At 34.7% G+C, this 975,807-nt stretch overlaps 72 protein-coding genes and 25 long non-coding RNA genes across 300 annotated transcripts; 46 read left to right on the top strand and 51 right to left on the bottom strand.

Annotated features, from left to right (window-relative positions):
• Positions 1 to 46,600: 46,600 nt before the first annotated feature.
• Positions 46,601 to 59,283, bottom strand: LOC126874014 (ATP-dependent helicase brm-like). 26 transcript variants are annotated; one of them, XR_007692615.1, is made up of 16 exons: positions 59,024 to 59,283; positions 58,082 to 58,397; positions 54,730 to 56,936; positions 54,563 to 54,636; positions 53,247 to 53,496; positions 53,106 to 53,189; positions 52,881 to 53,019; positions 52,553 to 52,714; positions 52,132 to 52,473; positions 51,630 to 52,058; positions 51,400 to 51,557; positions 49,325 to 51,299; positions 48,626 to 48,800; positions 48,110 to 48,545; positions 47,940 to 48,050; positions 46,601 to 47,466 (listed from the first exon to the last, which is right to left on the bottom strand). XR_007692615.1 is itself a non-coding variant. In XM_050635533.1 (15 exons), exons 3-15 carry the CDS (start codon positions 58,355 to 58,357, stop codon positions 48,397 to 48,399), a joined length of 6,420 nt encoding a protein of 2,139 aa, XP_050491490.1. In that variant the 5' UTR covers positions 58,358 to 58,397; positions 58,628 to 58,838; positions 59,024 to 59,283; the 3' UTR covers positions 46,601 to 48,396. The 26 variants fall into 26 exon arrangements, 20 of the variants coding, with proteins under 20 accessions (XP_050491490.1, XP_050491494.1, XP_050491498.1 ...); XR_007692613.1 differs by having other exon boundaries at positions 46,601 to 48,050; positions 48,110 to 48,191; positions 48,345 to 48,545; XR_007692614.1 differs by having other exon boundaries at positions 46,601 to 48,050; positions 48,110 to 48,191; positions 48,357 to 48,545.
• A 1,785-nt stretch (positions 59,284 to 61,068) lies between these two features.
• On the bottom strand, positions 61,069 to 66,271 carry LOC126874041 (cysteine and histidine-rich protein 1 homolog). Its single transcript, XM_050635628.1, has 6 exons — positions 65,723 to 66,271; positions 62,820 to 63,058; positions 62,546 to 62,757; positions 62,093 to 62,253; positions 61,801 to 62,003; positions 61,069 to 61,709 (listed from the first exon to the last, which is right to left on the bottom strand). The coding sequence occupies exons 1-6, from the start codon at positions 66,254 to 66,256 to the stop codon at positions 61,682 to 61,684; spliced, it is 1,377 nt and encodes a 458-aa protein (XP_050491585.1). The 5' UTR covers positions 66,257 to 66,271; the 3' UTR covers positions 61,069 to 61,681.
• LOC126874076 (uncharacterized) lies at positions 66,075 to 72,679 on the top strand. The gene is made up of 3 exons (XR_007692656.1): positions 66,075 to 66,219; positions 66,706 to 66,762; positions 72,542 to 72,679. It is a non-coding gene; the product is annotated as an uncharacterized LOC126874076 (long non-coding RNA).
• Positions 67,135 to 83,545, bottom strand: LOC126874043 (uncharacterized). 9 transcript variants are annotated; one of them, XM_050635635.1, is made up of 10 exons: positions 81,636 to 81,788; positions 75,382 to 75,554; positions 74,618 to 75,052; positions 72,581 to 72,803; positions 70,684 to 70,820; positions 70,257 to 70,478; positions 69,950 to 70,132; positions 69,758 to 69,874; positions 69,417 to 69,618; positions 67,135 to 68,989 (listed from the first exon to the last, which is right to left on the bottom strand). In XM_050635635.1, exons 3-10 carry the CDS (start codon positions 74,744 to 74,746, stop codon positions 68,946 to 68,948), a joined length of 1,257 nt encoding a protein of 418 aa, XP_050491592.1. In that variant the 5' UTR covers positions 74,747 to 75,052; positions 75,382 to 75,554; positions 81,636 to 81,788; the 3' UTR covers positions 67,135 to 68,945. The 9 variants fall into 9 exon arrangements, with proteins under 9 accessions (XP_050491592.1, XP_050491596.1, XP_050491589.1 ...); XM_050635639.1 differs by lacking the exons at positions 72,581 to 72,803; positions 74,618 to 75,052; positions 75,382 to 75,554; positions 81,636 to 81,788 and adding exons at positions 82,834 to 83,021; positions 83,124 to 83,319; positions 83,438 to 83,545; XM_050635632.1 differs by lacking the exons at positions 75,382 to 75,554; positions 81,636 to 81,788 and adding an exon at positions 81,797 to 81,871.
• LOC126874063 (uncharacterized) lies at positions 76,923 to 79,030 on the top strand. Of its 12 annotated transcripts, none has more exons than XR_007692630.1 (4): positions 76,923 to 77,071; positions 77,135 to 77,255; positions 77,567 to 77,687; positions 78,058 to 79,030. XR_007692630.1 is itself a non-coding variant. In XM_050635684.1 (4 exons), the coding sequence occupies exons 1-4, from the start codon at positions 77,103 to 77,105 to the stop codon at positions 78,672 to 78,674; spliced, it is 345 nt and encodes a 114-aa protein (XP_050491641.1). In that variant the 3' UTR covers positions 78,675 to 79,030. The 12 variants fall into 12 exon arrangements, 1 of the variants encoding a protein (XP_050491641.1); XR_007692628.1 differs by having other exon boundaries at positions 77,764 to 79,030; XM_050635684.1 differs by lacking the exon at positions 76,923 to 77,071 and having other exon boundaries at positions 77,103 to 77,255; positions 78,332 to 78,399; positions 78,672 to 79,030.
• A 49-nt stretch (positions 83,546 to 83,594) lies between the features above and the next one.
• On the top strand, positions 83,595 to 93,156 carry LOC126874071 (uncharacterized). 5 transcript variants are annotated; one of them, XR_007692649.1, is made up of 7 exons: positions 83,595 to 83,845; positions 84,028 to 84,123; positions 84,192 to 84,255; positions 84,899 to 85,129; positions 85,869 to 86,148; positions 86,205 to 86,352; positions 88,398 to 88,750. It is a non-coding gene; the product is annotated as an uncharacterized LOC126874071 (long non-coding RNA). The 5 variants fall into 5 exon arrangements; XR_007692646.1 differs by having other exon boundaries at positions 84,028 to 84,255; XR_007692647.1 differs by lacking the exon at positions 83,595 to 83,845 and adding an exon at positions 89,225 to 93,156 and having other exon boundaries at positions 83,852 to 84,255; positions 88,398 to 88,739.
• On the bottom strand, positions 91,210 to 97,463 carry LOC126874036 (endoplasmic reticulum metallopeptidase 1-like). Of its 3 annotated transcripts, none has more exons than XM_050635611.1 (15): positions 97,218 to 97,463; positions 96,876 to 97,032; positions 96,255 to 96,801; positions 96,046 to 96,173; positions 95,833 to 95,964; positions 95,640 to 95,760; positions 95,259 to 95,564; positions 94,950 to 95,183; positions 94,698 to 94,874; positions 94,441 to 94,625; positions 94,200 to 94,355; positions 93,919 to 94,124; positions 93,721 to 93,833; positions 93,477 to 93,652; positions 91,210 to 93,376 (listed from the first exon to the last, which is right to left on the bottom strand). In XM_050635611.1, exons 2-15 carry the CDS (start codon positions 96,876 to 96,878, stop codon positions 93,212 to 93,214), a joined length of 2,649 nt encoding a protein of 882 aa, XP_050491568.1. In that variant the 5' UTR covers positions 96,879 to 97,032; positions 97,218 to 97,463; the 3' UTR covers positions 91,210 to 93,211. The 3 variants fall into 3 exon arrangements, with proteins under 3 accessions (XP_050491568.1, XP_050491566.1, XP_050491567.1); XM_050635609.1 differs by having other exon boundaries at positions 96,876 to 97,007; XM_050635610.1 differs by having other exon boundaries at positions 96,876 to 97,004.
• A 1,165-nt stretch (positions 97,464 to 98,628) lies between these two features.
• On the top strand, positions 98,629 to 102,557 carry LOC126874060 (trimeric intracellular cation channel type 1B.1). The gene is made up of 8 exons (XM_050635679.1): positions 98,629 to 98,940; positions 100,187 to 100,343; positions 100,594 to 100,689; positions 100,768 to 100,856; positions 100,931 to 101,018; positions 101,094 to 101,214; positions 101,308 to 101,465; positions 101,587 to 102,557. The coding sequence occupies exons 1-7, from the start codon at positions 98,820 to 98,822 to the stop codon at positions 101,461 to 101,463; spliced, it is 828 nt and encodes a 275-aa protein (XP_050491636.1). The 5' UTR covers positions 98,629 to 98,819; the 3' UTR covers positions 101,464 to 101,465; positions 101,587 to 102,557.
• On the bottom strand, positions 99,079 to 100,258 carry LOC126874074 (uncharacterized). The gene is made up of 2 exons (XR_007692653.1): positions 100,109 to 100,258; positions 99,079 to 100,035 (listed from the first exon to the last, which is right to left on the bottom strand). It is a non-coding gene; the product is annotated as an uncharacterized LOC126874074 (long non-coding RNA).
• Positions 102,558 to 102,749: 192 nt separating the features above from the next.
• On the bottom strand, positions 102,750 to 108,282 carry LOC126874035 (uncharacterized). 6 transcript variants are annotated; one of them, XM_050635604.1, is made up of 7 exons: positions 107,248 to 107,840; positions 106,912 to 107,166; positions 105,836 to 106,795; positions 105,600 to 105,737; positions 103,748 to 105,530; positions 103,138 to 103,388; positions 102,750 to 103,059 (listed from the first exon to the last, which is right to left on the bottom strand). In XM_050635604.1, the coding sequence occupies exons 1-5, from the start codon at positions 107,645 to 107,647 to the stop codon at positions 104,626 to 104,628; spliced, it is 2,658 nt and encodes an 885-aa protein (XP_050491561.1). In that variant the 5' UTR covers positions 107,648 to 107,840; the 3' UTR covers positions 102,750 to 103,059; positions 103,138 to 103,388; positions 103,748 to 104,625. The 6 variants fall into 6 exon arrangements, with proteins under 6 accessions (XP_050491561.1, XP_050491560.1, XP_050491559.1 ...); XM_050635603.1 differs by adding an exon at positions 108,141 to 108,282 and having other exon boundaries at positions 103,050 to 103,388; positions 107,248 to 107,738; XM_050635602.1 differs by having other exon boundaries at positions 103,050 to 103,388; positions 103,734 to 105,530.
• Positions 108,283 to 108,591: 309 nt separating this feature from the next.
• Positions 108,592 to 110,313, bottom strand: LOC126874052 (uncharacterized). Of its 5 annotated transcripts, none has more exons than XM_050635661.1 (5): positions 109,746 to 110,313; positions 109,504 to 109,676; positions 109,167 to 109,416; positions 108,945 to 109,071; positions 108,592 to 108,881 (listed from the first exon to the last, which is right to left on the bottom strand). In XM_050635661.1, the coding sequence occupies exons 1-5, from the start codon at positions 110,088 to 110,090 to the stop codon at positions 108,670 to 108,672; spliced, it is 1,107 nt and encodes a 368-aa protein (XP_050491618.1). In that variant the 5' UTR covers positions 110,091 to 110,313; the 3' UTR covers positions 108,592 to 108,669. The 5 variants fall into 5 exon arrangements, with proteins under 5 accessions (XP_050491618.1, XP_050491619.1, XP_050491622.1 ...); XM_050635662.1 differs by having other exon boundaries at positions 108,945 to 109,068; XM_050635665.1 differs by having other exon boundaries at positions 108,945 to 109,107; positions 109,197 to 109,416.
• A 129-nt stretch (positions 110,314 to 110,442) lies between these two features.
• Positions 110,443 to 115,965, bottom strand: LOC126874053 (mitogen-activated protein kinase p38a-like). 3 transcript variants are annotated; one of them, XM_050635666.1, is made up of 10 exons: positions 114,861 to 115,965; positions 113,877 to 114,006; positions 113,613 to 113,671; positions 113,371 to 113,512; positions 113,134 to 113,296; positions 112,995 to 113,066; positions 112,429 to 112,508; positions 111,553 to 111,631; positions 111,299 to 111,472; positions 110,443 to 111,207 (listed from the first exon to the last, which is right to left on the bottom strand). In XM_050635666.1, the coding sequence occupies exons 1-10, from the start codon at positions 114,962 to 114,964 to the stop codon at positions 111,128 to 111,130; spliced, it is 1,083 nt and encodes a 360-aa protein (XP_050491623.1). In that variant the 5' UTR covers positions 114,965 to 115,965; the 3' UTR covers positions 110,443 to 111,127. The 3 variants fall into 3 exon arrangements, with proteins under 3 accessions (XP_050491623.1, XP_050491624.1, XP_050491625.1); XM_050635667.1 differs by lacking the exon at positions 112,429 to 112,508 and adding an exon at positions 111,986 to 112,065; XM_050635668.1 differs by lacking the exon at positions 114,861 to 115,965 and adding an exon at positions 114,375 to 114,829.
• A 145-nt stretch (positions 115,966 to 116,110) lies between these two features.
• On the top strand, positions 116,111 to 118,759 carry LOC126874054 (ATPase ASNA1 homolog). 2 transcript variants are annotated; one of them, XM_050635672.1, is made up of 6 exons: positions 116,111 to 116,344; positions 116,413 to 116,621; positions 116,733 to 116,829; positions 117,813 to 117,963; positions 118,043 to 118,351; positions 118,426 to 118,759. In XM_050635672.1, exons 1-6 carry the CDS (start codon positions 116,217 to 116,219, stop codon positions 118,543 to 118,545), a joined length of 1,014 nt encoding a protein of 337 aa, XP_050491629.1. In that variant the 5' UTR covers positions 116,111 to 116,216; the 3' UTR covers positions 118,546 to 118,759. The 2 variants fall into 2 exon arrangements, with proteins under 2 accessions (XP_050491629.1, XP_050491628.1); XM_050635671.1 differs by having other exon boundaries at positions 116,115 to 116,344; positions 116,727 to 116,829.
• Positions 118,589 to 120,884, bottom strand: LOC126874044 (2-amino-3-ketobutyrate coenzyme A ligase, mitochondrial). The gene is made up of 7 exons (XM_050635640.1): positions 120,702 to 120,884; positions 120,414 to 120,622; positions 120,046 to 120,332; positions 119,776 to 119,982; positions 119,337 to 119,529; positions 119,075 to 119,252; positions 118,589 to 119,001 (listed from the first exon to the last, which is right to left on the bottom strand). Exons 1-7 carry the CDS (start codon positions 120,721 to 120,723, stop codon positions 118,844 to 118,846), a joined length of 1,254 nt encoding a protein of 417 aa, XP_050491597.1. The 5' UTR covers positions 120,724 to 120,884; the 3' UTR covers positions 118,589 to 118,843.
• A 96-nt stretch (positions 120,885 to 120,980) lies between these two features.
• On the bottom strand, positions 120,981 to 124,201 carry LOC126874038 (nicalin). Of its 2 annotated transcripts, XM_050635614.1 has the most exons (7): positions 123,861 to 124,199; positions 123,581 to 123,768; positions 123,133 to 123,462; positions 122,827 to 123,036; positions 122,335 to 122,739; positions 122,034 to 122,254; positions 120,981 to 121,953 (listed from the first exon to the last, which is right to left on the bottom strand). In XM_050635614.1, the coding sequence occupies exons 1-7, from the start codon at positions 124,033 to 124,035 to the stop codon at positions 121,815 to 121,817; spliced, it is 1,668 nt and encodes a 555-aa protein (XP_050491571.1). In that variant the 5' UTR covers positions 124,036 to 124,199; the 3' UTR covers positions 120,981 to 121,814. The 2 variants fall into 2 exon arrangements, with proteins under 2 accessions (XP_050491571.1, XP_050491572.1); XM_050635615.1 differs by lacking the exon at positions 120,981 to 121,953 and having other exon boundaries at positions 122,112 to 122,254; positions 122,313 to 122,739; positions 123,861 to 124,201.
• A 494-nt stretch (positions 124,202 to 124,695) lies between these two features.
• Positions 124,696 to 146,086, top strand: LOC126874048 (uncharacterized). Of its 2 annotated transcripts, XM_050635651.1 has the most exons (5): positions 124,696 to 125,093; positions 125,184 to 125,385; positions 125,725 to 125,876; positions 144,447 to 145,019; positions 145,784 to 146,086. In XM_050635651.1, the coding sequence occupies exons 2-5, from the start codon at positions 125,239 to 125,241 to the stop codon at positions 145,971 to 145,973; spliced, it is 1,062 nt and encodes a 353-aa protein (XP_050491608.1). In that variant the 5' UTR covers positions 124,696 to 125,093; positions 125,184 to 125,238; the 3' UTR covers positions 145,974 to 146,086. The 2 variants fall into 2 exon arrangements, with proteins under 2 accessions (XP_050491608.1, XP_050491607.1); XM_050635650.1 differs by having other exon boundaries at positions 124,696 to 125,385.
• On the bottom strand, positions 125,673 to 143,561 carry LOC126874051 (carbohydrate sulfotransferase 11). Of its 2 annotated transcripts, XM_050635658.1 has the most exons (7): positions 143,265 to 143,561; positions 140,888 to 141,060; positions 128,904 to 129,160; positions 128,138 to 128,378; positions 127,847 to 128,026; positions 127,605 to 127,762; positions 125,673 to 127,390 (listed from the first exon to the last, which is right to left on the bottom strand). In XM_050635658.1, the coding sequence occupies exons 1-7, from the start codon at positions 143,275 to 143,277 to the stop codon at positions 127,303 to 127,305; spliced, it is 1,110 nt and encodes a 369-aa protein (XP_050491615.1). In that variant the 5' UTR covers positions 143,278 to 143,561; the 3' UTR covers positions 125,673 to 127,302. The 2 variants fall into 2 exon arrangements, with proteins under 2 accessions (XP_050491615.1, XP_050491617.1); XM_050635660.1 differs by lacking the exons at positions 140,888 to 141,060; positions 143,265 to 143,561 and adding an exon at positions 133,280 to 133,471.
• A 1,481-nt stretch (positions 146,087 to 147,567) lies between the features above and the next one.
• LOC126874062 (Golgi SNAP receptor complex member 1) lies at positions 147,568 to 149,691 on the top strand. 2 transcript variants are annotated; one of them, XM_050635683.1, is made up of 5 exons: positions 147,568 to 147,733; positions 148,391 to 148,566; positions 148,631 to 148,812; positions 148,910 to 148,966; positions 149,086 to 149,691. In XM_050635683.1, the coding sequence occupies exons 1-5, from the start codon at positions 147,700 to 147,702 to the stop codon at positions 149,321 to 149,323; spliced, it is 687 nt and encodes a 228-aa protein (XP_050491640.1). In that variant the 5' UTR covers positions 147,568 to 147,699; the 3' UTR covers positions 149,324 to 149,691. The 2 variants fall into 2 exon arrangements, with proteins under 2 accessions (XP_050491640.1, XP_050491638.1); XM_050635681.1 differs by having other exon boundaries at positions 148,898 to 148,966.
• On the bottom strand, positions 149,663 to 160,998 carry LOC126874031 (protein strawberry notch). Its single transcript, XM_050635594.1, has 18 exons — positions 160,143 to 160,998; positions 159,271 to 159,352; positions 159,105 to 159,212; positions 158,780 to 159,007; positions 158,361 to 158,483; positions 158,075 to 158,215; positions 157,621 to 157,988; positions 157,265 to 157,517; positions 156,816 to 157,141; positions 156,466 to 156,746; positions 156,024 to 156,388; positions 155,689 to 155,757; positions 155,323 to 155,611; positions 154,831 to 155,214; positions 153,580 to 154,146; positions 153,181 to 153,494; positions 152,958 to 153,089; positions 149,663 to 152,875 (listed from the first exon to the last, which is right to left on the bottom strand). The coding sequence occupies exons 1-17, from the start codon at positions 160,143 to 160,145 to the stop codon at positions 152,983 to 152,985; spliced, it is 4,008 nt and encodes a 1,335-aa protein (XP_050491551.1). The 5' UTR covers positions 160,146 to 160,998; the 3' UTR covers positions 149,663 to 152,875; positions 152,958 to 152,982.
• Positions 160,999 to 163,867: 2,869 nt separating this feature from the next.
• LOC126874046 (histone-lysine N-methyltransferase PR-Set7) lies at positions 163,868 to 166,835 on the top strand. 2 transcript variants are annotated; one of them, XM_050635643.1, is made up of 6 exons: positions 163,868 to 164,026; positions 165,036 to 165,238; positions 165,587 to 165,710; positions 165,796 to 166,169; positions 166,237 to 166,427; positions 166,503 to 166,835. In XM_050635643.1, exons 2-6 carry the CDS (start codon positions 165,119 to 165,121, stop codon positions 166,711 to 166,713), a joined length of 1,020 nt encoding a protein of 339 aa, XP_050491600.1. In that variant the 5' UTR covers positions 163,868 to 164,026; positions 165,036 to 165,118; the 3' UTR covers positions 166,714 to 166,835. The 2 variants fall into 2 exon arrangements, with proteins under 2 accessions (XP_050491600.1, XP_050491599.1); XM_050635642.1 differs by lacking the exon at positions 163,868 to 164,026 and adding an exon at positions 164,033 to 164,362.
• Positions 166,836 to 168,013: 1,178 nt separating this feature from the next.
• LOC126874037 (uncharacterized) lies at positions 168,014 to 170,851 on the bottom strand. Of its 2 annotated transcripts, XM_050635612.1 has the most exons (8): positions 170,706 to 170,851; positions 170,512 to 170,619; positions 170,374 to 170,439; positions 170,187 to 170,302; positions 169,787 to 170,065; positions 169,504 to 169,711; positions 169,197 to 169,423; positions 168,014 to 169,122 (listed from the first exon to the last, which is right to left on the bottom strand). In XM_050635612.1, exons 1-8 carry the CDS (start codon positions 170,751 to 170,753, stop codon positions 168,201 to 168,203), a joined length of 1,974 nt encoding a protein of 657 aa, XP_050491569.1. In that variant the 5' UTR covers positions 170,754 to 170,851; the 3' UTR covers positions 168,014 to 168,200. The 2 variants fall into 2 exon arrangements, with proteins under 2 accessions (XP_050491569.1, XP_050491570.1); XM_050635613.1 differs by lacking the exon at positions 170,187 to 170,302 and having other exon boundaries at positions 169,787 to 169,881.
• Positions 170,852 to 171,180: 329 nt separating this feature from the next.
• On the top strand, positions 171,181 to 175,983 carry LOC126874032 (putative elongator complex protein 1). The gene is made up of 11 exons (XM_050635595.1): positions 171,181 to 172,044; positions 172,129 to 172,626; positions 172,705 to 172,919; positions 173,008 to 173,414; positions 173,490 to 174,570; positions 174,662 to 174,855; positions 174,935 to 175,199; positions 175,286 to 175,422; positions 175,487 to 175,641; positions 175,713 to 175,776; positions 175,834 to 175,983. Exons 1-11 carry the CDS (start codon positions 171,181 to 171,183, stop codon positions 175,896 to 175,898), a joined length of 3,945 nt encoding a protein of 1,314 aa, XP_050491552.1. The 3' UTR covers positions 175,899 to 175,983.
• Positions 175,984 to 177,057: 1,074 nt separating this feature from the next.
• Positions 177,058 to 181,030, bottom strand: LOC126874045 (G2/mitotic-specific cyclin-B). The gene is made up of 5 exons (XM_050635641.1): positions 180,317 to 181,030; positions 178,706 to 179,281; positions 178,389 to 178,628; positions 178,189 to 178,307; positions 177,058 to 178,021 (listed from the first exon to the last, which is right to left on the bottom strand). The coding sequence occupies exons 1-5, from the start codon at positions 180,344 to 180,346 to the stop codon at positions 177,763 to 177,765; spliced, it is 1,224 nt and encodes a 407-aa protein (XP_050491598.1). The 5' UTR covers positions 180,347 to 181,030; the 3' UTR covers positions 177,058 to 177,762.
• Positions 181,031 to 181,266: 236 nt separating this feature from the next.
• On the top strand, positions 181,267 to 182,884 carry LOC126874056 (vacuolar protein sorting-associated protein 26C). The gene is made up of 6 exons (XM_050635676.1): positions 181,267 to 181,570; positions 181,633 to 181,776; positions 181,880 to 182,272; positions 182,338 to 182,434; positions 182,494 to 182,619; positions 182,697 to 182,884. Exons 1-6 carry the CDS (start codon positions 181,463 to 181,465, stop codon positions 182,777 to 182,779), a joined length of 951 nt encoding a protein of 316 aa, XP_050491633.1. The 5' UTR covers positions 181,267 to 181,462; the 3' UTR covers positions 182,780 to 182,884.
• LOC126874047 (protein mono-ADP-ribosyltransferase PARP16) lies at positions 182,783 to 187,097 on the bottom strand. Of its 5 annotated transcripts, none has more exons than XM_050635647.1 (7): positions 186,955 to 187,097; positions 184,228 to 184,572; positions 183,975 to 184,130; positions 183,646 to 183,855; positions 183,405 to 183,570; positions 183,199 to 183,343; positions 182,783 to 183,119 (listed from the first exon to the last, which is right to left on the bottom strand). In XM_050635647.1, exons 2-7 carry the CDS (start codon positions 184,552 to 184,554, stop codon positions 182,960 to 182,962), a joined length of 1,164 nt encoding a protein of 387 aa, XP_050491604.1. In that variant the 5' UTR covers positions 184,555 to 184,572; positions 186,955 to 187,097; the 3' UTR covers positions 182,783 to 182,959. The 5 variants fall into 5 exon arrangements, with proteins under 5 accessions (XP_050491604.1, XP_050491603.1, XP_050491601.1 ...); XM_050635646.1 differs by lacking the exon at positions 186,955 to 187,097 and adding an exon at positions 185,855 to 186,138; XM_050635644.1 differs by lacking the exon at positions 186,955 to 187,097 and adding an exon at positions 184,648 to 185,842.
• On the top strand, positions 186,915 to 266,895 carry LOC126874040 (myocyte-specific enhancer factor 2). 8 transcript variants are annotated; one of them, XM_050635621.1, is made up of 9 exons: positions 186,915 to 187,062; positions 213,686 to 213,744; positions 249,271 to 249,387; positions 250,173 to 250,376; positions 253,858 to 254,016; positions 256,049 to 256,184; positions 256,425 to 256,681; positions 257,175 to 257,359; positions 258,290 to 266,895. In XM_050635621.1, exons 3-9 carry the CDS (start codon positions 249,334 to 249,336, stop codon positions 258,738 to 258,740), a joined length of 1,446 nt encoding a protein of 481 aa, XP_050491578.1. In that variant the 5' UTR covers positions 186,915 to 187,062; positions 213,686 to 213,744; positions 249,271 to 249,333; the 3' UTR covers positions 258,741 to 266,895. The 8 variants fall into 8 exon arrangements, with proteins under 8 accessions (XP_050491578.1, XP_050491576.1, XP_050491582.1 ...); XM_050635619.1 differs by lacking the exons at positions 186,915 to 187,062; positions 213,686 to 213,744 and adding an exon at positions 214,977 to 215,086; XM_050635625.1 differs by lacking the exons at positions 186,915 to 187,062; positions 213,686 to 213,744 and adding an exon at positions 217,353 to 217,463 and having other exon boundaries at positions 253,870 to 254,016.
• LOC126874068 (uncharacterized) lies at positions 209,987 to 212,089 on the bottom strand. Its single transcript, XR_007692641.1, has 2 exons — positions 212,042 to 212,089; positions 209,987 to 211,837 (listed from the first exon to the last, which is right to left on the bottom strand). It is a non-coding gene; the product is annotated as an uncharacterized LOC126874068 (long non-coding RNA).
• Positions 254,669 to 256,042, bottom strand: LOC126874078 (uncharacterized). Its single transcript, XR_007692658.1, has 2 exons — positions 255,307 to 256,042; positions 254,669 to 255,181 (listed from the first exon to the last, which is right to left on the bottom strand). It is a non-coding gene; the product is annotated as an uncharacterized LOC126874078 (long non-coding RNA).
• Positions 266,896 to 271,004: 4,109 nt separating the features above from the next.
• Positions 271,005 to 272,863, top strand: LOC126874058 (polyglutamine-binding protein 1). The gene is made up of 6 exons (XM_050635678.1): positions 271,005 to 271,259; positions 271,503 to 271,612; positions 271,721 to 271,896; positions 271,981 to 272,161; positions 272,247 to 272,410; positions 272,514 to 272,863. The coding sequence occupies exons 1-6, from the start codon at positions 271,190 to 271,192 to the stop codon at positions 272,704 to 272,706; spliced, it is 894 nt and encodes a 297-aa protein (XP_050491635.1). The 5' UTR covers positions 271,005 to 271,189; the 3' UTR covers positions 272,707 to 272,863.
• Positions 272,864 to 273,005: 142 nt separating this feature from the next.
• Positions 273,006 to 296,204, top strand: LOC126874028 (transient receptor potential cation channel trpm). 8 transcript variants are annotated; one of them, XM_050635579.1, is made up of 22 exons: positions 273,006 to 274,314; positions 275,240 to 275,402; positions 276,131 to 276,238; positions 276,408 to 276,490; positions 277,129 to 277,185; positions 278,125 to 278,311; positions 278,387 to 278,600; positions 278,989 to 279,148; positions 279,223 to 279,359; positions 279,430 to 279,586; positions 279,668 to 279,830; positions 279,929 to 280,237; positions 280,522 to 281,068; positions 281,158 to 281,369; positions 281,441 to 281,608; positions 282,508 to 282,567; positions 282,661 to 282,708; positions 283,788 to 283,997; positions 284,069 to 284,417; positions 284,506 to 284,651; positions 284,784 to 285,374; positions 285,460 to 296,204. In XM_050635579.1, the coding sequence occupies exons 3-22, from the start codon at positions 276,158 to 276,160 to the stop codon at positions 286,744 to 286,746; spliced, it is 5,166 nt and encodes a 1,721-aa protein (XP_050491536.1). In that variant the 5' UTR covers positions 273,006 to 274,314; positions 275,240 to 275,402; positions 276,131 to 276,157; the 3' UTR covers positions 286,747 to 296,204. The 8 variants fall into 8 exon arrangements, with proteins under 8 accessions (XP_050491536.1, XP_050491537.1, XP_050491539.1 ...); XM_050635580.1 differs by lacking the exon at positions 276,131 to 276,238; XM_050635582.1 differs by lacking the exon at positions 277,129 to 277,185.
• On the bottom strand, positions 288,758 to 299,969 carry LOC126874069 (uncharacterized). 2 transcript variants are annotated; one of them, XR_007692643.1, is made up of 4 exons: positions 299,830 to 299,969; positions 299,520 to 299,636; positions 299,219 to 299,312; positions 288,758 to 299,003 (listed from the first exon to the last, which is right to left on the bottom strand). It is a non-coding gene; the product is annotated as an uncharacterized LOC126874069 (long non-coding RNA). The 2 variants fall into 2 exon arrangements; XR_007692642.1 differs by having other exon boundaries at positions 299,520 to 299,883.
• LOC126874066 (chymotrypsin-like elastase family member 2A) lies at positions 299,011 to 301,865 on the top strand. The gene is made up of 5 exons (XM_050635689.1): positions 299,011 to 299,314; positions 299,875 to 300,139; positions 300,360 to 300,505; positions 300,619 to 300,890; positions 301,647 to 301,865. Exons 1-5 carry the CDS (start codon positions 299,224 to 299,226, stop codon positions 301,827 to 301,829), a joined length of 957 nt encoding a protein of 318 aa, XP_050491646.1. The 5' UTR covers positions 299,011 to 299,223; the 3' UTR covers positions 301,830 to 301,865.
• Positions 300,069 to 304,240, bottom strand: LOC126874072 (uncharacterized). 2 transcript variants are annotated; one of them, XR_007692650.1, is made up of 5 exons: positions 301,859 to 302,008; positions 301,089 to 301,758; positions 300,742 to 300,883; positions 300,358 to 300,451; positions 300,069 to 300,210 (listed from the first exon to the last, which is right to left on the bottom strand). It is a non-coding gene; the product is annotated as an uncharacterized LOC126874072 (long non-coding RNA). The 2 variants fall into 2 exon arrangements; XR_007692651.1 differs by lacking the exon at positions 300,069 to 300,210 and adding an exon at positions 303,693 to 304,240 and having other exon boundaries at positions 301,859 to 303,449.
• A 2,052-nt stretch (positions 304,241 to 306,292) lies between these two features.
• LOC126874049 (zinc finger protein 431-like) lies at positions 306,293 to 310,678 on the top strand. Of its 6 annotated transcripts, none has more exons than XM_050635654.1 (4): positions 306,293 to 306,447; positions 307,066 to 307,251; positions 308,237 to 308,805; positions 309,327 to 310,678. In XM_050635654.1, the coding sequence occupies exons 3-4, from the start codon at positions 308,269 to 308,271 to the stop codon at positions 309,927 to 309,929; spliced, it is 1,140 nt and encodes a 379-aa protein (XP_050491611.1). In that variant the 5' UTR covers positions 306,293 to 306,447; positions 307,066 to 307,251; positions 308,237 to 308,268; the 3' UTR covers positions 309,930 to 310,678. The 6 variants fall into 6 exon arrangements, with proteins under 6 accessions (XP_050491611.1, XP_050491613.1, XP_050491614.1 ...); XM_050635656.1 differs by having other exon boundaries at positions 306,299 to 306,463; XM_050635655.1 differs by having other exon boundaries at positions 306,309 to 306,684.
• Positions 306,723 to 308,229, bottom strand: LOC126874070 (uncharacterized). Its single transcript, XR_007692644.1, has 2 exons — positions 307,396 to 308,229; positions 306,723 to 307,286 (listed from the first exon to the last, which is right to left on the bottom strand). It is a non-coding gene; the product is annotated as an uncharacterized LOC126874070 (long non-coding RNA).
• Positions 310,679 to 310,712: 34 nt separating the features above from the next.
• Positions 310,713 to 314,351, top strand: LOC126874042 (uncharacterized). Its single transcript, XM_050635629.1, has 4 exons — positions 310,713 to 311,246; positions 311,593 to 312,012; positions 312,510 to 312,810; positions 313,251 to 314,351. The coding sequence occupies exons 1-4, from the start codon at positions 311,044 to 311,046 to the stop codon at positions 313,671 to 313,673; spliced, it is 1,347 nt and encodes a 448-aa protein (XP_050491586.1). The 5' UTR covers positions 310,713 to 311,043; the 3' UTR covers positions 313,674 to 314,351.
• LOC126874073 (uncharacterized) lies at positions 311,895 to 313,257 on the bottom strand. Its single transcript, XR_007692652.1, has 3 exons — positions 313,069 to 313,257; positions 312,474 to 312,578; positions 311,895 to 312,036 (listed from the first exon to the last, which is right to left on the bottom strand). It is a non-coding gene; the product is annotated as an uncharacterized LOC126874073 (long non-coding RNA).
• Positions 314,352 to 314,491: 140 nt separating the features above from the next.
• LOC126874055 (39S ribosomal protein L39, mitochondrial) lies at positions 314,492 to 316,261 on the bottom strand. 4 transcript variants are annotated; one of them, XM_050635674.1, is made up of 3 exons: positions 316,128 to 316,261; positions 315,697 to 315,847; positions 314,492 to 315,574 (listed from the first exon to the last, which is right to left on the bottom strand). In XM_050635674.1, the coding sequence occupies exons 2-3, from the start codon at positions 315,705 to 315,707 to the stop codon at positions 314,599 to 314,601; spliced, it is 987 nt and encodes a 328-aa protein (XP_050491631.1). In that variant the 5' UTR covers positions 315,708 to 315,847; positions 316,128 to 316,261; the 3' UTR covers positions 314,492 to 314,598. The 4 variants fall into 4 exon arrangements, 3 of the variants coding, with proteins under 3 accessions (XP_050491631.1, XP_050491630.1, XP_050491632.1); XM_050635673.1 differs by having other exon boundaries at positions 316,055 to 316,202; XM_050635675.1 differs by lacking the exon at positions 316,128 to 316,261 and adding an exon at positions 315,917 to 315,996.
• A 274-nt stretch (positions 316,262 to 316,535) lies between these two features.
• Positions 316,536 to 317,426, top strand: LOC126874064 (DNA-directed RNA polymerase III subunit RPC10). Of its 2 annotated transcripts, none has more exons than XM_050635685.1 (3): positions 316,536 to 316,676; positions 316,770 to 317,162; positions 317,315 to 317,426. In XM_050635685.1, exon 2 carries the CDS (start codon positions 316,834 to 316,836, stop codon positions 317,158 to 317,160), a length of 327 nt encoding a protein of 108 aa, XP_050491642.1. In that variant the 5' UTR covers positions 316,536 to 316,676; positions 316,770 to 316,833; the 3' UTR covers positions 317,161 to 317,162; positions 317,315 to 317,426. The 2 variants fall into 2 exon arrangements, with proteins under 2 accessions (XP_050491642.1, XP_050491644.1); XM_050635687.1 differs by having other exon boundaries at positions 316,604 to 316,636.
• On the top strand, positions 317,363 to 318,073 carry LOC126873890 (threonylcarbamoyl-AMP synthase). Its single transcript, XM_050635225.1, has one exon. It carries the CDS (start codon positions 317,363 to 317,365, stop codon positions 318,071 to 318,073), a length of 711 nt encoding a protein of 236 aa, XP_050491182.1.
• Positions 318,074 to 318,429: 356 nt separating this feature from the next.
• Positions 318,430 to 332,540, bottom strand: LOC126874039 (protein Lilipod). Of its 2 annotated transcripts, none has more exons than XM_050635618.1 (9): positions 332,182 to 332,540; positions 322,310 to 322,574; positions 321,814 to 321,836; positions 321,620 to 321,746; positions 321,490 to 321,558; positions 321,265 to 321,394; positions 320,831 to 321,179; positions 320,506 to 320,737; positions 318,430 to 320,226 (listed from the first exon to the last, which is right to left on the bottom strand). In XM_050635618.1, exons 1-9 carry the CDS (start codon positions 332,239 to 332,241, stop codon positions 319,988 to 319,990), a joined length of 1,494 nt encoding a protein of 497 aa, XP_050491575.1. In that variant the 5' UTR covers positions 332,242 to 332,540; the 3' UTR covers positions 318,430 to 319,987. The 2 variants fall into 2 exon arrangements, with proteins under 2 accessions (XP_050491575.1, XP_050491574.1); XM_050635617.1 differs by having other exon boundaries at positions 321,814 to 321,917; positions 332,182 to 332,539.
• A 1,155-nt stretch (positions 332,541 to 333,695) lies between these two features.
• On the bottom strand, positions 333,696 to 336,599 carry LOC126874057 (ubiquitin thioesterase OTU1). The gene is made up of 3 exons (XM_050635677.1): positions 335,914 to 336,599; positions 335,525 to 335,841; positions 333,696 to 335,436 (listed from the first exon to the last, which is right to left on the bottom strand). Exons 1-3 carry the CDS (start codon positions 336,311 to 336,313, stop codon positions 335,218 to 335,220), a joined length of 936 nt encoding a protein of 311 aa, XP_050491634.1. The 5' UTR covers positions 336,314 to 336,599; the 3' UTR covers positions 333,696 to 335,217.
• A 1,872-nt stretch (positions 336,600 to 338,471) lies between these two features.
• On the top strand, positions 338,472 to 396,052 carry LOC126874027 (spectrin beta chain, non-erythrocytic 5). Of its 8 annotated transcripts, none has more exons than XM_050635573.1 (21): positions 338,472 to 338,761; positions 359,679 to 359,929; positions 360,360 to 360,527; positions 380,033 to 380,258; positions 380,345 to 380,622; positions 380,713 to 382,333; positions 382,415 to 383,714; positions 383,787 to 384,830; positions 384,911 to 385,196; positions 385,797 to 386,015; positions 386,120 to 386,562; positions 386,808 to 386,861; positions 386,989 to 389,780; positions 389,873 to 390,651; positions 390,725 to 391,093; positions 391,204 to 391,623; positions 391,700 to 393,656; positions 393,746 to 393,874; positions 393,954 to 394,028; positions 394,228 to 394,268; positions 394,594 to 396,052. In XM_050635573.1, exons 2-21 carry the CDS (start codon positions 359,810 to 359,812, stop codon positions 394,831 to 394,833), a joined length of 12,561 nt encoding a protein of 4,186 aa, XP_050491530.1. In that variant the 5' UTR covers positions 338,472 to 338,761; positions 359,679 to 359,809; the 3' UTR covers positions 394,834 to 396,052. The 8 variants fall into 8 exon arrangements, with proteins under 8 accessions (XP_050491530.1, XP_050491534.1, XP_050491531.1 ...); XM_050635577.1 differs by lacking the exon at positions 338,472 to 338,761 and adding an exon at positions 348,265 to 348,413; XM_050635574.1 differs by lacking the exon at positions 338,472 to 338,761 and adding an exon at positions 348,333 to 348,473.
• LOC126874061 (jerky protein homolog-like) lies at positions 346,197 to 347,740 on the bottom strand. Its single transcript, XM_050635680.1, has 3 exons — positions 347,578 to 347,740; positions 347,106 to 347,193; positions 346,197 to 347,027 (listed from the first exon to the last, which is right to left on the bottom strand). The coding sequence occupies exon 3, from the start codon at positions 347,023 to 347,025 to the stop codon at positions 346,294 to 346,296; it is 732 nt and encodes a 243-aa protein (XP_050491637.1). The 5' UTR covers positions 347,026 to 347,027; positions 347,106 to 347,193; positions 347,578 to 347,740; the 3' UTR covers positions 346,197 to 346,293.
• LOC126874080 (uncharacterized) lies at positions 355,227 to 358,759 on the bottom strand. The gene is made up of 2 exons (XR_007692660.1): positions 355,549 to 358,759; positions 355,227 to 355,465 (listed from the first exon to the last, which is right to left on the bottom strand). It is a non-coding gene; the product is annotated as an uncharacterized LOC126874080 (long non-coding RNA).
• LOC126874067 (uncharacterized) lies at positions 373,542 to 379,530 on the bottom strand. 10 transcript variants are annotated; one of them, XR_007692638.1, is made up of 9 exons: positions 379,286 to 379,526; positions 379,128 to 379,198; positions 378,546 to 379,077; positions 378,061 to 378,482; positions 376,569 to 377,681; positions 376,366 to 376,492; positions 375,556 to 376,310; positions 373,980 to 374,904; positions 373,542 to 373,904 (listed from the first exon to the last, which is right to left on the bottom strand). It is a non-coding gene; the product is annotated as an uncharacterized LOC126874067 (long non-coding RNA). The 10 variants fall into 10 exon arrangements; XR_007692635.1 differs by having other exon boundaries at positions 378,546 to 379,061; XR_007692637.1 differs by having other exon boundaries at positions 374,980 to 376,310; positions 378,546 to 379,198; positions 379,286 to 379,530.
• On the bottom strand, positions 395,355 to 408,226 carry LOC126874065 (hemicentin-2-like). Its single transcript, XM_050635688.1, has 6 exons — positions 406,016 to 408,226; positions 403,904 to 404,033; positions 399,407 to 399,606; positions 398,649 to 398,969; positions 397,580 to 398,071; positions 395,355 to 397,473 (listed from the first exon to the last, which is right to left on the bottom strand). Exons 1-6 carry the CDS (start codon positions 406,380 to 406,382, stop codon positions 396,929 to 396,931), a joined length of 2,055 nt encoding a protein of 684 aa, XP_050491645.1. The 5' UTR covers positions 406,383 to 408,226; the 3' UTR covers positions 395,355 to 396,928.
• A 1,782-nt stretch (positions 408,227 to 410,008) lies between these two features.
• Positions 410,009 to 425,174, top strand: LOC126874033 (mitogen-activated protein kinase kinase kinase kinase 5). 7 transcript variants are annotated; one of them, XR_007692618.1, is made up of 22 exons: positions 410,009 to 410,274; positions 410,351 to 410,408; positions 411,080 to 411,235; positions 411,363 to 411,595; positions 411,662 to 411,925; positions 412,016 to 412,211; positions 412,281 to 412,381; positions 412,476 to 412,543; positions 413,078 to 413,170; positions 414,050 to 414,088; positions 414,899 to 414,952; positions 415,686 to 415,753; positions 416,017 to 416,163; positions 416,366 to 416,541; positions 416,637 to 416,841; positions 416,911 to 417,094; positions 417,161 to 417,438; positions 417,512 to 417,595; positions 417,666 to 417,758; positions 417,844 to 417,970; positions 418,114 to 418,323; positions 418,430 to 425,174. XR_007692618.1 is itself a non-coding variant. In XM_050635596.1 (21 exons), exons 1-21 carry the CDS (start codon positions 410,164 to 410,166, stop codon positions 418,211 to 418,213), a joined length of 2,835 nt encoding a protein of 944 aa, XP_050491553.1. In that variant the 5' UTR covers positions 410,009 to 410,163; the 3' UTR covers positions 418,214 to 425,174. The 7 variants fall into 7 exon arrangements, 6 of the variants coding, with proteins under 6 accessions (XP_050491553.1, XP_050491554.1, XP_050491555.1 ...); XM_050635596.1 differs by having other exon boundaries at positions 418,114 to 425,174; XM_050635597.1 differs by lacking the exon at positions 414,050 to 414,088 and having other exon boundaries at positions 418,114 to 425,174.
• Positions 422,426 to 521,540, bottom strand: LOC126874029 (pleckstrin homology domain-containing family G member 3). Of its 6 annotated transcripts, XM_050635592.1 has the most exons (14): positions 521,398 to 521,540; positions 520,346 to 521,019; positions 432,609 to 433,166; positions 431,202 to 431,422; positions 431,013 to 431,113; positions 430,831 to 430,947; positions 430,575 to 430,725; positions 430,167 to 430,505; positions 429,998 to 430,093; positions 429,763 to 429,892; positions 429,521 to 429,678; positions 429,337 to 429,426; positions 428,249 to 429,204; positions 428,020 to 428,172 (listed from the first exon to the last, which is right to left on the bottom strand). In XM_050635592.1, the coding sequence occupies exons 2-14, from the start codon at positions 520,425 to 520,427 to the stop codon at positions 428,154 to 428,156; spliced, it is 3,018 nt and encodes a 1,005-aa protein (XP_050491549.1). In that variant the 5' UTR covers positions 520,428 to 521,019; positions 521,398 to 521,540; the 3' UTR covers positions 428,020 to 428,153. The 6 variants fall into 6 exon arrangements, with proteins under 6 accessions (XP_050491544.1, XP_050491546.1, XP_050491548.1 ...); XM_050635587.1 differs by having other exon boundaries at positions 422,426 to 429,204; XM_050635589.1 differs by lacking the exons at positions 520,346 to 521,019; positions 521,398 to 521,540 and adding an exon at positions 482,977 to 483,256 and having other exon boundaries at positions 422,426 to 429,204.
• On the top strand, positions 433,036 to 442,381 carry LOC126874075 (uncharacterized). 2 transcript variants are annotated; one of them, XR_007692654.1, is made up of 4 exons: positions 433,036 to 433,183; positions 433,262 to 433,393; positions 437,462 to 437,673; positions 439,672 to 439,846. It is a non-coding gene; the product is annotated as an uncharacterized LOC126874075 (long non-coding RNA). The 2 variants fall into 2 exon arrangements; XR_007692655.1 differs by lacking the exons at positions 433,036 to 433,183; positions 433,262 to 433,393 and adding an exon at positions 442,159 to 442,381 and having other exon boundaries at positions 435,457 to 437,673; positions 439,672 to 441,769.
• Positions 452,457 to 457,061, top strand: LOC126874077 (uncharacterized). The gene is made up of 2 exons (XR_007692657.1): positions 452,457 to 455,349; positions 455,588 to 457,061. It is a non-coding gene; the product is annotated as an uncharacterized LOC126874077 (long non-coding RNA).
• LOC126874079 (uncharacterized) lies at positions 515,656 to 517,037 on the top strand. Its single transcript, XR_007692659.1, has 2 exons — positions 515,656 to 516,200; positions 516,308 to 517,037. It is a non-coding gene; the product is annotated as an uncharacterized LOC126874079 (long non-coding RNA).
• A 41-nt stretch (positions 521,541 to 521,581) lies between the features above and the next one.
• LOC126874081 (uncharacterized) lies at positions 521,582 to 524,770 on the top strand. The gene is made up of 3 exons (XR_007692661.1): positions 521,582 to 521,620; positions 524,134 to 524,313; positions 524,388 to 524,770. It is a non-coding gene; the product is annotated as an uncharacterized LOC126874081 (long non-coding RNA).
• Positions 524,771 to 527,197: 2,427 nt separating this feature from the next.
• LOC126873794 (carboxylesterase 1C-like) lies at positions 527,198 to 541,704 on the top strand. Its single transcript, XM_050635037.1, has 4 exons — positions 527,198 to 527,380; positions 531,274 to 531,544; positions 538,210 to 538,319; positions 539,502 to 541,704. Exons 1-4 carry the CDS (start codon positions 527,213 to 527,215, stop codon positions 540,816 to 540,818), a joined length of 1,866 nt encoding a protein of 621 aa, XP_050490994.1. The 5' UTR covers positions 527,198 to 527,212; the 3' UTR covers positions 540,819 to 541,704.
• Positions 528,477 to 538,214, bottom strand: LOC126873792 (uncharacterized). Of its 3 annotated transcripts, none has more exons than XR_007692539.1 (4): positions 536,578 to 538,214; positions 532,648 to 532,788; positions 530,945 to 531,163; positions 528,477 to 529,923 (listed from the first exon to the last, which is right to left on the bottom strand). XR_007692539.1 is itself a non-coding variant. In XM_050635036.1 (3 exons), the coding sequence occupies exons 1-3, from the start codon at positions 536,724 to 536,726 to the stop codon at positions 531,136 to 531,138; spliced, it is 318 nt and encodes a 105-aa protein (XP_050490993.1). In that variant the 5' UTR covers positions 536,727 to 538,214; the 3' UTR covers positions 530,573 to 531,135. The 3 variants fall into 3 exon arrangements, 1 of the variants encoding a protein (XP_050490993.1); XR_007692538.1 differs by lacking the exon at positions 528,477 to 529,923 and adding an exon at positions 530,573 to 530,868; XM_050635036.1 differs by lacking the exon at positions 528,477 to 529,923 and having other exon boundaries at positions 530,573 to 531,163.
• On the bottom strand, positions 541,461 to 612,925 carry LOC126873791 (ras-related protein Rap1). 4 transcript variants are annotated; one of them, XM_050635033.1, is made up of 5 exons: positions 612,199 to 612,924; positions 580,253 to 580,364; positions 546,662 to 546,942; positions 545,439 to 545,720; positions 541,461 to 542,512 (listed from the first exon to the last, which is right to left on the bottom strand). In XM_050635033.1, exons 3-5 carry the CDS (start codon positions 546,842 to 546,844, stop codon positions 542,423 to 542,425), a joined length of 555 nt encoding a protein of 184 aa, XP_050490990.1. In that variant the 5' UTR covers positions 546,845 to 546,942; positions 580,253 to 580,364; positions 612,199 to 612,924; the 3' UTR covers positions 541,461 to 542,422. The 4 variants fall into 4 exon arrangements, with proteins under 4 accessions (XP_050490990.1, XP_050490989.1, XP_050490991.1 ...); XM_050635032.1 differs by having other exon boundaries at positions 546,662 to 546,939; XM_050635034.1 differs by lacking the exon at positions 580,253 to 580,364 and having other exon boundaries at positions 612,199 to 612,925.
• LOC126873800 (uncharacterized) lies at positions 546,949 to 553,430 on the top strand. Its single transcript, XR_007692551.1, has 2 exons — positions 546,949 to 548,892; positions 549,344 to 553,430. It is a non-coding gene; the product is annotated as an uncharacterized LOC126873800 (long non-coding RNA).
• Positions 565,050 to 580,316, top strand: LOC126873796 (uncharacterized). 5 transcript variants are annotated; one of them, XR_007692543.1, is made up of 5 exons: positions 565,050 to 569,972; positions 574,889 to 575,127; positions 576,513 to 576,739; positions 576,910 to 579,818; positions 580,180 to 580,316. It is a non-coding gene; the product is annotated as an uncharacterized LOC126873796 (long non-coding RNA). The 5 variants fall into 5 exon arrangements; XR_007692542.1 differs by having other exon boundaries at positions 574,889 to 575,760; XR_007692546.1 differs by having other exon boundaries at positions 574,889 to 576,739; positions 576,910 to 577,265; positions 579,542 to 579,818.
• Positions 612,926 to 614,465: 1,540 nt separating the features above from the next.
• LOC126873788 (peroxisome biogenesis factor 10-like) lies at positions 614,466 to 616,050 on the top strand. The gene is made up of 3 exons (XM_050635017.1): positions 614,466 to 615,287; positions 615,368 to 615,619; positions 615,692 to 616,050. The coding sequence occupies exons 1-3, from the start codon at positions 615,000 to 615,002 to the stop codon at positions 616,007 to 616,009; spliced, it is 858 nt and encodes a 285-aa protein (XP_050490974.1). The 5' UTR covers positions 614,466 to 614,999; the 3' UTR covers positions 616,010 to 616,050.
• A 282-nt stretch (positions 616,051 to 616,332) lies between these two features.
• LOC126873779 (myotubularin-related protein 14) lies at positions 616,333 to 621,002 on the bottom strand. The gene is made up of 6 exons (XM_050634999.1): positions 619,201 to 621,002; positions 618,556 to 619,112; positions 617,772 to 618,091; positions 617,219 to 617,681; positions 616,811 to 617,146; positions 616,333 to 616,720 (listed from the first exon to the last, which is right to left on the bottom strand). The coding sequence occupies exons 1-6, from the start codon at positions 619,285 to 619,287 to the stop codon at positions 616,552 to 616,554; spliced, it is 1,932 nt and encodes a 643-aa protein (XP_050490956.1). The 5' UTR covers positions 619,288 to 621,002; the 3' UTR covers positions 616,333 to 616,551.
• Positions 621,003 to 622,846: 1,844 nt separating this feature from the next.
• Positions 622,847 to 767,194, top strand: LOC126873776 (IQ motif and SEC7 domain-containing protein 2-like). Of its 10 annotated transcripts, none has more exons than XR_007692535.1 (9): positions 622,847 to 623,397; positions 757,211 to 757,558; positions 758,429 to 758,972; positions 759,810 to 760,169; positions 760,612 to 760,985; positions 761,980 to 762,635; positions 762,842 to 763,183; positions 763,383 to 763,726; positions 764,021 to 767,194. XR_007692535.1 is itself a non-coding variant. In XM_050634991.1 (9 exons), the coding sequence occupies exons 1-9, from the start codon at positions 623,168 to 623,170 to the stop codon at positions 763,652 to 763,654; spliced, it is 2,985 nt and encodes a 994-aa protein (XP_050490948.1). In that variant the 5' UTR covers positions 622,847 to 623,167; the 3' UTR covers positions 763,655 to 767,194. The 10 variants fall into 10 exon arrangements, 8 of the variants coding, with proteins under 8 accessions (XP_050490948.1, XP_050490946.1, XP_050490943.1 ...); XR_007692534.1 differs by having other exon boundaries at positions 764,009 to 767,194; XM_050634991.1 differs by having other exon boundaries at positions 763,383 to 763,433; positions 763,575 to 767,194.
• On the bottom strand, positions 672,288 to 683,477 carry LOC126873799 (uncharacterized). Of its 2 annotated transcripts, XR_007692550.1 has the most exons (4): positions 683,072 to 683,477; positions 676,431 to 681,972; positions 674,299 to 674,502; positions 672,288 to 673,999 (listed from the first exon to the last, which is right to left on the bottom strand). It is a non-coding gene; the product is annotated as an uncharacterized LOC126873799 (long non-coding RNA). The 2 variants fall into 2 exon arrangements; XR_007692549.1 differs by having other exon boundaries at positions 676,431 to 683,477.
• On the bottom strand, positions 697,538 to 700,536 carry LOC126873798 (uncharacterized). Its single transcript, XR_007692548.1, has 2 exons — positions 699,082 to 700,536; positions 697,538 to 697,904 (listed from the first exon to the last, which is right to left on the bottom strand). It is a non-coding gene; the product is annotated as an uncharacterized LOC126873798 (long non-coding RNA).
• Positions 767,195 to 768,330: 1,136 nt separating the features above from the next.
• On the bottom strand, positions 768,331 to 771,382 carry LOC126873780 (puff-specific protein Bx42). The gene is made up of 8 exons (XM_050635000.1): positions 771,100 to 771,382; positions 770,636 to 770,789; positions 770,282 to 770,449; positions 769,888 to 770,195; positions 769,642 to 769,777; positions 769,327 to 769,582; positions 768,801 to 769,182; positions 768,331 to 768,643 (listed from the first exon to the last, which is right to left on the bottom strand). Exons 1-8 carry the CDS (start codon positions 771,111 to 771,113, stop codon positions 768,433 to 768,435), a joined length of 1,629 nt encoding a protein of 542 aa, XP_050490957.1. The 5' UTR covers positions 771,114 to 771,382; the 3' UTR covers positions 768,331 to 768,432.
• Positions 771,383 to 771,743: 361 nt separating this feature from the next.
• Positions 771,744 to 773,641, bottom strand: LOC126873787 (NAD-dependent protein deacylase Sirt4). Of its 2 annotated transcripts, none has more exons than XM_050635015.1 (4): positions 773,208 to 773,641; positions 772,802 to 773,078; positions 772,437 to 772,719; positions 771,744 to 772,360 (listed from the first exon to the last, which is right to left on the bottom strand). In XM_050635015.1, the coding sequence occupies exons 1-4, from the start codon at positions 773,272 to 773,274 to the stop codon at positions 772,013 to 772,015; spliced, it is 975 nt and encodes a 324-aa protein (XP_050490972.1). In that variant the 5' UTR covers positions 773,275 to 773,641; the 3' UTR covers positions 771,744 to 772,012. The 2 variants fall into 2 exon arrangements, with proteins under 2 accessions (XP_050490972.1, XP_050490973.1); XM_050635016.1 differs by having other exon boundaries at positions 772,802 to 773,074.
• A 149-nt stretch (positions 773,642 to 773,790) lies between these two features.
• LOC126873782 (T-complex protein 1 subunit zeta) lies at positions 773,791 to 776,802 on the top strand. Its single transcript, XM_050635003.1, has 7 exons — positions 773,791 to 774,035; positions 774,605 to 775,196; positions 775,289 to 775,624; positions 775,708 to 775,773; positions 775,855 to 776,077; positions 776,164 to 776,332; positions 776,418 to 776,802. The coding sequence occupies exons 1-7, from the start codon at positions 773,899 to 773,901 to the stop codon at positions 776,488 to 776,490; spliced, it is 1,596 nt and encodes a 531-aa protein (XP_050490960.1). The 5' UTR covers positions 773,791 to 773,898; the 3' UTR covers positions 776,491 to 776,802.
• A 91-nt stretch (positions 776,803 to 776,893) lies between these two features.
• LOC126873772 (uncharacterized) lies at positions 776,894 to 798,488 on the bottom strand. Of its 8 annotated transcripts, none has more exons than XM_050634967.1 (17): positions 798,232 to 798,482; positions 794,697 to 794,877; positions 794,204 to 794,270; positions 793,204 to 793,274; positions 785,964 to 792,901; positions 785,754 to 785,887; positions 784,932 to 785,666; positions 784,735 to 784,849; positions 784,506 to 784,636; positions 784,289 to 784,432; positions 782,997 to 784,208; positions 782,502 to 782,920; positions 782,091 to 782,324; positions 780,980 to 781,855; positions 780,462 to 780,591; positions 780,025 to 780,364; positions 776,894 to 779,912 (listed from the first exon to the last, which is right to left on the bottom strand). In XM_050634967.1, exons 2-17 carry the CDS (start codon positions 794,852 to 794,854, stop codon positions 778,192 to 778,194), a joined length of 13,425 nt encoding a protein of 4,474 aa, XP_050490924.1. In that variant the 5' UTR covers positions 794,855 to 794,877; positions 798,232 to 798,482; the 3' UTR covers positions 776,894 to 778,191. The 8 variants fall into 8 exon arrangements, with proteins under 8 accessions (XP_050490924.1, XP_050490929.1, XP_050490925.1 ...); XM_050634972.1 differs by having other exon boundaries at positions 793,204 to 793,268; XM_050634968.1 differs by having other exon boundaries at positions 798,265 to 798,481.
• Positions 798,489 to 798,592: 104 nt separating this feature from the next.
• Positions 798,593 to 799,667, top strand: LOC126873795 (uncharacterized). The gene is made up of 2 exons (XR_007692540.1): positions 798,593 to 798,728; positions 798,898 to 799,667. It is a non-coding gene; the product is annotated as an uncharacterized LOC126873795 (long non-coding RNA).
• Positions 799,668 to 801,680: 2,013 nt separating this feature from the next.
• Positions 801,681 to 815,274, bottom strand: LOC126873774 (eukaryotic translation initiation factor 4E transporter-like). 6 transcript variants are annotated; one of them, XM_050634979.1, is made up of 16 exons: positions 814,590 to 815,273; positions 811,236 to 811,333; positions 810,171 to 810,244; positions 809,760 to 810,024; positions 808,777 to 809,667; positions 808,324 to 808,678; positions 808,110 to 808,246; positions 807,944 to 808,024; positions 807,699 to 807,866; positions 807,388 to 807,615; positions 807,119 to 807,296; positions 806,758 to 806,829; positions 806,251 to 806,514; positions 804,674 to 804,844; positions 804,197 to 804,574; positions 801,681 to 803,701 (listed from the first exon to the last, which is right to left on the bottom strand). In XM_050634979.1, exons 1-16 carry the CDS (start codon positions 814,642 to 814,644, stop codon positions 803,454 to 803,456), a joined length of 3,663 nt encoding a protein of 1,220 aa, XP_050490936.1. In that variant the 5' UTR covers positions 814,645 to 815,273; the 3' UTR covers positions 801,681 to 803,453. The 6 variants fall into 6 exon arrangements, with proteins under 6 accessions (XP_050490936.1, XP_050490937.1, XP_050490938.1 ...); XM_050634980.1 differs by having other exon boundaries at positions 807,388 to 807,612; XM_050634981.1 differs by having other exon boundaries at positions 808,110 to 808,243.
• Positions 815,271 to 816,212, top strand: LOC126873797 (uncharacterized). The gene is made up of 2 exons (XR_007692547.1): positions 815,271 to 815,419; positions 815,495 to 816,212. It is a non-coding gene; the product is annotated as an uncharacterized LOC126873797 (long non-coding RNA).
• Positions 816,213 to 817,374: 1,162 nt separating this feature from the next.
• On the bottom strand, positions 817,375 to 820,571 carry LOC126873785 (serine-aspartate repeat-containing protein I-like). Of its 2 annotated transcripts, none has more exons than XM_050635013.1 (3): positions 820,427 to 820,571; positions 819,829 to 820,277; positions 817,375 to 818,419 (listed from the first exon to the last, which is right to left on the bottom strand). In XM_050635013.1, the coding sequence occupies exons 2-3, from the start codon at positions 820,259 to 820,261 to the stop codon at positions 817,551 to 817,553; spliced, it is 1,302 nt and encodes a 433-aa protein (XP_050490970.1). In that variant the 5' UTR covers positions 820,262 to 820,277; positions 820,427 to 820,571; the 3' UTR covers positions 817,375 to 817,550. The 2 variants fall into 2 exon arrangements, with proteins under 2 accessions (XP_050490970.1, XP_050490969.1); XM_050635012.1 differs by having other exon boundaries at positions 820,420 to 820,566.
• Positions 820,532 to 823,862, top strand: LOC126873783 (coiled-coil domain-containing protein 174). Of its 2 annotated transcripts, none has more exons than XM_050635005.1 (2): positions 820,532 to 820,665; positions 822,122 to 823,862. In XM_050635005.1, the coding sequence occupies exon 2, from the start codon at positions 822,215 to 822,217 to the stop codon at positions 823,724 to 823,726; it is 1,512 nt and encodes a 503-aa protein (XP_050490962.1). In that variant the 5' UTR covers positions 820,532 to 820,665; positions 822,122 to 822,214; the 3' UTR covers positions 823,727 to 823,862. The 2 variants fall into 2 exon arrangements, with proteins under 2 accessions (XP_050490962.1, XP_050490961.1); XM_050635004.1 differs by lacking the exon at positions 820,532 to 820,665 and adding an exon at positions 821,804 to 822,029.
• On the bottom strand, positions 823,723 to 826,690 carry LOC126873789 (non-structural maintenance of chromosomes element 1 homolog). Of its 13 annotated transcripts, none has more exons than XM_050635026.1 (7): positions 826,669 to 826,690; positions 825,078 to 825,186; positions 824,846 to 824,987; positions 824,406 to 824,601; positions 824,223 to 824,336; positions 824,024 to 824,147; positions 823,723 to 823,948 (listed from the first exon to the last, which is right to left on the bottom strand). In XM_050635026.1, the coding sequence occupies exons 2-7, from the start codon at positions 825,175 to 825,177 to the stop codon at positions 823,905 to 823,907; spliced, it is 720 nt and encodes a 239-aa protein (XP_050490983.1). In that variant the 5' UTR covers positions 825,178 to 825,186; positions 826,669 to 826,690; the 3' UTR covers positions 823,723 to 823,904. The 13 variants fall into 13 exon arrangements, with proteins under 13 accessions (XP_050490983.1, XP_050490978.1, XP_050490986.1 ...); XM_050635021.1 differs by lacking the exon at positions 826,669 to 826,690 and adding an exon at positions 826,342 to 826,553; XM_050635029.1 differs by lacking the exon at positions 826,669 to 826,690 and adding an exon at positions 825,962 to 825,983.
• Positions 826,691 to 826,738: 48 nt separating this feature from the next.
• Positions 826,739 to 835,331, top strand: LOC126873784 (calcium/calmodulin-dependent protein kinase type 1-like). 8 transcript variants are annotated; one of them, XM_050635006.1, is made up of 9 exons: positions 826,739 to 827,665; positions 829,157 to 829,291; positions 829,395 to 829,469; positions 829,549 to 829,811; positions 829,895 to 830,035; positions 830,170 to 830,213; positions 830,484 to 830,620; positions 831,181 to 831,218; positions 831,323 to 835,331. In XM_050635006.1, exons 1-9 carry the CDS (start codon positions 827,556 to 827,558, stop codon positions 831,745 to 831,747), a joined length of 1,368 nt encoding a protein of 455 aa, XP_050490963.1. In that variant the 5' UTR covers positions 826,739 to 827,555; the 3' UTR covers positions 831,748 to 835,331. The 8 variants fall into 8 exon arrangements, 6 of the variants coding, with proteins under 6 accessions (XP_050490963.1, XP_050490967.1, XP_050490964.1 ...); XR_007692537.1 differs by having other exon boundaries at positions 826,741 to 827,665; positions 830,494 to 830,620; positions 831,323 to 831,432; XM_050635010.1 differs by having other exon boundaries at positions 826,742 to 827,665; positions 831,181 to 831,268; positions 831,362 to 831,747.
• On the bottom strand, positions 832,000 to 839,240 carry LOC126873781 (sorting nexin lst-4). Its single transcript, XM_050635001.1, has 5 exons — positions 839,092 to 839,240; positions 838,736 to 838,925; positions 838,190 to 838,638; positions 837,426 to 838,118; positions 832,000 to 837,328 (listed from the first exon to the last, which is right to left on the bottom strand). The coding sequence occupies exons 1-5, from the start codon at positions 839,104 to 839,106 to the stop codon at positions 837,077 to 837,079; spliced, it is 1,599 nt and encodes a 532-aa protein (XP_050490958.1). The 5' UTR covers positions 839,107 to 839,240; the 3' UTR covers positions 832,000 to 837,076.
• Positions 839,241 to 839,253: 13 nt separating this feature from the next.
• LOC126873786 (eukaryotic translation initiation factor 3 subunit H) lies at positions 839,254 to 841,243 on the bottom strand. Its single transcript, XM_050635014.1, has 2 exons — positions 840,834 to 841,243; positions 839,254 to 840,759 (listed from the first exon to the last, which is right to left on the bottom strand). The coding sequence occupies exons 1-2, from the start codon at positions 841,094 to 841,096 to the stop codon at positions 840,012 to 840,014; spliced, it is 1,011 nt and encodes a 336-aa protein (XP_050490971.1). The 5' UTR covers positions 841,097 to 841,243; the 3' UTR covers positions 839,254 to 840,011.
• A 193-nt stretch (positions 841,244 to 841,436) lies between these two features.
• Positions 841,437 to 846,816, top strand: LOC126873773 (uncharacterized). Of its 3 annotated transcripts, XM_050634977.1 has the most exons (8): positions 841,437 to 841,603; positions 841,734 to 841,768; positions 841,919 to 843,911; positions 843,995 to 844,157; positions 844,235 to 844,395; positions 844,458 to 844,671; positions 844,744 to 845,598; positions 845,666 to 846,816. In XM_050634977.1, the coding sequence occupies exons 1-8, from the start codon at positions 841,529 to 841,531 to the stop codon at positions 846,583 to 846,585; spliced, it is 4,416 nt and encodes a 1,471-aa protein (XP_050490934.1). In that variant the 5' UTR covers positions 841,437 to 841,528; the 3' UTR covers positions 846,586 to 846,816. The 3 variants fall into 3 exon arrangements, with proteins under 3 accessions (XP_050490934.1, XP_050490933.1, XP_050490935.1); XM_050634976.1 differs by having other exon boundaries at positions 841,734 to 843,911; XM_050634978.1 differs by lacking the exons at positions 841,437 to 841,603; positions 841,734 to 841,768 and having other exon boundaries at positions 841,883 to 842,030; positions 842,107 to 843,911.
• LOC126873777 (RE1-silencing transcription factor-like) lies at positions 846,795 to 851,121 on the bottom strand. Of its 4 annotated transcripts, none has more exons than XM_050634995.1 (4): positions 850,777 to 851,121; positions 850,306 to 850,704; positions 848,200 to 849,609; positions 846,795 to 847,113 (listed from the first exon to the last, which is right to left on the bottom strand). In XM_050634995.1, the coding sequence occupies exons 2-4, from the start codon at positions 850,670 to 850,672 to the stop codon at positions 846,944 to 846,946; spliced, it is 1,947 nt and encodes a 648-aa protein (XP_050490952.1). In that variant the 5' UTR covers positions 850,673 to 850,704; positions 850,777 to 851,121; the 3' UTR covers positions 846,795 to 846,943. The 4 variants fall into 4 exon arrangements, with proteins under 4 accessions (XP_050490952.1, XP_050490953.1, XP_050490954.1 ...); XM_050634996.1 differs by having other exon boundaries at positions 850,815 to 851,121; XM_050634997.1 differs by having other exon boundaries at positions 850,992 to 851,012.
• Positions 851,122 to 852,619: 1,498 nt separating this feature from the next.
• On the top strand, positions 852,620 to 856,599 carry LOC126873624 (plasminogen activator inhibitor 1 RNA-binding protein-like). Its single transcript, XM_050634689.1, has 6 exons — positions 852,620 to 853,005; positions 854,030 to 854,186; positions 854,271 to 854,453; positions 854,542 to 854,613; positions 854,691 to 855,183; positions 855,263 to 856,599. The coding sequence occupies exons 1-6, from the start codon at positions 852,750 to 852,752 to the stop codon at positions 855,347 to 855,349; spliced, it is 1,248 nt and encodes a 415-aa protein (XP_050490646.1). The 5' UTR covers positions 852,620 to 852,749; the 3' UTR covers positions 855,350 to 856,599.
• LOC126873641 (uncharacterized) lies at positions 856,101 to 858,272 on the bottom strand. Its single transcript, XR_007692474.1, has 2 exons — positions 858,153 to 858,272; positions 856,101 to 856,942 (listed from the first exon to the last, which is right to left on the bottom strand). It is a non-coding gene; the product is annotated as an uncharacterized LOC126873641 (long non-coding RNA).
• Positions 858,273 to 858,399: 127 nt separating this feature from the next.
• On the top strand, positions 858,400 to 869,216 carry LOC126873607 (plexin-B). The gene is made up of 8 exons (XM_050634642.1): positions 858,400 to 858,860; positions 858,996 to 859,180; positions 859,566 to 860,148; positions 860,290 to 861,215; positions 861,303 to 861,706; positions 861,770 to 862,262; positions 862,328 to 866,089; positions 866,178 to 869,216. The coding sequence occupies exons 3-8, from the start codon at positions 859,731 to 859,733 to the stop codon at positions 866,283 to 866,285; spliced, it is 6,111 nt and encodes a 2,036-aa protein (XP_050490599.1). The 5' UTR covers positions 858,400 to 858,860; positions 858,996 to 859,180; positions 859,566 to 859,730; the 3' UTR covers positions 866,286 to 869,216.
• Positions 869,217 to 871,805: 2,589 nt separating this feature from the next.
• LOC126873627 (integrator complex subunit 12-like) lies at positions 871,806 to 874,589 on the bottom strand. Of its 5 annotated transcripts, none has more exons than XM_050634694.1 (5): positions 874,441 to 874,589; positions 873,406 to 873,585; positions 872,794 to 873,165; positions 872,593 to 872,665; positions 871,806 to 872,515 (listed from the first exon to the last, which is right to left on the bottom strand). In XM_050634694.1, the coding sequence occupies exons 1-5, from the start codon at positions 874,558 to 874,560 to the stop codon at positions 872,310 to 872,312; spliced, it is 951 nt and encodes a 316-aa protein (XP_050490651.1). In that variant the 5' UTR covers positions 874,561 to 874,589; the 3' UTR covers positions 871,806 to 872,309. The 5 variants fall into 5 exon arrangements, with proteins under 5 accessions (XP_050490651.1, XP_050490655.1, XP_050490654.1 ...); XM_050634698.1 differs by having other exon boundaries at positions 874,437 to 874,567; XM_050634697.1 differs by lacking the exon at positions 874,441 to 874,589 and adding an exon at positions 873,840 to 873,975.
• A 676-nt stretch (positions 874,590 to 875,265) lies between these two features.
• LOC126873608 (protein BCL9 homolog) lies at positions 875,266 to 880,809 on the top strand. Of its 2 annotated transcripts, none has more exons than XM_050634644.1 (7): positions 875,266 to 875,561; positions 875,662 to 875,900; positions 875,976 to 876,261; positions 876,368 to 876,726; positions 876,877 to 877,339; positions 877,604 to 877,775; positions 877,864 to 880,809. In XM_050634644.1, the coding sequence occupies exons 1-7, from the start codon at positions 875,276 to 875,278 to the stop codon at positions 879,719 to 879,721; spliced, it is 3,663 nt and encodes a 1,220-aa protein (XP_050490601.1). In that variant the 5' UTR covers positions 875,266 to 875,275; the 3' UTR covers positions 879,722 to 880,809. The 2 variants fall into 2 exon arrangements, with proteins under 2 accessions (XP_050490601.1, XP_050490600.1); XM_050634643.1 differs by having other exon boundaries at positions 877,568 to 877,775.
• On the bottom strand, positions 880,748 to 885,161 carry LOC126873631 (zinc finger Ran-binding domain-containing protein 2). 4 transcript variants are annotated; one of them, XR_007692467.1, is made up of 8 exons: positions 884,567 to 885,160; positions 883,854 to 883,906; positions 883,620 to 883,701; positions 882,979 to 883,303; positions 882,817 to 882,911; positions 882,715 to 882,756; positions 882,035 to 882,524; positions 880,748 to 881,959 (listed from the first exon to the last, which is right to left on the bottom strand). XR_007692467.1 is itself a non-coding variant. In XM_050634705.1 (8 exons), the coding sequence occupies exons 1-7, from the start codon at positions 884,638 to 884,640 to the stop codon at positions 882,482 to 882,484; spliced, it is 714 nt and encodes a 237-aa protein (XP_050490662.1). In that variant the 5' UTR covers positions 884,641 to 885,161; the 3' UTR covers positions 880,748 to 882,234; positions 882,462 to 882,481. The 4 variants fall into 4 exon arrangements, 3 of the variants coding, with proteins under 3 accessions (XP_050490662.1, XP_050490661.1, XP_050490660.1); XM_050634705.1 differs by having other exon boundaries at positions 880,748 to 882,234; positions 882,462 to 882,524; positions 884,567 to 885,161; XM_050634704.1 differs by having other exon boundaries at positions 880,748 to 882,239; positions 882,462 to 882,524.
• A 1,908-nt stretch (positions 885,162 to 887,069) lies between these two features.
• Positions 887,070 to 889,132, top strand: LOC126873634 (ubiquitin-fold modifier 1). 2 transcript variants are annotated; one of them, XM_050634710.1, is made up of 4 exons: positions 887,070 to 887,244; positions 887,418 to 887,474; positions 888,718 to 888,848; positions 888,925 to 889,132. In XM_050634710.1, exons 1-4 carry the CDS (start codon positions 887,240 to 887,242, stop codon positions 888,984 to 888,986), a joined length of 255 nt encoding a protein of 84 aa, XP_050490667.1. In that variant the 5' UTR covers positions 887,070 to 887,239; the 3' UTR covers positions 888,987 to 889,132. The 2 variants fall into 2 exon arrangements, with proteins under 2 accessions (XP_050490667.1, XP_050490666.1); XM_050634709.1 differs by lacking the exon at positions 887,070 to 887,244 and having other exon boundaries at positions 887,386 to 887,474.
• Positions 889,133 to 890,979: 1,847 nt separating this feature from the next.
• Positions 890,980 to 899,278, bottom strand: LOC126873609 (coronin-7). Of its 2 annotated transcripts, XM_050634645.1 has the most exons (18): positions 899,130 to 899,278; positions 898,560 to 898,774; positions 898,330 to 898,478; positions 898,041 to 898,227; positions 897,659 to 897,956; positions 897,336 to 897,591; positions 897,106 to 897,258; positions 895,699 to 896,070; positions 894,864 to 895,488; positions 894,673 to 894,786; positions 894,426 to 894,596; positions 893,900 to 894,338; positions 893,505 to 893,643; positions 893,194 to 893,400; positions 892,999 to 893,134; positions 892,777 to 892,913; positions 892,395 to 892,484; positions 890,980 to 892,253 (listed from the first exon to the last, which is right to left on the bottom strand). In XM_050634645.1, exons 2-18 carry the CDS (start codon positions 898,717 to 898,719, stop codon positions 892,245 to 892,247), a joined length of 3,642 nt encoding a protein of 1,213 aa, XP_050490602.1. In that variant the 5' UTR covers positions 898,720 to 898,774; positions 899,130 to 899,278; the 3' UTR covers positions 890,980 to 892,244. The 2 variants fall into 2 exon arrangements, with proteins under 2 accessions (XP_050490602.1, XP_050490603.1); XM_050634646.1 differs by lacking the exon at positions 895,699 to 896,070.
• Positions 899,279 to 899,773: 495 nt separating this feature from the next.
• LOC126873622 (TBC1 domain family member 19) lies at positions 899,774 to 902,813 on the bottom strand. 2 transcript variants are annotated; one of them, XM_050634688.1, is made up of 11 exons: positions 902,665 to 902,813; positions 902,307 to 902,429; positions 902,017 to 902,224; positions 901,834 to 901,921; positions 901,699 to 901,759; positions 901,372 to 901,602; positions 901,232 to 901,306; positions 900,914 to 901,148; positions 900,558 to 900,759; positions 900,315 to 900,501; positions 899,778 to 900,219 (listed from the first exon to the last, which is right to left on the bottom strand). In XM_050634688.1, the coding sequence occupies exons 1-11, from the start codon at positions 902,776 to 902,778 to the stop codon at positions 900,151 to 900,153; spliced, it is 1,593 nt and encodes a 530-aa protein (XP_050490645.1). In that variant the 5' UTR covers positions 902,779 to 902,813; the 3' UTR covers positions 899,778 to 900,150. The 2 variants fall into 2 exon arrangements, with proteins under 2 accessions (XP_050490644.1, XP_050490645.1); XM_050634687.1 differs by having other exon boundaries at positions 899,774 to 900,501.
• A 696-nt stretch (positions 902,814 to 903,509) lies between these two features.
• Positions 903,510 to 907,651, top strand: LOC126873615 (uncharacterized). Its single transcript, XM_050634665.1, has 5 exons — positions 903,510 to 903,657; positions 903,733 to 903,825; positions 904,223 to 904,384; positions 904,458 to 904,695; positions 904,775 to 907,651. The coding sequence occupies exons 1-5, from the start codon at positions 903,573 to 903,575 to the stop codon at positions 906,786 to 906,788; spliced, it is 2,592 nt and encodes an 863-aa protein (XP_050490622.1). The 5' UTR covers positions 903,510 to 903,572; the 3' UTR covers positions 906,789 to 907,651.
• A 151-nt stretch (positions 907,652 to 907,802) lies between these two features.
• LOC126873618 (uncharacterized) lies at positions 907,803 to 931,445 on the bottom strand. 4 transcript variants are annotated; one of them, XM_050634678.1, is made up of 11 exons: positions 931,230 to 931,445; positions 912,732 to 912,807; positions 912,158 to 912,400; positions 911,203 to 911,786; positions 910,714 to 911,014; positions 910,071 to 910,572; positions 909,681 to 909,839; positions 909,436 to 909,611; positions 909,102 to 909,308; positions 908,979 to 909,002; positions 907,803 to 908,839 (listed from the first exon to the last, which is right to left on the bottom strand). In XM_050634678.1, exons 3-11 carry the CDS (start codon positions 912,270 to 912,272, stop codon positions 908,760 to 908,762), a joined length of 2,148 nt encoding a protein of 715 aa, XP_050490635.1. In that variant the 5' UTR covers positions 912,273 to 912,400; positions 912,732 to 912,807; positions 931,230 to 931,445; the 3' UTR covers positions 907,803 to 908,759. The 4 variants fall into 4 exon arrangements, with proteins under 4 accessions (XP_050490635.1, XP_050490636.1, XP_050490638.1 ...); XM_050634679.1 differs by lacking the exon at positions 931,230 to 931,445 and adding an exon at positions 918,123 to 918,191; XM_050634681.1 differs by lacking the exon at positions 912,732 to 912,807.
• Positions 923,720 to 931,223, top strand: LOC126873640 (uncharacterized). The gene is made up of 3 exons (XR_007692473.1): positions 923,720 to 926,055; positions 926,123 to 929,475; positions 929,581 to 931,223. It is a non-coding gene; the product is annotated as an uncharacterized LOC126873640 (long non-coding RNA).
• Positions 931,446 to 932,719: 1,274 nt separating the features above from the next.
• Positions 932,720 to 937,632, top strand: LOC126873625 (arginine/serine-rich coiled-coil protein 2-like). Of its 2 annotated transcripts, none has more exons than XM_050634690.1 (5): positions 932,720 to 933,041; positions 933,934 to 934,014; positions 935,377 to 935,489; positions 935,676 to 936,366; positions 936,858 to 937,632. In XM_050634690.1, exons 1-5 carry the CDS (start codon positions 932,979 to 932,981, stop codon positions 937,152 to 937,154), a joined length of 1,245 nt encoding a protein of 414 aa, XP_050490647.1. In that variant the 5' UTR covers positions 932,720 to 932,978; the 3' UTR covers positions 937,155 to 937,632. The 2 variants fall into 2 exon arrangements, with proteins under 2 accessions (XP_050490647.1, XP_050490648.1); XM_050634691.1 differs by lacking the exon at positions 932,720 to 933,041 and adding an exon at positions 933,081 to 933,346.
• Positions 937,633 to 938,271: 639 nt separating this feature from the next.
• Positions 938,272 to 941,009, top strand: LOC126873628 (cyclin-dependent kinase 1). Its single transcript, XM_050634699.1, has 4 exons — positions 938,272 to 938,659; positions 939,037 to 939,332; positions 939,546 to 939,865; positions 939,943 to 941,009. The coding sequence occupies exons 1-4, from the start codon at positions 938,623 to 938,625 to the stop codon at positions 940,184 to 940,186; spliced, it is 897 nt and encodes a 298-aa protein (XP_050490656.1). The 5' UTR covers positions 938,272 to 938,622; the 3' UTR covers positions 940,187 to 941,009.
• Positions 939,308 to 940,109, bottom strand: LOC126873636 (uncharacterized). The gene is made up of 2 exons (XR_007692470.1): positions 939,961 to 940,109; positions 939,308 to 939,795 (listed from the first exon to the last, which is right to left on the bottom strand). It is a non-coding gene; the product is annotated as an uncharacterized LOC126873636 (long non-coding RNA).
• Positions 941,010 to 941,458: 449 nt separating the features above from the next.
• On the top strand, positions 941,459 to 945,270 carry LOC126873629 (apolipoprotein D-like). Of its 2 annotated transcripts, none has more exons than XM_050634700.1 (5): positions 941,459 to 941,620; positions 942,699 to 942,818; positions 942,900 to 943,026; positions 943,616 to 943,789; positions 944,522 to 945,270. In XM_050634700.1, the coding sequence occupies exons 2-5, from the start codon at positions 942,699 to 942,701 to the stop codon at positions 944,989 to 944,991; spliced, it is 891 nt and encodes a 296-aa protein (XP_050490657.1). In that variant the 5' UTR covers positions 941,459 to 941,620; the 3' UTR covers positions 944,992 to 945,270. The 2 variants fall into 2 exon arrangements, with proteins under 2 accessions (XP_050490657.1, XP_050490658.1); XM_050634701.1 differs by having other exon boundaries at positions 941,461 to 941,620; positions 943,616 to 943,711.
• Positions 945,271 to 946,041: 771 nt separating this feature from the next.
• Positions 946,042 to 958,326, top strand: LOC126873632 (acidic phospholipase A2 PA4-like). Of its 2 annotated transcripts, none has more exons than XM_050634707.1 (4): positions 946,042 to 946,264; positions 952,450 to 952,704; positions 953,335 to 953,672; positions 954,762 to 958,326. In XM_050634707.1, exons 2-4 carry the CDS (start codon positions 952,450 to 952,452, stop codon positions 954,859 to 954,861), a joined length of 693 nt encoding a protein of 230 aa, XP_050490664.1. In that variant the 5' UTR covers positions 946,042 to 946,264; the 3' UTR covers positions 954,862 to 958,326. The 2 variants fall into 2 exon arrangements, with proteins under 2 accessions (XP_050490664.1, XP_050490663.1); XM_050634706.1 differs by lacking the exon at positions 946,042 to 946,264 and adding an exon at positions 947,777 to 947,937.
• On the bottom strand, positions 947,944 to 952,134 carry LOC126873637 (uncharacterized). Its single transcript, XR_007692471.1, has 3 exons — positions 948,901 to 952,134; positions 948,251 to 948,358; positions 947,944 to 948,172 (listed from the first exon to the last, which is right to left on the bottom strand). It is a non-coding gene; the product is annotated as an uncharacterized LOC126873637 (long non-coding RNA).
• A 140-nt stretch (positions 958,327 to 958,466) lies between the features above and the next one.
• LOC126873610 (LIM domain kinase 1) lies at positions 958,467 to 968,135 on the top strand. Of its 3 annotated transcripts, none has more exons than XM_050634647.1 (8): positions 958,467 to 958,830; positions 959,689 to 959,803; positions 960,066 to 960,506; positions 960,799 to 960,891; positions 961,463 to 961,595; positions 961,686 to 961,918; positions 962,024 to 962,252; positions 962,340 to 968,135. In XM_050634647.1, exons 1-8 carry the CDS (start codon positions 958,809 to 958,811, stop codon positions 964,638 to 964,640), a joined length of 3,567 nt encoding a protein of 1,188 aa, XP_050490604.1. In that variant the 5' UTR covers positions 958,467 to 958,808; the 3' UTR covers positions 964,641 to 968,135. The 3 variants fall into 3 exon arrangements, with proteins under 3 accessions (XP_050490604.1, XP_050490606.1, XP_050490605.1); XM_050634648.1 differs by lacking the exon at positions 958,467 to 958,830 and adding an exon at positions 958,845 to 959,380; XM_050634649.1 differs by lacking the exon at positions 960,799 to 960,891.
• The last annotated feature ends 7,672 nt before the right edge of the window (positions 968,136 to 975,807 follow it).

The following is a 975,807-nucleotide window of genomic DNA, read 5'->3' as shown; positions in this document are numbered from 1 at the left end:
ATTGTCCGCTTCGTGGTGGCTGATTCTTCTTATAAGCTGCGTACTATTTTTTTCCATTTTTCCATTTTTCCAACCGGAACATGGTAACGGATTTTCGTTTCGACAGATTTACGCTCGCGTGCGTATTTTCAAACGCGTTATATAAATATACAGGGTGTTCGGCCACAGGTATCAGGAAATTTAAGGGGTGATTTTCGAGGCCAAAATAAGACGAAAATCAAGAATTAAAAAATTGCATTCTCGGCTTTGTTTTTTAGTTATCGATAATTAAAGATCACTCAAGATACCTCTGCACGCGAGCAAACTTCCTCACATTCTCTATATTTATAGATGAAGCTTGCGTGTTAATTTTTCACGTGATAAAGATTATTCGTGTGACCCGGTTATAATCTAATAAAGTACACCGAATCCAACATTTCTCCCGATAGAATTTTGACACAAAGGCGTGTACATCTTTCGCCATCTTTAATTACGCGTCTGTGAATCGTCCAAAGTAAAGATATTTATCGACTCATTAGCGAAAGATGTAAGCGTAGCTGTCAAGCGTCTCCTCAAACTTTGTGTTAGTTTGCAGAAAACATTATCGTCGCGTGTTGCATCAAAGATGCCCGATTATCATAGATTCCTGATAAAATATTTTCCATTAAATTCTCACCTAGTTTCTAAATTCGATTCGCGTTAAATTTTTAATTCGTCGAAGCTATCGAAAATGTTTGAAAATATTTCTTTGCCTCTCTTCTTTCTCTTGCTTATTGCTATTCTCTGGTTTCACGTGATCGCGAGATTCAACGAAGACGAGTCTTTCGACAGAAATTCACGGGAAAAATTCACCGACTGTGAAGCGTAGCCATGTTTATATACGTCGCGATCGTGGCGGCAGACAGTTCCACGGTGCTACGTACTTAAGTTGTCGGCGAAACGTTTACAAACAGAAAAAGAAAGAAAAAAATGCAAAGCTAGAGAATATCGAACCTGTACGCAGTTCCCGGAGCATCCTCCACCGCGCCAGTCCTCCTTCTGCTTTACGAGTTACGAGACGCGACAGACGCGACGGCGAGTAAGGAGCCGTGGCAAAGAGAGGTTTCCGGGTACTCCTGTGGGAACAGTAGGGACTCGCGACGTCACGGTTCGACAAGCGAGTACGTAGTCGCTGTTTCCACATCCTTGAGTCGCGCGACTTACTCTTTCGTCGATTTCGTTCGCAAAGTAGGCGCTTCAGACTTCAGACTGAAACGTACTCATTCGCGTGTGCACTACGCACGTGTCAAAGTATCGCGAGACTGGTTTACGTTTCCGACGCTTTTCCACATCGCCGCAACTGCAAATACTTAGGCTGGTGGTAAAACGCTAGTTAAAAAATGATCACGAGGTGTTCGGTGTTTTTGCCACATCGGGTACAGAGGATGAAAACGCGATGTAAATGTCTAGCGTATGAAGCGAGTCTGAGTGAGAGTTAAAACGAGTCTCTGTCGGAATCAGAAGAATCCGAAGTCTCGGTAAACGATGAAATCGCGGTACCATTTCGATTTACGAGCGGCGATTCCTCATGAGTTTGAGTCTCGTTCGGTCAATTTGTCTTCGTAAATTGATTCGCCGCGTCTCGTACCGGCCGACTTGCGTGCACGGCATATCGATAAAATACGTCGTTCGATCCACGATAACACCTATTCATCTCAGCTACATCGCTCTGCAAGGATGCACTATTGACAACGTTTGAACCGACGCTTCTTTTCAATTTTAATCAGGTTATTCAAAATTTCTTAAAATAGTAAGCTTAATCTGTACGAATTTTTTGACGAAAGTATGCCTCGTTGTTTTCGCTATACAAATATTACGCTAAACATTACGCTATACAAATCATAGCAAGGTAATTTCTTAGGTAAAAAAAACCAACAGAAACCACAGGTACTAACGAAGTACGGAGATAAAGAATGATCGAGAAAGGAACGTTAAAAGATTATTACTTGTACGCGAAACTCGTTCAAAAGGCAGAGTTCCATTGAAATTTAGCGGTCTTCTTAGACTCGTTAACGTCTCCTGTGTATAACTCGAAACTTGGAACTCGCAGCTTGGCATATCCTTCTCTTTTGTTTTCGAAATATAGGACGAGCGCACACGGTAGAGAGAAAGAGAGAGAGAGACAGAGAGAGAGAGAGAGAGAGAGAGAGAGAAACGTCAGAGAGTTAACGTAATTTAGTAAGTATCTTCCGTCTAATAGAATAAAAGCTCAAGAAGCGGCCTACTTGGAGGGCGAAGGATCGCGACACCGGCAGGAATAAAATCCTCCGAAGGCTTTCGTTTTACCTTTTTCCAGTTCAACAGGAAGAATGGAGACTGACAAAAGAGGGAATGGGAGTATCCGTTAGACCATGAAATACGAGTGAGAGGAGTTCGTTCGTCTTAAAAGCTACGCTGTAAGCTATGGTCCATATGAAAATCTCAATAATACCGTCTCACGGTGTAATTGGGCAACCGAGCATTCGAAGCTCGGAAATTGCCTACAAATTACCGGAAATATGGACCGATCTTACGCTTCGACGATGCTGCACCATTTTCCGTACCTTATTATGAAAGTCCCGTCCAACTCCGGTTCCACGTTCATCGCGTTGTATCTCCGAGGTAAAAGATTTTCTCCACTTGTTTCTTACGCGCGTTGAATATTACTGTCCAACGAAAGACATTACGCGATTCGTCGTTTACTCGTGCATGTTGAATTAGAGAGATTCAGCGACAAGTAAGTGCGTGTGTGACAGAAAAAATTGAATCAACGTATCGTAAACGATGCTTTATAAGATGGCTCGTAATATGAATGGCGGAGGGCCGTGGCAATCGTTTCTTTTTTTCCGATTTTTTTTTTCGATTTTCTGTTGCTTTGTTACGTTGATAACGGCCAGTTTTTGAAGAATAAAATTGGAAATAAAGACGTGCCTTCTTCGGATAGAAATTAATCGAACGAAATAATTATCAGATCAAAGACAGGAATTATTATATCTTATAATCTGGCCTTTTATTTTTATAATTTAGGACATGGATGAAATTATTTAGGATTCTTTAATTAATTTAATTCAGCGGAACGAACGAGAGAAGAAAGTAATATCGATTCGGTTGTCGTTTTGGATGATCTTTGACGCAGACATCACGAAATAGACTAATAATCTAACTCGTGTAATAGTTATTCCCTTGAGAAATTAATTCTATAAATATCGTTGAATGAGTTTAAAAAAGAATCGTATAATTGACACGTTAGGATGAAACAATTGATTAACGAGTATGGGTACGGTGAGTGGACAAAAATCAGACTTTGCATATGATGAAATATATGTACGTAGGTATACGTATTTCTTGAATGGCTTCGACGATGCATTCTAAATGCTAACAGACCGAATATGCCAGCTAACTAATTGTTTCGCGCGCTTTTTGATCGACTTCAGACAGACACACATTCACACGCACACAAACGTACAGACGTTTCGCCTTTTCGGTAACAATCATAAGCGCGCGGCTCGCGCCTTATTATCGCGGAACGTAAATTGCAGAGTAGACTTCACTAAATGAACATTATATAAAAGAACGGTTGCAGTGGCAGCATCAAAGTACCCTACGTTCGCCTCTATCGTCTACGCTCTAGAATAAATCGCGACACAAAAGACAATTGAAAGAACAAACCTATTCTGTTCTCGAGAGTCTGGTCGATAAACGAAAAGGCAAACTATAAACTAGAATGTAGGACTTCTTTCGTTTATAAGTTTAGGTAAATGTGACGAAGAAGAAGGTGTGGAAGCTTCTTAGAACCTGCGAAAAAGTGCGTCTGTGCTTCTAGACGAAATGCTTTCTGACATCAGACGAAATCGAGTCTGCGGAGTAAACGGAGTAAATTGATAATTGCAACGGACGTATATGCAACTTGTGTTTTGTTTCTTATCAGTCGGATACTCTGAACACGACTGATTTTTATGTGGAAACGGATCTCTTCGAATGGAAACGAATAGCGAGACTCGATTGATCAAGGGCTTGATGCTTTCTCTCTCTTTCTTTTTTTTACCGGTAACAGTGTTGGCATTTGCGTGTGCATGCGTGACGTGCATGCGTGACGTGCATGCACACGCACGTCACGACGCCGAGAAATTGTGGCTGCGGTATCAGACATTCGACTGTGCCTCCAGAGCGCAGGTTTGCAAAAGTTTCGACACGACCTGCTGATTTTGCTTCCGCTGACCAACACGCCCTGTAGTTCCACTTTCGGAAACCAGCGTGGGGTTAGGAGTATACGTTGGTAACAATCCAGAGCGATTTATCGGTGACGTTCGTTGGGCCAAAAATCATTCGGCGCTAGAACACTCCTCATGTTCATGCGAACTTTTCGCAATTCGCAATTGTTTCCCGTTGATTGTCCGACGTACGCGAACCTACGCACGAACATCGCGCTTCACCACGTTTCACCTTTCATTTCCATTCACGTATCTTATGAACCTGTCAGCGATACGTAGAATTCCATCGCGATCAATAATCCATTTATATGTACAGAAAACGAAGCAAAGTATCGGGCGTTCTTTTATTTCCGATTTGAGTTTCTCAGGATTCGGTTATATTTAATCCCTTAACGATCTAATAAAATTACGAATTCCAGACAACAGATCGTTGTCTTTTATATTATATTGTATTTTTCTATTCTTTCTTTTTTTTTTTCTTTTTTTCTTATTATACCAAAAGCTTCGGCTTCGATGGTGGTGCACCGGTGTTCGCCACTCGCGTTTTACCCGTTCTCTATTTTCAGGTATCCTTCGGCCGTACACACCTTTGCACCCTTGCCGTTCGTCATCTCTCATTCTCGACACACTGTACAAACAGCCCTGAGAAAGAAACCGAATCTCAGCTGTCGCGGTTGTGTAAATAGCACGAGATGGTTGACCGTCTATCCACAGAGAAACCACTGGCCGGGATCTCATTTATCTATACGCTGGTAGAGACGGCCACTACCCTTACATTAGTACCGTAACAGAAAGGTAGAAGGGAACTATAAATGAGGGCTTGTGGTTGTCTACCGACACTCGGCTAGAGTCGTGTGTACATGAAAAGAGGTGAAGCTGTAAGATAAGGACCAGACGATATACGAAGAAACCTCGCAGGGATAAGGGAAGTAGAAAATGGGGCAGAGACAGAGGTCAATCGTAATCAGTATCGATTGGTAGATTATAGATAGCGATTTAATGAATTCTATTTAACCAGTTTAATCGTTGCAACATTTTTGAAAAATTTCGAACGAACCCTTTCTCAACAGATGATTGTATTAAACGTATCATACGATTCTTCATATTATAATATACTTCATAAATCTTTGGAACGTGAAAGTGCAATATGAAAGATATTGTATGTCGAAATGAGTACAGGGTTACGGTAATCCCGTAGCACCAAATTGGAAAGGACGATACGACCGTTCAATCAAAATTGCTACGGGACACTGTTGCCCCGTACCGCGAAATAGGAAAGTCCATCACGGGGTCTATTTGTCCCGTACCGCCAAATAGGAAAATCCTTGAAAAAAGCCGCCGTAGCGAACGCGTTAAGGTTTTCTTCTATGAAACACTTTGTTAACGCTTTATTACACATCGAAGCATCGAAACGCTTCTGTCCATTATTTTTGCAATAATAAGACATTCCATTTTTATATACGCTGACTTACGATATAAATATCGATAGGATATAAAAATCGTCTCACGAATATACGAATACTCAACGTGTACACTGAATCGTAGAAACAAATGACACGTTTCGAACAATCGCAGCAAATTCAAATGGACTCCATTTGATTGTTTCAAACAAAGTAGTCCTTTACAAAATTTTATTTCTTTTATTTGTCTTTTATCTTGCAAGTTTCAATCTGATATATGTTAAAAGTATATAATAATAATAATAATAATAGAAGGCTAGGTAGTTGGTAATAATCGACGAATAAATTCTGACTTGAATTTCATGTATAATTATTATGATCAAAATTAAAATATCATAACGCGCGCGACAAACATTGGTTCTACCGAGCGCATTGCACGCGGTCACAAACATCTATGGAAAATAAAGCTACTTTGTTTCCCGATTTATAAAACAATCATAATCAGCATTACAGTATGGAATATGTATTTAAAACAAATATGAATATTGATATTGATATAATACTTTTTAACAAATATCGATATAATTTTGAAAAATATTTGTAAACGTAATGTGATTGATTTAAAAATTGTACCATGACTGTTTGTTATTGTCAGAGTTTAATATTTGACATACACATTTCAGTGATAAACTCTGTCCCATTTTACAAATAATCCGAAATATTTCTAACAGACGCAAATTTTTTGATAAAACAAGAAATATGCGATGATATTACCGATAATTAATGACATTACGAGTTAAAAACGGAACACTTTGTGATGGCGACTTCATCGTGGAAATAATGAAAGTTATTGGTAAAGGTCCGGAGATGACGCTACAATAGAAAATTCATACGGCAAATGGAACAAAATGTAAATTACGTATTTCAACCTTTTGTTCCAACATTAACAGTCTAGCCAATCTATATTCTTACATTTAACACGAGAAAAAAGAACTCTACTAAGAAAACCTACTTCGTTTAATTATCCAGATTTCTATTTCAGTATACAGGTTGAAATGTGAAATAATTCCTTTCATTTATTTCAAATAAGGAAATAATTTAGTTAACATAACCGAATTAGAAGATAATCTCTAGGAGATTTTCTAATATCTCGATACTATTCTCAATAAATTACAATATTATTTATTATTAACTATTAATCTATTACTAGCTATCTGCGACAGGTAAGATCAATAGAGAAGGTGAAGGAATCTTGATAAATTATTTCGTTTCGTTATGTAATAATAATATTAGAAGAATGAGTTACACGTCGTTATACGAAGCGAATTAAATACGTTTCAATCGTACAATTATTGGTATTTTCACTTTCGACGCTCGAGTGACGCTTCGCGTCACAGTCTCACTATGCAAAGTATTGGTGGGAATGTTCTAACCGATGTCAAGTCAAGCGTATTCGAAGATCCGTTCTCACCAGTGAATATGTTGACGTACACGGTTCACGAACATGATACAGGTGTTGGTCGATGTTTCGTGAACGTGCTTGTGACAAGTTGACGAACAGTTCTCGAACATCAAGAGTCATAGCGATGTCTCTCCGGACCTCTGCAGGTATGTCTAACACGGAGATGGAAAGAAGTCTCTCGAGACGGCACAGAGGAAGGTACTGCTGTCTATCGCTCACCGTCACGGGATCTGTTGCATTGTTTTATTTGAACATGCGACTCCTTCGGCCAGTACTCGTGACTAACGTTACGATTGTGTCGAGCCTGTTAAAAAAAACCGATCAGACCCGAATTCCTTCCAGAGGACTTCTTTCCATCTGTGCACGGTGCGTTCGTATTTGGGTTTCGTGTTCCTTGTGAGAAACAAGCAGAGCGAGCGAAACGGAATAGGAAAAGCGAAATAAAACGGTACAGGTCAGGTGATTTCTCACTGCTACGGTTAATGCGAAGGTTGATACGAAATATGGTCACGTTTGGTATCATTTTGATCGCAGGAATCTCAATAATACAACTATACTGTACTTCGTAATGGTATAACTAACTCGTGTCACTGGTTCATCTTGGTATATCGATAAAAACACGATTAATTGTTTTACGCTGTTATAAACATAGGACCATGGTACCCGAATGTACTTTTCTCTTGCGTTCGTCAAGTGTCCGCTGAAAGTTCGCTCTGCAAGCGAACCGGTTACGAACAGCTTGCAAATAACCGAGGGACATATTGGAACATATGGAAATAATTAAACGCTCGAGTCTAATTTGCATACTGCTCGCGATTAGTTTCACGAACAGAGGATTTGTCGTCTGTAGTGTTCGCGAATCCGTTCACCACTGTGCTCCGATATGCACGCGGTATAATACGAACCAGCAAATTTGACAAAAGCAGCGTAAAACAACGTCTCGAACAGAGAACATAAAAAGCAGCAGATACATGCGTTTGAACGCCAACTAGGCATAGGATAGACCCGATATTAGATCCTTTTTCGTGTGCCACGTTTTAAGCGTCATTTCATCTTCTTACCATTTTCACGTCACATTCAGCTTTATCGATGCCAATATAAAGTATATGTATTTAAGTTATTTAATTACGATTTAGTTACATATGCATGTACGTACTTAGTGCTCGCTTTAGAGACCACAGACAACGGGACAAGTCTGAACGCTTATCTCTAGGTTGATACGAAAATTCGACCAAGGGAAGAGGGAAAAGCTAGAGTAAGTGAGATACCGATATCCGACACGAGAACACGCGGAATGCAGTGAGACAATGTAATTATAACACGCGCGATTCGAAGCTCACGCCGAGATTCCATTTACAAAAATTGGTGGGAACAGCGGCGGAAGCTAAAGTGGGTAAAAATCCGGACGCTAAAGCGGACACTTTCGTAATAGAGGTTTGAATAGTTATGTTAATTACAATTACAGACGAGGTACATATAATTTACTCTGCTTTTCTCTCGTAACCTTTTCTCTTTTTTCTTTCGTCTTTTCTTCTTCTTTTTTCCTCTTCCCTTTTCTCTTTACTCCTCTCGACATTTCTCCTTTCTCCTTCTGCTCTGTTATCATAATACACGTAACTACAATTTTCTGGCCAAAAATATTATTTCAATTCGAATTGAAAAGCTAATACGAAATGAAAAATTAATCAATTTTGTTTCATGAAATTAAATTAATGATACGTATATTAAATTTCTATAAGAGCGGGTGTAGCCACGTTCCAAATTCATAAATATTGCTCGGCCAAATTATATTAGCTCGCGTTAATATGTATAATTAGCGTTAGCAATTATTATCAATAAACATATCGAACAACGTTACGGAGAAGATTGTTTCGTATTTCAACGATTCGAACGAATCATACTTACGAGGCAATGCAGAAATAAATGTATTTCATCAAAATAGGATCCATCGGATATAATACACTTTTCCTAGCGAGATAGAAGCTGTTTTATTCCATTATTATAAAAATCTGAAGCTTTTCAATTCACACGACGCTCTTCCTCTTCGGGGCTTTTATCGCCATTCCGAAATCTTTCGAACCGAAATTGCGCTATTTGCTTCAGTTATTTTAACTTCGCCAAATGCAAGATCGACGTCTCATGCAGTTTCAGCTGCACTCCGAGCTATTTTTTAAATTCCTATAAACAAATCTTTTTTTGGAAGAGGAATTTGCCTCCACTACGTGGTTGCACGATATCGGTAACAAACGAATAACAAACAAACAGCATAATTAATAAGTGCTGTACGAAGCTGGATCTCTGAAAATCGCTATTAATTTCCAGACAACCTAATTATAGGAAAAGAACGAACAAATTATCGTGTCTTCCGTTTTGTGAAAGACTTATTCTTAATAATTGTTAAGGTTCGTTCACAAAAGTAGCGTTCGGTAGCTTTTTCGCGATGAACGCTTAAAGATACACATTTAGATATAACGAATGAATATTGGCACGAACGATACATAGGATGTATTTAGTCTGTTTCTGTAATGGCGAGTCGAATCTAGTCGAGCGTAAAGTTAATCAAATCGCTACAAAGTTATAAAGAACTCTAGCGGAAGATCTTGACAGTCGATGTTCACGCTGAAAGACTATGGGAGACGATTTCAAGGATTTAAGGTTCGAGGCTATTAAGAACGTTGGGGGAAGAGAATCGGAATGGAAATCACGGGCGTTCGTTATTAATAACACCGAACGAACATTGTGAAAGGCGGTAGTTTTCGTTGACTTAAAGGACAAAAAATGCGATGGATGTAAATCTAAAAGCGCTAGTAGAGATTCAGATTATGCGAGTGTACCTAGTTCGAGAGAGAAATGATCCAGTTGGATTTATGGAAAATCTCATCTCTGATCTAGACGTTATTTCCGCTGGTTGATTGGATATCCTGCGACCCGATTTACAAAAGCGGCAGATGTTCTTGGACATTTCGAGGCTAAGATTATTTTCTCCAGAAAGAGACTCGAGGAAAGCGAAGAGGAAGGAACGTGGCCAAGAAAGGAGATTACCGACACCCCCACTTGCTTCATCATGGTTTCAACATACCTATTACGCCAAGTCACAGACACTCAACCACGTAGTTTCCTCGCGTTTAAAGACGTTTTATTAAAACAGCTATGCCCGAGATTTTACATCGTTGCCAACCCAGTACAAAAAGTTGTATTTTTATTAGATGTTCGATAATCTTGAAACAGCTTGCAATGTATTAATAATCGAAAAAGGAATAGTTGTCATTTTCCTTTTATCAGGGAAATGCAAGAAGCTTTGTCCATGTCTATCATTCACCCAGCTGAAGATGATCCACCTTAGTAAAACCCTCTGTGTAAGCCGCGTACACACCCTCGAGGGTGTTGGGAACTCTCCATTATACCGACCGGCGTCATTTTCTTTCGTGCAAGTCCCGACTCCTTTATCGCGTCTTGCGCCGTCGTCTCGACAATCGGAAAAGGAAAATAGACTAGGGGACAGCAGCAGTAGCAGCAGCAGCAGCAGCAGCAGCAGCAGCAGCAGCAGCAGCAGCAGCAGCAGCAGCTGGTAAGATGAAAAGAGAGTTGGACGTATAAACGTATAGACGGTGGAGGAGACAGGATGACACAGATCGAGGAAAAAGGAATGAAAAGTAGCGAAGAAACGAGAAGGAAAGAGAAGGATAGCGTGACATAAGAATACGACATGGAAGGAGAAAGGAAGATTCCACACTTCTTCTCTCTTTTTCCTTCTCTCGAGTCGAGATTTTTTTTCGCACAGACGCGGCGCGACGCGACGCCAACCATCCCGTGGGGCAGGAACAAAATCTCGGACGATGCTGTAGAACGTAGGCGATTGCGCAAGTGTATCTCGATGGGAATCTCGAAGAGCTGGGTAACGGAGATCCGGTAATAACGCGATGGGATTGCGCAGATCAACAATCTGTGGGATTCCGCGAGAAATTTCTTGAAAAGAGACACGCTCCGGTGAATCGTATTCGCATTCGAGGCTGACGAGTAACGCGGCCCGCTTGAATCCTAACTCTCTCGAATCTACCTCGGAATAAGGATACGCGCTCGTTTTCTTCCAGTTAACGATTTCATACTTACCATCTGCAATAATTATTTCGTACTTTGTAATTTACATCGTACACTTTTCGTCTTATTTACACGAGCAACACGAAATTTAGCAATCCATTTTACGTAAGTACAGCCAATGGCTGTGTGTTAGCCGACCCACCGTCTGCACCGGATGTGCCACTAGCATTGTCCGTTACCACCATCGACATCGGTGCAGTTTCAGTTAGCATGGTTAGTAATCATTAGATTGGTAACGCCTCGGCTGAAATCACGCCGCTACACGAAACGTTTCATGGTTATCATCATTGATATCCACCATACGCTTGTATTTTCGTTCCTCATTCTGTTGGTCGGTGCGTGTCGTGTTAGCATTCATCGGTTTCAACGTAATACACGGAACGTGCGCCTAATGACTTATTATTATCAGCGATGGGAAGGAAAGGAAAGGAAAGGAAAGGAACGAATGAAGTTGTAACGGATCGGTATCGGTCTTCTAATGTATATGATTGATATAATGATAGGACCGAAGAGACGGGGGTGTAGAGAAAGATGGAATAAGAGGGAAAAGCGGGAGCGGATCGCAAGAAAGTTAAAAATTGACGCCATTTACATCGTAATTGTTTTTCTTTTCTTATTACGCGATTCAATTATCGAGTTAATAATAATTCGATATTAAACGATGTTTGTTAGTTTCATACTTATGAAACTGTTCCTCGTCGGAAGTGAGCTGTTTGCTTGAAGATGTTGTTAATGATACGACGGGAACATATTTACAAGTATCGAACAAATCCTATTTTTATTACTAGATTTTCAACGAAAAGAAAAAGAAGGTTTGCGATAAATTAACGAGCAACTTGGTAAAAATGAGAAGGATTAAACGGAAACATCTGCAACTGTTACGAAAGAATCGATATCATTTCCATGCAATCTCTATTCAATGAGAGATTGTGACGCTGGAAGAAAGAAGACGATGCGACCTTTACACGATTATGTGCGACGAACATAAAACTTTCCGATAGGGTTTTTCGTAGGAATTCTCATTTCAGAAGAGTAACGTAGTATTACAGCTCTCGATATTGATCCTCGTATCTTATTCGACCAAAGGAACGAATAAATTCTTCAGGACTGTAGATAATCTGGTAGCACCTGTGGAAGCTCTTGTGGTCGAAGCAATCAATGCGCTTTTCTTTCGGAAAGACACATTACGCGATTCTTCCTTACAAAGAGATGGCAATAGTGCTTTATTAAATTCCTTAAACATACCTTCCACGTCCTTTAAAGTGCCTCTTCTGCATCATGGAACATTGATTCTGCCTATGGTTTTCAGACAAGAACACATTCTTGAATTTTTAATATTCACTGATCGACAGCCTGAGGTCACAAGCTCGTATCGAAGATTGATATTTAATATAAAATTAAAAATAACTTTACAGACTTTAATAATCCGTCATATTTTGTACTTGTAGTATGTACATAGGGACAGAGATGCTCGTACAAATACTTCTCGTATTTGTATCGTCCTAACTTTTTGCTTCCATAAAAACCTTTACATCGAACGTAGAGGAATTATACGAGAAGCTATTTAGTCGGAAGCTTTAAATATAAATATAATAACTTTTCTATAATAACAACATCTTGATATAACGATACTAAAATTAAACTCAGGATTCACATTATAAATACGCATACATTCGACGTACGTACCTGTGCATACCTATACATACGAAAGTATCCTGATTAATTCTCGAATCACAACACGAAAATTGAACAAGGAAAGTACTGTTCGCGTTTATCAGATGATTCGTTTGCGTTTCTCTTAGCGCGAATGGTTTTGATGTTCGTAAAATTCGAAAGAGTGAGACGATGAGCAGAAAGTAGAGGGAAGTTCTGGACAAGGAACACAGCCAAGTTTCACAGAGGTTACGCAAAGGTAGAATAGGTTTGGATTCGAGGTTCGAAGTTCAGCCGGCGATTAATATTTGCAGACAATGGATAGCATATATTTCCACGGCGCCCCTTCGTCGTCTCTTACCTTCTCGTTCTTCCTTCCTACGATCTGAGAACGTTTTGGTATGCGAACACAAATATGCAAACCGATCTCTGTGTGCGATCCACGCTTGGTCCTTACACCTGCGGAGAGCTCGCGAGTGTGTCCGCCACTATGTCCATGTACGTGTCATGGCACGTCTGCTGCTTAACGTACGATGCAAGTTTCCTTTGTTCGGTTGAACTGCGCGAGTACTTCTCTTTCCTTCGTCCCCAACCTCTTCGTTCTATAAGAGAAAGGTGTCTTCATAGACAACCACTGACGACCTGAACCTTAAATATCTGGAACGACATCGAATCGCGCCGCGCCGGCCACTTTTCGAACGGCTTTAAATCAGAAAGTTTCCAACCATGGCCACCGTACCCTTAGCGAGCAAGTTGCTGGATTTCCTGCACATTTACCGCGACACTCTTAAGACATCCTTAAGCAGGGAAAGTTGAAGCTTTTTCGTTTAATAACTATCCAGTAACGCGTTTTGCTGGAATCTTCAGCTGGGCCTAGCCATTTCCAGCAGAGCGCGAACGACCAGTTTCCTTTAGAACGTTCGTTGATAGAAAGTTTCTATCGATCTTCTATTAGAAAGCAAGCAAAAGCAACGCGATTTTTCGAGCAATTTCTATACACACGTACAATAATGCCACTATACCGTATATTGTACAGGGAAAAAATTGCTGTTCTCCTCATAGCTGGATAAGATTATTTGTTATTTTATCATTTCTCGTTATTGGTAAGGGAGACTATTTGTTATTTCATCGTTTCTCGTTATAGCGAAATAAGTAGCGATAAAGAAGCAGGCAGGGGAGAAGGCAGACCACAGTTACAAACAGTAGATGCGATTCGTTGCTGGATTTGTTCGCTTTCGTGCGAATGTTCCGCGAAAGTGGGCGATTGTACGCGACGCCAGACCGGAACGTACAATACAAACAACAATGCGCAATCAAGTAGTTGACGGCTGACGTTCGCATTACCATACTATTGTGGAACGCTTGTGGCGGTATTTTGGAATTACCGCACCGCTTCGTGAGTGATTGTCCATCGTTCAGCCGCGAGTTACAGTCTCGAAAACGTCGCCTTCTTTCTTTCTTTCTCTCCTTTTTTCATCCTTCTCGGCAAATTTTAGTTGAAACCGCTTGCCTTTATTAAACGCGTACGTATTAGCACGCATTTCCGTGAAATGTATCATCTTAGGAAGGTCTTCAAATAATTCTCATCCATTTGGATGTGCTTGCATAGTGTCACGGTAAGCGACGTAATTCAACGAATGAATATCTAATTTCGTTAAAACACACGGCTTCTATCGTCGGATTGAACGAAGTAACGATATATATGTGTATTATTATTCCGCAAAACGACGTAGATGGATAAAAAAAAGTCTCGAGGAACGCTCCGTGGAAAGAAATAAATATGCATGTGTGCCACTACGATACTCGTGAAGTGTTTCACGCGAAAGAAACGATCTTCATTTTGAATATGTATTTCTTTTGAAGAGGAGGTTTCAAACGGTGGAAGTCGACTATCTCGTAAATAAGTTTATGCTGCGATTATTTAATATTTAAAGTAATACACATGCATACGTGTATTAGCTTACTCATTAATTAGCAATATTACAGTAAACTCGTATTCAGGGCTACTCTATTGTATCGAGGTAACTTAAAATAGAATTATAATAGGTATATACATATATCTTATGTATATATATATTTATAAACGCGTGTCTCGGTGATATACATATTATGAATTGTTTAAGCATAAATGACATAAAGACTATGGCAGCTATATATATATATATGTATAAAAATTCTAAAATATGGAACAAGGTATTATACTATGTATAATGCACAGAGCAGGTTCGTGCATGCACGTGTCTGTAGCGGTTACGTATGTACAAGCGAAGGTGGCCACATCATGCTGACCTGCATGCACAGTTCCGTATAACTCAAGGAGAGGCCATATTTTTCGAGATCATCCAACTTCCGAGGAAATTGAACCATTCTACGGTGTATATTTTACTAGACGCCTTCGCAAACAGCCAAGCTCGTCGATATACATACATATATGTATGTACGTTGTTATACACAGCTTCTTTTACCGTTTCTTCCTAAAGTTACTTTCTGAGCCTTTTTCTGTTTCACAATTTGGAAAACAGACGAAGAAACGACGTCGTACATATGTAATTCCGAAAGAGAGGGTGGAGAGTATGGAATAAATTTGGAAACGGAATAAAATTTAAAATGCCATTTAAACCAGATTTATTTAGTAGTTTAGAGTCAACGGGGAAAATTAAAGAAAAACAGAATCCAGAAAAAGCGAAACGGAGAGGCAAGACTTTCGTTTCACGCGTGCCTTAAATTCTCTTTCCCGCGTTTGCAGCTGTATCTCTTATCGCTTTCGCAACTGAATTTATACTTTTGCTGAAAAGAACACGTAATTTCATTGAGAAAATCTTGATGCAACAGATCGAAGACTCTTACGAGGATGTTAAAGGAGTCTAATATTTTTAGTAATACGCGTTATCCGTAATAAAGAGATACGGGTTCGCGTTTTAACATGTTTTTCATTTTCTACGTACCATAAATTTGATTTTTAATCCATTCAATGTTAGGCTTTGATGTCACGACGTGTAACATTACTAAAAATATTGGACGCTTTTAATATCCTGGTAAGAATCTTTCGTTTTGATCATCTTGTATCAGGCTTTTGTGAAACGCTGATAGATCGACCTTTGGTAACAAGAAAAATATTCTTCGGAAAAATATCTAACAATAAACACCAAACATAGTTCACTATGCTTTTACGCGTGAAAACGTTTGCAGGTATTCAGCAACTGTTAGCGCGGTAATCATCCGTCAGCAGTTTTCTCAAGCTCTTCGAAAGTCCGTCTTATATTCGTCTGTGTTTTCAGCCGTTAACGAATGCAGAAGTATCGCAATAATACTTAAGGCAAACAAGACTGAATTTAAATGTTTGCGCAGCTAGCAGAGCCGAAGTTTTCATTTCGTTTACACTAGCAAGTTGTTCCAACATGAGAAACACGAGGGTGACAAACTTTGCTTCCGAGCGCTGCAAACCTAGATGAATGAAATCCATGCGATTGCTCGTTAAATATTAGTAATCATAACCGAGCAATTACGTTAACTTCTTACTTTTAGCTCTGTAACATGTGTATATCCATATACATGTGCGTGTGTATTAATCGAATTAAAATTACGGACAAGGTGCAAAGAGCTGATTCAAGTCATATTTTGTCTATATTCCGTTGATTAAGTTCACTGACGTCTAAATTCTTACTACCCTTTGTTTACCTTTCCTTTACTATCCCTATACTATCCTTTGTTTACCAATTGCAAATTAATTCAATGACCGAGCTGCTTGTACATGTACGTCTATTTATGTAAATACTTGGGAACGTTCGAGGAGAAAATATCAGAAAATACGTAATACGCGTCCATATGAATATTAATATCGTGTAATCATACGGTAGGCTATGTATACGTTTCGGTACATCTTATAAATATGTACTTACGTAGAAGAGAGTTACGAGTCACTTAACGCGTATCTTTCTTGTAAGACGTTGCTAGTGTCTCACAAGAGTACTTACTAGTACTTCTCAGTGTATCTTAATAGTGGCTTACTGTTACGAATTTCTACTATGTAAAACCATTGCCTGACAGGTTCATCCGCGCATAATCTATGTATACGAAAATGACACAGGTGTCAGGATAATAAAGTCACTGACATTAACAACGAAATGAACGGAGAGAGATAAGTGGAGAATAGTTTGAATCCCCATCAGCGTCGTGCTTGATATCGGTCAACTATATCGCTGGTACATTTATAATAGCCTCAGTGACCGACTGTTCGCTGCTCGAATTACTAATTCATCTTCAGCAATTCATCTTCCTTACACGCGTTGCGTAAAATAATTACTATTTATATCGGAGTAGTTGCGATAAATTTCAAGAACGCGAGAGCAACGAGACACAGGCTATAAAACGTCACAGTTAAATATTGAAATAACAAGAACGATTTATCGACACGATCGTTGCTTATCGTCGCTGAGATCGAAGCTAGTACCGTGGCAAAATATTTGTCTTGGTTCTGCTACGCCATAAACGACGTACTCGCGTCAGCGTCGGTTTCTTTCGTTACAAACATCGTACCACGAGAGTAATATCGTCGCGCGAATTCGAAACTCGTAATTTCGCAAGAGAAATTTCTGATCGTGCCTGAACAACATGGCAATAATTAAATCTCGGAAGCAGCACGGTACTGAGCATCCATCGGCGAATGCAGGCTTTATCGTCGCCGGCTGCCTAGGATATTGAACAACAACGGCAATCTATCCGATCGAATATCCAAGCCTGCTTCAATGAACGACGCGACGCGACGCGACCAAGAGTCGGGGGCAAAGGTTGGCGAGCGACGAATAGAGGGAGGGGGATGGCCCGCGATCAAAAGCCGCGCATGCAGGATCTCTCTGGATAACGGCATTAATTGAATCGGTATCGGACATGCCGTGGTCTCGCGTTATTCTATTACCGAAGCAGCTATTGTCTTCCGTGGTTTATAGTCATCCCTACCATCCCCTCATTGCCACATCCACCCTTCGTACCCGACGTTTCACACCTCAGTTGATGTCTCCATTACGTTGCAACTCATCTTTCTCCTCTCTTCCTCTTCTTTCTGCGGTTTCCTCGCTGCTCGCACGAACCTTCAAGCAGAACATTACAAGATTACATTTATTTTATATATTTAAAAAACTGTTGCGTAGCGAATCGCGTTTTCGACTTGTAAATTTGCTCCTTGAAAAGCGTGTGCCTAAAATCCGTGGCAAAATGTAAACGAGCATGCTCGTCAGACACGGATCATGTGTTTATTATTATCTATTGTACGTAAATTATCCACGTGTAAATGACCATTATCTCTGTTCTTTATGTTATATTTTTTATTTCGCAGAAATTGTATTAAAAGCTTGTGAACGGAAATTTGCACGCGTACGTATTTACCATACGTTACGTTGCTCTGGAAGTTAACTACTTTGCACGTAGGTACAGTATGCGTAACATCCTTCCACGGAATCGTTTCTGGTTAAACCTTTAATTACATCCTGTGAAACACTCTGTAGATCGTTGTGGTGTGCGTAGCACTCGGTACTAACGTAAGCGCACTCATCTCCGTTAAAGCTTTCGTAATTTCCGATGGTAAGGTGGTGTGGCGGTATCGAATAGTGACATTTCGTGGGAAAAGCGGTTGTGAGCCGCTAAGAGGATTGTGAAACACTATCAACCCTTGCGAACAATAACCGCAAATCGCCATCTATTATACGAACGCATTGTCTTTTCCTAATATTCTCTTCTCACCTTTCTGCCTCTAAATCCATTACTAATAAACATCTTTCTCTGTCGAAACACGACTCTACCATCTTAGTTCGTGGCCAAAGTCAACGAAAATACTGCGAAACGAATTCTTAACAAAATTGCCTGTAACATCTTATCGAGTGAAACTGACGTTGTAACTCAAACACAACTCCAGTAACTCGATTATCCTCTGAAAGGTAACCGTAGATATTATCAATAAAGGCAATATCATAGTACCTTATCGTTAATTATACAGGTGTAAAATCGATTATTGGCTCGGCAACTAAGCGATTGCGGATTTTGTCAATAGGCGGTCTTGGCACATTCTTTTGCTTTGTCAACGTATTCAAAGCACCTCGTCCATTATTTAGTAAAAAACAAAGTATAATTTAGTAACAAAAATTGTATCGACTTGTTATTTAGTTTCGTTTCCATCCCAATTTAAAAATGAAAGAACAAGACGAGTATTTCGGACATATTTTATTGTATTATTTGCGAAGAGGCAAAAATCGCAAGTACGCAAAAAGTTATGTGTCGTATATGAAAATGAAACTTTGAAAGAAGGGCAGTGTCAAAATTGGTTTGCCAAATTTCATCGAGTACTAAGTCAGACTAAAAAAAAATTTATGCTACGGTTTATATGCGTCTTTGCATAAGGAATCACCGCTTGTCCATTGTATTTTTATTATACTTGGGCCTGCATACTGTATACTGTATGTATAGGCATAGTATGTATGTACAAAGTCGCAGGAGGATGGATGTTATTGGTTTGCGTGCATAGTGTTGCTCGGTTCAGTCGAGAGTATGATATCAGATGGAATACAAGCATTGGCTAGACCTTCGGATTAAAAAACAGAGATGCTTAATCGGCGAAAGAGTCAGCGAAATGTAACGCGATTAATTATCGTGCAACACGTACGGTTAACCGTTAAAACCGATTATTCGATATTCGTTACACTTAATTGCTTTACAAAGTGATTTACAGTTGACAATTAACGAGTGATAACTCGTTACCGAAACAAAAAGCAAATGGGATATTAAATTTTATTTATCGCGGAGAAACACGTTTTAAAAGCGTGTAATTATGCGACTTCCAATGTAACGGGAAGTATTAGGTCGTCCGAAAAGATTTTTTCATTTCATAAGGAAATAATGGATGCACAATATCTTTCGTTTTATATTATTTTATCGAATTTTATCGATCCATTTTGTTCTATCAAAATAAAGATCACAACGTTCGACAGATTAAGTTTCATGTTTGTGTAAAGACGCGTTGTTGTAAAAGACGTGTCTGTAAAAGAAACACACTTTTCGAACAACCTAATAGTCGAGGAAAAATCGATAGAGATAAAAGTTGAAGAGAGGAAAACTACACTGGACGACTTGGCATTTTTACGTTCGGGAAAACAAGTACGAAGTATAGAAGCGAAGTTGTAACAACAGGGATGAACGCAATGGGCAAATAAAGGCCGTTCGTTACGCGACGACGCGATGCTTGGCGTCGCTTGGCGTCGCGTGACGAAAGAAGCGACGGGCAAACAGCGCGACGCTTAAACGTTTTAAAAGTTAAATCGTGCCGTCGTAGTCCGGCCAGTCGAACGCGTAGAATTCAATATCTGGCCGAGCCAAACATGCCGCTCGAATTGAATGCCATCGTTTTTCGATGCATTGCAAATGCGGCCATGAATCTGTTAAACTATTGCAGTAGCTAGGACGACTGCACGTACCACGTAGCCTACACCACAGCGCAGCGCATCAACGCCCGTGTCTACTGCCGCGTTGTCGAAACAAATAGAGAAACTGTTATCTGTTATCTCCATTTTGTTCGTTATCGTCTAATACGTCGGTGGATAAAAGCAACGATGTAAGTGCGAAACTGTATATAATTCTAGAAAGCAATAGAAATTGTTCCAAGGAAACGTAGAGTAGAATCTTTTAATCTTTTTCAAAATAATTTTCAAAATAATTGGACTTGAAACGAAGAAATCTGGACGTCAACCAGATCGAACGCGTTAGCTAACAATAAATAGATACGCGCGTGGTCGACGATACTCACTGCACTAGAATATCGTTGAAAGTCGTTGAAAATTAGGAAAAGTACAGATACTACGACGCGTGTAGGAATCGCGTGATTATATTATCATTTTAGTTATACGTAAGAGCCACTTGAAAATTAAGCAAAGAAATGGTTGACGAACGCGTTAAAATAGCCGAATGATACGGAAACATGTGAGTTAGTGATCACGCTCGAATTGCGGCGTTAATTCTCTGCGGAGTAGTTTTGCGTTGTCAGCGGCGTCATTCTTGATCTACGTTATATCATCCGACCAAAGTGGTTCGGTTAAATTATGGCGAGCGCATTCGATCTCGGATTACAGTTCATTTGGCAGATTTCCAATTACAATTAAACTGATTACCGGGGTGGGCAAGCAACGGACTAACAAAAAGCTCGCAATATCCCAACGTCATCGACGTTGTTCCGCAATGTAACCGTGCACAAACATGTGAAAGACTTTATTATCGGACGTGCGTCAATGACGTACGACGCACGTGAACTTGCACGATTTTCACCATGTCTGGGTGGTCGTGATTCGTTTCAACCATCGGAAAATTCCAAGCGATGGCCAATTCTTTGGAATTCGTCGAGATATAATATTGGGTTGGCAACTAAGTGGTTGCGGATTTTGTCAATACCACCTAATGACAAAATCCGCAACCGCTTAATTGCCAACCCAACAGAACACGTCGCACGTGTGCGTATATGTATAAGAGTATAATACATAGATAAGAAGGAGATGGAAAACATAACGCACGACGAGGAAGTTGTAGAGGTAGGAAAAGTTTAGGCAACTTACAGGATAGTCTCGGTAAGACTTTTGTCGAACTTTGATTGTAATTTGTTGAAACGTGAAAAGGCAATAATAGGATATTCGAACGATGTCGAAACACGAAAGCGAATGATCCCACACGACAAGCATAGCAACGAGAGAGTAAACCGAGGATGGGTGCGCACGTAGACGCAATTTTTCTTCGCCAGCGATAACTCGATAAATTTATAATCTGCGGTTGCCTTCCGACAAGCCTGGAACAGCCATTCATAATGAGAGCATCGCACGCGAATCATGTATCATTCTAATTGATTCTAAGTATAGAGTTAGACAGAACGGGCAGATACAGGTGTGCTTAGGGGGAATGAATATTCATCGTACAAAATCGTGGAGGAATGTTTCCTGGGCGTTCCGCATCTGTCCTTGATAAACGAACATCAGCAGAATTCATTTGTTTCTCTAATAACAGGAAGCGCAAGTTGAAAGCGACATCCGGAATATGACTGGTGTTTCGAAAATGCACGGATTAACTTTGGCCACGTTTGATAGCAAGTCCTTACGCTGCAATCACATTTCCCATCCTTTTCTTTTCTTCGTCTCTTGCTTTATCAATCGTTTGCTCGAATACGTGGAATACAGGTAATTATGTAAAACCATATTCTTCGTATCGTTGTTCATGGTTTTCGCCGTATTTAATTATTTGCCGTTCACGTTAATCATATATAATTTGCATTCAGTTATTGAAATGTTATTATAAATATGTGTATTTGGTAGAAACTGGATATTCCCAGAAGCTTCGAAGAGAAGCGTCCCGCGTGTTTCGAAGAAAAGTTCTGGTCACGATACGACCGAAGAAAGTAGGATGTTTATCAGGTAGATAGAACACATTCCCTTCGTCATCCTTCGCGTCTGATCGATCGGCCTACGATTCGAAAAATCACGGAATTACGTCAACACTCTGACTGCCACACCGAAATCACACGTTTCGCTCAGGACGCCACGGGAGTATCTTTATTATTCGAAGCATATAATGGCGAAATAATAATAAATCGATGATGTAAGGCAACATTCTTCTCCAATGGAACGTTTATCTCATTGGTAGTCACTAATGATCACCCTGGCGTCACAGGAAAAACCCTGGCCTGTCATATATGACCAACGTGACAGTCAAAGTGTTAATGATAAATAACGAAGAAATAACGAAATGAAATAACGAATGGAAATATGAATACGTAATGAAACGCGCTTATTAATCTAGTATCAGTAGCTAGCTAATAGCGCTAATCGTGTTATAGCGGTGGAAAGTAATAAAGATGGGGAAGAGAATCGATATACTTGGAACTATCCAATTCTGTAGTGGCAGGAAATCAATTTACATTTTTCTGAGGGAGTATCGTTGAAAATGAATTTGCATTTCTGATTCGAGCGACCGTCGATCCTCTATTCTCATCTGAAAGTATAATTTCTCCTGAAATATTAAATTCCTGGGAAACATATTTTTGCTTGTTGAATAGCGACACGACCGGTTTCGTTGTATCCTGATTATGCTAATATTTTCGGCAAATTTCAATTATCAAAGTCGAATAATTATCGAGTCGTGTTCGAATGGATAGACGATATCGATTCGATCAAATTGAAACGATTAGCGAAAGAAAATCTCGGAATTATGTTAGTCCCTGTTTAGTGTTTCACGATTGTTCGACATCTTCGTATAGACCGCATAGCAGCATACGTCATGGCATCAGAATTTGCAAAGCGAAACTCATAAATTAATTATCGATATGTTTCTACGTCCTTTGGTTTCGATGAATGTTATCGAACACCGAGTTCCCGCAACACTAGCAAATTTCCCAATTGAATTTGCCGGTATACTACAAAACAACATTCAGACAATATACTAATTGTAATTCGGATCAATTATCGTGGTTTCCTGGAGAAGCTTTTGCCCGTAGTTTCTCTGATTATAGAATTTACCGTCTGCCCAAAATTCACGTTCCACTAATTTCTCTATCTTACTTGCCGCGGTAAATGGTAACTATGCTCTCAACCACTCGTCCAACTTCGAAATGGCGTTTTAAGGTAAAAGAAGATATTGACCAGAACGTAATTTATTTTCGTCCCTTCGATATATACAAGGAAACGAAGAATTTTCTCGATACCGGAGATACCGGTGTAATATAGAACTCCAGGCAACTTGCCTTGTATATCCTGTGTGTCCTATGTATTGGTTTCCATAAAATCGCAGTACAACGCTGACGAACATTTGCAAGTTCCTCTATGGGATAGTTGCCAACATAAACCACATGCATTTACATTGTATACGGAGATGTTGACGAACGTCGAGGCGTAAAGTTTACCAAAACCTAGAAACGTCGCGTCGAACGTATAATAAGTTGACGTACATGCGACAGAAACGTCGTGAGTGACTTAACAGTTGAACATAAATTCGATTCGTTTCATCGTGCGTAGCTCTTTGACGGAAACTTTTCAGCAATTCAACGCCGTACAAGCGGTAAGTTGGTTGTAAGGGAAATAACAAATTCGCAAAGAACCTGCAAGTATTTATAATCAAAGACGTTTTTTAATATAATCAACCGATCGGTTCGATGGGCAAAATTCACTTATACAACTCGATAAAGCAATGCCGCTGTGATTTGTTTCTTTGGCAATCGTCGGTCCAGGACATAGGAAATATTTTTCTTAGTCGCCCAGGCCGCGCGGAAAACCGTCACTTCCTTTCATTCATATTTCAAAGTTAGCCGCGCAAAAAGGATCACGATTCAGAATAGCGGGGATAAACGTTTGCCGCTCCACTGACCCGTTTGTTACTGCCGATCGCTAGCAAAGCGACCAACTACGACTACCGCGACTGTTGGGTCAGAACCCCTCGCAATCCTCGTTTCTCGCCCCTGTAAACCCGCAGCCCGCCACCCTTCGTACTCTGTCTGCAAGCCGATGCTGCTGGTCGCTTTTGCATCCCGTGGAAAATGTGTCTTGTCTGTGTTGAAATCGGAAATGTTGCCGAGTTGTATGCAACTCGGCTTTCCCCGTTGTTTCCTGAAATTCTCATGGTTTTCGTTTACCGCGCCGGAACATTCGAGAAAATTACGTTTTTGGAAAGTGTGCTTTTTTCCGGAGCGAAAAATCGATCCGAGAAAAAGTGGAAAGATATATATTAAAATTGTCTCGACGTGATCAAAAGTGATTCGTTCGAGAGCGCTTAAACGACGGAGAATGGTCAAATGACGTTTCGGTGTTCGGATATAAATCGAATAAAATTATCGCCAGATCGACGAGAGAGAATCAACGAACGCGCCTAGCAGTATGAGGATTCCTGAAAATATGTAGACTCTCGTTCGAGCCGAGAGAGAAAAACCATGTAAGAACGAACAAACCATAACGTAAAGCGAATATTCCATAATATAGAATTTACTATTTTGCATCGATGATTTTTACCTGATACGAGTCTTTAAACAAACGACAAATTATAAACTAATTTCGTCAAATCATCGTGTATCAAAGCATCATATTTCTTCAGAGAAGATACATAAAACAGAAGCACAGGATCGAATCAGTCGATCACTAGTTTCGTTATTCGCCCGACACGTAATCGTGGAGTTATAACATTAAAATTTGTCTACTACGTCTTCGATTGTTACCTTAATTGGTTGAACGATGATATGCAAATAAACGTATCTTGGTTTTGAAGTTGAACGTGATTAGAAAAATTTCATTTCCAGCGATGAATGCCGTTGTTACACACACTCTCCTCTCTCTCTCTCTCTCTCTCTCTCTCTCTCTCTCGCTCTCGCTCTCGCTCTGGTGCTGAAAAGCGAGTCACTGCATCGGGAGTTCCTCGATCGTAGGAAACACAATGAGCTTGCAACGAAAGACGACAGAAGGAAAGCAACGAGAGAGACGGAGAAAGAGGACGAGCGAGTCTCATTCGAAGCTGTTAGAGAATAATTAATTTGGGCCCTCCGTCCGAACAGCCAGTCTTATATACGTTCCAGGTTCGTAGCGTATGGTAATGCGCTTCACCCCGCGTGACATTTTATCCCTCTCCATGCTCTTTTCAGAGGGGTGGCGGCGCAGCCGAGCGTTTTCGTATCCCAGCAGCTTGGTCCGCGATCCGTGCAAATTACGGTCGAGCACGAATTTCCGCCCTACGTTACGTTCTGGCGCGGTCGTGATTTAAGACCTCTTCCGAAAATGAAAAGTACTTTGCTTCTTTTGCCTGGTTCGAACAAAAGATGCTAAACATTCGCGCTAGACGATAATTAGAGCAAAGTGCTATACCTATAGACTTCCGGGCACGTCGAAGGTGTATCTGTTTCCAAAGATAAAAATCGTAAATTTTCCGGCAGGATATCGAGATGTATGGGTGTTTGTTGTTTCTACGTGTACAGTGTGCCCGCTTTATCTCGAACTGCACAAATATCTGAACAGACACGAACGATACAAGAATATCTTTTGTACAAACGTTGCACGACATCGAAGAGGATGTAAGGTGGTGCTGTGTATCTGACCATGCGGTGGCCTAGCAAGCTTCTGTATAGCACACGTTAAAATTTCCTAACAGATACCTTCGTTCCTTATTCGTTTATTATTTTATTCCTTGTTCTGGGAATATTAGAAAACCGCGACCTTGCGATTCGACGATGAAATAGGACTAATAGCATTATGAAAAATACCGTTACGCGTCCCTGTGGTGTACGTGGAACAACGCTGACGTCGGCAGTACGTCGAATTTTGAAATTCAAAGATATGTAACAAGGTATATAAATATCAGCTGCAAGGACATGTAATAAAAAGTTGAGGTATCCGTTAAAGAATTTTAACATGTGGTTGACAGGAGGTTTCAAAGTAACAGCAAGGTCAGACGCACAAGAGTATCGTATATCAACCCTGGATGTCGTGCAATTTTTGTCTGACACACTGACCAAGTATCAGAAAAATGCTGGAAACTTACTCAAGGATACTCTCCTGTTGCGTCGATATATCTATGTACGTACAGTGTATATACCGTGACGGTGGACTGTCGGAACCGGCAGGACATCATCTTCGAGGAAAGCTTGCCGATAAAGACGCTGAGCTTATTTGCAGCTTTCACCCATAGATAATAAATAAAGGATGTTTGCCCACTCGATATTGGAATAAGTCATGCTGACGCTATCTTATGAAGTGTACGATTTATCGTGATGTACGTATATCCTGTTGAGGTTGACTGATAGAAGAACGAGTGGATGAATTTGTAATAGAAAAATATATTTAAATAAATAAAGGTATAATAGGGAACACGTTCTTGTATTTATAGCAAAAGGACATTACCAAAAAGTTAATCTCATAGCTCTAACTAAAGGCTACAAGGAACATAAATAAAAATCTATTTATTAGTTCCTTTGTTTCTAGACCTTGCAACCCAAAACGTAATTTATATTCAAGGGCACAATAATACGGAGCTCCCCTTATTTACAATATTTTTGTTTCGCTAAATTCTATTCTGCGTAGTAGCAGTCTCCGGGTCACGGATATACATAAATAAACATGTAGAGCTTTTCTTCGAGTAATTGCTTCGACATATCCCAACCAAACTGTTCTCGAAACTTCTGTCAGAAAAATACGAGTAACGATGGTTCTTTGGATATTTCGCAGCGAATGTAAAAGTGTTCAAAATCTCGAAAATAGTTTGACAACGAATATGCGTGTACGACTTGCTTTTAAGTTTAAGAAACCTGAGAAACCTACATTTTTAAGAAAAACTGAAATACGATATCGAAATTTGATTATCCGGTTTAATTACCTTCTATACCATTTATCGCGTAATATCGCCGAGTTGTTCGTCGTATCGTTGCCACAGTTGAAAATTTCTACTCGCCGAACAAAGTAGTATCCCAACGACTCTACCTTTATTTTCATGTGTTCTCAACTGGAAAAATATTAAGTGATGGTGAAAAGGTGGTAGGAAGGGTAAGAGTAATGACGGTAATACCGCTGAAACCCGTTCCTTAACCTGGTCGAGGGTTGCACGGACGGCAAATTTCACGAGGCTTTCTCGATAGAGGCTGTTCTCGAGGGTGGCTCCGGGTTTGATGACGTCATCATCTGCTCTAATGTTCAGACATTACCGTGTTTAATTATTCGCTACCTCCGCCTCCTTAGCTTTTCGCTCCGCCGACAGTAATCGCTCGTGCCTTAACGTTTCTCCTTTCGGCGAGCAAGCGAACCAACCTCTTTCCTTACACCAAATGAACAGTAGCAAATGGCAATAGCATAGAACGGAAGGATCTCACACGATTGTAAAATAAATTTGCCAACGCGTAAAGTTAATCGAGACGAGAACGCAACAGGACGCGAGATCCGAACGATCTATCGAGCGATCGTGAGGCTACGAATCGATTTGCGGTTCCGTTTCGTCGTCTCTGTCCTTGATGGACGTTCGAAAAGAAAACTTTGTTCGTATGATTGGGAACTGGGAAAGCTGTTTCATAAAAATGAAGACGTATCGGCCAAGTATGCGAAAGTTTGAAGAGCGGAGCTAAACATTCGCAATCGAACGACCCGCGTAAAAACAGTTTGGCGGAACACGCGATGGCAAACGTCTATTACCGCATTTTCACGGCAAGACTAAAAACGTTTTTGGCATTCTGCAGCCACATAAATGGAACGGAGACTCGATTCATTATCCAATTGCGAAATTACAGGGAGGCATCTGGAAAATGTTGAATGATGGAATGCATCCAATTAAGGCAATAACGATTATCACGGAACGTTCAACGGAACGTTTCACTTGTTCCAGGTGATGAGAAAATATTAAATATGAATCCCTTATAATTAACGTTAACTAGATGAAATTACCTTAATTATCGGCGGAGCGACAGCCGGTGTAATAAATTGCGGAATCGATCGTATTGTTCGTATAATTTACTTCGTTAACGTATAATTCCGTCGAAATGAACGACTTTTGTAATATACATCGCGTTAGGTACCGTTAAATACAATTTTCTCGCGCCTACGTGACGGATATGACGCTGTATTAATGGAAATTCACGCATCGCATCGTTTGCATTGCAGTTGTACTTTCGCCTACTCGTACACGCTGCCTATTGTACGAGATACTATTCTATATCTTCTTCTTTTTTTCTTTATTTCTAAACTATCAACTTGTACGTATTATACGATATTTGTAGGATCGTGGTCATAAAATAATCCGGTGAATACATGGAGCAGATAATGTTCCATTCTTTTCACTTTTCCGAGTATTAAAACTTATTTTCTACAGCCGATACTCTGTTCCACGGATAAGCAAATGATCTTTCTCTATTATGTATACTGTATCTAGTTTACTAAGCGTGATTAACAGCCGCAATTTTTCAATATTCTTTATGCGTTACGTAAATTATGATCTGAAACGTTTCGGTACGGACGTTTCAGTGACGATCGGCACAGATGAAATTTCTTTTATCTATAAGTTCGACCTGTTGGAAACTGAAATTAAATTAGAAGACGTTCGTTTAATCTTCCTTGCACGTTTTGCCGCGGAAAAATGTCTGAAATTCCAAAGCGGAAGGAAAATGGGCAGGGAAGAACGTGAATGCGGCTTTGAAGCTACTCCTCGAAAATAAAATGACCCAGAAACAGGCCGCTAAGGCTTTCAATGCTCTAAACAGGACGAATGTGAAGGCTGCGTGCACGTCGAATGCACCTACCAAGAAAATATTAATTACTTTACTCGTGGTAAATGTAAAAATCAAATTCGAACAAAACTGTGTATTCTAATATCTAAATGTCTTTTCTTTAACGTTACAAATCTATTAATTAAATAATCGCTCGGTACTGGACGACGATCTTTTGTTTCCTACAAATTACGACATTTTCACTCCTGCAAATTATCAATTTTTATCGCTGAATTTCACAAAATGAATTTCTCTTCTTTCATTAAGTTCCATTTGTGCTACAAACTCGTTTCTCAAATTGCGGTCTTTACCTATCTGGTCTAGCCCAAGATTTAACAAAATGATTCAGAGCGGTCGATACTGCACGACTATGTGTTTCTAATAAGCTAAAGTTCGAAATGACGCATTATTTAAATCGATTTAGAAAATATCCCGCGCGAGTTACTCGAGAATCGCAACTCCAAACCGGTCGGTATTATTTCAACTTTGCCTTGTACATTAATTCACAAGAAAGCGTGTACCTAGCTACAAGCACAGTCAAAGGGATTATGTTGCACACTTGCAATAAATATTCTATCGTCGTTGTTTCTACGCCATACGAGGTGAGATTAGAAATTTTTGCTTAAAAAACTATGGTAGATATAACAAAGGCTCCTTTGACATCCTTCGTATTCTTTTACATCGGAGACTCGAAAGAGGCAGCAGATAAGCGAAGTTGGTATAATGTACCGTAAAATGTAAAATGTGTCGACTAGTTGCAAAGTAGACTCAGTCGGGTAATTGCAGTGACTTTAACGAGGAAAATCGGATGATGGTAGAAATAGAAAAGAGAAACAACTTAAATTCAAGGAAAATATTCCTTGCGTCGGAAATGAAAGAACGTTCGGTCGGATGAAATCTTCGAGCTTTCTTCATCCCCTAAGCCCTAAAACATTTCTCATGTCAGTTCGCAATTCTGTTCTATAATTCTCCTTGTAAAATCCATGTCATTCGAAACTATAAATCCATCAACGCCAATATTCAGGATATTGATTCCAGAACACCTTGGACGGATCTTGAATACGTTCTAGCGAGTTTAGATAGGCATTGGGACAGGGAAAAACGTTGTACGTGTTCGATCACAGTGCTATCTGGTTCCCGCGATTGAATAATGGCTGGAATAGCAGACGTTCTCGGCGAACCATACATCTACATTTGTACGTCTACAGTTGTATTACGTCTTCGTTACCATTGTTGATTAATATCCATCGATGCCAAAAGATAGTACAGTGCACGTATAGCAACTGCGATATTTAATTCAAAGGAACATTGCGGAACTTAATTTCATCGGACGTTTAGAGCTATGACTTTCTGTATATTCTGGCTTGGCAACTAAGTGGTTGCGGATTTTGCCAATACCACCTAATGACAAAATCCGCAACCACTTAGTTGCCAACTCAATGTATTCCTTTTCTGTTCACTTGCCGTGCGGTTACCTAAGGACGTAAGACTTAAATCTCTAAGTAAAATAATTGAAATTTTTGTTACGCAATCTAACGATATATTTGCAGATTCGTTGGAAATTCTTTGCTTCTAGGTAACATAGTATCTCGTAATCCTAAGACGAAGTACGCTCACGAGACTAACAGTTCTTCGTAGTTAACGTGAGAATAAACAGTATGTGCATAAGGTGCCGAAGTAGTTGGTCCACCCGGCATACAAAGTAACGGGAATAATTCACCATGTGGCTGACATTTTCCAGGTATCTCATATCCGTCTGAGACGGCCAAAAACGTCGGACGAACGCCGAGCGTCGCGTCGAGTCGGCGCGGTGTAGAAGACGCGCGACGTCGCGAAATATTATAGGAGCGTGTCATTTCCGTGCGCTGATTGGAAATTGTCAGGCCGCGGAACCATCTTTGCTTCATTGGTTGTACGGATATTAGCCGGAAGCAGGACCGTGCACCGCGACGAAAACTTTTTGATTGCGTTTCGGGCGATGCCGAAAACCGGCCGTTACGCATATTCCGAGCATTGTTAATTATTAAACGATGCTACGCTGTTGGCCGTGTGTGCGTGTGTAGGTTGTGGCTTCGAACAACAACGTCCTGGCCTCGTTGACGGCCTGTTCGTTGTGTTTTGCCGATAATAATATGCACTGCTGACAGGGATATTTAGTAGATTATCGCGAACGAGACAGCTCGACAGCGGAATAGGCGGCGAAATAACTTTAGGCGAGATCTTCTGCATGAATATTGTATAGGGTTAACGATGAAGCGAGTTTAACAGATACAATGGGATGCATGCTACTTGCAGGGGAATGAATATCCGGTCATAACCGACGAGAATAAGTGGCGTTTCGAGAACAAAAATTTAACGAATCCGACAGAAACGAGTGTATCTCATTTCGATAATCTCGTTCGAAGATACAGGATGGCCCGTAAATCGCGAACGAATTTATTTTATTCTTTCTCTTTTTTTTTTTTTTTTTTTTTTGGAATTATTATCAAATGTCTGGAAATTTATTACGAGGAAATTCAGTGCAAATCGTGCAATTTTATTTTCGATATCGTCAGGCTCGGGAGATATGTTTGAAAAAAGAATAATTTCGTGTAACGACCCGTTAAACTGAACGTTTGCGAACTTTATTTTCTTGAAAATGAAAGGCCGAGCGAAAAAATTGTACTCTACATTTTCCACTTATCTTTACACGTAAAACAACCTCCTCTCGATTATTTGGTACTGCCCAGTCCGAAATTGCTCACGTTCAAGTGTATTTGACAAATTTGAAATGAGAATCTCAAATGAGAAAATTGTACTCCGTATTTTGTTCTTATCGTTCCACGAGGAATCACCTCGTGCTCGCTTTTACATGTTACTCGGCCGCCCTCAAAATATATATACAGGGTGGTTGGTAACTGGTGGTACAAGCGGAAATGGGGTGATTCTACGCGAAAGAAGAAGTCGAAAATATAAAATAAAAATTTTTTTTCTTTTTTTTTTTAATTTTCCATCGAGACAACGATCTACAGTGAGATCTACAGTGAGCGTTATAACGAGACGCGATAAAGTGCACGCGTACCGAACGAAAATTCAAAGTCGATTTTCTCGAAAACAAAGCCTCGAACGAAAAATGTTTATTCTATATTTTCGACTTCTTTTTTCGCGTAGAATCACCCCCTTCCCGCTTGTACCACCAGTTACCAACCACCCTGTATATATCGTATAATTCTGTTCGTTTCTGTCGTTAAAATTTACAAGAACGGAAATGCGAATTAATCGACTTGCTTCGATAACGAGAATGACATCGCGTCGTAACAAGTCGGACGGGTGATTAATTATTCGTCTCTCGGTTCCTCCAAAGCAATCCTAGTTGAATAGATAAATTCACATCGCAGGATAGAATTTAGAACGCGACTGCATAGAAATTCAACGCTAGAACGAGAAAGCTATAGACCTAAATAAACGGCATTCGAATTTATCCGATCGCTTCGAACGTGTCGATCAAACGGCATATACCGAATGAAACAAACCTGCTTTAGACGGAAGCAAATTTAGAATGGTGAATTTTCGATCCAGCCTACCGCTACACCATTCGAGGATAGGGCTTGCGGGTATCCGCTTCATGGACGTCCGACTCATATATTTTACGGCGAGCCGCAGTAACTAACAATTCCTAGTTTGCGGGCCGCCGCTATATTTTCGTCAGCTCATTCCCCCGGGGTACTTGGGAACCGCCGATTTATTACCGCGCCCCTATACGCTTTCCCTTCGCGCCGCCGCGCCGCGCCGCGCCGTCAGGATACTCCAGATTCTTAGTCAATAGTCAAACATAAAAGCGAATAGCGATTAGAATACGATCCCATTCTGTCGAAGGTAGCAAATTTCATATTATCGACTCTCGCGAAATTTTTTGGTTATTTTACATGACGAGAACGAATTTCGATGGTTAAGATTGACGAGAGTATAACAAGGCAAAATGACGACTTGAAACGTTCCTATTCTCGTATACAACAAATGTACAACATATTTGAATTTCAATGAAATTGCAAATGTCGAGAAGAGAAGCGATCGGTTCGGAATGGAGCGATCTGCGTGCTCTTTGGGTACGTTTTACGATGCTTCAACGATACTCTTCTTCGAGGAGAACTTTTTTAACCAGTTAACTGTTTCCGACGAGTAAACTCGTCGCGAAGAAACAACGATGTTCTGCGTTCTGACGACCATACTCGTCGTGCGTAGAAAGCAGTTAGAATTTGCTGTTTAAATTGCAATTTTGGCGAAGACTGAAGTACGGTCGTAAATTCGAAGACGTTTCGAATATTTGAAGGCCAAGACGAAATAAAACGAACGAATAGAAAAATATAAATGATAGTTATTTTTAAAGAAACTGTATATAGCGCGAACAAAGTAGTTGTTCTCTCCTTTGTAACACATTTTAGGTACACGTTTCTCAAAGAGATCGCGACAGCCAACTCGTTAAACTTCAATTAGATCAGAACACGTGCATTTTGGATTGCAGGAATTGCAAACTGTTATAATATCAATATCGGATCGTATTGTTATAATATCAATTTCCCAAAACAATCACGAGGAACAGCGGTTATTTTCTCTAACAACTATGAAGAATCGGAGTGAGCGAAAATATCGATTTCGGTTCCGGTTCCGGTCCCACTGTCTCTCTGAAATATTCGTATCGCTTTGTATTCCCATCGGTTATAGTAGTTTCTTTTTCATGTAGAAAACTTGTACCTGTGAGTCCGTAACAACGGTCCAATCAAACTTTTTAATTCTTTCGAGGCAATAGACGGACGAAATAAAGTACAGTATAAAACGTTAAACGTAGTTGATAATTATCGCGCAGATATATCGAACATTCGACACGCGCATGAGGTGAATAGCAGGGCCACCTCGCGGGATGATAATGGCTATCAGAATTCCGAGGACGTGCCATTAGGTAAATTGTGAAATGCCGTGGATCGCGATTCATGGACGACTCGTGCAGTCGTGCCACGTTCGAATTCTCATGAGCGTGGCCAAGTTCCCAACCGAGAAACTTGCCAGTCGACTCGATTAAACTGCAAGTACACGATCGGTGCCAAAGCTAATTCTCATCGTCCGCCTGTTTCTACTTTCTAATCAGTGACTTTCAATCAAATATAATTAACCCCGCTAAATTTAATAATTCGATCTTGTTCCCAAATGAAAATGTCATAAATGTCGCGAGATACATAACGTTGACGGTAATATGTATTGACGTAGGTTCTGGAAAATGGAAAATCCGATGAGCTATAACGATATCAAAACTCAAACTTCGTAATACCGTGGAGAACTAGCAGACTATTGAATAATCCAATGTAAAATCAGATTCTTGTCACTGAAACTTTGCTAGAGTTACATGTTGCTAACTTTAAACGATGCTGTTTTTTTTTTTTTTTTTTTTTTTTTTTTAGCAAAATCGGTGTCATATGGAAATGTTGAATTTATAAGATTCGTTTGAATCGTAGATTTGTTGGATTTCCAAATTTTATTATCGTTAGGTAGATGATACATTTACGCTGTACATGTGAATGTGTGTGTAAGCGTCAGTGGGCGTGCAGGTCTCAGTCGAGACGAAAGACTGTTGGTAGCTGTTAGAAGAATCCAGAATAGTCTGTTGACAACGAGCGTGCGTGTAAGAAGGTCATCGTGGTCTTCAGAGTGTAATATATATGTATAGCTGTTGTGTGCGAAATAAAGTAAATTATTTATTTCTCCGATTCTTCTCTATACCTCAACAATTATATTTAAAGGAATTTTACCGTAAGACTGCGATCATACGAGAAGATATTATGGCAGAGTGAATGTTAACTTTTGTCCGAGGTTTAGTCCTTTTAAGCTGCGAACGAAGCGTAAAATTGCGTAAAAACTTAGGCTCGCATAGTCGGTTAAACAACCGAACATTGGTATGATCTGTCATTTCAATGTTTTCTTAAAATATACAATTTGACCGAATTATCGAAAGCGGAGAAAGCGTCTGTAAAATAGCCGCCGTCGTTCTTCGTCATATTTTCCCTTTTTCTGTATAAAACATTAAAATAATAAACATCTAGGACACTCGCAATTCAGCCGCGTAATAAAACGCACGTAGCCACTATGTTGACGCGGCGAGCTGACGTGTTCGCAAAAACAACGTGGCTTTTGTGCTTTCCGGGCTGACCAAAATTGAATTTACACTGGCTCGAGTCACGGTGACATACGACAGCGTGTACGCTTCTCCTCGCTGAACATGACAGAGTTCTTCTGCACCAGCTATAATCTGGCATCGACGCAAAGCTAGAGACAATACGAGCTTGGACATGGTTCGTTCGTCATCAGAGTGGAGAACGATTTCGCTGCACGTTTCCGCTCAGTTTTATTATTGTTCGCGAGCTGTTCGCGAGGGAATACAAAATAATTATACGGATCCTTTGATGTGCGCTTTCTGCGTGGCTTTCATTTCAGTATTCCGTGTTTCGTCGGATTTGATTCCACGGTTTGTTGATCCTTCTGTCAATGTCACTGAAATATTATGAAATTTTTCAACAATGTAGACACGTATGTGCACGTATATGTATATTCCACGATAAGATTTCGTTGTTTAAAAATGACGCGCGATCCGACGCCTACTTTATCTCATTTTGCTGAGTCGATCGATGATTTCGAAATAGGCAAGGCAGACGAAAGCTTTCCGAAACGAGGTTTCATTCGATGAACGAAACAACGAACAAACGGTAAATTAAAGAAAGAATCGACCTCGAAATAAATATAGAAAGATAAAAGTTGGCTGCATCGGATAAACGAATGTACACGATACAGCGCGAACAACAGACAGTGGACTTGCATAAGAAACGGACAATACGCATCGATATTTAAATCTTAAGCTATACATACGAAGTAGTGGTCATGATGAAGTTTATTTATAAAGCGGAAGCTTTGGACGATAGTGGCCACGTTAAGCTCTTTGGCCGGATAAACTTTCCAGACTCCTGCATCGCCATCGATTGTGGCCCAGAGCCAAGACCTCCTTATCCTACATAATATTTTACGAGCATGGACTTTGTTTTGTACCCAGAAGGCCCGGAGGATCCGACAGTTGCGAATGAATAGGGAAAGGAGAGTGAAACGTACATTTTTTTATTTATAACCGTCTACAATCGGAGCTTAACCGAAGGTAATACGATTCTACATGGATGATCAAACGTTGCTCGCTTTTTATTTCAAAGATGGTGATTCGTATTGTACGGTAAGACAAAGATGCACATATATATTTTGATATATTCAATTTTTGCGAACCGCGATCCACGCGTGAAAGTAAGAGCGATTAAAATGACACGTAGGATTTTGCGAAATTGAAAAATGCTCAAACGCTGGTTTTTCCTATCGAAACGCGATGGACGTACGAGGTACATCGATCAGTACGAAGATTTTTAATCAACTTGCGAGAAAAATGTTGCACGCGTGAAGCGTTAGTTTATCGTTTTTGCGTATCGTGCGACTGCGCTTGCAATTCGCAAGAGCTTTTTGGTCTTACATATTCCGAATAAACATCGTGTTGTTTCGATTAATGGAATTGCACGTTTACACGTTACAGAGCGAAACGAACGATCGTTCTGATGATCATTTCCGTCGTTCGATCGCAGATGTGTGCGATTAAACGCGATACACGTGCCTCTATTTGAGAAAGACGTGCCGCAAGATTAAATGTCGCAATGCGCGGTTGACAGTTCGTTAATTAACTCGCGACGAACAAGATCGCCTTGCCGGCACGGCGGCAAGATAATGGAGTTAAATCGAGAAATCTGTCGCCAGTCGATCTACGTATGTATGCCTTGGGTCATTAAATGCGACTGTCTGCCGGTTTAATTCGCGTAATTTCGCTAATAACATTCCACGGCAAACATCTGGTTACATGTATCACGGTGTAACAATTCCCTCTACGAAAGTTTCTCGTCGAATACGGCGTGACGAGAAATAATTAAATATAAATTATTATATCGCAAAATTCAAAAATTTCAAAAGATAGACACGCGAATGGTAATGATATCTATTCGAAGAATGAGAAAATTAACAATAACATGTACATACATATATATGGTAACATATATACAATATTACTACGACATGTAAAATTTATTACAACACACGTGATACGTATAAACGTTATCTACTTGTAAGAACAGACACATGCAGAATTGACTGAAAATACCGATAACACGGCGTATGCTATTCCATGGGTCTCGAATGTGTTTGATACGTAACATTGTAGCAAGAATTCTGTCGTTTGAATCTGTTAAATGGCACATGAGTATGTATACGGTATAAATAATTGCAGGAATAAACTTTTCTCTTTCTTTATCGACCACCGACAAGTTGCTCGGACTTTTTCGTAATCTTCTCACACATCGCTGTTACCATCTTGTTGCTAATCGGCGAGATAGAAGAATATTATTTTCATAAAATCCATTCGCTTTTACTTGATTTATTCAGCTCTACTCGACGCTCAGAAAACTTATAAACATATTGCTTACGTAAGATAAACTTCTGAATGTGAAACTGGAAACTAAATAAATTCACAGTTTACAAATACTTACATATATATGTAATATCAAAAGAAAAGGGGGTATACGCTTGGTCTATCATATATAATATTTAAGTTCGAGTTTTCTCGGGATAGTATAAGTTGTAAATTTAAGGTATAAACTAAGAATCGTAAGAGTACTGTGGAAGAGAGAAAAAGAGAGAGAGAGTGTGTAAGGAAGAGTGTATGCCTTGGTGACGTCAAAGCTAAATGAGTAAAAGAGTGGGAGAAAGGTGCGAGGGTCGAGGGTGAGGATTTTTTGACCCGGGAAGACAGACGTTGTAAGCTGAATGTTAGAATAAGACGTACGATGATATCGTAGTCAGTTTTTGATTTGGGTATTGCTCGTTAAAATAAAACTAAACTTCTCTTCAAATAGAACATCCTTTCTTGTCCTTACTCTAGACCATTTAAGATACTACATATAGGTGGTAGCCTGCACGAAGGTTCCGCTTGGAAAATCAATGTAAAAACAGCATAAAATACTGATCGAGAGTATTGTGAGAGAAATCGGAAGCAACGCAACAAATATAGAAGCTAATCGTGATGCAATTGCGAAACTAGGCGACTTGATTTAATCGCAAAGGTACAGGTTGAAGGTGTTGGCAGGCAACATTTCTGGTTTAATCTCATTATAATTTCGACGCCGCGCCGGCGCTTTGTGCGGTACGGCACGGTTTGGTACAGTACAACGTGTCGTGGTACGACGTGCCGTGGTGCCGGCGTTCCAAAGTGTCCTCCTTAGTGTATGACCAAAGTTTTCGCGCCCGAAGAATCGATATAAGACGGACAAGGCGAAGCCAATAGCGCCTGGTACAAGACGAAGAGCTCGGTTATTCGGTACGTCACGATTAATCGCTTCGGTTGCCCCCGGTATAATTAAATTAAACTTCTCAAGAATTTCACTTAGCCCCCGAAGACGAAGGTCCAATGTGTTACCGGTTCCTATAACGAGAGTCCGCTTGTCCAGAGGAACTTGGAACGTGCATCAAGCGGACCCCACTTGTCTTCCCATGAAATCATCTAGCTGTTCTTTACCCTCCGTCCTTCTATTTCTTCTTCCTGCTTAGCGCCACGGTTCCTTAAAGAGGGGAATATTAATGGACCGGAGATGAAATATATCAAACACGTACATCATCCAAGTAATATAGAAACGCAAAGGTAAATGACTAAGGTTGCTTTAATCGTTGAACCGTTAATTTCACGATGCGTATCGCTCGTGTTGTACGCACGTACTCGTGTGCATATCGAAACGGCAACCGAGTGTCAGAAACTCCGTTATTAATTCCGATAATAAGGACTCTGCGTTTAAATTCGTTTCTAGTCGATTATAGTCGTTGCATAGCGATCAAGCGCGAATACGAACGAACATTAAGTTACGATCAGCCGTGTATAGCATTTATTCGTCATGTTTGAGAAGCGACTTCGTTTTGAGGTATCGAGTTATCGAGGATCGTAGTTGTTACTGTCATCTCGGTCGTAGAGTTGAAAGAGGAAGGAGAGACGCGGTGCACTCGATCGCCAATAAGAAAGCGTAGAAACGCGCGAGTATATCTTCGTGTGAAATACGTTCGCAGGTTTTACGCGCTGTTAGCATTCGTGTCAGGAAGATGCTCCAACGTGAAACGAGCCACCGGTGCGCGCTGTTTCCGTGGAATTATACGATTGAAGAAAACACTTACTCGCCTGTGAAACGACCCCCGCCCCTCGGTTCAGCCTGCACTCGCGCGTGTCCGCGTTTCTCTGTCCGCTTTTACGAGCAGCCTTTGACGGACTTTCTGTGCGCGTGAAGACGAACAAACGTTTTCCTCTTACGGACAAATCGAACTGTTTATCTTCAATAATGTCGTCGTACTTAACACGGTTGCAACATTTTAAAACGATCGTAAAGTGTCGCGAACGACCGCGTAACCGCTAAGCGTGATCTTTCAGAATCTCGTAGATTTTAAATTTCACAAAGCGAAGATCAAAAGCCAACATTTTCTCGCTTCTATCTTGCCTGTATCCAAATTCTATGGCACGCGTGATGGTTTCTTTACGACACAGCACGAATACCACGCCTATCTTCGAACAGTAACATCCGTGGGAAAAACGTACAAGAGACAAAGAACGAGTCGTCGTACAGGTAACTGCGTGAAACGAATCGTTCGTTCGCATTAGAATAGTTAAACCAAAGAATGAAAATAGCGATACACATTGCGCGTACCTGAATTAATGGAACGCAATTGAATGTACTTAAGGATAGAAGAGCTTTTGCTTATTAAGGCACTTTTATACCGTAGGATTACGCGGAAATTCTTAAACGAACTGATCAAAGTAAAGTCAACAAAAGTTACGAAAGTTGATAAGATCCGTCAACTTAAATGGGAGAACCTGTTTGCAACGCTAAAAGCGATAAAAACAGTCATTTAAAACATTTAACTAAGGAAAGTTCGTGTAACACGACGGTGTTGTTACTCCTCGTCATTCCTCTATCTTGTTAGTTGAAATAACCGACAACAAATAAAATTACACCGAGGTAATTTTTACCTAGAAATTTTCGCGGATAATACTTGCTAAGCTACTTAAGTCGGAGCTCCGCGTCGTTGAAATTTTTTAATTTACATTCCCTACATTTCCGGGATTACTGTGTTCCACTCGGCCAGAGTTGGAAACTTTTTCACGTATCGTCAGAAATGAAATATGTACGTTCGCAAATACCGATATCCCAGTTTTACAACGTTCGTTTCTAAGTGTTCGTCTAAGGGCAATGTATTCCGTTCGCTAGCCAATCTGATTTAACTTTTACTATTACACGATGAAACCGCGGCAAATTATCGCTCGAATAATCGTTCGACATTACGAAACTCTTCGCCGATTGCGACCGAACATTACGTGCGTAGAATTCGATTAAAAAGTAATTAGATAAAAATACCATTTCGTAGGTAGCAAGAAATATATGTATCTATATTTACATATATTTTCAAGCAAACATAGCTAGTTTACGAATGAATGATATCATCGTTATCCTTGACTACCTATATAGTATGCTGGATGTATATTATACCGCGGCAATTATGCACATCAGTTCACATCTATTGCCCTGCAGCGCTCTCGCCTACAGACAAGTCAGACGTCTTGACTTTTCGGGATAACCGTTTCCGTTTATCATACATCAAGAAACTGCTCCTTGCAATTCTCGTCTATTTCTTAACCACTTCGTCGTTATAGTAATTCTACTCCACTACATTATCCTTAAACGGTAATAATTAGTCTTTTGGAATTCGATTCTCTTCCGCAGTTTATTTTCCATATGCGTGATATAACAGTTAACAAAATTTCTCACCGTTCGGACAATAGTTTTGTGTACTCTACGCCTACGTTTTATTTTTTCTTCTTTTTTTTTTCATGCACATTGTTGAACACGTTTTGTAATGTAACGTGTTCGGAAGCGCCAAATAAAAATCTCTGTTACATAACACGTTTGCAAACATCGTTTTTCTTTAGTATCCTATTCTATTTTTTTTTTTTTTTTTTTTTTAGTGATAGAATTTTGCGATAAATTAACTTGTTAAATTTAGAGATAAATATCTTTACTTACAACTTATTCAACTTGAATCGAAATAATAATTATATGAAATTTGATTCGATAAATTCAATCAGGACATCACGGTATCCCGTTTTTTGTTAGTATAAATCAACCGTTGTTACTATCTTCCGGCACAGTTTCCAAACAAGTAACGCTATTTTCTATAATGGGACGAGCTGCTTCAAATTCTTATCGTCCGACCAATTTCAATTCATTTCCAAGTCCGTATCATATACATGCACCACGCTGGACATTTAAATCTATTACTACACATTTCTTAGGAAAAGAAAATCTTACTTTAAAATTTACTCGGTATATGTATATTTATCGTGGTTTTTCCAGCAGAACGCTGGAAATGTACGCTCCATATACAACACTATGGTTACACCGTAGAGAATCGACCGAGTTCTCGCCGCTCTGTGACAACTTTCAGGCAACTCTTCAGACACACCTGTGTATGTACCTATTATACTTTACCCAGTTCATGAAATATTTCGTGTCTACAATGTTGTTCATTTCCCCAGGTCTTGTATATGCAATCAATTTCTATTGTTTTCTATGCTTTTTTTTTTTTTTTTTTTTTTTACAAGTTTTAACCCAACGATGAAAAATTGCCAACCGTTGTTAGTTTAGAATAACAAACAAGCGCTTTAGTAATTTATAGTCCGTAACAAGGGACAAAATTCCGGTTGGATACGAAAGACTATACGAATTTATAGATTTCTCAAAAGATTTAAAATAGTCTGATCCGTTACTCGCTACTGCGACGAAAATGACCGCGAGGATCTCGCGAATCGTGGACTACGACGCAACGTAGTAAAGAAGTTGCAGAATATATGTATCGTAACGTAAGGCGATAGAATAAAATAGAAGGCAAATATAACGATCGTCAAAAGCTGACAGGGACGAACAAAGACGTATGTACATATGCGTCTTCGCATTTCATCGTACGTTATTACAACGCGTTGGCGTGATTTATGACGATACAAATTATTAGATTCAGGCATGACGTCCTTTCACGCGAGATCGTTGTTTCTCTTAACGTTTGTTTCAGTTTTTATTGTCACCAAGCCGCATACCTGGCATAGAATAAACCCGATAGTCAATGGTTCTCTCGTGTGCTGCGTTTTGGAGGGTCAGGCGACTCCGAATGTGTGAAATTCTACAATTACGCGAGAACAACGCGATATTCTATCATTATCGATGTAGCTTTTCGTAGACGATCTATCATATTCGCGGCAACGGTTTTGAAAAAGAGATAAATATATAGCAAGTATCGTCGAGAGGACAATGGGTAACGAGTAAATGATAAAAATTAAATTTTCCTAAATTATGTATATTCTTTGATACGCGAGGCTTAAGATAATAGACAGAACGTTACGTAAAACTTTTGTATTTTAGCTTCTAAATGAGCAACTACCTCGAGTACGGTAAATAGTAAAGGCGGGCAAATAAACTCGACTAAGCAACTGCTATCTTGTACAGAAGTGTAACTGAAATGAAAACAAGAGCATCTTCTTAAAGCATGCTCTTTAAGAGTTACAGAACTATACAGCCGTTTGAGAATGTCCGTGTTTTCTTCTGTTATTTTAAACCCAAACATCTACAGTAGAATCGAGGATTTTAGGAAATGAAGCCAAATTTGCTAAGTGAAACTTTACATGGTAAAACCTTGACGTCGAAAGCGAAGCATAGAATGGATTCGTCGAACATAATTATAAATACTGTTTGACTGTCATGAAAAATTCGAATCATTGTATAACAGAAAATACACTACAACGTAGCTAGTCGTTAACGTTCTTATGTCTGCCTGTTAATGGCCTTACATGAAACAAGAAGAACGATACTCTACCAGACAATATTAAATCACGATATAGTAATATCTTTATAGGTGATATTTCTGTATCTATTTGATTCGCTTTCGCTCGTTATTATCTTTTCTTACTGATATTACTACTACGGTAGGAAATCGAATTATGTGTATAAAACTTTATGTTCCGCATCATATCTACACAGAGGGTGTTTAGCTACAAGTGTCAGGAAATTTAAGGGATGATTCTTGACACCGAAATAAGGCAAAAATCAAGAATAAAAAGATTGCGTTTTCGGTTCTATTGTTTAGTTACTGACAATTAAAAATACCCCTGCACGCGAGCAAACCCTCCTTACACGAACGAAAGGAGGTCAGCCTAAGCAGTAGGGCGTATATTATATATATGTATACAGTATGCACGGAGATACTAGCATAGCAATTAATAAATTCTCGACACAAGCAGCTTATCAATTCTTAAAGCATATGCAATAGTTTTACTCCAATTGATATTTAAGCTTTCGCATAAGCCAACAAGAAATCAAACTTACAAGAGATAAAATAAAAATTAAAGATACATAAAGTTATATTTAATATGTGATTAATCGATCGAGGCGAATCGATTTCGGGTATCACGCAAGCAGTAAGAAATGGTTTTCATTTGAACGGTACACGACATTCAATGTAAAAATGCAAATGCACGTTAAAGATAGGCCACGTTAAAGACGCTCGGTGAAAGAGGAAACTAAACGGGTGGCGAAATTTTGAAGCGGCCGGTAACACTTGAAAAACTCGAAGGCCGATAGCCAGGTCGTATATCATGCCGATAGCGCGGCAAAGGATGCAGGGAAACGAGCCTGGCTCGAACTTGTTGAGCAAATAAAACGCTAAAATGTAGTAAGCCGAGGAGAAATCAGCAGTAGAGGTATCAGAAACGTATAGATGTGTTAGTAACTAGCTTTACAGTGTTATAATATTGGTTCGCTGAATATTACTCGTGCGATCGGCCACATTATTTACGCAACGATAAATCGAAGAAAACACTCGCTTCACGCGCGACATTCGAGTGTCTTTCCGATTCCATTCGATAGCCACGTTCTATCGCATCTACGTTTCTCACCTTCCTGTGTCTGGTGACAAAAATCTAACCTTACTTTTATTTTGTTTCTCTTTTCTCTTTAAAATCTCTCACACACATTCCCTACTTTGTGTACGTTCGTATTGATTCCTTACCGTATTTGCTCGCTAACACCAAGAACGGAAGTATCGACACATTACACGCAAAATTTCATTGTCGCGTTAACGTAATTCCGCGTGTTTGTAAGTCATGTTCGAAATTTCTCAAACAGTCTACGAGAATTATCTCTGTTAACTCTTGTATAATTTTCTTTCAATTTAAACACTATCGCTGATGTAATAAATGATATATTAAACAATTCGTAATGTAACAGTAACAGATCTAATTCTAAGCAACCGACAAGTAACAATTACAAACATCGTTACCTGTCGGAAACATACATAACTTGCGTTCATATATCAAGCAAAGTACCGGCTAAGTGGGTATAATTTTTTAACGCTTAATAAAAAGTCGACGTGTAAAATAAATGAACGATCAGCGCGAATATTCCTCTATCTCCGTGGACGACAAGTGTCGAATAATCCTTTCGTCTAACTAACGGTTAATAACCTATAGCATTTTCTACAGATTTTTCCTAGAAGTAATTTATCATCAGAAAGGATTCTCAACTCAACGAAGGATATCTTGCTCGGTTTAGGTTACCCCCTCCTTGAAACTCCTGCCTTGTCGGAATTACAATTATCAAAGTTAGCCGATGAACTTTTAATTAGAATCCGAATAAAGTCTGAAAGGTCGTGACAAATTGAACGACCGAGCGAGTCGGAATGATCGACGAAAAAGCAGCGACCGAAAAGACTTTGGAAGAAAGGAAAAAAGTGTCGCAGACTGATAAAGCTTGAAAAGTAGAAACTCTTGTTTCCTGAAGGGGGCAAAAGGATCGCGACTACGCTGCGCGATACGACGCGACGGGAAGCGCTCTTAGAAAATCAACAAGCGTCTGGAATACGAGGAAACGAATGGAATACGAAGGTTCGTTGTATCGTCCTTTGCGAAGCCTTTTGTTCTGGCGCAATACCGCCGTGAAAACTATGTTACCAAACCAATTACGCGCCTCCGTTAGCTGCAAAGTTACACAGACCTTGTGTAATTTTTCAGTCAAAAAGTGATTAAAGAGGTTAGCAGCGTGTTTTCTCGCACGACACACGTTTACTTTTCGATGAGAGGATTCGTCTTGGCGGAATTGTATGTGACTACAGAGGTGTCAAGTCCGAGTAATTGATCCTCTTTCGTTTCTTATTTCATTCATCTTTTTTTGTTTCTTCCTTTCCTACTAAACAACGTCTTCAGACGGAACGTTTACGCGTACGAGTAGTTTCGAACAAATCCCCGTAATATTCCGTGTTGCGTACAGTTTGTCATCCTTCGTAACGGAGTTTAATGCCACAGTATCTAGCTAGTACTGCTACCGTGAGATCAATATCCCGTAAAGGTAGTTTCCCGGGAGACAGTGTATTTTCATTCTATTGGATCAGCAGTATTTTGGGCTCTGCTACAGCTTCCGCTATACGTATGTTAATCTAGGAAAACTGCTGTTACCAAACGAGCAGGCTGTTTTTTTAACCAACTCGTATTTCCGGCTATGGCAAAAAATTGTATATCTGCCTTCAATTGGAGCAACGTTTCGCTAAACGATAATCCCGTATTTATGATTTTCCAAGTTTAATATCTTTCTATCGCGTCAAGCGTTTTGTCGCTGCTTTCCAGAAATTTTATCTTCCAAGTAGTTTCTGACCCCACTTTCTTGTCGGTTCGTATTCGTCCGATCGAATATATCCAAAGAACAACTCGACTGGTTGTTCGTCTATGGTATGAAGTAGAAGAACACAGATGAAAGACGAATGATAGGAAACGAGCGAAGACGAGACGCCCGGAGGTAGTTGTCCCAGAATCAATCTTCTGCAAGCGAGGGCGCTCTTTCTTAACTACTAAGGGAATTCTACTGACACGGAAGCAGAAACTATCGGCTTGGCGACATCGCCGCGGTAATTGCACGCTTCTCGAACAACGAAGTCTTTCGTAACTGGATTTCTTGGCTCTATTCGATGTCGAGTTTTACTACAGTTCGGTTTTTCCTCCGATGTCTCTGTCCCACCGACGCTTTGTCTGACTTTTCGGTTTTAATCGACGATTATTAATATTATCATGTTACTTTATTATATTAGTATCATTAAGATTGGTAAAATACGTGTACGCTTTGAACTATCTGTATATTGAAGGTTTTTTGGAAATTCTAATTTTTGAATAAGAATATATTGAACCGTAAAATCTAACTGAAGTACATACGTATGTGTTACTTTTTGGTATTCATCACAGACAATAATTTACTGTCATATGACACGCTTTCGATACGGCACAGTATGGACTTTCGTGTTGTAGCTATATAGATTACCTGAATTAAGATTTTAACTAAAAGCTAGATTTTTAGATCATGCGAATCAGTATGAACCATTTTTTTGAGTTTTTCAATATTTATTTAGTCACATTCATACATATGATATAAGATGAAGTCGTAGCATAATGAAAAATGAAATAAATTGCTTTATCATAAAACGTAATACCACAGCATTCGGTTATTCATGGGACAATTACCAACGAAATATTACAGTCTAATAAGCAAACTTGATTTTTGTATATGTATATATTAAAGATAGTAATTTATACCATCTACAGTGGTTTAAATACGGAGAAATAAAATAATTAACAAGTGTTCCTACCCTACTTCGACGTGTATTGAAAGATTAATGTTCAATGGCAACATTTTTTCAAATTATTATGTGTCTACATATATTAATCAAAATATTAGTCAATAATAAGATCAACGAGTACCAAATAATACTAAATGATTCTTTCCTAGGTCAACATCGTGTTTTAATTATTATCGTTTTTCGATGTATTTCCAAATATTATATAACATTTACATTGGTTTATCTATGAATATAAAATTTATCGAAGGTGGCAATGTGTTCGAATCTAATATATAGTTTGTTTTAAAAATCAAATAAAATTATGTATCAATACTTAACGTTAAATTACTTACTGTACATTATACAGGGTTACATATTTATTTCAAATAAAATATAACTTAATAATTAGAGTAAATGGAAACGATATAGTGAAATTTTAAAATCGATCAGTCAAAGGTTAGAGTAGACAGCTTTTGATAAAAGCGTTAGGTAGTCGTCAACTGATCCGGATAGGATGGACCATGGCAGGGCACGCTGCTCGGATAGAAGCATCGGTCCCACAATCCAAAACGCCAACAATACAATTGCAGGAGTCGTACGTAAAGCTAAAGCACTGGGCCTTATCATCGCCTAAGGCAAAACAAAACCAGTCTTTCCCACAAAATAAGAAAGATTACGGACCCGTTTGCCACCGTCAAAGCCTTCCTCGTGCAGGAGAAAAGGTATATGAAATACTTGAGTACAATCATGAGCAAGAATCCCACTTTCGTCGCGCAAATTGATAAGAGCAATAGAGCTTATGAACAAATTAAGCCGACTCATACCGAATATAGAGAGACTAAGATAGCCGTGCAGGCGATTCCTGGCCGCCGTAGTACGATTCATCCTACGCATATGGCGTGTCGGTGTAAGCCTGGACGGTCAAGAGGCAAACACACGCGACACACGTGTACAAAGTCCACGCATTGTACGCGTTCCGAATCTCCGGAGCATATATCATTGTCCCGAATAAAGTGTGATAGCCGAGCTTTCCCCTTTGACTTTCTAATTACCCAGAGACAAGAGGAGAGAGTTGCAGCAAAGGACTACAAGCAAACACTCACCTTCCCACAAAGAGAGGGGCAAAAATCAAGAAAAGATGTAAAGCGAATGCCATTCGGAAATAACAAGAAAGATGGTCCGGGAATGCGGGAACGTGTCACTGAACCAAGTTCCTGAAAGTTGTAAGCATTAACCACTGACTGATTTTACGATCTCGCTATATCGCTCGCACCTTTTATATATATCCTAATTCATCCACTTCGTATCAGAGTTTAGTTTAATACGGACAACATGCAATTTTCAATAGAGAATTTCTGAAAAATGTATAACTTATTTAATAATGATGGTATTTTTAGCTCATAATCAAATTATAATACTTGGTTACATTTGTATGAAATGTCATATTATTGAATTACTAATAACAGTTCCATAGGATAGTAATTTGAAATGATTAAATGAAACTGTACCTTATTTATTACCTAAGATAATCTAATAATTCATACAGTCTTCATATGATCTTCAGTTATCATCACCATCGTCATCGTCATCCGATATATACTTTTTAGTGACCCTTTTCCTCCGGCCACCTCTACCTTCGCCCTTCCTTCCTTTCAACTTGATTCTCATTCTAACAGTGGAATCTGCGTCCGATCCTTCTTCGCCTTCACCTTAAAAATTTCATGCATATAGAATCGTTTTACTATGATTTTTAACATGTTTTATTAAATCACAATAATAAGGGAAGCACCTTTGTCATCCATGTCGGAATTATTGCCTTCCTCTTCGATACGTTGACGCGCATTCGTAAATACAGATTGTAAAACAATGGAATCTTCGTGTATGAGAGAAGCTTCTTCATTATAAATTTGTGCATTTTTACACAGCTGCATAAAGTCTTTCTCAAGATCGTCAAAATCGGCATACTGTAACAATAAGTATACAAAAAATTAATTCGCCATTTAAAAAATAAATAACTGCAATGATCGTAAAATAAAGGAACAAGTAAAAGCTCTATAATTGCTCGCAAAGATCGTAACTTTAATTTTAACTGCTCATGTTTTATCCCCACCAGTAATATAATATGCCAGCGGCTTTCCTTTCAAGATCCGTATCGTCTTCATATTGGTGAAGCGACACTAATGCAACGACGAAATTTCTTTATTTTCAATTTTTTGTTAGTACACATTTCATTAACGCGTTACAAAGATTTTTTTGACTAAATGAGATAAAACACGATAATATTACTATAAAATTTGGTTATGACAATTTGGCTTACTGGTCTTTCTTCTCCTTTTGCTGTCCTTCTCTACGTGCATCATTGTCGGCAACATATGTATAAAGAATTTGAAGAGTTGTGTCCACGTTTCGTTAACTACTCCCCAGCGGTTCCCACTCTCGAGCTCTTATAGAGTCTTTACTATATACAACAAAAATATTTTATATTTACCTTTCCTTCTTCAATCTTTTGAAGTAATTTATTGATAGTTAATGGTTTTTTAATAATTTCATAATAATCCGGCAATTCTCTTCTGGATGGTAATTTCATAAATGGTTCGCTAAGGAGCCTGCCATCTGTACTATCAGTGTAATTAACAACTACCATAAGCAACTTTTTCATAGCTCGTTTCATTTTCGGGTCAATTGAAGATCCTGTTCCTCTTCGCTTCTTTGGCATAGGCTCGTCGTCCTCCTCGCCTTTCTTCTTCCGTTTTCGTGTCTTCTTCTTCTTCTTATCGTCTTCCTCTTCCTCTTCGTACTCAGCTCCATCGTCATCGATTGCTTTCAGCCATTCTTTTTCAGTCAAACTGTCAGTATAATCGACTTCCTTCCGTTGCCTTGAACCTCGTCCAAGGAATCTATCCTCATCTTCTTCATACGTCCACCTTTCAACCTCATCATCATCTTTTACTAACCAATCGGGCAACTCAGCTTCCTCCAATAGTCGGGACTTTCTGTTTGGACCCAGCTTCGCTTCTTCCCTTCTTCGTTCTAAATCTAACTTTTGAAATATTTCAAATTCACCTTCCGTTCGTGCAATCATTTGATTAACCGTTTCATCGTCCGGTACTTCATTTTCTTCTTCATCTTCAGCATCATCTTGATGCAAAATGCTTTGTAAGAATTGTTGCCGTTCAGAACCAGTCGACTTTTGATCGAACATTCCTGCTTGTATAACCTTTTCATCCATGTTCAATTTGTATCTAGCTGCAGCCAATATTCTTTCTTCAACCGAATTAACCGTCATTAATCTGAGTACGCGTACTTCATTCTTTTGTCCAATTCTATGTGCTCTATCTTGTGCTTGCAAGTCCTGATGCGGATTCCAATCAGAATCGAAAATAATAACGGTATCCGCAGCTTGCAAATTTAATCCAAGACCACCAGCACGTGTCGATAGCAAAAATAAGAAATATTCGGAACCAGGATCGTTGAATTTCTTGAGTAAGTCTCCTCTATCTTCAGCTTTCGTAGTGCCATCTAATCGCAAATACATAAATCCTCTCCAACTTAAGTAATCTTCCATAATTGTCATTAACTGTGTCATTTGACAAAATAATAGTACTCTGTGATTTGTCGCTTTCAATTTCGGAAGAATACGATCCAGCAATTCAAATTTTCCAGAGGCACGGTACAGGTCGGGACCAGTAATCACACCAGATCCTTGCGTACCTACATGTTCGCAGTATTTTTCTTCAATAGCTTGGAACATGAATGGATGATTGCATAATTTTCTCAATTGCACAATGGTGTTCATTAGAGCTTTGGCGCCTCCTTTGCCCTGTTTTCCCTTTTCCGAGCCATCAGTTAGCAATACACCCTTACTCTGCATGTGTTTATAAAGAACCTTTTGCAGTCCAGACATATCGCATTTGATTATGTATTCAACTTTATCAGGTAACTGTGATTCAACTTCTTTCTTTAAACGCCTCAGTAAGAAAGGACGTAATACTTTATGTAATCGACGAATAATAAGAATAGTTTCTTCTTCATTTAATTCTACCTTTTCACCAGTGGTTGCGAATGGAGCATTGAACCATTGTTCGAAAGTACTACAAGATTTAAAGATTGAAGGAAGTAAAAAATTTAATAACGCCCACAATTCAGGCAATTTATTTTGCAATGGTGTTCCTGTCAGTAGAAGCCGATGAGGAGCCAGATAATGTGTATTTAATACTTGAGTTAGTTTACAGTGATGATTTTTCATTCTATGTCCTTCGTCGATAATCATATATTTCCACTGCAATTTTGCTAAAACGCCCTTATCTTTAATAACATATTCATAAGTAGTAAGCAAAACATTAAATTTAGTGGCTCTCATTTGAGATTGAATGGCTCTTCTGCCAGCTGGTGAACCTTTATACGACACAACTACAACACTAGGAGCCCATTTCTCAAATTCCAATACCCAATTCGACAAAGTTCTAAAAAGAAGTGTTAAAAGTTACATTTAAGTATTGCAGACGTAATTTTAATTTTTTACATTTTTATTATTTTAGAAAATTTCATAGAAGTAATACTTACGATAAAGGGACAATTATAAGAAATGGCCCGTTTACTTTTTTTTTCTCCATAAGATAAGTCACCAAAGCTATTGTTTGAATAGTTTTGCCAAGACCCATTTCATCCGCAAGTATACCATTGAGGTTATTGTTAAATAATGACACCAGCCATTCCAAACCCTAAAATTAACAGAAGTTTTACAATGCATATTGTAAGAACAATTTTTAATGCAAGACATGTTAATGTCAAACCTTGATTTGATATTCTTTCAATTTTCCATTGACCATGATAGATGCCTGTTCTGTTACTACCTCGTGCACAGTGTGTGCAATACTGTAATACGTTTGTTCTTCCGTTTTGTATTCGTCATCCTCTACTTTGGCTTTATGTATAGTCTTTTTAACCTTCTCTTCTTCTGAATCGCCAGTAGATTTTTCTTTATTTTCCCCTTTTTCTTCACCTTCATTTTCTTCTTCCTCTTCATCTTCATCATCTTCACTTTCGGATTCAATTGGTTCCCATCCTGGATGAGATTCTAAGAATTGTGAAAGTTGACTCATTAGCGGTGCTTCTTCGCCAGTTAATGTGCGACCAGTAGCTGTTTCAATCACACCAACACGAGTATCTTCATTAGCATTTCCATCTTCGCCTCCTTCGCCATCTTGCAACTTCTTCTTTTTCTATTTCAGTGATAGTACAAAATACATTGAATTAAGTACTCATGGGTGTAGAAAGTGATAAAGATATTTATACCTTTTTACGCTTTTGTTCTTCCACTTGCTTCCTTTTTTGTTCTATCTTGTGTTGTTTTACCATTTCAGTAAGATTACTGATATATTCATCTGTCTGTGACAACAGAAACGCTAACCGTTTATCCTTCTTTTGGTCAATCAGTTTTCTGTAACCTTCTTCGTCTTCCGCCATAAGACGTCTCATACGTTCTTTCTCAATACGCTCCTGTTCTTTCTTCTGTTCTCTTTCAGCATTTGCATGATAATTTAAAACAGCTTTGTTGAGTCTTGCCAATTTGGCCACATTATTTCGATGAAATTCTTTGAAATCTTTACCATGTTGAAGTACAGAACTAAGAAACTCCTTTTAAAATAGAAATGAAAATTACATACTATTTCTCCATTTAATAATAATTTTAGCAAAAAGTTAGAAATCTAATTACTTGATGTTTTTGCCTTCGTTTACGTTCAGCTTCCAATTTTTGTTGCTTTTCGAGTTTCTCTGTAGCTCTGGCTTCCCTAAGTCCTTGTCTTTTCGTACGCTTGTAGGCTTTTACATTTACTGCAGTTTCTAAGGTAGTATCTTTTCGAGTACATGCTAAAATCTGTAAATGATAATAGCTATAACTAAAAAGAAGTTATAGTAACAGAATAATACTATCTATTTATTTATTTCTTTTTTTTACATTCTAATATTCTATTCTGTTATATTATTTTATTTATTAATTACTCCTTTAACAGAGTGATATTATTAATATTTGTTACGATTACCTCTGATCGCAGTTGTCTTTGGAAATTCAGTACCCTAAGCATCCGTAACTCAATCTGTGCCTGGATACGGAGATCTTCTGGCATGTTAGTTGGTAAATTGCTCAATTGTTCCATTCGTAATGCTATGCGTGCTGCAACTCTATTATTAAAGAAATCATGAACTAAAGTCACTAAAGCTTCAGCAAATCCATACAGTATGTCTTTTTTAAATATTATTTAACATACGTAACCATAAAACGTTTTAATTGAAGAAATGCATGTGTCGCTTTCCTCGATGTATGAGAGTGAAGTTTGTTTTCACATTGGACCCTACCATGCCAGTATTAGTATATTTTAGATAAATATTTTAATTAATTCAATAACTACCTGTTTTCACGTTCCTGCAAAATCAGTAGCGGATCTAAACCAGCTGGTTTTGCCACACTTGTCACTCTGTTAGTTTTAGCACCTGGTTGAGGAGGTTGTTGTTGTTGTGGTGTTTGGCAACCTGGTCTTGGAGGAACCGCAGGACCAATTACATTTGGTCCAGAGATTTGTGGACCTGTAGTAGTAGGAGGTCCTTGAGATGGATCTATAGGAGTACGTTGTCCCATACCTGGAGGAGGAGGTGCTCCACCTATTTACATCAATCTTAAATCAAACCCCCAGTTTGGATCATCCTACTCTACTTTTGTATTTTTATAATATTAGTAAAATTAGAAATACATCTAATTACAAGCGAAAATTATATATATCAGTCATTAATAAATCAAATTGTTAAATAATGATTATTATTCAACTATAAATAGAAATTGTTAAATAATGATTATTATTCAACTATGAATAAAAATTTATTATTGAGTTCATGAAAACAATATATTGCTAGATATAATTTTTAATACATAAAATAGAAAGGATTAAATGTTTTACTAAATGAGTAGAAAGAACAATGTTAAATACATTCTTTCTCTCTATAAATAATAATTTAAATAGAAGTAATACGTATTTAATTAAGGTGGAAGCTATAACAAATAAAAATTCGCATATACAGAACATTCTGAAAATAAGCTTGCAAATTCTTGTAGAATCTTGATAAATCATTCTAAACTAAAATATCATGTATTATCTTTATTTATTTCTATTTGTAAAAAATATATAACAAAAGTAAGATACACAATATTTTAAATTCCGTTGTAGGTTTCCGATTGTAGGAAAATTCTCTCAAATATAATTTATTTGAGGAACTCTATTTATGAGACTTTCAACTTTGCTTGAGGAATTTGAGCAAATAGCTCATATTATTTGAGTTTAACAATGTCACTAAGCAATTACCTAAAGGGCAAATAAACAGTTTTGGAATTGTGGAAAACTATGCTATGAAATTCTACTAATTAAAATTAGTTTCATTTACAAAAAGTGATACTGACATGTATTTTACTTATGCGCTTATTTTAAAAAATCTTACATGTAAAAATAATATAATTTTTCTCTGTTTGCAATTACTAAACGAATAGTACTTGGTATCTACTCAATATGTGACATTTCTGACAAAAAATAGTCTACTAAATACTATACATGTAAAAATTTATTGGTTGTTTCTTAGTATACTCTCTATATATAACACAGTGTATATTTTTAAAACAATACAAAAGATAGAGTAGTCACCTAAAACACAAAACTAATAGCACCTATGTTTAATTTACCTTGAACTGCAAGTGCAAGTTGTTGCGATAACGGTTGATTTCTTGCTAATAATCGATATGCCATTATCTGTACACTGCAAACAATTATATATAAAACATTAATATCTTCAGATAATTGATGCATTTAATTACATATATAATTAACAAATATATTCTATATAGTATACCGCAATTGTTGTAATTGTTGTGAACTAAAAGCTTGTTTCTCTCCAATGTTGCCTTGACGAGCCCTTAAAGCTAGTAGCTGAGAATAACGTGGATCCTCTTGAAGTCCCTTTTCTTCCATTGAATCAATAGCTTTCTGTAAAGCATTCAAATTTTCTTGTCCAGCACCAGGTGGACCACCAGGTCCAGTTTGACTCATTTGATTCACAGGTGCACCAGGCCCGATTGGCGCTGAACCTCCAGGAACAATTTGTTGGCCCTGTGAACCAGGGCCAATTTGGCCAGAAGATGACTGCCCACTTGGTCCCATTTGATTGCTAGCACCACTGTGGCTTAGCTGATTGTTTGGTCCATTTGGTCCTATTTGATTACCAGGGCCACCAGGTCCCATTTGATTTGCAGGACCACCTGGTGGTATTTGTACTCCTGAACCACCTGGAACCATTTGCCCTCCAGGACCATTGGGTCCCATTTGACCACCTGGGCCTATCTGTCCACTTGGACCATTTCCAGGACCCATTTGACTATTTGAGTTATTTCCTGGGCCCATTTGACCTCCAGACAAATTTCCTGGTCCCATTTGACTATTGGGTCCACTTCCTGGACCCATTTGTCCGCTAGGTCCGCTTCCTGGTGTCATCGGGTTTCCAGGAGCATTTCCAGGTCCTATTTGATTTCCACTACCACTTCCTGGCCCTATTTGCCCTCCAGGATTGCTTCCTGGCCCTATTTGACCTCCAGGTCCACTACTTGATACCATTTGTCCACCAGGACCACTTCCAGGGCCCATAGAACCTCCAGGTCCATTGCTTGGTGGCATCTGTCCTCCAGGTCCACTTCCTGGCCCCATTTGTCCAAGACTACTTCCTAATTGTCCCCCAGGTCCACTACCCGGACCCATTTGATTACCTGGCCCTCCTGGACCCAACTGACTTCCAGGCCCTCCCATTCCCAGTTGTGATGAGGCAGATCCGATACCCATCTGTCCAGGAGCATTTGGACCCATTGGTGAGGGTCCGTTATGTCCCATTTGGCCAGGTGCATTTGGCCCAATTTGTCCACCTTGTCCAACAGGCCCCATGGGACTAGGTCCCATAGGGGTTTGACTACTAGGTACCATTTGATTTGGACCTCCAGGACCCATTTGATTTGGTCCTCCTGGCCCCAAGTTATGTGTAGTAGAACCACCTGGAGGCATTTGACCTGGCCCTCCAGGGCCTAAATGATTTCCTGGTCCGCTAGCACTCATATGTCCAGATCCTGGTGGACCACTTGCATTTATATGACTTGGTATGGATGGTCCGCTATTTAAATGACTTCCAGGCGGACCACTAGCATTCATATGAGTTGAACCTGGTGGACCGTTTGTATTAATATGTCCTGGTCCAGGAGGTCCATTAGTACTCATATGTCCTGGTCCAGGCGGACCACCTGAACTCATATGACCTGGTCCTGGTGGCCCAGTCGCATTCATATGGCCTGTTCCAGGGGGTCCAGTTGCATTCATATGGCCTGGTCCTGGTGGCCCACTTGAGTTGATATGTCCTGGTCCTGGTGGTCCAGCTGCATTCATGTGGCTTGATCCTGGTGGGCCACTCATATGTCCTGGTCCTCCAGGTACCATTTGCGAATTTGAAGGTCCTCCAGAACCCATTTGTGGCACAGGTCCATTTCCAGGACCCATTTGAGGAGGAGCCTGACTCATATGTGGACCTCCTGGTGGCCCTCCAGCAGCTTGGCCCAAATGGCTTGCTCCAATCGGTCCTGAACCTCCTGGGCCCATTTGACCAGGGCCTCCTGGGCCCATTTGACCAGGGCCTCCTGGGCCCATTTGACCAGGGCCTCCTGGGCCCATTTGACCAGGGCCTCCTGGACCCATTGGACCAGGACCTCCTGGGCCCATTTGACCAGGGCCTCCTGGTCCCATTTGACCAGGACCTCCTGGGCCCATTTGACCAGGACCTCCTGGGCCTATTTGACCAGGGCCTCCTGGGCCCATTGGACCAGGGCCTCCTGGTCCCATCTGACCAGGGCCACCAGCACTCATTTGTCCTGGTCCATTTGCATTCATTTGGTTTGGACCAGATTGCATAATGTGAGATGTTCCTTGAGATCCACTTGGTCCCATTTGGCCTGGTACCATAGGTCCACTGGGAGCCTGCTGAGAATTAGAATTTTGACTAACTGGCATGCCAGGTCCACTCTGATTCTGTAACATCAGAAGTGGTACACTTGTTTCGTTTATCATGCAATTAATATTATTGTTAAAAAATATGATTTCTCATGCAGAAAAAATGTGATACATGATAATGAAATATGGGAAATCAAATTAATTAATTTCACTTTTTATAAATTTCTCAAAGAATAAATAGCTTATTTCTGTAAGTTTATTCTCACGGAGATGAAATAAATAATTATAAATTCTAACAAGGGATGCTTCAAGCATTGTTATAGTAATACTTCCATATGTGAAATAAATAATGTATGTAAATTTGTAATACATAATTGTTTTAGCGAATATAGTATTTCTCCCATTTTTTTCTAAAAATTGCTGATCAAATATTTAATCTTTTTAAAAGTGCTGGCTTATAAACTGTTGATAAAAATTTGAAATTAACCTTTCTAAGCCACAAGAAAATAAATTAAATATGAAACCTACAGACTTAGAGCAGGAAAAAGATATATTTTGATTAGATGAGTAAAATTAATGTCTTTTTTAATATGAAAAGCTGTTTGTGTGACTAATTTTCATGAGTTTACATAATATATATATATTCACAAAAAGCTTTGTAAATATAAACTATCAATAAAAAAATAAAATCAATAAAAAAATAAGAAGTCTAAATAGACAGTAAATTTAATTGCAATTAATAATTGTAAGCTAGTAAATTTTATAGAGTTGCAAAGGACACTATTTCTTGTAGTGAATATTACTTTAGCAGTAGGCAATCTGAGATGTGTTTTTTAAGCAGATCATATGATAAATTAGACATGATTTGTAATATAATTTGTACTATGATACTTTTACTTAAAAAAAAAGAAAGGGAGAGAAAATATTTATAGTACATATGATTTTTTTGTTAAATGTTGATAGTATGCATTCATTTTCCTATGAATATTTGCAATGCCAGAAATCTTTAAATTTGATCCTTAATCTATAATATTTCTAGTAAAATTTTAAAAACAATTTGTTTCACAAATATATGAATTTTTCCCCATTGTTTTGAAAAAATATGTCCTTTTATTGCTTATTCTAGTATAAAAGAATCCTTTATAATTTTGTCTAGCAATAATAAAACATGTTGTAATCATCTATAAAAAGTAAAGATAATATTTCTTAAATTTTGTTTTTACCTGTGAACCCATAGCGGATTGCATTTGTTGTGGGTGTGATGGATAATTTTGCTGTTGCGATGGAGGTTGTTGATTCGGTTGAGACATAGGTGGACCTCCAGGTGGCATTGGCGGACCAGTTTGATATGCTTGTGTTGGACTATGAGGATGATGCTGTGGTGGTCCCATGGGACTACCTTGTGGGTTAGAAGGTGATGGTGCCTGCTGAGGAGGACCCATAGGACTTGGAGTTTGCGGTGGAGGCATAGGAGACGATTGTGGTGAAGGACTTGCCATACTGATGTCCTTAAACTTTTAAATATGTGAAGTTCACCACCTAAAATATATGAAAAGATACACAATATTATTAATAATATATATTTACACTAGCTTTGTAGAACATTAATAATATGTATATTCTCATACTGATACTATAATTAATACAAATATTCAAACTGTTTTTTATAGAAAAATCTGGTAATTCATTTCCTTCTGTAATCAAGCTTAAAGACTCTATGCTATTATAAACTGACTATTATATATAAAAAGAGTCATATCAGTACATACCATTATAACATTCGTTTTACTATAATAGAAACAACTTTCATTTTAGTCAGAAGTTAACATCATTACAATGAAAAAGTTGATCAAATTTTATATCGATTTCAGTATAAACGATCATCAACATTCGTTACCGGCCATTTTCTTAGTGTTTCTACTCGCAATACATTAAGCACGTCAGAAATCATGGCTGTCTGTTCAAAGCTATTTCCTACACCTATGTATGTTTCTTTAAATTAAAAACTAATATAAATTCATATTTGTTATGATTACTGAATATATTTGTATATTTGATAAAAGTTGAATCATTTCTCTTCTTTTAATAAATTTAATATAACTTGTGAAACCTAAGAATTTTTATTAAAATTACAACACTATCTTGCTAACTGGTTGGAATTCTACCTTACTAACTGGTCGTGGTTATCCCCACTATTTCTTGGAAGTGCCTCCATGGAGCAGAGCTTCTGCATTATACGTACTCTATATATTTTTTCATTTAGCGTATTTGGAGTCCTAACATTTAATTGTTTTTGTATTAGTTTTGCATATAGGCTCTCAATTTTAAAATCTCACTATTTCAGGTTGGAGATCACAGCCATATAAACAAAGAGGAAATGGGAACATTCACGCCCGTAATTCTAGTTATTTCACAGTACAGGTGCTGCACCATGCGGCCAAGTGCTGAAGTTAACTAAAGTTAGCATATACAAGAACCTATAAAATTAGGGATCTGCCCTGTTAGATTACAATTTAGCATTTACAAGAACCTATAAAATTAGGGATCTGTCCTGTTAGATTGCAATTTAGCATATACAAGAACCTATAAAATTAGGAATCTGCCTTGTTAGTTTGCAATTTAGCATATACAAGAACTTATTTATTTAAGCTTAAAGTTAGAGATTAACTCTGTTTGATTGTACACTAGCATAGACAAGAACCCATTGAGTTCAACGCTATAAGACCTATTTAATTGTACAGTTCTACGAAAAAATTCATATCTACTTTTCTATTTGAGATAAACAATTATTAGAATGACAAAATCGTGCAATAATGAAACTAATTGTAAGTTATCTAACAAAGAGAAATTAATTGTTTACTATACTTTTTTTTGAAGAAAAAGAGAACATTTTTATTAATGTCCTACGCCAATATTCTTCGCGGCTTATTGTGTACGAAATTTTATACACCGATTCTGAATTTTTTCTTACGTTCATCTTACATTCTAGATTCATATTTTTATCTCTTTATCCGTTTATATCTTTACGTCTTATGTCTTTATATATTTATGTTTTTATATACTCATATTTTTATACTTTTATATGTTTATGTTTATAAGCCCAAGAAATTCTGTCTTTCCCAGCAACGGTAACTGTATGAAACCATTGAACACTCATTCTATCGCTTAAGAAATTATCAGTTGCTTGTAATGATCATGGATTTAGGATTTTTTCCCTTTTTAGCTTTCTATTCCAGTATGTATTGGTCGAGTCAGAGTGTTTCATAAGGGTTTATTGCTTATTATGATCGCTGAGTAAAACCTGCGAAATCCCTGTGCAGGCCATTCACAGGACGCATCGTACCTCCGAGTGCCGATAATATGGTGATGGTCACTTGCAGAAGGAGAATTACCAATCACACTAAATCGACCATCGCCTTTGCAAATTCGAAAATATTTAGATAATCAATCCGTATCTCTTACCTCCGTCAACATATTTCGTCCGAGGTGTCATCAGACCTTTTCCTCGTATTATCTTAAACGTATTATACGTATGGGGCAGTGTGAAAGTAATAATAAAATTATTAATTTAATTCTATTTAATCCATATTTAATTTGTTTATTTATTCAATCTATTTTCATAAATATCCGTAACTTAGCTACTACAATTTTGAATAAAATGTTTGCATTGTTACTAATATTTAATACGATTAAACTAAAATGCAAACAATAGGAGATGCATACATGGTACTGCATGACTTGCCAGAAAGAAATGGTAATGAACACGTGAGATATATTACCTCAATAGCTCTAGCGATAATAATGCACAAACAGAATGCACAACTTACTGTTAGAATTAATGTACACAATGGACCCGATTGTACGGGTGTAGTTAGATTTAATAATAGTCTTTTTGATGATACAGTAAATACTGCATCAAGGATGAAGTGTTCGGAACTACATCCTTTTTAAATCAATTCCAGAAAGACTCGTAATATTAATATTCCTACATAATAATAATACCATTAAATTTTAATTTTAATTCCAAGTTTTTAAAAAATTTTGAGTCACTTCTTTTTCTCTATTCACTAAAAGTATATTTTTTTATATTTTCATTAATTTATCCGAATTACAACAAATTGGATTAATCTTCGTAAATTTAAAAGTAAAATGTAAATAGAATCATTGTTAGATGGTAGATGTTGTTAGGATTTAAAATAAAAACTAGAACTTGTAATTATAATAAATTTATTTAATTCTTTTCTATTACAATATGTCGATTTGGGATGTTTACATCAATAACATTTAATTTATACGTAAATAGAAGAATCTGTAATAGGCTTTTGTCGACAGGCATGTGCATTAAATTGTTCGCTTCGATCGACATTGCTACGCGAAAAATCATACTACCTTTTCTATTCTGTTTGCGAAACAGTTCTACTTACCAGTATCGGCGCAATTTAATACACTTGTCTAACAACAATGATCTACATAAAGCTCCAGTAAACTGGAAGAGTCAATAAAAAAAAAATAAAAATTTTCTGAAAGAAATTGAAAGAAACCAAAATTAGACATTGCCCTTTTTTAAGTATCTGCAAATTATTTTTTCTATTTCCTCTGTGTCAATCTATTCGCGGTTTCAACGTAGTGAAACTTTTTTCTGAATGTAATATGTGTATAGACTACAGCAGAATTAGCATCTTTATCTTTATCATTATGGTTAAACACTACTAGTAATTGGTTATAAACCTCTGTGTCATCTATGTTCTTATCACTGTTAAATCTAAAAAGTTGTGTCAATTATAATTCATTTTCCATAAAATCTTGACAGCAATTGTGTTGAGCTACTTAGATGCCAGGAACATTATTAGTCTGAAACAAAAAAAATGTGAGCAAATAACCTTTCTTCTTTTGAATTTCTTAATAAAAGATTGTTATGTAGATATATGTGTTAATTTCTTACCTGAAACTAATAGCTCTTGCAGCGAGGAGTCTATTGCACTCTGCCGTATCAGGTAAGGGTAAAGGTAAGTAAGGACTTTCGATTTCCTGATCAGTGAACTCAAATTTGTGTATTCTTGGTTGTACTTTCATGTCCCCAAAAGGTCCTTTTAATATCAAATAATGAAGTGGTAGTGGATACGTTGTCTTTGATTTTAAAATCAACTATAATGCATTAAAGAGCATATTTAAAAAATTCATTAAAAAGACAATCTCATTGGTTTCTTGCAAAATATTTTTGAATTTCTACATACTTGATAAGTCATGTCTCTTTCTGAACTCTGAGTAGGATCACGTTGACTGTTATTGATCCTCGCTTTAACAACCCATTGATTGTTAAATGCCGTAAAACGAGAAGTTTCGTAAAACAGTTTATGGACAAATTCATCTGTACGATATGGCTTCATTTGTAAATCTACAAAGGACGAAATTCCACAGATAACTCCTATCCTACGTTCTCTACGCGTCTATTAATACAGCAGGAAATGCAAGAACAAAATGAATTTATTCAATATTTCAAATAACTCCAATGAGATATCTAGAAGTCTAAATAAATATTTTAATTTGGATAAATCTGATGACAGAGATTGTTCCTGCTGCTGCTAAACAAAGCACAGAACAAAGTGAAATATTTTTTATAATGTTTTCATCTAAACAAGACTATGTAAGAGATTGATAACCTTAATACACGAGAAACAGATACGGACCGTTGAATGTGATTTTCTCGTACGACAAAAGATCAAAGACATTGTCATACAGCCTACGTTCTTCAAGGGTACGGGCATCGATATCGCGCAGGGCATCCATTACATCCAGCCCTGAACGATGTGGATGTACACAATGTGCCTCGTGTTCTGGACGTTCGTGATTTGGTCCACGCCATGGGCAGCCAATTCTACTGTATTTGCAACTGGATATTCTACATACACACAACATACATTAATATTATTTTATCCAGTTCTATTTATTGACATTGATTACCTTTCTTCACACATAGTCTCTTCATGACGTTCCAAGGAATTCCTTGGGAACTCCTTTGCACAATATTGACATTCTGCTGGTAACTCAGATACTGCTTTCTCAACTGCCAAATTTCGAGATGGAGATGTTCTGCTGATCTCGATTCTGCAGTTGGGACATGTTGCCATTTCATCTCTTAGCCTGGCATCTGCGAGGACATGAGTGAAGCAACCGGCACACATCAAGTGTCCATTTGTACACTGTGAACATTGTTGCAGCATGTATTACTAGCATTCTTAGTTTCATATTGTAAAAGATAATCCTAACTTTGTTGATAACTTTAATTAGCCTGTTGTATTTTGTTACATTATATATGTACAGCTATGTGCAAAATTTAATTTGCCAGCTCTAATAAACATATATGTTCTAATATTGATTGAAAGAAGAGAAGAGATACTTTTACTTGAAATAAATAATTTAACTGTTCATTTTGCACAAGCTGTCACATCTTATACTTTTCTTTTTTTTTAAATATATATATGTACAACCCTTATAACACATTAACCAAACTAGAATAACAAAACTAATATCATGTATATTACCATAATTTGATGTTTTTAAACCTGAAACACAAAATTGTAATAACACTATTAATAATTCAAGTAATCATATTGTGAAACCAGTAGGTTTAAAACAATGTGAACATCACCGAAAGCAATTGTCATTAATGTTGCCAATATTGATAATAGAAAGGAAGAGAAAAGGATAATGATGTGTAGGATAAGTGAAAAAGGGTGTCATATGCGAAATAACTAACTAATAACCTTTAAGAATGTTTATTTTGTTCAATGCTTTTCAACTATACATGTTATACAGATTTTCTGGAAATGCGCTTTCTCTCTCTCACTCTCACTCTCTCACTATTAATTATAATTGATAAACATCAGTTCCGCATGAATCTACAATAAAATTTTTCCTAGTAACTAATATCTGGGTGGTTCCTTCATCTTGATTACTTCTTACAATAAACATAATACTTTGTAATTGAAAAAATGTATTGCTATATTATATGCTAGACTATAAAGATCTGGTGACTTAAATAATTTCTGTTTCTCTTTTTTTCTCCTTCATTTTCCTAATTGATTTTATTAGAATATCAACAAGGATGAAGTTAATGTTTAAACTGCTTAAAATCAAATATTCTGTGTAATATCTACGAGTTCACAAATGCATGAATACAACGTTCAAACTTGCATACCTTAGTAAAAATAAAAAGTACATTATGCGCTGGGCAGCGCACTAAGTAACTTACATGTATGCATCTCTATCATGATGGGATAAACGCAACATTCTTCCCACTGTTTTACAGTTAATGAAGATAGTGAATATAGAATATGTTACATATATATATATTTCCATGAATAAAATTGAAAAAAGAACTAAGGACAAAATATAAATAGAGTACAGGTAGAATGAAATGCTACAAATTTAATTAACAGAGGAGCTTCTGTAAATAAATGTTACTAAAAAAGGGGTCATTGCTTGGGCATGCATACATACAATAATTCTCTTTGATATATCTGCATATTGCTCGCATGAGTTAAAAATTCGCCATTAAAGTACATCATAGTGAGAATTACTTTACATGCATGCATAGATATGTTTATCATAGATTTGATGTCACCTTTACAATACAAATTATACAAGAAAAAACACTTAGGCAGTATATTTACTATAAATGCTAAATATTTAGAAATTCCATTGCAAAAAATTATTTTGTAAGAGTATATTGTATATAAGGATGTTTTTTATCATCAGTCAGATTTTGTTGAACTTTATAAATATGTATAACAATGAAAAATAGTATAATTGGAAATCATAATATTTGTATTTAGCAAATTAAAGGCTGTTCTTCATACATCTGTTTTTTTTCAAATGTTCAATACCACTCTTATTAAGAAAGAGCATATAGTTACCTACCTGTAATTATATTATTACTATCTTAAAGAAGACAATTGATAAACATATTTTTATTTCTAATAATAATAAAAATAGCTTAAATACTTATAATATCAAAACTTAAAAATGAAATTATCATTTGCATGATTATAACAATTCCTGCAATATTAGAAAAATAAAATCTTACTATAAAGACAAACTATTGAACAATACATATGTTATAATCGTCAAGAGAAAAGGAGGGTAAGAAAAATGGGCAGAGTGAGAGAGAAAGAATTTAACATAGAAACAAAGTAGTATTAAAAACTGTCATTAATCGATTAAAAATATAACTCAACTGTAATCAGTAATAAAATATATATATAGGTATATTACAAAACACAAGTCTTGAATAAGAAGCGATAATAACTCCAGAAATATTTCTGCTTTTTTCAAACACATATTTAACTGTTAAAAATATATTTTCATTTTTGTATCCCCTTTATTTTAATTTTACTTTCATTATTTAAATGATCATTTATTAAGTTTTTACTGTATTCCATCGCGATCGACATATATTTGCACTTTAATGAAAAGTTACTACTGCCAAGTTAGAGCCATAAAATCGAAAACAACAAAAGACGATTTCGTGTAGAGAAATGTCAACAAATTGTCACGGTGCATAGTGTGCATAGTGAACGTGAATTAATAAGAATAATTCTTGCTCGGTAACATCTATACGTACGTATTATGTATGACATACATATCGACGAAGAGAAGTGCACCCATCGTCCTCGGGTGAAAATGTCGGATAGAAAGAAACGACGTTGTTAGAGGAACGACGTCATGTCATGTTAAATCCACAGTATATACCGGATCAATAGAACGTATCATTCGTAAAAAATATCGTAGATAGCGCCAAAGTGTGGCACGTATCGAAAGAATGGCAGAAAATATTAAGAAGCAATAATAATTCGAAAACTTACCTGATAAACGGCCGCCTTGGGTAAATCGAGACAAACTGCGCAGCAGAGGATGCCGCCCAAGCGGTGTTCCAACTTTTGTTCGGTTTTCCCATCGTTCCGTGACAGTTTGCGACGCTTTTTATCAGGCTCAAGGAAGTCCTCGATTTTTTCGAGATCGTCGCGAATCGGGGTGGCCGACGGGGCCTGCTCCGAAACGCTACTCGACGATGCAGCCTCGTTGTTCGGATCCGCCATATTGATTGTTTTGATTTTTCCTCCGAATGAGCGTGAGAAATGCGCAGATGTCAAACGCAGACCACACAATAATCTCCTAGATAGAGGCAACACCGATCCGATACTCGTAAGAAACGTAATGAAATCGGTCGATGTATTATTCAAGGTTAAAAGCCAATACATGTGAAAATTTTCGTGACATTCGACTATTCTACGAATTATTTTTAGCAAGATAGAAAATAATAGTCTTGTTGTTAGTAGAAGGGAGCCCGCTAAGAAGAATGGTATTGATAGACTGTTTCTTTGAGACTTTGTTACCATTTGTCATTGTTTCGACTGTTGTCAAATATGATTTTTCGAAACTTATCGTCTGACCTTTTTATCATAAAATGAGAATTCAATTCGATTTTAGGATTACTACGTATCCTTCGGATGTGAATTTAGTTGACGTTTCGAATATTTGAAAATTAGAAAATCGCTCGTATCGAAAGGGTCTCGAGTCAACCTTCAGTTAATTTTCTTTCAGCGATTTTGAATGATTAAAAGTCTTTATTAAAATGTCATAGCTCGATAATTAAAAAACATGGATCAACTACGTGATACAAATTCAATTTGAATAGTCAAATACGCATGTCAGTTATACGCGAAGTCATGAAGATACAAATTCGAAATTTTCTAAGCTAATTAAATATTTTCATTATACGTATTTATCTACATAGAATTATCAATGAGGTACATAATAATGAAAAGTTTATTTCTTTTTTTTTTAGTTGAAAAATTACATAAATGAAATCCAAAGATCCAGAAGAGTAGTTAGCCATCTTTTTGTAAGTCATGAATTTCATTATTTAATTTTAAATCACATACGACGAGGTAAATACTATTCATAAAATAAGTAAAAGATAAAAAAATATTAAGTTTTATAAAAACTATTATAAACAATAATGAATATACTAGTAGATTTGATGAATGAGTTAGGTAGAGGTAAACATTCCAGCTAAGATTCACTGAAGGGAAAGAAGCTTGTTTTATTAACGAATTTTGGATGCATCTCCTTAGTTCTTTTTTAATATCTAATAAAGAGCAGTATTTATTCAAACATTTCATTATTTGATGGAATTTCATAATAGAAATGCTATAAACTTCTCGAACAATCCGATATAAACTAGCAACAGGAAATAGAGAAAAGAACAGCATAATTGAATCTGAATAATCAATTCTTTATTCACATATCGACGTATTGTCGTTTATACGCGTTGTTTTTCTCTTTATACATTCATACCAATTTCATACAACTTTCTCACGCGATTCGTCATTATTATTCCTTTTTTACCTTCCATTTCCACCTGTGGATAGGTTGTTTCGTTCTTCGCTAAACTGAACGAACACTCGTTTAGATACGCTATATTCACAATTGCTACAGTCCACCAAAAATGGCTACGCGCGTAAAATCATTATACAACATTCAAACGCAGAGAAAAGTCGAAACTTAGCGTGTATCACCTCTTACATAACACAAATGGGTTTAGAGTGCGTTTAAAATATAATAACGCTAATTACAAACTGTTTACGGATTACAGTACATTTACATTGTCTCATACAAGGTGATCCATTAAATTGCACGTAGTTGAACGTACCTTGCAAAATACGTTTGAAAGAAATCAAGATGGACGGTAAAACATTAGATATAGTGGCTCACGAGAGGTACTTGTACATTTATAGAAATATTTAATGTATTATGATGTATTTATGTTATGTGTATTATACAAAACATTTTGAATATAATCATGATAGTTGGATCTCATTGCAGTGATGATGAGATATCAAAATGTTTTATAATACACATAATATGTACATAAAAATATTTTGTGATGAATGTTCAAATATCTTCATAAGCCACTGTATGTAGATTAAAATATAAAAATGTTAACTCTTTCAAGATACTGTTTAAAAAATCTAAATGGCCTTAAAATATTCTTCGCATATATCTACTTATTTACTTTAAGAATAGTTTAACATCATCTGTAAGTTCCTTTTCTTAAAAATAAAATTAAAAATGATAAAAATGATCACCTTGTACAGGAAAATAAACAAACATGAAAGTACAACATTACCATTTTGTTATACTTTTTTGTTTAGGTTGAATAAAAACCCTACACAATGCGTTTTGTTCACTATATACTGGCTAAACAAACTTTCTGGTGACAGTACACTTCCACCATACTTTTAGTTTTGAACACTCTACAATATGTCATTACTAAAAAGATGAATAATCTATGAATAACCGAAAACAAAATCAATCGTTAACGTGTAGAATGTTCGCAGATTGTTGAATCTCTCTAACATTTGGCAAATCGATAGACTATGCTGCGCTATAAATAGTAGAAGAGTAGAAAACTTTATTGCGAATTAGTGGACATCGTAGTATGGATATACGCCTTCTAAATTTTTTATTTTTTTTTGGCTTATTTTCGTTTTATTCCTCCTTTTTGTTTCCTCGTCTATGTTTTGTAACGCAAGAACAAGTGTAAACGCTCTTTGTACTTTTTCGATGGTGTATCTGAATAAATTCAGGTAGCCGCATTACAGGCCGTGGCGTGCTTTAAAAATTGGCATTTGTCACACGGTATTCGACCTGGACAGTACGTACTAGACGATTCAACGTATATCTTATTGCTCGTTTATAAATAGCTCTCAGTTTTCAGACATTATCTTTTTTTTTCTTCTCCTTCTTTTATTCAACAGGATAATCCACTTAAATATTCTCGTAGATCATTCTGTGCACACTTAGGGACAGAGACAAAGAGAGATCACATGATTCAGGTCATAAGTATTTACCTCTCTATATACATGGAATTTCTCAACGTACTTAATTTATTTAATATTTACACATACACACGCGCAATGTCTCCTTATGTTCTTCCTAGGAAACAGCTGATTCGCTTTTGCTATCGTACAAGATGAAAGTTCGCTCGAACATCACCATATTATAAATTCCTCTAGAAACATTTTACGGATCTGACCTCAAGCGTTTCGACGGCGCCTCATTTGATACTGAAAAATAAAAAGAATTTGTTTAATGTTTGTTAGTTTATTATTATATTCCACTAAGATCCATGTATGGAGACTTTATCTATTCTATTATTACCTAGGAATTCGAAAATTTATTCATTATTTTTCGAGATTCGAAAATTTTGCCATTATACTTTTATTTCAATAATCGTTTATGTCAATATCCTACAAAATTTTGCAAATTTTTTACAATATTGTGAAAATGTAACATTCTACAATAAGTAAAACTAAAATTAGAATGAAAGAAATGTGTTTATTACATGTGAATTTCCCATAAATAGAAGGATACATAGGAACACGGGTACATATATACGTCTAACAGGGAAATCAAATATTTGTTGTTTCGTCTGCACGAGCAGACGTTTGCTTTTCAAGTCAAGGTCTAAGACGGTTGAACGAAAGAACTCACCTAACACACTGCGATCTTGTTCCGTGGTCGCGACGTCACCGATCGACTCTTCCAAAATCTTCGTCTTGATCAACCTTTGGGTCTGGATATCCGGTATCGCCGCCAATATCAAGCTCGTTGAATTTTTTAAACTATCGTACGATTGTTCTAATTGCTTCATTTTCTTGCTAATTTCGTCGTTAGCTGTGTGAATTTCTTTCACCTACGAAATTTATAAATTTATAAAAAGATACAAATATTTTCTCCAAAAAATAATCTTTAATAAAGAATCTCTCTGCAAAGGTTATCTGACAAGTTATACTAGGTAATTATTTTTTAGATCATATGGAACGTAAACGTACTTGAGTATCCAGTTCCTTAACAGATTGTAGTATGGTAGTCTTCACACACTCTCTTTCTAAGGATATCACCTTCATGCTAACATTTTGAGTGGTTTCCTGAAGCAATACCAGTTTGTCCTGCGAAATATATCACATTTTTCAATCAGTGAGCACATCACAACTTTCATCTTTTATAAATTCTCAAACATTTACATGATCTTTCTTCTGATCTTCTGCCACCCATTGCACAGCTCTTGACAATGTTTCATTGATGTCCATCAATTTATCAGATAAATGTACGATTGTCGCATTCAATTGTTCAGTCTTTATCTTTGTCTCATTTGTAATCAATATCTGAGGCTTTTGTGTAATATTTGACAATTCTGTCACTGTGTTCTACAATAAAAAGAAATGAAAAATAATTTTTTAAATTCTACTCTTGATATAGAAGTAGATTGCAAGTAGACCAGATTTTTATGCATTTATGGAAAATTTTAATGAGAAAAGTTTGATTATGAACCTTGATACTGGTAACATTCTGTTGTATTGTTGTTTGGACATCTTGTATCCTAGCATTTGATTCTTTCAATGTTGTTACTGTGCTACTCAGATCTTGTATTTGGCTCCCAAATGACACCACACTACTGGAAAGGTCCTTCAAATCTCCTTGCACTTTAAATAATGCTGGGCCCTCGTTGAACCAACCTTTTGCGTGATGCATAATACGTTGAATAAGTGCTAGCTGTAAATAAATTTTCGTGTAAAAATAAATCACTTATTATACCATATAGCATATTAATAATTTTTCTATGTAAATTAAGAGTATTTAATATATTTATTAATGAAAAATTAGTAATCATTATTGAATATCATTTTTTTTTATTTCCAAGAAAAAAATTTTTATGTTAAGAAATTACGCTTAAAAAATTCGAGCATCATGAAATTACCTGCGTTGTAAAATTACTGATTTGAAGCTTGAGATCTGATAAATGAGTGAAGATAATGCTCTGGTTGTTCTGAAGATCTCTCGACAGAGAGTGACATTTTTGCAGGGCATCGGGAACACCTTCGCTACCGGCTATAACTGCAATGTAAACGATATCTTGTTTTCTCTTTTTTCTCGTTTCGATACGAGTATTTATACGTGATACAATAATTCCAGAATCGATAAAATCTTATCGAATATTTTAACCAGAAACAAACAGGTACGATGAGTAAACATTATCGAATCGTAATCTATTTGTTTCCTATTGAAATCAGTCTTAAAGACATAATCCGGCCTGTGAGGATTAAAATAAATAAACTTCATCAAATACTTGAAATATCATCATTGATTACGAATTTATATTCATTGCGAAAACAAATAAAGCAATGTTTAAAGTCGAGTTGTAATAAGAATACTTGAATAATAAGAAGCTTCCGAAAATTCTTAGTTGGACGTAGGTGATATCGAAATAATTTAATATGTATTTATTTAAAGTAGATAAATATTGATACCAACTTAAAATTTCTTGGTACTCTAACAACTCTGATATCAACTTTAAAATATCTCAGTATTCGAATATCGGATTTATGTTAACTTAAGAATTACTTTTCTTCATGTGCATCGCAATTATCCTCAAAGACCTGACAGAGAATAGTTGGAATAATTTCTACCAATCAACACCAAGTACATAATCCAATATTTGTCAGCATATCGGACTGACGATCTCGCTTGGTTAAGCATATTACTATGCGACCATGATCCTCGCACTATAAGCGAATTACGTACTTAGCTTCATATTAACAGCCTTATTTTATAAATACCTTTAAGCCACAAATTAACATAATCTGCTAAAAAGGAAACTAAAGTAAAAGAAATATAAAAATGAAAGAAGAGAAAAAAAGTTACAAGACGCATTTCTATTCTGGAACTCGATTATATGGGGATCGATTCACGTAGCAACGTGATTGGATTTATGAAAAAAATAAAAATAAAACGAAAGATAAAAGAAGTGTTCTTGACTTTCAAGCGAAAAGAATTTAATTAAACTCTTCACCTTGAATTCTTTCCCTTTTCAATTAAAGTTTTTCTTAATTTCTCGAATTTCTATTATTATTGAATCAATTACTGTATTACTCAATCTGTATTATTGGATCGTAAATGACTCGTATAACAGTTTGGGTAGAGTTATATAATTTAAGAATAATCTATTTTAACCCCTTAGTTTGTGTCATTGGATTATAGATGATTATAGTAGTTTAAATTAGATTTAAGCGAGGGTAATTAATTTGAATTAATTTTACGACATTTAATTCTAATTTAAATTCTATATCTTACTTGATGGATTTCATTAACAATTTTCATGATGTAAAATACAAAATATAAATTACAATTACATTACTCTAACCGTCCTAATTGGTAAGCGTATGAAATTAATTTGAATGATGGATCTATGAAAGAACTTTTCTTTCGTATTTATTACATAAAATAGATAAATGTGTGAATTATATTATAAATCAAGTTTTTTTTTGGCTGTGAAGCCGAAGTAAAGAAATATATATATATATAATATAAATTAAGATTAAGTACCTACTCCAACTTTATGTAAGCTGTTAACTTAATTTTAGATTTGAATTGAAATAAAATATCTTTTTTCAGGTATTTAATTTTTAATTTGTAGTCTGTGTTTTATGTAATAAGGATTATGAATCGTGTTTATTATGAAAAATATAGAATCTAAATTAAAACGAAATACCCTATACATACGTAAATCCTTAATTCAATTCTAACTTGGATCTAAAATAAAGTATTTCTTTTTTTAGAAGTCTCTCTGATGAGCGTTCTTCAAAGATGCAATATACCTTGGTCCAGTTCGGTCCGTAGAGCAGTAAGTTGCTGACGAACGTCGATGAACAGCCAAATTAAACTAGCGGTTGCTAATACAGAGGCACAAGCCAGAAAGGCACTACAAGCTTTAAAAAATCCAGGACAAGCTCGACTTCGTCTGCCTCTGCATTTGCGGCCATTTCTAGTCGATATATTCCAGTATTCCGACCGTTCGTCGCTGCTATCTGATAGTAACTCCTAGAAATTGTTAGGATGATCAGTCCCAGTCTGTCTTTTCCAAGCCTTTTTCCTTGACGTTTATTTCTTACAAAATCTCATATTTATACTATTCCAAAATGTCTCTATAATTTTTTAAATAATTTATTCATTTATTTTGTAATCTGTTTTTAATTTAATTTTGTTTTTCTTTTAAGCCTGTTTATTTAAAATGTTGGGAAGTTACAATACATATCTGTTCTTTGAGATGGAAATATTTCTTCCAATGTTTCATGATCAAAGCAAGATGTTACTAAATTTGTTACTAAAATAAAATGTTAGGTTCTTAATCCAGATATTGTTAAATTTTGTTCTTTTTTATGATAGTTTTCAAGATAATGTCATTTCTCTTCCATTCAGGATTTAAAGTAAATATAATAATTAAATACTTGTTTTAGGTACCATTTGTTATTCCAACTGCCCAAATAAGAAAATAACCTTCTGAAAGAATGATAGACGTATCGTGGTCAATCAAAAGGTCAATTGAGTTGAATAAGATAATATGAATAAGAAAATATATAGCTATAACATATACGCATTGCATACAGTTGTATAAGATGCAATTTATAGTCGTTTTAGATTGATTGTTGAAAAGAAAATTAAAAAACAAAATTTACGACTATTTAATTTTATACAGAAAAAGAAGCAACAAAAAAGATGAATGAATCAAGATGAATATTTAGAGTATTGAGTACTTAGAACAATTATTCGCATAATTTTAACAAGATTAAACATTTGATATTTAGTATTATACATAAAGTAGCAAAGAAAAGCCAATTAGAAGCAAACAGAATAAAGGTGAAACAGCCAGGAAATGTGCCAATTAGATAAAATCCTGTACTACTTGTCTATAAACTTTAATCCTCTTGTCTAATCCTCTTACATATAAGTCTCTTATCCATTCTCTGCTTACTGTTAGTACAAACTTTTCCACGAAACAACATTTCATACATTATTAATACCACCTATGGTCCATATAATATTATACCCAATGTAAATATTATTGATGTTATATTATATATTATTATTGATGTATATTATCATACATATTATTATTACACATACATTTCATAATTGTTTCATACATTTCACATTTTACAAATTAATGAAATCGTGAATATTCTGTATTTCCATTGAGAACATTTCCAATTCCAGTTTGGTAAAATTTCAGATTTATCCAGAAATTCTCACTATCACTTGCTATACCTTAAGTAGCCATCTTATTCGCAGTTTATCCAAAACATAAAATATTATATAAGTATTTATATTTGTTTTTATTAATTGTTATAAACTACTTAAAATAAGAAATTATATAAGCAATACATATTTCCATTTCAAGTTTCAAAATTTTATATTTGTTCCAAAACTTTCGTCCGTCTAATTAGCTATTTTCTGATGATTCAATCAAAGCGCGAAATAATTTATGAATATGTTTTAACTTTAAAGAAATGTCAAGTGTTATAGATTTAAGAAATTTAAAAAACGAAATTTTAGAAGGTATTTTATTCTTATCAGAAAACGCCTCTAGCATTTAAACACAAATACAATTCTCAATTTAAAAAACATTTTCCTAAAAAGGCTTCAATATTTACAAGAAGGTTTACAAACGGTAATCACTTTATAAAGAATATTTCATTCTTATTAAAAATCATCTTATTACCTAAACGCATATACAAGTCTTCGATTTCAAAATACATTTCCTTTGAAAATCTACATTTTTACAAATTCGAAAAATTTTACAAAGGATTCCATCTCGTTTCAGAGAACATTTTTGGTCACGGTCAATCGATACGTACTTGAGAGCTACGTTTTCCGGAACTCCGGCGGGAAACAATGTGCGGAGGCGCCAAGGCATCGAGCTCCTTCCGTTTCTTCATCTTCTTCGTCGGCTGACGAAGGGGCACTGTCACCGCCACTGAGTCCATCTCAAGCAACACCGAACCGCCTATCTTCGTTTCGTTTCACGCGAGCTTGTCGCGCACGAGGAGACCTTTCTTTCTTTTCTTTCTTTATTTCTCTATACTTCTTTATCAACCTTTGCACGATACACACACGTTGATAATCGTTCGCAGCAGGTTCATTTCCGTGCTTAAAATCCGGTCGCGTTTTCACCGTTTCAAACTGCGAGAACGCGACGATCTATAATTCACAGCTCTGTGATCACATTTTTCCGATCCTATCGTTGTCGCGAATAGAATATTCATTGGTATCGTATCGCGTGATCATTTCCTCTAAAAACAGTTGAGTTTGCACATCAAGATGTATGTTTCGACCCGTTTCATTTTTTTTGTTTCAAATATTGTATAGTATTTTTATAATGGAACAGTTTTATGAGAAACGACTAGAGTGAATTTTAAAAATTTGGAAAAACTAGACAATAGCGTAATAGCTTCTTTTAACTCTGAGTATTTAGCATTCTCATTATATGTCCTATGACTGTGAATTCATTAATTATTTAATAATTTACAATTATCTAAATGTATGTTTGTTAAAACTAAGAGAATTGTACAGTGTATTTGCAAATATTCTCAATTTTTCAATTATTGAGAAATTCGTTTACCGTACAGACCACCTCTGCCTTTCCAAAATTTGTATTCCTAGATTTTTCTCAATATCTGGATATCCAAACACTCTTGGAAAGATTCTATATTCCCATTTCTTTTTTCAGCTCCTCTATTGTTCAAAAATTCTTTCATCGGGAGAACAATCGATCATAGTCAAGCTTCTAAAAATCTAGCAACGATTTCTTCAGCATACCCCCGTATCGCAATATCGATCGATCGATCGGGATGCTACAACAGCAAGGGATCGGCCCTCGAGTGGTACGAAAAGAGGTCAGGAGGAACAAAAGCACATCAGAAAGGCGACGGCAAACAGAAGCTCGACTAGCTAAGAAAAAACGAGGAACAGCAAGAAAGAAGGAAGGAGAAATGAAAAAAAAAAGAAAGGAAGAACATAAAAAAATGGGCACAAGGTACGATAACGTGACCACGATGATTGTAAACAATTTAAGTGTATCAGTCGAAATCGTTCAAGGTAGTCGACTCGTTAGATAAGGAAACTCGAATAAAGCACTTGAACGTATGTACATTTTACATATGCGTTGTTAGCAACGCAACACTATCAAGTGAAGGACTATCGAATTTTAGCAAGTTGAATTTTACACATCCTCCAATATGAATTTTAAAATTCAATGCGAGGTAAAATAATCTAAAATAATTTACATTTTTATGTAGATTATGTATAGTTCAAGTAGTTTGCAATTTTTTGTTGTTGTTAAAATGTTTGTAATTACTAGTGGCTGCTTATAAATGTGCCTTAATACTGATTTATTAAAAAAAATTGAAACTGTAATTAAAGTAAAGCATGAATTTTAATCGTACAAGATGTGATGCAGAATTAATATATGTGCATTATAAATTGATGTTTATATTTACATAGATTATGAGTATTACGTAGATTATTAATGATTCCTTAAGTATAATGCAACTGATATCTATAGCATGTAACATAACATTGACATAACATTGCCTAAAGCAAAGTATAAAATCACAATTTTATGAATACGTTATTTTATCTTACGGGAACTTTCTTCCCCAGTTGTAAAGATAAAAAATCTTCGTTTAAACGAATTCAATAATTCTGGAGATAATTGAAGTTAAACTATGGCTACAACGACGCCATAACACCAAGCACTCCAACTCCTCAACCCACGAGCATCGACCGGAAGCCGCCAGTGGAACTAAACCAGATGGAAGGAAACTTATGATAAAACTCGAAGAATTCCTGCGTCATATTCTACCGAATCGTATCTTCCTATTGTTAAAAAATTTTTTTAATTTGTAAAAAATATGAAAGAATCATTATTACGATACACGCATCAATTGTGTGCCAAAGACTTTCTTAAAACATGAGTCTTTCTCTAGGTTGAAACTAAAATAAGATTATGACATAACAAATTCGAAACGAAACTCAATAGAATACTAAAAAAACCTCTGTCAATTGAAAAGGACATTGTAAATCTTACACTATGAATCGTCACTATTTGTTTACTTGTAGATATATCGTCGTCGTCGTATTACGAAACTCGGTATTCGCAATTGATCACTGTCATAGACAAGGAGAAAAACACGAAGAAAGGCGTGATGGAACAAGAGGAATCGCGTCACGAACCGAACATCGCCACGAAACGTTTCATACTGCGGGTTCTCTTATCATCGTCTGCCCGTCGTACCTGACAACGTATACAGGTAACATCCGTACGAATACACTACCACATGAATGAACATCGTTCTGAGTACATATTTGTGCAGGTATATACATTCATACAAAAGCAAATTGAACGCGCGTGATCGTGTATCTAGCGAGAAAGAATGGAGAACAATGGACCAGATGTGGTTGTCGTCGAGTTATGATGGTTATTTTACTGTTATAGTAAGGAAACTTTTTAATTGTAAAAAGCTGCTTGTAATTGGATGTGTTGATTGGTATCGACTGCGTTATAATTAATGTTCTGAAAATGGAATTTTTGTTTTAAATGATAATCCAGTCGATCGCTCGTTTGTTTTTAAAAGTATGTTTGACGAATGTGAGGAAGTTGAAGTATATTTAGTTTTTAATCTATACCTTTGTTTAGAAACAATAATTGAAAACATGTATTTATACTTTTTATCTTTATTTTAGCCTTTAGTTCCGCAAATGAATAACTTGCTCCTAGAGAACTTTTAAATTGTATGACATTACAGGGGGTCAAGTCAAGACCTTGCTATAATATGGAAATCGTTACAGATGTCACAGTTGTTATACATATGCAGAGAGTTATAAACGTATTAACCTTCAATCGATCACAACTTCGCTTAGAGAAGCGTAAGTTATTAAATTATTAATAAAAGTTATTACAAATTACTAAATTGTAGAATATTTAATTTCACACATATTGTAGCTTTTATTTCATTAATTGTATATTTTCGTTGCATTAAATATATAATATAAAATAAAAATACATGTAAGAGAAAATATGTCGAATTAGAAAGCTATTAGTGTCATCAATGATCCAAAGATGATAGAAAGTTAGTAAAATACAACACTACAATAATAAGCAAGCGAGAAATAAGCTTTATAAAATATATGAATACGTATTTGTAAGTAAAAAAAAACTTCAAGAAAATAAATAAAAATAATACGTATTACATTATACTCCCAGTAATCTACTTCATAAATATTTCATACAAAATAGGTTGGACTTGGTGGAAAAAATATCCTAACGATTCTATTTACATAAAAAACTGGAAATAAATTAAACTTAATCACCTACACAACCTATTAACTGGTAGACCTGGATGGAAAAATGGAAAATTAATTTTCTATGAAGACATGAAGTTGAAAAAATATTCTTATCTTATATTGGTTGGAAGTTTAGATAATAGCGATTGGTATCCGACTCTAATTAACTGTAAGTACTTCTCACATATCAGAATATGGGTTTAATAAACGTTTTATGACGCCATTAGATTTCTCCACTGTGCACCTTATCTACGAATTGGACAATAAAACAAGGGAGCGAAAGACAAATGATTCGGTACATGTTTGGAATGTTTCTGAGCAGAAATTGACGCTTCTGAGATGAAGATAAGGGAAAACTAAGTATTCAATAAAAATTTGTTCGGATCTCTATAATTCCATGTGATTTAAAAGTTTCATACTTTTGTATCTATATTCTACTATTTTCTACATTTTTATCATTATATCATTGAATTTCAAGCGGGCAATTTATTTGTAGCACTTGTAAATTGCTATGTATTTTCTTTGTGGAAATAAAAGATATAATCAACAGTATCTTTTTTCTTGCAGTAAGCAAGGAGACGTCCGGATACAGAGGAATGCAAAAACATGGAAGATAGAGAAACAACAAACGGGATGAAAAAAGAGAACATATAAAAAATATAGAACTTTGATATTGCAAGAGTGAAAGATCTCGAGTAAAGAATGGAATTTCAAAAGAAATCATGAAAAAAAAACAAAAAGCGAGATATTATAATTTTTAATCAAGTAAGAAGTAAAAAAATCAAAAAAGATATATTTCACAAGAATATGTAATCTTGAACAAATGAAAGCTCCATAAAAGGAACAAAACTTCGATAGAACTATAATTAATGTGGTATAGAATGTTCAATGATTTCGCCTAAAAAAATAAAATCCTCACGAATGAATGTCTTTGACTATTCAAACATCACATTTTTCTCAAGAACAACTTATTCCATTCGGAAATAGAATTCTCTTTAAAAAAAGAGAGAGAAAGAAGGGGATACTATAAAAATAGAAATTCTGTCATAGAGAAATTATAGAAAAAATATTGGATCAAAAATAAAACTATAAAAAAATAATAGAATACTTATATTTAGAGCGTCTCGGTAATGGTAACATTGAAAAGAACTACAGAAATAAAAATTTTCAAAAAAAGAAATTATAATCTTTAAAAGTAGATTGTAATAATAAAACTCTTATATTTAAAGTATCTTACTAATCGTGGTACAATTGTAAAAGACTTTGTAAGATTAGTCCTTTCTCCAACGAGAAATTATAGAATTCTTAAAAGCAATAATGCTGAGCAAAAAATGGATATCTCTACTAATATCCAAAATGACCCATGCACTTCTGATTTCATACACCTCGTTAGAAGTCTCCAATTTCGCGACAGCCGAGCACGCATGACTTCACGGTAACATGCAACGAGCGACACAAATATCATCGCGGTACTCGCGATTAGCAGTGATCGACAATGCCACTTAATCGCGTTGCGCCGCTTCCATCTCAGATTACGTTTGCACAACAGTGCAAAACATCCAAATGAAAAATCGAACGTTTCATTGGTTTCTATCCAACTTTTTTGTTCTTTATTCTTTATTTTTTCTCCCTCCATCGATCGAAGAGGAATTTTCTTTATGATATTATTCAATTTCGAGTAAATCTTACAATATATTATTCTAGGCTAGACTAAGAATATATTATCAATTAAAAATCCATTAGGATAATTGATCCGGGACGATAAACTCGATTTTTTGGATAATTATGCATCTATATCGAAGTCTTTTTAAATTAGTAGTACAGTAATTGTTTCATTAATTAATAGTTTTTCTTAACTTTTAATTCTATTATCTTATCTTGCTGTAATTGAAAACTTTTAACGAATTTATTTGAAAGTTTTTAGAAATAGCCACTCAAAAATAATTCGTAAAAATAGTAACTAAACTGCGAATGTTTATACATTTATAGGAAATTTGAAATTAAAAAAATTCATAAAAAGCATATGATACGCTAAAATAAATAAAATATTCAAAGTTTGATATGTTATAATATATAGTTAATGAAACTAATTTCTTTAGTCATATATATAAAAAAATTAATTTGTAATTGATAATGTAATAAAATTATCAATTACTATTTTAATTTCCTATGTTGCTTTAAATACTTCTTCGTTATATTTTATTCAAGATATAGAGTCATAACTTACGAATTTCTGCTGTTTTTAACGCCCATATCTTATCAATTCCAGGGCTGTATCAAATAATATGTACAACCTCGTTCGAGGGAATTCTCATAAAAATTTAGAAAGTACATTTTTAAAACAGAAATTTCATCTATTCATATGCTATATACTACTCTGAGTAATTTTAGATGGTTGTAGTTCTATTATTAATTCAATGATAATTACATTGACAGGCGATTAACCGTCTGTCAATACAATTCAATAGTCTATTTGCATCTCCTACATCTCACGACCAATTAATACAAAGTGTAGGTGATACCTTAATTATTTCATGTGATGTAATAATTCACTAAGTATCAGATTCCAAGACAGAGGAAATCGGGAAATCCGTTGGCTCAAAGTCATTTTCTTTCGTTTACAAACAGTTTTACGAAGATTCATCTTGATTTTACATCAAAACATAACCATAACCTAACCTTTGAAAGTAAATCAAAATTTTTTATAAAATTTTAATCATTTTTATTTTTTGAAATTATAGTGATCTATTTCTTTATTGTTCAATTATTTAGAAATATTTTTGCATAATATTTTCAAATAATAACGAGAAGTATTCAATTTATATACCATTTCCAATTTTCGGTATACACGAAAGTAATTAAATCAACTTGTGGAGTAACAATTATTTTGGCACGCTGTCCAAGCAAATTAAACGATTATGTTTTTGATAAAACCAATGAGGAAAATAATATAATTATTATAAATACCATTTTCATGTCTCTTATGATGGGTATAGACTTAAATAGCTTCAATTATGATTTCTGTATGAGTAAACAAAAAGAATGACAGACAAAATGACCAAAGTGCAATAGAATAAACGATCAAAGTATATTAAACAGTTCTAACATATGAAATACGGTTAATTATCGCATGTATTTATTGTGTATACACTACTCAAAGATACCAATTGAGGATTAACGCGATTTCCTTTAAGGATATGCTTTAAGTTACATCTTGTGAAAAATTAGGAAGGAGCGGATATTCTCAAGCGATAGTGTACGTGATCGCAAGTGTTACGTATCCGTCATAGTCGCGGGGGTTACTTAAGCAAATCGACTCCCTCGTATATCCACCCCTATGAGATAGACACAAGACTTTTCGTACGTCACTCTATTAAAGACACTTCTATGTGTTCGCTGAACGATTGGGAATCAATAAAAGAGGAATAGAACCGTGTACACCTGTCGACCATCGAACGTTTCAAACACCAAAAACCACGAGCACTTGGTGCATGCGGAACTTGACCTACGTCCGGTATAAATTATACATACGATTCTCTGATCGATTCACGAGTCACAAACTCCACAATACAGGAACGACAAATCGTACTAACACACGATTTATAACTTAATATACCGCTTTAATAAATTGAAGACTGTTAAATGAATCAACGAGCATTATTTGTTAAATGGAATTATTAAAGGCTACGAACGATAGAATACGAGACGAAGAACGTAGACAACGCCTCTGCTATCTCACCGCGTACCACTCGCGCTGTGCGCAAGATATCGACTGACTGGGGGTTGGTACGCGACCGTGCTCGGTCTATCCTGCTAGGTCCCTATGATAACAATTCGCGGTAATAGGGAATTTTGAATTAATACGAAGTAGAAGGGACAGAGTAAAATAGGAACGAAAGAGAAGGAAAAACAGCAACGCGCGAGATTCGTAAAAATAGAAAAATAGAGCCATTGTCAGCGATAACGCGACCGATAAGATTCGATAGATATTGATGTGTCGCAACTGTAAATGTATATTGAAAAAATGAAATCGCATATCGAATATTATCTGGATTTTGTGGCAAAATTGTAAATGAGAAAAAGAGAAATATGGCATTTTTAAATGGGACAAATGGGAAATATAAATTAAACTGAACTTGAAAACATTAAACATCACAACGTTTAAATTTTACATTAAACGATCGATATTTCGATTGAAGAATAATTTTAGCGGAAGTGAATGAACCGAAACAAAAGTGTTCCTACTTATGACTATTTATGTCTTAAACTTTCTTGTCAGATCTTTACTGTCGAATACACTGCTTTATAATGAACGCCGACTTAAATTTACGATGCTGTTGAAAATAGCAAAAATAGACATTTGTATATTGGAAATTCAAAAATATTCCACCTATATTTCACCAAAGGAATTTTTACTCGAAAATTTCGTAGTATGAATTACATTCACATGAGATAAGTATGAAGATTTTATAAATATATGCATTAGTTCGCAAGTTTTTGTTATTTTGAATCAAGCAGTAGAAATGAATATAATAAAGTTCATAAATTATAAATTAAGTCAAGTTTACTAATATTACTTTACAATAACACTATGATTCTTTGTTTTTTTCCCAGTATCAGTTCCAGAATAAAAGCGGCATAAAGTAATTTTAATAATTATCAGTCACAATCAATCATCAGTATCAATATGAACTTGACAACACGCATAAATGAAGAATTTTGTGTTTACCTGATTTTATAGAGATATCCATCCTTTTAATTTCTCCATATAAAATAACAGCCAGCCAGGACAGTGCTATCAACCAAAATGTAATTAGGACTGCTGCCAACCACAATGATATGATCCTCATATCAGACTTGCTACATCCACAAGAATCAGATTGCTTCATTTTTGCTGTGGCACTTGACCGATGTTTCCTGTAACATGGTATTATATTTTACACATAATTTACATACTTAGAACTTCAAATTTAATTGAAAGCTTACATATAGGTTTGAAAAACGCGCGTTTTTTCTTACCGTTTAACTTTCTTCTTTCTAGGTGTAAGATCCAAGTCCGATATATCGGAATCACTTTCCGATAACAGATCAAGGAGATTTATGGTTTCTTTGTTGTTCGAATTCTTCATTGTGATCGGAGAATCATAGCACGGGTCATGAAGTTAACAGACGGACGTGAAATCGTATTGACGGCCAGTTCAATAACATAACCTCCCTAATCAAGATGTTAGTCATCAAGGAACCTACTTTAGCTAGTAGCTATCTAATATTCACTCTGATTACTTCGACTATATATTACGCAACATGACTTTAGAGCTATTTCTGATTCTCACATATTATTGCTTTGGTACGGTTGCGATCAAACGATCCATCCTCATGCATCTTTCACGATATAACCTACATATATACTACATAACTCGCGCATTCTACTACGCAAGCACGTTTTCTTTTTGTACCATTCTGACATCTGGCGGGTAAAGAAGTAGATACAGAAAAAGTGCATTTGATGCACAATTTATTGCAATTAAATTTATTGTGTCAGATCAGCTCTATTTTGCATACATTTATTATTTACGCAAATCGCAAATAATTTTTTATTTACTTTATAGTTTAAATTACGCAATATTATCAATTTGTAAAATGCGTATTAACTATGTTTATTAACTGTGATTTTAAAATAATGCCTAATTTAATCAATTATCGATTAATTTTAATAGATTATAATTTATAAAATTAACAAGGTTCATTTTCAAATAATTTAATTTGCAGCTTAATTAGAAAATATTGCATTTCTTATATTCTTGCTATAATTATGAAGAATTATATCCTTATTTAATTTATTTTTTATATATTTTATACAATTTACATGAAACTGATAAAGTTGTCAGAAATTTTTATTACAATTATAATTATTTTTTTTCAGTTGGGAAAGTAATGGTTTCAATTGCTGTTTAATTAGCCTCAAATCTTCGCTTGGTGATAAGCCCTAATAATCTACAAATTTGTTATTAGAATTACTGTAAATAATAACTACAAAAAATAACCAAAAATACTGAAGTAATAATACAATAATTATCTTTGTTTCAGTTAAAAACAAGAGAACGTAAAACAATTTATAGCCTCGTGGCGATGGAAAAACAAACCTTGAGAGGTATTTCCTTTCTCTTGATTCTTTTTTAAGTATCCTTTCGTTTAGGGTTTTACTGAACACTTCAGGTTCGACACGTCGAAAGAATAGTCCTTCTAACGCATTAATTAGCGTGCACAGCACGTTACAACGCTTTCCATTGGAGACGGCATCGCATCCGGTAGAAGTTCGGTCAAAAACAATCTACGTGGATCGCATATGACTTCGCTGCAAATTTATCAAAATTTATATCGTTAATTTGATTCACTCTCGACATCCATTGACCTCGATAAATGAATCTCAACTCTTTCTATGCTTATTACCAGAAATATACTTTATTACCAGGCCAATAGAACGCATGCTATTTTTATTTAATTGGTGTAAGAAAGATTAAAGTATAATTTAAAGCTTAAAATAACTAACATATACTTTTTAGAGCATATTTAAAATTAAGAATAATTAATTAGATAAAAATATAGTACAACGTTTTTAAAGATGAATTTTATAAAATTCTCAGTGATGTCATATCTTTTAAATACTTTCAACTATTTTTTCAAATCTTCAATAGTATTAGAAATTTTCTAGATATTTTTAAAGATTTTTCCCATGTATTTTTATGTGTTTAGTTGTCATTTGAGATTTATTAAATGGTTGTTGTTAAAATTAGGAGTGAAGACACGATGATTTCTTAATCCTCCCGATGGTTGAAATTTGCGTTGGTGTCTGGACGTTCGGCTGGCTGGATGTGACACAGCCGAATTTTGAAAAACATCAGCTATGCCGACATCTTGCCTTCGAGGCGCCCAGTTAATATTGTGGATACATTCTTCTCGTTGAATACAAAGATTTAAACAGAACACTCAGTCACAGAACACTATAATATCTAAGGAATTTGATTGTGAGTGACCTCTTTCTTTTTTCCATAATTACTTTAAAATTTCAATATTCTAATAAAAAATTAATAAAGATTAAATTATATATTATCAAATATATAATAAAAGATTAGAAAATATGAAAATCTTAATCCTGTGTGTATGTGTGTGCGTGTGTATAGATTACTAAACGCTGCATGCTTTTATGAACAAGATTTAAGAAAGAAAACCTACTGATTATTACGAATGCTGTACTTTGATATTTTGTACGCCTCTACATATTATGTTTCAACTTTAAATTAACGATCTACTAAATATTTGCTAAAAATAATCTTAAATGTAAAGTATATTTTCTCCAATTACTAATTATTTACTTATCATTTTATTAACTATAAACTATTAATTAATATAACTAAGAACAATCTACAAAATTAATAATTACAAACATAAAGTATATCTTCTTTCATCTTCTACAATAATATCCAGCAAACTCCAATTTTGCCCTAAAAAAATCTAAGATACTATTTAATTAATTAATTTAACTAGAAACAATCTCAAGCAAAAAGTATATCTTCTCCAATCTTCTAACACAATATCCACCAACTCACACTCTTCCTTATAGCATAGAATCGAAACCAAACAAAATCAGGCTAGAAATCATCAAAACTTACCAAAAATAGTCTTACCTTAACAAAATAACCAAGAAGACCAATTCCCAAACAAGGAAAATACAATATTCTCCATAATTGTGTTTTTTTTCTTCAGGTGTGATCTTGATTTTATCCCTCCTGGATAGTCCATGAAGAGGATGAGCAGTAGAAAGTACAGTCGACGCGTTATTCGAAAGAGACACCTGCACGAGGCTGGAGACTCGCCAAATAACTGATAGCGTGGGCGTCGCGACTTCGAAGACGACGTCGAACGACCAAAGTCGAGAGGGGGTGAAGCTTCCCCGTTCTTCTTGTTCCATTGGTCAGGAACCGATTGTGCGATTCGTGTCTTCCTCCTCTCCGTCTTCTGTTCTTACCGATCGTCCCTATCGCTGGTATTGACGAGTCACCACCTTCCGGTCGACAAGGCGTTAATGAAAATCTTTTCTAGGAGGCAAGCTGCGAATTGTTGCGCCGGTAGAGTCGTCATCAGTTGCTCTGATTTGGAGAGGAAGATTCATGATACCATGATGATGAAAACCTACGATGAGATTTAAGATTCACTTGTGACAGATAAACTATTAATGCACTCAAAGAAAGTAAGAAATTACAATTTCTACAAATTAGAATTAATACGAATTTTAGCGGGTGGTTTTATGATGACGAGACGCAATGTATATTCAATATTAATAAGATTTTTATTAATGGATTGCGGATATTTATGCATATTTATATTTTTATGAATACAATTAAACTGGAATTTATGTAGAGAATTTTTTCTTTCGTAAATATCGTAACGAGTGTTATACTCTTGGTATTTTGCATATTTCATATACATTCTACACATTTCTACACCTTTCGATTTCTCCTCCTTCTTTCTAATATAAATATATCAAAATTCGCACTCAGTTTTTAATAAGCAATCTAATATCACGATTTTTCAATTATTAAAATCTAAATTCCTCCACATCGAATTAAAATAACAATTCTATACTCTTCGCTTCACTTCGTCTTTGAAAAACCGCATTCCAAACAATAATGTCTCTTTAAACAAACATCCGACAAAAAATAACACAACTTACGAAATTACAAAGATTCGTTCGAACGGAAGAATAGCTACTGAAATTGAAGTTCCGCGTAACCAACCGGAAGTGTGCCCGAAAAGCGAGCGTAAGGTGCCCTTAAGAAGGATGAAAATGTCCTCAGAAGAACTATAAAAAGCGTTCCACGGGTTAGCAGGCTTGATCACGAGCGGAGTATCCCTCGGGCCTCTCCGTGACTTCCGGTTCTTGGTAGCGGGCGACGACGCGCGTGTGCCAGCGCGGTGACCGGATATGGCGAAGAACCGACTGACCAAATCGTTCGACGGAGAGCCGCCGCTTCGCGTATCGAGCTTTTCATGCGAATCACGCGTTCTCCTGTACCAAATACCAAGCTCGTATCGGTGACATCATACTCCGCGTTGTATACTTGTGCCAACGTGCACAGGTGAACGCGTGCTAGAGTATACAATTGGATGGAACGATGTCGTCGTTTTCAATCGCGAATCTCAGTCCTTTCCTTACCGTTGCTTGACTTTAATCGTTTAACTTGTTAACTAGACGATGACTGAAAAATCATAATTAGAGTTGACTAATTTTGATAATCATGGAATTAATAGTTAACAAAAAGTGTCAATTTTAATTTAATGTAGATATGATATAACGTCGAGTGCAATTTCAAAAGAGTATTGATAATCAATATTTGAGATTTTTATGCTGTTCTTTTATTTCTTCATACTATATATTATTACATAGTATGTAGATTAGTTACATGTTCTATTTTTTGTCTTATTTTGTTATTCTCTTCTGATTGTTCAAATTCCATCAGAAACCACCCTAGTTGAATTAATCCCTTATGGATTCAATTTCAATTGGAAAAAACATTAATCCAAAATTGCGAAAACATAAGCAAACTCTTATTATAAAGAAACCAATAACACCTAACATTAATGAATCGCTAAAAGCTTTCATTAACGACATTCATGAATTCTAAAATGGAAATTCCGACAGAGGAAAACGGAAAGTCAAAAATTACGAAAACAAAAGAAGGAAGGAAAAATGCGAAAGATGAGTAGACAGAAGGAGGAAAGTTTACGAAGAAAGTCATCGTAGGGTTCGGTGATTCGTGGCCCATCGAGGTTTCTCTTCTGTTCTTCCTTCGTCACGGTATTTACGTGACGAAGGTGGCAGTAGAGAAGGGAGAAAAAACCAAGAGAAGAATAATTAATCAGTAAGCGAATCACGTACGCGGGGATGCATATATAAGACCATAGAACGTCGTGTACTTACACGAAGGAGCAAAAGGAACGCACGTATGCACGAGCCTGCGTATATACCTTCCATCCGGTTCTGGATAATTCGGATGCCTAATTTTGTCCTCTTAGAAAAGTCGACTGGCGGAAATATAAACTACCGTGAACGAACAAGGAAACGATTTATGATTATGTTCCATTATCCTATATTTTAAGTGTTGGACCATCTTTTGTGCTACTTTATCTCAATGTAAAAAAATAAAAAAAGGAACGCATTGGTTTGGGTTGTTTAACTTTTTACATTTTTATGTACGTATATTTTTACAGTTAAACATTTTATGATTGTTATAGAATAAGTGAACGACGACGCTTGTTTATGAATATTGGAGATTTGAGACGCTGGAGATTGATGGTAAAAAATATGAGAAATTTCTAGAGATACGCTACTAACCGATCATGTGATCGACAAAATCTCGAGAAACACCCTCGTGACTAGATAAAGAAAGAAGCGAAAGGCATAACGAAGAAGGAATCTCGAAGGAAGTAGGCCGTGCAAATGAGGAAGTCTGTCGACCTGCTCTGAAACTAAAAAATCCAACAGTCGCTTGCTAATTGAAGAACAAACAGGCACAGTTCAATCGGAGGTTCTGCAGGAAAAATCGTGACGAAATTTATTTTGACGACTCCATTATGGTACGAAATTTTTACATTTTTAACTTTGTAAACCACGGAAACATCAAAGAGTTATGGTTCAACATTTGAACTTTCTTAATCTTCCTTTTCCTTTCGATAAAGGAACGGGTGAATATTCCGGTCCAACTTGTATTTGTTTGTTACACATAATCAAATGCTTCTTTTCCAACAATTTTACAAATATTCGTATAAATGTACAACGAATGCACGTAGAATATTTAGTATGATTTATATCACGCATACCGATCATTAACGATAACAATTAACCCCAGTTAAGAGGGAGACGATAACGAGTTTCACCTGACAACTTCTCTACCTAACTGTTTTACAAGCAACTCATAATCAACGATACTTTAATTTGCAAGCTCTCGATACAATTATCAGCGGCATCCTTAAGTTCATCAAAACTGTCTTACTATCACACAGCTACTAATATTGCGCTCAAAATAACCAAACCACAATTTACCATATAAATACTATTCCAGTCGTTGAATGTCTCCATCTGTTACATAATTTGAGCGTTCAATTGCAACATTTTTGTCTCTAAATGCGCAAGAAGTGACTAATGGACTAAAGACCTTACATTCTTATGAAGATTATGGAGGAAGTGGTACCTAAATAGAGATCTGTTTTACGCTGTGAATATTATAACGAGCATCTTTATGCAACATTTTTGCACATTCAATTTCACATAAACGAATAGAAATCCGCAGTCTAATGTCCAGAGAGGTACGATAAAAAAAGTAAAGAACTAATCTCAAACTTTACCTACCCTTTTATGAATAATTACACGAGTTCTACTTTCTTTACACTTTCAAAATAAATAAACCAAAAGCCAGGATTTACTAATCGAGCAACTAAAATCGATGAAAAGGAAATAAGCAACTCGGACCTTACCTCCATTTCTACAAATAATTCCAAAAGTTCCATTCTTCCAATAAAGGTTGCTCCCAGCTATGCTCTTCGCGGAAAAAGGTCCCTTTAAAATACCGATTTCACCTTGCTCCTTGGTCAATTGGAAGATCCGTTAAACGTCTCACACTTTGGATAGATCTCGTTCGTAATTCGCGATACCCGCGAGATCGGTTGGCACATTCCGTGGAATCAATGGGAAAACGAGCAGAACCGACAATTACCATTAAAATAACCACGAGCGCAACGCAACGAACGAAGGAAAAAAGCATTGTTTCGACCAGCTACGAGCACCGACGAGACTTTTTATCTGAACAATATATCGCGCTCTTTTGCTTATCGCAAAACCGTGACTGATAACTCTTCTCTTTTTCCTTCGTTCTTTTCCTTTACCTTTTTTCTTTTTTTCTTTCTTTTGAACCGCATTTTATCGCCGAGTGTAACAGGTAGCTCGTAACACGTTGCGACGAATCAACGAACCTCGTCGCGATTATCGAGCCGTTTTCACGGTTCGTGGCTCGCGAGTCGAACACCACGACCCGTTTGCAGATCAGTGTCGCCTCGACCAGGAAATCGGTCTCGTCTTACAGGATGCCGGTGCGTCAATATTGACACGTTTCTTACGAAACCACCAGAGAAAGAGGAAAGAAGGAAGATAAAACGAGAGAAGGGAAGAATTGAGAATTTGGAGAAGTTTTTGGGAGGTGGCAGGATTTCAAGGTCGCTGGGTCTTTGCTAGAGTTCAGGGTCGTTTATGTCGTTGATTTTGATTTAATGTAGGGTAAGGTGATGTCGTATATAGGGTGTTAAAATTGCTTAGCCTTGGATTAGTTAGTTTTTTATGTTTGATTTTTTGGAAAGTTAGGAATTTGTAAAAGGGAAATTTGGGATGTTGGTTTGAACTTTATCGTAGATGGGAGTACAAGAGAATTGTTGAAATAGTTCTTTAATTGAACGTAAAAGATGATTTATACGTTAAGGATAAATATTTTTGGGTACAGATTAGAATTTGCACGTAGGTGCGGTTTTCCTTAGTGGAGAAGCGCGCTAAATTTCTTAGAATAAAGAAGGAAATTCAATCGCAAGTTTGAAGATTAAAAAATACTAAAAATTGAAATGTTAAAAATTTGTAAATTTAAAAATTGATCCATCTAAACATGCAGATATTTGAAAATTTAAAAGTTCAATAATTTTGAGTGGAATTTGAAACATTGAGGAACTTTGAAATTAAATGTGTGTCAAACGCGTGATTCCATTCAGATAATGGAATTCACCTGGGTGGCATACGTAATCGTTGATCACGGAAACAGGAAATTGATACGATCGATCAATGGACAGTGGTAACGATAGGTACTTAACTCCATAATATTATGACCTAACAGTTACGAGAAATTTCCCGTTATCGTTGTAAATTTCCTTACTAATTATACAATTAGACAATTCGTGTTTTATCTGATAAATTCAATAAATATCACGAGTTTATTTCGATATTATTATAATTTAATAAATGTATCAGTAACATCTAGTTGTAACGGGGAGAAGGTAAAAAACATGAGAATCTAATTGTCAACACTTTTATTGTTTTCTTGTGTTAAACTTTAGTCGTTTATCGAGAAACGCTAAATAACAATAGTAACGCGTATATAAGATTATAAGGTGAACATTAAAAAGAAGTAGGAATATGTGAATATTTAAACGCATAAATCAGTGAAAAGGTATAAACAAAAAAGCTGGGAACAACAGAGACTAGTAAGAAATAATAGATAACAAACCAGTTGCGTTATTTCAACGACAACCAGATAAAACTAATTATCTAAATATTGCAAATACTTCGAATAATAAAAATCTCAGTAAACTGAATAAATTCTCGTAACAAAATTATATATACATATGTGCTTAATATTGTGCGATACTGTTAAGTAGAATCATTGACAATAATTTGTGCAATAAAAGTTACATAATTATATAAGATTACTTAAAGTAACGAAAATTATACGCTATATATACCTTTTTTAAATATTCAGTCAATCATAAGAAATATCACAAAGAATATAAAAAGAAATATGGGAATAAAATTTGGAACATTCCAATTGTCTGAGAAAATTTTTAATCAATGTATGTGTATTAAAATCGAATTTAAGATTGTCAAACGTTAGTTTGTAAAAAATTAAATCTTCTAATGTTTTTATAACAAGCTAAACGTACATGCACTTTAATGTTTCTCTTTTAAATTGGTGTAAAAGTACTATCATTATATTGAAGTTTCTCGTATTAACTTCTATTAATACTTTGACCTTACTTCCGTCTATGCGCGGTTGGCTACTAATATTGGCATAATTTTCTTAGAATTAAACTTGAACATGTGTAATTCAATAAATATTTCTTAATTAAATATACGTTTTAATCTTTTGAACTGTTTACTGCTTGATATCCTACGTGAATTGAATTAATTTATATGTCTTGTAGCAACTATTGCATACATTTGTTAATGATACAAAAACAAATTATTATACATTAATAATAAAACATAATAACAATTAAAATAAATTCAACTTCTTTTCAACACCAAATGTAAAGGAACACGAACGAAATGATAAAAAGAATTGTCTCTCCTCCAAAACTGCAACTTAACTACAACCCATTAATAAATCACATAGTTAAATCCTAACAAATATACCTAATTTTCCATCGAGTAAGTTCGATATACTTCTCATTACAAACATTTATAATAACACAAATGTCTCAACAAGACGTCAAAAAAATTAATATATAAAGACATATGTAATAACTATAAAATTCGATGGTGGGAAAGTCAAAATGTTATAGATTAAATGTACATTAAATAAAATCTAAAAGTATCTTAGTACGGTGTATATATAATAAAGCAGATTATTGCATTTGTGCTTCTAAACTGTTCACACAGGATCGTAAAATGCATGTGGTCATGTGGTTTTGATCAACAATATTTTTAACCCGAAGATCGCAATAAAAAGATAATCTTCATATGGCGATAGCTTCGCGATATTTCTATCTCTTTCGGTCCACTATCTGTTTTTACAGATTAAGGTTGTTATTTTTCTAGCATTTAAAAATTAAATATAGCTGTGATTCTAAGGCAAATGGTTGATATGCTATTATAATATCCTACGAATACTACAATTAAGGAAATCGAAATGTTTCAAATCCTCGTATCATTCTACCTTATCTTAGATCTACTTCGAAAATTCCTTTTGACGATCTGATAATGTACTAGTAAAAAATTTATATAAATAGAATGAAAAAAGTTCTATTCTTCAACATTCTTTTTCGTTTGCTTTTTCTCCCTAAATATTGATCGATGTATTTTCTTATATTGCAACTGCAAGAAATTAGCATGTATAATGTAGGATTACTCTATTCCTTAAGCTTATAATTTGCATTGTTAGGTATTATATATCTTTTAAACGTATCTAAAACTATACAACGTAGTACACTGCCGTTTCCGCTAGGCTGTTTTTAGCTGTTTTCACAAAATTGCATTCGATAGAGATGTGCAGTAGAACAATCAGTCCTACGTGATATTAAAATTGCCAAGAAGTATACGTAGCTGTCCATGGAGTGACGACCGTCCAAGATGGAAATTGTGCCAAGAATCGTTTAAATCTTAAAGATGTTTGGTGTTCACCATGTAAAAAGTGGCCACCTAATGCTATTGATAAACATGGAGTTTTTGGCATACTGTTTACCTATATAAAAAATACATGTAAATTGTAAACGTCGTTAGTAAAGTAGATATCATAAGTATGTTCTACATACTATGTTCTCTACATTTTATGTTCTACATACATTCAATTCAAGAGAAAATGTGAAAGGAACACAATCGGACGCACAAGAATAATAGATAAAGTATGTTTCTCTATCATTCCATTTAGGTCCTTCTAACGGCTTCCCTTCCAAAATAGACCATTTTCCTAAATGAACACCTTTATATGGAGATAAAATTATACTTATATGATCAGGACCTGAAAATAGATTTCGAATTAAATGTTTAATTATTATTTAATAATTTATATAATTACAAAGAAATTACCTGTGACATTGAATGTAAAACTGACAATATTCTGTTTTATCGACTTTGAAATGAGTTCAAGTTTTGTTGGTACATTAATCAATGGTGCAGGACCTGGAATCCAGCTTGTTTTCCTGTAAAAATTTTTATATTAAATATGTATTTAATTAAATTTTTCAATGTGTTAAAAACCTTACAAATTTAATATTAAACAAGTACCATAAAAATGTCGTAACAGGCATAAAATACGGTAGGCCACAATATAATTCTTTTTCACAATCTTTTATTGTTGATGTAACAGCGCCTATTTCAGGTACCATAGTTTCCACACTATGTGGACTATTCATGTCTAAATCTGCTATCCAATATCCTGTTCCAGTGTACCGCAAATTACCATTTACGTCGTAATATTGTCTTTGTGTGTGCTATAAATTGAATATTTATTTAATATTATACAATTACTTTCCAAGTAACAGAATTGCAAAAATTTCATTCAATACCGCAATCATAAATCGTTCTGGTGCCAATGATGACAAATCACCACTATAAGGAAAACCAAGTGGAGTCAAAATTAATACACCTATAGTTATTAAAAATATTCCCACTAACACACTCAGGATTCTCTCTGCATTTTTTATTAAAAGTACAAATGGCAACTAAACACAAAATATTAGTGATTAAATTATATCCTTACAGACCTTTCCTAACACTTTTGTTTTAATGATAATTTCAATAATTTACCGTGAAACTGAGTAATAAGGAAAAGAGAATGCATAACATATTAGCCATAACAACTTCTGAATTTATACTGCTACCAGATCGTCCCATTATGGGTATAAAAAGATAAAGAGCTCCAATTACTAAGTAGAACGATTGTATATAAGGTAGACACATTGTCATTAAATAATAAAACAGCCATTTCCAACCTACATGTAAAACCAATTAAATTAATATATTTAATTTCATCATATTATTGCTCCACAATATTAAGATTATACCTCTCCACTTGTTAAAGAAATTACATCGAAGTATATTTCCAAGAGTAGGGAATACAACCCAATGTAATGGTATAAAACCAGATCGTATCTCCAATATAACACAATAGAAGAGAACAGACATCCATATTATAGAATACGAATCACAGTATATTTGATATAAGATCCACGCAGATTTAACTTCCTATAAAATATCAAGTCAAAATATCAATTAACGATTTATACAGTAAAGCATTGTTGTATGTTACTATAAACTTGCCTTCTTTTGACGAGACCCAATAAATAAGAAAAACGTCATTGACACAAAGATAGTTGGGACCACATATAAGAAAAACAACCATGCTGGCCTTGCATACCAACTCATAACTTTCCCAAGTTTAGTAAGAATGAGGGCGATTAATGTACATGAAAGTATAGATACTAACCATGAAACGATTATTGCTCCGGTACATAATAATAAATGCTTTAAATATACTGATTTTTTTACATCTAAATAAAAATAAAAACATTTAATTATATTTTTTATTCTATAGTAATAAATTTAATTTAATATGATATAGATACCTCGCCGAGCATTTTGCATGTTTAGATATATTGAATATATACCGGCAACTATACTGATAATATTAATTGTACTTGACGCATACTGTGGCCATCTGACTACAAATGTACCTAAAAAGTCAAAGAACACAGGATTTCCTGTGTGATCTTGAGGTGGTACCTCGGATAAATAATTATCTAATACTATCCCTTGTAATAAAGCAAGTATATTATCTCCAGTCCTTTGTAAAGACCCCAATGGTATTTGATGAATATTATCAAACTTAGTATGGTACACATAGCCATTGGTTGCCCAAGCAAAATCAAGACCTAGGAATTTTTAAAAATGGTATTCTTTCTAAAAGCAAACGTATAATATTAAAATAGATAGTGTAGAATAAATACCAGAAACGTTCCCAAAGTCTCTGAATATTCGAAAATCAGTATCTCCAGGTACAATACCACTTTCAAATATTTCTTGAGCTAAGGATGATGCATAGGGATAAGGAACAGATTTAGCATATATCTACAAAAGAAATAAACATACATTATAATATCTATAATAATAAAAATGGGTTAACTCATTATTCAACAGTACCTGAAGCATCCAGGAGCTATCAGGTCCAGCCTGAAATAATAATTCACGACCACCTGCACCACAAGCTTCTAAATTTATAAAAGCTCTGACCTCCTTAGCCCAAGGGTGTTGCGTTATAAAGCCATGAGAAGCCTGTATAATTTAAGCAATTAGTACCTTTCAAAAAATAAAATAAATTTAATGTGTTATCAATATTAGACACAATTAATGTACCTGTAATAAGTTCTCTTCAGCACCATTAAACAAAAATATAACATTATGCTTAAACAACTTTGGACTATGAGAAATCACACGTAAAATTTCTAACATCACAGCACAACCAGCTCCATCGTCAGAACCACCTAAAATAGAAAGCTATATTAACATTTAATCATTAATAATCATTAAGTTAAATGTGCATGGGTGTTTCCATTAATTATTACCAGGACTTTCTGGGAAGGTATCAAAATGGCAATTTATTAATAAACTGCTCTTGGTAGGTCTATGAGGACCAATCTTAACAATGACATTTTGTACATTTCTATATACATTAGTCATTCCATCCAGAAATTTTAAAGGAAAAGCTCCACTATGCTTGGTTACATTGACTAGAATCTTATGGTTCTCATTGGCATCTTTGACTATATTATTGATAATGTTTGTTAAATATTTAATTGCTAATACTTCGTTCTCGTAACTTCCAACAATTCGTGGCCCAATATATGTGATATTTAAAAGATGATTATGTGCTCTTTCTGCTATAAATCTTCCTGGATATAGACCTTCTTTATCTGTCATTAATGGCTCAGGTAATTTCTTCTCAAACGTGATAATGATAATGGATACGAAAAGATAGAAGGTAAACAGAAAGAGTAAATGTTGAGTTTCATTTGGCAGTACTTCTTTCTTTTTTGAAGAAACCTTATCCTGGTATACCACATCACTAGTAGTTCTTTTAGAGACATGTTGACGCAATCTCACTCCGTCTCTCTGAAAGGTAGCATTATCAGTGCAAAGAAGAAAATGAAAAACATACTGATCAAAAGGAACAAAGATAATCTTACCATTGTCTGTGTTTAAGGCACTTTGAAAAATAATTAAACCTTTGAATTAAAATTTGATCAGAGACAAAAGGCTACGGTGTTCGACGACTTCGTTAGCTCCGTTCGACGCATTGACCAAATAACGAAGTGCTTCTAGCACAAATAAAATTTCTGATGTCTTTTAATATTTCGTATGAAACAAACAGAAAATATGCAGAATTTTATTAATGTTTCTTTTTATTACTTCAATCAAACGTGATAATCGTATTCTCGGTAACAATTTTAGATAACAATATTACTGTTATGATTTTACATGCAAAATTATTATAATAAATGCAGTACTAAAATGAGAATCATCCCTACCTATCGTTGTGCCTGTATTTCTGATTAAAACGTCGCAACTCGTCAGTTACTTCAGATCCGTTTTTTCATAATTCCACGTTGGTCTATCGTGGACCATTATTATCAGCCAATTTAATCTCCGTTAAAACATATTTTTTATATACGTTACAGCCACACGTATTCATGTGCCACTGCGATTAGATAGCCATATCATATTTTTTGTATAAAGATTTGTGTAAGTGCTCGTTAGGTAGGTTACTCGATACTTGCTAACACGAGTATCGGGCCTATATATATCTGAATATAGCATTGCGGAAAAGTTAGCGAAAACAGAGTATCTATCTATCATGATAAAATTCTAAATCTAGAAAGGACGTCCCAAAGAGCAATAAAACACTCAAATAAAGTAGCGGAGTATTACATTTTTATGAATGAAAGATGCTGTATCTCCATCGCGTGCACAACTTTTACTCTCCCTATTACTCAGTTATGTAAAAAGAAAATTGCAATGTTACATAATTATACAAAAACTTTCGAAACAAAAAACGTATGTATATATGTGTGCGTGCGTGTGTGTGTGTGTGTGTGAGAGAAATGCAAAAATCGTCTTACTAAGGCTAATATGCTCGGCTAATTTCCGATTGCAAATTAATACAGTACGTTTGTTGTTTTGGAAAGAATTGACTCTGCTGCTGCTACAACATTGTATATTTACAAGAGTCTCTTTGATTCCTAGATGATGCAGACTCTTCCATGAACTGCTGTCATGCTTTGTTCATTATTCTACGCTTTTGTACATACATATATGGAATACTTTCACGTAGCGTATATTTTTAAAATGCTTCGTAAAACATAAATACTCGGGCAGATATGTATATATATAAAAAAGAAGAAGGAATTAATGAAATTGGTTAACATAACCAGATTTTAAAAGCATTCATTGTTTTTCACTGAATATAAATATAGCTAAATCAGAAAAAGGCGAAAGATACGAATTTTGTCTACACAAGGAAGATAAAAACATAACATAGATTGCAATAATTTATTTAAATTTGATAATTTATAAAAATTGTTGGAGCTGTTATACATTTAAACTGAAAATTGTCACTATACATAAAATTCGTTTAAAAATTTAGTAGCTCTCGTTAAATACCGATTTTTGTTACTGCATTTTGCAACTTTAAATTGAATATCTGAAAATATTTTAATGAAATTTTTCAAAATGTTTCACTGAAACGTGTGAGAGTCTAAATCTGAAGTTGTATTTAATGTGTCACGTATTTAACCCAACCATTATAAAGGATTAAAATTCATTCAAAAGCCAGACATGATAAAAAAAAGTAGATACAAATGCAATCGTTTACTGCCATCTGTAGGAAGGAGTTTTAAAGAGGCCATGAAATTTGTTCGTTCGACGATAAGGTTCTAATGGTAGGGACCGATTCCATAACTAGCAGACGATCAAGTCTAGCAGACGACCAAGTCTAGCAGACGGCGCATAGCTAGCGTCATTCGCGGGCGCTTGTGACTTTGTTTCAAACTCGAGGATTGTTGAACGCCGACAGACACAGTTTTACGTGAACGAAAAGTTTATCCCTGAAGCGGCTGCAAAATCAATTGAAAATGGATCCCGAAGCATTCCTGGACATGGCCAATCAGGTCATTAAATTGAAAATGTTCCCGTACTTTGATATCGCACACAGCGTACTCTGTGCTTTACACGTCAGAGAAGATTTGGGATCCGGTAAGCCCAAGCCTACCCGACCAATTCTAAATTTAATCTGCTCAGAACCAGCTTATACCATTTCTAAGATTGTGTTTCGCTCCCAACCATTTTTCTTCATTATTCTTGTTTAACTCACTTCCCGCTTTATTTATTATATTATTTTTTACTTATTTTATTATTAATAAATTAGCTCTCCCTTAATCTCATTTAATAATACTTAAGCTAAGAGATTTTTTTTTTATTCATAACAATTGGATTATTTTATTCTAAGTGTTAAAGTCTTATTATCTTTCTATAAGATTAAAAATACAATTTTGTTACTAAACATATTTGATATTATTAATATTATAAAAATAGATAAGAACATTAATACAACTTCCTCTTTTAATAATATTGTCCAAAACAAATGTATGAAAAATGTTCAAAGAGAGAAAAAATTATTCTCACATGGTATGTGGCATAATTAGAATAATCCTATTTTGTGACATTCACTGAATTTACCTAGCTAATCTATTTCAGTATATACCCTTGTGGGCACGCCAAGTTTTTTCAAACCTTTGGCCTCAATTTTGATTTCCTATAATTTTTTGTGTTTCTTAAAGTTATGCAAATAACTTATTATAAATAAATATAGAAAATAAATAATTGTATTGTAAATATTTCCTAAGTATATGAAAGCTTATTGTGTAAGAATGTTCCCAGATATAGCAGTAAAACTTTTTGTATCAATGACTTTCTTATGCAATGAACCATGAAGCAGCAATCTTTGAACAATGACTCAAAGAATTTCTGTACCTTTTATATTCCTTGGTAGTAGTTATGGTATCTAAAATCATATGAAAAATAAATTTTATTGTGAAATGTATTTCTTAACTATTTTCGTATTGTTTTAAATAAACTTTTATGTAATTTAATTTTATACTCAGAGTGTTAAAAATATACCAAAAAACATTATTTTCATGTTTATGGTAGACTAGCATTATATCTGTGTGAATACATGTAATATAATATACTTGTAAGGATTCCAAGTGACCTACTTGAAAGAATGTGCCCCTTTGATATTTCATGGTGTATTAGAAAACAGGAAATTTATCACATCTTGGATGTGTCTTTCTAAATTAAATTAGATGTTTCTTTACATGTTAGTAATTAATAAATATTTAAAAATCTTTGAAAAATGTTGTACCTCTAATTTATCAGACTGTTTCAACTGTAACTTTCATTATTTTTCATAACTTCATATTATCATAATTCTATTGAATAGGTGCTCAAGCGTTTTCTCGGAAACACCCTCTTTCATGTTGGCTTTCAACAATGTTGGTAGTGTTTGCAAGTGGTATGCTATGCAATGGTCTTTTAGGAGAGCCGATTATTGCACCTTTGAAAAATACACCACAAGTGGTAGTAGCGACTATTGTTTGGTCAGTATCATTAAATTAAAAACTATAAATCTCTGTTAATAACTTAATGAATTTTTTAATGAATATTTTCCCATAGCTTCAAGCTAGATTCCAAGCTTCAGATCAATTGTGTCTTTGTTGCACTTGCACTTTGTACCAAAGTGTAAGTGCAAAGTACAAATACAAGAAAAACACAATTGTTTACAAAACCAATAATATGACATCTCCCATAACATTTAGTAAGGTATATTATTATTTAATTATTGCACAGGTATATGATATTTTATACACCATTTGATATTGGATATAAAATTGCCAAGTTTTTACCAGTAAAGATAGTATGTGCTACTATGAAGGAAATATATAGGTGAGTACATAATAATAAGCAGATATTTGTTTTTTACCTTATTCTGTTATGTTTATATTATTTTGCCATAACTTACAGGTGTAAAAAGGTATATGATGGAGTATCTCATGCAGGAAAACTTTACCCAAATGCATATCTTATCATGGTGTTAATTGGAACACTCAAAGGTAACTTTTAATATCTGAAAAATAAAAGTAAAAGTGTATTGAAATACAAAATTAATTTATTTAATTTATTTTAGGAAATGGTGCAGGTTTTACAAAACTTTTTGAACGCCTCATACGAGGAGTATGGACTCCAACTGCTATGGAATTTATGCAACCTAGCTTGTACATTTCTTCTTCTATTCTATTTTTTTATAGATTAAAACTGAAATGAGTAACACGTAGTATTTTACTTTTTAGCCCTACGAAAGCATCAATGGTTGCATCCATTATTTTCGTCCTTGATAAAAAGACTGATCTCATCTCGGCTCCTCATGCGTTAGTTTACTTTGGTATCGTTATTTTCTTCGTGTATTTCAAGGTAACAGGAATTTTGTACTTCTTCTTAAATGAAAGCTAATCTTTGCTAATCTTGTTTGTTACTAAGTGCTAATTGTTATTAATATTATTTCAGCTATCGTCCATTTTGCTTGGAATTCATGATCCATTCGTACCTTTCGAAAATCTATTCTCTGCGTTGTTCCTCGGAGGAATTTGCGATTGGTTAGCCAAATTGTTGGGACGAGGCCAAGCTAAAGATGAGAAAGCGGATGCCAAGAGAAAGGACTAAATGTTTGTAAACTTCATTTACATAATATTAGATAATATTACGTACATGTAATTTTACTGCTATGCAATTCAATTTTCGAGTTCGCGATGTATAATATTCATTTCCTCTTTTTTTTTTCGATAGGTACGCATAAAATTCTCCCAATACGAACGTTAATATATTAGCATTGATATGCTAAAAATCAATGCATGAAATCAATTTAAACTAGTCAGGCCATACTCGCATGTTAACGATGCGATGCATGATCATGGACAAATCATTAAATATTGGAAGTACAATAATTTATTAGTATACATATTTTAATAATGACAAGTGATATATTGGAGAGTATGGCTTCCACCATTATGAATACCAACAGTATTATCTCTGTTGACAACAACTTGCCAACATAATTGCCTCTCCATAATTAATTAGACAATTTTATATGAATAACATTACGTAACAAGTAAATTCGTTATGTTTTATAAAATATAAGAGAATTGTATCTAAAATCGATAAAATCTTTACGCGAAGGCTAAAGACGTATTTGTTGTTGATTTTTTAATAATCTATATATACAGGATTTCATACAATGTTTTAACGATTGAATTAGAAAAAAATTGTTGGTACGTCATTTTATAGAGTGAACTGCAATTTTTAAGTGCATATTGAGACATATTGTTAGTAATGTTCAATTCAAAATATCCTAATTTTGGTATATGTATTTTGTGTGAATGAATAATTATCAATCTGTCGTACAATATTTATCACGAAGAAATATACTCAGGTTATCGAATTTAAGCGTTAAGATAATGTTAATGCATATTAGAACAATAAGACTTCTGATAATAAAACGGATAACAAATGAAATCATCTATACATGACGTAAATATATCAACGAGGAAAATTATAACTCTTTTATACTATTTTATTATAATTAGATACTGACAATTGATACTTACCTACCATACACACATGTATCAAGCGTTTGCCTTGGATTCAACGATGTGAATATAATTTGCTACGGAAATTAAATAACATAATTTTCATATAATATTCCAATTGACAGAACGTTATACATTTTCATGTAATAAAATGAAGTTTGTTCTTCTATACCCTTCTGTCGACTTATCGTCTTTTCAACCTTTTTAATACGCAAGGATTTAGAGGCAACAATATTGCTTCCCAACCCAAGCCTTCTGAGCCCTTATTATGTATCTCCTATTGTAGAAAAACTTGAAAAATATACCATTGCTTGTCATAATTTATAACAAATAAGGGTTGACAAATTCTAGTCGATACCCCAATACGATTAACAAACGGCAATTGTTTAATAACGATTTTCCAAGGTGCAATACAGTGCGACATTTGAAGGAGAAATTGGGACAAAAATCAAAATTCGCTGGCTACGTTTGCAAACCATATTCGCCACGTTCGCAGATCAGGTACGCGCGTTCGCAGACTACGTTCGCAGCCCACGTTCGCAATCCACGTTCGCAGTCCACGTTCGCAGTCCACGTTCGCACATTTGTAGGCCACGTTTTCACGTTCCATAGTACAGTATTCGAATAAGCATTCAGGACAAAGATAAAAAAATACATATAATGTACAGTGTTCCTAAAACTTAATCGTTTATTAGGTGATCCGAGGTAAGTAAAAGTCTATTTATCAAATCTTTGTTAGTATTTTCCTTACTCCCTCCCTTAGTTAAAATATCTTGAATATTTATTTCTTCGTCTAGCCACACACGATAACGTTTAAATAAATAGTGCAGATGCCGGGAATGATCTTTCCATTTTTTCGTCTAGAAATAATTTATTTTCCCTTCCATTTCGTCAGATATTGTGCCAGCATTTAGAGATTTTGGGTAACATTAAAAATTTTCTTGAAATAAATGTAATCAGAAATCCATTTTTCAACCAAGTCAATATTATGAATGGATTTCACTTAAAAAATAAAAAACGTTCAATGTAGTAGTTTGTAACAGAAAAAGATCATATACAGCAATTTAGTGCAATTTTTTTTTAACAAATAACAATCAAAATTACAGAATAATTTGAATCATTGTTTTACATTGCTCTTTAAAGAAAGAAAAAAATTTTTAATTTGGAAATTAAAGTTATACATATCTTTGCTCAAATTCTCCATATTTAAGGTGTAACAAACATTATTTAAGAAGAATTATCAAAAAAGAATATATAATGAATGAGTGAGCTAATTTTCAAATGATTAGATTTTAATTTTTACAAACAATTTTTAATAATTACTTATTAATAATAATTATTACTTACATTTATATACTTACAGACTGATTATGTTATCGAATTATAAGATCAAAATCGAATAATAGTTATTTCAATTTTTGTATATCGCACTGTGCGCAGTTTAGGCATTTTTCCGAATTGACGCACATGATGGATTATGCATATGCAGTTAAAGCGATTAATCTATAGCGTTACTCAATCTGTTTTTAACAAGATATTTCTGTGTTGTCGCGTTAGCGCATACACACAACGTAAATACGTAAAAGCGTCCCGATTCGTCCTTGTATGTTCATGTCAACGCTAAATGAAACATCAGGCCTGCCATAAGTCCTTGGACTGTCAGGTGAACAACCACGAACTTGCCTGTCCTGAATATAACAAGATATTGACTTCGAGATTGGACCAAGGATTCTCGTTCTACTGAACGAATCGATTTCACATGATCCGATCTAACAACTATACGAGATTCTCTTAACAGTTAGTTTTTCTAATTCCATCTAATTTCATCGAAAAATTACCGAGTTCTTCTAAAAATCACACCTTTTTGTGTCTATATATGTATATAAAGAGTTGTCTAGAATTTAAGGGATTTCTCTTAATCTTTGATCTGCATCAAAATTATTGCTCATTTCTGAAGATAGCCAGATATACCAATGACTGCGTTTAAAACGATCTTCAATTGTGGTAACAACTGTTTCTATATGCTGATATAAAGAAGATATTTTTAAAGATACAATTTTAAAGAATGAAAAAATGATACAATAATAGATTTAAGAAATATAACAATATCTAAAAGAAAAAGTTAATATGAGATCAAAGTTATTTTAAGGTCATACTTATTTCCCAAATAAACTTCCATATCTTTTTATCACAGGATTTATTTATGTATTTTATATGTTATATTAATCCTAATGTTTAATTATTTGCTCCTAGCGTATGTATATTTTTGTAGTGGTCTCATGCATATCGGAATTTTCGAATTAGTAACATTTGAAAGTATATCATTTGTTACATCAGTCCAGTCATAAGATATTTTTCCTTTACAATTTATATCGCATATATCATAACTATCGATCATTTCATTTTCGCACTCTTTACGAAGAGTAGATTTTAAATTGGCTTCGTTTGTTATTTTACAAACAGTGGACGGAATGCAAGTCGGTCGACCGCATGTTTCTACACGTTTGCTTATACATTTCTTTTCAAAATGTACGTCCTTTTTCATAGTTAACGTTTCTTTATCCGACCTTACTACCGCCTGACTTTCATTGCACTTGATCACTCGAACCAGTATCGGATCTCGTTTCTGGGTACCCACGCTTATTCTTTCTGTTATATCTTCATACTTTGCGACACATACAGAGTCCTTGAACAATCGAGCATCACCTTGAACTTCTATGTCGCGATTGCACAGCTGCATCAACGATCCACTGATACCAACATCTTTACAATTCAAATGAGTACAAACTTCTTTGTCTATCATTGGATATTTTCTTTTCATTTTCTCTAATAGCAATATATTGTCTTCCATGGTTCCTTGTCTTTTATCCATTTTCGTGAATGTGGATTGCAATATTAATTCGAAAATATCTTCTTCAGTCATGGTTAATTTATCATTACACATGGTAAACGTGCCAATTTCCTTCAAACTTGGTCGTCTTCGAACTTCTGTCAAAGATGACTTTTTATCAACCTTTTCATGAAATTCTTTCACATCATCTCTGATAACACTTGGCTCTAGCATCATTATATATTCTTTGATTGCTGTCACCATTTTGTCCATGTCGATAAAACAATTTTCTTTTAGGCGATATTTATATTTGTCTGAAATTAAACCTCATTAAATTATGAAAATTGATACATAAATTTATAAGGATCTGTTTAATTGTATACCTTGCATTTTTTGTTCGTGTATAAATAATATTTTCTGCAAAAGTTGTTGTAAAACTGAGAGCATGGTGGGATCTCTACTGAGATGTAGTATATTCAATGGACACGTATCTGTTGTACACGAATCCTCAAATTCTTGTGCTATCAATTAAAACAATTTTGTAAAATTAGTGTTTTATATCCATAGTATTGCATTATATTTTGCTAAGCTGCAAAGCAGTACCAATTAAAATGCTTACGTCCTTTTCCCACAAAATGTTTCAATTCCGTATCTTGATGAGCACAACGTTTCATAGAATCATCAGACTTGGATCGAGCCAAAGGAAATTTTTCTTTAGAAACGCATTGTACGAAATTCGATTTGAATTCTTTGATCTTTTCCGCCGTCACGCAGCCGACGCTACGCACTTGATGCAAGGACATGGTAGTACCAAATTCTACCATCTTTTCAAAAGACATACGGTAGGCTAAATTTCCTCGTGATACACAGATGCTACTCTGTATTCCTTTCGAAGCTTGATCTACCACATTTATTGCTACTTCCTTCATCTCTATCGTATCAGTCTTATAATATTTATCTTGCTCTTTTCCTTTTTGGTCAATATCATCTGTAGTTTGAATTGATATACAAACTGTATTTTGCACTGCTTTGTCAAAAGAATCCATTGCGTTGATACCTATTTCACGTTTTTTCCTACCAATAGAAAATCGCGTTTCAATTGCAAGTGGTTCTGATTCTGTACCTTGTTCCTTCTTCGTATCTCGAGAAACATCTTTTGGTACGAATTCAATTGGTTTTGAATGTTTATCCAGATCTGGCAGAACTAGTTGGGTAGAAGCTTCTATGGTACCCAACTGTAATTTACCTGTTACTACAGGGTCGACCTGTAGCACTTGCGTTTGAACCGATATGGATGCTGGAATATTATTTTTTAAAATCCTTTTTGGATCTTCGCTTTGTTCTACTTCTGTATGAGCAGATTTTTTCGTAATTTGAATAGGTTTCACGGCGGAAGTAATTGATGCCCTTGCAGAGAGTCCTGTTATTAAAGTTACAACAGATGGATGTCTTGTTATCAAAGATGCAAAAGATGCATGTCTTGATAATGTCTGTAGAAATTCCAAATCCTCGGAGTTGTTCACATACTTTTTTAAATATTCTGATAGATCAGTAATTCCCATAGATCGGAAAGGTAAATCTGAATAAAATAGACAATAAATTTAAGTTGGTATCTGCACATATATCCAAATTTTAGGATTTCATCCAAATTTCAAACAGATATTTCTCTATAATAAAAATTGATTTTTTACATACTATCACGCGTGACGCTGTCACATCCGGCACACGGACTATATCCATCAGAAAGATTTTTATTGTATTCCGAACAAGAAATATAATTTCTTCTCTCGTTTTTGTTACAATTAAATTGCTCATGTTTCGCATCTTCCCAACCACACAGTGGACATTTTAAAAATGGTAATTCATAACTATTATCGTTTTCTTTTGTTAAAGGAAAATCACGGTTAAATCTGGTATCCATGGTAGTATTTGGAATAGCTGGAAGATATTCTTCTTAAAGTTAGAAAAAATTAAACTATTCGTACTCTGTCATATTTCTTTTCAAAGTTATTTTTCGAACAAATTTTTTACCTATCTCTTGAGATTCTACATCTCTGGAGGGTTTGTAGTACAAAAGTTCATCTATTTCTTGATCCCTCGAATCATTTTTCTTTGGTCTAAAGGATGGACAAGGAACATATTTTACTCTTTTCTCCCTTTTTTCTTTTGTTATCGTCTCCCCCGTTGAATTACGTTTCCCATCCAGACAAGATGGTTTTTCCTGCGATTTGCTCCTCTTTGAAATCATCCGACCGCCGGTGGCGTTATTACATGGGTGAATTTCCACATATTTTGCTTCTGGGCTCACTCTTTTTCTCTCCTGTGAAGTTTTTATGCTATCACTGCTCAAGGATCTAACAGCAGAAGTCATTTCTTGTTCATGAAGTTGACAGCTCTGCCTTTCTTCATCATCAATCACCTTCGCCAACATGCCTGCTATTACATTGTACCAGGAGAATGGTGATTTATATTGTTTCTGAGATTGTAGACTTTGGATCGTTCGTGTTTGTTCCAATTTATATCTGTGTCAATAAAAATCATTGTTTTCATAAATAGTTTTGTAATCATTGATGTTAAAAAGTAATCATCTCTAAAATCAATCAATAACATAGTTTGTTAAATATTTGTAAGATAAAAATTTGTTTAATGCTTTGTATAGAGAACATTTCGTATTAATTTTCAATGTTTGCTTCGATGTTTAAAAAATTAGACTAAACTTAATTTTTTTGCATTTAAGATGACATGAAGGTCATAATACTACAGTAAATGAAGAAGGCTGTATATTCTTCTCCATTCAATACTGTGAATTCCGATCATCAAACGCAAAATAATCATTTTAAAAAGAAATTACATTCGTTCATGATGTTTTTTATTTTCTCTCTTATCTCTTTCACAATATTCATTACCAAAAATTCCGATCGTACATTACTTTTCTCTTATGCTCTTGATCTGGTGCAAATAATCGGTTACGGTAAAGCCGGGTATGCAGAGATCGTTGATAATTCTTTGCAATGCCTTGTTCTTCTCATAGCAGTTATAGTAATGTCTGTGATAAGGGTTCCAAAGGCACGGATATTGCTTGTACGCTTTTAAAAAACTGATCACTAATCTCTCGTTCCATTTGGACGACATTTTATAATACGAAGAATTTACCAACAGTATTTTAATACAGTGTCTCTATGAAAATAGTGTTTGCGATTTCTTATACGTTTATAATTTTACGACTATTCACAAGATAAAATCAGTTTCAGTTAAAGAACACGACTGAATTTGATCGCGCGATACATCGAACGGAAGCATTTGTTAAATCACTCTACGTTATTTTATTAATTTTGTTTCGCTACGATACTATACATTAATACCAGAACCAACATATAGAATCATATTTCATATATTATATCTTTGATAAGATTTTTTTCTAAGTACTAAACAAATACAGACAATTCGTAAACATTATATTCGTTGCTTGCAATCAAGATCGCAGGAAGAATCTGTTTTGATCATGATTATCGGAAGGCCGCAGCTGCAAACCATTTCCTTGCGCAAAACTGCACATTCGCTGCAACTAGAAGCTGTACAGCAATCCAAATATTTCAGTTTCATATGATCCAGACGTTCTTGTGCAATTAGATCTTGTATTCGTTTCTCCAATTTAACAGCAATTTCTGAAGACAAATAATTTTACCTTAATAATTATTTTTGTAATATATTACGCTATCAATATTCACCGAAACTTATATTTCGCAACTGAAACGCAATACTCTTGCCGAACATGTCAAACTCGTCAGTTTTCCTTCTTTCTTTAATGTCTTTCACTGGTGGAGCACAATCTGTGTAACTAATGTCTGTCTCCTTCTGAAAATTATTTCGTATATTTAATGTTATTTGTAACTTTCGACAAACTTTACATTTATTCTCGTTGATTGAACTAAAGATAAGAATCTATTTACTAGATCTTTTTTCATCAAGTTAAAAGGTACTTCATTTTCCATACACACTTGACAAGCTGTACATGCAGTTTTGAAATAAGAAATTTCAGATTGAGTCGCGTGCTCAGTACTGATACTTCTGATATTACTCCCCACATCGATTTGAGATACCTTTTGCTGGTGCAAGTAATATTTGCAATCTCTTGCTGTGGTTTGCGAAGTAGTTACACCCTTCTCTTCCATCAGGAAGAAAGGTGGTTTTTCTGCTTTGCTAAGTGGACCATGTTTTAATATATTTTATTATGTACACTAATGTTAATCAGTGATGTATTAACACTATGCAAATGAAATAAATTACTTAAGACGAGTACGAGGTTTAGCTATATTCGATTTGTCACAATAACAAGTTTCATATGGACAACCACAGTCTGTGCTTAATGCTCTCGGTTCCGCGGGGACTGGGCGTGTCGACTGCTCCTGTGTTTCTTCATAGTCATAACTTTCATGTGTGTCTGTTTTGTCACTGCATATCTATAACAAAATTGTTATAATAAATAAATAAGATTTGTACAATGTGTTTTGTTATAAGTTGATATGTACCTTGCAGCAATCACTTGTACAATTGTAAGTTGGTATAAATGGGAAAAACAGTTCATGGATTATTGGAAACCAGTTCGCTATTGGTCTATAAAACTTCTCACAGGAAATTGCAGCACTGATTTTAGACAGCTCATAACAGTATTGGGCCTTTACACAGGTAATCCTTTTGATACAATCATAAACTGTTAAACAACAAACATCCATAGAATCCACAATTTTTTTGTAAGCTTTGTAACGACATCGTTTGTTCTTATAATCCGGATGAAAAGGATTTCTTAGACATTCGTGTTTACTGTAAAAAATTACTAATCTCAACGTTAGACTATCGGTCCATGCAATTGGCATGATAAATTGCTTCGATCATTTGTAGCATAATCAGGTTATTTAATCCCCCACTTGGATAGATGCCATTATTTACATATCATAAAAGCTATATGTACATATCTTGAGCTTATACTAAAATTCGTAGCAAAAATTTGTATGCTGAAAGAATGCAATGAATGAATTACGTTCGGATTATACATCATACATACGTAAGATTCAAAAAGTTACTAGAATTTAGAAAAATATACATGAAAAAAAAAATGAAAGAATACATGAAATATATAGTCTGTTTAGCTATTGATTTTCTTACGTAAATGTATGTGCATAGTGAAAGAATAAGATGAATAATTCTTAATATAAATAACAAACGATATACAAAGATCAAAAAATTTATTCAGCCATGTTTGTTGTTAAAAGCATCATTATAACAGTATCTTAGAGATTAAATTATTTTAAATTACATCTGCGTGTGAAATAAGAATTATTTTTAACCATAAATTCGATGTAATATGTTCTATGTTATAGACTAGAACCAGCGGTGTATACAACAAAATCTAACCCTTGAAGCTAGCATTTTTTTAATAATTTATTTTTATTGATAAAGAGTTGTCTTTTATATTAAGTAATTCGGCTTTTTACAAAAAAAAGTTGCTTTAAATCCTTAATAGATCTTCGGTTATTAAATTGCGCTTGCACTCGTAGCTTCAAAGTATTCAAACACGTGAATATGTAACAAAAATGTCCATATAAAACCATGAATATGAATAATTTGTCACATGTTTGATAGCTTTATATTCTAAAACAACCAATGCTCAGTGTGAAAAATATTAGCATTTCCTTGTATCATGCGTCATTAACAAAAATATACATTTTGCCTCTAATACAAATAAGTTTGTATGATTAACTCTGTTACTTATGTAACACCATATTATATACAATGTGATATCCTTTGTATATAACAATTATACATGTATCTTTTCATAATTATTCATTGTTATGATTATCTTACTGTATTATCTTACTTATCTTACTATATTATTTGTGCTATCGACGTAACCTTACGAAGAAGACTCAATCGTCGAAGCCATTGCAGGTAATTGTTGAGGTACAAAATTTATAACTTCATGATAAACAAGTTCTACAAATAATAAAAATGAATTACCACGTTAGTAATATATGAATGACTATTTATGAAGTATATATATATATATTATAGTGGAAACATATACCTTTCCATTTTTCAACAGGTAAATCCATATCTTCAAAACTTTGATCATATGGTAAAGATACTGGTTCATCAGTTGGATCAGCATACTGTGCAAGATATGGGTGAGCTAAAGCTTGTTCTGCTGTAATTCGTTTCTCTGCATCTAGTTCTAACATTAATTCAAGTAAATCTATAGCTGAAAAGTAGTAAAAAATATATTAATTTAATTTATAAAAATAATTTTAATTTAGAAGACTTTTTAAATTCGGTAATTACCTAAAGGATTGGCCCCGCGAAATACTTCTTTGAAGTTCTTTTTTTTTAGCGGAGGTAAACTTTGTATATAGTTTCTCGCCTAAAACAATATTTTTACTTATTAATTTTCAGTTTTTACGTATAATTTGCATTATTTCAATATTTGAAATTTATACAATATTTCATGAAAATATTCTTCAAAAATTGTGCATGTAATACCTCATAAATGCGTTACATATTTTTGTTATAACTCATATTATACTCTTTTTGTAGCTCTTTTAATATTAATATTACCTTATATTTTAAACTTCAAAGCAAAATCATATTATAGACAAAATTATTTTTAATATTATGGAAAGAATTATAAAATGCGAATAAATAATGTAAAAAATTTTAATTCATAAAAAAATAATTAAGAAAGATTGCAAAAAATATTTATCTAAAAAAAAATTACCTCTTGGCTGGTAATTTTGCTTAAAGTTTCCTCTGTGGGTGTACCACAGAGTACTAAAACTCGTGTTAGATGATCAATGTCTGCTTAAAGTTAAGGTATGTTTGAAGCATAATTTATTATACAGGAGTAGGAAAAACTTAAAGCAATGTAATATGAATTATGGTTGTAATTATTTTAAGCATTTGTTAGCATTCCAAAGTACGAGTTATAATATATATATGGAAATAACATATATTCACCAACCAAATTTGTAAATATTATGAAGATAATTCTTTCATTTTAGTCATATATATATAGTGAAATTTATTAATCAGGGAAATATTGATAAAAAAACATGTAACATGCGAGGCAATTAAATCGTAACACGTTATCAATGAGCAGCATGCACTATTTAGGCTTTTTCTATGGATAAATTCTTATTTAACAATTTAAAAATTACTTACCGACTCTGACGATATTTTTTGCATAAACTCGTCACGTGGAGTACCCAGTATCTCCATTATTAAGTTCAGTTGGTGTATATCTGCTCTTGCTAAGGTTCCACCACACCTTTTTCTACTTTCACTATATGGATACTTTAATTATTACATAAATACAACAGACAATTTCGTGCATTGAAGCATATTAAAAATTATATACATATTTGAATGAATTTTTACTTGTAAAATAAAAGCTAATTTCCCTTGCTATCAAACAGAAGCTAAATTAAAGCATTTTTTGCCAACTGACAAATAAAATACTATGTAATTAACATATTAGTAAAACAACTGAACATTTTAAAGCAGGAAAGAAGCCATGTAGAGCCTTAGCGAAAAGCATATCCTTTAATTCTGAGATGGTTAAAGATGGTTAAAGATTTATAATATTCATTGAAGATAAATTATGAAAGAAGTTTTATGTGCATACAAGTACAACATTATTAGATGAAAACCACAAACAATAAACTTGAATATTAGACATCGATATTAAGAGGAATTATAAAAAGCATGATTGGTTGTAAAAAGGATACGATCTGTTCCCGGAAATAACGTTCTCCCCGTTAATAGTTCGGCCATTATACATCCAACAGACCATATATCAACTAAAAAGCATAAATATTATACTATTGTGTATTATAAGATATTTGCAAAAAGAAAAATAATAACCACCTGTTTGATTATAATGCATCCAATTAAGCATAATTTCTGGAGCTCTATACCACCTTGTAGCAACATAACCAGTCATTTCATTTTCTGTAGGTCTGGCTAATCCAAAATCTAAAATTTTCAGCTCACAATCTTCATTTACAGCTATATTAGAAGGTTTTAAATCCTAAATTTGACAAGAATGTATTTAAAGTATTCTATATTACATTTAAATTGTTGTTATCAGTTATGCTACTTTACCCTGTGTATTATACTCGCAGAGTGAATATATTTGAGACCACGAAGGATTTGATATACAAGAAACTGTACATGATCATCCGAAAGTTTCTGAGTTCTTACAATATTATTGAGATCTGCACCCATCAGATGCGTGACTAAATATCTATTAAAAGTACATGTGATTACTAAAACATGATAAGGAGTCATAATCAAGGGGTTGAAAAGAGATAATCAACATTATAGAAGTACATAAAAGCACTTACACTTGCTGAAAATCTTCTAAAGAAGAAGAGGGATGGAATACATCTAGTAAACCAATTACCTGTAATGAATTATATGATTATTTCACTGTAAAACTCATTGATTTTGATTTGTACAGGTCAATAATAGCATGATGGAACTCACTATACAGAACATAGTCGTCCCTAAATTTAGTAACAAGATAAAGTTTCTAAATCCATTAATTTCTACAATGCCAACTTCAAAGATATATTAAACTTATATATAATCCACATTTATGTACTCACATTTTCATGATTCATATGCTTCAACATACGAAGTTCTCTATATGTGCGTTTTGCATGCACAGCTGATTGGAATGGTCTGGCTAACTTTTTTATTGCTACTTTCTGTCCAGTTTTTGTGTCAACTGCCGAGCTAAAAATATATATATGATTCCTTAATCCAGTTTCTACTATGATTTACATAGAACAAAACAAGAATATATAATATATAAATACTCTGTTGTAAGATTATGTGAATGTAGATTTATAATAAGGAAGTAGAAATTCTTGTAATTCAGAAGGGTATCAATAAATACATACATATTACAGTTTACATTTACAATAATAAAATTAAATCTTAATAACTAATTTAAACATAATTATTTAAAATTATATAATATATGTATATGTATATATCAATCTTCTTTTATGATCATAAGAGGATTTATTTTTCTAGAAAACACAATGTATTTCATGTACTTAAAGAATTAAATAATAAAGTAAGAGTTAATATAAATTTACTAATCAATTATCAAATCCAAGTGGAAGTTCTGTGAAATGTTTCACCGAGAAAATTCGGGTATAATACATCTCATTAAATTCATCTTCACGGAAAAGCATTGTCAAATAATTCTAATTTTAGTTTGGCCCATGATGTAGGATGCGACGGTGCACGAGATACTTGCACGAGCTGCCGCAATCGTAACATTTACGTATTAATAATCTCGTTAAAATCTAAATTACAAAATAAGAAAAAAGAAGAATGACATATGTGTATATACGATTTTAAGTGGCATAATGAACGATCGTAGAAATGTCAAGGTTATGATTGGTTCATGGTCGCAACCAAATCTTAAATTATTAACGAGATATGGAGCGGGATCGTTTAAACATTATAGACAGGTTCCCGAATAAGGAACAATCTAAAAAATATATGAGATTAGGATGGTATTATACAATTATTGAAACATATAAATTTATATTGGAATTGTTTTTCTGAATTCTTACCAGACCTGACCATAAGCTCCTGATCCCACTGGTGTGAGCATTTGGTATCGTTCCGGAACCTCCCATTCGGTCCTATTTATTTCGATTTTATGAAATTGCGGCATGCTACATTCAATTTCTCAGTCACGCCGCTTGATAAAAGGAAGAATAACAACAATTACAGCACAAACACCACGCACTAACGTTTGGAACCGGAGTTTACAGACACTTCATGCATTTCCAAATTAGCCCAGTATTAAAAACTATATACCACATCTATCGTATAATCGTATGTCTACGATCCCTCGAAGTCGATTCTGTATTCAGATCGATAGCGTATTGAAATTTTTTGTAATGGCGAGAGGTCGATTTGTCTTTCTCGATATTTGTTTTTCGACGATTAAACAAATAATGTGTTCGATTTTTTGGGAGGGGATTTTTACGCAAATTCATATTTTTGAGAATATAATTGATAGACTAAGTAATAAACGGATATCTATCCATTTTTAGGAAATATAAAGGTGCAAACATCTATAGAACGAATATAATACATAAATATATACAAGATATCCAAAGCAGATAAATAAAGGCAAATAAATTTCTATTTAAATCCAAAAAAAAAAAAAATTTAAATTCCCAAAAAAGAAAATGTAAAAATCTGGAACAAAAATTTAAAAATATACAATAAGAAAAGGTTATGCAACTTTTAAATGGGAAGTTGACTTATGGACATGGCCCATCTTATATGTATTTTAGTCTTATTCCATTGTCTCTTTTCCCTTAACTCGAGATAGCTTTTATTTCTGCCAGTTAGTCCAGCGGTTCTTAATCTTTTATTTATCACAGACCTCTTTTAAATAATTTTTTATTGTCGCGAATCCTCAATACTTAACTCAAGATTTAAATAAATAATGTGCCAAATATATATAATTAAAACACATTAACTGTTCAACAACCTTCTCGGAGAGAAGAGATTCATTATGAATTAACTAAATGATTTTTATTCGAATAATATAATAATAACTTGCACACAAAGATTTTGTGTTCCCCAGGAACTGTGGATCACAGGTTAAGAACCGCTGATCTAGTCATGTCAAGTCTCATATGTGTCTTATCCTCTCAGCTACCATCTCACTCTCACCAACTTGAACGATGACCCAATAACCTAATCCATGACGGTAACGCCATCTATATCTTCGCTGGTGCGCGGGCTAGAATCGACTTAATGTAGGATGTAATGTGTGGAGCTATGATTGAGCGATTGTAGCGCCACTCTTTGTCAATTATTGCGTATATAACACAAAAAAAGCTCTTGTCCCATACTAGCGACATTGGTAAATGACGTGGTAAAATTTGTTAGGAACACAGTCTTTCTTGATGAATATGAGCATAAATGATGAAGAAACGATTGAATACGAGCCTTCGATTAGAAACGTAATCGAACAACGGTCTTTGCGATGGATATTTGTCGGTGGTAAAGGTGGAGTCGGTAAAACAACGTGCAGGTTAATATTCTAACCTCAAAAGTTCGTTTGTTTATCGCAGTTTGATCATTGCTTGTTTTAATTTCCAGTTGTTCTTTGGCTGTGCAGTTATCGAAAGTCAGAGAAAATGTACTCATCATATCTACTGACCCGGCGCACAATATCTCCGACGCGTTTGATCAAAAGTTCAGTAAAGTTCCGACGAAAGTAAAAGGTTTTGAAAATCTTTTTGCTATGGAAATAGATCCAAACGTGGGCATTACTGAATTGCCAGAAGAGTATTTCGAAAGTGAAGCAGGTATTTTGTTTTATCGATGTTATACCTTTGTATTACACTTTATATGCTTACAATGTTGTTGGTAGTTTGATGCATAAATGTACACATAAATTATTTACAAAACAGTTCCAGGAGGAGAAGCCATGAGATTAAGTAGAAGCATAATGCAAGAAATTGTTGGAGCATTCCCTGGTATAGACGAAGCAATGAGTTATGCAGAAGTCATGAAGTTAATAATACTTTGTAATTTAACAATATTGGTAAAACCATAGAAAAACTTTCTTATCTTTGATTTGGATGATTATGAAATATGCTATAGACATTAATATCTTGAACAACTTTTTTCTATACATATAAAAAGCATAGTATCTCTCTTAGTTTTTGAAATATTTGCAGAAACCTGTTGATACTTCTACAATTCTATTTATATTTTACTTATTCCACTTATAGTTGTACATCTGTGACAACATATGTGTCAATATTGGTTGCCATCTTCTCATCTGCTTATCTTCTGTTTATAAACAAAGGTTGGGCAAGCTTGAAGGTCCAACACAAAGCTGCATATGCGAGGCTACAAGAAATATCTGTTATTTATAATTTATAACTTACTTAAAAGTGAATATCATCAATGTATTGAGTTTCGGTTTGGCTTAGGTTATTCTATTCAGCCGCCGCATGAAATAATAACAAATTAATTATAAAAATAGTAGGCGAATGAATAATTGATATTATTTTTCGAAAAAAATAATTGTTATTATTTTAGACAAGCGTTCTCGGCCGCCGCGTGGCAGCCATATTAAAAAGATTAACCCAAATTCAATACATTGATGATATCCTTTCTTAAATAAATTATAACAAACATTTTTTGTAGCCTTGTATATGCAGTTGTGCACGGAACCTTTAAGCTTGTCTGATCCTCGTTTATAAACAGAAGAAAAGCGGCCGGCAGTCGGCAATCAATACTGAAGCATATGCTGTCAGACACACACAACTATAGGCAGAATTCACTGTAGTGGTATCGACAGATTTTTGCGAATCCCTCTAAGCGAAACTGCCAGTTATATGTATAGGAAACAGTTGTTTAGAATGTTAAGTTTTACGACATAACTAAAAATCATCGAAATCGGAGGTGAGATGGCTTTTCTGTAGTTTTATCAACGATATTTATATATGGTATAACTTAACTGTTCTATATGTTATCCATATTTTCAGATTGGTTAAAGGAATGAACTTTTCTGTTGTTGTTTTTGATACTGCACCCACTGGTCATACTTTAAGATTATTATCATTCCCACAAGTAGTAGAAAAAGGATTGGGAAAATTAATGCGTCTGAAGATGAAGATTAGTCCTTTTATTACACAGGTCAGAAATACTTAGTTTAATGAATGATATGTAGTATCAGCTTAAACAGTATTCCAATTTCAAAACTACTTTGTTATAGATCAGTTCATTATTGGGAATGACAGATTTCAATGTAGATACATTCTGTAACAAAATAGAGGAGATGCTTGTTGTCATTCGACAAGTTAATGAACAATTTAAAAACCCTGACCAGACTACATTTGTTTGTGTGTGCATAGCAGAATTCTTGTCACTGTACGAGACAGAAAGACTCGTACAAGAATTAACAAAATGTGGTATAGATACTCACAATATCATAGTGAATCAGTTATTATTCTTAAAAGAAAACTGTACATCTTGTAAACTGTGTCTTGCTAGGCATAAAATACAAGATAAATATTTAGAGCAGGTAAATCAAAATATTATGATTTCATATTACTTCATATAGGAACTGAAGAAATTAATACAATAACTCTTTGCTAGATAATGGATCTTTATGAAGATTTTCATATTATCCGAGTTCCTTTATTAGAAAAAGAAATTCGAGGAGTCCAACAAGTCAGAGAATTTTCGGAAAATCTTGTAAAACCATATAAGCCTTAACGTCTGTACAATTAACATTTCGTAAAAATATATAACTTTGACATGTAATCAAAAGATTTTTAATCTAAAAGGATTACTTATACATGATGAAGTTTGTATAAGAGGTAATACTTTTATAATATTTAATACAATAGGAATACATATATTAAAAATTTCAGTTTGATGTACTTGTATATTAAACATTACTTGATCAATTATATATGTGTAACTTTTATTTTTGTTTTTTATATTACCGATTTGATTAAAGAATTATAAAAAATATTTCAATTACTAGAATTTTTTATGACTAGGAAGAATATCACTTAATAATATTAAGTTCTTTTCCAATATGTACAAATGCGTTTACAGCATATTCTATGTCCTTTTCTGAATGTGCAGCACTAATTTGAACACGTATTCGCGCTTTATCTTTTGGTACTACTGGATAACTAAAACCAATAACATAGATTCCTTGTTCTATAAATAGAAAACGATTATTATACGTATTGCTAAAAACTGATACATTACATGATATACTGTAAATATTTACCAATCATTTTATCAGCAAATTCAGTAGCTAATCTTGCATCACCTATCATAACAGGACAGATAGGATGATTGTCACCAGCAATTGTAAAACCAGCTGCTTTCATATTACTTCTAAACAGATTGGTATTATTTTTTAAACGATCCAAAAATTCCATAGAGTTTGTTATTAAATCCATAACCTATATACAATATTAAAAAATAAAAATATCAGTGATCACATTGTTTTTTTTATTTTAACAAAAACAATTGACATTTTAGTATACCTTACTAGCTGATGCAACTACAGGTGGTGGCAATGAATTTGAAAATAAATATGGTCTGCTACGTTGTCTCAACAAATTAATAAGTTCTTTTTTACTAGTTGTATAACCACCTGCTGCTCCACCAAGAGCTTTGCCTAACGTGGAGTTAATGATATCAACATTTCCTAATTGATTAAAATAATCCTCTGTGCCTCTAGAATTAAATTACTCAATATGAAAATAAACTTTATAGTTAAATTAATTATTTTTCAATAATACAATATATTTAAAAAAATTAGAGTAAGTTACGATAAATAAAACCCAGTAAATTTAGGTCCGAATTTTAAAAGAAAGTTAAGAAATGTGAAAAGAACTAAACGATTGTTATAGAATAAAAAATTGTATCGGCTGCTAATTAATAGAAATTTAATACAAAGTGTATCAAAATAAATGCAATTACCTTCCAGCTTTTCCAAAAAATCCAGTAGCATGACAATCATCTACAAACGTAAGAGCGTTATATTTCTTTGAAAGCTCTAATATTTTTGGTAATGGCGCAACAGTGCCATCCATAGAAAAGACACCGTCAGTTGCAATCAATCGTAAACGCGAAGACATACTATCCTGTAGCTTATTCTCCAAATCTATCATGTCCCTATGCTTGTACCTTTGCAAAATATAATATATTTTTACATAATAAAGAAAAATAAAATAAATTTAACTCATTCACCTCTGTTTCCTTGCTTTACATAACCTGATACCGTCAATGATGGAAGCATGATTAAGCTCATCACTTATAACAGTATCTTCGGGTGTTAATAATGTCTCAAATAATCCAGCATTTGCATCGAAACAAGATGCGTAAAGAATAGCATCTTCTCTGCCATGAAAGCTAGCAATTTTCTTTTCTAATTCTATGTGAATGTCTTGTGTACCACATATAAATCTAACAGAACTTAAACCCGCTCCATACTTATCCAGAGCAAGTTTTGCAGCAGAAATGACTTCTTTATTATCCTAAATTTAAGAAATAATGAAAATTGATTAATATGATAAACACAATTTTATCATATTAATTTTAGAAATTCTAATACTTACTGCTAACCCTAGATAATTGTTAGCACAAAAATTTAGGGCCTGTATTCCATTTGCTAATACAATATGTGTTCGTTGAGGCGAAGCAATTACTCTCTCCTTTTTCCAAGTACCAGCTGCTTCTATAGCTTTTAATTCTGGTGTTATACATTCTGCCAGTAAGCTCATGGATCTTCCCAATAGTATCCATCTTCTATTTTGAAATTTTATAGCTGTTAAGAAAATAAACATTTAAAACAATGTTTTTGTTCACAATTATAGTTGAATCAAAATATAATAAGAATAAGATACTTTTATTAAGAATAGAATTCATATTTTAGTGCACTTTACAATTTATAGTATATCTCAATGAATACTGGAATAATGCTTGATTCTGAAGAAGTGAAAGTATAATGAACTAGACAAACCTGTTTAGGTGTATAATAATCTTCAATCTCTGCATAACTTCGTTTTATAGGAGATGATCTGTATGTAATCTTTTACAAGTAATATAATGTATATCATTGAAAAATATATCAAATATAAAATTTGATAAAATTATAATATTTAGGTAAAAATAAGAAGCAATGATTATTTTCCATCACGTTTATTTTACAAGCTTTTTACATTTCGTCCATATAATTGCACTTAAATAATCATTAATAAATATTTATTATTCTTTATCATTCAAATAGTTTATTCTCTAAGTTTTCTTGCTTCTAATGGATGTTTTTATAGTACTAATATTTGGCAAATAGTTTTCTGTATATTTTAACAAGAAAATTTTTAAAAACATTTGCTTTGTTATATAACACTACCTGTGCTATGGAATTATCTTAATTCATTAATTGATATATGTATACTCAAGATTATTACGTTATAATAGGAATATTATGTTCTATGTATCGCGGACACGATAATAACTATTAAACAAAATATTAGATTTGCATTTAAATAAAACTAATATTCTCTAGTGTTCTATATACGATTTGGAATTACTTTTATTACTAAATTCTGTATTTGCTAAAATTTGCCAGTCTTTTTATTTATAGATTGCATTCTGAAGTCTCACTATTTGGTCTGTTATTACTTGGTCTTAATTATCACGTACTCTTACATAACAATTTATCATAGAACGAGAAGTAATGTTCTCTCTCCTAAATAAATCTGCTATTTGCATTATCTTTATTTGATAGAGAAGATGCGTGGACGAAAATTCGAGTTGAAGTTAAACTATGTAACATTTACAGATTATCTAAGATACAATATGTAGACGATTTTTAATTCAAGATTAATACCAGCAAAAATTAATGTACATACAGTTTTGCTTCACCTTTAACACCTATAACATTATATATTAAATTCATTAAAAAACATGTAGCGAATTTTTACAATGCAACAAAGAAACGATAGTTGAATACAATTTCACGATGATTTGTTCTTTACAGAAAAACGAGTTGCTAAAGTATATGCGCGAGGGAAATTGTGCACGATTACATAAATAAGTCCCAAATATATAATGATGGCAATTGTAAGAAAGAGATCGAATACGGCTGGTTTTACGCTGAAATATAATAAACTACGTTATCTACAAGAAATAATGTTGATAATAAATGAAATAATAAGTGAAATTTAAAAATTTACCTGTACACATTCAATATTGCTTTTGTAATATCATAAAATACAAATTCTGGGTCTTGCTTGTCAGGACTATGCAAGGTAACTTTAACATCTCCCAAATATCTAGCCATTGCTTCTTTTAATGTACCAACTAACATATTATTTTTGTCTGCCAGTAATGTAGCAGCCCTTGGTTGCGACGCTAAGTAACTAAACCATAAGGATAATGATTCCTTAGAAACTCCCTAAAAAAGATAAATTCAGTTAATAAAACAAAGAGAGGTATTTTCTCATTTCTCTTACTTATATGATAAAAGATGTATACCAGAGGATCCATGAAAACTTGACTAGAGCTTAAATTGTATATATGTCTAGCTAATGCTTCTGCAACTGTTTGTGTATGTTTATATAATCTATCTATTTGTCTTGTCTCTATTACATCTAAGATCGTTGTTCTAATTGGATCTTCATGACTTTTCAAAGTTGACAAAGTCGTAGCTGGAAATCTACGAATACTATATCTTTCGTGTTCCCAAGCCAATGTTTCATCAGCTAAATTGATTTTTTTGTGCACGCCTTCAACAGTAGTCATATTCAATGACTCAGACACAGCTCTAAGTTTTTTGTAAAAAAGACCACCTGTAGAATTTTCTTTAGGTGGTTTGGAGACATGCACATAAAGATTATCGCTAGTAGATACTGTGTCTAGACAAATAACATATGCAGCATCCTAATAATTCAAATAATATATTATATTATTACTTCAAAATTTTGAAACAAATGTATGATGATAGAGGTCTTTTAGTGTATATAGTACTTGTATTATCGAGCCTTCAATTCCATCTAATTGATCCTCCAGCCACTTTTTACTGCCCTGGTAATTAAGTTTGCCAGCACCAGTTACAATAAAGACAAGATTATATTGTGGTCTTGATCTACTAGTGGAATACAAAGTAGAAAATAATCTTGCTATTTCCAATAATATTGCCACTCCTGATGCATTACTGTCCGCTCCAAAAGACAATTCCTATTTATTAGCAATAACATACATGTATATACATATTTTATTTCTAAGATTCTTAGCAGCTGTATGAATAAATATTTATATCTATAGTTCTCTTACAGGTGCAACACCAGCACTATCGTAATGCGTTACCAAGGCTATAGTTGGTAACTTCTCTTCAGCTCCAGTACCAGTTAGCTTCCCATGTAAAGTAGCTATTTTTACATCTGTCTTAGCTAATGCCTGTCCAGTTGCTACAACTACTTGATAACCACTAGCAGATATAGAATTAAACATTGCTTCAGCTGCAGATCCAGCTTTCTCATCAGTAATAAAACCGTTGGAGAGGTCATCTAATATAGTTTGCAAATCAGGATGCCATGAAGTAAAATACACTGGAATTGTTGTTTCTGGCCCAAACAGCATAGATTCTTCCAGACTCATAACATGCTGCAATAAACAATAAGAATTATAGAGAATAACAATAAGAATATAGTGAAATTATAAGAATTTAAAATATAACTGTTATGTTTATGAAAAAGGTCTATCAAGAATAAATTGAATCAACCTGTTTTTCCTCTAATGTCAAGTCATTAAGTTTTTCTGGTAAAACTACTATCAAAGCTCCAGCCTTATGTTTAATAGAGTGAAATAAACTTGGAGTAAGACTCAAAGCTTTTGTAACTACACAGTGTCTAGAAGTACTCCACCCTGTAAGGGATCTTGCTTCCAACGAAATCGGCGCACTACGGCAACCTGATCATAGATTATGTAAATGAAAAGTTAAGCAAGTTAGTAAAATGGCAATATTAATAAGATGAATATCCAAGGCGAAAACATTTCATTACCATGTGGCACACCGTGCAAGTCATACTGGTGCATTCGATACACGGGAAATTCGTGAGATGCGGCAACTGGGTTAACCGGAGAAATAATAATAAAAATCGGCAAAATTATCAGTAAATAATAAGGCAAATATCCTCGACATAGTTCAGCAAAACTATCACATTCTTCTAGCCACATATTTCTTTCTGATTTCTTTCAAGTCTACTAAAGAGTAAAAGAATACAGCTCCTAATTATTTTCATTGACCTAACATCACGAAACGATCTGTACCTAACTCATTCTTCCTCTACCTACAGTAGGAATTACATATTATATATACAACACAGACAAGGTGATAGACCATAAATAAAATATAAGATAGATCTAACATCCAGATGTAGTTTTGTGTTACAAGATCTAGGAATTTTTTTTAAAGTAAATGTTATTATGCATTTTAATCTGATTTATGAATTACAAATTTAATTACCATAAATTTATTATAATGTAATTGTTACAGAAAACTTAGAAATTCAAATTAAATATCAAAGACTAATGACATTTCTTTCATGATAGGAATCCTTTATTTTAGAAGTACATATCATTCAATTTGTAATTTCATACATTTACATTTTATTACATTTTATTATAACGATCAAACATTAGATTTAAGCAGGGACCAAAAATAATAGTTGTTTCTAAAATTTTTATCAAACAAGTCATTGACAAAACAGGTAACATGATCCAGTAATACATATGTAATTGTTTAAATGAAAGACTGATAAGTACATTTCAAAGAAATTTTTTCAAAAGATTAATAATTAAAAAATATTTATTTTTAAGTGTTTTGGTTACGAATAATCATTATAAATAAAATAAAAAATTTTTTGGTTACCGATAGCTATTCTCGATAATAAAAATTCCTCAATCGATAATGAAAACTAATTTCCCTAGATTTTAATCACGTGGTTTTATTAGGTTTTATTCATTGTTTTTATTTACAAGTCGTGACTCTTTAAATAAAGTTTTAATTTAATTATTATAAGAAATTGCAATTATAATACCATATGATTGTTATATAATTTTCATAAAAGTTGCAAATAAAACACTAAATTTTAATTTCATTTTCTTGATATAAGAATTTTTTATATTCGTATAGTTAATGATTAAAAATGACACATAAGAAATGTTTATCATTTACTTTACCTGTTTAGACGAGGTTGTGCGAATGTGCATGGAATAATTGATCTATTATCAAAGTAACTATAAGTATTATTATATTATAGTTAAATATCATCTTCATTTATGAAAATATAAATGGATTTGGACGATGACATGTTCGAGCTTAGCGATGAGGAGTTGCCGATTCCAACTCCAAAGTGCAATCCTATAGAGGCACATTTAATGAAAACATTGTCGAATGTGCAAACTCGAATCGAAAAAACAACGAATGACATTAAAGAAGTTCAGGATATGACGAAACGTATTTCAGAATCTTTGTACAATCAAGCTCTGTATGGAAAAGACATATCTTCGGACTCCGATAGTGATGTGAGTTATTTGAAAAAAAAATAATAACAATAACATAATAAAAGATAAAATAAAAAACCTACATTATTCATATATGACACATGACATATGATAAATAGTTTCATTTGTTAATTAAACAAAATTTCTTCAAAGATACTTTATAAGAGTGGAGAAGAATATTTTAGTCTAATTTTTTTAATACCAACTAGTTAGTATGAAAGGAGTTTATAAACAAAAATTAATTAAATAGAGTTTTATGTGTTATAATAAGGAATTATGAGAAAGGAAATGTGATATATTTATAATAATTACATTCAACAAGTGTTAAAGTATATTAAATTCAATATATACAATTTGTAGTTGTATGCAATAAATGGACAACCAGTAGTAAAGAAGAAAAAATGCAAAGTCAAGAAGTTCCATTATGAGATTTTGGTAATAAAAAGCAGTTGGAAATATATTTTTAATGACAAATGGGTTATTGGAATAGAACTAATGAACAATTCGAATAAGTAAGTACATTATTTTAACAACTACAAATAAAATATAATATAAAAAAGCTTTGATTTTCCAAGGATTATCTATAAATTTTAATTGAATTAAGAAAATAATAATAGTAATGTTTTGATGCGAGTGTTGATATTTTTATCTCCACCTTGGATAATCAAATAAGATATTTATTTTGTCATTGCTATTTCCTTAACTAATTTAATTAAATACAATTTCATTCATTGTAAGATAAGATTAATTTTCTATGTAATCAATTGTTTTTTAAATTTCTTTATTTTGTAAAATAATTATTGTCGTTTCGTGTTTGCAATTTATAAAATTATAAGAAATTAAAATTTATCGTATTATTTTTATCTCGATCTGATTTTACAAATAATACGATTTTATTTGCAGTAAATTTTTCATTATTGAAAAATTTATATTTGCATTAGATTTAAGTACTACATAATGTGCTGTACTATTTAATTAAGTCTTTATAAAAAAGACCATTTCATTACAGAGATGTAACCCTATTAACTCAAATATCACTTCTAAAATATAAGTAAATATTGGAAAACTTTGAACTTACAGATCTCTAGATATTCTTGCATTTGGAAGTTGTATAATTTAACATACATCTTACTAATGCAATTATAAATTACATTTTCTCAAGGCAGTATTATTATCATTGGTACAATGACAATAATTACTATTGCAACAACGTTTATATCAATATACGTGTATGTATATTTATATACACAGATATATACATATAAGATGAGGGAAAATGTATACATGTTTTTCAAAATATGCTAACACGAAACAATTAGCCCAATTTCCTTTAATTAAGTTATATCTGGAATAAAACTTCACTGTACTCATATCGATTGTATTCTGTAAAAATTAATTCAGTTGAAACAAAGAAAGGGACGTTACTTCTACGTAGTCTATTGGGAATGCAAAGTATCCTATTTCGAACTAATAGGCTATTCTCATTCGATGTTAAAGCAGAAAAAATTCGACAAAGTGAGCATCACTCTTACCATAAACCCTCGTATATTAAAAAGTTCATTGTTGCATATGGTACTTAAGCAACGAGGTACTCTCACAGGTATAATACATTTAAAATCTTTTTTGCGTTGATTTATAACAGTTTACAAACGTCTTGTTGCCTTAGGCCCTAACAATTGAATATACTGTAACGCTTCGTTTATCAAAAGTTTAAATGCAGCAGCAGTGCTTTGCAAGTGTATCGCTAATTGGAGCAATTCTCGGTATGTTTCTGTTTTCTCATCTTAATCTTCAACAGATATTTGCTATCAAATATTTTCGTTGTAATCGACGCCATTTTAATAGGTGTCGTTTAATATTTAAAGACAAAAAGATAAAAATAAGAGAAAAACAATTCCAGCGTTGATACGCTTGTTAATAATGTACGAAATACTAGCATTACTTTTTACAGATTAACTTTGTATCCTCATCTCTTCCAAGTGCTATGTACTCATCGGGAGAATAATCGAAAAGCACAAAATCGTACCTGAAATGAAATACCAAGAATATATTATTATTGCTATTAATATTTCATTATAACTATATACAGTTGGACTATATTTTATATATAATTACACCTTATCAATTCTTAACGTTAGAATTCCTCTTGGAATTAACTAGTTATCATAGCGTTAATGGGTGTTTCTTATTAAAATTTTAATTTACGGTCGTGCTATATCGTTTCCACTTAGTATACTTACCTAAACATCTCGTAGAGATCTTTGATCTGCGATTTCGATAATTGAGCGAAATAATTCTTAATAACGTCCTTCGTTTGGACACCCCTGGTAGGATTCTTCCATTCAGGTTTAATGATGTGACCCACGTGAGCTTGTTTTATGAGATAATCTTGATCTTCCTTTAATCAATATATTTTTCCAATTAAAATATAGAATTGATTAATTGTATCGTTTACATAGAATTTTTTGAAAGATATATTTACATGGAGCGTTTCAAACTTTGCAATTACGTCGAATCGTACTTGACACGGCGTACAAAAGATCACAATTGGAGTCCAGTGCATATCAAGTTCGTTCCCAGCTCTCCATTGACATAACAACCATCGTACAAATTCTTCAAAAAGTGGATACCTTGGACCGTGTCGTCCATTTGTCTTTCGGTCCTAATCATAGTCGATAATGATTCATTAAATTCCACAAGACCAATCAAATTGATGAAACATAGAAAGAAAATTAAAATAACATACATAACTTTAAAGATGATTTGTCCTTACCCTAGATCTATAGTTCCAAACAATATGGGATCCAAGATTACTGTGAAACGTATGCGGTAAGCTATGCTCCAATTTATCTCTGTAGGCGCTGAGCAACCTCTCGAACGGATGTCTTACTATCAAGAAACTAATGCTGTCGTTTAGGAACTTGTTCAACTCATCGGCCGTGTGTCTGGGATATTTCTGCCTCGCCAGAGAAACAGGTACAGCTTTTGAGGCCTTTAAGAACTGTGGGCTGTATCTGAAAACAATTTATAAAGTTTGATGTTGATCAAGCTGTTTATTTAAACTTAGCCTGGCAGATGTTGGATCAGTTTTGCCATGAGCATCGAATGTTTTATTTTATAAGACAGATCTTTATCTCTCTGAGATATTTAAACTGCTGCTAAGACTCTTATGAAAATTTAAAGATGCAAAAATACAGAGAATGCATGAAATATACAGAAATATATAAAATATTCAAAGCATTATACTCGTAATAAGTATTACATAATAAATATGAATATATAATATTTAACAATGAATTACATTTAATAAACAATAACGGGTAAAAAAAACTCTATTTAGATTCCATTCTTCTAATTATGCTGAAAAAAATATAAATTTGCATAAGAACTCGCAGTCTAGCAATATTAAAATTCACTAAAAAAATTTGAAAGAACGATGATATATGAAAATGTATCTTAAAAAGCGATACGTGTTAAAATTATCTCAACTTTTGTTACATGAAGGTAAAAGAACATTTGGCAAATTGGATGCTTCTTACCCCGCAAGTAGATTGAAATTATACATCCAAGAGGTAGAGGCCGCTTTGAAGACGTTGCACCATATTAAATGATATTCTCTATTTACAAGAAATTCCCAGGCGTTAGGCCTGTGAAGAGAATCGTTTCCAGGCCTGTCTAATCCCTCTTCGGCGCATTTCTCCGCCAGAAACTTCCTCCTTGTATACAATCGCTTCTCAGTTTCGGCGATCGCTGCTTCCTCCATTAGCCTTTCCTCCGGTGTCAGGTTCGCATCCTCCTGTTGACATTAATATTCATGTTGTATTCCATTAATTATATAGAATATTTTTAAGATGCTTTAAAGATGTGTTTAATTAGGACTACATAAACATTCTCACATCTCATTAGGAGTGGTAAAATAAGTAGACGTTATACGTCGCTTTTACTCCTAATGAATCAGACGCACAAATTATATTCGTAGATTTTACGATGAGTTAAGATACTAAGAGGCGAAACGGATGTAGTAATACTTAGGGTCGTATGCATCACTCTACTTATACAAGAAAGGGTTGAATTAAGGCTAAGATATGTTTTATACGACATTGATTGAAGTTGAGGAATTCTTATTCTTTTAAATTTCTATCGTTTGTCATCAGTTAGTTGATGATGCCCGCTATTATCATGGCTATTATCATATACCTATAGAAATCGAGAATCCAGGTACTCTAAAAATTCAGATACACCAAAAATTCAGGTATTCGAGAATTCGAGTACTCGGGAAATGTTGACACTTGAGACCTTGAGATATTTAATAATTTGGATAATTGACATTAAAAAGATTCAGGTACCAGAATACTATTGTGTTCTAGTGTTCAAGAATCCGGATATTTTATTTTTCATGTACTCGAAAGGTGAAATGATCGAATGATTTTAATATTCAGAAATTCAAGTATATACAAATTTCAATGATTAAAATCTGAACTATGTTTCAGGAGATCTACAATTTGAAATCAGATATCTGTGATATTTAATTTATAATAATATTTCTTTGTATTAGTATTGGCCAAACTATAAAATTTCTGTGTCATACGAATTATTTATATTAACAGCGTTGCGAAATTGAATACGCATTATGAAACTGAAATTAAAAGACTTTGCGAACGTGATTCGCGCTGCAAATTGTGCAAGTTTTAGACATTGAACACTGGCCAAGATTGCTACAGAAGGGTAATCGGTATCCGTTTTATCGATATAATTACCAACACTTAATACGAACACGTATAAAATCAATCGGTATCGGGTTTCACGTTCTACGCGTAAACAACTGCAGTAATAATATTATATATTATATGTTATAATATATATAACACATTTGCGTTACTTTGCTGCTCATTTCGAGCAGTATATCATTCATCTAAACATAAAACCGCTGTTTGTCATGCGAGGGATTATTTACATAGTTTCTCACTGAAATTAATATATGAACCTCTATGGCTGTAAAAAAATTAATCGTAGCAAACTGGATTAATTTCATTCACACTTGTTCTATGAAAATTAATGATAGTTTCATCCAGAATCTATGAGAAAAATATAATATTTTTATGTTTTATATTACTACCATTTAGTACAGTATTTAGTATTTACTACAAATTACTACTTATGTAAATTGTTACTAGTTGTTAAATTACTATTTAATATACAATAAATTAAAAAGATTGCCCATCTGTTTCAAATACTTTAAGTGACTGCAATACAGATTTGTTACTGATTGTCAGCAATCCCACGACTTATGAGAGAATAATTATGAATAAATAAACCAGTGTAAGAAGAACTAGAATAGATGAAATCTCAATATTCTAAGATTTGTTTGCATTTTTTATAGACAATTTCTCTAGCAACTTGACAGTGTCTTTTTAAAATTAATACGGACATACCAAATGTTTACAAAGAGGTCTCCATTATCAGTAGACTATGGATTCTTATACATTTGTGAGATATTTGAAGATATAAAAATGCAGAGAATGCACATAAATATGCAGAAATATATAAAACATTCAAAACAATACCTTCTATGATATTTAATAGATAAAGCATTTTTCTAATTAAATTTCTATTTAAATATTGCATATTATAATATGATATATCCGCAATCAAGTTATATATCAATATTATGAAACAGAAAATTTTCTCTAAGTATTTCTTTACGTAATTGCTGCCAAAGAATTCAATCGAAAACTTTCATCATCCTCTTGACCTTTCGACTAAATTTCTGCTACGCAGAATCTCCCAATAATCTTCGGCAAGGAATTTTCAGGAAGTAAATATCCTAAGACAATTATGCGAGCAATTTTGCTTCAGCGTTCGACTGCAATGCGTCAAATAGGCGTACAATGCGTAATCATATCGAGCCGCCAACGCAGCGACGAGCGTTCCGATTAATTGCAGAAATTAGGAAATTGGATTAACCTTGCACACAGAAGGCCGGCGCACGCGGCGTGTGCACGTCTGACCGTAAAAGAAAACGACTTGGAGAAGCGGGGAGCTTTGAATTCTAAACCCGAATGGCTCAATCGACTGAAAGCCTACGAACGTTGTTCGTGATTCGAATCGTTTAGTCCTTGTAGAATTTGCATGATAATTGCCTCGTTTCACAATCCATTGACTTTCTAGTTCCTAGACTAATTTCTGTATTAGGTATTTGTTTGTGATCTCTGTCCGATCGTTCCATTGAATCTGACATAGATTTGTTAGGTTAGGTTAGGTTATAGGTTTGAGATTTAAAATTACATAATCATTACGGCTTATAATTATTTGAATAACCAGAATATTAATTTCTGTATTAATCTTTTACGATCTGTGTTCGATCGGTTCGTTGAACCTAGATTTGTTAGGTTAGGTTAGGTTAGGTTAGGTTATGTTATGTTAGGTTAGGTTAGGTTAGGTTAGGTTATGTTAGGTCAGATTTCATGAGGGTTGAAAATTACATATGTAGTTACTATTGCTCATAATTATTCCAGCGAATTCTAAAGTCGTTGGACAATTGCTCGAATAATTTCAATTTAAGACACTTAATGCATTAAAGGTGCATTCTTCGAATAATTATGAGTAGTACATGCCCTCGTTTATAAGTAACAGGCTATTAAGAGCTTAATTTAGAGATGTCTCCGAAAAGTATGTATTTAGAAGAAAATCTTCCAGAAATATTGATTATTATTTAGAATACTTGAATTTTATTTTTGTTCATGATCTTATACTGTTGTATATTCTCGGGAAACTTAACAGTGTCGTTCTAGAGTTGAGAAAAAGATTGCTGAAAGAAACGCTGTTTACATCGAGATTGACCTCTTACACTTTTTGAAGCTTTTTAGTAAAGTGATCCTTATAACACGACTAAGTTACAAACTGCGGTGAAACTTCTTGCAATTTTGTGCAAACGATGTTTCGTGAGATTTTATAAGGGATTACGTTCGCTATTTCACGCGATTTACCGTAACGCTACTTAATTGGAGGACCTTGAAATTGGTCATCAATTAATCGATACTTCATCGTGTTTCTGTAACTTAACGCGCACTCAACGTGAACTTTAGAATGCCGCAACGAATGCATAGAAATGAGCTTATAATAGAAAACAGTTTTCCCTCACGCGAAGTCAGATGTTAATCAGTTCTTGCGACGATTAAATAAAACTAGATGGAAAAAGGGAATAAGAAGAATATTGAGTTTACGGGTGTAGTGCGAGAGTTTAATTCTAAGATTTCTTGGAATTTGCGAGAACGTCTTAGAAACCCTAGAAACGCTTATAGTCGCTTGTAGAACGCTTATGATGAGTCAGAAGATGAGCTAAAAGATAATTCAGGCCTTTAGATAAAGAATTTCGTGAATTCGCACTGTTAGTCATTTGCGTATGACTGGGTTAAATCTTTAAAATTAAACATTACCATTTAGTAGATATTAGATAGCAGTTATTAACGATATTCGATTTACTTATTTATGGTCAATAAATAATTATTAACAACAATCATCGATAAAATCGATATCAAATTAGATATTTGGTAGATAAGAAATTAAATTACTGGAAAGTACTGATTCTAACCATATTTTAATTTTTTCTTTTTAATTTTTATAATAAAAGTTCTAATCTTTTGCTTTTGGGTCGCTAGACTTTTATTCCATGTACACTTAACTGAATATAGCTACTAAAACTTTTAAAATTCAATTGTGTCTAATACAAAATGATTATATTTTGTCCTTAGACTATTCAATTTTCCATTGAATCAATACTTAAGTTAATGCAATTCTATCACGTAGTAAAAAACTAGAAAAATGGATCTCTAAAAGAAAAATCTATTTTACAAAAACTAAATAAAAATAATAAAAATTGAGCTATTATTTAACTGTAAAAACTAAATACTCTTACCTTTAATGATCTAAGCTCAATTACAATTCATCTGTTAAAATAAAATCCATAGAATTCGCTAAGATCTTTCCAATTTTTAATCTTACTCCTCCATCTTTCTTAGATGTTAAAATCTTAAGAAATTCCTCCATGAATCAAACATGTCAGCTTTTTAACATTTCCTATGATCAATCTGAGCTACTGTACTCGAATAACTGGTAAGATTCTCTTCCTCTCTGAACAAACGATAATGTCGTCGATAAAATGATAGATTTCTGATGGTCCCGGGGGTGGAACTCGATGGTCGTGGTCAGGCGGAAGCGCCGAATATAGAAATAGTGGCTTCCGTTTATTGATTTCGGAGTGGAAGTCGAACGGCTGCCCCTGACGCCGACGCCGACGCCGACGCCGACGCCGACGCCGATGCCGACGTGGCGAATATGGGCCACACGGGTGGTGCAGCGTGCGCTGCACTTCCTCAACTTTGTATCTGTCCACGTGTACGTGCACCCGTGTGTGTCTCTGTAGATCCGAGGACCAGATAAGTTTCGAAAATCATCACTAGACTATGGATTTTTACGCATTTACGGGAAATTTGAAATTGCACGCAATACACGTAATATGCAGAAACATATAAAATATCAAAATTGCTATACGCCTTACAGTATTTAGTAAATTAAGTAATTTTTTAAAATTATTCTCATAAAACTGTGAACTCGCATTAGTATCCGCAGTCTAATCAACATAGTATGTAGAGTTGCGAAAAAGTAAAAAAAAAAAGTGGAAGAAATGCAGATCTGATTAATTATAGAGTAATATTTCTTTTTAAATGGTACAGTTATTTATTAAAATTAGATATTTGATAGATAACAAATTAAATCATTGGAAACTACTTCTTGTCCTTTTAATTTGTTCTCTTGTTAATCTTTATTTGTTATAAATTTATTATAAACGTCCAAAATTATAATCTCTTGTTTTTGTATAATGATTTTGAATTCTAGCTAATCATCAAAAATCTAAAAAAAAATCTACCATACAAAGGACCTGCATAATATTTTCCATTAAGGTCCTTTTCTTTGCTTAACCTCATAGACCAAATTGAATATGACTGCAGAAGTATCGTCACTTCGTTTGCATCTTTGCTTTATGATAGACTTCTAATGGACCCGTACACCAGTTTATTACAAGCAAAGACATTAAGTGTGTAAAAATTAAATCAGCGCATCTTTAGGTAAATTTATCGTTTAATTATCGGTTTTGCTTTTGTACCAGTCATAAATGCATAATTATACGATACCGATCAATCACGGTACGTTTACTTGTTTGATAAAAGAAAATCGTTCATAGTGGCTATCCTCTAATTATTTTGAACAGTGTACCGTGCGTTGCCAAAAGTCTAATAATGCAGACTTCTGGAACATTCAAAGACAGTTTCAGCAAAAGTGAAGTTTCTGAAAGGATTTAGAGTTGAGTTAGGAATAAGTAGGAGATATAAAGAGATTTGTAAAATATCTTCAACTCTTGAAATTGTAATTTTAACTCCTTTTGCATTTATAGACAATTAGGTCTATAAGTATAGGCAAAGCAAAAGACCTTAATGGAAAAGGTTTTTATAGGTAAGATTTAACCATTTAAATATAAGCAAGAAAGTCTTTTACTTTGAAAATGATTATTCACATTCTAAGATGTTTTCGTTTGACGATAGTGTTATTTTTATAATTTAATATAGGGATCCTCAGTTTCAGATGGTTTGCATCAACAAAGTTAGATCAGGAAATTATAATCTGAATATAACTCGTGATTCATCGTATAACCGTGAATATGTACCATGATTTGGAACATGTTTTATGGTCTAACCTGCTTAATCTCTAGGAAAAGTATGCTAAATCAGTTAAGGAAATATAAATAGGAATCACGATATTCAATATGTTTTTAAAGGATCCAACGATTAAAGATTAAAAATCACGATTACTGATAAATTTCCCAAAATTAATAATCTTAGAATAAGTATACCTTTTAAGTTAGAAGCCAGTTGTGTCTGTGCATTGTTAGATGTATCTACTGTATATTTAAGTCAAGTACCTAACATGTACTTAAGCTAGTCTTTAAGCTACAAGTCTATAGTACAACCTTATTACATTGATCAGAAAATTATACTGTTGTAATACAGCATGTTATATCACGTGAAAATATTGTTTTTACAATTTCGAAACTTTGCATTTTATGTCAATATTAAAAACTTAAAAAAAATACATTTTTAATCTAATGATTATATCGATAAAGAATCCCAAGATAGCAATATTATCGATTAATTAATTTTAAGTGATTAATTGCTTAAACAAAGCAAGTGATTTTTAAATGAGTCCAATTTGTCTATGTATCGATTGATTTGAGTAACGACGCTTTCTTAAACATTACATAAATCATTAATGCTATTTTTGTTAGTAACAAAAGACAAGGGATTAATTTTTAATTAACTCGCCTGCACCTAAAATTATTCTTATCCTAATTTTGAAACCAAACCTAAGATGTTCCACTTGAATTTGTTTATGAAATTAGAAAAAAAGCTGTTTCAAAGAAATCATAAGACACTTCTGGAATAGAAAAGGAAATCACTTTTACTTTTTTAAATAAGATAAATATATTTTCTTTATGGATCGTAAATAATTCTTTCGGCTGTAAATATTTGAATATCAATAGTAGTCGGTTTTACTATTAAAGAAATTACTCCTTTATTTAACCTGTAGACTATCCAACGAGATATACACATTCTACAATTGCCGATTTTTCCAATAACTTTTTTTTTTAACTTTTCCAATAACTTCTTTTTTAACTTTTCCAATAACAAGTGGTTTTATGTATCTATTAATTTTTACCAATTGCAATTCCTATTTATTTATATTACTTTCTTTATATTATGGAGGCGACTGATGTTGAAAACAATTATCAGTAATTTTTCTTATATTATGGCAACCATTATTATTAAAAAAAATTCTCTTCAACGTCTTTTTTTAATCGTAGAAATAATTATTATTTACAAAAATTCTAATTAGTATCTTTTTAATTATAAAAATCAATGATTTTACAACAATGTCCTTTTTATCATCTTTTCCTTGAATTATGCAAGTAACATTTTATTTAAAAAAATCCTGTTCTGCTCAATTATGGGAATCTTACAGCTAAATATCACAGTGACTTCATTCAATAATGGTTTCCGTGTACAACGTAATTTAAAGATCGATGCAAGATGATTTACGGAAGCGGTAAATAATTTTTTGTTCCCTCGACGTGAGTTTCATAATAAATTGCCTGAAACGATGCTTATCTAGTTTGCCGCACTTGTAACGAGGGACACACCGCGCTGGGAGAATAATTCGCTATTCCAATGACATTAAGAGTGATTGCAACACGCCACTTGCTAGCTCACGAGTGTCTCACGGTGAATATCTTCTAACTTCTCCTTCAAAAAGAAATCTACATAGTGACATCAACTCTTCAGTGTGGAATTACCTATGACGTGCAACCGATCAAAGAAAGCAAATAAATTTGCAAAAGAAAAAATTTCTGAAACTTCTGTCTTAATTAAAAAATGAAAAAGAAAAGAATATGGAAGTACTTAATAGTATACAATTTCAATCGAAGAACACAAAAGAATTTTTAAACAGTTTCTACAGCTACGCTCACAGTTGAAAAATCAAAGAGAAAGAAAATATCAAGGTGTTCGTCATTAGTGGAAAATTACATAGGGTACATACTGTTATTAAGAAATATAAAGAAGCTATAATTGTAATTGAAAGGAAAGATCAAAGTATAGATTTCAGTGTTTCCTATAGCGTACAATCTCAATGAAGGAAACTATATATAAACAGAGTGCCTTGAAAATACCTAGAACTACGTTTACAATTAAGATACTACAGAGAATATATTAAACTTCATCACAACATCGCAATCTCAACCAAAAACATAAAAGCGAGAAGATTTAAAAATTATTACTGAAGAAAAAATAGAAAGTGTCTAGATTTCACTTAGAAACAACTAACGAAATTTTTGGATGGAAATAGTCCAAGTATTCATATGTAAATTAGAAATCTAGATACTTTGGGATATTTAATATCTTACACATATTCAAAATGAATTTACGTATTTTGTGATTTAGAGTAATCTAAATATTTTTAGATCTCTAAATATCTCCATTAAAGATAATATATAAATGTTAAAAAAGTATCTACAATTTACAGAAAATCTCAAGAAACGAAAACTTTATTGTAATTTGCGGTTGAGATCATTGTAAGGTATTGGATTTTAAAAGATCAATCCTGGACCAAGGTTCCTTGGAACCTCTTCTCAGTTTGCTTGGTCTATTTTCAGCTAATATATTTTTCTTGTTCATCACTGGTCAAACACGGAAAGTATTAAGGTGGACCGGTTCTAGTGGACCACCATATGTGCACGGGTAACGCACACATTATGTAAGACCCTTCCGTAGCTCTTCTATCCAGTTGTATAACTTCCTTCGGTTACGTTTTCTCACTAGAACTCAATTCCCGTGCTTGTATGCGGATCGTCGCACTTTTGCGCAGAAGATCAATGGAACCGGACAAATACTTTACGTCGTGTCGTCCGGTAAAAACTATCTTTATCTACGTTTCTCATGAACGCATGTAAAGACAGTTCCTTTCGCCGTTAAAGTTAAAAGCCATGTTTGCCTTTGTTATCGTACGATGCACAGGATGTACCGGAAATTTTTCAGATATTCCTCGAGAGATAAATTTAAGCCCTGTATAGGATGTCACGTGACTTGGAAATCACATTTGTATATACCAGTGCTCCTGCATTTTTAAGCTTCTGTTTTATTTCATTACGTTGTTATCGTATCTTATTAATATTTTGTTATGTCGCTAGAAATTGGTTTATCCATGAAGATTATTAGCTTATCAAATTTAAATTAAATTAGGAAACTGTAATTACGCACAATATGAACAAATTAAAGAACAGAAACAATGAGTATCGAAGATCAAGTATTAGATATATAGCACAGTGATTCGAATTTTAATGGTGGCTTAAGATTAAAATTGTAAACGGCATTTAATTATTAAATTGATCAAGTGTACAGTGGAATAAATACTCAATTATTAAAATTAAAATTTTAATACACATTAAAATTAGAATGGTAGAAAATCTATATTCAAATCGTAAAAAATATTTGATCAATCAAATTGAGCAGAATAATTAAAATCACTCTAATTAAAATTTTTACGCAAATTAAGATTCGAATGGTAAAAGGTTTCTGTTCAAATCATAAAAAATATCACACTAAAAGGCTATTAAATTATTAAGTTGACTAGATATAATTAAATAAAACGTAATATGTAATTAATTTTAATACAAATTATTAAAATTAAAATGATAAAACGTCTCTATCTTCGACTTATAAAAACTGAAAAAATTCTATATCAAAGTAAAGACTACAGAAGGTATCATCTAAAATCAACTGCTACGTAGCACTAGTAAGAAGTGGTGACAAATGAAACTATCGATTTTTATTTCCCGTCGGCGGATATTCTCGAACGGTTAGAAAAACGTCAAATAAAACGACAATCATCTGTATCGGCGATAGATCGATTTATGTCGGTAGAGTAATTGTCGAGATTGAGGGGTAACTGTAACCACCCTTTGCATGCTTAAAGGGGTGGTATCGGACGACTGTAGGCAGAACTGCATTTGTGTGCCGCATTGCGCTCCTGGAAGTCTGCCAATCTACTACGTTGACTTTGCTTTACGTAAGGAGACCGCTTTTCGATGTAACCTCTCCACCGTGGGGTAAAAAACAAAGGCAACGATCTTTTCTTGGAACATGTTGCACTTAGGTCACCCTACATTTGCGCAGTACCGCAAGAAAAGGATTCTTCCTTCTAACCGTGAGAAGAAGTCACGATGCATGACATCGTCACAATGGATACGATAAGACAATACTTTTTTTCTTACACGCCGTGAACCTAAATTCCTGGTACAGGTGAAGTCTGGAAGATTCTGTGGCTCGAAATAAGACACCAAATATAACTTATACACCCGTGAGCCTAAATTCGTGGTACAAATGAAGTCAGGACGATTCTGTGAATCAAAATAAGATATCAAGTAAAGTTTATACATCGTGAGCCTAACTTTGTGGTACAAATAAGAAGGATTTACTTGAGATTGAAATCAAGAGAAAAATTAAGAGTAATAAAATTACATTGGAGGTTTCATTTTTTAGAAAGTCAAGCTTGAAAAGTTCTCAATTATATACGTGATATTTCTGTTCACAAGTATCAGGATACCTACCGATTGTTGGTTTTGCACAGATCATGGTGGACCCAGGCTTGTGGTTATACAAAATAAGACTGCAGACTACGTACTTGTACAGAATAGAAATCTTATGTATATGACAATAAGCTGATGAAATTATTTGCAAGAATTTCTAGAATCTTAAAATAGTGAATTAACGATTATAATAATATGAGGACCCCTATGTAATGTTTCGATCAAAATTTATTGAAAAAATTGAAGATAAATTGAACAGCCCCAAGTTTAAACATTAAAATTGTCCGATTTTATGATGACAAAGAAAATGTATATATGTATGTACTTCATTATATACAATTGGTGAAATTTTTTATTACAATATTGAACATATAATATTGAATGAATTAGAAGGGCGAAAAAAGATGTGGTAAAGCGAGAGAGTAAACAACGCATTGGCCTTTCTCTTCCCACCGCATCATGCGAATAGAATAACGGATTATATAACTATAAAACGCTTAAGGATATATCTTAGTAACATGAGAAAAGTGGATAAATACACCTAGTCTCCTTACGAAATCATTTGTTTTTTCGATATAGATAAAAAAGTGCGCATTAGCAAAAATTAAAACGGCCTAATGTACATGACTGAAGGGATATGAGTATTATGGACACACTACATTGGCTTGTGTATAGTCATTAGTCAGGCGTAATCGCACGTTGAATAGATTATAAAGACTTCACTGTTTGAGGAAGCCAAAGCGTCACCTACACTAGAGAGGAATTTTATACACCTTTTTATGTGTATAAACATTATGTGTATAAACATTATTGAAGTAAATATGTCTTATTGAAATGTACAACGAATTATTATAATAGCTACTAGTAAAGTAAAAGATGAATATGGAAACGTCCAAATTTTTTAACCAATCAATGACGAAGTACTGGACGATATTTCGTCAAAGACAAACAAATCCGAATTACTTTAAATAATAATGCACATCTAATCTCATAAAGTATTGTAAATGTAATTTTTCAATAACACCATCTGTCTCATCTAACTTTTAAGGTTATTTCAAACAACTCAAATGAAAGAACTGTTCTTTTAAAAAAAGGGAAGGAACTAGAACAATCTTTCAGTGTTTCGAACAAAGGGATAGTTTTCGGCCGCGTTTCTAACGAGAACGAGTCTTCTATAGCTCTTCTAAAGTAATTGTTCCTTAGAAAGTGATCCGCCTAATTTTCCGGTGTGGTCCAAATGCCGAACGAGCGCGCGCGCGTGCACAGAAAGCCTTCCGCTAAGAACAAAAGAAATCCTTGGCCAGTGTCAGATAAAAGATCGTCACTCACCTCCAACAAAAGCCCTTGCTGCACACTGTTGCCGGCATCCTGGTTCGATAGAGCAAACACCAACAACATCAAGATACCAGCAGCCAGCAACGTTCGCCTAATCGTCGCGAACACATATCGTCGTGGTGTCATCTTCTCACGATGTACGATCTTTCTTCGATACTCATAACGAACTGAAAAACAAAACCGAATAGATTTCTATTGTATTCTCATTAATCGATACGATCAATAAAAAAGATAAACAATACCTTGACGGGGAATAAATAATAATTAGACTGTGGATTTTTATGCGTTTATAGGACATTTGAAACTACAAAATTGCACACAATGCACATAATACGAAAACATATATAAAATATCCAAAGTATAGTGTTTTCTATAATGCTTGGTAGATAAAATAATTTTCTATCAAAATTCTATTCTTTCAGTAATATTCTCAAAAGGTATGAATTTACACAAAAATGTACTATTATGGGGTTAATAGATTTTTCTAGAAAAAATTGAATTAATCAAATATACGATGTTTTATAGAAATTTAACATGTTGTGTGTATTAGAATTATCAATATTTACAGCGTTATTATAGTTAGGCTTACTTTTGGCTAGGTATGACAGGTGAATATTGAGGTTAGATAACAATGGCAGATGGTTTGTCATTCATGCAGCATCACTCGTGGTTTATGAGAGATTATAACAAAAATTGAAGATTCTTTTTGTGTTTATTTTGTAAAAGATCTATGTTTCAGAAACCTATGTCACGTACCCTGAATTATTGATAACAAATTTAATTGCATCCTTTTTTCTCTAAAATGTTTTAAATAAACTTCCTAAAATAATGGAATTGGTCCTATATTTGTTAATGACGCTATAAATACTTAGCCATTAGAAATTTGAATTATTCCATTAGAAACATGAATTATGCGCAATATAATGGAAAAAATACAAATAAGTAATGTTTCGTAAAGAGTTTATTGGGATACAATGTATGTATGTACATCATGTAATCACCGGTCATCAATAGTCACGTGTTTGTTTCGTAAGGATGCATGTTACGAACCTGTTAGAAACCTTAAAGTGTAACAATAGTATAAAATTACATTTTATTTGAAGTTAGAACTAAGATGAAAATATCTTTACCATGTACAGAATGCTATATGGTTTATGTTGTTTACTAATTGAAAACTAGTTAACAGTACCTATATTAATCATAGTACAAGAAGCAATTTACATATGTCTTATCGATTTGCACTTTTTAACTCGATAACAATACTCTAATCATACATAAGTAACATTATCGTAATATCGATACTATAATTCCTTGTATATTAACGATATACATACAATATTGATTCTTTCATGGAATCATCAAACGAGTATCTATTGCATTTGGTATACACTGTTCGATATGAAACGATATTTCGTAGATTAATATCGATCGGTCTTTACTTTAAAAAATTGGTCATTACTATATAATATTATTAAAAAAAAAATATATATATATATATATGTTTGCTCATTCAACCAAGTTCCAAGGCCATTGCAGAATAATACGTGCAATACTTATAAAGTGGAACGTCAGATTCAAGGATCGATGGCGCTCTATCGAAAAGTTTGCATGGAAACGCGAAATGCACACGCGCGCATAATCCAACGTTTCTTTTTATCAATTTAATTTTACATCTTTTTTTATAAATTTATCTGTCAAATGAGTGTCAGACACACCTTCGGTAAAATCATTACAGTAATTATCGTTACATCTTGTCATTAAGGATTTATTATTTGCTAATTATCGTTCATATGTTATTAATTATATATCTAATCGCTAAACAAGTACCACATCCGAGAGAAAAGCGACAAGCAATTACAAATTACAAAAAAAAACAAAATAATGTCCTTTGTATATTTTTTTATTTATTCAAAATTTGGATAAATAGTTTTAGTCCAATTTTGAACTTTGGTATTCTATTATAGTAAAGTATTACATGATAACTTGCAAATATTTTCCAAATTATAATACCCAGAAATCAGAATTACGTATATAGATGTATGACTACTTTACTAAAATCATTTTTCATTTATCCAAACTTTTCCACTTTTTACTTAAACTAATTTTTAAAATAAATAGTAAATATGGCAATTCTAGAATTATTTTTCAAATTCTGTTCCACAGAGTGATCAGATAATATCAAATGTCAAAATGGATGAAAGACGCGAGCAACGAACTTTTTAAGTAGCAATGCAGTCGATGCATACGTTTCCTAGGTCAATGGGTCACAGGACATCCCTTCTTTTTCGTGACCTAACTCATTCCTTTACACAAATAATCATATTTTGCCTCCTTTCGATACATTTTTATATTTATTTGCTCTAATACGTACTTGGCGTGGACATATATGCCCCGATATCAAGATTCAACGATGCATCTATCGTACCCCCTGCAAGAAATCCAACCTTCACCTCTTCGATTCTTCCACTGGATTCGATCCTTTGTGTATACCTGGTCGAAACTGACCGCGAGTCGAAATACAATTAATATACTTTTCGAGATGTCAAACACGTGACAAAACTGACTGATTGAACGAAAACTATAGACACCACATGATCACGGCGGCATCCTGCAGATTACTGAAGACTGAAGAGACATACACTGTTCCGTATACTTCCATACATGCGTCGTCTGCTACTAACTGAGCCGTACTCGCTTCCTGATTGGCCGACGTTTTCGCGGGTCGATTTACTTCATGATCACCTCTGCGTATGCGCACCACATTGAAACTGTCTTCGTTACCCTTTGCGACACTATACAGACTCCCTTTAATTATCTATCTATCCTCCTTCGAATATTGCTTTCATTATCGAGCAATATTAAATAGCAAATACCTATGCAAACGTTTCCGTTTGACCCTCTATATATCGAAGCTACTTTAAAGTAACACTTTCGCTAGAATACTGCTATCAACCAAATATGCTTAGAACCCTGATAGAATTTATAAGTAACACTTCTATAAAGTTCTTTCAAGTGTCATAAAATAATGTCAACACCTAGACAGGCGTGTTATTTGAATAGGTTTGATGTATCTGTAATGAAGATAGTAGTAGAAAATAAATATAAGAGTTAGGATGGGGACTTAACAATAATGAAATGAAAAATTGTAATCCTTTTTTCATTATTCTATTTGTTACATTATAAAAGCATATACACAGTTCATATTACAGAATGATATGAGTTAAGAAATAATAAATACTAAAAGAAGGAAATTTTACTATCTCGATTACATATTCCATGTCAGTTTGTATACTCCATATTTCTAATTTCGTATAAATATCGATAAAACAGTATTATAATGTTATCTACATTACTTGGTAACTAGCCATTGTCCACTACTTAGTGGAAGTGAGCATTACAGTAGAACTCCACTTATCTAAATTCGTTGGGGACAAGTGTGAAATAATTAATATAAGAAGTGATATGAATAGAATATGAAAATTTCCAACAAATGGAATTTTACTGTATATTACCTCTCTAATTTGACTTCTTGAGATATTCAACTTCTTTTCAGGAAAATAAGAAATCCCCAGGTTTACATGTCTCTCGCAGAGGACGACGATCTTTGTGGTATGTCGATGATTTGGAACTTGGAGAACGAAACATTTGGATACCCAATCAATGAGATTCGGCCATCTAGCAAAGTCGTTGCTACCGTCGTTCTCGATTTACCAAAATTTGATAAAAAGCACTTCTGTGAGGTGTATGGTACAATCGCCTACGAAGTCGAAGAAACAGAATATCAAGTTCCAGTACCTATTATCCGTCTTACAATCGAAGACACTATCGACGATAGTTACCAAGTCAAATTTCTAACCGCTGGAAACCATGTTAGCCCAATAGGAACGAATGATATCGTGCCAATGATTTTAGCATTAAGAAGTACATCGGTGGAAAAAAATATAAATGCACAAATAAAAGGAGTTCCTGAAAGAAATAAAGAATTTCTGAAGTTCTTGAAAGAAAAGTCTTTCCAAGAAATCTATACAAATACTTATATTGTACAGACAACTGGATGCCTGATGCACTGTTTGATTGAAATATTGCCTAACACCAAAACACAGGAAAAATTAAGAATTTCTGCAAGGTGAAGATAATGTTATTTTGAGAATTTTATATTTCAAAAATAATTAAAATAAGATTTAATAAATGATTAAATAATTTTGTAATGTTCCTAGCAAAGCTACGTTTCATGAGGTTCAACATATTACATATATCGATTAGTTTTAACGTATATGAAAATACTAAAATTATTTTGCGGTAAGTTATTATTCTTGAAATATTTCATTGTGAAAATCAGACATTGAAAACGAACAATGAGCATTTTTGGAGAATGATTTTGGAGATTTTTTATATAATCTTCCTTCGGTTAAAATACAATAAAGAACATAAAAATAATTTCAATAAAAATGTATAAATAAAATAAAAATCGATTGAATTTAATAAATTTCGTTTCAGATTGTTGACAAAAGTTAATTTTCAACAAATCAATTTTTTCAGAATTTTTACTAGAAATTAATTATTAAGGGTATTTTTCCTAATAATAATATATAAATTCTTTGATAATATGTCATCATTCATAATTAAATATAAACATATAAATTAATTCCAAAATCTTTTCGTCGCTTAGTTTTCAATACAAACTGGTCTCCGCAGAAAAATTTTCGTGTGTATTTCTGTATCGTAAGCATTAACGTAATAATTAAATTAAGTATTGATATAACATATACTGTATTTCATGAAATATGGCTTTGTTACAAATAGAAATATATCCAACTTTTTAAAATTTTTATTATTAATTTCTTAGCTATTTTCATTTACCTCAAAGGTTATATATACATGTATTTATAGATCTAGCCACCAAATGAATATAATATTACGGCTTGTAAAAGAATATTTTCCGGATATCGTGATTGAAGAAGATGTTAATCCCATTCGTGCTGCGATGGCCCTCATGGAGGAATTAAAATTATATCTCCAGGACACGAGCACCGCCACGCGACAAATGGCGAGAATAAAAACTGACCTACTTATCCCGTGAACATGGTAAAACAGATTTTGTTCATTAACGGGGGAATAGATTTGACGTACATGTACATACCAGTTATACTAAAAAATGAGATCCTTAACCTCAAATAAATGAGTAAACAAATATATACTGTGTTAAAAAAATCTAATTGATCCATTAACATATGTAATTAATTCAAAAATTTTTATTATTGCACGTTGCATTTTTATACGAAAGAATCTTGTAAAATACATGAGACCGTGATATATATACTTAAAGGACACGTATGACAATTTAAAATATCACATATAATATTCATCGAATGTTTTTATATGAAATTGAACAGTACAAATCGTAGGAAATGCCACAACAATCATCTATTGATATAACTGTAGTGGATTGTTATGCCCGCACCAGCATGTGCATATGACCCTAAGCTGTAGGAATTAAAGTTATATTTTCAGGACGCGAGCACCACCACGTAACAAATGGCGAGAATAGGAACTGACTTCCTATCCTTATCTCATGAGCACGGTAAAACAGATATTGTTCATTAACAGGAGAATAGATTGAATGTATATAGTATATGTACATACATGTACATAGTACATACTTACTGTCAACGTTAAAATTCATTTGGAATTTCTCTAATAGAAAAGGGGGTTATAGCGAATGAAATTTTCTATCGTTCTCTTCTATTAAATTTTATATTTTATATTTTTTATATTTATGTATAATTTGTATATAAATCTTGTACGCGATTGTTCACTGTATAAGATTCCCATATGAAATCATTATTTATTTGAGAGTTCAAATCGAATTGTATAATATCGAAGGATTTCGAATTATTATCATCTCACTCCTAGCTCTTGCTCCTAGACAATAATATCAGGATAGTATGGCATAGGTAGTAGCATCGTAACTATCGAGATCCCGCCGAAAACCGGTTTACTCACTACTACTTTTACCTAACTGCAATTGCACAAGTGTAATGTTGATATAAAACTATGTTATATCGTGTACGAACAATTTTCATGAAAATCTCAACTGTGTGATTTATTATAGATATATTAAGGTTTATATACTTGTTGTCATTCATCTAACATATTTCGTTTTTTATGTAAATGTGACTAAACATATCTATATATAAATACATATGGAGATGAGTCTCAAATTCGAAGCTTTTCGGTGCTATGAAAATCTGAGTTGCCTCAAACATGATCTAATACTTAAAATTCTTGAAAGTTTTTAAAAATTTCAAGTTTCTAAAGTTTCGGTAAGTTTTGAAAAGCCTCGAAAGAGCTTGAAAAGTTTTGGAAGCCTTAGAATCTTTCGAAAGCTTGATGCATATGCAATATTTTATATAAAATTTATTATATAAATATATAAATTAGAATATAATATAAAAGATTGTATACATAAAATATTGAAGATACTGGTACTGAGTACAATAATAAATATACATGATATTGAAGATACAATATTTTCAAGACTTATCGAAAATTAAAAAATCTGAAAGATTCATCAAAACTAAAAATTTAATATTTATCAAGACTTATAAAAGTTTTAAGTATCGAATCATATTAGAAGTGATTCGAATTTTCCGCCACGTATATATACATAGTTAGAATTTAGAGCGCTATGTATAAGTATCTACTGCCATCATCTGTTCCGTGGGATTATGTTATGTCGTGTGTAGCAGCAGCGATTCATATATCATAGTAAAGAAAGTACCGTGTTCGTAATTTGCGAACAACAAATGGCTAACGCATTAGATGCTGTCGATTGGGAAGGTAGAGTTCATCTGATGAAAATATTGCTCTCGTTCTTTATTTTTTTACGGTCTTGTCATGGCTTCTTGTATTCCAAAAAGCCTTGCAACAAGTAATATAACGGCTTGTTTTGACATATGTCATTCTGCTATTAATTTCATTTTCTTCGTTGCATCTAACAAAGAAAAATGATATTATTTTATACAATCTTACTCAAATCTAATAGAAGTGAAACATTTTTGCTTCCAGAAATTATATTACAAATATTTCACTTTTATTACATCAAAGCTCACTTGAAACATAAAAAGTTCAATTTAAAAGATCTCATTATTTATACGTATGATTATAAGATAATAATTGATTTTACATGGTGGGTTCATGAAATAAAATTACTTTATAATAAATAATTCTATGATAATTCGCGTACAAATTTTGTTGTTACTATTCTTAACCTTACCGTGAAAACTAGTTACTCATCTTTTTTAACGGATGATATATAAATTAATTTCTACTAATACTTTTACCAAAAAAGTTTGTTTTTTAAATTAACTACGACATATATATATAATTTATATTTAAATATAATGCTTTACCTATTAATTATTTATATATTTTTATTAATATTAATGTATAATTTACTAAAATCTGTATTTTTATTAACTTCATATTTAATTTTAGATCTTAGAAGGCAAGCAAGACACCTGGAAAATGAGATTGATGCAAAACTGGTAGCATTCAGTAAGCTTGGTGTCAATAGTGGATCCAAGCTTGTTAATGGAGATGAAGAACCTCTTTTAGATGAAGAACATGTCTTTGATAATATGGCCTCTGAAATAGAAGCATTATTGGCTAAGGTACGTTTAAAATATCAATATTACATTTCAAAAATTTAAATTAAATAGTTTTTGTTTGTTACAGTTGTTTTCTATAAATGAGAGAATGAGCAAATTACAACCAAACGGTGCTGCAATGTTGCATACAATGCAACGCCACAAAGACATATTGAAAGATTATAAATTGGAATTCAACAAAATTAGAAATAATTTTGATGCAAGAAGAGATAGAGAAGATTTATTAGGTAGTGTCCGTAAAGAAATCGAGTACGTATACCTATTACTTTATTACTTTAAATTATATTTCCTTTTAAATATTTGATTAAGAGTTTATAAATCTTCTATGGAACAGTAACTACAAAAGTGTAACTGGACTAAATCGTCGGGAAATGTATATGAAAGAAAATCAACACATTCACAAGTAAGTATTGTTTGCTATACTGTTCGTTTTATTTTGATTTATGCTGAGTTATACATAGTATAAAGTGCCCTGTTTGTTACATTTTTTTGCCAATATAAAATCAGATAATTTTTTTTCAGTTCTGATCATTTGCTTAATGATCAAATAAGCATAGCAATGGAAACGCGAGATCATCTCATGACTCAAAGGCAAACGTTCAAACGTATACAGACCAGGCTAAATGACATTTCAAATCGATTTCCAGCAGTAAATAGTCTAGTACAAAGGATAAATTTACGTAAAAGACGCGATTCACTTATAGTCGGCCTTATTATCGGATTTTGCACGTTTCTCATGCTGCTCTATGCTTTTCACTAAATAATATCCAATACCAAAGTACTTCCACCCGTTAGTGATACATCAATGGGAATGCATATATGTAGATGAGGTATTTGGTGATGTATTTACGATATATAAACGGATAGAGAACTGAAATTGAAGAATGCGTGATTGTGCGTGATGTGAACATGCGTAAGTGAACTCTGAATGGTCGAATGAATGTTTTTTCGTTCTTGCGAGTTAAGAAAGTAAAAGAAAAGAAAGAAGAAAATGTTGAACTGTTGTACAGTTTTTTTATACGTAACATAAGTCGTGGGTAATACTATGTAAAAAGATTAAGTCCACGATCAATGTGTTAATTTAATAAACATTAAAACAAATGGTGAAGATTTCATGTATTTACAGAATCGTTTGTATTTTTTGTTTCAATTTCCTATATACACGACTATACAAGTGTTATTTTGGACACATCTTTGCTTTATGCCTTTGAGTAACGACTGTAAAATACCATGCATGTATAAAAAACCAAACCTTCAAAATTTTGCTACTGTTCTGTTGTTAAAAAAAACAAAACCATGATTTACTATTCGCAGTGCAGTAGACTGATATTTATATAAGACTTTTTATTTACTATTGGTATAATTCGATGCAAGTACTGAGTCTGTGCTTGCAAGAGGAAACAATTTACATATTTCTTTCTTATGGAAATCCATTGTATTTCATACGCCTATGAATCAATGTATTCTCGGATGCTTTCTCGCGGTACAACATATATGTTTCAAAGCAATGGAGACAAAGATGCACGATGATTACTACTTAAGAAATTATATAACAATGGAGGAAAATAACATTAATGCAAATATTGTAATTAATAAGTGTGTAGTTTCGGGATTATCATTCGAAAGATCGATTTTCGTTAACATCACACTTTTTCTTCTTCATTTTTTACTAAGAAGTATTAATTTTACTTACACAGAAAACATTTATACATGTATATATACACACGCACGTACATATATATATGTATATATGTATAGCATCATTAGAATCTCTCATTCGAGTTCACAAAACACAGCACGTTACGAAAGGAATCACGTTACTTTCGGCGAGTGCAGTGCCTGGTTTCCACGTATACTAGATACCACATTTATAAATTACACCTTGTTTGTAATAGGAACTCAAGCAAGAATTGTAAAAATATCGAATATAAGGTACACGTATTACCTAAAACTGCTTTATATCCTTTAATATATATATTTACACTTTGAAAATGTTTTATTATAATCACAAATCACTTTCAATTTTTCCTTTTTTGTTTGTTAGCTGATAGTTTCGTCTCCGATAGTTTTAATTAAGAATCTCCACGTTTATAAAAGAACGAATATATATAATATATCAATATAAATGTTGCAGCTTTGTATGAAATGAATATTCCTCACGTAAAAGTAATTACACAAATGTTGAGAAAAATAAACACAACGAACGAATTATCTCTTTAATGTACATTAATAAATAATTTATTAGGTATCTTGTATCCTACTAATATCATGGAAAATAATACAACGTAATAAGAGTACTTTCTTATCTACGTTATATAAATGTGTATTTTTTTATATTCTTTCTTTTCTTCTTTCCATTTTTTTATTCTTGTTTATAAATGCAATATGTAGTGAATCCGTAGAAACGTAGTAGTGTTATTTTTTTCTCATGGATTACATCAGAACGATTCTTTGTAGTAAGAATAGTTACGAAGACAAGAAAATATTCACAAGACAACTTCTCGCTTCATAGCGTCTAAACACGTAAACGCTAATTCGCATATCCTTGTAGTTCTTCTTTTTTTTTTTGCTTTTTTTATTTTTCTAATGGAGATTCTACTTAAAATTAATTCTATCGATTTTTCCAAGATACCCTATTTACCATTCTTTTTTAAATTGGATCTTCTATTTTTCTTGTTTTATTACTGTTTTCTGTCATAGATGATAGATTGTGAGATCCATCTTACTTAGCTATCAAAACTCGTCCAGGCGTACAAATAAACAACAGACATCTACTCAATATACATGCGAATCGCATGACTACTTTATGATTTTTGAATATAAATATACTGCCGTACGTATCGTTTGAATCTAACTTTTGTTTTAATGTTGACTACTTATAAATGGAGAATTATTGGGAGACGAGGTTATACATTGTTTCCCAAGCGCAACTTTTTAAATTATGCATCTATTATTGTAACTGATATTACTATATCACTGTGTCTAATATAATAAAAAATAAAAAAATTTATTTTGTTAAATATAGTACGAAAGGCGAATTTTTATAAAAACGAACAATTACACTACCTTGGCACTTACTTCATAAGTAATAAATGTTAGTTTTAACATAAAATTTACGAGATAGAAGAATTCTCATTTATTACCTCGTCCCTCTATTCCCTATAGTAATAGTAGCAGTGGGATACTAGTACTAATAATAGTAGCAGTAGTGTAATAATATTAATGGTAGCAGTAGCAATGGTCATTAATTAACTATCCGATCAATTTAACAATTAAAGAAAAGAACTGGAACAGTTGCGTATACATCTGTGTATATTCCAACGAGAATCGATTGCTTGTTGCACTTCTTTTCTGATATAGTACTAATATTTTTTATATCTTTTCTTCCGGGTTTTACTTACTTCCGTTCCATTAATCAGTCACAATATATATGCAAGTAAGTAAACCTTTACCTATCACTAAGATTTTACATAATCGATTCTCACTGAATGTTTAAATTTGTTCTTCAAGATATGATTAGCGTAAAATACGGTTCCTTAAGTCGTATGCATCGCTATGGTTTAATTTTACGTTTCCACATAAGATTCTAGCTTCTCTCCACATTCGATATAATTCTTTGTGGTAGATGCAACATAAAACTATTGTATTGATTAAAATTCTTCTACAGCGTAATGCGATCGAAAGAGAAAGAGAGAGAAAAAAGAACAAAACTAAAGTTGTTCTATATGCAGCGATGCCTTTTACAAAACAATTATATTTTTCTTTGACATATAAAATAAATGGCGAATGTACTTCGTATGCAACTATAATTGCATTACAAAATTATGGATTTAATATTTTTTTTTACTCAGCGATGTGAAAAGAAGATAAATGAAAAATAAAAAAAAATTCATTCCCACTAACGCCCAATTAAACGCGAGCGCAATTTATGACTAAAATTACAAAAAAAGAAAGAAAATATTCTAGCTATATAGTAATGTTTTATGTATAATCGAGGAGATACAACGGGCGAGCAAAACATACTTCATTAAAACGTTTAACATAGCGACGTCAAAGCCTAACAAAAAGATAAGTTTGGATCTCATACAATTCGCAGGTTGTAAATGTTCGTTCCACATGTTCGTTTCACTTGTCATTACCAAGTCAGGCTTTCGTATCTACCTGATATATCCTTATTAAATGACTTAATTAATTCATATCTTTGTCGTGCATTCGCAGGTGCACCCTCTTCTTTACTGAATTTTATCGCAAGACTTAGGAAGAGGGATTTGTCCATGTTATATTCACATTAATCGCTTCTTTTGGTCCTGTTCTTGATAACACATCAAAATTACGAACTCGCTATTCCTTTCCAACAAATAAAGCTCGCTTTGTTTGTTATGTCAGTTACTTACCTATAAAAGCGAATTAACGAATTGTTCAAAATGTAAGTTCTTCGGTATTCTCAGCATCTGATGATAATTCTTGACGCAATATTTCCATACAGGACTTTGGAATAAGAGTACCGACTATTTTTAAGCCTTCATCTACAAGAAAAAATAAACAAAACTTTTAACAGTTTCTATAACATGTGCAATAGTTTTATAGAATTATATTTAAACTTTTCATAAAACTTACCAGTTCGTAAGCGTACTACTTGCATTTTAGAGTTATGAGCAGAACGTGTTGCAAGAATGCTTTCAACTCGACTCCAAACGCTCAACACCGAACCTGATAATACGTTATAGGAACGTCTTCGGAGTCCAACCTCGCAATCCATACCAAGAGTCGCGTTTTTACAATTGCCGCGCCAGTAAGCATGTGAACATGTATCTACAGACGCTTCATATTGTTGTGACCAATGTGGTTCTGCTTCGTCTGATGATACCTTCTTATATTTTTTCTCTAATTCACCTAGAGTTTCTTGTCGTAATTGCAATCCTGTATTGGGTCTTTAAACAAAAACATGAATCACAATATGATCAATTTTAAATTATTAATCATTATCTTATGTTTATTACGAAAGAGACACTCTACCTATAAACCATATACAGCTGATCTTTTTTACTCTCAGATTTTTTCTTTCCGGTATCTACTATAACAGCAAGAATAGCTGTTTGCTTTCCATTACGGATCTGGTGACTTAAATAGAAGCCCTCTTTGGATCCCGTCAATTCGGAACATTTGTCCATTGCCTCTCCCCAATTCATTCCACGTTCAACATGAACAACGTGAAGCTCGGTTGGTGCCTTTCCAGTAGCGTGTTTCCGTAAGAAACGGTATAGCTTAACCCTTTTTACATTTTCTCCAGATGTACCAAGATCGAGAATACCCATGTCGAAACGACCGGTCTTTTTTGCTTGCGTGACAATTGCGTTTAGAGTGTCGGTGAAATATTTAAATAGCCGATTTTGCAGGTCAACCGGCATACCGAGAATACGATTTAAGAATTTTGACATGTTGTTATAATCTTTGTCCAACGTGAGTACACCAGGTGTGCTCTCACTATTGCAAATTAAACCAACACCCACTAATGCATCAGCCACATCTTTGAAGAAATCTCCGTGATAATCTTGTGGTGGTGGTACAAGCGGAGGCTCGTATCTAGTAATTTCATTTATAAGAGAATTAATTTAATTTAGTAAACCATATTAGACATTTCAAAAAGTGTATAGGAATATATAAGATATATTATTAAGCCTCTACTACCGAAGTACCATATTTAGTATATAAAGTTCGAGGTGGAGTCTATAATACTCCTGAACTTTATATTTAATTTATATATAAATAAAGAACATTACTGGCAGTCTTTCTTATTGATTTATCTCTAGTACACATTTTCCTAATATACATAACACAATAGATCCGCCATCATCCAGACCAGAGATGGTCTGCCAGCCGATTTCATCAGAAATTATTACAGACAATATCTCGCAATCCTATTTACTGGCTGATTGATTTTGTAACGATGCAAAGGTGCAATATCAGTCCTTATAGATTTTTCACTTTATATTTGTAGATATCCTATATCGTAAAAGAATCTTAAGGTAATTACGCAGTTTACGGATTTCTCTCAATTTTTCCCCCTTTAATGGACTCCATTGCACATATATCAGTTACCATTTAATAAGATAAACAAACTATGTAAATTTATTTACGTAATGCATATATCGTTGTACTATCGAAAGGTAGACGAAATATAAACATTTAGTTATAAACAAAATGGAAGACTTCAATCTGAGACTCCACCTCGACAGTAGAAGGTTAAATTATAAGAAGTATACAAACTTCATAATAGTTCTCATTGTCGCTTCAAGTGCTGCACGTCCGTATTTATTATCAATATTGAATTGCGAGAGATCTCTGGTTTCTGTAGCTCTTCGATCACCGTGCGTAAGAGCTCCAAGACTTTCCAGACGCTTCGCAACGATGGATGCAAATCGTCGTTCACCGGCTAAATCCGAGATAAGGAATATGTATTCCGGAGCATTCACTTGATTAGAACGATGCGTTCGTCCGAATTGCTGTATCGCTCTGTCTGCGCTCCATGGTAATTCGAGAGTAATATGCACTCGTCGCATCTGATTCCTTGCTCGCCTATCACTTTGTAATGATATACCACTGCTGGCTGCTTCTGAGATAATGGCCACTGTTTTCTCGCCATCCATAAACCTATTACGACATTGAACCATTCAGATTTAAAGTAGACTTTTAGATAGAAAATAGAGATAGAAAGTAGACTTTTTTTACATGTATATTAAAGATAAACTTATTATGTACCTCTGTTTTTCAGTTAGATTAAGCGTTTCTAATGGAACATCCACTTCAGATCTGGATTCGTACTGAATGGTACCATCTTCTGTCTGAACAACTCGTCCTTTCCTACCAGTCATTTCGGCGACATTTTCCGGCCCACCAAACTCGTCAATTAGTTGATCCAAAGTATTTGGTGGTAGTCGTTCGCCTAAGTCTTCAACCTGTGATAGTAATTCCTTCTTCATGGTGTAAGCACGTTCCACGGCGTCTCTCGATGGCGCACGATTGCGCGTCGCTCCAGCAGCTATGGGTCCTGTATAATTTATCAATGTATTACCACTACATTTGTTCTTAATCACGGTAATATTTCTGAGAATACGAAATATATACCAGCTCGTTTCTTCACTGGTTTTTTTTGTTTCTTGGCGCCTTTCTTCCTTCGCCTTCCATCGCCTGAATCTGTAATATAAGTAAGAAATTAGCAGAACATTTTGATTAAACGATTTTAACCCTTAATTAGTACCTTTAGGTCATAAGTAACACACAATAGTTTGAATAAAATAAAATTAAGCTTTCAATTTTAATTTATATTGTATAAATTACTATTCATTTTTAAAATTAAAATGTATGCTTTATTTATATTTCACAATTAAATAATATTAAATTTAATTTAAATCAGTTGCTTATGATCTAACGATACTAGTCAAATAATATGTGAAACCTACCAGAGTCTGATTCGCTATAATTGAAAGAAGAATCAGAAGTGATATTACTTTCTTCGTCAGTCCTATGATCGTCTTCGCTCTCGCTGCCACTCTGTTTATATTCCGAACCAGAGCTATGTCCACCATTCCTCTCGTCATCGGTAAAATCGTCATCCGATGGGAATGTACGAACTCTCTTCGAGGCTCGTTGAGCTGCCTGTCGTATTGGTTTTCTTTTACTTCCACCCGCAGAACCGCTAGCTCCATCAATATCATCGAGATCGTCTAATCTCTGCATTTTCGATGGTTCAATACCAAGAACTCGGTGTATGTGATTACGGTCTGATGCTGGAAAATGTTTCTCGACTAACGTTTGAAGTACTCCTCTAAAATAAACACATTCATGTAGAAATAAACAGTCTTTTTGTATTTACATATTAATAAAACTGAATGATGTATTTACTTTGCAGTGGAAACGAAATCGCTTAATTCACCATCGTCGCGTTCCAATTGTTCTAACGTGCGTGCCTCACCGGTAGATTGTAGACCTATAACTACACATTTTCCACACTTTACGGCTTCACGTGCAACTGCCACAGCATGTTTCACTTTAGCAGCGATACATAGATATTTGAAGAAGCGTTGATGTGACGACCAGAACTGTCCCCACATAGTTTTCTTCATACGATTCTCGGCGTCCAACAATTCTGCTGCTTCTTGAAACCTCTGCATTGCTTCAACCCACTATACAAAATTTATTAATTAATAAATTATTAACCGTCAATTAATTAGATCTTCTGTTTTAATACTCACAAGTTGAACTGAATGATCATAGACCTCGGTAAACTCTTTGGATAACGGTACTTCCTCTATTTTAAAGGCTACTCCATGAAAACTGAGTTGTCGGGCGATGTACATGCCTCGCAACTTCATGTCCATCGCTACGATCTCCATTGCACCGACTCCGCGCTTCTCCACGGCGGTGATAAAATCATTGAATTCGGGGAATGGTGTTCCTTCGCCCCACATACCTAATCGAACCATGTAGGCCATATTACGGGGCTCGGAAGCGCCTGTGGCACTGGCATACACTACTCTAGCTTTAGGAAGCTTGTTTTGCAACTCTAGGACTGTCAAACCTGGAATACATTGGAAATTGCAATAAATTATATCACAAAACACAGTTGCATTATATGAAACATAATAGCAAGCATGTTATATGTATAAGTTTATAATACAAATAATGTGTCTAATATACGTACCAGTTTTAGTAGGTTTTGAACTTCCCGTAGGACATAAATTCTTCGCCCGATGACACTCATCAAATATAATCAACCCATCGAAATCTTCACCACACCACTGTAAAAGCTGTTTCAATCGACTTTTGTATTTTCCACCGCTTTGCGAAGATTCTCCAATTAAAGCTGAATATGTACTGAATATTACTCCTTTCTTTACGTTACCATTTACCGCTGACGAGATCTTTGCATACTTGAATTTGTTTAATGCATGAACCTAAGAATACAATTTATATTTCCATTCAAATTTTACGTCGACTTTTATATCAACAAAATTAAAATAATAAATGATTGATATCTCCAATTTAAAGAATAAGTACCTCAATTTTTGACGCGCCAATATCATTTAAATCGCGCTCTGCATCATATTTGAGATCGTTCGAGACAGATACCCAAATAGCACGTTTCCTTCCTTTCAAGTAATTTTCGAATATAATTCCGGCTATAGTTCGTCCTTTACCAACTCCTGCACCATCGCCGATAAGAAAACCAGCGCGTGTACCATCTGGTAAGAGATGTTCATGTTGCTGAGACGCATACGTTATTGATTCAAGTTGCAGCGCAGATAAAGCTCCAGTTCGCATTGTTTCTTCTGGTATCGAAAGCTTGTACCAGACGTCCGTTGGCTCGACGCTAGATAACGATGCAGTTTCCACAACAGGATCTGGATGCTTCCGTCCGAGTTTAACTATGGATTGTATTAATTAAGAGGTATGTTATCTAATAAATAAATATCAATGTAATGTATTTTCAAAATGAAGTTAAATAACATACGTTTAGTAGGCATATAGTCGGCATATGTTTCTGCAACACCCATATCTTCATCATCCACCTCCTCTTCTTCCGGTATGGTAGGTTGCATATTCATTTTTGCAGGATCTCCAGCATTCATCCATAGCTGAGACACAGCTTTGCCTACAATGTTTTAAATTACTGTATTGTGAGATTAGAATTATTATGTTAAATGATTTCAATTAATAATATTATGGACATAATTATGTGTTTCAACAATATTTTAATTATTAAAATGATTTTAGGATATTACAAATATGAAGAATACCTGACAGCCCACCTGGCCAATTTGGATGTAAACCATTTTGGTTTAACAATTGAACAAGAGGATTAACACCCATGTTCATTCCAGGCATACCCATAAAACCACTCATTAAGCTCATATCCATGCCTAGGGAACGATAACATATGTAAAACTACTCAATTACTCATCCAGTATTATAATTTATAACACTGTTTAAAATAATTACAGATAATACAATAGTTAATTACGCTTAAGTTACAATGTTACAATAAAATGCAACAATATGGGTATAAATTTATTATACAAATATACTCTTGATACAAAAGCAATAATGTATGTGCATAAATGACTTGTACATACATTTAATTTTTATAATACAGACAGGAATGAATTATTTTATGTTATAGAATATTAGGAATAAATAAAAAATATGCTGTACTCACTTGGTGGAAAGAAAGCTGCAGGGTTGAAACCTGCAAGAGTTGCTAGTCCTGGTGGAAAATATGGACCACCAGCAGCAGCTAACTGACCTAATTGACCTAACTGATTTGTATTAACAAAACCAGGTGGTGTACCCTGTGATCCTCCTACACGTACCATTTCATAACCTGGTGCTGCTGTCTTAGTCACCAATCCACCAGGAATTTTATTACCGAATTTCTGATTTAACACTGTTAAAGAAATATAATTTCAAAAAATATAAATAAAATTCTTTTTGAATTCATTGCATATTTTTCTATCATATTTTTCTATTAAAACTCTACTTACTATTTAAACCTCCTTGTCCTTTAGCCATTGCATTAGATGGGACATCTACAGGTTTTTCATCCTTAATATTCGCAATCCCAGTAGCAGTGGCAAGATCTTTTCCACCACCTAATGAGAATTATTATGCATTAAATGCTTTTTTTATATTTAAAAATGAAATATTTACCAGGCACACCCATGTTATCGGGATCTTCATCCTCGTCACTGCTGCTATCTTCATTCATTGCGTCCTTATCCCTTTTAGTTGACTGACAAAAGATTTGTTCAATGTTTTAACAGCACATATTATTACATATTAATTTATCATTAATCTAATAATAAAGTCAATGTTTAAATTATTACAGTCATTATTGATATTTTTAAATTTATAAGAAAACAATGGATCAAGCATAAATTTCAGTGCATTTTTAATCTGCAACTCACATTTTATAGTTTCATAACATTATGTAATAACTAACTTTTTATCCATAAATATAAGGATAAATTAAGTCTAACTAGAAACATAAAAACTGCTATCATGTATGGGCTTTATCAACTTCCCTTTTTGTAAATTTTTCAATTTCTTTATCAATATTATTATCTACATCCGTAAATTCATTCATCACAAAAGAATGACATAAATAACAATAAATTCCAAAGTATGTATATTTAAAAAACCAATACTCATTATATTATCGCTTTCCCTTAGCTTTTAATTTTCGAGTTAATCGATGTATTTTTTGAATGGCTCGTACAATACTACAATTCGTATTTAATTGAAAAAAATAAGAAAAGGAAAAGAACAAGGAAAGCGATCGTGAACTTGTTTAACTCGAGGAAAAAGCGGGAGGGATACGGAATAGGGAGAGGGAGGCTAGTGTCGGTGAGTCATTTAAAATTACAATAAGAGGGACTGTGTATATACGCGATACACGGTAACCGCGTCTAATAGGTTAGTCGTGCCAATAGATGGGATGCACAAAGAAATACGTATTAGTATTGGACGAAAGAAGCGCGCCTTCTCAGTACCAGTGAAACGAATCATAAACAAAAACTCACCATGTCAAAAAATCCTTTTATAATCTTGGCGGTTACTGAAGAGTCAAGATAACTGGGATATCTTGACCGAACACCTTGTGAATAATTATCTTCGCCGTGTGCAATCGAAGATGCTGACTTGTGACAGGGTGCACGAGACACTTTTTTCCTCGTAAAGAATATTTCGTGTTTCGTGTCTCGTTAAATGGACATCACTCAGCGACGTTCAGTTGGCCGGTGAATTGTGCGAACTAGGAAATCACAGTGTTAGAACTTACTGTGCGCTTAGATCGTGCCATTTATGCGGTCTACACCGATCATACAGTTGAAACGCGTTTGCCAAACACGGCTGCCGCCATCTTGGCTTTCGCCCGGCCCACGGTGCACCGCGATGCAAATACAAAAACACACGCGCTGGCTATGGCTGCTTGCGGAATATAACCACGCGGCGTTGCCAAATTGTAACGATTTAAGAGAATATTCTTAGGAGCGCGTTAATCAAAAAATCACCGCTCTTTCAAAACACCATATCTGTAGCTTACTATACACATATTTTTTTTATACATTTCAATATTCCTTGACTGTTTCCGTACGCTACATAAAAATCACATTTATATCTACTTTATAGAAAAATAACATTTTTGTTTATTGTATTTAGTGTATATATTGATATTTTCAAAAACCATAATTTGGCTTTGTCATTTTATGTTCTTAAAAAGAATCAATGTACAATTTGGAACTAATTCTATAATAGTATCGGTAAAAATAAATACAATGCAAAAAGTATTTATTTAGTTATAAAACATCACTGAATTTTTAAGACTGTATTTCTCAAAAATGTTAAAAGTGGACATACAATATCACATAACATAAATACATAACATAATAAACACTTTATGTTGATTCTTAAGAAAGAAAATAAAATTAAAAATAAAAATATTTGATATTTTATAAACTATCAAATATTTAATATGTTTTTAATTATTTATTATTTATTTAATATTATACACTGATTACATTGGCAAAATTTGGATCCAATCTGAAAATATATTTAGAAATTGCAATATACTTATTTTAAACTTATATTTAGTAAAAAAATTAGTATGGAGTATGAATAATCACTTTAAGCAGATAATAAAAGTTAAAGGTAAATACTGAATACTGAGATTTATTAATATTATGAATAATATTATGGATGATTGTCCGTTTGAATATTTTTAAGATCTCTACAAAATATACACTTGTACTAGATATCTTACAATTTCTATATACATATTCAGAATTGTTTCAAATGTTACTAATATAATCCAGATAGTTGGGTGTTATTACAGTACTAATGTAGTTATAACATAATATATTCATAAAAGATGTCGACAAGTGCATGAATATTTGGCCAATATATATCGTTTATGAAGTAGAGTAAGATATAATGTTAAGTCTGTATTTTTGTACTTTTATATTAATACAATTAGTAACACTAAGCGATTACAGAAAAAAAAGAAAAGTATGACCGATACGGTATGTAATGAAAACGTGCAATTTAACAAGTTAAAATTTGAAATTAGCGCGGAAACCGAAGCAAGATGGCTTCTGAATAACGCCTTCCTTCGACGAAATCAATGTAAAGATTGTAACCAGAGAGAGAACAATAAACTTAACTTAACGTAACATCGATTCTTATTCCTCTTGATAAATGATATTATCTAATAATTCTAATTGAAACATTAGCTCATAATTAGATCGAAAAAGCAAAAGATAAATCCATATAAGGTGTTTAAAACACGAATAAAAAGAGCGGAAAATTCTGACATCTATCGACTATTCCGTAACTACATTTTTCATGACAATGCATGCAAATTTAAAGCGAACAGTGAGGCAAGCAAGGATCGGTGTAAATAATATTAACAAAATATTTAGGCGTTAACATGCAATTCTGATAGTTCTAAATGATTAAAAATAAATGGTTCTTTTATATTGGGATAATTTGTAGGTATCTTGTTTCTTCAATCTGGCAAAAAAAACTTTGGATCAGTATATTTATTTATAATACCATTTAAATAGATAGTTCGTTGATTTACTGGCTCCTCTCTGATTTGTAGTACGAATCACAGGTCACTTTGACTAAAAACACGAAAGACACGAGAAGACAAGTCGTTGATACGTGTTAAAACGAACACGATAATTTTTTAACAATTGCTTATTTGAGCACGTGTACTTCGAAATTACAATGAACAGTAAACAAACCATGCATATCGCGTATCATGTGTTCGTAAGCGCGTGGTTACACTTAAATGAGCTGGGCGGACGCTTGGCAACGTTGCAGAGGCGCCGCGCTGATCGTTAGTTGATTTAAAGTATCCGCGGTAAAAAGAAAAGAATATGACAGCTATCTCTTTACAGAAATATCAAATAACTCAGATTTCGATAGATTTAGATTTTCTTCGGAAAATCAAAGGATTTCGAGCCGACGTTTCACTAAAATAATATGTGTTCATCTAGAATTCTACGATTGCTTACCTAAATCTATCTAAAAAATAACATCGTTCTAATACGATCGATCCGAGCTTCGCGCCGCTGACACCGCTATCTGGTGGCCAACTCCTGGAACTAAACGATATAGGAAAATGATTTGATTTCGTCAATTTTATATCGCGAATGTAGAAAATAAATAATTAAATTTATACGTTTAAGTTATCAATGTACATACATATATATGAGACACTTTTAATTGTTGTATCTTGCTGCTTTATCTTATCTTTTTTAGTTAGAGTTAAACATATATATTTTTTCAATGAGTCTTCGTATTAATCATGTAATGATATATTCTTTATTCTTAGAAGATGTATATGTCTTTGAACATTTCTGTATTATATAAATCAAACAATGACTGTCTTATTGCATTTTTCAATTATTTTTACACATGTATATGCATACCTTTTATTTAGTAAGAAGATCCGAATTTTATGGCATTATACACGGTTTAGACGTATTTATTATAAAGAAGTTCTAGTATGACTAACAACTGAATTTTACAACTTAAAACAGGTTTAGTATAAGAAAATATAACATAGTGAATTTATAATTTATGAAGTATAAATAGTAGCTCACGAAAATATTTAAATAGTCGTAGAAATTTTTTATATGTATATTATACAAAACATTTTAAAATTTCATTAGCATTGTAATGAAAAATTAAACTTCGCAAAAATCATCAAAGTATTTAAACAGTCAATTGTTCGCTATATTAATAAGCAGAATATGTAATGAGACCACTTTTAGCAGTAATTGTATGCTTAAAATTACTATTCATGCTGTATACTAATTTTTCGCTATATATATATATATATATATATATATATATATATATGTCTGCAATAAATGTTTTGTGAGTTCTATACACGTTTTTGGAGTGGTTTCAAATTTTACTATTATAATTGAGATAATCGTGTCTCATTATAGTGTTAACGAAATTTTAAAAAGTTACATGTAATATATCCATAAAAATAATAATAATGTAATATATCCATAAAAATCTGTTATAGTAGGTGTTCAACTAATTTTGTGAGCCATTGTAGGTTTAATTGTAAAGAAATATACAGATTAACATTGTAAAATCACGTATATATAGTTTATGAAATATATAACTATAGAAAGCGAACGTTGTAAAAATTTAGCTTTGATTATGAAGTATCAATTCCTAACTGATTGTATCAAAATTAAATTGTATGGACAAGGGATAAAGGGATAAAGATACGAGAAAAAATGAGAAACCTAATCTATAAAATGTATTTAGAGAGCAATAAAGGAAATATATGTGTGTATCTATAGTACTCAAAAATACAGATAGTATCTAATTTAATAATAGTATATCGTGTAGCATAGTAAGCAACATGGCGGCATATCCGGTATGTTATTTCGATGTTTGTAATTACAATTACTGCCTTGCCTCCTCACAAAATGCTTCGAATAGATTAATGAAATTGTGAACAATGGCGACTATATAAATTACTTATTATTCGGTCTTAAATGTTGCCTCGTGTTTGTAAAAATAAAACGAACACGTTTCGTAAAAAAATACACGAGTGTGAAAATTCGAATTAATCAAGGAATCATTTATGTTAAGTACATTAGTGTCGAAGTGAATCGAAACGGCCGTCTCGCGTAGCTAGAATTTTGTATGGGAAAAGTAGAGTCAGTATTCATTCATTACATAGGAAAATCAAGGGGTAACATGGTGAAAGGTAGGAATATAATTCGAAAAAATTCATCTACATTTTCACTAAACATTTTATTCCTATAATTAGGTTATGTTTTGATGGTTTTTACTTCCTCTCTTCCTCTCCATTTTGAATGTTACCTCAAAGACGCTAGTTTTCCAGAACATCACTTAATTTCTGCACAATTTTTACCACATAAATTGTCCCCAATTTTTATTTATACACTTACGCTCCTAAAATATATTTCTAGTCACCAGAAAATGATATATTCGAAAATATTAAATTTTATATCTCCGTACATATTTTTTATATTTTATTACTCATTCGTCACGCTCATTGTAACAAACAATTATTATTGCAATAATATTTTTCACAAAGTGTCGTAGATATTAATATGCATCTATGACAATACGATATTCACAGATATACATACATATATACTGTTACATGTAACATGTATACAATGTTGTGTAGGTTCTGTAATTACAATGATAAGACATGAAACTTGATCAGTGACATAATATATGTACGTATAATGTACATAGTTTAAAAACTCATAATTAATAAAGATAAAATGTTAGATAAAATTAATATTACAATTAGCTGTGGTATATAATTTTGTATATTATCGTATTTAATATTTTATATCTCAGAAGATTTATAAAATGTAGAGTATAAATGGTTAATTTAATTGTAGGAAGACGAAAACGTGTGCAAACAAGAAATACAATTCGTACAAGAGCTGCTGTTTTATCCCCTCAATATGATATAACTTCACCAATGAAGAAGGAGGCTAAACTGCATGATAGTAATGTTAAAAATGTTAATTCTGATGAGATCCATTCAGTATCTGAAGCACATAAAGTGCCTATGTGCATAAGTTCCTTTTTCTATACACAAGTACGTAATTTGTTTCAAATACAAATTAAACATGTGAATTTTTCCTCGGGATGCCCAATTTTTTGGTTGAAATTTATATTTACTAAAAGTACTTGTTAGAGTTCAATGATACCAATTTTAAGTTTAGAAATCTACTAATTCAAATGTTATAACTGTGTAAGACTGAGCATTTTTAGAGTATTTTACATGTTATTTTGATGCCATATTGGGTTCTATTTATGATTTGACCAATTGGTTCATTGTATTCATATTCTTTAATCTAAGTATATTTTATAACTTATATACAAATATATATTTTTTATTCAAAATGATAAAATATACAATAGTATCATTCATTTTAAAACATAGATTACAGATGTCCCAAAAAATAAAGCTTCTATCCTGCCTATTGAAGAAAGGTTTTATGGAAGTAAAGAAACCAATGATGTACAAAATGACATTCTCACCGATGTTGGTCAATTCAGAACTGATGGTAATATTTCATTAATTGCTAATTGATAGGTCATAATGTACATATATTTAAATGATAATGATTCAATAAATAAACAAATTTTCAGAAACACCTGTAGCAGTACCTATTCATGGTCCGTCAACACCACATAGGATTAACATGCCAAACCATCAATTGGAAGATTTAGACGAAAGAAATACAAATGAAAATATGCATAAGAAACCTGTAGTAACTCCCACACTTAATTTGGAGCAACAACCTTTAAAAAAGTCTGCTAATCATAGCCGTAGAAAATTAACCAGCAATCAGTCTGCCACAAATCGGTCAATAGATTCTTCAAATACTAAAAGTACAAATCATAAGCTTACTGACTACTTTCCAGTACGCCGCAGTGTAAGAAAATCAAAGAAAGCTGTATTAGAAGAAAAGCAACGTGATATGGAAAATAAAGTGCTTTATCAAGTAGAAGAAGGCTTAGAAGTAAGACAAGTTGATGAAAGAAAGTTGTTATTTTATCGTAAATTCCACATAAAATATTTTTCTTTAGGTAAGACACTTTGCTGGTAAAGGTCGTGGTGTAGTAACAACACGAGAGTTTATGAAAGGAGAATTTGTAGTAGAATATATTGGTGAATTAATCGATCAAGTAACAGCAAAGAAACGTGAAAAAATATACGCACAAGACCAAAACACTGGGTGTTATATGTATTATTTTCAACATCGTAATCATCAGTATTGGTAGGTATTTTCTTCATTATTGTTCATAAAATTATTGTAAATCATTGACCACTTACAATATCACCATATTTTTAGCGTCGATGCAACAGCAGAGACTGATAAGTTAGGTAGATTAGTAAATCATTCAAGAAATGGTAATTTAATCGCTCGGGTCGTAGAAGTAGAGTCGACGCCACACCTGGTACTTACGGCGAAAGAAAATATACCTATAGGGGTGGAAATAACATATGATTACGGAGATCGAAGTCGCGAAGCTATTCGTCATCACCCATGGTTGGCATTATAGCGCTTTCAAATAATTAATTAATTAGTTATAATAGCATGATGTATTGTACAGCAGAATTCGTTCAATTGATTTTGTTCCTCCTATGAAGGAACAATAAATACATATAGAGAATTTTAGTTGAATTTTATGAGTAAAAATGTTTCTAAGATGAATGTATCTCTACTTTGATATAACAAATATGTAATTATATACTTCCTTATCTATGTAACAAAGCAAGAGGAATTAGAAGTATTTGATATTTTATAAAATTGATAGTTTAGCTTGCATACGTGTTTTCTTTGTTACATAAATTTCATTCATAAACATTCATAAACTGTTAAAAACATCAAACTGACAAAATAGATATTAAAAATTTTTAATCAAATACTTTTTTAATGTTGTTACTATTATGTTTAATTATTATTTTACGACTGTAAGACATTTTCGTGTCACAGTTTATGAACAAATATGTACAGTTTCTTTACGATCTTTAATAACAAATGCTTCATCTAGTCTTAGATTCAGTCTAGTATTATTGACTACAGATAAGACAACTCATTAGACATCACAATATACTAGGCGACAACCTTTTCTGGTTGAAGGATTTGTAATACACTGATATGATTACAAATGTGTTTTCTTTTCTTTTAAGTATTTTATTACGGAGTACTTCGATCTCTGTGTCGCGATACCTGTACTGTAAAACAGTTACTTTTGTTTTCTGTCAATTTGTCACTGCCAAATTCCAAATGACGTGAGAGGTAATTCGTAATTAACTTTATAAACGAAAGATGTTATGTAATAACATTATAAATAAAAGTAGTTTAATTGATAGAAGTAAATAATATTCGCAATCTCAATCTTTTTTGGAAATTTAGGAAACTGAGATATCGTAATTCATCTTTTATTATATGCAAATAAAAAACTAAAAGAAATGCCTTCACATGAAGAAATAAAATATCTATGATCTTTCATATCCTAAATAAATCTCTATAAAATTTTGTGTATATTTTGCCTAAGTACTTTCACCAATATTTCATCAGTATTTCTTTTATTGAATAATATTTACTATTAGTTTTAAGTATAACTTATAATAACTTATAAAACGAGTTAATAATTTACTGTAGAATTTTATCATTGCCAAGTCTATTTATGCGATAATTTATTCGTGTTTTTTATCGATTTGTTGAAGCATTTTATACAATTGTATGACAGAAATAAATTAAAAAAATTAAAATTCTATGTTGATAGTAGTATTGTAATAGTGTATGTTAATATTAATCATTATTGTCATTATCATTAGTATTATAAAGGACACAACTTATACAGATATAGTTTTATTTTAATGAGAATCATACATAAAATATGTAATTTATTTCGAATTTGTAAATAAACACATTATAGTATGTATTCTCACAAAATATATTATTATTTTATCATATGAATGAAACTACTTGATTCCCAATACAAAGTATTTTCGTAACAATAAATACATATTGCATGATTTTTTATTTATTCTCCACCATAATTTCTTCATCATCCTCAGAATTTTCACCACTTCCTATAAAAGTTTCTTCTTTTGCTTTTAAAAATGGTGGTGGTAAAAGAGATGAGAACTCCGATTTTTTTGGTAAATGTATAATATTACTTAGTGACATTTCTTCTATTAATGTGTCATCCATATTCTTGTCCTTTAAATCTTCTTCACTTTTAATAATCGATTGAGCAACATTAGATTTTTCAAGCAATACATGTAATTGCGGTTTTGTTCTATAATTAGAAATTTTATTATTACTGTTTATTAAGGAAGAAGTATTAAAGGAAGGCATAGGTGGAGATGTGGAAATTTGCTGAAGCTGATCATCTGAAGTACTTGTTTTTGTTATAGCTTTATACATTCGCTCAAGTGCCTTTGATTCTCTTTCAGACATAGATTTTTTCTTATCGGCTAAAGCATCCTTTAATTCAACCATAAAATTTTTAAACAACGTTTTATCTCGTTTAGAACTGTACAGTGATATTTCGTCGGCTTCTTCATTCAAAGGTTTCAAATATTCTTCCCTAATATATTCTTCGAATACCTCATCCATAATTTCCGGTTCTGAATCAGGTAAAATATGGATATTCGAATTTGCATTTAACATTGAAATATTCGTTTCCAAACAGTTAATTGTAGAACCACTATTTTGCGATTTTACAAGAAATAGACTACTAAACTCAATAAAATCTTTTGCAGTGTCAATACTTTTTTGAGCTGCAGTTAACTTCTGCATTGTGTTCTCCATACAACCTTCGTTTGTTACACTTTCAATTACATTGTTATCAATATCTTGGAGTATTGATAATATGTGGCTGTAAGCCAACTGTAATTTATTAGAAGCTAAATAAAGGTGCATATATAAATCTTGCCATTTAGATGAATCTGGACCTCTAAAATAATAGAAACACATAAACAATCCTTAATTTTTAACATTTATAAAGACATTTTAAAAAAGCATTCTTACCTATATTTATATGATATGGGTTCTAGTTTAAAACTATAATAAGCATCAATGTGTTCTGATAACTTGTTTTTATATATGCTTAAATACATAATTAAAAAGCGTATGATATAGGCCAATTGTAATTCAGGAATTTTCTTGTATGATTGCTGCCAAGTATAATTATCGTATGCTATAGTTAATAAATACAACATCTCAGACTGAGTGAGGATATAAGTATGATATAGAGTCTATTAAAAAAATAACATAATGTATAAAAATATACAAATATTAATTACAAAATAAGTACTAGAAGATATTTCATTTCAACCTTCAATTTTTGATAATTTATTTCACCATGTATTTCAAATGATTTACTATCAAATCTCGTTAATAAATCTTCATTACAAATATCTACTGGTAGCAGTTTTATAAGAGTTAAAGAAGCATGATAATAGATGCAAGCAATAACTCCCAAATATTTTACTAAATTTTCCATTATGGGTTGCAAATATTTCAGTCTACCTGCTGTGAGATCACTGTTGAATTAGATATATTAGAAATAATATAATATTACATAATAGTCTAATAAATTGTAAAATTTAAAAGCTTACGAAAATTGTTGGGAACTTTTCCCTTGGTGCAATTTTATTTTATACCCATATTTCAAAATTTTCAGTCCCTTCTTACAAAGATCAAAGAAATCATTCTGTAAAGACACAATAGATTTTAGATCCCTGTGTGCCCTTATTCTCAAAAATTCTATATAACTAATACAATATAATACAGCTAATGCAAATAAACTAGCTGAACTTTTATATTGGGTATTATAAGATATATAGGCTGAGGATGATAAAATAGTGCCAAATAAAATAAATTTTGATGTTATAGTCCTGCAAAAAAGATAATATGGGTATCGTTTTATTTGATTTAACTCTTGCACCAATTTTTGCTTTTTATAGTCGAGATAATTATAGTTAATTTCAGTACCATTTGATAAATTTAAAAGTTTACCTCCATGGTTTATATTCATATTTATCAAGAAAACTATGTATTGCACAACCATGATCATTTAAAAGAATTTTCGCATTTAAAATAGTTTCCACCTGTTTGTAGGATATACTATCATCCTAACATAAATAAAATTCTTCATTACAAATATTTTATAGTATTACTTGAGCATGTTGAGTATAATATTTACCTGAATTATTCCCAAGTATATAGAATATAATTTTTTAAAAATATTTTTTACGTTAAATATACAATCCTAAAAATACAAAACTCATTTATAAAATGCATATCGTATGATTTTCATTGGTTCATTTGAAAAAGTACTCACAAATAGTTTAAGATACTTCTTTTCATTTTTAGGTATTTGTTTTTCTATTGCTACACTTTCAAAGTCGGTATAACCTAATTTGCATAAATGTTCGTATAATGACGAACCCTAAAAAATAAAAAGTAAAATATAATAAAATATTAAACAATAATATATTATTGATTATTTATCAAATGTAGAAAAATTTAAAATACTTTTATGACAACATCTTCGTCTTCATCAGTGATATCAGTAGAATTCATGGTGTATTTATGTTTGAAACAAACAATGAATTATATAATATTATTTCAAGAATTTAAGTTTCTTTTACATTCATAAAATATACTTGTCAGAATATTTTATTGATATATTTTAGGTTAGGTAAAGATATTTCACATGTCACTTTATTTTTTTGTTGTTGTATAATATATAATTTGAACAGCTTCATCTTTCCTTATTCTATACAATTCCTGTTTTAAACTTATTTAATTTATTCCATTTACATAAAATAGAAAAAATTACAGAACTGTTTTCATTATCGTCCTATATATGTATCTCTCACATTAACCTATATACTTTGAATTGTGTAGAGGTTAGTTTTTAAAGTTCTCGCTTCTGTACCTCCAGTGAACCGCAAACAAAAATTCCTCGATTATTTTTTATATGCTTTTATCACGTTATTATTAAATAATGAAGAATTTGGTAGTAAAACAACGCGCTAGTCGTCTTTTAAATATCCTAGAAAACCAAATGTTAAATGTAAAAGATTTAAAAATATTGTATACTGTTGACTCAACTAATGATGATTTTTATATGCTTTTAAAAAATAAGTTATGTAAAATTCCATCGAGTTATGTGGAAGACATAAGCTTCTTCGAAATCGATGAAAATTTAGAATTCATCGGTTTGGAATATTGTAGTGTAACACAAGAACTATATGGTGTCTGTAAATCTGGCAGTATTATAAGAATAAATCTAGAACCTGAATTTAGATACGAATTGATAACTGATTTAAACATAGATTTACAATGCATGAAACTAAGCCCAGATCATGAAATAATCATATTAGTTACAATTAGTGGTATTGTGATTACAATGGTATCTACTTTTGAAATAATCTCAGAGGTAGATCTGCATGCACAATATTTTGGTCAAAAGCAATTTGTAACTGTTGGTTGGGGTAAGAAGGAAACTCAGTTTCATGGTTCAGAAGGAAAAAAAGCAGCAATATCTAAACCGACAGAAATATGTGAAAACGATCTAGATGATGGATTATATAAAATAACTTGGCGTGATGATGGTTTGTTATTTGCTGTTGGTTTATTGCATCCCGAAAATAAAGTTAGACAGTTTAAGGTATTTAATAGAGAAGGTATTTTACAATACACCAGTGAGATCGCTAATGGTTTGGAAGAATCATTGTCATGGAGACCATCTGGTAGTTTAATTGCAGCAACACAGATTTCACAAAACAAGCACCTTGTTGTATTCTTTGAGAAAAATGGTTTAAAACACAGAGAATTTTCACTTCCTTTTAAACCAAAAGAAATTAGGGTATGTGTGAATATTTGCATTTATTATTATTCTGAATAAATTAGAATAAAGAGTATAAGTTTAATATTTTAAAACTTATTTTAGGTGAAAGATTTATTTTGGTCTCCAGATTCAGAAATTTTGACTATTTGGTGTCAAATTCAGGCAGATTCTTCTTCAGTTCTACAACTATGGACAGAAAATAATTATCATTGGTATTTGAAACAAACTATTAAATTTCCCACAGATAACTTACTGATATGTGCCACATGGAGTACAACATCTTGTTTCAAAAAACTGATTGTTTTAACATACAAAGAACTTATCACGTTTGACTATAATTGGTCTGTTGATCATAGTAGAGGCATAACTGTACATGATAAATCTGTTATTGGCATCATTGATGGAAATAAGTCATTAATGACTGGTCTTAGAGTAGGAATTGTACCACCACCAATGGCACATAAAACTTTAGAAACTTCTGAGTCCATAAATGCTATTGTTTTTGCACCTGATATAAAAGGCAAAGCTACCTGGATAGACAGCAATGCATTCTTCTGTGTTTCTGCCAGTAAAAAATTAATATTTTACAAGTATTTAGTGGTAAATATAAATGAATTATAAATTATTTAAAATTTCACAAAGATTAAAGGATAATTACTAATGCATTAAAAAAATTAGGACTCATTCCTCTTAGACTATGAACATGTTGGAACATATGATATTAAATGGGATATTCTACTAGAACATAAAAATTTCTTTTACAATATGCATCACTTCTTATGGCTTAATGAAAACAACGTTTTATGTTCATTGTCAATAAATGATCAGAGCTTCCTTTGTGTTTTGATGTTAAGTGCAATAGAAGATCAAACACAGGGACAAGTTATATTGAGGTATATTTATTTGAAAAATTTGTTTGATTTAAATGTAGTATAAATTATACTTTAGTTTCGAAAATTAATAATTCTTTAATGTTTAAAGGCGAATACACATTATGGATGGTTTAATTCAACACATAGTTCGTTCTCCAGATTCAGATGAAGCATACATAATTGTAGACAATTCCATTACAAAATATACAAAAGAAACAGAACTAGTTCCAGTTGATACACAATTGCAAGGATATACGTATAAAGTAGAAGTTGTGAAAATTGGTACAAAGCACATGGTACTGTCATTATATCATAGGAACTGTTTTGCAATTAATGGAAAGCAAATTGCTAACAATATCACAAGTTTTTTCGTTCACTCGGAATTTTTACTTCTTACAACTGCACAAAATACTTTAATAAGCGTTAACTTGAACGAGAATGATTTTGAAGAATTAATAAAGCAAGATTTGACTGTAAAGCCATGGGAAAATCGACTCAATGATAAATCATTTTCAGGTATACCAATCATTAATTTCTAATTGTTAAGTTATTTTTAATATTATAATTAAGATGATTAATCAATATTTTTAGATATGAATATTAGAAGAGTGGAAAGGGGATCTCAATTGATTGCAGCTATTCCTAAAGATTCCAAAGTTGTTTTGCAAATGCCTCGTGGAAACCTAGAATGCATTCAACCAAGGGCATTGTCTTTATATATTATCGGATTTTACTTAGACAATTGCAATTATTTATCTGCCTTCGATTTAATGCGGAGACAACGAATAAACTTGAACTTGATCTATGACTATAATCCAAAAAAATTTATCGAGAATGCAAATAAATTCGTGGAACAAGTTTCCAAAGCGAGTTGGTTGAGTTTATTCTTGTCTGAGTTAGCAGATGAAGACGTTACCATGACAATATATGCAAATTACTATCGAAGACATCAGTCAGAATCAAGAAACCTTGAAATAAATAAAATTGAATCGATTTGCAGTTTACTGCGAAACATTATGGAAGAAAGGAATAATTCTGATCATTTAATTCAACCAATATTAATCAGTTTGGTAAAAGATAAAAAAAAGCGAGGAATAGAAGCTGCGTTAACGAAAATAAAGGAAATTCAGAAGTTAGAGGAAAAAAGTACGGGATATGAGAAACACATAATGTCTGATGAAGCACTAAAATATCTATTATACATAATGGATGTAAATGTACTATTTGATATAGCTTTAGGAATGTACGATTTTGATTTGACTATGTTCATTGCTTCTAAGTCACAAAAAGATCCCAAAGAATATATTCCATTCCTTAATGGCTTGAAAAAGCTTGATGAGAATTATATGAAATATTCTATTGATTTACATTTGAAACGTTATGAGTCTGCTCTTGAACATATTGCAAAAGAATCAAACAGATTTAACGAATGTATAAATTTGATACGCAATTATAATCTGTACACAAAAGCTTTAAAATTATTTGAGAAGAAAAGCAAAATGTATAAGGAGGTAGCCAGAAGTTATGGTGAATATTTATTGAATAAACGACACTATCATGAAGCTGGAATTATGTTTCATAGATCTGGTGATATCAAAGAAGCTTTAAATGCTTATAAATTAGCTAGTTGTTGGCAAGATGTTATTATATTATCTACTCAAATGGAACTAAGGTTGATATAAACAATAGATATAAAACAGATTGAAGTCATTATTATAGATTTATAAATTTATAAAATTAAATTATATCAAATTATATTTCAGTGAAACAGAAAAACACGTGATTTACCAGGATCTTGTAGAACGTCTAAAAACTAATAAAAAGTATGAGGAAGCTGCACATATTTTAATGAATTATTTCAGAGATGCGAAGGAAGCTATAATTTCTTTATGTAATGGTAAACAATGGAAAGATGCTGTAAGAATTGCGCATGATACCAAAAATCTAGATTTGATCGGTAGGTTTACACTTTCAAAAATAGCACATAAGTTAAATATCAATTTACTAAATTATTAATTAAAATTGTTATATTTTAGAATGTCATATAAAACCTAATGTATACGAATATGCGGATCACGCTCTATCACAAATAAAAAAAAATAGACAAGATTTTGAGCGATATAAATTGCGTCTTGCAACAGTCAGGCACAATATTTCTCAGAGAAACATAAAATCATACAATGAAATACTTTGTGACAATGAGTCGATATGTAACAAAGGCATTTCAGATATTCTTAGCGATACAAGTAGCGTTGTTAGTTCAACTTTGAGTCAAAGATCGAGATTGTCCACTATGTCTGGGTAAGGACGTTTGAGAATAATGAATAAAGTTTTTTTAATGAATTTGTGTTAAAAATTAAATATGTTTACGTGTGTATTACTTTTAGAAAAAGTTATAGATCCAGCAAAAATCGAAGAAAGCAGGAAAGGAAATTTTTAAGTTTAAAAGAAGGCAGTGTCTTCGAGGATCTGGCATTAATACAAACTTTGTATCAAATTATCAGCAATACGTACAAAGAACGAGGTTTGTGTACTTATTTATAGAAATTAATTATCATATAAATATTATATAATATTTCTAATTTCAGATGATTTGCACATATTGATACAAATGCTTTTGTATTTCGATGACGATGAATATGCGGAAAAAATACAAAATTCCATGGAAGAGTTACTTTTAATAATAGAAAAAAATAAATCTGAAATCTGGGATAAATCTGCACCTTCAAGCTTAGCAGACATGGTATACATTACACCATAATTATAATTGAGTTAATTAATTGCGCTAATTTTTATGTTTGTAAAAAATTTTAGGAAAATACAGAACTTACGACGATGACAGATTCACAAGGATTCTCTACCTGTTACAAATTAGTTGGTAAGTTATTGTTAAACTATTGAGGAAACTTATCTTAATTCTTACTCGAATTTTCAGAATCTTATATTACACATCCACCGGTAGCTAATTCTTCACCTTGGAAATTGAACATATTTTACTAATTAATAACAGTAAATATTTTTAGAAATCTAATTTTGAATTATATTTTACAATTACAATCTTCCCATTAAAAAAAGGATACATTTATTTCTGCTTATTTTTCCATTTATTTAATAAATCTCTAAGTTATTTATCATTAAAGATAATTTCTCTCTAGGTATATATGAAATAAAATATGTTACAATAATTATCATAGTTTATAACAAAGTTTTGCGAGGCAAACTCGCAGCTTTATAGTAAATCTATTGATTTCTATTATAAAACAAACATTTCGATATAAATTCAAATATATATATATTATAATATAATATTTAAATTTGTATGAATTATATGATACCCGGAAGAAACATTATTACAATTTATTTTCTATTGAAATTTTCTTTACATAAATTTTATACAATATTTACGTTCCAAACGCACACTGACAAAATGTCAGATATGAACAGTCATGTTCATTGATATAATATTTGTGGAAATATTGATATCAAAGTATAGATTATTAATATCGTCTGGAATACTCGGGTATTTTCATACATTAACATTTAAAACTATTTATAGAACTAATATCAAAATAAAAATGTTTTTATAATCATGAATAAAAGTTAAAATTTCTTCAATATTTCAGTATAAAAGATATGATTCACAATTTAAATACCTAAAAATCTTGTTTTCAATTAGATAAAAATTCGGCAAAATGTTCAATGACTACAAAGTTTAAAAATTATTGTATTTCTAATTTATAGGCTTTGCTAATCTATAGTTTATGATATATATTAGGAATATTTTATATTAAATAATTGAACTATATTATAATCTATATTAAATATAATCTAAAATAACTATCTTATTATCGTGTCTTTAGTACTTAATTAAATTTTATAGTCAATTGCAGTATTAATTTCTAAAATGACTTCAGACTGAAATCAAATCTATTCCAAATTTCTCAGCTTTCATTACTTTTACATCTTAATCATTTTGCCGAAATTTTACTGAATTTAAACAGAGATCCTTTGACAAACGTTGTTCGATAGTTTTCTATAGTGATCCAAAAATATACACATTTCCATATCAATTGACTATACTCATGCTTCTTTCTTTTTCTCTCCTCTACTATAAAACTTTCTCTATAATTACCCTAAATTGTGTAATTACGTGCATAGATAGAAAAAATCTTTAATAAGTAATTTCCATACTAAGTATCTGGTTTTTAATAAATCAGACATTATTCAACAAAATGCAAACTACCCTTACTCAAGAATAAAGAATATTCGAGTTACATTATATCATACGGAAATACTTACTAAAGTTTTTCTTTCTTTCTTACGAACTTCGTACAGCAACCCCGTAATATTTAGAATTAAAATGTCCCATTTTTAATAGAACTTGTATACTTGAGGCTAATATCTGTAATTAAAACGAGACTACCATTCACAAACTTTTAATTTAATAGATAAACAACTGTATTTTCTGTCTGAAGTATTTTTTCCCTGCATCTTTTTATAGGTAAGGAATCATTAGTTACCTTACTGAATTTTGTTTGTAGAAATATTTTTCATACCAAATTATTTACTCCAATAAATTTTGGAGCGAAAGTCATTATTTAGAAATAATTTTAATATTCATCATGGCAACCATCAAAATAAATTATGACATTTTAATTATGACATTTTTTATATGAAAACAATATGATAGGAAAAAAAGATAAATGAAGATAGTCTCGTCTTTCTCTCTTTTTTTATTTAGTCTGCTCATCTCATATGTTTCTACCTCCAAAAATGTATCATCCTATGTACGATGCAATTTATTTTGTCCAATGAAATATTGAACAAACAAATGTCTCACTACAATTATCTTTTAAAATGAATATTATACTGCCCTTTTATCTGCAGTAGCTAATAAATCTATTGTTGCTGATCTAAGTTCGGGTCGAGTACTAATCTTCATGCACTTTGCTTGGGCATATTTCTTTCTCACAGCTTGATACTTAATTTTATCCGCATTAACTATAATACTTGCTGTTTCCCGTACTACAGGGAATACGTCGTCCTTGGAATAGGTACTGTAATGTGCCAAGGTATTTGTCCAGACAACCTTTTGCTGGTCTTCGTCATCATTATCAATAATTCTGCATAATCAAAAAAAACAATAATGATGAATTATTAGTAAATAATAGTATCAACTATTATTTCATATTGATCCAATTTGCTTGTTTTGATTAATTTTTCTATATTAGGAAAGGAGAAAGCACAATGACTTTAATCCTTTAAGATAATATTTTAATAGATAACTTACAGGAAAGCTAAATATATTGCTGCAGCTGCAATAAGGCTTGGGGGATAGTGGCACACTTCATAGTGAACTAAGCTTTGTTCTAGAAAATATTTAGCCATTGTATGATGTATTGGGAGTGCCTAAAAACAATTTATTGAGTTAAAGATATAAAATTATGTGATATGAAAATTAATCAAATGTGATACAAATTTATAAATCACCTTTCCAGCTTTGCTGTACCTCCTTAGGAAATGTAAGGGTAATGGTCTACCAAAAGAATAATCTAATGTTTTTACAATAAGCATTTCCATTTGTAATATTTCTACCTTCGAGTATGCATTATCTGTGATATATACAAAATCATTTATATCTGGAGAATACATTTCTTCATACTTGCTAGCAATAAACATAGCAGTCACACCAACCAATTGTAACCTTTTCCTATCTATTGAGCGAAAAGCCTGTTGAAAGAAAACTTTTAATATTTATGTAGTTTTCTTCGAAGATAAATTTTAAGTTTTTATATGTAACAACAAACCTGTAAAAATCTATCAATGATAGCAACAGTTAGGTATAATGTTTCTTGCATTAAATGAAATTGTTGGTGTACATCCACTAACCAATCTATAAGTACACTCCTCATTTTTGGCGTAACTTCTTGTCCACATAGATATCCTTTTGAAATAGGGTACATACTTTCTAGAGTTCTTAAGTATTCATAAATGTCATTACTATAAATAGAAACTAGACTAGGATTTCCTTTATCTTCTTCATCAATATCTTCAACTGCTAATAGATCTGAGGAGAATGATTGAACCTCCTTTTTAGCAGGCAGTGATATCACACTCTCTTGAGAAACTGCAACCTTTATTACAGGTTTAACTATTTGTACAGGTAGTTTCTCAGTTGCTTTTTCTGGTGGTTTGATAGCTTGTTTTGGGGCTATAATTGGTTTCTTGTCTTTTATTAGCAAGCTAGTTCTATCAATGGGTTCTATGCCTCTTAATGTGTTCACTTTGTTTCCTATTTCACCCAAAGCAGCTCTTTTTGTCTTCCCAGGTATTGTGGTCACAGAAGACTTAAAATTCTTTGTATTTTCTTGATTTACAATATTCTGAAAATTTATTTCATGATACATATTTTGACTTTCTTGTACAGATCTTACTTGTTAAAAAAAGAAATACTCTTACTCTTTCCATATATATAAAAATAGATAATATTGTTACATATATAGTTATATATTGTTTACATATATTGTTACAATAGTTATTGTAACAATAACTTTTTTGACTACTATCAAAACTATTTTTTACAAATATTCTATATATATATATATATAACAATATTTTTCGATAAATCCAACTAATTTAATCTACTAATTATTGTATTACTTATTTTATGTTACAATACATGGAAAGTATGAAGAGTTAAAAGTAAAATATTAATAAAATAAAAGGATATATAACAAATATGAATTAGATATTTAAGTACTGATCTTCCTAGCAAAATAATAATTAAATATTAAAAAGAGACCTTATCATTTAAACAATTTTTAATTTTTAATATATCCGAGTATAGAAATATAACATTATAATATGATGTAAATAAAATAAATATAATATAATTCATGCAATAAATAGAAAATAAAATATGTGCTTTTCGTGATGTAATTACCTAGGTAGCACAAAATTCCGCCTAAATCGGCCCTAAATGTTTACAAACGCATTTCCGTTTAAGATACATGATGCAACTTACAACTAATTACATCTTTAATATTTTTATAACAATTTCTACCTTAGGATAATATTACATAACGAAGGAAAAGCTGAAATTTATGCAATTTATATAAAATATTAAAAGATGCACGGGGCTTTAAAGATCAAAATGTACGTTAATATTAAATTTCAAAAATCAAAATTTTTCGTTACTAAACAATCAAACGAGTGATATTAAAATTCGTATTATGAATATTAAAATACATACAGCAATCTGGATAAATCATAATGATTGTTATTTCGATGACTTTTGAAATAAATGAAGGGCATTTAAAGATGTCAGGAACAGACGGTTACCCTGTTCTATTGACCTCCCCTTGTTATCAATGGTTAATTTGATACACATCGATGTTTTTAAAATATTTAAAACTTACCGTGAGCGCGGTCCTATTTCTTAAAGCCATCGTTAACAAAGTCAGGAAATAATTACACGCAACACCAAAAGCTAGTCTTCCGATTAGTCTACTTCCACCGTCTCCCAAACAACGTTTAACTCGCAGTAACGACTCTGTCGGTTTGAATTTGTTTAGTCGATCGAACGGAAGTTCACCTTCTGCGGATGTTAGTATACAGAAGAAGAAATGCCGCGAAAGTAACGAGACCTGATTGGTCGATCGAATGGTAACGTATTTCAAACGTGTCACAATTATGTTTCACTTTTTTTATAAATTGATAAATTTCAGGCGGCTTTCTTATTTATTATATGAATGAATTAATAGTATGAAAGTAAATTTAATTAACTATTTCAAATCGTTTTTCAGAAAATGACTATACCTTTTTTACTGATGTTAGTTTTACTTGCTAAATTAGTTAGAAGAGTAATGTATTTTAAAAAATCGTCATTTTTTTAAATATTTGCACAACATTAGCTCTAAAATGTGCTATTTGAGAATTAGAAATTTTACAGTTATCTAATACAATCATATTATTTCACAAAAATGTTAAAATTCAGAATAGGTTCCCAATATTTTTTCTGGCAATGAGGCAATAAGCAATACATATTACAAGTAGTATTATATCGAAGACTCCCCAAACTTACCGACTATTAATTGTATTGTAAACAAAAATAAATTCTTTCATTGTTAAATAGTTGAATAATTAATAATTTTCTAGTTTAAACTTTCTATTTCAAACTGACTTCCCAAAAACGTACTTTTTTTAATTGTATGAGTGTTCTAACAAGCCGACAATGTATGCCTTATGTAAATAATGCCTTGATACATATTTTCTATTTCATAATTGTTTTTATTTCATGCTAAAGAAATGTTAAATCAAAGATCAGAATTCCTTGTGTCAATATATACATTATATTAAAACAGCTGATTCAGTTTCTATTGACGTGTTGTCCTAAAATTTATACTTAAATATATTTATTTGCATTCTGTTGCAATTAATTTTATATTGTGTTTATTTGCTTTTTGCATGCAAATGTTCAGCGTAGAGCTTATAATTAATTAAACTTGACATAAATACTATAGATCATACATATAATAACAATCGACAAATATCATTATTAGTGAATGCATAAACTCATAAATGATTATTATCTAATTAACAATCATAAATTGAAAATGACAATAAACATCGATATCAAATTAAAGCGAGCTAGTAAAATATATCATGAAGGGGTCTGTACTATAATTTACGATAGAAACATTATGAAACAGAAAATGTTGAGGTTATGTTTTAGGAAATAGTTGCCGGTTTTATATTGCTACAAACTAATTCTGACGTTAAACACGATGGAATATTCTTAAGTATGGAAGGTTCGGTCAATTTACAGCTTAGTTCGAAGAATTTTGGCATTTTTGAAGCATTTTACAATTCTGTAAAGGTTAGTTTTATCTAGAAATTTTCAGAAATATTTCTACAAATTATGGTTCTGTCATAAAATAAGAACCAAGTGGATCAACTAATTTTATCGTTTGTATTTTCAGCCAATACAATTAGTTCAATATACTTTAGATGTTGCTCCGAGTGGCAAAATACCGAGTGGTAGAACAGAAATACCATTCGAATTACCACTAAAACCTAGAGGGACTAAGTCTTTGTATGAAACTTATCATGGAGTCTTTGTAAATATCCAATATTTTATACGCTGTGATATAAAAAGAAGTTTCTTAGCAAAAGATGTAAGCAAATCGTTGGAGTTCATAGTTGAAGATAAGGTGCCTCCTAAGATACAAAAAGAGGCCAGTAAACCAGTGTGTTTTAATATTATGCCAGAATCATTGCAAAACACAAGAGATAGAATCAATGTACCCAGATTTTGCATTTCTGGGAAACTAGATTCATTGTATTGCAAGATTTCTGAACCCTTAACAGGAGAGGTAATAATACTATAATATGCATCGTTTGTTTGGTAAAGTAGTATGAAAAAACAATATTTTTGAAGGTGGTAATCGAACATTGTGAAGCTGTAATAAAGTCAATCGAACTGCAGTTGGTAAGAGTAGAGACATGTGGTTGTGCTGAAGGATATTCCAGAGATGGTAGGATGAGAATATATTAACATTTCATTTGTGATCTTATAATGCTATATTTATTTCAGCTACTGAAATACAAAATATACAAATTGGCGAAGGAAATGTTTGTACAAATTTACCTATACCAATATATATGATATTCCCACGGTTATTTACATGTCCTACATTAAGTACGAGTAATTTTAAAGTCGGTAAGGTCATTATATGACTTTCATTCTGGATTTTTTTATAATAAATTTGGTGATAAAAAGGTCATACTTCATTACAGAATTTGAAGTGAATTTGATCGTAATATTTGAAGATGATTATTTAGTTACGGAAAATTTCCCCATAATATTATCAAGATACTAAATCTTGTATAGAAATATAGTATTTTATATAAATTATATGTATTATTTACATATTGTATATATTTCTTATAATAAATGCAAATTTATGTAATTTCATTGAAAAAAATGTAAAAAGAAATAATTTTTTATCCTAATGTACATATTAATGGATGGATAACTTATTGTATTAAAAAGTTTCTTTTTACTCCAGTCCAACTTTTTGAGCAAATAATTTATAATATTTTTCAACTTGTTTATTATGAGTAAGTCCAACTGAAGCCAGCAGCACCACATAACCAAGCACAAATGTTAATAATTTATGTTGTTTAAACCATGCTAATAATCCTTTATTGTTAATACATCTAAAATATTAGAAGTTTATACATTCCTATATTCATGTATTTAAAAAATACATAAAAGTAATGAATATTATACACATACCTTGCTGCTTGAACTTGTTGACTGTAAATAAGGAGGTATCGTACCCTTACCAATTCACTATTTGTTACCAAATAATATTTATTTGGAACTCTTCCACCCATGGAATCTGATACTAAACTTCTAGCATCATCTTCTGTACAACATACTTTACATAAGAAATGATGAAACTTTCTTAATATGTATGATTTCTTTTAATATCTATTTACCTGAATCTCCAGTTTTTACATCTATATGATTAATAAGTTCACATAAAGCTATGCAGCTCATTTCACTTCCTAATACACTACCTCCCCACCCATAGCCAACCGGACTATATGGTAAACTTACACCTAATTCACTCGAAAGATATATTCCTTTACCAAATAATGAGTTCTAAAAGATATATTGCATTTAATCATGTTAGAAAATAGTAAAAAATTATATCATATGTCAAGTAGATTATTTTACCTTACACATACTCTGTTGTAGACCATAATGTATAATGGAATGGAAGTTCTCTAGTCGACTACCATGATAAGCATAAAATGTTGTGTGACCTTGAGCGATTGTTTTCCATCTGTCTTCTGAAGTAGATTGTTTTGTACTTGTAACTTGGAATATTAAATTTGGTGCAACTACTGGCATTTCTGAGGGTACTTTTCTCAATATCAAGTCATACTATATCGCAAACATTTTTCCAATATTCACAAAATTTAATTGTAAAATATGATTTGGAATGAAAATAGAAATTTCAACAAAATTTATATTATCATAAATATAAATATAATGAAACTTACATTTTCTTTTTTAATGCTTTTTATATAAGGATCTCTCAAGCGCACTAGAACCCACTGTAATAGATCTATAGCCATTCCATATTTTTCATATACATCTGATTCTGATAATGCTTTCAATATTACAGCCAATGGGGGAATTACTTCTATAGCTCTTCTCTATAATTAAGATCAATATATTCAATGATTATTACTCATTAAAATCATTAATGTGCAAATTATAAAAACAATAAGATTGATATTTTAAGAACTTTACCAAAGCTTCAATGTCTTTGCATTCATTTTTTATATACATTGGTGGAAATGGTTTTAAACAAGTATCATAGCGATATGTATTACAAGCTGCTACAAATAGGGACCATTTTAAATCAGCTGCTCTTAGATCTTTCTCCAATACATGTTTTAGACACTGAACTTTTTTTTCAACATCTTCTTGATTTGTGGAATCCAATCGAATTGTATATGATATATCTAACTCAGATTCTTTACAAATCCCTTGATCCAAACTTTTCCTTTGATTGGGGTTAGATTTTTTCTTCTCTTTATCATTGTGAAAGGTTTGTTTCTTGCTTGCGCTATCCATTATTGAGATTAATCAAATCTAAATTAAAATTTTTAAAAAACAAATTATCATTTTTCGTCTCTGTGTTATAATTCCAATCAAGAATCTACCTACCCAATAGTTACAAGTTTATATAATTATTTTGCGCTATATTGTATGTTTTCAATATTACAAAATCTTAGTTGATAAAGCGTTAACAAACTACGATGGTAATTTGTAAATTAATATTGTATATGTAACAAGTATCAAATTGTATCACATAGTAATCACAATAGTTATGATTTTGTCCAAATAACGGACAAATATAGTTATATAAAACATTAATCTCTTAAAGAAATATTTTACTCATATATATGATTGCAATTTCCTTGGATAAAGAAAGTTAGTTTATTTCATACTTATAAAATTTTAAATTTCAAACATATCGCCGGTGTTTTTTCATTTTTTTGATCACAGTTACTAATGATTTAGTAATTTGCCATTATTCCGTACAAAACAAAGAAACAAAGAACAAAAAAGGTAAAAAAGACTAAAAAGTTTTTATAAAACAGCAAATCAACGTAAAGTCCGCTATCATTCAAGTATTATAAACTATATGCACAAATAACTACTTCCTTTGAAACAATGTAATTCTTGGCAGTAATACAACTTTCACAAAACGAAATGTAGATCAATGCGAAAAATTAAACATCTTGGTAGGAATATTTGCATCTTAAGAGTTTCCTAATGTTTGCACACTTTTGTTCAAATTTATTTGAATTTTATATATACTGTAGATGTTCAATGAACAATTATAACTTTTTAAAATAATTGATTATTAAAAAATGTTACGTTTTTATTTTTGTATTAATTGTACAAATAAAACGCAATATTAAAAAAAAAATAAATAACTGGTATAGGATCAAAGGAGTATTTTAACTATTATGGCTAAAATTCTATCCCATGCAAATTTTGTTTTAATATTAGCGTTTTGTAATAATACCATTGCAATGTTATTTATTATATTGTATAATAGCTCTTCTATATTCAATATAATATTGAATATTAATAAAATATTTAATTGCATTTATTTGTATTTAATAATTTCTAAAATAAAAAATGTAAATAGGGTGAAATTTTCATGATAGTGTTAACGTGATTTCCTTTAGCGATAACTTTTGAGGGTTAATATATACATTTATACATAAATAATGAGAAATTCTCTTTTAATTTATGTTATGTTTTACATTAGAATTAAATACATACATAATAGTTAGTCACCAAATATTTCTTATTTCTTTAAATTGAAAAATAAATGACAAGTAAAGCGTGAAATGTTTACCTTTATAATGAGTTTAAAATACTCTTAAAAAATATCAAATTTTTCCAACGTTTTGCAATATTCGACGACCGGCATCTTCGAAATGGAAATTTTTGTCAGTGACGAATGAAAAAAAGATAGCCTTTTATTTAAAATAATATATATAATCCTCCGCGTTACAACGAATTTGTACAGAAATCATGTGAACATTGGCCTGAAATCTCATTACTCCTATCACAGATCACATATGTTTCATTACGTTCGTTTGTTACGCCGATGTTTCTCTCTTTTAGTTTAATATTATTTTTTACACCCCCCCCCCCCCCTTAATTTTTCATCAAATTCATATATTAAAGGTACCAGAGCATACAAAAATTGAAATCGATATTGCAAGAAACGAATTAGTAATAATTTTATTATGTAATAAATACTTCTATTAAAGTTACAAATAAGTAATGCATATTTCAAATAATATATGTAATACATATTTCAAATAATTGGGAGCACATTTATAGGTGTTCAAAAACTGTTTCATAAATTTTCATAAACTGCTTTTCCTGTTATTGTCATTAATAAATATAAAATTTTACAATTTTCTAGGGTTTACGATGATTTAAATACTAGTAGCAAAGAGGAAATGTAATTCCAGTTGTTAATTTATAAAGTGTATACTCATAAATTCCCTATACCATGTTACCGTATAGGGAAGTTTCTCAACAAAATTGGCAAGCGTGTAACTCAATGTCATGCTTCAAGGTAAACTATCGATGACGTCAGTGTACGTCACTTAACAAGTGGGAGTGGATGGATAGATGTCGGCAGCCGTGGTGCCTCTCGCGAATAATCGCACACGAAATTCGCAACGGACGATAGCCCGCGTCGTCACGATAATGTTGTGTGCTTCTTAGCGATGTAGTTTTTCGTGGTGAAGAAAACAAGCGTAGAAGAAAAGAAACAGAAAAACGTTGAAGAAGTAAGAAAAAAAACGACGACAAGAAGAAGGCAAAAGCGACACATCTCGCCACACGTGTTTCCGCGGTAAATGGAAAAACACCGAAATCGGTCTGCGCATGCCCGGCCACTGATGACGTCACGAAAATTGTGCTTTTGATCAAACTCACTCTCTCGCCGTTCCTTTTTTTTTTCACACCCGTGGACGTAATAATGTGGAAAGTGAAATAACTGTACGGAAAAGCTCTGTAGGAGCCGCGGAGAAGCCGGTGAAAATCGTAAGTAAATTTCACTATCCTTTTTATCATTAACAGAAGTCATCCGTTGACTTACAGTCTGTTAACATGGCCTTCACATAAATGTGCGCACACATGCGCGCAAACACGGATACACATGCGCGCAAACACGGATACACATGTAGGTATGTATGTATACACATGCACACTTGCATACACACACATACACGTCGTAAGCGTTCACGATTTTCAGGAAAAAAAGCTCGTTGCTTTAGCGATGTTTTAATCGTCGCGTGTTTTTAAGCACTTACGAGTAAATTCATGAACTTATGTGATGAAGTTGAATAAATTGGATGAGTATGAAGGGCCTTTTTCCTTACACGAGATATATTGATCTTGTTCCAAAGGAACTATTGAAAATGACAGGTCCTATTTTCATTTGGATATTATTATTTTCTCTGTTAATTTCGTTTTATTCTTTTGTATTCTTTGTTAGGTAGTTCTTCAACGTATCATATGGTTTTTTTTTTTATTAATTTCATCTCACGATGCACACTGATTTTCGGAAGTTTACCTCGTGTCTGTGTGTATCGGTGAAAAAAATAATGATTTTTGAAGAAAATCATCGTTTTTGGTTTAACGAAAAATAATTTTTCAAGGTGTCCGTAGCTTCATGTTAGAATGTTTAATAACAAGTTCGTTCAATGTATATGAATATGGAAAACAGTCTTCCATGATCAATAAATATTCAAAGACTTTTTTTATAACAAATATACAATATTAACATAATTATATTTTTCTGTAAAGTGTGAATATCTTATTAAACTGATTATTTAATATTTATTACAACTTTAATAAATGACAAAGATAATTTGTAAAATATTGGGATATATTAAAAAAGACTATTTCCTATTATCACACTACATGAAAAATATTAGGAATATATAAATATTAGTACGCGTCTTTTACCTCTTTCATAATATAATAATTAATGAACAAAATTTAATTTTTGATTGAGTGTTAAATAGAATTAATATTTTGATAGTAAAGAATTAAACATTTCTTTTACTAGGTCATAACAATTAAGTTTTTATGTTCAAATAACGTAAGTTAGATAGACTTTTTTGTATTTGTGTAGAGGATTCTAATAACGTAAAGAGTTTGTATTCTTTATTTACATGTTTTGCATTACAAATGATTTTCCATAAACGATTAATATCTAGCACGTAGTTTTATAACTTTATGAAAACATTCTTGTAATACATCTTGAAATGAAGAAATGTTTTAGTCACTATGTAACAATTTCTAGACATATTTCACACACACGTAGAAAATAAAAATTTCATAAAATGATACTAATGAAAAAAAAGGCAGCAGTTTTATACATAGAATTTGTTTTGATTATTCTTCATATATAGTGATATTTTTTGACAGTTTATATAAATAAAATGAACTTCTCATCGTGCATTCAACATTTTCTCATATAATAAAAATCATACGATGCATGATAAGAGCAAATAAAGATTATAGAGATAAATACATAGAATAAATTTAGTAATTTATTTGTTTCAAATATAGATTATTTTCAAAAAATATTTTTTATTGGAAGTTTTGTAAATAGCTGTGAGATGCTGCCACCTACAGACTTGAATCTTAATTGCATTTAGCTTCATCGGTAAAGTAGAGATCGGGTTTTTTATGCTAATTTTTTTAATAAAATACGCAAAAGAAAAAGAAGAATAGATAAAAAATGTATTTATAGTTTCGTTAATAATATGTAACATTCTTTCTAAATACTTTTTGTTGTACATACTTTCTTTTATAATGAAGATGATACATCATTAAGTCATCTTACAATTACAGAGTTGTTGCGAATGATGTTTTTCTATAAATCTTCTTATCTTTTTAAAGTAACATTCATTTGAAACGTTCTTTCATAAAAGATACCAAGAAGAAACAGAATTCAATATTCTACTCAGGAATACAAGAGAAGAAAAAAGTATATTTCGCACTGCCACTCCCTAGGGTGCTAACAGTGGTACCTCATTTGTCATAAAAAAGACCCTAGTTAACTTTATAATTTTACGTCACTCTTCTGCATCGTGAATGATCTGCTTTAAATCCTTTTTCTCGGAAGTTTTACGCGTCTATTAATTCCTTTATAGTCGATCCTTTGTATAACATAAAATTTTAAACATAAATAATACTTTAGTGAAATAATATTATCAGAATATTTTTATTATCTTGACGTCTAATACATTTTTATGGAATTTATTTTTCTACAATATGTTGCAGAACTTAATACTAGATCTGCCAGTCTGTAATATGTATCTAAGTGTGTTAGAAATAACTAATTGGTATTAAAGCAATATGATGAAAGTGAATAAAATATATGTAATTATACTTGTGTCTATAAATAATAAAATTAAGCATTAATATTACCAAAGATACTTGTGTAAATACTGTTAATAATTGCAAAAACAGAAAATGTAATAACAGTCGTTTTAACTGGTTTAATAGTTCTAGTGTATAATATATCTAGGGAAAAATGGAAGTAATTATTGCTGTTTTTTGATTCATAGTCTGAAGTTAGTTTAGTTTTTGAGCTCTCACGGGATTATTAAGAGAAGAACATACCTGGCGAAATATATAGCTATTCACGAAAATAGTATTAGAATACTTATCACAGAAAATTGTTATATTTATAAATATATCTGTTATACGAATAATTTTTAAATAAGATACCACCTCCATGATTATATTGATCTAATTTGAAACCAATCTGAAAATGTACACAGAAGTTACAAGATATTTATCATCTTAAATATATTAGTAAGCGTTAAATATGATCCCATTGAATAATATTGTGACTTGTTAATATAATGATTAATAAACTATTTAAATACTTTTATGATTTCTGCGAAATATATGCTTGTACTAAATATCTTGTGATTTCTAGATACATTTTCAAATTTGTTACAAACTTCACCGATACAACCGTGATACTTGGATCTCATAGCGGTGCTAATGTAATTTTAAAGCGTTTTATATAATACACGTAAAGATGCCTACAAGTATTCGAATAATTTGGTGTAGGGGGAACGCGATCCTTCTCTCAGCGAAAGGAAGTTAACATGGGAACCAATGCGTTGGTCCGTTACGCGCATTTCGACGGTTATATCAATTGTATCGTGTATTATCGTGTATTATCGTGTATTATCGTGTATTATCGTGTATTGTATTGTATTATCGTGGAATCTCGCATAACTTGAACCCGTCTAATAATGCGCGACCGCTTGGTTACAAAGAATTACACGACCTCGTGGTACAAAGCGCGTTACAATGTGGGTCCTCGAGTCTATGCAGATGGATGGAACTCGTATGACCTAAACGTTTGTCCATTATTTTGAAACATACCTGAATAGAATTATCTTACCTACCTTACCTACCTTACCTTTTTGTAATTCGTTTTATTAAATCAGGTGAAATTAAATATCTCTTCGTTGGACTAACAAAAATATCGGATCGAATAATTTGAAAGCCGTAATTAGTCGAACGGATTTGTCGAATTAGGAGCTATTAGACGAATGATTGAAAATTCGATTTATCGAAAAATTCATTCGATTCTGCGGACCAGTTGAATGATTCAAGCTTGTGATAATTTAACATAACTCTGCTGGGTTCCTTGAATTTTTATATTTCATATATTCATTAACAATTAATCTCATACGTTATTCAAACTTCTTCTTCGTCGCGATTGACGTGAAAATCTCGATCTAAGATATCGGACTTCTTCTTTATTTCGATCTCAAAATCTTTTTGCGAAAAGTTTCTTCTATACTTCATCCTTCTCTAGAAAAATTAGATATTTTCGATTATTCGAACAATTTGTATCTTACAGGCGATTGAAATTCTTTTTCAAAATTCTATTTCGACGAAAGCTTCGTCTATGATAGAATACATACCATTTAATTATACCGGTGAGAGACTGCACGGTCGATAGAAAGGAAAGTAGATAGAACTTTTTTTGGGTCAGTTCGGCTATATAAATTTTCCATTTCGTATCGTGTCATGATTACTCTTATTCGAACGGCATTGCTTTCCGGTAATTTCGTTGCACCCGAAAAAAGACCCAAGTTCATAAAAATTCCACGAAGAAATTGTGCACGTCGCCCTCGTCATCGATCCCACCCACTCGCTAAAGAGAAAGAACAGTTTCATCGATAACCTTCCCGAGAACAACCCTAAACACTGACGTCATTCATTTTCGAAACATTATGCAAGCTTTGTAAATTGCATATTATCTTCTGCGAAGAAGCGTGAAACGTCAACTTTCGATTCCTTAAGATGAACCGATGTTTTTTTTTTCCTTTCTTTTTTTTTTTTTTTTTTGCTTTTCCGAATCAAGCTGAATCCAAGCGTGTTCGTCCGAAGTCGTTTCAGCGTGTTCCGCCTCTTCGTTGATCTTATTAAGGATAACGAAGGAGGGAAGTATGGAGAAAGGAAGAGAAAATGAGGGAAAGTGGAGAGAAAAGGTGTAAAAATGGGGAAGGAATGAAAGAGAGACGGGGGGAAAAATGAAAGGGTTAAGGGAAGGAAGCAAAAGTGGAAAGAGCAGGGGAGAAAAGAAGGAAGAAAAAATAGAGACGAAGAGGATTGAAGGGGAATTATTAAGTACTTATATCTGGTTTTATGCGATGGCATGGTTCCGGTAGAAATTACTTAGCGTCCGTTTAATATAGGATTTTTATAGCGTTACGAAAATCTATTCGATTTGTCGTAAATCATTCAAGACTTTAAACCATAAATAGCACGTATCTTATCCGAGCTTTCTACAAATTTGATTTAATTAGCAACTAAAGAGGATGTTAATTTTATTGAAATCCTACTGTTTCATCGTTGAAACAATATTATCCTGGAATTAACCTGTTAACCTGGAAAATATAAGTTAACTCTTCGTTCGAATTCCTTTATTGATTTATTATATCGGTCTCATATTTGTTACAAATAAATTATATCATATATCTGCACCGGTGAAGATTAATACTCGTTTAAGTGAAATTGAAATTTTAATAATACCAATGCGTACAAAAAGGTCTCACAAAGTCTTTTCACGATAGATTAAAATTTTATTTGAATTTTTCACAGAATTCATATTCAAAGCGCTAGAATTTTATATCCATATAGAATTCTATTAAATTTATTACGTATGACACAGTGTTACAGTACCTATAGTATATAATACTTGAGAAATTGTATTTCTATTGTAAATTATAAATTATACAAATTATATCGTAATTTCTGTTGATTGATTTCTTTCTGACTTTCTGACTAAACGACCATCTGATTAACAAGTTGAAGATTTTCTGTTCAACGTAACACGGTCGTCTGGACAGTGATGTTTCGCGAGCGAAATTAAAAACAACCTTGCACCGATGCTTTCCAACAGAAATTTATTTTATATAACGTAATATGAATATTTACAGCAATAAACTTTATACCAACAAGCCTTTCAAAAAGTATAGACTCTACTTTGTTTCGAAAAGAAACTATTATTTGTTAAGATCGATCGACGTTGCTACGTGCTACAAGGTTTAAATTATTACAAACTTTGTACCATCCATATGTATGGATTAAAAGAATATTCTATAAAATCTAGAAAGAACGATTGCAGCTTCGTTTCGTATCGCCTCTCGACCACGCAATTGTCTAGAAAATTTATAAAATGAATAATACTCTTTCGACGATACTGTTTATAGTCACTTTATAGCAAAAGAAATTCTACGGAAATATTGAACTCGAAAAGTGGAATTTTGGCCACAAAAAAGCGAATCTTTGGAACACTGTGGCGCCAATGAATGTATCTCCTTCTCCTTTTTACACATCGTGAATTTCGTCTCGGTGAAATTGGCACAGTTGGAAGATTTACCTTGGTTGCGAATAGCCGAGAGACCAGGTGAGCCGATTGCAGATCGCCGGGACCACCATCGGTGGCTGCTTTGCAATCGATGGTGAATTTAGAAATAACGTTTAAAGCGATTTGTCGGGATCTTTTAATGGGACCGGGCGCCGACTAATTTGATTCGGCCACTCTGCAATTCTGACGCTCGCTTTAATAATTCACCGGGCATACGTCGTATTCTTGGAACCGGAATAGATGGGTTATCCATGATAAAATATAATTCGAACGGTACGTGTGTCGCACGCGTATCAATTTTCTGTTCTGACGAAGCATGATTTTTCGAGTGATCTATTCGCTAATAGGATATTCGAACTTGAACTTTGCTGGGGGATATATAGAGGCTACGAAAAATTGTATACCATTGTAATTATTATGGCATTTATATACTAATCGATTAGGTTTATTGTATTAATTTTCGCATCATTTGGTAGTACTTTTATGCGTGTGCAAAGAATTGATACGTATTGCAAAATTGAAATGTAGCATGTGTTAAGGAGACGCATCGTTGGAAAATTGGAAAATTTCATAAAATATATTGACAAAGTTTGACTGGAAATATTTAGAACGCTCTATGTATTCTTATGTATTTTTCGATTTACGGATGAGATAATGAGAAGATCGATTGATTTGAACCAAATCAATCGATCGAAACGGGGTATTATGCTACTTTCGAGTTTTATCTATAAATACGAGTTTAGGATATTCTGATTTTGATTCAAGATATTTAATATTTTTCTCATTTGTTTACGTACTATTTTCATATTTCAACTATTTATATTTTTATTATTCAATGGGGTTGTAGATTTTTGTTGCGTTAAGGAGAAGGTAAGTGAAATTTTTTTTATCTACAAACTTCATTTTCTTATTTTCTTCGTATAGGTAAATTATTGTTCATATCTATTTCTGGAAATTCTTTACTTTCAAATTCCTTAGTTGTCTGAAGGTAATCAGTATTCATCATATATCAGAAATTACTTTCTAGAGAATTAAATTATGTACATACGTAATATTGCATATATTGGATAAATCCAGTTAGTATTGGACATTTTTAGCGTTGGGGTTCTTTTTTTTTTTTTTTTTTACCGGAAACAAGAAATTTTCTTTCTCCTAATACGTATCTGTACTTGAAGAAAAATTAACGTTTAGTACAAACGCAATATAAAACTTCTTCAGTGATGCTAAAACTTGCCTTTCGCTATTATTTTCATTCTAAAGAAAATCAATATTCAATTGAATACATTAAAAAAAAGTTTCTTAACACTAGAATAACCAGCCTGTAGTATATTTGTATTTAAGCATATTATATATAAATAGGCATATTATATATAAATTATTTATTATATATAAATTTATTTTCTAAGCTTTCTTATACTTTTATACTCGAATATTCCTTGAAAAGAAAGAACAGCTTTTCTTTTTTGTTCCACTAGCTTTTGCTTCCGGGTATATGATTTATAATATTACGAAATAAGGATACAGCATACACGTGCCTATAAAAATATTCAAAAAGGAAAAAGATGAAAACGGCAGATATTGTGTTCGAAGAAGATTCCCATTACGTAACTTTTCCAGTTCTTCGATATTCCTTGAAAAAAAAAAAAGGAGGAAGAATCTTCTCTCTCACTTCGTATCTTTCGCTAGAATATAATTTATAATATTACAGTTAATTTATGATATATAAAATAAACATATGAATATCGAATATAGAAAGAACATAGGAAGAAGAATTTTGTACTGAAAAAAAAAAAAAAATTTCTACTCTACAGTCTTTCTTATATTCCAATATTCCTTGAAAGGAAAGAGAGAAGGAGTTTCCCTTTCTTGTTACACTGCCTATCTTCCGTTTCCCGCGGTAGCCATGTTCCCGCGCATCACGGCTGAAGAAGAACCGGATGTCAGTTCCCCAGAAACTCTCTTCTCCCCCTTTCTGTCTCTGCCCGTCTCTCTCGCTCTTCCTCTTTCTCTCCGCAATATCGGAAAAAGCGTCCCAGCTCGTTTTCCTTTTAACCGTCATTTTTTCCCCCTGGTTAAAGCTAGGGCTGTCTTTGAGCCTTGCGTTCTCGCGTCAGGTCACGATTGACGTAAATCTGAACGCAACTCCGATGATTCCTTCCGCCTACTCTCACGTGCGATGTACACGTGTCATTGTGGTCAAAAGTCGATCGTCCTGCAGGTATACACACATACAGATACACGTGCGTGTATCACGTACAAAATGCTAGCTGTTAGGAGGAAGAAAATTTCGACGACAGTAGACGGCTACAATGTTGACGCAAATGTTGTCGTTGTTATGGTTGTTTCTCATGCAACATACGGGAAATCCATCGTCTGACTCGTTCTATTTTACGGTTCCATCTCTCTGTCTTCCTTTGTTCCATTTCCTAAGCCCTTTTATCACGTGCCAATGACACGTGCCTCTGAATAGTCGTTTTTCCATCACATTTCAATGGGTTATGCTACTCGATTTGTCGTTCGATTATGCGCAGGTTTCTTAACTTTAATTATTTACTTTCTTATCTTATCTTATTCATAATTTCTGATGGATTCGCCTGATACAATAGTTTCGGGATCTTTTAGTGACGATAGTTTGAGGGGTTGTAGGATTAGGTTAGGTCTTGTTAGGTTTGTTATTCGGTCGTATTATACGAAGATTTTTCGGAGTATTTCATTCATAAACTGAAAACTATTCGTAGTTTCTGTCGGTAGCTTTGGGGATTTTTGAATGGCGATACTTGTCAGGTTTTGCTGTTTAAAGTTATTATTTGATATTATTATGCGTATGTTTTTCAACTAATTTTTCGTGAATTTAAGTGGAGGTAATTCGAATTACGTAAAATATTTCGTAGAAAGAAGCTGATAACGAATAAAGCGAAAGAACGCTAGTTCGGCAATCGTCTGATATACATAGTCGTCGAAATAATATACATAGAATTATTTTAACTTGGATTGAAACGTTGTGTAGCAATATTTAATCACGTTACAATAATAGACGCGATAACGCTTATATATTTTAATTTCGATATCCTGTCGAAGACTGTTAAATTTTCATCCAGCGCGTGTCACTGACGATCATCTCCACTTAACCTGAAAATGCACGATTCATTTCATTTTATTTCCGATATCGTGCAATAACGATATCCTGTCAGTTTCTCGCCAGATTAGCATTCGCCATAATATCGCCAGATTACAATCTGTCGTTTCTTGGAAGATGCTGAATAATCGTGTGGTATCTAGGATCGTGATTGGTGGCTGTGTGTACAGTTACAAAAAGCAAGTGTTTACGCGGGAACTGGTCCGCCCTCCCTTCCACTTTGCTGAGACGCGCGCCGCCTCCCCCCACCCCACGCTCCTCTAACCTATACTCGTTCCCCTCTCCCATACCTGAACGCGGACCCGATCACCACGTGTTAGCAGCACGTGCTGCTCCGTCCATTTTCCGCGGTTTGTAACGTACACGAATATCCGATCGATTTTGTCATTATTCTCCGTCGATAAATAAAACAGCTTTGTTATGACTCGGCCGTTAATGAAGCGTCGACGGGCGTGCCAGTGAAATTTCTGTAATTGGCGTACTACCTTTCATGATACGTATGTACCACATATATATATATAGGATTGTGTACGTCGTTATGGTGATTCTCTGGCTGAAAGGAGCGGAGAGAGGGAGAGTTTGCTGAAGTATATGTACACTTATGTACGTAAATAAGAGAGAGGTTAAGTTTGGTTTGGAGTAAATTGCGGATTTTTGAAGATGCTAGAATGCGTACAATGCACATATTATCCAAAGTGTAGTATTCATTGTAATATTTAGTTGATAACACAATTCTTTATCTAAGTACCATTTCCGTTTCATATATACACGAACATATGAATTTGTATAAATATTCGCTGTTTAGATCGGAGAAATAGTTTCAGAGCAGCGTTTATGTATGTAGAGTTGGCGTTGAGAGTGTTTCGATTAGAGTTATATTTGGAAAATTGGGGAGATATCGTTGTTAGTATCGTTGGGTTTGATATTTGTCATATTAAATGTTAAGTGACGTTTTAAGAAATGTTCTTTGCCCATATTGGATTCTATGAATTATATCGCTATATATTATGCATTATATTTTGTATAGCAAGTCGTGGATACTTTATGGTATACGAAATTTCTTTTTCTAATATTCAGTAAGCATCATATCTTGCCGACACATCCATAAATCATGAATTCCACCCTGTGATTTTCTATTGTTTATAAATTCCAATCTTCTTCTTCTTCCGAACTTCTACAACACCAAACCTACTAACATTTATACCATTCCTACCTATCAACATTTATCCCTTGCCGTATAGCAGAAAAATCTAGCCTAACTCTCTAACACCTATAATACAAATTTCCTAAGTGATAGACAACGTCAATCGTATCGATATTTCTACTACCTTGCTTTATCGCCCAGAAATAGACTCTTAAACTAACATGACTGTAATATCTAATTCAGATCAATTAAGCTTAAATAAGCTTTAAATTATGTACATTCCTTATATTTTTACGTGCATAAGACATTTCTTATTTAATTTATCAATAGCATTTTCTTTTCGATTTATATTTTACATTTTTATACTTTTATATTTTTAAATTATCCTGTTAAAATACTTTTGTTCTGTAGATTCACGAAAGATCGAGTACTCGTTTTCCATTTTCTATGTATTTGAAATCTGATTATTTCAACACAAATTCAAGCCGTCTAAACTCAAATAGTTTGTATGAACATAATCGTACAACTTGAATTTAAGTAAATTGGTTAATCTAAACGATGCTTAAGCTTCTATACGTCTTAATCACCGGGCGGCGAAGGCTGGGTCAGTTCTGACTCATGCAGATATTTCACGTTATTAAGTTACATTTACGCCGTTCAAGCCACATTGATCAATTCCATAAATTGAACGATAGAGAAGGGGGATGATATTACAAACATTATTTTTGCAATTTGTATACTATCGTTTCTGACCAATACGTATATAACCGTATGCGCTAAGAATATTCAATAATAACAATTTTAACGCAACTTTCAACAATTGTACGAATTTGCTGTATGTATACAGTGAGAAGCAAAAACGAGCATAGTATACATCGAAGGGATGTTTACTCGAACAGCTCTTACACATATGTCGTACAAATTAAAAATTGATCGGAAAGATATATAGCATGTACCGATACAAATTAATAATAAAAAACATAGATAAGAGAATAATTTACGAGCATCTTCGTATGTCGATAATTTACGAACCTCACTTTCGCAAAGTGTATACTCGCTTTTGCCTCTCGCTGTATATACAATATTTTTATTGCGTTTCTAATTATAATTAACGTTAAAACAACAATGGATTCTCAATATCCACGAAGGAGCACCGGCAAGGTGCCCCACAAAACGAATCCGCTATAATCGTCGGTACGCTGTAGTGTATCCGATCTAGGGTACCAGAGGGGGTGTGTCGCCTCTGGGGGTGGTTCGGGGCGAGGGTACGTACGCGTCACGGCGCGGTATCGGAGGGGTCGATTATAAATTTTGCACGCGTGGTACGGTAACGTGCACGCTCCAGAGATTTCTATCGAGGATCCGATCCGATTCACTCGATACACCGTGCAGATAGGACAGCTTGATAGGGTTCGAAAAGAAAGATGACAAGGGGAGGGTGTGGAGCAAAGGGGAGAGAGCAGAACGTAGGCAGATAGAGGAGGGTTGGGAAAGAGAACTTACAGTCCCTGGCGCAGGTACCATGCGCACCTACGTACACCTACGTTCCCCTAAGATTGCTACCTACGTAGTAGATAGATAGGTAGCTGCTTCTGCGTACCTGGCAAGGTGTATCATATACATATGTGTATATTTGTGTATGTATAGCTGTGTAGATGTAGGTATGTGTATGAACTGTACAGGTAAAAGAAACGTCGTCATGGAAACGACCATGGCCACTCTCAATCAATACGCGATGGGATGTCGGTTCGGCCGGTGACGTCGGCTGAAAGCCCACGTGGTCCTATCGGCCACGTGCAACGCCTCCGTCCTTCTTTCTTTCCATCCCTGATTACCTATATTTTTTTATCTTCTTTTTCTTTTTACTTGTTTACCAGGCAATACCGACAAAGTCCCTGTGATTAAATAATTGTTATCGTCCTCGTATAACGCGACTTGGCAAGGAACGACTGTGCAAGTGAGATGCTCCTTAAGGAACTAACATCTAGAGAGATATTTACGAATAGAGAACGTACAAATTCCCAAGCTAAAGAAAGTTCGCATTTACGCGTTTTCGGTGGCATTTTGATTTTTGTATCTTTATGTCTGTAAATTTCTTTTTTAATGATTGCGTCGAAATTGATTTTCGTCACGATATCGTTAGATATAAAGACAGATAATCGACAGATATAAAGTCTGTAAGATTATTTCGCTACAATATCTATTAAGCCTACAAGACTTTTTTCGCCAATGATAATTTCGTTGAGATGAAATAGAAATGTCCACAATAGAGATTCTTTAACAATTGTCAGTGTAGTGTACATGCTTGGAATGTTTGTTCGTTAGCGAGCTATTATATTTCGAATGTTTCTTTTGTGCGCGAACTATTATACGTGGAATGTGATTTTCGTGGGCAGACTGTATTATACTTGAAATGTTGCTTTCGTGGGTGTATAGACTTAACATAGCTGTGTATAAAGGGTTTGAGCGTTTTGAATGACTAGGAACCAGTAGCTTGTAACACTGGTGCTAATGTTATCTAAAGTATTCGGGCGTCATTAGGTTGTTTGGAATGTGGTTTCGAAGAGACGTGTTCATTAAATGTTATCCTCATTTTTCTTGCAGTATGTTAGCTACTTGTGTTCAACCAAAAATCTTCTATTTAGCGAAACTTGAGTTTTAAGTCAGTTCTAGCCATACTTAAAATTGTACCTTAAATTTCTTCTAAAGACTATGTTTTATCTGTAAATTCAGATTGAACCAAACGAGTATACGAAATTTGGTAACTATATTGCAACATATTCCACAATACAGCTCTCACTCTTTCTTCCCTCTTCCCAAAACAGTTTTCTGATCTTTCTTCTTTCTTTCCAAGAACTAGTTTCAACTCTAACAATAATTCCGAAGCCTCATTCAAAAATTTTCCTGAAAAGTTGCCACAACGAAATCCAAATTTTCTGTTTCCCTTAAACTCAACGTTACGTCTAAAGACACTAACGTATAAAATTGACAAAATATCTTCTTCCGTTCGTTAAAAAATTTATCTATCTCCAACAAACTGTACCAGATCTTTACCCTTAGAAAAATTTCTCTAGGAAACTTCCACAGCGAAAACTAAATCCCCCGTTTCCCCTAAAATCCATCACCCATATACATAATCTCACCTTAATCCTCGTGAAACCTCTCCCATCCCCAGACCCTGTTCCACCTCTCCAAACGCTCTCACAATCGGACCAACAGCCTAACCACGAATCCACCGATCCGAGCGCAAAGCGGAGGCAGAAAAACGAGCAGAAGAGGCTCGAAGCAAATTACAGTGGAAAGGCTCAACTGCCTCTATCCGTGCGGTGTGGTACGCGACGGAAGGAGAGGATTGTAGCGTCGAGGAAGGCGGTAGGAAGGCAAGTAGAAGAGGTAGATGAAGTTTCGTGGAGGCTGGTGTGGCGCGCGTGGTTTGTCTGTTCTCAAGGTGTCCGAAGTGGAGAGTGTAGCGAAGGAGGAAGAGAGACGGAATGAGGAGAGTCGTGGACTTTGGTGGGGGCGAAAGCGACGCGGGGAGGGCCGTTGCGACGCCGGGCGTCCAGTGATCGCGCCTTAAAAGGTTCGACGCCGCACGCGCCCAACATCTGCCAGCTCGTTTCTCCTCTCTTCTCTTCCTCTGCTAGTTCGAGTAATACACGCGCGCCGCTGTCCCCCTCTCTACACACGTTTCGCATGTATGTGTTGCGTGCCGGTTACTGTGTGCGTTTGACGCGTGCACACGCGTAGAAAGGGAGAGGAAGAGAGAATCCATGGTAAGTTCGAGGAAAGAACCAGGGGAGAGTTCCACGGGGACATCTTGCTTCAGGAGCGTCTTCCTCCTTCTTGTTCTTCTGGTTCCTCTCTTGCTTCTTCTTCTTCTTCTTCTCCTTCTCCTCCACCTCCTCCTTCTTCTGTCTCTTCTTCTATCTCTTTTCCTACTTATACTTCTTCTTCCTCTTCTTCTTCATTTTCTTGGTTATTGGACGTGGAAAAATTGAAAGGAAATGAGCTGACTAGAGAAGAAGGCAGTAATTGTTAAAGTTTGTAAAAGCTCGCTGAAATCTTGGAAACGCGCCTTTACGAATCTACAAAATTTCTATGACAAATTACAAATGTGTTGTTTTATTAACTACTCTGATAATTCGTACGTACGTTCGTAGTTTGCTAGGCTGTAAACTTGTAGAATTTCTATGAAGAATTGCAGATTGGTCATTTCAAGTACTCTGGTAGTTTTAACGTTAAAAAGCCAATTTATATTAGCATAAACTTCCATAACTTACTAGATAATAAATATGCTCTTAATATTTTCTAGCAATATATCCTATTGCATTATCTTTTCACATTAAACCAAGACCCAAAATATTAACAACTGCACAATGGCTTTCTTTCATTTACTATATCTTTATATGTAATGTTGGTAATATTAATCAATCGAATATTCATCAATCGAACAGAGAAATCTAGATATAAGAATGTAAGTCCTTCAAACTCCAAAGGGCAAAAGAGTTATCGATAAATAGGTAATACTGCCTTTCTCCATAGATCAATAATATAGTGTGGCTGATCAATTATTGAATATATTTGACTAATAGATTCCATGGATAAATAATCGTATTATTAAATATGGGAAGGATATCAGGACAGAAGAGGAGCCTTGCTTTATATACATAAGTAGGATCTTCGTTCTTTCTCCAAATTTTATTATCGTGGCATGGATAAAAGGTATTTTGTGTAGATGATCATTTTGAGTTCTCGAATAGAATATTTCAAAGAAGTGTAGGTGGTGCGACAGCTTTTCGTCTATTCCATTCACTGTTCATATTGATACGAATATTTGTAGAAGAGTCACGATATGTCGTTTAAGTGGTATGATAAATATTCGAACGTAGGTAGTGGTTTTAGAAAAGAAATACCATTTTTATCAGACTTCTTTTCATTTTCTTTGCACCCTTCGATGAAAGAAAAATTAATATTATTCTAAATGAAAAAGTAAAACAAATCTTTAAATTTTATAAAATGATATAAACCGACATTAAACGGTATATAATTAATTTAACCATCGATTAGTTCCAACGATTTCCATGAATCATTTCTACAAAAAGTGATATAATATCGTTAAAAAAAGGATATGCATTTTTTTACATAAAAAAACCATTGACATCAAACATTAGAAAAAACTTCCTCCTTCTATTCATCAACCTTTAGATTCTTTCCAATTTATACTACTTATTATGATTTAATTACCTAATTTCCATAATACTATTTATTACATCACATTATACGTGAAAAGTAGTTCTCATAATTATCTCGAATCTTTCGCAGCTAAATTATCCTTTATTCTCTGCAAATTAATTAGTTCTCACCTGCCTGGCAAAATGAAATCCGTATCGAATCGCGAAAAGCTTAAACATTTCTTACTTCTTTGCTTGACTCGACGCTGTATTTTGTTCCATTTCTTTTCACTTTTAGCATATTAAACCTATTCTTTGCTTTTAAAATTAGTAAGCGAATAAAAATTACATATATGTATATATATATATATTTATTTATATATATAAAATAATGAAGCTGTACATGCAAACATAATTATTATATTATAATCATTCATCTACAAGTACATCTCATACATTTACAAATTCATAGTTTTTAAGATATAATGAAATAAATGAAACTTAAACAGAAATTAATTCAATCCAAATTAAATACCATAATATAAATAATTATTTCCAGATGAAAATGTTGTAGCTAATGTTCTTTTTATATATTATTTTAGATATTTTTGTACATTTGAATTTTTTATAAATGCGTAAACATCCTCAGCCTAGTAATTATACAGAAATTTCTGGTATAATATAGCAAAATTTAATAAAAGTAAACACAATACTCTCTTGTTATTCCATTCAGTAAGTAAAACTATCTGCCTGCCTACGTCCTACGTTTTTCATTGTTCGCATGAAAATACGAATTGCATAAACACGTGCAATCCAGTTACTATAAAAACTTCAAAAAATAGAAAAATACGAGATATCAATTAATTATAAAATGTGCGTCGATATGTAACAAAGTTTTATAAAAGTATAAAATTGCAGCCAAAGCCTTTGAAGCTATTTTATAGAATATGAAATATAAGTCGATTAAAATAAAAATACCGAATAGCAGTAAAGTGAAACACAAAGGGTTCAGACAGAAGCTTCTTAAGAAAATTCTTTCGTACGAAACCATTTCCCTGAACGAAGCCTTTAAAAGAAGAAAAATATGAATAAGAGTAAAATGAAGAAGAAGAAGAAGAAGAAGAAGAAGAAGAAGAAGAAGAAAAAGAAGAAGAATACTGAGAGAGTCTACGTTTGGAATAAACGTAGTTCATGCGAGATTCTCCTCGCTCTCTTTATATGTGTTTATGTATGTACGTGTATGTTGGTTTTCCTCTCCCTTCCCGCGTACACGCGGCTCGAGTGTGCGTTCACTCAACTCACGAGCCTCCCTCTTCTTGTTTTCCTCTTTTCCCGACCCTCTTCCTTCACGCCACCTCGTTTTCCCTCTCTTTTCGCCGGCCCTCGGCGTTCATTCTGCTTCGCTTCGAGTAGAATCGGCCCGCGTATCGTCTCGCGCGTCGAGTATCGCGTTTCAAGCTCCAGTTTGCGCGCGCCTCAAACAGGGACACACAGAGTTGCAGAAGAATCTCTGCGGATGGCTCTGTACTTTCACGATAGCTTTATAGTTCCTTCGATCTGCCACATTTTTTGCTCGAATCATATCGACTAGCTTAGCTGGCTGGGATTGAGAATGAAATGAGATTGGATCAGTTATAGAAGCTTTTGGAAGATTCCCTCCCGTTTTAGTCATTTCTTTCTGTTCTTCATCTTCCGTGATCGTAGCTTCGGTCCTTGGACTTGGACTTACGTTTGGTCAAGAGATCGTTAGGTTTTTCGGAGAATATGGAATGGAGAATCTGAGTTTTCTAATTTATATTAGAGTTAGGTTTATAATTTTTAGAAGAATTGAGGGATACAAATTTGGAAGTTGGGTTTGTAAAGATCCTGGGTTACCTTCCTCCAAAATTAGGTTTATTATTTAGAATAAAATAGAATAGAGATTTGTTTTTATTAAAATCAGTTTTATATTGGGATATGGGATAAGTGTCTTTTTTATTAGAATTAGAATACTATATTATACTAATACTATAATAAATCATTCCTTAACAATCTGATCGTTTTATTGAAACGACTAAGACAAACATTTCACGCTACAGTTGAATCGTAATTGATTATCTCAATACTCTCAATACTCAATACAAAACAATTTATCCACCTATCTGGATACGTTTCCTTCGACATTCTCTGTTGTTTACTCGACCGGTTTCACAGTTCCGTACTTGTTAGCAATCGTTGTATCAATTATTAGACGTACCTCGTTAGATAGATGTGACCTTGCTAGCCGGCATGGCTTCGTTAAACACCAATTGCGTATCTGGCGAAGAAAGTGCGAGAGAGCTAATAAAACTTGTGGCGATAGCTCAAGAAAATCAAATAAACAAAAACATGGTATATATTTTACTGCATAAAATTTGACGAATTTTAAGAATTTCGCTACATAACGGTTGATTCTTTTTCGTTATTTTTCACACGTGTGAACATTTTAGTTTCGTTTCTGTACACACCAGAGAACATACCGAGACTCAGATCGTTCTAATATGTGTCTGGTCGCGTCGCGTTGGCCATGGCGAACCATGGGGTCCTATAACCGACGACGTGTGGCCCTACGTGCAGGCTACGACTCCTTGCACTGCCCTCCCGCCACGTTATCCGCTACCATTCTCATTAAAATAAAAAATTTTTTCCTGATTATTTGTATCAAGATCGTCTGATTTTCATTTCAATTCGATCTTTTGTTTGCTTTTCTTTTCTCTTCTCGATAGACTCGCATGACACTCTTGATAAATTACTAAATGACTAAATGACGAAAAGTGGTAGTATTTCGGAGGATTAGATTCTCTCATAGAAAATTATGTCTTTCAGAGAAGAGGAAACGTTTTAATCTCGTGTACTGTCACTGAGATTTTCAGAATTGTACTTTCTAGAGCTGAGGATTAGCAAGTTAAGGGATTGGATAATAAAGTAAAAGGGTATCTGAAACAAGTAATTGGTACGAACATAATGGAAATTATAAGAGAATCAATGGTTGAAATTTCTTATGATGTAAATCTTCGTCCAATTTTCTAGGTTGAGTTTCAATTTAATAGGCGAAGATATTCTAAAAGAAATGTTTGGTGAATGAAATTGAAACTATTAATTCCTATGTAAAGAAATGGAATGTTGGTCGTGCTGTTGATGGAATAGAGAATCTTAAACGGAGTGAGATCAAATTTCTATTAGGACGTTCATAGGTTATCGAAAGGCTGATTTTATGGGGAAATGTCTCTGTAGGAGAGAGGAACACGTGTCCTACAGTCGGTTGAGGCCACGTGTGAGGTGCAGGATGTTTGTATCAGCTCCCTCAGTTCGGTTTACTCGCACGCGAGATATTGATCGATCGTTTGGTCGATATAACAGCAATTAGACCAACTTCCATTACATATATTTCGATTTTAATGAAAATCGTTTCGATTATCGACACTGATATCGACATTCAAATTGATATCGATTCGAGCATTGATTATAAAATAGCATTGATTCACTTACCAGCTCAATTATCGATTTTGATATCGATATTAATTATATCATCAATTATAGTATAATACTAGTTTAATTATTTGCATAGATGCAATTATTGATTTTAGTATCGCTTTCGAAATCGGCCATAATTCTAATGTTCACGTATATATCGATTCTATCATTTACTCTAACTTCAACTAGTTTCCATAATTTCCTCATTATTGATTGCTATTATCCACGGAAATTTCGTTATCGATCCTCGCAAAGAGGTTACTCTCGAGATGCGCTACAATGGCCACAAATTTCCAAACCTCAGCCAAAGCAATATAGTCCTAAGCGCCCAACAGATTAAGCTTTAACAATCTCGAAGCTGGTCAGATTGCAACCCATCTGCCCCTGAAGCCAACCGTATCACTAACTCGCGTACACGTTCCACCAAAAATTCCTCTTCGTTATATCTTGCATACCAAACGTCATATAAATAATTGCCTGCTTTTATTCGCTTCTCTGCTTGGCCAATCGCAGCTCCAACGTCTTCGAACCTATCTACGTGTTTTTATTCACCTGTGCTTGCGAATCTTCATACACGATACAGGAGGAATATACGTGGAATAAAACGTTTACGCGTGAAGCTCTGTTTCGAAGAAAACAGAGTTCAATGAAGAGTTGGCCTAGTACAAGCGTGTAATAAATTTCCTAATGTATTTGCCTCGCAGACAAAGCGTCGTACGAGACAATTTGATTCCACATTTTTCTCTTATTTTCGCACGTAGAAAAGCCTGCTGCTGATTATATTTACTCAAACCCAGTCGATAATTAGCCAAGTTCAAGTACGCTTCACAAGTTTCAAACTCGATTTTTCTCGAAAACGAAAGAGAGTGAGTGAGAGAGAGAGAGAGTGAGAGAGAGAGAGGGGGGGGGTGAGAATGGGAGGGAACGAGTGAAGGGGGTAAAGGGAACGTGAACGGAAAACGTGGCGCGGCGGGGAGGGGGAGGAAGGCACACGTCACTTAGTTGAAGCACGTGCTCTGGTTTCTGGCGGCTGCTCCTGCTCAGCCTCGGTCTTAGACTCAGCCCTGGCGGCTGCGTTTAATTTTAGCCACGGAGCTTTAACATCGTCGTGTCATAGGACAAAGAATATGGCGCGTTGCACTCGCGCCAACATCTCTCGTGGCTCGTGGGTTCGTTCTAGCCCGCGAACGATTCCTAGTCGACGATCCTCCCCTCGATTTGTACTACTGGGTGGCTTAAAAGTCTTCGTTTCCAGTTGAAACTGGAAATTGTAGGGGTCATAATCGATATGCGTATCGGCGCAACAAAGAAAATCGTTATTCTATCGTTAATGGGGGTAAAATTGTAAGAAAGCTTCTTTTTCCATTCTTTTGCTTATATTTGTAATCCGCTTGTTACCTAAGCTCGTAACGAACGAAAACCTAACGCAATAATAATAATACTAATAATAATAATAATAATAATAATAAGAAAGAGAAGAATAAGAATAAATGATAAAGTCTTTTTCTTCTTTTAGGTTTTTATTCTTTCTTTTCTTTTTAATTAATTAGTTTTCGTATTAATTTCGCGGTGGATCGAAGGGAAGAAAGAAACTGCGTTGGCTATAGGTATACGACAGGCTTGCAATGACGCAAGTAACGCTGATCGATGAAGCGTGTACCGTGTGTACGCGTATAACTGGCCGTTTTATGAGCGATACGTAATATGCGACACGCGGCACCACGGCTCTTTCCATCTGTTGCTAACGCGCAGTTGCGGCCTCGCTCACGGGGATGATTCCCGAGGATGACTTTTTTAAACGTTTCCAAGACTTATTCCGACCTTTATGTATGAACAAATTTGCATAATTATTACACTTAGTATCGATTGTTAGATTTGTATTGGTGCTAGTCATTAGTAGCTAAGTAATGATCATACGAGGCAATATTTCAGAAGTCACATATTCATTAACTGCATAAATCGAAAAGCAGAAAAAGGTGACAATGTTGAAAACATTATTTTGAAAATCTTGAAATTTCTTATTATTTACGTCATTTTCATTGTAATAAATGAAAGCACGCAAGTAAGTAATTTGTTTTTGGAAAATTCAATATTAATCGTATATTTATGTAATGAAATTGTGAAATTGGTAACAAGTAGAGTTGATCAGTTTGGCTTCCAAAGATAACATTTTGATAAAGTTTAAGTTTCGAAGATTCATTGTGAACTTTGCGTACCGAAAGATCTCTATAGCTTTTACGTCTTGTGCTGATTATTACGTTTCTACTGATGTCAGCTATATTCGATAAAGTTCGGGCAATTTAAATTAGATAATCACGGTTCATATAAAATAATCTTTAACTAGTATTTTGAACTACCAATCGTTATACTTTGAACTTCGACGTAAATCACTTTCTTTGAGTAAGAAAAAAGATTAGAAAAAATATTTCATATAGTTCGACTTTTAACTTTTGGTATTTGCCGGTAGAAAGTTTTCATAGGCGATTATTGTAAGATAGGGTTGAGGTTATGTGGAGCGCGTGGGATCTTAAACGTAAGTCTTTCGTTGTGCAAAGAAATTGTTAGGGTTAAGAAAATGTCAAGGGTTAAAGTGTAACAGTACAATGAGGAATATAGAGAAAAGTTAATATGTTTAAATTCTTTATACCGACTGGTAAAATCGAGAGACGACCTCATATACGAAATATTAAATATTCTGAATCGTAAAATCATAATTATACCTTTAATTAAACATAACCTCTTCGGGACATCAATTATACGTAACATCTTCAAAAAAAAAGGTAACCATATACATTTTTTATGTTCCATTTTAATTATCTAAATCAGAATCTAGATAAATTCCGGTAAAAAGTATGAAAAGTAGGAAACGATTTCGAATTGGAACAGATAGCATAACGATAGTAAATTAGAACAAATGGGAATTTGCAACCTCTTAAACTTACATTCGATCGAATTTGAAATTTAGATAAATTCTCTCGAAAAGAATGTAAAAATTGAAGAAAGAAACAAGTTGTAATTAGTAATTTGATGATGTAATAAGCAAAATTCGTATCTTTGTTTGAAATTCGTCCAAATTCCACTATGTTACCATGTTTAGCTTCAAGCGGAGTAATCCAGGCACGAATGAATGCGCGTGTAGAAGCATAGAAGCCCTTCACTGAAGCATCGTCGTACGTGCTAAGCTGTAGCGTGGATTATACACGTGTGCACACGTTCTCTTGGGGATGCAGGCCCTCCTGGATCGTTTAGAACGTGGGCCTAGAAACGAATCTACAATTATTTGTCGTAAAGTAGAACGTAATGGTTCAGTTAGAAAATTCGTTTCCTGTTTTCCTCGTGAATCTTCTCTTACGTAATCCTGAAACGTATCTTGAAATTTGATATGTTTGTTTCTTACACGTCAATGAAGTTCTAGACACGTAGTTTTCCTTTATTATACTTGCTGCAAAATACACAGAATTGCTTTAAAGTGATTCAGAATGAATATTTAAGTTTTTTATATAATAATTTTTATATAAACCACTTTAATATAAGATAATTAATAACTAGAAAAAATAGACGAAAGAGAGTATAGAATTTGATGAAGTAAATCTTAAGCCTTTCCTGTATTATTAACTATATTTTGTATAGAAATTGCTAGAAAATATTAATTAGTACGAAGATAATAATTTATTAATTCTAGAAATATTTCAAGGTACTATGGAAGGTTTAAGAATCGTAAAGAAAGTAATTTGAAAAGATCGAAATATATTTCCTCTTATTCTTGTTAGACACATACGTGTAATTTATAAGTTCTAGGAATTTAGTAATTCAGGAAAAGTTTGCTTTGAGTGTTGCGGTCGCTTGTAGCGACACCACCTTAAGGTGAATAGATCTAATTGGAGAGGGAAGTGGAACTTCGATAGTCGCATGTTGGCACTCCCGCGAATCACATTGTGTATATTGAATTTGCCATTATCTCAATATATTTTGAGATCTTTGTTATGTATTCTATCATATATTTTATCCTTTTTATTGTGGAAACCTTGTTAACATAAAGACAATCGCAGTCGCATTTGGAAAAAATTAATAGCAAAAGAGGTTCATCATACGAATAATACTGTGGGTGAAGGTTAGGATCATTTATTGTAATACGGCTACGTACAATTTAAAATTTAGTAACACATTATCGATGTATTTTTCTTTAATTATCGATATGTATTACATTATATTTATGAAGGTTCTAATTTGCAAATTCTATGACTTCTAATGAAATAAATTCATTTAGTACATTATACTTTCTCGTAAAAACTTTAGAGGAAGCATGTTTCTGTAATAAATAATTAACGAAAAGAGAACATAGCACAACAAAATTCGGTTCCAGGAGCACTAATTAACATTCGCTGCTATTGACGCATTCTATGCGTCAATTCCATTGTCCAAGTAATAACGCTAACCAACGCTGACGCAATTTTTACAGTATAGGTTATGTGCATTTGTGAAAGGCAAACAAAATAGTATCGAAGAGGAAACATTGTTACTTAAAATAAAGACGTTTTTCACGGACAAAGATGCAATTTCAATGGCGATTCGCTATATTCTAATTAACAGCGAATGTTTTAATTCAAATATTCATTTAATATATGGACAAATCTATTATAATTAGAGTGGCAGAAATTTCATATTATAATAGCTGATAAACTTTGCGTATTTTATATACTTTTCTATATTATGCGAATTCTGTGCGTTCTTGCACTTCTGCGTAAATAAAAATACGCATCCAATTATAATGTAATGCTTCGAAGATGTGATCCTAGCATTCAGTCACGAAGATACATGTAACGCTTGGCGTGGCCGCGAAGAAGGGTCGCGAGGAGTTCACGTAAGAGCGAAGGGATTGCAAGAAGGTTGAGGAGGGGGCGGAAGAAACGTTAAGACACAGGGGAGAAAGAAGGGAGAAAGCGCAAGTGCAGGCGGGAGGCTGCAGCCGGCTGTGCCGTCAGCTGCCGACAGATTTATCGAGTGGCACGTGCCGATCCGGAGCAATGTCGTTTTATGCCTTCCTCTTTCCTAGTCGGCGGCTTCGGCGAAGGCAAAAATTATTGTCGCCTTTGTTTCACCCTGGAAACTTCGTTTCATCGCCAACTGTGTCCACTGTTTGTTCAATTCTTCTGATTTAACAATTTCAAATTCCTTTAAATTAACGTTAACGCTGTCTTCAATTATGAAATTTTAGTTTTTTTTTTTACAGGGTCTACCAGAATTAATTATTCTAATAGGTTTTGAATATGTAAATTTCATATTTGGAATTAATGAATTATGATGTTATCTTTTCTGAAGTTGATTAACTGCGGATGTAAAATTCTGTTACAGACGCCAGTTATCGCCGATATTATTTTTATTCCAAACATTTATCGTGAATTTAATGTTAATTGTTTTAGAACTTCGGTTTCCTGTAAAACTTTAAACTCCGAATTTCGGATTTCTAAATATACAAATTAATTTCCTTAGATCTGGCGATGTAAAATTTGTACTTGTGAATTCGGGAACCAAAAACATCAGAATCCCTCGAAAACGAAGTTTTCATCCGACGACCTGAAACTTTCATCATCTAAAGCTTTGCAATTCTTCTAAGAAGACAGAAGTTATTGTCACCATCCTGCGATTAACCCTTAACTGTTACGATAGAACGGAGATATATTCCGACGATTCGATCACCACATAAGTAATATAATAATATATTATATATGATTTTTGCAAGTAAGAAAAGAGAAAATTTCCGGGTATTTTGGCACGACCGTGCTGGTTTTAGTTGCATGATCTCATCAATGAATCAGTTGGTCTTCAAGATTTGGCTCGCTTTTTGAGCTGACACTTCTCTGACGTATGTGTTCTGCTGTAATAATGGTGGACGTTGAAGAGGAAGTGGAAGACGGTTTAAAAAAATATTGAGCGATCGGTAGTGGTACGATTGGTAACTGAAAATTGGGCAATTTGTTACATAACCTTCGAAATTATATAATTTTCCTGATACCCTTTCCTATTTTTTAATATATCGTAAGAAAAAAACTATCCTTATGTTGCTACATAAAAATCATTATCTTCTGTAAAGAAATTTCTAGAAAAATATTTGATCTCAAATATTCTGTACAATAATTCTCTAAAAAATGGAAATTTCCTACCTCTCTTTTTCTTTCTGCGCAATAATCACTTTATCCATTGAGATATTTCTAGAAGGATATTTTAGCTCAAACGCTATACTCGATAATCCCCCGAAGAATGGAAATTCCAAGTTTCTCCCCTTCGTGTATGCCTGCACAAAAATTATTCTATTCCATTCAAAAGTCTCTTGATAGATATTCATATACTCGAAAGTAAATTCTCTATAAACGCTCAAACAGTGCCATCTCCTAAACGACATTCATATAACTTCGATATGACAAGCCAAATACTGTATCCAATAACCTGTTAAAAAATAAATGAACAATAGTGTGAACTTTCGAACTCTGCCATCTTTCAAATGGCGATCCATTCCGATCGAAGCAAGACAGAACGAACGATAACGATTTTCGTGGTGGCAGGCAGTATGGAACCGTATTAAGAGTGGCTTAAATTAATAACGACCGCTATTTTGGAGAAGCTTCCATGCTCCGTTAACCCGATTAAAGGTGAATACGGTGAACGGAGAAGATGGCATAAAGAATTCATTCGAATCTTCCAGCGTGACTGGTGCTTCGCTGATCCAATTGCCCTCGAGTAATTATGGAAACTTGGACGTTACGACAAGCTGCCGCGGATTTCGATCGTCGAGAATTTCACAAACCTATGCTTCGAGCCAAACCGATGGAAGAAAATCGGTTTTTAGTTGGAAGGAACAGGCATGGATAGGAATTACATTACGTCATGTCGTTCGTTTGCCATCTCTCTGCTCGATTTATATCGAGCTGGTTTGAATAAAATAAGTCCATAAGGATATTCCTATCTTGGTTCATTTTCGAATTTCAATTATTTGGCTGATTAAGATTAGTTTTTTTTTTTTATTTTGAGAATAATAATGTTTTCCAGGTTTAATCGAGGTGAGATTGGGTTTGGTTTCAACTGGTTTCGGTTGGTTTGCTATTGTTTGATCTGCAATCTTTTGGTTTTCGTTTGTAATTCTTGGATTCCAATTATACGATGATCTTAATCGGCCTTTTTTCAACAGGAGTTCAGTTTAGATTAAGTTTGATTTAGGTTTGGGCTGGTTTGGAGTAATGTTTTATTGCGTTTTCCAATTCGAATTATCTCGCGCGAGGAGTGTCAAAAGTTCGATCAATAGAAGTCAATATTAGAACTAATTTCACATGTGTGTCTTTCTATATTGTTATTTCATTATTCGTAATTGTAGATCCCTGGCAGTTCGTGAAAGAGTAGATAATAAATACTTTTAATTAAATTTAATTTACTTATTCGGCGAATCATGTACAATTTCTTGTCTCTTTTCTGTAAACAAATAACTGCAGTAGTATAAAATGATAATTATATACTGATAATCGAAAGTGATATATAAGGTGATACGTGTTATGTACATGCGTAATGAGTTGTATTAGTCGGAGTGTTCAGAAAATTGAAGGTTTAGAAACTTGAGTTCTCAAGAGTGTTTCTTTCCGACGGATGAACATTTTCACGTGGCTCGTGATAAATTATATCTTTAATATTGCCATTGCTATGATCTCTTTCTTCTTTTTTTTTTCTTTATAAAAGATAAAATAAATATTAACTTGGATACTTTTGTTTGAATTTTATAATTTTCAAAAATCAAGAATGTCTTCTTTTCTGTGTTTCAGGACCGCCGTCGTGAATGCAACACCGACCCTGGATCTTGGCTCCTACATGCAATAGAAAGGTAACTCGTGGCTTATTTTTTCATAATAAGAGAAAAAATTGAACTTAAATAATATCGAAGAAAAATACGTGAAAGTATATGAAAATTTCGCTCGTAAATCGTAATACAATCGGCAATATAAACGAAGCGAGTACGCTAACAGACATAAACAATGATAGTATTTCATATTTAAAAATAATATTCTATGTACAAATATATAATAAATGGTGAATCAAAGAAATTAGTTTATCTGGTGTCACTGGGTTATCAAAAGAAAAAGAGATACTTCTTCGAAGCAGAAAGTCCCTTGCAGCTTCGATAAAGACTTCGTAGCGCACTATTCACGCACAACCTTTCAAAACAATTTTCTAAAAATCTCAGAATTTTCCAAAATTAGTATTCAATGAAACTTTAACGACAAGCTACTTGGAAATTCTTTCAAAAAACCAGAATTCGTCATTCACGACGTTAATCACTGTCAATACACGCCAAGAATATTTCATGAAACCTCTTCAAACCAAAAATTAAATACCCAAATTATTATTCCATTATTTAAACTCAACTTGCCAATTCCTGCCTCAATTGCAATCATAATAACCCTTCACAAATCACTATCTCGTACCAGGTTTAACTACCCCTATAGATATTTCATAAAAGGAGAATCCATTTTGGCAAAACCACCTTCAACAACATCTTTCAATATAAGAAACCAATTTGCCAATTTCTCCATCAATTACAGTTATGATAACCCTTTCACAAATCACTGTCTCATACCAATATCACCTACAAGAATCCCGTAATACGAAAGTCCATTCGTTTCTCCTTCTTTTTTTCTCTTATTATTTTTTCTTTTTCTTTTTTTTTTTTTGTTTGTTCTAAAATCACCTTCGACATTCTTGAACATCCTCCAACATTCCAAAGCAACAAAAATTATTCCAATACGACTACAGTTTCTCTCGATGCACCTTCGAAACTTTTCTATTCTTGGTCGTCGTTTTGAACAGAACCACCCTCGACATCCTCCAACATTCCGATACTTGGTTCGATAACGTTTCCTTCATCGAACAACCGAATAACAGAATTATTCAATTCTTCAAACTATTATATGCACCATCGAAATGTCTGAACTCTCGTCTTGGTCGTCTCGATCATCGTCATCATCATCCATGTTCGTGGTCGTAGACTCGTGTCAGGGTAAGGTTGGTTCGTTCGACTCCGGTGCAAGCCGGTTGGACGTCCTAAGGAAAGAGCTGGTTGGTCGCGCACACAAAGACCATCGCAGAAAAGCTATATCGGTGGTATTTTGGTTTTGGCTCGGCTCGACCCGCGCAGTTCTGGGAGTGGAGTTCTAAAAACAGCAGAGGTAAGTCCTGCCTGCTTGTGCCTTGCTTGCTTGCCTTGCCTTTGCCTTGTGGCCGTTGCGTCTCGAGCCTTGCCACATCGGCATATTCGGTCTCTTCATCACTATCTCTTCTCTCTCACGTCGACTATTCTCTATACAAACAACAAACTAGAACAACAACAACAACAACGACTACTGCAAACCAGTATCCAGTGTTTGAGAATCCACCCTGTGCGTTCATAGAAACATTCGTAGGTGTTCCAAATATGTCCGATGGGTCTCTAGACACCATCCTTTCTCCTTCTTCTCGCCGTTCTTTCTTCCATTCTTCGTCTTCGCGATCCTGCGCACTCTTAGAGGTTCCTAGGTGTTCCAAATATGTCCGATTGGTCTCTATTCCCTTTGTTTGTACTTCGTCATCCAGCTTCTGTGCTTCCGTGGGTACTCGTAGGTCTTTCAAATATTTTTGCCTCTTTTCTACGTTATACGTCATTCTTCCTTTCATTTCTTCTGTCCGTTCTTTGTCAGGATTCCGTGCATTCGTAGAGATTCCTACGTAGGTGTTTCAGATATTTTTCGTAGGTTCTCCACTTGGTTTCTTATCTTTTGTCATTGCGATTCTTTCTAAGTATGGAGATTGGTAGATGCCCGATTGCAGCATCCCCTTCGTTCACATTTTAGTTCTTCGTCCTTGAGGTTCTGCGTATCCGTTTTTCAAACGTTTGAGATAGATTTTTCCTCTGCACTCATGGAGATTTGTAGATGTATCGAATATGTGTAGCCGATCCCTAAACTGTTCTCTCGGTTCGTTCTTTGTCATCAAACGTCTGCGTATCCATAGATACAATTTAGATGTTGCAAACGTCTCTGATTATTTTCTAGGTTATCCACTCTTCTTCCCTCGATTCGTTCTTTCATTCTTCGATACGATCTTGTGCAATCATAAAGATTCGTAGATGTTACGAATGTTTCTGTTGCAACTCTAAACTATACGTTACTCTTCCTTTGATCCATTTCTCCGTTATTCGTCATCAAACTCTTACGTATCCATAGCTATTCCAAATATGTCTTATAGTTCTCTTATACGTTCTTCCATTCTTTATCACGATTCTCTGCAGCTATAGAGATTCGTCAGCGCTGCAAACATTTCCTACAGGTCTCTACATCGAACGTTACTCTTCCTTCGGTCCACTCTGTCTTTCTTCATCGTCGCTTCCGTAGGTGTTTCAGAATACTCGTTAGCAGCCTCTCTAGGTTATCCAATCTTTCTCCATTCTTCCCCATCACGTTCCCATGCGACTGCAGCGATTGCTAAGTGTCCGAATTATGTCTGACAGTCTTCTAACCTCTCTCCTCCGCTTTTCGCCATCAAGCTGCTGCGTATCCATAGCAACTCGTAAGTGTTCCAAAAACGTCTGATAGGTTTCTAGAGTAATATATTTCTGTTCTGTCGAGTTGGTTCCCGTTCTTCGCGGCGGCAAAACTCTTTAGCGACTAGCCGATGCGATCGCTACACCGCTCTTCTTATAACTCGAGCATAGTATGCCGGTTTCATTCCCAGAAGGCACCCGGTGGCGAACCTTCTTTTAGGCACCCTCGCGACCGCCTCACCCGGATTTATTTCTTCACGCCGAAATTATTTTTGGGATCTTTTCACGCGGTTTGTTAATACACCACGCCACACCGGCATCTTCTATTCCTCTTCTCTCTCTCTGTCTCTTCACGCTTGTCGGACCTACGTTTTCGTTCGGTTCTTTCTCTTCCCGTTGCTGGTCTCGGTTCACCACTAAATGCCCGATCTTTCGCCGTACACGCGGGACCAGTTGCACGCCGAGCAGGATCAAGGAAACGTGTTCTTTTCGTCGTCTGTACACGTCGACCTATTCCCCTTTCTTCTCCAGTGGCGTTCGCCGACGTCGATCTTCCACGTTGTTTCGCCACTTCCTTGGGTCCAGTGGTATACATCTCTGCCAGTGATCGTGCGTGTATCGTACAGTCCTCAAAGCTGTTCTGCTCTCACGTGCAGGTCTCAGGCAGACGCGTATCATTCGTCAACGACATTTTCCTTACTTTCCTGTATAAGTCGTTCTCAAACGACGTCCGTCGAACCATCGTCAACGTTGCTTGCCGATTTTCTTCCATTCCACCATTGTCATCGCGTGTGTGTGCGTGTATCGTTCGATTCTACATCTGTTTTGCTTCGTCGTACGGACGTTCGCTCCACGTTGTTTCGATTGCTTCGTGAATTTTATCGACATCGTGAAATATTCGCACGTTCCGGCGCGATTATGGTGATTACGGACAAATTCGTGCGGAGAATCCACGCGGATTAAAGGGTGGAACGATCATCGGTGGTTGCGAGATCATGGTTCGTCATGGTTATCGCAGAGGTTTCGACGTAAGTTCCCACCATTTTCTAAGATCCTCGCGGGATCTAAAATTCTATTTGTAACAGAATTTTGTTTCGTTGGTCGACATCGAAGGTTTTCTATGTTTCGGATCCAGCGTTGAATTGAAATTATTATCGAATTTCAATCGTTCGCCAGGGATTTGGCGAGTGCACGTACGTTTATGTTTATGACTTCGTAAGGTGGTTGAAGGAACGATGAATTCTTAGTACGACAGCGAATGTTTCGACGAATGAACGATAAAAAGTGAAACTGAATGGCTTTGGAGATTGCGCGGGTGGAATTGTAGATTTCTTATTCGACATATTATTCGAATAATTACTTTTGAAATTCTCGAATTTTGTAATTCAAAGTTAATAGAAAGTCGAACGAACGTTTGGAACGAGCGATAGAAAATTTAATTGAACGAAGCGCGTAATACATTTTTGGCTGTAGGTACTGGCAAAGTAAGAGGCGATTCTCGTGAAAGCGTGGACGAAGAAAATTTATCGTATCGTAAATTCTTTGCTTTATCTATGGACGTAAGTGACATTAGGTTTTTAACGAATAACGTTCATGTTTTATGAAGAAGCACGAATAAATAAAGAGGAGTGTCTCGGTTCTACGCCGAATAAATTTCAACAATTATCTCTCAGCCGTAAAAGCTCGAACGTATTTACAACATTTTTATAAAACTCGTAAAGCAACTAGAACGTATCGTAGTCAAAATACTCGAGCGAATATCTTATGGAAAAGGATATTCGTGCCACGCTATACATCTTATTCTTTTACGCTGTCACAAAATAACGCGATACGATCGATTATATCGTACCTACTACGTCTTCTCGTTTAATGCAACAATATTACATTCCTCTGCTTTGAAGCTTGGATGTTGATCTGGTCCTTCCAAGCCAAGAAAATATTCCGCACTCACCTCGATCATTCTTATCCCTTTTCTTCGTCAGCATTTTATTCAGTTCAATGAAATTTCCAATCCAGAACATCGTAACAATTTCCTTCGATCGTGCTACGTAAAGTTCTCGACGTAATATTCGCTCGTTTTAAATTATTTATCGCCACTGTAAATTATCAAAAAATTATTGTTCCACGATATATATATATATAGTATTCTACGGTATCCGAAATAAGAGAAGCTATTACATAAAATATATCGGTATAAGAAATTGTTGTTAGGTATTATAAATATAGATACGAAATATAAATAATATTATTAAGAAATATTATTTTTCATTTAAAGAGTATATCGTCTGCAATCCTAGTTGATCTTTGTTGATACTCCGACAGAATACGACAATGGGCTGATATATTCTACAGTGACGTTTAAATATCGATCAATTAATTTCAAATAAATATTGCAAACGTAATATAGTCAATTTCATGCAGAAAATTGCAGAAAATTATACAGAAGAGTATATCATCCGCAATCCTAGTTGATCTTTTTTAATACTCCGACAGAATACGACAATGGGCTGATATATTCTACAGTGACGTTTAAATATCGATCAATTAATTTTAAATAAATATTGCAAACGTAATAGAGTGAATTTCAGGCAGAAAATTGCAGAAAATTATACAGAAGAGTATATCGTCTGCAATCCTAGTTGATCTTTGTTGATACTCCGACAGAATACGACAATGGGCTGATATATTTTACAGTGACGTTTAAATATCGATCAATTAATTTCAAATAAATATTGCAAACGTAATAGAGTGAATTTCAGGCAGAAAATTGCAGAAAATTATACAGAAGAGTATATCGCCTGCAATCCTAGTTGATCTTTTTTAATACTCCGACAGAATACGACAATGGGCTGATATATTCTACAGTGACGTTTAAATATCGATCAATTAATTTCAAATAAATATTGCAAACGTAATATAGTCAATTTCATGCAGAAAATTGCAGAAAATTATACAGAAGAGTATATCGTCTGCAATCCTAGTTGATCTTTGTTGATACTCCGACAGAATACGACAATGGGCTGATATATTTTACAGTGACGTTTAAATATCGATCAATTAATTTCAAATAAATATTGCAAACGTAATAGAGTGAATTTCAGGCAGAAAATTGCAGAAAATTATACAGAAGAGTATATCGTCTGCAATCCTAGTTGATCTTTGTTAATACTCCGACAGAATACGACAATGGGCTGATATATTCTACAGTGACGTTTAAATATCGATCAATTAATTTCAAATAAATATTGCAAACGTAATAGAGTGAATTTCATGCAGAAAATAGATTACAGTAGAAGACCCTTATACTAGTCGGCCATATTAAAAGTTAATGTGTCACCAAGGCGCATATTAGTCAGACAAACTCTGTAGTCTTCGGTTGTGACGCGTTGCCAGCACAATTTTGACAATCGCATCTGGCCGTAGTCGTAATATAACATTTTGAAATCGTCGGCCAACATATCTTGTTCATTAACCCTTGGCAAAGGTTTCGTGGCGTCTGCCGGACGCCGGTCTGCGTGTTTTTACGAACATTTTCTCGAACAATTTAAATAAACACTCTGAAACATGTGAGTTGTTCGATTCGAAGAACGAATTTCTTTTTCTCCGATGTTAAGCAATCAAATTCTCTTCTCGCAACGCTATCCGAGAAGATTTTCCATTGAGAAATATTCGATTCGACTCGCCAAACGTCTTATATACAGGGTGTGTTGGTAAAAATTTCAGACCAACTTTTCGTATTTCTATCATCGAAAGCGTTTTTGGATAGTCGACTTGAAAATTACAGCTGGAATATTTAGAAGAACGTGGATTAATTTCGAGCGGCTAATATTTCTGCAACTTGGAGGATTCCTATCTTTAAAAAATGCTTTTGCATGGAATAATCGCGTTTAAAGTTATATTTGGAATTTTTGGCGTTTTTTGGACACGGGATAGTCGACTTGAAAATTACAGCTGGAATATTTAGAAGAACGTGGATTAATTTCGAGCGGTTAATATTTCTGCAACTTCGAGCATTCCTATCTTTAAAAAATGCTTTTGCATGGAATAATCGCGTTTCAAGTTATATTTGGAATTTTTCAATGAATTCAGATTAATTGGCAAATACCAGCTTCTATTCTTAAAAGTCTTTCTGCATAGGATAATTGCGTATAAATGTACATCTGCGATATTTGGAAGAAGAGAAATTTGGAAAGGTCGAAGTTACTTTTAAGATGGTAAAATTTCATTCCGAATTGTTCGATTATTTTCGAAGCTACGTTTCACGTATTTGATATATTTAAGGGGCAGAGTAGAAATTTTCATTAAAATAACGTACCAAATAATATCCGACCTAAAGAGTCTTGGTTCTTTGTTTCCTGCAGATCCTATCGAAAAGATCCACGACGTGTATTGTGCTTTATCGAAATATCGAAATATTCCTTAGACTCTATTCGAATGTACTGTGTAAAATTCGTCAAAATATCTCTTCGAAGAATATGAAAGCATACAGACGGGATAATAAATGTATTACGTAATAATAAATTATAGGATAACGAAGGAATAAATTCCCACAGAATATAAATACTTAAAATTAAGATATACAGGCTGAGGCAGGGGAAATTTTTTCTTCGAATTGGATGATTTATTTGCTACGAAACACCTAGTATGTAAATGTAGATCGGCGAATAACACGCAGATGGAACGTCACATTCGTTCTTCTGCCCTTTGCTCGTCACCTTGATCATCGTCCAAATCGAACGTAACAACGACGAATACCTACTCCTCGTTCACGTTCGCATCATTGTGATCGGCTCGCTATATCTAACCAAGCTATACCATGGATCCATCGTTCTCGTCGTCTTAGCTAATTCATTTTTCAATCCTCGAAATTCCACACACATGCACCCCCATATGTAAATATTATTAGGACACCTATGGAAAATTAGGAATCAGTATGCACGAATATCGATTAGAGAATCGTTAAATCACCTTTAAAAGTTATTATTTTATTTTACATTTTAAATCGTAAGTTCTACACGTTGCGAATATGATAAAAAGTACGTACCAATTATTAATTTCGCGATAAATTTTCGAATAAAAAATAACGTTAAAAAATTATTGCGCCACTCGAATCATTAAAGGAGCCCGTTACTGTTTCAATGTCTCGTTTATATTCTAAATTATTCTAAATCATATTTGCTTTATAGCTAATAGTTTTTCAGTCCCCATAGATCTCTTCTTCACCAGTGATGCATCATTCGAGCGAGCGATCTACGAGACACGTTATCTTTATCTTTAATTTACCGTATAATTATGCTCCGTCATTTATACTTTGCTCTAATTTTCCTTTCTCTCTGCAAGTGTCTATGCTCGGTAACTGCCTGTCTTTGTAAATGCACGTATTCTAATTGTTTCGTCCTCTGTGTGATTAAATAATCGAATAAATAATTGAACCAAAGAATTGTAGAAGCTAAACGTAAGAAATTCTGAGTAATATATCTCCGGATGACCATTCTTTATCGGGAATCGTAAAGGAATTAAAAAAGAAAAAAAAAAGAAAGAAAATAGGAGAGAGAAGAATAAAAGATCGATTGGATTTCTTTGGCGAAGATTAACGTTGTAAAGGCCAAGAGTAGTTTACACGTTAAATTAGTTCGCACTTTCACTAGCCTCTTTATACGCGTTTTATCTTCTTTCACCTCGCATAATCTGTAAGAGTTATTTCAGGGTAACTTTGCTTGGTGTGCTCGCGCGCTTTTTCCCTCGCATACACGAGCAGAGAAGGGTGAATGAGGATCAATTTGTAGCTCGTCACTCGACCACCTTGAAACTGTGTTATAATGATCGACGGGTTTCACCCCTTTTTAAAGACGCACTTGGCACAGAGAAACTTTCTTCGGGGAAAGGAACACTAGGTGTCTGTGTCTCTGTTTCGATTCGACAGAGATTTTCAAAATAGTAGAAACCTCGCCGTTTTCATATCTTTTCTTGTCTTTTTTTTTTTTTTTTTTTTTTTCTTGGGAAGGAACGGAGGAACGAGAAGGTATCTTTAATTTTAGAATGAAATAAGGTAGAACTTCTTTAATTCTTGATTCTAAAGTTCTTCTATTGCGATCTTGCTCGCGTTTTCATGTAATTTCATTTAATTTATTAATTAAACGGGATAAGATCTGTTTCTGCGAGAAGGTGGTTACAAAGTAAGGGGAAGATAAGTATCACGTAGTCTCTGCGAGACAATAAGACGAACAAGCGTACAAGTACGTTGAATTAATTTACTTTGCAGACTGCAGACGCGAATTCGCGTCTTACGTACTTCATATCCCGTACAAATGTTAACTACTGTTAAAACAGTAAAAAAAAAAAAGTATTAGATATGACATTGATCGCTCGGAAAGTTCGTTCCGATTTCTAAGGAATCTGGTCGTCATAAAAAATCACGTTGAAAAGTTTCTCGCCGAGAAACCTGAGAGGTTCACAAGCATGGAATATTCGAGTTGCGTGAAAGATGGAGAAAAGTTGTGGAGCAAAATGCCACCTATATAATTGAATTTATTTTATATAAATTTATACAGGGTGGTTGGTAATTGGTGGTACAAGCGGAAAGGGGGTGATTCTACGTGAAAAAAGAAGTCGAAAATATAAAATAAAAATTTTTTTTAATTTTTCCATCGAGACAACGATCTACAGTGAGATCCGTTATAACGAGACGCGATAAAGTGGACGCGTACCGAGCGACGATTCAAAGTCGATTTTCTCGAAAACAAAGCCTCGAATGAAAAATTTTTATTCTATATTTTCGACTTCTTTTTTCGCGTAGAATCACCCCCTTTCCGCTTGCACCACCAGTTACCAACCACCCTTATGATTCAATAGATGTATATCGGATCGAAATGTAAATCAGAATGAACTTGCTGAGCGACCTTTTCGTATCTTTCCAATCGCTCCAAAGATACGCGTACCGAGCGACAATTCAAAGTCGATTTTCTCGAAAACAAAGCATCGAACGAAAAATTTTTATTCTATATTTTCGACTTATTTTTTCGCGTAGAATCACCCCCTTTCCGCTTGCACCACCAGTTACCAACCACCCTTATGATTCAATAGATGTATATCGGATCGAAATGTAAATCAGAATGAACTTGCTGAGCGACCTTTTCGTATCTTTCCAATCGCTCCAAAGATACGCGTACCGAGTGACAATTCAAAGTCGATTTTCTCGAAAACAAAGCCTCGAACGACAAATTTTTATTCTATATTTTCGATTTATTTTTTCGCGTAGAATCACCCCCTTTCCGCTTGTACCACCAGTTACCAACCACCTTTATGATTCAATAGATGTATATCGGATCGAAATGTAAATCAGAATGAACTTGCTGAGCGACCTTTTTGTATCTTTCCAATCGCTCCAAAGATACGCGTACCGAGCGACAATTCAAAGTCGATTTTCTCGAAAACAAAGCCTCGAACGAAAAATTTTTATTCTATATTTTCGATTTATTTTTTCGCGTAGAATCACCCCCTTTCCGCTTGTACCACCAGTTACCAACCACCTTTATGATTCAATAGATGTATATCGGATCGAAATGTAAATCAGAATGAACTTGCTGAGCGACCTTTTTGTATCTTTTGAATCGCTCCAAAGATACGCGTACCGAGCGACAATTCAAAGTCGATTTTCTCGAAAACAAAGCCTCGAATGAAAAATTTTTATTCTATATTTTCGACTTATTTTTTCGCGTAGAATCACCCCCTTTCCGCTTGTACCACCAGTTACCAACCACCTTTATGATTCAATAGATGTATATCGGATCGAAATGTAAATCAGAATGAACTTGCTGAGCGACCTTTTTGTATCTTTCCAATCGCTCCAAAGATACGCGTACCGAGCGACAATTCAAAGTCGATTTTCTCGAAAACAAAGCCTCGAACGAAAAATTTTTATTCTATATTTTCGATTTATTTTTTCGCGTAGAATCACCCCCTTTCCGCTTGTACCACCAGTTACCAACCACCTTTATGATTCAATAGATGTATATCGGATCGAAATGTAAATCAGAATGAACTTCCTGAGCGACCTTTTTGTATCTTTCCAATCGCTCCAAAGATACGCGTACCGAGCGACAATTCAAAATCGATTTTCTCGAAAACAAAGCCTCGAACGAAAAATTTTTATTCTATATTTTTGATTTATTTTTTCGCGTAGAATCACCCCCTTTTCGCTTGTACCACCAGTTACCAACCACCTTTATGATTCAATAGATGTATATCGGATCGAAATGTAAATCAGAATGAACTTCCTGAGCGACCTTTTTGTATCTTTTGAATCGCTCCAAAGATACGCGTACCGAGCGACGATTCAAAGTCGATTTTCTCGAAAACAAAGCCTCGAACGAAAAATTTTTATTCTATATTTTCGACTTATTTTTTCGCGTAGAATCACCCCCTTTTCGCTTGTACCACCAGTTACCAACCACCTTTATGATTCAATAGATGTATATCGGATCGAAATGTAAATCAGAATGAACTTCCTGAGCGACCTTTTTGTATCTTTTGAATCGCTCCAAAGATACGCGTACCGAGCGACAATTCAAAGTCGATTTTCTCGAAAACAAAGCCTCGAACGAAAAATTTTTATTCTATATTTTCGATTTATTTTTTCGCGTAGAATCACCCCCTTTTCGCTTGTACCACCAGTTACCAACCACCTTGTATAATTCAATAGATGTATATCGGATCGAAATGTAAATCAGAATGAACTTGCTGAGCGACCTTTTTGTATCTTTTGAATCGCTCCAAAGATACGCGGGAATTCAGGCTATATTCTTGTCTGAGCATACTCGGTGCTCAAAGTGTTAAAACTGCGTTAGTGCATCGCTCGGGTTAGCTAAAATTACAGAAACCTTCTTTCTGAGGTTGCTGGTTGAGGTGGAAAAAAAGTTGGAATAATTGCGTCAAGAATTGGCATATAGGGCGTCTGTATGGTGAAATCTGGAGGAGAAGAACAAAGGATAGAAGGAATGAGACTTAGACTGGAGGATAGGATGATGCGTGGAGGTTGATAAGGCTAAGGAGCTGTCGACAAATTCATTTGAGATTTCGAATAGAAAAATAGCCTCGTCAGCCAATCCGGTAACAAGTAGACAAAATCTATACTTTAGCGTGATAGAAGTCGGATAGTCGGATTTATAAGTAGGGAACCTTCTTCAAGGATCCTACTATTTAGCTACTTTCTTTGTCTGATCAGACGATATTTTGCAAACAGAAAGAACTGTTTGCAATGTTTTAACAAGGTTTTAAGTAAAGTTGAAATGGAGAATTTTACTCATCGTGCACACATGGCAAATAAAATATAGAAATAGTGGAATGTTTAGATAGCGAAACATCCCAATAGTAGGATATTCGTGTACCGAAACGTTTGATTACTAAAACGTATAAATAGTAAAACGCTCGAACCAATTGATATTTATATACCAAAAAATCAAATCTACGGTATGGCGGCCTCAGATCGATAGAAAAAATATTTCTGTAGTATAACTTCCAAACCGACATGTACGAGAAGAGCCTGAGAACGTTGAAGCTCAACTATCGGCGAATTATGAGCACGCAAGAATTCTAATACGTGTAAGGACAAAACACATTTTGATTTATTCGATTCTTCGCTAAAATCACCATAAAAGAGGGGCGCTTCTACTTATCCACTTATTTGCTCTATCGATTCCAAACGATGGTCGAATTGCATCGAGATAAATGTAGAATGTATCCGATGAAAACCACCTCGAACCATCAGGACTGTTAGAGCTTTTCAGACAGCAACGTAAAAGCGATACCAAACTTTTAAAGAGTGACCAAAAAAAAGTGCCCTAGAAACAACGAGCTCCAAATAGTAAATCTGCAAACAATAACAATTCGTAGCAGAGAAAAGCATCGTGCAATCGTTATTAAGCATCGAAAACACTCTTCGATTCCCCCGGGGAAGCAAGCGCACTCTAATCGTTTCGATCGAGCAAATCGCTAAGAGACAAAGCTTTCGTCGCGAGTCGAAAGGGCTTGGTTTTCTCGGTGGAACCGTAAAAACAGAGAGAGAGTGGAACCTGTTGCTCCCCCTCGTCGTCGATGAAAGCGTGTGCCTGGCGATAGTTCACACTGTGAACACACTGCAAAACGGGAATGATCGGATGGCTTCGCTCTCGGAGATTTCGTCCGGTCTTCGTGATACTAGTCACCTGGTGACGTCATCTCCGGAGTTTGGTCTTATTCTCTCGCTTTTGGTCGCGTGCCAAGTGCGCAGATCACACGTGCCACGGTTAAATGGCAGCTCTTGGTGCCTCTGCCACGGATTTCGTCCCGTTTCAAAAGATGAACGCGCCGAAACTCGTTCTACGGAGCTTTTTTGCCATTCGTAGAAGTATGTTGGGAATGTAGTTCCTTTCGTCCTTTTAATCGACGCAGGCAACTTGTCGTTGCTTGGTTAAATATTTGTTTTCGTTATTTTTTTTTTTTTTTTTTTTATTATATTTGCTTTTTACTTCGTTGTGGTTTTTCTTTATCTTTTCACGTTTGTCTTTTCCTGCTATTAGACATAGAAATTAATTCAGAACGATTCCACTGGACTTTGAGCCTCGCTGCGATAAATAAATAAATAATAATAACATAGAAATCAAGTTGGTTTGCTTTTTTCTTTCTTTTTTTTTTTTTTTTTTTTTTTTTTTAGATTTTATCATCTAATTCTTCGACTTTACTTTTCCATCGATTGTAATTTATTCAAACGATAGGAAATTACTTTCTAAACTTCCACGTTCTTATTTTAATTTAAAATTGACGAGTGAGAAGAAAGTATATAAATTTAAAGCGAATTGGTAATTAATGAAACGTAAAAGATAGCGAATGGATTTCTACTCGATGTTATTTTATATAATCTTAGAGGAATAATTGTTATTATTCTTGACCTCCTTAGGGGTATAATTATTACTATCGTTCTTTATCTTTTCAACGGAATAATTATTATTCCCTCGAGTTTTCTGAAAAATATTACCTTTTCCTACCATTATATATAGATATTTCGTAGACAAATAAGAGTGACGACGTTTCTATCATGTTTGTAAAGCTTCGATTCTCATTTTATAATTGTGATTGACTAACTTCTTGTGGTCGATGCCAGAGAGAAATTCATTTACGTATTCTAAAATAGGAAGAAGCTCGAGGAGTAAGCGATTCCAGGCGGAATTTTAACGAATTATTTATATCTAAGATGGAAAGATATAACACTTTTATCCTATTATGTCCTATTATAGATTTTTTTCTATTCATTAAAATTCAGAATCGTCACCTATGTCACCGAGCTCCGCTGACAGATACTAAATAAACTATTCGCACGATAACAATTTATTAAAGCACGTATAAACATCCTAACTGTCTGATCCATAAAAATCAACGACTGAAAATAATCAGCTAAACTAAACATCGCTAAATCTATGCCCTTATACACACGCGTTAAACGATTAGAGATGCAATCGGCAATATTTCAAGTTATATCATGCTCCTCGAATCGAAAACACTGAAACCCAGCCTAAATTGATTTATCGAGGCGTAATAGAAACCGAGTCGAGAACACTTATCGAAGGGCCTATATATTCGAACACAGCAGGACACGTGTTCGTATTTTATAAGCGAACGGGCTGCAGAGAGATTTTCCAGCGTCGTCGGAAGCCAAGATGTTTCTACGGTGGTGGCAGGATGAGCGGATATCCGGTACGGCAACAGACGCCGCCTGGACCACGAATGCCGTGCGTCTGAGGGACAGGACAGCCGTTACGATCGCCTTTTCGACTCGCTAGTTTCGCTCTAGAGCCGAGAGATGGTTTGGTGGCCACCTGGTATTTTCATTCTCCATCCTTTAAAACCAGCCTTTCCTCCTTATACGGGAAGCTAGCTGTTCGTCGGACGTCTGCTGACGTCTCGTGACGATTAACGAGATCTCACGAGTTCGGGCGATGGGTTGTTTCCGAAATAGCTGGAGTGGCAACTATTGTCCGCTTGTTAAAACGAAATATGATGGTTTCGTAGGTTAGAAGCCTTTCGTTGGAAGCCTTTCTGGCAATTTTTAACGCTGTCGAAGCTCTGCTATTCGAAGTTGAAATTTTAATTTAGTATTCAGGTCTTTCGGTAATACGAAATTTCGATTGTAGGAAACTCGGCTGAATCTTGGAAGGGTCGAAGATCTCTTCGCGATGTGAAATTCTGATTGTTCGAATGTCGGAAGTGCGAAGGTTACAGAAATCCGTAAAGGGATTTCTTTAAATTTTCTAACATTTTTAAAGCTGTATTCTCCGTTTGTAGTTGTAGCATGTGGTTCTTTCCTAAAAATATGAATTTCCTGCTGTACAATTTAGACTGGCTGAATATCGAAAAGAATATCGATGGAGAATATTTTGGAATTTTCGTTCGCGTTTCCTTGCCAAGTTTTATCGTTTAGTTAATGTCCGGTTCCCTGAAAATATGAAACTCCGACTAGGTAAAATTTAGAAAAGTTCAAAATATTTCCCAACTCTCTTCTTTTCCATATTTTTCTTCTTTCCAAGCTTTATTATTTGGTTGGTATTTAACGAGAAATTTCAACGATCGACGTGATGCACCGATTCCACCAGAAAAAATTCCTCACACGGAACCAACTAAGAAATTCCTCTCGTATGACGCACTTATCTAAAGCAACATAAAGTGCTAACTCCCCTACAACTTACCTAGATAGGACTAGGCTCGACATAATTTCTGATCTTCGTTAAACACGAAGCAACTTACGACGAATCTGAAACTCGGCAAATTTAATCGACTCAACGACGCTGCAAAAATTCCAAACAGAATATTACGATTGTTGAGAAAAGTATAGACGGTGGAAAGTCATAATGCGATATTCGTACATATCCAAGAGCATAGGGTACCACGGCACAGTGTGTCCCGATATTGCTATTGATCGGGGCTCTCCAAAGGTATTTGTTACGTGTAGGTATTGTTTTTCCTTCGCACCGTCGAGCAAAAGGAGATCACGAGGGCCGACATCCCTTTTACACAGTGCTCTAAGGTATCCGCGTCTAGTTAACCGTTCCCTTTTTCCTCGCTTTTTCCCCGCTTTCTCCGGAGCACGCTTTTTCAACGGCTATGCGACTCGATCGAACCCCGTTGCATCCTATGGGATCGTGCGATTTTTCCTTCGTATCTCTCGATGACAATTCTAACCATTAGGTTGCTGATATTTCTGCTAATTCGTATCTTTACTTTAATAGAAATATAATAATATAAATTCTTCAATAGAATTTAAAGAACGATAACTAGGTGGCAAAATTATTTTGCTGGTTAAATATTATAAAAAATACTATGTCGCGGTTATTTTATATATGTTTGCGTATCATTTGTATCCTATACATTTTCGATGATTTAACAATTTTTAGATTTTTATATTCTTAACGGATTTTTAAATTTCAGACAATAGAAATCCGCGGTTTACTAATCGTTCTTCGAGAGCGATTCAATCTTTATTAAAGTTATTTTTATCGAAAGTTGTAGTTTATAGCGGACTTAGTTCGCGTTATCGCGCTATTTTCTTTCATATTTGCAATTCGCAGGAAAATGACGAGTTCCGTTGTTCGTAATCTTTATCGAGAGATATGGTCGATCTTTATTAAAGTAATTCTTACTGAAAGCTGTGCTACAGTTAGTTCGCGAATTAGTAGAATCAGTAGAATCAGGAAATAATTAGTAGAATTGTACAATTTTGAAATGCCATGTATAACAGCGCGTGTAATAAAATTATGTACTCTGACAAGCCATACTTAATTATCGTAGACGCTTAATTGTAGAATTATTTTATAAGAACTTCTAGGAAGTGGAAAATGTTAGTATGGAAATGAGCATTATTGTTTTCTCAGTAGCGAATTATTTAATTCCGTACTTAGTATTCTCACGAGTAAAATACAAATTATTTCTCAAAGTATTAAATAATTATCTATAAAAAGCACCACTTTATAATTATAATAATCTCGAATCTCGTTAACGTAAACTATAGCTGTTTCAGAATTGATGAACTTTTATGTAAAAGCTTTCTCCTCCTTGGCAATCATTATTATTATTATTATTATTATGATATCCTGTTCGCGCGCACACACACACACATATATAGAAAATCCTTTCTGTACGTAAAGGAATAAATAGATAAATAAATAGCATGTCATCTAAAGCGAAATGAAGTCAAACTAATAAAGCTGATTTACATAATGGGTTCGATTAAATGTGTTTTTCTGTTGCACGTTTAACATGCAGATGGAAATAGTTAAAGAAACGAAAAACAAAGCGAACGAATCTTTCCAGCACCCACCTTGAATTTCAATCGCGTGATTTTCTTACTAAAAAAATATATCAATACCTGTGATCGTCGAAGATTCTTAAATCCTATCATTATTAAAATAACAGTTTTCCTAATATATTGTAAAAATAATAATCCATTCACTGGTATTTATGTAAACTCACATTTCCGTAGACATAATTAAAAAGAATAGAACCTAAGCAGAAGTTTGTTGTATCCGCTAAATATTACGATAATTATATTTTGAATATTTTATAATTTTATATATTTGTCCATATCATCTTTCAATTTTCTATAGTTGCATAGGGATTCACGATCCAATAATTTATTATTAAAACCATCAACTTGCTCCATGACGCGAAATTCTAATAATATTTATATAATCTGTAAGAATGAAATTTATCAGTGAATAAAATTATACACCATATATTATTTGCTATGAAACAATGATTATAGGTATTTGGAATACTCATCTGAAATTTCGTAAAATATGGCGTACCGTATTTAGCAGAGGAAACATCCGATCTCAATGGTAAATTCAACGTACGCGACACACGCGACAGGGAACGTGTTAACCCTTTCATTATTAAGAACCCCAATAGTAACCATCCGTGAATTTATCCCTGTGCACGAACAGCCGCTATGCTGGACCATGCACGACTCAGTACACTGTTAAAACGACTTACTGCCCACTTACATAACCTATAAATAAACATCAGCGAGGAATGTGCAGTCAGGGTTTATCCTAATTTAGCTTATGCCAAGAAAATGTTTTAATTACATGATAGGATCTTTAATAATATCAAATGTTTCTTCTATCCAGATATATTTTATTTTATCCCCTCATTTTGTATGCCAAAATCTTCATGTACAATTCAACTAATATCATTGCTGAACTTTTCCAAGAAGGATATTAATAAACACCCTTAAATAGCAGTAATAAGTTTAATTAGTAAAGTTTATTATGATAATAAAGTTTATACGAGTTTAATTAATAACAAATAAAATTAATTATTTTTGAGATTATAGGTTATTTGACTATTCTGTTTGATGGGAAGTTATAAAATCGTAAGAGAAAAACTATAACCTATATCTTATAACTAAACATTGTCTAATATGGGGAATTTACGCATTTATAGGAAATTTTCAGGTGCAAAAAACATTCCAAGTAGAATATTTATTATAATATTTAACAGATGAAACGAATCTCTATTTAAGTTCCATTTCCTTAGTTATATTTATAAAAATATAAAAGTGCATAAAAATCCTCCCTCTGCTTATAACTTATCAATTTACTAATATTATTCCAGAAGACAAATTAGAAAACTAAAGTGTCGTGACCTCAGTATATTATTTTATAACTGAGAACATGCTATTTATCATCTTCCAAATTTCATATTTGATGAGAGGCGCCTCGATCGATAATAAAGGGACCGTTCCAATGTTTCGGAGAACTCGATTCGATTCGATCTTGCGCGGTACGTGCACCGCGTTCAATCTGATATTAAATTCTACAGGAAAATCTCGAGAAGTCCATCTTCATTATCGGATGAACGACGCTTAACCGTGTGACCCGGTCGATCACTCGCAAATAGAATCGTATCGGGAATGACAGAAACGAGACGGACGGTGAAACGGAAATAGACGCCGGTTCCTGCAACTATCCGCGAAATAATCGGCATTATGATTAACTACGTTTCAGCGGGCCGATTATTCCGGCCGCGCAACTTGCCACGCTGACGTTTACCCGATACACGTTCCGTCCCATCGAGTCGCGACGCGAGCAATCAATGAAATGGAAACGCTCTCCATGCCCTGTCTTTGTGTTACGTGTGCATGTGTGGTTTCCTCCACAAAATTATCTCTCTCTTCAACTATTCATATGCATTACATATTCTTCTCTTGTTAGGAATAGGAAGGAGGTTAGGAGGAATAATTTGAAAAAATGAACACTAAACAATATGGCGCTGCTATCGCACGATTTTTGATTTAAATATGTATTTGAATTTATATTCGCTGTACATACTGGCCATAAATATTAGGACACCCAGTACGAGTACTCGTTACACCTATTGAAAAATTCTAAAATATTTGACTTTATTTAGCATTTTACATTATAAGACACGTATGAATGAAAGTGAATATGAATGAAATAACAGATTTGTAATAAAATACATACTTCGAAAATAAAAGCAGTGGAAACTGTACAATTTAGCACTATCGGCTGGTGTATTATAATATTATAAGCCGTTTATTTATACAAAACAAAAAGTAGAGAAAATTGGCGAGACTATATAAGATAAGCATCAATCAAGTGGCTTGGCACTACAATTTTAAAAGTTTCAAAAATTGAACTTTGTCACTTCGGCTTATGGACGGCTCATATAATATGTACACTGACCCACGAAAGAATTTGTATCATTACCATGAGAAGCTTTTATGATCATATTGTGAGTGTTATATAAAGTATTTTAAAATCACATTAGAACTGTAATTAGACAGAATTGCTATGGTTACATTGGATAAAATTTGAAACCAACCTGAAAATATCTATGGATAGATCAGGAGATACAAGATCCTGACTGCAATCGTATATTTAGTAGAGAATTATAATACATATGAATAGCCATCTTAAGTACACGATAAGTGTTAAATATGGTCCCGTAGAATATTGAGCGGGATCAATTTTTCTCCGCGAAATACATATGTGCTTGTACTGAATATCTTGTAATTCCTCTATGTATTTTCAGACTGGTTTCAAACGTTACCAATATAATCGTAACAGACAGGTCTCATAACAGCGATAGTAATTTACGTATATGAAATAATTTCGTATAGAAACTAAATGAGCTTCAAATAAGAGGATAGAAAAATGTTTACGATAAAAGACGGTTTATTATAGTTGAAGTAAAATCATACTCGAAAATTTCTATTTTATTTATTCTTTACAACGAGAGTCTTTAACTTAAAAGTTACAAGCATAATAGTAAAAAGTAACATTTGAAAATTGTATAAGTCAAATATGGAGAATTCTGATTCATTTTCTGATCAAAGAAAAAAGCCGCATTACAAACAGTGTGGACAGTTTAGACTTTCGTAGCGAGTTATCGATAGTTCCAAGCATTCGTCCAAGGTATTTTTGTAATGCAAACCTCTCGGAAGCATCTCGCGTAAACTTGCACGCTCAAGAATGCATAATGTATCGGCGTGTCTTCACAAAAGTAGCTTACGTTCCGCGTTCAACGAAGATCATCCGACAATTTGACATCTGCCATTGTTGCAGACACAATTGCCACCGATCGGTCTACTCACTGCGATACATTGTGTTGTAACTGTTAAGCAACCTTAGACGTCATCAAACGCAATTACACCGTCCGTTTTGGAAAAAATTAATTGTTTGATTAGCAGGTTCTGGATTAGCTATTTCATAAATGGAAAAAATGAGATTTCCAATAATTATATGATTTTATACGTTCAAATTAATGTTTTGAATCTACAAATTCTATTCGACTAAATAACGTATAAAATTATTATGAAATTATTATTGGTATATTTATCCTGGTTTTCTACATTTATTTGCGTCTACGTTTGATATAAAGTTATTATTACATTTATCCTGATTTTGTTCATTGACTGTAGTCAGAGGGATCTTTCATTCGTTGGAAAAATTAAATTTTGATAAAGATTTTACTCAATAATCGCAACTCAAAAGCAACCCAGGTATCTAATCCAGGTATATAATTAAAATGTAACGAAACTGAAATCTAATATCGAAATTAATAAATCGAAACGTAAATGAAATCTAGCAAATTTATTCTATCTTCTTCGTATTGTATAATGATATTATAACTGGACTGCGGATTTTTATTCAAATTCATATTTTTATGTAAATGAATGTAAATAGAAATTTTGGACCACTCACTATATTAATATCTATTAAACTAAATTAGATCTAAGGTAGTCTATGTAACACTGGAAATTTCATATATACACATTGGATAATTTATATATTTCCTAAAATAATAGTATCTAATAATAAATAATACATTTCTTAAATTCCTAGTATTCAATTTCTTATAAATAATGGCCACAAAACCAATTACGTGAGAGACAAGATAATATCAAACAAAAGTTCCCAGAAAATTCCCTAAACATATTGTATTTCTATTTCTCATTGTGTCACTAGTCCACCCGTTGGTCCTCTTTAGGCCACAACTCGAGTGCAGGCACGCGTGTATCGGAATTGGCCAGTGTTGGCCTTCTCTACGGTATCGCTCGTTATCTCTATCCGGAGAATATTAATTACTTATCCACTATCCCGTTTCTCGCGTCTTTTCGCGCTCGGTCGACGAGATCGATAGGCTAGGATATATTGAACACTCGCCGGCTCTCTCGACGGGTTAGGTTATCCGGCCTCTGTAGGGGGACAGCTACATTGCAGCTCATGCATAATACATACGATCCGACCTGGAGTAGATTTATATTTACCCGCACCTGGGATAATTCGTTAAATATCGACAGGCATTGCCAGCTCTTGCTGCTGAGCTTTTTTCGCGTACGAAGATGATTCGACAGGACGTTTTTACTCTGCCAGTCTAGATTCTAGATGCTCTTTGTTTTTCCTTCTTATCTCTCTTTTTCTCTCTCTCTCTCTCTCTCTTTCTCTCTCTCTCTTGTAAGGATGAATCTCTATTTCCATTTGCTATTACTGTATTAGTTTGAAAGAGGAATTTGAACTGTGAGCGTTCTTTATCGGTGGCTAGTGTCATTTGGTAAGGATAAATTAGGTTATGTTGTAATGATTTTATTAGAAAAAAATTGACAATCTTTTTAATTAGTTGTTCCTGTAACTTAGAAATTAAAAATTCCTTTCGAAAGTTCATGTAATTGGAAAACTGTGGTAAAGGTGGTTCTTAGGAGGTTATAATTAGGTTCATAATTGATTTTAAAAGTTTTTTTCTTATAGTGGGAATGTGACACTCGTTAGTCACTTTTAGTGATTTACAATAGTGTTCAATTTGAATATTTCATCGTAGAGAGCGTAATTTGATAAAATTAGGATTTGATAAAATGTTCAGTCAATTGATTTTCTCCCTTTTCCCTCATCTTGCCCGAAATTCAGGTCACTGTGACGATCGTGTGTGCCCTCTTGGGTGACTTCATCTTTTCGAAGAAGTAATTCTCTCGATCGAAGTAATATTCATCATTTAAATCTCACGGTAGAATCTACTAATTTTCCATTTGATTTGTTAAATAATTTTCGGATTTTGAGAACGTGTTAAGTTCAAACATTATACTTCCATAATTACTGCACTGTTTTTTAATGGTATTTTCAAGCAGGTTATTCAAATTTATCTCGAATATGTCTTATCCAAATCTGTATGAAATTATCTATCTTTATTCTTCAATTAAAATCTTATATCTTGTTACAAATTTTTCACATTAAACTCCTAAATTACTTAATTAGTAGAATTATGCAGTTATCATAATATTTCATCTAATACATAGATAAAGTGCCGAATATATTTAAAGTAACCAAAGACAAGTGTTACTTGAATTCAGTTTCCATTTTGGAAAAACATCACCCGCCCCCCCCCCCCCAATCTATCGAAATTGATTTGAAATATTACGTAATCAGGTTCGAAGTGTTCAAGCGACTCGAATGTGGCTCCTCGATTCAATTTCATTTCGCACGGCTGTCGGATGGCTGGCGAATAACTGATGGAAGCTAGTCGCTAGCAGCCATCAAGCGTCTCGGCTCGTTTAATATTTATCGAGTTGGATTTTCGAGTTTACCGATGGCATCCGCCGTGATATGGCCTCTGTATTTGTCTGCCCCCGTAATTCGACGTATTCGCCGCAATATTCGATCAATCGTCTTGTCAATTTCAAATACCGATCCCATACAAGTTAGAATATTGCCTGGTAGCGTCAACAATTTTCTCCTAACATTCCATTTGTCACTATAAAAGCATGATCTCTCCCTGATTTTCATCAGTTAATTCCTTTTCAATCGAACGATTCACTGTCATAACCGCAATGACGAGAATTTAACATAACATAACCTCAAATTAACTAATACGGTTGACAAACTTTGATTAATAAGAAATGATCCGCATAACGGCATTTGTGGAAGTTTTTTTGGATAAATATAAATAATGTTCATGTTTTTGTAGACTGATGTACTCAATGAATGTTTAATGTTTGTATATTATGCATGTAACATATGTTGGATAGACATAATAAAACAAAACGTATGGGATTAAAAATCTGGCATTGTATGTGTATATAACGGATTAGGCAGGGATAAATGAGACTAATATATATACATGTACGGATTGATAGTTCAGCTGTGACATTATACTGGTAGGAGAACTGTACTCGCGTCAAGCTATTGACACGTAAAAGTGACGTTTCCATTATGCGTGGTATCATGTCTATGTAATCTCATACTCAATGACTTAAGGATCTTAAGCTCGGAACTTGGATAAATCAAAATTCGATGATACAACTATGTAATCAAAATCTTTTGTATCGACATCGAAATCTTTCGATATTTAAGAAATCGATTGTGCTATGTATGAAAATCTGATTAATCGAATCAAATTCGAACTCTAATCGCAGATAATCAAAATCAAATATCGAATATATTTACGTCTGACAGTTTACTCGGTAGAATTTTATCTTACGTTGTTATGTTAGAAACGGCACATATTTGACTTTGATTTATTACTCGAACGATCGATAGAACACATGTATAATAATGTACATGTATCGATCGATAATCGTAGTTCGAATGGGGTACCGTTTATAATGCATTCGTTATTTTCATCCTCCAACGTACACTTTGAGTACCACAGGTGACACAGTGTAGTCGGTTAAATTCTTTAACCGCGTCGTTATTTCTGGCTGGCGAAATATTAATAAAGTGTAAAGATGCCACTTTTACGCATAGCTATCTGAACTTTTGTGGTTATAATTTACATTGACTCCGACATGAACCGACTTACAACTTATGGGCGAAACGTTTATGAATGACCAGCAATATTTCGGTTACTTTCCTATATTCTTAAAAGAATGTATATTATTCCGAATGTTATGCTTTATTTTGAAATCCTTTACATTTTAAATAAAAAGAATAGTCATATGTTGGTGCTTCAAAAGCCTCATCTGGTATATTTTTGTTAGAATAATTTCTTCATTTTTATTTATATAATATGTTGACAATATCTATAAAAGTTGACATTTTTTAATAATATTCACTTGTTATCTAAACATTTTTTTTAAGTATCTCATATTTTGCAGATTTCAAATATTTTCTATTACTTACTATTATTTACTTTTATTTTTATTATCTACAATACTTTATCTAATTTTTAACCTTGCTGTGATTCTCGAATTTTTATATGCCAATTTTACTCTTACTTCAACAAGCAAGGAGACTTATAATATTTTAAGCAAAACTTCAGCATAAAATTGAAACTGAAAATCAAAAGGAAATTAAAGTAAAACATTTCTTAGCGTTAGAAAAACAGGACTAGGTTAGAAATGATATAAAAAGCGCAGCTGGGTTAATCACTTCAAATAAAAAATTTCCTTTTCTCTTTAGATCATGTAATTGAATTTTCTAAGCGCAAAATGTGACCATAACACGTTGACTACCACGGTGACCACCGGTGACCCACGTTACTAAATTGTGTAGAACTAAATTTAGAACTAAATTGTTCCGAACAGTTCAAATAAGATAAATTTCATGGACTAAACAATTTTCAACAATGTGAATGATTTAGATAACATCGTCAGAAGAAAGTGCGCAAATACAATATATTTTGCAAAAATTAAATGTTATAATATAATATATTTCAATTTATTACTTCCAGGGCATAATATATAAAATTTGCGTGGCAATCAACGTGTTAAAATAATTAAAAGACTCGATCATCCATATATGGACATAAAAAAGGACTAATTGACAGTGGAAGATTATAACACGAAACTGTAATAACGTCGTTCAACGCGCGGTCGAAGCTGAAATGCCAGCGCGACTGTCGAGGCTGAAAGTGGTGCGCATGCGCGGCACATACGGCGGCGCGCAATTGGCGAGTCGGCGTCTGACGTCGATCTCGGCGAGAGCCAATCAACGGTTGAACCTCGTCGACGTTAGTTCGGCGTGCCGAGGCGAACTTCAGAGGCGAGGTGGACCGACTGGTATGTGCAACACGGCCAGGCGCCCCCCTCCTCCTCTCTCATTTACCCTCTTTCTCTATTTCTCTTCCTCTCTCTTTCTTTCGTTCCCGTGCTCTCCACGCGACTTCCTCAAATCTTTATTTCAGGCTCGACCGCGAACTGGTCGAGGCGCGCGCGGCCCGCTTTTTTACCGTCCGATACGACGCTTCTAAATTTGAATCTTCTACGTGGAGCACAGTGCGAATCGACGGCTCCGCCGCACGTGAAAAAAATATATTTTAAGAAACGGACGCGCGTTTCTAGTCATCGCTTCTAGTCAGCCAGGATAATTCTAACCTAGCTAACCTAGCTTCCTGGTTAGCTGGATCCTGAAGAATCGTTTTTTCGCTTGGCGTTCATCTTTACACGTTTAATAAAGTCGTAAAGGTGAGAAAAAGAACACAGAAGGAGAAAGTATCGATATATCACGAATATATCGTGATACATACCAGAAGGGGACAAAGAAACGACAAAAGTGCAAGAAGACGAAGAAGACGTTCAATCGCGAAACAATAAAGGAAGTTTCTTGTTGTCGCCGTATTATATACGTTGTCGTTATCGAATGGAATACGTTGATTGGCTTGTTTGTCGATGTTTGACGAACCCCAGATGAAATCCAGCGTGCGAACCAAGTGACGCGTGGTTGATCGAATCACCAGGAAAAAAAAAACGAGTGCAAGTTTTGATGTACGTGCCAAAAAGCTCGTGTGTTATTTCTACGTAATCGGCTTCGACGAGAAGTTTTGTTTTGATCTTAAAGTTGTACCTTTCGCGAGGGTGTTAGTGGGGAGATATCGATCGCGGGACCATTGACGTCCGTTCTGGAGAACGAGCTTTTCTCCTCGCACCTTTGACTAGACTAACCTCTCGATAATTGTATTTTCTCACTTATAGCTTCGTATATACGTGTATACGTATATTATAGATATATACATATGTACATATATATATATCTATATTTCCTACATGTGTGTTTGCGTGTGCGAATGAAAATTAGATGCTGACTAGTTTTCAATAGAAGTTTGAAAAACGTGCCTGTAACGAAGTAAACTGTATTGTGACCAATGGAGGCTATTCCGTGAATCTCTAGTTTAACATTTGTCGACAACGGAAGTGGATCTGAAGACAAATATTATATCATTCGGATAATACGTTTCTTTCTCTCTCTCTCTCTCTCTCTCTCTCTCTCTTTCGCTCTTTCTCCTCCCTCTTTCTTTCTCTTTATGGTCGTAGAGCGATCAAGAAGTCACTTTTACGAGTCCAGATTTTTATTGAGACACAGATGGAATTTTGATACAGACAATAAACGTGAGGGTTTTTGAAACTTCGCATGACCGAGTGCCTGAACGGAGATTCTCCAATTACATTGTGATAATAACATCTGTGAAGAGTGCGCGATCTCTCGCCATCTTTGTTTTGATATCGATTCAGTGTGCGCAAGAAGATCGATCGATTGGCGAACGAGCCGTCGAAATGTTCGACTGATCGAGCTCACTTCGAGTCGGTGAGTTTATCAAACGCAGTATTCAATTGTGAAACAGTTCTTTTCTTGTTGATAGTTGGCTACAGTTATTTATCATTAGCAATGGCACTAGGATGTTTTAGGTTCGGCGCGAATTTCGCACGTTTAAATCCTATAAAATATTCTATAAAAATTCGTTAAAATGCTTTCAGATATCTAATTTAGAGTTGTAATAGATTTTTATATTTCTAATTATTTTTGTGACATAATAACGTAAAATCAATATCATACAGGAAAGGTTTTACTTAGTGGTATAAACGGATTAACATATAATTGGTAAATTTTTGAACGAATTTTATCTATGATAGAAATTTCTACAAGTTGGATGATTTACTGTATACGATGTATAAATAGTATAATGTTTTTTTTATGTTTCTTGCGCGATTCTCTAATGTAGTTGCAGAAAATTATCAGTTAGCAGGTTCTTAAACATTTGAAGTCTGCAATTTATGCGATCATTGTCAAAATTTAAATTATATATATTATAAATATTCATAAGTTTATTTCATAAACACTCACCGTTAAATGTTATAAGTATTTAACAAAAAGGAAAGCAATTTTGATTGCCCCGCTTATATATAGGGTTCGTCTCTGTTTTTCTGCTAACACGTTTTTTGCGAACGACGACACAATCACATGATGTATCAACGGGCGAATCAAACTCTCCACGATATCGAGATAACGTTTATCCGGTTGCAAACTATTCGAAGGAAACGATTTGGCAAAGTTCAACATATCGTACTATGTACTAAGTACACGTGTCGAGCTACGCTTCCAATGTGATAAAGTATATGTTATCGCAACTCGTATGAGCCCTCCTATCGAAATTAGTATAGCAAATTAAAGTAGCCCATCTGCAACTTAACCTAACTAGTACGTTGCCATTTAAATATTGCATTGGTGTTAGCATTAAGTTGTTATTAGACAATTATGAATATTATTATATGATATTACTGTTTCGTAACAGAATTAAAAGCAGTATTAGTATGGTTTGCATATCGGGACCAATGAAGTATTAAATCTTCTCTAGTTATCAATGTTTGATACCATATATCGAAGTTTGATATAGCATGACCACCCATGGAAAATAATATTTTTCTAGTAATTATATTATGTTAGGAATTAAGATAAACAGTGTCACTAAGAGTCACGAATATCTGGGAATGCTGATTTTCTATTTAATGACTACTAATGGTACTTAGTAATTGTTAGCTTTAAAGTTGTTGCAAAATTTTAGACATTTTTTTAAGCTGTTAAATATTACTATTAAAGATTACTAGATGGGTTATGCTGACTGTTAGTGTAATAATTTCATCTATATGTCGCATGTAGAATATGAATGCTGTGTTAATGTCCGTTAAAGTTAAAGGCAATTTTATCAAATTTAGATTTCTTTCGTTACACAATACAAAATTTATTCAATAAAGCAATACACAATGTTACATGAAACAAATAGAAAATCGCCAAGAAACTATAATTAGGAGAAAATAAAATATTGCATCACAATATCTACTTAGTAAACACCACAAAACGTATAGAATAAAACACACAAGATTACATGGAATAAAGCAAAATTTTTAGAAAAATTGTAATTACAAGAAACCAACAAATTTCGACTGAGCGTCTATTTAATAAACGTCAAATATTTACGACTAGATATGTAAATTAAGAGAATCAGCGGAAATATTCCAAAAAAATATCGTAATTCATATTTTTACGAATTTAAAAAACGCAACTTTGACGGAAATTTTACCTACTAAATATCATAACAAACACCAGATATACTTTTGCGTGGTTCTATGCATTTTCGAATCTCCAAATTTTCTATAAATGCGTGAAAATCCGCAGCCTAGTAATTGAATAAAAATCATAGAAGTAACATTTATTTAAATATCTTTAGATGGAATCGAATCGCACATCAATTTATAAAGTCCGTTGAACACAGATTGTTATTTCCAGCTGGGAGCAAAGAATAAAAAGCCGGTGGTTCATAATATAGCGAGACATTACTCGATTCGATAGGGATAGCTTCTGGACGCGAGTGCAAAATGCGACGTGTATAGAGAAATACGCGGTGGTCGCTGACCCTCGGTTCGCGTTCTACGCTCTTGTATAATAAACCGAATTCGATCGGACGACAGCTCGAGCGGCAACCTCTTCTCTCTCTAGCCTCTCCACGAGTGTTCTCTTTATTGTCACTAGTCACTAGCAAAGAGAAGCATCGAGCGGGTGGACCGTCTATTGCTTTTTGCTCGAGCTTTCTTTTTTCATCGCGTACCCCCGATAGCCAATAATAATCATTCGCGGAATTTCACAATACGAGAAACGTGCGATCGGCTTGCTGAATGAACGATTCATTCCATTATCTTCTATTTTGAAATAAATGGAAAATTCGCGGCGGAATTCGTCTCGATTGTAACTTGACGCTTATCGTGTAATCACACTGTAATAGATAATGATAAATGTACATCGGTTGGAATTAAATCATCTTTTTTAAGGGACTTTATCGCGCTCTAAATAATATCGCAACATTTCCAGTACCATAACGAACTGGACATTATATATTTTCATATATATTTAATATTAATAATGGAAGATCATAGGGAAAGAATATGACAAGACATATCTTTTATACTTCTGTGGTAAATGTACTACGTATTTGAAGTCTAGTTACTGAAGAAGCCGTGTCTCTATATAAGTCCTGAATTAAATACGCGTTTTTATTATCGTAATGTCGCTTATGCACTTATATTTTACTTTTCTTTTTACAGCTTTGAAAAATTCATCACCTACTTTGAAAAAATTTATATAGATTATCCCCGTTTTCGATTATACCATAACGTAACATTCTATTTTGGCTGTTAGATAACCTCAAAATCAACGAAAATGGACTTTATATTTTTCACGTGAAATCTACAATTAGTAACATGGCGTATTTCGCTCGTATCTAATATTTGGTTATTTAAGTGTAATATCGAGTAAAGAAACCTGTTCTCTGAGTTACTCCGTACTGTATTTTCCTTCTGATTTTCAATTAATATCATTTCTACGTGTACCTAACATTTAATAATTCAGTTATTTTGTCCGATATATGAAATAACGGAACCTAACCTCTGCAGTATTGTGTACCGTGTTCTTCTTATGCTTTTCAACGAACGCACTTGCGTAAATATGCAATGTCTCATTTGAATCTTGAATCTAATATTTGATAATCCAGTTTAACCTAAAGCTAACCTTGAAATTGCTTACGTATGCAAGCTTTTTTTACTTTTTACGAATTGAAGATAGTAAGACGAGTATTTAAAATCGTCTTATACTTAAAGAAAGTAATAGATGTATAAAAAGCATTGGAAGTAATTGTGCTTAGTCGTTGTCGAATGCTTAATTATGGTTAGCGTTTAACGTCCTTGTAAAGGCGAATCGCGTGTTTGACCGGCAATAGTCGGTATTGGAATCGCCTTTGATTTGATCGCGAGAGTCGACGGATTCACGAGTGTGATATAATTACGATCGGTGACGGTGCAACATAATTTCGCGATGCACAAGATAGGCACGACAAAAATAACGTTTGCCCGTGAAACGCGTGTTAATTCATATAGCGAGAGATCGCGTGCTCGGAATGAATGAAAGGGGGTTCGGTAAATATAGTTGATGGAGTTTAGAATTAGAACAACATTAAAGCCTATGTTTTTACCGGACTCGGTGTATCCGAGCATTGGAATTCATCAGTCGAGAGAAAGCTATCGAATGCAAGCGATTAATTGATTGAGTTAGATGCAATTTTTCTTAATTTCCAAATAATTTTTATTATTATACGATACAATTTTATTACTACAATCGAACACAGGTTTCCAATTAATCGAAGTGGGTACAATTCGATTTATCGAATAAACGTTGGCAATCGAATATTCGAATAGGTTATAGACGGTTAAACCCGATGAAAATCGTATCGTATCGAATCGAAGCTACATCGATTGTTCCAAATTCGATTAATGAAATTGACCGATTTCTCAAATCGAATCTATCGCAATAGTTCAAAATTTAAGCGTAGAAATAGTTAGTAATTTCACCGAATCTGAAATTTGATTATTGAAGTTGAACATTATCGATTTATCCAACCAAATCGTATCAAACATTTGAAATTTGAAAACAAAATTGGAATTTTTCAAGAATTTAGAATAATCAATGAACTTATCTGCATAAGCATGAAAGTTAAATATTTATTAGTATTACACCACACATATTTACGATGTTTTTCGATAAAGTGAAGTAGAGACACTAGAAGCATCTCGAAGGCCCCTTCGAAATACATAATGCATTATCTAATCACGACTGGTGCAAAGGTAATTTGATTTTTCTACTCGTCTGTTGCTGACATTACAGTAGCGCAATATTATCGTTGATTACACTTGACGTACCTAGCAATTGCCGATTATAGCAAGGGACCGTAATTTAAATGGAAGATGGAAGAGCATTGAAAACAGAAAAAGCTGACAAAGAGAAGAAAGAAGTACACACTATTAAACTAGTCTGCAATTACCTTAGTCTGAGAACATTGTAAATTGCTCCCACAGATTCATTTACATAAATACGTAAACACATAGTTCATTTTATTTCTTCGTCGATCGATCTTGATTAATTATCGTCTGATAACATTTACCGAATGGCGTTTAAAATTCAAACGAAATTTCGTTTTTGCCTATTATGTTAATTGACGAAATTTTCTTGGTTCTTGAAACTTTCACTTAATTACTTTTCAATGGATTCGGTCAAACTATGTAATATATCTTTTAATTCGATATTTAAGTGATATCAGTTAAATTATAAGTAACTGCGATACTTTGGTATAAAAATTGAGTTAAGTTATGTAATTTAATATCTGTTCTATTATCTTATAATATGCGATAAATAGCATTGTTAATTTTATCAATACAAATTAAAATTTATATTCGGTAGTATTCAATTTTTTATTCAATTTTGTATTGTTATTCATTAAACGAATGAATAAGTAAATATGATTAAGTTTTTTTTTGTAAAAAAGTTAATTTCCAAACTATTATAGTTTAGGTTATCTACTGCTCAACGATATCATCTAAAGATTAAAAAAAATATATTCTAATTCATCGATAGAAATTTTTCCAAGATACTGACGATGGTAATATTACAGAGATTAAGATAGATAATCCTGAGAATATCAATAGTAATAAAAATTTGTGTAGATATTTTTTTACATTTGAAATAAGAAGTATAGCAGCTTTAATAAGTCTATGCGTTTTCCTTTGTTAACCATCATTAATTGGCACGTAATTCGATGTATCTGTACTCCGCATACACTTTGAGGGAAACTCAAGTGATAAAGTCGATTATTATGTACATTAATTATCGACGATAAAATGGAAAGCGATCGATCGTTTATTACGCGTTTACTCCATAGTAATGGCAATAACGTCGTAATTAATTACGTTATACCTAGTTCCATCTGGATTTTTTTCGGAACGACGAAATTAGGTTAGCTTATTGTTAGTTTTAGGTTAGATAAATTAATATGAAAAGGATGAAAAATTCCATTTTATTTTTACAAATATAATTTTCTTATTTTTATAATGCGATCCCTAAAAATTGAAACGAACAAAATATTAAAAGAAATACTAACCTATAATACATAAATAATAATTAGAAAGCCAAATATATCTTATTTCAATTTTTCTCTCTGTCTCTTTTTTTATATAGTTCTATTGTTCTAATTTCATATAACTGTTTTATACATATTTTTTAAATCCAATTTAGAGCTTCGCTATTACCTAAAAAAAAAAACATTGAAATTAAGTTATAATTTACTATTTCAAAAAGTTATTATAATATTTTTAACAGGATCTCATACGTCATTCGTATTTGATTTATCGTTTTTAGTATGTTTACAAATTAAAAGATCCTATACAGTAGCCTTTTGAAGCGAGTATCGAATGTACTAACTCGATCGGATTAAGCAAAAATTGATTCATTACTGCTAACTACCATCTTCGCATCGGTAACAGGAAAACGAGAGAGAAATGTTTCGTTTTATCTTGCATCATTCCTTATCAGCGCCATCCTTGTAATATCAGAACCACGAGTTAATTACAACTTTGTTGTTCTACGATCGATAAAACATTGCGTTAAATCAATTGATTGATCTTGCCTCTGTTTTCGCTCGGAATTCTAATTACGTATTCATATACAAATGTCATTTCGAAATATTACTTGTTGCTTCTTTAAACGATTAGTTATTATTTTCTACGAATTAGAAAAATATTTTATATAAAATGGAGGAATGAAATCTTGTGGAAAATATGGTAAAAAGATGATATAATTATAAAACTGTAACTTCCTTATAATTTGTTTCACATTTTCGGATAGGTTATTCATACGTAATTGAAATACGATGACATTGTTTTGTAATATTTCGTTTGACTTTCTTTTTTTTTATTCTTATCATCAGAGTGACAGAACTATTAACTACATTATCGACATGTCGTAAAAATGTGTAATTATCTAAAAGTAGAGTAATTAATATAATAATTATATAAGAATAGAACAAATAATCCTACTTTTATATATTTGTTGCTTGATTTACATAACTCGAACGAATAGTTTTACTTAATACGGGAAAAGAACTCCATAAATATTTATGCTTATTTATTTAGTCATATATATATATATATATATATATATATATATATATATATATATATATATATATACATACATTGAAGAAGTTTTAATTGAACTATAGACATGAAACAAGTAATTCACCATCGATCAATATGTTGGATAATAATGAATTAACGAGAATCTGGATTTAGTCACGATTACTAATGGACAAATGAATCAGCTCATCCCTGGATTTGTAATGTATTCAAGCGATAGAGATATCCACATTTCAATAGAATTCTGCGTCCCATCCGCGAAGAGACATTCACAAACAATGCGGTTTAACGTAATACAGAGTTTCGATGTTTTCAACACGTTCATCGTCACGTGTATCATCGATGACCCAACAGCGATATTTACATAAAATCGGACAGTAATTTTCATGACGAGATGAAATCGAAATTATTTCCAGTCAGTTTAAAAATTTTGTTATAAATTTGCAATTCTATTAATTAATAAGAATTTATTGGTTAAGTGAAATAATGAAAGTCGAAGTATTTTTTAATTGTATAAATATTAGATCATGTTTTACGTAATAAGATTATAAACCACTCGATAATTGTCTCTTGCACAATTATAAGAAAGTGTATTAATTCAAGTGATAACTTGCTTTTATGAAACATTTTTGGTTTAAAATAAGCTATATTTATCGATACTGTTTACCTCGAAACAAAAATTATTATACACTCCAAACTAACCTAATATAGAATTTGTGGGAGAGAATTCATGTTCATAAGAAAAAAAATACCAAATTCTTCACAATCCAGTTGTTTTCTTCCATTTTGATTCCATTTATGTTACTAATAACCAACATCTGACAAAATCTGTTTTAATTAAAAAAAAAAAAAGCCTAGAACACAAATATTTACAACTCTTGTCGATAAAATCATTCAAAATTCCCGCGCAATGTTTCTAAGTAACAGAACGATAATCGAAAGTGAGGTTCGTCGAAAGATAATGTAACTTCAGTGAGCTTCAATAGAGGAAGCACGAACGAGACATGTCCGTTATTTTCCGTCGAATTTAATGTGTCATCGAAGTTAGTTGACTGGTTCTTCGGACGACATTAATCGATACACGAACGCGACACGTGCTTTATACACGTTTCACCATTAGACTTGAAACGCATGGTCCAGTTCTGTCGCGCACGTTTCGAACTGCATGCGATATATAAGCCTTTTACATTCTAGTTTTCTATGGGTACGCGCGCGCTTTTTGTTTTCAAACCGTCAGTTAAATCACGTCCCTTTTGTTCATCGTTCAAAAGTTGCCGCCGTTTCAAACTTGAATTTCATCATGGCGATGGTTAAAACGTCAAAACTTAAGTTTACCTCCTGAATTTTTATTTCTTGTTATGTTTTATCATCCTCTCTCGTTTATAAAGATGCGATTAATTTTATTGAATGGCTTCATAGGTTGTTTGGAAATTACAATAATCTACTAGTAACGGTCTACTACTAGTGAATTATATATTTTTTTTTTAATTTGATTTATTAGCCCTGCTATTTCCTCTGAGTTATTTTTGACTCGATCATAATTTCCTAACTTGCTGATGAATATAACGAAATTGTTATTAATATTTCATATCGAATTTCTATTTTATATTGAAAGTGAATTCTCTTCAGAATTAAAATATTTTGTTAAAAGAAGTAATACTCATACTCATCAAGTTGAATGAGCAGTTAACTTGAAGATTATAGCGGGATAATAGCAAATTAACTAAAAAATATCATATAGCAGGAGTTACAGAAATAAAGATTATTTTAGGAAGTATGTTTAATCAAAAGATTATATAAATCTTCTTTTTATTTCAAAATATACGATATAATAGGAAAATGATTCTTTTCTATCTTATGAATATAACCTACATTCATAAGGAATGTATTATATTTACACTTAAATTATTTAAATAATTCTAACATCAATTTCAATAATATTTTAAACGCCAATAAAATATTCATTTAGTTATAGGTTAATGTAATAATATTAGCAGTTATTAATATGATTAATGTTTCAATTTTTTGTAAGGAATATAAATGAAATAAAGGGATTCTTTCTGTTTCAGTGTTTTTAATATTCCATCCACTGGTTCCGAAGGTCTGTCCCATCTCCACAACGCCGTTCAAAAATGGGTCGGAAGAAGATTCAAATTTCGCGCATCACGGACGAACGGAATCGTCAGGTACTACAAGTTTACATTAAAAGAAAACCCTAACTTCGTAAAAAGAAAAAGAAAGTTAAATAAATTACGTAGTAAATTACGTACGTGTTTTTTATAAATTTTTCTAGCACAATTTCTTTTTCTAATACAACGTTTGTATTTGTAACCTCTATAAACATAAATACCAAATGAATAACACGGTGCCGATCTACACGAAGCATTGTTGTGTACTCTAAATAGTGTTATCTACGCTAACTGTACGAGTACTAGAAGCCACAAGTACTTCATAGAAAATATCCGCTATTGCGTTACATTCATTCATTGTATTATCATGTGTTGCCAACTACTCAAAACAGAATTCCATTCACACAAGTTACTAGTTATTATTGTATCATCAATGATGTTATGGCAATATTAATATTTACATAGTGATATTACGAATACATTAAATTTAAAACTTAAAATATAGAGAATAACTCTTAAATAAGAAAATACTGTTTGTATTTTATTAAATAAATATAATGTAAGATTGGATAGAACGTAACGTGAATATTATATTCAAAAAATATTAAAGATAAAATATACTATTCACAATATCATATAAATAATAATCTTGTTACGATACTGTTATCACGATATTTAACGTTTATCATCAACGTAAAAGTAAATAGAAGCAATGAAAAACGCTAATGTATGGCAGATAACAATCGTATCGCTTTCATTAACTTGTATTACTGATTAACGAATAATTTAGGATGGTAGAGGCAAATGGTGAAGGTGATTGATTCCTGATGATTGTCCAACAGGTGACATTCAACAAAAGGAAGTTTGGGGTAATGAAGAAGGCATATGAGCTGTCGGTACTATGCGACTGCGAGATCGCTCTGATTATCTTCAGTTCGAGTAACAAGCTGTATCAGTATGCGAGCACCGACATGGACAAGGTTCTTCTCAAGTACACCGAGTACAACGAACCCCATGAGTCCCTCACCAACAAGAATATCATCGAGGTGAGCCGATTTCTCCTTGGTAATTTTCAAGCTACCCAACAACATTTCCGAATGTCCACCATCTAGGGAATGAGTAGATGATGGAATGATAGAAAAAAGGATAGCTATTATCTAGAGAATTTTGTTTGGTGAATAGAGTTGTTTAAGGTAATGGGATTTCCATACTCTGGGCTAAATTCTGTAAATTAAATTTTCATAACAACATTTTAAAATGTTAATTTACTAGAGAATTAGAAAGTTTATCGTTGGTAGTATTGTTGGTATTATTTATTTTCATAATATCTCTCTACCTATAATCTTCTGTATACAATATATTTAAGTACAAATTACAGGTTGGTAGTTCTAGTGTTAACGAATTAGTTTACATAAAACTAGAAGAATTGATAATAAAATGAAACTATAGAAGTAAATTTTATTAACTAAAAACTATTATCCTATTTCTTGTACAAAATTCTTGTAAAAAGGAAGTCTACAACCTATAAATAGTCACATATCAATTAACTAATATAATTAGTTGATGAATTATTGTGCAAAGGAATTTTAGAATACAGTATGCCCAGTATGAAATTATAATTTCCATAGTAACTATAGTCTAGTACTCTAAAATATTGAAGAACTCATGTTTACTATATTTGCAATGAATATAAACCCGTTATAGCCTAGTTCTGTTCAAAAACGGAGGTTATATGTCTCACGATTATTCTTTAAAGTTGCCCTGTAGTATGATTCTTTATTTTAAATAATGGAAACGTTTCTTCGAGATTAAGATGAACGTGTTTCAAATCTGAATGAGTATTGTTTCCGAAAGACTTGCCTCACATTCATGTAAATAATGTCGGAGTATGTTTGAAGCGCGTCTCTGCATCTCCAAGGCCGATTAGACTGTTCCAGAAGATACTGTGCAGCGTTCAAATCGCTTAACCAATTCTGTTGAACAAACTGGAAGACGTTTTGCAAGAAAAAGATCTGAAAGCTACCCTTGGCCAATAAAAATCATTATTTACATACAGTATAATTATGTGGCCGTAATAATAATTATCTTGGGGATTCTATGCTCTGTAAATATTATTTGCTCTTTTATCTTTTCTTATAATAGCCAAAACATCTTATCAACGGGTCTTTTTCTTACAGCTATCTACAGTATATGATTTCTTTCATTAGTATGTTGATACAGAAAGCATAGTTTAGGAGGAATGTGTATGTTCTAAATATGCAGAAGGAAACAAGTAGATTACGTCGTATTTATGCAAATTGGACGTAGGATAATTTAAAAATGAGTTCTTCAATCGATATAAACTCTTTATTTTTCAAGGATTAATATTTAAGATACCACGCTTTTTCCATTATAGTAAAATTACTATTCAGAATTATTTCTTATATATTTCTTATGAGAAGATGTATATTTCACAGAACGTTTAATAACGTTAGACAATTTTTAGAGACGGTATTAAAAAATTTACAATATTGTATGTTACGTAGCACTTTCAGTAGATTTAAAATTCTCTAGCAAATATTAATTCTGAGATTCTAGAGGCAATTCAGAATTTCACTGTCAAGTTTTCAAGCTTCCCAATAACAAAAATATATTCGGTAAAATTGAAACTTGCAAATAGTTCAAAGTGTTAAATAAATGTTGTAACGTAACTTTTCATCGGTTTCAAAATTGCCAGAATTCTGAATACGCTTCGTCGTTCGTAAAAAAAAAAAATAATTATTATTGAAGTTTTCAAGAACCATGAATTTCGTACGGCACTGAACCGGTGATATTTTTCAAATAACCCCGCCCTACCGACGCGACAAGTCGTCGTGTCTGGATCAGCCGGAAGGCGAGCATATCTTGTAACTCGAGGTATCGCTGATATACCAGTAAATGAGAGATTTCACAGGGAAAAATTGCACGACGCTCGATACTCTCGCGTATCATCATTGGTTATTAACTTTTTCAAGTTTGTCGATCATCGAAATTACAACATGGGCATGCGGCAAATCTACATGCGCGGCGCTGCTACAGGCCCCGCTTCCTGCGCGCCTTCTTTTTCACCGGTGTTATACAGGGTGGTCCATTAGTAGAGGCGACTGACCACCCCTGGTTCCGTTGCGTGTCTCGCTTGATGTTGCTTGAAAAAAAAAAACGTGCATCAACGAAAGACAGATGACTGGATGGAATAAGCAACGTACAAGAAACTTTCATTTTGAGGACACTTCTTTTGCCTGTCTTTGGCTTTCGTATGATTACGGATATTAAGGTTATTTCTCCGGTGGTGGTACAAAGAGTATATTGATATTTCTTATGTACTCTTTTTTTTAGTGCTTCCCCAGGTTTATTTTATTACTTGAAGTAATTGGAATATATTTGTTTGTGATATAAAAAGTTATATTTTTTTTTTTTGTAGTATTTTATAGTCCATGTGCATAGTGTTATAATCTTGATATAATAACGAGTATTTGGTTTACAAGGATTAAAAAATGTATTTGAATTATGTAAAATGTAGCATAATTAGTGAATTTTTATGGACCACTCTGTATACGCATGAAGACATATTTCTCTTATTGTTAGACTTTCAGGTATATCAGCGATGGAAGTTACTAGAAAAGATATATCCAATCGATCGATAGGGAATAATCGTGCCAATATAAATAGTGCATTAAATCTTGTTGCAATATTTAAATCGGTATGGTGAGTCGAAAAGAATACCAGACAGGTTATACATGTTCAACATTCTTTTATAGGAATTTTACAATGCGTTATGCTTGAAACAGTTGGGAGAGAACCGTTTTTTCTAGTTCTGCTAACCGTCAATTTATTAACCCCTATAAAGAATTGAAACATTCCATTTCTTAAAAAAGGTTAATATATACTTGAAATCCGTAATATGTAGCGAAAGAAAAGTATTTTACAAAAGAGTGTGCAATTTGAATTTGGAACCAAAGCTATCGTTTGAACTTTTTTATTGAAAAAAAGGAAAGTTTCAGAAATAAAACTAATAAAAGTTAATAAACGCCATAGAATAATTAACATAATGCTCGATATTATTCGATACAATACCAACGTTTAAAAAGAATCGCAACCCTTAAGTATCGACTAGCCCAATCCCCACATCGGCCCCATAACCCAGTCCCCCAATTGTTTCGAGCATAATAATGGTCAGGGTCGTTCATGGATCCTTCACACGAATCCATCGTCGACCATCGTGTCGCGTGACACGCGATATCTTCTCTCCTTTTCTCTCCCGTACACACCCATAAACGCATACGTAACCTCACTTACCATGCAAATAGTAAAAGTACACACACGAATAACCAATACACCAAAGCTACGTACATAAGAGCAGAGAGAAGGAAAAATAACTAGAGAGATTAGTCGACTGTGTGTATACGTATGTGTATGTGTGTGACGCTAGGCGTTTAAATTAACGTGCATGCGAAGGTTGAGTGCCCTCGGGCGGTGTGGTCACGTGAACCTGTCTGCTGACACTTGCAGGCACTCAACAAGAAGGAACATAAGGGCGCCATGTCCCCGGAAAGTCCGGAGCCTGACGCGATCGAGTACAATCTCACTCCGCGCACCGAAGCCAAATACACGAAGATCGACGAGGAGTTCCAACTGATGATGCAGAGGCACCAACATAACGGCACTCGGGTAAGTGGAGGTCGTCGTTCGGTGTTGTTCGACGGCCGACTGACGTCGAGAGGACAGACAGGGAGAAAGAGAAAAAGTCCCGGGCCAGGAGAATACCTGGGACGGCTGGAAAAATTGCGTGGATGTCCCGCAACGACAATCCCTCGGTGATAGGTATTGTCGATCTTAGGTATTTTAGGCGTACGAAATTGCTCAGAGTTTTTAGTGTTTTTGTAATTTGATTGTGTAGAACTTGGGGTTTGGTATTTTTGGTGATTTGAGGTTATTGGGATCGGTAATCGATGTCTTTGGGATATTTGAAACTCCGGCATCTCTTCTCTTTTGTATATGGTGAAATTCTTCAATCCTTATATATTGCAAGAAATTTTATATACGTACGTATATTGAGAGAAATTGTTATTTTTCTAAATCGTATCATATATCAAGTTGGCATTTTTAGGTGTACACTGTTCTTAATGGGTTTGATCTTTGTAGAAACGGATAGTGCTGAAGGTGAGAGATTGTGTTGCTGAGTATCACGAGTGATTGAAACTGGAATGGGATTATTGACATTTCTGTTGTTTCTGAATTTCAGATTCCAAGGATTTTCCTTTCTTCTGTATATTTTCAAAAACTATATTAAATATTAGACTATAACTTGAAATTCTATAGATTCTTATTTGTAATCTGAGAAATTCTTTATTAAAAAATTGTTTCAAACTAGTAAAATGACAGTACATATATTTCAAAGATATAATCGATATGTCTAAATATTATAGTTTACGATAAAAAAAAAACAATCATCTTTACATCGTTATAAATATAATTTTTACCTATATAACTTCGTCTTTCTGAAATCTGATCAATCTTAGCGATGACTTTAAGGAAGAAAAATTCTTCAAGTAATCACCAAACTTCCCATAATAAATTTACTATCGACATCTAATAGCGTGCCGTTCTTCGTTATCAGTTTGAAAACGTATAGTAGCTGGAAGTTTACAATGGCCGGCTGTTCCTTCTGGTGTTTCACTTTGGGAACCTCTGGCTCCGAGTTTTCACATGACTCGAAGCAATTCGTTAGTCCTCCTGGTTACATTTATTAGGTTTTAACAATCCGCCATCAAGCAATTTATCAGTGACGGTTCGATTTAATTCGCACCGTTTAATTTATTATCGCAACGTGAGCCTGTAAGTTTACAAAACAGCCAAGCTTGTACCTCTAAACCATGATATTGGCAGACATTTAAAACCAGGGTATTATAATCTCTGGTTAGTTGTTAATCTGTTTTTCGTTTCGTTTGTCGGACTTACTGTGTACATTGTATCAAGCTTCATCTGGTAGCGATTAATGCGGCATTCATAATTATTTTGGCAAGCAGAATAAGCAATAGAGGCTAGTTGTCTTCTTCAGAATTTGAGAAACCTTGAATATCGTATAACTGAAAAGTTTGAGTCTCATTTATAGCGTTTAACTTAAATGTAAAAATATGGTTGAGATGTTCCTTCTTTCCTACTTCTTTTTTTAAACATTTTTTATATGTACTATCTTTTTATAATTTGGACAATGTATATCTCAAAATTTATAATCACAAAATTTTTAATCACATGTATAACATTAAATATATAAATACGAAGTATTATCCTTTCTTTTTTATATTTTCTTTTTTCAATCTTTTTATAGGAATTATTTTTGTACAATTTGGAAAAATATATATTCCTGAAAATTTCAATATCACCATTTATATAAATATAAAGGTATGACTCTATGTTTTATTTTTTTGTAGGAATTCCTTGCAATTTATTTTATTTATGCACAGAATGGATATAAATTTGCTTTTGCATTTATTTTGTTTGATCGGGTGTTTTATATGTATATATATATATATTTTTTTTTTTATTTTGACTATTGAATTTTATCTAGCAGAAATGGGCAAGGGGATAATGAAGACGTAATCTCGAAACGAAGACCTTATCAGAATTTGCCAATTCTCTTGAAGTCTATCATTGGTGAACATTGTATTAATAATGTCGTCGTGATTTACTGCGATTTCAGGCAATGGGACAATCTAATTACACTCTACCTGTATCCGTACCAGTAAATAGTTATGGCGAATCTCTACTTGGATCTAGTCCCCAAATGGCGCATACCAGCATTTCTCCAAGACCGTCGTCTTCTGAAACAGATTCAGGTATGTAATCGATTCTTAAACTTTACATATTGATCTGCAAGAATATTAATAGATTCGTGATGGAAAGAAAAGAATTTTTTAAGAATAGTATCTAAATAATTAGTAATTCAGTTATTCAGCAAATAAAGATTTTAACTTTTGCAATTTTTATTAGTGCGACATATTAATAATAATTGTGATAAGTTAATTCCTATATTAGTTACTAAAACGATAAATCTTAATTTTGTTGTTTTTCTATAGTATATCCACCAGGAGGGATGTTGGAAATGAGTAATGGTTACCCACCATCGGCATCACCACTAGGAGGTTCACCTAGTCCAGGACCTTCGCCGGCACTAGGAGTCGGAGGAGGCAGTGCAAACAAAGGCAGTAATCCGTCTAGGCATTCACCACAACCTCCGCCTCCTCCACCGCCGCCTCATCCTCACAGGACTAATCTTCGAGTAGTTATTCCAACACCCCTTACGCAACCTCTCTCCGAAGACACTAGTTACGATGTTAGTACGCACTGTGCTTGATTTCAATGCATTTTATTCAGTGCATTCAGTTAAAAATTTTATTTCATATTTTTTGAGTTTGGAATTGAGTTATACTTTAATGATATTTCTATATACTTTATGTTTTTTATCATTACATTGGATATTTTTTGTTTGAAATGAAATTTTCGAAATGAAATTTTAGAAATCTTTATTTTTCTTAATCGTGGATTTCAATTCTCATTTAAAAGGAATCATGAAAATTCAAATTCTAAATTTTTGTTAATTTTATGGTGTGTAATTCGCAAATTTAAAATCACTATATTTTAGTATTTAAATATAATGTAAGATATTTTATAGCAATTTCCTAGTGATCTAATAGTCTAACTGTGTGTAATTGTGTGCAATTTCACACACTATGGATAGTAATATATAGATACATGAAAAGTACCCTTATGTAATTACACAATATTTCATTCTAATTGGCCTTTTGTTTTGTGTTTCCGGTATACAGAGTGGCCATGCACAATCCACATTGAACACACCAGTAGTAGCACTACAAACACCATCAGTTCCAGCTGGATATTCTAGTTTTGGACCAACGGATTATTCCTCAGACTTAGGAAGCTTAGCATGGTCTCATCAGAGGTACGTTGATGACTTATCAATGTATTCGGCAGCCACCATGTCCAGCATCAGGTAAATCATATTTCATAATTATTCTTGTGAAAGGAAACTATATGTCCAGTTGGTATAATCTATCATTCAAAACTTTTTAAGAGTCTCTAATTACATTTTGTTCATTCACGTGTACGTCATCTTTCCTACAAACGAAAATATATTTAGAAACAAGCTTACAACGCAAAATATTGTATAAACGCTTATTCAAGAAAAGATTAAAGATTATTTGTAAAGTTTAATCGTGCTTGCAACGACTGTACTCGTTCTAACAACGGATCTTCTATATTTATCCAAGTTGATGATAAAAATATCAGACAACGTCCACTGGAGGTTTATAGTTTTTTTTCTTATTTGGATAGTTGTTTGTAGCATGCTAGTGAGTCGTATCATTTTTCACTGAGATTTAAAATTCTTTTTCGGCAGTCAAATTTTCAAAGTTTTAAAACTATCTTCATATCAGTTTATCCCAAATCCTTTGGATCTAAAAGAAACATGGATCTTGAACAAAAATATTTTGTCAATTAATTACTTTGGCTACTCAAACTTATTAAATGCTAAACCCACATAACAGTTCATCTATGAAGTGACAATGAGCTTTAACGATATATACTTATTTTAAAACATATTATGCTTATGTACTCATATTTAATACATTGACGGCTTTTTGCATATTTTATCTTGCTTCTGATGCTAGTGTAAGGTTTATAATAATCAATATGTGTTAGTAAATCTGTTAAATGATATTCTAGAAAGATACATAAGATAAACCTAATCCAAGCCATAGTTTCTTTTCAATTTAATTATTATATACAATTTCTTCAGTCAAGACCTGGTCTTATATCTTCAGTCAGCATATTCTCCTCAGAGATGTTATACTTTAGAGTGCGAATCAATCTTGCTGGAATCCTCATAATCGAATCTAATATCTTCAAATTTATTTGATTACAGTGGTCTTCCCCATCTGGCAGTGTCGAGCAGTACACCGCCACCGGCCACGTCGCCATTACCAGTGAAGATAAAAAGTGAACCGATTAGTCCACCTAGAGATCCTCACGGTGGCAACAGTGGCTCGAACAGCGGGCCGAGTAATACCAGCAATCTTCATCACACGACTCTGAACGTGGGACCTTCGTCCAGTACCGGTGCACCACCTCCACATCATGTACCTCATCCGGGGCCACAATCGTTGAATCTTGTGTCGAGCAGACCGAGCAGTAATCCACCGCCATCTCACTCCGGTAGTATAACGCCGACGAACCTTCCGTCACCTGGAAGCGGCACAGTGGCAGATATTCGAACGAGTCACTCGAACGCCGGGGGAAACGGTGGGAATAACTCAGACTATGAGAATGGACCGCTGATGAAGCGTTCCAGGATCACTGAGGGCTGGGCGACTTAATATCAATCGTAACGGTTAATCGCTCGATCGTTTCATACCTCTACGTACAACGGCGTATAGTGCTTTTGTGAAAAGTTCCGGGACTTGAAGTCAAAGACTCGTTAATTATTATACGCAATGTTCGGCCATGGTTCTTTTTTTTCTCTTCTTGTAGTTGGATGCGCGCGTAAGACGAAGAATCCTTACGAAGAGTCCGACTTTGGCTGGACAAGAGAGGACACAAATTTGTTTATATTTTAAAAGTCCAGAAACACACGTAACACGACACATACACATACATACGCATACACATAAAAGAATACGTTTGTTTGACGATTAAATAACGGTGCCATAATGTTGAAGCGTTACACGTATATATATATATATTATATTATACAATATATGATGGATACATATATATATATAATATCCATTATATATAAAAGATATATATATATGTATATTTTCATGTATATAATACAAAAGTTGTTTGTATATATGTCATTTATTCATTGTCATTTTCTTCGTGACATGGCATATTGTGTCTTTGATACTTGTCGCTAATGGCGAAGATATATTCTATTCCGAGTGAAGAAAGGTAATGGCGGTACGTTTAGAATTGATGTTAAGAAACGAATCGGGAGCACAGCATTTCGGAAGATAAGTGCATCGACAACCGAATTTCTAAGAGCTTTCGAAAACGTTTAATGGATTTACGGTTTAGAGATTTACAAATAATTGTACTTTGTTACTTGTTTCTTTTTTTTTGTGCGTTATGATGGTAGGTAGGCAAGACCGCGGCATAATCCGTTAATTAATGTTTTTACATAATGAATGCCGAGAGCAATGAACATAATTTCTCTCTTAATTGAATGCCTAGTCAGAGAATAATGATATTCGATTAGTATATAAATTTTAATTTTACAATTTTTCTTTTTTTTTTTTGTAATTGCAATATCTCTTTCCTTTATTCCAGAGAAAAGAATCATACTCTTACTTTGTAAACGATCAATGGAGTACATTTTATTAGAAAATGTATACATTCATGAGTCTTAGATCGTTTAATTTTCTTTTTAACAAATCGTTGGGTTTGTTTTTAAAGTAACGGAGTTTCTCCCTCTTCTTTTTCTTTTTTCTTTTTTCTTAGCGTACTAATTAACGGTCTATGTCCGCTAATAAACAAAAAGATGTTGAATAATTAATCGGCTGCTGTACTCAAAATAATTACGATATTCAGTAGAAAAAAAAATATGATCGAAAATTAATATATTGATTATTATGAGATAATAGAGGAGATATATGCATATTACATGTGAAATAAGCATCTAATATAGTGTTGATTATTCAAACAGAAAAGAAAGGTATATACACACGAACTTGCAGATGTATACATATATACATACGTTATATACATTTTCCACAAGTATTTTGCACATTTGATATGAAGAAAAAAAGTGAAAGGTGACACGGAAGGAAGAAACTTTGCAACCCTTAACGCCTAAGTCATACACAACGAGAGCTTGCACCTCTGTAAGCATTTATCTCCAAATAATAATCTATGAGAATTAGCAAATTTATTTGAATCAGTATTTAAATCCAATATTCATGGCACACGATTTTTCTATAACAGTGGAACACAGTTAAATTAAATATGAAATATAGGGAAAGAGAATATTTATTATATATAGTACATCCTTGTAAAATGCTTTGTTAGTCAAATCCATAATTAGTTGGCAAGATAGGGTTGCAATTGTAAAATGCAGAAAGTCTTCTTCCTAAGTTAAACCGCTTTCGGGATGGTCTCAGCCTATGCTTTACTCAATCTCAGGATGTATCCTGGTGCGAGCTGCTCTCAAGAGTCGTATTTGGTACATTACTGTAATTAATTAACGTAATTAATGGAATACACAAACGGTATATGAATAAATAGTGCCTGGCACCATTTGTGGCCCTCCTTCAGGTTGACTTGTTCACGTTGTGACTCGCATAAGGTGACTCGTCGACAAGCTACGTGTAAAGAAAAGTGTGTATCATACTGAAAGATACAAAAAAGTGGATTAAAAATAGTAAAATAAAGAAATGTTGAATAGAGTGAGAAAGAAAGAAGAAAATAGAGAGAAAGAGTGGTAGAAAGGTTTATCCGTACTACACAAATTAGTGGAATCATAGACTTTGTTTTACAACGTTCTGTCGACGAATCGACAACCTGGCAAGTCAGTCTTGGTTATACTGTAACCGAAGATTATATTATACGTACGTTAAAGAAGGTAAAGAAAGAAGAGTCGTATGAATCTTCGATATTAATTTGTTTCTTTACTAACGTTGCAGTTAGAAACTATCTAATGACTGTACGAACAATCGGTGTGCGAAACATAAGATATATAATGTATAGTCACTAATGATTAATCACAAATTTTTAAGATGATCACAAAGTGCAATCTCTTAGCCAACACACTTTTTTATCAAAGAAAAAAAAGTATAAAGAAATTGTTATTTTTCATAACGAAAAAAGTAAGATTTAATGTATTAAAAAAAAGTATATATATATATGTCTCCACTAGTTATTAAACATTTTCCTATTGATGCAAAATTTATTGTATTTGAATTGGTATTATATATATATATATATATATATGTATATATAATATATATGTATGTATATATATATATCGATATATATTATATATATCTCTGAACTTAAGTGTACATGCCTGAAGTAAATCCTTGAAAGATAATCTACGATACGATTGCATTGTTTTCAATTTTTAAATCGCTACAGGTGGATCGCATTGAATAATATAATTATTGAATTATATTATCCGTTACTTGATATTTTACGATTATTTCTCGGCAGTGTTGTAAACAACCAGTGTTATTATTGTGCTTCATTTGTATGTATAAGACAAAGCGATTTGCACAAACTTTTCATATCTACATGTAATCAATAGAAATAATGATACTCGAGAGTTCAAAAAGATTCAACAAATAAATTTGGCACAAGACATAACTACTGATCATAAGTTTGAGAACGCTGCAAGATAATGTTGAATACTTTGACTGACATATTATATAGTATGTTTTCATATTTCAGAAAGATGAATGTAAGAGTTTGATTGAGGTAAAAATCGTTCTTCATTTCATATCTTAATATAGCAGATAAGTACAAGATACACTAAAGAAGCTAATCTATGATGTCCCAAGTACACATTATCTCAAACTTATGGAAATCAATAATGTGAACTAGTTCAATTTTTTCTCGCTTAATGCACAAAATTCAAAATTCAATCTTCAGTTGTGACCTCATGCAATTTATACAGAGTTATGAAGCATGTAATATATTCTTTTACAATGCATACGTAGTTAATGTCTCGTCTAGCCGATTATTAGGCGTACTTCTAATGCTAGACTGCCTGAGAGAAATCGTTCTAATTTGATCCACCGGTACTCATGGTCTCGTAACAAGGCAAGGATTACGATTTGCTTACCGATCTATTTTATTGTAAGATACCCACGTGAAAAATTAAGAAATACGTAGTGGTACCACTTAAGGTAGGGAACTTGTTAAATGGTGTACGTTAACGACGCGATTGTGCGTACCATTTTAATGTATATTTTTAATATGATGATGAAGTAAGTTGCATAAGTTACACTCACATACACACAAATACGCGCGAGCAAATTCGATCTGTATCTACATCTTGTTCGGGGCACAACCGAGAAATCAATATGGAGTTTTGTACCATTTTAAATGGTGTATCTGTTTGGTCCTCTTGTTAAACTATTACGTCGGTTCTAACCCTGTTGAAAGATTATTTACTTATTTACTAAGTGTTATATATTATATATGACGTTATATAATTAATATTTGCCAATCTCTTATGATAAATAGAGAGAGACAAAATGGTACCATTATCCAATTTATTCTTGGAGAGAATTTCACCATCCTCTAAGTTGGATCAATTAAATTAATTTAAATAGAAGAATTTTATACTCTCCTATATTGGTCAAACGGTTGTACCTACAACAAGGGTTGAACGAAAAATATTCGATTGCAAATACGTAAAGCGTCGGCGATTATATAGTAGTTGAGAACTCAGAGACTATTATCGAAGTTGTTGGAACGCTGTGAAACGAAATGGACCATCATTTAGAAAATGTTGTCGTATGCATTAAACTATAGGACATACAGGAGTTAACAAGAAAAAGCATAAAAAGAAGATAAAAAAAACGTAGAGAAACAGAATTAGAGCCTTTTGTACGGGAGCAAAGTTGTTGGACAAGACCGTTATCGGAAACCGTGTTTTTATTGGCCACGTGCAGAACTCAAATGGATGCTCGCTTCGATTTTTTTTTTTTTTTTTTTTTTTTTAACAAATTTCCCATTACTCCTCATTCTTCTTCGTCTTTTCGAAGAAACATTCGTTACTCGAGGATTTCGTGCAATTTCGAATAGTCGGATGTTGGACGGCTTTCTAAAAAATTAATTAATCATTTTGAATAGAAAAACAATTCCTTTTTAATATATATATCCGAGGATGTCTAAATATTCGAAGTTCTCGTCTCAAAATGTTTCGTCACTGTGGCGCCATCGTTACGTCGCGGAGGACCGTTTAAACATTGAAGAGATTGGATAATTTCTCCAACCGAAGTATTCGAAATTATTTGACGCATTCGAATGACTCCAAAACTCGGATATTTTTTAGAATAGAAAAGAAATATATATAATAAAAAAGATGTTGTAAATATATAAAAAGAGTTTAGTTAACGAATCGATTTATTAACCTTTCGTGCCTTTGAAAGCGAATCGTTGTGAACTGTTGGGAACCAACCGATTTTTAACAAGCGATCATTTTCGTTTAAGATATCGCGGAACGATCGATCTATTCGTAAAACATTACGAAACTGGAAAATACGTCTCTTTAACGAATAGGAAATAAGATTTTTCCTAAGTAAATTTTATTTATTTGTTACTTATAAAGGGAAGGAGACAAAAAAAAAATAGAAAAGAAATTGAACAGAAAATTCTCGTAGCGTTTCTTGTAAAATACTACATAGAAAAAAGTAGTTGATATTTTGTAATGCAACCGAGCTTAACTATAAATCAAGATTCTTAATGATAAAATAATGATATGATAATGAAAAAATTAAAGAATTTTGAAAATTCAAGATCTCTATTCTATCTTTATGCGATCTCGAAGTATCTCCCTATATTTTTCGACCGTTATCGCTGTTCGTTGTCACGGATCGATTGCGAAAAATCGAATCGAGTATCCGAGAAATCGATGTTGTAACTTCGATTTGAACTGAATAGAAAAAAATATAAAAGCGACATGTGTGTATGTATAAACATGGTCGAAAACTCAAAGCACGGCACAAGTATCACTTTTGAAAGGATGATATAGCGAAGCGAATATTTGCAGAAAAAAGAAAGAAAATGATGTTGGAAGAGATGGAAAGTTGAACTATAATTACTATACGAGGATGTATAAATGTACTAGCCACAACTGTTGTCACTGCAGAGTAAAAGTGAATCTAATATACATAAAATATATATGTATATATATATACGTATGTAAAAGTAAATTTAAAAATACTGAACATATCTGTAAAGCCACGTAGCATCACATTTTTAAAGGTAAAACTCAAGAATATACCGCCATTTTATTGTTAACCATCGATCGTGTGTTTATTGTCGAAACTTACCCTCCGATCGATCAATCGATAACGATCTCCCTTTTTTTTTCAACGTTGTCTGTCTGATAAATAATAAAAAGGGAAAAAAGCTGAAAAAAAATAGAAAAATATATATAAATATATAAAATAATCCTCGATTCGAAGGGGATTCTTGTTTTTCGTGTTTGTATCGATCGATTGATCGATCTATAGTTTCGAGACGCACGGAATCCGCGTGTATGGTTATTATTAACATACTTTTTAAATATTATTGCGTAGCGATATATTGTTATTTGTACGATATATATATATATATACATAAAGAAGCAAATGGTGAAGAATGAAAAATCTGTTTACGTTGCACTGTTGACAAACAAAAAGAAAGAGCGGCCCACTTGAACGTCGAGTGCAGAGTACAATGAAGAAAGAGCGAGAAAAAGAGGAAAAGGAAAAAAGTGTATAAAGGAGTTTAACAATAGAAAGAAATAACAACCACTCTGTATATGTAATTATACCGAAGTTAAAAAAAGTAACCGCGTAACGTGCTATATAGATATTATTATTAAACAGACAAACACAAACACAAGAAAAAGCAGAAAAAATATATTATGGCGTATTATAGAGTTGTGCGTTTAAGTAGCCAGTGATAAATCTGCGAAAACAGAAAGGAAAGTAATCTTTTTTTTATTTTTCTTTTTTTTTCCCCCTCCCGTAATTCATAATAGTGTCATTTATCGTGAACATTTCTCACCATTTTTCAAACCGAGACAATTCGATCATCTTTTTTTCCTTTGCATATCCTCCTTATTTGTTTCTTTCTTTTTCGACCTTTTTTCGTTCTCTGTGCTCTTTTTTCTGGTAATATTCTTGAACTATTGAAAAATCGTAATTGTAATTCATCACCTCTGTCACGTGGTTGTCAAGATCGTTGTATATCCGTGAAATTTGCGAGACGATTTTACGAAGGACACGCTTATTCGTCTTGTTTGTTCATTGATAATGCACGTCGAAAAAGATGTCACACGCTGATGATGGTACAATAATGGACACACCAGAATAGAAATGGTACCGGCAATTGTCGCGCGAAAATCGAGCACATGCGAGTCACTTTCTTTCTTCTTACTTTTCCCCGTTTCGATAATCATTCACAAAAAAGTCGATCACAATTAAATTGCGTTGAATGAATACATTTAAAATTAAACATTTTTGTAATATGCAAAACTAAAATTTAAATCGATAAAGACATACCTAATATTCAGAAATTAATATTAAAATAGCGTTAATTTAATAACATATGAGCCTCTTACGAACCAAGCCCATTAACTCCACTCTTTGTCAATTTCGTAATTAATTTTCATATTCATAATTACACAAGTTACAAGATTTATTCCCACAAATTTATTTATTCTAATAGAGTGATATAAGTAACAGCGAATCCTAAAATTTGAAAAGTGATAACACCATCACCTTTCTCTGCATTTTAATTTGTGGAATTGCTCACTTTGCCTTTTCCAAACGACCGATGTATTTCTTTAATAACGTTATATTTTTTTTAATTGAGATTGCCAATTAGACACTTGTTCAATAATAAAACTGTTAAAAATCCATTATCATTCTGAGGATACTCTCTATTACGATTATATATAAAAATATTCTCTATTACGATTCTCTTATCTATTGTTATCGATTGACGTAATACTTCGACCCTTTTCATTGTTAAAATATAAAGATGACGGTAGAACCAACCTAAAAAAAATAACTTATTTTAAAGTGCTCGCAATTGCCCGATTTAAACATAACTAGATTACACGTATTTCTTTGGTGCTCGACATATCCGGTCGTTGTTACATGTTATTGTCAATATCCTATACGAATAATAATAATCATCGTGAATCCTTGTCAAGGCCCATCTTTCATCGATCATCGGTCATCGCGATTATTACTATTTGCTATTACTATAACTATTACTAGTACTACCACGATCACCACTATTATTACTATTATTATTATTATTAACTATTATTATTATCGTTATATCTGTATTATTATTAATTATTATTATTATTATTATTATTATTAATTATTATTATTATTAATTATTATTATTATTATTAATTATTATTATTATTATTATTATTATTATTATTATTATTATTATTATTATTATTATTATTATTACTGATCACAAACTACCATACGCGCCGCATCATCCATTGCTCGGTCAGTATAATTATTAGCGAATTAGGTTTGAGAAATTAGGGAAAATTAATATCGATGATTATTTCGTACGGTCTCTATGCACATCACAAAAACTATTTCTCCTCGTACATAACAATACACTAAAATACACATATACGCATAAACATTTTACAGACGTATAAACACACATATGACATGAACACGTGCGCGCGCGAAACATTGTAAACACGCATTGTGGTTATATTTCAGTGTATCAGCATAATGATATGATGTTTCTCATAGAATACATTTTACTTGGTTTTTATATTTGGCAGTATTTTATTTAAGTGCCACTCGAGCATGTGCGAATCGAGTCGATCGATCGATCGAAAGATAGGTTAGTCGAATTTTGAAAAAAAAAAAATGAATTCCGAAATTTCAGAATAGGGAAATAATAATAATAATATCGATATCGATATATTTTGCGAACAATATTGTTTAAAATTAATTTATCATAGTACTAACGTCCCTTAATATTCTTTAAGGCTTAATGACATTTTTATGATTCTTTATATTTATATATATTAATTATTTTTCTTTTTTTTTTTTTTTTTTGATTAAATGTAGATAAATTTTGAAAATATAGAATGCAGGAGAATAAGAAAAGAAGTAAAGTGTTAGGAAGTTATAGAAAAATTTGAACGTTGGACCACCAAGGTCATTCATAAATTATAGTGTGCTACGCAGAGAAAAATATCGGATTCGCACGTGCTTGGAAAGTGTGTACCAACATCTATACATGGTTTGTTCGAAGCAAATGAACAATTTTTCACCAATTGTGATATAATTTGTACAGTCAAATTTTGTTACGAATATCTTTTTTTGAAGGTTAGATATCTTATACAATTAATGTATTTAACATTCGACTAACCTTCAAAGAACTTGCATAAAATAGGTACACGATAATTGTATTTTTTTCTAGTGAAATCTTTTTTAAATAAATCGATTGTTTTGATCAATTGATTTATCTTTTCGCACAAGAATTATGTTAGAAAAGGTGCCATTTTTACCGAAGCACAGATATAATATAATTCATAGTTAAATATTTTTCTAACGGTTCAGTGTTATAAGGAGAAAGGAAATTTTATAGAAAATGAATTCAAATTTAAGCTCGAATCTGAGTTTCTTCGATACCGGATATGATGTCGAGAGGTATGTGTGAGACTAAAAAATCATTAGTTTCCTATGTACAAAATAATTGATGTATTTACAAAATATTGCCTGTTCCATGGTCTTCTCTTCAATGTTAGTGGATTGTAAAATATGTGATATATGCATTTGTTATATTCTCTTAATTTGTGAATTTTTCCAGATTTAATGAACACTTAAAATTAAAATCATAAAAATTTAAGAGAATTCAGAGTCTTTTTAAATTAAAGAATTGGTTAATAGAAAGATAGTATCTTCGTTTCAAGAAGATAATATATATTAAAACACAGTAGAAAATATATATTTCATCTATTACAATCCATTCGCATAAATTATGTGGCTAGAAAAAATGTGTATACACATATTGTTGTGTAAACTGTGCGTCTTTGTTGAGCCATTGGACGTGTACGAATGAAATATGAATTTTCTATTAAAAATTTCTACATTTGAAATTTTTTAAAACTTATAATAACTCATCTACTAAAACACTTATATATCATGTTTTAAAATGAAAGACCAACAATAAGATTCGCACACGTTCCAATAAACAAAACTACTAACACTGTGATGTGTTTCTGTGGTCATTGTAAATTCTTCTCTTTAATTCATAATCATGTTTCATTCATTGATCTCATGACTGTCCACTTCGTAAACATCTCTTTCCCCTTAATATATACATCTTCGTTGTTCAATATTCCTGATCATATACAAAAAACGAACACGTGCATATTGTCTATACAAAATACTATTCCTATATTTCAATTTTTTTGTGGCTAAAATTAACGAATTACAAAAGAATTTTTGAAGCAAAATATTACTAGAAAATTGTTAAAATTATAAAATTATAATTTTAATATTTTTCAGGTATTTCATTTTTTCAAATTGTTTTGTGTGTCGAAATTCTTAGATAATTTTTTAATAATTTTGTTCTCTATCAGTGAGAAGCGCGTTTCTGCTTCATTATCTCATTGTCTCTTTCTCTTTCTGTTTTCTCGATAGGAACGAAAACACGTATTTTCCTTGTGTAAAGTGTCGCACCGCAAATGTTGAAACACCATATTACATGTGTACAATCCGTACCCATTGGATGTCGCTCGATCATCATAATCTATCTAAACTTCGACACTTCTTGATCTCAAGACTCTTTACTTTCAAACTTGTAATTAATTTTCTATCGATAAATCTTTCTACCACGTTTGTACAATCTGTGCACATGCATACACACACATAACACGTACATACACAAGTATACATGAACACATTCTAAACGAATACATAATGTGGTATACTATTGTGTAATCAGTAATCGGTGTAATGAGACGCAGAGAAGCGATAAATAACACACAGATACGCATTTTTTGCACCGACGTACTAACACAACTTTCATTGTGACGTCCACTAATGTAATTCATACGATCGTGTACATGTAAGATCAGCGCCGCTCTACGACTCTACTTCGCTCGGTTACGTTAACTAAATTTTCAGACGTTACAGACGTTCAGAGGTTTCTTGTTTGCCATTATATTTTTAATGCCTTCGATATTCTAAAACATATAAACAAAAATCTTGAAAAGAAATTAGTCTAAAATTTACTAAGAATTAGCAAAAAACAATGTGTGCATTCAAGGTTATTGTAAATTACTGGACTGCAAATATCCAAACAATATTCATATTTTTATAAATATGATTAATGAAATAGAATCTAAACAAAAATTTGTTTCATTCTTTAAATATCATGTATTTTGGGTATTGTATACATTTTTATGCATTATATCCATTCTGAGGGTTTTTCCACTTTAAATTCCTCATAAATGCATAAATATCTGCAGTCTGTTAATTATCATAATTATAGAGCGAGTTCAATATCCTGTTGCAACATGATCTTCAAAAGATCTGAGGTATCGGTAAAATATTTTCGTTGATTTATATTAGTATGTATAGGTGTTTCACTTACAGTGATCTCGTTAAACATTTTCGCTATATATGTTTTCATCTTTTAGTAATAAAGTGCATATTGCTAATATATTTTAAATTTAGTTAATATTACTCCAAGATCATGTTGTTACAGGTCATGGCATAAAATGTCTTTTTATTGAGCTTGAAATTTAGAGATGTATGACCTAAAAAAAAAAATTAAGTCAATTTAAAAAAGGAAATAAAATTCTTCCTAAGATATTTTTTAATAAAAAGTAAAAGGCATGTTTTAAAGAAGATATACGTGTGTTTAAAATTTTTAAATAATCATGATTAATACAACACGTGGCACATATGACTCTAACAGCTTTTTAAGAGGAACACATGATATACAGAAGTCGCAAATCGTTCTCAAATATAATTAACAAGTTCAAGATGCTTTAAATAATGAACAAACATTGAAGAAGCGTGGAAAAATGAAATCTTACATATGCACGATCGTATTTTGTCCTCTGTAGAAATGCCTTATTGTCACGTGCCTCAATTAACAATTAAACTGTTCACCTGCTTACCAATTACTTGTTAGTATACGTATCAACAAATATGTACGTGTAATATCGCGTTATTCTTTGTACTGCTCTTGTAAATATATTCTGAACGATTACTGTCACCATGTGTCGTCTATGAAGTCGAGCATTTTTTCGAAATTATTTTTTTACCCCATTTCTCCTTATTCTATCCTTTCATCTATTCAAGACGCTTGAATCAATGTGTGTAAAATCCATAGTCCACATCTTATCATATTTTTTCAGCTTTATAATAATTGTTTCGCATGTATTCTTGTACATATTTAAACCATTTTTTTAACAATTAAGGACAAGTTCTAGAAATTACAATTAAATTTTCTTCTTTATAGATTTAAAAATATACTCAGTGTCTTCAGGGTGTTTGAAGTATGTAAAATAATGTGTAATAAAAACTATAAAACTATAAAACAGAAGTCATGAAAGCTACATACGTATATAGTAAAAATGATATGCAATATAAAATTATCAAAACTATAGTAATGAAAGTTACAAAATCAAATCTTGTTATGAATACATTTTTTTGTTTCTAAACTTTACAAGGAGTAAAGGCATTTAAATTGTTACACTTACCAACAGTAGGCAACGACTACTTTTAGTTACTAAAAATAAAAAATAAAAATTTCTGAATAATTTCATAGGAAATAGCTTAATTTTGAAATTTAAAAAATTATTTCACAATGATAAAAAAGATTTAGAAAATTATACATATATCATATATCTACATCTATCTGGAATTTGTTTGGCGCTTTCGTCGTTAAATGTTATGAGGTTATGTAAGTTCCGACAGACTGAAATTTACGTGTATTCGAAATTCGAATAAGGAAATTTTCTGTTGGTAAATTGTGTGAATATTTTCATATTAAGAGCATACTTGAAAGAAAGGAAGTGAAGAAGTACTAAAATTCTAAAATGCCACTTCCAGCTGCATTAGCTGCACGGCTTGCTAAAAGAGGGCTTATTACTGGATCAGAAAAACACGGTATAATAATTTTATTCATTTGTGCATAAAACACAGTATAACCAACAATATCATTTTATATCGAATTGATAATTTAATTAATAATAGTTTTTTATCTTACTACTTTATGCTTCATAAATACTATAAAGATCAAATTATTAATATGTAATTCAGAATGAACATAACCTTAATGTTTTCATACATAATCAAATTTAAAAAATGCTGAGGATACAACATCATGTATAAATCAAATAATATTTTTAGAATCTACAAAAAAAGAATCAAGAAAAAAAATCCATGAAGAAGTAATAGCTGAAGATTATGATAGTACAAAAGATGATATTAACCAAATTGACATATCACAAAAATTTATGGTAAATATTATATCAAAAACTATTATAAAATATTAAATACAGTAACGATAAATAATAATGCAAATATCCATAATATAAAAATATTAAATAATAAACGTTTTATTTTAGGGATATAGTGGTTGTCCCAATAAGTATAATATTTATCATGAATGTACAAAAAAGTGCAAAGAGTTATGGGGTCTTGGACATGTACAACCTTCTGACAAATACTTGAAAAAGCAATTAAAATTAATACAGAAGTATCCCTTACCAGAAACCTGGAAAGCTGTTTATGACCCTGGATCGTTAGTATCAATTTTTTCTACTTATAATTTCTAGGGAAAATATGTTTATATCAAATTTCATATAATTATTTAATTCATCAATAGTGGCCAACATTATTATTGGGACTGGTCATCTGATTTGGTATCTTGGTTACCACCGGGCCACCCAAAATGTCAAATATCTCAACCAGCTTCTCAGTTAAGAGAAGAATTACATCTAAAAGCAGCAGATCAGGATGACAATATGTCTAGTGATGACAGTGGTAGTGAACAAGAGCCAATGGAAGTTAGTAATCAGTTTCTTCAATTTAATAAAAATGTAATGCCCAGTATATTTTAGCACTATCACAAATAATTGTTTAATTATCTAGGTGGATGAACCAGACACAAAGAAAGATAAAAAATTAGAGACTAGATCAAGACACAAACCAGGAGATAGTAAAAGAAATCAAAGATTAGAAAAATCTGAGAGCAAAGAGAAGAAAGACAGAACTTTAGATCCTATGGATCCAGCATCTTACAGTGATATTCCACGGTAAATTTCATTTTATTTATTAATTTATATTAATAAAGTAATTATGATAAAATTAATTTTCATATATAGACAACAACACGTTCAAATTATTTGATTTTTATAGGGGAAAATGGTCTGATGGTTTAGCACGACACAATGAAGCTAAAACAGGAGCAGACACAACTGCTTCAGGACCACTTTATCAAATGAGGCCATATCCTAGTCCAGGCGCGGTTTTGCGATCAAATAGAGCTAACAAAACAGATTCAGAATCGTCTAACAAACCTAAAGTATCGTGTCCCGAAAAACCAGAATAAATTTCTCTTTTATACTATTTAGTCTATTATGCAATTTATTATACATTTATGTCTAATGTAAATATAGTGTAACTTACGGAATTTGTCAGTAATCTTATTATTATATTATCTCTATATATAAATGACTGACTAATTAAATAAAAAATATTAACTATGATTTAAAGATTATTATTATTGTTATTGAACATATAGTGTTGTATCTTATTGTAAAAACTTTTTAAAAAGTACGTTTTAGAGAACTGTTTCTTTGGACGTGCAGATCTCTACTTAAGATAATCTCAAATTTAATTTGAAAGCCAATAACAGACAAAGTAATATGTACGAAAAAAAATGATCGACGTTCATTTAACGTATAATTTACGATGTCAATAATTTACACATTTCTTAAACAGAAAAAATGATCACTTGTTTTTGAGTCATTTTAATGCTACATTTTTCAAGCTAGTTTTGATCTAATCTTTATCGTTTGTAACATGCATCTATCTAGTTTCAATTTTACGTCAGTTATTTTTTTCAAATATTGAACCTTTCTGTAAATGCGTAGTTAGTTAAATATTACATAAGTATTGTAATCGCAAAATTGAAGTTTTAAAATACTTATCGAAAATAGTAACATTATCACAAATAAATAATCGCACAGTAAAATATCGACAGTAGTATACATGTATCAACAATATTCGAATAGTGAAACGAAAAATTTGCATATTTGATGAAATTCAATCGTGACAATTGCTACAGTTTCATGTATCATCACTTTTAGTTTTGTGTGATATTCTGGTGCTTTCAATTAGAAAAGCTTGATTTACGCGAATGGAATATGTTTTGATTAACATTGTTACAATTTTTAAATTGTTATGCCACAGTAATTTTTCTTTTAATTTTCAAGACTTTTAGTTATGGAAAATGTAATCAAATTTGAGATAATTCAAATTCTTTGTAGAAATAATAGCGTTGTACAAGAAATCAAGAAAAAAAAAGTATTAAAAGTCAATAATTTTAATTATCAAATTAAATTCGCTATGATTCCAATTTTCATAATATTTTTAAAATTAAGCTTCGAATTATAATTATAATATTATAAATATATAATTATATAAATATAATATTAAATATAATAAAAAATTCAGGAAGAAAATGCATTACTGGCTCTGAGCAAACCCAGACCGCGACGGCCATGCGAGTGTTAACCTTGTTCTTGGCCTACTTTGTCAGTAACGATGCAGGGGAGCAAGCTCGATATTTCCAAGGGATGATACGCGAATTATAGAACGAATTCTCTCCACAAAACGTTTTACCACGTTGCTCTCCATTATATTCTATTAACGCTTCTCTTTAAATTCCAAAACATATAACGTACAAGATTAAATAATGAAACGTCCCGTAACGTAAAAAGAAAGATGCAAACACCGTGCGTAAATATCGAAATAGTGCAGTTAGTTTGTGTGACGTAAGATAAAAAAACCGTGCAAAAGAAGTTTATGAATTGCAAGAAGTGCTGTAAAATAAATTTATTAAAAAATACATTCAACCCTGATTTCCCTACATGTGCGATGTTTTACACACGATGAATACGATTACTTGAAAAAATTTCATTCGTATACATTTAAGGTGCGTATAAATCAATGTTATTATCTTCTATTTAATATTAAATAATTATGACATTTTCCATACGATGTAGATTATGTTTTAATAGTTGTATTATTTTTCATTAAAATTTGAAATACTCATAAAAGTATTTGATATTATGGTCATGCTTAGAAGTATATGAGGTTAAGTTATAAGCACATGACAAATTGTGAATTTTCCCGCCGATTTTAAACTGTCATGATTACAATACTCATCTGAATATTATTTAATTGATTCCAATTAATTGGTTGATGATTTCTATTTAATTTATTATTTCAAGTGTGAGTAATGGTAGAAAATATATAATGTTATACAACGAATTAAAATCGATTTAGTAGTAATCTTGTTCTATTGTTAATTATCTAGCACGTTAAAGAACAAATTTGTTAGAAATTATATATATTCAATATTAAAAACCTTTATTTATTTTATTATTATTAATTCTTACAAATAATGAAAATATTTGTGTAATTTTCTGGTATGAGTTAGATTTACAAAAAGTTAAATGAAAGTTACTAGAAACAAATTTAGCATTTGGTGAAGGTTAAAGAGATTTTCTATTTCATTTAAATAATTTCTATAATGTATAATTTATTAAAAAATTCTATAAATTATTTTAAAAAGAACTACTCCAGGAATTTTTTAATTTTAGGACAAGTTAATTTTTATAAATTAGGACTAATGAAACTAGGTAGTTGTTAGCAAAATGCATTGAATCATATGAAATTGTTTTGATTAAGTAATATGATGTTTTAAAGTAATCTTAACTGTATCGTTAAAGTTTTATTCGAAGAAAAGGATATTTCATATCCTGAATGAATCTAATAAATTGTGTGTGTTATAATATCATAATTAACATTGTTATCAACATACATTTACATTTAAATGATTTCTTAATTTTTTTCAGATAAATCTAATTTAATTGTATCGGTTAAGTATCTACTGCTAGCTACTAATCATAATCACTACTTTTGAACTGCAAGTTTGTTTTACTAAGCTTCAAATATACATTGATATTGTTGATGCAGTTCTATGTAGATATGATAGACAAAACCAAAAGTTGTCGTATGGTGAGTATAATACAATACTTTTAACATAAAATGTATTATATCTCTATAACATTACCTCAACAATATTACTCATTTTTATAGCCAAAATATCATTTCAGAAAATGTACTTATTGCCTTTTCTCTTACCATTAATTACCTAATGATTCATAGCTTTATTATTGATATAAATATCAAATAATGAATATTAAAATGCAATGAATTGAATTGGGTTAAACAAAATTGTATAGGTATATATTATTTGTAGAATTATTTTATCATATAATAAAATTTTAAGAGTATATAATTTATTTGTTTATAATGAGTGAAATAAATGAACTTCAATTGCCACGAAAATATGTTGCATTATGTGTAATTCAGGTTTTGTATTGAAAGTACATATTCAAAGAGAAATTTAAGATTTCTTTTTCTTATCTATATCATTTATCTTATCTCTATTGCATGCAAGTTTTATTGGTTTCCTTTAAGTCAAACTTGTTTTATTAACTACTCTATATTTTCCTAAGGAAAAAACGCAGAAATATTATATTATTCATTGCTATATATAATTTCTATTTGTATTATTTATAATTACTAATGATTTAATTTATAGCAGTGTAATATTTGAAATTCCTGTAAAGAATAATTATTTTAAATACAAGAGTCAGAAATGTGTAATAAGTTTATTATGTGTTAGTTTATCATTATTTTTCTTGTTCTGTACTTAGTTTTGTTTGATATTTTTTTTTTAGTTAGTGTATTGCTTAATATTAAGGTGAATGCATATACGTATCAAGATGGCAATGGGAAGTATTATTTGTGGAGCCAACACTCCTAAAATGAAGAGAAAAAAGGCAAAGGTATCTCATGTTTTCATTTACTCTACTTTATTTAAGAAAAGATATTTTAGTCAAACATCACATTTTACTTTACCATTTAACACTGTAAATATTACATTATAAATTTTGTAAATATATATATGTGTATATCATTTTGTAATGATAAATGAATAATTCAAATATATTTTAGGTAACTGAACGCAGTTGGATAGAGGCAACTTTTCAAAAAAGAGAATGCTCAAAATTTATTCCAAGTGCTGACGATGAACACAAGTATGTAATGTTCATTACTTTTTTATTTTTTACTTAGATATTCTTACAGAATACATTTGCATATCCCACATTATGATCAATGAGTGTTTATAACGTTAAAAACGTGCAAAAATATTTATTAAAAATTATTTTAACTTTAAACATATTTTTATGGAATACATCAAATAAATTTTTTTTCAATATATATCATTCTTGACATCATCATCATGCATTTATTGAACTTCTATGTTTATTTATTTACTTATTCTTTTGTTAAACATACTTATTGAGCATTGATAAATGGCTATATATACATATTTTGAATACATATTTCTTTAAAAAGGACAATATTTTTGCAGAGGCAATATAAACAGCATAATTACATTAACAATGATGATTGTATGCTATAATTATTAATTTTAACGTTATGTTATAAAATATTGCTTTTCAATGCCGATTTTTAAATATGCCTTCCATTTTTATGATCCTTACAATTATTAGTATTTTTTTACAATTGTTTATATACATACATTATTTATATACATTTACAAATATTTATTATAAAAAACTTATTTCTGAATTTTCTAGGTCACTACTAACATAATTGTTTATGTTCATTTTCCTTTCATTTACTTTTTTTTCTTTCATTCCATTTATAGGTTTATGCAAGTAAAGGGAGATAAGAATGCAGAGTATGATGTGATCACCACTTCCAGGTGAGAGTTCATTGTGGGTTTTGTCAAGATTGAGAACTTTGTGTTCTTTATGAAAAAAACAAAAAAAGAAGGATAGGTGACTTAACAAAGATATTTAATATTGCTTCTGCAAATATATATCAAAATTATATTCCAAAATAGTATTATATGCATTTCCCTAATATGTAAGCTAAATAATATTTCTCCTTTAAAGAGAAAATAATAATTTATATACTATTTTCCACATCTTTGAGTAGTCATTAATAAAGTACTGTTACATTACATGCATTCTATACAGTTCTCAGCAATAATGGTTTGTACTAAAAGAGCTGTTAGACTCTAAGTTTTCGTAGCATACATAAAATCTGCACCAAAATTGCATTATATAATCATTGAATTGCTTCTTTTTGAGAAACCTCACTGATAAAATTTTATTTTAAATTTTCTTTTTGTTTACTGCTTTTCATAAAACATCTCATTTTCTCTTAGAGTTCATATCCATTACATCATGCAGCCAAGTAATCAAATCGTATATTTATACAAATATTATTATGGTAATATTATAATTCATAGTATTTGGACAATAATTACATTAAGGAAACCTGTTATGAAAATAATCGTCATAAAATCTATTGTCTGTAAAATCAGTATTGTCAGTAGCTAATAGTTATTCTGATACCATGTACATTTATAAGTTTCCTTAATGAGCAAACTATGTTGATGAGATATAGAAATATATTTTGTACAGTCATAAGCAATCCTTTTATATTGACAAAAAAAAAAAAAAAACGATTAGTTGTAAAATGGTACAATTATATGCAATAGTTTTCTATAGCATTCTGCTTTATATTATGAAGAAAATTATCACATGCTTCTATTCTATTTAAAGAGTATTTGTACCCAATTACATCTAGCCTCTTCCTCTCAGTAAAAATATTAATAAATGATTGATTATTATAGATGTTGTTGTGGATATTCTTATACTCATCACTGCAGAGCTGGTATAGATGTTCAAAGTTACACTCCTAGTAATACCAAAGAAGAAGATCGAGAACAATGGTCTCCTGGAAAAAATACACGTCCATTTCCTACTGATGCATATGGTACCATTGAATTTCAAGGTGGACCTCATCCAACTAAAGCTCAAGTAAATAAATGAAAAATATGTACATATTAAAATATATAATATATTTCTTTTTTTATATTAATATTGAATTTTAAGTATGTGAGACTTGCTTATGACACAAGGCCAGAACCAATAGTACAATTGTTGTGTCGAGAATGGAATCTGGGATTACCTAAGTTACTAATAACTGTGCATGGTGGTCGATCTAATTTCGAACTGCAGCCAACTTTGAAAAAAGTTCTAAGGAAAGGTTTGCTGAAGGCTGCAAAGACAACTGGTGCATGGATATTCACAGGTGGAACTAATACAGGTAGATTGAAATAAATGTAATTAGGCTAATTATCTTTATTGGAATAACTGTATAAATTCTATTATAAATGGAGACCAAAAATAACAGTTACGTCTAAAGTTTTTGAAAAATGTCATTGAAAAGAAGATTTAAATAGAAGGCAGTAATCATTAAATCTTACAGAAATTTTAAAATTCTTTCATTTACAATGATTATTCATAACTAAAATCATCTAAACTAAGCTATTGGGTTGGCAACTAAGTGATTGCAGATTTTATCAATACCACCTAATGACAAATCCGCAATCACTTAGTTGTCAAACCAATATTAATTTTTAGACTGTAACTTTTTAAATTTTGATCTAGCTATTATGATCCCTGATTATAAACATTACATTTCAATTTCGTAGGTGTAACAAGACAAGTAGGAGATGCCCTGCTATTAGAACGATCTCAAAGACAAGGTCGGGTTGTAAGTATTGGCATAGCACCATGGGGAATTTTAGACAAAAGTCATGAACTTGTAGGCCGTGGAGGTGAAGTACCTTATGAATGTCTTTCCTCTCCATGGTAAGATATAATTTCTATGGTTAATGTACTATTTGTTATAAATATCTATTTTCATACTTATTACAACTGTTTAGGTCTAAATATGCAGTTTTAAACAATCGTCATGCATATTTTTTATTGGTGGATAACGGTACCGGTGGTCGATATGGTGCAGAAATTGTGCTGCGTAGAAGATTGGAAAAATATATTTCTAATCTAAAATTACAGCCATGTAAGTATCGACATTTAGATGTATATCGTTTAAATAATCTTTGTAACATGAAATGAAAAATTTATTGCAGACACACACAGCAGTATTCCTGTTGTGGCATTGGTAATTGAAGGAGGAACAAATACGATTCGATCAGTTTTAGAGTATGTTACAGACGTTCCTCCTGTTCCTGTAGTAGTTTGCGATGGATCAGGTCGTGCAGCTGATCTCATCGCTTTTATGCATAAGTAAGAACGTCATGACCAACTAGCTATACATATTTCTTAATATAATTATATTTTGACAATGATAGTAAATAAAAAATTTAGATACGCGTCTGAAGGAGATGGAGAGAATGGAGAGAATGAGGGACCATTAGAAAGTATGAGAGGACATCTTTTAGATACTATCAAACGCACTTTCAAAGTATCCTCTGAACAGGCATCACAACTGTACTCTGAACTTTTGCAATGTACCCGTAAGAAACATTTGGTTGGTACACTAGTCATTTTATATAGATAAATTATTCATATAAATGAATGGGTTAATTATTTGTGCATTATATAATCATTAAAATTAAATTTCTACAGATAACAGTATTTAGAATAAGTCAAGAGCGGCCACAGGAACTTGACCAAACGATTCTGACAGCTCTGTTCAAGTCCAAGCAATTATCCCCTGCTGAGCAGCTATCATTATCTTTAATTTGGAATAGAGTGGACATAGCACGTTGTGAAATATTTGTGTATGGTCAAAATTGGCCATCAGGTGCTCTAGAACAGGCAATGATGCAAGCTTTGCAACACGATCGAATTGACTTCGTGAAACTTCTCTTAGAAAATGGAGTCTCTATGCGTAAATTCTTGTCTATACCTCGCCTTGAGGAATTGTACAATACCGTAAGTTCTTTGCTTTTATTATATAACATATCTCAGGATCTATCAGCCAAATTCTGTGTATGTGTGTGTGTATCAATATTTTCTATAAGTATAATCAAGCAAAAGATGTTAAAGTTAAGCTTTAAATGACCTACATTTATATTTTAATATAGCATTTATATAAAATTTTTTCCTTGGCTATAACTATAGAATACAATGACAAAGTTTGGCTGTTTCATAGGACATCCTGCATTTAAAATTATTACATAATGAGCATGCTCTTTTTATTTATATCGATTATCTAGAAAGAAGGCCCTTCGAACACACTGGGCTACATTCTCCGCGACGTTCGACCAAATATTCCACGGGGTTACATGTACACACTGCACGATATCGGCCTCGTAATAAATAAATTAATGGGTGGCGCGTATCGGTCGCAGTACACACGCAGAAGATTCCGTATGATCTATACCAAAGTGATGAAAAGATCTGGGGCACATCCTCAACATATGCATCGAAATAGCTGCGTCCTGGGTAGCACTAGTCGCTACTATTCGGGATCTGGTAGTAAACAAGATAGCTTAACAATGAGTTTGCTCGCTGAAACTTTACCAGCTAATCGAGACACGCCGCTTTTTGATTATCCTTTCAATGAGTTGCTTATATGGGCTGTGTTAACTAAACGACAGCAAATGGCACTATTAATGTGGCAACACGGGGAAGAAGCTTTAGCAAAAGCACTCGTTGCTCTTAAATTGTATAAAGCCATGGCGCACGAAGCTGCTGAGGATGATCTTGAAACGGAAGTTTATGACGAATTGCGGAGTTATGGAAAAGAATTTGAAAATATTGGTATTAATAATATAATATATTTGCAATACAATATTTATCATAATATTTTCTTTTTTTATTATTTTTGTACAATATAATTTTTTGTATAGCTTTGGAATTGTTAGATTATTGTTATCGTCAAGATGACGATCAAACGAAACAACTATTAACTTCTGAACTTCAAAATTGGTCTGGTCAAACATGTCTTTCATTGGCTGTCACGGCTAATCATCGACCACTTTTAGCACACCCTTGTAGCCAAATTATTTTAGCTGATTTATGGATGGGAGGTCTTCGTACGAGAAAGAATACGAATTTAAAGGTGATTGAATTGGATGTAATGTAAAGAATATATTTTTCATATTTTATAATATTGTTTTAATTTGTTGTTAGGTTGTACTTGGGTTAGTTTGTCCATTTTATATAATGTGTTTGGAATTTAAAAGTCGCGAGGAATTGCAACTGATGCCACAAACTCAGGAAGAACATTTGATCTCTCTCGAAGATGAGAAAGAAGATAGTGATTCAGAGCATGGCATACCAACAGGTCCAGATGTTGAGGTAATAAATGTTCTTTTTTAATAATATTTTGATATAAAAGTATTAACTAATTATGTAATAGTTATTGGCAGCTAAAAAAGACTAAGGTTTATGAAAATTTAATGTTGATTAATTTTTATGGTCATTATGAACCTATTTTATGAATAAAATAAATTATTATAAAAATGTAGAATATTTGGTAATAATTAATATAGCTTATCATTGCATTTATAAGAGTTCATCATTACACATTTCACGCTGCAATTATTATTTCTGAACATAGTGGCAATCACTGCTTTATTATTTTGGATAACGTTTTCAAATTTCGTCCATTCATTATACAAGTTATCGAAAGTATTGTCATTTGTAAATAACAAATTTTCACGATAATAAATTCAATGCAAAATGTAGTCACTTTTAATAATTATTTAGAACATAGTTTATTTTCGAGATAACTTTCAGTAACACAGTTGGTACATGTGGTTGCTGGCTTTGAACAGTTATTTGAACCATTATATAGAAGCGTATACGCATATGTCTATTTACGTTATATATAATGAAAAAAGAAACGTTTTACAACTCTTTTATATCTGTGTTAAATCTATATTTAAATATTTCACACAAAGCATAAAATACTATTAACAGATCATAATTATATTTAAACTGTGCCTTTTATATTCTTAATTCTTATTTCTCTGTACATGTAGGCAGATAAGATGTATGAAATATAATTATAGTATATAATTTTATTTCATTTATTATTGAGATATGTATACTTAAGTATATATTGTTTGGAAAGGTATTGTATGTCTAGTAATTGCTCAGTATTGTATGGTATAGTGTATCGATCGCTATTAGAGGTATTGAAATGTTTTTGTGACTCATAGACTATGTGGGTATGCGTATGAATTGTTTTTTAGAAACGTCAGCGCAGGAGCCTGAGCGTACGCAACAAATCCAGCAGCCAACAAGGCGCTAAGGTATATCTATAATGACCTGAAATGCAATGATTCTATGACCAATAAGTTTACACTTTCCGGTGCACTTTTCAACTATCTTTCTTATGTTATTAGTTATCATCAAGGAAAACTTCTATTTATTCAGTATCGGAATCCGTACCGGTGAGGATGATAACTAACGCTTCTACTCTAAAGCAAATCGTGTTGTACTGTTATAAATACTTAACAAAAAAAATCGTCCATTTTGATGTCGAATATAAAAACATACCGCTAAAATATCGGTATAGTTTTCATAAAAAATTAACAATAATAACACAAGCTACTTGATATATGTTTATATATGTATGTTAGCTTTAGATTTCTAAAATGTGTCATCACGACATACCGATGTTTTTCATTTAGCGGTTAAAAAATCTCTAACCATTACCAGTCGTATGTTTTTGATAATTTATTCTTACTAATTTATTGTTTAATGTACCAAAATACAACCTTGTATTTCAAACATTCTATTTATGAAGTTATTTCTAATTGAGTCATGGAGAAACAAAAATATTGTTTGGTGATGTAACTACTTTAAATTTTCACTTCCCTCGTGTTACCCACATGCACTAACAATTTATGTTCTATACAACCATAATTTTTAACACTATTTGCACTCTATTCTATCGTTCTTTATCTTCTATTGTAGCTATTAAATAAGTTCACTCTTTTTTACACCTTTCTTATTTATTTTTATTTTTATTTTCTCTATTTATTAAAATATTTTTGTACTGGATTAGTTCTTTATTACAATACTTGCTATGAATCTCTATATTGAAATACAATACCGCAAGTAATTGCTCCCTTTCACAAAATATATTACAAGTTCACCATGCTTGTACGCTTGAAATGTACATTTCATTCATAATTCCACATGATCATATAGTTTAATTATATAATAGTAAATAATTACGTATTTGTACAGAAATGAATGTATGTCATCTATATACTCCTACCTTTCATAATATTCTAGAATGCCAGAAAGAACTTTTTCGTTTAGTATGTGCTTTTTACATGCTATGTACCATTCTATCCAATTGATTTCTTTGATTATTTTGTTAGCAACATCCAGACTGTAAATGGTTTCTGAGAATGATCAAGAATTAATAAAGACAACAGATTCTTATCTATGTGTTAATGTCCTGTACAATCTATCTTAATGCTTGTATACATTGTTCTGAAATTCTGGTTTCTTCATGTAGGCTTTAATCAGCAACGAACACACTACTGTCATCAAGGAGACAATTGTACAAGAGAATGGTAAAGTACTGACAGATAACGATGATGGAATTCATCGTACATATGGTATAAACTCTGACTACTATGACATCAAGAACAGCAGGCCATTGAGATTGAGGAAAAAATTGTATGAATTTTATACAGCTCCCATCACAAAATTTTGGGCTAATGCTGTAAGTTTTATACATGAAATAATTAAGTTTCTAATATATTACATGCTAAACTTATTCTTTTTATTTTATAGATAGCATACATTATTTTCTTGGTTCTCTTCTCATACTCCATTCTCATACATATGGATGATCGTCCATCATTAGCAGAGATTTATGCCATTGCATATATTTGTACATTAGGATGTGAAAAAGTACGAGAAATAGCAACATCCGAACCAGCTACTCTTTCACATAAATTTAGTGTTTGGGCATGGAATATGTGGAATCCTTGTGATGCAGCTGCTATTATTTTTTTTCAAATTGGTTTAGCTTTACGCTTAAGACACTCAACTCTCGATATTGGTCGTGTCATCTATTGCGTTGATTCCATTTATTGGTACTTAAGGATATTGAACATTCTTGGTGTAAATAAGTACTTTGGTATGTCACGCAAGTTAAATGGAAAGTTAGCAAAAATATGAAGTATGAATGCATAGATAATAAATAAATTTTATATTATTGTTCTTAGGTCCTTTAGTTACAATGATGGGAAAAATGGTAAAAAATATGACATACTTTGTGGTACTTTTAATAGTGGTATTAATGAGTTTTGGAGTCACTCGACAGGCAATTTTGAACCCTAATGCTGAACCGAAATTGAGGATTATTCGTGATGTATGTACTTTCTACAAATATTTTCTTTCTATTTCAGTTTATTATTGTTACATATTAGTTTGTTATTATTATTTCATATTCTATATTCTATTCTATTCTGTTCTATAAAGAATATATATTTTTATTTTATAGATTTTTATGGAACCATATTTTATGTTATATGGAGAGGTGTATGCCGACAACATAGATCCAGATTGCGGAGACGAACCAGGAATGATTCCATGTTTACCAGGCCGGTGGATCACACCTACTGTAATGTCCATTTATCTTTTAATTGCAAACATATTGTTAATAAATCTTTTGATTGCCGTATTCAATAATATTTTCAATGAAGTAAACGCGGTGGCGCACCAAGTTTGGATGTTCCAACGTTTTACTGTTGTTATGGAGTATGAACAGAAACCTGTTTTACCTCCTCCGCTCATTGTAGTTTGTCATATATATCTGGTGGTGAAATATTTGCTGCGATATGTAACACAAGGGAAAGCAAACACTGGTGAAACCTACGACAATGGACTGAAGTTGTTCTTAGAGGCAGACGACATGGAGCGCCTCTACGATTTTGAAGAGGATTGCGTTGAAGGATACTTCCGCGAGCAAGAGTTGAAACTGCAAATGTCTACAGAGGAACGTGTTAAAATTACCACAGAAAGGGTGGAGAATATGCATTCGAAGATCGAAGACATTGACAAGAAAGAAAATACTCAAAATGCATCTCTTCAAGTAATTATACTGTACCATTAATGTTTTACTGATATTAATAAATTTACTGTCAGATATTATAATAGAACTTTCGATATTATTATAGGCAGTGGAGTTTCGTATGCGCAAATTGGAAGAATTAAATGAACAGATTTTGGCACACCTAGGAGTTATCCACCGATTCATGGCTATTCACATGCCCAATATGGAGGGCTTATCTAGTTTTGATATAGACGGTCGCCAGCGTAGGGTATCAGAACGCTCAGAAGTTCTGTCAGAAACAGATTCTCATACCCAACTACCAGCCATTGCGATTAAACGTAAGAGATTGGTCCGATCGATGACTGATGGCACTTTCCTTAACCTAGGCCCATCAATAGATGATGATGTGCTGAAACATTCAGAAACTGCTATATCCCGTGAGAACCTCAGTAGGAACGAGTCTTCTATAAGTGGAGATGGACACACTGTTCAAGATGACATAAAGACAATCACAAGCCAGGAAACTGAAGCGAGCAAAGTAGATGGTGAAGGAGAGATCCTAAAGAAGGATTCGCATTCTGACAGCAGAGAGCTAAGCAGAGAGCCAAGCAGAGAACCAAGTGGAGAGCCAAGTAGCAAAGAACCAAGTACGGAACCAAGTAGACAAACGAGTAGAGAATTAAGTAGGGAAACAAGCAGAGAAGCTACAAGCAAAGAACCGAGCAGAGAAGCCAGCAGCGAAGCGCCAGCTTCGGAACCTATTCCTAGGCAAGATTCTACAGAACGACCTATTAGACAAAATAGTAGAACACGTTCAGAGTCAGATGATGTAACGATTTTTCCACCATCGAACATATCAAGAGGAGTAACGTGGGCTGAGCCACGTGTTGCAGTCATTCCATCGTCTTCAACAAGTAGTACGCAGAGGTCTATCCTATTAGCCATGCATGCCGAATATACAAGCATAACGGATGAGCTGGAGAGCTACTGTGGCCTTCTAAGTCCACCTCGAACACCGCCAATTTCTCCACCACCTTCGAGAGCTAGAAACTTATCAGAAATGTCTAACCCTGAGATGGCTTGGCAAATTGAGAATGAACATCTACGTGATGCTGAGGAGTGCGATTACCAACAAATGGAAGATTTAATACAGAGGAGGTACATCGCAGATGACGAGGAGCCTTTGCATACTGATGAAGCTACCTTCTTCATATCGAACGAACACAGGCATCAACTTCGAAGAGCTTCTGCCATCGATGAAGAGTCTCGAAGGCCTCCACCTACAATTTGCGTGACCAGGGAGATCGAGCAAACGCTTTCAAGGCCACCGATCCGGGACTCAGAAAGCTCAGATCCTAACGACAAGAATCTGAGTACGGTACCTGCTCCAGCGTCAGAGACCATGTGCTAAATATCAGTGCACTCGCCTCGAGGTAAACTAACCTCAATATATTTTATGAATCATTTAGGAATTGAGGTAATTTATCCTCAATACACTTTCCAAATTGATCTGACTCAATGAGACAATGCAAGTCAAGGTTACTGTGAAATATGTATTTTCAGTTGGTATTATTTTTCTAACTGTTTTTACATTAAGATATAGAGAATCAAATGAAACAGTATTTTTAAACAAAGAATGTTTTAAAATTGTATACTTGATATTTTATCGTAGCAAATAATTATAACTAAATGGAATGCATTTTTCTAATTGTTTACTTATAGTGCAATGTATTGTTGAGCTCAGATCTGAAGATCTTTTCTTATAATATTTTAGCTGCAATTTTTGTAATTTTTTTTGCGTAATTTCTTTTCATAGTTTAATCATTTTTAGCCGTAAAGTACTTAGTATATTATATATACATAATAAATATGCACATGAATACGTACATATAAATATTGAAGTTTTTAGCTCGTATTTATGCTTGCTCATATTAAAATTAATTCGAGTATTCAAGTGCTACATATTAGAACTAGCAATTTTTAATCTACTTTAATCCATTTGCTTTTTAAGTAATCATTAAATATATTATATACAATTTTTTGATCATTTATTCGTACAACACATTTGTATGCTCGAAATGCTAAGAAATCTACGTATTTGATATATATGTTTATGGTAATTTATTTAACAATCAATTTTATAAGGCTTTCAATGCTAATAAACAATAGAAATTACGATTTGTATGTACATTTAATCTAAATAGTTGTTGACATGTTTCTTGCAAATATACAACTAGCAAAATTTAATCAATTACTATAATTAAATTATTCAACAGTTAATGCTGAATTAACTTTTTTTTGGAATAATATTTTTGATTTTGTAGAAAGTGCTAAATGCATATATGCAGTTGCTACTGTTAATAATATTAATTACGATATTTATGTGCATAATAATTTAAGACATACTTAACGTCAGAATATATACAGTAATTGAATCAATTTATCATAACACACGGCAGTTACTTCGAGTATTCGAGAAAGATAATTCCTTCAGATAATTAGTGTACTTTAATAACGACGATTTAGGTACTTGAACTTCTTTAATATTAATAATAATTGAAATATTCAAACTAGATAATTAAATAATCATGTAGTTTGAATATTTAGATGTCAGAATATTTTTTAAATATTAACTTTCAAATACGACGTTCGTAATTGTACTATTCGTTGTACACTTCTTTGAATATTCCAATTGCAATAGTATTAACATTTATAACCCTCGAACAACGGATGACTGGGTCACATATATTTTTTTTAGTGTCTATTTGTGGCATTATTATACACACATTCTTATATTAATATGAGCATTTATAATTATATTTTTGTTTTTTAATTTTGTTCGAAGCTGTAAAATCATAAAAGTATCAAAAGGTGATGAAAATTATACCTTTTTTCCATAACAAAAATTATGGTTATTGCATATAAAACTATTAAAATTAAATTAGGATCCTGTTGCACAATAATTTACCAGTTACTGATATTAGTGAATTAACAAGTTACAACAATTTCTCAACAAATAGAGCGATCAAATAGTTTTTAATTTATGTAAAAAAATTGTCTAATTCTATATTAGGGAATTTATTGATATTAGTAAATTGTAACTTGTAAAACTTCACTAATAATATCAGTTGGATTGTGCAAGAAGTACCTGATAATGAAAATTAGAAAATCAAATCTTGTCATTGAAAATACGTTTCTTCGTTTCGTTGATGAGTCTTAGATGCTACAATCATAGTTGATTGAGGGTTAAAATTCATTAAATTAATTTCTTCTTGACGTATAAAACGGTTCAATATATATATACGTGCCTACTTCAATGGGACTTCTAACGACTTTTTTAAACAAGAATATGTTCCGTGGAAGGTTGCGTTGCCGCCATTTCTGTAAATCAGGTATAATGTACTATACAAATGTTATTCAAGTTCCTTCCATTTTCTATGTCATGTATTTTTCAATTTTTTATGCGCACATACACACAATTCGTTTGTTATCGCATATTATAGTAATACGAAAGGAGTCGTTATCGAAAACATTAATCTCCTCCCGTCCTTTATCTTAGTCGATGCAATTAATTTCGATTTCTTCGGTTTTCTCGTTCTCCCGAAAGAATTCTACTTCTAAGTAAATACGAGAAACCCGTATACACGATGTTCTGAAAAAAGTGTCGTATAAAATACTTACTAGACTGAGGATGCTTATGCGATTTTAGATTTTTGTAAACATAACTAAAGAAAGTGGAATATAAATAGAAATTTGTTTCATGTACTAAATATTATAATAAATACTCTACTTTGTACATTTTATGCGTTCTATAGATTTTGAATTTTTACATTTCTAAAAAATGCATAAGTATCCGGAGTCTAATAATTACAAATTACCAAAATAACGTAGAAGAGCGAAATAGAATTTTCATTAAAGAACGAAAGAATTTTCGAGCGAAGAATATTATATTTTTATTTTTAATACCATGAAGATATAAAAAAAATATCTGATGAACTTATGTATAACTATGCAGTGACCTTTGAACAATTTAATGTCTAGAAAAGATTAAAGTTGAAGATCGATATATTTGTAACTAATTATTTATAAACCATGTTTGTAATTTATACGACCAATCGATCAAAAATCATTGCGCGTGGACTTGTTTCATGCGGTACCATTGGCAACGAATATATAAAGTGACCTTGAGAAATTAAATCAAATAGATTTCTTCTTTTACATTTCATGGTATTCTGAGATAAAAGTATATTATTCTATTTGGACAACGTAAGAGAAAAAGTGATAAAAAATAATTATTTTAGACGACACTTATTTTGATACACTCTGTATATACACGTAAATATTATACATATGTCGACATAACGAAATCAAACGTTATTTTAACAATGATAAACTGTAAAAAAATCAATAATGCAGTTTCACCTAGTTTTCACAATTAATCTTTTTTTTTTCTTTTTTTCTTTAAGAGAAAACATTTTGCATTTTTTTACTAACATTACTTTAGAATATCATTAGTATCGACGAGAATATCGTTAGAATAAAGAATGAAAGAAAAGAATTATCTGTTGTAAATATATTGGGAGAGAAAAAAATTCGATGCCAATTTGTGTTCAGGGATTCAGTGAAAAAATTAGGTGAAACTCGATTATCGAAATTTTCGAAGTACATACATACACACATGTATAGTGGTGCTGATACATTATTTAATGAACACCAGAATCAACATTTTTCAAGGTCGTGTTTGCAAGACCAGAATGTACAACTAGAACATACACCGAAAGGGATCGAAAACCGGCGTGTGCTTAATCAAATATTAGATACTTACAATTAGTATAAAAATAAATCCTATACAGTACTGCCTTATAACGAGTTAGTTGAAATTAAATCTGGCCAGTTAGCAAAGGAGAGTTTATTCCAGGAATTTTATTCTTTGGCTAAGAGAAATGGATAGAATGATATAATAACATTCAATATTTAGATTGATTTCAGAGTTTGTAGATAGTTTATATAAAAGTGATAACGACAGTCAGTTACCAAGACGTACCACTTTGACCGGTTAAAATGGCAGTACTGTAAGTTACAGATCTATAGAGAAAACTGTACTGGCTTTAGATGCGATTTCGTTTCGATAAACCACTATCCGAGATATTATTTCGGATCCGATAACGAGATCGACTTTTAATGTAAATAATTTCCCCAAAATTTCCCCAATCACATGTAAATGTGTAATATTCAGCTTTATTATCTTTTAGACACGTGCGAATTGCGAAACTAAAGCAAGTCGAATCGTTTAACTGTAGTGCTTAACAAAAATATTACAGTTACATTTAGCCTATTATTGTGGAGGTGTTTTTTCCTTAATTACCGTACTACGAGAAATGATCTTTTCGTAAAAACAAAGTTTGTTCGTATGGAGCTCTGTTGCTCCGTTCTCGAGAAAATCGAGGTTGAATATTCGTTAAGTACGCGTGCACTTAACTAGCCCCAATCTCCTTAGTTTATCAGATCTAACTAACTACCGCTACTTTTATTTATGTTTATAAATAGTATTAGTCGAGGTCTGATATAATTATAAACAATGTAATTAGTATCTTTGACTTTTAATTGTTTACGAATTTCTAGAAGCGTCGCACTTCGTGCAGCATATAGATTCTTGCTCGGCGTATTAAAGAAGCGTGAACCGATGATAATGTGTTAATCATTTTACACTATATGAAAATATTTTACATATAAATTATTTTCACTGCAGAAGAGGAAACTCTAAGGTTTGGTATAGATGAACGGTTTGCGAGAACGTCAGCGGCGTGACACTCTGTTGCTGCGTTTTAGAATAGCATAGATTTATATGAAGTAGTTTACACGGGAACGCAAAACGTGGCGGCAAATTAACGCAAAAATTGGACGCATAAACGTAGTAGGAAATTACCACGGCGGTTACGCTATCGCAAATCGCTCGTCTGCCTAAATGGAATGTTATGCGGCTCGTACCGATCTATATACGTTCACAATTTTCGCATAGCTGCGTATGATAAATGTACTATAAACGCGAGATGTTATGAAATGATTCGCACGTGTCTATCATCATTACTGCCGAAAAGTTTTTATGAATTTTTTGAATGTACATTTAGGGCCTTATCACGCACTACCTGCTGCGTCGAACACAAAATTTACGGACCATTTAAAACCAAGAAAAAGAAACAACAAAAGTAAAAAAAAAGTAATATGAATAAACAAAGCGAACCATATCACGCGGATAATTACGTTCCTAAGAACGAAAGCCAATCCGTGTTAGTATGTACGGTATGCAGATGATAAGCGAAAATTCGTTTGATATTTATCATCTAACGTAAAAGTAACAAAAAAAAAAAAAAGACATAAACGATAAACAAACGAATATGCCTAATTGTATAAAAATTGTGTATAGTTCGTAAACATTTTAAGATGAGAACAGAGCGAGAGTACGAGGCAAATTTAAGACTGTATCACAAGGAAATAGTATGTTTACTTATTTTATTCTAGAATCAGTAAATAGACGAGCGTGCGATGAATTGTTAATACAAATCCGACATAAGTAGCGATGCAATGTCTGTATTCAGAAATGTTAGATGTATTGTTAAATTCGAGGTATTTTTTGGAAAAATATGATCTTTGATTGAAAAATCGAATTTAACGATACGATCACACTAACTAATTTTAATTAAAAGTAATAGATTTGTATCTATTTATACCTCGAATTCATGTTACTTTTATTATACTGGTAGAACGATGGAGCTTAACCTTAGAATTAAAAGATTAACCTCCATAAAAACTATCTATTTCCGCATAATAATAACATTTTTCGTTATTGATAGTATTATTATTGTTGTATATGTTAAATTATTGATTCAGACAAGAATTAACCAATTGAGTTTTTCGACATTGCCCAAAGAATCAAAGTGACATCCGCGAAAAGGAAAGATTTGTGAAATAAAACGAGAAGGTGCTATCGTGTAAATCGAGCCTTACGTAATTGGAATTAAGCAACGAACACGCTTGCGATTTATCGTCGATAAACGTATTGTATAGTATTTCCATAAGAAGCTTCGTTACAGGTATAATCATTCGATAAATACCGAATCGCTCAAAAAATGCTTTCGAAGACATCTCTTCCCTTCCATTCTATCTTCCGTAGTAGACTATTTCAAGCTAACATTAGTTCTGCTATCAAATTGTTTCTCGACAGCTTTTAAGATTTTATCAATAAGAAATCGATACGATCAATGAATCGAATAGCGGAAGAAATAAAGTGAGGATAGATTGGTGCTTTGTTAATTATGCAGTTTAAAGTTTCTAAACTGCATAATTTATACAGTCATTATCTAAATATCTTAAACACGAAGTTCATTTTGTTTTGCTCCCCATTTAAGGCGGGATGTTCTAGGTGTGCTTAATGCGCGCATCTGCGCCAAGAGCAGTCAAATTCGAATCACATGATAAATCAGATACTGCGAAAACAAAAGCATACTTTTTCATTGTAAAGGTACAAATGTGCCCGACGGATGTCGGCTGCGATATCGCAGCGAGATAGCGTTGCTTGTGTGACTTGGGTTTAAGACTGCTTTTGACACAGGACACGTACGTACATTGGACGCACAAAGGAATTCTCGCCTTTAAGCGGTGCTGTGTGTTAATACAAAAAACGCGTCCGTGGCAGTCCGTGTACAAATAAAAAGTTTAGTGTCGGTTCCCAGGAACAAAATGACAAAAATGACGCGTTTAACGCGTTAATGGAAGACCTGAAATGAGTTGTAATTTTGAATAGTACAAAATTAACGAAAGTAAATGTAAGTTTGTGACGAGTGTGAAAAAAGTAAAAGTTGAATGGCTTTTCCTTACGCACCGTTATCGAATAAATTTTGGACACCTCGCTATATTTCCTTTAATTAATAGTTTATCCAGCATCTAAATCGCCGTGCTTTAGATTGTGATATCCATTAGGTTTTACCTGTAAGTTCATATGGTACAAAATCAAGTTTGCTCAACATATCTTATGCATCATACGTAGGACATGTGCAAGTTGACTTGTGCTTTAAATCAATTTTTTTCCTTTCATGCTAGAGATAAAATAAAGAATACATGGAAGCATGGGAATTATTTTAATCTTATTTGTTTCATTTCCTTTAACATCCTAAATTCGATTTGTAGTTTGATGAAAATTTTAATAAAGCTGCTTTTGTATTTTTATTTCATGTTATGAAAATACAAATTGCTCACACATGTCCGTCAAAATTACGTGATTAACGCAGAAAGCACATTATATCATGTTCGTAAGTAAATGCGTGATATTTCATTGTCACAGTATATATTATTCTTTTGTGCACTACTCAAAACAATTACAAATCATTCAATAAACTCATTATGTCGTTGATACATACGCATGCTCAAAATCTCTTTAACTGGTTAACCCATATAAGCAATAAAATCAAAATATTAGTCAAAATATCCTATCGAGAAAGTGATCAATAAGTAGAATATATGTAGTATATTATTAATCAACGAAAGAATATATATACATACACATTTATTGCAAAATATAAAAGATATAACTATATGTATGTAATCAATATATACTTATTTTTTCTTGGATGCATTATATGTACCTTTACGAAATTTGAATGCAATAATTTCCTCATTTACAAAGTTCTAACCTTACGTAATTGTTTTGAGTAGTGTGTCTATTTCATTAAAAAGAAGAATAAGTCTCACCGCCTATAAAAGGATTAACATGTTTCGTGCACGAACACAAAACTCGAAAACGAGATTTGAAAAATGGAAAAACGTTTGATGTAAAGAATATGATATTTTTAGGATAGTTGATATATCGTTCAACAATGTTCCTCCGCTTCGTTACCTTTGTACGATATTAATGATAACGATTTCGTATAAATATGTACAGACAAAGACGATTAAAGGTAATGAACACGCAAAATAAAATACCACACAGAGACAGACGATCGGAAATGCCCTACTGCGTTTTATGTTCAATCGAGAACTGTATCATTTTGTGTTTTTAATCCTTGAGAGAGGTAAATGAATGGACTATTGGAATGTTGTGTAAAGCGAAACAATAATCAGACAATAAAAAACAATCACCTGTGAAGGGAAACGTCGCGTTACAAATTTGAAGATTTTGCTCATCTTCATTGATCTGAATCAAAAAAATAAAAAACAAAAAGAAACCTTCAAACTTCTTGCGTCTTCTTGCGATATGTCGTCCCTTTGAAGTTATCTTGTTAATTCGGTCAATGTTCATAAAGACGGATTCTCACCGACGAACACTACACGAACACTGTCAATCACTTGTAATTACAAAATTATAAATGATTCAAACTATATCATATTTGATCTTATTTTAATTAGACAAATGTTATGAATAAGGCGTGAATTTGTTAAGTCGTTGCTCTAGTTCTTATTTACAGCTAAAAGTTTTATTTAGACTTTATATTTCATGTAGTTTTATATAATCGTATAGAGTTAGAATTTAAGAGAACTGAATATTTGTTATTTGCTAAGTAGAATTTTCATCATATTCTCATGAATTTGTATTCTTTATACCGATGAGACATATGTGCATTAGCTAATTACGTTCTTTAGAAAAATGGGGTTAGGACAGTTAAGAACTAGGACAACGAAGTGTTTACAAGAAGATTGCGTAATGGTTATGAAATATCTGGGAACGATATTCGTGAGATGTTAGCCGGTGTGGATGTCACTTTCAACTTCTCACCGCGAACACAGGATTTCTATTTCCACATTTTTCGACTTCAAGTTCGAGTTTGTATTTTCTCTTGATATGCAAAGAGTCCCATATTGTTCGCGAACGCTGGTGGAGACGCACTTTAACGCGATCGTTTTCCTGTAATGCTGTTACAATCACTAGTCGTCAAGAGTAATCGTATTCGACAAGGATTAAAATCACAAACACGAGAAACTGTCTGTTACACTTTTCGACCTGTATATATTGTCTGTACCGATATTGTAAATACACTCGTTTGTTCACCTACACAATCAATTGTATACATATACTGATGCAATGTAATTAACAGAAGAGGTCTTGAACTGTTCGTTGTTCCACGACACAGCTGAACACGCGTACATTGATCTTTTTTTGCTCGATCTTTTGATCACAGAAATGCTGAATGATTGCAGTGGACATTTCAAAATTTTGTTCGGTAAGGAACAATCTAATATTTTTTAACATAAATATTGTTAGATTCAAGAAGAGATTGAATTTCTTCTCTTTCTTATTTATTTGTATTACATTAAATTTTTATAAAAGACATCTATGTCTTTTGGGATATTTTGTTAAACATTTTCAACGTTGAAATTCTTTTTTAATTAAGATAATGGGACAATTGACCTTTGGGTATTGTAATTTCTTTCTTTCGAAATATATAATTGTGTATTTGCAATCGTTCAACATTAATGAATAAAATTTTTGTATTGCTTACCAAAAAATGTTCTGATTGACTATATATCATTGTATTGTCAATTACAGTTTATAAGATACTTTGTAGCAATTTTTATCTCCTAAATGGATTCAATCTATTCCGTCTTTTTACACATTCAGCACGCTTATTATTGTACATGTATATTATAACGATTCTCGAGTCTGGTTGATCTAAAAGGAAACGCCGTATCAAATTAGGCTAATTTGCTTACTCGCGATATATTGCTGTAAATTCGAATCTCAATCTGTATTGATTGGAATGGTTAAGAGAAAGCAATCGACTGTAATAATAAAAAAAAAGTACACAAATAAACAAATATATATACCCTTGTAGTCCGGTATAAAAACAAATTGATTAAAATATATATAACTGATCTCGATGTGTTTTCTTGCTTTGTGGCATGTGCCCACCTTTCCTCAGCCGCCATATTGCATTTTTATATCCGGGCAATATAACACTTCCGGTCTACATATAACCTTTTACATATTTTATTATAATTTATTACAAATTATAATAAATTATAATATATATTATATGTACCTTACATATTATTATTAATGATATGACAATAAAAAATTTATATGAATTTGTATCAAAAGATATCTCAGTTTTATATCTCAGTTTTTAAATTTCAATTATGATAAATAATTCCATAAGATTTGAAAACTACCTAAGTATGCAGGTGTAGTAAATGGTGCATGCACTATGTTCTTTAAGGATATCAGAAAGCAGTTTTTTTACAACTTTCTCTATTGTAATTAATGAGTGAAAATGTGTATCGTTTTTTCATAAATATTAGATGCACTTTTTTACAATTGGATGAAAAAATTATTACAAGGGGGAAATATGAACATTTTGTACAGCCTGTAAGCAATGTATAGTCGAAACGGAATATTTTCATTTTCTGCATGTAGGAATTTTCAATTGAACGTGAAACACACGGAATTACGGTCATGTTAAATCGCTTTGGAAAAACAAAAGGATCGCTTTCATCGACTTTACTGTCTTCGCTTTCACAATTAGAGCTGATTCTATACAAGTATTACACTTGGACCGTTTCTAGTGGAAATAATACGAAATTATTCGATGTTAGCTGAAATAGTGACAAAATTGAACCATAGAAAATTCAAATAACGACGGAAGATTCGTAGAAAACAATTTTACTTTACATCGCTTTCTTCTGAACTATAAAGGGAGAAAAAAGGAAATCTCGTTTACACGCTTCCTGCCTTGTTTCAACTATATAATTTACGTCGTGGAATTTTTGTAATTTCGATCGAGTTTCATAATTTATAACGCTATAAAGTTCTTTTCGAACGAATTAGCAATGCTAAAAATGTTCTCGTGAACAGAGAGAGTAATTAAACACGCTCAACTCGTTACTTATCTCGACGTCACATTGCATTCCTCCTCACTTTCCTTGCCTCATGGAAATGGCCTCGATAACAGGAACTCTACAAGCTGCTTCAAAAAAGGAAACAAACTATTATTTTTAGTTCTCAATATCCTCAATTTATAATTAACACGTTTTTATGCAAAAGTTATACAGGTCCTTTCAAAACATGTCTTCCAGTTTTCAAATTCGAACATTCTTCCTTTTCTCATGGAACAATATTCGATAAATCTTTTTATTTATGATACTTATATTATTTAATTATATGTTAACAAAGTAAATTCCAAAGATACTAATGTCATCTTCAAGTTTTTATTATTTTTGCCTTTTACGAAAGAATTAATTTCAAAATCGAGTATTGTAAGTATTGCTCGTCTGCTTCTATAAATTAATTTGATAATCAATGTAATATAATGATCCTTTTCCAAGAATTTTGTGACTGAATTTTTGAATCGTCCTCTAGGTTCACTGCTCTGCATCACTGACATTCTCGTTGTAGTGAAATGACAAGCTATACGTGCGTTTATGTTTCTCAGCGAGAATCCGTTTCTCGAGAGTAATGATTAACAGGTTTGTTGGTAAACACGCTACTGCATCGGGTAATTCGACGTCAAGCAAAAAAGCGATCGTTCCTCCGATGCCTCGATAATGCGTAATTACGAGAAACTACAACTAAATGATTCATAACGGATTATACGTTACAGACTGAAAGGAAGATCTGTAACGCAGGATGTATTTAGTAGGCGAATTGGGTTTCTAGATCTAGACATCACCATGAAAATATCTCCATTTCTAAATTTTGATAGTTTAAGATTGAATGACGTATACATTTTTTAAATCCTACAATTTTATCCTCAAGTCCTTTTAGACACTAAGTTGGATTCAAATTAGACAAAGATTATTTTAAATAACACATTTTTTAATTACAATCTTCAGTCCTTAGCTCCTCTTAAACATTAAATTATATCTGTGCCAAGTTCATTAGATTTAGCTCAATTGAGATGAACCAAAATTAAGTACTAAATTAAACACCGAATTAACATTAAATTTGAATAATTAGATCTAATCCAACATTGGATGAAATATAATCTACATAAAATTAAGTATGAATTACATTCACTATCTCATTAGCAGAGCTGAAACAATATCTTAAGTCTCTTTAAACTCAACGTAGTGATCAACTTTCTTTTTCCCATGAAGATTTTTCTTTCTCAAAGAAATAGTCTTTAAAATTCCTATCTGAAAATCAACGAAGAAGATTTGATTCTATTCTAAAGGAAGTGTGTAACATGCGAGTTAATTGGGAGTTAAATAGCCAATAATAAAAAAAGGATTCATTGATAGAAGGATCTTATTGCACGCGTTTGCGAAGACACGTGATTCATAATCGTATCTAAGAAAAATGAACGTTTCTAATTGGTATGAAAAGAGCGAGGAAGAAAGACAGTGATGGCAAAGAGGTAACTTTCGTTAGTGAGAGCGATATTCGTCTGTTTAAGAGCTGCCAGTTTCCACTGGTTCGTCGTGATCGCAAGTATGCATATTCCCCTTCTTCGATGGGAATCGTCAACGATCACTTTCTTCTAAGTAAGTTCCTTCGAAGGATTTACTCGTTCTAGTGAACGATCCGCAACAAGGATTACCTAGTCGTACTCTCGTCACTTGCCTCTATCGTCTTTGTTAAAAGTTGTAAACTTTTCTGCATATCTTTGTTAAAGTACCTTTTATTCGTTTACTTTATTTTCTTCGATTATGCGTGTCTTTTTAATATCATTGTGATGTTATCTGAAAGATGATAGAAATTAATTAATTGATAGTAAAAAAATTGATTTGTGTACATTGTGAGACTTAAAACATTGAAAGGTATATCAAGAAAATTCATTATCGATAAAATAGTAAAGTTCAAAGTGTATATGGTTATAATTCAATATGAAGAGTATGAGACAATAAAGTGTACGGGGTTGAAGAAGATAGTTGTATACATGGTGTGCTTCCCTTACTGGAAATGAATCTTCGCGGTGGGCTGGCGATACTTCTTTTCATTCTTGCGGAGATCGACTGCACGATCCTGAGGATCGTTCAGGAAGATCATTTCTGTAAGTATAACATAATGTTAAGCTACCGTTTCTATAACACTTATCCTGTATTTTTTCAATATTGTTTATAATGTATTTTTAGATATTTTTAAAATATTGTATGTCTTTTAACTTTTTAAGGAAGATCATTTTTATTTTTCAAGTTTGATAGCCATTAAACATTTCAATGCAATTTCTATTCATATAATAAATAGATTGTTTGTACCTTTATGAGAAATGGAGAAATGGATAAGTCTGCAGGATGCATTTAATATGCTAAAATAAAAGCACTAATAATATTTAGTGAGTGACACAGATCTCCATCTAGGTCTTATTTCTGTAACTAAATTGAATTAGAATTAGAAATAGAATTTATAGGGGGACTGTTATACATATATCATAGAACTATTATATGCATTTTGTATACTTTTAAATCTTTAAATTTCGCGTGAATTCGTAAAAATTTGCAATCTACAAATAACCGTTTCGTCAAACCATTGAATATATTACGTGTTTAATTGATATTAGTTGACTACCAGTGAAAGTCAACGAGGTGGGAAACTTGAGTTTTTGAATAACAGCTTGCGGATGTCCTTCAGCATCGCATAGGCAGCCACGTGCGATTCTGTCGGTGAAAAACGTCACTTCTTCTACTGTGGACAAGCAAAAGAACGTCGGCAGTACAACGGGTCGAATATTTAACGGGAAACCGAGTAAACGAGGCTCTTGGCCCTGGCAGGTGTCTCTACAGCTTCTCCACCCAAAATTGGGATTTATCGGTCACTGGTGCGGCGGCGTTCTCATTGAACCCACTTGGGTCGTCACAGCTGCTCATTGCATTCATAAGTGGGTTTCACTTTTCATTGAATCTATACGAACTTAGCGACGAGCTTCCAGCTTATCACTATATAGAGTGTCTAAAAAAAAAAGATTTATTAAATTATTAGACAAATATACGATGTTGTTAGCCAATGAAATTTATCCGTACGTGTAAAGATTAATTAAATATAAATATACATATTTTGATCACCATCGATTTATAAACTGACTGGATATTTACTTACAGCGAGCTTTTCAATTTACCGATTGGTGCACTGTGGACGGCGGTGGTCGGGGAATGGGAATTAGACTCCGGTGGACGAGGCTCGGCAAGACTACCTGTTGAACGAGTGATCCTCCATGAGAGATTCAACAATTACTTACACGATATTGGTAAATAAACGATTTTAACCCTAAAGTGGTATCGTTGGCTTGATAAGAAGCTAGGTAACTACGATAGTTTGTGTTAAAATTACTAAAATTTAGGATATTCAATTTTCTCTTAGCGCTGATGAAGTTAGCTAGACCAGCTCCTTTGTCCAAAGTAGTACGAACGATATGTTTACCGGAGCCGGAAGAGGAGCTTGCGAATAGACAATGCGTCGCTTCTGGCTGGGGTCGATATGGACCTTCTCAGTCACTTTCCACTGCATTATTAGAAGCCTCAGTGCCATTGCTAGATCTTGAAAAATGCATGAAAGCTTATGGGAAATCGGTATCGCTTCGAAGCGGTCATCTCTGTGCTGGTCACACTGATGGCTCGACCGGAAGCTGCGTGGTAAATAATCAATTTCTATATTATATTAACTAAATTCCTGCCGAGTAAAAATGTAAGCTGGAATGCTTGATATTATTATATCATATTATGCTGCATACGAGTAACATTGTTCTAATCTTATCATTTCAAAAGCAATTCTTTTTATCCAAATTCTAAAACATTTTCATCGTTTCGTTTCATGAAATTTAGAGTTATTACTTTCGTCGTTACATAAGATATCCACCACCGATCATCAAAATACACTTAAGTAGATTGGAATCCTTGCATTTTCTGGATAATGCAATCTGGCTTTCTATGACAACGCTCTATCCAGATGAATCACGTCAATTCCTTTACTTATAAAATTGCTATTTATACCAATGTGAAATTAACATTAAAATCTCTCCATACTCATCATAATTCGATTTTAATACGCCTTCTGAAGCATTTACTATGCTTTATAGTAAATATTTTTCCCTTTTAAGGATATTCGGTATTACATTCGCACACCTAAAAAATATTTTCGACAATTAGTTATAAATCTTTTTAAAAATTTTTGAATATACATATATATATATATGATATTAAGCAATATTGTAAGTTACAAGATAAAAGTATTGTGGTACACATTTCTACGTTTCAAGATTATTAAAATTTGATTCGAATATTTTAACAATATTTTCAGTAATTAGTGTCGTAAATGTTTTTAGCAATATAAATATACATATATACATTTATAAGTAATGTTTTAAATGATAAAATAGTAACATCTCTTAGGGTGATTCTGGAGGACCATTACAATGCCGTCGCGCAGACGGAGTATGGCAATTGGCAGGCGTCACTTCTTTTGGATCAGGATGTGCTAGACCAGGATATCCTGATGTGTATACTAGGATACAGTATTACGTAAAATGGATAAGAAATACTATGAACAATGACGATGATACGCAATTTTTATAATTTTGATCAGTATATTAATTCACGTGTACCTTGAAATGTAGATAATATTTATGTAAATATTATTCGAATAGACCATTGTACATATGCATATACGCTCTCCTGTGTAGCTTTTAGTACAAATAATTTTTAATAAAAAAAAAAGGTACAATGTATTGCTCTACTTATTATATGTATCTTATCCACACAAATTTACCATAATTTGGAAACAATCGCAAAATCTATATACGAATAGAACACGCTGCATCTGAAAACCATAAAACCTCGATTTCAATAGGAAATAAGACCAAGCATATACATATACATTCACGTGTTATGGAAATGAAAGCGCACCCACTGCGCTGGTAAGTTCCAAAGAAAAGCCATTCGCCAGGGGCTAAGGTATCTTCCTATGCCCGCCAACGTACATTATAATATACAGTGGCTCATGAAAGTATTTTAGCATTTGTAGAAAACTTTTACAAGTATATTATAACGTATTATCTATTTTTTTATTATTTTATGATATATTGTATATAAGTATAAATGTATGACGTGTGTTGTGTGAAACTCTTTGAAATCTCCTTAGCGATGCAATGAGCCTAGTAGTTATGGTACAATCGGCAAGGAATAAATATCTATATGCAACGATCAATTATCTGATTCTCGTGCAACGGCCATTTTCACTTTGAACAATAATTTCATATATGACAGAAAATATAAATAATCTTTAATTTATATTTTTACAGATATGTACAGATTTTACAGATTACACATATATCCTGTATGTTAGATCGTGTATATGCAACATGTTAGTGTTGAATATTTTATGGGGCGAAGTACAATTTTTAATAAAACAGTTGATTGTTATTAATTTAAAAACAAATTGAGGGTCGGTTCCTTGTCAATTGTACCATTATTACCGAGACACCCTCTATATTTTGCTAAAAGGTTTCTGCAAGTGTTCAGATACTTTTGTGAGCTGCTGTATGTATACTTCGAAATGATACCGATGTTTCTATACCGGAAATACGACCACATCTGCATTTATATGACTCTCATAAGGGGAGAAAATCCGAAGTTGCTTCACTCTTTTCGAACATCGTAGATTCAATGTTACGCAACCTCGTGATTGTGCGTATGACAACCAAAGCGATTGCATCTCCACCTCCTAGTCTCTCCTCTCCCTTTCCACCCATTTCCTCTCTGCCCCTCTTCAACCGATGAAATTAGAAGTATCGATCAGTCACAGGAACCGCGTACACCGTGGTAACTAAGAGACTCTGAACACACAAATTATGCCGAGATGCATCCATTAATTAGCTTAATACGTACCACTTAGCATACCAAAGCATGCTCTGATCAAGTTTCGTTTACACCGTCTATCCACTATGTTTCTGTCGTTATTATGCACTGTGTGTTCTAGTGTCGAGTGTTTATCGATTTATTTGGAGCCATACGTATGGCTTGTATATTATAATTTTTCGGTTTTCGAAGAATATTATTTAAATAAAAAATGCTTGACAATAAAAACGTGCAATGCTATGTAACGTTTTACAAATAAATGGATTGTAATGACAAATCAACGACACGATATTTCTCAATGTTAAATCTATTAATGCTAAAATGTTAAAACGTTAAACCCTGAAACATTGAGGATTTAGCAATTTTATAGTCAGCGTTTCTACGTCTGTTCTATTTATGCTATGCTCCATTATCTATATTATTTATAATATTCTGTTTTGTATGTTATCTATAGTATTCTGCATGCATGCTATCTATACATATTATATCTCTGATATTGTATTATCTATATTATCTATATTATACTTGTAGTGGCACATGGCCGTAGAAAAAGTTTCAAAGGAGAGACTCATATTATCGTACCTTTGAATATTAACGTTGTTTTAGGTTACAACTTAACTTTTTAACTTAACTTGACTTTTCGTGGTAACATCCGTTAATATAGATGTATGAACGTGCTACCTACGACAATAGTATTATTATCATTTCTTCGATTGGTATAGCAGCACTGGACGACAGACGGTTACTTTGTACTAGTAGTTGTACTTATTTTAATGTATCTGACTATTACAAATTCATCCACTCGTTATTTTATTAAATAAACCTACACGTTACAACCACCTCGCACTGTATGCATTTTATGCATATATGTATACATATATTATCCTATATGTACCTATATTTCATACTATCTCACCCTATCACGTTTATCGAAATATGTTACTAAATATAATTCAAAATATTTTCCGCGCAAGAATAATAATTTTTATTACAGTAGATCTATGGTAAATCAGATGATCTTTAGAAAGGAAGAACAGTACTAATATGCTACAAAATATCCTGTATAAAATCACGAGTTACCAACCAAGAAACATGAGTTAGTTCGTCAATCAGATTATTTAAAAATGACTCATATTATATTTACATTTGCAAGAATTGAAACCGACTCGATAGAAATTTATTCATTTTTTATTTCAAATTCGACGATTGTGAAAGTTTCTATTTAAAGGATATGCTTAACAGATTGAAAAAGAGATCTTGTCAATATAAAAATTTCCATATTCAATAAATCTACTTAGACGTATACGAGCATTTTAGCATCAAGTATAAAAGCCTCGCCATACTCCAGATTGAAGGAAACTACAAGAAACAAACTTCTCCATCAGCAACAATAAATAATTTAGAACAAGTTCTGTAAACACTATTATTCTATGCATATGCTATCTTCTAACTTACTACAAAATAAAATTACTAGACTGCAACTCTTCACGCATTAATGTGAAATGCATTCATTTAAAAATGCATATAACATATGCAACATATGCATATGCAAAAATGCATATTGCAAAATATAAGAAAATATACAGTATATTCCGGAATTTAACAGTCAATTTTTGTTATAAGCAATCACGTAAAATTGGTGGCAAAAATCGCATTCTCTGTGTATTTCGTACTTTTATTATAACATGTCAATGAAACTTTAAATGACCTATGTAAAATTCGGCTATTAAACTCTAGATCACCCTGTATTAATATCCAGTGATTAGAACAGCAGATCTTTAAAGTAAAGTTATGATAAAATATGTTTAAAAAAGTAAGAAGAATGCAATGATCACTAAGCGTGGATGAAATTCAGTTTACCTAATAGATTAGACCTTTCGTGTCCGTCACACTTGCGTTGATTAGTAGCTACTACATAATTACATTAGGTGTCTAATATAATGTGATAGCGCAGATGTTGTTGTCAGTGCACGTGTCCGTGTTTAACAGGCGTTTAATTAAATCGTACATTTCATTTCATGAAATTTTCTCATTAATGTAGGTATATCATTTGCACACGTTACTATTACGAACATAATAAAGCTGATTTTTCCCCTTTATAATATTTTTGACTTTTAAAAATGTTTAAAGATGACGAGTCGTTTCACATACGTAATGTAATATCATTTTTTGATCCAAATTACCCATTCGAGAGTAATTATTTTCAACCGCGCCATTAGCTGATTAAGCTCGGTATATGTGATCTCAGGGGAAGTTGAGAAGGTGTGTCATTTGATATGAAGCAGTTTAGTAACGTTTCCATTGTATTATATGACTCGATGGATTTTGCAAATCTAAGAGTTCTTCTAGAAGTTGTATTCATAGATGTAAAATTTATCTCTATAAATTCATAATTAAAAATGAATTTACATTCGTATAAAATTTTTAATTATGACTATATAAAAAGATAGAGTATAAAGAATCAATAAAAATCATGGTATTCGGAATAAAGACTAATGCATCCTTTTAAAAAATTAGCTTCTCTTTCAGTCATTCAGCCACCCTCCTCAAAACATTTTTGTCTGTTATGTATGTATCAATATATTCCGTATTTTCTAACATCCTCAAATTTTCCATAAATGCCAAGGTATCCACAATCTAGTTATAATTCAATTGAAATCTAAATTAAACCAAATTTATACCTAACTTAATTTAATTCAAATCTGATCCAAACGCTATTCCTTCCTAAAATAAAAGTTAACGGCAAATCGCCAATAAAGAAACAACTAAGAAAGAAAGAAGATCTATAGAACTTGCAGCGTAACGTTATGACAATACTTTCGTCCAACATGTGGATTTTTGCATATTATGTACATTCTGTATATTCCAGCATCTATAAATTTCCCATAAATATACGAACATCCTCTATCTGTCTACAAAACAATTCCAATCTAAATTAAATCTAATTTACATTTAACTTAATTTAAATCTAATGAAACTGAAACCCTCTTCCTCCCTAATCATTCACCCCTTTTCCCTAAAACAAATATTAACAAGAAATTACCAATAAAACAGAACGAAAAAGAAAAAAAGGAAGAAAATCTACAGAACAGCATAACATCACGACAATACTCTCATCGAGCTATAATATATCAACAAGACAGACGTTGACATGCGCGAGGTACCGCGTCCGTGAAACGAACAGGGAGAGTGCGCGTTCCTGATCAGTAGTAGCACACTTTCATCGCGGCGAGGAAAGTGAGCAAGTCGAGTGAGTCGTTTCATCCACGCCGTGGAGGAGTCATCCACGTTGTAACGCACGGCAACACACGACCGCGCGCGTGTTCACAAAGATCGTGTGAGTTGTACACAAGGTATAGAGAGGCTCTCGTGGTAGTGAAGAGAGGTGGATAAGGAGAGAAAGGGAGAAACCTCGTCTCTCGTCAGAATTCCTTTCGATCCGCGAAAAATTGTCGTTCGTTTTTACCCGGTGCAAACCCGGGTGGGGTGCTTGTTAAGAAAACGAATTGCTCGAGAAAGTCTGGAAAGGAAAGAATCATTAATTGCGCGGCTTATTCGTCGTACACAAAAATATGTGATAACGTGAAATAGATATATACATGAATATATATAGTGGCTGCAAAAATTATTTGAACATACCCTTATTTTCTAACGAAGCGTCTTTTTACCACATTCTATGCGTTTCGTTTTCATGGTATCAAATTTTTATAGTCATGTGAAAAGAATACTGAATAGTACGAGATTTAACGTACTTGGGCCTAATTAATTAGCATGTGAATGCTGCGATAAATACTAAATATTTAATACCATAATAAATATTATAATATATAGTATAATAGTATTTATTTATTATATACTATAATATATATTAATGACGTATAAATACTTCTTACAACCACTGTATATGAACTTCTACATATAGGTACATGTATAAATAATAAAAATTATTTAACAGTGAATGAAATTATCATTGAATACTTGTGGATAAGGAAATGATACGTGATGTCGCGTGTCGACTCGCCCTTTCCAAGGGGAGGGTAGAAGAGGCGTGAGGTGGATGAATCATTGAGGCAGCCTCTGACGTGTCGAATAAAAGAGGGAGGCGATCGAAGAATCAAAGCGGAGCAAGGTTGCAAACCAAGTAAAAACTCGTTTCCAGAACTGTTTCGTAGTCCCCTGAAATGCAAATGAATGTAATGTCACTTGTAACTGCGAATTTCTTTCATTCGGAATACAGAGGGTGAATTTGCTCGATTCAAGATGGCTACTGATTTTGTTATGCTACCTTTGTTCGATACTATTGTTCGAGGGAAAGTTCATTTGGAGAAGTAGACCTTTCCATGGCGAATAATGCATCTACAGGGTGGTTCAATAATTATGGCTATTCGTCAAAATTTCTTGGCAAACTGGAAAGATTCAAGCAAAATTATTTAGTTATTTAATAAAATTAGTTTATGGCCATACGTCAAAATTTCTTGATAAACTGAAAATTCTAAAACAAAATTATTTACTGGGAATTTAGAATACTTTTTCACAAGGCTTCATTTACCTGTTTATGGAAGCTATAAACGATCTCCATAGATATAAATTTCCTAAAGTTGTTCAAGAAGTCATCTACATTGTAAAATATCAGAATATTTTTCTTCTTTTTGCTCCTTATTTTATAGCGAAGATGTTAAAATGTAATCATTATTGGAACTCCCTGTACATGCATGATTCGATGATATAAATACTACATCTAAATTACATTGAGTTGCATATACAAATTAAAAACAGAAGAACACAAGTACTTGTCTTTTACTATCGGTTTCACGCTTTCTCGAGTTTCCATAGGACTAGGTTTTTACGATATTGATTCGTTGAATATTGAATATGAACATAGGATTAAATTCTCCATTCACTCCATTTCATTCCTCTCTCAAAAAACGATTCTCGTAATAATTAAAGATTACAAGAGAAGAGCATAATATATCGCATCTGCTATTTTTTATAAGGAAGTACTTCCAAATTTATTAAGTTATCGATCAATCCCATGTTATCATGTTTTCTCCAATGACCTACAATTGAAATTCCTATGACACAAAACAAGCTATTAATGTTCCCTTTTTTTCTCTTGTCTTTCTTAGTATTCAAGAACTGGGAAATTTTACTGAGGATCATGATGAGTAAAAATAATGAAAATGGTATATCCCTGGCGACGCCTCCAGCCATACATGTTGGTCCCATAGTGAATCCAGGAACCAATGAAACCATCTCTATTGTAATTCCATTATCAGCTCAGTTGGCCACAGTTACCAGTCAGAAAATTGAAAAATCTTGCAAAGATTACACCAAGGATGGCAAACAGTCGTCCAATAATGTTCACTCTCGGCTAAGAAACGATAAAACCAAAGGATGTCCTTATCCTGGCTGCACCAGATATGGGAGAGCCTTCTCGAGGGCACACGACCTGAAACGACACATTGCTCGTCACGAAATGAGAAAAGAAAAGCTGCACGATTATGAAAATTACACTATGGTCGGCAAACAAAATGGGAAGGAAAGTAACGAGAATATAGCAAATGGAATAATTGATAGACAACATATGGTTTGGAATGATGAATCACGCGAGAGTAAATCTTATTCTTGTTTGCATTGCAAGAAGAAGTACACTAGTGAGATTAAGCTCAGAGCTCACATGAGCTCCCATGAAAAGGTATGTTAGTAATTTCTAATAATTAATTAGATTCTCTTCTTCTTAAATTTGTTACTCCAACGAAATAGACTGCAGCATACAGGTTCATTCCTAATTTTGTAATTACGAATATTCCTAATAATAATGAAATAATAATAAATGACAATTTCTACAAATTAATCAGACTCTCCCTTTGGATAACGTCATTTGCTATTCTGACAAGGTAGATGCCAACATACAGGTTTATGGAAGAGTTCTCGTTTAGGAATATTTTCAATAAAATAATGAATACAACAGTTTTTAGTAATCACTTAGATTCCTTTACATAATACAATTAGCAATATCCCAACGGAACCAAATAGCTTCCAGATCTCAGAACAAGTCTAGTTCATATTTGTCTACTTCCCTAATACTGCTTATCCATCTAGCTTTATCGACTAATAGATCAATTAGCTCATTACCTAGACAACCTTATCTTTTAATATATGTATGTATATTACACCAGATCCATCTTTGACATTTATATCATCAATATCTAACAGGTTCTGGGTAAGAATGTGTGTGCTCTGTGTGGAACATGTTCCCGGGATGAGGAGGAATTACAAGAGCATATGAAGCAACACACAGCAAACATGTTGGAAGCTCAAACAGTGTTAGAAAAGAGTGAAAGGGGACAACAACCAGAAAAAGAAGACGACTTCTTGCTTGAAGAGATGTTGCTTCTGAATAAGAATCCTCGAAGAATTGCGCAACCAGTGAAAAATAATTCGAATACAGCATCCAAGATAAGATGTGACTACTGTTCCAAGACTTTCAAGACCAAATGGACATTGAGCTCCCACGTGGCGGCTCACGAAGGCCGTTTTCAATTCGACTGCGGTCAGTGTGGCAAGAAATTTGTCAGAAAGAGTCACTACGAAGGTCACATGAGATCTCACGAAGCAGCACGACCTTATGTCTGCGAACAATGCGGGAAAACGTTTAAAGAATTGAAGCACAGGAGGGAACATACTAAGAGGAAGCACCCCACTAATCAGAACGCGATTCAAACGCTTTTGGACAGCATCAGTCCGTGTGCATCCGATGAATTACCGGTGGATCAGGCCAAGTTCACACTCCTGATGCCTGTTAATTTCTCTGTCTAAGATCCCCAATGTAGTTCTGCCCTGAAATAATGGAAGATGGTTATAAATAAATGTATAATTTTTAGTTTTGTAATTTTCTAATTTTTAAGCCGACTTTTTAATTTTTCTAATTTTAAATCTTAAATAGAGGATCTTAAGAAATTTTGTTTAATTTGGCTTGAAAATCTTGCTGATATGAGGTTTGGCTATAAGACAAATTAGAAGATTCCAGATTTTATTAACGGGATGGAATGGAATGAATTGGAGGATTAATAATGAAAACAGGGTTTGAAAAATTAAATTAAGTCTTACGAAAGTTTCTAGTGGCGAAACCAATGAAGAACTGACGCTGTTTGTTTATGATAAGGAGATTGTTAAATTATTTTGAAGTGATGCCCATTGTGAGATAAGATTTTAAGGCATCTTTAGATTGAAAACATCTTATTAATCCTCATTTAGTCTCTTCAATTTATTTTACAATGTAATTGTAAAAATTCGAAGATGTACAATCAATGTGACAACTGCAACTACAATTGCAACTATTGTATACTCGAAAAAAATTGCTATGCTTAATTATAAAGTACATAATTGATTACATATAATTTAAGTAATTTTAAGTTCCTATCCTATATGTCGGTGTCTAATGATCGACAGATCTGTATATTATTTTCAATTTTCATTTATCGGAACGACACACAAACCAAAGACAATCTCGACTTTAAAATGACGTACAACTTGTACATAATCTAATAAACTGATCGCAAAAGAAACATCTGTTGTTTTCAATAAGCACAACCTATGCGGAATCTATGTTAGAGGATACGAAGATTGAAACACCCTGTGTAGAAAATTGTAATACAATTATCGAAAGAAGAACTCGATTACAAACGATAGCCACGTATCGTTTGTTTTGTTTTGTCCGACATTCCTAGTTTTATAAAATTTTTACCCAGAGGCAACATTTAATTAACGAAAAAGAGTAATGTTGCAACGAGAAAATATATAATTAACTGTTTAACAGATCACTGACGACGTAAAAGAAAAAAGAAGGAACACAAAGAAGCGCAAAGTAGCATCGACATCAAAGGGAAAATTTGTTTTAACTCTATATTTTTTTTTAATGTTCTAATTTTAAATGAACGCGAACAAGCGACCGAAAATACCAATTATAAGATGCGATCAATATCAGGGATCGCGGAAAGAATCAGAAATATCCCCGTTAGCAGAACAAAGTTGTCATGGCTATGCATTGGACACGCTTCCGCCGGAAGTTTTGGAGATGATTCTTCGGTTACTGCCTCTTCATGATGTTGCTACTTCCGTTCGTTTAGTTTCTAGGTAATTTTTTTAAATACCACTGTTTGTATCGATGTCTCCTTTAATTTTAGATTTTTATTATCTGCATCATTATCCAGAAGAAAAATTTTTATAAAATATGTCATCTCATATTTTTAAGATTAATAACATATAATGTTAAAAATAATAATTACGACTCTCACCTTTTGTATGCTTCCTTTTCCATGCTTTTTATGAATAAAATATTCCAAAAAAAAGAAGATATCTAAGGAGATATGAACGTGAAGAATAAAAAATCTAACTTCTAAAATTCTCAAAAGAAAAAAGATAATTGTATCCATTATTTTATTAAAACAAAATAACTCAAACTCACTTTTATCTGTATTAGACACTGCTCAACGGTTGCAGCAGCAGTTTTAAATGGCGCCTTTCTGATGGCTTGCGCGAAGGTGGATGGTATAATAAAGCGCAACGAGAACGTCATGAAAACTACAAAAACGGACGCCGAATTATTTGCCTGTAGCAAAGCTTTAGACGCTCTAGAGCTGATTAAAGCACAGTACAAAATGCTACGAGCAGTCACTTGGAGGTATACACATCCTCCAACGAAGCAACAAAAATTTCCAAGGCTTTGTTTCTACGCTGGTAGTCTGCTCGACAACCTGAACGAGCTACTTAGTCAAATTTCAAAGTATCATTCGTCCATCATCGGTCCTCGTACAGCAGAATCGACTATCTCTTCTTTTATAGCCATCTGCAAACGGTTCATGAACTTCTTTGAAAAAGTCTCTGAACGCAGGGTGAACAGGTGAATCACTTTGTAAAAGAGTACCTATTATAAAAATGACGATTAGACTGAGGATATTTGTGCAATATTTTTATGAAGATAATTAGGAAAATTGAATCTAGTATTAATACTAAATATCATAGAGAGTACTGTGCTCTAGACATTTTATATATTTTTGCATATTACATGCATTCTGTATATATTTGCAACTTTAAATTCACCCGTAAATGCATTAAATTCGGCAGTCCATTTGTAATATATTAAGTTATGGAAAAAATTTGTAGGGAAAGTTAAGAAAAATTTAACTAAAATTTGACCTTTATCATCTATAACTATACGAGTGATTTCTTGAAAAATTTGTCATCTTTGTTATTAATTTCAGTGAAAGCTTCTCTCTATTTCTTTTAATATATGTCTAGATTTTTTTTAAATATAACAATTTTTTTAATGTACATTATCTTTTAGAATAAATATATATTTACGTGTTAAAATGTCACGTGATAAAATAATATTAGTAGATCGGCCCTGATTTCCGGATGCAAGATCGTAGACGTTCTGGACTGTCTAGTAGAAGGTCGACAAGTACTCTTTTTCAAAGTATTGAGTAACAAACGAGATACCGGGAGAATTGTCAGCATGAAATTGAAATACACAATGAAACGCGCTTGGTTCACCAGTCTAGATGTTTCCAAAAAGGCTGAAGAGAATTCTTGGAGAGACGAACAACGTTTCATGTATCTTCGATTACGACGTCTAGTAGGCAGTGTGAACGAACACCTCTTCGAGAACTCACATTACGAACACGAATTACTCTTACAGGTGACGTTTACATATACAAAAAAAATAAAACAATATATATACAAACAATTTCCTTCAGCAACAATATTTGTACATTATAACATTATATTGATAGATTCATGGTCAATCTCTTAAAAAATTATCTTTCTTAGCAATAAATTGAAGTAGTTTTTACGAATTATTGGAGTATTCACTTTATTGTTATGAAAAAAAGTTTTCCAAAAATTCGAATGTAAATAAGATAAGATAAATTCTTGGTAAATATTGAATAATTTTTACCTATTTTCCATCAATAAAATAAGGTTTGTCTTTCGTATTGAAAAATGGCACTCCTTTTACCGGTCAATACCAAATTTGTAGTATCAAGTAGTAACGTATAGATTACTAATATTCATTATTGATTATACTATTCACATTGTAACTATCAATAAATAACTCTAACCATGTTTCTTTCTTTATAGATTCCTTTGACACTCCCGTTGAGACCTCCGCCAGCTTCCACTTACTCAGGATACGGAGAATATGGTGGACGTTTCTTTTACTATGGAAATATGAACAAATACGCTTATGAGAGCAAATTCATGCAGACAGTAAGCACGACGAATTTGACAGTTGAAACGGAACAACAAGTCCAGAGGCCACCGTCTTTCGATTTAATAATCGAAGTCGAACTGAAATGCACGCCAGACCTGGCTCCACTTGCTGTTAGATCGATATTAAGATCGGACGAGTTCGAAACTTACGAGATGAAAGTGTGCAGGAATCAGCAACTTTACTTGCAAATGAACGTCACGTGTCCAGCATCGATAGCTAATAGATTACCTGGTAATTTTGTGTGGGAATTGCATAGTCCACGACGTGTACTTATGGTGGAAGATGTATAGTGAAATCATAAATTAAAACATAAGTTGAGGTCACTAATTAAATAAGCATATCGATTGATCTAATAGAAGACATATAGGACTGTATACGTTTAGGCTGAATGTAGATACATAATTAGTCTGAGAAAGTCTTAAAATAGAAATTCCCAAATTTCAGATTACAAACATTACTTATAGATTGATTTAAAATTTTTGTCTACAACCTTGCATTAAAATTACATTGTATTAATGATCCGTAATTATTTCTACTTCATAATAATAATTATATTAGTCAACATTAACTTATAGCTGTAAAGAAAAAGCTACATATGTCTAATTTGATATTTTATACTCCTAATAAGCTTATGTTGCTAATTTAAGTTTCATATCCCCCCTTTAGATTTTCTATTATTCTATTAATTCCCTTATATTAACTATTTATATTATACTATTCTATTAACTCTCTTAGATTTTTTATTCCTTAGAAATTTCTATTTTGATATTCAAAATTAATGTATGTTCAAGCTTGACTATTTTTATGACCTCACTACTTATGTATATACACTTCTTCTACCAAGGGTATGTTAAAATTGGTGAATTATCACAATTTGTACATTAAAGTATTATTAGTACTATGAAGTACTGTAAACATACATACGCATAAACACGTACAACTGTATACACACACAAACGTGTATATATATACATATATATACATTAATACTATACAATTATACGTCTTATACTAATTTTTAACGCACTAGCTATATACTCGTATATATATACAACTACAACATTTAATAGTAGGTATTGATAAGAGGTATAATAAAGTACTTTACATATATGTGAATGATTAATATTTGTATAAATGTGTTTTATTGTAATTACGAAGATTCGTACCGAAAGTATGCATTTTTATTTACACTATATATTTGGTGTACTAAAAAGGTTAGTTCCTATGAACCATTTCGGTATCCGCCTCCTCGTTATTTTCCTCCGATAAGAACGACCATGTTGTAGTGTTCAGTTTTTTAGCGCGATTCTGCAACATGCCATACGCATATTGGTTTAAAAGAATTCCTTTAGGAAGTGCTACACCTTGAAATCTATACAGATTTTCCTGATCTGAAATTTGGTGGACAGCAGCAATTGTACAACGTCCTATCAATGAACTGTTTCCTATCATAGGTCCTTTACTAATATCTATATGATCACCGATTCTATACAAAGTAATTTTATTATTGTTACTGTTTGCAATTTCTGGTATTTGTGACATTTTAATAGGGTTATCTTGGAACATGTCAAGTGCTAAACTTTCTGAAATCTCTATCCTATCTATAGGCAATTCCTTGTTTATCAGCTTTACATATTGAGCAGATAATGCACGCATTTCTTCATTTGTAGGCTTCCAATCAACCAAATTAACATACACATCATATATAAAACTACCTGATTTTATGACTGGTATTGGGAAGCTGTGTAAGTGAACTGTTATCTCTGGTTTAAAGGCCATATCTATAACAGCACCCAAAATAAAAGAACAAGTTCGCCAAAAGGCTGCGTTTACTATTTTGTTTTCTGGGCTAAGCAAATTTAAAAGCTTTAATTCACAATTTTGTAATAAAGGTCTGTTCATATCCCACGGTAACCCATCAACCATAGCGAGAGCAGACACTTTAGATACACCTTCGGAGATATGTTTTGCACAATCTGTGGGGGTTGATATACTTTTGTTCATAATAAGTGTTATGTCTTCTATAGGAGATACATATTTAACTTCTATCTTTTCAATTCGTCCCACAGTGCTTCTTTGTCTTTTCTTCTCCTCTTCAAATAACAAATTTCTTCTCTCTTTTGCTTCAGCTTTTGATAGTACGCTTTTATATCTTGATTGTATGTTTGATATTAAGCATAGATTTTTATAACTGAAATACACATAAAAGAAATTATATTAAAAATTATAATGGCAAAAGAAAATCGTAATTACATTAATCCATAAAAACCAACATTTTTTAATAATACCGGCTAAAATAGGTTACGTGCATACCATTGAAACATGTTGAAATATATATGTGATAAAAATTTCACACAACTAGTTTATTCTTCTCAAGACGGTGCCACATATATTATTAAGGTCGTGACTTTATTTTATTCGTTTTAATAGTTAATCATTTAAACAATGAATCAATCATTCATGACTGAAAATACAGAAATAGTAAAGAGAGATTATATATTTTATAACCTAATTATCTTATATATTTGTTTACCAAAACAATTTTGAGATTTATTCGTACACACAAAAAATAATTAACATAGAGCAGAGAATAATTTCATGCCCTTTTGTGTAAATTATCCTAATTTATCGAATGTAGCTGTAAATAAAACACTTCTTTCTGTTCTGTTACCTTTTCACAAGTTATTTATGTATATTAAATATTTTGTTAATAATATTTAACATATATTAAAATCATCACTCACATAAACAAGTATATAAAGTTACTTAAAATCTGTAATAATTTCTTTATAATTTATTAATAATCAACTACTTTAAGAAAAGATTTGCAAAAACGACCCATACTTCATCGTCGCGACGCACAAGGCGTATACACGTGTGATTACATGTGAATTCCAACACTACCATAGTACAATCTGTATGTATGTAAAATATAATTTTAAATTATAAATTAAGTATTAATTATCGTTCCTGTCATATGGGAAACCACTATGCAAAATAAATACAACTATCTATAGTAATTAAGCAATTGATCATTATACATAGATAGTTGTTCTAATATCTATACAGAGTTTTTTTTATTTTTTTTTTTTTATTTAATTGTTTACATTCACAATTTGTCCGATTTGGACATTTGGTAGAATTTTTTGGCTGTTTGATTATCATGTGGGTGGCTACCCTTAGCGGGATACCATCTTCGTGTTTGTTAGGTTATATCCTTTGTGAATCTATACAGAGTGTGTTTGGTAATGGCGTAAGTATGATTTAGTCCGGAGAAGAGCCTATAAAGAACAGTAAAACAATTTATTTTCTAAGTAGTATTATGAAAATATATTTTAGTGAATTCATTATTTCATGTTATATGTTTTATTCCCATAAATTTATAGATAAATAATCAACGAAAAATATAGTTTGCTCTTCTAATGATTCAACTGGATCTGTATTTGCACGATGTTAATGTTTTGCCCAACGTGTGGCAATGTGCTCCGAGTAGAAGAAGCTGTGGCAGGATTGCGTTTCGCGTGTAACACGTGTCCATACATATTCAATATCGTGAGAAGAGTAAGCAGTCGTACGTATCCAAAATTAAAGGAGGTTGATGATGTATTAGGTGGAAGCGCAGCTTGGGAAAACGTCGACTCTACTGAAGAAAGATGTCCAAAGTGCTCTAATCCTAGAGCATATTTCATGCAAATTCAAACCAGATCTGCCGACGAGCCTATGACAACATTTTACAAATGTTGTAATCCTCAATGTGGTCACAACTGGCGCGAGTAAAGGTATTTTATAACCTCTACATACACATAATCATATACATAAAAGTTTTCTACAGTGTCCAAATATTTTTGTAATCCATTGTATTTGTGTATCATTAGCTCTAGAACAGACACTGCTATCGCTAATTAATAAATTTTCCATTTTGAACATACAGTGCTATTTCTTACTAGGCGGAAAGAGAATGATTTCGTATGCAAAAGAAATGGGTCCAATGAGTACTTTAGTAAATTCAGCTCATAAAGAAGTGGAAGCACTAAAATGGCATGGTAATCATTGGATGTGCAAAGGAAAACGAACCATAGCAGCAGCTGTCGCATTATTACAGAAAAATGAAATTATAGCAGTTCCAACGGATACAATATATGGTCTTGCTTGTCTTGTATCAAGCACCAGTGCCATTGAAAAACTCTATGAAATTAAAGAACGCGAAGTAGATAAACCATTATCTATTTGTGTTGGTAACTTGAAAGATATACAAACATGGGGCATTGTAGATCATGTACCAATTAGTTTGTTATCTTGGTTATTACCAGGACCATATACCATCATTCTCAAACGAACTCCTGCTTTAAATCCTGCTCTGAATCCTAATCATGACACGGTAGGCATCAGAGTTCCACATCATAAATTTATAAGGCATGTAGCTGAAGTAGCAGGACCTTTAGCATTAACAAGTGCTAATATAAGTAATGAACCCAGTTGTATACATGCTTCGGAATTTGAAAACTTATGGAACAAATTAGGTGGAATATTTCATCAATCTAGAAAACTTGATAAAAAGCATAACTATTTGAGACGTGGATCAACAATTATTGATTTAACCGAACCGGGACGTTACAGAATTATTCGTCATGGAATTGGGGCAAACTACGCTGTAAATATCTTAAAAAAAATGCAATATATTTCCAATTAAATCTATCATTGTGTGATCTTAACCATTTGAATTTCAAACTTGAAATATTTATAAACTAATAGTATGTGTATATTATAATATAAATGTATTTCATAAAAATAACAAATATGACGAGAGCTATTGGTTTTTCTTCGCAATCGATTAAGACAAGCGCTATCGCGCTGTTCGGAATTTTTCGACCCTGTTTTTTCAAAGACCTCTGTGACAAACGGTTAATGTTACCTATAGGTATAAATATAAGATATGAAATATAAAAAAATATATTTTGATTTTTATATATTTAAAATGATGAATAATGTAACAAAATTAAGGATGAGCACTTAATTTAAGTATTAAGTGAAAAATAAAATAATGGATAATATAGATGTTATACTTTATTTCTTGTAAAATCTAATCATGTAGTATTATATTCAATGAGTGTTATGTGCATGCTTCTTAAGAATAATGATGTACTAGGAATTCAAACTTCAGTTTTTTATCCTTCATATTCAAAAAAATAAAAGAAATATTCTCTTGTATCTGAAGTATGTTAAAGTTTCCTCCTTCGTTTTTTTTTTTTATTTACGTAGCTATTAATGTATACAAAGAATCCTCAAATCGAGAATTCCAATCTTATAAACAAATCCACAATATATGTGGCAATATATTAACAAGTATTAAGCAGTATTTTATATCCTGAGATACTGTTCTGATTAAACGTGTTAATAATTCGTCAGCGAGTATATCCTAACTGTTTTTTGTTTCTTAATAATATTGTATTGTCTCTTTGACAAGATATATATCACATAATATTGTTGTAAGGTATTGTTTCTTTCGCATATTAAATGTTAAACGCAATCAAGAGATAAGAATGGGTTCATTTTCATTTTAAATTAAATAAATAATTTACTTCCTTTTTAAAGCACTAGATTTTAGTAATGAACTAATGGACAAATCAGTCAAGATGATAACATTTTAAGATATTCTGCATATTATCATCCATGCAGTTCGTGTGTATCTTAAAATGCATATTATTACATTCGTTACAAATGTATTTAAATTCGTAAATTTTTAACAAACTCGTGACTATACAAGTCACTTGACAAATATAAATCGATAAAATGCATTCAAACGCGATTATGAAATCAGGACTACCACAACACAGTACAATATACGCGTGATTGTATTTCTTATACGTATTATCCGGTTATATCGATCGATTAGGCACGTTTAATGGCCTGTATATACGGCATTTTTCTATTTGAAGAATGAGAACTTATCATTTAAATTTCTAAAAATGTATTCATAACGTTCACTTATGCTTAACTAACGCACTCGTGTCTTGAAGTAGATACACATTCAAACAATAACCATTATTTAGGAAAACGAATCTTAACGCTTTTCTTTTATTCGCAGAAATAGTAAAATAGTAAAAAATTCTATATTGAGAATTTTTTTATTCGCCGAACACCCGCACATGCGTGTCTTTATCACAATACTGCGTTGTCTTTACATTGAGTTTACATTCTAGGTAAACCCACTTATGTATAAGATTGGTATGTATATGTACTTTCGGTAAATAATTATTAAAATAGTGATCATATAAATAATTAAAGTAACTATACGTACACATACACATATACATACATGTGACGAACATACTCGACGTGTGTAATTGGCCCGCCGCTCTAATATCATCCAATTAAATTTTCTAAACATATCCTACAGAGCATCACGTGCCATCAAAATTAAGACAGTGTTCCACGATTACGCAATTCTAAATATACTTACGCACACATACACACGGTTCAATCACTTTACACATTTATATGATTAATATTATGTGAATATAATTATTCATCGTTAAGTTCTATTTCGCTTGCTTTTTTTTTAACGTATAATATTTGCTTTTTTCTGCTTACTACGTAAGTCAGTCTAATCTTCTTTCGTAGAAAACGTCCCTAAAGAACTTTTCTTACCTTCACTCTTAAAGATTCCTATCAAACTACTCCTTAATCTTGCATAAATCTCTTTGCGAACGGTCGCTGTAAACTTTGTCACTAGACAACCAATCGCCGCCGTAGCGAAGATTAAATTATAGAACAGTACTAGTTCAAAGTTACCAAGCCATTCGATACGACCGAAATCGCCGAGCAGATCAAAGTTTGTCATACCTGAAATAAAAGATACACGAACAGTAGAAAACCAATACAAAATTATTAATAAGCTTATTTATTTGGGTTCGTTCCTATTTGAAGGCCGGAGGTGAAAAACACAATGAGTCACATTTCTCATCTTTTAAAAGAAAATAATTTTTAGGATTAAATATATACTTTTGTCACTTTCTTAAATATTAAAAAAGTGTTAATGAGATTAATTATATGTAAACTAATTAACTGAGTTATCATATTTTTCCGGTGTGGTTTTCACTTATTAAATGGGGGTATATTTACCTAATATTCGAGATAACAGTGGCAACGCTGAACTCAGTACAAGAAGAAGACCGCAATTTGCGATAAGGTGAGTAAGTGGCATGGAATGAAGTCGTGGTCGAAAGCTCTTTACACCAGGAAGTGTATATAAACCTATTGCGCTCGTAGCAGCTAGATACAAAATTACTGCTACTTCAATTGTTGCTCCAATGGGACCTAGTTTCGACAACGAGCTGATCCCCAGAGTGAATTGCTAAACATTTATTAAATGTATCAATTTTTCTCAAAAAGCAATTCAATAAACGAAGTTCACTTATTTTAATTTATATCTAATTTATATACTAACCCTTGTACTCAAAGGCAGTGCTTTAATACCAATAAGCAGTTCTAAGGTATTTTGAACTGCTAGCAAAGCTGTAGCAGTGGAAAGTATAAGTAATGCCAGCATTGCCAAAGGGTATAACAAAGTTCTTCGAACCCACCAGGTTCGCCTTTGCTGATCCAAAATACTTCTATGTTTCTGAATATCTTCCAAACGCTGAGCCAATCCTCGCTGGAGAGCACCGTTCCTTAAGCACATCAAGCTCGGATTTACATTAAGAAACTCGTCATCTTCGAGCACTAAACCACAAGTTGGTATTGACATAGGCACTGGCGAAACGTATGATTTTCCGGTTGCTTTCGCGTGTTGCAGTCTGTGTATATAATAAGGTTTTTATGAAATGATTATAGACGTGTTCATGAATTTGCGGATGATGGGAGTAGAAACCGATACCTCACCTTCTACGAATACAATCTTCCTCTAACCTGTACGCGAAGAATTCTTCATCTAAATTCTTTAGGAACTGCGGTTTTACGAGAAACGAACCAACTACTCCGAATAATCGTACAAATCCCATTGGTGTACATACTGCAAATTATACTTTTACTATTGTATTACTTTGATATAGGTAATAATGATATATATATATATATATATATACGTAATTATTTGGTCATACTTACGCAATAACATAACAACTCCAACAAAAGAAACGCAAGAATAAAGAAAAGGTAAATAGTAACTCGATAAATCTGGAAAGTTAAGTTGATGATAATTTTTGTATATCTATGTCTTAATAAATTTTGTACTTACTGAGCAACGTATGAAGACTTGATTTTTTACGATCTATGAGTGCTGATAGAACATATGTCATTCCTAACACAAGTGTTCCTAATAGACAAAGGACTGTCACAGTTTCATAAACTCTAGCCATTACGCCCTGCAATGGAAAAATTATTTTTTTTTTTAAAGTATTCGATATATCAGGATTAATTTTTTTATCTTACCTTTTTGTAGCCAACAAATCCTTCTGACTCCGTGAACAAGTATGCGAACGGTAAAAATACGAAGAGAGATAAATTTGAAAAGAGAAACACAAGATTCCATAGACCTGATTGTTAAATAAAACCCAATTACAATTATTTTACATAAAAAACGATGAGTGTTTCTTTTTTTTTTTAGATATTTAAATATTAAAAAAACAAAATACACGTAACATTTAAGAAAAAGTATAAAACAATCATACGATATGAACATAATCAATGATAATAATAATAATATACATGTACAGTCAATAAAAAATAAATATAAATAAATATATTGATATTATAAATATTGCTCATTAACATTAGACGAGTATCCTGTATTTCTGTAAAACATTAATTTGTAATATTATGCAATGTTGAAATATTAAAAAAAAGAAATTCCCTCTATGTTTTCCAAAAGTTTGAAAAATTAATTAAACGAAACAAGAAGTTTAATTTTTATAACTGACTCGTATACCTTGAATAAGTGAACTATTGAGCCACTTGACATAATAGCTGTTCGGATACAAAATCAGCACTTCGTTGCTTGCAATTGAAACCGGAAGCAGCAAGGTTGCTCCAACGGAAACCGCCAGGGCAACGGTACATAACCAAAGACTGATCTTGTAGACCGTCGCTTCATCTTCATCCACGGAAAAATAATCTTCGCGGTCTCTTCGTCGAAATTTCGCGATTAACGCGTAACTTGAGACGTAGAGGACTAAGAACAGAAGGAAGAATATCTGAAACAGCCATAGAATGTCTTCTCTTTACATTTTTATACATTAAGAAAAATTAATTAACGTACGAGTATGATTTCTTTGAACATATTATATTCTTAACTATATTCACATTGTATTGAATTCATTGTATTCTTCTATTTTCTGAATAATTTTTTTTTAATTTACTTATTAAAATTATAATCAATTCTCGCGTTGAGAATTTTCAGTAATTTTTCTGGCGTGGCGCAGTGACATGGCTGATTATTTATAATAAGTTAATACTTATTATTTAAAATAATAATATATTAATTATTATATTTATTAATTAAAATAATAATATTTAAATAATAAAAATGATTTCATCGATTTATCAATATATGTACATACACATAGAAAGTCGTCCTTAGTAAACGGTATGTATATCACGTGACTCTGTCTTTGATACAGAAAATGTTCAAATATAAAAGAGCAATTAATTTGATAAATTCTGTAGAACTATCTTCTGTATGATTATCATGACAAGATGGCCACATCTTAACAGATTAAACGATATAAAAACACTCGACATTACATCATTATGATAATAATTATTATAACACGTTATTCAGTGTATTTATTGACCGTATACAAAATACACGGTTTACATTGAACTGAATTATCTCAAAAAAGAAAAGTAGTATACTAATTCAAAAATTCTTCGATGCGTGTCTTTGAATGAACATTGCATTTGTGTGCAACTCATGTGGCGTAACGACGTGAATCAATTTTCTAGTGTACACGGAATCACTTTGGTAACGACCATGGAAACCGGCGCTACGTGTTATTTAAGAATCGCGGTCGATCGAACTGTGAAATATTAATAACGACATTCCACTTCACTAAACTCTTCTCAACTATTGTTCAAGTTTCTACAAAGCTTAAACCTTTGATATTTAGACATTGTTATCACGTCGTGACATAAATTCTAGTTTCGATTCGATAAGGATAAATTATACTTCCGTATGAATATTTCATTTCAATTCCAGCATAGTTCTATATGAAAATTTCATTTCTATTCCAACTTTAGTTTCAACTCTTCAGGATCAGTAAATATGTATAATATCCCGATATTTTACATTTGTCACGGTGTTAGATAAGGTGTAAATAATTGTGTGTGTGTGAATAATTAACACGTAATTGGTACTATGACGAAAATATACGGGAATAATACGCGGGAAAGATTAAAGACAATATTTCAAAATCAGTTTTATTTGTATGGCGTAATGTTCCATTAATTAAATCTTCCCGTTTCTACTTTTAAAAAATAATTACAATAAAGCGTAATCTAAAGTAATTAAAATTTCATTAAGGTGCCCATGGTGTTCATTAATACCAAAATTTCATTAAGGTACCACTACTGTAAAATCAAGAAATCGTGCCAATTAGGGATTAAATGATTACGTTAAAAAAAATTGTAAATGTTACGACTAGATAATCGACGCCACGAACTGATCGATCTCCTGTTTCAGTTAGGATAATAGAGGCGATTGAATAACTATAACACTGAGTTTAACAGGTTATAATATATGCTTTATTCCAACAACTGGTCTTGCCAAGAATATAAATGTTCGGAGAGACTCGCATGGTAAGTTACGATGTCGAATTTTAATGTCGTTTATAATAAGTTTAGAAGCGTTCGACTCGAATAGTTACTAGCAAGACCACGATGTTAATCGTAATAGGAGTGACTTGCAAGTAGTGAGTTACAGTATCGCGAGAGATATAAATCGCAAGCAAGATGAGAACCGAGAGATGTGTTCAGCGATTTAGCGACTTGGCAACTGGTAAAAAGATGTTGACCGATCTAAGAGTTTTTTTTTTTTTATTTGAATTTTACAATTTGTCCAGTAGGACTTTTGGTAAAATGTTGTAGCTGTATACTAATATAACACGTGGGTGGCTACCCCCAGCGGGGTACCATCATCGTGTTTGTTAGGTTATGTCCTTTGTGAGATCTGTTGGGTGTTTCCTTTTTAATCTTCTTTTTATGCTTGATGTGTCGACCGTTTCCGTTGTAAGCCGTAGCTTTCTCCGTACCTTCTTGTACTTTTGTTAATTTCCTCTTTGACCGTTGGTATTCCCAGGTCTTTCCGAATGTCCTTGTTTCTAACGTACCATGGCGCGTTTACTATTGTATTTTAGATTGCGTTGCCTCTATTTTGGTTATATGGCTCATTGCTGCTGTTCCCCATAGTGGAATTCCGTACGTCCAGATTGGTTTTATGATCGTTTTGTATATTTTTTGGAAAATGAGGGTAACGGTTATTGTCTCTAATTGGATAGGAAGAAGGTTGGTGAGCAAGGATGGGTCCTAGCCGCCGTCGAGAGAAAGTTGCTAGCAGGAGATACCGAACGTGGTAATAACCAAATTTGGTAATAACCAATACATTTAAGGAACACTTGTAATAAAAAATATTTCTTTAATTAAGAATCTTAATTTTCTGATGAAAATGCCAAGATTTATGGTGGGTCCTTAAGACTGTGGCGGCACTTGACAGTAAACTTCCCAACAGTTTACGTCGCGTGACGTACGACACAAAGACCCTATACCTGCGGACAAGATGATTGTCAGATGTCGATACATTCGTACCGAATATTTCCAGCTAGCCTAAGGACCGCTATAAATCTTAGGATTTATTTTAGCTAAGGTCCTCCAAAGAGACAAACAGTCTTTGTTTATCAGTCTCGAAGTCGACCATCTACCACGGGGACACACGAGAAATCTGCTATCTCTCACGTACGATGCTTCCCGCTAGCAATACCCTCTCAAGGGCAGCTAGCATCCTTTTCCAACGACCAACACGAATTAGCCAATAAACATTAACGTACATTTCCCTCACTTTCCGAACCAAAGCTTTTCTCAACGAATCGCTTTCTCAACGCAGTCATCGCGACAAAAAAGTCAGTCTATTACCGCGAGTCAACATACCACGATCGTTATACTTACACGGTTCGAGTCGAATAATTATCTAAGCTCTCGACATCTCGCGCAATCATTGTCCGCACTCGCAGCGCATCTCGAATCGTAGCCATCCAAGCTCTAACTTATAACCGCGCATTCGCGAACCGAATGTAATCGCGAGTCCTGCGTCAAGCGTACTCATTGACATTACAGTGAATAAACATTTATCGTTCAATAAATCTGAGTTTTCCTTCCGACCCTATCACGATATATCACCTCAAGACTATTGAGGGTATGCAATAAGGGTGTATAGAAATCTGGCTCTCCAAGATCCTTAATAGATGCACCTTGGTATATTACCAACGAAATAATACATCGCGACCTTAAGACACCTACAGTTAAAGAAGAAATATCCAATTTCAGTAACAGATATAACATAAGAATTAACAACCACCAAAACCCACTAGTTACTCAATTACTTGACACGACGGACCAGATCCGCAGGCTAAAAAGACACTACCCTCTAGATTTAAACATTAGATTCAGCTAGAATCAAACATACAATAATCACTTGTTATACGCGTTATAGTAGCACGCCAGAATAATTTGCTTATAATTCTCAAGGAGAATTGATTGTAAAATTCTTCCAAATAAAAAAAAAAATCTTGCCCGCGGCGTGGGGCCTGGTTTGTGTAGAGAATCACCGATGTAACAGTGGATAAGATTGATAATTATGTATACATATGTGAAATTACGCTTTTAGAATGTCGGATTTAATCCTTACAAAGTGCAAAATAGAAAATGGCGTATACAGACATATAGCGCATAGAATAATGCACAATATGTAGTAAATAATAGCCACTGTTGTGATAAACGCCATACTGGCGTGCCAGAAAGAGGAAATTGATCAAGTAAATTAATACACAAGTGCAAGCATAAACATTATAAAGAAAAAATGACCTTCGACCACGTTACAATGTTACACCTGTTTCATCGTACTTTTCTTCATATTCTAATAGACATTCATGCGCTTCGACGGTGTTTTATCACGCGTTAGGTTTCACATTGTATTCGACAGAGACAATGGGTCTTTTGATCTTAAACATTGATTACAAAATCGATCATTTACAGACGAGATAATACTCGATGCACGATATGATAGAGCGAGAATTACATTTACATAAGGAAAAATTATTGTCTCCTGACATGATAGAATGATGTGGAAATCAGCTATGGAACGTTCGAAGTTAAAAATAAATACCGAGATCAGCTGTAGCTTTACAAGTGTAACCGTGACGAAACGACGAGCTGGACACATTCGATGACGTCAATGTTAAATTGTATTTTGCGGACGTCGAAAGATCTATTACCCTTCACAGTTACGTAATACTTACGTACAAATAGGAATTTATAGGTCGTAGGAAGAAATAATCCATAAGTCGATAGAATTTTGTAAGAAGGATCATGGATCGATAAAAGTTTCAATCAAGAACTGAATTTGAACGTTATTCGCCTAAAACTGTTCTACCATTCGAATTATCCAAATGATATACGCAACATACCAGCTGTCGCCGTTCTACATACAAATATTTCGCAAATTGCTACCGCCTAAGATCGCAGTAATTTTATTGCAATACAAATAGTAGCAGAGATATAAACTGGTTGTTTCGCGAATTTTAAGGGACAGACCATCACATTAGCCGGAACTTCCGGTATAATACGCTTCCGCGTGTCCCTCTTGGTTATTGAGCACGCTAGAATTAATTTTCCATTCTCTCCTTTCCCCCCTAGTGTGTTACGTAATAAGTGGATAACGTTTCCTTTTAAACAATACGTGAACAGTGCACACGCTGTTATAAGAGTAATGCCGAATCGATATCAGGGTTGTTATTAACCAACGTCGATTGTACATCGATAAGTTATCGATCATAAATTTATCGATAAAAATGTTGAACTACTCTGCTTGAATTGATGAAGGTATTAGAGAGGATACCCTTGATCGCTTGAACTGATATTTATGTATCTATGGGAAGTTTAAATGTACAGAAAATATAGGAAATGTTCAAAGTGCTCGTTATACTTAGAAAATTAAACAAATTTTTAATTCGGTTTATGAAAATATAAATTTGTATAAATATTTAATTTACTTATAATATTATGGTTAAGTAATAAATAGTAATATACAGGGTGGTTGGTAACTGGTGGTACAAGCGGAAAGGGGGTGATTCTACGCGAAAAATGAAGTCGAAAATATAGAATAAAAATTTTTCGTTCGAGGCTTTGTTTTCGAGAAAATCGACTTTGAACTTTCGCTGGGTACGCGTGCGGTACGTTATAACGGATCTTACTGTAGATCGTTGTCTCGATGGAAAAATTAAAAAGAAATTTTTATTCTATATTTTCGACTTCTTTTTTCGCGTAGAATCACCCCCTTTCCGCATGTATCACCAGTTACCAAAGGACATAACCTAACAAACACGATGATGGTACCCCGCTGGGGGTAGCCACCCACGTGTTATATTAGTATACCGCTATAATATTTTACCAAATGTCCTACTGGACAAATTGTAAAAATTTAAATAAATAAATAAAAAAAACCAGTTACCAACCACCCTGTATATTACTATTTATTACTTAAGCATAATATTGTAAGTAAATTAATATATTTCACGTTGACTATGTTATTTTATTGAAAATTTGCCCTATTTTCGAAAACATAAGTTATCCGTGAACAGAAACAAATATCAATTATTTCAACGAAGATTGCATAAATAAAAATAAATTTCAAACTATTTTTATACTAACCTATCAAGTGTAATGTTAGGTTAGGTACTGTTGACTGATTTACCGATATATTGTTCTAGGTTATCAAGTATCACGATGCTCATGATCAAGCGAGGATTACGTTGAAAGTCAAACGGGCCAGAAAATAATCGCTAATACATAGTATGTATATACCTATGGTACATTGACCTTTTCTAAGAATAAAACCGCTTTCTCATTTACGTCTATGTATTTATTTTTACATTTATGTACCAGCTCTTATTTTTGTATTTTATGTTTCGTTTTGATATACTGTCAGCATTATATACATGCGTGTCCGCTAGAATATACGACAGTAAACAAAATTGAGCAAAATTAGTTCAAAATTACAGTTATGCGCGCAACAAACAAATATAGTTTGATGCTTTCATCTAAAAGTTATTTACACAGTGAAAAAAGAATGATATAACTTCGTATTCACATTTCACATTTAAGCCAAACAGCATTTAACGGAACATAAAAAGATGAAAAGAAAACTGCACAACATATTTAATTTAAGAAAGGAGAAAATGGAGATGCATGATTATAATTATTTTGATTAATGCTGTACCTAAGCTTCTCAGTTGGCAGAGTTTATTCGAAAGCCGAGAATAGTAATAGTTCAAACAAGAAACATTTAAATATTTGTGAAATCTTATTTGAACTTAATTTAGAAACACCAATGTACTCGAGAAGTAATTTTCATAAATATTATCGGTCAGCACTCGGTAATAACGATAACTTTTGCGATTGATAGTTTTCTTGAGTTATCAATATTTATTAACGACGTCGCAGCTAACGGCATCTTAAGTTCAATATCCATGAAAGAGAAAGAGAAAAAGAGATGGAGAGAGAGAGAGAGAGAGAGAGAGAGAGAGAGAGAGAGAGAGAGAGAGAGAGAGAGAGAGAAAGGGGGAGAGGGAGAGGGAGAGGGAGCGTAAAAACGGAATGCACGACGAGCATGTACATTTTTGAGAACTTGCCCTTACAAAATAAACACGACACTACATAATAACAATAATATAATCAAAGGGAAAATATAGTAGCTGATATAAATTAGCTTGATACGTTTCAATTACCTAAAAGTTCAAATAGAGTTTGGCAGTTCAATTTCTCGCTATTGCATTCGCTATTGCTAATGCTATTGCATTAGTTCGAAATTAAGTGCTCACTGATAAATGAAACAGATCTAAAGATTTTATTCCTTGGACATCAAACGTAGCGTAAGTACGTCAAACAAATATGATAATATATCAGCTTGAAATAAAACATAACAAAGAAAGATAAAATTATATCGTTTTAGAACGGTAATATACGTGTATTTGCAACGTAGATGCAACGTATTTTTAGCTTCTTATAGACCAAAAACATAGTTGACATTTTTAACAGAAAAGGAGTTTCTATGTATGGTGTGCTAGCCATTATGGCGATCCTTTTTGTCACTGTTATTTACCCTTTGGCAGAAACGACGAATGTAGAAATGGCAAAACCTAATACTTTCAAGAATGTCCCAAATTTACAACTTGTACAGTTAGCAAATAAGATATTGACCTCCATTAGTGGGCCCTCTATTGCTGTGCACTATGTACTTATAACAAATAAAAAGAAATATGAAAGGATAAATAAAAAGGAAAGATTCTTCTTAAATGAAATTATATTATAAAATATATGAACGAAAGTATTAAATTTCTTACTTGTTAAAATTTACTAAATAAAAGATTTTATTTAATAAATATTTAGTTAGTATTTTCATTTCAAGTTAAAGATAAATGGAGCAAAGTATTTGTTTAAATTAAATTATATCGTTTATTAAAATATAGATTAGAATAGATAGATTATACATTCGGATTAAATAGAGAATATACATTAATATCTTTTCAAGTATCAGTAAAAACGCTTGCAACCATAAATAATATTAAAATTGTAATTTTTATATTAGAACATATTGTATATTTTCCAAGTGTTAAAATAGAAAAAAGGGTCTATATTAGACTTTTAATGGAGTTTTTCGAATATCTTATCAAGAACGCCAAGGATGCTTATATATTTAACTGAAGTGAGCAAGTGAGTCAATCAATGGCACATTAATGGAGGTTATCCTAGTATCCTAGAAAGTATCGAATGGTTTGCGAGTAGATCGTGCAACTATGTTCAAATGGGACAAACGTGATCGTTGAAGCAGTTGAAGAAGCTGCACAGTCGGTTGGAAACTGCTTTTTTTTATCAGCCAAGGTGGAAGGAAAAACCGGTCAGAGATCAGAAATAATGCGTGGTCAACGACTCGGCGGGAAAGTATAGAGAAAGAATTTATCGCGAAGAATGTATTTCCACAACATTCCTTGGTGCATTGACTAGAGATGATCATCCAATTATGTGTATTAAACAAAGAGTATAGAGTCAAGGGCAGACGGCAGACATACTAGGGATAGTCCGTGCAACATCTATACATAGCCATAGACGAAACCTTTCGGTACAATGTATGTACATATAATGATTGACGAAAGTATTTAGAAAGTACATATGTACATAGAAAACTTTCATGTATATATTGTGTGCGTTATATAAAACATTTTACAATTTTATTAGCGTTCTAATGAGACACAACTGCCATAATTTTATTATATTAATCAAATTTGAAACCAACCTGAAAATATAGAAGTTACTGCACTTAAGTATATGCAATAAATGTTAAAATAAGTGTTAAGTGTTGAGGCTTATTATCATAATATAATACGTTTAAATACATTTGTAATTTCTACGAAATATAAACATATGTTTTATGTTTTACGAATGTAATCGTGATAATAGAATCTCGTTACAACGCTAATAAAATTTGTAGTATAAATATGTATATTTCATATAAAACACATGATATACTCATCAAAAATTTCCTCTAGTATTTTCGTCAGCAACTGTATTTTGCGATTCTTGTCGTGACAATGAGCACGTAATGTCTTTAGATGTTTATCTTAATCCGTTAGAAAAACCTACGACTGCACTGTATTAACGGATTTACGGAATCATCTTGGCAGCTGTACAACTTTCATTTTTCATGGAAAAATTGATAAATAAACATGCCAAAGTCCTTGTAAAATGCAAACTGATGCGCAAAACGCATTAGAAAAATGATACTTGCGCGATTAACGAGTGTTAGTAAAAGAAGCTATTAGAAAGCTATTAGTAATCTTAATACCAACACAATAAACATGCGTATGTAGTAATATTTTTAAAAAAATTTTTGGATATTAGAGATATTAATTAAATAGTGAGGTCTTACAGTTATTTTTCTTTCTTACAACAGAAGTCTCCTATCAGCTAAAATATAGGTGATGTATGTGTACCGTGTGTATACGTGACTAATTTCTTTGATTTTGTTTCTTCCTTTATACTTTCGTGTATCTAAGCAAATTGCTTTAAATTTCGATATAAAAAAACAAGTTACAACATCAACGTATCACATCAATTCATTACTTTATTCTTAGAAATATTTGATAAAATCACATTAATACCAATATATATATTCAATTTCTATTTCTTTTCTCAAACTAAACAAAAAATGAATTTTAATATTAATATTACATTGTATTTATCCTGACTTTCTTTTTCTCTTTTTATGCTTTACAGGATGTACAATTATAAAATATAAAAAGAGAGTTTTATTCAGATGGGAAGACGAAAGGTTAGGATTTATTATATCACTTCTAATTTTACTTTCGTACGTTAAAATATTGGTTATCGAAAGAAATATTGAATTTAATCGCGGGGAACGTGGCGATTTCCTATTTGCAGGAACGTCCCAAGAAACTTCAAGAACCCTCCATTTTGATGGGAGGTCAATAAACAAGGGGCTTAATATGGCTAAAAACATCCATGATTTTTACTTACAATATTCTCCCGTACTGTATTATGAAATAGCTGTTCTCTAATATCCGCTTCATCTTCCATTTTCACCTATTTGTCAGTGAATTTCTTTTGGCTGGACGTACTGTTGTCAGCAGCAGCAGCGACATTTTCTTATATCGATAATCTTCTCGTGTAACACACCATGCCCAGATTTTCACGACTGACATAGAACGTACTCCTGTCTTAAGGCAAAAGCTTCTGCTCTTTCACGAATTAAAGGCAGAAAGCTATCGTTGCCATCTCTTTATGAAATAGATCACATTTCCTATCTGGTGTCAAAAGGCACAACACCAATCCTGGCCTATGGCTGGCAGCCTACTAAATACGATGCGTCGTTTCTGCTTCAATCGTAACCTGACATCTATATATACATGTGCTACAGCCGTCCTCGCGTGTTATACGCAACAATGATACTTACCGACCGTTTTCTAGTTCCACCGTTCCTAGTTTTATTTTGCAGATCAGATTCAAATTTTTTACCGACGATTGACATTAACCTATTGACAAGTCTGTTATTAAAAACGGAACAGTGAAATATTATATAAAAGTTAACTAATTACATACAATGAAAAACGTGTATTCTTATAGATTACTTTATTAAGATACAAAAGATGTATTTGAATAATAGATACCTATAGATAATCTACAGAATTACTGTACGAATCAAAGACACACAAAATTTCTACAATTATAAAAAAAAATAATTTGTAGAAATTAGAATATTTTATGTTTCTATCAAAAACTATTTTTTATGGTGGAGATATAAAGTACTTTAATTTCCTCAAATTATCTTTTTCGTAGATTTCTATTTTAGTACATTTTCTATAGCTTGACAAAACGATAACTTACTTTGTTTACGTTTTGTAATAATGTTGTGTTTGTGCAACTTTAAACATTGCATTTTGTGTGCAATATTATGCATGGTCCTTAAAGTAGTAAATATAAACTTATATTAAAGCAAGCTTGTATTAAAGTAATACAATTTTTATTACAACATACTTATAAAAATTTACTTTATAAGAAATCATTCAAATTTGTAAAAATTGTACTGTTGTAAATTTATTATGAACTTCGGAAGATATTGAATTTGACTAGCGTAATAGTTCTAGTATTAACATGCCGCGCGTAAGATTTCGGATGTTCTTTTACCAAGTTTGCTTCAAAACTTATTATTACAAGATTAATTACATTTTTAATTATAAATTCAACGTTGATTGTGATAATTTTACGTTAATTCATCTTTAGACTGTAAAATTTGGTGAGTAATTTTATTTGTAACTAGAAGATACTTATTCAAATTGCTTGTCAATAACGGTTTTAATTAACAGTCATTTTAAACGACTATTACTGTTCTTGTTATTTGAAAGTAGCAAATCGTTCGTGAAAAATTATGAGCGACTTTATTTCGGGCGTGAGGAAGCGTAAGGAAGCTTTAAATGACGGCCATTTTGAACATGCCTTTTCGTTATTTGAAATGCAGAAAAAATCATTGGAAATGTTGTGAAATGTAAATAGCTGATTTATTTTACTTCTCCAAAACGGTAGGACTTACAAAATATGTACTGTATAAATATAAACCTGTAAATCTATCATGAATATTTTTCCTGAGTGATGAATAGTTATGAACTTCCTTATTTTTTAATTTGAATTAAATTCATTCATAATATATGTGTATTATTTAATGATATAAGATTAACATAGTAAACTATATTATTAATATAAAAAAGAAAAATTCTGTGCTGGAGCTGACTAATAAATACCGTACATAGTTATTACAAAAATTAAATTTCATTTTTTTCTTTTACGATTGGAACTTGTATTTTTTGCAGTACATGCTTAATCATTTAAAAATCGCAATAACAAAAATAATTATAATATCCTAATTATATAAATACATATATGTTATATACATAATTATATATACTTATATACATGTTACATATATAATTATATATATCATGTATGTATATAAGCTTGGTGGATTGTTATACAACTATACATTTTTATCTTTTTGTTATATTATATGCATATTTAGACTGTAAATTAAACTATCGCAATAGAGATCAAATTTGTTAAGATAACATTTTGTGGTTTTTTATCAAGCAACATTTCTTTATTAATAGAGGTGTGATGTTATTTAGTGTTTAACAGTGATCCATTAGATTTTTTCGTTTTTCCCTCTTAGGAGCTGCAATTTATTCTTATAAAATTCGCTATTAACGGTGCTAAATTGATCTGCCATTAGAAGCGAAACTAAGTGAAACTCCATTTCGCTTTATAATCAACTTTATGATTTATTTAATATTATTACTTCCTTTTATATATTTATATATATATATATATGTGGAACACATTTACTGCCAGTAAGGCTATGAATTCCGTTTAGGCAAATTTAACCAAGTATCACAGATTCTTAATCTCGCCAAAGAATATAGTCTTTAACATATTATTACTATCAACAAATTTATCTTAAATAAAAATAACGTAAAATTAGATAATTAAGTAATTATTAAAATTATATAATTAGATGATTATTAGTATTAGATAACTAAATAATTATTAATTTTTTCTTGTATAATCACAATTATCTCAAGTATATACTAGTTGAAATAAAATAAACAGAATTTTGTATCAATTTGAAATTCAAATGTATAAATAAATTTCAATCTAATAAATAAACTACAAATAAAAATGTACTCAATGTAGATAGAATATACTTGGCTATGTTCAATGACAGTTCTTTGAACTGCAATAAAGGTAATTACATAAATTTTGGCGTTTAATTAGAGATTTGGATCTTTAGTCAAAATTAAAAATCTGTGTATATTACATGTCTAAACAATCCTCATAGTGCACTGCATATATCTTAAATTAACAAAGTATCAATATTAAATTGCTAGTCCGCTTACAAGCCTCGCCTAAGTAGAAAATTCTGCTTGAGACTTGAATTTAGTAGGATTTTCAAACGGCAGTCCGCTTAAAAGTGATCGTCAATTGTAAAGGGATCAATTTAATTCGCTACACGGCTACCTCGCCGAAATTCATGTGACCTGTCTCCTTGGCGTGTTGCCGAGCCTCCGTTTGACCATTTAGTTTGACCTTACAATCATTACATATTAACATAAACTTTTGAATGTCTGTGAATTGACGACTAGATTTTACTTCTTTCGCGAGTTCAGCTGCTTCGAATAATATCTTTTCATCCTCTGTGGGAAAGATTGTTTGAATGCTGCCTCCCTGTACGTGCAGATAGAAATTAAAAAGTCAAAACCAGAGGAACAAAACTAATAATAACATGTATATGTATATAATTGTTTACGCTTACATCGAGTGGTTCCAAATATAAAGGATCATAATGGATTCCATCGAATATCAAAAAAACTCTTTGAGCATAATGTTGATCTTCTCCAAATCTATTAATTATAGCATTAATACTATCTATTACTGCTATTTCTAATCCATAAAATTTGGATAATATTGACAATTCAATGGCTCCACCCCATGATTCTGGTTTTAAGATCCATTTACAATATTCAGGATTTGGTCTGCCCAAGAAAGCTTCCGAATACTCCACAGGATCTGATGCTACAGCATTCGCTATGATCTCCCTCATAAAGCCTGCGCAGCTAGGATCAACTTTGCCTGAAAATATACTTTCAGTATATATATATTTATATATAGCACAAATATATTAATACAATTTATATTGTGTACCATTGAGAACATAACCAACGCTGGTAAATAAGCAGGAATTATCTGCTGGTACGACCTTTTTCATTAGTACACCAGGCGTATTCGCGAAACCCTTTTCATCGACGATATGAGATCGACCGATATCTTCAGAGTTCTGTTTCCCATTGTAAAGTGGTGGTTTCTCTTCGACGATCAAGGTGTCCCCAGAAATGATGCCACAAGCTTCGAGAGAGCCTGTCTCGTCGTTCAGATTAATTGGCCTCGGTGGAAAACCACAAAGAACGTGAAGCGCTTCAGCCGGTATTCCTGTTATCTCAACTAATTTTGATCGTAATTTGCCTAACTTATCCTGCGGGAGCAATCCATTCACGACCTTTTGACCCGATTTCGTTTTAACTTTCAATACATATCCGGCCATCATTTATCGCGGATCACCTAGCTGACTAGAAACGAGAATTTTGTCTGGAGAATTGTACCAGTTAGATCAGCTGTTGAAATACAGCGCCACAAGATTTTTCTCGAGTTTCTGGCGAAGATTATATCATAGGACGGAACGCGGTATCATTCGCAACACATACGTCGCGTATTTTTTTTCGCCAATACCGACTATCTTTTGCGATTCATCGTTGTACTTAACTTAACATACAACCAAATACCGTAATTTCCACCACCGACCAGCGTAACTGCTTGCTGGTTATAACGTTAGCAAATGTAGGGACTTTCGTGTTATTATATTGATAGCGTCTCGTCTTTTTCTAACCATTGATTTAGACGTTTGATAATAGAGGATAGATTGTGTTACCGATGCGAACGACCGCTTCTGATGAGTTGATTAAAATTACTATGTTATTGCTCAATTATTATTGTCTATGACGTATTTTATTAAATATGTATGAAATGATACTGTATTATTGTTGTATCGATTAAAAATGGGAGTTTAACATTTTTTACTGTTTTTTATAAGTTTTTTTTATATAGGTGGGTTATATAACAAATTTTACAATGAATTGATTAATAGGGAAAACTACGCGGTACTATATAGTAGTAATTCTCGTCTATATTATAGTAGTATATGTATTGGATGTTCTCGATATACGCAAAGCTTTTTTTATAAATAACAGATTTGTGAGATAAATAGAGAAGGAACAAAGATGAATCATTTCTTGTACGTTATATGATAACATGAACAGATTTTTAAAATGTTAGTATTTCCACAAAAATGATAAGATTAAGAATTAATATTTTTAAATTGATACCTATAACGTTTTTCACTTTATATAGAATCTTGTTATTTCCGGACGAATTCAATTTATAACATGATACAAATCAATACTAACTTCTATAGAAAATAGTGGATTTAATGTATAAAATAATACAATTTTAAATATTCATGCCAGATTTGAACAAAATAGACATGACATGTAATCCTTTATCGTGCCTCATATTTTAAAGGGCACCATAGGGCACCATTTTTTGTGCTACATGTTACGTCATCAATTCAAGATTAGTTAATTAGTTATTAGATTAGTTAGAAGATTGTTAAATATTTATGCAAATACAAAGTAGCGTCTCATATCGCTTTGTATGATTAATTCAAGATTTAATTGAAATTTGTTTTCAGGGTGGGTCTCCACATGCAGCAACCTCCTCGCGGTGAGACCTGGAACTCATTATTATTTGACATATAATTACTAATTGTATCATATTATATGATACAATTATGAGTTATACAGCAAGTAATGTGAGCTAATTGGCTGCATTCGCGATTATGCTTTTATAAATGAAGATTATTCTGATTCTCTTTGCCATTTATGATTTTTCGTTCATATAATAATAGTTGACGTTCGGATAGATGAATTCATTGACCAAAAGTTTATTTAATCGAGAAATAGCTAAAGTTTTGTCTAGATAAACGAACGGCTTTTGAACGAACTAATTACAATCACTTGTGCTTGCAATTAACGCGTTATTATAAATTATAGAGGGCGTAAGAAACACTTTGGTCTTTTTTGAGATCGGTATTTCAGAACGTGACACGCAAAGTCTCAATCCTAATCCTATTTAGTACATACATATTTAATATCACATCTATCGTGTTCTCAGTTCATGCATTGACCACCAGGTCAATATTAACACATAATTTCAAGCAATTTTTTAAGTAAGTAAGAAATTTAAAGATATTCTCAAAAATATAATTCAGATTCTGTCAGAATTGAATGTATCAAGAATGATGACATTTTAAATGGACTGGCGGAAAGTATACTTCTGCTATAACATTGGTGAAATTGAAAACGAAGGAATTGGAATTTTAAAAAATTCAAAAATGTCAATTTCTTTGACTTTCGTTGTACGTATGCGAATTATTTTTTAATTACAAGTGCAAAAGTGTACTTTGCATCGGTCAAATTTCCGCGCGAGCCCAACCTTATCATCAGAGAATAAATCTAGCGTCATTGTGAGTTCATAGATGGCGAGGTTTACTCGACAATCTTCTTGAAACACTGCTGGACCCACCGAAACGGGAGGTGAGGCGTTCCAAAAGAAACTCCAGTGGAAACTAACTTCAGGGGAAGGGCGGCGGGAATTGTCGAAGAACCGCTTGGAGTTCGAAGCCGCAAACGCATTGGCGCAGACGTCGGTACGGTTCGCGCGACACGCTACCGCTAGTACAAAGTTGAAGCGTGCGTTTCTCAGTTTGTATCGTGTGCGCGTGTGTTTATCAGATCTCTTGTAACAACTTCACGGACCTAAGTGTGCACATTTTAGTGAATACAGTGTGCTTAGGAAGTGTATTTAACAGAGTGTTCTCACGGATTCAGCACACAGGTGCTTTTGCGTTTTGGATAAGCTTCGTACACACGTTGAAAAGGTATGTCTACAGTTAAGGGACCTGTCACCTTTCCACGAAACGATCGATCGTACCGTGTGTCTTATCGAACGATCTAGTCCGATGTACATTCGATTTACATTGGTACATATAGTAACTACGAAAAGTGCTTATACACCACTGTATTTATTATAGCATTTGTATACTAATTAACTAAATTCAAGTATATTAAGTGTCATATCATCCAATAGTATGACTACAAAAATTTAATACTACGGAAATGAAATGTGGAACCTTTAACTTGATAAAAAGATGGTTCTTTGCAAAATAATGATATGTGCACGTACTTTTTGTAACTACTGTATGTATATTAGAACGAAATTTTCCAGATTTCGTACGAATGAAAGAGAAGAAAAAGTACTAAACAGTCTGCATACTGTCTGGTTAGATTAGGATTTCGAGTTTGTTTATCATCCTCGAACTGCTTGGTCGGCAAACAGAAAATTTACGCGCGCAAAGGTCGACGGGTCACGTGGGACATTTCGTGTAAAATATAGAGGATCCAGTGATCCGCTTCAACAGTAGCAAAAAGTCGTGTACGAAAGTTCTTGCTCTTTTAAGACTTTCTTTCGTCATAACACTGAGATCTTTGCGAACTCGTCGCATTGATCGAAAGGATATCCTTGATCTTTTCGAGATTAGCCTTTTCGAGTCTCGCATTAATTTGAATTCGTTTTCTTTTTTTTTCGAATATGTGCTTTCTCTCTGTATTGCCATTTTTTATTATTTGTTTTTTATTATTTATTATTTTATTATTTATGTTATTTCAATTTTATGTTAGAATATCTCTACCAATATCTAAACTCTTCTTCTTTTTTGAAACGAGAGCGAGATTTTAATATATATTGAATATGTACACTATATGTACATAGAAATTCGAAGAACGCAAGGTTAAGGAAACTAGGAGGATCGCGTGAGGACTGCTTAAAAACGGAACAAAGGGCCTTATTCGATACCAGGAAATCGTGCGAAAGAAATTTAAATTTTTTACCATTCATCATCATCATTCCATTCGCATTGAGCCTCATTTCTTAAGAATTTTTTTTTTGTAATCCCTAAGTGATGACGCATTATACGTGTATATCATTTTGTTTGATTAGTAACTGATTACTAATTTTAAAGTACATAATTTTCTTCTATATTACTTCATTTATTACTCTATTGGTATAAGTATTATCAGCTTAACAATATCAGATATTGATTTATTGACAACTACGACTACATCAAATATCTTTCTGTTCCATTTTGTTACTTTGAACATGAATTCTGCAATAGAAAATAATGGCGGTATTTTCAAATCTCGCGCACTTTCGTTTCACGAATATCAAATTTCAACTATCACCATCATTATTCCAACCACTGGAAGACGTTATCACATCTGCATCTGCGTCTTAAGAACCTACAGATTATAGATGGGAATGAATTCAGAGGTTAGGATGATATCAATTGCATATTTTGGTTAATAGCATTTCTACACATGCTCCATATCATTAACAAATTAATATCGATGTCTAAAATACTAGTAGAGTTAGGATTTATAAAGTGAATTAGTAAGGAGATATTTTGATATGAATATACTGTATCATTTGATACCTTTATTGTTCACAGTTAATCTTGTTGACATCACACCTAGCCAAGTGTTTGACAAATATTAAATTATGCGTTAATGGCAACGATTCACAAAATTTACCACAGCTTGATCAATTTTAAAAGTATAGTAATACAATCTGAAACAAATACATTAGTGTCAAATAAAAGAAAGTTTAAAAGTTCATATTTGTGTATAATAACTTTGCTGTACTAAATATTTCATAACAGTCATCTATATTATCTATATCTGTCCATAATTTTATTGTTTCGATCAATTATAAATCTTTTTTCTAAAATTGTTCTGTCTTTTGTATTCTTTAAACTTTCACTATGATATAATATAAAATAATAAACAATTCGTGCATTTTATATAAAAAAGATCTGATTGCCCTAACTCCATTCTTGCATCCCACAGTAGAGTCCACTTTGATACCCGTTCCGCAATAGCTTTCCCCTTGTGACGATATCTTACGTCCCCGTATTCCCGTGTCTAATAGCTTGTGCGTAGAGTCATTCCGTTACGAGGTCAGAATTCCTCGCGGAGGAGAACTGGTCGTTTGCAAAGGTCGCTCGACGGACAGCTGGAAAACCGCGCGCGCGCGCGCTTGCGTACGTATGTATGCATAAGGGAGCCTAAAGACCGGTGGAGATTTTCCTTTTCCCCCCGCGGTCGGAACAAGTTTCTCTCTGTTGAGCGAAGCGATCATAACGGGGCGCTGGCGTCGTTGCACGTGAAATTGGAGCGGACTTCGATCCTTTCCCGAACGGTACCCGGCATTTGATCAGCCTTAGCCCCTGCGTTCCACGAGGAAATAATATTACGCGCGCGCCGCCACGCCGTAGTGCCTTGAGTTTCTAATGAGCCCCTCCAACACTCTGTCCGTTCCTCTACTCACTACTCGACGAATACCGTAATTCTCAATGGATGTCGTTTTTTTCTGTCTTTCTCACTTCCTCCCTATCGTTGCGTCCTTTTCTTGGGAGTCGTTTTTCTTCCCCCCACCAATCGTACTTTTCGCGTTCCCTCCACCAGCGGTCCCTTTCGATGCTCGTCCGATGGGCGAAAGTCGTGTGCGTGAAACCAGCGATGGGTGTAACCGTTCTTCGGTTGTGTTTAAAATGTAACGCGAAAATTGGTTTATTCAGGATTGTTTATTTTAATCGAAGCCTGGTAATTTGTTGAGTTTATTCGACGTTAACTTTTTATAAATATGCAAAATATGTCACACGCTGTAGAACTGATAGACTTGCCAACTGACAAAATGTATTATGTTAGATTATGTAACCGTGGGGATCTTACTGGCTCGATAAGATATTAATACATAAATATTGTTTGTTATAATTATAATAGAAATGTTGTGACATGTTTGATGAGAAAAAAACGCTGTATAATAGAGATTATGGAGTGATGTAAATTTTTAAATAGAGATGCGTAATTCATAAGATAACGCCGAGAGGAATTATCAGATTGAAAGAAACATTGCTTCCAAAACATGATGTTCGCGTGACACCAGCCGATATAATTAAAGTAGAACCTAAAAATATCCGGTTTGGAAGCTCATTAATATGCAAATGTAAACACGCGTTACAGATTCAGTATCGTCCGGTGAGCACACTTGTCAAGGATTCTTCCGTTCAAAGTCGTTTCAAGGTCGTCCCTGTTAAATACTTACGTTTCGTCAAACATAACTTGTAAACATTTACCATAAAAGCTATCAATATGGAGAATATTCGAAAGGCCATAAAATATGACCATCACATATAAATCCTATATATATATATATCTATACACAGTGTTATGCAGAATTTGCTTACAAGTTTCCAAGTCAAATACATAATAAATTATATATTGACACTTCATCCTTTTCATGCAGTACTAATAATATAGATTATATAATTAATTTTTAAATTTATATACATATAACGAATCTGTGAATGCCAAGCAATGAGTAAAATACGATAATCATTCCCATCGCTATCCAACGTTAGTTAGAGTATTAACAACGAAACGTATATACGTCTCTCATGCGTGCGCGCGCGCACATACACGTTTTCTGGGGGAGTTGCTGGACCGCTCTCAAAGTCCCCCTTTTCTCCCTCCATTTCTTCGTTGAGCCCGCTCGTAGCAAACGAGGAGGATAGAAGAAGGAAGAAAGAAAGAGACGAAGAGAAAGATCCTTGGCGAGTCCTGGAACTCAAGACGCAAGCGAACAGACCAAGACTCCGGTTACAGACTTCAAGGCTTAACGCGTACTCCCGCGTTCCGTCAATCGTGGATTTACGAACGACCACGGGAAAAAAATTCCCGCGTGCAATGTTATTGTGCCGACTCGAGTATCGCCATTACCGTCAACCTGTTTCAAACTACGCGATGGTGGGGGCGTCTTTATGCTTTACCACGCAACTAGGGGAAACTAGGAATTTAGGATGCATGAATGGAGAAATGTAGGACAGTGATGGCTCCTGCTTCTTGCTCTAAAACGAAAACATAAATTATACGTTGACTTGCTTTTGAATCTTCTTACAAATGGAATTCAATTAATTTCTGAATTTTTCAGCTAAATTTTTTGATACAAACGTAGAATAAATATAGTGTTACGATTTTTGCCCCAGGATGAAAGGATAAGTTGTATTTTAGATAGCTCTTGAAGCTTCTTATACATAGAAATTAATTAATTATCAAGTATCGTACATTTTTCGTACATTTTTAAACAGAAATTGCTCGTGACGAAAATGCATGAAATAAATGTATATACATGTATGTACAGTTGACAGTGAACATATGTATATACAGTTTCTTTCAAATTTGGTGTACAATTCATATAGTTTTCTTCAAGTTGCCATTTCTCACTCAGTTGTTTTGACTGCTACAAAATACGGATAACGGAGACACGAGTGACAAAAGGCAGATTTTGGCCGTACATCTTGAACGACATCTCTCATTGGCGTAATTAGTTGTAAGTCCCCCATACGTGACCCGTCGAGACGCGTCGACAGAATACGATATGAAGGAACGGAGTTTTATCTGGCGCGTACACGCGGTCGGATTCTTCTAGTAGACGGCCACGTCGCGACGGTGAATGTAAAACTGCCAGAACGCATGCAGGAATGTAGATTTTTCTTGTCAACTTTCTACACGCCTCTGACGTCACTACGGGAATCATTGTCGAATGCAATAGAGAGCGTTTAAAAAATTAACGACCAAATTTTTGCAGATTATCACATTTACCAAAAAAAAAAAAAAAAAAAAGAAAAAAGAAAACACGTGTATAGCAAAGTTTTGCATAAAAATTACCAGAATAATTAAAATGATCAATTCGTAGTTTTCTGTAAAAATTTTATAAATTATAGCCGTGTATTTTGAGTGATTTGGATGTCTATTTTGCAAAATATATATGTATATGGATAATAGTTGTTCTCTATAGGTAATGAGTTGTTTTTCTCTTTGCATTGTATATCTTTAGAAACCTTATATCCTAGTCATTGGTCATAATTCTGATGGTAAAACGAATTCCACTACTAAGACTGTGTTCCTATAAACAAACGACAGAATACATTAACATTTAAAATCAGCTGACTAGAGATGTACGTAATTCGAGTTATAGCCACTTTAAGAAACACTGGCTCTTCATCTTTGGCAAAATTTTTATTTCGATCGAATCAAACATTACTGTATTGGTATGTGAAGAAGATTAATGAAGAGTTATCAAGCAAATAGTGCAATATCATTACTATGAAAATAAATATGAAAATAATAATAAAAGGAGATTGAAAGGGAAATATGAACAAGTGAATAGGCGTCTGTGAATAGAAATCTGTACCGTTTAACATCCCGTGTAATTAATGCAGGAATGACGATAAGATAAAGGAATAAATTGTTTTCAATTGGCTTGCTGCAACGCTATCTCTGACCTGGTAGCGTGAAATCATTATTCAATGCCTATTCTCGACCGTAAATTCGAAAGAATGCAAAAGGAACGATGAAAATACTATTATATGATACAGCCATAAATTTTTCCGACTTTCCTATCACATTTTCATATCGTTGCATTTCATTTTCTATTTTCTAAAATGTCTATCTTGGATTTGAATTGAGTCTCGTTATCTTTCATTAGACAAGGTAAAAAGCGTATCATTTTGGTCATCGACCTCATTCGAATTTCACCACTCAACTCGGTGAAACGGTTCATTATCATTCGATGCGTCTTCTCCTATGATCGAACAGAAAAATTACACTGATACGGTCTCATTTCACTTTTCACCGATCATTTCACTTTACGAGCATTTCATTCCTGCTCCCATTTAATGGTGTCTTCACGCTGTATTTAACAGCTCGTTCACAGTGTACTGAAAAAACTCCACTTCATGCTATCAATATATAAGCATGTATATAGCCCTCTTTTAAGTACAAGTGTCGCATGGTGAGAACATTCCAACATCTGCAGGGTCTCTCAGGGCAATCATCTTTTATGAATCTTCTATCTTTTAAATTATCAACTGAATAGATTATACAATAGATTATGATAATTACACAATCTCATCATTTTTCCCTATTTTGACTGTAGCTTCTTTTTACGGCGGGAAAAGTCGGTAATCTGCAAAATTGCCTAGATTATTATTAGATTATTAATATATTCATTTATATAGATATATCAATAGTCACAATACCTAAATTAAGGTTTCAGTAGTTTCATTATTAAAGTATGCAGTGCAAGGGAAAAAGTAAAGGTCATTTTCCAATGACCTTGAGTAGGCACTTGATTCAGTACATATTATAGGACACCTCCATTAAAAAAAGAAAAAGAAGAAGATCAAAGAAGAAGTATCAAAGAATATTGACAGGAAAAGGTATACAAATTCTTACAGGAAGCAATTTATACAACGGAAATTTTTCTCGCATAGCAGTGATGTAATGGTCCGTTTCGGTTTCCGCTCAAGAGGGTAAAAAAATCTGCAACATCTTCATAATCTAACGGTGAATTCTGTCGATCGTGGGCTTTTCCACCAGCGCGAAGTATGCGCAACGCAATTTTGCTGAAATTCAATGGCCCGTTAGAGAGGCATAGGCAGACTTCTTGGAAATTCGCCGAGCGAATCAGAGCGACGGAGCAGAAACTGGAATCGCCGCGATTCCATCGAGATTCTCGGGTTTCAACGTTCGATCTAGAGTCTGGACGATACGATGGAATGCGTGATAAAAAAATATTCAGGAGGATATTCACCCCTAACGTCTTGTTTTAAGTTATCGTGCCGATTAGATAGTCATTGAAAAAGTAATTGGACTAGGTGAGGTAAATCAATTGGTTGATTGAAAATGGCTGGATTATCCGAAAAGTGATTAAGTTCGCTGAACACAGGATATAGTTAATAACTATTTAATTATGCTTTCTTTTCAATTACTTATTATTAGTACAGACGAAGAATGTAGTAGAGAAAAAGTGGGTTAATTGACGTGCCATTTTATGATTGAGAGAGCGCTACTGGTTTAGGGAAAAATATAAATCTTTGTTACTTAGCTTCCATCTAAATTATTTTACTTTTTATCATTTAATACAATCTCTTTATATTTTTTCATAAAAATTGACATGATAGCGTTTGAATTCCTTAAATTGAAGGTTTAAGAAATGACACTTACCATACGCTTACTATACTTACTATATATATTATGACACCTGTTATAAAAATATCCTTTCTACATATTTTAAAATAAATATAAAATTCCATGAGGTAGTGATTACTTTTATAGTAAACATCTATAAACTTGTCAGAGAAGAATGAACTAAATACATTCATGAGAACTAATATTCAATGTATAATTCTCAGTAGGTCAAGAGTAAAAAAATATATATTTGCAAAATTTATTTACACTAAAAAATTGTATAATAGAAAGACATATACAATAATTATACACTGAGAGTATTATGTTACAAAACAGTAGTTTCCTGTTTTAGAGTCAGCAAATATTTTTTTGATACACGATTGTGTAAATGTTTTAGAATCATTAAATCATTCTCTAAAGTGTCATTTTGCTGTTCAAAATAAGTTATCAATTTTTCTAGCATTGTTGTTGCTTCTAGGTGGTTGACATCTGTTTCTTCTTGATGATATCTATCAATAAAAGAGTCTTGGATGTCATCTCCATCTTGAGTGGATAAACGCGCACTCACAATATCATCTTCTAATAATAATCGATCTGAGTTGTTATTAGTGACAGCATCCTCCAGTAAACTTTGACTACAGAGGGTCAGTTTTATACCATGTCGGGCTTTCCATCTTCCTAACCATCCTACACTTGCTGTGAAAGTAGGATCACCACCTAACTTTTTATTAAGACTCAGAGCTTTTTTTCTAAGGATAGGTCCTGACATAGGAATACCATTTTCAAGTTCTTGAATATACCACATATACAGTGCATCATCTAGTGTTACATTCTTTGCTTTTTTAATTGTTCCTCTGTTGCCTAAGCTATCTCTAGAAACCATCTTGGCACAAAAATCTTCAATCTCCTTTCTGTTTTTTTTCCAATCAGAAACAGTAGATATTCCTACTCCTAAATCAATAGCAATACTTCTCAATGACTCACCTTTATCAATCCTGTACAAAGCTTTCAACTTCTTTGCTATGGTTACAGTCACTTTTTTCCTTTTACCTGACATGTCTGTAAATGTCAAATATCAAAGAAACACAACACAATTAAGATAAAAACAGTTGTTAAGTTTAAATACCATTGACCTACTTGTAGCATTCCTATTTGCAGCATATTGATTAATCACACTAGCAGTGTGATATTTATGATATATTGAAGAATCACTCTGTTGGATCAACTATGAATACAATTAATTAGAAGAAATGAGCTTTTAATTTATATTTCAAGAAGGATTTATAATTGAAATTAGTAAATCTAACAATTTTTGTTAGCAAGTGATTTCCACTAAAATTCGTGGTTTTAAAATAATTAAAGAAAAAGTAAACAAATTATATGAGTAACAAAAAATGGAATAAATTCGTTCCAAATATTTAAACAATTGGACGATATATTTTTCTATATATAAATTCTTACAATTGTCTATAAATGTTGAAACTGTATTATTTTAATAATTAATAAACCGCTAACTTATAGGTTATGTCATCTAACCTCGTTCCAACTACTTGAATGTGTCAATGAAAATCAAAGCAAATGAAGTAGTTATTTTAAAACTTTAACTCACTTTCTGTTCTCTCTTTCTTTTCTAATACTTGAACAACTTTCACTTTAACGAAATTTAATTATTTTTACAACACTGTTATATTTGAATTCCCACTCTAAACGTTATTTAACCAACTGGAAGGGAAAGAACATGTAGAGACACTCTCAACTCTACCACCAGATGGCTACCTACACTTTCGTACTACGCCGACGTACAACACTTTCATGCTAGTACTTTCTCTTCTATTTATCAGTAATTGTAAATACGTATCACTTCTCAACTTTCTTATCAGGGTGTCTATGGCACGAGTACATGCTTTCTAAGTTAGCGTAACTGATGAGTCCTCTGGCCTTAGCAGATTCTTATGAAATACACTTTTCTCCTCTTTCTTCTATCTCTCCTTCTATCCTTCTATCTCTCTTTATTCAAGATACCATGATTTACTTACAAACGTTTCATTCGCAACGTCTTTTATTCCTCAATAAAAATATTAAAGATATTGCACATAAAAGACTTCGCACATAAATGGTAACTCTACTTTAAGTCGCTTTTCATCAATAAGATAGGAAGACATTATATATATATATATCCGCTATATCGGAGCGTCGATAGCTTCTGTTCGATAAGGCGGCTCATCGATATTCATATCAAAACGCGTCTGGATAATTCCAGTCCATTGTATTCGTATACCGGCGACGTAAATTCTTCGGTGAATTCGTGCCTCTAACTGGAGAATGAAAGGTGGCCTAATGTGGCACGTGGGAGTTTACGCGATAGTTACAAAAGGGACCGCAAGCCACGTTGTTGCGTAGATCAGAAACGCGAGTCACAGTGATGTTCTCGACTAAATGATACACGTATGCCCATTTTCTATGAAATAACACGTTCCGTTCGGTCACATTCTCGATAATACACAGGTAGACCGATCTGCAAGTTATAATATACCGTATACAGCGTGGGATGTAGGAAACATAGCGGATAAGTGGAAAATCTCCAGAGATGCTAAAATATGTATTTTAGTATAGCGGGTGAAGCGAAAATTGTTATACATTGTCTAAAATGTTTCTTTGAAAGTTAGGTTAGGTTAGGTGAAATAATATGGCCCGTTAAACTGAAACGAGGTAAAGTAACATATTCAGTCGTCTTAGTTAATGGATATGGAGTTTCGTGACAGAGTTCGTCAATTTTTTGATCCTAAAGACAGTCAGTGAAGAATTCGCGCGAACAAACATTTGTGAAACATTGATTTATCTTCTTCCTCATCTCTCGAGATCGAGAACACAGATAATTACGTAATGTAACAAGTTGCCCAATCTGTTCCGCGAAAGTTATAATTTAACAATTAACGTCCGCAGGAAGCCGAATGACTCACTAACGTCTTGCAATTAAGGGTGCTCCATGAACAAACTTTTCGAAAGATAAGATGTTATTGATTCAACCTATGGAATTGAAAATGTAATATGGCTCTTTCTTTTATTTGATTGTAAATGTCAATGACATTGTGTGGAAGATCATGTAAAATTATTATTCTCTTTCCATAATTATCGTAATAAGTATTTTCCTGTGGCTAACAGCGAGGTAGTTGTTTCTTAACCGAGCAGGGACTCGAACAGTTTGTTACAAATGGGTCATTGTGTAAACGTTATGACTCTGTACTGTGAGGTGCAATTTTTCATGAAAAGGGCCTCAAATGTTGTAAAAATACAGCGCGGTTCATTTCAGCTTCGAATCGATGAATTTTATAATTTTTACGTACTCGAGTTATAGAATTTTCAAATTTTAACTACTGACATTTTCAAACTAAAAAATTGTTAAATTTCCAAATATTTGAATTTGCAAATTTTTGATTATCCGAATTTTGGAATCCAAATTTTGAGATTCTCGAGTTTCTACATATTCAAATGTTGGAATTTTCAAATTTTCAAATATTGAAATTTTAGAATTTTCAGATCCCTGAATAATCAAATATTTGGCTACTTAAATTTTCTAATTTTTGGATTCCCAAGGATTTTCAAAATTGTGTACGGTGAACGTATTACAATTGGCGATGATTCAAGCAAGAGGGACGAATTAAACCGGAAAGAATCTTCCATTGCACTTGGTCAGACATCGTGATGGCATTCCTATTGAGCTTGCGGCGTGTAATGACGCCGTGAAATTGAAATTAAATGTCGGCAACATGTGTAAACTTCTGAGAAACCAGTGATGTCATCTGGATTAACGAACTGCCAAGCGGCTAAATAAATTACAGCTCGTTCGCGATGGAACATTTCGCAATTATGTAAATATTAGCTGCAGTCTTATTGCTTGCTCTAATCTACGCGGAAAATTGTCAGTATTTCGAACGCAAGCTGGGAAATAATTGTATTTTAACTGGCTGAAATAAAAATGATAGGGATAGAACTAATCGTCTTATAATCAAGATTAGTGATCTCGCTAATTAGCCATGATGTAAACGATGAAAATAAGTTCCAGCCACATAATTTCAAAACAGTTATGCAAACTAGAGTAATCAAATTGCATTTTATCCCAACTGTTGGCTTATCAGTAAATATGACTCAGTTGTAGTAACATATAACGAGATTGGGACCATAAAAGTTATTTCAAGAAGTGATATCATATTTAAATTAAAATCGAATTACGTCAAACAACGCGTTTGTCTCTTACGTGAGCGGAAAGAAACTTACAAAACACTGTCAACATTCAGTTCAAAAAATTATTAACCTATTAGATAAAACATTGAATTTAGTTAGAGATTATGAGATTCTTTTCTTCTGAGAACAGCAATTTTTTAGCAATACTCTGTAGTTTTCGTACGTATTGTGTATTTGGTGTCTTACGTTCATTCACATAGTAACGTCATTGTTCTACTTCCTTTAATGAAGAAACACTTCCGGTAAGGAACTGTTATACGGAACAAGTGAATGAAGGGCTTGCTTATGGTATATCGTAAAGATTATATTACTTCCTGCTCGTTAAATTTTTTCTCTACGGAACTCCGATTCTTTCAGAAGATATTACTGTATAGTAAAAGAAGAATTACATACATATAATTCTTATACTTATACTTAATTTAGCATAGAATATTTGAAAAATTATATTTGTAATCGTATGCCTCCACAAGGAAGAAAAAATGCTGCATTCCTAGCTATTACTAGCTTCATACTGTATTTAAATCCCTGGAAATGACATTGAGTTGGCTATAAACTCCAATAATACTCGTATTACTCATTTTATCACACAACTCTTCAATCTAGCATAAGATAAACATACACTGATTCGATCACCCAGAGATATTATTTGAAACAACTGATTTCAAGTGAAAACAACATATAGATGACACTCATACTACTACGAATAAGTTAACAAAAATTATCCTACAACTTCTCAATCTAACATGATGTAGATATACAATGTCTAGGGACTTTATTTTTCAAAACAACTAACCTCAAATGTGGAAACAACTTACATGTTCTATTCATATCACTACAAATAGGTTAGAAAAAGATTGAATGCTGGAATATTCCATCAGATAACCTACATAACTGATCCTCAACTACTAAATTCACGGTCAAAATGGTAGACGGCTAGCAACAAGTGCCATTGAAAAGTATAGGGTTGCAGGAGCGGATCGTTGTCGTTGGTAATGTCAGTGGGTGGCCAAATATAGACATGTCGTCATATCGTTTGAACTTGGTACAGCTTGCCACATTCTATATTTCGTCTCCTTTGGTTGCGAGCGCGTGTGTAATACAGCAGATGAATATTTGTCTAGGTTTAAGTTATCAGTGTCAATAGTGTGTTGGTATCTGTTTTCGAGGTGAGTCAGGACGAGTTTCGATAATAATACGGTTCAGATTTCACCTGGTCTTCTTTGCCACGGTCTTCCCTGCCCCGTCGTTGCGTACGACGCATTTCCGGGGCAATTTCGTACTTCCTGGCAACGATCGACCATCTTCCAAGTTCGTCGAACGCTTCATCTTCGATGATCTATCTCTTTAGTCGTTAAATTGGGAAATTTGTATAAATAAAAATATCAAAGGAAGCTTGAAAGGTTATGTCAATAATTCAAAGTTTAATTACTTATTTAAAAAGCCCTTTTAAAAGTTTTCGATTATTCTTGGTCTAGATAGTCTATGTTTCCTTAACTGACAAATAGACAAGATCGGTACAATGTAAAAATTATAAGAATGAATGAATTATTGCGTATGAAGAAGTACAAATAATCCTCGTAATATAAAAAATATGTAACCGATTATCTTTTTCAGTTTTGAGATAAAAAATTGCTTTTTGATACATCTTATATCTGGAACCAATGTCGAAAAATCAGTGATTCTTATCTATAGACGTTGCTGCAAATCATTGAGGTGTTTCTGTAGCTGTGTCGAGGTGCATGTAGCGTGCTTCCGGGCGAATCTCGAACTTCCTATTTGCTGTCCGAATAAACGAGCTTATACGCTGGCTATTTCAGTCGAAACTGAACGATGAAATCTAAAGCAAATGAAAATTGACGTTGTAAACATCAAGAAGGAAGTAATTAAGCTCCTAGATCAATCTAGTAGCTTTTTATAGATTTCCTTCTAGAATTTGTAAGTACAATTAATCCTGGCGATGTATGGGAAATTAGTGGGTGGTTCATCTTGGATTTCGTTTTACTTTCTATTACGCCTCGTGTGGAAGGTTAATCGAAAGTAAATGGAAACTAAGCGAATAAATGATTCCATGAAATAATATACTATAAGTATCATATGTACTAGCATCGGGCGTAACGTTCACGTCACGAAATAACGAAATATGATTTTTCTTATGTTTATGGAAAAATTCAATACGATTGAATATTTGAAACATAAAAAGATAGAATCAATGAATAATTAATGAAATTCAAGATTGGATGAATAAATGGCGCGCGCCAGTAAATAGTTAACGGCCATATGGCGCTAGTGTCGCGTCATCAGTCTTCATAGTATCAACGAAGTTGCAAATATTTTTGTATGCCTGTGTATTTCTTTTTTTCTCTATCAAATATGTTGAGTATCGGCGTTATCAAAAAAAGAAAGGCGTAGTAGTGACATGGATTTATAAGTCATAACGTCATCGTCACTTCTATCAGATAATCGCCAGAACAAGTCACACAAGGCAAGGCGTTTGCCATGTAATAATGATATTGGATGTTTGAAAAGTTATTTTATGAAATGACTTATTTCAACGTACGAATTTTACTTCATACAAGTTATATTTTATATTATTTATTTCATAGAATGAATGTTGAAAATACTATTAAATGTCGATAGCCGTAAAGTATGTATTATATATTGATTGGACTCGACAAAAGTTGAGGATATCTATAAATGTTGACTTACTAGTAATACGTGTGGACAAATGTTTAAAAGCTGATGATGTTGAAAGATGTTAACAGGCCTAAATGTTGACCAACGTTAAAGCTGTTGACAGATATCGAAGACGTAAATGTATGTTGACATTGTTGGTAGACGTTGACAGATTCCCTAATAATATTAAAAATTTAACAAGTAAAAGTACCAAATTCATGATAATATTTCAAAGTCACTGCTATTTCACACGATTGAAACTGGACAATCAAACAATTCGTTCTGTTCAGTGTATTTATCTAGTTTTAGAAACGATCTCTCATTTCTTGTCACAGTGAAGAACATTTCAATAATTCTTTATGTTTGAAGACGTTACATCACTAGATGACGATATGCTAATGCCATAAAAATTCATTATCGTACGTGTTTCTACCTCGTGACATCAGACCTTCGACTAGACTTAAATGGCTGTACAGCAAGCATTAAGTTTAATTTGGCAGATGTTTGCTCTATAAAAGCTACACATTTTTTAAACAATTTTGTAACTCGTTTTCGATCGAATCATACTTTTCTATCGCACAGAGAATAACCATTTGTTTAAATTTGGGGGAAAATTAAAATCTTAAATCATTTTTAAACTATTAAAAATTTGTTTCGCGGCCGAAACCAAAGAGTAACTCACACACGAAAGTTTGAATTAAAAAGTTATGAATTACAGCCGCTAATACTTTCTTAAAAAATTATCGTCTCTTCTATCACGGTCATACAACGTACGTTTAATTTATGTAAATTCATTCTAACGTACACATTACATAGCCCGCGTCCCTATGAAAACGTCACGGTTCGTGCTCCACTGCATAATTGCATCGCAGTTTATGTACAAACGATCATCTAATCAACTTGAAAACGATGCATGCTTAATCATGCTACGAGCAAATTATGATTTATTTGAATTTGTAAACATATTTTATTCATATTTTATTATTGTATTGCTCTATTATTATCGACATTATTTCTAGTTTACTTGCTATTTTAATCTTATTTTCTACGGAAGTTACTATAATGATACAATTTTTCTGTCCTCGTGCGTTTTTCTTTCTTTCGTCTTTTTTTAAAATGAGATTGCCTATTTCACCCATCATTACCATTCAATCAGCCGAATTCTAAATTACCTTTACTTAACAATTTCCAAATTTAAAAAAGGTGCTATTATTATTAACATAAACTTTAATTTTATATGTAAATTTACATATACCCGATTACAATCAATAACTTAATTGCTACGCCATTGGTAGGTACATTCCCGCTCGGAAGAACATATGTACGTATAATATCTGGCCACTTGCTTTTGACAGATAATATATCACGAAACTTTACAATTGCGAAACAAGTAACGATAAAAATTTACGTATTGTTATTGGCAGTCGGTCATGTCGCATACATTCGTGAAAAAGAATTGTGCTCTATACTCATATACTTATTGTTAACGTTATTATATAAAAGAACGGACACAAAATGTTCGCGATACGCGATAAGAGTCCTGGCAGTTAAAGTGGTCTTGAGTTAACAGCTGAATCAGTTCGGTGTCGCCATTCGTAGACGTCCAATCGTTCTTCGTTCGTCGTCTCCTCGTTTCGATATCGAGTCGTGATTTTCGTCAATTTTTCATGATATTGACTTTGGTGAAAGAAGTCATGAAAGCAGACCAGTGGATCAACGGCCATTGAAAAATGAAAGGGACAACCGTGTCAGGCAATTATTATCATGGTACGTTGAATTTAGCCAGTTGTAATTTAATTTGCGAATCAATAGATCGTAAAACGTGGATAAAGGATCGCATTTGAGTTTCTAACGAAGTTTTTGATTAGAGGCCATTGAATAGGATTAGGCGTTGATAGGTTAAGATCTCTGTATCTTTTTATCGAAAGGGATTATGGGTGTGGTAGTCTTTTCATGGTAGAAGAGCGATTTGGAAACTGCCGTATCTACGCAAGTTTATCTTAACAGATAGATTATCTATCGAAATCCTGCCGCGCATTCCATGTAATTAGAGCTCCATGAGTGTCGTTTACTATTTAGCTGTTCGTCGGCTAAGCTCGTACGATTTAATCGATCCGTGTTTTCTATCGGGATTTACTGTCTTTTTGTGTTTAAACAACTTTTAAGCTTATTTTTAAATAGAGAAGTTTGATTTTTTTGATATAATTTGAGGGTATTTATAGGGTTTAATAATTGATCTGGTTATAGTTTGAATTAGAGATGAATCATGCTGGAAAAGGTTAAATATTTTTAAAATTATAATTAGAAATTAAAAGTTTTTTTTTAAAAAGTAGCCTTAAAGTATTCAAATGTACCAGTTACATTCTATTTCAACTCTAAATACATACATTTGTTGTGTACAATTCTATTACAGTGAAATCCATCATGGCTGCTTTTTAACCTTACATTACGGAACACATAAAATTCTATAGTCTATCTCTAGATTCTATACAAACTACTTTAAGTTCTTCCATAGTCATTCTAGTTTAGTCTCTCATCGTTACTGAAGTTCTTATTGTATAAGTACTGAACAATCTAATTTCCTAGAAAAATCATAACATCATGCATTATACGTATTTTAGTTCGGACAAGTTCAGAAGTAAGGTTTGCTGAAAACTACACGAACGTGTGCAAGTAGTTGTGTTTGCAGACGTTACGCTCGAAGAATCCGCAAGCGTATACACGCGCGTGCGTTACAATCGCGTTACATGGTTTCCAACGGCTTAGAACAGCGACGAACAGCTTCAGACAGAGACAGAGTTTAAGCATTTTAATCAAATCTACGATGTTACCTGCTTGTCATTGCCCTCTCGGTTTGCACGTAGCCATCTATTGGCACGCTTTTCAGTGCGAACGCGAGCTAACCACTGAGGTTGCCGTTTCTCCTCATTGGCGTATATAATTCGCATTTTTCTTCTCTTGAATATCTACACCTTTTGTTGTTTTCTCTTGTTGTTTAGAATAGTAAAAAGTTCCTTACAATTAGGTTCTTGCGGGAAAAATACTTTTTCAAAACAAACATAGATATTATTTAAGTTTAAATTAGTAGATACTTTAGGTTAAGTTTCAACGAAAGAAAGCAAGTTAAACTTGATTTACATTTAAACAAAAAGTTCGTCTTTACTAGATTTTTTTGAAGGAAGAATATCTTTCATATCGATATCGACGTTGTTCAACTATAATTAAGTAGAGATTTTATTTAGAGAGAGAGATAAAAAGTTTCTTTAACTATATATCCTGTGAAACAAAAATATTTTTCAATGATAACATTGATGTTAATTAATTTCATAGATATTTTAGGTTAGGTTGCAAGTGTTGCAAAGTAGATTAAATTTGGTTTACATTTCAAGGATTATGTGTATGCTTGTTTAACAGGATGTATGGAAGTTAAGAGGTTAAATTTTACTAGTGACTCATACTGGTGAAGTTATGATGAATATATACTGTATATCATATGATAAACATAATGTGTATCATTTATATTTTATATTGCCCTTGCTATCTTTAAAACAATATATTCCGATGATGTATCGTGTAAATATCGTTTTCCCAATATTTAACTTTAAACTTCTCGATTGTCGTTATCTAAAAGGAGTGCAAGAATTCTCAGGTGCGACATGTCTACAAACAACATATCTTCACCGACGAATTCGTGTTAATTAGCGGAGTCGTTTTGCAATGAAAACTAACTTCTTTTGTCAGACATCAATTCCAAGATAGCATTGCATTAACATAATGAACACTCTTATCGAATATGTTTTTCAACGACAACACGCGTTGTGTATGTAGACATTAACGATCACAGCACGAACGTATTTAGTTATGAGCTCAATTAATTGTAATGCCTCCAGTCACTGTTTAGATACATAGCGTCAATAATGAAGGATATAAATACTATTCAAATAAGCGTCGTTCGGTGAACTAATCGGAATAAATTGTTCGTGGTAACGATTTGTCATCCTTTTGCAATTCTTATTTCCCTCAATCGTTTAGATAGAAAAATTTATTTAATGAATTAATAAAATTAGAATTTTGTTCGTATAAGTTGTCGGTTGAATAATTTGTGTTTTCGAATTGGAGATAATTTTAAATTAGAGTATTATCGATAATAAGCTGTAGTGGAAGTTTATATAATTTTTAGATGATAATTGTAAAGCCCAAATAAATATGTATCTAGAACAGAAGATCAGTATACTTATTAATTGAAGTAGCACATAGAGTAATAAATGGAAGTTTTAGTAGCCGGAGAACTACGTCTTTAAATTGGATTCCGTCGTTTTATTATCCATAAATTTCCATTGCTTTATCTCTAACTCACTTAAAAAGAATGTTTTTACGTACCTTACTTTAGTGTTAAAAATATACTACAGAAAGATTAGAAAAAATATTTAAAAAGTTCGTTAAAAAAGTGTTTGAACAATCTTATTAAATATCAAAATATAGCTGTATAAGCTCGTAACAATATTAAGGGTTACATTAAAATTATATAAAATTCATTCGACATAAAATTACACGAAGTAAAAGGAGAATTGTGCCACAGTGTGCTCGACTATTTCAATCACGAGCTATCGCCAGGTTCCGATAAGGTATCTTCCCTGAGAGTGAAAGAATCATTTCCATCGTCGTAGAAATAGAAAATTATCCATTGTTAATGAAAGTCATCAGGGTTATTTTATTGAGTTCTTCTGTGTAATAATGCTTTTTGTCGTCTTGGAAAAAATATAAAATACTTAAAAAGATTAATCTCTTAAACGATAATTCTGCGATACGAGTTGATTATTGGATATACATCAATACGATAAAACACACTGTTGGAGTTTGAACACCTTAAACTCTAATAAGTATAATTCGTGTGTTTTAAAAAACTTTCGTTTTATCCATCCTCTTTGGCGAGTTACGAGTTTATTATTCGCCCCATTTCGTACCATTCAGACAACTATCGTCAGTTTTTTAATGTACTTACTGATTACATTGGCAAGTTAACAGTATCTGTTTTTGAAAATGTACGGATCTTTTGCTAACTTATAGTTCTATCTCTCTTTAATAATCTGTAACACATGCACATACATATGAGAAATAAAGAGAAAAGTACAAATGATATAACGAGCAGTGTAGAGAAAAATGCTTAAGGGTAAAGAATAACGAAGATAAAAAATGTAAATATGACGAAATTAAAGGAGAATTCTAGAACTCTTCTTATACCTGTTTTTAGAAAAAATCCTTGAACTATATCATCTATTTTTGGATTATCTTGTATAACATATTTACTAAGGTAATTTTGCTACTAAATTTTTACGATGTTTTATTGTGTGATGATCCTTTTTCTTTGATAAATTATCGTATGAATCGTTATCGAGGATTATATGATACGTAATTGTCTAAAGAGATCAAGAGATCAAAAGATCAAAAGATCAAAAGATCATAAAACTACTAAAGAATTTAAAAACTTGAAATAATCCTTGCGTCTTGCGATCATGTTTTCGTATAAATTAACGATCGAAATAAAGAATTCCACCCAACTTTATCGAAAAGTATAAAAACGAATTTGTGATCCCTAAAACAAGTGTTGACACCTATTCAACATAAATTTCCGATTTTATTTAGCATATAATATTTTTTTAATCAAACTAAACTCAAACATCTTTGAAAATCTTGTCAGAATCGTTAATTAAAAGTCATGATTGATTTTACGCTCAATTTTCTGGTTTAAATCTTACCCTTGCAAAAGAAATCTTGTTCACTGACTTTCATGAATTAAACTACCGGTAAAATTAATGCGTCGTTCACGGACAATGGCGGACGAGCGTGGTTACTAGGGGAAAAAAGGGGGCAGCATTGTGGCGAAACGTGTGCAAGGTAAATAAAGAGTAAGCGCGAACGACGTTTACCTGAGAGAACCGTTTTGTTTTTTACCAGTGTTCGTGACTCGACGAGATTATTGTCCCCGGTTTATCGTTGCTATCGTCGGCATGTGTCATAAATTTTTTCTCGCCTTATAAGGACCGAACAACAACCGAATAAATGTGTACGCGAACTTGAATTGCTTATTTAGTGTGTATATGGAAAACTGGGATTTAATAGGGCTCTGCTTCCTTTCTACTGTGCAATGAGGTGAAGGAAGGGAACTCGTTGTTCTTCTTGATTCTTAATTCTAGAGTTAGTGCGAAGTTAAGCATCTGGAACGCAAATATTTTATGTGTAACATTTGAATTAAAAAAATAATTTCCTATTTTTAAGTTAAATATTATTGTAATGCGTGATATTAAAAATTGAAATTCTCATTTACTTATGAAAGAAATAGTATCGTACTTTCTTGTGCACTGAGAATTATAGCGTAATATAAGCGAAATTATGAGAACTTGAATTTAGTCACATATTTCAATTCTTGATAGAACCATTCTATCGAGTATTATACAAGTTCCATAACTAACTAAATTACAACCTCATGTTTGTGAATATTCTATTTCTAGTTTTATGATTTGAAAAATTTAGTGAAATTTGTGTAATAATAAATATATTACTTTTATGACTTACTCTTTACACCGTTATGATTTTCAGTGCTCTACTTATAGGAAAGCTTTATATTTTACCAATATTACAACTAAAATAGAACTGTTTAGAAATTCTCCTAGCATTCCTACGAAACATCGCATTTGAAAGAAAACAGAAATTTCCATTTCCGTTAGTAGTGTTTCCTTTCCAAATAAGGTGCTGTGTTCAAAGCGTGTCTAATTTTGGTGAAATGTTTGGTTTCAGGGGCGCAGTATGTGCCCGGTGTTGGGCTTGGCGCCGCACCCCAAACAAGGAGTTACATCTTCGACTACACGCCAAACTATCCACCGTCCAGAGTCGACAAATTCAGGGGTGGTACTGATATACAGAAGAGAATGACTCAGAGGGAAGATACACTGAGGTTTGAGCAGGGCCGTATTAAGGCCCTGCAGGAGGAACGTCTGCATATACAGAAGAAGACATTCACCAAATGGATCAACTCGTTTCTGTTGAAGGTACATTTTGCTTTTTATACAACTTCCGATATTATAAAAGAGACAGTAATTCTTAAGAGAGTATATCTTTTAATTTTTCGAATACGTTGTCTTTCTACCGCCTGGAAAAAATTGTAAATAATTTTTTAAAAATTATGAAAAGTAATTAAAAATAATTAAAATAATTAAAATTAAAATATAACAATACTAAAGATATTTGTAAAAATGGCCTACTTTTCTGTGAATACAACGTTTCTCAATTGCTTGTAAAAGACATTAAAATAATTTGAAAAAAAATGGTAAAAAAGTAATTAGAAAATGTAGATGATACGATATTTATACAAATACCTAAGATATTTATAAGAATGACACACGTCATATTAGAGTCGCTAGAATATCTATATAGGAAGGAATCCGGAGACTTGTTGAATCGATTACTTTCACTTCGCAGGCACGTATGGAAGTGGAGGATTTATTCACGGATCTAGCGGACGGCAAGAAATTACTAAAACTGCTAGAGATCATCTCCGGTGAACGATTGGCTAAACCTAACAATGGTCGTATGCGGGTGCACAAAATCGAGAACGTGAACAAATCTCTGGCGTTTCTTCATACAAAGGTAGAATTAATTAATCGTTTTCCCACATATTATTCAAATGAACTTCATCTTTCTATGGATTTCAAAGGTGTATTTCAAATACATATACGTTTTGTTTCTATTCCACAAATAGTCACATGAGAATTTAATAAATATTATATCTAGGGAAATCTATGATTCTAGGGATACCTATGATTCTAGGGATACCTATGATTCTAGGGATCCCTATATATTTCTAATTTCAGGAAATGATTCTAGAAGAATTTAGGTAAATCTAAAAAATAGTATCTAGGGAAACTCGAAATACAAAGTTTCATATTTTCTAGAAGAATATAAAATTATACTTTAAAATTAACGTTATAGAACCGAGCGTTTTCATTGACAGTCATCACTACTAATCTTTGATAGCTTTTGCATCAACCTTTCAATATTTGCAACGGTTATATTTATACTAAAAGTTTACAGTTCCTGGCATAATCAAGCAAAAACGACTTGACAGTTAATTTTTCTTGAAATCTTCTTCTTAATCTTAAGATATCTTCATAAATGAACAAATTATCATATTCGACATCTTCCTAGGTAAGATTAGAAAATTTCTCCCGGAGGTATAGATTCTAGTAGCTTTGTTCACTACATCGATGTATCTAATTGTTCGTTAGAGAGGACGTAGGAAATAATTCTCACGCTTTCACGATTGTCTTCTCTATTTCGCGACAGCGTTACATTCGATTATGAGATTATGTAAGGGGCGGCGCTGTTACGTAAGTGAAAATTGAAATTTTCTACCGGCGAGGCTTTTCCTCGCCGTGAACATTAATAAATGGCTATATGTATTATCTGGCATCCGACTCGTGTTTGCTCGATCGTTTCGTTACACTCGAGCTATCAGCCGTTTTATTCAAGTAACTGACTAATTACGGTTAAGTGTAAATGATGCCAGACATGAAAATTAAAAGTGATTTAGTTTCGCGAATTTTAAGAGCGCTACAAAATCAGAAGAATGAACACGTGAAACCGTAAGAGAAAAGATGAGATAAGCGACGCGTGGCTGCTACTTCCGGTAATGGGAGACTCTGATCGTGATCATCTTTCTTGGGCAAAATCATAAATGCTATGCACACGTGTAGCGTTCGATGTCTCTAGAGAAGTGAAGAACGTAAAATATAGGATTTTAGTTTATAATATAAAGTATAAAAACCTTCGAGTTTCTTCCTTCGAAAGAATAATTTGAGATCTTGGGAATATAGAAATTTGTACCTGTTGGAAAAATCCAACATCTTTGAAGATCGAAGATTAAGAACTAGAAAACTTCGAAGTATAATATGATTTTAGGTTTCCTTAATAAATAAGATTTCCTTGAGCAGTGTAAGATCTAGGGAAATTTACAACCTAGGGCTTTGAATCTTTAAAAGTAGCACGGAGATCACGAAAGTGTAGAATATTCTATGTATAATTCTGGAGAGACAAAACAATTTGCAACGGTTTCCTTTGGTTTACCAAGTCATACGACAAGAATAAATTATAAAAGTCACAATACTTAGAAGCAACGTCTTTCAGACGCATCTTGCGCCCACGATCCCGTAACTACATTACGTCGCGCCATATGCAGCATACATAAAACTATTATGTCATAAGCTACGAAGCATAGAGGCCATTCGCGAGGACTTTGCACTTGTAGGGCTTCGTCGCAAGTTCCGCGTTCACGTAGGATGTCTTTTCAAACTTCTATGGCGTATGGTCTATCGACTATGAGAAGTACACCCAAACACTATACATTATACATGACTAACATTATTATGCAATTTCGATGATAAGAATAATAATTAATTACCATGTTAAAATTTTTATGCAATATATTTTGTACTTTTTAAACAGAACTTTTTAGTTAATGGAAATCTGTTATCACTTTATCTCTATGAAAAATATCATAAAAACAACATTAAATATAACATTTTTAAGCGTTCTTTAAATTAATTGTTTTCTCACATACTTCAGGATTAAGGTAATATTATATCTAGGGAATCTAGATTCTCCCTAGGATTCTAGGGATCCCTATAGTCCAAATGTAAGAAGAAAATTTAAGAAAGATTGTCATTCTCTATCGTCATCTATAAGAGGTAACAGTTATTATTTTTTAATACTCATAATTTTTCTAGTCATTAATGGAAACGTAATCTAATTTGCTGGCAATATTACATTTAGATTGAAATGAAATTCAATCAGAAATGGTTTCTTATAAAAGCAGAGAATCGATTGGAAGAAAAGAAAATCCGCATTTCCGCATACATTGCACGTGTCAGTTTTGCCAAATGCGGAACTTTCGTCAAATACTTTCGCGATTTGCAGGTTTGAAATTCGTCGCGTTAGCCGATTTTCCCTCGCTTTCTAAACCGGATGAAAAATCGTTGGGACGTTTATGGAATGTGTTTGCATTAGCCGAGGATCACCTTCCAGAAATAGCCGTGTCCTTTCCAATGATCCTGGTGGGAGATATCGCCCGTCATCACTCGGTGAACCAAGCGACTATATATACAGACTATGGTGATTGATTCGCGTACCAAATTCGATTGGGTGTGGTTGTCCCCAGATTTCGACATTTGTCATTCCCCTGCACATATCGTTTCAAATTATCATTCGCGACTTGTTACTCGAATATGTCATTGTTGAACCAATCGTGATCGTTTATCGAGTACACTTTAGGGCGTCTGATTGATAAGTTGACACATTATAGCTATTTTTTACGAGATGAAAATATTGTATATTAAATCTAGAAGGAGAAATAGGAAACACTAGTGGTTTTTTAGTTCCTTGGAGAAATGTTAGGGACATTTTTAAATTAAAATTAATTTAAACTAGTGATTACAGATTTTCAGTTTTGGTGTTTGGGTTTATTAATAAATAATAATTAGGTATAGATTAATAAATTTGTAATTAGCTTAGTTAAATAGAATTATGGTAAGCGGTTTAACTGGATAAGATTATTATACATCAAAGGAGAAGTTGGATTCAGCAAAGAAGAATATTTCTGTTAGGGAACGCATCTTCTTTCAAAGAAATGGCTTTTTTGTGATATTTAAAAAATAATTGCCCAGAATCAGAAGGAATTTAAAAAATATGAAAAATTGTACTAATTAGGAAAAATTCTTAATCCTCCGAAAGAAGAAATATCATAAAAGAAAAATTTAATTTGAATCGTTAATCCAGAAATGTTGATAATCTCTTTTGTTCTTATTATCAAATGACGAATCTATCAAGCGGGTAATTCGCGGATGGAAAGTTATTCGTAGAAAGGACATGTTTCGCGCGTGTTTATTACCGCTCATGTTACGCGATTCGCGGCAACCTCGTTACGTAAAGCATCTTGCTAATCGCGTATAAAAAGTGTAAAATATGCGGACGTGATCTTAGGCGAGCATTAAATTTATGTACCTGTTCGTAATCAACGTTGGAGCTTTCGGTTTACATGCTGTACATTGCTGCATAGAATACATCTACCTTATGGTTAAATTCTCTTATTTTCCATACTGTTGCTTTGTTCCTTAAAAGCTCTGTATTATCGTAGCTCCAGTAATAGTATTGTGATAAGATAAGCGAATAGAAATATATATGAAAATTGTTTGTAACTCTTTATCTAATAATAAATATTTCCACAAATATATAATTCCTGCAACAGCATATCACCTACGTAAATCTGTAAGATTCTCCTTTGGAATACAAAGTACAAGCGTTATTTATTGCTAATTCATGAACACGTCGCGATTATTATTTTTAACTATGATGAATTTGTTTTGACTACTATAGTTTTCGAATTCTTGGATTTTAACATCTTGCTCAATAAGCCAGAGGAGCGTCATTCTTTTCTTTTTTCTTTTTTTTTGAATGATGATTTTTATATGCTTCTCTTAAACTCGAACAATTTTTTAAAGATACAAAAATGAAATAAAAATTCAAGAGCCTTTCAACGATATGTAGTTTGTACCGAATAGTTGAGGAAAACTCAGAGGAAATATAGAAGCTGAACAATGTAGAAGAGTCATACTGTGAAAACACATTTTCATTGTATCGTAGAAAGAGAAACAAAGACACGGAATTTGGAACTTCGAAAGAATGCAAATGATGATAAGGAGGATGTAGAGAACATTATGCTGCAGGATTACAGGATAGTGTTCGTGGAGCATTCTGTAACTATGTATCCAAGGCTCTGACAAGATAACTGCGTCTAAAACGTGGATGGCTCTCGCTCTAGGGGCTGTTCCCATGACCGAAAGAATCGGAGCCGACAGTAATTAGGGAGGTAGCCTCGGGCCATTCGGAGAAACCATAGTCCCCTTGCAGCTTGAAATAACCATACGTACAAGGGTAATATTTCTCAATGTCTAATCTCAAGGATAAGGGAGGAGTAACGTAGGTACGGTCTGAGAAAAAGGAGGAATTTTAGGATTTTTAGTGCTAATAATTTTTCTTTTAAAATGGTTGTAAAATCTATTATGCAACGCGTTACAGATAGATTACTTAGGCTGAGTTTACAATGCTGGAATATTGATTTAGTGGATTATTGGAATATCGAGATATCAGAGTGTTGGATTCTTTAGGTTTTTGGGATACTTGAGGTTCTGTTTTTTTATTTATTTGCAAGTAGTCTATCATCAATTATCATTGAGAATTATAAGTAAATTATTCTGATGTGGTACTATAACGTGAATAATAAATGATTATCGTATGTTTGGTTCTAGCTGAAATACTTGAGGTTCTGACTTGAATTTTGAATTATTAAGGCATTCGAGTATTAGAATATTGTAATGTTAGAGTACCAAAGCCTTTTCGTCTAGGAGTATTAAGTATTTGAAGCACTAGAATGTATTTTGGAATATTCAAGCATTGGTATTTTAGAGATATTACGCTTGCATGCTCGTCGTTGATAGACGTATGAGGCGTAATTATATTGTTGAAAAACGTAAGCCAATTCTAGACGTTTCTCTTTTAATTAGTCTTTATCTGCAGTTTAATATTCAGTTAGGAATACAGTAGGAACTTCATTTGTTGGTAATTTTAATTAATGAGCGATTAACAGAACTTTTGTTGGTTGAATTCTCTTATCTAATAAATGCGAGCTCCTATTATGTAAACGAAAAATAATTGGTAGCGAGGAGAATCGACGAGCTCCTCGAGTTCGGATAAATGGAGCGTTGGTGTAATTTTTGTTTGCGCTTCGTCTCGTATCTTCTCCAATTAGGAGTTTACTACGAGCATTAGTTAATTACGAATCAATAACACGTACGAAAAGTGATTTCATTTTGATCGATGTTCAGTTGGTTTTTGTTGGCTTACTCAAATTACTCGAAGGTGAGTCTGTATCTTGATTGCAACAGACCCTTTAAATTAGAGAGTTAAGGATTGATTCGAGATCCGAATAGAAGGATCTCGCGACGGATAAACGAAAGGGATCGAAATCGAAGGGTACAATTAAAGACAGAGAGAGGAGGAGATCTCTGGAAGGAGGACAGAACTGGAGGCAGGATCAAAGGAGCGAAACAGGGAGACACGGAGAGAAAGAGAGAAGTAAGGGTCAGCGACCGAGGCGAAACTTGCTAGACCGTGAGTCCCGCAGATGTGAAATGAAACCAGACGGCACATACGTTGCTCGTGTGCTGATCATTTCGCGTTAGACGCTGTTCCGCCACGAAGAACCGCTCTTACGAGCCTGTCCACACATTCAGCCGACGCTTCTGGCTGTCTGTGGACACTCAATGACACTTCTTCCCTGATGTTTCACTCACAGAAAGTGTAATTCGATGATGTCGATCAGGAATAGCGTTTTAACCACAGATAGATCGAGATGTGATTTTTAGATTTTGGAATATTCGCGAAACTCAAACCCAAGCTTTGTGTTTCGGAACTCTTGAAACTGGGAACTCGTGAGATTCGAAATGATTATTTTTGTTTTAGTTTTTTTTTTTTTTTAATGAGAAATGTCCATCTTGTCAGGAGGTAAAAATATCTTTTCAGAAAATTAAATTATTTTCTTTCAATATGAATGATTAGGATCGGTGAAATCGTACCAATTTAAATCAGCCTAAAGATTATGCAGCAACTGGATTGGATTGGTATTGGTCGAATAAAAATAAATTCATATCGTAATCGTAAGCTATTTAAATAAATTATTATTTTCCTGGCGCCCGAGACTTTCGAATCTAAAAACAAGCAAACATATAAAACATGGATATTTTATAGATTTTTCCACATATCTTTTCTATAAATGCGTAAGTACATAAACATCTAATTGATTCATCGAATCAGAATCACAAGTCTGGAAACATACGAATGTACGGTAGAAATCTTAACTGAATCACCCTGTACAATTAAGTTCCTAACCTTACTTCATATTGTAACATAGCCTATTCATAATTTCGCATTAGTTGCGCCATCTTGCAAAAGAACTACCAAGATTCACACGTGTTACATCATTTAACCAACAAGAAACCGATGAGTGGAGGAATTTATTTATATTTTTCCATGTACGCGTGATTAAAAGCGGACTCATTGAAAGGACCGAGTAAAAAGTTTCGGTGAAAGTGCAGCCAGGGGAACGTGTGACTTGCATTTCTTACCAATTATCGTGAAAGGAGCAAGGAATCAGAGTGACTTGTCGCAGATTATACAAAGTGTTAAAAAGAGACCATCCATTATTTATGTAGTACATAGGATACACGGTACTGAGTAAAGAAACCTTAGTACATATAGGTCGGAAGCTCAACCATTTCTGACGTATAAATATTTTTATATATTAGTATCATGATTGTTTCGCTACTTATTGAGTTCTCGATATTTACAGAAGCTGTTCTACACGTCCTCCTTCCATTTCCATGCACGCTTGGCATCTTTATCTTACAAAGTCGCGATTTCTCTTGAAAATTCCAGATCTCTGACGAATTATTCAACAAGCATGCTAGATTCGGTTACGTAATTCTTCGGTCACTTATCAGCGAAGAATGCACTTTGCTTTTCAAATAGTTACGTCCATAATAAAAGGTCCAATGAAGGATATTGAAAACGTGGTTCATAAACACTGAGGTAAACGTCGTATGCGGCACGTAGAAGCCAGTAAGTCAATCATGATGCAAACATAAAAAGATGTATATATCTCGAAAACAGTCGAGCTTTTGACCTGTGTTTACTAACAATCTTTTTAGCTCAGTATGGCGTGTCTTATGTACTGTACAAATGTTGAATGTTTTTTTTTTTTGTACACCTTGTATATTTAACAGCGTAAAGATATGGAATAACCGTGTGATGAACCTTGTTTTGAGACCACGATAGACGTAGGAATTCGGTAAACAATTAATTGGAACGATCTGGTGTTATCAGTTATTAGCTGATTTAATGCTGCGGCAGTAATTGGAACAGGCACATAGTGCGAAGATCAAGAGAATTTTTGCGATTACTTCTGAATGTGTTAAAATACAGTTAATAAACAGAATATCGGATTTTGCGGCATTGAAAAGAGTTGTTCATCAACTTGAATTGCATTTTGTAAAAATCACAATCTGCTGTGACATTATGTTACAAAGGATAATCGGCTTTTATCTTTTTGAGGATTTTTATTCGTTACTCCGTTACACATTCGCCTATTCTCTAAAGTTCTCGTTGTCAGGTTCAGATAACGCTAAAAATTGAGTGGTGATCTTGGAAATTCGTCCAAATTTCTTTTTCGTTAGTAAGATTAGTAATTCTATATATCAAGAGAAATACAACAGTTTATGGTTGGATAAATAAATTCATATTTCGCAAACTTAATAATGAACGCTGACAAGGCACAAGTTCGCCGTTGTGTGCTTCAATATTTTCACCGTAAAGAAATAGCCGTCGAGACAACCAGAATCGTTTGTGGTACACGAGGACAACATGGTTACCAGGGAAAAATCATTTGTCATATTTCTATAATAATTGTGAATTTTTAAATTACTTCGCCAGTTAATGTTTTTTCATAGAAATTCAAAATGTAAAGTACATTATTTATGGAATGACATGATACTATTAGTGTGAATATCTTGTCTTTTATATATAATGATGATTTACGATTACGTCAAATGCTGATTTACAGCATGGTCTTGAAAGAAAGATTCGTGCTTTTTAAAGATAAATTAGTGATGTCACCGACAATTGTATAATGAAACGCAGGATTTACGTAGGATGCCTGACTTAATGTCGTCGTGAGTCACGATCGATTTTGTGGTGGAACAATTATCATCGGAACTCGTCCTTTTCCGGTATTCTGTCCTATATCCGGTGCACACTACACTTCTGAAATATTGCACGATTTATTTCCTTTAACAATGGAAATTGACTTGCAAATGTAAGATGTATAATAAAATGTGTTTAAGTGGTCGTTAAAAATTAAGATGGAGGTTAGGTTGATCAACAGTTCGATAAATTGTGGATGGCTTACGGTTCTTCCGTGTGTACGTATTGCCCTATAAACAATCGATATTAATGGCCGACGAGGTTCATAAATATTCGGTTTTTAAGTTAACCATGATTTTATGCCGGTGACCTCGTATGCATTTCCCAAGTTTCTCTTTTTAGCACCCGTCAGAGAAAGCAGTACAGGACGCTTCAAAATTTTGGCCACGCGTGTTCGAATGAAAACTTATATACAAGGTGATACAGAAATGTAGATATTTAGAATTAATTGAAGTGCTCAGATTTTGTATAAATGCTTTGAAATGATAGTTTCTTGAGATGCTTCCAGTTATATAGGACATTCCGAGTATCATACGTGATGTCATGTATATACATAACACGTAAATAGTTAGACTGGTTTGGCTGCTGTTGGAATTAAGTTTAGATTAAATTTGGTTAGAGTTATACAGTCTTTCGAATGTCATGTGTGAAGTGATTTACAAACTGTTTTGGTGTTTCACAGATTATCTTATTTAGCTATAGAAATTTATAGAAAAGCCTGAAACTGAATGTGTGGTCATAGTATGGGCAATCATTCCTATGTTTTCTTGAACAATTTTTTATTTTCTAATGCAAACATTAGATAACCGTTTTTCATTCTTTGGATACTTTCACGTTTGAATTTATATAAAAATTTTAAATATCAAAACTACAGATTCTTATTTATACTCTTGTTAGATAACCTCTGCATTTTGGTTGTCTATATAGGAGATAATTCAATTTTAATTTCTATAGAGCGTTTCATATAGTATACTATAAATTTAAATGGAATGGTCAAAATTAAAGAGACATTGATATAAATGATCGGGATATACAGATTATCTTGGAAATTGATTAGAGAGTACGTATCTATATCAACAATTGTACAGGGTGTTTCAATTAAACGATACAAAGAACCAATAATACATAATATATGAGATCACAAAATATTTATATAAACTGTCACTGTTCTAGAACGACCTGTACGAACTGTACACTCCCATTTCGCCCTCGCTATGGCAGTTTCCCTGTATTTACGATTCTGTCGGAATAGTTGCCTCGTAGAAACGACCAGTGGGCCATCAACATCGCGAAACGGTCGTAAAACCGAAAGGACGCGGCCCCAACCTCCTTCTAACAGATATCCACCTCTTTGCTGATCTTCGCGGTTGGTTCTCGTTGGCCAGCTGTTCAACGCGTTGTTCGATACTGTTTCATATCCCGTTGCAAATGGAATTACGTTTCTTGCACATAACCTCTAAAACACTCCGGCAATTTGAATTTTTTGAACTGTTCTGTAACTTGATAAATTTCAGCTTATTGCAAGGTACATAACGCTAAACGATCTTAAACTATTCTAAAGAGCGTTGTACATTTTTTTTTTCAGTTACTATCTTTCCTTTTTGTTACAATTTTATTTTATGTGCGTGAGATTTATCGAAGGAATAGAACATAGATTAGAAAAAGATTTAATATTGTATAGTTTGTGATTTAATGATAATCTGCAAACTTGTGGTTAACGTGAACAGAGTATTGAATTCTTCAGGAAGAAAGAACTTCATCGTCTTAGGTTTGCCATGATAGCATCGTCTGCAGTTGGTTGCATTGCCATTGGCCAGGAACGAAATATTGCGGAATTGCTGGTCAGAGACTGGAACAGCGTTCCTCGGTCGGTTCATCATTACGAAAGCTGATTTATTTGTTTCGTAGTGATGTATTCTCTGGGTATTGTTGAAGGCTTCTCGATCAACCTTGTGCTCTATAACCGTACAAGGTACTTCTGGTTGAAACATCGCATAACATTCGTGGTTTGCACCTGTGGTTTGTTATTTTTTTATGTTAATTGGAATGTGCAAAAAATGAAGGACAAAAAGATCACTGTAGATAATTGTTGAGTTAATTGTATAAGCGACGCAAAAGGAAGAAATTGTGGAAATTAACTCAATAATTACTTGTGTACTTTATAATTCATATCTCTAACACTCAGTCAGTTAAGTTACCAAAGATTGATAATTAATTTTGCCATACCAATTACTTAAGAAAGATCAAGCGATAAATTAAATCTTTAGAAAATGAAGCCATTTGCATGAAAATAAGCAGACGATATATATCTATATAATATTTTCATGGCAAAAATTGCATCTTTACCGCAAAGAAAGGGGGAAAAGAAGTGAGTTAATTATGTTCCTCGGGAGATAAGTTTCACGTTTAATGGGTTGACGACTCGGAGGAATTGCGAATTTTTCGTATTCACGCGCTGCCTCGTGTAATAAAATCCATTTACTGACGCTTCGATGCTGTGATATAAAAGTGACATGGGTCTTACTACATATTCAAGTATTATAGCGGTATGTGTCGTTAAAATTGATAAGGAAGAAACGCACGTTTCTTGGAACGTATTTTATCAAGCATAATACGAATATCTTTATTTACACGGGATCTCGTATCTTCACGAACGACAACGATTTCTAGGTGAATCTCTGTAAATCTTTTTTAACGAAGTACCTCAATCTTCTCTTCTTACTTCTTCAATTCGCCAAATTATAATTCTAACTTCTTCGAGGTAATTGCTACTACGTAGAAAAAATATAAAAATACTAAATAATATTTCGTCTGAAATCCTTTCCCACAGAAATGGATGAATTATTCTCAAAATTACATGCATAAGAACTCTCTCTCTACTATCTCTCTATAATCATGAATCCTAACTTCACATTCCAAGAGAAATCAAATAAACTTACTGAATTAGCGTCATTCAAGTGAAAATAATCATGATCGGGCAACGCTAGTGTAGAGAGTGTAGAGATCAAAGGGGCAAACATGTTTCAAATTCGCTAGTAATTTTCATCCACTAGACTTTTCCCTATCCTCTCTCTTTCCCCCCTTGTTTAAGTCGGGCCATGTAGCGGTTTTTCTACGGCATCGTTTACAACTGGCGATGCGCATTCTTGGCAGGGCTGCGGAATGTGGATCGAAGGCACGCGAACGTCAGCTCGCGAAAGGACATTCCTGATCGTGACCGTGCAGCGCACGCGGTGCAACACGAATGATTCTCGATGTTTCGTCATCGTTTAAGGAATCGTACAAGCACCACGGATGAGTCGCTTATCCGCTTTTACCGTTAAACCTGTACCACTGGACGTTCCGCGTAATTCGAGCTCCGGTTGTCGCCATTAGGCTTCCTGGACCATTTTTCCTATCTTCTTCTTTATGTCTTTTTCTACTTGTACTCTAGATATCCTAGCATCATTTTACATACTTCTTAGGTCTTCTTCGTAACTTTCGAGTGCTTTTGAGAATAGTAAGTCCTGATACGTGTATCCTCCTTTAATATTTTACATCACCTTTAAATCTTCTTTGCAACTTTTTAATGTCGCACGAGAATTTGGAATTCAACTAGTTATAGTGTTTTTAGAATGGATGTAATTATTTACATACGTCTTTTGTCATACTGTAGATTTAGAATCATAGATCGATATCGTTAAACCACGTCTTCGCTAAAACAACATTGTGAATCTTTTTGTTGTTGTTCCATGGTTCTTGAAAAAATCACAATTACTTCGACGTGGGCAAAATGTTTCTGTAAGTTGCTGCATGTTGGAAATGCTTTGGAATACGCAGCAACAAAAGAAGAGAACAGAAGAAGGTTGCTTGTCGTTTGCTTCGGTGGAGTCGAGGCCTCAAATTATCATCGCTGTTCAATATCTTCGATAACAAGTTGCTCCGAGGTTTCGTTGCATTTTATTGTGACACGAATGATTAATCTATCCAAAAGCACGCTTTTGAAGAGTGCCATTAGCAAGCCATCGTAATCAGGCCCATAATCTTACATTGTGATCTAGTAGTCACAATAGATTTCTGATCATCTTGATTAAAGTCAGATTATAATGCAACGCTTTCAAAGCATGTTGCGATCACTTCCGTCAAAGTCAACACGCGAACAAGCATACACAATGAGATTCCAATTTGTTTCTTCATAAGCAGTCAGTGATTCTTGCTGCCCCAATCTACCTACTACCCTTTTCATCGGACATGAGCTTCTTACAAAAGCGGTAATCGATTTTCATCTTGACTTGCGCGACTTATACGTAGACCACCCAGCTGTAAATTATTGAATAACGATCGTATCGCTGGTTACGGTGCATGTTTTTGCACGCTATATTGTAGCGGTCACATTTTAGCCAGTAAACGTCGGACGAAACGAGCGAGTTCACAGGCGGGTTGTAGCACGGTGTCGGTCGATGCAGGGAACGTAGGAGTTGCATTCCACGTTAAATGCATTAAGAATGCCTAGTACCATTCCATTGGCTTCGCACAGTCTGCCTGAACCCTGTTGTTTACTGTAGTATGTTTATCACACTGGTGTGATTAATTTCGTTTCTTTGCTTTGTATCGTTTCAGGAAATTGAGAGGAAAATAACATTGTTCATTAATTTCTGCATGGAAACTTCTTTTTAGTAATTGATGTTAATGTACTACGGTTAACGAAATTAAAAAAATATGAGATCAATGGAATATACATACGCGTATTACACTGTATGTTTTCAGGAAAATGAAGTGTAGATAACACAGTTTATTAATTCCAAAGATCTAGTATGGTGTATTTACTATAATTTATTCTTTTTACTATTTTCTCCATAATCCTTGTACGTAATTATAGCTTTAGCCTGTGATTCAACATCCTCTCTCATACATTCCATAACTAGTCTCACTTGCCTCTGCAAGCATAGTTACCTATATATGAATTTAATCGCACATTATCATAACGTGATCCGTATATGAATAAACTTGTCTTTTTATAAAACAACCGAGGATACAGCGTTCCTCAGACGTTCAGCTTAAAGCCCGCCTGATAACGGTGTGGGCAATTAAGCGAAATGAATGAACGGATAATCGGATGAGTATTACGAGACGCATGATGCATTTAAGGACGTCGACTTTACGTATATCCGAGGCAACCTGTCTAACAAGAAAATGATGCGTAAAGTTGCTGCGAAGCAATGCTGATGAAATTAATCGATCAATGCTCGTTACCTGGCCAACGGAACTAGTTCACCGTGTAAGATAGTTTATGGGAGATGTTAAATGCACACGATATCGATCTTGAGCATGAATTTATTGACTTGGGTTAAACGCACTCCGTGGAGGCGTTTATGTCCTTTTAAATGACGTTGTGTTAGCTGTATACGCCGATGAAAAAATTTCAGTGCGAATAGAATTGTAATAAATGTTCTCCTATTTGCAAGTTGAATATTTCTAATTATGATATACTATAATATGTATTATGCGTATATAATCTTTTTTAATAATATGGCTGACATAATCTCGTGAATCTTTATTGGCTCGGTAAGTGTTCCGCAGTCCGTGAAACAACACCCGTTGTCACACAACGAAGTCGTGAAGCTTCTGACATGCCGCGCACCAAGAAGAGAAAGACATTGCTCGAAGGGGGGATCATATCGTCTCGCTATATTGTGGCAGCGATACTAAACATGATTCTAAACATGCTCGCATTGAAGAAGATCGCTGTTTTGTTGCGAATATTCGTGTACTGTCTCTGATTCATATTCTTAATGTTCTATGCGTGCTCCCTTTTGTCGTAGGTTAACGTTTCATACATCTAAATCTTCCTCGAGAACACCGCATCGAAATTTTTCAAATCGTCCTTGAAATTAGCCCTGAACATACAGGCACTTACCGGGAACTCTATTTTATGCTGTGTATAGATTAATAAATGCATCTGTTCGGATTAAATTAAATAATTCTATAGACTATTGAAGTTGGTAATGTGTATGTTCTTCGTCATTTGGTTACAAGATGGCACCAAAAATTCTTAGCTTCAGTGTGATACAAATTGCTTGTGTTATCTCAGAATATGTAGCTACTTGGTGAGGCAGGTATGTAGTACATTCTCCTTAATGACTGGTAACTCTATTTTCTTCTTATACAGAAAGCTGACCTAAAACATAGATATTGTACAATATACAGTATGTCTAAATTAGACATCACAGTTTCATCTTATTACAAAACATACTTTTCTTACGATTCCCTAAATATATTTCACGTTTATGCTGCATAAGACGAACGCGACACGATCGAGTCCTTTGTTAAAAAATTGTTTTCATCGAACGCGTCCTTTCGATCTTTCTCGATTCGATCGAACTCGGCAAAGAATAAAAGAATCAGGCAAAAAGGAACAAGGAGAAGAAGAAGAACGCGAAGGAGAAGAAGAATGAAAACAGAAAGAAGGCAAGAAAAAAAAAACAAGAACATTAGCCGTTTCACTGGTCGACAGAGTGGTGCTCGAGCCTCGAGCTGACGTGCCATGGCGTACAACAAAAAGCAATCGGCCGATAGGACGAGTACCGGTTATTTAACGCCGTCGTCTTTATGCCTGCTTATTGGCCGGCTGTCTCGTTGCACGAGTTTTAACTGTGCAACCCCACCTTTTCGCTGGATGTAACAGTACCGTATAAGACCGTATTCTCAGTCTTACTATGCAGTCCGAGGCTCATTCATTATTCATACACCATACGCTGATACTCTGGACGCTTATAACGTGATCGTATGCAATTTGGCTGGTTGGAAATTCGACAGTCAATGTGTGTACCTGGGTTAACGGACGTGTCGATGAAATTGTAGCGAAATACAGGCACGAAGATAATAGTCGTCGAAAAATCATGCTGTGCGTTTGGATGTTGGCTCCTTCAATTTGTTGTCGTGTTCGCCTAGTTATTAGGCACGAATTGCGGCTAGTGATGGGACTTGGAAACACTTCGAATCGCTTCGAATTTGTATTGTGTATGAGGCGACAAATTCGGATCGCTTCGAACATGATTCGAAGTTTAAAGTTCTTTTGTAAATCTTGATAAGTTTGAGTCTTTAAAGTCTCGAAAGTCTTGATCGTTTTGAAACTGTTAGATTCAGTTTTTCAGGCTGCAACAAGTGTTTATAAAACGCCTGGAAAGATCAAATTATCATACATACATTTATTTCACAAGATGATCGGGACTTCTAATACGATCGAGGCTTTTAAAATGATCACAATTTTCAACACTTCCTAGACGATTCAGGTTTCCATGATGATCAAGACTTCTAAGACTGCCAAGATTTTAAAGATTCAAGACCTTCTACACGATCAAGAATTTCAAGCCTCGAATCATGTTTGAAGTGATTTGAATATACAGACGCGATACGATTTGAAGTGTTTCAGATCCCATCGCTAGCTGCGGCACGCTCGAGGAGTGGTTGAAATGCGTTAAGTGAAATGATCTGTATCGCCAGCAAGGGTAACTGTATCCTAACGTCGTGACGTGAAACGGTGGCTGGAGTTGGCCATGTTTAACGTAGAAAAATGTAAAAAGCCTGAAAGCAGAGCGTTATTTGAAAATGAATTATTAATAACTTCTAAGTTAGTTACTTTTAAAAGAGTGAATCGCAGCTATCTTGATTTCTTGAGAACTCAAACCTTTAGATTTAGCCTTCCTCTTCTTCAGTTTGCCACAAATCTGTGATAAATAAGTATCATGCAAGTTTTGATCGTAGATCTAAAAGAAAATAAACAAGATTACAAAATTGTTGTGTTGTTGTTACGTTGTGCGCTTCACGTGACGAGATCGTTACCATGACTGATAATGGTACATCATCTACAATAGTTACTCTTCTATCAAACTGATCTATCCTGTAGAACATTCGCACCAGTTTGTAGCGACGACGTTCTCATAATATATTAGATGGCAAAATTGATAGAAGGTACAACGAAGTGGTTAACGTATACTGTGTATACCGGTAGGTATTATGCAAATATTCTTGAATCTGTTATTATCGAGTGATCGCGTCGATCGTTACATATACGAAGCGAGCGTCACGACTACAAATTACGCGACAGGAAGCAGCGTATTTGCTCTGCCGTGTAATGCGCATCGTTCAAACATTTGTTTACTCATCGTAAGCTAATCGTTTCACCGGTGAACGCGCGATGATTGATTCTAACGTGTGGTTAACATCGATCTACGAGGCGCTTCGAGGTGGAAGCTTGTCTGCCACATTGTTAATTAAATGGAACGTAATGGTTCGGTGCTCGCGCTTAGAGAAATAGATTACTTCCGTATGTAAATGAGAGTGGTCATGAAGGTAAATCGTCTTCTGGTACCATTTAGCTCTTTTACTTAATCTCTCCTTTAAAGACCTTCGCATTAGCAAAGACAGTCGTGATATTTTATCCTTTATATCGAAATTCTCATTTGGTAACTTCCTCTGAAATGAAATGGAATGGGAAATATGGAAATAATCATAGTAAGTATTAATAAGAAAAATACCAAAGAGTATTGTTGGAGTAGTATACTGTAAACAGTATAAAGTATAAGTACTAAAAAGTATTGCTAGCTTGTTGAGACAATCTGCAATGATATCATCAGCATGCCATCAACAGCGACATTCATTTCTATATTTATATAAACGGTAATTCACTACGACGAATTATCAAAACCATAAATTTAATCACTCAAAGTCTGTACCTTTGTCCTAGTTCCTCCCACTTACGGTATTTTTCACACCATTGTCCCAACTATTTTTCAACCATATACAGGATAGTCACTCTGCTTCAGGTATTGTATTCATGGTACAAATGAAGTCATCGATTTTCTCAGAAACAAAACCAGCGTAATTGTGTTATTCTTGATTTTCCTCTTATTTTAAGTCATAGAATCTCTCTGCCCATGAATTATGGATCACCCTCTATATATTTGCGAAAACAGTAGAATATGATTATTTTTGTCCGAAACTCTCAAGGTACGAAGATGCGACTTTATCGCATTTTATTGAAAAAAGTTTTCAAACGATTATAACATGTTGTACTCGTTCTCTACAATCCGGAATTCAATAGCACAGTAGCGAATTTTCCAATATTTAATAAAATATTTAATAACTGCTTATGCAGTTATGGAACGTAGGTAAATTACCGACCGATCTATAAGTGAACGACCCAATTCACCGACAAGTACGATTTAGTGCACGTTTGTACAATTTGATTTTATCGCTAACTGTTATATCGTAGTGGAACCAGGTTGCATCTTCAGGATGCACTCTATTTTTATACCGACCCGTCTTTACCTACCATCGATGCCTTTTCTCCTGTCCACGTAAATTCTTAATGTCCCACATGTTTTGGATTCCATAAGTCGACCAGAAAGAAACGATTTTCATTTCCCAACGGCCTTGATAGACCCGGTACAAGTGATCGGACGGCATTCCAGCAATCGCGAGAACGTCGCGCTTCGGGCGCACACCGCGATTAAGTATAATAACGTAGTCGAGCTGTTTGTTGGCCCACGAGCGTTTCTTCGGGATCGTCGTTCATAACGTTCCGTCGAACGTATCGGAGGAATCAATGAAGTCATAAGTCGATGTTGAAACACCGATACAACTTCATTCTACAAGATCAACCTGGTAGCACAATATATTTGTTATGCACTTGTATGATTACAATTCAAATAAACGAACGTTGTATACGGTGCACTATCTACGTGATTATTAAACCTATAAAATAAATTAGAAATTATATTATAAAATAAATTATACCATTTTATAATGGCTACCTACCTATTTTATAATAACGATTAGTAAACCGTGGATGTTTGCGCAAACCCATATTGTTATGAATGCGACTAAGATCCTATATATGTTTATAATTGGACTGCGAATGCTTGTGCAAATTTATATTTTTATCAGCACAAGTAGGAAAATGGAACCTATGTAGAAATTCGTTTCACATGCTCAATATTATAACAAGTGCTATGTTTTTAATATTTCATATATTTCTTTATATTATATGCATTCTTTGCATAAACATCCAGAGTCTAATTATAACGAGCACAATTCTTTGGATATTTCATATGTTGTTGCTTATTAGGCGCATTCTATAGATCTTTGTACTTTCCTACAAATCCATAGCCTCCTTTAAGTAAATAATAGGTGTCAAATATAATTGTATCTATAACCTGATACAACGAGATCGATTTTCGATGTTAGATAGCTAGACAAGTTTGTCTAGGTTAGGTTATTAGTATCCATGACACTTTTGTCGATATTATCGATGTGCTCTGCACTCCAATAAGCCTGCGGATACTTCAATCTGTAAAAATAACGCCACGTAGATTAAACATTCTTCCATATTTATCTTACCAGGAAAGTGGCGCATATGTCACTCGATTTCCTCGTTAGCTTTCAGGAGAAATATTCTTCAACTGTCAAAGCTAAAAGTGACAGTGATTATTCAATCTAACGTCTATTCATGTCTACTTTCGAACGTTTATGACAACCAGAAGTGGATGACCCAGTACCTTGTATATCTAACTCCTTTATTTTCAATAAGTGCATTATCACAATGTGCTGTACCCAAGGCCGTCCAGCAGTTGTTACTTTTCACATGACGCAATGCGAATGCATGCCCGTTTTATCATAGCAAGATGCTCGTGCACAGGCGTCTATTAAGACCCACTGTTTACGCAATACGCACGATGCCAATAGCCAGCGTGCATTCCGCTCTTTTACTTACTCGTGTACGCGCGCGCAAGAGTACACATAGTTTATGCACACGTGCACATTGGAATGCGAATTATCATTGTGCTAGCAGTCTACCGATCCCTCCTCATAAATTCTCTATGAGTATATTATACGTTTGCATTCACCTGAACAGAGAATTGGAAGCTTTAATAAAATTTAGAAAAGGGGAAGCCTAAATAAAATTATAGAAAGGATTGTGGGAATGATTATTAGATTATGCATATTTAACTCTTGCATTAGATTTAATTTTGATGGACTACTTAATGGAAGCAGATGAAGTAATTTCTGGAAAAGCCTCTGGGCACTTTAATCTCCTAATCTTTGGAGATTTTAATACAAAATAGTTGGGATTTTTTTTATTGTATGAGCTTTTTGTCAAATGAAGGAATGAAATCAAAATGAAGATTTGTCTCATTTGCGTCGGATATTTTAGATATTTTTACATATTATACATTCTGTATGTTCTTGTGTCTTTAAATTTATCATAAAACCCATAGTCTACCTTAACTTCTTGTGGTTTATAGGTTCGTCTGGAGAGTATAGGAGCAGAAGATATAGTGGATGGAAATCCAAGGTTGATACTGGGTTTAATCTGGACTATTATCTTGAGATTCCAAATTCAAGAAATTGAGATTGACGTAGACGAAGAAAATGACAGTAGTGAAAAGAAATCGGCCAAAGATGCTCTACTACTCTGGTGTCAGAGGAAGACTAATGGATATCCTGGTGTTAATATTCAAGATTTCACTGGTAAATGCAGCAGCTTCAATTATTTTGCATTTTGTATTAATTACGAAATTAACTTACAATTTGTACATATGTATGGTTGATTATAGGTTCATGGAGAAGCGGTCTTGGTTTCAATGCGCTTATCCATGCTCACAGACCAGACCTAGTTAATTGGTCAGAATTACAGCAAAATAAAAATATCGACAATCTTAATTATGCTTTCGATGTGGCCAACTCGGAACTTGGAATTCCGCGATTGTTGGACGCGGAGGATGTTGACACTGCTCGGCCTGATGAAAAATCCATCATCACGTACGTTGCTTCTTACTATCACACCTTCGCCAGGATGAAAAACGAGATCAAGAGCGGCAAAAGAATTGCGAATGTAAGTGAATTTTTATATTATACATCTGCTTTTTAAAGTTCATTGATTTAATTATTAAATAATCTTAAAAATCAATATTATTCTCCTTAGATTGTGGGACAAATGATGGACGCTGACAAAATGAAGATTCACTATGAAAAGCTTACAACAGACTTGTTGGAATGGATCAAGATGAAGATAGAAGTATTAGAAAACAGAAACTTCCCTAATTCCTTGGAAGGCATTCAGAAAGAATTGTTAGCTTTCAAGCAATACAGAACAGTAGAGAAACCACCAAAGTACAAGGAACGATCTGAAATAGAAGTTCTGTATTTTCACATTAATACCCAATTGAAATCCTTGAACCAGCCTGCTTTTACGCCTCAAGAAGGTCAGTTAATACACGATATTGAAAGAAATTGGGTGGAATTAGAGCGAGCTGAGCATCGCCGAGAAGTTGCCCTCAGGATTGAACTCCTTAGACAAGAAAGACTAGAGCAATTAAATTACAAATTTGAAAGGAAAAGCGTTCTAAGAGAAGGTTACTTGAAAGAAATGATTCAAGTTTTGACCGATCCACGATATGGTAGCAATTTGGCTCAAGTAGACGCCACAGTGAAGAAACACGAAGCTATTAGTGCAGATATTTTAGCTCGCGAAGAACGCTTTCATGATTTGACTAATATGTCAGAGGAACTAGTGAGAGAAAATTACCATGGGTTAGAAAGAGTGCAAGTCAGGGAACAAGAAGTCCTCCAGAGATGGAAGGAGCTTCTAGCACTCCTAGATCATCACAAATCTAATCTAGTTGCCCTGAGTTCTCTCATGAGTCTCATGCGAGAGATTGATACAACTTTGGCCTCCATACAAGAACTGCAATTGAACTTTCAAAGTACAGATGTTGGTCCACATCTTTTAGGAGTCGAAAATTTGTTACAGAAGCATAGCTTGCAAGAGTTGCAAGTAACTGCTCTTGGAGAGACTCAGAGAAGACTTGGTAGGCAAGCAGCTCAGCATTTGGCACAACCTCAGAGCAAAGAGGTGCCTTTGTTACAACAAAAGTTAGAAATGTTGAACCGAGCTTATGATGATCTAGTAGAATACAGTAAGGAACGCAAGGCTCGTTTGGAAGACGCCAGGAATTTCTTCCACTTCCTCCAAGATCATGAGGATGAGGAATCCTGGTTGATTGAAAAGCAACGTATTTGCAAAGCTGGAATATCAGCCAAGGATTTGCGTGCTGTAATTTCGTTGCAACAGAAGCATAAAGCCCTTCAGGATGAAATGAAAGTACGAAGACCTAAATCTGAACAATTATGCGATGCTGGTAGAAAACTGATAGCTGACAGTCATCCTTCAGCTTTGGAAATTCAAAATCGCATTGATTCGTTGCAAGAGCATTGGAAGGTCTTAGAAGAGTTAGCTGCTCTGAGGAAGAAACAGTTAGATGATGCAGCGGAAGCTTTTCAATTTTACGCGGATGCAAATGAGGCGGATTCCTGGATGAATGAGAAGATGGCCCTTGTGGCCTCCGAAGACTATGGCGTTGACGAACCTAGCGCTCAAGCGCTTCTACAAAGACACAAGGACTTGGAAGGAGAACTGAATGCATACAAAGGTGATGTACAATCACTAAACATGCAGGCTGAGAAGCTTGTCAAGTCTGGAATTTCTACTCTTGAATTATCCGCTGACCCAGAACCCGTTGCAGAACTGGAACAAGAAGAATGGAGTAAGTTTTGGTTTTTAATAAAAATTCCTTTAATACTTCTTCCATGAAATAGATTTCAAAAATGTTTCTTTCTTTTTTTAGGTAAAGAAATTAGACTAGTTCCTCAAGATGAATGGGTGGATGAAGTTGTAGAAAGACTAGAACCTAGAACGGTTTTTGAAGATAGATTGGTACCCCAAGTAAAGAGTTTGTATCCATTCAGTGGCCAAGGTATGCAAATGATAAAGGGTGAAGTAATGTTTTTATTAAATAAAACAAATCCTGACTGGTGGAGCGTACGAAAAGCAGATGGCACCGATGGATTCGTACCAGCGAATTATGTTCGTGAACTGGAACCTAAAGTGATACAAGTTCAGGTTAGAAGACCAGAGAAAGTTAGAGTTACACAGAGAGTGAAAAAAACGAAAATGGTTAAGCAATTAGTTCCAGTCAGAAGAGTGAAGTCCATAAAGTCAACGGTGAAACCAATTAAAAGGAAAACGGCATCTGATGGAGATAGCGTGGAGAAACGACTGAAGAAGATCAATGATACCTATAGCGAACTTCAAGAATTGGCATTGAAACGACATGCTTTGTTAGAGGATGCTATAAGACTTTATGGTTTCTATCGCGAATGTGATGACTTTGAGAAATGGATCAAGGATAAAGAAAAGATGTTGAGAGCTGATGACACACGAGATAATGTTGAAACTGCCAGAAGAAAGTACGAAAAGTTCCTAACAGATCTTTCAGCATCAGGCAAACGAGTAGAAGCTATAGATGCTGCAGTCGATGAGTTCGTTAGACAAGGACATAGTCAGTTGGATAAGGTCAAGGCTAGGCAGAGGCATATCCATCAACTTTGGGACCATTTGAACAGGTTAAAGGCACAGAAAGAAAAGAGCCTAGAAGGAGCTTCCAGTGTGGAATTATTTAACAGAACTTGTGACGAAGCTCATGATTGGATGTTAGAAAAAATTACTCAGTTGGACACTGCAGAACTTGGACCAGACTTAAAGACAGTACAGGCTCTGCAAAGAAGACATCAACACTTGGAGAGGGAGTTGGCACCAGTCGAGGAAAAAGTACGAAAAGTGAACTTATTAGCAAATAGCGTGAAGAGCTCCTATCCACACGAATTGAACAATGTGAATGCCAGACAAAATGAAATCAAAGAACTTTGGAATCAAGTTCAAACAAAGGCTAAGGAACGCAGATCCAGATTGGAAGATGCAGTAGGTCAACAGATTTTCATGAACAGCTCAAAGAATTTAATTAATTGGGCTGCCGATATGCAAGAGACAATGAAGGTTGAGGAACCTGTTAGGGATGTTGCTACAGCTGAGCAACTTAGGAAACATCACATGGAACTTGGAGAAGACATACGAACCCGAGAGGACGAGTAAGTATTTAAATATTTCGTATTTCTTTAATTAATTGAAACAATGATATAAATAATTTTTTATTTGTTCAGATTTCGGGAGGTTGAAGAACTTGGAAACCAATTACTACATCGTAATCCAGCCCTGTTGGATGTCAGCGAACGCTTAGATAAATTGCATGGCTTATATCAGGCTGTAACATCAGATTGGATGGCAAAAGAAGCCTGGTTGCAACAGTGCTTAGAGCTACAGCAGTTTAATCGCGAGGCTGATCAGATCGAAGCTACTACTAGTTCTCATGAAGCGTTCTTAGAATTTACTGACTTAGGGGAATCCCTCGATGACGTTGAAGCCTTATTGAAGCAGCATGAAAAGTTTGAAAACACTCTCCACGCTCAGGATGATAGATTGAAAGCGTTTAGTGATACTGCGGACAAATTGATCGCTCAAAATCATTATGAGAAAGACTATATTAATGACAGAAGAAATCAAGTCTTAGCTCGAAGAAATCAAGTCAAGGATGCTGCTCAGCGTCGTCATGCAGCCTTAAAAGCCTCAGAGCACTATCAACAATTTTCTGCAGAAGTAGATGACCTACGAGACTGGTTGGGTGATAAAATGAAGACGGCATCTGATGAAAGTTATAGAGATTTAAATAATCTTGAACGAAAGCTTCAAAAGCACGAAGCGTTTGAAAGAGAATTAAGAGCTAATGAGGGACAATTAAGAGCGGTGAACAAAGCTGGGAAAGCTTTGATATCTGAGGAGAACTATAGATCAGATGATGTAGGAAAAACACTGAAAGAATTAAATGATCAATGGGAACAATTGGTGGCCTTATCTTTGGAAAAAGGTCGCAGGTTGAGGCAAGCTGCTTCTCAACATGGTTACAATAGAACGATGGAAGATGCCAGGTTGAAACTGGAAGAAATAGAGAATTCTTTGCAAAGTAAACAAGTGGGAATGGATCTTAGGAGCTGTAAGGAGCTGTTGAAGAAACATCAGACACTTGAGAGTGATATGTGCCAGTGGGAACAGAAAGTGGATGACCTAGTTGCCATGGGCGAAGAGATGGCTCATGAAGGTCACTTTGATGCTGCGAATATATTGAAAACCAGTCAAGCCACGCAAAGAAAGTGCGTAAATACTCTGTATAACATAAAAGTAATGATAAAAATGATTAAATACTTAAAATTTAATTTTTATTGTTTGATAGGTTTCATAGTTTGAAAGAACCAGCCAAGAGAAGACGAGACGCGTTAGAAGAAAGCTTACGATTCCACAAGTTTGGCTTTGAACTGGATGCTGAATTACAATGGATAAAAGATCATCTTCCTCAGGCATCCTCGACGACATTGGGACAAAATTTGCATCAAGCTCAGACATTGCATAAGAAACACAAGAAACTAGAAGCAGAAATTGCTGGCCATCAACCAATGATAGACAAAACTGCCGCTTCTGGACAGGCTTTGATCGATCAGGCACATCCAGAGAAAAAGAAGGTAATAATATATATAGTAAAAATATTGTTTGAAAGGTTTCTAGGGAAAACCAGATGCGTATATTTTCCCTGTTATTGTTCTTTGATAGATACTTGATAAATTTGAAATAAAAGTTTATAATTTTTGTACAGTTGGGACTGTTACAAGAATATTGGGTCTGCAGAGGTAAGGTCGGCACAGATGCATGAATATCATTGTTTTGTTTGAAAAGTAACAATATCATTTGATAAATAGCTGTAAAAATAAAAAAAATTAATCTAATTAATCAGGATTTTTTAAAAAAATTTTCCGGTGAAAAAAGTTAAAAATTTTAGATATATATCATAAATAAGAAACAGGGAAGTTTTTATTGCATGCATGTGCTTGTCTTACGTGATTTATTTTAACGTTGAAATATATTTTGTTACACAATATATTATTTTTTATTACATTGTGCTTTAAGCTATTTTATATTTTTAAATATTAACAAAATTTTGTTTTATTTAGTTTTATATGTTGATAAAAAAATTATGTGTAAAATATGTTTCCTGATCTATACTTTTATGTTATTGCTTATACAATCATGTTAAAATTATACTAACATATTTAATTCCTTTATAGATACGAGAATTATGCGATGTGCTTGATGAAGCATGGAAAGACCTGCAAGAGAAGGCCGGAGAACGAAGCAAAGCTCTAGATTTATCTTTAAAAGCACAGGAATTCTTCTTCGAAGCAGGGGAAGTTGAAAGTTGGTTGAATGAAAAGAACGATGTTCTCAGTTCAACTGATTATGGCAGAGATCGTGATGCTGCTACAAAATTATTAACAAAACACAAGGTTGACCTCCACGTCTTTAATTTATAAAAAAATAATATTTATAAAATATAATTTATTAATATAAGAAAATTCTATATTTTATACAATGTTATATAATTTTTCAGGCGGTTGAACTAGAGTTAGACACTTACAATGGCATTGTAACAGAGATGGGACACACTGCAGCTACTATGATCAATGCGAAACATCCTGACAGCAAAGCAATAGCAAATAAGCAACAAGCAATCGTCCAACAAATGCGAGCATTACAGAGATTGGCTACAGTAAGACAACAACGCTTGATGGAGAGCATGTATCGACATGAATATTTCTTAGAAAGCAGAGAATTAGAACAGTGGATCAAGGAACAGGAACAGGCAGCAGCTTCTGAAGACTATGGTCAAGACTATGAACATTTACTAATACTGCAAGCCAAATTCAACGACTTTAAACATAGGATAGAGGCTGGTTCTGAAAGATTTAACCAATGTGAAGAATTAGCCAGAAAGTTAATCGCTAATGAGAGTCCTTATATTCAAGATATCGAGAAACGACAAGAACAATTAGGGTAAGATTTGACCTCGTAATTTCAATGATGTATATAATATGGACTTAGAATTTTGGTGTAAGTTACATGGAATCTTTTATTTCACCAAATGCATGTTTACTCTTTCGAAATTAATAATGCACTATTTCTGGTAATGTATAGTTAATATAGTTTTTAATATGATTGCAAAAGGGTAATATAGAATAAAGGATATGATTATATCGGTGTTGGGTTACTAACTGTTTTTGTACATATATTTAATGCAGACAAGACGATGATGACCCTGTAACGCAAGTGCAGAGGCAGCATGCTCTTATGATGTAAGTTGGTGGATTTTGTAGCATAAAGTGTAAATATTATAGCATGTTTTGTAGTCTTTATGAAAGAAGATTAAACAGCAAAAATCACCTGAATGATAACATTAGAATATTCTCCGTAACTTATTAGGGAATCTTGGCAACATCTTCTTGGTCTCATTCGAAACCGTGAACAGAGGTTACAAGCAGCTGGAGAAATTCACAGATTCCATCGGGATGTAGCTGAAGCATTATCTCGTATACAGGAGAAAGAAGCAGCTTTACCAGAAGACCTAGGACGCGATTTAAATTCTGTGCTTGCGTTAATTAGACGCCATGAAGGTTTCGAAAACGATCTAGTCGCCTTGGAAGCACAACTCCAAGTTCTGGTTGAAGATGCATCCAGATTGCAAGCACATTATCCAGGAAATAATGCAGTACATATTGATCAACAGCAACAGATTGTTCTTGCTCAGTGGGAAGAGTTGAAAGATAGATCCGCTCACAGAAGAGATCAGTTGCAAGCAAGTTGTGACCTGCAACGATTTTTGACTCAAGTTAGAGATTTGATGAACTGGGCAGCTGGACTTCGTGCTGCAATGTCAACTGAAGATAAAGTTAGGGATGCGGCGAGTGCACAGATCTTAAAGGCAGAACATGAAGCTTTGAAAGGAGAAATCGAAGCAAGAGAAGATAGCTTTAGCTCAGTTCTTGATTTGGGTGAGGCTATGGTTCAAACTGGTCATTATGCTGCCTTAGAGGTCGAGGAAAAATGCAATCAGTTGTTAGATGAGAGGCAAAAGTTACATACTGCCTGGCAACAGAAAAAGGTACATTTGGACCAATTGATAGACTTACACTTCTTCTTACGAGACGCTAAACAACTAGACAACTTGTCAACTACCCAAGAAGCTGCATTAAGTGGTGATAATTTTGGTGATTCCGTTGAAGAAGTAGATGCTCAAGTAAAGAAACAGAACGAATTTGAAAAGCTATTAGTTACACAAGAAGAAAAACTAACTGCTCTGCAAGAGCACGGAGACAAACTTCTAGCTCAGAATCACTTTGACTCACCTACAATTGCCAAACGATTAAGTGAAGTTGTACAGAGACGTGCAAAAATTCGAAATCTTTGTGAGACGCGACGGAGGAAGTTAGAAGCTGGTTTGTTACACGCTCAGTTTGTTAGAGACGTTGCAGAAGCTGAATCCTGGATCGGCGAAAAGCAGAAGAAACTGGAAGCCGAGGCATCGAAAGGCGAAGTGTCCAGTTTGGAGGACAAAATTAAGAAATTGAAGAAACACCAAGCGTTCCAAGCTGAATTGGCGGCGAATCAGAGCAGAATCGAAGAGATCAAGGCTAAAGGAGAGAGACTGCTTCAACAGAAGCATCCAGCAAGTGCTGAAATTCGACAACAACTGGAACATCTTAATGCTTCTTGGAGAAAACTGTTATTCGAGTCTGGAAACCGTGGTAGAGGTTTGGAAGAAGCTCAGGATATTCTGGAATTCAACAACCAAGTGGAAAAAATTGAGGCTTGGATAAGAGACAAAGAGATGATGGTCCAGGCTGGAGACACCGGAAAGGATTACGAACATTGTTTAAGTCTGCAGAGGAAACTTGATGATGTAGACAGTGACATGAGAGTAGACGACTCTAGAATAAAGGCTATCAATGCTCTGGCTGATAAGTTGATCAAACAGGGCAGGGACAATGAATCGAAAGCTATTCAACAACGTCGTGATAACTTCAACAGCAAATGGAAAGGCTTACAAGGAGCACTGAGTGCTTACAGGGAAATGCTAGCTGGAGCTTTGGAGATTCATTTGTTTAACAGAGACATAGATGATACTAGTCAAAGAGTCATTGAAAAAGCAGTCGCTATGAACACCACTGATGTCGGTAAGGATTTACCTGCTGTTGAACAACTGCAGAGAAAGCAAGAAGCAATGGAGCGAGATATGACTGCCATAGAAGGAAAATTAAAAGAACACAAAGCAGAGGCCAGAGATTTGTCATCAAAGTACCCAGACAAGGCTCCACAGATAATGGGAATACTATCAGAATTACAGTCCAATTGGGATGATTTGCAACGATTTACTCAACATCGTCGTGAAGCCTTAAATCAAGCTTATACTCTGCACAAATTCCAGGCCGATTTACTCGAGTTAGAACTTTGGGTAGCTGATACAATTAAACGTATGGATGAGTCTGAGCCACCAACAACAATATCTGAAGCTGAAGCTTTATTAGAACTTCATCAAGAGAGGAAAGCAGAGATTGATGGCAGACAAGATACGTTTAAAGCTTTGAAAGAACATGGACAAAAGCTTCTAGCTATTAATGAAGATATCAAAGATAACTTGGAACATTTGGAAGAGCTCCGACAAGGATTGGTCAATGCGTGGGAAACTAGGAGGCAAAAATTAACACAGGCACATCAATTGCAATTGTTCAAGGAACAGGCTGATCAAGCAGACAGTTGGCTAGCGACGAAAGAAGCGTTCCTGAACAATGACGATCTTGGTGAATCTTTATCTGGTGTAGAAACACTGTTACGTAAACATGAGGAGTTCGAGAAAATGCTTGTCTCTCAATTGGGTCGTATTGACGAATTGGAGAAATTTGCGAATGAGATTTTGTCCGAGGAACATGCAGATGCTAACGTTATTAAGCATCGATTAGCATCTGTCTGTGCTAGAAGAGATAAATTGCAAAATAGTGCAAGGGCAAGAAGGAAGAAATTATTGGAGAGCCATCACTTGCATCAGTTCCTTAGAAATATTTATGAAGTTGAGGGTTGGCTTCATCAGAAACAACAGGTGGCTAGTGATGAAAACTACAGAGACTCATCCAATTTGCAAAGCAAGATACAAAAGCATGCTGCTTTTGAAAGTGAACTCATGGCAAATAAAGGAAGAGTAGCTGCAGTGGTCAATGAAGGTAAATTGAATTTATTTTTTAGGTCACACTGTATTTTTAAAATTGCAGCTACAACTATCTTGTTTAATAATTTTTACTAATTTTTCTATCAGGTGAATCACTAATTGAGGAGAAGCATTACGCATCGAAGAGCATTCAAGAACGTTTAGACGAGTTAGAAGCAGAATGGCGTTTACTCCAAGAAACCAGTGAACTAAAGAAGAACAGATTAAACGATGCTTACCAAGCTTTGCTCTTCAGGCGAAGTTTGGACGAATTTGAAGCATGGATGGATGAAGTGGAAACTCAATTGCAGTCAGAAGACCATGGGAAAGACTTATCCAGTGTAGCCAACTTATTAAAGAGACATACGAATTTGGAAAATGATGTTCTGGGTCACAATGAAGCTTGTGAATCAATTAAAGAGACAGCAACGAGTTTTCAGAAGTCAAATCATTTCATGTGTGACGAGATACAAGAAAGGGCGATGGTTATAATAAATAGATACCATAGTTTGCAAGAACCAATACAGATAAGAAGGGACAATTTGGAAGATGCTAAATTACTACATCAATTTTCAAGGGATGTTGAAGATGAGATGCATTGGTTGTCTGAAAAAGAACCTCTGGCTGCAAGCAGTGATCTAGGAAGTTCTCTAACCACCGTGCAGCGGTTACAGAAGAAACATCATGCTCTAGAGGCGGAATTAATTTCCAGAGAACCTGTAGTTGCATCTTTGGTAAGCAGAGCTACGATTATGGTGAGAAGTGGCCATTTTGCTTCAGAAAAGATTGAAAAATTGTCACAAGAATTGCAAGATAAATTATCGCATCTCAAAGATTTAGCTAGCGTTAGAAAACTGCGTCTACTTGATGCTGTTGAGTCACAGATGGTAAGAATTATTTGAATAACTTGAATTAATTAAATTTACTATACAGAAGTTTATAGTGTTTTTGTCCTTTTAGTTCTATGCTGAAGCAGCAGAAGCAGAGCAATGGATAAAAGAGAAACATCCACAACTAACTGCCACAGACTATGGAAAAGACGAAGATTCTGTTCAGTCTCTGTTGAAGAAACTGGAAGAGATAGAACGAGACTTAATTGGCTTTGAAAACACTATTGGGAACTTAAAGAAACTTTCACACGGATTGATAGATAGACATCATTTTGATAGCAAGAACATTACACAAAAACAATCAGAGATCGAACAGAAGTTCAAAGAATTGCAGAAATTGAAAGAGTATCGATCTCAGAGATTGCGTGAGAGCGAGAAGTTCTTTAAGTTCATCAGGCAAGCAGATGAAGTAATTGAATGGATTGGAGATCAGACAACTGTAAGTTTCTTATCGAAAAACCTGCACATATTATGCATCTAGGATAGTCTAACTTAAGCTAGGATTAATTCTATTGATATTAAAGTAAATAAAATTAATTTATTCTATAGGTTGCAGCCTCAGAAGATTACGGTTGTGACGTAGAACACGTTGAGCTTCTTATTCAGATATTTGATAACTTTTTAGCCGGTTTAACAACGAGCGAAGGTCGAGTATCAGCAGTACTGGATGAAGGACAAAAATTAATACAGGAAAATAATCCAGAGAAATCTAAAATATTGATGAAAATAGACGAGACTAAACAACAATGGGAAGATCTGAAGGAATTAGCGCATGCACGACAAGATGCACTAGCTGGAGCAAAACAGGTGCACATGTTCGACAGAACTGCGGATGAAACTATTTCGTGGATTCAAGAAAAAGAGACTACTCTCAGTTCCGATGGTTATGGTCATGATTTAGAAACAATTCAAGCTTTGGTAAGGAAACATCAAGGATTCGAAACGGATTTGGGTGCTGTTAAAGAACAGGTATATTATAAATATATGTTCTTTATGAGATAAATTATAATTTATCATATATTAATTGAAACAATGTTGTTTTTAGGTCGAACTGCTAATGGACGAGGCTTCGAGATTAATTGAATTATTCCCAGATGCTCGTTCGCACATAGAAGTGAAGCACCAAGAAGCTGAAGCAACCTGGAATGAATTACTAGAAAAAGCAGCTCAAAGGAGGAGCAAGTTATCCCAAGCGGAACAACTGCAGACATACTTGGGTGAATACAGAGACCTGATATCCTGGATAAATGAAATGGTAGCCAAAGTAACCGCCCCTGAATTGGCTCGTGACGTGCCAGGTGCAGAAGCACTGATATTGAGGCACAACGAGTACAAAGCAGAAATTGAAACACGCAATGAAGCCTTTGAGAAATTTTACAAAACGGGTCAGGAATTGATAGAAGAAGGTCATTTCTTGGCAAAGGAAATAGAAGACAAGATATCTGTCCTACAACACAGACAACAGCTCTTGAAAGACACTTGGGAGCAAAGAAGACACATCTATGAACAAAATCTAGATACCCAGATGTTCAAACGAGATGCAGAGACACTGGAGAACTGGATAGTGAGTAGGGAACCAATGTTGAATGATGGGAAACTGGGAGAAAGTATTTCACAAGTGGAGGAATTCATAAGAAAGCATGAAGACTTTGAGAAAACTATCGAAGCTCAAGAAGAGAGGTTTAATGCACTTAGACGCATAACTATGTTGGAAGAGGCGTTCCAGAAGCAACAAGAAGCAGAGATGGCAGCCAGACAGGCAGAGAAAGAAAGAATAGAGCGTGCTCGTCTAGAAGAACGAAAACGGAAGGAGGTACAAAGAATAACGGAAGAAAGGAAACGTGAGGAAGAACGAAGAAGACTACTAGATAGTCCACACCGTACTGTGCACGATGAAATCAATGGAACGACCGATGAACACGAGTCTATTAACAAGTTATCGCCATTGAAAACTTCTACTGCAACTGAAGGCCTAGACACAACGCCTCAAAAATCACATGGGCTATCACATGTATTTGGTGAAAAATTGAGAAGAACGACTCCTGACATTAAAAGAGCAGAGAGCATGAAGGTAGATACAAAAAAACCGAAGAGAACGCCCAGTTTCACGACCAGAAGAAGGACTCAGAGCTTCAGGAAACTTCAAAGGATGGAGAATATGGACGCCCTTCCACCAGTAGAGATTCAAGGTTTGTTAGAGAGGAAACATGAGCTTCAAAGTGCTGGCAAGAAGGCAGCAGTGCGTTCCTGGAAACAATACTATACTGTATTATGTGGACAACTTCTGTGTTTCTTCAAAGATATGGAAGATTTCTCACTGAGCAAGGCAGCCACTGCTCCTATCACCATCTTCAATGCCATATGCGAGAAAGCGGATGACTATACCAAGAAGAAAAACGTATTCAGGTTAAAATGTACAGATGGATCAGAATTTTTGTTCTTGGCACCAAGTCAACAAGAAATGGAGGACTGGGTGAACAAGATATCATTCCACGCCAAGTTACCTCCCAGTATGCAATTGTTAAGTTACGACGAATCACAAAAGGAAAGTTTAGAGAGGTTGCAGAATGTGTCTATAGAACATACTGACGATAATGTCTCAACTAGTAGCAGTCACGCTTCGACTCCTGAACTGGAACGAAAGAATTCTGTAATTAGACGCGATGTACCGAATCAACACTCTGCAAGCAACGTGCAGATTGAATTTCTCCAGATGCATAGGCAAAATCAACAGAAACGTGAATCACAGAGTAGTGCTGAGTTCATAGCTTCGCAAAGAAACGAATCACCTCAGACCCAAACACAGTTCTTGCAAATGCACAGACAGCTACAATTGCTTGCACAGCAGCAACAAATGATACAACAAGAGCAACTAGCAAGTCAGAGGGACCAGTATCAATCAAATTCTGGAGATAAACCACCTATTCCTCCAAGAGGAGCACCACCTCCTATTCCAATGCGATCGCCTAGTTCAGAAGCTATTCCTCAATACAGACGCGATGGTATATTAATTTAATACACTTTCTTTGAATGAGTTGATTAGAAAAATATGAAATAGTAATTGGAATATGATATTCTTGTGATTTTGCAGACATAGAACAAGGAAGATCCAGTTTTTATCAACAACGTAGCGCAACCTTGAATCATAACGGTTCCAGTCAGTATTCATCGACTACAACCTGGCATAGACAAAGTAGTGCGGATCTTAATACTTCACAAGGTACTTAGGAAACCCTCATAATTACATTTACGTATACGTAGGAGATCCCTTGTTTTCATTGTATGTCGTTATTTTGTAGAATTAGCACCTCCCTTGCCATCAAGTGCCCCTCCACCAACCAGAATAGCTCAGTGGAGTGTTCCTCATGATCCTGGTTAGTCGTTGTTAATTGTTTGTCAGTGAATCATTCTTGCATGTTTTGTTCAACCTTCCAATTTTGTGTGTTTTTATCTATCCTAAATTGTCTTCCTAATAATATCTATTTAAGATAAAAGTTTTCTGCGTTAATAATTGCATAAGATTAACAGAGTCATCTTAACGGAAAAAATAATAAATATTATTTTCTATTACAGCTTATGGAAATGTTTCTTATGGAATCACAAGATCCAGAGAGGTAATTATATATTTAAATAGATTGAAAAGCCAACATGAAACCAACATGAAACCAGTATTATAAATTCTTTTATAACTAAATTATTGGTTTCTTGATAAGAACATTCATAAAGTATCTTATACAAAACTCAAACGTGTTTACCAATTAAAATTAATTAGATCCTTACAAAGCAGCTATTGGTCCATTACTGTTCATTTACCTTCTTTATTCAGTTGATAGAACTATAAGAATAAAAGAAGAAAAGGAGATAAAGTTAGGAATAAAGAAAAATTTAAAATACCAAATTCAGAATTTAGATCTTAAAACATATTTTTATCTGTTATAGGGTGTGCAACAGAATAACTCAACCTTCACAGGTAGACCAGTTTCTCTACCGCCATCATATGTACCTCCTCCAGCAGTTCCACAAAATTCTCAACCCCTCACGAACGTGGAAAGTAGAAGAACTAGCGAAAGTGGATCAGAAAGTGAACATAGCGTGGGTAATAATCGCAAGGACCGCGATTACAAACGAAGCTCTGTTTTAAGTAATCTATTTGGCAGACGCAAGAAACCTCAATCGTAATCCTATTGATGACAATATTTACGCATACAGAACATCTCCGTAACGAGCGTACAAGTTTTCATGGAACAAAACCGAGATTAAGCTCCTTCGAGTCAGAAAAGACACGTGTACGTGCTATTTTTGTAGCATGATACATGAGAGGATTCCTGTAAATTATATATATTTTTGTGTACTATACAAATTAAACTTTATCGTTCACGTTATTTAATAATACATTGAGTTGATCATGTATAAAAAGAAAGCTATATAGAAACCATAACACGAATGAAGAGAATATTTGACTCTAATAGTATACAATTTGACCTAATTTTGAGAGCAATATATCTGAATGAGTCCCTGATATTAAAGAAGTATACATTACAACGATAACTTCTAAGAAGTTCTGTGGCATGTTCAACTCAAATGTTAAAGTCAATATAGAATGTATGAAATATATATATATATATGGAGAACTTGCATTTTTCTATTATTTTTCTTTTTTACTTGCGTTGAAATGTGCAAATATGTCTGATATGTCAGGGATTAAAAAAGATATTAAAAAGAGAAGGAAAAGCGACTGTTAGACAAATAATTTTTAAAGAATCATTGTTATACAAAGATTGATCCTTCATTTTTGAAAAATCTACTATGCACCATGTGGACTTTATGGAAATTTATTATAGTTATTACGATCGTTCAATTGTTTCGTTGATTTCTTTAGATGCACCGTAAAGCTACAAAGAAAAGAAATATGTTAGAATTACACCTTACACGCAATGAATGTTACTGAATTTATTTAAAGTGTACCTGACTTTAAGAGGAAAGTTGAAGTGTATGGAAGAGGAATATGCAGTTGCGCGAATAATGTAAGGTTTAAGTTTTATAGATGTCAGTAATATATGCATTGCAAATACTTATATATTTCGAAACGCCTGTTCGGGACCAATGAATTTATAATGTAATTAAAATACCAGAGATATGTATACATATCATATTTTTTTTTAGAAAAGCGGAAAAATTATGCGTTCTCGAAGATTACCGATTATAAATATCTTTTCTTTTTTATGATGAAATATTACAATGTGTAAAATGTATTTAATACTACATAAAGATTGATTATGTATTATGTAGGTTCATCAATGCTATTTCATAGTTACGTAGGACATCTTATTTTGCGTCAAGATGTCAATGATCGAAAGTTTAAAAGATATTAAATAAATAAAGGAGAAATTTAAATTAATAGATGATATATTTAAAATCCCAAAATCTATTTCTATAAAATTTACTGTAATATCTTTTAATATTACGCTTTGGAATTAACAATACATTATACTAAATTAATGTGATGCAATGCTGCATTATTGCACTGAACACAATGTTACTTTATAGTGCAAGATTCATCATATACAGTACTATTAAAATTAGCTAAGTATTTCCTATAGCACTAAGTAGCATTTTCTTTACGTAATTATCTAATATGTACATATATTTATTATTTGGCATTCTTTTTTTACACAAATATATCGGCGCAAAAATAAGTATCGATGTAAGACTCTGAGTATGTAACAAGGGAAACGATGTTCAACAACGAGATCAGTCACGCAAATACTAAAAATACAATTCCAGTACATTGATATAAAAATGCATTTATGTTGCTTGAACAATATTACAAATCTAGTATCTACTTACTACAAAATTACATTAATAAAGCTTAAAATCAGTTTAAAATGTAACAATAGTAGCAACAACAAATAATTCAATTTCCAATTAATAAAATAGAAAATTCCTCCAAATCAATCAGTCAAGTACTCACAGTCAATATCATTTGTAATGAAATTATCACATCTATTGAATTTTATTTGTGGCAATATACCAATAATATTGCCAAATTTTACATAAACTTCATCTTTAAGGAAAAAATAAATGGAGATTCTGTAGCATTACCATAGAGGGTCTATGAATTCTACTATTTCAATTTTCAATCACAAGTAATACAAAATATGACCTGTTTTTAGTGAAGACGGATCTACACAATATGGTCAGTAACAGATAAGTCACAATAGAACAGTTCACCGTCAGTCATCGACGATTGTCATGGCAATGAGCATATCAACAGTTATACAATGGTTGGTGGTTGAAGAACAGCTGGTGCTCGCCTGACTTTCAGTGCTTCTGGGCTCATGGCGCGCACCTGCTTCGTGATCTGGTCATAATCATACGTAACAGCCAATCCACCCTCCGTGTTCGTCTTTCTCACATACGCTTTATTTTGAGATGAGTTCACATTCTTCTGTCTATCTGCTGTAGGTGTATTGCTATATAATGCATCTGCAGCAATGCTACCATCTTCTTCTCGACGATATCTTCTATTCTTCAACCTTAACACTGAATATACAGCAATGAATACTAGAAGAAGAAAAAACAATAGCCCTACTGCAGCTGCTGCTGCAATTACTCTCATCTCCGTTGGGTCACGAATAGTTAGTTTGATATTAGTGGAATCTCTACCCTTTTCGCTTTCTACTAAGAGGGTGTATATTCTAGCGTCCTCTATTTGGAGATCCTTGATCATTAGCTTGGCCCAGTAGCAATTAGTTGGCATATCGTTTTCCTTGATATGCTCTAATGATAGTGCTTCGTATTTTGGATGAATACTCTCGCCTAGAAAAAGAAGAAATTGTCTATTTGGCTAAAAAACATATGCTGCAGCTATAAACCTTTTTTTTTTAGAAAGCTCCACCATTAACAAACATATTTTGATACTCGCCAGCTCTGATATGCGAGCTTCCCCATTGCCAAGCAACGAGTCTAGGCGGAGGTCTCGAACAAAAGCGAGACTTTAAAGTGTGTTCCGGTTCTCCGGCCCATCCTAGCGACTCGTAAATGCCCTTTCCACCGGAAGACGGCCTCGCCTGTATCTCAGGCGGTCCGGTTACGTGGAGCACGTAACGAGCCTCGCTGGGCATTTCTCTCCTCACTCCGTTGATCACATTGAATGCCACGCATCGATATTCCCCTTCGTCGGACCACATCACGTTCTTCAAATGTAAACGTTTACCACCGTCTTTGGTCTGCAGCGGATTCTCAATGGTCTCCGTCATGCCACCACGAAGATGCACCCATCGATATTGAGGTGGAGGATTTGCTTCAAAATCTATACACTCGAAGGGTTCCAAGCTTGTACCAAGCAGAGTTGTTTCTTCGAATTTTTGCGCGGTGTCGTTGTAAGTAGGATCTTCTGATTTTAATCTGGGACTATCTGAAAATAGAAGACTTAAATAAGATGTGAAGATGATTGATGGTGATCACTATCAATCAAGAATAATTACAGTAATATAATAAGATTCCTCAAATTTGCAAAACTCAAATATTACTCATAATTTTTTTTTTTAAATAGAAAATGTACTTCCATTTGTCATGATATTGTATGTCATAGATCTCAGTGGTATCAGAAAAATATCCAGCAACAGATAATATCGTCGCACTAGTGTCGGAAGGATTAAAGAAATAATTATTCTGAATGAAAGGAGACTACAGTGGTCTAAAAAAGAAGCCACGTTTCATCACAGGGAAAAATCCAATAACTATTATTTAAAGCAAACTGTAACGCTACCGCTAATAAATGACAAATGGACGTTCATGTCAATGAGCACACAATTGCCGTTATTTTATCCAACTGTTCCTCTGTCTGAAAAGCGCTTAGAACAAAAGTGCAGCATAGTTAGACGAGGAAAGTGGCCAAATTGACGTGTTCTCGTTGTTGATCACGATGGTGGTTGTTCGTAAAAGAAAAAGAAGGAAAAAGAAATAGGTATCATGGTAAAAGTCGGACTAACATTGTACGTCCAGTCTATAGTTAGCCGCGGTGCTTTCACCGATAACGTTGACCGCCTTGCAAGAATAGAGACCGGCATCGTTTCTCTTGACCGGCTCGAATCTCAACTCGGAGCCGGTCATCGTGCCGTTCTGCTGCGTTCTGTTTAGCATCAACGCCACCACGTTGCTTGTTACCGCGATGGGAGTTGAATCCTTGAACCACTTGATCGTTCCGCTGGGATTGCCATCCGCGAAACATTTCAGGCTCATAAAGCTGGCCGAATCCTCCAGTGCCGCCACCAGGAGTCGGGGCTTCGTTTCTATTCTTACATCTGGGGAGTCTGAAATTTGATATACATATAATTTAGTAATGGTTGAACATTGTTTTTCTTTTGATGGAGCACAATTAATATAATCAATGTTTAAGGACTTTTGGATAAAAAAATTAGAGGAAAAATCCCAACTCATAAGTTACACAATGACCATTTTTCTAATATCTTACGCCAAAACATTGCTACTTTCTAAACAGGGTGCTCTTACAAATAGAAACTGGTCAAATCATCTACCTAACTCCAATCATTAGAAATTCAGATCTAATATTAGATTTCTACTTTATGAAAGGAAAGATTATCATTTGCCATAGGGTTCTGATGTGTATTCACTGGAGTGGTCAAAAGTGAAGTGTAGCGTGAATTGCAAATACTACGATTGTTTCTATTCTGCATCGATAGAAACTTGTCTAATATCAGTCGTACAAAAGTACGTGGAATATACATACAATGCACATCCAGTCGTGTTTCCGCAGATGTTGGAACGACGCTGGATGGATGCATCGTGATGCACCGAATCGGTAGACCATGGTTTTCCCTTTGTCCACGGACACGGAGGAGGCTGTGGGCTGCCCAGGTTTTTGGACTATCTACTTCTGTCGCGTTTGTCTGCTCCCTTAATGGCTCTACTTCATCCCCTCCTATGTACCTGTGTAAAGAACAAACAATTGATATTAAAAAGTTTTTTTTATAATAAATATACACTAAGGGTAAAAAGTTTGAAACCATTTTTTTAGACGCAGCTACATATTTCTCAATTTTCTGACAATTCTAACATTACATTTTTATTAATATTAAAATTAATGTAAATCAAGGTTTACTTTTTATGTTAGGAAATAGTCAAATTTAATTTTACTATTAATTGAAAATTATTCTTCATCTTGATAAATTTTTGGCTAGAGGATTTCCTATGGTAACAGAATTCCAATTCTAAGTCGACCTTTTTTTCTTAAATTCTTAAATTATGTGAAGTATGTAGTGATTTTAAACTTTTCGATAGTATACATACATGTTTTATACATGTTAATTCTAAAATAGATAGGGTGAATTGTTATATTTGCTAAGATTCACATGTACTGAAAGTAAGTCAAGGATGTTCTCATATACTTATGGAGAATGAATGATGTATTCATACTGCATATCTACCGCAGTATAACTAGAACTCCAATATTGTTCATTAGCTTGTTTTTTAATCCTTCTGCTGTTTACTAGAGCTAACTATCAAGCTAATGCTTGGTTCCAGTCATATGTTTAATACCTATCTATCAGCTTATTGTTGGTTCCATAAGTTCCATAAGTTTGTTCTTACGTTGGATTTAGCTACTTTATATTTGGCATGAATGAAAATGTATCACAGAGTAATTGGTGTTACAAACAAACATTAACTAGAGTTCATCATTAAAGATTTACAATATTTTAATATGATGATCAATTATTAACATGAAACTCTAAGAGTAACATCAAAACTATTTCATTGACTCAAGTTCCTAATTGAATGCTAAACAAACAAATAATACTCTTCTGAATAACTTCAAATTAATTCTTCAATATACTTATTCTTCCATACAAAATACTTGGAAGAACTTCCGCAACCATAAATAAAAAAAAAAAAATAATTTATAATCTTATCAATCTACTAAACATTTTCGAACCCAATTATCCACAAAACTTTTGATATATTCTAACAAAATTTCTACAATTGCAGGCAGAAAATGTCGTCACTGCTCCATCCTAATCGCAACAGCCGTTACGCCCAAGTTTCCGGAAAGCGGTTTAGCAATTTCCCACGAATACCGATATTCAAGGTTTATACCCTTTCTAGAGTGATTCACGGGGAGACTATGCCCGCGGCCAGTTTCTCCGCTTCTATGGCTACAATCTGCATAATTACGCTTGCCGCTGCATCTTCAGCGAAATGGAGCAAAGAGGAAGAGACAAAGAGTAAAAGGAAAAAATATGAGAAACAACGAATTATTTAGACAGCGTGCCTATTAAAGGCTGTAAAAAGAGTCGCTGCTACCTCGCCCCGTTGCAACGGCCGGCATCATTTCTACGAACGCAAGACCAAGTGTGAAATTAGGAACTGTTCTGGCTCTCTTCGTTCCACATTCGATTCGTTTCCAACGAATGGGAAAAGAATACACCGGTATACGTAAGTGAAATTCACTGTTCCGAGTCTCTTTCCTGTGAGTTGCTCTTTTACAAGCACTGATGACACCGAAGACATAAAAAATACATAGAATAGTGAAATGCGCAGACTATGAATCGATTCGAGTGAAAACATACTATTCATACTGCGGATGTATATGGAAATTCATATTTTTACCAAAATGATTAAACGAATGGAGGAAGTGAAACCTAAATAGAGATTTGTTTTATCTATTAAATATTACAATACTTTACTTTTAGTTTAGATATACTTATATATTTTTTCATATTATTGTCCCATGAAGTATTACATCTTGAAATGTGATAGAAATCTTCTACTTAATTTTTGTTCTTAAATCCTTCTACTTGAACAAAAAATCTGTACAGTGAATGTTCTATTTTAGTATAATTTATTAGTAATTTAATTTGCCGCTAGCTTAGAAGCAGAATTCTTTTTACTTGCTTTTTTTATTTTATGGAATGACTTCCAGCGAAGAGAGAAATCATTCTTTTCAATTCTTGAAATAAACGTTAATCGTTTGAGAGATAGAATTCCGTGAAAAATGAAACGGATCGAATCCGATTCACGGACAATTACCAGTGAAACTTGTCCCCCACTCGTACCACTTCCTCGTCTAACTTAAATCGTTTGCGCTTTCTAACTAAGCGATTAACGATCTATAGCGATGAAATTTTCGGCCACAAAATATCCTTTTTATTTTTATAGACAAAAAAGAATAAACTTCTCAAATACCTAAATACAATTAATTAATCTGTTTCTCAATTCGAAAGAGCCAACAGATTTCTAATTTCACGCAGAAAATAATCATGCTATAAAATTCAGTGCACCGGAAGTAATATGTAGTTACGGATGGAAGAAAGTTTAAAATTGATACGCTATAAATTTTAGTATCTTACTTTCGTACTAAATATTTTTACCACATTATCGATAGTCATCTAATTCCATAGTATACAGTATATTTATTCATTGTTCGTTATGAATTCTTTCATTATAAATGACCAAAAAATAAATTTAAAAGATCTGAAACAAAAATCTAAAAACATGCTATATTTAACAAACTTTTTATAACCACTCTTTTGTCCGCCACTGTAAATTACAAATATTATTATGTATGATTCATTGTTCCAATAGAAAAAAAGGATCATACATAATTCAGTAAAATAATATATAACAAAAAATTCATTGTGTATCTATTATTTCCTTATGAAACGAAAGGAACTTTTGACATAACCTAGTAAATTAAGTCGTAAATTTATCAAATGTGGACTAAATTGAACAATACATATTAATCTCATTTATAACTTTAACGACTATACCAAAGGCACAAAATGAAAGTAGCGACTTAAATTCGCAATTAGGATTATATATCGCTTGAAGATCAGATTAAAACGTTCCGTGGATGTGTTTACATGGCGTAACACGTGCATTCACGGCTGCCAGGCGATCGTGGAAATTGTAACGCCGCTCATGCGAACATGATGATCGGTACAGAAGTGAGTTTTATGTTATAAGAATTTAGATGAGGTGTGGCTAGCTGATCACTAGACCATGACACGAAAAAAGAAGCTGCTAGCAAACCTCTCCGCTGCGTAAACACCGCGTTATGGGTTCTTGCCTCGTCTATAGCCTTTGTGAACCGCACTTTTTATCTCTTAGCGAAACACTGTTTTCATGAAACCAGAAAATCTGCAAATACAAAGTATACGTCAGTGTCTAGTTGTATAAACGAGGAAACTTTTTAGGGAATTCTTTTCGTCAATGCCAATTGGAGTATTCCCAATAAATAACATAGAATTACATTAGATAATTCCATTTTAAAAAGGGATTTGTTTTATAGCTGGATCTTCCAGGAACGTGGTCGCATTTCTTTTTAAGTTTTAGACCCCTGATTCTCAAGAAGAAATTTATGAACTAAGATATTGTTTATAATTTTCAATATTGTAAAATTAATCTTTCATTGTAAAAAAAAATTGGTTTGAATATGTTTGACTTTTTACATTGAAACTAAAAAAGAAGCAACTCGGTTCGACAAATAATTTTTGAGATAAAAATTCCTAAGTGTATTTCTTTAAAAAATTCGACATCAGCAGAGTGATGACATAAACTCTTCCTAATTTTATATAAATTACATCATATTTCATTTTAAGTAAGGTCCATGACACTGACAAAAAAACTGACCAATTTGACGCGGCATGACCTCATTTTTGCTTTTTATGAAGTATTGATTTCTGTTATTAGATTTGTGCTTAACATTTCATTTAGATTTAAAAAGTAACAACGTAATTTCGCCTACAGTTAGCATACCTTGAAACGAAAGTCGCTGCAAAAACGATAGGAATATAGCCAGTACCGTTGCACAAGTGTTTTGTTGCTGTGTACAATTGGAATGAATGTAACCAGAGAACCAGAAGTGAATTGAAAAGAATACAGTCTTGTACCATTTTTTAATCAAATTATTAATTTTAGTAATTTTACTTAGTAATTAAAAGGCGATTTTTTTAGTGATATCACAAGAATCTTTTTACTGTAATATATAATGATGGATTTTTTTATGGAAAATTCGTGGCAGACGAATCTCATCTTGTGGGATAGCAAAATGTTGTTTGCAGAAAGACAGGATTGTGTACCTATATTAAATATGGGATAGAGAATATAAGATTTGTCAAATGAAATAAGAGATATAAAATGCGAATGTAGGAAACATGTATACTCTACTAACGATTATGCAGGTTTGGGCTAGGTTTACCCTTATAGTGGAGTAATTAACTGAACTCACCATTTGATAAGCGCCGGTGGGTTTCCATATCTTGATACGCAGGAAATGGTAACTTCCTGGCCTTCCCTTAGAGTTAGGGCGGAGTTTAAAATCGTCCCTCCATATTCCAACCGTGGTTTGCGGGGTTTTACTGAAATACATTGACATTTAATAATAACGGAAATAAGAGAGAAACTTTCAATTTTTTTATTTTCATTCATAATTGCAATTAAACCAAATTATCCACTTTCATTTTACTTTCCCTAGCACATTTATATCAAATGAAAGAATATTCTTTATGACTCACAGTAAGTACACTATACATGTTTATGCAAATTTATAGTTTTATTAATATAACTAAAGAAATAGAACTTGAATAGAAATTTATGTTATCTATTAAATATTCTACTGTTGTGCGAGTAAGCGAAATTTCCCAAGAAAATTTGAACATATTCCAAACATTACTTTCTTGAATACCAACCCTTAAACGGAAAAATTTTATTCTGCACTTTTGACTTATTTTAATTCCTGCTTCACATATACTAGGCAAATTTGAAAAGTCACAAACCCTCATATGAAAACAATTTATTATACATTTATTATATATTTATTCTTTCACATAGATTCACCCCCTTGTCGACTATACTATGATTATCAAAATATCCTATGCACGTCGAGTTATTCTATTCTACAGAAAATTTTCGTTAAAGCGGTTGTTGCAAAAATCCAAGCTGCTAAGAGGAAAGTAGAACGGAACGACTGGTTCACGTTGCATCACACCGTTGCCCGCGTTTAGCGAATTTTAAATTGCACCGCCAAATCTGCATCGTTCCATTCGAGGAGGCGTCAGAATCTGATTAGCCACTTGTACGATTCGTCGAGGATCATTCACGCTTGTGGAAAGCGATACCTGTCAGGGTGACGTAAAAAGCCAACGTTCCGTTAAAACTAAGTGTACACACTTATTTAACGATTTAACGTTTCGTGGAATGTTGTGTGCAGATCGTTAAGTAGCCTCTGTTGATTTCTTAATTTAAACATATTACATATGTACATTAATATGCAATCCATCTAAAGCGGTAATCCTGACCGTGTTTCAGTGGAAATTGGATTACTGGGTTGATAAATTTCAAGATTTTTAAGTGTTTTCTTAGAGATGAATTTTCGTTAGAAAAACTGAGCAACCTGTTTCCATATTTTTTTTCTAGATATCTTAAGATGGTGATATAGTACAGATGCAGGCTGGTATCGAAGATCGGCTCTCGAGTGGATGAAAAAATTCTTGGTCTGGTGCAGGTCATGGAAATTTGATTGACGATGGCGGTAGAGTGAAGTGGAAGGTTTTTGGAAGCGTAAAACGTGCCGCTATTTATGTGGGATTAGAGTTCAGTGAATATAGAAAAAAAGAATGTTCAGTGAGATTTTAGAGATCAATTTTCTTAAGTAACAAATGGCGCTTCACACAAGAAATAGACAAAAAAAGATAAATGGAAAGTTATAATAAAAACAAATAAACAAAAACAGTATGTTCAACTTAATACAGACTCCAATTTATGGAATATTTTATTTAAACAAAGCGTAAAAACTGTATCTAGAAATATATATGAAATAGATACAAAAGGTTAAAAAAATTTTTAAAGTTACAAGAAAGTAATAGTAAAAAACTACAGTAAATAATAAAATCCAAGAAAACAAAATAAGAATTATTATAAAATATAATGAAGCTTATAAACCATACAAAAGAAGTTCTCCCGTAGAAATGACTAGAAAAAACAATTGATATAACTATACGTAATGAAAAATGGTAGATGTTACTCAGTTTGCTAAGACCTATCCAAATAATAAAGGGATTAATATCACCTTCCACTGAAATACAATTTAGAGGAAATTCTCCATTGAAATACAATTCTAACCTCTCTTTTTTACCCCCTAAAACTCGCTTCAAACTTCATTAATTTCTGAGAAAATATCTTGTAACAGGTTCATTCAGGGTACCCTGTATAGAAAATTCAATCATTAAAAGCTTGCGAGAATAAGAATTAAGTATTATCCCTCTAGTGACGATTAATCAAACTATCAAACCCCGCCAATTTATATAGAAAAATTATTAAAAATTTTTCAACCAAATCTTACCCCTAACTAAAAGACGAGATGGTAAAGAAGTTAAGGCGTCCTGTCGCGTGAAGTCACCAGAAGTGACTTGACACTCCCAGTAGCCGTCATCGAAGTCGAGGGAGGCTCTCCTGATAAGAAGGGTGCAATCGCTGCCGCGTCCGCTGGCCCATTCGTACTTATCCGGATGCATACCTACTGGTTTCCGGTCCTTCTGCCATATACATTGACCCCGTTTGTCCTGTACCCTGCACCTTAATTGTACATCGTCACCGGAGGAAACTTCTTGATACAGGGCTGGAGTTTCCGCGAATCTTTGCTCGCCAGTAATTCGAACAACTATCAGAAATATGATCACAGTGGTGCTTTGGAGATAAGTGAATTTCATCTTGGAAGGTAGTAATTTAATTTGTAATTAAATGAATATTTCTTGAAAATTCTTCTTCGTTGAGATACTTCTTGTGTATTTATTATGTTTATTAAAATTATTTATTTTACTTGTGTATTTTTTATAGAGTGTATTTCATTCTATAAAGTTGCATTGATTATTTGGATATTTATTATCAACAACGCTTTAATCTTGTTCCTGTTAGCGATTTTAATTTCAGATGAATTATTAATTGTTCTTTTAATTGTTCACTTGTATTGTTTTATTTTGTGGACATAAGTTCGTTGTTAATTGTATCACAAAATAACTACAGTTTTTAGTTCGTTGATGTAATCGATGTTATTTCGAAATAATCGATTGTTAGATCGATTATTGATAGTTATAGGAAATTAGCGGCAAATGAATCACAATGAGAGAGCTGTTTCGAAAGTTCGTAAAATCACGTCACTTTGTTATTTCTTCCGTATTCACAATTAGCTGTACATATTGAATTAAAAAAAATTATTTATAACAAAAAATTAGGATATCTTTTCCTTTTTTTAATAAAATAGTTTCACTACAAACACTGTACGCTTCAGTTCGATGGAATTTAAAACACAAATATTCGACGCTTGCAAAAAATTAAAACCTTGTCACATTTAATTTAAATTAACAAATAGATTTGAAATTATAGTTTTAGAGGTGGCGTTGATGTTCGTAGTTAATCCAATAGTCTACAATCAACATCGAGATTCTTTCTATCGAAGAACATAAGACGAAGTGAGCTGTTGTGAAATTCGAAGGAAACTCCGTGACAGCGAAGATCCTGCAGCGCCATCGTCGGTAGTTGACCAAAACATTTTCACATCCCTTATGAAATTTAAATTTTTTACACTGTTTTTTACTACCACAAAACACCAATATAAGTATCAGTTCAAAACTTATTCAAGTAAATTAATCTTCTTTGATCTTTCCTAGATACAGTAGTCTCGATCAAACAAAGTCATGTTTCATCTAATTAAAACTTTGATACGTTATAATAATTTGATCACTTTCGTTATCATTTGTAGCGGAAAATTGAATTCCACTGCATCTTATGCTCAACAATAACAATCAGCTGCATATCATCGTAAGTAAGTAAGTTTTACAAACTTGAGGATTTTACTGTCGATATAATCTTTTTTCATATTTTAGATTTGTATATCATTATTTTAAATGTTTTGTTTTTTTTTAAAATAGGGATTACTGTATAAACCACCATCGAAATTTTGAACCAACAACTTCACATAACAAAGTTCTTCGCTAGACACGATTAAACTTTCACAACACGCAATTTTTTTCCAAATGTTATTGAAGCTAGGTATTAGTTGTTAAGTATTATAATTTGAGGAGAATAGACGTATTACATACAGGAAGCAGCGATGGTTGAGAAGGAAGAAAAGAAAACAGCCCGCTGGACGTAAAATCGAGTGTATCTAGGACGTTGGAGTACAATGCTGGAAGCACGTAGTGGAACTGAGCCGGAGTTAAAGCCAGAACGTTCATCGGAGTGGAAGCGGAAGACGGGCCCCAAACGCAGGCCCACGCGTGCGTATCCAACCCTGTCTCCTCTGTTGGCTATCCTTATTATTCGAGCGTGTTATCATTATGCCATGCTACGGCGAGTTTAGCCGCCCATTTGTTCTATATACTTTTTATTTTTGTGCTTAGCCAGGGAGAAACACCATTACCGCGCCCCCTCCAATTTCCAACCCAACCCCCAAACTTGTCTCCACGAAGTTTCAAGAGAAAGCTCCTTACAGATCATTACAAGTCTATACTAAACGTAATTTAACTACCGAGACCCTTTTGCACAATAATTTATCAATTAATAATGTCAGTACGTTGGAAAGTTGTAAGTTGTGGGTTATAGACTTCTTTTTCGAAATTTTACAATTTTACATCAAATAGGATAATTAGATATTGATATTTGTTTATTTCATTAGCTTTATTATCAAACTTGTTACTACAAGAGAGCCTATTAATTTGTAACTTGTAAACCTTTATTAATAACATTAATTTGATTATGCAAGGAGGGCTGAAAAACAATTTGATAAGTTTTAAGGAAGAGGAAATGCACGTATTTTAATGCATTATTACATTTTAAGTTCATATATCCTAAATTAAGATGGAAAGAAATAGCTATGTTCCTATTAATGTGTTCTATGAATTATGATAAATTACCGACAGAGACGCGCGTTACTTTCTATTCCCAATGCGACCGTCGAAACTCAGTAAAGGGAATCATATTGCGCGGGATTTTCGCTCGCGAGATAATTTATAATTACTACTAACAAGGTTAACTATGTAGCAATAAATACCGTGACTGATAAATCGATAGTTTAATACAGAGTGAAAGCAGTTTTGCGGGAAACCGATGAATCGCCTGTTCATAGACGCACGAATTAATAACTGCGTTAATGAGCTGTTAATAGATCTAATCAATTGCTTATCCATTTTATCGATATAACGAGCTTATGGCAATAAATAGAATTTAGAAATATCGTAAGAATTAGTCTGAGCTGTTGCATTAATCGTGACTATTCAAGGTTGTTTTTGTATTCTTGGGAAAATGAGATTTCCCCTATGGGAAAATACACTCCCTGCGTTTCTGAAGGAAGTGCTTTTCATGGCTATGAATGGAAGTACGTGCACGTATCCTTACAACAAAGTACACGCTACGTTTGACGTAGTTCTGCATTATTTATTAGTCTAGAGTATGTTTGAGTTATAATTGAGCTATTTATTGATATTTTAAAAAAGAATAATTCAATTTATCCTTTGTTAGACTTATTCAAAAGTAAAGTTGATGTCGGACGCTCCTATATATACGTATATAGTCATCATACGCACGCTTAAAGAATGTTGATTATCTACTTGTGATAACATTTGTCTCTGATGAATGTCCCAATAGCATATTTCCAATCTTGCTTTAAATGATATATTAATCCATTTAGTAATCTTTAAACCTTATATTAGAAAAGAAAGCATTCTTTAGGTAGCTGCTATCTATCGCTATCTAAAACTATTCATGATAACGTTTATCTCTGACCTATGTTCCCAATATTATATCACCAATCTTGGTCTGAATAATATCTCTGGAGTCACTTATCATTTTCTGGAAACTTATATAATTCAACGATTACAACATTACTTAGTTTAATTAGAAGTGAAATATTCATGCAATTTTCGAACGATCTGTGTAATTTTGAGAAATGCAAATCAAGTTGAGGTATATTAACTCACCTGTATATAGTTTTATAAATTATAATTATCAATACATTCATAAAATTCCCAAAGACTCTAAAAATTATATATTATAATAAATACTTTGAAAAAGAAAAGAACATAAAAATATGAATAAGAAGGAAACGAGTTCTAATATATTTCATTTTCAGGTATATAAAAATATCTATACGTGGAGAATTTTAAATTATAATTATTAGTAAACTCATAAAATTTTCAAAAACTCTAAAAATTGTACTATACTAAGGATTTCGAGAAAGAAAAAATGCAAAACTATGAATCAGAAAAAGGAGTACAACGTGTTTCATTACGAGATACAAGATCGATTGATCGATGTATCGCAGAAACCGCTTACCCAGTCGTGACTAACCTCAGAGCTGTTGTGAACAATGGCGACGTTTCGACGAAAGTGACATTCTGACGAACAAATGTGTTTTTACACTTTAACGTTAATCTTCTTTTGTAGATATTAATTACGCTCGTTAGCTGGTAAACCGGCGGGGATACGTGTTTTAGAATGGCTTTGAACGCAAACGCGTTGTCCAGTGACATAAGCCGAAGAAATCCACAGGATGAGTACGAGCTCATTCAGAGGATAGGCAGCGGAACGTACGGAGATGTTTACAAGGTTCATACGCTCATACATTTTTTATATTCGCCATTGTACACGTTATGTTTACATACTATTCAATTTTTTATCGCAGGCCAAAAGACTTTCCATGAATGACCTAGCTGCAATTAAGGTTATCAAGTTGGAACCAGGTATGTCCTTCCAGTTTTTTAAACTGTTTTTTCTAACCACTTAAGTTTTAATTCACTAAAGATTTTCCAGAATTAACATTGATATGAGTGATCAATTGCATTCTTGATCTATTTCTATGATTAAGTAAAAGTTGATTAACTGAGATTTCAGACTGCTTCTTTATATTGCTTTTTGTAATCAAGTTACTATTAGTCAAACAATGATTGATCTACATCTTGCACCATTCTTTTCAACTTTCCTTTTTGTGTATTTTTAACTTTTCAGTAAAAAATATATATTTGAGTAAAAGCTTGCAAGCTTATATCTTTATTTTTTTTATAACAATATATAAAAAGCTCATGAATATATATTAACATATCTTTTCTCATTGATTGTATTTGTAAATTGTATTTGTTAATTTATTCATGATTATTTATTTTATATCTATACACAAATAAAATACATTTTAATTTAATGTTCGATGATTTTAGTTTAACGTTAATATTTAATTTAATGTTATTAATGTGATGTTCCTTTAATGTACCATTTAAACTTCGTATCATATTTTTAAGGTATCTAATTTTATACACACAGTAGTGTATTGAATGTTTTTATTGATAAATATAACAAGACTGCAAAGAATGAATAAAAATTTATGTGATATGATATACATATTATTTAAATGTTTTAGGGGATGATTTTGCAATAATTCAACAAGAAATTTTAATGATGAAAGATTGCAGACATCCTAACATTATTGCCTATTATGGAAGTTACTTGAGAAGGGATAAATTATGGATTTGTATGGAATATTGTGGAGGTGGTTCCTTGCAGGATATATATCACAGTAGGTATTTTATTATTATCCTTCTGTAATGTTTTAATTTCTAATTAACATGTAAAAAGGAAGTATTTATGTTGAAAGCACATTCCTGGGATATGTTGAAGTATTAAAAGGTATTTTAATATTATAGTTACTGGACCATTATCAGAAATACAAATAGCATACATGTGTCGAGAAACCCTTTTGGGATTGGCTTATTTGCATAGCATGGGAAAAATGCATCGTGATATTAAAGGTGCAAATATATTACTGACTGAAGCTGGTGATGTCAAACTAGCTGACTTTGGTGTGTCAGCACAGATTACCGCAACTATTAACAAAAGAAAAAGCTTTATTGGCACTCCCTACTGGATGGCACCTGAGGTACCTTGATACTCTCAAATACTTTTATAGAGACCTTTTAGAAGTTTACACTTTAAACTTCTGTAGGTTGCAGCTGTAGAGAGGAAGGGTGGTTATAATCAACTTTGTGATATTTGGGCTTGTGGTATTACTGCAATAGAATTAGCTGAATTGCAACCACCTATGTTTGATTTACATCCAATGAGAGCTCTTTTTCTCATGTCCAAATCTGGCTTTAAACCACCTACGTTAAAGGATCGTGACAAATGGAGTCCAACATTCCATAATTTCGTGAAAGTTGCTCTAACTAAAAATCCCAAAAAACGACCGACCGCCGAAAAATTACTGCAGGTTATTTTCTTCTTTAGAATATGTATAATATACATTGAAATCGTCCCCAAATTTTATAGAAAATATTTTGAATAGAAACTTTCGTTTCAGCACGCATTTTTTCAAGGAGAAATGAGTAAACGTTTAGCTCTAGAATTGTTGCAGAAAGTATCGAATCCTAGTCATATGTTCACTGATTTAGAAGCAGATGAAGATGGAGCTGTACCTAATGTTCCGCAGAGGATAGCATCGCGTCACACCGCGAGACCTAGACCAAAAAGTCCTATACCACAATTAGACACTGATGGTAAACACAAGTATATTCAAGTATATATTCTATCTTTTTTTGCAAATACAAATTACATACGTGTTATAGACCAAATTAATCTTGATGGAACGTTACAAAGAGACGCGATTTCTCCTTCTGTGGATGCTACCCCATCTTGGGATATCATGGATATTATGAATAACGTCAAGGTGATTTCACACTTTATAAAAAATATTTTTTATATTATTTCCTATATTATATAATAAGATATTTAAAATAATATTTCTATGTTTAACTATTTAGTCTGTTCATAACTGTGATGTTCATCCAGATTGTGGTATTGGGTCAGCGTTTGAAGACGTACAGGAAAAGTAAGCATATTTAAAATAAATCTATTTAATTATGTAAATCGATATGTGGTCCTGGAAAATTCAGGGAGGGGATGCTTTAAGATCCTTCCACTAATATGGTAATTGCTGTTTTGATTTCCTGTCTTTTAAACAGGATAATAATTAACGATTACTATCTAATTAATTAAGATTTTATATAAATTTTAATCTCGTTACATAGTTAAGAACTGTTTAAAGCAAAACAGCAATTTTGATCTAACAAAGGTCGAGATGCATATGGCACGTTTGCTTCCGCTTTGTATACAGCGCATCGACCATTAATGGTGACGAGCGAAAAGTAAATTTGTAAATTTAACGCTTCCAAAGATCTAACAACCCAATATTATTTTTGAAAGATACTTCAGATCTTTTTTTTAGCTTATTGCAATTATTTGCATAATTCTTATTCCTTGTGTCATGTAAAAAATTAATGGAAACAATTTATGATGTTTTGATTGCCTTATATTAATGATTCTGTAGTCTTCCTAGACATGATATAGTTTATCTTTGTATCAGTACTGTTGCCGCTAACGTTACAACAGATACAACAGATAGTAAAGAATCGCATCAAGGCAATACAGACACAGAGATATTTCATATGAGTTTAAGGTAATGAAATACAGGTAGTTTGGTGTGAAGATATGATACAGTTTTGAATTGTTACCTAAGAAAATTTGACATTAATATTATTCCAGATATATAAATATGTTAAAACTACAAGCAAGATGGAATGACATTTTTTTATTTAATTTAAAGTATATATATTATGATTTTTAAAGTAGACTTGCATGCCATTTTAATTATTGATATAGAAAGTGACTAAAAATCTAAGGCATGGAGCTAGTGATTATAGATTTTTTCTTTATATATATATTTTTTTTCGTAGATACTATAGTTTATAAATAATTAATATTTTTGTTTATTTATATTCTACAAATGATTGATTTTTTTAAATAGTACATACTACATACAAAGTATGCATGTGATGACTGGTGTATAAATTAGTTTAAGTAGTGCATGATTGAAATGAAAGTTCAAAAGAGTCTTGATGTATTCACTAGTACTGTTACGTAAGTATTATTATCACACTTGTGTATTTTATTTTTATATAAAGATCTTTTTGTCTTGTTAAATTTATTTCCATATCTTTCATAAAAAACATCATTTTAAAGACTGATATTTTGTATATGTTTCCATAATATTTTATGCATTCAATAATTGATGAATGATGAATAGAAAATAATATGATTTAATGAGACACAATAAAATTTGGCATGTTTATATACATATATTTTATTCAAATTTGAAATTTATAATCTAATTGTTATTATTATAAATCCTAATCTTGAATTAGTATAGTATCTTGAAATTATTGTTACATTATCCTTATATTACGTCTGATCCTTATCCGAATTTCTCGGCTCATTTTAATTCTCATAGCTTTAATTTCTCTGATCAGTTTGTAATTTTAATAATTTCTCCCAACAGGAGTCTATTGCAGTACATTGATGAGGAGTTGTTGCTAAGGTATTGGCAGGTAACCCTTTTCCCTTGCACCTTGCACCTGGCACATATATTTCCTAATGCCTTGTATTAAAATCATCTAGTTTTTCAGCAGCTTCTTACTAACTTATTAAGATTTACTTAACGATTTTTTGTTTAATATCTTTTCTTTTGCATTTTATTTAATGCATCAAAATTGATTAAAGCTATTTTGCATTATGCATTTCTTTGATTCTTCCTATTAGTCACCTTTTATTTATATTCCCTGTACAACTTCCTATAGATATAAATATAACTCAATACATGTATGTAAATATGGTAACTTTGGAGTCTATACTTTGAAAGTATACTAGTCTATACTTTGAAAGGCTCTTTAGCAATAGATGTTTTTAATGTTGTTTATTGCATGCAACTTCTTTCTTTCCTTTTTTTTTTTTTAGAATTAATTTTTACAACTGTTAACCATATTGGTGGTGGAAGTTTATATATCTGTTACAGAGAGATTAAGATTTTGAACATATGTTTCAACTATATTTTTGTAATTTAGTGATGATAAGGAATCAGCTGTGATAAAAGCAAATGAAATGGTATCTAATTAATTGGTTGTGCTAATAAGTGTTACTACATGATATGCCTTATTTATGATTAAACATAGTCATGTATATTATTTTGTCTGAGAACCATTACCCATATATTCCCCATAAAATATAAGTGAATCTCTTTATGTATAAAAAAGTAATTATATGAATACATAGACAAAGAGTTCTACAGGATTAATAACAAAAAGAATGTGTAATCGTTTTATAGTATATGATTATAGTTTCATGTGTGCAGGGGGAATGCAATGTCGATGGTTGGTGGGCATTGCGACCAGCTATATTCCCTGCAGTAAGTAAACGATAAAATGTAATAGTAGGCTGTTTCATCTATTTGTTGTACATACAGTTCGGTTGTTTTTGTTAGTTTTAGCTGAAAGTAATAATTGCCTTTTACTTAGTACAAATTGTTTATGATAATTGTTTAAGTTTAGTTTTAAATAATTCATTGATACATTTTATTTGTAGCAATTACATAGGATGCTACAAAATTAAATGTACATAAAATTCATGGGAAGTCAGATATTTTAAAGAGAACCCATATATAATTTTGAAATAGTATTATTTTAAAGTCTTTTCCCTAATGATTGATTTATTCATTGATAATCATTGTATTAATAAATTCAGTTGTACATTTGCTTAAACATATCATTTTTTCTAAGCACCAATTCTTATAAGACACACTATATTCTTCCAAAAACACCTACCAGTGCTTATTAAATAATTACTAACAATCACTAAATATGATAACAAATGCTTTAATACTCCATGATTTTGTATATGTTGATTTTACCTTCTAACATTTTTTCATTGCATTTTCTCGATTTCATAAACAATGCTATGTTTCTTTTAAACTCTTGACTAATTATTATTATTAATACATATTTCTCAATTATTATTTAAAGATTATTTATAATTTACTAACAACAAAGTAGCATTTGTTTTTAAAAAAGAAAATTTCTAATACACTTGTCTTCATTGATATATAATATTTCTTAACAATTGCTGGTCTATTTATTTTCCAGAGCTACCCTTCCTCTTGGAGAGTCATCAAATGATTGTGAAGTACATTGTCCATATTATAATATGTCAGGTAAGCACATATTCTTATAACTATTTTCTACTAAATTATGCAGCCATTTTATTAATATAAAATACTGCATGAGAGATGCATATTAATCTTTGCTAATTATTTCTTATAAATCTGTAAAACTCAAGACCAATTGAATTAAAATGGCAAAAGTGTATTAGTTTCAAGTTACACATCAAAGTAGTTTGGTAGTATTAAGTGATCTGGAAATACTGAAAGTTGAAAAGTATCAAGACAATAGTATAAAAAGTAGATTCGTTGCTTAGGATCGCAAGCAAGTCCCAGGCGCCACAGCTCTGTGGATGAGTTGTATGGTCTGGTGAACAGTGCTCAGTCCTTAGCTGCTGTCAATGGGCAACGTCAACGATCCCTTTCTGACAGTGGTCCTAGAGAAGAATCTCTCCAATCAAATGGTAGAAAAGCACCCTAATTCTTAATTTAAAACTATAGGTTACAATTTTTTTCCTAAGAGGACTCCTTAATGTGAATTTCTATAATTCTACCCCCACTACTAGCATGCTTCTAAAATTCGTTTTTCTTTTTCTAAAATAATTATATTATCAATTTCAGTACATTAAAAATAGTTCGTTTAATCACTAAACCAATTTTTTGTAGGTCAAAATGAGATGCCAGATGAAGGAGACAGAGAAAGTATGAGCCCAGATTTATTATCTGATACTCCTCCTGTTCCTCCAAGAAGAAGGGACAGAAAACGCCATACACCTCCTAGACCGATCAGCAATGGACTGCCACCAACACCCAAGGTTCATATGGGTGCATGTTTCTCGAAAGTTAGTTTAGTCTATCTATCTTTATCTCATTCCAATTAATCATAAAAAGTAATAATCTAATTTGTATCTGGAAAAATATTGGAATCTTTGTATAGGTATTTAATGGATGTCCGTTAAGAATACATTGTACTGCAAGCTGGATTCATCCGGATACGAGAGATCAGCATTTATTAATCGCGGCAGAGGAAGGGATTTATAATTTAAATTTAAATGAACTTCATGAAACTGCAATAGATCAATTGTATCCCAGACGTACGATTTGGATGTATGTCATTAAAGATGTTCTCATGTCTTTATCGGGTAAGATATTAATAATATAAGGTATCATTTTGTAATTATTATATACACAGTACTGATCTTAAATTGTAGGAAAAACTCCACAATTGTATAGACACGATTTATTAGCGATGCAAAGCAAGCAGACTCACAGGTTTTCATTGCATATGAACAAAATATCTGAGAGATTAGTACCTAGGAAGTTTGCCCTAACTACTAAGGTACCAGACACAAAAGGCTGTACCAAGTGTTGTGTAGGAAGAAATCCATATAACGGGTAAGTGAATAAATATTATATTTTTTCTTTTATGTAATGCATTAATCAATAAAATATTTAACACAGGTATAAATATTTATGTGGTGCAATGCCGACCGGAATATTTTTAATGCAATGGTACGATCCTCTTAATAAGTTTATGCTGTTAAAACATTTCGAGTGTACACTACCGACACCGTTAAACGTATTTGAAATTATAATTACACCCGAAATGGAATACCCGATGGTGTGCGTGTCTGTGAAACAACCATATCAGCAAAATAAATTGAAGTTGGATTTAATTAATATGAACTCGGGGGCAAGTTGGTTTCACAGTGATGAATTGGAAGATATGGATGGTTCTGGTATATTTCTCTTTGTTATTCCGTACTAATTAAGTTTAAAAAGTATACTTATTATTTTCTTCCATTTTTACAGCCACTGTGATACCAAGAAGGGAAAACCTTCATGTTATTAATGTTACACAGTTAGAGAAAAACGCAATATTAGTCTGTTATGATAGTAAGTAAAAATGGATCCTTGTATAATATTGTTTGAAGATCTATAATTTATTTACACTTCCGTTTTATAGATGTAGTGAAAGTGGTAACGCTACAAGGAAAACCTAGGTCGAGCAGGAAGCATATGTCAGAGTTACACTTTAACTTTCAAATTGAATCCATTAGTAAGTTTCTATGTCTTTTATTAGTAACGTTTTTACTTTGCTATATTTATAATAAGTTTTTTCATAATCATTTTGTTGCTTTCAGTTTGCTTACCTGATAGTGTATTAGCATTCCACAAACATGGCATGCAAGGTAGAAGTTTCAAGAATGGCGAAGTTACTCAAGAAATCAGTGATCCGAGTAGGACGTACAGACTACTTGGGTCGGATAAGTATGTGCTTGTTGTACAGTAATAAATTTTTATACATTTTAAACTTAAATGCTTTAAAATTTTAAAAATATGAAGGTTTAAAAATGTAAGATTTAAACGTTTGGAATGAAGTAATAAATTTTAATTTTTTTTTTTTTCGATAGAGTTGTGATGCTGGAGAGCCATTTGGTTCAATCAGGTACACTGACTGAATCCGAAGGCGCGGATTTGTATATACTTGCTGGACACGAAGCCAGTTACTAAATTATCTTCCAACTATAAATGTGCAGACATATAATGTATCGCAAGTGACTTGTGATTCCCACTGACTGCGTGTAAAGTAAAATGTGACTCAGAGGCAGTGGTCGATGTTGGTAAGAGAATTGTTAATTATCCTGTTTTAAAGTGCATATGGATAAGATCAATGTACATTAATGTACACACATGCAAACACGTCATTCGTCACTGTTGTCCATATAGTCATTGCTGCATAGACTGGTTATTTGCCGAGAGAAAAAAAGAAACTTTTTAACGAAGACGTATTTAGAATTAGTGGTCTTCGAGGTCTGAATGAAGATCACGGTGGAACAGATTATTAGAAAGAAGCACGATATATTTAAAGTAATATGTAAATTTGCCCTTATGCCTGGCAAAATAAAGCTTATACCAATCGGAACTTCTCCCAAGAAACATGTGTGCGATCGCGAAATTGAATATTCGCGATCGACTTTTCTCGACATTCGTTATTATAGTAAATGTCTAGTAAATGATAGACGCGAAACTTGATTTTAAGCAATTTTTTCCATTTTTTTAATTCATCTTCTTACATTCATGGATCTTGAACAATGCGAACCGCGCATATATAACGATATTTACTTGTAGATACACGGATACTTATATTTTTAGAATAATTTTTAGATAATATAAAAGATCTTCACAATATTGGAAATAAATTAATTGTATAATTGTAAACATCTCGTCTAAACTTTGTACGAGCCATAGAAGATATTTGCCAAAGGTAGTTTAAGTAGATTAATATATTCGATCAAGTAAAACAGAAAGCAACAAAGACAACGATTTAAATACAAATTAATTATCGTGTATAAAAGTATATCTATTAAACGTCAGTCCCAAATATATATTTTTCTTGCATGAATAGAGGAAAAAAGAAAAAAAGGACAAAATATAAAATTGAAACCCATATATTCGATACAATATAATGTCCTGTTCTTTTGTATAAGTTTTACTTTGGTAGGCATCGGGCCTTTGCATCAAAGTTATTTTAATAAGACATTGCGTTCATCAGTGTCTCTAATTTTGGATGATTGTACTATGAATATACAGTAGAAATTGCAAATAGTTTATGATGGGGCAATCATAAATTATTTATTTTAAGAAGTATATATGAAAATGGTCTTAATGATTAATTCATCTGAAACAATCATTTTTAGTAGGTATCATAAACGATTTAAAATGTATGCATCATAGAATGCTTTATGTTGTATAATTAATTGTCAAGCTCTAATATTGATAATTAGCGGTTTAAAAAAGGAATTAAGGTCGAAATTCCTGCTCCATAATTTTCTTCTGAAATATGACTTTAGTGGATATATATTATAAATATTCGAAACAATTTCTTCGTATTGTACATGAATTCAAAGTTTAGGAGCACGGTGTGTCTATATATATTATATATAAATTTCAATTAACGTCTTACTTCTTCAAGATAATGGACATTAAGTGCATTTTGTGTGATGGGTATTAAGACTGGGAGAAACGCGATTTCTCATTTGCGAAAGACTTTCTTAACACATGAACTGTGTATCCAGGAGGAAGAGTGCTGGATGAAATAGAGCTTAAGGATCAATGCAAATGTTAAACGCTGAGTATTTATTTCCGCTTCTTAAAATTAATTTTCGTTTAATATTTGAGATTTTTTTATATCATCTGATATATACAACATAATATTTTACAAATATGTAAAATTTGATTTGCATCAGTGATTTAATTAATATTAGTATCAGTTGATACCATGTGATATTTCTATGGTGTCTTTGTACGATAAATACAGAGATGAATAACGTAGTTTGTATTTGTAATGATCAATTACTTAAAATATTCAGAACAATATAATTATTATTTATTTATAGATTAGTAGACATTTTATTTGCATTCGAGATTATTTTTAATGATATTCAATTAGTTCTTTTTTCGGCATATGGTAGTATAAAATAAATGTTTAAACGACCAATTTAAATGCATCTTTTTACGAGTAGAAAATTTTACATCTTTGCACGTAATAAATAATACTAAATAAAAGACAAATTAGAATTAAAAAATTTATTCTTGTTCTTTCCAAAATTTAAGTTTCTTAGTATTACACGTTAAATATTAAATAAGAAAACAGAAAAGAAAATCAATTTAAAAACTGCAATTTGCATGTTGCAGAGAATAATAGATCTCACTTCAAGCGTTATTTTAAAACTTATAGTTTTTATGAAAAAGCTCATAAAAAAAGATGGTCAGTTATTAGTAATATTTAAACAAATAAAATATTTCATAATAAAGATTTTAGTAATTACTATTGCTTATTGCAAATTTAAGTAGTTAAATAAAATTAAAGCATTGAAAAAAATTATGAATATTTTTTACATAGTTTAAATTTTATTAGGATAGTGATTTATATTTTAGTATTTTAGTATTATTATCACAGAATATAATACTATTTATATTGCATATAATTTGGCCAGGTATGCTAATAAAATAATGTAATGAGGCCATTAAGAATCGATTGATCGATGAAATATTTTAAAAATACTTAAATTCAACAATGTCTTTTAAATGCCATTTAGTAGATTTTGCGAGTATCTGGCACTTTTCCATCCATGTCGATAGCTTGCAAACCAAAGTAATTGATTTGCAGTGGCAAGAATGAAATGTAAATTGAGCTAGGAAGGATTGACAGAGTAAAATTATCTTGGAAATGTTGAAATATTTTGGTATTTTATATGAAGATTCACTGTGTAAATAGAAAGTAGGATTACTAAAGAAAGTATTATGCTATGAAAAATTTACTATAATAGTGTCATTATAGTAAATAATATGTGACTGCTTATTGTTTGTGGTAAATAATTATGTTATATGAATGTTGTATCTATTACTAACAGCATAAGTGGTGTAATTAAATTTTTATCAGAAATTTAATTTTCTTATTTGAGAAATATTCTTTCAGCTATTAAATTTCTTCTTACAGTGTTTTATTATAATTTAAAAAAGACAAAACATGTAGATCATATGGTTGTAAAGTACCAACATTTGTACCACTTATGTTAAGACAAGATTGAACACTGATTTAATACTGATTTATCCCAAGATGCAGCAAAATTGTGCTTGAAACATTTTATGCTGACAGTCTATTAAATGGAAAGAATTGAAACGATCATGTGTTCAAAGTATGTCCAGGATAGTAAACTTTACCATTTTAAATATCACTCTTGTCTTGCATATTACCTTTAGATATCAATTTCTACATATTTATTCAAATGTTCCATTCCAAATATAATAAAGTCTATGAGATAGAATTTATTCGTTCATCATAAAGCTCTTGTATGCATGCACATAGTGCACAAAGTGATAATTAATTACTTTTTAAGTCTTATTGTTAAATATAGTGTCACATTTGAATGCTGAATTGAAGATGATTCTTAAAATATCTGCAATATTAATAAGTTTTTTAAGAGAATATATATAGACATAGCTTTAAAGACAAGAGAGATGTTTTTTCAGGGAATAAGATTAAGCAGGTAAATGCGTCAGTATATTTACACATTTGTGTCAGCAGTTTAGTATGCAATTACAATCAGTGCTTGAGCAATCAAATGTGAAATTGTTTAATCAAATCGTATAACAACATGATGGAAAAGTCTAGTAGGGTGTTATTCATGTAAATTGGTAGGACTTGTAAAGGAAAGGTATATAAAGCAATGTCTTCCTTGTATTTGCTATTAAGCATGTACCATTAGGAGATATTGAGTGCTTGCAATGTTGGCATTTAAATGAAATTTTTGTACATTATCTAACATTTCAATTATGCTCGTTGTTTCATTCAAATTATTAATCATTTTTCATCTTTGTTATTCAATAGCTAAATGTTCATAACATTCTTTTATATAGATTTGTAAGCGTTCGAATGCTTCTTGTTAAAAAAATTGTTTCAGTATATCTTTTAAATTGTACAGTACATATTCTGTTCATGTAATTAGTATTTTCTCACGTTTTAAAGATAATTTTGGGGCAAATGTATAATGGTGTGATATAGATTACTAGAACCAATGAAAGATAAAAAATCTATATGCTTTCTAGGCATTCAAGAATGTATGTACATTACATGTATAAAGATATTGGGTTGGCAACTAAGTGATTGCAAATTTTGTTATTACCACCTAATGATAAAATGCGCAATCACTTAGTTGCTAACCCAATACACTACTAATTTTTTATACACGTATGTTCTTTTGATTTCATTGATGTGTAAACATTATTGCGTACAGATTCCACATAAGGAAAAGATTGAATTTTTATTTCAATAATGTCGTAAATAATGACACTGCAATGTTACCTGGCAAACTTTTATATTATTGTAAAGACAATAATTTCATTCATGGCATCAAATATGTAGCGCGAAACGCATATACAAGAACACTGACTAAATGCAACAACATTTACACTAACTAAACAGTGAAAAAGAGTATTAGGAAAAAAAGAGAAAAATAATTATAAATACTTCATGGCAGACCAACTATTAGGAAACAAAAATTTAGGATCAAGAAGAAAACATAAGAATTCAGAAACATGTTACACATGCAGATTTTACATATCCATGTTCTCCTTATGACCACAAAATTTTAGATTCTTCAGGAGTGTTTCTGTTGAATGTAGTGCATAGCTGAAAATATTTAATTTTTATTGAATCTTCGTGTATATGTATGCTGTGTGTAAATTGAGCATTATGAAATTGCAACATTTGATTTCATGAAAAAGATTTGTATCTTCTATATTAATATTTTTTATGGAATCACCAATATTTCTGCTGTTCAATTCACACACAATGTAGATTTCTATAGCAGTAGGACAAATAGTACAGCGATAACATGTACCTGTCCATATTGACCAGAATGGCTTTGCCTCTATTTACGAATGAGGAATATAAAATTATCTGAAAAAATTACAAGATTATATTTACAACTGTACAAAAAGCAAACATTTGTTGTATGTCTTGTAATCTCTCAGATCTTATATTCTATACAATTTCTATTATTTTCTAATAACAATAATATTACAATTAATCCTGAGAGTGACATGAATAAAATTGCAATCATTTAGTTATTTTATAATTTATTTCTTAATGTAACAAAGGAATGTTCTTGAGCTTGAAAAATTATTTCTATTGTCTTTATTGCCCTTTATATATAAATAATGCTGGATTAATTAGGAGAAATTGCAAAATCACTCTTGGGATTCATAGATCATGGATTTTTACAGGTGCTCTTCCACGATATCATTAAGTTATGCTATCAAAATTGATTTGGTTCTTTGTTCAGCTATGTATTATGTTTTCTATTAACAATGAGTGTAAGCATAAAAAAAGAATATTTTAAGAGGCAAGTTGGTGTCGTAAGAATGACGATACGACTTAGGGAGAATGAGACAAAAGAAAAAGAGAGATATATATAAATATAAATATATGAATATATATATTTAATAAAAATACTCTTCGGAGAAGAAATGTAAGTTCAAAGAAGTATAAGGATTAGCGTGAATAACGATGTCATCGGGATTTCGTTAGTTTGCGCTGTTTCGTGGGAGAAAAGGAATGGGGGAAACTATAAGAATTGTCAATACTGTCAATAGCGCATTATTAACCAAAGCTTTAGCTGCGAATAGAGACGATGATTTAATGAGAATATTCTTGCAAACGAAATCGTAGGAAGAGAATGTGTCGTTGTCGCATAAATGAATTTTTGTAGATTTAAGTAGCATCTCCATGAGGTGCTGTATAAAAAAGCAAAAGAAAAAGAGATAACGATCTCGTTAAATTTCTTTCGTTCGTTTGCAACAGCGTTTTCCAATGCTTCTTACGAAGAAGACTTTTCATAACAATTAGACTGCGGATTTTTATGCAATTATAGGATATTCGATAATGTAAAAATGCTCAGAACACACATAATAAATATCTTTTTAGGTTCCATTTTTTCAGTTGTGACCACAAAAATTTGAATTTGCGTAAACATCCTCAGCCTAATAATGACGTCGTATTCGTGTTTCACGGAACTCCTAAATTTTATATAAAACCTATGATTGGTGTTTTTATTATTTTTTATATTATATAAATAAATTATACATTAAAGGAGTTCCTAAAAAGTTCTAATTGGAAAACACTGATGTCTTCACCCTTTTGATGCAGCAGAAAGTTGCACGATCGGTCTCCATTATCCAAATCAGTGTTGTCCTCGAACAAAGCTTCTTGTATTGTTTTGTCTTTGCTGGAGTATCGCTTGAAAGAAATAAAGAGATTAACGAACAAAAATTGCGCGGGAATATTCAAAGTAGACGTCAGTAGATGGCACTCCAGTAGCATAATTGAGACAAGATGGGGGAAGTCCCTTAATCTGTGAAGCTTAACATTGGACAACATTGATTTCAGTAATTAGCATACGATAATCCTGTAATTAAACGGAAATGGATGACTCGAGACGATTTTTATGTCGAAAAGATCGTATTTAACGCACTACTTTCCCTTGTATCGTTATACAAGATGCTTTCTTGTTAGGTAAACGAAATAACGAATCTTAATTTATTCTTTATATTTATATTCGTAACCTCAACACTAACGGAGATTTGAAAGAAGAAAATTCTTCTAAATAGAGAGAACTCTCATTCGAGATAATACTAAACAATTAAATGTATTATATAGTTACTACAGTTGTATATAATGTGTATAATGAACGATCGTTTGTTTTTCTCTTTCAGTTCATTGAGCTTTCTATCTTTTAGTAATTTTTCTTTCTTCTTTTTCTTCTTCCTGTATTTTTTATACACGTGCAGTATTGCAAAGCTAATTTATGAACATTATGTATTATTTACTCTCGTATCTGTAAACATGACTAGCCGAAACTTCTTGTAAATAGACATTTCTCGTAATAAAACCTACCTGAAGTAATCAGGACCTGATCTTCGAATTCACCTTCGGATCCTTCTTACGAAGTATTTCAATGTGAAAGTATGACAATGATCTTGAATAATGGAAACGAAAACTGACAATAATCAAGTTGATTTATTGCAAAGATACTAGATCATTCGCATAATGCGATTGCAAATAAATCATAATCTCATTTGCATCGTGAGTTCATTATTGTCTAATCTTAAATCTCTGATGGGCGGGCAAATGGGTATAAATCCAAAATTATTGGTTTTGCAGAGAAGCATTTATAATTAGACTGCGAATTTTTATGCATTTATAGAAAATTTGAAAGTGCAAAATTACACAAAATACTCGTAATATGAAAGAATAATAGATGTTATTGGGACTATAAGCAAAAAAATAGCAATAGAGAATATATTAGAATATCTTGTTTTGCCCAAATTTTGACTTATACTCTTTTATCTATCCATCAGAGAAATATATTTCGGGTTTCTCCAATTTTCTTCTTTTAATTGTAATTAAACTTAACCCGTTAGGTTCTGCGAATAAATAAAAAATAAGAAGCGACTTCCCTCTTTGTTCAAACGAACACTTTTATTGTTGAAAAATAAAATAATAATTTCTGAATCCTAACGAGTTAATTTGCAAGTACATCGACGCTTAAAACATTCAGTCGACATGTATAACGATTTACAATAGTCTGACTAACGACATTAAAATATGAAAAAATTTGTCCTTGTAAAAATTTATATAACAATACAGGGTGACTATACAATTGTCAATATTCAACTCTTTATCGTATCAATTTACTTACATGGTGATCGATGTTTCACTATTTAGAAAATACATTTTATTAAAATATTTAAATTACCAAAGGATATAACAGCTTCCTCCATGAAAAGGCTTTTCAAAAATAATTTTCTCTGATTACCCTGTATTATTAACATAACATTTAAATTTATATATGACACGGATTAAATATGACATACGATATTTTGAAAAAGTATCACTTATTTACGTTTTGTTCTTTTTACCGCTAGTTTACACGATACGACAACTTGTTCGGCAGTATTTGTTTCAATGTTGTACAATACACTTCAACACTAGAACTTCATGTTTGCGCGGGAAATAGTTTACATAAAGCACGAATAGAATAACATAAACGTAACATGTACATAATAATAATATTTTTTTAAAATCTTGATCGGACATAAATGTTAATAGTAAAAACTAAAGAAACAAAATGTGTCCACAGTAATTCATTATGTACATACTATGTCTTTCATTGAAGTATCTGAGTTTTATCTAGACCAATATTACTCTTTATTTATTCTACTTCCACTTTATTTTCAATCTTTCTTCCTCCCTTCTATTGTACTAATAAAATATAATCTCAAAGATAATTGTACTTAATAGATCACTCAAAAATAAACTGACTCTTCATCATCCAAACGAGTATTATTGATTTCTAGATAATAACTACTTAATCCTTTCAAGATATATAATACTTCTTGAAATATTTAAATTAGACTGCGGATATTCATGCAAGTTCATATTTTTATGAATATAATTTAGAAAATGGACTATATTTTGGACATTTTGTATCAGTTTGCGTACTATGTTAAAAATAGAAATTTTCCATAAACGCATAAGCATCCACAGTGTAATTATTACATTTTTTTTATCAAGTATGCGAAGACAAAAAAAGAATATTCCAATATATAAATTAAAATGAGCTAATCTCAAAAGGATTAAGAATATCGGCAAACGTGAAATTCCTGTGTTTAAGGCTACGAGATTTGTACACTTTCATTGGCATAAATTACGTTTCAATGTGACCCTGCAACTGACCCACTATCTTCCTTACCCAACCTGCTTGGCTCTGTCCCGCCGACACATCGTCGTTCTCTTCACCACTGTTTGACGAGCAATTGCTTTGCAAACTGTTCTTAGAACAATGATACGTTCCACTTTCAGACACAGGAGCTCTCACCGGAATTTTACAGTCCAATTCTTGCTGTCCCTTTAAGAAAACCGACTTAACCTTCAAATAATCGGGTTTCTGAGCCACGTTAGGTTTGCATTTCGTCGTCGCAACGTTGTGTCCTGAGGGATTTACCGCTGTGATAGACTCTGTTTTCTTCTTCGCTGGTACCGGTGGCGCCACTTTGCTCTTAAATGGCGGGCAATCTTCGGGAGGCTGACTCGATTGTGGCCTGGCCACCAGAACCTCTTCGATATCGCTAAATATTGCACTATCCCGGAACGCGTCGTCAACATCCGCATCTACGTAGTTCTCAATCGTCTCGAATGATCTTTCATAGAAACTATCCGTTTCACTTTCTCGATTCTCTATACTTTCTTCATCATCTTTCTTCTCTTCCTTGGTCTGTGACTGATTATTTGCCTGCTGAAATCGTTTGCTTTCGAAAAATAGTACACTTGGATCCGCATAGTCAGACTGAGCGATCCGAGCACCTAAACTTGAGCTTCCCTGTTTGTAATAAACCGAAGGGATTCTCAGATCCGAAACCCCCCTCGCTGTGCATCCTACGAGCTCTTCCACATCCGAAGAGGATTCCCTCGAATGCTTCATTTTGCTCTTCTTCTTTAACTTACCTGTACTCAAAGAACGGAAGTACTTGGTCCTCTCCAATTCTTCGCTACACTCTAGAGTCTCTGTGCTCATGGTGTTCCTCAGACCTTGAAGACGATTGCCAGCTTTAGAAAGGACGTTCTTGAATATGGTGCTCCCACTTGTGTTTGCCCTATAGATTTTATGATCAGGATGTATGTTCGTGGTGGTGGATGATATATGAATCTCTGAATAAGCGTCTGTCAATGTATCGTCCAATGAACAAAAGAATGTTGATGTGGATGTTGAAACGGAAGTCGGAAATTTGGCAATTCTTCCTTCTGGCTGACATGTAGAGGCGTACCTTTCCATGTCCTCCAGGTTAATCTCTGCTGGCTTGTCTGAAGCTATGGTAAATGGTCTCTCGCTCATAGGTTTGCCATCCCTCTGCAAGAACCGTGACTTTGTTACGTTCTGATTAGAATTAGGGTGAATTTGGAAGCTACGTGGAAGAGAACCACACTTTTGGGGCGATGTTGGCAATCCTTCGCATAGTTTGGTTAACCAGACTGCCGGACGAGTCGGACTGTCATTTCCATCCAAGCTTTTCTCTTCTTGCAGACCTTCCCACACGTGTTGCAGGTTATCATAGTTTCCAAAACCTTTGTTAGACTCGGTAACCTCTTGGTTAACTTCAGTTGTACATTCGCCATTTTCAGTCGTTCCTTTGTCGCTTTCTACAATTTGAATTTCATTTTCCTTCGCAGCTTGTGGTTGAGTTGCTTCTTCGTTTCTCGATGCTGAATTTTCTCTTATCCTAAGCGCAGTCTTGATAACCTTACTCTCTGTCACGATACTCTGTTTCTTGAACGCTTCAAACAACGCTTTCTTCTCTTGTACAAGGTTAATCTTGTTTTTCGAATTACTGTCCACCGATTTATTATTTTCAGTTTTGTTTAAATTATCATACAGCAATTGTAGCGTAGGTTGATGGTCACGGGGAGAAGATAACGAGTTCCAAGTATTATTCGTTTTAACGAACCGCTCTCGATGACCTGACCTAATACGCGATATCCTGTTGTTAACCGAATTGTCTGCAATATAGTTCGTATTTTCTGAGTCACTGTCATCAGACGTGTCAGCAGATATACGTTTATTGAAACGTTGCTGCTGTCTGACGTTGATTATGCTGTTCGTCCGCTGCTTCTCTAGGAGCTTCTGGAATTCCTGGTTTTGCATGAGAATATGACCAACTATTTCTTCGACTGTTTGCGCTTGAGTCTGCTGTTCATTGTTCTCTTTGGTTTCAGGTGGTGGAGAGTTCGTATGCTTGTCGTTCTCGATAATCGCGCACTCGGTCTCAACGGTGGCAGACCCCGTATCACCCGTATCTTCTTTTTGTTCTTCGTCAGACTGGTTAAGGCACACATAAGATTGAAAACCTGGCTCTGATTTCCTCCTCCAACCGGTAAAGCGATCCTAAACGCAATAGTAAATATTTTTCACGTGCCATATAATCAGTCATAATTTGATACAAAAGCACAATGATGATTTTTTAAAGTTCTGAATATAACCCCTAAATTAAAGAAAATTATTTATATTTTTAAGTACCTTGACTTTTGATCCGCGTCCGTCTGAAGTTTTAAATCCTTGTTCACTAGAATCCTCGTTTTGATTTTTCCGTGGCGATGCTGGAGAATCCTATTAGAATATTAGAAAACCAATTAAGTTAAGTATAATTGGAAGAGATAAAGTTGGAGAATATTGTACAGAGAACATCTGAAGCCGTATGTACCTCAGTTGTAGTCTCAGACCTTCTGCCACCTTTCTTGAATTTCTGTCTAAGTCCTGTCTCAGATCTCCGTCTTTCTTTCTCCTGTTTTCGTTTCTCTAGATACTCTGGAGGTGCAGAATGCTGCTTCTTCGCCGATCCTCTATCTGCCAAAGCGTCGTCTGCATAACAGTTTTATTATTGTTATACAATTATCGTTCAGTTCAGTATGAGAAAAGTATTCGCAATTTAATGTATAGTCCTACCCTCTGGTTGCATCTGGCCAAGTTGCAAAACCAATTGTCTCGCATGCGAAGGTATAACCGCGTTATAATTCTCCAAAATTACCCTTTTTATCTGTAAAGTCCATTCTCTTTTCTGTTCCAAGTTTCGTGCCTAATTATAATAAATATTATATATGAAATATACCAGTGTAATATTAAATTAATATTGATTTTAATGTAAAGATTATAGTTATCAATATACAAATGATTATATTACCTGAAGGGTATACTGTAATCTGGGATTATCGAAAGGAATCACGTGGAAACTAAGTGGTTCGCCTGGTATACTCTCAATGAGCATTAAATTCGAACACTGCCAATACAAAATAGTAAGGCATTAGTAAATAAGTTTCATTGTACAGAAAGGGAAATAGCAGAATAGATACCATAATGTGAGCTTTGTAGACTAGAAGCCCATCCTCCTTTTTCTTAGTGAGTAAAAGCATGCGGTCAAATAAGAAAGCATGCCTAGGAGCTTTGGCCCTCCACATTCTGAATCTTCCTTCTGCTACCAGTTCCCCACTAGTCGTTAAATCTGGACCAGGCCAGCCGTATAAAAGGGACTGGATCTCTTGAACACGCACTGCGTGCTCGTGCCTTCGTTTCATTGCATTTATGTGCTTTGCAATGTCAGTCATAGCAGCCAATGCCGCCTCGATTGCCTTGCTACCTTCAGTCTCATTTTCTCTTACCTCGCAGTCTGCTGCATACTCTTTTGACAAATTCTGTAAATAATAGATCATAAGACTATTGTTTTTCTTTTATATAGTGATAAAATTGAAGATACAATTTACCTCCAGAAGTAAGTGGTACTTGAGGATCCTTTGAACAGGTTTCAAAAGAAAGGATCCAAGAGGTAATGCATGACCTAGGGCTGCTTGTCTTTCTCGGAACGCGTGTGCAGTCTTTTCTTGACTCATGAGGTCGGTCAGAACGGAAACTGTGCTAAAATGAACTGTATTAATACCAAACTACAATTAAGAGATATAAGAATATAGCAAGTATCAAGTAGCATTTATTTCCACCAGATTATCTTGCTATATCTCTTACCTTGGATAATTGGTACAATATTCTGTATACACTTTAAATCCTGACTTGTGCTTTATGAATGTGTTTGCCACACAGACTGGATCCAGACCACATTCCTCTATCTCTTTCAGGAACTCTCTGAAATCAAATTATGTTATAGATAATTCCAATCTTTTTATGATATACATAAGAAATTACTTTACCTGTTGAACTCGAAGATATCCTCAATATTACTAAATAAGTTACTCAGCTGCATTTGATCCACAAACGATGCCGAATCGTTTCTCCAAAATATAAGGTAACCCTTAAAATAACAAAAAATAACGAAATAAGTTTCATAATTTGATAGATGATATCGATGAGAGATAATACAGCTGCATCTAAATATTTACCTGAATGACCTGTCGCAGATGTTCCACATATATCGCCTCAGTGTCGACTATCTCAAGAAGTACCCTTTCCATAGGATTCCGATGGGGGTCGCAATAACGCGGCCTGTGGCACAGGGGATTGAAAGGATCCTCCTCTCCGCTATTTCTTCTTTGATCACTTCCATCATCTCCTATTCGACAGTTGGCCTCCGAAACTGTCACCACTCCACTATCCCCAGAGCCTGTTCCCAAGATTTTATCATTCATTAAATAGATTTATTGAAACTCCTAACAAATTCTATATAGATTGCAGTTTAATTGAATCGTCTTACACACTAACAGATTGATCTATAAAGATTGCTATCTATCTAAAGGATCCTAAATTCTCCAGATTAATTTTGATCTAAATAACCAAGAAACTACTTCATCAGACTTCATTAAGTTCTCTATCAAGATCAAAGCTAATGCAAGTGCTTATCCTCGCTACGACAGAAACATTCCTTTCTTCCAAACTGGTTCTAAGTGTCAAACGACTTCCATTAAAACGAAAGTGAAAAAACCGTGTGCTCGAAAGAACATTTTTTAACGCGTAACATGTTATCAGATGGTTGTTTGATCGTCGAAACGCACACGCTTCCTTGCGATTCCAGGCCGTGGCAACGGTTTCCCTTAACGATGACCACGGAATGCCGAGAGAGAAGTTTATTGCCACTGCCGCTATCATTACTGTCATTGCCGTTGATTACGCTACAGCCGTGGAGAAAGTCGAAGGCCTTGAAATCTCTTTCGACCAATACATCTAGAAACGGATTTCTAAGGTATTTTTCAAACTTTTTAAACCTCGACGCTATACGTTAATTTATTATCGTGCGTTGTACAACTTTACAAAGCCATTCTCTTCTAATAAATCAAGGCGCAAAGAAAGGAGTGTCGAAAGAAAATCTAAAATGATCTATAGAGATACATCGATTGACGCGCTGTTGCTTGATGATGATAATTTTGTTTGGCTTTTGGTATCTTTCTCAGGAAGAATTACAGCAATACTGTTGACATTGTATACTTGGAGGAAAGGTGTAAGAAGGAGGTAAAAAGAAGGTATATGATCTAGGATTATATTGGACATTATTTTATGATGGAAAAGGTGTCATCGGTGAAGATAAGAACATCCCTGACTGACGAAGAACATTAAATGTTATCAACTGGTTTTAGTGCTTCAAATAATCTCAAATTGGTTGTCTGGTACAAGGATTATGACTGTCCTTCTAATCATCAACTGTTGTTTTTAGGTCTAAACGTAAAGGAAATACTTCTTCTATCTCCTCAAAGAAACTCGCTAGAACTCTCCAAACGGATCAATTCAACACCAGCAATCCTCTTCAAACCTTCTTCTACTTTCACCAACTTCGCGAAAGCCCTCTGAACCCTCACCTTGAGAGCTGGCGCAAGTGTCTGCCAGCGATTCGACCGACGCCAAATAAGGATTGATGGTGCACTGGTTGCCCTGGTTACTGCACCCACTGGAGGAGGTACTCGAGCTTCCAGAGGACGCAACGGAGCTTCCAGAAAGCGGTCTTGCAGCGTTTCTGCATCGTCTGTTGTACCTAAGTGGCGTGAGACCGTTGCTTTCGCGTCTATATGATTTCTTCTCTATCGTACACTCGCTTCTATTCTCTTGTTGGCTGTTCTCCAGGGTTTGTAACGCGTCGTTCTCTTTCTCAGGCGTAACGTCATCAGCGACTATGTCCACCACGGTGTTCTCTGACGTTGGATGCTCGGCCATAGCGTCATCCGGTTGAGGTTTGGATAATTCAGGATGGAACTGGCCGAATATGGAGCCTCGATGGGATACCAGGCTCAAACGTTTCTGTAGTGCCGCTGGTATGTTGCAGGCAGGCGGAAGTACCACGTGGTCGGTGTAGCCATTGCCCCGGCGAGCTAACTCGTCAAACATCCCCAACAGCTGGGGCACCAGATCCGTACTTGTTCCTGGAACACGAAGAGATGTAAGTTAGGCAAGCTGATCATCGTAGAAATCGTGGAATATTTCTTATATGTGATATATGATACGAATGTAATTTTAGGTAACTTGTGGAATTGAGTAAGCAGAAAGTCGAAAGTAGGTAACAGTTCTGTAAGATTCTGTCCGAGATTGGAAGATTACTTAATTCTCCGAAGCAGCGATTCTCAATCATCGTGTTCGCGTATCTTCGATGGTATGGCATTTTTTAATCTTTTCATTCGACGATCCATTCGCTCTTTAATTTTCGTCTCAATGGTGCACGATTACGCGAAGATTACAAATTTCTGCTCAAAGGATAAAAGCAAACACTCGGTAGGTAAATTGATCGACTCTGTTTTACGAGAATTTGAAGTTTAGTTATTAATTGTTTAATTTTGCCATCAGAATGCGTTATTTATTACTTAATTCTTCATAAATTGTGCAATTAAACTTGGCGGAATTGATCAACTTAGCTTCTGCGTGACTCCAATGTTTATTCGTAGAAATATGTGTATTTAATTTTCTAGGGTTCCCTAGATGAATAGGATGCCCTAGAGTTTCATTAAAATCAGTACTCGCTAAGATTACAGAGAGTGTAACACCGCAAGAGGATCGAAAAGAAACATCGAACGCTCTTTCCTTAAAAAATCTTTGCCAATACAATTTTTGATTTTCCTACTAATATTTCATCAATTTTTGTTCTTACACTCGCATAAAATTCAAATTGAAGAATTACACCTAATTTCGACACACATTCCCGCCCAAAATATAGAGAGAGTTTCAGAAGATACTTCGATGTTTATCGATATTGCCAAATATTATTACCAACTAAATATTGTTATTATCATTTCAAAATATGATTTACCCTAGAAAATCCCTAGATATACTATCCTAACCTCCACCTAAGGCATCAAAATCTTGTTACCAATATCTGCACTCGATCATTCAGGTTAGAAAACAGTTTCGTTTCGGCTATCTTCCACTTGAGGCGCGATAAGATCGGAAGAAAGCTAGAGAATCGACTTTAGCTAGGCGCTTTATCGCATCCAGACGGTCCGATTTCGCACGTGTAACGGGGAATTTCGTTTATTGCGAATATGGTGTGTCTGGCAAGGCAGAAAGATCGTGCTTTTACTTCGAGCGAAGCATAACAATATCGCATAAACAAACGTGCAGCCCTGATGGTTTCCAATTCCCCACGAGTCTGACGTGAATCAACGTGGTCCGATGAACTTGTATCGCGCGCGGTTTTTGCATTTCGCGCGCGCTGAAATTCTATAGGGTGATCCAAGGAGAAAGTTCTTAGGCGAAAGTCGCAGCCGATTTTTTAAGTTTTCTTTAACAGTAATATCGGATCTTTCCTTCTTCTTCCGCGCAAAAAACTGAGTTACAATTTAAAAAAATTCTGTTTCTTTTTTTTAAATTATTATTATTTAACAGAGATTCGAGATTTTTTCATCGATCGCTGGTTTAACGAATTGAAAACAATCTCGGATTCTTTTTCCTCTTTCATACGGGAAACTGAGGCAAATTAAAAAGATAATTGCGCGCACACGAGTGTATCTAATGTTTATTTTTATCTTTTTTTTTATTTAATTAAGATTTGAGATTGTTTCATTGATTGCTAGCTTAATAAATTGGGGAAAATGTTTACATCACTGAATATATTTTTTACAATTTAGAGATTAGTAATCTCTTTCCTGTTTTTCTTCTTTTTTAAATTTCATAATTAGTAAACATCGTTCTTATACTTCTTTTATGGTTTCTTCATCGAAGCACTATTTCGACAAATTTCTTCTTTTTCTATAATTCACTAAATAGTTTTTTTTCCTGCGATTCGTCGTTTAACGAATGTTTCTTTACGACACGATGATTGGCAAACATCTCTTGTAACGTAACAATTAATGTGCTTCTTTTTATGCCACCGCTATTAGCGAATATTTTTATTTTAATTAGCTTAGCTCAGCTTTCTCAGCTTGGGGATAATTAACTCAGTTTCCACGTTTATGTAGGAAAAAGTTGCAACGGTAATGATCCGAGCAAGATATACGGAGCCCTCGGTGCAAGAGCCGGTGCAGAGGAAGTTATTCTTTCAGAATTTGCAGCTGTGTCGAGCATAAATGCAAACACGGCTCGTAAAGAACGTGCAAAGAAAGCAAACCGTATTTTTCCACCGTGGGATTTATCGATGGGCCAATTTGCTTGCCGGACATTTGCGTCCAAACAAGAAAGTAAAACATTTGTTGCAAATATTCCCAACTTACCTTTTCTCTCGTAAAATCTTTCGCTAACTTATTGCAGCGGGACATTCCTTTTCCTCGATTATAACTTTAATAAAAATTCTCAATTATTTTCTACTCGTACAATATTCCAGCCTGAAGATATTTCACCACCGATCATCGATATTTTTATTCAATATTCTCTATAAGACACAAAATTCCTAAAATATATAAGAACTTTTAAATTATTGTCAGATACATTTACTTCGTCTTCATGAAAACTCGAAATCCTTTCATCTCTACGCTTTCTTCGAACGGAAATTTGAGATTTCGAATTTCTTCAAACTTTGCTCGCCGATCTAACTACTCCGTCCTGAAGATATCGCTCGATCTCAATTATTAATATTTCCAATATTCCCTATAACACTGATAATTACCAAAATTCCCATGCCATAATGCAAAACGTTTAAGATATCTCATCCTCAGAGACGTTTAGTCGATCTTTAAAAATTTCTTCGCTGATGTAAATATTCCACCGTGAAGATACTTGTCGATCAATTTATTGATACTTCTAACGACACTAACAATTGCCAATATCGGCAAAAGTCCCTAAACTATAATCCAAGACACTCGTATAGCAATCTCGAATATACATAGTCGATGCTTGAATCTGAAATACTCGACCCTAAAAATATACCTATCTCGATCAGTTGATCTTATTAACGCTTGCAGTGTTTTCTCACTGCGCTAACAAATGCCAAAATCCTGGAAATCCCCAGTATCGTATCTTCAAAGTGATTTAGTCGATCTTGAAACATTGTATTTTTTAATATTTCATATGGAACACGTTCCATTTTTAAACTACGTCTCGACCAATTGCTTTAACGCTTCCCCTACGACCTTATTAATTTCCAGGATTCCCCGAATTTGCAAAAGTTACTCAATTACGATCCAAAACCATCGGAATATGTTAGAATGTTTCATTCGCAAAGACATTTGTCCGATTCTCAAACTTTCTTCGCTAATCTAAATATTCCATCCTGAGAACGCTGGTCGATAAATCCTGAAATCTCGACACAATCAGTTCATCCATCTCCAGCAGCGTATCGAGGTCCAGAGCAAGAGGAGCAAGAGGAGGAGATGAGGAGATGAGGAAGAGGGGGAGGAACAAACAAAAAATAACTAAACAGAGAATCTAGTAACGTGGAGAGGCAGATCAGGCCGACACGGTATCTCCCTCGCTCCGCTTCTTTCCGCTTTGCTCCGCTTCGCTCGTTGCTGGCCATATGCGTTGCCTGCGCCGATCGCGATGTTGCACTTGGCTGGAACTCGGCTAATAATAGAACGGGACCAACTTTCGTCTCGGCCTCGCGTGCACCAGCTTCCTCGCGGCTGTCACGCTCGAGACCGATGACACGCTTCGCCGTCTCACCTCGCACCCGAATTAATGCTTCTATTATTCGTTACTGCAGCGTTATAGTTGTACAATTACTGGCATTAACATACGGACGACTTAGAGCCGAGTAACTCTTTCAAAATCGAGCCGAACGACTCGAGTGCTTTCGACAAGTCGGAGGAATTAGTCGTCCCAAATGACGTACAAAAAGAGAGTTGCGAAAAAGTCGCAAATTGGTCGGATTGGCAAAGACAAAGGTGAAGGTTAGGTTCTTGCAAAGGTTGCTTTTTAAGATTGGACATTTTTGAAGGTCTATTACACGTATTTCGCAAATTTATACGACCACGAAGATCTTATTTTAATCCTTCTAGAGGATTTAGTAACGCGGGTCTGTCGACGACCACCGTGGACAGTCGTTTCTTTTGTTCGTTCAACTTCATGTAAATTCTTGCGTTAATGAAAATTGAGAAACTGATTAATTGGACGATACAAGGAGTTGCGTGAAATTAGACGAACGAAAGAAATATTGTAAGAAGGAAGGTGCAATTTCAGATTAAATTTTGAAACTGGTCGTTTCACCAGGCCTGGTAAGCCTAGCGTTAAAGAGTTTAGCTTCTCTCTGTAGTTGGCATTCTTTCAGGATTAAAATACTGGTTTATCGCGACAGGTGAGTAGAAATTACTGACTTCCGGTGCGAGAAGACAAATGGCGAAGGGTAGATTTGTTGGGATTTAAAGATGCTCCGTGGCGTGACCCCGTTCTCCGATTCGTGAGAAGCGATCCAGCGGGCCGATGAAGTAATCCGAATCGGATGATAGACGCAGCAGAATGTTTCAGATGGACTTTGTGGAATTTTGTCTGGGATCGAGTGCTTTCGAGGTATATATTGGGAATAGAGTGTTGGAACCGATTTTTTCTTAGAAATAGAACCACGTTTGATATACCGTATCTGTATATCTTCTTTTGTGAAACTATTCTCTAGTGATATCTGGTAACTTTTTTGAACACTGGAATAACCAATCCCTAGTGAGTATTTTAATATACTATATATAAAGATAATTGCGCTTAAAATGGTATAAATAAATAAGCACACATTAATCATGTTTAAATGTCGATAAAAATGAACGTTGTACACATATTTCATTACAAATTTAAATTCATCTCATTCGTTTGAAACTAACCCGATGTTGATTAGGTTAGGATAAGATGACTGCACGATTACTTAGTTATTTATATTTATGTATATAGTATATTCAAATACACATCAGGGATTGCTTGTTGCAGATTTTAAGAAAATTACCAGAAATCACTAGAGGATAATTTCACAAATTAAAATAGACAATAGGTGTCTAATTGTATTCCAGTTATGTACATATATATAGAATACATGTTAGAATCAAATGCTTGTGAGAAAAATTATTTTTGAAAGAATTATATGTATGTATTATTATACGTAGTTTGAAGATTTGTACTATACTATGGAGATCTTATCTTAATCATAGCTAAAGGATTTAGTAAATCTTTGTATGATAATTGTGTAATTATGTATATATATATATATATATATATATATATATATATATATATATATATATATATTATTACATTAATAATAATAACATTATATTAATTATGTTAGAATACGATGTTCGTAGTCGTATAAATCTTCAAGCTACATAGAATAATTCTTTTTCAAAAGCATTTGACTCTGATATCAAAGACTGTAATTATTACGAAACAAATTTTCTTCTCTTTCATTGTACCTTCAAATACTTGCAGTCTGGCGTAATTCTCGTTTAGAGAAATTTTAAAGCGCGAATTGGCGAGTGAAACTTTAAGAACGTCTTCATTATACTTTCTCGACCGGAGCAACATCTCTCTCCAAGCTCAACCATATGATTTACCCATGTATGATGACGCATTTATGCATCTTCGAAAAGTATACCGGTTGGCCAGTCTTCAATGAGGCATCGTGGGAAAACTTGGAAATCACCAGCCAGTTCAAGTACATTGAACTTCACTGGCATCGTGAAGAACGGCCACACGTTGACATTTATATGCTTTTTATCGTGAACGGGGCCCACTGTACTCCGCTCTACTGGGTGACCTAAAAATCCACAGCCACAATACTTTTTCTAAAGATAAACCCGCGTACCGCTATTCTTTCAATCTTTCGTTTCAATTTCAACATTCAAGAATTTGTCTAATCGTTATAATTAAAAATTATATTTCCCGTGGCCACTGTTTCCTCGTATCGTTTATTTTAGTTTCTATTTCAGAATTTTCCTAATCGTGGCAATTAGAAATAATTCCTTAGGCCACACTATTCATTGTACTTTTTATTCCAACTGCTGTTTAAACATTTTTCCAATGACAACCAACCAATAGTATTTCTAATAGTTTCTAAAAATAATTAGAAACAATTTCCTGATCCATCGTTTTCTTTGCTTTGTATGTCAATTTGTTTGAAAAATTTCAATTTCATAGTCCTCCTAATCGGAATAATTAAAAAACGTAATCTAAATCAATATTTTTTCCATTTTTTATTGTTTCGATTCCTTTGGAAGGAACTGAAACATTTTTTCCATTTTTCATTCGGATCTCTGCTTCGATTCCTTTGGAAGAAACTGAAACATTGCTCGGTTTCTCAATGCGGTTTCACGGACAATTTATTGTTGGATTAAAATAAACCGAAAGCCGGGAAAAAGATTAGTTTGACGTTTGATGGGTGTATAAAGTCGATGATACTCTCCTCGCAAGGTTTAGATTTACTGCGATCCACTTTTATGCTCCATCTTGCTCAGTCAGACGCTTTCCTCTCGGTTATTCACCTCGAGATCTGTCCAGAACGACCCTGTTTCTCGTCTTTGCTTACAGATTAATTTTGCTTCCTTTACGAAACGGCGAATAAACCGACGACTCGACGCTAAGGGTAGACGAGACGATTCAAGAAACCCGATGAAGAAGCGATATGTTGTACTTTGAAGGACATACAAGTTCCTTTTTCCTCGAGAAACTTGTCTTCTTCATCGGAAGAACAGGAATTCCAATTGTGAGCATATTGTCGAACATCAAATTCCAATTTAACATCGCAGACAAAATCAATTAATCGGAGATTTATTTGTCAGAAAAATGAAAAAAAAAAAAAAAAAAAAAGAAAGGCTCCTAACGAGGATAAGAGTACCCTTTTCTAGATAACTATTTATCTAACATACCGGAAAAAGAGCAAAATACTGGTTTTGATTAAAAAGAAAAAAACGTGTAATTTATCATAGAAAAAAAGGGTCAAAGTTATCGGGAAATTGCACAATAATTACTACTAATTACAGCAGATATTGTTAGAAGACATAAGTAAGACTATCTAGTTCAAGAAACAAAGATGACATCATTTTTTGATAAAAATCCCTGCCACGATTAAACCTTAGTATTAGGAAGCAGTTGTTTACGTGTTTTCGAGCTACGATAAATGGTTAACACGCTGCTAGAGCAAACAACACGTAAGAGACGTAAATCGTCTCCTCTTACACGAAGCAACAAATGTAAAAGCAACTGTTTAGCTCTACCACTGAAAACTCTTAAGAGTTTATTTAAGATATAAAAGTTTATATAAGAGTCTATTCTATTAAATAAAATAAATAAATAAAACTGTGATATTTTATCATGAATTTATTTTATATATAACGATTGTTCTAAGTTGTAAGATTTTTCAGCGCTAGTACACATAGAAAATAGCCGGCCGCAGGCGTTTGTTTCTACAGAAATGCTCTTTCAATTTAGTATAATAAGATTGCTCGTAAAATCTCTTCCTTTTTTTTTTTTCTTTTACTTTCGTAGCTCGTGCCACAGCGTGCGGATAATCGTTTCGTAACTACCGTGTAACGCCATAAATTGCTGGTGATAAACGACGTTGCGACGGTTACTTAATTGCCTTTTGTAGCCTCTCTGCTTGTGACCCTCCGACGCGCGACCATTTTCATATGCCAACGAAAACTGGCCCCGGATTAACGTGGAATCCGGTTACCTGGCGAACTTTTGTCAGGAAAATGGATCGTTCCGGCGCAGTGCGGCACATGGTGGACAAAAAATTGAAATGATCATCGCTCGATTTTTTGATCTTATTATTCGATGATATTATCAGCGTGTAAGCGTTAGAAACGTAAGCGACAATTGGCCAAAAAAATCGACAAACTTTTTATTCGATTAAGAAAAATCGAGAAACTCGTTTATATTAATCGGATCATATAAAAATGTATATAAAGTTAGACGAAGAAAAGAAGCAACGACCAATGCACAGTTTTAAATTAAATTTTGAAATCGGTCGGTTGACCGGGCCTGCTAAGGTTGTGTTAAACCGTGTGTAGTTAGACAAAGAAATAAATATTCGAGATATTTCGAGCGAGCCAAGTGGCAGACGAATCACCAACAAAGATTCGATATCGCGTCGGATCGCCTGGTGTCAAGTTTCAGTCAAAAAACTGCACGTCACAGGCTACTTTTTTGTTTACCTTTGTCCCGAACCCTCGTTCAACTGCCGCAACGTAGAACGTGAAATCTAAACGTGAAATCTAAACGTGAAATCTAAACGCTAAAACGTGGCCTGCAAACGCGCGAACCTATTCCGTGAACGTGCGAACGTGGCCAGCGAATTTTGATTTTTGTCCCGAATCCTCGCTCAAATGCCGGACTGTGCGGCATGCAACGTGGCCATTAAGGCGGACCCGCAATCGCGCGACGTGTAATCCACGATTGCGGCACGATTTACGTTCGACGTTTGACAAAGGGATTGATCGCAGACGAGGCGTGCTATTGATCATAGACGAGGCGTGGAATTGTCGAATTCCACCGTTGGACTGTGTCGGACGATTTAACCAGCGAAGGGACTGACATGGAAATGATTCGACAGTAGCGGGTATTACCTCGTGAAACCCAGCGATTTCTACAGCGCTACATATTACCTCGCTTTCAACAAGTATCGGTACGCTTGCCACAGAATTTTTACCACTATATCACGTGCATTATACGAAGCTTTTTGAAACTTCGTTGGCAAAGGACATTCAAATACACGCTAGAGTTTATAATATGGAACGGTTGAATTTTTAAAAAATGCATATTTTTCCTTTCACTTTGAATGTACAATTTGAAAGAGGCGTGACTTCTCTTCGGCTTATTTTAACTCCATAACTTTAATAAACTTCGTCGGTAAAGGACATTCAAATACAGGTTACGATCTATAACATGGAACAGTAGAACTGCATATCATAAAACAAACATGTTTTACGTATATTTCTATATATTTCTATAATTATGTATATTAATAATATACACAAGTACATCGAAGTATTACATCCTGAAAATCTTCAACAGGTTTGGCAATAAGTGATGAAGCAAAAGCGTCAGCCTATATTTAGACTACCTCCTCTAAGAAGCGATAACCAGCTACTACATTCCAGCGGTTTGGCTTGGAAAGCAAACCATGTCCTACATTGTTCCATCCGTTTTTGATCCTTTGAAAGTAGTAGACTACAACGGCGATGAATTCAACAAAAAAAAAAAAAAAAAAAGAAAGAAAGAAAAACGAATAAAACAATAGCAACGTGCACGCTTCAGCCAGTGCTGGACATTGAGCCGTCTACGCGATTCCAGTAACAAACGTTGGAACGACGTTGTATTCTCGATGATGAGATGTAAGCAAACACTGGAACGAAAGCTTGATTTTCGGACTGAAACGACGGCACGCAGTAGCAATGAAAACACTGTTTACGTTATTTTAGTTTCGATCCAGTGCTGGACCGGAATCGCTGGACTGGAACGGTGTCTAGCGGACCAATGTAAACGCAGCTTTAAGTTGCGACTACGGCGACGATCTACCACGTAGCTGTGGCGTTCTCGTGAGTCAGAGCAACGTGGTGGGCATACAGAAACGTCGGCCACTCGAGACGAGCCTCTCGTTTCTATTGCTTTTCGTCAATGAACCGACGTTTCCCCCTTTCTTCACCACCCACTCGCTATTTTTATCGCCTCACCCCGACGCCACACGCTGCGCCGCCATCTTCTTTCACTTTGATTATTATTTCAACGCGATATATTTCGATGCAGTCGACTGTAGACGATAATAAACGATCATTGAGAAATTCTGTCTAATTGAGAAATTTATAAATATTCTGGTTCCGATTTCTTTGCAAATATCACGCTATTGGGTTTGTTTATTTCCGATATATCTCGACCGTAGATGACGATACTCGTCGTAACGCGAGATATTGCTATCTGTTCGTGACGAATATACTCGTCAAAAACCGCCAACTGTTTCGATGATACTGTACTGTTTTTCTTTTAAGATATTTTGCTGGAGAAACGATTAGTCTAAAAGATATTTTAACTCGGACGTTGTAACGCTCGTCGCATGGAAGTTGAGGAAAGACAACAACAAGTACTCTTTATGTTTTTCTTGTTTTTCATACGATAAGCTTTACGAGATTATGGATAATCTTTAGAAATTACGATTGAAGTTAAATCTTTCGAAACTAATCACTTTTCAAGTACCTTGCTACTCTTTTGTGTAGAATTCTACAGTTCCATTTAAGAAGATACTGGTGTACTTAGTATAATCTTGACAAATTGAAGGCAAACATTTGTCTTCACAATGAGATTCTAGGAGACTCAGTTACTTATCTATGGACTGTGTATCCTCTCTATACTTGTATCAAATTTATATAAATATTACCATATAATGGCAAAGAAATGTTGATTTGAAGTAGAAATTGCAGATATACGAAAAGACAGATAATTCAAAGCAAATGGACAAACCTATTATTATATTGGGTTGGCAACTAAGTGATTGCGGGTTTTGCCATTAGGTGATATTGACAAAATCCGCAATCACTTAGTTGCCAACCCAATATAAAGAAGAAATATTATACAATATTTCATAACATACAGGGTGGCTGGTAACTAGTGGTACAAGCGGAAAGGGGGTGATTCTACGCGAAAAAAGAAGTCGAAAAATATTTTTTTTTTTAATTTTTCCATCGAGACAACGATCTACAGTGAGATCCGTTATAACGTACCGCACGCGTACCCAGCGAAACCGTTATAACGTACCGCGCGCGTACCCAGCGAAAATTCAAAGTCGATTTTCTCGAAAACAAAGCCTCGAACGAAAAATTTTTATTCTATATTTTCGACTTCTTTTTTCGCGTAGAATCACCCCCTTTCCGCTTGTACCACCCTGGTTACCAACCACCCTGTATAATTCAAAATTCTGCAAATCCACCACTGTGAATCTACAACGTTATTATGAAAACTCAAAAATTGATCATCCTGACCACTCTGGTACTGGAATTCGTCAGAGATAAAAATTATGTTCATACAGTTACCAAAAAGGAAGCGTATGAGGTATGAAATCATAAAAAATGAAATTAAATGAAAGGAAGAATCGCACGATACGATATCATCTGACATTCTTGTGCAGATAATAATGAAAAATGTTTCAAGGAAGGCTGTTTACAGTACATCACAGTAAGTATACTTATATAATCTTTTATTTATTTTATCTGTTCATTAAATTTTTTTACGTCTATATTTTTAACCATGAGTATGAGTTAGATATAATAATATTTAAGTATTATCTATTCCTGAGAAATTTGAATGGAATAAATAGTGTAACTTTCGAAGATATTATGTAAGTTTTTTTTCCTGGTAATCTAGGAACTGAATAAAGATAGTAGAACGTTTTGTACTGTTGAATTGCAAGCCGATTAAAAGGCGGCGTTTACTGTCGGCGATATAATTCGCAGTATAAACGTTAAACGCTTTCAGCTGCCACTTTCGCTCGTTACTTTCATAAATCACGTTTTAGATGACGTTGCGGTTTCTATTTGCTTGGAATCGATCCAATTGAGTAACTCAAACAGGGATAACAAACTTAATTGTTATTACAATCTTTCTAATAATACGACCACGTGAAATATCGAAATAGAAAGATTCTCCTTTAAAACGTACTCTTATTTTATTAAAATACTTTTTTCCCAAGATAACGAATAAAAAATAAACTAACTAACGTTTTAAGCCATCTTTCCAATCATAAAAAAAAACCTACTGAATTGTCATTGTAATTTCTTTAACTTTACCCTATATATAAAATACTATATATTTTAATAAATAAAAATACTTCTAATAAAATACTTCCATATTTTAATAAATAATAAAAAAAGTAACAAAAGACAATCAATAGTTGTCAACTTTTCGTTCACGAACTTCGAATTGAATTTGAATCTGATATCGTTTCAAATGGCTACACAGATAGATCATAATTCCTTTTTATATGTATCTTTCCAAATTTGTTTTTTAATTCAGCATCGTCATACAGATTTTATTTCCCTAAATAAGCTGTTTACTTTTCTTTATCGAACAATCTTCGTTCGGCAGCAGCCGATCTTCACGATGTAGCTTTTTCTTCGGCGTTCGGTCCTTTTCCATGAGTCATTCGCATACCAGCACATTCTTCTTTCGCGGTCGTCCCGCGCATTCCATCATCCACGTGTTTATTAATCTCTGTCAAAGAACCGTGACGGAAACTCGTCGAATTTACCTTGAACCCAACGTTACACCTATCGTTTAATATCTTCTTCTTCTTCTTCTTTTTCGTAGATTCTAAGAAATCATTGGCTCCTGAGTCGCATATAATTTATCACAAATATTTCATCGAACGTATGTATTCGAGTAAATATTCGTTAATATAATGGTAATATTTGTATTAATATTGAAACGATATTGAGCTTCAATTTGACAAAATTCCGAGTTGCATAGACTTCACAGTTTATCAAATTGTAATTTATCGCAGCTGAATTTCCGTATTCAAGAGATTGCAATTTTATTCGGATAAGTTTCAAAGTTGAGCAAAGTTCTCATAGATATTTGCAGACAGACGAATTTTAACCCGTTACGTAACAGAAATCGATGATTAATCATCGCGATTAATTAGAACTATGTCACGAAGAACGTGTACTAATTTAACCGGAACATGTTCGTAATTGACTCGTATTGAAGTTCATAATTTAATCTTCAATAAAATTCCTGCGCAATTAGAGTCCTTTTCTCTCTTAAGATCCTGTGCCTGAAAGAGTTAACAGGCAGTTAAATGGCAAGTCCATTTTCAAGCGTGATTTATGGTTACTAAAATTGAGTTGTAAGATTGCACAATAATATAAAGAAAACTTCATTTCACACAAGCAACTTGGGAAGCTTCATTTGTTTGCATAGATGCTCATGGCATAAAAGTGATAAAAAAATTGCGTTGGCAACTAAGTGGTTGCGGGTTTTGTCAATGCCACCTAATGACAAAATTGACTTGTAAGATTGAACAATAATGTAAAGGAAATTTCATTTCACGCAAGGGACTTGGGAAGCTTCATTTGTTTTATGTATAAATAGTATAAAGCTTCATTTGTTGCGTAGATGCTCATGGCATAAAAGTGATACAAATATTGGGTTGGCAACTAAGTGATTGCGGGTTTTGTCAATACCATCTAATGAGAAAATCCGCAATCACTTAGTTGCCAACTAAAAATTGACTTGTAAGATTGAACAATAATGTAAAGGAAACTTCATTTCACGCAAGGGCCCTGGGCAGCTTCATTTGTTTTATGTATAAATAGTATAAAGCTTCATTTGTTGCGTAGATGCTCATGGCATAAAAGTGATACAAATATTGGGTTGGCAACTAAGTGATTGCAGATTTTGTCAATGCCACCTAATGACAAAATCCGCATCACTTAGTTGTCAACTAAAAATTGACTTGTAAGATTGAACAATAATGTAAAGGAAACTTCATTTCACGCAAGGGACTTGGGAAGCTTCATTTATTTTATGTATAAATAGTATAAAGCTTCATTTGTTTTATGCATAAATAGTATAAAGCTTCATTTGTTTTATGTATAAATAGTATAAAGCTTCATATGTTTGCATAGACGCCCATGGTATAAAAGTGATACAAATATTGGGTTGGCAACTAAGTGATTGCGGATTTTGTCATTAGGTGGTATTGACAAAACCCGCAATCACTTAGTTGCCAACACAATATGACGAATACTTCCGAATCGTCAAAACTCCCAGGTATACTTTGTTCTAACGATTGGATCTCGTCTAAAGGCACAACATTTTTTCGCCATGGAATTCGTCTACTAGATGGCTTTAAGTTACAGAATTGAACTGGACAATCCTTTCCAAATAGATTATTTTAAAAAATTTTTGCAAGATTTTTTGAAAATAAGCTATGGTATTTTTTTTTAAATAGACTATATATGAATATCACTGCAAGGATTATTATTATTTCTAAGGTTATTATTATAAATGAATATTATAGTTGGACAAATAGGCAACAGCTAGATAAATGATTAAATAGCCAGATTTCAGGCGTGTGTAAATAAATGTATCGGATAAACAAACAGATTTATAGTGGAGAGTGTACGGTAAATGGAAAAAACAATTGTAAATACGCGTCCCTTTACGTGGCCAGAAGGCTGAAAAATAAACTGTTGTTATTTATTCTATTTAATTTTAGCTTCACAGGCTGGAAATGGACTTGCTTTTACAATATTTTTTTTTTAATTCACGTACACTGAACTCTAATTACTATTATTGTAAATTAATATCGAACAGCATCGGATGGATATGAAGGATAAAGAAAAACAAAAATTATTCAAACTCTCTGAAACATCTTGACCGACTGTAAGAGCCGACTAAAAGCGGACAGTTTTGACGCGGTCACGTTGCATTATCCTGCGGAATGCACGGCTTCCGGGTGCATCTCCGGGAACAGATAAGGGGTTACAAAAGGCAGGCCTGGAATTCCGGAGCAAAGGAGTCCCACGTTGGTTTAAACGTGATCCTCGCGCGGTTCTCTACGTGACGCGAATACGATCTCTCTCCTCCTTTTCTCTGCCCTGCATCGTCCTCGCGACTTTTCTGTCTTTTCCAGCATTCCCTGCACCCTGAACAGAGAGCCTGATCGTGTTCTACGTGACCGGAGGATCCGCGCAGCCATTAGCTTCTGTGTGCACCTTCGAACTCGAAGGCACGTGAATTTTGGACGTTGGCCAATGGGATAAGGATAATTCTTTTTGTTTGGCGAAAAGAAAAAAAAAAAAGAAGAGAAAAGAAAAAAGAAAGGAAAATAATGGGAATGAGGTGTTCGAAGGGGGAGGATCCCAAAAGGTTGGAGAATATTCGTGGAAGATAATAACAGGTTCGCCTAAATAATAATAGGTTTATGCAGGCTGGGAAATCGCTTAAGAGATTCTTTGAATACTTTGGGAATATTTGCTCGCTTTTTAACCCTCGAACGATGTCTTGCACTTTTAACCCTCGACGTAATATGGAGCAAAGGAAATCGCAACGCAAATATAAACGCAAAACGTTCAGATACAAAAATCGAAGTAGAAGACTTTGGGATTAAATTCAAAGTACTTAGAAAAGTAAAAAAACGTTGTATTACTTAAAAAAGAATAAAGGGTTCTATAGATATTTACACGTAATAATTTGCAACCCCTTGCGGGGTACAAAGTGTCTAAGGAAGTTAACAAATCTGTATTGGTTATTTAAAAAAAAAAAAAGATGAAAGATAAAAGATTTTACCTATGTACTTGTCTCTTGCCTTTAAAAAGCAAAAGATTAGAAGAAAAGATCGAGTGCTAATAGATTTTGAGGATGTATACGGTATCAGATATTATTTAAAAAGAATTGTTAACGTTAGCAAATCTGAATAGTAGTAACACCATTGCTAATAGATTTGAGGAATTGTGTTAGAATTACTAATACATTTCAATAACAGTACTGCTGAATACTAATGAATTTATGGAATCTATTAGGTTGTCCCAAAAGTTTCTTTCACCTTACAAGGAAACAATAGATGCACAACATTTTTTCTTTTACATTATTTTACTGAATTATGTATAATTCGTGTTTTCCCAATAGAACAAGGTTCGATCCCAAACAAATAGAACAAAAGAAACTTTTGGGACAACCTAATATACATAGTATCAGACTATGTATACTTATACACAAGCCTTTAGGGCTTGCAAACTAAAAGATACAAATAACGATTATAGCACATATTCTAAAAAATGTTATTAATTCTCATTGTAAATTTGTCTAAAAATTATGAAATAAAATTGCTTTACAATCATGCTGATGGAAGTACACAAGATAGACAATTCTAAATTGATTCATTTCTTCTACACACAGTTATCTCTATCTCTATTTGTATTAAGTAAGAAGAAACAAATTGTTCTTTCCTTTACAATCTACATAATTACACATAATAATAAGTCTTCTGTAAATACATTAATCCTTTTAAAAATGAATCACAGAGATACGATAATACTAATAGTCTACGATATTTTTATCAGATTTGTATGCATGTTGATGTTCTACTCTCCCATTCTTGCGTAATCGAGTACATCTAGGATCGATAAAGGAAATTGCACGCAAACGCTATCGGAACACTGTGTTTGAACGACGATAACCCGATTCCCATTGCCGCTTGGAAGATCAAATAATTGATCGACCGTGCGATAACTGTTATCTTCTATGAAGATAATCGTCGTGGAATTGTGACTCCTATGCGCTTTATCTAGGACTATTTACGTTTAAACCGAACGTTTTCTCTATTCTTATTTGAAAATTGTTAGAGAATGAATATATATATGTTTGCAATGAAATTTTATGATGAATGAATTTATTATTTTTTCTTTCTAATAGAATTATTGTTTTAAATTTGCTTTTTCCATTACTGTGTATTTTTAAGTCTCGTTCAAACGATTTCTGTGAATTCTTGTTAAAACAAATAATCTTTCTTTTATTTTGCAAATGAAATATCGTATTACTCCGAAACAAATTTTACAATAATATTATTATTAATTTATTAATAAAGTATTAGAACCTTTTTTACTTTTGTTCGGGCAATTTCAACTTGTAAGAAAGAAAAAATGATGGACTGTTGTATTAACAAATTAGAATAAAATTTCCCTAAACAAGCTTCTTCCACTAATTTATTCGTTCTTCTAATTAGCTTGATATTTTATATTGCGCAATTATTTAGAGAAGCTCGTATATCCTTGAACGTTAGTAATTTCATAAACCGGAAATAGATATGTCGCTGACAGACTTCCCACGAGACAACCATTAGACTGTGAGTGTTCCATGAATCACTTTATCTCATAAGAGAACTCCAAACGGGTACAAAGTTCCATTCGTCGGGTTGGAATAACAATTTCTATTAATATTTTCATGAAAACGCTATCTTTACCATCGTTTAGATTATCAGTGTCAATAACCGGACTATCGTCACTTTTAGAAATATTTTTAAATATCGATTATAGCGGTTAATTCGTGTAATTTCGAAGATTATACACTTTAAATTTCCTCTTTAATGTAACGTACGATAAAAATTCTTAAAAATCACATTCTAATATCGACGAGTTTATTGGAATCTTATATTGCTACTATAATTGAACAATAATAATGTTAAAATGCGTGCCGAATATTATAATTATAATTATACTCTAGACATAAACGTGAATGATCGGTTCAATTCAATAAATTATTTATTACGCTTGTGCAATAAATTATTCTGTAAAAGAAAGATGTTTCTGAGTGTTGATATCGGTTTGTGCAACAGCTTGCATCAATTCAAAATTGCCGCGCAATTTCCACATTACGATATAACCCTACTGCAGCCCTCAAACTTCTACGTTTTTCAAGCTTGCTCTCGTTAAATAAAAAGAATTTTTGATATTTTAAACAAATTTAATACAAAATTTAATCGACGAATCATACACGCCAATAAGGATTGTTTCATATTTTCTTCAGATTCAAGATATTTTCTAACGTTACGAAAAGTACGAACGGCTCGAAATTGACCGGAAGAACGTAACAGGATTGACACGTGGGCTGTCTCGTACATACTTTACCCTGGAATCCTCGAAAGATTAAAAGAAATATACTCCGCCATAACATTTAACTTGTGCATATTGTAGTTGCACACTTTTCCTCTGACAATATCATCTAAATCAATCGCATAGTCGAGCAGTTTCTTAGTCTATGAAATTCATGTATATTTGAAAAATTGCAACTGAAATTTGTCTTATTCTAAAAAGCTTAGTAACTTGTTATTCCTATAACATTATATGGATACTTTTTCACTCACCAAAATAGTCTTGGAATAAAATCAGGCACGAAGTAGTACAGTCGATGGCATCCTAATCGAAGCCCTCGCAATGGCTCAGGAAGTAATTGATTCCAGCGGCAAGAAGAAACACGCGTGCACGCGCATGCGTGTCACTGCGACTGATCGTCGTTTCAAGGAAAAGAATCACGCACTGTTCGCCGAAGAACGATATCGATCACGAGTTAAACGATTCACTGTTTCGTCCAGGAGAAACTGATGCAACAAGCAATAAAAGACACAATGATCCTTTCTTCGAATCCTTTTCTCGAGTTATAGAATAATATTTTCACAAACACCAATGAATACTTTGAAATATAAAGTTGCGGTTAGGAATCAGGTGCGCAGATCGTGTGAATAGAGCACAAACGAGCAGGTACTGCGCAGCCTTCGCTGCTCGAGCAACAGGTAGATACTGTGGAGAGAGGCGAAGATGGGAATGGAGCGAGTGTGCCACTCGGATAGACGGATCCGAATGCCGACGACGAGCGGGACTGGACGTAAAGGAACACTCACAATGCGGTGACGAATGGTTCTGTGCTGTTTAGATCGCAGATAACGCTATTTGGATGGCATTATGGAATTTAGTCCTTTGTCATCCAAAGAGGGTGTGTACTGTTTGTTTGTAAATTATGAGCTTGAAACGTTCTTGTATAATTAATTGAAGCTTGTTTTTGCAGATGATGGTGTCGGGATTTATGCATTTCTTATAGCGTTATTTGTGGTGCATCGTTTATTATAACCTATGAGTTTCCTACAGTTTTCTATGATTGGTAGAAGTTTATTTTTGCAGATGAAATTTACGAATTGAAATAGCGTTCAGAGATTCGATCGTGTCATCCAGAGGAAGCTGCAACGCGTATCATTTGATTTTGAACTGTGAGCTTGAAACATTTTCACATAACTAATAGAAGTTTGTTTTCGCAGGTGACGGTGTCCAGATGTACGAGTCTTTCATAGCGTTATTATTCAAATTCATCGAAACGAAACTATATGCGTGAAGGAAACGAAACCTTCCACGAGAATTGTTCCATGAAAAAGCCATATGCATTTACAAAACGATTATGGGGAAGAGAGGACTGGAAGTTATCTACCCAGTCACACCGCCATAAGTACACTGTAATGCAGCCTCTCTTATCGGCCTTATTAATCATTCAACGAGTGTAACATGGTTGCATGAAATAGAAAGAACGTATCGCGCAATTGTACGTAACGAGAAGGTTAACAAATTGTACGGCTAAGGATGTCATCTATCAGATCGACTCGTGTTACGATTATCACACAATCTGTCTCGAGACTCGTGTCTGACGTTCTTTACGTCTCTTTCAGCAATAATGCAACTCGCATACATCATTGTAGGTACCGTTTCAAAGTGAATTATTGAATATATATATATATATATATATATATATATATATATATATATATATATATATATATATATATATATATATATATATATATATATAAATTTTCTCTCGACGTGAAATTCCTTTATTTGTGATATATAGAATTTAATCTGTATTTTACATTTTTTCTAAAAGCGAATTTTTTTTGTTTTGGAGGGTATTCCTTTGACAAGGAAAATTCAAATGAGGTTATAAACTAAGCCTCAAAATGATTTTGAATATATAGAAATTAACCTATAGCGAATGATAAATATTTTATAATTTAAAAACACTCAATTTTCAGAGAAAAATTTGCAAAGAATATGCTTGTAACTCTCCAGACTAAGAAAAATATGCGGATGCGACGAATAACTTGCGAAATAAAAATCTACAAGTACAGCGCGTTCTCATAATAGACAGAAATTAGAAAATTCAAGATTCCGTATCTCTTAAACAAATCAGAAACTAGCAAAATTAAACTCGCTCTAATTTCACGTTTAATCCATCATATTTTATTTTGAGAAAGATGCCTAATACCAAAGCCAATTTACTATGGAATCTTTTGCTATTCGAACATTGCAAGAGCAAAAGTTTTTAGAATAGAAAATTTTAGATACCTTTTATTTCTTATGCAGTTTCATCAACAGCGTCATGCAAGCAGAGTATAATAATCGTTCCCCAGATTTCACGAGGATTTCATAATCGCGATAAAAAGTAGATTTATTCGTACAGGTAGTAGAAACATAGCAGGTCAGCCAGAGATTCGATTAAAGAGCTCGCATACGTGACTGGTTTCGTAGGATTTACTTTCCATTGAACTCGAGCATCTCAAAATCTAGCGCGGCATTATCTCAGAGTTAATCGAAAGAAGCTTCATCAGACTCTTCGTCTGTTTCAGACAGACGGTTGTCGAAAGCTAGGTTTATTAGAATTTAGATTATAAGATGGATGTGAAATTCTGTTCATTATCATGTCCGTCCATCGTCTTCAAATTGCAGATTCACAGCACTTTAATTTATCTATCAGATAAGTTTCGCTGAATTAAAGATTCGACACAGAGAATGAGGGAAATGTCGCAAAACAGTGGAAGATTTGCACAAGATCCTTCAGCTGACTCCTACACAGGAGGTGCTGGCTCTACCATGAGGAACTCTGGTTGAATTTTCATTAGAATTCATCAAACCACCTTCGGACTTCATTATACTGTAATAGTGGAGGGGCTGCATAATAGCAGACTCACTGTACAGACCTTATTTGCATACATTAAAAAGGAAGATACGGTGTATGGGATGCATCTTCACACTTTAGAATGCTAGACATATTGTAGGCAACGCACCATTGTTAGAACATTATACTTCTTCATACATAGTAATGAGTAAATATAAGATAGTATTGCAGAATATGTTTTCACATGCTGTAATAATATTTATGTTACACGTAAATACAATGCACAATGTATTAAATTAGTCAATATACTAAGGAGAACATTGTTTTGTATGTTATCACATTGATCAGATTTCCAAACACTAATATGGTACGATAAATATGTAGACTATATGCATGTTAATATTTCTGTGCTATGTGCCATATACTACAATAATAGAGATAACATAGAAAAGCAAAGAAACATTATCTCACTCCTTTTAATAAATACGCATCTAATAGAATACTTTGTATATTATTATAATAAACGTCGATATCATTTCTACATATATCACGATGTATCATGATACTGGATGCGCTATAAATTGTGTATTACCTTCGTATCTCGTGTATATCAGCAAATATAATCGTGGCATTCCCTCATAACCCGCAATACTAGATAATATGTATTATACAAACACAGTTCTCCATATATCATTCCGCAGATATCTCCATATGTTACAATGCTACATGTTATAATGCATAAAACATACTGAACATCTCAATCGACCCAATCACAATCATACGCACGTCTATTTCCATACTGCATCAATAAATATACTAATCACAAAAATACTAGTGGAATAAATATTCCATAATGTACAATGACAATTTTCCATAATAGATCTCCATCGATTATCGCATTAGAATACCGAACAACTAAATTTCTTATCGACCATGCCAATATTGTTGCGTTTTATACATTTGTGCAACATCTGCATTGTAATATACAAATTTGTTGCAGAACACCTCCTCGTTCCAATCATATTTCACTACTCGTAAACATCTAATTGACAAATATTTATAAATGTGCCTATATATAAAAAGAAAAAAGAAAATTTCAGGATTAAAGCATATAATGTATAAAATGCATATCCGTCACCCTAATTGCATCTACGCTAAGGAGAAGAAAGATAAAACTCGAGTGTGAATACACATAACGCGTAGAGTACGTATTCGCCACCCTAACTGCAGCCATACTAAGCAAAAAAAAAAACCGAGAATTCCTGCATTACCAGGGAGTGATTCGATCAATCGAAAGTGCAGGCGAGAAAAACAGCTGGTCCCAGGGTCACTGGGTTCGTCCGTTGTGAATGGACCCGTACTCGACGCAAAGAACTGGTGGTGGGGGTTCAATCATCGCAATGAATTACAACGAGCCAGTCACCGAGAGTGACTCACTACGCTGCTCTAGCCGCTGCAGCTCGATAAAAGTCTTTTTCTTTGCCCTCCTCGTGCCGGAGGAATTCGAGAGAGCCCCGGGGAGCAGAAAGAGAGGCGCTCAAGGAACGCTAACAGAAGCGGCCGCTTATGAATCATCTGTGTACGCGGGCAAAATGCTTCGGCGAGGGGACACACAGTACAGTCGGAGAACAAGAGGACTTTCGTTCGTCGCGACTGCCAACCTAACGGGATTTCTAGTGCTCTTAATGGCTCCCTGCTAACTCTTTGTTCCTGGGGTTGTATAACTGAATTTCGAGATGGAAATGGGAAATTAGTACTAATTGAGGATTTTCGCTTTCGGTAAGGACAATTTCTTATTTTACTTGTTTAACAAGCTGTGCTGTAGTAGTCGTAAAGCGTGCGTAGTAATTGCCTTGTTATAGTACAGTAGTTGTTTAATTGTTTATCGAAGCTCATTTTTATTTTCTATGATGTTAATGAATAAGTTTCATAAAATAATTGTTTCTACGACGTGAAGACATTACAGCATCTGTTTAGTTCGGGAAATTTGAAATTACGTGGTTAAAAAATTTTACAGGTAGGAGGCTATCGGCAGAGTCGAAACATTGGTTATTGGTTATGCAACAATGATTCCCCCACCAGGAATGTTATCAGTAATGCCCACTCTTGGCAATTTACTACGCGTGTCTTTCCAAACCCAATCACGAATTAAAATTCTATCTTATTAAATCCAAACCTAACCTAGAATTAAAATGCTTCTTTTTGTTTAGCCGTACCCATCGCTAAGTGGACGTTTCTCGACCTATTTACAATGTATTTGCAACCTAATCTAGAACTAAGATTAATCTTCTATTGCACTCTTTCCGAATCGAACCTGAAACTAAAATTCTATGCTAAATTCAAAGCTTCTTTTTATCTTAGCCACCACCGACTAGGACTTCCCCGATCTGGGTACAGAGTATTTTTCGGCACCGACCGAATCCAAACCTAACCTGAAGAATCTAAAATTAAAATCTTATTCTGCCGAAGCCAAACCTAGCCTAAAATTAGAATTCTACTCTAGCAAACGTAAATCTAACCTAAAACTAAAATTCTAGTCTACCAAAGCGAAACCTAACCTAGAACTGAAATTATGATTCCACTCTCGTCTCTTAACCTTTAGCTAGGTTATTATAAAACATTCTAGATCTACTTAAAAAAACACTCCATACCCGATGAAATTCGCAATTCTGACATAACATCAAATCTACGATACATATGTATACATCTAACCTTCAAAGAGTCAACCTAACCTCGCATCAGTGACCAATTTCTATGTATCAGGGCTACGAGACGTTCGTTTCGCGGCGCATCGCCAGAATTCATATCGGCGAGAGAACCGTGAAAAATCGGAATCCACGTGAGCCAGCTCCTTAAGTATCTCTCGGTATCTTTTTTTATTTTTTCGAACCGGTCGCTCTCTCGAGCCGCGCATACCGTGCCAATTATTCTCCGCACGGAAGTTCCACGGCCTGGCGTGAGAGATTGATGCGAGAGTCGATGCACTCGGCGCTTATGTTTTATTCATACCTTTCACCGGGTTCGATAAGAAAATTATATTTAAAGCCGAACGCGGCCGAGTAATGTCGCGGGAAAGGAGAAAATCAATCCGATTCTAGTCTTTCTCGAAAGTCACGCCTCTTTTCTATTTTATTTGGGATCGAAGCTACGATGATCTGGGTTTGGAACTTCGGTTTCTGTAATTTTGTTACTTTGATCGTACATGCGGAGCAAATTACGCAATTATAACTATGACGGATGGGAGACGGTTCAGAATATTTTATTCAAGCTACTATTGTTCACAAATGTGTATATAAACACGAATATTAAACTTCCTTTGGTCCACTGTATGTAGTACATTGCACAGTGGAATATTTAATGTAATATAATTATGTTAAATTAATTGGAATTGAATTAATACGAGTTATAAGTCACGTTCACATAAATTAGGTCTACTATGGTCAGGTTAAATTGAGTCGAATAAATTAAATAGACGTGATCCGTTAAATGCATGATAATTTTCTAATTGAATTTCCCCTGCCTTCTTTCTCTAAACATTTTCAAATTCACAGATAGAAACTTTGCTCCATATTATAGTTGGCGTAGGACTTTCTCATCATGGAACGGTCGGATGATCGGCGCTCGTGAGAACACACGTAAGACGCGTCCTATGCAACCTATGCAATGTTCAACGAAGTAATTAGGTGATTGAACAAAAGACTTGCTGGTTATTACGTCTATGAAAGGCTTCTACGAATTGCTCTCGAAAGCACGTTCCATTAACCTAAGGCACAGTACACAGAAACATTTGATGGATCCACGGGAAATAGTGTCAAGTATTAGCATGTTTCGTAAGATGAAAATACATTTTTCAACATATGATATCGAAACTTGTAAATAATTTAAATATTACATATCAAAATGAAACATTTTCTTCTTCGTCTTATTCCGCATTGTATTCAACTTTTACTATAACGTTACGTAATATATCGCTAACAAATTTAACTGTAAAAGAATGAAAAGTACGTTGTAGAAAGTTGTAAAAGTACAGCTCAATTTCTAGCTACTGTACAACTCGGGGAATTTTAATTCAAATTAATTCGACGTAGCCAGTGATCAAGATTTTCGATTAATTTCTTTCTTTTTACTATACGTGTCAATATTCTTCGTTCCCTCACAACTTTAACAGTTTTTTCATATCGTCCCTTTTATTTTTTTCGAAATCGAAATACCCAACATTTTTGAGAATCGACTGTTCTGAGAAGAGACTGTTCTCTTAAGAAGATTACTTTCCAATAATTTGAACGAAACAACAAAAATTAATCGAAATCAAATCGCCTATTGAAACTATAAATTTCTACTATAAATTCCTAGTCAGCTAACGACGATAATTCTCCTTTCGTTTATCCAACACTTTCTTCTTTATCCCAAAAATCCTTGAGATCGACTGACCGATTGCATTCTCCTTTTTATCGAGACAGGCGAGATTTTGAAAACTTGTGGAAATTCAGCGTATAAATTACGACAGTGAAATGAAATTCACGTTCGAAATGGACGTACAACCATAACGCGCAGTCGATAGTTAGCCCGTAACAAGGGACTAGTTCTAGTGAATCATTTCGTCCAATTACGAAACGCATATGACTCGATTGCTGGTCGAACAGCGCCAACTATGTGACGTCGATGCACTAAAATCCTCGCAGAACAGTCACGACGTCACAAATCAAAGATGAGGCACTGTCAAGGTTAGCGATCCTGCGGTCAACGCTAGAACAAAGACAACCCGCCAGCTCGTCTCGCACGCTTAACAACATCTTGCCGTGTTAACACTCTTATAACGAGAAAGAAAAGAAGCAACCGAACTGTTAACCATATTTTGCAACCATATTTTTCATCGCTCGAAAGATAATAACCAGCATAGCGCTCGTAACGTTGGAAAATTTATGAAATATGCGAAATATCAAATATATTGGGTTGGCAACTAAGTGGTTACGGGTTTTGTCATTACTACCTAATGATAAAACCCGCAACCACTTAGTTGCCAACCCAATATATAAAATACGCAAAGTATACTTGTAATACGTGGCGGTTGAAATAATTCTTTGCTGATAAGACACATTGACAAGACATTGATAAGACATTGGACAAATAGTCTAATTATAATTTACTACGGTCTTGTCTATTCTAATGGTTCAATTTTAATCGCTATTACGCGTAGACATTGTTACAGTCGTAAGGAATTAGTCATTGCTATAGTTGATGACAATGCTTCCCACTCTAACGAAGCATCTGCACTTTGTTAAAGACAAGTTGTCTCGATTGACGAACGAATCTACGTTGTTTCTCAAATTATCGTTACGACGATTGTTCTTCCAATTTCTATCATCGCTGAAACGAGCAACAGAAACGTTTGTTCAGAACTTGTAACTTCAAATTCTGTCACCAACTGGCGCCACGTAGAAATCGGCGGGTCAACGAAAACCAACCAGTCGGATTTCTCTCGTGTACTTTTCATATTCGTATTATGTTATTTCCTATCGTACAAAGGATTAAACTATAATCAACAATCGTAACCAGATTGTTGAGAATCGTGGATCTTAATCGCCAAAATAAATGTAAGGGAACACTTAGATTATACTTAGAATTGATATCAAAATAGTTTCAGATTTATCTAATATGTGATTGACAAGATATTCGTGGATATAAATTTGCACGCGCCTCAGCACTCTCTCTTTGTCTCACCATTTCCTATACCACACTACTCGACGAACAGTTGGATTTATCTGTTTTACGAGACGCTGTGCGCGCACATACTTCCACACACTCGTACTCATATATACGTGTCACCACTACGCGGCTAATCTAGTCTAGCACACAAAATTACACGTATCTCAATACAGATAAACCATAAAAGCAACTCCGTTAGGCGCATAATTTATTCGATAACCGAGTGGCCTCCTAAAGGTTCAACTTCGCCTCTGATAGCAGTCAGATCGCTGAAAAATTGCCTGACATTACACGTTGTAACGCTCGCACGGTAGTTTTCACGCCGCCGCGAACCAACCAAGTATCTGGTCGTCGCGGATTTCCAGTTATTTACGAGCATTATTCAGCGGCAGAATGGGCCGCGAAGCTGTAATTACGCGACGCGGAGGCGTGTTCCGCGCCTCGATTCCGCTGCGCGTCGAAAAAATCACCGAACAATCTCTATATTTATCAACGCTCTGGACACTGTTGCACGCTGGAGATCGTAGCCGACCCTCGACACTCGTCGAATCTTGAAAGCGGACGACGCGCGTGTGCTTTCGAAGGGCAGAGTGCAGATGAACGTATGGAATTAACACAGGCTTGACGCACGATAGCGATAATACGTAGGATGATACCGAACCTGGGTAACAACGAAGCTTAACGCTAACCGAATTTGAAATTCAATCTGAGATCGTACACGTTCATCGTTATTTCTTTTGTTCGTCTAACTTTATGTAAATTCTTATATATTGTCTGACCGATCCATTTCTTCTTTCCCTTTTCTTATTTTTTGCTTGTTTTTTAACGCGACAGGTCGTTTAACCGGTCGATAAATTTGCATCTTTTTCTAAAGTTCTCCGACTGGCACGTTGACTCCTCTGAACTCGGCTAAGATGTGACGAACTATAGTTGCATGCATCTGAATGTGGTATGCGTTTGCTTCGTCGTAAGCACTCGAACAATCCGACAGAGCCCGTGTCAGGTAACGCATAAACACAACGCAGTCTTATCGGATACTTTGAAGGAATACTTTCCAAGAATAAATTTCCTTCGCAATGATATTTTTTATAAATTGAGGGTATTTAAATGGAGTATCGTCTCGAGGGCCACAGAGTGCAGACGGAAGCCTACGAGAAACCAAATACGACAGGGAGCGAACGAATCTCATAATATTCGGTATATCGGACTTGTAGTTTGTTTTAACGCCGAATATGTCTAATGTTCAGTGAGAAGATTAGCGGGAAATGTACAGAGAATACATGCGAGGAGTGTTGAGACGAACGAAATTCCAAGTTTGAAAACGGAGGAATTGAAAATGAGGATGATCAGTTGGACTATCGTCCCTCCCTTATATCGCGTATAAAAATGAAAATATACGATCGATTGCTTTATTATTGGGTTGGCAACTAAGTGGTTGCAGATCCTGTGCCTGAAAGAGTTAACAGGCAGTTAAATGGCAAGTCCATTTTCAAGCGTGATTTATGGTTTCTAAAATTGACTTGTAAGATTGAACGATAATATAAAGGAGACTTCATCTCGCACAAGGAACTTGAGAAGCTTCATTTGTTTTATGTATAAATAGTATAAAGCTTCATTTGTTCGCATAGATGCCCATGGCATAAAAATGATACAAATATTGGATTGGCAACTATGTGACTGCGGATTTTGTCATTAGGTTGTATTGACAAAATCCGCAATCGCTTAGTTGCCAATCCAATATTATTTATGTAGTATCGGTGGAAAAAAGGCCTGTGATGGCACTCGACAGCAAATACCGCCGCTCGACACAAACTAGCGTCGGACGACGGTAGCGCAGTGGTTAGCGCCTTAGGTTGCGAACGTTCGGAACCCGGGTTCGAATCCCGACGACCGGGGAGTCCGATTTTTCTTCCACGATACAAAAAATTAGAAGAGTGGCCTACTCAGCAGCGACATCTTACAGCGCTTTAAGCAGCTCAAGATACTATTTCTTTCGGAAATAAAAGCAACGTAGGACAAAGTAAAATAGAAGAAGCTTAAGAGCTTCGAGTCACAGAGGTGTTGTTTCCACTTGTCCTTTCGTGTTCCTCGTGACAGTCCTAACGAAAGCTGGAAGAAAGGCGGCGACATGGAACGACTGGCCTCTCACGTCTCGCGACGCATAGAGAAGCTAAAAGGTTGGCAACTAAGCGATTGCGGATTTTGTCAATAGATGGTATTGACAAAATAGGTGGTATTGACAAAATCCGCAATCACTTAGTTGCCAACCCAATAGAAAAGCTACATAGGTACGATACGAGTTGCAACAGTTAGAAGTTTGACTTGCAATATATCTTGCAGATAAACAAACAGATATTTATTTGCATGGGTGGGATAAAAGTTGAAATTTGACAGGGATCTTCGAAACTTTAATAGCTTCGTATCTCCAAAATTTGTAACTTTCAGATCTTCGCATCTCTGTTCGTCGCAACGAACATCTCGATAGTCATCGACGACATTGTATCGCGACAATCTTTAAAATACTAATTTAGATTGGCGACTAAGTGATTGCGAATTTTGTCATTAGGTAGTATTGACATTAGGCAGTTTTGTCATTAGATAGTTGGCAACCCAATAAATACTCATCATGTCGTTGAATACGCATGCACAGTTGGAGGATCAAAAAATTTGAAGATTCGACATTTTATTTACATACTTATAGTTTATGCTGTCATACTGTTCGAATTAATTCCGTATAATGGGGAATTTATCGCGATATTATCGAATGAAAATGAAGTTGTACGGTTCCCATGGAACAGGCGAAATTTCCATGCAACGAATTTAATGAACATCGACAGTCATTGGGCGCGCTCTGGCACGACGGCCTACTTCGGCCTGGCGCCAAGCGTAAAACGGGAAAAGAATCGTACGATTCTTAGCTGTGCAATGTACGATCGACTCGATCAAACGATCGTCGAGCTCTGTTTCAGGTGAAACGTTCGACTCTGTTTCCTTATTGCCATATTTCCATTAACAGTTTCCTACGTTTCGATATGGAAATCTCGATTCAACGTTGATCTTCGGTGATGGCAAATTTTTATTTTCATTCGTGGGAAATTCAAAGGCGCGCAAATCTGCAAAATATCCAACATAGAGTGTTTTACTTTTTGTAATTTCAAATTTCAATGTTGAAAATGACAACGCGAGTTCGCGCTCGCTAACCATACGCAGATGCGCTAGTTACAATAAAAAGTAACTAGAAGATAGTTCTAGATATAATCGATAGGTTTAAGATATTCTTTTGTTTTTATCCCTAGCCCATGTAAGAAAGTGCAATAAAGGTTTTTCGGCTCAGAACGGTGTAATAGATTTATCCAACGGATAAAATAATAGCTATTGCGATCCTAACCTCTAAATACAGAAATAACAACATTTAATAATCCACGGAATAATTAAACTTGATTCATTTTTTCATCGTTGTGTAATTATATTACGAATTATACAGGGTGGTTGGTAATTGGTGGTACAAGCGGAAAGGGGGTGATTCTACGCGAAAAAAGAAGTCGAAAATATGGAATAAAAATTTTTCGTTCGAGGCTTTGTTTTCGAGAAAATCGACTTTGAATTTTCGCTCGGTACGCGTGCACTTTATCGCGTCTCGTTAGAACGGATCTCACTGTAGATCGTTGTCTCGATTGACGTTATTTCTTTAATTTTTTAAATTTTTATTCCATATTTTCGACTTCTTTTTTCGCGTAGAATCACCCTCTTTCCGCTTATACCATCAGTTACCAACCACCCTGTATAAGCGTCCATTAGGGATATTTGGTAGAAATAAAAATTTCCATTTCTTCGGCTATGCCCGTAAAGATAACCGTATGGAAACTCCCAACAGCTGAACCATCTTTCTATCGTCGTGTTTCTTCTTCCATCAAACTGCTCGATCACTGACTCGTGGCGAGCGTACGGTGTGGAAGGCAATCGGGTCGAATCGATGTTAGATAATCGCAGTTTTCCGACTCAGAGGCTTCAAAGTGGCAACCAAACCGGCAAAAGAAGGTCGCGGAGAATATATTTCGTCGCAATCATTAATTCTTACATCGATCGTAATTAATCGCAAACGCTGAACAGACGGCCATCAGAAAGACGACAAAATGTACAATGTGTTCGAATTTTTAAGGTTCCAACAAGTTACACAGATGAAATTTATTTTTCAATATATCGGTATTTACGTAGAGATCGGACTTTCTTAATTAAAAAAGTAGTGTTATTTGAGAGGATTACTCGTCGATGAGAAGCAATTGGGAAGATCGTCGAGGTAAATCATGGAATTGCACGAAAGTAAAATACTGTGTGAGAAACTGAGTGTTTTTGCAGTAATTGGTAATTGACAGCTACGCGAGTAGATTTGTACAGATTGATTGGGACAGTTGTTGAACTAGTAGCTAGTAGGTTAGCTGCTAGAACGGAAACTTGCTAGCGGCGAAAGAACTCGCGCGGTTGGAAAGCATCGTTGTAAAGTAAATCCACTTTTCAGTGTATTTGTGCTGCGATGGTTTTTGTAGAGAATAGGATTTTTGTACTTTTTAACTTTCGAATGGATAAAACTTTGGCTGTTTGTGTCGTCAGATGAAAATAGAAGTCTACGAAACTTTGAATCTTCAGATTGTCGAGATTCGTAGAATTTCAGGAAAAGGGATCTTCGAATTTTCAGATCGTCGAGATCTTCAAGATTCTCAAATTTCGGATCTTAACTTTAGGATTTCGGAAATTTTGCAACCTTAAAACCTGATCTGAAATTTTCAGGTGTTACAAATTTCTTGAAAAAGTTCAAAACTTGCCTCACATGTTCGATATTATCAAAAATTTAAACGTTGAGATCTTCGAACAACATATCAATTTTGAAGCCTCCGAACCTTTAAATTTCATAACTTGAACCCAGTTTTCAAATGTACAAATTTTCAAACCTTCGAGTCTTCAAATCTTGAAATGTACAGATTCTTAAACCTCCAAATCCTGGAATGCTCAAACATTTATAAACCTTCAAACCTTCAAACTTGTATACTTTATATATCAATCCTTCAAGATTTGAAATTTCGAAATGTGCAAATTGTCAAACCTCCAAGTCTTCGAATATTCAAACCTTTACAAACCTTCAAACCTTCAAATCTTCGAATCTTGAAATGTACAGATTCTTAAACCTCCAAATCTTGGAATGCTCAAACATTTATAAACCTTCAAACCTTCAAACCTGTATATCTTTATACATCAATCCTTCAAGACTTGAAATTTTGAAATGTGCAAATTGTCAAACCTCCAAGTCTTCGAATATTCAAACCTTTACAAACCTTCAAACCTTCAAATCTTGAAATGTACAAATTCTCAAACCTCCAAATCTTGGAATGTTCAAACATTTATAAACCTTCAAACCTTCAAACCTGTATACCTTTATACATTAATCAATCCTTCGAACGTTCAAACCTTTACAAACCTTTACAAACCTTTACAAACCTTCACAAACCTTCACAAACCTTCAAGCCTCCGATACCATAAATCTTCAAATATCTGATAATTCCCAAATTTCCAACGTTCCTCTCAACTTCTCAAATCCGCAACATCTGTAAATTTTATAATTTCCACGCGTAACGGACCATTTGCCCTGCCTCTTTCAATTCCAACCCGCTATCTACGTACAACAAACAAGCTAATACGTAGCTCTACCGCTACAAAATTTCTATGTAGCGCAAACTTCGACAATAACGCTAGAATCTTTATCTTTCTAACCTGTTAGCCGAACCTGTCGAGGTTCGCACGAGCATCTCCGGTATACGGTACGCGGTGTAACGTGTCTACGTAGCGGTCACGTGCCGGGCCGGGTATCCTCTCCCAGAAAGCGGGCTATGCCTCGTGCCGCGGCACAGATCGACGCGGAAAAATGCGCGTGGAATAATGCGTGCAGCAGGACGGCGCCAGTACGCGTTGCCCCTCGCTCCTCTTCCTCCTTGAACGACGCCGCGCGTCTCGCACAGACGACTGTGAACGAAGAAGTGGGGACTAAGGCTCCAAAGGAAGGGTTAAGAGAGAGGCATGTATCATGAAAGAGCAATAGAGTTGCGCACGAAAGTATTCCAACACTTGTGATTTTTCTTCATCTTATAGTTTCAATGTTACTTTATCATCAATAAAAGATCGTTTTAATACATTTTTATGCAAATTTCATATTTTTTTTTTCCCACCATATAATTCATTCCGCTGTCCTCGTCGGCTCTACGATGACCCGGAACTGATGTCACATTTCGATGAATATTATTAAAATATCGATCATTTTTAAATACGGGTATCCGACGATAGTTAGGTATAACGCGGTAATTAGGTTCCGGAAAAATGTATTATACGAAACGAGGAACTGACGCGAAGTAGTGTTGGGTTGGCAACTAAGTGATTGCGGATTTTGTCATTAGGTGGTATGGACAAAATCCGCTCGATTTAGAGCAAACTTGAAATTGTTCGAGTTGTGCCATTATCAATGCCAAGTTACGTAGAAAAGCACCGTGTACTTTTGCACATTTTCTAAACATTTTCCTATTATGCACGTTCTGTGCGATTTGTCGCTTTCGAGTTTCCTGTAAATCCATAGAAATCTGCAATCTGATGATGGAATACCTTGTTAGGTCTAGAGATTTATCTTCTAAAAAATGCCTGATGTAAGTTGATATATAGCTATACTAAATCATTTTATATATTTTCTCCGCGTGTAAAAGAGAATAAAAAACAAAACAAAAAATTCAAAATTGATACACTAAGAATAGTAATTTTTGTGCTAGCAATTTTCTACCATATTGTCTGCTATAGCAATCTGTTTCGTGCCATATATTATATCCGTTGCTCTTATTAAATGTAAATCCATTTTGTTAAATTACTATGTCCTTTTTTTACACTCCTTATTTTATGAACTTTCTCTTGCCCACCACTGTATGTTATTATGCACTAAATTATCTTGTAATTTATATCACATATATATATATATATATCACATATATATGTGTGGCATGATTATTATTATTATTATTATTATTACTACTATAATTCGTATCTGGTGTTCAGAACGATTCGAGTGATTTCTCGTCGATTCGTTCGACAGCTACCGTACGGAGAGGATTCGATGAAAACAGCTCGTCGGCGTTTTTTCGAGGCCGACAACACCGCGGAGAATGATCAGAACGAGCAATCCCATGCGGAGGCGCCGCCACTCCGAGAAAAACGATCTGGCGAGCAGACATCCGAGACAACTTGCTTTCTTTTTCCTGCCCTTCCCTCTCCCGCCTTTCCAACAACCGCTGTCGTCCACCCTGTTTCACTCCGTCTCTCCACTTTTCATTTTTCACTCTTTTTCGTCTTGATCCGTTTGTCGCCTTTTTTGCTACTCCCCCCATTTTTCTCTGTTTTTCCCAGTTAACCCTTCCCCATTCTCATTTGCATTCTATTCTTCGGCTTTTTCATCCTGGTTAAGTAGCTTCTTCTATATAGTCCTTGCGTCTTTCTATTTTCTCGATCTTCTGTGATAGATGTAATGGCGTGTAAAGAAAAAGTTGAAATTGATACGCTTTGAATTTTAGTAATCGCTGTGCTGAACATTTTTCTATCATATCCGTATAGTAGATTAGAAATTTAGGTTAAATTTTACTTTACGGGTCGAAAAATTGTCCATCTTTTTATTCGCCTTCTTATGGTTCTTGGATCATAGAATCTGTAAATTCAAATTTTAATGCGCGCAATTCACCGGTACGGAGGTTGCGACTGTGTGAAACCGAGCATTTTTCGGATATTTTACACGGTACTTTACGCCTGATTGCCTTTTGTCCATCATCCGATTGATACGCAGGAATAAGCATTGAACTGAACTTTGTCGGAAATTAGTTTGACTAGCCTAATCGGAGGATAAAGAATAGTTCAAACCGAATTCGGTATTCACGATTCAAAATGCCGCCACAAAATGGCAGCCATGGCACGGGGATTTCTTTACAGCGGCTCTGCCCATTGGATAATCATGGATAAAAACCAATATGGCGTCGGTGCAAGGTCTAACCTAAAATCTAACCTGGAACCTAACCTAAAGTAACCTGAAAATGTACCTCAGCTTTATATAGACATGTAACTTTCGAACCAGTGTGTTCCGCGTCTTAAAACTTACATTTTCAGATTCTACACGTCGAAACCTACGAGGTTGCGAATAAAAAAGCAAATAACTTTAGTCCCCCAAAGCGAAGTTCAGCCCAAAGGAGGATGGTAAAAAATAGCCAATTTCTGTGTCGTTTTATAGATTCCAAGGAATTATAAAACATAATTTTTTACCGGAAAGTTCCAAAAGAGAACAATCGAAATATAAAGCCAACAGAGCGAAACATTGGAAATCGTTAACTTCGACTAATCATAACTTCGTAACAAACGATTTCGATGAAATTCGAAAATTCAAATGCTGTTTTGTACATGAAAGTTGATACTTTTATCGTTATTTTGTGATTACTATGCCAATTGTATTATGCCTAGTAAGGCAAACTATAAATATTAAGTCTAAAAAAAAAAGGTGTTACACGATGTTCTTTTCTTTATTGGACAGTCTGTTACCAATTTAAGTATTTTTCCATTTAATTAGAAATTAATAGACGGAATTTGATTGTGACTTTTTATGAAAAATTTATTACGTTTTACGGTCGACCGATGCTGTTTTCACCTGGCAACGAGCAAAGTATCGAAAGTGAGGAGAGGTTTAATGATTATTAGGCTTACGCAAAGGGAGGCAAATTTCTCGTTGGGAAATTACATCACGGTTTGGTGAGTCGTGTAACGATTGTCTCAATTTCTCGCTATCTTTCCATCGACTGAACTTGACTTTGATTAGGGAAGGCTATTCTTGGAACAATTTTCGTAAATATCTTTGGCCACGAAGGAAGTGCCACGAATTTATCTTATCTTCATTGAACCCAATTTAATTCTTGCCGGACCGTCGCGTCGTCTTGGTGCCATCCTTCAGATGGTTTCGAAATTTAATGGCTGCTCTTCTAAAAAAATAACCTAATCACCGTTCAACTTTAGCTTTAGGAGAAATAACAAAGTTTAAAGCTTCTTGCTTTCAGTAATTTTCTAAATTTGAATCGTCATAGATAAGCTAATACTTTTTACCGTTTCAGAATTTCGGAAAAATCTCAAAGTATATTAAACAATGTTGCAACAGAAATGAGAATTATTTCTTTTTCTTTTTTGAAGAAATTAATACTATTTCACCTATTAATCGTGTACATGTATGTGTATTCTTCTCAGTATGTGTACACTTCCAAATTTGAGAATCACTATTTGGAATCTGTTACATCTTGCTATTGCATAAATCCAGGAGAAAGTCACGCAAGTAAAAGTAGGGAAAATCGATGAAATTATGTACCCAAGACAAGCATTGACGAATTGGTTGGGCACCAAAAATTTCAAAAAGCGTAGCTAAGCATTTCAACCTGCGAATGGCTCGTAAAAATAACATTCACGACCAGACCTTGAAGATACATATTGTATAATACCAAGTTACCTAAATAATTATATTAACATGGAAACGCTATTAATATGTAACAATTTCTGAAATTTACGGCACCTGTAACGCTACTAATATTACATCTTAACAATCTACTATGTATCTTTAATCTATTCACCAATAACCTGATCTCAATTTATCTCCAATAGAAATGTCCACTTATAAAGACAGTATCCCCTAATCCCTAAAATCCATCTATTAGGAAAAAAAGAACCAAAAAGAAAAATAGAAGAAAAAGAGGGAGAGAGAAACCTGACCCCAACCTAACCCCAAACGTCACACATGAAAATCTGTCCATTCATAGATCAACAAGGAATTTGCTTTGGATAGAAAATTTGCAGAAAATCATCGAGCGAATCGCGCGGAACGATCAGGGGCTGGGCCCAGGCGATCACGGGAGCGTTTTACCATTAAATGGAACCAATCGGCCGGGCGACATTTGTCAAGGGAAAGGGCGCGTCACTTTCTCCGCTGTCGGGAGTAATTCAACCACGAACGCGAGGAGCCAGCAACGCGACGGCCCTCTCTTCCTCCCAAAAAAAGGGGAGGAACATCGGCAGTGGCTGGTCACGAAAATAACTCAGATCGATTTTTCAGCGGAGGCTCAGCGGGTTTCCAAAAAAGGACACAAAGGTGCTCTTGTGCGCGCACACGTCGTTAACCTACAATTTTAAAAGCCGGTCAACTCTTTCCACCTGAATACTCGTCCAGCAAGTGGATCGTCCTGCCCGCAGGTGCACCCGGATCGAAAAGGCTTGACGTTCTTTCAAATGAAATCTGTGTACAGGACGCCTGGAGTATCTCACCGCTTTTGAATTTCGCGCCAATTTTAAAAGGGCCGATTAGAACCGGGCGCGTCGATTCGTTGCTTGCGGACGATACGACTTTTTAGGGGAAAAACGTGTTTCTCTGGGGTAAATGGACGTTTTATGGACTTTAAATTTCGCGTCAATTTTGAAGGAAATATATCATTAGAATCGGTTACGTCAACTCGCTGATTATGAAAACGTGCTTTCTAAATGAGGTCTCTGTACAAGATGCGCAGAGAATCCTACCGCTTTTGAATTTCGCGCCAATTTTAAAAGGGCCGATTAGAACCGGGCGCGTCGATTCGTTGCTTGCGGACGATACGACTTTTTAGGGGAAAAACGTGTTTCTCTGGGGTAGATGGACGTTCTCTGGACTTTGAATTTCGCGCCAATCTCGAAGGGAGTAATTAAAACTAGTTTCCTCGGTTTGTTAATTATGCGCAAGATTCAGGAAAAAGACCTGTTCTTCGGATTCAATTAGAATTCTTCAAACTTCAAATTTCGCGCCAATTTTGTAGGCGGTGATCGAATTTGGAGGTCTCGGTTCGTTGATCACGAACAAGATTCAGAATAACAAATTTGTTTAAGGTCAAATATCCGACATCGAGTAAGAGGAGATCACTTTCATCGCTACCTCCCTCGCAAGGAATTAGAAGAAGGAAATAAAAAAGGAGAGAAAGAAAGAAGTGAGAGTGTCTCCGGGAGGACGTGAACCTTCACGTAACGAGGCGATCGAGTTACTCAGAGTCGGAAGCTGTGCTTCGGCCAATTTTATCGGCGATCGATTTTCTATTTCCCACGGCTCCGCACGTCGAGCCAGTATTTTCTATTCCAAAAATAGAAAATCTCTCGCTCCAATCAAATTAGATCCGATCCGAGAGAATTTATAGAAATCAACGACTCTAACTTTCTAACGTGTTGAAATATTTTTAAAAGGTTGACATATTAAACGAATATGTTATAGCATAATAATAATCGTACACATTATATCGCATATATATATATATATATATATAGATACAAGAATATACAGAAAAAGTATTGGATTAAAGTGATGAGAAAATAATTTGTCACATGTTTTGATACAAGTCGATTAGGAATACGATAAATAAGATGAATATAAATTAAGAGTAAAATTAAATATGGTACATAAAAATATAGATATTTTTTAATGTATCGAAAATGAAATAGAAATTAAACGCGACACAGTGTAATAATAAAAATATACATATATATTATGTTATAACAATTCTTAGAAAGCAGCTGGCAGGAAGAGCAATAGCTCGAAAGGGAAACGAGGGGATTTATTAGGGGCACGTTCCGAGTATTTATTAAATATTCCTGCTACGAGCCGGCTGGCTGGTAAGTAATAAAAATTACATTCGAACGAACGCGACGTTTCTAATTGTCGTATTTATTGAACCTCCCGTCGAAGGCGCTGAAAGGGCCATTCAGCAGAGTTCAGCCAGACTATTCGCGATTTCCTCACACCGAACACGATATCGCGCCAGACCCCTCCGTTACCCCATAAACACTAAAAATACCCGTGCTATTACCTTCTTCAAACACTAGCGCCTGCTCCATCGTATTCTTTCGGAAAAAATCAGAGAAACAGAGGGTCGAAACAAGTTGTTGGTAAATTGGCGGGAAATTTGAAATTCTTACTAACATCGTCAAATAATCTACATACGTAAATATTATCGTGGTTATATTCTTTCGTTGTATCGGGGCTTATGCATATTTGTATAGTCTCTTCGATAATGTACATATATGGAAATGTATTTGTACACAGATAGTTAAAATATAAATTCAATTCAAAAGGAGAAGAGAGAAATTATTAGGTCGAACATGTCGGAAAATCTTCAACTGTAAAAAGATATTTAGAAAAATTCTTGAAATCCTCAAGTGGTACAATATCTTACATTAGAGGAGAAATATTTTGCAAAAAAAATCTCTGGAAACTTTGAAACAGGAAATCATGAAATACTAAACACGTGAAATGTTAAATACGAGATCCTAACCTCTAAAAAAAGGATGCTTGTAATTGGCAATTTGTGTAAAAAACATTTTTAAGCAATTTTTAAGAGATCTGGCAAATTTGTAAATAGGAAATCATGAAATACTAAACGCGTGAAATGTTAAATACGAGACCCTAACCTCTAAAAAAAGATGCTTGTAATTGACAATTTGTGTAAATAATATTTTTAGGCAATTTTTAAGAGATCTGGCAAATTTGTAAATAGGAAATCATGAAATACTAAACACGTGAAATGTTAAATACGAGATCCTAACCTCTAAAAAAGGATGCTTGTAATTGGCAATTTGTGTAAAAAACATTTTTAAGCAATTTTTAAGAGATTTGACAAATTTGTAAATAGGAAATCACGGGATACTAAACACGTGAAATGTTAAACGCGAAATCCTAACCTCAAACGAGAAATATTTATAATTTACAATTTGTTATTTAACAAATCGTCTTATTATCATTTAACTTTCAATCGGTAGGGAAGAAAAAGTATAAAAACACAGTATAAATTACATAATAGTTTACGTAGCTGTAGCATGTGTGAATTTACTCGTAGAAGGTGAGCTTTTTTCGCGGATAGAATCAAACTATCGTTAAAGATACCGTGGCCACCGGAAGAGCGACGATTAGGATTGCTAATACCCGAGAGATAAATGTGGCAAGCCGCTAATTAAGAACGTCGATAGATCACGCTTCGGCTAATGTCGAATTTTGCATATCGCCGCTCTGTGGGAAAGATCGATCGCTATGCACACGATCGGCTTTGTTAATTAAAAGAAGCAACCGATCGCTGAAACACTTTCTTCGGTGATTTTATTTCAACGAAAATTACGTAATGCAGCGGCATTTACATCGTTAGTTTCACGGTTGAAGTCGAGGAGGTTAATTGTTTGAAGTATTGTTAATTACTATTGCGTAGTATGTTCGAATTTTAATGAATATTCAAGCAGTCATTTCGTAGTAGTAACGTGTACACTTTGCTAAATATTTGATTCTCGGTGTTGGAATTTTGGCGCACTCGAGGAGCTTTAAGCGTTTCGTATCTTGGAAGATATTCAAAATTTTGTGTTTATAAACGTTGGCAAATGTTCAACTAATACGTTTCCCAAATACTTGGATTGTAGCGTTCCGGATACGAAAATATTAGGTTGTCCGAAAAGTTTCTTTCGTTTCATAAGATGATAATAGATGAACAACAATTCCTGTTTTGTATTATTTTATTGAATTAGGTATGACCCAATTCGTTCTATTTCTATTATTATGTTCGTGCATAATTCAATAAACTGATATAAAACAAAAAACATTGTGCGTCTATTGTTAATAATATTATATAAATATTTCGATATATTACACAATTCGAGTAGATACGAAACATGTAACAATTCGATACGTCTGTGTGTATATTGTTGGGTTGGCAACTAAGTGATTGCGGACTTTGTCATTAGGTGGTAATGACAAAACCTAACCCCAACCTAACCCCAACCTAACCTCAACCCAATATTTACTGTAGCGAGACTACAAGTCTAGTACAATCTTCGTTTACGTAAGCGTGCATTTAAAAAATTGGTGATTAAGATATCGAAAAATTGCAACGGTTTAAGTTCGAGGATATCAGGGCAATAACTTTGGAAAGTGAAACATTCAAATGTCCAAACATTCTGATTACAATATATCCATTTTCAAAATATTGCAATGTTAACTTTGAACGCTTGCAAATTTTAATGTTTCTGTCGTCGCAAGTATGGAAATATTCTAAGCTAAAATAGTCGGAATATTTAAAACTTGCAAATATTTACGTCGTAACATCGCAAACGCGAAAATATCCCAAGCCAAACGTTACACGACTTTCCAACAGCCGATAACCCAAACGCGTAACTCTCAAACTTCGTCAAACATCGAAACAACGAACGTTGAAACTGTGAAAAATGTTTCTAATTCGTAACGAACCTCGAAATATCCCACTCTATCAACAAAAAAAAAAAAAAAAAAAAAAAAAGAGAAACCACCCGCATATTCCATCTAGGACGACGATTCAAACTCTAATATAAAATTATTGCATTGATCGTATATACCGGTGATAATGATCATTGTTTCTCCAAAGTGGTTTCTAAACAACGACGATAAATCGTGACGACAATGGCTGCGAATAAAGTTGGCTCTGAGAGCCCGACGATTATCCTTCGTTATCGTAGCTAGTTATCCCGTTGAACTAGAAGAAAAAGCCAGGGATGGGCGAACGTTGCAATTCAATTGTTCGAGGCTGAGGCAACTCGCTAATTACAAAACAAACGCGGCGATTCCGCGTAAATGCGCGCGTGTGCTTTCTAATTACGTGCACCACAGCCCGTCGTTCCACCGCATTAATCCGTCGAGTATCACCGATGCAACTGCGGTTATGAGCTTAATCCTCGTATTTAACGTGAATGAACACACAACATGGCGCCTAATCCCCTTTACCTTTTTCGTTTTGAGCAAAGATATTAGGTTGGCAACTAAGTGATTGCGGATCTTCTCATTAGGTGGTAATGACAAGATCCGCGATCACTTAGTTGCCAAACCAATAGCTACAGTTGCGGGCCATGTTACTAAAAATACCTATATACCATGGAATTATCTTTAGAAATATATCGTGTATTTTTGTACGAGACACCTCGCATGATATTATATAGTAAAATGTATAAAAGTGATTTGAGAACCAACGTGGAAGTTTAAAAATGTTTACCGTGTTTGTAAGTTAGCTTGGAAGTTACATGGCGTATAAAAGTTAGTGTACAGCCATGAATAGGTAAGCTTAACCGGTTGCCGATTTCTGACGAGTATACTCGTTACGAAGAAATGACGATATTTCGTGTTACGACGAGTATACTCGTCGGGCGTGAAATGTAGTTAGAGTTCGCCGTTTAAACAGGAATTTCAGTGAAAAATAAAGTATATTTCTTAAATTTGAAGATGTTCCGAATATTTGCAGATAAATTGGAATAAATAATGCTACTAATGAGATTTCAGAATCTTTCGTATAAGGAATCAAATCTTCTCTTACATTTTACCAGGAAATAAAGAATTCTATTCCAAACGTTTCCTTCTTTTTCCATAAAGACAATAAGTAACCAACGTTATTACAGGTTCTCAAGCATCGCATAAAAAGTGCGCAAAAGCGTTCGAGTACTTCCCTGAACCATTGCACACGGAATATCCCAAACGACGAACCGTTTTCGTTTTTCAAGCAGTCACATCGTATTATACGATATCTCGAGCGCGATGCAGATTTCACGAAGACACACGCGAATAATAACCAGCCCGATATCCTCGTCTCGTTTCTATTATTAACGATCGACCTTAATTTCACGTGCGGTTCGAAAACATTTGCCTCGGCAGTCACCGTAGGGCCACAGTTTCCAAGTAGTCACTGGTCGCCATCGCGTTAATCGTTCTCCCAGTCTTACGTACGTGCCTAAGAACAATGACGGCCAATTGACGTAATTAGAACGGCGGGTTTACAGTACGAATCAAACGCAGCTGTTCGCCCGCGCATATTACTGCACGCATAATATAATTCGCCGCGTTTCGTCCTCAAAATTCTCATAAAGAGTGACTAGCTCTTCCTACAGCGAACCATCTCATAGCCTTGTCCGTAATTTCTCATTTCTTCCTCAATTTTTCCAGCCCTTGAACATGTTGGAAGTTGTTAGAAGCTGTTGAAAGCTGTTGGAGGCTGTTGGGAGCTGTTTGGGGCTGCTGGAGGCTGTTGGAGGCTGTTGGAAGCTGTTGGAAGCTATTGGAGGCTGTTGGAAGTTGTTGGAAGCTATTGGAGGTTGTTGAAAGCTGTTGGAAGGAGTTGGAGACTATTGGAAGTTGTTGGAAGTTGTTGGAAGTTGTTGGAAGTTGTTGGAAGCTGTTGGAAGCTGTTGGAGGTTGTTGAAAGCTGTTGGAAGGTGTTGGAGACTATTGGAAGTTGTTGGAAGCTGTTGAAAGCTGTTTAAAGCTGTTGGAAGCTGTTGAAAGCTGTTGAAAGCTGTTTAAAGCTGTTTAAAGCTGTTGGAGACTGTTGGAAGCTGTTGGAGGTTGTTGGAGGCTGTTGGAGACTATTGGAAGTTGTTGGAAGTTGTTGGAAGCTGTTGGAAGCTGTTGGAAGCTGTTGGAAGCTGTTGGATATTCATTGGCTAAACGAGCGTCGAATATGTCTCGGCTAAACGAGCATCGAGTGTGTATTGACTGAATTAGAGCATCGAATTGCTTCGTCTAATCTCCACTGAGTAATTCCAACCACAACGAACATGGTAAATTACCATATTATACGGCAATCCACGATTCGATGATTCGATTCGTCCGATCTGGCAAGCCGAAGGTTGCAGACAGCGTTTGTACACGATGGAGCGGATTTTTTTATTAGTAGGCGGCGTCTTTTTTATCAGCGCTGCTCTTTTTTATTAGCAGGCTGCGTTCTTTTTTTATCAGTAGATTGCACACTCGTAGGTTTACGAATATGACTTAACCCTTTACACTGCTATGTCGAATGTGACGCGACATCAGTTTTTATCTCAGGAGCTCCTTTGTTTCAGCCCCGCCTTTTTTTGTGAAACGTGCGAAACGAGGATTGGAAATTGTTTCAAGATATATCGTACACTTAAAAATTAGAAAATACAACAATAGTGTGAATAAAAGTGGTATTTAAGTGAATTTGTTTCTTCCTTCATTTATTTAAATTGTCTTATCTTTTACTTAAAGTAAATTTCAAATAAAACACTTAAAAGAGTTGGGAGCTACTTCCCAACGAAATTGAAATAAAATTCAGAGTGCAAAGGGTTAAAAAACTAAAGACCATCGTTTTATTTACTAACTAGCACGAGTGGCGCTATATTTTCTATATTCTTATGTATTAGCATTTATTATTATTATTCCACACTTGCTGAGTAGCATAGAAAACAGAATTACACTGGCATGGTAATTTTTCGATTTTCACAAAATTCTTCTGTCTGAATAAAGACCATATACCATTCGTATATTAACTGATATGTGGATGCAATAATAAATTTGCAAAGACATACAAATAGCGTTTGCAGAGACAATGAATGATTCGAGTCTTCTGTTTGCTATTTAGAATTTATTTCAGTACTTTTCTTTTCTTCTTCTTTTTCTTCTTTATCGACGAAACGTAAGTACAGTGAACTGTGTTCTTTTGTAACGTAGAAACCGATCGGTGTAACGAAGGTCGTGGTGTTTGTGGCCTCGAACGCGGTACCAGTGGCTTTTCGTCGGCTTCCACAGAGATATTAGCTAAGCGAACGGCTACGTACATATATGGAGGTGAAACAGCCGGTTCACAAAGGACATTCCATTCCATCTTACGCTGGCTGCATTAGCTTTGAACCACCGTGGCTACCTACCTCTTCGATGCCACAGTCGGAAGGTTGAAATAGCGTGTGCCCTCGGCTTTGATATTCAGAGCTGCCATACGGAAGGTGAAATTTCACGGAAGCGAAAGAGAAATTTTATTTTGTAACATTTTTATTAGAAATTCATTATTTTTATTAGAAATCATTTTAAAGGAAGTGTAATTGTTCGAATTTTGGGGGAAATTCTGAAGGTATCGCAAATCGACGGAATATCGAAAAATATTGCAATATCGTCGCTTCTAAATTTTAATGAATTTTAATCAAATTCTCTAGGCGGATGGATAGAAAACTTGAATAATGTTTTTTCGGTTTCTCTGAAATTTTGTAGCTGGCCAAAATATCCAGCAACATAGCAAACGCTATTCCTGAATCCTCATAGGAAAGTGTATCGGAACTGTAGTTTTTCGATCTTGATGAAATCTAGACGAATAAAAATCGATCGAGTTCCATGTTATTTTTAAACTTTGATGAGAAGATAAAACTCTGATCAAATACGAATGTTTGATAAAGTTAGAAAAATTCCAAATAAAATTAAATCGAACAATACGTATTTCTATGCTATTATAAACAATCGTGTACCATTTTTGCTCCACGAATTTTAAAAAAGATACCTCCACGTGTCCATTGCCCACGCTTAACATATTTTCTCATCACTGGTAAAATCAGAAAAATTCCAAATAAAATTAAATCGAACAATACGTATTTCTATGCTATTATAAACAATCGTGTACCATTTTTGCTCCACGAATTTTAAAAAAGATACCTCCACGTGTCCATTGCCCACGCTTAACATATTTTCTCATCACTGGTAAAATCAGAAAAATTCCAAATAAAATTAAATCGAACAATACGTATTTCTATGCTATTATAAACGATCGTGTACCATTTTTGCTCCACGAATGTAAAAAAAAATACTTCACGTGTCCATTGCCCACGCTTAACATATTTTCTCGTCATTGGTAAAATCAGAAAAATTCCAAATAAAATTAAATCGAACAATACATATTTCTATGTATTTTATATTCTTCACGAATGTAAAAAAAAAGAAAACAAAAAATACTTTCACGTGTCCATTGCCGCCCACGCTTAACATATTTCCTCATCGCCGTGCCTCTCGCGTAACGTTCTACAAACTAGAAATTTCTCTGGGAAACTCGATAAAGTGAGACAAATTCCTGCGGATCGCCGTCGAAAATTCTGAATAACCTGTCCGTGACAGGGCACACGCTATTTTATATCCAATTGCAGCGCGTCCATTGCGAAACTACGTTCTGTTTACGACGCTTTCCGACTGCTGTAATATATGCGCGCGTGAAAGTGGTCGTCGTAGAGTCCAAGTCCGACATCGACGCGGTGTCACGAAGGGAAAAAAGTCAGACGCGTTTAATAATGACCTAATACTAGGTCGGCATTAAATTTGAACGAGAGATCCGTCGAACGACATCGAACACCGTGTACGGCCATTCGATACACCAGCCAGTTGGCAATGGCGAGGATTCTTGCGTTCGAATAGTAACACAGTAACTAAATACGCGCAATCTGTGCGTGGAAAAATTGAAAGAGACGTAAAACTAGCTAAGCGATCGGAAAACATCAGTTTTGTTGAAGTCGAATTAATTTTGATCGTGTGTTAGATTTGTTACGGTGGGTTAGCCGTAGGATAATTAAGCTAATTCAAATAAAATTAGGCAAATTATGAAAACTAGCCGATTCTAACAAAACTAACGTTTGTATCGAAATTGGACTAATTTTAATTTTGACGTAGAAAAATTGATAGAAAAAATGAATACAGAAGATTTTAATACAAAAGTTACGTTGATTTTAATCTTAGTACAGTTTTAATGAAATTAAATTTTAAGTTCAATTTTGCGATGTTTAAGCTAATTTTAATAAATGTAATACAATTATGAAGACTAGCTAATTCTAAGGAAACTAATTTTTCTACTGAACTGAAGCTGATTTTAATTTATCATACAGCCACATTGAAATAGATTAATTTCAGGGTAGTCAAACTGATAAAAATTACGTAAATTAACCAGGTAATTTAACAGAGCTGACTTTTTTTTATCGAAGACGAACTAATTTTATTGATAATCTGATTATTAGAAACTTTTGATGGAGAAGCTTAATTTTTCCATTCACCGAAGATCAATTTTCCTAAGAGGACCAATTTATTTCGGTCAAATGAAAAGTTCGAAGCTTCTTCAAGTTGTAACAGAAAAAGGAGAAACGTTTTTTCGAAACGAGCAAAGGCTAAGGGAAAACTGGTCGACCGTACGTGTTGCTCACCGAACTCGGACTCGTAAACTTACGAAATATTGTTTGCCCAGATTATTAGAATAACGTGAAAGCAGAAGTATGTTGCCGATACTTGTTTCGAATTACCATCGATTTATATTCTTCGTTTGCTGCATCTTCCACCATTTGTTTTTTCCATTTAACATTTGCGAATAACGTGCAATACTCTTATCGCAATATTTGCTTGGCAACTAAGTGATTGCGGATTTTGTGAATATCATCTAATGACAAAACCCGCAATCACTTAGTTGCCAAGCCAATATATCAATTTTGTAAAATAATTAATTCCGACTTTATAAATAATTCTATCGATAATACATAAATAAAATTGAGAAAAATAAACGATAGAGTGGCAGAAAATTGAAGCTGCGTGCCGTAGATCGTTGCAAGTTACCATGGAAAATGGGAAATATTAGTTCCACGCTTTTCCAAGCTTTTCCAACGGAGACTGCAATCGGAGCTAACAAAGCTCCAGAGGATATTTATTTTTGTCATCTTCAGACAGAACTTTTGACTTTTACTATACGGGATGTTTAAAAAGCAGAGTCTAGAACAAGACTTTAACACGTTGCCTTCCGCGTACGTACGTAGCCACCAGGGTACACCCCATGCTGAACTTTCCTCTTAGTCAGGATTATTTTCGTTACTAAATCTGGCTTGAAATGTTTCGTGAAATCTCACGTCGATGCCTAAGTATCAACGCTGTTCGTTTCGTAGTGATTTTTAGCTGTTGTATATTTCCCTTGTCGTTAACTTAAATTGTTACATTTTACGTTAACACGAAGCCTCAGTCCTCGAATTAGCCCCTCGAATTAGTCTTCGGTTTTTAATGTTTCATCCCCTATCGATGCATGTTATTTACGAAATCAATATCTTTATCAAAATTGAGAATATTTTTGGGAAACTTAGTTATAACGAAAAATATTATCGGTCTAATTTACTTTCTCTTTCGTATCGTGGAATATATCGTGGATGGAACTTTATGTTCAATAATAAATAATATATCGAATTTCAAGGATAAACGCGCCGATCAAAATGTTAAATGGAACATTACGCAAATGTATTGGACAATTAACAAAGGTACGTTGATTCACCATTCGTACGTGTAAATGTTGTATTTCAATGGAAGAGAAAATCAAATGCCTTGTTGTTTACTTGTTGTTGATGTTAGTTACACGATATTCAGTTTCAAATCCTCCCTCGTCAATGCATTTCAAAAGATAACAATTATCAAATATTAATGGAATTTTCAGTGAAAGAGGATTACGAAATAGAATAATTTTTATTTACTAATTTGTATGATTTCGAATTTTCACAATTTGAAACTACGATTTCCTCATATAGAGTAGTATCTTTTTCATGGTGGGGGAACTTGGGCTCCCAAGAGGGGGAAACAGTGGAGCGTTGCCTTGAGGAGCCGAAATATTCGACGCAGACTATAATTGCGACGACCTCTACGTAGAATATTCGCGCTACATTCTTGGCGATCTTCTTTGCGAACGAAATATAAAAAGAATTTCATAGAAAGCTTAAAGTTTATCGAACTCGACAGTCGTAAAAGTTAACATTCACTGTTGGAAAGAGTAAAAGCTATTCGTCTTTAGAATGACGATTTTTCATCGAAAGTCGGCTGCGATCGATATCGACGCCGAGTGTATCGCGGAACGGATTGTATTAATTTGCAAACAATCGCGCGAATTTTCACCGCGTCAAAACCACTTTCTCCATTTCTGCCGTCGCTATTCTCTAAGGCCGCTCGACTTTTTCATTTTTCCAACGAATTCGTTCCACCAAATTCGTCATTAAAGTTTTTCAGCCTTTTTTGTGAAAGTGCCATCGCGTTTGATGTCAGCCACTTTCATCTTATTAATTGAATGTCGACACTTTTAAATCGAATCTTCCATTTTACGTTTCTTCTGCGTTGTTCCAACCATTTGCTATTGCTGCGAACGACAAAATCTTTGAAATCTAACGTAACATTGACTTCTAACGGAGGAACGTTCGCGTCTTCAGAAACCCTGCTACGCTATACTTATAAAGCGAAAATCGAAATCTAAATTGATTACTCTACTCGTAAATCAAAGGTATGATTTTCCCTATTTTCCAACCTAGCGAATTTTGTATCATATTGAATGGTGAAATTCTGTTACATCGAGTGGTGAAGTTTTAATATATTAAATAACGAATTCTGCTATATTAAATAATTTAGCCTACGCTATCAATCACATTGAATTTCTACTATGATAAAATATATCTTCCTAGTTTTAATATCTTCGACCTCCACGAGCATATAAATTAAAATTCGACATATATCTAAATATTAGGTTGGTAACTAAGTGACTGCGGATTTTGTCAGTACCACCTAATGACAAAATCCGCAATCACACAGTTGCCACCCCAATATCTTGTATTTTAATTTATATGTTCGTGAAGGTGGAAGATATTAGAACTAGGAAGATATAGAATTAGGAAGATATAGAACTAGGAAGATATAGAACTAGGAAGATATAGAACTAGGAACATATAGAACTAGGAACATATAGAACTAGGAACATATAGAACTAGGAACATATAGAACTAGGAAGATATAGAACTAGGAAGATATAGAACTAGGAACATATAGAACTAGGAAGATATAGAACTAGGAAGATATAGAACTAGGAACATATAGAACTAAGTGATTTATATGCTCGTGGAGGTGGAAGATATAGAACTAGGAAGATATAGAGCTAGGAAGATATAGAACCAAGTGATTTATATGCTTGTGGAGGTGGAAGATATTAGAACTAGAAAAATATAGAACTAGGAAGATACAAAACTAAGTGATCGCGGATTTTGTCATTAGATTGTATTGATCACTTAGTTGCCAATCCAACATATCTAAAATATTCGCAAAAGCAAAGAGTATCTTCCACTGTTAAAATACTGTGCCAGCTATACGCTACGTTGGACCAACAAAGAACCGCGGAATCCTGTAGCCATCTCCTAACATTTCACAATTTTAATAACAAAATACCCAATAATATCCTGCGCAACGACGAACGAAAAACAATTAATACCAGGAAAATTGCTTACCGAGGATCGGATCGCGCGCTTAACAATGAACGGGATATTAAAATCGTATGCACGCAGCTAATTTCTCATTCCACCGGCTCATTATGTCCGGCAACGCGGGACCGCTATGAATGAAACATTAGGCCCGATGTTTATCATCATCGGCTTCAGTTAAACCCCGCTAGCTATGAATATTCATCGAGGACGCGATCATGATAATAATAATAACGTGACAGTGAAATAAGGATCGTAAACAAGGGGGAAATAAGTCCTGGCAGTCGACGATACCTTGGCGGATCGCCCACGATCCTTCGGACGATCTTTGTCCGATTCATCCGCGAATTATTGGCTTGGCAACTAAGTGATCGCGGATTTTCTCATTAACCGATATGGACAAATCCGCGATCACTTAGTTGCCAACCCAATACATCGATCCAAGCGATTCACACGATTCCATCTTGTGTTTTTCAAACGAACCGACCTATTGGCTAATTTGCACAATGCCTGGAGGATAATGTGGAAGTTTGTTCTTGAAAATTTGTCGTTCGGCAAGGACACACTTACCGAATCGATTCTCTGCGTCATCCTCGCGATACCATCTTCTTCTAGGTATGTTGGGTCTTCTATGTTGGATGTTAGCAACGTTGCACAGGATTCTGACGAAGTTGCCGAGGAAATGGACTTTTAAAAATCGAATTGTCCTTTCCGATCAACTTTACTAATCTCAACATGTGCATTAGATTGTTGTATAACGATCGTTGTTTCCAAACGAGGTCTCGTCGCGGTTATTTCGAGAACATGATTTCATCGTCGATAATTATGCTGATAATATTCTTGAGAAATAGTATTTTGCATTTTTCTTTTTTTTTTTTCTTTTTTTGTGAATATAAAGTCGTTCAAAGTGTCGCTGAAATAAGAAAAAATACCAACGGATGAATTAATACGAAGATTCGCGAGTATGTACACATCAAAATGATTGTTATTCTGTAAAGGAAGATTTTCATTTTCACGTAGAACTGTATTTCGTAATCTTGTACCTTCAAACGATTATATTCACCGTAGATAATTTTATATATTTAGATTTTATCAATGTCCCTCCTATCAAGTTTCTATGAAACTGCAAATCTTTTAATTTATATCGCATTGAATCTCCGGATTTTCAATTACAAATCACAAACTCTATCGCTAAAGAGAATCTTCTTATCGTTATCAGTTTCTATCGATATTCACAATGTTTCAAATCGTCCCCATTAACGAAATCCCCAACTTTCCATGCGCTCTTACTCCGATCAAACCGAATAAACGACGAAGCTAAGGAAACACACACCCACGATTTCCTATTCTCGGTAATTAGACGAATACTGCATGTCGTTAGCATTCATTATGACTTTCGATATTTTAAAAACGTCTGTACGAAGCAAATCTGCAAACCGTAATGTCTGTAAATTATATCTGATGGAACGTGCATATTTGCGATTGCAATAAGAACACGAAAAACAGACAGGATTTTCTATCGCTAAATAAAGCGTTCGTACGGTTCAACCTTCGATCCTATCGATTGATATGATCGGTGTTGGCAATACTTTAAATCATCTCGATCGATGAAAATGCCCAGACTTTCCACTTTCGATCCACTTTTATTATATAACCAAACCGAACGACGATAAAAATAAAAATACGAAAAAAGCAAGAAAAAAACACCCACAATTTCTTATTTTCTATCGAACATCGATTCTCTTCGTCTTCCACTTGCGTACGAGCTCGCGATTAACAACGTCCGACTGGAAGAGCGCGCAGGGCAAAGGAGACGACGCGTCGAGACACAAGACGTCGCGTCGTCGTCGTCGTCGTCGTCGTCGTCGTTGTCGTCGAGACAGCACGGTAAACACTGAGGATGCCACCAGTGCGGGAGACTTCTGGTTGCCAGTGCACACCGTTTCTGTATCGCATAAGGTTCACGTGGGACAGGAATACCACCGCGGAGCCACGGGGTGCGGTCTCGTTTCGCCACGGCACTTTTCTGTCTCAAGCATAGACCAGAAAACCGGTCTCACGAACGAAACGAACGAGCGGACGAGAGTCCACGCGTCGTCGCCGTCGATCGAACCAACAAGTCCTTCTTCCTCTTTCTATGCTCGGTCGGATAACACGACTGGCGACTCCGAAGGATCAGCTGCTTCGTCGGTGGCAGCTACGTGATCTACTCTTGCGTTAACGAGCGATCAAGATCGAGCCGATTTTTCACTTTCGTTCGGTTTTGCTTGCAATTTCTGCGCGTCTTTTATCGTTGCAGAGGATAGTTGGTTCAAATGACGAGATAACTCGATGTTGAAATCGTCAAATATATTTTGAAATAATTTATAAGTACAGGGGATGTTCGCTAAGACGTTAGGTACTAACTGATTCGCTAAACATTGTGTATTGATCGCTATTAAAATCGCTCGAGACTGAGACTGAAAAACTGATCACCTTACGATCGCGTTCGTTTATTTATATTGGTCGGGGGAGTGGCGGAAAATTGAAATTTGACTTTGTTTTACGGTTGCACGTAGCGGAGACTTTGTTTTGCCCAGAGTTTATTTATTATTGTATTGTTACGTTATAACAATTTATTACATTACAGCAACATGATTCGAATTGTCCTCTAGCTCATGTGCCGCTATATTGTACCAGGTTGTCCGAAAAGTTTCTTTCGTTCTGTGAGAATATAATAGACGCACAACGTTTTTCGTTTTATATTATTTTGTCGAAATTACGCACGATCCATTATGTTTCGTTCAGATAAACACCGCGATATTTCACAGACTTGGTTTCGTACGGAGATTGTAAATAACGCGTTTGCGAAAGAAAAACACTTTCCGGACGACCCAATAGTATCCTTCTTGACGGAGATCTTTTATTCGTTTCTTTCGAGGCTTTCTTCGATTTTGGTATTACCGTGATAAAGAGAATATATTTTATCGAAATGATTTTATCCTTTCGTTTAAGGATTTCGTAGTTTACGATCGGTTGGGATTTTTTCACCATTTTTCTTAGTACTTTTGTCGCTTGAGATCTTTTGATGGTTTCCTTGAAGATTTTCTCGTATTTGGTATTACCATAATGAAGATAATACATTTCATCGATCAGATTTTATCCTTTGGTCTAATCGTTTCGGTGGATTACGTTCAATTTTGCTTGGAATTATTAGCAATTTTTTAAATATTTTTTGCTACACGAGATCTCTCGTTGCTTTCACACCAAAACTACCATAATGCACAAAACGATCGACGCCTAATTTTTCATAGAAATCTCACGCATACCCAGTGTATCTTTGCAATTTTTGCTGCATTTTTACAGATTCGAATGATTTTTCGTAAGATACGAGCAAACTCTGACACGTGTTTTTTATTGCAATTCCGAACTCTGCCCCGTATCTCGCACTTTAATTTTTCCGATACGAGTTTCCTGCTTCAGCTTGGGTAGCTCCACCCAACCCTGAATGTTACGATAAACTCGATACGATGTAACACGTATCGTAATATACGATGCAACGAAGAAACTCTGTGACGTGGTGTTTAATTCGGTTTCGATTGGAATTTCGCGCAGCAATTTCTCTTTGCCTCGCGTTACTCCGATTTTCGACGCTACGCGGTTCATCGCGGAATTTTAATGGCCTCGTCTATTTTCATCTGAACCTCCATCGTGATTATCAAGATTCTGCCTCGATACTATAATCTATAGTATGCAGGAAATTCAGAAAGAAACGGAACAGAGTAACCATACAAGCTTCTTGTAAGAACTGAAACACGTCCAAGTCAATACATTAAGTTGCCCCGCGCATCCCCGACCATAAAACCGATCGCTTTTAATAACCCGTTTCGCGTTTCCCCGATAACGAGTTAACCGAACAGGTTTATTCGATCTCGTCCCAGGGTGTCCTTCTTTTCCGAGTTTGTTTACCGGTTACGCCACTGCGTTCGCTTAGCATCGAGTAGACCGTTTCGCCTCCCACGTGCCGCGCGAACCGCTCGAAATGCCGATCTTGAGCGGAGAAATCGTCGAGCCGCGCTGTAAGTCACGATGCACGTGCGGATTCCGTGACAAATCGATCCGATTCGTTTCCCTCGTGTTCGCGAAATTACGCGAAGGCGCATTGATTGCGAATTTAGAATTTGCAGACGCAACGCGATCGAGGGATCATTCCTTTATTTTTCCTTTATATTTGCCACGTGTTTGTCTGCTGACTCCATTTTGCAAGAAAAAGAAAGATAGAAATGTTGAAAATTGTGGATCTTTGAAACCGAAATAATGTTATAGGAACGCTAAATTTATACCGAGGATTGATATTAAAATAATAATATATTTATTTCATCGACGATTTCTTATATATTCATCGATACACACTTGCACGCGTCTCACCACTTTCTTCTATACCCGACTGTTAACCGACTGAACAGTTTACGTTCCTTTGTTTTCGAGAATGCTGCGCACACACACGTACTTCAACACATTGATATTCGCATACAAGTATCTCTACTACGCATTTAACCCAGTCCAGAAAATTATACATATCTCAACAAGAAAAATAGTAAAAAAAAAAAAAAAAAAAAATGTAGCTACTATACCGCGGATTTTCATGTAGTCTCGAGCAGTATGCGTTTTTCGATGGACAGGAAATTTGGAAGTACAAAGGGGACACGCGTGACACGAGAAGATACGTGAATTTAAAAAACAGAAAACATAATGGTTTCCACGATATTTGGTACAACAGTTTTCTACCGACGATAAAACTTTGCGCAAGAGCTAGAAAAGAGATAAAATCGCAAAATTGGGATATAAAATCCATTGCCTTAGGTCTGGTGTATTTTATTCCTGCGTAACCCCGATTCGAAGATATTATTTATTATTGTAATTATTATTATTACAAGCGCCAGGATTTCGCTCGTTACGAGCTTAGTTAACAAGCTTGAGTTAAAAATATATCAGTAGGAAAGTAACGATTCTATCTTGCAGATATTTCGAGTGTACAATTATGAATAAACGTAGTTTCTATCGGTTTCTTCTTTACCTTCTTCTCTGAAGGTTAGTAATCAATACATGTTTAGCTCGTTCGTATTATACGAAGACATTATTTCAACGAATAATAATGATAACACCGATGTCTTGACAAACACTTTTTTTGTTTCAATGAATACACGCACAGTTTGTTGCTTATCGATTGTAAGCCATTATTACTATAGGGGCAACTAAGTGATTGCGGACTTTGTCGTTACCACCTAATGACAAAACCCGCAATCGCTTAGTTGCCAACCCAACAGGATGAAATCGTCTCGCATTTTAACTCGATGTTTTAACGATGGGACAAAATGTACATCACATCGCGCGCTTCGTGTATCGAACGACGAAAATCGAAATAATCGTTGCTCCATTTCGATCTTACTGTTCGACGATATCGCTGAGCTGTACATAAAAGCCCCCATATGTGCATCGACCATGTTCGAGCATACTTAAGTTTAATTTTCAAAGTGAAATAAATTTTCAAGCTCGATTTGCTCGAAGATCAAGCCGAAAATGAGAACTTTTTATTTTATTGGCTTGGCAACTAAGTGACTGCGGATTTTGTCATTACCACCTAATGACAAAACCCGCAACCACTTAGTTGCCAAGCGAATATTATGCGCAAGAACGAAACATGTTCGTGAGCAGGTACGCAGGAAATACGTTTATGGCTAAAGCAAGCGACACGAGAAGCCGCAAATCCCTTCCGGACGGTGTAGTTAGCGGTGGAATACCGTTGACCTATTTCCGGTAGAAGCTCGATCGACTAATCTCGCATTTGCTAACGATTTTATTAGTGCCGTTTGTACCGATAACGATCGTGCGCAATTTACAGGAAATTGCTCGCATTCTCTCCGTGATTATCGGCCGTGCATGCATTATGGATGATTTACGTGTTGCGCATACGATTCAGTGAAATTGGGAAGATTTGGCCAGTCGGAGGAATTCTAAGAGAAAATTAGAAATACGCGCGTGTCTTCCGTGGATTATTAGATGGAAATTAGATTCTTTCAGACTTAAAATAGGAATTAAGATATTGGGTGGAAGTGAGATTTTATTCGTATCGTAAGCTTTTTTTAATTTAAATATTTATCAAATAATATATATTTGTACAATTCGTAGAAAATAAAAAATACAGTTGATAGTATCGATATTGGCGCGAAAGTGATCAATACACCGAGCAAACCAGACCCGAAGCTTTACTCTCTGAAGAGTCTTTCGTCTTTTAAAAGATCCAATCGTCCTTCGTATATCGTTGCACTTCCATTGGAAGAAAAATTCTTTCGAGAGTTTCCGCTAAAGTATCAACATATTTTCGGTGATAATCACGGTCGAAATACTTCGACTATCGTTTTACGGAAAAAATCAAAATCTGCCGAGAAGTTAGCCTCTGAGGAACCTCTCGGCCCAGCTACGATCCTTGAAGGATCATGGCTTTTATACGCATTCGAACGACGGTTCTTTCATATTTTTCATCAAACTTAAACTAGTTTTTTTAACATCAGAGAAATTCTATAATGGGATCGATAAGGAACAAAAGAAGACAGCAAGCTTAAAACCTACCAATTTCCTTCGGAAAATCGAATGTCTCTTCTCGCCAGTTAGCTGCGTTCGACGTGTGAAATAAAAAATTGCCATTTACTATAAAAGCTCAAAATTTTAGTAAAAAGTGTCATAGATGACATTTAGCGGTACGTTTGCTTTATACTTCCAGTAAAACTATCGTGTATTTTATAAAAAAAAGAAGCTTGATCGATTATGCTCTGTACAATGTACTGCTTTTCATAAATTGAGCTGATTATTTTTCCCAATGCATCGGCTATTCGCCGAGTTTATTCGAGTAAATTGATGGAGGATCGTGCCTACTTTTTCAAATTGCAGATAGTTTTCAGCACATCAGGTTCGATACCGAGAGAAAAGATCGCATCGAGCTTAAGATGGTGGATCTGCTGCCACGTCCTTCAGAAAATCGAACGCCTCTTTTAAAAAGCCAAGCATCCTCCATAGGTCAGTGCACTCGCATCCTTACGAGACTATCGACTCGGTTGAACAAAGAAGAACAAAGAGAGAATCGGGTACCGGGTATCGAAGAACCCTAGGAACAAACAGGAAAAGGCAGCAGTGTGGGACTGCCACTTTGGCCGATTGTATTGCATCGTGTGTGTTTGCTGGTAAACCGAAGAACACGACGAGAACCTCGCGAAACCGTTAGACGGCTACTAAATCTGCTGCTCGGTTGCTCTCGGAGTACGTGAGTGCTACCAAGATCACGTGGAACGCAACTTCTCATGCTTCTTATGCTCATCGTCGCGAAGGGAAATCGTGCGGCTCGTATGCGGTTTCCTGGAAAAACCATGCAGGCCACGGGAAAAAAATAATTCACCCGGACGTACATCGTGTTCGCGGATTGATTTCTCCGGCGCACAGGAAACGCTGTTCAACCCTTACATGCTGTGCCACTTTGCTCGCCTAGGAAACCAGCGTTACGTAAAACGTCCTGTTTATGGAACTTTTTTTTCTTTTTTTTTTTTTTTTCTTTACCTAGACAGGTTATTGCGAATTCTGTAATTTCTTTTCTCATTATTGTTGTTAGTGTTACTGTTAGGTCAAAGCAGTTAGTGGATTATATCAAGTTAGATTAGATAGATTATATTAAATTTTGTAATTTTGTCTTTTTCTTTTTGTTTACTAGATTGAGGGATTTACTAGATTATATTAGATTTTGTAACTTTGTTTGTTCTTGTTGGTATTACTGTTTGGTTAAAGCAGTTACTGCATTATATCGAGTTAGATTAGATAGATTATATTAGATTTTGTAACTTTGTTTGTTCTTGTTGGTATTACTGTTTGGTTAAAGCAGTTATTGGATTATATCGAGTTAGATTAGATAGAATATATTGAATTTGTAATTTCAACATTTTTCTTGTTGATATTGCATACTGTTAGATTGGGGGAATTATTAGATTATATTAGGTTTTGTAACTTTGTTTGTTCTTGTTGGTATTACTGTTTGGTTAAAGCAGTTACTGCATTATATCAAGTTAGATTAGATAGATTATATTAGATTTTGTAACTTTGTTTGTTCTTGTTGGTATTACTGTTTGGTTAAAGCAGTTATTGGATTATATCGAGTTAGATTAGATAAATTATATTGAATTTGTAATTTCAACATTTTTCTTGTTGATATTGCATACTGTTAGATTGAGGGAATTATTGGATTATATTAGGTTTTGTAACTTTGTTTATTCTTGTTGGTATTACTGTTTGGTTAAAGCAGTTACTGCATTATATCAAGTTAGATTATATAGATTATATTAAATTTTGTAATTTTGTTTTCTTCTTTCTATTGGTATTACGTACTACTAGATTAAGACTGTTACTAGATTATATTAGATTTTGTAACTTTGTTTATTCTTGTTGGTATTACTGTCAGCTCAAAACAGTTAATGGATTGTATCAAGTTAGATTAATCAGATTATATTAAGTTTGCAATTTCAACATTTTTCTTGTTCGTATTGCATACCGTTAGATTGGGGGAATTATTAGATTATATTAAATTTTGTAATTTCCTTCTTTTCTTGCTGGTATTACTGTTAGGTTAAAACAGTTATTAGAAAGAATACAAGAAATTGATATCATTCCTAAAGACATTTCCCTGAAAGATATTTGTTTATAAAACTTTTAATACATTTAAATCCAATTAATTAATACAACGTGCCAATACTTTTTCCAACCACCGTACACAGAATTTTTCTATAGTTTGAAAGCATCGAAATACTTTTTACGAGACACTGTAAAGTACGTATCGGTGTTGATCCCATCGCTATCGCTAATACGACGCTAATTGCACCGTCGCAGCGTGACGTCGACTCTATTCTCCGTCCGTGCACAGCACCGGCCGAAACAAAGGGAACAAAGAGCGGGAAGGATACAGAGAGACACGCGAACCCCTAATAAAATGTAATATTCTATTGTTGCGCTTTGCACGGGGCGCCATTCGCGGATTAACTAGGCCGCTACAAGCTCCGACATATATTCCACAACTATTAATAGTATGAACCGTCTATGTTAGCTAAGATTTCGTTGGAGATGTTGAGAGGATCGATCGATGCAACTCCGGTGATATTATGAACAATATTACGAACAACATAATGTATGCAGAAACGTACAAGATGTATCGTAATACGTGAGGATACAGAGGAAAGCAACCGAATACGGAATATTATATTACATTATAAGCGATATGGAATTTTTAGAAATCTGAGAAATTAACGTCGCTCAAACACAGCTACGGACTGTGTCGTTCACTTTGGTACAGTACACGTTGCGTGGTTCGTTAGTCGAGCAAACGTTAACGTCATGATAGGATCGTTTTATTTTCCTGTTGGTCGGAAATTTTCCACGATGACTTAAAATGTAGTAAGCTATTAGTTTTTAAAATATAATTCTTTTTAAATGTGTTTTCATTGCCAAATAGGAATAACTATTTTCTGTTTGTTTTCTATGAAAACATAGTACCCAGTTCAGTGTTTCACGTTTCAGTATCTGTTGCATATTAGTTACGACTTGTGTATTTTTTCTCTTTTTTAATGTCAAAAGACTAAAAGTCTTAAATAACGCGTAAATTTATGATGGAATACTCGTAAGAATCTTTTCTTATCGCGATTGATTTTCTAAGAATGACGTTCGAAAAATAGATGGGATACGCCGTATTTCCCTACTTTCCTCTACGAAATATCTGTGATAAGACGAAGTAGTGATACTCGAAGGATGAAAGTTTCTATTGAAAATCCATTTCATTACTTTATGAATTTCCATAAGCATACGTGGTTCAATTATCTCAATTACTATTAATCGTCACAATTCCTGTACTCATATCTGGATTAAAAAAAAAAAAAATCCCTACTCTTAATATAACATTGGAAATTGTATGCTTGACGTGGCAAATAAGTTTCATTTTCACTTTGCATAATCGAGCATTAAACGAAATGCGACCAATTTTCAAACGAGAAACGTTATTTACAAGCGTGTCGGAATTAGAGACACCAAGAAAGCAGTTCTATTTGAGCTTACTTCGTCAACTTTGCGAATATAACACATCGTGTATTGCTTTGCCAAGCCCATTGACCAGCCGTCAAATGACAGTTTTTCTCGTTGTGCCCACTTTCCAGCCATATAATCCTCGAGATAAACGCAACGCGCTATACGGCGCACCATATCGTTGCCCACGCGCTATTAAATAACATTTTTTCCCAAAACCGAATCCGGCATCCGCGTTTCGATTGCTTCGTCCCGCGGCAATGTTACGAAATTGGCCGCGATTTACGAGGATTTCGTCTCGCAAAATCGTCGGTTGGAAAATCGTGCGACAAAAACAGGCTACTTTTTGGATCGCTCTTTTGGTTTCTGGGATATAACAAAAGGCTGAGAAAAATAGGATAAATACGTATCCGTTTGGGGAAACGTAACAGATGTTTGTTTGAATTATTTTTAAGACAATATCGCGAAAATTTTACCAGAATCGAATCTCTGAATTATTACTTCCGCGCGCTTTGACACATCCTGTAAAAATCAAGGAAAGGAAAAAAAGAAAAGAGAAGAGGAATTTTACGTGTCAAATATACTAAACGTAGGCAACACCTAACGCTAGACATTGAAGAACCGGAAACCCCCTCTAATCAGAATTCAAACTCCACGCCAGAACAAGCTTACTCGAAACACACCCTTATTTTACATACAACAACCGACTTCCTCATCACCGTCATTATGATCTCATCGTCAAAATTATACGCCATCCTATTATTTAGTATGTTCCGAAAATTATAAATAGCCGGCCTAAACCACCTTCTACAATGACAAACCTGGAAACATCGCGTCAGAATCACCGTAACGTCACGCAACATTGCAGGACTAGTTAATCCTTTTCGACGTCTAAACAGAGATAAATTATACGCGCACTAAATCGTGTCAAACAATCGCAAACAATCGAGTCAGACAATCTCAAACAGTCTCAAACGATCTCAAACGATCGAGTCAAACGATCTCAGTCTCAAACGATCGAGTCAAACGATCTCAAATATTCGAGTCAAACGATCTCAAACAATCGAGTCAAACGGTCTGAAACAGTCTCAAACGATCTCAAACAGTCTCAAACGATCTCAAACAGTCTCAAACGATCTCAAATAATCGAGCCAAACGATCTCAAACAGTCTCAAACGGTCTCAAATAATCGAGCCAAACGATCCCAAACAACATCAAACGATCTATATCAGACAAGAAGATAAACGGCGGAAGATTAGTTTATGTTTGTTTCGCGATCATGGAACCACCGTAATTTAGAATTTAAGCCAGGAAACGATAAAATGAAATTGCGATAACGACGCCTGTTGTAAGCTTCGCTGTTCGACGTTGCACTTTTTCAATGAAATTTTTTTTCGTTGCGCCTTGCATCAGTGTACCTATACAAAAGTCGAAACGTTTAGGCTCGTTCTCATAATGGAAGGGTTCGTAGGAAGAAGAAGGCACTTCCACCCTTTTTGCAGATTTTTCGTTACGTATCCTATTTCATGAGAGAAAATACGATCTTTCATTTGATGTAAAGAGGAATTAGTTGCAAGTAACAAAGCGCAAGCACCCGTACAAGTAAATAAAAATGTTCCACGTGAAAAAGCAAACATTGATAAGAACGAGTAATCTTCCAACCAGCATACGGAAACACCTTAGCATTAAAAGTTGCGAAATATAAAGACGCGTTAAAGCTTGCGGGAACATAGATCGATAAAGATAAGATATTTCTACTAACGAACTGAAACGATGAAAACTCGAAGCTTTGAAGTTCAAAAGCAGCAGACCTTAATCCGAGGTCCTCCAAGACGCCACAAACTCCTCACACACGCAAATTATTATCGCATTGTATAACAATATTATTCGAATAAAAAATATATAAATATTTAGCTGTGCCCTCAGAAAAGATTGTGTTCGCAAGTAGCTGACGAGTGGTTTTAAAATTATACTAAATAATTTAATAATTTGGTGCGATCAAATTTTCGATTAGATTTCAATTTTCATTTTTATTTTGGGTTACCGAAAAATTGGGAGAACGAAAAATTATTTAAAACGGGTCCGTGACAAACGAAAGAGATTAAGAACCGCTGGTTTAAAGCATTCCAAGGTAGTGCAACGTTCCGGAACAAAGTTCATATGTAGATATATATATATATGTGTGTGTGTGTAGAGTATATGGAAAGTATGTAAGGGAAAAATGGTTCGTAGCACTGGTGACAAACTAGAAACGTTTCACGCGGGACAACGCACCCGTGTACGCCCACGCGAACGCATTCGAAACGATTTCAGGCCGGCCACAAAAGACAGACCGCGCGGAACGGGACAAAAGAGTCTGGCGCGAAATCGTTTCGATGCACATACGCGTGCAAGGCACGGTGTGGCGTGGTCTGCTGCCAGACCAAGCTTTGACCGAGTCAGCGCGCTTTCGCGGAATTACGAATTCGGCGCGTGACACGTGCTTTGGGCGCGTTTACAATGGAGCTGCGATAAACGATAAGAGCGCGGCGATGAGAGCGACGCGTGGATAATCATTCGTGCGATTGTTTTATAATAGAAGTATGTGTTGTATAACAGAATTACAAAACGGTTTCGATTAAAAATGTTATTAATGTTATTAATTATTTTACTTTGTAAAATGTAAAACGTTAGAAGCTACGATAATCTTTCTATCGATATAGTATTATACAAAAGTTATTCTTATTATACAGAAATTTTCTTTTGTCACGAGAGAAACGATGAGAGCAAACGTGGCAGGAGTGTAATCGTTTCATAGTGGAAGTACGTGTTATATAACAGAATTATAAAAAGATTTCAGTTAAATGTTCGGTACGACAAAGTTAGTATCGATATAGTATATTTAGTCATTGTTATTATACAGAAGTATGGATTTGAAATTTTCTCTTGTTCGCCGGTGTATCTACACCTAAGACCAACGTTTACATTGCAGAGCTGAGATAAACGATAAGAGCGCAGCGATGAAAGCGAAGCATAGATGAAGATACGTGTAATTGTTTTATAATAGCAGTATGTGTTGTGTAACATTGTTGTTATTATTATTTTACTACGTACTATATATTTATATTTGATATTTGTTATTATCGATATAGTAGGTATTTGTTATTGTTATTATAAGCAAGTATGGATTTCTTATTTTCTTTCGTGACGAGGGAAATGTGGAGAGCGAAACGTAGAAGCAAATACGTGTAATTGTTTTATAGTAGGAGTATGTGTTGTATAACACAATTGTAAAATAATTTCACGTATCTGTTGCTTTCTTCGCTTCGCTCTCATCGTTCTCAGCTCTTATCGTTTATCGCTATTTCGATGTAAACGTGTCCTTAGGTGTATATACACTGGCAGACAAAAAAGAAATCTTAAGTCCATACTTTTGTGCAATAACAATAACTGTATTACCTCAATAGTAACTTTGTTGTACTGAACTTTTTTTTTTTATCTACGATGTAATTATTCTTGATCAGTTATAACGATTTTTTCTGAAACTATGGTGTTTTCTGTGTCGCTTGCTTTTTCAACTTTTCTTTTTCCTACACTGAAGGTACACGGTGAAGCGTATACATTTGAATCCAACAAGAATAATAATAATTGGAATTTTCGAAGCAAGGAGAATTTTTCATGCGCTTTCATTTGATTCATTTTACAAAATTCATTCGTCCTAAAGAAACAATCTCGATCACTATGTTTCACAATGGAATGTAAAAAGTACCAGCTGTCATTGAGCTGGTGAAAAAATGTGCATCACTCGTATGACAAGTTTCAATGAGCATTTCTTTGTTCGGCTGTCCACAAGCACCGTTTGCTATCATGATGATCGCTAATTATCATTATTCAATGTAGTAGAACGCGTGGGAAGCGTGGTAACTAATGCGTGTAAGCGTAAGCTGCTTATGTTTCTCTACGACACCATGAAACAGTAAAACGGGTTGATTTGCATTTTAAATATCGACCGCACGCGCACCTCACATTCAGTACAGCTATACATTATTTGGATTACAAGCTTGAAAATGCAACTTATTCCGCTCTCTGACTCATGTCGTTAACATACTATCCCAGAAAACGTGTACGATTTAGAAAGTTAGGGAATCCCGTTCATTTTTTTGTACAAAAAAAAAGAGAGAGAGAGAGAAAGAAAAAGGAAGAAATATCAAATTTTGTCTGTTCGACGTTGGTATCTCAGAGCGATTGAAATACGTGTTTTCAGCTACATTCGAAAAACCTACGTTGATTTATGAAATGTATTATTCAAGACGAACACGAAACTTGACATTATTTTACATTAATTTTATTTATTAATTCTTGTTGGATTCTTTCGCTCGTTTCCATTCGATTTGTATTTTTCTAACACCGAAACACATTTAATATTTTACTCTTCTAGATCCATATTTTAGATCCAAGATTAAAGAATCAATTCGAACGATCAACATGAGAAAAATACGACCAAGATTCAAATAACGTACGGTACGTAAAGATTCAAGGATCGTCGTAAGCTTGATATCAGTATCCACGATCTGATAGCACAATGATACTAATAAAATTAACGTAAAATACATTTTAGCCAGTCATCATCGATATCCATCGATGAAGTGATCTAATTTCCATTCCAATGACTGTATTAACTTTTAAAGACGCGATCGATTAATTATCGAGTGGTCTCCGCGCGTTTACACGGTCGCATTTATTAACTCGACGCATCGATCCTATCGACAGGTAAATTCGCCCGGGGTCGTAATACGATTGCGTTCTAAATCATTGGCGCGGGTATAATCGCATACTTGATCCGGCTGCTCGGTTTCTGCCGATTGTTCAATTTATTTACCACGGGCCATGGTATTCAATTATCGCGATGCCGTACAATTAACGGAGAAAATGGACGCTTCGAATTATTACCGAGACCCTCGACAGTTAATTGTTCGCGATTCATTGCAGATTTCTGCACGTAACACAATTACTCGACAACGTGCACGCTTTTTGCTCCGATCCACAGCCTTTCCACGAGACACGCTCTGGCGTTCGATGTTTTATAGATTTTATACCGATACATGATTTATTACGACGATTAATAATTTAAATACTGAAGTGAAAAAATTCTTTAGTTCATTAAGACACGATTTATAATACGAATATTATATTGGAAAAGTCTTTCAGTTTATTAAAACTACCGCTAATCGGAATATCGAATTGGAACGTTTCTTTGATTTATTAGGACGATTAATAATTAGAATATTGAATTGGAATATCCCCTTAGCTTATTAAGACCATTGCCAATTCGAATATCAAATTGGAAGATTCCTCTCGTCTATTAGGACGATCAATAATTTGAATATTGTGTTGAAAAATTTCTTTAATATACTACAACGATTAATAATTAGAATATTGAATTAGAATATCCCTTTAGTTTATTAAGACCATTGCCAATTCGAATATCGAATTGGAAGATTCCTTTTGTCTATTAGGACGATTAATAATTTAAATATTGAAGTGGAAAAATTCTTTAGTTTATTAAGACACAATTTCTAATACGAATATTATATTGGAGAGGTCTACCAGTTCATTAAAGCTATTACTAATTCGAATATCGAATTGGAATGTTTCTTTGATTTATTAGGACGATTAATAATTAGAATATTGAATTGGAATACCCCCTTAGCTTATTAAGACGATTACCAATTCGAATATCAAATTGGAAGATTCTTCTCGTCTATTAGGAGGATCAATAATTTGAATATTGTGTTGAAAAATTTCTTTAATATACTACAACGATTAATAATTAGAATATTGAATTAGAATATCCCTTTAGTTTATTAAGACCATTGCCAATTCGAATATCAAATAGGAAGATTCCTCTCGTCTATTAGGACGATTACCAATTTGAAATGAAATGAAAGCTTTAAAGTCGCTTAATTGAAGCACACGTACATCTACAGAAGCAACTTTCATCCGTTTTCAATTATCGCTCTGCTATTTGTACTAATTAATATTAAATACCTTTTTTTCCTTAATTATCTACTAACTATATATGGTTGCACGAGATAAAATCAGAAACTAAAATTAAATTAGAATTTCATTCGAGGCATACCTTACGCGTTTGCAACAATTTAGAGACGTTTAATTGCTTACACACGATGGTGTATACAAAGACGTGCAACGCGTATATTTAATTTCACTTACTTCCTTCTAACATAATGTGATATAATTATCCGCAAATGATATGCTAATGGTAAATGATTCCGTATATGGTAATACGGTAATATCTGCACATAGTTGCCCTAGATAAAAAGAGAAACTAAAATCGAGTGAAAAAGTTTCGTTCCGGCTATACTTTACGTATTTGCAATAATTTAGAAACGCCCAAGTGCTTATACGTGCTAATGTGTATTAATTAGTTCCACGTTTCCTCTCTTCCAATACGATACATAACGTAATACAATTATCTACAAACTGCAAATAGTTGCCTGAGAGAAGATCAGAAGCAAACGATCAGAAAATAAAATTGAAAAGTTTCGTTCGTAATATACGCAACGTGTACGTGTTGGCAATAATTTCGAAATATCGAAATTTATGTACACGGTAGTGTATATCAAACACACCACGGACACGTTCGTTTCATTTGCTTTCTTCCCTTTTCTCAGCCTTGTTTTCTCATTCCGACTGAGTTACGAGCCATTCTTCTCGGTGAAAAACGTTAATAAAATTCGTCGGGACGTTGCCGCGCTCGGTGGCTGATTAAAACGCGTAGTCGCGACGCGTCGACGCGTGCGCGTCTAATGCGCCACCAGACAAAAGTGTCTCGACGCTGGCGATTTACGAGTTCGTTCACACTCTGCTTGCATATTAGGTACGCCACCACCGCCATCTGGCTTCGCTGCAAAAGTAATGCCACTTTTTCATCTGACTGAGAAACCCGGTTTCAAACGGTTCGTACATTGTCGTTAGATGGTGGATTTTTATACGAATTCGTATTTCCATGAGTCTGATTTCAAGCATTGTTTCACACATGAAATATCATCGCACGTGCCGATGTACGATTCACGTTCGACTACAAATTTTAGAGAAATATACGTTTTACGAAAATATTGCCTTGGCAACTAAGTAATTGCGGCTTGTGCCATTACCACCTAATGTCCAAATCCGCAATCACTTAATTGCCAACCATAGACACGCGGTTGCCAAGATGTACCTAACGACTTGCCCGTATTTGCGGTAGTCGAACTACAGTGAAGTTGTCGTTTAATTGCAAGATCGCAGCTGACGATGATTTTTTAAACATATTTCTTTTAATTAAGCATATTTTTTTTAATTGGCATTACTATTTATTCTTATCTAAAATTTGCTGGAAAAAAAAACGAAGAATATTAACGAAACGTATCATTTTTATATTCTTTGACCGTCTTTAGCGTAATCTTCTTTCACGTGGTATTGGTGAAAGCCAAGAGACCGCACTCTGCACATATAAATGCAACTGTTCTCGGTATCGCGTATCTCCTCTACTTGTATATTGTTTTGAAAACGTTGGTTCGCTTATTGCTTGAAATACGATAACGTACGATGCGAAAAGATATAGAACGTAAACAGAAACGTTTAAACTGTATCGTAAAACCTGATACATTTGCTCAACCTACTATACAATTGACTCGATGCGACAGATAGGTACATATGTACAAGCATCACTCGTCTTGCATCAACTCTGCTCGGTTGATAAAAATGATTTTGAAAAATTATCGAAAGAAGATAAGTTGAAGCGAAAATTACCGGATGAAAGAACGTCCTACGGTTACGAAGAAGAAAATCCTACGGTTCTTGTTTAATCTATCGCACGATACGTAAACGACTGCACGTTTAATCGCTGTTCAATTCGAATACGATTCGAAAGAACTAAAAATACAAGGAATCGTTGTTATAGAAAATACAAGCAATCTTCCTGAACAGTAAAACCGTAATACATCGTTCATCAGCGAAGAAGAAGAAACAATTATTTATCCGCAGCTTCAATACACTCGTTGGTGAAGAAACGAATATACGTCGTAATAAGAAAGAAATAATTTCGACGTAACACGAGCGAACCTGGATTATTTATACGACGTGTCAACTTGGGAAGCTTTATTACCGTTTCAAGTAAAAATAAAAAAAAGATAAAAAATACAACGTCATCGTCGAAAAATCAAGCGGATGATGCAACGCACGATTGCAGTCGGTGCGGTAACGTGGTATTTTGAATAGCGTCACGCAAAGTTTGCGGTGACGGCGAAAAATGCGCGCGGCCCGACGTGACGCTTGCACGCGGGGCGCTAACAAATTGCAAAAGGAACAGAGCCAGTTAAAGGCGACGCGTACATTGTATAACGAGCACTGTTCTACATATTCCACGCGTTAGTCATGCATTTGTACTGTCGAGTTGTACGAGCGCAGCTACAAAGATAACGAAACCGATGAGGAACGACAAATCCTGTTCGAATGCCTTCTAGAAATATTTCTCTCGATATACGAGGCTCGTCCAGAAACTGTTACCCGCTTACCTATGCAAGCCATAAGAAACGATTGACTAATACTCGTATTAGGTTGTCCGAAAAGTTCCTTTCGTTTTATAAGGAAGTGGTAGATGCACAACATTTGTTGTTCTATATTGTTTTATCGAATCACGTTTGATGCATTTTATTCTATTACTACAAAATGGAACGTACATAAATCCATAAAATAATATAAAATAAAAAATGTGCATCTATTTCGTTTCATAAGGTGATAATAGATGAACGACAATTTCTGTTTTATATTATTTTATCGAATTAGGTGTGATCCATTTCGTTCTATTTCTATTATTATATTCTATTATATATAAACTAATATAAAACAAAAAACATTGCGCGTCTATCATTACCTTATAAAAGGGAAGATACATTTCGGACAACCTGATACAATACAACATCGCCTAGCTTCCTACATACCTTGCCATAAGTCGTGTCAAATTTTTAAACATTCGTATTTGTCTTTATACATTTACATTTGTAACATCGCCACCGTAGCGTGCGTTTGAGGTGGACAGGCGAGTCGAAAATCCCAGCTCTTCGAACGCTGCAACTCATCATCCAACTACTCTACTCTGCGTTAATAAACTTACGAACGAGTGAATTCTATTTTTCCATTTGGCGACTAGAGGCGCGCGATTCGCGCTCCCTGAAACAATGCGCCAGACGTTCTACTTGCTAGGCAGTCCGCTCCCTTGGGACACGCAGGGAACCAAGCGGACCGACATCGTGACACGCCACCGTCGTGAAAGTTTCAGATCTAAAATAAGACCTGTTAGAGTTCTTCGGTAAACGTAACCGACGGATGCTTCAACGGCTACGACTCGTGGCCGTACTGCCAAAGAAATCTTCCTTCAACCTCCCCCCAGGTGCATCTTCCTGCGCGTTTTCCGTTGACGCGAACGCGCTACCCGTCCAATTGCCCGGTTTCTCGGACGATGCCGCGTGGATCGGCATTCCGTACAACAGTTAGACCGAATCACGGTGCAACGAAGGGAGAGAAGATGGACAAGGTAAGGTAGAAGAAAAAGCGGGCCGGTGTCGTCTGTGGCGATCCCGGCAGGGTCGGTCGACCCACGCTTCTTAAGTCCACAATTGACTGCGCGTGCATCCAATATGGCTGATAAAACCGGATCTCCGCGCGAGGGGTTAAGCTGACTGCTGCCATGTACGCGGCAAACTCGATGCCTAATGTCGTTACTCGTTACGATTCCCTTATATGTAACGCGCCAGGGATTGAGATAAAACTTCGTTTACACTAAAGTGGTGGTCGGGCCACCACGAGAAGACCCGTTTAACCGCGTTGCGTTTCTTCCAACGATCCGCTCGACGATGCCGTTAACGAAGGAAAAATCATCCAACGTGGTCGATCGCGACGTGCAATTAGGCTGATTCGCGAGGTCGCTCACCTTTCCGCTGATTGCTGTCTCGTGCGTGTCTTGGCGCGCAGCTTCCCATTAATATCGAGGCTCGAGTTTCGACACCTGACACAGCGTATCTCAGAGAGGACATGGGACCGGGGAAATTTGCCACGAAAAAGGTGAGAATTCGCTGGCTACGTTCGCACACCAGATTCGCAGCTTTGTAACGCGTTAAACGGTGCGGCACGAGGATTCGCGACGAACATCGACAAATGCGTTTAACGCGCAGTTTTCCCCAGACTCGATATCAGGGTGTTTCGTGGACAGGTGAGTATTACCGTACGACGATCGCTGCGTGGCAGCGTACTTATCGTCGTCGTCATCGTCAACGCGCCCAATACGCGTCTATAAAGCGACGTTTCGTGCACAGCGGAATGGAGGAATTTTCGCGCGAAAACAATATCGCTGTGGCGTATGATTCAACACGTGGGCGAATGGGATTAAAAAAGCCGGTAAGATACGTTTAGATAGGCAGTCGCGTGAACGCATTAAACTCGTAAACATCCTGCGAGCAACGTGCTCTCTCGCTGCTGTTTATTACAGACGAGGAAAAGGATGTGTCCTGATTCCGTTTAGATAGTAATTATCGTTAATTATCATTTCTAGCGTTCTCTTTTTCGCAAAATCGTTCGCCCGTGACTATTTGGCAGACGAGGATGAAAAAGTAGATTATTCAGCATGAGCACGTGTAATTAATTTAATCGTGATTGCAATTATTTATTTAACTCGGGTGGGTGAAGAGGAGGATTTGAGGCGAGTGGAGAAAAATAGGAAAATGGAAAATGGAAAGACAGGAAGGTTTAATTTAAAATACACAGAAAAGAAAGAAACAGAAATTTGATGTAAATTGGAAGAATTGAAAAATTGTATCCAAAATGAATAGGATAGAAACAGCGAAGAATTAAAAAAAATAGAAATTCTAAAGAATTTTTTTTCTGTTTTATCATTTCATGTAACTTTCGTGTAACTTTTATAAAAATTACTTATAAATAAGAGGATGTTCAAATATATTACTCGCCTTTGCTTACCTATAATTACTCATCTTACAGTTTAGATAACACTGACCATTTATACAAATTTTCTGTTGTAATATATATATTATATATACATAACCACTCTTTTTCTCTTCTTTGTTACAAAGTATTCATTTAAAATCGTTATCGCCGAGTATCGTGAAATAAGCACGGGTTTTTCATGCGCTAAATAAAGTTAATTTTGAAACAAACAGGATGCTAGGATATTCCGCGTGATATCCAATCGAGATTCCTATCGAATTCAATTAAAAACGCGGCGAGGGATGGAAAACGATCAACTTCGTAATTATAGTGCAGAGAAATCACTTTACGCGGCAGTTGTTGATCGTTTAACATTGACTGCCATACCGAAATCACATGTTTCGTTCAGAACGTCACGGGAGTATTTTCATTATTCAAAGCATATAATGGCAAAATAATAATAAATTGACGATGTAAGAGAATGTTCTTCCTCAATGCAATATTTATCTTATTGGTGGTCACGGCTGACCTCCGTGACGCCATGTTAACAGTTGATAGCGACATATTATAACAAGGTTTTATAACAATGGTCAACGGTCAACGGTCAACAACGGTCAAGAGTCAACGGTCAACGGTCAACGGTCAACAACGGTCAACGGTCAACAACGGTAAACGGTCAACAACGGTCAACGGTCAACAACGATCAACGGTCAACGGTCAACAACGGTCAACGGTCAATGGTCAACGGTCAACGGTCAACAACGGTCAACGGTCAACGGACAACGGTCAACAACGGTTAACGGTCAACGGTCAACGGTCAACAACGGTCAACGGTCAACAACGGTCAACGGTCAACAGTCAATGTTCAACGGTCAATGGTCAACGGTCAATGGTCAACGGTCAACGGTCAACGGTCAACGGTCAACAACGGTCAACGGTCAACGGTCAACGGACAACAGTCAACGGTCAACGGTCAACGGTCAACAACGGTCAACGGTCAACAACGGTCAACGGTCAACGGACAATGGTTAACGGTCAACGGTCAACGGTCAACGGTCAACAACGGTCAACGGTCAATGGTCAACGGTCAACGGTCAACAACGGTCAACGGTCAATGGTCAACGGTCAACGGTCAACAACGGACAACGGTCAACGGTCAACGGTCAACGGTCAACAACGGTCAACGGTCAATGGTCAACGGTCAACGGTCAACGGTCAACGGTCAACAACGGTCAACGGTCAACGGTCAACGGTCAACGGTCAACGGTCAACGGTCAACGGTCAAAGCTCAACGGTCAACGGACAACGGACAACGGAAAACGGTCAACAACGGTCAACGGTCAACGGTCAACGGACAACGGACAACGGACAACGGACAACGGTCAACAATGGTCAACGGTCAACGGTCAACGGTCAACGGTCAACGGACAACGGACAACGGACAGCGGACAACGGTCAACAACGGTCAACAACGGTCAACGGTCAACGGTCAACAACGGTCAACGGTCAACAACGGTCAACGGTCAACGGTCAACGGACAGCGGACAACGGGCAACAACGGTCAACGGTCAACGGTCAACAACGGTCAACGGTCAACGGTCAACGGTCAACGGTCAACGGTCAACAACGGTCAACGGTCAACGGTCAACAACGGTCAACGGTCAACGGTCAACAACGGTCAACGGTCAACGGTCAACAACGGACAACGGTCAACGGTCAACAACGGTCAACGGTCAACGGTCAACAACGGTCAACGGTCAACAACGGTCAACGGTCAACAACGGTCAACGGTCAACGGTCAACGGACAACGGACAACGGACAACGGACAACGGTCAACAATGGTCAACGGTCAACGGTCAACAACGGTCAACGGTCAATGGTCAACGGTCAACGGACAACGGACAACGGACAACGGTCAACAATGGTCAACGGTCAACGGTCAACGGTCAATGGTCAACGGACAACGGACAACGGACAGCGGACAACGGACAGCGGACAACGGTCAACAATGGCCAACGGTCAACGGTCAACAACGGTCAACGGTCAATGGCCAACGGTCAACGGTCAACAACGGTCAACGGTCAATGGTCAACGGTCAACGGTCAACGGTCAACGGTCAAAGGTCAACAACGGTCAGCGGTCAACAACGGTCAACGGTCAACGGTCAACAACGGTCAACGGTCAACGGTCAGCGGTCAACGGTCAACGGTCAACGGTCAATGGCCAACGGTCAACGGTCAACAACGGTCAACGGTCAATGGTCAACGGTCAGCGGTCAACAACGGTCAGCGGTCAACAACGGTCAGCGGTCAACAACGGTCAGCGGTCAACAACGGTCAGCGGTCAACAACGGTCAGCGGTCAACAACGGTCAACGGTCAACGGTCAACAACGGTCAACGGTCAATGGTCAACGGTCAACGGACAACGGTCAACAACGGTCAACGGTCAACGGTCAACGGTGAACAACGGTCAACGGTCAACGGTCAACAACGGTCAACGGTCAACAACGGTCAACGGTCAACGGTCAACGGTCAATGGTCAACGGTCAACGGTCAACGGTCAACAACGGTCAACGGTCAACGGTCAACAACGGTCAACGGTCAACGGTCAACGGTCAACGGTCAACAACGGACAACGGTCAACGGTCAACAACGGTCAACGGTCAACGGTCAACAACGGTCAACGGTCAACAACGGTCAACGGTCAACAACGGTCAACGGTCAACGGTCAACAACGGTCAACGGTCAACGGTCAACAACGGTCAACGGTCAACGGTCAGCGGTCAACGGTCAACGGTCAACAATCAACAATCAACAGTCAACAGTCAACAGTCAACAGTCAACAATCAACAGTCAACAGTCAACAGTCAACAGTCAACAATCAACAATCAACAGTCAACAGTCAACAATCAACGAAGCCGTCTGAAGGTTCTGTCGTCGAGTACCGCCACAGATGCAAGATTTGTTGTCATTTTTTTTTTATTCATGTTCTAATAAAAATGTTTAATTGTTCAATGAGCCATTTTTTATTTCAAAGTATCTTCTATTTATCGGTTATATTCAATGCCCTAACTATCAATTTTCATACAATTTTTACAATTGTAAAAAGTTGAAGCGCTCCCGTCACCAATGACCACCGTGACGTCACAGGAGAACCGTGGTGGGTCATATATGACCAACGTGGCAATCAAAGTGTTAAAGGGTTTAAGAGGGTCTTATCGATCGCACGGAAACTTTGTTCTTCGTTGCTTGTATTGTTCCGCGCTCGCTTATAGCTCTCGCGTGTGCATTATTTTATGTAACCAAGATTTCTATACTGAAATCCAATACGTTGATTATAATAAATAGACTGTGTGGAACTGTCGGCGCTATAATGTGATCCAAAAGCAGTTATCCCTTTCTGTAGTTTAATCGAGCGACTGTATTTGGAAAAAATTAGAATAATCTTCGGATCACTTAAAAATTTGTTTCTCTGCTTTGGAAGAAATTTATTCGTAATACTTGGCAAGCTTCCATTAAATTCACAATTCACATTTTTCTCTATTTGATAATTATAGTTGGTATAATTTACACGAAGCTGTAGGAATTTGTATCGTAGTTTAGAACTCGCGTTCCTTTTTTTTTATTACGTTTATTAACATGGACAATGATAATGAAAGCGAAGCAGAGTTTCAGAATAATTAAAAGAAAATTTCAATTGTCGGTAAATATCGTAATGCTCGTGGTATAAATATCGCTGCAACTAATCCAAGTAACAAAGTTGTAAGAGAGAACAGAATTTGTGGATTTATTTAAGAAAAGTCCCAATTGCTAATCGTCAGCCAATAACAAATATTTTAATAATTATCTCTTAAGATAACTTGTAACAAAATAGGGCTGCAATAATTATTTTGATAATAATTATAATACAAATGTTTCAGAATTATTTAACAATCTCTATCTCCCAACTTGGGTAATGAGACAAAATTTGCGAAATTACTTTTAAGAAAATCACAATTATCAACTACTACGAGCATAGAATTACTAATTATCCAAATTATTATTATACCAGCTAATCAAAATGCTTCAAGAATTCAATCCGATTTGAATTAAAAAAACATCTAATTAGATACTAAGCTGATTTAATCCAATTTCTAACACACAATTTACTAATAAATGACAATAGCTAAATAAATAACGACCAAACTAGTAAATCACGAATTACTGGAAAAACGAAAATCTATGGATTACCCGTCTCGAAAATCGCCAATTAAATTACCAATTAAACGTCTGTCTACCAAGAAACAATTACAACTCAATCGATGCCAATCTCAAACAGGTATATACCCACGCAACATTTCCACGAGTGAATTGGCTGATCGCAGTGAAAGTTTGCTATTCCAAGATTCGACGATTAATGCCGGGTTCGCGTAAGAAGAAAAGCAGGAAAAAAAAGAAAAAAAAACAGGAAAAACACAACTGTTGAGGTTATTCGATGTGTAAACAGAGAAAACTCGTGGATAAATTGTAAGCCAGAAAATATATTTAAATAGAAGCGTAATTACAAGTAAGAATACAATGTGAGCTGGTCCAAATCCTAGCTGTGTTACCCAATAACTGAAAACCCCGAAGCCAACGTCGCCTGTCTACTGTTTATGGTCTGACTTCGTCGCAGTCTTTTGTCTACGCGCTGTCGATGGCTTCAGTGTTTGAGAAAACTAAAAAGACCACATGTAGAGTTTTCTTAGAAGTGGTAACCACTTCAACAACAACGAAACTCGAGAGAACGAACGTTTGAAAATCCGTAAGGGCGGCTATGGAAACCAGCCGCAGTTTTGCAATTTTTTTTCTTTCTACATTGCATACTTTATAACGTAAAACGTTTTTTTTTTTTTTTTTTTTTTTTTTTTTTTTTTTTTTTTTTTTTTTTTTTTTTTTTTTTTTTTGTCGTCCAGTATCGAGTATCCAACTCTCGCCCAGTACAGACCAAATATTTTCTATCTGTAAGTTCGATTTGTTGGCAACTACAGTGGATTGGAAATTGGATTAGACGATCGTCTGATCTTTCTGCTATCCTTTCCCGCGGTACGATGTCTGAAATTCGGAAACAGGAGAAGAATGCAGCTTTGAAACTGCTACTGTAAAATAAAATGATTCAGAGACAGGCCGCTCCGAGGTTCCCAATATTCCGAAAACGACGAACGTGAAGGCTGGCCGCACGATCGAGACCAACGCACAGACTGAGAGAATATCAACTACGTTACCGCTGAAATAACAGAAATAGAAATACAATTTGAAGGAAAACGTGAATTCCAGCGTCGAAATATTGAAATATCTTTTTTTCTAACGTTATCGATCACTTAAACCAGAAAATCTACTAATCGGATAATCAGTCGGTACCGGACAATTTTCCCTTTCCATTACAAACTATGACATTCTTATAGATTCTTATTATCAAATTTCAGAAAACGAAAATTCATGTTTCTCAATACTGATTTTTACCGACTGTAGCACGAGATATGAGAAAAATACTAGCAGCGGTCGGTACTGCGCGACTTTCCCTGCGCGAAGCAGCTCACTAAAATTTCTCGCCGGTCGACCCGCCTGTAGTCGCCCTAAGACAGTCGACCCGTTCTCAAGATCCATATGCAATCCCAGGCCTGGCGATACGTGAGACAGCGTCGAGGGCAACGCCGTTCTCCTTTGCAGTTTCTGCACGTGCAACCACGGAGACCTGGTGTCGGGAAATCAAGTTCAATGGCGTCTCGGACGCGCACCGATCCCCAGTCCGCATACGAGCACGTTTTCGTGAACGCGGCGACGCATCTATTCCGAGGGACTCAAAGTTCAACAGGACTCGGTCCGTTTCTTACTGTTTGATCGAGTAGCGAATCGAAAATTAAACGCAACCGAGAGAATATGATATAGTATGATATAAATAGCAGTATAGATAAAGAGATGTTTGTTTTATTTTATATATTTTATTTGCAAGTTCGATATAAGATGGTAATTGTACTATGAAAAGTTTTATCTTTTTGTTGTTTCGTAATATGAAATTCAGAGCCACGTTTCTTATACATTGAGACACTGCGAATGCAAAGTTCGTAGCTGCTATTTCGAAAGATGTACGTTCGATTGAACGTTATTACGAATAATGTTACGATAGCGAAGGTGGTAGAGTGGTAGGTTCGCTGGAATTACTCTGTCACGAGTTCGAATCCCTCATCATCGAAGAGTTTTTTTCTATACTTTGAAACGCTACGGGAATATAAGAAAAACTAGGCTTTAGATTCATAGAATCCTTTTCAAATGCGATAGCATTGGAGAAAATGAGTTTTCACTTTCTCCCTGTTTCATCTCATGTCCACAACTTTGAAGCACACTTTCCATGGAAACACTGACACTTGGTATTTTGTAAAGTATACAATTATAGAATTTGTAATAATATCGCAGAAATGACAGTTTTCTGCCACCGTTCCACTGTATTTGGAGGTTAATTTGATCAAATCTCTTGTATCTGTAACAACGCACACTCTTAAAGCAAATTATCCTCAAGTTTCTTACTATTTTAATGGTTTTAGCGTATATCTCATAAAAGGTAGCCTTAAGTTCAAGGACCAACTGTCGAATGCACAAGCAGTATCGCGAAAAATAGTTATTTCCGCTTAACCGTCCTTTATTTTAAGGTTAGTTCGAGCAATGGAAACTGGTTTTATATTTATGACTAGGCGCAATGAAAACTGGTCTTGTATATTTGTAGCTAGGCATAATGAAAACTGGTCTTGTATTGAAGGATCAATAATCGATTATTGTCGTGTCGATCGTTACTGTTCAATAACGATGTTTGATCGATTTGAAACGTTGATTGATTATTTACCAAAGAGATATTCTAAATTTGAGCAACGAGTGTTAGGCGAGACACCCTGTATATAGAAGCATCCCATAGAAACGCAATACAGGTGCCTCATTAAGGGTTCGAATAACCCTTTGCTGATAGAGGGTAAACCTCGCGTCTCCTTCCATGGAATATTCATATGTAAGGCTTCCGAACTTTAACACGTGCTTGTGTTGTAGTACGCCGCGCGTAACGAGATCCAATTATCAGCATACCGAACTTAATTCTCAATTCCCTAACAAGACGCGGTGGGAAAACCTCATCGCTGGTCGCACATCGCAGAAAGAAAATTACTATAGAAATTGGAAAATCGAAGAGAGGAATGTTACTGCAAAAAGTTACAGAATTGAACAGGGGAATGTTGTTACAAAAGTAACTAAATTGGAGAGAAGCATGTTATTACAAAAATGACTAAATTGGAGAGAAGCATGTTACTACAAAGATTACTAAATTGTAGACCATTAGGAAAAATTGAAAATATAGAGGCTTACTGAAACAGTGGTACAACGAACATCGTGTTGTCCACGTTGAAGACGATAAAGTTACTAGAAAATTTTTCTATACGTGTTACGATCGAACGTCAGATAGACTTGTGCAAATTTATATTTCTACGAGACCAATTAAAGTAATGAAACTAACGAGGCATTTATCTCAGACGCTATTATAAAAATTATTAAAAGGTGTAACAATTATGATAAATATAATACTATTACCAACACCATAGAGAGTACGATACTTTAGATATTTCGAATGTTATATATACTTTCAAATATTATGTTCGTTCTATGTGCGTTTGTACAATTTTAAATTCCCTATGTAAGTGCATAACCATTCTACCAACCATCATAAACATCCCCAGTCTAATCACAAATCTGAAAAATCTATCAAGTGACCAACTCGATATCGATCAATCAAGAAAAATTCCCTATGTCCAAACTGCTGCTGTAACATTCGTTTTATGTAGATATCCGTCAGGAAGACGGACAAACGAGACTGTCACGTCAGCTTCCTTCCACCATAACCTTATTGCCACACAAATACCCATCGTCCTCCGCTCTATGTGTCGCCCACTTGTTCCCACATCGCGCGATACAGGTTGTCTGTTCCGTGTGAGCTCTATCCAGCAGATCTCTCTGTTTAACCTTGTTGCGAATATTTTTCAAGAGAATCCTATAGCCAATTTTCATAACTATAAAATTATGAAAATGCACTATACGTACTATAGCAAGGACATCGAAATTTTGTTAGTCCCGTAATAAACAGAAGTGAATTTTTATGCGTTCATAAAAAATCTGCAGCATTTAATTAAAAATTAATATCGAAAAATGTGGAAAATATGAATATTAGAAATAATAAAAAATACTATTCATGAAAATACATCATTTTTGTCCAAGAATCCACAATCTAGTCGCGAGACTCGAAGACCTAAGAAACGATCGTTATTGGTTTCTCGTTTCAGCTTTATTCTAAAAATGTTCTCCGGTTGTATAACCCCGTTGTTGAATGGAGACAGAGACGAGATTAAAACATAGGGAATTTAGATTAAGAGGAGCGCAGCAAGGCTAACCGAATTTGTCCAACGAAACTGTACACACGGTGCTATACAAACTATGACGAGAAATAGGTACACTTAATCCCGCGCGTGTGACAAGATCTATGAAAGAGCTCTTTCTAAACACGATGCAGTAAAGGCGTAATTCCTAAGCTGCGTATCCAGGTGACTCATTTTACAAGTATGGATGAAACCTATGTACGTAAAAGCGAGATTAAATTCGAATTTTTACGCGGAGATAATAGAGCAGAAAGATAGAAATTTTTAAGATGCAGAGATAGTGTGACTGTAATGGTTGAAAATATGCCGCAAAGTTATATGTTTAGTTTCGTCCTTGAAATATTGTGGGTCACCAAAATTGAATGTACCGTAGCAATGTAAAAGTGATAAAATATCGTGGAGAATTTTTCTAACGTTAATCGTAATGCAATAACGTAGAATCAATGAAATTGAACTCGCTATTGTCGATATATAATTAACAAAATCACCACTGAGTATACTGTAATTTATAAAAAATCAATAGAATGTAGAAAAGCAACAAGATATAGTTCTAAAAATATACTAACGTTAACGATGAAAATTGAACTCGCTGTAGTCAACAGACGATTAATAATATCACCACTAGCATATACCAGCTTATACAAGATTAATAAGATTAATGAAAGTAACAAGATGTTACTCTAAATTGTTTTAGCGTTAACGATCATCCAGAAGTGAACCATCAAGATTCAGCTCGCTATAGTCGACGAACGATTGGGAAAATCACCGTTGAATACACTGTAGTTGATAAAAAAAATTAATACAATCGACAAAAGCAACCAAACGTTATCGAAAATTATTGCAACGTTAACGATAACCCAAAGATGGGCCATCAAAATTGAGCCCGCTGTAGTCGACGTACGATTAACGAAATCACTAAATTCAACAATAACAGAATCTTAGTTAAAATTTGTGCAGCATAAAAGATACGCAATACACGCATTATCTGAAATACAATGTGAATCAGCCTGTATACAATAAAGAAAGGATAAATCGTATTGCTTAAGCCGCGGTTACAAATGAGCCCGCAATAAGCATTAGAGATAATATTCCCTCTTATCTTCATCTGCTTCGAAACGCAGGATTAATGGAGGTGATGTGAATCAGCCTGTAGATGCACCTATGAGTCTATATATTCGCGGCGCAGGCACTTGGCGTTACAAATGCAGCCGGAGGAGCATGACACGCCCACGCTTTACTAAGCCCACACGAGGACAGGGCCGTAGGTATTGTGACCCAGGTGTCACATGGTGGAATGTTATTTGTCAACGGGACGATCCACCAGGAATGTTAACGGATCGAGAAAATGCCTATTTTCATAGTGGATCATGATCTGTGTTAAAAGGATAGTTTTATTTACGCTTATTGTTATTATCGTTATTATGAACACGTACGCGATTAATACAACGCAAAGTACATACCCGTGGCATTCGAACGTAAGAAAATGAAGGAAAGAATAAGCCTGAGTTCGCCAATTCCGTAAAACGCTAACAAAACCATGTCAAAAGTAACGGTGAAGAAGAAAAGAAGTAGAAAAGAACACGATACACGAGTTTCGTGATTTAATAACAAAATTGGAACGAGATACGATTGTGGTGTAAGTAGTAGTAGTAGTAGTAGTAGTAGTAGTAGTAGTAGTAGTAGTAGTAGTAGTAGTAGTAATAGTAGTAGTAGTAGTAGTAGTAGTAGTAGTAGTAGTAGTAGTAGTAATCGTAGTAGTAGTAGTAGTAGTAGTAGTAGTAGTAGTAGTAGTAGTAATAGTAGTAGTAGGGATATTTGTAGTATGTACACGATGTAGTAAAATTTCCAAGAAATGTATACACATACGTAGAGGTTAGGAGACATTCGTTGGAAACATTGCCTTAATGAAAAATTAATATACCGCGTGAATAGTATTGTCAAATATATATTTACGTATTAAGAAAATGAAAAGTAGGTAAAACGTAGTGGAAACTGCAGATTACGTGAAAATAGCTGGCTCGGACAGAAGATAGAGAAGAGAAATCAAAATAAAGGAATTTCAGATTTACTGAAAACGCGAAACTTAGAAAACAGTATAACATTTACACGTAGGATGAAAAATCAACTATTGTACCCTTTAAAAAATAAAAATAAAAAAAGAAAAGAAATAGGACAAATTTACTCTATCCGTTAATACGACAGAAACAGGTAAAAGAAATATTATGGAAACCGCTTTAACGATGCCAAGCGACGATGCTTCGTTTATTCGGTCGAATTTTAAGCAGTTCCGGGGCTAGTCTGGTCCTATAAAAATCCAGACGGAACCAGAGAGTCGGTTGCTCGATTTTTGGGCGTGCACGAGAACGGGAATACATGTGACACAGGCGCACACATTTTGTGTACGAGCGCGGATACAGACGCTAGTATACACTGCCGCTCAAAAATATACAGCCACTTACTAACTTTCATCCAAATATAAAGGTATATAATTACGATAGTTATATAATATAAGGTAATATAGTTGGAAAATTACAGGCAGGAACACTCGGCGCGGTTTTATCCTTTATTAAGGCTATCGTAGAATATTACGACGTGATAAAATTTGTTTTTGAAAGTTAATATGCAATAAAATGCTCGAGACATTTATAAGCGTCAAACACTACGGAGCTGTTCTTTTTGCTTTAAGGAGCTCATTATACGCGGCTCGCCTGATTGTCAAGCTTCAGATAAGATAAGGAAGGATATTCCAAATTGACTGAGAAACCATCCTGATCGATAATAGCGACGATATTTAAAACCGTTTCATACGTCGACGGAACATATATTTAATGCAAATAAACGATTTAGAAAAAAAAGATAAACGAACCAACAAAAAAAAAAAGAAAAAATTTCATAGAACGAGGAGATACTAATCTCAGTACATGTAACAAGTAAATACATATCGCATTTGATCGGTAAACTCCTAATTCTTCCTTGACTATTTTTTTTAAATAACCCCCATTATTTCACTTGAAAAGTACTACAAAAGACAGTCAATGGATCCCAATTAAATTAAACAATTTTTGCGCCAATTATATCAAATGAATAATATCGCTCATCTAGAAAAGCAAAAAGTGAAAAGAAGTATCGCGAAACATAATATACGTTTAAACCCGACAATTTAAAACAATCGGGCGTGACTCGACGTAGGGCTTTTCAAACGGCTCATTCATACGCGCTTAGTAAGAAAATTAAAAGCTTCGTTATGTTGTTAATAAAAATCGACGAAATTACACGCGCTATATTCGCGAACAAGTAACGCGGATTTGGATAATTTGGATTTATAGGAAATTCGCAAGCTGCACAGAATCCGCGTAATACGAGACGTTCGCGGAATATCCAAACTACAGCGGTCTCTCTGCGATACCTGCCAGATAATACAATTTCCTCCAGACGTTCTACTTTTTCTCGTTATATGCCGAAAAATAGGAATTTGCAGAAAAATCCGCAGTCTACTTATGAGCGTCAGTGTACACGTAAGCGAATCGAAGAAAGCGACGACGCTCTCTAAGCTACATCCGGCAGAGCAGCAGTTTTTTGTGCACCGCGTCGCATCCTTAAGTTCGCCACACTTGTTTCGCTAGTAGCAGCGTCCTCTTCGTGACTATGGCGCGCGAGCGTGGAAGCGCGCGCGCGCGCGTGCGCGCAGGTCAGCGCAACAACGAGGCGCGCTTCGCCGTAGCGTGCAACTGAAAATCAGAAATTTCCGCGCGCTGATAGATCACAGAGTCGACGAGCTACTCTCATCTTGCGCCGCCCCTCTACCAGTGATCGTGAGATCGTCTACGATTTACGGAATAGTCGAAAGAAGCAGCAGATACTGTCAACGTCTGAAAGTTTTCAGCGTCACTGCGGCTTGTCGATAAATATTAACGAATAAATAATATGGAAACACATCAACGAACCGCATGTTTCTCATAATTTAACGTTAATAGTTTAACGTTCGTTGGCGATACGTTCGGTTTCGAGTTAGCGTTCGCTCGAACAGAAAACTCGTGTTACTGTTATTTCAGCATTGTGAATGAAGAAACCAAGGGAGGACAGAATAAAGTAAAGGCAGTGGCTTATAAGAAGAGATACATTTTCGCCTACGAAATTCGCTGCGGAAGATTTTCACGATGAACGTTGAAGATCTGGAAATACCGTCAATATACAGTGAACGTCTGAGCATCCTCTTGGATTTTAAACTCTCAGTATGGCTATTAGATGAGTATTAGTACAATTAGGGAGAAGAAATAAGCGAATTGATAATGGAAATATCATAGGTAGGAATAAAATTGCGTGAAATTCGGTCTGTTTATGCAAAATCGTAAATATTAATTGCAACTGGATTCGATAATTTCGTTTATTTGATTTAATTCGATGTTGTTAGCCCAACAAGGTTTGAAGAGATCTGTCTATCCTTTTCCTATGTGTTTTTTACCTTGAAGACTTTTGTTACTTTTGCGGAAACTGGAATATTAAATAAAATGAAATGTTAGTTGAGCAGTGTGGAAGAAGATGAAGGAGGGAAAGAGAAGGAGCAAAGCGATATTTATTGTCGGTTTTTACAAGTAGAAAGTAAGCAAAGTTGATTATCGCTCTGTTTCTTTTAGGGAAATCCTTAATTGGTATCGATATACCTTTTTCCCAATAGTTTCTCTCTTATCCGGCTAGCGATGTAACTCGCGCAATAACATACACGCTATTGGCACGCGATTTTATCAACACAGTGAAAAACAGGCGAAACGAAGAAGAAGAAACTACGGGTTACGCTAAGATAACTGGCCGAAACAGAAGCAGAATCGGAACAAAGTTAAATTTACAAAAATGTAATTTGAATCTAAATTTCCATTTATGGGATATTGTATTTCCCAATACAATCATAAAAAGTGCACAATATCGTTTACCATCTTCGTTCCAACGTCTCGCACCAACTTCTATTTCTTGGTGTTCCCTGATTATTTTAACGATATACGTATAATTTATAATCTTGCGAAGATTACAAAAGAATCGATTGTGAGAATTTCCTGGTCTAATTGACTACGTAGAATTACTTTAACGTAGTCCCAACATTGTCACGTCAATCGACTACGCTAAATAAAATTATAGATTTTAGATAATTTTAACCGTGATTTTTCATATTTGCTATTCCTAGTGTTTCGAAATCTTACATGAAAATAAGATGTGAATCATTTTCTATTTTAAAAACTTTCTATTTCGACGCTTCCTTCGATCCAACCGAGAAAAAAATTACAACAGAAACCTGTTATCTTTGCGATACGATATCGATGACCATTGTAATATTTCTTAGGAAATTTCAGAATGCAAACTAAAATATTTCATAATGTGTGCGATGAGAAATATGTGCCTTGATGTCTCTGGGTTTTCAACTCAAAGGTATACCTTCTTTTATTTTTAACTTACGGAAACCATAATTTCATTAGAAATTGATGTTTAAATCGATCAACATTGAAAATGATATTTTCTCGCTGAACTAGTTCTCTTGCGCAATAAAATGGATGTGATATTGTAATTTTTATCTTGTTCGTGTTAATGAGAACGCCGTCATCTTGAGAGCACACGCGCGGTTGAGAACCATTGATAATTTTATCGAACCAATACTTGCCAATGTACTCGTTGCGATTGATAGTATCGATGTTCGCAATAGCTGTTATCAATCTCGCGTACACTTCTTTGATTTTACAGTTCCAGGAATACAATTCTCTGTTTACATTTTTCTTCGCGATTTTTTATACAAATTTACAAAGACCGTAGACAAGGATGGATTACACTTTTCAATTGGTGCGAGAAAAAATGAAATATTAAATTTGATACACGTTGGAAAAAACGTAGTTTGCACTAATTGTATACTAATCGTGCGAATTAATTCATCCATAGGTATCGCTAATTTGAAGCATTATGCTGACAGAAAATAGAGAAGCAAATTCCAATCTGTCCACAGTACTGAAAACTGCAACGAAAGAGTTCGAAATTCCGAGAAGTAAGCAATTTTTGCCTCACCAACAACGTATGCTAAGATAAAAAATAATTTGAAAAGCATATAATTAAATACACGCGTATGCTATGATTCCAACAAATGATAACGTAGAATACTTGTGTATCTACCATATTGTTACTTTTTCCTGAAAAATTATTTCATATCTCATGTTATCTGTTACTCTACTGCTCTTAAACCTCAATTACAAAGATAATCTTTTTAATTATCCTGTTCGAAATTTTTATGCTGTAATCATTGACTGATTAAAGTCTTTGAGGCTTGGGACTATCGACCTAACAAAGGAGAAAATAATCTGAAACTAGAAAAATGGCGAAGGGAGAAGAACTTAAAATGAAATAAAGAGCCTGCTATAATCCCTGTCTGACAATAATAAAAATATTCTAACCTAACCTCTATATTGTCAAACTGACTGACTACACAAATCCATTTGGTCCAAATAAAAGCATAGACTCAATTTCGATTGCTGTTCTTCGTATTTAATATTCCTGAAATCTTATATAAAAATCTCACATAAAAATAAAAAAAATATTCCGACCTCAACATTGCAAAGTTGATTTAGTAATTAAAGTTATAAAGTTCTACCGACTAGTATTTGATATGTCAACAGGTTAGTTTGATATATGGACATAAGTTAGTTTGATATATCAACGTAGGTTACTCTCTTTCTTACATCAATAAATCACGTTAAATTTACTTTAAACTTGTCTAGGTTAGGTCAGAAGTTAGTTAAAAATTATTTCTATCTCCATTTTTATATCCACAGTTTTTGGCTTGTTGTTCATTTTATGTTGATATATGAAATAAGCACCGTCTTATCTATGATTCCTCATATTTTAATGTTCTTAAATTCGATTCGTCGAACATAACGATTTAAACCATCATTTCTTTTTTCTGTTTTCAACAGTTCGTCTGGTATCGCGTTACCCTCGTCAAGACAACCAACGAGGCGAATTATCCACTCGAAAGAGGACGCGCGATTGCATTAGAGACAATAAACACGCGACGATCGTTTACAAGCGGTCATGATTGGCGGTTTCTTTTTGCTACCGTTCGTGAATTATTACTGACACGAAACGCAATATCATTTCGCGCCTTACTTTATACCAAATTTAACCTAAACCCTCTATATCCAATGTAGGACAAATAATTTTATTTAAATTTCAGTCTTTCGTAAACAAATATTTCAAATATTTCACGTGGAAACCTATTAGATATTGTAATAGAAATATTAATAAGTAGCTGTGAATTTTCTTGGATTTTTTTGAAAGCCTGAGATAGGTTAGAAACACGATCTGAATCCTAAACGTTCCATGTTGCACATGGTGTTAGCAAAAAGAAAAGCTTGCACACGGAGGGTTAAAATGCTATTTTCCTCTTAGTAAAGCCCACGTTTTACTTGCATTGTTTATCGTTTCGTAACAACGTCCACGTACAAGCAAATAATAACCACGCACATGCCAGCGATAAAGAACCGGCGCGCAGCTAACGTCAAACTTCAAACTACATTGTAGAAACCTGAAAACTGTTACTCATCGACAAACTTAAGGAACGATATCGAAGCCATAGAATTAAAAGAACACGATCATCCATATTCTCTATTGTTTTATGTCAACTTAAAACGTATATATCTCTACAATCTATCAAAGTACATATATTGGCGTCACTATAGTCAGATATCAGACATCATCACACATCAAACACAGATAAAACACAGTACACACGCGTATACACAGATTATGTACCTATATATACATTTGTATAATATATATAGCTCTGAAAACATGTGCGCTGGTGATTATGAATGTAGTCTAGTCTATATATTGTTGGAAATGTTTAACTTTTACGTTTAAATATAAAATGTATCTTTTTGTTATGGAACAAAATATTTTATAAAATACTGATCTTTGTATTTTGAATCTTTCCCGTGAATATAAATTTTGTAAGTAACTTGTAAGAAATCTCAAATATCTCAGACTATTTTCAAAATCAATGATGTATCTTATACGTGACTTACAAAAACAGAATCAAAAGAATTTTATTTACGAAAATGAATTGGGAAGAACCATATTCATTATTCATTTTATAATTGCAGTTGAATACAACAAATCTTCGTGAATCATTTTAATATTCTTCTTTCTCTGAACTATTACCTGATAACACATACCAGAATAATAATTACTTCCTATTTAACAAATCATAAATTTACCAGGGAAAGATAACCTGGATCCTTATCAAAATTAGTATAAACTGCGCTATATCTATTCTGCAAAAATACTGTCCTATTACTATAGGACCACATGAAACGATCTAAAAGATAAATTCAATTCTTTCAAACTTCTAACTTAGACGAGTTTCATGATCACCAGAGAACATACAAAGGAATAGACACATCAAAGAAAACAAACTCACCGAAAAAGTCCTCCCAGCTAACGGATCCATCCGAATCCACGGCGTTGGCAGCCGTGGTCTCCGCGTCCGCCTCGCTGTCCATCTCGTCGCATCAAATCCTACGATTTTTCCCGCAAACAGTCGCACAACCGACGATTCTTTCTCGTTGTCACTGGTCTATGAAATTTTGCACAACCACAGAATGGTCTTTACTGCCGTCACCGACGTTGCTCTTAATATCGAATCGTCTAACACACGTCACATATCTCATGTGCGCGCCACCGATTTATTTGGCGCGTTGGAAATTCATCAAAAGGGCAATGCAACGGCGAGGAAGGGCAAGTACATGGATCGATTATTTGAGACGAGTTAATTGAAATGACGGAAAGAAGAAGTAAAACGACATCCCTTTAGCACGCGGTCGCGAGACGGACTGAGAGAGCGGCAGCCTTCGACCCGAGCCGACCGACCGTGCCGGCAAGTCAACGAATCGGCAAACAGCCGCCACCAACCCATACACTAAACCGTTCGTTCGCTCTCTGCTCAAGCGTTCCTCCGCTCTGCTCGCCAGCGAGTCGCTCAATGCAACGACTGTCCTCTCGACGGAGGCGAACGCCGTTCATGTATACGCTAGTGCCGAGTTTACTGGCCACGATTTCGTCTCCGTTCCTGGCCGCTGTTATCCCCGCTGGATGCTGCAAATGAATTCATAGAATTAGCTTCTGGTATTGGATATAATATAATATAAGGTATTTTGTAATTATATGAATTTTGTGCACTTTTGCACCTTCAGATCTCCCATAAATACATAAGGATCTACAACCTAGCTACAGGAATCTTTTTTTCCTTTTTAGTAGAGTTTTATAGAAAATTTGTTAATTTTCTTGGAAGCCGAGATTGCTTTAATTTTTTATAATATACTCCCGCTTTAATATTTGTGTAGTGTACATCCTAATAAATAACCGTTTTTTGTTTCAATAGACCAGTAATGCGTGATAAATATGCATATCTGACTTGCATTCATTGAAGAAGAGAAATAATAGATACTTGAGATTTCTAAGAAATACACATACCTCCCTCGATTACTGGCCAGATAAAGTGGTAACTCGTGGTCAGTTAACGAGGCACTGCTGTAAATCGCCGTACGTCGGCCGGTCATTGAATTAGGAGCATCGAATATGTATTTTTAACCCTTCACGCTGCGCCGCCGTCCGCCTGCCTTGGCATCGCTGGTGCTGCTTCTTGTTGCGCCTTTTTCCGGCGTTCCCGCGCCGTTTGTGTGTGACTTTTAGGATGGTACGTAACTGGAAATATTGGGAAACAGTTTCATGTTTATTTGGAATTGTGCGGTTCGAACGGGAAGTAAAGCCTTCAACGATGACTCGATTGAGCTATCGTTGAAGACGAATTGGCCAACTCTATTTTCTTAACCTCTTAATTTCTGAATTTTGGCCACTAGGGGTTTCTTGTGTTTACATAGTGTGAATCATCTGATTATTCTACTTGATAAAAAACTGTGAAATCCTACAAGTGAATCTTATAATCTAGAAATAACAAATGTTATTAACAGACTTGTTACCAGTAAGCATCAGAATCTATTAATACCAATAACGTGTAATTTGACTTGTAGAATTATTATTAACTATAAAACTAATAAAATTAGTATAAGTTAGGTTGTATAGAATTTTATATTTAATTTCTCAATAACTGAACAATTAATTTCAATGAAATTTGGCTTCCCTGTAGCTGAATTACTTTTATAACAATTATGATTTTATCCAAATATCATTTTTGTTATCCGTTGTAAATTTAAATCTGTATACTATCAAATTTAACTAAACATTTGAATAAAACGATTATATTTATTCGTTATGTTTTATGAATTTTTGTCATAACCTATATCAAATTAGGATATCTTTCATCGCAGTGTTGGAAATGGAAGAAAAACCGCCAAATCCTATGAACAATATGGCGGCCTAATCGCTTAAATTTTGGTTACCAATGATTTTTTGAATAATTTATTAAAACAAACGAAATTATAGAGATAATCTAACGTCTAAATGTTTAATCGTTGCATAATGTAGCTATGTGATTAGTATTTTGAAAAGTTTCATTGGTAATAAATATCTTTCATCTAAAATCCTTATGGAGTCTTCGAAGACTTTTCTTGATTATATAAAATGAATTAATTTATAAACATAGAAGCTATCAAACATACTGCAAACATCCATATAGTATACATATATAATTGCTTAAGAAGTGTTACCTGTAATCTGCATTATTTTCGGTTAAGTAAGTAGTTATGCTGGATCGCGAATAAACTCGACCGCGGTACGAAACATTCGAATAACAGACGTATATGGACTAACAGTATATGGGCATTCCCCCCACTTACCTTAAATTCTATTCCCCTACTCTCTGTTTTCGTCAAATACGCATGCGCGCGAGGAATAATTATAAAATGTTAACGCGACGCTCGTAATTTAAAAATATTATAAATTTATGTCCATATATAATTCTATATCTCATGATATTGACTAAATACTTTCTTTATTAATGAATTAGAACATCAATTAACATATTGGGTACTATTTTTAGGATATAAAAATTCCATCGTATGTTACGATTAGGCTGCGGATTTTTATGCAAATTTCTATTTTTATGAATACATGTACAGAAGTAAAATTTAAATGGAGATTCGTTTAACCTATTAAAAATTATGCCGAGTGTTCTACTTTGGAGATTTTACATATTTTTGCATATTACATTCGTTCTATGCATTTCTGCACCTTTAAATTTCCCATGAATGCATAAAATTCTGCGGTATAGTATTATTATACGAATGTATGTGAATGGTAACCTTTTTAGTGTTTTCATTTTAATATGTTGCGTGATTACATGTATATATGTATGTATACTCTATATACTATATATGTATATATATATGTATATATATATGATTATATGTATATATGTATATATACATATGCATGCGCGTATTTACTTTTGCACAAGTGCACCTTCGTTACCGATTGTACAGAAATCCTTTTACCATAAGGGACTTTACAAAAACTTCCGCGAGACAACATGTGGCGCAACGATCTCAAGCACCGAATTAAATCACACCTTTTTAAATAGAACATTTCTTCCCCTTTCTCGCGTGAAATTTGATTTGAAGCTAGAGGAAGATAATTTCCACTATTTAATTTTTTTTAAATAAAATAAATTATATATAAAGCGTAAGCTATTTACTTCCAAGTAAAGGAGCCGTTCTATATTCAAATTAGACAATCGTCGAAATTCTCGAATCTTGAACTTCCAAAAATACTTCGAAGGATATTGACTTTCAGTTTCCACGGGTAATTTTCGAATACAAGCAGTATCGATCTTGAATTTTTTAACTCAGGTCACAAATTTTAACCTTCCAAGATCAGAGGTTCGTGTCCTTTATATTCCAAGGTCAACGCACGACAACGTCGAAGTCTCAAAGTCAAAATGAAAACTCCAACTTTACTAAATGCAGCGAAAAGACAAGAAGCTAATTTAAAGTCTTTAACAATGGACTAATACTGTGTCTAAACTTAAAATACTTGAATTCCTCCAACATTATCGATATCATAGTATTAAAGGTACAGGTGTAAAAGCTTTTTATGACTCAGAATCGACGCGATAATCGCTCATAGATCTTCAAGTGTCATATCCATGGATTTATTAGAAAAAGATATCGTAAACTTTTTACAAGTTTTAAACTGCAAATCAAAGAAAGAACTTTTTTAATACTCATGAAGATTTTTTTAATGGATTTGAAGTTCAAGGTCACGATAGCTGAGGACGTTAGCACGAAGATCGTATTCTAATGAAAGCGTGCTGCCATGCCACAGGGGCGAAAGACCCTCGATATCGATTTTCAAGGACACTTGTCCAGTATATCCACGAAATTACTATCCGCGCATGTATATTGGTCGATTTATTTGGCCTAAGTTGACGAAGTAACTTTTTTTTCTGCGTAATATATGTATAATGCGTAACATTTCAAATTTCTGATTTGTTTCTGCATTTTCAGATAACGAGGCATTGAATAATTCAGAAATAACCGCATAATTAGATCGCATTTACATAATGTAGAACAATTGCTTGCGGCACACAGCAAATTTTGAATATTTTCCTAATTAATTTTGCAATTTTTTCTTTCTTTCGTACGCAATGTACTTCGAAAGAGATTGAAAGACCTGCTTACCTTTTACACGCACCTATATGTGCAACTATTTTATCTACGATATATTCTAGTAAATATCGTAAAAATCAACAGCAAGAAGGTTATTATCATTCTGTTACCAACAACGAATAACATAGGAAATAATGAGAACAATTATTCTACACATAAAAATCACTGAGATTGAGGAAATTCAGTAATTAACGAGGTATATGATACTATAATATATGATAATAAAATATTCTACATACATGTAATGTTATTATTAATCTTCCTATATAACCGATTTAAATATTATTTTATTTTGAGGAAATATAGTAATAATCAGTAACAACAAAACACTACTTGTATATTAGTAATGTATAATATTTTCCTTAGACTAACACCTAATTGTACATGTTCTTTATGCATGTACTCTCATTATTACCTACCTATACTGCACAAAATTCCAATTACGTTATTCCACCTTCATTTGAATATCAAACCCAATAATCGCATTACGGATGAATTATCTGTTGCCGTCAGGATAACACGCTACTAAAATACACATAATACTATAACACAGTTCTAAAGGAACAAAAGGAGACCCTAAGAAAAGTCTGTGGCTGTGGTGCAACAACTGTGCCAACGTCATATTTATGCCAAAATAAGTTAAATCCGGTACTGAGCTTCTAAACAATCGCACACTCCATATAAAAAAGCGGCAATTTGAAACTCTATCTAGAAACGATTATAATGGCATTTGCACGTGCGAGTGTCAAAATTTTGCATAAAATAACTTTTTTGAAAAAGATACCAAAGTCAAAACATAAAAGAAACAAATAGCGTAAGCTGTGAATCTGTACCAGATTCTGATCTGTACTGTACCAGAAAAGAAATTCGAGACAGCAGAAACTTCGGTGTCAGGAATTATTTGCACATGAATTTTCCAACGTATCTTCAAGCGAGCTACTATCACAGCTTCGTAAGTACCGACAATGCTACTTCTTGCATCGAGTCACGGACACAGACGCCAGAATGCACGATAATACGCGTAACGAGCAAAATCATATAGCAAGGTTTTCCCTCGTTCAACGTAAAACCTTTTCTCGCTCAATATATTATTATTCTCCCGATATAAGAGTCTCAGAGCACGTACGTGAATTTTTATGAAAAATCTAATATCCAAGTTTCAAACGAACGTACTTGTACGAGCTACGTAATGCAATACTACGTTCAGCTAACTCTGCACAGAGCCTGCTGCAGTAACAGTCTGAACGAAAGCTCAATAAAAAAAAATAAAAAAAAAAAAAAAAAATAGAGAGAGAGAAAGAAAAATCACACGACGTTATAAAAGGTTAACGACAAAATTTTGGGTCACGTACGACGGTCTGTCTGTTCTTCCCGTGGCTTTGACTCGTTTCAAGCCTGAATTCGTCGGTCGAATTGGCCGTCATCAGCCCGTAAACTACAATATCACCTTTCACCTACGTCGGACGCGCATATTGTCTAATGCCCCGCTCGTTATCTCTTCGTTTCTGCGATTTTTGCGGTCACGCTAACCGCCGCCCTTTTCCATCGCTCCTCCAACCGCCGTTTCTTTCCACATTCTCTGTCTCTGTTCTCCCCTTTTTATCGCCGGTGAATCCTCGTTCTGTAAATAACGTTCGATCGCAACCGGTTGAGGTTTCACTTAAGGAGATTGAAGGATATTGGAAATGTCCGTTCGTACGTGCGATAAAACGGATTGAAATCAAATGAACGATATCGAACGATAAACGATCAATACGAGAGGAACGATAAGAAATTACGCGATACGAATCGAAGTCTTGCGACCGTTATAACGAGTATACCGCGGATTTTTATGCAAATGTATGCCTCGGTGGACGCGACTGAAGAAATAAAATTTAGACAGAGGTTCGTTGACAATTATTACGAGCAGCCTGCTTCGAATATTTTATTTATTTTCGTGGCTTCGAATTTCCCATAAATTTGACAAAATCCCCGGTCCCATCGTAGAGGATCTTCTCCACGATGCTAAGGACAAACCGACAGAAGCAGGTTCCCTTTTTCTTCTCGATTTTTTCCGAACACAAACTATAACAGAAACTGGACGGAAATAGAAATAGAAAAATATAGACGACGGAGAATGAGAACGGTGGCAGTCAGTTTACTGCTGTTGCTCGTCGAATGTCTGCGTTTATCGTTACACAGACTTTATTACATTTTGCCCCCAATCGTGAAACCTGTCGCTACATAGAATAATAAACCTCGTAAATCGTTCAATTATACAACGAAAGCTAAGCGATATTTCGTAGAATTAAAACACCAATTCTATCTGTAAATTTTTACGCCGTTACGTGGTCGTCACATGCCCGTCACATAGAGATAGGATATCCAGCAACAGACAACAGAGGCGAGAGATAGAGAAAAATTCCTATAAGCAAAATCGAAGCGACGTTGTCCTTCGACGACCCGAACATGAAACACCAAACACGTTGACCATAAAGGTCGCACACCATGGCTACCAGGAGACTTTGAACGACGCAAGAAAGCCGCAGGTGAAAGCGCGCAGGTCTCGAAACAGCCTTAGGAGGAGAAACTGGTCGAGGGTGGCCGATTGAAGTCACGCGAGGGTTGAACCGAGACCCCAGAGTCGAGCCACTGATTCTTTCCGTGGCAAATCAGTCTGCAGAATGAAGTGTTCCGCGTGGTTGCTTTTCGCGTTGTTGCCGCGACTCTTCGCCGTCTTACCGGTCGCCAATTGCCAAATCGTGGGCCAGAGGATCCCGGTTAGACAGGGTCTAGGTCGAGAGCAGCCAATCGTCAGGATCTCAGGCCAAGGATCGGTGGCTGGCAAGGAGGTGCGACACGATTTTATCGTCATTTAGACATAGTAGCGATGGTCGAAAGAAAGTTTCAAGTTGATACTTGTTTCTTACGTTTTTTGTATATTTCTGGCATGGAAAATAGAAAAATCCGCGCGAGACGTTTTTCGCGTATACCAAACACTCGTCTGTTCCCAGGCACGGGATCATGTTGCGCGTTTAAAATTTTCTTGTCAATCGTAATTCAACCTTTGCAAAATTACAGCGTTTCAGCCTCGTTTTATCGCTCTTTCAACTTTCTTCTGACCATCGATGTACGCTCATACAGATAATTTAACGTACTCGCTAGCAACGTTACCGTACACCGGCTCTTCAAGGTATTGGATTGGTAATTAAGTGATTGCGGCTTTTGTCAATACCACCTAATGACAAAGTCCGCAATCACTTAGTTGCCAACCCGATAATTCGAACGTTAACCATGGAAAATTTCGACGAACGTTACGACATCTTAAGGGGCGACTTTAAGGCGTATTACGCGCGTTACCGGGGCATTTTTGAAATTGGAAATTGGAAATGGATCGAAAGCGTTTCTTAAAATGTCTTTCACTCAGACAAGTTACAGCAAGTTATTTATTGGAAAGATACGTTTAATGAAACATTGGTACGAGATAATACCTCGTCTTAAGCAAGCAATTAGAGGCACGAGTGGGCTCGCTAAATATCACGGCTATTAGTATAGCGAATAATTGACCGTTCAGATCCTTTGGCGACCTTTGCGAGGTGTATGTTTGCAACGAACGTCTCGTGACTTCTAGATACGTTTTCAGATCCGTCTCAAGTTTCACCGATATAATCACAATAGTCGTTGCTCGTAGCTATAGATATATATATACTATTATATATACAAAATATAGCTATATATATACAAAATGCTTCGTATAACGTATACCTAAGAAGTTTCTAGGAATATTCGAATATTTTCGCGAGCCATTGTACGTCTAGGGTTTTTGATCTAAGAAAATGGAGAAGGTAGAAGAGACAGGTAGGTGAGTTGATCAATTTTGTAAAATGGTAGCAAAAGTGTGTATAGAATGTGTCGTTTATCCAATAGAATAAAGAAGACAAATATATATAATATATAATAGAGAAGTATGTTTGATGGAATTTTATTATTACAATTTATTATTACAACATATTTGATACATTATAAATGTACCAAATATTTGTACGCTTTAAAAATACCTTGGGCTATTTTCTTCAAAATCTTCTCGGTATCAACGTATAAAGTGGTAGCTTTAAATTAATTGTAAGAGAAAATTCAACATTTTTATCGTCGTTTCTTAACTTAGTTCTACACATAGACACACAATTTAGACGAAAAATATATATAATGCGAATGAATCGAGTCGACGTGTTTCGCAGGTTGCTAGGCAATCAAACGGAAAGTTTTATTGTGAGGCGGTTTTCGGGCATTCGCTCTTTGCGATGCGGAAGTTTAACCTGTTAGATCGCATAGAGGCGATTTGTCGCCCCTTTGGCCCTTTCACATTCGAATTTCTCAACTCGTCGTTCGAACAAAATAATTCTTTTATTTCCAGATCTCCTATCCTTTTGCTTTTTAGTCTCAGTTTCGTAACAAGTAAGTTACGTCATTGCTGGTATTTTCAAGCATTGAAAATGTCCTGATTGAAATTCATTTGTCTTTGCTGTTATTAATTTTAATGCTATTTTGATTTCTCATCTTCCTTTCACTTTCTCTTTCATTTTATAATTTTATAAAACAGTGACACGGAATTGTACATATAGACAAGTGTAGAATACATGTAAAATTATACACATAGAATTGAAGAAAACGTAGAATTGATACAAGAAGAACAATCCTGGAATCCTGGAAAAATTAGGCCTAAAAAATAGTAAATTTAACTTTTTTTTTCGCCTACGAGTATTTGACAAATGATCAAGATCTTTAGAGGCAACTTCAAGCGAGATCTTCACTCTGTGTTCGTACTTCTTTTGTTACATAAAATTACAGAATGGCAAAGTGGTGCAACGTTATCTGGGTACACGTTCGGATGATCCTCGTTTGCTTGTTCTCGTACTATCGTTACATTTTTCTCTAGTAATATCGTTTTCTTGCATAAGCGGGAAGAAATACAGTGGCAGAAACAAATATATCACTGTCCCGTATGTAAACGTTGAACCTAACCTCAAAGCTGCCTCTGAATAAATATTTGACATTTTAAACGTGTGACGAACAATAACATGCAAGCACTGTAACTTTCAATTGTTACAGTTAAGTATATGCAGATAATATGCGCGATGAATGTATAAACTGGGCCAACATTTATGAATTTTAATACTATACCGCTAGCATTTTTTCTCTGTTTTTCTCTCTCCTTTTTCTCTTCGTTCTCGCGAAATTCTTGCAACCACGGAATTTTAACAAAAAGTTCAAAGAACTTACCGCACGTACCTGGCTCTCATGCATAATCATGTTTTTTCATGTTCTTCTTGGAAACTGGTAGTTGTTTCCGGTAATCGGATATTCCAATTAGTGTCCCACATTTTTCTTTGTTAATCTAAAAGCGAAATTTACCATCAAATTTACAATTGCGAAAGATCAGGCGAAATTGTTTGTTGTATTCGATCGAACTAAATGTAAAAATTATTATTAGACCGCGGATATTTACGCGAGTTTACATTTTTATGAATTTTGATTTAAAAACGTGGAAAACTGTTTTATCCATCGAGTAGCGTAAAAAGCATCGCGTTTCAAATATCTTTCATTTATCTTTGACTATGTCCGACATTCTGGCAACACTCAATTTCAATTTCTAAACTCGCCATTTATTAATTTGAAACGTAAAACAATTTCTATATGCAAAAGAAAGTATTTTGCGTAGAAAAAGTTATAATAGGAGAAGCTATGGCATAGTAAGTGGAATTACGTTGGTATTTTTACAAGCGAAACATCGAGATTAAAGCGAGGAAAGGATTCTCTTTAAAAAGTTCCGTTCCCTGCCATTTTTCTTCACGCGATAAAATGTGGCAGCGTAGTTAGATGAAAATCACGAGAAGTTAGGTGAAATATGAGTAATGTAACTTTAATTGTCCATGAAAAAAAATGTACCAGCGTTACGTTGTACTGGAACCTAATGCTAATAATGAAACCTCATGAGTTTCGAAACTATGATTCGGGCCCAGCCAATTTTTGATTATTATGCCTGGCTGTACGTGGAAGAGTAATTTGTCACACGTAAATTCGTGTTTCATCGAGAAATGACGCCGTCGATTAGACGTTTTCCTCAGAAATCGTAATGCCAGTGAATAACACGAAATTCCGTCCACATTTACGATAAAATTATTTGACATTGAGAGTGTAATATCTGGAATATTCCTTTTGTCAGAAAATATCGATCGAAGCGAGGATTCTACGTAGCGGTACATTTTAATTTGTCCAGTTTCCAATTCTCGTATCTTTCTATTCTGTTTTCTTTTTTTATTTTTTCAATTTCTACGTTGCGCTTAAATTTTGTATTAAATTTTGTAATATGCGTAACAAGATGAAATTTAAGGCAGAAGCGTTCAACACTATGATACCATAATTTTCCTAATTTTCCTGATGTCTATATTTTTGCGATCTTTCCACCTTTTTTTTAATCTTCTTTTAATCTTCGACAAATTTCACCATTCCAGCTCCAGCAACGAGACATAGTAGTATCTTAAGTTTTCAATTTTCATAATTTCGTTTTTATTTCCCTGGTCTCCACGATCTTTCTAGCTTTGCAAATTTACTTTACAAATTTTCCAATATTTAACCTGCAAACATAAAATAACAATGAGCTAGATAATTCTTAAGACCTTTCGAGTATCCACTTTTATCTGTGAGCAAACAATTATAGGACGATCGTCTTTCTTCTACTTTACAGGTCACTGTAAATTCGATAAAGGTGGTAGAATATCTGGGAATTCCTTATGCCCAGCCACCGTTGGGAAAATTACGTTTTGCTGCGCCTGTTACCGACCCCCTACCATCGTGGAGCGGCGTGCGAAACGCAACAAAATTTGCACCGTCCTGTCAACAAATGACCGACAAGCCGAAACTTCACGAACAACACTACAAAAGATTGCTACCGGTTGAGCAACCCGATCCTGGAGTTAGCGAGGATTGTTTGTACTTGAACATCTTTTCCCCAGACGGTAAGTAAAATTATGACCGGATCGGTAATGCGACAATTTGTTTTTCATTTATCCGTTTTTTTTTTTAATCTTCTCGAGGATAGAAAAATGAATACGAGACGAACAGCTAGAAAATGAAACGAAACGTGGGAGACAGATTTGTCTGCAGTTCGCAATTAATTCCTTTAAAGGTAGAGAAAAGTTAATACGAGAGAAGACAGATATATAAAAACATATGAAACGTGGAAGACACGTTTTCTGCACTTTGTAATTACATTTTTTAATGACAGGAAAATTAACAAAAAGGCAGCATAAAAATGAATTAAAACGTGTGAAGACAATTTTAAAGATGTTAGAGAGTAAGATATAAAAATAAATTGAATCTTTTTCCTGCTTTCCAGTTCCTTTTCTTCCAAGGACATGGAAAGTTAAAATTAGAAAGCGAGACAAAAACGAATTAAAATGGGAAAACGTCTAAATTTAGAAACACTCGTACAAGACTCTCTCAAGATCTATCGAGAGTTTTAAGCTCCAAATTTTTTGTCATACATACGCGCCCGCTCGAAAGTAGCAACGACTCGATAAATGAATATTCTATTCATCATATCGAAACTGTAACGAATTATATCCAGCAGTGGCATTTTTAATTACGATATTTCTGTTTCTCTCGAGAAAAAAAGCAAAAGCTGTTCAAAAGCGACGCAGATTCGAAATATCTGAGATCCCGTTACTAAACACAAATAACGTAATCGGTAATTCCAGTTGGAACTGATGAAACTTTCGATACTCGACACGTGAATCGTTTCCTCTCGTATGAACAAAAGGTGAACTTTTTTGCTAACACGCGAACGACGATGATCAGTGGCTCGTTTCTTCGTCTTTGACGGCATATCGTGTAACGAGGTGGTGTGACTCGATGGTTATCTCGTCATGAAAAAAAAACCCACGATTAGAACGTCGTCGTGTATCGACGAGGTTTAGCTTCTTTTTTCTCGTTTTGTTTCTTCTTTAAGCAACGCGTGAACGATTAATAACGCTGTATGCACGCCGATAGTTTCGTTTAAAGAGCCGTTCTACAGTTTCAGTTGTACAGTAAGGAAATTAGACTCGTGTAAACTACCTACTTGTTCGAGCTTATGTGCTTTGAAGTTAGATGCTGATTGGTAAATAGCTTTCTGCGATGTTTTTCAAAATGCTTCAATTGCGGAGTTGCACTTTGACGACTTAATTTTCCTCCACCGTGTATACTATAGTGTATAGACTTTCTGCAAAAAGTAATTTCTCTATTAGCAAGCTGAAGAAATTTTTGTTCACAAATTACGAAAACCGTCGAACGTTATTTGGAGACTAAAAAATCTAATATTTACTTTCTATTTAATTTATAAAATGTTGAAAAAATCAGTTTACGATTACCAGGAAGAGTTTCCAAGTTTTAAAGTGCAGAAGTTTTTAATTAAAGAAAGCAGAGCGAAGATATCGAAAACTTCGTGTGAAGTCTTTATAAATGTTTTATAGTTCATGTATGACCTGCTGAAAATCAGCTTGTCAATATTCAAGGTCGCCATTACCCCCATTCCTAACTCTATCTATTCACCCATATATAGGTCTACTACTCGTTCAGAAAATATATACGTGTCTACTCATAATTCACAATATATTGATCGAATAATTGCTGCAATTTTTGCTTATATATTTTATGTAAAACAGTCTATATATTTTTACGTAGAACATAGGCTCTGACTTATCGAGCAATTTCTCGATTGACAATAAATGCGGGCAGCTGCGTGTCAATGGTACGTAAATTTGGTAGTTTCAGGATGTCGGTTAAGGACTAGGATAATAGCGGCATTACGAGCATCATTTTCAGCTAATTTCGGATGTCTCGTGCATCATAGCGCTCGTAAATCGCGAAAGGAAGAAAAGATTTCCCAAGGTTTATCCTGTAACCTAACCTCTCCTTTTAGCGTCGATCAAGAGACGCTATGCCAATACGCATAGGAAGAGATTTTTCCTTTAAACTAGTATTAGTAGTAGTATTGTAAAAATTGTCAGTCATCTTTGTCACGTGAGATAGAAAATTAATCAATTATAAATAAAAATTGGAAATAAGTCAATTATTGTGATAATTTCTGTCCGAACGATCGAACGTTAAATTACTTTCATCGTTAGAAAGGTTACCAGACTTAAGCCCAATGTAACCCTGAAAAGAAGCACACCGAACTAACCTTGAACCTGAACAAAATCTAATCTAACCCTTTTGATAAATTTCGAACGTTAAGCGGACTAAAGTGAAAGGAAATGAAATTTTTTAAATTTTTTCCTTGTTCCGTAAAAAGAGGTTAGAGTCCAGAATACTGAAAATTGAGAAAAGTCGCGAAACCGCGTAATTGCCAGACTTCTCCGTTTAACCAGTTGGAAAACTTGTGTAATTTCTTTTTCAAGACTTAAGATTTCAACAAGTATAGAGGATTAAGCGCGATACAGATGGAGGTTATGTTTCTGATTTCAATGATACCTACTTGGTATAGATTACAGTCTAGATGACAAATTACACACTTCTTGCGCAACGATTATCGAGATTAGCCTAATACACTGGTAGAACAAGCGGCTATTAGGATGGAAAACGTGAACGCTATAATTTTAGTTGAGGAAAACCCTTGATAAACCTCTAGTCATGAGATTGATTACCATGTCGCCAATTTTATAAATGTTCGATATAGGTCGAGGACGTTGCTTGTGGCCTCTTTCTAGCTTACATAGTAGCGCCATGAAATTTTCATGAAGCATTAAAAAAAAAAAAAAAAAATAAAAAAATGAAAATAGTCACAATATCGAAAAGATAAGGACAAGATTATATAACGTAGTAGAGGAAACAAGGATTCGGAGATTGGTATGCAAGATAGTTAATGGAAGAGAAACACGTATGTGAAACGATAAATGAAACCGATCAATCATACAGGACAGGTTTATGATAGCAATTATTGCCAATTTGCAAAATATTTCATTCTTTCTATGGACGAGATGGAGAGGTTAGAAACGTATTAAATCCTGTCTAGATCTCTAGGGCTGATTACTTTGAAAATTCTGAGATGGGCAAAGATAATGTTAGAAAACAATTTCAGGTTCATAGCAGTGTGAATTATTGTGAAAAACGTGGAAAATTCATGGCTCCATGAAAAGGTGAATTCAGATTAATAGAATGAAATTCACAACCGTTTTCTTGCAACAGAAGAAATTGCCATCTATCTGAAGATCTGTCTTAGAGTCAGTTCCGGGTTACATGATACTATACAGGACGAGTCGAACGATCTCAATGAATATTTGCTTATTAAGTTCTGAAACTTGTGGATTCAGAGGTGATTGTAGTATTCAATATGGCGATCGTCTCAAGAAAACATTATGGAACCACGTGATTATAACCTAAAACGATTGCATCTCCTAACCAAAAATAAATTGGGACCACATGGACAAAAATGGTTTTAAGCAACGGGATGATACAACCCTTCATCCTTAATTTCAAGGAATGCAGTCGAATAGAGCATTTATTTCTTTTTAAGTATATTTCTTTTCAAATATTTTATACACAAGAGGTAATAATATTATATTTGGATTTTCATGCATTTATAGAAAATTTAAAAATGCGCAAAATACACATAGTATGGAGAAATATAGAAAATATCCAAAGTAGAACGAAATAGATCTCCCTTTTAGATTCCATTTGTTTTATTAGATTTATAAACGTATCAATTTGCATAAAAACCCGCGAAGAAAAAATCTCTATTGAAATATAACATCCACTTCGACTATCATATAGACCGGAAATAGCAGGGATATCGTAAAAGTTTCGAATCACCTTGTAGAAAGTTTAAAAAGAAATGAACGCGTGCAAGGTACGCGTGTCACGGTGGTCGACTCGGAAAGGGAAAAAATAGGATAGGGGACAGCCGGCGAATCGGGAAATCGTGTCGATCCCGCAAAGTCAACCCCGGTCGATATAGAAACAGCAAGGAGCAAGAGTAACAGTAACTGGTGCACGTCGTGGCACGCGATCTTTTAGGGTTAGTCGAGATGTTAAGATACTGCTGAGGCCGGTCACGAAACCACCTCCGTCCTGGCTACCCCTTGCCCCACCACCATCCTCGAATCTCCCCAATTGTCATTCTTTGCTTGATTTTCATTAAGATTTTTAAGCATTTTCTTGAAGAAAGTTTGTCTCAGGTATCTTAGGAAAATAAAGCTTTTTATACATTAAAGAACTGTAGCCAACTTTTTAAGTATAACCTTGGTTAAATTTTATTTATTAGTTCCTCTCTACTGAGACCTTTTAACGAACTTTTTAGATGAAACATTATATTAAGGGTAGGTTTGGTTTTATGTATGATTAGATAGCACTTGAAGGTCCCTAGTATGTTTAACTACTTGATTAAACTTCATAGATAAAAAGGTTTGTAACAAGTATCTATGATATAACTTGTCTTTATTTTTAAACCTGACTTATATAATGAACTTATTGAATCTCCTAGGTTCTCCTTAAGCTTAAAGACAACTATATAGTCGTAATTCGGTAAATTGAACATTTTAATTTCTTATATTGCATTTTTTCATTCAATAAAGACAGTTCACAGTTCAATACCTCTAGTTTGATCATAGATTTTATTTCTTCTTTCACCCCATTTGTCACCCTTTATGCTTAACCTTTTAACAAATTTGATGTACTTATAAAAATATTTGTAATATCATATCTTCAAACCTTGCTGCATTTTTTATTACTTCACATAGTCTCTGACATTTAGTACATCAAAGTTTAATGAACAAATTTTCTTAAATCAACTAATACATTTTTAATCAAATCCAAACTTAATGTATGCAAATGTTTTACAATACAGTCTTACAATGTTTACAGTCTAACAATATTTACAAATCTTACTATTCCTCTTATTAGTGCACCTAACCTCTAGTAAACAAACTAGTTTCAGATGTAGATTCATAAAATATCCCAAACTTAATGAAAGTACACAAGTGTTTTTAGTATCTTCAAACTTTATTATACTCACCTCATCTCTAACATTTCATACGTGAAAATTTGATGATCAACTAAACTGGTTCCAGATGCAGCTTTACGAAGCATCCCTCTTATCCTGACCTGTTTCAAACGCGTCAAAAACCAGAAATCAATTCTTCTATTTGAACTAATCAACCACATACGAACTTGGAAAAGATTCGTGCCGTGTGCAATCACGATAGTCGTTTAATGAATCGTTGTGGCACTTCCGTATCCCCGTGAATGGTTATTTTTGGATGGTTCAGACGCCATGACAGAAGGTACCGATAACGAAGACCAGGCCGAACTTCCGGTTACCGAACCTATATGCTTCTATCGTCTGCTTACGCTTATCGCGCCATCTAAAGCATCCTGCCGAGCAATGGCCTGAATTTTCCTCGACCTTGGCACGCTTCAAAAACCGGCCACACGCTACACGTTACATAGCCCCTCGAAAGAAATCACCGAAATTAATTATTCAAACGGTAACCCAGACCAGATGGTCTTCGTGCTTTTGATCCAACCTTTTCATGCAGGTTTTTGTAACTTTTCCGCTGAATAACATTTAAATGGACTTCGTAGTTATTCGTGAATTGTGGCTATTTTCCCTGGATATTTGGAAGTTATCGATATATAGACAGATAATTCTTTGATATGGAATATATTGATATAGGAGATCTATTATAATTTATTTTTATAGTTATTATAGTTAATCTTTTTATATACCTTTAATTAATTTAAGCAACTTAATATAATTTAATTTTATAATTATTGAATGCATTATGGATATTGGTATTAAATAATACAGGAACTCTTCTGGAATTTCTGGATCGTTCGTTTAGAGTCTAAGGTTTAGGAAATTTATCATAATTCTCAATTAGAAGAGCAAAATTATCTATAAGATATAAATTTGTTCAATGATTTGTTCTTTAAGCATTACGTAGGGTATTTCAATATCCATCAAATCTTTATTAATTAATTCAGTAAGGAGACTTTTAATATGTTCAATCATACCCCTAACATTATTACCGTATACATATGTATTTTACGTAAATTTATTGTTCAATTTATTGTCTAATCATTGAATTCCTTGCATCTCCAAACATTTATACTTTTACTAAGATTTTTTAAGTTTTGAATTTACAATGATGGTGATGATGACGATAATAGTAATAATAATATCAGTGTTTTTCATTTTCGGGAATTTGGTTATTCCGAGGCGTTCAGTACTCATCAGCGGCGAAGAATGATGGTATGCAAATTTTGTCGCGATCGATTCACCGGTTTGACCGGATGCATACTTGCGAGAACGCACGTGGTTCTTTGCGATCTTTGGAATTTACGAATGCAGCCTCAGTAACTCCTCGAATTCCAGCCAAAAAATGACATTAATCAAATTTTTAACATTTGTTGCTTCCTCTACTCCCTACTTTAATTCTGCCTTAAAAAATAGCAAACAATAAAAATAAATATGGTCTATGATAAAAAAATAATTGAATGGGAAACGTATTAAGTTCTTTTAATTTGAAATTATACAGAAGTTTCAAAATACGAATCATTATCGTTGATCGTTATCATTTAAATAATTAAATCATATCACGGTGTAAATATGCTATACTATGTATATGGAATTAAATTTTCGTAGGGAACAAACCAAGCGATGGATGGCCAGTGATGGTGTGGTTTCATGGTGGTGATTTCAACACTGGCACCCCAGCCATATGGAATGCCTCAATTTTCGTCAGCAGACAGAAAGTGAGTTACTCAACAAATATATTAGATTCTAAAAATTCCAAAATTACAATATTTCATCCACTACATAACCTGGATTTCAAAAATGACCATATAAACATATGTAACAATTATTATGAAATTACATGTACAGGGTGTTTCAATTATCTAACAATAAAGGATAGAAAACTAAGTTGTAAATGGGACGAAAATTTAAATGTGTGTGTGTATGTTCTTTTTTACAATTTTTTTTCAGATATTATTTTTTAACAAGCCTAGGTTTTATTATTTTTACATTGGAAGGACGTTTTGTGATTGGCAAGCGATGCTCTGACCTTATATCCTGTACATATTGTAGAAAAGAATCGCAGACTGCGAATTAATCCGAGTGAATGTTAAAAGTCGACAGAAAATCGAAGGAAATTAGGGGTGTTTCTTCGTGCGCTTTAGATATACAAAGGTAAATTCGACCTTTGGAATCGCACCGGCCAACGGGTTCATCCATGATGCATATGTTAGGTTACGCTGTAAATGCTAATCCAGAAACAACGGCCACAGAAAATGTTATTTTAACGCGGGAATTCGTTATCGAGGGAACACGTTTAACGATTCTTAAAAATTGTTATAGAAACGTACAACGATGTATTATACAGTAATACAAGGGACCTCGTGTGATCTAACTATATCGTTAAGAACTTCTAACCACTACTAATTCATTTATAGTCTTACAAAGCAATGTAAAAACGACGTTATAATAGAAAATCTTATATAGACAATATTAATAGTCTACCTTATAAACATTTCCCTATCTAACATACTGTTCAAAGCAGAATGAATCGTATAGGTTAATTCGTAACGTAACGTCCACGCATTCCTAACCTCTCTCTCTCTTTCTCTCACTCTCACTCTCTCTCTCTCTCTTTCGAAGGTCCTTTTCTTTTCTTCAAAAATCTGATCTACAGAAAGTTGAACAAACAGAAAAAAAAAAAAAAAAAAAACGGGGAAAACACTGGTTCAGAAAATACAGACTGCAATCTCTCGCAGTTAAACGATCCTAACCCCTCTAAGAAGGAACATGTAACTTCGAAAACTCTTAGCCTATCCGTTTAACAATATTGCCTCTCGCTCTCAATTCTCAAAGAAAAAACTCTTTAGAATCTCTAATTCTAACACGCTAACTGATTTAATCGATCATCTTCTCCTCAGATTATGGTGGTCACTGTGGCGTATCGTCTCAATATCCTGGGCTTCTTCACGACCATGGATTCGGAGGCTCCAGGGAATTACGGGATGTTCGATCAGATAGCGTCTCTGGATTGGATCCAGAAGAAGATCCAGCATTTCGGAGGTTCTCCATACAACGTGGTGATCTACGGCCACAGCTCCGGTGCTATAAGTGTGGGCTTACACCTGGTGAGTCCTCTGAGCAGAGGCAAATTCTCCAAAGCCATCGCCATGAGCGGAGACGCGGTGAGCTCGGTTGGCTCGCCTCAAAATGAATTACCAGTGGTCGACATCGTCACCGATACGTTTGGTTGTTATCGACGACCAACGTCAGCGCTGATGGAGTGTCTTCGTCGAGTAAACGTGACCGCCTTGGTCGATCTAACTTCCTCTATCGAAACCTGGGGTCCCATCGTTGACTACGAGACAAACAACTCCACGGAACCGTTTTTACCTATGCATCCAAAAGATATATTAGACAGTGGCACTTTGAACTCCGTTCCTTTAATCGTCGGTTACACCAATAATGAACAGGCGTTGGCCTATATAGAGTCCCTAGACAAGGGGGACTTGGATGGAAAGCTTTCTTATAGAAATTTCGAGATGATGATCACTGACGAGTTTGTATCATTGGTCCAGGAAGATAACAGTACCTGCGAACTGAAACCAGAAATGGTCGCCGAGGCGGTGCTGTTCTTTTACAAGCCTCATCCGCCGAGCAAGGATCAAGGTAACCTTCGGGACAGGTACTTGGATCTGCAAACGGAGAAGAAATACGCAGCTGGGCTCACTCTGTTGGCTGGTAAGGTGTCCAAGGAAAAGCTGGCGTATGTTTACAGGTTTGACTACAGGTCCAAGACTCAGTCTGTTATCAAGGATGTGCCTGAATGGGCCGGGGTTCCACACATGTTTGAGCTTCCATTTTTCTGGGGACTTCCCCAAATGACTAACAGCCCTGTTCAATGGAATTTCGCCGACAAGAAAATGGCCGAGGTAGTAATGGGGATGCTGGGTAATTTCGCCAAGAATGGCAATCCAGGAATTGTTAAATGGGAATCGTACACCGAAGAAGATCCTGGAATCTTAATCATCGATAGGAACCTCGATATGAGCGATTCCAATGTTATTGATTACAAAGCGCTGGCTTTCTGGAACGAATATTATCCGATGATTCTTAAAGAGACGATGAATAATTGTTGCAACATGACCAGTCACTCCACCGCGTGGAGGAAAGCTTCTTATGGGGTTGTTCTAAGTGGATTCGCTGTTGTCACGATGTTCTGGTGCTTGGAATTGTAGTCGATGAATTATTTAGGTTTCCTTTGCATGCGTACGATGGAGCCTCTTCTATACAAACGTTGATGAGTTTAGGGCGTCCTGGTTTGTGTTATCTTCTTGATAGATGAATCGTGTAATATAGTCTGTTCTTCGTTCAATTAATTCCATTTTGCGCTCGATCGGCCGCATTATGGCTTGTGTTTTCATAACGCACGCGATGGTTGCATAAAAACAGACCTAAATGCGAAACGCCGATGCATCACGAGCATCGTTTAGCATTTTACGTAAAGGCGTAATAAATTTAGTTTGGTCGTAAGGACAACGAAAACGCTTAGGACATTAAAGAAAGGTTGAGAAGGCAAAGTGGTGCATGTTCGCAGAAAGTTTTCCAGTCTAACGATTTGTACGCTTCGAACAATATTTATTACGAAACAAAATCAAATTTTAAACGGATTAAATATATATATATACATATATATATATATGTATATGAAACTTACACGATCGTATAAAAAAAAGAAGGGAAAAACAGATCAGGTGTCTAGGTTGTAGCAATGAGGAGGAGAACCAGAGAGCCTGGGCTTATTTTCTTTGTTTTCGTTTTTTATCTTTTTCTTAACATTCACTGAGAGATTTTTTATTATTTGCTTTAATACGGAGAGATATAGAAAAAACATATATTGTTCGAGAAACAAACGGTTGATATAACTTATGAATATTTTGATGCTTCGATAATAATTAATAATAATAATAATAGTAATAATAATCATTCGTGTGTGTGTCTCTGTCTGTCTGTGTTCTTTTTCTCTTTATTGTGTGTATGTGTACTGTCTATGTATAATTATTATATTATATATATACATATATATATAAGAGAAGTGTGCAGCGAGCGATGCATGAGGGCCAATGGCCTGCGCTCGCGCACATCCAAACATTTTTCTTTTTCTTTTCATCCTTTTCTCCTAAATATATATATATATATATATTTATATACTATCATTAATTAATCATATTTCTTTTATTCATCCCCACTTGTGTTTTTCTGTCTTCTCTCTTCCTTACTTTTTCTTCTTGTTTATTCATTAATGCAAAACTCCTACTATAATGATAACCGACGTCACGGGGTCTCGTTAACACTAAAAAACTCTTTGTGCGCCTCTTTGTTTGCGCGTGCACACGAACCACCCCGGGACCAACGTATGTACAACATTATTAGTTTCTTTTTTTGTTATTTTTCCTCCCTGCTTATATTTCCCCGCTATTTCTGTTTTATTCTCTTCAACTTCCTTCTCCACGCTCTTCATCTTCCACACTTTCTTTCCTGCCCCTGTCTCTCATTGTCACCTCCTTCATTTATTTTTTTCTTCCTCTTCCTCTTGGTGTTCTACGTCTCCTTCTTGTGTGTTCCCCGTTTCTTGTCCCTTTTTTCTTCTATTTATTGTGATTCCGTCAGCCCACTCCTTGTCAACTAGCTTTAGTTTTATTCAGTGATCGCCTGAACCCCTGTATCATCCGCTGGTTGTGTCCGGATTTGTTGCTGGTTGTTGCTGGTTGATTTTTTGTCCCTTTAGTTTTTCTGTGAATTTGTTTCATGCAGGAGAGTATGGGCTTCTGCTAGATCTACCTTACAGAAGTAGGCACAGCGATTTCTTTTTTTGCTTCATCTTCTTCTCTGGTGACTTTTTGTTGATTTGTCGCACCAAGTCATAGAAGATCTGCAACAAAAATAGGATTCAGTTAGTCGATGAGTCTCATTGTGAGAGATTTTGAGTCACCACAGGAATGGAATTTCAAAATTTCCAACAATAACGGTAAAATTCTAAAATTAAGAATAATTCAATGCTACAAGTTAAGATTGAAATCTGTTTGCTCGTTCTGCTAAAAGGAGAAGAGCTTCTAATTACAAATCGAAATTGAAATATTTCTATTTAATTTATTGTAGGAAAGGAGGCAATTTGAAGGAACAAAAAAAATCCTTGCAACAACTCGATAAAGTTAGGTTTCATAAGTCTCAGAGGAAAAGAATAGGAACTGGCATGTGGGCATGTATGAATGAGATTTCTCCAAAGCAATTATTTCACAGAAAGTATTTGTATTACTGCTTTACAGTTCGCAAAGTTGCTATCTACTAATGAGATAGAACTTATCTCCACTTTAGCTGTGATAGTACAAACAATTAGCTGTTTCGACGAAAAAACAATTTTATTCCTATTGAGCCAAAATTAGTAAGCCTAATATTGCTGACAGAAGTGTAAAATGAAAATACTTCAGGCGTGTCTACGTGTTTGAAGTTTGGCGAAAAATGGAATTCTCTATCCAAGTTGATACAGATAGATGTAAATAAAAATTTATTTAAACTAATCTATAAAAATTTAATTAATCCCTTGTCTACGATCTTTCGCATCTTCAGTTTCATTTTCTCCTTATCATCTGATCACGCTTTTACGCTTTTAGATAATAAATAGAACCATACACACAACACGCATAATACAGTCTGTATTCGGAAAAGAATTAAAAGCGCCGTACCTTCAATTATACAAGTGAATTGCAGTTCCCGACCAACGAAATAACGAAAGTAATCAAACGCAGCAAAAGAGATGAATTCTCAGGGGAGGAGAAGTTATTCAGAAGTGAACTGAAGTACAGTTCATCGTGAAATCTTTAGAAATCTGTCTCAACAGTGTTTTCAAGGGGAGACGAATGGAGAGACATATCCGTCGAGAAAAATAATCATTGTTATCGCTAAATATCTGCGTTTCACATTGTAAAATAATTTTCAAACAAGTGCACAGGAAGCAGTAGAATAAAATTTCAGTAAAAGAGTTTTAAGAGTTTTCACACAGAGGGAAAGTGTGATTTCTTAAAGATGAAATTAGATTATATTTCTTGAAGATGAAACTACAATTGAGGATCCAATAACGCGTTAACGCAAGTTTGCAATTTTCTTCCTATAGTTTATATTAATTAATTCCATCTGTTTGGCGTTGTGGCTGTGAAAGGATATTCCAAGGGGATTTGTTTAGTATCCGTTTTACCGCTACTTCTTCTTTCATTTATTCTTTTCAAGTTGTGAAAATCATTTTTCTTTCTGATCTGTGCGTGACTTTTATATTAATAAATATAAGAGGCTATTACTATTCTGATATATTCTCCTACTGTTAGAAGCGATTCGGTGAAATCATAAATTAAGACGTTGATCATATCGATTAATTTATACAATCACAATTAGGATTACCAGTCTGAGGAAGACTTAAAACGGGAACTTCTTAAATTTCCATTCGTTAAAATTACATTATAATATCTAATTATATATATTTTATTTACCATCCCATAATAATTATTGCATTCAATTAATTACTTAAAAAATTAATCTACAGCTGCAAAGGAAGAACAGCTCTGAACTGACGACAGTTTTGGCAAGTCTCCAATGCCTTATCAGTATTTCAGACTTGATTAATCTTATGGCTTCGCTCTATCGTTCACGCTCCTCAGAATATCGTTAAAGCACCATTTGCCTATTATTTCACTGCTTGGTCTATAATGGGATGAATTAGGATGATGGAAACATCAAGATGTTCGAACGATTCCTGCTATCTTTATTCTTCTTCTGGTCTATTCGAAGGATGATCGTGAACTGCAAGTCACACCATACAAATTGTGGTGAACAGCGACGTGCGAATCATACTCCCACACCTAGGAGATTACGTTCCCACGTTCAATTAGAATATCTCAGCCTTCGTAACGGTCTTGAACTCCCACACTGGTGGTATTAATTAAAAACCAACAATAGCCTGTTCTCGATGGCAACGCTACTGTTATTTCGTAACAACGTTCCTTATTCGCTTTCCTCCAGCTACAACTTTGCACAGCTTGCACACGCACTCTCTATAGATCATTCCATATCGTGATCCTCTTAGCTATAGTTCATTCGAATCTGCAAGTTTCATCTGCTATCAAGTTTCATGCCATATGGGTGAAATATATTTGATATGAATAAGGACTGAATCTTTCAAGTTTCTCATAAATTCTTCTCTAACTGAATATTTTTAGTCTAATTTTGTTTACTAGAAATCGGATCTAATCCCTTGCCTTACAATATCCAATTTCATATTTACAGCATGGATTAAGGGAAGATATAAAAATAAAAAGGAAAGCCAGTTCACATTTGCATCAAAGTCCAATTTTACCTGCAACTATAGTCTCTCTCTCTTGTTACAAGGCTGGGCAAGCAAAATTGGAATAGTGTTGAAATTGGAAGCTTCTAAATATCCATGGCAATAACAGAAACAGATATCAAAGACTCATTAGACTACTGATAGTTGCACTTCTCTGGGCAAAGTACCTCAGGAAATTACAAGCGATTATTCCTCCTACATAATCTTCATGCTACTCTCATCCAATCCTCTTTCTCTCAAGAACCAATGGACATTGGGAGAACCAAAGCTAACAACTAAAAAGGCGGATATCTATGCAAATTCATATTTATACATATCATACGCATTGTGTGCATTTCTCGACCTCTACATTTCTCATAAAAATGGATAAAAATCCACAGATAGATAACACCTATCTATGGCTTACAAGAGGCTGGGAAAAGAGGCTGGTGTGCAGAGGATGGCCTCTGCAAAACCTACTACTCACATCGTTAACATTAATTTTGGCTTTGGCAGAGGTCTCCATGAACGCGCAGTTAAATTGTCGGGCAAGGTTGACGCCCTGGTCTTTGCCCACTACCCTTTCGTCCTCCAAGTCACACTTGTTGCCCACCAGCACCATCGGCACGTCATCTGTGTCCTTCACCCGCAGGATTTGCTCCCTGAGGTCCTGCAGGTCGTTGAACGTCGACTGTGCCGTTATCGAGTACACTAACACGAATCCTTGGCCGTTTTTCATGTAAAGGTCCCTCATGGCTGTGAATTGTTCCTGTCGAAAGAAGAGAACTCTGTCAATTTATGGCTCCTTTGTCCCACGAGGAAACGTCTGGCTCCGATTTGGATGGAGTATCTCTTTTTAGTTGCGGTGACTCGAGTTTAGGGGTAAAAGTAACTCTTCAGAAATTGGTTACCTTAAAAGGTAACTCGGAAACGGTTTTACAGATGGGAAAAATTTCAACGACGAAAACAGAGATATAAAAAACATATATATATATTGTATAATATATATTGAATAATAAAATCGACAAATATTGAAACATAAAATTTTCCAGGGAAATTCACTTGGCGTTAGCATTTCTTATGGGCCTAGTAGCAAGTTATACGATACATATGGTACCATTGCAACATTCCTTCTGAGAGAGATACACATTTTACTTGTTTTGATTCTGTGTATTATATTATGATACTACTATTTATTATACTTACTTATGACATTATTATAATGATAGACAAATTATGAAACTTAAATTTCGTTTACAACTCTTCTCAGACTATGGCAAACATATTTTTCTATCATTGTTCTTATTATTATCAATAAACATTTACTTCAAGTCTATGAATTCAATGTAATATAAATGTAATGATTAATTAAATGTAATATAATTGTAATTAAGTGTAATATAATAATTTGCCACAGTACAATGTTGTGTATACAAAACTTAATATCAAATATAAAAGAATTACTAAAAAAAAAAGAAAAAAAAACACCTTAAAAATGATCTTTAAAAACGCTATTCTTTTGTGCGTTTCTTTATGACCAGAATATACACAACATCAAATATAAAAAAGTTAATAAAAAATCATCCTAAATAACGTAACGTCTGTTCTACATTTTACTGCTAGGACAGTGAATAGAATAAAGAGTTGAAATAATAAAGCAAAGAAGAAAAGATATAATGCGTATATCAAAGGGAAAAAAGAAAAACTCACCGTTCCAGCTGTGTCTAGGATTTCTAACATACATTGTTGACCGTCGACCTCGACCTGTTTGCGGTAGCTGTCCTCGATCGTCGGATCGTACTTCTCCACGAAGATTCCTTGTACGAACTGGACAGTGAGGGCGGACTTGCCTACACCTCCACTGCCCAACACCACTATTTTATATTCACGCATTTCCTTGCCCTAATTCTCTGTGCGCCTCTGGTCACAGCCGAGGGGTCACCGAATCCGCCACGTTTTGCTCCTCTTTGCTTTCAGTTAGATCAGACCTGCTGGTGACAAAAGCACACTTTTATTTCTTAGCATCTTTTTTCTTTTATTTCTTAAACTTGGTATTTTTTTCATAGCAATTTTTCAATAAACTTTCTCCGTTCTCTTAAAAAAAAAAAAAAAAATTGTAATATCTTTCTGAAACACAAATTCCTTGATGAAGTTTCGCTCTTCGGTTTTTAAAATATAATATATATATAAATTATATATAAATATATATAATTCTCTATATAATATCTAGAGAATGTAAATTCTCTATTAAAATTTGCTTTTTTCCTTACACTTTTTAAGTTTGATAACTTTTTAAAGATATAAATTTTCGAATGTGAAAAAGTTTTTTTTTCTTTTTTCCTAAGGTTTTAACATCGCGTCAACTGCACGTGCGTTATTAAATGACGACGACGATGTAGACACCGAGGACTGGCAATACCACGGGCATTAAATTTCGTTACACAACACCGTGCCTTTCAGAAAGAAGAAAATTTCTAATATTTCTGCCTGAAACCGAGATTTGCTTCGTTCATTGTTCCTTTAACGCGGAATTAAAAATTGTTTATAATCTTCTTAGTTTCTTAGATACTTGAAAGTTTACTCGAGCATTGTCGAGCTCTTGAAACTTACAAAACTGCGAAACTCTGATCTACGTTCCATTCAGGTCAGCCACGGAGCCGACAATACGAATTTAAGAATGCAACATAAAATATACCTAAAATAAGGATCAAGTAACCTAAACAATTCATAAATCTATCCTAAACTGTCAGCTGTTGAAAAATCTCTCTCTCTCTCTCTCTCTCTCTCTTTCTGAAAACTTCCTTCAAAATCTGAACGCAATGTGACATTCAATTTCTAACATCAAAAAACGGTCGACTAGATCCGTGAAACTTTTTGAATTTCTGCACGAAACGTAAGGTTTTGCAGGGATGCAGTTAGGAAATTTCGTTCGTGACGGATGATGGAAAAAAGAGAGGGACAGAGACGGATCACGAGCAGGGAAGGAAAAGAGGAAAAGGGGTGCAAAGAAGGATGGAGAATCTCGCGTGCTTTTTCCGTGATCCCATTGTTTTCGCTTCGGAAAACTTTTTCCTACACTTTTGTTTGTAAATGAAGGATGGCCTGGCCGCAGGGTTTACCCACTTTTCTCCTAGAGCCACGGAACAATATAACGTCGAATGTCCGCTTTCCCCTTTCTACACTGCATGGTAATAGTTGTTGTAAATCACTGCTGAATTAATTCTCGCCCTTTCTTTTTTCCCTCTCTCGCTTTCTCCTCCCTTTCGCGACGTTAACACGAGTTACGATTGTCCCTCCCTTTTCGTTGTTTGGAAATGGCACATGTTTGTTCAAACGTGGAACACAAACGTGAGAAATATCGCGCAAACCTTTGGGTTTTAATTCTTCTGGTTTTTGGTCTTCGACTGTGCTCTTCTCCCAACTCTGTGATTTATAAAAACTGCGTAAACACATACAGAGCAACTTTTTCACGGTTGACCATTTGAGAAGGTGTTAATTAATTAGGCGTGTAATTGCTATTACTTACATCTCCTTAACTGTACCTTCTGCAACGTTAAAGTTCTCACAACGTTACTTTCCTACAACGTAAATCTCTCACCAATGCCCGACAGCTCAAAAATTTACCACCACTTTTGCGATTATCTCTTTCGATAACCCCTCCCAAATCCTAATCATTCTCAACGTTTACCGCGCCGTACGTTAACCTCTGCTCATATTTACCACCAGCGACGTTTGGCTCCTCGACCGTTAACTGGTTTCAATTTTTATCAGCCTCGACGTTTACCTGTACTAAATCTTAAGCATTCTCAACGTATACCTCACCCTGCGTTAACTTGCGTTAACTGAGTTTACCATAAACCTACATTTACCTTCTGCAACGTTAACATTTTCTAATGTTTATCATTCTTAACATCTACCTCTTCCAAACCTGCATTTCCAGCGTTTATCAGCATCCTACGTTGACCTCGCCCAATATTTACCACTGCCAACGTTTACCGTAACCTGCATTTACCTCCAGCAACGTTAACATCGCTTAGTGTTTATTACTCTCAACGTTTGTCTCTTCCAAACTTGCAAACCTTAACCATTTCCAGCGTTTACCAGCATCCTACGTTAACCTCGCCCAATATTTACCACTGCCAACGTTTACCGTAACCTACATTTACCTCCTGCAACGTTAACATTTTCTAATGTTTATCATTCTCAACGTCTACCTCTTCCAAAACTGCATTTCCAGCGTTTATCAGCATCCTACGTTGATCTCGCCCAATATTTACCACTGCCAACGTTTACCGTAACCTACATTTACCTCCAGCAACGTTAACATCCCATAGTGTTTATTACTCTCAACATTTGTCTCTTCCAAACCTGCAAACCTTAACCATTTCCAAGGTTTATCAGCATCCTACGTTAACCTCGCCCAATATTTACCACTGCCAACGTTTACCGTAACCTGCATTTACCTCCTGCAACGTTAACATTTTCTAATGTTTATCATTCTCAACGTCTACCTCTTCCAAAACTGCATTTCCAGCGTTTATCAGCATCCTACGCTAATCTCGCCCAATATTTACCACTGCCAACGTTTACCGTAACCTGCATTTACCTCCAGCAACGTTAACATCGCCTAGTGTTTATTACTCTCAACATTTGTTTCTTCCAAACCTGCAAACCTTAACCATTTCCAGCGTTTACCAGCATCCTACGTTAACCTCGCCCAATATTTACCACTGCCAACGTTTACCGTAAACCTACATTTACCTCCTGCAACGTTAATTTCTCCTAATTTTTTATCACTGTCAACATTTACCTCTTGCAAACCTTGACCATCGCCAACGTTCATCATATGCCTACGTTTACTAGCAACACCCCACATTTATCTCCTGCAACGTTAACGTCCCCCAATGTTCATCACTCGCAACGTTTATCTCTCTCAAACCTTAACCACCCCCAACGTTCATCACTACCCTCCGTTTATCTCGTCCAGCGTTAACCATCCCCCAACATTTACCATTCCCAACGTTAACTTGGTCTCCGACCTTAAATTCCCTTCAACGCACAGTGTGACACTTGCTTTGAAAAGCTTGACGAAACTATCTTAACGTTTGCTGGATCTTCAAATGCCCGTACCGTTGCTAAAATTCATGCAAGATCGATGAGACAAAAATCATTTTGGAAATTGAACTCTCTGCTTCTCGACCCTTCCAGGCGATCTTATCCAAGTGAAATCCGCCCTATACCAAACTGTAAAAAATCATATAAGATAAATCGATCGATCAAGAGTGTTTCGTTACTAAATATAGTAATATATGGTAGACATAAAAAGTAGATATACTAAATATGAGAAGATCGCGCAAAGTGGAGTTAACTACTTTCGCCTGTGGACGTTTCAAATGGCGATTAATTTCACTCGCAATCAAGTAATCGTCGAGCCGTCTTGAATCAGTCGGTCGATCGTTTTAAAATGACCAAAGAATGATGCGTTAATCTAAAAAAAGAACAGCTGGTAGGGATTACAGAGCGCAGTTGGCGAATCACGTGGTTTGAAGCGTTTAACGCGATTCGATCGAAGAGATTCGCGGGTGGAATTCACGTGTCGAGGCTGTAAGCTTTGAAAGTTTCGTCGGCTGGTTGTTTAACTAGCGCACTGCGCCTGCCTGATGCACGCAATGCGCCATTTGTCTTAAAAACTAGACAAACTCGCCGGATTGCAGCATTAGGGGCTCGTCGTAATGAGAATTGGAACGCGTTTCATACGCTGTCTCAGAAACGAGAATTTTTTTCGCTGAACGAATTTCTCGCGCAACTCGTGAATTATAGTCGCTGCTATAAGGTAGCTTTGGATTCGCTCAGCTTAGGATCAGACTTTTATTAATTTACATTGCGATCAGATAAAGTTGGGATAATTTTCCATCGAGTCAGGTTAAATATTAGGCTTACATTAATTTCGACTAAGAATAGGTTAAGTTGAAAGTAGTTTTAGCTTAGCTCTGAACCGACTTAGGTTAGCTTTGGATCGGACGCCTTAAATTAATTTGGATTAAGGCTCGATTAGATTTCGATCAGGCGTGGATTAATCTGTATTAAAACTGGATTAAGTTTAGATCGAATACTAATTAATTCTTAATTAGTTTTAGAATGGGATTGGATAGGCTTAGGTTAGGTTTGAATCAGGCTTGAGATCAACTTTGCATCAGACATCGAATACTTTTTAAATTAGTTTCACGTTAGATTTGAGCGGAGCTTAAGCCAGGCTTGGACCAATTTCCATTAACTTTTTCTTCCTAGTAGATAAAACTATAAACGGTTATATTTCAGTGCAAAACGGTCATAGGATAAAGTCGATAGTAACGATAGCAGTTACCAAAGATGCCAAAATGTAACCGGAATTAAATGGAGACCGTAGGAGCTTTTCAAAGCAAACGGAACCGCAGAAAGAATCCAAAACAGACGATGCTATGAAAGCCAACCGAAGTAAATGAAAATGGAGCAAAAGGAAGGTCAAAGATAAGGCGGAGGAATCGAGGACAAATCTGGAGGGATATTGGATAGAATGTAGGGGAAATCGTAAAGAGAAGGAATTAAGGAAAATACACGCTTCGGGGTGAAAAAAGAACTCGTAAAAGACTAAACGGCAGCGAGAGAAGGGAGTCAAGGAGATAGGAGAACAAAGGCAGAGAAGAGAGACAAAGAAGCCGGGAAAAAGGGAAATAAAGAGAGAAAAAGTGAGTCGGCCACGAGTGCACGAGCTGTGGAAAACGAGGTGAGCGCGAGGATTGGCCAACGATGCCATCATGGCGACTGTACGCGTCCAATCACAGGCCACGAATTTCTTTCTACCAATCCGTCATTGATTTTAGGTTTATGAATGGGACACGCTTACGCTACCCGCGTTTCTTTCAAGATATGTACATACTACGAGATTTGCCAGCAACATCTCGGCTTCCACAAAATCTTACGTCACACGTTCCATCGATTCTCACGTTCTACTCAACAGACACTGCAAAGTGTACAATGTAGCAAACTATAGTATTGTAGCAAGCTACGTGTAAAAGGAACAAATTCTTTTATCGAAGAATAATTAAAGCGCAAGAAGGAATGGCACAAGATTTACGATGCAACGAGAAGAAACATTTGCTCTCACATTGGTATAATCTAGCAAAGTATCATTCAGATCTCTAGAAAAATGGAATTAAACCAGTTTTGTAATGTACATTTGTAAACTACAGTCTACTAATTTGAAGTTTTCTTAAGCAATAAAAATCGTGCTAGATACGTTCAAGGAGTTACTTCCGCAAAAGTCCCTAGCAGGCTATCTCTTGGTCGAGACAAAAGTGAGGTTAGAATATAGAAATCGAAGGGGGCTAAACGATAGACCGATAAAAGCAAACGAGCAGTGAAAACAGTAAATAATAACTTCGTCGGATACATTTCAACAGACTCGCAATCAAGCAAAGGCCGTCCAATTAAAAAACGCGCCGTACGACTTCCCCCGATAGAATAGCCAACAAATTCATCGATGTTCGTTTTTAAAATCCTCCAAGCTATCCAGACTCTGTACAAGCAACTAACGACGTTCCACGCTTCAGAACGTACGATACACATCATCAAACCGTGGAATTAGATAAACAAAAAACGAAAAACAAAAGAGAGAGAAAGAACAAGTTCCGTAAACATTACCCATCCGCATCGGTCAGAATGGCAGAAAGTTCGGTCGAATAAATTCGTCACACATCGAAGCACCAGCCGTCATTAAACTAACCCCCCGTACGATCCATAATTTCCCCTCCAACTGCATTTCACCCCGTGTTTGCACGCTAACGAGCGCTAATATATATATATTTTCACCGGGTATAACGAGACTCGAGTGCCTATGAGAAAATGCAACCGTGTTTCCAGTTAAATCCGACCCTCCACGAAAACGCCGACGACCCCAGCAGTGGGATTAAGCGTTTGCTTGGTTACTTCCAGACACTAGAATCTAGGGGGTTTGGGCGCCAAGTGTCGGCAGTTGCGCCGTTTCCATCGAAGCAGGGAGCCTCCACGAGGTGAACGATTTTATTTGTAAAAGTTGTAATCTAAGATGATACAAGCCGTAGCGTGGTACGCTAAGTTTTCAAATATTTGCTTCGATACATACAGAGGCGGATGAGAGAAGATTTAAAATTGATAGACTATAAACCTCGATAACCTTCGTATGGGATCGGTACGGTATGAATTTTAGCATAACTTTTCTATTAAATTGACACACTATGAATTTTATGCCGAAAGTTTGTTAATACGATTTCCAGTTTTAAGTTATAGGTTACAAGTTGAGATTGTTCGTTTTAAAGGTTAGGCGAAGAGTATGGGTTAGGTTAACTTGAACGCGATAGCCAATCGGCCATGTAGAGGTTAAGGAAAGTTTGCGATTAGTGATATTGTTTCCAAACACATATTTTATGTATGGATTAAGTAATAAAATATTATTATTGTTGTTGTTCTTCTTCTTATTATTATTACTATCGTTATCATTGTTATTATAATACCAGAAGTTTGTTGCCATATCGGTAAGAGTAATTTATTTCGTGACATATGTAACATTGTTTGCTAAAAAAAAAAAAAGGGTTGAGCTGCGAGAAGGTGCTTCCCGTGCTATTTTTTGTGCTTTTTTTACAGGCAAAATTTCTGTTCGTGGCGAGGCTAATTCACAATTCACAATTAGAATCACGTATTATACTATCGGTATAGTATATGATGTATATATATTAAGAACGAATAAAAATTTCGAAACATTTTTAAAAAATGATAGAAGCAATTATTTTTTGTTATTTTTTAAAGAGAGTAACAAAGCTGTTTTCTTTCATCATTTTCTTCCTCGGAGACTAAAACAGCTGGAATATGCTCACATATTTATTCGTTTTTTCACATCCATCGAAGTACTTCGATAAAAAAAAAAAAGAAATTACATTTCGACTAAATATGCAACTATAATGCAACTTAGCAAAGTGTGTTTCGCGTAACTTAGCCACAGACGTTCACGCAAATTCATAATCTTATCAACAGAACTGGAAGAAAAGCAATCTAAGCTTCTACTTGCTATCTACTCGCTATATATCATTATACCATTATATATTTAAATACTGTTGAAAATAACAACGTGAGTTCGCGCTCGCCATCTGTATGCAGATGCGCTAGTTACAATAAATAATAACTAGAAGATAGTTCCAGATACAATCGATAGATTTGATCGATAGGTTTAAGATGTTCTTTTGTTTTTATCCCTAGTCCATGTAAGAAAGTGCAATAAAGGTTTTTCGGCTCAGAACTATGTGATAGATTTATCCAAAGAATAAAATAATAGCTATTATGATCCTAACCTCTAAATACAGAAATAACAACAAATGCTTATAATACCATTCACTTGTACCAAACGCTGCCCTTTAAGTATTCTCTATGTTCTTGTGTATTACGCGTGCTCTATAAGCGTCTCTGAATTTTTAAATTTCCCGCGAACGCACAGAAGTCCACCGTGTACGTGTAACGCGCGCGATATGAAAATAAAAATGTTCGATGATTAGCGTAGAATAAAGCTCGCTTTTTGCCAGCCGATGTATAGAGCGTTCGCTTGAATATTTTCGATTCTTCTGCTTTAGTTCGATGGTTTTAAAGCGAAATGGAAGGGCGATGGAAATGATGGAAACGGGAGGAGACTGGTAGAGTAATTTAATATTCGAAACGGTTTCCTAGGTAATTTTAGGTGGTTGTATTGAGAATGATGGCGTGTGAAGGTGTGCAGGGACACGAGGATGTACGAGGAAATAGGGGGAAAGTTAGGCTACTAATGGGGGATTTCGGTTGTTGTGCAAGTGAAGTGTGTAGGAATGGGGTTGGCTGGAATGAAATATTGGAATTGATATAGAATTGAAATACAGTTGGAATGTGGTTGTGGCGGAGTAGTAAAATATTGCGGATCCAATGGAAGTGGAATATTTGATATTCGTATGGCGATATAGAGTCGAAATAATAATAAGAGGATGGATGGCTGAATACAGAAAATAATAACTCGAAATACAGAGCCAGTGAAATTTGTGAAATATTCGTATTTAATAGATTTTAAATATTTAAGTACTTGAGCTTTAGTAAGTTAGTTAAGACGATAGTAAAAAAAAAAATCGAAATACATTGCAGTAGAAATTCTAACGTAATCGATGATGACCAACTGAATGGAAATCCTCGAATAATCTCAATACGATAAAATCATTCGAACAGAACTAGAGATCAAGCGATGAATCTTGAAAATTCCGTGCTCGTTCTTGAAATTCCTTACATATTACTGAAAAATATTTTGAGACGATCAATTCAAAAAACAAAGATACTCGAATTACGACACAATGCAAGAACCACAATTTGTATAGTTCAATTTGAAATAAAATCATATACAAGAATGACAATAAAATTTAAAAACACACCATGGTATTTAAATACTCTACAGACGTTCCTGGAATTTCATGAATATTACTGAAAAATATTCTGAGACGATCAATTCAAAAAAGAGATACTCGAATCACGACACAATGCAAGAACCACAATTTGAATAATTCAATTTTCGATAAGATCATGTACCAGACTGACAATGAAATTTAAAGCACACCATGATATTTAAATACTCTGCAGTCGTTCCTGAAATTCCTTAAATATTACTGAAAATATTCTGAGACGATCAATTAAAAAAAGAGATACTAGAGTTACGACACAATGCAAGAACCACAACTTGAATAATTCAATTTTCGATAAGATCATGTACAAGACTGACAATGAAATTTAAAGCACACCATGATATTTAGATACTCTGCAGATGTTCCTGAAATTCCTTAAATATTACTGAAAATAATACTGAAATTATTAATTAAAAAAAAAAGATACTCGGATCACGATACAATGCAAGAACCACAACTTGAATAATTCAATTTTCGATAAGATCATGTACAAGACTGACAATGAAATTTAAAGCACACCATGATATTTAGATACTCTGCAGTCGTTCCTGAAATTCCTTAAATATTACTGAAAATAATACTGAAATTATCAATTCAAAAAAGAGATACTCGAATCACGATACAATGCAAGAACCACAATTTGAATAATTCAATTTTCGATAAGATCATGCACAAGACTGACAATGAAATTAGAAACTACGCAATGTTGTCTAAAGATTCCACGTTCATCCGTGAGATAGCAAGGATACTCGAGCGATAGCTGAACGATCCAGATATTCAATGAATAATTCTGAATTTCGGAGAAAGAGAAACGGAGGAAGCAAGGGAAGCAAGAGAGACGCAAGCAACCGGAGACTCGTAGCACAGTGACTGGGATGTCCAGCTTCTTCGAATTCCTGATCAAAGCGATTTTATGCATGCAGGTCAAGAATTTCATGACTGTATACTTGATGGCTCGTGGACTGCAATTAACCCTGTTTCGGTTCGGAATTAATGCACAGGATGCGCGATATAAAGACACGTGTTTCTACTGAAAAAAGGAAGGTGTCGTCCAAGCAATGGTCCTTTTCCTATCTCATGAATGACAAAGTTGCTTGGACGCGAGAGCTCCGCCTTTTTTTTTTTTTTTTTTTTAATTTAAAACGAGATAGAAAGCCGAATTTATACAGAGAAATTGAAAAAGTTTGTACTTTTTTGCAAAAATATAAATTTTGTTGATTCTGTTGAAATTTTAGGTAACTTTTTGGTTTTAAGTTATAAATAGGAGGTTGGGCTCATACACAGGGAAATTGAACGGTGTGAGAAGCTTCTGTTTGTTGGGAAAAATGTGGATTCTAGAGTTTAAGTTGATATTTATAGAAAGTTGGTGCTACGCGTTGATCAAACTGAACAATTTGAGAAGGTTTTGTTTGCTGGGGTGAATTTTAGAGATTTTCTTTTGGAAAAATTAATAATTAGGGTTTCAAGAGGTATAAAGCTGAAATTGTAGAGACACTGAAGAATTTGTGAATTTGCTATGTTTTAGAAAAGAAGATATATATATATATATATATTTCAGGAATAGTGAAAGTTTCGAGTGGTGGAAAATGGGATTTGCCGAATAATTAGAGGATTTGTAAATTTGTATCATTATACAAAATCTAAATTACAAATGTAGTCTGCTTTCCTATATGACAAAGAGAACATCCTATATTAAGGAAATCCCGACTGAAAGTTTCCTTATCACAACAAGAACACACTTTAGAGTTTTCCAAAAGAAATACAACCTAACCTGATCCAAGTCTAAGCTGAAAGTTTCCTTATCACAACAAGGACACCTTGAATTTTCCTAAAACGAAAGACCAACAAAATTCAATTTTATACTTAGCTGAAATAGAAACTATAATAAATGATCCTCTATCACAAATATACCTTAAATCTCCCTAAAAGAAAATTAATCCAATGTAACTTAAAACTTTGTATATCACAACAAAGATGCATTACATTTTTCCAAGCGAAAAATCTCTAATACCATAAATGAAAATCCTTTTAGTTACAAGAAAGGACATCCTATAGTTTCTTCGCAAAAAGGATCTAAACAAACTGAGAATCAGAAATCTCGCCAAAATCAAAACTAAAACATTCTTCGATTGTAGAAAAATGTCCTTGGTAGGTCTACTGTCACCTTAAATTTCCAAAATTCACTCTTCTATCTTCTATTTTCTTAAATTTTTTCATCAAACCTCGCTCTAACTTGTCGTAGAGCACGTTAGTTTCTATAAAATCCATTAAACGCTCAAAGTGTAATTACTCTTTTAAGTCACATTGTCGCTAAAATTACACCAACAACCTTCCTTCATTCCCAGTTTCGAAACTTGACTGGTGTGTCTGAGACTTTCTATTTTCCCAAATTCTTCTATCCAACTTTGCTCTAACTTGTCCTAGAACACTTCCCAGTTTCTATAAAATCCATTAAACACTCAAAGCGTAATTGTCCTCTTAAGTCACATTTATCGCTGAAATTACACCAACAACCTTCCTTCATTCTGAGACTTTCTATTTTCCCAAATTCTTTTATCCAACTTTGTTTTAACTTGTCGTACAGCACCTCCAGTTTCTATAAAATCCATTAAACGCTCAAAGTGTAATTACTTTCTTAAGTCACGTTATCGCTAAAATTACACCAACAACCTTCCTTCATTCCCAGTTTCCAAAATTCGCTCGTGCGTTTATCCTCGATGAATGTTTTATTTCCCTCAATAATTCTCGCATCAAACTTCGCTCTAACTCGCCCTAAAACACCCTAATTTCTGCAACATCCATTGGAAGGAATCAATTTCCACTCGCATAGGCTGCGAAATGAATCTCGAAAAATCTAATACTCGGAACGGTTCGACCAATAACAAAGAAGGTTGAAACGTCAAAGTTGACGTTTTAATTGTCTCGGTTGGAAATTCGGTCGCGGGGGTGGATTGTAAATTAGGTCGCAGGTCGAACGTCCTCTGCGGACGTGTATGCGGCTACCGATATATTTTTCCCGGTGAAGAGGGCAGGCAGGGGGAAAGTTTTTTGGACGTTGGCCAAAGGGGTGGCTCGATCCTCGTCGACTTGTTGCTGATACGCCACTCTCATCCAATTAGCGAACCGATCGCTTTGATCACGCTATTTCTGATTTTCAATCCGCTCTTTTTCTCTGATTTTTCATCCGTCGCGTCCTTTGCGCTCCTTTTCGACGAATAAATTTTCGCCAACGCGAAACCAATCTGCCGGAAAATAAATGTGAAAAATTCATTGCATCCCCAGTTTGTGATCTGAGTCGTACGCTACATTTATTTTCTATTTGTATTACATACAAATATTTTATTTTTATTAATATTTATATGTGAATATTTTTTATTTATATTATTATATTTATCCGTACTATTTATTTTGCTAAATATTATATTTATTATAGATATTCTAGATATTTTACTATTATTATTATTATTATTATTACTGTATATTGTACAAAATTTATTTACAGCGTATTTTGAGAGGAGTGGGTGGTGCGTTGAGGTAAAACTTGAAATTTACTTGAAATTCGATATAGGAGAAAATTGCTGGCGGAATTTTCAAAACAAAGGGAAATAGAATAGAATAGAGTGTATACTTTAAATTCTATTCAGTATAAATCCAAGTTGGCGAATCGTATTTGCCATTTAAGGTTTCTCGGAAATTGATTTCATACTAAGGAGGGAGAATTGACTCCTCCTATTTCGCAGCAAACTGCATCATATTAAAAGGAAAACTCGAGGCAAGTTTGACGTTAATTAAAAATTTAGAAACACGAAAGTTCGATAGACCGCGGAAAAGCGTGTGTGGCATCTGAAATACCAGATGATGAGAGCTGGTTTTTAAATGTGAATTTCAAAGATTAATCGGCGAGACCAAAGAGGAAAGATAAAAAAATTCTCCGCAATGTTTCACAGGTTTTTAGCTATCGAGGAGCATCATAAAGCAATTAAAATACGAACAGAGAACGAATATAACGTATGATGCAATATCTCTCGTTAACAAGATGATCGTTAATAACGTTGCAAATTAGTAATTAATTACATGTCCACTTTGATTCGCCTCGATGGAAGCTGCAGATAGGAAAATTCATAAAATCGCATCGAGAAGCTGCTGCCTTGCGATAAACAAACCTGGCTAATGAAAGGGTTGCAGAAAATTTGCTCGATAAACGGGAAACAAAGGAATTAATTAAACTAATACCCGGCCTATTAAAATTTAACGCGCAGCCTGAAGAGAAAAGTTAATTAAAAGATGGCAGATAATCAATTTATACAATACCATCCCCTTGCCATCATCGTCTTCAACAACGATACACCACAATTCACATACAACCGCACGTGATAAATTCATCCAACTCGATATATTTTTCAATATTTCGTTTCGATCCAACGACAATCTTTCTCGATGAAATTTATAACAAAATATACGACATTTATAGAATTTGTAACTTTTTAAACGTAAAATATTTTGTTTTTGTATCATTGTCGGACTTATTGTCACCGAGTTGTATTTGTTGCTACGAATTATATCTCGTAACTGGTTATTAGATCGAGGATTTCCACGCAATTTCATAGTTTTACCAACGGAATGAAATTAATGAGAAACCTAGGTAAAAAATTTCATCTGCGAACAGATGAATATTTTACGTTGCCATGAATATTACTGTTATTGTTGTATCTCGTATATCGTATTACTACTATTGTATATACAGGGTGGCTGGTAACTGGTGGTACAAGCGGAAAAGGGAGTGATTCTACGCGAAAAAATAAGTAGAAAATATAGAATAAAAATGTAAAAAATTAAAAAAATAACGTCAATCGAGACAACGATCTACAGTGAGGTCCGTTACAACGAGACGCGATAAAGTGGACGCGTACCGACCGAAGATTCAAAGTCGATTTTCTCGAAAACAAAGCCTCGAACGAAAAATTTTTATTCTATATTTTCCACTTCTTTTTTCGCGTAGAATCACCCCCTTTCCGCTTGTACCACCAGTTACCAACCACCCTGTATATTGTATCATTATAAATATTGTACATTGTATCGTGAACATTGCCATTTGTCGCTGTTATTTCGAATATTTTATTGTATTTTTGGATTACTACACGCAATCCGTTGATTTGTCTGCCTTTAACTTTGTCGCAAACGTATAAAAATACACAGCTCCATTATGATCAGATTTTATGGATTTGTATGTGTTTGAAAATTAAATTTACAGACGCAAAACCGCGAGAATTGCACCTAATAGAAAAACGTGTAAAATAAGACAAGTACGATATAACAATCGGAAGTATAATATTTAAGTCGAATCGGACAAATCTGCGCTTAGGTTGTACGTAGTTAGCGTGAACTATGCGCAGGAACTTGCATTGGGTTGGCAACTAAGTGGTTGCGGATATTGTCAATATCGCCTAATGAGAAAATTCGTAATCACTTAGTTGCCAACGTTGCCAATAAAACGTGCAAAACACGAATTTACAACGACGCTATCGTTGGTGATAAATTTCGCACGTGACGTGACACGTGAAATTCTCTTCTTTCCTCTTTTCCCTCATTTTTATAAATAGAAGAGAACTATACGTCGCGTGTGAGCGCATTTAAAGGCCGCAATTGTCTCCAGTGGACACATCTTGACACTGATGCGTTCAATTAAAAGCGATGAAGGTTGATCAAGGTTCATCAGAGTCGAGTGACGAAAATGACGCTGTCGACTGGACGTTCTAGAAACGTTCGATCGAGCATCCGTTTCCGGCGAACGAAAAAGGAAAGGAAATTTCGATATCCGCGATAATTGGTAATTTTCTACAGCTAATTGATTATATGATACACACACACACAAGCATTGTGTCTGTAACAAAATAAATCGCGAATTTTCACGTGAATTTCTATTTTCCAGAATATATTGGCTTGGCAACTAAGTAATTGCGGGTTTTGTCATTAGATGATACTGACAAAATTGGCAATCACTTAGTTGCCAAGCCAATAATTAAAAAAAGAAACTAGCATCTCGTAGTGGAAGATTATTTTAATTGCGAAGTATTATGGAAGATACTATACTTTGAAATATTCTAAAATGAAAGTCAAATAAAAAATTCGATACAACGTAAAGTTAAATAATACAATTACGTAAGCTAAATAGTTGGAATTTATCCGACACCGTTCGGGTCATCTATTACACGACAATGCCGCCGCAGTTGAGGGTTAAAAAAGGTGGAATACTGCAGACGGGATGTCAATTGCGTCAATAGATGCCCTGTTACTTGATTTTTCAATTTGCGAGACCTCGCTATATCATGGAACTCTGGTTGAGTGGAGAGTCATACTATGTTCAATGGAAAACCGAGGTATTTTCCCCGAGTGAAAATTGAAAGATCGATCGCGCCGCAGAGGCGTTTAATTTTCACGAGTTAACGTGATCAGGATGTCGCGTGAGTTAGGTCGAAACGATGCCCCGTGGACGCTAATTGAGTGGAGAAAGTGGTGTTGTCGTGCGATAACAAGGTGTGGAAAGTCAGATAAAAAGGTCAGGCGAAAAAAGAAAGATACGAGGATTCTTGAGTCAACGCGTCAACATGTAACGTTCAGTTAAGTCGTTGTTGTTCAACATCGTGGCAAGGTCGTAATTTGAGTCACAATCTCGGGTCACAATGTTAAGTTAGCAGAGTAAATTGCACGAAATGTCCTAAATGTGATACTCCTACCATTATCTGTTACACAAAATAATTTTGTTTTGTACACTCCACTCTTTCCATTATATTCGTAACAACATGATTTTGTAGTCTGGTCATAAGCAATAAGGCGAGAATTTTATTACTAAATTTTTAATGACAATGTTTGTTAATATCGAGTTTATAAGTTGGTTAAACCACGCATATATAAAAAGATGTAATCCGCTTGTACATCTTTGCATTACATATTGAGGTTATAAATACAATAAAAACATTTTGAAACTTCAAAACCAAAATTGCAGTGCCAAGATGACAACGATACATTGGAGACATGAAAATTCAAAGAAATAAAAAGAAAATTTCAACGTTGGTTATACTGTTTTATTTTTCATTTAATTACACCCAGTTGCAACGTGAAGCTTTGCCACTGGTCCTTGAGGATTCTTGAGTTAACTCGTTGAGACCTAACATCGAGTTAATCGAGTGCTCAACGTAGAAACAGAGTTATAACGTGAGTCGCGATCTTGGCTCACAATGTTAAGTTAGAAGTGTGGATTACGACACAATGAGGCGAAGTTGAGCAATAACTGTTAACGAGGATAGTTCATCGTTAGACTTTTAATAAGAACATGTGTCAACGTTGAGTCTATGTTCGAAATTCGAAAGAAGAGCATTTCAATGTCAAGTTTACAACACTAGGTTCTGACTAACCTAACTCGAACCTCGTCACTTAATATCAAATTACACCACTGACTCACAACATTGATCTACGTTGAAACCATACACCAGTGTACAATATCATGTTACAACGTTAAATTACAATAGCGAATCACAACACCAATTTCTGCTACCTTACAATTTCGAAGCTTCGATACTATAAATACTACGATGGCCACTCGAATTATAACCACGTTGCAGTGGTAAATCTCAACATGGAAGCCACATTCGAGCCAAGAGAATTCAATTTTATTATTTCAACTTCATTAATGACGTTCACGATACACTGGCTGAGATAAATATGTTCATAAATATCGTTGTTAAATTACAAAGTAAAATTCAATTTTCCTACTGAATCTCCACTTCAGTTTGCAATATATACCTTGGTTGAGTGATGCTCACCAAATTGCAAATTGTAATTAGATTTTATTTCCAAATGTACACTCACTTCTGATATTATACGCGAATTTCAAACTTTCGTCACATTACGTACATTAAAACCAGACTTTATTATTAATCATTGATGTTAACTACGTGTTTTACTCTAATGCCAAATGTTCGTTAAATAAAAAATTCGAATTAAATATTGTTACGGAGCACGAATATTGACTCGTGACGTTCCCTTTGAATCTCAAATATCCTTGATATTATAAATTATAAATTACAAATTAAATTTACATGTTGCTTGTTATTAAACTGCCACTTTGACTTTCAACATTTCGCTCGTGCCCTAAAACTCTGGCCGGACTACGAGTTGAAAATAAATTCGCTTCTTCGCTAGAGAAAGACCCTAACCACCACCACTTACGATATTTTGTTCGAGCTCGGAAAATTTCCATATCAGTTTACATAGAAACGCATAAATAAATTTTATTATTAAATTCCAATTTTAACTCCCGATAAATAGGTATTTTCCCCTCGACCTTCGAATGTTCCAACTAAATGGCAAATCAAAACTCCACGTTCTATTATCGAGCTGCAAAATCAACTGCGCTCGTATTTCCCTCGAACATCTCCTCCGCTGAATTAAACGTTATTATCAATTTCCACACATCGACTGCCGATACATACACTGTCCAAGCCTCGACAGCTCGCCAAAATTCCAAATATTAAAATTAAATTTCATTCTTGAACTCGCGACGAACCGTCGCATCGTGGGACCTCGTGTGCCCCGTGCAAATTAGGAAATCGATTCAATTAACTGAATTCCTCGACAACCACTGTTTTCCGCCAATAATAACATCGTGTCGGTATAATCGAGCGTTCCCTCGCTGAAATATTGTTGGGCCGATATTTTTTCAATCGCCAGGTTGTCCCAAAAGTATCTTTCGTTTTACAATGAAATGCGATGGATGAGCAACAATTTTTCTTCTATATTATTCCACCCATTATGATGAAAAAACTCATTCTTGATTGCTTTTGTGACAGTAAAAAAAAATATTATTCCATTGAATTACGTATGATCCATTTTGTCCTATTGAGATAAGGATCGCAAAGTTCGACGGATTAGGTTTCAGCTTTCTAAGAAGACGCATTCCGAGAAGAGACGCATTGTTTGTAAAAGAAATATTCCAAACTTTTGGGGTAACCTAATACGTCTTTCATTCTAAGTATTCCACTTTTTGCTGCGATAATGGTCGGTCTATGGGGTGGGAGTTGGCCGGCAATTCTCGCGTGGTCGAAAGTATCGGGGCCGCTTCATCGGCCTTTTCGAGCTCATAATACGCGGTTGTCGAATCAACGGACCGTTAATTGGTTTCGAGAATAACGCGAAGGAAAAGCGGCGCAACGCTAATTGCGCGGCCAACTATTGTTTTTCGACGCTGAAGCGCGATGGAAAATATCGCGCGACACCGGCACGCGCGTCGAAAGTTCGCCGATGAAAATCACGCGTGAAATTTTATTTACGAGTTTTCACCTCTGTTTTTAGCTGTTTTCCTCTTTCTTTGACGCGGACGATGTTTAGTTTTTTTTTTTTTTTTTTTTTTTTTTTAGATCGGCTTATTTTGAACGCGGCTCTAATCTATTATACTCTGACACACGCGTCAAAAATTCTACGGTGGAAATTTATGATTTATGAACAAATTTTGCTTCGCTTTGTTTCTTTTTTTGGGCTACTTTTTTTTTTTTATCTTGCACGGAACATCTGACGCTTCGTTCAATTTAAAACCTTTCGCATTTTCAGATTTTTCTTGAATAAAAATCACGCGTGAAATTTTATCTACGATTTATGAACAAATTCTATTTCGCCTGTTCCTTAGCTGTTTTCTTATATTTTTTTTTTCCTTCTTCCTTTTCCTTTCTTCGGCACGGAGAATTTGACGCTTCGTTAATCTTAGAATCGCTTATATTTTTAGACCTTCTTGAACTGGCCTATATTAAACGAGGCTCTAACCTATTATATAGATATTTTAATTTGTTTACAGTTCATGATTATTGTCGAGTTACACTGTCGAGTAGCCTCAAATCGATACACCTGCAACTTTAGTAACTTTCGAAGTAAAAGCTACATCATAGTCTATTTTGTGGTATGTTTTATTCGTTGCCCTTTGCAAAATTACGCTGTGCCTTCGATGCTTTTTATTTTATTAATTTCCCTCTATCCGCCACTGTACAATATTCATAATTGATTCGTAATATTTGCAAGAGACATTTAATTCGTTTTAAAAATATGTCATTGATACATCGGGGTTATTAATCAACAAATGTAATCAATAGATAATACTTAACAAATGTATCGTTACATTCGTATTTACAACGACGAAAGGGAATTACTGTTGTTCGTATTTACAACGATGAAAGGGAATTACTGTAACTCGTCTTTTTCGATTTCCAGCTGTGGAAAAACAAAATTCTCGTTCAACCATCAAGGGATTTTAATCAATCGTACATTTTATCTTTCACGAGCGAATATCGGTCTCGTACGATTGAAATATCGTTCCAGATATTCGTAATTATTTCGAATAATTGACGATGCGAAGTTCAGAGGAGCCAACGTTAAACTGCGCGGCTGTGCTTTCGAAGGGAACCGAAGTTTGGCTAATTTTATCGTTCGCTCGACACTTTCGTCGCTATTTTTTGCTCAACGTCCCTTCTCCGCGACATCCGTCTCTTTGTGAAATCGTAGAAACTCCGTGTTTCTTTCGCCTCGACCAATTCCGTTTCTTCTTTTTAATTTGTAAACACGAGACGTTAACGTCCCATTGCTCGGCCATTTATTATCGAAGCAAAGCGAAACTTTTTTAGGAGAAAGAATTCGGATTAAATTTCGAATTAGAAACATTACTCTGCGAAGAAAATTCTTTTTTCCTTCTATCGTAACCCGTGACCACAAAGAATCTTCGTTTTATCGATAAAACTACCGTTGTTGCTTACTTTCAGAGGAAAACTTTCTTACGAAAAGCTTCAAGAAAATTTCGTTAAGGAGAATTCGGATTAATTTGTTGATCAAAAACATTGCCAGTTTTCAAGGGAAATTCTTTTCTATTCCATTGTAATCCACGAAGGATTTTATTAATTATCTTGTTATTAGTAACACTCTGACGTTTTCTTGTTCTCATAAAGCAGAGCACAACACTTTCTTACAAAGTACGAATCGTATTAAAACAAAGGAATTGCGGACAATGTTAATTCCAATCGAAAATACTAATCTCGAAAAATTTGTCTGCGATACAAGACAAAAATACGTAATTTACGAAAGATCGATACGTCGATAATTAAAAAGGGCACAGAAAATATTCCTAACGACGTCTTAATCAACATTGCAAGCCCGAGTTTTCCCATTTTTTCTTTACTCTGCGATCGCAGCTTTCAATGTGCTCTCCCCCTCCTTTTCTTCTATCGAGCAATATGCAATCCCTCTCTCTCTCTCTTTTTTTTAACAGTTAAACGTGTAATAGAACAGCGACCTGACCTGACCTGACCTGACATAACATCATCGGACTTTTTTCTTCCTGGACTCTTAGTCAGGGAATGGCTAATGGAAACGACACGGGCAACGTGCACGAACACGAAAAATAGAATGCAACGGATTCTGCAGCGAAATTATAGTTGAAACGTTAATTGACTGGTCGGCGAATCAAGTATTGGGAAACGCGGCTGAAAAAATCCATCGAAATAGAAATCAGCTTAACAGTGTATTATAAATTGCTGGGTAAATTAAACGTCATGTTTAAAGCAGGATAAATGCTTGTGTAACGTTACGGGGGATGCGTGTAGAGGATTGCGAAAGAGGAAATTATCCGTAGTTGTTGGGTATTGTTGAATGAGAATAAAAAAAAGGAGAAGTCTATATAAAGTGGTTTTCTAATGGAATTGCTCAAGGTCGTTGTTATATCGTTTCAAGCGACTATACTTGACGTGCGTGTATCTAGAAGATAAAAATGTAATGTAATGCTTGTAAAAATTATTCAAAGAAAGGGAATTACCTTAACATCGTCTGCACTTTTTTCTGGTAAATAAAACCATCGCAATTTCTTTGTACGTCTGTCAACATCAATTAATAAAATTATCTGCCATAATTATAGCATCAATCAAATTCGAAGATGGTATCCCACTGGGGGTAGCCATCCACATGTTATAATACTATATCACTAAGCTATAATATTTTACCAAATGTCCTACTGGACAAATTGTAAAATGTAAATAAATAAATAAAAAAAACAAAAAAAATAATTATAGCATGGTATCGTATTACCAAAACAAGTATACCATTCAGCATAATGAAACAAGCAAAAGAATCATGTTTTAAAAAAATAAATTCTTATAAACAATTGGAAATCATAATCTCGATACATTTAACTGGACGTTTCCTAATAAAATCGTGCACCATAATAAAATAGCCAAAGGAGTTTGTTGCGTCGGGCAACACTCTACCTGGACCAGGTCATACACCGCGGGCCAGACGGACACCAGATGTCCGCTGATCCTTACGGCGTACCCTCAATAGCCTTAAGGACCCGTCATAAATCCCAATAATTTGCTTGCTAAGGTCCTTCAGACCGAACAAATATCTTTTTCTAAATCACTTTCTAAGGACTATTGTCTATCACGGCTGGACAAGGGAAAGTTGGGTTTTCCCACGTACGATGCTTCCCAATAGCAAATTTCTATCGAGGGCAGCTAAGACCCTTCCTAGTCCACCAACCTTCGTTTGACCAATTAACAACGAATCCTATTTCCCTCACTCTCCTAGCCAAAATCGTCACCAACAAATCCGATGGTCTCGTGCGCTAGACACACTCATCCTTAGCTTTCCTCCGCTACAGCATCGTCACCGAACATCACTGATCCTTCATCCTTCAAACATTCAACATCCTTCGACCGGGTTTACATCCGAAGATCAGTCACTCACTTATCTTATGCATACGCACCAGCGTAACTATGTTCTTCGCAAAGTTGTTGGAATAAACTGTCATTTACAACTCGTTACATCAGTGTCATATTCAATTAACCACCTCTATTATCCTAATCGAAATAGGGGATCGATCATTTCGTGGCGTCGATTATCTAATCGTGACGGGAATTTACGACTCCCGTTGGCGTGCATCCTCGCGATCGCGTCTCTCCGCGAGTGGTCGAAACAGAGTTGTCAATTTCTATTTCCACGAGGAGAAAAAGATATTTTCTTTGCTACGTCAAAAGAACACTGTACTGTGATAAAAGGCATCTCGACGTATCTTTGTACCTAACTCAGCATCTCGTAGCAAAATTATCCACCGTAATTTACCACGTGTACCAGCGAAACAAGTATGCTATCCGCCATAATAAAATACCTAGAGAAATCGTCAACATTTTTTTTTCATAAAAGAAGAAAGGAATTCTTTGAATGACTAGCTAAAAATCACCGCTACTCTCGTTATTATAAAACTAAAACTGTCTCAAAATCTTCGTACATCTAACTCAATACTCTCTAGTACAATCGTCCACTAGAATAAAATACTCGAAGGAATTGCCAACTCCTCTTTCCATAAAGAAAAAAAAAGAAAAGAAGAAAGTAAAAGGAGAGAAATTCTTTCTTGACTACCCCGACAACTTACTACGACAGTAAGTTCGATTTACTAATGTCATCAACTCCGCCTCTCCCTGAGAAACAAACATCGAACAACGTCGCTCTAATAAAACCATCCATCCGTAATTCATGGTACTTCGTGAAACAGCTACATCATCCAGCACGACAAAATACTCCGAAAAATCGTTCTTACACAAAAAAAAGAAGAAAAAAGAAAGAGGAGAAGTTCTTTCTTTAATCACCCCAACAGCCACTTCGTTTATCGATGTAATCGACTCCGCTGTTTCCGAGAAAGATGACCGACACTCGGCAACAAAAAACCATCCGCGTAATTCGTACGTTCGTATTCCTACGTACACAGAAGCGAAACGGCTACGGCATCCACCGTAACCGAACACCCAAACAAACCGTCAACTTCTCCTTCCACAGTAGAAAAAAAAAACTCTTTGTTCACTGCCTCGAAAACTTGCTGCCGTAATAAAACTGTTCAAAAATCGCCGGTATCCGTCTCATCCACCGTTGACCAAACTTCTCTTTAAAACTCCTCCTCATCGTCCCTGATCCACGGACGAGAAGCTCGGCCTTCGAAACAACCCCGAAGTCATCCTCACCCACCTACCTACCCCATCCATCCCTTTTGTGGGACGTCGTCGTTATCCAATTAGACGTCTCGATTCCTGCCGCTGCCCCTCCATTGTCCCGTTGTTTCTCTCTGGCAATGTTTAATATCGGCGAAAATCGCTAGGCTGCAGAGGCAAGGACGATTAAAAATGAACGCCGGGGCCGCGTGGGCCTCTAAGAAGCCGAGAAAGAACGAGAGGGTGGGCGTGGATCGCGGGGGGTGAAAGCGGCGGACTGCTCTATTGTGCGAAACTGTGTCACAGGGACTGGGCTCGGGCGTCCGTAAGGCAAGTGCGCAAAGTGAAGAGCCGCCTCTCGCCGTCCATTTTTCCATCTACAAATGATTTCTGCGGCGTTATCGCTGGTGCGCGAAACTCTGCTTCTGGATAGGGGGGAGAGAGGGGAAGCGCGGCCAGGGGGAGAGATGCGCGCGGCCTCGTGAAAACTCAGAGTCTCGCGGATTCGCAATGGTTCGCCGCATTTTTACATTAACGGTAACCGTTATTTGTTATTTGTAATATATTTTTTTTTTATTTATTTATTAAAATTACAATCAATTCTCGCGTTGAGAATTTTCAGTAATTTTTCTGGCGTGGCGCAGTGACATGGCTGATTATTTATAATAAGTTAATACTTATTATAGATAAGTATAATTTATATGTAAGTATTATAAATAAGTAGGTATTATTTAATTTAGATAACTAATTGAATCTAGCGATTTGTAATATATGTGGTGAATTCTATAGAATTCAAACTACCCGCCAAACGACATTTTTATTTTTGCTTTGTTTTACCAGCAGCCATTTCACCGAATAGGTTAGATCACGAGAGAGGAACGGTGATTTAGGACTTTGGAAAATCGAGAATTGATTTTGGGACAAATTTGGGCCGAGGTCAAATTTGTAGTAGACTTGTTATTAATTGTTATTGTATATCATTTAATTTATTCCCGAAATAAACTCGATTTTCCAGAATCGATCGTCTGATTTACACCAAGCATTTACGTTATTACATATGTATCATCGATGATAGTTATTCTACGTGGTATATGTGTATCATACGTAAGGACGATGGTGTTTCTTGGAATTCTCCATAGAGTCTTTCATTCTTACCGCTTGTTTCCTAAATCTCGGACAAAGAAGTTCTATTTCGTCCGCCATACGGTGTACACTATACAGTATCCTATGGAAGAATGTGACTTTTCACGTGTACGTACGTTACAGGGTTTCCAATGGCGGTTAAATTTGAGTATCTGGAGAAAAGATTCTGCCTGTGAAGACATTATTAGACGCTCGTTTTTGTGATATTATTCGTAGGTTTTCTTCGCAACTTCGTCTCATTCTACCTATACTATTTATTATTTTATATTTAGTTGAAGAGAAAAAGGGAGTAAAAAATGAAAATCAAAGTCACTTCTTGGCCAGAAACGCTTTTCGAATTTAGAATGAAGGTCTGACTCCAGCTTCAGACTATTTCAGTTGGTATTTTGCTATAAAGTACATATACGTGTAGAACTATGCACAAGTTTTCTAAAGTATTTTAATTAATAAAGAAGCCACGACATATTTTGCTATAAGAAATAGCAAAAATCTTTTTTTTTTCTTTTTCGATGCTTCTCTATATTTTTCATTTTATATATGGCCTGCTGATACTCGTTATTGGTTTGTCAACCTGATTTTGTCCTCTTTCGCTCTCGTGTGTTTTTTCCCCGGTGATGTTTGGTTTTTTAACCTGATGAATTGGAAACCGGAGATGAAAGCATATTTTGACTGTAGCTTTCGAGGATCGAACACTCGGCGATTCATACGGAGGAATGCGATACCTACACACGCGCGCAACCATACACACGTATACAAGTATATCAATCGTACAAAGTCGAAAATTCAAGAAACTAACCGAAACAGCTGCGTTTCTACGGAATGAGAAGCATATGAAAAAAATGAAAAAAAAATGAACCGACCAGAATATTGATATTAAATATTATAGTGTTGCGAATAGTTGGTTCGATTTGAACGATTCGTATGTCTCTACGATGTGATAAATTTAAATATCCAAGATCAATGTACGTTCAGGTACGTAAAACCAAACGTTCTAATAATATGCTAAATTTTCCGCTTGCTTTTAAGTCAAAAGTTCTCCGTCATTGGATTTTAACAGGAAAGGAAAAAGTTTGGTCGTATAAACTTACCAAAGTGGCTGAGAAAAATCACAATGGGCATCGAATCGCACTGCATCCGAAATTAGAGCTCATAAAGACCACACCGAACCATCGAACTGTGTCACTAAAGTTTCATGAAAACGAGACCTTGAACGGTACCTCAAACCCCTATTCTAATATAAACCTCCGATTACACTGGGTCAAATCGATATTATCTAATTCTTCTCCTTTTTTTCTTTTTTTTTTTTTTATTAATACCATGGATTCGAGGCCTGTTGACGAACAATTAATCGATAAAACAATTTCCTAATAAAATACATGGAAAAAAGGAGGAAAGTTGACGATTTTTTTGAAACTCGAGGGACGAGGGTTTTTTTTTAATTTTTGACGAGTTTTTGAGAAGTAGATAGAAAGTATTCGTGCATGTTATATAATATTATGTTTATAAACAAACAAAGAAATTTTTTGTCGCAAGATCTGTTCGGATTTTCTACGATGAATTTTTGTTAAAAAAAACGCATAATGATCTTGTAAGAAAAAAAAAGAAAAAGAAAAGAAAAGCAAGCAAATGAAAGATTATCAAGAACTTTAAAACTGAGAACGAAAACAGAAATCGAATTGTTTCTTGGAACTGGAGGTTCAACTATGTAATTTCTTCAGATTTCTGAAGACTAAAGAAATCTACTAAGTAACTCATACTAATTCGAAAAGAAGAAGAAAAAGGTACTAAACGATCGTAAGTACTTTACGAAGAAACTTACAAACTTCAAACTCCGAGAATCGGGAAAAAAATCGAGCAACTTCTTAATTTGTTTCATTGACTATTAGCAAATTATCGAACTCTTCGATAATTGAATCAACGTTTCAATTGCCAAAGTTCCGATACCTCCTGTCTGCGACTTTAAGAAGAAGAAAAACTGATAAACTGGAAGATCTTCAAGAACTACATGATTCCTCGATCTGTTTAATAAATTGTTAAACAAATTATGAAATTATGCAATGACTGATTTCTCTTTCAAGATATCTTACACGTACGCACATTTCGCACGTTTTTTACCCAAAATTTCCCACGTTATGGTCTTCTTATTTTACGTACGTTCTAACTCATCGTCGAACGAATTATCAAATTCTCGTTTCAATTCTATCAGAAATAATTGACTGCGTGTTTTACTACCCAAAATTTCCCATTCCATAGTCTTCTTATCTTACGTACGTCGTAACTCATCGTCGACCAAATTATCAAATTCTCGTTTCAATTCTATCAGAAATAATTGACTGCGTTTTTTTACCCAAAATTTCCTATTTCATAGTCTTCTTATCTAACGTACGTCGTAACTCATCGTCGAACAAATTATCAAATTCTCGTTTCAATTCTATCAGAAATAATTGACTGCGTGTTTTACTACCCAAAATTTCCCATTCCATAGTCTTCTTATCTTACGTACGTCGTAACTCATCGTCGAGCAAATTATCAAAATCTCGTTTCAATTCTATCAGAAATAATTGACTACGTGTTTTACTACCCAAAATTTCCTATTCCATAGTCTTCTTATCTTACGTACGTCGTAACTCATCGTCGAACAAATTATCAAATTCTCGTTTCAATTCTATCAGAAATAATTGACTGCGAGTTTTTTTACCCAAAATTTCCTACATTATAACCTTCTTATCTCACGTACGCAATTTGCTATGAATTAAGAATCTCTTAATCAGTTTGACCCATCGTTAAAACAAATTGTAAAACTCCCCAATCATGGAATAAATATTTTTTTATTCGAGATTTCTCCCATTATATCCGGCGCTTCGTCGTGAATCAAGAATGCCTTGATCTACGTTTAACCGATCATTAAGCAAATTATAAAATTCCCCGATAATAAAGTCAACATTTTTCATTCGAGATTTCTGACATCCTATCCTTATTCATTATGAATCAAGAACATTTCGTTTCCACATTTTCGCCCCCTTTCAACCTCCTCTTATCACGGTTGTAACTTATCTGGCGAATATATCACGATAACTGTACGATATATTAGCGGAAAAATTACTTCCTGCAGCACTTAGTAAGTGCAATTTATTTCCGCGACACGAGAGGATAAAAAAGTAGAAGAAAAAGAAGGCGAGAAAGAAGAAAATGTCAGGTGGCCGGGACTAAGCGAATAAGTCGAACCGCCTGTAATGCGAATAGTAATTCAATTTCCGTCGCGTAATAGAAATTACTTCGAGAATTATGTGATCTCGCCGGATTTTCCTCTGCCCTGTCCACGCCAATTTTTCATCGTTCCTGTACCAACGATTTTATCGCGAAATATTTACATATTCAAAAACATATTAGTTGCGGAGATGAATTATTTCTTACATTTCCTTTTACAAGCCATTTTCAAATATAGTGTATATATATACATAAAGTCATTTTCTCTCTATTTCGAAATTTCCAAGCACGTCGATTTTTATATTTGTAAAATTGAACGAGCACGATTGACCTATGGACCGAATGGTCGCGAAACACATCGATTTAAATCGACCAAAGTATAAGATTTATATAAGTAAATCCAGAGACACGTACGAATGGAGAATGGTAAAAAGAAAACGAACAAATTGATTCGAGTACGCTAAATTTCCGACGAATGTCCGAGAAACTTTGTAAAGCAACAATAAATATCGCTATGGGTCGAACTTTATTTATTCGGAGATTATTTCAAGAAGAAAAGAATATTTAAATTACACAGATCTTAATTTTTAACCTTCTCAGAATTGGAGATGAATTTTTTTAATTAATCGATACGACACGTTGATACCGTATAACGTTGTGATAAGAGAATCTTCTGGTGGAACAAAATTTTCGTTCAAATACCATTTACAGGGAAATTACTGTGAAAGAAATTATTCGAATCTGTGAATAGGGAATATCGAAGAACGCAGTTTGAATAAAACGACGATATACGGTAGAATCGTATACAGAAACGGATTTATCTTAGAAAAGGTCACGGGCTAAGTACCGTACGAGGAAGGATTTTCTCGAGCAGCGATTTCTCGTTTATCGTTCGTCTTGCTCGGTGAATTTCCACGGCATTGAAAAGCGCGTTATGAAACGCGAGAATCCTCCGATACATCCGACGTACGCGTGCACGTGTTCGCATCGGGTAGGCAAAGAGAGGCCATGAAAATGAAAACCTTCTTACATACAAAAGTATAGAGAAACAACGCACGTATTCCATTCTGTTCGTCTTATCCGCTTGCTCTTCGCATTTCCAGAACGCCGAGCTACGGTTATTCGCGTTAATAAAGTCGACCACATCGAGAAATATGGAATGGACGAAACTGATAACGATAAAAACCGAAGATACGAAGAAAATGCCAACTGGCAAGTTTTGCAAAGACAAACGCGAAATTGACACAGCATTTTGCTCCGAGGACCAGAGAGAACAGAACGAAAAGAGAGAAACTCGACTGAAATACTGTGAGACTGACGCGAGAACAGCCAACTACAACAGGTAGAAACTCGTTTATCCGAAAGTTCGGATAAGAGAGGCTCACCGGCTATCCCCACCCGTTATATTATAAGTTCGGATACGAGAGGCTGCCGTTCGGATGACCGAGTTTGTCTAATTCGTTTTCACGAATACACAATCTTTGGTTTCGTGATGGTAACTATGGAAACGGCACGTATCGGTTTACTCAACAATATGTCGTGCGATAAATTTGTGTGTGTGTGTGTGTGTGTGTGTGTGTGTGTGTGTGTGTGTGTGTGTGTGTGTGTGTGTGTGTGTGTGTATATATATATATATATATATATATGCGAATACAAATATATAAACGCTGCAGATATGAGGTGAGAAAAAAACTCGCGGTTCACGCTTTGTTTACGCCACAGAGTGTGCTCGTTGGTGCTTCTCCTCAGCCACACGCAGGACTTCGTGAAATGCAATATATATATATACACACGTAAGAACAAGATACATCGGTGATCCTCGTGTTAGGTAATAGAGGCTCGCTTAGGAGTTCGTATGTGTGAGGTTGGGTCTGAATTTTTTGTACAAACGAGGTTCTACCGTATCAACAAAGAGACGTGTATTACACGTAGCGTTACACGTAGTACGAGGATCAAATGACGTAGAACTTCTTTGGTTCGTAACTTTGTATTTCGATAAGACGTTTCAGAAAGGTAGAATTCGGTTGTTGTTGCCTCGCCACCGGGTTGCCACAATGTTTACGCCGCAGCTTCGGTGAAAGCGGAGGGTCAGGTCGGAAGCTAATTGCACGCGAGTTGTTCCACTTGTTCGTCGCTGTTGAAACGTCGTCCTCCTAACGTCTCTTTAAATGGTCGCGATTTTGTGGAACTCTGGCTCTCTCTCCCACGGAGGAAAAGCCATACTTCCACGAAGTAACGTATCGAGTTTAGAGCAAATTTCGCCGACTGTTACCGTGCTCCGTCAGTTCCCGGAACAGCTTCGACGTTCGCTGGCGTTGCACCGGTCTTTTGGATGCGATCGACGTCCGCTAGAAAAACCGACTCACGCCGTGCAAACGCCTGGGTTCTTGATAGTTTTTCACGTGTCGAGTTTCACAGCGACGGCGTAACGTCTTTGTGGAAAATGGTGGCAAGAGGTTGCGAACGAGAGATTACGTACCTCCTTAACATTTAACAAGATACGTTTCAAATTTTGCTGCAAGTAGCGCGCTACAGAGACGGAACGAACTTATGGGACGACGAAGATACCTAAACAATTTCCTATTTAAGAACAATAATTTATAATTTAAAATCTGTCATTTAATAGATATCTCTATATTTCTTCCTCCTCCAGCGTACATCGAGATCGAACGAGAAGAGGAATGAGAAATCTATGTAAAGCAACAATCTCCTTTTTATATCCAACAGGCAAAAATTAACTAGACGTACGACGTATACACGTTCCTTCCGCTGTCTTCGATCGACAAAAAATCCACCCTGCCGATTCTCCACCGCGTGCAACATCCCCAGAACACGTAAAAAGTGCGGTGGAAACTCGTGTAACCGACGCAACTCGATTAATCTTATCAGAAGGACGAGGCATCGACTCGTAGCTACTACCTTGGCTGCAAGGGTTTACTAGCTCCTGCCCCTAGGTAAAAGGATACGCGAAAGTTGCGAAAACCGATAGTTCTGCCATTAATTCCGCTTCGTTAGCGCTTCGAGAATACTTCACGCGTGCTAGATTGAAGAGAATCGTAGAATGAGCGAGGGAGAGAGAGAGAGAGAGAGAGAGAAAGACACTGGAATTAATTCTATTTTGCAGAGAAGTGCGCTACAGTGCAACCAATTGCATCTTCGAGCGTCTCGAGGCTCGTGTTTCACCCTGCTTTAAGGACGACCTCGCTTCTAATTAACATAAATACTCGGCCAACGACGGTTTACAGCGAGTTCATTGTGCCGGCCACCCGCCAGCCTCCTCGCAAATATTGACGCACAGTGGATTTTATGGACAGATTATGGTTGCTCGAAATGGGATCGTAAAGCGTGAGTAGTAAGAGGGTGATTTAGTTGGCTCGGGGTTGGCTTTACTTGGCGACCAGTAGACTGCGGATTTTTCTGCATTTGTGACAAGTATGATGCTTCGAAATATGATACAAAGAAATATGTATAATATCGAAGGTATGATCGTAATATTTAGTTAATAGTATAATTGAATTAATAAATACAGTTAACCAAATTATTGGCTATACACAGTTATAGTTAGTAATATAAGTATAGTTAATCATTTAGTTAACACTAACCTTACCAGACCCGGTCAAATGACCGGTTTTAAAATTTAATTTAAAATTGTATCTTCGTTCTTATTTCTTTCGTTCGTCTAACTTTACGTAAATTCTTCTATTACCCTATTAATCAGTTTCTCAATTATTTACGTAAAGTTGGACGAGCGAAAGAAGCGACAACGAACGTACAATACAATTTCGAATGAAAGTTCGAAGCCTGGTAAGGTTAGGTTAGGTTAATATTCGCTACTATCGTCTTCCGAGATCGATGTATATATCGTACGAAACATAAATACATTATTCGAAATCTTACGGCTGGTATATCAAAGTACAAAATTCGTCGAAGTGCTAACTATGTAATTTCAAATATTATCTATTCCTAGAAACACGATAGCGTCCCATTAATTCCGAACATCTATCTGCTCCATCTATCTAGAACCCCGTTTGACGTATTATTCGTTCACCCTATCTAACATTCGATACGTTCGAAAATACATAATGGAAGTCGGTTTACACGAACGAAATTTTAGCGGCGGCTGATTACCTGAACATTAGCCGAGCTTCTATCACCTGAACTGCCGCTCAGCGTCAATCCACCATATTACGTACACCTGTGGGACTCTTTTTACACGGCACCTTTCTTCCTCTACGCCATTCACTTTAACACGGCTTTTTTATTTTAAACGGTTTATTCACTTCTACACGTTCTTTTTAACTCTTATGTTATTGATTATGTTATTAACTCTTACACGTCCCGCTTGTTTTTCTTTTTTCACGCGTTTCATCGTTCCACCGTAAACGATACCAATCTCGAACGTTTAACGCGATTTCAAAGGGATTTAGAAACTCGTATGGCTTGTTACGCAGAATTATCAAAGGAAAGAACGTACGTCGACGCGACTGATACAAACCGGTCAGATCGGACGTAAACGATACTTCGAACGACGAAAGTGACCTCTTCGCCGCTAATCAGAAAGCTTGTAATACGTGCTCGTACAATAATAATAATATGGAAAGTGACGATGACCAAAATGTTGATCTTTGGGAAAAGTATTTTTCCCATTTCCCTTAACGCGTTACCTTCTCCTTCGTGCGTTTATTGAATAAAACGTCGTCATCGAACGCGCCTCTATGTTTTAACCAGTTGGTTGTTGCGCGTATCTAAGATGCGTGGCAAAAAGTAAGCGACGACGAGTATACTCGTCAAACGCAGAGTATGTGTAACTGTTATAACATGGAATTAAGTCGTAACCGAATGACTCTTTTGTTTTTCAATTTTATTACTGCAATTTACTGCCATTACTAAATTGCAATTTAAACGGCAAATTGCGATTACTTTTTAAGCGCGACGAGTATACTCGTCGTAACGCAGAATGTTGCCATTTCTTCATGACGAGTATACTCGTCGATCATACTGACGAGTATATCCGTCGATCATACTGACGAGTATATCCGTCGATCATACTGACGAGTATATCCGTCGATCATACTGACGAGTATGTCCGTCGATCATACTGACGGGTATATCCGTCGATCATACTGACGAGTATGTCCGTCGATCACACTGACGAGTATACTCGTCAAAAACAGCTAACTGGTTGAATTGCTTCTTCTATTGTTTGCTTTGATTTAACACGAGTTTCGTACTCTGTTGCAAACTAATCGTTTCACGACTTTTTTACACTTTTTACCACACCAACCCTGTAAAAACAGTCGCAGATGCGTACGAACGTTTATCACAAAAAGCTGACCACGCGTCGTATGACACAATTCGCAGTTGCTAAAAGTTTGCAATGTTATTAAACGTTATTTGGGAGGAAATGTTTCGTGGAATCCTCTTATGTCTCGTACGAACACGAACTCCTATTAACCCAGCAAAAAATCACAGGTGGAAATAGGTCATAGGGAGAAATAGATGGACTCCTATTATACGAACTAACTTGTCTCCCGTCAGTTTCACATGAACCAAGTTCTGCTGTATTACGAGTTTCCTAATAACTAACCAATTAATGTTCGTTCAAAAAATTTGTACGATACACAGCGTTGCGAATAATTATAGTTTCGAACATACTTTCCGCGTTATTTCCTCGATATTTCCAACGTACCATTGATCATGCCTGGATGTTCTAAGCGAAACCTTTTTTTCTTTTTTTCTTTTTGCAAATGCTATAGAATATTAGGAGATATTACGTTTAATAACTAGAATTGAGGTGAAGGGACGATTCTTCAACGAGACAATTGCCACAGTAAAGATTTCGGAATAGAATTATTACCGTGGCCGGTATCGGATGCCGAACTGTGGGTGAATTCTAACAAGGAAAGTTTACGATCAGGCCACCTGTAAAACATATCGTCGAACTTGGAGAAAGAATAAAATCCACGTGAGCGGATATTCGAAACGAAACTTTAAACAAGTTCAGTGGATAGCGTGGCCAACAGATTGATAGAGGTAATTAGAAATGGAGACAAATTTCACTGAATATTGGATAAAGACGTAACGATATTAACACTGGATTTATAGTTTATCACAAACAACGAGGTGCATAATTTAAAAAGTAATTTAATTTTGTCCAGACTTTGAGAGAAAGAAATTTGTGTTTATCGTATCTTCGGTTTCCTTCTTTTTATACATTATAATATAAAATTATACGAAACGATTTTCTCAACATTTACTTTAGTATCGTGAAAGATCTAAAAACAGGGTTGAATAATTATAAAATTATTCACCACACTGTATATGTACAATATAATATACTAATATTTCATATTTAGTCAAGATCTTATGTAAAGATTATGTTTGTATACGACAGAGCAAGAGTGGAATACACGTTGCTAATTTTGGGGTGGGACAAGTGGGTGGAAAAAAATCGCTGGAGGACTCACCGTCAGAAAATCCAGGGAAACGCAATCGATGAGCCACTACAAGAATATTCGAGTCGAGTACCGCCGCTCAACCTTGCACCCCCTTCTTGCTAATTCACGCAACGCCACTTCTCTGAAACGAGAACAATAGAAGCACATGAGGAAATCTGGCGTTTAAGAACCCTTTCCTTGTTAAATGCTCTGAAAAGCGAGATAAAGCTGAAAAATGGATAGTCACGTTGAAAGACACCAAGATTGTAAAGATGTCTAAGCCAAAGGATATTTCAAATGAAGTACATTTTAACGCTAGAACTATCGACCGGTATAAAATCAGCCAAAATTATTCATCTATAAAAAAATACGTAATATTCTTTTCATCGTAGCTTTCTTACAAAAGGAATTTCATGTCACGTAGTATATTTTTGGTATTATTAACTGATCTGGGAATATGATCCCTGAACGAGAGTTGGTACGTTTATAAAAAGTTGTAAAACCAGTCGTTTCGACTGGCGTGGTAGTTCTAGTGTCAGCATCGTGATCGATCTGGAATTTTCCTGATAATCGACACCATCGTATCGAACGATAGGCGGTAAAAATTCTAAAAACGTGTGGAAAGTTACACAAAACGAGGAAACTGATTAATTCGAGTTCGCTAAACCTTTTACGCTTTGATAAGAACCAGTTATTTTGACTGGTATTGGAATAAGTAGCCACGATACAAAATTGTTTTAATTTTGAATAAATAACAAAAAAAAAAAAAATAAAATTCATTATATTATTCCTTTGTGTGGTAGTTCTAGCGTTAATCTCTTGCGTACGAGCGTGGACTAAAGTCGACAATAAGGCTTCGTGCACACCGGCGACAATTTGTCGCTTACGAAAATGGCATTTGCTCGTATTACTTTATACGAACGTGCGCGCGTTTGACGACGCGGCTGCACGACGACAGTTTTCTTGTTAGAACAAGAATAAATTGAACTTTTGATTGATAGAAGCGAGCACAACAAATTGTCGCTGCTACGCACATAGCCTAACACGTATTATTACACGATCGTTTTTACTCGCGTCAGTCAAGTGACACTAAACAGCGGCTGAAATTTATTTATATATATTTACACAAGGTATTTGCGTAAAAATCTATAAAATAAGATCTATAAAACAGGAATAGAATCTATTAAAGTCTAAAATTTCTGTAAAAGAAGAACGTGGACAATATTTTACAATTTCACTCTGGTTTTTTCTTTAAACTTGGAATATATCGGAAATAGTTATCTAAAAAGATAAAATATCGTTTAAAAAGTGGAGCGTCGCAAACAATTCTACGTACTCTTAACGCCATATCGAAACTAAAACTAACCTAAAACAAACTACATAAATATATTTTTATTTTCTACAAATAAAAAATTAAGTGCAAATTAAGCAAATTAAGCGACAGAAGTAAACAGTTAGAAGAGCAATTTAAATTAACCTGTATCGATAGAGTGGCCGTACAACAAAAAAAGATTACGAGGCATACGACGAACAACGTTTAAAGAATTTTACACGCTGTTCGGATTAGGATTAGATTTCGCCTCTGGCGGACGAGTGGCGAAATAAAAATGGCGAAATATGATACTTTGTACTAGGTTGAGGTTAGGTTTAGGTAGTTTTAAAATAGAATCAAAAGTACTTATAATAATTTGCGATACCTTTTTCTGGCATTTTGCTTATTCAAATAATGCCATTCGATATATCCAAGTTTGCAGGAAATCGGAAATACCGATGAAATCGTAAAATATCGACAGGAAGAGAATACAGGAAAATAACCGGAGAATCGGATGGTCAGGTAGATTACAGTCGCCATTTTCCGTGGAAAGATTTTCCTAAGGAGCGTGCTTCGAACCGAAAGTAATTTTTCCACCGTATTCCGTGTTTCCATTGGACATTCCAAATGCGCCAACCGGATTTACCACGGTTCAGTAGCTCGGGTGCATCGCATCCATGGAAATCCGAGCGTTTCTCGCTTTATTGCAGCGACACGAAAAAAACACGAAGAATTACAGTCGCTGTATCTTAAAACGGTGCACGACCTAGTGAACCTTGATTCAGCTTCGAGATCGACGAATTAAATTTCACTGCGTGGAAAGAGACATCTTCCAGACAAGAGAAATATCTTCTCTCAATATATCATTGAAGAAAAAAAGAAATCTGACAAAAAAAAGAGGTATCGATTACTATCATCTGGTTCTCTTATGAAATCAACGGGGAGATACACAATATCGTAGAATAAAATCTCGCGAATAAAGATTAGTCTTATACGTGTAGGTATTAATAATAAATTTTATTATTAAAAATAATAATAAATTTTCAAATGCTATGGAATTTCATTGTGATCTACATTTGCGTGGGTAGATGGAAGATTTTTCTTTCGCGTTAAATATGTCTCGGCTAAAACATTCAGACACGATACCAGTGATATATGATAACATGCAACACGGTATGATAGCATGCATTTTTTCAAACGTTCGAATCTCATGGAATTTTATTATGCTTACGTATGTGAGCAAGTAGAAGATCTACATTTAATGCTAAATATGGTTTAACCAAGAGATTCAAACACATAGTAGCAATAATGTATGATAACATGCAACACGGTATGATAGCATACATTTTTTCAAACGTTCGAATCTCATGGAATTTTATTATGCTTACGTATGTGAGCAAATAGAAGATCTATATTTAATGCTAAATATGGTTTAACTAAGAGATTCAAACACATAGTAGCAATAATGTATGATAACGTGCAACACGGTATGATAGCATACATTTTTGGAAAGCTCAGACGCTATGAAATTTTATTATGATTTACTTATGTGAGTTAATATACAAGTTTTTTATTTCACGTTAAATATGATCATATTAAAAGATTGAAACACACAGTAGCAATAACACAATATACAAAAATGTATATTTTCTGAAAGCTCAAGCGCTACGGAGTTTTATGATGATCAAAGTCCATGAACAAACAGGAGACTTTTGGTTCATGTTAAATATAGTTCAATTCAAAAAATCCATATAATGGCAATAATATGCGATAACGTGCTTATTTAGAGAGACTATTTTTAGCTGTAATTGTACGTTTAAGCCCACTATTCATGCTGTGTATTAATTTTGCTCGAAGCGTATATTTTCGCAGTAAACATGTTTTGCAACTTCCATATACATTTTCGTGTTGATTCCAAATCTTACCATTGCGATAACGACGATCGCGTCTAAATTTTCGCCGATGACAAAATTTCGAAAACTTGCGTATAGCACGCGATAATAACCTGATAACAAAAAATGTTCCCTAACATACTTCGCGAACATACTTCGATGAGCGACTGTTTTGTGAGCGATCGTTTTGTAAACGCAAAATTGGGAAACAGCTAATACGTAGGTATAGAAGCTATTTATGGCAGGTTGAACGTTACTGAAGAATTACGGTATATCTAAGGAACACGTTATATTCTCCGTAGCATGACGCGATGTCAGGAGTAAGCTGATTCTCTTGGCGTGTAATCATTGCTGAACAAGCTGTAGATTCCTTTTACGCTCAGATATGCCATGTTAAGATTTTGCCATAGCTGGTTTTCCTCTATCTTCTATCGGAACTCAACAAACGCATTCAGTTATTTCCTTCAAACGCGATATCTCTACACGGAAGATAAAGCAATCTACGAGGTAATTAGCTCACAACTAGAAACTATTAGGTATAAAAAACGTTGTTGCAGAGATACCAAGCGCATGATAATTTCACGCTAATCGAAATACCAATATATCGTTATCTTTCGTTGCTACTTTGTTGGCAACTAAGTAGTTGCGGATTTCGTCGATACTACCCAATGACAAAATCCGCAATCACTTAGTTTCCAACCCAATAGAGTCGATCCGAATTGTCGGTCTACGACGAAAACAACAATTTTTGCTTCAAACGCCAAGAATTACGCTCGATCTATCTAACATTGTCTAGGTTATCGAAGGAAATACATTGTCAGACACATGTAGACGATGTGAAAGGCGTGACCTTGGAATAGGAACAGCAGGTAGGTTTAAGAAGTCTCACGGGAAATCTGCAGGTTTTTCTTCCGATCGTTCGAGTTTCCATTGTCACTAGTGGCGTAAAACTCAGCAGAAATTCACCGTGATTCTTGATAATCTTCTAAATTGTTAAATTATCAATCCTCGTTACTCCACTTTTTCCACTCTACCTACCAAACGACTCGATCTTCCGACTCGATCCTGACACAGGTCAACATTGGACTGTAAATAAAAATTCTTCGTCCCAATCTGGTCCATTAAACAACGATATTCGATACGATCGATCCAATCGCGTGTATCAACTTTAAAGCTCGTTTTGTTCGCCACTGTAAGCGCGCAAAGGGGTTGAAAAAGGAAGAACAAAAAAGAGAAGGAGCAGCGGATTTTCACGTCAGCGCACGCTCTGCCTGTTGGCTCGTCTCGATTCCAACTCGCGAGCAATTATCCTTCGATCGTGCGAGTTCGAAGGATTAATAGGTTTCGCTCGCGTCACGTCATCGTTCTTTGTCGCGACGCGTTTCTCTCCTCGATTTCCGGTTATTAGCTACGGCACAGTTGCTACCAAAAGCTTTGCAACTCGCCGTACACCGGCGTAATATTACGTTTCTTCGAAGAAACTGAAGTGCAACGTGACGGGTAAAGCGCGAACGTTCGAACGACGAATTAACTTTGAACGTTGAATTAATCGAGCGCGAAACGTCGGTTTAATTCACCTGTTTTTACTTTGTTTTTCCATCACAGAGGCAAAGAGGAAGAATTGCTCGATATGGTGCGAAGGTGAGATTAAAACGACTAAATCGACAAAGTGAAATGAAATTTCGTCGATGAAATTCGAACAGCTTAAAGTTCCCATTCTAACATTGATTTTTTATTTCAAATCTAGTCGTAAATTCGATTAACCAGCTGATGGGAATGTCGCGAATTTCAACCTTCCTCTTGCAAACCGATCGGACCTTTCGAGTAGATCGGTTTGTCCTAGCAATTCAGCAAATTCTGTTGTAGCAATTGGTACGCTGATATCTGTGATCGTAGAAGATGGATTAATATCGGAACACGATCTGGTAACAGGAAATTTCTACAGCCGATAAAGATTCCGTTTGCGTTCATTACATTCGTTTGGCTTTATTGATTTTTCAAATAAGACGGAATTTCAGTGAAGTTTTCTCCATGATGGTGTTAACCTTCCCTTTGACGATAGCTGTTGAAAAGGTGCAATATTCGATAAAATAAAGCAACGTCTAATTTTACGGGTCCGTAGACGGAACATCGAGAATCTCGAGACGAAATTTCCCATGAAAATGGAATAATCGATAAAAATAAGCTGGCAAATTTCATGGCTATGCTTCTTCGATGGACGTGTCTTCTACGAATGTTTCAGAGTTGCTTTCAGTCGTTTTTAACGTGTTGTAACGTAGCTTTGGTTTTTTCTTTCTGACTGAAAAATACGACACAAAGCAGGATAGATCAAGCTGACCTTTCGTGGTCCATCATTTTTACGTTGAGTTACTATTATTGACTTTTTCGTCCAGTCGGCAATTAAGAACGCTGTCAGTGATCCATTAAAGCATTATGAAGCTCTTTGACGATGCTTAAGCGGTAAGTTTCGTAGCCTGCTCGAAAGACTTTTAACAACCACGACACGGCGGCTCCTCTGTCTCTGACCATTTACACGCTGTACAGTGGATTATCGGAGGAAACGAGGTGCCAAAAAAGAAAAAGAAAAAAAAAGGAAATACGTACAAAGATATGGCGATCTTAATTATTTATGTTATCCGTCCTATATAATAATTTATTTATCGAATTTAAATTTATCACTAATTTAATTCTTCTACTTTAAGTAATTTGAAATATATACAGTGTGGTTGGTAATTGGTGGTACAAACGGAAAGGGGGTGATTCTACGCGAAAAAAGAAGTCGAAAATATAGAATAAAAATTTAAAAATTTGAAAATTTGAAAATTTAAAAATTTAAAAATTTGAAAATTTAAAAATTTGAAAATTTGAAAATTTAAAAATTTGAAAATTTAAAAATTTAAAAATTTGAAAATTTGAAAATTTGAAAATTTGAAAATTTGAAAATTTGAAAATTTGAAAATTTGAAAATTTGAAAATTTAAAAATTTGAAAATTTGAAAATTTGAAAATTTGAAAATTTGAAAATTTGAAAACTTGAAAATTCGAAAATTCGAAAATTCGAAAATTTGAAAATTTGAAAATTTAAAAATTTAAAAATTTTTAAAATTAAAAAGTAACGTCAATCGAGACAAAGATCTACAGTGAGATCCGTTATAACAAGACGCGATAAAGTGCACGCGTACCCAGCGAAAATTCAAAGTCGATTTTCTCAGAAACGAAGCCTCGAACGAAAAATTTTTATTCTATATTTTCCACTTCTTTTTTCGCCTAGAATCACCCCCTTTCCGCTTGTGCCATCAGTTACCAACCACCCTGTATATATACAAACTTTGTATTTTGAATTTTGATTCTGTGGCATACAATGATCTATGATACTTAAATACGCCACATTAAATCCTGGTAAAAGACAGTACATTGGAGTTTGTTTTATATTCGCCGGAGAACTGTACGCGACGATATATCAAAGTTTTATTTCAAATCACGTTGCAATTTACATACTTCGATTCGAATACGTAGCTTAAATCTTGCTGACGGGCAACGATTCTTATATCATATTTTACAGAAACAAATGTATATTCTGACCTGATTCTGCCCGGATATTTTGAGAACGGCGGATTAGATCGCGTCAGATGGGTCTAACGAACTGTCTCCACGATTAATTTCGTGTGCTGGAACGTGCTATTACCAAGATCATAATTAATCTTGCCGCTGACAAATTCGGTAAACGACTGTCAGACATGTTCCAAACGATCAAACAAATACCAACCATCGCATTCCCTGCGAATATCTTTTCTCTTCATTATTATTATTATAATTATTATTCATTTCGAATTTAAGCAATCAACTTATTTTTTATTATTTCGTACGTGTTTCTACCATTCTTTAACCTTTTCCACTCCTATGACTCAACATCAGTTTTTATTTCACAAGCTCCTTTGTTCAGTTCCACTTGACATTCCTTCAGGTCGAGCTTTTTTTGTGATTGCATCCTGGAAATTGCTTCAAGATATATGGTACACTTAAAAATTAAAAAATACAACAATAGTGTGAATAAAATTGGTATTTAAGTTCGTTTATTTCTTCCTTTATTTATTTAAATTGTCTTATTTTTTGGTTCAAGTAAATTTCAAATGGAGCACTTAAAAGCGTTGGGAGCTGCTTGCCAACGAAATTGAAATAAAATTCGAAGCGCGAAGGATTAGCAGGTGTTCCATCTTCACATCGGAGGCTCGTCGTTTTAGATAAAACGTCGAACTTTTTAAGAAATCAAAAATACCAGTGTCTTCTCGCTGAACGATGCGCAATATAAATTTCATCTGAAACGCGAGTCTGTAAGTTGAAAATGTGAAACTATAGGCAAGAAAAGATACAACGAGTTCTGTAATTCGGTGTGTTAAAATTTTCCAAAAACGCTGACGCAGGAATTTCGTTTAGGTAGAAACGGGAAGACGAACGTGCAACTGACGATCGGACGATTCTTACAGAAAGCTTAATCTTCATAGAAAGTCACGAAATCAATAAGAAGAACGAAAGCAGATATATAGAACAGTGGGAAACGTGGGTAGATGGGAAAAATACACGTTGCGAGACGACCTACACGTCGCACACGTGTGCGCTCACTTTTATTTTCAGTGCGAATCGTCATCGACTGTTTCTAGTCGGTCGTTTGCGATCGAGTAAAATATCATAAAACGTTGAGAAATAAAAAGAGCATAAAGAACTTCAAACAGAAAATTCGAAGCGAGAAGAAAAATAAATAACAAACTGACCGCTTTCAACGGTATATTGGATTTCTCGAAGATCAAAACGCTTTACTTTTGCTGTTAATACTCGTATTTCTTCATTTTTCATCGCTTTGCAGTATTATCGTGTTCGCATTAGCCTAACTCTATAAACATCTTCATTAGCATTCAATTTGTCGTAGAACTTAAAACAGAGAAAAATGTATTTGTCATACGCTTCATGCCATTTGTCAACAACGTTAGGTATGTTCATAAAGCTATGAAAATATCCAATTGACAAAATACTAAAAATAGTTCGAATATCTAGACTCGCAATAATACGGCACATTTCAATTTCACCATCTTTTGTGTATCTTGGAATTTCCAAGAACGAGGTATCTCAAAACTTGTGGTTCAAAATGAGAGAGAATACGGCAAGTATGAAACGAAACGACGAAGAAACCAAAGAATATTTATTTTTCAGTCTCTTACGCCTATAAAAAAAAGAAGAAAATAAAAATTCCTAATTAATAAAATACGCGTGGGTAGCTTAGATATACAGGGTGGTTGGTAACTGGCGGTACAAGCGGAAAGGGGGTGATTCTACGCGAAAAAAGAAGTGGAAAATGTAGAATAAAAATTTTTCGTTCGAGGCTTTGTTTTCGAGAAAATCGACTTTGAATTGTCGCTCGGTACGCGTATCTTTGGAGCGATTGGAAAGATACGAAAAGGTCGCTCAGCAAGTTCATTCTGATTTACATTTCGATCCGATATACATCTATTGAATCATAAAGGTGGTTGGTAACTGGTGGTACAAGCGAAAAGGGGGTGATTCTACGCGAAAAAATAAATCGAAAATATAGAATAAAAATTTGTCGTTCGAGGCTTTGTTTTCGAGAAACTCGACTTTGAATTTTCGCTGGGTACGCGTGCGATACGTTATAACGGATCCCACTGTAGATCGTTGTCTCGATGGAAAAATTAAAAAAAAAAAAAAATTTTATTCTATATTTCCGACCTCTTTTTTCGCGTAGAATCATCCCCTTTCCGCTTGTACCACCAATTACCAACCACCCTGTATAATTTGGCGATATTATTCGACATATTCAAATATTCCCGCGCTTCGTGTATTTCAGGAGTTTCGACAACAAGATATTTTTATTTTCAAATAAATGTATCCATCGAAACGAGGAGAAAAGTAGCAGAATGGAAACATAAGGGAACAAAGAATTGTCATTTCTCGGTTCCATTCCTTCCGCAGACATGTTAAAACGTTTCGTTAATAAAATACGCATATAGTTCGAATATTCAATTTCGTGTCGACATTCCACGTATATCTAACTTTTTGCTACCTTTCGTGCACTCTAAACACTGCAACAAAAAACTGTTCCAATATTTCTATGTTCGAGAACGAGGAAGAACATGGCGAAAGAAAACACGCGAGAACAAAGAATTCTCATGTTTCTTCTTCTTTCTTTTTTTTTTTTTTTTTTTTTTTTTGTTTCGTTAGAACAAACATTGGTAAAGCAAAGACAGATGGAAGCGGTCGATTATGTGCGAGCGCGGATAATCTTACGTTGCAGCGTCGGTTTCCGGCCCCAGCCAGCCAGTTTCCGGTATTCTAGCGTCACACCGCTCGCCTAACCGCTTCTAGGACGCGGATTGACCCAGTTGTCTCTCTCGAATATCTAAATCCGAACGAAACGCACTGGCTGATACCGTTTCTTCGACATTTCGCTGGCAGCCAGCCGGTTTAATTTATCGCCGCTGCTTCTACTCCATTTCCGACGACAGAATGAATTTTGCGTTTTTGGCCATCGTCACAGTTTCAACGCGGTTGCAGAGATCCTCGATATTCCACTATTTTTCTGCTTTATGGCGCTACTAGTTTTCTTATACTAGCTTCGTGCTTTATATTCTACGTGGCACATTTTTCAAGATATTTTCATAGAAGGGTCGTCACTTTTCGAACGGATGAATCAAACTCGTAAGAGACTTGGATTGAATTTTTATTACTTTGGAAGGACTGTGTTTCTTCGAGATCGATTTTAGTAGAAGAATCTTTGTAATCGAGTAGAGTGAGATTTTGTGAAAAATCGTGAACAGATCGCCGATGAATATGGAGATTACTATTTTTTCTGAATAGAGTTAATTTTATTCTTTTCTTTTTTTTTTATTTTTTTTTTTTTTTTTTTTTGCCTTGTAAGAGTCTATTTCGAGCGATTCGCTGTTGAAAAGGCCGGACCATTTGCCAAGAAAAGACTCGGCAAGTAACAGATAGCGAAAAGTCTCGTTCTAATTGAATCTTCCTAATTTTCGCTGCGAACCTTCCGAACAAGCTAAGATAATTGTTTGCCAGCCCTTTTGCACGATAATTTGCTAATTGATAACATTAACAAATTGGTGTTATTGGTGAGATTTTCGTGCAGTTATATCGATGTTTTCTATGAGTTTTCACGTACTTTCGTCATCCACTGTATATATGTGTTTAACGTTTCATTTGAAAAAAAAAAAGAAAAAAGGAGAAACGACGTTTCATATGGACCAACCTAATTCATACTTATACGCAATAATGCGTAGAATGTAATGTAAAAAAAAAATGCATATGCAAAGACAGAAAGAAATGAGTCGCAAAAGAAACTAAAAACGCACTTTGCAACAGAATTATTTACGCGTACACAACGATACGATTATTATTTGTGTATTTCAAGGAGGAGTAGAAAAAATTAAAGAATCGAACTGGCAAAAATCTGGGGATAAAGTTACAACGGAAACAAAATGTTGAATCTTTTCAACGAGATAACAGAACGTTGTGGACGCTCGCGTAGGGCAAGCAGACCTACGAGATATTAATATAATGTTGAGCCTACTATTTTTATGGTCTCGCGTAAATATAACAGGTGTATGTAATTTTCGTAACGTTACGCTTTATAACGAGACAGCGGATTTTTATGCAAACTCAAATTTCTCAGAATGCAATTAAAAATGCAGCATCTCGGTAGAAAATTCTTTTACCTACCAATTATTATAAAAAGTATTGCACTTTGGATATTTTATATATCTTTCCGTAATTATTCCCTGGAATTTTGCACTCTCAAATTTCTTACAAACCCATTAAAAATCGCCGATCTATTTTTACCCTTTTACATCTTTTTTCTCGACATAGGTGAAAGTGAAGATAAATCGTTGGACTTTTACGATTTGTGTCTCACTGTTGACGAAATTCGTCCAGGTAACACTTTTACGGTTGGCAACTAAGTGATTGCGGATTTTGTGATTAGGTGGTATTGGCAAAATCCGCAATCACTTAGTTGCCAACCCAATATAACAGATATTTTTTACTTAGAATTTCGCGGCTCACTCTGTATATAACGTAAAAATAACAATAAATTTATTCGTATTCCAGGCCCATTATTCTAATTTCTTCGTACGTAATACTACATTCTCAAACATACACAACTCGTACAAGCTCGCACCAAGTGAATCCTTGCGCAAAAGATAAGAGAACGCAGAATTAAATTTTCCTCGTACGACGCTTGGTTCTCGAGAAAATTTCCAGTTTGAAAATTTCTAATTTAAAGTACACTCGAACGTGGCTGATCGCGGACTGGGCGTTATTCTACACGTAAAAATGAAATTGGAAATGTTGAAGAAATTTTGTCACAACAAGATAATTTGCTTCCGAGAGAAATAAATTTCAACGTTTATCGTACGCGTGCACCGGGCCAACTATCAGCTAAACACGTTCAGATTTTATTTTATTCCTCATTTTTTTACTTGTATTCGCACGTAGAATAATTTCCGGATTATTGTTTATTCACGCACAGTTGGCAATTAGTCGTGTGTTCAAGTACGCTTGATAAATTTTCCGACTCAATTTTCTCAAAAACGAAGCGTCGCGCCAAAAAGTTTGATGCTATTTTTTTTTCTTTTTTTTTTTTTTTTGTTCTTACTTTTTCACCAGCAGCCGCGTCATATCCGCTCGTACGTGTTGTTTGGCCGCACCCTATATATATTTCGACACCATAAGGCTGCGTATTTGTGGCTTCGCGCAAGAACTGCGCCGACGTGGTATTTTTGCAAAAATGAGTCAAACCCGATAACAAGTTCGCAAACGATAATACACAACTAGTAAGACAACCACATTCCTCTGATAAAAACGAAAAAATTTCAAATTCCATGTAGAAGCAACTTCCCGTAGTATCTGTACACATGGTAATGTAACGATTTTTCGTAAGATAAACCTCGCGCGAGAAATAGCAAAGTCAACGTGAGAACTACAAACGGAATGAGCTTGTTGATTCTCTGTTTCTGCGTTGCAGAGGAAATTCGACACCGACGCTTCGTGCACCGACACACGGACATCTTTCGATTTCTGTTGCTTTAACGCCAACTTCGCCAGACCCGGTCAAACAAACAACCTGCTTCAAAATTGTATTTAAAATTCTATTTCTTTTGTTCGTTTAACTTCACTTTCGTCCGAATGCCTACATCGATCTCTGATTAATCGGTTTGTCAATTTTTGTCAACGCAAGAATTTACATAAAATTAGACGAACAAAAGAAATAACGACGAACACGTAGAATTTGAAATTACATTTTGAAACCGGTCGTTTGACCGGGTCTGGTAAGGTCAGCGTGAACCGCGCCTACGTTTCTCTTTCTTCGATCGACGAGTCGATCATTCTCCAACACACTTTCGAAAGACTTGTTAATCGTCGATCGACGTTCATTATACCGTCGAGCAAGAAGGCACTCGACCATTAATTGATCGGACCTGATTGCACAGGAAGCGAGTCGCGCCACCGTATGGCCTGTCTATATCTAGGGCACGCTCATTACGCGTCATCCTCATGAACGATGATTCGAAAGTGCGTGGAAACGCCTGTCTGCGAATGCTACGTTTTCTTCGTCTGCGTTCAAACACTGGTCGATCGAACGACGTGACGGCACATCCTTCGAGAAACATTCGCATCGAACGACCAACGTAATGCGAATACTTTTCCACCATTTCCATCGTGCGATCAATCGAATAAAGAGCGAAGAGCGGTGTGTAATTAAGAGGCACGAAATTCAGAATGAAATATTTGTGAAATATTCATGAAATATCGAGCGGCCGAGGAACCACCTTTCACCAGCGTTTCAATCGATTTCGTAATTATTGGGTTGGCAACTAAGTGATTGCGGATTTTACCATTAGGTGGCAATGACAAAGTCCGCAACCACTTAGTTGCCAACCCAATATTTGAAGGGTCTCCGGTGGAAAAATCATTTGATACGTCCGAACTGATTTTTCGTTGATACTAACGCCACAATTAGCGACTTTTAATACACGAATGCTTTGTACATGACTAATTAAAATTAAAGGAACACGATTATCAGAATTAATTCCGTAATTGCAAATGAGAAGCTTGGACTTTACCTTAATTAGAAGATTATCTTCGACCGCGGGTTTCAGTTTCTCGAAAATTTTCTTACGTTTCTTTCGCTTTGCCGCAATTCTGATGGCGGCGTCGAAAGTCTACAAGGCTGCAACCAATCTCCGAACACGTTGTTTAAGAAAGTAAAAATCGTGTTGATTAAGGAGCGGGAAAATGCCTAGAAAATTTAACGCGTATCAACATTCTCTCAATGACGTTTTTCGTAAAAAGAAATTTTACACAACAGTAACGCTAAAAATTTTCTCCGCCCGAAAAACTAAAAGCATGTGGGTATTTTTTAATATTTTAAGTCTGGCCAAAACCCGACGCAAAATTATCCGCTAAAAAGTCAGGAAGGAGAAGAGTGAAAAAAAAGGAAAAAGACAAGAGAAAAAAAAGGAAGGAAAGTAAAACACGAGAAGCAGACAGAGAACAGGAGGGAAGCAAGGCTAATTAGCAAGAAGCCTCATTGTCGTAGATTCAAGATACACGAGATTTTTCAGCGTGACGTGCCGCGTTATTTCTGCTTCGGCCGCCGCCACGCACAGCGCTGCGTGCAAACGCGCAGAAATCGAAACAATCGTTCGTTCGATTCCCATCTTATCGATCGATAATATCGTCACGCTGCAGCATAACGCGGAGACGAACGCCAATTCCTCGACAGAATCGATGGAGCGTCGATAAAAAATCGTCTGCACGCGAGGATCCGATTACTTGAAGATTAGTTCGCTCGTTCGTCGTACGTTCTTCTTTGCCAATTTTTGTCAAATAGCGTTCGTTATATTTGAAACGTGGAACATTCGTAACGTTTTGTAACGTGATACGCTTGAAAGCTTGAAAATGTATTATGTTGTTAAATTCCTTAAAAATCCGAACGAACTTCCCCAACAACCAATATCGAACATATCGTCATAACATTTTCTCTATAGCACCCGCTGCTTTTCCCCTGTTTTATTTAACAGCATTTAACATTTTCATAAGATACCGAGCGACGCGTGTAAGACGCGAATCCGCGCGTCCTCTGGCCAACGGTTGAAAAACGAGACGAAAGACGCGAAGTGTTAAACGTCGCCGTGTGTGGTTAGACGAAGAAACGAATATTCGAGATATTTGTACCGAGGCAAAAAGTAGGAGAAATATCAACAGAGATGCGATAAAAAAGAAGAATAGAAAAAGAACTTTTACTCGCGTCGAACCTTTCTAACAGAGAGTTTAACGAAGACTGCACGTTATACGAATTATTTGACCTCTGTTCGAATCCTCGTTCAAACTCCGCATCGTACGACGTTTCGTGGCCAAGAACAAACGACTAATTAACATCGCAGCGTAATTGGCCGCTGCTAAACGGCCCCAAGTAACCTTAATTACGATTTCCAAATCCCTGTGCTCGTATTGTACACGTCATCGAAACGTAACACCGTAATACATGTAATTCGCTGGAAACTCGATAACAATTAATAATCGTGCTCGAGGATAGTAAACAAAGGGAGTTGCACGGAATATTCGTCCATTAAGGTTGCATTAACGCATCAAACTTTCGATTCGCGCGAATCGACGAATAGGAAAAATCAAATTTCCATTCGTATCTCGTTTTATCTGACAAATCGACGAGTTGTTGATAATTATAATCGAATTGTAACACGTTCGGCCATGATATTCGTCGATTAGATTTTCCCTCGATGCTCAACTCGGACATCATTATCACGGATAGATAGAGAAAAACTCGATAGATGGAAACTGTGGTCGAAACATCGAATCGAAGTTGGAAAGTGAAAAATTGCGAGCTGCATGCTCGGACAATTGAACTTTGTGCGTGGTGAAAAGAATATCTCTGAAGAAGTTAGTCCTTGAAATTTAGCAAAGTATGGGAAACTAATGGGAGGGAAAAGTGAATTTTAGCGAGAAGATTCTCAGGTAGCGTTTTGTTGGAATTCCAGCGTCCAGAGATACGAGAATTATTTATAAAAGGGTCGTAGCAATAGGAGGACACGTTCCATCGTGTTCCATCGAGGTTTTTTTTTACCGATACAGAGTTTAACCTCTAATAATTTCTAATTCAGCCAATAAAGGCTGATGCACCATGGCGGATCTAAACTGTTCGCAGCGAACGTTCCAACGCTCCGGTCTTCTCGTTTGATTTATTTCTCAATTAACGGCCCGTTGAAAATTCCCAGGTTAAAAGTAATAAATTTCTATGAAATTCGAACAACCAGCTGCGAAATAAAAAGTCAATATGTTAATTACAATTCTGACCCGGTAACTTCGCTCTTTGCCTCGGACTAAATGGAATTAATATTAAATAAAATTCAAAGAAACGGAAAATATTAAACGAGCTAAAATACTGTATGCGGAAGAATTTTCCGAATAATTTGATCTATTCCCGTTCCAAATTCCTCCGTTTTATTAATCACATTTTCTCTTTGCTTCTCCTTTTGCATTGCCCCCCCCCCCCCCTCCTTTGTTTCTTCAACTTGAAATTAAACGAAAACTTGTATCAACAAAGCTCGGGGAAAAGACAAATTACAGAATATTACAGACGAGAATTCTCTCTCTCTCTCTCTCTTGTTAATATCCTGTGTAATAAAATTCCGCTGTAATATTAAGCAAAAGCTAACTATAAAATATTAAGTACAAGCGAACGTCGATGAAATTCGAAGAGAGAAGACAGATCGGTTAAAAGAAGATGCTACAAGTAACGGTTGCTCTATTTTTTTAACGACGTTCTATACCGTCCACCTGTATATTTTACCAAAAATGTTCTCTCTCGTCTTCCTCATTGTAACTTTCGTCGCGAATAATCCATTTTTCCTCTCCTTCGTTTAAGTTGCCGAAGCAAAAAGACGCTGGAAGAACGACTCTCTTAAAGATTCATTTCGAAAATTTCCTCTCGATTCTCGTCGTTGTGATTTCACAATTTTCGAGAGAATAAGAAAGATCCGTTCGATGGTAATTCCCGGCACAACGTCCTCCTTCCTCTGTCCGCCATTTTCCACATCCTCGGAACGCAACCAGCAGCGACCTCCTCCTCTCTTCTCTTACATTTCATTTCGTAACAAATGAGCTACAACGTAACAGGTATCTCGCACGAACCTCAATATTTTGTTACATAAAACGTCACTTATATCGAGCCCTGCAATAATAGCGCGAGTTTTCCTTCCACACGACGAACAGGGACACTCTCTCCCATCGATTATACGTCGAACAATTCCGCGAGAAATATCACCACGACCACCATTGATAACCTCATCTCGTTGGAAATGTTTACCTCGCACCGACATAATTTTTAACATTCTAATTATTCATTTTGATCTCTACGATCTTCGCCTTGATAATTTCCATCTCTGTAATTTTTATCTTTCCAATTAATTTCTATCTTTATGTTTATAATCGGCACGTTTCGCGTAACTGGGACAAGAAACGCGTTAAAAATATTGCATCGTATCCCGTAAGTAATATCGTCCTTTGACTTTAGCTTCGCGGAGAGAAAATTAATACTCGCGTCCATTTTTTAATAGTCGCTGTCCGCCACCTATTTCGCCTATTTTTCGTCCACATTACCGAAAAAACGTTGCAGGTTTCGAATTACGAAATGTCGCTGGGCGCTGATTTTTTTACCGCTTAAAAACCGTTTCTTTCGCGGTTTCTCCCACGTTTATGACACGTACTCGCCGTATACGTACTTGGAGCATGTTTTTTTTGCAACAGCATCCTTTAGCGGTACTGCTTTTTTTGAATTCCTCCGCCGTACAATGTCGCAGACGGTTATATCGTCGACGCTCATTTCACAACTTTTTTTAACGTGAAAAAAGTGCCGATCCAATTGCCTCGAACGCGCGCTACAAACTGCCGTGAGGATACTTTTTACGAAACAAAGGGAGGAATCGCGTACTGTAAACACATCAGCGAAACATGATACGCGCGTTTGTCCAAAGTAAGATAAGAAACGGCGTTACGTAATTATGGGACGACCAAATAGTTAAAAATGGGGAACAACGTCGTTAAAAGTGGCAAAATACGCAGAACGTGTACGGTGTTCGAAAATACGTCAAGTATTCGAAGTATCGTATTATAGTACTATAACATTCAATGGATGGGACAAATGATTTCGTTTTATGTCGTATTATATTATTTTTCCCCATATCGATATTTTGTATTTATCAATAATATCTGAGCTGCGAATATTCCTGCGAATCTACATTTCTATAAACAAAATTACAAAATTGAGATTTATTGAAAAATTTGTCTGACCCGTTAGATATTCGAACGAGTACTATGCTTCGAGCATGCTATATATTTCTGCATCTCGGAATTTGCCACAAGCGCAACGGCGCTAATCGAATACAGGGAATTTCAAATATTTTCGACGGCAAAGAAATATTTACAAGTAATCGAACTTAAGGAGAAAAATAGAGATGAGATAATTAGATTAATTAATCGTGGCCTGGCAGGTGATTACTCTAAGCGAATAGCTTCTGCGATACAAAATCGATGAGGCCCACTACTAACTGCATTAAGCTTTGCATTATCAAAATTACCGTCCCTGTACTTCGCTTAATATTGTCACAGCATAGTCATCGAGCCATCACTGGACAACATACCGGGTGTCTGCAACTTTTCTGATTAAAATTGAACACTTAGAAAGAGACGTTCGTCAGAAGCAGTTTGAAAGTAAATGTTCAAATAAAATTTTTCAAATAAGATTTCCTCGCTTAACGACCATCGTTCTCGCGAGATTTCGTTACCATTTCACGAAAATAACTCGCTTGGCCATATTTCACTGATATCAACATTCGTGGCGCTCCTAAAAGTCGGCATATTCTGTCTGGGAATTCGAAAATGATTTTATCAGACTTGGATCATCTCCGATCTATTTGCGGGAAGCTTAAACGTGCGGAAATATGCGAAAATACACGAACCGAAGTATCTGCTTGTTATAATATTTAGATTCCACTTCTATACTTTTAAATAAGTTCGTCTCTTTTTCTTTTTAACAAGACGATTACGCAGAATTCTTTTTCCGTTTCTGATATTTTAATGGATCGAAGAGAAATACGAAAATCTTTGAACACCGATACAGTTTGGTGACAAATTTCGTCAGTTACAAGAGATGAATAAAAATTTGGCAACGTTCGTACAGATCGCTGCAGAGTTTGAGAAGTTTCGCTCTACTGAAAGAGGGTAAACATTGACAATTCGAGATACGGATCAAGTATCGGTAATCCGAGATGCAGAAGCTTTTATGGAAGATTTTTCTTCTTCTTCTCGATATTACAATATGCGAGAAAAAATAGACAGCCATCGCGCAGGTTAATCTAGTGGAATTATGAAGAATCTGATTACAAAAGCTCAATGGATAATTACGTTTATTCGGAATATTTTCGCGGTGGGGAAAAGATTGCAAAGACTTGGAAGACGAAGAGCTGCGGAGTAAAAAAGATAATTAAACGATAACGTTTATCTTTGATGAGCGGTGCCATTATGAGCAACTACTCTTTGATTTTTAGCAGCTTGATAAAATGAACGATGGTTCGTAAAACTGTAATCAGGGAATTTTCGCCTCCGCGAACGATAGATGAAAGATACTGTGCGAATACTTTGCTGTAGAAACTAGAGTTTCGGTACGTTCACCTTCGAATCAGATATTCCTGTGAATGGATAAAATCGACTATATGAATGATCTGAATAAATGATGACCGGCAAAAGTTACTCTGTACGTACTTATATCCTACTACGTATATCCAATGAATTTGAAAATCTGCGCGGATGCCCGAGAAAAAATTCTCGTAACGCTTTGACATTTGAAAAATGAACATTCGTTATTGAAATTCCTATATTGTACGCTCAATAATAAATATATAGAACATAATGACGGAATTATGCGTCAGATGTAAAAATTAATTCGGTGCTTTCACATTTAAGCGATTGTAACTATGATTGAAATTAAAACGCTGATCCTAGAGCTTTCGTGTGCCAACCTTGACATTAAAAAACACCATATGATCCGAATTTCCCTAGCATCGTTCGTCAGCCATGTTAATGAAATATAAAATACAAGAAATATAATGTAAATACGATAATGAATATAAATTCATTTGAAAAATGAGCATCCGTTGAAATTCTCATACTGTATACTTGATAATAAACATATAGAATATGATAACAGAATTATACGTTAGATAGAGAAACTAATCCGATGTTTGTACATCTAATCGGTTATGTTTTACATGAAAATATTTTTCCCGCCAACCTTAACGTCAAAAGACATCAGAAAAACCATCGTTCCACCGCTGTATTAATACATTATCAAACATAAGACATATAAGGATAACAGTCAAACGTAACAAACACGATAATGAATACGAATACCATAAGCTAAAAATTTAAAATTATCTCCAAAACTTTTTCTAACCTCAAAAATCTCGATCGTTAACCTAACCTAATCTAACCTTACAAAGAAGAAAACGAACTTATCTATCAATGGTCGGTTAATATATTACTACAACGACAACAACAACAACAATCGTAAGAATATTAATAAAAAGCGTGAAAGAGCAGCGAAGATGATCCTCGAGGTTATCGTAATCGCGAGTCGAAAAGCTTCGAGTGGAAAAATATGGAAAGAAAGGAGGAGAAAACAGAGGCTCCGCAAAGACCGAACGATATCGTGACGGTTCTTGGAAGCACCAGCGATGCGTTACACGGTCAGCCAAGAAAATTGTAGGGCTTACATGCTTCGTGTCATTGCGTGACGCAAAATGACTCATAGGTTCGTGGACCTTATGGCGAGTTAATGGGTTCCCTTAAATTTCCCCCTTTCAATGTATCTCCTATCTGCTTCTTTACAATCGTTGTACAACCTTTCGGCGTCGTTTTATTTCAATTTTCATTCCTTGCTTCCATTCAATGTATCGGCCGTACTTAGACCACGAATATTCGTACGACTTTGTATTTTTCTGGCCATTAAATAAACGAAACGCAGGTAGCGATCTGTTTCGTCCACTAAATATTATCAACGATTACCGTATCTTGGTTATTTCATATTTTTCTACGCCTACACGCAGTCTGTGCACTGCCTACGTCTTTAAATTGTACCATAAGTTGCCTACAGAGCCTGGAGTCGATAAAGAGAAAAACTGCTCGTTATAGAATCTGTGATTGTACGATATTTATTTTCCGCCTTTCATCACATTGGACCTTTTTCTTGACCTTCAAATCTTCAAAAATGAATCTTTCAGCAAAGATGAAATTTTTTGCGAATTCTGCGCGGATACCCTTGCCCGACTGTCGGAACGACAATGTTAGCGATTTTAAAGATAGCTCTTCGATGTAAGTACCTAGCGTGTTTTAGTTCCAATCTTTGGACCAACAGAAAGATAGAAACCTTCGTGATCGATCGTGATATTAAGAACGAAAATTTGTAAAACACGATGCTGCACGATACCTCTTTGCTTCCACAAAGAAGCGAATGGATCTCTGAGAAAAATTTCAGAAAAATTAGAAAACGCCGGCGAAAGAAAGAAACAATTTACGAGGAGATAAGAAAGAATTAGTAATTAAGGTTCCATTAGACCGAACAAAGGGGCAATAAAGACGTGATATTATGCAATAAATATAGTATACTAGTATACAAAGCTACGGAATATATAAGCGTATAATCGTAACAACGAGACGAGTATATTACAAACCGGAAGTCATCCGAAGCCGCAAGCCAAGGATTATGCATAAAATGAAAATAAAATAAAATAAAAATGAAATGAAACATTTACAGAAAAAAGAGAAAAGAAGTGACCAAAGAATTGATATATAATTTCACGTCGTTGTTGTTATCCGTAGAGTTTGGTTTCCGCTTTGTTTCGCGTCTATAAACTATCGCAAAGACAAATACAATTCCTGGGCTATCAAACTGAAATAAAAAAATAAATACAACAACGTACGATATAAAGTAAAAGTAAACCGAAAAGATAAAATAATAGTGGCGACGGGATGCAATGTCGAACCAGCGACGCTGTTGTAAGCGGTCACAGTGATTCAATTTTGAAAACGATAGCCCGCACACGACTTCGAATTCGATACCGCAGACTGCAGGTTTAAAATCTATACGATTTCTTGCTGATGATACGTCGCAGACTATCGATTTGTCTCGCCCGAGGAAATCCGATATCGTCGTGTACTCGTCGATCGTCGCTCGATTTAATTGCTACGAGCTTTTTTTCTCGTCGTGATCGAGACGAGAAAATGAGAATCGGTTTGGTGGTGGAAAAGTGATAATGGAATTTAATTGCTAGAGGTTTCCCCGTGACGATGGAGTCGAAGGTTCCCTCGATGGTGGAAAATGCATGTCCGAACCCGATGCTCGATCGTAATATTACCGATGTTGGTAGACGCGCAAAACTACAGAGAATCGACGTGGTCGCTAAAGCGCTGATGATTTTTACGCAAATTCGTACAAACTCGATCGAGCAAATGGAATCTGAGTAAAAATTTAGTTCGTCGATCGAATATTACGACGACTGTTATACCTTGAATATTTTGCGTATTTTAGCGTACAGGTTTTGTATTCCAAATCTAATGCTTTGCAAATCAAATTCAAGCGTTCGCGCGATACTCCACTTTTTCTACTCCGCTGCCAAAGTTCTCGAACGACGAATCCTATCGAACAAGTTTCTTCGACGCATCAACCTACGTCCGTTGACCTTTCGAACGGCGAACGTGACAATTTCGGGGGGGGGGGGGATGTTAGTTGTTAGCTGTGATCTATTGGTCGAATTCCATCGATATTATCGCGTTTAATACGCCATGTTAATTCGTTCGTTGCAGCTATTAAGAAGGGTATTGGTGAACGAGCTCGTTGAATATGGAAATGGTTTGCAAACGAGTCTCCGGCCGAATGAATAATTCCGCTCGATCCGATTCTTTTTTAATACGACTTCGACTCGTGTAAATTTCTCTTTGCCGAGTTTTCCTTCCAGCGGAGAGGAGAGAAAGAAAACGACAGGATATAACGCGTTAAATTCTGTTCGCCCGCTTTCACCTGACTTTTATTCCAGTTACCGAACGTTCCATCGTATCAATCCATTGTCAATTATATTCGTTGGTTTTTACGCAGGAGAACCGCTTTTTTAACGCGACATTTATTTACTCATTTCCCTAATTCATTCGACCTTTTATAGCTATCGTCGGTGAAGACGTTTACGCGCCAGATTTACTAGAATTTGTTGATAATAGAAAAATACTATTGGGTTGGAAATGATTTACGAACCGTGGCACAGTTAATTCGTACATTGCAAAAGGAAATGAAGCTTTAAGGGCGTACTCTGTGTGTTCGTGTTCGTGTTCGTGTGTGTGTGTGTGTGTGTGTGTGTGTGTGTGTGTGTGTGTGTGTGTGTGTGTGTGTGTGTGTGTGTGTGTGTGTGTGTGTGTGTGTGTGTGTGTGTGTGTGTGTGTGTGTTGGATAGAATTTTCCAGCGAGTAAAACTAAAAAGAATTAGAATGTCTACGAACATTAGCTATTTAAGTAGGAAGATTTTTTTCCCGTAATCAACATCCTTCGAACACAGTACTCGCGTGTTCTCGTAACAGGAAACAGGCTGATAAGAAAGATTAGCTCGATTATAAAATTCCACAAAGTGCGTTAGAAATATGCGGCTTCGGTATGCCGCGCGAGACGACAATTTCAGCGTACAAACTTTTATTATAAAATCCTCCCAGTGTAGATCGTACAAAAGCTTTACGGTAAAAAATCTGCCGATCATCGTAGGTACCGGATTTCGACGTACGAAATTGTACAATTTCATAATTTACGAGAAACTTGCACACATAGGTACCGGCTTTCGAAATAAACAAATTTCTCAACCGTCGCGGGTAGCAGATTTTAATCGATCGAAATTAACAAAATCTCGCAAACGTAGATCGTACCAAGCTTCAAAATAGAAAAATCGTGCGACCGTTGCGGGTAGCAGATTTTTCCGTACAAAATTGAATATACAGGGTGGTTGGTAACTGGTGGTACAAGCGGAAAGGGGGTGATTCTACGCGAAAAAAGAAGTCGAAAATATAGAATAAACATTTTTCGTTCGAGGCTTTGTTCTCGAGAAAATCGACTTTGAATTTTGGCTGGGTACGCGCGCGCTCGCACTTTATCGCGTCTCGTTATAACGGATCTCACTGTAGATCGTTGTCTCGATTGACGTTATTTTTTTAATGTTTTAAATTTTTATTCTATATTTTCGACTTCTTTTTTCGCGTAGAATCACCCCCTCTTTCCGCTTGTACCACCAGTTACCAACCACCCTGTATATAGTTTCGTAATGTACGTAGAATCTTTGAAATTTCCCAGATAGCAGATTTTCGTGTAAAAATATCGCTAGACGATTTTTATAGTCAGAAAAATCGCAGAATCTTCGAAATTTTGACCAAAATATTTACATGTTCTCTACCAAAGCTGGAAATTTCGTTTTTTGACGATGTAGAAAATTCTTTGATAACAGTAAATAGATTTGCCTTCAGAATTCGAGCTAACAGCATAATCGCGCTATGGTAATCGAGTACGTAGTCGACGCTAGTCCGAAACTATCGATTACAGAGGCATAACGCGTGCATCTATATCAACCCTTTTAGTGGCAAGCGGCGATGTATCGCCCTTTCAAATATAGTACATAGCCAGAAGTGCCACCGAGGATATATCGCCGCTTCCGTAACCGTTTAAACGACCATTGCTAATTTACTATCCTCTTTCGAGCTGCCTTCTACTTTTCTGTCCTTCTTTTTACCTCGATAACGTGTTTTACAATCAGTCTGTTTCTTCGTTCTTAACCTCGCTACCTTAAGGTCTGATTTTTAATATCTCATGGAAGATTGGAATATTCGCTTCTAAGTCGTTTCATAAAAATCAGCATTTTAGATTTTACTTTCTTTTTTTTTTTTTTTTTTCTTGCTTTTCAGGTGAAACAACTTTTTTTTTTTTTTTTTTTTTTTTTTTGGATGAAATAACTATACAATTAAATCGCGGATTTTTATGAATTTTGGGGGGAAATCTGGAGTTTAATAGATAAAACATCTTTCCGTCTGATGCTTGAAAATTATATTGACAAAAATACGACTTTGCATAAACACCCGCGATCTTAATAATAATTTTAAGCGTTATGTTGTAAATATTACGGTTAATTACAATTGATCACAGTCGTGGTACTATAAGATAGCGACATAAGCAAGATATTTATTTATTTATTTAAAGAAGTCATTATCTATTTCGAGATCCTAAAATGTTCAAAACAATATTGAGTTCAGGAGTGTTCCTTCGAATCAAAAACCTATGTTTTCTAATCAAATTTGTTAAAAATAAACTCGTGAAAAATAGAAACTCCCTTTTCAAAGTGCGATTTTAGATGTATTTTATGAATCCTTGTAAATATCAGACTTTAGAATCAAACCAAATACGTTTCACTCCAGGTGTCTCGCAGTTAGGTTCTTTTTTTCTCTCTCTCTCTCTCTTTTTAAGAAGAAAATTACAATATGAAATTTTCAGTTTGCCACTGAAAAATTCATTCTTTGATACCAAAAACCTTCTTCGTAAAGCTGGTCGTAAATCTTAGATTTCCTATCTGAAAGAGAGGTTCTTGGTTTCTTAAAAAAAGAAAAAAAAAAGAAAGTTTGCCTCTAAATAGAAAATAGGTGCAAAAATAGCGAGTCTCGTTCGACAGAACGTAAATCATAGATCTTAGACAATAGAACGTACGAGCAACAGATGTTAAGCGTTAAATTCTCCCTGTAGAATAGAAGTTTCTTAAAAAAGAGTGCGAGCAGACTGAGAAACCGCATTCCGCCGGATCAAGCGATAAGTATCGATAAGCATTTATTCGTCAAAGTCTACTAAGCAAAGTTTACACTATAAATAAAGAACCAATAACTTATAAATAAGCGTGCAGTTATCAAGGGTAGATAAATTCGAGGGAAGTCTCTCCACGGAAAGGGTGAACATGTATGTTCTGCAAAAATAAATGGCAAGTTAGAAACTTGGAATGAAAACTGAAGAAATCTTATGACATTTTAACATTATCGAAGTTCAAAGTATACGTAATCGAACGCGTAATACATGGACGCGCACGCGGTTCACCTCAAAATGTCCTTTCTCTGCGATGCGTATGAGACGTCGTTTTGTTGGATACTTTCATCGAAAGATTATGCGTATCCATAACATTTCACGTGCTAGCTACGTCGCAGCAACGTTCGCTACGACAAACAATTGCGATTTTATCGTCGCTATAGACAGTGTATATCCGATTAATCTGTCCGATGCGAATTGTAAAATCGTGAAAGTACAGTCCATTTATCACGCTTTTCTCGAAAACGTTCGATAACAAAAATCGAGAAAAATTCTAATTAAAGGAAACGAGATCGAAGAAGATTCACTGGTCGGATGGAATTATATTTTTCGGTGTGGATCGCTGAGGCTGAATCGTAGTGGAAAGGGCGATGGTATTGTATAAATTGACCGTACGTTTCCTTCAGCCGGTTACCTGCTTTCGACGAGTATACTCGTCGCGAAGGAATGGCAATATTTCGTGTTGCGACGAGTATACTCGTCAGGCGTAAAATCTAGTTACAAGCTAACGTTTAAATTGCAATTTCAACGAAAATGAAAATATATTAAAATAATTAAAAAGATGTAAATAGTTATTACATAGAAGAAACAGTGTACAGTGTGAACAACGCGATACATTTTAGCTACACACATTTCACAGAGGTCGCAACAGCTAACTGGTTAAATATCTTTCGATAATCTTTGTATAATAGTTTTCTGTATAATATGTGCGTATAATATCTTTGTAGAATGTTATACGTTTTCAGATTGGTTTCAAATTTGACCGCTGTATAGTCATAAAAAAAATGGAAACTTTCTAAGTAGTTCGATATATATAATAGGTAGGAGACTGGTACGTAGAGAGAACGAGCTATGAAATAGAGAACGATAGAATGTAGAGCAGAGGAGATCGAATCGACGCGAGCGACACAGTGACGCGATAAAATGTGGAAAAGTATCGTTGAGAATAACGCGGATATGACGCGATACACTTTCGTTACGTCATTTCTCGCGTAGCGAGCGTTACAAATGATTGCATTAGTTCATGAGTCACTCTCGCCTCGCCAAGCGAACGTAATAGTAATTTTGCACGGAACTCTGCTCCATAGACACTGGCGAAGTATGTTCCACCTTAAAATGTGATACGTATAATTAGAACGATACGATCTGCCATGTATATTTAGCGATATGCGTACAATTTTTATTTTAAGCACTGAGTAACGTATTGCTATATGCTTTACTTATCTGGATTAAAGTAGATATTTCTCTTTATTTGTTATTAAATATCAAGCGTTAAACAAACAGTGTTTTATCGTTTTTATAAAAGTCGATATTTTTACGATTACGTGTCTATGGGAATTTGGGATAAAATTTTGGGAGATACGTATGGGAGATGATGTACAATTTTTTGTGAATTATAAAATTTGGAATATGAAAGTCCGAATATTGCAAAAGAGCATTGCCAAACGTTCCAATCCGAGGGAAAAAGATCCTTAAATTTCTAAATCTTAAGAAGGGAAATCTCCAAGTTTCCAGATTTTGAAACAAAGTTCCTTAGATCCGCTAGATTCCCTAGAGAAAAGAAATCTTTATTTTTCGGATGATAGAATTGCCCGATTTGTCAAAATCCAAGCAAGCTTGGAAATTTGGAAGCTTGTTGAATCTTCTAATTCGAAAAAAAAAAAAAAAAAAAAAAAAAAAAATGAGAATACGAAGAATTCGAGAGACGAGATAAAAGAGGAAATTAGTCGTGAAACTATGAGATTGTGTATTGTATCATCTATTTATTTATGGAGGCTAAGGTCGATATTTATCTGAATCAGCGTGCACCCAAATAATAGGTAATGAAATCATCGCTAGCTCTATTCCTCGGTGACGTACGACGCCATCGTGAAACTCGACGACAGCTAAACATTTTTATTGTCCTTGCGAAACTTACTCACCGACCTGCTGACTTGCTTGAAACGCACAATATAATGAAACGTATACTGAACAAAAAAAAAAAACCTGACAAAACTCTGCTGCCCTCGTTTTCCATATAAATTTTCTACCCAAATATTTTGTTACTTTAACTCCGCATTTTTACTTTTGCTCTTACAAAGTTTCCTAGTGAAATTTGCAAATAACCTATCTACTTACAATAATTCCCTAGGAACTTAGAAATTAATTCATTAACAAATGAAACTAAAACTAAATATAAACATTCAAAAATATATTACGATTCTTTTAAAACGATTCCACTAAAAATATCAAAGATATATATCCTAAGAAGACTATGTCTAACCAAAAAAAGCATCCTAATGAACATGTTACAAACAAAAATCCCGAGGGGAATATTCCCAACAAAAAAGTGTAACAATATCACATACGTACAAAGTGTCACGAACAAAAATTACTAAATATGTATTTCAGTCAGAAAACTTTTTCCCCATTCTCTTCACCAGTATCACCAACATAGCCAAACAAAATACTGAAAACGTTCGTCCGGCTGACATTCGTCACGTTGAGCTCCATTGTTTATCGTTCGTCATTGCTGCACCGTTCGAACTTTTTTTCTCGATACACGCAACATTTCCCCTAGAACTTATCTCGAGAAACGAAACCATATCGTGTTCTTTTCCGATCCGATTTTTTTCCCTCGTATATATCCGGCACCTTCTCGTTATCTCGTATCTCGGATATTGCGTCACGCCTGAAAATATGCGCGAAATTTCCAGGACTTTGTAAGTTAGTTCGTTCGACGATTGGAATTCGTTTTTTATCGGCGAGCAGAGCAAGCAAAAGAGAGAAAGGGTAAAGGAGTAGGGGAAAAACGGTTCCCAATATCGTTCGGCAAATCATCTTTATTCATGTTATAAATTAAATTGAACGTGATGAAATATATATATATATATATATATATATATATATATATATATATATATATATATATATATATATATATATATATATATATATATATATATATATATATATATATATATATATATATATATATATATATGTATGTATGTATGTATGTATGTATATGTATGTGTCTATGTCTTTTTTTATTTATCTCCTCTATTGAAGATAATAAAAGAGTTCGTTTGTATACGTATACGGTTTTCCACGAGAGATTGATTTATAGCATTAAAAAGAATTAGAGGAAATTCTGTTTACATACTGTTTTTATTTCGTTATGAAAAATAAAATTCCGTCGCCGAAATATATTCGATTTGTTTAATTTCGTTGGTAGCATTCAACTTTTATATTTTTTCTGTGAAATTAAGTAACGAAAGAATAAATGGCTAAATACCGGTTAATCTCCGGAATTACATTTAACTTCGAAAGAGCGTAAAAAATTGTACATCCTGTCAGAAATATCAAAAATTTCCTATGAAATATTTTTCTGTTTTTATGAATTTCATGTAACGAGCTATCAAATGATTTACCGTTAAAGAGAAAAATAAATAAATATCGATATATCTCCGGAATTCTATTTAACTTAAAACAAAAAAGGTGAAAAATTATCCTATAACTTGTCTCTGGCCTTTCATTTTATTAATCAGATTTTATGAATGTAAGGAAGAACGAAATAATTAAATAACAGGCTTACTGTTGATGTTATTCAAGAGCAAACGACTTCAATTTGCACGGTCCGTTCTTTCGTCTGCCAGTTAAACACGGAATTCTGCGGATAAATAAATTGACGTATCGAATTTCAAAAAGATGACTAAAAATAACTCGCGTTAAATTAGCCACGCGGTGGCTTTCAAACTCGTTATCTACTTCGCTCCTGATAACTTGCCACCTTCGCCATTCTCGTTTCCAGCGAGTTGCTGCGAGTTTCATTATTTTACCGCGTTTATTCATTAATTCACTTGATAAATATTAAACCGTGGAATTTTTAATACCAAACTACCATTAATAAGAACAGAATAAAACTCGACGCGCGTTCAATTAAATTAAATAATACGAATACAAATAACTAGCAACGAGTTCATTTATTAGAATAATTATTTACCACAAATGTGATTCCAACCGTGGCAACGATACGCTGTTATAACCTGTTTTCACGAAAACGAACGCTCCCGACTGCCATAGAAACAGAATTTACGGGTCACATGACAGCGCGTTGCATTCTTCGTCGAAACAACGCTAATAATTAGCTTCCACCTCTGTCGTCTATCCGTGTCAACAATAAATCCGAATGGCAACTTATCTGCACCAGATTTGATCGACAAAGAACGTCCCCGCGGAACATAACCACAAAATCACAAAAATTCCGTGCGTTGAATTAACCATGTAATGGCACCCTGTGTCTGTGGACTTTGGACTATCAAATTGTACACTAGAGTCTTTTAGGTTAGGTGAGACTTTCACACTTTTAAATCATGTAAAATATTCTAGATAATTTTATTAACGTACATTATATACACTACCATATACATACGTACATTATTACTTATATGCATTGATGTAGATTCAGATACATATGCATACAGTTTGAGGTTATGAAACTCGATGTTTATATTTTGCATAAAAAAACTATATTTAATGATACGATTTAAGATCGTACAGAACAATCAATTATTTATTTTTAGTGTTACTATTTCCAAATACTATTAACAAACATTTAAAAAATTGTCTCCTATTCATTCGTTCATTGTGCCAAACATTAAATTATACAAAATATTCGAATTAAAAATCGAATCACTAAACATAGAAATATACTGTCCACGAAAATGATTTTCTTACCTCTTTTGTCATGCCAAATACATTTGCACTTCCAAAAACTAGGGTGTACTAACTTAAACTTTCTATTGTTCAAAATCGAGCTCGTCTTTTCCTAACACACTTACTCAAGTTATACGTGTCAGTGTGAAAATATTTTAGAGAGTAGAGGCGACCATATACATATATATAATATATATTTATATAGACAATTTTTATGGGAACATAAAAGACCAAGTGTGCCGTTGTAAGGTTAGAAAAGTCGATTATACGCCATAATTTTTTATCGCGACTAACACAACACGTTATTTTCACACGAAGGAAATTCATTAGAATTGATACACGATTCCATACACCGCTCGAGTCAATAGTTCAATCACGTATAACGAATCGATTGACGATGATACACTATCGCACGTTTTAAAATATTATGGCTGTGAATCAAAGAAACTTGAGAAGTTCTTTAAATATATGCGTAGAATACGCAATAAAAAAATCCGGCTCCAATACAAAGAAATACAAGTGAATTTCTAAACATAGTAAACAAATAAACGCTACTGTTTTCCATCACATATACTGTAAACTTCGAAAAACTATATACAGAAATCGAAAAAGAATATTAGTAGGTAAAACAGAAATGAAGTTTGTTAACGGCATTAGAACTGTAAGCCATTCTAAACAATATAAAAAAAGAAAATAGAATTTTCAAGTAAGCAAATTTAGTAAACAAAATCTGAAATCTAAAATACGAAAAACGTCGCTAATACCTATGAACATTTGGTGCGATATTAAACTTATACAAAAAAAAAAAAAGATTTTTATAAGAATGTTTGATACACGAGTGCAAGACGAATAAAATTCGATCTAAATAACTGTACACACACTCACACTATACTATCATATACACGAGTGCAACTATATAAATATACTTATAAATACAAGAAATAAATATCCGAGGCACAAAGCGTCGTCGTTGCATGTTGCCGGGTTTCTTTCTTCTCGAGTCACTTCCTGCGCTGCCAGTGACTCACGTGAATCACCGAACAGTCAAAAAGAAGAAGAAGAAAAACGAACAGGCGAAAGTATTCTCGAAAGAGTCTCCATGCGTTATTCATCTTTGCCAAAATATGTTCAAAACTAGCAACTTTTCGCACGAATCACTACGTTTATCGTAAATTCGAAAACTCGAAACGAAACGATCCGATAGACGAACCTAACCTATAAGGAAACCTGATCCCTTTCCAGCCACCCAGACGACATCATTTGACACAGGAAAACCGGCGTGTACGCGAACGAAATATCGTCACATGAAAACGATCGCTATATATGCAATTAACAAATTGACTGCCATGCGAATTTTATATATTTGAGAGTCGTAATAAATATACATCACCATAACATTTCATTTTTATCAAATATTATATTGTATTTGAACACTTTTTTCTGACAATATTATCCAAATCACGTTATTCGAAATTCGGTAGTCCACGAAATTGATCTTATTTTAATCGCTCCAAAAAATTTAGTAAAATATGAGTCACCCCACATGACCACCATGGCAGTCAATGTGTTAATAACCAATCCACGTAAGAACAAGTTGCAAAGGAGAATATATATAAATACGATAATAGATAGAGAGATGTGATTCTAATCTTAGAAATCTAGCAAAGAATCGGGCACCGCCTGAGAAAACGCGCGGGCGGCCACCGTGCATGATTTCCGGCGGCGTTTGCCTGGCGTGCCACGCCACGACGACCTCGCAGGGGGGTATGGACGCTGTTCTTTTTTTAGAAAACTATATTATCCCTATAGAGACACATTGGTTTTTTTTCCCTTACCTTGCACCTTCGAAAATATTCGTTGAATCTGTTTGGCGTACTCGACTCGTACACCCGTGTACCCCTCGGATCTAATGGCCCTCTATCGCACTCTCGTATTCGTCCCTCTCTTTCTTCCTCGCGCACTCCTTCGTTACACTCTCTTCGTCTCCCTCCCTCTCTATCGTACGTTCTCCGTCCTTGTCCACGGCCCACTATATCCCAATCTACAGAGATTCTCCGGCGATTACTCGCTTCCTACTCCTGTGCTGGTCGGTTCGTCGTCCCGTACGCGTAGCGAACACATCGAAAGCGACCGCGGGGAGAATCCGTGGACTGGTGCCGACTAATACGGTCGCCACGAACCAGATATAGTCGCTACGAACGAAACGAAACGTGCTCCACCGGTGGCTGAGAAAATTCCGCACTCGGTCGAAAATCTCGCGCGCCGCGGGTGCACCAAAGCTCCTTAGGGCACGGTCCTCTATACGATCGCCTCGATGAGCCGATAATCACTGGCTCGAGGCGGGTCTTCCACACACCACCGGATAACAACCTCAGTTTGGATAATGATTTTACTAGATACGGTCGAACGGCCTCGATACGGTTCCTCTCGGTTTTCCAAAGCACTTTCGCGAAAAGCAGCACGACACCAGCCCACGATTCTACCGTTATCTAGGGCGATGCCTCTCTGCTGCTCGCCGCTTTGCCCTCCGTCTCAGACTATGCAGCTACGTAGACTGCGAAGATGGCCGTGCTCAGTGGCACATACGCGGCACGCGTCTGCCTTACCGACTTATGGCGGTCAGTGCTGCGTCGATAACAATTGAAATACGGTTTCCGCTGTCGTGTGAATTTAGCTTTCTTTTTAGATTTGACGGTATCGATATGTAAATTGGGAGCGAAGTTTGAAATTTTCTATACAGATCGCTCATTTGCTGCAACAACTTGAAAATTACAATTTTAAGGGAAACGAGTTTGAACGTTTTAAATCCTGTCAAATAGATATAACAAGATGTCGAGCTTACACGAAGGTATTGTAATGTTAGCATCGTGTCCTTTATGGAGGCGACGGCACGTGTCAAGGTCTCACAAGAACGATCGGGCTACCAATATCCATAAGCATAGGCATGGTGATGACAGGTAGTTAAGATGCGCGTATGTTATGTTATAGTTTTGGGTGATGAGTGGCAACCCAATATTTTCCTAATTAATTCTCAGAAATGCGCACACATGTGTTCCGGCCTGATAACAGGGTGTCCTACAGTGCATGTAGGGTGATAAGAATGTCTTAGAAGGATTTGGTCACAAACTGAAGAAGACGATGTAACTTCTGGCAAGAGAATTGAGTCGAACAGTTCAGCATTTGTCCCAGAACCTTGAAAGAGAAAAGTTACCTAGAAAAATTTATAAGACATATTTACCTTTAAGCTACCCCATTCTGAGTTTCCATAATCCAAATTATAATGCAATTCCCTTAATTCCCAAAATTCAAATTATGATGTAATATGAAAACTCTTGTTAAATTTTATCGTTATTGGTATAAAACAAGAAATTTCCAAAGCTTAGTTTGAAGTATACATAAAATATTATTCTTATTCATTTAGTGAATAAGAAAAAAATTTAATTTAACAATAAAAGAACTAAATGGGGCAATAAAGTTGCAAGTCTAAAGTTCTCACAATCAACGATTTTACCGGCAATATTAATTTATTATGAATTAAGTTATTGAAATATTAGTCATTTGTGTGGATTAGAATTTATATATTAGTAATAAATTGATTATTAGAATGCATATAACGTGCTTACGTTATAGAATTAATTAAAAATGGCAGCAGTGTTTTAAAATGAAAAAAGTTGCAACAATTTTCGGGCGTTTATAAGTAACCAACTAGTTACGTTTCTTGTCTAGGGAAATGCACGTAATCGTATTCAAATTCTTTACAGCAGACATTTGTTTCTTGCTTTTCAAATCGTTTTTATGCTTCGTTTTTTATCTTATTATTAATTTATAATGACGTTAGAAGTAAATAATTGGTGTTATTAGTTGTTAAATGGTTTAAAGAGCAGTGCATTTCCTTTCAATCACTTAATTACTTGAAATAACGAAATATTACAACACTGGTGAGTTTTTCCATTTTTTAAATTTCATTATCACTATATGGTGTGTCAAATATGCAAAGAAGTCTATAATTCTTTATTTATGAATTAAAATAGGATATATTTGTTTGGTTTACGTATATTAGATATTTTATGTTCTTAGTATTATAAATGTGTGTCTATACATATATGGAACACATATACTTAAATTGTATACGTGTATGTGTATTTCTTATTATAAATAAAATGTTTAAAAAATTAATTTTTTGAAAATTAAGATAGTATTATACTGTATTGAAAATGGAAATTGTCAGATAAAAATAATTTGAACTTGCAAAAAATTTGTTTCACGTTGATTGTGCACTCTATGATTGACGTTCGTCGCGCAACTGCGTGATATAATTTTGACGATATTCTTTAATTTTTATGAAACATGTATTTACATGGTTTTTTATTACTTTTCTCTAACATTTAGTAGATAACAAATACATATTTTTATTCTAATTGTCACGTTAGAGGTCAATAAGAAACAAAGTGATAAGATTCTTTTAAATGTTTGAGGTTATATATGTATATTATTTCGAATAATTTTACTTGTCATTATTCATTAATTCAATGAGTGTTATTTTTAATATTGGTGGTTTCTTCGTGTTTAATTCAACAAAGCGATCGTATTTCATAATTTTTCGTACAAAGAAAGTTTAACAAGTTGTTCACCAAAAATGGAAGTAAAGAAAAGAATTCGAAAGTTAAAAATTGCGAGTCAAGCCGAAATTCTACGATCACATCAGAGGGACGATGACTTTGTTAAATATCTACGAGAAAAGATCGCGGATGTTCTACAAATTCTTGAAAGGCGAATTGGCTTGCTACCCCTGATACACTCAGACATTCCATTCAAGTTAATTTATTTCTTTTTTACCTCGGGATTGGGGAACCAGACGTTAGGAGAAGAATACACTGGAATTGTGCAGGCCAACTTAGATGCTCAAAAAGTTCCATCTATATATGTATGTTAAAATACTTTAAAAGTATTCCAAACACAATGCACTAAGCTCTATTAACATGCAATATTTAACTTATTATTCAGGCAAGGGTACTGGCAGTAATTTTAGAATGCCTTGGAGAGAAAGCATTGATAAGATTACTAAAAAGATTAGAATTATCAGTCAATCATCCTCATAGTAAATTAACTCCTGCAGCTGCAATATTTTTAAACTCTTTCATAACAAAAATGTATACTATGATACCTATTTTCATATTAGTGCACAAGGGACTATTTTATATGTTTGGTCACTATTATAGTTTGGGCAAAAGAATAGCACGAGTAGATTATGCAAAGGTAATTTTTACACAATAACATTATTATGATGGTGGTTGAGATATTCTCTACTAGTTTCTTTTAAATTTAAAGGTATATGGTCATCGGCCTACTGATACTATCAGTTGGGGATTAAAATTATTAGGAATTGCTACGCTTGCACAGTGTGCGCTAAAGATCTGGCAAAGCAAGGACAGTGAAAGCCCTTTTAATAAATACTTAACAGTCACTGAGAAACATAGTAAGCTGATGTGCCAGTTGTGCCTTGAAAAAGTGCCAACAACTACCACACCCTGTGGTCATTTGTTTTGTTGGTTTTGCCTTACTGATTGGTTGAATACTAAACCACAGTGTCCACTCTGTAGAGAACATGTTGTACCTACTAGAATAGTGCATGTAATGAATTTGTAAATATTTTTAACTACTTATAAAGAGAAATTAATAAAAAACAACATGCAGATGTTTCTTTTTTACACTAATTACTAAGTTAGGGATAAATGATCCACACTAGCACTATTTTGTACGTTTTAACATTCTTATAATTTTGTTTTGTTTTGAACATTAATTACCATCTGTGCAAATAACGTTTTTATACAGATGGCAGTCGCAAATACACATACATGTATCGTCAGTAAATTATAAAGCAAAACTAGTAGACACTCGCACGCATTTACATATATATATATACATATATAGATATATACATATATATACATATAAATATTATATATATATACAAAAATATCAAGTTTTTATTCATGTCACGCGATTACACGCTATTCTTTCTTTTTTGTATAACAACGCATTATTCGCATAAACGACAATGTACAATTGTTTTATTTTCATTGTATAGCGTTCTTATAAAATTCTAAATTGTGTCAAACAATTGATAACAGTAAACTTATAATTGCGCTGATGGGAAGAGAGGGTATGAGAAGTTAATGATGTTATAGTCACAAGGATGTGCGTTGAACGGAAAGAATTCCAACTTTCTCAGCAAAGTTTCCTAGTAGCTGACCAAAGCCAACAGATTCGGAATTATCCTTCATTCGGAACCCAACAGTTTGACTATAAGCGTTGTAAAATATTCTTCTTAAACACTGTAACTTTTCTTTGCGGGATCTAGAATAGAAACGTTAAACGTAGAAATCGTAATTCGTTTTATTGAATAAAAAACACTTTATGGTAATTAAAAATCTTTATGGTACTTACTGTGCCAACGACGCAAATACTTCATCCTCGATAATTGTCGTGCTTGATTCTTGGGACGTATGTACGGTATAATTTTCACCGAAGTGTTTCGTAAGTGAACTACATGCCATTGCGTCTATAATCGGAGCATTAGCAGTTGTAGAACCACGTAAACTTCCGGTTCCGGATATCATCTGCCATGAACCACCAGACGAAGAGGATTCGTTTCGTTGTCGAAGACGTCCAGGTACGGGAACTGCGACGGGAGAAGTCCGATTAGGTGGCAAAGGTGACCGTGATCCATGAGCAATTCCTTCTTTATTTGGAGAAGTATGAATTGACCATGGTACCACGCTCCTATAAAATGAGCAATTAAATTAATTGGAGAGAAATGTATACTAAATACGATAAGAAAGAAAGTGTATGTACCCATTAGTAGGATAGTCGTCTTGACTTTCTCCGGAAGAACAATGAAACACAGCTGGTGGATTGTTATCTTGGCTATCTCTGCTATTTTGACTAACAGAACTACACCAACTATTCAGACTTAAGTTGGAACTAACTGAACTCAATGTCACTACCGATTCGTTATCGAACATAGCATTGTCTGACTGTGAGTCACTGTCGTTGCGTAAAACCAAGTGCCTAGATCTGCCATGACGCAGATGAATACTAAACTCTTCCTCATGAATGTGCTTTAAAAAATAAAAGCAAAAGAAGAATATTTCCTCTCCTTTGCTTAGTCGATCCTCTAAATCATGGCCAAACAGCATCCAATCGTATGCTATGGTATAGTAAAGAATCTGATGCGCGTTCAGTGATGTGTGAATTACACCATCAGCCCACAAACTGATCCTCAATAATGAAGTAAATAAAGGTGTGCGATCCCATCCTATAAACAGAGTTTAATTCTGATTATGTTACGTAATTATTCGTTATTAATTAAATTAAAAAATCGTTATTTGTTAGGAAAAATGCACACCTGAGATACAATGAATTAATATTCCACTGCTACTGTCGCTCAAATATCTTAATATCAGTTTTAAATAATTTTGAGTTAATTTTACTAGATCCCAGACTTGATATTGATCCCAATGGATTTGTAACTGAGTAGAAATTGAATCTGCTGGCACACCAATCTGCGCGTCTACATGGGTCTGAGACCAATCAAATACCAAGCCTTGGGCCAAGTAGTCATTTTCTCTAAACTCCCTGAAGAATTCACATCCAGGATATGGCAGTGAAATTAGGGTGAAGTCAGAGTACCTCTTCTCTTTGTCTACTTTCTCTGAGGATGTCACGCTGGGTACGGAACAAAAGAGCTCTGTTTAAGTTTCTCTAAAAGTGGATTCGTAAGATAAAAAATACTGATCGTGTTATTAACTACTATGAAACTTTGTTGACTCTGAAAAACTGAAAGACTGCATTCCTACATAACTCTGCTTGTTTTTTATTTCTAAATCTCTTTGTGTCCAAGCAATTCTTTGATCACAAGAGCATTAATGAAAATCTATTGTACTATATTCAAACAATATTTAAAAATATTTTAATATACAAGCTAGCTATTAATAACAAAAAACTAATTTACAATTAAGATTAAGAATATTATTCTATGATTTATTTTATGCTATTTCAAGCAATTAATTTTATTTTACTAATATTGCAAACAATGTTAAATCAAAGAATGGGAGAAGGTATTATCTGAAAGACATTATTTTCACAATTAATGCATGCAACAAATATTGCCGTAAAAATTGATTACTTACTTCATTCCAAACTTGACTTTCTTCTTCTCGACCATAAAATCAATAATAATTCCTACGTTAAGAGTTTTCAAAAGCTTGATGTCTTGGTGCCTAACTTTATCAAACAATTGCCAGTCACTAAGTACAGAGTCACTCGCGCGAGGTTCATCTACTTGCTGTTCAATAGAAACTGTTCCTTCACTACCAGCAAATAAATAATCTAGCCCAGATCTACCATAAATTTCTGGTCCACCAGACAAAGTAGCCGATCTGCATACATGTCTACCTTTATACAATATTACCGGCAGTGGAAATCTTGAACGACACCTGGCGAATCTAGCACTTTTTATCAATTCCTTCAATTTATTAGGATCATACATATTTTCGTATATAGTTTCTGATGTGCGTGGCAGTGGTGGCGGCGTATCACACAAATTTGGATTCCTACACTTCTCATATTCTAAAATGATAAGATGGCTGGGATAGTGTGCACTGAGATCACCTCCATTATTGTTTATGATAGAATGAGTATAATCTAAATCAGTGAGCAGCAGACATCTTTGCATGATTGCTTGACTCTAGAAACAAAAAAAAAATTATTGTGTGATATCATAAAGCAGAAAGATTAATTCATAAGTTTGTTAATTTATAAATAAGAAAAGTTACCTTGTTGTCTGCATCCTTGGCTCTATAGGTATTTTTCGAGAAGTGTACAAGAAGGTCCTGTAAATCTTGGATGTTAATTTCTGTCATGATTGAAGCAGGTTTTTCAAGTATGTGATATCCAAACTTTCAAACTAAGGGACAATTTTTGGTTTCTTTTCTAAAGTGGTCCTAAGTTTCTATAATTTTCATAAGGATGCTCATGAATCATTAATTGTAGCCAATGTCTTGTGCATGAGAGAAATGGCACAAATACTGTATTTAAAATATACCACATCACAATTTAAAGCTTTTTTTTCTACTTGTCATGATTTCTTATTAAGCGTAAAGGACGTTGCCTTAAATGTAAACATAATAAGATTCTAAGGTCTATGAGAGCATCATATTAGTTAGAGAATACATGAATGCTTTAATTCTAGAATATGATGGTGATTTTATTAACAGAATGTTTATAAAATAAACTCATGCTGATTGTCAGAAAAATAAAAAGTATTGATAATTAAAGTTATAGAAGAAAGCATGAATTTTCACCTCAAAAAACGTTTTAATGTTTGTACAATTATTTTCAAATAAATATAAACGATCATCGTAAAATATTATTAAACAAACATTACACAGTTGCACATTGTATTAATAGCACTATTACTCTTTTAAAGAATAAAATCTACGATTCTTCGATCGCTTATTTAACGGAAATATACATATATATATATTTCTCTTTCATACGCGTCGACGTATTATAATAAATAAAGTAATCTTAAATTTATAAATTATCGTTTAACAAGCTTCTTCTTTCATGTACAAATTATAGCGATGAAACAATGCGGTAACGTCTTGATCATCGGAGTTCGAATATCATGTATTATATCTCATTTATTTCCATTAGTTCGACAAATTTACACTTAATAGCTTCACTCTATTATTTAAATCGTAAGTATCCTTCCCTTTTGTTATTATCTTTTCTTTTATATTAAATCATAAAATTTGAATTTCGAACTGTACTTCGTGCCGCAAAAATAATTTTTTTTTATTTATCGACACAACAGAAGTTAAACGGAGGACCTTGTGTTCCGTTTACAAAAGTATTTAAGCAGGAATTTGAGCAACAATAATCATCGTAACAATGGTTCAAGAACGCTTTCGTTGGAAAGACTTAACCTTCAAGTCATGCACGCTGCTTTCATCGTAGTGGGCACACAATTAATATTGCCTTATGAAATTCATTAAAAAATGCGCATGAAACGTTAGTTCGAACGTGAAAACGAAAAGTTCGTCACGGCGAATATCCATGGTATCTCATCGTGTTCCAATCTCGATCCGACGAGATAACCTAAACATCACACCCGAGAAAATCTGTTTCACGTTACACGCATCAATTCGAATCTGTCCCGAATACACTGTCATCCTTTTTCGCCTTGTTCGTTACTTTTCCTCGGTTGTACACCGAAAAATCTGTTATCTTCTTATCACCGTTCACGTGTCGCATTTAAAGATTATAGTTATTTAAAAGGACAAGAGAGCGTGTCTCTCTTCTTCTTCGCCTGTCGATCTCTGGCTATCACAATACAGTACGTCGACCTTGATTATTTGTTCTTTCACCCACGCGACAATGAACAACGGAAAAATGATCTTAATTTGTATGTAACAACCGTATCTTTCGTTTTTATCGTACGATACATCAGCGATGAGAAAACTACTCGTCTGGCAGGACGAAAGTACGAAGTGAAACGCAGCGTAGAAAGATAACCTATTTTTGCAATGTGGAGAACGCGTGCTTTTGCTCCGGTGGTATAGCCAATTTTATATTCTTGATGCTGTAGTTCTAGTTCTTAAAAGCTATCATCTTTAAATATTAGAGATAATGGGATCATAAATTAGACTAATTAATTACGTTTATATTATATTCGACCTGGAATTTGTTTGGGTCAATTTTTCAAAATTTACAGTATAAATCTCATACATTTCTAGTTATTACATTTAGAAAGAATTCCATAGCTTCAAAATACATTGAATGCCTAAAATGTAAAAATTAATCTTCTAAATCTAGTAAAATTTCTATACTTTTAATAAATTTTATTTCATAAATGTAAAATAGTACGAAATGTACTATAATATATATAGTTTTACTTGTATTTCTATTAAATAGAACAGTTGTTAGTTGAAATTTACAAAATTTATATTTGAGGATTAATAAATTCGCATATTATACGGTATCATATACATTTGAATATTATCATTATGAATTTTTCACATATTCATATTTTTTAAAATTATTTAAATGATACGTTACATTGTAAGAGTTGCTGATTTACACAAAGAATTCATTAGTTTTATATTCATTTATGCAAATAATTCCAAGAAATCCTCCGAGTTTTACATCTATTCAAACTGTAGCAGCAATGAGTCTTATACATTGCTGTCAAAGCGAGATTGTATTTACAGTTGTACAAAATTTTTTTACAAAATTCTTAAGTCTTTACATTTGGTGATTTAAAAAATGTAAAAAAACATCAATGTTCTAGAAAATCCTCGATAATTGTGTTTAAATCTATAAAACAGAATTTTATAATCATTTTAATATTGAATTTGACACATCGTTATATGAGTTCGTAATATTACGAAGATGTAAATAGTGTGTCTTATCGTACAAGAGAAGATATGTAAATCTACATAAAAACGTAACCGAAAATTCTTTCTAATTGACGCTTTTGCTAATATTAAAGTTTTTAGACAGTAACATTTTCTTAAAGAAACAACGCTCTAAAAATGTTTATCAAATAGTTATTATAAATGATAGATAATCGACAAATTGTTATTATTAAAAGAAAATGAAATAAAAATCATACAATTTGAATTTAAGTATTCTGTTTATTAACAAACAGTTAGTAACAAACAGTTTCAGTTTGAAATGGTACATTGCTTTACCAATCTAAGGCATGTAAGCCTCTGAAACGGTAAACATATCAACCATGTTTATCGTTTCTACCCAATAGAACTTCTTTATTGGATAAATTACTCTTCCACCTGTTTATTTCTGACAAATAGATATTTACGGTAGAAAGAAAATTTGAAAAATAATTAGTAAGATAATTAATAGAATATTTATGTATTTCTACGACATTTAAGCGTAAAAATGTGCAGAATTATATAATAAGTGAAAGAAACTTTTGTTTAGCTTATATTTCTTTATTCATGAAAATATAATTTGCATAAACGTTCGCAGTTCAACAACCACTTTCCTTAACTTTCAATTTCTAGAATCGGTCAGTGTGTCTTCGAAGCCCTAAGCGTTACCTCTACGAATTACAACAAACTCATTCTTCAATATATATAAAAATAATTCTCTTCAAAATACCATCAAATCTCTTCGATGTTAAACCATTCAGAACACGAGAAAATACAAATAACAATACCCTTTTCCTTAAATCTAAAAATCATTCTTAAAAATAAGTAAAAATATCAACAATAATTCTATTGAAGTCAATTTAAATTTTCAAATTCTCGGTTCCGCTACCAGATGTCAGGTGCTACAAATTCTCGTTGGTCCTTGCTAGGAATGGAACGAGACCATTCCAGCGGTGCGCGCATGCGCATGTGGAAAGTATCCCTGGACAAACGATCCGGCGGAATTGGAACACGGGAACGATCGTGAATCAGGACTGGCATTCGGCCGAGAGGTGGCAATAGATGTAAGATGGCGAGTACGCGCTGAAACGGTGTACCGCGCCGTGGATGATTCTTTGTTGATTTTTTCACGGGCAGAGCGTCTATCCTGCGTGATATTCGTATTGGTTATGGGGACGGGGGCGTTCGTTCGCGTGGCGCGTGCTGATAGTGGACGCGCGTGCCATTCGTGATCGTCGTTGATTTTTTTTATCTAATCGGTGGAAAACGTTGGCGGAGTACCAGTGCCGAACGAGTACGGGACGAAAACGTGTGTGGTGCGGCTCAGTGAAAGTAAACAAACGGTATGAGCGCGGTATTGGGAAGTGTCGGTGACCCGGCCGGTCTTCTGGACCCCGACGTCGAGAGCATCCTCGAGGAGAAGAATCAACTGATCAGCCGGCAATATGCAGAGATCGAGAGGCTGCAACGTGAACTTTCAGAAGTCATCGGAGAACGTGACGCCCTTCTGTGCGAGGTGTCAAAATTTAAGTTCGAGCGCGAGATGACTGATCTTACGCGTCTATTGGATGACAGGTATTTTCTTTCAAGTTTATTGTATTTACAATGGTTGACGAAAGTATTTCAACACTCCCAGAAACATATTATGTACAGTGAGAGACAAAAGCATGTAGACAATTGGAACGTGGAAATAAAGAGAGAAATATTTTTTATATGATTAAAGATATTCAAATTATATGTAATTGTGTGTTATGAACAGGGACTCGCAATATTAAATTTACAGAAACATATTTTAATTAAACTCTTTGGTAACTTATAATGAAACGAGATTCACACAATGGTAACATCTCGTTGAGACAAAAATATTCATACGGTATTATTAATTAATATCACGTTGTAGTTCATATTTTGTAGCCATTCCTTTTTCATAAAATAATTGCATGCATATCGTTAATTAAATTTTTAACGAAATCTAGTTCTTTCTTTTTGGCAATCTTTCTTCAAAACTTTCTCGAGATATTCTCTTAATATTATATAGCATTTGCGGATTAACCTCTTTTATATACGATACATATTTGATATATTTATTGATAAAAACATTCTGTGGTAAGTGTTTGAATACTTTCGTGATTTATTGTGTTCGTTAGAATATATGGTATGCGATTTATGCAGTGTCCCATCCATTATCCAGTGTATAAAGCCAAAAAGGTTATATACATATACAATACCGGTAGAATGAATAGATACGACGCGTTGTAAATATGTATAGATATATTTAATAGATTATTTTCGACAAATTTTTTCGGAAATAAAAAGATACTCGTTTCCTAACTGACAGATTTCTTTCTATTTATATTATCAGTGGAAATATAGTGGAACCTTGCATGATTCGTATAATACGAAAGAATTGCGATAGTATTTGTATACCATGTGAATAACTGAAATTGATATTTACATCTTTGTCTAACATAACTTCGTCAATACCTATTTCCTTTATTCGTCACCTTATGTATTATATTCTACTATATAAGTTCTTATAAAATTATACACACATATACTATAATTATACATACGTATACGTGTGAAATATTAATTCGTAATTGGAAATGTGAAATTCTAATGTAATATTATTCGAATTCATGGAAAGAGCACGGTGTTTACTACAATTCGGATCGGTACAATGACACGTAGCCCTTATAGCGAAGAAATTGTTGACGCGTCACGCCGGTTGTGTTGTCGCGATTATGTTACACAAGCATAGGTGAAGGTTTCGTGGTTATAATTCAGCAAAGCGTCCGTATATCAGCGTGGAAATGCAGTGGCGTATAAATAATGGATCAGCGGCTCTTTGCTTCTGGTATCTTTCACGCGATACTTATCGACACTTTAAATTAACGCCTTTCGCGAACGTTGCTCACTGATGCGGAGATATTAAACTGATCTAAGTACATAGTTTGTTTCGTCATAAAATTATACGCCATTTTGTTATTACCGACATCATTAATTAACGGGCTACATAGAAGATACTGTAAATTAAGAACTTCTTTCTCCTTAATCATCTTTAAATTATCATTTCATACTTACATTTTAATGTAATACAACATTTTCGAATCATTTTTATTGTTTAGCGAAATATTAGGTCTTCTTAAGAGTTTATCGAGGGAGATTAGATCTAAACTTTATTTTTATTGCTCTATAGCACAATGTAACATTACATGATTTTTAAACCATTTAGTAAAATACTTTATATATATATATGGTTTAAAAATCATGTATATAATATATATATATATATTATTACTATATTTAGTAACTGAAAATGAAGTAACATATTTTTAATTCTTTCAAATGAACAAGCATTTTGATTTACGATTATTTCTTAGTGCAATCAGAACCGTTTATGATCGTATATCGTAAATCGTAACCGATATTATCAAACTCGGTGGCACTACAGTCGTCGAGTATTTTTAAACGAAATTTCGTACGATTATGTCTATTTATCGATACTACTAATTTGTTATTAACACGCATGTGTGTGTGTGTGTGTGTGTGTGTGTGTGTGTGTGTGTGTGTGTGTGTGTGTGTGTGTGTGTGTGTGTGTGTGTGTGTGTGTGTGTGTGAGTGAATATACCGCGATAACCTCAACGATAAATAATAGAAGGCTAAAGAATTTCCATCTCTTAATATGTAAATTTAAAACATTATTCTTCTTTCTCGGCGAAATCTTTTATGATAGTCTTTTTAATTAACTGCGTCTGGTATTCTCGCGATGAAATAAACGATGCGGATCGGTTTGGTGATCGGGGATGAGTATACACGCGGCGTATGGAATTTTCCAGCGAAACTTCTGATCGAGTGGAAATTTCATAATCGCTAAAGTTGTTCATCGGTTTTGAATAACGTTGCGTGTCTCGCGAAACATTATACGATATCAGGAACCAATTTAATTTTACGATAACGAAAGAACGTAAAGTAGCATAACGCGAAGGAACGTTTTTCTATATAAGTCGTTACACGTGTTTTCCTATTAATTTATTAAAACTCGGACAACAGAAATTTTCGAGGAAGCGATTTATTTCGTTCGTTGGTTCACCGGTTTCGTGCGATTTTCATCGCATAATCTAATTAGTAAAAGTTGCATCATTGAAAATTTCTGCCCGTGGAATGTTATGCATCGATTTTCTCCGTTATTTCGTGGCAGTCGTAGCGGATTATGTAATTAAGCATTTAACAGATCAACGTTGTCCGTATGTTTTCCAAGTTTATACATTATACATGCGTTATACATACAATACATATGTATAAACACTTTAACGACGTGTAATATGCACGGTGCCAAGCAACGATAATAATTAGCTTTCGGTGTTGTTTCAAAATTTCAAGTTCTTCGTACTCTTAATTTCCGTTTCACATCCTCCACGTTATAAATCCTTCAATTAGTAATTCTCAATAGGTGCATCAAGGAATATCAAAGAAAGTAACGAAAGCGTAAAAATTGCGCGAAGAAAATTACAATCTTAATTGTATCAAATAATATCAAAATAAATATTGTAAATTGTTCGATTAATGATCTACGATACGGATGAAGGAATATTAAAAGGAAAAATGCTGAAACGTTAGAAAAATTGGAAGAATAAGAGTAGACGGTACGAAGAAAAATATAAAAATATAAAATATCCAAGAGGAAAATAAGAGAGAGAAGTACAATTATATGCAGTAGAAATTCAATATTTCCAATTTCATACATTTTCCAGCTAATAACATTTGCACGACGTATGCATTATTTATTCAATACGATAAATGCGATATACGCAATATCGGGGAATTATAAAATTACAGATAGCCCGATAGTAAGATACAAAAATGTCGAAATTCTCTTAGTAAAACATTTTTATTTCTTATAGATAGTTGCTTGATAACCAGCAGAATTATCTGAGTGGCGATAAAATTGAATAAGCTAATAGAATAGCAGGCTCTTTTTTTACGGATAACAGTGACTAATAGACGGACAATTAACCTTGATGCAGCCGGGCTGTTCCTATTGATTATTGCGACACGAGGAGAACACAGGAAACCTCTCACATGCTGCATTGTTATTCGTAGTGAAATTGGGTCGATCATTAAATCGCTCCGCGTTATCTAAAATCGTGCTTTTGCTCGTCGAACAATCGATGGCCCGTAATACGCTTCGGAAAAACTAACTGTACATTTCGCGATTCTCTCTGGCCGATCGATTTCATATGCGTGCGAAGATTTTTCAGGCGAGATACGTTGATACGTATCGTCTTCAGGTTCTAGGAAACTATCGTGTTTCATCCTTCTTGCACGTGATACCTCGTTGGTTAAGTTAAGTTAGGTTAGGTTAGGTCAGATTAGGTTAGTTTAAAATATAATAATACAAATTCATGTAACTATTTGTGTTTTTTTCTTTTTATAGATGGAATAGGGTAATTTTAACATTCTAGAAGGGTAAAAGTAATTCTTTTCAGATTTGCATTCTTTTAGGTTAATTTGACGATTATGCGACGTTGTTATCGATTGTCTGGATGCATCGTAAATTGCGAAATTCTGGAATCTCTGAACATTCGACACGATCAATGCTGAGCTAGAATTTCGTATAATCGCCAACAAAGGTCTTAGTACTTACAGCTGTTACTTATGTATCAGATACTCGGCTACGCCAGATAGTTGAGATTAGAGCTGTTACTACCCGACCTGTCGACGTCGGGTACCCGGATACTCTCGGTACGTTGTACCTGAGTACTCTAGTCATAGTCATATCACTCGCGCGTTTATAATGCTTCGGGTAATAGAAAAAAAATTTTTTTTTTATAAATAATAAAACGACGATTAATTATTTGAAATGGGGTATCTTTGTTTTCCTACAGAAATACCAACGAATCGATATTTTCAGGTAGCAGGTACGACGGTACGCTTTTGAGCTAACGATACTCGCAGCTGTTGCGAATACACGTTCAGGGCTGACATGCTCCGTGGATATACATAGATACACCTTATCTTAGCAATTTTTACCGGCGTATTTTCAATAGCTGGGAATATTCTGTGCTATTTACTTTAGTCGATTTCTAAGTTACAAACCATTGCACAATTAATAGGAATTGCGGTACAATTAATAGGAATTACCATAATCTTAAATAATATTCTTAATCTTAATAATCTTAATAATAAGCTGTGAGCCTTTCTTTCCTTTTTCAAAAGCTGGAAATATCGTTAACTGGAAGCGCATCAGCTGAGTAGTTGAAAGGATGTTCGATCTGTTGGTATCTCTGTACAAAGATAAAAATATCTGGTTCGAAACGATCAATTGTTCTATTGCTTTATCGTTTGCCTTGGATTGTTATAAGAAAGAAGTGCGTGCGTTCAGTACGCAAATAAATTATCTTTGTACATGGACCGTAATATAAATTGGAAGAATCACAAGGCGACCATTTGTTTGCTACGAATGGACGTCGATGTTCTTTTCTTCTGTTTTTATTAGTTTCTAAAAGTTTAGCCTGAAGTGTAGACGGTGCCTCGAATGTAAACTAAATAAAGAAATAATTATTCCGAGAAGAGGTTATTCCGTGTTCTAAATTGCTGCCTATAATTTAATACAAAAAAAAAATTACCTACTATATACTGTAATAAATAAAAATTTTTGATAATATCAATATACGATGTTAAAATTTTTCTAAAAAAAGAAGTATTGATAATCGGACTACCTAAGTATTTGTCCTAACCATACACCTCACACCTAAAGAGATCGTGTGTTAACAACGTGCTTTATTTCTCTTATCAATATGATCGAAAAGACTTTTTGTCTCGCTACATTTTTTACATTGCGTTACTTTGAACATTTGTGCGATATATTTTCTTGCGTTACTTGTAATTTGACGCTTTCGTCGCGTCTTCGAATTTCTCGCAAATGCATAAAAACCGCGGTCTAGCGATTATTCCACGTCGAGATCGATGATTAATTAGGTTCGTAATAGCGAAGCGCAACTAGGGACACGAATCGCAGTCGCATCCGTCTGACTCAACCTGTGGGAACGATTCTCTTCTTGCCATTTTTCTCGTTCAGATGGACGATACGAGGCTCGAAGCACGCTTAACCTTGCGAATTCACACATCCACACCCGAGCCTTTGTGAGAAATCGCTCGGTGCGCGCCCTCGTACGCGCACAACCGTGAACATGCCTTATTTAGGAAGCGCAGGCCACCATCGGCTAAATTCACGTTTCTCGTGTGGCCGAGCGATTTTGAATATTCGAATTGCTGAGAATTCAATGTATCGAGTCCCACGCGGGTGTCTAACAATTTATCGATAGAATTAACTGAAATTAACTCGAGTACGAAAGAAACGTAGTTAAAACTCGTGCTTGTAAAATCCTTTTTTTTCCTCGCACTGTTATATACCGCGTGAAGCATCAGACGCATCGTTAGTTGGCGATCGATTCGTACGAGACGTGAAAATTTCGTAGGGCAAGTTTCCTGCAATTGTTCGTCTTCTCGCGATAAGCAGACTCGATAAAAAAATGTACACGCGTGCGATGTTCAATTTGAAAAATTTACCAAATGTCATACTGGACAAATTGTAAAGGAAAAATTAAAATAAAAAATAAAAAAAGAGAAAACGCGTGCGGTGTTCGTGCAGCTTACGTTTCACCATCGATCTCTCAACTTGAGAACTCAAAGAAATAAAGTAGACAAACTCGAAGATGGTATCCATCTGGGGGTAGCCATTCGCGTGTTATGCCATGCAACAAAGTTAGAAAAATTTACCAAATGTGGACTACTTTACTGGACAAATTTTAAAGCACAAATTAAAATATAAAAAAAGAAAATTTATACTTCAACATTGCGCAGTCTTGGAGAAACGACAGCGCGCGTTTGTTCGTGCAACGTACGTTTAGCTTGGCGAGTAAGATAGTCGCATTCAGGAGTAGCTGCTGTTTGAGTTGTACGAGTCGTTAAACTAATTTCCTTCTCCGAGTATCGAACAAATGGTATTGTCCGTATACAGAGCATGTCTTAATTTGTTTTTTTTTATTTAATTCGTACTTTACAATTTGTCAGCTGGATATTTGGTAAATGTTTCTAACTAATTTATATGCGTGCACGAGCATCTCGGGTCGTTGAGTGTTCTAAGTGGAACGAGGGACGCTGTGCGAGATTGCAGTGGACAGCTTTGCAGCGTCGTCGATCGTAACGATTAATCGACGAAAGAGGTTTTCGTTGGGAAAGCAACGTTTAGACCGATCGCTTTGAAAAACTTTGTCTGCAAAAATAGCGCGGTATCGATACCGCAACCGCCATTCACCCAATATGGCTTCCAGCGACTGTTCTGTATCGGCCTGAAGGATGAAAAAAGATGACGAGAGAACAACGTTCCGAAAACTATCGAAGATAGAAACCGAAAATCACCGAGCGAGAGCTAGAGCGCGCCATAGATGCGTGGCATTGCGAAAGACGCTTTCAGCATGACGAGAGAAACATCGACGAAAATCTATTTTCTATCCAATGGAAATTGCTTCGAACGTGACAATTTCCATTTAGAAGAACGTATGCACGCGCGTACAAACAAACTTTTTCGAACAAATGAACGAAAATTCCACGAACCTCGCGTATATTCGCGACAATGAGAGACGTTTTCAAACGAAGATGGATCGAAGTGGTGTTCGACTGTGTCCATGGGACTGTTGTCTTCCAGTCATAGCGTGTATGCTCGTCGTTGTGTGTGTTCGTTTCAGGGCTAATTGAAAGTAGAATCGAAGGGCTAATAAAATGGATAGTACGAGGGTATTGGCTGACATTGGACATGTGAGAAAACTGGAGTGTAAAAAAAATAAATGTGTACAAACAAGTGTGGCGAATGTGTGTCAAATTTCTCCGAGTTTCCAATCGTGGCAGACCAATTACCAGGTGTGGATATATTTGGCGTGACCGGTTAACCGGTCGGCGTACTTGCACAATATTGCAACCGAAAGCGTGTGCAATTCTTTCCACGTGTGAGTCTGTCGCCACTAAAATCGATACCCTATTCGACGAGTCTGTTCATCCTTCTTTTCTGGATTCGCACGATATCTCGCTCCGTCTTTCATCTATCCCGGCCTTCATTTCGCATGATATTCTGTATTTATCTCAGTGGTCGTTAATTAGATTAGGTCTTTTTTTGCTCGGAGATTTAGTTCGCGGCGAAACCACGCGCGTCGCTTCTGTAAATGGGATTTTCCCAATTTGTTTACCTTTCGTCGAGACACGTTCGTTCGACTTGCCTATTTTTTTTTGCATCGAATTTCTACGTTTTTATATTCATTTAACTGGTCCGCTCGATTTTCCGCCAGTTTTGATCGCGTTAGGACTTTGTTTGGGAATCCCATGCACGCTGAACAACTATCGCGACGCGAATAGAATTTCTTTTTTTTTTTTCTTGTTTTTTCAATTTTTCTAGTTTTCATCCAGTCGGATTTATCCGACAGATTCGATCGATGAAAAAAAGGAACTGTCGCCCGAATTTTCGAAGGAAAATTTACTGTAAATTTATTATATTATAGAATTGTGACGCGTTTGCTTTAGTTCCATTCGATCTCTGAGAATTCAGTTCACAGATTCTTGTGTTAATTCTACCAAATGTCCAAATCGGACAAATTGTGAATGTAAATAACTAAATTAAAAAAAAAAAAAAAAAAAAACAGATTCTTGTGGAACGCTGTTCGCACGGTTTCCCACTTTCGTCCCGATTCAATTCGCCCTTTTTTAAGCAATCGATTTACCAAAGTTTTTCCAAACGTCACGCGTTTACCTTTAAACTCGCTTTTCCTCACAAATTCTTCTCTCTCTATTTTTTTACAAGTTGTCACAGTTGATAAGTTTGTCGCCGTATAGTTCCCATTCCTACGTTTACAAATTACAATGTTCATGATGTTAAGCATCGATAAATGCTAACGATAATTGTTCGTGGAAATTAATTTTACGTGGAATAATTGTCGGCAATTTGCTAATCTCTAAAATTCTAAAACGCGGAATTTTACGTTGATTTTGTTCGTGGTACGTAACCACAGCTGCGCAAACAAGTAGCTCAGCTCAAACTGCGTTTGATCACGATAACGTTCGATACATCGTTGAGAACGATCGACCAGCTGTTACGGTTATTGGCTTGTGGCAGGCTGTTTATTAATTCTTGGAAAGTTGGAAGTTAATTAAGAGCAGCCAAGTATCAAGACACGCAAAGTTGTATAAAGAACAGGAACGCGATCATCTAAATAACTGTATTTGTAAGGAAACTTTCGATATTCTCTCTTTTCATCTTTCTGCTCTCCCTTTCTTTTCTTTTTTTAATACTCGAATTTGAAGTTGGAATTTTTCGCCGCGTTACGTATAGGAAGATATTTCTTCTACGTTATCGATCGTTCGAAAATATGTAAAATATTAAGAATAATTAAGTGAGACATGGTTAGGAATATCGAATTAATTCGGCCATTCGCCTATAATGGAAACTGTAGAGGTCGGAAGTTAAAAGAAATTTCAATTTAACTTTCATTTAAAAAGAAACTTAAATTCCACTTTGGTCGACGAAATTTGTTCAACGTATAACGTAGCGCGATAGATTTAATCAAAGACTTCTTCTGTCAAAGCGTGAATTTTTATCTCGTCCGTATAATTCATTTGAATTTTTATTTTCACGGTCCGAGTAAAATTTTCGGCAAAATAATCGCATTAAATTAATTCTCCTAGCAGATTAACTGGACACAGCGACGTGCAAGAATTCTCGGTCACAGTACATTTTTAGCTTTATATTGGAAATATTCAAATGAACTTTAAGAAATATCGACCTGCTACAGTATGATAATTCAAAAAAAGTAGTATGGCACGCAGATACCGTTATATTAGTCGTAGAATGTTGTTAAAAATTCTTGAAAATATCACTCTAGCTAATATTGCCTTGGCAACTAAGTGATTGCGGATTTTGTCATTAGGTGGTATTGACAAAATCCGCAACCACTTAGTTGCCAAGCCAATATAACAAGAAGAAAATCTGTCTGGAAACTCGGACACGTCACTGTCAACGCGCGAATAGAATTATTACATAACCAAGATACTGTGGTAATGGCAAAAATACAAATGTATATAGTTCATGGTAAAACGAAGCGATAGATCTATCTGTTAAACGTATGTTCTTCGAGATGGAAGAAATATCGGATATAAATTGATCCCTCTTTGTATTTCAATGTAACTCTATTCTACGTCCAAATATAGTTGAATCTCGATGCATCGAATCGCGTACGAAATACGCTCTTTTCATATATCCAAGACGTCTCAATTTATCATCCGTATTGATGTGTCCTTTCCATGTGTACACGTACGTTACATAATCGGATGTAGATGCTTCCATCTATCGACGAGAAGAGCAAAACGAGAGACACGAGAGTTTCGAGTATCGTCGAACGTTCAGAATATTTCAAGATAATTAAAGACGAAAATCTATTTGGTATATTTTATTCTGGTAAGGACAATTTTTTGAACGAAGAAACAAACAATATTGTACTACGATCGTTGTTAATATAACGCGCAACGTTTCTCATCTCGCGTACGGTTCCGTGTCACGGTTTTTCGTGTTAGATATTTTTTTTTTTATTATTTAATTTGTATTTTACAATTTGTCCAGCTGGACATTCGATAAATTTTTCTAGCTCTTTTAGATACTGAGATTGTTTTTTATTGAGATTGTTTTTCACCGAGAGTGATGTCGATACCGTAATCTGTCGAATTTTCACGCAACAATTGAATTCACCCGATAGATTATATTTTTTTTTTGTATATATTTTTCTATATTTGTATATTTTGTATACTTTGTATATTTTGTATTGCACAATTTATCGTACGAACGAAACAACACGTTCTACAGGGTGTAATGCGTGCCATCCACTTTGGAAACCGATGGTCCAGCTAAAAACAAGGAAGACGATTCGTGTAAACGTAGCGTTCTGTCTATCTTCGTTTACTTCGTTTGCGAGATATGGAATTTGGAATTATAAGAAACAAAGGCAATGTTCTGTTCTCATTTTCTCGTGTCCGATTGCCTCTACGGGAGACACTGAAAATGACAAGCTTACATTTCAAGGGAAGCCTGGCAGACGCGTTGTCGCGGATCCGGTTACACCCTGAACAATGTTCCTGCCTTGCGCCGAATTTGTTGAAAAGCTTGTTCTATTCTGAACCTTGGTATTTCAACATTTTCGATAGACTTTGCTCTGTTTACAAAATTTCGCTGTATATCGCATAAACCAAGATAGAGTACGTGTTTACGTGAACTTTGTTCATTGTTTTTAGGTGTATAATCAGCTGCCAAAGTGGGTTGCACGTGTTGTCTTACATCCTCTATGTTAATGTAAAAATACTTGGATCTCTAACATTTTGACTCTCTATATCAATTCTTCTTTAGAAATCCTCATTTACATATATGTACACACACACACACACACACACACACACACACACACACACACACACACACACACACACACACACACACACACACACACACACACACACACACACACACACACACACACACACACACACACACACACACACACACACACACACACACACACACACACACACACACACACACACTTCATTGCATAAGAGAATGTGGATTTCTCGCTTTGTGCTGTTTTAACCGGTTAGCTGTTTTTGACGAGTATACTCGTCACGAAGAGGTGGCAATATTTTGCGTTACGACGAGTATACTCGTCATGCGTAAAAAGAAAAAGGAAATAAAACAGTATTTCATGATTTCACTGTAACTTAATTCTGTATTATAACAGCTACACAGACTGCATGCTCGACGAGTATACTCGTCGTCGCTTACTTTACGCTACACGTTTTCGGCGTACGCTTTTCAAAGGCACAGCAGCTAACCGGTTAAACGTGATGGAGTGGAAACGAGTAGACTGGAATAAATTGAAATAAATTAACTAAATAATCAAGGACACTGACAAATTTGCATCTTCAAACAACACAGTCGCGTTTCATTTTTCGCCTAATTTTGATGGCTCGTACGCCTTGCTGTATCAAAGAATCTAGGTTTTACGATTTCGACGATCTTTCATGATTGGAGATAAGAGAAAGGGAGAGAGAAGGTGTTTGGAAGGAATAATCGAATGAAACTGAATAAAAGTTGGGTGGAATCTGGAGCAACCTTCTTTTCCTCGCCAAATTGTGTCGCAGCAAAATAAACGGTAGGAAGAAGAGGAAGAAGTTGCCAGGAAACAGGAAACTGCACCAGAAATACTAATCAGACGCGTGCATAGCCCAGTTTTGCAGTAGGTCTCGCTTTTATGACCTTCTCTGCCCAATAAAGACGCAACTGCACACGATCTAACGTTTTTGGAACTGTGCCACATTGATCGTTGGGTGGTGAACGGCGTAAGGCCACGCGTGAAACCGCCCCTGTTCTTCTCTAAAGCGAAACGTTCGCTCTTCCATCGTCTGAATCTTTTCTCCCGAAGATATATCTATGCTTGTTATAAAATTATTACGCAATTTATGACAAATATTATTACACATATAATATTTGCTCGCGGAACTGCTTGTAAAATTTCGCAACTCGGACTAAAACGAAGGGTAGAGGGGAGAAAGAGGGAATATCAATTTTGACGAATTTTGAAGTTGAAGGATTTTTCGTATGTGCGTTTTATCGCTAGCTGTGTCGTATTAATTTGAATAAAAATTCCCCGAGTTTTACGATGCCTGGTTATGGGAAATTGGGGTGTGCTACGCGTCTTTTATTTTTTTACGGTTTCATACGTTACCGTGTTATTTAGAATTATAAGCCAAAGCTTATTCTAACTGTTTTTTTTTTATATTTATTAAAATTTACAATCAATTCTCGCATCGAGAATTCTCAGTAATTTTTCTGGCGTGGCGCAGTGACAAGGCTAATTATTTCTAATAAGTTAATACTTATTATAGACAAGTATGATTATTCTAACTGTGTCCAGAAATTTTCCAACTATGGAAAAATACGATAAAAAATGAGTCACAGGACGCAGGAGGGTTAAACGACACGCGCAGTGAAATATAATCGTTCGTAGACTATAGACCTCCGTTGAAAAAGTGAAAATGGATGCTGAAAAGAAAAGAGGAGACAGAAACGAGAAAAGCGAGAGACTGCAGTCCGAAACAAAGGACTATGACACGTGTGTGTTCGTGTTCCACGTGACCAAAGAAAGATTTACGCTTCTTGGAAACGTAAGAGAGTCGTATACACGAGGTGTCCTACATAAGTTTCCACAAGTGTAGCCCAGCTTCCATCTGGAGGGAACGTGTCGTTGCGTCTTCGATGGGTCGAAAGATTTGTCTCCGCGGAATGGCCAGAGTAATTGCCGTTTCGCACGGTCGACAACCTACACGCGTCCAACAGATGTGTTCTTGTCCCTATCACGCTGAACGAGCCGACAGTTTCCTCCAGGCCAAAGTAGAATTCGGATTCATTGGCTTTCGGATACAATATCTCTGTTCCTGTGACATTTTTCCTTCCTCTTTTGAAATATCTTTTGCTCTTTTTTTTTTACATATATGTGGGATTTGGAATATTTAAAATAAAATTTATTGAAATAAAAATAGCGCTCAGGAGGATGAAGATAATTAGAGTAACCTTTGACAAACGATAGGTTTCTTATTTTTTAATTTGGAAGGTTTCGTTTATCAGTGTGTTGGAACTCGTTTTCTACTTGAAATAGGACTTGGAATATTTGGAACGGAAGTAATGCTCTAAGGGATGAAGATAATTAAATTATTTTTTGATAAGTAGCGTCTATTGGTTCTTGATTCTTCGTTTGTAAAAGCTACACTTCTTACAACATTGGAATCTTTCTTTGTAATAACAGTAGCGTTTTAAGGCACGAAGATAATCTTATGTTTTGATAAGTGGAACCTGTTCCTGTTTCTAATTTTTCATTGCATCGTTTCTGGAAATTTGACTATTGGACTTCACGTGATCTTAGTGATAGAACTGTTTCCCCTTTGGTTTTCTGTTTTCTCCTCTCCTTCTTTCCTTCAAATCGGAATTTCTTCTCTTAATTCTAAAGCTTCCAAATCTATCATACGTAATGTATTACGTAATACGTAACGTTCAACAAAATCTAACTCAGACCATATATTAAAAAAATCTACGCATATAAAATATTCAACGTACACCGCTTATCCTGATATTTTTTTATTTTTTTATTTTTTATTAAAATTACGATCAATTCTCGCATTGAGAATTTTCAGTAATTTTTCTGTCGTGGCGCAGTGACATGGCTGGATTATTTATAATAAGTTAATACTTATTATAGATAAGTATAATTTATAAGTAAGTATTCTAATTAAGTAAATATTACTATCCTGATATTTATCAGATAAAATAAATTTCTAGTCAGATTGAATTTCTTCGATTACGCTGATAGAAATAGAAAATCGCATAGAAATTCACGTGTACTCTGTTAATCGTTCTCAACTCCGAACATTCTTCCGAAACCAGCAACGAGCGATTTTCTTCTTTCTTCACCTTGATCCTTCCTCGAGCAATTCGTAGCGTACGTAGCAGGCTGACTCGAAGCACGGCCGAGCCCGGCGGACCGTTTCGAAATTAATTAGAAACGACGTCGGACGTAATTTTCGTTGGCAACGACGCTGGTTAACCCGTCGTCTCTCCTTGCTTCTTTCTTCTCGCTCGTTCTCTGTGGCCGCTGGAGAAAAAGGCCCTGGTTACCCAGTGCTTTCGAAGCAAAGATAAAAATAGTTGGTTTCTCCGGTGGACCACTGCAAAGGGAACTTTGGATTTTTTCAAAGCCCGGAGTGCTTCTTCCGTTTCTTCCTCTCTGCCATCGTCTTCGCTGTTTTTTATTCCCCCTCCATCTGCCTGCTCTAGCTGTCTCGCGTTTTAAAAGCCTCCGCTTCATGAATTTTTCATTTTTCCAACGTCCTTCCATCCCGGACACCAAACGGGGTTGTTCCGACTGCTGTGCGTATTTTTCTTTTTTAATTCTTTCATTCCTTTTTTTCTTTCTTTTTTTCCGTCGTTTGTTTTTAATAGAAACGCGATATCGAGGGAAAACGACGAGGACGAAGGGGAATGAAAAGCCAGATTTTCTGATCATTTCTGCATCGTCGAACTTCAATTTAGATTGCCGATTGGTAAAAAATTTTGCGAATTCGTGTAACCCACGCAGATCCTCGAAACGCATCGTTGGAATTGTCGCTACGGCCTCGGATAGAAGAGTCGTAAAAGAGTAGCTATTACCTTTTCCTTCGTGCGAGCTTTTTTCTACGCGTCTGGTGTCCGGTGATGCTCGTAGCTTCTCAACAAATACCAGGTCGTTTGGTCGAATTTAAAAAAAAGAAATTATTCTGTTTCACAACTATCGTTTTAAACCTCTGCTTGAACGAACCTTCCGCTTCGCTGCGTGTTCAGTTTGGCTCATTTCTACGCGTATCGTATTACGTATATCACAGATTCACACATGTGCACAACAGTGCATTAGTTTTAGAAGGTTTGGCGCGACCGAATCCGAAGATGGATTTTTTTGTTACGTTCCGAAGATTACGATGCTAGAACGTTGATTCCCAACTGTTGGTTCTTTACTTTTTGCCTAATAATAACTCGAAGTGGCATCGAATTGCCGAATTGAAAGTGAGACAAGGAATATACCTACCCGTATAGGGTTTCCTATTTGTCTCTGACAAATTTTTTTTTTTTTTTATTTATTTATTAAAATTACGATCAATTCTGGCGTTGAGAATTTTCAGTAATTTTTCTGGCGTGGCGCAGTGACACGGCTGATTATTTATAGTAAGTTAATACTTATTATAGATAAGTATAATTTATAAGTAAGTATTATAAATAAGTAAATATTACTTAATTTAGATAACTAATTGAATCTAGCGTTTAGGTTTAGCGGATAGTGCCTCTTCAGCCTGCGAATCTGGTCCGTCGTATCAAGTACTCCAGTGATTAGGGGGTTTCGGTGTTTGTTGACTCTTTTGCTATATCTGTCGCTATATTTTGCTACTTCCTCTTTGACGCCTCTGACAAATAGCTGACACTACGTAAATTATACAGAAACTTTTGCAACCTGCTTGAAAATATATCCTCCTTCGATTACTATATTTTTACTTATGTCGATTAACATAAACTGTTGTTGCTATCAACACCTACTGACCGTTATATGGTTGCCAAAGCTTATTTATCAGAGACAGAAATTAGATTAAAGAACTTTGTTTCAAGCGTTTTACGTATGTGTTTTGTACATTTGAATATACATAGCATATAAAGCTAAAAAAATTTACCGAATGTCCAGCTGGACAAATTGTAAAGTACAAATTAAATAATAATAATAAGAATAATAAAAATATATAACAGCTACGGGAAATGTTGAAATACCAAGGTCTAGAATAGAACGAGCATTTCGACAAATTCTGGAAACACCGGCAACCATTCGAAGCGTAATCGGATCCATGACGAAACGGTTGCGGGCTTTCGTCGAAACGCAAGCTGCACATTTCCAGCATCTTCGGTAAAGACAATGGGGGATCGGATAACGCGTAACGAAAACGGAAAATTCGTTACATCTCACGAACGAACGAAAACAGATAGCAGACACGTTTGTACCACACATTTTTTTACTGTTTTTAGGCGTACAGTTCTGTTACAGTCTGTGCGATAGAAGATATTAGCATAATGGAGATATTGGTGCTATCGTATTAAATTTACACGATGGGGAATCGATGCGAATAGGCACGTAGAGAAGTACTGGAAAATCGCGACCCATTGACCGGCAAAGTGGCAATTTTCCAGCGACGAATATCGATCATCGATGATCCCAGCCGCGTCATTACGCTTTCGTTCACTCCGGCTACAGGCTTTTTCAAACGATTACGCCGAGCTTCTTGACGAGTGCACCGCGACTCGTGTTCCACGAGTGCCTCTCGCTGGTTTTTTCACCTGTGAAAGTCGCCAAGACGTTCGATTAATCCTGAAATCGGATAAACCGTTCAGGAATAAGCAGGTCTCGCGTAGATTACGTCAGCTATCGACCTATTTACGCGGAAATCTCGTCGTCGCCACGAAGCAGAGAGGGGCGGAAAAAGAGAAAAGAGAAAAGGAGAAATATTCGATCAAAGCACGACCGAGTGGTGGAGTGCTTAGCCATCGAAGCGCAAGCTTAATTTTAGACGCACCCTCGCCACCGACGGCTTCGCTCTCGCTGCGTTGTTTTCGGATTCAGCGATGCTCCGTGCCTCATCGTTTCACGGTTTTTACTCGTTTTTCGTTTCTACACTTTCCGCATTTTCTTTTACGCTTCTTTGCGTTCTTTTCAGATCTCGTGGTTAAGTTTTTTTTTTTTTTTTAGATTTGCTACGGTCTCGCGCTTGTTCTAAGGTATCTTTAGATTCGTCGAGATTTTAAGGTTAGGTATCTTCAAATTTCCTAAGATTTTAAGGTTAGGTGTCTTTAGATTTTATATTCTTGCAAGATCGTCTGACTTAAGGTTCTCGATTAGGTTTCTTTTTTATTATTATTCTTGCTTAGGTTCTCTTAGATTCTCTATCTATCGTTTATGACTCTGTTGACTACTAAAATAGTCTCGAGTTTGTCGAAAGCGTCGATAACAGTCTGATAAAGAGTGTTTTTACCTGATAGTAGCTTTTAGATGTCCGATAGAAATTGGGTGCTGCGTACGTGGCTGCTCTTATCGATTATTATTCAACAGCGTGTTCCACGAAGAGAAAGTAAAAATAAAGAAAAAGAGAAAAGGAAACAAAAAAGAAAAGAGAAGACGAACACGGACCATCACAGTGACGTCATCTAGAATCCTTTGAAAGCGCAAAATTATTAGAGCGAACCCTGTTGCGTTCCTTCGAACAGGACAAGCAGGATAATTCGTGGAAAACGTTCGATTACCAAGAGGTTTAGTTCGGAGGTGGCCCACTTGTCCGTTTCTAAAGTTAGACGAAAGATTAGACGAGGAGAAAGAAGATGTTAAGGGCTGCATTATACCACCCAGTTCTTTTATTGACCCAAGTATAGCTGTGGTTCGTCGAAGAATATTTTTTCGTCTTTTGAACGCGGTGGAATTATTTCTGCTTGGCAGGGGACAAAGACAATATTGTTTTTGGCGAAATTAAACCGCGACAGGTTCTTAACCCTACGATTTTGTATTGCACCTGCACTGTCCAGCAAAAGTTTGAATCGTCACTTAATGATTGTGTTTCATAGAATCTAAATAAATAAATATATATTACTATTAGAAATTGTATTTAAAAATATTAAATTAAACTAAATGAAATTAAATTAAAATATTCATCGTGTTTAAAATATATATTTATTGTTTTCCTTGTAGGAAAATGGAACGAGCTTCTATACACTCGTACGTATATCGCTGAATGCAGTATAACAAAATATAGGAAAATAAATAAATAGATAAATCTATAGCAATAAATTCTAATACAGTAAAAATATTCAGTGGAATACAGTAATGAAATTATGGTAGTATACCTAGTTGCTACTAATTAATAATAAAAGGAATATTGTATTAGGAAATTCTTTGGTAGATAGTTTTGTCGAGGTAAAGAATTCGAATTGTGAAATGTCAAAATGTGATAAAATTAACAGCTGATTGAATATACGCGTATATTTATATATGCAATCACGTTAATGGTACAGCAAAAAACCGAATATTGTAGTCACGACGATGAGTGAAATTAGGTAAATTGGATCTTAGGATTAATCTTATTAATATAATCATTTCAGACGAGCCATTTTTACCAACAAGTTAATGTACTCTAATGCGTTCTTAATGATCTGTGAAATGTATGAAATGACCCGATTTCCACGAAGTAGACCCGATTAAATTGGAAAAAAAAAAGAGTGAGTCATTCGCAACTTCGGTCTGGTTTATTCCCTAGTGTCTTCAGACGTTCCATTTCTTTTGACTGACGTATAGGCTGAAGGGAGTCTCGGTTTAATCTGTAAGTGGATACATCTGGAACAGTGTGTTCGATGTTTAAGAGGTTGAGCATCTTCTAAGATGGAATATATATATATATATATATATATATATATATATATATATATATATATATATATATATATATATATATATATATATATGTCGGAGATGAAATGAAAACCGGAGCCTTCCGTATGCAATTTTGAGGAAGCCTTCTAATGCTTTAGCCTAGATTTTATCATAACTGTAATTAAGTAATTGTCATCTGTAATTGTTTGACATTTGTGAAAAGCGAAAGTGGGTTCGAGGTGACAACTGGTCGCTGAACGTAGCCACGGTCACGGGATAAACGTTTTGCTTGATGAAGACAGAAATTGCCTAGTATCGGCGTTTGGATCTTTCTCGATGTTTCCAAAGAGTATACAACAAACTTTTGACAGATATTGCCTAGCAACAACGATTGGAACCTTCTCGATGTTTCCAGCGAGAATATAACAAACAAATGCAGTCGTATAACGAAAAAGATTTTAATCAGATATTCATTCATGTGAACGCCTTGGAAAGTGATACATCAAGTAATTTATCGAGTGATTCAGCAAACGTATTTTGTGTTATAAAATTATTAAAAGTTATTCCGTTGACCGTGGATTCGTTTGAACCCCGGATCATTGTTAATAGCGTAAATTAAATTCATTATTTGTAAAGTTTATCGATCGTTAATTTTATTATTCGTTAAATTTATTATTCGTAAGATATATTGTCCGTTCCTCTTATTGTTCGATAAACTTATTATTCTTTAATTAAATTAATAATTTAACTTATCATATGTTAATTAATCATATCAATTATAAAATTCATTATTCATAATATTTTGTAAAATCTTGTTTATTCGTGTAAATATATTCTCTGTTTTGTAAAACAATGGCTAATTCAAATGAAGAAACATTACGCGACTTAAAAAATCCTAATGATAACCCGACATATATATATATATATATATATATATATATATATATATATATATTGGTAATTGCTATAAACGTTACGTATAAATGATAACCGCTGTAGATAGTTTGGTGAACGTAGCGTAACAGTACAGTGGGAAACAAGCGAAAGAAGAATTAAAAAATGTGCGCACAGTGGCTAGAGAAAAGTATCTGCACACCATTGTATCCTTCACTTTAGCGCGTATTTACGTACCAATTAATTAAGTTAAGTTATATATATATACATGGATATATTCAATCAGCTGTTAATTTTATCACATTTTGACATTTTACAATTCGAATTCTTTACCTCGACAAAACTATCTACCAAAGAATTTCCTAATACAAAATTCCTTTTATTATTAATTAAGTATATTAGACTTTCCATCATTTAGCAGTATGCACTTTGAAATTTCATAGCAAATAAAATGCGAGACTCGACGAGGAAAAGAAACGCTTCATTGGAAGATAAAATTCGTTAGAAATAAAATAAAAATAGAAAAGAAGATTTCAAGTCACACGTTGTTTCAGAACGTTAGCCAGCATCTCGCTCAATTCTTATTTAACTTGCTCGATTAATTCCCACGATCCTTAACGATTTCTTCGATTATTTGTTCCGATCTGTTAATATTAAAATTATTCAGATCGTAGCAATTTTTACGACCATTCTATTAGCCACACACAGAACGTTCAAAAATACAACAACAACAAGGAGTAACAGGCAAAAAGAAACCAGAACCATACGCATATCTGTTACAAACGTGCAACAACCAGTTCGCTCTTCCCTTCAGTGGCCTACAGCTTCTGCAACTTTTATTTCTACACGTACGTTCCTACATACATATTTAAACGTCTTCGTGCACACTTTCTCAAGCACGCCATACAATCTTCGAAATGAAAACGCTGTATACTCGAGCCAAACCCACCGCAACATCCCCGATACAACACTCGACGAACGAATCGTTGCAAATAAGCATCTCTCACCCCATTCAACATTCGGTTAGAGGAATTATCCTCGTACGAAACACTGGAAAGGGTCGAGCTCTGGAACCTTTGGAAGAAAGAAGTTGGCAAAGGGTTGCGATACCAGTTACGTAAGTCGCTTCTCATGCTCGTAGCGATGCACAGGGTGTACTGAAATTTCGTAGAACAATTTCCATGCTTATCCTGTTGGAGAAATTTCTTTCTGTTCTTTATTTTTCTATTATCTTTTTGATGCAACAGTTTCACTGTTTAGCTTCGTTCAATAATTTCGTTCGTTTCTGTCGTTTTTTTTTCTTCGTTGTGCTTCTTCATGCATTCGTATTCGTGCATAAGAAGTTGGAGGAATTTTTCAACGAGACGTGTATCTGTTTTTGAAAAACGAATTATCCTATCGATTCGACAAAGAAATAGAAAGAAAGGAATCTTCAGCTTGGGAGAAATGTTACGTTACAGTATTATAAATTGCAAGTTGATTGTAAACCTAGCTTTTCGTTAGAAAGGTAGAAATTATACATACGACAAGAATAGAATTTTTTCCTTGAAAACTGTTGTAGAGAAATTCGAGGTATTTTAGTAGAGTCGAATAGCTGCGATCAAGTTTCCTGTAAAAGAAAACGATCCTGTCGATTCCACGAGAATATAACTTTTCACCTATGAACACTATTATATGTGTATTTATTTCATCGTCGGTTCACTACTCGTGTTTGTGAATATACAGGGTGGTTGGTAACTGGTGGTACAAGCGGAAAGGAGGTGATTCCACGCGAAAAAAGAAGTCGAAAATAGAGAATAAAAATTAAAAAAGTTAAAGAAATAACGTCAATCGAGACAACGATCTACAGTGAGATCCGTTACAACGAGACGCGATGAAGTGCACGCGTACCGAACGAAAATGCAAAGTCGATTTTCTCGAAAACAAAGCCTCGAACGAAAAATGTTTATTCTATATTTTCGACTTCCTTTTTCGCATAGAATTACCCCCTTTCCGCTTGTACCATCAGTTACCAACCACCCTGTATATAAAATTTATTTTTATTTTACAAACTTGTCTAGATCCGTAACAAGCAGTGCAATTAAATATATTTTGTCCATATGAATTAAAAGCAACCCTATACAAGCCTTTTTTATATTTACGTCCTCTTCGTTGCTAGTATTCTGCCCCTCGTTATGCTAATTTCGCGAAAATTTGATTTTCATATCTTTTACTAATTTTACGCGCTTCCTGTACAATTCCGCTTGTTAGTGTGTTCTCATAAAACTATTACATTACAGTATTATACATCGCAGTCTAATCCTAAACCTAGTTGTTTGTTAAAAAATAGAAAAAAAGGAAGAAGAAACATAGAAATAATTTAATTCGTCTGAAAATAAAAAATAGAATTTTCCCTAAAAAAATTCTATATTCTACGACAATAAAATCTCTCGCTCGTAAAGAAACTATTACGGTACAGTATCGCAAATAAATTGCGATCCAATTCTAAGCTTAATTCTTCCCTTAAAAAACAAAAAAAAATCTTTTTATGCATCCAAAGAGAAAACATAGTTTTCCCTCTAAAAAATTCTTTATTCGACAACAATAAAACGTTCCTCCCAAGAATAGCTCCTAAAGGAACTATTGTATTACGGCGTTACAGAATTGTAATGCAATTCTAAACCTAATCCTTCGCCAGAAAATAATAGGAATCGTCCTATAAAGCGTCCTGTGAAGCTACGATCTTCTCCCCGAGGAGAATCTGTTATAAAATTCGCATTATAAAATCGCACAGGTCACCCTGTGTGTAAACGTGCGATCGAATCGAACGAAAAACGTGGCGCACTCAACTTTTGGACTCGATGGGTGTTGAGGGGTGCCTGGTGTGCCAAAGGGCGGGGGGAGGTTCGTGAGAAAAAGCGAAGCGCACCCTTTGTCGCTGCGCGTAATTACGCGCGCACTTAAATGCCTTTGGCCACGCGAGTCCACGAGGTCGCCGACCTTTTTTTCCAATGCTTTCCCTCTCCATGCCGGCTTTTCTCCGTTTCTCCTTCGCTTTCCTCTCCTTTTCTCTTTCGTTTATTGAAACGCTATGGCGAACAACGCACAGCACCGATCCTTTGTCCCCCGGAACTCTGATCCTTCTTCTATCGCACACGTCCGTTTCGGGTCAGTTGGTGAATGAATCACTTGGATTAAAAAGCGTTTTGCCTGTTAATCTGATTAGGTGGTCGCCTTCAGCTGCACAGGACGTTTCAGAAACGTCGGCCAGAGATATAGAAATTTATCGTGGAGCATCTGTGTGTCGAAACGTAATGAGAAAAATAATTCATATAAATATATACAGGGTGGTTGGTAATTGGTGGTACAAGCGGAAAGGGTGTGATTCTACGCGAAAAAAGAAGTCGAAAATATAGAATACAAATTTAAAAAATGAAAAAAATAACGTCAATCGAGACAACGATCTACAGTGAGATCCGTTACAACGAGACGCGATAAAGTGCACGCGTACCGAGCGAAAATTCAAAGTCGATTTTCTCGAAAACAAAACCTCGAACGAAAAATTTTTATTCTATATTTTCGACTTCTTTTTTCCCTGTATATACCCTGTATATACACCACCCTGTATATACGATAGTTGCAAAAGACATTTGCAATGATGTGTTTTTTTATCAGGTTCTTTTATCTACATTTCTCTTCTTTTTCAATTTTCATAACGTTAACCTTCCATCTGCACGCTGATTCTATCGCCCGATTAATCAGTTTCTCAATTTTTGTTGATATAAGAATTTACAGAGAGTTAGACGAACGTACAGTTTTAAATGAAATTTTGAAACGGCTCGTTTGACCGAGCCTCGTGAGGTTTCTGCTAAAGCAAGTTTTATTTCCACTTGCAGGGGTTTCCGAGTTACGAAGGTTCCACTGTATTATCTGTTACCTAACGTTACTCGGTTCTTTCGTAAAGCGTAACTTTCGAATTTAAAGACAAAATATCACAGACCTTCCGGAAGCCAAACTGACCGACTCCGGCTTTCGTAGATTTCTTCAATTAGTTTTACAAACAGGTTACACCGAGACGAAACGAATCGCATCAAAATAAGCAGAATATTGGGTTGGCAACTAAGTGATCGCGGGTTTTGTCAATACCACCTAATGACAAAACCCGCAATCACTTAGTTGCCAAGCCAATATAACGACGTATTGTCGTTATATCGCGATCGTTTTAAGTGGTCGATTCGACTGGATTCGCCTCGGTCTACCCTAACGCAAATAACGTTTTGATATACATAAGACAGAAATGTTCACTTGCACGAGTCCACTTACCGTGCCAGCGGATGTTTATACGAAGTTACGTTTCTTTCTTCTATTCGAAACACTCTGTGTACGTAATTACGAGTTTTGTATTTTGTATCGTATCGCGCTGCGACGGTGGAAGATCGTGTGCAAGGGACGAGAATGACGTTGCTGGATTTTCAGTTTAATTCGTGCAGGGTGGGCGAAGTGGAGAATGGAATGTTGGAGTTGTGCGTGGGGCAACAGGTTGGTGAACGAACTCTTTTTCAGTAGCGGCAGGATTTTTTAAGCGCTTTCGAAGACGCGTGCAGCAAAGTCGAAGACCAAACTAAATTAGATTCTGTTCTTTAAGAAGAATTGCCGAGGCTTTCTTCAAAGATACTTGCAGATATTCCACAGCAAAATATTATAACAAAATTGACCAACAAATATCCATTACCTTTATCATATTCGTTTCTGAATTATTGCCGAGGAAGGGTGAAGTTTGAACGAAATTGAAAATCTGGCAGAACTTCAACGAATGAATATGTTGCCCTTTATCGAGCAGATAGGAAATGTTTAACAAAGTATAAACGTTTCAAAGCACTGTTCAACGCTGCAGCCTACAAACTAATCAAAGTATGTAACTGATATCAGATTTTTGTTTTTTCGTGATTATTAAAAACGTGAAAGCGTTTAAGAATATTAACGTTTACCTTTGCTTTATCTTTTATACTTATTTATTCAGTAGATAACTGATAACAGATATACATAAAAGTTAATAAATAGTTAGATAGACGATAGATAGTAGATACACATGTGGAATAGTAAATATGTAGTAGAATATGTAGTACAGAAAAAATAAGGGAAAAACAAGATTGTGTGTGTGTGTGTGTGTAGATGAGTAAACGAGGATGTATGGCAATAGAAAAAATAATTGTGAACAGAGTAATTTTTATAGACAGGAGGCTGAAAATAAACTATACTATACTACTACTACTACTAATACTACTATCACCATTATCACTTATTTATTTGCATCACGTTGTTGTAATTCCAATTAATTACAAAATTGCTGCTATTACAAAATTAAATTACGATACTCGGATACGTATCTATTTAAAACTCGTTCTTCCGTGGAACGAAAACAACGTAAACGTCGAGTTGTAAAGAAAGTTTTCAAGCAAATAGAGCCATCCTATTCATCGGACAAATAGAACTACGTTGACATACTTTCGCAAAAATGTTTGATCAGAATTCACGCTGAAGTTCAAACCAATTTCAACTTCCAACTGTTAATCTATTTGCCCGTGCTAGCCAGCTTTTGAATCTTTACGGGACGACTTCCGAAAGGAACGCCTTACCAAACTCTGTTTCCCTGTTTTCCATGAAAAATCCACAGGGAAACGACGAAGCACGTTAGCTTCCTGCTTCTTCGAACTCTATTTTCTAAGTAACCAACCGACTACGATTTTCCACTATTCGCGGACCAACAACTTTCCTCTTGGATTCCCAGTAGCTCTTACGCTTGCTTCTGCGAGCCTAATCCTTTCGCTGCCATCGGTTTTAGAGAATGTTTCGAAGTTACATCATAGCTACGGTCAATCACGGTTATATTCGATCGTCTTAATGCTCTCAGAACTATCGTAGTCGCTGAAACTTGAACTGTATCTTAGGATCGTGGCTATTGGGTTGGCAACTAAGTGATTGCGGATTTTGTCAATACCACCCAATGACAAAATCCGCAATCACTTAGTTGCCACCGAATATAATCATAGAATAAAACACGAGCGTTTAATTAATAGATAGACTGGCTACTAAACGTAATTAAGTTTGTCTGAAAAGTTTCTTTCGTTTCAGAAGGAAATAATAGACGAACAACAGTTTTTGTTTGATATTATTTATAATATTTTCGTTCACGCGTTGAAACGCTTCCTTATGGCGACTATAGTCGGAATTTGTCAAGCGTGCAACTGGCGAAAGAAAAGAAAGAGGGGAAAAATTGCAACGTTTGCTGATCGAAAATCTATTTCTCGACGCATCGATCAGCTTGCTTTTCCTGCCTCTCGGCAGACGACTGAACTTCGATTTTGTGTGCAAGCCTGACACTCGAGATAAAGAGAGATAAGCGAGCAGGATGGCCAATGGTAGTGGAGGTCGAACCCTTTCGGCTGCACTCGAATAAAAGGGTTAAAGCCAACGTGTACACGAGTAGGCGTTGTAAATATTTGCGCGATTGCTCCCGCGGGAATTGCCCGGCGAAGAGAGAAGAGCCGTTTCGCATCCGGCGTTGTATCTCGACGATCGCTTCGCTTCCACACTCTCTCGTTTCTCCTTTTCCGTGTATCCTACGGCGATGTGGATGACACACGTTCTCCGCAGCCAACTGACTATACAACGCCATACGATCTGTTATACAATGCCACTACGATAATCGTTTGCGTGGAATATACAGCGCGATAGAATCGACATTTTATTGGGTTAGATGAAATTGCACAACAGTCGCTGGCTCTGGGTTACAAGGATTATTGTCGCGAAAAGGCGTCCGTTTTAGAGATTATTGCCAACTTTGCTTCTGCCTAGAACTCTCTCTTTACGGTTTGCGTAGATCGAGTTCCGAAGAGATTTTTCACTTTCTGCATCGAGAAGAATTTTAACCGATATTTTGAAGTAACTTTAACGGATAAAAATTGTGGCAAGCGAAAGGACAGGATAAATAGTTTGATATAGTTGATTGGATAATTGCGATGGAAATTTGTTAAAGTATCACTTTTGGAACATGTTTCTGGAGTGTTAGGAAAGTAACGTGTATTATTAATTTCTATTTCTTGGAACAGGAATTCTTGTTGCAGAACGTGAGAACGTTAGTTTTAGAAATTACTGCCATTTTCATTTTAGAATCTTGTTCCGATGGCCCGCAAAATTTTCCTGCCTCTCCGATACGAACTTGTAATTTTCACTGTAGAAAATTGGAGGTCCGTTTCTTCAGCCTTTGACCAGATCGCAAAGTCTTTTTACCCCGCTAAATACTAAGAATTATATTTATATTATAATTTCTCTGTTGTTCGTTAATTTTACGATCATCCATTGTACCTGATTCTTACGCTTATCAACCAGTTAGCTGTTTTTGACGAGTATATTCGTCGGCATGATCGACGAGTATACCCATCAGTACGATCTACAAATTCTAACTACTTTTTACGCGCGACGAGTATACTCGTCCTGATGCGGAATATTGCCATTTCTTCATGACGAGTATACTCGTCGGTACGATCGACGAGTATACTCGTAAGTACGATCGACGAGTATACTCGTCAGTACGATCGACGAGTATACTCGTCAGTACGATCGACGAGTATACTCGTTAGTACGATCGACGAGTATACTCGTCATGAAGAAATGGCAATATTCCGCATCAGGACGAGTATACTCGTCGCGCGTAAAAAGTAGTTAGAATTTGTAGATCGTACTGACGAGTATACTCGTCATGAAGAAATGGCGATATTCCGCATCAGGACGAGTATACTCGTCGCGCGTAAAAAGTAGTTAGAATTTGTAGATCGTACTGACGAGTATACTCGTCATGAAGAAATGGCGATATTCCGCATCAGGACGAGTATACTCGTCGCGCGTAAAAGATAGTTAGAATTTGCCGTGTATTTAGTTATCGCAGTAAATCGCCATAAGAAGTTTGAAAAATAAAACAGTCATGTCGCTACGACTTAATTCTGTGTATATTGTAACAGCCACGTGTACACCGCGCTTGACGAGTATACTCGTCGTCGATTTTACTTTTTACCACACATTTTACGTTTACGCTTCCCAAAGAGGTCGCAACAGCTAACTGGTTAATTATCGCAAGAAGCTTATTGCAATTCTCTGGAAGACTTTGACTCCTACAGACGCGACGATGACTAATAGCGATAGAGATTGGATTTCTTAGTACCGCGCTAAACGCTATTCAGTGTTTCATCATAGTGTATTAACGTCTCATCAGTCACCTACTCGTACACGCTAGATCCTAATCTGGTCAGGGTTTCAGCAATCGTAATCGGCACAATGTTACGAGTTTCAACTTTCAACGTATACGTTGTTGTATCCTCGTCACTCACCAGTCGTGTTCCTCGATGATCGGTATCGGGATCTTCGAGTAACAGCGATAAAAACAAGTGATTTTTTATGAATTTCTTCTGGACTAATTACCGGTCGTACGGGACTAGATCTCCTTGACACGTAAATATAACGTTGAGGTACGAGTGTAATATTTTTTACGACTTTGACTCTTGCGATTTATTAACTTTTTAAACTATCACGTTACTTGTAACTTACAATAAACTAACGTGCACGATAGTCGAAGAACTAATCGATTAAACAGCGGTCTTTTTGCTTTTGACGAGTATACTCGTCATGAACTTTCAACGACTGTTATTAAGAATTTAAATATTACCAGAAAATAATATGCTACGCGAGACAATTCGGTGGAATAGTCGATATACGCGATGTAATTACGTAAAGTATACAAATGAGGATGCATCGAGGAAAATAATCGGCTCGATTTATGAAAATATCGAATATAATATAATATAAATAAATCGAATAAACAGTTTCCTGTAAAATAAAAGAAAAATGTTCAGTGTTGGTAGCAAATGATAGTTTCTTATTTCACACGACGAGTATACGCGTGGAACGCGGTTAACCGGTTCAGGCTAATAAATATCAGACTGTCTGATATTCTTAGGTGAATTTTTGGGTGAGGCGACGATAGACGATGTGACACGAAGTTGGCAATACGTACGCGTGTGTTGGACGTGTCCATGGACACGAGAGAAAGGAGAAAGAGAAATTCGTGGGGGACAAAAGGGACGCGTCTGGACGGCGCAGGCTCGGAGTATGGGCGTCGCGACGCTTCCTCGTCCCCTCGCCAGTGCCGCTCTAACGATTCACGAGTCGTGCTTTCGCCATTCACCGCGAAATACTCGTCTCGATCTTTTTTCTCTCCTCTGTTTCCATCTCTCAGATACGCACACGTATACAAGTATACGTATATATGTACACACGTATGTGACGGTTGTTATGAAAGTGGCGTAACTCGTGTACGTAATTCCTCGTTTCGAAATAATTTCGTTGCACTTGAAGATGTTTTCTTACGAAAGGATATCTCGTCTCTTTAATAATAATTTCTACCTCTTTCATATAATATATCATACAGGGTGGTTGATAATTGGTGGTACAAGCGGAAAGGGGGTGATTCTACGCGAAAAAAGAAGTGGAAAATGTAGAATAAAAATTTTTCGTTCGAGGCTTTGTTTTCGAGAAAATCGACTTTGAATTTTCGCTGGGTACGCGTGCGGCACGTTATAACGGATCTCACTGTAGATCGTTGTCTCGATGGAAAAATTAAGAAAAAAAAAATTTTTTTATTCTACATTTTCGACTTCTTTTTTCGCGTAAAATCACCCCCTCTCCGCTTATACCACCAGTTACAAACCACCCTGTATATACATATATATATCTTGATATTGATCAAGATATTTACCGCAAGTAGAAAGTTATATTTCACAGAGAAAAAGTATTTAAATAGTCGACTGATAACCATAATATCGACAATCCTGGATATTCACTGATTGGCGCGATGTATATTTCGATATTGATTAAGACGTATACAGGGTCCGGATCGTGTAACATGTACAAACGAGAATGATCTCTCACGGAATGATAGCTAGAGCTACGGAATCAAATTTTCTCCTACGACGTTTCCTTTTTATGCTCTTCTTTCTTTCTTCTTCTTTTTGAGAAAATCATTAAATGGAGATTCTCGCGAAGCGAAGACAGCTAAGTCTGAAATACCGGGCGCGAATCGATAATTGACAGAGGACCTTTGTACGCGCGAAGATACGTCGCGAACGTAACTAATTTTGCTCGCAACACGCTTCGTCTACGAGAAAAACAAATTCGAATATTTGTCGTACGCGTGTACTTAACCAACTCGGAAACGACGTTCGAACTTCGTTCTCTCGAAAGTGAATTCTCAAGCGAAACGTCATTTTCTTTTACGTCTTCCGCTCCACGTCTCCTACTTGTTTTCGTACGTAGAATAATTTCTATTTTGTAAAGATAATTTATTCGTATCCGCTTGCGTTTACAAAGATAGAACAGCGGAAGTATACTCGGTAAATTTTCAAGGTCTATCATTCTCTATAGGACCGAGTGAAAAGAGCGCGTGTTCTTTATATCGCGGTCGGCGACCAAGTGATCGCGGAATTTGTCATTAAGTGGCATTGAGAAAATCCGCAATCACTTGATCGCCAACCGAATATTTTCCTCTGGTTATCTCGCGAGGAATAAAAAAAACACGATCTCGTCTGTACGCGTTATTCGCACGGAGCCTGTATAATATCGATCAGTGACGTTTCTTTCCGTCTTGTACCGTTTCACAGTTACGTACAGTTTGTCCTAGTTACGTGGGACACCCTGTAGAGTCTGGTTTTCGGTCTGGCTCCTCTGTCTCTTTGCGTCTGAACGCATACGCGCACGCCATCTCGTACACAGCTTCTAACACCTGTGCACACATGAGGCACACCTGCGTGCCTCTTACACGCGCGTGCACGTGCGGACAAGCGTAGGCGTGCTCTTCCAACGATCCTCTCTACATCGCTGCCCGGTAAGATCGTCACTTTGTGTCGCTGTTGTTGTGTCTACGTGTATACGATTTCGGTTTATGATAAAGTCGACGCAGACGAGACGAACAAACGTCACGTCACGCGAGTGCCACAATTTCTCACACAATGATATTCGTTGGCTGGAAAATTGCTTGTGGCTGAAGTTACTTTTCTTGCTCGAAAGATTTGATCGCTAACATACTTCCGGTGAAATTTGAACGATTCGAGGATAGAATCTGTCAAGATTTGATGTTTTTAATTACATTCTGAAAAATATGAATTCGCATCAGAATCCGCGATCTGCTTACAAGTGGAGAGCTTGAAAGTGCAAAATTGCAGGAACTGCACATAATATGAAAAAGTATGCGAAACGTTCAAAGTATACTACTTTTTACAACACGTTATATGTAAGACAATCTTCTGTCAAAATCTTGCATTTTTAATTACATTATGCAAAATATGAATTCGCATCAGAATCCGCGATCTACTTACAAGTGGGAAGCTTGAAAGTGCAAAATTGTAGGAACTGCACATAATATGAAAAAGTATGCGTAACGTTCAAAGCATAGTGCTTTCTATGATACGTAACAGGTACAATATTTTTCTACCAAGATTTTGCGTTTTTAATTATACTCTGAAAAATATGAATTCGCATAAGAATCCACAATCTACTTACAAGCGGGAAGCTTGAAAGTGCAAAATTGCAAGAACTGCACATAATATGAAAAAGTATGCGAAACATTCAAAGTATATGTAAAACAATCTTCTGTCAAAATCTTGCATTTTTAATTACATTATGCAAAATACGAATTCGCGATCTACTTACAAGTGGGAAGCTTGAAAGTGCAAAATTGCAGGAACTGCACATAATATGAAAAAATATGCGAAACGTTCAAAGTATAGTGCTTTCTATGATACGTAACAGGTAGAATAATTTTCTACCAAGATTTTGCATTTTTAATTGCATTCTGAAAAACATAAATTAGCTTAAAAAATCCGCGGTGAACTCGTAATGCGATATGTTTCCATATAAAATAAATGTAAAATTCTCGTGGCAGTGAACGTGTTAATTGTCCGTTAAATCGATGTTGTTTGTCATTGTTTGCTATTGTTGCACTGTATATTGGATTATGTGTACAGGAAATGGATATTATTACGCACGATTAATGCGTTACTTATTGCGTATACGTTATACACGCAGAAATTGCAGTGGAATGAGCTCGATTAGGCTAATAGCGAGACCGAGTGTGGACAAGATTTTGGAGATGGCGTCGAGAGGTGGAGAACGCGAAGGGAGATCCTAAAGCGATTTGGCAGAGAATTGTACTTTTGGGCAAGCAGTATCTGCGATAAGGGAACGTTATCGCGTGAGATTAATTGGTCGTAAAAGCAGATTGTGAGATTAGATTTCTGTTTAAGTTTGGACAGAGACGAATGTTTCGGGCAATTGTTCGAGATGTTTAAACTTAGGCAAACGTAGATTAATTTCAAATTAAACGAACGTTGATACGCTTCGTTGAACGCTCTGGATTATTCGTCATTACCTTTATTATTATGCGATTTTCAAACATTTCGCAAGTAAACGTTCTTCCGACTGTCGGTATCTTCCTTAACCGGTTCGCTGTTTCTCACGAGTATACTCGTCAAGAAGAAACGGCGATATTTTGCGTTACGACGAACTCCGTCGCTAATAAAATTGAAAAATAAGACAGCCATTTCGTCAGAACTTGATTCCATGCTATTGGTTTATATCGAGTTGGCAACTAAGCGATCGCGGACTTTGTCAATATCACCAAGTGACGAAATCTGCAATCACTTAGTTGCCAACCCAATATAAATCAGCGCTCCGAGTGCAGATACTTTGCAAACACTTGTCGCTGGTCGGTACAAATACGGTCTGTTTGCAAAACGAGAGCAACGATTTCGCTGAATTACGACCTCTGTCGGCCAGATAACGCTAAATTAGGGGATAAAGAAGAAACATGCGATTGTCGTTGCCCAATTGCCGGCTTAACGAGGTGTGCAGAAAAGTCGAACGACGCGTCATGGAGAATACCTAACGAGTTTCACTTGGACAAGGGCAGTTCTCTGTGACGAGTTCTACTCTGCTCTTCTTACAACTTTTTCTCCTCTCTTCTATGCTTCTTTGGCTTTTTTCGCCTGCAGGCAATCGTAAATCGTAGCCAAGATCGATTACATTCTTATTCGCTGGTGATTAATCGACCGTCTTAACTTGGCTGATTAATCGATCCTTTAATTGGAAATTAAATCGCCGATTCGAACTTTGTTATCAGTCGGTCGGAATTTTATTTGTTATTTTAGTTATCTCTCGGTTAGAATTTCACTCTGCGAAGAGTAAAAAATTCTGCTGACTAATCCATCGTTCGTAATGTAAAAATCAACGCAATTATCGCTATGATTATTGATACAATTGACGTAAAAATCATAGTCAGCTACCGTTCAATAAAACGGGAGAAAAAGCAACGGATGCTATCAACAAAATGTGAATCTGTTTTTACGGTGGACGCTCGAATAATACGAAATTACTGTCGATATGGGTTGGCAACTAAGTGATTGCTGATTTTGTCAATACCACCTAATCACAAAATCCGCAATCACTCAGTTGCCAATCTAACATTAGATACGATATTGGTCGCTGGTAAAGTTGCTTTCTATTTTTAAGGAATTTAACAAAATAATAAATGTTCTTGGTACCTCTCCATCGGGGAAATTGTTCTCAAGCGTAAACAACGCCAAACACAACGTCACTTGCGAGTATCTTTGAGTATGCTCGTTGATTTTGATCAAAGATGTCGCACTCGTTAGATGCTGCTATCGGACAGTTCGTTCCGATTTCTAACTCCTTGGTCGATGTAAAAAATCATACGAAGTTTCTGGCCGAAAAATCCGAGAAGTTCCGCAAGCATGGAATATCTCGGAGTTGCGTGAAAGATGGAGAAAGCCTGTGGAACGAAATGGCATCTATACAGACTGGTTGGTAACTGGTGGATTCTACGCGAAAAAAGAAGTGAAAAATATAGAATACAAATTTTTCGTTCGACGCTTTGTTTTCGAGAAAATCGACTTTGAATTTTCGGTCGGTACGCGTGCACTTTAGCGCGTCTCGTTATAACGGATCTCACCGTAGATCGTTGTCTCGATTGACGTTATTTTTTTAACGTTTTTAATTTTTATTCTATATTTTCGACTTCTTTTTTCGCGTAGAATCACCCCCTTTCCGCTTGTGCCACCAGTTATCAACCACCCTGTATAATTCGACAAATATGTATCGAACGGAAATGTAAATCGAAACGAAATTTCCGACCTTTCGACCATCTCCTGGCTATATGCTTGTCGTATGTTAGCGTACGATCCTGAAAATCTTAATATCCAGAACGCTTGTTGCTATCGTGGCATAGCTGTTTCTCTACGCTGGACCGCGTCTCGATTAGATCGCGGATTTTTTCCATTCGCTACGAGAGCGTGCGCAAACGAGCGCAAATAAAGCGCAAAAAGTACGGAAAGATATTCGCGGAGGGTAGCGTACGTACGCGAGGAAATAAAATGCAAGAGATAAATAAGACGTCGACGACGAACGAGCACGAATAAAGAGTCATATTCTTATTCGAGTTGTATTTGCTTACGAGTGCCTCTAGAAATACGAATTTGCATAAGTATTCGTAGCTGAACGATAATCGCGTGGAGGGAGAAGTTGCGGGATATTTTTATTGCGATTTTTTATCGGAAGAACAGGCGGAGAAGAGTATTGATTCGTGATAGCGGATATTTGCAGTAAATACGAAAGAGCTTGAAATTGCTGGAAGCTGGAAAAGAAACGATAACACCGTCGTAAAAGTAATTTCTTTCTGATAACGATAACGCAGATATTTTCCTCGCTGAAAAATATGTCGCGGCCGGAATCGATGGAGAAATTGGAATCGTCGAAATTATCCGGAAAATACTTGGCCTCTCTAGCGGCGCGAAAACTTTCGCGTCAATTCACCAGCACTGTACCAGCACAGCGGATACTAAAGTCGTTTTATAGGAAATATTTCTTAAAAAACGCTCATCTCCGAGCGTCTCTAAAATAAACACGGAGAAAGCACTCTGTTTATCGAAAGAGTTTCTCGCGCAAAGAAAAGAGTTTCGCAATTTCGTGTTCGACGAATCTTCCACGTTGCAGAATTCTCTGCGTTTGTGCTTAGCTGATGGTAGTATTATCGTAGACGTAAAAAAATAAAACGCAGCGATTCTAGCGAAAAAAGTATGAAAACTGGTGGATTCGAGTTGAGACTTTTTGTTTACGAAACAACTTTTTGTTTGTTCGAAATGTCTCCTGCTTTCGAACGTATGGTTGAAAGATCGAGTTTCTGCGAATTTCATGCTCGTTTTTCTCACAAAATCATCGAACTCAACGTGAATCTTTTTTTGCCGGTTCTTGTCTCGAATTTCTCGATCGTGCGACGCGCTATCGCGTTTATCGTTGCACGCGGACGAAAGTGTACGACGCGGCGATGTTGCGGGTCGAACGATGTGTCGACGATATCGATACACATGTTTCGTCGTAACGTTCGTCTATACGTGTATTTTTGTCGTAACTTTTTTATAAAGCGTTTGCATCTTTACAAACCGGCGTTTGCGTGTTTTTTTTTTTTTTTTTTTTTTAATTTCTTTTCGTAGAATAAACTTCGATCGTTTAAAATTGAGATAACCCGTATAACGTAGATGAATTTCTATGAATTACTTGAACGATACTTGAGAATTCGAGTTCGATCGTTTAAAATTGAGATAACCCGTATAACGTACGACGAATTTCTACGAATTACTTGAACGATACTCGAGAATTTCACGTATCGATACGTCAGCCACGATAACGTTCGTCTGTAGGTATATTTTTGCCATAATTCTTTCTACAAATCGTTTGTAGACCCATGTTCGCGTATAACGTTTGACCATTTAAAACGAGGACACCTTGTATAACGTAGAACGCAAACGAACTCGCACGAATAATTTCAATGACGCTCAAGAGCTTTTTCGAGTGACTTTAGGGCCTCTTTATGGTAGGCCGATATACTTGGATTACCACTTACTGAATTTGCTGCATCACTTGCCATTCTGTCAGCGCTCCGTCTCTCTCTCTCTCTATCTCGTTTTATTCAATTTTTATACGAGATGCGACACACCCAAACAAGATCCGAGTGACTCGTTCGTTCAGTGGAATTTCATATTACTTACCAGTAATTAGTTTAATAATTGAATTCGCAGATTCGGTGACTCGCAGAGTCGAAGGTAAGCTGACGTAGCGGTTGTTAACACTTTACCGATCGATAGCCGATTAATCGGTTTTTTTGGTCGCCGATGCTTACCGACCGATAGCCTATTAATTGGTTAATTAATCGGCCGTAATTATTCGAGATACGCGGTACGAAGAAATGAGTGAAAATTTTAAATCGTAAAAAGTAGATTAATTCTTCTGTGCTGCGATGAAACGACGCAGAGATCGGGAGAAATCCACGTTGGAAATAATTATTCCTTTGTCGTCGAGATTTCTCGCATTTCTCCTATCAGACACGAAAAACAGACAGATCGAAAAATATATTTCCAACTTTTTATAAAAAATAGGTGTTGCGATATTGTTCGAACTTTTGCACAGAGGAAGCGATACTTTAAATATGAAAATATTCTAAAACAAACACAAGTATAAGCACTTCCTTTCCTCTTCTACCAAGAAGCTTTACAATTCGAACACGAAATATGAACACAGCGATGTGCACTATGGTAGATAGCGAAAAGCAAATAAGATCAACGATTGTTTTATAACCGAGTTCCTTTTTATAAGCGGCAGGCCAAAAAGTAAGCTATCGTTACTATAAAAGTAAATAATTGTTCTTACCAAATATATTCCCGTATAGAATCTTCTAATATTTTTATGAAATTTATAGCACTATAGTTTACAATTTCTCTCTCGCCACGTCACTGAATAATTTACACTTTATCGACCGATAGCCGATTAATCGGTTTTTCGTCGCCGACGCTTACCGATCGATGGCCTGTTAATCGGCTTTTTGTTGCCCACAATCTTTCTCATTATTCGAGCAGTAATTTGTTATTTAGTACTAAGGTACTTTGCTCAGTTGCGTCAGTTGCGTTGCTTCGTAAGCTCCCACAGTTTTATACCAATTTGAAAAACTTAGCGTTCGCGATGAACGAAAAGAATGGTATTGGAGAGTCTAAACCGAAACAGAGTCGGCGCCAGGGAGAATCCGCGCCTGAGCTGCCGGTCGGACGTGCGCATGCTGTTTAAACCGCTAGCGATCGGTAAAGCGTTAATATCGTTGGCGCTTTTTTACTTGAAATAATTCTCAAAGCCTGGAATGTCGCGATTACGTGGAAATTACCGTATTAAAAATAGTACTAAATCGTATATGAAAGTTATGTCTGAGGAAAAGAGTCGTAGAAACTTTTTGCCGAATGATCCGAATCTGCGAGAGAATATTCCGACGCGGCAGATCCGATGCATCGAAACGCAAGGACTCGACAGTTTCCATAATCCGAAAGTTCCATTAAATTCTCGTTAACGAACGAAGGAAAGAAAAGAAAGGAAAAGAAACGAAGGGGGAAAGAAAATCAATATGCCCATAAAAATGATACGAAAAGGAAGGATAAAACATGGCCAATATAAAAGAAACGTTGGACGAAACAATTTCCAGACGAACGAACGTTGCGCCAACGAACGTTGAAAGAAGGCTGAAAGTTTGCCGTGTGATTATTTTTAAAATAACGTCGTTTAGAGCGAAGCGCGGAAAATCAGGGTCGAGGGAAATGTAGATGAGCGAAACAATTGGCGGTGTTGAAATTACGGGTATTTACCGGCAGAGGGGAAAACTTGGCGTGGCTTATGAAATTATTATGCCGTCCATCGGTGGAAACTCAGGGTCCACGCCGCGTTGTCTTTTCCATTTTACGCGGCTTAACCGTGACGCACCGTTTTCCCGCTACTTTCACGATGCTTATACGCCTCTCCCCGAGGCGGCGAATCGATCGACCAACTCCCTTTGCATCCTTCCGACTCGTTATTTCCGCTCTACCTTTCATTTCGTATTGTGTCTTCGTTAATACTGCTTTACGGGCTCTGTATATTTTTCCAACACAGTGAAAAGTGCAGATTATCGTTAAAGCGCGATGTATGTCCTATGTACGTCGATAACACCGCGGCAGTCTGAAATTTGCGACTGGGCTGCGGATATTCGTGCATTTGTATTAGGAGATTTACCGGCGCAAAAATGCACAAAACGTGCACGCGATGCGTAAAGATATAAAATGTATATAAAATACGTAAAGACGTACGAAGATACGTAAAGATTCGTAATACGTCGAGTATTTGCTAGACGGGAGGAATATCTGTTTAGGAACCAATTTATCATCCATTTGGCAAAATTCACGAAAATACGTATTTTATTGGGTTGCCAACTGAGGGTATCCAGATTTTGTCAATACCAACTAATGACAAAATCCGCATTCCTTAGTTGCCAAACCGATAAAATGAACATACAATACACAAAGACGTACGAAGATACGTAAAGATTCGTAATACGTCGAGTATACTCGTCGAGCATTTGCCAGACGAGAGGAATATCTGTTTAGGAACCAATTTATCATCCACTTGGCAAAGTCCATGAAAATACGTATTTTATTGGGTTGGCAACTTTTATTAGTTGGTATTGACAAAATCCGCAATCACTTAGTTGTCAACCCAATACTTTTTCGAATAGCGTAGAATTTCCGAAATAATTGCGCCGATCGATGGCAATGAACCGGTCTCTATATAAACACGACGTTGCTTATGGAACTGACCTAATTACGTATATCTCTAATTATATCTCTAACACTCTAGTGTGCCATCTACGATCCACGCGATCTCAATCTTGTCAGCAATGCCAGGAATTCATCGCGTCGACAATGATCGTCAGACGATTTAACATCGGTAAACCGTGCTACGCTGAAACGCAGCAACCCACTGTTGCAAATGAAATTTCGTTCCGCACGATCCTCTGATCCTGATAACGCACGCATTAGCTGCTATCCAGCACACAGCGTGGAACAACGAGGCTACGCCACGGGGAACTGGTTTAGTCGTGTGATTACACGAGTTGCCATTTAATCCGGCCGTGGGCCGTGGTTATTCCGAGTAAAAGGATCTTGCTGTGTTTCCACTCGCGGAAATCCAAAGAACACGAGACCAACGTGAAACGTTGCCATTACGAGTATTATTTGTTAGTCGAACAAACGTTCGTTACGATGGTGACAGGACGAATCTTGAGACAGGTTTTACCTCGGCATTTGATAGTCCAGGTTTGTCGGATAAATTCTTCTCAGTCAGTTGACTGATTTCGACGCTTTCTGACAAGCTCAGTGTAATCGAACTTTGGTACGAAGCTTCTGTACGTCGAATTTTCGTTCGTCGAATCTCTTCTGCTTGGAAATGTCGATGGATCGAAACCTCTGGAAGTCGAAGATCTCTCGCTACTTCCCTCGAAGTTCGAGTTGGCGAGCTTCAAAAACCGTTATTTCGTTGCAACTTGATCCTGTGTCATAACAGCCACGCGTACTCTCAGTCCGACGAGTATACTCGTCGTCGCTTACTTTTTGCCACACAGTTTCGGTACACGTTTTTCGAAGAGATCGTATCGGTCGACTGGTCATCTTGACGCGCGTATTATCTTTCATTTTCCGAAATTTCGAAAAACTAAATGTGGTCGATAGAAAAATTTGTTTGTTTGCTTCTTCGTTGCACACGTGTATAGTGTTTTTTATTTTAAAAATTCCATGGACGTAAAAAGGTATTTTATATTGAATATAGATTATAGTGTTCGACGTAGTCGAATTATTGGGTTGGCAACTAAGTGATTGCGGATTTTGCCATTACCACCTAATGACAAAATCCGCAATCACTTAGTTGCCAACCCAATAGACGTGGTCGTGTTAATATCAAACGCGATAAGCACGCACGTTTATTTATTTATTCGTTAGTTGATATAGATTTATATAATAAACTCCATACGTTTAGACGATACATAATATATTAATTAATTAGTTGACATAAAACAGTTCGCGAACGCCCATTGTTGTTTATTTGGAAATATCGGGTCGAAACAGTAGGAAACTTCATAAATCGGAAAGTGCAGTGATCTGGAGCGAAGATTTTCTGGGAATTTCTATTGTTGCGATTTAAAATTAATTTATCAATAAATCTCGGCAAATTTTTTATTCTTCAGGTGGTTCGATATTAATAAAAATCAGCGTGCGAAAGTACGTGTTAAATTAATTATTAATGCAAGTAGATTTAAATTTCGTACGACCTGATTACAATTTGACTGTACGAAAATGAGACGCATATAGGAGATATTAAATCAATCGACTAAAGATATTTTCCTTTTGACTTTTGTTTCCCTTCTGTTCTTTCTTTATCCCATTGTCGAAGGTATTTTCATCGGTGTCTTTCTTCCACGGGACACTGTGGAATACCGTGATTGTTCTCGATGATTGTTTGCTTCATTTCCTGCATCCTGTCTCCGAGCAGTCCTATCGATCGGCCATTGTCCGCGCTTTTTCTGCGAATAATAAACGGGCGCGGCCCAATTTGCGTTAAACACCGCTGCCATACGTTCGAAAGCGGAATGTCCGTGTTGAAACGCGTATTAAATACCTTGGCTCTGTTATATCTACATTCGGTACATTCCAATATATCGAGTTGGCAACTAAGTGATTGCGGATTTTGTCATTAGGTTGTATTGACAAAATCCGCAATCACTTAGTTGCCGGCCCAATAATTAGACCGTAGATCTCTACGTTATCGTGAGAAATTCGAAAATACAAAACCGCGCGCGACATGGAAAAACTCGTAAAATAGCGAAAGTACTGTTTGTGATATTTAATGGGCGAGTCAGATTTCTATGAGAATTTTGTACACGGTAGCGTGCAAATGTTTTCGGCCACAGATTTTCTACTTTATATTTCAAAAGCAGCGTTTGTAAAAAATGTAATGTTACGTGTAATACCATAGTCTACAACTGTGTAACAGCGTTTAATGCAAGTTCGGTCACGTAACAACGATCTCGCACGTAACAGCAACGTGCAGGAACATAAACGTTGAACAACATCACCAGGGTGCAGTTAAATTATTATCATTCGATGGAAGTAATAAAGAATGTCTCATTTGTGAAACGGCAATGGAAATTAGTAAAAATTATTTTGCTTCTACAATTAAATGGATATTGTTTATTGGCTTGGCAACTAAGTGATTGCGGATTTTGTCAATACCGCCTAATGACAAAAGCCGCAATCACTTAGTTGCCAACGCCAATGTTTTTAATAGTCGCCTGTCGAAACGCAGAATATTTTCCAGCTTCGTGGAAAGGAGTTGACGATTTGAAATTTCATCGATGATTGGTAAGTGAAATTGGGGGTGTAAATTAGTTGCTTGGTTGGTTAGTCTCTGGTTCGTGAGTCGAGATGGAAGCCAGGTAGAAGGTAATTGATCGATACTTTTTCTATACGGCGATGAAAAATTGAAAGGCCTTGCAGACAGGGTTGAAAAGGTTGCTATAGGAACCATAGGCATAGCTGTGAACTGTCCATCGCGTTACCTCATCGATATTCAGTCTCTGTCGCTGAAAAGTTATCACGTCGCTGGATTTTCTTTCCTTTTTCCCTGCCTTGTTAAAATTCACAGTCGAAATATTAATAGCTTGGAATACGTATTGCGCGTTATATAATTATACGTAGTTGTCGTATAACTTTCGAATTAATCGTGTGTATAAACAAATTTATTGAACGTCAAAATGGGAGAAAACGACGATTTGGACTCAACATTGCTCGTTATATCGCATTACTCATAGCTAGCCTGTAAGCTAGCCAAGTTCAAGTGTATTTGACAAATTGTCGGACTCGACCTTCTCAAAAATGTTCGGAAAACGTCGTATGAACAAATTTTGTTCCATTAGGTCGTGCCAAAAGTTTCGTTCGTTTTATGAGCAAACGATAAATGCACGACATTTCTTATTTCGTGCTATTTTATTTAATCATGTATGGTTCGTTTGTTGAATTTGTTGTGTTTTTTGTATGTGTTGTATTTCTTGCGTTTGTTGTATTTGTTGTGTCTGTTGTATCTGTTGTATTTGTTGTATCTGTTGTATCTGTTGTATCTGCTGTATCCGTTGTATCTGTTGTATCTGTTGTATCTGTTGTATCTGTTGAATTTGTTGTGTTTTTTGTATTTGTTGTATTTGTTGTCTCTGTTGTATCTGTTGTATTTGTTGTATTTGTTGTATTTGTTGTATTTGTTGCATTTGTTGTATTTGTTCTGTTGGGATATACATATATATATACACACACACGTAAATTCTATAGAATTCAAACTACCCACCAATCGACACTTTTACTTTTGCTTTATTTTACCGGCAGCTATTTTACTGAGTAGATTAGATCACGAGAGTGGAACTGTAATTTACTACTCAGAAAATCGATTCTCTATTTTCCAGATCAAATTTGCAGTAGATTTGTTATTAACTCTTATTGCATATAATTGAATTTGTTCCCAAAATAAACTCGATTTTCATCGAAAATTTCATCGAATAAATCTACAAAGTGTACTTCTTAAATTTTCGTTATAAAAATCCACACAAAAAATGCGCAAAAGGTAAACTTTGTCGATATTTCCTCGCCGCTCCGACCAACTGCAATTTTCCCAACGTTGTTTCCAATACGTCGTCTGCTAAACTAAATACTTCTAACTTCCAAAAAAAAAAAGGCAAAATTCAATTCGTTTGATCCAACTTTTAAAAACTTCTTCTATCCTCAAGCCCGCGTGGCAAAAGTTACGTTCCTCGCTGTATATAGCACCACCGATAGTATCAGCTATTATTTACGGAACTTGACAATTCTCTGACACCCTGTATATTATACAAAATGTTGCATTAAAAAGTTCCCGATCGATTTGCAATGCTTGTGTGTGTGTGTGTGTGTGTGTGTGTGTGTGTGTGTGTGTGTGTGTGTGTGTGTGTGTGTGTGTGTGTGTGTGTGTGTGTGTGTGTGCGTGCGTGCGTGCGTGCGTGCGTGCGTGCGTGCGTGCGTGCGTGCGTGCGTGCGTGCGTGCGTGCGTGCGTGCGTGCGTGCGTGCGTGCGTGCGTGCGTGCGTGTGTGTGTGTGTGTGTGTGTGTGTGTGTGTGTGTGTGTGTGTGTGTGTGTGTGTCAACGATTTGCCACCTATAGATAAAGAATCGTCTCTTCTATTGTCTTTTTCACACGCTGAATCCGTATCCAAGAGCTTCACACTCGCAAACCATAATCCTCGTACCGTCATCTGACATAATAACAACGATAAAAGATAGAAAAGCCACAGTTGGTCGACAGAGCTCTCACCGCGCTGGCTTTACAAAGCGGCAGAAATAACGGGCAACAGTGGAGCCTGTTTTTACATGGTCGGCTACCACACGCGTGTTTAGAGAACACGCGTGTGGCGTGGCGCAGCCTTGCGGCCACGGAATCACCGAACAAGGCGACTTCACGTGGGTTGGCCCACATCACCCACCATTTCGCTCGAACGAACACGTCCGCCTCTTCGGCGAAATAACTTTTCCTTCCACGTTTCTCTGACTCGATTTAACTAGAATGTCGCGCACCTGTCGGCGGATGTGCCCCTGCAATTGGGAAAATTGTTTTTCGATGTGTACACTGCCGCGCGCAAGTACAATCGGCGGAAAAAATAAACGGGATCCTATGGTAGAAATGGCAGTGGCTGCTTCGAACGTGAACGATGCTCCACGACTATCTTTCCTTTTTTTTTTTTTTTTTTTTTTTTTTGTACCATCTGATGAGCGGTGACGCGCTATGTCAAAGAGAAAAGCAGAAACAACGGTGTCATGGCGTATCGATCTGCCAAGGGAACGAAAAAGTAGATAAATTGGCCAAAAATATCACATTTTTGGGGTGACGTAGCAATGGACGATAATTGTGTACTGATTTTCCGTATACAAATTCCGTATGCAAATTTTCCATATTCCAAATACAGCGCTGCGAACGAGTGGGGACTTCTCGCGTGTAACGCTGTACGTGACGAACGTTACGTTTTCTTGGTAGACAGAAAGAACTTTTCTGTTTGAAAATTACTTTGGAAATTTCATTTCGAATTTTTATTCGTATGTATATATTATTATACCTTTTTTATATATTTTTTTTTTTTTTTTTTATATTATTGTACTTTCATTAGAATACTCCAAATGCATCACGGTGTCTTCTACTTGTTTGCATTAGTATAGTCGAAATTCGTCAGAGAAAGGAACGTATTTGTAGAAAATAAGGTCTGTACGTGTCACTTCATAGTCACAGAGAAAACCGAATGCGCCGTACATTTAAATTTGCGAGCGCTGCAAGTTACAAGACCAACTCTGTTTCTCCCTAAATAACTTGTATAAAAGCGAAGAATATATTTTTTTCAAGATGTTCCTCTTATCTTTGTTACGAAAGTATATTACAAGTAATTGTTAGAAAATTACAAAGGTCGCAGAAAATCCGAAGCTCGAAAGGTATAGAAACCCTAAAGTTACACTGCAGTTTAAAGGACCAGTTAGCCAAAGAGACATTCGCAACTCTTTCAATTCTTAACATTTTCTCGCACCAATGAAACCAATCCAAATTATAATTTTATAATTATGAAATTATGAAATTAGTGATATTTAGCGTCCATCTATTCGAGCACGTCTATCGCGTTATGGCGCTTATGGTACGTCGTTAGGTACAAAGACCGTGTTGGACGTATCGGTGATATATCAACTTTAAACATTATCGGTAATTACAAATGCAAGTTGTTCTTAAATTCCGTGCCACGGTATTGTTATTGGCACGTGGGACATTGGACGACAAATAAAAGAAAATTTTTTCATTTTCACATCTACAGCACTTAGCTGCAAAAAGTCTTCAGTTATGGACTCAAATGCATTTTCTGCGTTATTCGTTATAGTTGGATCGATTTAACTAACACGTAAATGCAACATCGAGCGTACAGATACTTTTTGTAGTCAGCGTAAATTCGTTAGGAAATTAGGAAAATTAGGATCTGTCGTAGAATATCGTACACAGGAAATGTGAGAATTTCGTCATATCGAAGTGTGAAACTGTATAGATATTTCTTCAAATTTATCGTTTCTGCGTGCAGGAATGTGCATACGTACGATCTGGCTACAGAAAATGAACTTGATTACGAAACTCTTCGTCTCATCGTATAATACGAAGTTCGTTCTAATGAGATGTTAATTGCGATTTAAGCAAAGTCATTTAATGCCACGCTGCTTCTATTTACCACGTGTAGGATGCAAGATATATGTGATAGGTTAAGGAACCGAGAAATCCTTGGACATTTACGTGGGTTCGTTTAATCGATTCTTACGAACTTGTTCTATGTTGTGGCACAACGATCTCTCGCCATGTTTCGATTTATTTTAGTCGCAGCAGTATCGAAATTTGGAAGGTCGAGAGGCAAGCGGAGGATGGTCATCGTCTTTCGTCGAACTGCGTCGACACGATCGCCCGATCTTCTCTATGACAAAGTGCAGAATGCTGTTCCGCAGAAATGTGACATTCTCTCGCGTTTTCGCTACGAGAATTTCCTAAATATTACGATCAGGAACCAAAGAATAAAAATGTAGAAGAAAGAAATCTAGAAATTGCAATCTCGAACGGAGAAACTAAATAATTGGGCGAAATACCTTCGTAAACTAAATAATTTTACGAAGGTCGCAGAAAATCCGAAGCTCGAGAAGTATAGAACCCTAAAGTTACACTGCAGTTTGAAAGACCAGTTAGCCAAAGAGACATTCGCAACTCTTTCAATTCTTGAAATTCTTCCGCGCCAAAGAAACCAATCGAACACGGACGGAAAGCAAAATAAAGAGAGAAAGAAAGAAAGATAAGTATTCACAAAAAGGGTTATCGTTTATTTGAAAATTACTACAAAAAGTAGTAAATTTAAGTAAAAACAGTAAAATTATTTTTCATTTTGATACAGTGGTATCGATAAGTAAAAGCGTGGGCGCGACGACTCTCCTGCGCCTCTACCCCCAGAAAAATTGAAGCTAGCGCTGCCAGGTGTAGAGAATCCGCGACGTCGCATTACCCCCACTACCACTCTGCTGTCCTCATCGCGTCTACGCTGTAGACAAATGGAGGTGGAGGGGGGCAAATAACGTTGCCGCTGTGGTCGCGACGTAAAACGAAATTCATGCCACGTGACAGAAGCAGCGTAGAGGGGTAGAGTGGTAGTGGGGGTACGAGCAGGCAATCGCCCGACAACTCAGATCTAATCTGACCTAATCCAGATCTAATTTTAAGTTAATCAAAAATGCGATTGGATTAGATCTGGGTTACCTGGGTTACGTCAAAAGAAAGAAAAAAGATCCGCGTTACTTACACTCTATTAAATGTAAATATCCGGCGGATTATGCGCTTTCGCGTAAACTATTTTTGTTAACGAGATACTCACGTATATAAAGCCTTCGCGATACTACTCAGGCTGATGACATCGAGAACATATCGATAGATGATCGAAATTGAGGTGGCTCCCTTTTTGTGAATAATCAAATTGAGAGAAATTTGTAAATGGACATTCGCGGAAAAATTATGGTTCTGGACAAAAATGACATACGCGCTTTTTACACACATACACCGGACAATTACATACACCAGATGTACAATGGAAGACAAAAGGAAGCTCAAAGGATGAGCAGTCGATGATACAACAAGAAGCACTGAAATTTAATAAAAAATAAATTGTAATTGACAAGAGCGCTTTTAAATTATTGACCCGTTACAATTTTAGAGAATGAGTTATAACTGATAAAAATGAATAAATCATAACCAGATATACTGTCATCAATGTAATTAAAAAATATTCGCTATACCTACGTTACTATCGATATATCGTAGCCGTTACAAACAAATATGAATTTTAAACTTCAATGTAACCGAACCAAAGCAAACCAAATTCCTGTACCACAAGAGAAAAAGTAAACGCGGCATAGAAAGAAGAAAAGTTTTCCGATTTCGTACAATTGGTAAATTTCATATTTCTTCCGTGCTTTCGCCACCCAGCAAAGGGTTGAAAGGGAAACGAAGCCGAAGGGTTGTGCTCCGTCACTGACGACGCTGGAATCGGTATTTTCCCATGTTACTATTTTCATGGCGTGCACCGTGCTATTTTCGTGGTGGCAAGTCCGAGAAAAGAGGGTTGACGAGGGCTACCGATAAAACTCACCCCCGACCCAACCCCCGAAGCTCTCGGGGCGGCCTCTCGCGTAATCGATAGCGGTCGCACGTGCGATCACGGACAGGCTACACGTTGCCCTTAGTTAAAAAGGAATGCTCCTCCGCGTAGTATCGTTGCTCAAGGTCGTTCCTCGGATACAATCGGAACACACCTTTCGCGTGGCTTTTCATTCAACTCACGCGTACTCGCGTGGATCTTTGCGCGTGTGCGCGTATCGCGAATCTTTCGATACACGGACGACAGTTTCAGGTCGAGTTAGGTAACAAATATTGGGATCGTTGGTTTCCATACGTCTCTCGTAGTTTGACGAAGGTACAGTGGAAGACGGAAGGAAGTTGAAAGGATAACGAGACGGAAAAAGAGTAGAATTTTAGAAAGACGAGCTGCAATTGACAGAGATAACGAGATTGCTGGAACGCTGCGATTGTAGAAGAACTGGTTGTAGTGGACGAGAATTAAATTACCGAAACGCTGTAATCTTAGAAGATGAGTTGTAATTGACAAGAACGGTTAAATTATCGAGACGTTGCAATTACAGAAGAAGGTAGAGAGATGTAGCTGACGAGAACAATTATATCGTTGGAACGCCGTAATTTTCGAAAATGTGTGATAATTGACGCGGCCAATTAAACTATCGCAACGTTGTAATTTTCGAAAACGATTCCGTAATAAAATTAAATTATCGAAACGCTGTAATTTCAGGAGGTTGAGTGCTAGTTGACAAGAACAATTAGATTACCGAGACGCCACGATTTCCCAGCGACGAGTTACACTTTTACAAGGATAATTAAATTATGGCTAGATATAAAAACGTGTTCCACGTTCTAGAGTCGCTGTTAATTTAAAATTGGAAGTGGTTATAGCTATCGGATAAATTAATTAATTAATTATGTTGTTGGAGATAGATACGAATTTTAAATTTTCTCTTTTAGACGCAGATCTGTGTCATCGAGAAAACGTTACAACGAACACGCTATTTTTTATATTCCGTATACTTTCACGTACAGTGCTTCTACCTTTAAATTTCCCATAAACGCGTAAAAATCCGCGGTCTAATAATAAACAGCTGAAAAATTCAATAATCAATTGCTCGTAGCCAAAACTGCCTTCTAAATTGATTCGTGAAACTAAGTATACGTTTTTGTGCACCTTGTTCAACGTACAAAAACCGATTCTATATAATAATAATAATGATAATTTACTAATTTACTAATTTGCTAAGCCGGCAATTTCCGCGAAGCGTATGCCAGCGATAAACGGCAACGATAACTTGTACGTAAATCCTCGGATTAATTTCACGTTTCACGGTGTGTTGTTATAATCATAACGTGGAAATCTTGTTATATCGTGAACGAAATATCAAAATGTTTTATGTGACGCGTGTAATGTATCGATGAAAAAGTTTCTTGCCGGTGTCTGTATAATTTCGTGAGCCGCTGTACACGTGAGTTTGCGATTGATGAAGATAACGACGATGATGAGGCATGATCGTTTGAATGGCGATGAAGAATAATAGTTGAAGGTGAAATATCAGGATACCAGACGATTGATAAACGCTCGCGTGGGCATCGATAAACACCTACACGCCAGAGCTTCGTTTTATGCGAGCTGGTCTTCTAAGACGTGTGTGTAACGGGTGACTCGAGAGAAAGGTGTGTTTTCGTCGTTTTTTGATGCCATATATAATAATAATTATATATATAATAATATAATAATAATTACCTACATGTATATACATAATAATTATTATTATACAAATATATATATATATATATACAGGGTGGTTGGTAACTGGTGGTACAAGCGGGAAAGGGGCGATTCTACGCGTAAAAAGAGGTCGAAAATATAGAATAAACATTTTTCGTTCGAGGCTTCGTTTTCGAGAAAATCGACTTTGAATTTTCGGTCGGTACGCGTGCACTTTATCGCGTCTCGTTGTAACGGATCTCACTGTAGATCGTTGTCTCGATTGACGTTATTTCTTTAATTTTTTAAATTCTTATTCTATATTTTCGACTTCTTTTTTCGCGTAGAATCACCCCCTTTCCGCTTGTACCACCAGTTACCAACCACCCTGTATATATATATATCTATTTATTTTTGCCTTCTGGCTGCAAAACCAGATTCACGTAGATTTCTTATTCACACGCTCTTTCAACCTCGATACACGCTAGATTATTGTTAATATAATATTAAGTTGTCCCAAAAATTTCCTTCGTTTTATAAGGAAACAATGGACGTATAACGTTTTTTGTTTTATATTTTTTTATCGAATTACGTGTGATCCATCTTGTCGCTCCCGGGACAAGAACGAAAGAAACTTTTGGGACAATCTAATGCTTGAACTCACTCTCAGTTACATTCTATTTACTCTCGGTTAATTACTTAAATTGAATCTCACATGTTAGTCGCACATTCTCTCTTTGGCGTTCCCACGTCTGCTCTTCCTTTTCCCCTATCCTTCCTTATACACACTCGCTTCTTTCTCATTTCCTCAACCATTCTATCATTCTGTCTTTTTTCCATCTCGATCTCGTACAGTTTTCTCTAACGCGTGCTTCTATCCTCTATTCCTCCACAGTCCTCTAACAAACGTTTCAGCGTTTCCGATTGTTCTTCGCATACAAAAATACACCTACTCTGTTTCCCGGCCATCCAAAATGTATTTGCCTCTGCTACGCTCCAGCGCCTCGCCCTACAAATTGGCATCTGACTGCCTTGTTTCGCATCCTTTTCATATTGGGCTGGCAACTAAGTGATTGCGGATTTTGTCATTACCACCTAATGACAAAATCCGCAATCACTTAGTTGCCGCATTAGGATGACGTTTGGGCTCGATTTTCGAGCAGTTCCACCTTCTGCGTATTTTTCACTTTTTTTTTTTTATTTGCTTTTTCGATTTACATTTCGAGGGCGAAGCTGCAAAGAGATACACATTTTCGAAAAATGTTTTCAGCTTGCAATTTTCTGCCATACGATCGCCATACGGCAATCTCTTTGTATTCCTCTCGAACGAAGGCAGCGGAGCGTGAAAGACTCAAAGATATGGCAGCTTTAATTTCGTAGAATTTCTTAGGTTTAAGACAAGCGAGACACAAATACGAGAATATCGCGTTACGTTTTTCTTCGCTTCTGAACGCGAACACCCTGTATGTAGGTAATTTAATTCACGTTAGCTTATGGATTATAGATTATAGGTCGCGTGTATGCAAATTTCTGTAGAATGTACAGGATGCTTCGGCTAAATGAAATTAGTCGAGTATCTGCCTCGTTCATTGTTCAACGAAAATCTTCTCGATACGCAGTTCTATTGTTTTAAGGGTCGCGTGTAACGTCGAAAAGAACGTTTTCTGAAGATCGATTTTTTGACGAGAAACCTGAAGGTGTATCGATGTATAGCAGCAAATGTCCTACAGAAACGTTTTCTTCTTAGAAACATATCGTAAAACGATGTTTCTCGTCGCGGACGTGCATGAAAAATTTCTGCATTATTTTTATCGAACACCGGAATTATTCAAATACGATCCAAAGTAAAGATAATTTCATTATTTTGATCGAATACTCGCATAATCTCGACGATCTAATATCGACTGTTTTCTGAAACGAATGGCCACTGGATTTTTCGTCTGCTTGGATATAACGTTATTCGAGATCGTTTCTTCCAATTTACCGTGAAATATCGACCGTGATATAAATGTTTTAGGACGTGTATAAACCGACGGAGGCTAGCACTGGGTCGTGAAACGTCTGAGTAGCTTGGTGCGCTTGAAACTGTGCCAATCCTCGAAACCGAGTTCCGCTGGCTGCATAATAAAACGATCAGATCTGGTGGAAAAGGGCCAATGTCAATATCTTGGACCGCGTACGACAGTCAGGGAATGCGCGTGGGCTCATTCAGCCGCGTTCCACGAGTTTTGCAACTCCCTCGACGCGAATAAAAACTCTCAGAGACAATCGAACTGTCTTTGTGCCTCGTTGCGGTTCACCTGTGGAAACAGTACAAATAGAATGCCGTGGTTCTAGATGCTTGGAATTATTAAAGGAATAATTAAAATTAATAACAGACGCTTAACAGTCGCTGTCTTTTTCTAATAGTTTCATGTTATCGAAATGTTTAACTTTAAAACAGAAGAAAAAAGAAAAAAAGAAAGAAACGGTTCTTCTTCCTGACACGCGTGAATTTAGGGGTTCGATCTTGTGACAATCATTGCGACAATGTGTATGTAATATTTTTGAGAGCGTAAACTAAGAAGGTAAAACCTCGGCGGATAACTGTTTTACCTACCGAGCAGTGTAGAAAGCGCTGTACCTTATTGGATATCGTGTGCGCATTTCGTGGAACGTTACACCTTCAAATTTTCTATAAATACGTGGTACACGTACGTGAAAATCCGCAGTTTAGCGATAAAGCCATTTTTAATATTATTTACGAGTCTTCTTGGTCGTTGAAAGAAGATGGGGATATCAAAATTGGAGAACCGTGCCAGAGCTGAAATAATAGAAGAATTATACGTTGGAGGTTTTCATTGGTATTCCAGTGTGAATTTATTTTATCTTTTTAGTTGAAAGATTTACACAAAGTTTACGCAAAGATACTTAAGAAAATTACTAATGAAATTGGTTCGCTAAGAACCAAACCTTTGTTGGACCGTCCGAAAGATACCATAAAAATAAACAAAAATCTCGATTAAACAATTGCACACTATACGAAGAATACAAAATTGTTTTAATCAAACAACAATTCGTTTGATTTATTATATCCACTTGTTTCTCATCCTTTACGTGATAATTCCTTTGTTCAAACTTTTGGTTATTTTTATCATAGTTTTTGGATGATCTTCGTCGCAACATTTGTCACACATTCTTAAGAATTTCTTAAGAATCATCGTATCGACGTTTAACTTGGCAAAAAATAATGAATTCACGCTAAAACAGCAAACGAAACAATGGTAGCCAGACGAATAAAGTAAATGCGAGCGATCGCAGATTTAAAATAGTAAAAGATCTGAATGACGAGAATCTCTTTTATTTCATACTGAATTGATCGTTTCTTTCATTTCAAACGTTTATACGAACATCGCTAACGAAACCACCTGTTTCGCTAAAAAATCGAATATTCCTTGTCTCCTGCAGCCAGCCAGAAAATAACCAACAAAATCCCAACGAAACTGTTACTACGCGAGAAATAAAAAATTATTTACATACTCGTCTGACTTATTACACCGATTTATTTTTAACACGCTAATTCTCTTGTCCACACTTTCGATCGTTTTTAGGCTCTGGATTTTCAACCGCCGGAAAAAAAGCGTCCTTTTTTATCGAAACATCTATCAGCCCTTTTTTTTCTTGAAAATCTTCGTACCGCCGTGCAAAAATAATAAATTCAGTCTGCACTGCGAAACGAAAGAATCGCAGTGGGTACGAGCCTTTGAGAAAATGCGAATGCAAAGGGATCACGGGTCGAATATAAACGTTCCATTTTCCGCGTTTACCGGTTCGTATCGCATTCTAATTTCGTTCCGGCGGAACGATTATTCGAAATGGAACTGAACCGCCGGGCTGTTTCGTCATCGGAATGGCAGGAAACGCGCGGACAAGTCGCAGGAATGGTACTATTGATTTTTGGCTGCTCCTTTTTCGACCCTATCCGTCTGCGATTCTGTCCCCTCGAATTATTCGCCATTGCTTCCACTGCACACCCCCTTGATACGTGCATTTTATTCCGCTGTGCGTTCTCTCGTCACGTTTGCCGACTGCCAGCGAAATAAGTGGCTTGGAAAGAAACAACCGCCCGCCTCCTAATTGCGCTCGCTGTAACGTCGCACGTTGACAAATTTCGTTAAAAAGACGAATTCGTTGCTGCCCGGTTTTCGTTCTGTCCGGCCATTATTTTCTCCTTAGGCTCTTGCTGCGTCGGAAATATTATCGGGTTGGCAACTAAGTGATTGCGGATTTTGTCATTAGATGGTATTGACAAAACCCGCAAACACTTAGTTGCTAACCTAACATTATCGAAGGTATTTTTCTTGTAAATTTCATCGATTGTTTTTCCTAATTTTGTTGTATCGCGCGTTTCGTATTCTCGAAGCTTAGCTGTACGACGAGAAGAAAATAAGACATTTTAGATACTACGCGTTTCGTGTACTTCGCGTTGGACGAATCAGCTAATGACGAATTGCTTGTACACGTGGCAAGGATCGATCTAACCAGCGACCTTAACGCGATCGAATGTTGTATACTCTGTCGGAAACGAAGAACAACGTGGAGATCTCAGTGGAAATATTATACGGCGATAAGAAACGAGAATCTACAGAGACACGGTAACTGAGAACGCTATTATGTTGCAGTCGATTTGACGTGCAATAGTCACGGGCACTTGGATCGTTGAAAGTAAAATTCTATCACCGTGGAACTCACCGTGTAACTGTTGAGAATTATGGATCTTAATCACCGAAATAAACGTATAGGAACAATTAGATTACACTTAGAATTGATATCAAAATAGTTTCAGATTTATTTAATACGTGATTTACAAGATATTCGTGGATATACATTCGCACGCGTCTCAGCCACTCTCTTTGTCTCGCCATCTTCTTTACCACATTACCAACGGAACAGTTGCATTCATCTGTTTTCACAAAGGATATAACCTAACAAACACGAAGATGGTACCCCGTTGGGGGTAGCCACCCACATGTTATATTATTATACCACTAAGCTATAATATTTTACCAAATATCCTACTGGACAAATTGTAAAATTTAAATAAATAAATAAATAAATAAAAAAATCTGTTTTAAGAGACGCTGTGCACGCATATACTCCACACACTCATACTCATATATATGTGTCACTACTACGCGGCTAATCTAGCGTAGCACACAAAATTACACATGTGTCAATAGTAACGATACAAAATTTATAATAACAGTGATAAACGTGCGAGACGATATTTTCGGGAGAAAAAAGCTGTGGAGATTGAGAGAGTAGGAAGCATCGGTCGATACTTGCAAGGCTAGGAGTAGGTCACACAAACTTCACCCGTGTTCACCTAATCACGAAAGAGGAACCGAGGAAGCGGCAACGTTCGCAACGCAGAAAGTCACTGTGGAACGTTTAGTTAATTGAGTGGATAAGAAGTTGAAAACGAAAGGCGAAAACACAACGTTGCGAGCAATCTCGAAACTAAATAAGAAGGAAGAAATTCTTTTTACCGATCGATTTTAGCTCAGTCAATTTTCATTGAATTTAAATAAAAATTCCAAATTTCATATCAATTGTTCGTTCGTGGTTATTGCTTTCGATCGTCTAATTCTCTGTAGATTCTCATATCGACAAAAATTGAGAAATTAATTAATCGGATAATAGAATCTATTTGTATACACCAGAAAATTTAAGGGATGAAATAAAATAGAAATCAAGAATAAAAAAATTGCGTTTTATATTGCAAAAGCGACTGACGCCCAGCTCGTCAACGCCCAGCCCAAACTGCTAACTGCAGTCAGAGATTTGAAATGTGGACAATATGCTTGTTTTATGACGTAGAAAGGATGTTTGGACCCCAAACGGATAACGAGAAGAGGGTAACATTTTTTTAAAACAGTTTAATCGTATTTTTATATTCACTGAAGTTGCAGACTCGGCATATGAACTGCTCGTTAAAAATAAACAAACAAGTGTTCGAACGTTTCTCGAAATTCGACTCTTGGGGGGGGGGGAGGGGAGAAAAAGGGTAGGTTTCTCTCTTTCAGAAGATAACCATACCTTTGTACCGACCGAAGTTAGGTACGTGAAATTCGGCACGTGCACGCCTCGTTAGAAATAAACAAACACGTGTTTGACCGCTTTTCGAAATCCAATTCTTATAGGGGTGAGAAAGAGTACGTTTTTTCTTCTTCCAAGAGATAATCGCATTTGTATGTTCGTTAAACTTAGACACCGTGAACTTCTCGTTGAAAACAAACAAACACGTGTTTGAGTGTTTTTCGAAATTTAACTCCAACAGGGTGTCCAAACAGAGGGTTGTAAACATAAATTGGAATACTTGTGCGTGAGAAGCAGCGGACATTCAGCTAAATGGATACAAATCCGCCTACTGATACGATGTAAATATCGTAAATATCGTAAATAGTATTTGTGACCAAACAACAACGTGTTAGCGTAATATAATATGTTTATATATAATATATACAGGGTGGTTGGTAACTGGTGGTACAAGCGGAAAGGGGGTGATTCTACGCGAAAAAAGAAGTCGAAAATATAGAATAAGAATGTAAAAAATTAAAAAAATAACGTCAATCGAGACAACGATCTACGGTGAGATCCGTTATAACGAGACGCGATAAAGTGCACGCGTACCGACCGAAAATTCAAAGTCGATTTTCTCGAAAACGAAGCCTCGAACGAAAAATTTTTATTCTATATTTTCGACCTCTTTTTACGCGTAGAATCGCCCCTTTCCCGCTTGTACCACCAATTACCAACCACCCTGTATAATGTAATTATGTAACATAAATGTTAAACTTGCAGATTTGGAAATCGGATTATCTTTTTCCTGTCTGAAATTTTACCCACGGTTTTTTGCTATTTCTCCTTTGAACCTCTCAAATTAAACATTCTATGCTAATAATTATTACATGTATGGTAACTATAGAAAATTATTAATTTTAAGTAAATTCTGGCCTCTCTTTTTTCTTCTTTTTAAATACAGTTTCTACGATGTACCGAATATTCAACTAAAATCATCGCCGATAATAATCGACCTATATTTCGATCACACACACACACATACACACACACACGTACAGAATTAAGTATCTCGAATCTTTTCGAAATTTAATTACATAGGTAGGTTTTACGTGACGTATCGTACGATTGGAAGCTCCGATCGGTGAAATTCGTAGCGTAATATTAAGATAGACGTTACGCAAAGTTCCGCTAGGTCCAATTAGCGCAGGATTCGATTGTTTCGGTGGAAAAAGGGAAACGCGAAATGGACGCCAGGGTTGCCAACGAAATTTCAATTTCGGGCCCGGCTAACGCCGCCAGCTACGATGCTACCAAACGAAAATATCGGAAATTATTTTATAACTACGTCTGTCCCTCTTCGATACGCGTCCGAACAACTCTGATTTAATTGCAAACGCCAACACGAAAAAAATATAAATTTCATTGTTGAAACTGGAGGTACTCGTTGTATCGTTGGAGGTGAACTGGCGAGATAATTTTCTACGTTTCGCGAACTTATAAAATGACGAAAGAAAACACCCGGTACGATACTAATACATATTTCCAAACAATTATAGTGTGTGTGTGTGTGTAGATTATTCAAATAGATCTTTTTGTATCATTGTACGACAAGTTTCAATCTTATCTTTAAATATGGAACGTAAGAACAAGATTCAAACGAGATAGACGTTTTGTATTCTTGAGATATTTTCGTTATTATTTCTAAATTGACGAAGAAACCAGTTCTGCTGGTGGTGACCGAGTGGATCCATTTTCTCATTGCCTGTTTCAAAAATTCTTGCCGTTTCTACAACTCACGATCTACGTACGATACGATCCAACGAAAGAATCGTTCTTATCACGGCAATAAATTTCGCTCGTTATTAACCTTGACAATCTGAAAAGGTTAATATCCATTCTATCTCTGGGTAAATATTATAATACTGAAAGATACAGGGCGAGGCGCCTGAAACAGGCCACCTGAACGTCTCAGCTGTTATCGGCTAATAGGAAGGCGCAAATTTAGTTGGCCTGTTTTTAGGCGCCTCGTCCTTTGTAATGCAACCATTTTCCATATATTTACGTAAAATCTCGAGATGCACAAGAAGATGCTAAGATGTACAAGACGCGGCTAACGCGCAGAGATATAGAAAATACCTAAAATATCGTACTTGCTGTAATATTTCGTGGATAAACAAATTTTCCATCTGAACTTCCTTCTCCTTTTTTTACACTCATCTCGATGAAAGTACGAATTTGCATCTAATAATAACGCCCGGCTGGCGCTTATCGGCCCAAAAAACTCGATAGAAAGAGTATGTGCAGTCGAGTCACCGAATTTCCCTAGGCAACTGGCCAATGTAACTAGGAACAATTCACCGGCGATCGGTCCCGGTGATTCCCCTAGAGGCACTAAGAATAATTCCCCTAGGAAGAAGCGGAACATAGAAAACTCTCCGAAAATGTACTCCAACGATTTCTCTAAATTCACAGGAAAATAATCGCCCGCTAAACGAATCAAGGATACCCCGTGAACGTCGCTTTACGATAATTCAGGCGCGTGCTACGACGAAACGCACACGGTGATTTCACGTTTTATACGGGTCGAGGGGCGAAAGAAAAAAAAAAAAAAGAGAACTGGCAGCAGCCGTACGAGGCTCATGGGAAACAAATCGACAGACGGAGGAACACACCATGGGTGGCGTATATATTGATCGACGAGGGAGGGTGGACTTTATAACGTGCGTACCACCCTAGCGCCGTTGGGGCGCAACATATAATTTTCATGAGACTGCCATATAACGCGTTTCCTGTCAAACGCACAAACTTATCCGAGGTCCGCGTCGTACATGCCTGCTCGGCAATTATTCACCGCCATTACGGTTTTGTTTCCATCCACCGGCAGCCCTTCATGTTCCGTCATCCTATTGCTATAATTTCGACGACAGTCCTTTCGGAGAAGAAACTAGGAGGACACGGTTTGGCGATTTCTATTCGATTTCGCACGATCGTTGTAATTCTTCGTAGTGGTAATTGGCAAAAAAAATTTTTTTTCGGGGCGGGGGAGGGGGAGGGGGGGGGGGCGGAGGAAGGATGATAAATAAGTTAGCAGAGAAATTTTTTTAGCGTTTTTAATTTTACACTCAAGCATCCTTTTAAATTTATTATTCTCAATTTTTGAAATATCGCAAAGTACGTGACGAACGACGCTGAGTTTGAATAAAATCGTCGTATGCATAGGTGAAATTTTGAAGATAATACTTTCGCGGAGAAGCTAAGAGAAATACGAAGATAGATAGTTTTGCGTTATTCATGGGTTTCCGGTGATCACTGTGATTCTTGAGAATTGTAATTGGCAAATTTTCTGTAGGAAACAATAGACAAATTTTTCGTCTACCAATTCCATTTATACCAATTGTTCCATGCCTTTAATTCTGAACTCAAGTAATCGATTGTTCGAAATTTTCCAATCGTTGTAGATTACGATAGCAAGTTTTAACGAAAGCGTTGCACGTACGGATCCAATCTCGATGATATACTTTTGGGGAGAAAGTAAGAGGAATGGTGAAACATGAGGAACGATAAAGATGCTTTGGGCTTTTTTATGGCTTCGGATGATCACTATGATTTTTCTTAGACGATAAGAGAGAGAGAGAGAGAATGGTAAATTGGAAAATTTGTTTTTAGGAAACGACAGATTTTTCAAGATCTCGGTGATAAACTAGGTCAATACACATAGTTTTCTTTTTTCTAACGTAAAAATCGAGCTACTATAAAATATGAAATTCCGACAATAATAAAAAAAAAAGTAAAAGCAGCTACGTATATTATAAGAAGAAGGCTAAGAATAAAAACCTCAATTAAAAATACAACGAAATTTCCAGGAATCGTTATTTATTGATTAGAGGATTTATATCAGCTGTGGGAGGAGGATCAATTAGGGGCGTGATTCGGCGCCTATCGATCACGACACAACGTATTAAACGCAACATTGTAATCCAATAAGACGACAAATCACTCACCGCACGCTTTGGATTTATCGAAAAGACGATTTCGCGAGGAGAAGATGAAGAATTCTCAGAAGTCCTCACTGGCCCTCATTTGTCTTTCTTCAATCTGACCTCCATAATTCTATCGTATATTATATCTTTCCTCTCTTTCTGTCTCCTTTCGTTTCGCCATCGCAAACGAACCAATGTGTCTCGTTGCATTTACAGCTGGCTCGAAATATCTGCATCGTTATAGTAAATTTGTAATTTTCCTGCTGCCAGCTAATCGTGGATCATCGACGTCGCCGAAACCTTCGTACGTCCATAAATATTAGGTCATCCCATAAGTTCGTGCCGTTTTTCGAGCGGTTATATATGTTATTTTTTTTAAACACCTATGAATCGTTATCTCGGGTATTTTCAGAACATTTCACATCTCTTGAACTGTGAAACTTCGTGATTTTTCAACGAGATCGCGAATTTTATGTTCGTCTGTGTGAGGAGGACGCCCGGAGCGTTCCTCGTCTTCTAAACAGAAATTCTCAGCTCTAAAACGTTGCAACCACTTGCTACAGGTGCGAGATGAAAGCGCATTTTCGCCGTAAACAGCACATATGTTTTTCGTGGCAATTGTTGCTGAACATCCTTTCCGAGATTCATATAACACGAGATGTCGAAAATGGATACGCATTTCACTCATCATTTTTTACTGTTACAAGTCACTGTGTTCGCTATATTACGACCTTATATCCAGGAAAATCTGTTCTCGATCAGCTAAGCTCAAGTGCATTGGTCCCTTATCGCCGTATGTTTAGAAATCGACGCATGAAATGTATACACAAAAGTCGGCACGAACTTATGGGATGACCTAATATTGCAGTACCGTACTTTAGGCAGGCACCTTACGATACGAGCCGCGTAACGTAAACGCGGTGTAAATCAATTTTTCGCGCATTTCATTTAACACCGCATCACGAGAGCGTGACCTTCATCCTGTTTCGCGCAGAAGTAAAAGCAAGCGTAGGTAAATGTTGGTTAGCTTCTCGCTGAGAATCGTCCGCTCCACGCTTTACAGAATTCTCATTTTACCTCTCATTACTCGGTAATAATCAACTTTTCTTTGACTTACACCGCTTTTGCATATGCAGCGGCTCGTATATTTTCACGTTGCGCGTATTCCACGAACCTCTGAATTTTTACATTCGCCATAAAATCCGCGAAAAAGCGTAGTCCACTCGCCGATGATAATCGATCGTCGATATCACATTTAGTGGCACACTAAACACATACCGAACGCTATGTATCTACCGAGTATTATACCAAACACTATACTTCACGTACCTTTATATAATACATTTTTGCACGTTACGTGTATTCCACGTATTTTCGAGTTCTTAAACTTTCCATGTATACGCAGAAGAAAAAACGAAATAAAAATCTGCAAACTGCTCACCAAAACGATAACGATACTACTAACAATAATACTATTAATAGTAATCAGGATCATGGAAACGTTGGTCACATCAAACGCGGAACTGAACGCCAGTGTCGGTTTTCTCGGCAAAGTTGCTCTCGCGAGGCCAACATATCGCAGTGTGTATGATAATGCAGATAAGATAATGCGGCGGAGCATTTCTTATTTTCCCCACCGTGTTATTTTTTTCTTTTCCTCTGAAGCACGCCACGCTCTCAACAGCTAAGAAAGATTCTCGCGATCAGAGTCGTGGTGCGCGCTTCGTCGTCTCCCTTTCTCTCTTCCTCCTTCTCCCTCTCCTTTTCTCTTTTTCTCTCTCTCTCTCCCTCTCTCCGCCATCTTCGATATCGCCTCTCTCCTTTATCTGTTCGGTCGTTTGCATGTCGTGTTTCCCTTCGATCGACGGATTTCCGGGTGTCGGTCACTTTTTCGCTACCATGTGCTTCCAATGGGACGTGTTCCAACGGAAATGCAACAACTACAGGTAACGAGTACAGCGAGCCACAACGGTTGTTGCTTCTTCTTCCTTCTTCGATAACGTTCGCGAAAATCGCGATATCTCGTTGCACTTAGTCACAACAGACTCGGATAGTGGCGCGGGGCTATGGCCGATTCGCCTACTAATCGGCATTAGCTTTTATGGGTTTATCTAACACCATTGTAAATCGCGCGGAAGATAACAGCGAGAAAAATAGCGCCTTCGAGCTAATACCTCGCGGCGATTAGAATCGACCGTTGCGTTACGCGTTCATAGTCGTAAGATCGAGCGCACGGTCGACCAAGCTCGGAATCGAGATGTCGCTTGGAATCGATAGTGGCAACGCGACTCGACAGGTGTACGTTTCAAAGGATAGCGAGCTGCCTGAGTCAACGCCGTTGTAAAACTAAGATCTGGTTGATAGCGGCACAGCTGATAATTTCGTTGTGTGACGCGAAACTCGTGCAATTGTAAATACGTTTTGCGCGAGGGAGAGCAAATCTTCTGGTCGATAGGAGCAAATTTTCAGAAGATTCTTCCAGTTGTGCCGATATCGATACGTTGTAACGTGTACATTGGGAAGAATATTTTTATATTATGTACGGATTTCTATATTTATATTATGTTATATACTTGTGTACCGGGAGGTTCGCGCGATTCCTTGGTGTCATAGCGCCGCTGTCGGCGTAGTTAGAGAAAATGTCGAAGGAGAAGGACGAATTGTTCGAAGGGTACTACGTTCGTAGCATCGTGCGTTTTTAAGAACCGCAATGGCGCATGCGCGATCAACCATTGCGTGACTTACATAGATGCAGAAACGCCTACTTTCTTTTTTACACAGATAGGTTCTTCTCGTTATTCCACGAAAAAAGAAACTGGTTAGTTTAGGAGATATTTTAACTTCGATCTCATTGGTGGAGTATCGCATGACAAACAGGGAAAGACGTAACTCGATACTGTCGTATTTACGTTTTCTGTGTCCTGCACGTGACCAATTCTAGAAGATTAAAGTCGAAATATCTCGGCTAACTAATCGTTCTTGCCGGCATTGTATCTCGATGCAAAAAAAATGTGTACTTCCATTTAAGAAACATATTGCCACAAAATGATTGCACATGCATCATTGCAATTCCGATAAAACGTGGCTCATCCCGTAGATATTTCATAGTCAGTTAGTTGACTTATTATTAGTTACGCAACGATTATTCAAGCAATTGTTTTTCTTTTTTTTGTTACAGGTAAGCCCGAGTTCGATAAAAGATTCAGTTCAAGGTTCAGTCATGGCTGTCGAAGATTTAGTATGGAGAGTGAGTATTCCCATGAAAGACATTGGTCGAAGTGGTGGGGGGTCGTTTCCCACTAACCTCGAGGGAGACATTGATTTCGTACAGGCTATAGCGTTCAGTTTCTGTAATCAAATATCTTAGGTCTACAGAGTGGTACAAAAATGATGCAATTTTCAATTCCAAATAATTTATTAACGTATACATAGAAGAACTTGACAGTATACAAGGATCGTAGTGATTTATCTTTTTTTTCTTTTTTTTTAAACATTATTTTGATTTTGCATTGTTATCGTATCGTTTTCTTCTTCTTTTCGAATGATAATTTCTAGAATTATCTTTAGTTAAAATACACTTTGGGAAACGTTTGATCGATCCTAACCTAACGCTGAACAATATTTTTTGAGTTTAGAATTAATTTATAATTAATTCAGAACTTACCGAAGTGTATTTTAATTAGAGATAATTTTAAATTCGAAAATTATTATTGAAAAAGAAATTTCGGATAAGAAGACGATACAAGAGTAATACGAAATGTAAAATAGTGCTTACAAAAAATAAAAGTTAGAATATTAAATTAATTTAGAATTATCTTTCAGTGAAATAGCATTATTTCAATCGAAAAACGCGATCGAGTATCGTAACGAGGATAAGAATATGATAAGGAAAATATCGTTGGTGTCTTTTGTGGATCTTGCAGATTTTTGATAAATTTTCTAGATTTTTAATTCGCTACCAGCGTAACAATGCGTTTAATCGAAAAGTTCTCTGAACAAGGTTTTTTTTTTTAATTTAAAGCTTCTCTAAGCAGTGTCTCTAATTTAAAACTTCTCTATATAGTATAACCTACATTATACAATGGGGGTGACTATAGTTACCCTATAGTCACCCTATCAAGACCGAGGGATGGCAAAAGTCACGCATTATGGGTGTCGAATTTTCTCCGTAGTTTCCAAGAGTATAATACTTCTCTTGCAATCGATATCTCGATTCTCTCTCTTTCTCTCTAACTCGAAACTAGCTAAAACGTTCGCCTAACTATATATCCTACATATTGTACCGCATACCAATCATTGTATTAATTTATCTTATCATAGCACAATGATTTTTGACGAATTTTGGAAAATCATTCTGTATATTAATTTTTGTCACATTAGTAGTCGCAAAAGCTTTACGTTCTAACTAGTTCGCGAATTTTCACGCGTTTGTGAGAAACTCGAAGGTACAGAAATGCACAGAACGTGCATACACATAATAATGTGTGAAATATCCAAAGCGTAGTATTTGCTATGGAATTTAAATATAGTAATCGTTATATATAGTTCTTATCGTTATATTCTATTAGACAATGAGATATTTATGATTCAAAGTTTATTACGTTTAAATATATCGCGAGACAAAGTTGGCATATTTCTACGCTATTGCGGCCATTTGCAATTCTATGTTCCACCTCTTTGTGTCTTAGTTATGACTTACGTGTTTAATTCACGTAAGATACAAGTCCAATTTCTAGGTTACCCCATTGAAACAAATAAATATCTATGTGGCAGCACTCGACAGCACAAATACCGCCACTCGATACAAACAACTAACGGACGACGGTAGCTAGTGGTTAGCGCATTAGATTACGAACGTTCGGAACGCGGGATCGAATCCCGGCGACCGAAGTCTCCAATTTTTCTTCCATTCTGAAATAGGATTCTAAAATAGGAAGAAAATATAGCAGTACCACCCCCAGCAGTGACATCTACAGCCTCCAGCCACAATCACCACGGACACGACATATTCACCTCATCTACACCAAAAGCGATACATATATCGCGAAATATCCATAATCGATCTATAAATATAGTTTATAGCGTTAGGTAAAAACCTATTTCTATTGTTCTGTCTATGAGTTTCGAATTATATTCATAAAAATATGAATGAGCTTGCTTGCATAGATATCCACGCTTTACTCGCAAGACAGAGAGAAAGAAAGAGAGAGAGAGGGAGTTCATCTGACGGTTCATTAACCCCGCTAGTGTATACTACTCTTTTAATTCGCATAAAAGACATCAGAGCTATTTTAACCAATGAAATTAGACGGCGGAGCGTATTTAGCTCGAAATTGCGAATCGCTGGGGGAACGAGCAGAGGGAAAATTACAATTTAACTAGGTTCTCGTGTCCGCGTTACGATTCCACCGTACGTGGATGGAACACAATGAACCACTGGCACGTCGCGTTACGTGTTATAATCCCGTGGGAAAAGACGGACGGACTTAGTTTAGACTTTAAGGGTGGCGAGGTGAAGCAGAGAGAAATTTAATTACAAGAAGCTGGGCCTCGTGTCCGCTGCCCGCGGCTTTTCACCTTCTTCCACCTTCTTACGTTCTCGTTCAGAAATTCGTTCGTACAAAATTTGGAACTCCTTTGGGTATTTCGATCACATGGTTTCTTTTCTTTTCTTCTTTGGATTGTGGAAAAAATGTTTCTTCTATTATTGAGAATCCAGACGACGTATATATACGTTCTGTGTATTTCAATCGAATTGGAAGAAAGTTTACTATCAGTTTCGTTGCGTAGTTGTCTTTCTTAGTTGTTCATCTACGAATTGCCTTGTTCTCGATATTGGAGCTGCGGATTCGAAATTACGCCCATTAATTAATAAACATCGATTGCGAAAAAATTGTTCCTGAAAATTTCTGTTTTTGCCCTGCAAATTGTCGAACAACAGCATAAACGAAAACACAAACATCTTCTATTCTAAAACGACGTAAAGACGTTAAAGCAGAAGGAAATGAAAGCAAGTGGAAAAAGTATGCGTTTTGCTCGCGAGTAACGCCCGCAAAGGCGCTGTCCTAGAAAGCGGTGGATTCCCTGGAAACGGCAGCGATAGTTTATTCGTGTCACAACGTGACCACGTTGCCACGATCGATCCGCCGACGTAACACGATTTCGTCGATGCAATCGAAACTCGATTCCTCGAGCGTGCTCGAATTTCCATGAATCCTGGCCGCTTCGAGAATTCGTGAGATCGGCTTTCTAGGGAATTTCGTCGGGCCTCCCTGTCCTCGAAGATAATAAAGAAGGGCCGAACGAGTGTCGAGTTGGACGAATTGAACGTCGATGGGAACAGTTGATTGGATTTGTTCAAGCAGTTTGCTCCTAATAAATGCGCAAATTGTCATGCCACGTTTCGCTACTTCAGACCGAGCGAGTGACAATCTTCTTCCCCCTAACGTTCTAGTAAAATTAATATGGCGGAAACGTAGACGAGCATTTGTCCACTGACTGGCAGGCTTACCAACGTGGTTTCTTATACGCCGAATCCCGAAAATGTGACTTTTTTCCAACTTAGTTTAAATATTTTTCTTCTTATAGTCTCGAACTATAGCCAATGTTACTGCAAACTCGTTTTAATATAAAACAACAATGATGCAAGTATAAACTAACCACATTTGCTTTAAACTCGCCTAATAACCTTGGTAAGCGATGCTGTTGAGAAAAATCTTTTCTCTCGTATCCTGCGTTAAATCAAAAGCAAGAAACGGAATACGATCGAAGCTTGTCGATGCTATTAGAAGAATTAGGGCGGAATAAAGTTTCTACTGTATCGACGTGTGTATTTACCGTGCAAACGAACGCTTGAAGACTTCAGCGATGAAAAAAAATGTACGAATGTAATGTCAACGAGGAGAAGAAAACCTAGATTTCGATCTTTCCTCGTAATTTGATTGCGAAAAATATATTTAAATACGTCTGGCCTTTTTAAGATAGTTTTTGGCTTAAATAAAGACACGAAGTTGGCAACCATGCAAAAGAATATGCGGATGCCTTCCACGCGTTTGGTCATTTTAAACGACAGTTTCGCTCGTCGTTTCGTCTTAAACGGCCGTTTCGCTCGTCGTCAAGGCATATTTTTATCAAAATGAAGGCTTGTTCGCTCGATGTAAACGCACCATTACGAAGCTTTTTAAGACGATTCGGTGGAAGAAGAGCGAAGAGATAGGGAATTTTCGTTTCGATTACAAGAAGATCGGAGTTAGAAGGAATTCAACGAAGATTTATTTTAACTCTGCTACATTCTTTGGGCAATCTGTAATTCAACCATGTGTTTTTATCGTTAGCTCGCAACTATTAGGATCAGATAGAAATGGGTCAATTCCTGGATGAAGTGGCGGGACGTTTCGAGAAGAAAGTTTGCTCTGAGATTGTATTTAACTTCTCGATTCGTCTTATAATGGTCAGTTTCGTTTTTTCTTATTTCTTTTTCCTCTTTTTTTTTTTTTTTTAATAGAACATAGCGTTGCAAAGCCTATTATCGGTAACCAGATGTTGATCTGAGTGGGTCGGAACTAAGAAAACATCTTGGTGGAAGAAAAAGATGTCCCAGTCCACGTACTCGATATAATACCGCGTTGAAAAAATTGAAAAGACTCCGTGGGTAGATTTTAGAATGATCCGGACAAATCCGTTTCGTGATGTCGATCCGTCTTATTTCGAAAGCAACAGCGGTCTGCATCTTCTTTTATTAAGAAACATTCCAAGTAAGAAATATAACGATGTAACAAATTTTAAAATCCATATAAAAAAAAAAGAAGTACAAGGAACAATTGTAAAGAAACAGACACGTTATCATCGGACGTTATCATGGTAAATCTGAAATTTCAAAAGTCGTCAAAAAGACAGCGAAACAAAATTCATCATCTGCAAACTAATCTTCCTTCGAGTTTCTCTGTTTCTTCCTTTTTGCTAAGTAGTTCGAAAAACCACGCGATTATCTAAATGAGAGCAACGCTACGCAACTCTAACGACTAACTAACTTACTAATAAAGACTTGAAAGAGAAACGCCTGGTAAGAAGAACGATAAGACGAGAATGGGAGAACTCGTGGCAAAATGGCAAAACACCATCTTACGTGAATGCAGAAGGAACGTACGCGGATTAAACTCGGCTGTGGCTTTCACGACAACAGAACAGATATACCTAGTTGCGTTGTAAATATTACAATTATATATAATCAGAATCACACACGAACACACACATACACACACACGCACACACACAACGCGCGCGCGCGTGCATATTTAATTAACGTTTGCAGACTGCAGACGCGAATCCGCGTTTCATAATACCTCATGCGGTATCCTATAAAAATGTTAACTACGATTAATTAAAACAATAAAAGAAAACCTCTATGACTCGAAGATACTACGTCTTCCCTTGATGTTGAAATTATCGGGATCGGCCACTGTATTTGTGATAAATAGTAGTCACCGATACCTTAGCAGGCAATGGGACGAAAACGACAAATAAATGAAGATTAAAAAAAGAAAAAAATAGAAAGAACAATAAAGAAAGTAACAGTAAACTCAAAGACTCAAAAACGGAGACTAGACTGACGGACTCTGGGAGAATGGAAGTTAAACGAGAAATTGCGCGTGTGAATCGGAAGATATTACGCAAAGTACGAGGAAATGCTTCGTATGGAAATAGTGAAATTCCTGGCTAATGCGTACATTAATTTCTCGTAAATGTAACATGTGCGATCTGATCATCTGGCGGCGTATAAAGCAACGTATAGTTAGGACGACGGGACGAGAGGCCGGTGAATTCCAGTAGCGTGTAAACGTTTGTGAGAATCGTTGTTTTACACGCGGTTCGTCGTTGTATCAGCAAGCCGCTTAGGAAGCGGATAATAAAGAAGAAAGCGAGACAATTCTCTTGCTTAAACGGCAGCAACACGCCTGCAATCTTCGTGAAACGATCGCTCGTAGCGTATCGTCCGGTTGAAACGTATCGTTCGTTCGTCCGCGACTCGATCGGTGGCCGGTATTTATGCGATATTTTACGAGATTGTTGGACAAGATGTGACAAATAGATAAAAAAGCGATGTTTGTAATAGTTTGTAACAAGCGTGACAGAGATGGAGTGACGCATTACGCTCGTGTTAGATGGCTTTAGGAGGGACGTGAAAGTTTTATGGAATGGCAGGTTCCCATGGCCAAAGATGGACGTTCAACGATCCGTCGGACGACTGTTTGCTATTGTGTATCATTGTACCATTGTAGGTTCTTTAGCCAAATGGCAATCTTTTGGTAACAGCGTCGTTGAAAATATTTATTAACTTGGTTATACTGCGAATGTTCGTGCAAATTCACGTTTTTATGAAGCAAACGGAGGAAATACAATGGGGTTAGGAAATTCGATCGCTGCAATTTTCAATTTCTCCGACTATCGCAATATCGAAATATTTTCGTCGAACTTCGGTTTGCTAGATCGTATTCTGTTTTATTCAATTTCGCATTCCTAGAATAGAAAATTCCTTCGATTTTCGTAGAACGTTAGAATCGTTCGAATTCTTCGGTTGGTAACGATCGACGAGACCTTGAAATCTTATCTGATCGCTGAAATTTGACACTTCTTTAATTCTCATAATACTACGGCGTTCGAGTCGCGCTCGTTTCTCGTAACTGGAACCTTTCAGTTCTTATCGTTCGGTTTCCAAAATATCGAATTTCTCCGATTTCTGCGATCAATTTAGATTACAAATTTCAGATTCTTTCTAAAAACAAACGAAAATACCACTCTAGAATACTAATAAAATAATAGCTGCGATTGTAATAACGATAAATAATTATTTACATCACGAAACAATTTCCTATCTGTTGCTCTCCACGCATTTTTAATTACATCTCCATAAACGTATAATAAATTGGCACGAATATCCGCTACGATCTACTTGTAAATTTATTCGACGCGTGTGTCAGCTCGGATCGAGGATACGCAATTATCGATGCCCGTGTTTCGCTAGAAAGTAGCTATCCAAGCTTCTTCCGGTAGGACAGCCTAGCGGAAGATCGACAGGGAATCGAGTTTGAAACGATATTGCTGTTACGTTGGTTGGCGAAGTTTGCCATCTGCGATCGAGTTACTGCGAAAATCGTCGGTACGGCCGTTTTATTGGATCCCGGAAACCCGTGGCACGAATTGCGATTGTCTGCAACTTGCGCCAAGCTAGGGCAAAGTGAATCGAGGCTCGTTAGCGTCTCATTATACTCGTGGGACTATAGTCGATCGCGCACTTATCGAGTTATGGCTTCAATGGCAGTGTTTTATTAAACACAGTTGCTGCATCGTGAAATTACTACTAATTTCAATTCTACAATTAGCGTCGTTTGTTTGCTTAGTTCTCGATTCGTTCTACAAGTACAAAATTTCATTTAATTTTCGCGCGCTTTTGCGTAATTTTGTTTAAGATGTCGCTGCACTGGTATTGGCTACACTGCAAATTTTTACGCGTTTGCCAGAAAACTTGCACAGAATGCGTGTGATACGGAAAGACATACAAAACGTGCACAAGGTATAGCGCTTGCTATAATCTTTGATAGGCAAAACTCTATAACTGTACAGTGTACGTCGATAGAAAACTATCGACGTTTTGTTCTCTGAATAATATTCTCGGAAATATGAAATTGCATAAAAATGCACGGTCTACTGGCAACCGATTTTTATATCGTTACCAACTATTTTTCAAACTAGTTTCGAGCGTGTCAAATTCTATACAGTTTTCTTATCTTTGAAATTTTAACGCTAACACCGTTGTACCATCATTTTATGTTTCTTTTAATTGTTTCGAGCGCACAAAAATTCTGTGCAAATTTTCTCCTATGTTTTTAATTTTCAAAATTCTACTCGACTCTATTGGTTTGGCAACTAAGTGACTGCGGATTTTGTCATTAGGCGATATTGACAAAATCCGCAACCACTTAGTTGCCACCCGTTTCTATATTTCTTTTTACTGTTGGTTGGTTCAAATAACAAAATGTATTTCGAATGCATCAAATTCTATACATGGTCGTCTTCAGCGTTATTTCTCAAGCTTTACTCGACGTCGATAAACCTTTTATCTTAACAACCCTTTTATTTTATTTCTTCTGCCTTTTCTTTTCCATTCGTATCGTCTACCTGAATTTTCCTATCGTTTAACTATTCTTCGAGACTATTCTTGGTATCGATTTATGAGATTTAATCTAAATTTTTAGAAAAGTTTTATCACCGATACTCACGCAGATAGCGTCGTTGAAAGCTTTTGCCGCTTTCGTATAATGACGTCATCGTTGCATAATAGTTAGCCGTAAAAAGACTGTACAATTATAGAGCTCTCAGTTATGAAGCTAAAAGCCTTCGACTATAGAATTATGAGAAGATGCGCAACTGGCAGGTGTAAATTTTCATTGCATTTCGATGCTGTAAAGCGTAGAGGATTTCGTTATTCTTTTTAAATGAAACTTATTTTTATCTTCTTTTTTCTTACTGGCATTGTATTTATACAAATTTTCAATGAAAATATTTATACGTCTAATTTTTTAGTAAAATATTCAATCGTTACTATTTAACATTATTTCTATAATAATAGTTCTATAGTTTTCTTACTGGAATATTTAAGAATTTTATTTTCATTAGAATGTTCGTCAATTGATTACTCTTGTTGTTTACGTTAAAAAGAAAGGAAAATTGGAATATCTAAAAATGATTTATGTTTTCGCTGGCGTTTTTCACGCTGACACATTAACATAAAAGATAAGAAGAAAGATACACAATTTTTTATTATAACACTCGGGAACTGATATTTTTCTCTTAGAATATTTATTAACATAACAAATTACAATTATCATTGGCCTCTATCAACGTCGCGGTGATTATTATAGGTAAAAAAAAAAAATGAAATTAACGCCATGCGAAGATTGACGTAGTTAATAGCACTTCCGGATTGATTCAAGGCCGTGTAATCAATTACGCTTTCATTACGCTTCTTCGCTACCTTCGTCGATTTACGTCACGCATTTACACGTAATATCAACTTCGCGAACTCAAACTCGTAATATCTTCTTCGCGAAACTAAAACTCGTGTCCTTAAACACTCGTATGATATGAAAGAGCCAACGACAAAAGAAGAAAAAAAAAAAAAAAAAAGAAAAAAGAATAGTTGTCAATGGCAGCTTTTACCATTATGTGGAACAGGAAGTGAAAGTGCTTTTACACTATTACGTTTCACTAAATCCATTAAGGCACCTGAGCATGTATGTTTAATTCGCATTACGAAACAATTGATTGGCCTTCGAACGTTTACTCGAATGATTAATACAGATATTTTGCAATATTTTTTACATAGTACTTTAATAGACAGTGGCATGAAAAAGTTTCTGCCTATATACATTTGTCATTTTATGTTCGTAGACTGATGTATAAGAGAATTTTAAATATTATCGAGTAGGAGATAAGTAAAAGAAAATAATATAAGACGTAAATATTGTTGTAGAGTTGTATAATGTGTTATTTAAAATTTTTTTTTAAAATATCGCTTTTGGGTTGTAAAGTGAAAAATGTATCTGACTGGAAACTTTTACACGTCACTGTGCACTGGATACAAAAATATTTGTGTAAATACTTGCACACCAATATGATAAAAAAGTACCAGTGGAAAAATTATTAAAATTCATAGTGCGTCAATTCCGAACTTCCCTTTGTACAGTGGCTGCAAAAAATATTTGCAAAATACTTCTACCAAAATGAAAAAAACGACCAATACAAAAATTACTAAAATTAAAAATGCACCAATTCCGAGCTTCCCTTTGTACAGTGGCTGTAAAAAATATCTGCAAAATACTTCTACCAATATGGTAAAAAAATACCAGTGCAAAAATTACTAAAATTTATAGTGCATCAATTCCGAATTTCCTTTTGTACAGTGGCTGCAAAAAATATTTGTAAAATACTTCTACCAAAATGAAAAAAAACGACCAATACAAAAATTACTAAAATTAAAAGTGCACCAATTCCGAGCTTCCCTTTGTACAGTGGTTGCAAAAAATATTTGCAAAAATCTCCCCACTAATATGGCAAAAATATCACTAATATGAAAATTACTAAAATTCATAGCGCACCAATTCCGAATTTCCTTTCGTACAGTGGGTGCAAAAAATAATTGCAAAATACCTCTACCAATATAGTAAAAAGTTACCAATACAAAAATTACTAAAATTCCTAATGTATCAATTTTATGCATTTCTTTGATCCTTCGCTGTGTATCTTTAATTTCACCAAAGAGAAGAATAAAATGAAAACACGCTCGCCTGATCTGAACAATCTCGATCGCTTCTCAGAAACAATGTTAATAGCAACAAAAGGATTACGCTTCGTTCTAAAAAGTTAATGTAACATGAATTTCGTTTTCCAATAGCCGCTGGATAGAAAGAGCGGCCTACAAAGGGTCCAGTAAACAAATGTATTATGCATAACACGAAGCTCTACTTCGTTGCGATTCCTTCTTTCAACGTTAACCGTGTTTTCTATATGTTTCTTTCCCTTCATTTTATCCTCGTTTCTCTCTCTCTCTCTCTCTTTTTTTTTCTTCTTCTTTTTCGTTCACCTTTTCGCGGATTTACACACACGAGAGTCGATCATATTTATCGGCTGAGGAGATTGTCGGATAAAGAAAGTCGAGAATTGCCAGACGGCGATTAGTATCGTTCGCATGATGCGAATCGGATTCACGATCGAACGATCATTGTTGACCAGCGGCGTGGCTGGCTCTCTATTTTCATATGAAAAGAGAATAAGGGAAGAGAACCGTGGCTGGAGCGACGGCTAAAATTGTCGAAAGTTGACTTCGCGCCAACTTTACGGAATATCTGGTCGTTGCTCGGAAAACCTCTTCGTGGAACGATGCTCCAGCTATTGGAAAATTTGAATAAAATTCGGCAATATTTAGTACTCTTCTTTCAATACATCCATATCTATGGTTTCAGACTATTTCGTTTCTCTTTCGTTTGACAACTTTTAATTAAACTTTTGTTGGTGAAAAAATCAGTAGGAAGCCCGAGATAGCGAGAAATTTGAATCAAAAGGCGAAGTTGTACTTTTAGGATCTTCTTCGGGATAATTGATGCTTTCGTGTGCGTTATTCTAAAGTTATTCTGCTATTAATTTTGATCAAATTTATTTCAGCGTTCACGATTCGTTCTACGGCAAATGGTTTATCGCGTTTTAGTTGATAATTGCAGACGAAAAATAAGACTGAACCTAATCTTAAACTAATCTTCTGCTAAATACATTTCTACGTTTATTAATATCTAATTATTAATATTATTAAAATACTCTAGCAACAAATACCTCGTGATTTCCATGTATCTACGTTCTCGTTTGCTGATCCGGTTCTAATTCAGTAATTGAAGGAATCTAAGGATGAAAAACGTGCCAAGCAACGAGATGATCCCAAAAAGTGTGACAATCGCGAACACCAGTCTCATTATATTGGGTTGGCAACTAAGCGATTGCGGATTTTGCCATTACCACCTAATGACAAAATCCGCAATCGCTTAGTTGCCAACCCAATACCACCGTCTACTGCTCTTTGAAAACGACACCCTGTCGTACGCAATAAAATCATCGGAATTCCCCTTTATTCGTAGTTCTATAATCGCGACACATCTTGCCGAAAATAAGTAGCTAGATAAAAGTATCCGAGATACTTTCGCGCGTTAGTACGTCGTGGACGAATGGCGAATCGGTGAAAGGCAGAGTCGATGGCGCTGTATCGCTGAGAAACCGAGGATTTATTAATCGTGATGGGCGTTTCGCCGGCGAGAGTTTCATTGGGAAAACACAGGCGATCGTAGGAAGCCCGGAAATTGCGTACCATTATTGTCATTAAAGATTTCTACGTTTGTGTAACTTTCACCGCGGGCACGTGACGTCGCAACAAACACGAGGCTTGAGACTGAGACGCGAGCGTGCCACTTGCTCGTTAGCGATAGATTCTTCTCCCAGCACGCACGCGTACGCCAAAAAAAGGAAAGAATATCGACGTTCTAAACTTCATTGGCCCCGTTCAACGCAACATTTCGTCGAATCTTCTTCGTGTGTTGTTCGTGCAACCTCGAAAATTAGCCAACGTCTCTCCACTGTTGCAGCTACCGTGCTACGATAACTGCGAAACGTTTCATTTGTACGCTGGAGATTGCGACTCTTTTGTCCTCGTTGCTTGGTCGCCTTAGTTTACGCCCTCGGTTTAGATCATGTTTCGCAAATGTTTTTCTAAGAAAGGAAAAAGCACGGAGGCTGAAAATTAATTTGAGCCGATTCTCAGCACCTTGCTCGGCCTTCTCGCTATTGAGAAACTTCTCGAATGATTTCTCAAATTTCAAACACTTTGTCGATCAATCTGAGAAAACATTCGAAATGTCAAATATTTTGCGTCCAGACAATTTTGAGCCACACGCGTATTTAAAGTTAGCAATTCTACGCACCATTCTACCGATCCATTCGTTGCCAAAATTAATTTGAATCTGCTTTAATTACTCGTACGATTGAATAAACACCTGCAACTGCAAATATATTGCTATAAAGTAATTTCAAACGGCACATGGAAAAAATCCAATCGCTCAAACAAATTACAATCGATCTCGCGTGATTCGATCGGCATTGTTGAAACGAGACTGGCGTCTATCGTTCAGTGGGGCGTTAATTGCGGAAAGAAGTTGGCGTGAATATCTCCGTGGGGGATTTCATTCATCGGTTCATTCGTTTCTTTTCTCATCTTTCTTTTTTTTTTCTTTTTTCTTTTTTCTTTTTTTTTGAACGAGACCGACGTTCTCAGAAGCGCGTCGCGAGGAATCGTCTGAAACCGTGTTCGATTTATCCCCCTCGATACCTTCAGCCTCTTCTCGCGTGTCTGCGATATTGCATTCATTCGACGAGTGGCTACACCCTCGTATACCCCTCCATACCAACAGTTTCTCAATTATCACGGCCGAACAGACGACGACACGGTCGTTGCGAATGCGCCTTGAAGCTCGTTTCACAGCTCGTGTATCACGACCTCGATTTCATTACACCCGAACGAACCAACTTCCTCGTTTCTGTCTTCTCCGTGTGGAAAAAGAGCCTTTTTCTGGAAACGAAAGTGACATTTTTTAAGATACAGCAATTTTTGAAAAATAATCATTTTTGACGTAAGAAATTGTTGATTTCTAAAGTAGTGTTGGGAATATAATAAGGTTGAAGATTCAAAGTAATGATGAATTTTGCAATAATTTGAATTATTTCATTACTTTGAGATACGAGGATTTTCCAGATAGCACTCGTTTCTAGGATGCAGCAATTTTTGAAAAATAATCATTTTTGACGTAAGAAATTGTTGATTTCTAAAGTAGTGTTGGGAATATACTAACGTTGAAGATTCAATGTAATGGTGAATTTTGCAATAATTTAAATTATTTCATTACTTTGGGATACGAGGATTTTCAAGATAGCACTCGTTTCTAGGATGCAGCAATTTTTGAAAAATAATCATTTTTGACGTAAGAAATTGTTGATTTCTAAAGTAGTGTTGGGAATATAATAAGGTTGAAGATTCAAAGTAATGATGAATTTTGCAATAATTTGAATTATTTCATTACTTTGGGATACGAGGATTTTCCAGATAGCATTCGTTTCTAGGATGCAGCAATTTTTGAAAAATAATCATTTTTGACGTAAGAAATTGTTGATTTCTAAAGTAGTGTTGGGAATATAATAAGGTTGAAGATTCAAAGTAATGATGAATTTTGCAATAATTTGAATTATTTCATTACTTTGGGATACGAGGAGTTTCAAGATAGCACTCGTTTCTAGGATGCAGCAATTTTTGAAAAATAATCATTTCTAGCACACAAGAGTATTGAAAGAGTAATCATTTCCACTATACGAACAGTGTCGAAGAATAATAATTTTTTAGATACAAAAATTTATGAAAAAACGATCGTTTTTAACATACAACACTCTTGGAAGATTAATGATTTTTCAGGATAACAAACATTCCTGGCAATTATTATTATAATATATACTTGAAATTAGAATAGTCTATAGACCATAGACTGTAGAGTATATAGTGTGTGAATGAAAGCGTAGATAAAGGAAGGCGAACAAAGACTGTGAGAGGTAAACGTAGGAGATAAGGAAAAGATGTATGGAAAGTCAGAATAACGAACGATGTGGACAAATAAAAAGATGATATTACGATCCATATATACTTTATCACGTACAGAAAATTAAACATTATACATAGAAAATAAAATTGATTCACGTACCTTGACAATCTCGTTCTTTCGAAATATAATTTTTAACGTGTGTTACCCACATTGAACAGAATTTTCCTCGTTCGTTTTTTACAAAACTCAACGCAATTGAAAAATTCCAACAACTCGAAGAATTATGCGACAGCGTCAATCGTATCTATCCAACGCGTGTACTTCGCGAAACCGTCAAAAATAGCAACAAGCGACACGCACGTTAAAACGTGTAAAGTACTCGGCGTGTAAAATGTTTGAAACAAAAAAAAAAAAAAAAAAAAAAAGTTGAAAATTTTTATCATAAAAATTCTTAAAAGCTGGAAGTCTGCTACAGCGGCATATTAATTTCTCCTTTGCTTAGTTGAAATTTTGAGATTTCGTGGAAAGATCGCCTAAGTGGATTTATTAAGGGAATATTCAACTGCGAGATTTTTCCAACGTCGAAACGCAACGAAGTATCGCGGGCCTAATACGGCCGAGAAATTAAATTAACTCGGTTTCTTGAACACGCTCAATGAGATCAATTAAGGAGAGGCTGTTTTATTCGCTGAAATTGCTACAGAGACACTGTGTTTGATTTTGAGGCGGCGCCACCAGTTGGATCGAGATCGCTCTACTTTCAACTCATCGTCATTGATCGTATACAACGTAGACGTAAGAAAATCCATCAACTCGAATCGTTATATAGTCGTGTGATCGATTAGAAAAATGTTATTTGTAAATTAGAACGTACTTAACACCGATCTTAGCAAATTGTTTCAACGTTCGATTGAAAATTCAACATTCGTCGTTCTTTCTTTCCTTCGTCTAACTTTACGTAGTTTTTACATTAATTCTTATGGAATTCTTATATTAGCAAAAATTGAGAATTCCATCGATCGGATGATATTGGCTTGGCAACTAAGTGATTGCGGACTTTGTCATTAGGTAGTATTGGCAAAATCCGCAATCACTTAGTTGCCAATCTAATGGAAGAATTCACGTAAAGTTCGACGAACGAGAAAGAAAAGGCAACGAATTTGAAATGAAATTTGGAAACCGGTGGTTTGATCGGGTCTGTGGTAGTAACGAAAATGATAAAAATACAAGGGAGGATAATTATAAAAAGGAAATAGCATAAATTTCGTAGTAGATTGTTATCGTTTTTAAACAAATGTATATTTAAAAACAGTTAGCTACGTTTGACGAGTATACTCGTCATCGTCTACTCTTTGCCACACATCCTGCGCGTAACAGCTTCTTCGTCTTCTCAAAGAGGTCGCATTGGCTAACCGGTTAAACGAATAAAAAAGAGTAGAGGAAAAAAAATATTTTCGAAATACATATTTTACTTCGTTATTTTTAATTGTACTATTTATTTATTTACAATTTTATTTAACGTATAAATATATCATGGTAGAAAAATGATAGAAAGAAGAAAGTTGTCAGAGGATGGATGAAAAAGTAAAAATTTGGTGTTTTATTTAGAAAAAGGGAAAAGGAAGAAAGTAAAATGTCGCGTTAAGCATCGAATGATAAATAGAGAGTGTCTTTTGCCGATGTTTTATAGCCGTTCTCGTGTGCGGATCGAAAGGATAGAATCGAGTTCCTTTTTCTGCCGCGATCCATTAACCTCCACGAATGCAAATGGTCGGCGAGCAAAGGCCAAGCTCTCTCGCTATTCCAGACATTCTAATCCGAGGCGAAAGTCGACTGTGTTGAGGTCTGCGACACGGATTGATTTTATCATGTGTGACTTTTTTCTTTTTTTTCTTTTTTTTTTTTAAATTGTCACTGCCTTCAATTTGTATAATTACCTATAACGACGCAATAAAAAGATAATTTCCAACAATTTAGAATGAGCAGTCGCTCTTGTTCTACTTATCGATAATGATCGGTAAGGCACAAAGTTCATAAGGAAAGGAAGAAATTCGTGACATTGTAGTTTGACTCGCAAGTAAAAATTTGAGCAAGAGGAAATTCCCATCAAGATATTCGAAATTATAAAATTCCCCAAGAATAATCAACGAGGAACAAGATTTAAAAAAATTCGTGAAAATTATTGTTTGAGACGCAAGTTTAAAAATTTGAGCAAGAAGAAGTTTCCATTAAGATATTCGTAATTACAAAATTCATCAAGTATAGTTAACGAGGAACAAGATTAAAAAAAATTCGTGAAAATTGTTGTTTGAGACGCAAGTTTAAAAAATTGAGCAAGAAGAAGTTCCCATTAAGATATTCGTAATTACAATATTCATCAAGTATAATTAACGAGGGATAAAATTAAAAGAAATTCGTGAAAATTGTTGTTTGAGACGCAAGTTTAAAAAATTCCCATCAAGATATTCGAAATTATAAAATTCCTCAAGAATAATCAACGAGGGATAAGATTAAAGGAAATTCATGAAAATTATTGTTTGAGACGCAAGTTTAAAAAATTGAGCAAGAAGAAGTTCCCATTAAGATATTCGTAATTACAATATTCATCAAGTATAATTAACGAGGGATAAAATTAAAAGAAATTCGTGAAAATTATTGTTTGAGACGCAAGTTTAAAAAATTGAGCAAGAAGAATTCCCATCAAGATATTCGAAATTATAAAATTCATCAAGTATAATTAACGAGGAACAAGATTAAAAAAAATTCGTGAAAATTGTTGTTTGAGACGCAAGTTTAAAAATTTGAGCAAGAAGAAGTTTCCATTAAGATATTCGTAATTACAAAATTCATCAAGTATAGTTAACGAGGGATAAAATTAAAAGAAATTCGTGAAAATTATTGTTTGAGACGCAAGTTTAAAAAATTCCCATCAAGATATTCGAAATTATAAAATTCCTCAAGAATAATCAACGCGGGACAAGATTAAAAGAAATTCGAGAAAACTATTGTTTGAGACGCAAGTAAAAATTTGAGCCAGAGGAAATTCCTATTAGAATATTGATAATATTAAAATATTGAACAATATTCATGAAAATGCTTGTTCAATACACGCGAGACAATAATTTCCATCTGGACGTCAATCTTATTTTATTCGTCGATAATAACCGACTATAATAACGAAGGATAAGAAAGATATATGTAATTTCGTGAAATTATTATGTATTTAGACGTTGCGTAGCAAAGTGAATGAAAATAAATTCCTAGTAAAATATTTGCTTGCGCTGCTTCCAAGCTTCATAACTCGAGCTTAATAAAGACTCTGTAAATTCAAACGAAAGTCCTTGGAAACGTTTTGCTTTGAAACTTTCGTGCTTCTGAAGTAACTCAAAATTAGGATCCATGGAAAATAAGTACGTACTCGTATACTCGAAACTTTAGACCTTGGCATTATAACGTGTCCTTGTTATTCTACAATTGCACAGAAAACTCTTTGTACGCGTTCTAGGAACGACGTCGTACATATTAATTTGAATAAAACACATTGTACATTGCGTCTTAAAACAACACATATTTCCTTTTTCTTTTATTTCCTACATTGTAATAAATCACAATGTTTACTTGTGGACTCGACTACGTATAAGTATAACGATTACAAATCGTTCTGGACAATTGTAATTATTTTAATTGCTCCGAACGTAGATGTAATTTATTTTCAACAGAAACGGAGAAACGCATTGTAACATGGGAAATTCATAGATAAAGATGTCGTTATATTTGTAACAGTTAACGGGTTAAATCTATGTTACAGAAGGAAATATAGAAAGGAAACTTTCTGTAAGATAATGAATCGCATTTACGACTTACCGTTTACGTATTTATAGCTCGTTACAGCATAAAGAAGTAATAAAACGAGTCTTGGCCATCGTGCAGGAATTTACATAATATAACACGTTGATTCTTTAACGCTAGACATTTTTTATCATTTTATTTGAATAAAAATAGCCCGCAGCAAAGTGTATAACACGGTAATATTGGGTTGGCAACTAGGTTTTTTTTTTTTTTATTTAGTTGTTTACTTTCACAATTTGTCCAGTTTGGACATTTGGTAGAATTTTGACCGTTGGTATTAGGCAACTGAGTGATTGCTGATTTTGTCATTAGGTTGTATTGTATACGATCTAAAGCAGAGCGCACGAGGCTTTCGTACAAAAAAGAAGCGTCAATGTGCAACATGTGTGGTACATATTCTAGAAGAAAGCGAAGATGGTCTGCCAAGATCCACAAAGGACTTTGATGGTAATCAAAAAAAAAAAAAAAATAGAAAACAGGTAATAATAGCCTGCGAACTTTTCTACGTTTATGGGGAATGTAAAGTGGCAAAAATACATAAAATATTCAAAGTACGGTACAAAGTACAGTAGATAGAAGAAAAAAACCTGTAGTTAAATTTGTTTAATTATAAGAATCATAAAAATACCAATTTCAACGAGAATCCTCGGTCTCGTAAAAAGAAAAAAAAAACAACAATATAGAAAAAGTCGTCAACACATGAAAATTAGCAAAAACGTATAACAGAAATAAAGAAACAAATCCAGCTGCGAGACGTATTAAATAAAAGAAATAAAAATAAATAAAAAACAGCCTGCTCGCAAAAGCAAGGAAATTCAGCTGCGAAATGTACGAAATAAAAACGAAGCTAGAAATAGTCGTTTCATGTGAGAAAGCGGCCATAACAAATCGAGAAAATAAAAATTAACGAAAGATTACCTTTTTCCGAAAGAATAAAAATTTACCTGCGAAATGTGCGAGACGAGACAAAATAAAAAACAATCGTCTTACAAATGAGAACAACTCCGAACAATTCTGAAATACAGAAAATTAAGAAGAAAAAAAGAGAAAGAAATGAAAAAAGAAACGAAAAATTAGTGTTTCCATGGAATGTAGGAAAAATTAAGAAGAAAAAAAAAGAAACGAAAAATTAGTGTTTCCATGGAATGTACGAAAAATTAAGAAGAAAAGAAAAAAAAACGAAAAATCAGTGTTTCCATGGAATGTAGGAAAAATTTCGCGATCGACAGTATTATGCGAGTTACGATAATGCATCCTCGTAGTAATTCACACGCGTGACCCTCGATCTTGCCAGCCTCTCGTGCAGTTCGCAAAACGCTCGTTGGCATTTCTTTTGCTACGGCGGACCGTCTCCGCCTGGTACGAGCTAATCAGAACTAGTTACGTAAAGACACGCGGAGACGGCCGCCGACATGCTTGATTTTCCACTCGCGATCCGACACGAGTAAACTTTGTAACGAATCGGCCTTTGGGCACATTCTGCAACGCTGATGGAAACTCGCCTTAACAGTACGTGGTCTACATATGTTTAGCGAAAACTTGTCAACCTCGAGGAACCTTCTAGGTGCTACGAACTATCGTTCCTTATGTATTCTACGTACATTGAAAACATTTCTCACATTGTATTAAATGTATTTCAATCGTTGCTGACATTAGACCTGCGAGAAATATTCTATAGAATTTTCGTAGAATTACAGCGATTTATTTTCACCAAGCTTTTTGTCATCTACGCGTGTTCAGCTAAAACTCGTCACGCTTGGAAACCTGCAAATTAGGGTTCTTCGTGTATCGTACACGAAGCTATCGGAAATATCTTGTGGAAATTTGATAAAATTACAATGGCTTTTTTTTCTTTTTGATGAATTTTTACCATCTACATGCGTTTACCTGAAGCTTGTCAACCTTGGACACCTGCAAATTATCGTTCCTTACGTACTGTACACGAAGCTATGAGAAATGTTTTATGGAAATAATTTTGATTTTGTAAAATTACAGTGGTTCATTTTGACGAACGTTTCATGATCTATATATATTCACCTAAAGCTTGCCATTCTAGGAAACGTCCAAACTATTTGTTACCCACACATCGTACGCGTGTACTTTGAAAACATTTCCTATTTCTATCAAATACATCTCTGTCGTTGTTCGTATCGGAACTCGTATCCGAGACGTGTTCTAGAAATCTTAATAAAATCTATCTCGAATCTAATTCAAAATATAAATAGCAATTTCCTGCAGTCGATTTTCATCAATTTCCTAGCAAGCTTTCCAAATCGTTGCGTATCTCATGGCCACTAAAACAGCGAATAATTCCTTCTACATCCATCGACGTTATCGTGATCGCGCGTATAAAATGCTTCGGTCGCTACGAAACAAATAGACAGATTGTAAGGAAAAAAATACCAAGAGACTTGGTATTTCGTGGCTGGAGAATGACTGTGACGTGGCTGTCACAGAGGCACTAAACGGAAGTTGGCGCGTGATACGGGGAAAATGCGATCGCGGATAAGAGCAAAACGTTTGGCATTTCCATGCGCGGACAGGTATACGGCGACACGTCGCTTGTTTCCCATTTGCTTTCGCCGGTCGGAACTTTCACTCATTGTTAAAGCTGCTTCACGCTCGAATTCACCGCGTGGACATCTCGTTCGATCTCGATTCAACGGCTGTTACCGACAATCGTGCGTGGAAAAGAGCGTTTCGCAAGAGGAGCCGAGGGTACATCGATCATTTCCACGCCGGTAAGCACCGGCTACGAATTTACCGGAATCTCGTCTCGGTGTACAAGGCGGTACCGTTATTATAATGAAATGAGTTATTCGATTAGTTGGCCGCTTTGATGAACTTGGCGCACGCACCGAGCAACTGCGACCGAGCGCAATTCGATTACGATGCAATCGGGACGCGTAGGTCTTTCGATGGTTTTACGGGAGCTGCGTCACAGCGAAACTACGCGATACTGTGAATTCCACTACGTGTTGCGTGGGAATTGAGAATTTCGCGAAACGGTTGCAATTACGATCATTTATATTACGATATATTATTTGCTTCTGTCTATCTTACTCGTGTTATTCGTCGCGCAACTTCTATCTGTACGTTTGCAAGGCAGAGATAAGATCCCGTCTGACGTTGATGAACAAAGAAATAAATAAATTTGTATCGATCAGCGATAAAATCCGAGAAACTGAGACGCGCTGGATTTTCGAACGATGGAATTGCGGGATCGTCGGACGCCGGATGTAAAATCATTAGAATCACGAGTCGGCAAATTTTGGAATCGCGCCGTCTTGGAATAGCATCCGTGATGGAGAAGAGCGTTGGGTGCGATATTGGAATTGCTATGCGTCGAATTGGAGATACCGGAATCGCGGTACTCCGAATTCCTATGTATGAAATTACAACTCGATTTGGATGTGCAGGAATTGCGACGCATCGAAACGGAGAACAATGAGATCGATTATAGCGGATTGAGATTATAACGTTTATCGAAATCGCAACGAAGAAAGTAGGATTCCTTGGAATTGCTAGATGCGACAGTATCGGAAAGTAGTATGGCGAATGTCGTCTTGAAATCGCAGCATACCGAGATTAAGAGTCGTTGAAATTCCGACAAACAGAATTGCCAGATGCGGAAATCACGATGTTTAGAATCCAACTATAAATACGTGTGAAGCGATCGCGTTGCCCGGGACTCGAACGTAGCGGACTCGGTTCGCGAGATGATCGACGCTTCTTCCGCGACTTGGATTCTCGTCTCGTGTGGACATCGAACGCTCCCAATAGCGGCGATTAGTCATAGATTCGTGCATTGCACGCATGTGTGCCCGGTAAAAGGAAGAAGAAAAAATGACAGAGGTGCACGACTAGAGCCGGGTAGAGCAGCGGGGCACGGTGAGACTCGCGTCACGTCGCGGCGTCGTGTCCATCGAGGTGGGGTGTGCAGCCGTTCGACGGTTTCGCGGCGAACATCCGAGCGAGTCGCGGCGAGTGAGCGAGCGAACCAACCAGTCAACCTGAAACCGCGAACAGCCGCGACAGCGTGTGCCTCGTCGTTGCTCCGTGCGCTCTCGATGGCGCCAGGCCCCGCAACTTTAAAATAAACATCGCGATTCCGCCGCGGGCGTCGGCGAGTTTACGGCGCGCGGATCTTGAATCGGGTTTTGCCGCGCGAATATCTGTCACACGGTCGAAATACGGCCACGCGTGCGTGTAACTAGTTCACGATATCTTTTAATTATACGGCTCTAGATGTAGGATAAGTGGTTTAACCGGGTGGATTGATAAGGAGGATTTTTACTCGGAACAACGGTGCTTCGAGTTGTGAAAACAGGAATATTGATTAGTGAGAGTTGAAACGTTCGAGAAGTTAGTGTAACGGGGATTGCCGCGCATGGAATCTGTCGACTTTGCGATTGCCTTGGAAAGGTGCTGCAATTGTATCGGAATGCTCGTTGCAATTGCATCGCGGGCAAATCGAGTGACACGGCAATTACTCTCGTTGGAATCGCGGCGCCACAATTCCATCTAGAAGGAATTGCCTGCCGTTGAAGTAAACAGGTGTTGAATTACAAAGCAACTGTCATCGTTCCAACCGACCCATCTTCCAAACAATTCCATTTCGTTGATTCTTCCGTGCCACGAAATTACGGTGTCAAGTGTGTTCCAACGTATCAATCTCGACGACGCAGCAAAATCCAGAGAATTGCCAGCAACCTTGCGCTCGACCTCAAACTGAAGCAGCCTCTCGAATGCGCGACTCGAGCTCGGCTTAAGGCTCGAGTCAAGGAAATCGCATCGTGACCGAAATGCCGCGCTAAAATCCCAGCCAAAAGAACCGACAATCTCAAGGCGAAACGGTCGGTTGTCGCAAGTTCGCGCGGAGGTGCCGAGCGTCGAATCGAACGGAAAACGAGCGGAGTGGAGTTGCGATAAAACGTTGTAAGATCGGGAAAGGGGCAACTATGGCGGCCAGTCGGTGAAATCGAAGATGCAGCGAAAGCACGATCGGTCGAAGTTCAAAGTATAGCGGCGTCTATCGAGCGTTTTGCTCTCGCGTTACGCCCGTGGAAAGTCAAACGGACGGAGAGAAAAGGAAGGAGCGAGGGAAGGAGAAGGTGAGAAGGGAAGGACGTGGTGTGTACGCCGACAGACTTTCACGTCGACTCTGTTTCTTCTGGATCGCGTTACGAAAATCGCGATCCGTTGCCCGAGTATCGCTGGAAAAACTCGACCACAGCTATATCGGAGATCGGTGTGTCGCGAACCTTGTGTCACGATGCGAATCGAAATGAGAATAAATCGCGAGAAGTAGAGACGATTTGGTTCTCGGATACGACATTTGGATCGGTTGCATCGTCCGTTCGTTCGTCTTTACATAATAACGTAATGTATCTGACGAAGAATTTGCTCGGTTCGTGCGAACAAATACGGCTGGTCGGGTGCGGAACATTTTTTCAGTGAAATCGTCGCGTGGTTTTTGGCGATCGTCCGTTGCGCGCTGCCGATCTCGAGAAAGCGATCGTTGACGCAGGTTGTGAACTTTGCAGTGGACACTTGATGCAATATAAACGTTGACAGCTGAGATATACAAGCGATAACGATAAATAACAAGGATATAAGTATCAACCGAAGTACGAGGTGAAATACGGAAGAAAGTACGAGTCAAAGTTGAAGTTGGTCGAAAAGAACGTGAAACGGAAGAGTGTGTTTTTTATTCGACAAGATTCTTCGGAGATAAAAGCTTAGGCCAAAGTCGGGTGATATTCTGCTTCTACCAAAGTCGGTCTTCTCAATAAGAGAGAGAGAGTGGAAAGATTAAGTAGCAAGTTTTAAACAGTTCGAAGTTGGTCGAGTTATCGGTCCTCGAACCGACGTCGCTTCCTCGTGAACTTCGCCAGTCTCCCGCCTTTAATCGAATCTTCCGCAGCAACGACGGATAAATCGATTACCAATTAATACCCGGAGCTCTCTTGGGGAAGAGAAGAAAAAGATAAAAAGGCAAAATCAATTTTGCGATGGAGCAAAATTCGCAGACCCAAAAACCAGTTTAGTTTGCAACTAAATAATAACTAGATTTCTTAAAGTTGCGAGAATTTGGTTAATTGCTCAGAACTACCAAATAAGACGACAAAAAAATCAATTATAGGAGCTGTATTTCTTGGAATTGCGACACATGACGGATTGGAATTCGCTGGAAACGCGGCGAATAAAATTGTGCCGCGTTAGAATCGCTGCACGTAGAACCGAGGTGCGCTGGAATTGTCGCGCGTAGAATCGAATCGCGTTGCAACTGTGAATACAACAAGTTCGACTACGGTGGAATCGCGACGCGCTGAAATCACCTCACGTGGAATTGCTCGGAATTGTCTCTTTGAGAATCGACCCGCGCCGAAATAGCGCAACATAGATAGAAACGGTCGTTGCATCGGAGTTGCCCCGCTCAGAAATTGTTCGAGTGGGAATTGCGACACGCCGAGCCAGGAATCGCGGGAATTGCGACGCTCCGGGATTGGAATTGCGACGCTCCGGGATCGGAATTGCGACGCTCCGGGATCGGAATTGCGACGCTCCGGGATCGGAATTGCGACGCTCCGGGATCGGAATTGCGACGCCCCGAGATCGGAATTGCGACGCCCCGAGGTTGGAATTGCGCGCGTGCAGAATTCAGTTGTTAGGAAATTCCGACGTACGAAATTCAGCTTCGCGAGAATGTTGGAATCGTCGTACGTATCGATTACATTCGAATAAAAAAAAGTACCTCGAACGACGACAAAATATCGAAGATCATGGAGGAAGGTGGAAACAGAAAATAAACGGCTATACGATAAGAAGTCGATAATACGATGGTCGATGGAGGAAAATTGGGCGCAGCGCGCGTTTATTGGTTCTGACGGCCATAACTACGCGATAATGATGCGCATTATATTCGCGATTCGTGCGTCATAAGGTTTCGACTGTCGGCGACGACGGTGACATCAATTTAGAGACTGTCCGACGCGGCTAAATCTAATTATTTAACAAGCCGCTGGCCGTAATGCGCCTCGAGCTCGTACGCGAAATTGTGTGGAAGAAGGCGACCGCTGCGACGAACGTCGTTTCTCTTCTTCGCCTTCGTTCTTCTCACGACTATCGACAGTTTAGTGCAGTGTATCGTTAGTACGCCGTGGTGTTTCACAGTTTTATGCTGCCTTTGTGTTTGCAAACGCATCGTTTGAAGATACCAGGTATATCCAGAGTTTCTTGGAAGGAAAGCGTGGAAATGTCTGGCGACTTTTCCAAATCTTTGGCGATCTTTGGGCTACTTGGTCCATGTTTTCTTTTTTTTTTTTTTTTATTAATTTTTTCGGAAATGTTGCAAGGTACAAAGTAAAAGTACCACGCGTTGGCGAGCAGGACGAGTGAAGTTGAAATATCGCGTGATTTATTGAATGTCGTAGAGAATTACGACGCTACTGATGCGTCCCGTAAGTTTCCACGTACGAGACTGTGATTTTTGGTGACGCTTTTAGTCGATTTTAATCGTGATTTCTGCTAACACTTTTAATCGATTTCGATTGCAATTTCACATAATTTTCCACGATGTACAGAACTCGTTTAAACCTTACGATTTGGCTATTTTTCTCCTCCATTTGTTCTTGAAACCATAGAACTGTCGTAGCCTTGATGTGCCTCGTCTAATCCGCTTCACCTCGCAGCCCGATAATTGATCGAGCAAATTAAAAACTTGGGCAAATATCGTTAGAAATTCAGATTGCAGTCAGATGCTAAATACAGCGATGAATACAGCATGCTCGAATTATAAATACAATCACATCGACTCACGACCAAATATATCCGAATTCTTTTACGGTCGTTTTCAAAATTGTTGAAACCTTTGGTTCGACCAGATAGATTTTTAGAGCCATAAATCGAATGGATTGCTCATATTTACATATTATCTTATTACTATTAATTTATCGATATTAAATTGTATCTTTTGCTTGAATGTTAATTTTTCATTATATAATTCTACGTAACGTAAATAAAGCTATCGAAAGCTTCAAAATCAGATTATCTTGCGACTGTTTTTCTAGAAGAATGATAAGCATATCTGGATTAAGAATATAGTCAGAAATATCTTGTGTATTAGAACAAAGAGTTGGAGGGTAGACTCGATTGGAAATATCGGATACTACATTGAAATATTAATAAAGCTTACGCAAATGAACGCGATCGATCAACGAGATTCAGTTGCATATCAGAATCGACGCTCGAAGGTCTCACAGCTGGATGATTCTTTTGTCTTCCACCTCTCTTGCCTCTTCTTGCTCACCTGTGTCGTTTCACGAGGATTTCGCAGACAGACACGAATGGAACACACCGCCTTTTTCGTTATTACGCAAACGTCAGTTTGACATTTCGCTTGGTCATCGTTTAATTGCATCGCGACACGACAGAAAATAAACTATTTTCGTATCGAATTCGTTTCACTGGAAAATACAAATATTCGAGTTCGGTAAAAGATTCAGATCCAGAAAGATACAAATTCTCGAATTTGTCTGGTTCACAAAAAAGAAAAAAAATATTAGGCTCTTCCAAGTTTGAATTTAATATCGTATTTATTTATCTTTCATTATTGATATAATGTTATACAATTTATAGGAAATTTGAAGGTGAAAAAATGCATAAAACGAACGTTATATGGAAACCTACTCAGATTTCGTGTCTTTAACATCAAACTCACGAGGCCTGGTGAAACGACCGCTTTCAAAATTTAATTTAACATTGTACGTTCGTTTAATTTTGTTTTGTATGAATTCATCTATTATCTGAATATAATCAATTTCTCAATCTTTCTTAATGTAAGAATTCACGTAAAGTTAGACGAACGAAATAACAACGAATGTAGAATTCGAAATTAAATTTCCAAATCGATCGTTTCACTACGTCTGGTAATTACTTTCATGAAAATACCAACTTGCATAAATATCCGCGAAAAATTATACCCTAGAAGTTACTAGAAATATGAACGTAGTATCTGAAAGTTAGGGTTAAAGTTAAAGTTAAAGTAGGGGTAAAGTTAGGGAACGAGGTTAAGGGATTCTTTATCCCCTCTTTATAAGATCATTATTGAATGTATTATAAGTCATTTTATTATTTTTCTTTTTTTTTTTTTTTTACAGTATAAATCACTCGAAGAGAAACTATAACATCATACGTGTTTCAAGGATCTCTGAATTCTAGAACCAATAAATCTTACGAATCTGGGAAAAATGAAAGTATATAGTTAATAAGTAGGAATATAGTTAATCGATAAGAAAGTGGCGTGAATCATGTGAAAATTGCCTCGCTTAACTTATACGATGCTTCAGAGAAATTGCGCTAGGTTAGAATTTTATTTTACGAAAAAAGGAGTATCATATGTACCTAACCTAATATGTATACGTTACGATCCGACAAGAAGCAACCTAACCTCGTAAGAGAATCTCGTACTTAAATGAAAATTCGTGGACAAGAACGTATCCTCGCGTGATATGAAAATCACGCTTTCTAATTAACTTTAATGCAGTTATAAAAATGCTGGCTGCGCGATCAATGGAAATGGCGGTCCGTTAGGTTAGGAAATCTCGTTCCAATAGTCGTATCACGTACGAAATTTATTTTTCTTTCTTTCTTTCTTTCGCTTCTCTTTTCTTTTTTTTTCTGAAGAGATAGGAATAGCAGAAACGTATTTTTCTTTTCACGGTGGTCTCGAGTTATGTATAACGTTTATGTGGAATTAGTCACGCGAAAACTGACTGTGAAACGTAGAAACGCAAGAAACAGTGTCGAACTTGTTCTTCCCAGTCGGGTTAATAGAAGTTCCGTGCGTTTCACACTTGATAATCCATTCCTCGTTCCTGTTTTTCAACCGACCGTTGTATTTTAGGATTAGAAAGCGGCCGGACATTTTTTTCCATTAACCTTAATCAATCGTCGCGAATGAATTCCTGTTCTCCTGCTTCTTCGTTGCTCGCTTTTTAATTGGAAATAAATCTCTCGACGATAATTGCTTGATTTACTACGTAAATACTGTGAATCTGATAGTCTACAAATACTTAACAAATTGGAGATTTGAAAGCGCAAAAGCCAACATATATGACGCGCGAGAACGTATAAAATATTCAAAGTGCTACAGCATTCTTTGATATTACATCATCTGTGTAATATTTGTATCATAATGATATAATATTATATTAGGTCTAAAGCTTGAAAGTTGTAGAATTCTTCGATGATGAATCCTACAGTTTCAAATTTTACGATTCTCCGTTTCGGAGTTCCCCATTGTCTACGGAACTCTCGACTTAGGAGTATTCGTTTCCAAAGATCCCAACTACAGAGTTCCCTGTTTTGCGCTTGTTGAACACAGAATTGCTAGTTTCAGGGTTCTCGATTATGAAGTTGCGAGTTCTTGATTTTCAAATTTTCAGTATTAAAACCTTGCCGTTTTAGAGTGCCAAACTGTGTAATCGCAATGTTAGAGTGCCGAGGTTAACAAATTTTCTACTTGGAAGTTCTCAATTTCAGAGTTCTCTCGATTTTTGACTTCCAAATTCTAGAGTTCTCAGTTTTAGAGTTCCGAGTTCTAGAGTTCTCGATAGTGGGATTCCGGACTTTCGAATTCTCAACATCGAAGGTACTAATTTTAGAATTCTCGATTTCAAAGTTCCCAATTGTAGAGTTCTCGATTCGACAATTCCTGTTTCAGAGTTCTCGGTTCCGCCATTTTACAAATATTCAATCTAATTCATTATCGCTCGCATATTATTAATATTTAATGAATGAAATAAATCTTCGGTGAAACTCTGTTTCGTTAATTGCGCTCGCGAATTTATGTTTATGGAGGTGTGAGAAACGTATGGTTGAAACGAAAAATATCTCTGTTTATTAAATTCAAGAAATGAAGCTTTTGATTAATTGTCACGTAAAACATGAATGGCGTACGTGGCAGACCCGTTGAAATCTTGAGGCTACCATCTGTTCTACATTCATTGACCTGTTTCTTTGCGATACAAAGCTGGCCGTACTGTTGTCAAATTGCATCGAGTCGAATTGCAAAACAGTTTCCCTGGATGATGTAACTCGTTCAATGTCGTATGAATCAGGTCAAAAAATCGTAAAACTGGCGATTATGATCTTGCGAAGGTAGCAGCTGTCTGACTTGGAAATTTCGGCAATCCTGGAATTCTGAACATGATTTAATTTCAGAGTTTCAAATTGTAACGCCGCTAATCGTAGAAAAATCTTGGTTCTAAAATTTTCGGTTTTTAAATTCCAAATTGAGGGACGCTTATAGAATTATTTGGATCTCGGTTTTCGAGTTCCAGATCTGGAGTTTTCAACTTGCAGGATTTTCGAGTTTTTAGAATTCTTAATCCTCAAACATCCTCACTTTACAGTCCTTAGTTTCAGATTGTTTAAACTCAAAGTTCAAAACTTTCCAATTTTAAAGTACCGGATTATAAACATCCTAATTTCAGAGTTCAGAGTTCAAAGACTTTCCACTTGGAAGTCTCAATTTCAGAATTGCAAATCGCAGGATTCTCAGCATCGAAGCTACCAATTAAAAGATTCTCTATTTCACAGTTTCCAGTTGTAGAACTCGCAGTTTCGGAATTACCATTTCCAAATTTCTCAGTTCCCACATATTTCTGTTCTGGCACTTTCAGTGCCTCTTTCCTCGATTTTTACAATTTCAAGATGTTCCACCTAGATCACCAACTTTTCTACGCTCGTGTTCAAATTCCCTGTAATACATCGAACGCGTGTATTTTTGTCGATATCGTTGACCAACCGCCTGTCTATCATCTATACAGAACAAACAACAGGCTACAGTATGAACAATAACAACGACGACAACGAGGAAGCGTTATCGATAACCGAATGCGATAACTATGTTAACAGCCGGTCTACACACGCATTGAACACGTGGCGAGTAAACGAAGCGAGCGTAGCAGTATAGATAGCATTTGTGGTACCGTTAACGCGCACTCCGGGTACAGTTCCGTTCATGAGATAGGTGTCGATGCGTCCAGATTCGTGTCAACCATGTCTTTCCACGATGAAATTCGCTCGACAGGCTAGCTACTAGTGGCTAGCCAACGCAACGATCGATGACGTAGTGAAAGTTGACAATCCTTCGTCGATTCTGTCCATTCTGTCGATTCCATTTCTGTTCGCTTGACAATTCGTTTACACAAACCTAACGTCAGTCTGATCATTTCTATGCATTCATTTGCGATTATATGGGCACTCTCCTTTTTCCTTTTGCATATTTCCGTGTCGAAGTTTATGCGAAAAATTCAGATATCGCAACCTTGAATTTACGTATTACGTATATTACGTCCATTTGCGTGGAATCGCAATAGGAAATTTCGTATATTCGGATTTTGGTCGTTGATTGGAATTGAGTTACATAGAATGGAGTTGCGTTAGAATTATTGTACAAAGAGTCGTACTGCACTGTATTTGTATTTGATACATAGGATCGGTTTGCACTGGAATTGCGGGGCATGCAATTGCTCTGTGGTGGAATTGTCGAGCGCAGAATTAGACCGCGTTGGAAATGCGAGAAACGCGATCCGACCACGGTGGAGTTATCGTGCGAAATTGGCTTGCGTTGAAATTCCTACATAAAGAATTGGATCTTTTTGGAATTGCCGGGCACATAATCCAACAACGTTAGGGTCTCGGTGCTTAGAACTTAAAGTAGTTGGAATTGCGCTATAATTTGCCTGTGTTTACTGCGTATAGAATTGAGTTGTGCCGGAATTGCGGTATTATGTGCGGAATTTAATCGCGAAAGTAGAATTGCGAAGCTTTTCCTATCTTCGTTGCCTACACTCAGATCAAACGAAACGAAACGAATAATTATTTATCTTCCCGAATTAATATCGGGATACTCGTTATGATCTCGAGGAAATGGAATATTTTATGACAGCCTGCCGTTTTCAATCAACGTATTATTAGCGATAAGATAACGTATTAACGTACGTTTGTACACGATGAAGTAAAGTAATATTCTAATTAATGAAAGGAGATTCGCTACGATCTTGATTAATTTTCTGGAAGGTTCCACCGAGGAGGATTTTAAGCGGCAGCAGTTTCAACCGGATTAACCGTGGTAGATTTATTGCCGATAAGGATCGAAGTACGGTCGAGATAGCTTATTTATTGGTACGTCGAACAATTGCTTTAGATAATTAGCTAGCTTTGTCACAGCAAAATATTCAACCGAAAACGATATAACGGTGATTAAAATACTAAGTGATAATGTCTCGTTTATTAACTGATACGTACGATTAAACTCCTAATAAATTCATTTTAAGGTAATCGTAAAATATTTGTCGTTAGATGGAGAATTCGAAGAGCAACTAAATATAAATCAATAGCATTTGTAGCTGCTGATCTTGAATTATTTTTAATTATTCCGTAGCACCATTTGTCATCGATATTTTATTTACGTCATCGAAATTTATAATCCGAAGCACGAATTTTATCAAGTCGATACTCGTCCAATTGAATGTTACAAAGTGCGGATTAAACTCGATTTAAGTTTCGGTTAGGGCTTTGGGAAACTTTGGCGAATTCAAGTTAAACTTGCGTTAGATGCAAACCTTCGAATCAGACGTTAAAAGATCAAGCTGAGACTTTGCTTTGCCGCGAGCTGACTCTCGGATTGTTCTCTTAAATTAAACGTCACAAAGTTACTGAGTCAAATATTACGAATATCAGGCTTACGCGAGTTTCAAGTTACCTAGGTCAAGGTTTAAATAAATTGTACAGAAGGAAGTTGCAGTTTGGTTTGAATTAGATGCACGTATGTTGCAATTTAAACATTACATTACATTACATTGCAATTTAAACATTACTTGCTTTAAACATTACTAAAGCTTGCAATTCCGCAAATGGAAATTTTATGTAAATTATTGAAACGTTGGAAGGACGAAGGTGAATCTCAGAGAAAGATGACGCACCATTTGTGAAAAAGGCGATACAATGGCCAAGAAATTACGCATACGACTGTGCAGCGAGCATCGATGACGCGATCTGCTCGGTTTTCCTTGAGAACAGCCTCGGATACAATGCAACAATCGGGACCGTTGCTTTCGTTTTAAACGTTGTTGCTCACGATCGTTTATCCCCTATACTTCCTGCTGCTCTGATTTTCTCGTGGGAATCTTAACGAAACCCAAACTTTAATCGCCTTTTTTTTTTTTTTTTTTTTTAGTGAAAAATCAATCTTTTTAGAAATTAATTTTTGAACGATGCACCTTCGTTTTAATGAAAAATGTAATTATTCGAGATACGTGGTACGAAGAAATGGGTGAAAATTTTAAATCGTAAAAAGTAGATTAATTCTTCTGTGCTGCGATGAAACGACGCAGAGATCGGGAGAAATCCACGTTGGAAATAATTATTCCTTTGTCGTCGAGATTTCTCGCATTCCTCCTATCAGACACGAAAAACAGACAGATCGAAAAATATATTTCCAACTTTTTATAAAAAATAGGTGTTGCGATATTGTTCGAACTTTTGCACAGAGGAAGCGATACTTTAAATATGAAAATATTCTAAAACAAACACAAGTATAAGCACTTCCTTTCCTCTTCTACCAAGAAGCTTTACAATTCGAACACGAAATATGAACACAGCGATGTGCACTATGGTAGATAGCGAAAAGCAAATAAGATCAACGATTGTTTTATAACCGAGTTCCTTTTTATAAGCGGCAGGCCAAAAAGTAAGCTATCGTTACTATAAAAGTAAATAATTGTTCTTACCAAATATATTCCCGTATAGAATCTTCTAATATTTTTATGAAATTTATAGCACTATAGTTTACAATTTCTCTCTCGCCACGTCACTGAATAATTTACACTTTATCGACCGATAGCCGATTAATCGGTTTTTCGTCGCCGACGCTTACCGATCGATGGCCTATTAATCGGCTTTTCGTTGCCCACGATCTTTCTCATTATTCGAGCAGTAATTTGTTATTTAGTACTAAGGTACTTTGCTCAGTTGCGTCAGTTGCGTTGCTTCGTAAGCTCCCACAGTTTTATACCAATTTGAAAAACTTAGCGTTCGCGATGAACGAAAAGAATGGTATTGGAGAGTCTAAACCGAAACAGAGCCGGCGCCAGGGAGAATCCGCGCCTGAGCTGCCGGTCGGACGTGCGTATGCTGTTGAACCGCTAGCGTCGGTAAAGCGTTAAGAGAACCTGCGCGATATTAAAATATCTCATTTCAACAAGAGAAGTTGCGTGGCAGCATCCTGTCAAACGACTTGATAGAAGGTAGAGGGGAAAATTGAAAGAAAGCCACGTTACTATTATAAAAACGAGACTGGACTTTAAAAAGACTTAAAAAAACAGGAAAGAATGATATGAGATAGAAAAGGCTAACCGCAAGGTAAATAACGAGCGGTGGTGGGTATTTCAAAGCGTGCAGTCATTTCAGATTGCAGAAGCGTTTAAACAAATGAGTCGATGACTCACTCAGACTTTCGCAAGGCATCGTTGTTGGAAAACTGATGGAAAAGACAAGTTTAGCCTGACGGCGACGTGAAAACTGTACGTACGGAGAAATGGCATTTGGTGATTAAACCGTGCGAATACAAAAGCCTTCTTCCATCGAATCTCTGTTACGCGTCGGTTCTGTTCCTTAAATTCTATAGTTTCGTCCCGAATACACTTCTACTGCGTCGTACGGCTAAAATCATACGGATCGTCGGAATTTTTCGATGTAGAAAATAGGGAAAAATTTCTGTCAAATTATTGGCTTGGCAACTAAGTGATCGCGGATTTTGCCATTAGATGGTATTGACAAGATCCGCAATCACTTAGTTGCCATCACACACTGGGCCGCTGTATTCTGTTAGGTCAACGCTAATCTAACCAGACCAAGCCAAGACCGGTTTCAAAATTTTATTTCAAATTGTACATTCGTCGTTGTTTCGTTCGTTCGTCTAACTCTGTGCAAATTTTTATATTGACAAGAATTGAGAAATCGATTAATGGGATAATAGAATTTTATGTGTTTCGATAGAAATTCTTTGGCCGATGCATAACTCTGTTTAACACTTTACCGACCGATAGCCGATTAATCGGCTTTTTGTCGTCGACAATCTTTCACATAATATTTAATATTGTGCCATAATATTTAATAAATCTTGAAACTTGATTTTCTCGCGAACGAAGTATATAGAAAATACTCGATCAAGTATAGAGAAGATTTTCAGTTTATATTTTCAAATTGTCTTTTCAGCCTATCGCCAACTCGCGATATACTTACCACAACATTGTCTATGATCTCTATGCTTTGTTTAATACAAACAATTTGCTATCCAGCGTAACTGCTAGGCTACACGAGAGTGGAGAGCGAAGGAACGAAGCATACGAGGGTTAATAACTTAGGATCATGGTCAAAGATCAGGTTACTCCAACCCAAATTCATCTTCATCCCGCTAAGACGCTAAGACAATGAAAAATGATGTTCGCGTCTCCGTATTTATCGTTCGGAAGTCCGCGTCTTCGAACGTATCGAATGTAATTAAATACGGTTAGGGCCTGGTTTATCCGAAACGATACGAAGACAAAACTGTTGGGATAATGGAATTTCCGAATAACAAAAGGATCGGTTTTCTGATATGTAATTTCATTCGTTCGAATACAGATTACGAGTAATTACGACAGATTCTTGAAATATTTATGGCTTCTGTATCTTTTCGCCTGTTGAAAGACAATTCTGTAGGGCGTAATTCTTTCGATATAGGTAACCGTGTAGAGTTACAAATCTTTTTGAACGCGTGCAGAAGACCCAGTTTCCGCAAAACGAACTTCTTTCTTCTTGCAACGCGTGAGAGTGAGTCTCGACGAAGAGTATTCCGGCTCTGCCGCTCCAGATGACGTTTCAATTAGAATATTTTAATATTCAGAGGATCGCGATAAAGTTAGATCGTTTGAATTAAGGATTCTAGTAGAAGGGCGTTGTTGGAAGTTGTAGAAGCGAATATGGAAATTAAGTTTGGATATAGCGCGTTACGTAAATAAAGAGACGGTTTATAATTATTGTTCCCTGTATTTCTCCTTCGGTTAATAAAGATATTTCTCGTTGCTGCAAAGTTGCAGATAACTCATAGCGAACTTGCTATTTCATTTTCTACTTATATCTAATTTTGAACATTTCGTTTTACGGAAGTAAAGTTTCTTTATGGTTGTTGCTTTTTCGTATTTCTCATTCGATCGATAACTCGTGTCTCGTAGATTTTCCTTCGGAATAAAAACGCTTTGCCTTGCAAGTACCGTTCTTCGTAGTTTCTTCTCGTCTTCTTCTTACAATTTTTCAGAAAGATAAAATCTTGAGAATTTTAATGGACGAGACACCGGTGACTCAATTGTTACAAAAAAAAAAAAAAAAGGAAAACATAAAGACTTTACCTTAAAACCCTAAATGTATTTTATTACACTACATTTGTTTTTAGAAGGACGCGTATTACCACGCACATATACAGTGTTCTAGCAAGTGTTAAATTGCTCATTTTATCTTCGCAAAGATGAAGAAATTTTGCATTAAAGAGTCCTAAGCGTGAGTCATCGGTGATTGACATTTCCTAAAAAGTTTCGTTATGGAAATATAAAAATTGTTTGCTCAAAGATTTCAGTGCGTAGGATATCAGAAACCCACGTATTACGGAGAATAGAGATCTTAATCTTGGCGATTTCCATTTTTCTTCCAAAGGAAGGAAATATAAAAATAACATCTTAGAAAACGCCAATCACGACTCATCGATCATTCGCGTTTCCAACATTTTTTTTTCCTCGGAAATTTTCCATTTGAAAGCTTAAGCTACTACATACAACTAATCTAGGTAACGTAAAAATTATAAATTTCAAACTTTGTAATCTCTTGTACACACGGTACATATTAATTGAAGAACCTTAATAATGAATTTTAAAGTTTTAACTTTTACAAGTACTACATTTTAGAGTTCTCAGTTGGCAGTACCTTCGTTATTGGAGTATTGATTTCCAAGAACCCTGACTTTGAAACTCCCAGCTTTACAGTTCTCGAATTCAGAGTTTTCAATCTTAGGACTCTCGATTATGAAGTTCTTAATTGAAGAGTTCTTGATTTTAGAGTTCTCAGTATTGAAACCTTCCTTTTTTTTAAAATATCAAACTACAATCCTAATGTTAGAGCGCTGAGTTCTCTCAGCGTTCTCTCGAGTTTCGAGTCCCGAGTTCTAGAGTTCTCTCGGTTCTAGAGTCCCGAGTTCTAGAGTTCTCTCGGTTCTCGAGTCTCTAGTTATAGAGTTCTCTCGGTTCTCGAGTCCCGAGTTCTAGAGTTCTCTCGGTTCTCGAGTCCCGAGTTCTAGAGTTCTCTCGGTTCTCGAGTCCCGAGTTCTAGAGTTCTCTCGGTTCTAGAGTCCTGAGTTCTGGAATTCTCTCGGTTCTAGAGTTCTTTCGGTTCTGCAGTTCGGACTTCTAGAGTTCTCTCGGTTCTAGACTCCCGAATTCTGGAGTTCTCTCGGTTCTAGACTCCCGAATTCTGGAGTTCTCTCAGTTCTAGAGTCCCGAGTTCTAGAGTTCTCTCAGTTTTGAAGTTTCAAGTTTTAAAAATCTCAGCATCGAAGCGTCGAATTTTAGAGTTTCGAATTGTAGAATTCTCAACTTTACAAAACCCATTTCTAAAATAAACTAAATATTCTAAAATACACTCTGTCTATTCTGATATTCGATAATTGTAAAATTTTCAACGTAAATCGCTATCTTCTCTATGCTCGTGTTAAAATTCCCTAGAACAGATCGAACACGCGTGTACGCCGTAGAAATTCAAACGACACATCAACGATAATCAATACTCGATTTGAAGGTGTTAAAATTCCCTTAAACAAGCACTCTGGCCAATACCATCAATTTCCACGCCGATGAAATGTCAACGCGATTATAATCGAAATTCTCTGGCAACCGGATCGCATTACCACGACTCGTTAGGTTGGCAGTGTGGTTCCTGAGACTAAAGCCAGTTTCACACTAGCGATAACAATACGATCAGATCCACGATCCACGATCTACGAACATGAAAGGTCAACAAAATCCGCGTTCTTGCGAGAGAGGCAGATACGAGTAGAATGTTTCCGCCTCTGTCTAAAGCATTCCTATCGTGTCAGGCGTGCGAAGAACGAGAACCTTCTCGTCTTCCATGTTGATTTTTCACGACCAATCACAGCCCAACTTTCAGACGATTTTCCCTGGTCTTCGATATACGAGCGTGGAGATCTCCAGTTTATACGATCGCGATTAGATCGAGTCAGACATCGGTCGAAATCGCTTAAGCCTGATCCACACTAGCGATGAAAGGTACGGTCAGATTACGATCGATGAAAATTTAGGATTTTATCGAGGCATTCGCGCCAGACGATCAGAGACAATCGAACTCTACCCCAGCCAGTCGTTCTCCAACTATACTGTAATAAAAATCACGTTAATTTTGCATCAGCATACATAAGATGACGAACGCGATTTTTGTAAGCGCTAAATGGAAGTAACTGCGTGGCTGTAGTTGGCGGGTTATTTTCCTCCGTTTCGACCCACAATCTCGTTACGCCAGACGTGTCACGCTATATTATCCGACCGAGATCGACCAGTTCGCTGCAATTTCGTGCAAATTTAATCAAACGCTCGTCCTCCGTGTTCCTTCTCCACCGTCGACCGTGTTCTTCATCGCTAGCAAACCAACTCCACGGCCATCAGATTTTCGTTTCGCTTAACCTTATCGCCTAATGTAAATGCTCTCGTCGGATTACGTGTAAACGATTTTCATGGAAACGGTGCTTCGCTTGATGCGATCTGACCGCACCGTGATAGCCAGTTTGAAACAGGCTTAACGCCAGCATATTCCGGTTGGAAAGGCTTGTCCGGTGGGTGGTGTCGTTGCTCATTACGATCGAGCCGATGGTTAAAAGGAGCAAAAGCCCCGGTAGAGGAGGGCGTTGTGCCTCTGGGCTTTCTTGGATCGCGTGCTGCTCTCTTATTAGCCTACATCGAAGCAACCGGCGCGGCTTCGACTTCTTATTAGAGTGTGACGTATCGTCCAAGTGAACTTGAACGACGACGATTCATCCTGGTGAACGAAGAAAACAAGTCGTTCGCTTTAAATCCGATTTCACGGATCTAATTTCATATCGATGGATTGGAAAGTCTTTCGATGGATTTTCTTTTTTGAATTGCTTCTCTTTGGTATTTCTATTTTCTGGGGGGGTTTTTTTTTTTTTTTTTGCTGATGAGCATTTTATAAATTCTAATCCTTGATCAGCGTCGTTAAATTGCTAGATAGACTGCGGATTTGCATGCTAGTTGGTATTTTTATGGAAATAATTAAAAAGGTAGAACCTAAGTTGAAATCTGTTTCACCTATGAAGTATTATGACACACGTTGTATCTCGGGTATTTTATATATTTTCATACTTAAAAATTTGCAATAGAAATTCGCAGTTTATAAATTACACTCTTCGTCAAAATTATACGTAACGACTTAAGGTTCGATGTAAGCGAAAAATCGATTTGATGGAAAGTCCTTTGATAGATTTTCTTCGGATATTAGAGACCTCTTCGGTGTTGTTATTTTCTACTATTTTTTTAATGTAGGTTTTGTCAATTTAATCCTCGATTAGTATTGCCAAAATTATATTCTTCGTCCAAGTTCAGCTTAGATTAGATGTAAGTCGAGTTCGATTTTGACAAAGTGGCAGGTATTTCGAAAGATTTCCTTCGTTGAAGATTCCTTCGGTGTCTTTATCAATGTCAATGTTGTGAATGAAGATCTTACGATTAATGTTACTCGTAGACTATCCACGATAATTTAGACACGATATGGAACCTAATTGAATACTATTAGACTAAGGAAGATTATCTTCCTTTGGAAGATCTTCTGATCGTTATATTTTAAAGTCAACATCGTGCAATTAACAATTAATATTGCAACATTTGAAATAATTTTTATTTTCTGTTTGTACGTTTGGTTTTTACATATCGATTTTTACATTCGGTTCTTACCTTGTACCCTCTCACCATCAATCGTAGTAATTAACCATATTAATCAGTTAATTATTTTCGACGAGTATACTCGTCATGAAAAAATGGCAATATTTTGCGTTATGACAAGCTCTGCCGGTAATAAAATGGAAAAATGAAACAGTCATTTCGTTACAACTTAACTCTATGTTATAACATATTTGCTATAACACTCTATGTTTGACGAGCATACTCGTCGACGCTTACTTTTCGCCGCGCATTTTATGTACACGCTTTTCAAAGTTTTCAAAGAGCTCGCTAACTGTTTAAAAGCTCTGCAAGCTTGTTTTTCGTTAAAACTATTCGTAGAACCCATAGGAGTAATGCGATTGCCAATGTATAACGCGCCTAGGGAATTCTAGGGAAAACGATATTATCACAGTGGCGCGCGCATCAAGGGACTGGAATTACGCCGCGAAATGCTTGTTAGCGGTTACGAGATTACATTTGCGTTAATATATGTCCGCTGCTAATGAGGAAATAGCAATACCAATCAAATTAATGTGGATTCCACTAGCATAGTATATGAATTATCCGCGGTGCGAATCGGTGAACGCGATCGAACCATGTCGAGAAGGTTAATTGGGATGACCGTCGAAATATCTCGATGGGAATCGCCACTCTACTTGCCTCCGTGACGATCGACAACATTATACCAGATCAGAACGCGTTATTAAATACCTAGAACGCTCTCGATCTCTTTTAGGTTAGGTTTATCGTGTCTAGGGACTTCGTTCCTCTGCAATGTCATTCAATTCAAAGCAGGATGAAAGAAAGTTTCAAATTGATACAGTAGGAATTTTAGTCATTCTAGTACGTACTAAGCGTTCTTTAATTTTAGAAATTTTTGGGAGGTGGAGGCAGCGTAGGTTGACCCGGTGACGAAGTTCAGAAACCAGTTGATGACGAGGCTGAAATCAGTCGATGACGAGGAGAATCTCGGTTGTTGGTAGAAATTCCTATTTCACGCGTGTGTTTGTCATTTCCGACTAATAATTTTAAAAGTCACTTTTCGCTTTTCCCATATCTCTGTTTAAATATCGCTCTGCTCGAACAAACCTATGTGACGCGTAGCAGCAATTAGAACCATCGGACGATACTTTAGAAATTTGGAAGAACCATAAAATGTTTTTGGAGATTTTTTTAAAGCGCAAAGATCGGAGGGGGGAACTACGTGGTTTTAAACGACTTAACATGCAGGCGATGTGAATGAAAATAAACTTGCGGATGGAGCTCACGTGTACACGTGTATTTAACGTATTCGTACGTCGACCTGTGTATCTTTCAGTACACGGCTATTCGTGCACCGTATCGCGTGCACTAACCGTGTTATCCGTGTTTTAATTCGTATGACCTTTAACCAGTTAGCTGTTCTCGACGAGTATACTCGTCACGAACAACTGGCGATATTTTGCATTACGACGAGTACCGTCGGTAAAGAAATTAAAAAATGAAACAGGATCGTTACAATTTAATTCTATGTTACAACAGCCACGCATACTCCGTGTTCGACGAGTATACTCGTCACGAAAAACTGGCGATATTTTGCGTTAGGGCGAGCCCCGTCGGTAAAGAAATTAAAAAACGAAACAGATTGTTTCGTTGCAACTTAATTCTATGTTACAACAGCCACGCATATTCCGTATTTGACGAGTATACTCGTCACGAAGAACTGGCGACATTTTGCATTACGACGTGTCCCATCGGTAAAGAAATTAAAAAATGGAATAGGTTCGTTACAATTTAATTCTATGTTACAACAGCCACGCATACTCCGTGTTCGACGAGTATACTCGTCACGAAAAACTGGCGATATTTTGCATTACGACGAGTACCATCGGTAAAGAAATTAAAAAATGAAACAGGTCGTTTTGTTGCAATTTAATTCTATGTTACAACAACCACGCATATTCCGTATTTGACGAGTATACTCGTCATTGTTTACCGTTTGCCACCCATTTTAGTCACACGCTTTTCAAAGTTTTCAAAAAGGCCGCGATAGCTAACAACTGGTCAATATACGGACATCCGAGAAGTCTGAAACATTACGAAGTTAACGAACGATCTAGTGTATTTCACTATATTTACTAGAATAACAGAGAACAAATAAAACGAATCAAAATACGAACACGTTAATACATTCGACTGATCTTTTCTGTCTCTATTTTCCTATTATATTATATTATTATTTTATTGCTATATTATAGTTTCCACATTACCAAATTACAAATTTACAATTACCAAATAAATGACTAAAATAATTAATTGCAAAAGTTAGATGCCCACGCATTTAAGTGAACGTGGAACAACGCACTCGCCTGCTGAAAGGTACACAGATTGGACTACGGACGTGTGTACACGTGTTTCTTTAATACACGTGTATCATACCCTAAGCTCTAGCTGTTGGTTTGTTAGCTTGTTTGTGTTCGGTGTTTAGTCTGTGCAGTTGCTTTGGATGCTGTTCTGTTCCACCGAACACAGAATGTTTAATTACATACGAATAATTACATATGAATTTCCGATTAAGCTTTGGAATTGCCAGCGCGGTGATTTCGCTAGAAATACGACGAATAAGACTAACAAATACAAATAACACCATGTACCGTATAATTTCTTCCCAAGTATTAGGTTGTCCGAAAAGTTTCTTTCCTTTCGTAAGGTGATAATGGATGAACAACAATTTCTGTTTTATATTATTTTATTGAATTAGGTATCATCCATTTCGTTATATTTCTATTATTATGTTCCTGCATAATTCAATAAACTAATATAAAAGAAAGCACATTGTGCGTCTATTATTTCCTTACAAAACGAAAGAAACTTCTCGGACGACCTAATAATTACACAAATCAACTGTCGCCTGTGAGTCTGCGAATGCGAAAAATCGACCAGAACTACCGAGAGGTAGTTCCACTGTGACATCATCGAACGATAAAATCAAAAATTCTTCCAAGCTTCTCCGCCTCTGGTAAATTCGTTTCGAGTTAGCTAGACATTTGCACGGCCTAATTGCGCTTCGAGGAAGCGCCAGAACGCCGCAGGTGTAACTGGAAATGGGTTAACCTTTGGCGAACCGGTGGCATCTTCTCTCTACTAGGCTGTCTAGACCTCGGAGACAACCGAGGCTTTCTCCGTGATGGCTGACTTTTACTTTTGCCACAGGCGTATCGAAGATCGTCGCGTGGATCAGCAACCAACGTAAACGTGACCTGTGCGTTAGCGTTTCTGTAACGTATAGTTATCGTCAACGAGCTGTATCATCATTGTTGTTAGGCAGGGAAAAGCGGGAAATCAAGGTGAAGCTAGAATCGAAGGAAACGATCTTCTGCGTGAGAACAAAACCGAAGGAAATTAGTACGTAGCGTGGAAACTATTTCAAAATAGTGGAAAATTTCTAGAGACACGAAACCTTCTTTAAACGAAGACAAATTTAAATTACATGGTCAGATATTTCAGACTGAGACAAAGTTAACGTCCGAAAATGAAGAGAAACAGGAAAGATACGAACATTTTTCAAAGCGAAGATCCGGACATTTTCCGTTGGATTGGAGTTTTTCCAAAATTAGGGGAAAATAAGAAACTTTGACAATGTTGAAATTTTATTTTGCAAAATTATCGTATGCTTTTTTCTCGTTTATTTCTTCATCTTCTTTTTAGTCATCGCTATATATATATATATATATATATATATATATATATATATATATATATATATCATATATTGAGTTGGCAACTAAGTGATTGCGGATTTCGTCATTAGGTGGTAATGACAAACTCCGCGATCGCTTAGTTGCCGACGCAATATATAGATTTGATATTTTGGAAAGACACGTTCGTTGAATTAATCAGAAGCCAATTAAATTCTGCAGAACAGCGCACAAAGGCTCGAGGGGAGAATAGAAAAAGCAATTAACGTATTAAAAACACGACGAACCATCTTGACGATGAAGGAAACCGGGACGTAATAACGAAGCTGTTGCGAGAAAGCAATAAAAATCATCGCTTCTTTGGTCGATAGGATCTCGAGTTGCGGATTAGCCGGTCTTTCTTAGCTGCGAAATCGCGTCGTGGCGATGACGAAACGGAAATTCGTGGCGAAATCTTCGATCTTCTTCGTTCGATAACGGAAAGCGTGCTGGAAACCGAGAAAACGAGCAGCAGCTGGTCTCTTTTCTCGTCGAAATCTGAACGGTGACGAGAGACGAAACAGGCAATTGAGAAACTCCTAACAAAAATATTTAACAGCGTGTTATAAAAGTATTTGACGTACAAAGCACGTACAAAACACTTTGAAATCTCATTAACAGTGACGAGGCACGATCGTCTTAATTGCATCGGTAAAATTTGGAACGCGTCTGAAAATTCTATATAGAAATTACGAGACATTTATTGCAAACGTACGCTTAGCAAGAAATTAGCACAAAGTATGAACTTGGTGTGAAACATTTTACTCGCGTATTATGCAAGATATTTTGCAATTTCGTTAGCGCTGTAACGAGACTTGAAATGCATATGGAAGTCTCAGAATATTTATCGCAGACACGCGCTTAGTAAAAAAATTGCCATCGAGTATGAATAATAATCCTGGACGTAGAATTGGAATTAGAATATTCTTGCAAACTTTTTATGTACACATTATGCGGCAACACATTTTGCAATTTCGTTAGCATCGTAACGTGACACCTCTGTCGTTATTGTTACGTTGGACAAATTTAGAACGAATCTAAAAATATTAGGTTGTCTGAAAAGTTTCTTTCGTTTAATAAGGCGATAATAGATAAACGACAATTTCTGTTTTATATTATTTTATCGAATTAGATGTGATGCATTTCGTTCTATTTTCATTATTGTATTCGTACGTGATTCGATAAACTAATACAAAACAAAAAATATCGTGCCTCTATTATTTGCTTATAAAACGAAAGAAACATTTCGGACAACCTAATATATAGAAAAGTTGCAAGATATTTATTGGGAATATACACTTTGCAAAAAGTTAGTATAGAGCATTGTAGATGCTGTTATATAGTAGATACTAATATATAATTGTTGTAGATCAACGGTAATGTTAAAAGTACAATTAGTATTAGGACATTCGTGGAAAGCTTTTACGTACGTATTATACGAAACATTTTGAAACCTCGTTAACTGTAACGGGACAAGACTATCGTGATTATGTTGGTCAAATTTGAAACGGATCTGAAAATGTATATAGGATATTTATTCGAAGAATACACTTCGTAATTTATCACTGATATATTTCAACACTTAATTAATTATTCAATCGTATGAATAAATCAAAATATTTAACGAGACCATGCTCTATATTGAAGATTATTATTCGTATTCTATAGGAATTTTGCACTGAGCCTATGCTTGCGATAAACGTCCTGTATCTTCTATGTACATTTTCTAATTACTTTCGAAGCAATTTAATACGAAAATTTATTTCGAAGAATGGAAAACTCGGACAGAACAGAAAAAGGTCTATCAGTGTTCGTAAGTCGTACGATAAAATCACAAAAATCTAATAATTTTAATATAACGTAACGTTGTACACGTATATTTCTGTATAATTAACTATTTGACCTGTTAAAAGCTTAATTAACCGTTCTCGCAATATTATCTATACTTCCGTACTATTCGCGTTAAAATTAAAATTTCGAAAAACGCGGCTATGGTAAAATTCGAAGTATCTCGGATAATACGAAGCTTTACGGTTAAACGGGAGTTGGATATCCTAGAATCCGCGATATATCGTAATCGCGATAGCCGTGTCGTATTGCAGCGGTAACAAAATTGGAAAAAGTTTCGCCTAATGCACGCGATAGTTTCATCAAAATTCTCCACGATATTTGCACGAGAAGCGATATTTTATTTGAAAATATTCGCTCGGTGAATATCTTCACGAGCCAACCGTACGCGTTGATAACAGAGTGGATCGCGCGAATCCTCCTCGTCGTATTGATTTATTATTTGAAGAAATAACATTTATTTCTCGCGAATTGCGAAAATATTCTTATCTGGGCGCATTAAATATGCGTGAAAGTGCAACGCCGGTTACTGGAACACGATAATTTTTCTAGCTGCAGTTGAGTCGCGACCGACCAGGCGACACGACGACTGCTGTCTCCCGGGAGTGTGCACTCGCTTTGATAAACTTGGTGTGTAATACATAAATTCACTAGGACATAGCTAGTGATTTATCGTGACGACAAGGCCACATGTGACATCCAGTTGAGATATATAAGTGGCGATTTGTTCCCCTGCGGCGGTCGTGTTGCGAGTTAAATTGTTACAGTGCAATGAAAGATTGAGATTCGCAGTTTATTCGAGTGAGAGTGCATAAAATTGAAATCCTCGGAAATCCGGAGAAATTACTTTAACTTTTACAAGTTCCTAGTGATTTTGACTTTCATCAGTTTTTACAACCATCCTGATTTTTATCAGTCGTCGCTAGCGATCTCAAGGGTTTGTACCGATAGCTTGTAGCGATTTCATCGTAGCGTATGTTCATGCTGATCTTTCGGATACTCGTTCGAATTGTTTGATACTCGTTCGTTTGTAGAATTATTGGCTTGGCAACTAAGTGATTGCGGATTTTGTCATTACCACCTAATGACAAAACCCGCAATCACTTAGTTGCCAACCCCAATAGAGTTACATCGAGAGAAACTCTGAACTTCTGAATTTCCAGAAATATCCATTGCACAGAGATAACTGCAGAGATTAAGAGAAACGAGGAAAATACGAAAGTTTTTACCATTTTTACCACGGTGAAAAATATTCGCGTTCGTAGTTTGGAACGTAGCTGTAAAAAGATTCAGAAAAAGAAAGAAGATGTACAGGGTGGTTGGTAACTGGTGGTACAAGCGGAAAGGGGGTGATTCTAGGCGAAAAAAGAAGTCGAAAATATAGAATAAAAATGTTTCGTTCGAGGCTTCGTTTTCGAGAAAATCGACTTTGAATTTTCGCTCGGTACGCGTGCACTTTAGCGCGTCTCGTTATAACGGATCTCACTGTAGATCGTTGTCTCGATGGAAAAATTAAAAAAAAAAAATTTTTATTCTATATTTCCGACCTCTTTTTTCGCCTAGAATCACCCCCTTTCCGCTTGCACCACCAGTTACCAACCACCCTGTATAATTTCGCGATATTATTCCACATATTCAAATATTCCCGCGTTTCGTGTATTCCAGGAGTTTCGACAACAAAGTATTTTTTATTTTCGAATAAATTTATCCTTCGAAACGAGGAGAAAAGTAGCAGAATGGACACGTAAGAGAACAAAGAATTTTCATTTCTCGGTTCCATTCCTTCCGCAGACATGTTAAAACGTTTCGTTAATAAAATACGCATATAGTTCGAATATTCAATTTCGTGTCGACATTCCACGTATATCTAACTTGATAAATTTCCGCATTACAGGCACATTAGAACGTCTTCGAATTTTTGTCCACCGTGAAGAATAGAAATTTCGACGAACATCCTCCATTTAACGACTATAGAAACGAAGAAAAGCAAGAAAAATACGAAAATATTCATCGAGAATATTTCTTCGAGATTTTTCTTTTCTTTTTTTTTTCTTTCTTTCCCACAGCGAACGCAAGAATTCGTCGGCGTAAATCGACCTCCATATTCCGGAACGACGTTGCTCGCCGTGACGGCATACACGCGTTGAAATCACCGGTGGGAGGCGCACCGCGCTCCACCTTTCATTTGACTTTGACAGTTCCATTATGGTATCGAAGCTAACGGCAAACAGTACCGTACTTGACGTTAGTGAATCAACGTGCGCGCCGATATGTCGAGGTATTTCCATCGTCGTTGCCTTGTCACCGCGATCAGGATCGGCCTCGATAAACGTTATCGAACTAACGAGTGTAGTACTCGCGATATACGCTTCACCTGTCGTCTCGCTATGTATTCTTTCTAAAAAGTGTTGAGCTTCGGCTAACGAGTTAAACGACGCTGTATTCGCCGTTGTATCTCTTGCTAGAAATTTTCGTTAGGATTGTTGTCTGTAGGGCTGACGAGTGTCACGATCGTCGACAGTTCATCGTTAGTTTGATGGTTTTATTAGTTCGTTGGTACTGGCCGTGAACTTTTATACAAATTCGTATTCTTCCGAATGAAATGAAGAGGAAATTGTTGTTTCACTAGGATACCAAGTACTTTGGATATTTCGTAGCAATTTATGTCCTTCTCGTGTTTCGCTTATTCTCAATTTTCCACCTTCGGCTTTCCTCTAAATTAATAACTTAATAAAAAGCTGTAATCGTTGGACGAGGGCTGATGTCAATATCGGACAATGGAGAGGACTTTTGAGAATTCTAAACATAGTTTCCAGAGAAATTGGAGTTTTTTTTTTTTAAACAGATCGTTGGTCTTTGTAATAAACGAACAGAGTGTAAAATTACTCGTGGTTTTGACGATTTTAGCGAAGTATACCGCGATCATTCTTGTAATTTGAAAAAAGAAGCACAGGATTCCTATATTTCGTTGGAAACTTCAAATTACCGTGCGGTTATTTTCATATTAATTTTCGTATCGAGGCAAGAAAATGAAACCAATAAATTGCTCGTTCTCGGTCCTCCAAAATGTAACATTTTTAAGAAGAACGTGTTCTTAAAAATATTTTCTTTTTTTTTATCAAATATATACCATCGTGTAAAGTATATGAACATATAAGGAAAAAAGGCAAAAAGAAAAGGAATTGAAAGAAAATTGCAAACGAAATATTATTTAACACTAATGGCGATCGTTAATATTAGAATTTCCAGAGTCAAAGTGCAATTTTACGATCAGAATGTTCGTGAAACGTGGCTTTTACGGACGATTCTTTCGACGTTGAATCAGCTGATACGGTAAATCTGTTAGACGCGAGCCAACGATTGATCTAACGACAATTCCATAGTATTTAATTTTCTTCCCCGTAGAGTCTAATCCTCGACTCGTGGAAACTCGAAGAAACAATTTAAAGAACAAGGAATACGTAAAGGATAAAGAAGATGCTGGCAATTTCCAACTGTATTTAGCTTGGAGGCCGATTAATTCTTGCGCGACCGGGAAACGAGAACGCGCCATGATATTCAGCTCGCCTTTTACGGAATTCAGAAACGAGCCACTCGCGCACCGTTAAAGGGTTTTAATTATTCGACTGATCCTCTAAATTTAGACGCAGCCTGATTCTCTCCTTAGACATCGGTAGCTAGGAAAAATCGTTTGATCGTTCTATTAATCTGTTAATGATGTCTACATGGAAGAATAAATAGCGACGAAAAAGAAATATTACACAAATATACCGCAAATTTTTATCACAATTTAACATTTATATTTCGAAGAATATCTTAAGAAAAAAAAAAAAAAAGAAAAAAGTAGAAATTTGGTAGAAAATCGTTTCACCTACCATATATTATGGAAAACAATTGAAAGCGCTATAATTATTTAGATATTTTATATTACATGGAATTTTACACTTTCAAATTTTCTTTCAAATGTATATAAATCTCTAGTTTTCTCTCTATGGGTAAATCTTGGAAATTCTCTTCTCGTCTCAGTCGGGAAAAAAGACAAAAAGAGAAAGAATTTAATAAGGTAAATGAATTCGGATAGAAAAATTGCAAATGAAATATCATTTAATACTAATGGCGATCGTTAACATTAGAATTATCAGAGTCAAAGTAAGCAATTCGTAATTTTTCACAGAAATTTGATAGATGTTCCCCCGTTAAAAAAATATTTAAATCCAAACTTACGTGGCTCGTGTTATGTAAAGCACATTCTAATTGAGGGTTCTGCGCCGAGATACTTAGCATGATATTTCATTTAAGAATGAAATTATGGTAATATTTGTAATATTCAGGATACCAGAACTACACAATAGCAATTAAGGCCTAAATTATGAAAATTTCTTTCGCATCTCTGATTTTTTATAATGGGTTTTGCCATTATTTTAATGAATTCTCTATACCACGAGGAAACATTAAAATTACAGCAAGTTAATACGCGTCTATTTGCGTTTCCCATTAATTTTCCATCATTTTCACTACCCTGTCCCTAATGGTTTAATAAAATTTAGAGTTTGACCAATTAAAACGATCCATTTCGAAACTTGCTCGACAATGAACAGAGGTCTCTGTTAATTAATTCGTAACATAAACGTAATAATCTCTGGTACAGTTTCTATGAATTTTAATTCCTTGATCATCGTCTGTGTCGTTCTACTCGGAAATCTGGTTGACTGGTTTCGCGGAAAAGATTTCATTGAGGGAAAAATACGCGCGATTCCACGATAAGAATCGAATCGTCTTGCTCTGTTCCCTTTAAACAAAGTATTAATGGCGACGACAGATTTTTCGAAAGCACGTCTTCCATCCTTTAAATTGCAGTTTCTCGTTCAATTTTATCTCCTTCCTTTCCGTGCAACTAAGTCTGATATTAAGTTGTGCAACTTCTCTTCGTTTGCCGAAGTTTAGCAAATTAGCAAACTTCTAAGTTCCAAAGTTTAATTTCTTCGAATTACGAATTCCCTAGATTTCTCGTTTTCCCCTAGCTCCTAATTTTTATAGGTTATACAGGTTAATTTCGTTTCTCTGGATACGTAGTTCCTTAAGTTTCGTAACTTTCGTCCCTTCTCCGACTCTAATTTTCAAAGTTAAACAATCGAATGTAAAATTTCACGTACATTCGCTGGAATATTGATATAATAATAGGTAAGAATTTTGTATGATTTTTTTCTGCAACGTAGAGCTCTATGGTTCTCGGGATATTTATTTTCTGATAGAAATCGAAAGATTCTACTTTTTTTTTTCTCTCTTCTTTTAAGCGGACAACGTATCAATAGCGACGATGGATCTGTCGAAAGTATCGTTTTTCAGTCTAGGTCGTCAGATTTAAATGAAAAAATGTCGGCTGTCGCCGCTAATGGACTTCCGGTGGGACGTATTGCTGAACGCCCAGCGAATTTAGATAACATTTAAATGGCAGATAACAGAAGAAATTGGAGACGTTTCATTCCACGATCGTTTCGCTAAAAATTATTCGCGTTTTTTCATCTGGAAATTAAAATGGGTGAAAGTATGGGACATGGGTAATAAATTCCAAAAAAAAAAAAAAAAAAAAAAAACAATCATGCGACAGAATAGTCGAGAGTTACCTAATCGTATTCTATTAATTAATTAGCTGCTCCCTGACTCGCTATGAAATATTTTGTAAATTGGAAATATTAATTCGATATACAAGTGCGTACTGAAAATGAAATAAAACATAAATAAAAATAGTAATGAATAAATAAATTCTCGTGAATTTAAAAATTTCCATTGAAAAGAGAAAGAATCGATTTAATTATAATATAAATAGTACGGTGTAATATAGTATATTATGGTTGTTTAGACCTATTTCAGGCTCACAGTCTATTACAAAAGAGTTTGCGGTAGATATTCACTATATATATAGGGTGTCCCCAAAATGATGGTACAAGCGATCGGATGACGATTCTACGTCCAAAAATAAGTCGAAAAAGAAGAATAAGATTTTTTCGTTTGGCAGTTGGTTTTCGAGAAAAATAAGTTTTAAGGAACCGTCAGCTAAGCGCCTGCTAATCGTAAGTTTTCGAAGTATTCGATTTCTCTTTCTGTTCGTGTTGATATAATGTCACGATCTGCTTCCGGTTATTACTGTTATCTTATTTCCATACTGTCCGCGTTTCGAATGATTTCATAAATGAGGATAAAACTGTTATCTTTTCAAAATCATTTTTCTAACTCAACGAGGATTTAAAATGTAAAGCACGTGGATGCGTAACACGTAGCTCTGCTCGTCCAATTAAATTATTATCAACACAAGGAAAAAGAGAAGTCGGATACCTCGAAATTTAGAATTAGTACACGTAAAGTATTAGTAAACCTATTTTTCTCGAAAACGAAGCCCGTAATATCGCAGAATTTTCGCTGAAACGTTCGATTCCAAACGCTCGACAATTTGAGGCCGGTGAATGAATGGGCCATTGAATATTCCGTAGGCAAAGAAAATCTCATAAACTTTCACGATGTTTGACAGAGGTGGCGATATTTCGTACGCTTACACTTCGATACAAATACAATGTCTTTGATGCATAAGTAGAGTTTTGTTGCGATTCTCGATTTGTGCTTTTCGTAATATTTATTTACACGGAGCCAGAGTCAGCGTATTTTGCTTCGACTGCACAACTCTGCAGATAACTTCCACAGGGCTTATTCCACGTACTTTCGAGCACCCTGTATATTCCTCTTACCCGTATTACCCGACATTTGTAGCGCAATACTTTGTAGCTAACTCTAAAGCCACGTCGACGAAATCCTTATTTACTCAGGGTCTTGTACGAGTTCAGCTGCTCTTTTCCAAGATTAGGTGTCGAAAATTGCTGCTCCGTTGCCCTTTTTTATTTCTCCAATCACATTCTGTGACCACTGTGCACCGTAGAAGCATCGCGAAAAAGTTCATCGTGGCACGATCGAAAGCTGTTCACAAAGAATAATTAATTTCAACATCTATGGAGATTGTCGAATAGTCGAAAAATTGTCGAATAATACAATTTGTTTTACTATCATGAAAATTCTATCTTTATTCGAATTTCTACTTTTTGAAAAATAGTCGATGATTGTTATTAAGACGCTCTGATACGAGCGCACGAGTAAGAGAAGAAAGCTGTTAAAGGAGCAACTACTAATATCGAAAGAATTAAAAGTGAATTCAGATTGGAATGCAGGTTTCGTTCAAATTTTCTAGGGGAACAGCGCCGTGAAATGAACGATTTTGGAATAATTGGACATTAGTTTCGAAACAATTGGAAACGATTGAAATTGGAATTCCAATTCCATTCGAATTGGTACAAAAATCTTGCCTAAATATTGGAATGGATATTTAATCAAATTTTCAATAATATCATATTGAAGATAAGATAATAAAATTGTGGATATTTAAAAATGCTTAAAAATACTTAGAAATATTGGTCATGTTGCCTCTATCGGTTTTCTTATCATCACGAACGACGACGACACGAACGAAAACGAAATTATTCGACAGAAGATTAGAAATAATTACAATGAAAATATTGCGTCGAAAACTAACTACTAGATGGTAATGACAAAATTCGCGATCACTTAGTTGTCAACCCAATAGTAGGAATTCGTGCGTTTCAGGGGACGAACAGCAGTTCTTTCTAAGAATTAAAAATATACCGGGCCTCTGTTTCACGTCGTCGTTGACACGGTTATAAAAAATCATTCGCATGCAATTAGTTTATGCTCGTGTAACTAGAACGTGTCAGTGGATACCGTTTGTTCCTCTTTAGCGCGACTAGATCGAGGCCTCACGTACGAAAAATGCGTCGGAATAGCAATGAACCACCGTGTATTAACATTGGTAAAAGAAGCTTCCTCTGTCTTTTAACTCTCAGCTATGTATATGAAGAAAAAAAAAAAAAAAAAGAAAAGGAAATGTATAGAATATTTCTCTTAATTAACATCATTATGTTGTATCGCTTGATACGTTTTGTTTCTAAGCTGAAAAGCTTAAAGCTAAATCTTGATTCTCTGTCTACCTAAATACAAATAGAGAAATAAAACGCATTCAGATGCCTATATTTCCTATTTCCGCTGCATAGTTGACGTGACGAGTTCTCTTCTATTTTATATTTCAGTCCTTGTCCTATCGTCGTTGTCCACAGCCTAGTTAGCCAGCTAATCTTACCTGTGCAATAATTATTTTTATCGACAGCGGTATATTTAAGGTCAGGTAATTCTTGTTGCTTCTATCGTTGTCACATCCTTATATTCTGCCAGTTCTTTCGTACTTCTCAAGGTACGAGCAGGTTGTTTTGCTACGTTCTTATCGTCTTCCTATAGCTTCTTTCACATATCTTCTATTATTATGATTCGCTGTACGTTGCTGTCTTCTGCTTCCTCCTGTAACGAGTTGGTATTTTCATATCCGATTTGCTGTAGTTTGCACCGTAGCTGGTTGTATGACCCAGTTTCTCTTCTTTTCTGCTGCCCCTTTTGGTTCGTTGTCTTCGGGCTTCCCCGCTAATTAAAACACAATTTCCCCATTTGCAAAAACACCGATGGTGGTTGTATGAAATGTTAGAAAATTCGGAGATAATTAATTCATTTTTTAAGTAATTTTAGAAACTAGAAAAGGCAGCAAGATACTATGCGATACGCAAATTGCAGTTGCAAGTTGCAGAGAGGAAACTTCAGAAGCCTTAATTTCGTTTCATCTTCTTGCCTTCCACTCTGTGTAATACTGACTTTATGAAAGAACAGCGAATCGTGTCAAAACCTTAATTTCTTGCTTCACTTCGTCACTCTGCGAAAAGAATTTAGGTAGTTGCTTGTTACCCGGCGAAGCCTTCTTTCGGTTTCTTAAATCGCAGGATATTTAAAACGCTAGGAATATTAGAGTTTCTACTTTCCTTGTAGCTCTCCTAAGTGTGTTCTCTGGTTATATTTTAGAAATAGCAACGAATATCAACTTATTATTCTAAATGAAAGATAAGAAGACACCAAAGTTCCTTTAAAGGAACAAAATTACAAATAATTACACTTAATTATATTATTATAAAATAATAACTTTTATCAAATTTCCATTAGGTTTTTAGAACGTTAAATTGCCTTCCCCTCTTTTTTGTCCTCCTTCTTTGTAAATCTGATCAAAGAGGAAGACGTTTGCCTTCGAAAGGAAAAAATTTCAAATAATTATGCTGGTTAGTAATAATTATGTTTAATTATAGTTATTACGATACAATAACTTTCACCAATTTTTTACTAACCTTATGCTTGTAGAATATTAAAATTGTCCTTTCTTTTCTCACCGTTTGTTTTTTCTTCAAATCTGATCAGAGGGAGAAATATCTTCCCCTGAAATTAAAAGTTGGCAGATAATTATACTTGTTAGCAATAACTATGCTGAAATATATTAACGTGGAATAATAACTTTCATCAATTTTTTCCTCACGTCTCTAGAATATTAATTAAATTGTTTTTTCTTCTCTCGCCGATTTTTTTGTTTTCTTCTCTTCCTCAAAGCTGATCATGGAAGAACGTTATATTTTGTAAAGGAAGAAAATTCGTAAACGATTATACTTGATTATAATAATTACGAAATAACAACATTCGTCAATTTTTCATTAACGATGACGATTTCTAGGATGTTGAACTGTCTTAACGTTTCCTGTTTCTTCTTTTTATCGTGTTTTTCTTCGAACCTGATGAAAGAGGGAAATATAATAGAGGAGTGTGTAACTGTTCAACGATTAAATAAAATATAAAAGGGTAATTACGGCGTCAGAAAACGACGAATACAATAAAGAGATCGTAATTATCGAATACGATTAAGTATCATAACCGGCACACTAATTACAAGAGTTGATGTTTTCACAGTGTGTTGCTGCCACGTGTAAGCGTGTTCGCCAGATATTACAGAGATTTAATTCGAGCGTTGCGTCGGCTCACAAAATGCGATTAATTACAGGGAATGGCGCAGTGACGGAAAATTGTTTTCGTATAAATTAATAGCCGGTCGTTGAATCGAGCACAATGGCAAAATAATGAAATCGAAATTTCAACTATTACTGTTATTATATTACACGGTAAAATTCCTCGTGTAACGATAAATATTTGCATTGTTTCGCGTGCAATTATTTGTTTTTTTTTTCCTTTTCATCTCTCCGGCACTTCGATTGTAAAAATCGGAACGTTCGTTCGAGATTCTTTTTAATTATAGTATAATTATCACGAAGAAGCTTCGAGCTATTTCTTTCGAAATAACATTTAACACATCACGCAAATAACATTTTATCATCGAAGATATCTCACAAATATTTGTAACATTTTGTAGGAAATTGTGGGAGTAAAATTTACTTGCAAGAAAAATCGTTGCCAATGATATTTCATTGTAACAATTGGAAAGAACCCTGACATTTATCGGAAGGTTAATGATTTCAAGAAAATAGACTAAAAATATTAATAGCGCTTTTTTTAAAAATGATCGTGACAGTAAAATTTATTCGGGACAAAAGTCCCGACAATTTGACAATAATATTCAACTATAATAATTAAAAAGAACCGGTAACGCCCATTAAAACGCCAACTCTTTCGTTAGAAATATATTACAAAATTATTTGTCACGTTGCCTAGGAAAATCGTAATAGTAAATTGTATGCAGAATAGGAGATTTACTTATGAAAGTAATTCAGGGTCATTAACAGTAATGCTCAACCATAAGATTCAAAAGGAAGCGTGATATTTCATAAATAAATCTTCGTATACAAGAATCGCATTAAAGCGACGTCTCTTGATAAAACGAAGAAAAACTCTCGATATTCATAAAAAGATATCAGCCACTCTCTGGAAGCCATTAAATAATCGTTAAAGCCCGTGTTCGCTCGAAAGTCTTCAACCATATTCGAAACAGGATCACGAAAATCGATTGCGAAACAAAAAAAAAAAAAAAAAAAGAATTTCATTTTCTCCGCCATCCGGCCCGTGTTTCGTGTCTGTACATATTAATCGCGATCGCCGTTAGAAAGTCGCTATTGGTTATCAATTAACCGGAAAGAGAGGCCAGTGAAAACGATCGAGCATCGCTTATTCATATTAACCAGTTCTCTTGAGAAGGAGAGAGAGAGAGAGAGAGAGAGAGAGAAGAAAAAACAAAGTTAAGAGGAAGGAAATAGCCAGTCGTATGGAACAGTTGGAGAATCGTGAGAAATACATATATAACACATAATCATCGTACGTTTTAGTATATCTTCTATCTTTTCTTCCTTTCTGTTTAATGATAATATTTACTTCCCTGTTCGGGATACATAATTCAATATAACTCTGACTAAGACGAGTGCATAAAAAAGTATATAAAATGATAAGAAATAAGAAAAGAACGTTTCCCTAACGTGGAGGATCTTAAAGCTACTATATATTTTCTAAATTCACTTTGGCTACCAAAATTTGTGATTTCTGTATCTCTTCTCGGCTCGTTTGTTATTCTGTTACTTCCCACTTTTCCCCCATTTCAAGCATTCGACCGTACATTTTAGTAATAGATATAACATTACTAGACCGCGGGTTTTTGTGGATTTATAGGGAATTTGAGAATACAAAATTGCACACAGTGCACGTAATACAAAAATATTGTATGCGCCTTTTACAATACTTGGTAGGTAAACCAGTTTTCTGCCGAGTTCGTATTTTTTTTTTATGATATTCCTGAAAATGTGAATCTGCATAAAATTCGCGGTCTAATTGTATTTGTTTATCGCTCTTATCAAATGTAAATGTAAATGATGTCTTTTTATACCTCTGATTCCATTAACTTTCTTTTGCTCGACACTCTCATATGGACTTTTCTCGATTAAGCCTTAAACAAACGGATAAATCCAAGATGGTTATCATTCTATGGTCCCCGTGTTTTATTATGAATCGCATCGGTGTCGTAGTTCCATTAAAATAGTAAAACACGTTCCCCTCAATAGAGAAACAACACTATGCTTTTATAAATGTAATGTGTTGCTTCTATGACGATACTCATCAATCATGGTAATAGGGAATTTTGTTATTCTGGTAGTTTTTCGTTGTTCACGCTTTGATTAGGAATCGTTATGATTAATGTGAATTAGGCGGTGTGGAAAAAGTGTGGCGTCTTTTGCCTATAAATGTTATATAGAGGTATAATTACTTGTATTTATAAAAATGGAAGATTTTCATTCTTAGAAATGGAAAGTTTCATCTTCCCATGAATATTATATAGAAATATAATTATTTATATTTGTATTAATGGAAGCTTTGGTCTATGAATATTGTATAAAAATATAGTTACATTTATATTAGAAAGAATAAGTGAACTCTTGTTATGCAAACTGTTTGTCCCTAGACTAGCCCAGAAAAATACAATTCTACTATATAGGGAAAACTAGGCGCATAAAATTACTCCAGATTTTGGTGATATATTAATATCACCATCATAATTTTGTCATAACAAGTATCATAATTTTCGTATGAATTTTTGTCGGTGAATTTTGATCCTTGAATAATCTTGTTTGTAAAAATACTTCTCGTAATTTTCTTTCTCGACTGTACTGAAGGATTTCTTCACGAATATCTTCTCGATTGGGGCAAATTGTAATTAGGTTTCTCTGATTTCACTATCATTGGCAAACAATTGGTAAAAATAGATTAACGAGCAAAAGATTCGAGCCTTACTAGCCATGATATATCCAGAATACTAACAAGCAGGACAATTTTCGTGCTAGTCAGTTCTAGGTTCATATGGTTTAAGGTTTTCGTCAATCCATCTAGCTCCGATTTAACGAAATTCTACAGCTAGGAAATCCCTAGGCACGCAATTAATCAAATCACCTCGTAGCTGCGAACCAACTACTAAGATACTTACCACGATTAAAATTTCGAGCTAGTCGCTGCTACTCAAGATAGTCTGAGTCAAACTTCAGACTTCCCTAGATCGGGCTGGAAGTCTTGCCAACTTTAATCACGACGGATTCATCGTTCCTTCTTGAGCATTTATTTCAAAGTTGCCAGACATTTCGTTGCTTTCATGCTCCCTTTCCTTGGAAAATGATTTTTCTTAATTCTTTGAAACGATAAACTTGAGAAATTGCCATTTAAAGAATTTCCTCGGAATTCAAGACGAAATACAAATTCCTTTCGAATTCAATGAATTTAGAGAATTTTTTGTTCTAAAGATTCCACGAATTTTTTATGTACAAAAATCTCAAGAATATTCTACTTAAAAAGTTTCGAAATTCTCTGCTCAGAAAAGCTTCAAAATTTTCTATTTGCAAAGTGTCAAAATTTCAACAATTTTTTATGTAAAAGACTCCAAGACCCATTTATCGCAGAAATTTCGAAATTTTTTATATGAAAGTTCGAAAATTTCGAAGAATTGTTTACCTACGCAGTTTCAAAGTATTTCTTTATGTTTTTCCAACGGGTGCAGGTCTATTGGATACCGAAATGTATCTCGGATAAGTAAGACGCTTCCGACATTCGCGAGACAAACCAAAGAGCTTTGTGATAGTCAGTAATTAAAAAAACAGTGGAATATTTGAGAAGGATAGAGGAGAAAGATGAGACCGGGAGTGAAAATAGCTAGACCACGTGGTCCTGTGATTCAAGTGATTGGTGATCAGTGAAAGCAATCATGTTTACGATGATCGAACCGAGGGGCGACAGGGTGGCCAACACCCAGACAAAACATCACTGTTACCAAGTGATCAGGACCACAAGGGTGCACCAAAGTTCCAGAAGCTCGAGAATGGTCACTGTTCAGGAGAAGGTGATTAGATCGCGGCTACAGTTGGGCTATTCCACGCCTACCAACTTCATCAACCGGTACTTATCATATATCTTGATATAAATATATTATACAAGGTATTGATGGTGACTATTATTATTGTTGTCGCTATCTATTATTATAATTTCAGGCTATTATTATCGCTATTGTAATTATAATGGTAACGTTATTACTATTTTTATTTTTATTATTATTGCTGTTGTTATTTCTGGGTTAAATTCTTTGGATGATAAAAATGAAATACGACGGGCGAAAGATTGGCAAATTTTCTCAAGTCTGAACACAATTTTACGATAACGGGACGCGTAAATTGTCTATCATTTCTCGCGCTTGATCTTGCCCCTAAAAAAATCACTAGACCACCCAGCAGAAAGTAACTAAGAAGTAACTATAACAGAACGATCCAACAGGGAATCCCGTGTATTCTTCTCGGTGAAATTATATCGAAAAAGACGTAGTCTGGTAATCGAGCAATATGTTGGACAACCATAAATAGATTTTATAATTTCTAATTACTGTTCCTGGGTGGTAGAAGCGTATTTTAATTCATGGTTCACTTCCGGACGATGGCTCGTTCCGAGCCCGCCGTACACCGCTCGCGTTACGCAAACAGTTTCCGGCTATTTTATGGAAATTTTTCATCTGGAGAACCCTTACTAGACTGAGCTCCGCGTTACGACTTATTCGCGTTAATTATATGCATAAAAGGGAACAGAATATCTGTCTAGCTTGGATCGTGTTCCCACGCGGCGTTCTACCAGCGTAAATCTTCTCTCGAAACACGATGAAATATTCCGAGAAATTTTATCTCCTACGAGCTACCTACGATGAGGCAGGGTCTACTCTCTGGTGAGAGAGGAAGGTCGTTGTCGGCCGACTATTTCTGCGGTTAGCAGAATGTGTGTTCGAGCGACAGGCACCGGTATCGCGAATAAATTCAATTACGTTAAGTTTCATCATGATTCCTTCAAGTATAAACTTATCAAGAGATTCGATATTCCTCATTTATAAATTCTATATTTTGGTATTCTGTAATTTAAAGTAAAATATAGAGATTGAAAAACAATCCTTAAACAATGGTCTTTATTTTAAAGTGTACCACCGAAGAGAAAAAAATCATTTTCTCAATCAGGAATCATTATTGAGTAATCGAATGTAATAACAATGCACAGGGAATGTGCCGCTCAATCTATTACCAAAAATAGAAATCTGACTGGACCGTATTAGATTAGTTGCGATGTTTTCAAAACGTGTACACTTTCAAAGACTCTCTATTTGATCAGATAAATCTCGTATTCATAATCCGAGGCAAGTATTCTTCCATTTCTACCTCGTAATCGTTAGAAAATTGCCTTCATTAGAAATTTCTCCGTCCAAACAGTTCATTGAAGAGGACAGAAGAGATATTGGCCGAATGGAGGATACATCTCAAGGTTAACACAACGAGGCCACCAAGTTTCTATTTTTAGTAATATGAGATCAACAATCGAGTTATACCCCATTATATGATTATCGCGTGTGCTCAACATATACAGGGAAACCTGTATATTATTGTTACATTCAGTTACTTAGCGATACCTAATTAAGAAAATGAATTTCTTCCTTTTACTACATTTTTGAATAGAAATCAAATTTTGTTCATTTATATTTTTATTTTTCACTTTTCAGCTTCCTAATTTCGCCAGATATTCTAATCCCATCCAGACAAGCAGAAAAATAAGCTAAATAAAAATAGTTCTATATGTATTTTACATATTTTTCAAATTCGACATTCAAAGTTAATATCTCGAAGATTTTCTTTCCTTGAATATCGAATTTCTTAAATTCTCTAGGATATTTCTTTCTTTTCCCCTATGTCTTAAGTTTCACGTTATGAGTTCAGTTCGTTTCCCCATATATCTAAATTCCCTAGAATTCCCTATTTATAGAATAGATCTCTGAATTTCCTTTTGCTTATTCTGAAGTTTAGAATTATTTATCAAACAAATCACGAGATCGGCTTATCAAAATCGACGGATGAAAAATCTGACGAAGCACGAAAGAGACTCGTTTATCTATGAATTTGAGAAAGCTTAAATATCGGAGGAAGAAACGGTGGTTCGTTGGCTTCTATCACGCGGAAGAAGCCACGCACGGTGTCTCGAATTCATTAAAGGAATTATTAAGGCGTGCTCTCCATTACTGCAAGCCCGCTTCTCCATCTCGACTAATTATCATCGAGCAATTAACAACCGTTGATTGCCATTAACGGTGCAAGCGCGTGTTAGATTCGAACGATCCCCCGTATGCATGAAATAATTTCCTCCCGTAGCACGCGAGCTACTGCTGCTGCTGCTCTCTCGAGCAAAACTGAGGGAAAAACGGGGGAAATCCTGGAAAACTTTCGTTCAATATTTCGTAGAAAAATATTTTTAAATACATTCTCTATATCGTTAAAAAGCTTGTATAGCGTAAATATTTCGAATTTCATTAGAGCTAAGGAAACTTTGTGGGACTAGGGAATTTTTTAATTTACCACACTGGAGATGTGCGCTACTAAATCTCTCAATTTTTACCGTATAAATTTCATGCGAATACTTTTCAACATATTTTTCGTTATGAGCTGATTTCGAATCCTATCGCATCGGAGTTTATAAAATTCCATGAAATTCCAGCGATTTTAATTCATCGCTCTGAAAACGTGGATTTTACGATAAAACAAATAAAAGTTTCATTGAGATATTTTTTCATATTTTCCCCATCTCCATAGAGCCTTTGCGTCACGAAATGATTTTGGATCTTATCGCATTCGTAAAACTTGTTAAAACTAGGGAGTTTTTCGATCTAATTCCGGAGACATCCAGAGATCCCAAATTTATCCCAGCTAAAAACACGATCTCTCGTAAATATGAACGAAACATCGATTTCTTCCGCAAATAGAAAAGTCAGTCGAGAATATGTGTTCATATGAAAACAAATCGTCCTTCGTCCATGATTAGCGTACGTATAATCAATGATTATTGATTACGCGTCTGCAACGTCTATGAAACTATAAATACGAAGCATCCAAAGTTCCATTGACAAACAACTATGAAATAACACTTTGAACATAAATCCAAAGGTAATTTCTTTACTTTTACCATTTCAAAACATTCCATAAGAAAGAATACAACTTTACTTTTCAACATCTTGCTTCTCTTAACTGAAACGCTTGTTTTCTCTTCGAAACTCTCACGGGCGCCTCTTCCTCTCTTTTTTTTTCCTCTTTCCATTTTTTAATTTTGCGTTAGATTTTCCCAGAGAAACACGCAAAGGGAATGGAACGAAAGAGAGGAGAATTCTCGTGAGCACGACGAGCGCACACGCGAATGCACTCTGCACGACCTGCACGGCGCCGTTTAATTACTTGACGTTAATCTCGCGATGCGCGTAACGAGCCGCGCGATTTCGCGAAAAATTGCTGGCTTCTCTAGCGGCTTTTCCACCAGCTTTCAATGCGCGTCGGTTCTTCAAATATCTTTTAAATCGTCCCTTGGCATATTGAACACGGCCAAATAGTATACACAAAATTTGAGATTGTGAAAGGGAGAGATTGGAAGTATTAGAGAACTGGAAAATAGAAAGTTCGAAAGATACGGAAATTAGACAACGAAAAAATAGAAATATTAGAGTGATGGGAAAATAGATTTGTTCGTTTTATGTCGTGCATTGTGCTTTAGAAATTGTGATAAAAGTTGCTCGTAAAAGTTACTCGATCGAAAACCTTTGAAATTATTTGTTTAAACGATTTTCAGCAATTTCTACTCGACATAACATTCGACGATTAATTATTGACCATCATTTGGGATTTCCATCACGCGTAACTTAAATTTGGAAATCAAAAAATCATGCGAACATAGGCACTGTAGCATGTAATGTGTTTCCATGTTCAAATAAACGACGAATAATAAGAGAAATAAAACTTGGAGAAAAGAGCGGAATCAAGTTTTCTTCATAACTCGTATTAAGATCAGGATCTTCCAAGAATCCAACAAGTCTCTAAAACAAAGGAAAGAAGAAAGAGGGTTGAGGTTGAGGTTTCTGAAACTTTGAAACTTCGAAACTAACCACTACACCCTGCTCCTAAATTGAACTAGACGAAGTGTCTGTTCCAAGCAAGAGACGTCGACTAGAACGAAAAAAGGAAGGAAGAAAGCGAACGAAGGGGGAAAAAAATGCAGGAGGAAACATAGTAGAGGCTTCTATGGCGCGTGTCCAAGTGGCAGCTGATGCACTTCACCTGAAGCCTACGCGTCTGAGGGTTTTGTCTTCGTATAAACGCACGAGTGGCCCCGTGCTAGACTATCTTCTTCAACCCTACTCTTTGTCTACATTGTCCACCTCTCACCTCCCCCTCCCCCAGCTCCGCTATCTAGACGCTAGACCAGCGTCGAAGTCAACCGACGCTCTAAAACAATAGAGAAGTCGCCTCCGAGGATTTATCGAGGGAGCAAACTGCGAGCAACCTCGGTGAAAGAGCGTTTGTTTTCCCCGACGTATTCATTTTCCATCGAGACAATTTTCACGCTCGTGAATGCAACATTTCCCATTGTGTCGTGGCTATTCTCGCCTTTCACGCGACGATAGAACGTGGAGAAATGATTTTTGGGAAATTACTGAATAGATCATACGTGTACCGTTGCTAGGGAATTAAGCTGCTGCAATTTGTCACTAGAGATTGTTTGGAGCTGTTTGCGTATGTTCAAAGAGACTCAGATTTTGAAGATGTATTATTCGAGGTCTTATTACCGCTGGAAATACAAGTACAAGCTGTTTATAAGAGATTATCGGAAGATATGCTATTATAGAATGAAGGATATGAAAATATTAAACATACGTGCGTAAGACAGCTATCGAGATATGGGCTAGGGATATACTGGATATGAAATATAGAGGAAAAGATAGGAAATATGGAATGTTAGATGCGGGACGAATGCGTGCTGCAAAAGTAAGGATAACAAATATTTCTTAGAGATATAGGATCTGCATATGGGATAGAGATATGGGATTTCGAATATGAGAACATTAAAATATGGAATATGCAATGGAGACACGAAATCTAGAAAGTAAGGCGAAAGATATAGGTTAGGAATACTAGTTATGGGATATAGCATATGAGGTATATGAAATATGAAATGTAGACTATGGAAATGTGTACTGTAGAGCTTGGGATCATGTGCAAAGTACAATAGAGGGTTTAATCGGTAACTTTTCAGACATTAGACATGGAACATTGAGAAAAAATTGCAGAAAATGGAGTATTGTACGTTACGTACAAGACATGGGATGTAAGATATACTTCGCTGAACTCGCTGAACAACAACTTGTCTACAACGACATCGAGAACGATATTTTCCGCCTATACCAGGTTGAGAGCCATTGCTATAGACCAAACAACCACGCGATTTTATTACGTGCAAACCTAACCTGTGATTCTCTAGCGCCTGCAAGCTCAAAAGACACTCGAATTTCACGCTTAGTCGCCATAGTATCGGATCTTAAAAATGCAAAGCAGTGGTAACTGAAGTAGAAATTCAACGAGACCCGGTACGAAACAAACGAATCCTCTCTGGAAACGATCGTACCTTAGAGGGCGGTCTATCGTTCGCTGGTAGAGAAATAAATTGAAGGCAGGATGGTATTAAAGCCTCGCAAGAGTCGAAACATCTGCCTGTCGGCTGTTGCACAGCTCGTGCCACACGGTGCACGCGTGTAACGTGTGTGCACGTACACAACAAAGTGGCACGAAACGTGCACCTGGCTTCGTGTTTTTTAAGCAAAGTAGCTGCGCCAGTCAAACACGTATCCTCTCCCCGGGTTTTCAGCCGCTCTTGTTCCTCCTCTTCAATGGGGCACTTTATGGGAATACGTACGCGAAGCGTTTACGTGGCCCGTTGCTCGTCCTTTTATCATCGATGAATGCGCCACGAAACGCGTTAAGTAACTCCGGTTAATTCCCGGTGAAATACACCGAGTGGCCCTTCCGGTTACGACGATCCATCTCAGAACTTTGATTGTTTGGCGACGTTGAGGGATGCGACTATGTCTAATTGCGTCTGCTTCGTTCATTTGTAGGATTAGATTAGATAGAGTAAAGGAAGACTGAGAAATTACAGATAATTCGCGAGGAGATCCACCGGCTGATCCTACCGGTTTTAAACGCTTTGATGAGCCACTGCAGATCTTTCATCGTCTAATTGTATGATTTCTATATGTCTAATTGTACCTAATTCATTCATTCGTAGAACTAGGTAAATGAGTTTTTCTTTTATGTAGAAATACGGTAAGGGAAGATTGACAAATTATAATTATAAAAAATTATAATTCGCGGACAAATGCACCGGCTGACCGTTCACGTTACGATAAGCCATTTGAGGTTTTTGATATTTGGGAATGTCGAGATGTGACCATGTCAAATTGGATCTAATTCGTTCATATATAGAGATCCATTCCATTAGAATAGATTTTAAGTTGTCTAAGACATCTACATTGGAATTTTCCTATCTGCACTGTTAGATTGACATAACAAAAAGTTGAAAAATCATATTAAGGATTTTTAGGAATGTTCGATTAATTAAGTTCCATAGCTAAGATGTAAAAAGAACTGTATAGAGTTTTTTGAAATTCGTTTTCTCTAAACGTCTCCGTGTCAAATCTGATAAATTCGTAAATTTAGGTCAAAAAGACTGAAGGTTGTAAAATTGTATCGAATATTTTTGCAAGCTCGATCAAAAATGTATTCTTAGAGAGTCTGTTGTTTAATTTCATGAACTAGAAAATTTTCTTTGTTCTTCGCTGTGCTCTACTGTATTAAAACCGCGCAATGCTGAGAATTTTATACAATTTCTTCTTAAACTTCAAAATACGTCAGCGATCAGACAATAAATTAACCGTTGAATTTGAAAGACGTTGCATTCTCAGGATGTGCGTGCCGCTCCAAGTACACGTGATCGTGAGTGTGCACGTTTTAAATACAATTCCTTGGGCAGCTTTTCCTGCAATTACGTTTCATATAAGACAACCACAAGTGGAACGGCTGGGGAGGAGAGAAAAATGTAGTTCCCTTTGGCGGGAAAGAATAGTGTGAAAGTGACGCGGTGACGTCTCTTTGTTCGCGGGGAAATGAATTCTCCTCCCTTGGAATTTGACGAGAAATAGTGTAGACAGTTGTGTTTGGAAAAATCGAAAGATAAGAAATAAGAGGGAAACCGAAGAACGTGGATAGCGAGGAAAAATAAGAAAAGAATGGAAACTCAAGGAACTGAGTAATGGGAAAAATTGCGAAATAAGAAACTGACGAACGATAGGAAGAAGTTTAGAGAAAAGGAAGATAAAACTAGACACTTGAAGGAAACTTGAAAATTAGCCAGATAGAAGAGATAGAAGATACGAGGTTTACGAATTTGAAAAGTTCAAGGTCAAGGCATTTGGAAATTGGAGACGCTAGGGAAATTAGAAAATTAAGGGTTGCAGAAATAAGAAAAGTGGAAGATTAGAGATTTAATACACAAAGAGATTAGAAAGCTGGGATCTCGAAAAATACAGGATCGGGGAATTGTAAAGCCCAAAGGTAGAATTTTTGAAAAATTTGAGATTCGAAAGTTGAAGGATTGAGAAATAAGGGATTCTAGAGACATAGAAGTAGAAATATAGAGATACAAGAAATTGCGATATGCAGAGATTTTAAAATAATGAAATAAGAAAATCGGGAAGCGGACAGATTGAAAGCTTAGAAAATAAGAGAATTGTGAATGACAGAATCGACAAATAAAGGAGCAGGACATCAAAAAAAAAAAGAAAAAAACAGAAAAAATTGAGAAGAAAAGGGATCGCAGAAATAGCAAAAGAAATCTCATCTTTCCACTTCTAAACGCATTCTCTATCTAAATTTTCTTCCTCTTGAAAAAATATTCTTACACGTTAAAATTAATTAAAATAAACACGTCCTGTTAGAGGATATTCAGATTCAAAATTCCGCTTTCTCCAATTTCTTTTCCAATAAAACAAAAGCAAGAAAACGTAGGTCGTCCGATTATCGATGACTCAGCCAGTCCCTCGCAAAATCCAATCAAGGAGGAAACTTCTCAGACTTCGCGTAGCCTAACGTACAAACCATAATCACACATGCTTATCCTTCCACATCTTGGACCCTTACGTAAGTCGCTTAATTGAACGCTCATTGCATAAGGTGTGGAAGGTTGAGTGTCACGGTCATCATCGTCATCATCATTATCGATTTCCTTTCTCTCGTGTACCTGCTGACACACATGTGAAAGCCGATACGTATTTTCGAGGGCTGCTTGAAAACATATATCCCTTTACTCCTCTCTGCACTTCTGGCGGAATAACGAAGCTTCACCAGAGTATACACGCCATTTATCTCAGAGTGTCTCTTAACCCATTTCACGGTCCAACTAATTTCGATTCCTCGATGTTACGTGCCTCTCTATTCCTTTGCTCGAGTAATTAATTTGCAAAACGAGAATTTCTTTCCTCCTTTTAATCGAAACTTTAGAACCAACAAGATCGAGTCAATTTTTTACTTTACAAACCTCGTCCAATCCTCGATAATAATAATCCAACCTTTGATAAATAATGTGGATAAAAAATTAATATACGATGGAACAGATCGATCTATTTTATTTATTGTAATTGTTAATGGTCGTAATATTCTTTGTGTATCCTGGAAAACTGTGTATCCTGGATGTCTATATAATGAATACGAAAAATCTTTTAAGAAGTTTAAAGTGTTTCTCCATGGATCTATTTCGATCGATTTATTTTATTTACTGTAACTGTAAATGGTTGTAATATTCTTTGCTCATCGTTGTGCGTGTATCCTGGAAAATATACTGATATCTATATAATGAAACAAATCCTGGTATCTTAATAATACGCGAAACAAACACATGAAATAGATCTGATAGATCTGTGTCAAATGTATAATACATAATATTAATCTAAATAATCGTTGTCGGTATAATACACCTATTAGTACGTACTTAGAGTATTGAAAGAAAAATTCTGACAGGAAGAAGCGAAGGTAATACGAATATCGTTGAGCCAATTAAATTATACAGATATTTAAGAAAGAGGAAGAGTGCAAGAAAATTTATCTAACCACGGAGAATCTTCTCCCTTTTATAAACAACTGTTTCTCTGAATAATATTTTGGAGAAATAAAATTCCTTCGAGCAATCTCTGCACTGTGTTCAAAGGATAGTTGAATAAAAAGAAGGGGAAGATCGATTAAGGAACAGAAGGTTGCACACCACTGTGGAGGCCGGTGTGCACGTGTTCTTTTACCCTCTTGTCCCTCCAGTGTCACTGATTTCCGATTCTCGTGGACGAAGAATGCCCCTGGCTGCCAGCTGCTCGCGATCCTCCATCACCTCAGTTCACCTTACGATCGTCAGACTATCACGATCCTTGGTGCAGTTTGCGTCGAACCGTGTTCCTTCTTCCGCATCCAATCGCCTCAAACAATTGGCGAAGTGATCCTGTAGTCCAGTGGAAATTGCGTGTTAAGAAGTTCGAAGAAAATCGTTTGTTCCGTGGATTGAACGTTGAACCTGAAAAAGAAAGCTAAGGCTAATACGAAAAATAGATGTTTTAAAAAATTTTAAGTGTTTTTCAATGGATTTATTCGAAATTTATGTGAGATTTGACGCGAACATCATCCAATGGAAAGCAACATAATCTAATCTAGATTGGAAGAAAATTTCACGCTGAAAAATCACGCTCTTCTCGGTTGGAAGATTTGCAAGAAATGTAAAATTGCGTCGAGATGTAGGACCGTTAGGAATTTTGAAAAGTTTCACGGACCCAGTCCAAGCTATAACTCAGCAACCGCTAAAACTCGAGCCTCGACACGTTCCAAGAAACTGATACATCTGATCCAAACGAAAACCTTTCAAACCGTCGCGCTTTTACCTTCGAACGATTGCCACATTTCTATAAACCGAAAACCTGGAAAATCCTAACGCGCTCGTTCTTCCATCAAGTAAGAACAGATCAAACGCACAGTCCCATCAATTTCATCCCTCGAGGATATTACCAACCTTCCAAAAGCTTAAATTTTCCATCTTCTTCCTGTAGCAAAGTGTTTAAAGATTAAATAAATAAATAAATAAAAAAATACAGAAAAATCAAAGATCGAAAGATACAGTAATTAATAGAGTAATTAATTGTTGAAGTTACAAATGTGCCGGTGTACAAGAAACACCTTGTTCTGACTGGGTAAATTTAAGGGAAATCGTGGAACCAGCGCAGCGTGGTAAAAGGAAGGATCAAGATGGTGGTCTGCGTGGCAGGATTTCTCACGGGGTAGGTGGTTATCCAACAATCGTACGGGGGTGAATTTCGAGGGATGATTCACCGCGTGTGATTCACGAGCGCGAAACGGTCCCTTGAATGGTAATTGCCGGCAGCTGTCGGCACAGAAGTGGCGTTTTTCGTCGTGAGTTTCCGAGCATTCGCCGAGCGATGTTTCGTCAGAGTTGCGGTTGGCAGGCTTATTTCTGGTAAATTCTCCACTCGCAGAGATCTCATTTGCAGCTGAAAAATTCTAGTTATCTTCGGTGGATTCGCATCTATTTTGTCAAGTTGTTCGAACGGCGGAGAAAAAGGAGAGAAAAGAAAAGAGAGAAACGACAAATTTCAATTTGTATTTACAGTCTACGGAATTTCGGATATTTGTCGAGTGAAATGTAATTTAGTTTGTTGGGATCGTTTGTAGGAAAGAGAAATTGGAAAACTCCGGTAAAAGGGGAAAGAATTTTTCTGTGCAACCGTCGAGAACGCGATTTGAAAATGTGATTCCTGTGGTTTTTCGTTGCTGGGAAAATAACAAATATTCCTGTTAAATGGTTGTAGATGAAAAGTGAAAGGAAAATCGAGTATCTGTGAAAACGACGACGAACGATCATTTTTAATGATCGAAGATTAATAAAAATGAACATTTCCCTCGATCTGTATCGATATGTACGCTACTTCGGACCATAATCGAACATTTAACGATTCTAAATTGTAAAAGCACTCGTTATTTAGCTCGTATTCTTCGTTTAACACTTTGACTGCCACCTAGGTCATATATGACCCACCACGGTTTCTCCTGTGACGCCACGGTGGTCATTGGTGACCGGAGCTCTTCAACTTCTTACAATCGTAAAAATTCTATGAAAATTGACAGTTAGGGCATTTCGAATATAACCGATAAATAGAAGATACTTTGAAACAAAAAGTGCCCCATTGAACGATTAAACATTTTTATTAGAACATCGATAAAAAAAAAAGGAAGATGAGAACAAATCTTGCATCTAACGGTGCACTGTGTTTGCATCCATACCTTTGAGAGGTAATCTACGAGTATTATTATAAACACAGCTTAGAAAATAATCGTAAATGCTGCTTTATAATCACATAATTGAAGTCACAAGTGTGCACATACCTTACTATTATATATACAATGAGCAAATACCGTTTACTAATATCTTGTACACGTTTCAACGATATATTCTGCACGTTTTGCTTACGACGAAACAACGAATGCGAATGGTTTGTCGAAATAAACGAACCCTTGTTATAATATGTCGCTATCAACTGTTAGCAAAGCGTCACGGTGGTCACCGGTGACCACCGATAAGATAAACGATCCATTGGAGGAAAATGTCGTCTTATATCGTCAATTTATTATTATTTTGCCATTATCTGCTTCGAATAATACAAATACCGCCGTGGTGTGTCCTGAGTGAAACATGCGATTTCGGCGTGGCAGTCGTGCGTGTTAATCGTCAAATGCAACTTAACAGTTATCGTTCGTAGAAATCAAATGATAAATTAGGAAAAAGTAGAAAACTAACGAAAAGTAGAATCGTAAGGAGTTCCGTTTATTAAAAAGGATTATAGGAATATTGCAATAAACGATTGCTGCATGAACGTTAGAAACGCATTTCAGTGGAAATCGTAGGTCTGTCTGTCCGGACGACCGGGAACTCCGGAAATCACGTTTGGCAATCACATGGCGAGCGGATATTGAATAAACCAATGCTCGCACATTGACATATACGCGATTAAGAACAAGATGAGTCTGCTAGATTAACTTGCAAATTGCTGGCGATAACCTCGTTACGACTTGGTGTTCCATCGTCATCGACCACGTGTTTTCCTTTCGCGATTTCTACTTATTGTTACGATATTTCTGAAACTCAAAGTTTAACACGCTTATCAATTTGCGTAATATCAAAATATGACGAATTATACATTCTTATCGGTATTGTCGTTGACCCAGGGAGAATTCCCCGTAAATCTCAAATATTATATACGTATTTTTTATGCTGAAAAGCGTTGAGATTCACGTTTATCTAGAGAATTTTATTATACGTGCGTAACGAGAATTTTATTATTCCATTACGTGTATTTTTACGTAGATTTTTCTACAACTAATGACTAGTCACAGACTTCTCGGATAAAATTACATGTCGTTTGTACTCTGAGACTTTCGATCAATATCAATCTGAATCGTCATAATGAATCGTCGATAATTATTTTCATTGTGGATGAAACGATATAATGTTGTTTAACGCATTATAACGCAAGGTTGTCTCTTTGTGAACGTGTTCCATCAATACGAATATTAAAAGATGTCTTAATTAATTGTGTATTACTAAACTGAAAATTTCCGCCGAGAATTTCACGCTATGTACATTTTTACAATTTACACGATGTGACGTTAAATTCGAAATACACTTTTGCACGATTAAATTTTGTTAATGTATATTGCGCCAGATAGTAGTACGTTTGGCATTATAATAGCATTATAGAACCATCTGACACGTAGAAATACGGATATACACAACCATAAACGTCTTACTGGCACGATAAATCACTGGAATCCTCGTAACGACTGGTTGCACCTAATCGTACACTGTTCTACCTGCATCCAATTTGCCCATAACACCTGCGAATCGAGCCAAATTCCACCAAACACGACTCGTATCAATTTCTCTCGATTATATGTTACACGATGACAGCTATACATCCACGTTCCATGGATTCGTCTGTTCGAGGGATGCGAGCTTCGCATTAACGAGATACGATAATTACGAAAACGAGTCTTTGGTGAAAAAGAAAGTCAAAGTTTAACGTTGTCGCTTCTGGATGATCACCTTTCCGTTCGACATTTCACAGTTACGCCGGTTTCCTTCTTTTTCGTGGGACACTGAATCCGGCGATGAAAGCGTTCCGCTTTCGCGAATACGCCACTTTTATTTCTCCGATTGAAAATTTTACGCATTCATTTCAATCGAAAGATTCGCATTTAAATGAAACAGCTAGAGCTGTTATACATTTATTACGATTCTCTCGTCCCATCTGAATGGTCCACCAATCATCCGCAATCAGAATATTGCCCAAAGTTCATTTACATTGCATAATTGTAAAATTCTAAAAGTGTCAACTTGTGAAGTTCTAAAGTTCCTAAAATTCGCAACCTCCGGGCTTCTACAGATCCAGGACCCTAAAGTTCTAGAACTCTAGGGTTCTAAGAGTCTAAACTTTCAGATTTCCAGAATCGCTTTCAAAATTACTCAGCCTTTAGGTCCTGAAGTTTTACAGTTCCCAGTGTTCCGGTGTTCCAGGGTTCTGGAGTCCCAAGGTTCTAAAATCTCTAAGTTCTCTAAAGTTCTAGAATTCCAGAGCTCTAGAGCCTTAAATTTCTGGAATCTTACAGTTCTACCATTCTGAAGTTCCAGAGTTCTGAAGTTACAGGGTTCTAAGGTCCCCTGAGTTCCGAGGTTCCTGAGTTCTGAACAAGTTGTATAATTTTGGAGTTCTGTAATTGTAGAATTCAAAGTTACAGATTTCTACAGCTCACAAATTTGCTTCCAACTGTATCCGCCATACACCAAACTTACCAAAATCAAAAGATCCCGCAATACTCGCTCATCTGTAACTAAACCATCGAACTCCTGTTACAGTTTCCCGCAGAAGATGGAGAGGCCATCGCAGCATGCGGCGAACGTGAACCAGGTGCACGGGAGCGGCATGCACGGCATATACTCGTCAGGCAGTCAACCCTCCCTGACGACGTCCTACATCACGGGCCAGTCGTACGTTCAGAACCAGAACTACGCACACGGCCCATACAATTCCACGTCGAACGTGAGAGTATACACTCACGCCGGCTACAATCAGCCCCAAAGTTATGGTACCATGGTGCAGGGCTATGGTGGTCAGCCACAGGCCGCAGGGTATCAACAAAACCATCTTAAAAAAGGACCTGTACGTAACGGAGACGTGCTGAAGAGATGCCGGCTGCAGACTGCGTAAGATCAACATTGATTTACTCGCTCTTTCAATCTTTTTTTATTGTTTTTTTTTTTCGCTTTGTTCGGCGTCAAATTGCTGGTCCTCGAATTCGTTCGGCCTTCAAAATTCGAAATTTCCTCTGAAATGCGTGGAATTGACGTCAGAATTTGGGATTTCCCTGAAATTTGGATTTTTTAAATTGGCTCCTTTCTGAAATTTGAGGCTCGAAATTGTCTTGAGATACGCGAAATTTGGAATTTCCTTGGAGTTTGGCATTTTTGCGAGATCTTTTTTTAATTCGAAACTTGTGGTTTCTTTGGAAGTCGGGATTTCTGCGGAGTTTCTTAGAGATTTATAATTTCGGGTTTCCGACGGAATTTGAAAGTTCTTTAAAATTTCCAAATTTCCGGGCATCAATTACGGAAGCTTCTTATGGGACAGTCTGCAAGCTTTCACGGCCTAAATTTTTCTTTGCCGTTTTCGAAAGAATCGATGCACAAGTGATCTCTACGTTGTTCGCGGCTGACAAAAAGTCCGAGAGTTCCCAGAGCGCACGTCTTCGTTGCCAGTTCAGATCCAGTCGAGCTTCACCTTTTTATTCTTCACGTTAACCCATTTTTCACTCTAAGCTCTACTTAAAAACTCAGATGTTTGCGAAGGTAACAGTGAAAAAATGGTAATTTTGTATTCTTCGAAGGATTCATTAATTCTTCTTAAAATCTCTTGTATCACGTTCTTACATATTTCTCTATCATTATAATAGTATCCTATAGACCTATAAAAGTTAAATAAAGATCAAGTTCTTCATGGGTTAACAAACTTTTCTTAAAAACCAAAAATCCAAAGCCTCCCATCACAATACTCACCACTTTTTGCCTCCAAAACAGGTACGAGTTATCCCAAGACCTATTGGATAAGCAGATAGAGATGTTAGAAAGAAAATACGGCGGTGTGAAGGCAAGAAACGCCGCACTGACTATTCAACGAGCATTCAGAAGATACACTCTGCTGAAGAAATTCGCAGCCATCACCGCCATGGCCAAGGCTGAAAAACGTCTCAGCAGAAAGCTTCAGGAAACTACAGAGAGAGCCACGGGCGTGAATGAACATGAGAGGATGGTATATCACAGTCAAATTTACATACAACAGCCACAGACGGCGAACAGACCAATGCCCATCAGGAGCATGTCTCTGAGGGAAAGGAGGCACGTGGAGAACTCACAGTCTCCGATACCGAGGAGCCAGAGCGGCAGGTGCGAGGTCCAGGTCGCTGGTCATCAGCACGCGAACCATAACATACATCAAAGTGGCAGACATACGCCCTCTCTGGCGCCGAGTCCTTGCAACAGACACCAACAGTTACCACCAAGTCCGTGCTGGGAGTCGAGCTCTCAGGAAAGCGGATCTAGCATGCATTATTACAATCCACAGGTGATTAAAAGCTCTATAGCTTGGTATAAGTCTTTTATGACTTAATACAAATGGTTAATTATACTTTGCTGAGAAAAATTGAATTTTGAGATCATACTGGATAACTGCATTCCAAAGTCCTTGGAAAGTACCAAATTCAATTTAATTTACTAATAAAAATGGAAATAGAAATTTGAGTGTAGTGCTTTAAAGTACACAAGATATCTTTTTAAATCCTATATTATACAAAGAAAGATAGTAATGGAACCTTTCATAATACGATTAAATTAGTTGAATTTACAAGCAAGCATTTTTCCCATTTATATGCTCACTGTTGTACATTTTAAATTGATCATTATCACGTGTAATTTATTGGCGTAGATAGAAGATAAAAAAAAAGACTATCTAATAAATAGATCTAACAGACTTCTAATAGTTGAACACTAGAAAAAGAAAGGCAAGTTAAAATGTAGTTTAATTTGATTCAGATTTGTACAATATTTATACTTTAAATTGATTGATATATAGTGCTTAGTTTATATAGTTTATAGATAAAAAGTGAAAAGGAAGACTATTTTAATAGAAAAATAATTGAGGGAAACAGGATTTTATTATTATTTTATTTACGAGATATCTTCTCTTCTGATAAAAATTCCTACTAAAAATACCTAGTTATGCTATCTTCAAAGTTACCTTCCAAACACATCTATATCAATTTTTAGTAAAAAATTTCTATTTTCCAAAAGAAAATTCTCACTAAAGACACTTATTCCATGCTACCTTCTGACTCGCATAATGGTTCTTATTTCAAGCAATTTAGACAAGTGACTGTAAAGAAAATCATTGTTATTATTCCAGGACACGTTGTGCAGCATCAGACAAGATACGCCACCAAGAGATCTGCTGCGGACACCATGCACGTCACCGTCGACGCCTCACAATCTTCAGACACAGGTGGTTCAGAACTGGAGTAGTGCCGGTCACCTTGGTTCCGCCGGTAGAACGAGAGGATCCGCGAAAAAGGTGCCACCGGAAGTGCCAAAAAGAACGTCTTCCATTACGTCCAGATCTATGGAACCACGTCACAATGGCCTTAGCAAAAGTGTCGAGAACGGTAGCCTAAGCTCGGTTCAGAGTTCTGGCAGTGATTCCACTAATTGCGAGAGCTCCGAGGGAGACGCTCAAAGAGGATCGCCTGTGTGGAAGCATAAAGGAATCGTGAGTTTCCATTCTACCTCTGTGTTTGTGTTTTTACTTTTATATCAACTCTTTCTTTTGTTTCTTCGAGCTTCTAGACACTTTGGGCTAGACGATATTCAAGGAGAAGTCTGATTTGGTTTGTTTCTAATTCCTCTCTTGTGACGAATTTAATCTTTAGTCCCTTAATCCACTTTTCTTCTATTTATTAATGAAAGTGATTAAACTTTTTTGTAGTATAATATATCTAACAGTACAAATAGATGTATAATATATGTTTTATAAGATACATATATATTTCTGCTTACAATTTCAGTTTAAATTTCTTTTTCTGCCGTTTACCTGTTAACCTTTAAGTATTTTCTTTTCATCTTCTATTAATTTTCATGAATTGTGATACCATAATAGATCTAGACCATAAATCACAACTCTTTTAATCTAATTTTTATCTTCTGTTGTACAGTCAAGTTCACCAGAACACCAAGAATGCGCCAATCACACAACAGACTCAACTACCATGATAAGCAGTGTGAAAGATCTTGGCCACTCTCATGCCAGTTCCGGCTACCAGCTTCCTCTCATGGATCATCCAGAAAGTATACCGCAGACGAGCTATAAAGTTTCTGAAATAGTAAGAAAACGTCAGTATCGAGTGGGCCTAAATCTGTTCAACAAGAAACCAGAAAGAGGAATCAGTTACTTGATCAGAAGAGGATTCTTGGAGAATAGCCCTCAGGGTGTAGCAAGATTTTTGATCAGTAGAAAAGGACTGTCCAAGCAGATGATAGGAGAATATCTTGGAAACCTTCAAAACCCCTTCAACATGGCTGTGCTTGAGTAAGTATCCTGCTATACATTTTTATGTTTTTTCTTTATTTTACTGTAAAGAGAAAAAAGTGAATATGGAGGATAATAGCGCAGTCAGAGAAAGTTAATCTGTTTGTTTATCACAGTGATCGGTGATCGACGTAGCGGAAACACGCAGTTTGGGTTCGTTGCTCGTTATTTATTATAGAAAGTCGTTTTCTCTCTTGTCGCTTTTTAAGAACGCAATTGTTTCGTTTCAGTAGTTGCGTTTGATTCTTTGTCAGTGGCGCAAAGGGTAATTCTGTGAACCACTGTGAAAGAAATACTAGAAATGGCATTGATCTATTTGCCAGTCGTTAGTTTCGCGATTTCGAAAAAAATTTAGGTCAAGGAGGATTGGTAGCATATAACATTACTCGCGGTTATTGTACAAATATCAACGTTCAAGATATTCATATAAGACTTAAGAAAAATATGAGAAATATTTCTTTTATTAGAATACTAAGTTAAACAATTAAAATAATGTTGAATAGAGATATTAACTAATGTTATTCCCAAAGTCTTGATTTGTAAGTCTATGAAAGTGCTATTTTAAAAGTTGTAAGATACAGTGGGAGGTCCATCACGAAACAAAACTAAATTTGAATTCTAATGGACCCTCTTTAGCCTCAGTTAGTGTGACAAACGTGTAACATGAGCCACCGCAACTGGACCACACGGCGAACGGAAAAAGGAACACGTGTTAGCGAACAAAATACTTTAGAATAAATATTGAGTTTAGGATGATTAAGAGTGTGGGTCACCGAATAGCAAGATCGAAAATCAGTCAGAAGTCAAGTTTAACATGTACCAGATACATTATAATGTATATGGAATCATCATCAATGAAACTGACAAAAATATGAATAGATTAGCCTCTATTATAGTGTCAGAACCACAAATAAATAATTATACGTATATTCCCGGAAGAACATGAATAAAAGTATAAAAAAGTAATGAAGTAAAACATTTTTGTATCTTTCAGATGCTTCTCCCACGAGCTGGACCTATCAGGAATGCAGGTAGACGTCGCTTTGAGAAAGTTTCAAGCATACTTCCGGATGCCAGGTGAAGCTCAAAAAATAGAACGACTAATGGAGGTGTTCAGCCAACGTTATTGCCACTGCAATCCCGATGTAGTATCCAGGCTACGCTCAGCAGACACTGTCTTTGTATTAGCATTCGCAATAATCATGCTGAACACTGATCTGCACACACCAAACCTGAAACCAGAACGCAGAATGAGGCTGGATGACTTTGTCAAAAACCTCAGAGGCATAGACGATTGTGGAGATATTGACAGAGATATATTGGTTGGAATTTATGAAAGAGTAAAGGAAAACGAATTCAAACCTGGCTCAGATCATGTTTCTCAAGTGATGAAGGTCCAAGCAACAATAGTAGGCAAGAAACCTAACATGGCCTTGCCTCATAGAAGATTAGTTTGCTATTGTAGACTGTATGAGATCCCAGACATCCACAAGAAAGAGAGACCAGGTGTACATCAACGAGAAGTATTTCTCTTCAACGATCTCCTCGTTGTAACAAAGATCCTGAGCAAGAAAAAGAACAGCGTTACTTATACGTTCAGACAAAGCTTTCCACTGTGCGGAATGGTAGCCACGCTGTTTGAAGTTCCTCGTAAGTTTCACGTTCAAATTGTTTTGACTCTTTACAGTTGGAAAATATTTTAACATCTCTTTTCATTAACCTATAAATTAAAGACTGAATTGGTGAGAAGAAATGTACTTTCTTTACGTTTGTTGTAATTAAGAATTATTAGTTTTTATCATCTAAACATTAAGGCATAACTAGTTTTTATTCTAACTAAGATTTTTATTTTTCAGATTATCCGTATGGAATTAGACTCTCCCAGCGCGTGGATGGAAAGGTGTTGGTTACGTTTAACGCGAGGAACGCGCACGACAGGTGCAAGTTTGTGGAGGATCTCAGAGAATCCATCAGCGAAATGGACGAGATGGAAACCTTACGGATTGAGACGGAACTAGAACGACAGAAGAGCAGCAGAAGTGCGAGGGGCGGCGCTGAAAATAGAGACTCTGGAGTGGCAGATGTCGAGATATGTCCTTGCCCGGGGCCCTACTCCGAAAGATCGGAAACTACCGACATAGATACCCAATTAAAACGTTCTGCCCTTAGTAATTCCCTTCTGGACATACATGAACAATGTAAATAGAATTATTCTATATTTTACATTTTCTGTATTAACACATTTGCATACATGTTATATTAATTAAATTATTTATGTAATTCTGCTAATGTATCTGTCGTATTCTAGTTTTTATTATTTTAAAAAGGCAAACAATATTTTTTGATGAAAAATAATATTTGAAATTTTAATGTCTTTTGTATCTTTACTTTTCACAGTTGCTGGTGAAAAACCACAGCGACGTGGAAGCGTGGGCTCACTCGATAGCGGTATGTCGATTTCTTTTCAATCTACATCTGCCAGCTCAATGAGCCAAGGCATTAAACATCCTGGACAAGTTCATCCTATACATCCAGGGGCTACGATCCCTGGTGGTGCTAAGGGACTGGCTCAGCAGCCATCTTTTTTAGGGGGTCTATTCGCCAAACGGGAACGAAAACTTTCACAATCGGAGGAATCCGGCCCGTACAGTCGCACCACGGAAGTGTAATATATCCTTCCGGTGCTACCTAAGAGATAACAGGCCAAAGTGGAAGTTCCACAAGGGGACACGTCCTATATAGTAATATATTAAACACGTAGTATATACTATTCAAACTTCCGTGAGAAAATGTTCTTCGAAATTATGTATCCCTCATATACATAATACACACAAACCTGTATATAATGTTATAGCTTCCATTATAACGCTATTATAGTTATAATATTATTTATGGATTATGTTGACAATATGGAGGATGCCGAATATTCGAGCTTCATTTCCTTGTGAAAGTTTGAACAGCATGTCCTATATGTTTTATATTGCCAAAATGTGAATCAAATGGATGATTCAAATATCGTGCAGTCTCTTTGTCAGATGGAGCGCGTGAACTCTTTCACTTCCCCTCGGCTTTTAAGGAAGCAAAATGGACGCCAACTTTATGCGTGATTAAAGAGGCCAATGCATCTTGAAGATAAAGGTGAGAAGACAAGTTATCCCATAACTAATTGGGATCTGAAAATGCACTTTGGGAAGTGACACAATGAAGATGAAAAAAGAAAAAGTAAAAAGAAGAGAATAAGAAGAGACAATTGAATAGGCGATGTAAATTTATTGGATTGGGCAGGATCCAATCGCGATCACTCGAGACAAAGGAAACAAATTTGGCAAGATGGCGCGTTGAAGTAGTCTCTGTAGGAGCGCATGTATAGTATTTATTCATCCAAAAATGAAAAAAAAAAAATAACACGTCGATTCACTTTTTCTTATGATATTTATAATAATTTCCAATGGAGAGCGATGCGATCCTCTCAACGCATGTAGATAATCGTTCCGTTGATCGCATAGACCCCATAAACCGGTTTTTCAACTAAAAGTCACGTGACTCAACAAAAAAAATCTTATCACCTCGAAAAGAAAAAGATATGATCGGTTTATGGGAAGAGAATGGCTCTAGTGTAATATCGTGTTTTTTTTTTGCAAGTATCGACGTAGCTATACTTGAACAGTTGTACATAATAGGTATATGATAGATATATAACGGCAATTGTATGATTACAATGATGATGATGATAATTCTGTAACAAAAAACATGAACCGTAGCCTAAGGAAACCGATAAGCAATCCCCTTCTTGATATTAGGTGCATGTCGATGTCTAACAAATTTTTAATATCTCATCAATGAAAAAAAAAGTAATAAATCATTTGGATCGTAGCAATCTTTGTAAGTATTAACATTTTAAAAAAAAGGAAGAAGAAGAAGAAGTTACAGAGAAGCGTTTTTTCGTTGTTGAGGTACATTCTCATAATCTTCTGCAAATCGTAGTTCTGCTTGTGTGTTCAGAATCGAGCAGTTTTTTTCTCCGAAACAGCGTACTAATGAGAAAATTCAATTAACCAAATTAGTTGGTTTCTCGTCTCGTAGCACGTGTAGCTAACTCTCAGCGTCATCTTAAACGAATGCTATAAGGATCAATGAATGGAAGAGGACAACTTGTATGCCTTATGTAACAACTGCCACAACTTATCATCAAGAGATGAGAAACTGACTAATAATCTTATCAATTATTAAAGAGATAGACAACCTTTTTAAAGGGCTGCAGAATTACATTTGGAAAAGTAATATAACTTGTACATATATATATTACCAGCGATCACAATACCAATTAATAGCAATTAAAAAAATGGATTGTCCGATTAATTTCGATTCGAAGTGATTAATCAGTGAAATTTGATACACTGTACATTATTATAATACGTTTCGAACTTTGGGAGTTTCATTGTAATTAACGTCATGATGTAATGTACGCACACATTACCAGTTTTTGTATAAACATTGAAATTTATTTTCGTAGTTCTCTTTAATAATAACCTTGAGATTCAAGTGATTCTAACACTTTTTGCACTTCTGATCGATAAGCACTCTAACGTCTGTTTCCAAATTATATTTCCTTAATCGTGTAATTTGAATCCTTCAGCTGTCACAGAAATAGATCTTCTTTAGAGAAGCAGCTTATTTTTCTGAGCATACAATTTCATAATGAGATACACTCACATATTTCAGATTAAAAGTAATAGATTTACTAAGGACTAAAAGTTTTGCTACATTTTATCTCTTATAGTGATTTGTGAGAGTATTTGAACATTTACCATAGAAAACTTTAACATATATATGTATTATGTATTTGTTTCACATTTGCTCAATATAATCGTGATAGTCTGGTCTCATTACAGCACCAATAAAATTTCAAAATATTTCATATACAGTAATATGACCATAAAAGGCATCTACAAGTGTTTGAATACTCTTACACTATACATAAACTCTGACTGCTATCACAAGTTTCTCAATCTAAATGTCTATTGTTCTCCAAAGTAAACAGAGAAAGAGGCTGTAATGATCGCATAGGTTCTAACTAATTATAAAACTGGAAAATAGCTATTCACGTTGTGGAGATGAGAATATAGGTCTTACAAAGACGTGTATTGTTATAGGAAAAGATATAGCGAGATTATAAAATCTAAAAAAATAAAAAATAAATAAAATAAATAAGATAAAAAAATTTCAAGAAACTAAACAATAATTTGAGACATATGGAGAAAGAGAAGGAATTAAAAGCCTCATTCAATATATCATAGAATAATATGGAACTGTTCTCCTTTTATAGAACATTTATGAAAAATTGTGTATAGCATAAAATTTGAAAGGTAAATTCTAAACATATGCAGTTTGCTATTTTTCACATAATGCATATATAAAAAAATTTTATACATCACTAATGACTAAACTACGAATTTTTATGTATTTATGGAAATTCTGAAAATGAAGGAATGTACAAAATGGATGTAACATGCAAAAATATACAAAATATCTAAAGTAAAGTACTCGAGTGAAACAAATCTTTGCATAGATTCCATTTCTATAATTGTGTTCATAAAAATATAAAACATAAAAATCCGTAATCTATTAATGACTTTCACGGCCTGAGATTCGAGGTACTTCTATAAAATGCGTACAACGTTGGACGCAATTACATCAATCGATGTCGCTAATTGATAATTAAATTTATAACCTCGCTATATCTCTTCCGCCAAGTATATATGCGTCGTTTACAGCTGAAGGAAACAAAAACCGAGAGAACTCGAACGTAACTATGAATAGTTGGCAAAGTGTTCATCCTAATTGTACATAGGCTCCCATGGATCCGTAACAAGTCCGTAGTCTTCAGCGTTATTAATTCTAGTCTTTCTCATCAGGAGAGTTCTCCGGTTACGCTGTAATGTTTGCGAGGGAGAGAGCGAAAGAGAGAGAGAGAAAATAATTCCATAAAACTTTGTCAGAAAAACTTTGATGTAGTTCTTAAGAATGTGGTTTACAATAAAAAGTGTGAGGTCAGTCTAATATAACAAAGGATCGCGTCAATTTGCGTGAACGATGAAACAAATGCTCGTTCAGATTCCCGAAATTTAAAAAATGAAAAGAAAGATGATCAATATACGGAAATTCTTCTGTGATAAACTTCTTACGAATGAAAAAAAAAAATAAGAAAAGACTGATTAGAAAGACCATCTTCTAAGTCGCCGTATCTACAAGAAAATTCATGAAAAACTAAAAAAGAAAGATGAAATAAGCATCATAAAAGCTCTCACGAATGATTCTATAAATGATTGATTCCTATAAATCGTATGCGTAGTCATTTTTATTTAGAAACGACGAAGACGGACATCAACATCCGGTTTTTGGACGGAGACGAGGAGAACATTAGATTTTTTGATTGTTTGTAGTCATACTGTTTTTCAAATTCTGTCCCTTATGTACAATCATCCTACATCTTACGACATCTTTAAGCAATTTAACTGGATTATATGGAAGTTTTCTTGCACGAACTCATACATATACATTATATTTATATAATAAGCGAAAGATATAAATTTCAGCCTGGCTCTTAATAAAACTAGTGGGTACCAAAGTAGACACTATGACAGTATAAAGTTTCATTAGGATGATTTACTTAGATACAGAAAATAAAGAAAGAAAAAAAGCAGTTTGGCGATGATGAGAATAAGTAGTAAACAATGATCATGCAACATTAAAGCAATACAACATTGTGTAACATCATTACCATGAATTATTCGCGAATTTACGGTGACTAGATTTAATCAAATTTGACGCGATCTTCGAAAAATGACGACATGCAAAAAAAACGGTGTCGATAAACGCATTTGATGAAAAAAAAATATTTGATGAGAAAGTAAGTAACTACGTTATTAATTTAGAAATAACAATCGCTCCTCGTGCGAAAGTATCGCCTCCTTTGTTAATCTAACGAACGCTGTATGCACATTGTGTTAATAAAGAACTATGAGTCTGAAACGTAACTCTAACCAACTTCACTCTTATAAAATGAAACATAACATAAATAACCATCGGGGAGAAAATAGAATATAACATTTCTTGTTGTTTATTATACTAAGTAATCGATATATTTAGCAATTTCAATCAGTTTGTATACATTCTTTCATTTTTTTTGTAAAAGTTCACTTCTTTCTCAGCACAGTGTGAATAATTAAAAATGAATACCGTTTTTAAAAATTGTAAGGCATTTTATACTTGTTTGGATGTTTTGTATCTGTATCGTATTTGTAAAACCAATCACTGATTAGATTATCAAAGTGATCGAAACGACTAATTTTAAGCTTCATTTATTTGAATCTAGAGCTAACTTATATAACATTAAAAAAAGGAAAATTGTTCTAAAATAATAAGAACAGATAAACAACAAAGAAAGTTAATGTTTCCTTCGTTTGTCGCGATCGTCTCTCCGTTGTTCCCGCTCGTCTTTGCGTTTTGTTGTTGTGGTAGTAGAACTGCTCGCACGCTTGGCTTGCTTCAAGAACTGATCCAAACCAAAAGGATCTTCCTCATCCTTCTCGAACTGTACTGGTCCTGAGCGTGTCGTTGATCTATCAGTTCCGCTGAATTCCTTATCCGGAACAAATCTAAAATTACAATAGAAACATGTTGATATAAGAACACTTATTCCAAAAACATTTTTCTTCTCTATAACTTCTTAAACATCTTTAAAAATTCTTGTCAAGTTAATTAATTGAAACACAATACATTGATATAATTGTATTAAAATAATCAAACAAATACCTGTTCGTTTTAACAAGCTTTTCCAAATCATCTCCGTAAGTATCTTTATCAATATTTTTACTAGGACGGTATATATGAGAGCCGATAGAGTTAGAATCTTTCCAGGGCTTATCATAAACATTATATTCGTCATCATGCCCGTAACCACTATCCATTCCTTTGCTAGTGTTGAACAATCTTTGGTCAAACTGTGCTTCTCCGGTATTAGGAATACTCTTTGCTGGTAAACCGAGTGCAATCTGTTCACTGATGTCGCGTTCTCGTTCACGTTGCAATCTAGAACGCTTATCAGGTGCAGCACGCGCCAAATTCCGCTCTCGAGCACGGTCCTTGTGTCGTTCTTGCCTGAGTTGATCTCTTTCCCGCGACTCCTCCGATTTTTCTATGTAATATCAAAAAACACGACACTATTAAACACTGTATTACGATATAACACGATATTAAATGTATTCTAAATACTTAAAAATAGTCAAGATTATAGATGATTTTGTATGATTATGTAAGTGCACAGAATGCATATACGAACCCATTGCTGCTGATTTTAAACCAGCACGTTCTTCCCTAGCTTTCTGCGCTAGTTGTCTCAGATGGTCCTCTTTTTTCTCTTTTTCCTTCTGGGCAAGTTTCTTCTCAAGCTGTGCTCGCATTTCTACCGCCTCTCGAGCTTTCCTATCTGCTATATAAAGAGCCTCAGCCAGCTTAGCAAAGTTCTCATTTATGTGAACCTGTTGCAACCCACGACCGTCTGCAGCTAGTCGTTTATCGAGCGGGATCGTGTATCCCTGAAAAAATCTTCGTTAGTAAAATATCAATCAATTACGAACTAAAAAAACCTATTTACTTTCGCATTTTTCCAGTTACTAATACAGGGCGGTATTTTCCACTCCTTCTGTTCTTTTACTGTTACTTTCCGCGTAGGCGAGTGCATCACAGGCGCTGGCGGTGATGGAGGACCTCGCGGTATTTTTTTATTAATTCTACAATTAAAAGATACTATATTATTCACAACATAGTTAACATAACTTATATTTAAAATATAATTTATTTGGTGCTTAGTCCCAAGAAAATTCATAATGTTGAAACTCACTTGAATTTTGGTGGTTCTAAAGGATCTATCTGAGCCTCCACCATTCTAATAACCCTTTGTTTAGCCCCAGAATTAAATGATTGTCCTTGTTGGGAAGGTGTATATCGAATGTATTGCGCAGGAGCTTGTTTCTCCGCGCATCTTACTGGCATTGCTGCAGCTATCTTTGATCTTGTTATCTTCTCTAAAGCCTTCTTAGTTTTTTCTGTGAGTTCATCAATTTCTTCATTGGGTGGACGTTGCAAACTAGGATCTTCCTCACTTGTAATTTCTGAAGGTAATAAGTCACTCAGTTTGCTGTACACGATCTATAAGAGAACATAATATAAGCAAAAATAAACCAAATGCAAATGTTTACGCAATTAAATAGTATTATTGATGTAAATTAAATTACCTTATCCTTAGAGTGGCCTTGTCTAGCAACAACATCATATTTCACTTTTCCTTGAGCATCAAGCTGTACTGCTAAAGCATTACTAGTGGTTTCTTTTCCCTTCATTCCCATCCCAAGTGGATATTGGGCTACATGAATCTCTGGGAATGCTCCACCATCTCCAAAATCCTGCACAGTTAATATGAATCTTTAGAGACTTATATAAACAATTCGAAATGAAAAATACAAAAACATTCATTTATTGTACACATCCAGCACTGGATATCATTGCATATCATATTATTATATACAAATACACTATATTTATTATAGATAAATAGAGGATTATACTTAGTTAGTTATAAAATCACTTACTTCTGGATTTCTTGGTACAAATCCTTTACGTTGGCCATATGGTGGAGCAGTAACAACAGCTTTGACAAGAGCAGATACAGGTCTCTGTCGTAATTTCTGTTCCCTTGCTTCATCTTCTCTATCCCACACGACCTGAGATGGTGTAGGTAGTAAGCTATAACAGAAACACTTTATAAATATTCTTATGAATTAAAATACAAATAAATATAAGTAATACACGCAAAAATATAAAAAACATTTGCAAACAGCGAATAACTACAATAATCACACAAATTCAGATACAGTTGCGTCATTTGCTTTGTTTAACAAGTACGCGTCAGGTTATATCAAAATACGCAAAATATATCAAAATACATGACTCAGAAAATTCTATATTATACTGCACCGTATAATACAAAAATGATATAATTAGGTATTCTACACGTAATAAGAAAATAATTATAGAATAATTATCAAAATCTAACCTTGCTAACGACATTTTGTTAATAACAAAATGTAATAATCCCACCTGTAACTGATATACTAATCACAAAGCGTTGCAATCTAGTAGGTACATCGATATGTAAATATATACTCTTTCAGCTAATGCTTCGATTCGTTGAATAAAATCTGTAAATCTTTATACATGTATTTCGTAGGTTAAAAGGAATTTAATAAGAAAGTTGTCTAATTCGGAAGACATAATCACAAAAGTTCACAAATTAATCCTTTTAGTTATCTTTCTTGTGGACGCTAAAACACTATCACCACGTAGCGGTGAAAAGGTGGAACTAATCGTTATTGCTATGCTTGTATACACATCTATGTATACACTATTAGTCGCATCTATTGTGCTCCCTTGTCCGTATCGAGTATATGTTTATATTTTTGTCGCACGCTATTGCTATCCTTGTTTATGGACAAGTCGTGTGCTGCTATCTACTAGATACGGAAGTAACAACAATTTAAAAAATTATGGATAGATGGTAAAGACAAACAAGACTTAAGACAAAAAATAATTATATTCTTTTGATGAAGACAAATATCTTCATTTCTAAAATCTCAACAATACTAGAATCAAACTTTCTATAAAGGAAGTAGCATATTATATAAAGTATTGTACAAAAAATTTTTTGTTGGAAAAAGATGTTTTATTTGTACGTTATACATAGATTAATCTAGAGTAATCACAGCCAAGATGTAAAACAATATGAAAAGAACTATTCACATTACTTCTACTTAATCAATGAATTGCGAATTTTTATGCAAATTGGTATTTTTATAAATAATAAAAATAATACATATTATACTTTAATTATTTTGTATATTTTTGCACATTATGTGCGTTTTTGTAATTTTAAATTTTTTAAAAATGCATAAAAATCCGCAGTCTATTAATTAACATTCCATACATTCCTCATGTTGATCAATCATTGAGTAAATTCTCGATAAAATATCGCCACATCTACCTTCCACTTTGATTTCCGCGAGATCGTCCGCTCTGGTTTTTCCAATATTCACTATAGCTATTGGCTTTTTAGCATGGCTAGCTTGCAACGCGATTCGATAGCCAGAAAACGTAGTAAGTGTTGTACCCAAAATTAGTAGAGAATCTGAATGCTCAACATTATATCTGACACTTTCTACAACTTGACGTGGGACATTGTCCCCAAAGAAGATCATGTCTGGCTTAAGAACACCACCACAATTTCCACATGGTGGAATTTTAAATCTTTCTACTTGCTCCTGAATTAAAATGAATCATTTAAATCAAAATTTCTTAGCTTATCCCTGAACTTCTTAAATTATTTATAACATTTACTTGCGATATATCCACATCTCCATCGGGTCTTATCATTTCACTAGTCCCTGCCATGTTTGGATTCATTCTATCTAAGATTTCTTGCAATTGATATCTACATATTCTTTCATTACAGTTGAGACACATTACTTTAAATGCTGTCCCATGTAACTCTATCACTTTTTTGCTGCCTGCTTTTGTGTGCAAGTTGTCAACATTTTGTGTAACAATACATCTTATTTTGTTATGATCCTCTAATTTTTTTAGTATTTCATGCACAATATTTGCTTTAACAGAAGAAAATCTATGAAATGAATGTTTTAAAATTATTACAAACTTTTGCATATCATTTTATAATTGTAGTTCTAATCAAGAAAAATTACAACCTAGGCCAACCTATATAATTTCGAGCCCAATATCGCCTTCTAATCTCAGCGCTGTTACAAAAGTCTTTGTAAAGAACTGGTCTGCGATTGCTTCTTGCATAAAGGCCAACGCCTTCGGATCTATAATCAGGAATACCACTCTCTGTGGATACTCCTGCTCCTGTTAATATGCACATATTACTGTGACTATTGATAAAACCCTTTAACATCAACAAATCTCTGTCTTTCACAGGTCCACATTTCGGGACAAATGCAAAATCTGATGTATATGATCTATCTTTAATAATAATAATTCATATTATATATTGATAAAAATCAATGAATACTATAAATAAATATCATAATAATATATTACAATAATAACATTCTAGATAAATACAAATATTGGAACAAGAAAAAAACTCACATAATAATATTCCTATTGTATTAACAGTCTTACATGACTTTACACATATAACATTTATTTTAAACATCTTTTATGTTTATAACAGTTATGTTAAAAATATGAGAATATTGTATAATTTTATTTAAGGTTACTTTTTTATCTCATCATAGTATTTTCGCCTGTGATGTAATCTTTTCATATCAAAATGATTACCAAAAACGTCACATGCTATAACTAAAACAATCTTCAAAAAATCATTCAAAAATATCATTCCAACAATGAAATAAAACTTTAAAATAGAGCTAAACATTTAAAAAAGACAATCGCTTGGAAAAAAGGAAAATCCTTATATAAATATATGAATTTAAGTAAATTTTTGAGTCATTCTTAGATTGTTCTAGACCAACTTAACATTAAATAAAGAACGGTATTTAAATATCAATGAATTAGATATATTCTTAAATTTAATAGCTTTGAGCATTTTTTAATTGATTTTTAAATGAACTTGCAATTTTCAAAGAGAATTAAAAAATTTATGGAAAAAATTTATATTTTTTTCGGAAGTTATGAAATGAAAATCCCTATATTATTGAATCTGAACATCGGCTACTTGACATACTGTATTATTCAGACAGTTGAAGCCATTGATAGAAGCTTGCATGCTGAGACGATACGTTTATTATTTCGCGAATTTTGATTATTATCTAGTGAAATGGCAGCGATTAGTTTGTTAAATCCCAAAGCTGAGTTTGCTAGAGCTGCTCAGGCTTTGGCTGTCAATATATCGGCCGCAAAAGGAATTCAAGATGTGATGAGAACGAATCTTGGGCCGAAAGGCACCATGAAGATGTATGTATACTTATTCTCACGTGCTAATTTAACAATTTATCATTTATTTAATAAATTAAAGTGAAGTATTAAAATTATGAGTATAAAATTACGAAAATTATTTTGTATTTCATACTTTCCACTACTGTTTGCTTGTTACATTAAAACATTGCAGTTAAGTATATTATCCTTATTAGGTAAGATCGATATGTCCGTGAAATCTCTGGTGGACAAGGAAAGGAGTATAAATCAAACTATAATTGACAGAATGATCTAATATTTTCTACATTTTCTATATTACTGTTTTTGTTTATGGTTCTAATAGCATAAATCAATTTCACTTCTTTCCCGTTCTTCTAACTAAGTTGCTAATAGTATATCCAAAATCTAATACCTAATTTTACATTGCATTTTGAATATTATATGTGCTTTTCTGCAAAACTAATAATTCTGACTTATACTATTTTGTTATCTTACCAGAGAAATAACAATCTGGAAACTCAATTATGGAAATTAATAACTCAATTCTTTGTATATACAATTGATCACCAAATCATTTTTTGAAATTCAATAATACAAAATTTTTCAAGGTTGGTGTCTGGAGCAGGTGATATTAAAATTACAAAAGATGGAAATGTATTATTGCATGAAATGCAAATCCAACATCCAACAGCATCTCTGATTGCTAGAGCATCCACTGCTCAAGACGATATTACTGGGGATGGCACAACTAGCACAGTATTAGTCATTGGAGAGCTTCTAAAACAAGCTGATATTTATATATCCGAGGGTCTTCATCCTAGAATGCTCACAGAAGGTTTTGAACTAGCTAGAGTAAAAACTTTGGAAGTATTAGACTCCTTGAAGATTCTGATTGAGCCCACAAAGGAAAATCTAATGAGCATTGCTAGAACATCGCTTAGAACTAAAGTCCACCCTACTGTAGCTGACAAACTAACAGAAGTCTGTGTGGATGCAATTTTGACTATTAGACAGAAAGATCAAGAAATCGATCTCCATATGGTTGAATTAATGGAAATGCAGCATAGAACTGCAGCAGATACTAACTTAGTTCGTGGTATTGTAACTGACCATGGATCTAGACATCCAGATATGCCTAAGAGAGTAGAGAATGCTTACATACTAACTTGCAATGTTAGTCTGGAATATGAAAAGAGTGAGGTAAATGAAGTGATTTAGGAAAAGAATCAATCATTTCTGTAAAATATAAATATTTCCCTCCTTTAAATAATGAAATTGTATTTATTATGAAGGTGAATAGTGGGTTCTTTTACAAAACTGCTGAAGAGCGCGAGAAATTGGTAGCTGCAGAACGTGAATTCATCGATAATCGGGTAAGAAAAATAATCGAACTAAAAAAGAAATTATGTGACGGAACGGACAAGTCGTTCGTCGTCATAAATCAGAAAGGCATTGACCCACCATCCTTGGATATGCTTGCCCGGGAAAATATTTTGGCTTTGCGCAGAGCAAAACGTAGAAATATGGAACGTTTAGCACTGGCCTGTGGTGGAACAGCTATGAATTCCTTTGATGACTTAACAGAAGAACACTTAGGATGGGCCGGACTTGTATACGAACATGTATTGGTAAGTAATTTTTAAGTAATGCAATATCTAGATCATTACATTTTACACAAAATGAAAAACATACTCTTTTATCTTTTTTATAGGGAGAGACAAAATATACATTTATTGAAGAATGCAAGAAACCGAATTCCGTAACAATCCTGCTAAAGGTAGGATAATAAATTTAATTTCCTAAATTTGTATGATCTTTTTTAATTTTCAATAACTTCAATCAACTTGATAATTTGTAGGGCCCAAATAAATACACTTTAGAGCAATTGAAAGACGCTGTAAGAGATGGTCTAAGAGCTATTAAAAATGCTATTGATGATCGCGCGGTTATTCCTGGTGCTGGTGCTTTCGAAGTAGCTGCTAGTCAAGTACTCCATCAGTATAAAGAAAAAGTGAAAGGAAAACAACGCTTGGGTGTACAAGCTTATGCAGAAGCTTTGCTCGTCATTCCAAAAACTCTTGGTAAATAAGATATTTCAAACTAGTAATTGTCTTTCAAAAATTATTTTATTTCATATGTCTTAATATTTATTTTTTTATCCATCTAGCTGTAAATAGTGGATTTGATGCACAGGATACAATTGTTAAGTTATTAGAAGAAAGGTCTACATTAGGTGAAGCGGTAGGATTAGATATTTCTTCAGGTGAAGCATTGAAACCCACGGATGCTGGTATTTATGATAATTACAATGTGAAGAAACAAATTATTAATTCATGGTAAATATATTTATAAAATCTTGTTTAGATTGAAATTTGACAGTATCATATCTTTTTTCAAATACGTATTAACTTTTATTTATAGCACAATTATTGCCAGTAATCTCCTCCTGGTTGATGAAATTATGAGGGCAGGATTATCGTCTCTGAAAGGTTAAATCACACGGATCGAACGCTTCATAACTTTATGGTTCTTTCATCTAATTTAAATATTGTATTTGCACGATCTCTATTGAACCTTCTGCATAATTTCTATGTTTTTATATGCTTTTAAATAACAAAAGAATTGCACAGCGTAATAAATAAAAATGCTACTTTTAAATTAAAAATTTCGGAAATGATAAAAACGTTTATTATTTGTGAAATTTCCATCACTGATCGAGATATATATGATCTCGAATTGCAAAATGGTAGTTTCGAATACAACTTTGTACAATTAATGATTTAAATAAAAAAGAAGAATGAAATAATCCTTTGTATAAATATCATTTTCACGGTGACGTATATTTAGACTTTGATTACTACGTTGTGAAGAATGTAAAATAGAAATGATGACCACTGTTATTATAAAAATCAAAAATATTTATGTGTAGTTCTATATTTACAATCTCACGATATTTACAATTTTTCTTGTAAATTAAACTACTTACAGGACACTCAGTCTTGTATTTTCATCTTACATTCGATGTTAAATGATTAATTTTAAAATTCGAGCACAGAACTCAGTGCAACAAAAGCCTTACATATTTTATTAACACGTAAAATTCTTATTTACCGATACTTTTCTAAAGCAAGAACTAAGTTTTATCAAAATAAGTTAATAAGTAAATACTTTATTATTATTATTATTATTACCACCGATAACGATTTTTCAGCATCGATAAACGTTAAATCTTACGTGTCAAATCTTAATTAATTTTTTATACATATCATTTAAAAATTGTTCTTCTTGATTCAGATTTAATTTCACCATGTTTAATTACTTCTGAGTTGATATATGCATGTGTAATATTTCCTGAAAATTGTTTAACAAACGTTTCGAGTTAATAAAACACGACAGAACTGCTCAACATTAAGTGTAAGTACTTAAAAATAACATTATTACGATATCATTATTTGTAAAAAATCAAGATATCTATACTAAGAGATTTTACATATTCCAAAATAAATAAATTCAATATTCATCAATTAGACAAATATTGATACATTTTTATTTACAGTTTCCATGTTAAAATTTTGCGTTTTGATTTTCAGAATAATTTTTACCAGCTTATAGCATGGCATGATTTGTCTCCCTATTTCACAAATTTTTATATTGTGTTTACTTAGAAATATATGTGCAAAGTATATCTATATACAATATCGATAAAGTCCAGATGGCAAATTGCTGTTACATTGAATATAATTAAATATAATTCTTGTACATATGAAAACCTTTTCTTTTTATGTAATTCCAATTCTGCAATAAGATAACTTATAAAAGAGCAATGTAATCTTGCAGGAAGTACAAATATTCATTCTTTTCATATTTCTCAAAATTTTTAAATATACACTTATGACGAATATAAGCACAAAATATGTAACTATGAAACGATCAAATGTGAGGATATTATCTACAATTACTCATCACAATACGACGAGAGAATCAATGAATTTTATAAAAATTCATCGATTATTATAGTATCTTTTAAGTATAACGTCACAGAAAAGCATGTATAATACCGTGAGTCACTTTGGTTACTATTGATCATTGTACCAATAATAGTCACGCAATAAATATTTATATACCATTCATTATATTACATTAAACAACGTCGATAATGTGGAAAACGATAAGTTTCCTTCTATATTTCCATTTGTTATTTCAATTTTTTAAGTGCTGGGATATTTTTGATATCACTCTTAACATCTTCTAATATTATCTCTGGATTAATGTTGATTAACTGCGCAAGAGTGGTACAGTTTACTTTCATTCGATGCCCCCCAACTACCATGTACGTGTTTAACTTAGCTAAATTAACGGGACTTCTGGGAGCGCCGTAATAGGAAAACTGTTTGCTTTTCGCCTCTTGTTGCTTGTCTTGTATTCTGTTACTGATAAGATATCTCGAATGTGGATTAGTCGATTTTCTAGCTACCGCCTTTATTCTGCATGGTATTGCATTATGACGAAATGCACTTTTAGTCGTAGATTTTTTTGCAACTGCATTGTTTTTCCGCGGTAATTCCGATCTTGACGGGTTTGAATTTTCGTTTTTGTCGGAAATCGGCTCAAACTTCTGCCATTTCACTTGAATCATCATTTCCTCTAGCAAAGACTCATAATTCGGAATACTTTCTATTTTTAGTTCCATTCCAGGATGTTCTTCGCTATTGTGCGTGGAGACTTCCGAAGGACAGCTGAAAGACTTGTCACAGTACTTACATTTAAATAGGTTTATATGTTTGGACACGTGGTTCTTCATTACATTAAGAAACATTGTGGTGAACGGACAATCAGGACAAACGTATCCTCGAGACATTTCAGTCTTTTCTTGTTTCCTGAAATTTAATGGCAAATGCGAATGGAACATAGTATGATGTGTCTTCATTTTGTCCTCAGAGTCACATAACTCGTTACACCACTGACAAATCCAACCCTCTTGTTTCGATCCAGAACTCTCCACCTCTTGCACATCACTATGCGATTGTTGTAAATATAATTCGTAAGGACTTCCCGCTTGTGTTTTCGAGCATTGAGCCTTCGCCAGCGATTTTGCTGAAACTCTTATCTCGTTATATTTAAACGGTTTCGACTTCGTTTTAAGAGCATCGGTCTGCGATGTTGATTCATTATGCATTATGTTCCAATGATTCTGTACCGTGCTCAAATATTTACTACGGAAGGAACAATAATGGCAATAGTAAATCGAATCATCCTCTCTCGCGTCAGAAATCTGTTCCTCCTCTATATCATTGCTGTAATCCTCAGTGATAGTCTTATTATCAAGCTCCATCTCTGTAGATTCACTAGACGATTCAGATGGTGATATGTCTTCGACTTTAAATGGCGAAAACGGATGATTGACCTCCCAATGTTCCCAAATTTCCGACTTTGTCGCTGCAGTGAAACTACAATAAAAACATTTCAGTATATGTTTAGTCATGTGTATCCTCATGTGTATTTTGAGGCCAGTCGTATTCATAGCGGTAAAGTTGCACAAGTTGCACTTTTCTTGCGGTTCAATATTGAAATCATCAGCTTTTTCCGTGACTTCTCCTCCACTCATCTGTGTCTTTCGTTTTCTTTTCCTCTTTGGAAACACGATTCCGTATTCCTGTCGCCAAAATTCTTCCGGTAATTCTGGTCCGCCAGCTGCCGGATTTTCAACTATTTTCTCGGGACAACCGGGATGCTTTGAACGAATGTGTTGTCGCATTAAACTCTCTGAGTTCGTGCTACGATCGCAGTAAGGACAGATAAATCCAAGTCGTTTTAAGTGTGTCAATTGTACATGCAGTTTGAAGCCACGCCGTCGGAAGAATGTCATATTGCAATGTTTGCAGGTGAATGGCTTCTCTTCCTCTTCATCTGGCTTGCCTATATAGAAGTTGTAATTAATTTTATATATAGTCTGTCCAACAAAGTGAGGTAGTAAAACGCAAACAAAATTTGATCACATAAGAGTTTCTTTTTATTTGAAGACATTTACCTTTCTCTATATCAGTAATTTTCCCAGGTTTCTTCTTTGGGGATCCACTCTCAGTCCTTACATTGGTAATGGGAGCTGCATCATCCTTGTTATCCTCAGCTTGCACTTTTATGGTGTTTTCTGGAGTTTGTTCTTTGTTGCCTTGCTTATTATCAGGCTTGCTAACAGTATTTCCAGTTTTAGGAATTTTGGTTACGGTATTCTGGGTAGTTTTAGCAGAAGATGGTTTTGAATTATTTCCAGCTATGCTTGTAGTTGCAGAACATTCTGCGTCACTTGCATGTTCCTTGGCTAATAGTCCTTTCATCATCAGTGTTTGTCTCTTCAATAATGTGCCAACCTACACATTAAAATAATCAATAAAAAAATATATTTAAAATTATTGTATAATTTCATCAATTTTTAATAATATAATTTTTGTCAAGCGACTAACTTACCCATTCTTCGATATCATCGTCTGGAGATAATGGTTCGTGATTATGACGTTCCCCATTATGGTGTTTATTAAAATGCTTCAACAAGGCATTACGGTTTACAGACAAATATCCACATTCCTTACAGTGCCATCTGAAATATTTTCATATTAACCATTTGAATCCCAGAGGTCTTTGAAAAAAAAAAGGTCGAAAAATTCCGAACAGCGCGATAGTGCTTGTCTTAATCGATTGCGAAGAGAAACAAGCGGCGCAATAGCGCTCATCATATTTGTTATTTTTATGAAATACATCTATATTATTATATATGCGCACTATTAGTTTATAAATATTTCAAGTTTTGTTCAATAAAAATGATTGAGAAGATAATAATGAAATACAAAATTCCGCCAATCGTCCGTAGCGTTCAAATGTACTGGGACTTCTCGACACAAAATCTAAACAGCCGTTGATACTCAAACGGTTAAATAAAGAAAAAATATAACTTCGAAATAACAGAACGAAACTATAAAAGTATTTACCTTGCGTAATTCAATTCTCTGTAAAGATGATCCCTCATATCATGCTTATATTTTGTCTTGAACTGCGTGCACAAAGTACAGACATACATATTACCATCTGCTTTCCCATAAGGACCAAATCTTCCGATATCCGGTTCACTGAGATCGTTGTCTTCAATTGATTTAGATCTAGTTTCCTTAGCTTTTTCTGTCGTATTCGACGTACTAGTCGCAGGTTCCACTTCTGTCGATACCTTGTCACAAGACAACGACCGTTTAGATTTTTCTTTCGTCTGCTTGGTGTCATCTAATGAATTGGATTTCCCCGGCTTTATTTTAGCCGGTTTAGTGACTAAGTCTGTGTCACTCTTCCGTTTTCCTAACTTTAAAGAAGATTCAGTGGACATTTCGTCTTCTTCTTCAAGAAGGATTCCGCGAATATGTCTAATTCGAGGCATGTCTCTTCTCCAAAGCGGAGTAGTATCAAAAGGTTCTTCTTGTCCAGTCTGCTCTACATTATCTGTACTTTTCTTATTCACCCCTTTTATTCGTTGATACATTAAAATATAGTCAACATTTAAATCGTTAGGGTGCTTACTATTAATATGTTGTTCTAACATAATTTTCCCATTTGTTTTAAAGGAACACGAGTTACATTTGTATTGGCTCTTCTCATCATGTGTCACAGACGTATGATTAGCCATTTCCGCTTTATACACACACTTATAGTCGCAGAAGTTACATTTCCAATGATTTCCATCCGGATCTGGTACTTCCTCTTTGACTTCTTCTTGTATGGATTGTTGACTGCTCTCTGTGTTTTCCAACTCTCTAATTACTTTCACAAAAGGTCTTTTTTCAGGATGTTTGTCAGAAAGATGTCTCTCCACAACGTGCCTAGGCAATATTTTGTTACTATTAGGAAGCATAGAAAATGAACCAAAGAGAATAAGCCTTTTTAAACATTTGACAGGCACATGCAACGTATATTTTATTAACGTTCACTTTGCATTCTTGTCAAATGTTTCAAAAATATATTATTCCATCTAATTTTTAAATACATCGTGCTTATAATCTGTGACCCAAACGGTGCATTATTAACCAAATGTGAGGCATAAACATCATTGTGTACCTATGATAATGATGATGGTTGCAGTGAGAACATTTATAAAGTCTGGTATCGTGCATTTTTAAATGAACGGCCATTTTATCAATTGCTATATTTAATCCTTCTTGACCTGGTGATGGTTGTGGACAATGAGGGCACCGGAAATATTGTTCCTCGGAATGCAAAGCCTTTAAATGACATCGTAACATCGCCTCATCGACTGTTAAATAATTGCATTCAGCTACACCACACACGTATCTATTATAGGAAAACATTGCCAATTTTCATCCTTCGATTCACTTCCTTCGATTCGACTCAAAACTCATCAAATTAAGTGAAAAAATATTGAACACTTTTGCGTGTGACAAGAATTACTCTCATTCTTGCAAGAACATCCATATTGTTATAACATCCGGTTTTAAAAAGTATACCTACCTCTTATGCTCCGGTACAAATTTCGGGATGAACTCATCTTCGTTATTTTTGTTAGTCTCCTTAGATTTCCCTCCCATCCGACCATTTTGATGAGAACTACTTGCTAAGTTGACCATTTTATCAAACATTCGTTCCTTCTTATCCAAGCACGGCACAGGATTAACGGGACCACTTTCTGGCACGCTTTCGTCTTTTGCATGCAATCGCAAGTGTCTGATGATGTTCGTACGCACTTTCGTCGTGTATGGACACACTGCACATTGCACTACACGGTTGTAGATCGCTTGAAGTGGCAAAGAATCTATTTCATCAGGACTGAAGCTGAATTTCTCAGTGTCTGTTGTAGCCTTCTCAGTGCCTTTTTCACTTGACTTTGTATTACTTCTACGCTTCTTTCCTTTACGATCTCCATTGTAACGCTGTACAAAAATAAACAAAATATTTATAAACATATAATTTTGTGCTTTTGCGACATACTGTATAAAATGTACTTACAATAGGTTGTACGATGAACAACCCATCAACGGATGGATTTTTTGGATCAGCCGGAACTAATTTACTATATGCACATTTATGTTTCATCTTCATATGCGCCATTGCTTGGTAACCCACTGTACATCTCATTTTGCACAATGAACAACCAAATCGCTTTAGTCCATGTGATTTTAAATGCTCTAATAAAAATCCAATTTTCAAGAAACGTTTGCTACAATGAGCACAGGTCAAGTTTTTATTCTCACCCCTCAAAGAACATTCTTTTACATGCGTCTTTAACTGAAGAGCAGTTTGTGAGCTATAATCGCATGTTTCATAACCGCACTTGTATAACTGTGTCCCTGAGAAGCCAGTGTCTTTAATATCATCTAGAGTTAAAGGTTTATCTGTTTTCATGGTGGAATCTTCCTTAGCATCGCAAGATGCGATTGAATCTCTGACATCACTGGAAGATTGTTCTTTTACATCCTTTTCTAGATTTATATTTTGTATCTCACTTACGTCAATGCTATCCTTTTTGTTCGATTCGGATTTTATATTTTTTATTGGACTAACTTCCGTATCGTCAATATCTACAATTTCAATGTCGCTATCTTCCATTTTACATTCCGTAGCGGATGAAGTATTCATGCGAGTTATATTAATAGAATGATTGACTTTTTTCAGGAAATCAGGGTTGTCCAGTAAATTGATATTTATAAATTCGTCGCTGCAATCAAAAGTTCCTTTGGAAGCTTCTGTTGGCTCCACAGAGCTTTTGTCAGTGAGAATATTGGTCTTTTTAGATTTATCTAATAAACTTTTGTCTGCGGATTCTCCATCCGAAACCTGCGTTGCCAAAACGTCCGAGTCATTCATTAAACAACTTTCGAATATCTTGCTCACTGCACTATCGTTGGAACTCTCATTTAATGATTTTTCATGTTGTGAGGTTTTAGCATTGAGAGAGCTATTTGAATTATTGGCATTTCCAAATAGTCTCGAAAAGGATTTATTTAACGCCTCGTTTTCGTCCTTGTTCAACAAATTTACATCATTAGATAATTGAGGAAAAACTATAGCGTGAGACGAAGACGTGTTAACAATATCTGTATCAGTTTCTTTATTGTGCTCGCCTTCGTTCTCCAGGTCAATCACTTCTTCTGTGATTTTCAAAGTGTCATCCAATGTTCTTATAATTAATTGTTCTATTACGTCTTTGTTTCGTATTGGCTGAAATGTAACATTTAAAATGACACTCATAAAATATTGGTTTATTTATAATTTAATTCATTGACATTTATTTATTTTACCTGAAGAGGAAGAGTTCGCTCAAGAACCTGTGGTAATCGATTGCAATGAAACGTGCTCAAATGATTATGCAGTTCGCTCAAGTGGTCCGAACCATTCAAACAATACAGACATTGAAACTTGTAAAACCCATGCGTTCTATAGTGCTATAAGATTTAATTTCATAAGAATGATTATAAAAATTTAGTAACCGTTAATCAAATAAGTTAAGAATATTACCGTCATTAATTGATCGATTTTCATGCAAGTAGTACGACACACGTGACACTTATAGCCAGAAAGAAGCGTTCCATGTTTATTTTTCAAGTGCGCTATAAAAGATTCGGGAACAAAGAAAAACTTTCCGCAATCTGTAAATGTATTTTCATGAGTTTAATTTTTCATTCAGAGATGATAAATAGCGTAATCTTCGTTCAAAGAAGACAAATAATGTAAATATAAATCGTACCATGTTGGCACACGTAAGGATATATGGTGTCGTGTCGATTGACTTCTTCTTTTGATGGTATCTCTTTCACGGGATTACCAAGTAGAAGACCACGATTTCTAGGGTGAATCATTATCTGTAAATAAAAATCAAATGTGTGTCAAACATAAAAATTAATTGCCCCAAAAGTTACAATACTACAAAATGTATCGTCATACCTGATGTATTTGCACATAAGAAGGTACAATAGCTCTATAAAAACAGTACATGCACTGGTAACGGCAATGCGCGTGTTTTTCATCGATATGCGTTTTCATTTGATTCCAATCCTCCAATATCATGTAACAATAGGCACATTTCTGGTAATCAAATGGCGGTGGCTTCGTCGTATTTTCAGTTTGATTTACGTGTTGAAGATAGTGCTGATGATATATAGACAATACATCACTGCTGAAGCGACAATCACGTGCCATGCACTTGTACAAATGAATCAATTTAGTAGCCTTCAACATCGCTTTGTATGCATCCGCGGATTTTAATTTAACTGCCGAGACTGTGGCTAAAGGTTCTTTTGATTTTATTAGAGCTGGCGTTCGAACAAGTTTGACGATTTTGTAATTCAAATTCTGCGACGATTGCGACGGAGTCACTAAAGGTAATTTACTATCTATTTGAATAATTGTTGATTTTGGAGCAATTGGAATGAAATTGGTGGTAAGCTGTGTGGTGGTTACAACTGGAGAAGGGGATAGACTCTTCACTGGAATTAGTTTTACTTTTTCTGGTGTGGATTGCACTGTCTGTATATTCCTCGTTAATGTCTGTGTAATAGATACAGCATTAAATCTCTTTAAAATTAGAGGCGAATTAGACTTTTTCAGTAAAGATACCCCCTTGCTTTTTATAGGAGTATCTTTGGGGACAATTTCAACTGCTTTTCTTATATCATTTATCTGTAATGATAATAAAAGGAAAGTTGTACATGCATAGTTTGAAACAAGTGAAAAAATTTCGAGTAAATATCGTATGTAATGACTTACAATGGGACTTTCGGCGCCATCAGCTCTTGGTGCAAGACTAACTACATTTTCGATTTTCAAGAATGAACACTCTTCTTCAACATCTGATTTTAACATGGAATCCATTGTATCTGAAGTACTGGATTGACTCGCATCTAATATATGAAATACTTTCGTAAATGTCAAACAATGATTCACATATCATTTTAGTATTTATATATTTATACATACCGTTCTTTATTAGAGATAGATCTTCTTGGGCGTCTAAAAACTGCATGGGTACCGACAACATATCTCCACTTAGACGTCTCAAACGGATCAAGTTCTTAGGTGGATTACTATCGTCGTGCGAATCATGCGATATCTCGTGGAATTTACTTTCCTTTTTCCCGAAAAATTTTTTAATACTAGATATAGGAACAACATCTGGTGGTTTGGGAATAGAACCAAAAGGAAACGATCTTTTAGAGTCTTCAGGTTTAGAAGAAGTTTCATCTTGTTTTGTAGCTTGAAGTTGAGCAGCAAGTCTCTGTATAGTGGTAAACATTGGATCTTTACAAGATGCATTCATACTTGAAGTTTCCTTCAAGATCATGTTAACATCAGTAGGCAGTTCACTATCTGACTGTTCGCTACTAGAATCAGAGTCATAAATAGGAGCACTATGCCTCATATTCTCATTATCACTAGTTTCTGCATCGCTTTCTTCATTCTTTTTTGTATCCAATATTGCCAATGGAACCTTGGTCATTGAATTTGTTAGATTTGTTTCAGATGTAGACTTTGAATTACATTTTGTGCTAAATGATTGGTTTTGCGAAGTACTATCCTCAAGTTGTTTATCATTTGAAGTTCCTTCAGCCAATGATAGATTTTTCTCTGAATCTACCAGTGAAGGAATTTCAGAGTTACAAGGCAATTCAGTGGTATTACTTTGAGGTGGCATTGATGGAGTCGGTGAAGTCGTGATATTAATTGGACTTTTATCTGAAGAATTTGATACTACATTTGAATCAGTTTCGTTATTTGCTGCTGTTAAATCAGTCTTCATTTTATCCTTCAATTTATCTATAATGGACAAACCTTTTTTAGATGCGTCCCTTTGCAATTTAATGCCAATGTTTTGAATAATTTCTTGCATTTTTTTCTTACGTTCGAGCTGAATTTCTACTTCTTTCTTTTCCAACTCTGGTGGACAAACGAATACATTCAGATTTCCTGATGGTAAATTGGAATCCATATCCATTTGTGGTGGTTTCTTGTTTTCATCATCAGTAGTAACTTGTGGTTCAGAATGATCCTCTTCTTGATGTTTAACTTCAGGTACATCTTTTATTTTCTTATCCTCGTCATCAGACATTTTATCCTTCTTTATCACTTCTATTTCAGTGATATCGTCGTCATTCTGTTCAATCAGTTTTACTACTTCATTTACTGATCCTTTCTTTGAATTTGACTGGGTTACTTCTAGCTTTATCTTTTTCTCTGGTACATCAACTTGTTCATCAAATTCTTCTTCAACTGCATCTAAGGACATGTTTATCTTAACAATCTTAACACTCAAATCGTCCTTATGCCATAGATTAACATGTTCCTCCACATTGGACTTCTTTAATTGAACGAAATTACAACATGAGCATAAATAACCATAAATGCGATTTTCAGCAGGTATTTCATCTTCAGTTATGGCTTCAACAAAAGTATCTTTAAATTTGCGACATACTTTATAATAATGAGTTCTCATGGAGGACTTGGCTACAGTTTGATAAGGACAACTATTGCATCGAAACCTGTATTCTCCTGTGTGAGTAGTACAATGTTCATAAAATGCTTCCATTGCAATCTTGGCAGCTCCTTCACTGAACAAAAAGCAAAATCTGCAACGAAATTTACAGATTTTTTCTGCAAGAGGTTCCATTGATGGACTTTCTACATTATTGTCATTCGCATTTTGAATGGCTAATAGAGCATCTGACTGTTTCAATCTGGAAATCAGAATTTCCTTTCCAGGATGGTTTAATTTGTAATGGTGAACAATATTTTTACCAATGAACAAACAAAGCAGACAATTGTACTTTTCTTGGCCCGTCCAAGCATAATCAATTAATTTTTTTACATCTAACTCAGAAAAAGATCTATCTAGATCAATTTTATTTTTAACGACGTTCTTTTCAGCGTTACGGTTGGTTTGTTCGTTATCTTTTTCCAATAACTGTTCATTAGAACAAACTTTACTTAAAGAAGATTTTTTCTTCTCTGTAGGATCAGATGTTATTATGGATACCTCTTCTTTTTTGTCTTTCGAATTATCTTGAAGAATCTCACTAGAATTAGTATCTTTAACATCATTCTTAAGCTTCTTGGAAATATTTTGCTTTGTATTATTGGGTGAACTACTGTTTTTGCTTGTTGTATTTTCTGAAATAGTATCTCCTTTGTTAGAAATATCTATTTCAGAGCTAGCATTAAGCTCACAGTCACCCTTGGAAGATGAAGCTGTAAGAGTCTTCTTCCTTCTTTTTTTGTACAAAATACCCATCTGCCAATTATACTTTTTCTTCTTCTTCTTCGCTGAAGACTTCTTCGTACTTGATTCAGCCGGTAATTGATCGCTAACATCATCATCAACGTCTGCGTCGCTTCCTTTGTCCGCTATTGATGAGTCCTTATCTGCATCATTCTTTACTGGTACTAATCCCACTAATATGTTACTCAATAACTTCTCATTACCACTAGTATCCATTGTAGTTGAAATAACGCCTGTTTTTTTGCTAGAAGTTACGCTACTCGACATAGAAATATCAGATGTAATACTTTCTTCATCAGTAAATTGAACATCATCTTTACTTTCATTCAGCAGTTCGTTTCCTTTCTTCCTTGTAGACTTTCTAGAAGATGTTTGAACATCCTTCTTCTTCTCTGTTTGTTCTACTGCCTCAGATTCAGACTGCTTATCAGGATGAATTGAGATGTCCACAGCTGCAGCCAGTTCAGACACATCTATCCCAAAACTCTCATCAGATGAGCTATCGAACATCACTTTAGAACATTCCAACTTAGAAATGTTTGTCTTCTCAACTACTACTCGTGGTTCTTTTATCGATTCCTTATTAATACGTTTGCTTCGCCTTAGTACCTCAAAATCTTCATTAGATGTTTCTTGATTAGACAATGAACTAGAATTTTGAATTAGCTCTGTTCTCAGCGCCAATGGTTGATCCTCTTCACTATCTGAACTTTGATTATATTGTTTTGAATGTTGTCTAGTGATTCTTTGCACCTCTTTCTTTGATTTACCTCTAGACTTACTTGATTCGTCAGAAACACGTGATTTTGTAGATTTTTTTTGCTTGGACGAAACCACAGTGTCTTCTACATCAGAATCTACATCCAAATCACGTTTATTCGATTCGTCCTTCTTTATGCTCGTAGTACTTTGATTGGAAGTACTCGTACCTGCATTATTTTGATTTTCTTTTTGTGCTCTACATAATCGATAACCAGTTGCTGCCACAACATCATCACTGATGAACATTTCCCTAATATCTTCTTGCAACATCTCCAGGGAGTTCCTCCTCTTTGCTTTGGCTTTTGGTATCTTTGAAACAACCTCTTTATCTTCAGCCAATTCATCCTTGGTGATCTCTTTAGGTGTTTCTGGAACACTTTTCTCCTTGTTTATATTTATTTCATCTTCATTTGACTCCTTCTTCTCTTCAGCAACGTTTTGCGTTTCTACACGTGCAATCTCTTCTTTAGTGGTAGCATTTTCAGGATCTGGTCCATTTTTTGAAAGATCTGAAGATTCAATATTAGGAGTTACTTTCACAATATTTGTATTTGTCTTTTCTTCCTGGTTATCCATTGATGTACCTGTAATCAATTCGTTGTTCGCTGTTTTTAGAATACCAAGCCTTTCAGCAAGAGACTCGTCATCGGAACTATCTGAAAAAATTACTCGTCGCTTCTTCCTCGTCTGAACTTTCTTCGTCTCAGGAGTATCATCTTTATCCGAACTGCTACTCTCTGATTCTGATTCAATGATCCTCTTGATCTTCTTCAACTTCTTCGCCTGCAATACTTCTCCCAGCTTCTGCATGAATTTCGCGTGTTCGACGAATTTCTTTCCCTCGCCAAATTCAAACGATTTTCTAATTAGAGCTTCTATCCATTCCTGAGTCATTTCGCCTTTTGACTTGGATCCCTCTATTTCTTCTTTCTTAGATTTCTCAATATTATCAGGTAATTTGGAGGAGGTAGTACTGATAAAATTTAATTCAGAAATATTAACATCACTATTCTCTTCTACAGGAGTCTCCCTAAAACTGTTATCTTCTTTCAATTCCTCTTTTTTATCAGTGACTATATTACTTTCATTCCAATTTTCAAGCGGAACATTCTTATCGCTGCTACTGCTCACTTCTGCAGTTGCGTCTTCCTTGTCTTTTTTAACAGCTTTACTTGCTTTATCCTGCTTTTCCAAAGGACACTCTTTAATTTCCTCAGAAATGTGACTCGACGTGGGCGACTCTGATGACTCGTTACGTTTTATTTTAGGAATCTTAAAATTTTGTAAACAATAGCCTTGTGCAGACTTTGCCTTCGTGTCGATAACTCCGTACAAACTCTCCAAAGGTGACTGCATCTTGTCTTTAGTTGTCTTCTCTTGTGTATGTTTAGTACTATTTTCCGTGTCCACACGTTTATGGCTATCAACTGGCTTTGGAGGAGATTTCGGTTTTTCCTTGATCTTCCTGAACGTCGATGTTGCAGTCGGTGGTCCCGTCGAACGTTTTCTGGGATCTCTCTCATTGAAACTACTATCTTTACCTTTGTGAGATGGGAAATGTTTATCCTTAGCCAACCGAGGATCTCTCACCGAGGTACCATTATCCCTCGACTGGTTGGAGCCTTGATTATTTACATTGTGTTCCATGCGTACTCTTGGATCACGGTCAGATATATTTCTAGCATCCCTACCGAACCTATTACAGTTGTCCCGCTCACCATGATTGTCCCTAGGACCAGGCCTACGAGTGTCACGATTGAAATTATTCCTAGATTCTCCTCTATTCCTTTCATTGTAATACGTGTTACGCCCTCTACCATTGCGGTCCCTGTCTCTGTTCCATGGACAGGGAGTGCTGGGCCTCGGATACGGTCCTGAAGGACCTTCTGTGGGCCCCATTACACCACAAGGAACTTCGTTCTCTGGTCTATATGGTACATCATTTGGTCGGTTAATCGGAGAATCCCATGGCTGCCTCTGGTGAGGATATTCCATTCCTCTATCAAAAGGCGGCTCATAAGACCTATTCTCTCCCTGAAAGTTCCTGTACTGTGACCCAACAGGAAACCTCGTAGGTGATATTAAAGGCTGTATGGTAGGTACATTAGGTACGTCCATATTGGATATATCGTCTGATCGTGGAATATGATTCATATCCTGAGATCTCGTATTGGGACTCATTAGAGGTCTAATACCAACATTCATGTTTGGAGGGAACTGGTTAGGCCTTATCTGACCCTCGTTCATTTGATGAGGATCCATATGAATGGTCTCTCTATTGGCACCTACGTTCCACATCTCTTGGTGTGGCATACCTATCGGATGTGGATACGTTTGGGCAGGAGAACTAGGCATACCGCTAAAATTGGAAGACGATGGCCACTGGTTGTTACAATAATCATTCGTATTCACGGGCGGGTGCATGGAAGGCCAGTGGCCTTGGTTTGTTACTTGTCTATTGAAGTACTCGGGTCCTTCTATTCTGAACTCAGTGTCTATCCTAGGTGGCACCATCTCAGGTCCAATATTCCCCTGACGTCTCTGATACAACACAGTGTTTCTGTCATCCGGCTTGACCGAACCGCCATGATGTATCTGATTGGACATATCGTCGTCGGGTCGACAGTGCATGTTGTGCACGTTAGATTTGTCCATATCATGGCCCTGGTTGTCACGCAACTGGCGAGGATGGCGCTCGTAGTTATCCGCAAAACGAGGCTCTGTCTTGGAACTAGGTGAAGATGGTACATTTCTGTTGTCGACAGACATAGTAGCCATAAACGAACTAGAAGCATGACCTAAACTACCTTGAGGTGATCCCTTAGTTTCACCAGACTTGAGAGGGTCGACTTTTGAGCCACTGGGTAGACATTTCCTACTGGTTAACTTAACTATATGCTTGTCTATCTCTTCCCAACGTCTCTCACTCTCGCTATCAATATCCTCTTGTGTTAGCAGAAATGATTTAGATGTCTTTGGATCCTTAACATTCCCACCTAATTCCTGTTTATCCTTCTTGAATTTACCTGAATCCTCTCTTAACCTATCACCCTTCTTTTCCATCTTGCTATCATCTTCTTCGTTCAACAACTCAGCCAGATCTTCCATGGACAATGGCGGTCCTGTAGAAACGGGAGGTGGTGAGAGCAACAATGGTGCTGATGGTTTGGAACCAGGCCTCGAAATTTCCTTTGACCGAAGTGGAGTGTTCTTACAAAGTTTTGGGAACAGAATCTCCAAATCTGGTGACTTCAACTGTGCATCAGGCATATTAACAGGTGATTCAGGGCTAGATTCTAACGAAACCTGATCCGTGTTTATTCCCATCATTCGATTCTTTTCTAATATCGACGACAATCTTCTGGAACCGCCCAGAGAGGGGACTGGCACGGTTTGTATTTGTCGAGACGGGTGAATCGATATAGGCATGTGAGATCTGCCATCGTTCACCTTTGGAGACAGATTACTTTCAACCATTTTGGACACAGTAACACCATCGTGGCTAGAAGTAATGATCGTCTGCCAATTTTTGTTCCTCGAGATGTGATTTTCGTTCTCCTCGAGCATATCCCATTCGGCGAACGACATATTATCCTCGTTTTTACACAAACACTGTGACGAGGGAGGTACATCGTTACTCGTCCTCTCTGTAGGTATGATGATGGGAGCTTTGGTCGGTAAAGTTTCTATGGGGTCGGGAGAGGCTGGTTTGCTGTCAGATTTTTCATCGAAATCTAGACTGCGTTCAGTAGGAATTATTATCGGCGCCACTTGAGAACCCGAGTCTGGGCTAACCGGAGGAGTTGGACTGGCCGGCGTCTCGTGGATCTCTCGGTCCTCCATAACATCTTCTGTATGAGGCTTTACATCTTCAAGTATACTGAAAGGGATTCGATCGACGTTTTACAATATCTTATCTTAGTAATATTTCATTTTACAACAATATATATTATCTGTTATATAATAATAATAGTACAATGAAATTTCTGCTTAACAATGATGTTCAAATTACGAACAGTGAACATCACTGTTTTACAAAATTGAATATAGGTTTTGGTTTACTTTTAATTTTAATAATACATCGATATATTGTGTACAATACATAATGATGAACTTAAAGTTATATATGAACAGTTGTTAAATGAATTTTTGTACAAATTGTGTGAGTGATATGATACTTACTTTGAACATTGTGCTGAGCTAGATTCATTTTTCTTGTGCGGAAAATGCAATCCGGGCGTATTTCCCTGAAACTCGTGTCAGATTAGAATGATTAAAATAACAAAAAAAAATACATGCACTACGGAAGCCTGAAAACATCCAGAAGTATAAAGAACAGAAAATAAAAAGGGATCATCCGAAGCAACTACGTTTGTTCAAAGAGGAGGAACCAAAGAGAAAGTAATGATTGTACATTGACCATTTTTCTACAAACATCAACTAATAATGTATAATATTTTTTATATTTTACATCATATTACAGTTATAAATAATTTCCATAAATTTTCATAATAAATTCCATAAATTTTTTATAGTACTAATTTTTAACATTTTTTACATAATGAAATCATAGAAATGCCATTGCAAAAAAGCGGTGTACAGAATGCAATACAAAACATTTCGTAAAAATGTGAACACCCAGTTTCTACTGATAAAATATAAAAGATAAGGAGAACGATGCAACAGTTATAATTTGCTCTATCAAAGCACGGTGACAATACCCGCGGCATTTGAAATGCGGCATATGAAATAATATAAAAGAGCCGTTTGTTAAAGAAATATTATTATTTCTTCATTATTGTTTCAGTTTTTAAAATATTGATACGTCCATTTAAATATTGTATAAATAGAAATCTTAATGCGCATATGTATAGTTATCATTCATATATTATACATATACATATAGTATTCGAACTAACGGAAGAACTTACAAACATTCTCGTTTATATCTTTCTTCTGTGAATATAGTGCAAACTAGTATCATACAGAGCATAAAGCCAAGTGCTAGTTTTTGATTCACTGAATCTGTAAATTGAATAGTAATTTGATTTGGCTAAAATTCTTTAATTCTAAAGCTAAAAGATAGAGCTAAAATTCTTTTAGGAATTAAGATTTTTAAATAAATAATTCAGTGCACCAAAAATGTAAGACAAGTTTGTAATACGATGATTAATATATCTACCTTTTCCACTTTGTTGTGTAACTTCTGCAGAACGTCTTCGCATCGCTGCAACGTCTCAATCTTCAGCCTATTTTATCGATAACAGTATGATTAATTGTATTTTGGATTTTACGCCTTTCCGGTTTAAAATGTAACTCTAGATTTATGACAATATTGTATACTTCGTAGTTTTTGCAATAATAATATTGTTGTAAAATACGCGTAATAAAAGATGTAAGCAGATGGAAATTTCGTTCTCTATGAAAATAAATAAAAATTGTAGAAATAAGAAAATTAAAAAATCTGAACGTTCAAAAATTCAGAACTTAAAAGTTTGAAAATTCGATACCACAAAATTAAGAAGTTCGAAAGCTTAAAAGTGTAAATTAAAAGAATTCTGTCCGATATCGGTTTTGTATTTAAAATTTTAAGTTTCAGCGCATAGACACTGAATGTCACCAAAACGTTGCGTTGATTAAAAGCGAATGTTTTATTTCGTAACTGCGAAACATACTTCCTCTTGCTGTTCGATAGGATTCCATGTAGACTTTGCATTTTTTGCAGTTGTACTTCTCGCGATTTGTCCTTAACGTTTTGCAGTCGCTCTATCATCGCTTCCAAAAACGGAATGTACTTTTGCATCTCAGCAAATTTCTTATCATACTCGTCCATTTTGTTTGATGTGTATCGCTCACCTGTACCGGGAGAAGAAAATCTTTATGCTTACAAATATTTCTCGACTATTACTAGTTACATCATTCGCTTTTTTCCGACTTTTATTCATTTACTTATTCAAATGAAACTTGTTTATGCCTTACAGAAGTCTATACTTCATTCGTTAACATATTATAATTTATCACTTAATATCTGCTTACAATATGTCCAGCATAAATATCCAATCTATTTCTTTATTTATTTTACCATATTCACAAATAATAGAAATTTATTCTGTTTGTGATCACTTGTACCTTTATATTATAATTACGCGTTAGTGAATTTTCTTCATTAATATTGGTAACACTGCCTTCGTATTGTATTGCTTTTTTTTTATTTGATTTCGATTTCATTGTTAAACGAACAATAAAAATTGTTCAAATTTGGAATTTAACTATTTCAAACAGATAAGAAGCATTACTTGTTCACTAATAATTCCAAAATTTATGTGATAATTTAACACTGCACTGGAGTTAGCCGCCAAATTTAACTGTAAATTTGGCGGCTACTAAGTCGCTTATGTAATTCGAACTTCTTTATGTTTAATAAATAAATAATTAAAACAAATAATTAATAAATAAATAATAAATAACTAATAAAAGTAATTAATTAATAATAAATAATTAATGCTACGTTACTAATAAATTATTGGAATGACACTTTAGATATAGCGTGATAAAAATACAACTCATCCAATTAATAAAAAGAAATTTTCATTATTTTTCGACTGCGTAACTTCATCTGTCTTCAGTTTGTCATTTTCTCTACACTCTTCCAACACTGTAATACAATCCACCATGAAACATAATCCTTTTTAGTTATGTAAGTACTAATATTTCGTTCTAAGTAAGAATATGACACCTGCCAATCATACTGCTCTGTTACTAAATCTCATACTATTTAGACTTAAATTGAAATTTCATTTTACATTTTTACAAACGAGTTATGATCTTCATTTCTCCAGGATTTTGTTCTGAGATTATTTTAACTTGTTACTATCCATGGTCACTCTCACAGGTAATCAATAACGGGAATTATGAACGACATATAATGCATGTGTATAACAAAAAAATATAGCGATCCGTATGTACTAGTTTATTCTCGTACACTATGAATAATCTTACTTATACAAACATTATAGTATATAAAATATACAATTTCAATTTATATTAATCAATCGATCACCGAACTTAAACTGTCACGTTCAATTAACTACGTCGCTCTATTGACGATTTAAGTATGCTGGGAACATAGTAATTTGAAATATGGTATACCTTCGTGCAATATACGACCAGGAAACTATTTAATATCACATTGATGCAATCCACTTCTGTAATTCTTCCTCGAAAGTACTCCACACGTAATTCGCAACACTATTTACGACAAAGAACCACGTGATCACTTTTCATATCGAAATTCATTCGAACCGTTAGAAAAAGACAAAAATCAATTTGTCGGTATTTACTGGAAAATATAATTAAGCAGCATTGGTTGTAAATTCCACGACGTTTATGCTCAGTAATTGCACCGCACATGCGTGCTAAGCATTCGTTGTCAAATTTATAACTCTAGTCACATTGTATTCGTTTGGTATAAAAAGGAAGGACTTCGAGATCTTTACCATTTCTTTATATACCAATTTTTCGCGGAATGCCAAACTAATAACTTTAGTCGAATTATTCAAGGAATAACGCACTTGTACACACTGATTGAAAAATATTTCAAAACTTAGACACGAGAATCACAATCGAAAACATAGCCGATGGTTAGATGCATTGCAATTACGTGCCAGGTCAGAATTTCACTGGATTTTCCGGGTATCCAAGAAAAGCAGATATGTGCATCCCATTCAATGGGCAATAAAGCACACTAAAACTGCAAGACTTAATCAATTTGCTTTGAATAGATCACTTTTTAGCTAACGACTACGGCCGTACAGAGCTTATTTTCAAACTGTTAATATTGTCCTGTACGTACCCTGTTTCGTGTCCGTACTCTATCGTAAACTTGGACATGTGACGTATTCAAAGTAATGGGTAAGAAACATCCCTGAGAGACATTTCTCTTGTTACATTTTTTCCAACATGCGTAGTTTCATCATCATCTTGAAAGAGAGAGGAAGTAGATGGAAGCACGATCAAGAAGATTTGAAATTATCGGTAGATAGCAGCGCAGTAGCAAATATGGTGGCCGAATGACATTATACGACATTGTTCGGCATTATTCTGCCTCGCTTAAGACTTTCCGACATAAATTATTCACATCTGTCATAATTTTTTATTACTATCAAGTAATCAGAATGATATTTGGTAGGTAGGTTTCATATAATGATCGTGGGTCGATGATACTGCAAAGTACTTCATTGCAGTGGTAACTTATTGGAACGTATCTTAAGATGGCATTTCTGAAAATGGGTTCCAGAAGAACATTCCGGATAAAAATCTCTCTGCTTAGATTGTAGTATTTAATCACGGTTAATGTTATATAACATTAATATAAAATTAAATTTCATTGTTAATAAATAAAAATCACGTATTGAATTACGAATGATACTAAATGCTCCTATTTGGAAGGGCACTAATAGTGTTCTTGTTAGTACAGAATACTAACAATAATTATAACTGCATATTTACGTCTCAGTAAAAAGAATATGTAATGAGGTACATATGCGTTAACTCTTTTGATATTCAATTGGATTCGACGAACTTAAATAATGTAATACTTCATAGTTATCAACTGAATAGTATTAAGTACAATGGAGGATATAAGAAAAATATAATAAACTTCTAAAATACATCATAAAAATTGCCCGTAAAAAATTAATGGAGCGAGAAAATTAAAAAATATAAATAAAATGGAATTATATTTTTATACATTTGTATGAGAATTGTATTTTATATATATTTTTATACTTTTATAAGGATCTATATGCTTCGAATTTCGATCCTGTCATATGCAAAAGATGCATTATAATTCGCATTCCCGAGTTGTCATGACCTTTCTCTTTTCAATTGCTTCTCAATCTGTCTTCATTTTTCTTATTCTCTTTCACTTTTCGTCGATTATGACATTCGAGCCATTCAACGTACGACTTTCGACTACGATCTTCTTTTTATATAACTATTTTTTACCTCAAAATAATTAAATCTCACAAATTGCTTTGAATATTTCGTATAACATTATATAAAAGAAAATATCCCACTACGTTTAATCACCATATTACTTTCTAAAAAATATGTTGTATTTCCCCGATAAGTAATTTTTCTATTCCACAACGATAAAGATTTACGCATTTTCTTAAGATGTAGTTAACGGATTTGTATCCTACTCCTTACCAAAGAATAGATATTTTATCTACGACGACACACCTGATAAAACATTACACAGCAGAATACCGCCTTCTGCATTGATCTTCTCTCGCCTTTCGAATCCTGCGTATTGAAAAAATCTTAGCACAGCTGAACCGGACCCGAGACAAAAGTGCGAAATCCCGAGTATCCCGAAGTCGTTAATGCACGTCTATGTGCACACACTGCATGGAATAGCTTTAACTCTCTCACAATGTCGCAGTTACGGTGGAACTGACACTTTTTTTCAAGTTCTGCAGCGCGCTCTATAATTCTGCATCACGAGCTAGAGGAACTAGACTATCGCGATGAATATTTAAGCATCAAAAGTACCAATTTGGCATACCAGTTTAATTATCCGATGGAACGTCACTTCTTATAGAATGCACGCACAAAGACACAAAATATTCCGTACATATAACCACCTTTCGGACAAAATCCCGATAAAGTGTAACCCGATGTCACCTCTCGGAATTGCATATCAGGTAAAAGTCTAAAGCGTCCACACTCTCGCGGATTTCTACAAATATTTTTGTCTAACTCGCTATCACGACTATGGTTCTTCAAACGAATTCAACAATTCCGTATCAAACCGCGTTTACGATTCGATATATACGAGACTCATTTTATTACATGTATTATTATATCGAACAGTTTTCAGCTAGCACCGGTACACGTTCCCCGAAAGTCTTGATGCACTTCGAAGTCTCACTGTACGAGACATCGGGTCGAGCGCTGCTTTTCGGTTCACAATAATTCGTCGTGGTGGTTCATCATTCATTTCTGAATATACATACACATAAGTAAAGATGACAAACATGTATGAACACGAAACTATTTTCCTACGTATCACAAATGAACGAGCCGCGACCGTTAGAGGGAAATTAAATCCCTGCGAGATATGTCGTGAAAATAATCTCTTCAATATAGTGGAAAATCGATCATTTCTCTTCGCAAGACATTCCTTTATAATTACAATCGCACTACCTATGAAGAAAGAAGCAAAATGGCAACCCTGAAGGGCGCACAATGTACAATGGCTGCCATTAATGGCAGCTAGGCTAAACGATTTCACGTGGTTCTTCGTCAATATTTTTTCTGCCATATGTTACTCACCTTTTATCACATCCGCATACTTACAATTTAAACCTGATATATCTTGCTCTTTCTTGTAAGGGTATTACTTACGTTAATGGAACGATACATCTGATTAGTTTCGATCGAACAACGAATTTTATTGTTTTCTCGAATTAATCTCTGTGTGCGACACAATACAATATACATGTTTTTCGAACAATCAATAATTTCGAGTCCTAAAATATATATTTCAAGATTCTAAAAATAAATATACGTTGCACAAAATGTAATATAATTTTGTTCATTTCCTCAACAGTACACTTCTATATATTGATAACTATCATTATCTAAATAACAAAATAAATACCAAAAATCAAATATGCAGTTATTGCGTGAAAATCGTCTTTAAAACAGGAGTTGTGGAGTAAATGCAAATAGAAAATCTGGTATATGTGTTTTAATTATTCCTCTAATAATTGTTGAAGTTTCCACCGAAACTCGATAATCCAAAATTAATTGCCGATTACTTGATCCAAGTTTTGGGTGTTCTGATGATTTAGGTATCCGATATTAGTATATTCTGAAGGACGAGAGAAACACACCTTCGTCTATGGAGGTCCGCCATTTACGACTCGTGCGATTCTAGCTTCTATATCCACTTAGTAAGTTCGAGAACTCTCGGTGACAAGAAACGAGTTTAGCCGGAAATAGCCGAAGTTTCTATCCCAGGTTTCACCATTTGTTCGATTAAGTGATACATGACTATTAATAGAACTGGAAACATCCTAATAAATAAAAATACAAGGAAATATTACTTTCACAAAAGAATATAATATAAGTTCACTAAAAAAATATATTGTAAAAAATATTTATATTTATGTAGAATTGTAAATATCTATCTTTTACGATGAAAATGATATTGAAACAAATAGAAAATAATAAAAGAAGTGGTAAAAAATCCATTCGCTCCTCATACATAAATCTGATATTTAAATTAAGGATGTAAAGATTATATTACATGGTCATATTTAGAGTATTAAGGTTTCACTTAATAAAGCCAAGAAGAAATGTTGAATTTTAATTATTACTATATTAGTTTCAATTTATTTCAGTAAATAAATGAAATGACTAAAATTACAATTACAGTTTGTATTTATTTGTGACGTTTTCTTAGATTTCACATAATGTAATATTTAGTAACTTTATTTACAAATTATCAGCCCAACACATGGCCAATAAACTTTAGTTTTTGTCTAGGATTTGATTTATTTACAAAAATTTTCGAATTACGAAACAATATTTCGAATTCGCGAGTTCACGGGACAAATATTTTGCGATATTACAATCAATAAAGCGCAAAACACTATTACTCTTTTTTTTACTTGTTAAAAAAGTTGAATTAAAAGTCCTCTTTACAATTTTATAAGAAACGATTTTCTACCGAAAATTCGTCAAGCGTTACTATTCTTATAAATGAATCTAACGTAAATGCAATTTCGTGAATGACATCTCGTTTTATATCGTTCTCGTTCTATGTGTACACGCACACACCGCGCACACACACACGCGCGCGCGCACGCACGCACACACACGCGCGTTCTTTTATAGATTTCAATTGTAATAGCCTCTCTTAAGGCAACATTGTTGTCTGTAGGTGATATTTAAGGATAAATGTCACCGTCTATTCCTTTTTTTTGGTACTTAATAACACTAATACATTTGTTGTTGGCAGTACTTGTTGTAATTACACTCCCCATAAATAATTTCCAATGGCTTTTTTTATCTTTTATACAGCATAGTTTTGCAGAGTTATGGACGCATTATACGTATAAGTCTAAACAAGAACAGAGATTGATCGAAAAAAATAAATTTGAACATTATGCACACCTTCGTCACATAGAAAAGCATTCGAACGATAGGAATATTAAAAATTTGATCTTCAATTATACTAGATAAAACAACATATTACATATATTTCATCAAATTTTTTGATTTAATGAAATGAAAATTATATGTATACAAGGCGTTGAAAAGATTTGTTGCATTTCTCGTAGCCTATATAATCATTTGCAGCACATCTGCAATATAATTTACGAAATTCTTGTTTTACGCTTCGAAATTTGTCATTTACGATGTTTTGTAATAAACTCAGAAAATATCCGTTTCTTGCCAAGTATTTTTGTAATCAACATTTAGTGTACAATTACGTGATTGAACCAAAAATTTTCATAAATATTTTCATAAATGTACTCATGATTATTGCAAGACATTCCTGATTTATGAAGTTGCACTCATGTGATAAAGATATTATTTTAATTAAAAAATTTCGAAAAAATAAGTAAAAAGACGGAATGAGCACATTCAAATAGGAAAATCAATTTTTATTAAATAGAGCATTGTAAAACAGGGGGTATATGTAACAGAAGTTCATGAATTCTGTAATTCAATGAAATTATTTAATTGTCAGTTCATATATGTGAACACAAAACGAAATTTAGAAAAATATTTTCATTCATTAACATCATGTCGGATCCTTTTAATGTCCTTACTAGGTTCGAAAATGAAGTATAAAAGAATCATTCATTATTAAATTAGGGGAAAATGCAATTTCATATAACTGATATGAGAGTATAGTATTGATTAATTATCAACCAAATAACAAATTAGATTAAAAAAAGTTAAAAAAAAGAACAAGTTTCTGTATTATTATTATTGATGCTATCGGTCAAATATAAATATGATTGTACGAAAAATGTAATCACAAAAAATAACAAGTTAATTATAAAGCAAACACATATTGGCAGCAATATCGACATTAAATCATCTCAATTTGTAAATGTATTTCGTTTATTTTGTCCCTTTATAACCGTTGGAATGTTCTCACTCTCTCACTCTGACTCACTCTCACTCTCTCTCTCTCTCTCTCTCTCTCTCTCTCTCTCTCTCTCTCTCTCTCTTTCTTTCTATTCCTTTCTATTCCTTTCTCTCGCATTCCCTTTTCTTTTAATAAATTTTGCAAACGCTTTTTCTATCTACCTGCCAAGGTTGTTGCATTTGAAATTGGTTTGTTCTAACTTTCGCTTTCGAACATGATAATAACACTGTATCCTCACGCTTCTACAAAGTATATATTATATATTTATTTCCTTAATATATGCAAGATCTGTTGAGTACTTGCTCTTGTTTTATTAACGCATGTTCATTCTGTTCATACGACCACACTGTTCGTAATAATATAAGTAGAATATAATATATGACACTTTTCTCTGTATATATAACTGTATTCGTGGGTGTTGCAATTTACCACTTTCTTAAGATTTCGACCATAATTATTTACCTAAAGGACTCTGCAAGCTTCATCACGGTAAGAAATAAATGGTCGAAAAAAATGGTTAAATTAATAATACAGCAGCTCGGTAACAAGTTATACATATAATAAGGGTTTCACAATAATAAATAATTCTTGAAATCGAGCCATAGCTACGCTGTAATTTATAAATAAGGACTTGCTGTCCATACTTAGGCAAATAACTTTTGCTTTATTGCCATTTAGAAACTATATATAATGAAATATTATTTTGTTTTCTCATAGTCAATAGTAAGAATTTTTATATTTTTTTTTTTCAGTCTTATAAGCAATAAATCTGTTTTCATAGAAAGATGTTCAATTAGATTTGTTTTTAAATGGCTTATCTTCTTTTAATCATCCTCAATTCTATATCATTATTCCATATTCCTCTGTACATTTGTAGCTTCCTAAGTAATGCTGTATGTAAAGTTTATTACAAATAAGTCATAAGATATAATTGAAAAGAAAAAGACATTTTCATAGAAAGGAAATACTGCTCAACTAATCTGTATCATATTCAAAAATGTCTCTTTCCAAAGTGGGTATTTATTTCACTAAACCTTATTTCCATTAAGGTTTATTACCTAAATGACTTTGCATATGCAAGCAGGACATTTTTTAATATTTTACTGAAGTGGATTTCTTTTTAATCGGAGTGAATCTTCATACTGACTGTTTAATATGAAAAGCCATCTAATTTAAAAGATATAAGTTGTTAGAGCGACGACTGCGCCGATGGGTTCCTGTGCTTGCAATTAAACAGATGAGGAGGTATAATATAAATCTAATTATGCACTGTAGTTGATGCATGTTGAAGTCTTTCTAATTCTTCCAACGATAAAACATTTGTCTGGACAAGCTCTGGTAGCTTACCAGCCCGAGCTTGAGCAAGAAGTTCTGGACTAAACCATCGTGCCAACTGATTCGAAGTCGGTGACAGGTCTCCACCATTGCTACCCACATATCCTAAACCCGGTGACGCTTGTCGACCTACGGGCATGTTTAATTGCTGCGACCGCATTACTCGCCCATCTGTAAAAGATATATGTCAGTGTTATTTGTACCATTTATTTTGGTACACATTCAATCTATGTGTTGAAAAATATAATGTCTAAATTTGCTTCGTATCTCTTTTTGAAATAGAAATATTAATTTGGTATTTAATATCAGGAAAAAGCATAGAGTAGTTTAGTTAAAATAAAAGACAGCCTAAAATAAGCATTAATTAATTACTTTAAGTTCGATCCAAAGATAAATGCTGTCTAGATTGGTTTAAATAAGAGGAACAGCTAAAATGTGAGATCTAATTATTCCAATTTCTGAACACCATTGCATGCAATTTGATTAGAGAAGAGGTAAACACCTGAAAATATTTTAGAATAACAAAATTAATTCGATTGTTTCAAAATGAAGAAATACTCTATGTGTAGCAAAAACGAAAAACTTTTATTAGTAAACTATAAAATATTTATTAATTGTAAAATTTCTATTTTTACTTATATCAATTTGTGCACAAATTATAATTACCTGCACGATTGGAGTTGTAGTTTTGATTTAAAACCATTTGCATTTGTGAGTTAAGAATCCGCTGTTGTTGTTGCGGCGGTTGATGTTGCATGTTAGCTAAATGTGAAGGGGCTTGCTGCACCTTCATTTGATTATTCATACTATTTGACCTCTGATTTATCATCGAATTCTGAGCAACATTGTATTGTGGAACATTATGATGTGGGATAGAACTAGTCATGGTATGTTTGGAGCGTGCAGGATTACCGTACACGCTTGAAACCGTTCTATGCTGCTGTTGTTGTTGCTGTTGCTGCTGTTGAAAATCTGAATTTGCACTGTATTGGAATTGATTACTTCCATTGCTACCACCACTACCACCTTTTACTATTGGTCGACCTATGATAGTCAAGAGAAATATAGATATTAAATATTGACTCTAACAAGTTTAAAATAGATGTTACAAGGTACAAAACATTTTTATAACGTTTCACATACCTGGGTGTTGCTTAATAGTCGGATTTGACCATGTAGACTGGACAGACTGTGGTCGTAAGGTATTATGTCGACATAGAACTCCTTGTGTTAGTAATTGAACTGCAGACTGCATTTGTTGCATTTGTGATGTCTGTGATTGAGCCGTCAATTTTGATGGATCGCTACTATTTCCTATATAAAATTAAAAAAATAAATTAGACAAATTAGGAACTTAATTTCTCACTTCTTTACTATATATACGAATATTGTACAATCTACATATAAAACCTGATAAAAAGAACTGTTTTTCATTAGTATTGCATATGTATGACACATTTCAATACACAATGAAATATATGATTAAAAACATATTTTGTCAAGCTAAGATCATAAGTCTTTTTATTTTTGAATTCATTAACAAATAAAATAAAACGATAAACAAGGATTAAATACGAATTGTTAATATGCTTAATTTCATTCAAATTGTGTATGAAAATGAAAAGAAATATTTATACTTTGCCTAATTTGTTTTAACTTTTACATAAATATCGTTTTTAAATACATGCAATTCCTTTAACCATATCAAGTGATGAAAGTTACAAGATCTCAAGTGCATGCATTAAAATACAAAATTATCTCAAAGCATTCCATTAAAGGAAGAATGAAAATGTAAAGAAAAAGTTAAAAGCATGAAATATATTTATAAAGTGTTTTATTATAAAACTATTTCAACATATTTTTCTTTTGTAATATGTTCATATATTAGTCTATGAAGGAAAATGTAATTTATATTACTAGTTGATTTTTTTTGCATTTTTTTTTAAAGTAGGATTAATATTTATATTCGAAATTAAAAGACTCATTTTCGTGTATAACATGCAGCAAAATGCAGACAAATTAAATCTCAAACACATTAAAGGTGTCAAGCAAAAAGAAAGAAAAGAAAACAAAATTATCATTCCTCATTTTAATACAAAAATAAAAAAAAATAATGTTACACATCGGATAATAGTCACAAACTTATGAATTCTTTTTATGTATGAAATTCGCGAAATACCGAGTGGTTTAAGTAACAACTTCATCATTCTGTAAAATTGATATCTTGTTTTCCTCTGCGTTTCTTAATATATTATTATTATCAACTATTATCGTTTCAATCTCGAATTGCTTTGTTAACAGTTTGTCAAGAATAAGAGGGCTATTATTATTAGCATCATTTAGGGTCGATTCTTTATCGGTATTTTCTTTCAATGATCTTTCATAAGTAAGCCTATTCTCCTCAGTCTTATTTAGGTTCGAATTATTACTCCTATCTTTTTGTTGTAGCAAAGAAGAAGTATATTTGTCTTTTAACGCGGATTCTTCTATGTCTACGTTATTGTTGCCATCATTATCGATCTCCTGCAAATTTCTCGAAGCTTCAGTCCCAGACATACTACCATGCTTTGTATGATTAGTAAGTTCAATTGTATTATCATAAGAAGCAGATTGTTGTGTGTAAATATTTTTTTTGGTATTAAATGTGTTGTTACGATTCTCATTAGCTGTAGATGGAAATAAGCATTTCGATTCTAATTGATGATTAGACTGATTCGCACCCTCGGGTTCCTTATCGGCAGTCATTTTACGTAACACTGACGTCGGGGTAAAAGCAAGTGGCGTTGGGCTCATGGTCTGCTTTGCTGGCGAATTAACGGGGCTCGACGCTCTTTGTTGAGCTTGTTGTTGTTGTTGCTGTTGATCCTGTCGCTTCCGGAAGTTTTCACGTTGTTCCTCCAACTTTTTCTTAATTAAAGCACTTTGCATTATAGATTGAGCATGCATGACAATCTCCCGCGGTGAAGGAACCCTATGTTGCATCACTGTTAAAAATAATAAAATATCAAGCATGCTTTAAATGGACAACACTACACAGATAGACAGATCACTGTCCTAATAAGTTTAAAGAATTGTTGTGAAGAACAAAATTACAATTTCTTTAAAATAATTTATATCAAGTACTTGATCACTTCTTCCTTCTTGTATACGGTTTACTTATTATTACTACCACAAAGCAAGAGAAGAGCAAAATAAAAAAAAAGTTATTATTATTTTTTATGTTCTACCTGGATGCTGTACTGTTAATGTACTGGGGCTAGCAGTCAAATTTGGAGATATTATTGAAGGTGGACAATAAGCTGCATCCCAAACAGTAACATACATATTTATACTATAATATTACAATATACTTTATGAAAAATGTATTTAATAATAAAAATAATGATCGCACAATTTTCATATTAATTGTATAGTAATGAAAAATTTGTGTATCAGAAATAATTATAAAAAAAGGTTGATTTAAAAAACATTTTAGTTTGAAATAAAATGAACAAGTGAATCCTATCGAGTGTAAAAAACGTATAAAAGTAATCAACATAAACCCTTTTACTACAAATTCTATTCAAATAAACAATAGATATAACTTACCATTGTTCATAGGGGATGGAATCCTTTGTTGCTGCTGTTGGTACAACATCTGTTGCAAGATATGATCTTGAGGAGTGGGTGCACTAGGATGCGGACTTATTGTACGGGGCGTAGTACCACCATACATTTTCAAAATGTTTACTAGAACTTCTCTATGACGATGTTGCATGGCTGGATTCTATTTCACATATTATTATTATCATTATTGTAGATTAACATATTAAAAACAAATTCAAACATAAATTTATTTTCTAGTTAAACAAGCAAACCTGTAGTTGCTGTATGAGATGTTGTCTAGTTATTTCTCCTTGTTGAAGACCTTGAATAATTGCTTGAGCTTCTGGTCTTTGGAGGAGTTCCTGACTTGTTGGAGCGTTACTCAACATCATTTGCATTTCTGGCGGAACTGGACTCATACCTAACATTCGTTGACCACCCATCATCATAGACAACATGTCTGAATGCTGCTGCTGTTGCTGTTGTTGTTTTTGTTGCTGTTATAAAAATAGTCAATGTTGAAGAATATTGTTACCTTTCTCCTTTTTCTTTCTTTAAATTAGAAATAACATTTCTTACTAACCTGTTGAATCTGTAATACTTTCATTAGATTTTCGTGCTGCATTTGTGCCTGATGTGGGTGCTGAGTTGGTCCAACAGAACCAGCGTGATTAAATGTTGTAGCATGCATTGGTTCTGGGACCGATTGTTGAGGGGCAATTGCTTGTGTTTTCAGTTGTGAGTTAAGCAACTACAGAAAATTACACATTATCTCGAATGTAACAAAACATTGTGCAATTTTGATGTCAAATAAAAAGATTATCTTACTTGTATTAATGTTACAGGTTGTTTTTGAGAAATAGGACCGTTCGCCGCTGGTATAGCCTGTCCCCCAGTCACTTGAGCAAGCTAAATTATAAATAAATTATATATAAAAAAAAATAGGATAAAATTGTAACGTAATTTATTGTATATATAATACACATAATATTACCAATTTTTTAAACGCAGAAAGATCTTCTTCAGTCTTATTTACACGAGGTTGATCAGTCGAAGACGTAGGTGGAGGAGCGCCACCTCGCATGCGTGCTTCCAACTCTTCGAGACTGTGCACAACTTTTCCACCAACTTCTGCAAAAAATTTTCAGTCAAGCATATAGTGTTCTATTTGTTATAATAATAAAAAAATTAATAGTAGGAATTCTCACCCATATCTTTAATAGATGAACTTTTCATCATCGGTATGACAGTGTTAGCTGCATCCCCTTGTCCATTTTGACTTGGTTTGTTACCACGTTGTAGCATTTCCAGAAGCTTTACACCAGTAGTGGATGTAGTATTGTTTGTTGCCGTTGTATTAGCAGGAGAAATGGGAGCAAAGTATGTATTAGATTCAGTCACTGATGGAATCTGGATATTTGGTTCAGTAATATCATTAAGGAGATTGTTCAATATATCATCTTGTATAGAAGTTCTACGACTATCTACTTGTTGAACAGGACTCTCCCTCTTAAACCACTGACTAAATCGGGAACAAGAACCTCCGTTTGAGCCAACTCCATTCTGTATAAATAAAATGTAATTTTATTAATATCCATCGTTTTATTTAAATTATTAAATACTATATCGTTTTACATAAATACAAAATGAGACAGACTTACGGTTAAAAGTCCAGGTACGCCAGGGAATGTGTCAGATTTCAAGAATTCATCTAGATTAAAATCAGGATGACTATTTTCTTGATTCTGATTAGCGGTGCTAGAATTATCTGTCGTTTCGCAACTTTGTTCGGTCACAGCGCTTTCGTTGGAATCGTGATTCGGTTTTTGCGCGAGAGACGTCGACTCGCTTTGTTCTGAGATTGGCGAATGAGGAGCAGGTACAACGTTTATAGGTTGATCCATCGCGGTCGGTGTACTTCGTCCTTTCGGACCTGCTGAATTTTCAGTTTGCTTTCCATCTTTCTCCAACGAACTTTTTTTCCCGCGCTTCTTCTGTACCGGAGTTTGTTTTTTGTTCTTAGTATTGCTATTGCTATTATTCACCGCTTTTTCTTCAGGTATGTCTTCAAAACCTCTTAACTCAATGGTATCATGCTGGGATGTCGGTCCGGAACTAAACCATTCTGGTTCATCTGCATCGCAACGATTTTCGCTATATGTTCGCCTGCGATCATTACTGAATCTTCGTTCGCGTCCACGATCCTTATCACGTTCTGACTGATGATTACGATCATTCCGTTCAGCTGCTCTATCTCGATCGCGTTCCCTATCCCTATCACCATAGTCACGACCAAATGATCTTCGCTCAAACCGTTCGTTCCTCTCGTCCCGTTCACGCAAATTATCACGATCACGATCTCTTTCCCTTGCATTTTCCCGATCCTTTCCATCGCGAGTATCCCTGTTGTCACGATCACGCATAGAAGTACTACCACTTGCTCCAGACCGAAAAGCAGGTTCCAGTTTCTCATTCTCAGGTCTGAAGTCCCATATATCGCGAGTTAAAATCCTGCCGCTCCCAATTCGACGAACAGGTTCCCTATGACTAACCTGTAAGTAATATTTTGTCATGCATTTTATTATAATTCTAGTAATTTTAATATCTCTCTATAATAGTTGTTTTTTAAATAAATTACCACAACCTCTGTTTTTCCTATTGGACTCTCAGGACGTCGATTCGAAGGTTGATTTACGTTGACAAAACAACCTGAATTAAAACTTCTACGCTGAGGACTCAATACTATGCCGTCTTGTTCTTTACGAATTCGTTCTCTTGGATCTCCGTTGCGACGTTTATTATGATTTTCAGTAACTTGATCACCACGTCCAGTTCTTTCGTCTTTCGGTGGTGTATCACTTCGCTTCCTATCCGAATGCCAACGTTCAGGATCCCATACACCACGCGAACTTAATAAAAAAAGGATAGAAATAATAAGCGAACATAATTCATAAGAAATAACTATAAAATTAAACAAAAATGTTAAAACAATAGAAATAATATAAATAGATATTATGCAGTATTAAATAGAATTTATGTAGTATTATAAACATACTTATTATATGAAGTATCTAAGAAGTCAGGCCTCCTCTTAGATAATGGCAAACTCTTTATCAGCATCAATTCCTCCTGTAGATTAGTCCATGAATTATTATTTCATCAAAAAATCTAATCTAAGATACATGTTTAACCTCTTAAGTGGGGAAGAATATTTGCAATTTGCAGTGATATTTGCAGTTGAATGAGCAACTCAATACAACTTATATACATATATATATATATGTATACTTAATTCTTTAGGAACTAAATGACTGACCTTGATAAAGTTAATTAGTTTGACTTCTGACTGGTTCATGTTATGGTACAGTAGTATATGAGATATTAGAAAATTATTCAATAATTTATAATTTTAAATTAAATTCTAAATTTTTAATATTATAGATTAATCTTTTATATGGATGTTTCAAAATCAATGATACGAAAAGATGAGATCAGCTTTCGTAATCAAGTCATTGAACAAAGCATTGGTGCCAATATTTCTGAATAATAATAACACACGCTGTAAAAAGATACAAAATGTAAACAAAAATGTTTAAATTGAACCACTAAACTTTCTACATTTGACTGACAAAAGCGGATAGCTTTCCTTAACATTAACGTATCATATAATTATCCTGCTGCGATAGATATACATCCCCGTTCATAAATATTAGGAACTTTAACTCCGCGCATGTTATAGATGATTACAGATCGTCTTAAAATTTTTCAATAGAATTTAAATTAGAAAACTATGAAGGTCAATACATAATTATCATAATTTAGTATATTATTGTTATTTTTACGCGCAGTTTATACAAATACAAACATTGCTTTTTACATATGTAATGTCGCATGAATATAAAATTCTAATCGATTAATTCTTGGTACCTATTAATTGACACGTTTTATATGGAACTAGCAAGTGTCCTAATACAATATATAAACGAGAATGTATGTGTATCCACTAGGCCCAAGCGACTTGCTGTGGCGGATATATCCGGTGTATCCGCTTAAGAAGTTAATCGTAAATGACATTTCGATAGAATATTTCGTAAATTAATAATAAAAGTACACATCGTACCCGGGAATATTGGAATTGAGGTCTTGAACGGCCTACTTCCATAATTGAAGTGTCGGTTACCTCCCCAGCCACCGACATAGATATAATTGCTTCATCTCCTGAAAAATAAGGAATATAAATTTATGTATTATCTATTTATACACACACTTCCTCCTTTAGAATGTTAAAAATAAAACATTAATAGTATTCTGTTGTATATAGTTTGCATCATATATATATGCACAGGCAAAATTATTATTAAGTACAAGCAGTTGTTGATCTTATGAAAAATCTAAAATTTTTCTTTATTTAAAATATAATCTGACATGATATGATACATAAGTTATAACGTTTCATAAGTTATAAAATAAGTTATAAAATTTCATTATACAAAATTAAATGAATTCTATATATGATGCATCACGTAGTACATATGGTTGCACCGGAAGTAGAGGCGTTTCAAAGATTTCAAGGTCATCTGTATTTTTTTTTTAATTGAGTTATATATTTTTATTACATATATGTCAATTTATCTGTTTTTTCATTCTGTATTAAAAACAAAATTAAACTACTATATATAGCGACTACACATTTGCATATCATTGTATTTATTATAGCATTTAACATATTAATTAAATATATTAAATTTCATGTAATTAATATGTATTTTCACATAACTATAAAAATTTGATATTATGAAAATGGAATGTAGAATCTACTAAAAAATGGTTCTTTGAAAAATAACGGTATGTGCCAATATCTTTTACGATAACCATTGTAAGTATTAAGGTATCTATAAATATAACTTGTATTTAATTAGCTAAAAAGATATTTCAAATATAAGTTTATAAAATTTATAGTATATAATAACTTTCGAATTACTTAATAGCCATTAAAAGCTATCGAACCACTTGAATTTGTGTACAAATGATATAGAATAACGAACTTTAAGTTCCGCCATTGGTGTTAGACTTAGCGAAGATTTGAATGCGTGATGTGATAAATTCTTTCCAACCTTTAATTCCAAAATGAGATATTGGCTATTCACTGCAGAAGTACTTACGAAAAGTAACCCGTTTTGTAATGTTAGCAGATTTATTTTTGCGTGACCACCGAAAAGGCCTTGTTTGCATAGCTAGAGTCACATCTAACAGAGGCGATCCTGTTGGTCCTACCAGCGGACGTTTTCTTGGTCGTCGATACCAATTCGAAATAACAGTAACACCGCGTATGTTGTCTAGTTTCATTTTAATTTCCTCGAATTTATTTCGTTTATACTTTTATTGATACTGCTGGTTCGTTGGTTGAAATCGTATCAAGTAGTCGAACAAATATTTATCAACGAAGGACGAGACGGACGAAGAACTACCGTTTCAAACCAACTTAACACGGAAACGGTGAAAAATAAAGAAATGTAAAATTATATGTCGGTAATGTATAACTTTGATCGATTCATATGATTTTTTCACTATTGAATGAAGCTTATTGTTTTTAATCTCTTCTAATTTGTCGAATTTTTCTGATTGCGTTTACGTTCATGTAACACGCCTAAGAAACGAAACTCTTAAATTTTCATAGATACTACACGTCGTACAGCACGATACAAACTGACTAAACCGGCAGCTGGTTTTTAGGCGGACAGAGTTTACAATCCAATCAAGTATGTCCCTGAGAACGTTATTGTCAACCTATGTCTTACTGGTTTTATTTGTAGATACGTTTGAACGTAATTTGTAACTGATATTTTCTGGACAAATAAATATTTAGATATTTCTACATATATTTATTTAATTTTAAATAGATCTTTTTGGCACAGTAATTATTATCATATTTGTCATTACCAATAATATTTAAAATAAAAGTTAGAAAATGAATACTAATATAGTTAATACTTAAAAATAATAATGTACTGAATGAATTAAAAAAAAAAATATTGTACATCATAAAATATCCTGTTTATTTTGTAACTATGAACTTTTTGCATATATACCTACCACATTATGTTATTATTTATATCATTTACATAACATTTTAATATTATTTATGATTGTATGTTAGATACACAAATCATGTTTGTTAACTAATTTAAAATATATAAATAACTTAATTTTCAATACCTTGAAACGAATATTAATATCTTTAACAAATATTTTGTCTTCTTTGATAATATACATACATTATTATACATTCATGTTATAGATACTACATCAGTATTTATCTATACAAATTTTAAAAAAGCTGTGCGATAAATAAAACTATCTAAATTTCTTATTATAATATCACATTTTACTATATTTACTATATTTTTCACTATATGACTTTTTATTCTTAAACATATGAACAAGCAATATGTAATCAAATAACCAAAATTTAAATATTCTTTTCTGAAATTATAATATTACTAATAAGAAAACAATCTCTTTCTTTCATTGCATGCTATTCATAGATATTTCTATACACAAAACAGAGAACATTAATTCCAATAATTTATATATATATATATATATATATATATATATATATATATATATATATATATATATATATATATATGAATATCTTTAAGAGTGAACCTTCCAAACATATTTCAAAGAAAATCAAATATGTATTACTATTCTCACCTCCCAAATAAATTTTCATATTAAAAGTTTCATCAAAATTTAGGTATAATTTCTGCTTTAATAAAAGATTACAGTAAAAGAGAATATGTTTTATAACTACATCATGTGATAAATAAATGCGTACAATTGATTTTAAAAGGGAGATAATAAAAATTTGTAAGTACAAATATTAAAATATACCTATCTTTACCATAACTTAAATATTACATTATTATATCTCACTTTTCATTAAAAACAAAAAAACATTGCACACTAACATCTATGTTATGATGGCAAATCTTACAATGGTAGTAACAAAGTAGACATCAAAAGTTATTTTAATATATAAAATTCAGCAAATTACAATCATAATTTGAACATATACCTAAAAAAGAAATAATTCTTATAGATCATTTGTATGTGTGCGTAATGTACACACACACACACACACACACACACACACACACACACACACACACACACACACACACACACACACACACACACACACACACACACACACACACACACACACACACAAAATGATACAATAATAATATATACATATGAATAAATAGATATACATAAATATAATACTAAAATGGATGCAATACATATAAAGTGATACAATAATAATGAAATATACATATGTATATATGTATGTACATGTATACATATATATGGATGTATACTTACAATATATACACATACATACACATATACATATAAAAACATATAATTAACGTAGTAGAATGTAAACTAAACGATCTCATACCTTTATCTTTAGGAGTTGGCAGTTGCTTGTCATTTGTCACAGATTCCTGAGACATTCTGCTTTTTACCACGTTTATCCTTCGAGTAAGGTAAAATTCACAGCACACACTATACAGACTTTATTTTTTCTAGATCTTTTATGTGAGATCTATCTACGTCTCATACGCCATACATACGTATATATCTAATTGTTGAGTTTATATTCTAGCTATATACCTTAGTACTGTTTAGTATCACAGACTGGTTTTTCCTTCTATGCCTCGAGTTTTATCTTTAAAAGCGAGGAAAGGATTCCGCGATTGGGGGGGGGGGGGGGGGGGTCAAACGATACAGTTTTAAACGTAGACTCAACCAGGTAACAGTTCTAATATCGATGGCTCTCGGTGGCCACTCTCACTTCGTTCAAAAGAGAAATGAAGAAAAAGTGTTTACGTGCTGAACGAGGGCTACGGTTTTACGCACGGGTTATGCAGAAGATGAACGCAAAATAATAATTGATCGCGTGAGATTCGAAGCACGTGTTACTGAATATCATTTCATTACATCGGCACGTCCTCCGTCAATTATTTAATAATCCATCGATTTATCACACAAAATGTACACATACAACACTAGTTCACTGCTATACAAAAATAGAAAATGGCGCACGATCCCCACTTCCGCCGTTGTTTCTCACTGCTTCCTTGATCCACAACGGAGAGCGTTTTAAGTTACTACAATCTTATAGATAGCACTACGTCATCTTTACGCGCGAGCATTCCATTAATCGAGCGCCATCTTTCCGAGAATTTATCACTAAGGAGCATCCACAAAGCTACTTATTTTTTAAAGGTAAAATTGCCAATTCTTTTCTTCTTCATTAATAAAAAATACATTATTTTTTATGTAAAATCGATGATGTTTCAGTGAACATGGATGGTGGAAAAATATAAGAAGTATTAGGTAAAATCACTAACTTCTTGATAGACATTATGGCAGTTTTTAATTTTCTATAATTGTATTTTCTTTTTGTGATTAAATTGAGTTTTGTAATTTCATACTTTTATGTTGGGATATGTATGTAAAGTAGTAAGTAAAAGAAAGAGGAAAAGAGTGTCGAAGGCGTTGTGCGAAAAGAATGCAATGAGAACATGCAATGTAGCAATCTACAATTTGAATTTGGCGCGAGACAAACATTAAGAACTGCATGACGAAATAGAAGCAAAATGGCTTCTGAAATCTCTGCTTTTCATTACAAAAATCATTGTAAAAGTTTGCTATCAAAAGAAAAACAATAAACTAAATCAAGCTCTTTTCTTTTTAAAAAAATATGGGAATTGAGGAACAATACATATTTATAATGAATCGATCAGTTTTCCAGTAAATAAATTATAGTAACTTTACTAGGAACATGGAATAAAACTGAAATTAACACTTCGGCGCGAACATTGAAATAATTCTAGAGCTCAATCTTTTTTAGTTTAGAATTAAGCCCGAATTTGACAAATTGATAACCTTTTATACCCTTTTTATTTTTTGAAATGTACATTATTACAAAGTTTTGCATATTGCTATGCTTATTAAAAAGTTTATTAATACAAATATTAATAATAAAGATAAACATACATATATATTTCGGTATATATTCACGTCTATTTTCATATTTACATTTGTCAAAACAAAAAAGAATAAAAAGCAAGAAATAAAATTGTAATTGGGGAAGTATTCACGTGCAAATTATTATTCGAAACACATTATTATAGGTTACGTTAATCTACGCAGTTACAGTTACAATAATTACTGAGTCTTAAAAGTAATGCAAAATAATCTTTATTTGACTAAAATAGAAAGTGAAAATATAGTAAATGGTAAATTCTCATTTATCGTAGGAACTCTTAACTATTCATTATTAAAGTAGAAATATTTCACATTATTTCTCGATAATGATAATTGATAATTATTTTATGAATATATTCACATTACTTTGTCCATAATCTCCGCATATATAAACACATATACACGTGATCTTTATGATTGAAAATTTCAAAAATTTTTTTAATAAGTTATATTCATATTTGCAAAAAAATGCATATAAACAAAATATATTGTATCAGTAATGATATATTTTTGTCAAACATTAAGAATAACTTTACCATAAAAGAAGGAAATGCAAAGATATAAACAAGTCAATGTTACAAACAATATATAATCAAATCATATTAATCTAAATGTAAATATTTATTGAACTCAAAATAATGCAATGTAAAATGGGTTGCTCACATTTTTTTGTTTGTCATTCTTCAATGCATTTCAGAAAGTACTTACTTAATAATTATAAAACATAATAAAACTATAAAAGGAACACTATTGTATTTTTTAGAATGACAATGTGTGTTTGTTTAATACACCATAGAATATTATAAAGTATTACAAAATATATTTTCTTATATGTAAATGGTTTGTAACAAGAAACACGCTTTCTTCCTTTTTTCATCTTTAAATGAAATGTAAAAAAATTAAGAAACGTTATTTAACATATCATTAGATAACACTGGCATTCTAGTGTTACAAATGACTAATTATTAAAGTACTGATGGAATGTTCAATGTTGTTCTCCATTCTACACTAGTAATTCTGCTATTAAAAACAAATTAACTGCTTTAAATATTGTAGAACTATTAAATATACTAAGAAGTGTTTATATGTACTTTTTATAATAACATTTTCTTAATCGTAAAATATTATATTAACAAGAAGTTCCTGGAACTATAATATGTAAAATATTTTATAGAAAGTACAAATAACCATTTTTGAAACAATGTATAACCAAAATGTATTATTCAAATTTTACAATGTATGTATTTCTTTAGAATTTCCAAACATAGAAATACTCATAGCATTTGTATCTTCATCAAATATATTAAAATATTAATGATATATTTTTTTTGAAGAAACGTATCAAGTAAAAATAGAACATATATTGTTAATTTTCTTCTTCGTGTACTGATGTACTTATTACATTATTTTCACCCATTTCATCCTTTATATGTACTTCATCTAGTTTTTTGGGCGACCCCAACATTTTGGTGTATTTTGCCTCTTCTTTTTCTGAATCTTCTTTTTTACCGTTATCCTCTGTTGAGTTCTGCATATTATTACTATTTAAAGTTTCTGACGAATTCAATATTTTCTTCTCCTCTGCAGTTGTATTATCCGCATTCTTCCCCCGTCCTCTTTTTGTAGTAGCTACTGATTCTTTATTTGTTTTCTTTTGTGTTTCTTTCACTATTTTTGTTGCATCAATATCATCTTCACTAAAAGCAGCTTTACCACGCATTTTCGTAGGTTTCTTCTGTGATGTTTCTTTTTTCTTTACATTCCGTCCTTTTTTAGCAGTTTGAGCTGATTCTGACTCATTATTTTCAGTAGTTTCACTTTCATTATTAGTATCTGTTCTGAAGGTAACAGGTATCGAGTCTGAAGGAAATTTTTCTGTTGCTTTCACTTCCTCATCATCTTTTGTAATATCATCTGAATTAGGTTCATTTTTACGACCCCTTGCTTTCCTTGATGCTGTTACTTTTCTGGATTTATCATCTTCTGTTTTAACATCGTTTTCAGTCTCATTGTTGCTAGTTGCTTTAGTTTTATTGTTAGCTCTACTAGAAATTTTATTTTTTGTATCATCGTGTACATCGACCTTCTTTTTTGTTGTTTTTGCCTTTGGTTTACTTTCCTTTGATGTTGGCTCAGCATTTATTTGCTTTCTCTTTTTTGTAGCTGGTGCTTCTAAATTTTCAGCATTTTCATTAATAGGTTCTCTTTTGGCTTTTCCCTTTGACTTTCCCTTAGCTGAAATGAATATATGATCATCATGTTAATACATGTATAATAAATTTTAGATATGTACAGTAATAAGTACAATCCTGTTGATTTCCTGATTTTGATGTTATTTAGTGATTAAAAGGATGTATTTTAGTACAGCACAGTAAATCCTTTGCAGACTGATGTTAAATAGCCACCCAAAGTCCTTTTACCTTACAGACACGTTTAGGCATACAGTCGCCTGAATCTCTGAGGTATGTTAGTACTTATAGACACATAGCGACTTGCTATATGATTCCTATAGCACTTTTTCGAAATAAACTGAACTATTTTCATTGTATAAATCTTATTTCTTGTTAGAATTAACTTCCGTAAATGTTAGATCTTAGTCCTCCCCATATCACATTTCTGTCTCACAATATTAGACTTTCGCTGTATGTCTCAAACAAACAATTTGTGTTCTAAAGAAATTAAGTTATATTTTTATCTTTAAGTTGCCCACATAACCTTTCCTTATAATGAAATACAAATTTCATGAACATAAAATAAAGTTTATAACTTTTAAAATGTGACCTTGAGGCATGTATCTTTCACTTATAGAATATTCCAAAACCTCTCATCTCGTACACCCAAAAGTCAGATACCCCATTCCACAAAGAATTAAATAGAGAAACAACTAATTGATATAAGCCTTCTAAATGATAAATCCATAAGGTTACATAAAAAAAAACTAATGATGTAGCTAATACCTAAAATATGATAACCATTACTTTTAATGTAAATGTTTTTGAAAAAAACCACATAATTAAATTAAATAAAAAGACAGTTTTGGTGATATGTGTGTATCACATATCCCATATAAACAAAACAATCTGATTTATCGTCTTTCTGCTGCAGTCTTCATATACAATGTTTAATGTTTTTACGTATGTATAAACCACTAAATGAACATTCCCAATGAATTATTAAAACATTCATAAAATTCCATGCTAAGAATATTTATCCTAAAATTATAGTGGCTGTACAAAATACTTGTAGATTCACTTATTTCCTAATGAAATATTTTTTAACAGGTTCTATATTTCATTTTCACAATATCAATTTTTTTAGTCATGTGGAAACACTACTATAAGACATAAAATTTAACATACTTGGATCTAATTAATTAATATATAAATGCTATAATAAATATGGCGTATAAATATTTTTTGTAGCCACTGTATATATTTTAAACTAAAAAGCTTTAATATCTTTCCTCGTGATTGTACACATTCCCAATGCGCGTCCGAAAATTACCGCGTAACCACCACGTTACCTTATAAATCAAATAAGCAGTAAAAATTAACAAACAAGTTTTTCGTATATGAAAATTCTCATTCAAAGAACACATATTAACAATGATATTACAAACTTATAGAAAGATTTCGGATACGTACATTCTTCGTCTACATTGATTCCCGCCTTTTTCGCTGTGGCTTTAGCGCGTGTCTTTTTCGTTTCAGTTTCCTCGGCATTTTTCACCTTCTCGTTGACTGGATTCGTATCAGCTTTTTCCGCAGCCTCTTTGTTCCTCTTCGGCGCGGACTTGATTTTAGAGTTTGGTTTTTCAGTCACTGAGGCGGTTTTAGCTGATGTCTTGGGTTTTATTTTCGCGTTCCTAGTTACCGCCGTGGCCGTTTCTGTACCTTCTGTCTGCTCGATTTTAGTTGATTTTGCAGCTCTCGGAAACCTAATTTGCTTTTCCTCGTCACTTTTACTCGCAGCCTTCGCTACAGTTTTTTTCTTTTTCGGGGGCGACACATCGCCGGCTTCTGCAGCTCTCTCTACAACCTCTGCCTCCGAATGTTTCGCAGGCTTACGGGGTGCCATTTCGTCTCACGAGTATCTAAGATATATTTAGAAACTAATTTTTATACTATTATTGTTATATTTTACATATAAAAAGTGATATATATATGACTAAATACTACAAACCACTCGTTAAACATAAATAACTAAATACTACAGAACGCCGCGTGATTACTTACCACTTACCGGTGCCCAACGTGCAATAACGTGTTCGTTGCATTAACTGGTGTCCGCAAGTCTGCAAGTTACACGACTAAACTAACATAGTAGCAGATCGGCAGCTTCAGGTTTCGAATGAGTTTGATAATCGACAATCGATTTTCGGATTGACGAGTGGCGACAAGATATCAACGGATCAAATCCTTCTAACAACCGTAATTCCCCTAAATACACGCAGCAACATGCTACGCTTACTTTGCAACCAAGTAAACCAACTTTTTTATGAAATATTTACAGCTCTTAAGAATGGAGCCTAAGGCCCAATGTTTTGCACCCCTCCAAATAATTTTATCTTAATATTCATTCATTTAACATTTACCTAATCCTTTATTAAATTATAATAATTTTAAGCTTTTCTTTATACCTATAAATATCGTAACTTTTGAGGACTGTTTTTATATGATTCATTAATACATTGAGATAACCACTTGATGTCTTAGAGTGTTACAAAAAAGGATTTCCAATTTATTTTTTATTTACTGTTATTTTAAATTTTTCGTTAATTTTATATTTATGGCGTAAGCATTTAATTTGTTACTGTTTAGGGTTTATTCTAATAAAATTGTATTCTATGAAATTGTATCATAAAATGATCCGAATTTTAAGTAATATATAAGGGAATGAGTATATCGCGGAGTCATCCTTAATCTCGTTTAATGCTACTCTGTTATTTACATTTTTTAGTAAAGTAAAATATTTAATTATCAAAATTCTTGTTAATAGTAAAAGAGATTAATCTAAACATAACGAGTATGTATATTCATATCGTATTTAACAAATAATGTTACTAAGATGAAATTTAATAGAATGAAAATTTATGCCTGTAAAATGCAATTATATTTTAATGGAATTTTCAATGAGATAAAACATCGAGAAAGATGATTTTGGTAATTTTTAAAAACAATTTTCATTAGGATATTTTCCAAAATATATTTTATGTTTATTACTTTGCCATATTAAATATTCATGAGAATAGAAGATTAAAAGAATATTGAACAGAAGAATTTACATTATAAAATTACATGTAATACATATTTTAAATATACAAAATTTATTGATATATAACTTGAGAATTTACATTATTTTTTTTGTTTATATAAAGTTACAAGCATTAACATTAGTTATACGTAGTTATTTTTGTTTATACTTTCTTAACCAGGAGAAATAATCCTTATTGCTCTATTTTTGTGTTTTTATTTTTTGAATTCTTAAAATAATATTAAATATTTATATGTGCCTACATTGTATGTAAATATTCTTTTTAATAATAATTACTTAATGTTAATTATTTTTTATAATATTCTTAATACAAATTCCGATTTCTTTTATTCTAACAATGATATACATATGTAGTATTCCTAACAGTAGTTACCGATTTCACATATTGGCATGAAGATCTTCGGAAGAGTCATTCGTGTTAGTTTTCATATCAACAAAATTTAGGAACTATTGAATATGTTACTTGAAATTGGGATTCTTTAAAATAAGATTAAATTTTCTTATTTTATATATATATATATCTTTTTTAAATTATACAAATTAAAATTTATAATTTAAATACACCCCAAAGGTAATGTTAGTAATATCATAACCTATAATTGTTGTTTCACTTTGACGTTTGATAAAACAATTCATAATAAAATATTTAATTTATTTCACTAGGTGCTCTGAAATAAAGTCACAAATCAGAGAAAACTTATATCAAGTTACCGAAATACTTAAAATCATCGCGAACTATTTCAACAAAATTATTTCATGATGAATAACACGAAAAAGATTAATGTAAATTTTTCATCCCTCGTGGGTTTAAAAGCGGAACTTTTAAAAAAGCAACATGAAGTAAATGAGGCAAAATTGAAATCAGAAATAGATCACACAGTATCAAAGTTACAAAAGAAAAAATCCAAGAAAATTGAAAAAGAGTCTAGGAAAGAAAATTCAAAAATGCCGGAGTACATTGAGGATGTTGATACTCATAAAAAATCGAAATTAATGTTGGAGGCAAAAACAAGATTATATGACCGACTAAAAAAATCCAGAACTACTAATGAGAATTTCCTTGTTGACTTTACAAATAAATCAGATGAATCTGAGGAAGAACCATTGCCAAAAGATGAAACTGACCCAATATTAGAAAATGAGGATGACTGGGTAGAATATGAGGATTGTTTTGGACGTACGAGAAAATGTTTACGCGAAGATTTGTCCTTGATGCAGGAAAAGGATCAATTGATCAAACAACAAATTATAACCAAAAAAGGAATTGATCCAAAAACCAATGATATTATTGACCAAAACTATGTTGAGGGAGAGAAAGAACCTGAAATAGAAATTATGAGAAGAAAGTGGGAGGAACAAACACAGAAACTAGCAGATAAAGTAAACATACACTACCAAGATATTTTATTTGATGAAGCTAGAACTCATGGTGTTGGTTACTATGCATTTTCACAAGATGAAGAAGAAAGAATCAAGCAACAGGAGAATTTGTTCAATTTAAGAAAGGAAACAGAGAAGAAACAGAGGGAGATAAAAGAATTGAAAGAATTGAGGGAGAAAATGGAACATAACAGATTGAAAGCGGCTAAAATTAGACAACGTATTAGAGCAGGATTACCTATAGATGTAGTAGAAGAGGAGTTTAGAGAAAAGAATGATAATGTATCTAATGAAAATGAATCAGGAAATGTACATAATACAGAAGAGAATTTAATCGAAACTGAAGAAAAAGAAAATAGTGAAAGCCAAATTATAGAAAGAGATAAAGAAATAGAAAAAGAAAATAAAATAAAAGCTTTAGGAGAACTTCTAGGCAAGAGAACTCATTGGTATGAGATGTCTCAGGAAGAATGGGTTCATAAATGTAGGAAAATAAGAGTCACTGAATTTGGACCAGTATATGAAAATTTTAGAAGTGCTGGTTATTTGAATCCTCAAAATGCTGATACAGTTTCAAGTATTCATAATAATGACAAATCTCATTCATATGAAATGAATGATACAGAAAACAGTAATGAAATAAATATAGATTCTTATGATATACCACTCCCCCCTAGCTTAAATACAAATGATTACAATACTGAGCATAATAATTTGACTGAAACAATAAATCAGAGTAATTGTGTTCAGTCAGTTGATTCTAAACAATACAACTCTAGTAATACAGTGCAAAATCAGATGAAACAAAATAGGAGTATAGATGAAGCGAGTATAGCAGCTGGTCTCAAATACTTGAGAGAAAAATTTGAAAAAAGTCAGAACGCTTAAAGCATTTACAAACTGATTTATACTATTTTACTATACATACTTGTAAATATAATGTATTGTATATACACGTGTATTGTATAGAATACTAAGAATATTTGTGATAAAAAATTTATTTACAAAAATAACGTTTCACATTTTCTAGTTTTTGTTTTTTAAACCTTCCTATTGTATTTTTATTTCACTCATATCCTTCTTCTGGTACTGCTAAGTCATCTTGTATACCTACATATTCATTAATTTCATTTTTATTTTCGTTAATTTCATTTTTATAAGTGGTAAAAAAGAAAATAATATTACCAGATAGATCAATGTCTGAAACAACTGTGCTGCAATTGGGACAGTTCACATGAGTATGGACCATGGTGAATTTCTTCAAACAATATAAATGAAAGAAGGTGTCACAGTTAGTACACTTTTCGCCCTAATTAATAAAAATTATTAATATTAGGTTGAAATTTCTCACATGAAAAAAGCATATTAGATAGGAATAGCATACATGAAAAATAACTTGTTTGCAAAGGCAACAGGTATTTAAATTGCTTTCATATGTAGCTCTAAAGTATGGCATTAATTCTGTTATACTTCTTACACCCATATAGTAATAACCATCCTGTAAATGTCATAAAAATATAAAATTAATCAAATATTACTGTAATGTATTTTGAATTTTTATCAATACCTTATAAATCAACCATTTTCTATTAACTATATCCTCCAGAAATTTTTCAGCACCTGCCTTTGACATTTTTATATCTAATGAAGAGCATAAATTTAAACATATTGTACTTTGTATGCATCCATTGCGTGATGTTATAATTTCAGAAAACATAGTCCTTAACAGGGCCAATTGCTCTTTTGAAAATTCAGTTTGGTACCTAGAAGATATCATGAATATCAATAAACTTCATACAAAATTTCTACAGATACTGTTACTTAAAAAATTATGAAAGTAAAATAAAGACATCATAATTTATTTGTAAATCCATTCAATTTGACTTAACAGTATATAGGCCAATTTAAGAAAAATAATAAGTTAAACATTCTAAATGATTATAAATATTCATAAAATAATTATGCAAAACTGACTTTCGATATATTAACAATTACTAAAACATATACCTGGTTACTTCATTAAGTGTAGTACTTATTAGAACCCAATATAATTTGCCTGTAATTTCACACTGTGCTTTTTTGATTAACATGTTTAAGGGCTGCAATTGTTCATTTATTTGATTTATTATTACTGATACTCTATTATCACCTAAAATATACAGTTTTATTTATACAGATACAATAAAATAGGTACATAAAAATATGAATTGGATTTGACATTACATAAGAATTTACTTACCAAATAATTTAATAATTAAGTCCTGTATTTTATTTTCAATTAAAAGACCTTCATGTACAATTGCTTGTAGAACTATTTTGTGCTTGTTGCTATAAGCCATGTTTTATTTCTGTAACAGACACAAGTATTATGTTTTTATTTCAGATTATTAATGTTATCAATCTGTAATGTCAAAATACTAAAGTTTTATAAGTGAATCAGAAATTATTTCTGAATTAGTGAGCGTAACTTCTATAAAATGTTTTGACTAATTAAATAAATACACATATATATATACAAAACTATGCAACACAACCCGCAATTATGTATATAAATGGAAAAGATAAATTTTTATATAATGATATTATATAAAGAAGTTTTTTATTTATGCAATTTCGTAATATCCTTTTTCGTTGGTAATATCCAAAATACTACATTTCACACCTTAAAAAAACTGAGCAACTAATGAGGAAATATGTATATAAAATATAACCAATAAAATTTACAAATAGTTTTGAAACATATCTCACAGTGTTTCTCAAGTTACATTAAAGAAACGTAAATCCTTTCAGGAGAAACACAATGATAAAGTAATTAAGAAGCATAACAAATAATTTTTATAAATTTCTTCCATCTACCAAACATCTATTCTATTATATAAAAGATCAGACAACAGAATTATACATAGTTGAAACAATAAATTTCATTGTTTTATACTACACAAGTGCTACGTTAATTGATCGAGATTCTGTTTTATTAATTGACCATCACTATCCCTACCGAATCTTAAAAGTGATTTTGTAGACTAAGCCTTCTTTTTTATATTAAGTGAACGTATTAAGGAACGCTTTAGGCTAGTATAACTTGAAATTCGATACATCTTTGAGAAAACAAGTATGTCGAACCTAATGAAAAGTGTTTGAATTTCAATTTTGAAGGGATTCCTAAGTTTTTCATACTATGAAAATTCGAATCACTTCGAATATGATTCAGTACTACAACTTTGGAAAATCTTGATAATTCTTGAGTTTTTAAAGCTTCAATAAGTCTTGATATCTTATATAAGATATTGAAGATAGGGTATAATATGAAAGAATGTAGATATGAAACCTTAAATACGTAAAGCCTATATTAAGATTCACGTAAGCGATAGATTAAGATTCACAACTAAAAATTTATAAAAACTTTTAAGTTTTAAGTACTGAATCATATTTGCATTCAAATTCGCCCTTGCATACGTATGTATATTCGAAATGATTCAAACTTCTTTCAGATTGGTACCTACGCAGTCAATCTTTTCTTATTCTTATATTTCACAAATACAGATTAATTCTTCATAATATGGCAATTATTATTAAACAAGAAATAGAAGAGGCTTAATACTATGTACTTCTAATGAAAAATTGTAAGCAGGATATCAATCTACAAATAAATTTTGCAGCCCAAAACAAATACAGTCCCTAGTGCGGCTATATCAATGGATATTGTTTCTTACTGCTTTACTTTATAATTGTGATGCATAAATATATTATTCCTAACATAGAAATTTTAAATAAATTTATACAGATATATAGCTATACAAAAACAAATGTTTCAGATATTTATATCTCACATTCAATGAAGTAGAACTACTTTAGGAATTTTCTAGAAATACACCTGCCTCGATAACCAATCACGATAAGGCTCGATGTACGGTCAGCTAGCAAAGCATACCAGTAATGTTAAAATACTTGATTGTGAGAATCACTGTTACTGCCGCAACTTTACTGTATTATCATCGATGGGTGCAACGAGTATACGGTCAGTTTGAGTTTGAGCGCTACAGTATCATGAGAGAAAAGCATCGAGTGAGAGATATGTTGACTCAAGTGAGCATCATGATCCATTCGAATATGTATTAATTTTCTAATATCGGAAGAAACGACAACAGGAAATATCGCCGTGCGCTAAAGTGAGGAAGAGGGACTAGAAAAGAGTGTGGAGGCGATCTAGTACATAGACATTGAGAGCTATCTCTGCTGCATAGTACAAGTTGTATCGCCAGGGCGCGAGGCCGCGACCCTGAGCCCGATACGCGGAATAGGACGTTTCGATAGCGGAATAGTGCGCGCAACGAATACGTGTCAAACATCGGTCCACGGATAAGCGCAAAGTGGAGCATCGTAGCGTACGCGGTGCTATCTGCTATCATTTGCTCGCGAAAAGGTCGAGAGTTCATGATCATTCAGTGACTCGAAACGATGATTCGACTCGTCGTTTGACGACGATCATTTTTTTTCTTTATTTATCACTGCCTGAACGATCAAAAACTATTAGTAGGCAAAACGACGAATTTTTTCTCCCTGCTCTCTCGCCTCTTAAGTGGATATCTCGTTGACCAGTGTTATAACCTGTTAAGATCGAACGTTTCTACGTTACATCGTTCAGAAAGATTTCTTTGAAAAAGAGAATTTTGTGAATCGGAGAGTGATTATTGTATAGTGATAACACGATCCGAAGATGCCGCTCTTCGGTAAAAAGGATTCGAATAAAAAGATCAAGAAAGATGGGAAAGACGATAAATCGCCGTCTGTCGAGGACAAATACATCCTAAAGGAGTTGCTTGGAACGTATGTACTATACATCGCTACGGACTATATATCGGAAAGTAATAGAACCAATTGTACAAAAATTTTGTATTCGTGTCTTTCATATTGTCATTAATTTGATATTGCTCGATTAACCACTTAAGAATTACCTAGACTGCGGATTTCAATGCATTTATGGGAAATTTGATGATGCAGAAATGCATAGAATCCACATAAAATACTTAGAATATAGTACAATATTTATAAGGATATAGTATAACATTTATAGTATTTAAAATATTGTACTGTATTATACTTATGTAATATTTAGTAGTGTTCATAAGAATATCTATAAATAAGAAAAAAAGGAAGATTTGCATATAATCGAAATAGTATTAACTTGGGATATGTTCTTAAAGAGTTAATAAAATGATTGATTCTAGTCATGAATTTGATGCTAAACATTATTATTACTTATGATCGAAATTTACGTGAATGATTGTCAAAGTCACTTTCCTTAACCCTGTTACGATCTTTGAATTTTTATGTCTTAATTTCGTTCTTGTTGAAACAAACAAAAAGACATCATATACTTTAAGAAATTTTTCATCATATAATGTTTATAGGAACGAAAAGTTAAAAATATTAATTTTTAAAGTTAACAAATCATGTGATGATTTATGAAAAAATTAATATTATCGATGTATGTATATAAAATATTTCTAAGCGGTTCATCTTTAATGTCTTATCTTTCATAAAAGATACTTTCGTTTTGTAGTATTTAAAGATTACTACCACTTATTGGCACAAATTTAACTATTTACATGTAGATATTTTAGTTTTACATTTAGTTTATCTGTTTATTAAAATGTTCAAATTAGAATTTGTATTACGTATGATAAAGTGGCGCTTTCGAATCTTTTAGTTGACGGTTATGTTTGCTATTTATTCAATTAAAGACAAATGAAAATTATGTCAAATAAACTATGGAACTTATAGAAAGAAAATAAATTGTTATTAAATAAAATAGATACTATAAATTTATTTACATTTACAAAAAGATTTTGTTTTTTATATTTGTGAACAATATTTAATTTAACTATATTAAGTTCCATTAGTAATGTTGCAAGATATTTTGTAACAGATTGGGAAAGAGAAAGTACTTCCCATTAGCAATAAATGTTGTATAACTATCATAATTTTTTGACACACTTGGTAGTTATATTGCTATTCAAATTACCTCAAGTACTTTTTCGTTTAGAACAATGATCAATATGTAGTACTATAGCATATAATTAAAAATTCTATTGTCATATTAGAACACTTGTATTAAATATGTCAATGTTAATTGCATACAGTCTATTATTATATCAGTAGTCTGGGTATCAAATGTTCTGGCGCAATAATTAGTAACTGAATATAAGTGCATAAGTCATGTTACATTCATGCACTTTTTTAATGTATTGTAATGTAATATGCCAATTTTTATGATTTCCATTATTATATTTATTTATTTTATATTTATTTGTGTAGGGGTGCTTTCTCTGAAGTACGTTTGGCAGAAAGTAAAGAAAAGCCTGGTCAAATGTTTGCTGTGAAAATCATTGATAAAAAAGCATTGAAAGGAAAAGAGGATTCTTTAGAAAATGAAATTAGAGTGTTGCGAAGGTAATATTTAGCTTCTGTAAATAAATTTATTTGAATTTCTCTTAAGTGTTTAATTATATTGTATTGTACTTATTGTATTGTAACTTATATTGTATTTTTCCAGGTTAACACATCCAAATATTGTTCAATTACTGGAAACATTTGAGGATAAACACAAAGTTTATTTAGTTATGGAATTGTGAGTGTTTTCATTTGTCTATAAATTAGTATACATATTATAAGCTTATATTTGATTTCTGTTTTTCTTTTTATATTAGGGTTACCGGTGGAGAACTATTTGATAGAATTGTCGAAAAAGGTTCCTATACAGAGAAAGATGCATCAGGTTTAATAAGACAAGTTTTAGAAGCTGTGGATTATATGCATGATCAAGGTGTTGTGCATAGGGACCTTAAACCTGAAAACCTTTTATATTATAATCCAGATGAAGATAGCAAGATCATGATTAGTGACTTTGGACTGTCGAAAATGGAAGACTCTGGTATTATGGCAACTGCTTGTGGTACTCCAGGATATGTTGGTATGACTCATTGTCATTTAGTTGCATATATGTATATATGATTTATTTTTTTACAATATTTTAACATCTTTTTTTATTTACAGCTCCAGAAGTCTTAGCACAAAAGCCGTATGGAAAAGCTGTAGATGTGTGGAGTATAGGAGTCATTTCTTACATCTTATTATGTGGTTATCCTCCATTTTATGACGAAAACGATGCGAACCTGTTTGCACAAATTTTAAAAGGTAATAAAACTATTTTGGGATACAAATTTTTTTTAGTATTTGGGAGGACTATACTATCACTTCAATTTAGGTACTACTTTTAGGATTCACAAACACATGCAGCTGCACATTAACTTGAAATTTTAATTTTTAAGGTATTATTCTAGTTTTTGTATGCTGCTATATACATGCTAGTGTAGTAAGTAAATGATCTTTTGTGTGTGTCCGCGTTTTTTATGAAAGTTATTGTTGTTAATGTCCAAAAATAACATTAAAAATTCTATTACAATATCCGTATTGTCTGAGTAAAAGAGATGATTAAATGGGATTTTTTATAGTGAAGTATAAGAAACAAATTTATGTCATACAGTGTGAGAACCTAACAGTACTTCTTCCAAATAAAATAATTGATTTAAAAATTAAATAAGTCATAATAAAATCGTCTACTCTATAGCAAGAAGCTAACCAGACTGTTATAGGTGAATTTGAATTTGATTCGCCGTACTGGGACGATATCAGTGAGTCTGCAAAGGATTTCATTCACAAATTGATGTGCGTCAATGTCGAGGAGCGCTTTAGTTGCAAACAAGCCCTTGCACATCCTTGGTAAGATCATTATTGCACTTAGATATTGTATATAATTTATGTTATTTGAAATTATTATATTTTTGCATAAATTTATATTCAGTAATGAAGTCATATTAAAAAATTCGCAATTCGCAATATTTTGAACGTCTTCTAGATTTGATGTTTGTAATTTTTGAAGAGTCGTGTTTTAAGATTCAAGCAATAAAAATATTACAGGAACTGAATTGTTCTTAATAATAAGATAAATATGGATTAAGTAAGTAGAAGGATTACATTAATTTCGTTATACATTAATTAATCCTACAAGATTAATTATTGAAGTATGTGTATAAATTTCCCAATGTGTGTAATAGTTGATAACTCATTTTAAATTAAAATATGAAATGTATATGTACCCACATATCAAAATTTTCAGTAATTCTCATAAACAAATATCTTAACATATTTTAACAAATCAGTCAATATATATTTTGCTTAACATATCATTTTTAACAAATATATTTTATATTAATAAATATATTTGTTTAATCAGTCATGTTTTATATGTAATGCAGTATCGTGCAATTAATTTTTTTCAGGATATCCGGCAATGCTGCTAGCAATAAAAATATCCATGGTACTGTATCTGAACAACTTAAAAAGAATTTCGCCAAATCAAGGTGGAAGGTTAGTATAATTAGATGATTATTATGTTGCTGATTGTATGTGTTTGCTCGCCAGGCTCCGTAGGAATGTCTTCCTCTTCTCTCATGGTTGCAGCAAGCCTACCACGCAGCCACGGTCATACGTCAAATGCAACGGCTGGCACTCAACAGCGGCCAACAGCAGCAGGGCCCAGGATCAACAGGCCCCTCCAGCGGCAACCCCACGCCATACCCCGATCAATCGCAATCCAACCCCAGTTACCAACCCAGATCAGTGGAGCCTCCGACCAACCTCAATTGAAGGAAATACGCGAGTCACCATTGCCGGTGTCAAGCTTGGTGGTCTCGAGTCCTATTCCCATTCCGATCACTCCAAATTCACCATTATACTTACGCAACAAACGCTTCAAGCTGTGGGGTAGCACACGCACTGCTCTGTCTACTCTATTTCAAACGAATGTATCGTATCTTAGAAAGCAAAGAAAGTATAAGAAAAGCTGAGTCATGCTAAGATTCTTCTAATGAAAAATATCAAAGCCGTCAGGTGGCCGTTTATTCTCTTACCGAGTTATTATTTAAATACTGGTAAGAGTTTGTATAGATTCCAGCTAATTCGCTTTATTGTGGTCTCCTGTGACATGGTTACCACCGATCGTGTATATTACAAAATTACACACGCTCGCGAGTGCGCGCACATACACACACTTAAATGCACGTATAAACAGCCCGCGCGATATAAGGCGATTTTCCGAATGTTTCTCGTTTTATCGTCCCTCTCAGTTTTGTTGGCTTTGTTTCGACAATTTCTAAATAGATCTTCTCACTTTGTTAGTATATATTTCACAGTAGAATTAAATCCCGTAGCCATCAATAGTGATTTTAAATGACGATATGTCAACGGCATTGATTTGATCAAGTAAAGATGTAGTTAATGTATTTAGATAAACTTAATGCTAATTGTGAAATCTTGTAACGCAAGAAAGATCTTGCTCGATCAAATCTGCTAAATGTATAAAGAAAGAAAAAAAAAAAGAAACTATGTGAACAGTACAACGACAAGTTTTTATCTTTTATAAGGTTTGGTGTAATGAATAGTAGTTGTTTAGATGATTTTTTGCTATGTGAACATCTTACTATATTCTGGCTAAATATGTTTTAAATTCCATAAAAACCGATACGCAGCTTTTTACCCGGTACTTATTCGAATGAATGATATGGCCGAATATATCTTTTGAAACAGCGTTTTTTCAAGAAGCACGAAACAAAAGACAAATTAAGTAAGTTTTTTGTAAGACAGATCACTCCGAATGAGGAGAAGAAAAGAATTCTTGCCATATGGAATCGTGTTGTGAGACTGTATGAGATCTGATTTTTATCAATATTTGTTTTTATATTTCCCTCAATGATTACTATACATGTTTTATTTTATGACAAATGCAAACATTTATATACGAGTCATGTACAGTACATGTATTGCAAGATATGTACATTGTGTACACAGATACTTGTTCTGTTACATAGTGATATTAGTACATTTTAAGAACTGCAAAACAGAGATCTACTAATTAGATTTAATATGTATATACATACGTGTATATTGCTCTACTGATATTTTTATCGATATGTTGCACTGAAATTTAATGGAAAATGTACATAATTCATACACGATTCCCCAATTATCTCTTTGCAAGATGCAAATATAAAAAGCATATTATATAATGTCGAATTTTTCACTTTTTTATAATATTTTTTAAAGACAATTATATTTTTATACGCTTTGCAATTTCTTCTGATCTAATTGTTTTTATTGTATTTTTATTCTATTAAAAAGCATTAATCGTTATTGTTCTTCAAATAATGCATAGAATCAAATTGGCTCATCTTCGGAGAAAGTAGAAAGCACAAATCTAATTAGATAAGAGCTAACGATTTATATATTTTGCTGTGTTATAAAAGAATGTACATATTATTTTTATATGTTACGTTCCTTGATGTAAATGTGTAAGTACTTTCAATGTGCTATGAATAGTTCAATACAAATATTTTTGTATTTAATATTTTGTTGTAGATTACAGCGATTATATATCATTGCATAAGTTCCAAAAGAAAGAATTGAAATATAATCTAGCTATTTATATTTGTATCTTTTTATAATGTGAAGAATCAGTGAATCATATACAGTACTCAGTATTTGAATTACAACAGGTACTTCAACGAAATGTTCGGAAATACTTTTAGTATTTGGTGGTATTTCTTTATTTTTTTACAAATAATTGCAGATAAGTGCAATACCGTATATATCGTAATCTTGTGATAATGATGTTACTGTGGTCTCTTACTCAATGGTATATCGATATAAAGATATTAATACTAATAAATATTGAAAATTTTCATTGAAATAGGATATAAAATTTCTCTCAATTGGAAATGTATCAAATTTTAATTTTTCACGATGATGATGATCAAATTCCACGTTTTATTATATAGATGGGAAAAATACATTATGTATTAATATGCGGAAAATTGTATCGACAAAATTCTATGTTTTTTCAGTGTCCTTTTGAAATAAATCTAAATTGTACTCAATGAAATCTAGAAGGATCATATATATATTACATACATACTATGATAGAGAAAATTATTGCTGTTTATCGAGCGGGCACTCCTTTTGTCATAAATTGCTATCTCTTTATCTTTAAACAATAAATATAATAATCACTCTGAACTCTCATATTAGACATCCGTCCGTGTACCGGGCACTATTCGTGTAATTCATAACTATATAAAAAAGGGATTCGTGTTAACGCTACATAATAATTTTGAAATCGATAATAATTATATTAATTATAAGATAGACATTGTTCTAATAAAATTAAACAAACTACATATAAATTGATTTAGAACACGACGTATATGATGGAAGTTAAGATACATACAATGATCATCATTTTGTTTCTTGTCGAAACATTGTAGTATCAAAAATTTCAATTGATAAACAGGTCTTTCATTGCGCAAAAAATAACGCACCATTCTAAAGTGCCTTGGATGACACGATGATGGAATGTCAGATAAATAAATTCAAAAATATGTTACTCGATGATTAGAATCAGATATCATTTATCTTTTATTTAGAAAATAGATTTCTATTTCTATATCCTAATCTAAATATTTATTTGCTTTATAATATCTCACAAAAAAATATTTGAATTCAGATATTTAATAAAATTACGTAATTTTATTGTAATTTTTTTATAACCAGCATCGTGTCATCTAATAAGAAAGGTTCGTTAATAAACATTTTTTTATGCTAAATATATTGTGCATATGAGCTTGTAACTTAAAAATTCTAGAAGGAAATAAAAGAAAAGGAGCTTAGCTTGTATTTAGAAACGAATTATAAAAAAAGAGAAGAAAACGATAAAACCGTGCCACATGAATAAACATATCGGCAGGAATATTGCAAAATGTGATTATAAAAATAAGCTGATTTTAAATAGCAATGAAAACAACAACTTGTTACTGCAGTTTTATTCGATGAGAAAAAAAATAACGTCAGACTGATAAGAGTGTGTATGGAGCGAACGAGGAAGAGAGTGAAAGAAAGAAAGAGAGCGAGAGGGAGGGAGAAATGTTGTCTAAAATGTTTTAACTGTTGCCTATAAATTAAGCGTAATTGAGCTCCTATATGTACCGACCGATTACAAGAATAACTTCTTCCTATTGTAACTTTTTCTCATTGCACAAGCCTTGCAATTGTTATGCTTACAATTTGTGCATGTGAGAATGATTATTATCAGACGTTTCATTGTTAATTGTACTTGATACAGAGGATCAGAGCCGTTAGAAAAAAATTTAATGATACAAATTTATCAACTCTACGCAGAAAATTTTAGCAAATCAGAATCTATTAAACTAATTTACAGTGCCAATGTATTCCACACATACAAAAAGAGCTGTTGAAATCGCTAATTTTTTGAGGCATGTAAAATATCAAATTTTTGTAAATTACATATTATATTCGAATAGCCGATATTTTCGAAAATAAGATCGATTAAATTTTTAATAATATATTGCTTCATCAGACAGACTAATTTTTTTCGTTCAAAAATAGAAAAAACTGGTTTATAAGTACGAGGACTATAGAAAGCGGATAACAAGTATTTCGAAATTAATAAGATCTTAATTGTGGTGCTACAAAACGGATGTTCGATACTACTATTTCATGGAATGTTGATGAATAAAAAAATATGTATATATATACACATACTGATATATATATATATATATATATATATAGCTGTCTTAGCTTGTTTGAGTATCGCATTAATGTAATCATTCTTTTCTATAGTCATCCTGAGTTGTAAGATTGTTAATTAAAAATAAAACAGAAATATCGGAACGCTTATAAACTACAAAATAAGTAAATTAATCGCACTTTAATTTAATGCACATTTAATAAAAGTTTTCCTTTCGGATATGAAAACGAATGCAAATATAATAAAAATATGGACGATGCAAATGATAACAATAATAATAACCATATAATAACATTTACAGAATTGCGTGTGTTTGTGTTTAAAATTAGGCTATTTTTTTATACAAATTATTTTAAATACATTAACAATGATATGCTTTATTTTATAATTTGTTAACTGATAAATGTGTAGCAGTTTCAGTTTGCATATTATATAGACAAAATAAGAAATTTACATGATTATTACATTTTATATTAATGATTTATCGACATACAGTGGCTGCCTTCATGAAATACAAAGTTGTGGACTGATAATCCATGAATCATGTAAAACGATGTTTTTTTTTATGGAATATGAAAAAATTAATTAGTTCGAGTACAAGAATAGTGTAATAAATAAATGCATTCAATAACTTAACAAAAGAAGTTTACATTACACCATATAAATTGATCTTTTTACAACTACTTACATCTTACTTAATTTTTATTTATAATAGTATAAATCTTTACTATTCCTTAAATTCATGGCAATGTGTTTGTAAAGTTTATTTATTATACAGTAATATACAATTATATAATTAACAAATAATATTAATATTTGTTAACTGTGGTGATAAAAAATAATAAACTTTACATTTATTATAAAATGTAATGTAAACTTTTGTGTTAGACTGTAGTTTGCTATGATGTTCCTACTACACATTGATTTCGATATAATATGTTTAAAGTTTGGCTTAAATTCCAAGTAGTTGTTAATACTATGTAATGAAACATACAAATGATATATATATAGCTATATAACTGTACTTAGTAAAAAAATTGAAAATTAAATTAATATTCATAGTTGAAATACGTAAAGAATAATAAATTACACAATGAATGATTCTATAAATTTCCGAAGTAGCAGCCACGAGAGATTAACATTAATATTGACATTCAATATATTACTAGGCATCGTTAATAATACCGTTTAGTTGATGCTTCTTTCTTCCTGGAAATCGCATTTTATTTCTACTTTAATATAGGTTAATATGATTTCTGTTTAATTGATTATTTCGATCAACTTAGTTATACAACTGAAATAAGTGTGAAAAAATACTATAAATAGAAAATATACTTGCACATTCCTATATACGTTAAGTTTTTGGTAGTAACATCTGAAAATAAACTGTTGGCCCCTTATATGTAATTTGTATAACTTTTCTGTAATCAACGCTTATCAATAATTCAACATAAAGTGTTTGGAATTTCAAATAGTTCATACATTTTGAACTAAATGAACACTTTTAATGTTATGTATTATACCAAATGATATTATAAACGAAGCAACCTTACATTATATTAAATACACATATTTTAGCCTTCGTATGCATTTAACGCTTCCCGTAATTTATCTACAATCTTTTGATAAAACTTAATTTGCTCCGTGAGATGCGTTTTCATTGCTTGAGTTAAATGTATTTCTTGTTCTGTTTGAAAATGCGTTTCTTCGGCGAGAAGAGCTCGTGCTATTACATCGGTTCGATGAGATAAATCTCGCAATTGTTGCGGCTCCATTTTATGTTCACTTACTAACCTTTCGTAATCTTTACGTTTTTGTACAGCAGTCTAAACAAGTTAAAGGAAAAGAATAAAGCAAATTAATAATACCAAAATTTCTTCATAAGACTATACTTTAAAGAATAAAATCTTTCTTATCAGTTACCTTGTGTATGCTAATTACATCTGGGAAACTACTGATGATTCCTCTATAAATATGAAATTTATCAGACAAAGGTTCCCAATCAAACTTAGGCTGTTCTTCGTATAACTTGCCGATATCGTTATAAGCATCTCCCGTTATTTTTAACGCGTAGGTCAATCTTCCTCGACTACTATCGTCGCCTTCTAAAGCATGACTTAATGCACTAAAACTTTGACCAATTTTTTGAAATTCTCTCTTATAAAGAAGGCTTTTCTTTGTTTGATCAACAGCCATAGCCATAAAATTTTTAACAACCGGATCCAATCCGCTTATAAATCTACTGAAAGCATCCGTTTGAATTTCCACTTTTATAACATCCAAAATTGTTTCAGGACATTGCACAGCATTAAAGTAATTTACGCCTAATAATTCATCTTTCTCAGCCTGTCTCTTGCCGGCCTTCCACCTTTTCTCATCTGTACAAGTTATAAAATGTTCCCATACGCGACTACGTGCTAGTACAGGATGTCTACAAACGTAATCAACGAATTCTTGTAATTGTGTGCGTCGATGTTCGATAAATTGTTCTTCATATCTCCCTGATATTTGTTTATCTGGCAATGGTGGAATGGGAATAAAACAATATTTTTCTTCCAAACGTTCGTGTAGCCAATCAAAGTGTTTGTATCTTCTTGAAACTTGAATATTGTTGAACTATAACAAAGAATCAATGATAATTCTGTGATTTATTGTTACAAGGATATAAGGATACAAAAATTAAATACCGTTGGTGTAAGTTGATAAACTATGAAACTTTTAAGACCCTTCAGTTTAGATTCTTTCTTAGGAGATGTAACTACACAGTTGTAGGATTCCCCTCTTGAACTCCACCTAAAACGTCCACCTTCAATTTCCTCAATATATATTTTCTCATTTTCAGGAACATTTGCTACTCTCATCCCTAATAAATAACTATCTTCTCCAGACTTTATTAATGTAGAAAATTTATTATTTTTCTTTGGTATGTTGGGTATAGGCCTTTCAGGTATCACAGAATGAATAGTTTGCATAGAAACTGAATCTCCATAATCAACACTATTGTGCTGTTGCAATTGCATCATATGTTGTTGTTGCTGCTGAGGAACATACGCTTGCGTTTGTCCAACTTCTGAATCGTCATCCCATTCATCATCCCAATAATCCCCTGAACTTTGTTGGGATGATGTCATTGCATCTAATGCACAAGAAAATTTGAATATAACAATCTTTCAAATTAGTACTTCTGCAATTTTAAAAATTTGTTCATATGTAATGAAACAATTTAAGTATACTTGGAGCAGATGCTGAAGTGTCAACAATTTGAACATATGCCGCTGGAAACAATCCAGACTTTCCACTCTGATTAAAACCTTCACACCATCCATCACCCACATTATCCCTCATAACAGTCAACATTTCTCCTGCTGTGATAGACAACTCTGCTGTTCCTGGCTCTCCAGTGAAGTCATATAATGCCCTTACCTGGAAAAACAAACATTTAACGTTAATACAATGAAAATACATTCGAAAGTGAAGAAAGTTATCTTGAAAAGTTCGCATAAAAGAATGAGTCATAATGCATAAAACTGATCTAACACTAAATAGTGATATATCAATCGCTTTTGTATTCTTAACAGATTTTACATACCTGGTGGCCCTCCATTGTAAGTACATGTACTAATAGTAATTTCGAATTGCAACAACTGGTGCGGCAACTTTTCGTCTCCTTATTTCAAATTGTTTGATTGCACCCGGTCACATACCTACACCGATCTGCTTACCCGTATGACTGACATTTACGTATTTGTGCTTTAATGTGTGTGCGATTCTGTGCCACATAAATGGAAAATTTAAACGACTGTACACCACTACTGTCCGCGAAACATAATACGCTTTCATGACTTCGGAGAATGGTGTATTTCTTATATGTAAATCACATCCATATCGAAAATCGGAAGGAAATTCTAGATGATAGGAATAGACAGGCCGATGAAATGTAATTTGATGAATAGAAAAAAAAACGGAAGAAAGTATTTTGTGATTAGAGGTTAGAAACCGTGAAACACGGGGCGTATAAAATTACGAGCCGCTACTGATTTCGGATCCGCCTCTATGAAGTAACAAGTAACTCTTATGTCGCTTATTGAACTTTTGTCTGGGTGTGTACACTTGAACGAACCATTTATACAGTAGCGAATGAAGAATTAAAAAGAGAAATTACGCATCTTATGTAACGCACAAAGAAAATAAAATTCTTTTACATCAACGTAAATTTTAATTATCAATTTCTTATATGAGTTTTTTATATATTAAATATCTAATAAATGGCCAATGAAAATAATGTTTAAAATGATCATTATATGAATAAAAATATGAATTCTTCCAATTTTTTCCTCCTTTGCTTTCCTTGAACTTTGAAATAAGTTTTCAAATACATATGATTAATAAAAAGATAGAACAACAAAAATAAAATATAAATGCATACACTTTCTTAGAAAATTTTATTATTTTGAATATTATTTCTTTATGTTTAATGTTCGAAATTTTGTAGTTACATTTAATATTATCTTAATGGGAGGATTTCGATTCCTTGGCATTCTGTAGACTTTGAGTAATGTATAATTTTGCTAAACTTTGAGCACAGAACTGAGAAATGTGTTCACTATATGTATTAATCTGTCCAGCAACGATCATTGGATTCAGTCTAGGAGGAACAGGTAAAGGTCTCATTAATTTGTTGATATCATCATCTGGTAATGGAGGCTCATCTTTAGCAGCTCTAGCAGCATTCTCTTGAGCTCTCTTAGCCAAAAGTCTGTTCTTCTCTTGCTGTTGACGAACAACTAGCTGCTGATATCTATTGAACTTCATAGCTTCTTGATTTAATTCATCCACACGATCCATCAAACAACGTAACTGATTTTCCAAGACTGTGGCTGTTCCGAGATCTAAATACTTAGTACCTTCTTCCTCAGGAATCATTTCCTCTAGTTCAGACATCATTATATTAGTCAAATTACTGTTCTTTATCACAACTGGGATCTCAATGAATAAATTTTCGTAACCAATCTTCAAAGTACGTAATGCTTCTGGTGTAAATTCACCTTCCTTATACATTTGTATAGCTTGGGGAGTAAGCCTGTATGCTTTTAAAGTTAAAAAACCTCTGGCTGACTTGGCTGTATCATATATAAGCACCACCGATTCTTCGATGGATGTTTGATAATGATATTGTGATTCTAATAGAGATACGTTTAAGAAATTGCCAACGTCTGCGCTCTGATACCATCCAACATGGAAATGATCAACATTTACCCTGAAAAAAAGGAGATTTTTACTTATTTATACTGTTATACACTAATAAACTCGTTAGTAATAAATATTATTTACCATCGAAGACGACGCATCATAGCAAGTTGATATTCTTCTTCGTCCATAATCTCATCGTTTTTGGGAAAAGGGAAACAATTGGTAATCTCGAGACGATTTTGAACAACTAAACCAAGCAGAGCACCTTGAGCTACATCCATGTTACTCATCGATTCTTCGTGACAATGCTTTACCATTTTCATGACTACTAACCCGTCGCATTGCACATAATCTATTCGAGGCTCTACCTCGGGAATTCTTCTAGTTTGAGTTCTTGAATTCATTTTTAATTGAAAATTAATACTAACGTAATCTTTTAAACAATATGCTTTCAGACACTTTTCTATCAATTAAGGTTAGGTTAAAGTGTATCTCTTATGCTTGAAGAAGCAGAGTATAAGAGAACAAACATAACATAGATACGGAACTATACTTATTCTATGTATCATGGTCCTCTAACAAGTCGAGTTAGTAGAGACAGAGGGAAAATGTAAAGCTAAACAAATCAAATAGCAATCATGATCATAATATGCATTAGAAATCTTGATACACTATTTGAATGTAGATTATATGTACTGATACATATTTATTTCATGTCACATTTGCACCGCGTAAATGTGAAATGATCTGCAACCTTTGTGAATTCATGACCGGTTTATAAATATAGAGTATACAATTCGTTGAAATATCAGATATTTATTACAAAAATAAATAACATGGATGGAAAAATGAAAAGATGGATTGAGTTAATTCAAACAGGAGAATTAAACGGTATAATAGAAGATATTCAGGTTTGTAATTTTTGTAATGATAATAAATTATATATAGTATATACAATAATAATAAATAATAATAAAATAAAATAATAATTGTACCTTTTTGCGTCTATTTTCGTATTAAATTTAATATTTATATTTTTAGACAATCATACCCAAACAAAATGAAGACATTAACAGGTATATTTTTAAACTGTTATTGTATCTTTCGCACACTGCAGATAAATGCAATAGAGAAAATTATGCCATGGGAAAAGAGATCTATAAATTAACTTGTGCTCTGTGTTCAGTTTTAACCAATGTATTAAATAATAATAAATTTGTTTGTAGTTTATTTCATATCATTCGTTGCTTGTTAGCAATGTACATGTTTGATGAAGCATACAATGTATGTGTTTATTTAAAAGCAGAGAAGTTATGTTCTAATTGTTCTAACGACAATGTGAGTGATATGTTAGTAAAAATAGCTTATTTGTGGCATAATGCAGTTAATAATAAATTTCTTATTCTACAAAAAGATCCATCAGGTTCCAAAGATAATCTACAATTAAAAGATATTATAAAATATGAATTAGAAATGATACAAATTGCATATCAAAATTCCACAAAGCAATTACTTTCAAAGATTAGTTCATATTTGGATAAAATTATAGTCATGAATTCAGAAACAAATAAATGTTTATCTGATTTCTCTACATTTACCACTGATTACTTAATTCAGACGAAATTACTATTTAACATTGAAGAAAAGCATGTCATATGTCGTCATATGCTTCATATAACAAGTAGAATTATATGTGAAAATATTAATGAAAAGTGCCTTAAGTCACCAACCAAAACTTTAAATACTATGAGCAATTATTTTAAGAAAATTTTAGTTGAGGATGAAGAATGTTACCAATGTTTCCTATTGTTTGAGTCTATATGCCTTATACTTTTAAAGCCAGTTGAATATTTAATAGAAAATGATGTTAAAACGATTCAAAAGTTGGGCAATAGTTATGAAAGACTTACAAAAAGCTATGGATATACAGGATCTATTAAATGGGCTACATTCAATATTGTCCATATTTTAGAACCATTGTTTATATATTGGGAAACATGTATAAAAAGTGAGAAGAAAGTGTATATAAAAAATGACTTATTATTGGAGATAATGAATCTAGTTGGATCTATGAGTATATGTTTTATCAAACAGACATCAGACAAATGTAAATCTTGCCAAAGTGAAAATTGTATGGTCAGAAAAGATATATATAATGCAGTAGCTATAAAGACCAGATGTATCAATTTAATTAGCAAATTTTCTACAAACGATTTATCAAAAGATATTTGTGTAATAGCTAGAAGGTTTTTGGAGCAAAATATAGCATTTATCTATGAAATGAAAGAATGTAAATGCAAATTGTGGACACATTTATGGTCCATCTCTAGCGCCTTGATTTATAACTTAGGCATAATATCTGGTTGCTTTTATGAAGAAAGCATATTTTTATTTTCTTTGTTATTTACTTCTATTATACGGTTTGATGGAATTGAATCGAAATCGCGGCATATCAATCTTCAGAAGCCCATTGCTTTCATATTACATAAAATAAGTAGTCTTCATTACAATCATGGCATGTACAGAGAAGCAATGACTGCAACTGCATTAAATGCGCTATTGAACTACAATGATCCAGATTCAAAAGCATTTCGCATGTGGGCAAATATAAAACTTAAGTCTGTAACTTCCAAGAAAATTATGGAAATGACCATGCTAGCTTGCTTGAAGAAGGATAAATCAAAGATAGAAGAATTAGGATTAACTGTCGAATTATCAAAATACGATCTTGTAGAATTATGTTTAAAGGAGGTGAAAGGTTTACAAGAAGCAAAAGTTAATTTATCTGTTGCAATTCAGAAAGTTCTTAGCGAAGTGGAAACTTTAAAAGTAAACCCAATACAATACGCTTACATGGTCCAAATGTTAGTATGTCATTCATTAAATTTCGATGACAATGAAGATATGTTAGAATGTATTAAGCAAGCTATCTCAAACTTGAAAGAAATTCAGGTGGATTACTCTGTTTTGTGTTTACAAGCCAATTTAGAATTTTACATCTTTGTAACACAATTGCGTGCTGTGAGCAAAAGGACTCAGATCGAAATCGAAAATACGAAATTCACATTGTATGCTCCAAAAATAAACGAAATTGGAGAAAATGAATCTCGTAATGTAATACCAGCTTATAGCTTGATAAATATCAAGGAAGACTCTAGACTTATGACATACTTACAGGTACCAATAAAAAAGTGGGAGAGATGTTTAAAACAAAATCTCGTAAGTTTGATTATCGTTGCATCTTCCATTATATTTTTACTTAAAATTAATTCTTAAATATTTATGTATATTTATATTAACAGAAGGAAGTTGCAAAGGGATACGAACCATTGATAACTTTACGTACATTAGTCATAGCAGGTGAATATGCTCATTTATACAGGTACGAAGAATGTGAAATTAATATATGGAAACTTGCATATGCATTAGCATTTGAATTACAAGATAATTCTACAATTATTTATGGTACATAAATATTAAACTTTCTTTTTTTAAAACATATGGAAATTATAATATTAATTAGAATATTATTAACTTCTTAGTTATTGGACGTTGCATATCTTTGAGGTATATTAATTATGAATGGATTAATACTGCTAAAGAGCTTGTCATCAAATTGAAAGATAATAATGATGAAGATATAATTTACGCGATCGCTATTTTTTGGATAAGCTTATCAGATTTTTACTTTGAATGTAACATGGTAAGTTTATTATCTATGAATTATTAAAAACATTATAACTATTTCATATATTTTATTCTTAGCATGATGAAGCTAGAAAATTACTTGATGAGTCCAGAAAACTACCAGGGATTTCTTTCTTCAAAAATATAGCTGTATACTTATACAGCCTCGATAGAATTTTATACAATTGCTATTTATACAAAGAAAATATCAAACACGAAGAGTACACTCGATATATTGTTGAAACTTTGTATTCTCTGGTTAACTTAAATGAGGAACTTTCTGAAAGAAAATGTAAAATTTTTGTGTATAAACGCACTTTCTATCTTCGTAACTTGTAATATTATATTCCAATACTTTTTTTAGGGAAACCTCAACATAAGTATCTGTTTGGATTCGACATACTATTCTCTGCCACTGTTAATTTGTCCTTACGAATGAACTGTTTATTATCTTTCCAAGAAATTAGCGCTCATTTAGTAAGGCGATTAAAAACAGCACAAATATTGGGGGCAACCATAAGAGTTGCGGAAATTTTAAAATCCCTCTGTTACATCGACTTATCACGTACACAATTAAACGATTGTGAAGTAAAACTTCAAGGATTGGAACATATTCTAGATATTGAAACATTTAAATTATCCATGAACAGTAATCTTGCGAAAATGAATAGAGGAAATGTTTTAATAACGCCAACTCGAACTATAGATCCTATTAGAGATCTTCCTGAGAATAGTACCTCACCAGTTCTCCGAAATAAAGTGTTTGATTTACCTGAATTTATGTGTCATAAAGATTGTAATTGTTATGTTTGCCAAAATACATCATATCATTATTTGGTATTTACAAGTACTCATATTAGAGCACAATTATATGCATTACAGAAAAATACCACAGCTTCGTTACAACATTTCCATGGTGCATTTAAAATAAAGGAAAACTTGATAAAAACAAAAAGATACATATTATCATGTAGTAATGAATGTCTTCCTTGGCAAGAACGTTTTTACAGTATAGATTATGTATTATTATTAATAAACTTCTCTTATTTCCTGAGAAATTTTTCGAATACAAAACAAGAGAAAATAATGAATATCATCTCTTTACTGATTCGAATATGCAATGTGTGCAAATTGAAAGGACATCCAATATACATGATTGTTGAAGAACTGATGCTTGATTATCGTTTTCAAAATATATTTAATCCTTCTGATTACTCTAGTAAGTATTTATGTATGTATAAATACAATGTAAGTTGAAACATAAAACTATATTTAATTTTTTACAGAATTCACAGTTCCAGATGCTTCTGATATCGACATAAGTAAATACGTGCAAAAGTCGAGCATTGAAGGAAGTATTTGTATAACACCAATTATTAATAATACTCGAGTGAAGAAACCTATTACTCTTCGGCGTAATCGAACTCCTCCTCTTTTAAAGTTAACCAAAGTTAGTATGAACTTCAGTGACGATGAAGATACTTCTTCACCACCATCCAGATACAAAAAGACAAGATCGCATAGTAGATTAACGAGACGAAAAATTTTCGATGAAGAATACTCTGAAACTGTTAATCAATCCGAACAGGAAACAAATCAATTCAAAAGGAGTTTGTCGTTGCAGAAATTGATTGACACAAAGCAACACAATTCGAACGTTTCAATAAAAGATGTAATTAAAAAGATCGAGCTATTAGCACCAGAAATATCAGAACATTTGAATGAAACAATAGATAATGTAGACGAGCTTGCAACAAGCGAAAATGTTCAGAAATTAATTAAAACAGTTGAAAACTTTAAAGCGAATACAATTTTGCAAAAAAATTCTAGGAAAACACGAAATTCAAAGAAAGCAACTTCGAATGACTGTAGTAAGATTAATGAAGTGATCGCACTATTTAAGGATTTTTCTATCAACAAAACAGAAGATAATTTGAATCCAATGAACAAAGAGAGTGCAACGTCTGAATTTCATGAAGGATCTATATCTTTTATGAAAAGAGATACTTTATTGTATCAAAAACAGAATAGAAGTAACGAAGAAAATACAGAAAACTTGGACCAAAATAATTTAGATAATTTGAAAAAAACACCCACACGTGGAAGTGAAAATACTAGATTAAAAATTACAAGAAGATGTATGGAACACAATGTTCTGAATAAAGAATCACATAATGTAAGAACTAAAAAATCAAAAGAAAAATGATGATATTATAATAATCTGATACAACACTACCAATATTGCATATTAAATATTAAAAAGTTGAATCATTAAGAGACTGGTATTATGTATGTATTTTTTATTAAGTATTAAAGTTAATTTATAATGAAAAAAATACCAGATATAATTAAAAAGTTTTTCTTAATCACATTATATGTATTTTATGTACTGGTGTTATGAAGTAATTAAATATATTTCGTAAAATTTTTAAAAATATTTATTAAAATATTTCACATATGTACACATCTAGTAAAAAATAGTAGGAGTTAAAATTACTTAATGATATTACAAATGAAAGATTTGTTTACCTTATCACTACCCATTACTTTTCCTTTATAACATCTTATAAATAATAATTATATTTATTCCAATTAAATACTTTACAAACTTCATCCAATATTTTCGACAAAAAATTTTCCTCTGCAAATTTTTTTAATATTCTAAGTATCACACAAATTTTTGTATCGTTATATGGTATGGCCGATAATAATAAATAAATTGTTGCATTATTACCTAAAAGGAAAACGTAACATTTTATAATTTTATAAAATAATAAGTCAAACATTGAAAACTATTCACATGAATTACTGTTTTAAGTGATATAAAGTATGAATAAAAACGATCAAACAGCGGCAAAGTTAACAGTTATTACATACATTTTTTGGAATGAATATGCAAGTATAATCAATGAAAAGAAAATAACACTTAAAATTTTTGTCAAATCGAGTGAATAATTAAGTTAATGAATTTTTTCATTTACAAATCTTTTTATGTTCTGTTTCATATACGTTCAAAATCAAAAGTATATAAGAATATATTCATATCACTATATAATCACAAAGCACAGATAAAATTTATAAGTTACATTGCATATGCACAGTATGTTTAACTTTTCGCAAAATATAACAATTTTGTTTCTTTCACTGGAGCAACAAAAGTTTTAAAAGAAAGAATACTTTTATATAATTTAATGTTACAGTAATATACTCTCATTGCTTGCATATGTTGTGAGAAAATCGTTTGCAAAAAGTGTTTACTTTTATAACAGTGTATACAGATACATGAAACTGATAATGAGTACCTTTATAAAAGAAAACTGTTATGGCTTTATTTCCTCAAAATAAAGATATGTTGCAAATTTTTAAATTTCATGTGAATACACATTTAAATCTTAACAAAGTTACAAACATAATATATTTTTTGTACACATTAATTTATTTTTTTCAAGAAAACGGGAAAAACAGAAAGAGAAAAACCTCAAATATTTTAACTATTTGGAATATTAATAATGGCAAAGTCATAACATATAGTTTTAAAGTAAAATGCAAATAAATGGCCAACATAAACTGTAACATTATAACATAATTAGAAAAATATCAAAAGAAAATTGTAAAAGATGCTACTTGATTGTGTAACAAGAAAGACAGATTAGAATTTCTTATTAACACGTTCAAAAATGCAACATTATGGCAATAAATGCATTTTTATTTTTTCTGCCATACAAAAATAATATGAAACTACAATAGCCAATAATCACAGTCTATAAATGGGTATAATTCAACTCAGAGAATTCATTTCTGTTCTGTTTAAAACTCACACCTCTCCCTATCTCTTCTTGATTTTTAGCTAATTCCATCAAAGCTAAAGCTCCTAGCCATTTCTGGCTATCTTCTGGAATTGGTAACTTGATAATATTATCCTCCTGTTTAAGAACAACTACTTTTAATCCTGTTTCAGATTCAATTGGTGGTACTTTTGAAATTGCATCTTTATTATTGTTATTGTTATTATTGTTGTTATTATTATTGAAACTTCCAGCCAACATTAACACAGTTGGTCTCGTCACATTTTCGCTAATATGAGAGTTCATAAACGTATTTTGTCTGGAAATATCTTTTTGAGCAAAATCCCGAATTTTCACGTTAGACTGATTTATTGGAGATTCAGTCGTTTCGTTTCTTAAATTACTGTCCCAATACGTATGATTCGGACTTTTGGGAGGTTCAAACTTAGAAATAGAGTGGTTAATATTGGTTTTCATTTGGTTCGTGTTATTCGAAAAATTGTTCATATGATGCTGTGAAGAATTCCAAATGTTTTGAGATAATGTATTTGATGTTTCAAATACATATTTTGGTTCTTCTTTTACGGATGGTTCTAGAGATTCATTTTCAGTAGCTCTATCCCAAGATATTTGTGTAGATGTATAAGGAGAATCTACTTCTGACTTTGCAAGTTCAATTTCCTTACATGCATTTAAACATGAATTATCTAACAAGGCAGATGAATTATCAACAGGTGAGCTCCACTGCATTTGGTTACCATTAATTTTAAATGAAGTAGTTATAGGTACATTGATAGGTTTAGTGTCCCAATTTAAAGGTTTTGCTAGTTGCTGTTCCAAACAAGCTTCACGTAACCATCTTTTCTTTGGCTGCAGTCTATCTAATGGTCTTCTTAAGGGAGTAATTGCTAACTTTGTTGATATTTCTTCATCTTCAGATGTTTGTAATACTGCTGGATCTTCATCTTGACTTTCTTCTTGACTGTCTTGACTCTCTCCACAATACAATCTTTGATTAGATTGCTTGCAATCTAGATTTTCTTGCTCTCCTGTTGCATCCATCATCAGACCTTTTCTAGACTTAACCCTTTTGTGATTTTCTGAACTACTCTTCCATGTCTTTTTCTTACGTTCATTCTTTCCTGTAGGTGTTCTATCCTCCCTTTCCCTGGACATTTTGTAACGTTCTAGCCATCTAGTAACATCATGAGGTAATTCAGTATTCTCTGATACTGGTTTTAATACAAAATCATCAGATCGTGTGAGAGTAGCATATGGATGATCTGGACAATGCCTATTGGCATGCGTAAATCTCATTTCACAGCCAGGTTCTGTACATAAAAAAGGTTTCTCTCCTGTATGTAGTCGTTGGTGGGTCTTTAATTGCCCTGATTGCGTAAAGGCTTTTGTACATCCAGGATAATCACATGGATATGGACGTTCCCCTAAAATAATAATTATTCATTTGTAACAAAAATTCATCCTCGAAAATAAAAGAATATCTACAAATGTGTTGGTACATAAAAAAAATCACTAAATTAAATTTTTAATATATAAAATATTAACGTCTTTTTTTAATGACAATTTATAAATAATGATTAATAAAAAGATTGATTAAAAAAGTGAAAATTAAAGTTCCTAAAAGAAATACATATGCTCTCTAACGAACTATTTTTATAAAATAAATAAATTAAATAAATAAATAAAGAAAGAATTTAAATAACTTTCCATGCAGTAAAGCAATTTAGGTAGGAAAGCCACAAATCATTTTTCTTTCCTTTAAACAAAGAATATTTCGAAATTTATAAAAAGATATTTTTTTCCCCTCTATTATAAATAATTTTTTATTGTTCGATGCAAGAAATACTACAAAAATTTCATATTCAACGAAATCGGTTCATTCACGCCAGGCTGTTTCTACAAATAAGTCATTTAATTATTTAAAGTACGTATGATGGCGATTGGCGGGACGCGTGACCGCACCGAGTTGGCCAAACCGTTAAAATCATATGGCTGTACAATCTATTAACGGGCCGTGTGATAACTTTTTTTCACAGAAACTTCCATCGAAATCGCTTCTATTCTCTATAAAACATGGAAAAACGATCAGATTAACGCTAAAAATAATAAATAATGGATACCTGTGTGAGTACGCAAATGTGCTTGGAGGCTTTTTTCTCTAGGGAATACACGGTTACAATAACTACATTTTATACTGCTCGGTGAGGTGCTTCCTTGCATCATAAGATTGGAAAGAGCATCGGCTCTTGGTCGACCACGACGATGACTTTCCGAGCCTCCTGAACGTGACCGAGGCCCGTTTCGCGTGGCCACCACACTATGCTCCCTGTATTCCGGCGACGAGCACGAGCTACCCGGACTAAGATTCACGTTTCTCGCCTCGTCGCCCCAGTTCCACGGATAAAGCATGCTATCGCACATTGGCGGACTGCACGGCAACGCTTCTGTCAATAGACGCGTCTCACGCTTCGGCGTGTGCAATTCCATTTCACGTTTTTCACCTCACTCTCGCCCGCCACCTTAAAAAGTTCGTGTTAGTACAACCACCTACTCTCTTTCTCTCTCTTTCTTTCTGCCACCCTTTCGTATACCGCGTGCAACTAGTGAACCGCCAAAATGTAGTATATACCCGGTTCGACTTGTGTATATGTATATAAGTAAATATGTATGAAGTGGGTTTATAATAATAAGATAAAGTTAATTTATAATCGATTAGACAATTAAATTTCTTTTTCTAAACTGACGATTAGCTCGGGAAACAGGATAGCAATTTCTACTACGTCTTGTATTGTTGGCATCGTCTTACCGACTGTTTTCTACACGCGGCTTCATTCTCGTGCGCGCGCATTCTTTTCCGAGCAACGCGCCGACCAATCAGAGGCGTGGCGAAGGAAGAAACGCGTAATACAAAGTTAGCCTATTATTGTTACTTGTATAAGGGATTGATTAATTTTGGTAAATTATTTGTTGTTCTTTTTTACATATACTTGAATTACATATTTGGGTACTAAATATTTGTATAAATAAATAAATTGTAAATGTTTTCAGAAGTAGAAAATATGTAATATGTATCTCACAAAGTATTTTACGCTAATTTAACAAATGAAAGAAAAATTATAATATTTTAGGCGGTGTGTAAAGAATATTATTGTAATTAAACGCCTGTACATTTGAAACTTATTGTTATAAAATAATAGTTACATATTGCTTATATGAAGATTTGTTGAACACATGTATATATTATATATTTATGTATAGTAAAATATTATTGAAAACAATTTTTTTATTTGTAAAATATTATTATATATTAATATTGTATTTTGAATTGAAGAAACTTTGATTTTAAAACTTTTTCATGTTCACAACTTCTATTTTACATAAGAATGCGGCATAAGGATTTCATAAATGGTTTATACTTTATGATGTACTTATATATGAAATGCAAATTGAAAAAAACATGTCATATGTTGTTAAACGAAATACATACTTAACACTATTGATACCATTTTCCACCTTACATGTAGAAAATCGTAAATTATCTTACTATTGATTTACCTATAGTTTTAATATCGTGTTCTTTTATTTAACGTTTTTCCAGATTTAATAAATTTTATACTCAAAATAATAATGTTTCACCTAAATTAAGGTTGAAATTCTATCAATTACATTCATATCCTATATGTTTTAAACAAAAAGAAGACAAAACATAAATAATAATAACATTATATATACTTTATATTTACTATATGTATTTATAATTATGTCTATATACATACTTCATCTAATTAGCAAATTGCAAAAAGGTACATATCCTCAGATATAATAAAGTACGTTTATTTTTACATCGCAGAGAGATAATAGACTCTCATACAACGTAAATATGTACGTATATGTTAAGTATATAAATAATACAAAATTTAATCAGGTAACATAAAAGGTGTAATTCGGCGGACGAAAAATAACTCCGGGGAAACGATCTTCGAGAGAAACTTTTAAACAATATCATTGCATAATATGCGGTCATACGAGATTTTCAATTATTAAATAAATCGTAGCCATCAGGTATCGAACAATACAACTGGTTGATATTTTTTATTTAAACGCTATGAAATATGATATACAATAAAAAATAGCGTGTATAAATATTATTGTACGACAATAAGATAAAGTAGTATAAAAGATAAGAAAATCTATTCAGTTGGCGTTAAGTAATTCATGGAAATAATGCCGGTTTCTTTGAGAACGGCAGTACGAAAAACTATCTTGCTTTATCGATGAATATTAGTTATTTTGACAATACAATAGGATTAAAATTAAAAATTTAATTTTAGAGGGTGATTTACTGTCTGAAACGATATAAAATTGACGATATAAATAATATTGGTGGGGAGGTGGCGCGCTGGGTGCAAGACAATTATGCGGTCCCTCCCTGAGCACAGACCTCGTGGTGAACTATTCTCCGACTCAGCCATATTGAAATATTGGATGTCTCTGTTACACAAGGGCTCAAGAGTAGCCGTGAAATTTTCGCGTGATCCTCGACGAATAGAGGATAAGAGACATCATGGAAAATATGTACAGCATTGCCGTTACCAACAAGTTCTCGTTAGCGTTGGGTGATGACGAAGATCCGCACGAAAAGCTCCGAGAAGAGGAACTAAAGAAAGAAGCCAGGAAAAAGGAGAAGCTTTCGGAGAAGGAGAATAAGAGTAAGCAGCCGGACGCACAGAAAGGAACCGGTAATAAAACTCAAAAAAATCGTGTGATCAAGGATTCCCAACAACAACCTTCCAAGGTCCAAGATTTGAAGAAAGATCAAGGTTAGTCATTTTTCATTGCGTTCTTGCCTCGTGCGCGGTATTATGGCCGTCGCTCCTAGTCCCTCGTGGGTCCATGTGCTTTTGATATTTTGCCGCACACTTAACGATTTTCTCGTTCTGTTGCTAATCATTTCTTTCTATTAATTCTTTCAATCAATGCTATTCTTTAAGTTCGAACAATTTGTATGGATTTTATTGTACCAATGTTCATGTTTCTTGTAACTTTTTGAGAATTTTTTATACCGCATAGTGTGAGGTTCTCGTATCGTAAAAATAGAATTTACCAATGGTGACCCCACGTGTCATTTAACAAATAATTACGATAAGCTGCTGTGATTTATCTCGAAATTTGTACACAATCGTTAAATATGTGCAGGATATTAATATAATTTAATGAAAAATGATTTCTGCGTTAGGTGATTGGAGATTGTATTATATTTTATTGTTTGATGATTTATAAAAGGCTCTTATTATTTTTGCTGCAAATAATCGATATACTATATTAAAATTATATTAATATGTATATGTATGTGTTTTTGCTTTGACTGTGTAAGTTATCCAGAAGCTACATTGATCAATTCCATAAATGAGAAAACTAATAATATATATATTCTATATTATTTTTTAAAATTTACCCTGGAATTTATTACTATTTATACTATCTTCTTATTATTTATACTATATTCTTTTTAAAGAATTAAACATTAATTATTTACTTAGATAATGAAATTGAGAGATGGACAAGAGTTGTTTGGTTTGGCATGTAGCAAGAGGCTCATATGTCAAAATATAAAATTAATATTATGAGAAATTACTTTAATAATATAAAAGTTTTTATGTATTCTAAATCACTAGTAACTGTAATTATGCATTATTTACAAATATAAATTTTGTTGTACTTCTGTTTTATATTAAGCTATTATGTAGATATATGAAGTATATATATAAATTACTAATTTTTAATAAATTTACTATTTGTAACAATTCCATTTTACTTATTAACATTATGATTTTTTTTATATAGTTGGCGATAAAAAGCCACCGCAATCAAGAACTGGTGGTGGAAATCGTAATGTCAAATTCTCTGGAGAAAGTAGAGAAGAACGGAACAATAGGCGTAATCGTGAGGATGGTGAAAGAACGCCTCGTGGTCAGGGAGAACTAAGACGAGGACCTCCCGGGTTAGTATACAAATATAGAAAAAGAAAGAAGTGTTAACAATATTTTTATTTCTTTTTGTAATCTTTTATTTTTTAATTCTTCAGTGAGGGACGTGAAACTCGAGAGTTCCGAAACTCCACTGATAATCAACGTGGTGAATACGGGGAGCGTAGGGGTCGTGGTGGAATGCGCGGAATGGTGCGTGGACGTGGTGGACCACGCGGTCGTGGAGGATATGATTATCGTGGAAAACGTGAATTTGATCGTCAATCTGGTTCCGATAAAACGTATACATAATTTTTCATTTATTCTTGTTGAATTATATCCCGATAGGTATTTAACATTAATAAATCCATTGTTTGCATGTTTAAGCAGTGGAGTTAAACCAGTAGACAAAAAGGATGGTGCTGGTAGCCATAACTGGGGTACCCATAATGATGAGATTGAGTAAGTATTGATTCTAACAAAATTGATTTAACAAAAATTCACGTTTTAATAATTTGTGTTCCTTATTCTATTTTCAGAGAAAGTTTAAATCAAGATAATCAAGATTGGGCTAATGAAAAACCTGATGGAGATGCCAACCAAACGACCACAGAAACAAAAGAAGGAGAGATAACTGCAGACGCGGTGGAAGAAAAGCCTGTCGAGGAAGAATCGCGCGAATTAACTTTGGATGAATGGAAAGCTTTACGTAATAACAGAGTGAAGCCTCAATACAATTTACGTAAAGCTGGAGAAGGTGAAGATTTGACTCGCTGGAAGAAGATGTATGCATTGGAAAGGAAGAAGGAGGGAGTAGATGAGGAAGAAGAAGAAGAAGAAGAATATGATGCTGCTGCGGAATATCCACAACGTGTAGGGAGACAAAAGCGTCTTTTGGGCATTGACATACAATTCAGTGATTCTCGACGTGGTTCTGGTGGACGTGGTCGAGGACGAGGTCGTGGAGAACGTGCAAATGGTCGTGGATTTGGTAATCGTGGAGCTCCTAGAGATGGAGATTCACGTGGTCCTGTAAGTATTTGTTTTCGTTTTCGATTGAAACTTAGTGTGTGTAGATGTAATGCAAATTATATATATTTCTTACTTCTAGGCTTCACAATCCGAACAGAGGTCGCCTCGAGGACGTCAAAATGCACCCAAAGTAGATGATGAAAATGATTTCCCCTCATTGGGATAGGTGGTTTCACTTGTCGTCTACGATACAATATCCCACCATTATCACCAGCATCAGTACTACTACCACAGATAAAATTACCACTAATACTAAAACTATTACTATCAACATTTTTGCGTCAGTGAAAAGGTTATTAATGCATAATACAGTACACCCTTGCAAGCAGATACGTAATTTACCTAAATAAATCGTAGCGCTTTGAACGCGCTCTTACATATTGGCACATTAAACATACATATAAGAAGTCGCATGATATGAAACAATGTAGATCACGATCCTTTTTTGTACTTGTAATAACTCAGTTCATCCGTAACTAGTTCTTAAATTCTAGTTTACGGATGAGCGGTATTAAGAACGAGGCTGGACATTCATGGACTTGTTGAATAATTATAAAACTTGAATACTAGATAAAGAATATGGCTGAAAGACTAAGCGGACCAGCAGGAGTATAAATATCAAAAACATTTTACACAATGTAGTTCGACGCTGCTTAAATCTGAGTGAAACACACAGTTCCGAATAGAAATAAAAATAAAATCCACCTGTATGCCAGGAGGTGAGACAGTTTAGCCTAGATTTTAATTTTGACGTTGTCGTATATAAAAGGCCTAAGGAGGCTGGCCATAGCACCGACTCTTATAAACTCATGTATAATAACTTGTTAGGCGGTAAATTTTAAACATTCTTTCTGTTTTATAATTTTTATATGGTGTTTGAGGAAGCCTTCGTGCATAAAACATATGAGACTTTAAAAAAAAGTGTGTATTTGTATCTAAGAAAACATCTATGATATTAAAAGTGTCTATTTAGGTATATACTAAGTTTGGCTTATATAGAAGTATAGAGATTTTTCCTTTCAAAGATGTAATCGGTCTGTAAGAAGTTAACATTTAAGTAAATATTAGAGAGACACATACAGACATAAAATACAGATATACACAGCTTTACATATATATTGTATAACGAGTTTAAGAAAATGGTCGATACATACATTCAGAGGGACAGATAGGATGAATCCAGTCTTATATAGTTACGTTATACGTCGATTATCATGTTCTTAATTATGACCTGCTATATTAGTTATCATCTATTGTATTTGTTACATGTAAAATGAAGAAATACCACAGCCAAAAAATCCAAACCCTCTCCATAAATGCGAAAAGAAAAGTAAGAAGAGCGTTATTAAGCTGTTTGAAGCTTAGTTATATGTGTAAATAACATATTTACAATAATAAATTGTGACACATGAGTCACTTTAGACTTGACTACTTAAACCAGTCGACTTATGAAGAGATATTCTACAAAGGGTTTTTATTTGTGCAGTATGTAAAGAATGTGAGTACAAAGGAGATTAAAAACAAAAACAAAAAAATGCGTAAAAACATCTTACATCGAAGATTTTCGCTACAAGGTATAATGGAAAATTGGGTGTCACCAAAAGCTATGGGAAGGAAAGAGAGAAAATACGAGAAGTGCTATACCCACCCAATAAAGTTATAAGTCAAATTCCATTGTAAGCACCTTGTTCTTCTCGTTCTTTACGTATGTCGCCTAGGAAACACTATCGGTTCGTCTTGAATTGGACGCCTTCTTGAGCTAATACAATGGGAATGTAGTAATCAATCTCAATTTCAAAACGATTCGAAGTTTTTCAGTACTAACTGCTTCGAATATGATTTGATAATTAAAACATTTGAAATATTGTATAAATCTTGAATCTTGCAAGTTTCGATAAATATTGAATGATTTAGAAGATTTCAAGGTTTCAAAACTGACTGAAAATTTAAGCTATTTTTACAGCTATTATATATTAATGAGACCATTAATATCTTACATAATAATCATAATAATTATACATCTTTTATAAGATACTAACTATCTTGTTAATATATTATACATACAAGCCACTGAAGGTAAAATATAATACAAAATATAAGACATTGAATACTTATCAATTCTGAAATTTATCAGAACTTTTAGGATCCATTAAAACTACCAAAAATTATCGAAGCTTTAAGGACTCAGGATTCTCCAAAACTTCTAAATGCTTCAAATATCGAATCATGTTTGAAGTAATTTGAATTTTATTAAATATGTACATATTCGAACTGATTCACAAGTCCATGTAGTGATGGGATTTGAAACACTTCGAATTGTTTCGAATCTCTGTTAATACGTTTTAGAGCTTAGAAGTCTTGAAAACGTTGAATGCTCGGAAAAATAGGTTTGAAAGTTTTGAGAATTTTGGTAAATTTTAAGGGCTTGGTAAGTATTTAATATTTTACGAACAGTTTTAATATATAAATATTTTTTTGTCTAAACGGTATATGGACATAAGTTTTTAACGAAAGCCATAAACACGTTCATTTACGTTATTTATCTTTTTGTATATATTGAGAGTGTTGGCAAATTTTCAAATTTGATTGTCTCAAAAACGAGGCCTTAAAAAAACACCTTATTCTACATTTTCGACTTATTTCCGCATGTAGAATTATCTCCTTGTCTATTCCTGTCTAGGTAGAATTAAGCAAATTCATGTTTTCAAACCATTATTATAAATTATAAGTGGTGTATAGTGTAATATAATAGTAGTAATTAGTGTTTAAACCTGCCAAGACTTTCAAGACGTGCCGAAATCTTTAAAGACTCAAGATAAAAGTTGGATGTAGTGGAAGACTTAAGAGTTCCAATAATGTTAAAAATGATTCATATTTCCATAGTCTCGTAAAGCTTGGAATCGTTTCGAGATTGAGATTCGAATGTTCATCGCTAGTTTGATGGTTCGAAAGCATATCACTAGTTTTACCAGCTTTTACCATTAAAGTAAACAGTACAGGGTTTCAGCCACGGGAGGACGCGGCATCTGTAAGTCCGATAGAGTATCCCACACACAACCGTAAGAAAGAAAAGGAAAGTTGGGAAGAAGAGAGTGATAGAACTAGCCAAGGAAAGGCACTGAACCGTGGGAAAAGCTTGACGAGAGGAACAGAGAGAGAAAGATAATGAACAAGCGGCGGCGCATGCCGTAGCCACGGCCCCCAACTTGCTCTAAACTCGTGCAGCCTGTCGCTGTCGGTCGAATTTTAATGGCGGCTCATTCCGATTCTCTGTTTAGTGTTATTATCAAGTAACGAAACGGTATTTATACTCTTTACGCGTTACTACAAGAGATAATAAGGAGTTCCATTAAGTCTAAACCGTGCGTTTCGTTGTTTCATCGTTCGGATACTATATCAGAGACCTGTATCAAGGACATAGTGAGTGCATATCCGCGATGTGTCGTAGCGACTCTGGCGTACGAACATTCCATCGTGTAGTCGTGTTATACACTTTGGCTTTTTCATGAAAAGGGTTGACTCTACGTGATAAATCGAACTTGTTTCCTTTTATTTTAATTCGTTGTATATATGAAATTTTCGTGAATCAAGAGAAAAAGAAGGAAAGTTAACACGAGCTGACTGATGATCATATCAGATCGAGCGAATCGAAGCTGCGAGCTTTTTTCATGCTGGAGGTAATTCCTTTTTCTTTTTCAGTAATTACCCGTGGATATTCTCGTGTTTTATGAGTGTTCCTGGGAATGTTTATGAGTTTCTAGAATATTTTATTGTTGAGTATTGAGTAATTTAGTACGTTTGTGTTTTGTTAGACGATTATTGACAAGGAGTAGAATATCCTTGCCTTTGTGCAAAGACACTGGCCTTAACTGTCAAGTGCAGCTATGCTGCTCGTACTAATGAAGGGCGGTGCGTGCATCGGTGTTACTCAAAAAGTGTGGAGGAGCCATCTGCCCTAGCCTGACATCGTCGTCGAAATGTTTTAGTATCGAAATCGGTCAGTGATACATTATTTACATTTTGACAATTCACTTCTCGATTATTATATTTAATCATTGTATGGCTTGATCGTGGATGTTCGTGTATTTAGATACGTAACGTAAACCTGACAAAATATGAATGTTCGAAATGTCTTAATGATATATCCTGATGTGTCTTCGACATTTTCGTTTTGTCTCTTATAATGTTTTATTTTGCTAAAATTATTTAATTTTTTTCATGTAAATTAGACTTTCTCTTAAAATTTAATATATAGTCAATGTTATTTTATGAACAATTTTTTATTTGGTTAATTGGTAGATATTGGTGAAAAATGTATGTGATGTGTGAAATTTTTTTAAGAATAAATAACTAATTGTAATTGTGGTTTTGAAATGTTCCAGAGGTGCCAGGCAATGTGCATCATGTCGGTGCCTGGATACATGTGTAATTGGTAGTACTATATTGATACTGGCCTTCTACCAGTGGGACAAATACCCTTATTATATTTTCTAAGCTTCCTACCCTAGACTTGTACATGCACAAACGCACACGCATAGCGTGTGCGCATGTGCTTTGTCAACTATTGCCTACACATCATGAGATTCTTGGGATTTGTATCATTTCCCATTTCGCCTACTGTGTTATCTCCTAAACTGCTACTACCATTTCATCGATTATCCTTTTCATCCATGTCTGTTGCTACCTGGTTCCTGGTGGTACTGGTAACTGCAGCCATAGATACACCTGCTAGTACTACTCCACCTGTGCAAGAAAATAGATCGTTACACATTGTAACACAGTTTCCTATGGGAGATGGTCAAAGATATGGATTTTATCCTCTAGATCCAAATACAACGAGGGAAGGTGCCCTTCGATTTAATCACCTTACTATAGATCCTGCAACAGGAAGATTATATGCAGGTGCCATCAACAGACTTTTACAGTTAGATTCTAATCTCAGACTGGAGGAATATGTTTCCACAGGTTAGCTATTCATTCTTTTTATGAGAATTGTATATTTTATAAAAGATATATATATATATATATATATATATATATATATATATATATTTGTACTATGGAAACATTACTAAAAAAGTTATTGTTATCCATTATTGTTTTCAGGACCAAGATTGGATAATCCCCAGTGCCATGCAACAGGCTGTCCTTCCAGAGACATAACTACATCTTTAATGGACAATGTAAACAAACTATTAATCGCTGATCTTGAATCACAAACACTGATTGCATGTGGTTCCCTTCTTCAAGGTGCTTGTGAAAAGTACAAAATGTCAAACATATCTATTAAGCCGGAATTCATTCCCCATAGTGTAGCAGCAAACGATGAAAGCTCTTCTACATACGCTTTTATTGGGCCCGAAAAATACAATGCTTGGGGACAAACGAATATACTCTATGTTGGTACTACATTCACTAATAGAGGAGATTACAGGCATGACGTGCCTGCTATTTCTAGCAGAAATCTTCACAATTTAGAATTCGCGGAGTATACGTTCAATAAACAGTCGATCGTATACATCGACGTGAAATATCGAGACCATTTTCTGGTTAAATATGTGTATGGGTTCAATGCCAACAACTATGCATATTTTGTATTGGTACAAAAACAGTCTCATCTTCCTGAAGAAGAGGAAAAGGGTTACATCTCTAGATTGGCTCGAAGCTGTATCAATGACCCAAATTATGATAGTTATACAGAAGTGACGCTACAGTGTACTGTTAATTTAGGAGATGGGAAATCGCAATCTTATAATTTAGTGCAAGACGCGAAAGTGGCACCAGCCGGTAGTGATATAGCCATGCAATTGGGTATTTCCGTTGGTGATCCCATTTTTGTCTCCGTATTTTCTCCAAGTAGAGGAATCACGAACGAACCGCTGTCTCGGTCAGCACTTTGCGTGTACAGTTTGCAAGAGATTGAAACAAGATTTACTGAAAATATCCATATGTGTCTCAATGGTAGTACTAAATATAGAAACATGGGATATGTCAGTGGTCCTATACAAGATGGAAAATGTCCTGCGGCAGGAGTAAGTATAAAATTTAAAGAACTGAAATATTACCATTTGAAAATATTGCATATTTTTATTGAGTTGTGTCTTTATTTTTCTATCCAGACAGCGGGCAACATTTTGCACTTCTGTGAAGTGGGTTTGAAAATCTCCGGAATGTCACCAATTGTGGGACAAGCAATTTTACATTTTCCTGACGAATTCATTACCTCTGTAACAATAGCTAATACAGAAAGTCATACCGTTGCATTCTTAGGTACTAACGACGGTTCTCTGAAAAAAGTTTTACTTTCTGGAAACGAAGCATTCGTCTACGAAAATATTGTAATCGATAAAGGAAACAGATTGATGCCTGATACTTTGATTTCTCCAGATGGAGAACATATTTACGTTTTATCGACTTCTAAAATTTCTAAGGTGCAAGTTGAACATTGCAGTAGTTATACTAATTGCAGCAGTTGTCTAGACGCGAAAGATCCTTATTGTGGATGGTGTTCATTAGAAAAAAGGTGAATATCTAATTTTTTTCTTCATTATTTCTTTTGTTTAATAATATTAATGTATATTTCTAGATGCACAGTTAGAGGAGATTGTCAGAAAGCAAGTCATAGTAGTCCACGATGGTTATCTTTAGGTACAGGACAACAATGCATTGATTTCGAGCAAGTTCTTCCAGATCGTATGCCTATCAATCAAATGACCACCGTTCACTTAACAATCAGAACTTTACCCGAATTACCAGCAGGCGCAAATTACAAATGTGTTTTTGGTAACGCCGAACCTATAGATGCACTAATGACCGGATTTGGATTATCTTGTCCTACACCACCCGTACTTGAAAGACCGAATATACCAGACGGGGCCGATCATGTCCTGGTACCTTTATCTGTGCGCTCTAGTGAAACAAATAAAGATTTTGTCTCACGAAATTTCGCTTTCTTCGATTGCTCTAGGCATACCGTGTGTACAGAGTGTGTAAAATCTCAATGGGCCTGTAGTTGGTGTGTCTATGATAATAAATGTACACATAACACAAGCTGTCAGGGTATCATTTCAGGAGAAAACGTAAGTGTATTAATGTTTAGATAAAATTTAGTATTGTTATAAAAAAGATAACTTTCTGTTCACAGAATCAAGCAAATTTAGCCGCGCACGGAGCACAATACTGTCCAAAGTTCGTTCAACGCCAGGAACCATTGATGTTACCTAACAGTGTACCCAAAGAGATAGTGCTCGAGGTTGAGAATTTACCGCATCCTCAAGTAGGACACAGTGGTTTCCAATGCATCGTCTCGATCGAGGGTGCTAATTTAAAAGTACAAGCTCGTGTCGATAGCAGCCGTTTTATAGTATGTGATAAAACAGTTTACTCGTATGAGGCGGTCACTGGTGAATACGAAGCAGAGGTAACGGTTGTCTGGAACATTAATCATCACGTGGACAAAACTACTATCATCCTTTATAAGTGTGAAGTGTTGGGTTCGCATCGCGAACACGCAGATTGTTCCCTTTGCGTGACCAGAGATGCGCGTTTTGAATGTACTTGGTGCGGTAATAGTTGCGTGTACCGGCATTCTTGCTTGCACTCGCCATTTACTGAGTGTCCGAAACCGAGGATAGACATGATTAAACCTCTCAGTGGACCGATCGAAGGTGGAACATTGGTCACTATCGAAGGTAGTAATTTGGGGCTGAAAGAAAGCGACGTGGATGGAAAAATACATATTGGTAACACACCATGTACTTTAGTCGACTATGAAGTGTCTGTACGCATCGTTTGCCGTACAGGAAGACACGAAGCAACGGACACTGCCTCTGTAGTGGTTGGTAATGACGCTGGTTACACTGAAAGCGCAGTGTTATTTAATTACAAGGATATACGATTGTCTGGTGTTTACCCATCAGTTGGTCCACAAAGTGGTGGTACGCAACTTGCCATTACTGGAATGTATTTAAATATTGGTAGTACTATATCAGCCTACCTAGACGAGTTAGCGTGTCATGTTAATGCCACGCAAGCGAGTAGTACCAGATTAACTTGTGTAACAAGTAAATCCGATAGAGTAAGAAGAATCGACAGACTGACTCTTAGCATAGATGGTGCGAATCGCACTTTAATTGGTAATCCCTATAACTACACTCATGATCCTACTATTATGGAGATTAAGCCACTAACAAGTTTTGCTTCCGGTGGCCGTATGATCACCGTTCACGGCACCAATCTAGATACTATCCAGAAGCCCGAAATGGAGGTATACTTCGACAATGAACTACTGCCAGTAAATAGGACTGTTTGTACAGTATTAAACCCGACGCAGATGGAATGCCCAAGTCCTAGTGTTGCTAAGCGGTTCATGACTCTTCGACGTAACGGGCGTGCTACTGCTAATAGCCAAAGCACACCACCTCAATCATTAAAGTTAAAGGAATCTCAATTATCCTTGAAAATAGCATTTATTATGGACAATGTGGAAAGTGTACGAGATTTGGAAAAGCATTTTAAGAGTCTTAGAAATCGCTTACTTTATGTGGAAGATCCGAAATTTCTTGCCTTTCCGCGTAACATTAAATTATATAAAGGTGATACGCTAGTTATCGAGGGGGAAAATTTGATTTTTGCCAGTGATGAGTCTGATGTGAACGTTACTGTCGGTACAATGCCATGTAACGTGACTTCGCTTGCTCTAACTCAATTGGTTTGTATTCCTCCTGATCAACAACCAGCTGATACGGATGAACTTGGAATTAAAACTGAAAATGGTTTACCCTTGGTGGTAGTACGTGTGGGTCGTAGCCTAAGGTTCCCCATTGGTTATCTGCGCTACGAAGTGATTAAATCTTATCCGATCCCACCAGAGGCAATTGCTGGAATAGCTGCTGGCACTTTTGGTCTTGTGTTTCTGTTTGTTTTAGTGTTAATAATATATAGAAGGAAGAGTACACAAGCAGAGAGAGAATATAAAAGGATACAGATACAGATGGATACTCTGGAAAGCAATGTTAGGATGGAATGTAAGCAAGCATTTGCTGAACTACAAACCGATATGACTGATTTAACCGCTGATCTGGAGTCGTCCGGTATTCCGACTTTAGACCACAAGAATTACATTATGAAAGTATTTTTTCCCGGTGTTACGCATCATCCTATATTAAATGATCCTAGATCACGTAGTAATGTGTCTCGTACAAACTACGATGCTGCCATGATCCAGTTCGAGCAACTGATCAATAATAAATACTTCGTATTAACGTTCATCGAAACCTTAGAGGCTCAGAAAGACTTTAATATTAGAGATAAAGTGAATGTTGCATCATTACTTATGGTCGTCCTGATGGGTAAGATGGAGTATGCGACTGATATTCTCATGAATCTTTTACTAAGACTTATCGAAAAGGCAGTGAACACAAAGCATCCTCAGTTGATGCTTAGAAGGACCGAATCCGTGGTAGAAAAGATGCTAACTAACTGGATGGCTCTTTGTATGTACAATTACCTTAAAGACTATGCAGGTTCCTCTCTATTTTTATTGTTCAAGGCAATAAAGCACCAGATAGAAAAGGGTCCTGTGGACGTGATTACGTACGACGCTAGATACTCGTTATCTGAAGAAAGGCTACTCCGTGAGCAGATTGAGCACAGCGTGGTCACTCTGCATGTCGTCCAAGATGATCTCGATGAGAAAATCCAGTGCAAGGTGTTAGATTGTGATACTATAAATCAAGTGAAGTCCAAGATCCTAGATGCTCTCTACAAGAATACTCCTTTCTCACTGAGGCCGTCCGTTCATGACGTAGATTTGGAATGGAGACACGGTAGAGGCGGACATTTAACTCTTCAGGATGAGGATCTCACGTCAAAGTGCAGCGGCGAATGGAAAAAGATAAACACGTTGGCGCATTATGGTGTGAAAGAGTCAGCAGTGATGTCGTTGATTCCTAGACAGAACGATGGTTTTTCCGTCGCCTGTAAACCACCGTGTCACAATTGTAAACCATCGCACTATCATCATCAGCAGCAGTCCATTCACCACCATGCACATCACCATCACCTACATCGTCACGCGAATCACTGTTCGTCCACGCATCTTCCATCCACACCTAATCACAATCTAATTAGTCCTGTAATGTACAATCATCCCGTTAGCGGTTTATACTTCGAATCTCAACATTCACCGCCGATCATAACAGCAAACGGCGACGTAGAAAGCGGTCATGGAGGTAATCAACGATTATATCATTTGGTAAGGCCTATAGAAGAAAGTCACTATCCGCCAGGTATGGGTTTCACCGGTAGCAAGCATCATCATCCAGAACGAACACACAAAGCCATCCCTGAAATATTTTTAACGAGATTACTATCGACGAAGGGTACCGTTCAAAAGTTCGTCGATGATTTTTTGAATACGATTCTAACAGCGAATGAAGCATTACCCAGTGCTGTAAAATGGCTGTTCGATCTCCTGGACGATGCTGCGAAGCAACACGGGATCGTTGACCCGGAGGTACCGCACGCATGGAAATCGAATAGTTTGCCGCTTAGATTTTGGGTGAATTTTATTAAGAATCCAGACTTCATGTTCGATATAAATAAGTCCACGACGGTTGACTCGAGCCTCTCCGTGATAGCGCAAACATTTATGGACTCTTGTTCGATGACGGAACACAGGCTAGGGAAAGATTCACCGTCGAATAAGTTACTCTTTGCCAAGGACATACCGCATTACCGAGAGAAAGTGGGTCGTTTTTACACAGATGTACAAAGACTGCCACAAATCACTGATCAAGAAATGTCTAGTGCCATGCAACAGCTGAGTGCGTCACATGCGAATGAGTTTGATGTGATCGCAGCACTAAAAGAACTTTACATCTATGTCAGCAAGTATTATGAACAAGTAAGTATCTTGAAAGCAAAGCTTGACTCTTTTTTATTAAAATGTTTAGTTTGTTGATTGGTAATTTAATTAATGGAATATTGCATAGATCCTAGAGGCCTTGGAGACAGACGCAGGCTGTCGTAAATTACATCTAGCCCACAGGCTAGAGAATGTCGCGTGCACACTCGAAGGAGAGGAAACCAGTGCCTGCTGACACAACCTCCTCATTGCTATCCCAGGACCCGTCAATCTCTCCAGAAACACTGACTAGTGCCTCCATTTCATGCATCAGATACACCTCGTTACATATGTACAAATCTACACACCATGTGAATAACAATGCCGTAAAAAATACGTGCGATTTCGTTAAGGCTAGTCAGGCGATAGTTTTTCTTAGGATAAATTAATCCTGGCTGTAGTATTTACGTCTATATGTCATGGCCGTATCGAAATACGCTCGTACACACGTACAGATGTTAGCAAAATGGTAACAAAAGAGAAAATGATGAACTCTAACCTTTAAACCTGATCTGTTTTTATTAATATTGTATATTTCATTTATTTTACTATACATATATATATATATAGTATATTTGTAACAAATTATAAGAAAACGACGAAGGGAATCTCAATGCAATCGGTGGAATCTTCGTTAGTAAGGGATATAATTTATCTTATGATTGAAAAACTATATCTCCGGTGACGTAGCTGAATATTGGTCCGCCTACGCGTTTTAAGGATTTGAGATGCAAAATTCGTGCAAAAAATACTTATTAAAAAAAAGTAAAAAAAAAACAAATGGAAATTAATGATTTCATTGTTGGCCGAATGTCTATACGTGTATACGTAGTATATATAACACGAAGAAAAATAACGTATGGGAACGTTAAATAAGAGAAAAAGCCATAGTGTCCACCAGACTGTCTGTACAAAGGGAGTACGGCAGCAAGTAGTCTGTGATCCGAGCACGAGTGGCTATGCCTACTATCTTCATTACGATATATATATTATTAATATGTTATATATTATATATATATACATAAAAAATATATAAAGCAAAGGTCACGCAACATACACCTCCACGGATTGTAGTGAGCTAGTTAGAGAGGGTCTATATATGTATTATAAGTTGAGGGTAAAGAACCCTTTTTCAGAAAAAAGAGAGAACGAACGAGAAAAAACGTGAGTGGGAGAGAGAAAGAGAGCGTGAGAGAGCAAGGAACGACACTAAATTAAGGCAATTAAAGTAATGTTAAATGAAAGGAAAAAGAATTGGCTTCTCAATTAAAAGTTGTGAGAGCAGTTCAGACTACTCTAGGCCTATCTGCGTATATTTAGTACGTAAAAAAAAGAATTCTTTTCTATTACATTTTCTGTTCATTTTTCAGTCTGTTTTTATTTACTTTATACGATTACATTTATATATATATGACTGTTGCTACGATCTGGAAGGCCACTATGTGGATCATATAATGATTTTACAACCACTATAGGAGCTATATTATATCTATTATTGCTCTTACTACCATTAAGTTGTATTATTATCTATATAGATATAATTATCGACTAATTGCCCATTCAACAATAGTTATTATGGTATATTGTTAAGCGTAAAGAAAGCACATAATAGATGCAAAAAACGAGAAAGATCTTTTATATTGTATACCGGCGAGGAAGTTTCTAGACTCTTAATGAACGCGAATTAAAAAAAAAATGAAAAAAAATGACAAAAAAGAAAACACAGTAGAAGGGAAAATTTTATACATGTCTGGTTGTATTTTCGCCGGTTATTAGAGTTTCAGGATTTTTCGCCAGTTGGTCAATAATATCGCAGTTAAACGTATCGGGAAAAAAAGGAAGGTTTAACAAGACACAACGATGAACAGTATTTTTCTTGGGATTACATCGCCATTTTACTTTACCTAAGACTGCCTCAGTTTGAAAAATTGCATTTTTTAAAGGAAGCATTTAAGTGTCCCTGATACTATTCATTATTCCAGTGTATAGGTATTTAATAACAGTTCGATTCACTGCCCATTGCGCACTGCCAATTTTTCTCCATGCGCTTTTTTAGGAACTGTTACACCGGAACAGACCTACTTAAACGTTCGATTGAATCGCGTAACCAATTATTTGATAATTTTGTGAATGGTAGGTTTGGGAAAGCTGAGGTTTAAGCTCACTCTTGTACTTAATTAACACTTTCGTGTATTTTATCTGCTCTACAGGCCCTCAGCTTCCCTGTCGATTACCATCAACCTGTGTATCTCTCTATTATATGTATTGTATTTATTTATATACTGATGACCGGATTATCTATACAGGAAATGATACGTCAATCTGTCCTATGTGATTTAATGTATTACTTTTTCTTTGATACACGTCAACATACGTGCTGTAATTTTTCTGAAACATAAAGTCGTTTTACTGAACTTTTGGTGTACGTGAAACGACGATACAACATTTGGAAATGATGTAGATGCGAATCGAAATTCTGTAATAATTTAATTCCATGTATATCATATTTTCTCAATGTATATTTCACACGATATTTTACATATAATATGTAACACACATACATGAACAAATGATAACAGAATGGAGAATGGGATTTAAATGAGCTTTTATTATTTATACATTCATTCTGTTATCATATCTCTTGTAATGTTTTAGTCGCGTTATTTTATATGTATTTAAATCACTATCTCCTGTGAAATTAAGGTCAGCTTTCTTGTATATTGAATTAAAAAGAGGAACACGTACTGTAAGTTTAGGAGGATTATTTTGTCAAGTATTTTTATTTGTTGAACATATTCTATTTGTACAATGAATTTATAGTGGTGAATATAATGATTATTTTTGTTTTGAAGTTAAAGACAATGCGAAGCAAAATTTTTAGTCCAAATGATTCTATGAAGGTTCTATCGATGGAATGACAAAATTAAATGATAGTAACATTTATAAAATACCTTAGGGGATGAGATCTTCTTCCTCTACTTTGTATGTAAAATTTAATACACAAAATTAATTACACAAAAAAATTCAAAACACATATATGTCTTTCTAATAATTAGAAAAGACTTGTTTTGTGGAGGTAATGATTTCTTTTTTTAAATAAACGTGCGAAATAGAACATTTTTCTGAATGGTGTTTGTATTTTATTTTGTTTATATGAAGCTATTAGATGTAGTCTTCCAGAAAGAAATTAATTAATTTTGACTGGAGTAATGGATTTATTTTTATAAATCATTCTGTTGACAGTAGTATTTATATTAAACTTATAAATATACAGATTATACATAATAAAGATACGTGCTCGCTCGACTCAATTTCAATAATATTAATTTTACGATTAAGTTACTATTACACTTTATCGTCTATAAAATATTTTTAATTCAACGAAATATTTATTATGAAATAAATTAAAATGATAGACAGAAAATTATTATTTTTATTATTTAAATAGGAATCTTAGTCTTGTTAGTTTTTGAATATTTTTATGAGTTATTTTGAAAACAAAAATATAAATATTCATACATCAACAGTAATGAATTGTATAATTACAATTGACTTTTCTGATTGTACGTACAATCACTGTTTATTAATTAAAGATTTACTGAAGTAGTTGAAAATTCTTTCTCTATTAAACATTTTTGAAAAAAGAGACCGCTTTCGTTAGTTAAATTTTGTTAATTTAATGATTAAAATAAAGTGATGGAAAATTATAGAACAAATTGTTATAATGTAGAAATATAAGAAAACATTTTTCCTTGTATGAGTACTATTCCATAATATTAGTGGAATTTTTTAGTTGCTCTACATTAAATTAATATATTGTTATACAAAACATGTAACGAAGATGTCTGGTGATGAGGAGCGATAGTTTGTGTTGTAGCTTACAAATTGTTAAGCGTATATGCATGGATACAATTGAACGAACATATTGCAAATCCTTCAATTGTGGATGGTACGGTTCCAATTGTATATACTCCATAAAATGTTAATTATATTACTATTATTATCGATATCAATATTTTTATATCATCGAGGCATGGAAGAAATAGAAAAAAAAACAGTATATATTAATGAAACTGTTGGAATTGTAAAATTGACTTGCATTTTTTATATATTTATATAGGTTTATTCGTTATTCGAGTAATATTATGTAACGTCCACAATATAAGGGTCGATGATTTTTATAATATATGAAACTCTTTTGAATTTATATTATTTCACATTGCACAGATTGACGTACACTAATATATTTGCACACATATTCGTATATACATACGTCTCGACTCTATTGTCTGAAGTTAGAGGATCCCTGCAGGTGCGTGGTACATCTTGAACGATTAGAATGCTCATTTTCAGAAGTTCATGTAAAATATCGTATATGGTACGTGAAGTACATTATACGTTCGAGCGCAATTCGATGGAAGGTCGTGTAACATGCTACACTTTTTAATGTATATTGTGCACATGCAAAATCTCGATGAAATTCTGTTTCCGTAAAGCATTAAGAAGTATCTAAATAATATATAAAGCGCTTGCATATTTGTAGGAGGAAAAAAAAATGAAAATATTCGAAGAAAAAATAGCTTCAAACAAATTTAAATAATTTCAAACATATCAGAAGTGCTATTGGTTACTACTTGAATCATTTGTCTATTTGTTCAAAACTCAAGATTTAAATACTTGCAACATAATTACATTAGTATGATATAAAAAGCTTATAATATAAAAAATTTATAACAAAACATAAAAAGAATATTATTTACTATTTAAAAGAAGATGCTAATTCTGGAATTTGGAACATTTAAATGCTCGATGTTCACTATCACTAATATTTTTATTATTTTTAACTAATGCTGCAGATATCAATAGCAAGTCTTTTTGTCCCAATAGATTTTTGATTAAAGAATTTCCTAACGTAAAAAGATTCGGTTTTTTTAAGAGAACCTTAGGATCCATGAATACATGGTTCATTGGTACTAATTCCAAATTTTTTGCAGAATGTTTATTTTTACGAAGATATGGGGACGTTTAAGTATAATATTCAGAATTGCTTGTGGTATAGCAGAATTTCTCGATAATTTGTACGCTCGACAGTTGACTCCATCCATCTGAAAAGCTTGTCAATTCCGCATTCAACGTATGTACTGTATTGTAATTAACGGAGGAAATGTTCAGCGGTTTATGAGTCGATTAGTAATGTCATGCTTCGTAGTATAGACGATTCCAAACGTCATGTCGAGTTTAAGATTATTCTTTGTTAAGCTTCGAAAACAAGGATGGGGGGATGATTGTTCCCTGCAAGAATAACTTAAAATATATTCGACTTCGGGAACCGTGTATGAAAAAAAAAGTTATGTAAAACGGGCTCGTTTTCATTCCTATGAATTTTTGAATGTATCTTTTCTCGTTGTATAGCCTCTACGTAAAGTATGTGCGCATGTAACGATGAATGTAATTAATGTGTGAATGCGATGCTGCTTTACTTGTGTGTATGCTGTGTGTATGAGCGTGTATCTATCGATGTACGCGTGTAGATGCAACCCTCCAAAAGCCCAATGTAAATAGAATTCACCCCCCCATCTTGCATATAAGTAGATTTTAAGTAACACTCGAGAACGAAATGACTCTTGCCAAATTTTCAATGGGACGTAGGGACAAACAAATAAGCATTTGAAAAATTGCAAAAATATATTGATATTATAAATGAACTCGACACTCATAAAGCTTATTTCGGAGTACCCGCAATCGCTTCTTTCATTTTTTATTTGAGGTTTTTAAAGTTTTACAGAAATTCAATTACACATTTATGTTTGTATATTTAAATTAATGTACATTTGTACAAAAAATTATATTTTTATAGTTAAACGTTACAATATCAAATTACATCGCGCTGCTATTCTTTATATCTCGTAATGAATTATATTAAAAACAAAGAAAATCATATAACGAAAGTACATAATAATATAAAAAGTAAAAGCCTTAGTTTTCTCAGCATAAAATTGGGAATTGCTGCGGTATATAAAATTAATATTATCTACTTAAAGATTATTTATACTATCTTTGGCAAAACATATTAATTTTGCTATCAGAATATACATATTAACGTATCGATCATGACTATCTTTTAATTAATTAATCAACTTGTAATGTTGGAATTATAAAATTTGTTTGGGTCTTTTTTATATTATACAATATTATCACAATATTCGTATGAGCGAGAGTTTCATTCTACACCTGACTTGATTTTGTACAGTAATGATTTTTCCTGAGATTTCGTTGAAGACATTGCTGGTGAACTGGACCGAGAATTCTTCGAACTCTGAGTAGTATTTGTGCTTCGTTTATCTTGCTTAGCTTTTTTCATCATATCCTTTAATCTTCTATCTGCACTTATAATATGAATATTTGGTGTTACTTTGTTTCCACCACCTATTAAACAAGGTAATGACTGCTTTTTTAATTGAAAGAGAAAATACATCTATTTTTATAAAATATAAGAAACTTACCTGAGTTAGATTTTTTTTGTTCTTTAGATTTATTTTCTATCACTGTTTTTGGTGAGCTCCTTTCTTTTGAAACCTATAAATTAAGAAAGGAGATTTCTTACTTCATAACTTTTATGTTTTCTAACATTTTTTGCTAAAAATTATCAAAATATTTCATGTACAAAAAATATAATAAATTATAATGTGAGTGAATACACACACCTGAGATTTGGAACAGTTTGAACAATACCACACCAGTCCTGGAACATCTATTTGAGAATCTAAAATATGTGGAATATGACACTCCTGATGGTACAAGGAATGGCACTCTGAACACTCAACAAGTCTGTTTCTTGCTCCAACATCCATTCCTTTGCAAATAACACATGTCAGATCATCCTCTAATATTTCTAATGCCAGAGTATTATCAGTCTGGATAATATCAGGTGGTGTGTCACGAGTTGGTAAATTCACAGGAGAGCTGTTTTTGCTTGATTTACTTGAATGTTTGGAGGAAGAAGAAGAGGAGCTTTTGCTTTTTTTACTACTACTGCTGCTACTATGATCACTCAGCACCGGTTCCTCCATCATATACTAAAAACAGAGAATCTAAGAGATAGAAGTTCAAAAAATAAATGACAACATTAGATCAGAGGGATCAAATACTAGATATCTTTTTACGTGAATGAAATCTCCTATGCTTCACGAGTGCCCTGATATCAGAACTAACTCTGTAATTATAATAACTTAATTAATATAAACCACCTTAATTGAAGTATTCTATTCTGGATAACCCTCAACATAATGTCCTTAAATTAATTATCATCTAATTACCTTTTTGTGTAATACATTCGATAACATCTTTGATGGCCCATATTTTTGTTTGATTGCTTCATCTAAAAGTGCTCGCAGCTGTTCCGCAGAATCTTTATTAGTAGAATGTAGAAGGTGCAAACCCTGTGTAAATTGAGGATCTAGCTCCAATTGTGACATTTTTATATGAATTATTTTAATCTGAAAAATATAAAAAATGATAACTGTATAAAAAAATATTTTAGTAATATATAAAAATAGTAAATTCTTTTGTGTTTCAGATTAAATATTTTTTATTCATATGGTATAATATTTAAATCACAATTAGTTGGAACATAAGTGAAAAAATATAAAAAGAAAAAAGCCTAGGTTATATTTATTTCACTGATTATTCCTACAATTGCATTCAATTGTTTGATTTTTTTAATATATCGCGATTAAACGAAATTTATTACCTGTAAAAAGTTCTTATAAATCAACCAATATTAAAAATGCTGATTGTGATATACGTGCTTAATGTACTTAATCTATAAATAATATGAAATATTACGCGCCTGAATGTACATAAAAAGCATTTGTGTTCCATTTGTACTAAATCGATCGTATAATTAGAAACCATGAGAACTTAATATTTCTATCTCGTGGTTTCTTCCAAACAGCACCTATGAGGTATCACAGTTATCTACAGTTTCTATTCAACTTAAACGTTCATAGAAAAAGCTTAGATATACCCTAGCATTTTAATAGAATTTATCATATTTTTCCAATGTTACTGTACATTTTAAAAATACCGCCTGGAAAGTATATCCATATATGGGGACCGTACGTTATATGTATATACATAAAGTAAAAAAGTAACTGAAGTTAAAGAACCCAGGCACCGGTATCACTCGATTCGTCCCTGGTCTCTCGTATTCCAAATTTAATTTTACAGAGTTTTGATTCTGCGTTAAATAAATGCAGCCTCTGTCTAGGGAGATATCGTGAAATAAAACGCCCGCTTAACCAAATGAAATAAAGGAAGGTACACGTATCCTAATATGTATACATACTTACGTCTAAAAGCTGCGGAAGAATGGTGAAAAATACAAGGAAAGAAAGACCAAAATAGTAACCCTGCAGGCGATCAAGTGTAAGGAACGAGTCAAGTACGCCTGGTGGTAGGCCTCTTTCCATCTTTTTCTATTTATCGGGGAAAAGGTATGAACGCTTCCTTCTCGAGGCGCGTTAAAACGATGTCTAACTTTCGACGAGCAGTTGGCAGCCGTGCGTAAAAGAAATAAATAATCAAAGCGACCATGAAGTGACAAATAAAGTTGGAGAACAATGCTCGCGAATGGCAAGGAAATTTGAGTGCAGCGTGCATTGGCCCCCGTTCTATGTTTTGAATACGTCTTACGCGATTACAACGTGGTGTTACATACGACATTGAAGCCGGAGGTACGCTATGCACTCGCTGCGGATACGAGGCTGACATTTAGGATATTTTCTTCGTCCCGATACCTTCGTGGTATTGGTCTTAACTTTCGTATTCCTGTATCAGTCGCCCGCTGACAACCGTGATTCCTCCATGCGTAGGAATCCGATTCCGCGGTTACCTAATTTAAATGACTGAAAACAAGCTGAATCGACGATCACCAGAAGTATTATCATCGGGAAAATTAATAGAGATCCACAGAGACATGCCTTCCTCGGGAGTGCTGTTGCACACCGTTTTTTAAGGACACGTTCGGCACGGGTACCGGTCAACGATATTTTTCGTTGTTAACCTCTACCACTGGTTTCGAATGCGTTGTTACTCCGCACATTGCGGACGATAGTGGCCATGTGTTTGATCTTTACTCACCTGACCAAGGTCTGACAGGATAATTCATCCAGTATAGCTTCAAACATGAAAACAGAAAAGAAGCCCAGCGAACCAAGTTGCGTACCAACCACTGTTGTCAAAGAGGAACCTGACGCAGACCCAGTTAAAATCAAAGAAGAAGGCACCGGAGGTAACAATGATGATACAACAGGAGAAGACACTACAGAGTGCTCTAGGGATCCTTGTTTGGATCCTTCCAATGGAGAAGGTGCATTGTCCGGAGAGAATCAAAATAATAGTGCAAATCAACCAATTCTAAACTCAGTGAAGCAAGAAGGTGATCATAACAATCCCACAGATGATATACCTGGTAGGACTAAATTTAATTCTTATGCTTTTGTTAATTATTTATATTCTTGATGTTTAATTATTGTGTGCAATTATTTTATTTGTTTTATTCATTGTTGTAGATTGTAGTGGTAATGTGATTACTGCAGATGGTATTCAACCATTAGTTAGTAATGTTCTTGGAAAACAGATGGGAACTAGCACAGGAAGCGGTGAAGCTCAGTATATGCAACAGCAAAGTCAAATTTTTGTATTTTCTACAACATTAGCAAATAAAGGTGCAGATGCAGTGATGCAAGGACAATATCCATCAATTATTGCTTATCATTGTGCACAACCTGGCACTAAGAAGTATCTAGAGGTATCTAGTAAAGTTTCCTAAAGAAAAATCTACATTATTTTTATATTTACTAACATGATGTTATTATCACCTTAGAAACATCCAAATAAAGTAAACCAATTTCGTCAAAATCCTGCACAATGGTTAAACAACCTTGCAATGATGAAACAAAAAGGTCATCAAGGAGGTACAAACAATACTTTCCAAAATGAGCAACCTCCTGATCTACCGGCTCTTGATCCTAATGCTCCTCCATTCTGGAATGAACAACCTAACCTTAGGAACTTAAATGGTGGAAATACCCTTGGTAATTCTGAACCATCATTGGACGATGCAAATATAGATGTGCCTTGTCTTGTACCAAATTCACCTGGTAACTCAGGTAATATGTAGTTATATTTGTATTGTAGTCAAATATGTTTCCAATTTTTTTACGGGTACCTTTTTGTGTACACTTTATGCCATTAGAAGCATACCTTTTATTACAGCAAATCCACAACCTCCTAATAGTACTACGATGGGCCATAGTCCCAATTTATTAGGAGGTACAACCAGCCCAGGCCCAGGCAGTTTACAGCCATCACTGCAAGGTGTCAAAGTTCCAGACGAAAATTTAACTCCGCAACAAAGGCAACATCGAGAAGTTCAATTAGCAACCATTAGGAAAATGCAAATGATGTTATTTCCTGAGCACAAGGAAGAAACCGCTAATACTCTAGACACGACGCAAGGAACAGCGGTATCGACGTGTCCTCCAACGAACGTTCCTTCAGTTGTACCAACTCAATGTCCTCCAACTATGGATTGGCATAAATTGCAACATCAGTTTCTTGATGGAAAAAATAAGGTAAAATATAATATAAAAGATTAAAGATTGTATTTGAAAAATAATTAAAGATTAATGACTATTGGGTAACTATCATTATTTATTGAAACAAAAAGTATACTTAAAAAATGTTAGTATAACGTTTTAATATAATATTTATTCATATTGTAGGCCAGTGTTGGAAGTCCTGGAACTGGAGTCTCATTGCGAGGTGCTAATATGGTTGGGGTCCCGCGTAGTCAAGGGCCACCACCGCCGTATCATCAAACAACGCGATCTGCGAGTGTGCCAATTGCGATACAAAGCCCAAACCCTTCTTCACCTAATAATCCAACCAGCAATTTATCCCTACCGTCACCTCGCGCAAGTTCAGCTCTAAATTCACCCGCAGACTGCAATAGACAATTTCAAATCGGTAATCAGAGAACCAACCATCTACCAGGACAAAGTCCGACGAGTCAAGACTCTCCGAATCCGACAGTTGGAAATGCAACAGCTGTATCAACAACGAGACTTAATCATAGTAATCCGGGAACGCCTGTTTCTCATTCGCACATCTCAACGCTTAGTCCTAGTGGAACAACTGCTCAAAAAGATTCATCTTTAGATTTCTCCACCAGTCAGCCTCCAAATGGTAAGACCAAATAATGGAATAATTACTTTATTGTAATAGTCGATCATATTATCTCTTAAAATATTGTTTGATATGTTAAATAATATTTGACATTGAATCGCATTCGAAGGATCTTAATGCAACAACTAAGTAACCACGATTATTATAATTATTACGTAAAATATTTTAAAAGTTCACTACTTAAAAACATTACGCGGTGAATTGATCGTGTTATATGTTACAACATAGTGGATGGTATGTTTTGCCGCACGCTGCAATCCTTAGCCCAGCAAAAGCAGCAACACACTGGGGCAGTGAACGCAGCGGGTGTTAAGGAAGCGAATCTGATGCCGGTTCCAAGCCCTCAGCAAATTCAGTATCTTAATACCTTCGAGGGACAGGAACTGACTATACAGAAACAGCCAAATACGAGTCTAAAGGATGGCAATTTATCTACGTAAGTATACTTGTATAACAATACCTTACAGATGTATAATTCCCTTTCTAACGTAGGTTTATAATTTTATCTTATTCTATGTCTTCAGGAATACGGCCAGCAATACAGAGATACCAAACAGAATTCTGCCAGGAACTTTGGACAGCAGCAATCAGTTTCCTGCTAGATCGGAAGGTGCAAGTCCAGTTCAAATGGATAGCATGAATCGTGGGTTTACAGGCTCTTTACACAGTCCACATACTCCTCATACTCCGCACACACCAGGCAATGGTGCTCCGCATACTCCAGTTGATCCTGGAAAACCCGGAAATAAGTCTAGTGCAAGTGCACAGAGTAGTCCAGCACCGCATAACACGAATATACCAGATAGTATGGGTCCTCCAAGAACAGTACCAGCGTCACCTACTACGAAACCCGACACATCTCCGCCATCAACGAAAGATACTCAGCAACAACAAACTCAGCCCCAACAGCAGCAACAGCAACAGCAACCACAGCAACAATCGCAACAACAACCACAACAACCTCCTCCACAACAACAACAACAACAACAACAACAACAGTCTACAAATCCAAGTCTTACAAATCCAAGTAATTCTGGAAACGCAACGGTGGTACCTTCTCTGGGAGGTCCAAGCGCCTCCTTCCCTTGCGGTAGACCATCTGTGAACGTGAGTCAACCTTCAGACAATGTGCCTCTTAATCCCAACAATATCGGAGGGCGACTCGGCAGTTTAACCGCAATGAGTACAAATCACTTTGATCCCATAACTTCCTTAGCTCAGATGAGTCAACAACTTACTAATACGGCAGCTAGCAATTCATTAGGTAACGAAGGACCTATTCATTCCGGGAACACCGGGATGATGCAGTTCGGGAATCCGCACAGTATGCACATGATGCAAATGGGTGGCGAAATGAATGGAAGTTGTCATATGGGTGGTCCGACCAGTGAACAGGGCGAAGTAGGAGGAATGTGTATGAGTTTGGCAGGACCACCAACGAGTTATAGCCCGACAACTTCACACACAGGAAGTCCCGGTGTACCTAGTAAAATGGGTCATCCTATCATGGGCCATGGTATGATGAGTAGCCATTCAGGTAATGCGACAGGAGCATATCCTGGTGGCGATCCTCATGCACCGCCGCCAAGATTAATGACAGGTCATGTGACTGGCCCTAGTCCTTATAACGGAGCGAATGTTCAAGTAAAACCTAGTGCTCCAAACACGATACAATATCTACCAGCAAGGCCCAACGTCGGTCATACGCCAAGAGGACCACCGAGTTTGGACTTCCTTCAACGATTCACGAATCCCTTGTCTAATTTAGAATCAAAGATGGGCACACCGTCTGTAAATCTTCAGTACTTCCCAAACGGTTGTGTACCGAACAGTATGGGCCCGCATACTGGTATGCCATCAACCATGAGCGGTGGACTTCCTGGCATGGGAGGCTCTCCAAGGATGGACGGACAATCGATGAACACATCAGTTGGTGTACATCCTTCAATGAGACCTGTCGGCAATATGAGACCTCAGCCTAATTTAATGCGAATGCAACACATGGTTGGTGGCGGCGTCTTTCCAGGCGGTTCAATGGATCCAGATAAAGTCTTCCCACCTGACATGGTATCGCAAGTTCCCAGTCAACCGAATCCTGGTATGTACGTATCCGGCAGCAAAGGCAGCCCAATGGGATTAGGACCTCCCCCGGATGCGACACAGCCATTACCTCCGAGCATGGGTGGTGCTACTAGTAATTTCAAGAACAGCCCTTTCGTCGGTAGTGGACCTAGCATGTCGGATCCAAATTATGCTCAACAATTCCATAACTTCCAGCAACAACTTTACGCTACAGGGACAAGGGGTAGCGGTCCACCACATCCTACTTTACATCCGCCGCCAAACTCGCATTCGCATCAGCAGTTCTTTATGCCGAAATAAAACTAACGTGTAAGCTGTCTGATCGAAGATAGACGTCGCGACGACGATGATTTATGATTGTGGTGGCCTTTCTGTGTCCTTTTCGGCAATTGCGTTTATTAATCCGAGGACAATTAATCCGATCATAACGAACGAACACGAGTTTTTCGGATAATGTAAAACTTTATATAAAAATTATTGCGCGCGATCTTGTAAAGGACAAAGAAGTCGAATTTGTTAAGGTTCTAATGTTGATGTGATTATGGAGAATAATTAATAGTAACACCATTTTTCGCGGGATGGTTTATCGTGACTGGCGGTAACGAGATTTCTCGTCCAATTCTTTATTTACGGTGTTGTTTATGTATGTGTTATTATATCGATAAGCGTTTTATTCTTAAATCACGACATTAAAAAGCCATTTTAATGTCTCTCGCGACTCCAAAATCTGTTCCATCGTCTTAGAGGATATCGTTTTCGTATCAGAATTCTCTCTTTCTCTCTCTCTCTCTCTCTGTAAATTGGAAATATTACGAATGTCACGTGGCGTTACGTGATTTATGTAAATACTAATGTAAAATCTGATTTTTCTTCGTAGTAATCGTTATTTCGTCGATCGGAATATACGGTGATCGTTGCTAGAGACTTTTGTCGATCAGGAGGAACGAGAAATGAAAGAAAGAACATAAAAACAAAGATGGATATGAATGCGTCCCTTCTTCCTTTTTATTCGAACAATTGCTCGTGATAAAGTAATTGTGCGAGAATTAATGAAGTATTCGAAGGAACGACATGAAGATACGCCGGTGAACAATTCATCCTTCCTTTTATCACTAAATAATTAAAAAAAAACGCAGTCAAGCAAGCTCAAATTCATAATTGTACATATATACGATATGTATCCCTGTTGCAACATACTCCTTAAAACAGTATCGCCCGTCCCTTTTATTCCCTTCACCGATTCCTCCTTGTGACCAACACTGTGCATAATCATGACCCTACGTAGTGTAATAATTATAAGAAAAAAGAATAATTGACTAAGAACAATTATGTTGTTGATGAATGATTTTTATTATAAATGAAAAATAAAGATATTTACAAGAAGTCAGTATCAGAATTGATCGATAATGAGTTTCGTAGCTATTCGAGAAAATGGGCGTCACAAAGATTTTTTGATAACATTATTAGGGTTGTGCGGGTATTCAAAATTGCGGCCTAGAATCGGGTCGGGAATCTTTTTCGTGTTCGTGTCGGGATCTCGGTTTGTCGACACATAAACATAATTGGGTACCCGTTACTTCAGAACCCGATTTTCGATTCGGGATCCGACGCTCAATTCAGAACATAATTTTTCTATTACATTGTACTTAAACTTTCAACTTATACTTTTGCAGTTGTAATCATATGTAAGAATTTTAAACCAAGGAATATATTGCACAATATGACATGTGAAAAATTATATTCGGAATCGAGTACCACGTAATCGTAAACCACGTTTCAAATAACGGGTATTCGAATATGTTTGCGCTGATAAACTTTCGGGATCTTGACCCGAGCTGAGGCTCCGAGATCCGTAATTTCGGGTATCCGCACACTCCTACTCTATATGTATTTTTTTCTGCCCGTCGAGAACCGAACACAGGTTTTTAGAGGTTTCCAGGTGTCATGATGACATACCTCATATCATATTTTTTCGATTGAAAAAAACGGGCTGCTTCCAACTTACTCGGATCTGTGATAGTCAAAACAAGAAAATGTATCTTTTTTTTTTTTCTTCATTCTGAAGATATCAATACATATCTATATTCATTAGGGAATGATTTTTTAATACTACATTATGTTTATTTAATCATTAGATGTTATGCATGAAAAAAGGAGAAAAGAAAAAGTGAGCGAAAACGTGAGAGAAAGAGCGAGGCAAACAGATAAGTTATAAAAGATAAAATAAAAGAAAAATTTTTTTCGAAGCAGCTTGAGCAATATTTTAAGCGAATCAAAGTGAAGTAAGTGACTATGAGAATGTCATGAATTTTGTGATAACGTACATAGAGAAACTTTTTTAGAAGTGTGACATGATAGAGAGCTTTCTCGAAGATTTTATATTTTGAGTTAGAAATAAGATTTCATCTATGTTCGTAATTCAGAGCTTTTACAACGAGTCGTGTAACACATCATCCATAAAATTATATCAGAATTACAGGTCATTCTGTTTTTCTGTTTTTTTTTTTCTTGTTTTCATTTACTAGCGAAATATTCTACCTGCGTCAAGCATTTTACGAATTTCCACATTACTATGCAATATTTAGGTCAATATTGCGCAAATAAGTAACCTACATTTTATTCTCCATCCATAGAGTCAAACGAAGTTATGAGTTCAGTCACGAAATGTAAAGCTTATTTGTTAATCGATTCCCTTTGCAATAAGTTGTATATCGTCCATCACTTTATCCAAAGGTGCTTACTAAATCACTAAATTTGTTGCGTTGTGTTATATCTCTTAGTACTCGAGCAATTTTTCGCTCATGGGATTTCCTCTCACCTGTAAAAAATCATTTATTTAACGAGTATTGTATTATGATCTCCATCAGGCTTGTTAAATCTATATCTTCCTTTTAACCATGTCATTATGAATCTAACTAATAAGGAATACGATAATGCTATCTCTAAAAGGTTTAAAACAAATGTGCCGTTTAGCAATTTCATCCATTAATATCGCGATTCATTGTCGCAATCAATTTTATACCCGAAACCCAAGTCAAACCTTTCCTTCTGCACATCTTCTCATTGACTGGATGTCCCCGAATCGCGCCAGTCATCTTTATCTCTGTAAAAAAAATATTACGTCCATATATAAAACGTTTGTTACCTGTTTTTATGGATATAATTATTATTTTCTCAAATTCTCTAATGATGATAAGATTATTATTGATCTTGTTTATAACAAAGGAAAATTGCTAAATGAAAGTAAGAGAAAGTTGCTTATATAGGTCCTCCATTTTTATTGTTATTATTACCTTGATTGTTGTTCTTCTGAAGATGCAGTGCTCCCATTTGTACTGAAAATTAACAACATGTATTGCATCTACTATACAAACGTTAATCATGAGAAAATTTACTTTTTCTTAATTGCAAAGTCATCCCATTCACTAAGATCGTATTTCGATAAATCACCATCTTCTTCATCATCTTCCTCTTCCTCTTCGTCTTCATCCTGAAATTTCAAATGTGTTTGATATTTCTGATTATCGATAAAATAACATCAATTACATTTACATTACATTTTGATCTTCTTCATTCTCCACTTCATCTCTTTCATCCTCGTCCTTAGACTTGTTACGTGGCGGGCTGCTATACCTAGAATCTTTGGAATCGTCATCTGAGCGGTTTTCAATCTTTCGTTTCTTTTTACGACGCCCGAACTCATCGTACTCGTCATCATCATCTCTTCTTTCTTTATATTCAACGACTCCTCGATCATTATATCCTCCTCCATATCCTGTACGTTCTTCAATCTCTCCGAATTTCGGTGCATTACACATGTTACACTGCTGTCGCCGGGCCCAATTTACGTTTCCACACTTACTGCACTGCCAATCATCAGCACTAAATATAAAGATATCATAACATACAATCATTTATTTGCTCTGTTATTCATGTATGTATAATATTTACTCATTGTGTAAATATTTTACAAAAAATCTAAGTATATTGAAAGTTAAAGAAAGATATACGATATATTGTACAACTCTGTATATTATTGAAATGAAAATACCAATCATTTAAATAAATCTGATCAAATTATATTATGATGTTGTCCCTGAATGTTGTACTTTTTAGAATATTTATTCTAAACTTATTTCATATAATAGAGAATAATTTCTTTCTGCGTTATATTGTTATATATGTTCCTATTATTTACCTGAATAATCCTCTACTTTTCTCTGCAGCTGCTTTACCAATTTCTTGTCCCAATTTTTTTTTCTTAGGACACTCTCCTCTGTCTGCATAAAAATATCTTTTGTTAATTGTTATATATAATATTATATATTGTAATATTAATAAAGCAACACATTAAAAAAGTTGTAAGGAACAAAACATTATCATAAGGAAAATTATATAGAAACTATACATTACCATATTGACTTTTATATACCTTTTCCACATCGATTACAAGAGTTTCTTCTTGCAAAATTTACATTGGCACATCTGAAATATTAAACAGTATCAAGACACTATCTCACACAATAGGTATGTATAAATAGACAATTTTATATCTTTAAATATCAACATTTTACAGGTTCATACTAATATTTTAAAATACAAAAGACTTATGTTAAGTTAGTCTTAAACATCTTATTGTTTTACTTACTCTAGTGAATACAAAATTTCTTTAGTACAATAAATTACTACGAACAAACTTCAGCATAGTATATATAATAGTGTAATTAACTTTAAGTATAAAAAACAATATACTAAATTACTCATTTAATAATTAACATTTTTCTCAAGCAGATAACATTATTACATATCACATGATTTATTACAGAATCAGTGTTACCAATTGAAATAAACATTGTAAAGGGACACAGCGATAGTATAAATAATATGTATTGAACGAAGTTGAAACTACAGTGGATACAAAAAGTATTTTCATCAGGTTCTACATTTCATTTTCATGATATCCACATTTTTATGGTCGCATGAAAGCACTATTAAATGATACGAAATTTAATGTACATGGACATGATTAATTAATATGTGATAAATACAGTGATATGCAAATATTTTTTGTGGCCACTGTAAATTCGCGATTAAAGCATAAAGCTGATTTCATACAGCAACGTTGCCTCTAGGAAAGCTACGTACTGAGAATCGGGACAAATCCAGTCCCCATCATTAATATTACGTTGATTTTCTTCATCCACTTTACTATTATCCATTTTCGTCTCTGGGTTCTCTGCGTGTAAACCTGATCTACTTTATCAGAGCTGCATTGAACCTTGCGATCTGTGTAGTTCGTTCTTTCCGAATTCTATCTAACCTTTACAAGTATGTATTTGTAATTGTCCAAATATTATCGAAATAGTACAAAGGCTTAACTTTCGCCAGTTTTTTCCGGATAAGTGCAACTTCTCTGAATGCGTTTTACGCACTACTATCTATTGCATTGTGTCGTATATAGAAATTAACGCACCGAAACTATGGTATGCAACACACTAATGCAACATTAACGGCACAATCACAGTTCTTACAATGCGATAAGCCCGTAACGTGGCGATTTCACAAATTTTAACCGCGCGTGTTACTTTTTATTTAATTGATGAAATGCACAATAGGAATAATAAAATATAATAAATGTGAAGGTTGATGAATTGTATTTTCTTTTAGAGATAACTGTTACAGCAGAATTTTAAAAAAATGTAAGTTATATTCGTTATAGCGTATGCGGCATGTTGGTTGGGAGGGATAGTATGTATATTAACTTAATAAATGCAAAGTAAGGGCAGCGAATACATAAATCGAAAAGTAATTAGTAAAAGATTATATACATATGTATGTATACATATGTAAATTAAATTATTCGATACACGTCATTAATTACAAAGTTATATATTACCATAGTGAACATAGGCAAGGATTTAGTATCGTTAATAATATTGAATTGAATTTACAAAGATATAACTTGTACCATTAAGATGGTATATAATCATTAAAGTAATTAAAATGCATGAAATTTTCAGATATTTGACAGATTGAAATCATAATGGTGCAAGCCAAGATTTCGAAAATTTATAAATTCAATAATATATTTTAGTTCTTAAATGTATCATCCCTTTCATTTTATAGTTAATTAAGTTATAACTTTATTATCTGCTATAATATGTTTTTATGGCTTAAAAATATTATGACCATAAATGCAGGACACTATTTTTAAAAAATTATTAGTATACTAATTTACACCACTATGATTTGCTATTCTTCTTATGTATGTATAAATATATAAATATATAAGCATTTCCTCAAAATAACAAGTGCAGTGAAATAAAAGTATCTACTTATTTTATTTTTTAATTAGATAGGCTGGAGGTAATGTAATGATTTTAATACATTAAACAGGAACTTTTTTAATTATAAAAATATTTTAATATTTTAATTAGAATTGTAATAAATATTGTGTTATTAGGTACTGAAGTACAATATTTGTAGCTCTTCAATGGTATACTGTTTTCTGTAGATTATTAAATGGCACAGTTTGGTCTTTTAAGTTCAACGTTTTCTTTGTATATTTAAATAACGTAGAATGTAAAAAAAATTAATTGTAACATATAAATTTATTTGTTTCTGAGTTTACAAGAGCTATTGGTGAACATTTTAAAAGATGCGTTCTATTTATTTGTTTACTGTTAAAAATCAAATTTATTGTAACGTAGAATTGTTACAAAAAGTATTTACGCATCATTGTATTTATTATAGTATTTATATACTGATTAATTAAGTTCGATTTTACTAAATATCTAATCTTTTTTCAGTACTTGCAAGTAACTCTAAAGATTTAATACTACGAAAATGAAATGTAGAGCCCGATAAAAGAACGCTGAAAAAGGAGTACATATATTGTAACATCTTAAGACTTTTGTAACTTAAGTATACAAAGGCTTTAATAAACGTTCAATTGAAATTAATCAACCGTTTAGTTTAGTTAACGATCTGTTTAACGATCTCTAAAATACTAAATCTTTGCCCTTATCGAACATAGTTTGTCAGAAATTAAATATTATTCCAGTTAATGCTTCGATCTATTGAATAGAATTTGTAAATTTTTAAATATGCTTTTCGTAAGCTAGAGAGCTTACAGAGATGCAGGGAAACAGTTGATTTCGAGTTTAATTTGGAAGATGCAATCGCTAAAGTTCACAAATTAATTCTTTCAATTAGTCTTCTTTTTATTAATGAAAATTTATTCGATTTTTTTTCATTACGATTAATACTGAAACACTATCACCACGTAGCGGTGGAAAGACGGAACTAATTACTATTGCTGTCTTTGTCATACAGTATCGTCCTCTTTGTCTAATATGAGTACATATGTCTATCCTTACTATTTCCTACCACTTCTGTGATGAGTAATACACATATTGTGTATATATATGCCTTTATTGCACACTATTACTTTCTTTGACTATAGACAAAGTGTGCTATCATCTATCCTTATATCTTCTAAGTTATTGTTTTTCTTTCGCATCCAATAGGTAATAGCACATGGCTTATTCTCCGACAAAGGCCGCAATGTTATGCGATAAGAATATGTAATTGTATCAGGCAAATGTGCAACAGTATGCGACAAAGACAGCAATAGCGATTAGTTCAATCTTTTCACCGCTACGTGGTGATAGTGTTCCGTTCTGGTTTTACGATATTCATGATTCGTGATGTTTGCGTAGGAATCAAGCGAGTAACATTCGATTGAGGTTAAGGTACTTTTCGGAGTGAATCGTACATATAAAAAGTCCATTTTTCACAAAACAATATTAGATAATTATGGCGTACGTATTCTGATCGATAACATTTTTTAAAAAATAACGGAAAGAAGTACTACGTGTGTATGCATACATAAACTAACATATAGCTTCAAAATATATGTCCTGTTAAACATATGGTTTCTTAATGTTTATGATTTAACTTAATAATTAATAATAGGAATGTTCATTTGTTACAGGTCTAAAGTTACTTTTAAAATAACTCTTACCTCTGATCCGAAACTCCCATTTAAAGTGTAAGTTTAGTTACTCTGGTGCGAGACATCATTTTATTGAATCATAAGATTCATGTTCTTTATGTGTAAATAAAAATAACACAAATATGTCAGAGGCTGATTTTCTTGAAGTATTGAAAATGTTTAACACTTTTCTTGTACTCATAGAAAATCCGAGAGTTAGCCAAGAAACAAGTATTGAGAATGTTATCAAAGCTTTTCAATGTGCTCAGTTTATTGAAGTCACAATTGCTAAAGCATATGAAATAGGCAAAGAAAATGTCCTTGATAATAATCTTCACAGCCATTGGTTAAAGGAAAGTAGATCAAATTTGTATAAATGTTCTGAATTGAAAAATGCTTGTGATAAATTACTAGAGGTCTATTTGAAAGACACTAACATATCAACTGATATTGTGGATGAATTTTTAAAATTGTACATTCAATATTGTGGCAATGAGAGATTCAATGATTTTCTTAAACGAATATTAGTTAACGGAATCTGTACAAATATAGTTATAGAGTCTTTAGAAAAGTTAGGTGTCTCTGCTTTGGACATGCAGGATGAAGCTTTAATCATTTCTTGGGAATCTTTAATTAGTAATGGTAATGAGTATGAGGTTTTGGAATATATTCATAAAATGATTAATGATGGTTTTCATTCGAAATTAGTTCACTTTGCTGCTAATTTACATAACAACAGCAAAAGTAAGGCGTTAATAGTTCAGGTATTGTCAAACAGACTTGTCCACAATGATACAAATGTTTGTTTAGCTCTTACAAAGGTAAAACAAAAATTGCTTTGGAAGTTGATGCAAAAATATTCAGAGTTTTACACAAATTTCCTTGATAGCATATTTTACTTTGCTCGTCATATGAAACAAGTTGAAAATCAGTGGATATCAAATTGTGAATTCAAATATGAGCATCTTGTCAAAGTAATAGAAGTATTATTAAATGGTCCTACAGAAATTTCAGAAATAATGTACAACAGAATGAAATTAGTAAAAACACATCCCAATGGTACAATATGGCATAAAATTGAAAAAGATATTGGATGGTAATAGCATAATCCTTGTTTAATCATTGAGTGGAAATGAGGGTTTATATAAAATTCATTAAATTTATTTCTTTTTTAATTATTTACTTTGTTTCAATAATGATTTGTATAAGCTCTCATCATTTTAAGTTAGCATCTAATTTATTTTGTGAATTAAATAGAAATTTTTAATGATTATTAAATATTGTATAATTATAATTGCAGACTTAGTGTGCCAGATAATACACCTTTCACTGCTGTATTAAAATTTGCTGCTGAAGAATTTAAAGTATCTCCAGCAACGTCTGCCATAATCACAGATGATGGAATAGGTATCAATCCACAACAAACAGCAGGTAAGTCCGTCATATTATAAAATAATGCTTATGAGAAAATTTTTAAGCAATATATTTATAATGTGATTAATTTCAGGAAACATTTTTCTTAAACATGGATCTGAACTTAGATTAATTCCAAGAGATAGAGTTGGATAATTACTTCTTAAAATAAACATCTATATATAAATTATTTCTTTGTTGCACTTCTCACCAATAAGTGTAAAAAAGGAACTACTTTTTCATATAAAATTTGTTATTTACATAAATTTAAATAAAACATTCCTGAAGTTTTATAAATTGTACTATTCAGTCGAATTTTTTCCATCATATTTTTATTGAAGTTGAAGTATAAGTAATATGAGGGTAAAATTATGAGAACACATTAGATATATATTTTTGATAAAAAGATTTTATAAGTGAAATACATGTAAGAGGTATAAGGTCGATACAAAGGTATGTCACTACATGATAAAATTACTTAGCGATCAGTCATAGCGCAATATTGAGTACTAAGAAACTTCTTGTTGCAATCGAAATAATTTCTTCGGAACAAGATTTTCAAATCGCGGCTTACGAAAGATCGCATTAATTACTGAGGGTGATTATAAATCTACTGTTCATAACAAAAGAAAATTCACGGCATGAAAGAGTTGCACATGAGATAGTATTCTTGAGAAGCATTATAAGTTAGAAACAATTTTTATCTGTTTTATAATCATCTTTTCCATTTACATTCTTTTAATTCTGTTACAATCCATAGTTTCACTCAAGGGCATAATGGAAGAAAATTTAAAAATAGAGGTAAAAAGGAATTATTGTGCAACTTATAATAACTTTTTCAGATATCATTTTTACATAATACTTTTTATATATATGGCTTTTGATCTGCTTATATATAAACCTACTAAAAAATACAATAATATAAAAAGGTAAGGGTAATAGAATATGCAACAATGATGTTTCTCAGTTCTAGAATATCTGACAGATAATTATTTAGACATACAAATGTGAACTACAATGCGGACGATGCAAATGGGAGTTATACTTCTTTTCTTTTCATAGCGAAGTATTACCTTGTTCCTCTCTGTTCTACTTTTTTCTTGCTTTTGATGCTTACAAAAGTTTTGTCATCTTTGATTTATCAAGGGAACTTTTATGTTTCTAACAAATGGTATAAAAATGTGTGTGAGAAATGTAGAGAAAAATATATGCAATTTTCTTAAATGCTTTAAGACGTTCAATCCATTGTATAAGAAACTTAATTTATCAACTTTTTCTTCTTTCAATTGTTGCATGAAACTTTTGGCACCTTTTTAATTTCTTACGATTGATGATCCTGTGCCTTTTTTATGTCAAAATACAATACTGGAATGTGTTATTTTGGATTGTTGAGCAAATTAAGCAATCATAAAAAAACAAATTGTATGATTTGTCGTACTTTCATTATTCTGGCGACTACAAGCTAAGGTTTGTCGAAATGGCATAGCACCCATGATTAATCTCTTTTTTACATATGATTATTAAGTTACCGATGCTGAAATATAAAAGTATAAAATGTGCGTGATTCTCGCATGGAAGCGTAAATTCCATGTTTGCTTGTAGACGTATTTGAAAATTGATATACTAAAATGGAGGGATCTTTGTTTATAGAAAACTGCTTTCAATCACAGGAATAGGAACGCCATTACATTCTTAACAGTTACAAGAAACTATTGTTACATATGATTAGACTATTTTATTGGGTTGTAATATAAGTAAGTTCAATCAAATAAAGAAAAATACTGGCTTTCACCGAATTTACCTATGTTACAACCTAATATTGTATAAAAAATGGTCTATCTAAATGGAATAGGATACACTTGTATATAATTGTAAATGAATACAGTTTATAGAAATGGTAAATCATTCTATCATTCTTAATTTCTATTAGACCATTAAACAGTACGAATTCAGTGTATATTGCATAGACAAAATAGGCATCTTTATACTACTTGCAATCTAAAAACATTCTCATTTCCTGACTACCAATAAATATGGAATTCACGCTTCGACATTCTAATCATAAATGCACAATGAATTGAAAGAATAATTTCGCGCTATGATACATTTTGGTGGATCTTCGATATTTTTTACAAATACTTTGGCGCAATTGAAAGAGTATAAAATTTGGTTTATTCATTATATTCGACATGGTTGTTAACCGCTTAAGATCCAGGAAAACGCTGAACGTACAACTACTTATTGTGTGTATACTTCGCCGTATAACATAACTGTCGACTTATAACTTAGTACATGTAACTTTTTCATTCATGTGCGTGATGTATTGTAGAAATTTCTATTCTTCATTCATGAAAAAAGTATCGTTCGCTAGTATCACACATATGATGATTATGATTACAGTAATGTATACACTGAGAGTATCATTGATAATGTTAAATAAAGAAAGGTACGTGGCACTAATAGGTATACAATATTATATAAATCATATGTCATTCTTTTGAGACTGATTATTTTATGGATCATTACATACTGTTTTATTTAGCAATAGAGAGGAGCAGTGCTTGTTGATTAATAACAAATTGTTTACAAAAAGAAACATTATTTTTTAAAAATAATATATTGATCAGACGAAGTTTGGTTTTAAAAAGTATTTAATCATTTTTTAAAGAAATTGTTAATTAATTTCCGATTTAAATGCAATTACAAGGATGTCCATTCAAGCAATGCCCATTTCTAATTAATACACTAAAAAGTCTTCTATATTTTTAATTTAGAGCATTCTCAAATCTTAGAAATAACACAACAAAATTATTCAGTAGATTCGTTTTCACTCAGTGCTAAAAACACACTTTGAAATAGTACGTGATCTCAAAATCATAAACATATAATCGAAACTATTGTCAAATTCTGGTAGATATCTGTAAATCTAAATCTCTAGTATAGCTCTTACTGTTAATTATCCTATGTAGTTATCCTTAATATCAAATGAATCAAATGGCAGTTAATAGAAATCATTTATAACAAGGACTGCAATGGCATTTTTTTACAAGGCTTCTTCACTGAACTATATAGAATATGTTACGAGAATTTTAACGCGAAGTTGGAAATACTTTAATGTCCAGTCCTCCGTTTCTTTTAAATAAAATTCATACAATAACCTAGGTAATTATACCTATATTAAAATGTTACCACAATTGAAGAAAATCGCACACGTTAACTTTTCCGAACAAAAATTTATGTTGGAAATATCATTCCAATTATAAATATCTCTCAACATGTACGATGCTAATATCGAAATACTTTCCCTCATGCTGTGATTTTTAACTTATAAATAAATTACGTTTCGAACAGCTACATATAAATTTATTTTATCTTACCGTTTTATTTTAATGACCTACCGATGTCGCACAATCTTTACTCATCCTGTAATTAAAATAACGAAATTGCAAATGTATTATTAAAGTTCGATGTATAAAGATATGATCATATCAATATGATCGAAATTCTTTAATATTATAATGCAAAAATTATTTTGTTTCCAACCTTACAAAAAATGATACCTACCCATTCGTGCTCCTCTACACCTTCCATGTGATCCTGTTCCAAGGAGCACTGTATTACATCGCCCACAAAGTTGCTCATAGTTTTCTGGATCTAGCACACATACATTAACAACACCCTCAGACCAAGTAAGGAATACAACCGTAAATCCTTTAAGTTTATATTAAGAAATTCTATACAGCTTATACAGAAATGGTATACCTTGCAATGTCTTAAGGATTTGCAGCAATAATTATAAAAAGAATTAAAACATGTAAAAGAACGCATGCCAAAGTAATTAAAAATGATTGCACTCTATAAGGAATTTTTATATTTTTATATTTCACGACACGATACTATACTCATTTGATGATACTCACTGATTTGTTTTTAAATATTTACTTACTTCCTCTTGTTTAGCTTTTACGTCGGGATTCCATCCCAGTCTGTTGAAAGGTTGGGCAGATACAGAAAATGGAGTGGCTGATTGTTGTTTTGCCGCAACTGGGGCGGTAACTACACCTTGGCCTTGATTTTCAGTTACTATATATAAAACATAAATATTCATAACATTTTTAATACAAATACTATTATAATACTTTTAATAAAAATAATAGTCATTGCTTACAATTGTCCATGCCAGGTGGTTTTAGACTTATTCTATACGCTTGTTTGTTAGCTCCATTAAACCACTCAGTAGCAGTCATAGTTGGCTTCCATGTAACTTTTGTTGGTGGGAATAAATCATCTTGGAAAAGTTCACTCTGAAACAATTAAAATTAGCTTATTGTCCTTGCATTTTTTCGAGTTATATTAAATCTACCTTTATACGTGGAACGGTGAAACTTAGAGGTTCTATTGTGTTATTTGTTAATCTTAAAGCCGATGCAAATTCTACACTAGCAACATCGCATTTATTCTTAGGAAGAAACGATAAACCCTGATGCAAACTGCTGCATCGATGATGGCTAAGTGGACAACAATATGGTGGTTCTTCTGTTACTTCAAAAGCATATATTGTAGAATCACCCTAAAAATATATTTTATATGAAACATATTTTCTAAATTATCTCTATCTTCTATTATCTTCTATTATCACTTATAAAGTATTTAAACTTTTTGGTATTCACTTACACGTCCTGTCAAGAAGAGCGTTGAACTGTCTTCGTCGTAATATGGCATCAAAATTGCAGGCGAAACATCTAATCCAACTGTAGTTAATGGAGTATTAAGATTGTCCGTTTTAAACACATATATTTGTCTTTCTGAAACTCTGAAAAAAATATAAATAATAACAAGTTATTGTAATCTATATAGGGTGTCACAAAATATGTGGAGAATATTCATAAAGTCGATTTTAAATATAAAAACTAAAATAAAGCTATGTAACCTGAAAAATAAGCTTGAATCAATATTTTTGTATAGAAATCTTTCTTCATTGTTTTGATGTCTAGAATAGATTCTATAAATATCTCTCACATATTTTTTGAGACCCAGTATATGATTCAAATAATCGTATAAATCCTTACTTGTCAAAACCCAGTACAACGAGAAATTGTCCTTTCAATGCCCACACAACTCGTGCGCCTCTGGTACCAACAGGTCCTTTGCCAGTTTTAACTGGCACATCGCTAGATCTTGGTTTGTAAACTCGTAACTTTCCATCTTTGCACGTACTCGCGAGATACTGACCGCATGGTGACCACGCTAAACTGAAAATTTGATCTGTATGTCCCATTAGAGTAATCTTCGCAACAGCCGTTTCACAAGATGATAAAAGTGTCAGATCCCAAATTTTCACGGTCATATCGTAAGATGCCGATGCCAAAATATCTGATGCCAATGGATGAAATTTGATTAAATATATTTTATCGGTATGAGCCTTTATGGTGTGTTTTGGTTCGTTTGTTGGCTCTGCTAATCCGGATTCTGGTATTTCCCATAATCGGATCATTCCATCATCACATGCTATTAAGGAACAATAATATCACTATCATTTGACAAATTTTTTCATTACAAAATATTACAATAATTAAAAAATATTGATTCCTTTACCGACAGCTAATCGCTGATTATCGAATGGATTCCATTGGAAATCCATTACAGTGGCACCATGTACTAACGCTGGCATTACACCATCTGGTAGCCTTCCGGTTTTCTTCAATTCAAGGACTGCTATTTTACCACCTGGTCCACTAAGTGGCACCGCAACACGATCAGGGTTGGCTGTAATGATATAGTAATTATTGAAGATAAATTTCTTGTATAAGAAGTGAAGCATTTTATACAAAATGCAAAGTACCATGAAAACCATCGCATTCTCCAGATATCTGACGACTGATGTTTCTTATATTTTCAATATGCGTAGATTTATGACCAGGTGTACCTTTCAGATGTCGAAATTTCGATACCCTACCTATATACAATAAACGTAAGTCATTAATAATATATTTGTTGTATAAAAAAAGTATTTATTTCTTATACTTTTCTTACCAAACACAGTTGATGTTCTCTTAGGCGTTGGCGTCACAGAATTATCCACTTTTTCCAAGCGGGGATCCATGCTCTGTTGACGCAACATCGAGATAACTTTCTTAACTTCGTCTTCTTTAATTACTTCACTTTTAGTTTTAAACGAATCTCTGCGCCTCAACATTGTTGGCGACCCCATTGCTTTCTCGGCTAAGTTTCCATCAGTTACAGACACAGAACGACTCTCATAAAGCCTTCTTCTCTCAGCTATAGAATTTCTATTTGCATTGCCCCGTTCAAAATTTCCAAGATCCTCGCTTTCAGGTGAGTCATCTTTGACTTTTATCTCAAATACTTTACGTCTTTCCGCAGTGCTTGGCGTTTTCGGTTTATAACCAGAATCACTTGAATTAGCATCCTCCTCCAAAGAACTAGAATCGCTTTTTCCATTTTCCGCTTCTTTCATACGCTCATTATTAAATGATGGCGATTTCTCTGATTCTGTATTGTTCTCTATTTGATTGTTCAGGTCATTTTGGTAGCCATTAGTATCACTATTCGGTGCAACAGGGACCGAAAATATCTTGTCGAATGAAAATTCTTGACTGCCAGACTTTGCTTGAAATGGTTTTGGTCCAAGTCGGGGCTAAAAACAAAGAAATAATAAGAATTATTTCTTGTTCTTCTAATAAAAATCTATTCGTAATAAGCTACTTATAGTGATTATGACTGTAATGAAATAAATGAAACGGTATATAAGGGCACACGATATCATCAAGCATACAGAAGTAGAACATTTTGTAAAATGAAATTCTTTTCATAACACTATTATTTTCTCTTATAGCCAGATTACAACCTTATATCCCCCAATCGCATTAGGGTTCACGGATGTAACTACTGAACCCACGCTTGGCGATGTACGAGGACGTGCAACTGGCTTCGGTTCATCCTCGGAAATGCTATTAGTTCTTGACGACCTTGGCAGAGGCTTCGGTGGAATCACTTGCCCTCCGTTCTGCACTTTATTTTTGTCATCTTCAACCTCGATTTTCTTCATATCTTCTAACTTTTCGATATCGTTCTCGAGCATTGGCTCTTTCTCGATCACCTCTTGTGTCTTTGCGTAAGTTTTCGGCGTGGTGACGGTGGTAGGTTTGGTCGATTGCTTCTGCTCCACTTTTATTTCTCGTTCATTTTCTTTGAGCGTCGCTAAGTTTCCCTTATGTACCTGAGAGTAAATTCCTTAATAACGCAAACTGTTTGAACGAAATTAACAAAGTCCAACATCCATTTTCAAGATTTTCTTTCTACGTCAATGATATATGTAATTTCTACAAGCTTGTCACATGTACATACGCATTATCTGCACATTTGTAATTGCGGAGAAAATATAAGGGAACAATGCAAATAAACAACAATCTCGAAACCTGTTTTTTCTACACCTAAACGTAGCAAAAAGTTTGAGAATGTATGTACAAAAAGAAAGAGTATATCGAAGCATTCGCCTAAGAACACAAGAATAACTATGTCTCGCGCATACGTAGAATTACTTACGCTGATAGAATAAGCTACAGAACATCAATTGCCACTTAAATTACACGTGCCAGGAATAACACTTTGAATGGTGCTAATGTATAAACTATAAAACATACATTGGATATCTGAAACGTGAAAAAATATACACAGAACATGAGAAAATAAAATCAAATGATGCAAAATAAAACGTACATTATCAGCCAAAACTTTTTTCTTAAATAAAATGCATATAAAAGATTATGAACTTACAGCACAAATAATGAAAATATTTAGATCATGTTCTACTTCTATATTATTCTCATATGCATATGTATATCACACAAATAGCAAAATATCAGAAAATGCAATTTTAATCTTCATGATGTATTCATTAATTTTACATTGCTTAATTACATTATCTGATACATTGCGCTATTATTCATTTTGCACTATAGTGTATAATAAAAATTAATTGTAAATACAATCGAATGTCACACAACACATTTAAAAAAATGTTTACAAAAAGACATTTTCAAAAACTTGTTTCAGAACTAGCAAACTGGATAGCAAAATGGGTAATGAAATGAAATGAAATGATGATGATAAGCGTGCAATTTAATAAAATCATATTCATAAAAAATGATAAACTTTATTATAATTTTCTATGTCCTCTATGAAAAATCCTACTATGTTTTATACATCTTTTAAACCTAAAAGTACCCAAAAATCTATAGAAATATTTACTTACAGCAATAGGTTCCTCCCCTTTATTTCTTTTAGCAGGATCTAAGGATATTTTTGGAACAGGCATATTGTGTCCTTTAATCCAGGCTGCTGCATTATTTTGTGCAATACACCCTACTGTATCTGGGTATATATCTGCATGGAAATCCCTGTACGTCTAGAATAGAAATTTCGGTATTTCTTATCTCTCTGAAATATGTTACAAACTGCATTTTTATACTACAATGCACTTACTTTTCGTGGAACTTGATACATAATAGGTATCACCATATTAGACGTAAGTTGCAGTAATCTATTAACTTCGGCTTGCATCACATTTAATGCTCGTTTTGGTACCAAACATACTCCTTTCGTTTGCTCTCCACTGTGACGAATGCCTTCAACTAGGAATGGATCTTTATCCATAACTTCCATGTACATAATAGTAGTATCTCCTTTTCCAGCCAGGAAAAGCATGTTTGTATCGGGATCAAACAGAGGCATTAAAATCCTATGGAATATACTTTATGTTTATGGTAAAATCAATTTAATAAGATTATTCATTAATAAATTCTCACCCTGTGCTACAATCCAATTCTAACATTTTTACTGGTTCATTTAGATGCCTCAAATCTCTTATATAAACCTGTCTTAATCTAGCTGCATCAAATCCAGTAGTAAGTATTCTGTCACTATTATTCAGCCAAACACATCTAGAATCTTTGATACTTTGATGACTGGAACAAGAATTGACGATGCAAGTAGAAGCGCGAGCATCTATTATTCTCAGTTGTTTGTCTTTGCAAGATGTAGCTAAGATCACACCATCTTGCTTCCAACTTAAAGACTGAATTACATCTGTATGTTCATTATTGGCTGTAATATAATAAAGCAGTATTAACTAAATTGGAAACTATTGGAAAACGTTTCACCTAGTAAGAAATATGATATTGTAATTACAAAATAGTTCTTGTTGTGAAATCACATCCCATAAAGACAGGTTCGTATATGATACTGTTGTTAAAAGGTGTTCAGCTGAAGGGTGCCAACACACCACCTCTACTCTTCTTTGACGGTGGGAGAATGTACATTCAGGATTACATAGAGGTTCTTCCAAGCCAGCTTCTGGAATGTGCCACAACTTGACCTACAATAAATAACATAATAATTTATAAGATATCTAATTAAATACTAAACAAAGTTATAAAACAATATATAAAAAAATTATGTGAAAAACATTATGACTTACAAGACAATCTTGTGAACCAGTGGCTAATAAACCATCATGAAATGGAGAAAAATCCATATCTGTTACTGTATCTGCATGAGCATGAAGTAAAGGCATAGTTTTACTTTTTCTGCCACAATCCTCCAGTGGTAACACAGCAAGATTAGATCCTGATTGAAAAAAACAAAAAAAGATATAATTTAACAAAAAAATATGGAATATATAATTTATATTAAAATATATAAATATACCATTATGATCTACATTAAATGCCATAAAAGCAGCAGATGCTGCAATATTATTGCCGTAAGTTTGATATGAGCCAACTGAGATGTCTCTAATGCAGGCCTCCGGTTTAGGAACAATTGGAGCTGCATTTTTATATTTGGATGCTTTGAAACGCCAAGCCATTTTGACGTTTTCAACTTTACACTTTCTGGACTAACTTCTGTTTAAACCATGTAATCTGATAAAGATAATGTTACACGTAAACAAGTTATTTTAATTAAAGCGGTGTTCAATAACTGTTTTTAGTAAAAAAATATAAGAAAAATGTGGATGAATATATCGTTATTTATTATAAAAGTTTTGTTAAATTTTGTGATTAAGCGATTTATTGTTGTTATCTAGATGTGTAGAAAAGATAACGCTAACGGAGGGTTTCGACACTGGTACAAGCTGTGCATGACTAATAATTTGGGGGTGAGAACCACCCCACCCTTATCTGTCGTAAGTGTCGTAACTCCGCAAGTAATAACAATGACAATCAAATATAATTTCTGAAACGGAGAAAAATGAAATTCAGCAATGCTCCTACTCACAAGCTGCTGATTGGCGTGGCTTTGCACGCGTTTCACGAGATATTTGCACAGAATACAGTTTAACAAAGAACCAGCTACTATAAACACAACGACGATGGCAGGTAGGCGTCTCTGATCTCCACGGCTGACAGGCGGAAACAGGAAAGTCCCCCCCACCAAAAAACCTTTTCTATCTTTGTCGATCACAAGTAACATCATACAATGTGTCCCAAAGAAATAAAATGTCATATAGAAACAAGAAATAAAAGGGTTGAAGGCCGAGAAAAACTTTTATCAATAGGAACGTAAAAAATTCAAATTATCTATAATTGTTTTCAGTACTTAGAAAATATCATAAAATATTCTAAAAAACTTAATCTTAAAGGAATATATTGTATATCTTATTAAATCTGAATAAAATGTATTACATAGTAAATAATTAAAAATCAAAAGCATAATTTATCCAGAGCTCAATATACGTAAGTTCATAGTAAAATAAAGAAGAGAAGTGATATTTCAAATTATTATATAAAATTGTTCTTGTACTAATAATTATTTGAATTGAATTATAAAAGATAAGTTCAACTATTGAATAAAAAATTTAATAATCTTATATTCTATTAAAATGTTTATCACATTTTTAGAATATATATTTTTATTAAACACACGTACATTTGTATTTGTAAGGCACCCTATATATGTCTAGTCACGTTCGGAAATCAGCTGCTAGTATAGAGAATATTGGTCGTCGTTCCAGCCATATGTGAAAGTAATGGCGATAATTTTATCATTGACGAAATTGATGATGTCGACGGATTTATGAGTTTCTTAAATTATTCAATTATCGGAGTGTTTAAAATGTTTGATCATCCAACGAGTTGCTGAATAATTTGAATTATTGTAATAACAATCCATAAATCATGGACGAGAGATAAAGACGTATATCAATCTGCGCAAACGCAAGAGGAGAGATCATTCCTACTTAAATTTGAAACGTATATTTAAATCAAGTTCTCATGTATCTTCTTTTTCTCATTTACTGTTATTCTCTTAACAAAGCCAATTGCAATAATGGAACAACCTTTAAAGAGGACAAGTCTGCCAAAACAGCCTGGAAATAAGTAATTAACAAAATAAATTTAAATAAATAAGAAGTAGTAAATAAATAATTGGCAGATGAATAATTAATATAAAATCTATTCCTACCTCAACACTTTGTTGATTATTAACTTGCATTAAATTTTCTTTTCGAAAGCTCAAAATAGTGACCGCGAGTAAAGGGATAATTTCTAACGAATCGTATGCTAAAATTAAGTCCCAGAGGCAAAGCAACTGTTCTGGCGGTAAATGACCACTGAAGCCTCTCATGATCCACTTAAAAACAATTCTTACCCTAAAAATAAATATCGTTTAATGATGGTATGAATGTACAAAATAAATTGAACTTACGGTTGTATGTGAATGTTTCTAAAGTGAATCCAAAGCAATGGTTCGTGGCACTGCAGTAGCCTCTCAAAAAGCAAACACAGTGCTACAATACCTTGTTCGTGGCTAGATACGGTGTGCAATCGAAACCAATATCGTAAATAAAAAGCTCGAAACGTATAATACATTGCGCACGGGTCATCGTATAGGTAACAAAATGGCGTAGCTAAAATATTATATATATATTATATATAATATTAATAATATTAATAATATTTAAATCACATCTTCATTGAATTTTGTATATTTTTATGGACTAGTATTTCTTATGGTCATAGATTTCTTCATATTGATTTCAAACAGTGCTTAATATATTATACCATACATCGTGAATCCATGAAATGGAATCACACCGCTTGGTGGGAAGACTAGGGTGTTTTCCAAAGTGGCTGGCTTTCCTTGTAAAACAGCGTGTATGACTTGGCCTCCAGCACTTCTGTCAGTTGTAACTGGTGCTAATACTTCCGAATCACGAGAAAAACATAACATTGTTTTATATAAAACGTCTTCGAACACAAAATACTGATCGTCATTTCGTGCTGTTAACTGCACATCCTAAAATAAAAGTAATTGGAAATATAATTTGGGAGAATGAACGAAAAAAAATTTAAAAATTATTTAAAAAACTTAAGATTTACCTTGATTATCAATTTATCTATAACGATATCGTACTGTAACACCATATTTTTTAATTCTTCATAATATTCTATATCCTAAAAAATATTCAGACTGTAATTTTTTTCTTAAGAAAAGAAACAACATTTAACAACATTTTTACATTTTGTTTTACTGTGGATCCTAATACAAGGGACCAAAGACTGCCACGAAGTGCTCGAGGAGCCCCACGCTTTAAGAATTGTTGCGCTATCGGAGCGTGATTCGTTTTCAATACCTTCTCACCGATGAAAATCCTCTCCTCTTCTAGATTTCCAAAATTTTCTGAACTTGGCATGTCTGGATTTACACCAAGTAATGACATACCCTTTGCTAACTCCAAATACACGCGTCTCTATTAAAAAAATAATAATAATAATTCACTATTCATATTATCTGTAATTCGAACATATCTATTTATTTAAAAAAAGTATAACAAAAAATGGTATACCAATTGCGTGAGTGTTTTTACACGAATTTGTATATGACTGAACTCCCAATTCAATTCGTCCCTGGAAAATTGTTATTTTTTATTAATATTGAGAAAAATAATGTGATTTTTATTTAAAAAATAATGCATATTTACGAATGTTTTTTGAAAGCTGGATTTCGTATAGAAAACAGTACATCTAAAAAATCTTTTGGGGCATAAAGAGGTCTATATTGTGACAGATCTAAATATTAAATAAAAGAAAATTTAAATTTATTAGGATAATCATTTCAGTACTTTTGCTAGAATTTTTATTCACTGAATCAATATTAAAGTCACCGATATCATAAGTGCTTAATTCATTCCATTTTTCAGCAAATTCTTCGCGATCTGCGTTCGGTCTTATGCGTGCTAGCGGCACATTTAATTCATTACAGGTTGAATTTAATGACTTCTGTATTCTACGTTCCCATTGAATTTGAGCTTTTTTCAAATAAGTTAGATCTACTTCTTCCATGGATATTTCTGTTGCAGTTGATAAAGAACCCTAAAAATATTTAGTTAAAAGGAAAGTTCACGTTTAGACAATAAATTCTGAATAGATAAAAATTAATAAAAATTATGTCTACCTGTGATCTGACCCAATGAAATACAGTATTTCTAATTTCTGTTTCTAAACCATTACTTTTTAACGCCTCCAGTAATGTATTTTTAAAGTCTTCTCTCTTTACTGCAGTAGAAGCAACAAGTTTCTAAAAAGAGGTTAAAATTATCTGTAGCGTTTTTGATTTTTCGAATACTTTGCATTTCAGGTTCCACATTAAAAGCAGCTCTATATTTCTTTGTAATCTTATCTTTAATTAGAATTACCCTTCTTATTTTTTAAATAGATAAACTTTCTTAAATATTCAAATCTTTGTTTTGAGAAAGTTATCAATTTTTGTTATTAATGAGGCTAATGATTATATTTATGTACTTTGCGAGTACCTGAATTTCAGCATAAAGACTTTTATAATTGGCCATACTTTGAATTTCCTCCGTTAATTTTTCCGCAGATCTTTGTAATGATGTTTTCTTAGAGTTCTCCGCATTTTCAGTCATAGCTGTATACTTAGAGAATTCTTAATCAGCCTGAATCGTTTTATAATCAAATCTGAAAAATGATCGCCATTTGTAAATAAATTCATTCCCGCAGTCGCAGTGATGAACAAAGGGGTGAGTTGTCGGCCGCGCGATCGAACATTCAAACTTACTTTAGAAATAGCTCACTTAAGTCTGTCATGACCTCAGCAATATTTTTTATATTGATAAATAAATAGTAATTTACATTATATCATCGTCCCTGTTCCTGCAAAATGTTTCGTACTGGTTTACATATATATATATATATATATATATATATATATATATATATAACTTATTTATTTTACATCATTAAATACAATTTTTCTTGTGAGATACTGATTTACGTTACTGTATTACAGAATAATTGCATGTAATAAAACTTACTTTACCATTTTTTTGGCTGGGAGGCTAAGAAAGAAACTATTATTATTATTATTATTACTATTTACCGTTCTTTTGAATATATAACTTTACAATCCTTAATTATATGTATGAAAATATCTCAATGAATTTTTTTAGTATTCTTTATGTGATAAAAATTGTGTCAAACTTAAATGACTTCAGAATGTTGTTTAACAATTAAGAAAAGTATGCCTTTTAAAAAGTTTATCTCCTTAGAGTTTTACAATTACTCAGACAGGCTCAGATAGAGGATTTTCCTTACAGCATATCTTTTTGAACGTTCGAAAGATCTCATGGCGAAATTGCAGGCCGGTGCGCTTGCAGGAAAATGGCGGTGCGATAACCTGTGTTTTGAAACGTAACGTTGTATGTTATCGCTTACACGAATGGATATCTCAAACATGCTTGAAGTACAAGTGGACGAAGTGAAGGAGGTAGACATTAAAGAAAACGGTGAGGTCGCGAAGTCTCGCGAGATGACTTTCTATGAATTATCGTGAAATATAATGTCTAACCTTCATATTGCAGTAACTCCCAAGGAATTACTTCCGAGTACCACTAATGTTCCAATACCTATTTCTCAAGAGGAATATAATTATTACAAGCTTATGTTTGGCAATGGTAAATTTATAATATTTATTCACAATTCATTTTCATCGTCTGTTAACTTCTTCTTTGTCAACATATTTGTTTTTAACATTATTTGATACAACATGCTGCTCTTTTTTGCATATTTTTACGATGTAAAAATGTTCACGTGAATTTAAAAAAAAACACAAATGTGATAACAGAAGTTATGTTCTAAGATACATATACCGCAATTCTTTATTTTACAGAATTTTTGATAGAAAAAAACATACAATAGTGATCTAGTGAGATACACGTATGTTTTCTAAGTTGTATTCAATGCAACAAATATAATTTCATAAATTAAGTTTTTAAGTTCTTAATGTATAATAAGACTTACAAGTCATAGGAGAGTAAACTTTTAAAAAATTATTAAATTGATGTGTTTTAGATATCTCAGTAGTGCAGTTCCAAAGACTGCATTGTACCGCATGCGATGCACACATTGGCTCTGCACCAGCAGATGCTCATAACATGTTTGAACATCCTGTATTACATACATTACTGTGTGCAAAATGCAAAGATTTCTATGGCGATGGCACTTTTGAACAAGGTATATACTTTATTGGTATCTACATCTAAAAACTCAACAAAATTTGATGGGCTTTCTTAATTATATTTTACAGGTGATGATGATACAGATATGTTTTGTAGATGGTGCGCAAATGGTGGTAACTTATACTGCTGTTCCTTTTGTAGTAACACTTTCTGTTACAAATGTATTAAAAGAAACTTTGATCCCATATTGAGAAAAAAAATTGAAGCAGTTGAGAGATGGAAATGCTTTGTCTGTGATCCCACAGATTTGTATAATGCTAGAGGAACTTGTTGGGCCTTGCTTCAGCATATTCAAACGATAAATAGGTAAACAATTACTAAAATAGAAATAAAAAAATAAAAAATTTCTCTTAAATTTAATTACATGTATTTTAAATGATTGCAGAATATATCAAAATTGTAAGTTGCCTCAAGAGGAAATAGACGATAAAATGAACACTGACGAATCGAAATGCTGTCCGCGCAGAAGAAAACGGAAGCGTCGACGAAATGGCTCGAATTCGGAAGAAGAGGATGAAACTTACATACCCAAACAAATAGTACCAAATGCTATTCCCAAACGCAAAAAAAAGGGTCGTGGCAAAACAAAATTTTCCAACGGTAATAGTATATCTATGTCTGATAAATATATCGGAATATCAGACGACACTTGCACGGATAACAATAGAATATTACCATCTTTACTCTCATGCGAGCAAACGATGGTTGAATGCGAAAATACCACTATTGGAGCGGACGGTACTATTATCTCGCAATCTCAAGTAAACCCTGGTCATCATAGAATGAATCTCCCCATTGCTCAACAGCCAACGATATATAACACAGCTGTTATGAATGTTGTTGCAAATTCTAATTTTTTGCAATCTTCATCATCTATTGCACCTCGTCGTCATGTATCTACTTCGCTAAACCAGACGAATCAAGTGAATTTATACCAGACACTACATTCTACGCCAACGTCAATGGTTACTATACCTAATCAGAACATTAACTTAATACATCGACCACGCTTCTTCTTGCCTAAGCCGCAGGCACCGCGTACAAACACGAACTTGAATATCATTGAGATCGAAAGTGATTCAGAAGACGTAGCGGTTGTCGGTCCGTCAGGAGTTCCACGACCTACTAGTAGTTCCAATAGCAGTTCCAATAGTAATGACAAAGCAGTACCTGTTGCTCTTCTAAGTTCATCTTCTAAGAATAATTATACTATTACAGTGAAACAAGATGTACAAAAAAGGCATAACGCGAAAACATTAAACCAAAGGTTACTTCCTCATGGCAAAGAGATTAATAGTATTCTACTTCATTTAAAGATGAAATTCCAAGATTTGTTCGATACGGCTAAACGAGAGGAATTTAAAAACTATGAACCGACCGACGCTCGTCTTTTAATCAAACAGTTTCATTCTGACATACGCGATACTGTGACTCAATTAGCGTACATTAATGACAGAATAATACGTGAATATAATAGGTGGAGAAAATATTCAACAAAAATGGGACTTACTCAGTCTATAGATAAGAATAATATTCGCAAGACTTATCGCGGAAAGCGCGAAGAAATACCTCTTGATATGATTTGCGTAAATGAATCCGACGAGGATTCCAATATTAACGATGAAATAGAGTACGGTATTATGGGCCCATCTGATCTGGTTGGTAATACAAATGTGGTCGATGGAATAAATTTCTTCAAAAAGAGAAGCACTATAGAACGAGCTGTAGGCAACCATTCTGTTCTATTGGTAGATAAATCTGTACAAATAAATTCTGCGGAATTGGAAAATTATGATAGGTCTATATTGTATTTTGCGTTGACAAAAAGTAATAAACAATCGGGGAAAAAGGATAATGTTTCGATATCGTCTGTAAAAAAGGGCAATAAGCAATCTGCCAGTTACGAAGATCATTTTATTCAGTTCTTACAAAAACAGAGTGTGAACTCTCAAAGCAAGCAAGCTGAAAATTCTGAAGAGTTGCCCGATCCAAACGAAACATCATTAAAGGATCTAATAGAGGCTAATTCGCCATACGTTTCTGAAATGCTAGAAACTATGGATAAGTCAACTGCTTCAAGTAGCAATATTTCAAGTATTTCTGTTAAGAAGGAAAGCGATCTGAAGTTCTATGAATCGCGACAGGGAAACTCAATTACTTGCAGAGTTGTTGATGATGTTTCGAAAATGGTTAGTAATATAAATGACGATTTAGTTAAAAAGACTGCCGCGAATGAATTTATTGATAATAATTCGAGGAAAGAAGCTAAAACACAAAAAGGACATTTTTCCATTACAGGTGAAGTTGATATAGTAAATGTAACAAAAAATAAAGGACAACATTTGAGCATAACCAGTACTATAGAATCTGAAGATGACTGTACTATTATTGATGATTAATTAAAAAATAGTTATTTAACATCTTTCGTGAGTTTCATTAGTACTTTAATCGAATTATTTTCTATTTATTATTTATGATTAATCAGTTGTGCGAGTATTGCTTTGAAAAATTATAAGTATAGAAATCAGTATCACAGAAAACACCTTATCATTTCTATTTATCTTTACATGATGATACGATATTTTGAATTTGTCATAGCAATTCTCGTACATTTGACTGTACTAAAAAATTCCTAATTGATCACTCAATATCTTTAAGATACATAGGTATATATTTTTCACGAAATTTTTGGAAACTGTTTTGTTAATTTATTAAGCTATATACTAATTAAAATTATAGGTAATACCAATTAATAGGATAAGAATACCAACAATATTGTTTATTTTTAGATAAGTAGAAAGTTGTCATAGTTTTGTTTTGTACAAATATTATACAAAATGAATGATGTAAAAAGTCCTAATAATGTTTTTTTTACATAATTGATAATTGTTAGAGCAGGAAATTTCTTGCACAAATTCAGCTTATAATAATTTTTGTACACTTATTATTTTCGGAATTATCGAATAAGATGGAGAACTTGATGTATGAATATTTTTAATGTCAGTATAGATATGTTTCATATGGTTATCTAACGATATAGTTACATTTACATAAATATTAAATGTTCAATCATTATAAGCGAATAGATAAGCAAGAATGGCGGAAAAGAAGGCCACGAAAATGTTGAGCATGTTTTATATATACTAACGTATTATATGTATAATATCATGTTAAAATAATTCAAGCTATAGTAAATGGCAAATTCATCTGTTAACTTTAAGTAAAGCTGAATCTGAAGAATAAATTTCTTTCAAACCGTTAAGCATAGCTATTTTTCATAGACTCTGTAGCAAAGTGTCTTCTGGTTGTTTTTCGTTGGGAGGGAGGGGAGATTCAGAAGGAAGAAAATTTTGGGAAAATTGGTATTCTTTCTTTGTTCGATTTCAATTGCATCTTGAATTTAAAAACTTAGATTTTGCTTAATTTCATTTATTTTTTGTCGTCTGTGTGTATACACATTTCGACCCCAAAAATCAATATATTACTTTCTTTTATCTTTCAGTTAAAGTCTTATACCCTACACATGGAGGCAAATATTTTTCAGTAGATACATACAACAAGTCTGTAGAAATTTTTTCTTATAAATACATTATGAACACGTAAAACCTACGTGATCGCAGTCAAGTATACAAAGAATTGAAACGCAACAGAGTTACGAAACGAATTCGTAACTTTTCCGCGATATTAATATATCACTTGTGTACCTATGAAGGATACAAAGATTGAGACGATGAAAAAGCATTACAGATGTTACACTTAGAGTAGTAATGATCCGGCAATATTACTATTCATTGATAGTTTAGATACAAGTACTCAAAAATTAAGTAGGTAATTTTTTAAAATTTGTTCTTTACATTAAAAAAATAAGCATGAAAATATGAGTCTTTTAATTAAAAAAAAAATATATAAAGTAATTCTATTTTTTTTATCAAAAGAAATTGTAATCGTACAATTATAAATGTATAAAAATTAAGAAGATAACTAAAGCAAAAAGTGATTTCAAAATGCTTTACTCATAATCTGAGTACTTCTACCTTCTAATTCTCTAATCTCATTTTGGTATTGACAAATGTAAAATCTCGCTTCGACATTTTGAAGTACACTTGAGCAAATTAATTCTTAGAAATTGCTTGTATAAAAGAAAATTAATGATAGTATCAAAGAGTTGACAATTTCGTCGTAAGAGTTTGGATAGAAAGTAAAGAAATGTTAAAGGCTGAGCACTGATAAACGCACTTTCCATACATATGTCGTATAACAATGACAATCTTTTGTTTTTAATTGCAACAACAACGACAGTCTAATCACTAGCACCGTAACATGACATTTATAGTGTCGTTAAACACTCTTTTTCCTCATTCTTTAACTCTTCAATAGCGGAATTGACCTTTTCTACCCATACCGTTGTGATAAACCCTGAGTGGTGTGTAATTTCCATTTCCATTCATCGCTAAAAAAACAGCAATAAAAAAAAGAGTAATAAGATATATTAATAAGACATATTAATAAAAAAATCATCAAACATTGGGAATGTAATATAATGTAACGATAATATAGAATCAATAAATTAATATTGGAAAACTACTCACTTAATTCATATTCCTTAATAGCAGCTTGCATGATAAATTGAATAGTTAGTTCAAATTATCAGTCATAATATTAATTAAATATTATTGTTAATTATACATATAAATCATCAAAACGCCACTTACCCTGTACGATAGTGGGGGGTTGTCGTGGGCCTTGTATGGTGTGTGCATGACATCGCGGTTTTAATAGGCCGTGATATAGGACGAAGTATAAACCGGCAACAGCCGCAGCAGCGACGGCCATACAACGGTAAACGAATCTTAACGAGCCAACGATGTCAGACTCGTTGACGCTGATGTAAGCACCAACCACGGCTCCGATGCATCGACCTGAAACGAATTATTAAAAACGTTCATTACCACAATATACAATGACACATGGATGAATATTGAAATTACTAAATTGCGTGTATGAATTCATCGAGTATAATCTTAAAATTGCATTCAGAATGCATACCAACGCAGAAATGCGCAATCACAGGTAATGCTTGAGCAGTCACAGTCAAGTGACGCGGGACGAGATGTCGTAGGTAAAGAATGGCAGTAACCCACATGATACCTAGCGTGAATACTTCAAGAGCCTCGAAAATTAGAGACCACCAAGGTTCTGCTACGAGGCTTAAACCAGTAAACCTAATATTTTCAATTTTTTAAAATATGTGAATTACAAGAGAAATTTTATTATATAAAAAACTTACCTACCTAATAATATACACAGTGAAGGCAGTGATGAGAAGGTTACTGTGACCACAGTAGTCAACTAAATGTTCAGATTTCCAAAGAAATAGAAACGCTGGAACAGCTCCGACTGTCATAGCTACACTAATGGGAAGTTCGTCAGCTCCTAACTTTTGTAGATGTCTAAAAAGAATATTCTGTCAGTATGATCTAAAAACATCTTATATGATTTTAACTATCCCTTAAAAGATATCTACAACTGTTTGAATACTTTCACGAATTTCTATATTCATAAGAACCTATCTATATATTTGATTGTTTCACGTATTCATCATGACGACAGTTCGTCAGAACATACATTTACTGTAACTGTACTCTAACAACAACATGAAACGACTACGCAATGACTCTTACAAAGGTAGATAACTATCCATGGCGCTCCAGAAAGTCCCCATAATTATCAGTACAATTACTAGAGCGACAGTTTCACTACCGTATCTCTTGATGGCGCTCATGGGAAGTGCTAACATGCCACTTCTAGTATGCCACCACCATTCCGGTGGACTGAGAGGCATCCCGTTCGCACAAAGAGCTACCAAGGCTGCCAAAAGCATCATAACCACGTGTATACCGATTGGCAAATAATAGAAAGAGTTCAAATTTTCTATAAGAGTGCATAAATAGCCGGTTAGAGGACCGAAGATGGCAAAGCCAAGCGAACCGAAGGCCAACTGTCGTCCTACGTCTCCGCGTCCACAGGATGTTTCTCTGGTGGCTATTACAACTGCTGCATCGATCAGAGCTACAGCCGTTGTTGGGAAAATGTCTGCAGCTGATCGAATAGCTAAATATGTCCAGAATACTAGGTGGGTCCAATCTTCTGTCTGTTGGCATTGGCTCTCTATGAGGACGCTATCTGGAATTAATATATATTACTTATATTTTATATTCAAACTTGTTATAATATTAGTGAGTCAAACAAGTTTCAATTTAGCTTTCATCTCTTTAAATATAAATATCCTCAGTCTACTAATAGTGTAATAAATAGTAGTATTACCTGGAAGAGTATATGGATCAGCTAAGCTACATTCAATGGAACAACTCTGATAAACTTCTGCCATTCTGGTTTCAAGTTCAGGAGGTATACGACAAGCAAAGTACTCAGCCAGAGGATATGCACACCAATTTCGATCACTTTCATTGTTCAAGGCTTGTTTCAGAGTAGCATTTATAGCTAAATTGCCTGAATATTTGGTGTAAACATGACAAACAACACTATCACCCTCTTTAAAACATAAATGAGGTGGTTCGCTTTCAGGCATGGCGAATCTTCGCGTTTTTTTCGTTTCTTCTTGTTCCTGCAACATATTTCATATATTTAAATTACTCTATCTTTATACAGTTGAGAACTACAGGGGATGGGCACAATAAATCACATTCTTTATTCTTTATAAGTGTGCAATTTTGAAACTCAATATGTCGTCTCAATCAATCGTATATTACCAAAATTATCTTTTATTCCTTGGTACTTGGTTCAGCTTTTTACCTGCACATTTAGCTGGGCGTATATTTCACTCTCGAGAGGAATCACCGTTGTTTCGCCACTGCCATCTAGAACAATAACATCGGAATTGGTCGTTCCAGAAGTAGTGGAACCATCGTTATCGTCGGAATCCCATCGTTTTGATCCTATAGGGTAACAAGCATAATTGCATCCTTCCAGAAGCAATGGGCCAACTCTGGTTTCGTCAGACCATCTGTGGCAAGAAATATCATCTTTGCATCTTTCTTGCAACACCACCGCTCCTGTTTGATCGCAGCTAAACTTTAGATCAGGTTTTCTTTCTCTTGGAGGTTCAATGCGATCAGCTGTAGGAATCAATAGAAGAAAAGCATAGAAAATGGCAGAGAGGAAGCAGGCAATGGCAATCATCACCCTGAGGTAACGACCAGTTGAAGTTTTGTCGCCTCTTCCTTGATGACCTGCTAACTTATCTGCGATTGGAGCGGCAAACAGAGGCCCTAAGATCGCGACTGCTGGCGAGATTATTGAGATCATTCGGATCTGGTCGATGCTCAATCCCATTTCAGTCATGTGTAAAGGAAGAAAAGGGAAGAGACATCCCATTCCTAAAAAGATAATTATGACATCAATATTGGTGGCAAATATTTCAATATTTCTTTATTAGATATGAATAAATATCGCAATATATGTATCTGTTCTGAAATCTTCGATAACATTGATCATATCTATCTTATTATTTCCTTTACTTTATTTTTATTCTCTACTATATTATTATTTTTCTTGGACAGATGGAATAATAAATTATTTTTTTTTTGTCAACAAAATGCAGAAAATTAATTAATACATTCTACTTAAATTCTTTTAAAGAATTTTGTTTCTTTTATATTTACAAAATAAATACAAATTCCATAATAATTGCACTATTTGGTCCGCTTCTCATAAAGTTCTCCAATCATGATATTTATTCTATATGTACCTCCAAAAAAGAGGAATAACAGTAGCTTCAACGAGAGAAGATTGATGTTAATAAACTTCTTCTTGGGCAGGTCCTTGGTTGTGTCCATTCTCTCCGTGGACGCCGTGATCGACATTTTATATATGTTATAAAGTTTCTCTTAAAAGCAGGTACAAACGATTCAAGATTGACGACCTATGGTCGTCTATTATGCCGATGACCCTCCTTTAATTTCCATTTTTATTAGTCCACTTTTACGTATGTCTAAATCAAAAAGAGAAACTTTTGTTTATTATGAAGGCATTTAGCAAATACAATTTTAATTACGCATTTTGTTTCATAAGTTGAAAAGTTATAGACCTAGAACCTTAACCATACGCTATTGTACGAATATTCCATGGGGCAATGATCAATTTATTTTGAACGGAACAGACCAATTTATTTTCAAGAAGCAATAAGCAATTCATTTTAAACGGAAATGAAATAGCGGCTTTACGACTCGTTTCTTTGATTTTTCAATTCCTCTAGTGAAAATGTGCAATCGCACAGATCATCGTGGATCTAGTATACGAGATAGTAGTCAAACTGAACTCACTACATCGAGATGTGGCGGAACGCCGTCCGTTAGAACGCTCAACTTCCGGTGCTCTACCTTATAAATACCTTGGATGCTGGAATCAGAGTATCAGAGAAATTATAAATGAATAAATCGAGTTAAATATTTGACATAAGTAAATTATTATTAATAGTGATTATTTTTAATTAATAGTAATTATTATTTTTGTTTATGGTTTTATTATGGTTTTCATCCATTCCATTCAGACTCTCCCCTAAATAGTGCTTCGACAACGGTTATTCATCTTCAATCTTATGAACTCTTCCGGATGCGTTCCTGGACTCGCAAATTACACTCCATTCCAAAGATGGCATGGGCCAGACGATCGTGACACAAGTTTCACATACAAATAACCGACCGCTCGATTCTACGACCATACACAAGAGTTCTTCTCTTCTCCTACACGAAGCACGAAGGCGATCAAAGAGGCCGCAATAGAAACTCGTCGTTCATAAGTTATGAGTTATGAACGAGGACTAAATAAAGAAAAGGACGACTGTACTTCCAGGATATCAATTCTTTGGTCTCATCGAGGAACCGCTTCCTTTATTGATAAAAGGAGATACTATCTTGATCTGTATCTTCCGTGTGTATATGAGAGGGTTCATTACGTGATCTGCGTATTATACGTTTGTATGGTGTATTACCCGAAATCTGTTTGATGGAATATATTGTAATTTTATTAAACAGACAAAGAATATTATCTGCAATAAATAGAAACTATTAATTACTTACTAAAGGAAAAAAGTTTGTGTTTTACAATTATGAAGACACGATTTATTCAATTTATTGCTTGCGAACAAGAATGGAATTATAAATACCGCGTGCCTTTAAATCATCATTATGTATAACGTTTATCATTGAACGTAATAATTTTTTCAATAATTTGTGGGATTTCTTAATTGCTCGTAATTTTGTCATTCTGTCAAAAGATTAGTCTTCTAGATTATCTGTGAAATATCTAGTAAAAACGAACACTTAGTTTTAGCAGGATGGTGCAAATTTCTATGCGTAACCTACTTTTCTCAAGACCAACGTTCTCACGTAATTCTCAATTTTCGCCAGTACAAACGTCTCGTAATCCGCAACTTCCTTATTTTCGTCGGGTTTACGAGAACTGACCCTCGCGACGGAGGTTCTCATCGTTCTGATCGCATTATTACACGTTCCATATTGCATTTCCTTGCTTTTGAGAACTCTATATCTCCTGAAGATTTCCATTCGTTCCGAATGTAACAACCAAAGTTTTCAAACGTTTCGAATATCATGTTTCAAAACTTGTTAGATAAGATGCATAGAACTATCATATTGTATCATGCGACACACACACACACACACACACACACACACACACACACACACACACACACACACGCACGCACGCACGCACGCACGCACGCACGCACGCACGCACGCACGCACGCACGCACGCACACACACACACACACACACACACTTATATAGTTATGGATAGTTTTTTATACATATATATATAATCAATAGTTACATATCTTCCATTCCATGTAATGCCATGTAGCCAACAATGACCGATGCAACACGCTCGAGACCCATATTTCATGCAACTGTACGTGAATTTATTAGAGATATGCTATTGAATACTGTGACGACAGGGTGGAATTATTTAGGTGAACAGATACAATATGGTCGCAACAGATTTTCATCGAATTTAATCTAATTCATGAATAGACCGCGAACTTCAATGTAAATTCATATCTTTAAAAGCATTCGTAAAAGAGAAGAAGTTGGATGAGAACTTGTATCGTATCTTCTTCGCTATTCCAGAACGATCTGATAATTGTAGAATTCACTGTACTATGAGATTCATAATCTTTCACCGTTTGCTTGTTCCACGAACCTGTTCAGTAAGGTTTTCGCTTTCGAGCGAAAGAGAGAAAGAACGATCAGCAAGAGACACGTATATAATTAGCATTATCGGAGTGATCTTTCGATTACAGGGAGACGTCATCATCACGAAGAAATCAGACGATGACGGCATACCTCGTCACCTAGCTCGCTTTCATTCGTCCTCTTACATGGCTCTTCACAATTAAACATCCGTCCGTTTCGTTCAATCATTGTCCTCCCTCGCGGATGTTACCACCAGTTAGTGACCGTCTTAATGTCTTCGAGAAGGAAACGAGAATTACCGCGATAGTTATATAGCTTCAATTATGCAGTCCCCACTTTCCTTCAATTTCTGGCCCGTCTACTTTTTGGTAACAAGGCAGATTTGTCATCTTGAATAGGTAATTTTAAAAGTAATTCAATTGATTCTTTATCTAGGTATTTTTATATATTTTTCTTTGCACCTTAAGTTATATTTTTTATCATTGATAGAGATAGGCAAAAATCTATGATTTGTTTATTTATGTTTTCCTCGTCAGTGGAGGGGCTGTCTTTAACATTTACGTTTAAGATGGCTATTTATACTATACACGAATCTTTGACTAAATATATGTTCACAATAAATATCTTGCAGCTTCTATACAGATACTCAAACAGATTTTAAATGTTACTAACATAACCGTAATGATGTAAGAAAACGTTACGTTATAAGAAAAAATTCAAAACACGGAAAGAAATATAAATTAACGAATTTCTTTTCTCTCCGATTTATTTCTCCTTTCCGTCAAATTTAAAATTCGACTAATTTACCTTAATTCACCTTCTCACGTCCCACTTGTGTCACACAGTAAATCCCCAATCAATTTCACTTCAACAAGCTTGCTTGTTTAGAAATTGATTTCCAAGACATCTAATTCTTTCTTCATAAAAAATGTGTCTGGTGTCACGTCTAGTTTCTAGGATATTGATTCATAACAGCAGATTAGCTGACTCACCTCATGTGACCCAGAAAATCAGGAAGTCGTAGACCGATTAGCAAACGTATTAGTTTACAGTAATCGATGAAAACAGCATCGGACGTTGATAAACGTTTAACACCCTTACATATTGAAAGTCACAAGAGAAACATGTATCAAGCACATTTTTGCTCACTTTTTGACATTAATGTTATTTTATAATTAAACGATCTGTTAGGTTCAAAGATATAATTCTTTGAAAAATAACTAATAAGTCGACATTTCGTAGAAGCAAAGGATATAGTAATTATTAAGACGATCAATATTTTAATATCTAATATTTTAATGTTATTACGTACAGTATTTTGGAAATTTTGAAAAGAATGAACAAATACATGTTTAGGTCCGAAACTAAATTGTATATGGATAACGTGGATAATACAAAATTGACTAATAGCATACTATGTTGAAGTTGCTGCTCGTAAAAAATAGGAAATATCGCTTATCATGCCAACCTCCTGTAGATTTCATACAGACAATCATTCATACAGGCACAACAAATTTTTACAGCGATTTAATGCAAGACTGTGTTAACAAAACGATAGATCGAAATTGATACTAGAATACACTGTACAATGCTTTCTCTATCGGACAAATAAATACTATTTAGCAATAAATTGATATAACGTTCGCGGATGAGATAACGCGGTCATCGATCGACAATAATACCGGTGTATTTTGGGACCTAACTGAATCTGTGTTCGTACGAATATACGACCGTGAAGTTTATTTTAACGTTGGAAATATCAATAGAAAATTGATACTAAAATTATTCTAATAAATATCACCATGATGCGTGTACAAGAGAAATTTATATTGTAAAATCTTGGAAAATTTAATGAGGAATATTGCTGTCAGTACTGTCAGTACTTGTTGTGCACGAACAGTTAGGGAAAAAGAATTCTCAGAATTATTAAATACTAGGAGCGTGGAGGAAATAAGAAATATATTCCACTTTGTACGGAAGATCATGAAAATAAGAAAATTAATGCTAGTCGAGTCATAATAAAAATTAAATTAGTACATTACAGCGTGTATCTGCGTGTGTCGAGTATACGTCTGAACGTGTATCGATGTATGTAAATATTTATATTATAATGTACGATATATGTAGTGGATATCTACGAGCTACTTTGTAATAGGCTGTGAGGCTGAAATCCAAATAAACAACTATAACGAGGAATATTCATCGATAAAAGAGAAGAAATTATACTCACAAGTATTATCGTAATAGACTTAAAAATTCGAGAAATTTATATTACAAAATCTTGGAAGATTAATAAGGAATATTCGTCGACGAAGAAGAAGAAAATCATAAAAATATCTTCTCCAAAGAAGAATGAGAAGTCACGTATTCGAAGAAAATGAATCATTTGTATATTATCGAGAAAGTCATTCGACAATTCGCAAAGAAGACATGAGTGAATTATTGCACGAAGTAGAGCGACTGCCGTACAGTTTTATCGGACGGAATTCGCTTTTACATCTGACAGCTCGATTATTATTAAGCCGTGTGAAGCTAAAGGCTATTTTCTACCCTTTTTCCTCTTGCGCGTTACAACGCTATTGTGTTTCTCTCACGCAAATGAGCTTTTGTTTCATGAAATAAAGTACGCAAATGTTGCGTTCGACAGAAATCTACATCAAAGCATATAATCTAATACCTGGAAAATACACAATATGACTTTCACATTTCAACTTTCAAATATCTATAATCACATTTCCAATTGATAATTATGTAATTTGGTAACTTTTCCCAATTTTGTCTAATTTCTGATCTAATGTCTTCACTTTGGTCCGTGAAATTTGTCTCGTTTTAATCGTTTCAAGCATATTAAAAAATTTAGTAACGTGCGTCACCGATGACCACCACCGTGGCCGTCGACGTTGTTAACCACAAATATTTAAACACAGAAAGCTATTTCTTCCTACAGCCTTGAAACAGTCGTTAAACCCCAATCTCCCTTTGTTTCATATCCACAAGGAGATGGCGAGAACTAAGAAATCTTGCACGAGTTGGCTGTATGTGCGTTCGATACTTCAGGTTGATGGTGAAACAGCCCCAACAGGATTTCAGTGCATGGCGCTTCGCCTTCGAGAAATTATGTTCTTGGTGCGGCAATTTCATACGTTTTAAACGTTTTCATTAGAACACGCGGGAGTACTATAATAATATCAGAACTAGATCAGCTCTAAATCGGTACTAAAATGAAAAAAATAATAAAAAATTTATCAAAATAGATTGTAAGGCTTTAATATTAAAAAAAAAAAATAATATTAATATTAAAGGAATATACAAAATAAAGTATAAAAAATGCTTATTAATTTCTTGAAAACAAAGAGTCACGCATTCAAATACTTTAGGGGCTCTTTTACCATCAGCCTAAAAGCATGCACATAGCCAAATCATTGGAGATTTTGCGCTTTTTGCCATCTCCTTGTTAGCTTCCAAACCCACGCAAACAGTGAAACGGCTAAGCAAATTTACTTGTTTATCCAATCGATTCGAAGAAATCTTGGACTTTAATTCCACCGACGCGACGCGACGCGACGCGACGCTTACTGGCGACGGAGACTGGCATTCTCGAAGTGTCTCCGCCAGTTGCAACGACAAGCGTCTCTCTTCCTAGCTAGAGCCTGTCCTTCGAGTGCTCCACTTCGTGTCAATTACGATTCTATGACAGTAGATCCGTATTTCGATTATCTTGCAATCAGCTTTCGAATATGGAATAAACGCGGCGGAGCCTGTAACGAGTGCGTGCACTGGAATGGCAAGTCTAACTGGGTTAACAACAGGTCATGGAAGCTTCGAATGTTTTCGTTCTAGCTACAAACTGCTTCTACACATATTCGTGTGTTTTCAAAGGCCGCGGCTGAAACATCACCGAGCAGAAAGTGCACCGTGAAATTTGTTGGCTGTCGATGTCTAGTCCAGATTCGCGATAACTGTATAAATTGCTCGTACGCTGGCTCGTTTGCCGTTTCTGATAAGATCATAATGATCGTTCCACTCGTCCTATTGCGAGGGAGTAGTTTTTCGGAGTAACAAGCTCGCCGCACTTACGTACAACACCGCAGAATGAAAAGTTTAGTGGAAAACTTTTTACGAGAACCTATACCAAAGTAAATAATCAATAATAAAATTATCGCATTTCTATCAAAATCTTCTTAATGTTTAACATATGTAACTTATAGAAAATTTCCTTTTTGTAGTTATGATTCGATCGGACAAAATTTTCCCATTGAAACAGAATGGTGGTATGTATATACATTTGGCGAAGTTTGCAGCACCCTTTGCTTTTAAAGCGAAAGAAAGTTCTTTCGTACATTTTTCTGAAAAATAAAAATAATATAATTACGAGCATTATTTTTAAATGTAATTAATTACAGCTTCGATATTATAAAATATCGTAAACAAGATATTTGTTTAAGGATGACTCTTCCGCCTCTTTGCTTCTTTTGAAATCATAGCACGTTTTGAACTTTTAAGCGAGAGTGTATATACAGGAACTTTTAGCGTGAAAAAGTTATCAATGCCAGTAAGTAAACGCATTCAGAGATGCGCATTCATGTTTCTACATGAATGAGCACCGCGTAATAAAGAATTAGATAATTAGAAAATGACAACTTTTTGTCAACAAGTTTAGACTGATACTTGCAAGTCACGTCTATAATTTACGCTTATATCTTGAATGATTGGTACCGATCTATCGCGTCTATATCCTTAATAGGATAGAAAGAGAAAGTAGTGCAAGTGATGAGAGGTACGTGTGCCAAATATGGTGTAAATAATTCTAATTGGCGATGCATGATGTTTCTTAAGGATACTTAAGGAGTTTCACGCAGATCATCAAGCTCGTCACGTGCGTAAACTGTTCACACTGTAATTTACACCGATCATTCTTTTCCATTGCAAATAATGCAAATATATACATCCCGGCTATAAATAGTTGCGTGCGAACGTCGCCTTTTAAGCGGTCGGGATTCGTTTAATACTTTGCTGGTCCGCATTACGGAGAACGGAAACGGTCGTGATTATGCGTATACAACAAATATAGCGTGATTGAATATCGTACTTTACAGTTACAGCCCCACTATCCATTTCCAGCTCGAACAATATCACATTGTTGGCATTAATCATAATATTTCTATCCTTCCTGTAATTCAGATTAATTAAAAAGAAGAAAATGAAAAATAAAATATTACGAGAAAACCTCTTGCTCGTAATTTCTATAATATCGTGACTTTGACTGCTTTGAAGTAACTGTATATGAGTTTTATCAAAGTATACAGATTAATGACGAACTAATTAGAAATCACTCCAAATGAAGAAACTGGGAGAATAAAATTTTTTTTCGGAAATGGATACATAGACGAAGATTTTTCTTGAGTTACGGTATCTGCGTGACCTCCGTACGACTAGTTCCTTACGTCATCGGGAACAGGTTGTCGATTACGTCAACGTTCGCTGTGTGCACCTTGAAATCTAGCCTTACGTTTGATGCGACTATAATTATCGCGTTCATTCCCTCGGGACCTCGTTACGAATACATAAATGTAATAAATACTTTCGTCTCTTTACATCACGGAGATTAAAATAGTAACAGTATAGTATTACCAATGTCATACAAAAAGTAGTATGATAAATATCATTAATGTACAATGAGCCATTTACTTCGATCAAAAATACGAAACTCGCTTTTAAAAAATTTATTTCTGTTTATAGGATACCATTGATGCAACTAAATTCTTCGTCGTGGAATGTTTCCTTGCTGCGTTCCTTTCTCCAGAATTTTATACACTTCGAAAGAAGCCGTGTTTTCAAGACGCTAGAAGCTTCGAGCTTTTAAGAGAGTGAATTTTTTAACAATCTCGCAGCGGGCTATCATTATTGTCAGATAAATTTCTCACATTGTCTCCCTAATTGCGCCGCCACGTTTCACGCATTCCCTTAAAATTTTCTTTGCACAAAAAGGTACGGAGCATACACCGTGGCACTAAATATTCAGGATTAATTAAATTTTTTCACATAAATCTTGCGTACCATGGATAATTAAGAAAAACGTTGTTCGTAAAATACATGTTGGAAAAAAAACTTCACTAACTCTTTAACAAGATTATATCATATTCTACGCATAAGAATCTTCTGTAATATTAACCCTGCTGCGTCTCTACGGTCGTTTACGACCTAATTGTATTTCCCTAGTAGCAAAAAATATCTCACATACCTCGATAAAAGGTGAGAAAGTTCTTATTGTTATGCCTGACTTTCTGTTTCAATTTCATGTCGAATCTTCTTAAAACGTTATCCTTTTTAAAAAAAAAGGCAAATTCTCTTTGTTTCTTAAACCGACAAGTCCGAGATATAAAAATCCGAAAATCACTGCAAAGCCGATGAAACAAAATTTATAATATTCCCGTGTCATCTTTCGCATATATTTTATTCGAAAATTTAAAGAGAAAGAAGAAGTTATGAGTTATAAAGGGAGACTTTAAACATCCATCGAAGTTGATCGAATAATTACAGTAATATTTACGAAGAGTCGTCGCATTCCTCATCGACGATTTTCAAGGATCGTAAAAGAAAGCGACTTCCTGTCTCGAACAGGAAATCGCCGTTTACTCGTGCTCTTCGTTCGACCCATTATCTTTGCAAGAGAGCACGCAATAGATATTCATATTCGTCCCTGTCTGTCGGTTGTCCAATCTCGTAATGGCACGTCTTACCAGTGCAAGAACACCAGCCAGGAAAATGACTTTTTCACTCGGAATCTGAATATCGCTACATTCAACGGGGTTTCCTGGTGCTCTACCGGAACTCTGTTAGATCAGCACTCAGACTATTGTTCAGACTGTCGTTCAATGCGAACGTAATTTCGAATTTTCATTACGTTCCATTCCAGACGTACATTTTTTGATGTTTTACATATTTCTGTAGTTACGTAAAACACGTTTATTTGTACTTTTATAAAATACACGTTTTCAGTCACATTAATGGATCGATACGTGGAAATATTTTTTTTTTATTTACATACACAATGTGAAGATCCCAGGTTTGTCAAACCTTCTCAATATATTTTACGGGTACATATCGGGAAAAAATGTTACATAAAAATAGATCTTTTCAAGCTTGTGCTCTTGTATGCTCCCGTACATTTCAACTAATATTATTAGTAAAATTTTCAAAGTTGCAAGTTTAATTTAAAACTTTAAATTTCGTACGTCAAATGAAATATTTCAAAATATAGTATATTTACACAATATATCCTTTTCTGATCTATACTCATAAAATATACCGAGGAGTTTTGACTGCAACAATCTGGAACGCTCTGTATGTAAATTAGATTGCAATGCGTGTTGTAACTGTTAAGCTTGGGAACAAAAATATGAAATAAAATCGAAATTATTTCAGACGCTATTTTTGTAAGGGAGCCTTGACAACGGTAATTTGTTCGATGTTAAGTCTTTAGAGTTAACAGCACTGCACGAGGCTGAACTGTCGGGCCTTCCGCTTCCATGATTTCATTAACCCAATTCCGAAGCTTGAAGTTGTCGTGTTAGGGCGAAGCGTGGGCGGAAGGACACGCATGATATTTCTCACAGAAGGGTCACCATTGCGTGCAGGTGTTATCCACGTGTGTCCCACCATATATTTATTCCCTAATCTTTAATTTACTGCTGGTTAATTAATAGCAATGATAGTCCAGAGCGTTTCTAGCAGAAGCAATTCAGTTAAAATTATTTTTAACGGAACAGGGTACACATTTAAAAATTTAGGACTTGTAATCGTGAGATTTTCAAGTTTAGAAAACCGAGGAATTATTTTTAATAAGTTTGTAACATATTTATAATTTATCATCTCTGATAAAGGTAACCGATTTTAAGCCATTTTTTAATAAAACAAAATTTACACCTGAGAATGTATTTTTATTATTCTAGAACTTTTAAAGCTTCAAACTGTGAGAAATTCTTATTAATAAACTTACGACATGTTTAATGGTTGTTGTTTTAGCTAAATATTAAACATAGTCCGGCATTGAAGTATTGATGGCATTGAAAGTGTTAATTAATATATGCCGAGACGTTACACGATAATTATATGTTGTTCAAGCTTGTTACCTCCGGAGAAACAATCGCCACTGTTCATTAACCCGCTATTAAGAATTTACAACGTCGGCGGAACTTCGAGCGTTACATAAATCTTCCAGATAACGAGAGATGCAAGCAGTTCGGTTCCACCGGAAATTCTAAAGTTCTCTGATTTTTAATTTCGATATTATATCGCGTGTACGAATAATTTCGTCAGACATTCGTTAAACGAGTTTTGTAATTTACTTTTATCGTGACGATCGATCCGATTAACTCTATTCGTGTACCTTTTGATTATACTAAACGTTCGACTACTTTTCTAAACAGCTGTAATTCATCGTTTTGAAATACGGTAACACTACCGATAATTCCATTACCTTCGAATGAACCAGCGGTAATCGTTTTATACACCTTTACACATATGTATCACCAAATATCGGTAAAGACTTCAACATTTCGAATTAAATTACCCCGTCGAATCCAAATATCTGTAAACACTTTCCAAATGAAATGAACTCATAATCAAAATTAAACGATCCCATCGTCTTCATACACAATCAGGCAATCGACAAATACCACATCTCGCGCTTAAAAGCTCAGTAATCAGGAACTCGCTGGAGCTGCTATGTAAATCCGCGGAAGGATTATGGCAATGCTCGGGAAGCCAGCCGTGCAACAGCTGCGTTGAAAACTAGGGGCATCAAACGTGTAATCGCCATGTAGGGAGACGTCGCAGCGGTACTTGTCATATCTGCATAATATACTCTCGAAAGCCCTGGCTGTAGTTTCTTGCATCGACGAAGGGTTGCGGGAAACACCGATGAGGGGTGAGAAGAGAGAAAGGGAACCCTGGTCCAGGGGTGAGGAGTTGCGAGATGATAGGGTTGAATTAGGCGTTGAGTCGTGCAACAGCACGAATGAGTAATTCGAATCGATCGTAAAATCTGTCTCGACTAGCGCTTCTCTTTCTCTCTCGCTCTTTCTTTCTCACTCTTGTTCGTCTAGCCGTGTACGAAGCGAAAAGAAAAGCAACCTCTCGTCGCCTCCGTCTAACGTCATCACTCGCTATAGATTCCCGAGCTCGACAAACGGATCCACCGTGCTCGATCTCGGTTTACGTGTTTCAGTAGAGCTTTCGCTGGTCTCAAGGATAAACCAGTCGTTCAGTTATTCCGGGTAGAGAGACGAATATCGTGTTTATGGTGTTAGTCTGTGCCGAGGATTTTAAGGTCTGGTATCGTTGTTCTACATCTTCCTTGCCGCTAATGAACGTGGATCCTGTGGCTCCTGAGAAGGATCCAAGCTATTACGTTCGAGGTCTAATATCGTAACTGTTGCTCAAAGCAATTTGGATTCGTGTACATGCATAGTCGTCTATACATGGTGTAAAGGGTGCGTTACGAGAGCAGTGAGATTATATTGCGTTCGTAGCTTGACAGGAAATTCGCTCGGGGTGGTAGAGGAGAATATTTGAAATGGAAGTTTCTATCAAACTGCAACGATTGTACCCTTTGTAGCACAGCTACGTATAATAGCATATTATAAACCGATCAAATCGATTTTTTAAGATTGATATACAACAATGAAACTGGAATTTGTAATTGTCAAACCTTATAGAAGCATCTTGTTGCTTAACAAATTCTTTATCTTCGCGTTCTCTTCAACTTTTTAATTATATGTCTCGGTGAAAATTTCAAGCTATTTCAAATTTTATCAATACGATCATGATAGACGTGTTCCATTACAGTGGTAACGAAATTTCAAGAAGTTTTGTATAATAAGCATATTCGTCAAAGTTCTCTATGATAAGTGTTCAAATAGTCGTACTTTCGCACAGCCACTGTGAGGTAATTTAATTTAAAAAGTTGTATGTTTACAGATACTTGGCATAAAAGTGATACATATGGTTACTGGTATTGTTCCACTTGAAAACGAACTTCCGCTTTTGAATGAAGTTTATTGTCGAACTGCATCAAACTATGTCCTTTTCCTTATACGCGCTTCCCACAATAGCTAGCTATTCGATTGATTTTACCAAGTTCCTCGATATAATCAAGCCAACTTGAAATATTCCAGCCACCTTTATTATGCTTTTCTATAAATAAACGACCTTGAGAGAATAGATCCCAAATCTGTTATCGTTGCCGCTGATTTACGACTTCAATTAGAATTTTATCGATTCCATTACGAAATACTTACGTGTCTATCATCGAGAAATAGTTGAAAAATATAGTTAGAGTACGTTGGAATAATCAATATCTTCTCTGACAATTGCTAACATATGATCTTGCATATTAAAACGTTCTTGTATAATCATAGGAAGATGAATAGTACTCGAAGTTAGTGCAAGGAGGACTCTCGAATCCATGAATGCAATTCGCATTCCTTTTATGGTAAAATTTGAAACAAATCTGAAAATGTATATATATGTATACTTGTAGAAGTTGCAAGATATTTATACGAAAAATGGTCTTAGACATACAATTATTGCTAAAGATAATCCTATTAAATATCATGGCTTATTAATATGTATTACATTGTTCCAAAAATTTCTTTCGTTTTATAAGAAAATAATAGATGCACAGTATTTCGTAGTAATAAAACAAAATGGATCATACGTAATTCAATAAAATAATATAAAACAAAAAATGACGCGCATCTGTTATTTCCTTACAAAATGACAGAAATTTTTAGGACAACCTAATAAGACCATTTTTCGTATAAATATCTTGCAACTTTTACAAGTATACATATATACACATTTTCACATTTATTTCAAACTTCGTTGATATAATCGAAAACAGTCGAGTCTCGTTACAGTGCTAATGAAACTTCAAAATGTTTCGTATAGGACGCACAATGTATTCGCGAAAGGTACTAGCGCTCGAATACCTTCGTAAACAACTACAAATTTCGTCATTGTTCGCAAAGTTCGATATTAAATGTTAAAATGACGAAGCTTAAGTGACTCGAACGATCCTACCTTATTATATTTCCGGGTGAAATCTTGGATTTACCGCACACCGTGTGTGCAATAGTGTGCATGGATCGGATCAGTAACGTACGCTGCCGTGTACATTGTTTATTTTCACCGGAGGCAAAACGTATAGGATGCTCGACGTGTATTTACCACGGATAACGGAACCATGCCGATGCTCGAGTCTTCCTCGTTGCGCGTGCGAGTTCGAGCGAGAAAACGGGACAGGCATAAGGAGAAAGACGACCAACGATGGAAAGAAACGAGGAAGAAACCCGTATAGTGTATCGTCATCCGAACGAATCCGGACTCACAGAGAATTTCTTCGATCGAAGATTACATCCCTCACGCGACGGTAAAAGTAAAATCACGTTCGCTCAACGCCTTCGAGCACAATGAATTTTACCGTACTGTTCTTGTAGAGCGTTTTTGATGGGTAACGGTAGTCGATACGCGACTACGCTCGTCTTCATCTATCTGAGAAATTACGTACATCGTCTTACGACGGATTCGATATCTCTGACCGTTTAAGCGGAAATTAGATCTCAGCCAACTCGACCTATCACTGAGGATATAAGAGATAATTAACGCCTGTAGTGGCTGGACCTTGTTAAACTTACATTATGTGATTTTAAGTCTTTCGACTGGTGTGTCGTTAAGCTACTGGGTATCATGACAATTTAGGGTTAGACTACTCAGTTTTTGAACTTTTAATGCAATTGAACTTTACTAACGATTTCTATTACGGAGGAAGCAAAGTATAAAATAAAATTAAATAGCTGGAATTTTGGTAATCTAACGTAAATTATTACAATCATCTATAAGCAAACGACTAAACATGCAGAAGGTATAATTATTTACGACGGTCGATACTTTTAATGCCTTCAATATTTTAGTATTACGACTAGGTATCCTGAAAATTTTAAAGGGGATGAAAGAATCAAACAAGAATAGAATTTTTCTTCATTTCCATGAAGTGTTAAATACGAAAAGCAAGTATTTAATATAGTATCATCTATATTTTGATAATATTTAATATTTCCATCGAAATATAATTTTTATTTCGAGTCGTATAGATGCGAGAAGAACGATAATAACTAATTATAATAATTGAATTACACACTTGAAAGAAAATGTTATTGATAAATAAGACGAAGCTTCAAGATCTCCTTTTCTTCCGGTAGCACGGGCAACAACCGGAAGAAAGGAACAAAGGCGGCTAGAAGAAACATTTAAAGCGTCCAGCCAATAGGACCTACACTTTTAGTAGCAAGTATAAGAGACGTGAATTAAGAATTCCCTGAAAGTCGGGATGGTCTCGAATAAACAACTCTTCAGACTTGCACCAGTTTGAAAAGAGAGTTTAATAAGTTGCTCCACAAATATTTTAAAGAAAAAGTTTAATAAAAGTTTCCCTATTACGCGCTCGTTCGATAAAATATATTCTTTTTTTATATCCTTACCTCCGAGAGATCGTATACACGCGCGCTCAAATAAAACGAGAACGATTTTAATCCAAGTGTGTCGGTTGCAAGTTCGTAATTATTTAGTTTTTCATTTTCTTGCGTTGAAAACCTTCCGAACTGCGTGATAAAATTTACATGTTTAGGGAAAATTAAAAATACAAAAAGCTCGAAACCATGTTCATTTAAGTCTATAGCAAAACAAATTTCTCATTAGTAGGGGACAATACTACTCGTACAATTGGTTTACTGCAGAAATAAAACACAGAAATATTTTCGGAGATTAATCCGCAAATAGTATATGATATTTAAAAGAGGATTTTAAGAAAATTTTGGAAACAGATTGAGAAGATGCAGAACCAAATTTCCTTAAAAATTTAATTAACGATAAATTGGATGCAGTTATTTGAAGAAGAATGTTCGGAATAATACTTATTATACATTAATTAATGGTATTAATTAATGGTATTGTATAAATATTCCTGTCTCGACGAAATGTTACCATTATATGTATCACATTATATATATTTAAATATGTTTGTTATTCTTTATTTTATTTATTTTACTTAGTCCTTCTCTCTCGGAATTTAAACGAATTTTCGGTTTTACATTATATTACATTCTTTAATTGTTTGGTTTATCTTAAAACCCCCAATTCACTACACGTATAACAATCAATAAAATATAAAATATTAAACAACTATATATGTACACCATGTATAACAAATAATAACATCTTATTTGAAACGCAAAAGAATAAATATTTAAATATATTTAACAATATAGAGAATATTTACTCCTCCTCTGACTCCTATATTCCAACTACAAATATCTTTGTCTCTCACTTCGACAATGAATAAAATATAACACAGTCCTCTGGGTATTGATGCTATTAGTACGTATTTTTAAATGCAATCAATTAGTCTTTGCTATTATTTTATTCAAATTCGTTGCAAGAATTCGTTATTATATTCTAACTATATCGAACGATTTTCAATGTAAATCCCTGTATTATTCATTTCTCCACAAAAACCATTGTCTGCTCTCGAGCTACTGTAAATTCGTGCGTAACGATAACACAGTTACCCTCTTCGACTCGATGTTCTCGGATATAAAATTTCCATGAATTTAATAATTCCTACTAACAAGACTGGAACGTTTCACAGCGGTATTTTTACAAATTTCACGATATCCGACTTGGTGTTACGGCGTAATGTAAGAGTAAAGTCGGCTCGATACAACTGACCCGTAATTAACGGGAAAGGTATTGACAAAAAGTTCAATGGCGTAAGCCAGATTTAATTAATAACCGTCGAACGTGGCTGCCGGCGTCGGTCTCGAGGAACGGAATAATTTTTTCTACGATAATCGCATTTTTTAAATTAATTTCCGGCTGGTCGCGGCGGCTCGTGTTTTCTGTCCTTGATATTTCTGACGATTTCCGTGACGAGGAACTTGATGGTCCTCCAGCGTGTCCCTAAAGCGACTTTTTCATCTGTTGGAACCGAATATACTCCCCTCCGCGGTCGATACGAAATCACAAAGGTTAGAACGTAATTTCAAGAGAACAAAGAAGCGAGACTAGTGGCGGCTCTTTTTTTAAATTTCGTTTCGAAATTCTCAACTTCCGCCACTATTAACGACGCGATCGAATTTCAACTTCTGTCGAACAAATCTCCTTCACATGAGACATAACCCCGTAGTCCTATATTCGAGATTCTATGACTCAAAATATGTCGAAAATCAAGAATAACCAAATACGTCAAATTATTTAAAAGATTGAGCGTGAATTATAGGTATCATGTATACGTGGACTTTGTCTACTCTTAACTATGCAGAAGCAGACAATCGGCAGGGGATTGGCCTACATGAGAAAATACGTTGAAAATGTAGAATGAAGTTTCCTTCTGTAAGTCCGCGTGTTTTAGAAATAGAATCGATTGTTATCGATGTGAAACTGTAATTATAGTAACGTTACTAATTACTTCTACATATTACTTCTACATATTGCCGATAACACTGTATGTATACAATTTTCTAAAGATGTATCCCAAGTGATTCAATGTGACATGCTATTTGCATCGTTATAGCGCAAAGATTCAATTAGAACGAATAAATATCGACCACGATATCATCTTTATAAAAAGAATGGAACTGGTTTCTACGAATTCTGTTAACTGATACGTTTCACGCTATAATTACAATAGTTTTGACGCATCAGTCGATTTAAGGATCACAGAAAGACGTAAATAATCCATGAGATAAAAAGAAGAAATAAATTAAAAAAGATACCAACTTAACCTTATTTACAAGTAAGGTATTTATAACCTAATTCAGTATTTACTGTTCTTTGTACTTACTAATTTCTTTATTCTTATTGATTTTTTAAATTAATTCCAATAAAATGTCTGTTTCAGAAAGAACATGAATATATAAAAGGAGAAAATAAATGTGAGACTTCATCATAGCTTAAAAAAGAATAACACGTGCAGAACAAATGTATTTGCAGGATCATTTTCATGGACATTTTGATACACGTTATTCATAATGTCGGCTCATTGTTATTCGTATCGTTGGTAACTCGGCAAGTCATACTCTTATTAAATATCCAGCTATCCAAGAGAGTCTCGATTAAATTACTCGCAATCAAAATCATCGTAATTTTTTATTCTTTTGTCTCTTGTTATGAAATTGCATAAATATCCTTAGTCTGGTTATCGAGCAATCTCTGCCATTAAGCATTATGGAAATTTCGATCGATAAGAAATCATCAACTCGTGACTTCTATGACTTGTACGTAAATGAGTAAAGGCATGCTCGTGTGTACTCGTGACAGAAAAAAGTGATTATAAACAATATGAATGTTGTACGTGGAAGCTAGTACAGTTCTCCTTGTAACCTAATCAAACTCACTCGTACGATTTCACCAGTACGTAATGAAATGCTATGTAGAATTTCAATCGAATTATCGCGAATCGATTCGAAATGGACTTGCACAAATTATGATTATTGTACCGAAACCCAAGGCGGGATAATTGTCATAATCGTAAACAATTGAAGTTACCTAAAGAAAAATGTATTGTATTTCTTACCCAATATATTATATAAGTTGATAATTGAATGTAAAATAATTAGATAATTCTTGAGTCCAGGATTTAAGCTTATAATCATTATTATTATATTCTCTTTATTATGTATTTTAGATAAATTGATTAAGTAACGAAAAAAGAAGACAGTCAATGCACTTCTTTACTGAAGGAATGAAAATTCATCATGGTGGGGCAATAAATACATAAATATGATACTATATATGTATGTACGATGGTATACAATGACGGACAAAAGAAAAAGTCACACTTGTGTATAATAATCACAGTACATTAATACTAACTTTGTTCTAAATTTTTTACCATGCTGGTAATAGTCATTTATTCCACAGATATACGTCACAATTTAATTGTTCTCGTCAATTATAGCTCTGTTGTCTAAAATTATGGTGATTTTCATATATTCTTTTGTCCTCCACTATACATTGCATAATATTATTATACATATTTATAATATACTATGTACGCATAAATTTTTGTACTTCCAGTTATGACATACCATCAAGCACATCACTAAAGTGTACCAAAATCGATAATAACATAATTACACATTCTTTTGACAGAAATCAGTCATTAACTGGTTAAAACCAATCACACGTGTGAAACGAGGAAATACGTACACATAAATCATACGCTCGTCACACTTCTATTAGTTAAACCATGTTCTGGGTTCACAATTGGATAACTAGCAGAAGATCGTGTAAAAACACGTAGAAAACCTATGTTTAAGGGCCACGATAGTGGGCGAAAAATTCGCCACGGAGGATGTCGTCCGTTAAAAACAATTGACTATGATTTAAGATGAAAACGGGGTCACATAGATCCGAGTGGAACGAGAGAATCAACGGTCGCCGTACGCGTGTACCGAGATACTTCGATCGGTGTATCGAAGGGTTGTTGCCCGGGCTACCGAGTTTTCCGCGATCGTAATGAAAGAAAACGTGAATGGAATCACTCACCCCGGACAGCTTAACTCTATCAAGATATCGTTCCGTTTGATGAGGTTCGTAACAGGTATCCCAGGCTTGAATCATGAAATGTCACGAAAGAGCGAAATGATACCTTCCACGATGGTTCCAGTACGAAGTCTGGTGAGCGACTGTTGCGTCCCGGTTTGTTCCACGACCACGACTCCCTTGCACACCGGCTCGCGCTTCTCCGCGCGTAAACGTCAATGCGAGTGCTCTCTAGCATCAGCCCACCTTTGCAATACCTTTCGTGCACCTTCGGCATATCCCTGGTTATGCTGTCAAGCGATGGAATTCGTTTGTAAATAAAGATACCACCGCGAGTTAAGTTTTTATTGCTGTTCCTCGCGGGGAGAGTTCCTTTGTTGTCAATATAGTATTGTTGTGTACGACGAAGATTTTCTATGGATTTGTGTAGATTGTTTTATTTAACAAAGCATGTGGATAAAATTTTAATGTGCAAGGTAGATTGGTTGTTTAAAAACATATAAATTTAAATAAAAACTTGTATTTTATAAGAGGTTAATTATCTGATTGCTTTTATATGGTAAAAATTAGAAGAAATGTTTTGTATACTACTTTATTTATTGTAGTATTTACATTTCACATTAATTAATATTAAATTCCGTATTACATAATATAGCATAGTAATATTTTATATGTACGTACGATTAAAATGCAAATTTTTATGTATTTTTATATTTTTATGAAAATAACTAAAAAGATAGAAATTTATTTCATTTACCAAATGTAATGTGTATTTTGTATATTTTTGCATATCATATACATTGTGTGCATTTTTCAAATTTCCCATAAATGCATAAAAATCCACAATCTATATCTATATATGGTTATGAAAATGAAATATAATACTTGGTACAAAATCATTTTATTGGAAAATAGAAATATGTGGAAATACTTTTTGTAGCCATTGTATAAAGCTAGTATATTTTAAAAATGATTTAAGAATTGTTTGTAAAATCTCAGAATATATTTGGCATGCTGCATAACTGTTTTAAGGTGTACCGACTATATTGAGTGACAGAGGAATCATTACTATTATAGAATTAATTAGCATCTGGTTCACGGACAGCTCGTACCTGTTTAACTTAATTATATAGGGCGGTGCATGCAGCATTGAAATTAAAGATCATTTTAATAAAAGGTTTGTAATATTATTTTCAATTCTAAAAATATTTATTCTAATTTATTTTTTACCATAAATAAAAACTGTCATTTTTGTTTATCTTTCGTAATTGTTATAATAGAATGTATTTTTGATCCAATGGAAATGTATTACATTATGACATATGTAATATTATAATACATAGATACATATATATATATAATGTATAATACAATACATATATATATATATATATATATTGCTGTATCTATGGCGCTACATTTAACTACTGCTGTTTATATATATATATATATATGTAAATGTAGTGACGCAATATTGAATCAATTGGCTACTAAGTGGTAAAAAATTGTGCGAAGATTTTTAGGTTCGCGCCTAATTTCCCCGCTCGTCTTGCATTTCCTGTATCTCTCTTCTTCCATATCCGTCTCGGTAACCTTATTCGATGGAGGCGCTATGAAAGCATAAATACACGCTTGTTAAACATTCTCTTTCGACTCTCGACCAATGGCGTTCCTGCGCAAGGCAGCCTAGGATCGACGCGTCGCGATAGTCGTAACAATTTCGGAAAGTTCGTGCCTCGTTTTCACGCCATTATGGATTCGTTAGCGAATTACGCTAGTGACGGAGACAATAGTAACAATTCGGAAGATCCAAAGGTGAGTGTGTATTTGTTAATAAAATATTAGTTTATTTTACGATTATTTCACTGATGGCGTATTTTCACCTAGGCATCCATGACGCTTAAGAAACTTTTCGTATACATACACGACATGGCTTCTAGGATAGGTTCTTAAGTCAATGTATAATTTGTTAATCATTAATCCTGCGATGGCACACCAGTGTCTTTCATTTCAGCCAAATTTTCTACGTAAACAGATGCATAGTGATTTATTTTATCAGGCCGTCTCTGCGTTCTAAGAAATTTTTACACTGATATACGTATATAACGTAGACATGTATGGTAAGAAAATATGAATTGCAGCAAAAATTCAAGTCAGTAAAATGAGAAATCTAATTGATATGTTGAATGATGTAATGAAACGATTTCCGCGGGAAGAATATATGTATAGTGGCTCCCTGTTTAATCATGTCTTATTTGATCTAAATATTTTATGTAATTCAAATATATTATATTTTGATAATGTATGAATTAGTAGAACGTTCAGTAATTACTTTAACGACTAGAGATGAACGGATTGTTTTGTACTATTCTTCAAAGATCAATGCAAATAGCATATTGTTATGTGGATTACACCAAGACAATTTATAAAAATCATTAAAGCTATTTGTTAAAATTGCTGTTATATAAAATGTTTCTTTAAATATTTACTAATTATTTTGCAAACTAACTAATTGCAAATTTATTGAATATTGTTAATTTTGAGTTATTAATTTATGAATTAAGAGTATGAAAGTTTCAGTTGATGTTCTTATAGATATTCATTATGGGAGTATTACTAGTCTAATATTAATTAATGTCTGCAATGTATGAAATATTTGTTCCTTGTAAATTATTTGACAGTTTATCTTGAATATTGTGTTTTAAAGATACCATATGGGATGCATGGTGATACCAATAAAAGGGCCAGTGACGCTAACTACGATCCAGTACAAATGGACATGAGTGAGGTACAGTGGAATTGAATGTTTGAAAATGTTTGTTTGTGATAATAAGTACAAAATGTTACAACAATTACTAGGAAGATGTGGTATCTTTATGGGGGCTGTACATATGTATAGGGTCATGCCTGATATATATATAAAAAAATGGTTCAATACTTGGTTTCTAGAGGTCATGTCAAAACCATGTAAATAAAATACAATATCACAATAGCACTCCTATTGCACCTGTATTCTGTATTAAACATTCAAAGGAAATTAAAAAGCCTTGCATTAAAATTAGCAAAAAAATTGTTTCATAATGGTTTTATATGAACTGAAACAATTGTGATTAATTATTTCTTATAAAAATACTAATGAAGGATATAAGACGATATATATATAATGTAATGATAATCTTTTTATTATGACGTTTTTTTTGGACTTAATATCAATATAGTGAAATCAATATCAATATGGTTTACATTATATCACTATGATGCAATGTACTCTTACCCTTTATTATTTTTACATCATCTTTTAATATGCTATAATAATATTACCAAAACACAATTCATGATGTACAAAATTCTGAGAAGTTTAAGACATGACCTTAAAGCCTGATTTACCGTGTGGCAGAAACAATGAGGGTAGAGATTGAGATATTTAAAATTTAAATAATAAGTAAATGGGAATGGTGCCATTTCGTGAGAAAATATTAACACGTAGCTCTGTTGGTAATACATGATACAATATCTACGCACCTCGGCAAGGTCTATGCTGTGTGAGGGTCTTTCAAGACTACCCCAAGTCCTATTCAGAAGACAGAGGTGAGTAGAGGAAGCTGGAAGAAGGTAACACTAATAAAAAATCAACCATCAAAGAAACCACATGTACAAACATATTCGGGTAATATAAGTACCTGCTAAAGCAGATAAATATGAAGGGCCCTCATATTCCTTTTATTCTGTTCATCTACCAGAAATTTGACTGGAAAAAGTTTACAGTGAATAAAGATTTCTATGTTATTTTCGTGAAAGTTATGTTTTAAGAGTGCTCTCTGTTTTTAAATACCAAAAGTATTAGGATGTAGTAATTTTTACCTGGTAATTATAACTGTTGCAAAATTCAATTTTTACATACACTGAAATTTTGTGAATTATTTTTTGTAAATTTTACAATTTAAAGGAATAAACTTACAGTTTAGAAAGCTAGAGAAGTTATACTACAAAATTGCAGTAAGCGAAAAATTGATTTTTGCCAAACTGTGAGGGTACTAAAAGAATGTTTGATTTATACTTATAGTTCTTGCAATGTAAATTGAGATTTATGTTTCGCTTAATAGAATATGTGAAAGGTGTATAGTAACGTGGATAATTTTTATTTCTTTAGGAAAGCAACAACAACAATTCGTCCAGGGAATCTAGTAGTGAAAGGGCACATAGTCCAGCTGCACAATCAAAAACAGACTCATCCCGAACATTACCTTCCCCCTCAGACCAGAGGTAAGCTGGTTTGTTTATATGCGTATTCTCATCTCTAAACTTAAATTAATGAAATTCTTTGAACTTTATAAGAGACAAAAAACAAACAAACTTGCAACATACATTACCACCATAATGTTTGCCTTACATACAGAATAATAATACGAATCTGTGTGGTATACCCTGCAGAACGTAATCGTTTTACAGGCGATCTGATCATGAGAATCACACAGCAAATTCGAAAGACGAGCACAAACGAGGAGATAAATCTGACCGTAATAGACATATGAGCGATAAGGGGCGTCGGCCGTCGTACGATGATAGAAGACAACGAGAAAGCAGCCACAGGGACAGAGACATAAAGAAAAGTCGGGACGATGATAGAAAATCTCGTGACGATGATAAAAAGAAGGAAAAGAGTTCTTTGGGATCGAGTAGGGACGAGAAGAGTGACGACAGGGAAAAGAGTGATAAAGATCATCACTATCGCGATGATCGAAGAGATCGAAACCGGGATAGAAGCGACAGAGATAGACGCAGGGACAGGGACAGAGATCGAGATCGAGATCGCCGGCATTCTAGAGACGACAGATCGAAAGATCGGTATCGGGACGATCGATTCGGGAATTATCATAAGGAAAAAGATCGCACGAGATCGAGATCTAGATCGAGAGACCGGGCTCCGCCGCCCTTTAGGACGATGAGCTATAGGGAAGAAAAAGGCAGAAACAAATTAGCTCAATTAGAGAAATTAGGAATTGAACTTAAAGCACCGGAAGGTGATACTGCTACGCCCGGTGTTCAAAACGAACAGAATTATTATAATCCTTTAGCCACGGCAACGCAAGGAAAGTACGCGGAACAGATACAGAAGAGGAAACTGTTATGGGCAAATAAGGTAATCATTGATGATTTTTTAAATCGATCTTATATGAAGACCACAGGGGAAAGGGAGGATAAATCATATTTTTTGGTTTTCATATGAGAGCAACTTTAAAGTACAATATTTTGTCAACCAATCGTATATTATCAAAATTGTTTTCTTGTTAAATTGGGTCCTCTTGAAATCGATTTCAGATAATATTGAAAATATTAAGCGTGTTATTAGTTTTCTCATAAATTTTCACGGATTTGTCATCTGTTGCTAAAAAAACCTTATATTATCTTTGGATCGAATAGAAGGTTTCGTTTGTAACTATGTTATAGCAAAGTACACTTTTCAAAGTACACTAATACAACCAAGTACAACAATAAACAATATACTTATATTTTTTATTTTGTTTTATAAACAGTTTGTTTTGTAAACAAACAATATACTTATATTTTTCCGTTGTGATAATCACATTGAAATATAATCTTTTTAATTTAATGAAATATTATTATTTGCAGTCAAAACAAGATGAAGGTAAAACATCTACAGCAGCTTCTACTGCAAACACCTGGGTGGGAACAACGTTCACTCATGACCAAGATGGGAAAGTAACGGCAAAGTTTAAACGATTGATGGGCATTAAAGATGATTTGCCGACTACTCCGGCAGCGGGTGCTAAACCAGATATACTGAAAAAGCAGGAAGAAATGTTTAATAATATGGAACAACAGTATGAGGTAGCACGTGCTACAACACACACTCAGCGTGGTGTTGGACTTGGCTATGCAACCGGTGGTTATCAATTCCCCCGATAGAATGGAGAATCGTTTTTAAACTGAGTATAGGATTGATAACACTCAGCACAGGTGCAACCGAGTTTTTTGCCTGTTGATTTTGACAATCCCACCAGGTTGATTATGAAACAGTTTTTATTTCGAAGTCGTTCTAAATAGAAAATATAGAAAATAATTGCAAAGCTTATAAGATAAAACATCCGAGCAATCTTGTTGTAGTTGTGTAATTATATTGTAAACATTGAAGAAAGAAAAATAAATTTGTTAAGGATGTGGATGAGAAAAGTACTCTGTACTTGATGATGATGATGATTATTTTTTATTTTTTGTTCATGAAAAAAAAGTGGGAAAGACTGCAGTCCTGTTATGCTGCGAATGCGCTTGCAACACCAATTTATATAATTTCCCATTGTATGCTGTATGTACAAATACATGAGAGGTATATTGACACAAATCATGTTTTTTTTCTCTTTTCTTAAAATAAACATTCTTAAATGACTTTAAGAATCTTTTCTTTTTAATAACTGAAGTCATAAATTAGATCCGAAGTCAATTTAACGCAGATTAGGTTACACACTATGAATAAAAATCGAGCTTCTTATCTTCCTTTAACACGTTGATCGCCACGGGGATCGTCGGTGACCCACGTTACTAAATTTTTTGTAGTTTGAGTAACAACTTTTTGACAATGTGATTGACTTGGAAGAAAATGCACAAATATAATATAATATTTCGTAAAAATTTAAATTCTATGTTGTAGTATATTTCAACATATCGTGACTTCCAGGCTGAAATATATAAAATTCGTGTGACGAAGTTATTAATTTAAAAAATTATTTAATCTATCAAAACTTTCAAGAGTCATACAAATTTGAAAGATTCAGGATTCTAAAATTCTAAGTATTGGATCTTAACTTCTGTCTAACAAAAACATCTGTCGCTATGTAAATTCATTAAAACTCAATATTGTTAAGTCATTCATTTAAAATATAATCTGTTTCGTGATTCTAATTACTAGACTGTGGATTTTTATGCATTTATGGGGAAATTTAAAGGTGCAAAGATGTACAAAATGCACATAATATGCAAAAATATATATAAGAAATATTATCTCCATTCCTTTAGTTATGTTAATAAAAATATGAAATTGCTTAAAGATCTGCAGTCTAATAATTACGATTTTTATTCGGATAGGGGAAAAACGCGGGCTTACAAGCAACAGCTGGCAACCGCTCTACTTCCATGAGCGCGTTACTATTGCAACTTGTGACGTATCTATGCCAGGATTGGCCAGAGCAATGCCGACTTGTCACGAACCATACCGAACATTGCACATTCAAACGTATATATCATGGCGTACCGACGTTTGAATTTAATCGTTACGTGACGGTATACGTGGAAACTTTCTGATACATATTCAAGTCATATTAAATATTAACGTTTAAAAGAATATATCTGTCAGTTTCCTATTTAATAACCAGCATCTATCATGGAGAATTTCGTGAAAATTGAAAAGATCGGTGAAGGTAAATGGTTTGAATAGTACTTTGTAAATTGGGCTTCTCTAACTAATTTTTTGCTCAAGAATTCTTTTTATTCGTTATCTAAAAATATTTCGTCTAACTCTATGTAAAAATGTAGACAACTAGTCTTTAATGTAATTTATATTGTAATTGATTATTGAGTTTGCAAATTTTAGACTCGTGTTTCATATCGAGGTTTAATAACCTTTTAATAAAGATAAGTATTTTAAAAGTTGTAGTTATTAAGAAATCTAATCGAGTTGTAAAGTAATTGCTTATGAGTATATTTTTTATATTTTGTTTTTGTAATGTAAGTTGTGATTTTTGTTGTTTTATGTGAAAATGAAAGAGTAGTATTACAGCAAACAAAATTTTTTTAGGTACATATGGAGTAGTGTACAAGGGAAAGCATAAGAAAACTGGAGAGATTGTAGCAATGAAAAAGATTCGTTTAGAAAGCGACGATGAAGGAATACCATCCACAGCGATTCGTGAGATCTCTTTGCTTAAAGAATTGCCACATCCCAATATTGTCAGACTAATGGATGTTCTGATGGAAGAGACCAGATTATATTTAATTTTCGAATATCTTACTATGGATTTAAAGAAATATATGGATACTTTGGGTAGTGGAAAGTTAATGGAGCCAAAAATGGTTAAATCCTATTTATTTCAGGTATTCAATATATTCCTAATATATAAAATAAAATCTCCATTACACAGGCTATATCATGATTTAAGGCAAGTCATATTTGATATTAATCATATTAAGTCAAATAACTTTGTTAATATAATCAAGTAATAGATAGGTCATAGACTTATATGGATTAATAAATGTTATATAATACTTTTGTGGAAATTGAAATAAGTTTCTAATTTGTTTTTATAGATTACACGTGCTATTCTTTTCTGTCACAAGCGCAGAATATTGCATCGTGATTTAAAGCCACAAAATTTATTAATTGACAAATCAGGATTGATTAAGGTAGCAGATTTTGGTCTTGGGAGAGCCTTTGGCATACCAGTCAGAGTATATACACATGAAGTAGTCACTTTATGGTACAGAGCACCAGAAATCCTTCTTGGTACTAATAGATATTCATGTGCCATTGATATCTGGAGTATAGGTTGTATATTTGCTGAAATGGCAACAAAAAAACCATTATTTCAAGGAGATAGTGAAATTGATCAGTTGTTTAGAATATTTCGGTATGTTGAGTATGCATGTTAGTAGCATGTTAGGTTGCTATTTAATAGAATATAAATTAATAACAGATATTTTGCAGGATACTGAGGACACCTACCGAAGAGATATGGCCTGGCGTAACACAATTGTCAGATTATAAAGCTACATTTCCAAATTGGATAACAAACAATTTGGAATCACAAGTTAAAACATTAGACGCAGACGGGCTTGATCTGCTACAAATGATGCTTATCTATGATCCTGTGCATAGAATATCTGCACGTGCTATTCTGAAACATTCTTACTTCAACGATTTAGATATGTCGAAAATACCATCGCTATAATACCGAAGACTGATACAAATGGATGGAATATATCCTACACAGATACTGTAACGTTTTAATTGTATGACTGCATAGAGAATATGTCTCAGGGTATATTGAAATGTTAATTTATTCGTACGTATGAACGCATTTAACAATTTTTTTTATGACTTCACTCATTATTTCACATTATGGAAGATTTATGTAACGAACTTTTGTTTTGCTATAATATATTCGAACAATATCACAAATTTTTAATAGGTGTTATAATAAATCATTGTATACTCAAGCAAAAAATATTGTGTATGAGATTAATGTTTGAATGATTCATTTTTGCTGTATAAAAGTTGTGTAACGTTATTGATGAAGCTGTGTGGTGATATTATTGTATATTTTTAGGATTTACCTTAGATTTTTCTTCTTCACTTATTACTTATTCATTTCATCCAAAATAAGTGCTTTCACAAGTGTTCTTAAATATCATTGCATTATATATTGAATAAGAAAATTATTTTTCTCAATTCGGAGTAAGCATTGTAAGTATTCTAAGGAAGATAACACACTAGGTCTTAGGAATTCAGTTGAGAATATATCGCTGTTGCCATATTATATGTATCACTGAGAAATTCACACGCTTATTAAGAAAATATATCATTTGTACTTTTATCCTGAAATAAATGACTACATTTTATTTAAATGTATTTTATCTAAACGTGAAATTTCAGGATTTATATTTTATTGTAAGTGTGATTTTTCAGTTCTCTTTTATTTCATAATGTAAATTAAGTTACGTTATTACACAGAGAAATAAAAAGAATAAAACTGTACGTGATGTTTGCAATTCCTAGAACGACTAACTTGATTTAGTTACGAACAAGGATGACTCATCGCGAGCAGCGGTATAGCGAAATTATGTGGCACCCGTGTCTTCAGCTTTTTTTAATGGACGTAAACAAACTGGTTTTTGTGAGAAAACATACGTATAAGATCTAGAAAATTTTATCTCATATTTTGTATGTAATAAATCATCAAACAATAACCTATTATTAAAATAAATATAAATTTAACATCATAGGATATTGCATATTTATGATGTTTTATATTTAAAAAAAAGATATCGATTCTGTTGTTTTCATTTTTCTATAAAAATGACACCGTGTAGTTATAAAATAATGATTCAGAATGTTCAAAGATGGCTTAATTATATTGTGTTCTGTACTAATTCTGTTAATAATTCAACATTGTAGTACAATGGAAAAGAAAAAAAAGAAAGATTTACGAAAGGCAACAAAAGAAATCGATGTACTTCTACAGATTCTTTAGAAACAACGTGTTTAATCCGTTCAAAGTATGCGTGACCCATAATTGGATTGAGAGTGGGGAATGTCTCATAAAATCCTCCACTGAAGCTACTGTTTACAGTACCAGTTCAGAACTTGACAACGTCACCTAACAGTGAGTATGCTCGTTTAATTTAACATATTAAACGCGTTACGTTTTACATCAGTAGGTACGTTGTACCTGCATTTATCTTTGCGTTTGCAATTTAAATACGCCATAAATGGTAGTCGCCACTTGAGTAGATATATTTAAACAGGATTCATATTTTCATATGCTCCAGAATACTCTATTATAGTATTTGCTATAGTAATTTTTATTGATAAATTTTATTAAATACATTTTAAAAATGCTAATTTTTATTAAATATCTTGTAAGGTATTTAAGATAAAATGGTATTAATTTAGTTCCTTTTCTTCATTCAAGGAGAAATATCTCTGTGCTACGAATAGCATTAAGCGAATCGAGGTTCTTGGCTTGTTACTTTGTTATATAAATCTATAATTCTACAAACAAAGACTTGATGCCTGTCTATCTTGTCTTACGCTAATTAGTGCTGTAGTGGCGCGAAGTATATATATCGTTCTCCTTTCAACCGTGAATAATAAAAGAAACATGACTTTTCTCTTGTGATAAATAGTTTCTGGAACTGAGCCCTGAGGTCATCAAGGTTGATCTTAGTCTTCGCTCTTAGTGATATTTTTTTTGTCACTATAGAAAATTCAAGCGTTACCGGACGTGCTATGGTTTTTGCTCTTTGTTTCAGGTTCAAGAGTCCTGATAATGAGTCGTATTATTAAATTATATACGATGAATCGATTTAAGCTTAAGTTTCTTTGTTTACTGTTACAACTATCATTTATGACTTATTCTACGAAATGAGATATCTGTATACATTTATCTTAAAATAAAGATAAAAATAATTTTATATAAGTGAACTATATTGCTATAGGGAAATCATTGACTTTGTAAACTATGTAGACAAATTTATTGATAATTGATATATCTTTACTAAATCACTGACTCTGTAAATTAGGATGATTATAATTTGTTTCTCGGGGATTTTCCTGATATGTAGAAATATAGCTGATAATTAGAAGTGTTATTTGATAAAAATTAAAATTTTTAATAATAAGAAGGTCACTACTATAATTATCATTTCCGCTTTTTCTAATATAAAAATTTTCTTTCACAGATGAAGACCCTATTCTTTTTAACATTCCTACTGGGGTGCTTTATCCTGGCTAGGCCACACACATATCACATGGGGGCTTGCCCCATCGTGCCACCCATGCCGGGATTTCAAATGAACAAAGTATGTTAATTATATTTTCGTCTATAATAAATTTTCTTAACTTCGTTCTGTCATATGTTTATAATAATTTAGCAAATTTAGTTTTTAGGTGTGTGGTACGTAATCCAGAAAACATCGACTGCTAGCAATTGCATCACTTACAACTATACTCGTGGAGAAGAACCGGGCGAATACGTCATAACGCAGGATTCCAATCACCCAATATTAGGTAAGAAAAAGAAAATCCAGGTGATCAATAAATTGAGGACCACTCACGTAAATATTATATATTATTAATAGAATTAAAGAACTAAAGGAGAATTAAAGACATTGAATCTAAATATTTTTCATATTTAAATAGTATAATATTATGATATTCTTGGGCATTACCTGCGTTCTATGTACTTTTGCATCTTTAAATTTTCAATAAATGCATATACATTCGCAGTCGAATGAAAACGAAGTGGTTAACGATAGAAAAAGTGTTCAGAATTTGAAGAAATCTAAAATTCAAAGAGGAACAATGAAAGGAGAACATTCTGAAACAAGATTCGTAGAGACACAAAGGATAATAGAGATTGTAAAGGTGCATCTGGCATTATGAACTATAGTAACAATAATCGACGACGAATTTTCGAAAAGGGCAAGATTTTCTCTTATAGATGACGCGTTGGGTGTGTATATATTGTTGAAAGCTTTTGAATTAATAAAGAAGGTGAACGTCGGATCCCATCAGGACCCATAAAAGCATGTCAATAGGATAACTGTCTGGCAAGTGGGATGAATTATCCGTAATGAAATGACGTCTCTATGTACAGGTCTTACGCCATTGAAGCACGAGTATCATTACACCGGTGAATTGAGCGTTCCGGAGCCGAGTACGCCGGCACGAATGCTAGTTCGTTTTCCTCTTAGTAAGTATCATGATCATGTTCCACGAAATATATATATCTTTGTCGTTCCAAAAGGATTTAAGGAGAATCTGAGTCATGGTAAAGTAGTGCCATTGCTGAGTTCAATTTTATGGTTTTAGCCTTTGGTAACTTGATATGCGGTGTTAACTGGTCTGAAATCGTTTGAAATTTTTATTGAATTTTTTTGGATTGGAATGTGTGAGATAAACTCTCTTATATATTCTTACGTGAGTTGATCAAGCATTCTTTTAAACAAATAATGGAATAACAAGATATATACAATTAAATACACAGGATATTGCGGCAATCGTGTCAACAATAGTCTGATTCTGCATGAAAAAACAAGTTAGAAATATAGAATAAAATTGTTTCATACGCTTCGTTTTCAATAAGTACTTGAATTTGACTAATTCTGGCTTGAACAAAAGTAAACAACCGACAAGAGGTTGTTCTATACGTGAAAATAAGTAAAAAATGTAGAATACAATTTTTTCGTAAGAGACTTTGTTCTCGAAGGAAGTAAATTTGGAAATTTATCATGCGCGTGTACTAAATCTAGTTGTCAACAAAAGATCTTCGAATTCTGTTTACTTGAAAGCAAGACTTGTACTACAATTGCCGGAACACCTTGTATATAGCGGCATGGTACTACACTAAAGCTATATGTAAATAAAATATTGTATACTATATGTGAAATGAAATATTATAGTATTACTTCATCAAACACGTCAGTGTTTGGCTCCGCTATCAACTTCCCCCTAACGAATTGTCCAATTACTCACACTAACCAGCAATTTAACTTACTTAAAGGTGTAGCCGGAAGTGCGTCTCACGTAGTATTCGCTACAGATTACGTGAACTACGCTGGTATCTTTACATGCCAGAAGCTGACTTTCGCTCATCGTCAAAGTGCGACGATCCTCTCCAGGCACCGAGAATTAGACAAGAGTTATGTGGACGAGATACGCCAATTTTTGGCCCAGTCCGGTGTGGATCCTTTTGATTTGAGCATCATCTCTCAATCTGGATGTCCTCACGGCAACAATAGTCTGGACATCAACGTGGATCCGAATACTTTTACAGCTGAGAACCTTGGAAACGTGGTTCGTAAAGCTGGAGAAAAAATCGGCGATGGTGTCCAATGGGTGGCCAGTGCAGGAAGCAAAGTATACCATAAATTGTCCGGAAGTGAAGAGAAAAGTACTAGCAAACCTGAGGCGAACACCAGAGCAGCCATTACGAGGAATTACGAAACGAACGAAGTCGAATGGATTCCTTAGATTCTAGATTTAAGTTCATTCTAAATGTATAAATCTCGATGAGGATCAATGTTTTTCCTCCTTCTTTCTATACTCGACCTTTTATCGTAGGGATATTTCTATTTTTTGCTTTAACTTTTTCTGCTGAAATTTTATGAGAGAATAATTGATCACAACAGCGTACGCTATAATTAGAAATAGACGCGAGTCGAGAACGAAAGACTATGTAACGAACAAAACGATATTTTTATTTTTTTAACGTGATTGAAATAAAATGAAGTCCTAATGCGAATAAATAAAGTTTTCTTGTATGTATTCCATAAAAAGCTATTATATTTAATGTATAATTAACTATATACTTTAAGAAATATTTTTATAGTTTAAATCTTTCATACTTTTTTCGCACTTAAGTGTTTGGCTTAATATTTCGATTTTAAGCACACGTTATATTCATGTTTCATCTTTTTTAATCATTCTGATAAAAATATAATTTTACATAAACATCCACAACTTAGTTATGAGGTGCGAGAAGAAGTATGAAGATCTAGAACTACTCTTTGTATACATAAAGATATAGAAATATATAATAAAGACATAAAATATAAAAATATATAAAAATTGATGGTTTCTGGATGGTTTTACAATTATGAGATGCGAGACGTTATTGAACTCAAACGTTGCAAGTAATACAAGAGAATAACAAAGAGGTACAGAAATCTAGAATTACTGCGTCCATAACAAGTTTCCAATCGTTCTCAATTATTTCAATCCGCGACAATAGGCAGTCCTGTCGCGGATGTTTAAAGAAAAGAGAGTCGCATTGGTCTCAATTGGTTTGCATTGAGGGGCATTAAAAGCGTAAAACGATTGCAAAATCTCTGACGGAAGGAAGAACGTCGCCAGCATATCCTGCGCCGCGGACAAATTAATCCGATCTATTTACAACAGACAGAGTTATATGTTGTACGGTTGCAAACATGCGACGTATCACGTGATTCAGAATCTCCCCCGTGTAATCTGGACCAGTAGGTTTGTATATGTATGCCACGGAATATTAGTATCCTGACGACCCGTTTCAACGATCAGTTTGATAGCAGCCGTTGGAGAGATCATAAAGCGGATCTTTATCCAGAAAGAAGGACATCCTACGATTAACTACCCTGTTTTGACGTCCGCGGTTCTCTGCAACCGCCGAAGAGATCATTCGAGAATCGTGATCCTGTAGAGACAATAAATTGACTGCCGTTTACCATTACCGATTCAGAGTGAAAACCATCCGGAGTTATCCTTCAATGTATGTACATTAATTTGTTATTCTTTTGCTTTCTCGTCTTTTGCTTTTTTAGTGTTTTCAAAATTTAAGTATTTAGGAATATAGGAATTGTAAAATCTAAAAGTCCCAAAATGCAGAAATGAAAAATGCGTTGATTGTTGATACATTCATTTTTTGCTTTTATATAATTCTTTAATTGGAAACGATAAGTTATAATTTCAGCGGAAGATATAAAATTGAAAAAGTGTAAAATTATATTCAAGACGCGTACGTTTCAGACGCATACATTATTCAGAATATAATTCCTAAAAGAATACGCGCAAAGAATCGATAAACGATATTCCCGAAAAATTTACTTTTCAAACAATGTGAATATTTAAGTACTACGCAAAAGGAATCTTTTATAATCGTCTATGTAGGAAGCGGAATCACTCGGTACATACTAGGACTGAATTTCAGATAAATTGAGCGAAAGGAGACACCTTTGCGTGAAATTGTATTCACCTTTGAAATTTGTAGTTCTTGTTAGTGAAATTACACATTCATTAAGATATCTATGTTCGAAATGTATTCATTACATAAAAATAGCGATCGTTCCAGTGTTCAACATTTGTTTATAACGATTCATTTACCACAATATTTCGATAAAATAAAATAAAATTAAAACCATTAAGACAGAAATTGTAATTATGCGCTATTTTCATTTAATACCAAATTTTCGTTTAAATACCAAATTTAAAAAGGTAATAAATTAAAGCTGTATTTGTAATATTTAGAGAATTGGACAATTATTATAGTCAATTCGAGATTTAGGAATTTAAATGCCAAAAAATCTAAAAATTTTTAATCTAGAAATATAAAGGTTTAAAAATCCAAGAATTTAGAGAATGTAAACCCCTTAAACTATTGATATTTCAACTTGTCTAAAATAAAATGTCCAGTGTTTCCTTCGACAATAATCATTCAAATTAACAAATACTAAATCTCCAAATATTTGCCAATGGCACCTTGGTTACCTTTAAAATCCAACTCTACGAATTTCACAGAATCAGTGAAGGTAAGTTGAGGGGTTGTTGCGCACTGCAGTAACTCGAGTCGCGTTGCGGTTTCCGGGGTGCGCAGCCGGAGGTGGGAGTTGGTTGGCAGTCCCTTGCGCACCTTGTCTCTTCTTTCAGTGAGTTTCGCGTTATTTCCTCGACTCGAACGTGTCTCCTATTACTTTTATTACTCGATCTTTCAAATCAATTTCATAAAATCCGTTTCTACTAAACCGATCCACTTGCAACGTCTAAAACTACAAGACAGAACGGACGATTTGACCCATCTGAGACTGAATTTGCCTATCCTTTGCGATCCTGACCTGGTGAAATTGCGATAAACATACTCACCACTGCACGCGCACTTTTCCACAGGGTAATTGATCGATTTAAGCGGCGCGTGGTACGCGTAACGAGCAACGATTCCTCGTAAATTGTTCTTGACGTCAAACCCTGGCTAATTTGCTAATTCCTCGGCCACTCGTCGCGACATTTCGTTATGATACTTCATCGTGCTTTGTATTCTCGCTTTTTCATTTTTTTTATGAATGAGCTTAGCGTGATATAATTTATTGGATCGTGATTTGATTTTTGGTTCTTGTTGGCTTTGTACGAATATTCCTCGTCATTGGAGATAGTCCGCTTGTAATGAAACAGGTAAGAGTGGAGGCAGGGTAGGTTTTCCTAAATACACTGTTGCTCATAAGTAGCTGGATACTTTTATAGCAACAGTACATAAATGTTAATAAAATGTATAAATTAATGAGAAACTAAAGGACAAAAGCAATACTTCAATTTTGACAAAAATATGCAATCCAAATACTTCTGAGCAATAGAGTAAATTCCTTGACATTTGCTTTTGTGGATGGAGAATTATTTGCACGTCTTCTTTCTGGAAAGGGATAATAGGAATCATTAAAAAGTAATTTGGTGACTGATGGTCATACCATGCTAATGGTTATTAGCCTACCTAATTGGGTTATAATTAATAAGTGAACGGTTATTATGTTACGATTTTTTTTCCATTTAATTTTGTAAATGCACAATTTCTGTTGTAATCCTTAGTAATGTTTATAGCCTAAAACAAAAGATAAGATTAAAATTAAATTCAGATATAGGTAATTGCAGTTGGTATACACGTTATACACGTTATACATGTAACTCGATATTATAAAACAATTTTCCTTCATGCCTTAGAATAAATTACTTTTAATAACATAATTCTTTTACGCTGGCAGTCAGAAATATTAAGACACCTGTCAATATTTATTACAAAGTCAATGGCTTTCAGTGTATTTTGATATTTTATAGTTACTATATTACAAATCTGTCATTTCATTGGAAAACACTAAATAAAGGAAAATTTGTTAGAATTTTTCAATAAATGTGTGTCTTAATACTTAAAGTAATAGTATACATTTTTTCCAAAATCAAGACAGGCTTTCCATAAAAAAGAAAGTCATGAACCATAATAAGATTAGTAAACAAAGAAATTTACATCATTTTTTTTATGAGGAGTTGATGGTGTCGGATAAAACAAGGTGTAATGATGACTTATGATGGGTGACCCTTGTAAATAGATGAAGGTGGGTCAGTATAGTTGAGTCACGCTTGATTTACCAGTTGATCATAGAGCTATTCGGTGTGAATTGGCGCAGGTTCAAGAGACAAGTTCGTCAACGAGACCGGCTGACCCAGATTCCGGCTCAATTTCGCTATATAGGGTTGATGATTCTCGCGTGAGGCTCGTAGGATTTCGCTCGACTGTCTGAACTGGGACGGTCTAATCGCGCTAATTAGATTAAATTTCTGTCGATCGAATGGACTGTGTCGTTGAATGATACCAATCCTCGTCGATTTATCCATTTGACGTTATTACTTACAGTGGCTCATGAAGATATTTCCACACTTACAGTATAAAATTTTTATGTGCATATCGTACGTGTCGTATAAAATATTTTGAAATATCATCAGCATTGTAACGAGACATTGGTCATGTTCCAAATTAATCTGGAAATGAATTTAGCAGTTAGAATGATACAACATAAATATCCGTTTTAATCATATATTATATATAGTGCAAAAAATGGTCCTATACCGATATAATTGACAAGATAGGATGAACAATTTTTAAAATCAATAATAAAATAGAATAAAATTGAATGACTTCACTAAAAATCACTGACTTCGATCCAATTATTAAGTCGTTCGGAAAGTTCGTCACGTATTTAATTCGATCGTCTTTGGCCTATCTGACAATTAATTTCTGTAAACAACAACATACAAAGTATCTAAAGGTCTTTCCACGTTTCATATTCTTCTTTGCATAGACAAATAAAGAACGTAGGCACAGAAAACGATAATTTACATTCACGTCAATCTCCGAAGGTTACTTAAAAGCCATTTAAAATCATTTAAGTATTAAGTTTCTAATGACTCGCAACAGGGATTCGCAAGTTCGTTCATCGCCCTCGTCTTCCAGCGTCTCATCTCCGCTTTTATTTTTCGATCTCCTTCGCGATTTCGACGCGTCAGGGAGAAGGGCAGTGGATGCGGAGCCTTCAAAACGATTCGGTCTTTGTTCCTTATCTACCAGCGACCTTACGATGATTGTCGTCCTTGGAACGATCTTTGAAAGCGATTCTCTAGAAAGGTGAAGCAGCATTAGTCGATCGGCGATCCTCCAAGTCACTACTTCGGGTGTTCTTTCCTCGATTTCAAACCTTAGATATCGAGTGATCCTCTGCTCGCGATCCTCTATTCAAGATTTTCTTCTACTTCTCGAAGCTAAAAGAAGATTGTGCGTTTTTTAATAGAGAAATTTGCAATTTTATGTACATGTTAAGTTTGAATTTTTATTTTTATATAATGTAGAAGTTTTCGATTTTTTACGGGGTTTGAATAGATCTAGATGTGATCCGGAGAACTTGAGATCTTCGCTACAGTGTCTAGTGGACGCTTTTGATTTGGACGTTTCGATTTTTGTAAATCGACAGTAAGTGCTTTTGCATTGTCTCGCTGCAATGAGTATTATTCTATTGCGTGAATGGTTTGATGGTGATAGTGTCGATAGAATCGTCATTGGCCTGTAGATGATATTAAAGAAGTATAAAAGAAGTACGTGGCAAAAAAACTCATGTATTTTGCTATGACATATATGAATATTACATTATTTAAGTTACAAAGTAAATTACACAAAAATACAAAGGGGACTAGATCAATTTGATGTACACAAGGATTGATTCATGGACCTTCTCTGGTCTGATTGCCTTGCCAGCTTAAGAAGATGATTGTTGATGGACATGCAAATGCACGTAGTCATATTTATTAATACCTTCAATTGTCATTTATCTTGTAGTATCTTGCTATTCTAAAAATAATTTCTCTATCTCTCAATAAACATCTTGAACTGAACTGAACTGTAATCTTCCATACTGATAGATGCGTAAGTACTTGGGTATGTCTTGGTACTTTAAACGAAGTTCTTTAATCCAATTTTTGCTTCTAATCTTATCCCAGGCAACTGTATACAGTTAATAAATATTGATAAATGTAACAATTGGTTTTAATTAGTATAAATAAAAATGCAATCATGAATGGAAATTAATTTTGCGTTATCGGAGTTAAGTGACAGTTTAAAGATGATACATTTAAATGTTGATAGTCTTATATCCTTACCGGATAAATTACAACGCAACAAACAAAGTAGAACGTTTGATCAATATGTCAAGGAGAAAAAAAGAAATAAAATGCGTTGGTCATGAACGTCTGGCATGTCAAGGTAAATCCTTGTCATGGACATGACGGATACACGCCTGGCAAAGGAACGGCATCGTTTCATAACGTTTAATTGATCTACCCCCTAACTCGCTCGTTAAAGCGACCGGAATTCCTGCGGGTCAATTTATTTGAACGGTTACTTCAACGAGCAACGATTAATGTTGGATTAAGAAAAAAAAACGTCACGTTGTCCTGTCCACGTAACGCAATCAGTTTCCATTAGATCCGCGTCGTCATAATTAGAGGATTCTCCAGTCCCCAAATCATTATGAGGTGTTACGATGGGAACATATCTGTGGTGAAACGTATGGGTATCCAAGTGTTCATGCAGACTTTAAAGTTAATCTGAAAATAAAGATATTATTTATTGTCAGTTATGGAAATTGATATTTTTAATAAAAATATATAGAAAAAGAAGAATTATTGTAGATATGTGCGAATGTTTCATATTACTATTGTAATGAAAAAAAATTATTAAGAAAAAGTTATAAATATGTGTGTACGTATATATATTACAATATCAGCATGTTTTAATTCTGTATTAAATGTATTATAATATTTTTGTAATTTTTCTATTTTGATAATACTGTTAATATTGTTAATATTGCTCAATATATCCTTGGATGGATCCATTTTCTATGAATTGGCTAATTGTAATACAAAGCTTAATTAACATTCAGCATTCAATCTTTGGACCATAAACAATACATAAATATTATATAAAATTCGGATATAGTTTTTTCAACAGAGATGTAAAAGATACTCTATTCTACTACATTAAATAATCTAATCATAATATTCTACGAGTATAAAAAGTATTCAGGTTTTGCACAAGCATTAATATTGTGTACTTAAGTGAAATTGAGGACGAAATGCGGCTAAGACACAATAATATTAGTATTTGTACACTTCATATGTAGTCACGGCAAAGTTGAGAAACGTTTACAGATTGTCGACCCACTGTCCCCGTTGAGAACATTCATCTACGAGTATAATCTCATCTAATCAAAGATTAAAAAAACGAATTAATGAACAAAAATTTATTTCCATTAAGAATCAGATATAGTGATCGTTTTACAGAATAATAGAATATCAGCAGCGAAAGCAGGTTTTGCTTTCGATTAATGATGTCACTGATGACAAGAACACTTTTAATAAATTGTCAATTTTAGCTTTGCGATGCCTTTTACCAGAATTATTAAAGATATTCAATAAGAAAATATAAATATTTATCAACATCAAATGAATACATATAGGATCCTTGTGAGATAAATTGATGTAAGAGAATAATAATAGTAAGTTTGAATTGACCGAAAAATTCCTTTTATTTGATATTTTGGATTTGGTGAATTAATCTGGATTCTTTCTTCTTTTTGCTTTTTTAAACAGATGCTTGCAGTATTTCTGCTGTTAATACCTACGCTTTGGGGAGATGAAACCGAAGCTAATGTTCTCGTGGCAGACACCACAATGTCCAGAATGGTTGAACTGCAAGCCAGTGCACCCTTCTGCTCCTTGTACACCGACCGTGGTGTTATTCAGAAAATGATCCTTGGAGCTGACCCGAAAAAGGTCCGACAAATGTCGGCGAACCTCGTAGCAGACTTGGAAGAAACGTGTAAAGCTTCTCGTGAAAAGGGAAAGGTATCGATCGTTCTCTTCAGACGTTGATTCATCACGAAATCGAATAAAATCATAGTTGATTGAACGCTTGATTCGCTTGGTAGAAGTAGATTATACAGACAGTCGCAGCAGTAAGTAGAATTCTTTTTTTTCTAGTAACATTACTAATGATAAAAATTAATCATTATTGTTTAGATAAAATCGCACTTGTACAATGTATTACCCAAAGAATTAATACTTTAAATAACAGTTGATTAAACATACTATTCTTTGAATAAATTCATACTTTCATAATGTACTAAAAGAATTTCCACACACCAAAGTATTTATATTTCATATATTTGTTAATTAAATTTTCATTTAAGATAGATTAGAACTTTATACACAGACAATGTGTATACTTCATGAAATCTCAGAAATTACATTACTTATAATTACGAAAGTATACATATAATAAAAATATAACATATCAAAAAAAGACATATAATAAAATTATAAAAAATTGTTTATGCACAAGAAGCGTACAACTTATACTTATCACTTTTCAGAATTGTCAAAATTCATTGATATTATTAGCTAATACATTATTGTGCAAGAGGAGTCAGAATTTAGGAAATTGTAAAAAAAATAATATATTCTGTATTGCGTCAGAACCAACCTCCAGGCAGTGGACTGATCTATCCAGGCACAAAATGGTGTGGACCAGGTACTTTGGCAAAATCGTACGACGACCTTGGTCACCATGCAAGCGAGGACGCTTGTTGCAGAGAACACGACCACTGTCCGATCACGATATCGCCTAAAGAGTGCATTAATGGCATATGCAACCATTCACCGTTCACACGGTCCCACTGTGACTGCGATGCCAAGTTCCGTAGATGCCTGCAGAACATTAATTCCGAAGTGGCGAACACCCTTGGTGCCCTTTTCTTCAACGTGATACAAGTGACTTGCTTTCAGGAGAGGCGTCCGTGCTCGCAATGGCAGAGGTAGGTTTCAAAGACATTAGAAGAATTTACGTTCGTGTGAAATTTCTTTGTTTAGGGAGTTTCGTTTGTTTAATTTGTGAAAATATTCTATTTTAGAAGATTTTTATTCGAATACTATTTTAATGAATTTCTTAATCAATAATTAAATTTAATACTTGTTTAAGCAATTAAATCTTTTTCCTTTTTTCGATCGTGTGTAGAATTAAACTTTTTTTTCTTTTAAACCTTTGAATGGTTTAAAAAGTTATACAGAAAAGAAATTGTAAAATACTGAGTTCAAATAATAGTTGTTCGAAATTTTTCATGCATATTCTACTGGAAGAAGAAAAAGTTTCTTAGTCTTCTTTCAGTAAAAATTCTTTAAGAAAAGAAAATGTTTGAAAATTATACCAAAGAGTGTCACATTTTTTACCCTCTTAGCAGTGTAAAGAATTGTTTTATATTTTTTTGGTTCTATTTGATATTTCTTCGAAGAAAAGCTTTTGGTATTTTTTGCCCTTCTTCGTTTAATACTTCCCTGAAAAAAGAAAGAAATTTTTAGTATCGTTTGGATAATCCAAAACACGCACATATATATAAAACATGTGTATAAAAAGTAGAAGCGAAAACTATCTTCCCGCAGTGTTCAACGACTAAATACGCTCTTAATAATTACGTCACCGACTCTCCTCAGTTGTCCCCATATCTGGGTGAATTCGACACGGTACGAGTGTCCTAACTCGCCGCGGGACTTTTACACCTACAAGGTCCTCCTCCTCAAAACAGTCCTCCAGGTGATGCGTGATATTCTCAAGAAGAAACAACCTGTATTTTCGTGACTACATATGACCATCGATTAGATGTAATTTTATTAAAAATTCCCACAAGGTATCAGTTGGTGATGATTTATGATCATGGTGATGGTGTTTATGGGTTTTTCTTATGGCTTCTAACACACTTGTCGTAAAGAATTAATTTCGATAAACTTTCAGATCATGTAGATTGTATTAATCGTAATAATCTAAAATTTCACAACACTGTCAATGGTAACATTTCAATGAAATAATCGATCGTAATCGATGTAATTGTTACGTGGTTGGTCTGTTACAGAAATGGTTACGCGGAAGAGGAGTCGAACCGGTTGTGCTCCCAGTACAAATTCCGACCAAGCGACAAGTACGTGCCGTTGATGCCCTTGAACGTGAACTAGCTATTGCGGAAACGCAAGAAGAACGGACCAGATAGCCTTTGAAGTGGTGCCAGTTAACAGAGTTCTAATGAGCGGGATAATTGCACGCGCCTCAGCCACGTACCTCGCAAGCCCCTTTTCTTTCTTTCATGCAGAACCGACCTGTCTGGGAATCTTCTTTCCTGGTCATTCATGAATTTACATTGTTACAGGTCACTGCTTCCCCTGGAATGCCATTTTTTCTCGCTGACTCTGAGATTGCTCTTGAAATCTAAAGATTTAATTCCTGGTGAATGTAAAAGGTATTAGGCTTCTTTCTTCGTTTTTCTGGCTTATTCCAAGTAAAAGAAAAAGAGAAATAAGACGAGATTTCTTAGATTTTATAGAATTAAAGATTTCTTGGAAAATCTTGACAGAAAGATATGGGAATATCTATTTTCTTTTCTATCTCAAATGGAAGAAAAAGAAAAAGAACTTGGTGTTTCTTAGCTCTTGTAGAATTAAACATTCCTTTTAAAAGTCTTCGAGAATTTAGAAGCTATAAAAATCTACAAACTACTGTTATCCTTGAGTAGAACAAGATGAATTAGAGGGTAACAACAGATAGGTTCATAACGGCCTGAAAGCGAGAAACGGCTATGCAAATGTTAACACCTGTCGTCCTTGCAATTTTGTTGCAGCACGTGCGAGGTTAGTCGTGTGTTGCTACGAAAATTTATTTTGCCCTTCGTTTCATAATCTTGAAATGAAGCGTAGAAAAGGTATTGTGCAATATTTCGAATGCCCTTGAAAAGAAATTGGAGCAAAACTTGAAAAAAAAGGACTGCAAACTTCAAGGGCGTCACATATAAGTAATTGAATCAAATTTATATTACGGACAAAATAATTCATAATTTTACTGCTCAATATTACTCTTTTAACGTGTTCCTAACTTTAAAAGTGACGGTTTAGCTGATCAACCTTCGTAGAAAGAACAAGAGAAAGTTATTCACCGCAAACATACAAAGTAGTGAGAACTTAGTTTGTTTTTTGGTAAATTTAAATTGAAGCAAAGTTCAGCAACAGGAAGAAATAAGATACAGTATGATTATTGAATAATTGCTTGAATAGTTGCTCGATTGAATGCGATAAAGGAAGGTTTTATCAGAACTATGGTACCGAAATAAAGTTCGCGTCTCTTGCATATCATTCGTCGCCATTGCCGTTACGCAAATGTATGCAATTGCATAAAGACGCGCGGCATTGGCTACGATCCTTCTTAGATTAGGATTATCCATCAAGTTGATGCGGAGAAAGTTGAAAGGAATTTATTAAAATTTATTACAAATCTCTAAACAGTACTGTAATAACGCATCGAATTAAATTCTTTTATGAAGTAACAGACAATGTTAGTTCTACATTAACTTGATGGATTTACAACGTACCAATGAATTCCACTATGTTTACGATTTTTCTATCCTCTTTGATAGCTTAGACTTTGAAACTTGTGCATTCAACGAATTTCTATCTCATTTAAGACATTTTTAAGGCCGCTCGTGTACCCGATGCAAGATAAAATTAGCACCAGAGATAACAATGCGGATTAAATATTCAAGAATCATGAAAGATTATGATTCGTTTTATTCGCACTGCTCAAAATAGTCTGGAAGACACTTGATCAAACAGATTCGTTATTCCTTATTTTCGCTGTGAATGCTACACAAGTTGAGTTCAATGTCTGAGCCTCATTAAATATTTCATATTCTCGTCTAGCTGTATATCTTACGTCCTAGAACTTGAAAAACATGTTGACACTGAAATGCCCTTGACGCTTTTATCTTTCACGTAACTCTCGAATCTTCTTTTAACTTGTTAACCAAGGAGATAACTCGTCATTCCTACAATAATTTCTTTATTTGGAGATTCTCCGTTCTTTTATTAGCTTCATTTCTGCTAAAAAAGAAAACAAACAATTGTTTAGTATCTCTTCAACAAAAATTGTTTAAGACAAGCAAAGGTTTAAAAATTGTTCAATGAACTATTGAAAAGAATTCTTATACCTTTTCATCCTGAACAGAAAATTTTCGTCTTTTGGCTTTGTTTTAACAATATTTTACTATAAAAAAAGAATACTGATTATTTTGAGCAGTGGTCGAGAAAGAAAACGAAGACATCAGAGAGAACAGAATGACGACGGCCCTGCACAATCTTTACTGTGATCGAAATTATTCAGACGTAAGCATGTTGTACAGTTTTACTCGTGTAGAGGTATGTTATAAGCAACCGACCGTTATTTGTGGCTACTCGTGCCCAAATAATCGATGAGGCATTGAGAGTGCCGGAAGTTGTCGCTGGACGAGGATTATCCGGATTTTGTAAATATTTCGAGAAGGTCAGCCGGGGAAGAGTGCAATCGATTGAACGTGTCACATTGATGTTATGTTGAGAATATCTCAGTGACATTTTATTTCCTGAAGACCTTCGGTTGACCAAAGGTACAGTGAACTCAACAAATTCGAGACAAACTGAAAGAAAAGTTGGATTATGCCAGTTTCAAAGACTCGTACAATGGCTCACGAAAGTATTTGGATTATCATTAGACTGCGGATTTTTATACAAATTTATACGTTTATGAACGTAATTGAAAAAAATAGAGCTTAAATAGAGATTTCTCCTGTCTATTAAAAATTATAAGAAATACTCTACTTTGGATATTTTATATACTTTTGTATCTAACATAAATTCTGTGCATTTTTGTATCTTTAAATTTTGCACAAATACATAAAAATTCGCAGTGTATCGTATAACACGCATAATATTTAATAGTTTTATAGTACATACTTGGAATTGACAATTCAAGTGATGGATGGACTGCAGATTTTTATGCATTTATTCGAAATTAAAAGATAAAATATTCGAAGTAGTGTAGATATTATAATATTTAGTAAGTGAAACTTTACTTTTTTCCATGAAGACATGAATTTGTATAAATATCCGCAGCCTAGCTATAGATAACACAATTGAAAAAATTTGTTTAATGTGAAATTTATCTATGAATAGACCGGATCTTCGAGATTAAGCTGTATCAATGAATGTGAGATGGAGTAATATGTATTAACATATATCCAATTAAGTTTTCCATTATAATAAGTACAATATCATAATATACTCATTTTTAATCTTTGCACGCGATAATGTCGCTTATATTACATTACTTATATATATTTTAATCTAAAATAGACATTCTCACAGAGAATATGCATGTTATCATAAAGAAATGGTATTAATTTTGCACGATTCTTCATACATTTATCTTTGGAATTTGATAAAAATCTTGATACATTATCAAAGACTAGTTTAAGGTATACATATATCTGAGATGTAATAAACTGCATCTGTATTGATTTCTGTTAAATCAAAGACCAAAAGTATTGTGAAAAATAAACGACTACCTCCTTATCAACTAATTTTCCTATCTTTAAATAAACATTAATTCTGGAAAATGTTGATCAGTGTTGTTTTATGTTGACTTCTTATTTTAATATAAAATGATTCAAGAAGAGAGTAACCTGACTGTCTCATCCTGGTGATAATGAAATTTCAAAATGTTTTATGTAACATATACATTATATACTAGAAAGTTTTCTATGATACAGTCGAGGACAAAAATAAGTGGACATTCTTATTGTACCTATAGTATCCTTATACTACATTGATTATTATTTAGTAATTAATTGAAATTAATATTTATATTTTTGTGTAAATAAGCTGTATTTAATGAAACATACTTGATATTTATTTTCATCTATTTTTATTCCCAATCGCAAGTGTTCGAATACTTTCCAACCGATGTATATTTTTCCTGCGTGATGTTTAAATTTCGCGCTACTGCGCAATGTCTGTAACGTGAAGAATGGATTTCGAATCTGCTCGCTCTATATTCAGTGGCTGAAGCGCGGAGTGGGAGTGTGTCAGTTCTAGATGCTGTGATGGATGAAGTTTCGTCAAACGGTACGTCTTTTTCGGCAAAGTAGAGTGTTATTTCTAGACGAATCGGCCGAAATCATAGTGTGATATACGTAACATTTTAAGTAGTGTACGCGACAAATGAATCGATCGATGATATTTTGTGTACGCTCGATCCTTCGAGGATCGCGTGGGCGTCCTGTCTTCCAAGTCTGTTGGCCCACGCTCTTCCAGAGACTTTATTTATGCGTTCTTTTCAACTGTATCATCTCAATCGTGTATTGACAAGGAAAACAATGCTTCGAAACATTTCATAATTCCGCTGATGTCCCTTTCTTATTGACAAGTTTCGATCGCCTTAGAACTGGTCGATTTATTGTCAGCTGGTTGATAACTGCTTTCTCAACGCTTACCTAATGTCAACCGTGAATCACGTTTCCTTCCTACTACACGTCCCTGACGCGCTCTGTTTTCCGTTTGACTGCGCCGTGTTTGTTTTCATAGCTGCAACAACTTTCAATTATTCGGAATTTAATACTTAGGAAAATTTCTATCGCTAGTACGCGTCGCGTTCCTATGAAAGTCATGCAAAAACGTATGTACTGCTGTTAATGTAAATAACTCGATACAGACGAAACGTTTAACGTTAGAACTACCAAGTCTTTAATCTTTAATGTGTAATATATCATATATAAATGATTATACTATACAAATAATCACGATTTTATCTCATAAACTAATATTAATTACATAATAAAGTACCAAAAGTAGCCTTACTTATTTAGTAATTGCATAAACAGGAAACCCAAAATCACTGTATTTTTTAGTCTTAATATAAAAAATGATTTGAAACTATAACCAAAAGTAAATTCTTTATTTAAATTTGCTTTTAATATTTTTTAGACCTGGGAAGTAGGGAAAGTGGTGGGACATTAACGTGTGCTGGATGTCTCAATGCAATTGATGAAGATGAATTCATACAGGCACTAAATCAAGAATGGCATATCGATTGCTTTCGGTAAAAATAAGTAAAAAAAATGATATATTGGCTACAAAAAGTATTCTTAAACCATTGCACTTATAGCATTTACTTATTAATTAATTAGGTCCAATTATATTAAATTTTGTATCATTTAGTACTACTTTCATAAGATTATAAAAATTTGATACTACTAAAGATATTTCATTGGAAAATAATTTGTGTTAACACTTTTTTTGTCATTGAAATTCAGTTGTAATATGAATAGGAATAAGTCATTCATGAAGCTATCATATTCTAGGTGTTCAGCATGTGATGTTGGTCTATCCACATGGTACTTTGAGAAAGATGGCTTACTGTTCTGTAAGGATGATTATGGGGCTGCCTATGGTGAAGCTTGTCAAGGTTGTGGCCAAATCATTACAGGTCCTGTCATGTTGGCAGGAGATCACAAATTTCACCCAGAATGCTTTGCCTGCAACTCCTGTGGAGCCTTCATTGGAGATGGAGAGAGTTATGCACTAGTTGAAAGATCCAAGTTATATTGTGGGAGTTGTTACAAGAGACAGATGCAACCAATCAATAGGACAGCTAATTGTCCGTTCTCAAGAAAACCACATAGCATCAGATTGGTTGAGATACCTCCAAATTCTTCTGATCCTGAGAAACAAAGAGGAATTAAATTGACATTAGACCCAACTCCAAATCCCCGAAATTGTGGTGCTTTACTTCGCATATCTGAGTATGTACAGGAATATACATTTGTTATCATTCAGTGGTTAGAAGCTAAAAACAAGATACAGGGCTATAAAATAATGTCAACAATTTTTTATATTGTTTTAAAACAAACGTGCAAAACAAGAGATGATAGAAAGCATTCATTTCTAAAATAAACTAGTACTGCCATTGTAAAGTTATATTGTTGTAGCTTTTTTTATAAATATTTAACACTATGCATGAATGTGGTTATTTAAAAATAAATAAATAAAGCAAAATAGATGAGCAGCCTCTAATAACTTTGAACTAAAATGCAGGTTAATGAGAAATGTTCGTGGAAAAATCAGTAAGCTGCTGGCCTCTGTGATGGAGGTTCTATTTAGACTATGCTGCCACTTCTCTAATCATAGGTACAGCATAACAAATAAATAATATGCACTAGATATTGTATTTGTTATAAGTTAAATGTGTATCTTTTAGTATCTGCTATTTAACTGCACGCAAAATATATATCTTGTGCAAAATAATTTCCTTGTGTGTAATATTATTTGTTTACTGCATAATATGTGCTGCTTAGATGTGTGAGCATGTAATATTTAGGATGACGTGAAAGTTTAAATCATGCACTTCAGACAATTGCTACATGTTATTTCACTAATATGATTTCAATTCTAATGTCATACTTCTATATTTATTTTAATGACATTTTACATTCAAATATATCTCATTTCTTTCACATTTTCGTATTTTATATCTCTTGTGCTCTGTATTTTATGTGTATCTCATAATTAAAAAGAAAAAGAGGGAAAATGTATTAGGTCACAAATAAACATGGAAATTAGTTCCACTGTTTAATTTCACTTCTAATATCTAAATTAAATATGAATTAAATGCACGCAGTTTTGCATGTTTTGTTTAAAAAATATATACATATATCATATATTTATGAATATTAGAAATGTCATGTGAAATGTGTTACAGACTGAATATGTCCAGTGATCTCATATCTTTGCACATCGGTGACCGCATACTCGAAATAAATGGCACTCCGGTTAAGGATCAGCCTATAGAGAGCATTGAAAATCTAATACAACATTCCGACACAGTTTTACAGGTAAATTTTATCCTACAGCGACAGTTTATGTCTTTACTATCTGTCCAAAAAATAGTTAATGATAAAAACAAAATGCATTGAACATTGCAGTTAACCATTGAGCACGATCCGGACGCAGTGTCTCGACGTCCCGCATATTCATCGCCGACCGCAGCGATGTTGACATCGATTGCAAGTCCTAGAACAAGTCCCGAAAATAAAGAACGTCTATTTAAACGCCGGGATGAAGGATATATCAGTGGGACACGAAGCAGACAATTGCGGAGGACCAGGGATCCTATGCACAAAGAGCGCAGTAGCTCCATGTCGCGACTGCTTGACGGGTACAGATCAAGTTTCAAATGAAATGCTTTCATAATGTCTATCGATGCCTGAATATATATTTATTTTAAAGTTTGTTCTGTAATATATTTGTAATATATTTATAGATCTTCGCCCACAAATCCTACATGTGACTTAAGCAGAACTAGATCGTTTCGTGTCGAACCAAAGAATCAAAGAATATTTCGCGCCAGTGATCTAGTAAAGGGTGAACTGCTCGGTACTGGATTTTTCGGGCAAGTGTTCAAAGTCACACACAGAGATACCAACGAAGTGATGGTGCTAAAAGAGTTATACAGAGTAGACGAAGAAGCTCAAAAGAATTTTTTAAAAGAGGTAAGCTTACGTTTCACCGTCACCGGATCCTTTATGTATCCCTATATTTATGTACATTATTTTATTCTTTGTTATTGCCCTTAACAGGTTGCTGTGTTACGTTCGTTACATCATAACAATGTTCTCCGATTCATTGGTGTTCTGTACAAAGATAAAAAGCTTCATTTGGTCACTGAGTACATAGCGGGTGGAACTCTGAGAGCTCTGCTTCATGATACGAACGAAATCTTACCGTGGGAGCAACGGACGTCGTTTGCTAAAGACATAGCCGCTGGCATGGCTTACTTACATTCCATGAATATCATTCACCGAGATTTGAACTCGCACAATTGTCTCGTACGCGAGGATAAGACTGTAGTCGTGGCCGATTTCGGCCTAGCCAGGATAATACAGAATGGCAATTCCCCCCATAGTCGCAAATACAGCAGACATTCCGACGGAGAGGTGAAAACATCAAAGAAAGAGCGAAAGAAACGATACACAGTAGTCGGGAATCCATATTGGATGGCGCCTGAGATGATGAAGGGCAACAAGTATGACGAAAAAGTTGATATATTCAGCTTTGGTATCGTGGTTTGTGAAATCATTGGCCGGGTTCAAGCCGATCCCGATTATTTACCACGCTCTTCAGATTTTGGCCTGAACCAAAACGTATTCAAGGAGAAATTTTGCTCCAATTGCCCAGAAATGTTTTATATGATCGCCTTTCTTTGCTGCGACCTGAATCCCGACAAGAGGCCACCTTTCGAAGTGATGCAGTTATGGTTGAAAGCGTTAGCAAAGCATTTATCAGTGGGTGCAGAATTGCCATCGCATTTGGAATTCGATGTTAGAAACTACACAGGATCGAGTACGAGTACGAGCGAGTCCACGACTCCAGAAACATTGACGCCACAATTGAAGCCTATTAAAGAAGGGCAAGTACACCAGGAGAAGAAACGATGCAGCGGTTGTGACGACAGCACGCTGGAACGCGAAGAAACTGTGCCTAGTAGCAATATTCTTCAAGTGCCTGACGTGATAACTCCTCGAGGAAGGTATACGAGACAAAATAGTAAAACGAACGAATCATCTGGAACCTCTGGTCGTTACTCGAGGCAAAACTCGAGGTCTAAGGAAGCTTCCGTCGATAAACCAGACATTGTTATTTCTCCGGACTCTAGTGGATTCACTGGCTGCTTTCCAAGGCAAACTATCAAGTCGACCGAATCGCCTGCTCACTTTTCTAACGATAATCAGGATTCGTACGTGAAAAATGAAACGGAATCTAATTTGAAACGGATACCTACTATCGAAAAAATACGGTATGTGGGCAGAGCGAGTCCGAGCTCTTTGTCGGATACTCTTGAATACATTATCGATAACAAGTACTCGTACAAAGTGAATAATAATTTGAATTCCAAGTCGGCGGAGAAATCCAGTGAATATAATTCGATGAGTGGCGGCCACTCGAGAACGAAGTTGGAGGGCAAGTTCAAAATGCCGGATACGAATTCTGTTAGTTCCTACTTGAGGCAAATTGGAAAATCAATGAACGTGGTAGAGAAGGAAAGTAAAGTTGATGGTAAGAACAATAACGATACGAAGAAGACTGTAGGCGAGACTTCAAAATCATCGGCCGGCTCTTATCTCAGAAGGACAAAGATTTCTCCCACAAAAGAGACGCCAAAGAATGCATTTTCGCCGCAGAAGAACAGTCAATCCGAAGCTGGTACTTCGTTACAATCAAAAGTAAGTGTAAGCGCGGGAGAAGTTACCGAAGATGAGCCTATCAACGATAGGGTAACCAGACAGGAAAGTAATGTTTCGGATATCGGTAGTATATTGTCTAGGCAAGGAAGTCTCACAGTATTAGACTGTACAGCCAAACACAAAGATAAGATGTATAAAGATTATTTGCCTTTTAACACCTTGCAGAAGGAGGATCTCCATAAAGAAAGCAGTTTCAGGAATAATACTGCGCTTCATTATACAGATAGTCTCTATTCGAATTCGAGTCTTTCCAAGAACGATAATTTTCTCTCGTACAATACTCGAAATGAGACTAATGTAGATAACAAAAAAGACTGCACCGCATCCACCCAAAATTGTACGAATTTCGAGTCGAGTAACTCTAAGAAGACAGTAATTGAAACGGCGCCGATGTATGATGGAAAATTACCTAACTCTTTAACCGAGTACACCGAATGTTATAAAAATGTGGATCTATGCAGGCAGCATAGTTTCGGTTCCGACAGCGCAGTCGGTACCATGAGAAGTAATTTTTTCGCAGATTTAGATTTCGTTCAGTTACGAGACGGTAGGCATACACCGGATTTGTGCCATACTCCTGAACGGTGTTGCACTCCTAATCGGGCTGCGTCGCCGATAGAGAGCACAGCTTTGTGAAGTTTCCACGCTAACAAAGTAATCTATTATTCGTAACGAAACGAATCTTTACTAATCTCATTCTCTTACGCTTAATTGAAGATCTGGTAATTTAAGTTGTGTAGTTCTCATTCTCATTTTTCTAACTTCAATAACCTTAAAAATCATATATGATCAACACGAAGAGAATCTTTTCCTTTTGTCGACTGTGTTGTAATATTGCGTGACATCGTGTGAAAAAATATTATTAACAACTTGATGTCCAGTATTAATGAATCTAATGATCAGTTTGTATGAGTTTGGAATCTATTGTGAACGGCACAGTGATGCCATCTAGACGAACTCGCCCTAAAAGGTTCGCATTCCTGCAAGATCTTGCCTTGTGGTTCTCATAAGCGGGAATTTATGTAATTATAAGACTAACGAAAGCATTCCATCCAGAATTCTTATCTGATGCATTCAGAATCGATAGAACTAACGTGTGCTTTTCAGAAATGGTGTTCGTAAACGCACCGATCGCGTGTTCCGCGATCAACAATTTTCAAAACGTGTTCCCGGGGACACTAAACAGGAAGTCTGGATCGCTCCAGTTCTTTATTCTCTGTGGAAATACGGGATTATATCGAAGAAGTTGTAAGCATTACTATAGAGTCAGTTTTGTAGAATAGAGTGTAAAAAAATGATATTCTTTACCGGATATATATGTACATCATACTGTAAAATATTATCCACATATATGATGGTGGTGTGCATGTACAGATTATTATCGACATGTATAAAATTTGAGCTCGTCAGTTATATCTTTGTTATTCGCATAGGAAATATAATTTTCTTTGATTGATATTACGTCTTTCCACTTCTTATGTTCTCGATGCTATGTTTAATTTCAAAATTACAAAATTATATATCCTATATTTTTATTTAACTTAAATGATTCACACGTTACACATACGCACGCATACACATGTCAGCAAAGATATAAGTGATGATAAAAGTAGTATGATGTGTATAATATAAAAGAATGTAATATAGTTTTGTATATACATATTCCAACATTTCTCATGTTCAAAACACTGTTTACAGAACATATATTTAACAGTAAAAAGCTTTATATTGATAATGTAGAGACAAAACTTCTTTTGATACTATTAAAAAAAAGTTGTATTTCTATTCTATTACATTCTAATCGTAAACAAAATGTTCCCTAATTTAATCAAAATAGAGTGAGTGGTAGAGTACAGGATTTAAATGACTTACAATTGAATTTTGAGTCTTATTAAAACAAAAAAAAAAAGAATAAAAAATACAATTAATAGTTTTTATACAAATTAATTAGTAAGTTTTCGCACTTTGTGTTGCATATAAAAATTTGTTCACTTTGTTACCCACGTTTCTTTCTCGTTCAGATTTTCATTAACGATTGACTATGCATTAACATTGTCTTCTTCCTATTGGGAAAAATTTTGATTTATTTGAACACTGTTGTTATTGAAAGCACTTCGATTCGTTACACCAAATAAATGTTTATTATCTGTGATAAAAGGTGTTTTGAAGCTGTCTATAGTTGAAAAATCTCAAGTGGGAGTAGACTGAAAAAACGTTACTAAAATAATGGAACCCCAATTCTTACTCTTTAATGTATAAGAAGAAAGAAAAATTACTCGCAGTACTAAACTAACAATGTATTGACGAAAATAAAAATGACAAAAAAAAAAAAAAGAATGAAAATTTTCCAGATATTAATTTCAATGGACAATACGAGCAATAAATAATACCATATTGTAAAACTTACATTTTGAAAACGAGTAATCATCATTCAAAAAAATGAATATGTACGAAAACCGATTAGAACAAAAGCAAGAGAAAATGATGTCCGATTTAAATGTTTAAACAGCAGACAAGTATACAATGTTTAAACAAAAGATTTGATGTAAATCGTTGAAACATTCGAGTGAATTTTTAAATAATAAAGTTTTAAATAGAGATATTTTTGTTTAGTTAAATTCTCTGTTTGACATTTAAAACGTTTGAAACCATCTAATTGTTAAAATTGCAATCTTTTAGATTTTCAAGCTTCCGAACTACTTGAATCAAAGATGGTTGTCGTTACAGAACGAATGTTTCAAAGTTACGAATAATATCTGCGTATGTCGAATATATTTAAAGACATTAGCGTAACAAATAATGGTCAACCGAGTAATCATGTATGAGTAATCGCGTGTATAATGTAAAACAGCGAGTAACACTCGTTGTAGAATGATTTTCAGCAAACAGTATTAATCTCGTTATCGTTGCTTACTTATGACTACCGTAGTACACAAGTAGGAAACTTTATAGACACGCGAAGGGCACAAAGAAAGACTCTGTAAACTTTTGTAAAAAAAAAAAAAGGAACACGATAGAGAGGGGGAAGAAGAAGAAGGAGAGGGGGAAGAAGAAGAAGAAGAAGAAGACGAACTTTGGAATGGTAGACACATTATTTTTATAGTCTCTGTAAATTGTTATGCTCCTTCTGTTCGACATATTTGGGGAACACGAGGAGCATTCACAAATCTTAACCCCTTGCAAATTATTTTTCTTTACACCAATAATGGAGTACACGATAGGATCAGAGCATATTTCGTATACTACTTTGTTACGGAAGAAGAAATGAATCAAACAAAACCTTCGCGAGGCCTCATGACAAATTAAAGGTTAAGCACGAAATGATTTCATTAGATGGGAATAGTTTTCTGGAACAAGATTCTGGAATAGAAATTCTCTCTCATCTATTTTTTTAACTGGATTCGTCAGATCTCTCTGTATCTTTGAATGGAAACGCTGTGTTGATTATATATCTGTCATACACAGTGGCATACAAAAATATTTGAGCACTTATAAAACATAAAATGTTTTTATAAATGTTCGAATACCTTCGAGCTACTATATGTTTAAGTTACAACCTTGAAGTTATGTAAAAATTGGAATTTTTAATGTTAATTTATATGACGTGATTGATCAACATAGTGTTAACATATTTCGTTTCATGGATCTATAATCATAATGTACAATGCAACTTGAGAATTTCTTTCGAGAATCTGTTTCCCAAAAATTGCAAAATGTGGAGACAGTTGTGTCCATACAGATGAAGAGAGCAATACATGTATGTATTAATGCCGAAAAAAGGATGTATTTGAAAGAGAAGAATGGGTAGCGCGCACTTTGTTCTTTATATTGCACAATTTGTTAAAATTCGAACGATAATTTTTGCATGTGGTAAAACCACATTTCAATATTGATTATACTATATGTCACATTTTGACACGATAAAAAATTCGTCCCGATGATTGCTCAAAATCTTTGATCGACAGAAGTCGTGAACGAACCGTTTTTTATAAGTCTTTGGTATTTGTTAGTTGCAACATTTTCGAACTATTTTCCGTGCTGAAATTTATGCAACTAGGGAACAGACTGTTTTGTTTAACATTCTAGTAATACAGAGAAAAAAGAAAAAATAAATGGTTGAGAATAAATGGCTATGTTGTTTTTCTTGTTACGAAACTTTGTAGTAATTCAATAAATGTTTATTTATTCAAAACTGCAAAATAAAAAAATTATACATATGAAATTTATATAATGATTATTTAAATTTAAATATTTGAAACCAAGAATTTTTCAAATTTTGAAACGAGCGTCAGTTATCAACTGTCGGTAATTAGATGGTTAGGTGACCATTTTTATTTAACGATAGAGGAGTAGGTAGCAGCACCTGCCGCTTTAGCATTTTTTAAATAAAAAATAAAGCTATATTAAATATAACTTTTATGAAATCTTAAAAAGCTTCATGTATAAAAGATTACAAATTACTTTAGTTTTTCAAAATTTCATACATATATATAACATATATAAAGTTACATATTTATGCAATAAAAATATATAAAAGTGACATAATAAAAAACATCTTGTCATTATATGAAAGTTATAAAAATATATAATAAATATAGAATCTAAAATACCTTTAATTTGATGTTCTGATGTTGCTGAGTTACACAGTCTTTTCAAATCATGTCAAAGTGCTTCATTTCTATTTTAGTTATAACGCAACGAAACATCGTTAAAAACGTGACACTATTCTAAATATGAATACTTTTTTATTAAACAATTTGTTTATCACTTGATTCGCGTTTAAGTTGTAATTATGGACACAATTAAAATGTAATTTAACGAAAATTACGACGATGGACTCGACTGTTATAACCGGAAATACAATTTTGGCGGTTAATAAATGAACATCTAGTGGCGCCACCTATTGACATTTAAAATTCAAAATTTAATATTTCGAATTTGAAAGAGACTGTAATATTGTAGTTGACGATTGGAATGTACATATTTTGTTTTTAAAACTTTTTACGAATTTTTCTTATAATAAGATTTTTAATAACAAAACTCATCATTTTTCATAATAGAGTTCAGGTCCTGAATCAACCAATGGTAGCGCTGTTAGCGAAATATGACATTTCCGAGTAAACTATTGGACACATTTTATAAAAATGAAAGCAATATTCAAACGTTTTTCATGATAATTCTGTTAATCAGGTAAGGCTTATTCTGTATTAAACATTAAAGACGTCCAAATTGTAAGAAAATTAAAAATATAATGGCTATGAAGTTTCGTTTAGTAGAATTATTTTAGAATTTAAGTAGAATTATTTTTCTGATCGTAGAATGCATCATGTATTAAACGAATTCCTATCACACGAAACATAAAAACACGTTTCAAATATAAAAAAATGAAGCATCTTCTTAAAGTCACTTTCTGAAATGGATTGTGTTCTAGAGGAGACATTGTCTGAATATAAATTCATCGTCTAGACATTCGCGAACTCGATATACATCAAAAAAGGGAAAGAACCAGAAAGAAGATCTCTCTAAATCTCTTCTTTAAACCATTACGATCATTTAGTATTCTAAAACACTTGCTATGTCATTTTTTGTCATTCGAACCACATAACCTAACAAAGTTGACATTAAGGTTGTATCGATCATAGAAAGCGCCACCGATGCAATTACATTTTAATCGATCCATGTGATCGATTTTCATTCAGAAGTTGACCAAAAGTCGTTTCTTCGAATTTGGCTTCATTTGAAAGTTTTCATTCTCAGAAGATGTTGATTAGATGAGATATATTATAAAGCGAATCGTTTTTGTAAATGTATCTTTAACTGTCCTGTGAAATAGGATAAGATGATTACTCAGGACTATTGAGGATTTTAAGAAAATGTTACTAATCGCAAAATGTTGGTTGTAGAATCTTTAGAGGTATGTACAATTATATAACTCTTGTATCAGTTATTTTTCATGGTGACATAACATTTAGTGTAACATTGTAAAAATGATTTTATTATGTTTTAGGATGTATCCAGATTCATATCATTTTCATAGTCTGGGTTATCACACTTGACATTGTTACACTGTGCAGTGTTATACTTAACACTGCCGCGTTTAACAAAGTTTGAACCTTCTGGACGAGAGCCATGTCTATTAAGAAAACATTTCTAACATTCCGCTAACATTGCAGTTAACCTCGTCAGGAGATTAAAAGACGAACTACTATAACACTGTACCCTGTAAACATGTTAAATATGATATAACATGTACAATATAAAAGAAGTTATCTTCAGAATTTCTTTAGCTAATTTAGGTAAAATGGTAGTGTATGATCCATTCAATCGATTATTCACTCACGTGCGTTTTATTTTTTCAATCGATCTCGATAAAAGTAAGCGGCAAAGTGATTTCCAGCAGAGTTTTCGCGGGGATGCCGCTGGTGTAATTTGTCAAGCGTGGCCGAAGGAAAGAGCGACGGCTTCGAGCGAGGAAATTTATGGGTCGCAACGTGTCGACGGAAACCTTAAATTTTAACGTCCCTGTCGCGTACTCGGCCGGGTCCTGCCCTGCCTGTTAAGGACCTTGTGAAGGGGGATTACGACTTGACTGCTACGAAGCGAGCGTGGAACACCGAGGGGTGGTCTCTCCTCTCTCTTCGCGGTGGGGGAGAATCAGAGAAGTATGGTGGTGGTTCTGTGGCAGGGAAGGGGGTGGCGTTGCGACGGTGCCACAGGAAAAGGTGTAGGGAAGAGGGTGGGTTATGGGGTATAACGCGACGAAGAACATCCGAATAAAATAATAATAAACCGCGGATACGTTTCAGCGCGCGTCGCTCCTTCTTCCGTCCTGATGCTTCGCCTGTCTCTCTTTCTGCCTCGGTCTTTCCTGTTTCTGCGTCGCCTGAAATAAATGAGTCGGGTCTAACCACTTGAATCGAACGAGCATAATGAGTACAGGTTTGTGTCTCTTTTTCTTTTTCTTCTTGTTTGCTTTTTGCTTTTAAAGTTGTTCTCTATGGTAGAATTGGACAATTATTTTTTGCCTGGAAATTCGATGTATTCATCTTGTCATCATCTACATATTTGGTTCTTCTCTATGTTGTAGACGGATCGTCAGAGGTGTATGGCGATGATGTATTACGTCTAAAATTGAGTCCTTATATTCTGTTTAATATTGGGGACAAAAAGAACATTCATTTATTTAATATAGTGATACATTAGAAGTTCACGAATATTTAATATGATCGATTATTTTTCTATGAATTGTCAGTTTTTGTTAGGTTGCTTATCGAAATCTTCTTTGTATTAATATGCCGCCATCATCGTTTATTTGTAAAAAGATGATTAAGTTAATTTATACGAAACTGAATAATTCATTCATTTCGTCTGGCTGTTTTGTAAATGCAAGACCACCGAGGCTGCCGCCGGTAGACTGACTACATGCGAGTGAAACGCGACATTTTAAGGCTTGCGTGACACGGATCGATATAATTTTCTGCAGTTTAGATCGTTGCGAGAAGAGGTGGATTCCAGGTACTTGGAAAAAGAAGGTTAACAACACCACGAAACAGCAATGTTCACCATGGAGCAATTTGCAAATGAAAAAAAAGGACGATATTGCGAGAGGTTCAAAACACATACAATCAGCTTACTAGCCTATCTTAAATGTAATTCATTAGGGTTTACTTCTGTATAAGTCGATTACAAATGATACCGATTTATCAGTTAAAAGATAGTCGGAGAAGAGATGTCGTCAAACCGGAAGAATCTTTTCTTTTTACATACTAATTTTAATCTCGTTTCAACAAGGGAATACTGAATGTGTTGAGGAATACACTAACATGCTGTTGGAACAAGAAATGACATGTATTGGAAGTCAGAAGAATACTTGAGTTAAGTTAAGTAATTTCCTTCTTAATTCGCTAAATTCAATTATGAACTATTTTTAACGGATCTACATTTGAAAACGTTATTAGAGGCATGATAAACAGTAGAATATATCATTTATATTGACAAACGAAAAATTATAGATACATATGTCTATGGAGAAATACCGAGTGCAAGACGAAGACAAACTTTTATCTATTAAAAAATTTAAGTCTCATCACTATTTATAAATCTATAAAATTACGAATTTTTTGATGATAAAAGAATGTGATTGGATCATAAATGACTCAAAGGACGTAGCAGGGCTAATACAGAAAGCCATCCACGAACGTTTCATCGAGTAACGGAGCCGGAGCGATCGACCTCACAGTTCGAACGACTTGGTATTCCTCGTGGTCGAATCGTCGTGAGTCATAGCGATCACTCGGCGGATTCGCAGATCATATATTTATCGCGGCTGTACGAAAAGCCCGCTGAGATGTTTCTTCTCAGGGACAAATCAATGGGGCTGGCGAGCCGGCGGTGGCCGTTTGATGTCAAGAAAGAGCTCGACCCGCTCGGATTCAGCTATCTCGACGTCGTCGCCGACGGCGGCATCCTACTGCGATAACGCCATTATGCGAATTCGCGATTTGCATATTTCAGAAAGCGCTGCACAGGAAAGCATAAACAACTCCGGCCGCTCCGCGCAACGAGAGCGCCGTGGCTTCCTCGTCAGAAGAGTTACACGCATGGAAGATTTACGGAGAATCCAACGGTTTCCCTTTTCCCTTCCTTCTATCCTTTTTCCTCCTTCTTCCGACTCGTCGTTTTCTTCGCTGTCTCACTTCTTCTTTTCTTTTTTTTTTTAGGGAACCTCCTCTCGTACTTTGTATTCAGGCATAAATGCATGGCGACGCGAAATGGGAATTGGCTGAATACCTCCAGACGATCATCTCGGGGACGGAGGAGGAAAAAACCGGTCCAACAGTTTTGCTAGACTGCAGCTCGCGGTTTTCGGGCCGAATCCCGCGACCGAGGCTAATCCTTGGAAGACCATCTTTCGGCATGCTGACTGATGTGTCTCTCGAAATAGACGGAAGATCGTTTGTATATACACGATTTTGTTATTCAGCACGGTGTACCTTACTTCAGCAACTTTGCTGTTCGCAGTGTATGGAGAATACAGAATGTCTTCTCCTTTCCTACCTTTTATGTACCGTTTTAGAGTAAATACATCTAGGAGTATATAGCATAATAGAGTTATTTGAGTCACCTGGGCTTCAACATCCTGAAAATATATAGCTATAGAGTTGTCAATGTATATAATATACTTCACTGTTTTATCAAACCATTAATTAGAAGTTAAATATGTAATTTATTTTCAAGTTTAAAAATTGTTCATAACCGATTTTACTGAATTACATAGCGGATTATTTAGTTCGACTCAAACATCCTTCCGAGTCAAATAGCCCTGTCTAAATGGTTCTAGCCATTAATTTGGAGAAATTTAGATCTTAATTTAATTATGGAAGATAAATTCCAATTCTTCACAAGATATATACAATTTATCTTCGTATTATTAATGTCGTATGCAGATAATGGTTTATCACGGAGATTCTTCATTTCCATCCAGCAATGCTGACAACCGAGCAGAACGGAGGGCACGAGACCACCAACAGACAAGGATCGACCGCCGTAGATCGCCTTTTCCGCACATTATAATGCTAACGGTCGCTTATCAGGACAGCATAAAACGTTTCAGCGCTAGTTTCGCCGCGATAAGTGGCGGAGCGCGCGAAACCCGCGCGCTCGCTTACATAAGTAATATAATTGATTCGTTACAAGCGCTCCTACACGACAGATAAGTTTATCTGTGACGCGCATCAACGAAACCGGTTAGATAACGAGCGCCGCTACATCATATAATAAGCTTTAATTATTCGGATAATGAAGCTCGCCGTTCTCTTCTAATGACAAATAACATCGGCTCAACCATAAGCCACTGCAGCGAAACCATCATGTCGAAACTTCCGGAGGAAAAGTTACGTTGGCTTTCCTCGACGTTTCCTTCGACTCTACGGTGTTACGTCCCTTTTAATCTGCTATCGTTTGTTTCACTTGTAACTTCAATCTGCTTCTAGTTTACACGTCACCCACGACACGAAAAGCTATCTTAGAGAAATGTAATTTATTTATGATAAGTTGAAAATCATAGTTGTGTATGTCAAGATTTTGAGAATCTGGATCTAGTCATGTACCTTAACTTTTAAAAGCATCCAATGTTTCATAATTAATTAAGTTGCAACTTTATTCTTTGTCGCGATACGTTTTCATGACTTTGAAGAATATAAACGACTCTTGAACAACGACTACTAGGAATGATATAAGAACCTCAGAGGTACAGTGGTAACAGTGGTCCATAATTTTAAATTGTACGTCTTCGGTTGCTTTTGTTTCATCCTGTTCCAGTTTACCAGTTCGAAGAATCCCGAACAACCTGTTAAACTGATCGGACAAAACCTGGGAGACGTTGATCTTGGATGAAAGAACAAGTCCCTGGTACCAACTTCCATCTGGTGTCTTAACGAGCAACCATTTTAATAAACTCGTCACACCGGTGCACGGGCTAAGATCGAGAGCCTTTCCATATCTCGAATTTCAATTTTCACGCGACACTCCGTAAAGTATCCAGAGGCAAGAAGGAACGCGGCAGTAAGGAATCGCTGAGAAAGATCTCGACGAAGGAAAAAACGCGTTTGCCGTCAAATACCAGCGATCAGGCGGAAAGAAAGGAGGCTGGATGATGTACCGGTAGATCCACGTTCCACGCCGGATATTTACGTGTAGCCCGATGGCCGAACTCCTGTCGAACATCGGGTTTTACAGCGTCGAGCAACGGCGTATCGTTGGCCATCATCGAGGACCAAGGATCCGGCGACTGGTTACACACAAGTAGATGGATGAAGGTGGCTGGAACAAGGTGGCGGTTGATGGGTGTAAATTCAAGATACGATCTTCTCCCTTCTGTGTCCCTTTCCAAGTGGATTTACCGACTGCTGCGCGTTCTGTCCGCTTTACTCGGTTTTTAATTATCTCCGGGGTCCCTGAGACAAAGGCGTCGCCGCCGTCGTCAGCCAGGTAAACGTTTCTCTGTCTTACCTCCTTTGGCCGACGAGGACCGGGGATGTCTGACGAACCTTCTGGAACTGGGACGTGACGTATCGGCGCTGGAAAGCTGAAGAATCCTGGCAATGAATCGATTGTATATGTAAATGGGCTTTTGAATTGTTTGGAGGAAGTTCAGAAACGAAAAATCGAGGAAGATAATTCTTACATGGATAAGAACTAACAGTCGTCTTTTAAAAGATATGCCACTGTTACTACAGTGAGGAATTCGATGAGGAATTTTAGAAGACGTATGGATTATGGAACGCAAAGATGATTTATCGACTCGTTGGTTCAAACAACGATATAAATTTAATTGTTAGATTAGGTACTTGGTTTATGATTTAGATTCCATCATGAAATTGGCGAATGGTCTTCATAGAGTTGCGCTAGGCCGCTAATAAAAGATGTCCCCGTCTGGTCGCATTATCATTTTAATTGCTTCGTTTTGTGCTGAACCTTTTTGCCAGATCCTTATCTCCGCGTCGGGACAAATTAGCACCCCGACTGTGTGTTCGGTTGAAACCTGTTCGCTGGAATCTGCAAATTACCTTTTCTGCCGCCTCGATATAAAGGACGCCGGACATTCGGAATGGCGCGAGCGCGCCTTTTACGCCAGCGATCTTGCGCCGAGTGTTGCAAGTACAAATGAGCGAATTTACGTCCCGAAGAGCTACGACTCTCACTTTCGATGCATGTTAAGGAAGAGTAGCACCGTGTTTTGCAATTAGAAGCGTTAACCGTATGCTACTAGACCTTTGCAGGTTCTATTGGCGAAGAAATTCCT

Source organism: Bombus huntii, chromosome 15, assembly GCF_024542735.1.
Source record: "Bombus huntii isolate Logan2020A chromosome 15, iyBomHunt1.1, whole genome shotgun sequence".
Classification (NCBI taxonomy): Eukaryota; Metazoa; Arthropoda; class Insecta; order Hymenoptera; family Apidae; genus Bombus; species Bombus huntii.
Note: the sequence above shows the minus strand (reverse complement) of the source record. Positions and strands in the feature narration are given on the sequence as shown.

Bases quoted from the DNA above. Each gene is read 5' to 3' on its own strand.
- LOC126874061 (XM_050635680.1), bottom strand. From the start codon at position 347,025: ATGTCAGGTAAAAGGAAAAAAGTGACTGTAACCATAGCAAAGAAGTTG.
- LOC126873625 (XM_050634690.1), top strand. From the start codon at position 932,979: ATGGATTCGTTAGCGAATTACGCTAGTGACGGAGACAATAGTAACAAT. The intron at 933,042-933,933 runs GTGAGTGTGTAT...TGTGTTTTAAAG, and splicing joins ACAATTCGGAAGATCCAAAG to ATACCATATGGGATGCATGG. The intron at 934,015-935,376 runs GTACAGTGGAAT...TTATTTCTTTAG, and splicing joins TACAAATGGACATGAGTGAG to GAAAGCAACAACAACAATTC.
- LOC126874065 (XM_050635688.1), bottom strand. From the start codon at position 406,382: ATGAAATTCACTTATCTCCAAAGCACCACTGTGATCATATTTCTGATA. The intron at 404,034-406,015 runs GTAAGATTTGGT...AATGTATTTCAG, and splicing joins ATCTCGTCTTTTAGTTAGGG to TAAAACCCCGCAAACCACGG. The intron at 399,607-403,903 runs GTGAGTTCAGTT...TTCTTTACACAG, and splicing joins CCACCGGCGCTTATCAAATG to GTACATAGGAGGGGATGAAG.
- LOC126873777 (XM_050634995.1), bottom strand. From the start codon at position 850,672: ATGGAATTGCACACGCCGAAGCGTGAGACGCGTCTATTGACAGAAGCG. The intron at 849,610-850,305 runs GTATCCATTATT...TTATTATTTTAG, and splicing joins ACATTTGCGTACTCACACAG to GGGAACGTCCATATCCATGT. The intron at 847,114-848,199 runs GTGTGAGTTTTA...TTTTCCTTTTAG, and splicing joins TCAAGAAGAGATAGGGAGAG to GTAATAATGCAACAATTTAT.
- LOC126874066 (XM_050635689.1), top strand. From the start codon at position 299,224: ATGAATCTTCGCGGTGGGCTGGCGATACTTCTTTTCATTCTTGCGGAG. The intron at 300,140-300,359 runs GTGGGTTTCACT...ATTTACTTACAG, and splicing joins GCTGCTCATTGCATTCATAA to CGAGCTTTTCAATTTACCGA. The intron at 300,506-300,618 runs GTAAATAAACGA...ATTTTCTCTTAG, and splicing joins CAATTACTTACACGATATTG to CGCTGATGAAGTTAGCTAGA.
- LOC126873607 (XM_050634642.1), top strand. From the start codon at position 859,731: ATGTGCTTTGTCAACTATTGCCTACACATCATGAGATTCTTGGGATTT. The intron at 861,216-861,302 runs GTAAGTATAAAA...TTTTCTATCCAG, and splicing joins GAAAATGTCCTGCGGCAGGA to ACAGCGGGCAACATTTTGCA. The intron at 866,090-866,177 runs GTAAGTATCTTG...AATATTGCATAG, and splicing joins TCAGCAAGTATTATGAACAA to ATCCTAGAGGCCTTGGAGAC.
- LOC126873780 (XM_050635000.1), bottom strand. The intron at 769,778-769,887 runs GTGAGTTTCAAC...TTTTAATTGTAG, and splicing joins TTAGAACCACCAAAATTCAA to AATTAATAAAAAAATACCGC. The intron at 769,183-769,326 runs GTTCGTATATGC...GATATTACATAG, and splicing joins TTTAAAATCAGCAGCAATGG to AAAAATCGGAGGAGTCGCGG.
- LOC126874033 (XM_050635596.1), top strand. From the start codon at position 410,164: ATGGCTTTGAACGCAAACGCGTTGTCCAGTGACATAAGCCGAAGAAAT. The intron at 416,542-416,636 runs GTTAGTTTAGTC...ATCTTTGTATAG, and splicing joins TGGGTGCATGTTTCTCGAAA to GTATTTAATGGATGTCCGTT. The intron at 416,842-416,910 runs GTAAGATATTAA...CTTAAATTGTAG, and splicing joins TGTTCTCATGTCTTTATCGG to GAAAAACTCCACAATTGTAT.
- LOC126873776 (XM_050634986.1), top strand. From the start codon at position 623,168: ATGAGCGCGGTATTGGGAAGTGTCGGTGACCCGGCCGGTCTTCTGGAC. The intron at 757,559-758,428 runs GTAAGATCAACA...CCTCCAAAACAG, and splicing joins AGATGCCGGCTGCAGACTGC to GTACGAGTTATCCCAAGACC. The intron at 758,973-759,809 runs GTGATTAAAAGC...TTATTATTCCAG, and splicing joins TGCATTATTACAATCCACAG to GACACGTTGTGCAGCATCAG.
- LOC126874052 (XM_050635665.1), bottom strand. From the start codon at position 110,090: ATGCCAATTGCATGGACCGATAGTCTAACGTTGAGATTAGTAATTTTT. The intron at 109,677-109,745 runs GTACATATCAAC...ATTTTGTTATAG, and splicing joins GTACAAGTGATTGCTGCAAG to ATATGCAGTGACAAAACAGA. The intron at 108,882-108,944 runs GTGAATATTGAT...ATTTGTCTTCAG, and splicing joins GTTGCGAAATATAAGTTTCG to AAATTGCTGTTAAATTGGAG.
- LOC126874058 (XM_050635678.1), top strand. From the start codon at position 271,190: ATGCCACTTCCAGCTGCATTAGCTGCACGGCTTGCTAAAAGAGGGCTT. The intron at 271,613-271,720 runs GTAAATATTATA...GTTTTATTTTAG, and splicing joins ACATATCACAAAAATTTATG to GGATATAGTGGTTGTCCCAA. The intron at 271,897-271,980 runs GTTAGTATCAAT...ATTCATCAATAG, and splicing joins GCTGTTTATGACCCTGGATC to TGGCCAACATTATTATTGGG.
- LOC126874037 (XM_050635612.1), bottom strand. From the start codon at position 170,753: ATGAATTCTACTGATATCACTGATGAAGACGAAGATGTTGTCATAAAA. The intron at 169,712-169,786 runs GTAAGCTTTTAA...CTAATTCAACAG, and splicing joins AAAAGTTCCCAACAATTTTC to TGATCTCACAGCAGGTAGAC. The intron at 169,424-169,503 runs GTTGAAATGAAA...TTTTTTTAATAG, and splicing joins TAAATTATCAAAAATTGAAG to ACTCTATATCATACTTATAT.
- LOC126873794 (XM_050635037.1), top strand. From the start codon at position 527,213: ATGAAGTGTTCCGCGTGGTTGCTTTTCGCGTTGTTGCCGCGACTCTTC. The intron at 527,381-531,273 runs GTGCGACACGAT...TCTACTTTACAG, and splicing joins GATCGGTGGCTGGCAAGGAG to GTCACTGTAAATTCGATAAA. The intron at 531,545-538,209 runs GTAAGTAAAATT...AAATTTTCGTAG, and splicing joins GAACATCTTTTCCCCAGACG to GGAACAAACCAAGCGATGGA.
- LOC126874054 (XM_050635671.1), top strand. From the start codon at position 116,217: ATGAATATGAGCATAAATGATGAAGAAACGATTGAATACGAGCCTTCG. The intron at 116,830-117,812 runs GTTAATAATACT...CCATATTTTCAG, and splicing joins AGTTATGCAGAAGTCATGAA to ATTGGTTAAAGGAATGAACT. The intron at 118,352-118,425 runs GTAAATCAAAAT...ACTCTTTGCTAG, and splicing joins AAGATAAATATTTAGAGCAG to ATAATGGATCTTTATGAAGA.
- LOC126873634 (XM_050634709.1), top strand. From the start codon at position 887,401: ATGTTCATTTGTTACAGGTCTAAAGTTACTTTTAAAATAACTCTTACC. The intron at 887,475-888,717 runs GTAAGTTTAGTT...TTATAATTGCAG, and splicing joins CCGAAACTCCCATTTAAAGT to ACTTAGTGTGCCAGATAATA. The intron at 888,849-888,924 runs GTAAGTCCGTCA...GATTAATTTCAG, and splicing joins CAATCCACAACAAACAGCAG to GAAACATTTTTCTTAAACAT.
- LOC126874051 (XM_050635658.1), bottom strand. The intron at 127,763-127,846 runs GTAAATATATCT...TATTGATTAAAG, and splicing joins CAAAGTTTGAAACGCTCCAT to GAAGATCAAGATTATCTCAT. The intron at 127,391-127,604 runs GTAAGTATACTA...ATTTCATTTCAG, and splicing joins GATCTCTACGAGATGTTTAG to GTACGATTTTGTGCTTTTCG.
- LOC126873628 (XM_050634699.1), top strand. From the start codon at position 938,623: ATGGAGAATTTCGTGAAAATTGAAAAGATCGGTGAAG. The intron at 938,660-939,036 runs GTAAATGGTTTG...AAATTTTTTTAG, and splicing joins AATTGAAAAGATCGGTGAAG to GTACATATGGAGTAGTGTAC. The intron at 939,866-939,942 runs GTATGTTGAGTA...GATATTTTGCAG, and splicing joins CAGTTGTTTAGAATATTTCG to GATACTGAGGACACCTACCG.
- LOC126873632 (XM_050634706.1), top strand. The intron at 952,705-953,334 runs GTATCGATCGTT...GTATTGCGTCAG, and splicing joins CTTCTCGTGAAAAGGGAAAG to AACCAACCTCCAGGCAGTGG. The intron at 953,673-954,761 runs GTAGGTTTCAAA...GGTCTGTTACAG, and splicing joins CCGTGCTCGCAATGGCAGAG to AAATGGTTACGCGGAAGAGG.
- LOC126874060 (XM_050635679.1), top strand. From the start codon at position 98,820: ATGGATCCCGAAGCATTCCTGGACATGGCCAATCAGGTCATTAAATTG. The intron at 98,941-100,186 runs GTAAGCCCAAGC...TCTATTGAATAG, and splicing joins CAGAGAAGATTTGGGATCCG to GTGCTCAAGCGTTTTCTCGG. The intron at 100,857-100,930 runs GTAACTTTTAAT...AATTTATTTTAG, and splicing joins GTTAATTGGAACACTCAAAG to GAAATGGTGCAGGTTTTACA.
- LOC126873774 (XM_050634979.1), bottom strand. From the start codon at position 814,644: ATGTCTCAGGAATCTGTGACAAATGACAAGCAACTGCCAACTCCTAAA. The intron at 808,025-808,109 runs GTAATATTATGT...TTTATAATTTAG, and splicing joins TTTCTGCGTTTAAAAAATTG to CTTGCTCAAGTGACTGGGGG. The intron at 807,867-807,943 runs GTAAGATAATCT...AATTTTCTGTAG, and splicing joins AACCTGTAACATTAATACAA to TTGCTTAACTCACAACTGAA.
- LOC126874063 (XM_050635684.1), top strand. From the start codon at position 77,103: ATGAACATCGTTCTGAGTACATATTTGTGCAGGTATATACATTCATAC. The intron at 77,256-77,566 runs GTAAGGAAACTT...ATGACATTACAG, and splicing joins ATGGTTATTTTACTGTTATA to GGGGTCAAGTCAAGACCTTG. The intron at 77,688-78,331 runs GTAAGTTATTAA...TGACGCCATTAG, and splicing joins ACAACTTCGCTTAGAGAAGC to ATTTCTCCACTGTGCACCTT.
- LOC126874042 (XM_050635629.1), top strand. From the start codon at position 311,044: ATGAACGCGAACAAGCGACCGAAAATACCAATTATAAGATGCGATCAA. The intron at 311,247-311,592 runs GTAATTTTTTTA...TATCTGTATTAG, and splicing joins TCCGTTCGTTTAGTTTCTAG to ACACTGCTCAACGGTTGCAG. The intron at 312,013-312,509 runs GTGAATCACTTT...TAATATTAGTAG, and splicing joins TCTGAACGCAGGGTGAACAG to ATCGGCCCTGATTTCCGGAT.
- LOC126874046 (XM_050635642.1), top strand. From the start codon at position 164,299: ATGGGAAAAGTAGAGTCAGTATTCATTCATTACATAGGAAAATCAAGG. The intron at 164,363-165,035 runs GTAGGAATATAA...ATTTAATTGTAG, and splicing joins AAGGGGTAACATGGTGAAAG to GAAGACGAAAACGTGTGCAA. The intron at 166,428-166,502 runs GTAGGTATTTTC...CCATATTTTTAG, and splicing joins CATCGTAATCATCAGTATTG to CGTCGATGCAACAGCAGAGA.
- LOC126874039 (XM_050635617.1), bottom strand. From the start codon at position 332,241: ATGGAAGATGAAGCGGATATTAGAGAACAGCTATTTCATAATACAGTA. The intron at 321,559-321,619 runs GTAAGTACAAAA...TTAACTTTCCAG, and splicing joins AAGTCTTCATACGTTGCTCA to ATTTATCGAGTTACTATTTA. The intron at 321,180-321,264 runs GTGAGGTATCGG...TTATATACACAG, and splicing joins GAAGATTGTATTCGTAGAAG to ACTGCAACACGCGAAAGCAA.
- LOC126873610 (XM_050634647.1), top strand. From the start codon at position 958,809: ATGGATGAAGTTTCGTCAAACG. The intron at 960,892-961,462 runs GTACAGCATAAC...AATGTGTTACAG, and splicing joins TGCCACTTCTCTAATCATAG to ACTGAATATGTCCAGTGATC. The intron at 961,919-962,023 runs GTACAGATCAAG...ATATATTTATAG, and splicing joins ATGTCGCGACTGCTTGACGG to ATCTTCGCCCACAAATCCTA.
- LOC126874029 (XM_050635587.1), bottom strand. From the start codon at position 520,427: ATGGACAGCGAGGCGGACGCGGAGACCACGGCTGCCAACGCCGTGGAT. The intron at 431,423-432,608 runs GTGAGGGTTCAG...TCTTGGGAACAG, and splicing joins CACTTGCGCCAGCTCTCAAG to GCTCTGGGGATAGTGGAGTG. The intron at 429,427-429,520 runs GTACATACGGCT...ATATTCTAATAG, and splicing joins GGTCTGAGACTACAACTGAG to GATTCTCCAGCATCGCCACG.
- LOC126874044 (XM_050635640.1), bottom strand. From the start codon at position 120,723: ATGAATTCTATTCTTAATAAAA. The intron at 120,623-120,701 runs GTATCTTATTCT...TTTTCTTAACAG, and splicing joins GAATTCTATTCTTAATAAAA to CTATAAAATTTCAAAATAGA. The intron at 119,983-120,045 runs GTGAATGAGTTA...TATTTTGCAAAG, and splicing joins TGTAAAGCAAGGAAACAGAG to GTACAAGCATAGGGACATGA.
- LOC126873783 (XM_050635005.1), top strand. From the start codon at position 822,215: ATGATGAATAACACGAAAAAGATTAATGTAAATTTTTCATCCCTCGTG.
- LOC126874014 (XM_050635533.1), bottom strand. From the start codon at position 58,357: ATGGCAAGTCCTTCACCACAATCGTCTCCTATGCCTCCACCGCAAACT. The intron at 53,497-54,562 runs GTAAATTAAACA...TGATGTAAATAG, and splicing joins ACTTGCACTTGCAGTTCAAG to GTGGAGCACCTCCTCCTCCA. The intron at 48,801-49,324 runs GTAAATATAAAA...TTATTGTTACAG, and splicing joins AAAAGATTGAAGAAGGAAAG to TATGCCGATTTTGACGATCT.
- LOC126874043 (XM_050635632.1), bottom strand. From the start codon at position 74,746: ATGGACTCAGTGGCGGTGACAGTGCCCCTTCGTCAGCCGACGAAGAAG. The intron at 70,133-70,256 runs GTTCATAATCAA...TTTTTATTGTAG, and splicing joins AGAATGTTACCAGTATCAAG to AACACAGTGACAGAATTGTC. The intron at 68,990-69,416 runs GTGAGTTCTTTC...TTTATTTTTCAG, and splicing joins ACAAGATCGCAGTGTGTTAG to TATCAAATGAGGCGCCGTCG.
- LOC126874040 (XM_050635621.1), top strand. From the start codon at position 249,334: ATGGGTCGGAAGAAGATTCAAATTTCGCGCATCACGGACGAACGGAAT. The intron at 250,377-253,857 runs GTGAGCCGATTT...TGACACTTGCAG, and splicing joins CCAACAAGAATATCATCGAG to GCACTCAACAAGAAGGAACA. The intron at 256,682-257,174 runs GTTAGTACGCAC...TCCGGTATACAG, and splicing joins CCGAAGACACTAGTTACGAT to AGTGGCCATGCACAATCCAC.
- LOC126873622 (XM_050634687.1), bottom strand. From the start codon at position 902,778: ATGACTGAAAATGCGGAGAACTCTAAGAAAACATCATTACAAAGATCT. The intron at 902,430-902,664 runs GTACTCGCAAAG...ACCTCTTTTTAG, and splicing joins GTCTTTATGCTGAAATTCAG to AAACTTGTTGCTTCTACTGC. The intron at 901,149-901,231 runs GTAAATCTTAAG...CTTTTATTTTAG, and splicing joins TAGATAAATTGATAATCAAG to GATGTGCAGTTAACAGCACG.
- LOC126873627 (XM_050634694.1), bottom strand. From the start codon at position 874,560: ATGGAAAGAGGCCTACCACCAGGCGTACTTGACTCGTTCCTTACACTT. The intron at 872,666-872,793 runs GTGTGTGTATTC...CTTAATTTATAG, and splicing joins CAAACTGTTCCAAATCTCAG to GTTTCAAAAGAAAGGAGCTC. The intron at 872,516-872,592 runs GTAAGTTTCTTA...CTTGTTTAATAG, and splicing joins ACAAAAAAAATCTAACTCAG to GTGGTGGAAACAAAGTAACA.
- LOC126874038 (XM_050635614.1), bottom strand. From the start codon at position 124,035: ATGTGGCTAGAAGAATGTGATAGTTTTGCTGAACTATGTCGAGGATAT. The intron at 123,037-123,132 runs GTAAGAGAACTA...GCTAATAAATAG, and splicing joins ATAGTGCTGGTGTTGCACCT to GAATTGTCTTTTGGAGCGGA. The intron at 122,740-122,826 runs GTACTATATACA...TTGAATTATTAG, and splicing joins TTGAAGGCTCGATAATACAA to GATGCTGCATATGTTATTTG.
- LOC126874036 (XM_050635611.1), bottom strand. The intron at 95,184-95,258 runs GTATCTATATCA...ATTTTTATTTAG, and splicing joins CATGCAAAATGCTCGGCGAG to ATGTAAAAAAATCAGTATAT. The intron at 94,125-94,199 runs GTATTGAATGAA...TTCAATTTATAG, and splicing joins CAGAACGATTTATGATTGCG to CACACACAAAGACAATATTA.
- LOC126873786 (XM_050635014.1), bottom strand. From the start codon at position 841,096: ATGAATTCAAGAACTCAAACTAGAAGAATTCCCGAGGTAGAGCCTCGA. The intron at 840,760-840,833 runs GTAAATAATATT...CCTTTTTTTCAG, and splicing joins ATGATGCGTCGTCTTCGATG to GGTAAATGTTGATCATTTCC.
- LOC126873618 (XM_050634678.1), bottom strand. From the start codon at position 912,272: ATGTCGATCACGGCGTCCACGGAGAGAATGGACACAACCAAGGACCTG. The intron at 909,309-909,435 runs GTATGCATTCTG...AATTCGTTTCAG, and splicing joins GATTGCGCATTTCTGCGTTG to GTCGATGCATCGGAGCCGTG. The intron at 908,840-908,978 runs GTGAGTAGTTTT...CTGTTTTTTTAG, and splicing joins TATTAAGGAATATGAATTAA to CGATGAATGGAAATGGAAAT.
- LOC126873791 (XM_050635034.1), bottom strand. From the start codon at position 546,844: ATGCGTGAATATAAAATAGTGGTGTTGGGCAGTGGAGGTGTAGGCAAG. The intron at 545,721-546,661 runs GTGAGTTTTTCT...TTCTTTCGACAG, and splicing joins TCCTAGACACAGCTGGAACG to GAACAATTCACAGCCATGAG. The intron at 542,513-545,438 runs GTGAGTAGTAGG...TTTTTGTTGCAG, and splicing joins CCAAAATTAATGTTAACGAT to ATCTTCTATGACTTGGTGCG.
- LOC126873779 (XM_050634999.1), bottom strand. From the start codon at position 619,287: ATGACAGAAATTAACATCCAAGATTTACAGGACCTTCTTGTACACTTC. The intron at 619,113-619,200 runs GTAACTTTTCTT...TTTTGTTTCTAG, and splicing joins CCAAGGATGCAGACAACAAG to AGTCAAGCAATCATGCAAAG. The intron at 617,682-617,771 runs GTGTGCATTTTT...CTCTGTTTATAG, and splicing joins ATTAATTCATTGTATCTCAG to GATGGGATCGCACACCTTTA.
- LOC126873789 (XM_050635026.1), bottom strand. From the start codon at position 825,177: ATGGCTTATAGCAACAAGCACAAAATAGTTCTACAAGCAATTGTACAT. The intron at 824,988-825,077 runs GTAAGTAAATTC...TGTATATTTTAG, and splicing joins CTTAATTATTAAATTATTTG to GTGATAATAGAGTATCAGTA. The intron at 823,949-824,023 runs GTAATATTATTT...ATGAATATGTAG, and splicing joins TTCAGACATTGATCTATCTG to GTATACAAGATGACTTAGCA.
- LOC126873624 (XM_050634689.1), top strand. From the start codon at position 852,750: ATGGAAAATATGTACAGCATTGCCGTTACCAACAAGTTCTCGTTAGCG. The intron at 853,006-854,029 runs GTTAGTCATTTT...TTTTTTATATAG, and splicing joins AGATTTGAAGAAAGATCAAG to TTGGCGATAAAAAGCCACCG. The intron at 854,614-854,690 runs GTAAGTATTGAT...TTCTATTTTCAG, and splicing joins ACCCATAATGATGAGATTGA to AGAAAGTTTAAATCAAGATA.
- LOC126873631 (XM_050634705.1), bottom strand. From the start codon at position 884,640: ATGGATAATAGTAAAGTGGATGAAGAAAATCAACGTAATATTAATGAT. The intron at 883,907-884,566 runs GTACGTAGCTTT...TTAATATTTCAG, and splicing joins TGGATTTGTCCCGATTCTCA to ATGTGCCAATGTAAATTTTG. The intron at 883,304-883,619 runs GTAAATAATAGG...CTTTATATTTAG, and splicing joins AAAAGTAGAGGATTATTCAG to TGCTGATGATTGGCAGTGCA.
- LOC126873788 (XM_050635017.1), top strand. From the start codon at position 615,000: ATGGAAGTAAAGAAAAGAATTCGAAAGTTAAAAATTGCGAGTCAAGCC. The intron at 615,288-615,367 runs GTATGTTAAAAT...CTTATTATTCAG, and splicing joins AAAAAGTTCCATCTATATAT to GCAAGGGTACTGGCAGTAAT. The intron at 615,620-615,691 runs GTAATTTTTACA...TTAAATTTAAAG, and splicing joins CACGAGTAGATTATGCAAAG to GTATATGGTCATCGGCCTAC.
- LOC126874056 (XM_050635676.1), top strand. From the start codon at position 181,463: ATGCATAAACTCATAAATGATTATTATCTAATTAACAATCATAAATTG. The intron at 182,435-182,493 runs GTAGGATGAGAA...TATTTATTTCAG, and splicing joins TGAAGGATATTCCAGAGATG to CTACTGAAATACAAAATATA. The intron at 182,620-182,696 runs GTAAGGTCATTA...ACTTCATTACAG, and splicing joins TACGAGTAATTTTAAAGTCG to AATTTGAAGTGAATTTGATC.
- LOC126874048 (XM_050635650.1), top strand. From the start codon at position 125,152: ATGGATTTGGACGATGACATGTTCGAGCTTAGCGATGAGGAGTTGCCG. The intron at 125,386-125,724 runs GTGAGTTATTTG...TACAATTTGTAG, and splicing joins CTTCGGACTCCGATAGTGAT to TTGTATGCAATAAATGGACA. The intron at 145,020-145,783 runs GTGAAGATAATG...ATGTATTTATAG, and splicing joins AAATTAAGAATTTCTGCAAG to ATCTAGCCACCAAATGAATA.
- LOC126873609 (XM_050634645.1), bottom strand. From the start codon at position 898,719: ATGGCTTGGCGTTTCAAAGCATCCAAATATAAAAATGCAGCTCCAATT. The intron at 898,479-898,559 runs GTATATTTATAT...TTTTTCAATCAG, and splicing joins ATTTAATGTAGATCATAATG to GATCTAATCTTGCTGTGTTA. The intron at 893,644-893,899 runs GTAAGGATTTAT...TATTTTTTTCAG, and splicing joins GTTGTACTGGGTTTTGACAA to AGTTTCAGAAAGACAAATAT.
- LOC126874027 (XM_050635569.1), top strand. From the start codon at position 354,614: ATGAAAGGGACAACCGTGTCAGGCAATTATTATCATG. The intron at 354,651-359,678 runs GTACGTTGAATT...GTTTGGTTTCAG, and splicing joins GTCAGGCAATTATTATCATG to GGGCGCAGTATGTGCCCGGT. The intron at 391,624-391,699 runs GTATATTATAAA...TGTTGTTTTTAG, and splicing joins TGGGTGCTGTTAAAGAACAG to GTCGAACTGCTAATGGACGA.
- LOC126873785 (XM_050635013.1), bottom strand. From the start codon at position 820,261: ATGGCACCCCGTAAGCCTGCGAAACATTCGGAGGCAGAGGTTGTAGAG. The intron at 818,420-819,828 runs GTACGTATCCGA...TATTCATTTCAG, and splicing joins AATCAATGTAGACGAAGAAT to CTAAGGGAAAGTCAAAGGGA.
- LOC126873773 (XM_050634976.1), top strand. From the start codon at position 841,529: ATGGATGGAAAAATGAAAAGATGGATTGAGTTAATTCAAACAGGAGAA. The intron at 844,158-844,234 runs GTACATAAATAT...TTAACTTCTTAG, and splicing joins TAATTCTACAATTATTTATG to TTATTGGACGTTGCATATCT. The intron at 844,396-844,457 runs GTAAGTTTATTA...TTTTATTCTTAG, and splicing joins TTTACTTTGAATGTAACATG to CATGATGAAGCTAGAAAATT.
- LOC126874031 (XM_050635594.1), bottom strand. The intron at 159,008-159,104 runs GTAAGTAGAGTT...TTTCTTTAACAG, and splicing joins AGGACAAGGAGGTTTAAATA to TGTTAAATCAGAAATTCGGT. The intron at 157,989-158,074 runs GTATGTTATTTA...TACAATCCATAG, and splicing joins CGACTATATGCCTACTAAAC to TTAAACTCGGACGGAAGCAT.
- LOC126874064 (XM_050635685.1), top strand. From the start codon at position 316,834: ATGTTAATGTTTTGCCCAACGTGTGGCAATGTGCTCCGAGTAGAAGAA.
- LOC126874053 (XM_050635666.1), bottom strand. From the start codon at position 114,964: ATGCCGCAATTTCATAAAATCGAAATAAATAGGACCGAATGGGAGGTT. The intron at 113,513-113,612 runs GTAAGTGCTTTT...TACTTTTAATAG, and splicing joins TTAGAAGATTTTCAGCAAGT to ATATTTAGTCACGCATCTGA. The intron at 112,509-112,994 runs GTATCCTTTTTA...TAGCAAGAGCAG, and splicing joins GTTATTTCCGGGAACAGATC to ATATACACCAACTGAACTTA.
- LOC126874035 (XM_050635603.1), bottom strand. From the start codon at position 107,647: ATGTTGGCGAAGGTGATTGATGATGAAGAAAGGCAGAGCTGTCAACTT. The intron at 107,167-107,247 runs GTAAAAAATTTG...AACTTTAAGAAG, and splicing joins TGTAGAATCTCAAGAGATAG to AATATCTTCCAGCTATTCCA. The intron at 105,531-105,599 runs GTATACAATTAA...GTTTAATTTCAG, and splicing joins ACACGAACAAAAAATGCAAG to ACAAATATAAATATCGCCTA.
- LOC126873784 (XM_050635006.1), top strand. From the start codon at position 827,556: ATGCCGCTCTTCGGTAAAAAGGATTCGAATAAAAAGATCAAGAAAGAT. The intron at 827,666-829,156 runs GTATGTACTATA...TTATTTGTGTAG, and splicing joins CTAAAGGAGTTGCTTGGAAC to GGGTGCTTTCTCTGAAGTAC. The intron at 830,036-830,169 runs GTAATAAAACTA...TTAATTTTTAAG, and splicing joins GTTTGCACAAATTTTAAAAG to GTATTATTCTAGTTTTTGTA.
- LOC126873787 (XM_050635015.1), bottom strand. From the start codon at position 773,274: ATGTTTAAAATAAATGTTATATGTGTAAAGTCATGTAAGACTGTTAAT. The intron at 772,720-772,801 runs GTTGTAATTTTT...TTCATTTCATAG, and splicing joins AATTATATAGGTTGGCCTAG to ATTTTCTTCTGTTAAAGCAA. The intron at 772,361-772,436 runs GTAAATGTTATA...ATTTTAATTCAG, and splicing joins GAGATGTGGATATATCGCAA to GAGCAAGTAGAAAGATTTAA.
- LOC126874049 (XM_050635654.1), top strand. From the start codon at position 308,269: ATGATGAGTAAAAATAATGAAAATGGTATATCCCTGGCGACGCCTCCA. The intron at 308,806-309,326 runs GTATGTTAGTAA...AATATCTAACAG, and splicing joins ACATGAGCTCCCATGAAAAG to GTTCTGGGTAAGAATGTGTG.
- LOC126874057 (XM_050635677.1), bottom strand. From the start codon at position 336,313: ATGATGGCCGGATATGTATTGAAAGTTAAAACGAAATCGGGTCAAAAG. The intron at 335,842-335,913 runs GTACACAATATA...GTATATTTTCAG, and splicing joins CGTTGGTTATGTTCTCAATG to GCAAAGTTGATCCTAGCTGC. The intron at 335,437-335,524 runs GTAAGCGTAAAC...CTGCACGTACAG, and splicing joins TATATTTGGAACCACTCGAT to GGAGGCAGCATTCAAACAAT.
- LOC126873890 (XM_050635225.1), top strand. From the start codon at position 317,363: ATGGGTCCAATGAGTACTTTAGTAAATTCAGCTCATAAAGAAGTGGAA.
- LOC126873608 (XM_050634643.1), top strand. From the start codon at position 875,276: ATGAAAACAGAAAAGAAGCCCAGCGAACCAAGTTGCGTACCAACCACT. The intron at 877,340-877,567 runs GTAAGACCAAAT...GTTACAACATAG, and splicing joins CACCAGTCAGCCTCCAAATG to TGGATGGTATGTTTTGCCGC. The intron at 877,776-877,863 runs GTAAGTATACTT...CTATGTCTTCAG, and splicing joins AAGGATGGCAATTTATCTAC to GAATACGGCCAGCAATACAG.
- LOC126873781 (XM_050635001.1), bottom strand. The intron at 838,119-838,189 runs GTATTTAATTTT...TCTTTGTTATAG, and splicing joins TTTATCAACTTACACCAACG to TTCAACAATATTCAAGTTTC. The intron at 837,329-837,425 runs GTAACTGATAAG...TAACTTGTTTAG, and splicing joins ATGTAATTAGCATACACAAG to ACTGCTGTACAAAAACGTAA.
- LOC126874032 (XM_050635595.1), top strand. From the start codon at position 171,181: ATGAAGAATTTGGTAGTAAAACAACGCGCTAGTCGTCTTTTAAATATC. The intron at 172,920-173,007 runs GTATATTTATTT...TAATGTTTAAAG, and splicing joins CAGGGACAAGTTATATTGAG to GCGAATACACATTATGGATG. The intron at 173,415-173,489 runs GTATACCAATCA...CAATATTTTTAG, and splicing joins CAATGATAAATCATTTTCAG to ATATGAATATTAGAAGAGTG.
- LOC126873615 (XM_050634665.1), top strand. From the start codon at position 903,573: ATGTTATCGCTTACACGAATGGATATCTCAAACATGCTTGAAGTACAA. The intron at 903,658-903,732 runs GTGAGGTCGCGA...TTCATATTGCAG, and splicing joins GGTAGACATTAAAGAAAACG to TAACTCCCAAGGAATTACTT. The intron at 904,696-904,774 runs GTAAACAATTAC...AAATGATTGCAG, and splicing joins CATATTCAAACGATAAATAG to AATATATCAAAATTGTAAGT.
- LOC126873792 (XM_050635036.1), bottom strand. From the start codon at position 536,726: ATGTGGTTGATTAGTTCAAATAGAAGAATTGATTTCTGGTTTTTGACG. The intron at 532,789-536,577 runs GTGAGTATAATA...TACTTTTTGCAG, and splicing joins TATGAAATGTTAGAGATGAG to AAAGTCTATACACTATAGTA. The intron at 531,164-532,647 runs GTAGGTAGTTTA...TTATGTTTGCAG, and splicing joins AAGCACATAAGCTCGAACAA to GTTAAATATTGGAAAATTTG.
- LOC126874028 (XM_050635579.1), top strand. From the start codon at position 276,158: ATGCATATACGTATCAAGATGGCAATGGGAAGTATTATTTGTGGAGCC. The intron at 279,149-279,222 runs GTAAGATATAAT...ACAACTGTTTAG, and splicing joins GAATGTCTTTCCTCTCCATG to GTCTAAATATGCAGTTTTAA. The intron at 279,587-279,667 runs GTAAGAACGTCA...TAAAAAATTTAG, and splicing joins CTCATCGCTTTTATGCATAA to ATACGCGTCTGAAGGAGATG.
- LOC126874045 (XM_050635641.1), bottom strand. From the start codon at position 180,346: ATGGCTTTAAGAAATAGGACCGCGCTCACG. The intron at 178,629-178,705 runs GTTTGTTGTTAC...TTCTTTCAACAG, and splicing joins TCATTGATAGATTTTTACAG to GCTTTTCGCTCAATAGATAG. The intron at 178,308-178,388 runs GTGATTTATAAA...AATTGTTTTTAG, and splicing joins GGTACAGCAAAGCTGGAAAG to GCACTCCCAATACATCATAC.
- LOC126874062 (XM_050635681.1), top strand. From the start codon at position 147,700: ATGGCTAACGCATTAGATGCTGTCGATTGGGAAG. The intron at 147,734-148,390 runs GTAGAGTTCATC...ATTTAATTTTAG, and splicing joins AGATGCTGTCGATTGGGAAG to ATCTTAGAAGGCAAGCAAGA. The intron at 148,813-148,897 runs GTACGTATACCT...TCTATGGAACAG, and splicing joins AGTGTCCGTAAAGAAATCGA to TAACTACAAAAGTGTAACTG.
- LOC126873782 (XM_050635003.1), top strand. From the start codon at position 773,899: ATGGCAGCGATTAGTTTGTTAAATCCCAAAGCTGAGTTTGCTAGAGCT. The intron at 775,197-775,288 runs GTAAATGAAGTG...TTTATTATGAAG, and splicing joins TGGAATATGAAAAGAGTGAG to GTGAATAGTGGGTTCTTTTA. The intron at 776,333-776,417 runs GTAAATATATTT...TTTTATTTATAG, and splicing joins AAACAAATTATTAATTCATG to CACAATTATTGCCAGTAATC.
- LOC126874041 (XM_050635628.1), bottom strand. From the start codon at position 66,256: ATGGTAACAAAGTCTCAAAGAAACAGTCTATCAATACCATTCTTCTTA. The intron at 63,059-65,722 runs GTAAGTTTTCGA...CAATGTTCACAG, and splicing joins CCAAGGCGGCCGTTTATCAG to TGTACAAATGGACACTTGAT. The intron at 62,004-62,092 runs GTATGTAGAAAT...AATGCATTATAG, and splicing joins AAAGAGACATGACTTATCAA to TTGATTTTAAAATCAAAGAC.
- LOC126874047 (XM_050635647.1), bottom strand. From the start codon at position 184,554: ATGGATAGCGCAAGCAAGAAACAAACCTTTCACAATGATAAAGAGAAG. The intron at 184,131-184,227 runs GTAAAGTTCTTA...TCTTAATTATAG, and splicing joins GCAAAGACATTGAAGCTTTG to AGAAGAGCTATAGAAGTAAT. The intron at 183,120-183,198 runs GTATGTGTATAA...CTAATATTTTAG, and splicing joins CAACAAGTTCAAGCAGCAAG to ATGTATTAACAATAAAGGAT.
- LOC126873772 (XM_050634967.1), bottom strand. From the start codon at position 794,854: ATGGACGAGTATGATAAGAAATTTGCTGAGATGCAAAAGTACATTCCG. The intron at 792,902-793,203 runs GTAAGTATCATA...AATCCCTTTCAG, and splicing joins AGCTCAGCACAATGTTCAAA to TATACTTGAAGATGTAAAGC. The intron at 784,637-784,734 runs GTACGATTTATA...ATACATTTACAG, and splicing joins TCCTTACGTGTGCCAACATG to ATTGCGGAAAGTTTTTCTTT.
- LOC126873629 (XM_050634700.1), top strand. From the start codon at position 942,699: ATGAAGACCCTATTCTTTTTAACATTCCTACTGGGGTGCTTTATCCTG. The intron at 943,027-943,615 runs GTAAGAAAAAGA...CTCTATGTACAG, and splicing joins TTCCAATCACCCAATATTAG to GTCTTACGCCATTGAAGCAC. The intron at 943,790-944,521 runs GTAAAGTAGTGC...ACTTACTTAAAG, and splicing joins TAAGGAGAATCTGAGTCATG to GTGTAGCCGGAAGTGCGTCT.